This window comes from Camarhynchus parvulus, chromosome 6 (genome assembly GCF_901933205.1).
Source record: "Camarhynchus parvulus chromosome 6, STF_HiC, whole genome shotgun sequence".
NCBI lineage: Eukaryota > Metazoa > Chordata > Aves > Passeriformes > Thraupidae > Camarhynchus > Camarhynchus parvulus.
Genome location: NC_044576.1, coordinates 7,731,305 through 8,801,336, shown reverse-complemented (window position 1 = coordinate 8,801,336; position 1,070,032 = coordinate 7,731,305). Strand labels below are relative to the sequence as shown.

The 1,070,032-nt window shown below is 40.0% G+C and overlaps 4 protein-coding genes across 9 annotated transcripts; 2 read left to right on the top strand and 2 right to left on the bottom strand.

Annotated features, from left to right (window-relative positions):
- Positions 1–16,242: 16,242 nt before the first annotated feature.
- On the bottom strand, positions 16,243–33,937 carry OPN4 (opsin 4). The gene is made up of 12 exons (XM_030951322.1): positions 33,911–33,937; positions 30,410–30,552; positions 28,375–28,508; positions 27,001–27,204; positions 24,962–25,133; positions 23,936–24,100; positions 21,328–21,435; positions 20,005–20,185; positions 18,327–18,473; positions 17,746–17,814; positions 17,272–17,307; positions 16,243–16,434 (listed from the first exon to the last, which is right to left on the bottom strand). Exons 1-12 carry the CDS (start codon positions 33,935–33,937, stop codon positions 16,243–16,245), a joined length of 1,578 nt encoding a protein of 525 aa, XP_030807182.1.
- Positions 33,938–65,319: 31,382 nt separating this feature from the next.
- On the bottom strand, positions 65,320–66,600 carry LOC115905139 (basic proline-rich protein-like). The gene has a single exon (XM_030951251.1). It carries the CDS (start codon positions 66,598–66,600, stop codon positions 65,320–65,322), a length of 1,281 nt encoding a protein of 426 aa, XP_030807111.1.
- WAPL (WAPL cohesin release factor) lies at positions 65,451–129,466 on the top strand. Of its 4 annotated transcripts, none has more exons than XM_030950663.1 (19): positions 65,451–65,488; positions 69,394–69,917; positions 83,147–84,193; positions 89,964–90,079; positions 103,964–104,059; positions 107,164–107,316; positions 107,552–107,688; positions 109,672–109,783; positions 114,852–115,079; positions 118,948–119,059; positions 120,036–120,133; positions 121,682–121,758; positions 122,937–123,112; positions 123,429–123,544; positions 124,224–124,385; positions 125,620–125,827; positions 126,987–127,075; positions 128,110–128,205; positions 128,561–129,466. In XM_030950663.1, exons 2-19 carry the CDS (start codon positions 69,416–69,418, stop codon positions 128,624–128,626), a joined length of 3,591 nt encoding a protein of 1,196 aa, XP_030806523.1. In that variant the 5' UTR covers positions 65,451–65,488; positions 69,394–69,415; the 3' UTR covers positions 128,627–129,466. The 4 variants fall into 4 exon arrangements, with proteins under 4 accessions (XP_030806523.1, XP_030806522.1, XP_030806524.1 ...); XM_030950662.1 differs by lacking the exon at positions 65,451–65,488 and adding an exon at positions 66,039–66,316; XM_030950664.1 differs by lacking the exon at positions 65,451–65,488 and adding an exon at positions 66,039–66,327.
- A 66,614-nt stretch (positions 129,467–196,080) lies between these two features.
- GRID1 (glutamate ionotropic receptor delta type subunit 1) lies at positions 196,081–680,305 on the top strand. 3 transcript variants are annotated; one of them, XM_030951119.1, is made up of 17 exons: positions 196,081–196,463; positions 198,539–198,694; positions 388,955–389,239; positions 466,382–466,587; positions 567,939–567,992; positions 579,798–579,971; positions 590,819–590,980; positions 592,234–592,353; positions 630,929–631,030; positions 631,754–631,951; positions 633,886–634,210; positions 635,589–635,727; positions 653,794–653,989; positions 661,315–661,481; positions 662,826–663,066; positions 663,329–663,415; positions 679,877–680,305. In XM_030951119.1, the coding sequence occupies exons 1-17, from the start codon at positions 196,385–196,387 to the stop codon at positions 680,303–680,305; spliced, it is 3,120 nt and encodes a 1,039-aa protein (XP_030806979.1). In that variant the 5' UTR covers positions 196,081–196,384. The 3 variants fall into 3 exon arrangements, with proteins under 3 accessions (XP_030806979.1, XP_030806976.1, XP_030806977.1); XM_030951116.1 differs by lacking the exon at positions 663,329–663,415; XM_030951117.1 differs by lacking the exons at positions 663,329–663,415; positions 679,877–680,305 and adding an exon at positions 677,335–677,447.
- Positions 680,306–1,070,032: the final 389,727 nt, after the last annotated feature.

The window sequence follows — 1,070,032 nt, the reverse complement described above, 5'->3', positions numbered from 1 at the left end:
AAGTTGCTACTACTTCACAAAGCCGGACACATTAGTCAGGGGTTATATTTTCGCTCCTGTGGCATAGGGGAGGGAGACTTGAATTACTGTTACTGCAGCAACAAGGCTGTACCATTTGGATCATCAAGGATTTCAGAAGTGGATTGCTTGAGAGCTTGACTTCTGAGCTGCAACAGACTCAATTTCTGGCAAATAAAAAGATGCATACAAGGTCATGGTTTCAATGTTTTATGTTTAGGCAGGTGTAAGAATTGTGCTGTGCATAAATAAACTATCATCTCCTCTTTAACAGAAAGATGTTCAACAAGTGGGATAGACTTTCCCTTAGGGAAAAAAAACCAAAAAAACAAACAAACCCAAACAAAAACCAACAGACAAAAAACAAACAAACAAAAAAACAACTGAAAGAAAACCAGGCTAAAAGATTGTCTTTCTTTCAGTCTTCCTCACCTGAGGGAGTGGTAGTACAAGAAGGCAGCATTCAGCTTTATGACAAACACACCCTTTTTGTCCCATGGATTCCTGCACTGTCCTCAGGACAATCATCTACAATCCTTCAGATGAGTGGGAAAGTGAGGTAAATGGAGCCTTTGAAGAAACTACTCACTAAACACATCCATGAAGAAAACCCAAGCTTTGAACCGGTTGTTTAATAGATGTAATTCTAGAGTTTTCCAAAGTTTTGAATCAACCCAATGCTAAGTACATTTCACATGAAATCAACAGCTGTACCTGGGGACTGATCTTCATTGTCATCCACAGGAGGAAATAGCACACGCTTAGTATATATTAGCTAAGCAATGCTAAGGAATTTGAAACTGACACAGAGATGGAAAAAAATTAGCTCTGAATTCCTACCTTGCCAGTGGCAAACTGAATATAAAATTAGTTATCAAGAGCAAAGATATTTTTACCCACAAGTTCAATATTGCTCCCAAATTAAGACTATTCTGCAAAAGAGCTCATTGTGATCTCTTTCCCCTCACTGCTGAACTCTGAACTAACTTGAGCTAATCCTACTTGTACTTCATGCACAGCTTTGTTTCACCTATTGATTTAAAATGCTTCAATTCTCACAGACCTTAGGATTTCTGAGTTATTTTAGCCCCTTATCAAGTTGTCCTAAGTCTTGATCTTTCTCAAGCCCCTAAATTTTCTATCACACTTGGCTTCACCACATTCTGTTTTGTCAATGCCTTACTAAGACTGTGCTTTGTGGGTTCCAGAAAAAGCTGATAATGCTGGGGAGATACGCTAGAGCAATATAATGATAAAATATTCTCTTCCTTCTCTACAATATAATAACTTCAGAAATGCAGCTCAAATGTTTCCTGTTTGGCTGTTTGCTGCTGCCAGTACCTCTTTACCAATTAACCAAATTTGCTATCTACCCCTCCGCTCTAGATCCTTCACCAGGACTATTTCCATCTTTACAAAAAATAAAACCACTTGTATATCTCACTTCTTTTCCTCTGGTGCACGGCCTTTTTCTCCCTACACCAACCTCCTTTCACTACCATAAAAGATTCGGTATACAGCACAGTTCAGTCAGAATTAAACCTTTAAAGATATGAAGACTTTTTGGTAACTATTAAACTGGAAACCTGTGGAGAGACAGATTCACCATGAAAGGGAAGGGGAAGATACCTCTCCAGACTGTGAAGACTTAGGTGTGCGTTAGTAAATTCTTATCTTACCAGCTTTTCAGTCATTGTTTTTAAAGACACTTACTATACCATGTAATACTTAGGACTTCTATGGTACTTACCTTCCCATGATAAGAAAATTTATTATTTTAAGGTAAAGAACACCTAAACATCCATTGTTTTAACCATATTCTGTTTATAAACAAAACCACAGCGCTTAGGTTACCCACTTTAGGTGAGAAAATGAATTAACAGCAGCAAACTTGATTAAAACACAGGGCTCAGTTTCTAACACATGTACTTGAGGCAAAAAAAGAAGTCTGCAAAATGTGATGCTGTTCAGTTTTCATGGTTATTCTCCAACTCTGGGCTGAAACCAGGAAAGTTTACAGCAATCCTATGACTAGTGTAATCTGTGCCTTGATGGAGGGGAACCTAATTGACTATTTGGCCTCGGGAAAGAGAAAACAGCGAGGCTTCGCCTCCTGACGGCCCGAGGTGTGGCACAGCTGGGGGAGCGCACAACGAGCCTTACGAGAGGGGTCCAGTGCCGTCAGTGTAATTTGGCCATGGCAGATTCCCCAGGGATCACAACAGCACGCTGATGTAGCGGTGCGCCGATAACCACAAGGGCGCAAGATAACTAAGCAGCCGCCCAAAAGTTACATTTCAGCCTCGCCTACTCACTTCTGCCTTCCCAGTGAGGGCTCTGCGGGGTTTAATTTTCCACTACAGACACGCTGTAGTCGCGGCGCGACCCACCTTGCACCGCAGCGTCTTGCTCACCGGTACCTCCGGGCCGAGCGCCCGCCCCGCGCCACCTCCGGCCGCGCAGCGCTGCCCGGGCCGCGCCGAGTGACTCCCGGTCCCGGGTCCGCCCCCGCGGGAGCCGCGGCTGCCGCACCCACGAACATCGCCCCCGCAGCCAGGGGGCGGCCGCGACCGGGGCCGAGGGAAGCGCCGAGGCACCCGCCCACCCCCGAGGCGAGGGAAGAGCCGCTGCCCCGCAGGTGGAGCCTTTAAAGCGCCCGGGCCGCCGGGAGTGCCACGCCGAGGGAGGCGGCTGCTCCCCGTCCCGCCGTGAGGGGGCGCTGGGCGGGCGAGGCGCTGCGGGAGGGGATTTGCCTCAAGCGGTGGCGCAGGGACTGATCCGCGAGAAGCCGCTGCCGGCGGCGTGTAAATATCCGAGTTTGGGCCGAGATCACCTCAGGGCCGCGGTGGCAGAGCGGGAAGGTTACACAGAGCTGTGGGGAGCGGTTCGGCCGAGCTCCGGGGCAGCAGGTATCCCGGGGGGCGGGCGTTCCGCGTCTGAGCCCTCAGGGAAGGATGCGAGGGATGAAATGGCGGCGGGAGCGGGGGGGCTGCGCCCGCGGGTGGGACCAGGAACGCTCTGGAAGGTGGCGAGGGCGGCCGGGAGGGGCTCCTGTCCTGCCCAAGTTCAGCAAAAGCTCTCGAGCCTTGTGTGTTAATGAATTGCGGGTTTGGAGCTCGCAACCTTCAGCCCCTTCGGTCACCGCCTGCTGCCTTCAGCCCCTTCGCTCGCCGCCGGAACACGAGTGAGAACGGTGGTTTCATTCACTGACCCCTACGAAAAGTGCAGGCGAGGTTGTTTTCTCCCGCTGATTCACTAGTGCTGATCAGCAATGGTCGTTTTAGTTAAATGGAAAAGTTAAAACGACGTCCCGAGAGAAGACAAAGGGTTTGGAAGACAAAAAATGCAGAACGAACAATTTAATTGCCCACCAGGATACTGATGCTGAGATGATTTAAGAGATTGAGCCTTGTGATGCCTCCACATGGTCCTGCTGAGCGCTGTCAAGGACCAGGCAGCCCGCTCCATACATCCCTCTATTCAGCAGTTTTGTTTGGTTTGCTTTTTTGGCTTTTTATTTTGTGCTCCCCAACGTAGCCTGCAGAAAGTCCTCTGTTTTCTCAGTGCAATGACAGAGCCACTGCTTTATGAGTTTGTTCAAAATTTTTAAAGCAAGAAAAGCCTGTTTCCAATCGTTGAACAGCTGGAAACGCTTGCGGTGCCCCGTGGCATCGGAGCCCCCTGGGATTGCCCAGGAGCGGGAATTCCCCGGGCTGGGAAGGTCCCGGGGAGCGGCCCCGCGCTGGCTCCGCAGCGGGGCGGCCGTGCCCGGTCAGCACCAGGGACAGGGCGGCGGCGCGGGCGGCGCCGGGGCCAAACCCCCGCACCGAGGGGCCGAAAGGGCCGCCATAAACCCAGCAGTGGAATCGCTGAAATACACAGCCCGTTTGAGAAGCTTCTCAGCTCCAGCCCACTTAAAGGATTACAGTCCCGATTTAGTGTTTCTCGTCTTATGGAACCTCAAGTCTCTTTACACTTCAAGTCCAATGTACAGGATGCATAGACAAGGCCAGGAAAAATTGATCTAAATTATTTCTATATTTATCTTTGGCCAAAATTCATATTCATATGGATCGCCACTTAATAGTAGTTGCAAAAATATTCCACTGACAAGTTGGCTTAAATCCCCAATGGAAACATTTTGCGTCTTGTGATGAGGCGAGCAACCTCATAAAGTAGCATATTTGGTGATTTAGACTGGAAAACGTGATCCAGATGGTGGCAAATTATGTTTATTTTGTGATGTTCTGTTAGATTATCCCATTCTAGTGTGATAGAAAAAATCGTATTTAGATTTAAGGACTTATACCTGAGCCTTTCCAAGGCATTCAGTAACCTGATTTTCTGCTTCCTGGTAAAAGTATCAGCAACGATGACTGGGAAATGGCCAATAATCCTGTTCTGATGAGTGGTGGATCAGTTTTGCTCCAGACTTTGTTTTCATTTGAAACCGGATGAAATACACAAGCTTGTATGTTTCTCCATGCATCACTCAGGGCTGGGGAACTTGAAAGTACGGAGCTCTACCTGCTCAGCACTCTTTGAAAGAGCCTGCAGGCTTGTTCCCAGAAACTTGTGCCTGCCATTTGGAGGGACAAAATCCTCTGTCCCATTTTTCTAGAAAGCACTAGTGTCAGTGTTAAACCCATACTTTAAATGGTGCTTTAGAAATATGGCCTTGCAATAGTTCCCTGAAAAACCATTGGAGTCAGCACTTATTATGAAAAGCTGAGCACTGAGACTACACTGGCTGGGCCATCTTGTGCAAACAATCCTATTTGCTTTCTGGAAAGTAGCTTACTGATAGATTTAGCTGTCTGTTTTCCTCAGTGACTCACTCAGTGTGATTTGCTTTTGACCCATGAGTTTCCTTCCAGCCTGGTCAGTTTCCTTTACTGGAGAATTCAGATAGTTCTGTCAAGGGCTAATTTTCTGTCGGTCTTTCTCCTGGTCTTTTATTCTTTCTTCTAATTACAATCTGATCTTCCAAACTGTTTTGTCAGCTGTTCAGCCTCAGATCAGTCTCAGAAACATTGTTTTTCTTGTAAATAGGCCCCTCATTTTCCATAAGTTTCTGCAGTATGGTTTCATAAGGCTTATCAGGTACTTTAGTAAGCTGTCTGCACAGTTTATTTGCAGTAATTTTAAACTGAAGGTGCAACCACCATGGATGGAAATTTAAAAGAATGACTGCTACCCAACAAGGATGGCTTCCTCAGGTACTGAGTGGCACCTCACCAATGATGATATTAGGAAAATTATCAAGTAAAGTGCAGACATTGCAGCACAAAGTATGGATGAACTTACTCCTGGGATAGTGCTTTTGACATCTCATCTCACTCCCTGCCCAGCTGAAGGGGTTCTGAGTTCAGAAATAAACTAGTGATGAGTGTGGCTTTCTGAGAGCCCCTGCTGAGGAGCAAGTAACTGGGAAGAAGACACTGCCTTTGGTTTGGATGGGCTGTGTAGGTATTGATTCTCTGATGTGACTGTTCAGACAGAAGTGCTAGCATTCGGAGGAGTGCAGATCTGGCCTGCACTTGCACTGTCATTTATCCAAACTGTAACAGCTCCAGTAAAGGAGGCTGTTCCATTTGTGATTGCTTAGCAGCTCTGTTTTTCCCAGTTCTTTGCACATGCTGTGTAAGGGGGCAGTGGTTTGTTCCTTCTGTCACTGGCAAATAAATGGGCAATTTTCAAAACAACTCACAGTTTTCAATTCCCTTCTGACAAAAGACTAGGAGGAATTTCTTTAAAACTAGGACTTTAGATATGTCCAGTTAACAGTCAGATTCATGTGGAGTTGTGTTCTGGCACTGGCAAAAAAAGCTGCCAAAGGAATCTAATACTTTGGATCTCTAAAATTATTTTCTTTTGCAGAAAATCTTAGGAACATGTAGCAAGCACAGCTCAGATGAGGATCATATTTTTGGTGACTTTAGTTTAGTAATTTTATCCTTGTAAGATAGAGATTCATCATTCCTATTTTCAGTCTTACCTTAGTAATTTTGCAGGTGTTCCTAGTGTTGCCCACATATAAGAGCAAACAAAATAATCAAAATGTGAAGCTGTTGCATACAGTTCAATAGAATTGTGAATTGCAATTCTAGAGTGTTGCTCAAACATGCAAAAGAAGGCTGTCCACATGATAACCTCCTTGGACTGTTCCTGTCATTTCCCTGGGCTATATTACTACCATAACATTCCTGGTACAGGATGAAAACAGAGTTATGGCGGTAGGTAATTCAAGAGGGATTGTCAGCAGGATGATCCCCAGAAATGCTGCTTGACTTATAGCCCTCACCACTTTCATGCTAAATTTGAGCTAATCTGGCCCCAAAATGTCAGCACAAATGTCTTGTGCACTGATTTTAAATAGAAGAAAAGCTGGAATTCTCTTAAAAATTAACATTTTCAGCTAGTTTGGCTAAATAAATGTTGTCCTCTTAATTCTAACTCACTGTTTAACTGTAAATGCTCAGCTGTAAATGCAGGCTCTTTGTATAAAGGAAAAGGTGAATCTCTTCCCACTTGTTTCCTTTGGCATTTCTCTGCATCTCTCTATTGAAGATTCATTAATCCATCATTGCATCTTTCTTACAACATGCACTGTTAATCTTCTGTTTGAGTATGCAGAACCTTCCTGCATTTCCCTTGCAGCACTCCAAGAGTAAATGATTTGACCTTTTACAGATAATCTTGGGTATTGCACTAAATTGAATTGCGCAACACACAGAAGGAGTTAATGCCCTACTCTTACTCAGAGCTATCCTTGATACCACAAAGCAGTGTCAGCTGAGTAGCAGTCTTGTTCAGTTTGATTACTTGGTGTCTTGAGCTGATGATTTTTTTCAGTTGAGCCCATTGATTTATTGAAGCAGTTTTCATTGGGATGTCTGAAAACTGGGATAAATTTTGCTGAGGAAACTGTGAGCTAAGTTTAACTTAGCTGCTGCTGGAGCCTGAGTGCTAGTACATGTTTTTCTTCTTTCTGGCATCTCGATGCCCATCCTTGAAGAAAGATCAAGAATATCTTGATGGTCAGGTGCTAAATATACAACTCACTAGACAGTAACTGAGCAATCAGCTCTGTCCTTGCACAATGTTTTCAGGCAGTAGGCAGAGCGAAGGACTAATAAAGAAAGGCACACCATGTCAACAAAATGTTCTAGACTGTATCTTACAATCACAATAAGTAAAATAAATTTGTTTTGCAGCTTTATTGGCAGTTTCAGTAATTCAAAGTTTGTTTAGGGCCAGCCAAGCTTTCCAGCTGAGTTTCAGTGGGCTCTGGGAGGACAAGTGTGATACAAATTCAGGATCCTATTGTATAAGTAACCTGTTTCAATTCCCCCATTATTTAAAATGGTGTATTAGTTAACAAGAATAGAACTCCCAGACAAGTCAACAGGAATGTCTTATTCTTTATTCCCATTTCTATTATTTTGTTCTTCAGCCCTTTCCTTTTCATGCTGGATATAAGACATAGAGGGAACAGAATAAAAGTTTCAGTGATGAGCTTTTTTCCTCTTATGAGCTCTTTCAAGTTTAGATCAAGTAAACTAAGCTAACAGTCAAATTTTCCTGAAGTCAAATAATTCTTCTGGAACCAAGCCACTAGATCTTGGAAGGAGGAAGCAGAGAAAGACAAGTGCCTGCAACTTAGTGACATGTTGAAACAGAAACATTACGGGGTCCTCTTGACTTGTCAAATCAACCAACATCTTGAGTGTACTGTGGTGTAACTCACTGTATATGTAATAGCTGTGAGTGTTGCATTTGGGACTTCCAAAGATTGTCAGTTGTTGAAGTTGAATTGAATGTCCTTTGGACAACCAGAATCCTTTTTCAAATTTCTGTCTCCAGTCCTGAGATACAAAACTGGAGAATAAATACTAGTATTGTGAAAATCTTAAGCAAGTAGTCACAAAGATGCAAAGTGCTTAGTAGAGAATGTTGCTTTATTGGCACTGGAATTTTTGGGTTTTAACTGAAAGATTCAGAACCGATTTATGATCCTCAAGAAGTTGTTAAATTACCATGATTTTTCTGTTCAGAGAATTCCCCTTAAGTAGTGGATGAGAAACCCAATTCCCATCAGGATCCACCTTGTATGACTGATTATCTAAATCCTTCTGCTGTAAGTCTTTACTGGTATCATGCCATTCCTACTTGTATGGCTGTGCTGGTAAGACATCTGGCCTTGACCATCTTTTGGCTAAAGAAATGCCCTGATCCTAAACCCCAAATCCTGGGTTTCCAAGAAATGGCTTCCAGTGATGCTGGACAGTCAGCTGTGTTATTTTGAAAACTCCTGCAGTAATTTTATTTTTACAAGCTGGAATTCAGGCAGCTCACTCTATTGCCACATTCATGAATTGCTCTAAGAAGCAGCTGTCTTTGTACTGTGACCCAGTGAAAGTGGAGCAGGTTCAGCTGTAAAGGAACTCTTTCAGGAAACAGCACAATGAAGGGAAACTGCAAAGTGCAGCTCATAACACATACTGTGGCCTCCTTAGCCCTGTCTCTGGAATCATTATGGTCTGGCTCCTGCATGTGAGAAAAATCAAGGGCTCAGTGAAAGCAGCAAGGAGAAATCTGACACAAGATGGTAACTCTGAGTCCCTTTTCTGGCCCACAAACAGAAAGAGAAGATGCCTGTTTGATATTACTGTTTTTCTAACATTTTTGTATTCGCTGATTTATTTGCAGTTAATTTATTTTGATGCAGCGCTAATGGGTATCCTGAATTGTGTTTTCTTCTTTTGCCTTTGGTCATAGTCTACCATCACAGTTTGGGGTAAAACAAGAATTCAAGTGGGTGTGATTTATTGAAATGGAGTTTCACATCTTGTTTCATGAAATTTACATGGTTTTAATTTCTTCAGTTGAAAAAACCTGGTATCTGCAATGCCTAAAGAGAGCAGCTCTTTCTATGTGAAACTTACTTCTCATCTAACTGAACATAATGATCCTGAACCTGAAAGGCTGGTGTGGCTTTTTCTTTTTCAGAGGAATGATTTTCAAAAGGAATCCATGCAGAGAGTGTGATGAACCACCAATCTGCCTGATGCTACTACCCCAACTCTGTCCTTCATCAGATTAAGTTCTCTTCTTACTTCACTGAGCAGCAGCAGAAAGTGAGTTTTAACAAGTACATCTGGAAAATAGCACTTCAAATAAGATCTATCAATACACCTTAAGGGTTCTGCCATGTGCTTCTGTTACTCAGAGGCTTCAGCTGAGGACAGCAGCATCAAAAGTAATTCATATTTTTAAATCACAGTTGGAGGGTTATTATAAGCCCAGAATCCATCTGCTTACATGTTAAGGTGGAAGCATAAATAGTTCCTTTAAAAGCCAGGAGGGAGGTGTGTTTAATTAATGCTGGTTTTGCCACCTGAGGGCATTGGGGCTGCTTGGAAGGGGGTACTAGAAGTGTGAACTACTAAAAATTAGAACATGGTGATACTGCTGGGGGGGGGCTTGAAAGCAGGACTGTCCAATGGATGAGTGTCATGGAATGCTCAACTGCAGAACCTGGCAGGTAGAAGGGAGCTGAGTCCCGATCAAGAGATCAGGGTTTGAAAGGGAAGTGAGAGGACAAACAGCTATTTCTTAGCAGCTTCAGGGAAAGTGTAAGCAAGGGCCTTCCCTCTGGCCCTGTGGGTTAGCTAGAGAAGAGTTGACTTGTCCCTCATTGCTGGAAGTAGGGAAAATGAGAATAATCTCTAAGAGATGTGGGCTGGGCTAAGCAGGATTTCTGCAGTCTGCACAAGAGGATGAAGGTGAGCAGTCACACTGGAGAAGAACTGGTAAGTTTAGATCTGAAAGTTTTTGTGAAGAAGAAAACCAATTTTTCTTTGTTTTTAAACCTCTCTTTCTTCTTTTCTTTTTTTCTTTAAAGGTAAACTTGCATAGCATATCTAATATAGACAAATAAGGGAAGAGGTATTACTGAAAACATTGTCATATGTTCTATTCTATGGTTATATAACCGTGGCCAGTCTGGTGTATGTTAATACTGCTGGGATCCTGATGAGAACTGATTTCCTTGAAGTCACAGGTCAGCACTGGACAGTTACCCTAGAGATTCTGGCATGCTGTGATAGTAGCCACATGCTCCAGCCACTAGAAATGCTTCTATAAGCTTTTAAGGGTATAGTCTTATTCTTACCTTCTTTCCTTCATTTCATGGTGAGCCTCACTTTATTCTTAACAGTTCTTGGAGTTCAAGCTTTGATGAAGTGCCTTATTTTACATCCTTTTATATTAATAGAGCTCTTTTGTGCATGAAAGTAGAAGTTGGCCCTGAAAGTGTAACACATGTCTGGACAGGGCAGAAACAACTATCTGATGTTCAGAGCCAGCTAAACCATACAGTGTTCACTGATTTCCATTCTAGGCAACATTCAGAGAAGTTTGTGGAAATGTTGTTGGTTTGATTTTGTAGTGCTTCACCCATTTTATATTACTCTTGTTTCCTGGATGACACTGCTGGTCAAGGATTCCCTTCTTCCCTGAACAATTTCTGCCCCATTAAAAGAGCAGAAAACCCTAAAAACAGTTCTACCACCTGTTTGACTTTGCTCACTTCAAGGGACAAACCTTTATATTTCATATAGGGCTTTTGATCAAAAACATGTACACTATTGCATGCTACATATTTTACTTAGTTACAACTTAACAATAAAATGCCTGATTCTACTTCACTCACGTTACCTGTGAATAACAACTGAAGTCTGTGTGGTGGGCATCTGTAAATTATTTCTGTTGAGAAAAATAATGCCTATGCATCCTTTATCCCCTTCAGGAACAATCTGTGTCTTTCATATGTGATAGTGTAGTTTAGATGTTTTGATAACTGTACAGTAGAGGAAGAAAATGTGAATAAAATAAATGGAAAAAAAATCTATTTCCAGTTGTGAATTTTGGAACAAACTGTAAAAGCTAGTTGAGAGTAGCCACATGATGATGAAGAGCATATTATCTCTATTTCAGGCAGAAATACTTAGATATGAGAAGATTAGGTAATTTTCCCAAGGTCACACAGAAAACATGGAAAAAAGAAAAAACAGAATCTTGAACTTCTGATTCAAACTTGTATCTATTTTTTTAGGACTGTCATTCCTCCTCTTGGTAAGGGTTTGCTGTACCAAAGTGCTTGCTGCTTTCTACAGCAAATCAAATTCACAACTCAGCTCACCTATCAGTATTAGCCTTGGCTTTAAAAAATCTGAAACTTAGAAAAAATATTAATGTAAAGTTCCATGGCATTAGCAGCAAATACTAGTCTGGAAAAATATTTTTAAAATTCACTAACTTTTAGTACTGACCTAACATACCCTTAACTCCTTCATTTCACTTGTGTGTCCTGAGGGGTTGTGTAAGTATTTGTGCATATGATTAAGTTTAGGCATCTGAAAAACTTCATAAGAAAGTAGTTTCACCAGTTTCACAGCAAAGCGTGCATCTGGGTGTGTTTAACACATTTTTGAAGTACTGAAGCTTTTGAGGGAAATGCTGTTACATTAGAGGTACAGTCACTTTCTTTGTAACCTTTCAGGCATGGCACTGTGTGGAAAGGTATAGATTTTCCTTTTTATTTTTCCAGTCAGTGGAAAACATTGCAGCAATTGTAAGTATGCCCGTAAATGTCCCATAGCCTATTCAGGAAATGTTCCTCTACAGAACTTTACATTGGAGACTGTGTGCTATACAATGATGTAGTCTCAGATTTTTGTGTCTGTTTCCAAACCATCTTCTTGTACACTTGTGGAAGTGTAAATATTAAGGGAAATGAGCGATGGCTTTGCTTTTACATTGAGAGTAAAACGCACCCCACATAAATTCCCCTTAGCAAGTTATTTACATAGATGTCATATTTATTTTTTATGTGCATGATGAGCTTTACGCTCAGGTCATGTCTGAACACTGGCACAGCTTAACTAGAGCTGCAGCTCTCTCTGCTCTACACCATATCTAATAGCTTGACTCAAGCTTGGCCAAGTTACAGTCAGCATCAGAAGACCTACTTAGGCCATTTTTGCTGTGCTTCTGAGTCATAGATCTGGTGGATTATGACTGAGTATGGATTGCAGTAAGCCAAATGAAAGTGGGTCTTTTTCTTACGCTGATGTGACTTGCAGCATTTTCTTTGCTCTACAAGCTGAGTATAAAGAATTCCTCTGCTATGTGTCCAGCAGAGCCCTGATGCTCCAGAACTGCTGTAACTAAAATAAGTGTTTTCCTACAAAACACAAAAAAATTTTATAATTGGTTTGTATCACACCATTAAGCTGGATTTGCTGTGGAGAAACTTTTCTGCCTTTATTAAGCTTACACTGATGATATGCTCAGTCTGTTCTCCTTAGAAGGGAAGTAAACAGGACAGCTTGTATATCTTGTCAACTCTGATGTTTGCATAAGTTTGAAAATGAGCATTTAGGTTATAAATTTGAGGGGGTAAGGGAGGCACAGTAATCATTTAGTGTACAGAATTGTTGCTCATGTCTAAAGTTGCTTGGAATGACACTAATAAGAATTTATTTACTTGTTTTAAGACTGCTTTTATATAAACCTCTTTATAACATTCCTATGACATTAGCAAGTCCAAGGCTACAAACACAGGTGTTTGAACAGAGATACTTGTTACCAGCCACTGAAATTCCATTGTGTGATACTAACACTGCATTGCAGATAAGGGCTCTCTCCCAGTAGTCTTTTCAGCAGCAGAGACAGATGGATGCCCTGTCAGAGTTACTGGGACAGCAGTGCCTTTCACAGAGGGATCAGAGGATGAAGGGACATGGTGGCACTTTTTGGGATGGCCTGAGGAAAAAATGGCACCAAGCACCCTGAGGAAAATGGGCGCATGTGGGAATGGTGACTTACCCATGTTACACTCTAAAGCTCTAGAAACACCCAAAAAAGCATTGAAGGTGTCTTTGTTTACTTCTGAATGTGAAGCTTGCTGTGGGTTTTGCACATGACTTCAAGGAAAATACTTTTTGCTATCCTGTCTTACTTGAGAATGTGTGAAATGTCAATGCTCAATGTCATGTTCTATGATGACACTTTTTAGTTCAGTGGTGGGTGTAAAAAAATTTCCAAAAGCATGGAATGTGATCATAAGCTGGAAAACACGGGGAGTAAGACCCTGGGTGTATATGAAAATTGGAAAGATTGGCAATGTGTGGCTGCTGCCTTATGCAGTCCTTCAGTCTTGGCTTGCAGCAGCCAGTGCAGTGGCTCTTGGCACATCCTTCACAGGTCCAGCAGTAGTGACCAATTGCTCAGCAATTTTGCAGAATTGCTTGAATGATCAGACCAAACAGTTTCTCTGGTGACCCAAGCTGGCGTTTGTGCCCTTATGAAGGGGCAGAGCCTGTGTGTTAACTCCCAGCACCACTTGCCATTGCTTTTGCCAGCAGCGCTCTGTGAACAGCTGCTGGAGTACAAAAGGCCACAGGCAAGTGTCTCAGATTTGCCCTAGTCCTGTCACACTCCAAGTCACTGGAACATGTCCAAGCGCATGGTAAACTACAGGCGGTTTCTGCAGAACAGCCTGTACAGTTGACTTTAAGTGAAACGTGAATCATCTCAGTCCTAAATTATTTTAATCCAATCAGTCATCTGTGTTGAAGGGTGTAAAGAGACAGCAAAACCAAGAGAATGGCTGCCAAGTGGAGGATACAGGACACAAATAAATCTGCTAGGATGAGATGAAATATGAACTAATAATGATTTATTCCAAATGCCACAGGGGTTACAGTGTGGAACCACTTACAGAGATATTCAGATGCGATGAATTTTGTAGGCTTTCCCCTGGATGATTTTTATAGACATAGCAGAGGTGAAGGAAGGCAAAGCTGTTAGCTACACAGAGAGTACACACAAGGGTTTTGAAGTGCTCACAAACAATTTCTCCCTAATTAATATATGCTTTACAAGTCTCTTGTAAGTAGATGAGCATGAACAGCTGTAGTTCTTTTTATAGATACAAACTAATCTCTAATACATGTTGGAGTTGAAGGATACAGAGAACAACATGCTGGGGATTCGTAAAGCTCTTCTGGCCATGGAAGTATTCTTTTTATACCCTCTAAAAGTGGAAGGGAATGCAGAACAGTGCAGAGTGCAGTCTTGAAGAGTACTGCTTGGAACAAAATCATGACTGGAGCAAAGGATCTAGCTATTAGTGACATATATCATACACTCCTTGTTAACACATCAAACAGCACGTGTGAGTTAGACCTATTTTGTTGACAGATTCAGTCTTTTGTGACCCATATGAAACAGGCAGCATTTGCTATTGTTTTTTCCCATCTTTCAGTAGTGTCAATGGCCTTCATAACAAAGTATTACATGTTTCATGCTTTTAAATATTTTTAAAAGCCTCAGCCTTAAGTTGTAATAAAACCCCTTAGACTCGAGGAATATTTTTGAACACATTTCCTGGTTGCAGATGTTTTCTCTCTTCTTTCTCCTTACTGCTAGCTGTATATATTATCAGTTTAATATTGCCTTCTGCTGGGTGACAATATCCTGTTGTGGTAGGTGAAGGGAGAGTGTGTAACAGCTCCTTTCCATCTCTGATGACTATGATTTCATTTACATAAAAACACTGTGGATTTTGAACAGTGTGTTTCTTTTGGCAGTTTATTACCAGCCTGAATGCCTCGCTTTTTTTCATGTAAATGATTAACATTTTGTCTGCTGCAGAAGTCATTATCACCTTCATTTTTAGTTTTAATAACCTTCCTTTAATAAACCTCAGTTTGACCTAAGTTTCCAGTAGTTTACTTCAAAACAATGCCCACTGATTTTTCCCCTCAAAATAAGCTCATTACATTTTTATTGATTTTATGGATTCTTCTGATGTGACATAGGGAAGAATTGACTTAGGACAAAAATTAGCTTGCTGAGTTCCCTCCTTTATTGCAACCAAAGGAAAAACTGATGGAGGGCCTATGGGGAAGAGCTATTTCAATGTGCTTTGTGCCCTGTTCTTTTTGGCTTAGCCCCACTTTGGACTGAGTGCTATGAATTGCAAATTAATTTTGTTCACTTCTTCTTATGCACTAGGTGCTAAGGAGAGACAACAGGGAAAAGCTGAAAATCACTAGTGATAGTGACTCTTTCCCTTTGCTTTCAGGGGAAAGAAGTACAATCTTGTGGATTTAGTCACTGCAGGATAAAACCCTCAGCTATACAAATGCTGCTGTTTAGAGAAGGGGAAAATAAAAATGCCAAAGTGGGGATGATGTGGATTTCATACATCTCTAGAACAACCATTTTGGGGGAACTAAACCTTCTCCTCCCAATATTTACTTTAGAAAAGCACATCAAAGAGCAAACAACTTTGAAGTATCAGAAATCTGATGTATTGACTTACCCATAAGACATTTCAGTACAAACATTGCTTTGTATTCTGGATTCTTCTCATGAAACCTGCTAAAGGAAAGTCAGAAGGAATTTCATAATAATCTCCTATAGCTCTGTGGAAGTTAACTGAGAATGGGTTAAAGTCTTCTCTTAAGCCACTGTTGGAAAACAAACTAAGTATGGAAAGGACCATAGCCTTTTCCTCAAGTGTTACTCCTTTCTCTTTCCCTGTCTCAGAAATTAAAATAAAGATATGAGACTTCAAATTACTGCTAAAGTGCATTGCCTTGTAGAAGAAAATGGGGGAAAATGTGTCATTAATGAGAGAAGGGGGCACTGACTGTGTAATTAAGTTTACATTTGGTTGAGAAACTTCACAATAATGAAGAAACTATCATCAGGAAGTAATGTACATTTCCTCCCAAATTTCTCAGCTTTAGCTCTGTAATAGCTTTGAAGTTAATACACTAAGCGAACAAAGCCAGTTTTGAATATTATACTTCCCTTCCCTCTCAGGTTAATCCCAGACGGTTTCTAGGTAAGGTCTGTGCAGTGGTGGGAATTTATGTGAGCAGAGTAAAATCCAAATGAAAGAAATTTTTTCATGAGCTGCATAAAGAAGAAATATTAAAATTACATTGTGACTCAGATCAAGATCTGATCCACTGGAGAGAGTTCTGATGCTGAAAAGATGACTCCTCATGTTTTTATCCTTGCTTGTTTTGTGCTGTGTCTTTGTAGGAGCATTTCAGACCAATCTAGGAAGGTATTCTGGATTCAGCCAGTCCACAGCTGTTCCAGAGCTGTTGGCTATGGTGATACTCTGGCTTGCGCCACTCAACTGCTGGACTTCTTGTTCTGCTTGTGACTGCTGGATTTAGGGTACAGGAAACCAGAGTTGTATCTAGAAGGCAGCTCTACTCCTTGGACACTGCTGCATGTTATTGTAATACTGGGTATCTTGGCTGAAGATGGTCCCTGGTGCGACTCTCCTTTTCTTTTTCCAATACTGTTCAGGCTCTCACTTTTCTAAAGGATGCAAAGATTTACAAGAAATGGACAACACAAGCATCTACAAAGAGATCCCATTGAATCATCTATTAAAAATGACATATATTTAGCACCTTGCTAGTCCCCATGGCTGACTGAAAAGCAAACTTAAATGATGGAGGGAAAAGTAGATCTGAACATTTTTTTTAATATTTCATTAATGACTTACAAAAAAACCCCCACACCTGTTAAACAAGCTAATGTACTAAAGGATTAAATACTTTGCATTTGCTACTTAAGCGCTGGTCTACTTTGAAGAAAGACCAGGCTCATGACAGCACATTTAACTATGAACAGAAATACTGTGAATATGCTCAGACAGCCTATGAATTCAATTGGGTACAGAGTTTCTCCATAAAGAGGGACTATTTAGGGTCATTGGGCAAGCAGTAATGTTATACATAGTGTTAACAGCATGGATAATTTGAAGGGGGAAGCAAACTACATAATGAGGTAAAAATTGAGGGAAAGATTAACTAGCATTTTTTGACAATAAGCAGCATTAGCTGTCACTTGCACAGTACCAAAAAAATCAGTTAGGATGAGGCTCACAATAGCTCATATGGATCATTGCTAATAATAAAGAGAAAATTTAAGGTGATTGTATTACACTGGGGTTAGTGCTGCCTTGTTTTCATCTGTCAGCTCTTTGCTTTTATTCCCATGTCTGCTGAGAATTAAGGCAAGTTGACTCGTGAGAGATGTCAGATATTTTTACCCATATGCTGTAGCTGTGTTAGATGAAGAAGAAACAGACACTAATACAACATACAACATCCTACTGAATAGGTGACATGGCATATTTCAAAAACTGACCTTGATTTCCTCCAAGCTGCATGTTTTAGATGTTTGCTGCAACCCAAAACAGAGAACATTAAATAGTTAACAACATCACTTTGTACAGCAGTTCTTGCCACAGGACTAAGGCTGTCTCAGAGGTATGAGCCATCAGAATGGCTGTCTCAGCTTAGCATATACACCATTAATATAAAGATGGCACAAAGTTAATGCTTCCATACTCCACTAAGGAAATCACAGACCTCATTATAGGACTTATTAATTCAAGAAAATATTCAGATTCCTTGAAGAAGCTGAACTTTGGAAGAATCCTGTAATACCTATGTTCAACTTCTGCTCAGTTTTAGCAGTGGTCTACCTTTGTGGTCATGTTTTCTGCATTATTCTGGGAATATTGGGTAATTTTTGCATCTCAAAACCAACTTAATTTGCGCTCAGGGACTGGGATTGTCATTAGTTTTTGTTGCCAAATATTAAAATAATAGTTCTTACAGTAGGTGTAGCCATGTACTCTGTGGCATTCAATTCCACCATCAATATGTCATCAGCATCTACAGCTGTCTGAAAAATGAACACAGATAAAACAGATGTAAATGGCATAAAGGTATGTCACAATATAAGACATATGCAAAATGCATAGGGGAAAAAAGAGGACAGCAAAGGACTGACTGAAAAGCAGTGATATATTAAAGATAGCCCTCTTTTTTACATCTTACCATATTTGTTCATTTGGTAACAAATGGTGGGATAACCAAGATCAATCAAGTAATTTGGACAGCAAAAGACAAATATTTCTAAATACACACTTAAAACCAAACATGAGACAACTCTCCATTCAGATTTTAAGTTCTCTAAAACAGCAGCAGAAATGCAATGAAGACAGCTGAATAATGAACCAGGGTGGGAATAAAAAGCTGATGACCTTTTACAGCCTGTAAGTCATTACTCATTGTGTTAACTCATAGGTTATCCACATCTTCTTGGCAGGAACCTTCATGATTAATTATGGTACAATGTGCAGATTTGTTAACTTGTCATTTGTTAGAGAATTTAGGTATTACACAGTCTATTACCTTCCCACAATTCCCAGAATCCTGGCTTGTCAGTTTGGCTCTTATGTCACTAGTCTGAGTTGTGTCTTTATCTGTTTTGTAGGAAATTTGTCTTCTGGCAAGTCTGGAGAACATACTGGGAGTATCAGTTTCTGTTTCAGTACAGCCCTAAAATTAATACAGCAAAAACATTCACTCTAGGTCCTTTAGACTTTCATCCAGTTTGCCCCAGACAAACCTAGACAGAAATCATAAAAGAAACAGGCATTGTATAAAAGACATTTCAAAAAGTTCTGCCATATATAATTTCATAAAATGTCTGCTTATAAGTACAAATAAAACTATAAACTCTTTTGCATCTAAAATCAGCTTACTTTTTTTTTCCTCCAGAGGATGCACTGCAAAATTTGAAAGAAAATAGTGTTTTGTTACAATCTATTGTTGAAACTTCTCTGATGCCTCTTATAGCTCCAAGGAGACAGTGTTTCCACAGTACTACCCACTTAGGAAGCACAGGTGTTTGGAGGAATTGGGGCCAAAGTTTCCAAAGTGGCTTGGGTGGAAGCAGAAATAAATAGAAAGAAATGTCTCAGAAGTGCAGAATCAGTGCTTTAGAAATAGTTTGTTTCAGTAAGGAGTCCTGGGTTTATAAACTTTGTTCCAATTAATGGGAAAACAAAACCATGTCATTGAGGGAGTCTGTTGTTTTTTTAACAATCAAGATTTGCAGTGTAAGCTATGCAATATAAAGATGTTCCTTTTCTATTAGCCAGTTTTAAAACCATCCACCTGACTGGAGGCTACCAGCCAGAAGTATTTCATCTTGATTGGACTGAGAAGTCAAAAGAACAGAGAGGGCAAAGAAATTGAAATGTCATTGTTAAAAACAGCTGTCAGAATTCAGTGCTTGGCTGGACTAGATACAATTATTATCCTGACTGTGAAAAAGAATTGTCAAGAAATTTTTTTCTTTTCAGTTATTTAGAAATTTAGTTTGAAATTACTGCAATGAACAAACTGATATGCCTATTTAGTTAGCAATATAACTTTGAGTTACAGAAGGGAACCTGGATGCCAAATACTTGCCCTGTTTTCAGCTGCTGTGTAAAACATTTGTTTCCACTTAGATTGGCAGCAGCAAGCTGTTGAGGTCTTCTGTGAGAAAGACTCTGTAATGGATTTACTGATTTGTCTAAATCTGATGATTAATATGTTTCCAAATACATCCCATCTTCAGAAAGCATTATCTATTTCATTACAACCTTGCTTTCACTAGAGAACTATTTTCTGACTAGCAGTTTCTTTTTTCAGCATCCAGACTGCAGATCTGTGGTGAGACAAGCACAACTTAAAAGCATGATCAGACTTTCTACTGAACTCTATGCTACCTTTATTGGTACTTATAAGTAAGGCTTTATAAAGCCTTACCTATCAGTAACACTTTACTTTCTAAAATTCCTGTTCTATTTTTCCACTCTTCCTGCAGTGTCACCAAACATCAAGAAGAAAATTATCTACATCCTGCTTTTACACTTAGCCTTCTGTCTTTAATTTTGCTTTGTCCCTCCACTTTCTCTGGAGCTTTTATAACAAGCACCGTAATTCACTTCATGTAAAGCATCTACCACTTGAAAGGACTCTATATGAAGATGAATTGCTTTTCAATTAAAAATGGGTGTATGGGAAGTGTCTCCCTTACTGATTCACTGTCAGAGAGAGAAGACAGTCTCCTTTTTCCTTTCTGCAGCCCACTTATCTCAGAAGACTGGCTGGTTACGGTCGCTCGTCTGGAGGAGTGGTAACTGCTGGAGGACCGTGAGTCTTTAGGAGAAACTCTCAGTAGGGGTCCAAGGCAAGGAACATATGTTGCAATGGCTCTTCTAATGGATAAGAGGTAGAACCAGTCAGATTTTTTTTTCTGTTCGCACAAAAATTCAATCATCATAAACAATGTGTTTATTCAGAGAAATGAACTAATGCTGCATGGACTGGAAAATTACTGGGTACAAAAAGAGTTTTCCAGATATCAGATATCTCATATACAATCACCCTGCAAGATCACTTATTCACAGTGTTTTGCAGAACTCAAATTTATTGCTTGGCAGGGATAAGGGCATTAAAATATAACTTTGGAACTGAAGAGAGCTATTAAAACAATGTTTTATCTGCTTTCAGCTTAATCAGGGCAAAAATAAAATTCTGTCCCTTTAAACTGAACCTCGCAGAAGTACTACATAATGAATTATTTTAATCTTCCCCTAAGCAGCTATTCTAGCTTCTCTTATACATCTGTTTGCTGGCTATCTGTAGAGTTATACAGAATGTGCATTTATATTACTGTATTACTTTGCTCATGTGCAGTATTAGGAAACTCTGGCCTAGCTTTCCTCTTCCTTCCCCTTGAAGACGTTCCTGCCCACCTCTTCTCTGTTCAGTTCCTCAGTAGGTCTTTGTAGGTGGTGAAACAACAGCCTATCTCTGGCATTACTACCATCTGTCAAATCTCACTGCCTGCATCTGAACTTGGAGTGGCAATGACCCTTCATTTTACCTGTCAGAGGAAATACTACCTGAAATATGAAAGCCTTGAGAAACATGAGGAGGATTCACAAAATAGGGAAGAGGTGGTTTGGCTCACTGTATTGCCTCTCTCACTGGCCTGGCTAATGTAACAAAGTGCTATTTGCAACTCTGCCCAATGTCTGCCTCTCACGAAGACAGTTAAAAATTTGTGGTGCTTTTTCCTTTGAGATGGAAAGGTTTCCATCTTTTATCATGCAATAGGTAAATACAGATCAGTATCCATAAACATCTCCAACTACCATCTGCTCAGGAGTTTGTTCCAAGTACAAATTCCACTGACATTTCTATGGCACCGAGGAGTGTTCCTGGGGAGGGCAAGGCTCTCCTACAGAGTTAAAATGAGCAGGTGAAGGAGAATTTGGGTACTAGACCTAAAAGTGACAAATTTACTCTCAGATTTTCTTTGCTATATAAACATAGCTTGTAAGAGCGAACTTACCTGTATTTGGGGTGAGTGATGGCATAAATGATGGGGTTATGGATGACAGAAGCTTTGGCAATCACAGCTGGTATGGAGTTCATGAAAGGTGTTAGGACATGGGAATACCTAGAGTAATGCAAACACATCATATATTTACTACTGAGTTCTGCATTGTCTATGAAGTTATACAGTGGCAAGATAGGCTTTAAGGCTCTAAAGAGAGTTAAAGAGGTGTTCTGTACCAAAACAGTGAGAGAAGAAGTTCTACATCATTAGCCTGTAAAGATCAACATCAGTCTAATTGGATTTCTGGGGGCTTCTCTGGCAGTACTTCACTACTATGAAGGATTCCCATGTTGTTTAACCCAGGGACAATGTCAGCCTTTTAAAAGACCTTACCATCTTGGTGAGGAAGTTTCTCATCATACTATGGGAATATATATGCTCTGTGATGAGGTGGAAATGGTTTGCCAATTGCAGTATAAGAACCATTTTGTCAGCTGCCTGCTGAGATGCCATTTCCCCTCTTAAGGCTTTTCCCTGATAAGGATAAGGATGTTCTCTATGTGCAATATTTAACACGGTTTCTCCTGCTCATTCTTTAAAAACATGGGTTAGAGGTATAAATCTTCACATATTCTGGATAACATACCGTGTGACCTTACTGGAATGAAGATTTTGACCCTGAGCTGAGACAATGCTTTGGTAAGGCTGATGGAGAGTTCAGCTAACAGAATCAAACAGTGGCAAAGCCTTCTGTTTAAGCTAATAATTCCTGTGTTTAAACTAATAATTCCCAGCAAATGCAACCTGTAGACCAAAAGTATTAGTGAGCATGACTGTGCTAGCTCGCTTTTCCCTATTCAAAATATTTTCTAAAGGAATTAAGGTTCTTCCTTCATTTTTCATATGTTGTTGCTCTGTCAGATGAGTAGTCTTTAGTCCAAGACTATAGCCACAGACTCCATGTCTGCCTCCCATATGTGGCATGTAGCAAGATTTTATCTGAGTCCCTTGCAATAAAATTTCACAGAAGACATCCAGGCTTGGTTATTAACCTGAAAAATCCCAGTAGGATTGCATAAAAGAAATAGCCCAGAAATGGAAAAAATCTGAATGAAGCTATGTTGCTCTCCAGATGTCTTTATAAGGAAAATTCAAAAATGCTAATTTCTAACATACTGCAGAATTATAAAACTGTTCATTTGTTCAGATTTTTCAGAGTGTGAGACATGGAGCAGAAATCTAGATCAGCAGGTACTTGATGCTCCTAAGGTAGATGCTGAATCGTGCGTGACAGCGCAACAGTTCTACATAGTGGTCAGCTTAAAGCATCCCCTATTGATTTTCTTTTAGGTCTCTTACAGTACTGCAAGGTAGCTATGCTTATTTTCTGTGTCTCCTTGCTTCTCCTCTGTGTCTAACTGGTCACAAGTCACCAGTGGAAGATGTCCAGTACCTCTGACAGGAAATGGGACACTAGGACACATGTGAAGGATTCCTGTTCCTGAGTGAGGAACATGTTTACCTTCATGTAGAAAATGTTCGTTGCAGCTGGGAATCATCTGTCTGCATACAAAGGGAGAGGATCCACTTCCCTCTGTATTTTTTTTCTTCTTAAACCTAAGATTTTAGAAGTGCTGTGTTTAGGAAACTGCCTTTCTAAGCAGTTGAGACGAAACCCTGCAGTGGCCTCTTTCTTGGGTGTGTAACAAAAATCACCCTTGTCTCCCTAAATGCTCCATAGTAAGTAAATTTGAGCTGTGTGTCAATTTTAGAAACACCTTGAAAAATAATAAGAGAAGTGTTTTGTACTGTCATAGGAATCGTCCAGGTGAGGTTTTGCAGGTGACAAGCCTTCCGAAAAGAGATACTCACACACATTTTAGAGAGGCTAAACTGAAGCACAGGAAGATTCACATCTTAAGGTGGGAGAAATAACCACGTAGAGCAAAGGCAAATGGATTCCCAGTCCATTACTTTGCCTAGTATCAACTATCTGGGGTCAAGCTACATGTTTTAATACTGTCATGCTTCCATTGAAATGTCTGTATAAAATGCTGACAATTAAACAGATGAAGAACATGCTTTGATGATATATGTTTATGATCTTTTATATCCAGCATCAAAAAGCTAACATGTTTATGTACTAATTTTGAACTTGCTTATACATGTAAGGAATTTTAGCAGTTTGATGTAACACAAAAAAATGAATATATCTTTATAGATTAAAGACGTAGAGAAAAAAAAGAGAATCAACCCCTGGGAGGATCTTTTTGGAGTGCTTTATTTAGCATTTTGGTGCTAAATAAAGTTCTGATAGTTCAAATATCCTAGCATAGAGAATGCATTCGGAAATCTTCAGCATGGCAGTTTATATTGCCAGTAATAGTATTCTTGTTTTCTTTCTCTCTTTTTCTTTTTTTTAAATTTTCTTAAGGTCAAACTAAGAAAAAAATCAGTCAGCATGTGCCCCATTGGTTAAATATCACTCCTAAATATTTGAATGTTTTGGACATGCTTCAGAGGTCAAACGTGACAAGTAGTTTTGACTTTCATCTGTCCTTTACAGTTCCACATCTTTTGCTTTCACTGAATATTGCTTTGCTGATACATTTATAATTACCCAGCAAAAGCTACCAGAGCAACAACAGAGTATGGTGACCAGGAAATGACAAAAAACAAGATGACGATCAGTGCAATTTTGGCCATCTTCCACTCATTTTTCATCCTCTGATACTGTTTCTGGAACTCTCTATTTCCACGTTTGCATCCAAATGTCTGAATAGATCTAGGGAAAATAAACATACAACAGCAAAAAACAAAGGTAGGGAAGTGAGCAAATAGCTTCATGAAGTGGGACATCAACTACTCTTCTGCTACTTTAGGCTAAAACTCATGCACTTTTATTGCACATTAATGCAAGTTCGTGACCCCTGCTTCCCAATTCGATGTACTTCTGTTGCACTAATCAATGGCAAAATCCACATGTGCTTCAGTGAAAAAAAAATAGCAGAAAGGTACCAAAATATTTTCCACATAAAGCAGCTATTCAAGCCAATTGAATAATGCTGAGTTAAAGACACTTAGAGGAGTCTTTGCTTCCCTGGGTCTGTTTTCCTACCTTGCTGTCACTTTGAACTTCTGAGTTAGACCAGATCTACTGGGATCTATGAGACTGGTACCCGCAGATGGCACATGGAGTGGCAGGCTGCCCTTTATATTTAAAGCAATAGCAATAACTTTTTGTTTCAGAGCCCTGCTATTGAATCTTTAATCTCCTTTTTTATTTAAGTTTATAGTTAAATTCCATCTATTTTTCTATGAAATAGTTATTGATACACTGTCATTAGGTGTTTCTGAGGTCCCTTTTGTTTTTATTCTGGTTGGTTAATTTCTGTATCCTTTTCCATGTCATTAGATAATACACTGATAAGCTCAGGCCTAAATTCAGGAATGGTCCTTCTAAGAATTATGTCCTACCATACTGACTATTGACAGAATTCTCGTTTGGTTTACTCTTTCAGTTGTACTTACAAAATAAATGTGAGAAACGTGTCCCAGTTTTCTTCTGTTCTTTTTTTCTTTGTTTTAAGAAAACAAACAGTCACTTAAGCACAAGGATAAAAATGTAGGACTGTTGGCTACTTACTTGTTGGCCTTCTTGATAGCCTCAAAGATAGAGACATAGCTGTATATGATAGCAATCAAAGGAATGAAAAAGACAAAACAGAAAAGCAGCATCGTGTAGGCACGGACTGATGGTGTGAAAGTCATGTAGTCCCAGGAACAGGAAGTCAGCAAACCCTCAGGAACATAAGCACCTAGAAGGGAAGACAGGAGAAGGTATAAACCATGAAGTGAATGTTATTCTGAGTGCAGAAGTTAGAGAAGATACTCAGAAAAACATTGGATTTAGTCCTATTCTCTGAAAGGGAAAAAAGAGTTTAAAAGGATAAACAATTCTTCATGTAAAGAACTTTTATATTTTCTTTTGTTTCCCTATTATATTTATGCTTAGCAGTCTGAGGCTTCAGAAAACTGAGTAATTTTGCTTCAGTCTTGAATATTGTTTAAAACTCATTATAGTCAAATGGAATCTCTTCAAATACTTATTTGGGTATGGAACCAGACCTGTATTGTTTTTAAATATCTCCATTTCCTGTCAAATTGCTTTCTTCCAAAGCAGTCAAACCAATTGCTCTAGGTATCATTTTTCTAAGCATGTGCAGATATGAGAAATTTACTGGGCAAAAGAGAAAAATTTGTTGTGTAGACCAAATAATTTTGTCATGAAGTAAAGCTGAGAAGTAAAAAAAACAACAAAAACACTGAAAAACCCCCAAACAAACAAACAAAAAAAACCCACTCCAAAACATACCTAATGTTTTGCCTGAAATAAAATGTATTATCTTTAAAGGAACTGTTTCAAACTGTTAAGTAAATAAATTGGCAATAGCAACTTTGGAATTTTTTTACTTTGGAATTTTAATTTTAACTGTTTACGCTGATATTTTCTGTTCTGCTCTTAAAAATATTGCACCAGATGTTCTCAAATGCATCTAATTACAGTGTGAGAGTTCATACTGTGGGTACTATTACAATCTAATTACAAGATAATAACACCCTTCAAGCAATTATTCCACCTTCTTCAACTGAAAATCTATAATCTAAGGCTATATTGTCATTTTGTTATTCTAACAGCTCCTCACTCAACTAAAGACTGCTTCTGTCAGTATTGCAGTTTGCCTGCTTAAGCATGCTTCATGTTTAGGGGGACCAGAATGGTAATAATATGACAATAACAAAACTCTGCTGAAATTCTGCTCAGTACCTGAGTTGGCTGTTGCATCTTTTACTAGTCAACCGTGTCTATGTTCTCACCTCAGTTGGCAGACTCTTCTGGAATTAGGAAGCATAATGGTGGGCTGGGGTTTTGAATGATGAGTTCATTTTAACTTAGTGACTGCAACTGGTGACTCTCAGGAAATATACTTAATGGTAGTGAGGCAGATTGCAGTAAGGAAGAATAACAGACACTCACTTTGTCATGAATTCCAATGATCAAGGGGCTGTATGAATGCTCCAATTTCCATGTGTAAAATCCACATTTACAAAAGCATTTTAGTTACTACTAAATGCCATGCTTATTGGAAGCCAGTGACAACACCACTGAGTGAATGGAGAATGTGGGCAACACCAAGAGCAATTTGTCCATCCAGAACACAGTCAAGACTTACTGAAGATCTCCTGGCACAAATGCTCTGATTCTTTTATGTGAATGAAAAGAATTAGATTGACACTGGTGTCTTAGACAGAAAACTCAGCAGAAATAACACAAATAAATTTATTTAACTTATTTATTGTTAAATTTGATTCAATGGAAGTAGACATGGGATAATGAGCAGGCACATTCTTCATAAATTTTTGGCCATGAATTTATCTGCTGTCCTTTATGGAGCAAGTAGTGTGCTTAAGGAAAAGTGCCACTGTCATATAATATGCTGTAATGCCCACTGCATTCTTTTCTTTTCATTAGAGACTTTCAGTTTCAACATGTATTTTAGTCTCTTTTTTCAAATTGGTCTACTCAAGCCTCATATGTGAGCTATTAGTTCAACCCTCTTCTGCACCTTTAACTGGTCTTTAATCCAACACTAGGGCAAAAAAGTTTTATTCCAGTTCACTTACTCCATCCAAAGAAGGGTGGGAGACTCCAAGCCAAAGAGTACAGCCAGACTCCTACCAGGACTATTAGGGCCTTCTTCTTTGACGTCACTCCAACAGAAGCCAGAGGTTTAGTGATGACAAAATATCTGTCCAAGGCAATCACCATCAAAGTGATCATAGATGTAATGCCAAAAAGAGCTCCGCAGAAGGCATACAGCTCACAGCCTTGCAATGAAGATGACAGAAGTACCAGTGAAATTAATCTACCCATGCTAATTATTTCTAGGAGAGTTCAAGTCTGTGTTTCTTATGAACTAATGTCTTCTGGAATTTGTAAAGCAGTGAAAGGTGAATTTTCCTGCAGTTATAATGCTACTTCAAAGCTGCTGCCTGTCTTGCTAATTGCATTATCCATAGAGATAAACTTCACAGACTTTGTTTGCTTCAATTGCTGGAGACAGTGATACTTAATGTATTTTCACTCATTGATTTCTGGTGATTCTAGTAGGATAATTTCAGCAGTCCATTAGTATCTCATTTAACTCCAGTTTTACTGCAGGTCCCATAGAGCAGCTGTTTTGCTTAACAATGTGATATAGTTTCTTTGGTACTGTTCATATCTCAAGGGCAGCAAAGCTGATGTAAATATGAATACATTAATGAGTAATTTAGCTGAAGTAAATATTCAGACTATGAATACATGAATGAGTGATTTTAATTGTTCAAACAACCTAATGATTAAAAGCAGTGGTTTGGATTAGCTTTAGCCTATATGCAAATGAGCACTTAATGGAAGTAAAATAAAAATATGCTTTTGGTCATCAGAGATCAAAATAGCAATTTTACTTCTGTGAGTTTCCTTTCTGTCAGTACCTGTTCAAGAGGCTAAGACTAGTCTTCCTCTTACAACAGTTATATTGGAAGAATGAAAGCACCCTCATTCCACATTTTCTTACTACACAGAAAGTGTAAAACTTTTGTTGTGAAAAATCAGATTTTCCAGGCTTTCTTGCCTCAGCATGCCAGGTGTGAGTCCCAGAGCAGGTTATTTAAAAGGGCTTTTAAGCTGGTGTGCTGAGGGGGAGTGCTTCTTTGTCAGTAACTAAGTCATGAGGTGACTGGGGAAGAACACTGGCAAGAAGATTAGTGGTGTGCCTCATGTTGCCAGTGATGCCTTTGCATCTGTCTCATTAATGTAATTTTCCTCTCCTGATAGCAGTGTATTTATTACACACAGACACAAATATTCAAAGAAATGTTTGTGTCAACACTGAAACAACGTTGGGAAATGTTCTCAATGTTCTCAATATTGCAAGAGTACCTGAGGGTAGATAGATGAACTGCCACTATGGTAAGAACAAACATAGTGAAATTTTAGAAAGAATATATACAAACCTTTCTCACCAAAAATCCAGTGTTTGTAGAGGCTGCTGGTGAAAAAAACTGGAGACTGTGTAATGGACATCAGGAAGTCACTAATAGCTAGATTGATGATGAGTATGTTGGCTGGAGTCTGAAGGCTCCTACTCCTACAGAGATCAGAAGAAATGTTGCTAAACAGTGCTGCACTGTTAATTATGCTGTTACTCCTTCCTGTGAGCTCACAAATCCCAAGAAACACTCCATGGTAAGCTAAAGCAGAGTGCTTCTTGTTTCTCTCATGAGGGAACACAAGCAAGGCCCAGTTTTACACCCTTTGCATTTTACAGGATTGCTTTGATAACCAGCTCAGTGATGGGGATAAATCACACTGTTCTTTAAATAATCTAACCAGTGCACTGCATGCCCACAATTAGCAGGAAGTTAGAGTTGGTGTACAATATGGATGTCTGGATCTGGGCTGTGTTAAGCAGGAGAAGGGGCATTCATTTTCCACTGCTGATAAGATCAACAGTGGCTTCCTAATACAGGGTTTAAGCAAACTCACTATGAACCACATCAAGCCCTTTGCTTTACATCAGCTCTTCTCTGTGCCACTCATTTCACTTGCCCAGACTCTGTCTTTAAAGGAGCAATAAGCAGCCTTCAGTGTATTCTGCCTGCTTTTGTTATTCATAATATTAAAGTACCGTGTTTTAAAGGGTACACATAAAAACTCAACCAAGAGCTCTTCACTTTGAGGCTCAGTGTAACTACTTAGCTCCTTTTCCAATTTCAGTCTTAGGCATAATAGAAAAATAGGTGAATAAACTATGGGTTTTTGCACTGCTCCAGAATCAAGCACTAGGACCACCATCCCCTTTCTGTCAATTTAGGAGCAAGGAGGTATATTAGTAGGTGCTTATGGGTTGTGTGTATTTGTTTGTAGTCTGCAAAGTCACTGAACACATTTCTATTTCAGGCAGCTGGTCTCTTATGGTTTGTCATTACACGAGGCTGCTTTGTAAGCACCTAAATGTTTTCTGAATTTTTGATGTACTCATTACTTAGCTATCAGTATCCCTTTCTGTCTTCATATCATCTTCAAATGAAGACAAGCTGTGTCCTGAAGTGGAAGTGCCATAGCTGGATTTCCTGTATGGGACCATCCAAAGAGCTAAGCTGGCTCATGTACTTCATCCTCACATATCTGATATGCATGCCAATGCCTTTTCTCTTCTTAAGGCCGCTGCCATTCTCACTTAAGTATGCCATTCTACTCTGAATGAATGTGCTGAAACCTACTGCCCATAAATACAGGCTTGAGACCAAGACAACTTCCATCTACACTCCAGTGATCTAAGTTAACACAGTCAAATGATCCTATAATTTGTTGCTGTTATTTTGGTTTATTACATTTGTGCTTGAAGACCAATCACATAGTAGAAGTTCACTGGCTTGAACATCATGTCAATGCTCTGCTCCAGTGTGATAAATCAGACACAGAATGAGGGGTGAACAGGAATGGTGAGCATATGACATTGTTGTCAGAGATCCAATTTCCCTCAGATAGAAAAGTTGGAATGTGGCTTTAGTTAAAAGGAAACAAGCCAAGTGTTGGAAAATGTGAAAAAAATGAGACATGGCCACTAATGAACAGGGTGGGGGAGAAAGAAACTGACTAATAAGAAACAGGAGGAAGGAAACATCTAAAATAGAACAGATTTGTGAGGTACAGAGGTGCAAACCAGCCCATCAGTTCAATGCGGACACAGCCAGTAGAAAAAAAATTCACTGTAACATTTCTGCTTTGGCTGCATTTCTATAGCTTGTAATATCTGGGTGGTTCTTTGCAATCTTGCTAACAATTTTGCTATGGCTGTGGTAAATGGGAAGAAGTCAGAGGGAAATGGTAGGTTGCCACTCTTTTCCTACAGCAGTGTCTCTTGGTGCATTTTACTCTGCCAGTGAAGAAGTCTGACAGTATTCCTGGACTGTGTTTGCAGCACACAGGATACAGTTGAAGTTCATACATTTGAATATTTTAAAAAGACATTCAAAAGAAAGGTACCTGCAGAAAGCATAGAAGACCAGGAAATTACCCAGAGTTCCTGTAATCCCCACTATAAGGATGACAACTCCAATTGTATAATGGGCATGATCTGGGACATCCACTGTGGGAAAGGCACGAGGAACATCTTGCACTGTCATCTTCTGTGGAGCAAATAAGAGGTCATAGGTATATTGCCAAACTTTCTGAACAAGCTGGCATGTGCTTCTCTGGAAGGGAAAATGGTCAAGAATGCAAAAAGACAACAAGCAAAAAAAGAATAAATTCAAAGTCCATCTATTGAATATCTTTGGGGCATAAATATGCCATCAGCACTGCAAAGGGCAAAGGATGTATGCTTACTGTCAATTTAGAATTTTGGTGAAGAAAAGCAACCTATTCTCTCCCAAAAGAAAAATAAGGATATGAAGGAGAAAGAGAGACAGGAAGGGACCTGCTTCATTGCATCTGATATCAGGTAATGCAGTATTTAACAAGAAGTAAGCTTCCTATAGATTTAATTTCAGGAAAGTTTCTGTACCTGTGAAGTACAATTTCAGTTGTCCTCTGACATCATGGGCTGGACTTCTCTAACTAAGTAGAAATGTTCTATGGATAAATAGGCATTTACTCCTTTAGCAGTATGGCCACTTCATTTTTCCCTCTGAATTACAGTGCAATTTGAGCTGCCCTCAAGAGCTGATTACCAAAAGCCTGGCAGCTTGAACAAGAGTCTTTTGAAAACTAAATTAAGGATCAGAAAAACTAAACCACAAATTCTTTCTACCTTATGCCTGGTTTCCACACCAGTTCTGGTTTTGGATTCTGCCTGAATCAAGGTATTTTGCTGTCTGGGAAGTATTTCATAAACCACTTGATTGAAGCATTTGTGTCTTAATCAGTTAATAACTCACAGCAGAATTCAGCAGCCAAGTCTGAAGATCACAGTATTGGAAATGGGTATTTTTGGACAATAGAGGTGGACATTACTTCTGAATACATCTGTGAGGTCAGGCTGAGGTTATTACAGGCAGTGTGGATTTAAAACCAATGTACCAGTAGCAAGAGGTGAACCCTAGGAGTGCCTGGGATTCTGGATGAGACTGCTCTGTATGCTGAAGATCTGCCCACAGCAATCCTCAACCACCAAAGCACACTCCCTGGGTTTCTACATTAGCAGAAACATTTCATAATTGATTAAATAAAAAACCCAAATGAACCAAACCAGCTAACTTCTGAATAGCTTCTAGTTGAAAATACACCATTTTTGAAAGTCCAACACACATCCCCATAGCATAAGTATTTCTGTATAAGTGATAAAAGGACAACATTCCAAGAACAGAATTCAACTATTACTGAGAAAAAACATCTGTTCTTTTTCAGAGTGAGGAAATAAAATCATATCACTTAAGTGCCATTCCCTTGGAGATGTTATTTCGGAAGTCCTACTAAAGCTAGCAGTGATGATGGTAGGAGCAAGGCCATGCAAGCAAATACTCATAGTAAATAATATCTGATCTAGCCCACTCCTCACAGACCTGCAATGGCAAGGGTATAAGATCAGGTTTAATTATAGCTACAGGGAAAGAAGAAATCCTCATAAGGGCACTTGAACATATTTCAGTGCTGATTCTGACAGATTGATTTGTATGACATCAATTCTAAAGCCAGGAGCAGAAAAAACTATGTCAAAGACATTATTTCAGCTACTTCTGCCTGAATGTGGCAGAAGGATTGTATCTAATTTGGTGTAAAACAGGACAACAAAAGGGGGAAGAAAATACGAGTGCTATGTGGTTGCTTTTATGAATTCATCTAACTTCGAACTGTAGGCACTGGTTTTGCAGGAAGAATATTACAATAGAAGAGACCCCAGTTCCAAAACATGGCAAGTTTTGGCAGTTCAGTGTGAACTTTGGCAATGTAACAAGTTTCTTTGTTCCTAATTTTCCTACAAATGCAGGTAAGGAAGCCACTCATTTACACAGTATGACTTATACAACCAACGATAGTGTTAGGCCTTTTACATTACAACAAATTACAATAATTTAGCAAAACTATCTGACCAGAAACACTGTAATTTCCTGGGGTTCCTCGTGTGGTGTTTGTACTGGCTACCTACAAGAGGCCTCAAACAACTGATAGCAGTTATTTTCCTTTCCAGATCCTTTCTCTGATTTCTGAGCTTGCCTCTGTGGGCACTTGCCCTGTGATGACAGACAGCACAGAGAGGAGTGTAATCCCCCTCAATTATGGTTTCAGCAGGGTGACGCTAACTGCTAAGCCCTCTTTCCAGTAGACAGCAGGGCTTTCCATAGATGATGCTTGCCCTGTTGAGCAATTTGGATAGCAGATTTTGTATCCTGTCTTCCGGATTTAATCTCAGCCACAAGCAGCACACACTGCTTTCACTTCTGAAACTCTCTTAAGCCAGTCTTTGTGTCAAGTTAAAATGCAAAATTTTGGTGATACAGACACTTGACCTAGGGAAAGGGACAGCTAATGAAATTGTTCAGCAGAACATGGAAAAAATCAATTTTTAATTTTCCAGCGTAAATCACTGTGTCCCCAGAATCCCTTTCCATTTTGCCATGCGCTCTACAGTCCCTTTTCTCCCTCCCTGCTGTGTTCTGCTATCCTTTTTCACATTAATCCATCTCATTTAGTTTTTCCAGTGCCTTGGCTCAGGACACTTCCTTATTTATTTTTCTGTAATATACTGCAGATATCCAGGTTTTATTAAAAAATGGATTTTAAAAAACTTGAAAAATTAGGTTGGTTTGTGTTTTCATTATAAAATTTTAAACAGACCGTAGTAAAAACAGCACATGAACAGAACCTGTAGTCCTACTAATATTTGAAGAGACAAAGCCAGGAAGAGGGCTTCTGAACTCCTTTGGTTCAGGCGTGTGGGGTGGGACAGAAAAAATTTTTAGCAAACCCAAAAAACTCCATCCTGAAGTGTCATCACAACAGATTCTCACTTTCACACTTGCAAGGAAAATGTCTTTCTCTTTAGTATATAAAAACTCAGAAAGAGCTTTGATAGGACTTACCTGAGAAAACCTTCCAAAAAACTTTCTTGGGTAACTGCACATAACTCTTTTAACATTTACATAAGCACTCCACTGCACTTACAGATTATTACAGAAATGATAATGATGGGGATTTCCGCCCTGAATAACAACACAAGAGAGCATTGTGTTTGAACTGCTAAACAGCAGTTTAACGTACAAGAACATCTTGTTTTGATAGTTTGCAACATATTTGATGCACTTTGCCATTAGACATTCCTGCCTGTGTTCTGCCTATTGAACTCTGCTGAAAAACACTGCCTGTACAGCCTTTTCTGCATTAAATAAATAGTTAAAAGAAAAAAAAATATTTAAAAGGTTTTGTTATGTCATTATTGCATTACAGCATAAAACGTGTACATGCTCCTTAACTGTCCATTTACAGTCCTGTAAATGCCAGCCTTGCCATAGATCTACATGCCACAGCTTTGAGGACAGAAACACTTACTGTTGGGGCTCTAGGAAGCAGATCCATCCGAGTGTAGGCATTGGCTTCCGAGTCATTCCATGCACTGAGGGACTCCACAGTTCTGGTGCTCTTGGTGTCCTTGGAGGGAAAACAGATCCCCTTCTGATTGGGCTGCTTATTCAGGTGAACAAAACCTAAGCAAAAACCAAGAAAGAAGAGCTGTCCTCTGAATTTAAGTCAGCCACTTTACCTTTTGTGTGTGTGAAGCAGGTTATTGGATTCTTTGGAATGGTGTGAGATCCAGTGCAGACTTCCTCACTAGAGCTTCAGATTGTTTCAGTCCATCATCAGCTCAGCAAAGGGCAGCAGCAGCGGCTTCCATTTAAATACAGGAGAGGGCAGAGTCTGCACATGCCCAGTTTGCAGCTTGTTCCATCTGATTCCAGCTTCACTTTAATGACAGTATAAAACTGATGCTCACTTAAAAGTGCAGGTACCTGGTTTTTGCCTTTGACCAATTTATGTGTGAATTGTAATGCTATTCCCACATTATCTCTGTATGAAGACAAAGAAGTTAAAAGGTGGAGTTCTGTCTGTCTTAAATATACAGTTCTTTTTCACCATATTGGTGAGTTAGTTTTTTGTAGTCTGCTTTTAAAGACCATGCATGTGTACAGTTCTGCTGAAATTGTCAGAACTCAAATAGATTCTGATATTTAACAATGTGCCTGTATGCACTTCTGTCTTGTAGAATTAAGGTCATGGTTGTTTGTTGGTCTACTTCTAAAAATAAACAAAACATAGGGATAAACCCTGACATCATCCTTTTCTGCTCTTTAGTTAAAAACCAAACCAAAACAAAAAAATCCTGCACAATACCTTAGGTAGAAAACAGAAAATATCCATCTGTTTCAAGTGTTGCCTGCTTTCTTTTCAGTTTGTTTAGGTAAAGTACACGTGAATGGATTCTCATTCACAAAATCTGGCTTTACATTCCACTGTGCAAAGACATGAATTGCTGTATTCCCAGTTGAAGGCCCATTACTGTTGTAAAGTGAAGTTTAATTGCAACAGAGAATTAGGCACAGTGTGTGAAAAAGCTCTTCTAGCAGATAGTGCAGCCTAAGTATCACAGAGTTTAAGCCTTCCACCCACTGTCCAAATGACCCTGATGCAAGCTATTAGCTTCACTGCAGTTGGTATTAAAAATAGATGGTGTGAACTGTTACTGGAAAGCCTTTGTGAGAAGGCTGTGTTAGTAATGGTGTGAACTGCATTCCCCAGCTCTGCACATGTACCTTTCCTTAAATGAACACCTGCAGTACCTGACCATAAACCAAAGGATTACATTTCCTTGTGTGAATGGGAGCTGTGCCTCTAATGAAAGGCACTCACCTTTAGTGCTGCAGTTTCCCTTGATAGTCATTTCAGGAGGGAAGCAACCCTTTTGATAGTCATTTCAGGAGGGAAGCAACCCTTCCCTCATTTAAGGAGGGAAACAATCCTTGTTGTCACCAGGCCACTGAACATTAATCAGCAGAGACACTTCTTAGACTCTACAGGCTCTCAAACCATGACACCCTAAGAATAATTATTAGCAGGTCCATTGTGAAAGGCAGAGAGATTCCACAGGGTGTCCCTACCCTGCAGTGTTGGTAGCCACAACCAAGCCAGATTTAAACCAGCTGTGGCAGAACTGCACCCAGAGGTGGCTGATCCACTGACTTGTTTCACCTTTGCCAACGTCTGAGATTCTGTGGTCACTTTGTAGAGTGTGCTCTTCCCTTCTTATTTCTGTGTGACATCAGACACATGAATGTCAGGGCAATGGTGGATGTGACATTAATGTACAAACTTGAAAAGACATTAATGTAAACTCCAAATCCACCCCTCTGTGCATGCACAGTGCTTGCACCATAAGGATGCTGCAGCAAACAAGTGTTGGACATTTTGGGGGACAGAACCTTTCTAGAAGATAATTTTGCATTTACAGGAGATGTCATTACAGAAAGCCACAATGTGAAACTGGCAAAGGCTTGTACTATCTTCAAAGGAAGCTTATTGAGGAGTAGAGCAGAAAGTACAGAAATTGATGTGCAGAGAAATGAGACAATGGTAGGTCTCCCATGTGTGAACTCTGTACTCAAAGGAGTTGCACAGTTACATCCTGATCTTGTCAAACTGATAAGACAAAGTTTCAGACATGCAATCTTCAAGACAAGCAGAAATACTAGATCACATGTGATCTTTGACTTGACATTCTCATTTTCATTGTTTAGATCCTCTTAGTTTTCTGCTTTATGTCATAGTTTTGGACAATGCCAACACTCAATCTGTTTACATACAGCTTGTACATAAAGTTGTCTTTTTCTCTGGATCACAAATGACATTTTTCTTCCTTCTTATTTCCTCTCATCTTAACAACAAGTCACTGCACTGAAAATATTTCATTTCCAGTTAGTCTGGAAGCATTGACTTTTTTGGCATTTTTAGGGGAGCCTGAAATATGTATGGCAGAGTAATCAAATCATAGAATAAATATATATTTTTAAAGTAAATTGGACATTATAGAAGCTGTCTTCCTGCTTCATTAGATTTGGTGTTATACACGCCTTTCCAGAGAGATTACTTTGATTTGTTCAGCAGTTCCTGAGAGCATATTACGAAAGAATATGCAGTGTAAAGGAGAGAAAGAAAGTTTTCCCACTGGGAAGCAGATGCTAGTCCAAAGAGAGCTGCTCATTTGGTATCCTTCCTTACCCTTAGGACTCTGCTTCTCTGAATGCTAGGCTCTTGCAAGCTAGGGAAACTATTTCTGAAAATGGGACCTAACACTCACATTCACAGCCAGAGGAGATGTTCTCATACAATGGCAGTTGTGTGATCCTTTATTATGGCCAATTGCTAGAGGCGATTCAGCTGCCCTGTTTTATGTGTGATGACTCTGCTTCCATGGAAGGAGAGGAATCATCCTACAACTGTACAAGGTTTGAAGTATGAGATATCTCACTCTCTGTCCCTAGGGCTCAGGAAGTCAGACCAAGACATGCAGCAAATCACAAAATTTTTTTTCTCTCATGCTTTCTTTGCTTTATATACAATGTTAAACCAGAGAGAACAGTTCTAAGTATTCTGTTGAGCAATAATTGTTTTTCTTTATAGTTAAGGCTATTTCACTTCAAGTTAATCAGAACATTAGACTTGTGGATCAGGAGGGAAATTTGGCCTCTCTCTCTCTTTGCCTTGCTTATTCTCTACCAAAAGCTTACCTCTGTTATGTTTTCTCTATTAGGCTTCCCAGAAATACATCACTTTATGACCCAGGTACTTTCCAAAGGCATCAGCTCATTCTAAAGCTTTCCAACATTTCTGCCACAAGTTCTGTGTGTGAAACATGCAGAAAGTTCACCTGGCTTATGGCCCAGGCCTGAATTGCCCTCCAGTAACTTCTAGAGAAAGGAAAACCTTTCTAGCATTAATCTGTCAGAATTCTGTTGCATTGAACTATGGTGAGAACAGCCTTCCCACCTTGAGAGTCCTGCCTTCAGCTGGATGCCAGCTGCCTACCAAGCTACTCCATCCCCTCCCCCTCTTCAGCAGGATGAGGAGAGAAGGAGAAAATTAGATAGAAAAAACCTGTGGCTCAAGATAATGGCAGTTTAATAAAACAAAAGCAAAGACTGTGTGTGGAAGCAGAGGAAAAGAAAATACTTGTTCTCTACTTCCCATCAGCAGGAGTTGGCCAGGCCAGGAAGCAGGGCCTCAGCAGGCACAGCAGTTATCACAGAAAGCAAACATTGTAATAACAAATGCCCCCTGCATTCTCCTTTCTCTTAGCTTTCCTTGCTGAGCAGACATCATAATGACATGGAATATCGCTTTGGTCAGCTGGATCTGCTCTCCTGGCCATGGCCCCTGCCAAGATCTTGCCCACCCCCAGCCCACAGGCGAGGGGGGAATGCTGGAGAGGCAGCATTGCTGCAGTGCCAGCACTGCTCAGGCAGAGCCAAAGCCCTGGGCTGTGAGCAGCACCTTTTTGGGTACCAGCACAGCTCAGGGAGGCCTGTGGTGTCACAGTGAGCTCCAGCTAAGACAGACCCAGGGCAACCTCTTGCTGCTGATAATTTACTTCTGTTCACAGTTTTTTATAAATTACAGGCAAAAACGAGAAAGACCACAGACTCTGGGACCCTTCCAGGAAACTGAGAAAATTGTCTAACAGAAAAAGGGAAAGAATGTCTGGATAAAACTTAATTAAAGTCCAAATGAGTATAAGATTTCTTTCACAATGATGGGAAAAGAACTCATTTTCCTCTTTGGCTGGGAGCTGTGGGTGGAATTAGGTATTAGCTCATCTCTAGGAATGAGAGTGCACTGCGAGAACAGGTAATCTGCTGCCTACAAGAACACAGACTGCTTTTGGGAAATGCTGGAAGAGTTACAAGACCAGGGGCATGGTCAGCTAGGCATAAATGCCTTTGAGGCACCTTTACAAAAGCTCACCTGTGATTCTTTAAACTTTCTGAAAGATCACCTAGGTTTCCAAGGCCAGCATAAGGAAAGAGGAACAGACTACTCAGAAGTGGGAAAGGTAAAGTCCCATTTTTCTTTGAGGCATTCACAAAACAAAGTTGTTTGGTATTGTTAATAAGTTGAGTGATTGTAATTTTTTTTACCCATTGTGCTGTGTGAAATGATAGCAACAATTCCTGAAAACGTCTTGGGGAAGACAATTCTCAGTACTCAAAATATGCTCTGCTTGCCCTCTAGACATGCTAGGTAATCCTATAATGAGGATAAGGGCCAGAAGTATCGATTTTTCATTTGAGTGTCCATTTATTTGCAGTATCTGCCTTTCAAAAGGCAAAATTACCCTATAAAAATCTGAGTCCACAGCAGCCTTCCCCGCACAGATCCCCCTGGATAATGTGAGCCCTGAGTATCTCCTTTGGTATTGCTTCTCAGTGGCTGCAACCTCTGAAAACATGTTTCTCTCAGAAGAATTTTAGGGCCCTATTTTTGTACTGGTACCTGCAACAAATATATCTGCTTAGATATGCAGGTGCAAACTGGTTGCTCGTTTTACACAAAACTCTGGTTTGAACCATCTGTGTTCTTTTTGCCTTTTAACAGCTAAGATCTGTCAGAGGGGAGCTCTCCCACTTCTTAGCTGTTCCCAGAGAGTGCACTGCAATTTTGGCACCCCAAATAACAAGACAGGGAGAGAGCTGTGCAATATATATCTTCTGTGTGCTCTATTAATCATAAAAATTAAATTTAGTTCTTCGTGCCTGCAGCAACTTGGCAAGGGGACAGGAGGCAAGAAGACCCTTTGTAAATAAAATTGTTAAACTGAATACAAAGTTCTGTATGGCCTTTCATGGGAGCATGCTCTTGGGACTCCTCAAAGATCAATAGATAAAATAGAAAACAGTAAATCAAATCAACATGGTTTCTATTGTGCTATATAAGTGAATAATTCACCTCATGGGTAGTTCTGATTTTGTAGGGTAGCCAAGATCTATGGTGAACAGCAAAGGCACAAACTGTAGGGTGCAGCCAGCAAGCTCTAACTCTGGGATGTTTAGCCCCACAGCAGGAGAGGGAGAATCCCAGAGCTGGGCCAAGTACAGAAGAGCCAGACCTGAAAGGATGGTTTAGAAAAGTGCCTTCAAACACAAGATTTGGCAAAACCAAAACCTTTTCCACTGAGATGAAGATTCCATCAGTGATCTCTGCAACAGTCTGAATGTAGCCCTGTAAATGGCATTAGGCTGTAAGGCTATGGAAGGCACAATCCAGCAGTTTCTCTCCTGAGTTCCCCCAGTTGTGTTTCCAGCTTTCTCTGGGGGTTCATGGCTTCAAGGGCAGCTGGCTTGAAAAGCTGAGCCCACCTCTGTCCCTCTTGTCCTTCTTCACAGAATCTGAACCAAAGTAGTTGCACAGGGAGTTCTCAAAACCAGCCAAGTTGGATTTGCAGTGCCTCCAAAAAAAGCCTCTTAACCCTGATTTGTGGAGGGAGCCCTCAGATTCATCCTTCCCTGTCTCCTATGGCTTAACCTCTTTGCAAAGCCTATCCTTCTCCAAGGAACTCTGGTTAGCCAAACCTTTTTCAAACAGTTTCAGCTGGAAGCTTCCCTACTTCTAATTCCCAAATAAGAGCTCTCACCTTTTCATATGTGTGAATTAAAGCTGATTGTGCTGGTGCAGGTTATTGCCTACTGCTGGCAGGGAGAAATCATATTTAAAAAACAATTGAAAACTTGCTGTATCATTGCATAAAAAATGCCCCATCTTTTTGGCAAAAATTAGATACAAAAACTTAAAGAAAAATTCCCTTGTTACTCTCTTCCCCTTAATAAACCATGTCTCTGTCACATACAAGTCAGTCTACAGTGGGCTGAAATGTGGGATCAGCATATGGTGGTGTCAAAGCTGCTTTGTAATTTTTGCTGAAAAAAATCTTTGCATTATGAAAGGTTTGCTCATGCAGAGATACAGCAGAACTGTGTGTTTCCCAGCTACTATACTATGCCAATAATAGGAGGATTATTGACAGGGAAGGGGTGAGAAATAAAATTGCAGAGAAATTGTATCAAGCATTTTCCCCCTACTGAAATGCTGGCTGCCACCAGAGGTGCACAGCAGTGCCAGGATTTGGTCAGCACTGGCAGAGAGCTTGTACTGTTTACAGGAAGATCTACTGGTACTGTTTCATTTTTGATTGTTGGTTTTTTTACTCCCATCTGCTTATGTGGTAGTTACTTATGAAATATACAGAACTCAGTGACTTGAGCCTCTTATGGGAGGGGCTGCAGAAATATCTTGCCAGGTAAGACAGAGGACAGCAATGGAAGAGATCCCTGATGAATAGACTAAGGAAAGATTAACACTATGAAGCAATTTTTATCCGCACACAGCAATCAATATTTAAACCCTGGTATTTGAGAAATAATAGTTCATGATAACCAGAGGGTAAACAAAGGGGGATGTCACTTGCTATTAAAGAATTATCATTTTACTCCTTAGATGATAGCACTATTATCCACAGATTATCTGCAGAGAATACATTTGCTGCCCTGATGGCTATACAATTACTTTTTCTGCCACACAAATCTTGTCTTACAACATCTCTGCAAAAGAAATCTTATCGTTTCAAGAAATACCATCAGTGGTTATGTAGGTGAAAAAAAGCAAACCACAATTGTCAAGTCACTGTTGGGAGGAAATTCTGTTGGTGCACTAATAAGCAAGCATCTCAAATCTCAGCAGCTCCCAGCCATTGCAGATGCCCTGCTTTGCTGTTCTAGACTGCACTGTGCCCAGTGCTTTCAGAAACTGGAACAGCATGAGAAGGAAGAAACAGACCACTCACTAACATCACTGAATTTTCAAAATCTTGTATTTGAATCGTTTCTGAAAAGAGCCTATGAGCAAGTGAAAATTAAAGTTGCCAGAGAATATTCCATCTGAGTCTGGAAGAAATGTCAGTGTCCTACACAAGACAAAAGAGCCAGCAGTAGCCTGCACCAAACTCTGCTTCAGCTGCAGCTATGTACAATATTTGGGCAGGATTCTTTAATGGCCACTGAGAACAGAGAGATTGTGAGGAGTTTGTCCCTGCTGCAACTCAAAACTCATCACACAAAGTCTGAAATCAAACAGACCTAATGCTTAAGCTAGAGCAGAATGCAGTGCAGATACAGTATCAGAGGTTCTCAGTGTACAGAAGCATAAAGTCATATGTCTGTTTCTTTAGAAACTCCTCTGCTAGGGCTGTCATCCAGCCTGTTATCACCGTGGACTCTGATTTCCCAAGTGTCCACACAGGGCCTCTAAATGAACACATTCTTCTTTGTTTAGCTCTGCAGTGTGGCCTTTATTAATACCTAGTCTGCTAAATGCCTCCTCTGGATCCTCAGCGACTTCTGTTTCAGTTGCTATGACATCCTTTTACTCCAACCTTAATTAATGGAAAGTACAAGACAGTTATCACAAGTTTGTAGACAGGATGCAAGGTTGCAAGTGAGACTGTGTACAGCTGAGTCTAAGCCCCTTTCATTTTGATCCTATCCTCTCCCAGCTCCTTTCTTTAACTGTTGTTGCCCTGCATTCCCTTCTTTAACAATTCTTCACCCTTCTTTTCTCCCAAATCAGATAGATATTCTCGTTTTCACTTTTAAAAGCCTTGATAGGTTCTCTATCTCCAGCTTAGCTATCATCATTCAGACAGCTCTGGCTTGCCAGCTCTCTCATCCTGTCAGCCAGTGATGCCCATTTCCATCATTCCCTGAACGGTTTTCACCATGTGTGATTTGCTTGTCTCCATGCAGTTCTGCATGCTGGTGGCAGTGGCAACAAGAGACAATGACAGTAGCTGGGCTGCAGGCACACATAGCCTGCTGGCCATGCTGACACCACTGATCTATAGTGTCCAGTTTTATCTGCCCCTCTCCTGCCAGTACACCTCCATGTATCGTCTCTTTGTACTTTGATAACAAGCTCTTTGGAGCAGAGACTTTTTATTCCATGCTGGGACGGTGTTTTGACTTGCCTAACTTTTCTAAGTATTAAAGCAATGCAAATGCAAATTACCATTTTCTGGTAATGCCATGAATTTGCTTAACAAATCTACTCAGCTTAATTTTTTGGGTGAACTCATGAATAATTCAGTATGACTACAAGAAAATGTCAGTGTTCTGTTTTGGACAGCTAAAACTGGAGTTTAAAAAGCAAAAGAGTAACCCTTCTGAATACATACACACCTCAGAAGCAAACCTGTATGAAGTGATAAATACTGGCACCAATCCTCAGAAAGTCAAACTGCAGTTTCTTACTTTAGTTTTATGATTCTGCCTACTCCCTTCAGAACTGGCATTCCTGCTCATGACTTGCAGATGATGTTGCAAACAAAAACATAATTGGGGGATAATTTTGCTGCACAGCAGACAAACATAGACAAGCATATCATCTCTACTTACTGTAAGAAATTTTCACTGAAATAATATCCTGAAATTCATGTATGGGATAGGGAATGCTGGGCACTGCACTCTATCTGCTCTTTCCAGATGGCTAAAAATGTGCTTGAAAAAAGAAAACACATGAACAACATCAAGCCTTGAGTATGGGCTTGAGTGCCCAGGATACTTGAGTGATTTTGCACACAACCATACAGTTTCCTTCTTGTACAAACTGAAAGGATGTCACCAGTAGGAAGTGACTGACCTCTCCCTGTGTGATAAACAAGTGGATTCATGATCATCAGATTTAGACAGGCCTTATCTCACTTCCAATGAATGACTCAGCTACTTCATTTTCTAGGGAGAAAAATTAATGTGTTCTTTTCTGAGCAGAGTTTCAGTAATGAGACTTAAGACCACAGAACACGTCAACCAAAAAAAAAAAATCAACATTTAAGAGGCATTTCTCCTTGGTCACAAAAACATTTTCTTTGTGTGTTTCTACCCCTTCTTGCATCTTCAGTTACAAAATGTAATTTAATTCTTATCCTCTCTTGTTCCCCCCACTAAAAAAAACACCTCTATACAGCCCAAAAAGTTAAGCCTTTGCTGTTATTGCACATACATTTCACTAAAGAAATGCATTGCTGCTGCCTTTCACTCAAGTTACATTTTTAGTATTCATTTATAATAAGTAATAGTCAGGGAGAAGAGGTAAACAGAAATACAATCACTTCTGTCTTCATAAATTTAAATGAAGTTCAAAACTTCCTAACCATGCAATCAGGACAAATTTTGCTATTATATTCCTGACCATGGACATACTTAAAAGCCCACAAAGTCTCTGTTTTCAAATTCATTGCCTCGTGGCACAGTTACTATCTTGGATTTTTTTTAGAGTGAGAGTGCAGGGCTGTTTGTCTCTCAGTTCAGAGAGAAACTTCCTTGGGCAACAGCTGGAACTTGGTACCATCATTAGACAACTGCAGAATCTCAATCTGCTCTGGTATACTGCAAACAAGGCAACAGTGACAATGGTTGCTTACTCCACGAACAAAAAAACCTCATGGCAGCGCTCTTAAGTTCAATACCAAAGAAGCTCAGACCTATTTTCTGAGCATAAACAGTAGAGTATGAGAATGGCCATTGTGAGTCAGTCCAAAGGTGTATCAAACCCCACATCCAGTGACTGAAAGCAGCATGCTAGGAAAGAGTGCAAGAATACAGAGAGATTTCCCTAAAATACTCTTTCAGCCTCAAACAGCATGCAGCTCAGCAAATCTGTGCTTCTCAATCCATATTTCAGTGATCTAACTCAAACACTGATGGGGCTTTTGTGGGTTTGTAAAAGGATTCAGGATGTAGGTAGGAATGTAGTTTCAAGTTGTCAATGCAAAAGTCTGGGAAAAGAAAGGCTGCAGTCTGAACCATGAAGTTATTTTGGTCCAAGCTAAATTGCTCTTTAGCTTGAGCACAAGCACAGAAATCTGAAAGCTAACACAGCCTCTCTTGGAAGGCTTTGTATAATTTAAAACACAGTCATACTACAAAACTAGTTTTCAGCTCAGCTTAGCAACTCTCTTCATGATATGCAAGTGCCTTTCAAACAAGTTGCCAGAATGAACCAGCTGAGACCCAAGCTCTCTTTCCTTCCTTTCTTCTAATTATTGGGAGAGAAATTATTCCTCTTAAAATGAATTCTTGCTTCACCAGTTTTAATGAAACATGTTATTTTTTTTTTCATATCCCAGATAGTCTTATTAAAAGCTCAGCTTTTCAAGGTTTGGTGATCAGAGCTGAGATTCACATTCCAGAGAAGTGCTTGCAACTGAAGCACCCTGACTACCTGAAGATTTAGGAACATGGTCTTTGTATAAGAATTAAGTCTAAGAATGGAGAGGCTGAATAGAACTAAAAATCTAACACAGTAATGCAATATAAACATGGGAATAGTTTCTAATCACTGCTGTTTCTCAGGCTTTTTTTCTACTTTTATGGTGCTTCTGAATTTCTTACCTTTGCTTATTGAAATTACAGCAAAAAAAAAAGACATCATGATTCACAGACCATAGAAAAATAATGAAGGGGAGACTATTTTCCATTCTCCAACTACTGGGACCAGGCTCTTAATTTTTGGAAGCCAGTGGAGTTATGGATATATGAGAAACATCCACTCACAGGGAGATGAGTATTGTAGTCCTTTAATGATCATCTGTACATGAGCATTTTGGAACCCTGGTTCTGGAACTTGACCTATATATTGATTGTGAGGGCACTTGAGGTACTTTTCTGAAAATACATATGTAGGAGTCAAAGATGCTGGTGATCTTTTGTGTAGGGTACTTACCTAACTAAACTCTGAGGAATAATTAGCAATTTGTTTTCTTATCATTAGAATTGCATGAGGCAGAAGGTTTACACTGTTTAAATTCAGGATACAACTTATTTATATACCAAAAGACAGAAATTATTCAGCTTATTTAAATTAATTTAAATATTTTTCCTTCACAGGAAGGAAAGCTTTTTTAACCACCTGTCCCCCGCTGAGGAACTTTCTGCTCCATTTAATACATACTTCCCTCTGTCTCATTGCAGAAAAATAATGGCTGTTAGGTGACAGGTCTAACAGAAAAACACCACTCAGACACATGAAATCAGGTACATTTAAAACTTCTGTAACTCTTATTTTACAATCACCTGCACTAACTTCTATATGAAAGTCCTGAGTCTTAATTTACACAGGCATGTGATGTTTGTGTTTCTGTCCCACAGGTGATGGAGGTGATGCATTCTAAAAGATGAGAATTAACTTGAATGACTGAACCTCACAGACATTTGATAACCTGATATTAAGTAGGATTTCCCCAAAATATCATTTAAGTACTTTAAAACCCCCTGACTTTGAAATGTGGTGTAGATTATCAGTGCTGACAGCAAAATATGAAGTAAAATTATTATAGCTGTGCAACAGAAATAGTGAGGGACTTCAAAGGGCAGGTGATGAGCTATATACTCTCTTAAAGAGTAAAATGTCTGTAAGTCTCCAGGGACATAAGCCATCAGACAGCTGTAGAACAGCATGCAGAAAACAGCCAAAGATATATAGCTTGTACTGAACAGAGGTGCTGATGACTGAAGTTCAGGTATTCAGCATATAAAGCAATTCAAAAATGCAGACTAAATGATAGCTAGAAGAACAAATACAGTGTAATAAGTTACTAGTTAAAAAGATAAAAGGAGCCAAAGTTCATAGTCTTTGAATTCAAGAGATTGGAGAGCTGGATCTGGGTTTATGGGGCTTGGTCACTAACCCAAAGTGCACTGTATTGCCCTGAATTAATTGGGAGAAATCCAGCACCAAGTAATCCCATGTAGCTGGGAACTCCAGAGAATCTGGAACCTGGGAGTGGTGGGATAAGGAGCTGCTTCAGTGGCTGAAGAGCCTGCACAGTGCCAGCAACAGCCCTGATCCCTGGGGAGCAGAGCAGCCATGGGCAGAGTCAGGCTCTGGAAGGAGCAGCACAAATGAAACATCACCCTGCTTTGAAAAAAACATTGCTGCACATGCATGAGCTTCTCATTTCTGTACTATCTTGTACTTTCCAAGTTTAGTGCAAATTTCTCCTACAGAGAAGATAGATGGAAAGTACCTAACATTTAAGTAAGTATTAGAAAAAACATAAGAAAGGGGACGGACAAGAGCACAGGCAGGGAAGGAGTCAGCACAGAACTGACCACAGCAAGCACCATTCATCAAACAGAGGTGCCAATCCTTTACTCTCTAGGAACAGAAATAAATCTACTTACAGCATTAATCAATAATGCCTGAAATCAATAATACATAGCAGACTAATGGAACTGAAAAGTCATTAGTGGTGTGGGAAAAGCAACCTGCATGAACGTTGGCATTAGCCCTAGTCAGAGAATGGACAATCTTGCCTGTGCAAAACCCAATATTATATCTTCAAGTGATATGAAAAGCAGATTCTGATTTTTTTTTAACAAGAAAAGAACTGTCAAAATAAGTCTCTTGATAGGTCCCTTTCAATATTTTTTGCCTGGAGCTTCTAAACTAAAAATATCTTTGTTTCAAGAAGGTTATGAGAGGATATTCAGGGTTTTTTCAGGACACATCAGTAAAAAATAACTAATTGAACTGTCTTTTGCTAAGGGACAACAATTAAGAAACTTTTTAGTAAAGCACTAACTAGCACCAGAAATTAATATGGGAAGTAAGGAAATACAGCTATTATAAGTCTAATAAGTCAAATCAAATGTATCTTGCATAAGGAATACTTATCGACATGAAATATTTCGATCTTACTAATGGTTCTGACATTTATGTGAGAGGATTACAAATTTGTACAGCAAGTCTGTCACAGGAATCGTCTCTTCAAAAAAGGCACTCCTCTGAAGAGCCGCTGTACTCAGACAAGAATGGCCTTTGAATGTCCAAAGCAAATGGAAAAGATCTCTTGCAGGTTTGCTCACCAAAAGAATGATATTCCTGATAATGAATAGCACACAAAGAGAAGGAAAAGAAGTATCTTTCTCATTGCCTACCACCCACAAAGGAGGAAAACCAAAGCTAGTTTTATGGAGAAAATGAATTCTGAAATTCTGTATCAAATATTTTTCTAAAGCAACCAGCAGACCTTTGAGATTTCCAAAATTTAATGCAAATGCTGATCATGTTACTTCCCTCCTCATTCTAAAGTTTTTTAGTAACTTCAGACCCCACTACTAGTTTTCTTCCCTTTGTTTTATCCCTGTGGTTCTTTCTTTTTGTGCCTAGAAGTTGTGACTTCCTTGAAAGGCAAGTTAAAAACTAAACTATCTGAGAATAGCAAATCAGGTTAAATCACAGCTACTGCAAATTCTATTAATAAAACTATTTTCAAAAACTGGGCAAGTTTCCAGATATAGATGAACAGGTACAAAATAAGATTGCAGAAGGTCTGTAAGAACCAGTGTGATAACATGACTGGGGTCCCTTAACCTCTGTCAAACCCCATAATGCTATAAAGCTTATGGTAACAAACTAAAGCATATGCTGTCATATTGATTTTAATTTTGTTCAGGCATGTGATAGATTTAAGCATAACTAGTTTTAAAAACCCTTTTGTTGGCCAGGAAAGTAAATATTAATATGCTCATTTCACTAATGAACACATAACCTTGCTAAACAAATGAAAAATTAAGAGCATTCCATCCCTACAGGTCTGACAGAGCCCACTGTGTTAGACTAAGGGACACCCTGGTGAAAGCAAAACTCTGAGGTGAGTTCTCAGTCACCCCTGACCATGTGGTAAATCCCATAATGGCAGACATTGGAGGGGTTGAGATCTTTCAGGAGTTTGTATAAGAAGAAAAGAATAAATTTATATAGTATTGTACACACTGATCTACCAGTGCAGAAGATGTCATCCTAGGAGTTGGAGTCCTGCTAGAAAATTGAGTGTAACTGGAAAAAATTAACAGTGAGATGGCCTCCTAACATTACACTCATTACTATTTAAATGGTGCTCTGTAAAAGCTTGATAGTTCAAGCAATAGCTCATTTTCCCAACTAATACAGTTTTTGTTCCACTAGAAATATTGTCTTTGTGATGAACTAGTTCTTTTGTCACCTTTTTCACCTTACTCTGTTCTTCTCATCCCAATCTTTTTCCTCCCACCCTTCATTCCTTTCCATTTTCCCAAGTTGTATCTCTCATTCATTCCATTCTCTTACTTATCCTTTTTTTATTTCACCATGTTTCAGTCTTTGAGGAAGAACTGTTAGTTTTGTAGGAAAATGGAAAAGCACAAAAGTAAGCTATTTTTCTTAACAGGGAACCATACCTACAGCAAACTAATGTGGGATTGTTATTGCTTGGAACAATTCTGAGTTTCACATCAGCCAGTCTGACTCTAATTCTGTGTCAAAGAGCTCTTTGCACACCCAGCAAGCTAACAAATACATAGACTTTTTAACAGACCTTTAAAAAGCTTTCACTCCAATATTTTGTGCAGACTTAGAGGCTTTTTTTTTTAGGTAATGAAGGAAGCCTCCTTTGAGGAGAACGACATTATTTCATGATAAGATGAAAACATGAAAATGTACCTTCCCCCCACCAGAGAAAAGGCACACTACTGCATGTTGCTGAATATAATTCATTAGTTGAATTAATATAATTTGGAAAAGCCTATGCTTATTCTAAAAAACAATCAACAGTTTAAAAGAAGTCCATGACCTGTACTATCAGAAATTCACTATGTAGGAACTATTTTATAGATACAGCTGTTTTGTGAAATAGATGTTCACCTGGTTATTTGTAAATTAGTTCAAGAGCAGCATAATTCTGGTTTTAGAAGCTAGACAAGGAGGGTGGGAGAATTTCCTTTAAAACAATAGCATTAAGGTGAGCTTGGTGAACTACTTTAGAATCTGTTTTACAATCTAATTCATCTATTGAACAGTAAACAATGAAAGTAGGTTTTGTTCCTTCATTTGATTACATTGTTCCAGCAAATACAATCAGAGAAAGTTTAACTACCTTGTGAGATAAGACACAGGCCCCAGCCAGAGGCAGCTGTTAAAGTTTCATATCTGCTTCACAAGCAATTAACTGTGTCTAAGTAAGCAGAGTCTTATACAGAAGGGATGGGCAATAGGTCAATCTGCGTGGAAGAAGAGGGCTAATTTTGATTTCTCTGAGTACAGTTTCATTTGGTTTTTAATGTAAAAGCAGTGACAAGGTACGATACTTTTACTTACGACCTATTTTATCACATGGTAAAACTACAGGGCCTTTTTTCCATCCCTTCTGCAGCAGGATACCCAGTGCATATTTATTACATATAAGAAACTTTTTTTTTTTTTGGAAGTGAAATGATAGCTCCAAGAAAGGCTTTCTGATATAATAGAGCAAAGTGTGTTTTAGCAAAGACCTCAAGTCTTTAGAAGGATCTCTTTCTTGGTTACCACTTGTGATGAAAGACATAAAAGAGCCTTCTGTAAACACTGATAAGTAATCTTCTCTGGCTGAACTTGTCTTTTACCTTAACAGAGCCTGTGGAGGTCCACATTTCTCAAACTTCTCTCCCTTGTTTCTGCTTTGGTAGTAACATTTGATGCAGTCTCAGTTGTACACCACTTTATTCCCCTACCATCACTTGGTCTAAGCAATTCTCAGTGCTTGAAAAGCAAGTTAAACCTTGACTTGTCTACTGTTCCTGAATTTGATTAGTTTCCATTATCTGTTAGCTTCTGATCAATCACTAAGTAGATCTCTAGTACATTCAATCTTACAAGAAGCACTCTTTCTCTTACTCCAAGCCACATGCTCTAGTGTGGCTGGAAATTGTTCATGTATTATGAAAAAATATCACATGATATTTCTAGCCAGCTTATCAATTTGGTTATAGCAAGAGGAAAAAGCAGCACCAAAGCAACTTAGTTATTGGAGAAAAGACTGAATATTCTGCCAGTAATGATCAGGAGAGCAAGAACATAAAATATGTGGAACATGAACCACCCATAAGGAACTCACTTTGTAAGGAAGTTCCTCAGTTGGGAGCTGCAGAAGTGAACAGTCTGGGGCATCAGAGAAAGTACTGAGGACCACTGCTATAACCCACAGCAAAAATCACCTTTCTGCCCATAACATACTACAGTATTGTCCAATTTAATATCTAAATTTTTATTAGCTGAGACAGCAGCGGTTAGTCTGTAAAGGGTCCTGGGGCACTGCCACAAGACTGGAGCTATACAAGAGAGACCAATTAATCAAAAATTAAATTTGAACAATAATAGCCTTTCCTAAACAGGGCTTTGTTGCAAGGGTGACTTTAGCTTAAACAGTAGAAAGAATTCTCAGTTGCATTTGCCAGAAGCAATTTTTACATGCAATAAACCTACACAAGGTAGCATATCCTTATCAGTGGTTGCCACTTGGTATTTGTCAGTTAGTATTATAAATTGAGAAGATTTGTACACACTTCATGAACCCTGTTACCTTCATCTCGACCCCCAAATTCAGAGTTGTTGACTAATTCAGTGAAAGCTTACTTCTCCCACTCTTGGGAAGTTGAAGGATCACAGGAAATGCTGAGAATTTTGGTTTGGTCCATACCAGGAGGGATGAAATTGTTTATTTACTTATCACTTAATATCAAATACTCATGCTTTAAGCTATTACAGAATTAATATTTTATCTGTAGAAAAAGGATTAATACCAATTTGTGCTGCATATAAGAATCACTGCAGTTTATACAACAGTAATTTCTAATGTGAATGAGAACTTCACAGACATAAATAGAAGAATACTGTGCTAATACATTATTAAAAGAATTGAATATGGGGCTTTAAATGAAAATTGACTTAGTATGCCTAAAAAAAGCTGACTACAATAGCCTGAACTAGTTTTCAAAGTTCCCTAGGAGGAAGGATCACAGGATGAAGGTCTTTTCAAATAAAATGTTTTCAGACAGGGATCACCAGATGAAGTGTAATTGAATTAAGCCCATTCATAAAAGCCTTATCAAGTTACTTACAAATGTAAAAAACCGAAAGAAATACTCACAGTGTGATTTTCAGTAACAAAACTGGTATAAAAAGCTCTGTGTCAGAAAACACTGAGGGCCAGCACTGAAAACCAGACACAGCAGCACAACCAGGAGAACAGAGACCTCCACCAGCCAGGGTCCAAGCCCCACTTTACCTGAGAAGCTGCCAGGTCAGGAGAGAGCAGCTGGGAGTTGAAATCCTTGGGCACACTCCCCAGGAAAACGTTGGGAAATGACTTTGGGATAAGACTTGCTGAAGATAATGAGGACAAGACATCTCAGGGAGCAGCTCCATACTCAAATTGAGAAACCAGAGCCAAAGAGCAAAAAGACCCAGACACAGCAGGGCTAGAGCTGCAACCCAGCAGCATTCCTGCAGAGAGAAAGGAAAGAGGCATCCAGGGCTGAGCTAAATAGAGCTCCTCATCAGGAGGGGTGGGTGGAGGCAACAGGTGAGGCTGGTCAGGGCATTAGGGCCTGTCAGTTCACACCAGGTTCTGAGAGTTTGAAAATACTCTTGCTGCCCTGAAAGCAGCTGGTTTGCTAACATTTATAGCTCTTCTTTTACGTTTTCTTGCCATACTCACTAAGGTAGAAAGTTAAAAAGAAAGCATCTCTTTCAAGTTTACAGTGTGATGACACAAGCTTAAATTACATCCCCAAGTATTTCTCGTGTTGCATTTAAATTCACTATGGTTTCTCTTTAAGTTCCTGATGTGAATTATACTCAAGTGATTTTCAGCCTCTCTTTTGTTCTCTATAACTTTGGACTTTAACAAGCTGGCAGATCAGATAGACATGAGGCTGTTCATGCTTCCCCTTCATTTTATCAACAGAGCAACTGAATGCTCTGAATCAAGGAGAAAACAGATGATATTAACACCATTCAATAAGCACCACACAGAGGTGATAGTTTGGGTTGTGGAAGCAGAATGAGATGTCACTACGACACTTCTGGCAAATTACTGCTGTTGAGCAGATGAAGCAGACTGAATGAAGAAAGGTGATGGGAAACACTGCATGCTTTCTTTTTGTGTAAGAGTAACGGAGAAGTGTGTGGTTTGCCAGTTTTCACTCCCTGTCTCCAGGATGGTTGCAGCTATAACTGTGCAGGACTAACACTCAGCAAGATGCTCTGTGTCCTGTCTTCTGTAGCTGCTACCTGGCCAAGATAATGTGCTTGGCTGACCTGGAAGTCTGCAGACCATGTCTGTAGTTGCTGTATTTGATAACTGGGGCTCTTGAACCTGTGCAACTGCAGATGGACTTTGTCATGCAGTCTGAGGAGTGTCTGTGCCAGCAGTGCTCTGAAGCCTCAAGTGAGATCACCTAATATCTGAGTGACAATCCTACATGGCAAGTCCCTGCAGTCCCTGCTTGCTAGGTGCAGGTTACATCTTTTGTAGCAAGTGTCTGGCTATTACACAGCCAGGTCTGACAGAAGGAACGTAGATCTCCTGTTGTTAAAGTACAGCAGGTGGACAATTTTGTCAACCAGGCAAAATCAGGAGTATGCCTTACGCAGTTCTTTGCAGGACTACATCACCTTTATGGTCAAATAATCAGAATTTTGAAAAGGCAAACCATTGCACATTGAAAGGTGAGCATAGATGGATAACCATCGTGTTGCTCTGGACTTGGTGTTTTCACCAGTGTTTCTGTCTCTGGGAGTCTCTTCACAGTATGTGAGAGCTGCAGGTTAACTAAATGTCACATTGTATTGTGTTGCGTGATGTGCTGGCAAACTCTGTAGTGGAGTGGGACCAGCCATGCCAATAGTGAAACTGTTCCCAGTGAAGTTCTATTTGCATTCCTTGTAAAGTGCTACTGCAGCCTCTGAAAGCTTCAATTTCCTTTCTATTTTTGTATCATTTTCCAAGTCTGTAGTTAATATTGACTGACAGGGCCAGCTGAGAATCTTGGGATTTCCTATTAGAGATAATTAAGGAAAATACTAATTCATGCACAGACAGATGCCTTGTTGTAAATTGCACTGCATGAATATCTTTGCCTTCACTGCTAATTCTGTTTCCTACTGATTGCTGAATCTGACTCATTGTATAAGGTGCTAGGGGCATGCAGCAGGTTTCCAGCCAGGAGATGTGTAAAGAAAGCTTCAGAGAAGCTTGATCTTATGTTTCCTGAAGTGTTGTTTTTATGGGCCAGTTGTCTGAATAGTTCTGTACCTAAGATATATGACAGCTTGTATTTTATGCTTTCTTAGTGGAACTTGGAGAAGGACCTGGGAGAGGGAACTGCCTTCATCAAGGACTTTTCCAGTTCACCTTATTTATTTCCAAATTGGTATTTGGTTTTATTTTAGGCTAAATTTAAGCTTTCTGTTTTGTTCAAAAGGGAGATTGCAGTCAGGGAGCAGTAATAATAGGCTGTTCTGCAACACGGGTGAGCCAGAAGCTGAGGATGACAGCAAGGAAGGTGTAGAAAGTGGCCTCACCAATGCCACAGGACTTGTGCAGGAAGAGCAGAGAAGGCCCAGTGGCAGCCACAGCCACCGTGAGACAAGTCTAGTTCTGAGTTGTATCAGGGTCTAAATGAGAAAGATGAGTTGGGGTACAGCAGGGAGCAGTAGGGCACATTAATTGTCAGCATAAACATGTAACCACGGATTTGAACAAGAGAGTAGCTGGTGATAGAAGCACAAAGCTGTTCTCTTCAACATCTTGTGGAATAGGTCTGTTTCCTGGGAGACTGGCTGCTTATCTTGTTAGTAAAAAGATCTGATAGTAATCCCTGTTCTCTAGGAAGGAAGGTGCTGAAGTCTCCTGAGTCATAACTTGCCAACAAGCAGAATGGTAAATGTTGTTTGTACATGTCTAAGTACCAGGAAACATGAGTGGAGAGGAAGGAGATCTGTGCTTGTCTTGCACCTTCTCAAGTGTCTCATGCAGAGGCACACGAGACTAGGTTTGCTGGAGCCACACCAGTTTGCTCCCATCTGCCTACACTGGGTACCAGCAGGAGGGACATTCTGGCAGTTCTGCCCATTCCAGTCTTCTACCTGGCGAAGAGGAACTTTGAGTGTGCAGGCTCAGGCAACAAACACCTGCAGTACAGGTGTGGCTGCCAACTGAGTTAGCAGAGCTGCTACTTTGGTGAGGGGAAAGACTTTCCAGTTGGAAATAGACCAAACTTTGTCATCAAGGAAACACACAAGTATGGCCTGGAGCAGATCAGAGCTTACCCTTCAGCACTTCATCCTGATGAATTTTGAAGTTCTGTTCTTTCAATATCCCAGTTGCCAATCTGAGGGCACTTTGGACAAATCAATGCTGCTAGCAGGCATGCTTAACACTAACTTTCTTGTGCTGGGGAAAAACATACAGATTAGATTCCTGGAGTTCAGCACAAAAGATGGGAAATCAATAGAAATAAGCAGGATATAAGTTTAGCACACTATGAATGTACTTGGTTGAAGTTGCTGAGTGTCCTAAAAGACAAGGATACAGCAAAGCTCGTAACTGGATTTTTGACAGACTCCATTGCAATACCTTCCTTTCTAGCTCTGTTGTGCCTCTGCTTTTACCTGATTTTATAAGTTCATGTCTCAGCATAGTTAACTCTGATTATGGTCATTGATGCCTATTCAGTGAACTGCTTTTTAGGAGGCTCTGCTTCCAAAACTCTTAACCCCTAAATGCTTGGGCTTGCTATTAGCTAATGGCAAAACAAAGGCAATCCACACACCTTCAAATTGCTACTAATTCCCTATATCCTCTCCCTTGGAATACTGCAAAAACAATATCTAGCCATACACACTTATTCTACTGATCTGAACAACCCAGTCAGCACTGAAACTTGTATTTTCTAGCCATGCACTGCAGCCATCCTAACCCACAGCATCAGTGCTGCACAGAGTAAGGTATTCTGTGGGCTTTAGCTTAGGCTCTTAATATTAGAAAGCTGAAGTTAAAGTATTTTAATGTATAGGTATTAGTGCGTGTCTACATATAAAGCCATTTTGAAAAAGCATGACTCGCTTGGCACTTGCTAGCATATGGAGTTTATCATAGAATTATAAAGCAGTCCTGCTGAGAAGGGACCTCACGAGGTCTCTCATCTAGCCTCCAGCTCAAGGCAGGGTCAGCTCAAAGGTCAGACCAGACTGTTCAGGGCTTTATCTAGGTAGGTTTGGAAACCTTCAAGAATGGGAACTGTGCACTCTCTGGGCACTTTGTTTCCTTGCCTGCAGAGGTTTTTCAGTACCTGCAGCTGGAATTTCTCTCAAGACCAGCTCATGTTATTACAATTAAATTAATATTGTAAAACAAGTGTGTTGGATTGTAGTACAGGAGTAATGTCAGATGCAGAACTGAAAATGAACATGGGCCACAAGGGAAATGCTGCTGATGGGGACAGAGGCCAATGTCTGTCAAATCTGTTCTAGTTGGGACCCAGGGGCCCTACTTGTGGCTCTTAATTGCACATGGAGCTCAATGTCTGTAACTCAGCCAGAGTAGAGGCTGCTACAGAAACAGTGCCATGCCACCAAAAGCACCCTGTAGTATAAGAGGTGTTCATAAAAGTTAGATTTGATTAAATCTTCCGTACCTTGTTTTCTGGAGGAGTTTGACAGATTTTCCCCCCTGCAATCTAGGCATGATTCGTGTCTGCTGCTCATTTCTTTGCAGAGCAGCAAAACCAGCATGAAATTGATGTGATCTTCTTTCATTGCTGCCCAAAAGGTTCTGAATAGCAACCCTGGAACAGAGTGGGCTTGTTGACTTCATTCTGCAGCTGCATGAAAAATCTGCCTCTAAGCCTGCAGCTTCAAGAAGACAGCACAGCATCTGTTCACATAAAAGATAGCTTTGAATTTGTCTTTTTTAAATAATGAGAAATTTAAACTACTGGGCTTGAATGGAAACTTGGAAACAGGTTACTTGCCTTCCCTCATTTGCCAAAGAAAGCTTTCCACTTATCTTTGGCGAAGGACTGGATGAGTTTTCTTCAATTTAATTTAAATATTTTGCTCCACATGTAGAGAAATTAGCATCTAATTTATGAGCAACTTCAATTCTGTTATAATAATTATGTGAATCTCTGTTTAGTCAAGGTGCAAAGTCTGATTTTTATGGGATGGTTTTTTCTATATGTATCCTTTATATGTATTTGCTCATCACTATGATAGGTTCCTATCAGTTTGCCAACACTGTGCCCTTCACAGAAGTTATGGCTAACCCAGGGGCCAAATGCAGAGTGCCAGGGAGTAACATCTGGGTATCTGATTTCCATGGGATCATGCATAATTCTGCTCTGATAAAGTTTAATGCATCATGTTTAAAAACAAAAAGGCATTCTTTGAGCAGATCTTGAAGTTGCAACGTATACAATTCCTCTAATATCTTCCTATTCTAATTATGTACACAGGTTTATAAAGCCATTATTATGGACATGTTGTAAAATCAATATTGAGCTATTGCTTAGCAGATTTATAGCCTGACTTCTAAAAATGTTTCTGCAGTTCCTTTAGAAATTGTTGTCTTTATAGTCCATCTTAGAACTTTGGTTATTGAGTACTGGGAACAGCATTTAATTGGCAGATTTCTACCATAAAACCAAGGTACCTTGGTCTGTCTGCTTTCCAGTAAGCTACAACAATATTCCCGCCTGTGCAAATCTGGCTGATGTGTTCTATCAGAAGCAATTTTTCAACTTAAACTTTGGTACTAAAAAAAAATTAAAAAAATAATCAGTGCATTCTTTGTTCTGAGATGCCTGGGTTGATACCTTGAGAGTTGTGTGGATTTGTGTGGTGGGTGTTCATTACCAGGTGGCCTCACCACTCCATAATAGAGCATTTTTGTTGTCCTGGGACAGTTTGCACTGGAGGCTGTCAGACTCAACCAAAAGAGACTTTTGTACAGGAAGCTTCAGCTCCTCAAAGGAAGGATATGCAGGACAAAGAGGTAAAAAGCTTCATGGCTTTGTTCAGCCATATCTGAAAGGACCTCAGTGTTAGGGATGAAACAAAGACAATTCTAAGCCTGCCAGAGGTAGTAAGGGCAAACTTCCCTAATGGGGAAATGGGCATGGCTAGAGCTCCATCAGTGATGTTTATGGCCACTTGTTTGGCAAGACTGTGGTTTGCAAACCTTGTATATGATATTTCCCTGTCAATGGCAGAAGGAATCCCTCAGTCACAGATTGTCTCAAACAGAAATATTCACATCCATACACAGAGCTAGTTTACACAATGGAGCCCAGTGTAGAAAGGGAGATGAGTCTGGTGCCCAGAGCTGTAGCACTGCTTTTCTTTGCTGTTGCTTCTGCTTGTCCCAGCTGGCAACTGAGGTGTCTCTGAGTGTACATCATGCATATTGCATCCATCTTCTTTCCTCTCATCATGTGAGGTTTTATTGAAATTCTGGTCCCACAACTCTCACTTAGGGAGTTTATTGGTTTTTATTCTCTTACAAGTGCTGGCTAAAATGACATTCAGGAATATCTGTATGACCTGCCAGACTAACACAGCTGTGACAAACCAGTTTGGCACTACAAATACCAAGGAGGTGTCAGAAGCAAAGCCATGAGCTTGGTGAGTTGATCTGCTCATGAGATCTTCACTTGTGGAATCTGTGCTAAAAGGAATGCACCGGAAAGCAAATGGAGAGGTATTGAATTATTTACTTTTGACTATAGTTATATTAATGAAATCACTAAGAGTAAAATTGGAAATATGTCCAGTGTAGTCCAGCAAGCCAAAAATCCACTGGCCTATCTTAATCTACAGCTGCCAGTAGCAAAATGTAGGACTTGACAATACCTTCAGAGTGATAAAAATGCAGTTTCAAATAGTTAAGAATCAGATGAAGTCAAAATCCAATTTTGAAAAATAAATACCCAGTTTCATTACCTCTAACACCTGATTGTGGTGTGGTTCATAGCCTGAGCTGCCAAAAAAATTATTAGTGATCCTAAGGGCAGGTACATAAATTACTGCTGCTTCATTTTCAATAAATGTTTGGTAACTTCTTTGTTTACCAGTAGGTGTCACTGGAGCCCAGCAGAGAGCTGTTACTGTTTTAAAACATCTTTTCTGCTTAATCGAACCTTTATTTCATAGAGGAACATTCAATATTTGTACATGATGACGTGCATACACTAAAATGAAGAACTGTAATCAATGCTCTCTCAACTGTTTTTTCCCGCCTTAGCTACTGATAACTGTTGGTGGATAATTCAATGATTTGAGAAAGATTCTGATTTTTTTTTCCTCTGCAGCATGACTGAATCTGGTCCAAGCTGATAATGACCAAAGCCTTCTATTTTATACAAAGATGAAAACAATTAGTAGTGCCTGTATGATTACTCAGCCCTTGCCCAATCTTGCATTTGGTGGTGAGGAGAAAATGGAAAATTAAGCCAAAAGACCTAAATACTTTGTTTCTCCCTTTTTTGGGACCTGTGTTGAAAATTAGAGTATGGAAACTAATTGGGACAGGAAGGACCTGTCAGCCACAAAACAGCTGTCTGTAAGACTGAGAAAGCATTTAAAGAACAACATTTCTTATACTTTATATTAAAGATGCAGCACTGTGCTGATGAAGACTTAGAATTGAGCTGAAGTAGAGCATGGAATGGTTTTTTTCCTTTTGAATGAACTGTTGTTCTTGTCTGCTGTGTGTTTGCTTGACAGCTGATCAAAGGTATTTTGATTGAGATGAGCTTTCAAGTATGCTTAAGTATCTACCATCTGAAAGGCACAAAAACCACTAAGTAGACACTGGCATGCTGTTCAAGCCACTTGGTATCATCACTAAAAGATAAAAGGAATTATGTTTTGTTTTCCCCAAGCCATGATATAAAAACCACTGGGGAGACATTTTGATTCAGTCAAAGCATCTTAGTTTGAGCCTAAACTCTTGCATCAGTAATTCCTCCAATTTCTTTCAAATGTTTACCAAAAAAACCTGTGCCACACAATAAACATTTATCTCAGAATTTCAAGGTCACAGATCCAGCAGAGACGTCTAGCATAAGGAGGCTGCCTGCAGGCCAGTGTATTATTAGAATAATAATGTGGTTTTGGACAGTAAATGCACTGCCTGCTCTGTTGCCCTTACATGTGGCTGATCCAGTAATGAGTCATTTCCGTGACACGTCTAAAGAAGCAGGCAATGCACAGATGTTTTCAGCCTTTTGTTATCATTAGCCACTTTTCTGAGTGTACTTTGCCACCACTCATTAACAGGCCCTCTATTCCATGCTGTGGTGAGATCTTTGCTGTGCTGTGATTTCATGGGACATGGCTGCATTGTATGCAGGGAGCCTTAAGTGTGAACAGGTTTGCAAAACTGGCACAGTGCAAGGCCCTGGACATACCAGGGTCTTGTGCAACAGACATTGCAGCTTTCTTTGTGGTGCTGCATTGTAGTCTGAGTAAAGGTGAAAGTAATTTGTCTGGGGCTCTATTCTGGCAGGAAGCTAATGAAGTCACTAACTGATATTTTGTTGCCTCCGACATTCCCATGAGGAAATCTTAATTTGATTTTTTTTCAAGTTTCATTTTATCAGTGTAATTTGCTAGCTAGTACATGAATTCTGTCATGACGTTCAGAGACATGTCCACTCAGACCTCATTAGTTACATCAGTTTTAATTCTCTGTGGATTTTCTTCTCCAGTTGTAGTTGATGTTGCCATCCTTTGTAGCATTGCTTAAAATCTTCAATGGCCACACATCCTGGTTCCAGTGCACCAACAAATTTGTTAATCTGATATTGCTGGCTTTAATGACTATAGAACTGCTTAGTTACTGACCTCTTTCTAAAAAGTAGGAGCAAGTACTTGGGAAATACAAAGGTGAAAGCAAAACTCTTGTAAATTAAAACTCAAAAGGTAATGTTACAGGTTACAGCATCTGCATGTGACAGCCACATGCAAATCCAATAATCAAAACTAAGAGGACAAAGGAAGATAAAGTTTTGGTCACATACCTGCCCTCTTTAAAAGATGAAGGAAGCAAAGCAGCAGAATAAGCAACAGAAATGGCTTCTCCCCTACTGCTGGAGGAGGAATAGACCAGGACAATGACAGCTGCACCAATGAGCTTGTTATAAGAACCAATTTCTTGATGGGTTCTCATGTTTTTCTTTCCCCAGCAAGCACAATGTGGACACAGTTTGGTAGCTTTCCTTAAGGGCTGTTGCCATAAAGACAGACAGAAATTCAATAATAATAATGTGAAACAGAGAGATCTTAAAAGGAAGCCAAAAAAAGTAAGGAAGAAGGAAAGATTGGTATTCAATCTGGTCGTCCTACAGGGCTGTGAGAGATCTCTCACAGAGGCTGTGAGGTATTTGAGAGAGACAGCACCCTTTTATTCCTTATACTACAGTGGGAACTTGCTTTGTTCAAAGGACAGAGGAATCTAGACTTCCCTTGTGGATTTTAAAGTGAGGCTGCATCCTTACTGCAAATGCCTTTGTTTTGTTTTTTTTTTTTCCTCCCAAACCATGTTGGCACATTGTAAAATTTTCAGTGGGAAACAGCAGCAGGTAGTTACTTTCTCAGCAGAACTTGCTGGGAATATACTGCATAGTAGAATAAAGTTCTGACCTTGATTATTACAACAAGGTGAAAGCTACTTTGTGCTTTCCCACTAGTGTTTCACCACAGGTTTTTCCAGTAGACTTACAGGCTGATCACCTAGGGGGAAAGGCTGCACAGAAAACCACTAAGAATTTAGCCGTAGGTGAGTGACTGCTGTTAGTTCATCGAGTAAAACGAGTCTTTCCAGAGGCTCTGGCATTGCAGGGATGATGCTACCTCTCACATGATTGCAACAGGTGGGTGTGCAGGCCAGAGAGGAGGTGGGAGGAGTAGCACAACTTTTTGTCTGGGCCTGATCCAGTAATGCCATTGATCCAGGGAACTTTTATTTTTTAAATCATGGAGAACTGGCCCTTTGCTGCACTGATATAAGCATTCCTTTGGTCTGTCCAGCAGTGTTTGTTTTAACCTTTTGGTTACCAAACTTAATGCCTTGGCATGGCCTCCACTATGAGGAGGCAGCTACTGAAAATTATGATCCAAACGTATATAAATATCCCCTGTTTGAGTGCCTTTCAGTCCTTCTTCTCAGAGTTCAGTGTCAGAAATTAGCAGTACAATATTCATTGGAAATACCTCACTAAGAAAAGCCAAATTCTTGACAGAAATTATACTTTTCTGTACACCAGGTTGCAGATTTCTCCTCTTTCCCTGCCCCTGTATTTTATGGTTGCATGGCAAGATTTTGGTAGCAGGAGTGGCTTCTGTGAGAGGCTGTCAGATGCTTCTCTTGTGTCCAATACAGCCCATGCCAGTTGGCTCCAAGATGGACCCAGCACTGGCCAAGGCCAAGCCAGCAGTGATGGTGGTAGCACTTCTGGGATAACAGATATAAGAAAGGGAAGAAGAAAACTGCCCAACTGCAGCTGGAGAGAGGAATATGTGAGAGTGGGGAGGAGATAGAGAAAACTGGGAGCAAAGTTAAGCCTGGGAAGAGGGAGGATGTGGGGAAGGTGTTTCACAATTTTAGTTTTATTTCTCATTATCCTACTCTGACTTGGTTGGTAATAAATTTAATCTTCCTGAGACAATTCTGTTTTGCCTGTGACAGTAATTGGTGAGTGATCTTTCCCTGCCCTTTTCTTGACCCATGAGCCTTTTTGTTGTATTTTCTCTCCCCCGCCTAGCTGAGGAGGGCAGTGACAGAGCAGCTTTGGTGGACACCTGGCATCCAGCTTGGGTCAGCCCACCACGTCTGCCCTGTGCAGCCACTGCAGCTCTCAGTACAGCCCTGCCATTCCTGCCCATCCTGTGCTGCTGCTGGGGCTGGTGCTGCTGCCCTTCCTCCAGCATGTTACTGGTGATACTAAAGCCTTAGTAACTTTTTAGGAGAAGTTGACCAAAATATGGTAATTAGTTACTTCATGAGTCTCTTTACCCTCCTGTCACCTTTGCTGTGCAAATAGCAAGGGGGAAATTCTCACCCCAGTCAATCGAAATGGCAAAGGCTGTGTGCTCTCACCCGTGTGTGCCCGTGACATTTGAAGGACAGCAACAGGAGCACAGTGACTTTTGGCAAAGAACAAGCAAAAAGCACCAAAATGTTTAGCATTGTAAGTGATGCTGACTGGGACATGAAAGCACTGCAGCAGCTGTGAGTGCAGCAGGACATCCTCTTCACCCCCGTCCCTTCCCACCTGGATGAGAGGCGAGGAAGGAAGCACTACAGGAAGTTGAGAACTTGAAAAGCAAATGGTGACTAGGCTGAGAGGCAGAGGAGGAGGAGTGAACTGAGAGGCTTTCAGTTGTGGGGAGAACATTTTAGGCATGAGGAGCAATGGGGAGAGCTTGCCTATGAGCTACTGTTTGCTTCTTGGGTAGTGCTTCACAGGGAAACAGGGCAATGGCTTATGAGCTTATTCCCCTTTTTGTGGGAAAAGGACTGGAGCAAGGGTGTATTATGGTGCTAATTCATGTACTTGATATAAAGGATACCTACTGCTATGGTCTCTTTAAAACCTCAGTCATGCTGCTGTTACTCTCAAATGATATGTTTTGTCCATGAAGCAGCACTGAGGAACTTGCAGCATTCTGGAAGGATGTGACTGTCTTCATCTGCCCCAAGAGTATCTGCTGCGTGGGAAACCTTCTGTTTTCCTACTGCATTGCCTCCCTTTTCTTTTGGAAGAAACTGATACTGTTTAAAATGTTTTAAAATGTTTTTGAAAGGCTCTGTACTAGGCTGCAGCTCATTTGGAAAATTCTGTGTTGTTTGCCCTGCACAGGTCCTGGCAGAGAACCTCAAGAGGAAAACTGAGAGGGATCCAGAGTGTATTAAGATGTATCCAAATAACTGTTCTGTCCCTTTTATGTGTTCCTTCCTACTAAGTTTTTCTCTTTTATATCCACCTTTGATGCATATGAACTGTGGTTTTCAGGCCTGTCTGACTTTATTATAAGCAGCAAAGATTATGGTTTCTTTTGGGGGGTTTGGGGGGGCAGGCAGTAATGGGAAGCTGTAGGATTCACTTTGGCTTTCCCAGAAAACTTATAAGGTGGAAAAACTACAGTTTGAAAATGGCTGCATTATCTCCCACTGCTGTTCTCATGAAGACAAATGCCAACTGGAGTGTTTCATGGGCTGCTTTTTTTTGTGAAAGGATTTGTGTGGTTGGTTTTGGGGATTTTTTGGTGTGAATGGAGATGGCAACCATCAGTAATATAATTTCACAAAAAGCATAAAATGCCTGTTCAATTCCACCCTCTGAGAATGAAACATACCTACTGCCAAATGCAGATGGGATTTGGCTTTTATTTGCTCTGCCATGGTACTTGCATATTTGAGGTGAGCCAGATGCAAATGGAAATAGCAAGCTTAATGTGTTAACTGCCAAGCTTAGTAAGATACAGGGTGTCAGATTTTCAAAGTACCTCAAGTATGTTGGGGCAGTAAAACTGGCACATCTCTGCTGTTCTTGAACACAACGAGGTTTGTTTTGCCATCATCATTCTAGTAAAAGGCTTCACTTTCAGGCTTGTGCTGGTACCCAGGATAGGATAGGCAGCACATAAATGAGTTTAATTTATCCTCTGTTAGTCATGGGAAATTCCCTCACGACTGTGAATCTGCAGTGGTTTGGATTACTCTGTGTGGGGTTTCTACAAAGACTGGAAATACAGCTACAAATATGAAGCTAGCCCAGGGGTATGAGGTGGGTAAGAACTTGCAAATACATCCAATTACTATCATTACACTGCAAAATTCTCTCCATTACTGTATTAGTGACTTAGCTATCCCAGCTTTACATCAGAAACAAAGCTAATTTAATTTCAACTCTTCCAGCTTCGTATCAAAATAGAAACTATTTCCTAATAGTGCCTTGGTGTTACTTCCTTACTCTGGCCATATTCTTTACTTTTTGTGGTTCTCAGGACAACCTTCTATGTTGTAAAGGACTTGTCAGAGCCTCAGTGTTTCGAGCTCTCACATTTGTGTTTTCCTCTTTGTCTAACAGATCACTCACCAAATAAGACTATGCAAACTCAAACAGGTTTAGCTATCCATTTTACTCTTGGAGTTTAAATGAGCTATTTAGTGGCTCTGATCAAGAATACTCTCAGGAGAACAGTCTTCTCAGTTTTTGTAGCCAAATTACGGATTTTAAAATCTGTAGCCTGTTTTTCAGTGGCTCTTTGGTAACTGAGTCAAGTGGTGAGATACAGATTGTAAGGCTTGTCTGAAACACAATACAATCCTCAACCACAGTCCAAATGGAACTTGTACTTCTCATTGCAAGGCCCTATCTCCACTTTCTCCAGCATTGCCAGTTGTATACTGGATTTAGGGAGCATGTTCACAGCATGTTTGTGCTTCAGAAGTAATGCCTGAAAGCTCCAACACATCAGTAGAGATGAGGCAAAAACCAGATTTACTCAGAGGATCACTAAACAAAACCATAGTCTTGCATCTTCTTATTGTGAGGCAGTGATTTTGCCTTTGGGTAAAGTAAATATTAAATTAAGAAAAAACAAGAGGTATTGAGACAACTCTAACCTCTTCTGTGCAGTGAAATCAGTCTCTTAATTAGTTCTGCAATTGGGACTTGTTTTGTAAAGCCTTGTAAAGCCTCATACGATGGTTTGAGGATGAGCATGTGATGTGAAATCATTTTAGACTCCAAAGTTGTAGAATTTCATTTTACAAGTTCCTCACTCCTCTGAAAAATGACCAAACTACATCTGCATGATGTTGTTTAATGTTTTTCTTGTCATGCATCCTTAGTTTTGTATCCCACAAGGATTCTATGAAATACTGCCTACAGAGTATAAAATGTTGGATTTGGTGACTGTTTGGTGTCCGTATGTATTTGCCGCATGACACAATCCTTGTGGAGCGTTTTTGCTCTCAGCACAGTGTGTATCGTTCATTAAAGCCTCAAAGGTGTGCATAAATCTAACGCGTGTGGGTGGATGTAGCAGCTTGTGGAAGCGGGAGCATGTGAGAGCCGCAGTTTCAGACCTGCCCCGCTTCGTTCCGGGCCCTGTGTGCAGAGCATGTTTCCTGCCCGGAGCGGATGTGGCGGCCGGGCGCTCACTGTGAGTACAGCCAGGGCGGCACCGAGCGCAGGGGGCTCCTGTGCCCTGCACGAGGCACCGCAAACTTCCCATGGAGTGCCCGCAGGGCCGCTGCAGCGCCTGCTGCCTTGCCCAACTCCCGGGCAGGGTTCGGGCCCTCCGCGGCTCCCGCCGGGCTGGGCTGCCCGGGCTACTCCCACACTCCTCGACGGGCGCCGGGACCCACCTGGGCCTGAGCGCCATCGGGGTGGGGCCGGTCGGGGCTGCCCGCGGCGGGCCCCGCTGGCCCCGCCTTCAGAGCCTCCGCGCGGGCCCGGGCGGAGGCGGCCGCGGGAGGTGGCGGCGCCCGCCACGTCGGGCCACCCCTTTCCGTCCCGGATCGGGCCGTTCCGCCGCGGGGACCCGCCCGCCGGCTCCGGGGGCCGGGCCGGGCCCTGCGGGGCCCGCGCCGCGCCGCAAACTACAACTCCCGGCGGGCACCGCGCGGCAGGGCGCAGGCGCGGAGGCGGTGCGGGAGGCCGAGCGAGGAGCGCGGCGATTGGCCGCGGCGGCGGGGGGCGGGCGCGCGCGGTGACGGCAGGAAGGAGCGGGGGCAAATGGCGGAGAGATGGTCCCGGGGCCCGTCCCGAGCGCGGCGATAATCCCGGCGCGGAGGAAGCGGCGCCGGAGGAGGCGGCGCCGGGGGCCCTGACGCCCGCGACACCCCGAGAGGGTCCCGCTGCCGGAGGGGCGGAGGCGTCCCGCAGGCTGAGCGCCTTTCGCAGGCGGCGCTTCGGCGGCCCGAACCCGCGGCCGGAGCCACATCGGCCGGGCCCGCGCCCGGCACCCGCCGCCACCGCTGACGCCGAGGTGGGTGCCGGGTAAGAGAGCGGCGGAGGCCGCGCGGGCCGCGGAGCGGGGCCCGCACCCCGCGGGCAGCAGCCGCGGCCCCCGGCGCTGTCCCGCCTGGAGGGGCGTGCGGGGCCGCCGCCCCCGGCCCGGCGCGAAGTTGCAGAGCGGGAGTTGGCGCGGGGCTGAAGCGCCGGGGGGAGCGGCTCCGCGGGCCGGGCCGCGGCTGCCCCGGGCACTTGTGTAATGTGGGCCGGTGGTGCGGCGGGGCGGGGGAGGCGGCCGGGCGGGAGGGGAAATGACATCAGGGAGCGGTGGGGTGACCCGGTTCCGCTCGCACACCCCCCACCCCCCCGCCGCAGGGGGAGGGAGGAAAAAAGAAACTGTCACCGTGGGATTTCATCAGCTCCTTCTGCCTGCGTGCATTTAACCTATTTTTCTTTGCTTTGATTATGTAAGAGGAGCGGTGTAGAGAGGAGCGATGAGTAGGGGTGGCTGATGGGCTTCCTAGGGAATTACCGGGCTTTTTGTCTTCCCCTGGTCCGCCGAGTTAGCGCTGGGAAATGAGGGAGAGCTGTGTTTTGGGCTTTTACACCTATTTACGTTGCTTGCGCTGCTCCAAATGGTGCAGCACAATGCAGGCGAGGGAGGCAGGCAGTGGAAACAGAAATTGAGCCAAGTGCTTTATTTCCCTCTGAGTGAAAAATCAGGAGAAAATTGTAAGTAAAGAGTAAAAATCTCATTCTGTTGATACTCTCGCGTAAGAAGGCGCCTCTTTAAGTTCGTAAATTTAAGATACAAGTTTAGAGAATAACGTATTTATATTTTCCTAATACTCATCTTTTAACCTGTGCACATTATATTGAGTATTAATTTGGGGTTTGATATTTTGATTTAAAACTTCTTACAAGATGATCCTAATTTAAAAATTTATAAATAGGAAAATGTGGTTTACTTTTTGAAAATTAACTCCTCTTCATTACAGGAGTCTTCTCTTTGGAATTGCAAGCCACAAGCCATAATTTAAATATGTCATTATCTTTGCATAGGCTGGGAATGTAGTATCAAAAATACTTGTTTGAGTACTTCTTACAATGCTTATCATAACTAATACTTATTTGAGTCTTGAGGGTTTAGGGGAGGAAAATGTGCTAGTGGTGAGTGAAATGTTTTTTTCTTTCCTGTAGGTTGTTAGAAACTGAGATGTTAATAAATATTTTACTTTAGCTTCTACAGCTCAAAAACCTGGCTGTTCTGGTCTAAAATATTTTGGTTGCCATTACAAATATTTACAAGCATCAGCAAAATAAAACTGGTAATTTAGATTGTTTGCTGTTTGCCTTCTAAACTATGTGTAGATAGAAAGTAGAAAATTGGAGCTACCTACAGGGGAGTAAAAAAAGAAGTTTGGCAGTGATGTGTGTGGGGAAAAGAGGAGATGGGGTTAAAGAGTGCTGGCTCCTAGGAGCAGGCAGGAAGAGTGGGCTTTTGCAGCAGAGTTCTGCTCAGCAGATAAGCACCTGCCTTCACCTTCCCTCAGCTGCACCACGGGGAAAAAGAGCCTTTCCCAAAGTGGGTGTTCCTGTAGCTCTTCTGCATTGCATCACCATCCACCTGCTAAACTTCTGAAGTTGAAATGTGATCATTTTAATTCTCTTAAAATTTCCTCCATGGATTTTCTCCCCATGAATTGCTTGGTTCCTGTGGTAAGTGAAGGTCTAATAGTGGGAGGCTATTATTAGTGAGATAGTCTTGCTAGAATGAAGTGATAGGGGGACATTTCTGGAAAGTAGTCTGGCAGTTTTGCTAGATGCAAAACTGACACTTGAGGTTGAGAAACTGTGAGTGTTGAGATGAAAACTAAAATAGGAAAGACAGTATGTCACATATTCAGGGAGTAATAATAAAAACAGTTGTATTGAACAAATAGATCATGATAAGTCCCATAAATATTATTTTAACTGCCATTTTTCATATACTTTATATGAAGTTAGGTAACATTTTGGAAGTTAGATTTCTTTGATTCTGTAGCTTAAGTAACTGTCTTTTTTAGCAGACTTTTTTTCTATTATGGAGAGGAGTTTCAGAGAGAAAGATGGACTTGATTAGATTCAGGCTGACTATAAAGAATTGCAATTTCCTATCCATGTTTGGGCCAAAAAGAGAGAAATAGTGGTTCACAAAACAGATATGAGGGTTTGGGATTTGTGTTGTCATTTGTCCAGTAGTTGAAGTATTTGTTTTTGGGTAAAAATCCCCCAGGTGGTCTGTGTTCCTTCTTGAGTTAAACAAAAGTAGAACTACACTACATGCAAGGAACTCTTAAATGTGTTCCTGTTTAATCTGTTACTTTTACACTTCTGTTCTTCTGAGCAAGCTGTGGTTGTGCTTGTAAGAGCCAGTGAGCATTAACAGTTCACACGGCCTGCAAAGGTGTCCTCCATGTTCTTAGAAGTAGATTGAGCAGTGTCTCTGTTCTGTCCCTCAGTGAATCAGATTTACTTGTGGGGGATTGCTGTGCACCAGTCCTGACCACATCATGTTACCAAGTAAAACACTTGTTAGATGAGTCTGAGTGTGAGAGATGAACATGGGATGGAGTTGTCATCATTGTGATTAATTAGTGCTTAAAATACATCGACAGCAATGTGAAATACTCTGACAGTTTTTGTATTTAACTGGCAAGAGATTTTTTTTTTATGCTGCGCTGTGCTATTGGACTCTAGGAGGGAGCTGTGTGTTCAAATGTGAAAATATTGCTGAGTTGTTTTATGAAAGTGCCTTCTATATTTGAAAATACAAAATTAGAGCAAAGAAATACCATTTTAGAAGATTTTTCTTAAGGATTCATTGTGCCATTGGTTTATAAATGTGCAAGTAAATGAATTTCAATTTATTTTAGTGGGTGCTTAGTGCAGAACCTTTGCCCTAATGACAGTCACATGTGAATGAGTGAATCTAGAAAGAAGCAGGTGATGGATCTGTTGGTTGCATGTAGTGTACATGCCTGGTGCTTGTAGGCCAAATAAAGGGTGGAAGTAACAATCATTTGTACTAGAGAGGTGATGAATTTATGTTTGTTCTTTCTTTCACATCAGAGAATATGAAACAGGAGCCAAAATGACATCCCGATTTGGAAAGACCTACAGCCGGAAAGGGGGAAATGGCAGTTCCAAGTTTGATGAAGTGTTTTCCAACAAACGGACCACCCTCAGTACAAAATGGGGAGAAACCACCTTCATGGCCAAATTAGGACAGAAGAGGCCCAGTGTCAAACCAGATATTTCTGAAGTTCCTAAGAAACCCAAAGTTGAAGATGAGGTAACAGAGGATCCATTTGGATTTGACAGTGATGAAGAATCTCTTCCTGTCTCTTCAAAGAATGTGTCACAGGCTAAAAGCTCCACTCAGCTGGAATCTGGTGAAGCTGCTCAGTCTGAGGACTTCACTCCTCTACTTGAAGCAAACAGCAGAATTAATCAGCCACACAGTGGAGAAAATGTTGCCTCCAGCAAGTGCATACCTTTTGACAATACTGTTCCTCTCTTGAAAGAAAAGAGCACAAGCAAAAGTGTGGAAGATGGAGAATGCAAGAGCAGCAGTGCTAAACTTGTAACTGCAGGTGTGTTTGCCCAACTGTCCATGTACTTCTGTTTTCCTCTGATTTTTGCTGACCTCCCTTTAGACTTTGTGTTTTCATGGGATTTTTAAGTATTCTGATAAAGCTGTGGGGCAATTCTTAATTGTAAACAATTATAGAGTATACTCTATTTAAACAAAAGCACAAAGGAGCATTCTGTGTTTTACATACTGCTCTGAGGTCTTGGGTGCTGTAATCTGAGGTACAGTGCTTTAGCTTCAGGGCAGTATGTTAGTCCACTTAGTCCAGTTATTCCATAAAATGGAATGATAACGTTCCTTTTCTAAAATTGCTGAGTGCATTTGTGGTTTTTCAACATGTATTTTGAATAGTGATGAGTTAGTGGTAGTAGAATTTAGTGTGGGTACGTGTTTACAGCCATGAAGGTGCAGATACAGCTTAGGCCATGCTTGGTTTCATTATTTGGGTGGGAAAAGTAGTTTTCTGAACTTAAGTTGCACAAACATTTTCTGTTTGTAATTAGCACAACTATATCAGTGTGTACATAAAAAACTTCAGACCTGTGAGACTGCATTCTGTCAGACTTCCCTTTAGAGGTGTTTTTAGGCTCTTGAGTGTTTGTAAGATGGCTTAATACTTTTCAGAGGGGAGTTCACAGGGCCCATGGAACTGAACAGCACTTTAATTTTCTTCAAGTCACTCCTGGAAAATATTAGATGTTGTTACATCTCATGAGAGGTTTTTGTATAATGGGCTGATTAAACCACAGCTTCTATAATTGGGTAGAAGATCACATTAGATGAACCTAGATGAAGTTGACACGTACTGATTTGCTCTGGGTTATCAAAATCAATTTTAATGAAAAGAACTTATATAACTTTCATTTCTGAAATATAGTTAGCCCAGGGATTAGAAATTTGAGTGGACTTGTTCAGTTGTTAATGCAGTAAACAAGAAGATACTGCATAGTAGAAGATAGTCACAGTTCAGTTATTTTTTATATATGTGTTAGGGATCTAATTCAAAAAAACCCAGGAAATGCTGATTTGAGCTATAGTGTGAGCTACATTTCTAGGATGTTTAATTGTCTTTTGATCTTGCTCTTTATTTTTGCTGCTAAAATATTTCTTGCTTTCATATGATTTTCAGCAGCTGTCTTTAACTATGATTCGTCCTCAGACTGGAAATCAAAATTAAGGGATTTTAAAGTTTGAATATAGTTTTCATAAGAAATGGAGTAAGTTCATCCCCCAATATTTCTAAGGGGAAGAAACAGTGAGTTCCCTTGGTTTTAACAAGAGATTGTAGTAGAGCAGGTTTTACAGTGAAATGGTTTCCTTGTAGACAACCTCTGTCAGAACAGTATTTTTCAGGTTGGAAAAGAGAGAGCTGTGGGGAGAAAATGTGATAGAGCTCTGAAAATTCATCATGTGTGAAAGGCCAAGAGGAACAGACTTGAGCGGTTTCATTGGTGCTTCCTGATTCCAGTCCCATGGAAGACAATTAAATACAATATTTAGCACAGAAAAACTTCCTTATTTAAATTCCAGAACTCCTTGCTAGATAACTGGGTATGTCATAAATATACAGCTCTGAACAGGAGGAAGCTGATGAATCTTGGTGGATAAGTCCTTCCAGCTTTTGAGTGTGGTGGTGGTCTGAATGCAGAGGGAGAGGTTACTTAAGGCACTGTTTACTGGAGAAGTTCTGTTCTGCAAGATTTTCTGAAGAATTTGTTACTGATTCTGGCAGTTCAGCCAGAAGTAGTGAAGGACAAGCTGTATCTTGATCTGATGGTTCTGTTCTTTCAGAGTCTATTACATTCTGTTGACACCCAGTCAAATGAAGATAAAAACACTTTTCATATCTTTCTTCAGAAATGAAATTCAGCTGCAAATGAATCTTTGCAGAGCATCCTCGGAGGGTCTTTGGTTTCCTTATCCTTATTTAAAGACTGCAGTCTTGGTGGTAGTGTTTCTTTTTGTCAGTTAGTGTAAGTAAAACTTCAGTTGTTTAAGCTGCTGTTATGCTTGTGTGTAAACTGATCCAAAATAAATAAAAAGTTGTCTCTGAGGACAACTCAGCACACTGAGCAATTAGAGATAGTGGTGTATAGTCAGCCAGTGTAAATGTAGGTACTTCAAAGGCTTCTTTGTTGTAGTGACTGTTCAGTAAAGTTCAATGGGGAGGCTCTTTCAAAACTACAGAGGGTTAATTTGATTGATTTGGCATAGGGTTCTGGAGGATGAAGGGACTTGGGAGGAGTGTAATAGTGTGTATACCTCAACTGCTTACATGTCCTTGCCCTCCCCATAATAATTTTCCCCTTCCTGGTGACTCTTGAACTCCACCAGATTCAACCAGATTTGTCCAAAGGGCTCAGAGATCCTTAAGACAACAAGCTTGACTATTTCTGATGAGGAAAGGAAAGGGTGGGGGCTGGCAGGGAAAGCAGGCAGGTAGAAGAACATTAATATTCCCAGCGTAAGGAGGACTGCAATGTGAGCTCAACCTTAACCCACATCCAGCCCTGTATCTCTGGCTGTGGGAAACTAGGCTGTGTTGGTACTGATGTTGAAGAAAGTGCTTGTTAATTTGTTTTCAAGTGCAATTTGCTAGTCCTTCTCCTCATACTGCCTAGACAATGCTTGAATAAAGGTCTCAGGACTCCCAGAGAGTATGAGCCATCGTTGTGCCTTAATTTCTAATGTAGGTGAGGATAATGCTAAGAGTTAGACTGAGTTGAAAAATGTGACTTACCATGGCTGTGCACAAACTGAGAGGTGCAGTTAATTCTGCTTCAGTTGTATTATCCTGTCTCAGTGGCCATTTCTCTGGACGTTAAAATGAAGGTGATGCAATGTCTGTTAATTTTAGCTAATGTTTGGTATTAAAAAGCAGTCGATTTGGGGGTTTGTTTTAGTATTTGTGCAGCTGTGTAACGCAGCTGAGGATCTGTATCTTATTTAAAATGGTAGAACTTGCTGGTCTTTTTTTTTTTAATAGCCTTCAGCTAGTGCTTGTAACAATCTCATTTTAAAGGCTTTGAGGAGCTCTAATGTGGAAAGCTTCTCATAATCTTACCCTAATGTTGCTTGATCAAGACTTAATACTGTCTGAAGAGTGTCTCTGAGTAATCCTGTATGTAGCAGGTAATTTGCAGATAGGGGTTTAGGTAAATTTGAAACAATGAAAAACTGTTCAGTATTAATAGTTACTGTTAGGTCATCTTTGTGAAGGTAGGGAGAACTTGGTAGCTGGAAAGTAAGTTGTGTCATTAGAAAAATACCATGCTGGTAATTCATATAAAGCAAAAATGCAGCTACTTTGAAAATGAGGTTTTTATGAGACAGTCTTAGAGTAGGGTAAGGTAAAAACCTTCAGAACAATATTTGGATTTTTAAAACAGTCTGGTGGGATTTATTTTTTTTTAACTGTTAAACTTGTTCTGCAAAGCATAAACCCAAATAGTATTTCATGCAAGCTTAGGTATAAAAACGTGAAGCAAAGTTTGTAAGCTTGCTCTTTTAGAATATTTGTTAGCTTGTAGGTTGAATTAATGTAGCACAATTTTTCATGAGAATTCATGTCCAAGTTTGATGAATTTTAGGAGTTGCTATGGCATTTCATAGTTATATTAGTGTACCAGTATGTTTCACTTTGGACAGCTAGTTTGCCCACTCTGGCTATTTCAGTTTATGGAAATACTTCTGGCATTGTACTGTAAGTTTGCATTTTGACTCTGGGTGCTGTGATGATCTGCTGGCTTTTGCTTTTGTGCCCAGTGCTGAGCTCTGTAACTCAGGCCTTCAGAGGGTCTGTCCAAGAGGTTGATAATCTTCATCAGGGAAGGCACTTGGGTTGAGACATGTTTGTCATCTCTGCATACTTCATGTTCTGGTTTATGGACTGTGAGAGAATATTCATTTCCTGCATTAATTCTAAGGGAAAAAATTAGGTATTTAATCATGCATTAGGGGAGAAGTATTTTAATTGGGCATAGATTGTCTGGTTTGTTTTAGAGCCTATGAATTTATTTCTTGAAAATGTGTTTTGCTTGCTGTAGAGAAATAGAATGGCTTAAAATATCTTTCCAGACTACAGAATGTGTAAGAATTGTGTCCCTTTCTCCTATGTTGTAATGTTAAGTATGGATTTTGTGGTTATTGTGTTGGCAGTGACCTTTGAGGAGGCTCTTTATGATTAAAAGAACAAATTATTTTCTTTCTCCTTAACATTTAGAGCAATAATGAAAACAGCAATTCCTCATCTTGTCATTTGTTCCTGTGTACTGGTACTCAAACAGGTTTTGCTCTGGCAGTAGTTTTGCTCTTGGTGCTGTAAGAGAGCATTTCTCTGTTGACTGCTGTTTGATTCTTTTGTTTTTCTAGATAGTTCTTAATGCCCTCATTTGTCACTTGGGGCCAGTGCACTTAGAGGTAGCAAATCAAAATGGCAAGTGTAGTTCTTAGGAACGTGTGCTTCTGCAGGGCAGGAGCAAAGGGATGTGGCTGTGCTCAGCCGTGTCTTGGCCCAGGATGCACAATCTGGTTGTGGTTGGTTGCTGGAAAAGCACAGAGTGCAGAGAGTAAACTGCAGAAAATGGATGCCCTTGAGGAAGGAGATGGTTTAAGCCATCAAGTCTGTTCCTGACGCACTATCCTGGTAGTACCTTAGTGACTCTGTGCAAAGCCTCTGTATCCTGCTTGTGTGGGTGGGGAGCCCTATCTTTAGAGTTAACTTTCAACTTCCCAAGTGCAGGTTTGTTACATAATTGCATTTGACCACCAGATTGGTCAGGGTATTCCTTTCAAATTGTTTTTCCACCTCTGTTTTGTGTTTAACACTGACATGGACATTGAAAATAATAGTTAAGCCAGAGTAATATCTTACTTCCTCTGCAGAGTTTTTGAGAGTAATATTTACTTTGTGAGAGAGAATTTCAGTTCAGTCATTTTCCATCCAAAAATGGAGCCGAGCTGGGGGAACCTGAGTGAGGCCTGAGCATTTGGCAGTCTTAGGAGACAGCTGGCAGCAGCCATGATTAAAAAGAGCTGCAGCTGTGCTCTGGTTGGGTCAAAGCATTAAGAAACTGATAGCAGAGAAGGGGAAAGGTCTGCCAGAAAATGTGTGCTGAGAGAATTTCCAGTGTTTTGAGGCTTGTTTGGATGGTAGTAGTTATGATGGGTATGTGGATAGCTGGGGTCTGTCCACAGGTCCTCTCTTCTTTAGTTGCTTTTTGGTAAGTTTTCTTCTTTTGAAGATAGCCCCTTTCCCCTTACACACAGAGTTTTGTTGCTGTATCAGTAGCCTGTGTTAAAACTGGTGTGATTATTGTTCTCTTTTTTTTCTTTTTTCCCCTCTGCTACCTCTTTAGTGGTGGTCTGTTGGTTTTTTCCTGTAGTGTTTTTCAAAAGTCTGAAATGGTTGAAATTCTGTTTAAATCTCAATGTTTATACTTGTTTGCTAAAATGACGATCCAGAAAAATACCCCAGTGTTTAGGAGAGAATCTGATTTCTGCAACATATTTTTCCTAATGACAGGGCAGTTCATACTGTATGTCCATGCACAGGGTACATGGAGCTGTCTTCACTTAATCTATAATTCCCTTTTCGTATACAGCAGTAAATTTTGCAATCCATACTCTTAAAATCATTCTTTCTTCATGGCCTTGTACAATGAACAGTTTTTAGAAGATCATACTTCTAACTGCTTCTTAGTTTGCATGGTTAAAAAGTGGAAATAACTTTGCATTGAATACAGTTGGTCAGTGCCTGTGGAAGAAAAAAAACCCCTGTTAAGGTGCATACCTCTCAAGTGGGCCAAAGCATGCAGGCAAGCAGAAACCAGTAGGTAAAGAAGCTATTTCAGACTCAAACTGCTGCGGTCTTCTTAATTGGATGAAAAATGTTCTTCAATTTCAAACCTAGTTCATCTTTTCATTTAAGAAACTACTGCTGTGGTTATTAAATTTTTTCAGCATATTCATGAGTACTGTCTCAATTCAGACTGACTTAGCCTAAGTACACAGTTGTTTTGACAATTGTTAATGTTGCTGTGTTACAGTCTGCTTTCATTTTTTCCCATAGCAGCTCACCCTAGAAAAGTTGATGAAAACAGGTATTTCTGGCATGTTTGAGCCCCTCGTGTTGCTCATGACACACTTAGTAGTTGTTTATTTCTGGCTTTCTCCTGCTGCTCTGAGCAAGAGATGCCCTTCTGAGCTTGGAATGAGGAGGAATGTGTCTCTTTCATTGGACTTTCCATGAGAGGTGAGCACATGTCAGGCTCTTACAACTCTTGTGCTACCAAGTGTAGCAGCTCTTCTGCCCATTGTGTTTTTCTCCCTGAAGGTTTGCTGGGGAGGCAGTTGTGCTGAGCTTAGTGTGCCAGGTTTGGCCAGGTATGCATGTACAGATTGATTTGAAGGTGGTGTTGAGATGCACTGGTGTCAGGTGCAATGAAAGGTGAGGGAGAGCAGAATACCTGGTGATTGCTAGCCAAAGAACTAGAAGAAGAGAAGGTAAGACAGTTGTTAACTTCAAAAGCCATCTTGTCATACCAGTAAAAATACTGCCTGAGCTAAAGGCAGGGGATTGGTTCAGTGAATATTTTCTGCACAAGAGGGAAGGTGGCCATGTCAGCCTGCACCCCTGTGAAATTCCACTTCCATTTAAAAATACAAGGACATTTTAGGATGTTGTACACTGGCTGCCAAGTGTTCCAGTTTGACACAACTTCTCAGAATGCCTCCTGGTAGCACATCTTCCCAGTGGAAAAAAAGTATATGAGGAATTACTGTATGGCTGAAACAGGGGTGCAAGGTTGGAAGCATTACCCTGTGGGTAGGGTTCAGCCTTTCCCAGGCTGGGGCCAAGGCAGTGGGGGATGTTGTGCCAGCAGCATGTTCTGAAAACATGAAAATCTTGTTAGGCTCAGGGAATGAAAATAATGCTCTGTTGGAGATGCTGAACAGTGTGTTACCAGACTGACAGATGCATCCAGGTGATTTGAGAGCAGAAGAGGTGTCTAAAGGTGTCTTCTGTCTCATGTTTAAAAGAACAGCTAACTGGAGTCATAGTGTCATTAGTTAAGACTGTGTAAGAAACAAATTAATTTTTTATATAAATTGCCTTAGAATTTTGATATTCAGGGTGCTGGAAAAGGAAACAACTCAAGCAAATGATTCTTAATGAAAATAGTGCTGTCATGGCAGTAAATTAATTTTCACCACTTTAGGGTTTTCTGTGACTTTTTTCCTGGACAATAAGGTGCCACTTTAAACATCTGCAAAGAGTCAAACAGTGTCTGTCTCATCTGCATACAGACTTGTTGGGAATTCTATTACTTAAAAATTTGTAATCATAGCTGTGGATGTGCTTCTATAATTTTAGCTGTTTTACAGATTGTCAACCATGAAACTGATCTTGGGAGTCACATCTTCCTGTCTTCTGTTCCTGCCTACTAACAGGATTGCTTTTCAAGATCTCATAGGCATTAATGGAGACTTAATTCAAATAAATTTTGCCCATTTAATAAATTGTGTATTTTGTTTCCATGGGCTTTTTTTCCTGAGTTTTCCAGTTCTTCAGTCATAGACGGAAAATGGATCAAGGGAGTTTAGTCTGCAACCTTTTCTCCTTACCAATCAAAACATTTCATTTCCAATGCATAATGAAATTTGTTCTCTAATTTGGAATGAAGCATGACTTCTCTGCAGTTCCTGGTTTTCTGACCAAACCAGAGATGACACTCGGTGTGTCTCAGTTGGGCTGGAAATGAAGGGTGTGATATAAGCACCTTTCCTTTAGCTGGTCAGCTGCAAGTTGCAGACTGAAGTGATGTAGCTTTATGCTTGAGAACGTTGGTGATGGTGTAATGGAGCTATAATAAATGTTTCCAAGTGCTCAGAGACATCAGGCAGAGCAGTAGCTCATAATGAGCTTAACAAGCTGTTCCCTCCATCCTGTGTCAGGATCTGTTCCTGGGCTGTAGCCTGTTGATTGTATGTGCCCTCAGTAGCTGGAGGGCTCTGAGGGCCCTGCACACAATTCTTGATGTTTCGTTTACTTGCCACCATTTCTTGGTTTCTTTTGGAAGAGAAATCAAGAATGTAATATTGGCATTGTGCCACCTGCCTGCTCTCAAGATTTCATTGCTTTAATATTTGCAGTGAATTGTGGCTAATACTAAAAGAAAAGAAACATAGTGTGTTTGTTGATTTGCTTATTGTGAATAGTAATCATGTTTCTCTCAGTATTAAAGTGCAGGCTTGTACAGCTGCTTACACAGTACTGAAGGAGTGTAAGGTTTCATGCTGCAAAGGCTATAGAAGGCCATATGCCTTTTGTTTGTAGCATGGAGGATACTTTGCTTGGCTTTAATTAAGACAGAAAACTAACCCAAAGTTCAAGTTAGTAGGGCTAGCATGTAACACTGGCAGCTTGTCCACGGGTACATAGGAAAAAGTAAGCAGTTACTTTGCATATATGATAATACCAAGAGTAATATTGATTGTCCTTTTGTGTCCTTCAGTTTTGTCCTAACATTTGTGCTATTCAACTGGTTTTGATCAAACTTGGGGTGGTAAAGAGAGCTCTCAAAGACACAGCGCTGTTTCAGGTGCCGTCTGTGCTCTTACCTCCCTGCTGCCTGCATGGAAAGGCAGAGGAGGTTTTAGCTGGGTCCCTAATCCCTGGGAAGGCAGCAGCACATGGAGCTGGCACATGGAGCTGGCACATGGAGCTGGCACATGTCCTGGTGTGTGAGCCTGCCTGTCTCCTGCCCATCCACGGGCTGCTGTTGAGGAGGCTGCAGGGGATGATGGCTGAGTTGTGGGGCAGCTTTGCCCTGGGAGCCCTTCTTCTGTTCAGGGTAGAAATTTACAGCAGGAGGCCTTGTTCTCACAGCCCAAGATCCTGCTCTGTGCTCCAAGTAGCATGAAAATAGCAAATAAGGTTCTGCAGCTCTATCACTGAATAGTTAACTAAAACATGTAACGTTTGACTGTAGGCAATTAGTGTTAGGCTGTTAATGATGATTTGGTTTTTACAGAGCTGAAAATGATGTTTGCAGTCTTGGAGCCTCAGTCACTTAGCCTTGTAAGTTAGATGGAAATGAAAGAAAAGTGAAACAGGGACTAGGCTGGAGGAGGGATGCTATGGTTGCTTGGTTTTCTTGTCCAGAAGAGTGTTTGGTTTCCTGAAGGATTACTTTACTTTGCTTTGGATTTCATTTTGGTATATGCAATACCTGAAGGATCAGGGCATGAATTGTTAACTCATGGCTTCACTATTTGGTGGAGAGAGTTTTTTGTCTTTTCTCCAAACTTCAGTGTTTCCTCTGTCAAACTTTTACTGTTATAGGTAGTTAAAGAACAAATGAAGTTGAAATGTGAGACATTTTCATTTCAGAACTGTCAGATGTTGAGCCGAAGGATGTAAGTTTCTTATCTCTAAAAAAATTAATTTCTCTTTAAAAAAAAAAAAAGTGGAGTTTTTTAGTTCTAGAGTTGCACTCTTCATTTTGTCCATGATCTTAAAAATGAAAAAGGAGGAGGTAGTACCACTGGCTACCTATGGTAGTCATGAGGCATTTATTGTTGAATGTATAGAGTAACATTTGTTCCATCTAACAAGTGCTTATAGTAAGTGTTGTTTAAAAATAGGATTGGAACAGAAAGTTATCTTTATATCCATCTAGTCTGTCGTAGGTTTTCCATGTAGGTATAGATGTATATTTTTTACATGTTTTCAGGTTTGTAACTGAAGAAGCAGTGGGCTTTTGACAACTCTGTAGCATTCCTGCTGTTTGAGTGTTTGCATGTATCTATATATATTATAGAAGAGTGTAAACTTTATTGCCTTATGTAAATTTACTATCTTGCATGGTCTGAAATTGAAATTTTTTCTCTAGTGGTAATTTGACTAAGGTTACTTGGAACAATAATCATTATCACTTAAATATAGTTTTACAGATTTAGTAATATGCATCTGTGTGTGTGTGAAAACGTCATTTTATGGGAAAAAGTGGAAGTTTTACTTTGTTTTTTTTTTAATTCATCAGCAATGCTGAAGACATCTGTCTTGTTAAGTGACATAAACTAGAGCATGAAATAAAGCAACTTTTAGTGATCTAAACGGAAAATAAATCATGATTACCACAGAACATTGATATGGTTCCTAGGTATACAGTGTTTGTACGTGGGGAAGGGATTATGCTATTGCTGATTTAAAATTACTTGGGAGAGTTATTCTGGTATTTGAGCCCCAAAAGAGCTTAATTGCAGTTAAAAATAGGAGGAGAAATTCCGTGTCTCTCTTGGACTACAGAATATTTAATAATTAACAATTAGTTCCTTTTCTCATTTTTTTTTTCCTACAGTCATGCTAGCTTCTGCTGTAGTAGTTGCTGCCAATAAATACTGTAATTTTAAAAATCAGGGCTATTGGAATTGCAGTTCCTGTACACCTTTGGGCAATTAGGAAGTGATTAGCAGTACTTTCTGGTATTGAAGGTTCAGGCTGACAGCTATTGACCCACTGATGAGATGAGAACAGTGGCTTGACAAAGGATCTTTAGAGGAAGTATTCCTCTAAATGTCACTGCTTAGTTTTCCAGTAATGCATTGTGATGATCCAGTTTTAAAGCCAGATTTTCTACCCAGTGTACACTGAAGAGTTCAGTGGTTCCATTTTCCATCAGCCTTGCTTATTATTGGAGATGGAAAAACCTCCCTGGTGCAGTTACTAAGACTTTTGAAGTACTGTGTGTTTTTAAAATTTTGGTGCCCCAGAATCAAGGGGGAGGCTAACTGCCACTTTTTTGCTGTTTAGGAGTACCTTGGTGTGCTGTATTAAATTAGGCACTGAAAGGTAAAATTGAGATACATCACTTTTTTGGTACTTAGAGAATCCTCTCAGACAGCTCAAGGTTCAAAGCTGCTGATGCACGTGTTACACAAAGGGTGCACAAGTCCTGCTGTGACCATCAAGAGCTGTTAGTACTCTTTGCCTTGTAACATTTCTTGGGAGTATAGTAAACCAAGCATCAATAAAGCCATTTGACTGGGCTACAATGGATTTGTTATTTATTAGTCAGCCAAGCTGACTGGAGAAATTGATTTTGATCACATTTACATGAGGAGAAACAAGAAGTTTCCTTAGATATGGAACAGCAATGGTGAGACTGCAAAACAGTGTATTTTAGCAAGGAAGTCTGAAAATGTTTTAAATTGAATTTGCTGTTTTTCATGCCTCAAGTGTTGTGGTAGTCTTCACAATAATATTAAACATATGGGAGAAAGGAACATACTGTACACTGTCAAACCCCCTCCTTGATTACAGAAAGATTCATTTTGGTTGTGTCTCTTGGATTATGGCAAGCATGAGATTGAAATGGGAATAACAATATTGCTTTTATAACATATTGATACTGAAAAATAATAACCAAGATTCCATCATGGAGATGGCAGGGTTAGGGTTCCTTGTTCTGTGAGGAATTTAGATTTGAGTTTTGCATTTCATATATTCTGTAAAAAGCTTTTTTTGTTTCTACCTGAGTATGTATAACTTCTGTGACAGATCTCAGCAAGACTCCAGAAAACTTAGATGCAGCTTGTAAGGTATTACTTGTCCTGGTTACCTGAGGAATTTTAGCAGGAATTAAACCAATTTCCTGCAAAACTGGATTTGGTAGCCATTTCTTCTACTAGAATTTTCAGTACCTTAAAATTCGTCTATAAAACACATGTGCAAGGATGGCATTTAGATGATGCCATTTTAATTTGAAAACAAGTGAGCCAAAGTCCCTGGAACAGTGCTGATGCTTGTTTCCCTCATCAGGAGGTTGAAATCTTCTGGTCAGTGCTGTGAAACTTCTGTGCCACTTGGGTAAATGGAAGCTGATGAAATTTAATGAGGTCAGGACTAGTGCTAAAGAGATGCTTTGGCCTTCATTTTACTGATGAGTTTAGGAAGCCTTTGCTGCCTAAAAAACTTGAACCTTTGGGGTTGCATTCTGCCAGTGGAACCCCTTTTATCACTGCAGTGTTCTGCACATGTCTTTTAAGCACGTTCTCTTCTAGCATTTCTCTTGTCACTTGGCCCTGTCCCAGTTGTGTCTGTGTATTATTCAGTTTATCCCATCATGTGCTCCTCTTGTCTTTGTCAGACTTCTTATCTTGCTTTTCCTGGCCCAGGCAGCCATTTCAGGGCCAGTAGTAACGGCAGGCACCTGTGTTCCTGTGCTTGCTGATACTGTCTCAGAAATTTCCAAGAAATTCTTGTTTCATGGAAATACCCTCTTATATTGCTGGGTGTCTGTGTGTGTGTGATGTCAACAGAGGATGGCAGATGCAGTCATCATGAAACTCTGGTACCAAATCCACCATGCTTTTGTTGGTATTCAGGGAAGACAAAGGGAATGGTTTCCCCACCAGCTGAGAGGACAGCAGGTGGAAGACTGAATACTTGCATTGCTTCCTGGCATTGCTGTTGTGTGGGTGCTGGTTGGCTGGAAACAAACCTTACAAAAACTGACTTGTTATAGTGGAACTTGTTCTCCTGGACAGTGTAGGATGTGAGTGTGGCTATGGGTTGGAGAAGTGTGAGAATAACTTTTGGCAGCAGCTCTTCTTCAGAGATGCAGAAATTCATTGCATAAACCTGAATTTCAGAAGCGATAAAATTAAAATTTGTGATGAGAACTGCATTTTATATTTCTCTTGTAAGTCCAAATATTTTCATTTAGAGCAGCAAAATGAAATGACAGTTGAAGTTGTTTGCTGTTTTATTCAGGGTACAAGAAGGAAATTATTTTGTTACATAATAGACAATTTGTAGTTGTTCTTTATCTCTAGTTATTCACTGTTAAGTCACTTGTGTGTCAAACTTCAGTAATTGTCTTTTCTGACAATTTCACCACAAAGTCTCTGCTTTTTTGTGTAATTTGCCTTGGTAAATATGTGGTTGTATTTAGGGTTTACCACTGTGTTTTACATGATGCACATATTTTCAGAGTGACACTTGGAGGTTTTTTTTTGGTAGACAGTGCAAGAAGACTTTATTATAGCAAAACCTTTAAACTGGAGGGCTTAAAAAGTGTGAACTAGGTGGATAAAGACCTCTAATATTTTTTTGTCAATGATCACTGAATGTGTTTTGTTATATTGTAACTTTCCAAAGTTGCCTGCATGGGTGACTATTTTTTTAATATTCCATTTTAGTAATAAATATATCTTTTCTTGTAGATAAAATCCAGAATTTGAAAGAAGATAATGGGAACAGTCATTTCATCTATGACAATGCTGGAGACAGTAATAAAACCAATGCTGAGACCACAGACATTTCTGGATACAACACTGAAGCCAAGGACTTGCCTGATTCTTGGGACTCCCACGTGGGTAAACCAGCAAATTCTGCATCAGAAACATCTCAGACCAAGGGGCCACTAAGAACTCACTTGTATGAATGGGAGGATGAAACTGAAGACACCAGAACTGGAGAGTATATATTAGCTTTTGACAATGAACATCTCTCAGCGGTGAAGAGCAAGGATGAGGAGTGCGATAAAGAAGATAGTGAAAATCCAAAGGAAGCCATTAGCGAAGAACTTGTGCAGACTATTCCTAGGCCAAGCAACTGTAGGACATATTGTCGATCCAACAAAGCAAAACTGCAGGGGGCAACAAATTTTGACAAGCTAATGGATGGCACTAGTCAGTCTTTATCCAAAGCAAACAATGAGTCGAATAATGATGGGCTGAACGCAGGAAAAAAAGTTTCTTTAAGTAGTGGGACCAGTTTTAGAGGGACGGTTGGACGGACTAGAGACTACACCGTTCTCCACCCATCGTGCTTGTCAGTTTGCAATGTCACCATCCAGGACACCATGGAGCGCATGGATGAGTTCACCTCAGCAGCTCCCACTGACCTGGGCGAAGCTGGGCGCTTGAGGAAAAAGGCAGACATGGCCGCCACAAAAACTACAACCAGGTTCCGACCAAGCAATACCAAATCCAAGAAGGATGTCAAATTAGAGTTTTTTGGGTTTGATGATCAAGATGAGGGAGGGGGAGATGAAGGCGCCTCTAGAAGCTCTGGGAGTTCCAATTACAAAATCAAGTACTTTGGGTTTGATGACTTAAGTGAAAGCGAGGATGAAGATGAAGAGTGGCAGGTAGCAGAAAGGAAGGCCAACAAAAAGCGAAGTAGAACTGTACCATCCGCTTCACTACAGTCAACCTCTGATGGCAATGAAAACTGTTCCCAGGATAGCCAGCTCAGCACTAATGCAGGTCAGTAGAACTCTTTTGGAATACATGGGTGACATTTAATTTTAATTGACTTCAATGTTTTGTTCATTTTGCAGTGTACCTAGGAATTTGTCCAACAATACTGATTTGGAAACCTAACAGTTAACTCACTTGAAATCTTAACAGCTAAACTTACTTCTCCTGTGGTCCTGTGTGGTGTTTCATATCTCTCTTGAAGTATGCTTTATACCCCTTGATCTCTTGCCAGAGGTAGAGGGTTTTTTCTTTCCCTGTAGAAGATTCGTACCTTTTTGGTGTGTTGAGCATAAGCATCTATGCCTGGAAGGCAGGTATCCTCCCACAGAGCCTCCAGATCAGCCCACAATTGCAGAGCTCAGTGCACACATTTAAGTAGCTCTTAAGAAATGGGAAATATCTTTTTCTGGTTTTGAATGTGTCTGTAGGCAGTTTGGACCTTTCTCAGGCTCCATCTTATCTGAGGATGCATGACTCAAGGGAGAGGCTGTGGGGACCCATGGAGTGCCAGTTAGATAACTGGCTTTGGGAGAGCCTCTGCATATTTGTTTCTGCTCTTGTTTTCAGTTTTTAGGTATCTCCTTCTGTGCAGGTTGGGGAGTGGGGTGTGTACGTACTCACACACATATATATGAGTAAAACTGTGGACGTGGCAGCTGCTGAGCAAGTTCTGGTGGTTAAAATCCTTTGCAAAATGAAACTTACTTGGTGGTTGGTTGGGTCCTGTGTGCTGGTGAAGAACAAAAGGAATACCTTTGGTGGAAAATTGCTTTTAGCTCTTCTGTTTTGAAAAAGTCTAAGGCCAGAGAATCACTTTTGTTGGAATAAATATTTCAAAACACTGCCACTGTTCTACGGAACATTCTGGTCCTCCATTTTGGAGCATGAAGCATGGGAAGTTTTATCCACTCACTGAAGTTGTTACATTTTAAGACTTTGTCCAGATGTATTTCATTGTGATAGGAAGAGAGGGTTTCTATCTAGCTTTGCAAATGTTGGAGAAATTGTTTTTTTTTTTCCTACAAATAGCTTCTGCTAATATAACCCAGAAATAAAATTTCAGAGGAAAAAATGTTCATTTCTCTGTTCTAATTATAGCTGTTTCTAAAATGAGAATTTTCTGTAAGCCTTTTAATCAAACTAAATGTCACCACTAGGGTTTTTTTGTGGATTTGAAAGGAACAAATGAATACTGGTGTTGTACGAGAAGATTGTTTTCAAACAAAAAAAACCATGATTTGTTTTCATAAAATTTACTTATGATGAGACACTTGGGTTCCAGCCTCTTTGGAAAATGGGTTTATCTTATAGGGCTGCTTAAGAAGTACTCTTAGTCCCTGTCTTTGATGACTTCTTGTTCAGCCATTTATTCCAAGGGAAAAATTTGCTTGTACAGTTAATGCAACTGAGATGCTGACCCATCAAATAATCCTTTCAGCTGCTGTCCTCAGAAGTCTCAAAATATCCACACTTTGCATTTGGCACTGCATTCACCAAGCAGGCCTTTATACTCCCAGGTATCACAGATGTTTTCTCTGAAATATTTTCCTAATAGATTTCCGTGGCACAGGGGAATGTAAATTTCTGTTTTGTTAGTTTCTTAATGCGCTTCGCCGCTTCAGGTAAGAGCTACCTCTCAGTCCCTCTGCTGAGAGATGCTTCCTCTTTATTTTGCATCTCCTTAGCTCATTTGATTCTTTTGTGCTGCTGTTTGCAGGTGAGATTTGTCTTGCAGGTTTTTTTTCTGAAATTTGAAGGGGTGATGCCCTATAGTACAGATTATGAAAACAGGGAGTCTGATGGTGCCCTAAAATTTTTGGGGCTCCTTGCTGAAGTTCACACTATTTTCTCTTAGACCTTTACAAATTTTGAGTATCGTGATTGCTCAGAACAACCATGATAAGAGCCCTTAAATGTAGTGATGCTGAGCCTGAGAATTTCTCAAGAACTTCTGAATCTAAGCCTGAAGTTGCAGTAAAATGTGACGTTGCTCTGAGGTATTGTCTTTGCATACTGGAAAAAAGTGACTTCTACATCCATGAAAAATGCCAGCTTTGACTCCAGGCCTGAGAAACAGCTTTCAGAACATCTTGCACAATAAAACTCTGTCCCTGAAATGGTGAACAGTACTGAGAGGTGCTAATGCTACCTGAGATCTGTGTGTGCTGTTCTTTCTTTGTTCTAATGAATAAAGGCCCAGATAAAAATCCAGTGTTCTGTTCCATGTTGACAGGTGAAATGCCAGACTGCCTCTCTGAATTTCAGCCCTGGAAAATCCCAAAACTGATTTTAGTGTTCTGAGTATAGAAAATGTTACATGGCATAGTCAGTTTTTTGAGAAACTTGATGCTTTTGATGCTTTCTGTCACAGCCTTACTTTGCCATAATACTGATTTGGTTACTTGCCATAATCTAGGTATGTTTTTATGAAATAGATTTTATAACCTTAATTTAAAACATCTCTAAGATTTTGTAATTGAACATGAGAAAGACTTCCTTCTAGTCTAGTAGTTCAGAACGGGAAAGTAAGTTTAACAATACATTTTTAAATGTTTTGACAAATGAAATTTAAGAAAGCACAAAGACTACAGGAACAATATTGTTAGTGCAGGAAAAATTGCAAAACAGATAAATTCAGTTTTGGTTAGACTCTTTCATTGAAAAACATCTTCTGTTGCTCACTTCTATGATAGCCTTTTCTGCTGAAGTAGTTAAAAACACAAAAAAAAACCTCAAACAAAAGCCAAGCAAATAAAACCCCCACCTCTGAAAAAAGCTTCACCTCTTAAATTTCTAGATGCTATTACCACACTTTTTAATGAAAATACTTCTTAACCTTATTACCCTTAGATTTTTGCTGATGTGTTGAGTTCCTGGTAAAAGTTTGCTTTTTATTTTGCCATTGCAATTTAAAATTCTCTTGGATTCCTCTGTAGCAGCCCAGTGAAGCAAAGGCCCCTTTGGCTTGTGAGCCTCCCAGCTGGATTCTGCCACAGTGCCAGGGGCTAAAAGTACTGGTGAGACTTTCCTAGATTTGAAACACAGCTTTTGTCATTTCAGTAGCCAGAGTACAGGATGACTCCAGTGAGGAGAAGCTTTTAATACTGGAAGAAAGTGACTGACTTGAGTGTAGTAATCCACGGGGAGTTGTATCCAAGAGAAATCTGTATTGCAGCTCAGTCTTTTGCTTTGTAAATCAGTTCTAATATGCAGCTTAACCTTTGTGTCATTGATTCATTTTTCCTTTCAGTGATCAAGATGAGATTCCTGTAATCTTTTTAGGTAATGTAGCTTTTGTATATCAGCATCTAGCACTCAGTTCTGGTGAGCCAACTTGCCCTATTTTTTTTTTTTTAATTCCTTTGCATCTTCTCAAAAACTGAGTCACCTTGACTGGGTAAATATTTTAAGCCAGTTAAAACTGCATCAAAGTCCTCAAAGGCAGAGTCCTGTTTGGGCTTCAAAACCTTCTGCAGAATTGCCCTGAGACACTAAAACAAAACTCTGTTGTTGTTCCCCAGGAAATTTACTGTGCTTGTTGCCTTAGTTGGTCTTTGAACATTTTCCAAGTCTAGCCAAGACAGGCAAATTATCGTAAAGATTATGAATGGTTAAAGATTAAAAATGGTTAGACAGAGGAAAAAAGGCCTTACATGCTCCCATACTGAGAAAAAAGGTATTATGACCAATTTCTCTGTGAGGAGGCAAAAAACCCCTCCAAAAAGCTGTACAGGAGAGAGCCAGTGGAAATCAGGCTCCAGTTGGGTCGCTGCTTACCAGACTACTCCAGTGTTTTCCTCACTCAGTTCATGTTAACAGGAGACTTCTCCTCCAGACCCTGTTTAGTTAGATTTACAAGTCTGCTAAGATAATGTGTGCAAAGTGCTTTAAGAAGGCCTTCAAAAGCACTGCTCAAATAGAAGCATTCCAGGTAATCTTACAAAGCTAGTAAGTGTTTGATGTGCTAGCAACATCAGAAAATGCAGAATTGTCCTGTTGTAAGTAGAAGTTGAATTTTTTTTATCAAGAAGTTTCTTTGAATTTAAAATCAACTAATTTAAGTGGGATAGTGCAGAATCACATAGGAGTAGAATTCAAACAAGGAAATTTAAAATTGTGGCTTAGTTGATCCCAGAACATTGTTAATCATTATTGAAGGCAATGCCAGGTCCAAGTCTTAGCACAGGGCACAAGTTGCTGTTCTCATTTGGTGGGTGAAGTATTTTGTATTTCTAGAATGACTTGCATATTTGTACTGGCTGTGGTCAAATAAATTACTTGTTAGCTTTTAATCTGCAATAGGAGGATCCAGTTCTTTTGGTTTGACTTTCTTTGAGAACTGCATTCAGGGCCTAACTTCTTCAGAAATATTTCAGGATATATAAGGATATATATCAGAGCAATTTGATTTTATTCCTTAAATTGGCTTCAGCAAGAACTAAGTTGTCTTTTACATAGATTTGGAGGTAGTTTTGTGTTATTTAAGTTAATGGAAATTGGTCCGTAGTATTTTTCCTCAGTTATACTAATTTTATCAAACATCTGTTAAAGCCAGTTGTTTTCAGAGGGGCTGTTGATGCTGTGTTTGTAGGTTCTTGTGCTCACCTGACACAGCCCCACTGAAAACCAGTGGGATAGAATGAACCAGTGAGAGGCTGGTTCCAGGAGGTGCCTTGCAGCAGGCATCCTGCCAGTCCTGGTGCTGCCAAGCCTGTTGAAATTTACTGCAATTTGGGAAACTTTGGAGCTTTATTTTAGGAATAGTTCTATTCCTCAGACAAGTTCTGTATCCTTGAGAATGCCATTAGAAATTTGGTTACCAGCTTTGCCTTTGCTTGCCTTCTTAACCAGCTTGGCTGGTCTTATCTACTTGGGATTAGAGTAACCCATCCTACCTGCTTGTATTCTTGCAGTGCACTTTTCAAACAGCAGCAGCTTTTCAGGAATACATTGGTTTTCTAAACAGATTGTCAGATGAAACAGTGCCTCTCTGTGCCTGTCTTTATTTCCATCTTGAAATTTGTTGTAACTTCTGGTTTGTGCCAAGTAATCCTCTTCCCTTGTCTCCAAGGGATAGTGCTTCAAATAAAGCAACCCAAGTTAAAAAAAAAAAAAAAAAACCCCCAAAAACTAAGGACAAAAATTGGATTTGATGAGTGAGTTGCAGATTTACAGTCCAGGATGGGGTACTGGAGTCAGTGGCAATGCAAGTATCGAATCCATTGCAAGGCTGTGTCAGCAGTTCCTTCTGGCTGACTCTTTCCTAAGCTGATCACAGCAGAATAAGCAAATACAAACAGCCTGCCTTCATGAGAAGTGAAGCAAGATTAATTCTTCTCTTCTATAATTGTGGTGTGTTCTTATAAATCTCTTAATCTCACAGTTTTCAAGAGCTCAATCTCCTGCTTTATTCATCTGCTGCTCAGGGTTGTAGCAGTAAGCTAGCCATTAGGAAACTCCTGTAAAAAGTGCCCTGGGATTTAAGGAGTGTGGGATGGGAAGCAGTTGCCTGCAGCTTACCCAGTGGGCAAGAGGTGCTGTAATATTTTTGATTGTGCACCTTGTCATGCCTCTGTGTATTACTGCAATCCAGTCAGCAAGCCTGAGCTGCTCCCAGGACTGTGCTTGGCAGTAAGGCTGATTTTTCTGATGAATATTGATGGTTCATTATGTAATGTCAGAAGCTATACATGTGGAATTGTCAGATGCAAGAAATGCTCTAGCAATTCAACAGCTTTTAAAATGGTTGTTTCATGTCTGTATTTACCTTTAACAGATCTGGAGTTTTCAGAGGATGCATCTGGTGTGCATGAAGGCAATAAGAAATCCACAAATAAACAAGGTGATAAATCTAAGGAAAACACCAGGAAGATTTTTAGTGGGCCAAAGCGGGTGAGTAATAATGCTGAGACCAATACAAAGTTCTTATTTTACTGAACTCCTCACTATTGATGTTTCTTCTTAGATATGCAACAGGGCTTTTGAAATCATATGTTGGCCTTTAATATTATTTCTGGAAAAGTGAAATATTCAAGTGCAATACTTTTGTATTTATTACTGGAAGGTTCACTTTTCAGGTTCACATTACTGCTATGGAGAACCAGACTTGTAATGTAGATGCATTCCTTGGAGATATTTAAAAAAAAAGCATCAGTAAATTCTGTGTATTTTACTTAGTGGTTTGTTGGTGTTTGGGGGGTTCTTTTGATCTCTTTTGTTTGCTCTCCCAAGAAATACCTATCATAATATAGGATAGAACTTTTCTTAAAACTTCAAACTGGGCATTGAAATAGTCTTTATAAGGATAAGTGCATTTATAGCATTTGGTATAGTGAGATTTTCTTTTAGTTGGAAAAAAAAAGTAACCTCCAATCCCATGCCAGTCTTGCCCAACTGTGTAATATTCAGTATGAATTTGCCCTTTCACAGCATGAAAAGAGCTTATTCATTTTCTTGATCTTACAGAAACGTGGTTTATCTGTCACTATGGGTACTCAGCATTTTGAGGTTTTTAAAAATGAGCATACAGCAAAAATGGAGTGTAGCCACCAGGTAAAAGTTTGCAATAGGGGGATCCATGTAATCTCCATTAAATGAAGCTTTTATGACCCTAATGTCCAGGACAAACATTTCCAATGCTTAAGGACTTCTCATGAGCTTTTTGCATAACTTGTTTTTGTTACCTGGTGGCAGCAGTCCCTGTCTCACCATCATTGCAATCCCCAACTGCTCTAGGAGGAGAAAGAGGGAAATGAACTTGTATTTCTGCTTTCCCTTGGAGTTCCATAGGTTTTGCAAGACCTGGCAGTTGCATGGTATTATAGAAACTGTCTTTTATGTGTGTTCAGAATGTGCTCGTGAGTCCAGCAGTTCAAAGAAGTTTTTAAAATTATTTTTTCTAAGAAATCCTAATAATTCCTCATGAAGGTAACTAATTACATGTGTTATATGATAGTTTCACCGAAGTAATTTTTAAAGATGCTTTGTTTTTTGGTCTTCCAGAACCAGAAGATTTATTATCTCCCCAGTTGTGTTGTCATATATCAATTTTTCATTAAAAAAAAGGATTTGTGGGTGGAGAAAGGATGACAAATTTCGTTTAGCTCTTAAAACATGCTGGGGAGTATTTTCATGTGGGAGGATATGTGACCAGTAGGTCCTGTCAGTTGTGATGCCCTTTGAAAAGGAAGTGTCACTTGTTGCTTTGAATTTGGACAGAATGAGAAGCTCCTCCCTCCACAGTTTGAGGTCAGATAAGTGAGGAGGGTGTTTCCACAACTGAAATAGTATTTCTTGGAGATGGGAGTTCCTCAGCTTCTGCTGATTAAATAATCATTTTTAAAAATTCAGCTTCTTATCAGTGAACATGCTACAGTACAATGAGAAACAGAAGTACAGGAAGTGCAAATTTGACTGTAACTTTTTCAGTTATATATTTTAACAGCATAAAACAGTGTGGGTGTTCTGCTAAATACTGGAAGGTTTTAAATTTGAATATTTAAATGCCACAAATATTATTCTGTAATTGCATTTAATGTGTTTCTTGTTTAATTTTTATTCTTTAAATCTCTTGAGATTTTATGTGAAAATGGTTCTAATTAATTTTGAATGTATATATCATGAAATTATGGGGTCAGGAATAAGCCTTACAGCAATATCATACTATAAGAAAGAATGGTATCAACTCTAGAAAATTCTCAGTTGGGGATACATTTTATTCACGTGGGAAAGTTGAGAATGAAACAGCTTTTTTGACCCTGTCGTGATATAATGGACCTAGAAGTAGATGTTGCTGTAATGGAGATTCAGATTTTAAACTTCAGTGTTCTCTAATCATATGGCTGTTACATGGAGTTACTAAAAAGCTTGTAAGGCTTGTTCTGATGGTAATTAGAGCTGCTATAATTATCTTCCTAAAATATAGATATAGACTCTTTATCTTAGTTGTTTCTTAAGGGAATTCTCATTCTGGGAATGGAAAAAATAACTAAAAGTATTAACCTGGTGATAATAACTAATGATCTTCAAAAAGAATTCTCTGGAACTACTTCGCTGTCTCAGTACCATTTATTTTTTCTTGTAGGAACTAGCAGACACAGTATGAAATATTTTCTGATTTTTCAGAGCTGTGGCATCACATTGAGCTGCCAAGAAAAAAGCTCTGTTACTCAGGAAGCAGCAGGTGCTATCATTAAATTTCAGCAGATGCAGAAAGCTCAAGTATTTTTTCCAGTCTGTATTCAGGAGGTCTGTCACCCACATTTGTAGTTTTGAAAACTTGATCATTGTCTCCTAATGCTAAACTCCAGTTCTTGAAACGTTGAGTGCAATAAAATATTACTGGCATCATTGCCTTTGTGAATAACAGTGGTTCTAAACACTGCTTTTACTGTAAGGACTGAAACCACTGCCTGGTTGCAGTAGCCAAGGACATTGATAGGTGAGTAAAGTCTCAACCAGAGCCATGCTTTTAAGTGAATTAAACCTCTTTATCCTGAGCCTGAATTATAGGGGGAGTGTTACATTCCATAGCAACATAATTAAGTACTTACAGTACATAAATATTGGCATTGCTTGAGTTGCAAATTATGGGTGTGAAGCGTACATGAGTAACATCTGCAGAAGTTTGTTTGCAACTGTTTACAATTTTAATTCAACTGGTTGGGTAACTCATGCTCTAGCATGTCAGTTTGGGAGCTCTGGATACACCCACCTGCTGGCCCCTTTGAGCTTAGTTCCCTTCTACAGATGAAACTAATTCTCCATTAGCAGGCAAACCCAATAGAGGAGACAAGAAATTTTTTGTTGCTGTGGTCCAAATCTACTGAGACCAAAGACTTGAAAACAGGCAGCATAAAAATTCTTTCCTGACATTTCTTGCTCCTGCTGCTTTCACAACAGATTTTAGCTAGAGTCAGCAAATGAAGAGAAACAGTTTTTGTAGGAATACTCTGGAACACTTTCCTGTGGTCTTATGCAAAATATGTCTCTAAATAGGAATCTGAAAAAAGCCAACTTAAAAGTGTAAGGTAAGGAGGGCTAGTTTATCCCCAAACTTAACCTTTTGATCTATCAGCCCTATAAATGAGTGATTATACTTAGTGTTTTGTGTCAGTTCAGTGTCTGTGTTGTCCAGCATGTGACTAGAGACCACCAAGTCCTCTGAACAGCACATTTTCTGGGATGGCCCCTCTGCTCTTAAACTCAAAATGTATAATGAATGATAATGAGTGCAGCTCAGTGCTGATCCTTGTTCTGCCTGTGGCCATAGGAAGCCAACCTAGACATGGTGAATACTGATTACCTTTGAATATTTCAAGGTAAGATTTTAGATAGAGTTGCAAATCATAGTTAAAAGGTATGGGAGCCTTTCAGTTTGAGGGGCCTGGGAGGGGGCAGAAACTATAATCTTTCTGTTACTGCTCTTCAGGGCTGCTGAGGCATGTGGGAACTTAAAGAGCTGCACGAAGGAGGCAGAGGAGGTATAACAGGAAAAAAAGCACTGACTCTCTCAAGTTGGCACAACTGGAAGCAGACTCAGTCTTATGTTTTCTCAAAGTAGCATGAAATTTCAATTAGATGAGTGCTTTATCAGGATTTTTTCCCTATGCCTTAGAGTAGGTCAATTTTAGAAACAAGTCCTTTGGAATTAGTTTCTTAGATGTTGATACCTTTTACAGTGGGTATATTTTATAAAGCTTCCGTGCTACTATAGAATGCAATTTTAGCACATATGAAACACTGAAAATTTTCTGAGAGTTGGAAATGTGTTTTTTATGATTGGTAAGATGAGGAACAAAGTGCTCAGAGTATGGTCAGTCTATGTTGGTGAATCATGGACTACTGATCAAGCTAAAAACTAACACGCAGGCTAATTCATTGCTTAATGACTTGTGACTCCAGTTAAAAAGGGCATGTTTCAATTAAATATTCACTTTTGCAATGAAAATTTATTGTTTTTAAATTACTTGAAGCTAGCTTAAATTTTTTCTTATTCTTACATTGCTATAGGAGAAATGTCTTTAAATTTCACTAAGTTGTAATCTTAGCCCTAGAAAACCTGTCTGACTTGCAACTGAGTACACATTCCCACATGTACCCAGTGAATGGGGATATATCAGTGGGCTGTTTCTTTTCTTCTTGTTGTGCACATATTGGCTTGTACAGGAAAAGGTATGGAAAAACCTCTTTGCCACCAGCTTGTTCATGGTGTTTCCTTTGGCCCATTCAAATACTGGACCACAGAGTTTTCTGTTTATGCTGGTTTTGGCTGGAATACAGTTAATTTTCTTCAGATGAGCTCTTACAGGGCTGTTTTGGGTTTGTGCTGAGAACACTATTGGTAGTGCTAGGATGTTTTTGTTATTGCTGAGCAACACTTAGAGCCAAGGCCTTTTCTGCTCCTCATCCCACCCTGCCAGGCAGGAGGCTGGGGGTTTGTAGGGGACACAGTGACCTAAGTGGTATTCCATACCATATGACAATGTGCTCAGCAATATAAAAATCTGGAGGAGGAGGAAGGGGGACACACACCTTTGGAGTGATGGCCTTTGTCTTTCCAAGTAGCTGTTACACCAGATGGAGCCTTGCTTTCCTGGGAATGGCTGAAAAACTGTATGCCCACATGAAGTGGTGGATGAATTCCTTGTTCTGTTTTGCTTGCATTCATGGCTTTTGCTTTCCCTGTGTAACTGTCTTTATTTCTTTGTGTTTTCTCACTTCTACCCTTTGGATTCTCCCCCATCCCACTGGGGGTGAGTGAGCAAGGAGGTGGGTGGGGCTTAGTTGCCAGCTGGGATAAAATCACAGCAGTCCTTTTTGGCAGCTGACATGAGGCTCAGTGGGTTTGAGATAGTGACAGATTTGATTGGGATGTGCTAGATCAAGCTGATAGCTGTTAGTGCATTTTAGCTGTTAATTGACAGGTGTCTGCCTGCCATGGGGCCCCCTTGCCTCACTGTGTGGCATGGCATTTGGCTTTCACTGCTTGCTGTGCCTGGGAACATTTTGGTAACAGTGCTTTTTTAAAGTGCTGTTAAAGTTTAGTATGCTAAAGTGGTATTGCTTGAAAGTTCCTCCACTAGTGTGGACTGCGTTTGCCATGAAAAGCTGAGATCTTCTTGGATTTACAAAAAAAGCCACAGTCCCAAACCCAACAAAGCCCCATCTACTGTAAGGACTGAAAGAGGCAAAAAATACTTACAGAAGCATGTGGTTATGCTGCTCTTGTTCTCCCTTTGCTTGACCAGCTCCCTCCTGTTTCCCTGTGCCTTCAGTTTCCCAATGTTGTGTATTACTCTAAAATTAACTCACTAAAAAGGAAACATTTAACATAAATCTTAGTCCAGTTTACAGAGAGACTCTAAACTATTCTATCTATTCAGCTGGGGGGACCCAAGAAGAGAAATTAACTCCTCTTAACCTGGTTAAGTCAACACTGCAACTGAGAAATGCTCACTAAACACAGCAGCGTTAGCAGGATTCCATGCAGCACTTTGATCAAGTGATGTTAGCAGGGTTAGTCATGACAGAAGTGTTGAATATGTGAATGAAAGCATGGCTGAATTCAGACATGGCTTAGCCAACAGACTGCTGCTTAACCTTGTATGCAAGAGGAAAACTTGAGCCAGTCATAACCCTGTAACTATTGCTTTTCATATTTTAGTAAGTTTTAGGAATGACTTCTGTACCCAACAAAGTACAGAAATGTGTGCAAGATTTCCAAGTGTGGTCTTTGGACAGGTAAGTTGGAAGGACATGTTAAATCAATACTGTGAAAAGAGCACTTATTTCCAACTACCAAGTGCTGAACCAGGAAGAAATTTTCTTTTTTTCTTTTGTGTTATTTCAGTCTAATCTGCAACTAGTCCTTAGTTCATTATTGAAATGCATCTTTTTTTGTCCTATAGCCAGGTTTTTTTCCATGAGGAGGTCAATTTCATAATGGAAAATAAAATACTCCTGTTATAAGGTTAGGCAGTGTCAGAAACTGTCAATACTTGAAAAAAAACTTAGACATGAGCCTTTATTTCTGCTAGCATTTGTTGTAATACATGTTTTAAGGGTATAAGAGATTTTTTACAGTTTGATGGGAGCTTTCTCCACTGGTGTTTCATGCTGACTGGAAGGAGCTATAAATATCAGTTAGAAACAAATCCTGGCTCTAAGTAAACTAGAAGTTCAAAATGAAAAGCTTATACCTCGTCTTTGAAAGTATTTTGAAATTGGAGAAGTACGAACCCGTGCCCGCTCTGGGCTGGCTGTGTAATCTTAGGGCTAATGTGACAATGACGTGTGTGTGGGAGGGGACAGAAACTGGGCTGCACTGTGGTCTGTAGTTTTCCACTTAGCTTGTGTTGTACTGTGCAGCAGATGTTTATCAGGCATCCTGCGAGTAACGTTTCTTTTTGCTGGCCTGCAAACGAATCAGCATTTCGCCAAATCAGATTTTTAAAGATTTTTCTTTGTTCCTTAATTTTTAAGTTTTAGAGTATGTGAACGTTAGTCTACCTTAAGTGCATAAACCTGTGTGATTTTGCTTAATTACTTTTCCATAGCTTAGTTCAAATAAATAGTTCTGAAAAAGCAGCAGAGGAATCATAATTGAAAAGTTTTGCTATCAGTCACAGCCCTTTCTATATATATAATGGTAGAATCAGAGTAGACTGTTCAGGGCTCATTTTAAAAAGAACTGCTTGTCTTCATCTTGCATAACCTTTAGTTAAAGTGTGTCCTACCCTAAGGATGAACAGTTATAATAAAGCTTTTTTTCAGTGATAATAAACTGCTGATAACCATGCACATTGAGCTACTCTTTGCATTCTAATTTAGAAAGTCGAAATTGCTTGTTTTTAGGAGGAAAGATTGTTAATTGGCATAAGCTGTTTTGACTCCATTGAGGAGTCAAGCTGAATTTGGGCAATTTAAATACTCTGTACTAAGCCCAGTCTGTCTTTCAGCAGGCTGACAAACATTTCTGGGCAGAGCTGACAACCTGTGACTGCCTGTTGCTGCTTCTGCAGTGCATTCCTTTCATTTGCTCGTTGGTGCTTCTGGCAGATTGGCTCCCCAGTCCTGAACTGAAGCGGTTTTTGTGGGTTTTTTTTTTGTCCAAATACATTTTGTTGGAATGATAAACAAGAGATGAGCTATTGTAAGTTCCAGCCAGTTATAATCAGCTTGTCTATTGTAGGGAATTTTGATATATTGCTGGAATAAAAATAAATTTTAAAAATAATATAAAAGGTGAGAATAAATCTGTTCAATAGCTGATTTGTTAGAAACCAAAGCCTCATATTAACACTGTAATTTTGCCTAACATTTGCAAAACCAAATTCTTCTGTAAGCATATTTATTTAATACTGGCTTCCAAGTGCTTACCATTTAGTGACTTTTTTATTATTATTAATGTAAATAGACCAAAACCAATTCTTAATGTGTAAGTTACTAAGCAGGATACTAGTCAGGGCTGGCAGGTTTTTAGATTACTCACCTAAATTGAAGAGTGAGGTAGCTGCTGTAATTTACTGAATTAAGTTGGGATTTAGCGCCTCAAAGCCATCCTGGACTGAAAGCAAATGTCAGGATTTGGTCTTCTCACAAAGATAATCATTTGATGCTGATAAAAGTTTTCTTCTCGCTCCTTCATATTAAACCATGGTGAAGAGGGTGTTCTGGTAGATGCTAAGCTGGGATCGTTCTGGGTAGAAGTTGTTCCACAAGTGTCCTCCATACGCAGCTGCTGGGTAGAACTGTGGGAACAGCATTCTTGGAAATGCCTCTTTTCTAGGTGGTGTCAACAGAAATATTAGCAGCTTTGTCTGAGAAGGGTTGGGATGCAAAGTGAACATAAAATGCTAAGTCCTCATAGAGGCAAGAGGAACAAATGAAAAATATGCATGGAAATCCTTCTCCCCCTGTGCACACTTAGGCTTTTTGGGAAATAGAAAAATCAAGTTGAATGGAAAATGTTTAATGTCACGGTGGAAACGTGGCATTTTATACTTCTAGTTCCTACTGGTATTAACTCTAAGGCTAGAAGCAAAGATTGATTAAAATATTTTTCAAACTAGATTCTTTCTTGCATCCTCATATTCCCTGCAAAAAAACACAGACACATCAGTTTTGTAGTTCCCGTAATTAACTTAATGTTTTAGTAAATTGGCAATGCAGGATAGTCATGTAGGATAAATGTTACATTGCACAAGGTCTCCTGTAGGAAGTTCTAAAATGAGAAAAGTTCTCAAAGGAATTAAAATACACCAGTTTCATTTGCTAGTGGGAGCTTGATTTATATGCAGATGAATATGAAAAATTGTCTTCACAGCTCCTGTGTACTGTGTGAGCATGGCTGGTTCACTCAGCTCTGTCTGAGACTTGATGTGCATTCAATAATTGCACCATGAGATGCGAGCATATCCTGAGGGGAAAATTGGTGATGTTGAGAGCCCAGTGTCCTTGTTAGACCCATTTCAAAGCTTTTACTTTGAATTGGCTTTGTTTAGACCTGGTGTAGGCAGTGCCTGGTGACAGGTGGCATGAGGTAGGTGCTCTCTGGAGGTGCAGCTGAAGTCTGATGGCACTGGGAAGTGGTCAGGTCAGCATCCTCAGACTCAGTGATGCAAACCCCAGAGCTGGAACTGAGCACATCTGGGACATTTATTTGAACAGTGTTTTTTACTGAGCCAGATGGAAACGTTTCTGGGGATGTATGCACACCTCAGCTGTATCACCTCTGGAACTTGATTGCAGTCACTATTTTGTAAGGCTTTCCTTTTGGTAGATTGATACACTTTGAGTAGATTAGGATTAACAGGAGGAGGGGAAGGGGGACGCGTGTCTGTGTTGACCTGCTTCTCTCTGCCTTTCCCGCTCTGCCAAGAGAGCAGGGAATTTTTTGAGCAGTTTGTGCTGGGAAGTGCTTGTGCCAGGGTGTTCCTTGAACTGCAGGTTTTTCTTTTCTCTTGAGCAAAGCATTTTGTTTCCAGTATTGTGGTGATACATCTGAACTATTGTACCCTGTCCCTTTTAATTAGACTTATTGAAGGTTTCAGGCCAAAATAGTTATGATAAGTCTATGGCTTCTGCTTCTAAGCTGACCTTTGAATACACTCAGCATAGGCAGCATAAAGAACATCATTGGCTATTTCTGTTAATGAATCTCATTTCTTAGATTGTCCTGTTTCTTAAGTTCTGTTTTCATGCTTCACTTGGGTGTTTGACCCATCATCTTGCTGTGCCCTGTGGGTCTCCTCCTGAGCTTTAAGGAAGAAGAAGCATTTTGCAGATCGTCAGAAGTTTGATGCAAAAAAAAGCTTCAGTGACATTTTTTCCCTTGTTCCTTGTGTTGTCTAATACTGTTAAACTTTGTCTGACTAACAGCTTGTAGTTGTCTGGCTATGTGTGTGCATAATGTCTTTTGTGTTTAAATGGAATAGCACCTCACAATTAAGTGATCCCTGGCAGTGGTTTTTTGGCACTAATCTGCTACTTTGATCCAAGTAGTGGAGATGATCCAAGTAATGGAGATGGAGTTCAGATTTTGAACACTGCAAAATCAGCTTGATGCTGGTTTTAAACTACTATTGGAAACTGCTGTCTTCTCTGAAGTCCAAATTAACTTTTTTTCTGTTCTCTAGCATGGCTCAGCTTGTGCTGAATTGATACTCCATCTTCCTGTTTTGAGGTGTGATTCCTTTTTCATTGCTCTGAGTGATGTTCATTCCTTTCCCTTTTCAAAAGGAACAGTCCATTATGAATATTTCTGTGCTTTATAACATGCTTGTTACCTTTCTCCTGTTCAAAGTGAGACATGCAGGACAGGATAGTACTTTTAATGATGATGAATACAGAGTGGTAGCTCATATTTTGTTTACTGGGGTTTTTTTTTGAACTTGTAGTTTTGACAAGCATCTGGCATACAGTGTTACTGAATGCCTTTCAGATATAAATAATTCATTTATCAGGATATCTGCTGAAAATAGTCTTGAGTTTTCTTTTGCCCTTGTCTTCTACCTTGGAAAGCAGTCTTGCCTGCAAATAGATGCTCTTCCTTGTTTTGCTAGTATTTTCTGTGTGACTCGTGTCCCTGGCTCTTATTTTCTGCAATTCTGACATCTGTGAATGGCAGGCAGTGCTGCATCAGTATGTGCATAGTGCCAGCTCTTGAAAATTTCAGCTTTGAGGCTTTCAGGAATGGGAGGTTAAGCATGACCCATAGATAATGCCATTTGGAGATGTTCTTATAAAAGAGACAGCTCTGTGCATTTTATAAAATCCCTGGCATTAGTCCTGGTTTTGTATCTGCACTCACCCCCCCAGAAGCACATGCAGAGTCCCACAGTACCATATGCCTTATGCCCACTCTGGAATATTTGCAGTCTTTCAGACATGTGTCTCTGTGAGCAGCTGTCAGTTCTAGATGTACAGAAAAAGGAAACTCTTCTGCTATTCAGCAGAAGCTCTTACAGCTGATTAATATTGCAGAACTTATTTGCCTTAAGAGCACAGAATTCAAAGGAATGATGTACTTCCACTTGCATCTATTCCAAGTTAGTTTTGAGAGAAGGAATTATTAAAGAAAAGTCTGTGTTATTTGAATAATTGCAAGGTTTTCTTGTCTTTAAGGGAAAGTTTCTTAAATTATTGCTGCTTAAATACCATTTTTGCTTGTTTAGGGAAGCTTGTTATCGCAGGCATTTGAGTTGCCTTTTAAAAAAACACCCCAAAACCAAACAAACCAACCTCTTTGCTTTTGTGATCAAGCCCTTCTGAAAAGTCTTTCTTCACTAGCATTCATTTGATCTTTGATACTTTCCCTGGCTTCAGTTCTGTCACACAGCAATCCAAAGCAAGTCCACACAGTGCTCACTGCTTGATCGGTATTGGTGCAGTTTCTTTGCGCTTGATCTGGAAATTCATCCTAACTCTGTGCTGCAAGGGAAAATGGGAAGGTTGCTTTAAGAGGTTTAGTTGGAAAGGAGGGACGTATTTGCTATGTTGAAGTCCACCTGAGTTGTAAGAGAGGCTCCAAAGTCTCTGCCTAATGTGTTAGAGCTGATTAGAGCATATTTCTTTGGAAAGTGGTGTTGGATATTTGCAGGTGTGTTCTGGTGGACCAGCTGTCTGCAGGCAGTGTGAGAATGACCAGATACCAAGTGGCAGGGTGTCTAAGGAAATACTGCTGGGAAGGTATGGAATCACAGGCCAATCACTTGTTTAGATCTTTTCTGATTTGAAGTGGAAGATCCTACAAGGAATGGTCACTAAAACTACCCTTCCATAGGTATTTGAGATTTTAAGGGTTACTATTTCCAGCTGCGCTTCAGGCACTGTTACAAGAGAGCTATTAAATGCAGATGTCCTCGTTTCTTAGAACAGGCATTTATTGGTGACATTGCTTGTTTTCTTATGTAAAATGTAGCCGTTTTCCTCTATTGCTCTAGTAATGGTTAAGTTGTAAACTGCCATGTCACAAAACACTTTGGGATGCCCTAGCTTTTGATTTAGTACGAATTAAGGGAGATGGGAGAAGAAAAGCCCATTTTTGACTGTTAAACAAAAAGCATACCATCTTTGGAAGCCTGTGAGCCCTGGGTATTTAGAAGGAATTTGCTTTTATCTGTTTGCCCTGCTGAACCCTTTCCTACGCATCAGCTGTTGCTCTCTGCTGAGGAGGACTCACTAATGCTGTGTGGCCCTTGTGATTGCACTGCCACAGCTGCCTGTGTGCTTTGTTGTAACTCCCTCTCAGGCACTGAATGTGCTTCCTGTGGGCTGGGCCTCCTTGCCCTGCGTGTGTGTGCACAGCAGAGGTGCTGGATTTGGAAGAACCGAGGAGGCTGTGGGTGCTTCTGTGGTGTGGTCAGCAAGGGACCGGCCCAGCTGCTGCCTTGCCAGGACAGGCTCAAACCCAACCTGGCTCTGCCCCCCTGTGCCTGCCAGGGGCTGTGTTTGGCTCCTGGCGGAGCACAAGGCCTGAAGGAAAAGGAGCACACAGGTGGGGGGCACAGGCAGGGAATTTCACCCCAGACCAGTCTGATTCCATAAAATGCTGTACCATGTGTGTTCCTTAGCAGAGTGTGTTGCTTCCTTCAATTATCCTGTATACCAGGATAGGGCACCCTCTCTTGCCAGTCTTAAATATGCACTAAATGAAGTGTGGAGCAATTGTGAGCAATTCAAGAAACAGAAACACTCAGTGTTTCTTTTCCATTGCAGATATCTGTGAAACTTGCATCTTTCTTGATTAAAAAAAAATAATTTGTTTTTAAATTGCCCTTCCTTTGTTCATTGGGGACCCTGAGTCAGATTCCAGGTAAATATTTGCTGCTTGGAAAGGTATAGGAGAAAAGAGAGTTAACATCTGGACCATTTTCTAACCTTTTTTCAAATAGGGATCCATATGACTCTTTCTTCCTATTTGTGGGCCCAGATGTCCTCCTGTAACTGAAGTATGCTGAACATGAAACTGGTTTCTCAGTTAAACTTTTTGAGTTGAACCAGATACTGTCTAAAAGAGCTTCCTTGCAAAACTGATGAAGCTTAAGATAATAACCACTGTGTACATGTTGATGAATGGTACATGAGCACTGCTTTAGGAACATAATTTAACAATCCAGATTTCTCATGACCACTCAAAGGCACACTCAAGGGGGGAAAGAGGCTTTTCTGTTGTCTGGAGACTGGAATGGTTTCGTGCTTTGGGGCTCTGAAAACACTTAGCTGATGCTTTAACCCTGCTAATATTCCTTGAAATTTTGTTCAGTAGGGCTTTGTCTTGTGAAGAATGGAAGGATGCAGCACGGTAGGGTTTTACTCTGCAATAATACAGAAACCCTTGACTTAGGGAATTGCCTTTCTAGCTTTTGGCATGCTAGAACCTTTGTTGCACTGTGTGGAGTGGTGCTCAGTCCCTGGCTGGTCCTAAGACTTGCCACATGTAGCCCCTCTGGGCTTGAGCTGTATTTGGGTTAAATAGTTAAACATTATATTTTGACAGAAAATGTTTATTTGAAATTCTTTTTTCACATTCAAGATGCTGAGTAACTGCTGTGAGGAAGCAGGTACTTACTCAGTTTACTTGATGCATGGCATGGTGGGAAATGGTGAAAATTGTAATGCTGTGTTAGTCTAGAACAATATTGAGTAAGTAGGTTGATAAACATGAATGCTGGAAATATAATTCTGTCTTTGCTTCTGCTAAGGAGTATTTTGTGTTTCCCAAAAATTCAAGGACAGTAAATTTTGATGCATTTTGATTTGCCTTGACACATTTTTAAGCTAGACTAAAAAAAGACTGCCTAATTTATTAATATAGATTAAGGCATTTCGTTTGAGTGTTTTTCTTCCTCCTAGCATCAAAGTCTATATGAGTTCTGCATTTTTGTTTCTAAACCAGTCATATTTCTACTGACATGGTGTTTGCTAACATGTTTTTTTCCCTGAGCTGTCAGTTTTTGTCTATAAGAAGGTTGCAGACCTTTTGCCTTTGAATAAGTTGAAGAGATGAGACAACTAAAAAAATTGTTTAAATACATACATATCATGTCTTTTGCCATTTGAGTGGATCCATATGTCTTTAAAACCATCAGAGGCTTCAAAGCCCCTCTGACTTTCCAGTACATGGGATATTGAGAACTTGTGCTGCTGGGAATTCAGCAGGGAAAATGAGGCTTGTTTTCCTTGTTTGGCTACAGTATTGCTACAGTGATTTTGAAGTATATAGTGACTAATGGTAATTTACTTAAGAAATAACTTTTTATTTTTATCTTTTAGTCTCCCACAAAAGCAGTGTATAATGCTAGACACTGGAACCAGCCAGAATCAGAGGCTCTGCCAGCACCACCAGCTTTGAAAACTCCCAGTGTCCCAGTAAGTAGACTGTTGGTTTTTCTCAAGTTTACTAAATCTCCTCTCCAGATTCACTGATTTTTAACTTTTTTAAATTTTTTTTAAACCCAAGCTCTTGCTATCTGGTAATGTCACAGTAATTCAGAATGAGGTCCACTTTGTGATGTGAGCCATTGGAATTTGATGGAAAGGAAATTGTTAGTGGAAGTACTGTAGAATAGGATCTTTCATAAAGCTTCAGTATAGTTGCAAAAAAATACTTCAAGTTATGTTCCTCAGTGCTGAAGTTAGGCTTTCTAATAATGGACTCCATTCCATTTTCTGAGAGAACTCCCAGGATTAACTTAGTAATGAACACAGAAGTCAGCAACTTGCTGATGAAAAAGAAAAAACTTTAAAAGAGCCTTATCATTTATCTTTCCTTTCTAATGGAGTAGTGCTGATGGCTGACTTGAGTCTTTAGCTACTGTGAAAGAAACACCATTTTCTGTGTACAGTCAGAAATGCTAATACCAACATTTTGGATATCAAAAATACACCAGGGGTGAAAACAGCTCTTGAAATTGTTTGTCCAAAAGTAACTGGTTGTTTTGAGACTCAAATAAATGGTTTTTGAAGTCTTGAGACTCTGGGAATCCAGGGTGTTCAGCTAATATTGCAGAAATTGTTACTGATTATACTAAGAGAGCACTGTACATTGTCAATAAATGTAATTTCATTTGGTGCCTTGCTGATAGTACTGGTCTGAGAACAGAAAATAAGAAAGATAATTTTGCAGTGATAAGTCTTCAGCTTTTGTTGTTGTCACCAGTTTGTAGTTGTTTATTTTTTGTTTCTTTATCTTGATTTTGTTTGTTTGGTTTTTTTGTTTGTTTGTTCTGTTTTTTGTTTTTCCCTTCCTTCTTTTTCTCTTTTTTTTAATTCTACCCCTGTTTGTGGTGTTCTGGTACTTCTTCCTCTTTGATTTGTGGTTGTTTCTGGTTGCCTCCTCACAGTATTCTGAACAGCCTTCTTTGGATGTTAACTGCACTGCCTGGAAAATGCAGATAACTGAGTTGAAAACAGCCATTTCCACTAGAGTCTGAGGAGAAAGCAGAAATTTCAGCCCTGGGTTTTTACTAAACCCCCTTCTCAATTTAAATTATGTACCTTTGAAGTGAAGGTTTTGTTGCTTACTGAATCTCTTGGTGCTGTTTTTTGTGAAGAACTCTGATAGCTGACTTAAGGGCAGATTTTGTGTGTCTTGTCAGACAGACTTTGGATATGGCTTTTTCAAGCTAGGGAAATGTCTGTTCCATTCATTCAGACAGTCTCTTTTGTCTTCTGTCAGACTTCCACTTTGTATCTGGAACCCTCAGAATATTAACTCAGGAATGTGGTAGAGGTTTGGCTGAACAAACCACTGAGGGGAATTTGTATCTGCTGCTCATGTTATGATGTACATCTGAAGTTGCTTCAGACATGGTTTTAAACCATGATTTACATGTGTGTAATACTTCAAAGTTACAATGTAAAAGAGCCTTGAGCCAAATGTTCAGTGGTAGTTCCTGCACATATGATCCTGCCTCTTTAATTTCTGTAGAAATTTCTCACCTGAAGGTTGGGAGAAGTCTGTCTCAGGTTTATGGTGAGAAACTCCCAGCATGCAAACTGCTTATGCCAAGTACTCTCTTAGGGCCTCTCCAAGTGCCCTTGGAGTTTGCTTTGAAGGGGCAGCCATTAACCAAGACTTGGATGGGATCCTTCAGTGGCTCTCCTGTGTTCACTGACTGATAAGATCTGTGCTCCAGTATGTGCTCTAAACCGGTTTTTCAGGGTGGTTTATTTACCATTTCGCCACTGCTGCTTAAGTGAGTGAATACTGAAATGCCACCCTGATAGAGGCAGAATGTAAAGAATACTTCAGTAATATAGCAGCTTCTTTTGGCTTTTATTTTAATTTTGTCTGTCAATGTACAGTGCACAAGAAGGCTTTCTCTCCAGCTCTCCCCTGGAGTAAAAGGTCATGCATCTTCTATGCCTACATGTTAATTTTATTTTTTCAGCCACATTTCTAAAATATTCTCATTTTTCTGTGTAAGGAAGCTAAGTACATGATGTTACTGAGAGATTGAGGGTGTGTAAATGCCCATTGGAATTGGCACTTGTGCATTCAGAATTTGGCATTTGGAGGTCTTTTTCCATATGCCTTGTTTGCTGTAGTTTGTCTTCATATTAGATTTTGTGCCAAAGAAGTAATCTGAAGGTAAGCTGCACTTCAGCTTGTAGTAGCCTCAAACTAATACAACCAAGTAAGTTGAGGAGAAACCTGTAATACTTGCTGGAGTTGTCTGGAAACCTGTCAGTAGGTATTCTAGACCTAACATCAAGTTCTCTCTTCCCTGTAGAACAGGTTCTGCTGTATTTTATGCCATGATATGCTCCTAAAATATTTAGCAGCACAAATAAGAGAATACTAAGAGTGTGTTCTACCTGGTTTGAGGACTGCTCTGTGCCTCTCAAGGCTCTGTGTGGCTGTTGTTGTGCTGCTACACAATGGGTACTGGTATTCTGCTCCAGGCCAGGTGGAGTTTGGAGTGTGAGGCTGGAGGGTTGGGCAGCAGTGCAGTGTCCTGTGGCAGGCAGGGCCAGAGCAGCTGGCACAGAGCTCTGCAGGCCAGGCCGGGCTGGGCTGAGGCTGGGCTGGCTCAGGGCTCTGCTCCCATCCAGAGCCAGCTGCTTCCTTGGGGCTTCATAGTGCAACCAGCCTGGGCATTCCTGGGAGTGCACAGGGGTAAGAGCTGTCAAAGAGCAACAAATAAGCACTGAATTTGCTTGGTTTACTTACCCTGAAGCTTAAGGAGCTAATATAAAGGACATTTTATTCTTCCACTGGTTTTAGTTTCAGAATTCCACTGGAGCTTTCCTGATAACTGGAAATATTTTGGTTTTTTTTTTTTTTTGTATTTAAGAGTAGACACATTGTCACACAGCTTAAGTACGTACATCTTGGTAGTGCAAGGCAAGGACTAAATAGTCCCAAAATGTGAGTTTGACAATTGCACACCTGTACTGTTTCCTGATGTATTTAGTGTATGTTTTCATGCTCAAAACATCTGCCCATTTTAGCACTTTCTTATTAATAGGTAAGGCTATCTTCAAAGGAGGCAATTCATAAAGATGATGGAGTTTTTAAGGCTCCTGCACCACCTCCCAAAGTGATAAAAACTGTGACAATACCTACTCAGCCCTATCAAGAGATAGTAACTGCATTGAAATGTAGGAAAGAAGACAAAGAAGTAAGTATTCTTAACAAATTTTTAAGATAAAGAATTACTAGTAATCCTAACTACTGAAGGAACAGTGTCAAAACACAATTTGGCTTTCCTATTAAAATAATATTTTGAATGGCCTTTATTAACATCTTAATGTTTCCTTGCACTTAAAACTGAATAGATTTTTAAACTGTACTTGTTAAGATTATTATCAATCCCAAGAGCAATTTACTTAGGTCAAAATATTTGTCTTTTCCAGTTATACACTGTTGTTCAGCATGTAAAGCACTTCAATGATGTAGTGGAATTTGGTGAAAATCAAGAGTTCACAGATGATATTGAGTACTTGCTAAGTGGATTGAAGAGCAATCAGCCCCTAAACACACGTTGCCTTAGGTAAGACATCTAATACAAAACATGGAACCTGTATTTGAAAGAGATACTGAGTTAAATATGCATCAGAGAAGTGACCATGCTTTAAAATTTCATGGACATTTACCTGGCACTTCTGCCATGAAAAGTAAAATTTGAAAATAATTATTAAAGATTGTATATTTTGTATCATCATAAGCAGTATGGCTATGAAGCTGAAATAGTAAATTGTGCAGTAAGAGACATCTTTGACACGCTTGTTATCCTTGCTGTAAATCAAAAAAATACCTTCTGATAACTTGTTCATGTAGTGCATCTTGTGTGTGTGATATCTGTTCTGTTTTTAATGCAAATTCAATTCTAAAATAAAATCCGTAAGACTGCAGAGTCTGATGAAAATCTTGAACTGAGGTAATAGTGAGATGTTGTTTAACTTCAGCTGCCTCTTGTTTATCTTCTATTAAGAAATAACATAACTGGCAGCCACTAAAAGGACTGAAGCCTCAATATTAATTGGGAGGTTCCTTAACTGGTCTTGGACTAGTCTTCATATTCAAGTTACACATTATTTTAAAGTTGGTATCAGAAATGTTAACCTTACTTTGAAAAAGTTTGTGACTTGATACTGGTGTCAATTGCATGGACATGAAAGTAATTGTAATAATGTTAAATAAAATAACCATGCAATAATGTTTTTATATACCTAAATTTTTCTTTCTGTTCAGTTAAACTAAAATAGTAGAGAAAGAAAAGCTTGAATTCATAGAGAGGGGTGATGGCAGTGCTTTGTGATTTGACTGTGGCTGAGAAAAAGCTTTCTATGCCTCTAGAAGAGCTACTTGAAAATTTATTTGTTCCTCAGAAATTAGCAATTAATATTGTTGCTGGAATATAAGTATGAGAACTCTATAACCACTTTGTTTATACTCTATGATAAGAATAAATTAATATAATGACAGTTTAGGAATAGCTTTCATACGAGTGTTCCTTATTTGCTCATGTGGCAAAATTAATCAGATTTTTAACTAGTTCTTCACAAATTTATATAATGGAATGTAACTTACATAAGCACAACAAAAAATCTTTTCTTTCAGTTAACACATTAAAAGAAAAGTGTTTTTGCAAAGGAAATCAATGTGTAAGGATAGGAGTAGACGTAAGAGACTCAAACAGGTCGGTAAGCTCTAACTGGTGCTGTTGTGATGGGAGACAGCAAGACCCCTTGTTCTTTTAAACACCTTACTGTGTGAATTTCTTAGAGGCAGGTTCCTGAGCAGTCATGGAAGACTTGATTGCAGAATCACTCCCACATTAGTGCGCATTTAAAAGCAATGTATTTTTAGCAGTTGTTATGTTGCACTGTGCTAGAAATGGCAGGCAGCTTACTGAGAAAGCTGGGGGAAAAATGCCATTTTTAAAAGAAACTTATGCTGGTCAGTGATTACTGATACATTTGTCAGATGTTTTCTGAAATCTATAGTGTTTCCATCAATTATAAATGCAGCAATAAATATAAAAAGAAGTTTTATATGTAAGTGGTGTTAGGCATAAGTGAGACTAGTCAGTTAATTAGATAAGCATTAGATAGCCAAGGAAGCTCACATTTACAATTTCTCATAATGTCTTGGTCCCTAATGAGCTCTCCCATGTCTCTAAATCAGAGCTTCATGCCCAATCCATGGCACTTTACTTTCAGTTTAACTATTGGAAATTTTCAGCTATTTTTTTAAAAAAGGAAATTCAGGCTGCCCTTTAAAATCCTGGTTTCAGCCAAGCTTAAACTAAAGCAGACATAGTTTGGTGCTGATAAGCAACTTGAATAAAACACCGCTCACCAGTCGCTGTTCACCAATTGCAAACCTGCCTTAGACAAATCTTAGAAGAAACATTCCAACAGTTTACCCAGGTATGAGGCACGTTGTCAGTCTTGTGTTGAAGACTTGTTTATCTGCTGTTCTTGTTAAGTGTGGTCATTTCAGTGGTTCTAACCCAGCTAAATCTCTCCAGTGTAATCAGCTTGGCGACCAAGTGTGCCATGCCCAGCTTCCGAATGCATCTGAGGGCACACGGGATGGTAGCCATGGTGTTCAAAACACTGGATGATTCCCAGCACCATCAGGTATGGATCCATTGTGCATTTCTTTGAAGTTTGGTGACACCTGTTCTGCTGGCTGGGGATTTTTTCAAGGTCAAGCATATACCCAAGTATATTGTGTACTGTTGTGTGTATATGTATATATATTTATAGAAACAGTATAATGTATCTATCTAATGGTGCCTCTGGGATCAGTGGCTCCATTTTAGGGAGCACTCATTAGTGGCATAAAAAATTAGAGCACCTGTGTTCCACTGACAAATTCCTTATTCCACAGTTTATGTGCTTCTGGGTTTGGAAATTCTTTTTTTTTTAAATAGGGATTTTGTAAAAATGGACTGTGCTTTGGATTGCTATTTTATTTATTCTCTTGAGCTTTTAAAGAGTTTTACTGTGGTAGTTTAAATTCTTTCAAATACCTTTGAAAGGAATCCTTCCTCCTTATATTTAGAGGTGGCTCTCAGTGCTCATCTCCAGACTTGCCTGTATGGGAATTACCACCTCTTCTGTAGCTGTTGTAGGGATTTTTTCATGTCTTGTGCTTGTCTCCTTGAGCACTGCTGTAATTGCAGTTTTAGGATTCCCTGAGCATATATAATGTTCTGTTGGAAAGGTAAGTTTCATCTATTTATGGTAACATGACCTTAGAGTTAAACTCAAGCAGTTTGGTTTTCCTTCTTATCAATGTTACCTCTCTGGGGTATCCCTGAAGATATTTTTACAAAAACTGGAAAGATGAGGTTTTACTTGGAATGGGTAGTAGCTATGCATATCAGTCAGGTTTATAATTTTCTGTAATAGCTCTAAGAAGAATGGCATGCAATGCAGAATGCAACTTTGCACCCCCAGAAATAGACATTTCAGGATGGCATTTGACATCTTACCGTGGGTGGGGGAAAAAAGCTGTAGTTTAAGTAACTGTTTTAGAATAATAGCTTATTTTCCATCTCCCTCAAAAATTAGCAATGGCTAATTTGAAACATAGGCACCAGGTTCAGTGAGTTCATTATTTTGTGAGCTGTCAAAATAGTGCCAAGTGATACTAGAAATAAATGAATTACAGTCACTCTATTTAGGACAGTTGCCACTACTGAGTTGCAGGAGATCAGCAGAGGACAACTACAATTCCCTGGAAAATGTACGAGCTTGCTTGGGTGTATTTTTGGCTGTCTTTTAACAGTTACCATTATTCCTTCATTTTCAAAAGAACTAGCACATGCAGTTGAAAAGGAAATTGCATGCTATTATTAGTCTGCAGTAACAAAAAGCATTGATTATATTCACTATTTTCAGTATATTTGATGGAATGCTCCCTTTTGTCAAAGAAAAAAATTGATAGTTAATGTTTGAATATCGTTACAGTACATTCTTGGTACAGGTTTTACAGTATTGTGAAATTACTGATTTATCAAACTACTCTTGATAAATGGTAATGGGTATGCCCTAACTACTGACAGCATGTGCTGCAACACTAACATCTCTGGATAAGCTCACTGTCTGTCTATACTACCCTTTCATTCACTAATTATTTCACTGATACTTTATTTTTTTTCAAATGAATAGAAATTTCTCCACTAAATCTCAGTTCAAAGTAACTGAAGAATAATAAATCACACCCAGCTTTGCATGCATGGCTCAAATCTCTGTAAGATAAATAAGAACTGAGCTAAAAATGCACAGTTATTCGGTTAATATTTTCTTAAAGTATTTTGAAGATGGGAAAACTGCCACAATGATACTGTTAATGGAAACAAATATGAATTTCTACTGCATTCATTGTTCTAATGCAATAGAATAGACTGAGTGTACAGGGGACTCTTTAACATTTCCATAAGGAGTATAAAGTAGCAGTTGCATACTGGCAGTTGGCATTTCTTGAACCAGCAGGGAAAACAAAATGCCATCTATCTTACAGAGCTTTGCCCAAAAATAACAACATGAAAATTACTTGTTCCACCAAATTTTTCTTGTAGACTTGTGTTTAAGCATAAGTTTTTAATTGACTTTGTCTCTTCAGTGGTGCTCTGTAAAGATTTTGAAGCATTATTAAGTTTTAAAATAAAAACTATATTTCCATTATAGCTGTCAGTAGTTAAGCACAGAAATGTGGTTTTATAATGTCTTCAGCATGAGAATAACTTAAAAAAATATAAAAGTGCATTATATGTAGTGCTGAACCCTAGAAAATAACCATCTGTTCCCACAAGCTGGAGTATAAATAGAACAAGCAAGAGAAGACAAGGATGAGAGTGGGTGTAAGTGGTCTGCCATTTCTGGAGTGTATGTTCAAACTAGGATGTTTTCCTGAATTCTGAAGAAGTATGGAGTGCAAATCCATAGTTAGATACTCCATGAAATTTGTCCAGAGCAGATTTTATTTATTTTACTTTTTTCTCTTCTCTGCATTTTTTTGGAAGCAGAATGTGTTTTATGCATCTTGAGGAGTAGAGTGGGATGGGGGAAGCTCACCTGAAAAAATCACTCTTCTACTGCAGTCTGTAAGGGTGGCATTTGGAAGGATTGATTTGGTTCTTTGGTTGGGTTTTTTTTGTTCTTTTAGAATACTGATCAAATATGAGTTGTAACAACAATTTTCCCCTCATTCCAAACTTGGAATTATGTGTATGGTAGGGCATGAGATAGCTTTTAGGCAGTGTGGTTAATTCAACACTTAGAGAAGTTCAGAGCAGAACGCAGAATTATTTTATTCAAGATGAAGACTATAGGGACTAGTAGAAACCAGCTTTCCAAAACCCCTATCACTGGTATGAATCTAAAGCAGGTTTGTTCCCTGCTGTAAGCACCATTCACAGTTGAGATCCTTACTTTTATATCATCAGTATTTTCGTGCTGCACATCAGCATTTGGAGGCTTACTGGCCTGAGTCTCTGCTGTGTATGTGCTGTGGCAGTTTGCTTTCCCAGCTGCCCTCCTGCAGCCTTAAACCTCCTGCATTGTGTCTTGGTGATCTGATCACATTTAAGTGTCTTGAAACCTGGGTGGCCAGTCTGAAGGGAAGTGTTGGCAGAGCTAATGCAGAGGGAAAAAGAACCATTACTCCCTTCGTAATGGAGAGCTGGTGTGATGGAAAAGAAAGGAACCTGGAACAGGCAAGGGCTTGGGTACAGACGTTTAGAGTGAGTGTGATTGCCCTTACCAGACTTTGGGGTATCTGTAAAGCATTTCTGAGTAAGGATCTAAGAACAGTCTCTGACTTCTTGAAATAAATAATGATGGCAGCCCAGATTATAAATTCAGCACTTTCCCTCTGTTAACTGCTGCATACTTGCTAGTTGATAGAAACTCTCTTGGGACCTTCAGCATTTTTCTTAAACCAGGAAACTCAGCTAGATAATGCTGGTCATTAAAATATAGTTCTTCATAGATGCTGAAGTCCCATATTGGCTGAACAATAATTAGCTAACCTTTGGTTCCTCTGGAGTGTGTGCGTTCCTGTGTCCTGTTTTAATCACTGCCATTCTGGAAGATCCCAGTTCTTCAAGGAACCTGACAGGTGCAGTTTAAGCCAGCTGCAAGTAAATGAAGAGTAAACAATTTCTGTGATTAAAACAATAAAATTGCAAGGCTGATAGGAAAAAGTTACTGAAAATCAAAGGTAAACGATGTATACCTTCTGCAGACAGGTCACATAGATGCTTTCTGCCTTATATTTGGCAAGGCTGAAATAGTGATGAAAAGCTGAGGGTAGCCTTTGGAAACTCTTGCTTCCTTCCTTCAGTAGTTCAAATGCATCTTTGGTAGTTGGTCAGATTAAAGTCTTTATTCACCTGAGGATTTCCTAACTCAGACAGGAAGGAGTTGTGACATAGCTTTTGATAGACTGTCAGCTGGCTAATCCTGTCTTTGAAATGCTGATACTGCTTAGTATGACCAGGTATGATTATTACTTACTTCTAAAATAAACAGAGTAGATAATGATTGCTTTGGTGGTTGGCTGAACTCTAAACAAGATGTTAATCTGCTATGACACAGAGTTCTGCTCTTTCCTGTTGAGCTGTACAACATTTATATTCCAGAATTAGTTTGTTTCCATGTTTAATTTATCTTATCCAGAAACAATTGTGATGGATGCATGCAGCATGTTGACTCCTGAGGGTTGAACTCAGAAGGAGCACACATGCCCCCCACACCCCCCAGCTCTCAACTCCTCCAGTTATTGACAGTTTTGTGCCCAGCACACCTCTGTTCCCAGTGAACATTTCTCCTCTTTCCTGTAACTTGGAGCTCAGTGCTCTCAGTGCAAGTGCAGTACTTAGACACCAGGGATGGATGGCTTTGCTTCACTGCTGTCTGTCTCTTCCTGACAGTCATCTTCTGCCTTGGCTTTTCTGGAGCTTCATGAAGGTAGAATTTAATTCCTTCTTCAAGAAGAATCAAGTATTCTTTAGCCAGTCAGATGTGCCTGTTCATCAATTCTGTGTAAGATATGGGCAGTCAAGTTAATAACATTCATGTGTTAAGGGCTGATGGGGATGGACAGTGAAGCTGGTTTACACTCCAGCTACTTCTGAAAAGCAGAATTCCACTGGAAAGGAAATGTTTGTATGTTGGAAAAGTTTGGATAAACTATTAAGTGACAGACCCATTTGGCAGAATCAGAATTTATGACCCCAGGTGCTCCCTTTTTGCAGACAGTGTCCCCATGATCTCTGGATTTTCTGGTGCTGTCACCAGTTCATCCCTTCGAACCAGAATGTTCACCTACCTTGCCATGTACCCTGAGCTGTTTCACTTTGTTCCCCTGCCATGTGTCTCTTCTCTAATACTGTGTTACTGGAGTTACTATTTCTTACTCTGTCTCTAAAAAGTAGAAATCCCTGCTTTTTTACTGGGGCTTTGTAAATATATTAAGTGCTCTATGTCTCAGTTTTATTTGTCAGGAGAATGCATTAGTAACATGCCAGAAGGAATCTCCATTCAGCAGTGGGTGCTCATGCAAGTGCTAAGACTGGGGCCTGTCAGGCATTTTCTTTTATGAATCTTCTGCTTGTTTATTAAAAATAATGAAAGGCCTGCCTAAAATGTTAGTAAAAGCTAACTGGTTTTTTTTTTCTTTCTCTCCCAACCCAAGAATTTGTCCCTTTGTACAGCAGCTCTAATGTACATCCTTAGTAGAGATCGTTTGAATATGGATTTAGACAGAGCTAGTCTAGACCTGATGATACGGCTTCTAGAATTGGAACAAGATGCTTCCTCTGCCAAGCTGCTGAATGAAAAAGACATGAATAAAATTAAGGAAAAAATTCGGAGACTCTGTGAGACTGTTCACAACAAACATCTCGATCTCGAAAACATCACGGTGGGTAACATGCTTTTATTGGAAAGCCTTCACAGTTGTGGAATGCTTAATAAAATGGAACTTGCAAGCATCATCCTTCATTTCACATCCCCAGCAAAGGATTCCTGCTGTTTCATCTACCTTTTATGTATACCTGACTTCACTGCAAGTGTTTTCTTCAAATTTGAAATTTCCTTTTTCAAAAGTTATTAGTAGGATAAAGTGAGGATGTTCTTCACCTGAGTTTCTGTTTGCCCCTGTTAAGGGTAGGTACAGGAAGCAGTTGCAAACAAGTAACAATAACTGTGTTTGAAGCCCACACTTAGATTGACTCAGTTTCTTTACCTAAGTTTTAGAAGTACTTTCACAAACAGGGGTTTGTGCATGAGAGTAAGAGTATTGTATGCTAAATTAAAACTGTGGTGCAGGTTTTGACATTTTAAAAAAACCCTATCCTGCAGAAGCTGATTTTTCCCTACCCAAAGTGTGGTGGCAGTTCTGTTGCTTACCATGAATGTGGATAAATTTTTTTCCTTCCTTTCTCAAATGTACTTGTTCTTTATGAAAATACCTTCATCTGTAGCAGAGTGAGCTGGTTCTGTTTAGGTTCTGTTTAAAAAGAAATTGGATGCTATCATCAAGCTAGCTTAGAAAATAAAAAGGCTAAGTTGCAAGGTTTTTTAGAAGAGTGTATTTCAAGAATTGATTGACAGATTGATTAGATGAGTGGCCATAAATGACAAAAAGAAGTAATGTGTCTTGCTTTTGCCATATTTCAGTATAGTTAATGTTAGTATGATCTTAATTTTTTGACATCCTGTAATACATTCTTTTCAAGATTCTTATTAGGGTTTTTACCATTTTTTCTGTAATGCTTATACTCAATGGGAGAAGCTTCTGATTTATTGCCTATGAATTGAGCTTTTCAGAGTTTTGTCTGTGCAAGTAATGCTCCAACTCCTGGCAGTAATCTGCAGTCAGGATTGTGTTCAATATTCAGTTAGACTAAAAGATGATGTGCCTTGTTGAGCTGGCACTTTGTTCTGTAGCTTTTGGGACTTCTGTGTCAGTTTAGGAAGAGTTTCATTGGGGTGTTTTCTCTCCAAATTCTTCCAAATGGCTATGGAACAGAGAGCTGAATTGATATGAAGAGCCACTGTTCTGTAGCTTTAGCAAGAGCTAAATTTTGGGTGAGAAAGACAATATCCATGACATCAGTGTTAACTTTCGTAACCAGGTTGTGGTGACAATGGAATACAAATTGCAATTTTTAGGCTTGTTTCATATAAACATATGAAAGGTGCTGGTAGGGAGCTTGAATTAACTTTCTGGCCTTGGAAATCTGCAGAGAAAGAAAGAATATGAGATTATTCTGTACTTCCAGTTTACAGTCTGAAAATACCACCACAGAAGGAAATTTATTTTCTAGGTGGTGATCAGCTAGGATTTGGTATAATCAGAGTCTTCTTTCACTGTGGTTTTGGCACTGAAGGCAGCTCACATAGCAGAGTTTGTCAGTGCCAGGATATCTCTTGCACTATAAAATGTGAGACAGCTCCCTTTATTAAGCATGGAACAGCTGGTGCAGGTTCCTCATTGCTAAAGCATCCAGCCACAAAGACCACTGTCTCCTGCTTGAGCTTTTCTCGTATTCATAATCTGATCTAGCCTGTTGCCTTTTTATGAACTGTAATTCTGTTCTTGTTTTTTTCTTAGACATGGATTTTAAAAGGAGAGGATATATCAAAAGGGTCTCTGTCTTGTGAGGAAGTTGTTCATGAGTAAAGAGCATTAATATCCTTGGCCATCAGTTTCAGCTGCTTTATTTGCGGGTCTTTCCCTGAGGCAGCTCTATTTCTTAAATTTATTTCGAGCTGTTGCTGTAAATGCATTGAATATTGTAGTACCTCACAGATGGAAACTGGTTTCCTCCCAGCTGCACCATCTAGAAGCAGAGACTGTATAGTATTTAGAGAATATTTGCAAGCCAAATGAGATGATTAGGTTCTCTTCCAGTTTAAAATAGTAGCAATGGTAAGTTGAGACCATAATGAACTTCATATGTTGAAGATCAAGCTGCTTTCATGTAGATCCCTGTCATAAGATGCAATAAGTAATCTCTGTTTTGTACTAAATGACAGGCAGAAAGTGCAAAAAAATTGCAAATCTTCTGGGGGTGAAGAAAAGCTCTGTGCTTTTTCAGACTCAGACATACCCAGTGAGAAACAAGAGGATTGCAGCAGATGTTTTTATACCTCCAGTTTGTGCCTAACCAGTCACACCTTGGCTTGTTCGAATCTTACACAGATCAGGAGAAGGTGGTCAATTTGCCTCGCTCTTTCCACAGACAACATTGTGCGTCTGTCTAGAAATGAGGCTGGACTAATTTTTAAATATTCAAAGGTTCTGGTTTTTTGATGGCTATTTATGTTAAAAACGTAAACCCAGAAACCAAGAAGGTGTGTGGAGCTTGAATTTGTTCCAGTCTGGCTGTGCTGCATTAGAAGAAGATAAACCTGAAGAACCTGAACTTCACCTCAGCAAATGGCCCTCACCTGGCAGTGAGCACAGCCCTGTGCAGATCCTGCTTTTGCAGCTGCCTCCTCACTGTTGCATCAGAACAAAAGCCTTCAGGGGTAACTTCTGTTTTCAGATGGTGAAAGAGCTTATTCTGGTTTTCATTCTCTACATAAAGCTGAAATGTTAAGGCAACCATGTTTTGGGCCTTTGGCGTTAAAATTTTGTAGTAATTGACAAAAATTTGAATGTAATGGATTATTTTAGTCTAAAGCAAAAGGGTTACAAGCTTTCCTTGCTTTTATTTATAAAAGGAGAAAATTTGTGTCCTTATTAAGGGTGTACAAATATCAGATTATATTCTTTTAGGGTTATTTCAAGTCCCATTGCCCTATGACCGAAAGCTAATCACTGTGTTTTAAATATTGTGTGGCCTTTGAGCTTTTGTGGTGTAGGTATTTAGGAAGTTAACTGACCTACTGTAGATTTGCTGCTACTTGTGTTCTCTTGATCCTCACAACCCTTTGCTGACCCAAGGATTCTTCCATTTGCCCTGGAGGAATGCTGTTACTGTTATGCTCATAGTGACAGTGTGCTGCAGGGCTTGCTCCTGCAACCCAGAAACAACTTTGGGTGTTAACTCTTCTTTATCTGATCTTCAACTTTCTTTTCCTCCTTGGAAATCAAGTATTTTGAAAGTGAGGAAAGCAGCTGGAGATGCTGGGGAGTGGGGGGGGAGGGTTCATACTTAGACAATGGAGTGTGTGCTCAAGCCTGTTGAGTACTGTTCTACTTCCATTTGCAGGGAGTGAACTTACCTTTACTGTTGCTGAATTTATATATGTGTTCCTCCTTTTTTCCAGAAAAAGTATATCATTAAATAGAATAAGGTTTAGTGCAGTTGTTCAGTTTAATTGCTTTTTTCTGTAGGTTTAAAATTAAAACCACAGGATAGCTACATTGCAAGCAAATGTGATCTGTGAGCAGCAAAGCCCATGTATCTGAGATTGATAAGCTGTGTTCACTGGGGATTTTCTAGATTTTTTTTTTTACTGCCTGGCTGATTTGTCCACTTACTTCCTCCACTTTTTATTTTGATAACAAGAGAAACAGATAACAGGAGTCTGCTTGGGTTTTCTAAGCTATTAATAAAATAAAGAAAATTTGAAAATGCAAAGTATCTTTTTTATCAGTACTGTCATTTTTTTAAGATATGCATATTTTCCAGTCTGTTCCTGCTCCCTCTGGTGGTGCTTCTAGAGTCTGTACTTTCGTTTTTGTTGCTTTCCTGTGACGTGTGTTTGTGTGGCTTGGTATATTGGCTGCAGCTGCATTTGATGATTTCACGAACTCCAGAACCTCTCTCTTTCAGACTGGGCATTTGGCAATGGAGACGTTACTGTCTCTCACCTCAAAGCGAGCTGGGGACTGGTTTAAAGAAGAACTGCGACTTCTGGGTGGTCTGGATCATATTGTAGATAAAGGTATAGTGGGGATACTGCTTTGACAGCGTGAAAATATACTGGATTGTAATAAAATGTTTGCTTTTTGTAATGTTCATTTCCTGTGGTTAAAAATAGAAATGTTATGTATTTTTCTTAGCAGTGTTAAAAATAAAATACGCAATTCAATGTCAAGTAACTGAGAAATATTAGTGATCTTAATCTGTTTCAGGTGAGATTTAAAGTAGTTTTCATGTTAAACAGAATGTGTACAGTGTTGCATAACAATGTATGAGAATAAAAATGGCTTAAGCTTGGACAGAGTGCTGTTACATATCTCTGTACAGCACCCTTATTCTCTAGTTGAATCTCCTTTATAGTCTTCTAGAATTATTTTCAGACCAGATATTTTAAACTAAATATACCAAAGGAAGTAAACCCTTCAAGAAGAAATTCGGTGCGGGGAGGGTTCAAAGATATGCCTCAGTTAGTGTGGTTTTGATCAGAATCTCCTAGCTAAGAAAAGGGACAGTTCTAAATGAGTTCTTGACCTGAATAAAGCTTGGTCTTGAATAAGCAGTGGGAGAACAAAGAAAGCACTGGAGAGATGGAAGTATTCAATTTGAACACAGTTTCAAGTTTTTGTTTCAGACTTGTAAAGTCTGGGAAATGTGTGCTTGTCCTGTCTCATTCGTCTTCTAAAAGACTCCCTTAGAGTTAAGGAACATAGTCATGTGCTGGACACTTATTAACAGGAGAAAATAATATATATGGTTAGGTAATTTATAACAACAATCTAAAACTTGTAAAGGCAATGTTGTAAGGTTTGTTTATTTCAATTGCTTGGAGAAATGAAAAGTTTTGGAGTGCTGATCACGTCTTCATGATTATTTCCTGCCATTAGAGGTGCGCCAAGTGTAAAACAAAGTTGATAACTCTTGAGTAGCTGCTTAGTTTGTACACCTGGCTTTTGGAGACCTCTTACTCATGGAGGAAAACAACTTCTTTTTGTGTTTAGTTAAAGAATGTGTGGATCACCTAAGCAGTGATGAAAATGAAGAGAAGTTGGTTGCTTCCTTATGGGGTGCAGAGAGATGTTTACGGGTCTTGGAAAGTGTGAGTATGAGCAGATCCTTTGCATTTCTGAGAGCTGCTTCTTAAGCAGTTCTGGTTTACATTTTTTCAGTGTATAGTCACGTTATAGCTCTATAAAGTTGATTTTTAAATTTTTTATAGACTGTACTAACTTTGTGATGCTTATCAGTTTCTGTAATGTTTGAAAATTTAGTTTGCTATTCTGTATGTGTGTATTGCATTCCAAGATTATTTTTGTTAAAAATAACTAAATATAACATGATACTTTTTCTTAACTTTCTGTAAAAAACTGCTGTTGATGGATGTTGTTTCCGAGGCATGAGTTTTGACTCTCCAGTGTGTGTCTGGTAATAACTGAACATTATAGAAGTGGAATTTTCTTAGAGGCAATAAATCAGTGTTAAGAGTTGCTACTTTCAGCCATCAGCTGGGCAAGTGCTGAAAGAGAAAATTGTCCTGAAGGGCAAATGAGTCTTGTCATCAGTTGAGTGTGTAAATGCAGATGCAGATAAATATTTCTTTGAGAACTTGTGAGAAAATCAAAATACGTGGTAGTTTTGTAGAGTTTACTTGACAGGAATGGTGTGTGTGTGTGTTTCTCTGTAATGCCTTCAGCTGAGTTTGGTGTTTGTTGCTGGTGTTACCCTGTTTCTGTTGTGATACCCCAAGAAAGCAGAAGAGCCTTGTTATGTTCTAGCAACACATCTCCACACATCAGCAAACATTTGGGATCAGAGTACAGGTCAATGACTCTTGCTCAACAACTTAAACCCAAATTAGAGGGCAAATACTTACAGTGGTTACTTGTTTTCTTCACTAAAATAGAAGGACAGACTTAAAGATAGTGTAAATGCAAGTTAAAAACTGAGAAATAATAACAATTCTTGAAGGGTGTTTTAAAAATTCTCTTTACCTTTCTTCTCAGCAGTGAGAAAAAAAATTTCAGAGTAATTTTCTGCTCTTATATTCAATAAATGGAATTGCCAAGCAAGAGTAGAAAAGCTTTGTCTAGTGTTAGAAAATTCAAATTTGGACTTAGGGGTGTTTGTGATGTAGTAAGATCCCTAGAAACTTGGGAGAGGTGACAAAATTCAAAACATGCCAAATCATGCAAGTCCAAGAAAAGAACTTCTGTTGCTTCTGAAAATTGATTCCAAATTTCAGTCAAGGGAATCAAGGAAAACCTTGTGTGGTATGGTTGGATGCATAATAAGCTCTCAGAAGTGGATTTGATGTCAAGTCCTTAAAGTGCCACATATATGATTGTGTTCTCTATACATGCCTGGATACTGTAGTCCCAAGTGTGGATTCAGGGTTCTGCTGTGGCAAAACATTCTGCTGCATGGTTTCTGTACTTTATCAGGGAAGATGGTTTTATCTTCAGTGCCACAGTTATTTAGAGATGAAAACTCCAAGGAAATACTGAGAAATGAGAAGTGAAAGTTTACACTGGATAATAGCCAAGAAATGTGGAACTGAATAAAGTATAGTAGTAGTAAAAGGGAATGCTTCTCTTGCAGAGGAAAAAACTCTCTTGTTTTTAATACTACTTTCTCCTTCTCTCTTTAGGTAACTGTGCATAATCCAGAAAATCAGAGCTATCTGATAGCATACAAAGACTCTCAGCTCATAGTCTCCTCAGCTAAGTAAGTTGAAGAAAAAAGTCCCCAAAAGCCCCAGTTTTGCAAATTACCTCACATGATAGGGTAAAAAAGGAAATGCTTTATGCCAGAGGATTCTAGGGATGAATAACCCCAAAATTTCCACTGTTGCTTTTTCATTGAGTAAAGTTCATGTAGATGGGGATTTGGGCAATTACCTGAGTGCTGTCAGTACTGAGCACTATGCGTAGAGCTGCTGCTGTTGGGTCTGTAGAAGCTGCAGACTGCAGATTCAGCTCCTGCTCTACTAAGAAGGAGCACAGAAGAGGGTGAAGTGACATTTATTTATTGTGCTTTTGTTAAGTGTTTACTGGAATGGAGCATAGGAGAATTGACAGTGTAACTAAGAATTAAAATAGTGAAATCTTGTTCTTGGCATTTCTCCCTGGCAGAGATTCTTGTACAAACACCTCTAACCCATTTATCAATCTGGGTGAGGTCTCAGTTGGCTGGCAGAGCCTGTCTGCCACTTGTATTGCTCTTCGTAACAGAACAAATGAAGCTGAAAGTTTGACTCTGCAGACCTCATTGGAAACATGATTTCATGGTTATAGGTTAGATATTTGGAGTATTTCTTTAAATTAAAATTAAGCAAACCACAGTTTAATATGTTACTTAAACCAGCATATATTTTTGACATTTCTGGTTTTGTTCATAAATGAAATCAGTGTGGTGGTTTAACATGAAACTAATGTTATGCAGTAAAGTCATGCCTGTAGTCCATTAGTGTTACAAGATTAGGATATTACTGCTGGGAAGTCATTTCTTACTGAATGGAAGTAGTTCTGAGAAGAGAACAAGAGAACATTCTGGTAATACTGTCAGAGTCATGTTGTGCCAGAGGATAGGAGAGGCTGGGTTTGTAGGAACAGGAGATATCTTTTGTAAGATCATGTGGTGAAGCTGGGAAGGAAAATTAACTTGCTTTTGAAATACCAAGCTGATAACACCCTAAGATTTCCAGGTTTTTGTTTACACAATTTTCAGTTGAACTTATAAAAGATTCTACAAGTGATAAGTTTATTATCTGTCTCTACAGACTGGGTGTCAGAAAAATTCTGTGTAAAGCTCTGTTTCAGGTTTTTTTCCCTGTGAAACAAGTCTACAGGTGGAATGCTCTGTATGTTGTGAAGATAATTTTGTTCTGCCCCATCTCCCTGCAGAGCACTGCAGCATTGTGAGGAGTTAATCCAGCGATATAATCGTGCTGAAGACAGTATCTGTTTACCAGACAATAAGTCTGTGCCTCACCAGAATGTAACTAACCACGTGGGTAAAGCCGTGGAAGACTGTATGAGGGCCATCATTGGGGTCTTGCTCAACCTGACAAATGATAATGGTAAGACAACAAAGTTCTTGCATATTCTGTGCTGAGGTCACATAAACCATTAGTGTAAATATCTTTTGTATTGATGATGGTTTTTCAAGTCCAGTGCTATAAAACAGTTGTCCATGGTATATGTTTGCTTACAGCCCTCAGTAATTTGTCTTTGCAAGCTGGGTGAGGAATTGGAGATGAGGGCTTGGGCTGAGAGGGGCTGGTTTGTCATTAGAGCCAAAAGGTTTTTATTAGGCTGCTTACCCTTATAAATGTGAATAGTTTTAACTATTGTAAATAGTTTTCACTATTGAGCCTCTGAACTGTTTGTTTGCAGAATGGGGTAGTACAAAAACAGGTGAACAAGATGGTCTGATAGGCACAGCGATGAATTGTGTGCTTCAGGTTCCCAAGTTCCTACCTCAAGAACAGAGATTTGATATTCGTGTGCTGGTAAGTTCCTGTGCTTCTCATATCAACAGAAAATTATTTGCCTCTTTATGCATTGAGCTGCTCTGGCTCCTCATTAAGGAATACTTTCCCCTACAGTTTTCAGTGACCATATATATACCTAAAGTGAGGTACTTAAAGTTTTTGTAAGGATTTGGTGGGTTTAAGGGTTTTTTCCCTGTGGAGGGAAAAAGTGCACTGCCTGATGAACAAAGAGGTTTAGCTAAATAAGTATGTGAATTAATGATTTTCAAACATCTTTTCAGTTTTGGAAATATGGTTGATATAATTGTTTGAGTTAAAAGCTTTGTGAGATTTACCTCAGCTTATATAAAATGGGTCAGAGTGGCCTAGTAGTAGCAGTGAAATTGTGTATATGAAGGATCTCTTATGAACATAAGCTCAGGGTTGGACACCTGAATCCCTAAACTCTGTAAAGGAATTCTCAGCTCCAAAAATGTTGTTTTGTTCAGAATTGGAAAAACAGAGATTCCTGCATAAAAGTTCTCCTATACAGGGATCTCTGTTGTATTTCTTTAAATCCTGATGTCTGTCAGACTATTTAATAAGTTGTGTATTCTCAGAAAGATAAAGACAAAGATGTTTATCTAAATAGATGGGTTTTTGCTAAATTATCTTTTTAGCAATGTGTGTAATCCTTTTTGACTCTCCAATTTTGCAGGGATTGGGTCTGTTGATCAATCTCGTGGAGTACAGTGCCCGGAACAGGCACTGCCTTGTCAATATGGAAACATCATGTTCTTTTGACTCCTTGTGTACGGGCGAAGGAGATGAAAGCCTGAAGATAACTGGACAGATTGATGCTGTTCAGGCTTTAGTGCAGGTGAGAAGTGTTTGTCCTGCAGTAGTTCCCATGTCTCATTATCAGACTGTCAGGAGGAAGGTAGAACTCAGCAGTGAAAATGTGTCAGTTTTCTGTTTGGCATTTTGAGTGGAGCAAGGTAGGGGAAGATTGCTGCTCACAACACTGACTTCTGCATTGCTGTCCATTACAGAAACAGCTTCCAGTAAAAGACAGTGCTTTACAGACATCCAATAAAACTCTTGTTCCTGTATCATTTATTTCTAGTTTTATTGTTCCCGGATCATTTACTTTGACTTTTGTTTTAAACCAGCTGTAAGCTACTTTTCTCTTACATACTTTGCTTCCATAATTTTTTTTAAAGTGCTATGTTTTTGGGACTTTGCAACTTTAAATTAAAAAACAAGATCATCCTTTATAAAAAGCAATAAAATACAGATGTAATGATTATGGCTGTGAAATAGGATTCTTAAATTGACTGTAAGAAAAAAAGAAATTCACCAATAAAATTAAGAAATTTAAAAAAATTATTAAAATAAAATAAATCGACCAATAATTTTGGTAAATTAGTTTCACCATGCAAACTAAAATTAAAAAATTGAAAGGAAATCACATATGTCTTGTTTCAGTGGAGTTAATTTTTTGAAAGCTCTTAGCAGTTGTATTTAACTTTGTGAAATAACTGTCCAGTAGCAGACAAAAAAAATCAGTGAAAACAATAATATTAAATATCTTAATATATGTAGCTTGGCAAAGCAATATTTAAAACTGGTTGTATGATATGGGAAATAATTAACGAGAAATAAGTATCTAATGTGGGATTCCTGATTCATTCACATTCTTTGCTAAGTCATTTTAAATGACTCTTCATAGTTTTGCTCTAAGAAAGCCAAGAGGGAATAATTAGCATAAAAAGAAAAGGAAAAGTGGTAGGGAACAAAAATGGACAGGAAATTATGGGCGGCTTTTAGTCTTCCAGCCATGTCTGAAGGAAAGTGATTAAACTTTTACCATGCCCAAGAGGAGCCTGTCAGGCGGTTCAGCACCAGGCACGGAGATCGTGCTGTGGAGCACAGCGCTGATGTTGGGCCAGATTATATTTTCCTTTGAGGAAGAAAAGCCTATTGTTAAAAAGTATTGAAGGCTAATTGTATTAAGGGGTAATTGTGAACAGGAAATAAAAGTATGAAGTCAATGTGTTTGGGGTTTGGGGTTTAGTTTCTAATGGAAATTCTCCTGGAATTCCCCACATCAGCTGTTCCTGGAGTGTGAGCGAGCGGCACAGCTGGCCGAGAGCCAGACGGACGAGCTGATTAAAGAAGCTCCCACTGCTCAGCATGATAAGAGTGGGGAATGGCAGGAGACAAGTGGGGAGATCCAGTGGGTCTCCACAGAGAAGTCAGATAGTACTGAGGAGAAGGATAAGAAGGAAGAAGATGATGAAGAACTTGATCTTAATAAAGGTACGTGGTCTTGCTGTGATGAGCTCGGAAAAGACAAAGAAGAGTGTGATCACATAAAATCCCTCCTTGTCCTCTGCTTCCTCTCTACATCCAGTCTCTAGGGCTGAGATTTCCTCAGTGTATCCCAGATGAAACTGCTGCAAAAGTTGGAGCCATTCAGATCTGAAGCATGAGGAGTAGAAGCTGTAATGCTTCTTTAACTATTATCTGTTTCTTTAAAAAAAAAACAAAACAAAAAAAGAAAAGCGAGCCCAAAAGAAACAGAAAAAAAAAACCCCAGACCTTTTTGGGACACTGTATGTACAAAATATTCTGGAAAGGATGGCTTTTAGGCTGTGACCTCATTCCTCTGGAACAGTCCTTGAAAGTTACCTGCCTTAATTTTGTTTTCCAGGGTTCTTGTTTCAAGCTGCTTTAAGAGTTGGTGTTTTTCCCCTCCTCTTCATATTTGCCTCTTCTGTCCCCATCTGCTTTGTGTCTGTCTTTTCTCCCTTCATCAGTGGTGTCTAAAGTGCCTGTGTAGTGCATTGATGGTGCTGCATCTTTGGTAGTTTGTTCCAGGAGTTTGAGTATCTCTGACCTGTTAGATAGTTTGTCTCTGGAAAATGGATTTGAAACGTCATTCTTTCTTGTTTCATCTTGTAATAGTAGATGCAGTGTATGACTTGTAATAGTGTTTTCATCTTATGTTAATAGTTGTGGTATATTACCTTCTCCAAGCTTGCTTTATATCCTTGCTCCTTTTTGTAGCTCTATCAAGTAGTGTCTGCAGTTATTTGTAGTTTTTCCCAAAATGCTGAGTCGTCACCAGAAAATGTAATAAACTACTTTGGAGGAAGTTTTAGAGGCATATAATATCACATGAAACATTTGGATTGGTAGTTAGGGGTGTTCAGCATACAGTTTGCACATTGAAATGGCAAATGACAAAATACTGTGCAGCAGAATGAGTTGAAACTAAATGAAGACCATTTTTCTTGTCAAGAATATGCTGCTGAGTCAGTAAGTGTGGTGTTTCCTGATCTCTGAAATCTCAGTCCAAAAGCTCGTTTTGTTTGAGGAAAAAGCATTCTGGAAAGTGATAATGAGGGATTGTATTTGCAGCAGTAAAAGATACCAGCTGCTTAGAGAATACAATAGACTGTTGTCTCTTTTACAGCTCTTCAGCATGCTGGGAAGCACATGGAAGACTGCATTGTGGCCTCATACACAGCATTGCTTCTAGGCTGTCTCTGCCAGGAGAGTCCAGTAAGGGAATAAGTTGATCTCAAGTCCAGTATAATGTTTAATGAAGTGATAATTTGCTGTATGGAAAGGGGTTTATTAAATTGGGCTTCAGTGTGAGCAATAGGTTGGTGAAGCTACACTGGTGTATACGGCTTTGGGAAGGGTTGCCAGAGTTACTCCAGGCAAAGCAAATTTTTTGAACATCACTGTGTTTATCAAAAACAGTTGGAATTGAGTATTTGACCTCTTTTACTTCTCTCCCCTTCCTTGTAGCCAGCAAAAGAATTTGCTTTGGAAGGGCAGAGGAAAATTGGCTAAACCTGTTCCTTCTCAGTAGTTTTAGTCAGCAAGTTAGCATCAGACTTATTTATTCTTTATCAGTCTGCTTTAGTTTTTTCTTCCATTGAAATCAGATGAACTTGTGTATGTGTCCCTATTATAAAAATAATTGTGTCGGATTGGAAATATGTAATAGAAAGCAGAAGTTAAAAATATGGAACTCCAATGACTGAGAACTCAGTAAAGTCTCCTGTCAAAAATGTGTTCACATGCAAATGAGTTCAGACCTGCCTTCAGGCTTGTCTGAATTTACCATGGTGCAGAAATGGCCTTTAAGGTGCTGTTATGTGTCCTTGGACTGATCAGTGTCCATAACAGTTTTAGTGTTCTGAGTGAGACTGACAATGAGATCAGTAATTTTCAGCCCTTCACAGTTGTCAAGGGAGAGCCTCTCCCTATCAGGGAGTGATCTGGTGGCTTGATAATCTTGTAGGTCCTAAGAACGTCTGATAGTCTGGGGTTTTTTTCTTTTTTTCTTTTTTTTAAAGACTTCAACAAACCAATAATAAAAAATTATTTAAACAATTGTTTTCTAAAAACTGAAACACAGTGAAGATATGAGTATTGCTTAAAAGAAACTTAAATCATAAAGATGGCAGCAGAAGCCATCTTTATCCTGTGAATATACTTGTCTTAGAGCATCTCACATGCAGCTCATTATAGTTCTGTGTCAGAAAAATGTTTCCCAAATAAGATAACATTGTTTTATTTCTTAGATCAATGTGACTACTGTGAGGGAGTACTTACCTGAAGGGGACTTCTCGATAATGACTGAAATGCTCAAAAAATTTCTCAGTTTTATGAACCTTACTGTAAGTAATGCATATTTCAAATTTATTTTTGTAGATATTTTTGTAGTTTTGTTTTCTGTTAATATTTCATGCCTTTTTAGAAGTATCATTACCTTTTTTTCAGTTTGTCTTCATAAGAGCACAGGACGATATTCTGTTTTTTAATACTGAAAGGCCATTTGTCTGGTATAATTTTGTCTGTCATTATATTGTGATTGGCCAGGAAGATATTTCTGAATTGCCTGCCTGAATCTAGTTGCTTTTACTGATGCATAATTGTAAATAGCAAAATTCTAAGAATAGAATAGCTCTCAGATATTTGAAGGAGGTGCTACAAATGCTTGTTTGTTACTTGTGTTTTCTATTGCATTTCCAGTGTGCTGTTGGAACAACAGGCCAGAAATCTATCTCTAGGGTGATTGAATACTTGGAACACTGCTAGATACTTAACTTCCGCTGCAGGCACTCTAATGCTGGAGCTACCCTTAGACAAAAGAAGAAGTCATGAAAGAAGTCCTTGAAGGATATACCAAGAGCATTCATCTGTGTCATTCGTGTTCGGATTTTTAAGGCTACCTGGTCTCTTAACCATGCATTCAGCATTTTCTAAAAGACAGTTACTACATCAATCTGCAACTATCAAAAATGAGGGGAAAAAGGTTCTGAGGAAAGTAAATAAAGAAACCTTGCTGTTTATGATGCAGTGCAGTATTTAAATATTTTTGGCAGGGTTTACCCTCCCTATCTTTTTTCTTGCTTTGTTCGTGACAAGTTTCAAGGGGAAAAACTTGCTGCTGATAGTGCAACTGCTGTTTACTGTTGAGCCACTGTTTCATGCCAGCCAGGTGCAAAGGCAGCTTAGCTACTGAGGTATCAAACAAATGTTCTAATAAAGAAGTTCTGGACAGCAGCACCGCTCCTATTTGAGTTTAATTTGCTCCTGCTTTTTTTATTACTAGATGATTCCAAAATCATAAAATATAAATTTTTAAATACTTTTGTGATTTTAACTACTGTCTATATTTAAAATTTGTTGGAATCCAAAGAGGTGAGGATTGGATAGTTTATTTTTTATACTGTTTTGATTGAAATTAGGTTGTTGAACTATTTCTCAGTTCTAAAACTCCCATGGCCCACGTACTGTAACCTGCTAGACCATAATGCTTTGTAGTTCCAAGAGCATGCAGACCCATAAACACATAAAGCCATTGAGGGTATGTTATCCACTAAAGGAATAGTGACTGTAAAAAGTTGTGCCCTGTTAAAACGCAAATTAAATAAAGAAAGAAAAAAGATTTAAAAAACACTCACTCGCAGGGTAGTTTACACTTCCGATAAGCAAAAACTTTGAAATACTGTTTTAATTTGTTTCAAGGAAGAACTCAAGGTGTGTTTTATAATGTTGAATGCAATGAGTTTGGATGCTTTAGGGGGAATAATTTTAAAGAAGCTAAAACACCAATGGGGATTATTGTTTCCAGCTGACATAATCTTTCTATTTCATCCTTCTGTAGTATGACAGAGTTGAAATGCATACAACACAAAGCCTTAAATTGCTGATATAGCTAAGATTTTGTTCAGTCTGAGGTTTAGTTCACAGCAAAGCATTGTGTTTGAGGACTTAAGTGGAACAAAGAATCCCAGAAAATACATGACTTTTTAAAGAATTTTTTTCTTGCACTCACTATTCAGACCAACAGAATTGATTATTAAGTATTTTTATTAAGGTGGTCTTGAATATTTGCAGACTGTTCTGCGATCTGCTTCGTTGACATTTTTAAATACCTGTATAGGTAGTTACATCATGTTACTCCATTGAATTTGTAAAACTTGAAGCCATAAAAATATTAGTTCTATGTATAATGAGGGGGAAATAACAGGAAATCTAACCTGCTTTTAGATCTTGTGTTATCTCCGTGTATAAAGTTAAGAACTTGTGCTTTTGTATCAGTGCCAGCTGTAAATTTTTTACATACAGTGGCTGCCTTCTATGTCTTCCTATTTTTGATAATGCAGATTGTTGGGAATTCTGTAAGGAAGTAACTGATTAACGGCAAAAATCTTACGTTGGTCATTTTTATTTGCATTTTCTCTCATCACCTTCTAAAACTTAGTGTATCAGTGTAACTTAGAAAAGTTTTTGAGGTTGTGTTCCCCTTCTTCAAAAAAAACCAAAACAGTATTGAGAGAGAGGGAAAAGGTATATGTAAATGACCTGCATCAGGAGAAAATTATTAAATATTTGGCCCATCTAGTTTTTGGATTTTAGAGATTTTCACATCTATAATGAGATTTCAAATTGATTATGTAGTTTCGTGTGGGGAGATGGCAAGAAAAAAGAAGATGCAAATATGATGATAGGGGAAAGCAGGGACAACTACCTTTCTTTGTTACACTGGTAATTGTTTGGGAATTGATTTACCTCAGTGTTTAACAGGTTTTTTTTAATGTAACTAATTGTCAAGCACTGACAAATGCAGATTTTTTTTTTGAGGGTGGGGAGAGAAATCACCCTGTGAACTGCAGTGCATTTTTGTGTGTTAGACCCTCAAATAACTCTGCATTAAAGGGTACTTGAGGTCAACTTGCAAGTTAAAGTTTTAAAGTAACATTTTTTCCATTGTAAATATTTGTGTAAATACTCTCAATTGGAAATTAGAACAGTAGAGTACTTTTCTGAATCCAATCCTATTTTTATTTTATACAGTATTTCTCAGCTGTGATCTTTGGAGCAAAAGCCAACGGCAGGAAAAATAGTTTGTACCAGTTTCATGAAGTATGTCTTTGGGTTTTTGTAAATAATTTTAACTCAAATAAAATTGCTACTTTCAATACATATCTTGTCTTTTAACATGCAACAAAACACTCCTCTGAGTGATTGCAGAAAGAAGGCAGTGTGAGGTAAATTGCTAAAAGAAAAAAATGAAAAAAAAAAAGATGAAAAAATGATAAAGGAGCATCCTGAACGTAGTGCTTTGCTTTTCACCTGTGTGTTGGGACAAAAAAATTCAGTGCCTGGACCTGAGGCTGTGGTCAGTCAAACCAGCCAAGGCTGGAAATTTTCTGGAGATGATGTATGGTGTCTCTTGATGCATTTTGGAGTTCTCTGCACAAGTTGGTCTTTCAGTAACAACTCTGGAGAGCTGTAGTCAGAATAACATAAATGTGATAGAGCACAGGGAAAATGACACAGTTCTTATGGTGAGACTTTTCACATCATGGGGGGTGTTAAGTGAAAAGGGAGGAAATTTTCAGGAATGTTGCTCTGTTTCTTGATTAACATGAATGATGCTCTAATTTCAGGATGGATTTTTTTTCCCATGGATTTTTCCTTAATTGGTACAACTAGCTATGGGTACAATATGCAATAATTCATGAACTGTAAGATGACTTGAATGTGATGTGTCATCTCATTGCCACTTGGAACAAGCAGCAGCGTAATGTAACCTTTTCTGTGCTGTAAGGGAGCGGTACTGGAGCTTGAAACATGGAGCAGTGTGTTATTAGTGTGTGGTGCTGTAAGAGCCAAGTGCAACTTTGTGTAAGCAAATGTTTTAAAAAAATCTGGTAAGAGTATTTCCTCTTCTTTTGTCAGTAGTTACTTTGGAATGCTTAGGGGTGACATCAGCATTTTCAGATTAACAGGATACTTGTGAAGCTTCTACAGAAGATTTGGGAGTCAAAGCCTTTCTCATAAATTATTTCCCTTTCAATCTGTTTTGAAGTGCTTGATTTGCATAGGAGAAAGTGATGTGGTCTGATACCTATGGCACTGATTTATCTCATATTTCATTTCTGGGCATCACTAAGCAGAAGCCGGAGTATACTTGGTCAGCTGGGGCTATAACCAGGCAAGCCCACATATCTTTTCCAGTAAAGTTTCTTTTCATGAATGTGATACTTTTCTAGTTTAAAAGGCATGGAAGACCAAAGATGAGAATTTGACTTCAAGAGATGAAGAGGATTTAGGTAACTGCCATTCTTCTGCATCAAGCCTGCTCTTATTGGATGGCCTGTTAATTGGGTTTTTGAAGATAATGAGATTGGAATTTACCCTGAATTCCACTAGTCAACTGTTTTCAAAACCAGGCCACTGCAATTTTTGATACTGCTGCTTCTCTTCCTCTGTGTAATATGTTAATTTGTCTTTGGAAAAAGGACATTACTGGGTTCTTTCAGCTGTGTGGAACAGAAGCCTTTCATACATACTCTTTTTTTTTACTTGCCCTAAAGATCCCCTATCTAAGGTATTGTAATTTATTAAGATGTTTGCAGCATCAGTAGGTTCAGATAGTCTTCCTGTAAATAAAAATGAAACCATTATAAATAATGCAACTGCTAGAAGTCCTTTCCCAAGGTCGATTTGTTTGCTAATGCCCCAGGATCTTTATTCCAGTTGTGCAAACTGAACTGAATTTGCAGCTGCAGGTTGTGCCCCAGGTAGCCACGCTCGGTAGGATACATCTGTGTGAGACAGCAGCATTGTGGTGATGCACAACTGTAGGGGGGGGCTGTAAGGAGCCCTAGGGGCTGTAAGGAGCCCTGGGGACAGCAGCCTTGCTGGGAGGAAAGGGAGCTGCTCTGGACAGAGCCTGACACTTGAGAGGCAGACGTGTCACATCCATCGCCTACTGCCTTCAGACTGGATCTCCACATCTCCTGATCCGCAACTTGAACTTCAGGTCATCACTTTGGAGAGGTAAATGCCTAAGACTTTATCTCCATGTGTGGAAAGCCACGTGGGTAAATAATGAAGAGTTGTGCAGTAGTACCTATTTCCAGAATTCTGGTCTGTCTTAGGTGGACCAAAGTTACTTGAAGGAAGGTTCATTGAACTTGTGAAGAGTAAAATCAGGTGGTATCTAAAAGAGGACTCTGCTTAGAGTAATAGAAAGAGTGTCAGGAATTGTATTAGATACACTGCTTAATGTAGGAATCCTTTAAATTTCGTGTATTATAACAAGATTTTGTTGTGTTTCTGCATTTAGTTTTTTAAAGGTTGGGAGGAAGATTGTTAACCTGGGGTGTGAAGTGGATGAAATGTCATTCCAGCTGTAAAGCTGACCCTGTGATTATGTCCTAGAACGACATTTAATTTGTTTCTCGCTGTTTCCAATACATAAGGCATGCAAACCAAGGTGGAAGGCATTACTGCAGAAGTTTGAAGTGAGAAAGGGAAGGAAGGAGTTGATTTTGTGAAATGATACCATTCAGGAGCCTTGCAAACACCTCTCTGGGAATGATGTTCAAGTTGTGGAACTGTGGAGTTTTTGTTCATGGATGTATTGTTGGCCTCTTACCCCAAACGTGTCTCTTGAAAGCATTTCTGTGGCAAAAAGTTTTAAAATATCCAGGCAGAATTGTTTTCTGATCTACTGTTAAATTTATAGTAAATTTCAATTCAATTAATAAATTAACAAATTTATTCATTGAATTGAAGTACAAACCATAAGCAAGTCTCGGAGTAAGATCACTTTGTGTCACAGCTCTGTGCAAAGGCATGGATTTGGGCTCAGAAGCTTGATGTTCAGGTTACTGACCCTTAAAAAGCAGTTCAGTAATGTGTTATATAAGACTGCTGTGTAACATCTGGTGTCATTTTGCTGGCTCATATTTTAAATTTTTGTCTTCATTTGACAAGAAATTTTAAAGCAAAGCTATCTTACCCAAATTAAAAATATCTAGGTTGAAGTGCTATAATGAAATTATACTTTAGCAGCAGAAATTGAACATGGTAGTTTAAATAGAAGTGATACAATTATTGTTTGTAGTCTCCTCTGCCCTAACTATTTTTAAAACCTGGCTATAAATTTTAATAAGGAAATTCTTATTTTTAGTGGAAAAATCTGATAGCAATTTGTGTGCTGAGTATATTCATGCATCTGAAATACCCAGTTTCAGAATGGAGCTTCATATTGCAAAACAATGTTTTTTGTGATAATTTAGATTACAGTGAGAGCCTTACTGAGGCTTTTGTGAAAACAAATTTGTAGCTGTTTTATCCCAGATAGTCAAACAAGTTCCCTCTTATTTAATGTAGGTTCTAATGGTTATTCAAGTATAATTTCAAACATGAGACAAAAGCAAACATACAGGACTTCAAGTCATTTAAGATCCCTGTAGAATATAAATTGAAATTCCTGGGGAAAACCAGTAATCTAGAATGATTTGTTAGTCTATTATACATCCAGTCTAGGATTGTAAAAAAAACACCCCAAAACTTAAAATCATTCTGTTGTTAAATTTTGATGCTTGTCACAAGAAGAGACAAATATACATCTATCCAGGTGTTGTTATACCATGTTAAGAGGCTTATACAAAGATGAACTGTTTGCTAATTTTATGCAATACTTGTGATTAGCCTTCAGAAATTCTCAGGAGAACAGGTTTTAATACATGATACAGCTTCAGCTGTTTTTAAATCTGAAAATGCCACAGGATCTATGTGCTTTGGTTTCTGAACTTTGCTACCTGGGACCAAGTGAAGCAGCTCTTGAACCACAGGTGTCTGTTGGAACCTTGGGTACAGGGAATATTCCTCTGTCAGGAGGTTTCCACAGATGTGTACACAATCCCACCCTTCTCTGTGGATTTTACCTGGTCACCATTTTCAAAATGCTCAATTCAAAGCCTGCTGAGCTCAGTCAGTCCTGCATTGTGGTGATGGTCTTTAGAGCTGAACTCAGTCTGTACCTTTTTCTGTGAGAAAACCTCAGCAAATGCTGAGTTCTCAGCAAGACCCAGAGTGCTCTTGTGTCAGTGAGACCTGGGGAGCAGGGGCACGGTGCCAAACCCATGGCTGGCGCTGGCCTGTGCACAAGGCTTTGCTCGGGTCACTGGGAGCGGCCATCTGGGCTCAGGCTGTTCGCAAAGGAGTCTGAACTGGGCTGGGGGAGGGCACCTGCTCAGGCTGTTTCTGCACCAGATCTTGCTGATACCAGAACTCCCTCATGTTTCGCAGGCTGATTTCAAGACCCACCTGAGTGCTGAGCCGTTGTATCTCACTCCAGTGAAAGCAACACGTGGCACCGTTGCAATGCACTTTCTCTCTTGGGTCTAAGGAAGGAAACACCTGCATTAAGATTTGAGAAATTACAGAGTCAAAGGCCAGAAGGAGTTTCTATGAGCCTAGATTTCACTAACTACTGTCATATGTGAGATTCTACTCAGTCAGTGTGTGGTTTGACTTCCCAAACCTCTTCAAGCAGTAGAGGTCGTTTCAAACAGATTTTTAGGCAGATGCAAGACAAAGATAACTGAAAGAGCAGGACTCTCCAGTACATTGTTGTCGCTGTTTTAATTGATGAAGTTTCCACAACACCAGTAAATGTCTAATTATTTCAGGAGCTTATGGAATTTTTGATGTCCTGGAGATAAATTAAGAATTGTAAAGATTCAGACTTGTAAAAGACTATGATGTTTCAGTGATAGCATCCTAAAAAGTTGTCATCTGCCTGTAACCAGCAGTGGGGAAGGAAAATAAATACCTTTGATTAACAAACTTTCCCTGGAGATGAAGTCAGACACACAGAGGTCTGATGGGACGAAGAACAACCATGCAAGTTATGATATCCAAAGCTGGATCAACAGCTGGGCCTGGTGTGTGGCTGCACAGGACTCCCTGTTCTGAAGCCTCGAGTATTTCTTGGAAGAGCCAGGTGCTGCTGAAGGCTCTGAGGGTCTCCAGATGGGCGAGCAATTAGTCCATGAGCGTTGTGCTTCCCAAGTCACATTCCAGGAGCACTGCATGCTATCTAGGGTTAGGTTGCAGAACATATCACCTACAAGCAGGTGCCTTGGAGATTCCATACACTGCTGAACCAGAGGCAGCTTCTTGCAGCATTGAGAACTTGGCAGGATGAGCTGAGGTCAGTGTTCTGCTCAAGGTTTAGCAGTGCACAGTGTAACATCTGCAAACTTTATCTCTCATAAAATTGTCCAGAACAACTCTGGCACTCAGCTGCCAGGTGCCTTCCTTGGAAGCTGCTTTACTTTCTTGATTGAATGCAATTGGAAATTGTGGTACATGCCTATGAAATTTCTCTACATCATTCTCTATTCATCATGATGGAGATTGCACAGCCTCCTTTGGTAATCCACACCAGGGCTAAGCTTCTCCCCTAGAGAAAAAAAAATAAGATGTACTTGTCAAGTTGAGAAAAGGAAAGGAAAATGAAAAGAAAAGCCTACAAACAAGCAAAAAAACAAACCCAACAAAAGAACCAGAGTTTTCGCTAAAGCTTCCTCAAGCCCCTAAGTTGTGAAGAGAGAAAAAAGTCTTCTATTGGACTGATATCCTTCACTCCAAGGGTTTAAAAGAGGAGGGCTGAGTAGAAATAGCAGTCTCATCCCTGCAGGAAAGGAGAGCTCTGCTGAGTTACCACGGGCTGTTGGTTGCGTTCAGGACTGCCCTGACAGGAGGAGGGGCTGGCTGGGAGGGGTGGGAAATGCGGGCACTCTGCGCTTTTGGCTGTCTGTCATTGGAAGCCCAATGAACTTGTCACTGGTAATTCATGGGAGGAAATATAGCTCTGTACCACAGCAGGTTAAACTGCACATTAACTGTTGCCTGCAGGGGCGAGTCTAACAATTCAACTCCAACAGAGGGCAGAACGACATGACATTTCTAACATCACATGTAATTAGGAAACAAATAGAAGAAAACAAGAACCATCTTTGTATTACAGGATGCATCCCTGATGTTGCCTTGTTCAGAACTCGGCATGGATTTTAGGAAATAGCAAGAGGCAGATACTATTTTTTTTCCTGCTTTATACCCTGATTCATCAGCAATGTAGAATAGCCAGAAGAGGTTAAATAGTCCACAATTCTTCAGTTTGAAGAAGAAATAATGACTGGAGATACATGACTGGCAACAGTAACAACAAAAAATCAACTAAGATGTGGAAAACATGAATAGAAAATGACTGCTTCTCCCACTGCTGTCCTTTGTTCTTGTAACAGGGAGCCCAGTGCAATTACCAGGTAACAGAATTTGAAATAAGCAAAAGGAAGTACACTTTAACATAGCACAGAGTAAACTGTGGGACTTGCTGCCCCACAATCCTGGGAACAGTTTGCTTAGAGTTCTTTGCTGCTGAACAGTAGCCTTTGCATGCCAGGCAGCCCAAGTGCACAGCAATGCATGAGGGAGTGGTGTCACCTCTCTCTGGTTTCTGCAAGAGCTCCTCTCTCCTTTCAAATTTTGCCCCAGGCCCCCCTGGCCATGCCATTCCTTGGTGGCAGTGCCATGTGTGTTCTGCAGTGTGCACATGCAGCACAAGCAGCTTTATTGCAGCCTAATTCCTCAGTTACCCAGCAGTGTCCCAGACACTGCTTCAGGATTAGCTGGGTTTAAAGAGTCATGTCCCTGCAATCCTGCAGGCAGACTGGCCAGGCCCTGGCTCCCTCCATGGGGCATGGAGAGGGTTTCCACTCTACTGCTTGGGTGGTAGCATGGGTCTTTTCCCATTTCTTTCATACTTTTGGCATGTATTTTCCAGAGCTCACTATATGCCTGTTTATCCCCTTCCTGCTTTTTTTCTAGCTCTAATTTCCCTTCACCTGTCTGCCTTCTCCCAGCCTCCACATGCCTATTACCCCTTGTATAAAGAATCTGTATTGTTTTCAAAAATAATCCAAGTCCCCTCTGAATAATCTGCTACACTCAGATTGTATTTCCAAAGATACTAAACAAATGCCACAGACAGACAGACATGCCTTGGCAGCAAGTCTTACTCCCACTTTGACCCCAGCTGGAGCTGGCCTCACTGCAGTGGTCAGTATCCCCTAGAGCAGTGCAGGTGTCACAAATCCAGGCAGGTGAGGACCCTCCCTAGCCAGCCCTTCTGCTGCTCTCCCCTGGGTGCCCCACGCGTGCCTTGGAGGAGCTGAGCTCTTTCCTCAGTGCTGCTCTCCCTGTGGCAGGGAGGGACGTGAGATTGGATGTGCAGCCCCGGGGTTCAGCGAGGGGCAGCCGGAGCAGCCGCCGGGAGCCGGGCTCGGGCCACTCCCAATGCTGGCAACAGCAGTTCGCGTCCCCAAATGTGTCACGTCTGAGCTCAACCCCTGCACGGCCACACGCCACTTGTTCCGAGTCCATCCAAGGACGTGGGAGGGCTCTGGCACGGTTAGGAAGGTCAGGCTTCTTAATTGCACATGAAAGTGACCCAATTCCAGGAGCTGCTGACAGAAGTGTGTACTGCTGTGCCCCACGGCGAGCTCTGGGTTAATTATTAAGGAGTGCTATTTTTAGTAGGCGTTTGCAATGGATTCTGTGTGTCTGAAGTCTTGTTCTTGTTCATCACAATGTCATGTATTTCATTAATTTTAACCTTTATTCTATGCAATTTGTAGAAATGTTTCTAAAAACCTCTGATTTTTTCCTGCCCCCTTCCCACTGGGAAGGCTAAACAATGGTGTGAGTTCTAGGCACCCTTTCTAACATCACAGAAGAGCAAGTTTGGCCAGGATATAAATACAAATCCTTAGAAGGCAGGAGGCAGGGACAGTTGGTTTACAAGATGGAGACTCTCTCAGAGAAATGTATAAATGTCTAAAGTTAAATTCAACAAATAATCTGCTATTCTGCCAATAAGAAATACGCACTTCTAAAAACAAATTGATAAAATAATTGCAATGCTTGCAATCTTTCCTACGAAGGAGAGAAAAATCCTTAAGCAGTGGCAGTTCCTAGTATAATTTCCCTAAATTCATACACTGATTTACATGTAAGAGTGCATTGCCATGACAACTTTTAAATCTTGGGAAATTCTGTTCTTACTACTACTATTTTTTTTTCTTGCTGTACTTTTTAAAGTGACCTGTAGTCTGGGATCTCCTCCACACACAAGGACCTTAAATCCTGCATCTGTAACTCTGGGTAGTTCTAAAGCTTGTTACCCTCAAAATCTTGTTAATCAAGAAACAGAAAACATATTTTATATATGTAAATAAAAAAGTCAAGAATTTATTGTTATTATGGTGGAAATCTTTACTTAAAGAATCACAATTAGTCCAGACCTAATTATTACAGGAAAAAATACCTCTACACAGAAAGAATTGCAACAACTATAATAATAATAAACAATACAGCTATGTCTCTTATGCTCACAGTTCCAGCTCCTTGCCCTTTTCCTGGTGTTGCACTCACCCTGCCACTTCTCAGGGTCCTCATGTTGCTGCCTTCAGTGTGGTGGTAGGGGTGCTAAGGCTGGTCACCAGCACACAAGGTCTTTTGGCTGGGAGGGATGTGATGATGGCTGCATCTTTCTCACTCCAGGATCCACTTGGGGTCTTTTTATGTTTGCCAACAAACCTTCACACCTTGCTGCTTCATCACTGGTTTGCAACCCATATGATATCCAAATTTGCTGATGTATCTTGCATATGATGGCAACCTGTTCTTTGTTCTGTTATGCATGAAAAGGTGGTTTTGTTTGACTCTAGGTCTGTGTTTTTAATAGAAAACAATGGTTGGTTGGTTGGTTGGTTTGTTTTGTAGCTATGGGGCTTCCAGTGGCAAGCCCATGCCTCATCTTTTGTCATCTTATTCCTGTACTCCTCCCCACTGCATCCTGTGCCTCCTCCTCTCAAGGCCTCTGCCACCACTCCAGGTCTGTGTTTTCTCCACGTGACATCATTTATGTTGGTTGTATCATCTTCTGCACAGAACAATGACCTGTTGGTCCTGCCTGGGCACAACTGCACTGGTACCATACAAGGGTAAGCAGAAGTAAAACCAAATCATCCATGACTGTGTGGTCAGAAGGAAAAATGCTGTTACAGCTAAGCCAAAAGAAAACTTGCAGGTAGGTCAGCAAATGTTCTGCCAAAGCAGCAGGGCGTGACTCTGTGCTGAGGCCTCAGAGCAAGGCACGTGGGCTGTCTGTCCCCAGCAGTGACAGAACTGACACAGGGCTACAGGCCACCAGCAGGCCACTGTCTCATCAGCAGGATGCACGAAGGGCTGCTGCAATTCTGCTGTGTCACATTGCAGCTCTAGTTGCAGCAGTGCCTGACAAAATAAGGTACAGGTGTTGAGCAGCAACATCTGGGATCTCAATTACTGCTCCTACAATTAAAGAACCCAGCCTGGCATTTTGGTCTTGCTCCAAGCTGTCTGGGCAGATGCTTGAGTGGAAAAATAGCTTGCTGGTGAGATCAGCCTGTTCAATCCAGGCAAGAGAGAAGAGCGCATGTTATTAAAATAGAAGGCAAAATGAGACAATTCCTCTGCCTGTCAAATAACTGGGTAAATCTTCTCAAAGTCTTTGCTTCATGTGCTTTTTTAGATTTGGCTATCTCTGTCCTGTGAGAGTCAAATATTCTTGGCAGTGGAAATGCTGCTTTCACAAGTACCAAGTGCCAAGCTTTTAAAAATTAGTACAATGTAGAGAACATGCTTTGTTTTTGTAAAAAACTTGTTGAGACAGCCCAAATTTCAGACAGGCTTTTTAAAAAAAATAATACTTTGTCTGTTTTCAGGAGCTATGCCTGGTTTTCGCTGGAAGCACTGTGAGGCTGGGAATCTCTGTGCAGCTACAGCTGTACTCTTTCTCTGTATCCAGGAGTGGGAAGCAGTATTCCTGGCATGCCTCCAGCCAGGAGGGGCTGAGGCACAGCTTGGCAGACAGAACATGGTGGTTTGTCCTTGGCCAGAGGCCTCTCAAACGATTTGGACCAAGTGTCCTTTCACGTTCCCCACCCTGGGGCACTCCAGAAAGTCTGTCCAAGTTAATGAAAGGCAGGCTGCACAAGCTGAAGCTTCATTAAACCTGCAGCATGGCTGCTAAGCCCATGCTTTAGTTTAATTCGCAAATGGGATTGAGTCAAGTGTTTACCAGCTCTCCCTGACCCCAATCCCCAAAGGCTCGCTGTGTTTGAGCTCTGAGCTTAAATGTCTCTGCAATCCTGCTTCTAGGCCAGGCTGGAAAATGAGGACACTCATGTTTCCCCGAGGTAATGGCCAGATCCTTACATGAGGTGAGAGCTCACAGCTGGCCTATGCCCTGCTTTCAGCTGGGATGGAGTTAATTTCCTCTTTCTGGCTGTTACAGTCCTGTGTTTTGAATTTGGAATGAGAATGGTGTTGATAATACACTAATGTTTTGGGTTTTGCTAAATTGGGTTTATCTTAAGTCAGTGAATTTTTACTTTGTTTGTTGGGTTTTTTTTTCTTTTTGCTGTTTTGTTTTTATGGGGTTTTTTGTGTCATGCTCTACCAGTAAGAAGGTGCACAAAAGGCACTGGGAGGGAGTGTAGCTGGGATGGATGACCTGCACTGGCCAAAGGGATATTCTGCACTGGAAAATATCACTCCTAGGGGAGTTACCCAGTAGTGGGGCCAGGCTGGGTTTGGGAAGGGGGGTTCCAGCCTTGGTCAGTGGGCGGTGAGCAGCTGACTTGTGCATCACTTGTTTGCTTCCTTTTTATTATCATAATTACAATAATTTCTTGTCATTTCTGTATTTTACTTTCTTCTCGATGATTAAACTGTTCTTATCACAACGTAGAGTTTTACTCTGATTCTCCTCCCCATCCCCATCCAGGCGTGAGGGGGAGTGAGCAGCTGCCCGGTGCTTTATTTCCAGCTGGGTTTAACCCAGGCAGCGCAGCCTGGGCACCCTCGCACCTCTCTGGCTCCCGGCTTCCTGCGGCAGATGGGAGGGCAGGAGGAGCCCACCCTCGGCCCTCCCTTCCCTTTGCACGGTGAGCAGCTCCTCGGCGAGGCATGGAGCCCAATAACCCGTCAGGAGAGATGGATTGAACGTGTCACATGTAGAATTGAGGTTGGTTTGTGGCTGCCTCTCCCCTGGGTATAACTCTGGGAGTTGGGAGCTGTTACCTCATAGCCTGGGCTGCTACCTGAGCCCTGGGTGACCTCACCTGGCGATGGCACCTCTGCTTACGAAACCCACCCTGGATGGCTCCCCTCGGAGTTTCTCTGGGATTCCAGGCTGTGAGTGCGGATGTGAGGCTGGGGAGTGCCTCAGGTGTGCCCCAGAGGGGAGCGCCAAGCCCCCGGCCCGGCCTGAGGGAGGGGGCTGTGCCTGGGCGGGGGGGGCCGGCCCAGTGCCAGGTGCTGCCACAGCCCTCAGGGTTTGGGCTCGCTGTGACCCCACGGCAGCCGGGGGCTTCCGGAAGCTTCCTCATGCAGGTGAGCGGGGGCTGGGGCTTCCGGAAGGTTCCTCAGGCAGGTGAGCGGGGTCAGGGGCTTCCAGAAGCTTCCTCAGGCAGGTGAGCGGGGGCCGGGGGCTTCCGGAAGCTTCCTCATGCAGGTGAGCAGGGGCTGGGGGCTTCCGGAAGCTTCCTCACGCAGGTGAGCAGGGGCTGGGGGTTTCCGGGAGGTTCCTCACGCAGGTGAGTGGGGGCTGGGGGCTTCCGGAAGCTTCCTCAGGCAGGTGAGCTGGGGCCGGGGGCTTCCGGAAGGTTCCTCAGACAGGTGAGTGAGGGCTGGGGGGCTTCTGGAAAGTTCCTCAGGCAGGTGAGTGGGGGTCAGGGGCTTCCGGAAGGTTCCTCAGGCAGGTGAGTGGGGGTCAGGGGCTTCTGGAAGGTTCCTCAGGCAGGTGAGCAGGGGTCAGGGGCTTCCGGAAGGTTCCTCAGGCAGGTGAGCAAGGGCTGGGGCTTCCGGAAGGTTCCTCAGGCAGGTGAGCGGGGGCTGGGGGCTTCCGGAAGGTTCCTCAGGCAGGTGAGTGAGGGCTGGGGGGCTTCTGGAAGGTTCCTCAGGCAGGTGAGCGGGGGCTGGGGCTTCTGGAAAGTTCCTCAGGCAGGTGAGCAGGGGTCAGGGGCTTCCGGAAGGTTCCTCAGGCAGGTGAGCGAGGGCTGGGGCTTCCGGAAGGTTCCTCAGACAGGTGAGTGAGGGCTGGGGGGCTTCTGGAAAGTTCCTCAGGCAGGTGAGCGAGGGCTGGGGCTTCCAGGAAGGTTCCTCAGGCAGGTGAGTGGGGGCCTGGGGCTTCCGGAAGGTTCCTCAGGCAGGTGAGCGGAGGTCGGGGGCTTCCAGAAGGTTCCTCAGGCAGGTGAGCAGCAGCTGGGGGCTTCCAGGAGGTTCTTCGGGCAGGTGAGCAGCAGCTGGTGCCTCAGTTACGTAAGTGGGCTGGGCTTTAGCTGCCTCGGGGCGCTTGTGCGTCCTGGCCATTGTCTTTCCCTGTGTTTTGGGGCAGGTGTCAGCACCGTGTTTTGGGGACAGGTGCAGCCCCACGCCCATACAGGGGCAGGAAGGTTCAGCCTGCGTGACCCCGAAAAGCTCAGCCGCGGCCAGGCGTTTCGCTGCTTATATTCGCTCTCGGCAACCACCAGGGAGTGACATGCTGAAATTTTAATTTCCGAATTGCAGAAATGAGGCATCGCGTTCTTTAAAGGTCAGAGCTCAGGATAAAACTCTGCAGGTAAAGGAGACATTTTCTTTTGTGAGCTGGCCATGAGCTAACTGCTCATCTGCTGCTCTTTTGGACTGTGTTTGGGGCATACAAGACAAACCTCGTTGTGAATTTCCTGTGGAAAATTTCCTTCAATTAAAAAAACAGTGATCTGTTACAGCTGAAATTGTGGAAAAATAGTTGTGAATTCTCGGTTTCCTGATGTGGAGAAAAAAAAATCATTTGTATATAGTTGAAGTATCCGGTTTCACTATTATTTACAGAAATATGTTTATTTCACTCTTCTGTTTGGAAATTTACATTCTCCTGGACAAAACTTGTAAAACGTGTTTCTGCATGGTGACATTCACACTGTGAAGGTGGTGTGTTGCCTGTGCCCCAGGACTGTGACCCTCCATATTTCTGTGGAGATTAGAAGAGATTATTTGGGGCATTATTGGATACCCCTAGCAGACAGCTAGGAAAGTTACTTGGTGTCACACGTTCCTTGGGAGCTTGCCAACAAGCGAATCCATGCCTAATTACATGGTCCATTCAGCTGCAGCTACTTCAATATCCAACACTGTTGTTCCAGTAAATGCGAATTTCATGTGAAGGGACATAAACATCAAACTGCAAACTAAACATGACGTAGACCCTGGGCCCCAGGATGCACCAGGGCTGAGGAAGGCACACTCCTCACCTCAATGAAAAAGAAACAAAAAAAAAAAAAGAAGCCTGGAATGTTACTGTTTGGGCCTCAAAAAGGTTCTTCATTGCACATGTGCAAATAAAATGGTAGGGTACTCACAAAAACCCCAGTTAGTTGTTTTGGATACTGATCAGCATGCTCACATCATTAAAGATCTTTGCATAAAACAGAAAATAACCTAATTTAACACAGCAGGAACTAAGGAGGGGGTGATGGTTGGAGCTTAAGCAATTAATAGTTAAGAAGTAGGAGACAGAAGATACTGCCTGAGAAGAAAACAGGCTGTGTGATGTAGAAGTGACTGCTGTAGTGCATCCACAGGGAAGATGGGGCTTGGACACTGATCCTGGGCAGCACTTTGTCAAAATGCAGTTGCATTGCAGATGTAAGACTCCAGTGGAAATATGTAAATTGATAGAAAGGATCACTCTTTAAACTGTTTTCTTTACTCAGTTTTGGAAGCTTCGGAGGTTTTTGACTCTTAAGGAGTTTCACTGCCAAAAGCTCTTTCTAATTTCTGTGGTTAGGCAACAACTTAGATGGAATACACACCTTGTTTTGTGGGGTTTTTATTCCTACCCCTGTCCATTACACAAGGAAAGAAAAGGGCTTCCTGCTGAAATCCAGGCATGCAGTTTCTATTTTAAATCTCAAGTGTTTGTTTTTTGTGCTACAATACTGCTGACTTCACTATAGTTATACATAGTTCCTTGCCCTCTGTCCAAGACATTTTTAACTCCCCTTTTCTGTTTTAAAGAGAACTGAATTGGAGAAGAAACATGCTTCTAATTCAACCTTCTTTTTAATTTCAGTGGAGATGGAAATTGAAGTTGCTCTTGAGGGGACAGTAGTAGATGGACCAGAACTACTTAATATCAGAGTCATAATTCATACTGCTCACATCTCATCTTAGAAGTACAAACTGTTCTGTTCTTGAAATGTCAATGCTTTTATTCCCTATTTAAAATAGGGATTCGATCTCTTCATCTTGGAAAAAGAACTTGGTGGCTTCATTGATTTCACAATACAAAATATTCATGCAAAGCCTGACTTCTCAAAGGACTGTGAGGCAAATGTTAGCATGATAGCAATAATTTAAATCAGAAGTTCTATTTCTGCTGAGCCACTTCTTTTTTTATCCTGTATGTTTTTAAATAATAAAGCACTTTTTTACTAACTTTTTATATGCACTTACAAGCATAGAAAACATTGTGAGTGGGCTGCATTTGGGATATTTAGTTGCAGCTCTGCCAGGTTCCTAATAATAACAATTTAATTGTTACAATCATGGACTCATCTCAGTTGCTGTGTGAACTTTAGACAGACCCTCAGTAGCCTACTGAATTCAGTAGGAGCTTCTCTTCTAGTGAAAACTATGAAGGTTTAAAACAGGAGTTCATCCTCTTGTGGATCCGTGTGTGCTAATTGTACTTCTTCCAATCACTCGTCATTGCTCCCTGGCTGTACTTTCTTGCCTTCACAGATTGTTTTCCAGTTGAGCAGTCCCTGTACAGCTCCAGTTCTGCTTCAGAAGAAAATATATCAGATTCATTGTGAACTCAACAAGGAGTGATTTTGTCAGCTCTGTCATAGCTAAGATGCTGTAGCTGTGCTCTTCCCCATTTTTAACTGACATAATTGTGCTGTCAAAATGTTGTTGTGTAAATCAAGCTGCAGTGTGTTTGCAACATCAGTGCTAATGTGGCTGGTCTGACACTTCCTTCTAATTACAATTTGCATATTTGCAACAGTTGGCTGAGCTGCAGGAGGTGCTGAGATGGGCGAGTCATGTCAGGGAAGGAGCTGGAGCACAGTCTGCAGTGGCCCCACAGCCAGACAGATCCAAACTTTCCTGCTGGCACCCACAGGAAAGAGGGAGAGAGGGAGGAACAGAGGCCAGTGATGCAGGAGAATGAAAGCTTGCACCAGCAAGGAAAAGGCCTGGTTGAGGTACTGAGAACATGGGATTCTGCTTGGAATCCTGGTCTGCTGGGGGCAGATGGGCTCCATCTGTCAGACAAGGGGAAGAGCATCATCAGTCACAGGCTTGCCAAGCTGGCAGGCAGGGCTTTAAAGTTTCTGTGGGAAGGGACCTTCAGCCCATCCCACTCCTATCAGCTGAATGCCAGGCCAGAGGAGATGCCCGGAGCCTGGAGAGAGGTCACATGTCAGCAGAAGAGCCCCTGAAGAGCAGCACAAAGCAAATCCAGCTAGTCCAAAGCTTCACGGGGGGCTAGATTTAAATGCTAAATGCTAGATGCCCCTCTGAATCTTGCGCATACATTTTTTTATAAATTCTAAGCTGAGATCTTTAGCAAAGCTTAGCTGGGGAGCGTACTACATGACCATTGACGGCACTCCTCAATGCAGTTGTTCTGTTGAAATGAAATGCCTCAGTTCCTCCACTCTGCACACCTCTCAACCCAAAAGGCAGTACCCAAAAGGCTTTTATGGTTAATATAAATTACCATGTCCTTCAGAGTGAAGTTGCTGAGAAGTAGCTGCAAACATACGTTTCCTTTAGCATTAAATACTGTGTGGCCTACAGGTCACAGACCCGTGGTAGCTGCCTTTGGGCAGCTCCTCTTGGCTCATTTTGCTTCTCCCCTTCCTCGTACACACCTGCTTCTGGGGAATTCAGGCAGATGTTCCCTAAGGAGGTCTTTTGGAATAAGAATGGGTGCAGATTCTTGTGTGTCTGTCCCTCTCCTACCTTTCACCTCTTGTGTCTGAATGGTCAGCTCCAGAGCATAAAAACATGTGAAAAGGCGATACAGAAATGCTAAATGAGCATTTAGCTTTCATTTATATTGGTAACCTGTGTGGTTGGGGCAGCCATTGCAAGATTAATTGGCAAAGAAGCATGAAGCAGAACTGGCTGGCAGGGAGCCCCTTAATGCCCAGCACTATGGCCCTTTCTGCCTTGCTTGGAAGAAAACATGGTAACTCACATCCACAGCCTTGAAATTAATCCTATTAGACATTCTTTTGAAAAAAAAACAAGAGGGATGCAGCTTTCCACTTGGATTAATTCAGAGTGAATCTATTGTAAAGACAGCCCCTCCCATTGTGCCTTGTATTTCCACATGCTCTTGAATGAAAATGAGTTTGAGCCTGTTGCAAGTTTCAACTGTTCCAAAAATCTAGGAAGATAGGGAGAGGATGTGACAGCTTGGTCTGTTTTGCTTATTCAATTAAGAGACCATCTAGGGAATAGAAGATTTATGAGGAGCTGTCACTGTCCTTGATGATCCCTGATGGGGGAAGAACAAACCATCCACTCCTGTGGTGAGGGAAAGACCTTTTCCATAACTGAAACACCCCAGCAACACTTTGTCCAGGCCTGTCCCCTTCCTCAGACCCATTTTAAGGCAGGTGGATATTCATGGGGATCTCTTCTCAGGTACAGATGTGTTATCATCACCCTTCAGGATGGATACCACTCTTGCAGTGATTTACTTTTCTTCTCCGCAGTAAAACAGAAAAGCAAAGGGTTAAGAAAAAAACTTGGTGCCACTCAGTGGATTGGGAAGGAGAAGAACATGAGTGAAACAAGAACCTTTGAAACACACTCCTAAGTCAGAGTAAACCCTGCAACCGGAGAAAATACTGAAGAGAAAGAGAAAAATAATGAGATTGGGAGGGGAAGTGCTGCTTTGGTATTACTGCACTGAATATCAGTAGTGAGGCTTCCAGAACCTAATTGCAGCAAACTCATATACAAACCCCACATTTGCAAGCAAGTGAAAAGAAATTATTTCAGGTCAAGGAAAAGGATCCCAGACCTTGCTATATCTGGGAGGTTTACTGGCAGCAGAAAGATGGTGATTCTTTTACCTTATGTATGCACAGAAGTGTTAAGATGTGGGTGTATCTGCTGGATTTCACTCCATCCTCATTAATTCTGCTCCCATTACAGTCCCAGAAATGTAGGCCTTGGGAAGAGGCAGCGTTTGTGTTTCATAATGCCCTCTACAGGGTCTCAGAAGCAAAACACCTGCTTAAAATACTGAAATGTGTTGTATTAAACATTATGTAACAGCAGTTTGCACATTCTAAGGAGGAAAGCTGAAATATGTTAATAAGCAATACTCTGCTACCTTTCTATGGCTAAGTTGGAAAATTGCACATCTAAGTAACTTTTTGATTAAAAGAGCCTTTAAATAACAACAAAACTGCACAGTGATCCCTTCTACTTTCTGTTATCAGTGGATGTGTTGCAAGCCCAGCAATAGTCTGCATTTTGTGAGGCTGGAACAGGCTCAGATTGCTATTCCACTCTTTCTCCTGACCTGAAAACAGAATTCTGTTTTTTTTTAAATTCCCATTTGATACTGCACAGTTTTTGGGAAATCAACATATTCCTATCTGTTAAACAGTGCTTTTTAGTGTGAATTTGGCTTCACTTCTGAAGAGCCAATAACATTTGAATGCATTCCAGTTTCCATTGTAACTTATGCTTGGAAGTTTGGCCAGGCTGGAAACTTGCAGAATAGCTTGGGTTGCATGAAAACAAACATTGCAGAGCTGAACACAAGGCCCTTAAAATCAATGCGAGACTTTTTTCTCTTGACTGCTCTGGGTCTTGAGGCCGATCATGGCTCTCTCCTTGGCCAAAAGGTTTCAGGCAAGTGCTTGCACATTGCTGTTTGTGTCTGCTCACTGAGTCTCTGCTGGGCAGCCACAGGGACAGGGCATGACTCAGCTCTGCCTCAGCACTCTCACAGGCTGGATCCTTTCCCTCCACTATGGGTAGGGCTGCTATTACTCATTGTTACACCAATTTCTGCTGAAATGAAACATTTGGTCTGAAATTTTTCATACTGATTTTTTTTCCTGAAATACAAGTACATATAGGTTTTTTAAATTATTGTGTGTTTGGGTAGTATTCCCTTATTTTGGAACAAGGACTTATTATATGGTAAGAATGATGCTTCGTATCAGGGAAAACTTTTTTGTTCTGTAGCCAAATTCGAATGAATTTTCAGTTATCAAAAAATAAACAAAGCTTAGGAAGCTCGAAGCAGTATGATGAAATGCAATCTGTCTGTGGGCTAGATCCTGCTATAACATCAGAAGGGTGTTGAAAATCCACATTGGATCTGATGCCTACCTATATGTTCTCTTATGCTTTGGGCTTGAATAATGTCTGACCATTTTCAAAAGGAAAATTTGTTGGTTGGTGGTTTTCTTAAGGCAGATGTTTCCTTTCTCACATAGATGAGTAATTAACTTGTTTTTAAATCTCTCATAGCAACTTTGTAATACTTCTTGTGTTTTTGGCAAAAGCTGTTCTTGGCATATGGGCAAAAAGGAATAATACCCTTCAAAGTAACTGTTTCTATCATGTTGTATCATTAAGAGAATAGGCTGAAAAAATGTGATGCTCTTAGACAGTTATGTACATTGCTTTTTACCCATCACTTCTGGTAATCCATCCTTCTTTTAGGAACATGGGTAGGTGCAATTTCTCTCTCAAGAAAGATTTAATGCCACAGGAGGCAGGGAAAATATGAACTGGTCTGTTGCTCTTTATTCCCTGGCCAGTTTGAATCCTCAGCCCACTCTATATTGACTTCATTATCCTTTTACTGCCAGATATTTATCATAGGATTTATTTTTCCATTGTACTCTTCATGAAACTGTGATAAAGAGCTTATTTAACTATCTTAAAGTCTTTAGAACACACAAGATTAGAGCTTTCAAGTGTTTAATTCAGGATAATTTCAGAAGAGCAATTAAATTTGCAACTGTACTTTGGAAGATAGGATCATTGTGTATATTTTTCTTGTAGTGTAATAAGTAAATATGCCACAAACCTTCATTTCCGTGACATAACTCTCTTGTGAGTGGTATCAGAGATAGCATTTAAATCAAAGTAGCTGTAATGCTCAAGTTCAAAGCTTGGATGTCAGCTATGATGTCAAACTCCTACCGACTTTGAGCAAGCTGTAGATAAATTAACCTGTAGCTTGAATTCCTAAATCTACCCCAGTTTGAGTATTTTACTGGTTTTTATATACTTTTTTGCCTATAATGGTGAAACTAGCTTCTAAACCATTTTCTATGGAATAAGGGACTCTGTAAGTTCTCTTTCATTTTGCTTCTTTTATTGATACACTACTTACTGAAGATAGTATGTAATGAGAGCCAGATTCAGCTCCTGCCCTCATCAGCAATCAGGAAGATAATAAGGTGCCTTTAAATGCTTTTTTTTCTTTACCCCTCTTCAAGATAAAAGTGTATCAACAGAGAATTCTATAGCAAGCTGAGCTGGTTTTGTAATTAGAATGGCTGCCAGTTGAATCAGGTAAAATTAATTCACTCCAATTGCTTCTCTATTGTGGTTATTTTTAAAGGATTTTGCCTCACAAAATGTGTCTTCACATGAATACATTTTAAAGGAAGTATCACAAAGCATTTTGTAGTGTAAAATGGGTTTCTTTGGTGTGTGGGTGACAGCTGAATGCCACAGTGGACCATTGAATAATTGCTCACCACTGGGGGAGCCCTGGTGGTCCCATTGGGGTCAGTTACAGAGCTCAGGTCATTTGCAGATGAGTGCCTGGGTAAGTGATTAATCAGGCATGGCCGCTGATAATGGGAGACCTCTGTGTCTTAAAGGAGACTGAGGGCATGCAGTGGGCCCTGTCCCACTTGAATAGCTCTTCATTGGACTGACTGGACTAACAATTAGACTTCTCTAAGCTTGTTTCCCCTTACATCAATATCAGTTGTGTTTCCCTTGTCTTTCAGTGACCTTACAATCCATCTGTTCTCTGTTAGATCATGACTAGCTGGCCAGGGCCAGGGAGGCAGCTCACTGCCCTCCCATACTTGTTGGTTTTCCTTGATAATAATTTCCTTAGATTCATTGTTACTAATGTCATGGAAACAATGGATTGTTTCCATTCAATATTTTAAGCTGGGAGATCAGAAGCAAAGTTGAATGCCATATTTTTATCAGTAATTAGGAAAAGAGATGGAAAAAAAGAAAATTCCAGTTGATCTCATATAACGTGTATGATGTAAGATAGAAAGTGTGGCCCTAGAGTAAGAAGTGTTTGTTTTTATTAAAAAAACCAAACAAACAAACTTACCAGTACAAGTTGCTGGTTCAGACTATGCATTATTTTTGGTGCTGCCAGATAAATTTTTTCCCAGACTACTCAGAGATGCTGAGTTCTATTTAGCCTACAGAAAATCTGGATTTTAATAGAAAGTTACTAATCTGATCACTCAGTCATTCACTCCAGAAGGCAGGTAATGATGAAAGTATTCAGTGTGTATTTGTGGTGATTTACTTTGTGATTATAACCTCCTTAGACTGAAATAATTTTTTTACCTGTAGCCTTTTCTCACCTTTGCTTCTTTCACCTACTCTACATGCAATTTGAACTGACATAGGGCATAATTCTTGAATAAAAACCTTTTAAAATTTTTTTCTTGAAAACCCACTTACTCTAGGTTTGCATATTGCTCTATTGCCTAAAACATTAGGGGCGAGGGTCAATGGGAGTCATTTGTAATTGCTGTGCAGCTTTCTGAGTCATGATTTTCTAAGCTCAAATGACTGATCCTTCAGCAGATCTGTTTCTGTAATGCATTTTTTTAGATTTTAACCCTGTTGAGTTAAATTTGTGATTTCAACAGTTCATTCTATGTTTTTTTCTAATAGGGGACTTCCAAATATTCACACATGTGCAGACTGTGCTACAAGGTGTTACTTTTGGAGAAAACCACAGCTGTGTCTCAGGAGGGGGAAAATTTTAATCTTTATAGACCTAGTCATGAACCTGGATATGGCAGTCAGGCTGAATTCAGTGGGTCTGGGCTGAGCTCTGCCAATCAGTTTTTAAAACTGAGATACAAAAGAATGAAAGGCATCTTTGCGTTCTACACTGGGCCTGCTATGTGGATGATTCCATGTGAGATCTTCCAGGTTTTCCAGCCCCTCCCACATGGCCACCATTTCACCAAATTGGTGACACCAGTTGTGGTACACTGACACCACAGCTGCTCTTGGTGAGCTCTGCCATGTGGGGAACCTGAATGGTGAATGGTTTGGCCTTTTCTGATCTCTTATGATTCACCTCACCTGCCTCCTCTGTATTATTAATCTGAAATCTCAGCAGAGCTGAGGAATTCAGTATGTTCAGCAGAGTGAATATGATCCAAAGTGCTGCTCTGCTGTGTGATAGGGAATACATTGAAGGGGGCTAATATTCCATTCCAGAGAGTTCCCTCTGATTTATGTGAGGAGATTTAAAACTATCCAATTTCTCCCACTCACTTTTGGCTTCTGCTGATCTTTCAGTTGGTTTCCTGAATTCTGCTGTCTTTACTTACATCTGAGCTGGGCAGCATAAGACACATAAACATTCTGGTTTTGGTGCTTATGATTACCTTACAGGAGACAGGGAATTTTATGTGTAGTCTCCAGGATTCCTTCAAATGTGCTGATCAGCAGCTTTTCATGCCTGTAAGCCAGCTCAGTAGAACTGCCATGAAATAAAACCACAGTAGTACACAAAGCAGCCTTATTGTAGGTCTGGGGGTTTAGAGTTTTCAAAAGCCTTTAGAGAATTTTAGAAAACAAATCCTATTGAGAGTCAAAAATATTTGTATGGTTAAATTTTTCAGCCGTTATGGAAAAACTTCTCATAAATGAATAAATATAGAGAAAATCAGTGTATCCACTCCCAAAGAAAGAAAACAGTTCCAGAAAATACACACATTTCAGATGACAACAGGCAAAACAACATGAAAAAACTATAGGTTATATAAGAAAAGAAAATTACTCCAAAGTTAATTTTAAATTTATTTTACAATATTTACTTTTGGTGTATGGATTTTTAAAAGCATACAATAATTACTTTTGGTGTATGGATTTTTTTAAAGCATCTTCATTCTATCTGAATATTCACTATGCAAACAAAAGTTTCTTTAGGACCTGCACAGGTGTAAATCTGTAAGGTGCCACTTTCCTCTACTGAGACACTTACCACAAGTAAAGAGGTCAAGGGAAATCACTGATTTTTACATTGCTGGGTACAGATATGGTTACAGAGCAAAATTCTACATGTGGCTGCCTAACCCCTTTTGTAGGACAAATTCAGAATACAGCTTTACACTGAGGAGATGGAAAACTTTGGATTTGTGAGAGGAAGAGGCTTAAAAATGTGTTCTGGACAATTAATGTACCCCGAAAGGAGCTGTTTATCTATACGATAGAGACAGCAGAGGCATTACCAGTGCAAAGTACCCTGCCTGCATACACCAGTGTGCCCTTGCATGGCTGTAGGAAGTGAGAGCCTCTCTGGAGGCATGACAGCTGAGAGTTTCCAGTTCCTTCTGCCACTGGCAGCCTCTGAGGCTCACAGAATGTTGCCAGCTAATGCCAGCTCATAGTCCAGAGAGGCTCTTCAGATCAGACACCCTACAGCCAACATAAGGGGACTGCTTTATTATCACAGTAGTAGCTCTCAATGTATTTTCATTCATGCAGAGGGGGTAAAACTACATTAGTTATGCAAAGAAAAAAAGAAGCAAAGAGTTATTTATCTAAAATTCAAATGGAGGATTAGCTGCATTACCATCTGATAATGGAGGCACACAGAATTAAAGACAAAGGTACATGCCTGTGTATGTCAGACCTTTGACTGTCTAATCCTGCCCAATTGCTGCAGTCAGGATCGTAGAGATTACTTTTGTGAGCTATTGCTCAGCAAAAGCAAAACAGATCAACCATAGTTTGTAGAATTAGATCAGCCCTGACCTGAGGCATCCAGCACAAAATACAAAGCTTCTGGCAAAAATAGAGAGAAATATAACCAGCTTGTCCTCCTTAAATCTAAGTGAGGAAAATGCATCTAGTGTAGCCATAAAATCAGAGGTGACTTGTTTTAGAAGGAAGGAAAGCATCAATTTGTTATTCTGTAGCTGTTTTTTGGCTGAGCAGAGTTGCTGTAGGGATCAGAGCAGTCAGTGGTAGAGAAAGACTATTAAATGAGTCCACTCCCCTGCACTCATGGACGTAATCCCTTGATGCAAATGCATGGTTTATTAAGGTTGCAGTGTACTGGCTGTGGGAGTCAGACCTCTAATAACATCATCCCTGGAGCTCTGGGGGAATAATGCTGCTTCTCTTTAGAGGTGAGCTGTGGGTGGTTGTGCACCACTGCTGTACACTGGTAAAAGGGAACTCTCCTTGCTGCTAAGAAAGGCCATTTGAAAGGAACTGTGAATGTTCAGGTTAGCTGTAGGCATTAAGTGTTTTTCAGATATGTTCACTTGAGCCAAGCCTAAATTCTCACAGCAAAATGTTGAGTTTCAGATTCCATTCTAGTAAAATTCACAGAAGATGATTTAAAAATTCTGGTGCTGTTGGAATCTCCATCAATTAGCTAAATAAAAAAACAAAAGAAGATTTCTAACAAACCAGACTGAATGCAGGGAAGAGACTTAAGGGACCAGGTACCTTTGTATTTATTACAGATCATGTTTCAGTGAAGACTTTTGTCAATTCCTCTGTCCTCCTTTCTTCTCTGTGGGATGTAGCGACCCAGTGCAGAGTTGGAAACACAGCCACGTCCTACAGATGTCTGTGATTGTGTCTGGGCCAGAATTTCCTTCCTGCTCCCCCTACTCCAGGCTTTTGCAGCTGCTGTGACTCCCATCCGTACTAAAGACACAATGGTAGGAGCACCAGGATCCATAAAGTGCTGGGTTTAAGCTGCTGTGTTTGTGTAATGCAGGGCACATTGAGGGCCTAAGCTCTGAAACCTGGAGACAACACAATTGCATCAATGTCTAACTAGCATCACAAGAGTGAGCTTGCACTACACACCACATTTTCAACTGAGCTGATGTTTTTGTTATCACAAGAGACTCAGTTCATCACAATAAAAGTAATTCATCCTTCACTTGCCTGTCAGATCCTTGGGCCCGCTTCGTCTTTTTTCTATTGTAGGAGATGATGTCTTTGCAAAGGCAAATGAAATGCAGCTGAGAATGTAATTTTGTTCGCTGCCTGTTACTTTACAGGCTGAGTGTAGCACAGGACGATACAGAAGAGAGGCCCTGAAATTGGGACTATTGGTTTTCCCTGTATTTTTGTTGAGGTTTCTGAAAGTTGTGCTTCACTCCAAGTTTCAGTTTGACTTGCTGCCAGGATCCATAAACCTGGGAAGAAAGCCCCAGCCCTCAGAAAACAGCTCCTGGTGAGGATGTTGAATTGGTTATTCAAAAATCAAGACAATTGCTAACTATTTTTTTAAATATCAGTCTTACTATAAAGCTTATTGCTAATTGTTCACCCGTGTACATATACACTGTGTTAGAAATTTTGGCTCTGAGATAGCATCACTTAAAAGCTTTGATGTTCACCTTTTAGAAAATTAGTTACAGTCATTTTTTGCCCTTCCTAAAATAAATGTGAGAGGAAACATCAGATTAATCCTTGGTACAAAGACTGCCTGTAGTGAGGTAGCTCATTAAGCCTTCTTTTCTTGAGTTCCATGTTTCTTTCAGAATTTTAATCTCCATAGATTTTTTTTATGTTGGAGTGTGCATAGTTTTCTGCAACAATGAAATGCTTTGCTGGGTCATTTATCATCCTTTGCCTTGAGGAAGGTCTATACAATTACCTTTGTGTTTGTGTTACACTCGAAAGTTTTATAATCCAGGCTTTCAAAATTTGTGCAGTGGAAGATGCACATTAGAGAAGGTGCATCCTTGCTTCTGAAAGCCCTTCCTTAGAAGTTATGTAATTACATCCCTTTACACAAACTAAACTGTTTATTTTTCTGGTGCTGTTCTTAGGCTTACAGCACCACCTACAAGTTACTTCCAAGCTGCAGATGCAGGCTGGTGTCTTCCTGTGTTTGTGCACCCCCTGCCATGACGTGCACCCTTCTGCAGCCCTGTGACAGCTCCAGGGTCTTCAGGCCTTGCAGCTGGCAGCAGGTCTTACCAGCAGGTAAGGATACTGTGGTTCAGTGACTTTGTCTTGGGAGCCGCCAAACTTTGCTCAGTTCTGAAGGTTCCCACATCCCATTTATTCCTCAGCTCTGGGTTTTAATTAATGAGGAAGGAGGAGTCGTGGAAGGGAGCCTTTGTTGGCACTAGGGGTGAACCATATGCCAAAACTTGGTAAACCAGTCTGAAAGGCAGTGATCAAGTCCAAAGAGAGTCACTATGGCAAACAAAAGGTGCTTTATTGTTTCATCAGGTGGAGATTCACACCAAATCATTTGGATTTTTTGGTTAATTTTAGAATTGTTCTATCTTGATTTTACAAGTTTAATTACTTAGATTTTGTGAGAGTGAAATTAGTCACACTCTGGCAGTGGGATAATTGAACTGCACACACCAAATATTATTGAATCATTGCAATAGCTATAATGGCTTTGGTGGAGTTTTTTCTTCCCTATCTCAGAGTATGGTATTACTCTCATAATTTCTTGGCACTATGTGCAGTTCAGAAGATGCTTATCTGCTCTCCTGCCAGTTAATCCCTCACCCTAGTCCAGCTGATAAATTTTTTTACTCTGGTGGAAATTGTTATGATACACTTTATTCTTCTATTTCTTCCAAAAAAGTATGTTATTTATGCTCACAAAAGGAAAAGGCACTTACCAGTATGGATACAGCTCTTGGAACAGCTCACACACTGCTATTGCAATACCAAATGAAGCCTGCATTCATACAGGGTTCTTCTTGCTGTTAAGCAGAAGAGGGAGATTATTGTGTTCTATTTGAGGAAAATTTTGTTTAAATTGGAAAACTTTCAACATTGGTCCAATGCAAAACCAGCATATTCCTTTTGTTAAACCTATGTAATGAATTTGTCCAGTCTGAATTTTAGTTATGGCTTGTTTGATGTACTTTCATCTAAGGCTTCTTCCACAGTAGCTGTGAGGCAATCCCATTCAACATCTCAGACATGAACACAGATGGGAACTTCCTGACAGAGTGACTGACTCCTGCTGGTAAACTTTGAAAAGTATATTGCTGAGCTGCAATTCTCCAGATGCTGTTATTTTATTGTTCCTCCCCTCCCTTCATTTTTTTAGTTGTCAAATAGATTTGTATGGGGATGAGATTCAGTATTTCAGAATTCAGAGGCTATGAGTATGGCACAAGAATGTGATTTCAGGTGAGGAGAAAAAGCAGCAGGAAGAGAAAAAATGTCAAGTAATTATACAGATTGCATATTAGCTACCATAATAATACAATGAAAACCCAAATCTTTGAGTCTCAGCAAAGAATCAAAATTGTTTCTAAACTGAGAAAGCTCAAGTTTTGCATAGCATGTCAAGTGCTCTTTTGGATTATATTAATCTGACAACCAGGTTATGAACTTGTAGAAAAGAAAGATTTGTTTTAGTAGTGTGTATTGCAGGCTTTTACTGAGCTTTTTTATTATATGTTTCATGTAAGAGAGACATGGATTTTTTGCAATATAGTAGCTGATGACAACTCCAGTCCAATAATTTTAACAAAATCTGTTTGATGTGCTTTAGATGTCTGTGGGAACAGCTGTAATAATTACTTAGTTGTTTACCTTGATGTCATGCAGAAAAGAGGGAAGGCCAAATGATAGCAGATGTGGAAGCTTTAATTACAAGGAAATCAAACAAGGGCATAAATTTTGGGTTTAAGATGCTGGCAAGGCTTTCTGCAGAGGCTCGGCTGAGTTAATCATGTTTCAGAGGAAGTCTTGTGCTGTCCTAGCACACATTATAGTTTGTTTGAACAAAACATGTTTTTCTGGCAAGACTCTCCTTCCCCCTGTCCTCAACAATTTTAAGAAGAGCAATGGAAGCACTGCTCTGAGGCCTCATTTAGCTCAGCACCTTCTCTTCCCAATTAGCAAATATCCTGTGTCACTGATTTTAAGAATCAGTGTGACAGTAGTTCTCTAGCTAATTACAGCCTACTGACTCCATCTTGGAGAGTATTAATTTCCAGTTATCAGGGTATAATATATGGAAATGCTGACAAGAAGGATTTGGTTGTATTCTGATACATCGGCTCTTTAAATGAGGACCAAGTGTTGCAGGTCTTGTCCCACTGTTCCCATCTTATCACTGGCATTGATATATTCGTGTTGCTTAAATTGAATCACTGCATGTGCACCTTGAATGGACATTGTGCTCCATCAGGGTTCTTGAGTGGGTTCCCTAGTGTGAGTTTGGGTACATAGACATAATTAGAGCAGCTGGAAGCCTTTGTTTGCAGGTTAAGGAATTAACCTGGATCCCAACTCAAGCCAGCAAGCACCTCTGTCCCCTTCAGGGGCTGATTTACTCTGCTTGGTGTCTCAGTTTTCCCTCTGCAGGATGAGGGTAGAATAAATCCACCTGTAAGATGTGAGAAGTGCAAGGGTAATAAATGCTTCAGCAGACAGGAGCAGTAATCCCAATTTCACAGCCCCCCTAAGTACACTGGGAGGACTCAGCTTTTTTGTTTGATGCAGCAGCATGTGATGGTGAATGCCACTGATTTAGTGATCCCACCTGTAATACAAGCTGTTCAGTTCTGGTGCTTTCACCCCTACCATTGCTCTGACATGGGATGGTGATCTGTGTTTAACTGTAGCAATATGAGTCTCATAGGCTTGCAGTTAAGATAAGAATTATTATCTTTCTGGAACAGATTAAATGTCTTGGGTATTGGGGGCAAGAAAAGTTGTATCATAACTTAATTTTGTTTCCTAATAGGGAGAAAGGGAAATAGAATTATCTCAGGGCTAAGCTCCCTTACAGCTTATGGGACTACTGCATTTGAAACAGAGACATTATTTTATTTCTGTTAATTCTTGCTTTCCAATTTTATTCAAGCATTTGAAAAACTAGGGAGATTTTTTTAGGTATTCAGTATCTTCACTTTGCGTTTCAGGAAATATGTCTTCCTGTTTATGGTTTTTAGTTTTTTTGTCCCTGGTTTATGCAGGTCATCTGCAAAAACTGGGATTAAAATATCCATCTAAGAGTCATCCTCCTTCATGTATTGGTGCCTTTTCTTTCCCTGGGATTATGGACTTCTTCATTTACTTGTATTACCTTTTTCTTCCATACCCACAGCTGCTTTAATTTCTTAACATTGCTTTATAGTCACACCTTTAGTCATACCTGAGTGCATTTACCCCTCCAATGGTAAAATCACCCACCGAAAAAACTCCATACAAGAACTTCAAAGGTACAGATGAAAATTTCTGGTTTCAAATATATTTAAACAAACAAACCAACCAACCTACCTATTGAGAACCTATGAGAAGTCTTGAACTGCTTGCTTTCCTGCAGAGAGCAATGTGGCTTGAAAAGTAATGTGTGTTTTACTGTTACTACTTTGCAGAGCACATGTGGGATGCAGGTAGAGTCTGAGACTCACTGAACATGTTCACAGCCCTTTGTGCATAGGAAATTTGCAATTAGACTGTCCATCATCATGTCACCAGGTTCTCTATGCTCACAGCTGACTCCAATGGATAGTGAGTGCTGGCTTCACAGCTGACTTCTCAGTCACAAAAATACTGCTGTCCTTGCATGTAACTGTTCTCACATAAGGCAGGCTCCCTCCTCCCAGAACTCCATTTCACTGCCACTGAACCAGTGATAAAACCTGAACACTGACAGGTGAACAATTGGCATTCTTGAAGGTAAACAAGGAACCTTATCACTTGGCTACTGCAGATTGTGATAGGGAGATGAGTGCTGGGTAGTGACAATTCAAGATGAGGGATTGCAACAAAGGGGGAAACAAAAGTCTCTGTACTGATAATGAAACTACTTAATAGTTCTGATTTATACAGGACTTTGAACTAGTAATCTCCCAAACAAATTGCCACAATTATTTACATTTCCTAACTGGTCAAGCAACACAAGAACCAACACTATTTTTCATTTTTGAAATGGGTATTTTTACCTAAGGGATAAAACTGCAGAGAATTTGATAAGGGTAGGCAAGTATTCTAAATTATACTGTATGAAGGACTTGTATTTAATTCTTCCAGCTGTTTCCTTTGCTCAGCAGGTCACAGGTGTTGAAACTCGAGCATTTGAGTGCAAGTTACCTTGCTTTCCAATGAGGTTGGTCTATCCTTTGTCCCTTGGTTTTTGTTCATAATTTTTCCAGTCCTAGAGAATATATAGCATATGTTGGTCAGATCTGAGGCATACTGGTAGTGATATTAGATATTTTTTCTACCAATATGTTGTGGTTTAGCCCATCCAGGTACTCGGGTTTGTGCTCCCAACAGAGTTAATTTTGTCAAGTGCAAATTCACTCCTGTGCAACTCAGTTTGTAGTTTCACATTTGCCTAATAGGACTCATTTCCCTCAACTACAAAATCTGTGCTCAGCTGCTGCCTGATCCTGTTCCTGTTTGTGTTTTGGTGCGCCAGCTCTGAGGAAAAAAGATAAGAGTAGGTGTGAATCCCTCCCGAGTGCACTGGGAGCTCAAAATCTATTTAGCTGGCCAAGTCCCCTGAAATACTTACTGGTACAGGATTAATATCCTGCCCAGTGACAGGGAATAGTGATCACAGCTGTCTCCTGGTAGGGCTGCCACTCCCTAGGGGACCTACAGTGAGTAACTCCATTAAGGAAGGCTTCAGAATTGCACCATGTCTGCTAGAATTTACATTATGAAGCTACTTATGATGAAGAGCATTATTTCTTGGCCAAGGAAGGATCAGGTGGATAAATTATACGATGCATTCCAGAGCTTAAAAAATCCTCTTTGAAATTGAAAAAAGGCAGAGATATTTCTCACGAGGGAAGGGAAAGAGTGCTAATCCCATTTACAGCTATCACTTCAGGAATGTGAGTTGTTGGTAAGATAACAAGCTGCATCCCCGTGTTGCATTCCGATTCCACTTGTTGCATGTCTACAGTGTGTCCCTGAAGCAGGATTTCTTTTCTGACCTGCTGTTTGTATGAAAAAAGTTAAGGGACGGTAGAGCATTAGAGCTGTGTCCTCCTTTTTAATAAAATGCCAGCCTTCTGTCGAGGACAGTTGTGCTATTAGCATGGGCAGTTTCCTAAAGTTGCTTTGCCATTGTTTGAGTCTTCTGATGCCAGGATGAGCTGCACGTGGGGCCCTCTAGAGCAGAATTAGTGTAATTGAGCCCATCACTGGATAGACCTAAAGACTTCAGTGTTCCTTTGAAACGGCTTAGTATTACCTTTACTGTGAGCAGCTGCTGCTAGTTAACATGACTTAAACCTCCTTGTCTGGCAAACACAGCTGTGTGAGGAGGGCTGGCTGCAGGAACTTGTAGGTAGTGCACTTTTGGGTTGTTGCTGCTGTTAGAGGGCAAAGGGACTTCTGACCTGTTCCCTTGAGAAAAGAAATCGTTTGCTAAGCCTGAAGTTATGGAGGCTAATTCAGTGATTGCCTTCAAGCTATGCTAGGCTCTGGCACAGAGGGGCCTGGATCTTACTTAGTGAAACATTTTACCTTGTAAAAAAAGTCCAGCATTAACTTCAGGTGGGTTTCAATTACAAACTTTTTTTATTGTACTCAGTCTGTAAGGACGGGACAGTTGGCATTGCTAGTGAGCATTGAAAATTTCTTTAATGTTTTGAGGGAAATCTCATCCTTGAATGAGACCCAGTACTTGTAGAAGCTGTGTGCTACTTTAATTAAATTCTTAAAAAGCTTGTTTACATTGGTAAAGGTATTTCTGAGGTAATGGCTGGCCAATTCATGTCAGGAATACTGGGGACTCTCTCATTCTGTTCTTTATGTCTCCTATATGAAAAAGGCTCTATGTAATACTAATGTGAAATGAGCTTTGTGCTGCATGGATTACAAGGTGCTAAAGGGCAAATGCGTTGTCTAATTCTGCCCTTTTGAATGTTCTTTAGGGTAGTCCTCAGGTTCATAATTATGTTCTATTAAATAACTTTTAGTTTGTTTGTTTAAAAGAATTATGTTTTTATGTAGAGAGTGGATCATCAGACCAGACAATGAAAAAGAATGGACTGTTTTTGTGTTCAGCTCTCCTTCTCATGGGGTGTTTCTGAGCCTATCTGTACAAGCTTAATAATGCCTTAACCTAGTTTTCTGCATTCACGATGAAATAAGGTTCACAGAGGCTTATGATTGTAACCTTTATTTTGAATCAAGGGGGAGGGGGAAACACACCTTGAAAACACTGCTTTGAGATAGTCAGATGTTACATTCTCTTAAGTTACATAGTCAAACCCTGTCTAGCTCTTGGCAATGTGTATGACTATTCCAGTAAATTTAAGGATACCAAATCATCACTGTTTCAGATGCCTGACCAGATCCAGGTGCATTGTCACATTGCGAGCTGGTTCAAATGTTGCCTGTGTACAGCAAAGAAAAGACACCTGGATTACAAGCAGAATTCAAAATTCTCAGATTGGTGTTCGTTCCTGTGTTGGAGCTGTCTCAGAGAGGTGGTTTCAGCAGCACTAACTGATGGTGGTGAGTTCTGTCTCTTTGAGAATATGTACATGGGACCTAGGATGGTACCAGATTCTGAAGTCTTATCTCCTAGGACAATAATTCCTATGTCTTCTTTCACCTGGGATGTCTCTTTTTCTGGGTTGTTTCAGTGCAAGAAATAAAAGGCAGCTGGGAGAACTAAGTGTTTATGTGGACCCTAAATGGGATTACCTGGGACTGGCCTGTCATCATGGGGAATATTCCCAGATGATAGAGAAGCAGTGTTGTCCCAGGTAGCACAGCACAATCCTACTTCACTTGGCTGCTTCTAGACCATCTTTTTTGCCTTCATTCTTCCCTTTTTGATTTGCAAATGAGATAGGGATGAGGGTCAAAAGGGCTTTTCTCAGTTTGTTGTGGACTTCTTTTCCTTCCCCTCTGACTGCATTCTTAAACTTGTTCTGCATCCATACTCTGAATGACAGTGAAAATTAAGTCAAAATAGCCACTTGATCTTCTGCTGTTATGAACAGAAGTGTTTGAAATAATTTCTTTTGTATGCAGGGGACTTTTTTTCCACTTAAATTTCTTTCTGCCTCTCCAAGAAGGGGCAAATAAATTTGAAGTTTGAAATTAATCTTTTCTGTTTTGCTAAGTGGAAATTCAGCTTATACACTCACTCTCCAGTTAGCTAACACTTTAGGAAATGATTCCATTCTCACTAATTGATTGTTTATTTTGAATCATTCTGAAAGACACTGTCATTCTTGGATAGAACTGTTCTGCATGGCAGTACATTTAGTGTGAAATACTTGACATTTTAAAATTTGTTTGAAAAGGGAAATGGATTAAAAAGTTAATTTGTTACAGTGTATTTCCATAATGAAAAATTCAGAAGGTCTTGGGTTCCCGTTTTCAGGTCAGGAGAGATTTTAACTTTTACAAATCAAAATAAAAGGGATTTCTACATAATGCATGAATGATGTATAACTTCGAAGGAAACTTTCCCAGAGGAAAGTTTTGGTTGTCCTTCCCTAACTTCTCTTTACTGCAGGGGATGGGAGATAAAGGAATAGGCACATGGGGATGACTGAAGGATTATTAAAATAGTAGAGAGACTTCCACAGTAGATCATGAGTTTGAATCCAGCAGAACCTGTCACTACTGAGCACCTGTTTGGTCCTCTTTTGGTCATCACCAGCTCTCTTTACCAAGAGGATGATGACACTGCAGTAAACATCAACTTGAGCTTGAGACAAATTGAAAAAACGGGTCAGTTTATGAAAATTCTTTGTCTGAAGGCCTAGTGAGTTGGTGATATAATCTGGGGAGAGAAATATCTTTTTGGACTGAAGGGGCTGCTGCATTTCAGCAGCTGTGGAATACAATCCTTGCAATAAATTGGGACTATTTTAGGTTGAGTTAGGCTGGGTCTTTGCCCCCTTTGCTCCTTGGAAGGCTGCTTCATATTTCTCTAATGGCCTTTTCTTCCCATCTGCTCTGGGCTGATTTTGCTGCTCTAGACCCAGGAACATCTCTGTCTGTTGGGATACATCACAACAGTTTGCACGCTCTTTGAATAGAGCAGTCCCATGTCAGTAGCAAATGCACTTGTCACTGAGACATTGAACAGACTCCTGACCCTCTGTGATTAAAAATAATCTGTAAGTGGCTCCAATACTTGGATTTCCCTTCTGCTTTAGAAAAGCAGAGGAAAAAATGCTTGGTTTTTGTTTTGTTTTGAAAACATCAAGCTTTTGTAGTAGGTGTAACTTGGGAAGTAATTTTGAGTTGTTTGATCTCTGTTTAAATTTGAAATTAGAGTCTGGACATTTCTCAAAACAAAACCACCCAACAAAGAAAACATTTAAGAAATCAGAAACCATTTAAGAAATCATTTGATGGATTTTAAATTTTATTTTTCTGCTTTGACAACTATTGTGTTAGGGATCATTTCAACTCTGTTTAGAAGAAATTCAGTTCTAAAGGATAGTTGTAAGATAGCATTGTGTTTCCCAGGGGTTGGGAATCATGCATGTAATTTTTCAAATTAATGACAAGACTTGGATGGAGTGTGTACTCTTGGAACAAAACTGTCTAGTTAAAAAGCACTGTGTTTATACAGCTTGCAGCAACAGGAGATTAAATTGCTGGATTTGCCTTTTATATAGCTTGATTGATGAGAAAACTCTGCTGCAGTATTCATTGTTTATCAAATGCCACTCGGCTAGCGGCACTAACAAAAACAAATATTTATTGGGTGCAAGATTAAAAAATGATATTGCAGAAATATGTGACCAGTTTCTGTAAAGATTTCTCTGTCTCTGTAGGGGCAAAAAGTTAAGATGTGCTGAAACAATAATGAGAGACACTGTGCAGTGTAACCAGGGAGACATCAGGCACTGCCACTGTCACAGAAAAGAGGTTCTTGTTGGTGATCTCTCAGTGAAGGACATTGCAGGAATAACCTGCATGTGTTGTTAAAATCAAATGTTTCCCTAAGTGCCTTCTCTTCTCCTCCTACTCCTTTCAAAAATAAAACAACCCTGCCTTTGATGGGTGTTCTGTTACTGTCACTCTTCACATGTAGCTTGCTCTGTGAGGGGTTACACCTGTGTGTTACAATTGATCCCCACCCAGCTGCAGCACTTTTATCCACAAGAGGCAATGGAAGTTTATCGATACAATTATCTGGTTGAGGCACTTGAATGTGTTGTTTTGTTTAGGGCAGTGCTGTGGACTTGCAATGCTGCTGTGGTATTGGAATAACTGGGAGCCTGAAGGTGGATTATCACAGTGGAAACCATTTGGGAAAAACCAAGTTCTCATGTGACAAGCAAATGTTGGACGCATTTGATATGCTGTCTATGTCCTTTATGTGTAGAAGAGGATTGGGTTTCAGAGTTTTGTGTATGTGTATAAGAACAAATTTGGGATTCCATTTCCTCTCTAATTCCACACCATGAATAATTAACAGCTATTACCTGCTTATTTGCAAGGGATCCTCTGTGTATTTGTAGTTTGAATTTTCTTTTCAACTTGCTTATCTAAATATGATGTTTGTGAAGATGAGTTTCACATTAGCTGTAGGTTAATGTAATGTGGAAGACATGCTGGGCAAACATCCTCTAGCTAGTCTGGAAACAGCTCTGATCTGTGAAGTGTCGTCTTGGCTAGTTCACATCGTTTTCCAGGGAGTCAGTTTGAACTGTTCTTTTATTGGTTTATTATCTTGTGGAATGTAATTCTCAATATATTTGTATTCATGGCAATGGACAATAAGTAATTTAACGCCACTGTCTACAGTCTCTGTCAGCAAATGGCCTTCTCCCAGCAGGATTTATAGCTATTTCATGGTTTCAAAGGCGGAGAATTCAAATTCTGTTTGCTGTGCTGTGAGCAGAGGTATGTTATTTATTTTCTTTCCCTCTGCTTTTCAGTCTGGCCTTAAGCTAGAACTGCTTCTTTTATTCCAAAACAGAGAGAAAACCTGAACCTTGGAGGAGGTTGCAATTATTTTATCCTGTCAAGGTGTTTTTCCTCTCTAAAATAGGAAAAGGTGGGAGTGTGGGGAAGAAAACTAAGCAAAAATTAACCCTAGTTCCACCTTACTTACAATGAATATTTTGTAGGCTTATTGTCTTAGTCTCTGCATTGTGTTCTCCTATTGATTTTTGAGGAAGAGTTTGTCTGGGGCAAAACTGAGGTGTGAAGATGTATCCCCAGAGGTAAGGACTGTATATGTGTGTCTGCACAGCTCCTGTTCGGAGATCTGACTTGAAGTCTTTCTTTTGCATTGCATTTCTGTTCTGTTACAACTTCCACTTCTAGATTCATTAAAAAGTGTAAAGTGTAAAATAAGAGGGGAGAAGGAGCTGTTTTCTTGGATTTGAGTTTTGCTTGTTTGTTTGTTTTTTTTTTATTTTAAGAGATAAAGGTAGATCTCTTATAGCTTTCATTTGAAGTAAGTGATCGAAGCATTTGTGACTGATTTGTTTGGGGTTTTATTTCCTATTTTTGTAGTACCTACTCTGTAGAAAGAGAGTATATGTTATAAGAGGCTTTCAAGCTGCCTAAGGGGGAGCAGTTGTGCACAGTGCCTGGGTGTAACACTGACCATATAGGAGGATTACAATAGGTGGGGATGTTTCACATAGGAGCTGTGGATAACTTGGAGCCTGTGGAGGTTAGCTGCTTCTGCAGGAGACAGTCTGCAGCCTCACAGGAGCAGGTGAATGGAGCAGCTGAGGTGATGGGACTGAGCTGGGGAGTCATGTCATGCATTGTTGTCCACTCAAGTGGAAAAGAAGAGTTTAAAAGACCTCAGAGAGCTGCATTTCAGAGACATCATACATTCCATAAGTACACTAGAAAAGCTTGATTTGGATGCTGGAGTCCCCCATCCCTTTTAGCTGTGATCCTTTGGCAATGTAGGCCATGTCAGGGAGTTAGTTAAGTGTTAACTGTGTCCGGAGGAAGGCTGTCCCACAAGCTGGAAAGGACACTGATTTGGGAGCATGTCAGTCTGGCACTGCAGCACACTAAAGCACACCTCTGAAAGATAAAACCAAACCAACTCCAAACAAACAAATTATTGGGTGGTGTATAAAATAAAGGCCCAACTCTGCTTTACCTTTGCAGAAGCAAATACAGTTTATGGTTGCTTAAGTAGGGGCTTTCTGTTAACATATGTTGTATCTTGCAATTTCCCAGCCTTCCTGCTCAGCATCTGTGAGTCTCAGTTAGCAGAATGGTTGCTTGGAAACTCAATTGTCTTTTTGCATTTACTGCTAGAAAAGAGTTTTCAATTCCAGTAACTTGATTATCATGACTTGTACATAGATCTAAAACTCCTTAGCAAAGGCAGTTTCTTTACTGGCAGGATAAATACTGCGGGTGTACAAGAAGTGCTTAACAGTGTTTTCAGCAGGGGTGAAGTTTTTCCAATATATTTGTATTGCTATTGAGATATAGAATAAGTTGCATGGAAATGAACATATTGTATATGTGCCAGTATCAATGTGCCATTTCGACTTCTTTTTTTTCTTGTGGAGTAGAAAATCATCTCTGAGAGTACAGGTTTCAGTCACCTGACTACAGGCTTCTTTGAGAAGTGTATTATATACAGTTGTTCACAGCTTGGGAAGAAGATTTTAATGAGGATTTTTGGTGTGAATGGAACACTTAATGAATTGGGTTTTTTAGGGATTCTTAATTCTGAGGCTTTGAAGGGAGTAAGAAGGAAATAGTAATCATTGCCTTGTTTTCTGCATTGCTTTTCCCACCCTCCTCTGTTGCCTGAAGTAACATGAATTTCACAAACCTTGCAGGATCAATACTTACACTGCATACTAATGTGTTTTGGAGAACTACAGAGAAGATGGGGAATATGGAAGAACTTTCTTTGTTCATGGTGTGTTTTGAGAGAAAAATAACAGCTGCAGTTGTCACCTTCAGTTGTGTTCAGGAGCATCAGCATGTGAAGGTGGCTCTACCAAAATGAAGAGAGCTTGCAAGGGCTTTTGGTCTTATTGCCACGTGAATTTAAATATTGGATCTTAGGCTGTGTGCTCTAAAGCTGTGGCAGAGTTATTTTTCACTCAGTTTCCAGGAGTTATTGCAAGGACTGAAAATTGAGGTAAATGCCAGAGTAGGCTGCATGAAGTGTTAGATCAATACATGAAATTGGCACATGGAATGGCAGCTTTGAAACTGATGTGCATGTGAGAGTGATTGAGCGCATTGAGAACCTCTTAAGAGATGCTTGGGGATTCATTTTGTTCAAAATGGAAGGAAAACAGTATTGATACAACACTGTGTACTACACTTTATGGTAAGTGGTACAAATGAAGGCTTCAAAGAGTATTAAATGCTTTATGCTATTTTTTTATCCTCAAGAGTAGTATTAAAATCAGCATTATAGGTTACAGAGCTTATAGGATATGTTTTCCCTTAGGACAAAGAGGGGTGGTAGACTTTGTGGTTTGGCTGGTGCTTGGATTCTTTTTTCCCCCATCTGTGGGGATTTTCATTAGCAATTAAATGTATCTGGACTTAAGAAACATCTGTTTAACATGAGATGAACATAGGATTTCTCACATTTGTAACTTTTAAAGTCTGGGCATGCACTAGAAAGTTGCCATTTAGTCCCCATCACATCTCTTGTAAAGTTTAGTGACTTTGACTTTATTCTCTGGACCGTGGCGTGGTCTGAAAGCATGGGATGATATCAAGTATTTAATTATCCCAGGTGTGCCAGTACAGTCAGCAGCCAGGCTCTTTGCACTCCTGAGGAAGTGATTTGGCAGTGAACTGGGATTGTAAACAGTAAAAGGAGAACAATGTGCTGCTTCAGTGCTTTGCCATAAAGGGCTGTTCTTTCCTTGAAGAATGTAACCACTGAAAATGAATTACAGCTCCCCAGTTAGAGTCAGCCCCTAGTTGAGGGATAGGTTATTGTGTTCTCTTTGTGGCCTGGATGTTTCCAGGCTAGAAGGGAGAAGATAGCAATGTCCTTTCCTCCTTTTTAAATGTTTTTCTTTAGTTTTGAAGATCTGAGATCTTCAATATTGGACCCTTAGGCTCTTTTACTACCATCTGAAGTTATTTATTATAAGGTAGGAGGTAGGACAACAGTCCTTGGAGAATTTTCTTGCTTGGCTTTTTTTCTTAAAATTGACCTGCTGGAGAAGATTTCTTAAGGGCATGTGTTCCCAAGCTCTTTCCTATATGAAAACTTCTCACTGGACACTTGGAAATTAATTTTTATGATCCAGTGTTGTGTATGTTGCTCTTTTAAAAATCACTTATGTAGTGGGCTGAAATTTTGCTTTGGCATAATACAAAATGAAGATGACCTACCCTTTTCTGGTGCAGTTACTGCTGGAGTCATTAATCCAGGTGTGGTTGTAATGGTCCCTATTGTTTGGATCTGCTGAGCAGGCTGACCTAGTGTCTGAGCATGGAGCTGGGTTTAAATTTGCCTTAATGAGGTTAACTGGAAAGAAGGGAGCTGTTGCTGGCATGAAAGGTAGTCGACAGAGAGGCTGAAAGTAAAGCTTCAACTTGCTGAGAAGTTCAAGAAACAAACTGTGAAGTACATTAATTAAATGCTAGTAGTGAGCAGGTGGGGAGACTATGTTTAAAAAGACTGTGATTTGTATGGCATTTTAAAAAAAAGCTAAGTAAGATTTTAGGAAATAAATTACTTGGGTTTTTTACTTTTTTTTTTAATCTTTGTTCCTTTGCCCTGTTGTAATAAAAAAAAAATAAAGCAATATTAAAATATCTCCTCCAACCCAGAGAGCTTTTATGTTCATCTAGAGTTTCCTAAATCTGAAGCAGTCACAGACTCCTGTTGTTGGCATAAGATGGGGAATGACAGTACCACTGGCCACAGCAGAAGGGACATGCTTGGAGTGCTGGCTGAGACAATGTAAGCACAGCTGTAACTCTGTGCTAGTATTTGTAATGACACAAAAAGAGGCTATGTGCAAACTTGATGATTTTTAGGATCTGTAACTATTTCCAGTTGGGGCTCACAGATACTGATCTTGAAACATTGTGACATTAAAGATTAACAAAAAACTTTGGATGCCATTTGGGGAGGATTGTATATTTTTTCTACCTTTGTTATACTGCACCTTTATGTCTAGAAAATGTGCAGTTAAATCCTTGACCTTTCATATAAAGCCTTGAAAGATCCTGTGGCACTTTACATGAGAACAATGTGACTGCTGTGAGGGGGCTGGTGTTTGGTAATTGAAACTAGATTGACTTATTCTGTGATGCAGTTTTAAATATTCTGCCAACTTCCTGGTAGCGGAGAGTAGGATTTTTTTTAATTAAAAAAAAAAGAAATTGAATTTTTTCATTTTCTTAATCCTTTCAGTAGACTCTGCAGTAAGAACTCCCTATTTCCTGGAGAAGAATCTGTCACTGCTAGCATGATACAAGTATTTTAAAGATGAAACATAGAGAGGCACATGCCATACTCACAAGATATTTTTCTCTTCCATCACACTGGCTTTATCTTGCCATCTTTTGAAGGTGAAGGTCTCTGCCAGCAAGATTGCTTTAGCTTTGAAGGAAATCTCACTCTTTGAGAAGTGGCTTGAAGTAGACCTTGTTCTACCCAGTGCAAAAATAACAGTATCCTACCCAGAACAAAGAGTGTGAAAATGAATTGCCTATATAAAATTCATATGAATGGTTCCTTAGGAAATACTTTTCTTCACTTTTCAAATAGCAGCAATAAATATATAGCAAGGAATCTGCTGGAAGATGTTCTGCTTTTTACCTTTTCTGTTGGAAGATGTTCTACATTTTACTTTCTCTTCTGAAACATTTCTCCAGTTTGCTAAAGCAGTAGAGTTCTTTAGAATATTTTTTTTAGTGGTGTCATGTATATTAATTTTACCACAGAAGACACCAAAGAACAATTTTCATGATCCTGCTTCCAAATGGCAGTTTTTTACCACTCCAGGTGTTTGGGGTTTTCCTATGGAGTAGAAAGAAAATAAGCTGCTTTGGAAAGAGTTGTTTCTAAGAATGTTAATTGAACAGCAATAAAGTCCTTCCATGCCTTTGCCAGGATAATTGCTTTAGGCACACCATAACTCACAATACTGAGCTAAGAAAGGTTACATCTCCGTGCAGGCCTTAGTTTTGTGTTGTCTTCCGTGAGGATGATGCTTAGGCTGCTTGTGGTCAGAACTCAAAAAAACTTACTCATTGTAAAGTGTGAAAATTTTTATCTCATATCTTAAGTAATGGTGTCTCCCCTGCTTAATAACCACTAAGTAGGCATATTTTCACACAAAGAGCAAAGTTTCAGAACTAACCAGGTAATTCTGTTCACCTGGTGGAAATTTGCTGTCTCTTAGATCCAGGACATATTTTGGGTTTAATCATGTTCTTTGGTTTTATCCTGGAGCTAGGGCTGCATAAGTCAATTTTCCCTATGTTAGTGGCAAAATCTATGTATTTTCTTAGTATAAATTAAGTAAGACCTCCTATAATTTCAGTGTAGGAGTAGAGGATCTCAGGAGCATGGCATGTGGAACAGTCTCTTGGGAGATTTGGTCAAATAGTCAAATACTGACTATTTCTTCCTAGCATAATTCTGCTCCAAGATTACACCTAAACAGATAGAGAGCTTAATAGCACAGTATTTCTTTCAAGATAGAACATAATTTCTTCAAAGAATAAACGTAATTTCTCTAGTAAAATGTGCATTTTTAACAGCACCACCTGGTGACTCCCATAGCAATATTTCCTCATTAAGTTATAACTGATGAACTTGTTTCTTTGGGATAGGTCATGTAGCTAGTTGTCAGTCATATCAGCTTGTCTGTAGCTGGGGTTTTTTGCTTATGTGATACTGGTCATTGATTTCTCTTTATTTGAGTAGGTTGGTCTTATCTAGCTATCTGCAACTTTCCACTAAGCCACTTGCTGCTGTGAGCTTTTACAAGAGTTAAAACCAGTTGTTAACAACACACAGTTAAATCAAGGTAATTGCAAAATACTTGAGGAAGAGATCACATCAATCTTCAAAAACCATACAGATGTCCAGATATGTCTAAGATGAAGTTAACTACTTTGTGCTGACAATCTATTAACTTCAGAGGTTAGATTTTACTTTGTTTTCTGTGTTGTGTCCTGTGCCTCCTGATTTATTTTGTGAAAAGTCTCTAGCAAGTTAGATTTTTATTATAATAACCTGTTCACAACAAAGTGGAAGCTGACTTGCTTAGTGGAAGCTCAGATATTAGATAGCTATCAGACTGCTTCTAATATAGATGGGATTCTAATAAAATATTTCAGGCTTATGAAAATAAGAAATAAAATATTTCAGGCAATGTGTCTGTCATTTTTATCATATCCCCCATGGAGTCATTTTATGAGCTTTGAGCTAATACCAGCTGCAGATTGGAACAGGAACAGTAATAGTGAGCTGAACCTGCCATGCGGGGTGATTATCTAGAAGATCATTTTAATACAAGAACCCATCGCCACCAAGAAGAAAGCTGAGGGTTCTTGAAGAGTTCTTGGGACAGCAGTGAAGAAAGGGTAAGGCTTCTTTTTTGCTTTTCCTTGTAGGCTTTTCTTCTGTTGCCCTGAAAAGGCCATGTGTGACCTGGTTTGGCTGGGATGACCAGGTCTCAGTGAAGTCCCATCACTGGTCCCCAGAAGGAGGCACAATGTGGGTGTAGAAAAAACAAGACAGAAGGTCACTGAATTTATTTATCACAATGAAGCAAAGGGATCACAGGGTAGCTGCATAAGAACTGCAAAATCTGCAGTTAGGTTGCAGTAGCCGTTTCCCAAAGGACCAATTGTAAGAGGCAATACTTTGGACTTCAGTGATTTAAAAGGCTCTAATTCCCTGGACCTATTCAGTCAAAGTCACCATAATAAAGTTGATATGAGAAAACACAACTAATCAGGTTACAGCTGTTTTAAAGATGGGTTTGAACTGTGATTGAAACAGGGTAATCAAGGGAAACCTCTGACATTTGTGATTTAACTTTTCTTCAAAGTAATCTTATTGTAGCCTGTAGGAGAGGATCGATAGCAGGTGAGAGATAAAGGCTTCCCCCTGGTTAGAAGGGAGGCCTGCTCTTGGTCTGCAGGACTGATTTAGTTCTGATCTGCAAGAAGAAGAGATTGGAGTAGATTGAAGAAATGGCTCTGGCTTTACTTGCACTTAACTGAGAGATGTTTAAGAAACTAGCACTAATGGTGCAATACATTAGTTGTGTGGCATGGGGATTTTTGGTGATTTTTTTGTTTGTTGGGAATTTTTTCTTAAGCCTTCAGAGAAGACTTGTAGACAGGAACAAAAGTTGTTCCTAATGCTAGCAAAGAATTATTAGCTTCAATTTTTCCTGCCAAATGCGGGGAATTGCTGACTGTAACTATTGACATGGTCAGCTTGTTGCTTAATTTCAGTTTCTTCTTCTTGTTCTGATACCATGGACAGGGTGAAAGTTAGCATCTAGAAGAGATAAAAAAAAAAAAGGGTTCAGAGCAAGTGTGTCTTGTACATGCTCTTAGTCCATGCAAGCCCCTACAGCAGTCCTGTATATGAAAAATGCTAATTGGATACACAACAGCATCCAAAATTCTGTGGAGAAATACCTTTGGGCATACCTCTGCCCACTTACTCCCAAATGTCTTTGGACATCTTTGTGTTGCAATATTTCATTCTAATGCAGGTTTTAAACTCTGAATGTTGAGCTGTGGGGTGCTAGAGCTGGTGCAGTGCTTGGGTGGATATTTGGTGCTTCTTGCTCCCAGTAGAAACAGAAGTGGACATGCAAAGCAGTGGAATAGATGAACAGATTTTCTTCAGGGATGTCTAGAAGTGTGTGGGAATTTCCTCCTTACTGCTTACTACAAAAAGATGCAAAATGCTTTCCCTCCCTCAGACTGCATACTGGATAATATGAAAACTGAGTTCCAATGTATAATTTCTGGAATGCCTTGCAATTTATTTTGACACAAAGTCGATGGCACTAGCTCGAAAGAAACCTAGCTTTTAGGGAGGAATTCCCACGAAGCACGTGGCACTCGTGCTGCTGCTCTCGGGTTCCCTTCCATGTCGGTACAGCAGGCACAGGTGGAGCCTTTCCATCCTCGGCTTTTCCGAGAGAGAGACAATGACTTTTGCAGACAGGCGATGGCACTGTTGTACTGCAGCTTCTCAGCCTTCCATCCAAAATGTCTCTATTTATAAAAATGGCTTGGTATTTACCAGGAAGGGAGTAGAAGAACCAGATGCATTGCTGCAAGATTTTCTTGAAATAATTCTGCATAAAAGAACAGATTTGAGTTTCTGAGAAGTTTATATGTTGCTAAAACTCCCCTAAGAATGTGTTAACATGCATCTAAATTGGATGTTAGCAGTGGACACAGTTTAAGGCATTCTAATTTATTTTAGATTTAAAATGCAACCAGCAAGCACCTAAACTCCTTTCTACCTTTCTTTTATTCTGGAAAATGTAAACTTCATTTTTCAGAAGTCTTAATGCATTGTTGTTTTCTGCAATTCACCCAGCAATCCTTAGGGCAAAAGGCCGGTTCTGAAGGATGCCTGGTCCACATGGGCAGACACCTGTGGTGTTGTGGAAGCAGCATTCAACCTGCTTGTCTTGGCTCACCACAGTTGTAGGAACATTCCAGATGAGCTAAAATAATTTCTTTGGAGGGGTGGGCTTTTGCCATGTAAGGCAGTGCAGGTCTTGATCAGCGCCTTCAACTTCAGCTGCTAGATGAGTTCAGTCAGAGCTGTCACTTGTACACTGACATCAGCACATGGCAGTGAGGTATCTATCCCTGCTCCAGTCATGCCACACTCCTCAGATGGAGTTCCATCTGGGATGTGTTGGTAACAACCTCAGCCTCGAGGTGATGAAAGTGTAGGTAACAACGGGAAGGTCTGCCTTCAAAATACAGATGGTAGGAAAAGCTGAGCAGGCTGTTGCTGAAATTAACTCAACAACCTGGTCCCTTTTCTTGGAGGAGCACAGCCACCTCTCTCTTCTAGCAGTGCTCTGTGACTCCCTTAGTTTTACCTGATAGATGCCTGTCTCCTGTTCACCTGCATCTTTGCTCCAGCAAGGCCTGGGCTATACTCTGAAGGTAAACCATGCAGTTGGGATGAGGTATAGCTGTATAGCTGATATGTGTCAATACACAACAAACACTGGCATCTGCATTTCCTCCCCAGGCCCCCTGTCACTGACCAACCATTTCAAACTGGCGGTGTGAAATCTCTAGTAGAAAAAAAACCCGGGCAATTCCATGACAATCAGCAGGGATATCATCTAAAGTAAAAATATGAAACCTCTGAAAAGCTAAACTGCATCAAAATCTTTATCTTTCACTCTGTTTTTACATTTGTTTTTTAATTCTCACCCTGAAAATGTATGACTGATTTAACTGAATCTGTGTGATGAGACATCATGGAGTATGTTTGGGAGGGGAGAGGGAGAAGATACAGATAAATGTGACCAGATCATTTCACTGGCACTGCATTAAAAAAAAAAAGTTTCAACATGACATTTGGTTTCAAAAGTAAAAATAATATGTTTACTATGCTTAGTTTTGGACAATAAAAACTTAGTCAGCTTGTACCCACTTCTCTTCAACCTTCCTGCCAGTTGTGGGAAGAACTGAGAGAGTGAGATGCTTTACTGGAGCTTGATTTCTCACCTGAAGGACAGGCCCTATTGCTGCCTGATGAGGTGTGTAGGTGACTCAACTCTGAGGCCTTCCTACTCTAAGGAAGTCAATTTATTTTCTGGACAAGATAAATCAGATTAGAGATAACCTGCATGCTTTTGTGAGAGTATCAAAGGCAGCCAATCAAGCTAATAATAGCAGCATTATTACAGGACATCTGATTCTCATCCATCACTAGAAAGAGATAATTAGCTAAAATGTCCCTTGGATTATTCTAAATCCATACCTAGAATACAAGGGTCAGGTGCAGGGAAGGCATATATATGCTAAGAGCAGTTTCACCATCTGCCTTGAGAGAGGAGATGAAATGTTGGTTGGTTATTTTGCTGTACTCTGGTGGTGGCTTGTGAAGTGTGCTCTTTTCAAAACTGTATTCAGACAGTCTTTCCTGAGGTGCTGATGACAACTGCTGCCCAGGAGTTTGATAGTTGTCCTCAGGACTCCTTTAGAAAGATACGACATAGATTCAAAGGGAAAGGTGCTAAACTTTTGTTTTTTCCCCCTAGGTCTCTCTGAATTTTAGTAAGTCAGTAAGTAACAGGAACAGGTTCAGGGCCAGCAGAGCAGCCAGGGCACTGGCTCAGATTTCTCATCTACCTGCTGGCCATACAGTGCCACTACAATCATGTTCATCCTGTGCTAGCCTGGTAATAGCATGAACAGAAATGCACTAAAAGAGTTCTGACTTTGTTTCAGTAATATTCTTTCAGGTGCTGTTTTGGACAGAGCCCTCTTGTTCTGTTTGCTGCTTTGGTTTCATTTTAGAACTTTGAAGAATGTTTCTCAAAAAATACGTTTGAACAAAGTGGATTTTTTTGCCTTTGAACATCAGCTGATCATGCAATATGTGTCTGTGTGTGTAGTTAGGTGATGACGTCTTCTTGGGAATGGGGAATGGAAAAAACAGACCTTTAAAGACAGAAACACTATTGGAAAATTATTTCACTTGAGGTAAATGGATGGTCACCAATGATGGTGGTTTAACTTGAAACAGGTCAAGCTAGCCTGGAAGATCATTAAAATTATATTGTAAACCTAGTAACCATGAAGTAATATAGGAGTAAAGGGAAAGAATTTAAAGGAAAAATTGTTATCTGTATTTTTAATGTCAGGCACTTTTTAAGTAGGAATTAACATGATTAGAATTAGAGGTATCATCATTTCCATTTCAGAAAGGGGGAAAGAATGCACAGACGCTGAAAGACTTCAAGTTCACTCACTACTGCATTACTGTCAATGCCAGACCTCCTAAAAATATTAGAACACAATATTACCTAGGAGTTAAACTAAACTTTATCACTTAAAAAAATATTACTAACTCTAGTTAGTTACTAGCCTAGGATTTCAAACTCAACATGTGTGTTAGGAAGTGTCCTATGGAATGCCAGGCAAAACTCCAAGTGTTCTGCATTAGGAACAGGCCAAGGTACATGACCATGGTGTTCCTTTTGCACCTCACTTGTTTCTTTCTCCTGACAGCACTGACATCTCTCTGGAACATCCTGTCTGAGCCCCAGGTGTCTCCAGCGAGGTTCTGCCTGTCATTCCTGATGAGGAATCTCCATGTGAAACTAATCTCGGGTATGTGGCACTTATGCATTAAGTGCTACTGAAATTGGGCTGAGTCAAAATGTTGATGACCTACCCTGCACTGAAATGAGGCTGATGATGTGTAGTGGTGAAATGCTTATTTCAATACTTAGCTGATGATGCACTATTTATTTTAAGGCTATTGAACTGTGGGGTTCTGATAAGGTTTTGAAAGGCAGCTATGAAATGTCCTGATTGTATATCTGCCACCACTAGAGATGAATCAGAATTCTGGAGGCAAACACTGCTGGATTCCAGGTGTTAACATCTAAGTTTGGTTCTGAATTGCTGTACCTTACATATGTGTGTCTCTATATGGAAACATCTGATTATATAGAATATTCCATTTCAAAGAATCCTAGTTTGGACTTCAAGGTGTAAACTCTGTCAAAGCTCTGTTTGGATAGAGATTTTGGAAATAAGCCTCATAAAGTTACCATTAAAAAATTAATTTTGCATAATTTATTCTTTTACAGAGGGAGTACTCACACCAACAAGATTAGGTTGAGGATTTATGGATAAATACTCAGAATTTTCCTTCCAACATCCTTGTATTAGTGTTGTCTCTAAACGTTGCCTTTAAGCGACAAGCCAAAAATATTATTTTTTTTTCCTCTGGAGGTAAAGTCCTTTAAATTACATAGTATTTTTATGCAAGAAAACGAAATAAGGGACAATTTCTTGGAAGACACTGGGTTTCTAATATCTGGGTCTGTGACTATAAAACCTTTTTGTAGTTAGTCTAGGACTCCACAGATTTCCTAGTACAGAATCAATGTTTCCCTGGGGAATGCAAGGCTTTGCTGCTGGGCCTCCCTGAACAAGTCCATTCAAACTTTCTGCCTAGAAGGTAGTCCAGCACATGGCACACGTGGGTAGAGTCATGCCTTTTTTTTAAAGCATGTGTTTGCCACACATGCCAGAAGCCTGAAGATTTTTTAAAAAATTATGTTCATTGAATAACAGAGTTTAAACTGAACTTGCTAAAGAGTTTAAAAAAGGCAAATGAAAATCTGCTGGAACTAAGTGCATAAGGAACTGAGCCATTTTTGGATAGGCTTCATGACTAGCAATGGTTATTTGAGAATATCATATACTTTTATCTTACTATTGGGAAACTCAGTTGCCTTTTTTTAATTAGGTGAGTTTTTTGCATTTTCTTCTGAAAGTTTTTTTGCACCAGCTGTGTAATATGAAATTAGGGAACTAATTTCATATTACTCTGATATGCTTTGTGAACCGTTGCTCAGTAAAGCCTGGTGTGGCAATAAGCCTACTTATGGTGTCTAGATCCAAGAGCTATATAAAAGGTTCTTTCTGCTTTGTAGGATCTGTGTGACCACTGTTATGAAAATTGTGCTTCATAACCTGTTGAACAATTTGTGTTGATACCTAAAGTAACTAACAGCACAATATATTTTGGTTGTTAAACTGTGTATTGCAAATAAAAGATCTGTTTCAAAGAACTGGTTGAGTGATCCAGTTTCCCCCTCACATTTGGTGACTTGTGCTGCCGTGCTGTCTGAAGGTATCAGCAGAAACAAATGTGTCCCAATGCAACTGTGATTTAAACTTGTGAAAATAAAGTGTGAGTGATGGCTACATTAGGACTGGTTTTCAGGATGGCTTTTTTCTGCAAAACTCTTACAACTTTCAAATAAATAAGGGCTTTCTTTAAGCCACTTTACCATGATCTCGCATAATTTGAAAATAAAATATGCATTTTTCACTTAGGATTGGAAATAAGTGCTTAAATTACCTTTTCATACACCTGAGAGTGTTTGATCAGCAATTAATACTGCTTGCCTGAAAAGAAGGACTTGAGTTGTGTATTAAAGCTCATTGGGTTGTGGATACCCATAATGAAACTGTCTTTGGGAATGATTAAAGATGCCAAACAATAGTGGCTGTCAGCACTGCTTGGGCTGTTGGATCCCTGCATCCTTTCTCTTTAGAGCAACTGATCAAAGGCAGAATTGACAGCAAAGTCACGTTTTTCAAGACGAGAGGTCTAAGGGATGGCAGGTTCGAAAGTGTAATGTGCAGGGGCTGAGGGAGAAGGATGTGTGGGAAGGAAGTGTGCTAACCAGATGGCTCCACTTTGCTGTTTTTGGGAGCCCTTGAAGAGAGTGAGGGGGAGATCAAGGCAGCAAGTTTGTGCCTGAGCAGGGTTTTCAGCCAAAGGGAGCTCTGTGTGTGCTCTTCGCCTCACTGGTTCAACTTGACAAGGCTCAAGGTACACCCTGTAAATAAACTCCTTGGTACTTCACTTTTCATCTTTGGAGCACGCTACTCTTGAGTTGGACACTGTATGGTGCTAATGTGGATCCTCTTTCTTTCTGGAAATATACGAGCTCCTATTTGCCTTTTCCTCCAGATCAATTAACAAAAAATCCAGCTTTCATAACTGTTTAATTTCAGGGCCTCTGAAACTGGATTAGAACTCCCAGTTCTATGGGAACCACTCAGTATTGGCTAATTGATATCTTGGTGCACCTTAGTGACCTTTAGAACAATCTAATTAAAGGGATACAGAATTCCTCTGGAGACCCGTCTCTGCAGGCTCACAGTGGATATTATCATCCTCTAGGGCTCCTTTTAGGCAGGATCCTTTGACTTTTTAAAGACAAAGCAAATAGGGATTCTAGGCTACTGCAAAAGAACCAAGTGATATGTAGGGATGAAGAAATGTTGCATATCCTGTAACATTGCTCTAACAACCTTCCCAGTAGTCACTACTAAAATACTCTATTGTAAATTATATGCAAGCAGCCTTTAACCTAACAAACAAGAGGAGGGGGGAAAAAAGATATTATTAGCAAGCATAAGATGAATCATGACTATATATTCCCCAAAGTGGTGAAAACAATATCTATTTGTGTTCTACTTAAGAGATTTCAGCATGTGGGTACATTGGTTATTTATTTGCTGCAACTTGAGATAACCACCGTTAATTTATATGAGTATGAACAAACTTTGAGTAGTGCCCTTTAAGTTAATTGCAGGGGATATTTTTAAATTTTCATTTTAGAATTATTTGTGCCATTTCAGTTTCTCATCTCAGCTGTTCTTGATATTATTCATTATTCCTCGTCTTGTTACTGAATTACATTTTGTGAAGTAAGTGAGATTGCTGTGATTTGTGATGACATATGGTTTATTGAATTGCCATGATCTCCTGCTAAACTTGGCTGCCATTAGTTTAAGACTCTTGGACTTTTATAGGAATACTTCACTGACAGTGGATTGACTAGAAAAACGGTATATTTCCTTTATATGACACAAATAGGAACTTCTCCATGCCCAGCCCAAAACCCATGTCCATTTGCATTTAGTCTTCATCTTCTGGCCAAATTCCAGTACTTACTGTATGCTGTGTGAAAGAAATGAGAACACCAGTTTACTTTTTGGGTGTATCACTGAAAAGAAAGGTATTGACAGTTGTTCGGGTGCCCTTTTATGAAACAGCTTTTTTTTTCTCCCTGTTGTTTCTATTGTTTGTTTGTTTTGTTGCAGTTCTTGATGGGCTTTCTTAGCCTGAATGAGTCCAGGCTATAAACAGCCCATGTTGCTCTTGGTGTATGAAAAAATCACATGCAAAATTTGTCAAAATTTTTCAATTTTCCTCAATTATTTACATCAACCTGTCTTAAGCTTAACACAGCGACCTCATTTTTGGTAGCAAGGCAGGGATTTCTACCATTTCTCTGGCCTCTGAGGGAGAAGCAAATCCTGTGTTCTGGGGTGGAGGGCATTATAATCCTGTTGCTTCAGACATCAAACTGCTTTGTCAAAGTGCTGTAGAGAAATACAAAGACGACAGTTCCTGTCCTGGGCAGCTGTTGCTTCCAGTTATCTGACAGACTGATGGAGAAACACAATGAGGAGCTGTGGCAAGCAGGGGTGAAGGCTGAAGCAACAGCAGAGACTGCAGAGGTGAAAGCAATTGAAAGCGGGAACAGAAATTGTAGGTTGATCTCCCTAAGAAACTGCCAAAGTATAAATTGTCCATGACAGTGCTTAGCTATTTCTTCTTGTGTTTGCTTGCCCTCTGAACAGCTGAGTGTTTACAGGTTCTGTTGGAAGCTGAGGTCCTAATTAAACCAGTGATATAAACCCCTCCAACTTTATGCTGATATGAATACACAGCGACCCACTTCAAAAAAATCAATTGCTATTTCATTAATTGCATTAAAACCAGAAGATTGTGTTCTAAGGGTACCTAAGATCTGGATATTGGGCCATTTGATGACTTAATTAGGAACAGGAGTCAATGACAGTCAAACTTCCTAGAACTGATACACTCTAGTATTGACCTTTATTATGAATGCTTCATTTTCATGGTTAATATGTAAGATAAATTCATCCTTTAGGTACGGACACATTTAAGGCAGATGTATCTGATTCTAACTCTCTCTGTTCTAAGAAAGACTTTTTTTTCCCTTTTTGCCTGTGGTTTTGTTTAATTTTTTAGATAAAAAAGTAGTTGCTATTTTTCCTGAAGTTGTTACAGATCTCTCGGAGCTTCTCTCATGGGACACCTTCTCTCATGGAGATCAAAGAACAAAATCACTTCTGTCACATTTGAGGATCATTGCAATATATAATTTTGTGCGTGTTGTGCTATTTAAATGACTGATCGAAATCAATTACATGAAAGTATAAATTGCTTTTTAAGTAGATTAGAATAATAAGATAGGAGTTACATTATTCAGGATGTATACCCAACCTGCTTCTTGATGCTTAATGGCTCAAATTCTCATAACCAAAGGCATTAGTATTACATGTTGTAGCACTATCAATACTGCTGAACTGCAGCTCCTGGAGTCAGAAATCCTATATGTTAAAAAGAAACCAACAGATGGCATTTTATAAGCCTCATGCTTCATTGTCCTATAAATAGAGATTATCAAATGCATAACGAGCATCCAGCAAGAATAATATTCCTTCTCTTTTAACTACTTTATTAATCATAAGCAAGCAACTAATACCTTTTTTGCCTCTTGCTGGTAGTTCTGTACGTAATATATCTGATGTTATTACCATAAGACTGCACTCATCTGTGAGTTAACATTTCAAGTGGGACAGAGAACACTAGTAGCACTCACTTTTTTTCATCTTTTGCTATCCATATTCTTGTAATATGCATATCCTGGTATTATGATTTTATTGTCATTTTCATTAAGGATAGATTTCAAATGGTTAGAAATTAGAATTTTTTTTTTTTACTAGAAGGGAGGGTGGTAACTGGCAATTAGGTACAGCATAAGTCAGTTGAAAGGAAGTGAAAGAAATTGCTTTTTAAATAATAATAATAATAATGCCTGGTAGACAGAGATTGCTTATGGATGGTGTAACCAGCTGTGCAGGAGAAATGTCAAAAGATGGTTATGGGAGCATTTGGAATGTAGGAAAATCAATCTAAAAGGGTGTTACATAAAAACTGTGCCTTTTATCATGATGGTGCCTTAAGACTGTTATCCTATATCCTGTGATTATGAGCTTCTTTCTGTTGTAAAATTGCTCTACCTTCTCTCATATAACTCCCTTAATGTTATTTACTGTCTTCTGTAGAAGGAAAGCAATGTGCTGCTTTTAGTCATGTAAGAAGTAATGAACTAAACCATCTTGTTAAAAGAAAATAGATCAGCAAATCAAAAGTGTGCTTTGGAGCAGAGAAGGTATTACACAGGAAAGAATCCTCTTTATTTTGTACATCTCCTTTCATTGCACATTCAGAGCCCTGTCAGCTTATTTAAGGCCTTGTTGGTGCTATATCCATGAAGAGGTTTTGGTTTTGCATCAGCAGTTCCTAGTGATTCCTTGGCAAAGGTTAATCTCTCCCCAGATTACAGGTCATCTGAGACTTCCTCAACTCTCAGGAAGGGACATGGTCCTTACCAGCGTTTATTTTGATTTATGACATTCTGGGGTTGATATGTACACACAGAGAGTCATACTTATTTTGAATATTTCTTTATTTTATTTTAGAAAATACATGTTTTTGTGAGGAAAATTTCTTGCAAACATACAAATGCAAGCTTTTCTTTAAATTAATTGTTTTGCAGTTTTTGTCAGCAGATAATGTCATGAAAGGAACAAAACTGCCTCTTTGTCTTAATGAGGAGTGAGACCAGTAGCCTGATAATAGTTTCATTAATGACTATTCATCTGTTAGCAGAAATGGCTAACGAATGACCACAGAGCTGTGATTTGGACCTGTGGCCATGAGTGGCTTCTTCTGGGTGGAACTTGAGCTTACACTACAGTGTTTTTGGTGCAGCCACTCCACGGCCCTGAGAGCTGAGTTGGCTCCTCCAGGTCCCTCCTTCAAGCCAGAGGCTGTGGTGTGGCCATAGAGGACTGTGTAAATCCAACCAGGGCCCAGGGCTTGGAAAATGTGTCCAAAGCCTGGGCTATCCCTGGATTAAGCCCACACACTCAGTTCTTGTGCAGTCAAATAGTTTGCTGCCCTTGTCTATGAGTGTGATTACTAAATCATAAACAAAGGATTGATTTTTATGTTCCTGGTGTCTTTTTAGAACAAGGAAATATAGAAAGCCGGATTCCGCTCTAACTTACATATCCTTATCAAAGTACTAGAGGCAGCCATACTTTTTGCAAGGATAATCTTGATAATTTTTTCCCTGGTGGGGAAAATGAAAAAGAGCTGGAGAGGTGAAAATCTGAGCTACTTAGGTTGAGGTCAGACCCATTCTTGGCCATTTGGCTTTGTTTCCCCACCTGTGCTTTATTGTCTCTTGAAATCTGAAATGGCATCCTGAGTTGCTGCCTGTGCTGCTTCCCAGGATGGTTTGTGAACTGCAGAGAAGCTAGTGCTGGCTGTGGCCTTTGTGCTGAAAGGGAGTTCTCTCCCTTCAAACCCTCTCTCTCTAGCATGAATCCAAGGCAATTAATTATTTTTCCTGTGAGCTGATTTAGTTATCAGTAGCTGTATTAATTTAGTGATCTGATTCTTTCAACCTATTGCTTTAATTGTAACTGTTCACTCCATTTTTTCATTGCATTATTCCATCTTTAGTTTAGTAAAACTGTACACTGAATAAACTTAGAACAACTATAGTTATTTAAATGATTTTTTCTTGTTCAGACTTGAAATCAAATTCATAATTGCACAGTTCAGATTTATTCCACTACATTGCAGTAAGATGAGCTCAAGGTTACAGAAACCAACAGATGAGGAATTTGCTTGCGTCTTGTTTTTGTTTCGCCACCAGTGCTCAAGAGTCCCTTTTAGACTCCGTCAGTATTCTGAATTTGTTTCTCCTCTATAAGCAATATAAAGTCTGATTGTGTGCTAATGGAAAATCGTTTGAGCTGCTGTGTTGCCACCTTCATCAACAGAAAGGTGTTTTCATCCTGTGCACACAAATTCAAATGATTCACTCCTAACTGCCCAGAGTGAGAACTTCCGCTCCAGCATTTAGAAGTCTAAATAGAAGAAATCATTCACTCTTCTTTTAAAGTGCATCCTCTGAGGCCATATTAGTTAAAGCACAATCAGAGCCCAAGACTGATGGAATTGAATGGGCTGCTGCCACTGAGGGACAGAGATGCTGCCAACCTGTGCCTGTGTACCTGGCTAGCAGGTGGCATGCAGGAACCCGTCTCTTAAACTCAGTAGGGAACAGGGTGGGTTGCAGTTTCTGCCTACTTAACACCATTAGACAAACCAGGGATTGTTCTCCATCTAGTGGCAGTTTGCCCTGTGGTTGGCCTACAGAGCTAGGGTCTGGAGCCTGGAAACTTCTGAACTTGTGGTTTTTGTTAGTAAGGATCTAAATAAATATGAGTGCATGAGTGATGGATTATCTGTGACTCTGAAGGACCCGACAGATTTTTATAACTGCTCCTGTGGTTTTGTAATCAGGCCATGATGTGGCTGGGTGGGCAAAAAGAAAACCCGATGGAGGGCTTTGGCTTCTGGGGCCAGAAATGCTTCTGCTGAAAACAATACTGAGCCCAGATTATACTACAAAATTCATCTCAGATTATGACACAAAGTCCATGCATCCATATACACTTTCACTTCAAACAGAGACAAGGAAAATTCTACATTATTAACATATATCAGGCATTGCCAAAATTTTGTTGAATTGAGTGTCTTGGGCATGCTGGACTGAAAAGAAAAACATGAGTAGGAAAAGGGATCTTTTGAGTCAAGCATTGCACCTAGTAATTGTATATGCTTGTCAGGTTAGGAAAACAAAGTTATGACATTTGTATTCCGAAATGGAGGAGAGGACAAATAACTGTGAATGGATAAAGTGCACAAAGAACCAGGGTTTTGCAGGGATATGTCTTGTTATAATTGTTCCTTTCTTTAATAGCTCTTCAGTGTGGAATTAGAGGGAGGTAAAGTTCACTAAGAGGTACCTGTAATGTATTTATTAAGACGCTTCTTTTATGTGTGTAAGGCAAAGGTGATCAGTAGCTAGTTTGCAGCTAGTCCAAGCTTTCAAAAGAAATCCAAGTAGGTGCAGACTGGCAGTAGTAGAGGACCGACTGAAGCAGAACTGTGCAGCTGCTCTCCATGGTGTGGCAGTGCTGAGACCTGCTGCATTCTGCTGGGCGGGGTAAGGACCCCTGGCAGTGAAACAAGGAACCTGTGCAGAAGTGACAATTTCACTGTGATGATGCCAGGCCACTCTGGTTTTCTTCTCTTGTTGCATGGAAATTTTGACTTTGCCCAATGCTGGGGGGGTGGGGGTGGGGATGTGGAAGCAATTCTGTTGTGTGGACTGTCCTAAATCAAAAGCAAAAAGTTTTTGGGGTTCATGAGAACTACTGCATTTGCTGCTGACTCTCCCGAGTCCCTTTCTGTAAGCGTGGTTAATTCAGTTGACTAAGAAGAAGGTAGTAGAGCAGTTATGGTTTCTATTAATTTATTTTGATTGGTTTGCACTTAATTAAGGGACATCCATGAATGCAGACTGGAAAGAGGCTTTGAGTAAACAATAGGATGGCAAGTCTTGCTATGCCACCTGTTTCTCCTAAAGGCATTTTAGTTGGTGAATTATGGGAATTATGTGAAATCATTGCATAATGGATGCATCTTCACTTAGTGTTTCTACTGGATTTCTTTAGATCCTGACTGTAAATCTGCTGCTTGAGAGGGAAACCTATGTCTTAATAAGCCCAAGTAGGTGGTGAGGTCAAACATCTCTGATCAAAACAGGGAGAAAGGTAAAATATAATTTATCCATAATGATAAATCCATCAAAAGCTTAAATACCTAACAAGAATTTAGAGATAGTATTCCAAACAAGGCTCAGAAACAGAATCTTGCTTTATTGTAACACATGACACAAAGATCACTCTGTACCTGTGATTTTTGTGTTTTGGTACTTGTAAGTCCTGAGTGAAACAAGGAGCTTGTGGTATGAAGGGGAAAGATGGGCTACCCTTGTGTTTTCACCATGTACTGTGTGAGGAAAAGGATGTTTAGCTACTTGGGCAACAGGTTTTGTGGATCTGCAGGTAGACCAGCACAGGTGATAGCACTGATGCACTTCCCTGTATTCCTGCAGGAGAAAGGCAGAAGTGGAAAAGCATGTGCATTGTTACAAAGAACCCACTTTGCAAACTGGGATTAAGCTGGCAAACCAGTAAGATAGCTAGGAGGTTTTTACCAACTTGAGAAAACAAAAGCACAATCTGCAAAGAAGTCTTGGAGAGGTATTTCAAGGTTAGGTGTGGAATAGGGCAGGAACTACCCCATGGAAACTGGTCAAGCAATGATACGATGTTGATAAATCTGGAGGGCTGCTTGAGAGTATGAAAAGCCTGTAATGATTGGATACCCTCAAGTATGTAATTTAAAATGTAGGTGTAGGGATATATTTTGGGTTTGAGGTTGGTTGGTTGTTTTTTGTTGTTTTTTTTCTCCTTGCCCCCTCACCCTGCATCATTTTTTTAATGTAAACTGTTCTTCCAAGAGTGCTTTGCTTGCTTGCTTGTGGACTCTTGCATGACTTAGAGCAGTACATGAAGAATCTTCCTTTATTTCCAGGAAACAGAAATCTCTGCCTTACTATGTTCTGAAAGGTCAAATTCAATTTAATAATTTTATCTCTCTGAAAAACAACATTTTTTAGCTAGTGAAGAGAAAAAAGAAGATTTTACATTTTGAAAACAATAATCTAAAGCATATTATAGTTGTGTAAGTGTGAAGTACTAAAAGCTTCTACTACTGAAACCATACTGGTGTAAATCCTCAGTACATGTTGAAGTCAGTAGCATTATTCGTAATTCTATTATATAGTCTCTGTAAAAAAAGGAGAGCTGCTGGGAAATGCAATTCAAATTTGGTCTTAAAGTGCTTATCTAAGGGCTGTATCCTGCCAGCATTTTAAAAATAAGACTTGTAATCAATGCCATTGCTTAAGAATCAATGTTGCCTGGTCTAGTCATGTGTGATAATACAGCACTGCAGCAAACAAAGCTATTTCCACTGCAGGCTTGCATTCAGCTGGATAGCAGGTAGCTGTAGTAAAATATATTGCTGTATAGTGCAGCACAGTTTGGACTGGGAGCAAGGTAAAGGTGTATTTAGTGATGTTATGAAGACATTGGAGAATGTGGGAACTTTAGAAACTGTTGGTCAGTGAAGTTTCATTAGAGTGCAGTGACAGGGACTGTGACTCACGCAGTGCTGGATGCTTAAAGTGGCGCCTGTTTTTTATCCTCCCTGCCCTTTTCATAAACCCTTTACTGCAATATCTCCAAGTGTTCAGAAGACTGGAAAAAATGTTTGGGCTTTTTTATACCCTTTCTCAGAACTGTTGAGTCAAGTATATGGAGTAATAGCTTTAATTTGTATTTTTTCTGTAGCCTAAATTTCTACACTGTGGCAATACCATTCCAATGGTGCTTTGTTGAATGCTGCAAAGTCAGGTGGTCCTGGGCTGCCTGTTTCCACTGGCCACACTACAGACTACTGCACACGGATCTATGATACACTTACGTTTTCAGCTGAGGCTGTGTGAATGGCAAGGGAGAGGTGTTGAAGGGATGAGGCACCACCAAGATGTGGCTTACGTGACTCAAACCATTGCAAGGGTTGTGAGTGCCTGGGTGTGCTCACAGAAACAGTTTCTTTTCAGGGAGCAGCATAAAATATCAACAGAAAATCAACCTGACATAAACAAACTTCTTGACATGGGAAACCTGGGTTAGAAAGCTGTTCTTGCACACAAACACCTTCTACAGCCAAAAGTAGAAAGGAAGCGGTGTGCTTTTCTTTTTTTCTTTTCTTCTCTCCCTCTTTCTCACCAGGCCATATGGAAATATTTCAAGGTGGTTTTTACTTTTTTTTTCTTTCTCAAAAGAGGTGTATGTTCTTCCCCTGCTCCTTTTCCAACACCTAGTCATCAGGACACCCCTTTCTCATGTGGGAGACCTAGTTCAAGTGCTTACTCTAGCAGAACAGAAGAGATTACTTGAATGTAACTTAGAGGGGAGTATAACCAGCTTGTAGCTCTGGGTGGGTTTGTCTCTATAGCTTTTCTTGTCCATCTCAATATAAGGTATTGTCCCCTATTTCACTTAACCCTCCTCACCATGGTGAAAAAATTGAAAGGAAAAGAAATCATTAGGCATCTGAAGTCCTGTCATTTGGGTCAGCAATGGAGCTTGTATACTGAAAATTTGCATCCAGATGCAGTTGAGTGGAATAGGTTAGTCTCAAATACCATAAAGAACATTTTCTGTTTGAAATTATTTAAAATAAGACAAATTTTTTTCTAATCTCTAGGATCTACAAGCTTGAAATTAAAATTACTTGTTTGACCTGCCAAAAATAAACCTTCTGTGTTTCCCGTATACCTCCTAGAGAAGTAGGACAGCTGACTGAGTGCAGGAACTGAGGAAAGGAACTTGATGTTCTTGTTCACCCTTAAATTAAGAACTGAATACAATGTTCATGCGACAGTCCACTCAATTAGTCATGAAATGAATCGGTGACTGTGGTGGGAATGGAGCCCAGGAATCGTGGCCCCTCTGCTCCAATGGCTGTACTGCACTGCCTTAAAAAAAGTATCCCCTTCTTTGAGTAGGAAATTTAAGGTATGCCATGACACTTTGCCCCACTCTTTGGCTTGATTTTTTTCTTTCCTCTAAGGGACAAAAAATACAACAAGCAAAGGCTTTGGTAGAATAATGTTTTAGGTCTGGCATACAATGAGAAGCTGGTGTTTCTGAAAAAGAAAAATCTTCATTTTGACCCTTTTGGAAACATGACTATGAAATATGAAGTCCATATACAGGGAATCTTTTCCTGAAGAGCACACAGATCCCTGGGAAAATACATGTGACTGTGTGTGACTGCCATTAATGCCAATGGGGTCACTGAGAAGAAAATTCTGCACCTCGTTTGTGCTAATGGTTGCAGAAACACACTGGGAAACAAACAAATAAACAAACCCCACCCTAAACAACAAAACCCAAGCCACCAAATCCATGACACAGCATTGCAAGAAAAAAGAGAGGCCTTACCTACTGGTAGAAATGGCCCATTGTGAGACAGTCACTAAACATAATATGGTTTAGAATGGACTGCTGAGAAAGATCAGGGATTTTTTTAAGGTAAAATTACTTTTCCCTTAGAGTACTTTCCATTGTGAGGCTTTCAGAGGACTCTGCACGCACAAACTGCATCAGCATTTAGCGACGGCAAAGGATTGAATTAGTGCAGTTGAAAAGGTCCCTATTCTTTGCCTGAGATGCAGAAAGGGCAGCGTTCAAGTTTCTGGCTTGTAGCAAAATATTTCTGCTTACATCACTTCTTGGTGGAGTTTGCAGTGAAGCAGGAACAAACACGAGATCAGTTACTGGGTCATGGCTGGAGGGCAGAACTTTTTAAATGTACGTTTCCAGACTTTTCTGGTTCTCTGCTTCGCCATGCAGCAGCATCGACTTTGCTGGTTTTGTTACTGTCTAGATGGGTAAAGTGCAAAGTAGCAGGAATGTGACTTTTCCACAGTCTTCACCAAGCTGAGGTGAACTGCAGGTTAAATTCTAGTGGCTTTCTTTTTCCTTTGTCTGGCATAACCACCCTGCAGCTTCAATTGGCTCTAACAAAGCAAGGATGTATTGTTATGGTCAGGTGTTGGGAAGTTTTATAATAGTGGAAGTACTGGGATATGTATTCCCAATGAAGTATCTGTAAAACATAGGTGTCATTCTCTGCCTATTACTACCTGTGAGATTGGTCAGTGTGTATTTATGGAGGCTGCACAAGAAATGACATCTGGGGTTTTTCCTGTTGTGATTTTCCCTTTGGGATGTGCCTGTCTCTTTGGATTGCTGCGATGGCAGAGGACAGCTGTCCTAGCAATGTCTCATTATCTGTAATAGGCAGCTTATTGAACAGCTCATGAGACTGGACTGTGTGTACTATGTGGATGGATCAGTGAGGCATGCAAGATGTTTTTGAATGGAGATCCCCTGGAGATGGTTTCATATTGGAGAATCTTGTAAATTGTTTTTTTCCCTTAGATGAATACCAGTGAAGTTAGTTCAGAGATTATCTTGATATCGTTACTATTAAATTAGGAACAATTGACAAACACTTTTACTTGGAGAGCCTGCATTCTTATGCAACTGTACTGTAACAAAAGATGGCAACCATACCTACCTTGCTTCCTTTTTATTTTAGGGAAAAAAAAAGCATGGATCTCTGCTCAGGAAAACAAACTTAGAGTTTAGCCTTTTCCAGTTAGTGTGCAGTGGATATAATGACAAGGAGCTTGCTTAGAAATGAAAGAAAAAGGTCTTTTCTTGTAACTATGTACACTCCCATCCCTTACAGTGATAACAAAGAATTCTTTGGTCATCTGAATGTTAAGGTTCTAGTGAAACACCTATTGGTAATATTAAAATGTTGTGAATAAAGAGATTCCTTTTCTTCTGAATCCAAGTATTAACTAAATACAAATACCAAGATAGAGATTACATTTACCAACACTGATACAATTTGCCTTGTGCCACATCAGAAGAGCATTTATGCAACTATAAAAATGCGGGAGGCTGGAAAGGCCTATTGAGACCCTTGTCTATTGTAAAGAAAATGCCCATTAAAGAAAAATAGGGTGTGAAAAGTAACAGTTGAAAGAGAGGGGTAGGGAAGTATATATGACTCTTATCAAGATATAGCAGGGATGAAATTAACCAAACGTAAGTACAAATTAAATCACATCTAGGCTGTGTGTACTCTGCTGAATTAAATCGGGTAAAAAATAAGGAAATAACAGTGCTTTGCCTTCTTTATGGCATCTTAAAAAGCATGCCAATCCAGATAAAGTGTTGACTGTAGCAAAGTTTTGGCTTGGTAGTAGGCACACAACAAATTAATCAAGAATGCCAACTGTCCTGCAAAGAACTCTATAATTCAGCAGCCTCTTCTTGTAGACTCTAGTCCATTTACTCCTGCAAGATTATCATACTATGCTATCAACCATGAAAAGAGAAAAGGTGGTTTCAATAAGCTAAAGAAAGGTTCAATAAAGCAGCTGAAACCTCAGGCTGTCACCACGGGAAAATGACAAAATGAGTTTTTAAACATAAGCATCCACAAACTTTGGAATTAAGTTAGGCTTGCGGTTTTGCATTACTGTTTCTGAAGAGAAGCACAGCTGTTGAATTTCATGGCATTTTAGAATAAGAAATGTTACTTTTTTGTGGGTGTGTTAACAGTAGAGATCTTGGCTATAACGTAAGGAAGGGAGATTGTTACCACGTGTATTAGGATATTTTGGGGTTTTTTTGATTTCATTCTTCCAACTCCATTGACTGAACAGCTAACAGCTGGAGGTATTAGCTGCATCTTTACACCTGTTTAACTGATAAAGAGGAGGAGTTCCGTTTGCTTTCAGAAGGAATAAATCATTGCTACATGTACACAGATAGATATATACGTGATTTTATGTGGGGAAGCCTCAGATTAGCTATAGTTAAGTGGGTGAAACTTGGGAGAAGACTCAAGAAATGCTGAATCTTAAAGACCTCCATTTTTTTCCTGAACATAGGCTATGATAAAAGCCTCAATGTTATGGTCTTGCAGAGCTCCTGCTTATGAAGCAGTTTTGTAAATGTGAGGTGCTTTCCAGATCCAGGCATACCCTGCAGCTATGGTTATGATGATGTCTTTCAAAATGTGCCTCATTCTTGTTATGGCAGCACAGAAGAACAGAGCCCTGGGCACAAGGCTCTGAGTGTGGCACTGCACAAGCCTTTCAGTTTACCCTTCTAGGATGTTCTATGTTCCTAATTGCAATGCAGTTTTTGGAGCGTTACTCCAGCTGCCCTCTTGTCAAAGCAAAAGCCATTTGTACAGGTTTGATCCTAGGTTCATTCAGACAACAGAAATGTGGCCAGCCATAACTTGTGATAGATCAGCTCAAAATCACCCCAGTGGTTTGCAAAGGTGGTAAGAGCTGTCTGAGATGTGCACAGGGTTGCATTTGTTGCCACAGAGTAGACCTGTGACTATGTGGCTGTTGCTTGAGTTGGGTTTATACCTCACATATTTCTGTTAAGTCATTCTTCTGTAAATCCAGTGGCATCTTGTGGAATAATGCGTTGTGAGTTGTCCCCTACACGATAATGATGGAATATCACAGCAGCTTGGAACACTGTTAATATGAAAAATGTTGGCATAGGGATTGGCCTTTTAGTGCTGATTGGTGCACATAAACAAGGTACACCCACTGCAAAGTGTCAGCGCTCCCCTGATTGCAAACGAGGAATGGCAGGGTTGAAAGGAATGCTCTCATTTGTACTGGGCTTAGAAACGTAGCATTGATAGCTTGTTTGGAAGGAGGGGAAATCATAGGAGAAGTAATTGTTATGAAAAACATAATCCAAGCCAAAGTTGTTGGGATTATTTTTTTGTTTAGGAAAAAAAAAATTGAAGGAAAGGAGAAAAAAAATGCAGATAATATGAAAGAAAAGGTAACAACGGTAATGCAACCTGAATTAAAACCAGACACAATGAAGTTTTGATGTGGCAACTTTTCATCTTGCAGGGATGCTACTGAATTGCAATTCTCTTTGCTGTGGTGCATCTGTTTAGGTCTCATTGTACTTTGCATGTTACATATCAGATTATATAGTATTTGAGACTTATTCTGTGCATTTTTCTGGTTTTTGTCTTCTGACTGTAGCCTTCTGTCTGTTTTTGGGGCCTATTTCATTTGGTATGTTTTATAGTATTCTGGTCTCTTGTCTTTTCCCCTCTCCCCCTCCTTGGCTGGGACTGGATCCTTTTCTGCATTCAGAGCATTTGCTCTTGGATTTCACAGGAAATTTTTTAACTTGTCCAATTCACTGGGTTTAGGGTTTTAATATTTTATATTACTATTTTTCTATCACTAAAATAGCACCCAGAGGCATCCCAGCAGATGTCAAGACCTTGCTGTACAAACTAAAGTAGGAGGCAAGCCTGCTCCCAGGTGCTTGGGGGGCAACTGGTGTTTGGGTGCCTGCATAAATCGTGGGATTAATAGCTGCATATTTCTACAGGTTTTAGGCTAGGATGCCAAAGCACTTCTCACACACAAATAAATTTAGCCTCCTTTCCTCTATGAAAGTCAGAGACTTGGTTCTGCAGTAACACTTTCCCCCTCTCTAATTCCCACACATGTACTTGTTACTGACATATATATGACTCTGGTCAATATAGGTGCTTAACTTTTTAAAGAGCCTGTGTAAGTCACTAAGTGCATATTGATTTGAAGCAAATGTAAATTAGAATTAATTTTGACTTGCTAACATAGTCAAATAAGGAACATTTCTATTGATCTCTGTCCCAGAAGCCAATTATCTGGATTAAGTGTTTTTATTACGTGAAATGCAGAGTATAGTATATATCATTCTGCATTGATCAGTGTGAAATTGCATATTTAAGACAAGGACTGTAAGTAAGAGTAGTTAACAAGTGATTTATTTTTAAAAAGCATATCTTGTTTTATTTACCCCCTGCTCTTCCCTGTTCGAATGCTGTGTTTGTAACTACCGCTGAATAGGAGGCTGCTGATGCATGTGGATCAACAGGGATTCTTGTTCATATCATTTCCATTTCAGCTTCCTTCCCTTTCGCTCTGCTCCATCTATACTGTGCGTTCCCCCTCCCTTCTGTCTTCCCAGCCCCCTTATCTATATTTTCTACTCCTTAGTGTTGAGCAGTTCTTGCTGTACTCTGCTCTGCATGAAAAAAATGCTTTCTACATTGAATAAATACATTGCAGGGATCGCTCCTGCAAGCAAGCGCTGTTCAGCATCAGGAGCATTTATTAGTACAGGTGATGGTTAGAAAAAGTGTGCTGAATACACATGACAGGGATGCTGTAGCCAGTGCCAGGGGTACGGGAGCCGCCGGTCCCTTTGCGGCCTCTCTGCCGGGGCTCAGCAGGCGGCGGGAGCCGCTCCTTCCCCCCGAGCCCCCGGCTCGCCGATGCCATCTCGGGAAGCAGGATGCGGCCACGGCGCGCTGTTTCCAGGCTTGCGCTTGCAAGACGGCGACCTCCAGGAATCGCTCTTCCTCCCGTAATCCAAAGACTGACATTATCTGTATGTATCACTATAGCGGTCCGTGCCTCAGCCCCGCAGCAACCTAATAATCTTGGTAACATCCTGCTCTCAACTCATTTTCTTGGCAGTAGTTTTAATTACGATTCGGGCTCCTGAATGAATTTGTTTTCTCTGGATCCTCGGTATATTGAGACGCTTGTCACGTTTGGGTGCCTGCAATCACTGATGCGTTTGTTTTAGGGGATGAATTAGTCTTCTGAGCCTGAGCATGTCCAATTTATGAATTAGATTTCATTGAAAGCTAGAACAAAACAAAACAAGAAAAGGTTCTGCTTGTACCACTTTTCTTCCCCACCACCTCATCCCCAGCGCGGGGATAAAAACCTCGCATTTCCATTTCTCTCCTCAAACACGGATCATGTCCCGGGCTCGAGCGTGTGGAAGGAGGAAGGGGCATTCCCTCCACCTCCCGCTTCGGCGCGGTGCCCCCGCGCCGCCCCCCGTCGCTGAAGTTGGAGGAGCGGCAGCGGGCGCAGCCCCGCGCCCTTGCCTGCGGGGGCGTCCCGCGGTGCCGGGCCGGGCGGGGGCTGCGGGAGGCCACGCAGCGCTGGGCACTCTCCGGGCAGCGGCTGCAGCCCCGCGGAACAGCCTGCGCCCGGCAACCGGGAGGTGCCCACCCGCCTGGCATCCCTGCGCTTGGAGCATCCTTTCCCTACCCCTTTCCTCGGGTGGCATACATTATATATAAAGATATATATATATATATATCTATATGTAATTCTGGCTCTATGTAAATCTCTTCCATCGCGGGCAGCTGCCCCGCTGTGGCCCGGCTGGGCGCTCCCCGCAGCGCTGCGCGCTCTCCCGGCGCGGCCCGTGCGCCCCGCTGCCCGCCCGCCGCGCCGTGCCCCCGGCGGCACCGAGCGCCGAGGCTCCGCAGTCACGTGGCGCGGGGGGCGGGCGGCGGCGGCGGGGGGGCCGCTCCGCAGTTCGCGGTCTGCCGGCGCCCCGGCACACACCGAGCGCTGGAGGCTCCGCCGCGCCGCCTGCCAACCCGGGATCTACCTCCGTGATTTTCTAGCCCCGTTTTTTTTTTTTTTTTTCCCTCTCCATCACCCGTTTTCCTCAATCTTGGATAATTCTTGGGGTGCTGGGGGATTTTGGGATTTTTTTCTAAGAGGGGGGTGTCTGGGCATCTCCCCATCTTCCCCCCCCCGCGCCCGCTCCCTTGCTCCACCTGCCCTTGCGCCTTTTTTTTTTCTTTCCCCCCTGTCTCTCCACCAAACCCGGGCTGATGTGCTGTTCGAGAGGCTGGAAATGGAAGTGTTGATGCTCTGGCTTTTCCCCTGGATATTTCAGTGCGTTTCGGTGCGGGCGGACTCCATCATCCACATTGGTAAGAGAGGGAGCGGGGAGGGATTGGAGAGGGACGCGGTAGATAAATAAATATATAAAGGAAGCGTCTCGTTTAGCCGCGATAATGTGACGGGCAGCGGTGGAACCCAACTCCGCGGAGAGACAGGAGGACGGATGCGAGGAAGGCAGCTGTATTCTGCCCGCGGTTGTAAAGTTAGGGCCGAAATGCCGCCTGTGCGCCGGGCAGGGGACCCGCCGGGGCCGCCGCTGCGGTCTCCCATGTGGCTGGGGAGTCTGTGCTTGGACCTGTTTGCGTGGAAAGGCTTTCTTCCCCCCCACCCCCCGCCTCCTCGCCACCGAAAACAAACAACCGCCCCCATCACCCGAGCAGGAGAGAGGCATAATCTGAACGTGCTCGCAGGGAAAACTTTCGGGGAGATAATCCCCTGGTTTTCATCCCCTGCCGTAGCAGGTGTCAGCCAAGGCGGAATGCGGGGGGCGGAGGGGGGAACTTGGCTGGGAAAGGGTTAGAAAGGCGAGCTTTGCAGCGGCTCTGTGTGAGTGTGAGTGTGTGTGTGTGTCTATGCGCGCAACTGTTGTGGTTTGAATAAGATCTCATTAAAACCCCTGGGCAGCAAGAAGGCTGGATCAGTGGGAGGAAGAGAGGGATGAATAAGAGGCAAAGGAAAGGCTGATGTGAACTTTTATGGCTTCTGAGAGCAAGGCACGGTGATGCCCGCGGGAAGCCTGGCAAGCAGAAGCGGGACTCTGCAGTCACCTTTTGGCTGGTGTTGAAAGGTACCAGCAGGAACGAAAATGAGGATGTTTAGGGGCGGAGAGGGGGGAGAGAATCACTTGTAGAGGATGATAGAGCAGGAAACGGGAGTGTGTCCGGGAAATGAAAAGCCGTAATTCCCACCAGCCTTTCGGGGAGGATGGCAGATCAGGAAAAGGAAGGGGCCGGGGTAGGGAGCCATCCTGGCGAGGGGAGGCTCCACGGATACGGGAAGAAAGTCCCGTGTGGACCCGAGGCAAGGAAGGGGAGAAGGGGACCAGCCCTGTAACAAGTTTGCCGGCACGGACGGCTCCGGGGCCGGTGGGAAGGAGGCACAGGTCGTCGCCGCTCGCCTCCGGAGCCTGGGGGCGCAGCCAAGGCAGACAGCATTGCGGAGCCATTAAGGAGACGGGGTCAGCCCTGACCGCAGAGGGGGACTCCGGCCCAGGGGCAGTCCCCAGGGCAGGGCAGGGCAGACCCCCACGGCACCGGGGCCAGCCCCGCGGGGGGGAAGGGAGGCGGCAGGGCCGGGGTAGAAAGATGGGTGAAGGAGCCTCCGCGGGTCTCTCTCTTAGCCCCGCTTCTCTTGCGCGCGGACCATGTCACCTCGGCTTCTCCCCGCACGAACTTCAGCCGGAGTGCTGTTTGCTAACTAAGTGCTGGTCCGCTGGGCAGGAGCGGGGAGCTGCTGTGTGCAGAGCTGGGATGCACACGGGCAGTGCACGGAGGCTCAAGCCACAGGCACGCACGGTGTGAATCAGCAGGACTTTTCCAGACTGGGGAATAATGTTTTTTGCTTGTTTTGTTGCCAGCTCTAAAGATCTCCCAGCGCCGCGTAGAGCAGGGCAGTAAGCCTGGCGTGGGCACACACACGCTCCGCGGAGAGGGATTTTATGTAACACACATCGCCAGATGTTTTCACGTTAACTGCATAAACAGGACAGTGAAATTAAAGCTTCCAGGTTACTGGACACAAATCCCGGCTTCACGTTCGTGTGTGCTTCTAAGCCTCAATAAAACCGCGGCCCGAAAGGCAGCATCCCAGGGAGAGGCGAGCAGCGAGCAAAAAGTTGGTGGAGTTTCCAAGCCTGCTCCCTTTCCCGTCGCTGGCGAAGCAAGTCCATCACCCCGCCGTGCCTGGTTCAGGGCTCCGTAATTGCCGTGGAGCAGAAGTGACCGGGAGGAACGCTGCGGTGCCCCGTGCCCGGGATGAGGCCGCCCACGTGTGTGGCCCGGCCCCACCCGGTGCCCTGCGAGCCGGCTTGAGCCCTGGGCTGCCCAGAGGGGAGTGGGGGTCCTGGCCAAGCCCTCCTCACCCTCTGCCGCCTTCCTCCCTTCAGGTGCCATTTTCGAAGGCAATGCTGCCAAGGACGACGAAGTGTTCAAGCAGGCGGTGTCGGATCTGAACCTCAATGACGACATCCTCCAGAGCGAGAAAATCACTTACTCCATCAAGCTCATAGAGGCCAACAACCCCTTCCATGCGGTGCAGGAAGGTGAGCGCCTCGGGCGGCATCCACGGCACGGGGGGCTTGGGTACGTGGACGGGACGGGGCTGAGGGAGGATCGTCCCGTCCCGTCCCATCGGTGGGGAGGGGCCGCCGGTGACAGCCCGGACCTGTCCTGGCGCTCGGCTGGAAACTTTTCTTCGGTCGGGGGTTGGCGCTGTCTTACAAGGAAAGGGGAGGGACGGCGAGGTGCGGCGGCGGCGCCGTGCCCAGCCCAGCCGGGCCCGGCCGTGCGCGCAGGGTGCCCGGGATGGGGCGGCAGCCGCGCTGCGCAGGGGCGGCCGGGCAGGGCAGCGCAGGGCATGGGGGGCTCCACAGCAATCCTGGCTCCCCCAGTGCCGAGGGCAAGCCGGGCCTCGTCGCACCGCTGTCCCCGTGCCACCAGCAGGGCCGCGCGTTGGGACAGGGCACGGGAAGGGTCCCGCCCGCAGGGAGGGAGGCGGTGATGCGGCACCGAGGGGCCGGGCTGTCACCGGGGGCGTCTGACTCCGGCCGGAGCGGCCGCGGAAGGTGCGGGCGCACATCACCATCCCTCCCCGAGCATTCAGGGAGGCAGGGCTGGGGCGGCAACGTGAGCGTGGAGCTCCCTCGGGGGGCCGGGCAGGGGGTGAGGGAGCCGGCTGAAAGCCTTCCCAGAGTATCTGGAAAGTGGCTCCGTTGGTAAATCATTCCAATTAGATTTAATTTTTTTTTTCAAAAGAGAAACGTTTAAATTAATCAGCTTGCCTTTACAAATAAGACTTTAAAAAGATATTATTTGTGATTTAATGAAGCGAAGGTTAATTATGGCCTAGGTTATTTAAGAAGCTGTGTTTTCCAGTAGTAATTATTCTAGAAACAGAAAGCTATTTATATACCCAGACTAGAATATTTAAAAAATGATTCATCACCAACCTTACCCTTAGTTTTACAGAGCACAGCAAATCTTTCCCGGTATGAAGATTTGCATTAATCCATATGTATTTATGTCTAAGTTGTGTACATGTAAATTATGGCTACAAAATTATACCAAATGTTAATTTTCATGAACTCTGAGCAATTTCTTCTGCTCGCTCTTTTCCTCAGAGTAGGTGCTAGTTAATATTATCCGGAGAAACAGCAATATATGTGTTTCCAAGGGCCTCATCCCATTGACAGTTAGATTCCTTCAGCTGCTCTGAAAACTTAGCAAGGTGCTATGAAAAAAGATCTTTATTAAAATGGGAAGAAGGGGACTTGAAAGCAAAACTCCACCCACATATTCAAACACCAGAGGAAACCAAAAATCTCTAAATACTGGTGGGTTGATTTATTGGCAAAGAATAACTGAACAATTGGATCTTCTTACATTTGCAAAAACTCAGTGTCCTATATTGGAGCTTATTCATATTCATGGAAGTGACAGTAGTTGGCTGGCTGAACAATAGCTTTCAACAATGTCTCTTCTCAGAAGTAAAACTGTATGAAACCATTTTGAATGCCCAGCGATCTGAGCTGGCAGTTTGGTGGATGGGGTCCCTTTGCTCAGTTTTGTTAAAAGCAGGAAAGCATGACCTTGTGGAGGATTCTTCTTGGTCTAGTAATACTTTTTAAAAATTGAGTTATTTGCTAACCTCGAAGATTGGGGTTGCATTTATGAAGACTACTATGAAAATAAATTATCTCTGTTGAATTTCTATGCTGCATTCAGAAAAGAGCCTGGTCAGATTTTCAGCCATTTTGTTATAGGAGCTTTGTGCTACCTGAATATATGTAAATAAAGATGTTTTCTACTATCCCTTTCAAGATGCTCTTTCACTGCCAATTGCAGTTTGAATTGCTCTTTGATGAACTGAGAGCATGGTGGAGAATTAAGGAAGTCGTTGATGATTCTTCACTATTCCAAAAAGAACTTGTTCTCTATCACTGCTTCATTAAGGCACATCAAGGTGTTTTCTTTTGGGAGGACTGTGGAATGATCCTTTCTGCAAGTAAAAGCTTGCCACAATGGGAGGCCTAAGAAAAGTGTCTGACCCTGCTCAATTTCCTGGCTTGCTTTGTTGGTTCAAGGTCAGGTCTTTTTTTAAATTTAAGATTTAATTTCCTACCTTTGAAATTGTTATCCATGTGTGCAGAATAATCCCTGGGATGTCCAAGTTGCTGGTTTGTTCTTACTGAGCAGTGTCTCATTGCCCAGTATTAGTTGATGTTGCTCTGATTATTCAAAATCTCATTGTATCTCACTGTTTGGATGTCCTGCTCGTTTTGGTAAAATACTGTGTGTAGTAGTCAGAACAACCTGGAGCAAATCTGTTGCCCAGACTGCTCACAGAATCTTGCTGCCGCTACATAAAATGCCCTGACATCCACATTATTCTTCTGCAGCATCTTTCCAAGCAGTGGCATGGAAATCAATGTTGCAAGCCTTAGCTTCACAGGGATGGAACTTTTTTTACAAGTGAAAACCAATTTGGAATAAAAATAGACCATTGTCTATCACCACCAGAATAGTTCACACAGGGAAACCAATCAAATACTGTTTTTATTTGAAGTGTCTTTTGCACAGTCTTGTAAGATGACATTGTAAATTATCCTTAAGTCCTGTTAAAAGAGAACTTTAATGAGAGACCTGCGTTTCAATGATATTGCGCTGGTAGAATTACAGAAAGTCATCATTCCACGTAACAATGTCTATTAAACAATGATGAAACTTTAATTACTGACAGAGATAGTTCCAGCATGTGTTTGTCCTGGCATTTACTGTGCAGTTAGAGAACATCTGCATGAGTAGGAAGCACAGAAGAGTAGTACCAGCAGGGTTTTCTTAGAGGAGCAATGCATTCACAGAACTAAATGCCAAACAAAAGATAGCTTGCTTTTCATTCAGAGTAGTTTTCAGTGCTGGGATGTGCTGACAAGTATTGCTGGATTTTGGGGAAAAATAAAAACTCTAGGGACTTTGCTATAGTGAGATAGGGGAGCTATAGTGATAGTCTCTGGTGACTGAAATTGGTAAATAAAATTCAGAGATAGTTTTTCTTCAAAGACTTGGTGGACACTCATGTTAACGGTTGTGTCAGGTACCAGAGAACTGCAATTAACAAAAAGTATAAATTTTGTTTCCTTCTTTGTCTGTCATTTCAATGTATATTGCATAAACAAGATCCTGTTGTGCCGATGAGTAGTGAGATTGTTTTGGTCCCATCAAGCTCATTCTATAAACAAAGTGCAGCAAATGGATGCAAGGAATTCCAGTGGCAAGGGATGAAACAGTAAAGAATGAACAGACCCTGGTGTATGCATAAAGTAGACCTGTTTTGTCTGCCCTTGCAAGCAGTCCTTGCATTTAGTAGAATATTGCTTTTATGTATGTGGCAATTACTTGAGGGGAAAAATTGTTTTTTCACTGACTGTTATGGGAGGAAATATACATGGGGAATCATTGTTCTTTTCATGTGGTTTAGAGAAATAAGCTTAAACCACAAATGTAAAGTTAAACTAGATTCTCGCTTTCAAAAGAGTTATGTGCTCAGTTTCAGTTAAGTGATTGCAGTGTGAGCTTGTTTTTGTGTGGCCTGTATTTAAACTAGTGCTGTAGTACCTTTTTGTGATTCAAGGATTCAAATAAGTTCAAACCTACTTTTTAAGCTTTCTGTTCAAACTGAGATTTCTGAGCCTGTCATTGGTGCTCAGAAGGGACTGCGTGCATGACATACAGGTGGCAAACAGGTTTGTGGGTGGGCTAGAAAATGTGATGGCATGTTTAAACTAAAAAAACCTAAACAAAACTGACCTGTAAGTTTTTAAAATGTTGTTTTCAAACCATTGCTGCTTTCATAGTTAGCGGTAGGTCAAAACTGGGACATGAGAAAGCTAATACTTGCCATTTGTAGCACCCTTAGGAGAAGGGATCCAAAGGAGCTTGTTAGTCAGAAACTGAAAAACTTTAAACCCCTTTTTCTCAGTGGATGATGCTTACACATCTATGGAGCTTTCCTGGAGCTGAAACTTGCTGTTCTCTCTGCATAGCAATTTCAAATGAATTGTTTCTAATTTGAGAGGCCTTGTATGTGTGCTTGTTGTTGTTAAAATGCTGTCAGTTCTAGAAACCAGAACAAATTTGGAAAATCAGAATGTGATTTGAGAGCAAGAATGGTGTTCCATAAATGGGTTTATTGTCAGTCCCATACACACTGCTGTGGTTTCAGAGCAACCCAGAGCTGCTGAGTTTTTGGGTGTCTGTGCTGTGTACCATTTAGTGAATGTGATCTGTTATCATAGTCTGTAGCACTTGGTAATGATAGGTACTTGACATAAAATAGAATAGACAGAATGGACTATTGGAAGTGACCTACAACAATATCAAGTCTAGCTGCCTGAATAATTCAAGGCAGACCAAAAGTTCAAGCGTGTTGTTAAGAGCAATGTCCAAATGCCTCAACCCACTGACAGGCTTGTGGCATCAAGCACCTCTCTGGAAATGCTGTTCCAGTGTCTGACCACCCTTGCACTAAGGAAATGTTTCCTTGTGTCCAGTCAAAAGCTCCCATGGCACAGCTTGGAGCCATTCCCACAGATCACATCACTGGATCTCAGGGAGAATAGATCAGCACATGGCTCTTGATCTCTCTTGTCTCAGCACATATATTTAATGTTGCAACCACAGTTGCTTTGTACAGTTTTATTTGTTGAGAAGATGTAAGCTGATTAAGGAAGATGAAATACAGACCTGGAGAACCAGACTCAGCAGCTCCATTGCTATTTACATTTTTTTGTGAAATACTGCATGTACAAATTACTAGGTTTTTTTATTATTATCACTATTTTAATTTTTTTTTAATTTAAAAAAGAAATAACCCCAAAACTTTATTGACTTTATTGATTTGACCACACTGGCTTGGGGAACTGGGTGCATAGGTAGGACCTATAAGCTGTACCTAGATTTTTAAAGCATTAGAAAAAAATCCCATCTGCCAGAATTGCAAAGGATTGGTTTATATCGATGTACTGTCAGTTTTTTTCCAGTGTTTTCTCTTGAGTCTTTCACTGTCAAGCAACTTTACCTTTATCTACTCTTCTTCCATGCTTGAACACAGATTTCAGACTGTTTTCATTGGGGTGCTAGGTCTTGTTTGGAAGTTTTGACAAGTGCACTCCTAACTCTCTGGAAAGCAAATACTGTTACATACCTTTTTCCTCAGTTTAATACCAACTTTCAACAGTTTTTAAAAGCCAGCCAGAAAGTGTAGGTGGGGGTTCCCACCTGTGGTCAGAGATGCCTTGCTGTGCAATGACATGGTTTTTTTTCTGCTGTTTCTCTGCATTTAAAAGCTGTTGCTCAGTGGGGTGAATGGGTTTAACAGTTTTACCTCCTTGGGCCCTCTGAGGTCAGACCTCGACTTGTTAAGGACTGCCACAGTGAAGACATCTGTGACACTCTCATCTCATTGTGCTTGTGCTTTTATGCTCTACAGTTGTATATCTCGGTGTATTATAAACAAGAGGGTTTTCAGAGCTAACGAAAACAGCAAATTAAAATGTCCATCTCCTGATATTCTTGTGCTTTGGATATGTTGAAAGCAGGGACGTGCAGTAGGAAGGAAAGGAGTTGATTGCCCATGAGGGAGTCCCTTTGGTGCTGAGGATGAAGGCAGGCTACAGTCTCTGGGCCAATATCTATATCCTCTTTTGTTTTCTTGGTTCATCCCTCTTATAGTTTGTTACTTGGTAGCCTACAGCTGTTCTGTTCTGGTCACAGTTGAACTGTGGGTGCAGAATATTTGGTACTTCTGGGAGGCAGTCTCCCTCCAGCACGCCCCTGGTGCAGTTTGGATGTTTTTACAGGCTGTACCAGGGTTAGTTCCACCCCAGCCACGTGCTTTGCCTTTGCAGAGGCTCCTGTCAGTTCAGGATGGGGCTGGGCTGCCCAGAGCTTGGTGTGACACAGTGTCACACACCGGTGCTGCAGGCACTCAGGGGAACAAGGATGTGTCACAGCTGAGCATCCCCAGGGAGCAAGAGGCTTTCTGTAGAACAGAAAGTGTCTACCTGCAGTGTAGATGGGACCTGATTGGAGCACCGGTCCTGCCCCAGCTTGGTGCAGTCTGGGGGGGGAGAGGAGGCAAGAGAGGCATCTCAGTCCCTGCTTGCTGTAGGACGACAGGGTATGCCTTATTATTTTCATGCTTTGCAGTTAAACAGTTAAAGACTTAGTTTGAAAGAGTTTGTTTTTTTTACTTCCTCTCTCTGCAGAGAAGGTTAAGTGCATTTCTTCTTTCTTGTAATTGCAGACTTTCTAATACTTTTATTTCCACGTAAGGTGTGGGTGACCCATCTATTTTGAGGGTCTCATATAGAAAATTAGCTGAAGGTTAGGCTACAGTTCTTTTTCAGTACGTAATGGTCTTTCCCACTGATCCTGCTGCTGATCCTGCTCATTTACCAAGGAGCTGCAGTTGGGTTTCTTATTCTGTGATTTCATTATGGAAAGTATGCTACTCATTAACTGGTATACTAGAAATTATCCCTAAAGATCAGAAATAAGCAGTGTTCATAAAAATGTTGGGGAACATATTTCAGGGTTAAAGATTTTCTTTGTGTTTTGCTTATTTATTATTTTTTAGAGAAAATCATGTTCTGAGTACTTTGTTTGTCTGTGGCAGCTGTTCTCAGTCATTAATGTGGAGGAGGATCTGTAAAAGTGAAATGAGTACACAAAACCTCCTCAGCTTGATCTAGTTAAAATAATGGCTCAAGAACAGGATCTTGAACTGTGAAATACAATCTGGATATATGCATATACATGCTTGCCCATATACTCTGTACAAATAATTTAATTGCTAGACTTACTGTAATATGTCCAGCAGGGAATATGCCTTGAGCCTTTCTGTGTTCAGAATCTTCCAGTTACAGATGATTAGGGGATTGACTGTCTAAGTATTACATTTTAAATTACATCTTTATACTTACTGAATGAGATGAATTTAATATTTTGATGTGATTTATCATGCTGAGGTTGAGCCATACAGTGAAAGCAGTTAAAACTGCACGTTCTTTGAATAGAGGGGATGTCATGTTGGTTAAAACTGTTTGTGGCTTACCACAGTTGTTTAATGGAAGGAAAATAAAACAAAGCCTCAAAGCCAAGTTATGCGGCTATAATAGTGCCAGACTGTAAGACTACAGCACACCAAGACTGTAGCTGAAACAGTTACTTCAGATTTCACTTTTTGTCATTTCAGAGCAGCCAAAGTCTTTTTTTAGGCAAAAAATCAAAATGTTTCTCATACTTTTATTCATAATAAATTTCCTCTGAGGGGAATTCCTGCTGTGTCTTTATTTGTCTCTGTCATCTTGTGCTTAGAGGTGTTTTTTCAACTTGCCCCTCAGAAAAAAAAACTTACTTAGATTGTTGGAATCATGCTGCTGTGTGAGTCTTGTAATTGTAGGAAATTTAACTTTTTTTTTTAGCCTGCAAATGTGTGTGTTTTTCTGAAAGCGACCGCTAGAATAAAATTGATCCACAGAGCTCTTTTTTTTTTCTTGACAAGTGATTTTTCCATAATTTTAAGTTATTTGAGTTGATGATTTTGAAAAATGGTTTACATGTTCAATTTCACATTTTGACACTTATTTTGATGTCACAGTACTTGCAGTGATTTTTCTTACACATGGAAATGCTGTGGGTCCTTTGCATTTGGAAACCTGTTGAAAGTGGTCAGGTTTCAGAGTGAGGAATGACATGTTTTATGCACAGGGCACATATGAGACTTCCTTGCACAGAACCGTGTTGGCTCTGAGGTCAAAATCCTCGGTGTCATCCTGAGAATCTTTTCCATTTCACTCTTCACTGAGGAATGGGAGAAGCTGATGCTGATCCTTAGTGCAGCTCTTTTCATATTAGGAATCTTGTCAAGGAAATGGAATTGAGATTGTTAAGTAGTATGGAACATTTTGAGATGCTCATTTTATATTATATGTAGATCTGTACTAATTTCAAAGGCAGATAATAATGATATGCTAAAACAGCCAGGTTTTCTTTCATTTACATAACTTTCAGGCAAAAAATATCTGAAATGAGAACTATGTTGAAAGGCTTTCTTTTATGTTTTTCCTAATAGCTTGTATTTAATTATAATTTGGGGACTTGATTGCTGTGTTTGAAAAAGGGTTCAGGTTTGTGAGTTTGGAGTGCTTTTTATAATCTGAAAAGTTTGCCTTATCAGGAAGAGGCTGTCTGCACTAGCACAGCTTTTGTGAAGTTCCTTCATTCTGACCCTGTTGTGCCTGTCCATTTTCTCTCTTCTGTCTATTACATATTCATGTATGCAGTAAGAATACTGGAAAGCACTAACAGCCAGTCCTTAAAGGTAGAAAGAACCAAGAGGCATTAATTTCAAGTGTTGTTTGGCTGCATTAAAACACACAGCAGGGTTTCTGCTGCTTGACCTTACTGAGAACTATTCCCTTAGCAACCTTTCATAGAGGGAGTAAAAAGACAGTAAGAAAACAATTTCTCCCCCATATAGTCAACAGAATAATATCTAAGAAATTAATTTCTCTCATATAAACACATGAATCTCAAGCCAAAAACTCCCAGTGGGGCCAGGGACTCATTAAGTATCCTATTCCTCAGTCTAGTCATTTTATCCTCTGCTTTTTAATTTACTTATCTGAGTCTTAGAGATTTTAACTAGTAACATTGCTGATGGAATGCTTTCAATGTACTCAAAATCTCATTGACAATCTGGTTTGTTTTTATTTAGAAATTGAATAAAAGGATTTTCCATAGAACTGAATGTTTGTAACGTTAATGAGAATTGTCTTTGTCAGTTGGGTAAATGACCCTATTTATGCCATTACATGATATTTAGGAAACACCAATTATTTGCTGCTTGATAATACTTTCAATAGAGAAACTGTGTAATGATCTAGAGCATTTCCATAGCCCTTTGTCTTCTTAACCTCTCTGCTTCTAAAGGTAAAACTTGGAATGGTGGAAGGAGGAGTTCACTTACAGGAGACAGTCTCTCAGTGTCTTTGTGCATTTGCAAATCCTTTGTTTTAAAACAATTTGTTTAAATTAAATTTTACATTGATTTAAAAAATGCTTATAACTTCCAAGTAAACTTTGATGTAAATTGAGCATTGTCTTGTGTAAAATATTAGCTGCATTCTAATTGAAATGACTGATGATTGCCCATTTTCTATCCTACTTGAAAATATTTTTGGAATGAGAAAAGTTATCTGACAAGTTTAGAGAAAAGGAACTTAGGATGTGATATCTGCAAGGGTCAAACCAGAGAGGGCTAGGATGTTGAAGTGCACAAAAAATAAAAGAGAGCAACCCAATTATCTGGTTTAAGGTTATTTTTTGGGGTTTTTTTGTTTTTTTTTTTTTTTTTGGTGAAACTTTTCTCTTTTTTTTTTTTTTTCTTTCAGCTTGCTTTCATGCTGAAGTTCATCAGTTACTTAGGAAGTAAAAGTGTTTTTGATATAGGTAGGACTTAGTGACCCAAACAGAAATAGAAAAAGCTTGTTCCTCCCCTGGTCTGAGCAAGGTGTTTGCACAGTATGGGTCTGGTTTTTAAAGAGGCTGGAGAAGGGCAGGGGTACCACATCTTAGACCAGTAATCATTTTGCAAATAATCAGCCTGTGCAAGGCATTTCACTTTCCAAGAGGAGAAAAGGAATTTCTGCTCACAGGATGAGATGGGGAAAGCTACAGTATAGCAGAAGCTGAGGTTGACAAACCTCAGCTTGTAGAAAGCCACTTGCCCAGGACAGCTGGACAGGAGCATGCCCGTATCTGGGTTAAAGCATTGTGCAGTCCACATGAAAAGTAATCTCATGGTTCAGCACTACCTAACTTTTTGGCAGTGATAGACAGGCTTAATGCTTTGTTATGTGTTGAGGGCAGTTTACATTTTTGTGACCATGGTGTATCCTCTTTGCTTTTACACTGTTATTTTGAATTATAATGTAACATCAGATGAAACTGAGAGTCATCTGGGCAATGTAATTAGGGATACCTGATTATTTTAGAATCAAATCTGCAAGCCTAGTTCTCAAAAGTGTCTTTGAGTAAGACTTACTACTGTCTTTACTGTCTTTGAGTAGACTTTTTTTCAGTAACCCAGAATATTTCTCAGGAGGTGTTTCTCTCTGTTGTCCATTTGGTTTGTTCTTAGTGTTTTATTGCCAAGTCAGGGCCTGTAGAGTTGTAGCTGGTATCTTTATGCCTGGGGTTCTTAACTAAAACTCCAGTTTCTCAAAAGCATCTAGCTCAGGAGACTTTCCTGTCTGTGGTTGCACTTTCCAGAGGCATTTCATCACTTCTAGCCATGCCCCGTTTTGTATGAACAGCAAGTCCATCATTCTACCTCCTGGTGAGGTCTCTAAATGTAAATTTTCTCTTCAAATTCTGCTGTATTTTTACCTGTCTTCTCTTGTTTGGCAGCGTGGTGTTCCCCCCATACTTCCCTCTTCCCTGCCACTGCTCAATGCAATAGATTTTATGAACACGCTTTTCATGATTTACTGGATTATTTTATTTCTACTGCATTTTAATCATCGTGATGACATCTGTTGGCAGCAGTACACAGATGCTTTGTCAGGGTACATTCTAAGGTTAGTAAATGCTTACTATATCTCCATGACAAAACTGAGGTTTTGTCTTTTTCATTTACATTACAAGACGTGGGATTGCATTATGGAAATGAAAAGTGTCCCTGGAAGACTTAGTGCCTTTCAGTGACCAACAGGTGAAACCTCTAAGTTTCATGTAGCTCCCTCTGTGTTACCTGCTGCAGTGAGCCTTGCATTACAGAATTAAGCCTCTCATCCTGCTTTCACTGATATGAAGGGTAATCTTCCTCTCTTTTTAAAATTTTTTATTTTAGATTTTAACCTTTGAAACTGTCTATCACTGCCATTATAAGGAAATGGAGAACATGCAGGGACAAGAAGCCAGAGCTGCTACCTCAAGGCATCTCTATAGCTCTAAAGAATGGCAAAATATCAGGAATGTAAAAAAGAAATTACAGCAGTGGTCAGTTGTATTTGCTACAGGGCATTCTGGCAATGCTAGTACCTAAATTAGTCAGACTAAAATGGTAGTTTAGTCAAAAAGCACTTCCTAACACTTTTGTGAACTTGAGGCAGATTATGCATTGTCATAATTTCAAGGTGTTTGTGTTTTCTTTCTTGTGTTAATTACATTCAAAGAGGTGTTGCACTTTGTGCAGGTCAACATGAAGAAAATACTTGGTGGGTATGCAAGAAATATCTTGTTGATCAAAGATGGGAGTTCATGTCCTGCATTCATGGTGGCACAGGGGCTCTAAACTGGATTTTGGTAATGCTGATAACTGATCTTTGTTGTTGCTGGCCTGCAGGGAGACAGTTTTAATCTGGAGTCTTGTCTCTTGCCTTGAGAAGTTGTGGGTGGTTGTGTTCAGTCAGTAGAAGTGGCACATCTAAAGGATGCTGTAAATGGAAGGCTTGGAGCAGGATGTGTGTCATGTTTTGGTTCTGAAAGGTATTTTATCAGAAGAATAAATGAATAAGCTGGAGAAAATGTGCTTTAAAATGATGCATTCTTTTGGGCTTGCAGGGGAGAAAAGCTTATATTCTATAACTTGTGACAGACTTACAGTGTAGAAAGTTGTGAGTTTTTTTTTTTTTTTTTCCTTCCAGAAATAGCATTGCTAAATTGCCCAGGGGTGTAGTTTACCTCTGTATAAAACCTGTACATGGAGTGTAAGTTAACTGTAAAATTCATACACTGTGAAATGCAGCAGAGGAGCCCAGAAAACTACTGAACAAGGCCCTGGAGAAATATATGTATCTTACATACACACAACACTTTACCTGGCAAAATTCAACTTAAACTCAGTCACGAGAGGATCAAGGGACAGACAGAAAAAGGTGTTAGCCTGGATTGCTCAGTTCACTTTCTTGGACAATTAGGGGAACGAAGACAGTAAAATTGCTCTGTCTGAGGTTGAAGAAAAAATAGAAGGAGTTTCTCTGAGTGCAGAACAGCACAGCAACAGTTGGAAAGGCTCTGCTGGCTCCAGTGCCCCTGAGAAGTCCCTTAAGGCAAATTGATGGCTCTGATCTTTTTGCCATTTAAATCTGTACCCAGCTACTTTGCTGGTGAGGTGAACCAGACTTAGGAAATACAAATAAATATATAGATTTAGAAAGTTCTGTCATATCTCCATCTCTTCAGGGCTACTTTGAATGTATAATTTGAAAATATCTTGTCAGATTATCACATTAACTGGGAAATAGTCATATATCCTAGGGCCCTTGGCAAATGCACTTTGAAGCTGAGAATTTCAAGAGGTACTTTCAAGATTTAGCGTGTTATTGCAATGTTAATAAGTAGCTTGAGAACTGAAGAAAACTTATGATAGTGTTGATAAGATGGAAGATGGAAGCTATCTGAAGAAGCTGGGCTACAGCTCAGACAGATATGCATGAGGGAAAATGAAATTGCTCCTCAAAAAAGGTCAGTATATATGTAAACTTGACAATTAAAAAAAAATTTCTGGTGATGTTACATGTATGAAAAAAAAAAAGATTGTTTCTTTAGCTTTTGGTCAGAAGGTTTTCTACCAGGTATTACAAAATCATTTTCCTTGTGAAACCATACAGAGAGACAAATGAAGATGTACTTTGATCTTAGTCTCATAAATTCCAATTTTACAAAGTTCTGTGAGTTTCTTCATGAGAGATTGTTAATGTGAAGTGTGCCTGTGAATGTTCCAAAAGATTACTAATTTCTTTGTATCCATATTTTCAAATAATGGTTCATGTGGGAAAAGTTTGGCCATCAATGTAGTAGAGTGTTCACACGGCTTTAGAAAATTGTGCCTACAATTCACTCATCTGAAATAATACTGAGATTGAAGTTAATGGTGGGAAATATTTGCTGTCAGGGCTGGCCTCAAGGCATTCTTTTTCCTTCCTAAATGCTGATAAAATTCAATGAAATGTTCTGAAGTATATTGATGGTTGTCTCAAGATGGCTTAAAAAAGTATTATGCCATTCTCCTCATAATTATAGTCTCTTTTTGATGAGATTTTACAGGAAAATAATTTTATCTCTTTTTCTATAGAAAAGTATTTATATAGAAAGTAACCTTGTTGAGACTATTAGTTATCTTGATACAGGAAAAGGTCAAGTGATTTTCTGGATGCTGATCCTGGATTAAATTTTAAATTGTGGAATTTTTACCTCTAACTCTGGTTGCTGGTGTATGAAAATAGTCAGGTGAGGAGAAATGGGAGTCCCAATAATTTTTCCAAGCTCTGATCTGTACAACACAGTTAGAAAGACAGAACTTTGTGACCCCTGTGTGTGTCCTTGGGATTGGAGTTCCTCTTCCCAGCGCTCACAAAGTGTTAGCAGATACTTCATGCCTGCTCCTGACACAAGGGGGGCCCGAAAAGGGATCTTCCTCCTGAAAGATAGCTTAAGGTGCTTGGTAGTCTTTAGCTTCAGTCCTTATTTACTTTTCCTGCCTTCTCACTGCTGGCATCCTTTGATCACCGAAGTACTAGAGAAGTGATGAGATATTTGGTAAATTAGTCTGGTGCGCCTCTTGCTTAATTCTGTTATTACTCTGCAGCACTTGTTTAAATCAGAAGTGGGTTAAACAAGATGTGGACTTGTGAAGAAATTTTTCTTCTTGGTGAATTAAGTGGGGAACAGCTGCTTAGTTCATTTTCACTCTCTGTGCTCTGTTGGATGTGATCCATCTCTCAGAGTTTTCTGAACTGTTTGACATAGAACAGTTGATGTTGTTGGGGGTCAGTACAGCAGCCTGAATTTCATCTGCTCTGCTCTTAAGTTGTGTTGTGGTTCTGGCCTTTGGCCTCTTACTGTAGACTTTGGCCTGGCTGTAGGCCGGTTCTTTTCAAGATTTTCCCATTTCTGTACCTCTGGAAAGCTGTGCATTGATCATTTCAGTCTACTGAAACTTGGTGATATTGTTGGTTTTCATTTTTTTTTTTTTTTTTTAATTGCCTGGTTTGTTCTGTGACCCACAGTTTGAAACCAGTTGTGGAAGATTTAGGAAATAGTCCTTGCTGTTCTCAGGACCCATGTATTACTGACTTGTTTATTATATTTTCCTGGGATTGCAGAGAATTGCTATCAGTGATCCTAGTGGTATTTCCAGCTTTGTCCCCCTGGCATGGAATATAAATACAAAATTGTGGAAGGATTTAGGTTGGAACAGACCTTTAAGATTATTGAGTCAAACCATAAAATGACAGTCTGCTCAATGTCACTAACTTCATGCTTATGTTGATTTTCCTTAAAATAAATAATAATCTGTTAAATTTTTTTGTGGTACTGAGGATTTCTCTTATCATTAGGTGACTACAAAGACTAGAAAAATTGACTGGTGTTCTTGAACGATAAGCATTTATCTGGGAGTTGATAAGCAGAGCAACAACCCCCTTGAGTTTGCCAGTCTTGTTTTCTGTAGGGAAATACAATGTGAAGGAGAAGAACCCTGTCTTTGGAGGTATAAGCCTCAGAAATATAAAATGAAGATAAGAATTCAGGATGTCTGACAACCATGAGCTCAGATATTGGCCTGTTTGCCAAGCATGACTGTTCCACTGTCATAATGCAGACTAGAATTCTTTAATAGCTGCACTTCAGTGCTTGTAAACTAGTGAGTGATTATTTCATCTTCTGTTTATATCATTTATCAAAGCAGTCTGGGCTGACAAGGCCTGGAAAACTCTCAAGGATTTGCTGCTGTTAATGCAGCGTACTACAATGGGATCTTTCTTGTACAACAATGTTGCTGAGTACTTTTAATACCACAGTCTCTATTGTCACTGACTCACTAAATCATAGGAGCTGCATGTTCCTCCCCCTCTGCCTCATTTGAACTGATTGCAGCAAATTTCCTCTGTATCTTGCATGTGAACATTTGAAGTTGATTATATTTGTTGCCATTGATAGCAAACAGTAGTTTTCTACTTTTACCATTTGCTTAAAATAGAAAATAGAGAGAATTAGCTCTGTGAATATTTTGATGAATTTAACTGTTTTCAGAAGTATAAATAAATAATTGTATTTGATAATGTTTTACTGCTCTAGTTTATTGAATTTATTAGATGTTCCTTCAGCTTTCTGCAGTTCATAGAAGTTTAGTCTGAGAACCACAACTTTCTTTTTGTTCACAGAGATTTGAAAGCGTAACTTTATAACCTTCAATAACCATGTGAACTTTTGCCTGGCTTGATCCTCAGCCATATTAGAGCTTAGGTTTTAGACCACACATGACCTCATTGCAACTCTTTGTTTCTAAATAGTGTACATCACTGTTACTTTTTACAAGCAGGCTCAGAATTTGTGCACAAAAGGGCTTTCCAGGCCCATGTGTGTTTAGACCTGATCTGTGACTGAGGCAGTGTGAGTACAGTGAGCATGAACCACGTCCAGTCCCGGGGTTAATCCTACCCTGTCTGTAGCAGAGCTTGACTCAGTCATGGGAGTCTCCTTTGGGGATGCATTTCTTCTTTCTTTCCAGGTTAGCTTGGCTCTTCAACCTCAGTGAGTGTGTGTCTTATACAAGAGAACAATTCAACTGGTTTGGTGCTTATGCTTATTGCAGTCACTTGAAGTCTTTTGCAGGTATTTCTGAAAAGTTACACCCCTTTAACTCAGATACAAGTGATCATCTCACCGGTGACAGTGTGCCCAGCTGTGCTGGCTGGAGACAACCAAGGCTCTGTCACTGGACTAACTGCTTCCAGCTGAGTCATGAGCCTCAGCAGGCTTGACTGACCTGTAAAGAGTTGAAGTGTTTCATTCTAAGAGGAGGAACTGCAGTCTGATACATGCTGTTCAATATAGGCACAAAATAAAGACTATAGTGGGGGAAGTTATTTGTTGAAAATTGCTCCGTCAGCTCTACAAGAAATAGGCAATAAATTCCCTTGACTGTCTTCATTAAACCCCAAAACATCTGTTGCAACACTTTTTATGGTAACTGAAGTAGGTATTATGTCTGACTGTAAAAGTTATAGATAACATAGCTTTAAAAATTTATTGCCTGTTTTACTAGTCATTGACAAATAATTTCTAAAAGGAGGCTTTACAGGGTCTGATCTGTGGAGTTCAGAGATTTGGTGTTGAGAGTATCTAGGTCTTTCAAGGAGAGTCTGATTGAAGATTTTATGTCAGGTGATTTTCCAAGCTCGTAGCCAACTGTTGCTAAGAAATGAGGAAGAGCTTGTGAAGTATGGACAATGGGAGAAGGAAAACAGAAAAGTCTCTGCGGGGTCTCCCAGGCCCTAATGTCAGCCATGCAGGTGAAACTTGGTATCCCATCTTAAAAATGTTTTTTAAACTGTAACAAGAGAAAGGCTCTACTTAACCCAAATCACCACATTGCATTTAATAATTTACTGTAGCTTCAGGAAGGGAATCTGGAAACAAGTATGTCAGGAGATAGGGCAGAGCTGGAGCTGCTGTTACTGGATAGTGCAAGTCATACAAAAGAGTTCTGAGCCTACTTTTTTTAATACACAAAAAATGTTACATTTAGCACAGAACATATTCCACAGTGCATTAGAGATCCATCATTAGTTTTTGAGCACTTTCAGCGGCAAAATGTAAAAAAGTTCTTTGAAAAGGCATGTAAGCAACTTTGCTCCTTTATCAAACTTCTGAGAAAAATGTAAAACAGAAAATGCAAACAAAATTAACCCCCCTGTTTATAAATAATTGATTCAATGAGATTTGTGAAAGGGGAGTTGGAAAAGTCCCTTATTTCATCTTTGGTATTTTGAAAGCTGAATAGAGTGAAGCTTTTCTGTTACAGACTTATTAAAAAATTATTCGTGCCTCAGAATGTATACTTTTTGGTGACAGTGATGTTTTCTGTTACCTCTGCTTATTCTCCTAAGCAAAATCCAAGGAAGCCCTAGCTGTCAGTACTGATTCTTTTTGTGGTAAGGAATATTTTTGGTCTGAAAACTAGGTAGCTAATCATTCTTGGTCAGTGTCAGTAGACACACAGAACCACTGCCTTCTGTAATTTATTTTGTTTCATATCATGAGAATATTTTGGAGAAACCCCTAAATTTCCAGGGAACTGTTAATTCTTTAACTGTACTTGGATATCTGACAACAAAGCCGCCTTGTAATGTAGAAGACTTTGAAGCAAATGGAATGATTTCAGCCTGAGAGCTTTGGTGGTCTTTGCTGTCCCTGTCGTTGATGGTTGCTGGTGCCAGGGCTCACTGAGGCACACCTGGAGCTGTCCCAGGGCTCCCTGAGGCACACCTGGAGCTGTCCCAGGGCTCACTGAGGCACACCTAGAGCTGTCTCAGTGCTGCTGATGTGGCTTCTGTGCAGGCACCCTGGCAGGGAAAGGGAAGGGAGGCACTAGAGGAGTGGCTGGATCTGCTGCCTGTGCAGCTGGCAGGGGCTGCTGAGCCCTGCACACAGACAACCATGGGCGATACTCACTCTGACTCTGGGCCAGTTGCAGAAAGAACCTCACAAACTGTCCTTGCGACTCCTTGGTCTAATGAGGGAGCAGGGCATGCTGGATTGCTCATGACTGATCATCTGGTCTGTCTGTCAAACTTGTTACTGAAGTCTGTGTATAGGGGCGAAATTCCCTTTTAACTTCAATGAGAAAGCTGCACACTGAGGCAAGCAAGTCCCAAAATCTGGAATTTGAACCAATTAGTTGGCCTGTATTTTTCCCACTTTTCGCATATATATAAATATATGTGTGTGTGTGTGTCCGCACATATATATATGTGTGTGTGTATGTATATATAATATATATATATGTCTAAAAGTACTGCTCACTGTTAGGAAGATGATGTACATATTTCCTATAAGACATGTCTTGTTTTATGCCAAACCCGGTCATTATAGGAGTGAAATCCTTGCAGTTAGGCTGACTGCAGCCCCCCCAGGACCTTGAACAGTAATTCCTTGAGAACTCCGGTATCTCCCTTATAGGCCAGGCCTCTGACAGGCTGGTTTTTGATGAGGTGACCCAGCCATCAGCTGCTGAGGCAAGGCCCCTGCAGCGCTTGCTGCACTTAACCTTGTGTTTGCATTGCAACTCTTCAGTCAGGTCCTACATGATCCTCTCAGTGTCCTCATTTCCCACAGAACACTGAACCTTCCACTTAATATCTCCTTTCACTCTACCCAAGCTTTAACACTACTTGAATCCCAGTAAGAAGTTCTGTGATGCTTAACAATGTATGTCTGGTAACTGGCTGTAAACTTGCTGTAGAGCTCCTGATGATTTGGTGCAACAGAAAGAAGGCATTTTTCCATTGGAAGTACTTTTGTTCTTTCCATTTGTTCAGCCAAATGCTTCAGAAATAGCTCTGGTGGTTGGGTTTACCTCTGCAAACCTGGGTTTTTTGATACTGAACAATTTCTGTTCAAAAATTACTAATTAGCTGGACGCTCAGGATAAAACAAGGAAGTGTCAAATATAGTAAGAATCTCTAGGGAGGTTGCTGTGTATCTGCCCTGTATGTTTGATTAGGGAACTCTTCTAAAGCATAGGAAAGAGAGAAGCTGTCATTCTTGCCTCTATTGGGAGGCTTTAGAGATGGAGCCGTTAACTGCTCTAGAGACAGCGCTGTGGATTTCCCTTTTGAAAGTGCCTTGAGAGATAATTTTCCTTCCCCAGATCCCTGGTGACATGAAGGGCTCAAAAGCATGTGCCTGACTTACAGCCCCTCAAAGTCTTCTTATCCAGAGGAAATCTTCCCTGGAGTCTCCATAAAGACACTTGAAAAGAAAAGGAGATCACTGCTTGCACAGGGACATAAGATCTCACAAAAAGGAAAAGCTTTGCACAGTAGAGGATTTTTCTTTTTTTCATATACCCCCTAATGACTGAAATCAGTAAAAAAACCCCCAACTATAGCCTATGGCACAGCAATGGAGAGGACTTGGGTTAGACTAAGTTTTTAGCTTTATATAAACCTTCTTTGTGCTTTATATAATAGCTGCGTGTCACTGTGAAGGACTCAAAAATGGCTTTCATCAAGAGGGATTTACATGAACACTGAAAGACAAGGTGATACTAGTACTGACTTGTTTCACATGTAGTCTTTGTCATTTGAGCAATGTCAGAATTTCTTATAGCCTAGATCTTTCAGAAAGGCAGATAGGTACAAGTAAATGGTTCTTCAGAGTATTTATAAGTTTTGGGCTTGTAAATCAGAGTTTAAAAGTCTCAGTCTTTATCTGAAAAAAAATTTAGTCACTTTCCAGTAAATCTGAATTCTTTTAAACAGAAATATTTTAGCCATTCTAGACCATTTTATTGCCTGTCACTGTATGGATTCTGATATGGTTGCTCTCTAATAATATAATCTTTCTGCTCTACCTACTTGTAACAAGCATTGTGAGAATTAATTAACAAGTCCTGATTAGAATATTCAGCATGCTCTTAAGCATTTTATCCAAAAGACCTTGCCTTGAAGTGCTTTTCTTTTCCCCATATGTATTAGGATGAAAGGTCAGGAAACAGAGTTGCAGTGTGTGACACCAGGGATGTGTGTTCAGATGGTGGGGCGAGGGTTGGCTGCCACAACGCTTGCGAGTCTCTGAAATTGCTGTTTTTATTGCCTTTTGATGGATTTGCACTGAAAGTTCTCTAAGCATAGCTGTCCCTTCTATACTGGTGTCAGACTTTGAAGCTGAAAGAGAAGTTAATAGCATGATTTGTGAGAAAACTGGCAAGGTCCTGTCAAATCTGCAGCCACCTTTTTGAATAGTAGTACCTGTTTAGAGAATATTTTCATCTTTGTCTGAGTTTTTCTGCAGAGCAACTGCTAATACTTAATTAGTTGGTTAATCACAAAAAATAGCATGACATTGATTGATATGGATTACATTTATTTTAAATAACTCTTGGCTTTCGTAGTAACCATCCTTGGTCTTACCATTTTTTTTCTGGCTTTTCTTCAGTTACCAGGGATGAGCTACAGGCCCTTCTTTGGTAAACTTATAAAATGACCTAGGTGGCAGGCTCTTGCATGGAAGGAATTGATATGATATCGATAAAAGGCTGTTATTTTGTTTCTCTTGAGAATGCCAGTATCCTGTAATTTGATGAAAACTCCCTGGCCAAGTCCATCAAGCCTTTCAATTCTTTTCTGTGACCTTTCCCAGTCCTTGCACTTGTCCCTTTGGTTTACATTTGTCCTCAGAGTGCTATGCCAAAGTAGGGTTTGGCCTTGGTATCTGTAATTTTCTAAAAGAAAATAAATGACTGCACCATTTCTGTTTACCTTTTAGACTGATCTGCATTTGCTACATATCTTTGATAGCTGCCAGAATGCATTTCCAGCTTCCCCGATGGTTGAGTTTATCTCCCATCAGATCTCATTATGTTCTGCAGCTTTACTGCCCTAGGAAGGAAGTATATGTATTTCTTCATCATGTTATTGTTTTTTGCTCCTTTACAAATATAATATCTTCTATTTTTGTCCATTTCTGAACGTGTGGGTAACAGCAGTTTCCCAGAACACTTGCTTTGTATTCTGTAAATCACTGTACCACAAACAAATTCCCTTTTTAGCTGTACTGATGTCTCTTTTTCCCCTCGTAGTCTTGTCATCACACATTCCTGCATCATGAAGTGCTTTCTTTAGTCTCATCTCTTTCCTTCCATACAACACCAGGCTTTACTGATGTTTTTTCTCATCTTCCCTTTCTTTTTTTCTTGTCTGCCTTTACTTTTGGACCTCCAATCTCTTCTGTTTCTCCTACCAGGACAGCCACAGTCATCAGATGTGTGTGATGTAGGATGTCTGTTGCCTTAGTACTTTCAGAAAGCTTATGTGAAAAGGAAAAGGACACAAACCCTCACATTGCTTAGTAATGAGAGGAGTCAATGTGCAAGGGATCCTTGCACCAGAAGAAAATCCTTGCTCCTCACTCAGAAGAAATCTGCGGACTTCACCTGGAGGAAGACACATTCTCCACACCTTTGTATTTCCTTTGTGCCCATTCTCCTCTCAAACTGGATGCACATAAATGTGCTCATGTGGCAAGTCAAAGCAGGAGCCATATAAACTGTCTTAGACCACCCAGATCTCAAAGTCACTGCATGTGCATCTTTATTACAGCAATCATGCTTTCAGATTTTATATACCTGCTATCCACATTTTCTCTCTCTATCTAGGCCGTATTTCCTATTTAAAGTGAAAGAAATGATGCATCTCATCTTTAAGATATATTTCTTTCCCATCTCTGCATTAGCACAGCTGTAACTCTAAAGGCTACACTTCAAATGAGTGCTGAATTCTTACATTGTTTGCAGCAACAAGCACTACAGTGATAAAAACACTTCCATCATGAGCTGTAGCTTGGCTCTTGCCTCCCACTGGGCATCCCTTTCATTTCCACTGTTCGTCTTTAAACAGCATATCTTGTCTGCAGACACAATGGAGAGACAAGCTCTTCAGAAATGTATGCAATAATAATCATCCTTTCTGCAGGCTATTCACAGTGGTGGGTACTTTGGGATCTGTCCTTCTGGAGCAAAATAGTGGCATTTCAAATGAACTTTATTTTAGGGAAGTAAGGTAATGCAGTGTCCAGGCAGTGAGGGAAGTATTTCATATTAACTTGGCTATGTGAATCTCATAGGTAAACACTGAATGCTCAATTTTTCTCCTGGATTGAGGTGACAAGACTCTACGATATTGAATCAGAAAGAATGGTGAGTGTTAGTTTTTACCCTGGGTCTACAGTGGCAAGTAGCAAAGCAGCAGAGTGTCAGTCTCCAGTTTGCTCATGAGCGTGGCACTTGAGGGTAGAAAAAGATGGACTTTTGGGTCTTCCTGATGTGAGGTTCCCTCTTTTAGGGAGGGTGAGGGTCTCATGCACATTTTCAGTACATTCATCAATAAGTGAAACAAACTTTTATTGTAGGGAAAGGAAGAAAGCTTTAGTTTACTTTTTGTTTTCTACCTTTCTTTGTGATTATTTTGTTAAGTAGGATGAGTTTCCTTAGATGGGAAGCCAAAGTAGGCACAAAAGCTCTGTTCTTAATTGTGTACTTGGTAGTTGCTTGTTGATGAATTAACTCAGCAGTTTGGACATTCAGAGTTGGCTATGGTTCAACTTACCTAACCCAAATGCTTTGGTTCTCTGCATGTGTGTGATAAGTGTCAAGCTTTATGTATGCCAGTGGCTTCAAGACAGCTAATTTGAAGTCTCTGTTAGTCAAAATGCATATTTGAAGGCATTGTGCATCTGCAGAGTAATGTTTTTAGCATAGTTGAGGCTCTGGAGTGAGTTTGTTGCCATTAAATGAGGGTTGTTTGCAAGGTCTGAAAAATAACAACTCCAGATCCATGCAGCCACTGTCATGTAGCTGCATTAGGTGAAATTTATTCTGTGTCTTCCAGTTCTCTGAAGATTTGTGTTGTTTCTGCAGGGAACAGCTTATTGAATCCAGTAGCTGTAAAAGATCTATGGGAAATTGAAGTTACTGGGAAAGTATTTTCTCCCTCTTCCTCTGGTTTGATTCTCCCTAGTTTTCTATCTGTGATGGAAAATTGTGTACCACATTGCCATTATTCTAAAATAATTCCTACTGCTAAGCAGTGCAAGTTTGGTGTGACACAGTCAGTATTGGGAGCATTATGATCTGTATCATACTGTCCCTGAGCATGCTTCTTTGTATGTCTGTCATGTTTGGGTTCATTTTATAAACTTTTGGTGTCTTCTCTTTATTGTTTTTGTATTAAAAAAAACCCAAAATTAAAATTCGTATGCCTTTTTATGAAGACAGAGACAGGGATATAATGAAAGTTTGTTTTCAAATACTTTTACTAGGCAGTGATCTCTATACTTTTTTAACAATTTAACTGAAATGTAGGATTTTTAAAACTATATTTAAAAAAATCTTCATGACAGTAGTAGTAAGAAGGATAATCAAGTAGGCATCTCCCATAATCCAGGCTAGTCTATTGAATACCTCCTTTAGGGTTCCATCAGAGGGTCAAGATTTGGGTTTTGAAGACCAAAACACAGTGACAGCTTCAGGCATTATAACTTTGTGAAATACGTGCCTTACATGTGCTTTCACTGTTTTTGTTTTGAGGGTATGTAGCAGATACAAAGTCTTGACCTTATCTGCTAAATTTAATTTTCTTCCATTGTTATAATTAGAAATATGGAAATGCCTACAAATTTCACATAATGTACAGGGATATCAAAAACCATCTTGTGCTATTGATGTGAACCTTTAGTTAGATACTGGCAGATTTTACACTTGCCAAAAGCTGAGGTTTTGGGGTGGGAGGAGAAAATAGATAAATTTAGAGTGAAATGCAAGAAATTTTTCACAGAAAGAAATGGAATTAAAAATGTATTGCTACACTTCTGGCAGCATCTTTACATAAAATATTTTGACTTTTTGCTTTTGGAAACGATGTAGTTCAGGGATGAACCCAAACAGTTGTTTATGTGAAACTGTTGTTGGGAAGTTTTTATACCTTTGCCAACTTTCCCATATCTCCAGCCACAACAAATCATTCTGTCCTAGTTTTTGGCTTGAAGAATTCTCTAAACTAAAAGGAAATATTGTTGAAAAAATAAAAATGTCAAATATAATTTGACATTTACATTAAATATTTGGTATTTTAGAAAAAAAATGCTTTAAAGAAGCATTCATTTTTTCCTCAGTATTTTGCTCCTGTAGTGGATTTAAATTTTTTAAAAATGTTTTGCTAAGCCTAGCTCCAGCTATAATTCTATAATTCTAGGAGCTGTAACTGTTTAATAATCACAGGTAAATGAAATATCTCTGCATATTTCTGTACGTGCAGACAGCCTGGCATTGTGATATTCCCTTCAGGGAGGGAATACGTTGTGAGAAATCAGGTCTGCAAATTATCTGTCATAAGAATGCTTTATTTCTGGCAAAGCTACAAATGGGGTGTCTGTGTTGATGCATGCCCATAGTGTCATTAACCATGTTCCTTAATAACTATTAATTAGCTTCACTGGAGCTCTGGTAGTCCAGATTAATTACAGTAGGAGGGTCAAGGAAACTAAGAAGCTCCTTTATTTCACTGCTGCTGAGAGTTGAGTGCACTTAGGGAATGGAGGCTGCCTTTGGTCATTCTGTAACTCTTTGAGTGATGTTGGTTTCCTTGCATCTTTTTACCTGTCAAGCCTGAAATATCACCTATTAACAGCATCCAGATCATGGCTGGGAAGAAGGGCCAACTCCTCTTCCTTTGCTTGCCAGTATGCAGCTGCCAGGACTGCACACAGATACAGTGAGATCTCATACTGTTATGAGATTTGCCTTCATCTCTGTATTTTCACATCCTGGACCCTTTGTTGCAAACCTTGTAAACAAAATGAGGGCAGAAAAGCAATGAGCTATTGGGGAATGCCCCAGTGGACACAAATAGAATTTTAATAGGACAAGTGAGAAGAACCTCTTCACAAAGTTTGTTTTCCCATGAATCACAGGAGCTCCCATTACACATCAATCTGCTCAAGGATGACTGTTTTAGTCATATTCTGTGGTGGAATGCTCTTTATCAGTTTTAAGAACTAGAAACTTGTGAGTTTTTTAATAGTTCTTCAATAACTATCACAGGATCAGTTCTCTTGACCCTACTCAAAGAAATACACCAGATGGATTAGCCATAATTACTGTTCATATGCAGCTTTGCTTGGGAAATTTCAGTATTTTCTCAACCTTTTTCTATTTCCAGTTATTATCAACAGTTTTTCCATAAGGAATTAGCCATGTTGAAAGTTAAGTAATATTTTGAAGTTACTGCTGAAGAGCAGTAGTTTTTCTCTCATTTTGGAGTATTTAATTATTTTATCCCTTTCTGAATGAGTATTTCTGGTATCTTTGTTCTCCAAATTCCTCCAAGTAGTAGTAGTAGTAGTAGTAGAGAAGGCTTGCCTGTTGTTGTGCAGTCACTGATGTCTCCAATATAAATGGGGTGAGTGGCTTGAAGAGGATATTTCAGCATCTCGCCAGGAGAGAAAAACTTGCCTGTGACCCCTTACTTGTCTTACTGTATTTTCCAAATACATTTTTTGATACTTATATTGCAGTTGGACTTTCGATAAAACACAATTTTCCTTTGTCAGATAAAATACAGGTTTTCTTTTGCTTCTTGTCCCTGTGAAGCTCTTGCATCCTTACTCTGAACATGGATTTCCATGACTGTTGGCTCTTCATCAGACATTCCATTGTTGATACACTGATATGTTTTAAACAGACATTTACTGTTTAAATACAAACTGTAATTACTACTTGTTTTTCTAATTCTAGTTCTGTTTTTTCTCTGATTTGTCAAGAACACAAGGGTCATAGCTTGTTTTATTAATTTTGCAATGTTAGTGTACTATTTTTAATCCTAAATTCCACATCAACATCACTTTATTGGAAATGTATTCTAAAGCCTGATGGTCTGTGTTGCTTATACCCAAAACCTTAGCTTTGGGTTTTGGTTTGATGTTTTGTTATTTTTTTTAAAGGGAAGGGATAGAGCAGAACTATTTGATATGGTTGTCTTGTAATTTGTGCATAATAGTGGAATTCTTATGGCTTACTAATGTAAGCCTAAAGCTGGCAGGTACATTGGTTTAGGTGAACAAAGCTGTTACCATTTAATCTTGGGCTGCTGTAGGTAGGAAGGAAACACTGTCTTATTCAGGTTGCTTTCTAATTAGGAGGGAGGATGGTAGGACCTGGAGAGAATTCTGCAATTCTCACTTTATAATGTAAGACTTAGGCTTCAACATTCATTTGTATGTGACTTACTCTTCCTGGACTTCAGTGATGCAGAATAGAACAGCCTTTGACATTTTGCTTTTATTATAACAAATTTGTTCTTGCTCTTATTTTAAATTTTTATGTATTTCTTTCTTAAGACCAAAAAGAGGGGCACATTAATTCTTTTAATATCAATCTAAATACGTAATAAATGCAGGGTTGGTCCAGTCTTCCAGCTGGATTTTGTAAACCAGTAAGGAGCAAATGGTCTTTGTTGTCACTCCATTCTCTCTGTTTGTGTGGACCTGAACCCAACTTAAAATTTGTCTTACTTCTGAATAGTTACTCTTAGTGATTTAAAAGTCAGCATTGAAAACAGTATTTTTTGTGAAGAAATATAAAGATATTTGTTTAATCAATGTATTCAGAGTGCCTAATCCTTGTGTAAAGTTAAATAAAGCAAAAAGAAAAACTTGGACTTTAATTTTTCATTATTTACAAAAAAGAGATATTGCAGTGTCTTAGTAGGAGATTGTCTTTACATTGTAGATTCAGAGCCATTCCACTGTACCTTCTAGCTCAGATAGGAAAAGACCTATTTTGTTCTCATTAGATTTATAATCCCAGAATTACTTTCAGCACAGATTGCTTAATGGAACAAAATTATGCCAACATCAGATAATAGTTGATTTTTACAAAATTGAAGATGTGAATATGACCAAACTTGAATATATATCTCTCATAGCCTTTTGAATTATCTATTAACTCTTGGCTTCAGTGACATAAAATGGATATTAAAATGCAGTTTAGTGATTAATCCTTGAGCTTTTCCATGTTCTTATACAAGGTTTTTTTAGTAAAGTTGCAGTCCTAATTCTTTGTACAAAAACATTGTACATCTGTTGCTCAGAGTAGGCATGATATTGAAATACCAAACAGATAAATTTCTCCAGCCTTCTGATAGACATTGAAATGTTTTTGTTCATAAAGTGTAGGTATTATTTACCATCTTATTTTAAGAGTTATTCTTTAATGCAATGCAATTTCATTAAACACTGATAGACAATTGGGAACTGAAAAGGGTAACTCAGTCTTGGGTGACATTTCCAGCTGCAATGATATTTTAGAGAACAGTTTTCTACATGCAGGTTTGTGGTTTTGAGCGTATGTCTCTGTCATGATTTTTACTGTGGCAGATCAGTGTTAAAAAGGAGAAAGAGGCAAAGGTGAGGATTCTCTTCTACCATGGAAATACAATTTTGTGGTGGCCTTGTCTTGTTCTGTGTGTTATTCTGTGCAACTATTATAAAGGCAGGTTAGTATGCTAATATGGAAGAAATATAGATTTTGCTCCACTAGCACATACTGTCTCTAGGATGTCATTTAATCCCAACTGTTCCCAGTCTGTAATTCAGTTGTAGCCATGACTGGTGCAGAAAAAGCTACTTCGCATACTGTGGTCTTACTGGGCAGCAAAAATATACAACCAATTGAAAGAACAGCTTGCAGATGTATTGCTGTAAGAAAACAGAATTGCTTTATGACAGAAAAAAAGCAGAAAAAATATATGTCTATTTGGGTTGTGCTTCAGCGTGGTGCATGAAACCGTGTTGTCACTTGGAGGCTGATTCTCAGTGAGAGAACAGATGAAATTCAATATGTGCTGGCTTTTAACCAAATTTTAAAATATGATAGGAGGTTGTAATTTTAACATTTCAATATACTTAATGTTGGAGGAAAACTGAGTCTTTGAAGTCTTGCTGGTTCACTGATGCGTGCTGCGTAGCTGCTGTTAATTTGAACATGAGGTGTGCCACGGAAATCTACAGAGGTCTTAAAACATCTTATCTGGTCCTCAAAGCCATGGGCAACCCAATACTTAACACTGGTGGTGAGGTAAGGGGTTTTATTTATGGTGATGGACTTGCTACAGGTTTTCTTATCCTAGCATATGAGTTTTTTATTTCATCTTGGGTACTACTGCAAGATACAGTGTGAATTTTGTAATGAGATTCATTAATAAGCTGCTATTTACTATTAGATTTAGGGTTGCTTATATGTTATAAGACCACTGACAGGACACCTGGGTTTAGTAATTTCGTAAATGTGTGCAAGGCCACAGGTGTAATTTCACAAACAGGTTCCTCTACACTGGGACCATTTGTGCTGTGTTCAAACTTGACATGTTCTTGTTGAATCTAAATGGTATTCAAAGTGGGTTTTTTTCATCAAAATTATATGGGTGTAGAGATTTTTAAAATAGGAAACAACATTCTGGGATTTTTCTCATTTTGCATTCTTTGTGTGAAATATTTGACATCTTCCTTGAATTATTTTCATTGGTGAAAACTTCTGTCACAACCTGAAGGAAGCAGCCAGATGAGGAGTGAGAGCGAGAGTTGCTGGCGCTGTTCAGATTCTTGGAGGTCTGTGGTATTACTCTTTTTAGACTTGTCATAGGCCAAACTGTTTTGTCTGGCACTGTTTAGATATGTCCAGATTCCTCTGCAGAATGCAATATCCGAAGAATATTTAACCTTTGTTCTTTCATACTGCTCATAGGAGTCAGCCTCCTGGAAGATGTCACATGAATGTAATGAAAGGCTTTATGACTGTACTTCTACTGTGATTATTTTATAAAAGAGGAATTATAAGCCTCTAAAGTTCTGCTGAATTCCCTTGTTAACAGCCCCCATATAGTAGAAAGCTTATTATTTCCTAAGGGAAAAACTAATATAAATGATATTGTAATGTGCCATTAACAAGAAGGTGACAGTTTTACTTGCACTATTAGTTTCAGATTGCTAATCACGGAGAGCAAAATATTTCATGTGCACTTGACTATAATTAACCCCTTATGCCTTTCCCCAGTAGTCATGTCATTTAACAAAGCTTCATTTGCAGCAGTTCAGTAACACAGCATGTGCTCCTACACATGCAAAGACCACTTCAGTGACTCCCTTCTGCTAAAGGCTGCTCATACTGCAGGGCAACTTGCAGGATTAATTAGTCCCTCTCTGAGTTTCTTACTGCTGTTGCAAATTTTAAACACTAGACAGTAGGCAATTCCGCATTCCCAGAGTCTGTTACTACCTTGCTCTTTTAATTCTATTTTTATGTTAATTGCTAGATGCTTGCTTTGCTCATATAACATGGGCACACATAGGACACTAAATGCTGTTTTTCAGGAGAGAAGAGAATGCAGGTAAAATTGGATGAAACTGAGCATTAATCATGTTGCAGTTGGTGTAGTTGCATGTTGCTTGTATTTTACATCCGTAGCACTTGGCTGTATCACCACACTGTGTTCTGCTGTTGCCTAAAGCTGAGAGGAGGAAATGCCCCTTAGTCCTTTACTCAGCTGGAGCACTGTGCTGCTGATGGGCTACACAAAGGTAACCCTGCAAGGTGGTGCTGGTAACACCAAGGTGTAAAAGAGCCTGTGGTTGGGTGCTTTGCTGAGTTCCACAAGGCTGAGTTTTTTGATGATGTAGAACAAAGATCCAGGCAGGATCTAACTTGTCATTCACTTGTTCCTTTTAGCCAAAAGAGCCTGAAGTCTAGAATTGTAACTATTCTAGAGAAAGGGAGAAGAAAGGTGCATGACTCAGCCCCCTGCAGCTCATGTTGCTGGAAGTGAAATTGCTTGAATAATCTTTTAACTGCAGATCAGTTGTTCAGCTCAAGTGATGCCTACCTGTCTGGTGTCTGTTTAGTGTTATCAAGTGTGTTTAAAGTGTATTGTCATGTGCAGTGGTAAAGTACTTCCCCGAATGTTCCCTTTGCATGTTTTCCTTGCATGTGGGGTACCATCCTGTAGGTTAGAGACGTAAATAGTTTTTAATTTATGATTGGTATTTGCTGTAAACTTATACACCCATATTTGCTGAATTGGATCTGTAGTAGAGATTGATAATTGAAACAGTAGACTTCAAGAGCAACACAGAAACCACAATGATGTTTTGAGAAATGTATGTCTGTTTTTTCCAGTGTTGGAGTCTTGCATTTACACTGGAAAGTTTAATTATTACTGCGTGGTTGATTTAAAAGAAGTAAATGAATACTTAAAATTACTTCTATTTAAGATTTTTTAGATTAATTCTGTTTAAGAAACTGTATGCAGCATGAAAACTGGTTTCATCTACATGTTTTTATTTCTATTGATTTTTGTATTAGTTTAGAGAAAACTGTGGTCAATTTTTAAATTACAGGAAATTGCCAAAATAAACAACTATTCACAAATTGGAGGATAACAGAGAGTTGGTAAAGTATATCTGTGCACTGGAACCAAATTCTCTTGTTAGCTGTTCAGATTCTTCTGGTCAGCAGGGTCCAGACAAAAAAACCTAAAACTATGTTGTGACTGGCTTGTCTAGACCAAATGAGATACTAACCCTCCCTTCTGCAGCAGCAGTAGTATGATAAATGTGTGTGGGATATGCCAAGACTTGCAATCTTTGTTCAGTCTAAAAGATTAAATCTTGTGTGGGGAGTGGAGTACTTTATTTAAGGAGCAATTACTTCAGCTTCTTCCATCTACTTTAGTCAAAAGGAATAATTGATTCCTTTTCTCTTGGTGTGAATCTTGCTATTCAGAATGATATTTTCAAAATTTTCATAATGCAAATTCTGTATTTCTTCATCGTTAAGCTGAAAGGATAACTGCACCTCAGCTGTCTGAGAAAGGTCACAGAGAGCTTGATCACAGATTTCTTTTTGTCTCTCTTCCCCAGTCATTTTACAAACCCATGTCGTGCCCAACAGAGCGCTGAGTAAGGCAGCAGCAGGTGCCCTTGCTGCAGTGAGAGGAACTCAGGCTTTTGGTCATCTCCACCCTGGAGGGTGATTACATCCCATAATTTACCTGGATATTTACAATGCCAGTTTTTGCCTGCCATCAGTTGACACAGCAGGTTAACCCTGTCCATGGGCAAACTTCAATGGGAATTAAGATCTTTCATTAAGGTCTGAAAGATTATAGTAGGGAAATGCCTCTGATTATCATAAATGAAATAGAATACAATGGTATTTTGCAAGATAAGATTTGGGGTATAATTTATTCAGATGATGAAAGCATGAAACTGAAGGATTAGTTTGGTCACCCTCCAAGATCCTCAGTATGTTGGAAGAATCCAAGAAGTCTGGTATGTTCATGAAACATGTAACAGGATTTTTGTACTCTTTGGCTAACGAGTGTGACAGGCGCAGTATGTTCTAATTGCTCAGAATTACACTGTTTGAGTTTCTCTTTCTTGTTTTATTACTATCAGATGCCAAGTCTCTAAATGCATTCACACTTCTAGTGACAATAAAACATGAAATTGTCAGTGTTTGTTTCTTACATGTATCCATGCATGCCAATGTGAATATGTAGTATGTACATCATATTAGCTTTGACTGCAGTATAACTTCAGTCTTCTTATTGAGAATTGGCTGCATTGTGCAATGCAACAGCATTACATATGTGCAAAACATTTATTTTTGCTGACTTCATGTTTACTGTGGAAGTTTGAAACATTTATTCCTTTCCCAACTTTTTTCTTTTTTTTGAATAATCTAAAATTAAATCACTGCAGGGCTTATTTTAGGTTTTACAGATATGGAAACATTATTAAGTACATTTAAGTAACTGATCCAGCTTTAATTTCTGCTAAGCTAATAGTTTTTCATTAGTGCATTTTCTTCTGAACAGAGGGGTAGCTGGATTACGGAATTATCAGGTACTGTTATAAAAAGTGGGAAGGGCTGCCTGTAACAACATTAGGTGCTCTAAGGAAAAGCAGACAGTATTTTACTGACATCTGATTGTTCAGTTACAATGATAGCTTGCATGTCTGCAGCAGTACAGTGCCAAGTCTTGTAGAACATATGCATTTGAAAGTGGTTTTATGAGAGATGAAATAAACTCGCAGAATCCGTACTCTGTAAGGCTGGATTCCATTAAATGAAATGTGCAGTTTATGCAAGACTAACAACTTTCTTTATGCTTTGGAGAGGCTGAAAACAAGAAAAAAAATCTGGTAAGATTGCCAGTGTTCACTAACATGAGGGTTGAGTGAGTCCCTCCAAATGAACTCAAAGTTCTTTGGAACAGCATGTTGTTAATGATCAAAATTATACAAGATTAGGCCTGCAAAAGATTGTCTTTATGTAATAAAAAGGTGTCAAGCCATTTAGCTGGAGCTAAGAGAATTAAATTAATGAAAGGCAGTGAAATCAGGTCTCCAGTGAGTACGGCATCCACTGATCAATAGAGCGCGTTAGCAAGTGCTGGGAGGGATCTGTTTGGAATGCTGATGGCGAGCAGCCCACTGCAAACAGCCACCACCAGCTGGGGAGCTGCTCCTGTGTCCTCATGTGCCCCGTGCAGCCCGGGGCCACCGAGCCAAGAGGGCTGGCTGAGCCTCTCCTGCTGCTGCTGCACTGTGTGCAGGGAATGGCGCTGAGGTGCTGATGAGAAGTGCGTTGTTGGCTCCAAGTTCGTGATTTCAGTAAGGCCCTTTTCCAAGTGGGGAATGCCTCTGACTAAATGAGACATGGAGAATATTATCTCGATGGTCTCAGCCACATGTAAGGGGCAATTGCCTTGAGTGGTCAGCAATTGCTGCCGGCCCAAGGAACCAAGGCTTTTACCGCGACATCTGTAGTTTCGCATTTAATTTGCAAAACCTTTTGGGTACAATTTACTAAAAAAAAAAAAAAGGCTTTCTGAAGCCTTACAGCCTGTGTGCCGTAGTGAAGTACGTGTGACATTTGAATTTTGCAGCTCAAGATTTTGTCCTGTTTTCAGACAGGGAAGTAGAATCTGGTTATTAAAGTGCTTATGCAAAATGCTGCTGTAACTGAGCAGTCCCTTGCAGTGATAGTTGTGAAAGGATTTCCCAGTTTGTGAAGAGAATCAGAGCTCTTGAAAGGGTCATGGAGTAAACTAAGGGAATGATCTTTTAGAAAGTTCATGCCTTAAAAAAAACTGTCATAGCCATGTGTCTTGCACCAAGTACCAAGTTTGTCAGCCATATTACAGAAGTCTAAAATTAGAGACAGCAATATTAATAGTGAAAGTTATAGGCAGCAAGAGTGAGTTTTTTACTGTCTATGTAAGAAAAAGTAAAAAGGCTTGGAGGCTTCAGTATCATCACAAAGCCTTAAATAGCTGCTCAATTATATTTATTGTAAGTAAATTAAGAAATAAGATGACAACGGAAGTGATGATACACCTGAAAGTTCTAGCAGAGATAAGCAGAAGGAAGATTTTGTATTTGTGGAGATTTTTGGTGTTGGAATAACTGGCAGGTTATTTTTCATTTTTGCCCAAGGTAGGTCGGGAGGAAGAATAAATTTTTTTTTGCCTGGGTGATGACAACTCTGGTTTGTAAAGAACCTGAGGTTCACATGGGAGCTTGTCATTTCAATTGTTCTGGAAAATATGAGTAAAAGAATTATCTTCACTGTATTTTTATTGCTGTTGTAGCTAGAGATCAGTACAATTGTCTCTCTTACTTTTTGATCAGTCATCTGTAGAAAATGCTGTGTGTTTTAAATTGTTCAAATTCAGGAACTCTTCAGAAGTGTGTAGATACTTGTTCTCTAAATATTTCAACATTTTTCATTTTGTACTTTCATGTAAAACTATTTTAAAAGAAATTGCCAGTGTCTTTGCAGGGAGCAATAATAAAAATAATAGCGAAGAATTACAAGATGTACCATTCAAATACAGGTCTGGAAGGCAGAAACTTGTGACATTTAATCTCAGTACTAAAACTAATCCTTCTATGGCATTTTCTTCTCCTAGGATTGTCCTAATTTTATTAATACAATAATTATTTCTATTGCTGACATTCAGGCAGCAATCCTTAGGCTTTAGCAGTTGATCCTTGTGCCTCACTGGAGCCATTTGACAGGGAGGGTGTGAGTTTTCTTCACTCAATTGCGAACATGCTGTGATTGCTGGGGCTTGGATTCTGGAAAAATCCTAAAGTCTCTGGTCCATTGTGCTTATGACTTGAGCTACACATGTGCACACATTACCTGTATCTGTGTGCATCTGTTTTGGTAAGGATTATTTGGGAACAGAATGGAAAAAGCTAAATCCAATTTACTTTGATGTCAGTGTCAACCAAATGCTAGTTCCAACAAGTATCTTCAACAAATAGTAATCAACAAATAGTAATCAACAGTAATCAACAAAGGGTTATCCCAGATTTATTCTTTTAAAACTGTCTGTGAGGTTAAACAACCAATTGGTTCAAGAGACTGATTGCATTTATCAGACTATTCCTTAGCAATGGACTGTTGAGATAAATGCTGTTAATTAAATACAAATCCTTTTCTCCATTGTGCAAAAGCAGCCTTGCCACTGGTCCCTCTCCTAATCTTGTTATAACAGTCCCCTGATAGGTCTCATTAGATTGTCTTGTTAGCTGATACAGAGTATTTTTTACAGCAGAACAGACATAAAAGTTAATGAGTTATAATGTGTCTCAAACACTAATGTTTTCTTTTATTTATTCACTTTTGTTCACTGTCATCATCTACTTCCTTTTGTTCTGTTGCCCAAACAAAAGCCATGTGTGAAAACAGTAATTTATTTACTTTGATTAGTTTTTATTTTATCTGTCATGGTTTATTGGATTTAATTACTTTTAAATCATAAACTGAACGATGTGATGGGGAGAGAAAAGCCCTGAGTGTCTTGTACAGTGGGAATGGGATATGCCATAAGCTAGTTCCTGGTTTGCTTTGATGGAGAATACCATCTATTTTGTCAGAACTTATGGAAATATTGTCATCTTTAATTGCATGTGTGGCATCTTCTCAGTTTCTCTCTGTGACTTTCTCAGAAAATCAGCGGCAGAGCAGCTTTTGTTACTTGAAAGGCTCAGAACACAAAGGCCTCTTGAAAAATGACCATTTGTAAAAAGAAACACTTGTATAAAGTAATTCTGGTATTTGGAGTTGTCCATGATTGTGCTAATTGAGTTCACTAGATGGCCTGTGGAAGGTGAGTTTAAGTAAAAGTAGCATGATTGGTATGGTGGTCTTGTTAACAAGAGATTTATGAATTGCTAACCATCAATAAGTAATTTAATTACTCTGGTACTTACCGAACTCTTTTGTTGCTGAACTGTTGCTTAGATAGTGCTGTTGGCATGAGATGTTTCTTTAAAAAATCTGGCTGACCTCTGAGACTTTAGTGCACAAGATGAGGCGCATGATTGTTGTAATTGAAGCCTTACTGCAAATATTCACCTTCAGTTTTTGTGTAGGACATCTGGTACATTGTCTGCTTAACTGGAGACCAAGAGTTTTTTGACTTTGCAGAATGATTCCAGCACCCTTCAGAAGATGAGGACCTCACATTTTTCCGTTTCTCAGAAATCACAGTAGCAGAGGTACCTGCCACTGCTGAGCTCTTTTTTGTCTGGTACTCACTCTCTACTTTTCCTTCTTCCAAGGTATCCTTTTGCTTTTGAGCCTTGGTTAAAAAGTCTGAGGAGTCAGAGTCTGGGGATTTTCCCCTTTCTTCTTAGAAATCTTTTGATGAAATGAATGTATCCTAAGAAGGTGATGTCAGCTAAATTGATACTTTCCACCAAAGACAGATAGCAATGTTAGGTGTAGCATCAGGTGCACAACTCATCTGTCCTGGCTTCCAAACAATCTGCTGTTTTCAATTGTAATTTTATTCTCCTTTCTTGTTCCATGTTATGCACATGATAAATCCCCAGCTGGAGTTGGGTCTCTGAGGAGGAATATGGGTAGAAAAAATGATAGCACTCTTTAGGCAGCACTGCATGTTCCCATTTATTTTTTGCTTTTGCACGGACATGGTTTTATTCCATTTGGAGCTGCTACTCTGAGCTTTCTACTACAGCATTTGTAAATATGTCTGTGACAGTGGCTCAGTGTTCAAAGAGGGAAGGATGAGCGTGTCCTCGGAGAACAGTGCTGGGAGTCTCTGCCAAGGAGCTGTAAGATGTAAGAAGCGGCGGCTGATTGCTTGGCAGATGAAAAGTGGGTGGGCTGATTCAAGTGTGGGTGCTGGCACGAAAGAAGAAATAAAGCTGGGAATAAGTACAGGAAACAAGTGTGCAGGTAGGAGGAACAGGGGAACTGTTTACTCAGCAACCTAATAGCTCTTTCAGCTCAGGCAGAGTAGAATCATAGTGATCTTGGTGGGTTTTGGTTAACTGGTCAAGTGCCACAAGTTTACTGCCCAAGCCTTTTAAAAATATAAAATCTGTATGGGTTTGATTGGGTGGATTTTAGCATGAATTGTTATGTATGGTTTAATTTGAATTAAGAGTATTCATACAAGCTTTTTATTAGTATGACTAAGTGATCAGCTGTTCTTATTTCTATTAAATCTCAGTTTAGACCAGGCCTTAAATATCAGCTGGCTTCTAGAATGTGGTTAGGCTTTTATAGTCTAACAATTTTTTTTCTTTTTTTTTTTTTTCTGAAAAAAGCTTTTATTTTTTATTTGTTCAGACTGTGCATGGGTACAAGGAATGGTGAAGTCTTCATTGAGGCAAGTACATTGTCTCTTTAGTATATACAGTTTTCAGAGATCCAAGTTCAGTATTATACTCTGCAAAAGAGCACTTGATGAAACGTGCTTGAAACACAAAGAGCTGGTAAAGCTGCTTCTTTTGTGTAGTGTAATAAGAACAAAAGGCATGACTGATTACTTATATTTTGTCCTAAAAGACAAAAAATCTGTCAAAGACATCAGATACACTCGAACAACAGCCATTCTGCCTTCGATGATGTGTGGAGTAGGGGCCTGCAGTGTGAAAATGGTTCCCATTTCCTTGGTGAGCAGAGCCCTGTGGATATTCTGTCTATGAACATATGATGAATTATTCTATGGGAAATAACAAATGTTTTCTTTCAGCCCATATTGGATTTTTAACATGCATCTGCTACTTCACCAACAGCCTCCCATATGCTGCCTCAAAATCATAACTTGCACATTTTGGTCTTGGAAGCAAATGTTACCTATAGGCCTTGGCTTCTGTCTCAGAGTCCCCAAGAACAGTTATAAAATATTTGTGTAATTAATTTTTTATGGAATACAGATTTTGTTTATTTAAAAGATACAGAATATAATAATATCCAGGTGTCTGAAACTTCTACCAATGCTAACAGCAGAGAATTCACAAGTATTATAGGCTGAATCTTCCAGGAAAGACTGCAGGAACATAGTGAGCAGCCCCTGCTGCTACTGAAGCTACTACATGAAGACTGAGCATCTGACCACCTGTAATTCCTGAGAGCTGCAGAGTGTTTGGCATCTCCTGTAGGTGCAGACGGGAAAAAATCCTTCATCTCACCTTGCAAAAGTTCAGCCATTAAATCAAATGGTACTTTCACAGTTAGCTAAGCTCCCATAAAATGTGAATGGCTAAGCTTTTAAAAAACAGTTCTTGCAGTTTTTAGGACCTGTAGGTTAGAAGCAGAATAGCGCCATAGGTTTAGGAACTGAGAGTTACCCAAATTTTAAACTAGTAACACTTGAGAATCTATCCCCCCTTTGCTTGTTTGATTAAGTACCAGGTTCTGTACCTCACCCTGTCAATAGAACTGCCAGTGTCAGCAATGAGAGGTAGAACCTGTTCATGCTTTCCAGTCACTTCCAAGAAGAGACATTGAAGAGCAAACCCAAATTTCTTCTGCAAGCCTCTGATCGCAGTGGTAAAGCACTAAATGACCCAGTGCAGAGCCAGCACATTCCTGTGGCTTCTAGACCAGATTCTCTGAGCCTGACCAAACTCCATCTGGGTACAGTGGAGTGTCTCCAAATGCCCCCTAATTTTGTCAGAGTTTTCCAAATGATTTGCCTCACAAGTATTATTGCCACTTACAGAGGGACTAGCTTTAACTCTTGGTGCCTGTTGTGTGAAGCCAGACAACTACATTTGCTTCCATAGTCAGCCAGAACCTGAATGATTATAGCAAATATAGGAGACTGGGTGTACAAACAGCAGTGCAGTAAAAGAGGATGAAGTATAATGGCTAAAGGAGAAGGGTGTTGGCTCTTCAGATATCAGTGATGAACAAGTCCAGGCATTTTACTACCTGGTTAATAAAAGTGCTTCTGTTTGGGAAAGGAGAGGGATTTGTATTCTAACTGCTTTTAATCTCAGGGCTACTAAGATGTTTGATCTGGTCCTATTCTTGCAAGCATTTCAAGAAGTAAAGTAAAAACTGATACTAAATAAAATGTAATTACACACAGGGGTAAAAAGAGATATTTACATTAGTGGACAGTTTTTGTTACTTTTTCAGTTTCCTTTTTGAGTTTATTATCTCATGGATTTGTTCAATTTCTTTTTTCCTTTGTGATTTTATTTTTTCTTTGTTGGTTTTCTGTATATTTAATTTATAGTGTTTACATAATAAGCATAATTACACCTAATTATGTCATCTTTCCACTGAAACCTGTAATTACAGTTATGATGTGTAATGACATCCATGTTAAATTTAGTGGGGGAAAATATAAAGGAAGACCATACCAAATTAATCTAAAAATGAAATTATATAATAATGCAATAATACAATGCCCCTCCCCCAAACAGGGGTAATCGAATTAAACCAATTGAATAGTTACTAATCAGACAAGTCTTGTTTCAATAGTATTCACTTCCTTTTTTTTTTTTAATATGAAGAATCTCTTTCAGTTTGCTTTCTCAGATTCAGAGACTAAATTTTAGGATTTTTCCCTGGCCAATAGTTATGCAATGTTTTGTCTAAGCATTTCATTTATGATGTGCAATTAGATTAAACCAGAGAATTTAAAATCTGCACACTATGTGAGAAGTACAAAAATAAATACAGATTAAAGGAGATCTTTTGTATCTTAAAATCTCCTTTTTAAGAAGAAGTAGAGCTTTAGCAGTAGTAAATATTTAATTAACAACCCCAAACTTCACTTACAACCCAGAAATCACTGCCTTTATTATCCAGGTGGAAGAAAGCTGTAACCAAGGGCACAGACTGTAACTGTAGAAGTTGATTTTCAATGTTGCAAATGCATTATTCATTTTATAACTCAGAACCCACTTAAAGGTTAAAAATGTTCTAGTCCTGCTAAAGATGGAATGGCAGATAGATAGACAGATATGTAGCAGCTGTGGGCCCTCGACAGAGATTTTTGAATTGAATTTGTTTCTGGGCCCTGTGTGATTCCGCTCTGAAGAAGGTGAAGGACACAACTGAGTGAGTTACTGAGTTTGGGCTGAAGGCCGAATGTCTCACTGAAATGAGCATCCCTGAGCAGGTTCACAGACTCTTGGGCATCACATGGGCTGCTGAAGTACTTGTGGAGCTACTACTTGTGTAGTAGCCTCCTCCTTCAGGGGGCCAGAGTGCGAAACTTCTCACCCCTCTGTCTGTGGAGACTCCAGAATATACATTGCTTCAGGTCATGGTGCAATACTTTAAATAAACTTGGGAAAGGAGCTCTGGAAATTCTGGTTAGCAGCCTGTGAAGAGGAATGAAGTAGCATTTCCAGTTCATCTTGGGCATGCTCTGAATACTGAAAGGGTGACCCCTTAATTATTCTGGTGACTCATATTTAAGTTGTTCTAAGTGGTATGAGATGCAGACCTTTTCCTAATAGAAAAAAATTAGAGTGGGCTTTCCTGAGGTCTTGAGCAGAAAGTGCATAGGCAAGAGACAGGAAAATCCTGACTTTTGGCACATCAGGGTGAGACTCCCAAAAGGTTCTAACTGTCCTGTGTTGGTAGCCAATCCTTTTAGAAGGCAGCAGCAGTTGCTTGCAGTCTTCTAAAGGAAGCTGATCTGGCCCAGTGCCACCAGAGGAAAAGCCTTCAAACAACTTCTATTGCCTACCTAGAGCCTCTTTTGCCTCATTGGTGCAAGGTCAAAGTTTGACTTTGCAGTGAGTTATCTTGGGACAGATAATTCTGTTCACAGTCCACTCTTTTTTCAATACAGCCTTGTCAATTGCCTCCTCTCTGAAAAAATGCTTCCAGGGATTCATTTTGCAATCACTACCCCATTTATAAATGGGCTTTTTTGGGCAAATGATAGCTGAGATGAATTCTACCACAGTGAAGGCACATCACTTGTAACATAAAAGGGACTTTCCTCGATAGGCTGGATTTCTGGATTTGTTTATTTAAACACAAGAATTAAAATGCTGTACTCCAGCTCCACTCACAAGTTCCCTATGCCCTGCCCCTCCTCTCCATTTCAGTCATTCACTGTAGCAGACTCTTTTGCATAACTGCCAGCAGCACACGTTTTCCAGCTGTACAAATGAAATGGAAACCACTGAGCACAGCTGAATCAGAGGCATGATTAAATACATTACAAACTACCAGGAATAGGAGGAACATGCCATGAAGGCATCGTGTATCAGACAGTGATTTGGGGGAAAAGAATCTGTCAGTTTATTCTGTGTTAGTGCCATGGTAAATTGGTGCTTACTTACATGTGTGCACATGTAGAGCTTTGTAAATACATGGAAGAAAAGTTAAATGCCTGTGAAGACCTCTCAAGCTATTGCTCTGAAGTTAGCAAATTAATTGGCTCAAAGTATCTTTCTTGCAAATGAAGTCTGAAAGCTGTTTATGTTTGACTGAAATACCATAACAGAGAACAAATGAATGACACACTTAATTACATCTGTGGAATTCAATAAAACACACTGCTAGAACATATGCACAAGGGTTGTAGCAGAGTTTTATTTTCTGAGAAATTAATTGCTTTATTTTTTATTCATAAAAACACACAAAATGGTACTTGGTGTTTCAGTTATTTTTTTTTCTATAGCATATTTTTATTTTCTCTGAAACAAGATTTGTTGAAAGGACTTCTGTCCATTGATGTTTTCAGGATATACTTTCTGAGCAGGCCCCAGGTATTTGATATGGCTCTTAGTTTTCAACTTGTTTTTAGGATCTGCTGCTGAGTACATGTATGTACAGTTAAAACATCTGCTTTGGAGTACATCTGAACTTGTCCATTATATGCATGGGCCCTGGGACTGATTTCCTTACCTCCACCTGAAAACACTGAGCAGGAGTATGGGACAGGAAAGCCAAAGTAGCATGACAGCAATTTATAATTTGTGATGTTTTGTCTCTACAGTGAATGTGCAGCAACCCTGAGCCTAAGCAGTTGAAGTATTTGGGTCTGTTTAAGTTCTCTGGGAAGCGAGTGAGTGAGGAATGGAAGGGACGTTTGGGATTTCCTCTTGCCAGCTGTTCCTTTCTGTATTCCATGTGTTGATAGACTGTTTCCCAGAAGAGTCTCCATACTGTTTCCTTGCAGAGGACTTGACTCATCCCAGTGTAGGCAACAATACAAAGTTGTGTTGTTTACACTCAGTGTAGGATGAGTAGGTGGGCACCAGGTTATGCTGTTGATACACATTACATAAATCTAGGTGGGCTGTTAATTGGCAAGCAGTAAATTGAACATGGTGAAGTTCTAGCCAGAAAGGAATTAAAGGTAAATCTCAGAAAAAAGCAGGAAGGAGGGCAACATCATGACCTCTGAATTCTTGGAAAGGAAGCAGTCCAGTCCCTCTGGAAGAATAGAAAGAAGGATGAGGTTGCAGCAAGTTGTACTTGTTGAATGTAGGTGCATGAAGAGTTCAAGTGATTGCTGAGAGCCCCAGAGACCCAAGCAGACTTGGAGAGGGCTGTGAGGGATGTAGCAGAGTAGAGGAAAAGCCTTAAGGCCATTATAACTTTGGCCTTAAGGCTTTTGCTGTCATTCTTGCTGAACCCTGGGCTCCCCAAGAGGGTGCAGTGTGGACCTTCTGCTTCCCTCTCCCATAGGGAACTGTGGTCTTGGAAAATCCCAAGGAAGGATTTGTGTTGACTGTGAGGTTACAAATAATGTTTTCCATTCTTTTACTTCCAAAGCTGCAAATCTGAGGAAGGAGGAAAGCACCAAGGCTGATTCCTTTCTCCTGTCTTCTTCTCTTCCCCTCTCTTCTTGTTACTCACTGTATCCTAGCAGCCAGACTGCAGGTAGAAGGGCTCCAGAGGGAGCAGGAAGATGGGGCTATTTAAATACCAGGGATGTGTTCTGGTTAGGAATGCTTAACTCCGTGGTAGAAACACTATCAGAAGGTAAGTTCTGGGTGATTTGGTGTTATCCACCACTGCCAGTCATTTAATTTATCCATATTGTCTGTTTTAGGACAATGCGTCTCAGCCCTTATCTACAAGAGGGAAGAACAAAAAATAAAAATTTCAACCTGTGTTGTCAGTTTCATTATGAACTCCAAAATAAGGTTATAAGAGTTTTTCTTTTAGGCTTCTCAGTTATAAAGCTGAATTTCCCATGCATTTTTTAAACAAGGCTTTTTTTACAAACTCTTATCATGATGAAGCTTTCTCAGATGGCTACAGAAATATTTGACATGTTAAGCTCAAAATGGTGTTGATACTATCTAGGAGAAAATCCAAAATGCTTTGAAGCTGATGATGGAATTTTCAATATGCTCACTGACTGCTAGGACCCTGGCAGATATGTTTTCTTTGTGTGAGTTTCAGAAATAGTTAATTAATGTCATTAATGCAATTTGATGTTACTTGTGCTGCCTTTGAATGAAAGCTGATCTGAAATTTGACAGAAATGAAATTCCATGAGGTAGCTACAGAAAGACCAGGAACCAGTCCAAATGGAATGTCAAGTACATAGTTCATGTGTTGATTAAAAGGCAATTACCAAATCTATAGACAGCCAGGAAATTGGAAATGCAAGTTGAAATAGGAGGAATGGACAGAAAAATCAGTGAAACCACATGGAAATTTTTCATGCTCCTCTGTGTATTTAGAGTAGGTATGAATGCTTTTGCAATAAAATCTTATGATTTTTGCAAGACTTGCACAAAAAAGTGACAGTTTAAATGTTAAGTCTAGAGCAAGGGAATGTCTTCTTTGTTCACTATGTGACCACACTTACCTGTTGCATTTTTAATGACAACTTTGTGCAAAAAGGGTAATTTATTCCCATGGTAATTTTGTCAGAGAATGATTATTTATGTGGAAGCAAACGAGGGAACATTGTCGATTCTTGAAGTAAAAGTCACTAAGTACATATGATCCATTTAAAAATCAATTTTGTATCATTCCAGGTTTCTTGCACTCTAGACAATTGCTTTTTTTGTCACGATGGCTCAGGGTGACTTCAGGCTGACAAATCTTTCAACATGACAGGGTGCACTTAGTGCTCTGAGGACATAAAATGTGTTCTGTTTATCAGAGTCTTAAGAGAATTATATATATGGTGGAAGCCATGTCAGAATTTATCTCAGTCAAAGCTAATATTAAAATCACTGTCAGTTTCCAGGTGCCTCTCCTCTCTTGGAAAGTGTTGCAATTGGTTAACAGTCACATTTATTGATGTCAGCTTTTGATAGATTCTGTAAATAAAAGAAAGAAGAATAATATTTGTATCCATTGTATCAAGCATCCACATTTCAGTGAACTATGGAAAAGTATCTATGGGCAAGGTGTGTTATCTTACAGTGTTGCTTGTTACAGCGCTGTATATGAAATATAAATGTTCTTTTTTACATCGTAATTCTTGAGGTGAATTTCCCTGCAGGAAAAGATAACTGTTTAGCCATAAGCTAGAAAATAGTTTTTCTTGATAGATGCACCGAGTTCCATTTGGTAACAAAGACAAGAGAGATGTGAGTAGCAAGCTGTCCTGATCCACACATATTCCAGCATAAATTTCCTGTAGCCAGAGTTGTCAGAGAAGTCGCCTCATGTGTTGACTCATTTAACCTTTGTGGAATGAGGCCCCCTGAATTCAGTTCCAGTACTGACTTGTACGCTGATGGGGTTAGAGCCTAAGAAGGGAGGAAGCACTTGGATTTGGAGGAAGTTTACAAGGGACACAATGAAAATCAGAGGTCTGTTTCATGGAAGCACGAAGCTGCTTCTCAGCTTGTTAGAGGGAATGAAAAATTCCACTTTCCAGTGTAGCATGAAAAAGCAGTTTCAACATGGGAATATCTTACACATGCAGAAGCATTGCTCTGGGAGCTCATGCATCAATGTGATTATGGGTGGTAATACCTGGATTTACATTTCTTTGTTTATGCAATTCTTGCTTATGTCAATAGGTGAAGTCTGGTACATGCAGGTGGGGAAGAAACTTATTTCTATTATCATATATAGTGTATTGTTTTGAAGAGGTCCCTTTTTTGTGTACATTAAAATGAATTAAACTCATCTAGAAGTTAGAATTCATAGCAACTAAATTCTCAATGTCAATTACTTCTATCAACATTAAAGTAGGTTCAGCTGGGGAAGAAATATATTTCCAGCAATACCCAAAACCCATTTTAGGAAATACATATTGGAGAAGGATGTTGCATTTGGAAGGTGTGATTTGATTTCAACATAGAAGACAGCTAAAGGGGCATTAAGTCAGTAAGGATGTGTTTTTACTGTGAAAAGGTTTCACTGCATTAATGCCCAGTGACTTTATAGGGGTGCCCATACAGCACTGGTAGAAAGAATATCTCAGGCTGTTTTTACTGTTGGAGGATAAACTGTTTGCTTTTCAACAAGCAGGAGTCTTTGAACCTCAGTAGCTATCAGAGCTGGGAATGGCACAGAAAATCTCCAGCATCCTCATAAAAAGCAGAGAAGAGCATTCACTCTGGTGAAGGGAGCAAGGGAGCTGTACCAATGACTTGCTCCAAAATATGCCTGGTCACCACACAGTCGCACAGGCCCACAGCTAGGTACAGTCATATTTCAGAAAGATTTTGAGAAATAGCAAACAATACACAGATGAAGAATTTTTTCTGTGTTGAGAGGAATTTTGAGCAAAACTGGGTAAGTGATGAGCATGTGAGCAGCTGCATTGCATTTTGTGGAAAGGATTCATAAGCTTTCTGAGAGTTACTTTCTGTGCTGAAGTTAAGTGCAATTTAACATGTCTGCTATAAAAAGCCATCATAATCCAATTTGTATAATGAGTTAATTGTTAAATGCTAATAATTATTAGTCTAGAAAAAAAAATAGTCTGACACTTACCCTATAGTAAGAACTCTGTACATAGAGCAGAATTCCCATTCTGGTTTATCTCCATCATTCACTTGTTCAACTTGGAAAGAATGGCCCTCTCTTTCAAGGGAGAAGTGTCCTCTCTTTTTCTTGGGAAGGTATGTCAGCATAATCTGTCATAAAGAGAAACACCTTCAGGAGACCATGTGTAGTTTTGCTGCTTTATAAATATAAGTTCTCAAATATTGAAACATATATTGCCTTAAATTGGTGTGAAATTGATCCAGTCTTAGAATGGGAAAGGAAGAAAAAAAAGGAGCCCAGATATATATCACCAGTGAACTCTGCAGTCTTAATTGGTAAACAATAGAGCTGTAACTATTTTGTTTTGATTATATTCACTAACGGAGTAATTATCATTTTAATTGATATGTATGAACAGGTGCTTACACTGAAAGCGGTTTCAAACTGGGATGCGTTATGCTTGAAAAGTAGCTTGGGTGATTGTTCTCATTAGCCAAACAGATGGCTGGACGTTTGCTTGCCATTTTCTGGAGAGAGAATTATAATCTGACAATATTTTACATAGCATGAAATATTTATAAATCAATAAAAGATGAAATTTATGCTCAGTATTAGTGTAGTGTAAACGCAACTCACATGCTGGGGAACGGCATCTCCATGATAAATACCAAGCTACTGTTCTAATTACCTCTTCTGGAGGGCTTACTTTCAAGTGCAATGAAGCTGGAGTATTGGCATGCTCAGGAGTACGTGGAAGCAGATCTTATTTTAAATGATGGATTTTACTGCCCTTCTCTGGACACCCTACATCTATCTGCTTCGTTTTCATCTATTGCCTGGTTTTAAACAACCTTAGGGCTTCTTAGGAGAAGTCTTGCTTTGAATCTCTGAGTGTTAATTGGATGCACTCTGAATGCTAGCTTCTACATTTTAGCCTTGTTGCAAATGGGGTTGTGTGGGGATTTAAAAATATTTAATCTGAATTTACTTTTATATTTGAGAATCCTCTTCAATTATACTCTGTACACTTTAAGATAGTGCTATGCTATGTGGAATAGTTGTGATGAATATCTTGTGCTGTCTTGTCTGGATAGCAGTGTGGTTTTGATAGTGTTCATAATTTGAACTCCAGCATAATTTGAACTTCCTCTCAATTTGTTACTATTCTTGGCAAAAATTTCTGATTTTGAAAACTTCTATTTTATGTCAAAATGAATGTTTGTGGGACTTTCGCTCTGAAAAAATTGAGAAAGAAGATATAATTTGTAAAAAAAGTGAAGGCAGTCACTTCCAGTTTTGGAGTGGCAGAACAGAAACATAAGTGTTGTTTTTCCATATTGCCCTGAGATCCATAGACACTGGGCTAATAACTGTTCTTTGGTGTACATGTTTTCTAGTCTTGATTCTGAATCCAAAAGTTATTTTCCAGTGAGACTTACTGAACTTTGTAAAGTCTTCTGAGAACTCTGGCTTCCAACCAAAACCAATCAACACCTAAAATAATAAATCTCGGAAATCTGCATGTTAATATGCAGAGTTTGCTTGCTACTTTATAGTTTTAACAAGGTATTTTAGCTACAGCTGGTTGGTGGTGGCCAAGCACCTGTTGAGTCTTTCAGGTATGATCTCCTGCTATGCAATACTGCGCCAGAATGAATCTTCTCTATTTGGCACTGTAATACTTTCCAGAATGTTGATTGCAGTATCTGAAAGAGAAACAGATGACCAGCTTGAGGGATCAGCAATAGCACTTCACAAACTTCAGAGTTTTTGATGATTACGTTTCTTAAATATAATGTTCCCGTTAATAAATGTCAAAGAAAACAGCATTATGATACTGTGGCAGAAATAGCAAACTAAGAAAAAGTAGTTCATATTGCACAAAATATTTGGAAGTCCCGGTAGCAATTTCTTTTAACATTCAAATGCCCTAAAAGCTCACATATTAAATATGCAATTATGGCTGCAAACCTAGAAATACATTTGGGGGAGGTAGGAGGGCTTTTGCTTAGCACTGGCACCAAAACAAATCTGTAACCACCTCTTTTTTAGCTCCTCCCCCTTTGCATACCTCCATGGCCACATGATGAGCTTTTTTGCTTTAGACTTTATTTCAGCCGTGGGATCTGGATGAAACTGCAGCCACACAAAAAGCCATGCTGGCATAAAAGCTCAGAGTGTCATGGGCTAGGTGGAATGTTTGGGACTAGAGGAAAGCAGGACTTCTCTTGGTAACAGAAATTGCTTTTGCTGCCTTAAAATATTTAAACTCCTGCTGTTCCTGGAGTCCTTTGAGTACCAGGCTTGGTAGTGCCCCAGCTGGGGAGCCCTTCTCTGCAGCACGCAGTACCCAGTCAGCTGTACTGCAGTGTGCTGTCCCTGCGCACCAGGTGTTACTCTGTTAAGGAAGCAGCTGTAAATTTCAGATGCTGCTTAGTTGAATAAAAATGATTTTTAGCCTTCCTTATTTTCTCTCCTGCATGGGATAATGAGCACAGAGCTTCCAGTTATTATCTGTAGATGAACTTGTGCACTCTACATTCTGGCTGAGCACTTGAAGCTAAGATGCAGATTCTTTGCTGCAGACAGACTGTAATGCACAATGCATCTAAAACTGCCTCCCCCTTGGTCCTGTGGGGCCAAGTGATAAGGCATTTCATGCTAACCAGTGGAGACATTTTTGGTGCTGAACAGCATTCCTCTTTGTTTGCTAGTGTCAGAGGCTTCAGAACAGTAAGTAACATCAACAGATTTTCTCATGTTTTAGCCATATTGTTCTGTAAGCCAAAGAAAAGGCAAAAGGCAAAACTAAAAATGAGTTGTTTCAGTCAAAATATGATGAACAGCACACTTCTCTGAAACTAAGTTACAAATCATTCTGTCGACAAGCTGAAATCAGTTGGCCTTCCAAAGGGGGTGGTCACCATGGTAACAAAGGATCCCAGACACTTCATTTTCCCCAAACTTTTATTTATGTCATAAATGGAGTGGGAGCCCATCCTTCTTTTACTGAGGGAACAGGAGAAATATTTTCATTGGTGCTTGTTATCTGCCAGAAAATCCTCACAAAGTTGCACATCACTGGGTGGTGTTTGCTGGAACTGGTGCTCCTGCAGATCCGCTACGCAGAGACTTCACTTGACTGTGAGTGGAGACCCAACTTTGTAAAGCATTGAAATGGTCCATAAAGGCTGATGAATTGCCAGGGGAAGTGAGAGGAGGAGACAGGGAGAAGGAAGGTTTTGGTACTGCTGGCATATGAGTGCTGGAAGATAAAAGCGAAGTTTCTCTAAAGCTAGTTTTCTTTATTTCCCAGGGTGAATTTATCATATTTCAAGGGCCCAGAGCTCATAAACACACACCTGGCTCTTGAGTTGCAATTTGTGTATTGAAGCCTCTTGTTGTGAGGATCCTGTGCTGGAATAGGCAAAGTTGTTTTACTATTATTGTACATGCAGTCAGTTCGTTCTTAATTTAATTTTATAAGCATCACCACAAATTTTGTCTGCAGCTCTGGTAGGCCATCTGGAGCAGTCCTTTTCCTTCTTTTACCTTTATTAATTTCACACGCAATAGTCGCCCTTCACTTCATAGTTCAGCTATGAACTAGAGAATGCAATGGACCGGAATGAGTCAGGTCAGACTGAAAAGGGATCTTGAGCAAAGTTCCACACTCAAGAATGTACCTCAGGAAAAAGAACAGGTCTGAGCACTGATTTTGTTTGAACTACTTCAGCAGAGTCTTTCATTGCAGTAGGGCACAAAGTGGAGTAAAAAATAGATAAAAAAATCAGTTGCTTCTTTTTTTTCCTTTGCATTTCTCCCCCATTATTGTTTGCTCTTACTGTTTTATGAAGAAGATCCTTGTCTCAGGTCTATTTTGTAAAGTTTTTCTCTGCTTGCCCCCAAGCCATGCCTGGGGACAGTTCCTGATGGCCTTACTTTATTATGCTATGTATATGTATTTTTGGGAACTATTGTGATGCCAGAAGACTTTGCTTAAGAAAACAAGATTTCTCAAAGCACCCAGCTGAATTTCACTCTTGACTTTCTCTTTCACTACCTGTTGCCTTTATGGAGAGAGTCTATTGTTTAGGCTCAGAAATGGGTATAAACAACTATTTTAACTCCTAGATTCGGAAATAGTTTTGGAAACCAGCATAGTTTCAAAGTTAATTTTAGAGCTTTTTTTCCTAAATTAATTCTATATGCAATATTTTTACTAAACCCAATTGATTTACTATAAAAATAAACTTAAGTTCCATTCTTATAATGTGATCTTCATTGTAGATCCTGTCTTTATTTTTCATAGTGTGATGTTGTGGGATTTTCTTTCATTCTGTTCTTTTTGCTCTTTTTTACATGATTCTATGATGAAAAGTTGATCTTGAGGTTTCTTGTTTGCTGTCCTTAATTACAATATAGACTTTAAATTGAGAGTATGGTATTTCAGCTTAAAAAGAAGAATTAAATTGTAGGTACATAATAACCTCTAAATTGTTACTTGTTTTAAGAAGAGAAACTACACATTAACCAGGAGAACCTTCCATCCACTTGAAGGAAAACAATGGCCTAAGAAAGTTGATCACTTAAAAAAGACGGTTGTGTTATTCTATTCCAATATCTGTCTGAAACACAAAACTCAAAAGTTTGGAATGTATTAGGAGGGGAAGTGTCACAACTCTTGACTATCATTCCCGGGCTTTGCCGTCCCTACTGATTGCTCCTTTCACTTTGGAAGGTGCTCGTTTGTGATGCTGCTCAGGGCATTTGGGATGCTTTCAACTCTGAGCTTTAGTCCTGAAGTCTCTTTTGCATATGCAACAAGTAGGCCCTGGTGGCAATATTCAGAATTGTAAAAAAGGCTTATTGTTGGCCACATACATCAGTGATAATGAGAACAGCTCTCATATCTTTAACCTTTAAACTTCTCAGAGTGCTCTGGAATAGTTCTTGCATGCAAGTAAATATCCACATCTAGTGAGGACATCCTTTAGGACTATCTACTGGATTAATTTCACTCTGATTTTCTGTTTCTAGGTAGTATAAATTCAGATACAGCATCCTCAAACTTGTTAATTATTTGAATAATCTAGTAAACTTCCTGGTGAGTGTTGTTTCCTGTCTGTATTCTTAAATGGTTCTGTCATGATTATTTTCACTTGAGAAAGTGTTTTCTGCTAATGATATAATATTTCTAGTGGGATTGCTGTTTTAATTTATTAAGATCACAACTAATTGCTTTCTTTCATATGCTATTCTAGTAGACTGTATTTTGTGGAAAATATACAATGAAATTTGGGTATGTTTAAACAAGTTTTGGTTTTTTTTTTTTTTTCTAATATGCATAAAATTACTGGCCAAATAGGCTGGGTAGGTCTATGGGTGAGAAATACTGGCACATGATATAGAGCATTTCAATAAAGAGGTTTCAGTTTTTAATATATGCTGACTGGCTTAGGGTAAAAGCTTTAAATGGAGGTTAAAGGAGAACATGAGCAAAATGCCCACAACCTGAACCTGAAGAACTGTATAAATGTCAAAAACCTTACTGGGAAAGCCACAAGGGGAAAATTTTTGCCTTTTGGTAATTTACAAAAGATAATGAAATCAGGAGTCTGGTGAGATGTTTTTATTAAACAGATTTATATTGATGCAGAATTTGAGGTCAGGTAGATTGTGAAGTTTACATAAGGAGGCAAACATTTGTGGATACTCAGGAAAGTCTTAAAATTCATCAGGTTTGTTAGCTGACAAGTACTTGTTTATTGATAGGGACAGTGCAAAAATGGAAATCATTCAAACAGCCTTCAATCTGATCCAGAAAAATCCAATGCCGGGGAAGTTAGGTTGGGTGAGAACTGTTAGAGGAACAGAGAAACAAGGGCTTTTAAGAAGGCAGACATATAAAACTTCAAATTCTCTTGGGGGACAGTTTAGGGAAAGCAGAAAGTAAGGTGACCTGCTTTCAAACCCCTGACATTAACAGCATAATTCAAAATTATCCATGTGTGGAAGAAGGATAGCAAAGGAAGATTTTTAAAGACTAACTTGACTGAATCATGAACTCCCCACTTGTTTTATGTAGAAAAGAAAATTAGTTAGTTTACTAAGAACAGCTATAAAAAAGTAACACAGATTTATAGAGAGGTACTTAGAAAACTGAGGCACAAAATTAGATGTGTTTAGCAAGAAACATTAGGGATGTCAAGAACTACTTCTATAATCACATTAGCAGCAAAAGGAAAAGCTCTGGTCTTCTTTATCGACAGAAAAGACATTTCTCAGGAGATGGTGTTCAAAAGGCCATTATTCTTAGGGTCTTTTGAAAGAGATCAAATATAAATAAGAACAAAATTACTGCTTACAATAAAAGGAAATGATAAGTTCCAGCTTGGGAAAGAACTTTGAATTTAGCACTTTGATTGTTAAAAATGTTTTCACATCAGCCCATGTTCAAGATAGAGTGTTTAAATCCTCTTTGAGTGAACCTCAGGGCCAGGAGTAGCTGTCCTGTAGAAGCCTGTGGAGGGTGGGTAGCACTGAAAGAACACACAGGTTTCTTCATCTTTAAAAAAGGCCATAGAGGACAAGGGGAACAGTATTATTAATCTGGGCCATTCAATTTCTACACACATTTCTGAAGTACAAAAGTAAAAGTAAATTGGATGTACTGACTTCACAGGTTGGGACAGGACTGCCTACTGGGATGTATCCTCTTAGAGTGTGAGTAATTGAGGTACAGGGGGTGCTTTCATTGTGGTACCTCTCCTCAAAAATATGTAACTTGATAGGAAACCTTGTCTTTTGTATCACACTTCAGATAAGCTTGTTCCTCTTGCATCTGTCAAGGGTCTGTGTTTATCTTTTGGTCTATTGCTTGAAATAGTTGGCAACAACCAAGCAATAAAAAACTCTATTTATGAAGAAGACCCAGAAAGCTTTTTGTTCTGTTTATGTCCTTGTTTGCCATATAATGTAGGACCAGTAAAAAACATTTGTCAGGAGCCTTAAGGAATACTTCAGCTCAATAAAAGAGGTAAAAAGTACTAACTCTGGGTCTGTGAGGTTTTGGGGGTTTCTGTTTGTTTTGGTTGGTTGGTTTTTTTAAACACTGTAGCACAGAGTCCTTAAAATAGGGGTTAGTTTTCTTCTAGCAGTCAGAAGAAATCATTGGTTTGATAGAATCCAAAGGACTGCTGACTGAAGTAAAGGTCATTGTTTTACGTTGAGAAGTTATCAAGAGTAAACCAGCAAGAAATAGAGGTCTCAAAATGGGCCTTGCAAAATCTGATGACAACTGAGAACTTGGTAAGATACTTGTGGATGATTTATTTATAATGTTTTTGTTTATTTTTTTTGTGCTCTCCATTTCCTGTGAAAGTGTGGAGAAATGATCTTGAAACCCTTGAAAATTACTTTTCTGTGAAATAAGTGCAAAGTTATGTTATGGCTGTGCTTCACATGCAAAGGAGGAAGGACACTAGTGAATTTTTGATGGTCAAAGTGGGTGTAACAGCTGCAATTGATGGCAAATGCCTGTTGACTGGCACTATAGGCTAGAAAAGCCCAGGTCAGAGATCCTGTCTGGGAAAATGAGGAAGCAGTTTTTCAGAATAAAACCTCCTGTCTTGGTAGATGTTATTTTTAATGGAATTTCTGTGAAATTCAGCAGCTGGAACTAAAATGCTCCCAGATTTTTGGTTTGTTGACATGCATTTAGATGGTTGTGCCAAGTAATTTTGTTAAATTTTTAAATTTCATGGTTGCGCCCTAATTTTTCCATAGAACCCATATTCTCTGTTGTGCTCAATGGGATATGTGGAAGGTTGATTGACAGCAACATTTGAACTTAGGTAATTCTGTTATAGAAAACTGAAAAATCAAGTACAAATATTTTAAACATAAGAAAAGTGCTAGTCAATGTTAACTTCTTAATAATGACAATACCTGGAGTAAAGACCACTAAACTCTACTGTACAATCATGTAGAACTAGGTATTTAATATGAATTTAATAGTAACTTGCAAAAGAAATAAATTAAAAACCAAATATATTCTTGATATATATTAACCATTGCATGAGGACTAAATGCTTTTTAGCTGTTTCATGTGATTAATATTTATCTGCCATTAACATACTGTGATTAACATTCTGTTAAATCCTGAAGGATAACAAATTGAACTAGTTAAGCTGCATTTCCTCTCTTCCTCTTCATTACTGCAGCCCTCCACTGTAACTGCTTAGCATTCATTATTTATGCAATAGATGTTTTTAGTCTTTTTTCTCATATAGTATTTCTACTTTTTCCTCTCTGTGGCCTTCTTTTTCACTCCAGATACATGGTTAGGGCACAAAGAGCAGTTTTGCAAATGCCTGTTAAATGTAGTTCCCTTGTGCAAACTCTTACTGCTGATTACTGATTGTATGCATTGCACATTTGCAGTTTTGTGTTTGCCTTTCCAGTAAATCTGGCATAGTGACTTCCCAGGTTGGAGCAGAATTACCAGTTGGGGTATAACCTCTTAGAGGATGTGCAACTCAAAGTATGGTGGGGGATAAAAAAGGGAAAGAAAGGGGGGGATTAACCAATAAGGTTGTATTTGTTAGATCAATGGGATCTCAGAATCTTTCTATTCAAGAGGTAGGAGCCCTGTGACAGAAGCTAATTGGCTCTATCTGATTGCAGTAAAAAGTAACATTCCCTGTCCCTGTTAACTCAGGAGCTCAGGGGAGGCTGGGAGCCCAATGTGGCTCTCTCAGCCAGCTCTGTCAGGGTGAGGCACAGCTACACGAGCACTGTGACCCTGCTGATGTGACAGGTAGAGCAGGAGACGTGTCAGCTGTGTCTTCTCTGACACCTCCAGGTCAGCATGGGGCTCTGCTGCCTTGTGCTTCTCGCTTGTGCTTCCCACTAATACCCTGGCAGGGCAGTGGCAGGTGAGTGGGGTGCTCTGAGAGCAGCAGTGACAGCCACAGGGCCCTGAGGAACAGCCCATATACTGTGCTGGGGGGCTGCAGTCCCAGCTGCCTGCAGGGGCTGTGTCACTCACTGGTGACGGCCACCCCAGCAGGGACTGCCTTACATTGTTCCAAGGTGTGAGAACACAGAGCCTCAGGGAGGGCTGGCAGCATCTCCTGTGCTGTGTGGCCATTTGAAGACAGAGGCTTGTTTGTAGGCAGAACCCAGGTTAGGAAGAGAAGTCATGAGGAGCATGGCAAGACAGTGATGACATATGCCAGGAGAAATTGCCTGCTCCAGATGGCAACCTGGGAGCTGAGCAGAATGGAGAGGTGAAGCCTTCCGTTACTGTAAGGAAGGAAATGAGAGCATGAGGAGGAGGTTGGTGAGACCTTTGTCCCAAGGAGGTGAGCAGAGCGGAACCTGGTTGCTCCTGGGTGCCCATGGCTGTTCTGTGTCCCAGGGATGGGCCCTGCATATTGCCCCACCTGGCACTGCTTAGGGCCTGTGTTGCAATGTGTAATATACCTGTGGGATATGGGGGCTTGTCCCTCCCATCATCGCCAGCTTTGCAGATTTTTCCTGCCTCCTGCAACATGAATATATAATTTTGTTTCTCTAACCACTGTCAGCTGTGTTATTTCCTCTCTGCCTTTCCTTCTGTCATATCCAGCTACAAGGAATCTATACCCCTTTCCTATTTTTTATCTTTGCATTCTTTCATGAAAACAAATAGATTTTAGCAGATTTGCAAAATGATATAGTGCACATAGCTTTTCTGTGTTTGGGATCACCAGCCAATAAAAGAGGCTAATGACAATATTCTCTAGTAGTCGTATTACTGTTGGAAGTGTGATTGAGTTCATGATTACATTTGTAATTTTAGATCACCACATTTGTCACATCACTAGGGAAGGTATTTACCTCTTCATGTGTTACAGTAACATAAAAAATAATTGCTACTTTGCATTAGGTTGAAGAGAAAAGGTTCTTTCTGTTCTTCTGTCACAGCCAGATAGCTTCTGGCCTGCTGGCTTGTCAAATTACCTTAGTTTTCACCATCTGCAGTAGCACTGCTTTTTCCTGTTTTATGGGGTGCCCAAAAATGGTTATTCTAAGGGGGTGAGAAAGCAATTTTCATTGTAGTGTAAATGATACAACAAGCATTTAGCTTCCCATTATCCATTTGGCAGGTAAATCTGTTGTTGTTGTTAAGCTGTTTTTCTAACTGGTTTTGTCTAACTGAAGAAATGGTAATTTCATGGCAATTCGTTTTTAAAAATTGATCAAACAAGGCATGATTCTTTAGAGTAAAATGTACAGTTTGAGCTGTGGCTAAAGGAAAATCAAGTGCCTTGTTTTTTAGTTTCATTTTACCAACAACTAAGTTTTTATGTTCTTTTAAAATACAGAACTCTTGACATGAAAAAACTACACAAACAGGCTTTTATTAACTCAGCGTAGGGTTGGCTTTGCTCTTTTGTCTTTGATTTCTGAAACTGTTGCCTGTCAGTTTTTCTTATCCTAGGACATTTTTCTGTTTAACAGGGGTGAATGTTTTTGTTGTCTCACAATCAGAAACTTGTGTATGCTGGACTAGTACTGCCAACAGAATGAATGTGTTTAAGCCATGGAACTTGTAATTTCTTTGGAGAGAAAGACAGAGCTCCAGAATGTTTTTTAGTATATTGCAAGTTTGATAGTAAAACAGTAGCAGAAGACCTGTAACCAGAAATGGTGTATGGCACAGTGACTATAGTTGACTCAAATCTGGCTTAACTCTTGCCAGAATCTTAGGTTATTCCTCTTTGTAGATAGGTGAGAGCTGTATTTACAGAGGCAGAGAAATGACATCTGTTTTAGAGATGCTGGAATAAATACGCCACAGAGGATTAAAACAGTCTTTGCCCAAGGTCATGAAATAATTTAGTGAAACAAGTTGTGTGTAAATATGATATCTACTACTCATGTGTTGAAATGTGACAAACCATTCCCTATTTTCTTACGTTCATTATTATTAGGCCGTTCTCCTGTCACTTCAAATTCTTTATTCTTGTGCTTTTTTTCCTTTAGGCGATTTCCCTTATGACAATTTTATGTCCACTTTTTTCCAGATACATTTGTTGCCATGGTGTCAACATCAAAAATTCAGATAAATAGAGCTAATTCAGAAAAAGAGAAAAACCAGTATTTTTTAAATTCTAGGAGTTTAATTAAGATTAGTCTTGAAAGGAAAAAAATTATTAATATTCTTTATGAAAAGTGTAATATACTCACCAGAATTCTTTATTGTCACTTAAAAGCATCTATTTTACTGTCAGTAAAATTATTAAAATTAACCTTCCCATTTAGATACTAGAAACCGGTTCTTTCATAAAGACTTTGGATTTTAAGAGCTTGGCAATCTCAGATGAAAAATCAGTGTTGAATTTGCAGAACATGAGCTGTGCTTCTCTTTGTCCCTTCCTGGGGGCTGTGTTGCTGTGCTCATTCACAGCAGAAGTGCCAAAGCAGGGAAGGAGAAGCCTGTCCTTCAGGGGGTAAAGGTTGTTGAACCTCTGGCGTGGAACAAGTAGTGAAAGGTTCCTGTAAAGGGGGCCTCTGTTTCTCCTCTTTCCTTTTTATTTTCTCTTTCTTTAATAAATTATGATGTTTGAGAGCCTGAGAGAAATTAATTTCTCTTCTTTTGTACTCTTTTATAAAGAGTTTTGTTGTATCACTTTTTCCTTCATTGAGCTCTCTGCACCAGCGATCCTATTTTTGCTCTGTGACTTGTCTACCTGCATTTTTTTTGTAGTTGACTGGATATTTTTGGGAAATCTATTGAAATCATTGCATTTGTCCTTGTACTGGGATAGTTTTCTGGGACAAGATCACTGTTTGCATATGACATACAATTTGTTCTTGGCAGCATCTTTTGATGACGTGACCATCCAGAGACTGAGCTGACGTCCATGCTTTGCAAAGGCTGTAGGTTGTTTTATTTCCAAGTTAGATTTGCAATGTAGAAAATAAAATCTTTGTTAATGCACTGTCTGATGTGTCTTTAGTTGTGGAGGTTTTTTGATTTAAGTTTTTTTTTTTCTTTGTTTGCTTTTTTTAATTTTTTATTCAGGAGTGTGGTAATCAAGTGTTATGTTAGTTTGTAATGAAGTGTTAAGGATTTATTTTTCTAATTTTGATGTTAGTTTTGTCTTTTTTTATCCATGTGGAAGAAATCTTTCAGACTTAGCAATTTTTATTTATGTATTGGTCAATCTGCAAATTAGATGAGTAATTCTCTTGGGTATGACCTCAAAATTTAAGTTCATGCATTTGCCTTTAAAACAACATAGAAATGGAGTTTTCAGTTTATACCTCGTGGCTGAACTATATTTTGTTATGTTTCAAGTTTCTATACCATTTTTCAGATGAGATGATCCTTTTACACCTTCAGCACTGAGATTTACTAAGTTTGGGATTTTTTTTTGTTGGTTTGTTTTTCTGAACTTGTTCAGAGGCTCTGTTGAAAGTATGTGGGCTGGGCCAGCATCCTAATGTTCTGTGTGTTTTCGTTCTGCAGTAATTAATTCCAGATTGATGTAACAAGTTGCTCTAGAGCTACCTAAGGCTGCCAGGGAAGGCACTCCAGGTGAACTGCATATGAGACTGGATGTTCCTGAGCAGGTCAGAACATTCCTGATACTCTGAGCAGAGCTCCATTTACCAGTGCTTTCCTTTGGAGATTTACCAGGTGACACAAATTGCTAGGAAGGAGTGGTTGTTACTGAAAGGTAGCAATTAGTAGTTAGTCCCTCAAGCAACTGCAACATGATGCCTACGTGGGGGTGGTTTCCCCTTTGTGCCCAGATTAAACTCACACTTCCATTAATGAGAATTACCTGCAGGTGTCAAGGGAAGGGCAAACCCCTCTGTAAACCACTGGAATGAGCTTCCTTGTTTCTACACAGGAGTGGGGAGGATAAGACTAAATCTCTGCTTTACTGGGGACACTAAACTGCAATTCCACGTTGGCAATGCATAAATCAGTTTTATAGCAGAACATCACATGTGCTTATATAGGTTTAGGCATCCCCTTGCCATTAAATTCCTGATGAAATATAAGGGAACAGGCTGTCTCCCAGATCCTGGAAAAAGGTGAGTACTTGTCTTTGCAACTCTCCTTTGTGTCCCCTTGGTCAGAGTCGTGGTGGCTCACTGCAGTCATTGCCTCCTGTCTCATCCTGTGTGGGCAGTAAGGTCTGTGCCGCTGCTATGCTGAAGTGCCAGCATCCACAACAGCTCTGCTCTCTATTGGAACAGTTGTGTGACAGTGACAAAATCATGGCATTGTGCTCTAAACCCATATCCTCAAAGTTGGGAGGTTTGATGCAAACCCAAATATTTTAAGCCTTTCCCAGCAAAATGCACTTTCTTTATGCACTGTAGGGAGAGTTCCAGTGATGTTACCATGCTAAAACACCTGTGAGCTTGTAGGTGCTAGTGGGAATACTGCAAGACCAGAAAGGATGTAGTGCTGCTGAATGTGCTGGCTTCTTGTGACACTGAATGGCCTCTCACAGCTTAATAACCACAAAGCAGCATTTTGGCAAGAGGTGCCTCTCTGTCATGGTATTTTTTTTTGAAAGTAGATGAGAGAAAATGTAATGGAGAAAATATATTTTGGTTTTATTTGCTGATAAAGGCAAGTGGATGGCAACCAAATGATGTTGATCTCTGGGTTGCAGCTCCAGTGGGTAGAAAAAAAATATGTGGGAGGTGAACTTATAGTCACAGACATCAGCCAAAAGGCCTGTTTGCTGCTTTATTGGTTAGAAGGACATTTCAGTAGTACTGCTGCATTGCAGCTGGGTAAGTTGCATTCTGGTGTGCTGATTTTGGTGAAGCCAAAGAACATTTTTATGCTCTGAAAAGTAATTTAATATTTATGACACATGCAGGGGTTATGTGGTAGCTTACTTTATGGTCCTTTAGAGAAGACTTCTTTGCAGAGGTGATTACTCCTTCCACCTTCTCTTAAGTTTCTTTGCCGTCAGAAGTTCTCAAAGATGTGTTTGGGGCACAAAATCTCAGACATCAGAGTAGAATATTGAATAAACATGTCTATAACTACTGGTTTGAAAAGCATTTGTAGCGAAGCCACAAAATTGATTCCTTTTATTTCCTTGTGCACTTGAAATCCTGCTTGGCAGTAATTGTCTCCAAAAAGAATAAAAATATTTTTTTATAAAATAGCTGAAGAGCTAAACAGTAGCAAGGATAGTCCACCTCTTCCCCCCTTCTCAGCTGCTTGCCTTTGGCTTAAATTACAAGGATTAGTTTAACACTGTACTTAAAGCTGTATTTGAAGAGAACATGAGAGTCCTGTAAAAAATTGTGAAATATGCTTTTAGTTTTCTCTCTCTAGACCTCTCCTGCTATGTTGAGTAGCCTTAAGCTTTGAACTGTGCCATTGGAAAAAGGTAACAAAGACATTTTGTGCCATGATATACTGCCTGTCTTTGCAGTTAATATGAAAGCTCTCCATGGCGTGACATGAAAATTTTTATATTGACTGATTGCTCTTTGTAGTATTGTGTACTTCTGCAACCTGGAAAATAATTATGTGGGGATGACAGCTGTGAAGACAGGCAGGACTGCTTGTGTTGCCCACTCATGAGGGATGCATTACTAAAAGCTGGTTTGGATAGAATTGTGTTGTGTGGTATCTGCCACAACTGCAGAATCACTGTTTATAAAAAAAAATGAGACGTTTAGTTTCCAGCCAATCAATAAAGGCTCAGGCAAATGTAGCAGGTGGCGTGTCCTTGACAGACCATTGGTATTCAGGTAATTGTTTCTGGCTGTCTTGCTCTCTGTCTTGGTCATTATGCACAGTAGCTTTGCCCAGTGCTGCTGTGCTGGGTCAGTTCTGCTCTGGGATGGCAGCCCTTTAGGAACAGCCTTTGTGCTGGAGAGGAGTCTAATGATTGTGCATCATTACTTGGACTTGTGTTGTTCCAGTCCTTCAACTCCTCTCTGAGGTGCTCTTTTATGGGTTGTAAAGAAAATAGTTATGGCACTTACTTTACAGAATTAAAAACCTCATAGCACATAGTAAGAACTCCAGTTGCTGCCACTTACTTTTAGTGCAGTTTCCCCATTTGCAAGGCAATTCCATTGTCTTTCGGCATTTTCATTATAAGGAATGAGTTAGACTACAATTATCTGAGGGTTTTTTTAATGGTTATGATAGGTGTCCTCATTTCCTGTCCTAAAATTGCAGTAATTAAATAGCTTATCTTCATCTCAGAACTGGCTGAAAATCAGAGTGGGGATGTGCTTGCCAGTCTTTACATGTCAGTGTGTGACAGCACTTTAAGGTGCCAGTGACCTTGGGCTGTCCACAGTTAAGTATAGACACTGCCTAATTCTTCTGCTCTAAAGCAGAACCTTACATTCAGCTAACAAAACTGAACCTATTAAATATTCTGCTGTTATGATTTTCTCACTGGCCTGAGAGACAAAAGTTTTGAAGGTCACAAAACTACTGCTCAGTTATTTTGCAACATCAGTTCATATGCGGGTGGTTGTACTTCAGTGTTACTTCTTTCTAAAAATGCACAGAGAAAGGAAGAGTAGAATAAAAGGATTGTTCTGTCAAGGCTAACAATCTTCATTAAAATCTAATGGTTGTAGTGGCTATTTTCCATTTTTTTAAAAAAGAGCTCTTAGAAATTGGATTATCAGCAATATGTTATGCAAGTTTTTCATTAATGCTGTTAGCTGGACTATTTCTTCATCTTTTGACTGACTAATGCTATTTTTCAGTGGAAAGCCAAATAGTTTGCAGAAACTCCAGTTCCATGTATTACCTTGAAATCACTGTTTTTAGGTTGATCAATTAAATTTCTTTATTTGATCTGATTAATATGTGGTTTGATGGTGAGAGTTTGGAATTCCTTTTTTCTAATTTTGATTTATTTATTCTGAGTGAATAAACCATGCAGTCAACCTTGAGACAAAGTAATATAAGATGCAATCCATATTATGTTAATCCCAACCAAACTAATTTTTTGAAACATTCATCTGATTCCTTTTGCCACACTTGACCCTCCTTGATAGGGTTGATACACAGAAGGTCCCAGAGAGAAAAATCTTAGTAAAGCAACAGAGACAGATGAGTTTGCAGTGTGAAAGGAACGATCAGAATGTCAAATTCTGAATGAATTCCATGATTTCAAAGATACTGAAGAACGCCACTTGCAGTAGTTGAACAGTCCTAGTGTTGACTTGATAACACACCTGTTTTTTAATAAAGAAGTGCACATACTTTATCTACTAAAAAAATGAATCAACAAAATACTAGTGCAAAACTAATTGCTCTTAGATCTCTTTGTTGTTGCGTAGTTATCACTGTTAAGAAACGCTCTCCAGTTCTTCAGCTGTTCTTCTGTTTATCCTTTTTAGCTTCCTCCTGAAGATGAAGTGGGTAATTTCTGCAGTTTCATGTAGGTCATCTGTTGCAGTAGAGAGATGAAACAGTTTTTGGAAGTTAGAGAAAAATTGAGCAAAACAAGCCTGACTATTTTCTAAGCTGTATTCCTACTTAAGAATTATCAGTCCTGGCTTTAGGTGGTTTTTGTTCTAAGCCTCCTGGAAGTACAGAGGTGGTCAGGCTATCAGGGGCTTTCACTTCCAGCTCCTCATTTTGGTGCATGGATGCTCTGAGTCCACATATTTTTGTTGTCACTATCTCTGTAAAACCAAAACAATATAGAAATAATATGCAGCACTTTTTACAAGAACTTTCAGGGAAAGTTCCTATTCCAGTTTATTGCTTCTTCAGTTAATAAAAGTTGAAAAATCAGGTTTGTTTTGGAGAATGATTAGATAGATATTTTATTTGAACATTAATTCCCTCCTTTAAATTCAAATAAAAATGGAATTTCAGTTTTGATCAAGTTTGGAACATCCAATAGTTTTTAACATGTTATTCTACTTTCTAAATATAGAACTCAGATAATATATTTTGGTCAAATAGATGCTCATGCTCTGCAGAGAGCCTCTTACAATGCAAGTGCAAGGCTGTACAGATGCTTGATTAACATTTAGCATCGTTTCTGCTAAATGTGGGTTTGGTTTTTTTCAGTAATTGAGGGTTTTATCACTGTGTCTGCAGCTCTCTGTGTTTATCAGAGTCTCAGATTCCTTCTCAGATCCATTGCTGCTCTCTCCCATCCTCTTCTATCTCTGGGCTCTTTCCTGACCCCTCTCTGTCTTTTTCAGTGTGCTGCAGTCCAAAGCACATGGCTGTACCTATTTCCTCAAGTGCGCAGCTCCCTCTGTCCAGGACAATCCCATCTGAGGTGTCTGTCCTGTGCCATCTGGATAACTGCACTCAACAATAGTATGACATCTTGCCTCCAATGATAATTTTCTACACCTGGAAAATATGATAAGTGAATATATGACCTTATCTCCTAGCGCAAGAACCTGAAGTCTTAAGATATATTTACTGCTTTGTGGCCACCTGTAAATTATTTCTGTTCATTTAGGTATAATTAATGTACTTTTGACCTATTAGGGCATCCATAGCTGCAGAGCTAATTAACTAGGAAATTATTTTTGTATGCATACAGGTGCACTCATTTAAATGTCACTGATTTAATTTAATAACATGCTGTGAGTTTGGACACGCTGCCAATTTGATGGGAGTTGTTTGTTTCTTCTTTAATTTATTCTTAGTAAGTTTCTTTGTCTTTTTTTTTGGAGTCTCTGAAGAGTTTGGATGATAATTTTCTTTATGAATAAAGTGATGCTTTGTTTTTGTTTTCTTGTTTTTAGATAGTGATTAGATGTTTTAAAATAGTAACTATTGTTTAGAGAAAAATTAGTTTCAGTATTTGGACAAGAAGAGAAAGAGAACTGCATCTTTCTCAGGACCAGCACTTAACAGACAAAATGTTTGCTTTTCAGAATTCTTAATAAAGACTGAATAGGTAATGGTGAGTTAACATTTATTGGAAGCATCTATTTAATTACTTATATATTAAAGGGATATTTTTTTCCTATTTTTTGGTGAGAGACATCTATTGTACTAATGGGAAAATGACACTGTAGCATGTTACATATGTAGACATGTAACCTAGACCCTGATCTTGAGGCAAAGTATTCCCTGCCAATCTTTCCCTGTCCCAGCACAGTTCCCCAGGTCAGGCATAGTCAGAAAAATTGCCTGGCAAGCTGTGTAAAATAATGATTGCTGGAATGAATCCCACTGGATGTGCTGCAGGGCTCAAGGACCCGGAGGTTGTGTTTCATTCCTGTCTTAAAGAAATCAAACCTCACTCATTGGAAGGAAAGGAAAATGATGTTTTATATGTACAGGACTGAGATTAAAAAATATCAACCAGGTTTGAGCTGGAATTTTAAGCAAAAAATATGGCCAGTGTCCTTCATGTATATATATTGTTATTTATCAGTATTGTTGGTAGCTTTCTTAGAAGTCAGTTCTGGAGGGTTTAGGGCTTTTAAATTGTTCAGAGGATTAATGCAATGCTCTTAACATCTGAACCAAACACAGTTCAGCTAAGCCAGTAATTTGTACACAAAGATAAAGTGCTTCTCCTTCCAATCAAATTGCACTGAGCTGAATTTCCAGTTGTCTTTCTTAGCAAAGGATTTATTGCCTCCTCTCTTCACAAGAGAGCACAATCTCTGATCGAGTGTGATCTTTGCTGTCCTAAGTTCCAAAGCTTTCACACTCTAAGACCCATCAGCCAGTGCAATGGCACTTTTTCATATGAGGGAACAGTCCTTGACATTATCAGGGAAGAAAATCTAGGATGTGGAGGGAAGAAAGTCTTGCCAAAGACCTTTCTCACATTAACAGAAGACTGAGCTTTTTCAAAAAACACTTTTACAATGCTGTACAAGAATCAAAACACCTTTTTTTCCCCCATCTTGAGAGGTATTTAAAGGGCAAAGCAGCATCAAATGTGTTCAGTTTTGTACTTCGAATACACTGTCTTTGCAATGTTGTCCTGAAAGAAATCTCTCAATTTTTCAGTATCTGCTTGGCCAAATCTGTGTCTGAAGAACCTACTCCCTAAACAGGGAGGAGTTATTCAGCTAAGGCACAAATCTTGTCTCTTGTACAGAGCCTGGGTGCCCAAGAAGTGCTAATGCAACTTAAATGGGCCTGGCAGGAGGATGGCTCCAAGTGGAAATTCCTGCCTTGCTCTGGACTGCCAATGACATTACAGCTCTTCCCTCAGTATTAACTCAGGACTCAAATATCTGAACAGCACCAACTCTCATCAGTCTCACCAGTAGGGAACAACCAGCTGATGGAGTCACCAATCCAAAACTATTCCTAGATGGGTGGTTTATTCCAAATTCCATTGACATTTTCTACTATCATGGCGCTCGTCAAGCTCAGAACTGCTTTGTTTCTTCCCAGTGCTCCTTAGATTCTCTCTAAGCTTTTTTTATCCAGTCATATAAAATCTTAAGTGACAAGATCTAAAACAAGTTCTTTTTTTATACCAATGCTTTTCTCCCTACTGCTTATTTCTTGGCATATTTTGAATTTTTTTTCATCAATGTCTTTCATTAATTTTTAACAGAAATAAGAAAAGTTCCCCTCGCTACGAAGGTATTTATGTAAATGTGCAACTAAGATCAGAGTCAGGATTCTTCCTGAACAAGATATTTTGCTAAAAAGTAGAACTGTAGGAGAGAATTTATTGAGTTATGGCTGTCAAATTATGCATATTTTATGTTCTTTTTATCCTAGCATATATGAGATATTGCATGATCCTACTTTATGACCACCTGCTAGTCATCAATTTCAGTCTCATTGTAATCTCAGCTGAAACTTTTCATTGGTACTTGTTCTATTCTTTTAATTATAATGACAATATGGATTACCTTTATTTCGTATTCTGGACATTTACTCAACATTTTTCCTGCTTTTAAAATTTATATAATATTTTTGTCACTACTTAGAATACTAGCAGGAGTCCCAAAATAATGAACTTTCTTTTCTACATGCTGTAAACCCCATAAGGTACATCCATTGAATTTATAAACACTAATACTTTCAAAGAACTTCTTAGAAGCTGTTCATCAATGGCTATTGCAAGACTGTTTGTCATAAAGCTAAATTGTAATTTTTTCATTATCTCAGGAATGTGGAAGGTTGTAAAATTATGTGTGTAGATATTTACTGTGAATTTTCACATAATTTAGTATTATTAAGTTCTGATGAACTTAAGAAATGAAAAATGAGCTTGCAGAATATTTTACTAAATTATTTCATAGCTTATGATTTCTATAATTCAATATTCATAGTAATTGTAAATACTATCCATAAAATTTTTCTTTCTCACTTTTTTGCATTTTAGATTTACACATACCATGTTTATTTTTGAAATATGTAACTAATTTAATAAATGAAAGTCTCTGTTGCTGAGCTCTGGAGGTGGGGTTACATATTTGCGCATACCTCTATTACATTATTCAAGGCTTTGGAGGAGGGTGCATCAGTTCTTACTGATGGAAACAATCTCCCAGGAAAATAGAGTGAAATTTACCTTCACATGAGTAATATGTGAAAGCTCAGAATCAGCTCTTGTTACACTTAAACATATGCTGCCCTATCAAAAATGTTCGCTGCTGAGTTTTTTGACAACTCTAAGGCACTTCTCATCTGATGTTCTCTGGAGTCCTCAGAATTCCTTTACCCTTTTCAGACTGGCTAAGGCCTCCCTCCGTATGTGAAATGCTATTTAAGATCTCATGTTCTCACTGATTCCTTCTGGTTAATGAACTGGTGACAGGTGTCTGTATTGATTATTTAAACCTGTTAGCAGTCTGCAATATTATTGACCATTCAGGAATATTTGGGGTATTTTTAGGACCTCATGAATGTTTGGGCTCATGTTCGAGTAGCTCCATCTCTTTTTTCTTTCATCAAGGAAGAATTTTTAAGTGTGGTGCTAGGCAGATATATTACTGATGGGGAGCTTTGTGGTGTCAAGTTCCACAGGCATATGCCATCAGTGTTCTTGCTCAGATCCATTTGTGTTTGTGATCACCAGAGACATCCATTTGGGGAGCACTGATGTAAGCAGATTACGTGCTCTTCCTCACTCTCTCCATGTAATTAGACCTGAAACAGTGTGCACTACAGTGTTTGCCATCCAGTGTGCACTACAATGTTTGCCTAATCACACAGAGTTTTACAGTGGAGAAATAACTGTAATTGGTGCTATGTGCTTCAAGAGCTTTAAAGGGTTTGGAATGAAACGTTGTGCTGTAGTGATAGTTCTAAGGCAGTGGGCTCTGGCATGTTGTTCTCTCTGTAAGAAAATGTGTTCAGATGTAAACTGTATAAATAGCTTTTTAAAATGAGACATTACATGATCAAAATATTTTCTTTAAACGTTGTGTTGCTGACTTCAGTATTTGAAAGCAAAGGTCTTTCTCCCAATAACTGTGCTTTGCTGATGGTTATCCTTAAACAATTACAGTGGAACAGTATTTTTTCCTTTATGTCAGGAATTCAGCACCACAGGAAAGTAATTGAGCTGTTTCTAAAGAACTCAATGTCTGAGCTTACTTTCTATAATGCTAGTGTCCAAATCCCCCCGGTTCAAAGTGGGCCACTTGAGCCATTGGTGATGACAGGTACTGAAAGAGACCGTGGCATATTTTCATCATGTTGGGGCTATAAAATCTTGCTCTCTGATTTCTGAAAGCCTCCAAGGCTGTGGTTGGATTTCTGCCTTGTTGTGCTTCTTCTTACACACCTTCATTAATGATGCATCCGTGAAGAAAAGGTTGTGACCCTCTAACCATTAGGTAGTCTGGTAGCCACTTGCTTTTCTACAAAAATCCATCATTGCATTTTTTTGCTGAGGAATTATCAGCATTGGCTCAGTTACTGGGTGCATTTCAGTCCATGGTCTCTGTAACCTCCTCCAAGTTTTACTCACACATCTCAGACTTGTGTTCAGTGCTGGCAGCTATTCTCCATGAGACCAAGGCTGCAGCAGAAACTGCGTGGTGTCACATCAGGCTATGGGATTGTGAAAGGCCATTCAGTTGTTTCAGAGGCTGGATTTGTTCCCCAGGGAATGAAAATCCCTCAGGATCTCACTGCACCAACTGAGATGCTGAATGAGTCCATGCAATTGTTACTAGTTGTTACCAAGCTCTGCTAGTCTGCTTTAGAAGCCATGTAGTTTATTGAAAGCCTCACCTCTGGCTAGTTGAACATGCTTTCCCTTGGAGTACTCAAAACAAATTAGAAATAACTTCAAAAGGGTAAATGCTAATAATGAGTCATTTTAATTCAATAGCCTCTGCTGTCAGAAAATTACAAAAGCGTTTTAATTCTTTGCGTAGTCAGGGTGCTTTAGTGGAGTCATGAGTTTGTATCCAAGGGCAAGCTCTGGGAACATTTTTAGAAAGATTTCTTAGGCATTTCATGCCCACCACAACTAATTTTAATTATCTTGTTTTAAAGAAATACTTTAGCTTGCAATAAATGCTGTGCGCATGTGAATACTAAGGGTTTATAATTCAGGCCATAAAATGTAGTACAGAATACAGATAAGACACACAGACTGAGGGCTTGAGAAGGCCAGTTCCTGTTCTAAAATTACTTAGTCTTCTTTTCTGTTTTCCTTTTCTTCTTGTACCCTTCTCCTTCCTCAAAATTTGAACTAAAGAAACCACCTTTATTTGAAAGTGGACAACTGAGTTCACATGCCATAAGAAGCTATTCCTCTGAAAGCCTGGGGAAGATACCAGTCCTTGTTCTATCCATGGATACACCTGTTCTGTTGTATTCTGAACAATACTGGTATGCTGTTCTGAAAAGCCATGTACCAATAAACCAGGTTAGCATGCAATAAACTCTTGTAGGACTGACCACATTCTCTGGTGTGTTTGATTTATTGAAATTTATTCACATTATATGGTGCATTTTTATTTTATTTATTTAAAAGAAATCCTAACCACTAATTATTGTGAGCCATTTAATATATACACCATGTGGTTAACACAAGCTGTGACTCTCCCCTTGCTTTTATGAGCTCGGTGCTAATGCAGTGCTATTTCTGACTCTGGGTGACATGCAGTTCTATAAATGGAGATAATTTGTTGTGCCTATTGAGACACTAAGTTGTCTGAGCCAGGACTGTTCCCTACTATAAACAGTACTTAAAATGAGGTGATTGTAACATCAGCTAATGTTTCTGGGGACTGTTGCATATTAATGCATGCAGTACATATCAACTGCCAAAAATGAAGGATTTTCTTATGCTTTAAGGTCCCTTGCTGTCTAATTTTCTCTCTTCTGCCTTTGTATATTCCCAGGACATTTGTGATTTCACCTCCTTTCTTCAAATGATTTTGAAAGTTCAAACCTAATATATTCAGTAGTAAAAAGCCCAAGGCACCAGTGTTGCTTAGGCAATCTAATATTCATACTCTTTTCAAATATTTATTTGTATAGTGCTAATAAATTAGAAGACAGGAATGTGACCTTTCCCTTCTTCTCCTCCATGTGAGGGAGGACAGCTGTCTGACATAGCAACACCTAAAACAGGTCTTAAAAGTATAATTTCATGAATTGAACGCTGTTACTAATTTCTTTCTTGGTGGTCATTCTAGTAGAGGGCTCAGGTTTTCAGACTTACGCATCAAGGTTTAGGTGTGAGGATTGTGAGAATTTGAGTTTTAGGTGAGCTTCAAACTTTAATAGACAATGCATTATGAGTTTTAAAATTCAGGAATTACATTTTTTATTTGCATGTGCATTTTCATCTTGGATCTTGTCAAAAGATACTTTTTCATGTCTAAATCTCTGCTGTTACAAATGCTGTTATTGCTTACTTGATTTGTGAAGGCAATGACTGATGTGATAATTTAGGGTTGCTTGTAGTCATGGGCATATCTGCTGTGAAGTAAATTTTGGATATGTAAAATATCTTGGCTCAAAGAGAAAAAGGAGAATTTTCTTTTGAAATCTTTAAAGTAAGTATTGCCAGCTGGAGCTGTTAAGGTGACTACAGACCTCAGGGACTTTAGATGGAGATTCATTCATGAGGCAAAGGCAGGATGCTGGGGTTGAAATCTATCATGGTCACAGAGATTTAATAAATGTGTGCTTTGTGCTGAATATAAAGCACAACAAGGTTACCCCTTGTTCTCCATGGAATATTTGCATGCTATCATAGTTCTTGCAAACAGATTATTCCAAACGGTATTGAAGTTGATGGAAATACACTGTATTTCAAATGGTTTTGCCAAGAAACTTCAGTAATGTAAAAATACCTATGAACAAAATCAAGTTAGTGTAATGAGGGAAAGCAAACATCCTCCCCTCCAAAAAACCAAAACAATTGAGCCTTCCTTGTTACCCAAAGAGCTCATTACAGCCGTAATTTCTGTAACTTGTAAGTTTAATGAAATGTGGCTGTAGAAATAGACTCAATTCCTGGATTCAGATGATTCAGGTTGTTTGCTTATTTCTTAAGCTTATTATGCTCAGTTGTTTCTTGCATTTATGTTCCACTTCCAAATAAGAAAAGTGGGAATTTGAATTTGATTCTCCTAGGAAGTGTGGGTGTATATGTGAATGTCTCCCTTAGCATACCGTATAACCTTAAGGACCTTAATTTCTTTTCAAGTTATTATTTTTTATTTCATCAAGGACTTGGGTTTAATGAGGCCTTATTGGATATTGCAAAAATTACAGAATGATGCAAGAATGGAGCAAGTATTCCGTGATCTTTCAGGGCTTTTTCTAAAACTGGTAAGTTTATAAAGCCACAGATAGTAATCATTCTAACTATATATTCATTATTTAGAAGCTGAGTCTGAAAACCTGTATTAATGCAAAAAGAATATTTGGAGTTTTGTGAGTTTTTGGAAACACAGATTTGAAGCTAAACAGGGGTTAAGTTCTGCTCTCTCTTCCTTGATAAACTCTTTTTCTCTGTAAAATTTAAACAGGTATACATAGGGCAGATAATGGGGTATACAAGCAATAAATCTTTCCTTCTTCCTCTGCCCTATTGATTTAGGGGAGAATTTTACGAGATGTCAAGGTTCTGGAAAATGCTGTCAGATTTTGTAGAGGTGGTTTGTATGCACCAGCCCAATGAGATAGGTGGGCACTGATAGGTGAGTTTTGGTGTCACTGCTATTTTCCTGTAAAAAGTTCTGATTCAGTTAAAGTAACTTCCCAGCAAAGAGTTTTTAGTTTTGGTCACTTGCCTCTCCCCCTCCCTTTGTTTGCCTGGTTTGTTTTCTGAGCACCAGTGTATCAGGCAGGCGTGTTTCCAGAGCAGCTTTTCACAACTGACTTACGCTTCCATTTTTCATTCCAATGCCCCTTACTGTGGCTGAAACTTCAGGGTTCTGTCAAGGCTGGTTCAGAAGCTCAGCAGTGTTGGTGAACAAACCTTGAGGCAACCCTGCCAAATACCATTTGCATTGCTGCAGTCTCTGTATGTTTACAAAGTGTTATTGTTTTGACAGTGTCTTAGAGGATATGTTTTTGTTATAAGGATTATGACCAGGTAGCCCCAATTTACCTCCAGATGGTCATATGTCTGCCCTCCATATGACATTTCTATTTACATATGCATTTTTCTGTGTGTCTTCAGGTGAAGGATAAATGTCTGTGTGACGGAAGCACAGCCTAACTTGTCAAAGGCACTATTTGTAGAGCAATATGCAACCTACTGTAAGGTCATTAAAGTACCTCTAAATACTATTTGAGCTGCGTTCAGCTCTTTAAATTTATCAAATGCATCTAACAAATAATTTGCCTTTAGAATGTAGAAAGTATATTCATGCTGTTTGAACATGAACAAAAATGGATGTCATTTTTCCAGGCCTCCTTGAAAAGGGTTAGTGTAACTTGATAGGAAATATTCTTGTGCATGTGGTGTTGTTACTTGGTTTTTCTGTGTGTGTTTTTTAAAAGCACATTTTATTTTTTCATAACAATACCATGACTTTTTTTCCCCTTTCTCTCAAGTGTGTCATTGGTATCTTACAAAACAAAGCACTGTATGCACACTAGAAAAATGCAAGTAGTCTCAATGCTTTAAAAACCCAAAGTAATAACAGCTTTTTATTGAGTAGAGACAATTCCCCCATTTCTTCAGGGCTACTCAGGGGTGCAGTATTCCTATGTTGATGGAAAAAAAGCAGACTTTCTGATTGAATGGTGAAATCATCCTAAAAAAACATGTATTCATGTATTTTGTGCATAGCAGTGAAGGTCTCCTTTCTGTTTGCCAGCTACTAGCAGTTTCATGGGTTGTTGCTCTTCATCTGTTCCTCATTCCATTCCATGAACATTGCCTTTTTTACCTTTTTTTTTTCCTTAATAAAGAAGAGACAAATGTTGTGTATTCAATAAAAGATGGGTTTTAAGGTGCTGTGGTATATATTTCTTCTCCTGATTGGAACAGCCAAGGCTCTGTGTGTGTGCTGTGCTGGCAGAGGTGAGCTCTGAGAGCAGCCAGGGTTGCGATGCTGCTGTTCTGCTCTGCCCCAGCACCAAGCTGTCCCTGGGGAGAGTGACCAGCACTGCCCCTGCAGAGAGCCCTGGCTCACATGGACAGAGCCTGCTCTGGGAGCACAGTGCTGGAGCTCCTGTCATCTTCCATACTTTCATACCTAAAGTCGTAACTGACCTACTTTTTGGCTTTGATTTAAATCTATTCCTTTCCCCAACAACTCTTTTTCTTTTATCAGTGGTTACTATAAATTCATCTGGCAAATCACACCAGATGTAATCCCAACTCTTTATCTTTCTTTGGATTGCATCTGCGTTTTACTGAATCTGGTAATTTGCACTGAACTCTAAGCTTTATTTGCAGTTATTATAATATTTTACTTCCTTCGTTCTGCAGAAGTGTTGGCAGAGAACAAACAACAACAAAAGAACTAAAATTGATATAATATGTCAGAACACAAACTTTTAGAAAGAGTAAGTATAAGTATAATAAGAGTAAGTATAGTTATTCTGTTAATGTCTTGGGTACATCCTCTAAAATAATATCCTTGGTTTTGTCTAGAATGTGCTAAGATTAAAAATATTTTTTAGAGAAAATGTACGATTCTGCAGAAAATTTCACATTCCCCTTTCAAGATGATTGTCCAAACCCTTATTTCCTTTTTCCTCGGTGAAGTTTTTAAGAGACAAGCTCACCCCTGACCATGCTGGCTGTCAGTAATCAAACAGCACCCTTGGAAATGGGACTCAGATCAAAAGGTGGGTTTGATTTGTGTGTGTGTGAATGTGCCCTGAGAAAATGGAGGAGGTTGTAGAGCTTCCTATGACCCAGCAAATGCTCTAATCATTAGGACAAACAACATCTGTTTCTAGGCATCTCAAAAGCCTTCTCAATCACCAAAATATTTTTCAAGACAAAGATATTAAATGAGTTTTCCAATTTCATTTATGATTTTTGTTTGTTTCTTGTTTTTTTTTTCCTCCCAAAAGGTTATTCCAACAAACCCACAGGAAACAGCTTTTCCAACCTCCTAAATTTAATGTCTGTCATTCACAGACATGTACATATACAAAACTGTAGTTTCAGCAAAAAGTAGTTTCTGGTGAAAAATTTATATCCACAACATTGCAAGTGTGTTATTTCCTAGTATTCCTGATTTTGAGTCAGGAAAGCTTTGTCATTGTTATATTTGTTACTAAATTTTATAAGGAAGATATACAAACTTAACATGGTCAAAATGCTGTTCTGTCATAAAAAGAAAACAGTGTCTCTGTTTATATTTACTTAATTCAAATGCCAAGTCAGTTTATGCTTGAGAATCTTATATTTAAAGTTAGTTTTTATGCTAATAGATAAATTTTTCTATATATTTTAATATACAGTAATGAAAATAATTTAGTATCTTGTCACCACTGATCAAGTTGGTCTTAGGAATTTAATAGGCATTTCTAGCAATAATTTATGTAAACCATAGTAGTAGAAGCTTTGCTCCACTGAGTCCATGCTAATTTAGTTTTGATAAAGCAGATTGTACGATGATGATAGTAAGGAAAGAAACAGATACAAGCTGGACAGCTCAGCCTGGGCTGTGTTTCTGATGTTAAGAATGGGGGACTGTCTCTCCCAGTTTGGCATAGTCCACATTCAGTGCAAGGAGGGATGTGCCTTCCTTCCTGCAGGGCTCCTCTGGCCTGAGCACATTCCCAGTCCTCCCCAGAGCTGCACTGCAGTGATCCTGCTTGGGCAGGGCCTCAATATCACATCCTTGCAGGGGCTGAGACTACTGAGATGTTGCGAATTGCAGGCACAGTGAAGAGACTTTGATTTATAGGCTTGTTGTTCTTGCAGAAGAAACACGAATGCTTAATTCTGAGTTCTGTTTCACATTATGCAAATTGGGAGGGAGATAGGTGGTTTAAGAGATGAGGCATTGAGGTTTTTAATCTCCAGGCTTCCATTTCATGTTCTGGATGAGTCAGAGCAGTTGTGAAACCTTGTTTGGCCAGCAGTCCACTCTCCCCTGGGTTTTTTATCCGTGTTACTGGCTTGTCTCTATTAATTAATATGCAGCTTAGCAATTTCAGCAATGACAAAAGTCAGTGTCAAGATGAAATCTACTTTTTCAAAAATAAGGACACCTTTCTAAGCTGACAGCAGTGCAAAACTGGCACTGCAGGAAGCTTGTGCTTCTGCTGCATTTTGAGGATAAGAGTTTGTTATCCAGACCTATTAGGCTGGAATCTTCTGGTTTTTTGCAATAAATAATTAGTGAAATCTGGAGTATGGGAAATTGGACATATTTATTTTAAAGTCTCTTGGTTTCTATTTACTTAAATACTTTAAAACCATTTGTCTTGATCCACTATATTTCTCAAACGGATATATGATTGTATTCTACTTCTCAGAGCTGAAGAGCATTTGAATTGACTCACAGCAAAGCCTATAGAAAAAAGCCCTTTCATGGTGGGAACGGGCCAACTCTGAGTGCTCTGCCTTCCTGTAAAGTGACCATGTTTGGTTTTGTGTGCAGAAAAGATTAAAAGAAAGGTGTTTCAGAGTGTGAGATGCTTTCTTGCTAAAGATGTCCCTTTAGAAGTTTCTGTCATGGTAACATGAGGTGTGCAGACACAGCAAGTCCAGGCTGTACCAGATGGAACACTTTGCTAATTGGTTAATTCTGCTTTAGTTCCTGGCCACCACTTGGCACTGTGGCACAGAGAATTTTACATAGATCCAGCAGGGAAGCTTCTCCTTTTTATTATTCTGAAATATGGAATTGGCTTTGATGAAATAAACTGTTTTAGTGAGATTTTCTTAAATTTTAGCATGTTCTGAGATCCCCCTCTTTAACCCTGCATATGTATCGCCTTTTTGAAATTGAAATTAAAACTGGGTCTTATTTTCTTCAGTAGGCTTCAGTGTTCTTTTAGTAGTTTTAAGATCATGGCTACTGATTCTGCAAGTGAAAAATTGGATTTTCAGTAAATGTGCTAATAATAGATTTTGCTTATGGCCTGTCATAACTACTGACTAATGGATCTGTGGACAGGATGAGTGCACTCAATTCTCCTAATTCAAAAGCAAGCACCCTTCTGGATAGTGGGACAAATTTATTCTTGGAATTATTCCATACACTTAAATGCACTTACAGCTGAGCTGAATTTGCACCCTAAGGTCCTATTTGAAGAACAATATTCATAATTTCTTTAGTTATATTCACAAAGTACAGAGGCATCTTTTAATTTTTATTATCATATTTAATGACACAGAGAATTTAATGGTAACACAGTAACTTCAAGCCCTGCAGATCCTGCAATGGGAACTGGGTAATGGGAAAGAAGGGGGCATCCTCTTGCTGCAGATGCTAATTTGCAGCACGCAGTTTTTGATGGAGATGAGAGATGCTTAACTAGTTGTTTCCTTAATTTGTTCATTCCTTCTGAGCTTTGGGAACGTATATTTTCATTATTTAAAATGAAGACATGCTTCCCAAATGCTGTGTTAGTAAGCATTTGGTTTGGGAATGAACAATTTTAGAAGACAAATTTCCTGTACGAGCACTGTATTTGTCAGCTACTCAGCATACCTATGATTTGTCTTCTGTGTTATACTTCAATGAGTATTGCTAGAAAATAAAAATAATTAGGGAATGGAAAATGTAAGAGTATACAAAGACAGGTCAGGTTAACTTTGTCTGGAACACAGAGATTGTGATTTGGATTGCATAAATCCTCTATTTCAGTGCCATTGACAACACTGCATTCAACAGTTACAGAACCAGAAACCAGTTTGGGTTGGGAGGGGCCACTGAACTCCTCTAGCCCAGCCTCCCTGCAGTGGACAGGGGCAATGAAGGAGATGACAGATCTCTCTCTCCAGAAAGTTTTACTGTGAGGAGGGCTAGTGGGGGCTCGAAAGAAAAGGATCTCAGAGAAATTTTAGCATGCCCAAGTAAATAGTGTGTTGGAGGTAATTTAAAAAGGAATAGATTCAAGCATCAAATATTCATATGCTTTTCCCAGACAAACATTTATTATGTTTTGCATTAGGTGCTTGTTTTCTCTCTCAGACATGTAATTTCCATGCTAGTAGATGATTCCACTTACAGTGTATTTATATTTTCTAAAGGCACTTACATTCTTGATTTCTTGCAAATATTTTTCTGTTTTGGTGATGGGGGAAGGAAGCAAAGAACCTCTAGCTCTGTGGTGAAGTCAGTTTAAAGATGTAAATAGCAAATTCAGAACAGAAATGAGACACTTTAGAGCAACTTTTCACCAAGAATTCCTTTCTGCAGGAAGACTTACTTGTTTTTGTGTACCCATATAGGTGCACATATCTACACCTTATTTATATTAGGATGCATAAAGAAGAAAAGCATACACCAACTCTTAAGAGCTGACCTAGGCTTGTCTTTCCAGAAATTTCGAAGTGCTCCATACCACCATGCTAGCCTAGCCAAGTTTTCTCTCTGCTTATTTTTGCCTGATCAGTGGCTAAGAGCATTATTTGTTCTCTGGCATTTGGGAGTCCTCTTTGAGAATCTTCTAGCCAAAGTGGGAACCATAATGCTCTCTGGAAACAGGTCATCAAGAAGGTTATTAAGACAACATGCCTAATGCTTTTTGCCTAATACAAACCTGGTTCTAATCAGGAAGTAAACAAAATTCATTTTCCCACCTCAGTGTGCCAATTTACCTAGTGGACAGTTGTGCTTATGTTATGTAGAAACATTTAAATTTTTTTTTCAGTTTTGTTTTTTCAGATGGTGAAATAAAATGGCATGTTGTCTTCTCTCCATGACACTAGCACTTTTTGAATCCAGTTACAAATAATTTGAAGGGGTTTCTTCAGAAAAGAGACAGCTGTAGAAGAGTATGATAGAAATCTCCAAAACCTTGACTGGAGGTGGAGATGGAGGTGGATTATCTGCTCACTGATTCTTCTAATGCAGGCACATTCACCAGGTGAAAGTAGTAGGTGATAAATTTGAAACACATGAGAGAATGTGGCTGTTCTTGCTCCAGATTGCTGCAGAGGTAAGGTTTTCCATCAATACAGGGATGTCTTGAAAAGTTAACGAGAGAGAAAACTACTGAGAGTAATTAAATGCACAGAAACCATATCCAGGTCCTAGTCTGAACACTGGGGCTTCCTGAGCTGACAGTAGGATGTTGAAGCAGGGAAGAAGTTCACCCAGTTTTACTCTCTTTTGTAGCAATCCTTTCACGACCCCTGGTGTGGAGAGAAGCAGACAGGTGAGATAGTGAGTATGGGTAGCAGAAAATAATTTCTGCCTGGAAGAATGATCAGCTTGTTCATGAACAAATTGGTGATAAAAAAAGCAGATTTATTCCCAACATGATTTGGAAGATATTTTTAGCAGGTTAAGAATTTAAAATATTTCTCAGATAATGGTGTAGTCAAAAGAAAAAAAAAAAATCAGTTGTCTGTAATTTGTTAGCACTTAATTTCTTTTTTTTTTAGTTCTACAGCTCTTGGGCATAATATACTCACACTTTTATTCATCCAAGATACAAAGCATGCTTTTGCCAAGCAGTTACTAAATGCTTTGCTATGTATACCTTCTATAACTGTTGTCGTGGGAAAAAGCAATGGTAGGTTGAATTAGCTGAAAAAGGCCACAGAGCAAATGATGTTCTAAACTGTTTAGGCCAAAGTATTGTCAGACTTAGACTGGAGGAGGATTTTGGTTTAGTGGTGTTGCTGAGATGGTGAACATCTGAGTGGTTCAGAAAAGAGCTTTAGAATGGATTGAGTATTGGAGTATGAGTGAGAATGCATATTTGGCTCATCATTTGGACTTCCAAGCATGTATTTCAACAGTTGAAATATATAGCAATGCTTAGGAAAAGTGCAGTAAAGAACATGGTTCTGTCTATTTTTATTTTATATCTTGGTTTCAAGTATCTCAATGTGAAGGAGAGCAGGAATACAAGCAGACAATATACGCTTGTGTTTCACCCAGCTGTAGCACTGCAGCCTTTTGGAATGATGTCCTGAGCCTGCCTATACAGCTGCTTCTTATGTTGTCACCAAATTTGCAGAAATGTGTTATCCCATTCACATATTTTTTTAAGTTGTCCTTCCCTTTCTAACTTAAGGAATCTTAAGAGACATCTGGAGAGCTCTACCATGTTCAAGAAACAACAAGGAAAGGTTTTGCTGCAAGAAATTCACTTGTCGGTGCAGAAGGTAATCGAACACCACAAGGTATTGTGCAGAGCCCGAAGAAGGAATATAAACTAAACATGCCCTGAATAGGACCGTGGCAGTGCTTCTCTCCTGTGAGGTTGTGAAAGGATTGAAATACCAGAGGGAAGAAAGCTGTGAGGAGTAGCTGTTTATCACACATGCTTCTGCTTGCTCCTATTTAGAGCTGCTTGCAGCTACTCTCCTCCGTTGGAGCCATCCAAGACACACAGAGAAGCAGATTGCTTACAGGCTGGGAGAATAAGGCTTTTTTTAGCACAGAGAGCACTGTATTATCTCCCTTTTAATGCTGTGCATGTCAGTACCTTGCCCAGCTAATACTGCCAACATGTTCTCCCTGGAAAGCTTTAAACAATATGAAAAAGCACTTTGGGAAAGCTTGTAAAATTCAGTCAATTTGTCACGATGTTTTATAGTTTTATCACCTTAGTCAGTGGAGACTGCATGCTGCATAGCAAACCAAAAAGAAACAAGCTGGAACCATCCCTGCTTTTCCATGTTCTAAATAGTCTCTGACATTCAAACACCATGTTAAAGGGCTGTCTGGTATTGGCTGTGGTAGTAGACTCATCAAAGACTACACAGCAGATAGGTCACTTGGGCAGCAAAATAAGTCTCTGGAGGTGGTTATTCTTATTTTCCCTTGTTTTTCTCATCTGACAATAACAGTAATTATTGCTTTGGTGAATCTCTCTAACTTCTTTTAACAGTGAGCAAAACAGGCTAGGTAGAAAAAAACTTGTTATGGATTCCTTTAAATGCATGCAAAACAAATAAGGGTTCTCAACGTTACAATAGCAAATTATTTGGATAACATTAAAATTGTGTAAGATTGGTGCTTTTTGTTTTAATTGTAGCTGTTTGGCAGACAGGCTCTTAGAGATAAGAAGGATGTGGAATATGGAATTGCAGAGCTTCTAGGATCTTTTTAAAAGATGAGTGTGATATATAGGTATTTATATAAAATTACTGTAACTTTGACAGCCTAACAAAGCTACAGAAATGAACCAAGTGCCAGAGTAATTCTTATCTAGAAGAAACAGTATTGAGGGATATTTTTTCCTATTCTGAAACCTTATTTTTAAGGAGTACTTGGTTTTATCTGAGTCTCAAGTGGGCTCCTCCTCGTGCTCCAGAGTCCCATAAGACCCAAGTGGGAAGTGACTTACTGAATGTCAAGAAGATAAAAAAGGTGTTGTTTTGTGACTTGATTTGCATGAAGCAGCAATGCCCAGGGGAACCTTGAATGTGTAGCAGACTGATCCAAGCATAGGTTTCACAATTCAGTATCTGTTTTTGAAACTATCATGCTTCCTCTATCTTAGCTGTTCAGAAAACACCCCAAACAACTTTTCCATTATTTTTCCCCAAGAGTGCTAATTTAAAATTATTGTATTGCATCAGATGGTCACAGGATGTTGCACTCTAATTTTTCTGCAGCTGTGGAGCAGCCAGTCTCCTACAGCTTTCTTCCTGTGTTCTGCCATCCTCTTGGTGTACTTGTTCCAGCAGATCTGGGGCTTCATACCTTTCTTTCTTTGTTTTCATGCAGCCACCTGTTGAAAGATACTGTGCAAGAGTGGAATGTGCAGACCTTGCCTGGCCCTGACACGGTGCTGTGTCAGTCTCAGTGCTCAGGCAGTGCTGGGGTTGTTGCCTTGCTCTGCCATGGGTGCAGCTCGCCTTGCTGCTGCTGCTGCACTTGGTCCCCTGCCATGTGGCTTTTCAGAGAGAAAGCCACACCTCTCTAATTTCAACATCCTCTAATCCTTTGTGTTTCCACACAGAAACTCAAATTCTACTCCAAGGCATGAAATGTGTGCAAAAAATGGTAGGGCAGGGTCCAGGGAAGGTCATGGCCCCAGAGCAGCCTAGCCCTGATCAGGTGCAGGGCCACAGGAGCTGTATGAAATACGGCTGTCAATCAGTCATGGATTTCCTGATTAATGCCTTTACAAGTGACAGGACACATGCTTTTTTATTTTTGTTACAGTTTAGTTGCTAACCTTATCTAGAAGTCAGAGTGGGATTCAGCACAGAAATGAGAAATCCTGAGGGTGGGGAAGGATGAAGCAGCTACAAAAATGTAATATGAGTTGCAGAGGTGGCAGGGCTTCACTTCAAACGTTGCTTGTACTTTGTGCTGAATTTATTGTCTGTGTAGCAATTGTAATGGAAAGAAGAAAACAGAATGGGGAGATAATGGTTATCAGGGTTTTCATAGTTTTTTTTCTTATGTGATTATTGATGACGCTTACAGCACAAAAACTAACAGCTCTAAAAAGAAATAATTGATAGAAGCTGCCAGTATAATGATATTATTGTTGGAAGCTCGGTGTGGAATAAATATGACTTGAAATCAATCAGCGATTGAATATGTCAGTGGAAGAAAAAAATTATAACTGAAGGCGATTCACTAAGTTAAATATTTGTTAGCACTTTATTCCACATGCAAAATAAAAATGCAAGGGTACCAAATCTGAGTACTTGCCACATTTCAGCATGTTCAAAGTATAATGATTACTGTAGTTACTTAGCATAATGATTAAAATAGTTGCCCAAAGTACTTTATTTATAGCAACATTTGTAATTAGGTGCTTGAGCATTTGTTATTTCAAACAGGAATGTCCTGTAGAGCTAAACCATGTGGAATGAATTCTCCAATTAGTGAATTTACATATCATCCTTTTTCTATGAAAAGTAAAATAATTTTCTTCTTCTTGGCAATTTTTGCTACTATTATTTTGGGTTTTTTATAAAGGAAACAGTATAACATAGCTCCTTGTCATATTTAATTCCTAAACTCAGCTATTGTATCCTCAATGAACAAATATCACAATTATTTTTCAGCTGGAACTCCCCAGATGTTATTATTTCATGGGGGATTCTTTACATACTTATGATCGTAAAGATTCCTTTTATTCTTGTAGCTTTCCCCTTCCTCCCCCCACCCCCAAGAGGAAACATCCAACAATACCTAGCATAAAAAACTGAGCATGAAATATTTCTCAAGATGAATCAAATTCATTCCTTGCAAATTAAATATGATCAAGTGCTTCACTAACTTTCCTCTTTCTTTTAAATTTCTCTTAAAATTAATTTCCGTCAGAGATTAAAATTAAAGATGACTGTGCCTGATGCACAAGACACATTATGATGAAGGTTATTCAAATGCAGCAGTCCTAGAGGCAGCTAAAGGTGTTCAGAGAACATAAAGGCTGTGCCTAAAACCTTGATTTAATGTGGAGCAAAATTCCTTTGCCACAATTTTGAGTACCAAGCACAAGAACTGAGTTAAATATTTAGGTAACAAGAAGATTCTCATGACCTCTACTGAAATGGTTTCTAACTCCATGGAGGGGTGAAGTTTTTGTATACAAAGTTCCTCTCAGTCCAGATTTCTGCCCCTGTTCATGCACAGGACACTGAGATGATGGGAGACCTGATCAAATGCTGGTTCCTCTGCCTGCTTTGGGTCAGAGGGCTGAACTCAGGGTCCTTGCTTCCTGAGGCCTTTGTGATCACTGATCCATTCACTTACAAGGGAGCACTTCTGGCCTCCCTTCTTCTTACTGTGTGATCCAGTTGAGATGCTTTGTAGACTCAATTTGTACCTGGACACTCTAGAAGGTTCATGGGTCTTGTGGTTTGTATTTGTGGGTACTCAAGCTCCTCTTGCCCGGTCTGAGGAGTCTGGGTGTTGATCAGGGGGCTCTGGGTTGGTGAAGGGACAAGTTTGACACTCTGGCTGTGTCCCTGGGAGAAGATTTCTCCATTCTGGTAGGAAGGCTTGGTTCACCCTTGGTATAACAGGATATCTGATTTAAAAACTGTATACTGTGATATGTGATAAATGTCTTGCTGATTTGAATGCAGTTTACTACTTTTTTCAGATGAGGCTAACTGCCAAGGAGGAACACCACTATTTCTGGCTTTCCTTTCAAAGCTCCCGATATACCTCAAGAGAAATAGGGATGTTGTGAAAACAACTTCTGCCAAAAGTGAAGGAATACAGAATTTGTCATGTGGGACATGAGGAGCAATTGTGATTCTGGGATGTGATCTATTGGACTGGCTGCTGCTCTAAACTAGTGGGGCTGGGAGCATTCTACTTTTAATAGATTAGGTTTAATAGATTAGTAGATTCTTAGTAATAATGGTAACAATGCTCAGCATCCTTCATGTCAGTGTTTATGCCTTTATTGAAGGGTGGTATTAACCCAAGTCACATTAGAAAAGAAAATATTATCTGGACAAGCTCAGGTATTAAGTATTCACTACTCTGAAAACAGATCATTCATACCCCTTAGCACTGATACTTGAGTACAAAGAGGTGGGTTTGACCATCTGTTTTCCTAACTGTGAAATACTGTTAGGTATTAACTTATATTCCTGTTTCCAAAGATGCTTTATTCCTTTTAAAGAAATTCTTGTTGCTCTTATGTTTTTCTGAAAAAGCAGAAGAGGTGGTTTCCTACAGAACTTCACACTTTGCTGGGAAGCAGGCAAATGTATGTTTTCTGTTCAAGCAGCTCAAGTGTTTCTATAGCCCCTTAAAAACATGAGTAAAAGAATTCCTTTTGATCTGAAAAAGCCAATTTGTTGAAATAGAAATAGATACCCAGGCCCATAACAGAATTTCTTTGGAAGGAGACTGATATTTACCCTGCTACTTCTGTTTAACCATCAGTGGCACTTAGGATTGCTTTGCTGTGTTACTGAACGTGGGATTTGAGGTCAGGCTATTTCAGGTTGCATATTAACTGTACTTTGGCCAGGGCACTTGTTGGGGTAGGAGACCCTGGTATTCTAAATTGATCAAAATAAAGCTGATGTGTAGGTAGGATTGGAATCCTGTGGTCAGCAGGCTACTGGCTGATCTCTGCATGCCTCTCTCTGGCTTGGAGCTGGTGAAGACTTTCCTCCTAGAGAACAATATTGCAGAAGTGCTTGGGTTTGAGGGTGTAGGTCTCTTCTCCTAACTTATCAATGTGTGAAAGGCTGAAGGCCTATGGCTGTGCCTTCATGATCTCTCACTTCTGGATCTGTTGGTGACACCAAAGGCAGAGTCATGGTAAGGGGAATAGGAAAAGAACCTATGGCCTATGTGTACTGATTGTCCATTAAGAAGAATTTAAAGCCCTCCTTTTTAAAATCTTTTTTAAAGCTATGTGTTGGAAAATTATTTTAAGAGCTGTATCTTATAGAAGCAACACTATATCCATAATGGAATGTTTTAGTAGGCATTTAAAATATAAAGTGTGAATTCTGTGAAATATTCTTATATATTACAGAATTATTTTTTAAGGGAATATTTAAATTCAATTTCTTTTTATTTTCCATGCTTTTCCTGTGTGTTTCTAATGTACCTGAAAGTTAATCTAGAACAAATTCATATTTCTAAGAAAATAGTTTTTATTAAAAATTATTTCACATTTCTCAGAAATGTCACTTTGTTTTAGAGTACAGCTTAACACAGCATGATTACTTTTGAAACATTATAACACAACACAAATGTGGTTCCAGCCACATGAGTAATTCAACACAGCCTGATGTGTAATTAATGCAGTACTTCACAATGTGAATGCTTTTTAGAAGGAATAAAAATGCAAGTGCAATTTTGCAAGATAATTGACAAGTAAAATGACCTGAAAGGGATGTGATTTGACTTTCTCTAGAGCAAATACTGGCTGTTCAATGGTTGGTAATGTGTACCTTACATACTTGCAGACTATGCAGGGGGTACTGTGGGCAAAGGTAGTGAAGGAATTGATGGCAAAACTGAAGAAAAGGGATGATAAATTTCTTTAGTTTGGAAAAGACAATTGGGCATTATTTGAAGATAACAAAAAATAAAAAAAAAAAGGTTTGCAGGAGTTGGTTATTTATAGCTAAGCAGCTCCAGTATGTTGAGATTTATTTGGAATGTCAGGTAAATGTAAACCCGTTTATGCTTTTACCCTATCCTTAGCACATGATTTTGAGAATTATTTTGTAAAAAGATAAAAAAACCCTTGAGTTTTTTACAGGGAGAAGAAGAGATCCATCTTCAGAATACAATGTCTTGTTAGCTATTGTTAATTGGCCAGTCTTTGATAAAAGGGATTCTTATATCAATTCTCAACAATATCACAGTGCACTTTAAAAAATACCAAACCAAAAAAAAAAGTCATCTGAAATTCAGCTTCCCTGAATGGGATGAAGGTCAGAGCAGCCCAGGAGAAAAGCTGAGTTGTGAGTAGAGGCTGGGGAGAGGAATCGCGGATGGTTCATGGACATGGCAAAACTCCTGCTCAGATTGGATATTCTTGGCTTTTACCTCATAGTGATTATGTATCATGTGAAACATGGATGAGATTTGGAGAGACCTCTGGAAGGGAAAATGCTCACAGTCTTTCTCAAGCCCTGCAAGCCTTGCCTGGAAGGGGCTGCCCAGCTCCTTGCAGAATTGTTGATTTGGTAGATTCTGTGTCAGCCTGCTGTGGGAAGAAAAGAATCAGGGCTGAGCACCACACTACTATGGGAATAACATTGTACACTTTAGATCAGGCTCGAGGGCTGCTTTTATGCAAACCTTGAAACACAAATGTTCTTGTCAGTCGTTTCCTAGTACCAGAAAGCAGCTACTCTCAGGGCAGGCTTTTGTTCTCATGGATTGCTTCTTCAAATACTGGTAAACACAAGTGTCATGTGCAGGTTTGAAAAGCTGGTATGTCACAGAATACATCAAACAGTGTGTTTAGAAGCAGAATACCTACCAAGTAAAGGTGTCTTTTGTACATCTAGCAGCCTAAAAATACACTTAAATAAGACTTACCCTGTAAGAGTGCCAGGAGGGTGCTTTTAAATGCTCAAGGGAATTCTAAGGAAAGGTTATCTTCTCTATTTGAAACTCAAACATCCCAAGTGTGGGAGAACATTGGGTAACCCCTAGAACTGCACAAATAGTAGCAAATTTGAAAATGGAGAGTACACAGCAGGTATTTGTGCTAATATAGCAAAGCAAGGCCTGTGATGAGAGGGCTGTTCTCACATGTCTGACTCAAAGCCCGTGACCAGCTATTTAGTATTTAGTAATTTGTTATTCTGATCAAAAATGCTGGATTCCAGAGCCAACACAGGCTTATAGTGGCTCTGTGAATTCATCAAAAGACATGTAAACTGGTCAAGAAATAAATGCAAATATATTTCTGTATTTCTGGTTTGTGATCCCCTAAATGTGTACTGGGAAGCAGGGATTCTGCTCCCTTTTCCCAAGAAGTCTTGTCTTGTTTCTGATTGGCAGTCAAGCAGCTACAGTCACTAGCAAACAAATTTCTCCTCTGCTGCAGGGCTGAGGTCAACAAAGCCCAGAGTTGTTCTCATTAGGAAAGCTTAAAGATCCAGAGAAGTGAAATGTTCCCCTGACTGTGATGCATTTGAATCCTTTGCGTTTTCTGTCTCCCACATTCCTGGTTTATGCTGTCCACACCAGTGTGCTCTTTTGTGTGTTTCTCTGAGTGCACCTGTGCCCCTGCAAGGGTCCTGCTATGCTCATCTCACTCCTTTTGCCCTGCTGCAAGGGAGGATGGACTGGGAATATGGTGGGCTCTTTTTCCAGGTGCCAAAGCTGCTTTTACTCTGCAGCTGGCCGAATACACAAGTGTTTTGGGAAGCCAGGAGTGCATGGCCATGTAATAGCACTTGGCTGGACAGCAGCTGCATAACAGGAACATAAAAGAAGGATTCATGGGCTGAGCCTCTTCAAGGCTGTTTGGTCCTGCAGCTCACCAAGGTTTCTCCTTGTCATCCAGCCCCAGGTGCTTTCCAGCTGAGGAAGTGCATATTATTGTTGTCTGCTCTTTGTTCTGTGAATAAATTAACAACCACAGTTACTTACATGCTTATTCTGGCGTCTGATACATGAACAGGCTGAGATTTTGTGTGTGCATATGTGTAGTCAGAAGAAAAATATCTCTAAAGTGAGAAACATGTTATTTTGGTGGAACATCTGCACTACTATGTTAGCATTTACTGACTAGCAAACCTTAGAAAACCGTCTAACTAACTTTAACTCTGTATTTTCATAGTTAGCAAAGGGTAAGACATCTGAATTTTGCTTTATACTATTCATCTCTCCTGTGTCTTGTGTAGAATTGAAATGCACCTCACTCTCAGTTATTTTCTGGAATGACTTAATTTAATTCCCATTTCTTCTCCCCCGTGGCCTTCAAAGAAAAGAAAATAGGTGTGGCAGACAAATTGGAAGGTAGGAAAATACTCTGTGTCAGCTTTTCTGATTGTGTCAGGTGCACTGCAGAAAAAATAATCTACTTCATTATCTCCTCCTTCAAGTGGAATACTAATCAATATCAAGGACTGAAAGAACAGTGTTTGACAAATACAGGATGCTACTGAGAGTTCACTTTTTAAAGTGATCATTCTTTTTTTACAGCAACTTGCAATTAACTATTCTAAATATTTTTAAAATGTTTAAGTCTTATAGAGCATTTTATTACTACTTATGCCCTTGAAAAGGAGATGCCATTGAACCATCCTTTAGCTGTCTTCTACTCCACCTCAAAAAACCAAAAAAGATGTTATATCATCTTTTCAGGATAGAAAGAGCAAACTGAGAAAGCTGATAATGTAAATTGTTAATTTAGAGGGCAGTCATAAGTTCCCTTATTCTAATGACGCTTCTTCCTTATGCTGCGTTTTACTTTCTGCACCACGTTTTTCCTGTTTATATTCATTAGTACATGGGATGTAGAGAATGCATTAGTATTAAAACAATTGACTTTGGATGGTTAGGGCAATGTCAAAACTGAAGGAATGCAGATATGTATAGGAGAATTACCTGCCTAAGATAATGTCTTACTCTGTGAAGAGCATTTACTGCTCATTCAGGTCTAGAATCAGTAGAAATGCCCATCTCTAGAAAAAACAACATAAAAGTAACCACCTTCATTTCGTTTTAATGTATTCTGAGCTAAATGTCAGCTTGAGAGTTCTGTCCTTCCCATTTATCTTTCTGTTTTCGGCAGCAAGGTGATAATAGGAGTAGCCTTGGTTGGATCAGGAGATTTAGGCAGTGACAATCCACCTTCTTAGACATGTTCTAATTGTAAATTTGCTCTCTTACTTGTAGTAAACAAAGATGAGGATTCCTGACAGCTCACATTCCCCTTTAAGGCACATGACTGAGAATCAGTGTTTTCAGAGAGCTTAGCCTCTGATAAGGCTCTGAGCCAGCCTCTGATACTGTGACAAGTGAGGTCAGATAATAAGTGTTGAGAATCTCTGTTGTTTTGTGTCTTTTTTTTCTATTTTTTTTAACTGAAAAATGGCCTTCTTTAATACAGTATTAGGAAAGAAGACTTGAACCCAATTTAAAAAATGCTGATCACATTGTTTCTTGTAGCTCCTCCTGTGGAGTTGAATGGAGCACCTGTAAATTTTCTGTGGGCTGGTGGCATGTAATTGAGGTTTGTAGGTTAATATGCTTTCTGTGATGAACAGTGACTGTCTCTGAAGAGTTTCTCTGGCCAGCAAACAGACCACAAGACATGCAGTTGTAGACACAGAATATCAGATGTCATCTTGCTGCTCAGAGTGGAAGCATTTGTCTTTTTGTGTGGAGGTTTGCATCCCTCCCTAGCTAGCATACCTACAAAGGCCATCAGGAGGTAGCTGTAGGCTTTGGTCTTGCTCTCCCTTTATGGATCATTGCTTGCCTGTAGATGATGTGTGCTCCAGGATAACCTTAGGGGTGGAAAATGAGGTTTGAGCAGTGCCCTTGCTGTGTCTGTGTGTCTGTCTGTGCCTGCTCGGTACTGTACAGAGTGGGCAGGCAGCTGCTGATGCCCAGCCCAGAATGCTCTGGTGGGAACCCTCTGGGGACAGGCAGCCTTGGCTCCAGAGCCCTCTTGCTCTCAGTAGTGCCCCAGGGACTGGGCTGCAGTGCTCATTGCTCTACAGATGATGATGATAAGGAAGCTACTTTAATTCATAATGCCCCTATTTTTGGGCTGAGATCCCATTCTGCCCATTCTTTAAAAATGGCCCAAAATTTATACCTTGCATCTTGTCTAGTACAGGCTTGCAGCCATGAAGGTAAAACTCTCTGGGTCTCCTCCTGAGCATTTGAAGATCTCTCTTCACAAGATCACTCTCGAAGAAACAAATATTTCTTTCTTAGGAAATATTGTTCCCTGTATCTGCCCTAGAAGATGTCGACATTCTTGTTCTCAAAGTATACTTTGCCCAGTAAGAGGTGTTTATTTTCTCTGCTTTCTCTACTTTAATACATTTCACATGGCTTAATCCTCCCTTAATGACTGCGGCTTGGCCCTGTGCCATGAATCCACCTATGTTTGTAGACTTCAACCCTCTCCCCACTCCCCAAAAAACCCCGAGCAAAACAAAAAACTGTGAAGAATATTGGAAATCTAGCCAGAAAGACCCTCTTTAACTTCCTTGGCAGAGTGCCTGGAAAGGAAGAGAGAACACAGAATCAAAATAAATTACAGGATTCAGAAGTGCATTAAATTAGCCCTAAGAAATTGCTTTCTCTTGGTATTAGTGAGTAGTGGTAATTTGAAACACTTCAGCCCTGGTCACTTTGTTATTTTAAAAGAAATGGAAATAGAGATGTAGGAAAAGAAACCTTCAATAATAAGGCCTGTGGTTGTATTTTCAAGTGGTAACTTAAAGTGAAATGCTTTGATTAAGATGAGACATCCAAGTGAAGAGTTAATTCTAAGAGCTGTAAAAGGAATCAAAAGATAATTTAGTCTTGAAGGAATTTCTGGAGATTCTGTTGTCAATCCCTTACTCAGAGCAGGGCCAGTGAAGATAAGGTTGCTCAAGACTTTGTCAAATTAAATTTTGAGTATTTTAAAGGCTGCAGATTTCACAGTCCATGAGGGTGATGTGCTTATTTCTCAGCATAGATCAGAGAGGAGAGATTCAAATCACAGAGTTGAATCACTCTTTATATTTGCTTTCCTCACAGGGTTTTAGGACAGGAGTGCATTTTGGTTTTACTTTGGTTATGTTTTGCCCAAGTTAATAAATAATACAACCTGTCTCTATGAAAACAGAGAAGTTCACATTGCAGATGGTCATTTTTCAAATGGTCCTACCATGCTATTTGTCTTTGAGGATTAGGAATCCCCCAAAGATGCTGTGTAGGTTCAATGTAATGCAATCACTAGTAGGCAGTGCATGTGGACTGGCTCAGCCAGGCAAACCTGATCAGGTTATTTGGCTCCTGTGCCCATCAACTTCAAAAATAATTCCTGCCAGGAGTTTGAAGCTTCCCCAGTACAAGCATGAGAGATGTTACAGAGCTCTTCTGGCTGGAGAGATCTTTCCACCAGCTTAGGCTGCAACTTTGTTTTTCCCAAAAACTGACCATAACTAGAAAAAACTTCAGAAAGGACAGTAATTGCTGTCATTTTCTCCATGCCTCAATGGGAAAAAAGACTGTATTAACAATAAAATGTCATTTATGGAGTGTACAGCACAAAGATTATCTCCTCATTTCCTGTAGGTGAAGATAATCCTATATTTATTGTGCAAATATGTAATCCCAAGGGTGAGGATTTGCTGCAGAATGGGAAATATTCACCTCAATGCAGTAATAACGAATGAAAGAATATAAAAAATTAAATAATGAAAAATGACAGAAACTTCACTAGTCACAGTTTTTATACAGTCCTTAATCGTGGATTCATTTAAATATACCAGAATCAAATTCTTCCTGCTTGTGCCTTTCTTATAATTAAATGCTTAAATGAAGAGCATGTCTAAGGATGCGCCATAACGGCTTTATGGATATTTATAAATATTAAGGCTTTTATCCCCCTAGAACCTGGTTAAGTCCAGGGGGTACACATTTGAAAAGGACAATCTTCAGTTCTTTTCTACCATATTGAGCTTCTGAGTTACTCTTTATTTACTTGTTCATTTATTGATTAATTTATTAAATGTGCCCTGTATGTATTTCACTGGCTGTGATAACAGAGGCGCCTTTCAGGATTTGTTTTCCAATATCTATCTCTTTGTCTTCCTTGATGCTTTGTTATAAGCACTAGAAGAGACAGTCTATTTTCCAAAAGTTGTCTGGGTCAGCATCCTGTTGTCTTGGAATTTGGAGATGTGCTGCATAATGAATGCAGCAACACAGTGGAAGAGACACATCAGTGGAGGTTATAATTTTTTTGAGTAGAAAGGAATAGTGTAGACATTTCTGTGAGTACTGGGGAAAGAAATGAATCTCCAGAGGGTAATTCTAAGGAAGTCTTTGGAAAGGAAGGGTGGCACATTCCCCTGTAGTTCATAGAAAGCAAAGAGAGCTAATCAGTGCTCTGTCACACCAGACAGGGCAAGTAAATGTCAAGACCTTACTTGAGGAAGGCCACAGGCTGAGGGATCTCTAGTTATTTATCAAGGGTATCACTTCAGTGCAACTATGAATTAGAATTGTACTTATTACAGGACAGTTGTTCTACCTTTTTTTTTCCTATAAAACATCCTATAGTTTCTTTTAGTTGTTTTTTTGGGATTTGTTTTACACAGAATGCTGCTGGCAATTTTCTCAGCATGGCTAACTTTGTAACTAGGCAGTAGTATCATACGCCAATGTAGCCTACAAATAAGTAACTTGACGGAAAGAAGAATTTCAAGTTTGTTTATATGAAAAATAAATGAGAGATTATTCGCAAAGAGAGATCCAACGTAAGTTTAATTGAATATATTTACATTTAGAATGCAGAAGATTAAAAACTGTAAATGTAAAGATTTAATATGCAGTGGTAAGTTCTCTTGCACTGAGAATAATGAGTTGGAGAAATTTGTGGAAAAAACAAAGTAGTATTTCTCTGGGATGTTCACAATGCTCCCTGAACTTTTATGAAGTATTTCAATTTCCCTCTGAGGCGGAGAAATCCTATCCTTAGCAAATGTATTCTTATTTTAGAGCTGGGGAACTGAAACGCGAGGTAGACTCTGGCTTTCCTAAGGTGCAGGAAGATGTGTGATACAGAGCAGAAAGTAGCAACTTGGTTTTCCATGTCCTAGGCTGGAAGGCTACCCCCAGGTTTATTTGAGATTGCAGTAGTTTATTTGAGATTGCTTGGTTGGGTTTAAACAAATTATCTGAGACACTGAGAGCAATTTCCATGGCAGAATGAATTTCAGTGCAGTCCAGACTGCTCTGCCTCTCATGTCTGTAGGTTATATCCAAGAGTACAGAGCTCTATGGGAAGTTGTTTCATATTCCCAGTCTAACTAATGTAAGGGTAGTTTTAGTGTTACCCAATGCACTGCAGTGTGTTGTATAAACATCCCCTAGCACATTTTGTGGAGTCAGAAAGCATTTTGCATTCTGTCTCCTTAATTTATTAAGTTTGTGAGCTTGATGGTTCAACCAGAATCTCCCGGTCCTGCTACAGATACGTGGATGTGTAACATTGGTCAGGATACTTATTCTCTGGGCCCTGCAGTTCTCCTGCTCTTAACTGAAGGCAATGTTTCCTTGCCCTGGACAGCACCACAATTCATGTCTGTTCAGTGCCCAGAGCCAGGGAGAAGACAGTCATAAAAATACACCTCTAAGTACCCTAGACCATTAAGGCTTTGCAGCCTTGAAACAGCTCTGGCTGCTTTATTGCTATTAAATAGGGAATGAATATTTTGCAGTGCCTACATCCTATCAGATCTAGAAATGCAGCTCCGGGAGAGAGCAAGGAAGGATGAAAGCTTGATACTTCCCTTATTTATTGTTTTGAAACAGAAAAATAAGTTTGTTACTGTTACTTTAAAAAAAGTCTCAGTTACTGATTTCTAGAGACAGCGTGCATTATGCCTCTCACTGATGTGATTTTGTTGAAGTCAAGAATAGTACTGTCAAATAAATGTATTGATGAGTTTTCTACCTTTCATTAAATCTTGATTGTTAAGCTTTGTTGCCTAAAATTATGTTTCTTCTGCCACCATAACAAAAACCATAAAAGTTTTGAGAGAGTGTGATTAATAACCTTCATGTAACCCAGCTGGCCAGAAGGTTCTGTGTGTGCTCAGACACACACACACACAAACAGATACACAAATTCCAAGGAGCAAAGCGTTAATAAAGGGATACTCTGGAGCTAGGAATTAAAGTTATGCAACATTCACTGCCTCTCTGACTTGTAATAACTTAAAATTGGAGCTTATTTTGAACTCCTGTCTCCTAACCTCAGTTTGCTAAAGGCTCCAGGAAACAGGATTTGCAGACCATCTTGTTTTAGAACAGAGTAAACAATTATTTTAAAGGATTAGAGAATGGAGAAATTTTCTTCCCCTTACATTTTGTTATGGATAATCTTTCTGGAGTCCAAAACCCTATAGGAGTGATGGAAAAATGGTCTGTGGCTGTATGGCTGACATGATGGATGAGAATAAAGAATATTTCATGTTCCTGTCATTTTTTAATCCAGACCCTGTAAAAGGGTTAAGCTGTGACTGTTGCTTAGCAGTCTGTGCAAAATAAAGCAGTGCATGTTTTACAAAATATAAAACATTTGTGAAAAGTTTATCTATGTTTTAGAGCTATTTAGCAATTTAAATACTTATTTACTTGTTACTTGGTAACACCAATGAATGAGGAAACTTCTTAAAACCAGACTTATAGAATTAAAAAATATTAGTCTGAAATTGGAAAGGAGCCACTAGTAGATACCTTATGAAAAAAAGACACAATCTCTAGCAACAAAAACTTAATAAAATAAAGAACTTGGAGAAGAGTTAAAAATAAGACAGACCCTCTGATGTTGTATGAAGAAATATTTTCTTGCTCTCCCAAGAGACTGAGTTAATTCATTCAGGAAGCTTTTTCATGCTTCATCAACAGATCTGTGACATTCATTTTGTTATCAGCTTTCTGTTTTTCTGAGTTCCAGTGACAATGTTAGATCTGAAAGCTTCTCATCTTACGTTAGAATTTTTGTGCATTATCCTATGTAAGACATTCATTAACATGTAATGCAACATGCAGATTAAGAAATTAGCCCATCACAGAGCACAGAAACAACAGATCTGTCTCATAAGCCTGTTTGTCAAGTCTGCCAGCATAGGCACTTAGATCAGACTTCTGTGCTGAGAGTTGCCATGAATTTCCAAGTAGGTGTGTAATTAAGCAGAGTCAGCAGTAAAGTTTTGATCATGCTTTGTTTGCTTTTTTATTTTTAATAACTAAAGTCAGACTTAAAAAAAAAGCTTGTGAGTGAATGCAATATGCTTTGCCCTATAGCTGTTCTTTAAAATTACATATTGTTTGCCTTTTTCATATGTTTTCTTCCCAAGCAAGAGTATCGTGGAGTAGTAGTTAAGGATGCTTCCTCAGAAACTCACCCTGAAGTGATCTTGATTTTTCTTGTCCCTTGACTGATATTGGGGAACTTAAAATCTTCGACTCTTACTAATTGATAAAAAGCATATTTTGCATTTCTGCATCTCTTGCCTTGAAGTCAACATTTGAAAGGAAGAATAACTCTTTTAGCTGAATAGTTTTGAGAATAAAAAATGCTCCAAACCAGATCTCTGGAGTTGAAAGCCTTCTAATTACCCGGGCAAGAGCAGAAATTATGTTTCATGAATCATTCAGAACAAGCATGCTTTTAATCCTCTTCCTGATTATACTTTTTAGTTGGTATGCTGGAAACACCCTCCTTCCTCAGTTCATTTTCTTGGTGATGAGTTTCTGTCTGCTAGAACCAGAGCTGAGCTGCTCCTTCTTCCCTGGCTCTGAAATGTTCATATTTTTTCATTTGATTCTTTAATCATGGCAAATCTGCAGTTTTTTAATGGAAAGGAAACATGTCATCTTCAATGTTAAAGAGATGCATGATTATATCACTATTGATTTTCAGTGAGAAAACCCTTTAATTTAGCATATTTATATTTGTAGGAAGTGCAGTTGAACTTTTGCCATACTTAATTTGGTGATAGCCTAATTATACAGTTCAATACAATCTAATAATCCAGGCTGAAGTACAGGACAGTAGAAGATTTTTCTTTGTGATTTAGCTGGCAGCAAACACTAATCTTTGTGGTTGTTATCAGAGAAAGACATCTGAATCTATAGCAGTATTTGTCTTTTCCTGGCACTCGATTCCTGCCTTCTCTGTGTGTCAGGGCTTTGTTTATCGTTTCCGGTTCTTCTGGGCTCCAGACATTCATCTTCATTTCTGTGGTTTTTCCCTTCTCTCTGTGACTCATGGCAATAACTTATTTTCCTTTTGGTTGGTAAACAACACACTGATGTGTATTCTGAATGTGATGTGGGATGTTGCTGTTAGATCAGAAGCAGTGACTCAGCTTTCTTTAGCCAGCGAGTGGCCAGTTGCTGATTCACTTTGACAAATGTCTGGTTTATACTGAACAGGGACAAATTTGACAGTATTTAAGGAACTCCTGAATAAAATCACATTTCCTTTTATATTCTTTAAAGTCTGATACAAGCACAACTAGAGGGAGAAAAAGTCTGTTTAAAGAGTGACCTTGATCATTTAAAAGAATACATTCTATGATACAAAAGAAATTTGGATGTTACTCCAGTGTGAGAAGTTACCTAATAAACTGACTTCATTCTTGGCATAGCTACTGAGTAGTTAAATCAGTAATGCAATTATCTCTCCTTGCTTTATTACTGTACTTCATATATTTATATATAAAGTTATGGAAAAATTTCTGGCTTGTTTTGCATGTGTGCATATTTTCTTGATTTGTGGTACAGAGTGCTCTTTTTGACTGCATAAAACCAGCCTTTACTAATGAACCTGGATCTCTAATTACTACAGTACCATTTCCCCCCATTCCTCCTCCTTTCTTTGTCTAGTGACTAAAAGGTGATGAATCCAAGTCATCAGTAGCATCAGCCTGTTCCAATAGCAATTTATATTTCTACTCTGCTCTTTCTGCTGATATTCTTTAGATGAAAGCCTTAATAATAACAGGAACTAAAACAAGGGGAGTCACAGTGACTTGCAGAGACAGACAATGTTAATTTATTTCATTATTCCCACTCGCTTTCTGAAACAGGAAGACAATAATCCTTCCTTAGCAGGATAGAAGCTTGCCTGTCACTGATATCTAGAGAGGCTGGTCCTAAAGCCTTGTATGTTTGAAGATTGCAAATAGGATAATGCTGTGAGTGTACAACCTTAATACATGAAGATGGGCAGGACTAATCAGATAAGAAAGAATGGGGTTTTATGCTTTTAAAATTGCCGCTTACTATTTGGATTTTTTTTTGCCTCTGCAGGTAAATGCTACCATCAATTTAGTGTGGTTATAGTTAGATTTTTTTGTAAAGGAAATGTGCTGCTGCTGACAAACAAATGTAAATGGAAGAAGGACTATTTTTTCATTAAAAATGGGGTTTTTATTAAATAAGAATTTTTTGTTAAGCATGGATTCAGGATACGAGAACGGGTAGAGTCAATGCAACTGAAGTAGGCCAAAGTTGTGCCATGAGCCTGACTTTTTCCTAGTCCTTTTTTTCTTCTCTATTAAACACAGTAACATTTCCTAAAGGCAAAATGTAAATTTGTACTTAGATATGTTTCTAAATCTCTGGCTAGATTACTCGGTTTGCTGTATCAAGTCTCAGTCTTTATTTGCAAATGGGTATTGGAAAGGAAGTTTCATCATCCAATGCTGGATATGCAGCAGTCTTTATTGATACTTGCTCCTCTTGGAAAAGCTTTTTGTTTATAGGGAAGAAGATTATCTGATCCCATCCTTTCAAGACTGTGTTGAAAAGCACCTTGGGAAAACTTTGGTAGATCACACAATTTCTGAAGCCTTGTAGCCTTGTCTGAATTCCTGTTCATTCCTGAAAAGTTTTTCATAGTTTTGCCATTTGTTCTTCACAGACATTTACCATGCTGGCTTAATAACTGTTTTCTTCATTTTCATACCTCTACAATGACATTATTACTGGACAAAATTGAAAAGAAATTAAAAACTGGAAAAAAATATATAATAGAAAAGGTGAAGTGATGAAGCACATCTGTTTGAGTGAGTAAGTACAGCAAAGCATCACCTAGTAAACTACAGAGTACCTTCAGAGCAGTTGAACTGTCAAGGAGCAACTTAAGGATGTCCTTTTGTGAAGTATTTATCTATGGAATCCCAACAACAGAAAACTATCACAGGGTATAAGATGTATTCTGTTGCAATGAGATTCTACTCATTGCACTACTATAAACATAGCAGTGTCCTGCTGAATTGCAGAAATCTTAAATCTTTTTATTTGGATTTTCAGAACTACCTGTAACTTTTCTGACTACTCATTTTATTTATTCTTAATCCCCTAAAATGAATTAATATATAAAATAAACCAGAATTGCATGATTGAAGTTAGTGGATACATACATTTTGGGGAATTTAAAAGCAGTGAGCAATTTTGTTTAAAATAGTTTCATGGTTTGCCATTTACCCAGGGGTTTCCTTCTGGCTTCCTGTTTGTTTGTCTCAAGCAGTTGTTTCATCTTGTCTTTCTTGTATTTCATTGGCTCTTACACCTGGTGAATTATCTTTACTGGAAATGCCATTTGTTTTATGTCTGTACAGGGCCTAGCACAAATAGGGCCTAACCTTGTCAAATCTCTGTCTGCAAACAGCAATATTAATTATTAAAAATGGCACAGGAAAATTGGATTGAGACTGGAGTTTGTATGAAATGTAATAGTCAATGTAATAAAAGACAGTCTTTAACATATAAATGGGTTTGAGAAGGTACAGCATAATCAAATTCAACTGCATTTTTTAGTACTTTTCATGTCATGTCTCCCAAGGTGCTTTACAGCACAATAATCATAATTAACTCCGGATTTAATCAGTGAACTAGTGCAGTAATCCACAAAGTGGGACAGTGAGTTACAAGAGCTTGATGTTGGTGAGGACCCCAGCGACTGCGCTATAATTCATGAGGAGATGTCCATGAAACCCATCAAGGCTGGGTGTGGCAGAGTGCATAGGGAGGCAGTTCCATGTTCCAGGGAAGCAGTTGGAACAAAGTCCATTTCTTTGAGAACATAGTAATCTGAAGATGGGAGGGTTGGGATGTGTGCTTTGTTTTAGGGTGATACTGAGAAATCATAAGGGGAATTTATATCACATTGTCTGGTTGGCTTCAGTTTTGCTTTTATAAATGTTTGTGAGTGCAAATATCTCTCAAACCTGAACTCTGTGAATTGCAAGTACTGGTTTCTTGGCAACCACATCAGGACTTTGCTATTTGCAGCTAGAAAGGAGGGTGCATTTTAAAACAGTTACAAATTTAGAGGTTTTGATGGCATTCGTGGTAACCAAGCTCTTAGGTTTGTTCTTAGTCCTCAGACCCCTAAGGGCACTACACCGTCAATGTAGTGAGTGCCAAAGTAAACTTTAATTACCTAAGGTTCTCTTGCTTATTAGAAGACAATCTTTAAAATAAAAACTTTGCTATTAGGGATGTTTCAGACCAGATGTGGTCAATAAACTACTCGTATAAAGTGTTTCAGATGGATAATGATGGGCACTCTCCACGTCACCTGGACATGATGATGACAGGACCTGAGGAGTGTTCCTGTGAACAGCCCCTGGGGGAGGAGGAAGAGGTTGTTCAGGTATAGAAAGAATCAGTGTGGGAGGGGTAAAGGGCATTTGATGCACTGTTATGACCCATACAATTTCAAGTGTAGTTTTCCTCTTCTTTCTACCTCCCTCCTTCATCTTACTGCCTCAAATCTAGGGAGTGTATTCTCTGTCTTGGATCTCTGTGGAGCACAGATACTGATGAATATCAGGCAGAGTAGGCAATATTCCAGTTGCTAGGGTCCAGATGCCTGATATGCAAGCAGTACAATTTCAAGTCTTAAATATGTTTCTCTTTGCCATTGTATATGATTCACATAAATTGTTATTTAAAAGTATCAGTGTCTGTGAAGAATTCATTTTATGTATTTATTATTGTGAACAATTAGAATGATTTATGTAAAGATGTTATTGCTGTCTGAGCAATGAAATCTGTGGTTATTAGATCTGGCTCTGAATTTACAAGATACTGATTCTGCTGAAGTTCAGGTGAAGAAAAGAGAAAGGTCAGTGAAAGGAGGAAAGTGAGATATTTTCATTCTCCTTTTGTGGATGTTGGTGCAGGCTCTGGAGTGCATGTTCTAAATGTGTGTTGGATCAAGGTTTTAGGCTGTGAGCTTTTAGGATCTAAGAGAGTTTTAAAATTATACCATGAGGGATTTATACCCTACTTTGAATAAATGTTAAATAGTAGTAATAAAACAGCATAATTGTCGTGACTGCATCAAAGATTCTTATAAAGCTTCTTATTTTGTCGCACTGCAATATAAATGCCCCAGCACATTTTACAAATGTGAATGAATTGATCTTCTTGTACCTTCCGAGAATGGATAAATTTCCTACAGATAAGGAACCTGCAACAGACATTTCTAAAGGAGTCGGTCCAGTCACTTACAGTGGGGTCACACTGGGAACCAGGTTTCATTCTTCATTGCCACGACATCTTTCCTCACTCTACCCCTCTTTGCTCCTCTTTAGCCCATTTTTTATAGTTGGGCCCCTTTGAAGCCCTGTGTATTTTTTTGAAATTTTTTTCTTAGTCTTAATACCATTTTCCTTCTATATAAGCAGCGCTTACATAACTCTTGAGGGGTTTAGTAGTGTTGTCTGGTTCAAAGATGCAGAACCTCTTCAGCCAGAGAATTGTGACTACGTACATATCTACACAGTGAAGAAGAAATTACACTCCCTTCATACCTGGAACTTCTAATGTCTCCGTAGACTGCTGATGGATGCAGCCACTGCATCATTTCTTTCTCAAGCTGCCTCTGCATGAAGCAAACTTTTACCCATATATTTATTATTTATTAAATAAAACATTTATTATTTTTTCTTATTATTTTCAGAATCTCTTGACACAATTACTAAATTATGCATGCTTAATGGGTATGTTAATTTGTGCAGGTAAGAAGACAGAACAATACAGGTTTCAATTTTCAGACTTAGAATAAAATCTAGCTACATATCTTGAACAGAATACCCAGATGAAGTGTCTATTGTGCTAAAGCAAATAGTGTTACTTTTTACTACTCCCTCCTGGAAAAGGGCCATGTTTTTGAGATGAAATCCAGCATCTCAAATGAATTTTTTATATAACTTGATGTAGCAGGATTCATTTTCTCCATCATCTAATGGATCATGTTTATTGAATCAGACAAACTTGAGAATCTGAGCTTTCAGATGTGGAGGGCAAAAAATTGCCTGTGTTTGTTCGGCATCATCGATTTATCAAGACTTTAATCTTGTGCAGATACTTATAGATTGAGTTTCCATCCCTTTGTGAAAGTTCCATTATCTTAAATCTTTAAAACCTAGTATTGAGGAAAAAAATGATGTTTAGGAAAACCACCAGAAATATTTTACAGAATTTTTATAGGACTGCTATAAAATAAATGAGTGGTTATTGTGTTTCTGTACATTATTTTGATTCAGTGACTAAGGAGAATATGACTTCTTGAAGGAAAAAATAGCTTTGATCAAGCTTTAGCAAGGTGAGTAACAAAACTTCTGCAGTTCTGCCTCTCTTTAAGATGCGGATACTCAGCTCTTTGGGCTAAAAAAGATCTTTTCTTCTGTTGAGAGATTTTTGCATTGACAGCAGTTCTGGCTTAACTGTCTGTCTAGTAGTGTAAAGACTGATTGCTCCCATCACCATAGGACAGAACCCTGCCTATTTTCTCCTGACACTCTCCTTTGTGAGCACTGTGGAATATTGACCTTGTTGCACTGAAATCAACTGGGAGAGTTACCAGTGACTGCAGCAGCAGCTGGGTCAAGCCCAGGGTTAAATTCTTTTTGCCTGCACGGTGAATCCAGCAGTGTTCTCTTAGAGGATTTCTGGCAGCTTTGTCCATGCCATAGACAGGCCTGGAAGGGAGGACATTTGGGGGCTGGCAGAGAACTCCACGTGCAGAGCCGGTGTGGGCTCATCAAGCAGCAACTAGAGGCAGCTGTGAGGGAGCCTGGGGACTGGCAACACCCGGGGCAGGGGATTGGCAACACCTGGGGAAGGGCATTAATTTGCAACACCTGGGGTAGAGGTGGCCTTGCTGCAGCAGAACACTGAGGGTGCTCCAGAGAGGTGGTTGTCTGCTGGGGGACTGCCTGCTTTTCTTCCTTCAAACAACGGCTCTCAGGTCAGATTTCTGTGTTTTAGGAGTTGATGGCATAATTTCTCTCTGTGGGTAGCAAATAAGTCTTATTTATTTCCTCTGTTTTGGGTTACTTTTGCTTGTTGTGAGGGTATGTTTTTATATATGTTATGAGACTTGGTTTGTGTTTGTGGGCTAGGTAAGGCATAAATCCTTCCCAGGACTGTCTCAGAGTGACAAGATTGATGTGCAGAAAGTACCTGAGCTGGAAGGAGTTAAGCCTGAGCTGGAAAAACTTCTCCATGTTTCAGACCTAGCTCCATTTGGGCAGGGGATTGTGACTTATGTGGTATTTAGATGTGTTGGCTGTCTGTCTGGAAACTGTTGTGCCTCCAAGAAGGCAATTCTATTGCATGTCTAATAATTATATGTAAGATTTTAAAGTAAAATCCACTAGTTTTCATATTGATTGATTTAATGCAGCTTGGCTCTTAATTGTTAGTAAACTAGACTGAGATCAAGGGTTTTTGTGTGTTTTATGGAATACTAGTGGATGAGACAGATTTTGAATGATGTGCATTAGAAATCACTTTGGATTTATCTGTTTTTATGCTGATATTACACCCAGTACTCTATGGATTCATTCTGTCCTGCTTGTTTAACGAAACCCTTTGCACCTGTGAAAAGTGGGTGTAAAAGGTAGGGAGCAAAGCCTAACTCTTAATTGTGCTATGAATGTAAGAGACAAGTTGGAGGTGAGTACATCAATATTCATGGCTCTCCTTCTGTAACAATATCCCCTTTAGAAAACTAGAGCATATATAGCTAGGAGGTTGGTTGGAAAAGCTTGACTGGGCAACTGCTAAGCTCTAGTATTAGGAAACATTTTTAAAGCACCAGCTGAAACTTATTGTGGTTTGTAATTAGGTACAGCTCTCTCACATTTTAAAAGATACTTCATTTTTATTCTGACTGTCCTAGAGACTTTTTTCATGCAAGTTACAAGGGTTTGGAATGAAACAAGGTGAATGCTCTGGGGCTTTAATTGCTAGCTGTTAGTAAACAGAAGTTTCTTTGCATTAAGTTATTACAGAAGTTTCTGAATAACTGTTCAAGGGTATAGTTTCCTTTTGTTTGGGGGGACTGTTTCACCTTTTGTGAATGCTAATGGCACACTTTGAATTACAAGGATTTATTTCAGAGGCTGTAAAAACTGTGAGATATCTATCAGCTGAAAGGCAGCTCAGTGTTCCTAAACTAGCAGTGTGTAAATGAGCTCTTGGGTTGTATTTTTTGAGCTCTGTGAAGTGCTGTAGGGTGCACGTGTCCAGCTGTGAAGGATTACTGTTGATCCCACTAGCTCATCTAGAGAGAGGTTTTTATTTTAGCTCCACTTTGAATGACTGATTCCTGTCCTGATGGGGTACATACATAATTGCAATCCATTGATTGCTTTACTTCTTACTATTCATATGCAGTATTGATTTATCAACCATAAACTTTCATCACTGTCATCTCTGAAAGCTCTTATCTGGAGTGCCACTCGTAATGAGAGAGTTCATACTGCTGTTACCTGTCTCTGGTGTGGTAGAATGGGTTGCTTTGCCTCCCCAAAACATCTCTCCTGAAGAGTGGAAGGAATGATGTGTGCAATTGCTGGGGGGAGGTTACTGTAGCTGCCTGTTAGGAAGTATTTTTTTTCATATTAGACAAGTTTGCTGCCATTGAAATCCAACCTTAAGTAGCTCTGGGAAGGGAAAAATGAGAATAATTAAATCAATGATAAGTGGTCTGCAGACTGCCCTTGGGAACTCCAGCCAAGCCTTCAGCTCCTAATAAAAAAACCATTTCCACTTTGCACCCAGAGCAGAAATTGAGGTATCTCCTCTAGCCCTGAAATAAGGAGAAACAAACTCAGCTAATTGAAATCCAGCCTGAGCTAGGGGTTTCTTCTTACTGCCCTCAAGTAAGGCTGTGGGGAGGAGGCAATTGTTCAAAAATTATAAGGTGTGTTAGAGATTTCTGCTTTCTCTCTTCACTTCTCCACTTTTCTTTTCCATGACTTAACATCTTCCCTGGTGGATTTATGCAAAATTTCAGGCATCAGGTGTCACCAAGGCATTCCACAGTATAGGGCAGTATATTAACAATGGAGTTTTGGGTACACTTCAGCACAAGAGGTTTGAGCTACCAGAAGCTGAGACATAACACACTTGAATAAACAAGTATTTTGTTTTTCCAACATGCTGTGCCAAATAAATTTAAAAATTATAATTTTAATTAAAATTCAAAGTTAAATGTTATTTTTTGAAGTAATTACATCAAATTTTTTTTTAGGTTTACCCATAACAGTCTTAGTACTTTTAATATTATATTCTGTAGTTTCAGTGCTAGGCTGAAGGTGTAGGCTTATTGTTTTAGCCTTCTAGCAAAGAAAAAAAAAAGCTTTTTTCTCCAATTAAGTTGAGATTGGTTATGACTTTTTGTAGAGATCTTAAGAGCTGAGGCCTGCATGGAAACTGCTGCTTATGATTCAAAGACTGATAGCAATATACCTCCAAAGAAGTTTGAGCTCTTGACAAAATAGCTTTTTGCAAGTTCATCTTGGACTGATTTTATGCTTTAGAAGGTGGAAAATGGATAATGCAGTGGAGAGTCAGGTGAAATGTGTGAGGGGCTGTGATTGAGAGCCAGGTGAAGTGTGAGGGGCTGTGACTGAGAGCCAGGTGAAGTGTGAGGGGCTGTGAAAGCAGCACCTGTGTTGTAACTGCCTTTGGACCCAGCCCCTCCTTTGTACTTCTCAGCACAGGTGAAAGCTGTGAGATTGTTTAATTTCTTGTACTAGTGCAGGTGGACATTCTCTGCACATTTTCTTGGGGAACCTTCAACAAAAAAGAATGATATCCCAACAGGGACTTAAGTGTGTGAGTGTATAGATATGAGTTTAAATCATTTAAATCACTAGGTTAATTTTTAAATCAGTCTCTGCTCCAGTTGGTACCTTTTGGTTTGTGTCATGAAGCAATTTCAGACTTCACAAACCAGGCTTTTTCAAATTAAATTCAGTAGGAAGATGCTCTCCAGGAGCACTCCTGCAGCTGATAAGGGGCAGTTAGCCCACAGCACTGGATCAGTGCTAGCCCCAAGTAAAGCCCTTGTAATCCTATTCTGGGAGCACTTGGTGATCAGCACCAGCTGGTTCAGTGCTCAGAGTGCAAGATCTCCTCACACTGTCTTAAGTTATTTGCTAGTATAGATAAAGCATAGGAATTAATGATTTTTTTTTTTTTTAAGGAGGGTGTTTTCTTGGACTGAAGTTGAGGGATGGAGGATAAGTGTGAAGTATGTATTGAGATGAATTTAAAGTAGTAGAAATGCTTCTCATTTGAATAAACTATTTATACTTGGATTTCTATTATTTTAATAAGAATAGATGAAAATCTTGCCTTCCTCACTGTTCACAAAGGACAAGGGATGATTATGGCAGCACTACTCCATCAGACATTAGTCAGTGAAACATGTAGGGCACTTCCCGGAGATGGGAGAAACATATTTTAATCTTTTTTCGATAAAACTTAAACGTCTTTCAACTCTTTCAGGAAGAAGGTAAATGCCAGCTGTAAGTGATGGGAGGGGAGGTGGTGGTGGTTATTTTGCATTTGACATTTCCCACAGAGGGCTTCCACTTTGCACACAAACATTTGTGTGTTTTGTAGACCAAGAAAGTGAAGGAAAATGACTCCACCCCCTGATAATCAGCCCCCAGTCCCAGTCTGCTCTCCAGTCTCTGGGGCAAAATGGGGCAGCTTTAGCAATTTGCATTGCACATGTCATGTTCTTAATAATGACCATTAATCTGAGTGCCACTTCTAGGGCTGTGTTTAAAGGAATATTTAAAGAAAGGCATAGTTTGAATTCCACAAGATTAAGCAAATGCAGATAGGGAGTGGGGGGAGGGTGAGGCAAGCCCCAAACTCAGTAATTAAGGGATGTGAATGTATCACTTTCATCTTCCCTTCTACTGCTCCAATTTTACTCTTCATCACATTCTATGGGTTCTTTTTAATCTGTCTCCTGGGTGATATATTTTTTTCCTGAGGGCTTGTTGTACCATTGTGACTGTGGGGGATAGTGTGCCATTTCTCCTTTCCTGCCGCTGTTTATTCAGAAAGATGAATTGTGATTTTTCTGTGCTGTTTCTAGTTTGAGAGTGTGCCAAAGCTTTTTAGGGTTCGACATGCCCGGTGTCCTTTTGCTGTGGGGCTGGACTATACCTTTTGCAGTGATGAAGAGCTATTTGCTGTAGGGGGAACAGAAATCCAGCATACAGGGGAAATCACATATACCCATGATATTAGCAGTTCTTGTAGGTCTTTTGTACCTTTAAATAGCATGAAAGCTGTGAAAGGAGCACTGGATGAAAGTACTGTCAATGGAAATACAAAACTACATATCCTCACCAGAAGTTACAATAAAGTCTTGTCAGAAATGATGCATGTTTTATGCAGAACTAATTTTTTTTTCTCATAACATAGAGAAATGTTATGAGAAAACATAACATTTGTTTTCTCTACCAATTATTAAGGAAGTAAACCAGAGAATAGTGATTCCTGGGCACCTTTATTCTTTCTGAATTAATTTCTTTAAAAGAGTTATTTCTGTGTTTCATTTTATTTTTTCTAAATGGAAACATTTTCTTTTGTGAGACAACTGGATAATTCAGTGTTTTCAGGCTTATAATTTTTCAGGAGTTAAATAATGCTGAGTAGCCAAAAAGGGGGAAAAATAGAACTCCTTCTGGTTTTTATATATGCATTTAATCAAGGATCTTTATGTTTAAGCATATATACACAGTTACTTACAAAAACGTGAAGTTTAAAATGACTTTGAGAACTTGTAGCATGCACAACATACACATAGCATAATTATAAAATGGAAACACATACTGTGATTTATGCTAATTCTAGCTAACAAAAGCTTTTCATATTAACTTTTAAAATGGCATCTTGTTTTCCAAGGGAAATTTGTTTGTGCTTACACGTGTATTTCCTCTTCTCTTGTAGTCTGGTTTAATTTCAGCTGAACTTGACAGGAGAGCAAAATCAAAGAAGAGAGGGCTGTTTTGGGGAGATCCTATTAGAATTCCCTGCTGTGAAGGAGGCCCTGTGCTTGGACAGGGGCTTCCCTGTTTTTACCACAACAGAATTTCAACAGAAGATGATTTGTTTGCTTCTTGGCCATGGAATCCCTTGTATTTCCTGAAATTATTTATGCTTTAGATTCCAGAATTGGCTCCTCTTAGAACATAAATCCATTGGAAATTACTCTGACTAGTTTTCCTACTTACAGAACTACTTGTTATACCCCACCCTCATTTATTCCCTCTCACTTTGCCTGTTGAAACCACCAGAGCAGTGAAGATCTACTCTTGCTTTCAGAAAAAATAAATTTTAGAAAGTGTGTTTTGTTAAAGTTGTAGGTGGATCACAACGTGTAGAATAACTATAGAGAGAATAAATTGAGTTAATTAAGGGTTTTGTTTGATCATCTTGCTAAATTTATCTCAGAACAACTGAGCAATATTTGAAGAAATAAAAGCTTTACTTCAAAAGTTTTTCTAGGTTACTTCAAAGTTTGGTGGTGTTGGTACCAACTTTTTTACGGTTCTTCTCTATTTAAGATGTGTGTGAGTTTGCATGGAACTAGATGGAGGGGGGAGAGTCCTTTTGTGGCATTTGATGTTGAATGACACGAGGAAGGAACTTTATGTGAAGGGTGGCAGAGCACTGGAACAGCTGCCCAGGGAGGCGTGGAGTTCTGTGATTCTGTGGTATTTGTTAAGCCATCAGCAGAACAATTTTGTTCTTTGGAAGGGAAATGTAGCTGGGAAAATAGTCTGCATTTATAATAAAGATGATTTACTACTTATTTTGTAGTGGACTGGTTTGAGGAGAAGGAGGTTTTTAACTTTTTTGGAAGCAACTCAAGGACCCCGCATTCAGTAGTAGTGATGTATTATTCAAGGGAGAGAAAGGTTAACCTCATAAAGCAGTGGGAGAGATATTGAGCTCTTTATTGTTTCATGGAACAATACATGAGGCAGATTACAAATGTTTTGGAGGTCTGGAATCTTGGATGCTGGATGGTTTGATAAAGTACTCATGAGTTGAACGGAGTTGAATGTAAAACACCCAGCTGTTCCATGCTGTGAACAGACATGTTCAAAGTGCTTACAACTGTACTTAGAGTTGGTGCTTTATGTGCAAGGCTTTCGGTCTTGGATAGAGCATTGGAAGCTGTGCACTGCATAAATCCTGTGCTCTTGGGAAGTGAATGCTGAGGAACTGATATTTACATATTTTCTGCTATGACAGATCTCTGACAGGAGATTGGTTGGGAGCCAACCCAATACTAAAGTTTGCTGATTGATCTGGGCCAAGGGGTTTTTTGGTACCAGCAGAATTATGTTTATATTTATGTGGTCCCTCAGCAGTTGCTGTGGAAACCCCTGGCTTTGCAAAACATATGCACTTAGGCTAAAGTTCTGAAAAATGTTTATCATGCTTCAAACAGAACATGCTGATATCTACTGTGTGATTATTACAATTGTATTAGTGTCTTTTGATAAGGCAGGGAATAACCTGTGAAATGTGATTGTCATTGTTGGTCAAGGAATGTAAACAATAGCAACTGGGCCTTTTGGTAATAATTTTACAGGCTTATGTGCTACTAGAACCTACTTGACTTCTTTAAACTGAGCAAGACATGTTTTGGTACATTGAAATCTGCATGTACAATGCCTTCCAGAATAGTCCATGTGGTATTTGTCTGGCTACTGAGCAAACATGCAAGTCATGACCTTGTGTGAAATCAAGAGGAGCCACATGTCTCTGAGCTTAACGTTTCTTGCTTTGTCCAAGAATCCTTGTGAAGCTTTAGAGGAGAGATGGGTAGAAAGAAGGGTGGGGAAATGAGCAAGTACTACTGGGCTTTTGCAGCCAAAACTGAAATTTTGAATTTTGCCCCAAACTCAACTCAAAAGTACTCTCTTTTTCCTCCTTTTCTCTCTTGGATCTGCTGGAAGTACAAGCTGAAGAAGGAAGAGGTAGCTCTTCTTTTTTTTTTTTTTTGAGCCAAAAGGCGTGGAGATTGGCTTGAGCTACCTTTGCCAGGCTACTTTGGTTGACCTCTGGATTAATGATACTGAGACACAGATTTGTTTGGAAAACAACCCTTGAATTTCCAAATGAAACTGTCATTGTCATCTGTTCTGTATCTGCTCTTTACTGCCCAATTTCTGTGGGAGTGGAAAGCTGTGTTTGACTACCTTGTAAATATTTGTGCTTTGCTAATAATTCTTTTCAGCATACTTGTTGCTTACCTGGGTATGTCAGGACTTTTGTATGCTTGCTTTGTTGTGTGGGGTTTTAAAATTTTTTTTGTTTTGGTTTTGTTTGTTTGGATTTTTTTGTAAACAGTGTTTATTAGACATTTGGCTTCTGTTGTACTTTTTTACTTAAAAATATCATTCCAGATTGGAAAAGTTTTTTTCAAAATCTTGTGTTATAGGAAGTGATTGCTCTTCTAGCAACATGTTTGCTTGTATGAGAAAGTTGGTTCAGCTTTCTGCTCTTGCATTTGCCACAAAATTCCATGTATGTGAATGTTAATGACTTATCTTTGAAATTAAGAATGCAATGACATTTATAATTTAAATGTAGGATTTTTTTTCAAATGCTGAGTACTTTCTCTTGTTGGGAAAACATATCCTTTAATAAGCAATACTGTGCTTGATTAGGGTTGTGTGATGTGGGTTAAGCTATTCAATTTAACTTGAATAGACACCTTCTGACAATTGTCTGCGCCTTACTGAAAAATGGTTCTTAAGTTCTTTTTTCTTGAAAGATAAGTATAATACTACAGCTTTTTTTTTTTTAGATAATAACTACACTAAGTGCTATTTCACCTATTTAAAAACAAGGTATTTTTAGTTTTCTTACACTTGTTCTGCTGGTCTTTTAAAAGATAGAGATGAATGCTGTACAAAATAGAAGTGAATACCTTGGTGAAAAAAGATATATAAGATTTTAAAAAACAAGGAAGTTAATATGATAAAAGCATAATTTTGAACTACAAAGATTCGTTCTTCAAGATGTGTATCTTAAAATGACCTGGAGAATACATCTTATTAATAGCAAAATACTTATTTATAAAATTCTAAAGCCCTCTGAGGAGAATGTATGATTAAGTCATAGATCCTAATCTATCTGTGTGGCTTAGAGCTGGTTTGATCAGAGCTGAATCTCTGCACTTTATTCTCATGAAGCAGTATAAAATCTATTTATTTGAAGTTCGCCATTGGTATTTGTCCTCTCTTTCCTGTAAATAACCTTAACCACTTAGTTCAAGTATTTTAAATACAAAAGGAAGAGGAGAATTAGAGAGAAACCATTCTAAATATTGGGAGAAAGGTATTCTAAGTTTGTGTGGGGAGTTTTTATTGCTAAGTTAAAATTTTCTTCTTCATGATAGCAGAAATGACTAGTAATCTATGGCATTAAAATTTATGATGCTCTAGATTTGGCATTTTTGTGAAATTTCTAATTCTCCCTACGTTTTTGCTTACCAATTAAAACCTATTTTAAAATAAAATGTTTGTTCTAAAGTTGTTCTTTTTGTACTATGTACTTAGAATAAATTGTTATGTTGATGTTATATTCTGTAACATAGGCTATAAATGGATTCAGAGGTGTCCAAATGTATCTTAAATGATTAAGCACTGTCCTACCAAGCTAGTTTATTCCCCATTCTTTTATAGAATGGAGGAGTTGAAATATTATATGGATTTTTTCTGTTTGTTTTTTAATCTGATAATTTCCTTCTTCCCTGCTACCTATAAAGCCTCTCTTCACTAATAACTGGACTCCAAGGGAGGGGAAAATGAAAACTTATAAATTTTAAAACATCTCATAAAAGAGATGTAAACCAGCCTTATGATCTATAAAAATGTTACAGATTGTAAATCATCTATCTGGGGACCTTCCAGAACGAGATGCAAGCGTTGCTTATTGGGCAGTTCCCATCTCTAATTGCATGGGGGTTTAGGATGCTAAAGCAGTAACCTGTAAATGGAACAATACTGAATGTGGTCTGTTTTTTGGGTTTTTTTTCCAAGGAGCTGAGAATAGTATTTATGGTTTTTAAAATCTGGGGTTGGAGCAGTGGACTGGAATGAAACTTTGTGGTAAACAAACCTTGTAAAAATCTGTGGATCGTTCAGGGATTTAGGGTTGTTAAAGATGTTAGGGTGAATATAGCCTCTATTGGATGTCATATATTAAAAAATATTAGCAGTACATTAACAGAGGAATTAATGTTTCAACTCCATCAGACTTGGGATTCTTGCCTTTTGCACACTTCTGTTGGTTTAATAGAAACTCCTGTTGTCACTTGCAATAACAAAATCTGATGTGTTCTTCACATTTTTTAGGTCCACTGCCCCTAACTGGAGGTCCACTAGCCCTATTTCCTTTTACTTAGAAGGTGTTACTTGTTAATTTTTTGCTTTGTTAGTTTTTATTGCCTTGTGTAAAAAGGCCTTGATTAACCAAGGGGAAAATTGTAACCTGTGAATCCAGATACAGGTTGTAATCTCCAAGTTTTGTCCGTGAGCTGACTCAGTCCTTGGGGAATTGCTGCAGGAGAGATGAGGTCACTTGCTTGCTGAGGTCTTTAGCTTCTCTGTGGAGAGGTATAAGGGTGACAGTTCTAATGAGGGTGTTTTTCTGTGGGCTTGTGCTCGAAGCAGCTAAATACAACCACCCCTTCCAGACATGTCAGAGCAGACCCCAGAGAGCAAAGCTGGTAAGATTCTGCTGTCAGAGTTGAGATCATTTAGCACCTCAAGATCAGGCATCAGATAACAACCTTTGTGTGGTGTTGACTTGGACAGAATTCAAACTACTGACCTATAGAAAAAAACCCCAAAAACAAAACAGCACCTTTTTTTAGTAGAATTTTTACTGCCAAGGTTCTCTTTAGAGCTTGGCAGTCTTGCTGTCACTAGCAGTCTTTGCACTGCAGGCACAGCACTGATCTTCCCCTTGTGTGTGATGCACGAAGAGAGCAAGGCATGCAAGATGAGTGGCTGTGCTCTCCAGGAGAGCATCACTGTCTCGTTTTGTACAGGAAAACTAAAGCTCCAGATGACTAGAGATTATGTGCAACTCAAATCAGTCAAGTCTTTGTTAGTTTGAAAAGCTTTTGTATTTTTCTGAAGTCTTTATCTGTGTAAATTGGTAGAGATTCCTGATCATTCATCAGTGGAGATTATATGGTGATGGAGAAAAAATTTTCATTTGACAGACTTTCATATGACAAATTGAAAAAGATTGTCACTCTGGGGTGTGGTGGGGGAAGTGGGTGGGAGTAAAAGAGGAAGAAGTCTGAATGTATGTGAAATTCTATGGTCTTCATCACTGCATGCACTTCACAATGTCATTGTTATCTAAGATAAAAAGGATACTAAGGAAAAAAGGATTCTTCTCTGTTGTGAACTCTGAAAACACCCATGGGAGGTTCTACTTCCCTCCTAGTACAATAGGACTAGAGTTTAAAATAATTTAGACAAGTGAGTTTCAGTTCTGTTGTTAGAAAATTTTTAGTCCTTGCTTGTTAGGGGACTGGAGGGCTGTTCACAGGCGTCTCTGACTTTCTTTTTCAAGAAAAGTGCTTCTGTGCTAGGAAGTTCTTGATCTTAACCTACAACTGCTAATTATCCCAACCAACTCTGCTGTGCTATCCCTTTGGCTGAATGTCCAAGACGACACTTGTTCAGCTGCGGTTGTGCCTCCCCAGCCCATGTACTGAAGATATCAGTAACTGAGGCTGAGAAATTCTTTGGCTGTTGGTATGGAGCAGGGTGGTTGTGCAGTGGATTTTATTCTCAGCACAGCAATGTGGCATGAGAAATTTGTTGCGTTTCTTTCTTTCTTGTATTTTTTAGTTAGAACAAGTATTGGCCATATGTAAGTAATTTCTATTGAACTGAGTCTTCTGTTGACATCGTGGAAAAACAAAATGCAAGGTTAGTAGACCAGAGGATTATATAGTAGGACTGCATCTTCATATTACGCTCAGAAAAATGCACAGTTGTCTTGGTTGTTGTGTCTTGTTTTTCCTCCTTCTTCTATGATTTAATAAAAACAGTTTTCAAGCTTGTTCCTGAATAAGTCTTTATCACATTTTCACCCAAAACTCTCTTCTGGTGGTCTAACCTACTCCTTCAGTGAATCAACCAGTTATGACTGATGCAGAGTTAAAGAATCAGACAATTGGTGGGATAAGAAGCTGAGTTCCCCGCTCCCAAACACACTGTTACCTCATATAGAGGATATTGGTTCAAAAATGGCTATCACAGAACACAATGAAACACACCTGTACCAGATACTTAAATGTGGCAAAAAAAGCTTTTCCTGTAATGAAGATTTCATTTTTTCATGGTTTTTGCCTTTTGGAAATAGTCTCTGTTCTCACCTTCATGCTGGTGATGGTTCAGATGGAGGAATATGCTTTATTTTCATCTCATAGAGAGCACTGAAGAGTGCTGGGCTGATGAAAGTACCAGTATCTGGATCAGATATTTTCTTATTGATGTGACAAAACTGCATTGCCAGGTTGCAAGCACAGGGAGACAGATGAGCCAGAAAGGTTAATTACTTCTCATTTTCTTACCCTTATGTTTATTTCAAATGCTCATCTCTTTCAGTGCCTGAAGGTGGCCAATTAATCTTCCATGCTTTTGTTTCTACCCAAAAGCATGGCTGTGGTGAGTCTGGCTGTTCCTGACAAAGGTGTGAAGAGTTCTGTAGTGAGGAAGAATACCTAAAAGAACAGAAAACCCTTTTGCTTTCTAAAGCCTTTTTGAGAGTTTGTTTAAAGCTAAAACATGTAGTGATCTTAGCATGCAAGTTCTTCCATCAGGAAGATTGTGGGTTATGCTTGAAGAGAACCATGGTCTCTATGTTTCTTCAGAACAGAGTAATTTCATTCCCTGCAAGTTGTATTCAGAAGGAAGGCTTTCAAATAGAGACCCAGCCCCAGGGAGCCGGGTCACCTCCCTGAGTACATTGTCTGTACTTCTCAGATTCTCTGCTGTTAAATGATTTGCATTTCTGTGGTTTTGTCACTGCAAGCTCTGACTCTCCCTACCTGTATGGAACAGGTGATGGAGTTCTGCCTGTTAAAGAACAGGCACTATTTATCTTTATAGCTCCATGAAAACAGGATAAATCAGTGTGAGTTTCTCCTGTGGTGCCCTTCAATCTAAAATAAGATGCATTTGTAAGTGGGTTTTTTAATGCTTATTGCCCTCTATTGCATTTTCTGTCATCTGAATGTACTTTGAGAACCTGTGCAGAGAATGAAATTGTCCAACAGCAGTTCTTCCTGACTTCTGCGTCACAACTACCTTGTTTTTCCATGTCTGCTGCACCAGAAACAAAAATAACTTATTAAAACTAATGTAAGAAAAGCTTTCATTTTTTTCTTTTTAAATTTGTCTTTTTTTTTTAAACAAATTCCATGCTGCAGAGTGGTGTTCTTGGCGTTCATGTTGCTCATGTTCAGTTTCACTGTGAGAAAGTTGCCTCTTAGCTGGCAAAGAATCAGTAATTTGTCAGAAAATTTATGTCAAAACGATGTCAGCAGGAAGTCACCATGCAGAATGAGAAGTTCAGGAAGTTTAATTAATTAGAAATGGTGTCTGGCAAATAAAGTTGAAGTACTTTACAGAGGACTTCCCAACTTATGGAAAGGGATCTTTCTGTGATCTTCATAATAAAATAATTAGATTTTTAAATATTTAAGAATTTTTTTTAATAGCTGACCTCTTTATTCCTGTTCCATCTTTTCCTTTGCACTTAAGAAGTATTATTCAGAACAATCAATGATAGGCCCTTTAGGACAGATCCATGTCCTGGAAAGCATAGTTGTTACAATATTTCACGGTGCTGTGCTGGTGGTGTGATGTTGAAAAGAAAAAAGGAAGAGAAAATAGTAGAATGTGTTTTTGATACAGACACATTGTTCTTAATGGGAATTCTAAGCAGTCCTCTCAATGGAGCTAACAGTTTATCTTAAATTCATTGAACCGAACTCTTCATCGAGTTGGTTACTCAGGAAAAGTCTTTTTGGTCAACCAATATGATGAAATTCTGTAAAAATGGATGTTCTGTGAAGCTCTGAGTGATTCTAGTGAAGCTTCCCTGGATTGACAGACCTGTTCCTAAAGCTGACAGTTTAAATTGTGTTGTTTACTTTTGTACAGGGCAGAAGGGATTTCAGGTGAGGGAATGCTGAATTGCTAACGTGCAAGTACCTGGAAAACTTGGCTTGCTCTTCTTTGGGTAAGATGGAAGACTATATCTCCCAAACTGAGAAACATGACTCTATGGCTACTTGCCTCATGAGATGAGGATATGCTTTGTAGGCTTTCTTATGTTTATCCTGGAGGAAGGATGTGGTGATGGAATGACTGCATTGAGCAGAGGTGGTTTCAGTAGTACTCAAATAAGCAGCATGCTGGTTGTTGTGAGATATGTGTAGTCTAAAAGGATATTTATTTTCATGATATGACCTGCAAAAATGTGGAATTATTTCCAAATACATTTTTTGCTGCCTTTGCTTCTTGCCTCACTTCTGGAAGGCATTCATTCATGTCATGCTGTGATGCAGAATATCATGCAACAAGAGAGCTGGGAAAGAGGCTGTCCTCTGTAGGATTTGGTTTCATATGTATTTGTTCTTTGTTATTGCACTCTGACAGTTTAATCTGTTGAGGGCTTCCATTAATAAATAGCATTTTATCAGAGTTGAGGTAGTGAGCAGTGGTTGTTTAGCAGGTAGAATGGTGGGCATCGACCTAGGAAATTTCTTCAGCTTTGTCTCTGCTTCTTTGACTCTTTGGGGCATAACTTGTCCAGTTTACTTTGTCATTGTTAAGTCTCTTCCTCTTCAGAAGAGGGTTGTTATTTCTGTTTTTAACTGTTTCAAGATCTGTTTGAATGTCTCATACAAGGAAGTACTGTTTTCCCCCTCTTGAAGTTGCAAGTTAATGGGCATTTCTATTGTTGCTTTATAAAAAAAGAGACCTCAATTGTCAGTGCTTTTTTGATTACTTTCCCATTCCAGCCAGGAAATTTCCCTGGACTTGAATTTGATTCACAGCTGTGAAGAAACCTGAATTTTCTTACTAGTTCTCATTCTGCAGTAGAAGCTAAGATTTGAAAAGCAAGACTTCTCATACCATTTTTCCTGCAGACCTTTGATTGTTGAATACAGGGCTGGTCTTTACTGGACAGGTTTCAGAATGGACGTAATGAAGCTGGTGGGGAATGGTGAAAGATTTCTGTACAGAGTAGGAGAAAGAAGTGGCAAGAGCACTGATGTGATTTAGGATATCATCAACATCACTGGTAAAGCGGACTGCTAGTCAAATGAATGAAGAATAGGAGCTACTTCAGGTCTTGCAAATGAATAAAAGAGGAATGATAGTTTATTAAAGGCCTCTGAGGCTGAAAATGGACACATTTTCATTTTCAGCCTGTTACAATCTTGCAGTTAATCGAGTTAGCATGCAGAAGTCAGTACTTATTTATTGTAATGTTCTTCAACTTCAGTGCTTTTTACATTGCTGTTTAACACACAATAACTGTTGTATTTAATTTTAATTAATCATACAGTCATGCACACTAGAAACATGATTTACACATTTTTCAGTGTAATGATTCCAAAGTTATTTTTCTGGGCATTTCAAATGTTGGTTGAAAGTAACATTCAGAGTAATTGTTTGGCTTTTCATAAGAACTGCTTCTAACCCAGCTCTATTGACCCATCACTCCTCTCTGTCTTTCCTACCTCACACTAAGATTTTTAATCTGGAAAACCAGCGTTGAATTGTTACGTTCTACTACTTTGAAACCCTGCCAGCCTGAACTCAGTAATCTCAGAAGAATTAAGAAAAGAGTGGATGGACTCTGTCACATTCATTCACATCATCTTAGCTTGTCATCGGGTCACAGGCTAAAGGAATGATTGCGTAACTGCTACAGCAGAGACACAGGCATTGTCATTAAGGAACTGTGAACCAAACAGGCTGCTCAAATATGCTTGTGTGCAGCCCTTGGGATGATGCTAATCACCAACATTTCTCAATGCTGGAGGTCTGAAGTTACCATGAGGCCACTTTTTTCCTCCAAATTCTACTTTAATGGAGTCAGAAGGAAAATGCTTAGATATAAACATTGATGTGAAGCTCTTCAGTGGCACTATATAAATGAAAAAATTGCTTTGCAATAAGGAGGCAATGCTATAGTCCTGCTGGAGATATCTTGCCATGTCTGTACATATTGTACCCTTCTAAGTACACTGACCAAGATCTGAGCCTCCATCTCATCTGGGAGAGCTCAGCAAGGTATGTGGTTGCTTTTGATGGTGAATTTGGTTTCCTGTACCTTCTGTCCATGCTAGTGAGCAGACAAGAAGTCACTCAGTGCAGTGTTGTGGGCTGTGTGCTCCTAATGGGGTGGCTGAGCTGGAAGCTCTAGGGGCAAAAATGCCCCAAAAGCTTTGGGCTGCTTGTTGTCAGGGGTGACCTTGCTTGTTGCATTTGTTCGCAAGTTTTCATGTGTCTGGCTGAATTAGAAGAAACAAAATTGTGGAGATCTGGTGGGAGAAAGGGGAAGGATTCTCTTTGCAACTCTGAACTCTAATTATTTGCATCTACGCTACTGTGAACTTCCAGATGGCATGATGCTCTGTTATTTTCCAGTGCAGTGCACCCTTTGGGGAATTTTCCTGAGGAACAATGAAACATATTTAAATTTGCATTCTATCCTAGTACCCTGCAAATGCCTTGTAAGCAAGACTCCCTTGTCTGGCAAAAAGCGTCTGTAAATTAAGAGCAACTTAGGTTAGGAGTCCAGTCCACCTGCCAAATTAACTTAGTTTCATTCAGCAGCCCCAACAGATTTTACTTAGCAGGCAGTCTGTTCCACATTTGGGTGATCTGCTGACATCATGTGCTTTCTTCCTCTAAATCATCCTGGATGAAAACTGGGGTTTTATGTGTTGAACACATATGTATTTTCTCTCTCTAACCTGCTAATGCAAGATGGATCTTGCTTATTTTAGGTAAAGCAGCTCTTATTACATGTACAGGTAAGTGCTTACTGTAAATACTTTCTTTGAAGAGTCTAAGACATAGAACACACACCAGCATTCATATTTACAAATTTTCAGGCCCTTTGCAAAATGTTATGTTATGGAACAAGTATCTGGATATTTCGAATATTTGCATCTGTGGTTTCTTAGTTTAAAGTTCCATTCCCTCACCTTTCTTCTTGCTTTATTTTTTTTTTTCTGTTAAGCTTTCCATATGCTTTTTGTGCTTGTTTTCTCCTATGAAGACATACTCTGCCCTCTGTGATATTACAGGTGATACGGAAACTACCTAGGGTAGCTAACAGTAATCTTATAAATAGGATTTTAATTTTTTTTAAATATAAAAATTAGACACTAGAATTTTAGTAACAAATGGAATAGGCTCCTAGAGATGGTGGAGTCATCATTCCTGGAGCTGTTTAAAGAAAGACTGGATGTGGTAGTTAATACTGTGGTCTAGTTGACATGGTGGTGTTTGGTCATAGATTGGACTTGATGATCTCAGAGGTCTTTTCCAACCTAATTGCTTCTTTGATTCCGTGAAATAGCCTGTTTTCATCTGTCATGTATTAAAAATAAGGGGCAGGATGTGGGAAGTAGTGGGATGACTTACCAACAGGCATCTGTCCATCTTACTTTTTGATTTATGGTTTGAAATTGAGTCTATAAGAATTTCCATCCCAAGAAAGCTACACATACAAATGGACACTCTTCTTTATCTCCAGGTGCAGCTGGTTGCTCTACTGAGGTAGAGTTGGTTTCCCAGTCATAGAGTTTTCTCATTTGAACAAAGGCAGCTCATTCTCCAACTTTCTCTGGTGCAGTCTCCTCTGTGCTTGCATACTTGATTGAAAAATTGGGGGAATAATGTATTGCATGCCAACATAGCTTTGAGTTTCCTTTCCTGGAGCTGGTTCCCAGCTTCAAAAGGTCTCAGAGATCAATATGTTTATTTCATAACAGTACTTGAAGAAGAGAATTCAGCTCTTTGTGAGAGAGGATTTACAACTCACGTAGTGCCTGGACAGTGGAATTGCAAAATTGAAACTATTGTCTGACTAGCAAAGGGATAAGCCCAATTTAAAATAAGGGATTTATGCTTGTCCAGCTGTGCATCTACTTTAGGGCTACCAGTACCCTGTCAAGTAGCTGGCTTCTTAGTGATTTGAAAGACATCTTCATGGTAGGAATTGCACTGTAACTGTCCTATTTTTCAATATGTACAAACAGCTTATACAATTTTTATTTCCAAAATAAGATAAGTTCCTTTAAAACAAAGAAAAGCTCCATTACTTTTGCAAGTAAAGTCTAGTTGTGACAATGAAAATCCCTCTGTTTGTGTGAGGTTATCTTGAATGATGATGGAATGGAATTGTAATAATACAAGAATTCTTGCTTTTACTGCCAATACCCTTGAGTTTTAGCAGCCTTACAATGTCCTCAAAAATCAGCCCAGCCCCAAGTAGTTCAGGACCTCATCTTGGGTGATAGAACTTACTAAACCAGAATCTAATGCTTGTATATTGTTTGAGTCATGTATGCTGTAATGTAGGAACTGTAGGCAAGAGGTTGAAGATGAGGTCTATTTACAAATAAAAATTCAAGAGCTTTTTCTTCTTTCCTGTGGTGGTAAGGAGCAGAAAAAAAATGTACTGTATGGGCAGCAGGTGAGAGTGTGAAACATCCTTACTTACTGTTCAGGTGGACTTAGTCTCCCAGTGGGGATGTGTAATAAAATTCCTGCATGCAGGATGCAGTATGTACAGAAAGACTAATTTTTTTTTTTCTGGTAGTGTCTGCACAGAAATGTACTTGGAAGTAGAAAAAAGATCAAATGCTGTTCTGTCTCATCTTCCTCTTTTTTTGTGCAGAAAGTCTGAACAGCCATACATTTGGGGAAGGGCTACTGTTTCAAGACTTCTACTCAGTTACTGGGCCAGCCTGTGGTATATTTGGGATGTAGCTTTATTTATTTGTCATACTGTGGTTCTGATCTCTGTTAGGGAAGCAACAGTAAAGTCCTCAGTCCACTTCAGCTCAGGAAGTTGAAACTGTGTGGTAGCTGATGCTTTATACAAGTAGCCTATAAAAGAACGGACAAATGTTTTCTGTACCTGTTTCCATCACCTATTCCCTCCTCTCTTCTTTGTCCACCCCTTGCCACTTACCCTGTTTGTTTTGCTACCAGAGGCAGTTCACCTGTGGCTTGATGCCAGTGAGTAATGAATAAAATGAAAACCTTCAAATGTGTTTGCAAATACACATGAAGGCTGGCTAATGCTGTGCTCTCTGTGATTTATATTGGTGCCCATGAGATTTGATCTGGTTAGGTGCCTATTTTTATTTTATGTGATTTTGTTTGTGGGTTTTGTGACCAACTCCAGAACATTAATTTAAAGGAAACTTTATAACTGGCAATGTAAAATAGGACTGTTTTTCAAAGGTGTAGTTGAAATAGAGAATGGATGAGTAGAATTAATATCTTCTGCCAAAAGGATTGGCTTACAGGATTCGTAAGCACTAAATTTAGGGAGAGTGTCTTGCCCAGCCTCACTGGATCAACAGCACTGAGTTGCTATGGGTGTGGCCAGGTGTTTCCTTCAGTCCTGAGTAGGTGCAGCAGCAGCTTGTATCCTCACTGGGGGAATCAGGAGCAGTGAAGGCTTCCCCTGGTTATCAGCAGTCCCAGCAGAACCCTATAAGAAAGCATCTTGTTTCTGATCCCTTGATACCTGACATCCGTGTGTTTTTCCATGTGCAACTTCTGTACAGGATCTTGTGCCAGTGTTGGGGGTAAACATTGCTGGTTTTGAGATGCTTTGTGGGCATGAGAAAATTGTGCAGTTTTCATTTGCTGTAGATGATAGAAACCAGACTTGCAGGTGTGTTTCCAGACTTCAGGAACAATGCAGCAGGTACTTCCAGCGTCTGCATTCTACAGAGTCGCTGCTCTGTCTGCAAAGCACCAAGGGCACCTGTGGCACTGCATGCAGAACAACTGCGGCATAGAAACCACTTCGTAAATGAAATTCCACGCCTCACACAGTTGCTTGTACTGAGGAAGAATTAGGGATAGCTAACTAGGACAGAAAAATTGTTCCTTGTTATATTTGTATGCCCTGCCAAGCAGGGTTCTGCATATAAACAAGCATTACTGCATAATTACAAGATGCATGGAAACGTTGAAAATATATAGTGCTGTTCTTTATTGCATCAAAGTATTAGTGATTTTTTTCTATTGCAATCTTTCACATAGAACATTTCAATTAATTTTTTTAAAGTTTTTATGCATAGTCCAGGGAAGAAGGCTGCTTGAGAACTGCCTGCAGTTATCAATACTCACCCATTTTATTGTGCCTGTGGTGACTAATGCTTTTGCTTACTTGCCTATACAGTGCTTGAGTAAAGGCCAGGGTTTAATTAAGATTCTAAGTCTTATCTTAATATGCATAATTCCGTAATTATTAAAATTATATCCTTCCTGCCTCATCTATTTGTTATTGTAATTCACACTTAATAATTTGAGAGGTTGAGAGGTGTTGGCAGAAATTCAGTGTTTACATGGGTTAATTTACTGGTTTAATACTGGTCTGTGAATTACAGCTGTCAGTCCTGCCCCTTCTATCATGAATTTATAATCAAAATATAAAAATTAATACCAAATTACAGGCATAGATATTTAAAAAAATCAATGAGATGATACAACATGAATAGTAGGATTAGGTTACTGAGTGACTGGATAAGCCAACCAGAATTAAATAAAAGTATTGTGAGAGAGGATGTTGAAGTAGTAAGCAAAGTCCTTACAAAACGTGTTATTTTGTATAGAAAGAGGTGAACAGTTTTGAAGCCTCATTTATTGTTTGAGCCTATACCTTCTGCTTTTGTTGGCCATGGGAGTGGGAGGATGTAGTGGCTCAAACTTCTCAAACACTACACAATCATTCCTCCCCCCTTTTAATTTCCAGCTGCAGCATCCTTGTTGAGCTGCATGGATGAGGTGGTGTTAGAGTCTTTGCTCTAGGAGGCAGGGTGGTGAAATACCTGTGTGCTGAATTCCTGGATCATAAAGTATGAACAGACTGTCCCTTTGAAAATTGGGAGCAGCCTTCAGTGATCTGTAGAGCTCATGTGATGTTTTTCCATTACTGTTGCTATGCTCCACTGTACCTGCAACAAAAAACATAATTGAGACCAGCAGAATGCCTTGCCTACAGGTGCAGAAAAAATAGCCCTGTGTGCAATTAAAAAAGGCAAAACACCCCCTTGACATCTTCCCTCCTTCTCCCCTACTCTAAACCACAAGCCAACTCCTACAGGTTTGAGTTGGAAGTAATAGAGCTCCATCTGGCAGTGGAGGTCATGTGAAGTAGCTGGTGTCAGAACAGGTTGAATCCTTTGATTTAGAAACTGCTACCTAAAACTACCTAAAAATAAAAATCAAATACAAATGATGCACTGTGGCTGTCATCCTGGCTTGTAAATGGCACTACAAGTCTTTTGGACACTGCATACTCTACCCAGAATCTGTTACTGTGGCTATTGTTTTGGAGGCTTTTTAAAAAGCTCTGGAAGATCGACAGTTAGAAATCTGAGGATCCTGCTTGTGAATCCAGAATGTAACGCTTTCAGTAGCTGTGTGGCCTCAAAGCAGGATACAGCTCTGGGATAGAGACTTGTATTAAGCAGGTGGTGTGACGAGGTAAATTTTTCAAGCTGTTTAGATAAGAATGATTTGAAATTAAAATCCATATGCTATAGGTATTCCCCAGTCACAAGTTCCCCAGTCATTCTGATTATGAGGTACAAATAATGTAAAGAGCATCTTGTGAAAATTGTTCCGGTTTTTTTCCCCTTTTTTTTCAATTTTGAGTCTCATTAAATACTTGGGCTTGGAGTTTCTAATGTACATAGTGGAAATAGGAATTCAAATAATTTAAAAACCCACAAGTTTAGTTAGAAATTTTTGCAGGGACAAAAAAGTAAAGGTGGCATTTATAACTTACTTTAACTAAACTTCTACTTATTTTATGTAGTACAACATAGCAATGTTGATGTATATGTGTGATCAGGTGCTACATTAAAGAATTTGAAAACTTCCGTGGTATTACTCTAAGCAAGGTGGTAGACCCATTATAATTCAAGAGGAGAAAATATACAAAACCCACAAAATATCTCAAAACTTTTGGATTCAAATGAAATTAGGAGAAACTGGAGTAGGACTATTATGGTTTATGCTTTCCAAATCTCTCAAGAAATGTTAATGAATTGGTGAGATTATTGTAGTAGAGCAGGACATGGAACAATGTTCACTAAAAGTGGTTGAAGGTTATGTAATTTTCCAAGGGATATGGCTCCAGTGTAGAGATGACCTGCAGGAAGGCAGCGTGGTGGCAGCCTTCAATGAACTACATATTTCCTCAAACTATGAAACTTTTATTTGTTTGTGATAATGGCAGCCTGAAAATACTACCTGCCACTCTTAAAATTTGTTAGATTTTCTGTTGCATTCTCTGAAGCTAACCTAAAGGTTAGAGAGAAGAAACCTATTTATGTCCTGTTAATGAGAAGCTCATGACTGGTAGTCAGTATTTCTTTGAGGTCTGAATTTTAGGATTATTTATAAAAGCTACAGAGAATTAGTCAAGACTCAAGAGTGCTTTCTTCCAGGCATGATATTCTCCTAGGATTGCTGTGAAATACATGACTTTGGGTTAGTTTTTCAGATTGTTGTGACCTGCTAACATTTGATTGTTGGGCTATTTTTGGGGAGTGGGCAAGGGACATGTTGTCATGCTTTTGCTGTAAGTCTTTTTTGTTGTTATTTAAGTAATGCTAAGTAAAGCTCTTCTATTTCCATCCACATTTTCAAAACCAGACTGTGAAATGTGCTTTAAGCATCTATATTTTAAAAGGAGTCTCCTGGGTAAAAAAAAAGAATAAAAGCAGTTTGGTTACCATAGAGATTGTCGTGCTCAGTTTGCTCCATACCCTGAGGTATGTGGAACTTAGGACTGAGCTACTCTTGCAAAGCAACAGGTCTTGGTTCCTTTTGTGCTTGCTGTCCTCAGAATGCAGCAGTAATCCAATTGTTCTGAGAGAGAGCTTTTCTATTCCTTCCCTTCATCCGTAGTGCTTATCTGTTAAGGCCAGGGCCTATTGCTTCAGGCTAGAGAACTCTAAGGTGCAGTGCTGCTGTGGCAATAGGAAAGGTGGTTAGACTGCAGAGAAGGGACTTGGTGCTGAAATGGGAGTCAGCACGGTGAAGTGGAAGCTTTGGTTTCTGCAAACAAGACAGGAAGGGAAGAGTCGTGATAGAAGGAAAAGTCACGGCATCATCTTGCCAATTCTGCCTTTGTAACGCTCTGAAACAACTGGTGTGATGCCAGTGCCTTTACTAATGGCAGTTTTAAGATCAGCTCTGGGAAGGAAGTTTGCCTGAAGATGACCTTGTGTGTTTCTTGTTTGGTGTAGAGAACAATAGTTTGCTGCTGTAGGGCTGTGACTCACTAAGAACATTGAGTGCTTTGTAGGTGTGGAATGGGAAGCAGGTTTCCATGAAATCCATAATGATATGAGTCGGATCTTTGAATTCTGCTGCTCTGTAGGAGTTAATCCAAAACACAGTGAGGTAAATGCTAAGACCCCAGTCCTTGGTCAGGACTTTTCATCAAGCTGTTGAGCTGAGAAGCCTGTAAGCTTTGCTACTGACAGTCCTCCTCCAGACCATGCACAGTGACTTGTTCCTATCTTGGCTCCTTAATTGCTTTTTGCCTCCTTTAAAAACCAAAATGATGATGAAAACCGCCTTGCCAAGCAAACCCCAGAGAATGCACTGTCTGGTTATATCCATTCTTACATTAGGCAAGAAGATCATGGTTTCATCCAGTTCAGGTGTTGATGATAGATGCTGAAGAGAACATCAGAGAAAAACTTGAGCAAAATCTGTCATGTAAGAACAAACTTACCTGGCAAGCTTTTAGAGTGACAGATTTACACTCTACTGTGTGGTGTGTCTTGGACCTCTCTTGCATAGACCTGTTGCAAGCCCATCTGCGTTTGTTCCAAAAAATGTTTGCTGAAGAGTTACCAATTTTTTTCATTTCTTTGATAGTTTAGTTTAATTGCTTTTCTGTAGTTCATTCTAATTTCAGGTTAATTGTGTGCAATTTGATGACAGTGTGCTGTGTCTACTAAATGCAAATTCTCCAAAGGCTTCAAGAGGCATTTCATTTTAATGAAAATGCCATTTGGAAGGGAGATATGTGGTTTTAAAGCAGAGGTCAATTTTGGCAGCTAATGAGTTGGTGTAAATGAAAAGAAATATCTTCTTGAAGGACTTTTTTTTTTAAGAATAGAAAACCATGGGTGTTTTTCCTCAATCAGGCCTCACAGTGACTTAGGCAAGATTTTTTTCTTACAGCAGTTTCTGAGAGAGCCTACTTTGGCAAAACTTCATGAACCTGCCCTCTTTTTGCTGTAGATGACAGGGCTGCTTTTCTTATGGCCAAGCATGTCATTGGCCAGAGCCATGTATAGAGGGATGGGGGCATGGAAGGAGCAGAATAAGCAGAAAGCAAGCGTATGCGAGTACTTCGAATAATCCATGGAGACTGAGTAATTATGTGTGGCTTTTAATGAGATGAAGATGTTGATGGTAGGTAATGGGATTTTTCTGAAGCAAGAAGAAAACTGATGCTCAAAAAACTAAGAAAATGTAATGTGTAACTGCAGTTCTGTGCTAGCTTTTTAAAAAAAATACAGTGTCAAGTTGAAAACATTTAAGACTTATTCACTTGTCAAGGAAAAATAGTATCAACTGAAAGGGTGATGATTTCCAGTTTGTCTGTGGGAAATGACCTTACTGCATTCTTTCCCCTCTTTAAAGGGAAGATAAATCCCTTTTATTCTACATGGTCCTTTTATCCTGTCCTGTTCATTTGTTATTTGCCAGGAAGCAGATAGGATTTGAACATTGCCTTAGCCTGGACATAGGGAAAAGTGGTTTTTAATTACCCAAATGGAGTGGAAAAGTTTGTATCCCATTAACAATCCTCAAAGACTAAAGCACCATGAAGTGTAATCACTTAAGAATGTGTGTCTGTAGTATTAAGCAGATTTGAATGAATGCCAATGAATGAGTTCTAAGTGTAGCCAGTTATGAAAGACCTTGGGTGTACCTAAAGTGTTTGGTTTAAGTTTCAGAAACAAACATTAAAAAAACATAGCAAAAACCAGATTTTTATAGCTAGTCTATTCTCTCAGATGGAAAGTAATTTCCTCCTTTGAAGGAAGTCTTATACCATGAGCAGTATATTTGGTGAATATCAATGATTTTTAACTGGTGGGCTCGTTCCAGAAGATTTTTCATGAAAAATTGTTCTCTAACATTTGGCCTCATGACTTTTTTCTCTTTTTAAGTTGAAGCTGTGGAATGTGAGCAACAGAATACAGATTTTTTTCTGAAAGAAAACTTCTGACAAATGATTGAGCTGTGACAGGGAGGTGCCAAATGGGAATTAGGTGCCCAGTTCTCACCGCCTTTGAGTATCTTAACTGCCGTTTGTCTTTTGCTAATCTCTCTTTTTGATCCGAAGTAATTGGCTTCTGCCTGTGTATCTTTATCTCCTTCTGTGAGGCATGTGTGAAGGGGAATGTGTGCTAGGGAGGTTCGGACTGCTATGGAAAAGGGCATCAGCTGTGTGCTGGCAGCTCATTGGATGTGCCAGCGTGCTGAATGTGGACCTGCGGAGTGGGAGACCGCACAGCAGGGGTCACCTTCTGGTGACCTTACTATGCCGGCAACCAAAAGGAGTTGCTGAAGTATGTAATAGTCAGGAAGGGGCTGGATGCCACGGATTCAGTGCAAGCTCTGTATTGGCTGCCAAGGCATGGTTGCCCTGGCTGATAACCTCAGGCACTATCACTCTCCTGGAATCTACGAGCTTCTTGACTTAGGTCCAAGATAAGAGATCTCAATTTTGTTGCTCTTTCAAAGCTTAAAAGAGCTGCTTCAGAATGGAAGAAAAAAACCCAGCAAAATCAACTCTTCCCCTCCAAAGAGGAAAAAATCCAGAAAGAGAACTGAGAAAAACCCTAACAAAGTGACAACCCGAAAATGAACAAACTAAAAAAACCCCCACAAACAAGCAAACTAGAAAAACCCAACCCTGGACACTGAACATCAAATATCTCTGAGGAGCCCTTGAATTTGAATGGGGGAATGATTTATATTGAAGTTCCAAAAGGATGAAACTGTTTGTGAAGCCTTTTTCATGCATTTTTAGGAAAACTCTAGCAAAATGCTAAGCAAATTCCCTAAGCCAAACTTTCTGTAGGTTGGTAATTTCATCTGACTTGTCATGATGCCATAGTTTGCTTTGCAATACTTGTGATCATCAATAGATGTGAGAAATATGGCTGGGAGCTAAGCTAGGCTATGCCATAGGTAATACTGAGGGTCCATATCTGGGCTGATTTCACTGGTTTTCAATGTTTTTTCAATGTTTTATATGTTTGTATGCTCACCATCCTATGTGCAGAACTGATGCAATGAGTGACAAAATTTTATTAAGCATCAAAACACTAAAAAACCAAACAGTGCAGAAAAATTCTGGTAAACATCTGTTTTGGAAGGTAAAACTGGAAAAGAAAAAATAGACATAGGAAATATTTTTCTTTGTTTTTCAGTCTGGTTAGTGAGCTCCATTTCTCCTCAGTGCCTTGGATAGCACAGGAAGGCTTGTAGGGGGGAAGTGGGATCATAGAATTAACAATTATAGATCATAGAATTAACAATTACATAACAATGCAAGCAAGACTGAACCAAGCCTGGTTAGGCAATCTGTGCTGTGTAAGTAACTTTTTTTTCCAGGGGTGTTTGGGGAGATATGTGCAAAGCAAAAACAGTGGGTAGCTTATAAATGTTAATTAAACCATGTGGTGGTTTTATAAGTGAGTATTGTTCAATAACTAGGAGTCAATTACACATTTTTTCCAAAGGGCATTTAGTGACACAAGGTGAGCTACTACATGGAGAAATTCCCTCAGCTCTTGACTCATAGCCATAACTCCAAATAGTTACCAAGTGGTTTTCTGCTGTTTTAGGCCATGGTCTTTGCAAGAGATTTCCCTGTAATTTCTAGGAAATGTGGTTTGAGTGCTGTATTTTATAGTTTTCTAGAATATATTTGTACAATTAACTTAAAGCACATATTTCAATATATATTATTAAACTATACAAGATATGTAATACTTCATATACTTTTAGATTTTGTATTATTATATATAAAAGTGTTAAGCTCAGAATGCTTTGTTTTAGAAGTTTAAATTTAATTTCTTGATGTCATTGATGATAACAAGCAGGATAGGGTGCTCACAGACCTGTAGGGATATCTCAGTATGGAAATGAATCCATTTACCAGCTTGTTTTGTCGCATGTGATTCTGGCTTCTCTCAAGCACAGTTCAAGACTGGGAGATATTTATGTACAAACAAAAACTCCAACCACACATTGCTTTAGAAGGCTGGAAAGTCTCTCCTTTTCAAAAGCTTATTGGTATACAGAATATATTAATGTTGTACTTATTTTAAAATTATTATTTGCTAACTTCAGCAATTCTTAAAATGGGGGAAGAAGACATGCATTGACAAAACATGAGATATTTCTTTAATGATTTTAAACAGCAGACAAAAGTCTTTAGGGTTGAGTGAAACCTTTACTTGGCCAAGTAATAGTTTCATGATATTGATGTATTAAATCTATGTCAACAGATGTAATGCATTGTAAATGGAACTTTTATTAGCATTAAAATCAGTGAAATTTAGGACTTCAAATCGATCAAAGGGTTAAAAAAATCAATGTAGAGGACTAAAAACCAATTAAAAATTGAAATGCTTTGCTAGAAGCATCAGCAATACTTTGCCCTAAAAAATGTGCAGACTGTTTGATTTTTATGAAGGCAAATCTTAAAAACTTAATTTATCACCATGTTACCAAATCCTTCTGTTACTCCTATGTTCTTTTTGTTTTCTGAGTTGAGAGGAAGGCCTGAGCTGAAAGATCACACCCAGCCTCAATTTCATATCCTCTTGAAGTAGGCAACTCTTGTGGGGAAAAAAAAAAAGCTCTTCTGAGTCTTAAAAGTTGTGGAGAATCTACTTTTGCCTTTGTTAAAAGAGTCTGAGGGTTGATAGGCCCTTGGCAGCTACGTAAGTGTGCACAGCAGCCTTTCCCCTTTAGCTGCTTGTGCTTGATTTCACTCTGTGGAAGTTGTTTTCAGGTTGTGCCTTACCCTACTTCACAGCTCGATCCTGTTTGGCTGCCTCAGGTTTGGAGAGGCTGAGAGGGAGATAACAGAGGGATAAGCAGGTTAGGGCTGACCTGAGGCACAGGGGAGGCAGCTGGGAGCCTGTCCAGGAGCTTGGGACAAAGCACCCCGCCGCTTGCTCAGGGTTTGGAGCTGTCATTTCACCATCTCCTTCTGCAAATCAGAAAATCCTATAGCTGCTGCTCTCCCAAGGTGCTGTATGCTCTAACCAGTTGTGTGCTGTGCCCAAGAAATAACTGGCCCATAAAGTGTATCTCTGTTTTTGGAAGCACTGAAAAACTGATGGTGGATAACGTGTCCTGTATTGCCAAGAGGATAGTTGTGATTTAGGAAGAAAGTAAAACATGCACTAGAATGAGGTACCCGTGGCACAAAAGAGACTTTGGAGCGTCTGAGTTTCTTGTCTAAGGGCTCTGTTTGGTATCTGAAGGGCTGCAGTGGCTGAAAGTCAACTCCTACCAAGTGGCATAAACTCTGTCAGAATGCAGCTCCCTCTGCCAAGATCTAGGACAGGAAGCTCCTGCTGCGCAAAGCCACAATGAGCAGAGTGTGCTGCTGGTGATGAGAAAGGAACCCACTTAACTCAGATTGAGGAATTACCGCTCTGCTGAACTGGATCCAGGCAACAGGCTTTGTACCTATGAATTACTTACAGGCTTTCAAATTTCTGAGGGGGAAAACCCCTTGGGTGTGGGCTTGGTGTTGGGAATCGGATGTGCTTCTATGATGCTACAGAAATAGCCTGCAAGTCTCAGTCTAATGTGTTCTGATGATTTTTGTTGTGAGTTAATGTCTTTCTTGCTCCAGAGTTGTCTAGCATTCCCTCTACATCTGAGACAAATGCAACAGAATAGTACTGACTTGTGAAGGGCTTTAGGCATTATGAAAGGTTAGTGAGAAAAAAATGGGATAAAAAACTGCTTTAAGGTTCTATTATTTCAGCTTCAAACCTTTGGTTAATAAGTACTTGAGGGAGGGGAGGAGACAGGGAAGAAGAAATTATCTTGTAATGGGAAATAATTTAGGACTGCTATAAAATCTCTGTGTTCTCTTGACCACTTGTAAATCAGGGCCCTGATCCTATTGCCACTAAAACTAGTGAGTAAATTTACTCTAATTATTTCAGGAGGGTATAGATAAAGTTTATGCAAGTAAAGGTTTTTAAAGTCTAGGCCCATACTGTGTGGCTCATACCTGCTCAACATTTGAAACCTTTAAAACTACCTGCCTGTTTTATGAGAACTAAAATGGGTGAAGTAGAAATCTTATATAGGAACTCAGTGAACTTTATATTAATTTTTCCTCTAACTTCCAAAAAGTAGTTGGAGAATGGGATAGTGTGTAAAACATGCCTGCATCTGCCATCATCTCCCATGGGATTCTCCTGACAGACCAGGATAGTCCCTGAGTGCTCTGAGACCTGCTACAACTCTGCTCCTGGGCTCCCAAAGGCAGCTCAGTCAGCTGTGCGTGTCATTGCTGCTGGGTTATTGGCTTATGGCAAAGAGTGACTCTGTGGCCAGTTTCCCAGTGTCCCTGTCCTAATCTGAGCCTTATAATATCATATTAACAGATAAATATGACTCCTGACCTATTTATTTTCAGAACTATTTGGGAAGTGCAGTGGGTTGCGTGATGTACAAATCTAAGATTTAGAGGATTACTGGGGAATATTAAATTGTTGTGGCTGGATCACATTCCGTCTATGAATAAAGATTTTTTTTTCTGAAAGTTGATACATAATGTAATTTTATTCTTAGTCATCACAAGCTTCTCTTTTTTGTATCCTTTTTTTAATATTTGGCTTTTTTGTAGAAGCCAATAAGCTACTGACAATTTTAGCCTCCAAATCAAAAGTCCAAAGGTTCATGGAAATCGAATTTCTACTAAAGACCAAGACTTTTGTTCCTGATCTGGTGAGCACTATCGGGTTGTGTGTCACTAAAATGGAGACAGGTGCATAGGAATTGCTTCTTAACGTGGCTATTTCTTCCACTGTGTTTTCATTAGGCCACAGGAGAAGGGGGCAAGTACCCATTATTTTAATGCAAGCAGCAGCTGGAGGCCTGGTTATGCAGGGAACTTACCTCTGAGTAACTACTGAGCTTAATCATGTTAGTAAAGTAAACATTTCCCCAGCATAGAGGGCATCTGTGTCTTTTAAGTGGGTGAGGTTTGCTACATAGTGGATAACAAAGCCATCCAAATAATTCCTCCCTTTCTAGGTCAGTGCTTTCTTCAGTGTGCACTTGTGTTTTGAGAGGCAGTGGCTGTGAAGTCTGTTGGGCTCTGCATTACGTTAGTGTCACGTTTTCACTTATTCTGTATGTTAGAGTGTTGTGGATGATGTTGTATCTGCAAAAGCTATGCTACCAAAGTTGTCAAGCTTCAGCTAACAAAGTGTGTACTCTTCCCTCAGGAGATATCACTCTAATTTTAGACATTTGAAAACAGGGTATAACAGAAGTGGAGATGGGGAAAGAAGGTGAGAACTGGATGTATTAGATCAGTAAACATTCTGAATTTACTCAGTAAAAGTGGAGCACATAGTAGGAGAAGTACATCAAGGAAGGAATGACCTTTGTTAGCTCATCATTACAGCTGTCAGCATGAAAGCAGATTTGGAGATGTGAATCTGGAGAGCAGAGCAGATGGGTATGTTGAGGGTAGCTGAAGAGTGAAACTGAGGACAAGAAGTAGAGGGTTTTTTATGGGAGAAGCGGATGCTCTGTGGAGTCTGATGTGCCAGATCCCAAGTCCCTGAATATTTGATCATGTTTAACTACGGATCTGTATGAAAGAGTGAAAATGTACTGAAATATACAGTGAAGTCAAGAAGGTTAAGGCTAAAAAGATGAACTGTCTCATGTGTGAGGAAAAGAGAATTAGTGCAGAGACCTAGATTTTTGGAAGAATAGAGTAATACAACTCTCAGTAGGTGTGTTCTTAAATTTTTTTCTTTCTGGGGTAGTGTGTCCTTCTGTCTTGAGTGCACAAAATTAGAAGGTTTTGCTAGTCAAATATCTGTGTGATGGATGAGAGTTTCTACTGTCAGAGCTGAGAGAGAAGGTCACTCCCCAGACATTGTGGTCTTTGTCCTTTTAGTTTTGCTCTTAGGGAAAGTTCTAAATGAGGTAGTACAGGATGAATATGTGGCCCATGAAGGGTTTACAGTGAAGAACAAACTGTATTAAATTAAAATATGCATAAAAACTAAATTAGACTAGCTTATAAAGTGAAGTTGAAGCCAATTATGGAAATTAAGCATGATGTAATAGTTAATGAAACCAGTGTAGCAAGCACAGTGAAGCTCTGCTGATTGCCAAGAACATCTTGCTTTTACAGTACTTATGTAACCATCAGGAAAGGCCTCTGAGTGTTTTTAATAACAATAAGCCTTTTTAATAACACTTTCCTGCTTCTTTTCTCCACTTTTTTTTTTTTTGTGATGTATTGTGCTGCAGGTGGGAGTATATGTGTTTAAAAAAAAAATTGTGCTTTTCTGCTTTTCCCAAGAAATATTCCAGGTTGTATATGTATTTTTATTGTCATTGTGCACTTCTGTGAATGCATGTGTGTACTTCATTAACAAGGAAATTCCTGGCTCCTGAGGATTTTTATTGCCCTTCGTAGCTGAATGGGAGATTTGTGTGGTTGTTTGTCTTGATTTGCTTCTGTAGTCAGCAGTCCAAATTTAATTTAATTAGAGGAAAGAAATACCCAACAAAAACACAAAGCAATGTAAAGTTGTGTTTGTTCTGTGATAGTAGCTGTTTCCAAAACCTTTGTGTTTTTAAATAAATGGCATAATGTGAATTTGAACATTACAGAACTTGATTTGTCACTTTTCAGAACATCTCAGCCTTATTGCGTCAACAGAAAAACTAGATTTCTCTTCACAAATACTTGTCTGACTGAAGCAACAATCCAATAAGTCTAATAAACAAGAATCATCATTTTAAAGTAGAGTTCTATTTTAGTATAGGCTGATAATGAAGTTTGCCCACTAGAGATGGTCTTTTCTTCAGGTTCCAAATTTCTTCTGTGCTTTACAGGTAAAAAGTAAACATTTGAAAAACTTGATGAATTGGAAGTTGAGAGATTGTTTCTACATGAGCTGCTTATAAGATCTTAGGAATCTAGGGTACATGTACCAGATAAACATTAAAATCAGAAATTAGAAAATTTAAAAATGTTTCTGAATTATCAAAGCCAGCTCCTTGTAGAAATACCAGGATTTGCCAAAATTTTACCTGAGCAATACTAAAGTAGGACATAGTCATGCACAGGAAAGTGAAGTGCTGGGCTCTGCTGTGCCTTTTGCTTATTACTGGTATCAGCAGGGGGCTTTACTGGAGAGATGCTGTCTCTTCTGTGAATTAAAGAAACTGTCTGAGAGTTTTAACCTAAGAAGTTTGATTCAAAGCTGCTATCAGTGCATTTTCAGTGACTTTCTGAGAAATAGATGATGGATTAAATAATTTTTTTTTTCTGTAAGCCCCACTTGTTAATTTGCAAAATATAATTTCTTAGTTGGAAGCCAATGTGAAATGTTGGAACACTAATATTTTAGGAGAGCCTGATCTTTGGAGGTGGTTATCCTGACAACTCCAACCATCTCCAAGTACAGATTCATTTGGGCATCAATACTTGCTGAGACATATATTACTTCATGTTGTGGAGAAGAATGTCTAAAGAGGGCTGTGAACAGTTTTGCATCGTTAACAAGGCTGTAAGCTAAATTTGTGTTAATATGCAATAAGGAGAAACTGTTACTAAGTCTTTAGAAATTCTTGTCTCTGAATTATTATGCACATGGTAGCAACATACACCAACTAGTATTTCTGTCATACCCAGCTAAAAATATCTTGAACTAGAAGCAAAGCCTGGTTTTGGGTTACTGGAGTTTAAATGAAGCAGTGTAAGTGGAAAATAACCAAAAGCAGAATGGATAAGGCTATGCTCTAAAGATGCTCACTTAGAAAAGTGAATTCATACTCAGTTAATTCTCAGTCAGAACTAGAATTCTATGGTAGATTTCTGAAAATGGTATTACTGTGCCTGTGATCCTAGGCTAACTTCAATGAATTTTAAGAAATGAATTATGTTATTTTCTTTGTTTTACTCTCCCTCAATAGGTTGTTGCCAAACTATTTTTTTTGCAAATAATTTGTCAGAGCACTAACTCTATTACACATGAAAAAGTGGAAACAACGCAACAGCTCATTGCATTGTATGTGTCTTTTCCCTTGTCATCTATTCTACCTCATAAAGCAAACATCCCAGACAAAGGATTAAATAAAAAAGTAGAAGAGGAGAGGGGAGTAGGAAGAATAGGAGGGGAAACATAAAGCAGACTCATATTTTTCTTTTATTTCAGAGAAAAATTGATTATAAGTGAGACACAAACGGATTTCTGAATATTACTGTCTTTCCTATATTGGCTAAACACAATAGTATTTTGTATCTACACAGAATGATCAGATACAAAGAACTTGATGTTGGATGTTTTTATAGCCAAGGTAAATATAATTACTAAAGAATATAATTTCCAGATTCCATTGTAATTTAAGCAATGACTCTTTTTGGGGAGGGGGGCTGGCTGGGACAAAATGCTCATTTTGATTTCAACACAAGTTACACCATTTTCCCTCTTAGTTAAATACTTTGTTGTAAGACTTCTTTTCTAAGCCTCGGGTTCTGTTTGTAAGTGTATTATAGATGTTATTGCCATTTGTTTTCTGGAAGGAAGATAAAATATTGTGTGTGTCTGTCCATTTTTTTATCTGCTTGCTACATACCCCTGCAAATTCAGTGTGAAATTGCTGCAGAGATAATTCATGCCATTCTCCAATAACTTGCATTAAACCAGAGACACCCCAGAGACATAGCATTATCTCAGGGATTACAAATGATGCAAATACAGACTTGCCATGCAAGGTTAAGCTAGACCATGTAATTTCTTAAACAACAAAAAAGAAAATGGGTAAAGTGTATTTATTTCTTGCTTGTCCATTGCAGCCAGGTTTTCAGCTACTGCCTCATAATTATTCTGTGGGAGGAGGGAGACTTTTCTCTTTTAGGAAAGGTTCTTGATGAGAAGTGATAAAATGTAACGCACAATTCAGGCTGAGCAAACTTTTCAGTTGTGGAATACGAGGCATGTAAGGGGTTATGCATAAAGGAGTTTTTTCTGAACTGATGAAGGACATGGTAGCAGAACATAAATGACTGGATTTATCATAGAAAAGTGAAAATTACCTAGAAAATTGTACAGCCTTTGTTGTTTGCTCAAACGACCTCTGGTGTATTTTGACTGTACTAAAATCAAGAAAGTAACTTTTGCCCTTCGTGACTACACACAGGCTCAAATTATCACCATGTCAGAGATTTCAAAATAATGGGTAAATTAGCATTTTAACTTTTTGGACTGAAGCAAACACTAGAATCAGAAATGACCTGCTTTAAGGATGCCCTTTCCATTTGTCCTTACTTCATGTCTTTGATTATACACTGTATGTTGCTTACAATTTCAATAGATCCAAAAAGGAATAAAAACTCTTTTCTAGTCTATGGAAAGTTTTCTGGAACAGCAAACAGGAGAAGAGACAAAAGAGTAAAAAGTTTATACAGGCTGCCACTTTGTCCCTCCAGAGGAAGCAGCTGACCTTAGTGAACATGTTTCTTGGGTCCATGAAATGCATCTCCAAATGCTTGTTTTATAGGTACATGTACATATATATATTAAAAATCCCCTTTATACATGGCTAGATGTGCATGTGGTTTTGGATGTGTGTATGTTGGTTCTTCATACAGTAAATCAAAAGAAAATGGGTTTTAGTCTAGTATGGACTTATCATTGGTGACTGTCTTGAATGTATTTTCTGGTTCTGTATATCACTTACAATTTGAATAGATCCAAAAAGAAATAAAAACTCATTGCTAGTGTATGGAAAGTTTTCTGAAGGAATTTTCTGGTTCTGGTGAGTTGGTTAGAGGCTGAGTTTCTCTTGTGAATTGAACTGCTTACAAAGACACATGTTTAGTAGCTTGGTAGTTGAAATTTTAGTCTGTTATCTTTGTCCATGTCAGTACTTATACTTGTCAGATATTTGCCGTTTTTCTTCGAGTTGTCGTTTGACAGATTTGGGAACACCATGTGTGAAATTACTGGGGCAGTATGGAGCGTGGTCTGCACTATGTGCAATTCACTGACACTGTCCCTCCACTCATTTCAGAGACTGACCATGGACAGCTTTTTTGCCATGTGCTGAATTGCATTGTGGCCAATAGTCACTGCATCCCATACATTATAAAGCTGGAAGACAGGACATTTTGACATTCCAGGATAGTTTGACATGCAGAACATGAATGTGTTCATGTGAATGTGGCTTAGCAGATCCCTGTCAATTTAGTTTTTTTCTATAGCTGGCAGCTAGCTAACATGAGAGCAGCTATGCCAGGAAAGGTCCTGATGCTGCCTTTGTGGTTTGCCCTAGCATAAATAAGAGCTGGTACATGACCCTATCATTCCTGGTGGGGAAGAGCAAGAAAATTAAAGGGTTGAAGCAATCAATGGGCAGTGGTTGCTTGAGTTTTGTTTGCAGTTCTTTGAGCATCAAAAGGCGTAGAAGCAAGTTGACAGATTGTTAATTCCTTTTCTTACACATAGCACCCGTTATAAATATAGAAAAGGAAGAAGGAGGTTTGGGCTTATTCCAGGCAGGATCCCAGTTCCCTCCATTTGGTACATGGGTGGTGTTTCCTCTTCTGGCACTTAGGGATTTGATTGTTTACACAGGTTTGCTTAGCGAGTGCACAATTTAAAAAGTGATTTGACAGGAAAACAGACTTGCCTGCATGTGTGCACAGGAACATGGGAATTTACACCTTCTGTATGGGTGTGGGGCATGGACAAGAAACCCAGCTGCTGCACTCCAGAGGCATGTGGTCTGTGATGGGAACCTCTTGCCCCATGCTTAGCCTTTCTCCTGCAGCTCCCCAGTGCAGGGCTCCCTCCCTGCCAGCTGCTGTTTGCTGGGGTGAGCAGGGAGGGGGGATGTGGCTGAGACATGAAGTTATTCTTCAGGAGTAAGGATATTCTTCAGGAATTCTGGCCAGAATTATTATTTCTTGCTGTAGGTACTTGGTGTTTGGGGCACTGAAGGCAGGCTGGGGGTGAAAAAGGAAGATAAAGCTGAGTGGGCTGCAGTGTCTCACCGCAGCTTGCTCAGCTGTATTATAGATGTGAAATAAATCATACATTTATTTTACATGGTAGCAATAGTGATTTGTGTACGTGGGGCATCTGTATTGCACAGGATGCAGCAGCTTTACTTGCTGTGGTTTTATTGCTGATTGCAATGTAGATTGTTTAAAAACACTTAGAAATGCACAATACAGAGCTAAAATATTTGGATATCAATTGTGTGCTTAGGAGGTTATTTAATTAAGTTCATCAGGAGACTCAATATTGCCCTTACATGTTGATGAAGATCTGTCATCTCTTCAGGTTTTGTTGCATACTTAAACTGTACTATTTGCCTCTTTCTCATTGTTTTAATGACAGGTCTTCTAAGTAAAATGTGAAGAGAGAGAGAAGCTGAATTTGTCTTATATTCATGTAGTTAATCTTATGGTTGCTTAGCTTGTGCTTGCTTCTTCACAATAAATCACTTTAAAAGCCGCTTCAAATTTTCCATTTCAATATTAAGGCATAGTGCAGGAAGAGAAGTGAGTACAGCATAAGAGTTGTAAAAGGAAGAAGTCTTTTTAAAGCCTGCACAAAGTCTAATGTCAGTAACAATACCTACCATTCTAAACCAGACTGTAAAATCTTTGGGTGTCACCTGTGCTGCTGTTTTAAACTCCACTGGTTGTCCTGTGCAGTCCTCCTGTTGCATTATGTTAGTTGTAGACTGAGTGAGAGAAAAGAAAGACATTTTAGTATTTTGTGACAGCTGCTTCAGTGATTTCAAATCAATCAGGTGAGCATTTTCATTTGTCTTTTTTTTCAGTTCTCATTACTCCTTGGCAACACCAATAAAGAAGAATATAAACAGCAAATTAAAGGCAAAATGACATTAATACAAAAAATTAGAACAACTTTTTCTTTTGGCTCCTGTGGGAGCCAATATTGTGCTCATATAATTTTGTATTAGATGGATGTGGTAACCAAATTAAGTAAATGTAGTGGAGGCTTTATCAGCACTAGGGAAGCAGGAATGTCTTCCAGGGGTGAACATAGCACCTTTTGCCATTTGAATTCTGTTTCAAAAAAGCTGGGCCAGACACTTGTTCATTCTCATACCCTCTGCAGGAGTGGTTTCCATACTTTTCTATTTTCTGCGTTTCTTTCCTTATCTATTCTGTTCTGTCCCTCACTTACCGCTAATAATTAGCACTCTTCTGGAAGTTAGAGTGTTAGAGATCCCTGAAATTGATCTGTGTTGATTGTGCAGCCAGCCAACAATGGCAGAGCCGGAGCTGCTCCCAAGCCCCAGTGTCAGCATTGCCTGGCATTGTTGTAGCAGCCAAGAACTGGCTGGTTACAGTGAAATGTTTTTCTCTTCATTTTTTTTTTAGAACTGCAAGGTACTTCTGTGTAACTTGAAAAAAATCTGTGCTTTTTTTTGTAGTTTTTTTCCTTGTTTTGTTGTGTTTTTTTATACAGTTGAATCAGTAGAACTTTCTTTAAGAATGATAAGAGCAATATAATGAGATTGCAATTACATGATCTGATGTAACTTCTGCAAAATAACCTTTCAACTGACAAAAAAACTTTGAAATAATTCTGTTTCAGTGCATCAAATAAAGGATAAATCTTGGGCAAAGTTCTTTCAGATTTCTGAGACAGGCAAAAGACTGTTTTATACGAGGGTGTCATTTTTGTGTTGTAGGAATGACAAATGACAACCAGTGATTAGGAAATACTTTAGAAGAGTTGGTAGAGAGGCATGTAATAAGTAAGGAAAAGAGTTTAAAAAATGCCAGGGTACACTGAGGGTATGGTTTTAGGAGGGATGATCGCTCTTTTTGTGACCAGTAACCAGTTGAGAATTGATTTGAAATGCAAAGCACGGGACAGGCCAAATAATCTGGACATAGAGTATCTGGAAAAATGTGTTGCTTATTACAAAATGAAAAAATGATGATAATTGATGAGAAAAGAAAAATTATATCTTGCTATTCAACTAGCTCATGCATTTCTTTTTCTGGAATACACGTTGGTCTGTGTTGTGGAGGCAGTTTGGTCCAGCTGAGTAAGATTGGCTTCCAAATCCTAGCCATTTCCTGAGCTGGCAGTTCAATGGTGCTTTCAACAAGCTGTGGTCCCTGTTATTGCTGGCCCCTCTCCTGGGAGCTTTGCTTCCTGTACTTAATTAGATGAGAAAAAGATGAGCTGTTCCCCTCTCCCTCACTTGAGGTTCCTGTCTGGATTGTCCCAATTCCAGTGCTCTGTACAGCTCACTGAGCTGGCTGCTAACCTGAGGAGCCCCCCTTCAGTGAGAGGATCTGTTTTGCCTTCTCAGCTTGAGAAGAGAGTGATTCCAGCTAAAATTGCTCCTTTGCTAGCATCAAACCCAGTGTGACTGTGGTTTGGGGAAAGAGGAAGTGTAGTGCTCCCAGTGCCTTGGTCATGTTGGATGTTTTCATAGCTTGGATTCAAAATCTTCCTTTCCTGCTCTGAGTTAAATCAATATGCAGGAAAAGATACCATGTTCTGTAATTAACGGTGAAATGAGTCCTGGCAAGTACAGTCCTCCATGTACCAAGCAGCCAGAAATGGTTTAAAGGTTCCAATACCAGGCAATGTCAAGCTTGCATGGAAAAGCCAGCTCTAATAGGAGCTAAGCTGGATTGGCTGAGTGCTTGGCTTTTCCAAAATGATCTGCAAAGAGCATTAATTAGTAGCATATCAGCAGGCTGACATTTGAGAATCGTCAGTAAAACTGCAGTGATGATATTGATCAGTAACAGTAACACCATCTTGTCACTGAGGAGTCAGGTAAGTAAGGTTCAGAGGACAGAGGTTGTAAGTAGGTGATGTTAAATGGGTCAGTTGCATTTGGGGCCTTCCACCCCACACAGCTGGGAGATGGCCAGAGAATGCAAAAACAATTGCTGTGGCCACTGCCTTTTTTGTTTGTTTTCTTTAGGTGTAGTTTTTCCGTTTACATTGTAACAGAATGATTAAAAGGGTATCAAAATATACACACATGAACAATTTGCAGCAGTAAATAATTATTCAAGTTTGTTTAGAAAAATAGATATGTCAGGGGTCCTCACCTTTCTAGGGAGGCTGCATAGAACAGCTCATTGCAGGCAGCAAGAACCAGGACCATGTATTTTTTACACATTGCTTTTGAATTTAGCAAAATGCTGAGGGAGAGTGGGAGGGAATCAGCCTCATTTGTTACAGTATTTGCAACCTTTATCTGTTCCCAGGTGGTTACAGTCAGTCCTCAGTAGGAGGACTAGGAAAAGGTTTCCTCCTTCCAGTGTCGGAAAGGTCACATGGTAGAATCCAGAAACATTCACCTTGTGTGCCAAATGCAGATTTTCTGAAAATAGCCATATGCCAGTTTGTTATGGTGATGTGCACATGCTTGAGCTAGTATGTTGCTTCTGATGCCAAGTGTCTGTCTCAATGAGCTGAGTAAAGCAGAGTGTCAGTGCAGCGAGTATAATCCATGCTAATATTAGAGCGTGGGGCTGGATCCTGCAGCTCAGGCTGCTCAGACCTCTGTGCTCTCTGCAAACAGCTCTCCCTGCTCCTCATCACTTTATTGCTTTTTCTAGGAAGTATGAGTAAAGAGCAGCTAATCCCCTCATAAAATACAGCTGCAGTATGGTCTAGTGGACAGTACTCTGTTGAGTTTTTGTTTATCTCAATTAATGCACTTCCAGCTTGACAGACAACCCTGCCCACTGTCATCCTATGTGGAAAGGAAGTTTGCGAGTGATGAAGGTAATACCATTAAACAACAAAGAAACCTCCCCACCCCGCCCAGACTTAATTTATCTGGCCATGTCTGAATTTGAATACCAAGGTTAAGGACTTCTGAAGATGAAGTTGTACAAGGAAGTAACAGCATGACGTCTTGGGGGATAGGTGGGTAGGTGAGAAGTGTTACTTCTCAGGCTCTAGCTTGCTTTGTTTTAGGAAGGGAGTTTGCCTGCATAATTGGCAGTCAGATGTCTCTATCCCATACAAAACTTTAGGAAAACCCAGCTCAGAGCACTTTGTTGACTTTGAAATGGCAAACTGGGTAGAACTGACAGGAGAACTGTTCAGAGCTGATGCTGCCACCTTTGGGCCAGCTGGAAATATCTCCCCATGGTGTCACATATGTCTTTCAAACCACCAGTTGCAGATAAAATTGCAAATTTCCCTAACTTCTAGAGGTTTTGAGCACTAATCTAGTCCAAAACTCCTCTCAGTGCAGGCCTGCCTAGTGGACTTAAAACCACAATTGCACCTATGCCATAATAAGTGTTGGTAATAAAATTTAGAGCATGTGATTGTAAAGGGTATGAGTGCTCATTTTAGTCAATATTAAAATCTACTCTCTCTTGCTTATGTTTCATTTCAGTTGATACTTACTTCTAATAAATAGATCAGTGCTGATGCTTAATTCAGTAATGTATTTGCTTAATATTCACTTGTGAAAACATTAGAATAATCAAAAATATTTTTTCTTTATAACCCCTTTTGTACTCAGCACTTTGCACCTGTCAAATCTGTCTTTTAAAATGCTTTTTATCCTTTGGTCAGTTATAAAAGCATTAGGGCAGGACAAAGATATTTCGAAATACAGTGGAAAAATAAAGATATAGTGTCAAAAATGTTTGGTGCTGTCTCTGACTATGGTACTTATAGGAAACTCATCACCATAGTAACTAAGCCTCTGCTAAATAATTACCAACAGATTTGTTCTTTTTGTCTTCTAACTATGTCTAGCCTTGGCTATAGTTTCAAATATAAGAATGGTATATACATACCTGTTAGCACACTGCATTTGGATGATAAGCCAGAGAACTCACCATATAGGAACCTAATTCTTGCAGAAGTGATTTCTGATTTCTAGGTGCTCATGGCTGCTGTTTTGTCACAAAATGAAAGAATGGTGCAGAACAGTTTTAATAAAGGCTATCTGAGTGCAACAGCTATCATGGAAAGCCAGACCTCAAGAAAAAAGCAAGCTTTTTCTACAAAGCTAAAGCAATTTCTTGAAAGACATTAGATTTGTGTTTAATAAGCAGCTATTTGAAATAGCAGAGCAAAATTCCCTGCCTTGGCTCTTCCTCACACTCCATCAGCAGCACTCGGGCATTGCCTTGCTCTCAGTAGATCAGTGGTGTTGCATTTCATCTTTTTTTTTTTTTTTCTTTTTCCCTGTGGTATTGTGCAAAGCAAATGTTCTAATTTGGTTTGGAGGATTTGCTGCCCTGCAGGCTGTGTAACCTGGATGAACAATGAGCAGAGGAGCCAGCTGCAGACTATGGGCTTCCAGCATTTTCATTTACTTTTTTGAGCTGCTGATGATCCTTTCTCTGAACTCTTCTCATGCAGAGTGACCTCACATTTGCTTCAGGAGCATTTTGGAGAACGCTGAAGTCTTTTACAAAATCTGTTGCTGCTTATGGGGGAAGTGTCCTGCTTCTCTTTTGTTTTATTGTCTAGAGGTTCTGTTTCATGGGCATATTCCATTTTTAGCCCCATTCTTTTGGGAGGAATTTGCTAGCTTTTCATGCTACTCATAGCTGTGGGATAAACTTCTCAAAATGTGCTTGGCTTGAACAGTCTGAAGAGCTCTAGTGAAGTGGCCATGCCTTGAACAGGTTCTTGCAAAGCAGTGCATTTGGGTTGAATATTGACATATGAAGTCTTTGTGGTTCTGGCTGAGCTCAGTTTCATCTTGTTTGTTGGGAGATCAAATGGGTTTGTTTTCTGTAGTGGCTAATGCAGCTTGGTGCTTCAAAGAGCTGACAACCAAATGATCTCTGACTTGTAGGTGGTTTTTTTCCTCTTTTCTCTTTATTGTCTAAGAGCTGTTGCTTGTGTTAAACAGGCCATGAACCATTAAGGACCAGACTTCTGAAGTAAGTCTTGCCTGTGCTCACAGCAACTAACTGAGGTGAGGCACAGATAAGTTGAAGCTTATAAATTGATTTTTTTGCCTTAATTTATTTGTGCTGAAGCCGATGTCATTCTCTCCTGGTGTGCAGCAGCACCCACATGTCTGACAGAGGTAAAACATGCACTTTTTAATTTTTCTTTTTCATTTATTTATTTAATTAATTTTCCAATTTTTTAAAAGTAATTTTTGGTGTGGAGGAAGCCGAGGAAGGTGGAAAGAGGAAAAAATACAGCAGAGATTGTTCTTGACTTTTCTTGTGAAATTCTGACACGAATCCTACAGGTTGTAGAGGTTGGTGGTTTTTGTTGTGTTTAGGTTTTTGAGATGTTTTTTAACAAAAAAACCCCATTAACTATCAATTGTAGCTAGTCTTTAGCACACTAAATATTCATCTGTTTGAGGTACAGGCACGAGGTCTCCCACAACAGTAGCTGCATTGTATGGTCTTGAGCAAATGTGGGTTATGCTAGAAACAGTGACAGGAGCAGGACCTGTACTACAGAGGAGCCTGTTGGGGTGTTGTGAGATCACCACGTGTAACAGCAGTAACTTGGGACCTGTACTCTGAGAGTAATTTGTTGCCATAAAACATGTATTTAAAATTGGATTCTTGTAAATATACCCTGTAATTGTTGACATGGATGTGTGGACTGTGTTGGGAGATGCAAAAGAATTCAGAGCAGTTTCTGTGAATATCATATGGGAACCATGTATAGATGTACAGTCTCCAAGTTGAGCTGAATCAATGAGATGAACATTATGAAAAAATTCAAACTGTTCCTCAAGGAATCAAACTTGCAATTTTCAGCCCTACCTCTGAAATCTAGAAACTTAAATATGTTCTTCAACTGGATGTTGAACATCTTTGAAAATAAGAAGGTAAAGCCACTCAATGTGTTATGAAATTTGTTAAAATTTGGTTCAGCAGGGCATAAAACGTGCATGCACAGATTTCGTTAGCTCAACCCATGTTACTTAGAATGGTGATAAGCACTATCTCCATCCATTATCTAACAATAATCTTCGAAATGGCAGTATGTTGAAATTCCAAATATCTTTGCTAGCGCAGTAAGTGAAAAGAACTTCTCCTCTCTGAAGATGACTCATTTGGGAAAATGTCCTTGAAAAAAATCTCCTTGTATCCTAGCTAAGGATATGCATATTAAGTCTAATCTGCAGTTTTAAATTCTGCCGAAGATGAAGATTTATGATCGAAGTTAGATTAGACCATGGCAATATGGTCTTGGTTAGTATAACAGCAAAGTATGTAAGTGAATTTTAGGCTACAGAAAGTAGAATTTCTTGTTCATAGTATCTATCTCATTTAATCTGTATTGGAGAAGTCATGGATATAATGTCTCAATCATTATTACTCTTAACAGACAATTACTTTTCTACTGACTCATGTCCCCTGACATATGGTTTGCTGCTTCTCAGGCTACTTTGAGACTATTAAATAGCCACATGACCCTTTTGAGCTAAGCCTGTGGACCTTCAATTGTAGCTTTTATTTGCGCAGTTGACTTTTTCCCATGTCTCTCATTCCTTATTTTGGCTTGCATATTCTAGTTGCTTTTCTTTTAAAATGTGAAATGATTTCTGATTTTTAATTTTAATTGATTTGGGGAACCTGATTATTAAAATAAATCAATTTGCTGTTGCCTGCTGGGAAATACTGAGCTATATTTCCAAGAGTTAAACCTTGCCCAGCCAGAGTTCTGCATATGAGTGGTCACCAAATAGCAGTAAGCAGCTTCATAGATTTTTTTTTTCCAGTTTCATCTTAAATGTTTTTAGTGTGTTTAGTTGGTCATTTGATTCTCTATAACATCATTTGGGTAGTTGGGAACATGGATAAAATCATTGGATAGAATCCTGTCTGTGATAAGTGAGAGAGATTTTCATCTAGTTGTGCTTCAGTTTCCAATATCAACACCATCCTTTCCATGTATGCTCCACCAAGAGGGAAAACAGTGCACAGTGTTACAGCTGACTCTTTGACCTCTGCACAGCGTAAAACATGAGGTACATAAGGATTAATGGGGTCTGGTGTGCTTTGAAAATGGCATTATGTTAAATGAATAAGAAAACCTAATCTCTCTGGATTTTATCAATATATTGTGTAACAATCTGTGTGAGTGAACAGCTACTGAGAAATGTGCTTTTTAATAAAAATGTGTTGGTTTTGTATAATCTCTGACAAGGGGAGTCTAAGAATTTAGTAGGAATGAAAGCAGCAACACGGTACGGAATTTCCTCTGTAAAGTCTCTAGAGTCAAATCAAGTGTTTGATTTTTTTTTTCCCCCAAAAAACTTCAGGTCCTATATCCTGAGGAGTGATTCTCACAGATTTTCTACTCTAATGATCCTGAGCAACCTGCAGTTGCTGATCCTCTTGAGTGTGTGTGTGGGTGGACTTCCAGCCTCAGCTGCTGTGTTGCTCTCAGGAATTAACTGGAATTTGCCCTAAAGGATAACTTGAGAGGATTGGATTTTTCCCATAATCTCTTTCTTTCACAGTTCAAAGAGGTGAATTGATCTGCTTTCTGTTTAGGGTGGTCATGAAATTTTGTGGAGTCAAATTTGTCTTTTGATTAACAACATGAATTTAACAGAGGTGACTGTTGTCTCCTTCTGTGCCTTAAATTAGCATTAGAGGAGTCTGTTCTTGAGAGTAGGTACCAGGGAACTCTGAAATGAATGACATCTCTTCTTTAATGCTGGATTTCATAATGGTTAAAAAATAAAACTCTGCATGAAAACAAAAATCCAGTTCAGCTAACTGTAGTTAGCTGAATTCAGTAATCTTTTTGCACGGTTTAAGGTTTCTAGAAAATGCTTTTTGAAGTGTTTAAATCAGTCTGCATGATGTGAAGATTTCTAGTAGATTTTTAAAGAGAAGATTGCAGAAAAATAGCTATTTTTTTTTCTCCATAATTATTAGGATATTTACTAAATTTTAAAAATGGAAATGGGTTTGCCATTGAACACTGACTGTCTTAAGGGACCTTTACTTGATACTTTCAGAGTAACAGCCCTTTATTGTGACAGCCTTTATCATCATAATGAACTGATCAAAAGTTTTAAAAACCATCTTTTGTTTGTGAGCTTGTAGTGAGTTCTAAAATTTCCCTGTATTTACATGAAAACAATAGGATTCATTATGTCTCAAATTTTGTTACTTACTGCCTGACTAAGGTCATGTGTCTCCATCAAGGTGATCTATGTGCTTATTCCCTATCAGCTATTCACTACAAAACCACTGAAATGTTGTCTTGGTTTAAATTATGGGAGAGGTAAATTGCATGGCAGAACACAACACCCCTTTGTTGCTAGTTGAAGCTCATTCAGCATCTAGATCTAAATCTGAATTCTGACTTCCATTATATGCTTATTAAAACCATGAAGTTCAGTCATTTATCTGAAGCACTTATTCTAAGTGTTCAGTTTTTCCTCCTCCCCTTCACCTTGTTTTGTATAAATCCTTTTTCCTGTATCTGTATTATTGTTATTTTCAAGAGGTACAGGAGAAACAATGTGTTTTCTTGTTGGAATAGATAACAAGAAAAAAGATTCAGCAACTAATGCCATGGGTATTTCCAAGGGCAGAACAGTGCTAATGTAACAATGAACAAATAATCCACCACAGAGGGATTTCAAGTCTATAAAACAAATAACTTGTATGAATATGATAATAGGCTGAATGGGTTCAGAAGTGATTTGCATTGGTACAGCTAGAGGTCTGGTTTGAAAAATGTAGCTGGTTGTGAATTTGAATATTTTTATGATCTGAAAACATCACTGTCAACTTTTTTCTTTATTCAGAAATTCTTATGCAGGAACTGCAAGAAAGCTGTGCTCATACAGATAGATTAAAAATAAAGACAGTGTAAACCAGGCTATGTAGCTGAATATAAACATCTGGAAGGTGGAAAGTTAATTATTTTTATTTCAGTAGTCATAAGTTTTAATAGGAGAATTTTATGCACAACATCAAGATATGCCACAGAATGGCCTTTCCTTCAAGACTTTTATTGAACCTTGTGTAACTTTAGTAAAAGATGGGTGTAAGGCTTGAACCCTTGGAACTGTGAGGTTTAACTGTGCTCTCGTGTGAAGTGGGTTTTAAAGCACAAGTGAAATTCTTTTTAGCCCTGTGAGGTTGTTAGTGATTTTTGTTTGAGATGGCAGCCTCCCCTCTCCCTCTGTGGCTAGATCAGCTTACCTGCCTGCAGAGTTTCTCCTTAGACCTGGGTGCTTTTTCTGCATATGTAGTCACCCAGCAAAGTCATGTGATGTGTGACTATATTACATTAAACTTATTATATGATTTTTCAACTTGGTTAAAGTGGGTGCAAAATAATTAAACTTGTTTTTCAGGAATGAATTTAGTCTATACTAGAAGAAATCCAACAAAAGCAATGGGAAAATATTAATAAGAGTAATCATCCAAAGGGGGAAAAAAACCAATTCAGGCTTTGAAGTCAGCCTGCTTTAAAAAAAATGCTTGAAACAAAGAAAATAATTATTCTTCAATTTTAATTATTTTTCAGCTTGAAAACAAATCTGTATCCTAAAGATACAGGTTCACTTTTTGGTTGCATACTTGTTTCTGTAGCGTCTTAAGGTAGTTTCTTAATCTATAATTTACAGCTTTTATTCAGTAAAATACCTTGACAATATACTTTGCAATTAATTTGTGTGTCATGCTTGCTTTTAGGTACAGCTGCTTTGAAATCTAGTAATTCGTACATATTTCAGGTTAACTGAGTTCTTACTCCCCAAGAATTATCCCATTATGAAATTCAATTACTTCAGAAATATAATTCTATCATATGGAACAATTCAGCAATGGAGTTAACACCTCATTCACACCTTGAAGAATTTAATCGCTGACTTAAGGGAATTAAGTGCTGAATTTAAATGCAATCTTCTAGCACCATGTGTTTGGAAACTTGTAGATAAAAGATCAGTTTAATAGAATTGTGGCGCCTCTTGTCTCATATCTAGCAGAGCACAGATGCAGATCACAGTATCTGTTCCATGTGATGCAGCTGTGCAAAACCACAAAGAACAAACACTGGGAAAAACACCTTTGAGGGACTAGAGCAGCAGCATATACAAAATCATGAGCAAAATCAGATCCAAAAGGTAGCTGAGAAGGTCACTTAGTGCACCATTCCAGGAGTGTGATATCCATGTAAAGCTGCTGGAAGGTGCCTTCATCATGAATGTTGTGTATATGTCTGATCTGACTGTCATGTTGTTTTCTATGTGGAGTCAGGGAGCTTCTGGCAAAAAAGAAAACCAAAAAAACAGAGAGAAGTTTGGAAACATGCGAGCAAGTATTTTATTGACTTTGTATTGCAATGTCACTTTACTCTGACACAAGTGACTTTTACAAGCACTTTTGCTTCTGATGCTAAAACTGTATTTGATGTCCAAAGTTTTACAGGTGTTCTGGGGAAAAATAGTATGGTAGAGTAAACTTAAGTCTCTGAATTTAGAAGGCGATAGTTTACAAATTGGTAGTGACCCTAATCCCACATTTGGGGGATTACACACTTGGGGTTAGTCTGCCTGGCCTGATCTAAGCATGGGACAAATCTGCTGGGTGTGTTATGGTATTGTTTGCTTTTAATGAGGTATTTGATACAGAATCTGGTCACAACTGCTGGTATGTAGCAGAGTATAAATCTAAACCCTCTTTGCCTTGTTAAGAGTCATAGCTGGCTGCAGACCAGTGATCAAATCCCTGAGCAGACAAGGATCACAGGCTGCTCATGAAGAAAGAAGATGTTGCTGTCTCTGGCTGTGCAAGCCTAACAGCGCAGCTAAAGAGAGCTTGGAGCTGCAGCTGATGAAAATAAAGACAAAGTAAATCTGGTTCTCCCAAGGCATTTCTGGCTGTGGAGTATAGGTTAGGAATGATAAGCTGGGAAAGCAGCTCCTCTTTTAAGAATATGGGTTGAGGAGCTGAACATTTTGAGACCGTTGTTGGCAGTTCAGATACTTAGAGGTCTGAGGGAAATTTGATTTACTTTCATTACAACTTATGTTGGCAAGGGAAAAGGTTGAAATAACTTCTTTTTCAAGCTATCCTAGAGAAAATCCTTGAAGATTGCCTCCCTGAATGTAATCATCTGATCAGGCTTATATCAAGAGAATTCCATAATTGCCTTGTTCTTGTGAGAAGTATGTGGACTGAGATTACTTTTTGGCAAATCAATTATTTAGCTCTAGCTCCAGGATAGTCTGGCAGAGCAAATGACACAAGACAGTGTCTGTCCTTGATATATTAATTGTGCCTTACCATAAACCATGGGTGAATTCTGGCACATTCCCAGGACTTGTTCAGAAGCCTCTGAAAAAATGTCAGCTCCCACATGGTGAGTTTGTTTACTTCTAGGTGTAAACAACACAGGGTGCCAGTGTTACCTGTGTGCTGGGCAGCAGAGGAAAGTGAACTGCCCCATGGAAAGCAGCGTTGGAGGGCAGGGAAGCTGTGAGGAGGAGTGCAGATATCACAGCTACCAGCCAGGGCTGCCAGACTCAGCATTTTCCCTTTCTAGTTTACAGGTGCTAACCTAGTGAGCACTACATGAGGCACTGGTGGGGTTGGTTGTCTGGTTTTTGACGTCCCCAAAGTGTCCTAAAGCTCTGTGCAAAATTAAAAGCATTGCACTGCTCATGACAAATCCCAGCAGCTATTAGAGGGTTAGCAATAGCTAAAGCTATGGCTAATGGTATCAATTTATGGACGGAGGCTGTGTTGGCTAGTACATAATGATTAACTCCTGCAACACATTTTGAAGAGTCTGAGAGTCCTTAATTTCTCTTTGAAAGTCTCTAGAGTTAAGCAAAAGAGAACTTGGAAGTACTTAGCTGAAAGGCAGCACTTCTAAGCTGTGCAACTTCCCCCTGCTGTGTAGTGCACCAGCAGGAGTACTTTAAGTGCAGGTTTTTGTGAAGATTTCCACATATGATTCCCTTCTAGTTCAGCCAGACTTCTGAATCCTCTGAGCTGATGATGCTGATTAAGTGCTTAATACATTCTGTACCCACACTGCTGATGCTGCTGGGTTCCTAAACTTGAACAAGTGTGGGTTAAAGGCAACTGGTTTTAAAGACACTCTTCCTCTGATAAACCCTTTTGTATCACATGTACGGTTTTTTGGATAATGGGATTTACAGGCTGGCTTACAGTCCACTCTGCCAAGTCAGTGCTCAGAATATGGCACTGAAAGGATGTTCAGTCTGTGTTAGCAACAGCAAACCACCAAAATCTTCGTATAAGAGAAATGACAGCGTACTGGTGGGGTTTAAACCCTGTTGGTTTGGCACAAGGACAGTTTAATGTGTGCTCAGAAAACAAAGGCTTGAGTGTTGAATGACCAAACTTTGCTTGTAAAAATGCCTTATTGGGGTGGAGTAGGTACCTTGTTAGGTATTTGCTTTGTGAAGTAGATTCAAGCACCTAAATCAGTAAAGTTGTACTGCTTTGAATGGAAATATGTTTTATATGATAGATACTTTGCTGGGAACTTTGCATGGGTCTGATAACAGCTTGGTTACTTCTGAAAGCAAAGATGGAAAACAATTGGGCTCAGTGCTTTTGAATATCACTATTAATGGTTTGATGCTGATATTGTTTTCTGGGCCCTTCCTAGGTGAAAAAATACCCACTATTAACTCTTCTCAGTGTGTCACTAAATCTCCTTGAAAACTGGTTAAATGGGTGGTATTGAAAGAAATTGGCTTGTGGTCAGTAATTACTGATTACTTTATCAATTTCTTTAGTGGTTGCATGTTGGACATGTTAATCTTATTCTCCGTTGCTAATTTGCACCTTAAAGAGACCCCGGAGCCTTGTGTTGGTGTTAATATTAGAAAGAATTTTTCTTCTGGCAACAGTGAGTGTCAGACCCTGATTTTAGGTGTAAATACTGTAAGGAAGATGTATCACTGAAGGTGATTTTGTGCTCAAGTATTAGAGGCTTATTAGAGGTTCTGAAAAGATGTGTTAGGATTCTGCAGCTCTGTTCTATATAGGGCTTGTGCTTTGCTGGATCAATGTGTACTGAGAAATAGTACATAAGTGAATTTTCTTTTTACAAGAAAAAAAATCTTTTAATGAAAATCCTTTTAGTAGCAACTCCAGCAAACAAACGCTGTTCACATTTACTGTTAAACGGTCTATAAAAGAGAACTTGCAAACCAGCAGCAAGCGCTAACAACAGAGGTCCCATACTTGAACAGGAAGATCAAACTTCCGACCTACTAATGTGCTCTTTGCCCTGCTCAGTGGGTCCTTGTTATCTCAGTGGTGCCTGAAATTTATGGTAAAGATAGCCTACTTTTCTTTATTGTGAGCCATGCAGCTTGTGAGCTCTCCTGAATGCTTTGCTGCTTTTCATGCAGCAGAACTCAAAGGATGAAATGGTACCCCACTATGGCATGCTGGGCAGCTGGTAGTGGGCTTGGGAGAGTTGTGTACAACACAGCCTAAACAGGAAACAGTTGTGTAAAGTGAGAGAAAGCTGTAATTCTTAAGAGTTTAGGGAATCATCATCTTGCTAGTAATTACAGTCTGATCTATGTTGCAGAACCTTGCTAACTCAATTTGGAGGAGTTGGAAAGTGAATTTGAAGATTTTTATGCCTTTTCTTAAGCTGTAAACAAATATACTCTGTTGTTGAGAAAAGGAATGTGCAGAGGGGTGTGACTTTGTCAAGCCAAGGTACTTTTGAGCCTTTTAGCACTGGCCAGACATGAGCTCAATACAAATGTTGTTTGCCAAGTAATTTCCACATATGCAAATGCTTCTTAATGTGATGTGAGGAAAATAGTTTCATTTTACTTGCTGATTTAGTGTTAGACTTGTTGCTTGCCATTGCTCATACAGCCAGTTTTCAGAAGCAGAGCATAAGAAAGGAGAGTTTAAGGAGCAAGGTCTGCACGCACAAAAAATACAAAGATGGCATCCAAAACTTAGGAGGGTAGTTTTTACTTTCAAGAGGAAGAGGTAAGAGCTTTCCAGAGCAAGGAGAGCTGTGCTGCAGTGTTCTCAATCCCCTTCTGCAGTTCTGAAAGCATAGCAATGTAACAAGGTAATTTTTAGGGAATTTCAGTAGTGGAGACAAGAAGGAATTAAAGCCTAGAATAGGCTTCTGGCAGAAGCTGGGGGAAGGTAGAGATGAATTTTGGCAACTTTTCCACGGCTGCTCTTTCAGCAGTAATGGTTAGTTATGCTCAGCACCCTCTTGCTGGGAATGGCAAATGATTGCTTCTACATCTGGTGTCTCTGAGAGATGTGGCCAGCTGGCAGGGAAGTGCCTCCTGACGGACTGAATGACCCTGTCCCCTCAGAGACTGAAGATGGGTGCTGCATCTGCTGACTGGGGGCTTTCTGTGACTCTGGTTTGCATTTTTCCTGGCTGGAGCAGGAGGAAGGCTCACCTCATTATTGCACACCAATAGTGCAGTGCTTTGCCAACAGTGGTCTTGTCAAACCCTTTCTTTGAAGTTCAATAAGCTTGGGGTGTTGTGGAATGGGGGAATATGGCTGGTAGAAGGTCATCTCCCTGGGCCTTGACTGTACTTATATCAAAGGATACTTTTAAAGTTGTTGATCATCTGTCAGGCAGCATGATGAGATGCAGAGTAAACCAGAATCTCTTTGATTTCTTCACCGCTAAGGTTATCTGTATGCATGTTGGTCTTGTTTTTCTGTTCTTAGCCTTGGGCTTTATACAGCTATTGATTTTTTTTTTTTCTTCTGGTTGTTACAACATTAATGCTTATTCAGGTAAAGATATTTGTTATTTTCCCAAGACAGCCTCACCATTCATTAAGAATGTTGATGGTCTTCTGTGTGCTGGTAATGACTGCTTTAATTCCAGCAGGCAGAATGCCTTACAAACAGCGGGTTAGATATTCACAGCTAGTTCTGTGGTCCATTACAGCAATTCCTTTTCTTCTTCACTGCAGCTAGCATTAGTATTCAAAAGCTGAAAGCTTGTTGGTTGAAAGCTACCTAAATATTTATGGACTATTGCTAGGGTCAGAGTAACAAGGGCAGCAAATGAAATTAAAGATTTACACCATGAAACAAAGCGACTTATCAATCACTCTTTGCCAAGTTGCTCCTGCTTTTTAAAGAAGTTATTTTCTTAGGAGATTGTTTCCAAAAATGAACTTCAGCATGAAATTTTTATCTGTAGTTTCATTTTAATGTCTGCATTATTTCTTTCAACAAGATGAGCTAGTGGAGAAGACCTTGCATGACCATCAGTGCTGGCTGGTGCATAGCTTGATTCCATGAGAACAGTACTCAGCCTCTTTTATCTGGATATATCAAAGCCTCTGTCCAACTTCTAGTTATAAATACCCCAGAGTGAGTGAGGAAATAAATGAGAGGAGAAACTGAGATGCAGAAACTTAAAAAAATTCCTATGCTAAGTCAGACTTAAGAATAGAAACCATGATTTGTGGAGGCTTTGCACTTAAATTTCGCAGTCAAACCTCAAGCTGGACACAGAATCTGGCTGTGCTGAGCAGTGGGCAAGCTGAGATGGTTTTATGTTTTTCTGGAGGGATGGAAGAACCTCAATAACCTGGCATGTGCTTTAAATGAGAAATGACACTTTATTGTTTTGTGAAAGCATGGCAGAACATATATTTGAAATGGAAATTGCCTTGCTTATTCAAATGAAAACCTCTGAACACAGAAGCCCTGCTTTCATTATTTTGATTAGAAGCTAAGTATTTTGCAATAGCAAGCAAGCAGGAAAAAAGCCAAATTTGAGAGAAGAAAATACTTTCTATTCCTTCAATTTTTAATATTTTTTGTGCTTTGAGACATGTATATTCATAAAAACAAAGTAAACTATTAATTTTTATTTTTATTATGTTTTGAGATAAATTTAAGTGATTATCTACCAAGGGCTCCATAATGTGACAGCAGAATGTGAACAAATAAAGAGAAAATGAACTGAACAGTAAATGGCTTTAATAAACAGCATGGCATCTTTTTCTTTTGGATTTTAGCTGGGGATTGCATAAAACAGAGCCCCAGGACCTGACTTAACATTAATCCATTTCCTTTTTTGCTTTCAAAGTTGTGTCCAATACTTGAAGGGAAAAAATCTGGGTATTTTTTTGCAATATAATAATTATAAACTAAAAAAAAAAAAATTGCATTTATGTAAAAAGTACATGCACATGTTCAGAATATATTTTTTTTGCTAGGAAAATTCTAAAGTAGATCAATAACCTGTAAGAACAAGTGTATAATCTTTCCAGTTAAATATTGAAATAGCATTTATTTGTCCAAAGTAGGCTACATGTGCAGTAGTGGCAGTTTGGAATCAGCATTTGTGCTTTGCAAATGAAACTGGTCTCTTTGGATGACTCACTCCAGAGAAGTTGTGTTGCTAATAACCCAAAAGGGATTTTGGATGTGCTTGGAGAAGCTGCATCCTTGTTTGTTCTAGTGGAGTGCCTGAATGTTAGCACTTGCAAATATTTTGGTTTGCAGTGATTGGTGGTTCTTTTGCTTTCCAGGGAAATAAGACCTTAATGAAGGTAAAAGAAAAAAGAAACCTAAGAAATAAATAAAGTCGTGTTCACTCTTAGTATGTAAGGCCAAAGATTCACAGAAAACATCTGAAATTTATTGTCTCTAGATGAGGTTGTTGTTGTGTGTCTTCTCCTGTCATCCCCCTGCCCTGAGGAGCAAAATATCTGTAACTTCACTGAAATCCTCATCAGTGTTTAAGGTTCAGCATCTCCCAAAAAGTCACATGCAGAAAGGTAAATTTGTGTACTTTCCAGTATTGCTAATGGCACTGTGATTTAAATTTTAATATTTTGCTTAGAATCACAGCAGTTGAGATCCTGAATGTACCAATGTATGTCCTTTGGGTCACCAAAAACCCCCACAAATACAACAAAGAACTTAATATCTTTAGAAATTCAGGTTTTGCTGATTCTTAGCCTGAAAGAATCTTGGCCTGAAGACCAATTCTATGCTAAGTCATTAAAGAAAGCTCTGACACATGGGCACTCCAGTCTTCTTATTCTGGCTGATTAATATTGGGCTGATGTTCTGCTGTAGGGCCAGTGTGGAAATTCCAAGAACTTCACCATCTTCAGAGCATCCCCATATTTAGCATTCACAGACATGCCTGTCTAAACACAGAGTGTTTCTTTTGAGTTTTAACTGTATAATCTTTTCCCCAGTGAGGAGAAAGGTGCACACAGCCACAGATGCTTGAGTGAAATTCCTCTTGCTGCCCTGTGAAAAAATTCTGAAAGGTCCCTATCAGTTAAGAATTTTAAATGAAGATATTTACCACTAAGGATCATCAATAATAAATGTTCATGATTTTTTTATTAAAGATTGAACTTGTGACATTTCCTCAACTTTTGAACCTTGTGCAATACCTAATTGCAAATGTCTTTTTCTCCCACTCAGGATGAAAGATATCTAACATTTCACATCTTTTTATCTCTGTTGGAGCAATCAGTTTATTTTTCTTGTGAAATTGATGGTTCCTCCAGCACTTGTCTTTCCTTCACTCTTCATTTACTGGCTGTGGTACTGCATGTCTCTCTCAGCCAAGGTGGTGCTGACAGCATCAGTGAAATATTTCAGTGCAAAGAACAAGTTAACCAACAGCTTTAACTAGGTCTGAATGGCTGCAGGGAGTCAGACACTGAATTACCTTGTGGTTCTGCCCACCCTGAGAGATCTAAAGGCACATTGCAGAAAGTTGAGGGTTCATGCGTTCAGGTACTTCATGCAGGACCCTGATTACAGGATATTGGTTTGAAAATAGATCCTGATGATGATGGGGGAGTTAGGCATGTTGTAGCTCTACAGCAGAGGATACTGACTCTGAGAATCAACCATTCTAGAAATACATGGGTGTGGAGTACGTTTTCCTTGCTTCATTTTTTAAATTCAAGCAGTAAGTGCATATTAGAACAGTGCTTTGTGTATTTTAAAATGTGTGTATACCCTGTGTTTGGCTCTTTCCCGTGATGTGGGCTGTAGGATGAGCTGTACTTTTCTCACTTTGGTCACTCAGCTTGGACAAGCTTGGAGAAAGACTCTTGAGCGTTTTTCCTGCTACAGTACAGAGTTCCTAAGTGTTTTATATCATGTTTGAAGTCAAAGAGAATTCCTTAACAGTGGATTCCCAGTCTTGGAAGTAATGTTATATACTTACACACTGATATTTGAATTAGCTGTTGTTAGATACTTCCCTAAGATGTACATAACAAATCTTGTCTCTCTGGAAGCTGTATTTATTTATAATTTATTTTTAAAAGCTGCTTTGGAAGAATTGTGGTTCATTCCATGTGTGATAAGCTAAACACAATTCGATTCCATTCCCATGCCCAGGTTTCGTTTATTATGAAAACATGTCTAACTTTCCTGAGCTGGTAGATTTGAGGGGGAGTGAAAATGAACATATATGGAATGTCCTGTATGGTACTTGGAAGTACACAATATTTCTCTGCCAGTATGATCCCAGTTTCCATATTGTGTCTGTATTTTTCTTGGTTACCCAACAGAGGCAGTCAGTGACTGGACAAAAGGGGTTTTGAAGGGAGTGCCATTCTGGCATGGTGCTGTCTCCAGAGGGTAGTTTTAAATAGCAGGTGCCCCAAGAGTTGTCTGCTCTTTGCTCTGTGTAAGATAGCTCTCCTAACTTCTCAGCCCTGGTGGGAACTGCAGTGTGGACAAGGCCTTGCAGTAGAGACTTTTTTCCTTGCAGCAGAAGGCAGCAAAAAGTGTGCGAGATCAGCCTGGCTCGGTGTGGTGCTTGCCAGCAATGCAGCCTGTCAGGAGGGCAGCAGCAGAGATGGACAGCTTGCTGCTTGGCAACAGGGAGCCTGTCTGCAAGAAATGTTTCCAGGAACTCTTCAGGAGCTGCCCCTTGGAGTGGCATTTGGGCAGCTCAGCCCGAGGGGCTGCACAGTTGCCCTGCTCTCTGTCTCTTTTACTGCTGTAGTTGATTTCCACACTTACTTAAAGAGAATCAGCTAGAAGCCTTATCTCCTGGGGATGTGATTTGCATTCTGTGTTTAATTAAAGCATGACAGTTTATGCCAGAGGATTTTAAAATGGGAAATGGAATGCTTTTTTGCCAAATATTGGATTTTATAGAGACTTGGAAACTCCTTAGTGGAGAATTTTATTTATAAGTTACAGCCTGTTTTGCAGGGCCCATTGAGTCTGACTTTGTTTTCTTCTGGCGTTCTCCCTCACCGAGTTATTTCAGCATCACAATAATATTGATGCAAATACCCTACTCAGTGACTAAACTGTTTGAGAAACAGGGCACTTTCCAAATTGTTTTTCTAGTAAGGAGCTGTGCCTGAGGACTGTTAATGAGAGTGAGAACCTCCTCTTCACTAGGTCAGAGGTTTCAATTTGATCACATCAGGCAAATTTTAACCTCCCTGTAAAGCTGTTAGGTGGCTTGTAAAACAGTGGTTGATGTTTCATTCTGCTTGTTAGTTTTTACAGGACATCTGTAAAAACCTTGTGACCCTGACAGCTTCAGTGGTAGTCTCAGAAGAGAAGTCAAGTATTAAATAGGAACAATCATGTGGATAACTGAGGAAATACTGTGTCCAGTAGGTCAGCAATTCATAACAAGGCACAAATATTTATCACCTCACTTTGTGAATGAGGTCACAAACTTATAATTTTGAATTCAGCTGTTTGCAAATGAATCCACCCAAAATTTGTTAGCTTTGATTAAGCATGAAAAGAATATAATATTTACAAATGCATAGAATTTCAGGCCACCTGAAATTTAATCTTATCGTGTTTTTTACAAAGGTTTACCATTAGTAAACCTGATAGAATTCACCCTTCTCTTAATTATCAGACAAGGTCTCAGATCTGAGGGGTCACTTTGTCCTTTTTGCTGGTGGTGCTGTAAGACATGGCTACCCACACTTCAGCAGGGTACTGCAGAGCTGCTCTTTTGAGACAGGCCCATGAGTTATTCACGTGTAGATTTAGAGTGGTTAGAATTATTCAAAATCCTGTTCTTCCATCAAAAATTGAGTTGTAAACCATGGAAAGAAGAGACATTTTCGTGTGCATGAATTCAACATCTTTACAAGTTGGTTATTTGATGTTGTCAAATAATCTGTATAAAGCCAGACAAAGCAACAGCTTCCCTCTTGGGGGTGAGGAAGCTGGTGATAAGGGTCAGAGATTGGGAAACTATTGGTGAAATGTTTGTGTGATGGACTTCTCTCAAGATTAATGACATATATCTAAAACTTTACTTGATTTGCAAAGGTTTGGGTTTTTTGCAGATAACTCCCGATAGTGTGTGTAATTAATACTGCTCTCTTCTGCCTCTACCCAGTGATGTTGAAGGGCTTACCCTGGATCCAGAGAAGGGAAGGAAGACCCCATTCTGCAGTGTTTGTATTAGAGCAATTTATACTAGAGTCCATGCAATCCTAACGAGACATGCAGTGGTGGAAGTTAGAGCAGCCTGGACCATACTGAGCTCCTGTTTGGCTACAGATAATTACCAGTGGATTTGTTGTGGGATTAATCCTTTTGAGCTGTAGAAACAAGGAAGTGTGAGTGAACAATCCCTAGTGTCCATAATGATCTTGTTTTACTCTTGTGTGTACTTAGAATTTACAGTTTTCACTCTTTTTGAGTTTAATGTTAAATTGTGCCTTGTGAGGTTTGTTTTGATGCACCAGAAATAAGGCCTTCTAAAGATGCCCTTCAGGGTGGCATTTCTCTGGAGTGCTGGGAGAAGCTGAATTAGCCCTGCTCACAGAGCAAAGGGCAAGGCCGGATTTGGGAAGGCTGCTGATGGTAACTTGTTCCCTTGTAGCTTTTCCATAGCTATAAATACAGAGGAATTGTACAGTAAATGATGCATTTTGAGTGGATGTTTTCAGTGCTGTCTGCCCCATCTCCCTGATGCTTCAGCAGCATGTAGGTTCAGGTCGAAGTGTTGCCTGGGGTATTCATCTTCCTCTGGAGCAAGGCACTGGTTCTGCACTTCAGGAGGATTTGTAACTCTGTGCTTTGGCAACTTTTCCCTATATATGTAGCTTGTGTTTGGAGACTGTGATTTCAGGTGGCCTTGGGAAATAATAGATACAGCAAAGGGCAGGTTTTTTCTTTGTTATCACTCCTTGTTGCAAGGGCTCATTCCTTGCCATAGATAGTCTCCTACAAATCTCAGCAGAGCCCAGGAGAAGCCCCTTTCCACTCCCTCTGGCTGTGCTCCTGCCTGTGCTGTTCCCATTGTGCAGACCCACTGGGAGTTTGCTGAACTGAAGCAAGGACTGCAAAGCATGTAGTTAAAACCTAATTTCTAATGACTGATTTCATGCAAAAGTGCCAAAAGAGAATTTGCAGGTGCTTTTGACAGAAAGCTAAAATGGCCCATCATGGGGAAGTTTATTCTACTCTTAAATACAGATGATTAATATTAAATTCATTATGGAATTGTCAATTTTTTGACCTAAGGCCTGAAATGGGGGCAGTTATGGCTTTACCTACCACAAGCAGCAAATACTCATGCTTTTAAATGAATTTCAGATCGTACCAAAGTAATTTCCTTTGTAATTAATAACACCAATATAGTTGATTTCTTATTTCTTTCCCATACTAGAATTGTCATCCAGTAAATGATATACCTGTGATTTCCTGTTGATGCTGAAATATTGTCATTTAATGGCCTACTATGCTCATTCATGGATATACAGAAATAAATAAATCAAAGGAAACAGTCTGTTAAAGTGCACTTTCAGTATAATTACTAACACTGGATATGAACTACTCTTTGTGCTATTTCTTGTGTTCAGAAGATATGAAAGATGTGGATTTTAATCAGTTTCTGTGGGAGAGGCTTATTAAAAAAGATCTTCAGGGATTAAAGAAACAGAGCAGAAGAGATTATAGTTGTGTTAGTGAAACATCTTTTAAGACATTTCTGTGTATTTTTATCAAACGTATTGTAACCTATGTAACATGATGAGAGAACAAACATCATCCAGAGAATATTCTTTGCACCACTGGAAACTGATAAGAGCTCTTTTTTCCTTTGTATCTGGTTATATTTCATATTACTGTGTTATATCACAGCGTATTACATAACCTAATGCCCCAACAGTGAGAAAGGGAGTGGGGACTGAGCACAAGTGTCAGTAATGTAGCAGAAATATAACTGAAAGAATTGAGCAGCACACAAATGGTCAGAAAGCCAGGCAGATATAGCAGCCTTTGCAGCTGCAGTACTAGAAATTTTCAATGAGAGAAGAATTGCAAATGAGATATATAGAAAACTGTTGTATGGGCTTTTTAATAGACAATACTCATAGCATCTATTCATCCAAATTTGAATATAGAAAATAAAATTAGATTCAGATTGTAGTTAGTATTTTTCTGAAATTACATTTTGAAACCATGGATTCTGTACTGCAGCTGTTTTTTTTTTTCCAGAATCAGTGGAATTTCTAATAATATAAGTTGTTCTAAATTGCCTTTTAAAAATAATGTAGTCTTGTACTTGTGGCTCACCATTAAAACCTGGCTGCCATATTTCAATGGTTAGGTAAGCACAGGTTATTTCTGCTCACAGAAATAAGTCCTGGGTAGTCTGATCCTCTAGACTGTCAGCACATGTGCTCTGTATCTCCCATGGGAAAGCAGATTGCTGGAATCAGAGCTCTGACCTGGCCAAGGACCTTTTGCCACCCCAAAGATTGGTCTCTGTGGCTATAGGATTTGAGCTTGCTGCCTTGTTGGGCCATACAGCTGACAGTAGTTCAGAGTGAACTAATACTAAACAAATGGCACTTAGTATTAATTGCTGTATTAAAAAATGATGTTTGAGTGTGGGTTGGGTGCTACCAAGATGTTCTTGTTTACATGGCTACTACCATCACTGAGAAAGTTTCCATTATCAATACAGATAACTTAAACTTTCTTTTAATCTTTTATGAAATCTCTAATCTGGTAGCAACCTATTCACATCTGCATGTGATGTTCAATCCAAATTCAGAACATCAGTGTTGGGACATGCAGAGCCCTGCTGGTGAGGTGTGAAAGGTCTCACTTTTTCTGGCATGAAGGACACTTATCTTCCATGTGCAGTCACTATAATGCTATAGGTGCATTAGAGTACCCTGAAAGCTGGATAGACCCACAAAGCTTTTCAAAATGGTGCAGTGCCTTTTGGCCTGCAAAACTGGACTGAAAAATAAATGCAGTTTTACTAAAAATCTATAGCGGGAATGACTGTATTGTGATGAAAAGAATGTTTAAGTTTTGGTTCTGATAATAACATTATTATGATTTATGTTACATTGTTTTGCTTATTTTTATTATGACATGTGGTTTTGAAAGTAATGTAGCTAATATTTCATGTTTGAGATTTTGATTTACTATTTTACTCTATCATTGTGTAATGCTGTGAGATGAATATAATTTAGCAGTCTTAGACCTTTAGTCTTTTGTACTGATTAAGAAAAAATGATCTGAAATGTCAGGATTTCATATAGAATGAAAAATATATTTTCAGTCTTGTTATTTCCAATTTACTTGTACCTGCAAAATAGAGGAGGACCTTTTAATATAATGTGAAGGAGAAGTGGAATTCCAGTGACAGACAATCTGTATCTGTCCTGAATTTCTCAAAAATTTAAGTTGAGCTCTTATTTGAGTCTTGAGTGATTGCTAATGGCTTTGAGCTGTGCATCTCTGAGAAAAAGGGACATTTCAGATTATTCCAGGGGAAGGTGGAGCAAAATAACCTTTTTGAAGAGAGGAAAAAGTGAGAATCTGGCCAAGAGGAATGAGTTAGTGAGCAAATAGTGAAGGAGAGAGTGGGTGAAAAAAAGGTGACCAAAACTCCAGGTTGCAGAGGTGATGACAGAAGACAGTGATGGGGAAGAGGAGTGAGAATGTCTTTGATGGAAGGATTGCACATTGTGCTCTGGAAGAAGCTCTTGCTTGGTTTTTAACCCCCTTCCCATGTGAGCTGGTACCAGCCTCCCATGGTGTATGCCCAGTCCTGAGCAGGGCTCAGGTGTGGGTAATCTCTGCATGAGCTGTGCAGAGCTCTCTGCAAAGGGAAATGCCCCCATATTCCCCAAGGAGATGGGCAGGGTCTTCCCTGGTGCTGCGAGTGGTGTGTCACCGTGCTGCGGGACGGTGGCAGTGGTGAGTGTGTCACCGTGCTGTGAGATGGTGGCAGTGGTGAGTGTGTCACTGTGCTGTGGGACATGCAGCAGTGCGTGTGTCACCGTGCTGGGAGATGCTGGCAGTGGTCAGTGTGTCACTGTGCTGTGGGACACGCAGCAGTGCGTGTGTCACCGTGCTGGGAGATGGTGGCAGTGGTGAGTGTGTCACTGTGCTGTGGGACACGCAGCAGTGCGTGTGTCACCGTGCTGGGAGATGCTGGCAGTGGTCAGTGTGTCACTGTGCTGTGGGACACGCAGCAGTGAGTGTGTCACCGTGCTGGGAGATGGTGGCAGTGGTCAGTGTGTCACCGTGCTGTGAGATGGTGGCAGTGGTCAGTGTGTCACTGTGCTGTGGGACACGCAGCAGTGAGTGTGTCACCGTGCTGGGAGATGGTGGCAGTGGTGAGTGTGTCACCGTGCTGTGGGATGGGACAGTGGTCAGTGTGTCACCGTGCTGGGAGATGGTGGCAGTGGTGAGTGTGTCACCGTGCTGTGGGATGGGACAGTGGTCAGTGTGTCACCATGCTGGGAGATGGTGGCAGTGGTGAGTGTGTCACCGTGCTGTGGGATGGGACAGTGGTCAGTGTGTCACCGTGCTGGGAGATGGTGGCAGTGGTGAGTGTGTCACCGTGCTGTGGGATGGGACAGTGGTGAGTGTGTCACCATGCTGGGAGATGGTGGCAGTGGTGAGTGTGTCACCGTGCTGTGGGATGGGACAGTGGTGAGTGTGTCACCGTGCTGGGAGATGGTGGCAGTGGTGAGTGTGTCACCGTGCTGTGGGATGGGACAGTGGTGAGTGTGTCACCATGCTGGGAGATGGTGGCAGTGGTGAGTGTGTCACCGTGCTGTGGGATGGGACAGTGGTGAGTGTGTCACCATGCTGGGAGATGGTGGCAGTGGTGAGTGTGTCACCGTGCTGTGGGATGGGACAGTGGTGAGTGTGTCCTTGAGGTTGTTGGGGATTCCTGGAGGCACAAGGGGCTGCGTTGGGTGCAGGGAGCTGCCTGTGGAAGAACTCAGTGTTGTTGGGCTGTGCTGGAGAGAGCCATGGAATGGGCACAGAGGAGCTCTGCTGTGGGAAGCCAGGTGTGATAATTCAGATGTCTGAACAAGGTCTGGAACATTACAGTCAGTATGAAAGGTAGTGTTCAGAGAGAACTGATTGTGTCATTTCTGCTTCTGGAACAGAATACATGCCAGCTTCTTATTTTTTTGCTGTTTATTGTCTCATTAACTTTTGTCTCAAGGCTGTGTAATATTTTATTACCTGCTTTTCCAATACTTGTTACAAACACCTACTGATGCTTCATATTAAAGTAATCTCACTCCTGGCATTCCAGGCTGGAGTTCTCAATTCAGATTTGCCATAAAATGCAGCCTGTGAGATAATTATGTTAGAGAGAACTGCAGTCTGCAAAATGCTTTAAAAGCTGGAGTATAATTAATTATAAAATGACCTCTTAAAGAGAGTAGATTTATTTCTTTAGCATGAATTAATTTCCTGATAGAGATTTTGGATTGCCATCAAAACAGAATTGAATCTGTCAGTGTCTGTCACTATTACCCCATCTAGCAGTATTTACCAACTTTGATGTGATGGGAACTCTTCTGGGGGAAAAAGGGCTGCTTGGGGGCCAGAGCTTTCCAGCCCTTAACTTCCTTTCAGAATGTCACGGTAGTGCTGATAGCTATTGATGTGTCTACTATAATTTACTAGAAACTGTAATGAGATCAACAGCTCCATTCACAGAAGTGGCCGCGTGCCAGTGAGGAGGTGTAAGGCTGGCTCAGTCCGACTCGTACCAAACTGTGATTAAGACTGAAAGGATGGAGGTTTGTACTTTGCTGCTGCTCTGCTGGGCACCGCAGCATTGATCAGCCTCCCGTTGTTTTTGTCTTTTTAACTATCTGTGCTGTATCTCTGCAGGAAATGAGAGCTTTTCAATGGATAAACCTTGTTTTTCCTTGTTTTGTTTTTTAAAATACAGCTTTTGTATATAAGTTAGCTAGACAACAGTTCATTTTGGATATAGCCTGTTTTTCTCTGTAGCCACTGATGGTTCTGACTTAAGCTACGTTCAGCTTGTCCTTGGTTGAACACTCACCTTCAAAAGTGCTTGGTGATGACCAGCTGATGTGGATTGCCATGTGCAGCTGCTGATGCTAAAGCTTTTGAAAGTAATTGTTTTGAGTATACATTTAATAGGGCTTCTCATTGTTATTTAAATTGTATTAGTGGTAAGTCCTTTAATTGTAATATTACTAATCTGGCTGAATACAGCCAGTGCATATTTTTAAAATGTTTTCATTTTCATGACTGGCAGTATGTTTACCAAGATTTTTTGCTGCTAGATCAACCTCTCTAGTCAATCTGCATGCCAATGCCAAGTATATGAAATACATTTTGTTGTTTTCTTCCATAATAATCTGCACTTTGAAAACATAAAGGTATTGTTGATGAGTCTGTTTTTAAAAGCAGAGACATGGAATTGTATCCTTGAGACAGATCTGAGAGTTTCTAGTTTGAAAAGAGCTTTGGATATTTAATTTGAAGTAGCCAATGAAAGGCCCTTCTGAGTGCCAGAACCCTGGTGCTGCACCCTGGTGTGTGAGAGTTGCAGAGTTCATGTGCTGTGTTGGAGCTGTCAGAGAAAGGGTGGTGGTGATGTGAAGTTTAGCCTGTTGCTGATGAGGATGTAGGAAGCCAAACATCCTGCTTTGGATCCTCTGCTCAAGTGGGATGTTTGCCGCAGTGAGCGGAGTGTGCTGCCCAGGAGGGCTCAATCAGGTGGAATGGTGGCACTTGCATGGGGCTCTGGCCCAGCCACCCAGCCCAGGTGTGCCCCAGGGAGTGGCTCACCTCTCTCTGTGGCAGTGTAGTAGTGGCTCTTCAGAGAGGACAAGTGACTCCCACCAAGCAGCATGGTAGGGGAAATTTCCAAAGGATTTACAGCAGTAAAGGCAAAAGAAAATCCTGTAGCAGATTATCTTGGTCTGGTTGTGTTGTGGTTGGGCAAGGCTTGTTGTCTGTGGTTTAGGAGGAACCTATTTTAAAGGACAGCGAGAATGTTGCTTTTATTCTTGTGCAGATGTGACTGTGCTGCAGGGGGGAGCTGACACATCACAATGTGCTTTACATTTCTTTGAGCATGAACCTCTCACAAGGGAGTGATGTCCCACTGGTGGATCTGATTGTCTCTCTAAGGCATCTGAATATAAAGATCAAAAAGTAAGCAGCTAGGGCAGAATTGGACAGAGAACCCGGATGCTTTGGACAAGGGCTGCTCTAGTCTCATAGAAAATGTTGCTTTTTTATTTTTATTGGCACAAAGAGCCACGAATGTGTGCCTTGTAATCTGCCTATCTAGGGAACCACTTCACTTAGTGGGACTTGGAGCCCAGCTTGGTTTTCTTATATGGAAAGCTGGTTGCTGTCAGGAAACCATTATTTTTGGCTTGTCTTCTTTATGCAGGCACTCTTCAATTTTTTTAAAATAAGGCAGTCCCTGCTGGTGGGATTGTGAAGGAATGTGGAGGATATACAGATGAAAGTCTTGATAGCAGCAGCCAGCCTGTGCCTCTGCCCAGTTGCTGTAGCCTGTTGCTTTTGCAGTGCAAAATACATGCTGAAAAGTAATTGTATATACTTTTGTATTTGAATGGATGCAGGAGCCTCCATGTGCAAGCTGAGTGAGGGGGATTCCCTAGCCATTATAACATGCATTTCAGAGCCAAGAATGAGGGAAGGGAGGAGATGAGAGCAGCCATCCATAATTTGTCTTGCTTCCACAGTTTTCACAGCTTGACCTCAGAAGCAGCCATCATGCCTGGCATGGAAGGAAAAAACCCAAAATTCTGTGTGTTTGTTGATTTAAGGATGCACTTGTGTAGAATTAACAGGATGCAGAGCCAAGTGGGTATTGATGCTGATTGCATACAACTCTGATTTGGATTTTGGAGCTATATACAATTGCACAAATTGTATCAAAGGCAACTTAATTGCCCTAGATTTATTTGTGTTTGTGCTGAATCATAATGAGAGGTCAGTTTTCCTACATGGGAGATGAGATTTAAACAAATTCAGCCTCTGCTCACATGGTAAAGTTTGCTCCACCTCAAAAGCCACAAAACTATTTTTTTTTTCAGCTTTCCATGTATGGCGATTGTGTATTTTGCAAGTACAGTGTAATGAATGCGTTTTGGCTAGAAAATGGGAAAGGTGAAAGTATGGTGTGAAAGGCATATCAAACTTGATTATCTTTCTGAGAGTTACAAATCTGGTGAATGATAGGAATTCAAGAAATGTAATGGATTTGGACTTAAGTAAAGCATTAATAATGCTTCATGATAATTTGCTTCATGAAATCTTACTTGAAAATATTGATTCAAATTTACTGTGATGGAGATACTGCCATATGATGTAAGAGTTGGCAGGGCAAGTGTAAACGAAGAATAATCTTAAATGGATGAGGCCGGAGCCTTTGAAAAAGCCTGTGAAAAAGCCTGGGGAATAATGCTCTATGTGTTCTAATGTTGAATATCTTTGTTAGTAGCACAGAAAATGAAGTATATAAAGTAAATTCTATGGAGGTACTGAACCATGAATATCTCCAATATAGAGGAAAATAGTTAGATAATGCAAAAGACTATTGAGAGTTATTAGAAATGAGGATGAAAAATAGGAAGATGACTGTTGAAAAACATAATCTGAATCATAGCTGAAGGGAAGAATAATGCATAACAAAATTCAGAACAAAACAGTGAACCTCAGGAAATAGATTTTTCCTTTTCTAGTTAACTCAGATTAATTGAAGGTTGAAAGAGCTTTTCTTCTCTTTCTTAGGTAAAAAGGCAATCAACTCCCACAAAAAACCACACCCAGCATCACTAAAATACACTGCCTAAGAGAGGTATAGCTATACCCTCCAAAGAGTCTGCTCAAGAGTTCTTGCAGGATTTATCACCTAGCAGACTGCTGTTTGGAAGAAAGTGATGGTATCCATGAAAGTGTGGCCTCAAAGGTTAAAATGCTATTTGTAAAACTTATTTTTTAAAAATCCTCTTGACCAGTTTGTCACTATGAAGCATGTGAGTGGGGAAAAAAAATCAAGAAGACTGTTAATAAAACAAAACATAACCTCTGTTATCAATAACTCAAGTTAATTTTGAAGTTTTTTTGTCTGAGCAGATGCATCTTGAGATTAAACCTTCTTTTACAAGAGCTGTTTGATAAAAGTGGATATGAATAAAATGCAACCCATGAAGTCTTCCTCTGGCAGTGTGCATGTAATCACATTAGAGGAAATGGCAAGGTCACTGTGTATTAATTCTCTGGGTATTTTATGAAGTTGACCTTTTCTGGTGTTGTATCCTAATTAGTGTAGGCAGACCTGCTGAGCAGTGATTCAAGGAACATGTAACTTCACCTCTGAGGTTTTGGAGGTCTTTGATCATCCTGTGGATCAGAATTTCTATTCACGTCCCTTCTGAACTGTGGGCAAGCTGAGCTTGGCATTTCTCTCACTTAGATGGTTCCCCTCTACCTGATGGATGCTGCTGTTTCTGTAAGATGAAGGGAATCAGTGTTTGAAGGCTGGATATGCATAAATACGGGCATAGAGTGGGAAAATGGTAACTTAGGCTTTCAATAATTCACATGCCTACCGGCACCTAACACCCTGCTTAGGCTTTTTGCCATCTGAGGGTATCAACTTACTATAGATTCTGTGAACATTAATAAATTTTTATGTCTCAGTAAAGAGGAGGAGGAGCAATACTAAGCAGTAACCATGTCAGTTTTCAGGTAAATTACATGGAAAATGTCTACAAATATGCTAACTAAAGATCTGTAATTTGGTCTGATATTAAAGTATTTACTGTTATTGCAAAGAGCATTTCTGTCTTGTAGTCATATGAAGTGCTGTGAACTCATGTTTCTAAGAACGCAGCGTATGTATCATACTTACATAACACAGAGGTGTATTTTGACTTAGTAAACAATATGAGTCATTATCTTCTGTGACTTCTGAGCACAAGCTTTTAAGGATTTGTGGCAGATATGAGTGCAGAATATTGATTAATAGCAGTAGTACCACTGTTACAGTAAGCAGTCTTTAAATACAGCTTTTCTCAGTTGTGTGGGCTTTATGGAGGATATGAGAAAGTCACTGTGCTGAGAGCGGCAAGGCTGATCTGACATCTGTGTCTGGTGCTCTGAGAACTTAAAAAAGGTTTGCCTGGTTCAGAAAAAGAAAGTTTGACAATCTTTCTGTAATGACTTAGAGACAATATTTCTGGTAGTAAGTTGCTCCATACTCATGCTCCATACATGTAGAAAAAGCTTTTACAAAATAGAGAAACTGAAATTGGGAAAAACTGAAGCTGGAACAAACCACACATTCTGAAACAGTTATGGTGATAAAATGTTGGATCACTGAAGCTGAGCATGTGGTGAATTGAAGAAGCTCTAGACTTGATGTGAGGGTTGTTTGATAAAATTTCATAGCAATATGGTACAGAACCTCAGACTGAATGGCTATAATGAAACCTACTGGCCTTAAAAATATGAAACTTTATATTTATTGTTGCAATTTCTAGATAGTGAAATGAAGATGTCAGGTATTTAGAGGGTGAAGTATTATTATAATTCTTTTTATATTATTATTGTGTCTATTAGATTTTTCAAGTGATCAGTGGCACCTGACATATTGACATGGTGGTAAATTTAATGTTGCTTATTTTGGCATGTATAGATATTATTGAGTTCAAGATTACTGTTGTGAAGTCTGGAAGGGCATACCATGATAATCTTGTAATAATATCAACAGTGTCTCGCTGGCCATCTCCTCTGACCAGCCACCTACAACAGCCAGACATTCACACCCCCCACCCAAGTGTAATTTTAAAAATTCATCTGCCAGGTGTTTTAAAGGCTGAGACCAATATCATGTGCCCTTTCCCCAGATTTGCTCAAATTGGTGCCTGTTATTGCAGGTAAAACTTGCATTTTTGGTTGGACAAGAGGGAGGCTGAAGTGTGCGGTCACTGTGGAGAGCACAGGAGGTGGGGCTGTGCTTGTGCCAGCTCTGCACTGCTAACAGTCTAACCCTGGGGTGGCTCATGGGGCTCTGGGACAGCTGCTGCTGTCCCCTCTGGGGATATTTAGGAGCCGGGAATATCTCCAAGGCTTTTAGTGCACCTGCCCCTTAGACTGCTGCTTGAAGACGTTGTGTGCAAAATTCTCATTTTAAAAACATGCAGATGACCTCCTGCCTGAATATCACCTGCTTTTTATGGTGGATCTAACTGCATACCTAAAGCTACAAATTTTGAGAAATGTTGCTGTAGATTTTTATTTGCACAGGTATACATTTATGGGTTTGATCATAAGATGATTTCTGCTCTGCAGCAGGCAGTGGAGTCTTGCAATTGGAATGACTAAGGATCAAGAAGAGTAATTCCTCTAGATATATTGCATCCTCATTTTAGTTTTTTTGATCTTAAGTATGCCCAGTAGCAGAAGGGTAATGGATTTTCTTGGGGGAAAAGCCTAACACCCCCAAGTTTATTATATGTATTTTAAACCAGTAATTTAAAGTATGCAATATGTAAGCATTATCAAATATTGTTCATTATGTGTAATCATAAAATATGATTAAGATATATTTTAAATATTATTCATGCAAGACTTACTGTAGGTATTAAAAACTTTCAAATAATGAAATGAAAGATTTTTCAAGCCAAACTAATTTAATCTGGTTTTAAAAGTGTTTCTTGTAATATCATTCTAATTTATTCCATGATTCCACTCCTGTTCACTGCAGACCACTTAACAGTGCATTCATCTGGCAATTGTTGCTGTCACTTCCATACCATTTCTGTGAATTAGGAAAAAAATCTTGCATTAATTATTTTTAGTCAACTGTCCCCAGGCCCTTGCTGGGCCCTCAAGGACTGCTCAGCCTTTTAGAGAAGGTGGAGAAAGGAAGTGGGGACCTTGCTGTGCTGCCATCTGTGGAATTTCCAGTCTCCCATCCCTCCACTGGAAAGCCTTCTTGCAAAGATGGAAAACCACTGACTAGGATTAACATCATCAGGATTTAAAAATGAATGATTTTGTGAATAAACTTTGTAAATATTGATAGGAGACAGATTGCTATGTGTGTCCAAAGACACACAATCAGTTAAAATGTAGCTGTGTGGTTTCTTGCGTGAGGCCCTGCACAGCTGTGCATGTGGGTGTTTTATTGCACAGCATCTGGAATCTGTGACCCCTGTGTCCTTTGGGCATCACCAGAGCAATCTTCATCCCTCCCTGCACAGGAGCCATAATTCAGCCTGTTTGTTACCTGCTGCTCCTCCAGGCCCTGCTGTCCTGCTTTTTCCTGCAGTTCCTTCTGTTGTAACCCTCTGGGCAGGTGTGTCCTGTGAGCAGTAGAGCCTGTTGTTGATCAGGTATCTCTGACAAATGAAACCCCCTGAAAGACAAGGGCTGCTTTCATTCTGCTTGCCATCTTATCCTGCTTGAAAGAGCACTGAAGTAAGTACAGGGATATCATCAGTTTGTGATACAAATCAGGCTGACCCTGATGGGCAACAAGTAGAAGCCAAGCATTCTGGAAGAGATATTTCAATAGGGAAAATAAGCATAAATACAGATCACGGTGCTCAGAGGGAGAGTTTAACTTTCCTAAACTTTTTTATGTGGAGTAATTCAGGCAGCTTAAACAAATGAAGCAGTATTTCAATAAGTAAAGTGTTTTAACTTCTCCAAACAAGGGTGATATGTGGTTAAGGTTAAAATATTGGCTGAGGATACTTTTTATCTGCCAGGCTTCCAGCCATGTTAGAGTATGAATTTTTGTGCTGCTTGGAAAGTGGGTAACATGTGCCAAAGAGGTGTAGACAAGTGTAGGAAGTTAATTTTATGGAAAAACCCTGAATTTTTCTGTTTATGAATTTAAGATGCTTTTCCTATTATCTGTTTACAGCACCAGACACCGATCTGATAGTATCTGCTTTGAGGATTAAATTAACTTCTTGGCATTTTTTGAATTACGGAGCATGTAAAGGCCATTTAATAGGAGTGCTTCATTTGATGAGCAGAAATTGAAGACAACAAGATTACATATAGCCCATTCTTCAGATCCTGTTAGGATTGTGCATCTTTGTGATGTTAAGAACAGACTCTTTTCTTATTTGCTGCTGCAGTTTAATTTTTTCACTTACTTGAAAAAAACATGAAGTGCTTCACTATTCTTTCCTCTCCTTTAAATTAACTGTGGATAATGGACGATTTATGCTGCATGTACAGATCATAAAATAGTTTAAGGAAATACTTTTTCAAGAGGAGTAGAATTAAAATCAGTTATCTTGGTTTCCTGTGCCTTGGAAAATGAATATTACTTTTGCCACTGGGTGGTTCTCCTTGAGCACTTGAGTTCAGTTGATCTGGTTTGTGGTTGTGCCATTCTTTTCCACCATTTACTCCAGCATGGCCAAATGTTTTGCTGGAGCAAGTGTGGAGCGAGGAAGAGCTGATGTAAAAAAGAAATAGCTCTCCATTTGTGCAAATAATTTGCAGTGGCAACTTCATAAAATTGAATAAAGGAGCCAAACAGGATGATATATGCTAGAAGATGGAATTACCAACTGGAAAACAAAAAAGTTATTGCAGCAGATGAGCAGGCCAGAACAAAGGAGCTGGTGATGCAGCAGTGCTCAGTTGGGTGCAAATGAAAAAAAACACACAATCAGAAAACACAAATAGAAAAGCTGGCAAGAAAATACCTTCTGGTGTTTCAAAATATGCTCTTTGATTTCACTGAGGCAGGTAAAGATGTTCTCAATATTTTCTGAAAAATATGAATTTACATGTAGCACAGAAAGACTTTTCTGTGTCATATTTATTTGCAGTTAGAGATTGAATTTGACTGTTCTGTATTTCTACAGGATATATGTTTTTCTTTCCTAACAAATGCAGTATTTATTCCTGCTCTCTGTGGTGTATCTGTCTAGTGGTTGGTATTGGATGTGTTCATTCCTGATGTCCTGTGTGCTGCAGTTTTCTTCCTGGTACAGGTGGATGTATTAAAGGTGCATGTGAAGATGGCAGAAGAGAATCCTGCACGCAGTGGGAGTGTGGATGTGGCACACCCACACAGGGCTCTGCAGGGCCCTGGCCAGCAGGTCTGTGTGACAGCCCACGCCCAGCTGCTCCCCATGCTGCCCTGGAGTGGCCTCAAGGTGAAAACCTCTTGTGCTACACAGCCACTTCAGGGGGCTTGGGGTACCCTGGGTCAGGCTGGGCATTATTCCTGCAGCCCCTGTGCTGGGCAGGCTTCAGCAGCTGACAGAGCAACTTGTTTGCCCCTGAGCTGAGGGGCTGCTTCTGTTTGAGCAGTCTGAGAGCATTGACAGATTCCTGGCTGTGTGACAATCCCCTGCAGCCTGTGCTGCGTGGTGGGAAGAGCATGTGGTGGTGATCCGTGTGTTAGCTGGTGAGGACATACCTGTGCTTGACTTCGGTTTGGACACTGGCCAAGTATTAAATGTGTGTCCTCCTGTTTTTCAGGCTGTCTGCTTTTATAAATAATAATAATTTTTGGGGAAGCGGGGTGGGAAGATGCATATAGTTCAATAATTATTTTGATCTGGTAGGACAGACTGTTTGTTGTTTTTTGTTTTCTTTTTTTTCCCTGGATATTTTATCTTAGCATTGTGGGGCTGTCAAGAAACATTTTCTGCTGCAATATGCTATGTGTGTGTTTCCACACAGAATATATATGTGTACATGTACACAGTAGTAAATTTGAAAACTGTTATTACCATTCAGGAAAGAGATCTTGTATCTATTGTGGATATTTCTCAAAAACCACTACTTGAATTCTTGGTGACGGTAAGAAACAACAAATCTCAAGGATTTTTAGGAAAGGAATGGTGAACAAATCAACCTCATTTTTCAAGTGTACCATCTGTATCTCAGTTTCTGTGTGCAGATCTGATGATCCTGTCTCTTAAAGGTCACAGTAAAACTGATAAAATCTAGAAGAAGGACAAGAAGGATGGTTAAAGGTGTGGAGCTGCCTGTACAGGAGGAGAAACACAATAGATTAGGATTGCTTCATGAAAAGATATGATAATAGTAGAATGTAAAAATGTGGATGGGAGAGAAATAAGAGTAGGGAGTGAGAATTATCTGCATGTTGTAATATGGGATCTGAGGGGTGTCCAACAAAAATAGATGTTTTAAAAGAAGTCCTCTTTCATGGAAAACACAATTAAATTGCAGAGCTTGCTACCACACAGTATGAATGACAACAAATTATACGGGACTCAAAAATCAAGAATTTTAATAAAAGTAATTCTTTTGTAGGCTACATCCAATTCAAAGAGTGGATTGGAAGTCAGCTCTAACTCAGGTTAGTTCTGTTAAGATGCTGGAACTGCTGTCAGCGTGCAGGCAGGAGGGTGACACAATACATGCTCTGCTTCATGCTGTAAATTCACTAAGGGAAGGTAGTATTGGGATAGGTGGTTTCTTATTCCCTTTTTGCTTAGTGATTTCTGTATTCAGTGATTGTGGCTCTTTGGTAGTGCAGGTCTCTCTGGTTTTGGCTGTAAGACCTAAGAGGCAGATACTGTTTTTATTTTTCTAATTTAAAAAAAGTGTAAGTGGTACTATTTAGCCATGGTATTTCCTCTGTGATTAGCAGGGTCTCTTTGAATTAGTTTACTTTCGTTGTAATTGTTGACAGTGCCATTGTTTCTCTTGGATGTTCAAAGCTGGATTGTGGCTGAGTGCACAGCCCACAAGGTGTAAGTCAATTATTAGAGGTCACAGAAGAGAATTATGCAAGTCAGTTGCCTTGAAAATGTATGTGTACGTGCAAAGATACATATATACGTATTTTAATACCAAGTCCTGTTTTTATTCTGGTGTCTCTTATTCCAGCTCTGAATAGTAGACCTGTCTCCACTGCTGTAAGATAAATTGAGTCTGAATTTGTGCTCTGTGTTTTCAGAGGTTCCAAAGTGAGGAGGGCATTATGACAGTCCAGCAAAGATAATGCAAACAGAAGAGTGTGTTGTCAGGGGTAAGCGAACACTTTTGTGCAAGCTAGTATGTGGTAGATCAAACAGAGGGGAATCAGCACTGCAAACTCTGAGCTCCTCTTCAAAGCAACACTTGATGCTGTAGCAAGGCTCTCTATCCATTATTTGCTTGTTATTTTATCCGATGATGTACACCAACCCAGCTATTTTAATTGATGCTTGTGGAGGCAGTAAATGAAAACTCTGACCATGATTCTGCTTTCCGCTGTTTGGAAAAAAGCTTTTTCTTTTTTGGTTTTTAATCTCATTGATGTTTATTCTTAAAAGTGCACTTTAAGGAGTTTTGTGTTCTTCAGTAGTGTATTGGGGTAGAATACTAAGGTGTGTGACGTGCATGTGTGTGCACACGTTTAACTGCACTACAACAAATACTCCAAATTGAAAATTGGGTACAGTCATGATCCAAGTGAGATATAAGAAAAAGTTTCCTCTAAAACCAGTAACAGCACTTTAAGTATTCATGGTGGTGTAATAAATCATTCATCTTGTTAAAAGAGTTATCTGTACATCCTGAAATTTTGTTTCCATTCAGATATCTTAAAGGACAAAGAAATGAGTCATAAGGATTCTGCTGCTGACAATAAGCAGCACATGGGAATTTCTTGCACCTCAGACATAAAAAGGAATCTTCATTTCCATTGCTAAGTAGTAAATCCTGGGTGATTTGCATAAAGGAAATTTGTGCTGGAGTGAATAACATTGCCTTTCTTCTCAGCCATATAATGGGGTGAAAGCCTTGTTGAAAAGTTCTGTACAGGATTTTGAAATATTTTAGAGGAATTTTTAGCTCATGTGTTTAGGCTATGAATTTTAGAGCAAGGGTAACCTCAAACTAGATCTGATTCAGCACTGAATTGTTCCTTTTTTCATGGTATCATTTCCTTAGGAAATGATGTAGGTTTCTAGGGAGGGTTCTGCATCCCTGTGAATCTTGAATTCAATCATAGTTTGCAAGATTTTTTTTTTTATGGAGAAAACCATTGTAGTATAATAGCTGCACAGAGTGCATCAGAAACACGTGGGGCTTAGCCAGAACATCAGACCTTCTGCCCTACTTTGCATTTGTGAGTTATGCCACTTATGGGTTTGTCGGCACTGCTCAGTGCACTGTAGCACAGAAAAACCTTCCGTGTGACTTCAAAATGACCTAGCTCATGCAGCTGTGAACTGCACAGTGTAGGCAAAATGTAAAGTCCATTTGTAGGTTGTGTTGGTTTGGCTTTTCATGTCTTTCCAGAGACAGTCAGATTTGGTACAACTAAATCTTAAAAAAAGCAGGGGTAGCTTTATAATCAGCTCACTGTTCTTTTGGTTTTGTTTATTATCTCTTCAAAGGACTGGAATGAGATGTATGAGATGTTGTGCTGCAACACTGCAAGTGCAATTTCATTAAAATAGGACAGTTACAATACCTTTGAGATCCTATGAGACAGCTTGTGGCTTTTGCTGAAGCTGCAACATGATTTCCCAAAGCAATACCCAATTAAACGTGGGGTTATAAGACAATGTGATCTTCTCCAAAGATGGAAACACTTGCTCTAAGGTATACTTTTTTTTTCCCCAAAATGTTCAGACAAAACTATCATAGGTCAATGTGTTACCATATGGAAAATGCTCTGGCAAATGCTTGCAGAAGCCAGCAGAATATCTAAGCAGTTCTGGAGAGAGTGGAGGTGGGAAGCTGCTGTAGTTCAAGAGCTCTATGATGGTAGGCAAACACAAATGGTTAGAACAGGGAAAATGTACAAGTTCTATCCTAGAAATAGTGTTTAATGTTCTCATCCCTAATCTGGATTTGGGACGAACAATTACGTGTGGGTGACACCCATCCAGGCTAGGGAAGGCAGTAACTCAGTGACTCCAGCAGGAGTAGGTCAGTGGGCACTGTAATGGCAGCTGAAACTCCCTGTGAGCCTGGCTGAGGTGTGCTCATGGGAAAACAAGAAATTTCACACCTGTATGGTGCTTTATGGAGGAAAGGGCCAAAGTGTCACTGGGGAGAGATCAATGGGAATGTGCTAGGAGTGCCATGGTTTTCCTTTTTCCTTTCTGGTGACTGTGTTTTGTGAAGATATATGTGACATGTGCTTAAGTATTCACAGGGAAGCAAAAGCTGATTAAAGATGTGGAAAAAAGCAGAGACTTGGAGCTATTAAAAAAAATCATAATTGGAGGAGGGGAAATGATGATGCAAAGAGAGAGCAAGAGAGACTTGATTTCAGCTCCATAGGAGGCAGCGTCAAGGCTTAAAACCAGCAAGAACTTCGTGAACTCAGAGTTCATGTATTGAGTGCTCAGAATCTTGGTAGGATTTTTTTTTTTTTTTGGTAAGGATTAGACTCTATACAGATAATTAGAAAATGCACAAGTATACTTGATAGGATTAAGAAATCATAAAGAATTTAAATCCTCATGCTCCAGCACAAAAGCCAACGAATATGACAATATTCTGAAGAATATTCCCTTATAGGACTTTGGTTTTGTGTATGTCTGCAAAAGATATAAAAAGCTTTACAGAGATTGGTGTGGTGTCAGTGGCAGATATGGAAAAGACACTGGCCTAGACAAGCCAAGCTACCTACTATGGTAGATCCAATATTGTATTTACCTTCAGTGAAGGTGTTGCTTGCACAAGTACAACACTGAACTCTGACAGAGGAACAATTGGGAGATAGCAAGTCTTCACAAAATGGGCCCAAAATTTTGTCTCAAAAAACCTTCACCCTTAGCCTTTAAGTGGAACTGTGACAGATGGCTGCAAATCCATATTGTAACAGAAGAGAGATGATCCTGGACTGCACATGGGATACATAGACAGTTATCTGCATTAAAAACAGTTAATAGGAATTCAGATTTCTGGCCTTTTACTTTTTATAGCACCTGCCCTGTTTTGATTTTAGTAGCCAAAAATAATTTAACTTCTGATTCTGCTGTGCAGGGCCTGAAGTGACATGACAAGTATGTATTTCTCTTAATGCTGTGTTAGCCACTCCAACAAAATGCAACTGCATGCTTCATGCAAGTACTTCAGGAAAAAAACAAAAGAAATGAGCAAATGACTACACAAATGAAATTAGACCTTGCTATCATTAATTTATCTGTATGAATTATCCATGTGACTCCTTGCCTTCTGTCAAATGTGCAGAGATCAGAAATGGAGTTCCCAGCCTAATCCAATTGATCCTGAAGATAAAAGTTTAGTCTCTTCTGATTAGTCTAAGTGGCATAAAGCTTTGTGCTTATTATGGCACTCACTCCACTCTAAACAAACACTGGCATTCCTGGTGAAGGAGAAAGCCTATCACTCTTGGTTAGGGTTTCTGAGGGATGGAAATTGGGGATTGTGTTCGACAGATTCAGTCTCCATCTCAGCTGGCATGCACCCAAGGTGTCCAGGAGAGCTTTATGCTGGGGGCTTTGTATGACTTGCCCTTGAGAGCTCAGACTTCTCATAGCAAAGAGCTGAAGCAAGAAGTTGCCAGCTGGTGCTCACCCCAAATGGAGCTTATAGAGACCAATCAGTAGCCAAATTCTTTTGGCTTTCACACCCTGGGAAAATGTGACTGTCTTATGGGGTGAAGTTGCACACGGGCATAGGAAGTGTCAGGTGAGGGCACTGCTTATTAACTGCAGCTGAGAGCTGGGAACTCCTGCTCAGGGTGATGGTTAGTGTGGGTCAGAACCTGAGGGCTCAACCTGAGTCCAGTCGTGAGGGAAATGGAGAGGCAGGAATGGGAGATGGTAGTGATGACAGAAATGGCTGGTGTGTTGAACTGAACTTCAGCTGGTTTTCAATTTTTGTATTAAAAAGATGCATTTTTGTTTCCTTCCTCCCACCCCCCCCCCCAAGTATTTAGATTGTAAAATTGAAAAAAAAAAAGGCATTGCCTGAATTGAAAGGCCAAGGTTTAAATGTTTAACCTTTGTTTAAAAAAAAGTTTCATATGTTCTTCATATGAAGCTTCTTGTGGTTGTTCTTTTGCTTTATACTTAAATGACTTCAGCAAGGGTCAGTGGGCAAGAAACTTGTCATTTCAAAATAGCTGCCCTTTTTGGATCACATTTGCTTCCTAGTACATCTGCACATTGTGGGGTACAAAGATGCTTTAGCTGCTTGTCTCATGGGTCTCTGTGTGCACCCAGGTCCCTGATTAGGAGTCTGTGTCAGTTCACTGGGCCTTGGTGCAGTTCAGCTGGTTGGGTTCTGAATGCCTTGTGCTGAATATTACAAAGGGTATGTTCACAAAATGTGGAAGTTGTCTTCCAGTTAATGGAAAACAGAGATAAGTGTCTTGAGAGCATTGGTAGAAAACACTGCCTTTCTTTTCATTATGCATTTCTATGTGTTCTAAAATCAGTCTACATATTGCACATTACCTACCTTTCTGTTTTTTAGTCTTTCTGACAGTTTAGCTGATGTATTTGGTCATTGCTCACGAAAACCTCTTCCTTCAGTTTTGATGTTCAAAGACACTGAAGTCCTGTGAGTTACCTGACTAGCTGCGGTCAGTGCAGTTAATCAAATGTATCATTAAACTGGGGAAAAACTGATAAGCACTTCTGCCATTTGGAGCCCTCTTTTCCTAACATAAGCAAGTGTACAGTGCAATCTCCTGCATGCACAGAGGACCAAGGAAATCGGGCATGTCTTAAGTGAGATGTTACGTTGTACAGAAATGTCTTTTAGACTGGAAAGGGACTTGGAGTGGAAGTGAGAGAAAATGTTTTTCTCTAAATGCCCAGGTTCTGTGTGGTGGAGGCCTAAATGTACAGAGCAATCTGTCCTGCCCAGCAGGGTCTGATCCTGCAGCTCACTTTAACACCTTGCTGTGCTTGGTGTGGCTCAGGGAACAGAGGAAGCAATTTGTCCCTGTGGTGGATGCTGGCCTTGGTCTCCAGGGTATCCAGCCTTGTCTGGGATGTGGAACCACCCTGCTCTAGGAGAGGGCTGTGAGGAAGGAGCATCTGATATATGCCTTTGTTACACCTAGATGTAGTTGTGTAAAGTGTACAGGAAGGAGCCAGACTTCCCCCAAACTTTAACCCTGCTTCAGTCTTGGGCTTCATTAACACCTTCTGTTGGTACTGTGGCCAAGGATAACATACTGTGCCTTGGGCTCTACAGCTAAGGAAACCTGTTATTGTAAAAAAAAACCAAAAACCCAGCACTTTTCTCTTGTAGAACTGAGAAATGGTTGTCAGTCTAAATATATATATAAAAGAGTGGTCTTCATGGAGTTTCTGAGACTAGTAAATGTGCAAGGTCATTGTCTGCCAGACAGACAGCATCAAGTTGTAGATTTGGACTACATCAAAATATTCTTACCACGTGAAAATGGAGAGCCTCTGTGACAAAAGCCCCCCCTGAGAAATCAGCTGTCATGTCTATACAGGAGGTAGTTTTCCGGGTTGCACAAAATAATTCAGCCTGTGAGGAAATAGAGTAATTGGATTTCATAGTAGTTAGTTACTGAGATGAATTGGGTCCAAAATACACGTGGTTCATAGTCCTGCATGCATGATGAATGCTATAGAAAATGCTCAAGAGCTGTGTAGAACTAAGGTGATGTGGGGAGGGGCAAGGTGTTTTCTATATCTATGGTGTGTGTTTAGACAGAGATCCTTGAATGAGAAAATGTGTTCTGGCCTAATGCTCGTGAGATGGGATCTTTGGGAAATGGCTGTTTGAAGTAAATTGGGAAGGTTGGGTCGCTAACAGTAACCACTGAGTCTGCAGAACCAGGCTACACTGTTAGGGCTCTCAGGGGCTGTACCTTCCTGATGTGTCCAGGGATTTAACTTCAGAAGGCAATGCTTCACTTTCGGAGAGATTTGGGAAAGTTTAAAAGCCCACACTGTCAATTGTGCAAGTTATAAGTCAGACAAGAGGGTAATGTCATGCCAGGCCTGGGTAGTGATTCCCTGCAGCCCTGTACCTTATAGTCAGGTTACTTTAAGAAAACAATTCAGTGATTATGAGAAAAGAATAGTTGCTGTGAAGAATGTGGCAATTTAGCTAGTGAATATAGCATATTTGCTGGATGAGACAGTGATTTTATAAAGATGTTGTGTGGTAAAAAGAGAAGAAATCAGAGTATAACAGTCATACAATGATGACTGAAGAAAGCCCAGCTCAGCCCTGCAGGGAATCCCATGGTTCTTGTCAGGATGTCCAGGCTCTCAAGCTGACCCTGTGCTGTCTGTGGCATCCTGCTGTAACTTGAATTTTATCAGTCTAGAATTTGAGTGTTTCTCATAGTAAAATTCCCTAATGCTTGGGACAGTGTGAGGAATGCAAGAAGGCGGCTCTAGGTGTTGTGGCTTTCTAACATTTGAATTTTTTTTACATGGCTTATGACTTGAGCATACAATCATAATACATATTTTCAGAAAATCTGTATGATCCTTTAGTGAAAAGCTGATGATCTATGAACAAACAAACAAAAATGCCTCATTTCTACTAGTTTGTCTCATTAGAAATTCACTTTTCTAATAAGTCACATAATTTTTTTAACTGGTAAAAAAATTGGTATTTGAAAGCAGGAACCTTCTCTGACCTACTCTTTCTGTTTCAAGATTTGAGGTGCATCTTTTCCTTTCCTTAAACCTATCTCTCTGTGTATCCAGCTTGAAATTAGGCACTAGCTTCTTTGTTATGAGGTTTATCTTATTAGTTGAAGCATTTTCCTTCCATCTCTGTTTAACTTCCTGCGTGAGCACTGGTTATTGGTGTTACAAAGCCCTGTAGAAACAGATTCAGGAAGGTGCAATATTGAATTCCTTACTTGTCCCCACATGGTAATGCTTGAGTAACTGTCTGTTCTGACCACAGTGCAGTAGTAACTCTCTTGGTCTTCTGTAGAATGCATTCCAATGCAGTGGTAAGAGGACAGGGAGAAAATTGTTTTAGTCTGTGAGTAAAGAAAGCTACCTGAAGGTGTTATATAATGAGATTATATGAAGACAAACATAACAGCCCGTTAAGCTTTCTTAGTAATAAAGCCTAAGTAGTGCCCGATAAGAAGTGTAATATGATATTTCTGTATAGATCACGCCACAGGGCTTGAGTTATCCTGTATTATCTATCCCCTCTGACAATATATATATATTGTGTATATATAACATAGTTACTAGTAATTGAAATCAGGTGCGCAGTTGAAGGAATTGTACAGCAGCTGAAAGTAGAGCCTTTAAGTGAACCAATATCTTCCTGTGGAATGTGATGTGTTTTAAAAGCAGATCTCTTCTATGTGACTTCCTCTAGATGAGTCTGAATTAGTATGATTTTCATGTGGCAAGAAACCTTAGATGTAAGTTGTAATTAGACTGATTTTGAAACAATTTTTAATAATATAATATATTAAGTATTCTGCATTTCTGTTGGTTTCAGGTAAGCCTGAGGTATTACCCCCAGTGGTAATACCTGTTTATCCCCAGAGAAGGAGGGGAACATAGTTAAAAAAAAAAGCAGCTGGTTGAAAATGGGAAAAACTTTCAAGAGGTCAGGTCTAATTTAAACATCAAAATAAGAGACCTGGTCTTGTAGCAGCCTCTGGTAAGGAAGTGTGTAAATGTTGAGACTTTTTGAAAATCTGCCCTCAGGTTCACAGTGGGAACAACCAGGTGTTAAATACATTTGAACAACTGGCTAATTTCATGTATTCAGATGAGAGCTCCTGACAATTTGTGAATTCTGTCAGGATTCCTGATTTGTCTCGTGCAGAGCTGAAGGGGGGAGAGAAATTCAGAGTAATACTCCAATAATTTGAAGCAGCTTTAGTAGGTGTTAATAAAGTTGTGTGGTATCTGAAGTATTCAGTGGCAACTGCTAAAAGAACAACTGGAGAATGCAGATTTGCAGTGTTTTAATGCTACCCAGTTTATAGCACTGGATGGCCATGGGGGATTTGAGATCTGCAAGCAAAGTGGTTTTTATATCGTGAATACAAGTGCTGAGTGAGGACAGGAACCTTTCCTTAGTAATGAGCAAAAATAATTTTGGCATTTGTTATGTCTTTCAAGAGTGAGGAAAGGAGAAAGTGTTCCTTTTAAAGTTGATTTTAGAAAATGACATAGCAGCTTTAGACTGTTGCTAAGCTCGGGATATTTGCATAATCTTTGAATGCAGTTGTAAGTATGTGATATATTGCAGAAATCTTTCAATAGATCAACCCCTAAAGCTTGTCGATAAATATATGCTATAAATACATCCTGAGTCACAACCAGATTCATAAACACTACAAGTCTTTCAGCAGTTGGCATAAATAAATGAATGCTGTTCAGATAAGTGGGCTCCTCCACCACGGCTGTGCTTCCCTGGCTGTGTGAAGCTTTCTGGTGTCTCCTCTGCCTTATGTAATATTGCTGTCCCCTTTGCTGGTAGAAGTAACAGCTGTGGGAGGGGGAAGATCATAGATGGGACCATAAGGATGAGTTTTAGGGCTGTGCATTTCTGGAGCTGCTTGTTGGAGTCTGTGCATGAGACAATGGTGTAACCTTTGTGAACATACCTTGAGCCTTTTATCATTCTGCTTCTGGTAACACAGCAGCCCCAGTAGCATTATGTGTGCCCCAGAGTCTCCCATAAAGTCTGAGGATGTAAAGTGCTGCTTTGGAGAGACGTTTGGGGTTATTTGACTTTGTTGTTTTCAAGTAGGCACTTTAGTGAGCACAATGTTAGATTGGGAAGGAGATCATGCGTCAGTGTTTAGCTTTGCTTAAAATGTCTGGGAGTGGGAGTGTGCAATGAGTGCACGTGCTCCTAATGTGCTGGGGAAACAACAGGAGTCTCTTTTAGGTAGTGCAGAAGCAGTGTTGAGGAGGCTTGGGGCTGATGCTTATCCCTCCTGCTTTCAGCTTAAGGTGTGACACAAAGAGGAAGAGTTTAAGCCTCTCCCCAAAGGGAAGTTTCTCTATTTGTGCATGGATATCTTCAGAGAGGCAGGGCTAACGTGTTCCTTGGTTATCAGTGCTGCTCTGGATCTAAATGTGGTCCTCAGGACCAAAGAATGGGGGTTTTATCAGTTTATCTGGAATTACCGTGTTTGACTGCTTTTGTAGATGGCAGAGGAGTGTTTTCCTTTGGTGCATGCTCCATCTGAGCCTGAGCCACACTGACATTGAAATAATACCCAGCACGTACAAGTAAAATAGTCCCAAAGGAGGCAACAAAGTCAGGCATCCCTGCAGAATGCTAACGAGGGTGTAAAAAATACTTCTGTGTCATTGATTTGTCATGAAAGGCAGGTGAAAAAAGCAGAGGGTGAGAAAGTGCAGCTCATTCTCTGTTGAAGGGCAAAAGAAAACATAATTATTGAAGAACTTACAAAGAATAGAGATCAAATATGCAGTATTCAGAAAAGCAGTTATGTTCTGTGAATAATTGAGATGGTTTGCAGTTAATTCTACCTCAGGACTAGAGTTGAAGGGGAAAAAGAAAAAAAAAAGTCAAAGCTGATTCAGTTCCACCTAGTGCCTTAAAATAGTTTTTTGATGCCATTGTGATTAATGTGTAATTCTGTAGAACCATGCACTATTCAAAATTACCAGAAATGCTTAATCACATTTTTAATCATGCCAAACTACAATTCCAAGAGCAAGTCTTCACTAATGGAGTTACATTTTGTTGAGAAAACAGAAGCACAGTTATTCTGCAGAATTTCTGTACCACTGAATTTCTATTTTAGCTGCTTATGGCTCTTTTTATTATTAATTAAGGAAACTAGAAGTTTAAATTCTGGAATGTTGCACAGCCTTAACCATTCACAATCCTAAGTTTTAAAAAAAAGTAAATACTTTTTATACCTACATTATACAGTCTTTCTTGATGTGGTCTTCTAGATCCACCCAACTGCAAAACAAACAGTAAAAATCAGTTCTAAAGCAGAAGGCTGTTTGTGCTCTCAGAGACTCTTACCTTCTTAGGAGGAGCTAGAGAGCAGTGTCAGAGCTGTCTCTTGGAAAAACAAGGCCATCTCTTACCTGTCACTAGTGCTCTCAATTGATGCACTTTTATCAGTGGAGTGTGCTTTTTGCTGATTTCATGGCAGTAGCTTCTCCACACAAAATACAGCATGTTCAATGAAGATTAACCCAAAAACCTGACTTGGAAAACAACTGGTGTATTTGTTGACCACTTGATGGCATCGCTCAGTTGTGCAGAAATGAAACTGCGTTGTCAGTAGAGCAGTGTTACTTGTGCTTGGTGTTTTATTTTGACCATCAAAGAGTGAGGGGAATTATTAATACACTCCCATAAATTAAATGAAAGCCACAACTCTTGTTTTGATCATTGTTTTTATTCTCTGTTGTATATTACCATTTTGGAATAATTTCTTTGTCTGCATAAATGCAAACAGAAGAGTGGTCTAGACTCCTCCTCTTCATGCTCCTGGTTAATTTTCAAGGATGGCAGTTAGTGGTTCAGTGGGTTAGTACTGACACAAAGAATATTGTCCTGCACAGAAAAGGCTTTTTGGTTTGTCCTTACAGTGATATTTCTTTAACTCTCCAATTGTTGCAGTTATTGTGAATATTAGGGAAAGGATTTTGGTTTTGGTGTTCATCATAGGTCCTATGAAATGACAGCTTTTGTACCAGAAGCTGTGTGTGTGCCAGCCAACAATGAGCGCACTGAAAATGCAAACAAGGCACAGTGGCAATTATTTAGATGTAAAGGACACTTCTGGTAGTGCCAGGGGAGCTCTGAGAGTTTATACATGCTGAGAATTGGCCCCCAAGACATCAGGTTGTAAAACATAGAGTTGGAAGGAAGCTGAAGATCTAAAACCTCTTCTCTGGAGCAGTTGATGTCACTGAGCAGTGACAAGGCCCCTGTTAGTGCCCTGAGCCCGGAGGGATGGAGCCAGCTGCTGACCCCAGCACCTTATTCTCTTATTCCTCCTCCTTAAATAATGGGAAAACAGTACAAAGACTGCCCAAAAATTGGGGGATGACCTTTAGAAGCAATTTTTCCATGTTTTTTGGTAAACATTTAAAAATCTTCATGGTTTTCTTGCTTTTGAGATGTTTTTCAGATGCTGCTTTGTCAGAGGTATTCTGAAACAATGTTTATTTGAATTCTTATGTGCACACACTAATGTATGAATGTACTGGTACACCTGTCCTGCCCTTTCTCAGACAGAGAAGAGGAAGGAGGGAATATTTGTTGTTCTCAAACATTTTATCCTAAAAATGGACACATCTAAGTTGAGGTAGTTTGGGGTTTTGGTTCTCTTGATTTTACTTTTTTTAATCAAACTACAGAGGAGAAATTGTGAATTTTCTTTCTAGTTCTAAGGTGCATTTTGTTTTAATAATGGAATAGGAAATATCCATCTTCACTACTTATAAGGTGGTACAGCAATAAAAGTGCTACATAAAAGGTTTTTGCTGTCTACCTTTGTTATCTTTTCTCTATATTATCAGTCATTATGACAAGTAACTATAGCTTTGTGTAGATTTCCTAATAAAAATAATAAATTCTTTGTTATTTGTAGAACCATAGTATAAATATAGAACATGAAGGTAAGTAAAAGCCTACAGAAATGAAACAAAGAAAAGATCCAAAGGGAGAACAACTACGTAGAATGTCTTTAAGTGCAAATTATGCAAATTCATTATGAATTGCCTTTCTCAGTTAAGGAAAGAAGCTGAAGAGTAAGAAACATCAAAAAATGTGAAGCAATAAATAAATTACTCTTCAGAAAACCCCATTTAGTGAAGCATGAGGTTCAGTGAGTGCTTAGATAACTAATTTTAATGTTGTTTTTAATATAGCAATAATAGGAGTGAATATTTGTATAAATCAATATTTTTAATAGAAGCATTCTCAGTGATATAGATGAGATTATTCTATAGTTTTTTCTGCTTGATCAGCTGGTTTTGCACAAACCCAATAAATTTTAAAGGCCTTTTGAGGCCTAAAGGGGAATAAAATGTAGATAGCTAAGGGTCTTTTGCCATTTTCGGGGTGACTGAATTAGCTGTGGGCCTGTGCCCTAACTTCATGATAGTTTCTCATGTACTACAGCAGAAACAGTCAGGTTTTCCTTCGATATGTGTGAAAACTCTTCTGTGGTTTGTGTTATTTTGGCTTTACCTGGAAGAATTGTATCCTTATCCTTTGAGTTTGAAATATTGCTTGGTGGATGCAGTCTTTCTCCTTGCATCACTGTCTTGTCTATCTCATTTCAGTACTCCAACAAACCTCCCAGAAGGACTTTTTCCATTTAATTTGAGAATATCTCTGTGGGTGTGTTTCCCAGAGACTCTACATCTTGATCTAAGACACAATTTTTCAAACTGATACATTTTTATCTCCTAACTCTTGGTTGTTCTAGTGTTTTACCCCAAAATTTTATGTGTATCTGTGTTTATCTTGATATTGGCTAATGAACTAAAATGCTAATTAAATTTTATACCCATAAATAATATAATTATAAATAATACAAGTTCATTTGTATTTAGCACATGACATTCTGCATCTGCTTGCTAGTTCAGTTGGGATCTGCTAATTATGCATTTTCAGCAGATATTACAGGCCTTGATAATCTCATGGAATATTAGGATTTAGGTTCCCCAAGCCAGGGGTCTTTCCCCAGAATCTGCCGTGTTCTTCAGACTTTCAAAGATAAATAATATGAAAAATTAGTTTTCTGTCAGATTGACTGAGGCAGAAGTACTGAGGCAAGCGTGAAGTCCCTTGTCTCAGCAGGAAGGTGGTTTTCAGACCTAATCACAGGCACTTAAGTGCCAACTTAGTTAATCACTTCATTGCAGAGTAATACAGCATGTCTGAAGTTATCTTCCTTCCTTTTAAAACCTTTCCAAGCAGAAAGGCAGCAGCCTCGCCATTTTCAGACAGTGATATTTTTTTTTTAATGCAAGCTATTTGTGATTTGGATGATTCTTCATTTGCAGTGCAGTAAAGAGTTCCTAAGGGTTAATCAAACTGAAAAGGAAAGAAAAATATTCAACTAAAGACTTGAAGAGGATTTATTAAATGTGAGAGGGTGTCCAGAGTGGGCAGGATGGTGATGCCCAGAAGTGAGAGACAGAAAGACATGGAAGTTTGAAGAGGCAGTGTGAATGCCTGTAGGTGGATATATTGTTAGAGCTGAAATTACACTGGCAGCTGCTCTGTTGATAATGGAGGAAACAAAGGATCAAGTTTCTACTCTTTTCTGATAATAGGAAGTCACTGTAGGGGAGACTGAGAGATGGTCATGTTGTCACATTGCCAGGAGCAAGATGACAGTTTCTCTTGGAGTATTTTAATCCCCAGTGGTTTGAAGAGAGAGGGATTTAATTACAGAGATCTGAGATAAAGCTCTTAATGCAAATATCCCCATGAAGATGGTGCCAAATCAGGATTTTGCCATCTGCACCTGTCCTCAGAATTGGGAAGTACAGGAACCAGTGGTAGGAATGCAAGACCTGAGGGATGATTGCAGCAAAGTAGAGGCATTGCATTGTCTCATGTGCCATGAGGAGTGATGAGAAAGGTCGTGTGGATAAGGCCAAGTCTGAAAATTAATAGCTGCTTTTTCAGGCTTAAGTGTGGTCTTAATGGAGTTAGAGTGGTCTGGAGTTAGAGATGTGGGTCACAGAATGTGAGAGAGTTTTGTATATATTGCTATGATGTGAGAATAAAATTAAAGGTAAGAGATGGAGAAGAAAGCAATGTCTTGTGAAACACTGTGATGGAAATAACAGTTCAAGATGTAAATTGTCAAGCAGATGTGTAAAAGGGGGTCTCTGAAAACAGCCCTCAAAAGAATAGGTTAGGAGAGATACTTCACCAAAACAATGACAAACAGGATTAATCAATAGTTTGGGAAACTTCAATGAAACCCATGAATAAGCCTGAGAGATGGTCTGTTGATGGAGACCAACACTGAATAAACGCCATGACATGGTTTAATTGGCTGAAATACATTAATGAAGATTCTTTAGGTATGATGATGTTCATGTTTTCATTGTGCTAGACTACATATTTCGTACTGTATGGTTTATATGATGTGGTGTCTTCCTAAAATGAAAGTTTGATGGTGATAGAGTAATTCTCAGCACAGTAAACTAATATCTGTATCTGTTTAAGTAGCAGTCAAATCTGGGGCAGGATTACCAGAACATTTCTGTCCTTTCATTTGTGGAACAAATACTTTAAAGGCCTTATTTCTTAAAACCTATCTAAGTAAAGATATCTGCAACATAAATAAATATGGGGGCATTTTACTTAGAAGACTATTAAATGTATATTACCATAACTATAGTAGCTGAAGATCACTGAAGTTCTCAATGTGTTTTGATTCCCCTTTCCCTTATGTTGGTAATTTGATATGGACCAAAGCATTTCAAATAAAATATATTCAGCTCGTAAGAATGTCAAGATCAGGATTATGAAATTTTTATGCAAAAATTGCAAGTTCTTTCGAATGCTTATGAAGCTGCAGCTGATAGACAGAATTAGGCATGTACTCAGTCACAGAGGCAAGGGTATTTGATGCAAATCCATAGCTATTGTGAAGTTAAACAGAAAATTGCATCACTTTTCTGTGCAAGAAATTGTAGGAATGTGGGGGAAATAGTAAAAAAAAAAAGTGGTCCACCAGAGTTTTCTCCCAAGATTGTGTAATCCTTGAATGTCCCTTTGCTAAGGAATTTTGAGATGCCTTAAGATCTAATGAGTTTTTAATAGAGTCTGTTATGTTGTTGTTCCCCATTGTGTTACTCATGTAAAAAGTAATTCTTTCTTTATGTCCTTAAAGCTTATTGTCACCCTTCAGTGCAATAATTGTGGAGAGGTTGAACTTCTTGGAATCCATCGTATTTTTGTATAGTAGAAGTCTTCTATTAGGAATGACATGTTCTGTTTCACATTCTGTAATTTGACTAAAGAAAGCAATTCAGAAAACATGAAACTTTTTTTTTCTTTAATCGTTCCAGTTTTTATTGCTTGCTATCTCAAAAGAAGAGCAAGAGGAGCACACACATACTAAGTAGCATATGCTTTCAGGCAGAACATAATCAATTGACAAAAATATCAGAATGTGGAAGCATATTGACTAATTCTTCAATCTAACCCATGTACATAAGCTACAAAACACTGGGAAAATGCCTCAGCTGAAATGGTCTTTGCTGAGCTATTTCAGCTGTGTTTGGTGGGCTGTGCTGGGAGATAAGGGGGCCCATTTGCTGTGATCAGTTGCCTCTCTGGTCTTTCTGCTGTAATAAGCAGCAGCTTTTGGTTAGTGTCAGCCACCGATTAGTGTCGTGTTACACAACTGGTGATCAGCTCTGAATTTTACAAATAAGTGACTCTCCAATGCAGCCTCCCATCAGAAAGGGCTTTGGTTTTTGTCTCTTTCTGTCTGGTTTGCAAGTAAATTGTTCCTGCTACAGCCCCGTGTGGCTTGCTGCTCTCACCCTTGGTGACAGCAAAGCTTGCTGGCTGGTGATCTCTGCAGGGGTTTATGGCTCAGCTCTGCTGTTCTCTCCCTCTGTTCTCACTTCTCTGTTCCCTCCCCTACTGTGACTAAATAAATTACCTGTATGACATGTTCGGTTTTCTCTGGCAAGAAGCCTGGGAAATCAAATCTGTTCCTGAACCTGGGTCTCCCATTTGGCAAATATAATGCCTCCCTGCTGTTAAATCAGGTCAGCTCTCAGGAAAAACAAAGAACAATTTCATATAGCTATAATCAACACAGAGTAAATTTAGATAATGCAGCTGACATATGTTTATTGTAAAGACCATCAAGGAAATAATTTTAAAAGCTCTTCATCTTTGTTGCATCAGGATACATGTTGAACATTCTGTGCACAGAGAAGATCAAACATTTTCTTTCTGTTATCCCATATCAAAGTGAAATATATCTATTTTCTGTCTAGTCTAAGAAGATTTTTGGTGGAGTGCTTCACTGGTTGTGTGAGAAACAGTTGTGTATTTAATTATGTACACTTGATGTAATTAATATTAATTAATACTTAACTATTAATTATTCATAATCTACTTCCTTTGACTTTCTGGCCTCTGAAAGTGGAGATATACTTATAAGTGTTTTGAGGATAAATAAATGCTTTTAATAGATTGCGTTCTCTTTTCTGCCTTTCCACTGGAGATGAGGCCGCAGATCACCTGTGGCAGCAGTCCCGCCTTTGTGCAGTCTCCTTGTGGGGGGAAGCACCGTCATGGGCAGCCTCCCTTCTCCAGCTGGAAGCTGAATTTCCTGCTCAGCTCTCTGGGTGTCCTAGGGGCTCTGAATTGCACCCCAGAGGCTCTTTGTTCACGCACTGTTAAAGAGCTCCTGCAGGCTGCCCAGGGCTGTGGAGTGTCTCCAGTCCCCTCCTAATCCGGCTTTGCTGTGCTGGGGGAGCAGAGCAAGGGTTTGCTGTGGGCAGGCTGTGCTTGTGCTTGTTGGGGTCTGAAACAGTGCTGAACCCCTGAGCTGGCCCCCAGCCCTCTTCAAAGGTGGAGCAGGCAGTTCCTAATGCCGCTGGGGCACCCTCAGGGCTACCGCTAGCCTAACCTATGAGGGTCTCCTGTGTTGAGCTCCCAGGGCCAACTATGCTGCCATTTATTCACTAGAGTCAGTAAAAACCAGCATTCCTGGCTGCCTTACACTCTTACACAGTCTTCTCGCCGCTACTGGCTGAATGCCTGCTGAGGGCCCTGGCTGGAAATGTTTTCTAACTGCAGCTGAATATCAGATTGCCTGATCTGGAGATGTCCAGCAAGAACACAACATGTGTGGTGCCCTGAGCAGGAGAGCAGACTGCCCAGGCCCCTCCAGGGTCTGCGTTTCAAACTCAGCATGAGAATAATGCTTCATTCCCAAAAACAGATGGGGTCAAATGTATATGCTGTGTTTTTAAATGATATGTACTTTTCCAGATCTTTTTAAGGACAGCTACAGTGTTGCTAATAATTTAGTCATTCAGGAGTTGTCTTGGTTCTAAAGAACGCCTTTGTTGTTTTTTCACTGCTCTAAGACACACAGTGAATGTTTTTTATCAATTTAAAAATTCCCTTAAAGCTCTGCTGTATGAGGCAAGTCCTTGGAATGGAAATTGCTCTTTATTGTCCAAAATCTTCATCCAGTGTATCCAACAAGGATTAAGAGGTTTAAGCAGTGAAGTGAGTTTTAAAAAATGGGAATTCATTTCCTGCATGTACCAGGACTGACCTGAAGCAAGGGCCATCATCTCCATCCACATTAGCTGTGTCTCAGGAACTGACAGTAGTTACGTTTTCTGTCCTCAACTTTGGCATACCAGGACAGATTGCAGATACCGTCTCCTACTCTGAAGGTACAGGCCCTAACTCCTTCAGCTGATAGCATGACAGAAATAATTTTAGCTCTGTGTTGATGGCAAAGGCAAAACCTTCCTCATTCCCTTCTTAGCATCAAGGTTGGCCGAAGGAATTGCTGAGCTCGTTCAAACCCTGCTTTACATCTTCTCTTCTCCAGCCTGCGACCTGATGACCCTGGGGATCTTGGCGCTGGTGACGTCGACGGGCTGCGCGTCGGCCAACGCGCTGCAGTCGCTGACGGACGCCATGCACATCCCGCACCTGTTCGTGCAGCGCAGCACGGGCGGCTCCCCGCGCACAGCCTGCCAGCTCAACCCCAGCCTGGAGGACGAGGAGTACACGCTGGCTGCGCGCCCGCCCGTGCGCCTCAACGACGTCATGCTCAAGCTGGTCACCGAGCTGCGCTGGCAGAAGTTCATCGTCTTCTACGACAGCGACTACGGTAAGGGCAGGACAGCGCTTCAGGCACCTGCGCGTTGGGTTCTTCTCAGCTGGGAGGTGGGGAGGGAATGAAAAGGGAAGGGTGGAATATGTGCTGGGTTTTTCACTGACAAAGTGTTTCGAGTGGATGCCGGTCTTTGTCTTGAAAGAAAGGTTGCTGTGAAGACTAGTTCCCAGAGAAGGAGCAAAGTTGCTTAGCAACACCTACCCAGACAGACAAAGTTTGAATCCTCTCACACTTTTTCAGTAAAATATTAATCAAGGTGTTGACATTGATCAGCAGGGGTCACATAGATGTGCAAGGAAGTTCAGCATGGTCTCTACTTGTTCCAGAAAATGCTTTCTATCAAAGCTGAATATCATTCTCTTTACAAATAAATTTTCACAATAACTGTTACTTTTTTACATGCTTCCACACACTATTCTGTATCTGGACTAAATTTCACAGTGATATTCCTGGCACTAAATTGAAAAGTAGAGTTAGCATTTTCTCTAAATCTCATGCATTTCCTTCAGCAAAATTCTTCCTTTGAGCTGAAACTTGAGGAAAAAGAGTATCTGCCCTGGTACCTTATGATAGGCATAAAGAATAATAAAACCTCAAATCTCTCATCATGCTGGGCTCTCAAAGGGAAAGGAAACTGTGTATACTTTTTTTTTAACATGTCCCCCACCCCTGCTCAACTGATATGAGCGCTGTTCCATATGTTTAACTCGTGGTATATTCAGCACTCCTGTTTTAGGATACAGAATCTGTAATGGGGAAAATAAATTTTCCATGGTATGTTTTAAAACCCTGCTAACATTTTTGCTTTAAAATGTGATGCAAAATCTTTTGATGTGGTGATTTACCATGAACAGAATATAAAAAAAGCAAACTTAAGGTTAAATCACAGAAGGAAAAAACAATCTTATGTATGTCTATGCATATATAGTTTAGATTTTATACATCTTCCACCACTGCAAAATAAATCTTTATTTGCATTCTCCCTATATACTATCCGATTTTCAGTGGCAAGTCTTTGGTTTTGAAGTTTGGTTACTTAATTTTGGGCACTAGTTTTGGTTAATCTTGAGTTTTGGGTGCAGATTTCTCTTCTCAGTTGCTACATAGTTATTTCCTGGTTCTTTAACAGGAACATTGAGGATGATGACGATGGGTTTAAGTAGGAAATCAACTGAGACTGTAACATCTTTTTAACAACATAGAATTGTTTTAAGCATGAGAAGACTTCCATGATGCTTGTAGAGCAAATCTGTAGGCTGAAAAAAATATAGTAACCCAGTAAATGAACTGTCCTGTAGTTACTGTCCTCTGTAATGCTTGAACAGTGAATGTTTTGAAAGCAGAAGTCAGAGGGTACATGGTAGGTGTTCTTTTGGTGGCCTTGTGCTAGTGATAAGAATGTTGCTCTTTAGCAGAGGATTGGGTTTAAAGAGTCTAAATTATTCTAACAGTTATTTCAAGAATGAAGGGGGAAGTAATAATCATGTTAGGATGTCTTAGAAACATCCCAGATGCTCGATGTGCAAACTGCTATTTTCCCTACTAGCCTATCTGCTTACTGAACTATGGTATCCCTTATTCCAGTGATGAATCTGTGTTTCTCTGTCTTTTTTTTTCTTGCAAAGGCTTAACATCTCAGTAGCAAATCCTGAAACCCTTAATTCACGTACCTCTAAATTCAGTTATGATCAAATTGATCTTTTCTATTTGGCGCAGGCTGTATCAGTAAGACATTAAGGTTATGGAAGATTGCCACAGGCATTCTTCTCCTTCCAGTGGGGAGTGTGGTGTGCATTGCAGCTGCTCTTTTCTCTCCTCCTCCTCCTCATGGATGTGACATCCATCTTATGCTAATTCCAGTGGAATAATTTTATTTGTAAGAATTTGGTGGGAAGGGTTTCCATAAAGAAGCTAGGTGAACCTTGCCAGATCTGGGCATGGATTGGTGAACAGAGGATAAATAACCAATCCACCTCCCAGGGTATTGCATGCTGAGCTCCAAAACAGACGCCTGGCTCCAGGGGCATGGGCCTTTCCTCAGCACTGAGCTTCCACAGAGGCCTGCTCCTGCTTCTCCAGCAGCACCTCCCTGCCCAATGGGCAGGAGCTCCCTGCAGGCCATGATGAGGGAGGTGACATATTTGTGACTACAGAGAGTTTCCAGCACTGGGCTTTGGTTGGGTTTTCTATAATAAGTGATTCTTCTCTACCTGGTCTCTGAAAGTTGTACAGTTCCTTTGATTAGTGTTTTAATTTGTTCATTTGATGGTCTCTAAAGGCCCTTGGTGTCCTCCTTGTGGAAACTGTCAGGTTTTCTGAAGACTAAATAGCATTGCACAATTTAAAGAACGTCCCACACTGTATTATGTTGAAGCTGAAAGTTATTTATTAAAGTTATTACTTGTCCCTTCTTTGACATACATTTGGAATTATAATTTCTGTGGAAATGTAATGGACTTGGCTATTAGAAACACAGAGTAGTTTCTGAACAGCCTAACAAGCCCCTAGTATTCTTGTGGTTACAATGAAATATGCCTTTTTTCACACTGAAATGACAGATAAAAATGTATGCACAACTTCAGTGAAAGGATATAGTCCTTTACAGTAAAATGCTTTAAAGTCTACAACAAGAAATTGAGAGATTCCTACTGAGCTGTACCAACAGGGGGAAGATTGGTTGATAATTGTCCATTCAGTCCCCCTGTATTTATACGAGAAAAGATAGAAGCTAATGCGGATATTGCATCTTCGTGATTAGCCCTTGTTTTTGCACTTCTCTCATTTATGGCTTGTGTGTGGTTTCAGAAGATGCACAGAATCCTGCTCCCCATTGATCACACTGGGAGGCTGCTGTTGCTGAGACTGACATTCATTTTTGGTGAAAAAAACCAGTTGCCCCTAAGTTTGTCAGTGGCTCTCAGATGGTGCTCTGTGGAACCAGGTCTACCCAGCTGTAGAAGAATTGGCAACAGAATTCTGATCTGTTGTGTCATCCTAAGAAGGTTCAGCTGTGCTGATGTGTTTTGAATTATGTTTTCCTCTACAAGAGCATCTTTTGTGCCTCCACATATATTGCAACAATGTGCACAGGCCTGCTGGGAAGTTTAATATTTCATTTTGCTGACCTTCTGGATGGAGAAGTATCAGTAATCAAACTTTCTGACAGAAAAATTGGTAGTGGGGCAAGTTTCATAAAGAATCTTACCAAGCTGTAAAATGACTATCAGTTAAAAGCAGTGGGTGCCACCCACCAGAAGATGAGGTTGGGAAATAAACAGTTGAAACTGTGCTTCTAGGGTGAGCAAATAAACAGATGTGTGGTGAGAGGATGGATTTGAGAAGGGTTTTGGAGGCTGGATGTGAAAATGAAAACAATGAGGCATATTGAATCATATTTCTGAAGAGAAATGTGAGTAATATCTATGTTTTCACTAGATTAACCTTACTGCTGAAAAACACTTTTTATCTCTATAGTTAGATTAGGTGTCAGCTTTCCTTCATACGGGTCTGCATATCTGTATTACAAAATATAAGATAAAATAGGGGCATTTTATGAGTCCACTTTGTCCATGAAAATGGTAGTAGACCTGTGAAAAGTAGCTGTAATAGTTTATTCTTAAGTTTTGGTGTCAATAAATGAGTGTTGTTTGCTGAAGAAAAGTGTTGTATAAAAGTTTTACAGAAGAAAATTTTGAAGATCATTTGACCTCCCAAACCAAGATATGAAGCTTGGCTCCTACAGGAGACAAACTCCAAGGCCACAGTTTATTGATTTCTAATTTTTTTCCCCCAAGATTAGAGGTCTGTTCTTTTTCATTGATGCTGCATTAACTTTGAATGCTACTTGAACAATCTTGCTATGTGGAAGGAACTTAATTTTTGATATGACTGGTTTTCTGAGAAGTTGTGTTTCCCACAGCAATTTCGTAGCAGTTTCATTTCTGAGTCCTGCCTGTCAAGGGCCTCAGGCATGATTGTAAATTACGTGAAGTGTGCTGTTAAGTTTTACAGCAAGATATATTGGTCCTGGAATGATCTGTCTTTTGTCAAGATCCCTTTGTGCAGGCTGCTACCCTTGCATATATTTAATTTGCAGAAGAAAATTGTAATGAAAATTGAGAAATGCATGCATTTGCACAGTCCATGTGGGGCACTGCAAATCCCTCGAGATGTGAAACATTGACTGTCACAACAAAAAAGAAGCAATACAGAGCATGTGCATATGAGCTACTGTCACCTTACCTGCTTTAAGTTTTCTTTTATCCTTGTTTGTTTATAACATAAATTATCTTCTGCTTTCTGTGTCATGATTTCAGCTGCCAGACAACCACTTCTGCATCACTGGGGCTGCCATATTTCCAGTGAGCACGCCTTGCTTAACATAAATACAGGCAATGTGACACCTGAGGTGTTGAGCCACCTGCACCTGTATTGGTAGGTGCCTGTTCAGCGAAATCTGACACTGCCAGGAAGTGTCTGACGTGTCCTGCATGAGCTGTGCTGATAAGAGTTTGCATGTGTTATTAAAAATACCTGGTTTTCTTCCAACTGGTTGATGCATCCCAGCTGGAACTGTTGTGGAGAAGCTTGAATTGAGATTGCTGTTTAACAGTAAGATGTATGGATTTTAGGCAGCCAGCTACAGAGAAATGTAACTAACTTCTTTATGCTCATCAGTCTGCAACAGCAATCACTTAGGGAGGGAATCCTCAGCCACTTCTGCATTGATGCTGCTGTATGAGGTAATAAAGGGGAGGGATGGACAGGGGCTAAGCACCTTTTCACCCAGCAAGGAACAGAATTGCCTGAGTATTTATTCTACACAATTTCTGCAGTACCTAGTTATTCAGGCATGACTGCACACTGGATGTCTAGCTTCCAGACTTGTATAAAATCTACCTGGAAAAAATGAAGACTTTCCTGTAAAAAGATTTTGTCTTTTAATGCATGATCATCATTGCAGCTGCAGAGAATGCCAGGAAAGAAAGATATCAGCCAAGTTATCCAGGTCCAACAGGGAGTTTGTACTACCATGGGGTAGAGAAAAAAAATTGACCTTTTGACTTTTACATTGAATTTGATCTGGAAGCTATTGAAGAAATGGAATTGTGTTATCCTTGAATCACTTTTCTGACTGTAGCAGCACTTAAAGTAATTGGTCTGCTTAAATTAAGCATGGATTTATGTCATTTCTGATGGTATTTCTTTTTATTTAGTAATGCATCACAGTATATAACACCAAATGTAATTAAAGAAAGTCAATTTCACTTCCAATTATTACTTATACATTACTTTTAGTACTTTGATTTTTAAGGTATGTGAGTGTATGTGCTAATAGTAGCAGTGAGATTTCTCCCTCTCTAATCCCCATAATTCCTAACAAGGTGTGGGAGCATGGGCAGTGGTTGGTTGCCATAAAACATATTAATTGCTTCCAATGCCTGATGTGATATACAAATGATCTTGAAGTTATGGTACAGCCTTTATTCTCAATGTGTACTATCACAGCTTTCCTGTAAACTTCAGTGGTAGCAAAAACCAGTCAGAGATCTCTAGACCAAGAGTTTGGGCAGTTTCAGGCATCTTGTGCCACTCAAAAATTCAAGGCAAGTTCAGGAAATAATTCTGAGCTTTCAAATAGTTTGAAAAATGTTTTGCAAAGAGATAATGCAAGTTTTTTTAAAAGATTCAAAACCCCCTGGACCAACATTTTCAGAACAGAAAGTTTGCACTCTGTATTCAAAAAAGATATTTTTAAAATCACTTAATCTTAAAAGACTTAAGAAATCTCTGTCTGGGTGGATGCTCCTGAGAAAGGGAAATGAAAGGTGTTATTAGAAGCAGTTTTCAACCAGTTTTTCAGCTCAATCATCTGGTCAAAGGTGATTATTAATCTAGTCCTGAAAGCTCTCGTTGTTCATTCTTTAATGTCTCTTTTTAAACTCATTTCATTTTAGTGACCAGTCTTCAGGCTCAACTTTGTAGAAACTGTGGGCTATTGGTGATTCTGTTTTCCTCCCTTTATATTCTGAAACAGAATAATACAGCACACACTGTCTAGAGAAAGGGCAACTTCAGCAGCCTGGAACCAGAGGGTGCAAATTAATTCATTTTGGACAGAGAGGTCTTTGAGAAGTGTAGATGTCATCTGTGGAAGGCCTAAGTTCTTGACTTTCTTTCCCTGACTGAAGGTAGATAGAATCTCTTGAGTTTAGACTGATGGCATGGAGCTCAACAGTTTGTTCAGGTGTGTGAAAAAGACAAGGAGAAATGTAAGGATGATTTGATGTACTTGAGCAGGGAATCTGAGGACCCCATTCCAGAAGGGAGTCTCTTTAATTCAGATTTGTTAGCGACTGAATGCTTACACATCCACTTGGAAATTGTTGGATGAAAGCATAACTGGACATTGAACAGAAAGGTAGAAGTTTGTCCTGGAGGATGCATGCAGGGCTTCAGGCAGTGACATCATTCTGAGAAAATACATTCAGATATCTCAATTTGCAATGAGCTTTGAATAAGTTCCCAATCCCTGCTGGCTTTCATGCAAACAGTAGGGGAGAAGATTCATCTGTGTGTATACATATACATGCAAACACACACATATGTATGGGTAGATTTAGATACAGAAATATATAGAGAGAGATATTTGTGTGAATTTCAAGAAAAATAGTAAAGGAATGTGTCTGTTTATATACATGCATGTGTATACACTTGTGTGTAAATGTGTACATGAGTCCATATGCAGAATCAAGGAAATATTCCCTCTGCTCCTTTTGTGCCTTTGCCCAGTCCCCCAGTAATGCTTCTGATGCCACTGTGGGCAGGACTTCTTTGGGTTCTTCCCTGTTTGGAGACTGTTTCTGGTTTGTTTTACCCAGTTAAGGGTTGATGTGGCTTCCTACCACTTCTTTCTGTTTTCCTTATTGAGACAGAAATCCCATTCTTTCTCCTTCTCACATTTCTGTGTTTTATTTATTTATTTTTCTTATGGCTGAACCCTTGTGTGGGTTTTCTGGCTTTGTTCAGCACCCTGTTCAAACTGTTTTCAACGTCTAGCTGTGCACAGCTGCACAAATTGCACCTCCCAGCCAGAGATGTGCAAAGGGGGCAGAGTTTTCTCTTCATTGAATTGAGCTGTGTGGGCCTTTTATACCTTCTGCATTTACCTTCTCATTTATTTAATTTTTGAATCTGGTGCTCTGGGAGTTTACTTAAAAGTAATTTCAATCATTTGAGGAGAAAATGCATCATTAGACTGTAAAAATTAAATAAAAAGCAGAGGAAAAAATGTTTCAAAGTTTGGATTTTTCTGAGTGAGTCAGAGCCCATTGCCAGTGTAATCTGAATGTCTGAATTCTATTGGAGAGTGATTTAATATTCATCATCTTATGATAGCATTTGTTTAAGTGGAAATAATGGATTCTTTTTTGTGTACAAATTGAATAAATAGGATTAGTCTCGCTACTGGGGAACATTGAGTCCTACAGAGATGCTTTTTTAATGCTGGCTATTTTGTTTTAGTGTCTCTTGGTTTAGTAACCAAGACCCAATAGACTGTTTCTTACAAAGCCATATGGGAGAATTATAGAGGGCTTCAAGAAAGAGACAAAAATTGAGCTGGGACATCCCTTGCAATAATTTAATTGATTTTTCCCTGTTATGGGAGAGCACTAAATGGCAACAGCTGCTGTCACACTATTTGAAGACAGTAGTTGAGTTCATCAATTTGGAATGTCTTATGGGGTCAGGAACTATTGGCAGTCCCCACTTCATTGAATCATTTAGATTGGGAAAAGACCTTTAAGATCATAAAGTCCAAATATTAACCGTGTCCCTAAGTGTCATGTCTACAGGTCTTTTAAATGCCTTCAGGGATGGTGACTCCACCAACTTCACTGCTTCTCTTGGCAGCCTGTTCTGGGGCTTGGTGACCCTTTCAGTGAAGAGGTTTTTCCTGATATCCAATCTGAACCTCTCCTTGTGCACCTTGAGGCCATTTCTCATTGACCTCTCACTTGTTACATGGTAGAAGAGATGGACCCTCACCTGGTGGCAATCTCCTTTCAGGTATTTGCAGGGAGAGGAGAGGTCTCCTGTGAGACTGCTTTTCTCCAGGCTAGACACAGCTCCCTGAGGTGCTCCTATAGCACTTGGCTGCAGACTCTTCACCAGCTGTGTAATCCTGTAAGCACTGCATGATGTCACTCAAGGTCACCTGCTCCATGGCCTTCCCTGCACCTTCCCAGCACCCTACCTCATCCATCAGCAAGAACCAAACCTTGGGGTGGATAAATCTTCAGCTGTTGTACAGCAGGTGAGGAAGGGAGCTCAGGATAGTGATTTAGTGCTGGTGTGTGTTATGGCTGGCTTGAATTTCATTTCCAAATCAGAGTGATCTTGCTCTGCTCCTGGCCACTGTTTGCTTGCATCAACAGCAAAGTATCTTCTAGCAAAGCATGCATGGGGAGTCAGGCAAATACAGAAACTTTGCAATAGGAGAATTGTTATGTTTATACCGAAAAAACCAAGCAACATCCAGTGCCTGAAGTACAAAATGCCTTCTTTGCATAACGGGCCATAACCCAGTGATCTCACTTGTCCTAATGGAGTTCCTCAGTAATTCTCAAAGTCATTTTGCTTTGGCCCACTTGCATGAATATTTGACATTGCCATTAACAGGAATTAAGACATATCTCATCTCCCAAAAGTCGTATAATAATGTCAAAGGAACTTTGTTAAGAAAGGAATAATCCATTAACTAGGACCAACATTTCTCTGTAATCACCTTTCTCCTTCAAATGACAGAATCTTTACAGGAAGGAACTGTCATTTATTTTTGTCATAGGGATAATAATCCTTCCTGCTGTGGAAGAATAATTAAAGGTCAAATTCTGGCATTGTATTCATGAGTCAGCACAGCCTGAGCACCAACACCTAACTGGACACCCCACCAGGCCCTTGTGGTGCAGTAGAAATCTTGGCTGAAGGAACAGCAGTGTGCTTTTATTTTCAGTAAAGATTTTCTCTGTTGCTTTGCATTAAGGATGCTTTGTAATGATTGCCTTATGTATGGGAGCACATATGAGTGCATCAAATTATTTAAAAGTAGTTTGGACCACCCAAAGTGTGCTCTTCCTATTTAGCAAGGAGCATTTGATGACATTCTGTGGCTTTGCTGTATAAAGAAGTATCTGTGGGAGTATTTGTGGTGCTGTATATCTTTTATTCTCTCCCATTCTGTGCAGCCATATATGTCTGGATAAGCTGTAATTAAGTGAAACAATATATTAGAGTACTAAAATAGGAATAACAAGGGCAGCCTTGCAATGGGAAGGGTGGGAGGTGATCAAAGAGGAACATTTAAAATGCTGGGTTATTGGCCAATTTGTGGCTTTGACTGAGTACTCATGACAGGTGTATTTAAGTTTTCTTTCCCTCAAATCCTAATTAAATCACTGGAAAGAAAGAAAATTCCTAATTATGGTAGAAGGAGAGCCTGCCAGCCCAGAGACAAGTGAGTTTGGCAAATTTAGCAGCTCCCAATAACCACCTACTGGCATCAGGGAGATGTGACATTGGTGTAATGGCAGTGATGGCACGAGGGGTTGGAAGTGCTTTTGGAGGGAGTCTCAGACCATCCTCTTCCTGTTCGGATTCCTATTATTTAGCCAGATCCCTTTGGATCTGGTTTAGACAAAAAATTAACAAATTAGGAGTAAGAGAAATCTTGAATATTTTTTTTGGTTATGCCAGAGAACAGTAAGACACTTATGGTCTCTTCAGATAGATGCATCAGAAAGGTGTTTGATGGTTCATAATGTGCTGTGCTAGAATAAAAAACAACCAACCAGTTAGTAAAGTGGCAAGATAGAAAACTACGAAGTTAGCAATGAGATTTGTCTGTTTCCCTTTGTGGGCTTAGCTATGGTAAAGATGGCAGAGGGGCTTAATTTCACTAACTCAGCAATGCCACTGCACTTCATTTTAAAAAAATCACCAGGGTAAAAATTAGCTAAAACCTGCACTTTTGGGGGGAAGGAGAGAAGGAACTTTGTTTTTAAGACTGAGATCTATTTTCTTGTTTAGGTTAAAGAATCTGGACTGAGTTGGTTTAAATAATAAATTTGAAAAATTTATTACTTTTTTTCAAATTATGTAAGAGCTGGTGTGCCACTAACCTGAAAAATGAGTTAGAAGTCTTCTTGAAATCCAGATGTTTCTCTGAATTCTATATGTTTAGGAAATACAGGTGATCAAGGCAAGAGAGAGCTCTGAAGTCCTGCTGTGCACGAGGTTGCACTGTGAACTTGATTGCAGACCAAGGGTACTAAAAGCTTTAATCAGACATTGTGAAACATGAGGTATTCCAAACATTAGACATAAAGTCACAGGACTAGTGAGTGCTGCTGCTCAGGAAGGATTTTGTTCCCAATGTTCCATTGTTTAATCCCTTTTGTGTGCTAATTAACCTTCTGTGTTTCCTCTTCCTCAGCTGATGTCAGGAAGATTTGTTGTTATTCGTATATTGTATCATGGGTTGGAATGGAGTAAACCATCTCTACAACAGTTCTAAAAACCTGAGTCTACAGTAGTTATTGCTATGGTATAGGATCTGATAAGAATATTTGAATTTAATCATGGTTAATACAAGATCTAACTTTCTCTTGGTCACATTTTTAAATTCCTATGCAGGTAGACTTTTCCTTTGCTTGAGACTTCATGAAGTTTATTAATCACTTCATAATAAAACCAAACAAATTTGAGACCCTTCTGCTGCAGAGGGGCTGGCAATGCCACCTGAGGGGAAGGGACATCCTTACAGAACTAATAATCACCTCAGGCAGGGGGGAGTATTTGAGGAGCTCTGACCCTTTACAGGAGAGAATTGCATTTTCATACCAGGTTTTTAATATTAATATATGAAGAAGGATTACCCTTGCTGTCTAGTAAAACTATAGCTAATTAGATATTTGGTTTTTAACAATGATGAAAGTTAGTGTTACACAATCATTTGGGGATTCTGAATGATTGTTTAGAAAACAAAAAGCCTAGCTGAATTTCCTCCTAGTTGTTCTCACTGCTGCTTTTCAAGTATTGCTTCAGCAGAAATCTGTAGAGACATGTTTTTTATCATGGATTGATTAGAGAATGAGGAGGTAAGAATACCTATGGTTTTTGCATGTGAGTGAGAGTGATTTTGGAGATGTTTAGATCAACATGCTCCTGAATGTTCTTATTTGGGTTACTAATCTAACTGGAAAAAAATTCTAAAAAAATATTGATTTGAGTATTCTCTTAAGCAGAACACACTAACCAAAATAAGCAGCAAAATGTTTTTTCCCTTAATAATGTTTTAAAGACTGGAAATTGGCAAGCAAAAGGAGACCTGTGGGGATATATGCAAATAGCTTTGTTTTCCCATATGTCTTGGGTGGGAGGATGGCTGCTTTCTCTTTAGCTAATTCTTTATGTGTTAAAGAGCTGTGGTGTTAGGGGAAAATATCTTTATTTATTTATTTAAAGGAAAAACTAAAGGCTCTGATAATGATCTGAAAGAAGTATTTTAAACATTTAATGTTTATTGCTGTTAATTACTGTGGTAATTGTATAGAAGTGGTAATGTGTGATGGTAATTGCTAGTTTATTTTTTTGAAACATGTTAATGCATCCACAAGTGAGTTTTTCATTAGAAAATCTTGTGTAGGATGTAGCCATGTTGTCAGACACCAGACTCTGCCCACAGCCTGTCTCATGGTGGGGAGTCTCTTACAGAACTTGACTGACTTATATGAAATATCATATGTTTGCAATAAAATTAAGGCCAAATAGTCATTAAAATTAAAGACCACAGAAGCTGGCAAGATGCTTCGTCTCTATGCTTTGAAGTTCAATTGCCAATGAGGAATAGCTGGAATTTCAGTGTCAGGGAGATGACTGATTTTCATTGGCTTTTAGAGCAATCTCTTGGTCTACAGATTGTTTTGCCTTTTGAATGCATTTTTACCAAGACCTTTTTAAAAAATGGGATAAGATTTAATTTTACTGAAATTTAAGGGAATCTTCCATGCATCAATTTAACCTGTCAGTCAGGTTTATACTCATGGCCTATAACTTTCTGGTTACCACATGGTTTGCAGCAGCAAGCAGTGGTTGCATCCCTGTGGCTTTTCCACAGCTTTTCTGTTCCAAATGTTCAGGTCACAGGTTGTGTGTGTGGTTTAGATTTGTTTGCTTTTTTAAGTGGCTAACATTTATCACAAATGAGGTTAATGGCTGTGGTGAGGGTTGAGCTGGAGTCCCGCCCCTTAATGTTTCTTACAAAAATGTCAGTAAGAAAAGCCAAGCCAAAATCTAGGTGTTCACACTTTTTGTGTGAATCCTTTCAAAGAAAAGATGGTGTGCCCCACTTTGTCATCAGTTTTGAAAAGAAACTCTGAGTATTGCTTCATAATAGGGGTTGTATTTTTTAGCATTCCTGTTGGAGAAGGCACTTCCTCCTCTCTTTGACACCTTGACCCAAAGGGCTTAATTCAGCAAGAGATTATTGAACCAATGGGGATCTTTTTCTGAACTACAAGCTTCAGGAGGGGCCTAACTGTACTCACAGGCAGTTTTGTTCTCCTCGTATTGAGGGTGAGGAAGTGAGATCAGTATTTATTAAGTCTGAAGTGGCTTCTGTGTTCATTTGTGGTTCATCTGACAGCCATGCACTTTGCAGTTAGTGTTTCTATTTAAGGTACAGGCTTTGTCTCTCTCCTTGCTTCACGCAGCAATGGGGAAATGGAACCATCCCTATTAGAGGTAATTGGTAAAAAGCCATAACTACTGCCACACTATGCACTGGGGTTTATATCTCACTTTACTTGCTGAGGCTGCAAGCCAGAGCTTGGAAATGATTTGCCTTTCTCCCTTTGTTATCATATGCTGCTTCTGAGGCTTCACTGGAATGCAAGTCGTGAGGACTGGGTTATTACTCTGTCCCTTGCTTGTAAGCTTGCCCTCACAATGGGAAGAGCTGTGGAGTCATTTGGGCAACATAAATTGGAGGCTAATCAGGAGCTGGTTGTCTTCCTTCCCCTGCAGTCTACACAACAGCTGCCTGTACCGTGGCACGGCAGCTAATAAAGCAGAGCCAGCTTTTTGGGAGAACTCTGTTGATTTGGCATGTCTGTCCTTACAGCTGCCCACCCACTGCTGAGACTGACTGGTGATGGAAAGGGTAGGAGAAAAAGACACATGAACATATGTGCTGAGAATATTTCAGGGAGCATTTTTTGAGTTTGTACTCATGTCCTCGTGCTGACACCAAGTGTTGTCTCTTATTGCTCTACATATGTGTGCATGTGTGTGTACATCTATGTGTAAATGAAGGACAAACACAGTTCATGCTTGTCTTGATGAATGTCACTTGGAACCTATAATCAGAAATTGAGCTTTAAATACATATTTTTATTTTTGTATAAATACAGAAAACTCCCCAAACTTGTGGAAATAGGAGTTTGGTTTGGTACCATTTAGATACATGGATAAAGGTTGGTATTTCTGGGAAAAAAATACAAATTTCTTGGGATTTTTGTTTGTGGGTTTTTTTTTTTTTTTTTTTTTTTGCAAAACAACATCTAGCTTTTCAGGCTCCCAAGCAACTCAGTTTTATGAAGTTGGAGGGTAGGAACTAATGCACAGCATTCAGTCTTAGTAGGAACATACCTTCATTGAAACTGCACAATTCCTTGTGCTGCTTCCTCTGCACACACACAGCACAAATGTGAGGTGTGTGTATCATCTTTGTAAGTGCACACGCTAAAAAACCAACGTGGAACCCACTGGTAATGAGTTCTGCCTGTAGGTGTTAGAGCTATAAAGGTTTTCAGTTACAACTTTGTTTCAAGGTAACCCTGTTACCTCTGTTTACCATGTTACTTTTCAGATTTAATTTGTTGTGTTTGGTCTGTCCTGAAGAGTGAGCGTTTTTGGCAAGGTCAGGTTTTGTAGGTAATGTGAAGTTGATTTGTGAACACCAAGTATGTGGCAAACCCGTTGGAGTTTGTGTGTTTGAGTGCTGTGAGCTGACTACCTCAGTGTTTTCTTCTCTTCTTGCTTTTCCTTCTCTTTCTCTGGTATTTCAGATGGAAAGTGTAAGATTTCCATCACACCACACAGTGTGTGCCAGGCAGTCTGTTGTCAGGGGCTTCCTGAGGTAATGCTGCCTTCACCATGTGCTGGATGTGTGAAGTGTCTTGTCCCTGCCATCTCCCTGTTCAGCCAACTCTCTGTTATTAATGGATGATCAGACTGGGAGGTGCAAGGAAATCCATGTTACCCAAGGTAGCATTTGTGCTTAGGCTTTGCTGAGAGCTTCTGAGAGCTGAGACTGATAGATGTGGTGTTGGAAGTTAGCTCCATTAGCTCCATGCATATTATAATTAAAGTCAGGCAAGCTGATAAATATTGGAGATGGTTGGCTGTAAATCCTGATGATAGTCAAGGTAAAATATGTTCTAACTTAGATGATACCGAAGTAAAATTACCTGAAGGACTTGTCTCAAGGACAAAATCAACATCTTTTTAAGGATTAAAATATTTCCTAAGTTAAATTAAAAGATAAAAATTAGATGTGATGTTATGATGTTTGAAATTGTGAGAGCATAGAATATTTTTCTGTGAATTTAATCACATCTTGAAGGACTTCAACCTGAATGTCCATATGTTAGAAAAATGAGAGCTTGGTAGACCATGGAGGGACATTTGCTTTGCTGCACTGGTCTTCCTGCTTGAACACTCTTGTTTACTGTTGGAAGCTTAAAATGATTGATAATAAAGCCCTCCACAATTTTATTTCTGTCATCTGTAGTGTTTGATATTGCCATTAAGGCAAGTGACAAAAGGTATGCAGCCCTGAAGAGATGTAATTGTAATACAGCAGTGAGGCTTTCTATGTTAGTTCCCGCTCCCTGAGACATTTTGATAATTGAGAGCTTGTTTCTGCTTTCCAGTGTGTATTAAAATGGTAATAATTGCATAATCTCAGTCCTATCCTGCCGTATTAATTTTGAGTTCCCATTGTGTTGGTCTCTGTTTCATTGTACCCAGATGCTTATATGGCAAACATTATGACTGGGAGGTAATTCTGCCTTAGGTAATGCTCTTTTTCTCTAATGCCCTTGTATACTGATGATTCAAAGTTTAATATGTTTACACCTAGAGGATTCCTGCATGAAAGTCTTCGTTGTCTTTTGAGAGTGGGATATGCATAGATAGCAAGTGTTTAATTCATCTTCCTATTTTCTTCTCATGATTCAAGATTTGTTTTAAATGAAGATGTCTCTTAGTGAAAAAGGGGGAAGAAGGGACAGCAGGAGAGTAAGGTTGTTATTTTTGTCTATTGATTTTAAGAGTGTCTTGGGGTTGGAATTGTTTCACAGCACAATGGATGGTGGTTTGTTAGGATGTTTCTAACAGCATTATCCCTGGACAGTGGGGGATGCTTTGGCTCCCTGGGAATGAAAGGTGGGATGTCACTGCTGACAGCACTCTGCTTCACCCTGCAGTGCTGGGGAAAGGCTTTGGCACTGGCACAGGTTTGGCTTTGGGCAGTGTTGGAAGGCTCCAGAAGTGCAGGGAGACCCAAATGGCAGGGGCCAGGTTGTGGAAAAATGGCTTTAGATCTTGGATAAAAAAATGGTCCCTTTCCCATAGCTCTTCTCTCCTCTGTCACAGACTGTTGAGTTAAAATTGTTTGGGTTTGATTGTTGAGTTGTTATTCAATGCAAATGGGCAGCACAAAAGGGTATGTTCTGCTCTCCAGCTTCATAGTGGCTGGGGTTGGGGATTTGTAAAGCACAGGTCTCTCTACATCCAGTAATATTTCTTACCAGTCAGGGCTGGTGAGAAAACACCTACAATTCATTGCAGCGTGATTGAGATCTAGGTCATTTCTATGCTGCAAAATGTCTTGAAAATTGTTAATATTTTTCCTTCACAAAAGTGAGAAATAATTTTTCATAGTAATTCCTGTCCACGAGAAATGCAGGGACACTGGTATCTTCAGACATTAGCAAGGAGATGAAACTCCTTGAAGAAATGCTGGTTTTATTGGCACAATATCAACCTGCTGCTGACTTGGGGTAGTTGGGCCTATTTGGTCTATGAAGAAAAACATTTAATACCTTAATCATGAGTTGTAAATATAAAAATGCTTGTATTTTACTTATTTTTGTTTATTTTGGGACGTTTTGAGTCAATGTATGCAATATAGTGTTTCAATAGATGCAGTTTTCATCTTTACAGGCAAACATTATTTCTCATGCATGCTCTCTTTCTGGAAACACTTGGGGAAAAAGGCCAAATAAATTTAATATGCAGATGCTTTTTTCTATTTTTTTTTTTGCATGTTGACCTTCCCAGAACAGCAGTAATGATTAGTGGTGTTTTGAAGGCAGACATCTCGCTTTATCTCTAGAGTTTTTCTGTATTTTTGAAATGTTAAATTGAAACATAAATGGAAAATGCTTACTTTTATCTCTGTAACTATTTCTATGTATTTTTCTGTTTGTTGACAGGCAGCACTTTGTGTTTCAGCACTGCACAGCTCCAATCATCACACTGATCTTTCTAATCACTTTCTGCACACTTTGCCAACATTTTGACATCATTTTGCTTCCTCGCTTCCTTTTAACCCTTGTATTTATTGAAAAGCCCTTTCCATATATCAAGCCCTTATTATCTTTACTAATAAAATTGTGATAATCTCCAACCTTAGAAAAATATTACTGTTTGGGTACCTGCTTCAGCTAGACTTCCACATTGGGAGCTCATTTTTTTTACTCTATTTTTAATGAGAAAGTTACTCTTCAGTTTGATATGCAGGAGTAGAACGTGAGGTATTTAATAAAGATAAGGCATTAAACCTTCTAAGGCACCCTTCCCTTACGACAGGCTTGTCAATGTGTTTCTGCCCAGTTTGGAATATTTGCCACTTTAAAAAAGCGAAAAAGCAAAACCAAAAAAAACCAGAAGAAAATGTGTTCTCCTTATATGAATTCAAGTTTTTGTTTCCAGTTTGGACATTCTAGTTTAAATTGTTGTAATTACTAATCAGTACTGACTGAACATTAACAGAAAGCATTGACTACAGAGGATTGTTTATTTTACGCCTTTTGTTTTCCAATTTTTAAAAAGCACTTAAAAATTGTTTTTGTTCTGGAATATTCCTAGTTTTTCCATACCTTTAGAGAACCAATTCCTTTGAATTTCAGTTTTTCAGTTATTTTAAATTCTGCTGAAGTTAGGTAGCCACATAGATATTTTCTAAAAGCGTGTTTGGGGAATTTTTGATAACTTATGTGAACCTGCATATACACACGAATGTATTTCTAAGCAGTGATTTGATGTGTTTGTTAAACTCTTTCTCATACTTTTATGTTTTTCAGAAACTATAAATCTTTATTAAGAAAAGCTAGGGTAGTACCTGATTTTTTTGTAGGCGTTAAGTTTGTTTGGTCTGTGGAAACCAAAATTACTGTGGATAAAAGCAGATTCAAAGGTATTCTGATGAGCTGGGAGATATTTGTTTATTCTCAGTAGAGAATCCCAAGTTTTGGTCTGAGTCTGACTCAAGTGCTTCTGCCTGTAGCAAAGCACCTTACTGGGGCTGTGTAACACCTGCCCATCAGTCTTTGCTGTTAACCTGCTGTCAGTGAGATCCTTCAGTGGGGGATTCCTTGACAGTTCTCAAGTTACAGTGTAAGGAGACAAAATGTATTTCCAGAGAATGAAAGATCACCTAATGTTTTCTCTCTCTAGGGAATCACTTCCAGAGGGCTGGAGTGCTCTGCCTTTCCTTGAGAAACCTCTGTGTTTTGTGTCTGTAACTGGTGTGCCACATCAGCTCAGATCAGATTTGCGTGGCTCTTTTTCACCTGCTGGATTTGAAAACTGTTGAAAACTTTCTCCTCATAACTCTGTGAAGCTGATCAAGTATTGGTTACTTGATTATTAATGTACTAAGAGTATTAGACTTGATTAAGACTATTAGACTTGATTATTAAGAGTATAAAGATATGAAACTTCAATAATGCCCAATCCCTTTAATGTGATCGCCTCAGTGTTAAAAAAAAAAAAACAAAACCCCCAAACAGGGTAAGCATAAAGTAGTAGGGTAAGTGTGTGTTGAAAAGGGTGTCCCAAAGGGCTGCCTGTGGATGTTGCCTGCACTATGCCATGAAATTATTGTTGCCATATCAGTAGGGCTGTGTCCTTTAAAGAATTTAATTCCTTAAAACTGTATGGAACTAAGTTCTCTGCTAATTACTACTGAGCAGAGGGAAACCTTTGATAAAAAATAACACAAAAGAGAGAGGTTAGTTTGTAGAATATAATATTAGAAGAATCCTTGTAAATTGATTGGTTTTTGCCTCCACCATCTCTTGTGTTGTCTTCTACAATTTTGCCTATATTACCTATCTGCTTCTGAGTATTGACGTTCACAGTCAAAACTAGTCTGCTGGTACTGTAAAAATGAGTCAAATCAGTGTTGAGATTTCTAGTTATAATGCAGTACAAATACTTTTAATAATTCTGTGGATCCTCTGTGTGTGTTGTGATTTCTGCACTGAGACAGTGAGGTGCTTTGTGAGTCACAGTCAGAGAAGCCTCAGGAAATCCCAAGATCCCACTCTATGTGTATAAATATATTTGTTTTCAAATAGGACTCTGGACCTGAATACTGAGGTACAATGCTGAAGTGTTTGGTTGGGTTTTTTTAAGGGGGGGTGTATTTTTTTTTTGTTTTGTTTTGTTTTGGGTTTTTTTTCCTTTTTTTTTCTTGGAGTGATATGACAACAGTAGCATCCTTAAATGTCATGCCTACACATCAGTAGATTTTGAGAGAAGACATGGAGCTGCAGAATGGTTTGGGTTGGAAGGGGGCCTCAAAGAACATCTGGTTCTAACCCACCTGCCATGGGCAGGGACACCTTCCCCTCAGAGCCCCATCCAGCCTGGCCTCGAACACTGCCTGGGATGGGGGGCACCCATAACTTCTCTGGCCAGTTTGTTCCAGAGTCTCACATCCTCACGGTAAAGAATTATTTCCAAAAAGATTCTCTAAACTTGCTCTCAGTATGAAACCATCTCCCCTTGTCCTGTCACTATGTGCTCTTGTAAATCCTCTATATGCAGAAGAAATTACAGTTAGGAAGCCAATATCAATCATTTTTTGTGAAGAATATTTTCACTGATTTTCTTCAGGAAAAATGTAATTTCTTATTTACAGTCTGAGGGAACTTGACATCACTGAAACACCTTGGCCTTCCAGACCAGAGCCCAGAGAGAAGGGTAGAAAGGGGGAAAGCTCCTCTAACTAGGGTAAAGATATAATGAAAGAAAATACAAAAATAAGTTTTTCCCTCTTTTCCACTCAGAGGACAGAAGGAAATGGAGTAAGCTTGGAGTTTTACGCAAAGTTAGTTTTTGGACAGCCTATACTCAAAAATTATTTCATTGGAAAAAGTGTGTTTTAACAAGGTAATTACTAGTCATTTGCTGAGACTGATTATACTGTAAAGGAGCAGTTTAAAGGCCCAAGAAGAAATAAATGACTCAGAAGGAAAAAGTTGTCATCCACCCATGCAATCACCAGAAATAGAGAAAACTTTTACACAATAACAGGTACAATTATGGGTTAAGGAGCCAGGAGCCAAGGAACTGTCAGCCTGGAAGGCAGCAGGAGCAGAGCCTGCTGTGAGGAGCTACTCCTGACAAATCCCTCTCTGCCTCCATTCCAGAAATGGGACAGCATTAAAATCAGTTAATGCTCAGGTGATTCTGATTATTATATTTAAATTTTAAGACCCATTAAATGAGCTTGATGATGAGGTAAGTTTTTTGAATGGTTAGGAAAGACTCTATATTTCTAGAAATGCTCTTTGAAGTAGGATTTTTGGTATCACAGCTTTTGAAGGCATATCCAGTTTTTTATGTGATTAGCTCAGATACCAAGAGCAACACAAGCCTTATGAGGTCTCAGTGCCCTGCTTCTTTAGCATGGTTTTCTCCAGCTGGTCTGTCTTGGTCACAGAATAATTGGTAGTTGAGTTTTTCACTTGAAAGCTGGTTCACATATGACTGAGAGCTACAGCCACACCCTTAACTGCAGTGCAAGCAAACTAAATATGATGACTACAGATCCTGCTGCTATCACACAGCATTCCCGTAGGGGTAAATTAGACCTGCCAGGTTTGTTCTCACCACTTTGCAGCTCCCTGAACTGCTCTCTGTCACTTGCTTTACTTGTGTGAGAAAGAAGCTTCCCAACAGTCTTCTCACTGACTCACTTTAGGAGTTCCAGCCAACACCCAGAAAATGCTTGAAATGTAAAAGAGATAAGTTGGTCCCATGCATGGCTTGAATACTTATTTATTTGTGGGAACAAAGTTCAGGGCACAGAAGTTTCTCATGCTAGGACATATTTCTCAGAATATAACTTGAAATCTCAAAGCTGCTATGTAAGATGGTCTCTAATGGAGAAGTTTGGGGAGAGACAGATGAGCAGTACCATGATCATCTCCTCAATGAATGAACTTCCTCTTTCCATGATTTATAAAATGAGTGGAGCCTCAAAGGTTTTAGTGGCAAATACTATTCCTGAAGTTAATGTGTAAGTTTTTCTTAATGCTTGATAGGTGAATTTGGTTCCAGTTGGCACCATTAAGTTAAGTAAAAGAAGCTATTTAGTTCAATTCTCAATCTGCCTCCCTCCACCCCCAGTTCAGAACTAAAATTTACATTGTTGTGTTTGTGAGACTTAATCCCACTGTATGTGAGGAAAGCAGCTCTTTACCGAAGTCACTTGAAGAAATGATAGAAAAAACCCCCCAGTATATACATTGATATGTGCATATAATTCTTAAAAGTTGGTTTGAGCTTGTGTATGGCAGTTTTGAGTAGCCATCAGCTACTCAAGACAACTAATCAAATTCTGCTTTCATAGATTAAATTGATTCCAAATAGCAGCAAAATTGTCAAGATAGAATGAAACTATTTTCTCTGTTTCAGGGCTCTCATTGCTCATTTTTAAAATTTTGATTCATAAACTTGGCTAGTTGAGGAGAATGGCTTTTGCTGCAGGGAGCTTCAGGCATTGTCAAAACAGTCAGGAATGTACAGATCCTGTGGCTGGAGTTGGTAAGGAGAAATGTCATGCACTTGCTGTGTCTACAGGGGTTAAATACGCTCCAGGACAGCAGGAGTCCAGACTTGGAACCTCTGCTCTTGACTCTGTGATTGTGTGCATTAAAAGTCATTAAAAATACTTTCACAGACAAAGAAGGGAGGGGTCAAATAATCAAATGTTAAAAGGAACCCTGTTAGTGATCCAAGGATGGTGTTCCACCAGTGTGGAAATTAATGCTCAAGAATAAATATTGGCACCTTTTTTTTTTTTAATTATTTACGCCTTTTTCTTTCTGTTGAGCTGGAGGAAGAGGTGCTGCCTTTCCTTTTGCTCTCTATAAGAAATTAGAACAGGAGAAGGACAGTAATATGCCTTGCTCAGCAGCCTAAGTTGGAGTATGTCTGGGCTTTGGTTCTTTGTTTCATCTTGATTGTCCATTCAGTTTCCATCTGGATGCAACCTCGTGTTTGAATGTGCAGAAGTGTGAATTGTTCTTTTGGGAAGCAGAAGAGTACAGGAGCACTTCTTGGCAGAAGAAAAAACAAGATGATGACCCTGGACCAATCTTTGTCACAATAGTTTGAAGAAGGTTGAAAATCTGGATCAGTTTCGTTCTTTTTTTTGTTTTGTTTTTGGTTGCTTGCAAAAGGCAGGAATGAGAACCCCTTTTAATGTCTGTCTTGCAAGAAGACTTGCAGTAAGTAGTCCTGTAATGTTTTCTGGTTTTACTTTTCTGAAGAACTATGAGTAAAATGTATGTTTGGCCATGGCCTCTTAAGCAAAACCTTGTAATGCCATAAGCCTAGTGAACCTTCAGTTGTGAAGGTTATAAAGTCTGAATTTCCACATCAGCTATGTTCTGTGTTTTCATATTAACTGTCACATTAAGAAAAAAGATGATTAGCTACATTTATTGCACACTTTAATCTGCAGACATTTAGATCTGTATTTTCAACTTCAAAGGTTAGGTGTCAGGTTTTACAGTTGGGATAACTTGGACAGAATGCTAATCAGCAGCTCTAGAAGCTCTCTGAAGAGTTTATAATAGTCCACTGGAGGAGTAGTGGACTTTAGGATGTCATTTTTCCCTCTGTGTTCTTTTCTCACGCAGTTCTCCTTCTTTGTTTTCCAAAACGTACTTAGATGTAGGTTGCCCTTACTGCCTGTTTTGGTTCGTGTTCTGTGTGAATCTAAATGTGATAGCTAAATATCCATGAAAGATGTTATTTTATTTGCCCACTCTGTTCATGCAGTGGGAAAGAGAACTTTCTGTTTTCAGCCAGCCAGAGCTGCTTTGCAGGTGAATATGGAAATGTAACTTTAGTGTGGGTATTGCTGACCTGCAATCTCTCTAGCTATAGAGTGGTTAAAAAAAAAATCTTTCTGCTAAATCCTTTGATAATCCCTATCATTCTCTCTATGAAAGACTATTCTTATTTTCCTTTAAAAATGTAGGATGCACAACAAGAGTAAATCTGATTTTAATTATTGATAACTTCTGGAGCCATTGACAATCTAATCAAAACACAATATGAGAGTCAAACTGTGGAGAAACTAGATGAAGTAGCTTTCAGTGCACTGCATGAAAAAATAAGGAATGTTAGCTTTGATACGTACACTAAAAGCTGTGGAGACTCCTTAATATGATTAGGATAGACAGACACACACACCCCACCCCAAAAGCCTGGGTGTTTCATTGTTTTCAAAATTCTCTGGGACTGTTAACCAGTTCAAGAGGAAGCTGCAAAGACTGAGTTTTCTGTTTTATTTATGTATTTCTTAAGTTGACTGGTGGTTATCACAGATAGTCCTTGAAGTGTCCTTGGCAAGATGAATATTGGCTTCCCACTGAATGGATAATTATCCTACAGTAGAGCCTCTGAATTCATATAGAGTGGGTGGGCTTTTAGGAGTCTGTGACAAAGAGCCAATGTAATAGCTTCAGACAGGATGCTTTGTGATTGAATGCAAGAGTTCAAATGTACTGAGGACCATTAATATGTGTCAAACTTCTCGGCTACCTCTCCTAGTTAATGAGGTGGAAATGAAGAGAGATCATTCTGAACAGCCAATTGCTAAACCATCTTTGTTTATTGAAGATGTTTTTTCAACTGTTGCTTGTTTTCTTTTCTCTTTTGTTTGTTTAGTTTGATTTGTTTTGTATGATGGAGAATGTAATCTTTTAAGAGTGACTTCTCTTTCCCCATCTGTTCTTCCTTTCTTTATTTGTTGGTGACATTTGGATTTGGTTGGTTCTTTATTTGTAGGGAGATGCTTTTGATATCAAGGGGTTTTTAGGAGCTGTCTCTGACAGAAAGTCTTACAAGAAACTATGCAGGTAGAAGATCAAATCCCAATTAGATTGCTGTAAAATGGAAATGTCCTGCATAGGTAGACACACATAGCTGACTTTACATTGCTGTTGTGCTTCTGCCCACAAGGAGACAGGCACAGTGTTTTGGTCCAAGTGTACTGAGAGAAAGGGGAGGCTGAGTGAAGCAGAACAGGACGTGCAGAGCAGGTGGCTCAATTAATTCCAAAGGTGGTGGGGAATTTTTTCAGTGTCTTCCTTCATACTATTCTGCAAATTGATAGGAATGTTTTTGTGCTGTGACTTTTATAACAAAGCAAGTTTTAACACTCTTGTGCTTCCCAGGAGTGCTATAGCAGATACTCAGGTACTTGGGAATATTCTGGTGCTTTTAATTCCAACTGGGAATACAGTGATGGTATTGTAATGGGTTTTGGCATCTCTGACCCTCCTCCTACAGGTGATAGTTTATGAAAAGGAGCAGTGCTGGACTTGTGGGCAAAGAAAACCTCCACTGATTTGACATGTAAAGAATCCCATGCCAAAAGCAAGAAGAGATTTTTCTGGACAGTCTTGTCAGGTGCCTGCCTTGTGGTTTGCTTCTCCCACAGCTTACTAATACTCTCTTCTAAGCACAGCTCCAGCAAAGAGTCAGGTCTGTTCTCTCCTGGTGAGAGGGCATACAGCAAGCTAACAAACTGATTCTACTCTGCTACTGGCAGGAAGCAAAACGCCTACTGACTTCATTTAAAACAAAAACATGCCGCAAACCCAGAACACCAGAACAACCACAAATGGTTGGCGTCTCACAGTGCTCCTTTCCTTCTTTGTCTCTAAAGACCCCATGGCACTGTTTTACTGTTTTTCTTCTGAAGAAAGCAACTTCATCGCAGCTTTTGTAGTTACTTTCCTTTAGAAACAAAAGGGAGACAGGCAGTAAATAGCCTGTTTGCTGGTGATAACCTGATCTGCTCGTGTTCAGCCATAAATGTGCTGAAACGATGCCATACTGATGAACTCAGCATCTTGGTCTCTTCACCATTCAGGGGTTTTTGTCACAAGGGGTTAGGTAAAATTTCTCATTATTTATATCAGTATCAAATGGTTTCATTTTTATTATAAGTTTTTTTATCTTTAGCTCTGCTAGTTTTTAGTTCATATACAAAGCAAGTATCTTCCATGGACTGACAGAGATAAACCAATATGTGCATATTTTTAGAGCTTATTAAGATATTCTTAATCTAGAATTAAAAATTTTTAGTTTAGGGACTCTTGATCTTCAGGAGAGAATAGAACTGCTGTCTTATAAACTCCATAAAGCACTCTGAAAATAAGTCTGTAGCCCTGTAAAATTTGGAAATAAATGAAAGAGTATGTTTTTCATTTGCTATTGTTAAATATAAAGACCAAATTGAAGGAGTGCTATTGGAAGACAAATTAAGCAGCACAGCAGAGGTGTTGTGCAAAGAAAGAAAGAAAGATCTTGTCAATAAAAGACTGTGCAGTGAATAAGTCTTTGGTTCCTTTTTGGTGCATACCTTGCGAAGTCCTAAAAGAACAAAATAGAGAAGTTTGCAAATATATACTGAAATCAGCTTTCATGGAAGTGGGATTAACCTTTAAGAATTCTTTATATCTAAATGCTTTTTTAAAAAAAAAGTTTTATTTTTATCATAAAATGAAGTAGTGCTTCAATCTTACCAGAATAAGACCTGTTTATTTCTTTAGTGTTTGGGGTGCTTACCTTGGAAATGAACTTTGAATTTAGGATGCTGTTTCAGTGGTTAAAACATTGTTTTATTTTTTTAGGGACATGGATGGTAAATATCTACTGTCCGTGAGATTAAGGTGATGGAGAAGAGCCAATAATTTTCTTTTATAAGATTTGCCCTAGGGTCTTGGCGCCTAAGCCAGTTATTATGGCAGTTTTTCTGCTTTTTGCAGTGGTTAATTACCCATATTTTACTTTATTTGCAAGATTATATGGTGGGGTTGATGGAGAACTCAGACTCTCAGACTGCATAAAAAGACAGTTTACAGACTAATTATTTCTATGGTTTTTTTTTTTTTTTTAAGCCAGTGGATAATCTAACTGTTGTCCCGAATTGAGGATATGGTGGACCAAACAATCAGGAATCAAAGGCCAAATAACTAGAGCAGGATGGCATATCCAGGGCTGTCAGGGTCCAGTTTAAAAAATTATTTGAGAATCAGAACTTCAGAGCCTAAAGATGGAAGTTTACATTCTGTCTTGCAAGATATATTGCCACAAATACAAAAGCAGGCTTGAGTGTCATTGGCATAACTGTGATATGATTACAATGATATATTTTACAGACATGCAAAATCACTGAGAAATGCCAAGGAGTTTTAGTTTTCTTCTCTTAGTGCCTGTAATTTTTTTTCAGCCTCAGTGATTACTAACATAAGATTACAATATAATATAGTTTGCAGGATTTTGCAAAATGTGTTAACGTTGAAACCAGTGTTTATCGAAGTTAGGCACTCGTTCTTGAGTGGGATTTTTTGTCTGTTAGAACCAGCTTATCTCATATTTTAACATGATGATTCTTTGAAGATTAGAAGCAGAGAATGTACATGGAAACAGAGAACAGGTGAAACCCACCCTGTTCCTTTCTTCTGATATAAGTAAGAGTTTGCATCAGCTCCTTTGGAGGTGGGATGGCTGCAGTCTGGAGCTGCCGAAGGGATCTGGAATATTGCTTCTGGGCAGGGCTCAGCCCCAGGTCACTAAGCTTTCCATAGCAGCAGGGTCTTTCAGTCTACAGATGTTTTAGGAACTGTAAGTCATCAGTTGTAATCCCATGTGTTGATTATTTGAGTGGGGTGGATAATGCCATGGGCCAGGAAACAGAAATACCAATCCTGGCAAACCCGCATTCTCTGTTCATTCCTGCATCCAGGAATGAGCACAAGCTGCTGCTGCTGCCACTCCTTCACCTCCACAGGCAGAGCTGTCACTGAGGCTTCCTCCTTCACCCTCTTCAACACCTTCCTCCTCTTTCAGAACTGGTTAGAAAGGGCACTTTAAGACAAACCTTGAAGGGTGGTGTGTACAAGTGAATATAATGTCCTTTCATGCCTGGATTTCAAACATGCTGCTGAAAATATTTGTGGGACTTTTTCCCCTCTCCTCTTCCACTGTGATTAACCACAGTTGAAGAAAAATCCTGCATGTCAGGCATATTTTTCTCTTTGATTAGAAAAGAAACTAGAATGAATGCTTTGTAGCACTGTGTTGATGCAAGACACCAGGTTAAAACTATTTTGCTGGAAGTAAAAGTAATTTAATAAAGCAATAGTTTGGGGTTTATTCTTGGGTCCTCTGTCAGCCTGTTGTTAACCTCTGTCTTGTCATGCTTTGAGTTTTCTGCATGAAAGGTGGGACTTTATTTTTCTTTCAGGTATTCTGGGGTCCGTTGAGTAGGAGCTTTATGTCAGTGTTTGAGAAATAACAATCTTTTTTAATCAGTTAATTTGCATTTAATGTTTGAGATCTGTGTTACTTTCATGTTGTTTATTTAAAAAGAAAATAAATACACAAATTGAAAGCAGATCAAATACTTCAGTATCCAGCTCCTGCCTTTTTTTGTCTGGCTTCTTCAAGTGAAAGAATTTCTGATTTTCATTGTGGGTATCTTGCTTAAGTGTGGAAATAATAGATTTTTTTGGTATTTAATTTGTTTGGATGCACATGATTTAGATACCTGGGCTTTAGTGACAGTAGGAGCTTGAAATCCAAATCATTTGCCACCTATATTGACTACAGCAAAGTCTGTTGTTCCAGCAAGACTGAAGTCTAATCCAGATTGCAAAATTCCTTTGTGAATATAGCACTGGAGATGAATCACTTTTAAATTAAACAAAAGTAAAACCAAAAGCAGGTAAATAAAATCAACCTTTCCTCCAAATCTCACTGGTATTTTTATTGTTGTCAGGAAAGAGGTTGAGTAAATATAATCAGCATTTCTTCACACTGAACTGCCATCATCAGATGGTGTAGATAAAGTAGAAGCTCATTTTCTAAGGCATCATACTTCTCTCAGATGTTTATAACTTACTTAGACAAGACTTCAGAGAGCATATTACTCATAATGATAATATGAAACTATATCAATTTGAACAAAGTATGGTTTTTTTCCTGCATAAACATGAAAATACTTGTGAAGTGCTTTAGTAACCCTCTACCCCTTTCATTATTAAATTAAGGATAAAACAATTATGTGTGTTCAAGATATAAATATGCTTTTATGTGTGCAGATATATTGAGAAAAGGATATGTCCTTGTGGGTTCATTTTTTCAATAAACTAGAATGACAATATCAAGCCTTGCTCAGCTCAGCATAGAAAGTCTGAAGCTGGAAATTAGAGATGATGTTCAGCATACACAAATTTCAGTGTCTTCCATTGTGCCCTTAACGCTGTTGCATGTATTAAGTGTACCATGTTAGCTTTTCGTATTTTCAGCTTGATCTTGCAATTTCTGAAGGGCGCTCAACATTTTGCTGACTGCATGTTATGTCTTTAGTATCTGCTATATGTATTGGTTGGACTTTTAAATATTTTTCTCTTTATTTCTGGGCCTTTGAGCTGGGTGTTGAAGAGTCTTAGAAAAGCCATATTCCTAGGGGTTTTTTCTGTCTTTTTTTTTACTGTGTGTGAAAGCAGCACAGCTCCTTTAAGGACTGAGACGAAAATCTTAGGGTGAAGTTACTATCTTACTAGTAGTAGTTGTTGGGCTTTTAATAATTTTATCAGCATTCATTTTTTATGAGTCTACTTTGCTCCATTTCCCACAATTCCTTTGTGCATGTTTGCTTAACCTTTTTTTCCCGTCTTCAAGTAAATTATTTTTCTCTGGCAATATGAGAGGAACAATGGGTACTGATAGATTGAAAAGAGTATCTTAGCAGTGAAAAGAGGATAAAAAAGAAGAGGATGCTCGGGTAGCTGTGTCTGAACACTGCAAGGAGAGATTTTAAAGATAATATGTTGGCATCAAATTCCCCATCAGATTTGTTGGTAGTTTACTTTGATGATGCAAATTAAATTAGTGGGTTTTCCCAGTTTGGTCGATGCAGCAGAGAGCTGAGCTACCCAAGCAGAAAGCAAAGTGCCCTAGGTTTGAGGCTGTTGCCTCAAAGTGAGTATTTCTCAGTGAAATCTGACAAGGGGATTTTTTGGCATGCTCAGATGGGAACTGATCTGGTGAGCTTTTCACCAAACACATTTCAGCTCCTGATTTTAACTCATGTGGTGGTGCTGAAATGACATGACCTTATTCAGAGCACTCACGTGCACAGTCAGTCTCTTCAATAACGAGGCCTTCAATGAAGTGCGGAGAACATTATTAGTTAGGTAATAATTTGGGTGTTCTGTGAGGGAACAAAAGGTAGTTAGAAAATTTTAAAAGTTCTTTCCATCATTGCTGCTTTCTCTGGCAATCTGCTCCCTCTAACCCTTAGAGTAGCCTGGCTTCTTCCTTTCTGGTGTTTGGAACTATGGGCAGGCAGATTTTGGGCAGCTGTTGAGACCTGGGAGGTGCAGAAGTTGGCTGGATACAGCCTGCCTTGAGGCAGTCACCCATCTTCCTGGTGCTCAGTATCTAAATTCCAACTCACAGTCCTGGAAAACATCAAGCTGCTTTCTCAGCAATGCTCACCTTTAGGATGGGACTGAGAAAAGGTCTCTGGTGCAGAGCGGTGCTGTGAGAACACAGGTAGGGCTTCTGCACGGGCTTTGAATCTGCTACTGAGGCAGGTTCTAAATGTGTTTCATGTCATTTCGAATGTGTTATTTATTGAGCTAATGTTTTTCTTGTATGTTGCTTTTGTCTTTATGGTAAATTCTTTAGAAAATTATTGTATTTCAGTTTGGTGCTACTTGCTTCACCATCATTTGTTCTGTGCTAACATAATGAATGACTTTAGGAAGGGAATGCATTTATGTTGGGGTTTTGCTTTATTGGACATGCTTTCCTAGACTCCAGGTAATATTCTCCTTAAATTCTTTGCTAAGCCTTTCAACAATTTAAATAATGCATTTAAAGAATTTCTATCACACTGTGGCCATGATATTTAACAAAGAAAAGTCCTTTTTGGGAATAAGGCAATTTGAACATTAAAATGTTGTTTCATTGCTTAGTGCCTAATTTTCAACATGCCAGTATTAGGCCGAGAAACTTCAAATACAAGCAGCAGTGGTAACGTGTGGAATAACCCATGGCTGTCTTGAGAGTTCTGTGTGTTGAAATGAACTCAAATAATGCAGATGTGCCTCTAAAATGGAAGAATATTATTGTGTGCCAACTACTTTATTCTAATGTTTTGATCTTTTTCTTATGTTTGCGTAACAGGCTGTTGCACATCTAACTAAATGTGCAGTTCTTCAAATCTCAGTTGCATGTTCAGTGTTTGTATATTTCTACCAGTGCATCTTTTTTCCAGCTTTTTGTTGCTTTACTTTGTTAGACAAAGCATCACACAAGGAGATTCAGTGTAAAAGAATGGTAGATAAATTAACATTGACTCATACATTTGCTGTAGTGTAACTTTACAAGAGATAGATATTCAAGCATAAATTTAAACTCACATTAACTGTGAAACATGAAACGTTCTGAGGCAACTTTCAGTGCTAGTAATAGCTACTTTATTGCTATTTTGTGTGCTTGAAGTCACTGCCACTGGGTTATGTCTTTTTATATTAAATATAAAATTTTCACGAAAATAGTAGTTGTGTGTGCAATGGATTCTCAGGCAGAATAGCTGTGTAATTGCAAACTTGCACTGGAAAAATCCTCTGTCATAAAAATACCTGTTAATTTTCAAAATACAAAGGGCTAAATCTGTTTTCTGAGAACTTGTGTTTGTTCTGAGTCGTTTGTACTCCATATAGAAGAATAATCTGGAGCTTTAGGAAGTGATTAATTGTAAATAGGAAATATTTGGAAAACTTCGAAACCTTCCAGGTACTATTTAATGTCTTCCTTGAAAGGTGCAGGGTGTCACAGAAACCTGCATTTTTAGATTCGATTTTTAAAGCTAAAATAATAGGGCTATTGGTATTTATTTTTGGTCTTGGGATGAGAATAATATTGGAGAGTACAGATATATATGAAAACAGGAATTAGGCTCTTAAAATTCCTGGTATGATTGCACATTTGTTTTGAAGCTTGAAAACAGTATGAATTTATTTCTTACCCCTTTTGAGATATATTACATCATTCTGTAAGTTTTGCCCTTCCTATTCTGTAACCTCTGCTCACTTCCTTCCTTATCTGAGCCTTTTATAAATTCACATACTTTAAGGCCAGAGAGGATTATCTGATTTGATCTATCTTGAAAATCACTTAGGTAGCAGACTGATTGACTTTTAGCAGATTGCTTGGAGAGTTACTCACCTTAAACAAAGGGTCTAAATGAAGGGGAAGCTGCCATTTGCCTCAGGGAGATGGTTCTCATGGTGTCACTCGCCTGATTTTTCACTTCATTTTCCTGCTTTTTTGTCTTGCCATTTTAGGCTTTGCACTTGGTTCTCTCCTCAAGCCAAACCAAACCGATGATGTCTTCTTTCTCACCTATTAATTCCATCTTTCTGCTTTTTTCTGTTAACCCCTTTACACAACTCTCATCTTTACTTGAATGCATCTTTTATCTTCCTTGCTCCAATAAGGAAGAAGAATTTATAGATATTCCTGCTTTTTGGACCTTTCTTTTCTGCTCAGCTCTTGTTCTTTGATGTTTGGGTCCACATGTTGGCCAAGGCAGGGCAGCTGCACTCCTTTTAAAGTTTCCTGGAAAGCATTGTTAAAAATGGTGTTTTCATTGAATTGTTTCTGTGTTCATCTGTTTTCATCTGAACCTGGGAGCATGGCACAAGGAGAAACAGGCTGCTGTGTGGCAGGATCTTGTAGCTTTAATGAAATGAAAGGAGCACTGGCAGAAATGTTTTCATAAAACTCATCACAATGTGAGCAGCTTCAAAGAGAGAGTTTGGAAATCTTTTACGGGAGCCACTGACTGTGGTTCCTTTACTGCATGTAAAAGCAAATGAATCACGCAAAGGTCACAAAAGAGCAATTTTGGTTCTTAAGTTTATTGCCAGCATTATTGCTGAAAATCTGCAGAGTTGTTTTCATCCTGGTCTTTGGAATTTGTACCATGAATCATTCTGCTCAGGTGGCTGTCCTGTGTTCCTTTCATAGCCCTTTTACAATGACAGAAGTTCTTCTATGAAACTAAGGAAGTGTCCTTTCCTGGGTTGCACAAACTATACTGAGAAGTGATCTTGTGCACAAAGATTTGTTAGCAGAGTCTCTTACCTTGATGATGTCATGCCTTTGTTGTAGTCAAGAAAATTACTTTTGTGGAAAAAGAAGAACAAAAGCAATGTGTCAGGAAAGGGTGTGGGGTGGCCGAATTACTATTTGTAAGTTTTTAGTAAACTTCCAATAAAGGTGAACCAGAGGAGATCCAAGATTAAAATTTATAAAATATACAATTTGTAAACAGTGAGTTAGTGTAGGACCTATCAGGCCAAAATTAAGAGACTTACTTCATGGAAAAAAAAATGGTGTGCTATTTCTCCTGTTCTTTTTTATATGTTCTTTAACATTTTTATTTTTCTTTCTGTTACCTGTTTGTTTTTTGTTTCTTTTGTTGTCCTGATTTCACTTTTCTCTTTTCCTGCATCAGGTCAGATACAGCAGCTGCTGAGGAATTGCAGAAATGACAGTGGTGTACACAGGTGCTGTACTGCAGGACTTGCTCCAGCTCATCTGCAGCTGGCTTCTTAGGGAAATTTCTTCTGTCTCTCAATATTGCTCCTTCTCCTGCTGTAAACCCTTGCTGGTCTTCCAAAGCATTGTGTGTAGAAGGCTGGTCATCAGGAGATCTGGTGCTTTTATGTGTGTGATCTTTTGAGAAAACACTGATGTGGTATTGGTTGAGAACAAAAGTGCAATCTGGATACCGGAAGCTGCTTTTTCACTAAGCACATTCTTTTTTCAAGGTGTCTTGGTCTAGACAGATCTGTAAAATGCACACTGCAATGCCACAGTGGACTCTCATCCCAGCTGATTGCTGCATCAGATCTGCTGTGATGGAGTTTTCCTGTGGCAGCATTTCACTTTGTAGCAGTAATGCTCCTAGAATTTGGCAAATGGTATTTTATGTTCTAGGACTGCCTTCACATTATTTGATTTCAGCTTTGAAAGTCTTCCTAGCTTGCTAAGAGCAGTACAGGTAGAGAAATGAGGCTATTTCCGTCTGCATGCTGGAAAATGCAAGCGGAGCTGAGAATGTGTGGGATAAATTGTGAGCACCTCTGTGAAATATGATCATCATGTAGATGCCTGATAACTGTCAGTGTTGATCTCCTGGGCTGCTGATGTACTGATCTGGCTGAGATCAAGGTAAGTGTTGTACCTGTGAGTTATGTTGCTGTGCACTGAACTGCACAGAATGAAGGAACTGTGCTTTTGAAAGGATAAATGGCTATTACTTTTTTTCCAAGTATCTTATCACTTATATCTGCACACAGTAAAGCACGAGTCAAGAATAGTTTGGTGGGATATTAAACACTCTCCTGCCATGTCCATATACTGCTTTTTCAGAAAGTGTTTGCTTCAATTTTTAAAAATAGTGAATATGGATTAGATTATTGTTTTTCACTTGTAGCTTGGAATACAGATTTATGCAGGTATGATGACTTTCTTCATGCTTGCTTAATTATTTCAGAGTAATTTGATGCAGATTTCATAAGTCAGGGCAGTAACAAAACTAAAACGTGTTTAGAAGTAAATACAATAGAAGTTACAATGGAAACACTGAGTTTATTCTGATGATGGGAGGAAGGGGGGGAGAGCTTTATCTTCCTCATGTTTGAGAATCATCTGACTTGTCAGGTGACACTTTGAGTGAACTTTCTAGAAACCCTCTGATACATCTTCTTAAGAGTTATTTTGAAAAATACTAGAATACCTCCTCTAACATGTTTGTTTAAAGCCTAATTTAATAAGCAGCATTAATAGAAAGTGTAGATTTGTTTTGAAAGCATTTTGCTACACAGCCTGGTGGAAAGAGGTAACTGAATTTTTCTCAGGGACAGCAGAGAGGAAACACTAAGTCCTGTATTTCAATCTCTCTTAATACATGATTGCATATAATCAGAGTATCAAAGAAAGAAATTAAAACTGGCTTTGACTGTGCATTGATTCAGCACAAATCTTTTTTAAAATAATGCTGGAAGTGTCACTGCCTGAAGTTTACTGGAAGGTAGTTGAAGCCTGAGGTTTCCTGTTCAAGTGCACGAGCTGAGGTGCTCCTTGTGCTGAGCATCCTTGCCCAGCCTCTTGTGCTAATTGTGTTGGTCCCTTTATGCAATCTGCTGGTGACCAGAGTCACAGAGAGGCAGCCAGCTGCACCTTCCCGAGAATAGCATCCCTATTTCTGGCCTGGCCAACTGAAGCCCAGGGCACAGATTTAACTGGTGATTGGCCCTGAGCCCAGAGCTTACACAATGTGTTACAATCACCAATCTCCTCCCCAAGCTTTCTCTGATCTTTGTATTTTCTTAGTTTAAAGAAAGACACAGTCTCGTTCTCCTGTGTGTTCATATTTTTCACTTTTTCTTGGTCATATCAAGATCAAGTAGGTAGGAAGTTTGGATCTCTGAGGTCCATCCAAACTAAAAGACAGTAGTCACAACCATATGGTGTGTTTTATCCCAAGGGAGGTGACATTACTTACATGTGCACTGGGACAACAAAATACTTCAGATTTTCTTCTGGCAATGGTAAATGTATTACAAAGGAATTAGGCAAAGAAAGAAGCTTGGATGCCAAGTGAAAATAAAAATAATAACTGAAGGTGTAATTCTGAGAAAGTAAAGGAGGTTATTCTCAAATGCTGCTGAACTGAAACGCTCAAAAACTTTAACATGGAGGAAGGATGAGAATTCTTTAAAGAAACAATACACACACACATATTAACCTGGATGAATACTTGCTTTAGGAGTTCCTGTGGTGGAGGGGCAGAGGGGAGAGAGAAATAGTGATCCAGAAAGGACAGACTTTATAAGTCTACATACAGAAAAGAGTTACAATTTGGAGGAGGTGGAGCATTCTTTTTTATGGTTTTACATACATTTTTATGTACGTAAAAAAAAAATTTATAAAAACAGATCACACGTCTGAAGGCAATTTGTGCTAAACTTACTTGGGATCTTTCTTTGGTAAGTCCACTAATTGCTTAGGTACAAGAAATGCAGTGGTTCTTACATGTCTGTGTTTTGGCAAAGTTGCGATGTCATGTGGAAAATTGTTGGTTTCAAAGGGGGCTGATGTAGGAATGGCATCAGTGGCTGAAGAGCATGGGGTAGCCTGTTGTGCTGAAAGTGATATGTATATGTCAGAGAGCTTGAGAGTTTTTTCTGGAACCAGTCAAATTCTCTTTACTGACTCTGTCACGAGGGGTAGTGTGGTGTGTTTTTATATTGCAGAATGACCTGAGGTAGTGGGCATCTGAACAGGCCCTCACTGTGTGCAGCACCCATTCCTGCCTCAAAAACCAGGCTGAAGCACCTGCCCAGCCTCTGAAACAGGCAGCCAGCCTCCTTCTAGGGCCTCCTGAGCTTCCTCCTGCTCTGAGTCACTTGTAATTCACTGTGACCTTTGCCACTGCTCTCTGCAGAAGAGCTGAATGGGAGCCAGGATGGAAAATGTGGAACTGACATATTTCTAACAAAAGTGCCTGGGAAGATCCTGATGAATGTTTTCCATCACCTGTTTAGTGAGATGTCCAGAAATAGCCCTTCCATTTTTTTCCTGTGTTAGGATATATGTATTTTAGGGTAAGGAAGTAAGTACTCCAATATATTTGGAAAACAGGACTATTAATCTCTAATCTTCCTTAAAGGGATGTGTAACAGCTGGTATGCTGATGACAATGGAAAGATAAAAATAAACCAGCTTCATGACAAAAAAAAATGCTGACTGATTTTCTTTTGTGGGGTTGAATGTAACAACTTTTTCTTTTCCACATGGGAGAGTTGTTGTAGGTGCTGCTTGCACAAAACCTGATAGCTATTATTAGAGTAAAAGAGCACTTTGATGTGGTAGAGTTCATAAAGAATGTAGATTGATGACATCTTTCTCTCAGGAAATTTATAATCAAAAGTGTAATCCCAACCCACGGGATTTTTCCTTCTCTGTACTGCTGATAAGCTCCTGTCTTGAAGATGTTATCATGGGAGATTTAGATGACTGCTCTGTGCTTTATAAGTACAGGAATGGGCAGCAAGGCATTATTGCAATAAATTTTAATGCATTTTAAAAGCCACCATTTGGGATGGAGTGTTGAGGATTAAGTGAAATTCAGGTTGTTATCATCAGAGGAATTGTTTTGGTCTTTTCTAAGTCCCCTGTCTTGTCAGCAGTGTATTGTCAGGCTCTGTGAATTCATCAAGGATATTGTGTTATTTGGTTCCTTCTCTTCCCATTCCAACTCCATGAGTTATAACAGAATGTGATAGCTGTAACTCTTATTTGCTTGTTTATTTATCATGGGTATCTCCTGTGAGAGATGATTTTTAGGGAAGAGAAAAACTTCAATGCTAAGAAATCCATCTGTGAGATAAGCTAAAGGTAGAAATAATTTTGTATGTCTCCCACATCTTTGTGTTTTTCCAGTAGGCACTATGGGTTTTGGAATCCTTTTTCTGATTGAGACTAGAAATACAGACTGCACAAAGTCATAAAGCTAAAAAGGGGGTAATATTGGTATTAGGAAAGACAAAAAGAAAAAATACCTCGGGGGTCTTCCCTGCTGGTGAGTGACCAGAGGGTGGTGTGACATCATTGGTGTTTGTTGGATCCATGGTTAAAAACAGTGAGGCAGGGCCATGCAGTCTTTCTGTAGGTCTCTACATTTTTATTAAGTTATGCTTGGTGTGTTCCTCAAAGTGGATATTGGCCACAGCATTTCTGCCAGTCAGCACCCAGTGTACTCCTCTGGTTCTGTAGAAACCCACTGGGCAGCTCTGCAGCCACTTCCTTTGGAGAAGCTCTGAAACACAGGTGGTGGTGCAGGCCACCTCAGAAATGCATTCACAGGTGTGTGGGAAGGATGACAAAACTCACATAGGCTTCACCCAGGCCTGTTGCATTCAGCCTGTTGCTATCAGCTCCTTCTTTCCTGATGAGTGCAAAAACCTCTCTCTGCTTCCTTGGGGTTACTGGTGCTCCTCCTTTGCTCATGGCTCACGGTGGCCCAGCCTGTAGAGAGTACTCTGCAGGTAAAGCCACACTGTACTAGGCAGGTGTTCTTACCTTGGTTAGGGAAGTGCACATCAGAGCCCAGGCTCCTTTCAGCAGCATCCAGAGGAGCTGGAGCTGAGATGCTGGCTGGGGTGAGGGCCAGCAAAGCACTGAGACCCCTCTATGCCTTTGCAGATTCCTTCAGGAAGTCAGCTGCTCAAGAAGCTGCTGCTAGCTAAGGCTGACAGGTATTTTGTCAGTAATACTCAGTGGAATTACATGTGATTAACCCATCCCTCCCTGCCCAGTTCCTGTGGAGAGCTTGAGCAATGGTTATTCACCATTACATCCAAGTGATTTTGTCAGTTCGATGGATTCTCAGCTGTTGATTTTACAGTTTTGTTCATAATCTGAACAATTGAAGCCATTGAGTGGCACTGAAACTGAGTCATCTCTGACATGACTGTGAGATGTGGAATAGAGTTAGAAATACCTGAAATTATTCAGGAGCAGTCAGCTCTGAGGGCTGAATATGAGCTGATTATGTGGAGACAATTTTGAAGTGGTAAACTTGGGATAAATTATTGTCAAAACAGTCTGGACCGTGACTACCTTGCTGGTGATTTTGAAGCAGATATTAAAAACTTGAAACAAGTGATGTATCTATTCTCCTGGAGGTTTATTTTTTTCTTCCAGCTCTTACAGTAGAGAAAGAAATTGTAGCAACTGTGCATTAGTGAATGATGGTAATACAGGCAGAGGCAGTCCAGATATTAATTTGTCTAGAAACAACTGTAATATAGTTTAAGTCTATGATGTATAAAAGTTTTTAAAAAGCCGCAGACAGCATTTTTATGTCACCTCTGTAGAGAGGAAGATAGTCTACTTTAAAAGTTCTTTTTATATTGAAGATACAGAAAGGTCATGGTAATAATGGTGTGGTATTTTTTAAAATGTTTTCCTACATCAGTTTACTTATAGACTCACCCTTTTTTTTTTTTTTTAGTAGGAAAAGAGGCATAACCAAGCAAAGAGTTTGCTTATGCCTCTTTTCCTATATGGGAGACTAATGCTGCAGGACATACTCCTTTATTTCTTTTTGTGGAATGGTTGCAATGTAGGTTACAGCATAGCTGGAGTTGTTTTTTTAGCTTTAGGGGACTCAGGTACTAAAATGTGAGTGGAGCTGAACACCCCATCAGTATAAACAAGCCTGAGCAGTTTGTGGGGACGAGCTGAAATCGCCACCTGTGTTTTCAGTTCACATGTCACAGCCCATGCTAATGTCCCAAAAAGCACACCTAAGCCACCATGACAGAGGAGGAACTGCATGCCATGTGCAAGCTCAGATTAGGTGAGTTTGTGATGAAAATGCAGGATTTAACTCTACTCTGGTGCAACCTCAAGCAGGCATTTCCAGTGATAAGAGGTTTGTGAATGCCCAGAGGCAGACGAGAGCCTGCTGCACCTACTGCGATCATTTGATTTCTTGCTTGCCTGGGCTCTGGGAGTCTGTAGGCATTTCATCAGTAATAGTAAAACTGCTGAATTCATTGAGAATCAGATGAGAGTTCTCCTCATGTGTCAATGAAATTAAATGTAGAAAAGTGCTTAAGAAGTGATAATAAATTTAAACAGACCCATAATTTGGTAAAAGGCACAGAGCATGACACTATCACACAGCAAGATCACTGACTTTTGTTGTATGTTTAGATCATTCCTGTGCTTAGTGCAATTAGGTTTTCTTCATGCTTCATTTGCTTTAAACAGCTGTATGTTTGTGGAAGTGAACATTAATTGTTCTGAAATTTCATGGAGCAGGCATTCCTGATCACAGTGCACTATAGACTGCTTTTCCCAGAAGGGTCCTTGTTTATTTCTTGGCTGTTGTGCTTCTAATATGCTTCACAGCACTCACAGGTTTCCTTTAGAAACCAGCTTAAAAGAAAAGATAGGTGGCTATATTTTTCTTCCAAGCTCACTTTTTTTTTTCCTTAGGCCTGGCTTAAGCCCTTAGCTAACCTGTTTCTGCACATTATGTATTTTTCATTTTTCTTCTCTGCTTAATTAAGTATCTGTTGATTGAAAAAGCAGCTGCTCCAACTGAACAACCTGTACAACCTTTCTGCCTTCTCCAGGAAGGATTGACATCATTCATAAAGCTCCAGTTAAGCTCATAACCAAGCCAATGAAGCAGATAAATAAGATTGCAGCCTTAGCTTGCAGGGTTTTTTGAATATTTTTAAAACCTGAGTAGAAATCTCTTGATTGGATGGAGTCAACATGGCAGAATAGCTGCTGTATCAGGAATACACACTGAAAACTCCCGATGTTTTCACCAGTTTGCCAGGCACAAAATGTTCCCTTCTAGCACATGCCCAGGGAGTCCCTGACTTCGCAGAACTGGGCATTTGTGCCCATGTCAGCTTAGGCTTGTTTTGGGATCCCAAACTAGTGCTTTCTGAGAGGCACAGCCTTGCTGCTGCCTTGCTGGCAACGCCAGTCAGAGCTGTGACTTTGGGCACTGGCTTGGTCCCCATTGCCCACAGGAACAGGGTACACCCCTGGCTGCAGGCCTGGGGCTGGTGTCACACCCTGGCAAAGAGGAAACTGAGAGGGCTTTGTGCTTGTAATCACTTGTCCCTTTTTCAAACCAGAACTTTGCCTCCTGATGGGTTAAAATGACTGTTTGTGCTTTGTCCTTTTGGATCGATGTACCCTGCCTACTTTTCCCTGCAGTGACACAGCCTTGGCAGAGGGGATGGGGAGGGGTGAACCCAAAGCAATAAAAATGAAGCTTGACAGGGATGCAAGCAGGCTGAGAAGTTGCTTCCCCCCTGCTGAGATGTGTAGATGTTTCAGTGACTGTACAGTGAATAGACAAACATTATTTCTGTAAAGCCCTTTGCAGAAAGCACACCAATAATAGGGCTTGTGCTCAAGAATCTAATTACTTAAAGGCCTAATCTGAGAGTTATTGAGGGAAATAGAAAGTTTCCAGGTAAATACGTGGCAGGAGAGAGATCTCATGGCTTCATCCCTGTTATGCACTAATGATGTGGGTTAGAGGAATGGAATTGCACAGGTATTAAATTTGCATGCGTACAGAAAATGATAACAGTTTTTAGCTTGTCTGACTGGTGGCAATGTGGGATTCAGTTTCTTTTAGTGTTTGTCTCAAGAAAAATTAAATGCTGGTGCCTTCCCTTGCTGCTGCATCCTGGTGGGAATGGTGTGCTGCATGCAGTTACCTGTGCACCAAAGAGAGGGCACCATCTACCATGTTCATAATTTATTATTTCCATGGCAACTAGCATCCAGTGTCAGTGTCAGAATATTTCCCCAGTCTAAACTTTGTGTTTCGTATACCACCTCAATCAGAATAAGGGAAAGGGACTCGTCTGTAAAAGAAATATAGTTAGGTTCTTATTAGACTGTGATATATCATGTTGAAATCAGTCAAAGGTTTTCTCCAGAATGTGCATGGATTACTGGGTTCAATTATTTTATCTGACAGTGACATTTATACTGCAAAGGTCAGCAAAAAAAAAGAAATCAATACATTTTAAAGGATAAAAATCAGTGATAAAAGAACCCCACCAACCTCAAACTCAGGCTTTAAGAAGCAGATATTACTATTTGTGCATTTGCTGAAAGGCATCTGCCAGTTTTTCAGGGTAGAGGTTTTTTTCGTTAGAATGAAAGGAATTTCTCTAGTGAAGTATATGGAGAGAAAATTCAGTTATATTGACTTTGGAGGCAAACAAGTGGAGGAACAGGGTTGTGAATTTTAAACATCACTAGAAAATATGCTGCCATTAGTAGTAATGCTTTACTCTGTGTGATTTGATTTGTGATAATATGTTTTTATACACTCGCAGTATATGCATTTTGAATTGCAAATTGGTGAGGGATTTTCTTTATGTACTCATTTTTGTTCATGCTGAAATACAGTCATAGTGATTAACTTGTTGCTGGAAAAGTGCAAGATGTGTGGATGGAAAGGTAACTTTCTCGTGGACAGCTGTCTGTCCAGCCGTTATCATGAAAACTCTGAGTTAGGTTGTCTAGGATTTGGAAGAGACCGGGTAATGTTAATTATTCTCACTTTGCCTTTTTCAGTGTAGGTAGGGCAGTGTGTCTTCTACATCCACTAACATGTCGAGTTAAAATCTGCTGGGCTATTTACATAGTGGCTAATACCTCCCAAATCCTGGTTTAGAGAAACCCAGTATGGGGCATTAGAGGGAACTAATCTTTTGTCCCAGAAATAAGCTTATCTGAGCAAACGAGACAGTCTTCATGCTGTTTCAGTTTCAACTGCCCTGCCAGTGTCCCCTGCAGGTCTGCTGTAAAATATTGACATCATTGTCAATCAAACATCTTTCATCTATCCCAAACTGGCTTAAAAGTCATCACAAATTTGCATGAAAGGCAACCCAAGGGAATTAGGAGCTTGGCATGCCAGAATTTTTGAGATCAGAACTGTTCAGCATCACTCCGGATGTGAGGTCGTATTGGCTTGGCATGATGCCAACTGTGGCTGGATTTTAAATGATTAGTTTTATGAATCCTTTGTGCTGTAAAGTTTTAAAAATTTTTGTATAAGGTAATGGGAAGGGATTTATCCTTCTTCCTTCTTCTTCTTGTTTTTTCTGCTGTGGTGATGGACTCAGGGATTGGTTTGGGGAAGGGGTGCACTTCAAATGGGTGATAGGTATTGAAGGTAAATAAATATGATATACATTTTTTTTCTTCGTACCCTCGCCAGCCCAGCTGTGAGGGGCCTCCTTTCTCTGCGCTGCCCTTTAGACCGTTCTGACACCGCAGCACAGGGCACCTCCACCCTCAGCCTGGCAGCAGATCTATCCCCCATTATCCACAGATCCTCTGAGCTGACACATGGCTTGTCTTGTGGAATGAATATAGAGAATTGTGTAGCTCTTATTCTGAAAGCGATTTCAGAAGACAAAGTTTAGCTGATTAGATTATTAAAGTGACCCAGCTGAAAATAGTAAAACATGAATAATGGCAAATTTGTGGTGTATTTGAATTACTTTCAAGAGTCTGGTCAGACTATCAAAAAGCTTGGTGGGGGGAGTACCTCTTTTTTTGTGTCTGTGATTATTTTGCCCTCTGACCAGCAAGTTTAAACTTCCAGACTCAGGGCTAGACATTTCAGCCCTCATGTTGTGCATATGTGCAGATGAAGTTACCTTTCTGTCAGAAGTGAGTGTTACAGAGATGCCAGAAAAAAGTAAACAGAACAACAGTTCTTTTTAAGTCAGATTTGATTCATTAAGCAGGTAGTCATCAAAGTATACAAATGAAAAATTACTCTGCTGGAGCTAAACCCTTAATTTTTGGTTCCAAGAGGCTTTTTCAGTGAAATGAAATTATTAGCAAAGGACTGCAGATAACCATGGGTTAGGTCCTGAATGTTCAGAATCTGGGGATTCAGAAGGTGTGCATGACTTCAGAATAGTCTGGCATCTTGTTTTCTTTGTGCTAGCTGGGTTATCAGCCAATCTATGTGCTCGTTTCCTCTTTTTCACTGAACAAGAATATGCTCTTTCTTTAGCAAGAAATAGTTCTTTAGGTCTGCATCATATAGGGAAAAAATGAGAGGGGACATGCATCTGTAGAGGTGGAAACCATGTATTATGTGGTAGTTACTGTACTTGGACCTGTTTGCCAACTTTTCTTCTTCACTTTCCAGTACTTTTTCTGCTGTTAAAGAGCAATGAATCATAGAATGGCAACTTTGCTGCACATCCCTTTGTCATGTGAGAATTTTTTCTGCTTCAGAATCTGATGAAACCCAGAAAGTTTGAACATTGGACAAACTTGGTCTTTCCCAGTGAGGCAGCAAGTGGTGATTGACTCTTTGTAACTTACAAATTTTGCATGAAGTTGGTTCATTCTGAGACCAAAATAAGTAAATTCATACATTCCCAGTAATTTAGTTTCTAAGTATAGAAAAATATTATGTTATTCTGAAAGTAACTGGAGAGCATTAATTATCCTTTACTTTACATTGTTAAGGGCAATGTTTTTTCCATCACCATCTTAATTTGGATTTCTATGGACCCTTAAATTAGAGAATGCTTTGAGTGCATGATTAATACCACTGTTTGATCAAGTTGTGACATGTAGGCTAGAGTTTTGTCATGTATGGCTCTGTGAACTGAGGTTCTCTTGAACTGGTTTTGTATAACCTATGAAAATATGGGAATAATAACTCAATTTTAGATGTCTAGGGTGTCTACAGTGGCCACCTACACAATCTTCCCTTAGGCCCCACAAAACAGGCAGGGGTCACTTGCAGACCCTGTGTTTTATCTGAAATGTCATGAGACACCTATTTGTAGATGTTTGAATTGCTTCTAAAGGATCTGACAATCAAAAGCTCAGTTAAAGATGGGGAACAGATGGGGATAGTTAATTAGCTTTTATCTTACTGTTGGCATTTTTGTTTTGTTGTTTTGATTTTTCTTTTGTGTAGAAATTCACTCTAGAGACTAGTGAAAATACTGAATGAGTTCCATAAGTAAAACTTCCAAGTAACAACACAATTTGGTTCTTAGATGCAATATGACTGCATAATTTCTTTGTTCTTTGAGGTGCTCTGGATTTTTCCATAACATTTGAATGAATGTCCAAGTATCTTCAGAACATGGTTTGAATTTTGTACTCTGAGCAACTCCAGGCTTTTTTGTCGTTACTCCTGATAAAGTTGGTAGTAATGTGTCAAAGAGGGTGCAAGCCATGAGTTTTTCTGTGCCTCCTGTGGTGATGGCTGTGCAAGTGGAAATGTGGCAATCCTAAATAAAAAGTCCTGACATTGTGTGCAATAGCACTACTGTATTTACCTTGGGCAGCATAATGTGGTGCTGACCTCTTTCCACAGAAGTTTTTGTGGCTCTCTACACCCTTGGTAGGCAGGGAATGGCATGGACTTCATGTAGGTCCTACCACTGCACTGGGGTGTGTAGAGCAGCTGAAGGCCATAAGTGAAAGCAAATTCTTCCAGTTCTCAAAGTAACTCCCACTGGAAATTTAATTGCATAGATTGTAGAGAGCAACAGCAGAATGTAAGAGGATTCTTTCAAACAACAAGGGACAAATGTCAAATATTTCCAGATGTAGAACGTTAAATAGCAAATGGTTTATTATAGCCACTCAAGTTAGAAAATGGCAAATGTGTCAGACCTAACATTAGTTGTTTTCTTTCCTTCTTTTGTCTTGCTCTCCTGTTTTTCAGGGGAATGTTGCATCCTTCTTCGGATGTGTGTTCTGTCTAGAACACACAGTGCACAGGGATGCTGGCTGGCTCACTCACTTGTTCAGTCTTAGGGAAAGAAATACAAAGAAAACATCCTTCCAAATCTGACTTGTTCATCATGCTAAAAAGGAAAGATATATTTGGAAATAAGTTCAAACTAGGAAGGAATACAGAAGAGGGCATTGGCATTTGAAACTTCTCCAACTTAATAAAACAGCTACAAAGTAATTTTATAGATCACTTGCACACCACAACCCATTTAAATCAAAGTGTTGTCCAGCTACTAGAAACAAAGGAATTAATCTTGATCGTCAGCTGTTGTGCATTCACTGGTGTGATTTTGATGGAGGCTGAATAGGTATCTTGTAAAAATCCGGAGGGGAATAAAAGCCAGGGTAAATGCTTAGCCTCAGGCAAGGACACTTTATTGGAAGATTTTTATAATACAGTTCAATAAAATTTTATTTTTATTTGGAATTCTTATTGTAAACAACATTGTAAGGTATTAAATGAAGAAAGAAGAGATAACCTACCCAAACACTAGTTTTGTAATAACCACAATAGAAGGAGAACCTGTGGAGATAAGAAAGTATGCTGCTAGAGGCACATTGAAAAAAATAAACAAACAAAAGAACACCCAACCCAACAATATTTTTTTGATCATCTATTAAATTAAAAGGAGGGTGAGATGTTTGGTTTTGTTTAGAAATATATGGTTGGTATTGTTCTGTACAACTCTTAATAGTGAGAGTAGACTATGTTAGAGCTTTCTGCTGCCATCATTACATTAGTGGTAATGTGGACATGAATATAAATAATTGCATTGAAAAGTGGCATCTGCTTGCCTACTTGGCAAGATGAGGGGCTGTTTTGCTCTTTGCAAGGTGCTCATTTTCTGAAGTGAATAGATCCTGGAAGCAGAGACCTTTGGAGAGGTGTGTTTCCTGCACGTGTCTGAGGAGGGCTTGGTGCTGTGCTGCCCCCGGTGAGGCAGGCAGGTGTGTGAGTGCATTGTGCATTTCCTGCAGTGCAGCTCAGGCTTCGCTCCAACCCCTTGCTCTTGGCTGCTTGGCTTGGGAAAGAGCCATAAGCCAAACCACATTCGCTGTTTTCCAGAGTTCTGGGATGTCTTCAGGTATTTTGGCAGTTTCTAGAGAAAGGGGTCTTGGTGTTAGAGTGAGATCTGTGTCTGTTCCCTGCCTTGAAAACTGCGTGGATTGGAGGAGAAGATAAAAATTTCTCTTATAGGCCACCCATGGATGCTTCCAAACTCAGGTCCTGCCAAGCCCTGATCATTAGTAAAAGACATTTGAAAAAATCTTATTGCGCCTGTTAATGCAGATGTTCAATTTTGACCCCTCTAAAGAACAAAGAAGTGGATATTCCCCTGGTTTTTTAATCTGACCACAATTTGCATGGCTCCATCACAGTTATATTGCTAGGAACTTTTGTGACTGAAAAACTGGAATTCTGAGTTAAAGGGTGGGGGTGTGGAGAGTGGAAGTCCTACCTCAATGAGCCACCACAACCTGTTCCCTTGGGATCCCTGCAAGTATTTGTCATAGTAACTAAACAGGTGAAGTGTGCTGTGGGACAGGGTTAGTTTGTTAAAATTGCATTTCATTTTATGTACATATCTCACTAAAGAGATCCTCATACTGTCACTCCTGTCACTGTCTCAGTGCTTGCAGTTTCCTCAGCAGTAGGAAGGCTGATGCAGGCAGCTGTCTAGCTCTGACATCTGTCTTGTTTGCCTGTAAGGTACCGCGCACACCTGGGGTATGAGCTGAGTAATAAATAATGGTAATAACTGTGATTAGAAGCAGTTGTCATGAAATCACAAACCCACTGAATATCGCACAAGCTTCCATTTAGGCATTTGCATATACATGTGCCGAGATGTGTGTGAGCAAACACAAGCAATCTGGATGATGTATAATTGGTAGGATGTGGAGAGGAGCACATTGGCTTGAATAAAGCAAACTAAAATTTATGACCATTATTGTTTGTTAAAGCTCTCTAAACACATTTCACAAAATTTGAATTGTGTGTTTTTCAAATGTGCTAAATATTTATGTACTGCTTTCCTAAGTACTGAAACATGGAATCAGACAGACTGTGTAGAGATCTAATTTGATGTGAAATGTATGAATCTACCAAGGAAGGTGTTGTTTCATTTTGTAAGGTAGTTCCAAACACAGAAGGTGATTTTATTTGGTTTTGTTCACTCCTCTGCTTTTTTAGCTGTGGGTTTATCCCACAGAGGGAAACTGAAATTCTCACCACTGGTTTCACTTTGAAGCAATTAAACTAAAGAATGAGTAACACGTAGGGATCTATTCCATGAGACAGTCCTGTGTAAGTAATGCAATAAGGTCTTATTATATTTTACTGTTGTCTGAGAAGTTAAGATCCTTTCAATTTACTTTCAACTCTGTATAGGTTTTAATATTAAAAACACCTGAGGGTCTGTAAATACATATGGTTGCCTTTGAGTTTTTCCTGCTGATGATTTTTAAGTGTTTTTTTGATTTTTTTTTTCTTCCTTTTCCTGTTTTCTTTGGGGTCACTCACATTCAACTTGTTGATAAATAGTGGTTTACTGCCCTATGAAAAACCTTGGGTTAGGCATTTATCTATCTTTGATTCATCCAAGTAGCATACAGGAATCTTCTGATAATTAGACCAGTTTGTAACAGCTCATAAAGATTTTTATAGCAGTTTTTACTACTGAGGTGGATTGCTGGCTCTGCTAACTCTGACTGCTTTAAACAACTGGTGTGAATTAGAAAATTCCATATTCTTCATGGAAATGTCCATGTATCTGGTCTGAATACTTCTGTCATTTTAGAAATCAGATGGAAACTCTTTGATGTATGAATGCTTTTAAATTTTCATTTGCAGCACTGAACATTCTCTTATGAACTGGATAGATTCTTGTCCTTACAAGGAAGTGATAAACACTAATATTTGAAGGTTTAATCATCCATGTGAGTTTTGCTCACATAGTAGAAATTAACCTGGAACTAAATGTGTGTTGCCCTTAACTGAGCTGAACTTTGTACAAAATGATCCTCGTGGATCAAAACTGAGGCATGGAGAAGAGTACAGGAGCAGCTTGCGTTAGAGCATTTCATTCTGTTTTCATTCAGGGAGTAAGTGGAAATCTTTAATAGTTGAATGCTGTTTTTTTGGATTTTCCTAGCTGAGATTTGAGGAGCACTGATGGAAGTCATGACTTTTTTAAGAGAGTCACTTGAAACTCAGTAGTTTCCTCTAATCTTGTGCTGCAGCCTGGCACAATGGAAGAGTTGCACTTTGACACGGTGGGTTAATGTGAAACTCAGCATCAAGATCGAGACCAAGTGGGTTGAAGCCTTAAAATAGGTTGAAATGCGGAAAAAAAAAATCCTCTCACCCTTTTCCAAAGTTTTGTGCCGCTGTAATGAGTGACTGCTGTTATAAATTCCTCACCTGAAGTCGTAGCTGTCACTTAGTGGTGTCATTGGCTAGAGCTAAAATAATGACTGTGTCAAAATACAGGAGTGTAACTACAGGGGAGGGAATCAGCAGCAGCTGATTGCAGCTTGCCTCTTAAATCAGATACAATTGTTTTGTAAATGTCCTTTGCAATATTAATAATTTAAGAGCCAAACTGTGCTTAAATGCTTGGGGAATACTAGAACTCTTAAATGTCCTTTTAGGTGAAATTGTTTTGTATTTATGTTTCCCTTGAACTGTCAGTAGTCTCTAATATGTGTGCGCTGGTTTGTATCCTAACCTGCCAAGCAGAAGAGGCATTTTGATAAACTCAGTGACGCTTTGGTCTTTTGGAGGAGGATGCTGTGAAATGAAATTAATGGATTTTGTCATTGGAGGCAAGAGTTCTGGCTGCTTCATGCTGCAGCCTTGAGTGGACAGGGTAGACAGTCAAATGCCATTTCCTGTCAGACATCTGCTCAGTCATGGCCCACCCAGCCTCAGAGCTGGAGAACAGCTCCTGCTAACAGAGCTTCTCATTTTGTGCAGTGCAAAAAGGAATTTTCAATTTTTGTTTTAATCCAGCGCACACTGAAACACACTTTGTGTGCTTGGGAAGGTGGGTGCCTTATAGGCAAGGTAATTTGAATCCAGCTGTGAAGATGTTTTACAAAAGACAGCGCAGACACACAGTCTTGTCAAAACAGAGGAACTCCTCTGGCTGCCTCAGGTATATTCTTCTTATGGAGGGCTGCCTGCTAACTGCAAGGGAGAGTTGGCACACATGCATGAAAACAGATCAGGGCAGAGCTTGCAAAACTGTGTCTACCATTTGTAGCTGTCAAATGGTATGTGCTTGTCTTCTCCTTGTTTGAAATCAGCATTGTCCTTGCATCTGCCCTGCCCAAAATCTAAATGCTGTCAGAGAATCATAGAATCTGATCTATCATGCTAACATAAGCAGTTTCCTTCCTTGAGAAGCATGTTTGTCTTACACAGAGATAATGGTGCCAATTTTAGTTCTGTATTTGGCTTGAGAGTCTCAGTGGGCTGTGAGCAGAGGTGATTTGGGGCCTGAATGAGAGTTAAAATGCAGATGGAGCAGGACCAGGAGGTAAGGTGGGAGGCCAGGAAGCTCTGGACAGACAGGGATCATGGTAAGGATGGGATTCAGTAAAGAGAGAAGAGGGCACTGTGCTGGTGGGGGCTGGAGAAGGTTCCAGAAACTGAAATCCACAAGGTGAAATGGTGTTTGTCTCCATTGCGCAGTCTTTATCCTCACATTTCTGTGCTGGTTCACCACTGAAAAAGAAAAACTTAACCCTTACTTTTGTAGCCAACTCTCCTGCCCCAAGGCAGGAAAATATAAGCACCTATGAGACAACTGCAAAATTGCAAGTATGTTTTTGGTGCTTTGGTGCATCTATTCTCTGACTCCCTCTGAAGGGTCATCCTCATGGTTCTCTATTGATGTTTTGATGTGTCCCAGTTTGTTCAGAAGTTGACCCCTAAGTCTCTGACCTAAGCTGCTCTGTGTGGAAGGCTTGCTGCAAGACACTTCTTCCCCCTGGCACCTTCCCAGCCTGACAAGATCCCCACCACAAGGTGTGTTTCTTCTAGCACTGAGGAAATTAGAAAACACTGCTAGAGATTTTTTTGTCCCTTTTCACAGCACATTTTGCTAGTTTTTCTTCTATAAGTTCTTTGCGCTACAAGACCCATTGGATGCTATTGAAGCTGGTGCTTAACTAAAGGAATAATTAGTTTGGATACTGGACACCACAGCAAACTGCATTTAAGCAAGCTGGGAAACTGGAAAGGTTGTTTTGTATCTGGAGACAAGCTCCTCAAATCAAGTTTATTTCCAACAGCTAATATTATGCAAATATAATCTGAAATTTCTTTTTTAAAAATTCACAGCTCCTCTCTTACCTGGAGTGAGTGGGTCCTCAGCTGCAAAGTTGCCTTCTGCACTTGTATGCGTGCATTCTCTGCCATTGCATTTGGAAGAGAATGATCTGTAAGCAAGTGTTAGGCAGACTTTAGAAGCAGAGGTCAGACTGACCTTTCCCTGTGTCTGAGCTATCCCTGCTCCAATGTACTGTTAGAGCAGTAATTGAATGGATCTCACAGTGAATAATAGGAAGTGAATCATGCTTTTAAAATTTTTTTAAACTCTCCACCAGCCTGAAAAGAAATTAATCTGGCAGAAGTTGCATGTATTGCCTTTTTCTCTTTCTCCTGAGTTTCTGCCTTCCATGATTACCATGACAGGTCATAAAAATATGAAAGAGGAAGGAATTTTTCTGAGCTCCTGTTGTGCGTGCTGCACCCTGGGAGCATGGCAGTCCCACATGGGAATCTGGAGCGCATGGGGAGGGGAGCGGGTGTGAGCAGATGTGTGCCCAGGTCTGGGACAGGTGAGTGCACAGCCCTGCTTCCCTGCTCCTGAAATGGTCTTGTCCTGTCTGGGGCACTGCACAGCTCAGTGCTGTAGAGAAAAATGGGTATTTTTCTGCTAAGTCTGACCTCATTTTGGGGAAAGAGACAGGGAGAAAAGGGAGATTGATTTAGTCTCTGTGTATGTGCCATATGCTGGGGGAGCATTAGTCTGCACCTGTGAGGTGGCAGAGGTTGAAGGATGTGAAGCCTGAGTTGGTGGAGCGATGGGGGGAAGGGATGGAGGCTGTTAAACAATTTGTTCAGGAAGCCCATGCAACATGTTGCACTGAGGGGTTAATCTAATTTTAGCTGTGTTACTTGTTTACTGAATCATTTGGTGTGGTCCTATTTATCTTCAGGATAATGTACTATAGAGGGTGTTTTTCTAGCACTACTGAAAAGTGGTTACATGCTCAGAGGCTGTTTCACAGCCTGCAGTAAGACCTGATGTGGTCAGACAGGTGATATTAGCCTCACATTTTCCAACCTCTGCCTTCATTTTTAAATGTACAAATCAGTGGAAACGGTAGAGCTAAGTGCTTGTGAGCTAGTGTTGAAATCTTCAGGATTATATGTTTAAGCTAGCAAAGGAATTTTCTTCATGAATGCTGGACCAGCATGCTTGAAATAAGCAAACAGGAAGGAATCATCAAATAAATGACTGGGATGTGCTGGGTGCCATGGTGACAAGGACAGCATAAATGTTTCACTTCAAATCAGTAGTTAGTTGCAGAATTCCTGGAGTGTGAAAGGCTTTCCCAAATAAATAAAACTTTTAAGGAGAAACAGTTTAAAAAGCAACTGTTCAGGGGCCTTATTAAAAAGGCTTCAATCAGTGGTGAGCTCTGTATATTAACTCATAGATTTGTTCTTAAATGATGACATGTATAAATGGAACATGGAACAGGGTGTCTCAGCAGCAACCTTCCTGGGCCAGGATTGCTGATAGATTCATGTCTGATGCTGAAGGAGAGGAGTTGGTTACTTGGAGAGATTGAGCTTGTGATGGGCTGTGGCTGCCTACAGAGTAACCCAAGAAACAGAGCAGCTCAGTGTAAGTTATGTCTCGCTGCTGCTGGGGGTAATATTTCCTTCCAGGAGTTTGTCAGTGCAGGGCTATTTTCAGGAACAATCCACTAGAAATTGCACACTGAGCCAAAGTTAGTAAGGTAATAAGCAGATAATAGGTCTTTCAAGTGGTCCAGTTTACCCTTTACTTCTCCTGTTCCATCTAAAATAGAAGAAACAGTGAAAGAATCATGGTATCTGATTGAGGAGAGATTAAAGGCCTTGAGAGTTTTTCTCCTTAGCAGAGAAATACCTTTTTGATTCTATATAGTGTAGTTTTCAAAATGAGGACTTTATTGCTCATATTGCTGTTATTTTTCAAAGTGGGTGCATATAACTTTTGAAAAGCTGGGGTCTTACAAAATCCCTTCATTTGGTGAATTTAATACAACGTTGATTAGTCAAATAAGCTTTGTTCTACCTTTCTACAAACTTCTCATAGTTGTAGAATTGAATGCTCTCCTAAGGGCATCTTTACTGAATTTCCACCTTGCTGATGACAGATCTAAAGACTGTGGTGCAAAATTGTTGTGAGCTTTGCACTGTGAGAATGGCAAAAGCTGAAGGGTGTGCACTGGGCCATGTCCCAGACAGTTCAGGTGCTTTTCTGCTCAGTGCTGCAGGTGGGCCATGAGATGGTACCCACTGATAACAGCTGAAATCTCACTCATTCTGCATTGGGAGTGACAGAAGCTTTTGTTCATCTCAAATCGCTGCTGAGTTCCCAGACATTAAATAACTGTTGCCAGACTTTGTTCTGAACTTTTTAAAGTGACACAAAAACATGGTGAGAGAATGCCTGTGTGTGTATAGACATGTGTAAATGAAATACATGGGAGTGTATTATTCTTGTTTTGTGTGCATCTGTAATTAATGATGAAATTTCTCCGAGATTTCTGGCTTTTCTGTAAGCAAGACTCATGTCCAGAAAGTGTTGTATTCTGAAAGGATAAAATTCTAATTTTAGAAATTTTTAATTGTAGAAGTTCCGGAAAGTGCAGCAAAAGGTGGGTAGATATCAGGAACTTGCACACTGGCAGGGGAAATTGATGGTTTTGGTGTAGCGCTGCAAAAGAGCAGAGTGGAAAACGGAGAGGGAACATGAGGAAAGACACTGCTCCAAGCTTGAGCTAACAGACTGTCACTTGTGCTGCTGAAAGTTTTCCTCGCAGGGGTGATACAGTCTAGTGGGAAAATAACCAGCATTTTTTGTGGACTGGAAAAAGTGCAGTGGCTGCTACAAAAACTCCAAAGGGTACATATTCAACATCAAAAATAGGAGAATAAATCACAGTTTTGACAGGGGACAGTAAAAATATTATGAAGAAAGGAGCAGCTACTTTTTGGCTGACCCAATGTACAGCCATTAAAGTCTCCAGGAAAGAGGATGGAGAAACTGCTTCTGCAGTTCAGCCAGAGAGAAAGGGATGAAAGAAATGCCACATAGGAAGGATACTGGAAGATGAGTTAGCATTTGAGCAGGTCAGAAATGTTAAAGCTTGTCTGCAGAAAAATGTCTTCTTAGAACATGCCAATTTGCTTAAATTTATGAGCACTTTGGATAGTAAATTCTCTTACACTCTTATTCTAGTCAAAATGACAAGCAGAAATTTCCAAGACAGCCCTTCCAAAGACGATGGGAATTTCATGCTCAGGTTGTTGTTTGGTTGGATTCCCTAAACTCCTATTAATATTCCCTAAACTCCTATTAATAAATTAATGCTTGTTGTGTGCAGTAATTGGAGACAGAGTTGAAATGACATTTAACCCTCTTACTATGTTTAAACTGTGTATTTTGTCTGTTCTCAAATGTCTCATTTTGAATTAGAAGAGGTAAGATGACCTTTATGCAGGCAGAGGGTTTGCAGTTTCTTCCTACCCTAAAATGTAGTGGTACTCCTCACTAATATTTATACTTAGAATTTGAAGAAAGAAAATGTATTTTTGCACTATAATTATCACTGATCTATAGTTTATGAGGGAAACCAGCAAAGCTGAAATTGGAATTTCAGAACTCTGTTAAGGACTTTGATACCTAACTCTGTTGAGCTACTGCCAAATAAATACACAATGGAATCTTTTATTTTTTTATTCTAGATTACAAGATTTGAAGTGAAATAATCATATTTCACTCCTAATTGAATTTTAGTGCTACTTCTGAAGGGAAGGATTAATTGTAATGCTTTCTTGGATATTCATTTCCTTTAAACTGGAAATTGCTTTAATTAAAATGAAAACTCTTGACATTGAGTTTAAATGTTTGTCTTCTGTATCCCACCATAACTTTGTTTAATAGACATATACAGTTTACTGGAGAAAAGCCATTCTAATTCCTCACAGGAAATGATAGCAATTCCTCTATTAAAAGTTCAGCCTCTGTGGTGAATGGAGGTTATGCTACTTGGAAACAGTGCTTCATGATTTGTCTCTCACAATTTATTGCATGGAAGTGGAAGACTTCAAATAGATTGCCTGAATTATTTGAGCACACCTTGAAGATGATTTATTCCAATCATTGAATTTAGATTTACTTTTTGGAAATGCAAGTATAAAATAATTTATCCTGGTAAAGTCTTTGCATCAGGTATTTGTCTAAAGCACCTTGTCTATGGTGGTTCTTCAACACAGCAACTCAGACTGTCAAAATGCTTTCTAGTAGCAAGATACAGTAGACATAAAGATGCTGGTTAAAAAGTCTCTGGAATAGCTTGGCAGATTATTTAACCTGATGTTACTTGTGGATTTTTTTGGACATACATAGTGAGATTTTCTGTTGCTATAGGCTTACATTAGACTTAAAATGTATTGTAGGTCTAACTGGGTCTGATTTTTAAAATTGAGTTCTTGTTTGTAAGTGTGAGTAGCCTGAAATGGACCTTTCTCAAGCTGAAAAATGGGCAAATAACTTGGTTCCTATATAAAATCCATTCCCAGGACCTTCACTTTCTGAGGCTCCTGCAAAACAGCCACCAATTATATTCTGGTAATTGGTCATTTTTCTACCTGAATAACTCTTTCACAGCTGGAACTTCTTCCAAGGTCGTTTGCTTCCTCTGATAGAGTGGTATATAACATCTCTTTTGAGTAAGCTTTTTTAATTCCTGATGTCTAAACCATCACACTCTCACATACAGCTTAGGCCCTACAGCTTTGCTTCAGCTGCACCTCTGTGCTGCTTTTCTGTCTTTTTCAGTTTGTTTGCTTTAATTAGTTGTTGTGGAAGGTTTTATTAGCCCTGTGTGCTCTCTCTCAACTTTTTGCTTGCCGTTTACTAGCACAGCCTTCATCGTGAGTAATCTGAAATGCATGTACTGGACATGGCAGCACCGTTTGCTCTCGAAAGATTGATTGTAACCATTGAATCATAGCTTTGATTTATGGTAGGTCTGGGCAGTGACTGTGCGTGATGGATCATGATGGTCATGGTATTTCAGAAGTAAAGTTCAAATTATATTTTAAAAGAATTTTCCCCTCCTCTGAAGCATCACGTTTGTAATCTTCTCATAGGGTTTATGGCAGCAGATGATTATAGTGATTGATTCTTCCAGGATCCTATTAGGCCAGCTTTATTTTGCCAATATAGCTTTTTAATTAGTGGGATTTTTTATATTTTCAGCAAGAATTGATTTTTGAATACAATCACTGGTAATATTTCTAATAAGTCACTCTAAAGACTAAGTTCCTTCATGCTGGCAGTAAACAATATAAGGAAATAGATTTTGTCATGGGGTTCAAATGGTTTTAATCTATCAGTCTGTGGATGCTAAAGATTTTTATATTCCTTAATTTTGTCTTAATAACTGAAACCTAGCTGTTGTTTAATTTTAAAATTGAGTTGATGGTGCTGTTCTGATTGTCTCTTTGTACTGTGGGGTTGAAAATTCATACTTTTGGTTAAATTCTGGGGCTGTTCTAAGGCAGGACAAGGAGTGGAAAAGCAGCAAATGTTGCCAAAAGCAAAATGCAGTGGATGATTTGTGTAGAAGTCTGGCTGGGATGGAGTCAGCTTTCTTCAGTCCACTCACTGCTTTATAGTAGCTTATGGCAACAGTTATGATGTTCAGGGCAGATCTGAAATAGGGAAATTGTGGTAAGAGACAAATACTTCTTTTACCTAATTTTGAAATATCTGAGTACAGCACAACACACTGCCCTTGTCCAGGACTAGCTGCTGAAATATTTTTGTAAAATGCATTGTAGTACAAAAGGAGAAGCCATATTCAGCTTTTAAGTGGGCTGTGCAGAGATGCAGTTGGTGGACAAGGCAGAGAAGACAAAACTGGTGATGTGGGAGTGCTTTTCCTTTAATGTGGTTGGCTTTGAATGGAATCATTAAGGTTGGAAAAGACCTCTAAGATCATCAAGTGCAACCATTAACCAAACACTGCCAGGTTCACAGATGCTTGGATGTTAATGAAGATAAAATGCAAGGGATTTCTGAGCCTTTGTATGTGTTTCTTAATGATCTATTTAAATTAACTGAATATTGCTGCTGTTAATGTAGAATTTGGGTAATTTACTCACTTTAAAGCATTTTGTCCTTGCAATAACCATGTAAAATAATGCTCTAAATGATTTAGATGGGGAGTGGAGGCAGAGAAATCCAGAATTAAATTTTAGGGCTTTGTTTTAGAATAGTGTTAAAAGCATCCAGGAGCTTAACAGTTTTACTGGGGAATAGACTGGAAAGTTCTGAAATTGTTACAAGTGTCGCCTCTTTACAACATCAGACCTCTATGTCAATGAATATGATCCTGAGGGACTTGCCAGAAGCCAGAGATGAATAGTGTAAGTGTAGGAAGCCTCTAAGATCTTCTCTGGTTTACTTCTAATACAATTCTAAAGATTAAATAATTTTGCTCTAATTTTTTCTTTCCTCACTTTCCCTCTTTGTTGGGATATGTAATTCCTCTGAGAATGAATCTTCTCTCATCAAATGCTGACAGGACCTATCACTGGGTGGTTGACTTGCAAGTTAGGCTGCCATAAAGAAGTAAATTCGTGATAACTTGATAATGAAATAAAACTTCATGAAGAGGCATTGGCAAGTTATTTATTCAAATGTATGTTTGATATTATGATTTTTTTCCAAGATGAAATGAAATGCTAGAATGTGGAAAAGATTTACTTTTCTTCCAGTTGTAGTTGGGAATTACATATCGAAAATCACAGTTACAGATGCCTTTGTGTCATTTAGGCATTTTTAAGAGTAAAAATGGAGTCTGGAAGTATTCCCTCTTGTTTTCTGGCTCATTGCCGTCAGGATATTTTATAAAATAATAATCACATGTAATAAACATAGAGAATTTAGCTTTGTAATATTAAAGTTATTAAAACAGATGAAGACTAATCACAGTCAGTGGTACAAGTCACATTTTAATCACAAAGTAAATTTTTGCATTTCCAGGCATGCTGTCTGGTAGTCAGAGTACTCATCTCTCTCTAACTATACCCTATCTGTATGTGATGAAAAGACTGAGTGTTCTTATCACTTAAATCATGGTTCTATTCACTTGACAGGATTTTCAAAGTTTTTCCCTACATCTTTTTTACTTCTTTCCATAGCCCAAGCACTTGGTTAATGTCAGAATGTGGCTATCTATATGCATTATAATACAATTCCTTAGCTGAGTAATAAAACTGGGTGTATTCATCCAGTGTATCAGATTTAATAAGCATTATCATGATCAAAGTCTGCTAGTACCAAAAGGTTCCCTGCCATTGCTTCCCTAATATTATTGCCTGTGCAAAATAGTTGGATGATGGTTTCTGGGATGGCCACCTGCAGGGAAGGGCATGTCAGCCTGACAAGCACAGGCTGATGAACACAGTTAGCTACAGATTATTCAGGATCAAAGCAGCAGGGAGCCATGAAAAAAATTCATCTGCTCCTGTATGGAGAGCTGGCATTTTCTCTCTGTGAGCTGGCCATCCCACCTCTATCCAAATGGACTGGCTTTGCCTGCCTCTTTTTCCATCTGGAAACGTCAGAGCAAGCTGTCTTTTCTGATCTTAGCCTCTGTCAGGCAAACGGAGAGGAGGCAGAGGGGGACACTGAGCTAAGTGCTTGCACACACTGAGCCTCAGAGTCCATGTGAAAGGCAGGGTACCTTGCCACCCACAGTAATGGGGGATTCTGATGTGCTGTGGAGTCTTACCTTGCTAATTCTGCAGCAGTCTATATAAAAAAAAGTACTGCTAAACCTGGAAGAACATATTTTCTGAGTGTATTTGTTCTTGTAGGGCATAATCCTGGCCTGTTTATTATGAGTTATTAACTCCTTGCATGAGTTTGGTGCTGCTGAAGTGGAGCATTGGACCCTCAGGAGCTGATTGTTTGTGTTCCAAGTCACAGCTGGGTCCCACCATCCTGCAAGGCTGTGGTTCTCCAGTCCAGGGGATGCCTTTGCAGAATAAACCCCCCTGCTTCCTCTCCTTCCCTGCTCTCACAGCCCTATTTCCCTCTCCTCCACCCTGCCATCCCCTGCTGCAGCAGCCCCGGGAGGTGTGGGAACAGTGAAGCTCATGTGCAGCTGGCAGGGACTCCAGAGAGCTCCAGGGACGCAGGGTGGGATCCTGGAACACTGGTGATGGTGCTGTAGTGTCACCTGTAGCAGGGCCCTGCTGGGGTAGGGGCTCTCCAGCTCCCTGCCCCTGCCTGGCCACATTCCTCACAGGTCAGTGGCCATTCTGGCTGGCCTGCAGTGCTCAGGGCAGCTCTGCCTGCTCTTCCACTGAGCCCCAGTTTCAGAGACGCTTTAAAGAGTGGAGCAGAGTCTTTTTTGTGGGGCAAGGGGAGAAGTTTGTAGACCATTAACAATTCCATGGAGGGAATGACTGAGATGTGAGTGAGGAATAAGAGTGACGGTGCTCTGGGAGTAGAGGTGAGTAGATGGAGGCAGTTGAATCCAGCACCAAAAAAATGACATTAAAATTTGATAACTATGGCTGTGAAGAAAAATAAACTCTAACTATTAAGTTGCCATTAGTTATACGTGCCCATTGAAAAAAAAAATTATGGAATTACTGCTTTCCCTGAAGCATAATCCAAAAAAATTGTATCCGATCCATTTAATAAACCTGCAGGGTACAATAACTTTGATTTTAACGTCACTTTCAGCTACTTTCTGTAGAGCCTAAAAGGAACCAGGCAGCTTTAAGAGGAGCTTGACCCTTATGTTTGTAACAGTAATCAGATTATATGAAATCTATAATTAGAGCACTAATATGAGACATTCAAATTAGTTGAAGTGCAGGCTGTAACAAAAATAGACATTAGACATCTGATGAGTCTGAGACATCAGACATTTGAGTGTCTATGCAGACCTTTGGAAAGTCTTTAACAAGGAGAAAGTAGTAGTTTCTGAAAACAGAATGATATTCAACCTTGAGTTTTAAGTCTCTTTAGTATAACCTGTTCTTTTGACTCTCCACTTATATTTTTTATGTAGAAAATGCAAGAAACAGCTGCTTGTATCTTTAAAGGCTATATTTGCAGCTTATTTTAATTTTTGTTCTGACAGTGTCACACTAAAATTGTAAATACAATTAGAAATTGAAAAAAAACCAAATTCAAACCCTTGTCTTAAATAACATACCTTATGAAATATGAACTTGCATTTTGTTTTCATCAATTGTTTTATGTGTATATATAAAAATATATATAATGCTGCTCAGTTGCCTGAAGAGAATTGTAAATCAAAGTGACTATTTATTGCAGTGGGAATAAGGGATGGATTAGATAAAAAATGAAGAATAGAAATTAAGCATCATAGGATCATATAAAGCATCAAAGGCATTTTCAGATAAATGCCACAAAAATAATTTGCAGGAGTGAATTATAAAATCAGAAAATATAAAAAGTTTTTGAACAGTTCATTTTGATTATTCTCAACTCCTTTTTGGTTTGTAGGTGGTTTTGGATTTGTTTGTTCATTTGTTTGTTTTCTTTCTTCAGAACCAGGTCAAAAATGTAAACTAAGTAGCAGGCTTGAGGATACACTTTGTGTTGGTTCTTTCCTTTCTGTTCTTTAGTAGTTGCTGGAAGAATTTGCCTCAATATTCCCATGGCACTCTTCAGTGTCCAGTTCTTTCATTTTCACAGTCAACCTTACTATCTCTCTTCACATCTCTTTAGCCCATGGGACTATGCACTTCACTAAATCCACTGCGAATTTCACATGATTCAGTTTCTTCTTTTCTAAGTAGGTTTTTTTACTCACTGTCTCTTCAAATTGTCATCAGCATACTGCAAAGTTCAAAAAGGCTCTTTTTATTTTCCTGGTGTGTTTATCCCCAATTAACTAGTCTATATTCATCCTAATATACCTCCTTTAGCTTCTGCACTTATACAGTACCATGGCTGCTCAAGGGAAATGCTTTTATTGCTTGCTTTTTATTGCTATAGCAATGGAAACCCCTCCTGCCTCTTGTGCTACAGAGATTTAAGCAGATTTTCATGGTTTTGCTCAGATTTATCCTTGTGGGGCTGGGAAAGAGTCCTTGGATAGATATACACACACACATATATACACACACAGACATTATATGTATATGTATGTATATATACATTAAGTGTGTGTGTATATATATACTCACACATAATAATATATATAAAAAATATATTTTTATATATGTATATAATATATATAAGTATATATAAAATATATATACTTATATATATTGTAAGTAAATCTCTCAACATTGTGGAATCAATAAATCAATCATGGATCACTTCATCTAGAGATGAGTGGGGTCTCTGTAAGAGGAGAATAGGGGTTTATTTCACTCATTAAAGGTCAATTAAAAGAGTATGCTTCAATAATTGAAGTATAAATCAGAAAAATTATGATTTAAATTTGGAAAGCACAGGAAAATGTCTGTTTGTTTGCTTGTAAGACTTAGTGCATAAAAAAAAACAGAAATCAGGATACTATTTTATAATATATCCAGAGACCGATAAGCTGATATTTTTAATATTTGACTCTTTCTACATAAAAAAATAATAAAAGAAAAAAAAAGGCCCTGCTATCTAAAGAATACAGTCAGTGACCTTCTAAATCTCAAGAGCTCAACTTCCAGCTCTCTCTTTTTCCGGTGTTAAAGCACATTTTGCTGATCATTCATTCCACTCTTTTGAGCAAAAGACCTCTGTTCATACAAACACTGAGCACTTGTTTCCAGGAGAAAAAAAAATGTTTCTTTTTCATGGAAACAGTAGCTAGTGTATGAAAGCCTTGGAGGTGGCTGGGGCGTGTGGTTTGCTGTCACTGGATACGCACAGTGGTGTTTCTGGGGACATGTCAGGAGAAATGAAGTGTGAAACTGTATCTGCAGCCTCTTGCTAGAAGGCTTTGAAATCAGGGTGTTTCCAGCAGTTTACATGGCTGTCTCATTCCCTGAAGTTTACAGCTATATTGTCTCTGCTGCTGTGGAAGGCAGTGGAGTGCCGTGTCAGGAAATGCATCCAAATAAACCACAGAATATTCAGAGCTGGGAGGAACCCACAAGCATCTTAAGTGAATGGTCCATACAGGGATGTTTAGGGTGAGGAGGAAGATGGTGCAGATGAAATCTGTTCATGTACTCCGTGACCAAAGCACCTCTTGACAGTGAGAAAAATGATTATATGAGTGAGTGAAGAGATCTGAAGAAATGCCTGAACTGGAATGAACATCATTTTTGCTCAAAGGAGGAAGTTACAAGGATAAAATTACAAGGAAATCTAAGGGGGAAAAAAAAACCACCAAAAAACAACAAACAAACAAAAACCCCTTTCAGTGTTATATTGCCTTCCATAGATTTCCAGCTGGCATTCTTAAGTTGCCTTTCAGAGATCTGGGTCACATTCTCCTGAGAAGAAGCCTCTAACCCTGCTTCCCCTGGCTCAAGTTATTAATTGTAGCAACCAAATATATTTCAGATGCAGAAGTGCTTGAACATATTATTTAGGAACATACATAATGGGGTGATTGTCATGATCAATAAACTCAAACCCCAAGACAGCTGCAAGAGGTCTTACCTATAGTTGGTGCATAAAAAATTTAGTAGAATGAGAACTGTTAGTTCTCATCTGCTCCTTTTATGATTAATTAAACTATGTGGAAGTTATCTTAAAGCTGTGTGCTGTGTTGATGTGTTGTGTCCCCAGAATAAAAACCTGAAATTGATTCTGCCTGGAGTGAAGAGCAGGATAAAAGATAAAAATAAAAATGTTGTATGGTTCATCCTGAGTTCAAATAGATTTTCCATGTCTTTATAAAACATCACATAGTTGAATTGTTCCTCTGAACTCAGCAGATTTAGATTTTTCTTTCCCTCAGAAAATGGAATATGTGAAAGTCATGTGGATTTATTAGCTATAGTTTTAATATTTTTTGTTTTCCTTTCAGTGCATTATAGCAATTGTAATCTTTTCTTAAGGAGGGGTTTCTGTTTTCCTTTTTCCAGCTTCTCCACAAGAACAGAAAAGGAGTCAGTAATTACATTAGTCTTGTCTGTACCTGATTGATGGACTTTGAGATGTCTGGCAGTAAAATATTATCCTATCCTTTCTGGCACAACATCTTGTCCTTTTCCAAGCCATTGCTTTATTTAAAGTAGCTGAAATTAGCATAGTGTCTGCTCCTGTGAGCTATGTTCAGATGCGTGGATTTGCCAGCACCCACCAAAGATAGCAGCACCTGCATGCTGTTGCTCAGCCAGAGATGTCCTTCACATCCTTTTTTAATGATGACATTTCCTCTGGTGACTTTTGGAGTTGCCTGACTCCTTTCCAGTAAATTAGAAGACATTAGCTAAGGAGTGAAGTTAATTAGGGGGGAAAAGGTAAGACCTCTTGAAATATTAACCTTAGGGTGTATTGGACTTCCTAAATGGCCTTCAGATTAATGGCTGTGATAAGTGGATAAAAGCTTGTCAGATTTTGGGGGAGTTGAGTTGCTTCGTCTCTGAGTGTTACAATCAAATTTAAATTTACTGAGGCAGATAGATCTCTTAATTCATTTACTTGTAAATACAGATAAAGGAGATGCTATTGGAAGCCCCAATTTCAGAAACAGGCAAAAAGAGCTCCCCTACTGCCACTGAAGTAGACTGAGAACCCCAAATATGTCTTGCTTTTGGATGTGAAGGGTTGACTCCTCGGGTATTTGTTTACCATTTATCCTTTTCTACAGCTGAGTATTTAATGAAGAGACACTGTTGTCCTAAGCCTGTAAATATTTCTCTTTGCTGTTGCTCTGTAGGAAAAAAAAAAAGTTTACAGTGCCTTCACAAAGACCAGATATTCCATCATGAACATAAGCTGTTAAACTATCAGGATTGTAGCTTGGAGAGAAGAGTAGCACAGGAGTGATTAAAAAGCTGGGAAGCTTTTTTTTTTGCTTGTGTATTTTATTGCTGTTTTGGGAAAGAATGGCTTCACATCCAGAAAGATGTGTGTCCTGTGCATTTTAAGCGCTTGTCCTGATAATCATCATCAAAGGAATAAATTGCAGTGTGTAGTAGCTATGCACTATATTCGTATGTTGAGAGATCTTGTACGTGGGAGGGGACTTGGCGTTGAGTTTCCTCACACAGTGCAAAATACAGACTTGAATGTTTGTGAGAGTAAGGCCTGCAACATCTCATTTTTCAGTTTGTAAAAATGTGCTTATTTTGTTTGCAATCTGATGGGTGGAGAGCCTTCTGACAGCAGTCCTGCTGCAGCGTTCCACCTCAGAGTGACCAGTTGTCTTTTCAGTAATCGTTACCCATTTTGCTCCTAAGGCATGGAGCTAAAAGAGGGAAGCTCGAGGAGGTTTTAGCTGATGAACAAAACCAAGATCTATGTTTTTTTGTTCTCTAGCATGTTGGTTATATGTTTTTTTCCCCCCACTCTGGGTTCAGAGTCCTGTTGTTAGAGAATGGAGTACTTGTGTTTGCTGTTGTACTACAGTAGTTGTCATGATGCAAATGAATAATTGGCAATTGATTTTTTCTCTTTGTTTGTTATTGGCAGATTCCTACAAGAGGGAGTAATTGGTGGTCATTAGATGTGACATGAACTTAGTTTTTATTTTCAATTCCCTTTTTCTTCTGCCAAGAGATTTGTTATCTCAGTAGGGATCCTTCTCATCTTGCTTTTGTCAGAAAACACTGGAGAAAAGAGGAGTCTACAATTGATTTTTTTATCCCTTTGCATTTTTCTGCAGAGCCTTATGGAAACTATATTGCAAAAATGGGCTTTAAAAATAAGGAATTTAAAGGAGGATGTATTTTTTTCCTCTTTTTCCAAATTTGATGTCTGTATAAAAATGCTCTTTGTGAGTCAAACTGATTTCCTTGGATAGCAAACTGCCAATACAACCATACTGCTTACAGCCTGATGGACACCATGTAAATAAAATAAAGATTGTCCAAAGGGTCCTTCTTCCCTGTTTCTGAGCTAAAAATATGCCCACCGTTGTCGTTGCCTTGCCAGCATGTGAGCAAACGTTGGCCAGGCCCAGGATGGGCTTGGCAGGGCAGTGAGCTCTGTGCAGCTCGGGCTCCTGGTGAGCTGGTGTCCATCTGATGCCTGTGCTCTGGTGACAGAGCCTTAGTCAGACCTGCAGCCAGCTGCCCACCCAGTCAGGGAGGGCTCCGGGGGAGCAGGCTCAGTGCCCCTGAGCCACCTGGTGCTGAATGCTCTGCAAAGTGAGCACTGGAGTGAAACCTGCCCAAGTGGCAGCGCAGGAGATTGGAGATAGTACAAAATTAACATCATTAAGGACTTGGTTATGACAAATCTGAGACCGGTAGAGAAATAGTAACCTTACAGAGAAGGTTTCCTCAGTGAAAGCTCCATCCCTGGAGGGTGCCAACAGCATTAGAGCTGACTCTGATGTCCTCTCTGCTCTTTGTGTGCTCAGACACATAACTTTTACTTGAACCTACAGAAATGAGAGAAACTTTCTCCAATCACAGAATAAACTGAGTTGTAAGAGACCCACAAGGATCCTTGGGACCAACTCCTGGCCCTTCACAGCACCATGCCCAAGTCCCATCATGTGCCTGAGGATTGTCCACATGCTCCTTGAGCTCTGTCATCCTTGGAGCTGTGACCACTGCCCTGTGAAGAACCTTTTGCTGATATCCAACCTCAACCTGCCCTGACACAACTCTAGGCCACTCCCTTGGCTCCTGTCACTGTCACACAGAGCAGAGATCAGAGCCTGCCCCTCCCCTGACCCTCAGGAGGAAGTTGTGACTGCAGTGAGGTCTGCCCTCAGTCTCCTGCTCTCCAGGCTGAACTGACCAAGCAACCTCAGCCTCTCCTCACATGGCTTCCTCTCAAGGCCCTTCACCATCCTCATGGCCTCCTTGGACGCTCTGTAATAGCTTTATATCTTATATTTTGGTGTCCAAAATTGCACACAATATTCCAAGTGAGGCTGTGCCAACAGAGAGTTGAATTATTATTTGCTAACTTGGAGTTAAGTAGACAAGAGCAACAAGCTCCTGTGTCATGTATTTTTACTTTTTTATACTGTCCCAGTGTTTATGAAGTACATTGGGATCTTTAGCTGAAAGGTGTTGTATGAACACACACGATAATTACTGTCACACATGTGAAAGGACAAGGTCTCCCTGCCAGTAGCCTTTCCTCAAGGGGTGATTTAATTTCTTTATCTGCAGTAATTCCATTGCTGTCTCTCTTGAGATCAGAATGTGCAGTATTTAAAGCTGACTTAAACAAGAGAGAGACTTACTCTGCAATCCATTAAATCCCAAGGGGTGAACTTCTGACTTATCTGTTGGACATTTAGCTCTGCATACACAGAATGAATCTCTCAGATCCTCAGATGACTTCTGATTTTCTCTGAATGAGAAGCGAGAACCTTTGCCTCTCTATTTCAGGTATGCCCTTGGCATATTTGGTTTGTTTTGGGATGCTTTTGCTTGCATTTTCTTATCCCTAGTTTAGGGTTACTGGTCTTATTTCTGAAGGGTGTTCTCCAAATGTCGAAGTACAATGACCAAAGTTTCCATACAGTAACAGCTACATTTCTGTGAAAGCTGACAGGCTTACAGTCCCAACATCTTAAATGGGTACTATTAATTCAGTTATTAATGTAAAATAATATGACTTCAGAAAGCTGCATCTCAGCCCTTCAAGAGAAAAAAAGATGTGCTTTCTTAAGGTACTGGTGGATTGATGTTTAGATTTCTGGTACTCAATCACAGTAAATATTAAACTCAGCAATTTAATGCAATGATTGAAATTAGTTTATGTGAAAAATATTTCATTTCAACTGAGGCTATACATCAGCAGAAGCATATTTTCTGCCAGTACAGCTATTTTTGGTTTCACAAGAAGATACAGCAGTTGCACTGTGCAGTGTCTTGAAAGGTATTTTAATATATGAACAGTAGTAGTGAGGTGAGAAGCTATTACAACTCATTTCAGTGACCATTGGGCAAACAGTTGGCAATTATTGCACTTGGAAGAATCAAATGGATGATTTGAATAGAAATGCTGGTTCTTCAGTGAATTCCATTTTTACATCAGTTGTAGCATATGTCCACATTTTTTCCAACAGTAATGAATTTCCTGAGGTGCTTTCCCTTGTGCTTTTGAATGCTAAGTGTTAAAATCCAGCAGGAGAGACCTGTAGCTGACCTTTCATGCTAAATGTGAAAGGGCTGTGTTTTGGTTTAGAGCAAAATTTTGGGAGAGAGAGAGAGAGAGTCTTTAGAGGGGCTCTAGTAGGAGGATAAATTCAGTCGGTCTTTCTCTTTCACAACTAGTCTGGGAGAAAATACTTTTTTGAAGAAAAGTGGAAAAAAGCTGTTTATTAAACAATAGAACTTAATAATATTAAAACAATAAAACTTTTTGCTGCTTTAAAAGAGATGACTAATTGAGAAAACTTTTTTCCGGTTGCAGCTCAGCTCACTCAGTCTCTTATCAGTTCTTTTGGTGCTGGAATTCTCACAGGCTAGGCTCGGCTTGGCTTGGTGGCTACAGGTGTGAGCTGCTGGTGCTTCTCTGGGTGTTCAGTCTAGAGCAGGTTTTAAGAGGTCTAAAGAAAAGGAAAAGAAAAAACTACAGTTCAGGGACTTTTCTTTGCTTCAGCTAGCTAAAACTAACTAAAAGCAAAAGGAGAGCTCTCTGTCTTGTTGTTTGTTTGTCTGCAGACAACACAGTCTTGGAGGAGGAATGCGGGGGAGTACGTGCAATGTTTGAGCGAAGAAAAAAAAGAACTGTGCGATTTTTTTCTCTCTCTTTTCACTCTCTGCAACAAGTCTTAAAGGTGCAAAACTTATTATTATTCAGCATAAACTAATGAGACGATTTGGGGATAAAAGCATCATATAGTCAACTCAGGACATTCTACTCTTTATCTTCATATCGTCTGCTTACTCTTAAAACTAATATAAATTTAACTCTACAAACACATACATTATATATCTATTATACAGCTATACACAGACAATGGTAACAGCATTTAGCAAACAGTGATATTTACACATAGGTTTTACTCAACAATCAGATCTCTTTGAGGTACACATTGTGTTCTTTTATTTCTTTGCATTATTTACTATGTGTAACTTGGTTTCTGAGCAAAAACAACTTTACGAATGGGTTTGTTTGTATTTGAGGTAGAATTAATCTAAACTGTCTTTTTTAACAAACTTTTGACATGTACTACTGGGACTTTGTTTCTATTTACTCTATGCAAAGACTTAGATTGGGCAGGGTTCACTCGGTTAGTAGAGCTTCGGGTATTAACTAACTAGGTGGCTTTTGCTAGATGCTGCTTTTAGTTTTTGAAAGATCTCTCACTTAATGCTTTCAATGTGGTTTTTAACAGTTTGTTGTACTTTTTTACTTTGCTTGTAGCTGGTGCGTGGTAGGGGATGTGGTACACTCACTCAATACTATGTTTTTTAGCTTAAGTGCTGATAAGGCTGTTCTTAAAATGAGTTTCGTTGTCTGACTCAATCTTTTTAGGGGTACTATGTTTCTACAGAATTTGCTTTTCTAGGCTTAGGATAGTGTTACGGGCAGTGGCATGAGGCACAGGGTAGGTTTCTAGCTATTTAGTGGTGGCTTTTACTATTGTGAGCACGTAGCGCTTGCTTTGGCGTGTCTGGGGCAGTGTGATGTAGTCAATCTGCTAGGCTTCTCTATACTTGTACTTAGACTACTGCTTACTATACTACAGGGGCTTTAATCGCTTGGCTTGTTTGATGGCAGCACATGTCTCATAGTCATGGATAACTTGAGAAATATTGTCTATGGTTAGATTTACTTTTCGGTCTCGTGCTTACTTATAGGTGGCATTTTTACTTTGATGGCTTGAGGCATTATGGGCTTATCGAGCTAGGAATAACTCTCTCTTATGTTGCTAATTTAAGTTTATCTTTGACACTTCTATCTTTGCAGCTTGGTCTACTTGCTCATTATTTTGGTGTTCTTCATTAGCTTGACTCTTGGGGACATGGGCATCAACATGACGGACTTTCACAGGTAGCTTCTCTAACTGAGCGGCAATGTCTTTCTATTCATTAGCAGCTCAGATCGGTTTTCTCTTACGCTGCTAGTTGGCTTTTTTCTATTTTTTTAGCTATTTCTACAGTGCATTGGCTACTATCTATGAATTAGTGTAAAGGTAGAGCTTTGGCCACTTCTCTCTCTCAGCAATGTTTAGGGCTAGCTGAACAGCTTTGAGTTCAGCAAGCTGGCTTGATCTACTTTCTCTTTCGGTAGCTTGTGTAACTTGTCGTGTGGGGCTCTATACAGCTGCTTTTTACTTCTGGTTCATTCTTACAATGCGGCAAGAACTATCAGTAAAAAGAGCGTATCGTGTATTTTTTGCTGGCAGCTGGTTATATGGTGGAGCTTCTTCAGCTCGTGTTACTTCTTGTTCTTCTTCATCAGTGAGACTAAAATTTTTACTTTCTGGCTAGTTTGTAATTATTTCTAGAATTTTAGGGCGATTCGGGTTTCTAATACGGGCGCGCTGTGTGATAACAGCAATCTATTTGCTCTATGTGGTGCTGGTGGCATGGTGCGTAGAGGGAACTTTTGCTTTGAACATTTACTTCAGCACTGGTAGTCGGGGTGCCAGGAGGAGTTGTGCTTTTGTGCTTATTACTTCTGAGGCAGCTTGGACTCTTTCATAGGCAGCTAAGATTTCTTTTTTTGTTGGAGTATAGTTGGCTTCAGACTTTTTGTAGCTTCGACTCTAGAATCTTAGCGGTCGGTTTCGAGTCTTACTAGGCACTTTTTGCTAAAGGCTCTAGGACAAGCTATGGTTCTCGGCTGCAGAGTAGAGCACGTTCTTCACTTCTGGTCTCGTCTTGACTGGGCTAAGGGCTACTGCATGGGCAATCTTTTGCTTGATTTGTGCAAAGGCTTGTTGCTGCTCTGGGCTCTAGTGGAAAGGGTTTTTCTTGCGGGTGACTAGGTACAGAGGGCTCACGATTTGACTGTACTCGGGAATATGCATCTTCTAAAAACTTATGGCACTTAGGAAAGCTTGCGTTTCTTTTTTGCTGGATGGTGGAGACATTGCTGTGATCTTGTTGATGACATCAGTGGGAATCTGACGCTGTCTGTCTTGCTACTTCACTCTCAGAAACTGGATCTCTTGAGCAGGTCTCTTGACTTTGCTCTTCTTGATGGCAAAGCTGGCTTTTAGGAGAATCTGGATGATTTTTTCTCTTTTCTCAAACACTTCTGCTGCTGTCTTCTTCTACACAATGATGTCATCAATATATTGCAGATGTTCTGGAGCTTCACTTTTTTCTAGTGCAGCTTGGATCAGTCTATGGCAGATGGTGGGACTGTGTTTTTACTCTTGGGGCAGTCGGTTTTAGGTGTACTGCACGCTTCTCTAGGTGAAAGCAAACTGGGGCTTGCATTTTGCTGCTAGAGGAATGGAGAAAAATGTATTGGCAATGTCAATAGTGGCATACTACTTCGCTGCTTTGGACTCTAGCTTGTACTGGAGTTCTAGCATGTCTGGCACAGCAGCGCTCAGTGGTGGAGTCACTTCATTTAATGCACGGTAGTTTACAGTCAATTTTTATTCTCTTTCAGATTTACGCACAGGCTAAATGGGGCTGTTGAAGGGTGAGTGGGTCTTGCTAACTACTTTTTGGCTCTTTAGCTCACGGATCATTTTGTGGATGGGGATCATAGCATTTCGATTCGTTCGGTACTGTCGGCGGTGCACTGTTGAGGTGGCAATCGGTACTCGTTGCTCTTCTACTTTTAGGAGTCTTACTGCAGATGGGTTTTCTGACAGTCTAGGCAAACTGTTCAACTGCTTGACACTTTCTCTCTCTACAGCAGCTATTCTAAATGCTTACTTGAGTCTTTTTGGGTCTTTGAAATACTTACTTCTGAGGAAGTCTATGCTTAAAATGCATGGGGCTTTTGGGCTAGTCACAATAGGGTGTTTCTTCTACTTATTTCTAGTCAGGCTCACTTCAGCTTTTACTAAAGTGAAATTTTGGGATCTCTTTGTTACGCTAACAATAGAAACAGACTCTATCTCTATATGTTTTGATGGAATTAATGTACATTGTGCACTAGTATCAACTAAAGCTTTATACTCTTGTGGTTTTGATGTGCTAGGCTAACGAATCTACACAGACTAGAAAACACGATTTTTTCTAGCTTTTACTTGGCTAGAGGCAGGGCTCTTTTAAGCTTGGTTATCTTTCTTTCTCTGGGCATGTGCTTTGGAGGTTTTTTTAAGGGGATCGGACATGTCATCATTATCATACTTGGCAGTTCGGCTACGGGCAATTGGAGCTGCTTTTCTTTTAGTGGAATTCTTTCTCTCAGCTCTGTCTTCTTTTAATTCACGCACTTGTCGTGCTAGAACAGCAGTAGGTTGTCTATCTCACTTCTTTATGTTTTCTCTACAATTACGCAGGTAGAACTACAACTCAGCTCGTTGTTCAGTGAATTCCATTTTTACATCAGTTGTAGCATATGTCCACATTTTTTCCAACAGTAATGAATTTCCTGAGGTGCTTTCCCTTGTGCTTTTGAATGCTAAGTGTTAAAATCCAGCAGGAGAGACCTGTAGCTGACCTTTCATGCTAAATGTGAAAGGGCTGTTGTAGCCTTTAAAAGGCTTTTGTGCTTCTGGGCCTCCTGAGAAGCTCCAGTTACCTTCAGATTGGATCAGCTGTTTCAGGTGTGAAACATCAGTTGTGCAGAGTAACTTAAATATTTTTAACCTTTTATGATGAGTCTGGAAGCATCTGTTTGCGCATGCAACACATCTGGCTTTGTGGTGCATTCTGTCCCTATTCCATCTGTTTGGGAGTGAAAATAACCTGTGATTTGACTTTATTCAAAGTAGTTTTTATCTTTCAAAGTCTGAAAATAATATTGATGTGGGCAGTATGGAAAATTTCTGCAGCTATTATAGAAACTTCAACCTTTGGTGTTACAAGGAGTTCAGAGAAGTTTGCATCTGGTTAACCCTGATGCTTGGATCAAAACACACATGGTAGGACTTTGTTTCTGTGGAGAGGTGGTCAAATGTCAGTCTGTGATCTCAACTTAAATGGTGAATCAATATTCTATGCATTTTTCAAAGTTTAAATTTCTGATAGCCTGCTGCTTTTTTTTTCCCTGAAATGTCTCATTTCTTGCTTTTCTCTCATGTCTTTGAGAAGGGACTATGCAGCTGCTAGGTTTGTTTAGTCAGGCAGTGCAGGTGCTGGTATGTTGCTTTGTGTTTGATCCCTGTTAGTAGGACTGTCCAGGAGAGAAAGGTAAAATCAGGAAATGGGAGATCCAGTGGGATTCTGAAAATTCCCAAGTTTTTATGCTGGTTGTCAACTGATTTGGATGCTGAAAGTTTACATTTGCATAAAGGAAGCTGAGCTGTTGTGTAGAGGAGAAAGCTTTATAGGGTTACATGGATCATTAGTGCAAAAAATACAGAGAAACCACACCTGCCTGAGGAATTCCTTGCACTGCAAACTGAATTGTTGGGAGAATATTCAAGGGAAGTATCCACAATCCCTCCTGGTTGACCCTCTGTGTATCAGAGACAGGTCATGGAGTGCAGCAGAACTTCCTGTCTCGTCTCATTTGGTCCAACTTTCTTAGCTAAGCTGAATAGTAAAAAGTATCCAATCTAATTAATGGATTTATTGTACTTGATATTCTATCTACTTGCTATAATAATGACTACTTAGTTAGTGACTTCATTTCTTTATTAAAAAAAAGGCAAGGAAATTGGGATGTAATTGCAGAGGTGTTACTGTGAACTCCGGCATATCTAAAAGCATGCAAGCAGCGAAGGATTTTTTTTTTTTTTTAGAAAGTTCTTGAACTAAAACCTAATTAGGAGTGAGGTAACTAAATTAGACACAGTTTGAAAATGTGAGTTCTAATGTTTGTTGAAAAAAATTATATTAGCACTGATTGTGGGAATATGGCAGGCAAAGACACCTGAGGAACTGATGTAGGTGAAGTGAGAAATACAAACTTGGGGAGACATTGTAAGAGCAGAGAAAAAAAGTAGAAAATACATTTTATTAATATAATTTCACATTTTTACTTGTCTCGAATAAGTATTTATGTTCTAATATTAATGCAGTTATATGTATTGTAACACACTACGTTGTTATACTTTCTGGTCCCATCACTCTATTTGAGCAGTTAAAATCATTCTGTGAGTATTTTAGATTGAAAGTTTCAGTGCTTGTTCAAAATCTGATTCTTCTAGACGATTTGGACAAAATAATTCCCTTTCAGAAACATTTATAGTCATCTTTCTAGCATTTGGAGAAAAAAAAAAGTTGTTATTTATTGACTGAATAATAAGAACTACTTCTGAAGTATGTCCACTTTCAGTTTTCTAAAATTCTAGAATGTGTTCAAATCCTTCAAGTAGGTTATTATCTGCAGCAAGGATGCAAAGATGGTATTGAAAATAATTTATTCAGAAAGCTGACAATGCAGCATGAGACTAATCATCAGGATATGTGTCTCTGTTTCTAACACCAGGCATATTATCCCTTATTTTTGCAATGCAAACAATTGGCAGCTGTGAGAATTAGGGAGAACAGCCAATGTAAAATGAATGAAACCCACGAAAGTGAAGTGGTTTCGGAAACATGTTTCAGAGTGCTTATGTCTTATCTTTCAAATCAATGAATCCTGGAGATGTGTGTTTTATTCTGTGCCAAGAAATGAAATAATTGTCCAATTTGAAGGGAATCAAAATGACAATAAAGTATACCTTTGAATGAGAGAAGAAACATTTTTTTTCCTTCTCTCTTGGAATTCAAGTATAAATAACAATGCCTTGAATACCCATCCTCAGTTCTTTGAAAACCTAAACTTATTTTTATAAGTGTATAAATGCTAAAATAATGAAACTATCCAAGCCTCTCTGTTATTCTTCTCACTGCTTTAAATATCACCAAAACAACGTTCAAATAAAACTGACACTGGGAAAAAAAAAGTGTGAAGTGTAGAGCCTGGAATCTGCAAATGAGAAAACTCCAAACCTCACCATCTCCTGCCTGATCTCATTGTTTTTCACACTTATTTATTTTTCCCTTTTACAAATGTACCAGTGAAAGGATTTGCATAGGTTATTTGAAAACAGAACTCAGTGACGACATTTATTCCTCCCAGAATCTGCTTGGATGAGAATGACAGGATGTGAAATTATATCCTGCTGCTTCTTCAGCTGTGCCTCCAGCTCCAGCCTGGGACTTCAGTTTGCTTCCAGCTGTTTTCCACCCAAAGTCAAATATTTCCTGGCCATGTGCTGCCTCTGTTTCTGTCAAGTGGGGTTAGGAACTGGTGCTGAAAAGACGATATAGTGCTCTTTACCTCCTGGAAATTCTTTTCTGCAATGAGCCATCCTAAAAGGCCAGCTGTGCCCAGCCACACAGCTGTTTCACACAGAAATAATAGCTTCAAGCTCTTTTGTCAAGGCCAAGAATCAGATCCTGTAAATTCAAGAAAGATGAATGCTACAGTAAACTCTAGGAACGTTTTGTATAAAAAAGCTTATAAATAATGTAATAAAAGTGAAGTGCTTTGTAGGTGTCAATAAGCTTTATAGGTAGGAAATGCCACATTAGTGCTATTCTTTTATATTTGTGTTCCAATCAGCCTGCACAGTACCCAACCTAACCTCCAGCGGGAAATTATATATTCCATTATTCCTTATAGCACAATAAAGCCCTTTATTTATGGCAAGCATTAGTTTTGTTGTCACAGTGACAGAATTCATATCTTAGCAGTGTACCAAGGCTTTTCTTCCCTCCTTGTAATGGTTATCCCTAAAATTGTCCTGTCCTCCTGTTGTCAGAGCTGCACATGTGGTTTATCTGTCAGCATTAGGACGAAGGCTCTCAGACACAGAGATTCTATTGTCTCTCTGGTCAGATGTAACAGAAGAGGTGCACATTTCATAAGAAATTCACCTTTTTTTTAAAACTTGTCTCACTTTTTTCTAGTTCCAGTTCCAGCCTGCTGATTCCGTGGTTGACACAGAGTATTGTAAACTTACCCAATTATTGTGTGGCGTCATGGATCCCTTTTATGAGAAGTGCATTTTTTCTAGTGAAGTTTTGCTTCTAAAGTGTTTCATCCTCTTCAAGAAACTGATGTTCTCTAACAGGAAATGTTCAAATATTGCCTCTGAATATCCTCATGCTGAGCATGCACAAATCCGAATGGTAATTAGAAAATTAAAGTATGATTATGTGATTTCAAAGGCCAAGTGTAGTCTACAACCTGAGAAAAGCAAGTAATTGTAAGACTGAAGGCAGAGGTAGCTGTAGGTTGTGTACCTATATCAAACTGGTCTGTCCTTTGTCCTAGACTGAAGTGAGAATTTGAATTGCTTTACTTGGCCTACAAAGTGTGAAATGAATGGGCACAAGGAATTATTTCATTAGCAATGGTCCAGGACAAGTCTCTAATATTAGAATCCAAACTTTTTAATAAAAAGCACTGTTAAGGCTACAAGAGACAGGAAACAATTGTATTTTACACAGACAAAACTGTTTATAGAACCCTTTATTTTAATAAAATTCTATGTGAACTGTATCAAACTCCTTTTAGTGATGAAGAAAATGAAGGATTAGGAATCCTAGATTATGAGAGGTAGAAAGAAATTCATAACTGTATCTGTGAATATTTCAGTTTCAGCTGCTGTGGAGCAAAGCTCAGTTTTTCTTTGGTGTTGAATGGACTTGTGATCTTCTAAATGGAGGAGAAAAAATGAGGGCACTCACTTCCTTGTGTGATGTCAGATAAAATAAGACTGAGCCTAATTTATTATGTCTTATAAACAGATGCTCCTGCATATGGGCATGTGTTTGTGTATTTGTGTACTGATACATTTTAAGAAATGATTGCCCTCTTGGTAATTGTTGTGAATAATTATTTGTGAAAAAAGATTCCATTATGTAGGCACCTAAAGTTGCTAGTCACCTCTTCAAACAATTCTCTTCAGTTGCCACTTCCACCTTTGAATTCCCACCAAGCCTCAGTCTTTTTCCTGGTGTCAAGTGTGAGCAGACATGTCAGCATTCAGGAAGGTATCATCACACAGTTCTTTCTAATTGCCAACACTGAATAAATTCACATTCACTTATATCTGTGAAAAACTCACAGATTGTGCTTGCACAGTTGAGCTTGGACAATCTCATCCATCTCAGATTTTGCTTTCTCACCTAGCTGGAAAAACTCAGAATCCTTTCCATTTCTCAAACTGGAAAATAGTCCATTTTCCTTGGGGGGGAAGGGTTTGAAAGGGAATATATGGTGCCCTTCCAAGTCCAGATAGTCTGACCAAGTGCATCAAGTATTTTGCACTTGTCTACAAGAACATTTCTAACCAGCAGTTCATCAGGTCAGCTGAAAATGTGAGGCAAAAACCCCCTAGAGCAGTATCAGCACAGTTAATCTTCTGTAAACAGCTTTCCTTTGGAGGCTTGCACAGAAAGACAAGTGGTTACTAAACCATGAGAAAGGGAATTTTTTTACTGCTTGTTAAGCACTGCAGTAATTTTGAAGGAGTGAACATCATTGAAAAAAAATCGTTGTGTTTTGTGTCACACATATCCATAAAGTTTGCACAGGTATAGTAATGAAGGCTGTCTAATGAATCTAAATTCACAAAATCCGAACTGACTTTGACAACTTTTGTGAAATGCTTTAACCTGTAAATTATAGTTGTTTGTCACTGTCATTATTTCAGCACACCTGCAATATTTAGCAGTTATACATGTGCTGAAGTCCTCTGTTGCTTTCCAGAAATGCTTGCATAACGATAAACACCTTCCTGGGGTTTAATTCCCCCTGACTGGGAATTTTGGATAGTAAGTCTAAGGTTTATGATAGTGGGACAAAGCTGCTATAGACTTGCCTGAATTGAGCAGCTAAAGATCAGCACAGCCCTTATGAGTGCACCTTTCCTGATGGTGTGCCTGGCTGGCTGGATGATCATGTCAACCAAACCAAAATTAAAAACTCAGCAGGGAGTCTGATGTTTGTCTGCAATTCAGCTGATTTTTGAAGCCAAATTAATCACATTAACAAGCATTCTCACGTTTGGATAGAGGCATGAAACTACTCGAGGCAGCTTGGTCTTTTTTTGGGTCTGATATTTGGTAGTTGACCTTAATATATTGCACTGGTACATGAGCTGAACTGGTGTATCCTCACAAGATGTTACTTATATTGGGTTTCATATGTCATTTTTTAAGGGGGAGGACAAGTATTTTGCCTGTGTATTCTGTGTCCATGAAAGCCCGTGTTCAGGAGTGGGCTGAGAGCCCTGTCAGGAGTGGCAGCAGGGAGTGCTACTGCCTTCAGCTGGGCTGGGCTCCATCCTCTGACCTGAGCAGTGTCACAATGTGGGTACTTCAGGACTTAAAAAACTCCAAACTATCCACCAGCTCGAGCAGTTTAGTTTGAAGAGATTGTTAGTTACAGTGACATTTTCTGAAGAGAAGGTTTCACTGTGAGACCAGTAAACCTGCCCTAACTTCCACCATTTGACTTCATCCATGCGCTGAAATTTAACGACAAAAGCATGAGCAACGAATGTGAGAGGCTTCAATACTTTGTTATTCATGACAAGTTAGACATTTTTCCCATAAAAGGGTTTCTAAGGACATGGTACAGCTGTGATTGAGTCACTGCTAATTTTGAGAGCAACCTGCTTCAATATAAGTTTTGATGTTTTTCTTATTCTAAATTTCACTACAAAATAAAACCGCAGACATTTATTACAGACAAATGCTGAGAGTATGAATGAAGATTGAATACAGTTTGAGCAAGCAGATTTCAGCCCGAACATATGAAATCTATTCCTTCATGTTAATGGCCAAAAATGTGGTTAAGGAAAATATATTTTTTAAAATAATCCTGAAGTTGAGGCACAGAGCTCAAAGGAACATGTTTTGTAGGGGCTTGTTTGCATGATTTCTTTTTGTTTTGTTTTTAAACACTAAAACATATTGTAATTACACTGCAGCTTTGTGTATTCTTTTGTGAGTTCATGGATAAATGGCAAACCTCTGGTTAGGCAGGTTATTTCCAGGACAGGGAAAAAAGGGTAAGCCAAAAGGAAGGCTGTGTATGTTCTGGATCTTGTATTTGTTCCTTGGGAAAAGCAACTAGGTGAGGTCACAGAAAGTGAGAAGTTCAGGTGTGGGTGATTTATCCCCTGCTTATTTATCTGCTCCTGGACTACTGCATTTGACCTGTGATTCTGTTGGGGTGGGACTTTGTTGTCTCTGCAGTGTTAAACCTTGTAGCCTTGAGCCTCTGGGGAGGCTTGGAGAGCCACCCAAATGCATGAACTAGCCCTTCCTAAGAGTCATTCTCAGACCTCAGGAAAGGCAATTGATGGAGTTTCCCTGTTGGTACTCACTATGAAAAATGGATGTGTGGAATACTCTTCTTCAGAGAGCACTGTAGGAAAAAAAGTGAAAAAAAATCTTTTCCACCTAATTAGTGCTGCTTGCCTAGCTGGAGGAGGTTCATGCACTGACTTTTTTCTTTTCTATTTTATTTATTTATTTAATTTCACCCCCCCGCTCCTCCTCCTGTGTTACAGATATACGTGGACTGCAGGGATTTCTTGACCAGGCCTCCAGGCTGGGACTTGATGTATCATTACAAAAAGTGGACAGGAACATCAGCAGAGTGTTTTCCAACCTTTTCACCACCATGAAAACGGAGGAGCTGAACCGCTACCGGGACACCTTGCGGAGGGCCATCCTCCTCCTGAGCCCAAGGGGAGCCCAGACTTTCATTAATGAGGTCAGTGCACGGTTTATTTTTTTTGTCATCAGCATTTCAGAAACATTATTATGACCCATGTTTTGGCCTTTTGACAGTGCTGGTTGTTTAATGTCATATAAGATCATCAGACTCTTGTGCCAGGCAATTGAGATGTCACATGCTCCATGGAATGCTTGCTTTGTGGTTAATGCAAATGGGGCAACATGGGCCAGATATTATATAATATAATAAAATACACAGCTCTGTAGGGGGTAATCATTTTTGTCTGGTTGTCTTCTGTATCAATACTTTTGTCCTGGATTCCAGCCACTGTTAATGAGTGACCAGAAAATATGCAATAACCTATTAGAAATGAAACACAATGTGCCTGAGAGGGCTGTCTTTGCTGTGGAAGTCTCCAAATTTGTATTAAAGGGGCACATTACTGATGGTTGAAAGTTGAATCAAAGAGATTTTTTATGAAATATAAAGTTGGAATTATATGTTTGTCTTCTTTTCTTAGTGCTTTCTTGAAATCAGCAATGCTAATTAGGACAGGGAGGTAGCTGTTGGGCAAACTTTTAATTAATGTGCTGTGGGCTAAGTTTTGGCATTAATTAGTTTTATCCAGCTTTCTTAATATTAAATAATGAATTATTTTACAGTGCTTTCTATGTCAGAGTTGAGAATGAGAATTTGAGCCTCAGTTTAAGTTTGTGTATTCATTAGCTAAGATTTTGGCAATAAAGTAGGGGTTTGAATTTTTTTAACTAACCAGGGATATGACTGAACCAAGAAATTAAAATGTGGATGGGGTGTGTTTCCAATTATCAGTTTTGCTCCATCAAAGCCTGTTAAATTAAAAAAAATCAACTCAAATTAGCTCATTAGGGTTTTTTTTTTTACCATAACAGCCTTAGCCTTAGTAAATTATCCACATTTGTGTTCATTAGTGATTTCTTTTAAATAACAAGGTAAATTTTACCTTCAATAAATGAAGCAAATAGGTAGTTTGGAAAAGACTAAGCAGAGGGATAAATTCTCCTCAGGTTTGTGCACACACAGGCATTTCCAGTAAAAGAATGAGGGAGTTATGTGCTCTCTAATTATGTGCAGCTCTCCACAGCTCAGTCAGCTGTTTTTGCAGGAGAGGTCCAGCAGAAATGCACATTGCCAGGGACTCCTAACACACTATCCAAAGCAGGTTAAAGGGAAATGTTTTATTCAGACCCCAGTTGGGTGGAAGTTGTGTCCCCCTTGGGCACACAGGGCTCTGGGGTTGTTGGGTGAGCAGGTCAGAGCCCTGAGGCGTCTCCAGGGTAGGGGCCAGTATTAAACTGTATTAAACTCTTTTACTGCTCACTTCACCTTAAAGCACTGTGTATTATAGGCATTAAGACTAATGACCCTGATATATTTCCAGCTCCCTGCAGGAGTTTAACAGTGGGCAGAAATGAAAAGTAATTTATTTGGCAATCTTCCTATATTGAATCTTGATTGATTCAGCAAAGCTTTATAAGAAAAAATTTAAATCTTAGAAAGGAATTCTCCAAAGGCTTGAAGATACAAGGTGCAGAATAGGGGAGAATCCTTCCCAGACTGAACTTATATTTTGTGGAGAGTTACAATGACTGCAGTTCTTCAGTATCTCAGTCAGTAAGTGCAACTAATTATCTACAGCACGTTTTCAGGGAGTCTAGAATAACAACCTGCAGCGTAAATGAAATACACATTTTTATGTATTTTACTGAAATGCATCAGTCACAATGTGTGGTAGTAAGTTCCTTTGATGGCTTTACTCAATTCCACAGTTGGTATATTTTACTATAGGTACCATATTGCTCTATACTTACTGCTGTTGTTATCAATCTCACTCTAACCCTTGGAAATTGTTAGAGGGTTCTTTTTTCCAGTTTTTTTTTTTTTTAAAAAGCCCTCTGAAAAATTCTAAGTAGCAATGCTAGAAGAAAATGTAAGGATATTATTTTTAGATTTTGCACATTTATTTTCCTTTTTCTTTAACTCTAGTTAGAAAAAGAAATTGAAGAACAAAGAGGTTTTAAAGCTGAAAATGGAAAATTTCTTGTGAAAAAGAGGTTTCTTATTAAGATTTTCAGTTTTGCTGAGTTGATATTTTGTAGTAGGGAAAACTGTTTGACAAATTTCAACCAGATTTTTGTTAAAATGTGTTGGCTAATAGCATATATTCATATGCTGAACCAGGTGCTGAACACCAACCCTCTGGTGAAATGCAGAACAAAAATAAGAACAGTGTTTGGATTATGAAACCTGAAATACACAGATTTAACAGATTTTTCTTAGCAGAAGTCATAGATACGAGCCATTGGAAGCTGAAAGATCTATTTTGCCTTGTTTGATACTGCAAGTGATATATTTTATTTCCTAAAAATACAGGTCTGTGTTTCAGTCTCGTCATCTCTTGGGTGGGCCAGAGAGATCTCATCTCATTTTAGATGTACAAAGTTAGGGGACTTTGCCATCTCATGTGTGAAAAACTTTTGAATTGTGGAAGAATTCAGTTTTTCTAATTTTTATGTAGACATGGTTCTCATTTAACTGTCTTAACACATCTCAGTGCCTGGTTCTGTCGTGTGCCAAAGTTACTGCAGTAGAAATTATTGACCTTTCCTAAGTTTTCAAGATTTAGTGTTTTGTTATGAAACTGCTTTGATGGTAAGAATGGAGAGGAGAAGGAAAAAAGTATTTTCAATGGTATTGCTATAAAATTGGAATCAGCCTTTATGCAGAATAGGGATGGTAATTGCATTTATTAAATGTTAACTATCTTAGGCTATGCATTAAAAGGGCATTTAGGGACTGAAGCAAATCTAAAGAGTGTCTCTCTTTCAACAGTTGAGAAAAATGTTCCTTTCTTCATCTACAAAAATCCCAGATATATTTGTCTCAATTGTAACAGGTGTATGTGTGCCAGGAAAACAATTTTATATTTTGAAAAGCATGTGATCTTCTTGCAAGGCGATAAGAAAAACTAATAATTCAGAAATGGGAAAATTTAGCACTTTTACCTTTTCTGTTAGTTTCTTTGGCCCAGACATAGGAATCTGAGACTCTAAAGGCTCCTTCCTTGAGACAGTGAGCATTCACCTGCCTCCTTCACTTAGCAATGGATATGTTTTTTCAATTGCAAGTAGAGGTATTATTTGTATGGATTCCTTTTGTCATTAGGGCTGTACAGTGAAATGAATAAATGGAAAAATGTTCAAAGAGGTGACAAAAATGATGAAAGGATGGGAGAGCATGCCCTCTGAGCAGAGGCCTCAGGAACACACTATATACAGCCTGCCTGGGGGAATAGAGCTGCCAGGCACATGAGGGAAACATGAGCAGAGGAGGAGGAATTATTTTAGGTGATCATGGGATGTCTAACAGGAAGTAATGACCCGAAGCCAAAGAGGGAATGCTTTCTAACAGGGAGGTCAGTCGGACAATGGGAGTGCTGGGCAGGAGAGTTCAGGGAGGCATCGTCCTGCAGGGTGTTCAAGAGTTCACTAGATAAAACACTCCAGTAAATCAGGCTGGCAGTTTGTCCTGAACTGGTGTGCAGGATCTTCTGGGTGACCCAGGAGCCCTTCTGAAGACCTGCCAGGAAACATGTGCTGTGTGAATAAGTTTAGACTTTGTACTTTTTATATACAACCTATCTGAAGAGGAGGAAACGAGCTTGTAGTTCAGCACTGCTCAAGTTTCCTGTGGCAGGTATGCAGTTCCTGATCTCTGTGGAGGGTTTGGTTTCTTAATTCTTCAAGAACACATGGTTTATTTGGGATATGTATTTTAATAGGATTTGCCTTTATAAATGGAGGTGATATCAATTGCTCCATAGACTTTACTCTTCCTTCTTTGCAGTATTTATATACAACTTTTGCTTTTGAACACCAATGAAATGGAGGCTGTAACCCAGTTGCATGTAGTTATTGACTTGAATATAGAAGGCATTATCAGCTTTACAAAACCTTTAACTCAGCATTACTTGTATTTTTGGCAGCTTCACTGAAGCGAAAAATGTTTTTGTTGAGGTGGATCTCTGAAGGTGCTGTAGCTCCTTGTGAGCCTGCCTTGCCTGTAAGCTGGTGAGCTGACTGCAGGAAGGTTGTGTGCATATCCCTGCAGCACAGCAGCCTAGAGCAGAACTCTGCATGGCCTAGGATAGAAAGCAAGTTTTAAAAAAGAAGACTATAATAAAAGAGAGCAGATTAATTCCTTTAAAAATTAATACAAAACTACTTTATCAATGTGGCAGGGTTACGTGAATCACAACAATTCCAATTTGAGCTGAAGCTAAAAATTTCCAGTATAACACTGTGTTAAGCAGCTGTAATTTATCTCTGCCCTGTTTATATCATCACCTCAGTGTCCTCATTGGAAAGCAAAGCCTTCACTGTTTCTCTTTCACTCTAGTTCCTGCTAAATGTTCTGAGTGATTCTTTATCGATATCCTGCTTTTGGTTTGGGCTTTTGGGGTCATTTCACAGTGATTTGTGGCCTTCCTTCAATCCTGACCACTCAAGATGCTGAGCTCCTTCCTCCCAGAGCACTCTCAGTTAGCACCTGTTAGAGAGCCATGCTCCAGCCTTCTCTCTTCCCTTCTGCAGTGTGTGACATGCTATTACTTGACTGGAGCTGAATGAAGTATTTATGGCATCTGGATCAATTTGCACCCACAAGCAATTGTATGAAATAGTTTTCCAGGGACATTCACTTCTCAGAATTTAACAGGAAAAAAGTTCAATATTAATTTTCTGGCACTTAGCACTTCATCTCTCCCCCTCTCTCTCTCTTTTATTTATGTTACAAACATTCAACATATTAGTCCATATCTCTGTTTTATATGCAGTATTCAAACATCTCGAAATATTGTTGAATAATTTTGGGAAAATAATATGCCTCTTCTGTTTTTAGAAGGCAATTTCTATGTTTAAAGAGCTGCTAGTGATTTGTGAGTGCTGCTAAAAGAACTGTAGAAATAATCCATTCTTCTTTCAATAGTTCAAGTTAAATTGTGCCCGCCTTATTTCTTCTAAATCCTCCTCTGGTACTCTATTTCCTCCTTGGAGCTAAAATCTTGTCTGCTATTGTTGACATTTTCAATATGCTAAGACTCTTTGTGCTTAAAGAGAATAATAATTATAATTAAAGCCCAAGCAAACCTCATTGAATTGCTAAAACTTAAGTGTAAACAAAGCCCTCCCATTCTGGGATAAATTGGCTTTGAAGCAAGTTTCTTTCCACTGGGCCAAAAAACCTCCCAAAACACAAACCCTCCTACGTTTTTCTTCACAATGACTAATCCAAGGGATGGGGTTATTCTCACAGGGATCCCAATCAAATGTGTTTGGAACACTCAATTACATGGATTTGTAGACACTGTGAAGAGGGGGGGAAATTGTTGAACAAATGATTTTATGAATTGCTTACATAGCTTCATTTAAATGGAATTCCTTTTACTACTGCAGGTAGAAGTGACAATAATTTTATATTTTGGTTTTTTTACTCCACTAGAATGTTGCATGAGATTTTGAACCTGAATGTTGAAATCATGAGAGGCAGGAGGCTTACATCCAGTTTTGTATATCTAGCAATAACTGATAGCAGTTTTGTGCATCTTTGTGGGTCAATTGGGAAAAAAAAAAGAAAATGAAATTGGATGCACTGGCTGGAGGTGCACAAAGCCCTTTTGAGTCTAAATACTGCTTTACTGGCAGTTTTACCAAGTCTCTCAGTGTCAGCAATGATGTCTGGTGTGAAAGAACCTGATTTCTCTGCTCATGTTCTGAATCTGATGACTGGGTGCATATACATAGAGGATCATGCATTTTTAAATGTCATTAAATCTGTATGTACAGGAACCAGGCTTTCCTCCTGCTCCAAATGCTTCATCCTCAGTGCACTTTTGGGTCCTCATTTCATTGCAGGTGTTCAGCTGCTAAAACATGAGTCATTTCAAAATTTTGCTGCTGTCCACACGTAAAGATATCAAGTCCAAAGGAAACTGTGCCAAACACCTAGCTGAAAAGATTGTTAAAAAATCTTGAATTAACATTTATTTGTGTTGTGAGCTTCACTAATTTTTTTTAACAAATAATTTTTTTCAACATTTTTTGTTATTTTTTTCATTTGCTGATGTAGAACTCTGAAGAGATTTAACCATAAGATAGGGGGGAATATTCTGTCAGGAGGGGCTGCATTTATTTTTGGGGTTTTTGGAAGCAACAGAATCTCATAATGATTTGGAAACAGACATGTGTTGTACTGGGACAGACAATCCACTTTCTTTAGTGCTGCCTTTAAAGCACTCAGTGCTGGCTTTTGCAAGAGCTGAGACGGGACAAATCTAATGAGCACTAAAATAACAAGGCTATCGAAAACTAACCCTCTGTCCACCTACTCCTTCATGGATCTGTTTTCCAAATTATTTCACTTCAGGTTGTTTGGGTGACCCCTTGAATACTGTGCAATTTAAAGATAAAGTTCCCATGCATTTATATTTTTAATATAGTGGCAAAGTGGAATTGAATACTCTGATATATATGTGGTCATTATAATACATAAATATATGCAAAATGTTTCTCTGAAATACTGCAAAGCTGTAGATGACTTTATCATTCTCAGCAAGGATAATTTTCTGCAATTTAGGTATAATTTACCAGAAAGGAGATATTGCTAATTAATTATGGATGATTAATTTTAAAATAGGCTCCTGCAGTTGCATTTCATCACTCTAACAGTGTTTGCCTATTGTAGGGCATTGGCAGAAGCAGCACAGGTACATGAGAAAAATATGTTTGCCTTACAAAAATCAGAAAAAGTAAAAGCCGTAAAAAAGCTATTTACCATCTTCCAGTATTAATTTTCATATAAATTTAGTGAATTGTTTAGCTGACTGTTCTGGGGAAGCTTGGCTTTGAGGATTAGAAAATACATACTGTAATTATTCAATATTAAATTTTTGAACTTACAACACCAGTGTGTACACATCACAGGTACAGGTTGACTTTTTCCATGTTTCTAAGCACAGGGACTGACTTGGGAGTACAGGACTCTGCACAATCATCTCTCCCCTAAAATGCACCTCTAGACCTGTTGTGCTGGATTGAGAAAATCACTAATCCATTTTGTTTGTTGTCCCAGAGGTCACAGAAGAAGGCCATTATCCTTGGAAAGGATAAGTAATAATTGTTGATAATAATTTGCACCTGCTTGTCTTGTCACAGGAGGTTTTTAGCAGCTTTTAGCCCGTGAAATAAAATTATATTTACCCAGGACTTATTTTTAGTTTCAAACTAATTAAAAAATCAATGTAAGCCTTTACTAATTGCTGGCAGCACACAGTTTAGTGCTCTGTAGGAGAGAAGAGCTCAGGTGAGATTTACGTGGGTTTAAGATTAATCCCAAGGAAGGCATCCTAGTCTGGTGCTGTGTGCCTCTTCCAGCTCTGTGCACCCAGTGTAGGTGTGAGGGTGAGCCTTGCTGGGGCTCTGCCCCCTGTGTAGGTAACAACTCTGAGTGTTATGTCTGTTCCTTCACAGTTCAAAGGGGTAGAGTTCCTAGAAAATCCAAAATAGAGAGTCGAGGGAGCACTCTGCAAATGCAAGGGGAGAAATGTTTGGGAGCCTTGTTCATCAAGGACAAGCAGATAGATCTGATTAAATAAAGGTTATAACTTGAGACAGAGTGGTAACTGTGCAAGGAGATTGCCTTTTCCTAAGGCAAGGAGTGTTCTGTGTCAGAGGAACAGCGTGGAGTCGTCAGCTCCAAGTGCCAGGTGTCACTTCATTTACCTTGGGACCTTGGAGGGTGACAAATACCACAAAACTAGCAAGGGTTTAAGAGCTGTTTTGGAAAGGGAGTGGAGTCCTATGCTAACAATTACTTTTCTTGATGCTGTTATAACTGATGTGCTTGTGCTTGCTGTACTTGAGTGGCTTGTTATGAACTGGGATGTTGTTTTGCTGGGTGATGTATGAATTTGTGTCCTTAAAGAATTTGCAGTGTTCAAGAAGTGACAGATAGAGATATCTGTGGAATAAAAGGGATTGATGATGAGTGTTGTTATGGGACACAAATACTGTCCTCATTCCATGATCTTAGAAATTACAAATTTGAAAATAAAAGAAATTAAATGGAACTAAACCAAACAGAAGATTTTAAAATACTTGTGGAAATGTTTTTATAAATAGGGGTAGGTGAAGGACGTTGACACTAAGGCCAGAATCTTCATGGTGAGTTAGAGATAACCTGAAAGATTGGAATAAAAAGTGTGTGGTATTGGAAGGGAAGATTGTTAGCATATCTTTGATGTGACAGGGAACAAGGGAGCTGTTGAAGCAATATGAAGAGTTGGGTGAAATGATCAAAGAAAGGAGTTAGAGATCCTCTTTGCAGCAGAAGTTTCACTGAGATATGAGAGGAGCTTGTGATTCTTAAGGTCAGAAAGATGAACTTGGAAGTAATCAATATGTAATATCATCAGAGCTGGGAAAGGAATTTCTGCATTACAGGTGGGTTAGAAAACCTGTTTATTAGAAAGATTATGTTTAGAGAATCTCTGAGATTTTGGGTTTATCCTGGATGAAAAGTAAGAGTCAAAGATGACACTTGTGTTGTAGTCCAAATTGGCAGGTCTGATATTCTGGCTGTCCATTTTGACTGAAAAAAAGGATTTTCTTTGCCTTTTGAAGGGAGAGTATTGAGAAATCTCCTTATCCCCATGAAGCTTGTAGGGATATCCTGAAAGCAGTCAGTTTAGACTGACCAGAATATGGAAAAATGTCTCACAGAGAAGTAGATAAAGACTCATCAGCATAGGAATGACAGGGGATTTTTTTGCTAACTGGCTTGCTGGATGGAGTTAATGCAAAGAAAGAAGATTACAGAGTGAATGGGTGTGGGACCCTCCTTGGGAACTTGGAGAATTTCGCAGAAAGTATTCCCTGTAGAGACTGTGCTGGAGTGTCGTAAGAGGAAAACCAGGAGAGAGGCGCTGGGAAGAGGAGGTTTATCAAGAAGAAATGTCATCAGCTCTATTGAAAGCATCTGGCAAGTCCAGCAGGAGACAGTAACAATTTTAGAGTGTGGCTAAAAAAGTGAATGTCAGTAGGAACAGTTTCAGTCAAGTGAGCCCTGTGTTAGAAGGTCTGCAGGTGGAAGGGAGAGGAGGAAATGGGGTGATAGGTATAAGGATTGAAGAGTGTGAGAAAGGACAGGTCTGAAACACTTTCTGGTCTCAGGGGAGTGAAACAGGGCAAGAAACTGCTTTAAAGGTCTGTGGTGAGATCTAATGGTTATGAGGGCAGCCATGTGGAAGATGTCTTCAAGGGTTCCAAAGGCTGGAATGCATTGGACACATGGAGGGAAGGACAGGCTGGCACTGGGAGCACTTTGTGTGGGCTGGGGTTTACATCACCTTTTTGGATGGTCACTGTGTGAGCCCCAGGGTGACAAATTAGGAGTGGGCTCTGTTTGTCTTTGCAGCTCTTATCAGATGTGCAGCTGCTTTGTGTGTTGTCCTCCAGTCAAAGCTGTATGTTTGTAGACCGTAGAAATGACATGGTTTTGTTGCTGCTTTTTCAGCTGTGTGCAAAATTTTCTGAGAGAGAAAAGAGAGTTTTTCAGCTCTTGGAGAATTTCCTTTGCAGTGTGAGGGCTAAGGGAATAAAAGCAGTTCTGACAGTATCTTCTGTGGGGAAGGACTTTGTGTCCTAAGGATAATTTCTGATAGTTTTCATTTTTAGTAATACCTTTTTACTGAATAAATCTTCTTGCTGAAATTTGCAGAGAAGGAAGTATAATCAGGTTTCTGTACAGAGATTTGCTGGTTTTGCCATTGTTTTTGTTCACTGCTTGTTCAGGGTTTTGTTAAGATATGTTTTCATAGCTTTTATTCAAAGATCAATTTCCAAGGTTGATCTCTTTCTGTTGAGACAGGTACCTAATGATTATTGTTATAGAACATTAAATGTGGAGGTAGAGGGTCATTAGTCCCTTTTTTGCCAGCTGGGGCACAGGGTTGCAGAGAAAGTAGGCAATTTACTGAGTTCACCTGAAACAGGGATTGAAGTTCTAAATGTCAAACCAAGAACTTACCCAAAAGGTCATCCTTTCATTTGATACTGCCAGGTATGTCTTTGCCACCATTGACCCCTGGTTGTTTCATTTGAGAGAACTGATTGTCTTGTCAGTCCAGAGATCCTTTTTTCAGTCATGTGGCCTTTAACCCCTACATGATGTGTCGAATATTAAAACTCTCTTTAAATAGTGTGTGTTGGCTTTAGTTTCAGGTAAATAATGCAGCTTGCACATACAGTCCTAAAGAGCATTTAAAGGGGTGGTCATGTAACTTTAAAAGTCTGTATTTTATTTATTGAATGGAGTCCTTTCATTGTTATGGAGTTATAGTTTGCTATAGACCATGCACTCTGAAAGAGATCAATTTGTTTGGCACTGACCCATCCATTTAACTTGAAGCAATCAGATTTAAAGCTTTGCACTTTATTAATGTGTGTGCAAATAGCAACTGGGTTCCAAGGACACTCTTTAGGAAAGTACCTTGAGTGATTGGTCTTGATATATAATTCATATTTTGCTTCCAGCTTTCCAAAGGAAAAAATCACATTAAAATTATTTTTAGATAATACTGTAAAGAAAAAAAAAAAACCAAACTGAAGCATTGGCATATGACAATGACTTTGTGTGTTTAATGGAAGTATATTGACTTCAAAATGTTACAAGTTCCCTAACAAGTTTTTTTCCATAACTTTATTAAAGAGTATAGAGATTATTTTGAGATGTACATCAACACATTAAAAAGTCCTCCAAACAAAACTCATTGCACCACAGTGTTAATTTTCTAAACTGTACTAGCATTCAAGGTATTTTAAAAATCAATGTCAGTTCTCAATGCATCTTGATTGAGAGTAAGAACCACCTAGAAAATAGCATTTCAGCCTGGATGCAGTTATGAATTCTTAATAAAAGTGTGCAGTTCAAGACAGACTCATCCCTGATGGCTCCCATAAACAGGAGGCACCCTAGCACTGGAAATGCCCCTGTGTAAACAAGGTGGTTACAGCATCCAGGGCAAATAAGCAGTGGAACTGTCCAATTTGAAAAAAATCTGTGGCATGCAGAGGTGCTAAACATAATAACAAGGAGACAAAATAGTAATAAAAGGAGGACCCTAAAACCCCATAAAATCAATTAATAATTACTTAATAGAGATAATTAATAGCTATTATATTTAGTACTGAGCATGTCTGAGTAAAATATATGTGCTTATGTAATTTAAATATAAAAATGTGTATGTACAGCGTGTATTTTATATCTATATATACGTGTACAACTTCCAGATTATACCATGCCAGTCACTTAGGAAGGAATTTGTATGTCTGGAAATACAGAAGTACAGAGAGTAAATGTTTGTGTTTTGTGCAGCTGAAAAGGAGAATAAAGATATTGGAGCAGAAATGAACCAAAGAGTGCAAGGTCTTCAGGGTTTTTCTGTTTCACCTCATTAAGATTGTTCCCATTTCTGATGTGCTCTACTGATACTTGCAAATAGTGTTGGTGCCTTTCAGCATAAACTGGGTGAAGAACTGTGTCTTTAAAAGCCTTTGGAATTAGGCATTATTCATGCAGGGGACTTGCAATGCTGACCAAATGGAACACGAACAGCGTAGAAAAACTACCTCACTGAGGCTCATCAGCCCTGAGTTTTCTGTGAATGATGAAAACACAAAAAGTAAAAAAAAAGGTCAGACCATTACCATGAGTGAGCAGGGCAAAGCTGTATCCTGGCCAAGTGCAGAGATCTCTTAGGGAACATGAGGAATGCTTTAGTGTGAATGATAACATCAGCCAGGCTTTGGTCCGAGAACTCTGCAGTTTAATGGTGACTTGAGCAGAAACTCCTATTTGTGATTTCCAAATGAAATTTGTGGAATGCTGCAGTCCCAGATGATAAGGAAAGCAATCCTGAATGAAATGACTCAGTGGCAGTGTCAAAGCATCAACAAGTTTGTGAATAACCTGAGGCTGAATAGTCAATTTTGGCATTCCAAGGCTGGTCCTCCTGGCATCTGAAAAGGAAAGGCCTGGCTGGCTACATGGAATTACAAGCTACTGAGAAGGTAAAAGGGAATGTTGAGCTCTACAGTCTTTTAAGTAGGAAGTCTATGGATGTGTTTAAATTAACCTGGCTGTACTGGTGCTCCTGTTGCTGATAGCAGCTGCCTCATATGTCAGGGGTATAGCAGCCACACTGATGTGGCCACAGTGTGGTGTGCATAATTCTTATCTCTGGTCTGGTTTTTGCTACTTTGAAAAATGAAGTTCAACTTTACTAGCCAGAGAATTAATGTCTTTCTCTTGTTTTTTTTATTTCACTCTGCTTTCCAGAGTTTCCCTTTGTGATAGATTTGACTTGTTACTCGTGGTAAATAAAAGAGTTTCAAAGATCCTTACAGTAAATAGTGCTGCTGATGTTAAAATGATCTACATAGGCACTTAATAAGATACATTTGCCCTGTTATAATTGGCAATCTAAAGTTAAAATTAAGAGTATACATAAATCTTTACAGAGAGGTAATGACCCAGTTATGCTGTGTCCGGGAGCTTTGCTTATGTATAAAGCTTAAGTAAATTCTTGTCACTTTGACCAAAAATGTATTAAAAAGAAACCTCTCCAAAACTGCAAAACCCCACAAGATCTCACTAAACCACTGAAGCTTTCATGCTGGCTGCTGTAATTAAGAGTGAACACAGTGAACTGTGTTTTACCACAGCACCAGAGCTGTGAACACCCTCAGCGGCTGTGGGCAAACAGTTAAATCAAGAGACCAATGGTTCTAATGGTTCTAGAGCATAATGGCACCTCTCAATTTCCCACTCTGGTATTGATTTGAATATGAATGAATATGCCTGTTTGTTTATTGGAATCACTATTACATCAGCAAAGTGTTCCAGCCAAGATGCAGCACCTTTCCAAGGGCTCTGCATTTCATTTTTATCCGTGTCAGTTTCTTCTGGAATGATCAGGAGACCAAGCAATGTAAACTTGGAGTAAGGAAAAAACAACCCACTGAACAAAGAACAAAAATTTGTGAGCTAGAAAACTACTTTGGTACTTGAGTCCTTAAAAAAACTAAAAGAATTTTAAAGAATAAGAACACACCAATGTTTCAATTGCTTTAATAAGGACAAAGTAGTATCAGAATAGAAATCAGAGCATGTGTGCCACTGCTTTTGCTAATGCTCATTATTTACTTGTTAATATAAGCAGTCCTAAAACAGTTGCTAATCTTCTAGAACAAGACTTGGAACATGGAGAATCTGTTTGCAGTAGATATATAATTATGTGAATATTTCAGGGATAACTTGCTATCACAGCAAAAGTGTGAGCACAAAATCCAGTGATGTTCCTAAGAAATCAGAGCAAATTAATGAGAACAAGGCAAGCTTAAGTGGATAGGGTAGTTTGGATGACTGGGCAAGTCAGATGTTTGTGTCCATGTCTTGGGTTTGAATTAACCATATAATGAGTGTTTGAGAAAACTTTGAAAACCCTTTTTCTTAATCAACAAATTCTTCCATCACCTAAAATGACCAGTTTACATACAGAATGTTAATGTTAGGAAGAAAATTAGTGATTCTGACGCACTGCCCTTCTCCTGAACCTGCCTGCTTCTTGTTGTGCACCTTGTCCCTCAGTCTTGTGCTGCTCTCCCTTGGTCCTGCACAAGAATGAAGGCAAGGGAATGGGGTTTGTCTTTCAAAAAGCTGGGTAAACTAACATCATCAGCATGTGAGGCAAGAGTAAGAGAGAATGGAATAGCAGAGTGCTGCATATGTCTTGCCCTCATTCAAGCAGGGAATTTCCACTCATCAGCTCGATTTCCTAAAGAATGTCAAAATGTTATTGAAGAAAATCCCACGCAGACTCCCTCCAGCTCTTTGTTGCTCTTGACAGAGTACACAAAGTTCTCTACTGTGCAAGGGAACTGTATCAAAATGGCCGGTTTGTGCATTTCCTGCTGCTGTTTATTGGCAGTACAGCTTCTGGAAAGGTTAAAGTAGAGCCTATTCATCCAGAATTCTGGCAGCAGAGGTAGCCAGAGTTTTGGTGCCAGTCCCTTCCATTTGAGTTTGACCTTCCTTTCCTCTTGGTGCTTGCTATAAAATTTCTGTGTTTGACACTCGAAATGTTCTTGGTTTGAGAGGTTTCCAAACCTTGTGATAAAATACTTTCCTTCTGCCCTGTGTCCCTGCTCAGTCACTTAAGCTCCACCAGGGCATGTCACCAGGCTCCTGGTGTCAAGGACCACAGTTAGGCTGAACAAGGTGTAGAATGGCAGCAAATTTCTCAGTGGATCTGTGGAAAGTGCAAATAGCCACTTTTGCACCTGGTCTGTGCTGGGCTTTTGAAGTGCTCTCCATTGCTCTCTCTTCTGAGGGCAGCCCTTTTATTTCATGCTAAAACAAGAGTTCTACCCACACAGGTGAGGACCATCTGTCTTTTCCTTCTCAAATTTGGAGCGTCTAGGCAAAGGACACTCTTAGACATCTATGTGAATAGCCTTTTGCTTGTGTATTTATTGCAGTTTTCTTCAAAACAAGAGCAGATTTTTTTTTCTGAGAGCAAGAAAGGAGCTTTTTTTTCCTCTTGTTCCCTTGAAAGTCCTCTAAATCATTTGGGAGAAAATATTTGGAAAAAATTGACTGTGCATCAAAGACAAAACTAGACCTCCTGGGACAGTAGCAAAAGAGAAAGTATAAAGATGAGATTTCAGAAGGTGATGCTAAGGGCTCTTGATGGTGCTTAAAAATTAAGTTCCTAACAGGTTTAAGAGCATCAAGAGGGGCTGCAGAGTCACAGAATTTTGACAGAATTAGGGGAAATGCCATCTGCAGGTTCATAATGTTAATATTACCATGATATCTCATTTCTTGAGTAGGTCAGCAGGATTAAGTGGAGGCTGTCTAAACAAGGATGAATTTTACCCTTCAGCCTTCAGGGATCAATAGAAATCTGAAACTGCAAAGACTGAAAATTGAGGGCTACTTGTTTTGTGTAGAAGACATTAACACTAATAGAGTGACATGAATATTTGGAGACATCCATTACTGTCTAAGAACAAGTGTGTCATGGAGGGAAGGAGTTCAGCAAACATCTTGAATCTTCTGCTTCTCATAATTTGAATATTGCCGGAATTGTTGTTCTGATATTTTATCTATATTTCTGTTATATAACTTTATTGCATTGAGAAGGCAAACTTATGATGGAAAGCGAATGATAAATTTGGAGAGAGCATGCAGCGACTTGTATTTGTATTTTGGGAGTGTTTTTGGTTTGCCTTGCAAGAATCCTGTTTGCGTTTAATTTAAATATTTATAAGCAAATAGCGAATTTTAAATGTAATTCAATGAGAAGGGTTTGAGTTAGCTCCTATTGCTGCCAATAAATAGTAAATTCTCTTCAAGATTAACAAATGAAGTATGATATAAGCTATTAAAAATACTACCAATAGAAATCTGGTTCATTAGCTATGTTGCTAAGGTTACAAATGAGTTTCCTCAAATTGGCAAGCAAGCTTTATATACATGTTTATGTAGAATGGAACTTCTGGTTTTGTGTATTTGCTATCCCTAGATATAATAAAAGTAATACATACCGACTTTGATTGTAGTTAAATGAGTATGAGTATAAATTTATATGCATAGACTATAAGAAAGACTGTAAGAAAATCTTTTAATTTAAGGGTTTGATAGAGAAATCAAATGCAGCAAGTAAAGTTCTCTGTCCAACAAAATGTATGAGTTTTGGTAAGGGCCATATTCTGTTTTCCTTTGAAATTTGGGTTCTGCTTTACCTTGTTTGGTCTACAATTATTTCCTCTCTGAAGTGATCCTAGTGTTCATCCTTGTTTCCCACACTTTGCAGTTCTCAATAGTTGGTTTGGAATAATACATTAAAAAAGTATAGCAGAGACTTCTACACTTTGTCTGACTGGCTCTCAAAATTGGATGGATGATCCCTATTTATAGATCAGAACCAGTTTTAGCCATGAAAATGCTCCTTTTGAGAAAATTAGATGATTGAAAAATGCCAGGAGTTCTACTTAATGGAATGCCTCTCTCAGTGAAAATTGATAATAAGAATTTTTATATTAATTTATGAATGATTTAAGTCATACTTAGGATCAGATCACACTTTCTGCCTTTAGATGTCAAAGAAACCAAGCAGCCAACACAAACCTTGTCAGATCTGTACTGAGCTACCTACAGAATGTGGGCAGAGAGTGCCAAAGTCATTGGACAGATTTTATTTTAGCCTCTTATTCACTGTTTTACCACAGTGATTTTTCCTAATGAGAAAGTTGACATCTAGGTTATACTAAACTGAGCTAATCTCTGATTTAACCTCATGGCTTGTCATTTCAACTAGCTCCATGTCCCATTAGTTGTCCTGCCTGCCCACAGTAGCTGGGCTAGGTGGCAGGAGAAGCAGATCAATAGGGAATACTTGGATGCAGGGTCATTTACAGGTGCAGCTGTCTCACACAAGTGTAGTTTGGAACATTCTTTCAGGCCTTTCCATCACTTCATTTGTAGTAGGGCTTATTTCATGTTCTTTCTACAATAAAGTGCAATTCAGATGCTTTATCTCTTTGTCAGTGAATGTCACAGACTTTGCACTGGTTTTTTTGTGGGGTTTTTTTGTTGATCCTAAGAAATCAAGGAGCTGGACTGTTGACTTAAGCCAGCTTAGCAATGGGTTTGTTTTGTGATGCTGAGCCATGTGGTTATTGTGTAAGAGAAATTAGGTGAAATGGAGCCCTCTATTAATAAAGCAGAACACTATAATTCCATTGCTGCAGTTTACACATGATGATCACATCATTTGTTGTGATGACTTGGTTTTCAGTGCATTATAGCAAAAGCTTAGGTCATTTATTGATTGGAAAATTGGCTAAATCTGACTCCCTGACACTTAAAATCAACTCAATTTGTCAATCAGAGATTATTGTCATTAGAAAAAACCCCCAAAGTAATCTTAGAGGAGGAAAATTTAGATGAGATGATGACTCTATGGCCTTACACAGCAGAGTCACATCACAAAAACCTTCTGTCTTGTGTTGAAGAAAAGTAACGGTTATGGGGTGTGAATGGATGAACTCCTAGAACTTGGTCTGGAGCAGAACATGTCCTTAAGTAACACTCCTAATTTCTGTGGTCAAGCTTTTCCTGTACTGATAGCAATGCATCCAGGGCTGTAGGTTCTAAAAATGCATATTCAGAAGGGGCCCAGGGGAATTCCCAGTGCCACTTTGCTGACTGCAGGCTCAGGGAAGTGCTGTAGCACCTCCTACCTGTGTGTCACATACTGAAAGTTTGGGGTTTTTTTATTTGTAGAAATAAAAATTTACAGTAATACAGGGTTGGATTCCCTTTGTCCCACAGACCCTGGACATATAAAGACTTAGGAGTTTCTGCTTCTGTCAGGCCATAGGAAATTCTGCTTCTTTGGTCTTAGGTCTGTGTGTTGACGTCTGCATTAGCTGAAATCTGAGACAGACTCCATACCTTTTGCTAGGCCAGACTGCATTCATTTTCCAGGGCCAGGTTTTCATTCCAGGAATGGAGTTCAAAGTAGAGGCCTTGAAAAGCCTCCTCTTAACTTTTTTCTTCTCATGACTGCTCCCAGGCTTCATTGCCAATGCTCTCAGTCCCCTCAGAAGGTGAATTCCCAGCAGTGGTGTAGTCCTTCCCCAGCAAAGGGCAAATAAGGTAATCACTTTTTATCAGTGTCCTGTTTTTAGGCAAACACTTGCCAGACTGCAGCAAATAAGTTGGTGTTGACCAAAGTAATTACCTCCTGAGAGATGATCAGTGTGGCAGGCTGCTCATACATCTGAAATTATCCCTGCATCCCCTGGAGTGCATAGAGCAATTGATGAGACATGAGAAATGAATCATTGTGATCTCAGCTCTCACTTCCTGATGGCCTCAAATGTCCTGGGATAGGTGAATTGATGCTTGGTGCTCTGAAGTCCTTGCAGTGTAGCCACAGCCTGGCCACACCAGATCCCAGAGATGTACCAGCTGGGAAATGAAATGAAGCTTTGCTGGTGCCCAGCACCACATGGGCCAAAGGAAACCAGGAGAACTCTGGAGGTAAACCCATGTGCTAGAGTTGCTGCTACTCTTTGAGAGAGGACCTGTAACATTAGATTTGCAATCACTTCAAAAATATTTATTGTAATTAATTTTTAAAATTCTGCATATATTTTGTCTGTGTTAGTGTCAGTTATTTTTCTTTTAAAGGTCACCAAATTCTTGATCTTGATGATTTCTGTAATAAAATTTTACCTAATGTCATGTGAGAAAAATGTTCTATTATTGCGCTATGAGGCAAAGAAAACAGTTTAAGGGCTACTGTCTCTAGATTCTTTGTTGCTCAGAGTATTTCTATTACATCTCCTTTTATTAATCATCTTGCTGAATTTGATTCCATCATTGAAGTTCTTCTTTCTACTAGTTTTCCTTGTCTTTTGAGAATTCCTCTGACTTGGAGTTCAAGTTCTTTTACTTACTGTAGAAGTACTGTGGCTTTGTCTGTGTTGTTCTGCAAACTGACCCCATTGGTGACCTCTAGAAATGACATTTCTTTTTTAAATATACCAAGAAATTGAATAAAGGGAGGATAAAGTATGTCTGCAACTTATCTAATCATAAGGTGATGAAGCAAAGTGGGCAGCAACACAAAAGAGTATTACTGGATGGAAAAGACCAGAAGGAAAGTGGTGTAGCACAGAAATGACCTCAGATAACTTTCTTAAACTCTCTGATTTGAACTGGGAACAGCATGCATTGACCAGCCAAAGACAAATTCAACCTTTCATTAAATACTGTGACTCTGTTTTAAATAACTCTGTAAAGACTGATGGACTCATTCGGATGTACTATTTGTCTTTTGGGCTTCTATCAATGAATCAATGTCCTTTATTTGACTAGCTGACATGTATTTAATTTGGTGTAATAGATGATACATGGAAAATGCCTTTCAGTTTGAAACATTAATGACTGATCGTTGCCATCACTCAAGTTCTGCCTGTTACAATTTAGTTTTTTTCTATACTCATCAAGTTTACTAATAATGATTAAAGATTTTCTTAGTTACATTGTCTTTGACAACAGTTATGATTAAAGACATGGGCAACTTGTGGTATGGAACAGTTCACTTCTGTCCATCATTGATCTTCCTTTCCATATTATCTGCCAGTTAGACCTAAAAAGAAGTATGGAAGAGCAAGGTTATTCAGCACATTTGAATGAGTAATTGATGAGTAGACATCAGTTAACCCAATAAAATATATATTTTAAAATCTGTAATCAAGGGAAGGATATTTCATGCTTATGGGAATATTGGCATTACATTGGAAATTAGATACTTGCAATTAAGATGAATAATGTATTACATTGTAATAGATAGTGCAATGGTAGTGCATGGGTTTCAAATATTTAGAACTGATGCTTCATTTGCAGCTTAGGACTTTTTTTGTGGATTCTCTACCTGCTTACCTAGAGATGCCTCCTTTTTGTATGTTTTTGAGGGGGATGGGAAGAAATACTTCTGTTTCTTAAATATAAAGACTTGAAAAATAAGTGAGTACAAAAGAAATAATCCCTCACATTTTGAGCAGGGCATACATAACCGACCTGGAGTTTTATTTCAGCACCGTGTGCCTTTGGTAAGTGTTCCTGAGTTGAGATGTTTGGCACTTGACTGGACTGAGCTGCCTTGTTGTCAGTTCTTAGCTCTGTGGCTTGCCTGCTGGCTGACCCTGGACATGGGCAGGCCATCACTGTGCCGTGTGCCTTAGTTTCCCCTTTGTAAGAATCACCTGATGATACTGGGCCAGTCCTTAAAATGCATTGAAATCAAACATGTTCCTATGGACAACCACAATGGCTGCTCTTTGCACCTCTTTTTGAAAGGAGACCATAGAATTCATCTTCACACCAGTTTTCTGGTTGATCACTGACACAGAAACAGAGCTTTCTGTCCCAGGCTGTGGCAGGAGCTCTATCCTTCAGGAAATTTATCTTGATTCTGTTTCTTCTGTTCCCATCTGTCAAATAGGGATCATCACCTTCTTTTTAAAGTGGTTTTGAACCTATAAAAAAAGTGCTGTATAAGAGATAAAATTTACTAGTGCTCTGTTTTCGACTTTGGGCCCTTAATGACCTAAAGTTGTCAATATTTGGGGAGGCTTCATTGAGGGTTTCAGTTGTACCAAAGTAATGTACAAATATTAACTCTTAGTGTGTAAATGAGCTTCTACACCACATTTCTCTATTTATTTTGTTACTTTGTAATGGTAAGTTTCAAAACTCACCACTAATTATACTTGTAAGCCTACATTAATACCTCTGGTTCAATAGTTTCAGAGTGAGAAAAGGGTAGCTGTCTGGTTAATGATTTATATCCAGTTTCATGGCTTAAAACACCATCTTATTTCTGTAAATATGCTTTCTAGCAAAATTGAAAAATAAATCAGAATAATTTAAGGGTTGTTTATCTGAAGTAATAATGTGCTTAATGCATTTGGATATCATTCATCATTTTCTTACAGATATTTGAGCACTACTTTTGATATATGCATGAACTGTGATATATGTATGAAAGAATGCTTTAAAATGTATTATATTCTTAGATGTAGTGTTTTCATAATAGACTTCATGCAAGTATTAAATATCCTATAGGGTACATGTACTTAAATAATATGTATTTTTCCATATATGTTTACTGAATTAAATTAAAAAAGGCATTTAGAAGAGCCTTAACCACACAGACTTTAGATTCTTGAGAAGAAAATAGGTAAAGATTAGCCAATACACCTGTATATTACTGCTTTAGGCATACACATGTGGTAATTATTCTGCAGTCTTTGTTCCTTCTGTTTAAATTGACTGAGAGTGAGCTCTTAAGTCCTAATACGAGGGTGCATTGTGTACATGAATATATTTATTAGACAAGAGTTCTAGATGAGGATGTCGACATATTCTCTTTGCCTTGAGTAGATTTTTCAGGCTTGAATTCAGAAATACACTCTGGCTTCTTCCCAGAAGTTCACCAGACCTTACTATATAGTCAGGTAGAGAAAAGGATGATGGTTTCATTTGCTGTCATTGTTACCTGGTTCCTTGATAGGTTGTGTGCGTGTGTGGGTCTGTCACAAAAGGCTGAATTCAAAACAAGCTGTTTACAAAATATTTATTCCTTGGGCAGTGGAGGACTAGGCTGCTTCTTGCACTTGCATACTTTAGCTGCAGTTCTGACCTTCACTTTGTAGTACTTTGTATAATATCTGTTTTTAAATCCACGGAATCATGCCTGGTTTAACACTTGCTTCTTGCCATATGTTTGCAATGCAGTGGCTCCAAATCCTAAATTATTCTTCCTTTAGTTTTCTTTTAGCTTCAGTCCTGCCCAGAGTTTGTCACAGGCTGGACACTCAGGCAGAAGAGTGCTGCTTTAGCAGCAAACATAATCTTTACACGGAAGAGGTAAAATGGCTTATATCAGGAAAAGACAGAACAACAAAATGAATCTGAACTGTTTGCTGTTAAAAAAGGAAGGTAGTTTGGAGACTGCAACTGAGAAGAAAAGCTAGAGCTAGTGATCAAATTGGAATAAAATAGATGACTGAGCTCAAAAATGTGTTTTTGGAGAAATAACAATAATTGTAACTTAAATTCCCTACTGGGTTATGCCAACATCTCCAGCATTTTGTCTGTGATAGTGGCAGGAGGAGATGTTAGGGTACAATAGGCAAGCTTCCCACCTTCTACTGCTCCACATCTCCTCAGCATAGCCTTTTATTTGAGCCTGTTGGAATTGTTTGCCTCCACAGACTCTCATAGCAACAAATTCCAGTTTGTGACCCAAGAGGTAAAGCTCCTGAGAGTAAGAAAGGATGTTTCAGGTGTATGATCTTAGCTGTCGGATGGGCCAGATGAACCCTGGCAGAAGGACGTCAGTAAGTGTTTTTGGACACAAACAAAATAGGAATATTAAAGTTGGTGTCAACCTGTGGGGTCAAAGTTGTCTGGGTTTTGGGGAATAAGTGTTTCAGAAAGTGAAGAATAAAATCCCAGCACAAGTCAATGATGTGGACGCAGAACAGATTTCAGCAACTTTCTGTCAAATATTGAATAAGGGCATGTTCAGGAGTGAAAGTTTAAATGAATTTGGAATAAATTTCACTACATGCTTTGTGAAGATTACATCACATGCTCCAATTAATCTGTGCTCAGCTACCACTTTTATAAGTTTGTGACTAACTCAAGATGAGGAAAGGTAGAGAGGCTGATGGGTAAAGAAAAGGTTTGGCCTTGGGGATTCTGATATCTGTGGGAAGAGTTTGAAATGCCAACTTTTCTTGATGAGTGGAGCTGCAAGTTGTTATCCCCACCTAGAACAATTAACAAAACTCTTTTAGAAAATAGTGTCCCACCTTGATCGTTGGTTATCTGGCCAACCTCAAAACAACTTTTTCATTGATTTATAGGATGCAAGTGTGTTTCCCAGAATTAGTCTAAGCTTTCAATGGTTTTTTAAAAGACAGTTCTTGAATGGAGAGGTTTGCAGTGTGCATCTCTTCTGTAATGTTGCAAAGGTAAATATCCTTATGTTAGAGCTCAGCCTCCTGCCATGAGTAAACTGTAGGGCATTCGTGCTTTAATCCTTGATTTGTCTTTCCTAACCTTTCACGGTGGTCCTTCTGTGTAGTTTAGTTCTTTGTGGTTCTATTTTTTTTGGTTGCTGATGCTCTTGAGGCCTGTCATTCTTGTAAAATGGGATGATGCATGTGAGTTAATTATGCTAGCAAAACCCTAGTGAAGAAAAAAAGGAGAACAAAGGGAGTGTACCTGGAGACTCCTTCAATTGCTATTAGCAGGCTTTGAGCTAAACAGATGTTCATTTGAAGATTTTAGAAGAAAACCACAAATGTTTTTAATTCAGTTTTAAATTGGAACTAATACTTGACCAAATTAATGTGAAGCGATAAAGAACAAATTTATCTTTTGAAATTATGGCAATAATTTGATTATATTAAAATGCACCTCCCTACACTAGTGAGGCATTTAGATAATTTGTTCTAATTGCCATTCCTTCTCATACCCGATGCCTAGAATTAAGAAATGTGGTTGTTTTGTTTTTTGGGTTTTCTTTTCCAAATCTACTATCTAATATCATGGTCTCTCCCTCCAAATTTGGAAATGAGAACAATGATGCCAGCAGTGGGTGATAACTTCCTCACTTTTTGCAGACAAATACATTGCAGGATTGGGATCTGGCTGCTCCCAGCCGTGCTTCAGCTGTAGCTGCTTGTCTGCCAGTGTTTAACTCGTTGGACTGTAAAGGGTTTTTACATAACTAAAGTAGGACTGGCTGCAAGGAAAAGTAAAAACTTCCATATGTCTATCCTCTGTCTAAATAATGGACAAAATATTTATTCTATTGGGCTATTTCTAAGTGCTGTGGGGTTGTAACGATGAGGTAGAGAGGTACGATTATATCCTGTAGCAGTTAAATGAAATTAAGTGCTTTCTTCTATTCCCCTGCTTAGTCTGTGAGAAATTCTTCTGAAAATATATCACACTGATGGTATCCAGTGTCTAGAGCCCTTCCAAATGTGCAAGCTTATTCCTTATTTTAGCTTTTGTAGAATAAATGTGGTTGTAAAGGGACTGATCATTCACTGAAGTACTGCAGTGGGTTAATTTATTGTAGGGACACAACAATGGGGTGCTCTGTCTATAAGGGGCATTGTTTAGGAGTTCATCCACAGCAGCAATGAGACAAAAGAACACATTATTTTTCAGGCCACAAACCTCCTTATTGGTATTTCTGTATTTCAGTTGCAGGCTCTGCAGTGAACAGTGTGAAAAAGGACCACTTGGGCTTCTTTTGCAACCCAAGTCTCATGAAATCTGTAAACTGCTCTGCACAGAGATAGGGGAGAATGCAGTACACAAAATGCAGTTGTTGTATTTTGAGATTTCTATTCATGGTTTATAGCACTGACATAGCACAACTGGGGTTCAGTTCAGCTGCTTATAAATGGGCTGTCTGGGGTGCAGCTTCTAGCCAAGTTGCCAGCACTGGTTTTAACTGGGCCTGCAAAATGCTCAGCCAAGTTTGCTTTTTTTGAGGGTGGGGGGGATAAAATATTTTATTTACAGAATTACAGAATGCCATGTATATGGATAAAAATACATATATATAATACATATATATCTGTATGCTGATTTTTAGGTTATCATGACCAATACTTCCTTCTTGCTTATGCCTTCTTTTGAAGAGTGTTTGATGTCAACAGCCTCACAATGACCATGTTCTAGTTTTCTAAGCTTTTTGTTCCCTTGGTGATTCTGCTCCAGAATGGAAGTTTTACTTTGTCTGGAAGGATGTGAGGATGAAAGCTGTTCAAAACCTACATGAAACTCATGGGCAGACACAGGCATGCTTCTCAAACTGTCACAATTGGCTTTATTCCCTTGATCCCAGCAAAATTAGAGGAGAGCACATGGAGTTGCCCAGGACTGTTCACTAGACCAGTGGCAGTCACAGAATCGGCTCTCAACTGTTTCATCTCAGCCCAAAGCAGTAAGTCCTAGATTGCTTTGCTTTCTGAAAGAAACCTTTTCTAATTATATTAGAGATCTTGGCAGACTTCAAGGACTTGACAAAAAGGATTTGTTGACTCTTTCCTAGAAGTGGTTTCCATGGCTTTCAGTGGGTATGTTTCTTTTCCTGACAGATCATGAAAGCTGCTACTGAGATAGTATTCTGCAGGCACCAATGTGTACTCTTTTAAGTCCTGTTTTTGATGCTGATAACGGAATAATCATCTCTGTTATAACTGTCCTCTGAAAAACTATCTGGTTCCCATGGCACTCTTGTCAATGGAATTCTACATTTTCCTGTTGTGAGGGAAATAAAACATGCATGCAGGAGTTACAGATATGGAAACCTAAAAAATGTTAAATACCTCAGTCATTTCAGATCATTTAAGATTGAAGTTTATGTGCTAGAGAAGCACTGTGGTAGTTTAATATGATCATTTCCTACAGGCATAGGGGCTTCTGTGATATTTGACTGTGGCAGGGCACTGTCTTAGCATGCAATGGATGTGTGGGTGTCCTCATTATAGAAACTCACTCAGTTGTTTATGCTCTTTTTTGGCTTTATTGAAAAGCTTTAACTGTCTTGGAGTTTGTTGAAAGACTGAACTGAGTAAATGGGGAGAATAATGAATATAGTTCAGGTTTTGCAATGTAAAATTTCTCCAGTGATTCAGCTGAATGCCCTTTACACCAACAAAATGTGATGAGTTGGTCCTTGTTTTTTGCATCAATTATTTGTCTGGTGCACACTGAGCTTTTGAGAGACTGCCTTTGATGTTCAGCAGTAGCTTTGTCTGGTGTGACCCTTGATGCTTCTTCACGGGTGGAAAAAATTTGGTTGTTAAAAGATGGACAAAATCCCATTTAGGGTCATTATGTTTCTATTGAATTCTATGTTGTACTTCTGCATGTGGTCATTAGTCTTATAAAAACAAACCCACAAGAAAGCTGAGCATATTTGCATTTCTTTCTTCCTTCCACGAACTCTTGACTCTTCCACCTTGGTTTAGTCTCTTCTTTACAGGAAGCAGCAGCTTTATAGAGCTTCATCAACCAACATTAATAAACTATCTTGAAAGGTTTGGGGACATCACAGATTTTAAGAATTGATTTTTGTGTCATTGAAATGAATTTGCATTTTGTATTGACCTCAGTAGACCAATATTCCTAACTGAAGACAGCCGTGTTTGCAACATGGCATAAAGCCCTGCAAGAGGAAATGGAAACTAGTTTCCATCCATCTGCCTTGCTAATAGGTTAATATTTTTAAATGAAGCCATAAATGAAACATTTACCCCTATTAAAGTTTTCTGGGTAATAAATCTGTGTCCAAGAATGTTGAGCAATGCTGACATTGGTGCTGTGTGTTGTACAAAGACAGCATTACAAATAGTTACAATTTCAGCCATGTAATGAGGTAGCCACAAGCAGCAAAAACCCTCCCTCCTCTCCCCCCAGATACTCATTCCATTTCAATGTGTCCTTGTAAAAATTATTTTCCCATAATAAAGACCAAACTGCCAACTTCCAAAGCTCAGGATGAGTGTAATTGAAAAGGATACCTAGTTTAATAAATGTACCTGTAATTGCCTCCCTCCTTTCAGACAATACTGGGGGAAATAAAATTAGCTGCAAATAACACATCCAGAGAATTTGAATGGAAAACAAAAAGATAATAAGCAGTTTCATGGCATTTAATTTATATCATGGATTTGTAAGCAGAAAAGCAGAAACCAGTGGACAACAGGGTATGAATCCCCTGTTATATTTAGAGATTGACAGCCCTATCTTGCAGCACTCATGAGTTGTATTTTAGGAAGTAGAAAATAGAGATAAACAACATAGCTTCAGATCTGGAGATCTTTAGGAGCTCAGACAGTACCTGATTGTGTCTGTCAGGAACAAGACATTGGACGAGCAGCTGTCGAGTTCACTTAGAGCCTCCCTGCAGTTTCAGCGAGCTGGCTGCAGTTGAGTTTACTGCTATTTGCAAGCTTGTATGTGTAGTGCCCATCATTGCAAAGGTTGGTTTACAGCAGAGTTTAGATCAAGATAAATTTTTTTCAGTGGCCAATTTGTTATCCTCAGTTTTTAAATTATATATTTCTTTAAAGTGAATCTTTCATCTTTACAGATGATTTTCTTCCTGTTATGTTCAATTGAGGTTATGGTGATGCAGTAAAATTGTTTTGATGCCACAGCCACATCAGTCACAGGCATTGATGTGGAAACTGACTGGCTCCACTGCTCAGGTTGTACTTTAATGAGGAATTAGTCTGCAGACAACCCTTACACACTGAATTTGGATATTTATTTGCATGGAACTTCACCGGGGAGAACTCAGATACTGTCAGGTAGCTGTATTCAACTGGGACTGAAAGGAGACCTGCTGCACTGGCATGTCTGGTACATTATATGAGATTTCCTAGGTGGCATTGCCTACAAATGTTAAGACTGAAGACATATATACATTGACTAAATTCCAGTCAGAAACCCTTCAGCCTTAGCACTGACACTTTTATAGCATTAATTCAAATTTCTTTTTTATCACGGTTCTCTCTTCAGTAATTTTTCAGTCTGTGAAGATCTCCTGGAATACAAAAGCTCCAGAGAATATGAATTCCTCTCTCAGAGGAATGATTTGTTAATCTGATCTTTGCAAATGCTCCTGCCCCAGAGAGGGGCTGTCATGGTGTCCTGGGCTGGCCCCTGTGTGCACCAGAGCGGGGCAGGGGATGAAGCCTCAATATTGCATGACCTGGCACAGCTGAGGTGCCCAAAAGGGCTAATGTCTTCATAAAAAGAGATTCACATCCAAGGTAAAGCTCTCTGCTCCTGTGTCTTTAAAATTTTGGGGGCTTTTTGGTCAATTTCAAAGTTGACTCTCAAAAAATAATCAGCTCGGGGTAGTAGTCCTGTTGCTGAGCAAGCTCAGGGGATGGATACCCAGTGGATATCCAGGGGGTGGTAGAACAAACAGTTTACCTGTTAGGAAATAGGTAGGATCCCCGAAGAAACACAAATTTCCTTGATTGTCTGGAATTGTTTTTCGCTTCCCCTGTGAGATACAGTTAGTGTACCACTAAGTTTTTTATAAAGTCACAAAGTGCATGTGGTCTCCACAGATGACATCTTTATCTTGGGAAACAGCAGTAGAAATACATGAGTGGTGGCAGGAAGCAATTTTAAACACAGTCTGAACAATGAGCTGAAACAAGCACCCCACCACCCCCACAAAACAAAAAGTAAATCAAAGGTGCATGCATCTTCAACTGGGACAAAATGTACAGGAAGGAAAAGCCACCTGTAAAATACTGTTCCAAGAGACAGAAGGGCTCATTGCAGCTGTGAACTATCAAGAGAAATTAGGCTAAACTACCTGCTTAGTCCATGTAGTAGTAAGGTGAACAGGAGATACGAATCTCAGCAAAGGATCTGAAAATCTGAAGGATTGAACGACATCCTTGCTTCTTTTGCTCAACTGGCTCAGTTAGTTTAGATACCTTTACTCGGGTGCAGAGAGTATCTGCACTGAGGATACACCTGAATTTGATACCCTCCAGCACATGCACAGCTAGTTCTGGGACAGAATTATCTCTGTGTCTAGTAAATATCCCCATAGACATTTTAAGGTTTTCCATCCTCGTTTTGGGAACCAGGTGTGGGTACCACTGAAATTAGTGAGGAGGAAAAGAAAGACAAAAAGCGAGATGCATTGGAAAGGCAATAAATGCTTCCAGAGCAATGCCCTGGCAGGCAGGGAGGTCCTCAGGAAAAGGGAAGTGCAGAGCTTAGTACCTGTTGACTTTTATTAAACACGAGTCTCTCTGAAGAACATTTCCCTACTGCTCTTTCTGAAGAGCTCATGCCATGTTCATAATCATCATAGAAGGGAGAAAAGGTTACACATACTCTGTTATGCAACTGATTTTGCATTCACTAGACTGGATTTGAGTGCGTGAAAAAGTGTGTGTATGTGTTTATATTTGTACTTGAAGCTTACCTAGGACATAACCTTTATGGAAAACAAAACATCCCTAAAATGACATTTGTTTCCTCACATTAATTGGAGAGAAAGTTGTGTATAACATGATGCCAGATGCTCGCTACCATCACAAATCACTCCAGAAATAAAAAATGCAGGCATAATTATCTAAGGAAATAATGAAGCTAGAAGTTTGGGGGGGGGTGGGGGGGGGTAGTTTGTCAGGTAAATGAATTTCAAGATGAACTGTATGAGCATGGGCTGATACCTTATTTGTCAGAAAGCTTTTACCTATTGAGGAGGACAACTGCTTCATTGCTGTTTTTCGTTGCTTCTCTTCCTGGCTTTCCCTTATGTTCTTCCTTACCCAAAACACCCATCTTGAAGTAGACAGCAAAACTGAATATCCAAAGTGGCAGGTGTGAAAACTGGATGCCATTGAAATAAACACTGATGGAGAAGGAAACTCAGACCCTTCCAGCATTAAAAAGACTCTGCTTATAGCTGTTGAAGAGGATAACACAGCTAAAGCATGCTGCTTCTATTTTCTTATTCTTGCTGAAATATTACTCATTAGTAGATTTGTAAAAATGCCAAACTTCACCTAAAACCCAGCTGTTTACAGCTTTATTTCAAATTCAATACACAGTTGACCATCTGACAGGGGAATTCTTGATCTGTAGCCTAAAAATCAGATACAGAATCACTTCAAATTGAATCAAAGAATCTTTTTTTTAAATTTCCTTAAAAAAGAAAGTAAAAAAGAAAGGCAGTCCAAATAAATAATTGTATTTTGCCCAAAATAAAATGTTTTAATCTAACATAATTCCTCCTTTCTATTCATCCTTTTAAACAGTATCCCCTCCATGCCCACACAAACTCACACACACACTTTTTAAGATGCCAGACAATCAGAAGGAAACAAGACTACATAATTAAAGCACGTGGGACTTGTCAGTCTAGAAATTTGTACTTGTTGACCTATTTTAGCCAGATTTGAGGTAGAAGCAGAAACATCAGAGTTGCTACTTCCAACATGCCTTCTGGGAGGGAGCAAGGGCACAGCAGTGTTTCTAGGCCTGGCCCTTCACTTCCAAAGTCAGAACAAATGTATCACTTAAAAAGATAATATTTGCCTTTTAGAATAAATGAACAAATCAATCCAGGGCTAAGGCTACAGTAACATAATGCACTTTCATCTTAGTAGAGATGAATACAATTAATCAAAATCTTTATCTCGGACGAAACCAATTACATTGGCTTAAAAATGTAAATTGTTCATTTGTGTCAGCCTCCTGGTTTCCAGGAATTCAGACTCTGGGAATAGCAACAACATGTCAGTTAAGCTGCTCAGAAACAGACATATTTGAGTTTTAAGTGACTTCCTGACATTTGCCTCTTATGTAAGTTATTATGTAAATAGAAAAAGGTTATTTTAATGTACTCATGGAGCACACTGTGCATGTCCCTGTGTGAGAGCCACATTGCTCAGTCCAGCTTCCTTGAATGCTTGTTTTGGCACTTCTTGTGGAAGGGTGCTGCTGCTCCCAGGATCTTGCTGGGCTTTTCACACTGGTATGCTGTAGCTTCTTAATGTATAATTACATGCTGCGGTATCCCAATCAATTCCTTTCAAACAAAGCAAAAGTTGCCTGTGTTGGGTTCCCAATTGTGGATGCTGCTGCTGCTCTGCTTGTAAACAGCAGTTGCATTTTCCCCTGATTTCCCTAATAATAGAACAAATGTGTGTGTGTGGACATAGTTTTGCAAGGAGAAAATGTGACTATCAAATAAAAATGAATATTTAGATCTGTGGGTCCAAATATTTTTTAATTAAAAAGGGTAAATACACAATTTCTCACTTTCACCAAACCTCAGAAATCAATGGAGCGAGTCTTAGGAAGCAGATGTAGCAGATGTGAACACAAATGCAACAGAAAGGGTGTGTGTAGAGGGGAGTAGTGCACCAATTCTTCTGGAGATTGCAAAGAATAGAAGATTTTTGCAAAATACAAAAATGTAATTTTGAGAAATTAGAGTATAATGGAAGGTATTTTGTATTATGGCACCCATTTCTGGAAGCAAAGTTTCCAGTTTTCCACAGGCTTATTTGTTAAGATCAAGTGTCAGTATTAAACAACAACTAGAGCAAAATGATGCATGCAGTTGTATTTATAGGGTGATATTAATTACCTGTTAAATATAATACTGATGGTAAGTTATTCTTAGTTACTGATGTCATGAGACATAATGTTAGGGTAACTTCTTTTGATGGTGTGCAGACAGTCATCACTGAGGGAAAAAAATGAGTCAGGGAAGAATCATAATTGGGAAAGGAGAACAAAAGTTTTTGGAATGATTTTGATAATTAACTCTAGTGGAATGAGGATGGGAAGGAGGACAGAATCCACTAAAAACAAAAAAAAAAGGGATGAAGCTGTTGCAAAAGAAGAAAAGTTGTGATGAACTCACCTGGGATCCAAATATTTTGAAACTTAAAAGGATTTCTTTTCTTTTGAGGTTCACTCAAAACAGTCTCCAGTGCATTTTAAAACCACGTTGCTAATTGTTTCTCCCACAATGCCTGACAGTCAGTCAGACTTTTAAATACTTTTTCCAATTACTGCCACAAACTCCTTTGTATTCTATCAGTACAATAAAGCAGTTTTCCTGCTCCTTGCTGTGATGTAGCAAATGAGGTTTCCTGCATTTCTCCTGCCCCGTGTCCTCGGTCCATCACTGAAGGGATGTTTCAAGTCAGTGCAGACACAGTCCTGCAGGGGCTCTGGGATGTTTCCAGTGAAGCCAATATTTGGGATCTCTAGGGAATAAGGGGGAGAAGGATTGACACATCTTTATGCACTCTCTTGCTGCTCTCCCCTCCTGTGGAGGATGGGTATTTCAGGCACAATGTAGGTCTGCCTGTAATCCATCACAGCTGCTGTCATCACGCTGGCTCTCTTCAATGTGAAGCTTCCCTGTTTTGGGGAATGTCTGTTCTGGCATTCCTGGGGGAGCTCCCCACGATGTGGTGGGTGAATCCTGCAGGCAGCAATGAGGGAGCAAGGGCCCACTAGGGCAAGCACAGTTAAAAAGCATAAACCAACCCCTGTTTCACATTTTTCTTAATTTGGTGTTTTGACAGTGTTATGAAGACCTGAAAATTGAAGAAAAAAATTCATGATGGTATAGTAAAATAATTAAGCCTAATTTCTTTGTGTGTTCCCAGGAGGGGATCATGAAGCTACTGGTCAACAGTGAAATCTAATCATTGCTCTGTTCAAAAATTAAGAAGTCTAATATGTTCTTCATCCCCTGATGTGTTCAGAGAAGTTTAGGAATAAGTGTTCACGGAGAATATTGGTTAGATTTTGATTCAGTTTTCTCTTTACTCTTCAGTAAAGGTTAAGGAGGGCAAGAGCAGCTCTCAGTTCAAACTTTCTATCTGATTTTAACATCAGTTTGTTGCAAAGGCATCTATACAGCTCTGGCTATATTTTTTTTGTGTATATTGCAAGAAATGATTCAAATACAGGATTAAATGGGTTACATTTAGGCTTTGGGTTTAGAGGCTCTTGTGAGTTGGTGTAAAAAAGCAATTGGAGTCTCTTTTGTGCTTACCAAGAAAGGTGTGAGGGGAAAAATGACCATTCTGAGCCTAAAAGTGCATGTAAGCATGAAAAATATGAAATGTCCAAGATTATACAGTCTGCTCTGAATAGTTCTAAAAATATCAGAAGCTGGGTGCTTGAATGTATAGGCCCTCTTGCCTCACATTATATTAGAAGTACTATTTTTATCTGATAAAAATATAATCCAATCAAATAATGTGCAAGATGTCAGGCAAGGGGTATCTGTTGTTGCCTAGTATGTGCTAACATCTGTTTACCCCATATGGGAAGTTTAACAGCAGTCTATATAGAAATGATTTTGGTAACTGAACATATTTTGTTTCTCCTGACTCATTATTTATTTTAAGAACTCCTGCTTGATATAGCAGCTCTTTCTTTCTCAAGAGTTTCTTCCCTTATTGTAATTATCTATATTTTGGTTTCATTTGTGAACTATTCTCGTTCCTGCAAAAGTTTAACTGTGATGTGCTGCAGAATGGCAGCTTCAGGTGAGGAGCAGGCAACAGGGGAGGAGTTGAAGGTGGGATAGTGTGAATGGCTAATGGGATGGGGCCGTTCCAAGGTGGGGATTGGAGGCAGACTGTGCAGGGAATGTAGAGGAAACGAGCTTTGTTTACTCTGTGTCACCTATCTCAGCACCTTGACTGTGATGGCAATGAGGACATTATAAAACTTGTCCTAAAAAATTGTTCTAAAAACTTGTTCTATAAAACAGTGCTGCTGGACCTTGCACAGGAGGAATTTTCCCCCCTAACCAGGCCTTATGTTTCAAGCAGCACAGTGGCAGTGGATCATAGCACAGAGCTATATCTCATTCCAAGTCTGACCATGTTTTGTGTTAGGCATTTGTCTGAGTTAAGAGTAAACAGAAAAAGCCTAACAGGAGACAGGAGGGACAAGACTGCCAGGAGACAGGAGGGGAGTGCCCAGCAGGGCTCTGACCTGCAGTGCTCAGCTCAGGGGGTGCCCCCAGGTTTGCTGTGTCTCAGGCACCTGCCCTGGGGTGCTCAGCTCCTGCCCAGGTGTGCTCAGCTCCTGCCCAGGGGTGCTCACCTCCTGCCCTGGGGTGCTCAGCTCCTGCCCTGGGGTGCTCAGCTCCTGCCCAGGTGTGCTCAGCTCCTGCCCTGGGGTGCTCAGCTCCTGCCCTGGGGTGCTCACCTGCTGCCCAGGGGTGCTCAGCTCCTGCCCTGGGGTGCTCAGCTCCTGCCCAGGGGTGCTCACCTCCTGCCCTGGGGTGCTCAGCTCCTGCCCTGGGGTGCTCACCTCCTGCCCTGGGGTGCTCAGCTCCTGCCCTGGGGTGCTCAGCTCCTGCCCAGGGGTGCTCACCTCCTGCCCTGGGGTGCTCAGCTCCTGCCCAGGTGTGCTCAGCTCCTGCCCTGGGGTGCTCAGCTCCTGCCCTGGGGTGCTCACCTGCTGCCCAGGGGTGCTCACCTCCTGCCCTGGGGTGCTCACCTGCTGCCCAGGGGTGCTCAGCTCCTGCCCTGGGGTGCTCACCTGCTGCCCAGGGGTGCTCAGCTCCTGCCCTGGGGTGCTCAGCTCCTGCCCAGGTGTGCTCAGCTCCTGCCCTGGGGTGCTCAGCTCCTGCCCTGGGGCCACAGCAGTGAGCACACAGGGCTCCTTGCAGAGCTGCCCCAGCTGGGACCCTGCTCGTGTCCCTGCTGCTGAGAAGGTGGCTCAGAGGCAGCATTTCCTCCTCTGCTTTTTCTGGCGTGTTTCTTTGCATGCATGGACACACGAAGCCCATCAGCCCCCTGTAGTCATGTTCCATGCATTCATCCAGCTGAAGGCTCATATTTAGCATGCATACAGGCTTTTACAAGATCTTTTTATCTGTACATTTTCACTCAGGAGCAAGGTCTGTAACAAGAAATTCTATGACTGTTGAATGTCTGATTGATTTATTTAAAGAAAAATGACAAAATATACCTTTCTTTGAAAAGCCAACTTTTATCCCCTGTTGCCTCTCCATTATAATATAGAGCTTCAACTTATGTACAGATGATTCCCTTGTAAGCTCTGATCATTTTGCATAAGTATTAGAAAACTGAAGCTGACCTTGAAGTGGTGAGTGCTGTATTTATAAATGGAAAAAAGGATTGCTTTTCTAAAATATTTGAAAAGATTTTTTTGTAGTGTTAGTTTTAAAAAAAACACAACAAAATTACCCTACCAATACTCTATAAAAATGCAAATAATATTCTTTCAAGCCTTGTTAAAGGAATAAATTAATTTGTGTTATTAAAAAACATAACTGGAACAAAGCATATAAAGCATACCAGGTAAAAGGTAGATGCTCTATAATGAATGCTTTATTACCTGTTTAGTTTATTGTTTATATTTTAATTATATTGCTTCCTAACAGACTATCCCTTTTGTAAGAACAATTTAATATATAAACAATCATATCTCAAACCTTTAGCTGAGTAATTATATACATCTTAATTTTAGCTCTGGGGAAGTTTTAGGCCTGCTCTTTGGCAAAGACTTTCTTTGTTAATTGCTGACTGGAAATGTTGTTATGTCAACCCCAAAACAATAGAAGACTAAAGAAAAAAAGAAATGCCAGCTCTTTGGAAAAAGAACTTTTTAATTGAGGTGAGCCTTTATCAATTCTATGTAATATAAATGGTAATAACTTTTGTGTGAGTGGGAAGATACTGCAAAGGATGAATAGGAGAGTTGTATTTTGTATAACTTGGAATGAACTTCAGGAGAACATTTGTAGCACAGGTGTACACTAGAGAGTGCCAGTATTTAGTATCACTTTTATTATTTTGCTTTTAGCAAATAATCAGGAGGCTCTAAAGACTTCTCTACACAGTGTGGGCCCCAACTTTGGAATTTCCACCCAGTGCTTTCTCTGTTACACTCACAGTGTATGTAGTTTACCTTTTGGAGTTCATTGAAGTTTTTCAAGTCTTGTTTATCAAATGTTTGTGGCATGATTTCTTGAAGACCCTTCTCTTTACTGGACTGGTAGATTTTGGAAGGATTTTAGTAAAATTTAGATCAGCCTCAATAATTTTAGTAGATCACTTTTTAAATTCTAATATTTGTCCCCCAACTTGTCAGCTAAGCTTCAATTCCAGTAAGGATTGTGCCATCTAGCTTATATTGCCCCTCTCAATGAAAAGCATTGTTTAGAAAATCTGAGGGTTAAAATGCACTTGCCTCAGTGTTGTGAGTATGGTGGTAAGGGCTCACTGCCCTTCTCTGCAATCTTTTCTTCCATAATTTCATCTGTGAGCTTGCTCCCCCAGTCTGAAAACTTCCTTCAGGATCTAATGTACCTGTTTATAACTGCTGCCCTTGAAGGCTGCACTGCTCACTTCTGTAATACCAGAGGATGTTAGCACCTCTAACAGAGTATTTTGCTTTGGGAAAACATCAGAACATCAGCCCAGGGAAAACAGATATCCCACCTTATAGCAGAGTTTGAACATACTGGCATTTGTTAAGGCTTTTTTGTGGCAGCAGGTAATGTCTTTCGCTACTTCTGCTTTAGTTCATGCCATGACTGGAAGCCAGAAGTGGTGGAACGAATGTACAGTGCAGGTCTGCCTTCAGGGGAGATGCCTGGTGCAGGTCTGGCCTGGGGGATGGGGCCCTTTGTGGGGCAGCATGGTGAAGGGCACAGCTCCTGCATGGTCCATGGTGCACAGGGGGGGCTGAAGGGTGGGAGGGAGTGCACAGAAGAGAAAGGAAGAAGGGAGCACAGAATATTCTGGGTTGGACAGGACCCACAAGGATCACTGAGTTCAACTCCTGACCCCACACAGGAGCACAACAAGGCTCACTCCATGTACCTGGGAGCATTGTCTGACACTTCTTGCACACAGCCAGCCTTGGGGCTGTGACCACTGCCCTGGGGAGCCTGTCCCAGTGCCCAGCTCCCTCTGGATGAAGAACCTTTTGCTAATGTCCAGCCTTGACGTGCCCTGGAACAACTCCAGGCCCCTCCCTTGGCTCCTGTCACTGTCACACAGAGCAGAGATCAGTGCCTGCCCCTCCCCTGACCCTCAGGAGGAAGTTGTGACTGCAGTGAGGTCTGCCCTCAGTCTCCCCCTCTCCAGGCTGAACTGACCAAGGAACCTCAGCCTCTCCTCATATAGTCTCCCCTCTAGACCCTTGATCATTTTCATTGCTCTCCTTTGGACACCTAAAAGTTTTGTGTCTCTTTTACATTTTGGTGCCCCAAACTGCCCCCAGGACTGGAGAGGCAGAGCAGTACACTCCAGTGCAGAGCAGAGCAGGACAATCCCTCTCTTGCCCAGCGGGCCATGCTGGGCCTGATGCCCCCCAGGACAGGGTTGGCCCTCCTGGCTGCCAGGGCACTCTGAGATATGATTCTCATCAACAAGGCTTGGGAGGGAAAGGTGGCACAAGAAAGATCTGCACACATGTAAAAACCCCTTTGGAGAGGGAGTTCAGCATCATTAGATGATTAAGGAGGAAGAATCTCAAGCTCACATAGGATCCTGTACAATTGAGAGAAAGGGGCACAGTAGGTCCTGCTGAGGGATGTTTAAAGAAATATGAGAGAGGGTTGGCTGATAGCTGTGGGAAGTGAAGCATCAGTGCAGAATCAGTGATTAAAGGGAGAATGAGAAATTGAGATCACATAACAGTCTGAACATTCTCTCTACAGGATGCTGAGGGGGCATCCCTGTCAGAAAAAGGGCAGGGACATGTTACAGGGGACAGTGGTGTGGGATCTCTGATGTGTGACAGGTCTGGTCTGTGATACAGCATGTGGCTTCCTGTTTCTTTGTTGTGTTTCCCCTGTTATCTTGTTTCATGCCTCCCTCCATATTTTCCAATAATGCCTCTGTCCTGTGGGGCTCACCTTGAGCATTTGGCTGCTCGTGGCTCACTTGTCCCTGTCCCTAGATGATCCCTTGCTCTGGTGCCTTTTTGTAAATTGTGCACACCTGTCACAGGGCAGCACAGCAGAGACTGGCCCAGAAGGTCAGTGTTAAATAGTGTCTCTGAAAAAACCAGTGCTGGGTGAGGTAGCTGCACTTTTTTCCTCTTTCTGTTTGGCTTCAGACACTTGCTATCTAATTACTGAGCACCTTGTGCACCGAACCATACAACTGGCCTTTGCAGCGAGCTTGTAATTCAGTCACTGAGTCATACTGACCCTCCTTTTTATCCTCTTTCTGATGTGTTTATAAACTTGCTACCTGTGCCTGAGACAGCAAAAATTATTCTATAATCTAGACTTCAAAGATGGTGAGAAAATTCAATTCTCAGTGATTTTCTGGTGTTCTCTGCAAAAGTAAAGCTCATCTACAACTCTGCTTTGTTCTGCTGCATCACAATAGTATTGCACAAGAGCTGGTGACCAAACCTGCTTAGCAGCCTGATTTAAAACAGAGCTGAACTTTAAAATTCACTATTTATGTGAAGAAATGAGAAAATGTATAATGCAGGGAAGTGGTCCAGCAGAGCAGCACTGTCAGCGTTTAGCTTGCAGGGGTACGTGCCAGCTCTCCGTGTCACTGCCGTGTGAGATCGGTGAGCTCAGCACTGCAGGTGCTAAACCCCATAAAATGCTTGGGTTTAGAGCACTGCTTTCAGTCTAAACATGTGACATCCCATCATTGTGGGGGCAACATAGAAGTGGTTTTCCCCTGTGTGTTAAACCTTGGGAGTGTTCATTACTGATTGCCCTTTTCTGGCTTTGCTGGCCACTGGTGATCTTCACGGACAATTGGAAAGTTCTGTGCATTTGGAAGTCTTTTCCACCCTCTTAGAAGCACAAATGTAACTATATATGTATTATAAAAACCCCCAGTATTGTCAGCCTCACACTTACAGGTTTTTAGTTGCAGAGAAACAGGTTAAAGTAAAGACTTGGAAGTTTTCTGTTCAATTGTGGAACATACTCTAAGTATTCTTTCTATTTCAGAAAATCTTACAAAATATCCTTAGGGTAAGGAAGGAATCCTCTAAAATTAGAAGACTGCTTCTATTGACAGATATTTTGTAAATGCAAAATTATTTATTTGGAAAAATGTTAGCAAATGTGTAAAAGATAGCTGTGAGTCCAAAATACTCCCAATTCATTAATTTATGATTATTATTTTCCTTCTAGTAGTGGCTTTCCCCATCATTTGTATTTCCTTCTGCAGTCCCACTATTAGCCTGTGATTAAACTGATTGTACTTTTCTTTCTTGAGCTCTGACAAAAAAAAAAAAATATCTCAACAAAGTATTCAGCAATGCAAATCTGGGCACTTCATTATATTGTCTGTAGCAGCTGATCAGAAGGTATTGTTTGCCTTTTTTTTTTTTAAGAAAAATGAAGAACTTCAAAGATTTAAAAGTGCATGTACTCAAACATGAAATGCATAATGATATTGTACTAATTGCATCTGCTGTGGGTTGGACCCTTCAGGAGAAAAATGAGACAAAGTCACTTGCAATCCCACATCAGATGATGCTCTCTATCCTTTTGACAGCATCCATCCTTTCTCCTGTAGGCATCTGCTGCTCTCCTGGGCAGTTTTGCCTCATGGGGAACAGGCCCAGCAGTCTGTTCTGGCCTGGGACATGCACCCAGTGCTGTCTGCTCCTGCTTCAGGTGTCAGGAGCTGCCTGTGCTTAGTGCTCCTAAGGAAAACCTTGGTTTTCCTTGCGTGTCTTGAGCATCCCTACATGGCACCTTTCTGTGTATAAAGACATCCTCTAAAGATGGTGCTCTGCAGCGATCCTTCTCCCTTCCTGATTTTAATGGAATCTCATTTGTCTCCTGGGGACCTGAGAGCTTGCTGTGATACATTTTCAGACCTTTGGGGATAAATGTGTGCCTCAGTCCACGCTGCCAGCGCTGCTGTTTGTTATGGGCTGGAGGCTCTCTGTCATGGGATGCAGGGAAAGGGTTTGTTGGTGTCAGCTGTAAACTGTGAGGCCTCTAAAGGTGCTTTTTGTAGCTCACAATGATAATTTGAGAATCTCTCTGGGGCAGGGAGTCAGAATATCCCCCACTGTCATTAAGGACACCTTTTCCAGGAGCTGAGAGGTGTGATGATGGTATCTATTTGCCCTTCTGATTTCTGGACATACAGTCAGGACCCAAGATGTTACCAACTTTTTTTCTAGGCTTCTGAGGGCTTCAAAGGGTTGGCATGACTGGCAAGGGGAGCTGCAGAGTGCACAGGGGGGACACAGGCTAGCTTGGGGAGTTGCTGCAGTAGCCACTGCCTGTGCTGGAGTTTGCAGGCTGGAAAAAGGGGCTTGCAAGGAAACTGAGCTCCATCTATATAAAGCAACATCTTCATGGCCCTCTCTGGCTTTTGTGTTGTTCATTTCCTTCATTCTTGTGCCTCCTTTGACAGCTTTTTATGGCAAAATTTAGGAGTTTCCTGTCTCAGGTTCTGCCATTCTCCTGTGCAATACATTGACCCCAATACAAACATCTGGAGGCAGGTGTTTGGTAGTCAGGTGCAGTAGCAATACCCAAAGAGCAGAGGGAGCAGGGGCTCCTGGCTCTCATGGGGACACACCAGAGGCTCTGCTGGAGCACACCAGAGGCTCACAGGGATGAGCTGCTCACCAGCTGCTGGCAGCAAATGGGAGGAATTGCCCAACAGCAGGTGAGGTGCTGGGTTCTGAACACATCCACGCAAGTTTGGGGTTGTGTGAAGATGTTGGTGAGCATTTAATAATCCAGAGTAATCATTCCTGGTGGTGTCACCAGTTCCCTCCCTGGGTCTGATGGGCTGTAGCAAAAGGAATCAAGTGTTTCCGCATTATAATGAAGAATGAGTGATGCTGGATGTGACCTGCTCTCCCTACAGTAATTTTGCTGACAGAGATATATCAAAACTTTTCTTTATAAAATATTCTGTAAAATATAAGGGAAATAAGTAGAATGCCTTGAAGGCATAAAATAGTTTTTTATTTCCAAGGTTTATGCTATGAATCACTCCCTTGATTTGCATCCCAATAATCTGATTTATACCCATTTGTTGTTTACTTCTGTTTCTGTATAATCTGTTGTCTGATCCTGGTTATCTTCTTTTAGGGCTAAGAGAGGATAATAAAGTTGGGATGCAAAACAACAAAAATACTTAATTCTTCAAAGTCACCATTTTTCATGCATTGCAAAGGGTATTGTAGAGTAAAATAATGCAATAAGTTATGGCAGCCAAAATTTTTGTATTTCTTCACTTTTCACTTAACCATAAAAGTAACAATATTTTTAATTTATTTAATAGTCTCTGTTAAAATAGAGATTTTTCCCCATGAAGCAGTACTGGACTCTTTAGAAAGGAACCACTAATAATCATCTTTAAGCGATCAATTAATAATAGTCACACTCTAAGACTTTTAAAATCACTTATTCCTCACACTTCTGGGTGCTGTGTGTCTAGATATATTAAGTTTATATAATTACTATAAGAGGCCATTAACTGGTGCTGAATAAGTGGAAAAAGAAAAGGTTTGATTTTTAGTAATTGTTTTAGCCTAGAAAAGATAAAATTTTAAAATGTACTTTGTGTAAGGCAATTTTAAAAAATAATACATTCAACAAAACATCTTTCAGTCCCAACCATGGTTTTCAAACTAGATTTTAGGCAATTTTTAAAGTTTGTTTCATGCAATCAGACCTGGTACAAGGTGCTGAGGACCATTTGCTTGAGAAGTTACAATATCATGACTTTGACTTCTGAAAGAACAGTCAAATTAATCTAATCCTTATAATCCAATATATTTTCCGTGTATTCTCAGAATTTTGTTGGAATTTCTTGGTCCTGGGAATTGTATACCTGGTTGTGTACATACCAAATACTTTCTGAGTACCATCTTTCTACCTGTAGAGTTTCTCTTTTTTTTTTTTTTGAAAACTGATATATTCTAATGGCCTGCATGTGATTCTTGGCACAGGAATGTTTGACTTCTTGCACAATATTACTGTCAGGGTGCGGGTTTTTTATTGTTTTTGTGGTTTCAGGGTTTTTTTTTTAAAGATGGAACAGTTGAGAAAGGCTTGTGACAGGGTGTAGGGAAGAGCTAAATCATGTAAGCAGTAATTAATGGGATTACAGGACATAAGAAAGAGCCTTTGAGAACCCTTTTTAGTTACAGTTACTTTGGTTCTTGCAGCAGAAGGCTTTCCCCTGTAAAATCAGAGCAGTGGGTACGGCCCCTGAGAGACTTCACACAGGGGAGCGGCTGCTCCTCCCTCTGCTCCCGGTGGCTGAGTGATTTGGGATGGAGAAAGAAGGACCCTTCCTCAGTGACAGGTTCAGCAGAAAGCCTGAGTGATGAGCTGCCCATCATCCTGGATTACCTTCCCAATGGGAAGAGGTTGTGCTTCACCATTGTGGGAGAAAACTGAGGGAAGGAAACAGGGAAGGAGGAGAGGGAAAAGCAAGAGGAGACATTTTGTATTTGTGTTATCATTTGAACTATAAAATCACTGAAGGTATTGAGGCTTCTTTCATTTACAGTGCCTTTACAAATACTAAATTCACTTTAAATGGTGTGAGTATTCCCTCACTGAGCCTTTATATGCTGAGTTTCTACCCAGAGCAGATGTTTATGGTTGTTATAAGTCCTTTATAAAAAAAGCTTCTGCAAGAGATGTCAGAGATTTAACTAGAACATCGTGAATAAAGTTGAGGAGGAAAGTGTATTGAATAGAAAGCTAATGGTATGAAGCTTAGGTTGCATGGAGTAATTTTTTCCAAAATTCCTACAGTAATAAAAACAATTAAAAAATCAGTGCCTCATAAAAAAGGGATGGCGTGGGGCACGTGGTCCTTTGGACAGCTGTGTTTGTGCTACTGATCTTCTGCTCAGCACCCACATTGTTCATAAGCTTTAACAACAGCCTTGTCCCGCTTAGGATTCAGTTCACATTCCTCTGCCACATTCTGCAGCCATCCCATCACCTGCAGGGGCAGGAGCCTCCAGCAGCACCAGGATGGAGCAGCCCAGTGACTGAGTAACATCTGCTTGCTGAAATAATTAAAAAGATGCTTTCAGCCCCCCAAGCATCGCCCCAAGACGTATTGGTTTCTGTCCCCCGACAGGAAATTGGGATGGAGAAGGATCCCAAATCATTGCAAATCAAAAAGAGATAAAAGTGTGGGGAGTTGGTGTGTTCCTGCACTCTTTGGAAAAAAAGCATAAGTGAATCTGCTCCTTGTGTTCCAGAAGTGTAACAAGCAACAATTTCTGTATAGGGATGGCGTAAAAAGTTTTACTCAGACTCACTCACATAGTTCACTATTGCTAACTCTTTTTCATTTATTAACACAGGATGACTACTGTTGCAATTATTAATACTGTGTCTGATTTGCTAAGTTCCACTTTATTGATTTTATTTTGATTGGAGTAAGACTGATTGCTACCTTGGAAAACAAAGTTGTCCTTGAATGACACTATTTAAGTATTACATTCCCCTAAACATTCATTAAGCCTCATGCTTTAATTAAACCTAAGTGTTACCAGTAAGTGTTGGAGGCGCTAAAATTGGGGCAGCAGTAACTGGACATACCTAAGGACCTTTTCACTAGAAGATGTCTAAATTGTCAAAAGCACCCAGGAAGGTTTTGAGGGGTTTTTTTGTTTGTTGATTTTGGTTTTGGTTTTTTGCTTTGTTTTGGTTTTTGTTTTTTTAGAGATCAGGTATAATAAAATATTGCTTTTTTACCTGTCTTTGTTCATGGTGGTTCATGAGGCACTTTTTAGCACTTAAAGAAAAAATCTGTTTTATATATGTGTACATGGCTTTTGATTTTGTGTTCTTTTAATGGCTCTGTGAAAGCTAATGAGCTTTTGGGCAAAGGAGAAATCCAGTCTTGTAGGCTCTTGTTCTCGATCCATAAGGTCTGGGCTCTGTTTCTCTTAGCTATTACATGATGTTGGAAAGATAATATTTTCTTTCTTATATTTCCTCTCCAGCCCATTTTGCTGCAGCCTTAGGGCTTTTGTTTAATGGGAAACTAGCTAAGTTTGCTTAAGTTTATTTATTATTGTTTTCTTCCTTGCTGCTTTACAGGCCACTGCATTTGTTTTGCATGATATCTGTGTTAACTTCTCTAATAGTTTTGGCATGTCCCACATACCTCTGTCAGTTACTGCAATGCCACTTCTTACTCATCAGTTGGCTCTGCCACACTGCTGTCAACCAGCATTCCTCTCATGTGCAGAAAGAACTAAAAATACCTTTTTTTTTTTGTATAAAACTTTTTAATCTGTAGATCTGGAGTCATTAAACAGCTCCCATCTCTGTCCCAGTGTCATTGCAGCAGTGCAGAGAACAGAGGCTGACTTCCCAGGGTCACACAGCCAAATTAACAGCTGAATAAAATGCTGGAAACAATCACATGGCTTAGCCTGCTTATGAAAATGTCTGTGTTCAGGCAGGTACCTTAATGTTTGACACAGCTCTTATTCCCTAGGATGAGCAAAACTACTTAATAAGAATGCATTTCCTTCTGTCTTTGCACCTATATCATAATAGTAAACTATTTTGCTAATATTTTCTGCATGACACATCTATGCCTACTTAAGAATTTATCCATTCTGCAGCAAAATAGCTGCTGTTGAATCAGCAGTTTCCTAATACCATGTAATAATAAAGAATGTAAGAGATTTTGGCAAAAGAATTTGCTTAGTGTATGCTGTTTTATGATTAGAGGTGGCACTTGGGCTTTCAGGTGAAGTGCTTGAAGAATTTAGATAATAAAATGCTGTATTTTGTGCACTTTTGCCTCTTAAAAAGTGACATGTACTTGTTAGAAACAAATAGAGAACTTAAACATCTACAAATTTGCTTTGGTCCAGTGAACACTGGAAAAATAAGGAGATTTTGTCCGTTGCCTTTTGTTACTTATCATTGCTCACTCAGGTGAACAGACTCAAACATTGCACTTCTGGCATTTAATTTACCAGTGGTGCTATCTGTAGAAAGTGTAACAAAATCCATAATGAGACAGCCATAATCAGAATTTGATAAAGTTTATTAATGCCTTATCAGGACTTTGGAAGGCTCAGCACACATGTTCTCTTCCTGTGCTTTATCTCACTTAATGAAATGTGAGAACAGCCGAAGCTAAGGTGTTCTCTGTGGCTCATTAGCTCCTCAGGGCTCTGTCAGGGAGACATTGGTCAGATAAATCAACAACATGTAATGTTCAAAAACCATGAGATTTCATTTTAATTGCATGACTGCAGTAAGGGATGGGTGCAGAATCAGTGCCATGGCTGTAGAGGGAATCCATGTTTATTGCCCTGGGTAATGGCAATTCCTGTGGGTAAACTAAGGGACTGTGTTTTATCCCATGAATTCAAGCTGTGAAAAACAGAATGCCATGTATTATTTTGTAGTAATGATTGAGACTGTATGATATCTAACCCACTGTTTAAATCTGGTTCTTAAAAGACTTCAGCAGGCACAGCCTAGTGTAACTGAAAACAGTTATGGTGGTAACAGGTAAAATCTAATAGAATTTATGACAGTTTCTATTGGTAGAAGAATTCCAGTACCTATAGAAAAGACTAGCTTAATTAAGGCTATGAGGCAATGTTGTCTCGTGCTACCTTCTTGAGCTCTGCTGGATGAGTGTGTTTCTAATGGGAATACCCACTTCCCAGAAAGTGAGCATGGCCTTTGAATGGCATAGACTGTGAAATTTCTGGGAGAGTGTAGAGCAGATTTGGGTTTGGGTCATGTGGACCTCATAATTTCTAATGTTTTGTTTTCAGATTAAATCCCAGTGCAGACTGGGCCTGCTCTTTGATACTGACACACCTACATTGCTGGGAAATTTATTTCTTTAGAGTATTTGAGTAATTTTGAACACATAATATAGTCTCTCTAGCTTGACCTGGTAGCAATGTGTGGTCCTACTCCTACTGTGGAGTGGAAAGCACTGCAGATGGTCCCTGCAAGGGACACTGCAACTGAACCCTCCAGGTGGAATTATTCTCATGTTACTGAGCTTGTGTTTCCACCTGTATTAGCCTGGCTCTCCCTGCTCTGCCATGCACCGTGCAGCAGGGTCCCACCTCAGATTCCCTGTTTGCAAGGCAGGGCTCTCAGTATTAAAACACATCACAGAAACTTCCCCGTGGTTTTCACTACTACAAAAATTGATTCTGTCAATTTGCCCTAATGCAAGGTTCCTTATTTTAATTGTTTCCTCTAATGCCTGTCCTTCCTGAGCAGTCACTGGCCAGAGCTGTGGGCAGTTTAACATTACAGTGTGCCCCCTGCTCCCCTCAGGCACTGCTGAAGGCTTTGCAGTGTAAATTCATCCTTCTTGGGAAACTGGATTAGGCAATAGTGCTGTGCCCAGAGACCAGGATCAGTCCAGTGCTGGTTTTGTCAGGGAATGCTCATTTCTCAGGGCAGTAGGATTCCACTGCGGGTGCTATGCCTGTCTGGTGCCCAGCGCTGCCCAGCACATGGATGCCCAAGTCCCAAGCAACCAACTTGTGCCTTCTTTAAAACAGCACTCTGTCCTTCATGGCGTCATTCAATATCATCTCTGAATATGGCCCTACCCCACCCCATCTTTTTCTCCACAAGTATTTTTTCAGATATTTGTTAGTCTTTTATGGATTGCTCCTCACCTTTATTCTCCACCAACACTGACGTCTCAGTTGTTGTTTTCTCACATATTCCCAGTTCTGTCTCCAGCTGCAATTGTGCAGTTTTTCTTCCCTTCCTAAATGAGTTACACCAGTGGTGCCACCATTGCTGGTGGGCTCAGTCTTGGCCAGTGGTGGTTCTGTGCATTAAAGCTGAAGCTGAGAACAGATATCAACCTGATCTGAGTGCTCCACTGACAGCATTTCTGCAGCCAGTCAAGAGGAATTTCAAGACATTATTTTGATTATTAAACCAGTAGGAGGAGGTTAAATCAGTAATTTTGATGGATTATTATTAGCTACAGCAATCGATAATCAAATCAAAATTGCTCTTTGCCTTCCAGTCTTCTACCATTTTATTTCAAAGTACTAAACTTTTCTAAAATCATATTGTGAGAGTGAAACTTGACGTTAATTTTGATCAAGTGTATTGACTTAAAGTATTATAATGAAGTAGAATACAAAAAGCATCTCTTCTTTTTTAGGTGGATAGTCTAACATATGATAAAGTGTTGGCAAGGAACCTAATAACTTGTAACTGACCATTAAAGTTGGAACATTTCATTACAGTAGCATCTTCTCATGGAAAATATTTTTAGTGAGTACTGACTAGTTAACACTTGCACAACTCAGCACAATGCAATGTTAAAATTTTCCTATGTGAGTTAATACTTTCTATAGTAAATAAAACTTAAGTTTTAGTTAAAGGATTCCACAATTTCATGGTTTTAAAAAGTATTTTAACTATCTTTTCAAAATACTCTGTCAATCACAAAATGTTGTCAGTTGAAAACATTGTCGAAGAAGAATCTACATTGCTTCTCTAGAAGTAGAAGAATCGTAACTAAGGAAATTAAATTATATTGTTTGGATTGAATTTCATTAATCAGAACTCAAGTCCTACAAACACACTTTGAATAGTCCCTCCTAGTTAGGTACCATTTGGAGAAGGTTTCTAGGTTATTGACCAGGCTTGACTGAACAAGAGTAAATCAAATCAGTTTAATCATTGGAATTTTCTTGGGATGGATTGGCTTCCAGTTGTCAACGTCAATGTGTATTTCTTTGGGGCAGCTGGAGTAGCTGCCTCTCTCTTTGAGCTCTTGATGAGCTCTCATCAGATTGGACATGCAGCTTCAGCAGTGTCAGAGGGAAGAGACAGATCTGCCACCAAATTCCCCAAAGCTGTGTCCACTCCATCACACTTGTGCACTATAATGAAAGTGATGTCAGCTGGACTGTGCAGTTAGGCATGTGCTCCCTCTCACTGATGGCTTTCAACCTGGCTTGCTCGTTGTTCTGTAATCATTTGGGAATTGCTGGGTTTGGGTATTTGGGGGTTTCTCTTTTTTTTCTCCCCATTACTGTTAAATTAATGATAAATCATTCTGGTGAGAATGGAAGAAAATGTGTCTCCTCCATTCTCATTTCATCTGAAGTAAAACCAAAATTTTACATGCTTTGGTGATTGGGATGGATTTTCTGTACACTTGTAAACAAAATTTTACCTATAAACAATTAATGAAGCAATGGGATATATTTATTATCATAAATTCTGTCTGGGGACTCCAGTGCTATAAGTTTTGAGACATAGGTTTTTTTTCAGATGAAAATTACTTTCCAAGAGTTAGTCTAATGCTTTGATTAACTTTGAGGAGTTCAGTAAAATTAGAAGGTTTTAGAGGTGGGTTTGGGAGGTTTTCTTTAGCATGGTTACTAAATGCTTTTGCCTTTAATGTAGGCTTTTGCATATTACTGCATGAAACATCTGTATGTATACTTACATCTTACAAAAAAAACCAAGATAATGAACATTTAACTTGTTAATAATACAAATTCAGGTGCTCATCATGAGTATTTAACATCACTCAGAGAACATAAAAAGGCTGATGTCCTGTGGAGGTAGTTCTGAAACAAAGACAGGGAGGAAAGATTCTGTGATGTTGTCAGCTTTGAGTGCTTTCCTTTCCTTTTCCCACGCTGAGCTCGAGTGCTTGCCTAGACATGCTTTGCTATTGTGCCTTCATCCACCCCTGTGCTGTCTTGAAAGGCCCTGAGGCAGTGGTTGAATGTAGTGCTGCTGTTCACAAATAGCAATTGACCCAATCTTCCTTCTTATGGGCCTGATTCATGCAAATACATAATATTTAACATACTACTTATAGAAATGCTTGGTGCACAAAGCTGAGCTAGAACAAGCTGATGGTTAATGGGACTGGCTGTATAGATCACCAGTGGTTATTTAATAAGTAAATACTTTATATGTAAGATGATTTTATGCTAGTTTAAAAGACATCTCTTTCTCTTACTAGACTGGGCTTGTGGAATTATTTGTCTTCACTTACATAAACTGCAGACTGTTGAATTTGAAATGCAGTTTAGTTTTTTTTTCCTGAGACTTTCTGCAGCTGGGTGTTTGCTAAATAGAAGGAAAGTTCATAGGGAAAGGCTTTGAAGAGTGAGAGATGGGGGTGTAAAATAAAGAGTTAAGACTGTTAAGCTGAAAAATGAATTATGATGGTCCTGCTAGGAATGGTGGAAAAAAATGTAATGACTGTCAAAGGGAGAATGAAAAAAACTCCACAGTCTTTCGTATCTAATTTTCATAATGTTTTTAAATTTTGGGTGTTTGAAGATTCAGAGTGTTAGTTTGAGGTGGTTAAAAGGCTTTTCATGACAACCATCTTTAATTAATGTGGGTTAGTCAATTTATTAATTGTAATTTACTCTGTAACAATGGAAACATTGGAAAATTAGCTGGACTAAGGATGGTGTTTAGAAAGGTAATGAAAACACTCACTAAGAGTCTTAATTAAGCACTAGACTGTGTGTGCTGCCATTTAGGAGCAAGTCTTTTCAACTCCATTATTCAAAAGAGGTAATTGCATCTTTCTCAGGGCTGCTGCAATACTGTAGCAAAGGGCCAAAATCATTGATCACAATAATGCAGCATAAGTGATTCCAGGCTTGTGTTTTTATGATCTGTGCTCAGCTCCCTGGAGATGAACCTTCCACTCCGCTTGGTCTTGTATGTTTGTACATTAACTTATCTGCGCGTTAATTTAGATTTTGTAACTTCCACATGCCCAGGTCTGCGTGTACCAGGGGTGGCACTGAGCTGTTCTGCAGAGCTCTCTTCATACCAACCTCTTTATCTGCACCCAGGAAATTATTTAGCTGTTAAAGCCTTTTTGCATGTTTCTGCTCCAGTAGAAAATATTCCTGTGTATTCCACAAAGCGAAGCTGATGCTGCGAATAAATAGCTGCAGTCAATCACTTGTTCTGAAGTTGAAAGATTTGGCTTTGAAATCTCAGTTAATGTTATGTTATCTGAAGAGTGGCTGGTCAAACACACAGAGCATTACTCATAGCTCCAATATGCAGTCCAAACATTTTGGAACATTTGTGGCTAATTTGTTTTCAGACAAATATTTGTACTGTTTTTCCAGAAACAGAAAATGAAGTTCTAAACACCAAAAGAGAAGCTTGTAGACTTTTTTTACAATAACTTGTTTATGATTATCCATATCTAAAAATATATTAAAAATGTTAATTAAACAGCCTGTTGAATCTAAGCACATGAGCAAATGCAATTTGAGTGTTGTAAAGATTCCCTCCCTGCAATGTGTTTATGAAAGTCTGAAATGAAGTTTTTTACTGTTATGGCTTCCTCTAATGTCATCTTTTCTTTGTTCACATCTGCTGCTCAACTTTCAATATTGATTAAATGGCAACACTGTCTGTGCTGTAATCAAATTATTTAGCAAGTCCTGCTAAAATGCATGAAAATAATTAAAAAGCTAGACCAATTTTTAAATAAAAACGAATAAATGAATACTCAAATTGCTAATGGCATGGTTTTGTGTGAACACTATTTATCTGTGCATAAGTGCGGAACAGAATTGCAAAGTTGCAGTCTTGTATTTTGTATGGATTTATAAATAATTGTGAATAAGAATATTCTATGCAACTCCTCAAAGAAATGCAGATATATTATTTCTTTGTATAATTTTTATCCTCATTGATAGCTACTGAATCTAAGCAGATAGCAATCTCCCTGGTTCAGGAAGCGTTGTCTCCCTTTTACAAAGCAAACTAAAGCAGAAGTTACATACTTTTTCCTGATGGATTTGCTTGTACTGGTGGAATTAAGTAAATTCATTGCTGTTGTTAGATGTAAAAAATGGATTTCTCTGTTCAAGACTAAGTAGAGCAGCTTTTTTCTCTTTATATACTTGAACTTTATTGTGTTGGTGAATTGCTCTTTAATAATGCAATCTTTTTTATTCCCTTTCCCAGCCATCTTTGTCACATTACCTCATTTTGTTGCATATATGAAGGCTTTTTCTGCCAGCATCTTAATGTAATTTTTAAATGTAAGCACATGCAGATCTATGCTCAGGTCACAGAATTAATCCCATAGGACAAAAGCAAGCAAGGGAGAAATTTAACTGTATGGCAGAGATATATTAGGTTGTGAAAGAGCCATCTCAGGGAAATATTATAAACCAATTCACTTGAGACTTTTATAACTGGAACTGACAAAACACTAGAAAATGGTCTGTAGAGTGAAACTTGTGCAGTGCAGAGCACTAGCTGAAATGGGAAAATAGAGCTTTTCAATCTTGAAATTCAATGATTTTGGGGTAGTGAGATGAATCACATCTGTGATATATATACAGCTCTGATTTCACATGGTATCAGCACTATCTGGAAATTGACCCACTTAGACACTGCATATCTGACTTGCTTTTCCTGTTCTCCCTTGATAGCTGGCTGGAAAGAAATAGTTTGGGCCATGGCATCCTACTCCATTTGCAACATGTGGTGGTGCATTAATGAAAGTATCCTGGAAACAGTCCTGGCATTGATAGACTGCCAGGTTTATTGGGGGGTTTTTTGTTTGCTTGGTTTTTACTTTTTACAGTACCATTAAACTGCCTGCTGCAGTTCTTTTTCTTGAACTCTGCTTTTATGTCCAAGAATGAAAAAACTTGTTCATTTTTGATAGCTGGAATGAGTCAGTCTAAATGAACTACAGTTTTTTGTAGTATTTCCCTTACAGTTCCAAGTTACACCCTTAGCATGTTGATATTCCCTAGCAATCTTTGGCCAGCAGAATTTTCTATATTTGTTTCATCTGCAGGAAAGAATAAGAACCCAGTTATTGACAAAACCGTATTTTTTTCCTTAACGAGTTTTAAAAATTACTCAAATTCTTTCTGTGGTGTTAGGTGTTGGCTTTTTGTTTGGTTGGGTTTTTTTCAAAAAAAGAAGAAATTGGGATTGCTCAGAAACTCCCATTTTCAGCTCTCCAGAGCCACTGCAGCAGTGATCAAAAGTCATTGCTGTCGGCAGGAATTTGACAGGCTTGTTGCTAAATTTGCACAAAAATTTTAGGAAGCTGTTGTAGAAGTTGTGAAGTTTCCTTAGTCTAAGGTTTGTGATATAAATCCTGTTAAGGCATTTGAGGCAAACTGGATGTGTAATATAAACATAATTTTGTTTAAAAGCCTTTAAAATGAGTGTCCTGAAAGGTGCTCTGGTAAGTTTTGCTTCAGTCTTTAATGAAAACCTAATTTTGAACATTTTTGTGCTCGTACTATTTTAGTACAAAAGGCATGGAATTTTGCCTTAAGTTAAAAATTACTAAAAACAGACTCATTTGACTATTTGCTCTACTTATATTTTCTTTTGATCCCTGTGGACTTTTCTTGTGCAAAACTTTCATTTGCTGCACTTGGTTTTATCTGATTGAGATATGGGGTCAAGTTCTTATACTACAAATCCAGAAATAGTACTAAAGCCCAAGATAATTTTATTCTGCTGATGCTCAGATAACTTAGTAAACTTCCAACCTGAAAGTACTTCTCGGTTAAAAGTTAGTGGGATTTCAACTGGTGCAGGTGCTGGTTGGATCAAAACTGAATGGATGGTGGATAAATTTCTAATATGCTACTCTGAGATGTACGGCTTCATCTTGGAAAAGATGTTCTGATGTTCTGATGTTCTCAGAATCAGATATATTTTATTTATTGGATTAGAAATTAAATCAGGGCTGAAGTCTGGATTTGCATTTCTACATGACAATGGGAATCTCCCATGATGCTGGGAAATTTTCTTCTTAAGATCATGGAAATTGCATGTGAGTGCAGCCTGGTTGTGCAGTGAAGCAGGATTGAATCTAATATTTGGGAACACTTTTCAAAACCTGGAGAGGTTTTGAAGAAAGCTCACTTTGGCCTGTTAGCATGTCTTTGTTGAAACTTCCCAAGAGGATGTAGCCAGGAATAGTCTGTTAGGTCAAGGTGGTTTTTCTTCTCCCAAACACACTTTGGAAAATTTTCACTTTTTGTTAGCTAATAGAATTTAAATGAGGACTTGAAGTTTACTGTAAAAGATCAGTAATTTGTACAAACAAAAATTCCCAAGAAGACCAGGAGGTTCAGTCAAAAGTTTCCAGAGAACCTCAATGCTGATAATTTTCAACGCTGGAAAGACAAAACAGTGTTTTGGTAACTGAATTGTGATTTAGTCTTTCCTGAAACTGCCATGTCTGTGCTTCATAGGAATGGCTGGGAGCTCTTGCTACCACTGTACCAACTTTTGTGTGCTCAGACGTCGCCTTAATATTCTGCAGTAATTTTCATTCTTTATGTTCTTCACAAGTTTTGTCTGAGATGATTTTGGTCTCATGGTAGCAAAGTCCTGAATTGCATTGTACAGCACTTGTTTTGTTTACTTTTTGGGTGCTTGTCCCAGGAAAACCTCCTGACAAACCACTATGTTGTAGATACTGTTTCTCAAATGTCACTGTATAACACTGTGAATTACCTCACCAATTAGTGACTAATTATAACATGTAATTTGGTACATGCATTCAGGTAGAAAAGAGTATGTCTAAAAATATTATTTCCTTTCCTGAGTGCTGCACTGAACTAATTGTTCCTCATGTTTAATGGGAAATGATTTTGAAAGGGCTGCGCTCCTGTTGTCAGATAGTGGTTTCCATGGAGGGGGGTGTGCACACATGCAAGTGGTGACAATTTGTAATTTCATATTGATCTTTTCACCATCAGGGACTCTAAATCTTACAGTTATAATGCAAAATTGATGGCTTTGAACATTTGGCTGTCAGATACAAATGTTTCAAATATTGCCCTTGCCTCAATCACACCCAGAACATTTGTCCAGAAGGTTTTGAAACTGCAAGATTTTTCTTCTGTTAAAATGCTTATACAGCTCCACAGAAGTTAAAACTACCAAAGTAGTGAAACAAAGAAATACCTTTTAGATTTCTTTGTAGTTTATTGTCACTATTTTTCTTAAAGTACATTGATAAATAATGTAATTTACATTAAGCTTGTGGAAGTTGAAATCTTTCAGACTTATTTATTCGGTTACATAATGCCCTGTCAGATACCAATTACTTTTGAGAATGAGAATCCTGTTGATAGAAATTAGAATATTTGTAGATTTGGACAGCAGAACTAATACTGCACTTGCAGTGCTCTGCATCTGTTCCCAGCTTCTGAAAGCAGCAGTTTAAAATGTTCCATCTGTAATCACCAACTGCTTAAAAAGAGGACAGTGACTGTTTGCTATCAGCTATTAACATGGATCAAGACATTTAAAAGATCCTGTGAGCCAAGCTGGTGACATTTCCTTAAGTAATACTCTATTTATTGGGAATGTGCTGTAGGTACGAACTGCATCCTGCTCTGTGTCCTGTCTCTCCTACAGCATAAATTCAGTAACATAGAATGTTTTCTTTGTTTTTGATGACCTGAGACTCTGCTGAAATTATTAGTGCTCGTTTTCAGGGTTCTTTTTCTGTTTTCAGTCACCTTTTCCTGCTTTTCTTGCTGGTCAGTTTATTTCTTGATGGAGAGAATCCTGCCTGGGGCATTTCCGCCACCTATTCTTGTTTAACCTCTTTGATTGTTGAGTAGCAATCCTGTTTTTGAACATATCTGCTGCTGGTGGCATTAAATTGCTGTGGTTCCTATATGGTTGGGAAACAGGCTAAAACCATTTTTCATAATAAAAAATAAGGCTAATAATGTGAAAACACGGTGGTGCTTAACTGGAAGTTTCTCTAGAGGCTTATATTTGTATCTTCTGTAATCAAAGATGGTCTCCTGAGCTTTTTGGTGACAGAGGTTTGTGAACATCAGTTTTATGAGACATCACAGCTCAGTAGCTAAAGGAATTTTTAGGTGTCCAAGTCACCTTCGTGATTTCAGCACTAATGTTTTAATTTCTGCAGAATAAACAAATGGGAAAAATCTGCAGCTTCCCACTGGGGTATACAATAGCTTTCTTCAATAAACTGTTTTAATTTCCTGCATTTTAATGAAAGTACATTCTGTGATGGGGATTTTAAAAATTAGCAGACTGTTAAATGATTGGTGCAGTTGCAGCAGTGGTGGGAAAAATCCCATTTTGGCTTAACAAAGGCAAGATACCTTTTTAATTCCACTACTGTGTATCTTCAAAAATGTCATTTATGTGCAAGTATTTTGGGAAGTGACGCATGCCTGGGCTGTGTCAAAATGTATGTGGATCTTGTGGCCAATGGTTTGGTTTTGGTGTTTTTTTTTCCTTTTCATAATTTTAATTGCTGAAGGAATTGATAATAGCTTAGAGAAGAAATAAGTTGAAAGCTGAAGAAGTACATTTCAGGGAGGGTAAAGTAAAAGGAATTTATTGGGAAAGACTTTAAAGAGATCAATATTTACATAGTTTCTATTATAAATCTACAAAAATATCTCACATGCAGGAAAATTTGACTCACACCTGAAGATTTATATCACAGAAATAGTAGGGCTTAAAAATAAAGGCATAAATATTGTTTATGTTCTCAGGCAATGTCTGCTGGTGTTTGGCTGATGCAGGATAGCACAGTGTATCTCTGGGAAATACCTTTTCCCATAGATTAATTCCAATTATAGAGAACACAATTGTGTACCTAAATGGATTGCCATGATTGAGTTTTAAAAGTGCAGCACAGTAAAGCCTGCAGTATGGCAGCCAGTAATAGATGCAGTATATATATGTAAATAAAGTTGGATTTATACACCAAGAGATAAACAAAGAGAAAGAGTTATGCTGCAAGGAAATAAAAGAAATTATAAAAATAATTTTGGAAGTAACTCCAGAGTAATATATGAAGCTTTTAAATGACTGGAAGCCTGGAAAAACAGTTTTGATAGTAAATTTCCTGGACCTTTCTTTGGGAGCCTGAGCAGCATAAAGCAGTGCTGTGATTGCCTGTCTCTTCATTTTGTAACCCTTCGTTTGGTTTAGGGTTTCTTTGGGGGAGTGAGGATTATTAATAACAGAAAAGTCCTGGAGAAATTCAACATTGTTGTAAATATCTAGTGGAGGGTGACTTGCAGTGACTGCCAAGGGAACATGCATCTGATGAGAAATTATGTATTAAAAATCTGGCATGTTCTACCTGGCTATTTTTAACACACTGCAGAAAATGTGCCTGATTCCCCTATCTGCTCACACTTTTCTCTTTGAGCACTGGCTGTCATAGTTCTGTCGCATGCACCACATTTTTAATAGGTTGCCTCTTTTTCACTCTATGCCTCCTCTTTCTAGTCCATTATGGAGATTATAAATATATGAAATTGATCTCAAAATAGATTACCCAGTCCTATTAACTTGCTGGCTAAGAGAGTTGTGTAAGGCTTCTTATTTTCATGTTGATCCCATATTGATAAGTGTGGGAATTTTTTAGTTTGGATTGTTTGAAGTTGGTTGGCTGATTGTTTTGGGTCTGGTAGTTTTGGGGATTTTGTCTTGCTGCTTTTTTTTTTTTTTTTTTACTAAACTAGTTTGACTTGTCTTTGCCTTTTCATTTTGAAGAAATACTTCCAGTATTTTAGACTCATTTGGAGACCTAGTTTTAGCTGAGGGACAGTGTTTGGCTTTGTTTCTGGTACTTTGTCTTTTTTTTCCACAGAAACGTTTTGGCAAATAATTTATGCAATAGTTTGGAAAAGTAAAATTTATGTGGATTCTGTTTGTTATGGATTGTGGAAAATAGAAATTATTTGCTTGTGTTATGAGTAATCAGTTCAAATGCCATTGGTTAGCTTCTTGTATTTAGACAAAAACATCTCTGATAACTTCATTCATTATCATATGTGGAATAAAAATAATATCTGTGCTCTTTCAATTCCATCTCAATATTGATAAAGATCAAAGCAGTTGTTTTTATCCAGGCTGACTTTTGAAATAAATGGTAGCACAAGAACTGTTTCTCCTTAGGTAGACTTGGCTCTTTTCATTTTACTAATTAGCTACTATTGATTAGTGCAGCATTCTGAAAATATATAAAGTCTCAGTATCTGAGCAAGCCTCATTTATCTAGACAAATGTTGCTTTTTCTTTAATTTTCATCGGGATTCAGTTTCACTTGAGAAACATTATCATCTGGCTTTAGTCGTGATAGGCTGTATCTGCAGAAGTTTCAAAGCTTGTGATACAAACTCATTAATGGCGACAGAATAGATTTTCTGCCGGCTTTAACAAGATTTAATTCAGGTACAGAATATACTGAAACTACAGAAACATATTTGTTTTACCAAGGTGCTGAGCTGGGCTGTGACCTGATTGTGTTTTGAGGCTGCGGCAGGGCTGCTCTGCCTGGGACAGCAGCTCTGCAACAGGGAGGCTGATCCCAGGGCAGGGAGCCTTTCCTCATCCCAAGGCTGTGGGCAGGGAAGGGCAGCGGCTCCATGCCAGCCTGCAGCAGGCAGAGTAGCCCCCTTATGGCTATTAATATGTGGACCACTTAGGGCTACTCTTAGAACAGAGTTTTAAAATTAGATTTTATCTTTAAATGACCAATAGTACAATAATAATAGCAATAAAATCTCTGCAGTGTTTCTTTTGCCCTCTATTTTTCTCCATTATTCACCAGTAGAGAGTTTAAAGCTTTGCTCAATAAAAAGAGCACTTGGTAACTTCTTTGTGTGGGATGAATTTTTTACAGTCAAAAAGAATTTACAGTAGCAGCGCTCCAAGTTGATTATTGACCACTGCTCTTCACTGGGGAAGGCAGGATCCATAGAAAAGAACCTGTATAATGCTTGTGATGTTATGAAATACTTTTAAAATGAGCATAATCTATAAAAAAGTACAGAGCATGAGAATTATTCTGTGTGTCAGCAATTCTTTAAAGTTATTTGAAGGAAAAAATTATACAGCCAGCAGCTGAAGTAAGCAGGGGCACCTATTAGTTTAATGTGTATCAGCAATTCAAATATTTGATTATTTTAGAAGGTCTGACTTGAAGTCAACCATATTATGGCAGGTAATTCTTCTTGAAACAGAGTAAGGGATTTTATGCTTTTATTTCCTTTTAATTCAAATTTAATTAGACAATGACATTTTAAAGCAATGAAGGTTGAAGTAAGCATGCAGTGGAATTAGTATGGTTATGTTTAAGTGAAATCACTGTGCTGATTTCAGATCTGTGCTAGGCTGCACATGAAAAAACTGCAAGTTCAGAACCAGTTACGTGGAAATCAAAAAAAAGGGGGAATCCTGTCAGTAATGGGATCTCTGAGACAGGAAGTCTGAGTGGGGAGTGTGATGGCCTTTACTCACAGGATTTAAAAATTATTGGGGAAAGGAGAATTTTCCTTTCATGGCCTCATGTTCTTCCAGGTCAGTAGAGTTGGGATTGCAGTACTTGTGTTCAGGGGACAGTGACCTAAACAAGCAAGAAAACCCAAATGAAAATAATCATTGGAGTTGTGTCACCATCCCCTCCCACATGTGTAACACCTTTTGTAGGTGTAATTCCCACCTACACACAGATTCCATTGGAAGGATCCTCTTGATGTAGGTACTCTCCATGAAAACATCGGTGGGCAGTGGACTTGTGAGTTGTCCTCTGTGGACCCACATTCTCCAGGCATGGTGGAGCTGAAGGCTGAGGATGAAGATAACTGCAGCAGATTTTAAGATCCCTTGAACAGCCTCATGGGGTTTCTGGATGGGGTTTCCATATCTTTGTCTTTTCCTAAAGGTTTAAGGATAAGAAACAATCTATAAGATAACAGATTCTGATGATAGTCTGGAGATTCTTAGGATAACAGTGGCTCTTAAAACACATTATTTTTCCTACAACTGCATATTTTCTAGCAGTCAACCTGCTGATTGGAGAGACATACCTATCATCACATCTTTGTGTCAGAAGCTGAAAGAGAAGTATCTTTTGGCAAAGTTATAAATGAAAAACTATTATGAAATCCTTGTTTTCCAGGGATGCAAAACCAGAGAGTTAATCTTTCAGTATGTGTGGCAGGCAGATTAAAAATATTCATATCTTGAATTCAACTACTTATTAGAAAGAAAAATCTTTTTAGTTGCTCAGTTAGTTCTTGTTGTAAATGACTCAGAATATTGATATATTCCAACAAACGCTTTAGTTATATCTATGTTTCCTCATTGTGCAGTATGTGTTATTGTTAATTGAATATTGCCTCAACATTTTGATTGATTCTTCTTACTCTTTAAGCCCATTTTAACAAGTCTTTGATAACATCTTGAATTTTCTGGAAAAAGCTAAGTTAAACATAACGCCATTATGCAGCGGGGGGGAAAAATTATTTATTGCATGGTAGAAAAAAGGCAAATGTTGTCTGGGATTATAGGAAGACACAAATCTAGGGTGCATTTCTCTTGTAGGAGGTAGAAACTCTTGAGGCCACTTGGTTTCTGTGGAGAAAAGAAATCCACATGCTCAAGTCCATTTGTTGATTAAATTCCCTTAGGAGCTCTGTATTGGGCAACTTGTGTTAGGGATTATCAAGTAAGGTTCAGCTTTTAGGACAGACCCTGATTTGTTGCTTTTCTTTTAGAAATCTTATAGTTTGATGGCAATGTTAACTTCACATTGTGCGTGCTGTTTTCTGGTACATCTTTGTTCTTAGCTCTGGGAGAATGAATGCATAAATAAAAATCCACTGTTCCTCTGCTGCTCTGCTGCCATTTTAATCCCTATTTATCTTACTCTAAGATGCCAGAGAGGAAATTTAATGTTGAGTATTGGTTCAATAAATGTCAGGGAGGGTAGGCAGTTTATATCCTCTTTTGCAATAAACATTTAGTTCTCCTGACAAAGACAGTATTAGAATATCAGGAGGGGAAACTGGTCTAGTGGCCTCTGCTGCTTTCAGCAGCTGAAAGTGTGGGGTGGTACTGGTGACCAAGCACACAAATCTGAGTCTCCAGAAGTGATAGATATGCTGGGATTCTGGAGCTTTCCTGGTAAAAGCAAATATATCTTGTTTAAGAAGTTGAACTACGTGAGACTTGGACTTGGAAAATGTCTGCAGTTTTCTTCTCATCTGTAACTATTTTTCAGGCATAAACTTTTCATGAACATGGTCTCTTTGCACGTGCTATTTTTTGTATGTTTTATTTGCATTAAAATAAAAGACAATTGCCTCTCTTACCACTCAGTTAATAAATAGCATGAGACTTATTAAGCTAAACTTGCCTGTATTAAAATGCAAGATGGGTGTTATTTAGGAAAAGGCAGAAATACACAATTAGAATAAAACATCATGCAAATTTTCTAAGCATTGTTACCATGTCAGGTGAGTTAAGGTGACAGGTTGAAGAACTTACTATGCAATTATTTGTTTTATGCATTGTTAATACGTGTCATGTGGATTTTACAGTGAGAAAAATAAGGCAAAATGGAAATAAAGGAAATTTTTCTAAAATTAAATGTTTATCAGTAGAAGTAGTGAAGTTAAATCTCTTGAGTATGAGATAATTAATTACCATACCTATTGTATTAGTCCTTTCCTTCGGCATCCACTAGGAGACTTTGGAGTAACCAAGTCCAATTTCTAAGGGAGCTTTGTTAAGGTGATGAAGTGGTATCAGAACAACATTGATAGTCTGCAAAATGTAAGAGTAATAGGTCTACAACATTTTTAGAATCAACTTTTATATCAGATACATAATAAAAATAAAATGCCAATGTATATCATAGGTCTTTCATATCCATTGTTTCCTATACATGTGTATCATATACGTTGGTTTATGTTCTTTGCCAATACCTGAGATCCTTACTAGTGAGCTTTTGAAATACAAGTAATTAAACATTCTTCTCAGTCTTGAAACCTAAGAGTTTTCATCTTCTTATATCCCCATGACTGATATACTTAAAAGGCTTTCAGAGCTTTTCTTATTACATTTCTGCTTCTGCTTTAAGCTTATGTTTAAAAGTAGGAGAAAAACTCAAATGAAGCCTACAATTTGAATTAAGGATAGAATTAGAAGCACACACCTAGAGAGAGACTTAGAGACAGACTTTCATCACTAAGTGTGATGAGTGTTTCATGCTAAAGTTCTTCAGAGCACCTGAATGCCTCCTACAGGGAAAAGGTGCAAGAGAAAACGAGAGGAATGGTGTGACCAGGCATTGACACACAGTCAGGTGTGGTCATGGCACTGGCTGGAGATTCCTTCATGGACTCTGTTGAGCAGGGTCTGGCAGATTTATGCAGCCAGACTGGTGCCAGGACCTGGATTGAGCTGGGGCAGGAATGGTTCATCAAAATTGTCCTGAGCAGATGCAAAATTTTAGAGTGAGGAGAAGCGTGAAGGCTGTGGAGTGTGGCTGCTGAGTGGGCTGCTCCATGGCCAAAGTCAGGCTGCACTGGGGCCTCTCTTCTGTCTCTGGGCTGCTCTGTCTTCAGGGGGTGTTCTGGGATCCTTCCCCAAGCTTCCAGCCACCAGCAGCTACATCCTGGAAGTAATGATCCTGTTAAACAAGTATCATGTAAGCCTGTCATTCAGGCTGTCAAGAACACAGAGGCCAAGCATGATCATTTCTTTTCCCCTTCCTCTCTCCCAATTAAAGAGCTTGTTGCATCTCTCTGATAGTTTAATCATTGAAAATTGTGGCCATGAATGTTGACGAGATGCAAACGAGGGCTGCCATCTGTTGATGGAGCTCGCGCTCCCTGCACTCAGCGCTGAGTGGAGAGCTGGTGCTGGGTGTGCTTGCTCTGTTTCCCCTGCACATGGGAGCTGTCACGCAGGGAATCTGAGTCAGAGCCTTCTTCACCTCTCTCCTGTCTTCTATGAGTTTATTCAAGCAGCAGAAGGACAGGTTTCCTTACAGTCACAACAGGACAACCAGGGGATGGGACCCAGCCAGAAGGAGCTTAGCAAAGGCAGGTCCTGCCTGGCCAACCTGACCTCCTTCCATGAAGCTTTGTTAAAGAGGGACAGGCTGTGGATGTTGTCTACCTTGATGTTAATAAAGTCATTGAGATTGTTTCCTACAACATTCTCCTGGAGAAACTGGCTGCTCATGGCTTAAACAGGTGACTCTGTTGGGTAGAAAGCCCTCTGAATGGTGGAGGTATCACAGTGGTGAACGTGCCTCCAGACTTTCAGGCACATCTTTTGATCTCTACTCATTCTTTGGAGGTGAGTTGCACACTTGAACGTGCTTTGTGTGGAGAAGTGGTTTGGGTTTTTTTTGAACTACAGGCTGATTACATCATTTGGCTCTGTCTGGTTCTTGAATTGTGAATAATCATTTCCTATCACCTTTTCCAGGCTGTTTAAAATTTTAGAGCGGTTATCCTACATTGCCTTAGTAATATATTTTCCAGCTGAAAAGCTACATTCTATTTAGCCTCTTCCCATGTGGAGGAGTCAATTGACTGACACGGCTGACTACTTTCAGCTCTCTTCACTGAGAAGTTATCATACTGGAACTATTTTAGGTCATTAGAAATTTAGAAAGTATCATGTTGTATTTGAAATTACTTAAAATATTGTACTCTATCAACAAAAAGGCCGCATAAATGATGTACAATCATAAACTGCTGCTTTTCCCCTCTCTCTCTCCCCCACGAAATCCCCAAATCCAAAGACAGCTCCATGTAGAGTAATTCAAAAGGAAGTCTTATGTACAACAATTCACTGTGAGACTATCTATTCTATCAGGTCTGCTCCTTCCTTCTGACACATTCATCTAACACTTACTGACATTTAGCAGAAGTTCTTGCTGCAGGTTGAGGCAGAATAGAACCCCCAATTTCATAGTAAGTTGTTTATGGATGAAGCAAAGTTAATGATTTTTATAATCTACATGAAAAAGACCACTAAAACATCAATTACCTCATAAGATGATAATTGATGTTTTAGTGGTTCTATTCTGCTCCAATCCCAGGCTCAGAAGAGGCTTGACTTAGAAGCCAGCTCTGCACTTGAAAGATGGATCAGCTTTCATGACACTGGCACACTGGTGTATATACTGTCTTTTGAGTTGTGTTTGCCTTTTTTTCTGATTTTGATGTTTCAAAAAGAAAGTTGTCTTTTCTTGCTTGAATAATGTTTTTACAGTGTGTGGGTTTTGAATTGCATTTATAAACATCAGTGCACAATGAGCTACTTTAGATTTAATTGTTAACTATTTTTAAACTTTAATATGCACTTCTTATTTTAATGCTTGGACAACTCAGCACCACTAGTTTAAATCTTGAGAGCCACAACACAGTTGTCATATATCTGAGCTTATAGATGCTCTCAGGGTCTCTTTTATGGCTCTTCTCAGCCACGACCTTTCAGGTAGGTTAATTTCTGCTCTGCTTTCACTGTCTCCCTTGGAGAGAATTTTTGGACAACTTTTAAGACATAGTAGCCACATAGCTCCTGTTTTCTGCATTTTCTTCTGGTAATAAAGTAAGGAAAGGGAAACCCAGCTGTAGTGTTTTTCCTGAGTGAAAGACCCAAAAGGTTTTATGCTCCTTGTCTGTTCCAATGGGATGGGTCAATGTCTTTTGCCATGCTCTGTTAGGGCTGATCACCCCTGCAGAAGCTGACTCCTTGTTTCTCCAGCTGAACTGGCTTTGAAACTTTGATAGGGACAAGCCTGCTATGTCTGTTACCACGTATTTTGGATTTGGTATGCCCTTTTTTGACCCCCCCTTCCCCCTTACAATTTGGGTTTTTTGATGGTGGTAAGATACCACGTCAAGTGCTTTTTTTGTCTGGGCTGAGAACAGAGAAGAAGCAATTAACTTTATTATTATCACCTTTTGGTTTTTTAGAAGCTGGATTTTCCTAGCATTCCATGTGGGAGAAGTCCCTAGACCCACATTTCCTACAGTAGACACAGGGTCCAAAGTGCAGATTCTACTGATGAAAGATTCATTCTCTGAGGACTGAGCTGTCCTTTGCTGCTGCTCTTCAGTTCAAATAAATACAATTCTGCTACAGTGTAGAATATGACCAACTGTAATACTGTTTAAATTGCTCATTAGAAAAACCCTGCATTGAACATGGTTTCTGGTTAATAATTTTTATGGTCTGATCTCACATAGCTCCTAAGTGTATTTCTTGTAAAACAGGATTTCTATGCATAATGGCTGTTATTGGTGTTCATTTGGAAGCTGAAATTCTACTAATACTAAATGCACATGGTTAATAATGGTTTATAAAGATGCCAGAACCCTGGTATCAAAAGGACCAGCTGTATTTGAAGCACTTGGACTAAATGCTACTTAGGAGTTTTTATAACCTACTTTTTCTTTTTCTCCTATTTTGATAAATTGGCTTTGCTGTCAGTTAAGTGGTGAAAACTTGGACAAGGGAGTTTCTTGAATTCATTAACTTGAAAAATGGTATTTTAAGAGAATGGAATTTAGTTTCTAGAACAGAAGTCCCCTGCAAAACAACAGATGCAAATGACAAAGCATTGGAGATTTTAGTGTTGGGTTTTTTCCCCATATGTACTGAGGTAGTGAATCTCTCTAATATGTGTCTGGACTGATGAGACAGACATTACAGCTATTTTGCCCTGAAGTTTGATACTGGAGATATTATTTCCCCCTCAGCGTACAATAAATAAACAGTAAATTTATGATAGTGGACTTAAGGTGATGTAAAAGTTGAACTTAATAAACACCTTGGTGTTTGGCTGTTTATCAAGAACTCTTTGGTTTGTTTTCCTTGGAAGAATATCAATATTTTCCTTTGACTATAATATAGTGTTCATGTCCATCATTCTGGCATTGTTCCTCTTTTAGCCTTGTACCTAAACTTAGCTGTTTACCTAAAAATGTTGTATTGCTTTACCTATGGTAGTTTTGTTCTGCATGCCTCACATCTAATCTTTCATCAATTGACTTTTTCACTCCTAATTTGTGCCATGAATGGTGATGGGCTGGCACTTTTCTGATACTGCAGAGACAGTTGGTTGTTCAGTACTTAAATCTGTGGAGCACAAAATTGACAAAGTCCAGAGATTTTGATTATGCAACATTTACACAAAGTATTCAGCCAAGCATGCTGGCAGTTGTTTGAATATTATTTTTAATGACACAGAGGTAGGATATGTCCTGCCACCACTGCAGTGCTGTAGAATTAGCAGGCTTCTTTTCATTCAATATGATGTTATTCTCTAGGCACTGATTTTCTGTAAATGCAGGATGTACTTTTTTTGACTAATAAAACTGGAGACAGTTATAAAAACTAATAATGTGTCAACATGTAGGTGACAGTGTACGCTTTCAAAAAGCTCAAACTTTTTGAAAAAAAGAACCCTACAATGAATAGAAATGTTTTGTGCTCTTTTTTTTCTTCTTTTTTAAATTTTAAATTGAACAGTTTGTTTTAAAACAAATCAATATCTCTGAATTCTTTGCCATCCAGCATAGCATTAGAGAAAACCAAACAGAACATAAACATGCCTAATATGATTCATTTTCTTTGCCAGATACAAGAACAAGATACAAGTTAAACTAACAGTAGTTCATAGAATTGCATTTATTTCTTCACAGTGTGACTTTTAAATGTCACCATTCTTTTAAATTCAGCTGAAATCAAAGAATCAAATTTACTTTTTTATTATTATTTTTGCATTAGGCTGTGAGAATTTATGGCTTGTTTATTCTCTTGTTCCCCTCAATTCTTCAGTCTCTGAATTACATTAGAGCTCTTGAGATTGTGTAATGTTCCAGGCAGACACATTTTCTTTGCATGCCACAAACAATGCATTTTCTGTATTTCTCCTTGTTTTAGCCTTAATTACCAGGAAAATTTCCATGAAATGGGATTTTATTTCATAAGAATTTAACCCACTTGTGCTGCTAAATCCCATTATAGTAAGAGCACAAATGTCAAGGGGATAAATAGCAGTAGGAGATGAAATATTATGGAAAAAGCATTAAATTTAAAATAAACCTAATTGTATGTCCCAGAGATTTGTAAATTATCTGCATAGGTGAAATATTGTACCCTCACATTTAAAAAGTTTTCACTTCCCTCCAGGAGTGTTCACAACATGGAGTTTTTGTTCTCTTTTATTAACACACTTTATGAGAAAACAGAATGTTCAGAAAATATTTCTTGCAATATTAGAAAGAACCCATTAATTCTTATCTTTATTTGTTCAGGATGTAATTTCCACAGAAAATTATTTTTATTAAAATTGATATGAGCTCTGAGCATATTTATACCTCCCATTGCTTCTAAGGTTGCAAGTCATCATTGTATTTTGACTCTAGGATAAAAATGGAAAAAAGGAAATTCTCTGGCTATGAACATGTGAAAATGTGAGAACCTTTTATGTCCCTTTGGGATTTGCATCTTTGTTTTTTAGCATTGTCTATGAGAAACTTTAAATTCTGTCTGCCATGTCTTTTTTACACTGGGCTACCAGTGTGAGGATATTCTTACTCCAGTTTAATGCTGGCAGTTTTGGCTGATGGGCAGATATCTTGTGGTTGACTTGACACCGCATTTCTGCATGATGGCTGTCAAGTCAGTGGATAAGAACTGTTCATGCAAAGTCTCAGAAAGCCTTTACATGGTCTTTTAGAAAACTCATTGTCAGGAGTTGAGAGAAAAATGATATAAAATTCATATAACATGAGCACCTGCTTAGGTTTTGGGCATAATACAGAATTATAAAAGACTTAATAGTAGTGATGGGGATGCTGCTACTCTTGACTTAAATTAAACCTTGCAGCTTGTTAGAAATCAACAATTAGAATATTTTACTGAGCCAGAGTGTTGTTCTTTAGGTTTTTTAGTTTGGATTTTTTTTTTTTTTTTTTTTTTTAATAATATTTTTTACTGTATTCTGCTTTTCCCTTTCTCATTTTTCCCTTTGTAAATCCCACTTGCAAGAATACTGAAGTGTTTGGAAGTTTTTCCCAGAAAACTCTAAAGCAGGAGATATAAACAAATGCTAAGGTCAGAGATTTTCCTCTTTGAAGTGTTGTCTGTGTTACAGTTAAGGCTGGCAATCACAAGGGGTTCAGTGTTCCAGCCAAGATCTCTGGTTGCCATGGCTCTCCCATGGCCCTGATCCGCTGCCATCCCCTCTGTTGCTCGTGGGAGACTCTCAGCTGCCTCCTGAGGTCTAACTTTCCATTGCTCTGAGTGACTTAAACACTGTCCTGGTGTTTTGCAAGAATCAAAGTTGCTTAAACAGCACAGAGAAACTGTCATTTATCCCTTTAAAACAGGAGATTTTGCACAGTGGAAGAGGCCTAGAAACAAGCAGCACAGAATGGAGAACTGCTAAAAATTCTGTGTTCTCTGCTCAAATCATCTGCCCATTAAGATAATTCTGTGCACACACTGCTCACACCCCACCTCCCCTCAGATATCCAAATTACTCTTAATGTCCTAAAGTTCACTGCCTGACAGAGATTCCTGCCTCTTCAGTGGGGAAGTGGGGGACAGAGACAGCAAAAGACTCAGGTGAAATGAATCATGTAGAGCACAGCTGCAGTTTATGGATTCAGGCTGCCTTTTCAATCCCAAACCAGCGTTTGTTTCCAGCACAGAGAGGCTTGTGGTCACTATAAACAGGATTTTTACTGACTGCCATATGCTGTGGAGGTCTTCCTGCACTGAAGTGCTCTGCATCTTCAGCACTGAGGAAGTTTATAAAATTGTTAATGTGTGCAGAGACTCTTGTGCTACTTATGTTCCCTCTGCAAAGTGGTAGACAGAAATATTGCTGTTTCTATTTTTAGAGTACTTTTGGTGAGCTTACACTAAAAAGGTCACCTACATATTCCTGTGGTGCCTTGTGCCTGGGAATAGGGTCTCTAGGCACTACCATGAAAACAAATAGTATTTCCTAATTATAATAAAACCAAGGCTTGTTGGAGGTGGAGTATGAGTCACAAGTCTCCAAAGTACAGTAGGTGTTATTTAACATTTCCTTTGCAAAAGTACTTAGAAACATTTATAAGATTGTGCTCTTCACTAGAGTAGACATTTAGCAGAATTTGAGTGAATGACTGTCCTATTTCACTTTAATAACACTCAATGAAAAAAAAAAAGAAAGCAGTCTACACCCTCTGCACAATAAAGGTCCATTATATTTCTATTTATCAGGGACATATTTACATCCTATTTGTAGCCATTTTCTTTCCTGAATGTGTTCTAACAGTATTAGGGTATTCTTCTGTGGTAGCTGTGAGGATGTTGTGCAGCTGACAGGTTGGTCCATGTTTCAGACCTGTGTTAGCAGGGGCATCAGCCAGGCAGCTTTTTAGTGAAAAGCTTTTTATCTGTCGCTGCAATATTAGCAAATAGTGTTGAAGAATGATTTCCACTCTAGCAGGAGCTAACTTTTTCAATTTCCTCCTAAAACTGCTAGATCCTTGCCTTACCATTTTATTTTCTCTGTGTTTTTTAACTTGCTACACTCATGTTCATTGTATTTATAACGTGATGGTGCTCAATCTCAACTTGTTTTACTACTCTGAAATGACTGAGTTGTTTAATCATAAAAGAATCTCAAATTAGTGTGGATCAGGGTAGGCGATGAATAAATAGATCGTGGTGGTACTGGTTTTTATTCCCTGGACATCCAATTCATGCCACTTTCTTGCATGATGCTGTTCCTGACAGTGTGGATTTCTCCTTTTCAAATGTTCCCAAGAATCAGGTAAAAACATGTGTTCTCAGACCTGCACTTTTATTGTTGCCTTACTCCTCTTGCAGTCCAGGAAGATGTGTGTAACAAGAAACATCCCAGACTACAGGTACACATATAGGTGACATGTAGACTAAATAATCTCCCTTCCAAAAAAGCTGCTTTTAATTTTTTTTTTCCTATTTTCAGAAATCAGTGTACTGTGAACTGTACCTGTTGTTAGGGTGAGCTTAGGAGATGATCCATCTTTTTATTTGGGGATGTGTAGTAGTATTTCACAGTGATGAGCAAGAAATGAAAGCTCCTCTGACAGTACAGGAAATGCCTCTTCACCAGAAGCTTTATAACTACTGATAATGCAGTGCTTTAATCTCTCCAGATTTAATAAGAATATATGTCCTATATTTTTGTTGTTCTGTTCTTATGGGAGTTGGTGGTTATGACTTTTGTGATCAGTTCAATCATGCCCCTCACTGTGTAGTTAAGTTGAATTATATCCACTGAGAGCAGCAGCGCAATGAAATGACCCCCACCCAGCTAACAGTACCTGCCTTTGTTCCCAAAGCCTTATCTAATTTGGACTGTGACTGGACAAACATTTGGATGGCTGGAGTTAAAAGTCTTCTGAGGAAGTGGTACAATGCAAATTCTGGTACTTCAGGCTTTTTCTTACCAGAGGATTGGCTTCTGGCTACTGAGAACTCACAGAGCTGCTTGGCACAACCTGAGTGTCTGTGTGTCCTTGCCACAAGTAAGGCCTCAGAGATCTGGATGGATTCTCTGCTTGGAACAGAACTCTCCTGGTGTGTGTGCCCTGGGGACAGGGGGCTCCCTGGTTTGCAGCTATATGTCTATGTTTGTGTGATTGCTGAGTGCATCACACACTTCCTTCAAACAGAATGTGCTTGGCACTTACACTGAGGTTTTCAACAAAATATCTCAAGGCATTAAAAAACTTTAAAGAGAAGACTACTAGGGACTGACAGCATTGTGTGCAGCACTAGAGATTGACAACATTAAGATGCAGCACTAGGGCAATATTCTGATGTTAGCTTTTTCATCAAGCTGTGTCATTAAGTTAAAGCTTAAAATCTTTGTCAGGGTATTTTTTTTAAGGATGTCATGCTGGAAAAACAATCGAGTTTTCACATTTGCTAAATCAAGCCTCTTGTTTAAAATTAATTGTTATATTTTTAGAAAAATAATATTTTTACAAACTTCAGAAAGGAGGGAGGGGAAAGCTGAAATTAAATTTTCATGTGAGATAATAAAGTAACTTAATCAAGGCTCTAGGATATGCACAGCAACACGGAAGTTAATTAAGGCTATATGGGGTAGGAATACAATGTACTCCCAACAAAAACTTTGCTCCCAACATCTGTAACTTCTGTTTATTACTTTAATCTTTCAGTAGCCCTCTCATAACTAAAATTATTATTCATTTGTACATATCATTCATAGATTTGGAAAAGAGCTAATTCCTTGTGATTTCAAAGTAACGTTTGGAATATGTATTTTGCAAACAGAAATGTTTTACTTATTGTTTCATAGTAACAAAAAATTGTATTTTTCTGATCCCCTGGTTAAGCAGAAAGAAACTACAAATTGAAGCCTATGCAGTTTGATGCATGTTATGCACAGTAAAAGTCCTCTTAAAAATTACTCAATGAATAATGTTGAATCCCTTCACTTATTTTATATTTGCTGCAGTAAAGTAGTAAAGCATTAAGATCTATCATTCAACTATGTGAAGGATAATTTTAGATAAATATAACTTTTTGAACATTTGGTGGGAAATATGGGTAGTAAAATTTTCCTGGCAGTTATACATCAGTAGCAATCTTTGCTTGCAAGGATTTGCTCAATATCTTGACTGCTAATGGAAATCCTTCAGTAGTAAAAGCAGTAAATTTGAACTCCCAGCATAGGTAGGAAAGCTTAGCTTGAAGCTAAAGAGCACCTCTCCTATCTCTGCTGTTGCGCTATGTGACCTCTATGGGACAAGTTAGGCTTTTTCAATATACCTGTTTTCATAAGTATGGAAGCATCCTAAGACTCAAGAAAGTGGAAAGAATCTTTGTCTTTCTCTTTTGCTGTATTCTCATGCTTTTATTCTGCTTGCTTCTCTTACTTTTCCCAGCTCTTGTTTTGGTTATTATATCTTTGAGCAAAGAAATCTGAAACACATTCAGAATCTCCTAAATACTATCGATCATTGGGGTTTTTTTAATGTGGGTGCTTTTGGTCCACAGACACAAAATGTATCTCTGCCTGTTCTGGAATTAGCAAAGTCTTGGCAGGAAAGGAAAACTTCCAGTGTTGGTAACGTGTGAGTTTCCCCTGTTGTCAGAATGAAGCCGCTAGTCCATCACAGGAAGAAAAAGATGACATCAAAGTAAATAATTTTTGTAATATACATTAAAAAGTCATAGCTTCAACTTTAGTCATGAAGCTGTGTAAATTTTTGAGTTTCACATTTCAGGTGCAATAAAAGTGCTAAATATTTATTCTAAATCTGTATATGCTAATAGATACGACAAAATATTTCTTCCTGTCACTGACAGACAAGGGATTTTGTTTATTGCTTCGCAAAATGTGGCATTTTCTCTTTAGAAGATTTACATTTTGAAAGGTTTGGTTTTGTTTCCTGCATGCTTGAGGCAGAATTTGTGCTAGCCCTTGGGAAGGAAATGTTTCACAGCAGTTTAAAGCCTCATTTGAAGAAACAAATGAAGAGGTCTGGTCATTTTTTTGTAGTGTGAGTCTTCTTAAAGTTCTCTGTTTACAAAGTGGAATTGGGTAGGGAAATTTTATCCCTGGAAATTATTAAAGCATGAGCACTAAAAAAAGAGATGAAACTGTTAAGAGCAAACACTTACTGCCTATCAACAGTTACTCAAGGCTTCATAATTGAAACCCAGCAGGTGAGAACACCTTATGAGGACTTAAAAATTGTGCATTATGTTATACTTTTATTAAGGAGTTTTACACGAGTAATGATTACAGACTAATACAGAGGAAATTCTGGTAAGCTTTTCCCCAAAAGAAACATTGACTTTTACTACAGAGCCAAAAGCAGTGAAACCTATTTTTTCGTCTATGCACAATCATGGCTGATATGTTATTGCAATTTTCAGTTGTAAATATGGGTCAAAAAACTTCATTTTTTTATCTTGCAATTTTTTTTTTCTCCTTGAAGTCCTTCCAGCCTAATGAGGTATCAGCATTGAAAATTCAAAACTGGCAAGAGTTGCTAAATAAACAAAAATGCAAGTGACAGTGAAAAAGAGAAAGAGAAAATGAAAAAGAGGACATTTAAAATAGCTAAATTTTGGCTTAACTCTTTTGAGGTCTTTAGTTGTTTTGGTTTTTCTTTTCATAAAGAAAGGCAAATTAATAGAAATTTGTGCCAAAGTGAATGACTGGAATACTACTTCAAAAAGAACAAGGCTACAGGGGTAAAATACTGACCCGTTTCAAATTTTCTATGGAGGTTTTACTGCCACTCTTTAAAATGCCATGGGCTAGCCCAGTCTTGCCATCTGTTTGTGATGTTTTAGTTAACAAATTTTTATTTTTCAGCCTTTTGAATTAATATTGATATGATTTTGCAATTTATATCAAGTCCAAAAGTTTGTCACAGAGGGCTTCTGTTGATTTGTCATTACCTCAATTCATCAATAGATGAAGCTCAGTACAAGGTAATTTTAAAGCTTTTCTCACAGTATCTAACGGGTCCTGGCAGCCAGGAGGGCCAGCCCTGTCCTGGGGGGCATCAGGCGCTGCCAGCCAGGCAAGGGAGGGATTGTCCCGCTCTGCTCTGCACTGGCGCGGCCTCTCCTTGAGTACAGGGGGCAGTTTTGGGCACCACAACTTAAGAAGGATATAAAGCTGTTAGAGAGTGTCCAAGGGAGGCCATGAGGATGAGGAAGGGCCTTGAGGGGAAGCCATGTGAGGAGAGGCTGAGATCCCTTGGTCAGTTCAGTCTGGAGAGCAGGAGACTGAGGGCAGACCTCATTGCAGTCACAACTTCCTCCTGAGGGTCAGGGGAGGGGCAGGTGTAGGGGGATACAGTATGGGTAAATGAAGGTGAAATGGAATGTAATCTTATCCCCTAAAGAGTTGCAGCTGAACCAATTATTAAAGATTAGGAGCAGGCCTGATGTTAACAGGCCACAGCTGTAGCCAATAAGAAGAGTGTTATAAAAGAGTGGATTGGTGGGAGCTGGAGTCAATTGGCTGCTGTGAGGACCGGGAAGAGTCAGTGCCTAGAGGAGCGGCCTACAAGAAACATCAAGGAGGTACAAAACTCTAGTAATATGGAACCCTTGCAATGTAATGTAGTAGAACCTTTGCAATATAATGACAACAGGCAGGCACTGATCTCTGCTCTGTGGTGACGGTGACAGAAACCAAGGGAGGGGCCTGGAGTTGTGTCAGGGCAGGTTGAGGTTACATATTAGAAAAAAGTTCATCCCGAGAGGGTGGTTGGGCAGGGGAACAGGCTCCCCAGGGCAGTGGTCACACCTCCAAGGCTGGCTGAGTTCAAGAAGCATTTGGACAATGCCCTTGGGCACATGGTGTGACTCTTGGGGTGGTCCTGGGCAGGAGTTGAACTTCTGTGATTTCTTGTGGGTCCTTTCTAACTCAGGATATTCCATGATTCCCTGATAATTACTCTGATGTCTCTTCTCTTGTCTGGTGCAGTACAAATGCCAGTATTATGCCGTGGCTAAGCTCAGCACAAATAGAGATGGGAAAGGAATAGAAAGGATTTATTTCACTTTCCAAAGCCCTGTTGTAAGCTGCTTGGTGGACTCATATTGTTATTTGAATTTATGCATTTTTGTAGCTAAGTCAAAGTAAGAACTATGCTGAAGCACCACCTCCAACCATTTCATAGTCAATCCGTCTGCATAAAATACAAGCATTATTGGTCATTTCAGAATAAAAGAGTATTTCAGATAAAAGAAAATGCTTTGATGTTTTTAAAATGCAGTATTTTGACTTCTCTCTCATTTCAATAGAACAGTTTGTCAAAAGGAGAAAAGCAGCAACATTCTAGGACACAAACAAATCTCTTCGTTTGAATGACTTTCGTCAGTTGACCTAAAATGGAATTTCCCTTTATTTTTAAAATTTTTTTTTTCAGAAAAACATTTTAAAATAAAATATCATTTCAATTAAGTTGAAACTGTTTTATGCATTTTAAAAGTATCTGCCAGGAAACTAAACAAAGCCCCCGCCATTATTAACTGAGCTCTAAGCTAAGGTATTTAAACATTGAAATTATAGCAGCATATAACTTTCCTTGCAGTTAAGGCATATCTGTTCATCTATAATCTGTATAAAAACCTGATTTTGCATCAATCACAAAAAAGTGTATTTTCATGAAAGAACGAAGGATTTTCAAGTGTCCTATAAGTAAAATATTTGATGTCCCTAATCAAATATAACATAACCCCCTCTCTGTCTTTCTCACCAATATCTTTTCTGAAAAGTCATCTTTAATTACTTTGAAGGGAGACTCCTATTAAATTATACAAGAGATATATGGGAGTGCTTTTCTTTCTTTTGCAATTACTCTTGAAATAAAAGAGTTTTGAATACAAACAAAGAAACAAAACCTGAGTTTTCATATATGTGATTTATTACTCATTAAAATTTCTACTATAACAATCTCCTGGAGTGGAAACAGCAATATATTTAATTGGTGTATTAGACAATTATTTTGTGGACCTATTGCATGGGAAAACTGTTGTATTCAAGATATGTCACTTGGTCCAAGTTGCTCTCAAAATTTTAGCATAGATGTTATGAAATCCTCAAATATTTGTCTTCTTGCTGGCAGGGAGAGATACTGCACAAGCTGTTAATGGTGTTAGAGAAATTGTGCTGTCCTAGAGCATTTCAAATCCAGTTTTGCAAGATGATATTTTCTTTTGAGGCTTACAGGGCATTGTATTACCTGGTTGACTGTAAATGTTAATAGCACCATAATCTATGTATATTATTCACTTTTACTTGTTCTGTAATAGGATTTTAAAAAATAGCACTCTAATCTGAGTGGAGCTTTGTGGAGGCATCTATTTGGGAATCCTTCTGCCTTTACAGAGATGGTCAAGAAAAGGAGAGAAACTGCAGAAAGGCTTCAAAGTGGCAGGGAGCGACATGTCTTGAGAGACACAAAAAGAAAGTTCATAGCTTTCTCCATAAATAGTCTTGTGTTGCCCTTTTTAGTGGAATTTTAATGTTGAAGCCTTTTTAAAGGCTACTTAGTTGAAGCCTTTTAACTCTAAAACTTTTTTTCCTTAATTTGGATTAATATATATTTGGCATGATTTACAACAGTATGATTATTTATTTTCCACGAGACTGTTGCATTTTTAGTACCTGTTTATTGTTACATTCTTAAGTGGATTATTTTAAATTAGCAAATATAGAGCCATTGAATTATACAATCTGGCACTTTTCAATTTAAATCAGTATTTAATATAGAGTTTATGTTTTTAAATGTTTATTATTCAGGTTTTCATATTATATGCACTTCTGCATTTTCTGCTGTACTAACACATAAAAATGTAAACCTAGGAATTTCAGTTAAAAAGCAGATTCTTCCGGAAAGTACCAAAGTGTGCATTTAGATGAAAATAAATAGAGAGGTACCTTCAGAAAGAGGACTGAGAGATAACTAACTCAGAAGTAATCATTATTAATTTCTGGATCAAGGGCATGGCTGGCAGTTCTGGTGAGGTTCGGGCAGGAATACCTTTCTTCTGTGTTCTTTGTAGTGCAGGCAGTCACAAGAAATGAGTTACAGTGAGATTTCCATTGTGTGACTCATACCACAGTTGTTCCTTAACAGTGTGATTCACACCCATGAAAACATTGTGTAATGAAAAGCTGTCCACTTTGTGAAATCACAAATTGGACAGCTTTTTTCCTTTGGTTTATTTTTTTCCTTTTTAAATTGTATCTTAACTTCAACACGCAGCTCAGTGTTTGAAGATTGCTCACAGATTTCTCTACTGTGCATTGCATCAATATGCAAATACCTGTTCTAAATGGTCTTCACTTTTTGTGCTAGTTTTGAGAGACCTTTTGGCCCCTGTGTTACAAGTCCCTCTAGAAGTGTGTGGTTGGTGGTTGCTTTCTTCTTGCCTTCTGTTAGCACTGCTCCCTTGTTCTTCACTGGGTCTGCACATTAGGGGCTGTCATGTAGAGCCAGAGGTCCTGTCATTAAAAGTGGAAAAAGAGAAGCGCCATAATGGAAGAGTCTGGGAGAACTATACTGATTGCTTCTATTGGTCATGCTGTGCTGACTTGACAGTCTTTGTTGGAGCTATAAAAAACAAGGGATGGACAAACTAGGGAAATGTAGTCTGGTCTTCTCTAAACTTATCAGCAAGGTTTCTTCTGTAATCAACAGAGAGATGTCTTCAAAGGATGATTCATTAGGCCTGTCTTTAATAGGATAAGTCACTCTGGAGCTATTGACTAGTGAGCTGCTTGGTGAGGAACCTAATTTTATGTACCTGGAGTTAGCAGAGATAAGTCTCTCAGAAGTGCTCAGGAAGGAAAAACTAACATTTGTAATGCCAAGAAAAATTGTTGCTGGAAATGAAATGTTGCTCATTACCCCATGTAGCTTTCTTACCTAAATGAAAATTGTTAGGTGGTGCTGGGTGCTGTACAGATCTCTGTGAGGGACTGGGGCTTAGACACCTAGTGACCTGGAATATTCAGGCTTACAGTAGTGAGCATTCCATGAAAATTGCTTACAAAAAGCAAATAGTGGACTCATAGTATCTTAGACACTAAATAGGACTGAATGAAACATATTAAAAACCCAATTTGCACATCAAGGAAATATCCTTGGCTTTAAAAGAGGTTTAGTATTATGAGTCATTAGTGATATTTTCCTGAGCAGTCTTTTGAAAACTTCCCCCCTTTCTGTTCAAGCGAAAGGACATCATTTTCCTGTGCACTAAAGAACTGGGCACTTCAGACCAAAAGGCATTTACAGTGTCATTCAAACTGAATGTCATTTATTATTTTCAACCAATGTTTATGGGTCAGAAATTGGCACTTTAGTGTAACTACTTTTAGGGTCTTTTGGATGGACTGGTGAAACTATAAAGAAAAAGAACTAACCCAAAAAACCAAACCAAAACTAAACAAATGGAAAAGAAACTATGGAGAACATAAACCACTCCATTAGTAGATAGAACTATCATTCTTCATATGTCCAACACTATCTCTGACCTTGGACAAACACTCCATCTTCCTGTCTTTGCCCTTGTCCTTGGCTCCACTGTTACTACCTTGAATTTCCACAGTGCACTGTGCAAGTGTGGAACCATTCCAGGATGCCCACAAAACTCTGTATATATGGTCTACTGGTGGCATTCCCTCATAAAGGGACAGCACTGGAGTCTGGAAGCTGTGCCTACCCAACAGCAGAAATGTCTGTCCTGTCTCAAAACTTCAACTTGTTTCCCAAAATCCTATGCCAACAGCCATAGAAGTTGGTGTTCCCATGTATGATAGCATTACTAGGAGAGGGCCTTCAGCAGCACCATGGCAATGGAACCAGAGGGTTCCTCAGTTTTGGACATTGTCTTTATAGCCTCAGCAACAACTGAACAGAGTGGAATAACTGGGATAGTGTTTAGGTGATTTTAAATATACCATGTGCCTTTTGGAATCAATGAGCTTTCTCCAGCTCTATTTCTGTTGTAAATATCCCAGTGACATACAGTGCAAGGGGGTCACAGGAAATACTCTACAAAGATGATTATTGAATGAATTTCAGTTTTGTGTGTAAGACAATCTACGGGTTCTACCAAGAAACCATCATACCCAGATTCCACTTAGTTTCTCCTTGTATCATTTAAAATATGTTAAAATGTAGATACTTATTCGCAGCAACTGACTTGATGTAACTTCAGCTGGCAGAGATCTTAATATTACTAGGCATGTGGTCAGTGATCAGTATTGACCAAGACTGATTTTGGTCAATCAGATGTGAAGAGGTCAATGCTGTTTTTCTGTTCACAAGTGGAATGAAGTCATGTTTTGTTGAAATACTGAAGTCATAAGGATGTTTTTTTAGTTAATTATTAACACAGAGATTTGGAGAAAGGCAAGAACTCATACTTAGAGGAATTTTTAATATAAAAATCAATAATACATATATATGTAATTTCTATATTCACTTACACTTCTGAGTAATCAAGCTCCAAATTTTCCATGGTCTTGCAATTGCTCTAATGCATCAGTTTCAGAGTAGGAAGCACACAGGTGGTAAATCTTAACAGTCTCATAATGTATCAACATTCATAGACCTATTCAAAAGCTGTAAACCAACAAGTCTGAGTGGTTACTTTATCCAAGAAAATGTCATGCAGTTTTTTCCACTTTCAGATGATTAATTCAAACAAAAAAAAAAAAGCAGGTTGAGTTTTTTTCCATCTTTTTCAAAATTAAGCTGTTAGTGATCCTAGTAAGTTCTGCCATTATATCCTGTATCAACAGGTCCTGTTCATCCTGTCACTTTTATATGTCAGACGTTACCTTTGTTGTGTATTTACTTAATTATGGGATACTAAGCTTTTCTTTAGAGCACATTGGGAGTGCTGGAGGGACTGCAAGCTTTGGATCAGCTCTGGAGTCATTCAAGTGTGAATTGGCTGTGAGTCTCTGCTGCCAAGTCTGCAGGGGAACACAAAAGGTCTGTTTTCATTTCCTGCCATGAGTAAATTCTCAGGGAATTTGTGCATTCCTCTTGGCAAAGAAAGACCTTTTCAGACTGTGTTTATATAGGTAAAAGTCCACTTCCAGACGATTTTCATGTCTTTTAGATTTTTCTTGAAGCCTTTATTTTCAGTAATCCTTATGAGCAACATTTTCATGAGAATAATATTCTAGCTCTGGATTTGAGTACACATATATTGAATGTGTTGGTTTTTTGAAAGATCCTTTATTACACATTCTTCTGCTGATCTCTTTGCACATATATAGCTTTAGATTAGATTAATGCTCTTGAGGGAACTGCTATTGGAACATCCAGAGCAGAAAACACCTAAACCCCGCTGAAAAAGAGACTGCAAGTTCATGTCTGAATACAAATTTTGTAGCTGAAGAAGAATTGTTCATTCAAAAAATCTACTCGAGAATTTATCCCTTTTAAAAATGAAGTATTTTGACTGGATGATCTTAAAGGTCTTTCCCAGCCTTGACCTTTCTGTAGCAGCTGGGCAAATGCTGAGGAGAGGGAAGAGGGAGGGAGAGGGCAAAGAAACAATAATTCCACCCCTTAATGGTTTTTTTTTTGCCTGTTGTTCCCAATTGTTGCACATGTCATGGATAGAGTTACTTACCTGTTAAAAGCAAGATATTATATTAAAACATATTAACTCCCAGCCTGTGTGTGTCAGAAGCAGTAGACTTCAGGGCAGGCCTTACCTGCACTTGCTGCTTAGATGTTCACACCCTGGCACTGGCTTTCCTTGTGCAGGATCTCAGTTAACATTTCTCTGTACAGCTAAGTCACAGTCTCAGGGTAGTACTAAGGTCCAGACTCACTGCTATTCAGGCAGTGCCTGAATTTTGCAGGAAAATTTAAAACTTTAACCCCCCCCCCAAATTACAGATGGATTTCTAAATACATTACACCCTTCCCATTAGAAATAATGTGCAACTGCCTGCAGGGGAGCTGTGTCCACAGGCAGTTGAGTTTCATGTATTTTCATTATTTGGGATCCTCTTTTCTTCAGTCCAGTCTTGTTTTTTGCATGCTGCTCAGAAAAGACTTTGGCTTTTCTGAGGCTTTCCGGTCTCCTGTGTCTCACAGTTCTTCTGATCAGCCTTCAGATGGTGAGATACAATTATATGGGGAATTTATAAGGCAGATCATAACAGGAGTTAGATATTTTTAACTTTTACGAGTAGGAATTTCCAGACTGCTTCTGTTGCTAGAGCTGAGATTTTTTTTTTCTTTAAGTGTTGAGTTTAAGATTTCTATATTTACATTTGAAATGGGAACTTTGTAGCATGCATCTATGTCTTGTGCACTTTCTCAGGTTTTGCACTTGTAGGTTCTGACCCTTAGAAAAAAAAATTTTACTCATACAGCATCTTATGATCTAAGTAAGCATTTCTGTGCTCTTTTGGTCTGGCCAACAAAGTATTTAGATATTGAATAATCTGTTCAAGGTTGCAAATGAAATCTGTGAAGGTCAAAGGCTTTAAAGTAATCTGTATTAATCTCAGAACAGTTACTTATTTTTATATGGTTATATTTTGCTTAAATAGATAAACATTTACAGTAAAACTACTCCAAACTACTGCCTCTACAGTCATGTTTTCTTTGTTTTGGTTTTTATTTTTTTTATTTTTTGTAGAAGAGATAGATGCTTTCTGATATACTAAATGTAGAAAGTAAATTGAAGACTACCAGTTTAGATTTAATTTTTTTCCCTGATGAATGCACTGTACTTTGGAATGGAGCTTCAATTTGCAATTAGTATTTTTAGGTGCATTTATGAATATGCAAATTTACTTTTTCTCCAAAGTGTAGTAATTCAACTGAATTTCCCCCCTGTAACCTGTAGTTACATGAACACATGAAGATGGGTCAGAAACAGATTGTTTGTTGAACAAACCCCATGTTTTTTCTAAGTAAAAGTGTCAAGAAGTACCTTTGCAAATGCTGCTTTAAGTATTTCCTGAAGCTGCTGTAAATCCACTAACACCTTGATGCTAGACAGGCAAATGGTGAGGGATGTGTGGATTTAAGCATTTTTAACTGTCTTTTGCCTCAATACTTTATAACTTCACAACATATAATGCTAAAGGGTAGAAAAATATAATCTAGCCTTTGTGGTTATTGCAGGGTGTCTCAATTATTCAACAATTTTAATCAGAATTAGCACAGTGGTAGGGCAAAGGGAGGTAACCAGTTGCTAATCCTTCCAGTGTTTGTTCTCCTAAGTCCATATAAAATCTCTTAAGAGAATAAATATTGTATATATTTGAAGAACTTGTACCAGTAATTTATTTTTCTGAATCTTGCCAGTAACTCTGTTAAAGGCAAAAACAAAGAAAAAAGTCTCTATATAGGTACTCTTAAATAGCTAATTATTGGTTGACCAGTCATTGAGAAATTATTTTGCTACCTGACATGAACATCAGGATTGATCCATGGTATATAATTCTCTACACCTCTTAATCGTTTTATATTTGCTTATTTAAGAACTGTTAATACCTTGGTTTTTTTCTGGGCTTTTTGAGATTTGTTAATAATTGAAATTACTGGTTTAAGTGGCCCATCAGTTAACTCCTCTAAGATTTGGTTTTGTCTTCTTTTTTTTATTTGTAATACTGACATATTTTTCATTGCATATATTTTCTGAGCTTCTATTGTCTAGCAGTTGAAGATTCTTCATTTTTATCTATTAAGATTCCTGAGGAAAGATTGCTTTGAACACATTGCCAAACTAACGCATCCCATTCAGCTTTAGTGAGGTAATGTGTGTATGCTGTGTTTGGGTTACAGAAGATTTAGATGCACTGCCAGAAAAGAAATTAAATAGCAGTTTTGAAAAGCAGCTTTTGAAAGGATGAATTTGTAATACCAAGGAGACGGAGGAGCTTTTCAGTTTATTTGAACAAGTAAATGAATAGAGGGAGAGAAAGAGAAATCTTTGAATTATCATTAGATATGAATCGTTTTCTATCTTGTAAAGCCTTTTCTTCATATATCTCTTTCTCTGTGGCTGCCTGTCAATCAGAGTCAGTTTGCTTAAGGACCTGGAAGAGGCTGGAGTTTGCATTGTGCTTGCCAAGGAGTATGATTGCCCTTCCACTTATCCATGTAGGCTGGATACTTCCCTTAACAGAAGGGTGTTCCCAAGGATAAACTCAGGAGAAAGCTTGGACCTGTTACATCTGCTGATAACACCTTGGGTAGCAGCCCACATCTTGCGTAAAGACCTCCAGGTCTGGTAGGAAGCAAGCCTGCTTTCCATGAGATAGCTCTATAAATTAAGAGTCTCTTGGGGAAAAAGAGATCCATCCATATTTAGCAATTGGCACAGATTTTTGCTAACAGCGGTAAACAGCTGTTTTCCAACCTTGGTAATTGCCAAGGTTGTGCAGTGATAGGTTAATTTCAGCTGGAGATAATCTGAAAATAGAAAACTATTGGAGCTGAAGCAGAAGTGTCACCACGGCATCTTGTTGCCACTTTAGGTTTTTTGAAAAGAAAAGATTTATCCTGTTCTCCCAAGCTCTGGGACAAGAGAAAAACAAAAGAGAAAGGGGGGAGGAGCTGGAGCTTGTGACAACACACCAGAAATAAGATGGTCTCAGTCAGGCTGGGGAAGAGGGTATGAGAAATGTCAAAGGATGTTCTCAGTGTGTTGCTTGAGCGTCCCCACCGTATGTGTGCAGTGAGAGCATGTGAACACACGAGTCCCCAGCCACGCCGAAAGGATCAGTGTGCTAACTGCTGCATTGAAAACCATTCTTTCCCACAGGGGACCTCAGAAGGCTTGACAAATTAGTATAAGAATACAGAGTATATGAGGGGTAACAAAACAAATATTAGAGATAGTTAGCAAATGATCCGAAATGTTTAATGCCTCAAATAAAGAAATCTGTTTTGAGGGAAAAAAGCCACAGCGCCAGCTGCTGTGGCTCTTGCACACTTCTTCCTCTCTGCTTCCACACCCTCTTGTTTTCTCAGGGCAGAGGTGGGGGAAGAATGTTAAAGCAAAATTTAGAAAAGTGATACTTTCCTACATGGAAGGAAATAAAACAATATGAGAGATTTGAGTTACAGTTTCAGACTTTTGTAGAATTCTGTAGATAAACAATATCTTTGGACAAAAATGGGAGCTTTACTTTGCTATTTGAGATAAACCCATATTTATTTCACCAATACATAAGTTTGTAAAGGACGAATAAGCAAAATAAATGTCAACCTCCCTGTTACTGCTTTGCTGTTGGGAGTTTGTCATTGGTATTATGATAGAAGAGTTAAATGGGATTTGAAGGATGATAAGATCATGCTTTTACCTTTATAAAATATATGTGTGTCATACATTTATATGCAAATGAGAAAATTCTGCTGTGTGACAAAAGGAGAAAATTGTATTGGTGCTTTCTGATTTGAAGAGGCATTTGATTTATCATATTTACTGCAGTATATTGTTCCAGCTAATACCATACCTATTTAAAAAGGTATAAAGTCCTTTCAAATTTCTTTACAATGCTTGTGGTCAGCCTTGCATGAAATAGCCATTTGTTCTTCTCATATTAAAGCTTGTGCTTTCATGTAGTTCTGAGACTTTCCTATTACTGTAAATTAATTTCACTTCATTAAGTGGCTGGGTCACAGGCAAGGGAATAATAGCAGCCAGAGACACAGGAGATTACTGGTTTGAATAATCATAAATTGGCACCCACCACTTTCTCTCTAATATTGGAAAGAACCTTCTGGCTGTCAGAGCCATTTGATTAATCAAAAAAGCCTATGAATGTGAACCTTAAAGTTAGACAAGACAAAATTATTATCTACACAAACAACATTTTGCAGCGTGGAACAATGAATTCTAGTCCCTGTGGGAGACCATGGTAAAGATTCAGTTCTCTGTGTTACATTGCTGTTATTTCAGGTCACTTGTAATTATTCAAAGTCATCGACTCAGCAGTCTTACATTACGCATAGAGGGCTCAGTTGTGAAGAGATGACTCCAGAGCATGGAGAGTTTATTATTTAGATATTAATTTGTCCTCTCATGTAAATGATTATTTCCTCTGCCAAGATGATTATGATAGGCTCTAATAAAAAAAGATAACTCGTTTTTTTCATATTCTTTTTTCCAAGTCTGGCCCCATGTTTGTTGAAAACAACTGAAGAGAGACCCACTAATTTCAGTAGATTTCTGATGAAAGCTCTAATTCTAAAGAAACCTGAGGGGAGTAATTTTTCCAGTATCTAAATCCCGTTATACTGAATAGAAAAACAAAGACGCATTGAAAAGCATCCTTGGTGCAGGTGTTTCAGAAAGGGCTGTAAAACTGCCCTGAAGAGCAGACTGGAAACTGTGTGGTCAGAGAGGCTGAATTTAGGGTGCAGCAGCTGCAGGGAGCTGCAAACAAGTTAGCAGGCCCCCAGTGCTGCTGGAAGTATGGTGGATATTCCTGCAGCATTCCCTCTGAAACCTTACACAGCGCATGGAAGGGAATTCCTGCTGCTCTCTTCTCAGCCATCCCCACTGCTCTCTGTTTAAACAAGGGTGGAAATTTCAATTATTGCTCTTTCTGCATCAAACACAGCTCCTGATATCGAGTCTGTCTCCTCAGCCTGGAGTTGTATGTGGCACAAAGGCTTTCAGTGTTGCAGTCCTGTCTGGGAGAGAGAGGGAAGATGATGGCTCTTCTGAAAGCACTTTGGTGCTGGCAACACATTGTCAGCTCTGTCAGAGGGTGGAGGTTGAGGAAAAGCTGACAGGTCTTGCCTTGCTCTGAAAATACCACATGGTATTTATTCACTCTCTGCCTTTGACACACTCAGATGGAAGGAGTGGTGGTGATTTTTTCTGATTTTTGTCCTTTTACTCATGCTTGTCATAGGATTACTCAAAAAGGAAATCTTGTTCTAAAGATTGATCACTAATTTTTCAATGTTTCTATCTTATCCAGACTGTATATGATGTATATCATGTAGCTAAGGGTGGCATAATTACTTGTGTAATTCTGCAAACATTTACACATGTAAATTCAAAAGGGGAATTTGTATCAGCCCAATTAGTCATGCATTTTAAATCCTATTGGTTTTAAAAGTATGATACTGAAAATTCATAGCCATTTTTGAGTTGCTGTCACTTTACTTAAAACATTGAAGGAACTTTGATTTTTGCATCAGACAGATGCTTCTAACATCTTTTTTTTTTCCCAAGGCTCCTCATTTTCTGTGGTAGTAATTCAAGCAGTGATAAAAACAAGACATTTCAGTTTATTTCAGTTATTACTACAATTATTCATCTGAGACAGGTTTTGAGCCTTGCTTGGCAAATAGGATGGAATAGGAAAGCTCAAGATTTTATGTAGTGGTTTCCCAAGCTACGCAGACATGGAGTTCAAAAGCAGAGCTTGAGAAGCATCAGTATATTGAGCAATTCATAATCAGTTACTAAACGGAAGTTCAAGTTTTGTTAATTAATAATGCTGAGTAGTCACAGAGAAGTTTTGAGGCCAATGTGAAGGTTGTGAAAGCCATGTGATGTCCTAGTTATCTATAAACTACAGGAACAAAACAGTTAAAAATCCATCCCAAGATTCTTTTTTGATTGCTCTTAGTCTACCACAGGTTCCAGCAGTGGAATTTCAAATGAGGATTGTGTAAGAGTGCCATTTAGTAGTTTTGGTTGTTGTTGCTGTTTTAGGGTTTTTTTGAACAAGTAGGGTTTTCTGGCAAATTTCTGGCACTTGGCTTGGCTGAAAGGTGGACCCTGTTGTAAGAGGGTATTTGGCAGAGCATATACCCATGTTGGCATACCTTTTCCTCAACTACATCTAAGGATCTGTAGTTATGCTAAATGACAAACTGCAGTGTCTATTTGCTGTTTACTGACCCCAATGAAAGAAGTGTCTACCTCATTCTGTTAACTGGAAAGGTAGATGGAGTAGAAAATAATTTTGTTTGGTTTTTGTAAGCTAGTGAAGACTTGTTCTGCTTGTTCATTTCCCACAGTGCAGTTTCAGGTGGTGTAAGGTCATATCTCTGAACAAAAGAGGGTGAGGACTGAGGAATCCTGTCATTGACTCCATCCCAAGAACAGAGACAGAAGTCTCTGGGCAAGAAGACTAGAGTACAAGGAGAGCAGGTGTTGGGGTAACCAAAACTACTGAGTAAATGAATGTTTGTTACAAATTCATTTTTTTGCGTACACCTTACTGGGCCTAGTATACCTTATTTAGGCAAGACCCAGAAAACAAGAGACACATAGCTCAAAATTCCAGGTGGCCTTTCATTTTCAAAAGAGCAGGAGAACCTAGAGTCTAGAGTTTTCACACAGCTGCAGCAGACTCTTCAATCTGTCTGGGGACACATGGGGCTAGAGATGCTGTAGAGGGGAAGGAAGAGTTTTATGTTTGTAGAGGTTTATCTACAGCTGGGGGCAAACAGCTCCATCTGTCTCTGGGTTTGGAAGGGAGTAAATAGCTGGTGAGAGTTTCAGAAGAAAGACAGGCTGTGTACTTTTAATTAATTTGGGAAATAAATCTTCCTGTGGAATAGGAGTACAGAGTAGCTAAGGGAAAGCAAAATAATGGTGTAGGAGCGTGCTGCAGTCTTCTCACTTGACTGATAGTTTTTCTGTTTCAGCTGTGCAGCACAGACAGGTGAGTAATGTCTTGTGCTTGTTGAGAGGGACAGGAAGGAATCAGCTGACAGAGAGACAGCCAAGACACAGATTTTAGAGAGAATTGCTGAACAGACTTAATGAAAAGAAGCAGGGAACAATGGGAGGTGAGGGAGGGTGATGTCTGAGCATGGTATGAGGCTGCTGTAAGAGGCAATTTGCACAGAGCTCAGCCATGTGCTATCTCATCTGACACAGCCAGGTGAAGTGCTGAAATGTGCTCTCAAAGGCAAGGCATGAGCAAATCTAGTGGGGGGGAACGGCTCCTTGCCACGTGTCCCGGAAGTGTCGCCCTGGATGGGAGAGGCATCTCTCTCCCAGGAGCCAACAAACGGTGACATAAAAATGTATTTATTCAAACCATTTCAAAAGGACTGCCCTCCTCTGTTTGCAGTTTCCTTAAGCCACAGAAGGGAGTGAATGCATGACACATAAGTAGAACAGAAAGAAACAGTGTGCTGTAATAATTTACATTGGAGTTCCAGGTAAGTGCATACTTTGACCAATAAATCCTACTTAGATATAGCAAAAAATCAATGGCCAAGACACGTGCAAACATTCCTCACTTGTTAACATAGCTATTAATACAATCCTGCTGTTCTTTATGATCCCTGAAAAGTTGCAACAGTGGTTTTCCTACCTGTGTCAGTCCTAGATTTGCAACATTTTATGTATTAGTATATGTGTTTGTATCTATCAAAATGCACAGGTATACTATCAATTTACATCAAACTTGAGAAAATTTGCTCATATTTTCCCAGGAATTTTATGATAAATCCAGGAGCAAATTTTTGAGTCTCCATTTGGTGTGGTGAGAACATGAGTTTTTTTAAAATACCCTTCATGCTTTGGATGTCGCTGCTGACCTGATTTTTTCCTTCCATTTTCCTTTTTTTCTGTTTTAAGTGCCTGTCCTCAGACAGATACGTGGGTATGTATATATATTTGTGGAAGCATAGCCACACAAAATGTGGACAAACACAAATGTGGATATTTACCCAGGGAAGGGGCAGGTATGCATTATGGATTGACAGTTCTGGCTATGAGCTTCAGATTCAGGAAGGAACAATCCTTCTACTACCTTCCAGTGTTCAATTATCAATCAAGCCCCAGACTTAGGAGCAGCTGCAGGAGCGATACAGAAGGGTAGAATTGGCAAGTGCAAACTTGCGGTGATATAAGCTAAGCTTTAGTTTTGAGTTTGAAAGGTTTAATGAAGAGAGTGGTAAAAGGTACAGATAAATGTGTGCAGCTAGGAGAGCACATCTCTAAAGCACTTTTCAAGCAGTTGAAAAGTGAGCCAGCAGTAAGGATGTGTTTCTGGTCAGGGCCTCTGGAACACTGACAGTATCTCCAGGAGTGTGCTCTCTTTTGCTTCTTCTGGGGCAGAAAGCAGCAGGTTCAGCACACCCTTTGCTGTGACAAACTTCCACTGAAGGCTAGAAAGATTCCAGGGTTTGAAGCAAGAATGCTGTTGAAGGTCTTGAACAAGGATGAGTGACTTGATCTCCTTATTCTGTCACATGTGGGTGATGTTTATCATGCACTTTATCTCTCTGCCCTAATTTCCAATTGCAAGAGGAGCTCTCGTCATACTGCATTTATGGGGTTTTTCCTACTCTTTTCTATTGAAAAAACTCTTTCTATATCATCTTGGTTTTCTCCAAGTGGGAGTGGTATCAGCCTGATGTGAACATCATGGTGGTGGGTTTTTCCCCTCCCCAGAACTCTGCCATACCTACTTTCATCAAGAAAGCAGAGTCCCAGGTTTCTTTACTTAGCTTTGGTGTGGGGTTTTTGGTGTTTGTTTGTTTGTTTTTTAAATAAATAGTCTTTTATGAGGACTTATTAATGGATTTACTTTACTAACACACCTGGGCAACCCGGGTCTTAATAGTCTTCTAAATCCATCAGTTCTCTAGGAATGGAAGCAATATTTGATAGACAAAAGACTCCTGAGGATAAAATCTTGTCCCCCTTGACTTGAATGAAGTTAATATTAATCCCATATTATTTTATTAATTCTTGCTTGAATCATATTTATTTCTGTGCAGGTTCTTCAGAACTGAAGCAATCATTCTTCTTTTCTCAGCCCCAAATTCAGAATATAGCAATTCAGCTACATTAAAAAATGGACTTTGAAAAATGAGTTCCTTTTCTTTAGCAGTCAAGCTTTAGTAAATAATAGACATTATGGTAGACAGTCCTTATCACAATGGTAAACGATTACTGCTTTTGTACTTAATGCTTTAAAAAATTAGAACACCTTAATCTTTTAAGAACAATTTGGGTTCAGAAAAACAAATTACGTTGAAGCTGATGCTTGCCAAATTCCAGGAGATGCAATTTACAACATCTGAGATATTAAACCTTGAATGCCTGAGTTCCTAAGAGAAACAGGGCCTCAGTTATTAACTCTTTCAGCTCTGCTGTAGTCTATAACACATAAAATCCATATTTTTATGTCTTCCTCATAAAACCCAGGAGGCTGCTGCTGGGTTTCTGTACTATCTCAGTGGTACAAGATAAGAAGTGATCTCCTGGTTTGCATGAGCAGGTGGGATGATTTCTTTTTATTCTCTTGGGATCCTTAATAAAGCATTTGAAATACAGGAAACATACTGTGTTATGATTATGCTACTCAACTGTCCAAACTTAAACTCTACTCTCACCCTACCAGTGACTTCAGGACTCTCTCTTTGTTTCTTACTCTATTGATGGCATTCCATCTATTACATGAATATATCAATCTATACCTATCTATCCAGCTATATTTATATATATCTTAAGGTCTGGTTGTTCATGGGTGTACAGGTTGCTACACCACAGATAATGAATCTGTAATAACAACCCCGGTGTTTTTCAAATGAAATTGGTGAAGTTTCAAATAATAGACTTTTCTTTGTTATCTTGAGTGCATGACTTTTTTTTTTTTTCATAGTAGTGAATTTAAGCATAATTATATTATCTGGCTTCAGAAATCATAGCTTTTTATAGGCTCTCTAAATACCTGTGTATTTATCATACTTCCTAGTTTTCTGTTGTATTTAATTTCTTTGATAATATTGGTCAGATTCATTGCTGATAATATTAAATAAGCAACTAATGCTCTCAGGTTCCAAAGGACTGCCTGCTGAGTAAATTGGATAGGTGAAAATTTCAAAATCTAAGGATGGCAGAGGAAACTTGGAATTTCTTAAGATCTCTGTTGTGAAGCTAGGAACCTTGACTGTACTTAGCTTCATTTAACTAATGATTGCACTTTTTTTACAAGATTTATTATTATTATTATTATTATTATTATTATTATTATTATTATTATTATTATTATTATTATTATTATTATTCTCTGACTTCAAGAATATAAGTTTTATTAAATGTGCACCACGCCTGCAGAACATTTGAATGGGTAAGGATTATTCTTCTGTGTTCAGGTTTGACTGTAGGGCTGCTATCCCAAGACATCTTTTTTTACTTCCCTCACATAGATTCCATGATATCCTTGTTTATTTTTTGTTGTCTCTTATCTTACTAGGTAAGTATCACTCCCTTTCTGAATAAAATGTCACCACACTTGTATTCTTCTTATTGCTGTTTTTACATCTTGCACTGCCCTTTTTGGAAATGACTGTTAGTATATCCTCATTACAATTTTTATAGCCTTCCAAATTAAAAGTAGTTTTAGAGGCTGCAAGCCCTGTATGCTTTTTAATATTTAATTTTCTTCTGTTAGTTTCAGACTTAGTCCCTCAAGCCCAACACTGAAGTATTATCTAAAAGAATCAGCTAAGAAATGTTCACTTAATGAAAATAGTTTTCAGTTGTTGCATTTGCTGACCATTTCTTTCTATCACAAGTCTTATCCGTCTGTTCCTCTTCATTAGCTGCATCCTGCTTCAATTTGCACTGTACATCTATCTCACCTATATATAACCCTCACTTTATCCAGAAGGAACTTAACAGTGACACCTGACCTAAGTGAAGAAAGACTTTTTTTTCTCTTTCTTTATTATTTCTTTTCTGTCTCCAGGCCGTATTTCTTGTCCTAGCTAGCTGACCTCTTCCCTCTGGGCTCTCTGATGGCAGGCTGGGCAATTTGTCTCTCATGCAATTGAACAGTTCCTGGGATTGTGTGAATCTCCAGTCTTCTCAAGTTTAGTTTTCCTTCATGTGGTTTGTGGTTACTTCCTACCTCCCCTGTCCTCTTTTCCCTCTTCTTCATGTATGTTTTTTATTCTTCTTTGTGTTGCCCTCACCACCCATAGGTCTCAGCCCTTGGATTTTATCTTCCTCTGTGCTTGCTAAGTTCTTCTAGGTCTCTTTATTTGCTTGTCTGTTTGCTCCCTGCAGCATCTCTGTTTCTCTTTGCAGAGAAGAGAATCAGCTGAAGGAACCTGTAATGTGTGGTCAAATGCATGGCCTTGCTCAAAGGCTTGGTGTGCTTAAATAGGTTCTGCAAACAGAGAAAAAATGACCACAGCACAAACCTTATGAATAGAGCTGGTAGGCTTGGTTCTTGTTTCCATCTCCCACGGATTTTCCCTCAAGAAGGATGGATTTCATGCCAAATTCTCTGTTCAGCACTGTTTGTTGTAGTGTTACACAATAGGTTGCTGTCACTTCATCATCAGAAAAAGAAATTAACACTTGATGGATGCTTCCATATATTAGCCTGAAATTTGAGTCCATTTTAGTGGGATATACGCTGAAACAATTTTGTGTTTTCTAGTCATAACTTGTCACAAACATAATTGTTAAATTAAAACTGTACATTCTGTAAAATTTGGGGGCTGGTTTTCTTCTCTCTAAGCAGATCATTAGAGGTATAAAACATAGACTGATAGTCCTCTACATAAATTATCCTGCATAAATGATGTACCAGACAGTGGGCATTATTTTTTTGTCAGTGAGGTGTAGGCCACTTTAATTAAACTTTATAGAAATTTCCCTTGTGCATCCTTTCACTGCATCCTTTCACCTGCATGGATGGAATGATAGAAATCAGTCCTAAGCGTACTATATCACAAGTCAAACCAGCTCATATTTTAAAATTAGAAACTTATTAGTTTCCCTTTTTTCATCCTCTGGATATGTAGAGAAAATTGGGTACATGAAAATTCTAACAAAAATCTGTGTTTTGTCTAAATTCTGCCTCAGAAACAATGGGGGGAAAATGTCACTACTTAAAATGCTAAAAACTACTTAGTTTCAAGAGCAGAATCAAGGCATAATCTGTAATGTATGCAGATGTCCCTTGAGTCAGAAGATAAACTGTTACCCCAGACAGTGTGGAAAGGTTCAATCTCAAAACTCCATTTGTCTATAACTTTACAAACCGTGTGTGAGCTTGTGTTAGTTAGATGAAGCAGTTTTTTCTAAGGATGAAATATGTGGGTTTTTTTAATTAGTAACTTTGCCATACGCTTCTGAATAACTGTGTGCAAGCCTTTAGGAAAGTAATTATGTTTTCCAGTCAAATCTGCTCATGCCCCGTTGCTGTAATGTATATTTTTAATACCATTCTTGCTGCCAAAGATAAAGCTGATGCAGACTGGCAGCAATGAGATCACCGTGGGGCTTCCAGTGTATCTCTGCAAGCTTTGGGAAAGTATAGGTGCAAAGCATCATAGGATTGGACCCAAGTGGTGAATATTTGAACATCTGCTTGAAGGAAAAATCTGTGAACAGAAAGTGAATTTATTTGTGTCAGCTTGCCGTTGGCATGAGCTGTACATGCACACCGTGCTGGGTGCCTGCTGCCTCTGTGTGCCCTTCATAGGCTCATAAGGCTTTGCATGAAGTCTTTAAGACTGCGGATATACTGAGGGGGAGGAACCCCTTCCACACCACCATTGCTGCTGCTCCCCAAGAGTTTCCCTCCTCCTCCAGCATCCTGAGAGCTCTCAGCTGGCAAATGCACAGCAGGCCTGTATCCCCAGGCAGTGTAAAGAACAGCAAATATTCATTCCTCTTGGCAGGGCTGGCCAGCCAAAGTCTTGTGGTTTGAGATGGTTAAGGTGATCTTTCAGGTGTTCTTTAATGCTCACACAGCCTGTGGCACTGTTTGTGCGTGTAAAGTACCCTCTGACTGACAAGAAGGTCCTTAGACCTGTAAGGACTTTATTTATGTATTTATTTTGCAATTTAAAGCAGGAGAGTCCTGTAGGCAGAAAGAGACTGTTTGGAAAGTGATTATGTTTCACTCTGACTATTGCCATCTTTCCTTTAAAACGAGATATGATTTTAAAAAAATTTAAGTGAAGAGATAGGATGTATGTGAATGGATGAAAATATGGATATTGGACAGGGTAACCTTTGATATTGATAAATCTTTCCAAGTTCCTACAGTTTAAAACCCCATAACCTACATTAAATAACAGCTTTGCAGTGTGGTTGGCAACTTTGTAGTAGACGCAGTAAATCAGTATTAAACTGTAAGTTCCTGAAAATCGATGTGGTCTCTTCAAGCAATAGCTGGTGCTTTCATTTCAAAGTTCGTGGTACATGACTCTCAGAGCTTCAGCTATCATGCTATCATAAGAAGGTATGAGCCTTTTGAAGGGGGGAATTAGGAATGTATAAGTTGTGTTTTCACTGTTTGGTGTTGGGTGCATGTCAGGTAAGAAATTTGCATCTTTATTGGAATAGTTACTATCTGCTGTTTATACCTGCAAAAAGATCAAACTCTGGAAACTTCTGTGCAAACTTGATGTAGTTGAAATTGCAGGCTGGAGCTGGAGTTGAAGCTGTTGCTCTGAGCAGAGCTGAGAAAACACAGTGGATGGGAGTGGTAGTATGCGCTGAAAGTGTTCTTCCCTGACTGTGGAACGGTGCCTATTACGAGGACCCAGAACAATCCTCCATGCTAAAAAAAGGGTTTCTTTGCCCAGGGTCTGTGCCTGAAAAAGCATTTTTAACCTTCAGACCAATGTCCAGTCAATGCCCTGTAGGCGTTCCGAACAGAAGACTTAAACTGCTATATTGTTTCAATGGAAATTTCTTCTGATATTGGAAGATAGGCGGAGAATCAAATAAATAAAAAAAGCCAAACTTCATGTGCTGGGAAGTTCTGATGAATTTTGGTTTATTCTTTGGAGTATGACTCATGTGTACAGTTCTCAGCAAAACATTACAAAATTCTTTGTAAATGTCTCTAAAAAGCAGAAGGCTTTTAAATTGAATATAGATGTACACACCTATTATTAAAAAAAAAAAAAGGTGTCAAAGTGAGCAAAATTTAGTTATTCTTTTAAAAGGATTTATTAGGTCTTCAAATTCAACTTGGCATGTGGCTGTGGTAAAATTTTAAGTACCATATTTCTGGGAGGTTTTGTTCCTTAGTTACCATTACATTCATGTCTTTACAGAAATGTTGCTTTCTGACAGCTGTGCAATTATCCAGTGTCACTACTGTGCCATGTAGTTAAATGGTCAGCAGTTACCATGTTTATAAACACTGTGTGACATTTGAGCTTTGAAGAGTACAAGAGTATATTCTTACTGAATGCTTTTGGAAGAGTTCCATGTGCAGTATTTTCATGCATCGTTCAGGGGAATGTGCACTAAATGGAATGGCAGTGGAGATTGACTGTAATAAGCATTACGTATGAAATGGGAATCAGATTAAACAGAAATCCCAGTGCATTACATCGAAATTATTAAGGCTAAAACGATAGGCAGTGCCACATATATTACAGCAGTTACTCAAGAACAATACAGCCGTGTAGCTCGAGGAAGTTTCAGCAGTCTTCTCACAATCTTCCTGAAGTTTTCTTCATCTCCAGTAGTACTCTTGATTAACATTTACCTTTTATGTAGGTTTCCTTCAGTGTATTTTTTTTCAATCAACTATGACCTAAGTAACCGGCAACTAGTGCAGTGCAAACTTTAAATTGTATATTGTGGTTTGAGTTGTTATCAAATAGTATTGATAAATGCAAACTGTCAGGTACACCTTCTAATTAGCATTCATCAGCTCCAGGGGTCTGTGCTAAAAGCAGGTGAAGGTTTGGGTCAAATTTACTCTTCTTTGTGTGAAATCCCTTGTTCACAACGAAAAATGGGGTTCAGTTGTGCATGTATTTGGGAGTTTGATCAGGGATGTATTTTATTTTTTTCCTCCTTTTTTTTCTTTTTTTTTTCTTCCTTCTTCCCACCCTTCTTTTTTATCTTTCTTCCCCACCCCATTAGGCTGACTTGTTTATCTCGTGCAGGAACTGAAATAGAGGTCAAGACAGGACCATTGCATATCGTTTGGACAGAACACAAATGAAATATTACAGAGTTTATGGGGAGCAAGAACCCTGGAGAGCTGACTCAGACTAATGAGAGTATAGAGATCTCCATGACCAATTTGGCCTCTCTTTTTGTGGGAGATTCAGGCTGAACATGCCTGGTTTATAGGCTTGTATTAATGGAGGAGCCTAGAATGGTCAAAATGCCACCAGATCTCATGATAGCCTTTCAGCTATTACTTGTGCTTCATCAGGACCACGGAGAGAAGAACAGCTTTTCTCAGCAGTGCAGTTCTGCAGAGGTATCTGGCTTTATGTTTTGATGTAACACTGCAAAACTGAAAAAGGGTCCCTGCTGAGAGAGGGCCGTCAGTAACGTGTTTCTAGAGTGTAGACCAAGAATGAATTCGTACACATAGAGAAATATCAAAAATGTGCGTGCTAAAGGCGCGCTATGCTTGTGGTTCATTGATGGCTTGTAGGAAGCTCCTGTGTACCAGGAGTCAAAACTGGCAGCTTCTGGTGTAAGTGTGGTAAAATGAATTCCATCATTCCATCAGTATGGTGATCAGGGAAACACAGGTGAGCCTGCTTGGTGCTTTGGAAAAAACATGTACATACGCAGTTCTGGGAATAACTTCAGAAAGAAGGAAGAATATGGAATTTCTGGATTTTTTTTTAGTAAAAGTTCAAATTGCTGGAAAATGAGATTCAGTTAGAAAGGGACAGTTTCAGGGAATTTTCTATCTGCAAAAATACATCATGGAAACTCTTTAAATTCCCATTTTACTGTTTAGAGAGGAAAAATTTTCATATTCCACTGTGAAATAATATTTTGAAATTTTAGTTAGCCTGTATTAAGTAATAAAAATGAACCTACAGGCTTGATCCAGTTTACTGAAACTGAGTTTTTATCATCAAGATTCTTAGTCTGAATTATCTTAGTTTTATAAAGTTTTATCTAGAGCTGGGATGTTGTACTGGAAATTTTTGTTTTAAATTCTGTTCTAATGGTACTGTTAACAATTAAGCTATAGAAATAGTATCAGTTTGGAATGCTCTTTAGTATGCTATAAAAATTTTGATATTTATATATAAATTATTTGTTGAGGCTAGTAATGCTTTATTTTTGATCTAATAATGCTCCTCTGGAGATACTGAGCCAAGAGTTATTTATTTAAAATACAAAGGAAAGAAGATTCTAGGGAAGTACAAAATCTCAGTCACTGGTACAGAGAAGCTGTTTTTATGTGAAGTGCTATTACCTATGCAAGTCACACTTGGACAAGAACTGCACTATTTTAATTGAAGAGCTTTCTAAATATAAGTTGGGTATCTAGGGGATATAGAATGAACCCATCTGTTCTACCAAAATTGACTTTTTTATATGTGTTATCTTAACTTATTTGTATCCAAGACATATATAAAGCTTCCCAGATAAACAGGTGCACTTTGATATTGTCCAATTAATTACTGTCAGTTGTATTGCAGCGGAAACTTGGTCTGTAGCTCTTCTTTGGGATCAAAACCAGTTTCCTGAGTCTCAGGATGTTTTCCTGGACATTCAAATCAAGAACAAAGCTGTTTTTAAAAATCCAAATCTATCTCCTGCATGAAACCCAGCAGCTGGACCTAAGTTTGACTCAGGTTACAAAATTATATACAGAAGAGAGTGACTTTTTTTTCTGCTGTACTGCAGTTTTGCTACAGAAGATTTCAAAGTGGTTCTAAATTTTTTTCTTATTCTTGGTGGATGGGGTACAGAAAATGCAGTAGACAAATAATTTATCCAAAGATGGGAAGGGAAAAAGAAAAAAAAAAGCTCCTTTTGGAAGCAAACTTACTTGGGACAAGAGCTGGAAACAGTTTTCTTTTGACACCTATTCGGGGCAAATGTAAATGGAGCAGGTAATGAATTAATGAGACTGATCCCTTATGAAAGATTTGCAAAGAGCTGAGATTTAGGCACGACTACTTCTCCAAGCCCTCCTTTGCTCACCTTCTTTATGAATAATAATTAAAAATAAGTTAGAAAAAGTAAAGAATGGGTTTATCTGTCTTTGCCTTGCTGTTCTCTAGGAGGAGCTCAGCTGTTCTGCAGGCTGTTTGCTCAGACGCTCCATGGGCAGCAGTTCTGTGCCTGGGTTTTGCTCTCAGTGCTGAGGAAGACGTTTGGTTCAGGAGCTCTGGGTGGGAGCCAGAGACCAGAGGGCCTGAACTGACAGTTCTTGGCACAACAAGGGGCCCAGGGGCTTGGGGCTGGCCAGCTGAGGGACACTGAGGGACGTGGCAGAAGCTAATGACCCCCAGACTTTCTCTTCCTTACACTGTGAGGGGATAAAACTCAGGGATTCCTTCGTTTGTGGTCTCTCCTGAGATGCACCAGCTCAGGCTGTTGTTATTTTGCTATTGTGCCAAGATTAAATCATTTTAAGGTTTGGGATGTCTGAGACACTACCATGGGAAACCTGTGACTGAGGCAGTAAGGAAACCTGGTCTGTGTGAGTGTGGGGGTGCAGGTGGGAAGGGGCCTCTGTCCCCCAGCTGGTCACTCAGGTGCTGTGAGTGTGACAGCCACAGTGTCCTGGGTGCTCAGACAGGGAATATTCCTTAATATAGGCACCCTGGGGCTGGCCATGATCTGTCTGCATGGCAGGGGTCTGCAGGGGGGGGTCTGCAGTGGGAATGCAGCTGTAGAGGAGGAATTTTGTAACAGAGACTGAGGCCCAGAGCTGTGGTCGAGGGACGATGGGTGACAGGGAGCACTCACTGCAATGCAGTGCATCTGCTCCCTGATGACAGCTGTAATTAGTCATCACTTCGTGCTGTGCCCTGCTTTCAGCTGGGATAGAGTTAATTTTTCTTCCTAGTAGCTGTTCAGTGCTGTGTTTTGTGTTCACTGTGAGAGCAACACTGCTAACACCCTGATGTTGTAGTTGTTGCCAAGGGGCACTCACTCCAAATCAAAGACTTTTCAGTTTCCTGCTCTGCCCATGAGGAGGTGCGTGAGGAGCCAGGAGGGAGCATGGCCAGGACATGAACCCAAAGCAGCCAAAGGCACATTCCACAGCAGAGAGCATCATGCCCAGTATATAAACTGGGGAGGGTTGGCTGGGAGCACTGGTGGCTGCTCAGGAATGGGTTGGGCATTGGTCAGCAGGTGAGGAGGAACTGTATTGTGCATCATTGTCATTCTGGGGCTTATTTTTCTCTGTCTTTTTGTTCTGTCCTTTTTCGTTACAGTTATTTTTCAAATATTTTTTGTTGTTGTTGTTATTAAACTGTTCTTAACCCACAGGTTTTACCTTTTTCTTTTTTTCCTGATTCTATTCCCTATTCCTCTAGGAGAGGTGAGGGAGGTGAGCAAGTTGCTGCATGGTACTTAGTTGCTGGCTGGGATTAAACCATTGCAGTTTGCAAGAGATTTGGTTTTGAGTTCTTCCAGTGTTTCTTTGGACACCCTTTTCAAATTATTTTCTGTGAAGTCCCCAGTTTGCCCTCGGCTTTTTTTTTCATTGTGGAAAGCTATGATGCTCTTTATCCTCACCATTAAGTTACAGGATGTGCAAATAATAACTTTTGCTACTTTGGTATCCCCCCTAGCAAAACAGTCTGCTGGTTCTTTTATATCATGGATTTCAGAGTGGCAACCTTTGTTTCCAAAAATTGAGACACAACAGGAACATCTGTGTTTGCCATCTGCAAGATATTTCCTTCTGGGATCCCAGGGCTGGTTGCAGGGCTTGCAGACATCCCTACTGCTTGTTCCCCTGGGTGCACAGGGAGGAGACAACAGGTTTGTAACTATAACACTGCTGCATGTCATTCTGGACTCTTCAGCACATCCTGCTGTCACTGGAGCACAGCCTGCCCAGGTCTGTTTGAACACCCAGCATCTTCTCTCAGTTGTGTCCAGCCACTCATGCCTGCATCTCTCTTTATGCAGCTTTTTGCTGTTAACAGCAAGGTGCTGGCCCTGGCAAAGCAGCCAGGTATTGTGGAAAAGAGCCTTCCCTATTACTGGCCAGCCATTAAATGCTTGGAGAGGTTTTCAGTTTTAGATTTTTTGAGAAGGTCAAGAAAGGATTGTTTCTGTTTCTTTTTTCCTTTTTCCCTCTGCAAAATTATTTCTGAATATAGCAGTATTTATTGCTTACTTTCCTGACTTATTCAATCCTGCAACTGCCATTAGATAAAATAATGAACCGAGTTACTTTTTCATAAAGGCAATGTAAATATTTGTTTTCCACTAGATTCCAATAAAAAATGTTTTCATGGATTATTGACAGTAAATTATTTTAAGTTATATGTTTAAAAGTAAACAAAACTACATATGTAAACTATCTTTGATTATGTTTCATGAGGCTTCTTACCCTTTTATCAGTGTTGCTATGAGATCTGAAATCTTAATGCTCGTATTTTGATTTTCAGTTTCTTCCTTTTTCATTTCTATTGCAAATGGTTACTAGTGAGAAATTAAACAGTTTCCTGCATTCACTGCTCCCCTTCCCATCTTCTAGTTCTGGCCTGATTCTGATAGTGTAGTTTATATATGTTGTCACTTGTAGCAGTGCACTGAGTGAATTACAATTCTCTTGTGTGGGTTCTGCATTTTACATTTGGCTCTTGAAAGGTAGCTGGGGAGGAAGAAGGGCACAGTCTCAAACCTCCTTTTTTCCCAGATTTTTAGAATTTATTTACTACTCTGAGATGAAACAAATGAAAGATGGATGCTCTTTAATTTCCATTGTGCTGTTTATCTCAAAAGCAGATTTTCTATTTGATAGAAGTGTTTTGAAACATTACTCCCAAGTGTCACCCAGGCCCCCATCTACATAGAAAGTATAAAAAAAACTAGGGCATTTTACACCTATATTAATATTTTTTCCATACAAAACTATGGCATACTTTAACCTGTAAATCCTTCCCCAATAGATGGCAATGCTTTTACTCAGGCACAGTAATCTCACAAATTCATAGCCTACTTTCTTTATATAGGGTACATTTATCAAGTAGGATGGAATAGGTCCTTCAAGGATGTTTCATAGACAATTTGTTTTCTTTTTGAATGGATGGACACAATCTCAAGCAATTGGCAAGATCCTGAACAGTTTAAATAATTAAAAATAGGTGACCATAATTTCCCAAGTATCTTTTTCCTCTTTAAAGTAAAAAAACCTCACTAAGTTATAAACATTAACTTCTTTCTTACTTTGAGAATTCTCAATAAATTTCGTTATGATAACACAGGTCTCCAGGACCTTGCTTTTCACACTGCTTAACTTTCATGAGCCTCTGGCAATAGACTGGTGATATCAGAAAGTTGAAACCTGAGAGCTGTATTTCAATACGGTTTTTAAAAAGATTTCTTTGGATTGCAAGTCTGTAAATATGGTACAAAATGCAGGAAGTTTCAGCTCTCTCCCAGCACATTTTCATTTTTGAGTAGCAGTTCAGGCTATGTGTTGTAGTTCTGAACAGAAGATATTTAGAGCCATTCAGACTTGACTACCTACGGTGATGTTTCTAAATACATTTCAAGCTATTAGAATGCAGAGCCATTGGCTCTGTAGGAGGAGCACTGAGTGGTCTGGCACTCTGACGACTAAAGATAAACTCTTTAACAGCCTAAATTTAGGCACCTCATTTTAAAAACTTTGGCCCAGATATGTGAACCCAGAAGAATGAGATACGATAATTCATTTCAAATTTCCTGGCTCTTGTGTCTCCCCAGACTGAGCATTTATTCATACAAATTGCTCACTGTTGCAGATGAATCACTAAATGTAGCCAGTGCAATAACTCTGCACCTGAGCATTATTTAATTCTGCTTTGCTAATGCTAGCAGCACTTTGCTCTTTCTCTCTATGTTACAGCACCTGGCTACTTTGGCTTTGTCTGGATATATTTGGGAGGTGAATAGGGAGAAAATGTACACATTTTTGCCCTCCTGTTCATCACTGCTATCTTTCCTAAGAGCTGCTGTTCCTCAGGTGGTCAGCTTAATGTCCCTCCCAGCTTAAAAGAAATGCGAGGGAGGCAATTAGCAAGGGGATGATGCTCTTCATGATAAAGAGAATTACTGTGTTCTGTCTGTGTTGATTTTCCTCTTGCAATGAGTTTGTGGTTTCTCTTGGGATTTTTGTCTCTTTAAAGGTGTATTTCAGCCTGGGAACATGAGAAACAGAGGGAGATATGTGTGTTGCCCAGAATTTTCTCTTGTGGTTGTGTGGACTACACAAATGAGTAAAATTTTAAAACAGTTACTTCGGCGAGTAATTTATACCTTTTTTAAGGACACAGTGTAAGCTAAGATTAATGTTAAAGATGCTGGTGTTGGCTACTTAGTGAAGTTTTACCTCATATTTTTGAAGGAATGAGATACCCCTTAGCCTATATCAAGGATGGATTTCTTGTCATTCCAGTGCAGCCTTAGAAGTCGTGGGCGTTTATTCTAAGCCAGTCATCTGTAGTCAGTGTCGTAAAAGAAGGTGATTCATCCCATCTGACACTAAATATCTGAGAGGCTTATTATGCAAATGTGTTCTGAAGAGGAAGGTGGTTGATGATGTTCCTGCTCAGCCCAGTGCTACAGTCTACAGAGCCTCTGAGTACCCCTGCAGTCTTTTTTTGACGTACTGTGGAAATTATCCAGGTTAAAAACCAGTAACTGGAAGTATTTTGCTCGTTTGTATTTGTTTGCAGGTTTTTTTTTTAAACTGGCTTCATTTCGGTGATTCATAGGGCCATTTATAACAGAGAGATAAGAATATCTGTTCAATAAATGGGGTCATACTGGCACAGAAGAAAGAAGTGGTTGAAGGCAGGAACACTCAAAACCGTGTAATGAACTGCCCGCTGAAATACATGTGTGCACTGTTTTATTAGCAGAGATGAACACACTGCAGTAATTGTTTAACCATGTATTAAGCAGGACATTAACAATATCACTGGCAGTGTAGTGTACATCTCTCCATGCTTGCTATCATTTTATTAGACTATTAAGTGTCTTGAAGTGAGCTTATCTATGTCAAACAAAAGGGACACTTAGGAACTTGTGTTTTTATTGTGAGATCCTTCAACTGAGGTTCTCTCTCAGTACTAGTAGTGCAATCTTCTCCAGTTTTAGCTTCACAGTGGATTATACATGTATGGATAAATATGCAAACTGCTGAGATGGATAACTACTACATATTATAAAGAAACATCCTAAGTCCATACCAGGAACACAGTAACATGACCATGCAAATAATAACTTTGTCTTGAGCCTTATGTAAGTGTGAGGAGAGGATGAACTCTCATATAAATGTGTGAACTTCAGCATCTCGCTGTCGTGTTTTTAATTAACTAGGTTAGTTAACAGATAAACTATCAGAGGTATAATGAGCCAGAGACAATATATTTTGGGAGGCATATTGAAAAGAAACCCAGCTGAGGAGGATCATTAGATTTATCATCGAGAAGGTAGATCTCCTGAACTGCATGTTCTATGCAGTTATTCATCACAGGATCCCTTATGCTGATGTACCAACCTGCCCCAGTGTGCTTTTGTGGTACATGGGCACAGTCAGGGTCCTTTGGTTTAGGAACTGAAGTCAGAGAAAGGTGGCTGCCACCAATTAGTTACTGTTCCATGAAGCAGCAGAGGAAGAGATGAAAAGAACTATACTGAAACAATATCAGTAGCAATGAAAACAATCAAAATTAGCTTTATAGTACATTTTTATATAAGTTCTTTCTGGAATATATTTTCCATGTTTTATTTATTTTTATTATTATGTTTCTTTTTATTTTTGTAGGCTGTGGAAACCAACCTTGCATCAAAGGATAGTCACTGGGTCTATGTAAATGAGGTAAGAAAGTCAAAAGAGAAAACACAGCTCGCTACATTCACTCATCATCATCTTTTGTTTCATATGTTTTGACACACCAAACTGAGCATACGTGTAGCATTTTTGCTTTTTGAATGGCACAAATTTCAGACTCTGTGGTGTCACTGCTTGTCTGTCTTAGTTGAATTTGCATAGGTTGAACACCGGCGGTCAAGATAAAGCTTCCAATATACCTCAGAGCAGCTGGGAGACTTGCTTTTACCTTCCTGCTGACACTACTTCATTAGCTATTTAGGAAGCAGAGAGTATCTCAAAAGAAATCTCAAACACAGGCATGTCTCTGGCAGAAGCTCACCCTCCACTGCTGTGAAAGCCTGCGTACAGATGCCAGGAGAGAAAAGAGCCTTTGCAAGTTTAGTCCATTCAAATATGTATTTACATGACACACAGGCTTTCTCTAGTGCAGAACTGTGTTGGTGTGTTGGCCAACATCCAGAATAACTGAAATTCAAAGTGTAATGTTTCTCTCTGCAGCAAATGGGATCCTGTCCTGCTACAAAGATTATTTATTTTACCTTAGTGCCATGATGCCCTAATGAGAATCTGTTCAGATTCTTGTTTCAAAAACAATGAAATGTTGTACCATGTATAGTAACTTATAAATCACTGATAAATGGCAGTATTTTATAGATTCCTTGTTTTAATCATGATTTATTTAAAGATAGCAAAATATATAATTTAAAAAGAACAGTATTCAGTGTCTTATTTTTATATTATAAATGCATAACCTCTAATTTAATAGCCAATTCCTTTGTTAATTTCTCCCTCCTTTCTTTGCACCTACCTAATAATTTTAGATAGGCAACTTTTAATAGTAACTATAAATTGTATTTTGTCGCAGTAGACAGGCTCTGTAATTAAATTGGGGTTAGGGAAAGCAAGTGAAATCCCTGCTTGGAAAGGCTTTATAAATTCTTTCTAGTCCTTTTTACATTTAAGCACCTCCTGGTTTGTCAGGTGCTGTAATGACCCACTACAAAACATCAGCAAGATGCCCAGAGAGTCAGTGTTTATATTCACATAAAGATAATACAGTGCATATTTCCCTAAACATTTATAGAGAGGGAGTGTTTGTAAATTTTTTACTGCTTCTGTTATCATTCAGATGTTAAAATTCACTTCACGAAGCCTGAATCTGAAACATTGTGATAAAAGCCTTCAGCACTTGTGCACTAATGTGTGCACACTCATACACGCACAAACAAATCACACAGGGTGTCAGTTCTGCTCCTCTTTTGGATGCTTTTGTTTTTTTCTCCTTTGTGGCTAAAGACTAGGTAGGGAAGCTATGAGAGCAGCCTGTGAATTGAGAGTGTAAATTTCTAGTGAAAAATATCAGTGCACATAATTTATAAATATCTCAAAATGCAATTCAGTCAAAACAGACAATTAGAGAAGCTTTTCAGACTCACAAAACTTTGGAAAAAAATCTTTGCAGGCAGAAGGAAGAGGAAATGTCATGGCTGTCCTTTCTTTTACAGAAGTGTTGGAATTTGTGTGCGTGCTTAAAGCTACTGTCAGAAAGTGCATTGAGCATCTCCGTGGATGCGTCTATAGAAATTTGGAGGTTCCTTAGGGCTTGCTTCTTATTTAAGTGTGCATTCCCCCTTGCTAGCAAGAGGACAGAGTGATTAAGCTTTCCATGTACACGTTTCCAATTAGTGGTAGTGGGAAGTGCATGAATATTTGATGGAAAAGATGATGCTGATTCTTACTGTGATTTGTGGAGTGGAATTAACTTTTAATTCCCAACAGTCAAATCAGCTCTTTTTGATGTGTTTCCTTGAGAGTAGAACTCCTTTATGCAAATGGAGCAAAATGTTAGCCAGTCTTTTTTTTGTCCTGTGCAGATTGAGGACCCTACACTTCCCTGTTCGCCCTGTGACCCAGTGATCCCATTGCAAGGAAAGAGAGGTGTAGGGCTGACTGATTGAAGGGGCAGTAGCAGGAAGAGAGCACAGGGACAGTTTTTTCCATGGAGGTTCCTTGTGTGAAGAGCACTGGATTATGAACAGGTTTTTCAGGGCTTTTGCACTTCAGGGAACCATTGAAGGGCTTTGGACAGCTCAGGCTACTGAGATCTGCTGACCCAGAGCACCTTACAGTGTGCTCTGTCTCCCGCTTCTCCTCAAGCCAATGAGAACCTGAAACTTGGACTTACCTTGTTATAGGAAGCATGACTATATAGCATGGTATTCGTTCAATAAGAGATTTTGTTATCTTCAATTAAATCTACTTTACTCTCTTTGCACTGACAATCTGATAAAAATTTGTGTTTGGTTATTTTTTTCCCCTTGTGTGCCTTCCCATGTGGTAGAATAGGAGTTAAGTTTTGGAGGTAGAACAAATTTTATCACTTAAATTTTGTTAGATAAGCAAGACCTCCAAACTTTGGATGAGCTAACTGTAAATCTATATGACTGGTAATTATTCAGCAAATGAACAAACAGCTGTACTAATAAAATCCTGTTTGCTAGTTTTCAATAACCCAGATCTGTGCTGAAATATCTGTTCGGTTTGGATGCCATTGCTGCTGAGAAAGGATTTGGTCATATTTAGAAAAAGACTTGTTTATTGGGAGTTAAATTTACTGTGTGGAGTTGGAAGGCTGAACCATTACCTGGCAGGTTTTCTAGGGTAAGAGAATACACAGGGATGGATCTTTTCAGGCGGTATCATGTCCTCGTATGTCCTCTTTGCAGCCAAAGTGATAAAAAAAAACTTACTGCTTAAAAATATATATTTGTGTGCCCACTTTTCTGGTTTCAAACAGGGTGTTCCAATATTGCAATAGCTGTCAAAAGTAGTGGAGATTAGAAGGAAAAAAGGGAAAAGTTTTTCTAACTACCCACCCCCTTTTTGATTTCCATCATCTGCAATTTTTGTTTTTATTAATCTAGAAATGCTAAATCATCTCTTGCTTTTATTTAGACATTGATTCTACCTAAATTCTGGGTTAAATTGCCAGGTAGCTTTTTCTGATGACTATTACATACTTAGCTGTGTCTCCAGAATAGTCCAAAGCACTTTATTATCATTGCCTTTGTGGGGAGTTGTCAATGACTTGCAGTTTTGGAAGATCTGTTAGAACATATCTGGTGTTCTGCTTGAACCTTTGCTGTTTATACCTTTGGTGGCTGGAGTGACCCACCAGCTTTGATAGACACGTGCTGCTGCTTCTTTTGGCAAGACTGGCACAGTTACAGATGACCCCTGGTTTTTTTGATATTTATTTCCTGTTTTTCTCCCTAGTTTTCTTTATTATTTTTATTTTTCTCTTTTCTTTCTCTTTCATACCTGGCATTAAGCATCTCTGTTGGCTCCTCATGACATTTTTCATTTTCCCCTTCTCTTTTTTTGCCCTTTCTGATAAAATGCTGTGCCTTGCCCAGGGCATGTGTCTGTGGGAGAGGTACAAGAGCAATACTTGAAACTGAATTTGGATGTTGTTGTACCAGGAGCAGTGCTCCAGGAACTTGTGTCTGCTTCTTTATTAGCAGCAGCAGTAGGTCTGGGAGTATAAAGAGAGTTAGAAACCATATTTCCCTTTTAGTGGGACATTTCATGGTTTTAAAATTGTCTCCATTCCAAAGGTAAAGAAAAGATAAATTATTCTGGAAAACTGGAATATTAAAAAAATTATAATCAAATGAAACATAGTATTTTATTCCCTCATCTCAATATATTTAATTCTAATTCCAAGTTTCTAAGTATTCACTATTTTTACATGTAAATCAGTACAAAAAGCAATGAACTACTCTTCCTGGACGTGGAATGGTGCAGAATTCAGCAGAAAATTCAAATTAGTTGTTTTGCTGTTAAGAAATCATTTCTTTAATTTATTTTTAAACTTATTTTTTATTCAGTAGTTTAATGAAAAGCTGTAAGACATGGTCTGGCAAAGCACAAGACTACTCATTGATATAGGAGAACACTTTTTGTGAAGGGCAGGTAGGGATGCAAAAAAGGCAATATAGTGTTGGTTGCATATTAAAAAAACATCTGTACCCACTCGGAAGCTGAGGAGAGGTGAGGGACAAACTTTTGGCTGGAAATATGCAGGAGATACTGAGGAAGACTGTTTTTGAAAGTGCATTTTTTTGGACAGAAATGCCCCAAAAACAAGAAATTAAAATAAAGGAAGATTTTAATTTCCTTGCAGTGGAGAAAATAGGGTTGGGGCACAGATGGAGCTTCACAAATTTCCTTCGATTGATGTTATCTGTACATGTTTAAAATGTTAAGGCAGCCATCAGTTCAGATTTCATTGTGGCCAAGGAAGAATGGGCTGAGGAAGCCAGAAGATAATTAGTGTGAAAGTGATCATGACATGGTAACATGAACTTTTTGGAGAAGAGGGAGAGGTGGGAAAAAGACCATGGGAATAATGGACATCAAAAGATTGTCCAACTTCACGGCTTTGGAAAACTAGTAATGCTTTTGGAAAGATAACATAGTAAGTAAAGTGTGGCTAAAGAACTGTGGGATTCTCTGAAGGTGAAGGCATAACAAGGTATCCTTATGGTGACAGTGGGTTATCTTCATAGAACTTGAAATCAGAGATGAATTCTAAAGAAAAATGAATTTAAGAAAAGGGCTAGGGAAGAGTGTAAAGGAGTAACAAAGTAAGGGATTATCAAGTAAGGCTGTGTTGCAAAATTACTCATACCAGGGATCATGAAAAATAATGAAAGAAGTTTATATATAGCATAAGATAAAGTGAAAGGTGATTACTTTAAAAAGGGAGGTGTAATGTTTTTACTTAGTTCCCTGATTCTGACTTTATAAAATTATTAATTATTACCAGACTGTTAAAAACACATTGTTGTAGTTCCAATTGTTTTAGATGAATTTGAAGCCCTCCAGCAGGTGAGATTTAATATAGAGAAGTGCTTTTGCTTGTGGTTACAAAATGAGGTATAGGTGGTGAGCATCTTCAGGAGCAGCTTAGAATCCTTGTGGATAAAAGCCAGAATGAGAATCAGTGCTGTTGTGGTCCTGCTGAGTTAGCAAATGTAGTCCTCAGATATGATACCAGAAACATCCATTGTAAGATAAGGGAGGCAATTATTTCGCTCTGTTTGACATCAGCTTGGCTTTGTTGGAACAGTACTGCAAGATTTGGGCAAAATACTTTAAAACAGAACAAGGCATGCAGAACAGTGTTGAAAATGTAGAGGAAAGCACTTAGTGTGATGAAAGCTTGGTAAAATATGACCCATGTATAAAGGCTGAAAAACTTGGTACAAGCATAACAAGAATATGATCACATCTTCAATCTGGAAATATAATTTAATCTTCTGCAGTGGAAATTAGATATCTAGTATTGGAAAATGGTTTATGATCCAAGCCTGAGAGTGTATAGGAACAACTTCCTAGGTTGCCTTCTTCTATCCCATCATCTGTCTCTTTTCTCACCTGGTTCTGCCCTTGTTTTTTATTCTTCATTTCTCATCATCCTACTCACATTATATAAGTCAGCTAAATAATTTCAGTGTCAGTATGGAAAGACAAATAAAACTGTGTTTTGAATTCCACTGGGTATTTTCTGATCTGCACCTTCTGCTCTAGGTCTGTCCACACATCTTTTTTCAATGTGGTTATGACAGTTTATGCAAAGACTCACTGCATATACTTCTTACTGAACCATTTATTCAGTACTTTTGGTGGTAACCATGAATGTAGGGGATCTGTGAGTCATGGTTGATTTCCAGCCATCACAGAGCTCCATCCTTCTCTGTCTAGTGAATAAGCTGGAATGACTGCGTTTGATTGGATTCTGTCAGCCAAATCCACCCTTGGGGCCATCTCAGTGATTTGACTTAGCCAGGGATGAACTGAGCACCGTGTTTCCTGGTATCAGTCATTTGTAATGGAGGATTATGTTGTAATTGTGTGTGGTTTGGACAGAAGAATGCCTAGTAATGAATTACTTGAACTTTTAATGTTTTAAAAGTAGAAATAATTGTAAGATGTAAAAAGAAAGTCTGAAAGCTAAAGATCAGAGCTCCCTCTTGACTACAGTTTTTATTTGTTGCTTTTACATTACATTGATTTTCATTGATTCAGATTAATCCACATCAGAACAGATACAAAGGAACATTTGTCATTAACACAAAATAACTTCTTTTTTAGTTTTAGAATCACCACATTCTGTGCCATATGGACTAACAAATGCTGAAATTCAATATTCGCTTCTAAGTTCTCAAACTGCAACCACGGCAATAGTGGAGAGAACCAGTAGAAATTTCATTACTTTTTTTTTTTTACTGTCTAAAAGATCAAGTAGTCACTAGAAAGGAATGTGCTATGTGCTAAAGAAGTCCTTGTGGGTTAAGTGCCAACCCCCTGTGGGTGTTTCTCAGGGTACAATGGTTTAAGAAGTGAGGAGGTTAGTGGGTAACTGAATTTCTGTATTCCTGTGTTTCAACATACAGTTTAGTGCTGTGCAGAGTAACTTGAATCTAAGGTTGCAAATGGGCTCATTTCTTTACCTCTTAGAAAAAGTTGTGCTGTTATTTGTCCCATTTAAAAGCAAACAAAGAAAAATCAAACAGCTTACACTGCAACATTGTGGAGTGGATAGCAGAAAGGTAAATTGTATTTGTAACGGCCTCAGCAAAAAGATACTTTTTTTTTGTAGGTAGAATGTGGAAAACCAGTTGATCCTTGTGTACTAACCTGAACTTAATAACTGGGGTTTTTAAAAAATCATCAGTAGCTTTTACAGTGCTTAGAAAACCATGCTTTAAAAAAAAAAAAAAAGTCAGGGACCAGTTTGTTATTTGTGGAGATCTGTTTTCAATAAGAAACCTGAAACAAATAGTTGTAGAAATAGAATACAATACAAATTCCAAGTCCATAGGAAAGCAAAGTATTCAGTAGTAAAAAAACCCTGAGATGCTTGTAAGCTTTAATTAAAAAATCAAACTAAACTCTGATTAACACTGAGAAAAAGTTGCTTTTTAATATTTTTTCCTTTTAATCTTTCTCTTTCAATAAAGATCCTGATTTGAGTCAGTAAGAGAAACTACTGGAGCAAATGCAGGTCTAATGTATTTGGCTGAAATCCTCCCAACTATTTTGATATTTTCAGAAAAGCCCTCTTAGCTGAGAAAGAGAAGGGAAAAGTGATGTGAGAAGAAAAGTATTTGGAATTTTTTTTGCAGGAAAAGCAATAAAAAAATTTGGAAATATAGCAAGAGTAGACAATTTATCAGAGAAGTCTTAGACAGGAAGTTAGAGTGCTAAGGGGCTTGGGGAACTCTGGGCCATGTGGAGATGACATTGTCCTCATCACTTGAATACCAGTCAAAAATTTTAGACAGCAGTTGACCTTATTCTTCCTTTTTGGACAGATGATGCTTACGAATGATGCTGGTGGTGTTGCCAGCAGATTAATTTATAGATCTTCAGTGGACAGATAAAACTTTCCTAAGCTCAGCTCAGGTGATCAGTCAGAGCAGAGTGCAGAAAAATGGCTATTGATGCTTTTCCTTTGTCCTCTCAGAACATTCACTCAGAACATCTTTCTGCTAATCCTGCTCTGTACTCAAGCTCAATTCTTTTTTCTGTTATTTTCACAGGTCTCTCTTCACCACTGTTTCATTGTCTATAGGGGACAGTTTTCTATATGAGGGACAAGAAAGTGTCTCATCAACCGCCTGGTGTGACTACTTCTTACTTTCCATTTCCATCCTGCACTTCTGTTGCTTCTGCCAATATTTGTTTTCTTTCCTTTCACCACATCAGATGTTCCCAGTATGTCTGAAGGTACTACTGGTCCTCTTGACTTGAGAATCAAATGGCTTCTCATCTGTCATCTGGGCACCTCTTTATTATTTTCCTTTATAAAATATTTTTTGAAAGTTGAGAAAAATGAGCAGAAAATAGAATAGTAATTATCAGATAAAGTCTATCTCAGCAAGATACTTTTTTCCCCAGGGGCAGCATGTAGGCAGGTGTAAGATAATGAATGATGAGCAGAGTTTTCTTAGCACATGGCTGTAGAGCAATACTGGGAAAACTCACTTTGGGAGAAAAAAAACTCTTATGACTGCAGTGGTTTTTCTTCACTTTTTGGAGAATATTTTTCCAGAAATGCCTATGTTATGTGCATTTTGGGTGATCAACAGTCCCCATGCAAATTGCTGTGGCCTAATTTTTGCTTGGGTAGAGCTAGGACTGGGGTCCTGCTCACTTGTTCTCTTCATATAGAAGGGCTTAATCTTGTTTTCTTTGTTTCATTTTAAAGCACCCATTTGTGTAATGATATCTGTGTTTACTTTGATAACCAGAAGTCGGTAAATTTTTAACACTTCCCGATATTTTACTTTTTCTTGAAAAAGTTCAGACCTTTTAATAATCATTTATGAATGCAAGTGGGGCAAACATTCTAAGATATTCTCAAATTGTACAAAAATACAGAATAAAAAAGTTTAAAAATAGAATAGAAATACAAGGAACACAGCGTGGAAATTTCAGAAGATTTAGGAAATGACACATTTCAATGCAAAATGTAGCAATTTGCAATTACAATTTATTCTAATTGTGTTCCAGGTACTCTATATTTATTACTTGCCTAAGGAAATCTCACTTCTCTCCTTTTGGCTGCGATCTTCAACACTGCAGCATTTATATTTATTTATTTATTCCCACAAAAATCTGTGGGTTTTCTTTTCCTGATAACTGCTTGAAAGTTATACATAGACTTGAAACAGTACTGGATAGGCACTTGCATCATGCCCAGAGAAATTTGTAGGGTTTAGAACTGGCCTGATTCTAATGCTGTGGAATTACACAGAAGGAGTCTCAGTCATCTGGGAGCAAGGTCATAGATGAGCTTTGATGAGTTGTTTTATCAGTGAATAATAATAATAATTTTTTCCACAGTAATATCAAAGGTGGGGGTTTTTTTTGGCTTTGTCCAGCTTTTACTATCATTTCTTGTGCTTTCCACCCTGCCCTCCAAGAGAATTTTTAGTATGGAATTATATTTTATTAAATCAGCACATCTTTTACTGTATAGGCTCTCACTATGATCTGAGATAAAGACATCTGGACACCCAGTGCAGAGTCCTTATCTATAGAAATAGAGCTAATTAAATTAAATTAGGACTACACCCCTGTAGAGACTTTTAGGAGCACTGGGTAAAAAGAAGTGAGGTGTGGTACTGGAGGTGTGGGAGGGCAATGAGGATGGGAGTTGGACAGGTGATTGTGCATAGATTGTTAGCATTCGTTCATTGTATTAGAACATCTGTTCATTGCATTAGAACAATTGTTCATCGTATTAGAACATTTTCTGTGGTAAGAAAAGTGGACAGTGTCCTTTCTTTAAAGGATCAACCTTTTATTTACATATATGTGTGTGTGTGTGTCTGTTCATGTGGGATGCAGAGAAGCCAGCAATATGTAAATGTTGAATAAATCTACCTGCAGGGTAAGCTGTGGTGAACCTTCTCAAAAAATAGCTAATGGAATGATGTTTTCTGGATTTTCAACAAGTGCTCATTTATAGATGTAAACAGTGCGTTGAGGGGAGTTAGAATAACCCATCAAACAGTATTGATACTACTGAAAAAATCCAAATAAATCTCTAACTTGTCTCCATGAGCATCCTTGTTCTCACTGCTGTTCTGTTTAATCCTCCAGTTTTCTCAGGGATATATTTTCTGGAAATATGTTTCAGTTCTTTAAATTATTAATGTCATTAAAATTTATAATTTTCTGTCATTACCTCTAGGAAAATAGAGATTGTAGTGTGAAACATAATTGTCTCATTTTGTGATTTGTGTTATGATAGTTGAGCACAACTAAAGCAGATTTAAGTATTCCCCTGAGCACTATGACATGGTATTGCAAACTAACTGAAATTCTGTGTGTGCAGATAGACAGATAAACCAATTCCACAAGGAACCAATATTTGAGTTTCTGAGACATCTTTGATAGGATGTGTATCACTTAGAGAGGACACAAAATGTGTATGGTGAGAGCTGAACTGAAGGTTTGGATGATGTGTGGTTCTTTATTTCTCGGTTTTCAGCCACTTGGTCTGAGTGTCGCTACCAAGGGATGCAGCCTAGGAGGTTATGAGTCCAAGCTATGCCAATCAATTGTCTCTCCCTCAGACTTCAGCTTAGAGGTGTCTTTTAACACCCCTCAGATCCACAGAGGGGAAATCTTGAGGGGTCTGTAGAGCTTGGAGATCTGCTACATTGTCTCCTTGCAAGGCTAGAAAATGCTGCCCGGCATTTTCTATTAAGCCTCAAAATCTTTGTCTTCTATAAGGATGTATTTGTTTTCTGATTTACTGTTTTCATGCCACACCAGTTGGTCTGTCATTAATGCAATGAATTTCACCTTCTTCAAAGTTAAAAATTCATGTTCCTAACAAAAAAAGGGAATTTGGCAAAGAAGAACTGAATTGAGCCAAGGTACAGTACTAGTCAACCATAACAAGTAATTATTATAACCCCATGGTCATTTCCCTCACAGCTTGACAGAGAAAATGGCAAGAAAACAAAATAATTTTTTCTTGAATGTTGAATGTCCAGAGCCAGGCTCACTTCTGCTGATGATGCATCACAAGATGTGGGCCCTGTTGACCAAGTACCTGCAGCAACATGAGTGATTTGCAGCCCCCTGAGCTGCAGGGGGCTAAGAGAGCCCTGCGCAGGCTGGGCACTGGGCTGGCCCAGCTGTGCAGCCAGGGCAGTCCAGCTGTGCTGGGGATGGGCTGATGTGACTTGCAGATGCTGCTGGCGGCCCTGATGAGGAGCTGGGATGTACAGCAGGTGCCTGGGGGGTGAGTGCAGGCAGCAGTGCCTGCCTTTCCTCACAGTGAGCTCCTGCCAGGACAAAAACATTGCAAGCTGCACCTTTGTTATGATTTCAGGATCAGCTAAGCCTGTGATTTTCAAACTGGGGTAAAAAATGAGGTTTTGGTTTTGTGTCTTTCTTTAAACACAAAATGCGTAAAGCATGAAGTGGAGCTGGCTTCAGCCTCCCTATAAGAGCAGTAGATGCAGGCTCTGTCCCAGGATGGATTAGGAGGTTGGGGTGTGTGAAGGTCTGCAGAGAAGGTTTAGAAATTGTGAAGCCTGGAAAGAAAAGCAACCTGTCCTTGAGGTCTCCTTATATCTTCTCCCAAATTATTTTCTGTGCACAGACTGATGTTCCTAAATGTGTCAGACCCCTCCATAAAGTTTCTTCTATTTTTATTTCCTAATACAGACAACCTCAAAGGACTTCCTTGAGTCATTATCAGGATTAGTCTGCAGAAATGATCTACTGTACTTATGGGAAAAGCGCTTTCTTGTAATGTTGTTCACAGGTGAAAGAGCCATATTTCCTGAAGACTGTTATGTTTTTCGATTGTTATTTTGTCCTGAGGATATAGTGAGGTTCTAGTCTGTCAAACAAAAGGTCTTTATATATAAATTTCATTTCAAGGCTCTTTTTTTTTTTTTTAAGAAATCTATTGAGACCATTTTGGTGCTTTCCTTTGAGGAACTACATCTGCAAAACTGTAGTATTGCCAAGATGGATGGTACTGTGTTAAGCTCTTTCCTTTTGTTTCAGATGATGTATAAAAAAATAGCATCGTTGTTATTAAATGCAAAATGACATTTGGCGTAGACTAAGCATGTGCATCTGTAAAATAATTCCCCTATTGTCTGTAAAAAAAATTAACCAATAATGAAAGAAATGCATAAAATGTCTGGACAAACATATGTTTTTAAATGGCTGTGTCTCCGTTCACAGGAAATCACTGATAATGAAATATTAGAGTTGGTGCACAGTGCTCTGGGGAGGATGACAGTGATCCGGCAGATTTTCCCTCTGGCAAGGGACAACAACCAGAGGTGCATGAGGAACAACCACCGAATATCCTCGCTGCTGTGTGATCCACAGGAAGGCTACCTTCAGATGCTGCAGGTCAGTAGCTGTGCACAGCAGAAAAAAGTCCATCTTAAGGATTTGCCATGGGACACTTTTCTGTGGCTGTATGAACTCAGAGGAGGAAGGAAATGAGTAGAGATAAATCTGATCTGGTCAATGTTTCTTGACTTTATTAATTTATTTTATTTCCCAGTGCTGAGTGCTTTAGATGTGATGTTACGTCCATGAAGTATCAGCAAGTGGTTGCACTAAGTCAGAGCTGATTTTGCAAATTTCTTTCACTTAAGAATCTTTTTATATTTGAAAAGTGTTGTGCCATCATGGTCCTGTGATATTACAGCTTGCTTATTGTATTTATGCCTATTAGACATCCGTTGTGAAAGAGTTAACTTGGGAGGATAATAGAACTCTGATAGGTATTGGGCTGCAGAGCATTTTATATTTAGGTAATGGACTGAATCAAGCTGATGTATTCAGTCTGTCCCTTTCAATAGTCTCAGAAGCCTCCAGCAGCTGCTAATTGTCTAAGCATGTAAAATATGCACTGCTAGTTCAAGTTTCAGGTTTTGGTAACACATCTGACTTTGGTGTTAGCAACATCTTGACATTTCTTGGCAAATTGTCCCAGATATCAGAATTTTTTTCGCAGTAATTTAATATTATTTAATAGGTGCTATTTCCAATAATAGTGCAATAATTCAGAAACAAAGGGCTTGGACTTTCAATGGGCCTTATGTATTTTGGTTTACTTCAGACACATCTTATTTATATCACTATTGAAGGTATTGAATATAGGTATAAACTTTAGTGGGACTTATCATATAAACTCACTTAGAACCATTTAATTGCAAACTTAATCTTAAACTGAGATGGTTTGAATGAGGGCACTGTGGTTGAGCCTGTGGGCTGTCCAGTGTGGGTGTGCATGGTGGGATGATGGAGAAGGGGCTTGGTTAGTCTTGGGGAGGGGCTGTCACCAGCCTGGGCTGCTGCAGCCTGCTCGGGAGGGTGTGTGGCCTCAGGGCTCCTGCAAGATGGAATCCTGTCCTGGCTTGGAAGAGTTTCAGACCAGGAGAGACAGGGAGAGTGTCAGGAAGGAAAGTAGGTTAAGATTTCCCAAGGGAAATTTGCACCCTACTAAGAAGTTGTAGCTGCAGAGACTGAAATCCTTTAACATGCAGATATGAACAGTTTTTCCTTGAAGAGAAGCTCTGCTGGTTCAGGTTCTGTCCTAGCCATGGCAAAGTTTGGGAAAAGCCAGACACACACCCTGAGCATGGCTGTATTCTTTCTGCACAGGGGAAAGGCTATGTCTGCCTTGGCTCAGAAAGAAAATACACTTTTGATCTTTGTTAGTAACTCTGAGGTATGCTGTAATGAGAACAACGGCCGCTCATTTCAGAGGATCAAAGCAATTTCCAGTATGATGAAAAATTATCTATGCTGCACCAACAAATCACTCATTGGGGAATAATCTTCCATTACAGCAGGATTTTGAGTATTGCTGTCTGTGCTGGTTTATGCATAATCTAATTCAGAGACTCATCTGAAGGGCTCTGACAGGCCACTGAGTAAGTTCTAATCTGCAAATTTGCAAACTGGTAACTGGGAGTGGATTTGCTAACACCATCAGCCTCATGTCCTATTACTGAATTTAATTGATAAGGATCTTTAGATAAGGACCCTCATCCTGCTGATTTCCAGATGTGGAGTTTTGGAAACAAAACCTTCTCAGTTTCTGTCTTCCATAAATTTTATACCACCTTAGAAACTGTCTTTGGGAGAATGGAATGGTAGTGTTATGCTTTGCCAATTAGTTCCTTCTCTATGAACTTAAAAATAAGAGAGATAAAGAAGTGCAGAGGTAAAATGTTTTTGGCAGCTGATTCTGTAACTTTCAAGTTCAATTGCATTGGCATGAAAGATAGAGGGCACATGTGAGAGCTCTCCAAATTAGCTGTCCCCAGTATATTTTTAAGTGTCTGTAGATTGAATACAGGATGCTTTTGTCATGTGGAGTTATACCTGAAGTGTTCCATAGCTACATTTATTTTTCATAGGTTTTGCCAAAATATCTTATGTAACACCTTGTGGACATAGAGCTCATATTAATTTGAGTGTGACTGACATGTTATTAATGGTCCTGTAATTCAGGTACTTGCAGTTTTCTGTTTCCCTTGTCCTGCTTAAAAAAAAATAGTGGTGACCTTTTGCTATACAGAAGTACATCACTGAATTACCCCTGTTGCCAGAGGCTGCAGGAGCTCCAAGCTCCATGTCAGGCTGCATGAATCCACCAGAGGCAGTGACCGCCTGCCAGCACTGTGTCTTTGTGTTCCTTTGAAGTACTTTGATTAACACCACAGTTTGGAAATCCCTGCCTCATTCTCCCTTGGGCAGTCTCATATTAATAATTGTTTGTTGTCAAGGTAACTTACCAGCTATTGTTGGTTAATTATTTATTTAATGACTTTGAAGAAGAATAAGCTAATCTCTGTCAACCTCCAGCTGTAGTATTTTTCTAGGGGAGAATTTAGCACTTTTAACAAGCTAGTGAAGAAAGAAACATTTACGTCATGGATTATTAACTTTGTTCTGGCTAAATTAATGAAAATCTTTTTGGAACGATTTTGTTCTCTGTGTCTTTAGTACCATATCCTGGAAGGTTGTTTTTCAGTGGGTGATCATCCCGGTTTGGCATTCTGACAAGCCTTTTAAAGATCAGGCTGTTCTGCAAGCTCATCCAAAAACTCATCTGTTCTGAATGCTTTGTGGAAATCCAATCTTATTCCATCAACCCACTTGTCAAAATTTTGCTCATGCCCTTATTTCTTGCACGTATAATATACTCATCTGGGTTTCTGCTTCAAGTGGAGAAAAAGCTTTATAAAGTTTCCTGTCTTGATCTTTTTATTTGACTTCAGAGGACTGCATTTCTCACTGTCTTATTCTTCAGGTAGGACTTTTTGTGTCCATCTCTTCTACTGTTGCTAAACAGAAAAGACACAGTTTAGAACTTGCTTTCTTCCATTGGCCATTGGTGTCCTGTGCTTTGAGTGTTGTCAGTGTTGCCTCACCTGCAGAGAAAGCACTGACACACTTCAGGATTTATAGTCCCAGCCAGGCCTAGTATGTATCCTCACCTGGCATTTGAATGGTATATAGTGGTCTAATTGCTATTAAACTTTATAGATTATTTCAGAAATGTTCTTACAGACTGAATTTGAAAAACTTTTGTTGTATAATTTGCTTCTTTCCAAAATATTTCTCTTGAAGTATTAGTTTTGATGGCACTCTACAAACTCGATTTTTGGTGAAGGTATTTTTTTTCTTTCATCAGGTTAGTCACAGTGCATTAATAAATTCAAAATCATATTTTTTGTTTGTTTTTTTTTAAGAAAGATTTCTCTTTAGAAATGTAATTCCCATTAGGTTCTTTTTTTGCCCTTGCTTACTATTTATGTAGTTGATGAGTTCAATCCATGTAAGATTCTAAAGCTTTTAAAATATATTACAGGGACACAGTGTATCTGAAATAATTTAGCATGACCCAAAATACATAGTATGATTGAAAAGGCAAAAAGAAAACTCTAGTATACTGTGTCACAAAATTAATGAGGTTATTCCTGATTGAGAGTCCAGCCTCTCTACTGAAGAACTATTCCTGGCATTGCTTGGACATATTTGAGGAGACATTGAGAAGTGTGGGAGGATATTAATTGAAAGAGCTGATTTTCTCCTTGAATAAAAATTTCATTCTTCAGTGATGTGTCCATCAGATATCTATGTAGGCATCTCTTAGCAGTTGCTCCTACAAAGCTGGGTTTTTATTTCCGATCTATTTTCTGTTCAGGAGTCATTGCAATAAAACTACTGTAAGTGAAGTTATTTTTTAGGATTGTTTGAGTGCCTGAACTTAAGGGCCTGATCCTGCAGTTTTGTCCAACCTAAATGGCCTTATTCTCATTTGGCTTGTTAACAGTGCTATTATTACACAACTGTAGAGTGCTACTGAGGGGCAGTAAATATTGATTAAACCCTATTAAAGCATTCCCTTTCTCCCATAAAGGATTGATGAGCCATATTTTTCCTTTTCTTTCAATGCAAACCTATATTTGCTAGTCTCTTTAGCAAAGTTTAATTTGGATTTTTGGCCAGATGTTCAGTCACAGTGAAATTGTTTCTGAGTACAATGTGAATGTAAAGTATGCTTGAACTGACTTTACTGCCCATTGCCCAGCACAAATCTCTCCCTGAAGCCCAATGACGTGTGTTTTCTACAAGGTGTGTTAGCAGAAGAATTCATTAAAAACCCCAAAGCACTGTGGGTGTCCTGTGGCCATGGGGGATTTTGTGATCATGCCGGAGGTTAAAACCCCCGGTAGCCTCTGCAATGATCTTTTCCTCTCTGCCTCTTTTGACTGCTGGATTTCTCTATTTGCATAATTATTTCATTGAATTTTTGTTCGCCGCTCAATCAGGAAGCAGACAATAGTGGCTCAAAGAAAGCATCAGTACCTCCATTTTTCATTTGTTATCACCTCTGAAACCTAATTTGTACCTATATTTATTTATAAATGGGGTAGGATAAAATTATAATCTTTTATGCTGTTTTGCAGTTCCAGCATTTACCTCTTGTCCTTCTGTTTGACTCTTGGTTATGTTCAGTTCTCTTTATCAAAGCAGTCCTACTAGACTTTGCTTGCATAGTTAGTGTTAGCTGTGCCAAATTCCTGAGATGTTTAGTAAGTGAAGCCAATGCCTCCAGCTAACAAACTTGAGCATTACAGGGTAATCCAGGCCTTGTATTATTGCTGACACATTGTTACAAAACATCCTGGCAAAGAAAACACTCATAATGATAAATGCCCACAATAAATAGCTGAAGGACAGTGAGCATTCAGAGACTAGAACCTGTAAAAAGGGAAGAGTGGTGTGATATGTGTAACTGTGTAAAAACAGGAGAAAATTAAAAACAAAAAAGAGGTGTTTATCAATTAAAAAGAGATTCTGAGAGTGCAGTCTTTCAAAGAACTGTTTGGAAAGCTCATTGAGATACTTAAAACTAGAATGGGCAGAACACTACATAATACAGTAGTTAGATGCCTTACTGACAGAAAGCTTGAATAAATATACAGTTGAGGCCTGTTTTTTGGTGGTTGTAGGAGAATTTTAGTAATTTTATTTCATTTGCCTTAGGGATAATAAATAAATAGTCCTTTGGAAGTTGGAAGCTGGCATTTGAGTCTTTAATGAACATTTGTTTTTTGACTGTGTTTCCATGAATGCCAGAGTGCTGGCTGTGATCCTGCTCTCCCTGAGCAGCAAGTGTGTGTTATAACCTAGGCACTGGTGTGCTGTCTCACAGTGGGCTCTGCCCATGAGAGATGATGGCTGTGGGCAGGACCAGGACAAAGAGCTCCCAAGGCAGCCCTGGGGACAATGGTGGCCAGGGCAGGGCTGTGGTGTGGCACTTTGTGTGCCTCCACCAGCTGGGGCTGCTGAGGGAGAGGCCGCAGCGCAGGCCTCAGTCGCCAGGGATGGCCGGGCCCCATCCCCTGGTGCCCCTGCCTGTGAAAGGTGTGTCCAGGCACAGAACCTCCACACACACCTGGCTGGGCTGCAGGAGCCCATGGAAAGGGGGAGGAACATCAGGGAGGCCAGGAAGGAGGTGGAGAGCTGGCTCCAAGTGCAGTCTGCAGTGAACCCACAGCTAAACAGATCCTGCTGGCACACCCAGAAGGGAAAGGAGGGTGATGAAGAGAGTGAAAACTTGCAAAACCTGCAGGGGGAAGAGACTTTCCCTAAAGCCTGATGTGCCCTTTGCAGAGCCACTTGACCACTTGCAGGCTGAAAAGACCCTTCACATCAGGAGAGAGGCTGGAGCTGAGTAAGGCAGCCTCATCTGCTCCTTGTGTAGGAACCAGCTCAACTAAGAAAACACAGCAGGTGACAGCAGTGGGTGACTTTCTTTTGAGAGACATGGAGGCACCTGGTTCCTGATATGACATTGTACCAGGGGTGGGACTGAGTGACTTGCAGGCCTCACACAGCCCACTGACCATGATCTGCTGCTGTTGATCCATGTGGGCCACAGCAATACAGCCTGGAGTGGTCTGAGGAGGATCCAGAAGGAAGAGAAGTCAGTCAGAAATGCTAGGAAGCCTGCAGGGATGACAAAGTGGTGTTCATCCTAGAAAAAACACAAAACACTACAAGGAAGTCTCTCTGCAGGGACTGGAATCTGGGACAGGAAGCTGGTGAGAAACACAGAGAAATTGTCTGAGCAGTCAGGGATCAGATTTGGAAAACTAAAGCCCAGATAGAATTAAGTCTGATTGTCAAGGGAAAACCCAAAATCTTTTATATGTACAGTTCGTGATAAAAGGAAAATGAGCAAAAATATGAACCCTCTCTGAATGGAAATAGGAGACTTGGTTACAGGGATAAGGAGGAGGCTGAAGTACTCAATGATTTATTTGCTTCAGTCCTCACTGGTAAGTCCTCCATCACAAGTTGTGAATGCCCCATCCCTGACAGTGTCCAAGGCCAGGATGGACAGGGCTTTGAGCAGCCTGGTCTAGTGAATGGCATTCCTTCCCACAGCATGGGTGGAGTTGGAATTAGATGATCTTAAAGGTCCCTTCCAACCCAAGAAATTCTGCCATTCTTTGAAATGTATTTAAGAAAATGAAACAAGTCAAATTTTGAGTCCCTCTGCTCTAACAATATCCTTGTTAGCACACCATTATACCATGAACAAAGCATCAATCTTTACTACTCCTGCTAAGATGCAGTCTGTCATTAGAGACACAAATGTGCCACTGCACCAGGCAGCACTTGAGCTGTGGAAGTTGACACACAGGTTTAGGGCACGCTGGGGTGTGCATAGCAGTCACCATGATCTCTCTCCTCAGGCAGCAGGCATTTCTGGCAGGCTGCACTTGCTCTGAACTCCTCTTCCATCTGCTTCATCCTTGGAGCTGACTGCTGTGGCCACTCACAGAGCAGTTTTGGCAGCAGCAGGGTGTACAGATGCCCAGCTTGGGAGTGAGTTTTTGAAGTAGTGGCATCTCAGTGTCAGCTTGCCTTCCAGCTGATCTCTGGCTGGATTCCTGGCTCTGCTGGCCACTCAGGAGTTGGGGTCAGTCTTTGTGGCTTGCTGGCCTTCTCAGAAGAGCACTTGTCTGTGATTAGTCCCTCTGAAGGAGCTAAGAGCTTTCTTCATACATAACTTTGAAAGTAAAATAATTCTGGAAACTCTCATGAAATTCACATAGAAACTTCTATGAAATGACATTTAATACTGTGATAATTTCCATTCTTGAAAACTTCTGCTTGCTCTACTAGTGTATGGTGGATTTATTTCTTAAGTGCAAAAAAGAGCTTCATAAAGTATGGAATCATTTCCAGAAGATAAACTAGAACATGCCTAAAATTATTCATGTACAGGATATATTCTTTAACATATTGGTGAAGCAGTCGCCATCATTCTTATAGCAGATAGATCAAAAACCATTTCAGTACCTCCCGCTCTTACACTGTCAGCAATGGAGAGAAAGAAGAACTAAAAATTACTGTCATTTCCTCCAAACATGACCAAAATCAAGTACTTTGTTCTAGTCTAGGAATTTTTATTCTATTAAGTGAAATCGCTTCAGGAAGATATGTCCTTTCTTCCTCTGTTCCCCTATGAATATCCTAATAGGGGAATTAATGCAATGCTCCTGAGCTTTGAAAACCCAAAGTAGCCAAGTATGTTGCCTTGTTTCACTTCTCTCTTGCTTTGCTACCAATTCTGAATGCTACCTGAAGATGAATTTTTAAAATTAACTATTTTTTCATGCCTCTGACAGTACTGGTGGAATCAGAGTACAGCTGAACCCTTGGGTATCTCAACAATTCCCTTTCAGTGGTCAAGTCCATACTCACGGGGAACTTGACAGTTCACTGAAAATTAAAATATGTGTGCCGGTGCAGTAACAAGGGCATACAGGCCATGTCTGCTGAATCCTTTTTCTTTTCACAGCATATTCTGGAGGTTACAGGAAACTCACATTGCAAATATGATTTAGGACATATGCAGAGATTTTGCTGTATTTGAATGTAATAAAGAAAATTATTAGAGCCCTGAATTTACTGTGAGATCAGGCCAGAATGCTTGTGGTTTTTTGGGGTTTTTTGGTTTTTTTTTTTTTTTTTTTACTATTAGAGATCCAGCCTTAATTGTGGAAATTTTGATGCTGTTTTTTTCCTAGCTTGCATATTTTCTGTTCTAAAATAGAAGTGTTGATTGTGTGAGTAAGATGCAAACTTACTCTTCCATAGATATTGCCTCTTCAGTGAGTAATAAGTAAAATGTAGTTATGCATGCATGTCATTTTCACTGGAGTAAATAGAGTATGATTATATGATGGAAGGAGTTTTGCTGATTAAAAAGCATCATTTACTCATATTTGGGATGAGGCTTTCAGCAGAAGAGAACCAGAGTGGCAAAATACCAGTGGATAATACAACAGAACATGCAGAATATTCTTTCCATGGCAAAAAAGTACTGTGGTGTGTTCTCTGCAATGTTTTCTTCTGCCTTGGTACAGATCTCCAGATGTAGAATAAGGATAAATGTAGTGGAGACTCCTCTTGTGCAGACCCCATCTTGCTATCTCTCAGTTCATAGCATTCTTTCAAAAGAAGTTAATGGAACAATAGTGATGCAGAGTCCATTAAAGGTCTAGCTGAACAGTGAGGATTAGGTTGGTAAACACAGGGTTGTTTTGTTTTGCTCTGCAGCAGGAGGTAATTTGAGTTGGGTGCAAGGTTGTGCAGGCTGAGATCCTCAGCGCAATTCTCCCAAGCTCTGTCAGTCACACGTGCAGAACTGTGGTGTCTTCTCCCAAGCACATGAAAAGCAGAAAGCAGTGTACCCAAGTGCATCTTGTTTTTTGCCTTAGAGCTCTCTGCTCGCAAACCAGGCACTGTTTTTGGGAATGAGGCTGCACTTTTCCAGAACTGCAAAAGAACAGTGCCAAATGCAGAACATACAAGGCGTTTCTGATCTGTGGGTGTTCCAAGGCAACAGACAATTTGTTGTCAGTTAAAAGTGAGTCTGCAAAACCAAATTCAGTTGGGAGCAAAGAGGATCATGAAGGCTTGTAAGAAATGGCATTTTTCCTTATGTATTTAAAACATATTTCTAAGAAATTGGATTTTGTGGTTTGGGGTGGTGTATCTTGTGAGATTTGAGGTTTGTTTGGATTTTTTTTTTCTGTGCAGACTTGTTTAACCCAGAAAAAAAGCACCCTCCTGAATAATATGGATTCCCTTGGTTGCTTTATTTGAAAGTTGTTTGGAAATACCTACAGAATAGGGAAACAGATGCAATTGAGCAGAAGAAACTTGGTTGCTGGGACTCTTATCAGCTCCTTAATTACTTTTCTTAAAACCAGAGGAAGTATGGCATATAGCTACTTCAGGAAATATTCTGAAAAAAATATTTAAGTGGATAAAATAGCAAATAAAGGCAATGTGGAGTGCTTGTTCAGCAAGGCTGGAAAGAAAAAAAGGGAAAAAATGATGGCAATGCCAGATGAGAGAGATTCTCTTTGATAGTATCTCATAGGTTTTGCAGTGTTTTCATTTTAAGATCCCTTTTTATGCTTAGTCACTTAAATAAGTGTGTATTTCCAATATCTTTTTTTTTCTTTGTATTTTGATTCCTTCAAAATTAACTTTTGCTTAGATATCTTTTGTTCAGATTTACTTATACTGGAAGATATTTCAAAGTGCCTAGGTTTTCAATTTACGTCAAACTCCAGATTTTGGAACATGATACATTTTGTTTCTGAAGATTAGCATCTTACAGACATCAGAAGTTTACTTGCACCCAGTGATTCAACAGTAATAAATGTTTAAGCTTTCATAGAGTGTCACTGTTATTGGGACACCTAAAGAGTCTTATTTATAGGAAGTATGCAGCGAAATTAACTTCCACCTGCAACCCTTTCCTGGTCTCTAGGCATTACTTTCTAAGGTGGACTAGAAAATCCAGGAGATAAATGGCAAAATAAGGGATGATCATGATTAAAGCCTACAGCTAGAAGAAATATTATTAGTAGTATTAGTGTTGTCTCAGCCAACTTCCTCTACTAAAGTTTTACCCTCTGAGATGGATACCACTGCCTGTCAAAAGATCTAATCATGTATTGCTAGACATGTCTTGGTTTGAAAAATTAAATACATAGCTCAGCATTACTAGTGTGGCATTCTGTTCTTACTGGAGTCTTTGTCATCAATTGTTTATTTCTGTTTCTCTCATGTGAATTGAAGACTAAGAAGGCTAAATTCAGTAGCTCCAGAGAAAGTAGCACATAACCAGTCTCATGTATATTTGGTGGAAAGAGATGCTAAGACCAAAATAATACTGTCATTTCTCTTCCTTCTGTTCTAAAGAGTTGTGTGTGTGTATTGGATTTTGCTGTTCCAGAAATTACCAGTTGCTCAAATGAATAAAACCCTCAAGAACTTAATTCCATCCTGTCTTTCCCTCCTTGCTGAAAGGGCTGAAAAAGTAGCAATCCTTGTCTTTCATTGATAGATAGCTGTACTCCCTCTGTAGTTTGAGTTTATATGTGGAATGGGATCTCTCTTTACAGCACTGCATTGCAGTAACGCTCAGGCAATGCCTGTGTGCCAGAATCCCTTGGACAGAGGGACTCAGGAGCACAGACATTTGTCTCAAATGCTTTGGCTTTTGAACATGTCAAACATACCCAGCTTTTAGTTCTTACTTATGCCTTCTTTTTTTTTTTCCTCTGCTGGTTTTATAATTTCTTTGGAAGGTGCTCACATTAAAAAAAGAGGCTCATTCTTATTATTGTTTGCAGGTTTCCAACCTGTACCTGTATGACAGTGTGCTCATGCTGGCCAATGCTTTCCACAGAAAACTGGAGGACAGGAAATGGCACAGCATGGCAAGTCTGAACTGCATGAGGAAATCCACCAAACCTTGGAATGGAGGAAGATCCATGCTAGAGACTATTAAGAAGGTGAGAAAAGACAAGCCACCATTGTGTGAGCAATTTGAATGAGTTGCTTCAGGTCTACTTGAGCATTTGAAGAAGGTTTTAACTTCTATTCAACTTTTCTTTGATGTATTACAAGCAAGTGATCTGCAACGACCAAGGACAATCTACAGCTATTAAACAAGCAACTGATTTATGATAAGCAAGTTACACACAGTGCAGTGTGGGTCCAGTGGTGTGTGTTCTACCTCTGTTGTTTTTGTAGCTGCCTTCTGTGGAAGAAGTAGGATCAGGAGTACTCATGGGCATTGATTCATGCATTTTTGCAAAAGGATTACTTAAGGGGCTTGAAGTGGGCAGGAGGGGAAACTAATGATGAGGTTTAAGAATTATGTTCCATTTTTGACAGCTCAGATAGCTTTGTAAGTTAGCTGAGCATTAGTAAGGATCTACTTGTGTACTGTATCCAGAGCAGAGCAAGAAGGATCTGATTTGGCTAAACTGTCACTAACAGTTACACTGTCTTGCACCATACTGAAATACTCAAATGTGGACAGACCTGTGGCTTTCCAGACATGGCAACTTCTTGTATAAAAGTTACTTGATCACAAGTAATAGTAGAAAAATACCTAATTTGTTACTATTCTAACTTTTGCAGTTGTTCAGAAGAAACTCCTTGTTCCCTAATGTATATTGATGAAATAATTTTTCTTCAGTAAAATGATGCAATTTGATCATTCTGACAAGTCCTAATGCTGCCATCCTTTGTTGCTAAATTAATTTGAACTTTGATGTCACTTCAAGCTTCTTTGCTACAAAGCCAGAATCAAACTCTGTGATAGTTTCAGAGTTGCAATTTTGTCTTTCCTTCATGCCTCTCTTGGGAACACAGCAGGTATCCTCTTTGTTTTGGGCTGGGAGTTCATGCCTTGGCACTCAAGATCTGAGCCCACTGCCCTCAGTTACACTGGGAGGGCTGTTGTCTCACAGTCCACTAAGGCCCTTCTCTTTTTCTTTGGGGTCTGTTTCTGTGGACAGTATTGACCTGATGGCCATAAACACTGGGTGTGTTAGTGCTAAAGTATTTTTCTGAAAAAAATTGAAAAACTGAAGTCTTTTGTCTAGTGCTGGGTTTGAGCTACTGAAGACCATGCAAGGGCCACATTAAAGTTCACTGTAAACTTGATTTAAACATATTTGGCACACATTTTATGCAGAGGAGTGTTTATGAAGGCAAATGTCTTCTGTTCTGAAATTTCTCAAACTTACTTGCTTAGGGCCATATAACTGGGCTGACTGGTGTTATGGAGTTCAGAGAAGATGGAGCCAACCCCTATGTCCAATTTGAGATACTGGGCACCAGCTACAGCGAAACATTCGGCAAAGACGTGCGGAGGGTAAAGATATGCTGCTTCCTTCTCTCTTTTGTTTTCCTCTGAATAATATACATCCTGCCTCACGGGAGAAAATGTTATTCTTCAAGAATGAATTAGTGCTATGCTGCAGAAGACATTTACTCTTATGAGAAATATTTTCTAATTTATTACCCACTTAAATCTTGAAAACTGGTTTTATATTGGTAGGCAGGAATCCTGCAAGATATTTCTCATATGCAGCAACGATGCAATGCCATGTGCTTCCTGTGAATATAATAGTGAAGACTGCACAATTTAGCTTATGCATTTTATTGTTAATTAAGATAGAATTGAAATAGAAATATGGAAGATACAACACAATTGGCACTTGTCTTACTAAGGAAGATAGATGAGTTTATAAATTACGTAAACACACTAGGATGTTTTAAGTGTAGCTGCTGCAAGAATTTGAGATAAATAAAAAAATTCTGGAGAAGATAATTTCCAAAATGAAAGATGCTCTGTCATGAAAAGTAAAGATTGACCTGTTGGTGGTAGCTGGTGGAACAAGGGCTGCCAAGGGCTAGAAGTCAGTTAAAGTGGTTCCATAGGATTGACATAAATTGTTGTGTTCTATGAAGGCTACCTTTAACACACTCAGGCAGAGGGGATGCTCCAAAAATATATGAAATTCTCAGTTGAACATTAAGGTTCTGGTTGGAACCCGTGCTGTAAGTAGTTTCTAAACTGCTCAGATGGTTGAAACACAGAGATAACCATGGTTAGATCAATGGGTCCTACATTAAACAGAGCTGACCAAAGAGGATTTCACAAATAATTAAAATATATGTGATTTCTTATTTTCATTTGGCCATTGGTTTCTGTGATTTGCTTTGATTTGTCTGAATTACAGAAGTGTAAGTGGAAAAACAAGCCATTTTTGTTTACATAATCATCTTTATCAGCTAAACATGAGATTGTTCAGAATCTAATTTGGCACAAGGATTCTGGACATGGAGCCAAAGTTGGGCAATATCTGTAAGAAATTCAACAGAAGGGAGACAAGTATTTGAAATGCATAAAGTTCCAGGAGATATAATTGAAAATTTTCTGTTGCCAGAAATATGCCTCTGAATATTTCAGTTTGGCTCTTATATTGTGCTGACCAGAAAAGGCTATGTCTCAGTCCACTTTCATTTCTAGATCTAAAATTAGGAAGTCTTAAGTTTCAAACACTATGTGAATTATAAAAGATCATCTTATTGTCTTAATTTTGGAAAAAGTGTTGCCTATTAAATAAAACAAGGTTGATTTAGGAGGTGTAGGAATCAGTCCTGGTTCTCAGACAGAAGTATGCTCCTCACTTCATGCACAAGTATGCAAAACAAGAGTATCTGGCGCCATGTGAGATTCTTTGGACCACCCCACTGTTTGCAGCTGCCAGTCCAGAAAAGTCTGAGTGTCCTGTCAGTGCTGTGTTATCCCTAGCACATGGATGCCATGGGGGGTTTAAGTTTGGTCCCATTTTGTTACAGAACTCCCAAGTGGCTTTGCTTAAGTCACATAATTGCTTGATGCTTCAGTATTTACCTTCCAGTAAAATTGGCGTGAACACCACAGAGCACAGGTTTGAGCCTTACAGGCAAACTGGGATGTGCGAGTATACACTATTAGGTGTTTTCTAATGTGCATTTCAAATATGCTACCACAGATACAAATGCTCTCACTTTGGTATGTGCAGCACAGTGACCAAATTGACACATTATCCAAAGGTGTGAGGTGGAGATAACTAAGATACCATTCAAAAGCAACCACAGGGCAAAGAAATAGGTAAAATGCCTAAATAGGAAAATTACTAAGATGGCTGACCTGGTATACTGCTGATTACTTTTGATCCCTAGTGTGCTACTTTGAGGTTGTGCTGCTAGGTGGTTAATATAGGAAGGCTTAACTCTTTGGGTGTTAAATTCAGAACACTATTGAGTTCCCAAAAATTGAAAGGGAGGATAATTCTAAATGGGTAAAAAGCTAATGGCTGTGGAATACTGCTCTGAAATAAAGTTCTGGAAATTATCCTTTCAGTCTAATATATAGAGAGAGTAAAAGTCAGCAATATGCTACGGGGGTTTGGAGAGGACCTTGGAAGAGATGATACCTCTTAGAGCAAAATTACCATGGAACTACTGGAGTTCAATTATTTAGGCAGCTTGACTTTTTATTATTGCAGCAAAAATATGTTACAGCTTAGAAGTACTTCTAAAGGCTCAGAAAGTCATACTTGTCTTCTTTATATTACTTGGGTGGGAGACCAGTTCTGATTTTTGTCAGCTGCTTCCGTTTCAGCCTTTGGTCAGGTTTAGCTTTGGAGGCATGTATTTTGGGTAGAAAACAGAGGGTTCTTTCTGCATGGTTTTATTTATGTATGGAAAGCATCTGTAGTTATTCATCCCTGTCCAGACCCTACAAGAAATCTTTGTAGTTAGGATCAGTGGCAGGGTAGGGCAAGAGACTGTAATGTTGAGTGTTGAACCTTAGAGGGAATCCAGTCAAAAGCTTTAAATTGGACTTTTAATACTCAGCATCCCTTACAAAGTTTCTTGGGGATCATTTCCACCAGAAAGATTCCTGGGAGGATATCCAAGTCAGTAACTCAAATCTGCAGGAATTTTTAGAGCTATTTTGCAGAGGCATCTTGACTCTCCTGTTGTCCTGAGATCTGGTCTTTGTGCAGACCATTTTTCCTTCTGCTAGCTGTGATTTAGTTATGATTGCACCTAAATATAAATATTTCATTGCTCAGTGTAGCTTCTTTATTCCACAAGTCACTTTGTCTTCTCCTTTCTTACTCAAGTCTAAAACCATGTGGTTTTGGTAAAGACTGACAGAGGCTTTTATGTATTTTGTGTGTTACCATTTGTTTTTTCCTTTGGGTATACTTAAGTGAAAGGGAAACTTCAGAAAATGCTCTAATTTCTTTGGTTTAAACATAAAAGAACAGGGTATGTCCCTTTAGGTATATCACCTTGTTTTACAAAAGGTTCAGGCAATTGCCTTCTATTCACTGTGTACATGTGGAAGTTTAGAAAGTGTTGTGTATTCATGCTTAAAATAGAGATTTGTGAGGTGGCTTCTTGGGGCCTTTGAAAGTTGAAGATTGCTAGAGAAACTGGAAAGGCTTAAATGTCTACTGCTTGATGATTCCCACTATGATTTACATTCCTGATATCTATAAACACCTTCAGAAATAGCAACCAGAATATCTGTATATTTTAAAAAAGTAAGAAAAATAAGTGGATGTAAAGTGAAAAGGGAACAGAACAGATCAAAAAGGAAAAAGCAAAAATAAAGCTGATGTCCTGCTTTCACAGTCCATTGGTCATAGAAGGAGAAAGAAAGGCAGGACTACATTAATTCACCCCTTAGAGACTATCTGTATCATTAGCTCTTATTAATGAAAGCCTTGATGGAATTTTCAGAACATCTGGGCTGCTTCATACTTGTGTCCCTGCACTTGGGTAGATTGTACACGATATAAGAGCTGGATGATCCAGCTGTAAAGGCAGAGCTAAGGGAGCTGGAACTCCAGGGTGGCTTTCCAACAAGTCACCACATCACAGTGAGCTCTTGAGGTGTAAACCTATTTATTCTTGTTTGACCATGTGTGCAGAGAACACCATAACAGCTAACACACCTTGCAGGGATGTGATTAGGCTAAGTTAGATGATGCCTGCAAGGAGTTTTATGATAATCTTCATCTTCCTCTTTGGCAGGAAGATTTTCTGTAAGTGTGAAATGATGTGAGTATTCAATTTACTTTACAACAGGGAACATATTTTTTCTAAAGCAATCTGCATTTCTTCCCCAAGCTGGCTGTAATGAAGGCAGAATTAATGGTTTGCACACATTTTGTATTTCATAAGAAGCATTCTGTTCAAAATGATAATGTTTATGATTGTTATTCATTTCTGTCAGTTGGTATGTTTTATTTTTTAAAAAAAGTTAGGTTTTCTTGAAATATCATCAGCTTTGTAAACAGTTACAGTTGTTTCCTACAGCACTTCTGAGGCAGACTGCAGAAGTCACTGTAAGTAGTTTTTGTGATATGTTTCACAGTTGTTGAAACCACGTTTTTGAATTCTGATGCCATGGTTTCGTTGAGATTGTTACTTTTAGACAAAATCTCATTATTATCATGATGACAAATCCTGTGCTTCTTATTCATTGCAAAAACAAATGCTATTTTCAGACATCTGCACTATCAAGTGCTTTCACCTACAAGAATATTGCCAAATCCCATCATATGCTGCTAAAAGTTATATTTACACCAAAATAATTATGTGGTTCCTACTGTAGTTGAATCAGTTTTACTTACATGGAAAAATACATAACCTAATTGTCTGGGTTTAGCTGTAAAACAGATTCCTGCCTCCTGTTTGAGCATAAACATAAAAATAAACAGTATTTCACTTTTACTGTCTGGCCAAGGTATCTTTCAGCAGAAGTGTAAGACTGAACTTGTGGCTACTTTTGATCACTAAAATCCCTCTGTTAGTTTGCAAAGGGAAGGGTCCGTAGTCCTCTCCCTCTTGGTAGAATGCAATTTCCACATATTTACATTTGGTTAAACTTTCTCTTTCTGCTTGAGTTGGTTGGGTGTTGTGGTGCAATAATTTGGAAAAAGAGCATTGTGATTCATCCTATTGATGAATTGTGCATTTTGTCAAACTGAAGAAGCAACTAAGTATTTTACTCAATATAATAAACCCCTTAAATTTTTATTTCTGTTTTCCTATGCCTGTGCATATATGAGGATTAAAAGTAAATGCATTCCTTGCGTATTCCGTAAGTTGAATTATTCATGATGAAAAATACAGCTTAATGTATAGGAAATGGCTGTGATCAATTTTTAAATAATAGAAGAAAACTAAAGAAGAAACATAATAACCTTGAGCATTTTGGTTTGTTTTTTCCCTGAAATAAAATGGGGTCACTGCTTGCCCAAGTTCAGCAAATTGGGCTTTTTTTTCTAGATGAAATATACTTAATGTTGTGTATGCATTCATTGTAAGATTCTAGCTCAATTATTTCACTGATGAGTGGGTAAGCAATTTTCAAAATGTATTTTTTTTTGTTGCAGCTATGTGATACATAGTTATTTTAAAGTTTTTTGAATTCTAAACCGTTTTTTGGAAAGCATTGCCAATGGGACCTATGCTTGTGTATAAACTGTTACTTGTATTTGCAAATTGTGCCAGTGTCAACACCGAGTAAAAGGGATGGCTTGAAAATTTGAGTTGGAATTTCTCCAAGCATAAGATCGTGCTGGTCTTCCCCTTTGGAAGACTGTTGATATGACATTTTCACAGTGTGGAGCTTGAGGGTAGATTTTAAAAAGCAGCCATATCTGAGGCAAGAGTGGGGCAGCAATTACGGTGCTGCAGAAGTTTCCACAACCACGTGCTCCACTACCTGTATGTTTAGAAATTCTGTTTCATTTCTGAGTCACATATTATATCATACTTACCAGGTTATAATGAATTGTAGGTATAACATTCTCCTTTTTTTCACACATATGCAGTAGTGCATAAAATTGGGATAATACGAGTGCTAAAACCAGCCTCGTAAAAACAGTTGTATCTTTAATTATGGAGTTTTCACCAAAAGTCCTGTAATTTACTGATGTATCCTAGGGGAGTATTCAGAGTGGGATGATAAGAAAAGCCCCTTTCTGTAGCTCAGCTGCTGAAGAATCTGTGCTGAAGTGTGGACACTATGAAAAAACATGTATTTCCATGCAGCAACAGGTCAGGATTTACTGAGCTTAACAAAGAAAAAGAAAAGTCTTTGAAAAAGAGCTGCACAAATTCTTTTTCCCTTTTTGGAAATCCAAAAATAGAGATTATTTACAATTTTTCTTTTTCACAGTATCCATCTTGAACAAAAACAATAAGCTCACTACTCCAGAAATGAGGAACAATATGTCTTTTTTAATTTCCTGCCCTGAGAAATATCTTTGATCCATGATTGTTGTTTAAAATTCGCCCATTCCAGAACTTTCTGTTGAATGTCAGAATAACTTGTTTTAGTATAATGCCTGTTTAGCAAAACTGCTTTGAAACAAAAAAATAATATTGATAATGGTAATAATAATGCTGAAATACTGATATCTTAGCTGTCAGATGGAATAGATGCCATCTTGGCTTTTATAAGGACATAAAATAAGGAGATCTAACATCTCTTCATTTACAGCATGATCTCAGTGTCAGGGACAGTTGCAAGGACTGTATATTGAGGGAGACCATGCACAGTGTCTTCTCGGCTGTATTTGAAAAATGTTTTTAATTCTTCTAATGGTTGCTGCCTTGTATCATTTGATAAACTGCAAATACATGTAGGCCAAGCATAATATATGAAGTAATTTATTTCAGCAGTAATATTAAAATCCATGGTGACTCTGGTGCCTGCCTGTGTATATTGCTCTGATATATTAATATGTCCAAAAGTGGATCTTTAAATATAGGTAGTTAATCTATTTGGTCATACTTCCATTGTAGTTAAGAAAAATGAAAGAACTTTATGGTTTCTCTTTAGTCTTATTAAAATAAACAGCACAAATAGAAGTTATCTAAATTATCTAAATTTCCCCTTCTGTTTGTATTTTTATTTCTGCCATTTCATGCCAGATTACCTTACTGTATATGAGTAAATACTTTCTCACTCAGGTTTTCAAAGGACAAGATTTAATGACAAGATTTCTTTGTGATCAGCCCATATGTGGGACTTGAGGAACTTCTGTGTCAAGTAGCAAGAACTATCTGGCTTGCTTTAACCTGGTTCCTTAATTTCTTTATGCTTAAAAAAAGAATAATCCTAATTCCTGAATTTACCGTTATGGAAAGATACTTTCAAAAGGGCATCAGAGTTCTGATTAAACTTTTGTCTTTATTGGCTAATTCACTGCAATTACAGTATTTGGCAGAAATTGCCTGCTGCTGTTCCAGTTCCTTACAGAACTGCCTTTAAATTGAGGACTCCCTGTTTCCAAACTACACAGGAAACACTGAGTCTTACCTTAAAATAGGTACAATCTATAATCAGTGTGAGCCTGTGTCAAGGAAAGAATTCCAAAATATGCTTGGTCCAGTACCACAATATGTCTTGCAGTGGAAGTGGATGAGTTTATGTATTTGGGTAAAGTACACAGACATGTAATAAAACTTGGTTTTAATTTTGAAAAATCATTTTACTGGAATGAAGATAGGCTTATGTAACAACTAAAATAGAATATTCTTTCTGAACTTGGCACAGTATGTCTGTACTTTTAATATGTTAATGAGTGCAATGAACAAACATCTACTTAACTGACAACAGTATATTTCCTATGAAAAGGCAAATTGCAGACTCAAACAGACTTTAGTAATGAGGCCTGAAGAACTTGAGAATACTGGGCTTTGTTGGAAAGCAGATGAATGAGGAGTAAAGGAAAAACAATAAATAATCCAGGAAAAACAATAAATAATCCAGGGATTCTCTGTTACAGTGAAGGAGTTAGGGAAATATCCTGCTGGTCAGTATTGACCAAAGCAGGTAGCCAGATAAAGGTTTTCATTTAGGAAAAGGAAACAGCATAAAAATAGTTAAATCTGACACTGGTTATTTATTTTTAATTTACTTGCCAAGACCAGTTTCCCTGAGGATGAGCAGAATGAGGAAAAAGAGAGCTTGCTTGCCTGTGGCAGTAAATTCGTCTCAGTTGGAATATCCCCAGAAGGTCCCAAAAGGGTGTGCTGTACTTAGGACAACACTTGCACTTGTTCTCACTGTGTCTGAAATTCTTGTGCTGTCTTCTGGTCCTGCCCTTTCTCCCACCACCACTGGACTTTGGGAAAATAGAACAAAGGGAAGTCAGATTCTTTCTCCTGGATGCCCTGTGTTCTGGGATACTGTGTCAGGGGTGAAAGTGGCAGTGACATTTTGTGTTAGGTGGCTGAGGGACTGGTGATTCCACCAGCCTGTCGAGGGAATTGCTGGTTTCAGCAGGTTAACCTCAACATCTCCCTGCACTGTTCATTGTAAAGTCTTACATTTTTCAAGTTTTATGCATTGGTAATATTTTGTTACAATGCTCTGAGAGAAATGGGAATGTTTTAAAGTAGATGAAACAGCAAAATCTAGGGATGGTATCTGGCTGATACCAGTAATTGGGCATTTGTCTGGGTTGTTTTTAAGTAAGGATTGTTATCTAAATATACATGAGGTTGGTAAAATTCAAAAGCAGTTGTACTTTTACAAAGCAGTCTAAAACTTTCCAAATATTGTGGTTGGCCAGAGAGGTGACTAAAGGTACTGATGCTTTTAGTTCCTGGAGCCTTACCAGAAAGTAGTCCTAGACAAGTACAAAAGAAAAAAAAAGTTAATATTTAGCAACTAGGATCGTGGGTGATATTTAATTGTATGAGAACATTTCAGTTTGAGTAGTTCTGGCATCATCTATAATTTTCTTAAAGCTTCATGTGCAATTTATTCTGCCATAAGATACAGTAACAAGTTTGCTTTGCAAGATTGCTGTCTGAGCTGTATTGAACCTAAACTGAGCTCATGCTCTCAAGCTGCTCTTCAATACCAAAATACAAGGCCACTGTAGCTATTTGCATTCCAGTAGCACCTGGAGGCTGTGGTTTTGTTACACTGAGAGATGTCCAGGTAATTAAATGTATAATTATTGTGTAATATATAAACCATGTGGTTGTGTGTTCAGAAATCTGCTACTGCTGTTTTGCCATTCTGCCAGGAAAATGCTGTCATAATCTAAGTTTGGAGAACATTCAGTGTTGGGACTTCTCCAGGGTGTGTGCCAAGATAGGGATGAATATTCCTCTGGATCAGGTGTAAGGTGTGACTTTCAGGGTAGGTATGGCAAACAGTGCTGCTCATGGCCCAAACTGGCACAGAAAGCAGCTCCCTTCTGGAACAGAATCTGAAGCTGTGTCTGCTTTTTTTCTTTCTTTTCTCCTACATTTTAAAATAATAGGGAATGGAGTATTTCATAATAGGCTTTCCAAACTTTCTCAGTAATACTACATGATGATTGCACTGGAGAAACAAGTGTTATCACTCCATGGCTTTTGGGTTTTCTTTCTAGGGCAAGAGAGGGCAAAAAGATAACACAAAACATTTCCTTTATGAGCATGGGGGAAGTGCACTGAGGTTTTGTTGTTATTTTTCATTAACTCTGATTGGTTTCTGAGTGTTCAGTGGAGGACTGTTCCTCGATAGACTCACTGAAAGACTATTCAGCATTTAGGGTTTTCTTCTTTTTTTGAACACAAATAGGAGCACAGTAACCAGTGAAGCAAAAACCACAGATTTGCTGGCTGAGCTGGCTTAAAATGAAAAAAGGAATCTGAATCTAGGGTACAGCCCACAGACTCTGCTACTCTAGTGTGGCTCTTATTACAGCACATTTCAGCTCCTTTCTTAATTAAAACAAAATGTCTAGGCTTGTTGGGATCTCAAGAAAAGTGTCTTATGTCAGAGGCTTGTTCTCTGGGTTTGCTTCTCTTCCTCTCATGCATCCCCCACTTTCAGACCCAGCTGATGGACCTCACTTGTTTGTTGTGTTCTGTACCCCATAAATTCCTCTCTGTTCAGGAGAGAAGCCACCATGTCCCCCATTTTGGCAAGAAATCCAGGGTGACTCTGTGTGTAGCCTGGCTCTGAAAGACTGGTACCTTCCTCTGCTGCCCAATCACAACTTTTTAACAGAATTCAACATATTGTCATACTTGAACTGAGAGATTAAATAGATTCTATCCATTCTCCAAAACTATATTTATTTCCCTCCTGTTTCTGTTTTGACTAACAGATGAATTGTTCAAAGATCTAGAGCTAACTAAGGTTTGATTTATTAGAAAAGCAAGAAAGAAAATGTAAAGTGCCTAGTGTTAAATCTCAGAAGAAGAAAGAGAGAAATTTTCACATATGTTTTCATTCTTTATGTAGTGTGCTTCTGTATATTTTTCCTATGGGTGGTATTACAGGACTTTATTATCAATTCTGCTGTGTCAGACAGGACTTAACACCATCATAACCCTTTATCCATGATGATTTCTGTTTAATCTTTTTAATTATCCACATACCATGCTCCTTTTCTATTTCTTCCACTCCCAAGCTGCTGTGCAAAACAGTCATTTATTGTAGCCAGTAGAGAAAATCAAATGGGAAATATGGATTGGATGGCATTTTGTGATTTTATTCTTTTCTTTTTCGGTGAGATTTCATAAGGAAAGGAGCTCAGATTACACTAGAAGGTCATTTTTCAGAACTAATGGAAATTATAAGGTAGTAAGTAGTTTTGGCCTTAGAGCAACTATTACAATTACATTACTTTTTTTTAGCATAAATTATTATGATTTTTCAAGTTCGCAGGAGAGAGTTATGACTTTTAACAAGCACACTGCAGGCAAAACACAGAATAGCTTGGATTGGAAGGTTGCGTTCCTCTTTGACCTGTCACTCCATGAGGGTAAAAAGTCCCTCTTCAGCTCTCTTGTAGCCACCTTCAGGTAGTGGAAGGTGCTCTAAGGTCTCCCTGGAGTCTTGTCTTGTCCAGGCTGGATAACCTCAGCTCTCTCTGCCTGTCTTCCTAGGAGAGGTGCTCCAGCCCTCTGATCATCTTAGCCTCCTCAGACTTGCAGCCACAGATCCACATCCTTGTTTTAAGTTGAGGACCTGAGAGCTGGATCCTGATATTATCAGGAAACAAATTTTCTTGCTTAAAATGCACCAGTTGCCAAGAACAGGTACACTACAGCCTGTTTCTTCATAATAAACAGCACTTCAGAGAGGATCTTCACTTTCCCTCTGCTCCTGCTGCCTGCCAGGTGATCTTTCTCTATTCTCACAGATTTTGAGCAAAATATTCCTTAAGAACCTTTGCTCATTTTGCTCATGTCTCTGTACAGGAGGATTTATGGTAGGTATTTTGAGTATTGATACTGGATTTTGAAGACAAGCTACCCTTTTTTTTGGCAAAGAAATAGAGTTAGCCAGATCCTCTAGAAGGATGAGAAGAATTGGAGCAGCAAGGATCTCTGCAGCTTCCTTCCCTCCTGTGACTCCCAAGTTAGCCTGCCCACATTAATAATCTCCATTGCCCCATGGCAGTTAGTCAGGCTGCAGCAAAGATTAAATGTCCTTTCCTGTAGCTGAATTAACTTTCTAGATGTAGGTGGTATAAAATAGGTACATCAATGTACCTACTGCCTCTCTGGCTTTAATTATTTCAGAAATGCTGTCTGTTCTGAATTCATAATAACTGTGGGTATTTCCTGGCTTAAAAGTTCAGCATCAGACTAGCAGCAAGGCTCTGTAGAGCCTGACTTTCTAGTTGAAGTGAGCTGTTTTAATTCTGATTTTGAAACACCGCTTTAGGATATCTCCCTTCTGTAGCTCTGGCTTTCTTCAGTAGGTGTTTCAAGTCCAGTCCAGAAAGACAGTGTGTGAATTAACATTGCTCCAGATCAGTGAGCAAAGGAAGGGATTTTTTTTTCTCCTCCTTTTCCAGTAGAAGTAAGCACACCTTAAGCCCAAAGCCATTTGTGTACAGCCACGATCCTTCCCCATCATTGCTTCAAATCCTTCCCTGTTCCCCATGCTTCCTGTCACCAAAAATAAGCATTAACAAAGTCTTCCAGCACAGAAGTTGGGATGGCTGCTAGTTTGATCGATCTTAGTTCCAGAATTTCTGTACCTTCCTGTTGGCATCTCAAAATCACAGAATCTCAGAATGAGTTGAGTTGGAAGGGACTTACAAGGATCATGAATTCCAGCTGCTGGCCCTGCACAGGATCACACCATGGGCCTGAGAGTGTTGTCCAAAGGGTTCTTGGTGTGTGACCACTGCCCTGGGGAGCCTTTCAGTGCCCAGCCACTCTCTGGGTGAAGAACCTTTTTCTAGTATCCAACCTAAGCTTTCCCCAGCACAACTTCAGGCCATTGTCTTGGATCCTGTCACTGTTACCTCAGAGGTCAGCTGGGCAGCAGCACGGTGCTCTGTGCGCCAGGAGCACAGGCTGTTAATCTGAGCAATCCCAGAAACCTGGGGATGCAGTGATTCACGAGGAAGGGACCTCCAGCTGCCCTGCAACTTAAGCAAACTGACTGAGTCTGTTGATTTAAATACTGGGTTGATTGACAGCATCTCTGCTGAAATCCACTTCAGGACTAGTTCTGTTGCCTTCCTGATGTATTTGTAATGAAGGATATCTCGTCCTGGCTGTCTCAGACTTCTTTTATGTCCCAATGTGCTCGATTGTAAATCTAAATGGTCTCCCTATTTTTGTTGCTGTTAACCATTTGCATAAAGATGCTGCATCTTTAAATTTTGGGCAAGACTATACGGCATGCAAACTCTTATAGGTGTATACTGCATCTATAGATTTCATTGTCTCCTAATTTTCTCTGTGGCATATGAGAATCTGATTTTCGTGTCGGTTGCTTAAAAAAAAACCAAATCAGCAAAAAGCAGTTTTTCTGGGAGCATTTTGAAGGCTTTATATGGACACATTTTTAGGCTGGAAAAAGCACAGCAGTAGGATTCAATACTTTGCTTTGGTGTGCTGACTAATGCTGTCAAAAATTCAGTGTTGAGAAGCAAGACATGCCCAGTGGAAATGCAAGGATATGAGAAAACCAGAAAGAATTTATGGATACTAGTCATCAATAAACCTGACAGACAATATCAGTGCTTCCTTTAGCTGATTACAAGCTAGAAATACAGCTATGCTTTCCACACTATACATTATATTACAGAACTTAATATTGCTGTGAGAAAGGGATTTTCTGTATTATCTCTGCATGGTATTTTGCAGACAGTCCTGCAATGTCCCTCACATTTCTCTGGGCTGGTCCAGCTGCAGCACAGGCAGGGCTCAGCTCTCTCCCTTCCCCTCAGCAGAGGATCTGAGCTCCCATCAGGATAAGACACCTGGGGCACTCCTGCTCTGGTTACTGCACAGGGAGAGCAGCCTCATGTCTGCTCAGGGAGCACAGAAAACTGGGAAGCTGGGATATTTGGGATGCTTCAGTTGCCTCCAGTACAGGAAACTGTTATGCTCCTGTGTCACCTATCAGCTGATGAGGATTTGATTGATATTTTTGGACAATCCCCAAAAAATGGCAACAGGTTGTCTAGTAATAGTTTAGAAAGAAAAATAGGATAAATTTGGATATAAAGAAAATGCAGGCTAGCTTAGCACATGTGCAAATATTTAATTAAATCAAATGTTGTGTTTAAAATAATAGCTTTTTTCATAGACTTAATAAATAGTTCATCTTCTAAGTCAACCTTTTTCTTCATTTTCAGAAAGCTAAGAAATATTTTGGCCATCATTTTTATCTATGTGTTTTTCAGTTTCAGGAACTAATTCCATATAGGGAATTTTTTCTATGTGTATATATACATACATTAGCTTCTTTCATGTAAAGGTAAGGCTTTTTTGTAAAAACCTAACTAAATTTTACCCCAGTCAAAAATAAAAGCAAAAAATTTTTATTTTATTTATAAAATAAATAATAAAACCAGTAAAAGCAATAATTTCTTGCACTGTAACTGGCAGGCAGTGAGTACAACCAGTGCAGGTGGGGGTTCTGTTTTCAGAAAGGCAGCACATCTAAGGTCACCCAGCTAAACACACCAAATATGCATCAGTCCTTTAGCTTCTTTTTCTCTGCCTGCTGCTTCTCTTTGCAGCCACTCCAGACACCTTTGATTGCATCATTAGCAGGCATCTATAGACCTCAGCTGAGAGTTTATTAAAACCAGGTATTTTCTAATCATGAATGTGTTTCTGATTCTAATTTAAAATTTATAAAGTCTCCTTTATTAAAGCTTACTCTCACTTGGCATTTCTTTTAATTATCGGAGAGAAAAATGCACAAACTTTTTTTTTCCCTTTTGATTTCTCTCTTGCAAAGACTGAAATATTGAATTCTAGCTAGCTGGAATTCTAGCTAGCTGAACTTTGATGTCCTTCTTCTACTGCTGCCTTTTGTCTTCACAGAAATTTGGTCTCCCTAAGGTTACCTTCATATGAAGACCTTTACACTTGTGCAGATCTTTATTTTTCCTTAGTAGAAAATGAGATTGCCTCAGAAATGGGTTTTGAATGGATTTTTAAATTTCTTTTTCCTTCAACTCTGGATTTGCTTCATTCTGTATCATGTAATGGCTTTTGATAAATATTTTCTCTTACTGTTTTGTAGTAATTTGCTTAAAAGGACCCAAGCCTGTTTATTTGCTATGACAAATAATGTGCTCTACCTGGTCATCTCCCAGCTAGATAATTTCTAATTCTCGTAATAGGTGTGTTTGGAAGATAGTGATTTATATTGAATCATAGGCTATCTTGAGTTGTAAGGGACTCACTTATATAATCTAAATGATTAATTTAATATAGGGGCCAGGATACAAGTATAAAGAAACCACCTTGTTTACAAAAATTCTTCAGTAGCATAGGGTGTTTTTAATGCATGTTTTAAGGGATTTATCTGGAGAATGTGGGCTGGGGGAGAAAGGACATCTGGAAAGAGCAGCTGCCTGGCTTCTTGTGAAAATTAGGTGCCTTTAAGGTGGCCAAAGTCCAGTAATGAAGTGCAAATTGATTTGGATCTGATCACAGTCTGGCTTTGTCCCTTTCCCAGCCTAGCTTGTGTTTCCTTTAGGTGCATAATATTGGCCATAATCTCTTGTTTAACTTTCTTGCTTGTATCACAGTGCAAATTAGCCCATTTGTGCCTAGCTAGTTTCTCCTTGAAGTTTATTCTCAGTTGTGTTGTTTCTCTGAGTTTGAAGCAGATTTTTACCTCTATTAGTTAATTTGTGATGCAAATTGACTTCTGTTGAGATAAATCTACTAGTCCCCATCCTCCTGAAAACTCCCTTGACTTTCCCTTTCTCCAACTATTATGTACTTTGAAATGATTTACCTGTCATGTCTCTAACTGTTGACATTGTGACTTTGCACTGCAAAAATTACTGCATACATGTGCAAAAACATGAAGGGCCCTTAGGATGAAAATCTCTATACTACAGTGATTATGCCAGCTGATGAAACTCTCAACTGCATGTGGTTCTTTTTTCTTCAAAACAAGAAAAAAAATGAAACATTAAATTTTCAGATGTATTATAAACCTCTGATATTGTTTTTTGAAAAAAAATGGTAGACATCTACCTCCATAAGGTTTTAAACAATCTTTCAACTTCAGTACTTTGTTAGATTATGCCCTCAGGAATCTATTCTTTTTATAATTATGACCCAGAGGAAATATTCTTGAACAGTAAGATTTTTCCATGCTAATAGCACAGTAGATGTAATACTGAATTCATGATTGTTTAAAAGCTTTCTGCCAGTATGAGGTAAAATGAACCAGCATCTTTGAAACAAGATACTTCTTTGGGTCGAATCAAGAACTGTAATAAAGGCAAAAGAAATTCCAGGAAACATGTTGAAAATTAGTAGGTTGAAGATGAAGAGAGTGAAATTATTAATAAGAGAGTTTCTTTCATTATACAACAATAGGTGCCATTTGTGTTGATGGGAGATTTGTGGTTAAAATCAAAGGATCTGTGTTCTCTCACCGCTGTTCTCTTGTCACCTTTTACTTCAATGGTAGTGAAAAGATGTCATGGGGTCAGTTTAATTTTCAACCAGAAAATGCAGTGTTTTGTTAATGCTCAGGGTAGTTTGATCAGTGTTATCAACACCACAGTCATCATAATTATTCCGTATTCTAGAATTCATATTGGACAAAGACTGCAGAGCAGTGGCACTTCCAAATTTGTGTGTGTCTTTTTCTCAATTTTGAATATGGAGAAAAGTGCATAAATTTGCTCTTCAGTATTGCTACATGAGGAAAATAAATGGTAGAACAACCTATTTGCAGACATGAAATTGTCATGAGTTCATTTATCAGGTCAAAGTTTTCGTAGAGACTACAGGCCTAAGTGTTTATCTTCAAACTTTGTAGTAGAGGAATCCAAAATGGAGTCAATATAGTGACCTCTTCTGGTTTTAAAATCAAGTTTAACATCTCCAAAATCTGGTAATGGAACTGTCTTTCACAGCTGGTCTCCATTGTGGGGAAAAAAGCCCAATGTTTTGGGTTTCAGCTGCCTCTAATTTACCTTTTTTGGGATTTCTATTTTTCAGCTCAGAATTAGGTTCAAACCTTGATGTACATGGAAATACCCCTTAATATCCAAATGTATTTACTTTTCTGATATTTTTTGTCCTACTAATTTTTTGTTTTAAAAATAGGTATTCTTTGTCCTAGTGGGAGACTGGAGCTTGCTTTTAGTAGAACTGTGTTTACATTTTTGTTTTTAATTCTGAATTTTAGAATCTATTCAGTTCACTTTTCCCCTTTTCATTGTGACAGAAAAATCTGAAGCACAATAGTGACAGTGCCTAATATCTGTACATAAATAGTGGAAACAAAATATGGCCTTGCTGACTTCTTCCCTCAGACTTGATCTGTCTTAATTTCATGTTGCAGAACACATATTTAATATCAAAATGCAGCAAGTGAAAAGCTGGTGCATTATCTTGGTGGTGTTTTAGATGCTCTTCAAAAATTTTGATTGTTTTATGTATTTTGAGCTATGGTTATTTTTCTGTGTGTTATATGTGCCCTGAATATCTTGTTTTGTAATGCATGTAAAAGTCAGGTGGTGATATACCATTTATATGTGGCTGTTCAGAAAGTCAGAAACAGCTTATTTCACTACAGCAGTACAACAGAAGTTGATGTCCCTGATGAGACTCAATTCTGTCAGGGCTTCAGCTCTCCTAGCCTGATCCTGGCTGCTCAGACAATTTCTCTATATCCCCTCCAGGCTTCCACCCCTCTGTGGGCTTCCTATTAGTCTTTGAGTTTGTCCAGGAGCTCATCCATGCAGACCTGCTGGTGTTTTTGCCTGGCTTCCTCTTTTGGAATGCATCACTCCTGAGCCTGGAGGAGGTGGTCCTTAAATACTGACCAGCTTTCCTGGGTACCTCTTCCCTCCAGGACCTTATCCCATGGCTCTGTGCCAAGCAGATCCCCAAAGAGGCCAAAGTCTGCTCTCCTCAAGTCTGGGGCAGGGACTTTGCTGTGCACCCTTTCACATTCCCCACCAGCCCCTCTTTTTTGTAAGAACAAGGTCCCCATAAAATGAGGAATAAGTAGAGAGCAGTGTGGGGGAAGATACAGAAGTGACTGAAAAGGGGAGAACAGACCTGGAAAAAATTAAAGTTAGAAAAGAGAGGATAAGAGAAAAATAATTCTATTTCTAACCAAAATGTAATTTAATCTCATTGTTTGTAACCATAATGACAGTTAATTGAAGCAGTATCTCAAGAAAATAAATCTGGAAAAGCAAAAAAAATATGCCAAGCATAGTGGTAATAATTACAGGAATAGCCATTTGATAGACAGGTCTAAAATTAAAGTTTGTCTTATTTATTTAGGTTGTAATAGAATGTTTGTCCTGTGACTGTTATTAGAGATTAGAAGACATTATTGACTGTTCTTCCACAAGAAAACTGATAGCAGCAATCTCGTGCAAGGGGAAGTCAGACTCCTTTAAACCAGATGATTAACCTTGTCATATTTCTGCTGCTGTAGTGGATAACACTGTCAGATGTTTGGATGCTTTTTCTATATTCAACATCTTTTAATGAATTGAGGGGAGAAGTGAGGAGATTAGTGTAGAATAGAAAAGAAAAAAGACCACTAATATTCTTATTTTCCTGTGAGCCTGTAGTATGTCTTGAGTAATATACTGAGCTGGGTAAACACTACATTTAAGACTATATTTGTAAAAATTCTCTTTCACATAGAAACCTTTGGAAAAGTCTCTAGATTTGCAAAGTTAAATGCAGTTTTATTTCGTGCCATAGTTCCAAATTGTCCTTTTCCTATAAATGGAATGTCATGTTGACAACTTTCATTACATTAAAACAATTTAAAGCTCCTACTGTACTTTTGGAGATGGAGAGAGATTGGTTTGTGGTTCACTTGGACTAGTGCTAATTTAAAAATGACCAAATGAGGCCAATAAAATGCTTTCAAAAACAGAAAGCTGTAAATAAGAGAATTAATCTCTAAGACACCAGTTTCACAAAGATCTCACTATGATACTTTGGTAATGTAATCTATGACATGAATGTTCAGAATATTGTAGCAATAATTTAAAAACCAGTTCCTGAAATGTTCCTGTTAACACATTCAGAAATTCACTGGGAACCCTTAGCAAAGATATCACTGCTAAAGAGTGAGCTGGAACCTCAGTTTTCCTACAGTTGTGGAAGAGCAGTCAAGTCAAGGGATATTGATCAAATTTTGCCAATTAAGGATCTTGCCTGGAATATTTTCCCAGTAGAATTACATCTTCTATTCGCTCTGCAAGCTGTGTAATAATGGTTCACCTAACCATATCTAATCTAGCTTTAAATTAGCTTAGGCATTGCTAGTTTTATTTCCACAACACCATGAAATTCATACAAAGACTGCAAAACCCACTTATGTTCCTGCTAAAAACTTAGCAAGTACAGTTATGTGGATGCAGTAAATACAATGCAATTATTGTAAACAGGACTGCTATATTAAATGCTCATGTTCATGAAATTTTATGTTCCTTTTGGCATTATGCTAATAAATGGAGGTTAAGTAGGAGAACATCAGTGTTCTACTAAAATATTTCACTGTCTTAAGCACATTATGTTCCCTCTGAAAAACCTGGAGCTGTGGGATTTGTCTGTCTTACACCTCTTGTGGTGAACTCAGGACTTTGGGGGGGGTTTGAAGACTAGAATTGCAATCTGGCTTTATTTTTGGCCTCTTGTGTACACATTTTACCTCAGTCATGCTCACAGTCAGTAAGCATAGAAAGCAGTAGCATACCAAATTCAAAGTGGGGGCTGGGGTTTTTAAATTTTTATATTGCTCATAAGACTACCCATACTAAGGTTTATTTTGTGGGTTTTTTCCTTGTCAGATTTATCTGAACACCAGAGGACATATCTAGGCAGCTTATGATAAATACTAATAATGATATTTATTTGTTATGATGTTTAACACTTGAAGGAAGGGGTCCTGATTCAGCAAAGCCTTTAACCCAAGTCTAACCTAAAAATTCAGTGACTGTTGAAATGTTTAATTTCTTTGCTGAGTTGGGACTGAAACCTTGCCCATTGTTAATATCCTCAGTTCTTGCTGACTCCAGTGAGAGCCTCATGCTTGTTTCCTAGGGCAGATGGCTGGTAATGCCTAAATTCCAGCCCACAGAGAAAATCTGGAGTGAATGTGATGATTGTGTCAATCTACAATGTAACTACCTTGCAAATTCTCTTCACCAGGTATTAGCATTTCTTGATATCAAAAGATAATTCTGTTGGTTTATGAACATGGGAGAATTTACTGAACTTGTTTATTGTACTATGGATGAAATTATAATATCAGTGCTACTGTTATAGTTCATAAGTTAGACATTTTCAAAACTGTCTCATATCTCCAATTTCTAAGAAAAAAAAGGAGAAAATGAACAGAAGTAGTGTAATTGTGACGTGCCTGCAGTTTTCCTTTGAATATTTATTCTGCGATAGTAAGCTGATATTGTCTAATACAAATCAGAGCCATACTTGCAGATGTTAATGCTAGATATTTTATATTTTGGAGTTCTGCTTACTCTGCTGTAGAGAAATTTTACTGTTAAAATTTGTCATCTTTACTAAGTAACTGGAAATTTGTGACATAATGGTGGAAGGAAGAGCCTTGAAGATGTCTTTATTACATAGCTCATCAGAGACACAACTAATAATATTTTACCATGACATCCAGAGGGTGTTCTGGGAGGAACAAACAAATAATCCTCTCTTTCGAAAGGATGCTGTTTGGTTACCAAGCTGGTCAGCCTGTCAGGTACAGCAGCAGTAAGTGATGCTTCTGCTGGCTGCCATCAAGGAAAATAAGCTGCATGTCCCTGCTTGCCTGCGCCTCTCCTGCGCTGTGATATTCTATTTGGCCCTTAGGGCCTCTCCTTTTGTCTCCCTCTGTGCATCTTCCTTCCACCCCCTGGCCTTCTTGCTCAGTTTTCTCCTGGGCATTCCCTCCTCTTCTTCCCAACCCTCTGTGCCTTTGCTCTGTGGGATTTAAATGTCTCCATACAAACATTCATGTTTTCTCTTTTATGTCCATCTACTACGCAGTATCATCAGTTGTATCAGGTCCTCACAAAGCTCCTGTCATCTTTTCTTTTCTAGCTGTTTTTTTTTTTTAGCTGTGTTATTTTCAGTATAATTTCTATAGTAAATTAGTATTAAGTTTGTCAGTGTACTTTTCAAAGGAAGTCGTGTGTTTGTAGTTTTGTTTGGGATTTTTTGAGATATGCATTTACTTTATTTTACTCCTCATCTGGGAAACTTGTCTTACAGCTCAATTTTCCTATGAAGAAGGCTTGATCCCCACTTCTGGGAAGTGACCCAAGTCTAGTGATCTGCATTCTTCTAAGACAGAAGAATGCCTCTGGTGTTATTTCATATATGAAAATGTACTTGAAATTTTACACAGTGAATGGATTTGGTTGTGAAGAATATTTGAAATGAATATTTTAATATGAAACTCTAAAATTATCATGGGGAGTTGACAGGGAACCTGCAGGAGGAAGGCACATAATGTGCAACTGACATTTAACCTGCAGAGTTGATGGCTTTTGTTCCGGCTGAAGGTTCTACATTTTCTCATGCTCTGCATTTATTCTTGTGTATTAGAGCTTTTTCTGATGTATGGATAGCAGGGGCCTGATCTTTATGGAGGGGAAAGTTGATGAACCTGATTATATTACTGTTGATGTTCAGTAAGAAGTCAGATAGGACCTGCAGATGTTGCCACTAAGTCAGCTACTACTGGCACTTGTGTTTCCTCCTCTAACTTTGCTTATGTCCCTCTCCATTTTCAAACCCTTGGCAATGGGGAAGAGGGTAAGCTGAACTCTGAGCAATCATGTTTTGAGTGCCAGTACCTAAAACCTTCTATTTCTGCCAGAGAATGCATTTGATACGTCTTATGTTTTCCAACAAATATTTCCCTTTGTAGCTCCCTGCAGAAAGAAAGACAGGAAGATAATTTCAAGAGATTTTTGATTTGTCTCTTCAAAATCAGAGATATGATGTAATCATAGTACTCTGGCATCTGAAGACTCCAAAGTTTTTACTCTCACTTGCTGGTGACATTGCAGTTGAGGTTCACAAACTAACTCATGAGCCAGCTAACCTCATGCACAAGGCAGGAGCAGAATGACTGCCAGTGGCTCTCTCTTACGTTGCTAAATTATTTCAGCCAATAAAAAAAAGAATTTATATGTGTTCTGAGAAAATTTTTTGTTCTATCTGTTAGATGACAGAAGTGTGAAATTCACATATTTTCTCAAGCTTTGCCCAAAATATGTTCTACCATGTCTTTTAATGCAGTTTTAATACCACATATTATTGAGTGCCGATCATACTAACAGTGACATTTTCATGGAATGTCACCTCGAGATCTGTGGCCAGCATCTTTGATTGCACAAACAAACCTTGCTGACAGTAAAAAGGACTGAGCCTGAATAGCTGAGAAATCTTAATTAGTCGAGTGGACTGAAAGAGAGCTTTTTAACATCGTCTTTAGGGAAAAAAAAAAATCACATCAAGAAATTCAGCTGTAGTGATAGCTGCAGTTGGCAGTTTTTCACTGCAATGATGTTCTGGTGGATATAATTGCACAAGAAAAGCTTTTATTTTGGTAAAAAGATATTAAACTGAAATTTAGAATTTCTTAACTGGCCTGAAGGGTTTAATTTTGACAAGATAATTAAAAAACCACCACAATATTGACCTGCTTTAATATTTTCTGCCTTGTGTTGAGGATCAGGTTCTCTCATATATTTCCTGTGCATGGTAGTCCTGAGGGATTGGAGTGCAACTGGAGGAATTTATTCAGTGGGATATGCAATATGCTTAACTGGTCCAGAGAAAGAAATTGAGAACTAGGATTGCAATGGATACAGGGAAGTAGGTTTCAATACTGGAATAGATGAGATCTGCAAAGGATTTTTCCAAGGATTCCACTTTGTCAAAACATTTTACTTGAATTAAAAATGGCTAAACAAAATGTTTTGACACTGCCCAACTTAGACTCCTCTCCTTGGAAAAGCATCTCATTTTAGGAGGAAATCAAGCTTCCTGGTGTCTCGTATGGTAGCAGTTCCAGCTTTTTCTCAAGTCCAATCATCACACCTCCTTTCAATATATTCATGAATTAGTGATGTTTCAGAGGATTTCTTGGGCTGCTTCTGGAAAGGCAAGCATTCTCCTAGGGGAAGGATTCTATTTTAGTAGTGGAATTGGTTCTGAAAGGGTTCTAGAGCACCCATGTTTTGGGAAGGAGGAAGGAAGAGAAGGCATCAAGGTGATCAGTGAAGCATTCCTGCTTCTTTTCCTCCCTGTTTGAGAGGTCCTGTGCGGCAAAGGTAAATAAGTACACCAGAAATGCTCTAACTCAGAAACATTTTACTAGTGAGTTGCTGTAACAAAGGAAGGCTATATTAAAGTATGCATTGGGGATTTTGGTTATTATAAATTACATTCTTTGAAATCTCATTTAGAACCAGGAACTAAAATGATGTTGGAAGGCTCAAAGGATTAATTCTTCCTGAACAATAGACTGTCACTGATCACTCTGTAAAGTAATTATGCTAAATTTAATTATAATACAAGTGCATTGTATGATAGTCATAGTGTGCCCAAAAGAGGGTTTGAAAAGGTGCCTCACAAGCATATGGACTAGCTCTGGGAGCACAGTGGCGAATTACAGATGTTGTAATTGAGTACAACTTAATATCAGGCTTTCTTAATTAAAGGTTTGGGGTTGTGTGGGGTGGGTTCTGGCTGGCACACTTTGCTTTTCAACATCATCAGCATAATGGAACATGTGATCTCTTCCCATTGTATAGGTTCTGCCAAAAGCCCTTATGACTTCCAGTGGCATTAATGCACTTAAATCAATTCCAGTATCACTGTCGTGTTGAAACCAGGAGAAATCAAATTGTTACGGCAGTGGAAGAAGAACTGTTGCTCATTCTGATAGGAATGCAGGAACTGCACATACCATATCAATATATCATGTGCTGATAATATTTCATAATAACCCTCTCATGAAAAATTAAGGCTCCAACTTCCCCATTTCAGTCTCCTCTCCTCACTTTTGCATCCATCTTCATGTTGGATTTGGACTAGTTATGAAATATTGTTGCCCCTTGAACTATAAAATGAAGCGCTGCTCCTGTTTCCAATTCCACCCTAGTGGCAGGCAGGGTGGAATTGGAAGCAGGAGCCTAAGGCACTCCCTAAACTGAGGGAGCCAGTTGGATCACAGCCTTAACAGAGCTGATCCAAATTTAGTGATGTTCAGACGCTTAGCCAGAATCTTCTCTTGGCCATGACAAAAGTTGTGTAGGTCATACATAAACAAATGAAATGAGTGCCAATGTTTGGGGAGCAGTTCCACAGCTGGAATGGCATGGTGTGAAGCAAGCCTGAGAAGTTTCCTGCTCATGTTATGTTAGGGCAAGTATCCTGGGAGAAACGTAACAAGATCTAGAGCATGGATATCCGGAATTATGACTCAGGAATGGTGGCAGTGAGAGGTAGATGCCTTTGGTTTGTGTTGCAACATACAAGGTGTTTATTATAAAGCAACAAAAAGCGTTAGGACCACAGGTCAGCACGAACAAAATGAGTGCAGATCTGTTGATGTTCCAGAATGTATTCATGGCAGGCTTCAATTCAGTTTTGCAGTTTAGTGGAAAAAGTTAAAAATACAAAATCTGTGAAGAGCAAGAAAGCCAGTATAATATGCCTTCTTTTCCTTTGTACCTTATTTTTTTCATCTGCAACTGCTTTGTTACATAGGATTCTGATCAGAATGTGAGTCTGGTGTTAGTCTTCTTACATCTCTTTGGCTTAGTGTGATAGCCTGGAACACGTTAATAGCGAGTCTGCTGTGGTAATTTACACCATCATTGAAATGATTATCAGATCCTAAGCTGTATCTGCCAGAGATGGGAAGAGTGTCAGTTTATTTTATTGAGGAATATTGAAAGTGAAATCTTGCGTGAGCTGTAGTGTCAGCGCTTTGTCCAGCATCCACGAGGTGACCTTTAACGTGCCTGTGAAGAAATCTGTGTTGATATGGTGGGCTGTTAGGGGCTAGGGGTGATGTGCTGGTGGCTGTCATTGTTTGATGGGATTACTGGTCTCTTAGCCTTGTGAGACTCCTTAACCAAAAGGTTCTGACATGTTGCTATGCAGCCCATTATATAATTAAGTCTTGGTTCTCTTTGATTTTCTGTGTGCACATGCAGCCTCTCTAATGTTGCCAGACTAACAGAGACCGAAGTCCTGATGAAAGTCATTAACATGAGATTTATTCACATTAACAGCCAACTCCTGCTTTTCAGAGATCTGACAGTCTTTCTCCTAACTGATGCAGTACCAATTCAAGACCAGGAGAACTGGCATAAGAAGATAAAAGCATCTCAAAAGAACAAGTAGCTAGGTTAAAAAAACTATGAAAACTAGTTAGGACTATTGAGAAAAATATTTTCAGTCCTATAAGTTTTTCGAAATTGTAGCTCTCTATAGCGACTGTGACTTTTAGTACTGAAAGGCAATTTAAACTCAGACAGATTCTTATGAGGGATAACTGCACAGGCTTCTTTATGCATACATATATACATATATATCTGTCTACATATATCATGTAGGTCATATATATATATATTTAATGACAGCTGTGTGCTTCCTAAAGGAGACATGAAGAAATGCCATTTTTATGACAGCCCTAGGTGAATGTGGGAAGGGGTATATTTTTACAGGAGTGAATTTTAGATAATTCATTTATCATCTTTGATTTAGTCTGTGTTACTCAGCAGGGTGAAGGAAAATCACCCACTGGGGGAGCTGTCTCTAATCTGCCTTTTGAAGGACCTCCTGGAGAGTTTCATCTTGTCACTCTTGGGATGCAGGGTTTGTGACCTGGGTACCCATCTTTCTAGCCTTCAGGCTTTCAGGCTTTTCAATTTATTTTGGATGGGAAACAGTCAAATCTTTTTCCCCTCCTGGAATTCTAAAAATGATTGTGTACTTGTGCTGGTACAAGGCTGACAGCCCTCAGCGTAGGAGGCCTTCTTCTGCTTCTGAGCAATGAAAAGATGTAGTTTTGTATGGTCTGAGCTGCCAATTCTGTAAGGACCTCATCTATTGGAGTTTCTTCCCAATCCTGGACTGTGTCAATTTTGTAGGTCCATCAGAGCACAGATTCTCAACTGTCACCTTGGCAGTGCTAATAAGCAGCATTTTAGTAGCATCTCCTGGGCTGATGTGGTGAGTGTATTTGTCACCCCTTCATTCATCCCTCCCTGCAGCTGCTGCAGTTTGAAGTCTGCAGTGAAACTCGTTGTCAGTCTCTAATGCAGGCCCTGAGAGTTCAGTAATGGCCAAGTTTTCACTCAAGTATCACAAGCTACTAAGTTGATGGGCAGCCAGCAGATTGTAGGGCCTTTCAGCCACCAGGGCTTGTCCCAAGCCTGCTCCAAAGCAGCTGGGAATATTTTGCCATGGAGATGTGGACAAACCCACATAATTATTAGCACACTGTTAATTTCCTTTAATTAATTTGATTTGTGAACAAAGTCTGTAGCCTTCAGACATTTTGGGATCTATAAGGCAGTTCTGTGAGTTTCAAAAAAACCTACATTAGCTGGACCACTTGTAGAGGCCTGATGTACTTTATGGAAAATAAATACTGGAAATTGAGCAGTTGTTGCAAATTCCCCTTAACTTTATGAAAAGCTGTGGGCAGTAAAAAACAAATTATTTTACTGTAGACCTACAGAGAGGAGGGGGATCACTGCAGGCTCAGAGCTTTCTACTTTATATGTACCACCTTCTGCTTATGCCAGGGAAGGGATTTGGGAAGAGTTCCCAACAAATACAATGGATGGTGTTAGCATTTTTTTTCTAATATATGAAAGTGTTTTTTCCAGGAAACATTAAATAATTCTACATTTTACTGTGCGTGTAGTAGGTAAGAATTTATTTTCCATTTCCTAAGTATATATTATCTAAATATATACAATTTCTATTGGTGACATTTGCTTTCTACTTTCCTTGTTCAGCTGTTTCTGCATTTAAATGCTCAAATGCAGTGTTGAAGATTTCTAAGGCACCTCTTCTAAGATAATTTTAAAATATAGGCTTAAGTAATGCACTCAAAAGTTGTCTTTCCTAAGTCAGTCTTCCAATTTTCCATCGGCTGATTTTTGGCCAGTCTCTATAATTTGGATTGAGTTAGGGGGTTTTTTTGGTGATTTTTATTTCTTTTCCCCTTTCAAAAAATATATGGATATATGGAAGAACTAGAAAATATGTAAGAGGGAGAAGGGTGACTAGAGATACCAGATTGCTTCTATATGAAGAGACATACAGGCCACAATTTTTCGGCTCAGTAAGCAGACAAAAGGAGGGAGTCTGTCTAGGTGCTTAGGAAATAAAGAGATTAAAAGATGAAATGGGAAGAATTATTCATTTTTTCTTGTAATGAAAACCTAGATGATACTTAATAAAGTGAACTGGTAGGCAGCTTACAACCTATAAGAGGAAGTACATTTTCAGAGATTGCCTGCTTCTATTTTGAAATTCATTGCCACAAAATGTGTGGAACAGAGAAGTTTAAATGGACTCAGAAGACCTTAGGAAAATGAATGCCTGATGGGTCCACTGAGGAAATAGTCTTTATATTGCATTAAGGAGATATTTTTGAATTTCATGAGAGGGAATACTGATTTTTTTCTTTAAATGTATAAATGGCTGGATAACAATCACCATAGCAACAGAAAGAATATCAGGTTAAGGCAGTAAGAAAGGGATTTAATGAACGTAATGTGTGTGGTTTTTTCCTCCTCAGATATGTTTGTGGTAATTCTTTGCCATATTTCTGTATCCGCATTTCTCTGAGGGCATTGCCCATTTTAGCCCTAATTCTGTGTACAAATGCTCTGCTGTTCATTGTTGAAAAACCACCTGCCCTGCAGTGACCACGAGCCATTTAGAGTGTAGAAATAAATCTTGTAATGTTTTAAGGTAGGCTGATCTTCAAATGAGGTCTGACTGCTGGGTCATTCCCAGAGAGCTGCTGCCTTTCCCTCAGCAGAGATTCTGCTGCTTGTCTGTGGCCTTCCATGGGCCCAAATTGTTTCTCTCCCTCCACTGAGAAGTTTGGACCACACATAAATCATGTCTTGTTTTCTAATTTGATCAGCTTTAACCTTTCTAGAAGCTTTTCTCAAGACTTGGAAAACAACAACGCATCAGGTGCAATATTAAATAAGCTCTGTAGTAATTACATAAACCTACTAAATTATTGAATCCTTCTAAACAAATGATGTAGGGAACTCTAATAAAGCTTCCTGGAGATCAGTGTTTATTTTTATAGCTGCAGTAAGGAATCTGAAAGGAGAGCCTTTAAGCATTGCACATAGTACAAGCTGTATTTCTTACCTGCTTTTATTTCTTACCTTTGACTACTTTGCTGAAATTACCACATCCTTTCCAGTGATGGAGTTTTGCTGGTATGTGGCAGTTTGTGGAGCTAGGAGAAAGTATTTATTACTGTAATCTTTCTTATATACCCTGTGTGCACTGTCTGTCAGTGTGCAAAATTGCTAAGAAGTTCTCATTGTCCAGTATTTTTTTTTTAAAGCTAAAAATTCTCCTGAATGTTGATTTGAAGCAGGGAAAAAGTGAAGCAGGGCAATAGGCTGTAAACAAAAGGTTTGTAAACAGTAACATGGAAAAGTATTTTTCACACTTACCACAGTTTCTATAAGAACACTATACAAAGCTTAGCTAAGTGTATTGTTATGTTCCTTGTGAATACTTAGCAACTGGTACATAATTTATATAAACTATAATATCTATGGATCTGGTGTTTGTATATTCTTGGCTAATTGGTTTTGTGAGCAAGCTGATTTTATTTGCCTTACAAAACCTGTTCTATGTATGTAACAAAGCCCAAGGGATAAATATATTTTTGAAAGCTGTCTCAATATAGCTTGTTGTTAATTAAAACCATTAAATGCCTATCATTACAGTGAAGAAAATTCATGTTTTGCTTAATACAATCTACAGTTCTTCTGTTTCTTGGAGAGGCAATTATCCATTACCAAACACCAAGTTATGATTTTTTTACTCAGTGGCTTTTGTAGAAGAGGAAAAAATATCTGCAAATCATTTAAGCCATTTTGTGTCACTTTCTGTGAGTAGTGAGGATAAAGATGAAATCATACTGTAAAGATGAAAATAAGGGAAAGTTCAGTAAAAATTGAACTTTCAAATTTATTACAAGAATTTTCAGTGTTCCATAGATGTGGATGTAGATTCCAATGCCAATAACCAGAGCTGGTCAAAATTCACTTAAAATCTTTAGCAGGTAAGCTTTGGCATTTAAGGTGTTTACTGATGTCAAGACAGAGTGTTAACTTGCCTTAACAAAAATTCTGATAAAATAATATTGGAGTTTTTTAATTGTAATTTTTAAGTATCAACATTTCATCTAAGACTTTGACCTCTTTGTATTTAAGTTTTCCATTTGATTTATAAATTACATTTGTGCATCCACACCCTTTGAACTAAAATGCAAAGTGGCTATCTTTTTTCTCTAGAACATTGTCCTTGTTATATCAAGGCCAACAAAATATCACATGGTAATTAGATAATGCCAGTACTTATTTTTAAAATACGTAAGTTTCTACAAAAAATTACTCTTGATGTTGTGAAGATTTTCATAAGTGTCTGGAGTTTGAGAGAGGAGCAGTTTTCCATACAGGATTGAGAACAGGCTTGATAGGTGGTACCAGAGAGTGGACTGAACTTTGCTTTCATTCTGAGATGACTCAGTGCCTTTAACCAGAATCAGAAAGTGATTCATGGTGGCCAGGCTTCAGAAGGTGAAAATCACAGCTGGTGAAATCACACAGTAGTCTGTACCTCAGGGGCCAGGCTAGGAAAAGTTCTGTTGTTAGAGCTGCAGAAATATGGGTGGGTTTCTTAAATATGAGACATCCAAAGCATTCAGCTCAGATAGTAGCCAAGAAACACAGTAAAGAATGGCAAAAAAAGAGCAGGTTTGATATAGCCCATTGTAGCATGCTGGTTAATTCCTACATGCAGAGCTTCTTGTGTAGAAGGACTGAAAAACAGGTCCTGACAACTGTCCAGCTGTGCAAGCCTCCCTTGCTTTCTCTCCCCAGTAAAATTCTTAGAACAGCACAACAGGACATTATTTGGCATTACTACACTCCACAGAGCAGGACGAGAACCTATAGGAAATCAGCATGAGTTTGTATTTGTTGTTAGATCCAACTTTTCCATAATAAGGGTTTTTTGTTTACAAACAGTCTGCTGAGGTCACTATTGCATAAATAACAAGGATAGTTCTGCTCTCAAAAGCTAGTAATTTGCTACCAAAAAGCATTTTGGAGGTTTGAAAACAATCTGTTCTCTGTGTGAAATGGATTTGTTTCCACTTTACCTACACATAATGAGTAGTGGTAAAGGCAATTGGTTCAGTTTTGTCCACAAGCAGCTATTCCTGAGCTACCTGATGTTCAGCAATTGGCTGTAGCATTCAAAGTATCCTTGGAGTCCAGGATATGTTGGATTTCACTGGACAATGACTTTGTGTTTTAAACTGCAGGAAAAAGAAGAGGGGCTTGTTTGCCTTTCAAATAGGTAACCCAGTGGCAATGTGTTTTCAGCCAGCAACTTGTGACAGCTGTTGAGGACTTTATACCTGGATGGGTCTCACTTTTATGATTACTGATTAGTTTTAATTTTATGCTTAGAGACCTGGTTGTTCATATCAAAGGATAATTTACAATGCCCCTGGGGAGTGCCTGATTCAGCAGTATCTTGGGTCCTCACAGTTAATTTGTTTGACCTTTAAAAGAGTTGTGGTGCTGCACACACACCTTTTGCTATTGCAATGCTGCCATCTGATTCAACAACAGTGTTTCTACACTGTGGCACATTGTATCCTAAAACCTTGAAAAGTGGCAAAACTGCAGGAGGACAGGGGTGGAGGTTTCTTGCCTGGTTTTCAAGAGAGAAGCCTGTGAGAGTCTCATAGAAAATACCTCCAATTAATTTTGAACACCTTCTTTGCCACATGTTGATTTTATGTCAGGGAAATTAAATGCAAAAATTTTGGGATAGAGTAATACTTCCCTGCACTTCATAAAGAAGCCATCAGAGGATAAGATTCTTGTTCATATTGTTTTCATCACTCTCATGATTGCTTCATTTAGTACTACATCTTTCTCAGTGCCTGTGTTGCTGCACTAATAACATCAGCATGTTGCAGTCACTGCTCCTTCAAAGACTAGTATTAATTGAAGCAATTTATTCTAGCAGAGCTGAAGATGGCCTATTTATACTTTTAATGAATTACAGAATACATTTGTCTTGTCATGTCCTTTCAGCTCCTTTTTCTGCCAAGTATGGATTTGCTGCCCCAGACAAGCATTGCCCAGGCTCAGCACAGTAGAACACGGGCGTTTTTCTGTGTTGTGTAGGAGGTCAGAGATGTTCACCAGCTATCACAGTATGGAAAGAGGGGAAACCCTGAATTGGTATCAATGCTGCTTCATTACCTGCTAGCAAAATAATATCTCAATCTGACACATAATGGAGCAGTATCTTATTTCAGATAATTCTCATAATTGATGCCCTTCAACATAATACTAAATGTGATGTATATGCAATATAAAGTATATGGTACTGATCTATTCCCACAAGTCTGACACTGTATTAATAAAACCTTTAGGGTTAAAAAAACCCATTGCTTTAATTCTGCATGAAACTCCTTATTCACAATTCTGTAGAAAGCAGTAGAATACCTTGGCTTCCTAATGTTAGTAGTATAAGGCATCCTGTGTCTAATCTTCATTTACGTTGTAGAGCTCTATTATGTGTAAAGTAGTTGGCTTTTAATAGTATGGTCGTTACATTTAATTGAATTGAGCTTTGGCTAATGAAAAATGTAAGGGAAAACATTTCATCTCATGACAAAATATTTGATATTCTCTGCAATGAAGGACCATTAAAAAAATGGAGCAAGATACTGCTGAGTTATGATAGGTAGGGTCGAAATTGTTAGCTGCAGTGAATGGTAGAATTTGAAGAGCAGGACCTGAATAAATACACAGGCTTCTAGGCAGTAAGAATATTAATGCTGAAATACCTCTACCAAAGCCTCTGCTGGTAATCCTCTGTCCTAAAGTAGCCTTACAGTTTTGGGTTAACTAATGTCATTTTTCTCCTCTACGTTTTCCCTACCTATTAGGTAGGAATTATTGTAAATGACGTATACTATCCAGTTACTCTCTAGATAATAGCAGTTAAGTACTGTCATTGATCTTACAAGGCAAAAAAACACTTCTGATACTCAGTTGCACTTTGTTTCAATGCAATGTAATTTTTAGCATTTTGCATTGGTTTTGAGCCGTTTGAATTAATTTGAAATTTTTATTCCAATTTGTGTAAATTCTCCGCTTGTTACTATGCAGCTTCTTGCCAAAGTACATTTTGTTGGCACAATTGGAGATTTGTTTTCTTAAACTCTAAATCAGTTTCATGGGACTATCCACATGGTGGTAACTCTGTTAATGCTGCTTTTCTCTATTAATTGTGACCCCATTCCCTCACATATTTGAAGGGCACTGTGCTGCTTCAAGGGCAGACTTCGTGTGGTATCTCAGTCCTAGACATTTGCCATTTGTCTCGCTGGCTGCTCAGGCAAGCAGTGGTGTATATCTGTTTCCTTAGATATGTCAGTTCAGGTCAATTGCTCTTTCCTACTGAAATCCCTCCTTCAGCGTTCTTGAACTTTCTCTATTTTCTATTCTAGGTCTATGCTCAATTAACTTTATATCAGTGTGGCTCTCGGGACCCAGTGGTGTTATGTAGGCTTGCCAAGTTAACGGTTGTAGGCTGGAACCTCAAATTGCTCGTCTGCACTTCTGACAGAATTTCTCCCTGGCTGAGTTCTAGGAATGGCTTTGTTTCAGCAGTAGGGTATGGTTTTTTCTTTTGGAGATGAAAGTAGCTGAGGTTTTCAAGTATTCTGAATGATGACATTCTTTGAAAAAACTACACCAGTATATTTTAACTTCATGGATAGTATGCCCCTATACCAGCCTTAAAGATAGCAATCAATCTACTCACATGGGAAATGGCAGACTGAGGGGATCACAGGTTAAACCTTGCACTCTGGGACTTTAATGAAATTGTTCCATGTGGGAAAAAACCATCTTAATCACCTTTGGCTAGGATCCAGAATTATGTGAAACAATTGTTTGGATTTGGTATCTCTGGTGAATTCAAGAACCACCAGAGGGTTCTTTGATTTCCTTTATCTACGTACCTCATATCCTGGATGTGCCAAACCCTTCCCATGAAAAAGTGTTTTACTTAGAAATACTAAAACAATCACTGCCCTTTTTTCTATTTCTCATTTAACAGTCTTCACTGAGAATGAATAAATGTTTCTAGGAAACAATTTATATTTCATGTGAAAGGGTCTCTGTAGATTACAATATGTTTGCAGCAGTCATTCTTTTGCCTTTTACATCTAGTTTTGTTTCTAATTTTCCCTTCTCTTGGTTATCATCATCTTCACTATTCACAGTTGCATCTTTCATCCTTTTTGTATGAACTAATCATCCATCACAGTAGCAGTTGTGTTCTTCTCCCTTGATATTCTTCCAGCATGCCTAACTCTTGTTCAGACAGATGCTAACCATGGTGTTAAAACTGTACCCCTGTGTTGGGGCTGCTCTGTCCAGCTCATGCCGTGAGATGTGGAGTCCAGAACCACACTGGTACTCGTGCAGCAGTACTGTTTGACAAGCTCATCATCATTTGCATCTCATTGTCACCCTGCACAACTTGTTCATTGATTTCTGTCTTTGTTTCTTCAGTTGAAGTATGCCTATTTCCCATTTTTCTGTTCCATCAGTGTTCACTTCTACTTATGCAAGACACATGTTATTATTTCATATTGGAGTTCTTACCACTCCTGTTTGTTTTTCTAACTGTTTGATATAGTTTGATATATTTTCAGCACTCCCCACTTTTGAGATATCTTTGCATCTTAGACATTTTAAAATTAGTAATTTCATATTTCCTGTTCCAAAACAGTAAAAAAAGCTATTAGTTAAGAAGATCTTAATATTGACTTGCTGTGAGCTATTCAAAACTTTTCTTCTCATCTTGATACATCATTCTCCATTGTTCCATAGAAGCTAATCTGTAAATCATGTTGTATTATCTTTTTTCAGGAGACAAATATCCCTAGGTGAGGGTTCATAAGACCTTGTATGAAATAAACCTAAAGTTCAGATACAAGCACACTGTCCTCTTCATTTCAGCTACCTATTAATTCTGCAGTACTATTGAAAAAGCAGTCAAGTTTCTCCAGAATGACTTGGTAATTTTTAGGTCTTGCTGCCTCATGCTCATCTTCCTGTGATTCTCTGGAGAAATTTTATTATCATCCATATAGCGCCATAAATTTGCAAAAAAATTGCACTAAAATTGGAATAAATGGAATTCTTCTCCCTGAAGGTCTTGCATTCTTAAAGACTCATTAAAACATCCACAGCCACATCTGTGTCCTTTGCTGTCCTGGACACAAAACCAGGTTCTCCTTGTAGAAGCAGCAGTGGCAAAACAACCCCAGGGGAGGCAGCCTTTCCCTCTGCCCTTTTACTAACTTTATGCAACTTTCCGTGGTCTCCCTGCCCCTCTCTGACCTTTTATCAAGCAGATGCAGTCCTTATGGCGCCCCTTAATGGCAAACTGAGCCTCTTGAGCATTGAGCAGGATGGCATAAAATTTTCACCCAAGGACTGGGAGTTTATATACTGTTTGAGACTGGCTTCTCAATCCTCTGCTTTGTAATTTTAACTTGTTTTGGAGTTCTCCGTGGCTGTGGGTGCACAGGTATGCCAGTCACACTGCAAATGTTTGGAAGCAAGGTATGTTTTTAATACAAAAAAAATGCAAAATATCAGACCTAAATGTCTGGATGTAGATAGTATTTCACTGGTATTTCACTGCAAACAGGGATGAGTTGTACTGGATCACAGAATGATCTTCAATCAGTTAATCTGGTGATCTTACCCAGTATCTTATCCCTATATTGACGATAAGCTTATGTTTTAGAGTAGAAATGTTAGAATATTCCTAATATGTAGTTCTGATGGATTTTTTTGTATCAGTGTTTGGATTTGCTTGCAAGTTAAAGATTTGATACCTTTTCATTTTCCGAAGCCTCTTTTATATTATTATGGATTACACAAATATGAAAGAGTTTCTAACTACTACTACTACTAATTCAAACTGTGAGTCCTACTACTACCTTGTTGTGAATGGCAGAAAATTCTATAGATTACTGCTATACTTAATTTGAAAAGGAATTGTGAACTTTAATGTTTTAAGTGGACTTAAATTTGTTTTAGGATTTAAGTGAAACTCCTTTTATTCCTTAGAACTGTAACAGAGAAGTGTCCAATTTACTCCATTTATTTAATGGCTCACTCCCTTATTTCATATTTGTCTCCTGTAAACATTAATTTTCTTGTTTATGTGTTGTTTTATTATTAGGGTCACTTAAAATTTGCTTTTTGCTGTATTGCAAGGCTTGCAAAGGGAATGAGGCACCAATGTGTAAAATACACATACGTGGTAGAAGGACATCATACTTGACATAAACTGTTGACTTCAAGGTTAAGAAACAAGTTGTCATTGAAATGAAACCTGTTTGAGTCTAACTTTAATCTAAAAGCATTTTTAGATTGTTAGTGGCATAGATTAATTCATTTAACTCCATGGACAGAACAGCTTTTTTGTTCACAGAAAATGTGCTCTGGTTGATATGGGGGTGTCTGTCTTGTGGTGTGAGAACTGCCTGCCTTGCACTCTTTTCACTTTCCTGTTTCTTAGAAGTTTTTTGGATTTCAAGTAAGGGGTTCCCAAACTTACTTTCTTTGAATTGTGTAACCTTAGCTACAACAAAGTCGCCCAACTGAAGTTTTTGGGTTTTGGTAAAATAGAAGATGTATACTCTGGATAAATTGTAGCCATTTCAAACATTAATAGGCATCTCCTGACAATTATCTTTTTTATTTCTTATGTGAATCATGTTTTTCCTGAAAAGTAGACCATGTTTAGCATGGTGGCATACTTAAAATTGTGTTAGATAGCAGTGACATGCATTATTTGGACAGTAACTACTGCATCATAAACAAAAATAGTGTAGATAATCATGTTCAATACTGTGATAGACACACTGAACACTTTATTTGCTAATGTCTGTTTTCAACTGTATTTACTAGGAGTTTGAGATAATTTGCATCTCCATTTGGTTGGGCCTGTGACAGACATTTGCTTTGCTTGTGTTTTGAGTAAGTGTCTTTGTTTCATCCTGCGTTGCTTGTGGAGGGTGAAAACAATGTTAAAATTGTTCTTTTCTCTCTCCAAACCGTTCCTCGCAGTTCTAGTTGAAAATGCAGTAAATATTGACTAAAATTGGAAGCATGTTTTGAGTCAGAATTTCCCAACAAATTACCTTTTTGTCTGAATTCTACATTTGTTTCCTCTGGATAGCTTTTACTGGATGGTTTAGCTTCTGCTGTATGGCTAGAACTGGACAATTCTGAGCAACAGGGCTGTTTCAGAAAGAAAAGCTAGGAAGCTTTAAGTTGAAAATCTTTCATAAAGTAGCTGATTTCAAAGCTTGAACTCACATAACAAGGTAACTTGAGAATCAAAAAATCCCACCCAGACTGCCATTAAATACATGTTTAAGAGACCATTGATTTTTTTTAAAACACATCCTGCAAGTGCTGATTCTGCAAGCAGTTGTTTCTTATAATCAGATATAAAAGCCCTTTATCTCCTATCAGCTGATGGCTGTGCTATAGCCTTTGGCTCCAGACTTCTGGTAGGAAATTTGTACGTATTTCTACAAAGAATGAGACCCTAATGGCCTTAACAGCAGTACTCATGGTGTGTAACCATGCTGGAAATTAGTTTCTCAGGCACTGATCTTGACAGGTCAGCTGTCACAAATTGATATACATATCTGTAAATACATCAGTCCTATAAACAAAATTCTGTCTGCAAGAAATGGAAGATAAAATTGGCACAGTTCTTAACAAATGAAGTGTTCTAAAGCACAAGGATACACAGGGAAAATCCCTTCTGGAAATTGTTTTCCATATGTTCCATTTATGATTTTTATGTCTATAGTTTGCTTTTAAGAGGCTGAAAAGTTTGTACTCTAGAGTACTGTTCTGAAGCAAAATATGCTCCTTCTCCTTGCACTTACCCCTGATGCATAGAGTAAGGATCTTTGTCTTCTTTTGAAAAAAAAAAAATCATGGGTTTGCACGGTCTTATTTCCAGTATTTTTTAGAACTCTTTGAGGTAGTGCAGAGTATGAAACAGAGTATTTGAGAAGTCTAAGGCCCTTTTATGAAATCAGATTTTGAAAGGTGCATGTGTAGGAGAAAAAATTGATGTGTCAGTCCACCAGTGATGAAGTTATAACTTGAGTGTGTTACATTTCCCATATTTAATGAATATTAAATCATCACCTGTAGATTTTGCAAGCCATTTTGTCAAAAAACTTGATCATATGCCTAGGACAAATAAAGAAGGTTTAAACAGTAAGATTTATTTAAAGATTTGAGACACAATAGATGCTATACACACCTACACTCATCTTTGAAGTCTGTTGAACCATTTTGATTTATGTCAAAGGAAAGATATGTCCATTTGCTTTGGCAGTAGCAAGGGCTGAGGAACATCTGGAAATATTTCAGAGCAAGCATCTAAATTCAAATTCAAAAGATACCATGGCTACAGTTATTTATCTGCCTGTGTTGCTGCAGACACTTGATGTGCAGACACTCCTCTGTCACTCCAAACTGCCATCGCAGGAGGAGAGTGTTCAATCTGAGATGTTTTAGCTTCCAGGAGTGTCATTAGAAAGCTGAAAATTATTCAAACATTCTCCTCCTCCATCCTCCAGGTCATCTGGATAAAAGGAGGTTTACCTTAAGTCTTTCCTTTCCTGCATCTCAGCTTTCATGATATAGTGACTGGAATAATTTTCATCAGTTGTGATAGTTGCTGAATATTCACTGAATGTCTTGTTCTTTTCTAGTTCCCTGTTTATCAGTTTAATGCAACAAACCAGAAATAAAACTATACAGATCTCTTCCATCACATTTTATTTGTTGATTTGATTTGTGAGGCTTTAGGATAAAACTGAAGTCATAGAAATAAATCATGTAAGACATCTAGCCATAGGCATTTTCAGTGAAATAAGTTCTTTCCAAGAAGATTTTGACTTGTTACATGAAAATTAGCTTCTGGCAGGAGGAATCCATATTTCACAGATCTTGGACTGTGTTTAATTTCTACAGGGCATGCCTTCAGCTAACAACACTGCTTCCAAATATGTGAGCATAGTATTGGTGTTTAAGAATACAGCTAGAAAAAAAAAGAGAAGAAAACAGTTTCTACTTGATACTATTTATGTCTCTTCTGAACAAAATGACACTGTGGATTCTGTTTGAAGGCAAAAGGAGTCTGCTGCTGCTGCTCAGGAACATACTTTGTTTGAATAATCCAAAGGTCACTAAAAATTGACTTTTTGTTGAATCTGTTCTATTGAATTGGACTGTATTTCTCTTCAGAAAATGCAGTAAAATTAATTTTTAAAATGATACATTTAATTGAAAAATAAAATATTTAGATGTAATTTTCCAGGGAGATATCCTGAAAACGTGCATGTGGTACATCTGGTAGATATGAGATACTTGTTCATCAGGAGCCTGGGAGCTCAAGAGGCTGTAATTGTTTTAGAAATCAGGTAGAAGTAGGACAAGAACAGAGAAAACAGGACTTGAGACAGGAGCTGAAGAAAATGGGAGTTGAGACAGTTTGACACCATAGAACCTGTGTCAAGAATTTATGACTGTAGGTGAGCTAAAACACTGTGGAAAAAAAGGCTGGTCTTTGATAAACATAGGGTATTTGAAAATAAGGGATCTGAGCAGAGAGGGAGATCTGGGATAGTGCAACCACAGGTAATCCTGAGGACCCTCAGACAATATAAACTTACTGAGGAGAAATGTAATGTCAGAGTGAACTAAGTGAAATGATATGCTAAATAGCACAGATAACAGAGCATTTATATTGCACCCATCAATGAATACATTCAGGCAAGGCACGTGTTTATGTCTGTCCTCTGACACACACTCATTCTGATTCTACATCAATGAAAGCCACACACCTCTCAGCCTCCCGCTATCAGTTCTGGATTTGATCAAGCTGCTGTTAAACATTTTGTAAATGCTGAAGGATCCCTGCCTGGCAGTGCTTCAGACTCCTGGTGCTTTCTGTTCCAGCTGGCGACGTGGGACTCTGAGAAAGGCCTGAACGGCAGCCTCCAAGAGCGGCGTCTGGGCAATGACCTACAGGGAGTGACACTCAAAGTGGTGACTGTCTTGGTATGATCCTTTCTGAGCTCAGGAAACAAAATGCTCAAAATAAAAAGAAACTTACTGAATATTTTGGGCACTTCCCGCAGTGTTTTTCCCTATCATTTTCAGTTCTGTATTTTTGGATGATCGGTTACATAACAAGGAACATAGATGATGGCCCTTTATTATTTTATGTGAAGCTGTGCACTATCAGTGATACAGAGCATTTGTTTGTTTGCTTATGCTGTTTTTCTGCATTGTAATTCCTGCCAGGCATAGAACCAGCATAGGGCCTGAGTGCACAGGGGTACATTCCAGATACCGTCCTTGAGCTTGGATAGGCAGTTTTCAGCATTTCATGGATTTTAAGATCAGATGGGCCAATTATGATAATCTAATCTTGGCTCTTGTACACTGCAGGCTGTAAAATTTAATCAAGTGTTTCCTACATCAAGCTCATAAATTCCCATTGAGATAAACTATATATTTTAGAAAGGTGTCATCTTTCCAAAAAAATCATTATGCTTTTGGGACTACTGTCTGTTAAACTCTGGAATGGTAAAGAGCTCCTGTCGTCCAAGTGCTACATTAGGGGCAAATTAGGGCTTGAATGCATTCCTGGCTAAGGTATTGTAATCTACAGATTGCAGAATATGATGACTTTTTTTGTTGTTTTCAATTCTCTTTTTCTGAAATGTGGTAGAAATAGGCAGTACCTAAGTGTTAGTTAAGATGCTGTTTTGTTCTCAGGAAGAACCTTTTGTGATGGTGGCAGAGAACATCCTTGGGCAGCCAAAACGATATAAAGGATTTTCCATCGATGTCCTGGATGCGCTGGCCAAGAATCTGGGCTTCAAGTATGAGATATATCAAGCTCCTGATGGCAAGTATGGACACCAGCTCCAAAACAGCTCCTGGAATGGCATGATTGGAGAGCTCATTAACAAGGTACACAGAGAAGAAGCTGCATTTAAAAAAATTGCAGGAGAATGAATTAGGTTGAAGGCAGCAGTGCAGAATGCTTCTGAGCTATGGATGATTTGAGTGTGACATAAACTACAATTTAAGACTCTGTATGCAGGATAGGAACTAGAGAGTCTCTTGTTTTATTTGCTTCCAGCTGCTCTCAACATAAATTCTGTTGGTGTAAATCTATGTGTTTACATTGCTATAAGAACAGAGGTCATCTTTTTGTGTGTGTGAGGGAATGACTATAGAAGATAGAGGGAAAAGTAAGGTATTCTCCTTAAAATATTAACTACTAGTGTTTTATTTTTTTGTCATTTTGTCTTTGAAAGTTGTTTGTAGATGGGACTTTCTGTCATTTTGTGATGATGTGTTTAATAAAGACCAATGAGTAATGACAATGAGTTTGACTCCCAAACAGGAAAAGCAGCCCCAATAACAGGGGATCAGAATTTCAGAGTTTAAACTGGTCTCAAGATTATTCAGTCATTTAAAACTGACAGGACCAAATTTCTTAATTACAGTATTGCAAATCTAGGAGTAAGTTAATTGAAATCCATTTAAGTAAATGGGGTAGAGTTTGTAGGTTGGAGTCTCCCAGAGAATGAAATGAGTGTGTTTTGTTCATGTTCTTGCAACCTCATATGGGACAAGTGTTAATCAAGAAGAAGAATCAAAGGAATTAATATTCCATGTTGCTGCTTTCTGTAGAAAGGTTACTCTTCTTCAGTGGAGGTTATTACTGAAAGTGAAAGCTTTCTCATTATCTTGTAAATAGGAGGCTCAGTATCTGTAAGGAGATGTTTAGGAAGAAATAGAAGCAATTAAAGCTATTGCAAACATGTGTGTGATAATGGGATGTTCTTGGTTGGTGCTAGGGAGCATAAAGAATTTTCAACTTATTTTGCATTGACATAAACTATTTGAATTTAATGGATTGAAAAATAAGGTAAGAACTCCTGGTAAATTTATTTTGAAATTGTTTTCTTTGAAGCAATAAAATATCTATTATGCTATTTTTAAATGGTATTTCTGCTACCATTTGTTCCACAGACTCCGAAGAGTTTCAAAGCAAACCTCCCTCGTCTAATATTTGCTTTACATTCCCAACACAATTAGAGATAGGAAACTGAATGTATATACTGGTTTTTTTTGAAGAGGCCTCTTTTTATTAAGACAGAAAATATTGAAAATCTAATTGAAACTCTTCAGAAGCTTTGGGAATCTTATTTATTAACTCCTATCTTGCCCTTCATCAAGTGTGCATACTCTTTAAGGATTACCTGCATGCAAAACCAGCTTCTTTTAAATATTGAAGCCAAAGCAGTTTCAGGAACAAAGTTGCCTTTGTGCATTTTTCCTGTTACGAGCTTTTTCCATCACTTTATTCATTTTAAAAAACAAACAAAATCTTCTCCCCAGTTGTCCTATGAAATCTCTTCATGAATATGGAAAGTTGGCAATTCTGCAGGGAGAAAAACAAACATTAGCTCTTCCTACCCTGCTAACAAATACACAAGCTAAATAAACGGTGTTTCTTTCTTTATTGCTTACATTGCTCTGGGTTAGGATGGTTTGGAGTTTTAGGCATTCTTTGGGAAACAAATGAGGGATAAAGGTTAAATAAGCTACCCTTCTTCCAGAGAGGAGTCAGGGTCATGCTTCTCATTCAAGAGAACCTTGACAGGTTATGTTTCATTACTCTTCTTTGGGCCAGTGCAATTAACTAATGTTTAAATGGCGAAAGTGATTCTGGTTTTATTTTTAGAGAATTTATATGAGTGCATCTAAGTGTTTTAAGTTATAGAAGGAAGGGCATGGAGTCACTTGGTTCTCAGAAAGCTTCTCCTTAATGCTTCTGCTGACCAAACTCCTGGTGGCAGGGAGCGATGTGACATGCTGCGTTTGTCTTGCAGAGAGCAGACTTGGCCATCTCAGCCATCACCATAACGCCTGAGCGGGAGAGCGTGGTGGACTTCAGCAAGCGCTACATGGACTATTCCGTAGGCATCTTAATCAAGAAGCCCGAGGAGAAGATCAACATTTTCTCCCTCTTCGCTCCTTTTGACTTTGCGGTGTGGGCCTGCATTGCGGCGGCCATCCCCATTGTGGGCGTGCTGATCTTCGTGCTGAACCGCATCCAGGCAGTGCGGGCGCAGGGCACGGCGCAGCCCAGCCCCTCCGTGTCCTCCACCCTGCACAGCGCCATCTGGGTCGTGTACGGAGCCTTCGTGCAGCAAGGTACTGACCAGCAGCCACAGGCAGCTCAGCCCTGCCCACAGTGGGCTAAAGGTGCAACAGAATGGGCAGGTACTATGTTTTATTAGCTCAGCTGAGCAAAAGAGGGAAAGGTAGGCAAGTTTGAGGCTTTATGTCTTTTTTTATGCCTTTTCTGTCTCTCAGTAAGTCCAGAAAAAGCACATGCAGGGTTTTGCTCTTTGTGAAAATTGTTACATTGGAAATAAACTCCAGAGCTGTTTGGTGCAGAATTGCAGCACTTCTTCAGCTCTGAAGCTAGCACCTTTTTAATTGTTTAATGTATAAATGAAAATAGAAATGTGTCAGCTGTATCCACTGGAGCAGTGAAATGCATTTTGATGAAAAAATGAATGACTTAGAAATATATATGTTTTTGAACTCATGTGAGATAGTTTGTCTCTTGGTTGTTTGAACAGAGTGTGTAACTAACTTTACAGTCAGGAATCTCTAGGTATAGGATGAATCCTACTGAATTCAATAGGACTGCTCCCATTAACAAAGTCATTTTTGTAACTAATTGTTTACAAAACTGCCCACACAGGTTTTGTGCCATATCTAGAATGTTAGTTGTATTCTTGGAAGGCAGGTGTTATTGAATGCTGACATATGGGTAAAGTTGTTAACTTTTTTCTACATTTTTTATTGTGATTGCAAGCTTCTAAAGCTTCAGCTAGAAAATCCATCCTATTGCTGTGAAACTTGGTCCCTCATCTCATTAAGGTGGCAGCCTTGATAGGTTTAATTGCAGTAAAATATAATCAGCACAAACATATGCTGAAGTAAGTAGAACCAGCTCTATGGTGAGCTTTAGTCTCCAATGATACTCAAGCATAACTGTGTTTGAAGACTGCTGGAAAGAAACCTTCACATGATTTGAAATCTTGTAAAGGGTAACAAGTAATGACACTAATCTTCAGTCTTTGCAGATTTAAATACAGCAAAGATAGCACACAAGCCATTAGGCAGTTCTGTGGGGCTGTTTTTTCCAATTCTGAAAGGGTAATTGAAAACAGAATATTACTATAATCTGAACAATGATTTAATTCCTGCATATTAGTTGTGCTTAACTATTCAACTTTATTTAGAACATTTTTCATGTTCTTTAGATTTGATCCTCAATAATTCTCAAGGGAAATATTTAGAAAGATGATTTTCTAGAACACTGTCTAGGGCAAGAGGAAGACTGGAAAAAATACTTGTGAATTCAGCCTTAACAGAAGCAGTGCTTTTCCCACAGTGAAAGGGCAGACTGGAGGGGAAGCAGAGAGGAACTCAAGAAAGTTCAACATACATGGGCACACAGAGGGTGATTGCAAATGGAAGCTGCTGAGATATCCTCCATTTCTCTGTTTATTTGTAGGGGGTGAATCCACTGTCAATTCTGTGGCGATGCGCATTGTCATGGGAAGCTGGTGGCTCTTCACCCTTATTGTGTGCTCTTCCTACACAGCGAATTTAGCAGCATTTCTCACAGTATCAAGGATGGATAATCCCATACGGTAAGAGCCTCTTCTTAACACGAAGCTGGAAACCTGGATTTCACAGGAAGGTATTATCCATTTCAGTGCTCATTCTTGCAAGAAGGAGATAACTCTCTAATAAAATACTCTGCTTATTTGCAGTGGCTGTTTTTCTCTCCTCTCGCCCTCTTCGCCTTCACTCCAACAGCCCTCAAGCAGTTCTGATGGAGGGGACAATGGCACTTTAGTTCTGTATTTTTCCAGAAGAGAGGTCTCTCATGTCCTGCTGGTTGTTTGGTTGTAATTTGTGTGTGTGTGTAACTTGGGGGTTTTTTCCTGCAAATTTAAAGGTTGAAGCTTTTCATTTTTTTTCTCACAAAATGTGGACAGAATTTCCACCTTCACGCTGGTGTGAAGTACTGGGAGGGCCATTGAAATTTCACACTCAGTGCTGACAAGGTTAGAGCCTGATATCTCATGTTTGATGTGGTAGTGATGGAGTGGAGCAGTAGCAGCGCAGCACAGGCTCTTCTTCTAGAAAGTGCTGAGCCAAGAATTTCAGGTGTTAGAGGCTGGCACAGTTAAGCTGCTGCTCTTATTTGGGATTGCATTGGGAAGACTGGCACTGAATGTTTGTGTTCTCTTCCTGAAACAGAAGAATTGTCACTGAGGTGAGGCTGGCACTTGTGGTTTCTGCACAGAAGAACATAAGTCAATTTCTTCTAAACATGAGTTCAACAGAATTTCCGATTTTTAGGTTGCCAATGTTCATTTGCAGATAATGTAATGCTTTGTGTGGATATATCATCAACATCATCATCATCATTATACCAGGCCAAAACCTTAACAGGCTTTGGTTTTAAATTCACTTTCTGTTAGTTTGGCCATAATAAATGGGTCTCAGCAGTAACACAAATAAATACTCCAAGTAATTTCTGGAAATACCATGAGAAACTATGTAGAATAAAACTATCCATGTATGATGCCTCGATGTACTGGAAAGAAGGTTAAGCTCAGTGAATAAATTGCTCTTGAAAAGCAGGACACAAATAGCTATCCTGAAAGCTTGACTAATGATATTCTTAAAAATGTCTGAAGGTTCTATTTCTTTCACTGCAGAAGAAATTTTCTGTTTGGTCTAATCAGTACTTTCCAAAACTCAGCAAAGTTCAGAGAAGGACAAAAGTTGCAGTGTAATTACATGAGGAATCTCCAGAAAAAAAGAGGTTTAAGAGCAGAACTATGGATTTTTAGAGGAAGCCTTTGAGTATGAGCTGTTACAACATTTACAAGGGATTTTAAATCCCCTTCTTATTAAAATGAAAGGACATTGCTAAGAATCTTGAGGAGATAAGTTTTTTTGGGTAAAGGACCTGCTCAGAATTGTTTCACAAGTATTAAACTCAGGCACCCTTCTACTGCTAGAGATGATAGCTGGAGAATAGTAATTAAATGCCTTTCTATATCTAATGGTAGCTGCCACTTCCCAGGTCCCTTTATCACATCCCCTAATACAAGTTGAGGATGTAGAATTAAGAAAACATCAGCAGTGTATTTCAGGTGCCAGAAAGTAAATGCCAAAAGGAAATTTAAGTTGCCAGAAGTTTCAATGCCTGTGTTCCACCTACTTGGCTGTAGGGGCAAGGATCTCTAGTGGGTGTTTTCAGCCACAATGTGGAGAGTTCATATTGCCTGATGTCAAAAGTGGTCCTGGACGCTGTGGTTTAGGTTCCCAAATCATTCCTGAAGTGCCTTGGCGAGAGGAGGTGGGGCAAAGAAATAGTTTCTCTGGAAACTTGTGTTGACCTTTGTCCATCTCTGAGCTATGATTTCCATGTCCCCACTCTTTAGGCGAAACAGCTTATAAAATAATTTGTCAGATTTAGAACAAGTATTTTTTTCTGAGAAAGTAAATGACTGCCTTTCATGAATTAATCGTGGCCTTGCGCCTCAGCTCCCCGTTCTAGCTGGCTTCACATCATATGATGTGCAGCGAATGTTTTTGCCTAACTCTGCCACTCAGCTTGCCTGCATTCTGCCTTTCATGAACCCAGAAAGGAATACTTCAGTGAAATCAATTTTTCCCACCCAAAGAGCTACAATGAGCTAGAGCTGAATATTTGCTCACCAGCTGAGAACTACCAAATCTATCTGTGTACACTTCCATTGTTAAGAGAAAACAACCCCCATCCTTTCAGTAAATGTCTGCTGTTATCTCTCCCTCCATAGAGAAGTCCTCTGGTGTTCAGTGCTGCTGACTCCAAATTGCCAGCAGGAGAGTAATAAGTATTATGATGCTGCAGTAGCTTCAGCATAGTTAAGATTTTCATTACAAGACTGATTTTCTTCTGAAGCCCTCTCTAAAATGCCTAATAGAAATTGTTTCAATATCAAATTGGCATGTGTGGTCTGTGACTAGTGAAATAGAAGTATGTTTGATTGAATAACTAGGTGTCAATCAACCCAGTGATCACTGCCTCCACAATTTCACAGCAACACAAGTGTGTCATAGAAATCATAAACAATATTTATTAGAATGGGCTTGGTGAGACATTCACTGAAGTGAAGTTGAACTGTTGGAAGGCAGACTTTTAGAATTATCGTGTCAGATGAAAGCCTGCTGATAAGGGAATACTGTTTTTTGGTTTTTATATCTGGCATCGGCAAGTCTCACAAGGCTATTCCACCCTGCTGTGAGTTTCAGAGGCTTCCTGTGGCTCATAGAAAGGTGAAATATCCAGTGTAGGAGGAATGGCAGAAAGCAGCTTTGATCTGCCACCTGTATTTGTTTCCTGACAGTTACTTTGTAAATCCTGAATAGAATTTTTTGTCCAGGTGTCTAGATCCCAGGCTTAACTTGGAAAGAAAAACTATTCTTCTCTTTGGATTTTCTCGAAATGTCAAGGGCTTCATCTCAAGTGTGCTAACAAGAAGAGGCACTGCCTTTCTGGTCTGGAGTGACAGCAAGTGCTTCCTTGCTCCTCATGTGTCCTGTGTGCCCATCATTCATCCTGGTGTCACGTGGTGGTGGGGTGGGTCCAAACATGGAGTTTGAGACGCACGTGACATCCGCTATCCCCTCAGAAGGTCAAAGCTGACAAGAAATTTGGTGTACCTTCCTTGGCTGCCCTCAATTTTTCAGTTGCTAGTGGTTGGTGCTTCTGCTCCCCATTGATCTTTTAATGCTGCTTCTCAATCCCTTTGTTCAAATTACGTCCTGCATTTCTATCTTCTCTGTGCCCCACCTCCCAGCCAGGGAACAAAGGCAATGTTGTGGTTACCTCAGGATTTCTGTGTGTATGGACATCCACAGGCAGGGCAGTGACACATCAAGCAGATTTCCTGACCCCTTATGGCCAGAGGAGAGAGATGTTATCTAGTTCAGTATGAAAAAGGGAAGACAACTACTGGTGCCAACTATTTTGGAGTTCAGGTTAGGAAGCTGTGATCCATGTTCTAACTTTGTAAATAATCAATTCTCAATTTTTGTTTTTAATAAGAAATCTAGGTAATGTTTAGAACCTGTGCTAATCCTCAACAAACTTGTTTAAGTTTAAACCTAAATGATTTGCATTTACTATTCTAATATTTGCCTGCAGTACTGTGTGCAGCTGAGGAGTCTTCTAATGGGTCAGTCTACCAAGTAAGGCAGAATTATTACATGCGGGTTTGTTCTTTCTTTTGTCTTATTACATTTTCAAACAGCTCTTGGATCTGCTGTCTGACCTTCCATTTGTAATTATGAGTTTAATTAGCAGTGACTTACATTCCAGCTTCATTTCTTGTTAACAAGCAGACTACACGCAGTTCAATAGCTGCACAGATATTCTGAAACTCAGGTTTAGGAAAGCTTGTCTGACAAGAGGCTAAGAATCATGCAAGAAAAATAGGACATGAAAAAGGTATTCTATTTTCAAATGCAAAAGAGTTTAAATTTTTTATCAAATTAATCCTTGAATTTGTACATGCTATGGATGCCTTGGGAGGCATCCGTACTATATGCATTCATGAACTGTGTACAAATGCATAATTTATCTGCTTTAAGATCTCAGCTGTTGTTTCATGATTTCAGATTTACTTATTTGTATTTTAATCTCCCTATTTCTTGTGTTTTGGTGACAGCTGAAGATTTAGAGCAGCTTAGTTGGGGTGATAGGCCAGCACTAGGAAGACTTGGGTGCAAATTCTTTTTCTACCACAAGCTTTGTTTGATCTTGGCAAGCTTAGCCTCCTCTCTGTCTTGTTTCTCTTTCTGTATAACACAGTAGTAATATTTGTATGGAGTAATATTTTCTTAAATGGCATATTGTCAGTTTAGCTGTTTTAAAGATGATGGCCATAAATGACCATATTACTGTAGCACTGCAGGTATCAAAAAAAGATATATTTTCTGGGTTGCATACAAAGCAGAAGCAATCTCAAAATATTTTATAATAAAATGAGAAGAGTACTTGGAAGATGCCAGCCAGAGGGAAAAGAACAAACATTTCATCCATTGTAGTTAAGTGGATTTGATAGGGTTGGTGGCAAGAACCTCACCAGAATCCCTAAGTATTCACAGCAATTTTATCTTGAAATTCCTCAAGTTTGAGAACAGCCTTTCTCTTGTTAATATCAGATGTGTCTTTTTAAATATTTCATTGGATTTTCTTTTGTTATGTTTAATTTGTACTGTGTTTTGCAATGTCTGTGCAGCACCTCAGGCATGTTGGCAGGAGGCATGTAGGAATGAGCATGATAAAAAATAATTATTGTGATTATCATTAAAGGCCTGTGAGGAAAAGCTTCAATCATTAAATAACTTCATTAAGTCCTTCCATAAAAACAAAGGCTAAAAAAGTGTATAAGAAAGATGCAAGAACTCAAAACTTTTTTTCCTTTCCAGAACATTCCCTCTCTGTGCATTTCCTGGGAAAAGCTCTGTGCAGCAGGGCAGCAGTGCTCAGGGGCAGAGCTTGCCAGCATTTGCCTTCAGGCTCTGCTCAGGACAAGGCTCTGGGCTGCTGCCAGTGCTCCAGCTCCCATTGTTTGTCTTTTCATTTCACTCCTATTGATGGTGCTGCCCAGTGGGTGCTGCCTGGAAAGCCACAGAGTCTGGAGCCTTTTGAAAAGCTTTCTGAATGTTGGCATATGCCGCTCAAACACGGTTTAAAATGGATCCTAATTGCTCCTCTAATTGAACAAGCAGGCAAGCATCTAAGTGCAAATATTTCCCAGGGACATTTTTCTGAATGCACAGCTGAAAATCAAGCTTGCATTCCATCTCTCCAGTTGCCATAACAAAATGTGGTGTAGATTGGAGATCAATGGCAAACCAAGAGATTTGTGATTCCACACCTCTCCAACTTGACTTTTGAGAGACCTGTATCATAGCATCTCTTCATTTGTTCTGGTTACTGAGAAGTTCTGTGGCTGAGGTGGGTTGAGGCATTAAAATTCAGATGCATGCACAGTTTAGAGAAGAAAATGGTTTGGATATAACATTAGCAAAATCTACCATCTGTGCAGGTAATAAAATCTTTATTATTTTTTTCTTTTGCTTTGAAAGGAGAAAAATCTCACAAGAGTAGCAGCCCTCAGGACAGCCCATCAAAATGTACAAGGATTGGTTTAAATCTGATATTTGGTACTCCTTGGCTCAGACAGAGTCACCTTTTGGGTCAGATTGTCTCACATTAATATAGGTTATTCCCCTGCTGTCCACAGAGGAGCTGTTTGCTTTCTGCATGCATTCAATCCCTCTGGCCCCTGACTTACACCTTCCTTGTTGTAGGATGAGGTTTCTTTTTATTACATGGATAGCACCTATGACTTATTTTGTCAGGTTGTATTTTCTATGTGACTCCTAAGGGATAAACAATACATAACACAGTAATAGAAGATTTTTGCTCAATAGGATACTTAGATTTCTATTATTTTTTCTCTAAAGAAGCTGATTTAATGTCTTATATGAACTGCTAATAGCATCTAATATAGCAGGATATTAAAAAAGCAAAATAATTATTACTATAGCAAATCAAACAGAAAGGGCCTTAAAGCTTCAGACAACTCCTAACAGCTCAATCCATCATCTCTAAACACAAAAACAGAGGAAGAAGAAAAACTCCATAGAGAATTCTCTTTTGGAAATAATCCTGTGTCTCAACCATTAAAGAGGTTGGCCAGTGGGGGGTTTTTTCCACATTTTGAGGCAGATCTCTTAATGACATTGTGAGGTGAAGCAGCTGCCTGCAAACCAAACCAAACCAAAACCCTGTAAAATAACATGTATTTTATATCATTTATCTGTACTGGTCAGAACCATCTGTGTAACAGTGGGCCCTATTATAAAAGCCATGCAGGTTCAGTTAGAGGATAATATAGTGAATATTACTGCATAGCTTTCCAAATTGCCAGAAAGTCTCTCTGAGAGCATTCCTGAAGCCAGAAGAAATAAATTGTATTCACAAAACTACCAATAGTTAGTAAACACTTAATCACAGTAAGTTCATTCCTGCAAAACCATGAGATTAAATTGAAGGTCACTGTTCTCACTTATAAGAAGGAGAAGTTGTACCTATTTTTTTAATTACTGTCACTTCAGACAGGGCATGAATAGGCTTCCAACTCTGCTAATCTCCTGAAATATTTTGGGAACTGCTTCATTTGTTTATGTAAAAAACCTGTCTTCTCACCTTGCACAATTCCTCGCCAACATTGCCATATGAACAGTGGTTCTGTCATGTTTGTGCCATGATTGTTCAGTGTTAGATTTTCTCACCCATCTAACAGCAAAGGTAATTTTCCCATCTTCTGCTCTGGACACTGGAACTTCAGTCAAGGGCTGACACAAATAGCTTTCTGCAGTGACAAATCATGCAAACTAAATTTATTGGTGTTGTGAGAAGGATTTATGTTTGCTTCTTTATTCTTTTTATCTTGTGCATTTGCACAATTCCCATACATTTATAGTATGTATGGTTAGCTAGTCCAATGGCTGCACTACTCTTTAAAATTTAAAGAGAATTATTTTGGTTTTCTAGGTCCTGAAAGAGCTCTTGCAGAAGCCCTTGCAGTTTCTTGTAATTTCTTTAATAGTCCCTCATGTTAAGATAGTTTGTATATGTGTCTTTGATACGGTATCTTTCAGGAATTGCCAGCCCTTCTGTATCCTTTATCCTTTAAAGCAACACCCCAAGAGATTTTCTTCTCTAGTTCTTGATGTTTGTTGAATCTGATCTTTTGAAATATAGTATTTTTACATTGTTTATCTTGTTTGGGTTTTTCTTCTGCCTCAGGATATTAAACTCCAACATCTTGCAAACATTTTTAATCTGGATGCTTTTCTCTTTGACATTTCCATTTAAATCTATCAGATCTAAAATAGCCACTCCCCTCATTAACATCTCCATGATAGAAGAGCATTCATTCTCACACCAGACACTCTTAGCACCTTCACTGATGTATAGGATGATATTTCATCTACTGAAAAAAAAAGTTGTTCCAATACATTCTAAAATATTTATCGACCATCTTGCCATGAAGTGGAAATCTGTAAACTTGCCATTTAAAGAAAGGCTTTAAAAATTGAATATCTTTCTAAGGAGATTTAGAAAGTATTCCTGATGATGTAAAAACAAACCCAAAACAAACAAACCCACAAACCAAACTGAAAAATAAAAGCCTAGCAAAACAATTTTAATCAATGCAGGTCATGGTTGTTTAGGGGAGAAAGGAATTTATTTTCCTTGGGAAGTAAGATACTACTGTTTATTACCATGAGTGCTATACTCTCAGTTCTTACTTTGCAAAATATTTTCTGGAGAGAAAAAACAACTTTTCTGGAATACTCTGTTGCTAAGAGAAGGGTTGCATGTTTTCTTTCCATTTCCTGGGCTCATCTGCCTTGCTGAGCAATGTTCTCTTCTTCTGCATGTGTGCTCCTTTATAGTATAATACAGGAGTGTTTCCAGACTCATCTGGAGATGAGGGAGAGAATGGCATTGCCTCAGAAAAGCTGTTTTGATACAGCTGACAAAGTTTGTTGCTTTACAAGAAATGTAATCACAGGCATTGAAGTTGTTTTGCCTTCTAAACCATTAAAACCAGCCTGAGAGAATGTGCCACTGATTTAATTTAATTGATTTATGAGTAGTCATGTCTATCTAGAAAATAGAAAACCATCAGTCAGAATGGGGTGGATGTTAAACACTGTGTTTCTTACATATGGCAATAATGCAATTTCCAAGCTCATATTTCAAGGTATATAATTAGGCTGCCCAATAAACTAATTAATCTCAATATAATGAGCAGCCAGTGGTTTTTGATGTGCTTTTTTGGTGCTTTCTAGTATGAGATTCAGTATTCAGAGAGACTTGTGTTCAGGGTGAGGAGAAGGAGAGGCCAAAGGCTGAGGTCTCCCTTCCTGGTTGCCTTCCTGTACATCAGGATGAGATTGGAAGTGCACCATACACAGTGTGCTCAGTCTGGGTCCTCTGAGAAACAGGCATGTGTGCCTGCAGCCTTTGAAATATGCATATGTAGTGCATGCACTTTCGACGTCAGTAATAACTGATGAATGCTATATGTGCTTTCAGTATTAATGAAGAGCCCTATGTTTTGATTTCCCAGGGGTATGCAGCACATGCTCTAGCAATCAAGGTGCCTCTTCAGAGTCCCTCTGTTTTCTTCTCTTCCTTCTGTCAACAGTGGTAGCTTCTGCTTTGCTCCCTGTGGTAAGGGAAGGGTGTGAAGCTGTTTTCCAGCGTCACATTGGACCTTTGACAGATCTGAATTCATCCAGCTCCTCCACCCCAGCTGTGAGACTGCTGACATGCAGGACTCCTGATAAATCAAAACTTAATAAAGGGTTGTGTAGGACCTTGGTCCACACTGGGATTTCATGGGCTTTAATGATATCCTAACAGTCATTGTACAAAGTACCACTAACCCCGAGTAAAGGCTTTATAAGCCAGCACCAAGAAGCCAAGCTTATCTGTTGCCCACTCAATTTAATTAAAAAGCTACTCTTTGTCATCTGAGCACAAAACAGAACAGCAGCATTATCAGTACTTAGAACAGCAATGGAAAAGGAAGAAAGCAATTTCTTCCTTCTCGATCTTAATCATTAATCTTCATTAGGATTTTTAGCTTCTGAATGTGAGCTGCAGAAGACATCAGCGTAGCAAACAATTTAAAGTACATCTGCATATGTAATAGGTAGTTTGTTATTTTCATTATAGGTAAAAGCATGTGTCAGTTGCCAGATGTGTTTGATTCAGACAATATGATTTTCATGCCGACTTTATGATATGTTTGATTTAGGTGAAGAGACTAAAACCTGCTGTTGGGACCAAGGTGCTTTTAAACACCAGCTGCATTTTTTTATTTTTATTAATAATTTAAGGAGTAGAATACCTTGCTTTAATTAACATGTTAACCCTTTGAGCTTCTCAAAGAAAGGCCATAATGGCAAAGTGATTTAAAAGTAAAGAAAGGAAATACTCAAAGGAAGTCCAAACAGGAGTATTTTTTCCTCCAAACATGCTCTTGACATGTTTTTACCTTTTCTTTGCATTTTTATTTCCTTCTCACTGTTGGATGGAATATGGAGTGTGGATCAAGGATCTAGGATTACCCAGATTTTTTAGTAGGACTGATTATTCTGGATTTGCAGGGTGAACAGCAACTGCTCATAGTTGCTCTGAATCCCTTTTCAGACTTAAAACTGAATCTGCCAATGTTGCACAGATGTGCTGTTGTGCCAAATCTTCCCTTGATCTGTTCTGAAGATCTGCCCAGTCATGTAGCAGTTTAAACGTGGATCTGAGCATACAAATTAAAGCTCCAGACTTTGAAATCCTGGGCCTGCATCTTAAAAGAAACTCTAATGTGTTAAAAGCTCAGAATGTCTCTTTGTCAGTCTGATACTTTTCATGGTTAGATTACAAACATGGTGGGCAAACTGGGAAATATCTTAAGGTTATTAAGTTTTTAAAAATATGGAAAAATGGTGTAGTGAAGAAGGTTCTGTAAATAGCCCTTGTAAATATAAAGGAAAGACTGCCCTCTGACTTGACTCTCTTAGTTAGACGTCAGATGAATTCATATGCAATCATAAATGCTCAGCTGTGAGAAACTTCATCCAGGGATCACAAACTATGGGGCCCCAGTGGATCCAGCTTTGAGATGCAAATGCTCAGAAACTAGTTTTCATTGTTATCACTGTTAATGGAATAGTTTATTACACAATTTTGTGGTTTTGAAAACATTTCAAGCAACAGAATCATAACTTATACTGTAAGGCCCATCATGTTTTTTTACAATGTGCTAACAATTCAGAAAACATGGGACATTGAGAAAGAAAAAGTAAATTATAAATAAGTTAATGAAAAAAAATCAGCAATCTAAGTGACATGCTTTTATTGCCTGGAGGAGTTTTGGAGAGAAGAAAGGTTGGAAATATAGTTAGAAACCCTGGACTGGCAATCAGGAGATGCTTAGCTTATTTCTATCTGTTTAACAGATTTCTTTATGTGCAGTGCTGGAGAAGAGCCAGCATCAGCTCTAGGCAAAATGGACTTCTAGGATCCAGTGACAAGTCAAGTCACACTCACACAGATCACTGCAGATGATTGGAGTAGTTGAGGTGGTCCTGAGGGCATAATTTAGAAATAGCAATGGATAGGAATACCCAGAGGTTTAATTTTGTTTACAGAAGAACCTGTTTTACTGATTATGATGAGAATCCAGTTTGATTTTTGGATCCAAATTTGACTCTTGTAGCCAGAAACAGTGTTAAAATTTTGAAAATGGGCATGTTTCCTAAATAAACTGCTGGGAGATACTAAGAACTTCTGTGAGCAATGGGACACAGTCTGCTTTTAGGGGTTTTGTCCTGCATCCTCCACACTTGACTTCAGTGAAAGTGCTGCTGATTGTTCTGAGATTGGTAAATCAAAAGTGGAAGTTCAAGTGCTGGTATTAGAATGTATTTCTGCTGCATCTCAGACTCTTAGAAAGTACACATAGCCTCCAAATGTTTTGCCAATACAATATGTGTAGCTAGTAATTAATTACTGCTAAAATCATAAACATGACAGTGTATAATTTGTTAGTGGCTTGACTGTCTTTGCATTTCAATGGGTTTACATTCTCTTTGTGCCCTTCTTTCAAAACTTGATCATGCAGTAGCTCTGCAGGAATAGAGCCCCAGTGAAAACGCTCACTCTGCAGGGAAGTCAGTGCTATGTCAGGAGTTAAGAAAGCAGTTTACTTGTCTTTCCCTTTGCATGTAGGATCAGAGGCTTCTGAAAGTTGTTTGAAAGCAATTAAATCAGTTTGGAGGCTGTATGAGTTGAATGCTTCTGGTGCTTTGTGTATGTATTATTTGGCTATTTTGTTTTTCATTTTTCTTACTGTTTGTGTTTTTGTCTCCAATGCTGGGACCCTTGAGCATGTGCTTTTTTGTGCATGACTGGTTTCACTGATCTCAGCAGTACTGCTCTGTCTATTGAGTCTGCTAGGAAGCCTACAAAAGAAGTTTCTTTAAGGGCAGTAGAAGGGCTCCTGATGCTGCACTGGGTGGGTGCCAGAACTGCTGCCATCACACATAGCATGCAGGATGTGTAGCAAACCCCTTCCTCCTGGGGCAGAAATAAAGTTGGCTTTAGCATCCTCTCCCTAGAACTGAATGTTACATATTACTTCTGGTTGCACCTAATTTAGGGCAGTAAGTCCCAATCCAATCAGAGTCTCAGAGATAGCACCACACTGGCAGCAGTGACCATTATAAGCATGAAAAAAGCTGCTGCAGTGCCATTACCTGCTGAGGAGTTCAATCACTATTTGTTTTAACTATAGGAAGAGGAGGGGGTTGACATGGCAACGTGTTCTGTGACACATGTCAATTGATTGGTTTTGCCACTGGAGGAAAGTCCCTGCTTCTTTGAAATGCTGTGTAGCAGCTGCTCCTGCCCCACTGGTGAGGACAAGAGCAGACACAGCCCTGACTGTCTGCACTTTGTCTCCTGCTGTGGTTTGGAAAGGTTCAGTCCTGGTGTGAAGGGCTGTAACTCCACTGATTCTGTGTAGTTTAATCTGTCAATACTTATGGCTCCCCTTGTAGAGGCTTTTTCTGTTAAGGATTTTGTTTAAAGTGGATGGTGTTTTTCCTGGAGATCAGATAAAACGAGTTTTATATGAATTATAAAGCAATATATATTTGCTGGTGAAGGACTTGAGCCAAAAAAGTAACCTAAGCATGCAAGTACTGCTGCTGATCTCTACTGGACTATCTCTGTTGCTAAAATGAAAATTTTGCTTGGAGTATTTGATGAAGAAACCTGTTGCTCTGCACATCATCACTGCACTGAGACAGAATTAAGAGCATTTAAAATGACTTGCAGTGAAATGGAACAATGCAGAATTTGATCACATCACTATAGAGAAGTTGATAATTTAAAGATTAATTTAAGTATTTAATGCCCAAATGAAAATCATGGACCCAGTTCTCTTGAAGTCTAAGGTTATAAGAAGTGAATTTTAGTTCTCTGTACTAACTGTATGGCCATTCTAATAATACCTTGAACAGTTTTATTGGCCCCACTAAGAATAATCTTTAAAGTAGCCCATCTTTTAGTTTTTGTATGTCCAGTTTAATACACACTAATAACATTCCAATGTTTACCTGGAACAAACATTAAAAATCTACCAAATTATGTCATAATACTTTTTTTTAAGTATATTTACTTTTTTGCCTTGTAGGTGCTAAAGAAAGATTAGTTCTAATGTTACCTCATTGTTCAGCCCTTTCTTGTACAGCTGAAGGTTCATGAAATACCAGTTGCACTGGTGTTTAGAGACACTAACTGCTATTCTCTTCCATTTTAAGTGGGCTTGTGCTTTTTTATCTTGCATTTAGCAGCACAGTCTTCATACAAGTCTCTGAGTCAATGAGACTATCATCCCCTAGTGGTACTTTATATCCATAGCAGAGGGATTTTTTTTTTCAGCCCTTCAACCAGTTAAACTGTTCAACTTGGGTAGACCAGCTCTAGAGAATGTCTTTTTGTGAAAGTTTGAACTCAGCTTCTGATGTCTGAAGACAAGCTTTACCCTACCCACTTACAAATTTTACTTAAAATGGGAGTTCCAAAGATTGTTCACTTGCGAACAATGGATGGAGGCTCAAATCCTTTGTCTTGCAGATTCATAAATGGATCTAAAAATTAATCAGGACTCAGATCAGACTGAGGTTCTGAATGGTAAGATGCGCTCATGTAGAGCATCTGCTCATTGTCTGTACCACTGCAGTACCTCTTCAACCTTGATTCAGATTTGCAGACTCTTTTCTCTTGGGGGACAGCTAGAAATGACAGTCTGATCTGGCAATGCTTGCTTGGCTTCCAAGTTCATCTCTCTGTGGGTGGATTGATGTGATAACAACAAACACCATTTTCTTAATTGTCCTCATTCTGCCTTGGAGGGAGGAGTTCTCAGCAATTTTAGGTCTCAAAATTCTGCACTTTTCTGCAGTTCACAGTAGGCAGAATTCTCTTTCAACTCATTGCTTTCCACAGGGTATAACTTTATCCAATAAATCTCCGTTCAGATAGGATTTTATGTTCTAGGTTTCAGCTCATAGGTGTTTCTTAGGCTTACAGTGCTGGTATAAGCTTGTCAAATCAGTTCAGATACATCTGTTTTTACTTTGAAGTTTTCTGGGTTTACTGTTTTCCCAGTGCATAAACCACATATTTCCCTCTCATGTAATTGTGTGGAGAAAACATTTCTTGTTAGGAACTGCACTTATATTTAATTCTGCAGATGTAATGAATTCTTAGCTGTTGGAGAAAAAAAAATTAAAAGAAAATAAATTAGCCTCAAGGCATTTAAAGATAGAAATTTAGGACTTGTACTATACATTTTATGTATGCATTTTTAAGACTTCATTTAGGCAGAGCAGCTTAAAAAGTCTCATAATCTCTGGTGCACTTTATCTTTATGGCAGCCATCACCTAGAATATTATGCTGCATTGAGCAAAACTCTCAGGGTCACTACAAAAAATTTTTTTCTTTTTTTTTTAAATGACAGGAACATGTTTTTCTTTTGAAAAATACTTTGATCACATCTGATGATCCAGGTGCCTGCAGCTCAGTTAATTGATCAGCAGTTTCCTCAAAGCACCTGGTGTCAAGTTTAGTCTGTCACTTATTATTCATCCAGAAATCTTGGACACAGAGAAGCAACAGAGTAAAATAAACCAATAGTGGCAGCATATTTTTAGTCTGTGTATCTACAACTCCACAAGGCTTTTACAAGTAAGAAAACATCTTCAAAAAGTATCTTAACCAGTATTTTTATTCTGGCAATTAGTTCTAGTGGTCTAATCATAAGTGCTAATACTGGTATTGCCTGTCTGTGTCTTCTGCAGCATTTGTTTTATGCCAATAAGTTTCTAACACACGAAACAAGCAGAGACCCAGTTTTGAGTTGAGTCTGCATGAAGTAATTGTAATTCCACTGGAAATACGTATCAGTTCTGCGTTCATCTAGCAGGCATAGATATGGGCATTAATTGTTTTGGCTGGTAACATAGGTTTAAAAGACAACATTTTTCTTTAGATTGACTGCAAATACATTTACTTAAATCAGTTGGTTTACATGTACTTGTCAATTATAGCAACCACACAGTAGATGTATTTATCTACAAATTGAAGTTGTGCTCCTGTAACAGTAAGTGAGGGACATTGGCTTTTTCTGCTTTACTGGCTTTATCTTTAATCACACTTACAAAGAGTCTTTAATGGCTTGTGAGATCCAATAACTGAGGTGGTAAGGTTAATGGGGCATCTTGTTATGCTAAACATTTTTGTTGCAAATAGTTTTGTATATTAAATGGATGAAATCTTTTCCATGGGAAAGTGAGACAAGAGTTTGACTGGCTAAAGGAGATGGGTCCAGCTGACAGCTGGTTGCACAAATAAAGCTTAAGAACAATGGCAGCAGCCGCCTTTAGAGAATGACACAACTGTAAGATACAGCCAGTATCTGAAAAGTAGCAGTGAGTGATTTTGTCTGGCAAAGGCAAATTTGAGGGATTTAAAATAACAGTTTTTAAAACCTACCCTTGTGACTATCTTACTCCACCCTGTAAAAAGTAGGAGATAATTCATCTCCATCCAGTATCATTTATTTATGTGCCCATGCCCACCATGCTGAAATCTTTTGACCACTTCTCTAGCTATGGATGTGCTGAGCATCACCTCCACTTTCAGTGCAGAAATACAGCAGAGATATTTTTTATACAGAGTAAGAACTGTGGCTGGGACCACTCCCTGTTAGGATAATTTCTGAGATAGATTTTTTTGGTTAAGTGGTCTAAAACATTAGACATTGCACTGCAAGAAATCCTTAGGACACACACTACTCCACATTTTCTGTTCCAAAGAAATGTTGCTGGCTAAAGGGGTTACCTTACTCCCACAGCCAGGCCATCACTGTGCTCCCCTCCCTGCCACCTTTATGCTTGTCTGTTTATTGCAAGCACTTGATTTAAACCCCAGATCTGCTCTCTCTGCCCTGTGATGCATAGAGAATTGAACAAACTGTGCTGCTCGTAAAGCAACATGTACTGTCCTTTTGTGCAGTACTGATTGTCAATAAAATGTAATTTAGTTAAAATAAAAATACTGATTGTCAATAAAGTGCAATTTAGCTAAAACAAAATGCATATTTCTGAGTAAAAGCTTCCATGGCAATAAAGGAAAACAGAAAATACTGATAATATTAAAATTGCAAGTTTAATTTTTTTTAACTATCCAAACCCTCATGTTCAAACTTTCAAACAGAATAGTGGTATCAGGAGCAGGCACTTGTAAAGTCCTTACCACCTGACATGTGTGTTAAAGTATATTAGTTAAACATATTTCTGCTACTGTACTTCTACCAAACATGCTTTCCTACACACACCAAAATCTCTGCACTAAAACTGGTGGGAAAGGGTTGCCACAGAACACCCTCCTGTGTGTATTGAGTACCTTTCTTTGCCCTGTAGGCAGAAATGTGTCTTTTAACAGCCAAGTCATCCATTCCTGGAGCTTAAACAATTCCCTGGGATATGATGAAACTTACTTTAAAAAATAAAGGCAGAACTAAATGCAGCATGTAATCATGTAGATTAAGACTGGAGGAAAAACAGTTCCATAGAATGTACAGGAAACATTTAGGGGAACAGAACAGACCTTTCAGGATCATTAAAGAAAGAAAGAAAATCAGAACAAATTCTCCCATTTTTCATTAGCATTTTGAGTTTCCAACAACCTCCAGGGTGTTTGTTTTCTACTTTATCAATTGCCATATAGAGCTAGGGAAATAACAGGAGTATTGGGGTTTGGTGGAACTCCTAGAGTTAGCCCAAATCCACAAGTGTGCAATGTATATAGAGAGAAGCTGTTCACACAGTCTTAAAGCTGCTTAACAGCTTAAAATGATAAAAAGTCCTTAACACAATTTAAGAACTTAAACCACTTAAACTGTTGGAAGCAGCTTGTGAGTTTGAAGAGTTTGGGGCAGGGGCTGTGCTGAGAGGAGCCCTTGGAGCTGCAGCCTGGGGACAGGGCTCCCACACCAGGAGTGCCAGAGAAGGGCACCTTGTGCACCTAAACCTGGGAGGCCTGGGGGTGATGCTGGGGAGAAGAGGGAAGAGCTCTCTGTGTATTTTTATGGGGCATTGTGTATATGACCAGATTGCTTTGCTTTAAATAGTGTAGCAGGGAATCTTACAGGCGTGTGAGGTGTCAACAGTGCCATCTCCCCAGTGAAACAGGGAAGAGGGTGGCAGAAAAATATTGTCTATGACAAGTCTTCAGCTGTGGAAAACAGCTTTGGCTCATGGGCCAAGGGAAGGCTCCTCAGGAGCATTGTGAAGAAATCTGCACAAGCTGCAAGCCAAAATGTTCTGCTTTTGTGGCTCCAGGAGCTGGAGGTCTGGGGGAGGTGGCCTTTCAGATCTATTGATCAGGAAGTTTTTGTTTCTGGAGGATTGTTTTTGGGAAAAAGAAATGGGGTGAGGCAGGGAGGGTTGCTTTAGTTTAATTGATGTCAAGCAATGTTAGTTGGTTGTATCAGAAACATGTTATTAATATGTGAAACCACACATTTATAAAGCATTTTAAAGAAAAGAAACCATTATTTATGAGCTTCAGTTTGGTCCCTGCTGGTGTGTGTGGTCATCAGTGGTCAAATGTGTGTTTGTATGCTCAGAGGGTGGCACAGCACAGAGGTGATACTTGAGGGCAGAGGAAGAAGGCACAGGAATAGGAATGAACCTCTGAAAGTGGGGCAAAAAAACAGCCAGGATCCTGCTTCTGATGGCAGTGATGCCACCTTCAGTGTTTTGAAGCTTGGGCTGGTTTTCATTGATGCAGGCAGTGATTTACACCTTTCAGTGCAGAAAAGGCTGTAAAACAGGAGTGAATTACATTCTGTACAATTTGAAAATAAATTGTGCATTCGCAGCCACTCGGGGTGAGGTCCATTTACACTTCCAGAGCTGTATATGATGAGTAAATGAAAGTTAGGCCTCTGTGTGAATGAAAAATGCCTGTTTTACCAGAGGCTGTGAAAAGAGAAAGTGAGAGAGACTTAGTGGAAATTGGAAGCAAGATTTTATTTGTTTGTTTAAAACAGTCATATTGATTTGGAGTGAGATGGAGCATTGGTATAACTGCAAACTACTTCCACTGAATTCTGCAAGGTATTTCTATGAAGTTGATGGGGCTGGAAGTTTATATTTATAATCTGAGTTTTTCCTGTGTTCAGGTAAGTCTTTATCACATTATATGCTTGTGCAGCCTTGGTGGCATATTTAACATGAAAGTTATCTATCAGAAAAAAAAATCTTCACTGGGGTGAAAAAGAGCTTGGGTGTAGTTAAAATCATATCAACTCAGTACAATTAAATAATTACTTGGCTTTCCTTTATGATGAGGAATGAAATATGGAAATGTTATTTGGTGAGGGTGCTTTCTGATGGTGACAGACATTGAAAGAAACCATTTAATTAATGAAATCTTGCTAATGTACTACATAATACTAATTTCTCAATATCGCTTCAATTTCAGAACGTTTCAGGATCTGTCCAAACAAATGGATATATCTTATGGCACAGTCAGGGACTCAGCAGTGTATGAATACTTTAAAGCAAAAGGGACCAACCCTTTGGAGCAGGATAACACATTTGCTGAACTGTGGAGGACTATCAGTAAGAATAATGGGGCAGATAATTGTGTATCAAACCCTTCTGAAGGCATCAGGAAGGTAAGACTGGATCGCAGGGGTTTTAATTTAATTTCTGTATCAATGTTGTTTCTATTGCAGTTGCAATGTTAAGTCACAGGAAAGAAATTACAGTCATTTAAAATCTCCTAAATTCTTATATAAAGTTCTTTTTTAGTACCTTGATGGCAGATAAGAATCATATTTTGGTGTCACTGTTCTGAATTTAAGTACTTTAGCTCTGCATAAGTTTTCAGTATGTAAGTCCTTTGGATTTGGTCATACGGTTTCTCAGTTTCGTGGGAGCTTTGATAATGCCTTTTTGGATTTAATTCTTTACATTATGCAGTACTGACTCCTGTCCTTTGCTCATTTGAGTTTGTTTTCTTTTTTCTGAGTTCATGATTGGAAACATGAGTAAGAATTAAGGGATCCACAGAATGCATACTTCATTTCTCTTGAAACAGAATTTAATGCAAGATTTTTCTTTGTTTATTCCAGACTTTGAAAAATGCATTCACATGACACTGTGTTTTACCAAAATGTTATTTCTCTCAGATAAAGCTACACTTTTTTTTGTGGAACAGAGAATTAATGTGGCATTCAAGGACTGATGTATAACAGCTTAAGATGCTGCATCTTTGTTCTAAGTCCTGTGATAATGAGTGTTGGCCATTACAAATGCCCACTCTCTCTCTCTCTCTCTCTCTCTCTCTCTCTCTCTCTCTCTCTCTCTCTCCCCCTCTCTCTCTCATAGCCTGCCTCTCCCCTCTGCTCCCCATCTTGAATCTTAACAAAACCATGCAGCACCTTACATCAAACACATGTCCACTGCATTACACAGAAAGGATGCATGCTGAAAGCCTTGATGTGCTACTCCTTTAATGAATAGTGTCCTCTTCATCTGTATATTGATTTTTTCCCTAAAACAAGTTTACAGTTTTTATTATCATAGTGAATGTTTGATCAGAGATACTCTTGTCAGTGAAACAGTGATTTACTACTTCTTTATGCTTTTGTACATGGGGCATGATAAAATGGTTTTGGCTTGCATTTCCTTTTTATTTTTTGAATTTTTTTAAACCTCTTCTGAACAGTCAGAGGGACCGTATCCAAATTCTACTGTTTTTACAGTGCCATGAAGAGAGTGAACACAATTAATGCAAGCCATCCCATTTCCCAATTCAAACTCCTTTAGCAAAAGATTCCAAATTCTTTGCTCGACTTTTGGACAAAATCTTTATGTAGACACTTCTTGTCTTAGCACACAAGTATTCAGTCAAAATTTGGGTACACCCTGCCCATCCCTCAGATGAGCTTCCCCAAAGCCCTCTGCCCTCAGCTCCAAAATCCACTCTTCCTTGGGGATGAGATAGAGCTCTGGCAATAGCAACGTCTGCAATAGTTGTTGGCTTTTTTTTTTCCTTAATCTTCTCAACATTTTATGAAAATGAGCCCTCTTTCGATATGTTTTGGTAACATTTAGAGGAAAAATAGAGACATTAAATGTTTTTCTATGTATCCTAGCATTTAAGCCAATAATAAAACAGTTTAACTTAGAAAAATATTCAGTATTTTACTTTTCTTTTTTCTAACATTCTTATGGCAGTGAATCCTCTTTATCCATGAAATTGTAAATACTCTTACTCTGTAAGCCTAGTGCATGCTGCCATTTATGATAGCTACATTTGCTAAGCCAGAAATGTAACTGGAGACTGGCAGGCAGTTGAGAATACCAATTATATTGTCTGTATGGAGCTGGCAGCTCCATCCTATCTATGTGATAATAACTTTTCATACTAAGTTTGATTTCAGTGTTGTAGGGTGATTTTTATATAACTAGATCAGCTCATTCAATTAATGTCAACAACAACTAAATTTTACTTCAGTCCCCAAAGATGACTGAGGCCGCTATTTGATTAGACACCTACATAAATTGGCTTTAATATTTAATAACATTGTCAACTAAACTATTGTGTTTATAGTTTAAGTGTCACTCTTCCTAGCTCATTGAACTCTCTGAATAAACAGATAAGTTTTCTATGTCAAGTATTATGGCTAGAAATTCTGGGGTTTTTTTAAAGGAGAATTGATGTCAGCCAAGGAAATGAGACTTCCCTTCCATAAACACATCCTGCTGTATGAAAGAGATGTAAATGTGCCTTACAAATGTGTTTCGTAGGAAATGGGAGCTCTAAATCTCTCTAGCATAAAAAGATTCATAAAACATTTTTCTGAATCAGGACTTGCCTGACACAATACAAAAAAAGAAAAAAATCACTACTATTCTTTCTTCCCTCCTTCTCCTTTCCATTCTTCTCCGACAGTATCACAGTTCAGCTGCAGTTACAAACAAAGCCATGCCACTTCAGTGCAAAACAGGGAGTGCTGGTTATTTGTGCCACAGACAGGTATTTCAAGTGTTTGTTCCTATCCCATTTATCTTTCTCCATTTCAGGGAGATTTTTCTACTCCCTTTGACTGTCTGAAAACAAAGGGATGGCAGTGGGGGAAAGTCATGTGAGCTTTCCGGGCATTTGGTTGCCAAGGCAGAGATGTCTCTCCAGACACAGCAGGGTCCCAGCAGCCACAGTGACCATGTCCCATGGGCAAGGCACAGCTTTTGCAGCACTGGGAGAGCCAAGAAAAGGCAGGAATGCACTTCACTGTCACATAAGTGACAGGAGGACTCCTGAGAGCTCAGGGTGGTGGGGAGAAGGTTGCTTTTGCTGTATTCCCAAGGTAGTTGAGAGTGATCATTGAAGATGGAAAGCCTCCTCATATTTAGCAGTACCTCTGCACAGCACAGGAGCAGAAACCACACAAACCACCAGTCCATACAAAATGTTGTTTTGAGCTGTCTGGGACTATCACAGATAAGGATTGACTAATGCTGTCACAGGAAAGTTGCTACAACCAGGATCTCAGTGAACTGTTTGCTTTACATCCACTGGCAATCAGGGAATTATTGATTGCACCAACATACTGTGGATTTTATTTCCTTTGGGAGCGCCCATTTTTGCTTTGAAAGAATGAAGTAATATCATCCCCATGTGATCCTGCATCTGCTATATACACAGATAGGAGAATTAAACTCATTATTGCATTTTATAATGCCCTGCTTTGGTTGAGATAGTTTGTTCCCCTGTCCAATTAATTTAGTGCCAAAATTTCTCTGAATTGTTTCTTTTCTTCCTGTGTATCACTTTTGATGAAAAACGATCAAAACCAAGTAGAGCACAAAATGAGAATGCTTCATTGATTTAGGCAATAGCACAGTAAGAATTTTTTCCTTCTCTTTTTTGCTTCCTTAATGATCACTGAGCATTAAATCAGTGATCTTCTTCTCTCTTCATTCTAATTTTGAGAGTAGAAGTAGCTTAAAAGTTCATTTAGTATGATTTTTTAAAACCTTCTTGGTCCACAATGAATTTGATATTGTGAATTGTGATTGCTCTCATAGAGCTTCATAAATTTCTCCATTACTTGACCCATCAGCCTTTGAAGCAAAAGCAAATGCTTCCTTAAACCTGAATCTATTGAATCCTGTAGTGGTTCCTTAATTATTTTTATGTTTGAAACATTTCAACAGGATCAAATGGCATGCTTTTTCTTTTTATTAGAACTATGTTGCTTCTCTGAAAGCACTTTTTTATAGATAATAAATGTTACCCTACCATCTTTCTGAACTACTCCACTAATGCCAATGTAAAGGTCATTTTTTGATATTTCTGTGGTATCAGCCATGTAATGGGATCAGCTACACTGACACTCTGTTCTCGTAGTAAATTAATGATGAATTTTGCATTGGCAACATCATCTGGCACTTCTGTCTTAAGTATGATAGCTTCTTCAAAAGTTTCAGAAAAATTACAGATATATCAGTGATTACTCTGTAATCAAATCTTTTTTCATGTTGTTATTATTTCTTAGCATGCTTTCTTTGAAACAACATTGTTTAACCATCAGTAAGCCAGGACCCTGTGAACAATATTCCTCTATCTCCATCTACCCTGAAGAGTGACATTATGGGGTTGTTTACTGCTTTCCTGGAGTATTATTTTCTTTGTGGCCCTTGTCTTGTCTAGGAAGTCATCTTCTTTGGCCTTTTAATTTTTTTAGGATTGTGAAGAATGAATATATTTTTTTTAGTATAAGTTTTGCCCAGGGGGTTCTTTTTTCTTAAATCTATTTTCTTAAATCTCTTAAACCAAGGATAAATCTGGTGTCCTTGGTGTAAGCCAAAGTAGTTGTTCTGCCTGGGTGGAATAAACGAGTGCTGCTTTGGCTGACTTTCTGATAAAGAGGTTTCTTAAAGTTTAACCAAGGGACTTTTAGTTTGTTGTGAAGCGTGCCTGTATGCTGAGAGTCACAGTAAGGCCATAGCAAAGGAGCAAAATATGAAGTAAAATGAGAAGACTGAAATATAAATTTGAGCTCATTATTCTGTGTTTATTTCAGTCATTTTTTATTCAAGCTATCTCACCTGTTCTCAGCTGGCATTTGCACAGGCCCTTTTGCAGTCTTCCTACATTCATGGCCTGGAAGTTAAAGGGAGGCATGCTCCTTAAAGATTCCATAAAGACATGGAGTCTTTCATTAAAAATAAAGTTTAAACTACATTTAAAATTTGAGGTTGATTTTTCATTGAAAATAAATGTCAATTTGATTTTATTTGGCTTTTGCTGCTTGCCTAGTGAAGGTATATAAAAAGTCAGCCTACTTCAAGCACACATGTATGTGTGCACTTATGTATCTTGTACGTATGTTTTTCAAAGTTTGACAGCTTTTCCTTAAATTGAACAAATGACACGGCTTAGCTGTCACAACAGATATTAACAGGGAAGTGAAGGATGCCGAATTTAGACAGCAACTAAACATTTTGTTATAAGAAAACTTTCCACACAATGAACACACTAATAGTATGAGGTCTTCACTCTTCAGGGAAGAAAATTTCACAAGTGGAAGAAGTTTGGAAAGAACTAAGTCTTCCCCTTAGGAAAAAGGGCTCTATGGAGATTCTGGTTTTGGCAGTCAGAGAGGGAGAGGACACAGCCTTGCACTCAGGATTTCTGGGAGCTGAGACATATACACAACCAAGAGTTCAAAAGTCAGATTTCTGATTATGCTAAAATGATCAGGCTGTCAGAGAAATAATGCTCTACAGTTGTGATGACATTGGATAGGCTGATTGATGTCATTAAAAATATGTAAAAGAGATGTGAAGAGTTCTGGCAGACTTGGTTTATTGACCATTTGCAGTTGCAGGATGTGATTTAGGATAGCAGCACTACAAACACAAGAGAAGTAGACCTTTACAAAAGATCTGCTGTACAGCATTGAAAGTCAGTGTACAAAGCCCTTGTATAAGATAACATACAGAAAGCTGAGGATTGAAAAGTAGACTCAATAATGTGTTTTTTTTTCTTTAGCCAGTGCGTTGTAATACATTCGAATATTTGAGGAATATTGCATTCCTCAAGTATTACTAAGAGATAGATAAGGAATGTATTGTGTTGTCAGTGTTCTTTTTTAAATTGTAAATGTGAAAAGATGATTTGCTGACCAGTTCTGAAAGAACAGAAAATAAATACAGCTCTTTAAACTGAACAAACCACCAAAAGAACCCCAAAAACATCAACAAAAAAAAAACCCAACCCCAAAACTCCAAAAGAAAACAAACAAAAAAACCCAACAAAGAACCAAACCAAACAACAACAAAAAAAAGAAGACAAAAATTCAACCAACCAACTTAAAAATACCCAGAGAAACGTAAAACACATTTTACCTAATTCACATAGTGAATTAGGCCAGATCTTTCTGGGGTGTCTGATTTCTGTATATCCATCAGGCAGGACTTTTGTTCTCTAATATCATGGATTTTGAATAAATTCTGTGTGCAGTAACAAGTGCTGCTGCTTTTGATCCCCTGAGGACATATTTTTAATGCTGACAGTTTCCTATAATAGGTAGCAAAATCCTATGAATTATTATTTACCATGGAACACAATGTGGCTAAGTAATAAAAATAATATTTTCCAAGGGTTCAGTGTACAGACTCTTTCACTTCTTACCAAAGAGAAAGGATATAACATTTCTATTCTGTTTTAACCCCGGAAGCATGTGAATTTGTGGATCTTTGATTGCCTCCATGCAGATAAAAGGGAATCAAGGAAAATAGGTGGATTGCAGCAAGTACCTTACAGAAAGTCTAGGCAACATAATTTTAATCTTTATTTCCTTGAATTCTGCCTCCCAGGAAATACCTTACCCATTTGATTTATTGTCATGTGTAAGCAACTGTAGGGACTTCAGAAAGGTATGGCTTATGTCAAACTGTGATGAAGTAAATTATCTTATTTGCTCAACTGAGGAATCCAGTGTAATGAAATAACTGATAGAGTCTTACAAACTTACAGAGAGTGAATTCAAAACTGAGATTAGAAAAGAATTGGAAGGATGAACTTATTCTGTGCCAGAGCTATAGCTATTAGCTGGGGGAGCTTTGTGAATCAGTTCCCATAAAGAAATATATACAGGACTTCAGCTACTTAAATATATTAGGCAACCAACGGTTACTTTAACCAACAAAATGATATTTTATTTTACTCTACTGAGCCCCTATCCAGATATGTTTCTTACATCTTGTGTTAATTACATTCATTATATACACTGTGTGCAGGCCTTGGTTTCAGTTCCAATTAAAGCTGATATTTAAGGATATCCGCATGGATGTGTGTTAAAACAATATTTATCCCAAAACTGAAATCATAGTACATGCTTGTGAATCTTACCTGTGAAGAAAAGAGGGAGCTCTTTCAGCTCAGTGCATGCCTTTTGTTACAGGACTAACATAGCTCTGAGAAGAGCTCTGTTTACTTGCAAGGCAAATTTATTTATTTGCATGTTTTTATGAGCAAAGCTGAAAAATTACAATTTTGGTGCCTGTGATGCTCATCACTTAATACTTATACTATGCCAGTCTTGGCACTTAAATGTATGGAACCAGTCATATTCCATGTCTCCTACAAAGCATGCATCCAATTTCATCATCTAAAGCAATAGCTCTCATTTATAATTAATAATCTGTTACATAAGCCTCACCTACACTTCTAGATGGCTGGGCTATCTTATGTGAATATTTAAAAATGGAAGATATTTTAGCAAGGTTTGAAGTAGGTGAGGTCCTGCTGGGAGAGAAAACTGTTAGAAATGTGTTATGTCAAAGGTCTACATATAAACTGTGGCCTAATGAAATACCACCAAGGAACAGTGACGAGATTTGGATTTGTTTGCTGGCTTAGCTTTTGTCCTACCTAGAAATGCAGTTTAGTTGAGACTGTGTTGTGTTCATGCTGTATTTGCAGGCAAAAAAGGGAAATTATGCTTTCCTGTGGGATGTGACAGTGGTGGAATATGCTGCGCTGACAGATGACGAATGCTCTGTGACAGTCATTGGAAACAGCATCAGCAGCAAAGGATATGGGATAGCACTCCAGCACGGAAGTCCCTACAGAGATCTTTTCTCCCAGAGGTAAACTGAAACAAAGCTCGTTTTATAGCATTTCTGTCTATAGCCAGTGACTGTTCACTTTAATTTTGGCATTTAATTAATAAAGAACAATGAATAGATGACAGCAGAGAGGTTATGAGTTCAGGCTCCAACAAAGCTGCTGCTCCTCCTGCTCCATGTGCATCTGGTTTGGGAGGAGGGGACTGGAGGTGACGTGTGGCCTCGCACCTTCAGCCAGCACTGCCTCTGGCAGAGGAATGATGTCCTCAGGGCTCGGTGAGAGGTAGAGGAAAGATTGAGGAGAGATCTTGAGCTCATGCCACGTTCTGCAGGCTCTGAAGCAGTGTGTTGCTCCCTGCAGGATGCAAGCAGCAATGCCCTGCCTTGTCCTTTAGGGTGGAGGGACAGGTCAAAGACTCAGGATGGTTCAGGGCTACAAGAATTGCAGGGAATTGCATGGGATTGACAAGACCAGAAAACTGTAAAATTATGCTGTTTAGTGATCTCTGAGCTACCAGCTGGGTGTCTTTTGTCCATGTGAATGTGTACCCTGAACTGAAGACACACAGCTGTGCAGGCATGTGTGCCCTTAGCAGAAGGTGAGCGTGTGCTCTGCTCCAGGCAGGGATCTGAAGTGAGATTGCCTCATCTTGCTTCTCCTTCATAAAAAGGAGCAAAACTCCAGCTGCATAACTGGAGACAAAGCTGCCGCAAGAGAAAAGATTGTTAGTAAACAGCTAAAACAGTTATCAAACCAAATCCAAAATGAATCATTCATGCGGAGACGGGACACTTCACAAGAGACAAAACAATGATTAATTAGCAACTGTTAACACAGTAATTCAGGCATTAAGTAACAGCATTGAAGTAAAATCCTTTTGAATAAACTACATTTACTAAAATAAATGAGTTGGTCGCTGCTTAAACAGATTTGTACTAAGTGGTGCACAAACAGTAGCATGTTTAGCCTCACATATTTTTGGAATTATTGTAGGAGAGCAGCAGTGGAGTGGGTTGAGCATTTCACTAGTGGGACCAGCTGCTGCAGCTGAATGTAGCCAGACCAGGCATAACTAACTGGAATGTGGTGATTTCCCCTGGAAATGCTGTTTGCATTGCAGTGGAATTTTTGACAGTCTCTTTTTTTCCTAAAGTTACCCGGTGGAGTTTACCTGCTGCTGTGAGTAGAAAGAAATCTTGGTATAAGGGATTCAGATGAAGACTACAACACTCTGGTGGTGGAGGGGGGTGGAGTTTTGAATTATGGGATGGTAGATTTAAGAGCTGTGAAGCATAAGGAAAAGACAAAAAACTCTGTAAAACAGTATCATTGCAAATAATACTTGTCTTTTGAAATTTCTGCAGGATCCTAGAGTTGCAAGAAAGTGGAGATTTGGATGTTCTTAAGCAGAAGTGGTGGCCACGGATGGGACGCTGTGACCTGAATAGCCATACCAATGCACAGACAGATGGGAAGGCACTCAAGCTGCACAGTTTTGCAGGAGTTTTCTGCATTTTAGCAATAGGCCTTCTTCTTGCTTGCTTGGTGGCAGCATTGGAGTTGTGGTGGAACAGCAACCGTTGTCATCAAGAAACACCGAAAGAGGTCCATAACTTTTATTCTTATCACAATTAAAAGTAGAAAACACAAAAGAAAGAGAGAGCAAGTGGAAGTTGTGGGATTTTAGGTGCTCTCACGCAATAAATTTGATTTATTTTGATTTGCCATACTAAGCTTTGCATATAACGTTTTGGGTGGTTGTTTCTAAGAAAATAAAAACAAACAAACAAAAGTGTCTTTTGTGCACATGGAAGGTGCCAAACTGACAGCCCTGGAGACTAAAGTCCTCTATTTATTTGTAGAGCAGATACAGCATGGGCAGCAGCAGTGCAAACTTCCCCTCATTGCCCCACCAATGTGCCTCAGCCCTGACCTGGAGAGACCACCTTTAGGGGTAAGAGAGTGGTTCAGAAACACACCCTCGGCCACTCTGCTGTGAGTGACGGGGAGGCCAATCACAGGCACCCAGCTGTGCCATCTGTGGTGATGTTTTCTCTGATCTGAGCCCCATCCATTGGCTGGGAGATCCGAGTCCATCCTGTGCAGGCTCTGCAGCTGCCAGACGTCTGGTAGCTGCTCTCCTTCATGGCTGACCTAGGCTGAGTTTGAAGAGGTACACAAGCAATTAAAAATAAATCAGCTAGTTAATAATTGAATAAGCCATATTGCCATGACACTGTTTAAATGCTTCCTTTCTTTTGAAGTCAGTTTTATTTCTAAAAGTAGGAGCCTCTGAGGAAGTTGACCTTCATATAACGTGTTTTATCTAGGAAATTATACCTGAGAAGTTCTTGGGTTTGAAGTTTCCACGCACAGCAGCCAGAAGAAGTTAGCAATGCTAAGATAAAATAATCAGTCTATTCTCAGATCTGTCTTGCATGAAGCCTGTATTTGTTTACCTAGTTTAAATGTTTAACAAACTAACCTCTTGCAATTTTGGAGACACTTGAGGCATTTGTAGGTGCTTTCATCTTGGAACAGATGTTTTTTACAAGCTAATAATAGCAGTGAGCTACACTGCAGCTGGAAAATAGTACATAGCCCAGCAATTCTAATCTCTCTTTTTCAAGTTGCAGGAGCAGTAGACTAACTGACATAGCTGTCACCTGTAAGCAATTTTGGCAAATTGGCAACCTGGTCTAGTGGATGGCATCCCTGCCTTTGCAAAGGGGTTGGAGTTGGGTCCCTTCCAACCCAAACAGTTCCATATGCTATGATTTTGCCCTGCTGCCTTGTAGAAATTGCTCCTCCTGTAACTCCAAAGGTGCCCCCATGCTAGTGCTGTGAAGGTCCAAAGCCCAGCAGTGTTTCACTGCACACTGTGAAATCCTGCAGGGCACGGGCAGAGATGCTTCCCAAAATGTCCTCATGCTGTGTGCACAAGCACTTATCTGGCCATCCTGTGTGGTGTGTTCCCCTCTCTACACTCAGGGAATTGCCTTTGTGTATCTTTGTAAAGTGAGAAAAGAGTATGATTTAAAGGCAGTTTCATATATCTAAAGTGAAAAAAATTCGCTTTTTTGTTGCAAGGAGTTTTGAATACTCAGTTTCCATTGCTGGAAAAGAATCTGTCTTCCCAAGTTTAAATATAGTCTTTTTTTCAGCCATCCCCCTATTTTCTTTTTTAATACCTCTAAGAAGGATTATTGCATATCTATGCCTACCCCATCCCAGCTTTTCTCCCTTTCCCATCCTTCTCCTTCCCTTTCCCTCCAGTGTGTTATTGATGAAGGTTGCTCTTGTACATGTGTAGTGCTCTTTGGCAGTTTCTTTGTCAAACCTAGGATACTTTTAACCTTCTGTGTTTTAAAGTAAACTGAAGTTACTCCCATGGTAGAGCCGTGCTTGGGGAGATCCCTGTCTGTGGGGCTGGGCCTGCCCTTGGAGCACAACTAGGCTGGGTTAGAGGCAAATTAAACTTAAACAGAGCATGGACAGGTTCCAGCAAGATCAGTGATGCGGAGGCTGCCAGGAGAGGGGGAGCAGAGTCAGCAGGAGCCCTGGCACAGCAGGTGTGAAGGCTGAACGAGGAGGTGAGAGGGCACAGGGCTGGCTGGAGGAAGGTGTATGGAGGGTATGGCAGGGTGGGCTGGAATGAGGTGTCCCATCAAAGGGACAGCTGGCTGCAATGACAGGCAGGCAGCTAGAGGCACCTTTGGGTCATCCGAGCAGCCAGAGGGAAGGGTGACAGCTGCCCAGAGCCAGGGACAGGCAGGATCCTCAGGAACCCTCTGCCTAGGCCAATGGCCACATGTGCCACGTGGCCACATTGCTCCAGCCCTGCTGCACACCAGGGGTTGGGGCTTATGTCACAGTGACCACAACATCCACTCAGCTAAATTAGCAAACAAATGTAGCCGTATTTCCTGGCAGATCAGTGGCCTGACATATTTTATTTATGTACTACTAGTGTGGAGGGATTGAGGTAGGACATCTGATGGCTACTGCAATTAAGGTAGGAAACCAAGTTTTGAAAGAGGTGGTGAATATAGGATGAAGGTTTTTGACATGTTTAAAAGAACCAGGTTTCAAAACTATGGTAAGGACAGGAACCAGGGCTGAGGGGGGTGTGGAGTCCTGGGGACTCCTCTGCTTGAGGCAGTGGCTGAGCCTGGCATAGGGGACAAAAAGCACAAGGAGAGTTGGATCTCCAGGAGGAGTGTGTTCAGCATAGCTCATTTCTAGCACTGTGTGTTGACTAGCATTTCTACAGCAAAAGCTATAATGACAGAGCTACAGCACAGTAGTAGCATATACAGAACATTAAAATCTGCCCCTTGGCTGCATCTGGTACTCCAGCCAAGTCATTAGTTCAGTAAGAGCTGCAAACTTAAATCATGCTGCTGATTTTCTTCTGCTTTTGGGAAGGCTTTGGCAAAACACAAGTGTTGTGATATCACATAAAAATTGTGGGAACTGGGATGTGTCCCAGCTGCTTTCTTCTGTGAGGCAGAGGTTGTGGAGGGTCACAGAGAAGGCTGATTTTCTTGCAGTCTGAGATTAGACTTTGATATTGCCAAGGAGGCAAAGAGAAGGTGGCAACATTTGGCTTCTGTGACCCTCACCCCGTTGGGAGCTTCATAAATCCCTTGGAAAAAAAATTATACTGGAACCAGAATTGAACAAGGAGTTGTTTTGGCTTGTGAAGCCCTTGTGCAGCATTCTCACTTTGGCATGACCCACCTGGTTGGTTGTATCATGTCAATTGCCAACTTGAAAAAAAAAGAAATGTTGGGACGATAAATGTACAACTACTATGGCAGATTTATGGCAGGGTTGTGTGCAGCTTGCTGGAGAGAGAGAAAAAGCATTTTTTAGAGACTCTTATTTTTTATGTTGGAGGTCAGTGAAGTCTGTAGCTAAAAAAATGTGCATTGCCTTCCTTGGCATTGGAGAAGCATTTTCAACTGACGTTAAGGTGGCGTTTTTTGCCAATTTTGTTGTCTTTTTCCACTTTGTATTCTTTAGGTTTTTGTGGAGGTTCGGCTGAGCCAATATATTGATGTCCAAGGACTCAGATGTCTGCATGGTATAAATCACAGCTCTTAATTACACTGAGTGTGCAGAATGTAGTATTAACTATGAGACAAACAGAAGCCTCTTTTGAAACCTGACAGCATAACTTGGATGTTGATATTAACCTGATTAACATTTGTAGACTTCATAGGAAGAGTTGTGTCAAGGGGACACTGCTTCCAATTAGGATATTTTTTACATTTTTCACATATGAAGAAACTCAACCCCACAAAAATGTAAAAAAAAAAAAAAATTGTCCCTATGCACTGTATCAATTCATTATGACAAACCTCCAGGAAAGATGAATTACCTTTACTTTTCCTTGTTGCCATTGGTTCACAATTGTATCTTTCAAGGAATAGTGAAATTTCTTGCTAGAAGAGCAAAGGCTGGGTTGATATTTTTCAGGATGTTGCTACAAGATATTTTTATTCTATTTGAAGGAGATTTGTAAAAATGTTTCTAATGAGTTGTGCTGTACAAATCTTAATGTTATCCCTATTTAATCCTTATCAGATCAGATTAACAAAAGAAAGATTAGCTCCAGCATCAGGAAAAAATGTACTGCTGCAACACCATGCCACATTCTTTTATTAGGGCTCAAGTTTGCAATCTCTTCAAGCTGGAAAATCCCTGGTAATGTTAAAATTGCCTTATTACTTTCTAACTCAGAAAAACTTGCACTAGATCATCTTTTTCCAAAAAGGTATTCTGGAATTTATAATCACCCTCTACTCATTGTTGGTACCGAGCCATCCAATACCCACAGTGAAATTTAGCCAGCTCATACATCTATCTCTGTGTGTTAAAATCTTGAACTTACACAGCTGCTACTCAGCCTGAAATACTGATACCTAATCTTTTGACTTTGATAAGCTTCAGAAAATTAGGGAGTTGTGAAAAATTAATATTTATTCTAGAGTCTTTGTTCAGTCACTTTACGTCCCTTTTAAATGACTGGGCAATCAGATAAAGTTATTAAAACTGGTACCATATAAATGTTGAACTTTTGACAATTGCCTCTGGATTTCTTTAACTTTTGTGTGAGTCCTATGCACTTATTTCACAATATCAGTAAGCCATAATGTAATTTGGATCATTTAACAGCCAAGGGCTTTGCCACATCATCAGATTGTTGGTATCATTTATCCCCTTTGAAGGAATGAAAGGCAGTTTTCACATCTTTGTTGTCATTATGATCCAGCGTGGCTGCTTCCTGCCATGGTCTCCCCAGCATCCTCTGTGCTTTATCAGCTGTGTCTTTGTGTGATGTGCTATTCTCTGAAGATTCTTACTTCTCAGATCTCATCAGAGCTATGAAGAAAGCATTCCTTGTTCATCCATATACTACAAAACAATGGGAACTTATATGCAAAGATAAAATATCATACTATTAATGGAAAGAAAGTGAAATTCCCATGTTTTTTGCTGTCCATGAGATTATTCACTAAAAAATTAACAGGCAACCCCATATTAAACAAAATTAGCCACTTGGGCAGAATGATTTTTTGTTTTCTAGGATCTGACACTTGTTGCATCTCTCATAAGAGGTGACATTGATTCACTTATATTTGATATAGGTCTTGAAAGACAATGTTGGAATGACCCCAATAAATTCTTAGTCTGATTCTTTGTTTTCACAGATAATAGATATGATTAATCAAAAATCTATTTTCCAAACCAGCTGTGCTGTTCCTAGCAATGTGAGTGTTTCAGAAACTGGACCCAGTGTGTTTGAGGATCTCTAGTGCAAGAAGATTTGGGGGTTTTATTGGTTAAGGCATAGCATAGTTTTCCACCTCCTGAGTTGCTTCTAGTCATTGTCTCATAACTTGTGTCAAATTTATAATTCATTAACAATCACAGCTTAGTTTGTGATTTCTTTCCTTTCTCATGCTCCTGCAAAATAATTTTATTCAATAGACTCTTTTCACTTTTCTGTGATTTTTATTTTTAAATTATTAAAAGGGAGCAGCATCTCAGGTACTGTTCAGAGTGGAAACAGTCTTGTGTACTAGTAACAGCACCTTATAATTCCTATTTCCTGTTACTCCAAGCTTAATAATGTCTTGAATCCCAAATCTGCAAGCTCTATGAGATAGTGAGAGGTAGCAAAATTATTCTAATAATTGTCACAAGTATTTTGGTAGTACACAGGGTGAAATGAAAAAAAAAAACAACAACTGTATCTCTGGCCAGGGCAGCCTCTTGTGACCTGCCTTAAATTCCCTTTTTTCCATGTCCACTGATGTGCAAATCCCAGCCTACCTCAGAAATCCATTCTTCCAGCTTTAGCAGTCATGAAAATTACCCACTAAGGCTCTCTTCTGGTATTAGAAGAGCAGGAGTCCCAGTGTACCTTAGAAATGGAAATAGGAACTGGCAGCCACGAGTCCAATGGATCCAAATTTGTCACTGCTAAGAATTGTGATTTGTACTGTGTTCATCTCACTTTAGTTCTCCAGCCAGATACTATTTCATGGCAATTGAGGCTTCTGTATCTTCAGCACGGTGTCAGCAGTGTTGGTTTTGATTATTAAAGAGTCTCTTGCTTTCACCATTATTTTCACTTTCCTTGTCTTTTTCCTTGTTGCTTCATTTACCTTGTCTCCTTTGTGGTGTTATCTTTTTATGTGATAATTTGATTTGTGCCAGGAAGATTCCTTTTGAGAGTGAAAGGAAACACGAGATCATCAACCCAATGTTTTATTTTCCCTTCATTGCATGTTCTCTATATTTTATCTTGTTTTTATTTTAAATTATTTTTTTCTGTATTTTAATGACATGTCTGAAATCTTTGTACATTTTTTGCTCAGTTGCATATAAATTATCATTTGTTTGTACTTCTGTATTGTATTCTACTTTTCTAAGAATAAATAAAGGTTTGTTTGGGGGAAATAAATCATGCAAACATTGGCAAAATAATGCATTTTAATGCCATCTAGAAATTCAGTTTCAAACCAGCTTTGAATGCAATAAGCTGAGGAACTTCATTTAAGTAGCATTTTTAAATCAGCAGAGTGGTGTTAGGAGCCAGTCAACCCAGAATGCAAAGTTTACTGTTGCTTGATGATAAAGTATAAGCTGGAAGAACCAGTCAAAAAAAAAAAAGGCCTATATAATATATAAATTACCTTGTACAGAAGCTGGTAATAGCTGGAAGGGCATCTTAACTAACTCCATGCTGGCTTTTTATGTGAGTGGAGAAACAAGATTTTCTCTTTGGAGGTGCCTGTAGTGAAGCAGATATTCTGTAATTCCTGGTCCCAGGCAGGGTGCACATCCAGAATCCAATGAAATCACCCAACTCCTGCTATTGACCACCATAGATTTTGGTCAAGGCTGTAATGGGTTTAACAGTGACATATCATCCCTGTGATTTATGGCACTGGGCCCAGGCTTCTGCTACCCAAAGCAGTGGTGAAGCAATTGTGTTTTGTACCAGCATATTTCCCTAACTGCAAGGAGGGGATTTTTGTGTTTGGTTTAATTTTTCTCTGTCGTGTAAGAAAACCCTGCTAATGGGATCCTTAGGGGTATAATCTGGATTTACCTGGCATGAACCTTAGCGGGGGAAGAGAATTATTCAACTGAAATAAGCTTAAAAAATGAGTGTTGCCATGCAGGGGAATCAAAAAGAAATAACCTGTTTAAAGTTTCAGTTTGGTGATGAGTGTAAGTACTTGCTTAATTTGCATTACATTGCCTATCCCAGAGAACTTCTGTGGCTACTCATGAGCTTGGCATGAGCTTATGTATTTTACTGAATTGGAGCCTTAATGTGTCAGATTCTTTTAGATTCTTCACACAATGTTTACACAGCTAATTTTTGTATGTCTTATCTCAGCCTATGGCGGTATTTTAAAGTTGACTTTTTGAAGGGGGTGTAAAATAACAAAATCAGTAAAAGTTTAAAATAATAAAAAGCATAAAATGTGACTTTTTCTCAAATTTATTTTGCATTTTTGTGGTTTGTAAAATGCCTTAGGTGTTGATCTGACTAAGCATTTAAGCATGTACATAAAATTAAATAAGAAGCGAATTCTAATCTCACTCAGAGCACCAAAACATTTCCGTTCCTTGTAGTGGCATAGGGTCAAACTTCAGTTGCTTTGAATCACAATGTATGAACCAGAGACTGGGAGTAGCATTGAGGTTATTTGGTGAAGATTGACCTTACCATGCAATGATATTAACATGCAATTTATAAACCTATTTATCAATTGAATTTAAATAATTTTATAGTACCAGAAATAATCTGTGGTCAATATTACTGAAATATTAAGGTATCACAGATACCAGTACTGTGGAAAATATTTTTTTTTAATTAATCAATGGCTTGGTTATGATTTTCCATAAGTCCAGACCCATATTTATAGGCACACGTATGAAAAGGAGTTACAAAAACTCACTCAACAAGTACTATTTCTTCAGTATTATTAAGTATGAAAGAGTTATCTTTTGGGAAACTGGTGACCAGATTTTTATTATGCTGAGCTATTTTAATAATTTGGCTAGTCATGTCTTGTCTTGTGTCAAAATAAAAGCTTGGGCAGTTTCCAAAATAGAGCCCTGAACAGAGGCAGAGAAACCTTTTCAAAATTTGGTTTTTAATTGCAAGAATTGTTGCTAATAGTCAGGAGTAAGGATTTTGTAAGGCTTCCATATAGCTGGAGTGGAGATGAGAGGCTTTGTAAATCAGCTAACACTGGGCATCAAACAGGCTGTAGAAGCAATTCTTTGTCTCCTGTGCCAACTCTCTCTTCTCCTCCTCGCATAATAGGAAAAAAATGGGAATTTTTGAGATTTGCATGTGACTAGACAGGAATGGTGAAGAAGGAGGGTGTGGAGCAATCTGTTACTCCTGATGCTCCAGTAGAGTAATTCAGACTGTTAAAGGATAGCATTGCTTTGATTTGGGCTCCCTAGAGTGAGAAATTGCATCCCTTATGGACTAGATTATATTTTAGGATTAAAAAAATGTGTAAAGCAATGTAAAGAAACCATTAAGTTTTAGCGAATTTTTGGAATAGGACCTCCATTAATCTAATTTTTCCTTCATAAAAGGGTAATCTGTCACCTCACAGTGTAATTTTAGATGATGTCAAATTCTGAAAACACCACCCTCTTGAGGGCCATCCTTTTTTGTTGCAATGCTGTTTCAGACCAGAAGTATAAGAAATGATGAGTACATGTTTGCTGAAAAGAGTGAAATATTAATTACATTATTAGCCTCACTATCTTGATCCTTCTTTTTTTCTCCCCACATTTTCCTTTCCCTTTCCATCTGGAGATGGCCAATGATGTGAGGCTGGGCCTCAGAAGCATGGTGAGAATTTCTAATGAACATACAGATGATTGGTTTCTTGTTGAAAGTGCCTGCACAGATGAATCCCTGTTAGTTTCCTCCTCATCTTTACCTTCCCCTGGCACTCCCCTTGATCCCAACCTCTGTGTTGTTGGAAATGCCTGTAGCTGCAGTCTGTAGTGTGTACACAGTAGAGGTTTCTCCAGTTGCAAGTTCTCCTTTCTCCCAAGTTCCTTTGCAGAGACATTGGCATGCTCATCAACCAGCACTCATTCTGTACTGCATTTTGCTGCTTGTGTTAAGAAATGTTTCTTTGCATTCTCTTATTGCCCTGTTAATTTTTAACATCATGAAAACTGTGGGAACATCTGTACCATGTGAACCACTCACTCATTCTCGTTGTTGCGTTACCAGCTGATGAACCAAGGTTGGTAAGGATTTTAAACTTGAATATCTCAGCATGAGGCTGGATGTCCGCTTTCATATTGAGTAACAAATGAAAATGCTATCACAGGCTCTTCCCTGGCAGGTTTGGGTCTGTTGTGAGCTGTGAGGTTTAGATTGTTCTCTCTCTGATTGCACTTAGTTAATGGATGGTGGTGAATGTGGAAGCAGATCATTGCAAGACACTGTGGGGTAACCTGCTGTTCCCCATCAGAACTGTGTCCTGGGTATCTATTCACAGAGACAGGGATGCACTTCAACAGGATAAATAAGATAGAGATGTTCAGCTGGTTCAAAGTGGTGTGCATGGTCAGCTTCACTGACCTGCTGGGCAGGTTGCTGTCTGGGGTATTCCTGGCAAGGCTCACAGGCAGGACCTGTGGGACACATCAGAAGTAGACCCCTGTTCAGATGTGATTTCAGCTTCGATAAATCCAGCCTGGGTAAGGTGTGCAACAGGACTGTGGGAAGATGTGAACTGCTTCATAAAGGTTCTTGCTACCAGTTCTGTAGCCAGTCACTGTTACTTGTTTGGTGTAAAGGCTTTTGGTAATAATTTATTTATACCTCTTTTCTGGCTGAGGATAACTGGAAATTATGTATTTGAAACAATTTTCTATCACATTAAGATCGACTTTGCAGGATTCTGTAATATCTCACTTTTTTTCCAGGTTTACTTAGAAGGAAAAAGAGTGTTACTGTCTCTTCATAAAGGAATTTCTGCTCTCTGGTGAAGGAGAGCATCACTTAGTGAATAAGGTGGCCTCTTGTACATAATTTTTATGAAGTTTTGTTTCTTTGCAGATGATTCCACATTAAATGAAATTAACACACTACAAAACTTTCATTTCTTTTATTCTTTCAATTAGGTAACAGCCAACTGGACCTCACCTGATGTCAGTCTCAGTGCCTTCTTCTAACAGCTGGTTTATGGATGATAATTTAGCTAATTGCTAATTTAGAATACATGGTAGAGCTTCCACTTGTAAGAGCAAAAGCTTGATTGCAGGATTGGGCCTGTTTCTAAAAGCAGGTTTTCAAGTAGACTCTTGAGGTGCATCCCTGCATATTTCCAATAAGATTCTGTTATGGTCAAACCAGCTTTGAGCAGAGCACACTCAGAAACCATTCAGCAAATTTTATGTAGCATTAAGTGCTGTTTGACTGGGTCAGCTGCCTGTGTTAAAATAATGACAGCAGACATCCATCACCACTGCATCTGTGTACACGTCTCCCTGCATTTCACTGCATTGTCGACTGCGGAATCTCCGGAATAATGAGTGTCACACAGTGAGTCTTACTAAAAAGGGGTTGTTGGTATTAATGTAACACCATTCTGTATTGCCATTGTTTTGCAGCACATCTAGTACATATATCATCACTGCTTTTTCTTCTTGAGCAAGCCAATTATGCCTGGTTTTGCCAATCTGTCAGAGCCTCCTGGAATAAATTAAAAGCTTTGCATATGCAGGAGCTGTAACTGAAAGTAATGATAATGACCCTGGGTGAATACAGGATTTCAAAATAATCCTAACCAATTGTACACATACAGAGCTGCTGCTGCTTTATTTCTCTTTAGCAAGGTAAATATTTGAGTCCATGATGTTTGAAACCCCACAGACTGCAGCTGGTTGCTGGGTGGAGCTGTGGGGTTTGATGCTGAGTAAGAAGAGAATAGTTTGTGGGTACCTGAGCATGAAAACTTTGCTGTTTCAGTGTTTTTTCTCTGCCTCCTGTTTCAGTTTTGCAGTATGGCTGGCTGTGCCTGGAAGTGCTTCAGAGAGTTCCTTTCTAACTGTGGACAGGTGTGCCTCCCAGCCACCTGTGTCTCATGACCTCTGACATCTGTCATTATGAACACACATGTATGAGTCAGGAGGACTCTTATATGGGTGGGAGAGAGACCAGCATGTTTCCTGGTCAAGGGCAGAAGAGGAAGTGTCTTCTGACAATGGAGTTTGTCTCAAATTTTGAAACCTAGCCCTAATCACAAAATTACCTAAATTTTTTAAAAATAGTTCTTACACAGAATGAAAACCTAATATTAGCATTTGTGTCTTGGTTTCTTTCATCAAAAGGTAATCCTTCATGTTGTCATCCAGGACAGGAAGCACAAAACCAAAGCAGAAACGTGCCCTGATTGATGATTAAGGCTATATTACCTTAAAAGCTTTGTTTTCTGCATATCTCCTGAGTCTTATTAACTGCTTTAACAGGCTTTTAATTCTTGGCACATTTACCAGCACCTGACTGGGAGGTATTGACATATGCAAGTTATTCCCTCCCTGTATGAGCCTGTCTGCCCATATTGGCTATGTTTCTGAAATTTTAGTCCTTCTGGGGTCAGGGCCATCAATCTTCTCCAGTCTAGTGTGCTTTTATTTGCATGTGTTGGATGTTGATGCAACTTATCAAAGTTTTGGCATAGTTTTAGCATCACATTTCTGCAGATATTAGACTTTCCTGTTTGGGCATTTGTCTTCCTCTTTTTGCCTTGATGGAACTGCTTCATCATCTTGTAGCATTTTTATGTCTTGAAGTGGCTTTTCTAAAACTCTGTGATAACCTCAAAGAAATCACAAGTAAAAAACCAGACACCACAATGGTGTCTTTAATTAAAATATTTTTCTCAAAAAAAATTTCCCTTGGAAGATCCCGAGTGTTGCAAGCCAGTAAGCTAAGCAGTATTACCATTTAATTAATTGTATTTAGAGGAATTTATTTTAGAGGGCAATTTCTTAAAAACATCAGCCAGTAGCTCCTTTCCAACACCCTTGAATTTGATCACGTTAACTGACTCCAAACCTCCCAACTGGTACCATATTCTTTCAGTATGACTGCCCACAGGCTTTATTAGAACCAACTGTCAAGAGTCACAGAAAATAAGCTAGGAAAAAAAAATATTGGTTACTCTATGAATGATGGTGCCTGCATTATTTGTCATAATTTCACTCTGTGTGAAAAGGGCAGACTTGGTTAGTCCTGAAAGGAATAGTTTGTTACAGGTGTGACCATGCAGGTTTAGTCATTCCCAGGTAATTCTGGTGAGCATCCTCCAGATCCACTCCAAGCCAGGGTGTGCTCCTGCTGTCAGTCATAGGCCATTGAACCTGTTGCTCATGGTCAAGTGCTTGGGACATGTCAGAAGCCTGCCCTTCTAAGGCCCTTCCAGAACTCAAACTCACTGGGGGACATTGACATTTCACTTGGTATTTATGTATAACAGAATTTCCTGACCAGGAGCAATGTTTGGTTAGCTATTTCCTTAGGCTGCAGAGGATAAGCCTGGGTGTATAATTAATTTTCCTTACGCGTTTCTTTCCTTCACAGATTAATTTCTTCAAATGATCTATTTGGAGTACAACATTAATATTGAAAATAGAACTATGAAGCCAGCAAAGGAAAACAATTTTATCTTCTCCTGGCAACACAAACATATACTTGTGTCCAACACAGCCATAGATGAGAGGTGAAGTTGAATTGGCATTAAATGTCTGAGATGTGACATATTTATAATATCAACTCAATTTTATATATTAAGTGCAAAAAAGAATTCTTTTACAAATTACTGATCTTTAATGAGAAGCACAGAACTAAAAAAAGAAAGAGAACATGGAGCTGACAATGGATAAAACAATAACTTCTAAGATTTCTTTTTCTGGCTTTATTGCCATTTAGACCTTTCTCCATTTAGCTTGTTGGTTTTCAGTAACATATGCTATGTTACTGAATTTCCCAGAAGAAAAATAAAGGGGAAAAAAAAGATTAGGTTTATGGAATTTACAGAGTCTGAAAGGTTGACTTGTCACATAATGCTATCCCAAAACCTCTGCTTCTGGAAATCTTGGATTCAAAGCAGTTTTATGGCGTGCAATGACAAACTAATCTTTTCAAGGGTTTCTAAATTTTATCTTGGGTTTTTTAAAAGTGTTTGAAGAATCATTCATTCACCATTAAGATAGTCTCATACAAACCTTGACATTTAGTTATTTAGCTGCTCTTTTCTAATAAGGCAAAGAAAAAGGAAAGAACCTTTAAAAATGTGATTTTATAATTCCTCGGAGACAAGTTGTTTTCCATAACCTTTGCAAACATTTTATTTTGACAAGGAAAAGAGGGAATAATATGAATTCCTGTTCTGTTGAAAGCCTTTAAAAACTTTTCTTTGATCTTAATAAGGCCAGCAAGTTGTCCTTAATGCTGAAGAAAGACAAGTAGGCAAGTGAAATCATCACCCCTGCCTCTTAAAGAGATCCCAAGCGTTTACTTCTCCATGTACTTGACAAAGTGTTCTGGTATAGATAGAATGGGATGTCTGTGTGCAGGAACTGGTTTTAATCTTTACTGAGAATGAAAATTTTAGCACAGTGAAACATGAGTTTGTATTGTGAAACATAAGCAACTGCAAATCCGCCATTTCCTGAGGATGCTGTCCCAGGGTGGACTGTGCACAGCAGAAGAAAAGGCCTGTCAGGATGTTCTCAGAGGGGAACATCCCAAAGGATGTGGTCCTTAGCAATCCCTATGATCTGGACCCAGGGATGTGTATTAAGAGCATCCCAGCTGTGGCTCTTCATGTTTACATCTAAAAGGGCTCAGCTAAGTATTAATTCAATTAATCAAGATTAATTCATGCAAAATTTGAATTTTATGACCTTCTGTGCCCAGATGCTCCAAATGAAGATCCTGCTTCATTCATGAATTTATTTTCTCTGTGCAAACAATTAATGACTTCTTGTTGCAATTATTGAAACCTTACCTTTCCCTCTGGGCTGGCTTTATCCAAGTCACATTTTACTGGTTCCACTAGCAAAGCAGGATGAATACACTTAGGATGTACTTGCAATCAAAAAAAAAAAAAATATAAATAAAAAATTGGTGTATATTTTCACTTGAAATTATCTGAAGAAGGCATTAGTATTTGACAAAAGCTCAGAAAAATGTAAATGAGTCATAAGCATTTCACCAAACCCTCATTTAGGAATATTTGCTCTAATATTTGCTCAGTTCTAACCCGAGTTCTCTTTTGTTTTCTTATTTTGTAGTGGAGGCTTGACAAGAATATGAGTCCCAGGTACCCAGAATGCCAGCTAGAAGTCCACATCCCAGCTAGCAGCCTCATTTAGAAAAGAAACAGTACAGGGTACCTAAGGAGGCATTGCATAATGGCCTTCTGGGAGTTAGCTCCTTAGACACAGCATCATCATACGTGGTGCTAGCTGCAGTTTGTGCACCAACAGAACGTTGCAGCAAGCTTTTGTTGGCAAACAGGTGAGGAAAATGCAGCAGCGAGTGGTTGGACATCTGCTGCAAAGGAACCTACCCAGAGAGGTCAAGCTCTTACTCCCATTGGGAATAATGGAAGAACTTATCTCACGTTTGCCCCAGGTCTACAGTTTTACTTCAAGAAAAAGGAACTGAGGAAATGATGAATTAAATCCATGTAATCCTCTGGCCACTGTACCATAAATGCTTAAGTTTCCTTCCCTAGAGTTTAGGGAAGAGTGTCTGAGTTATCATCAGCTTAGTGCATTGTCTAATGTATTGAATGAAGGGCCTGTCAGGTCAGGTGTGTTTGTTGTCAGGAAGGACTTAATACAGCTGCAGGGGTTATCTGATCAAGTGTTGTGTGATCCCTTCATGTCAAAAAAGTTTATTTTTTATTTTATTATCCATTGATTTTTCTCTAACTCAAAATTATCCGATTAGAGGATTTGGCTGAAAAAGCAGGATTTTTAAAAAGTTATTTGTTTCTTTGGTGAGGAAGATTATATCCCCAGGTTTCTGGAGCTTCATTGGGATTTTGGTGAATTTATGACATAAATTAAATAGGAGTTCATTTTCCACTGATTAGCAAAGAATTTGCAACATGCAGCTCAGCCCTGTAATTGTGGAGCAATTGTATTCCAGTTGAAATCAATATGGATTTAGCCTAGGCTAAGGACGCAGGTTTGAACTGTACATCATGTAACACTAATTCATTTCCAAACCCATGCAGGGATCAGCAAATTCAACGGTTCTTGAGTAATGTAGAAGGGGTGTTAAATCACAGGGTTACAATTGAATCTGTAGTTGACATTGACTGGAATCAAGGACTTTGGAGTTGGCTTGTTAATTTACAGGGGAAAGCAAAGTTGCATAGCAGGGGATACCACTGGAATAAGATTGTAATTCTCTGGGCTCCACCTGAACACCAGTGATGAAATATTAAAAGGAGCGAGTGGCAGTGACACTTTGTACTTCATTCCCTGAGCCTGGACCTTGGTGTGAATCAGTAAGGCTGTGTTAAACCAACACTTAAGCCCAGGTTGACCTTGGGCAGTCAGGGATTACTGGAACACAAAAGTTTTGGGTAGTCCTGCTCCCTAGGTTGGAGTCTTGCTGTCTGAGTAGTGTAATTACAGGTTTGTGTTGGACCAGGGAATTTCTCCAGTTCCAGGGCTGTTGGGCTGTTATGCTTTGCTGATATTCTGCTGTGTGTTACACTTGCATCAAATAACTACAACTGCAGTCATAGCTGTGCTTTATGAAATGTAGAGAAATTATATAATGTAATACCTTTTTATTGGCAGTACAATGCTAGCTGTTAAAATTCAGTCAGACAGCATCCCAGGTGGTTGACTTCACCCTGCCAATTTTGTTGCTTCCCAGTTTGAGTATCTTGAATGCCTTACTGAGGTGATAAACAGCCCACTGTAGGTCTTTGCTACTTCAGGATTTAAAGACAACTCCTTTTGCTGTGTTTCCTCATGTAAGCTGAAGTGTGTTGAGTGAGTGGTTCTGACAGACAGATGAAGAGACTCTGTGAACCTTAGGAAACGCATTCTCAGAAGATGGTGATGCATTTCCGAAAGACCAGCACTGTTTTCCTGAGCTCTGACCACAGATAGACTTTTCCAGATGACATGTCAAGATGACAGACAGCTTATGGTCTGTCATGCAACTGTTCCATACACAAATACGTGGTCCCCTCTGCAGGGCTCCCAGAGTGGGCCTCTTCTCAGTGCTGCTCCAGTGGGTTTCTGTTCTGTGCCACACAGGTGACCCAGAGCCTTCTGATGGGAAAGCAGGAATTCATCATCACCACAACTTCTGGCCAGTAGATTTCAATGAAGCAACTACCCTGAAGTCAGGGTTTTTTTACTGACGTGTTCTTTAGAAAAAGCTCTGCAGATACATGAGATAGTGGTGAGCTGTCATGTGGTGACAAAGGGCCGAGCTGCCCAGTGGAATGAGGAGTCCCAGGTCATCTGTTTGCCTGCTGTAGGCTTTTTTCTGAGCTTGTGCAAGGTGAGCCAAGGGTGTGAAGGATGTGCTGGTCCCTGATGCCAGCCATCATTTACCACCTCCCAGGAGGATGGTATTGACAACATCAAGAGCTCCAGCAGGCTGGGATTGAACCAGTGTTTTCTTCAGCAGGTTTTGCATCTGGAGATGTCACCAGAGCCTGAGGTTTTACACAGGCACAGTTGAAATCCAAATGATGTAGTGAATGATCAGCAGCTCTGGTCACACAGAGAAAGGAAGGGGGCTGGATGGGGTTGGACATTGTGTTTGGACTAATTCTTCTGGTTTCTTCCCCACTAGGACAAAGAAGTGAATCTGGAGCAGGTGCACAGACGCATGAACAGTTTAATTGATGAAGACATAGCCCACAAGCAGATCTCCCCAGCGTCCATCGAGATCTCAGCGCTGGAGATCGGGGGCATGCAGCCAGCCCAGACCCTGGAGCCGGTGCGCGAGTACCAGAACACGCAACTTTCTGTCAGCACCTTTTTACCAGAACAGACAACTCATGGTGCCAGCAGGACACTGACAGCTGCCTCGGGCAGCAACCTGCCGCTGCCCCTGAGCAGCTCAGCCACCATGCCCTCCATACAGTGCAAACACAGGTCACCCAACGGAGGACTATTCCGGCAGAGCCCTGTGAAAACCCCGATCCCAATGTCATTCCAGTCCGTGCCGGGGGGAGTCATTCCAGAAGCGATGGAGCCCTCACACGGAACATCCATATGACGAAAACAAACAGTACAAACAACCAGCAGAGATTTTTAATACAAAATTTAAAAGAAACAAAAAAAAAAAAAGAAAAAGAAAATGAACTCTTGCATTTTTCTTGTATATACTTGTAAATAATGAAAGAATGAAGTGGGGTAAAAGTGTATTTTGAATATTCCCAATTTTCGAAGTAAGTAAAAAACAAAACAAAAAACAAACAAAAATGTATGAATGACTTTGTAAATTTTGTTCTATATGAATAAAAAGGCAAACTACTTGTGGTCGTTCTCAAGTGCCAAAGAAGACCTGTTACTGGGACTGAGGGCCATACTTTTCTTTTTTTCCCATGGATTTCAACACTTATTCCCTTACAGGTACGGTTTTTTTTAAGAGCAAAAAAAATTATCTCTTTCTTGCTAGAAAAATTCACCATGCTCAGATTTCTCCTTTCCCCAGAACCCTGTTTTATAGCCAAGATGACAATTCACTCAGAGAACTTAGCAGATGGTATTAGCATAGCAGTAAAAAATGCTTTAAAGGTGAATTATAACTCAAATCCAACAAACAATAAACAGAGAACATTTTCCTTCTAACAAGGATTTAAACTTCCACACAGTTTCTAAATTTAAGCACAGGATTATTGGATTGTGGTTTTACTGTCTGCTGTGCTGTGTGGCTCTTTTTATTTAACTTTCTGTGTTTTGTTATACATATATATATAATATATATTATATATATTATGACGTATATATTATATATATAAATGCTTTGATGAACAACAGGTTTTAGGTTAAGGGGAAAGCTTTTAAGAAAAACTGTTCGGCTCTTTTGTTTCTTGTGTACGTGACTGAAAATGGGGAGGAACCAATGGAGTGAGGCAAGGAGGAACTGTAAAGGCAGGAGATAATGGCACTGCAGTGACTGTGCCCTCTGGTGCCATCTCTTTCTTTAAGATTTCACTGAATTTGTTGTATAATGGATGCAATGCTTCCTGTTGAAATCATATCCCTGAATGACAAGACTATAAGCACAGCTCTGCTTTTCTTCCATTAATTTTGTAAAGAGAAATATTTTAATGGCCATATCTATAACCGTGGTAGAAATGGCTGTACAATTTTTTTTCTTTTGTCTGTGAAACAGAGGACAAAGACAGAGCAACACAATATAACTTATTTAATGTCTTGTCATGCAAATATTACCAGTCAAATGTCGTATGACAAGAAAAAAACCAAACCAAAAAATCTAACACATTGTTTCCTTCCCAAACTGAAGTTTAAATGCCAAACATAATGGATCTCTGTTCCCCCTCCTACTCTTCATGGACCCATCACTCTCTTTCAAAATAGGGATAATTTAGTGTCTTCTCAAATTTATCCCTAATTCCAGGTTGTAATTTCCCTTTGCAGCTGGATTTCTTCACTTTATTAGAGCACTGCTATTTGGAAAAGGCTGTAGATCCTGGTGCGGCAAAATCACTGTCTACATTAGGGAGAAAAATTCTGTTTGAACAGAGGTAAAAATGCATTCACATCCCAGGAAAGTCAGCAGGCAATCTGGGTCAGGTTTTTGGGTAAATAAACATTCCATTCACTGCTCCTAATTTGATTTGCATAATTACACAACACGTATATTTATGGGGTGATTAAAGTCCCCACATTTTTACATTTCTACTTTAAGCAGTAGGGAGGAAAAGTCAAACTGTGACATAAAACCAGCCTTATGGAAGAATATACTCTGCCTAACACTTTTTAAATGAGGAATATTGATGATGGGCTTACAGGAGGAGTATTCTTAGAGGGATTCATTTGTCTATTGTCAAGCTGGTTCCTCATGAAGATGGTGCAATTTTGTAGCTTGGCACAAATTGCACTATTTGCTGACTGGATTTATGCTATTTGGAGGTTTGGTCCACAAAAACTTTGGGTTTTTTCTTCTTCTTTTGTCATATTGTTTTTGTTTTTGTTGTCTTAACAAACCTATGGCCACAGGAAAAAATATCTTCTATAAATACACTAATTAGTTATGGCAGAAATAGCTGCACTAAACGACTATATACACGCAGAAATCTGTAAAGATGCTTTGGAGAAAGAGTGCAAGGGTTTGCATTGGAAAAATCTCCCATTTCATGACCAATTTAAGATTTTAGCAGCAGCAGAGGAACATGCTGCAGAAAAGATGCAAGGAGGTGCTTGAGTGGCCACAAGGGTGTGATCTGTTGTGGCACACAAACCTGCTGGAGGTGTCCTGAGCTGCTGCTGTGCTATTACTCACAAAACATGCTGCTGACTTGCTGCAGCAAAGCCCAGAGCAGGGGCTTGAAATCCTCTTTCACTGAGGCATCTTTGCTTTCATGTTAGATCTTTTTCATATTATAGACTAAAACACTGTAATTTTAACTGATCTGCATTTGTGGAAAAAATTGTGAATACAATATATTTTGGGGATAAACTTTAGCATTCTTCATATTCACTGTTCTCCTCCTGGCTCACTCTTGCTGTATGCTGTAAAGTTTGGAAGTGTGGTCTAACTTATCAGTGATACTAGAGCTGCTTTATTCTCATGCACAGGATATGACTCACCTGTTTGAATGCTTTGCAGGACTACATTTATGATGAGCAGCATCTTGAAGAATCAAACCACGCAGCCCTCTTTCAGAAAGTATTAAAGCATGTGTGAGCCCTGTGGGGAGCACCTGCTTTATGCACAGGTGAAGTGCATCGCTGATTGATGGTGGAGTTAAAACACAGGTCTCAAATTAAATATGTGCCTAATTTTAAGCAGGTGAATGAGCTGGCCAAACTCCCTGGGACTACTCAGCTGCTTTAAGTTAACCTTAAGTTTTGAGTGCTTTGCTGCACCAGGGTCTACACTGCAAAACTAGGAATCTGCAATGGATCTCTCACTGTCTAGTAATAATTTGTTTATATAAAAGTTAGCAAGTCATAGGTTGAGTCTGTCAGCCCTGACAGGAAGTTGTTAAATCCTTCATGTGCTAGTGGTTTGGTTTTAGATTATTTAAGCAAATCACCAGGTTCTCCTTGAACATAAACAATGTTTCTTTCCTTCCCCATAACTTTCAGTTTTCAAAGTAAATGCAGAATGTATGATTTTCATATCCTGTCTCCTGTTTTATATTTGTATCTTCCTTTTGACAGATCAAAGCATTCACTTTCTATATAATATGTATTCACCACACACATGCATATATATATATATATATACATGTGCAATTACTCACAGAAGAAGTGAGAAATATAATTTCCATGTGATGTAAATAAGCATAAGGTGAAAGCTCTCACAGAGCTGTGCTTATTTACACCACCTGCAGGTTTGACCCTTCACCTTTAATATCTGGCAAGTTGAAGTAGAAAAACAGCAGAAGTTTCTGAAAACTTTGAAGACCAAACTGTGCTCTAGTTTTTCAACTGGAACTTCCCTGATTGTACTTAAAATAGGGAATAATGTGTGATCCCAAATATCCCAACTCCTCTGGAATGTTTACATTGCAAAGGTGATTGAACATGAAATGTACCTTCCTTTTATTGTGCTCTTTTGATGATGAGCTTTCACAAAAGTGACATCTGTGGCACAGCACTTCTAGCCTGTCTTGTTCTACCAACCCATTAGTTTAGAAATTACTTTCTTACAAAAATGTGACTCAGTTTCTTCTATTTGCTTGCAATCCATGGGCAATCTGCTTTCAATCTGAAGAATGCATTGCTCTTATTTCTTAGTATGTCATGTTTTCCTATTGCAATGGAAAAAAAAAGAGTAATTGTGCTTTTTAATTTCAGAGTTGATAGAATGTTTTTATGCTGAGTTACAACTACATGTGTGCAATACTTGTCTTGCAAAGTGAAGTTCCCAGTATCTGCCTTGCTTTGATAACCATTGCTGCATTGTAGGTGAAGTCTCAGCAAAACAACTCACTTTTTCTTAGTCTGCTGATAGAATAAACCACTTAAACCTGGGTTCTCACCTGTGTAAATCAGCTTCCCTCCAGGGAATGGGTCAAGCATACTGAGTTTCAGCAGGTGAAGGTTTAGCTGTTAATATTGGCTCAAGTGCACTCCTTTCTGTAAACTGGGGTAGCTCTGAAAAGGAAAATGTCTCAAAAATTAACCTGAAAGAGGAACTTTATTACAATTTTGAGTATGTAACCTGGATAACAGTTTAAACTTTATGCTGGGATTGCTTAAAGAAAGAAAATTCTTCCTAAAATCTCTTTAAATTTTGGAATAGCTCTCTTCTGAGCTTAAAGCTGTTGGGTTGGTGACAAGTGGAGCATTTAGAGGAAATCATGTTAGTGGGGTGGTACAGAAACCACAATGTACAGCCCTTGTTATTTTGTTTTATTTTGCTTTACTGACTTGAACTTACATTGTGAGCAGCTAAAGAGTGACATAAATCTAAACACAACACATTTGGGGGACCCTGTTGGAAATTTCTCTGAGAAACCACATCCTTTGGCATCATCCTGGGAAAGGCAAGGAGAAAGTCAGAAGAAAACTCTGAAGAAAGGCAAAATTAAAGGTAAAATCTGACATGTGGTGAAGGGGGAGGGAGAAAAGGATGGTTACAACTCATGTTTAGTAAAGCTGTATTACTTGTATGAGAAGCCTCAATTCCATCATACAAGCAGTTGCCTCAGCTAATTATTATTTTTCTTAATTTTTAGGAAACAAATAAAAACAGCATTTGTTCTACCAGAAACACTTGTTATATTATTTAAGAGTTGAAATTACTTGTTTGGCTGTGCCTGTTTTTTGGCTTGATTGTTGCTCAGCTGGGGAGAATCAGCTGTAATCAGTGATTTCACCCAAAGCAGCTGTGGGCTGTTTGCTGGGAGCCACTCCCAGGGGCTGTTTAGGGCTGCAGCTGGGACAAATCACCTCAATCAGCTCCAATCAGCTCCCCATAAAGCTCTCACTTCTCGGGCTGTGGGGAAGAGTTTGGGCTTTGTGCTCTGAGCTGTACAAGTCTCTGGATTCTTGGAGTTGGATGGTGCTTTCTTCTGGTGTTGGAGGGAAGCAGAACAAAACGTGGGCTCTCCAAGTTTGCAAGGTAACCAATAAGAGAAGCAAGTTGTGCATAGACCTTTAGCTTTCTATTGAGTTTTGTTTTTTCCTGAATTTACTGTCAGCTTAGTAGAGATTTTTTTTTTTTTACTGTATGCTTTCAGGCATACTACCTAAATTATTTTCTTTTGTCCCTGCTGAAATTGATAGCTTTCTTTGAAATCAATTAATGCTGGTAGAAGCTTCACATCGTGTTCTAGTAGAGCACAGCTATGAGAGAGTTGCTTTGTCTTTTTTGAATTTATTTTTTATAGGTTTCTTTGAAAGATGCATTATTTTTCAGTTACTAATTCTGTTGTTGGAGTTATAAAGCTCTTTAGTTTTGAGGGGGTCTGTTTGGCCTCTATATCACGTAAGGAGGAGGAGAAGTCCTCAGAATCATAAATACACACAGCAAGGTAAGCAAAAAGTTTGAACAAAAAACTAAAAAAAGAAATCTCTACCTATTTTGCTGAAGTTTCAAATGCTTGGATGAGTTGCTGGGACAGAATCGTATTTCTGAATAATGTGCTATGTGTGACTGTAATGTAGACATCCTCTGAAAAGTTTCTAGGTGAAAATCCCCCAAAACACAGCTTGTTGAGCCCCCAAGTTGTTTTCAAGATAAAGAATTTTGTTTCAATTTTTAACTGTTTTGTTGCAGTCCTATAATGGAAGCTGTATGGGTAGGGAGATGGAACCTGAGGGTTAATTGCCCACAGCTGTAGGTAATTATCAGTCTGCTTTTAGACTCTGAGTCTAATAAAGTCACTCAGCCATGAAAGGCAGCATCTTGGAAGTTTTTCTATGTTTCAGTATTTTTCTAAAATTCTTTTCATCTTGTGAAATGTGTGTGTCTGTTTTCTGATGGAATTATTTCCAAAGTGGTTAAGTAGAACACAGCAGAGTCCTACACTTCAGGTGAGAATTGCAGCTAAAGAAACAAAAGTGATTGATGGTGGAGTTAAAGTGCACGGTTCAAATTAAATATGTGCCTAATTTTAAGCAGGTGAGTGAGCTCCTTGAACTCCCTGGGACTACTCAGCTGCTTTAAGTTAACCTTGAGTACTCTGCTGCACTGGGCTCTACACTGAACTGCAAGTCTACACGCCATGACAACTGTGAAGAGATCCCAGATTTATACAGCCCTTTCTATATATCAGCAAAAAAGAAACTGACTTTTGTTTAATGTGTTTTTATATGATTTATATTGAAGCAATTCTGTCAAATTAAATACTTACTAGCAGCAAAATATGCCAGCCCACCGAAGTGCTGAAATGTGTAATTGCAAGTAAATCTAAGCAGACACTGAGATGTTTCTGTGTTCAGTCTGCTGTAGTGGCTGTAGTTACAGGTTGCTGACCCTTTTTCATCTTGGGGCACCAGGAGGGATTCCAGTGGCCTTGGTCCTGCTTGCTGCCCACTGCCTGCAGAGGAAGGGCCAGGGATGCCCTGCTGGGGGTGTGGGATGTGTCCTTGTGTGGGGTTTGCCTACACATGAGGATGCTGCTTTGCAGTGTTGGGTCTGTTTGCTGCTGCTGGGCAGATAATGGGACAGGAGAAACTCCTGACAAGTGCTGGGTGTGAGCAGGTAGAGCATTTACAGGCTGTTGAAATTTAGTACTTCTGCTTTTCAGCTGCCATTTAAGAGCTGCCCAGGAAAATATATTGAAATGTTTTGCTCGATTCTAAAGCCAGCTTTGGATGATGGTGAGAGCTTTTTGGGAGGGTGCTTTTATCATGAAAGCTTTCAGCTTCCAGTTTAGCAGATGCTAAGGTGGCAGTGGAGCCCCCAGCTCTATTCCCACTGGGGTGAGGTGGCATTTCAAGGCAGGGTTTGCTGCAATTATCCCAGAGAGCTCCAGGGCAGCACGGGGATGTGGAGCTGCTGGGGAAAGGGAATTGGAGACAAGCCTGGGGAGGAGCTGTGAGGGCTGCAGGTCTCCACAGAGGAGTGCTGAGGGTGCAGGATCATCAACAAGGGTTGGTGAGGCCTGGAAATTAAATGGCAAAAGCGCTGTATTTGGAGTATGAGTGTGCCCTGGCTCCTCTGGACTGGGGAGCACTTGAGTTGCTGGATGCTGCTGTTATTCTTTACATAAAGGTCTCCTGAAATCCATGTGATTCTGCGTGGTGGAACTTGCTGTTAGACTGGTCCTGGCACAGGGGGAGAACAAGCAGTGGTTGTATTGGGCTGTGCAGATCCTGTCAGGCTGTTGTAAGTCAGTGCTGTTGGATTTTCTCTCCTGTTCTGTGCCTGTAGGTCAGCTCACACATCTTTCTGGGCTGTGATTAGTTGTGCAACATTTACCAACTCTTTGGCAGGGGGAATGTGCTTTTACAACACAAGAACAGTTTCTTCTTGTGCATTTGCATTCCTAGCTTTGTCTTGTCATTCATGTCAAAATGTCGAGTAGAGAAACATATGCTTTCACATGGACTTTCTGCAAGCCATTTGGATCAATAAGGACTGTCTGTCTGCGTATTTGTAACATCTGCCACAGAGGAATATGAAGCTCTATGAATTCAGTGGTTTAGTAAACCATATTTTACTCCAGACTGTAGCTTGTTGATGTTCAGTGACAGGAAAATATCGCTGCTCTGGGCGATGCAGAGGTCTATTGTAAGGCAAATCCTGCTCTTTGGAAAGTAGATGTTTCATCTTCTGCACACAGCAAATACATGCCATCCTGACAGGCTGGGCCATTCATCCACAGAAGTGTCATTTTTGGCTCCTGACAGCTCAGTGCAGCTGCTGATCATCCCTGGGCAGCTCTGATGGCTGGTGCAGTCAGTAACTTCAGTTATTGTGAGAACACCTGAGCAACTTCCAGGGTTTCGGAGAGAAACTACCTGCCTGAGGACATGAAGAGGGATTTGGTTTGGAGGGAGTGTCTGGCCACATTCTGTAGGAGCAGAGAAGGTGAAGGCTCCCCTGTGCCCTGCCTGGTGAGATTTGGATGCTGAGGTATGCCTCTAAGGGATGGAATATCGCATCCAGAAAATGGTGGTGGAAGGCAGGATAGGAGAAACCAGCTCTCCTTAGTTGCGAGAGCTACCAGAGTGTGGGACAGGTGAACAGCTTGCTTGGCCCCAGAGCAAAACTTCCACCAGGGCATAGGTATTTTGCCATGAAAAGCCATGAGGTTGCAAAAGAAGGATCCTAAAGTGCCAGCCTGCATATTAAGCAGCTGGGCAAGTCCCAGACCTTTGGTTGTAAAGCTGCTTAGTTCCACAGTATTAAGTGCCATGAAAAGTGTATTAAACCTTTTATTAAGAGCTCAAACAGCACACAGTAAAAGCACACAAAATGCAAAGTGTTAAATTAGACTGTCAATTTAATTACTTTTTATCACCTAATCCCTTTACCTGTGTGGATTGTCAAAGGCAAACCCTTCTCTGCCTTTCTGGGAAGAATTGCAGAGGTCCTGCTGGGGAGAGGGAAAGAGGGGAATTGGGGAACGCTGTCACACAGGCATGGAGGCATGAGCAGGGGCTCAGAGATGTGGCTGTGGTGGAGCAGGTGAGCCTGGCCAGCAGTGGGCCTGGCTTTCCTGTCCCATTTTGGGGAGCAAGGTGTGAGGCACAGTGCCAGCAGCTGGGAATTGCACCTCTCAGGGACTGGGATCTTGGGTTTTTGGTTTGGCTGAGGGTGGGGGTAGGGATTGGTTCTACTCTGGCACTCTGAGTCAGCAGGGCCTTGGGCAGGAGCAGGCTCAGCGCCAGGCACTGGGGACCGGCAGTGGGTTCACTTCAGTGCCTGGGAATTTAGGCTTTTTTGCCTTGACCTCAAACTCTTACAAGAATAAGAATTAAGATATATTTAAAAAAAAATAAAGTTTAAGGGAGAAATACTTTCCTGACTAATGAAGTGCTTGTTTTTTCAAAGACAAAAGCCTCTGTGTATGTGGGATTTGATGATAAGATAACAATGTATTTAAAAAAAAGAAAAAAATTCCTCCTCTGCAGCTCTTGTGTTTCTGGATTTTTTTAATTTTTTTTTTGCATTGGAGTATATTATTTGCAATTTTCTAAATTTTAGATTTGATCAAAGCTGACAATGGAACTGAGGGTCTGTAATTCATCTAGTTGGGGATTGTATAGGATTTTGGTTTCAAATTAGCTGGAGCTGAAAGTCAAAATGATTACTCCGTGAGTTGCAAATGAGAAATGTTCACAGTTGATAAAGAAACATTAAAATTTCACTTTGCTTTTGTTTTTAAAAGAAGCAGTTAATTGGAAATAATTAGCATTAAATTACTCACCTGGCTTTAGTTATGATGGGTTTATTAAGGCATTATTGAGAGATTGAATGCTGGCACATGTTGATTATATTTAGATGTCACTTGCCTTTGTTTTTCAAGCACTAGAAAGAAATAGTTCAGGTCTTTTGACAGCCAAGGAAAAAAAAGGTAAAAGTAAGTGCTATGATGGAGTCAAAGACATTTAAAGTCTCCCAACTATTAAATTTCGATGGGACTTATAAGCCAAACTCAACAGAGCCCCTTTGATAGTCCCTGATCAAAGAAGTCAGTTCAACATTATCTTGTGCTTGTCACATCAGATACATGGATTGAGATTTCTAAGCTGTTTCACTCTTTTGGATGAATAATTCAAACCCCCCACCCTAATATTTGTGGAAGGTGAGGTTTTTAATTTTGTTTTGGGTTTTTGTGGTGCTTTGTTTTGGGTTATTTTGTGTTTGGTTTTTTTTTTTTTTTTACTTTGATAAGTTTCATTATTTTGCGTGCGTTTTTATCTTAATAATTGGAAAATTTCAGACAAGTTTTGCATCCACCTGTAAGGAGAGACTATGGAAAAAAGGGCTTTAAATCACAATTACAACCCAAAACAATCTAAGTGCTTTCAGCCTTATTCTGCCTCTGGACAGAGGCTCATACCATGGGGCCTTTGGTCTCTGTTGTGGTACAATACCTAACATAGAAAGAGATGTGCATTTGTGAATTCTGGTAATGTAAAATATTTCAGATTGATTGAATCTTCAAATGCTGAGTGTTTGCTTATGTGTTCTATTGGATATCCTTTGTGAGCCGTAGAGACCTTGAATCCTGGGGGACAAAACCCAACCGTTCAAAAATAAAAGCAGTAGAAAAGTCTTTCAGCACTGTAAACAGCTATTACTTCACTCCTAATTCTGTCTATATAGAGAGAAAGGACTATTAATGCAGAGGCCATTAAATTGCAGTAAATATGGCTTATATTCTATTAATGCTAATGTTGTTTGTACATTTCAGTCCTCTTTAGCAAATTTAGTTCAATAATTTCTGCAGCTTCTGACGGGATAGATTTTTAAAATATTGTATTAGTGTATAAACACAAAGGTGATGTTACCTCTTTTAATGGGATAAGGAAGGAGTATTTATTTTTACCTGTTTGCTCTGTTGTGGCTATTGTTCCAAGTACACTAATTTTAGAGCACAAAGAATTGTCTTGTTTAAGTGAAACGATCTGGCTGAAAAAGCAAAAGCACTTTGGATTAATGGGACACATAATAGGGTCCTTCTGCCTTTCAGAAAACCTTGAATTACAATGTTTTGTTATTAGGTAGATTTTTAGTTTTCCTGTCAAGTGTTTTTTGGTTTCTATTGTTTTGTTTTAATCCTGGATGAGAAGAAAGAAAATGTTCAATATTTCTCTGGCTTTCCTTTGCATGTTTGTTTTCAAGGTTGCTGCAATACGTGTGGCAAATGAAGATTTTGGGGGATTATAAGGTCGGAAGTTTTGTTGTTTGTTTGCGAGTTGTGTAAGTGAAGAAAATAGCCACCAGGTCTCAGCCTTAAGAGCAGGGAATTATTTTCGGTCTAGCAGGATTTGTCTCTCTGTGACGCAGTCATAATCAGTTCTTACTCAACTTCCCAGAGAACTAAAGGCTTTGATGTATTGCCGTGGCTGATGTAAATGAGGATAATTTTCTGTGGACTGTAATCTATCACACAGTGCCTAATTATGTCACCTTCAGGCTTGACCCCTCTGCACTGTCACAGGCATAGTTGGCAATTTTCTCAGATGTTCGAAGCAGGATAAAGCTCATCTGATTATAATGGAAGGAAAAGCAAAGCAGTGGGAAAGAGAAGCATTCCACTTCTCCCAGCGCTGCTGCTGCTGTGTGCCTGCTCCTCACTGGGGTTGGACCGTGGCTGATGTGGCAGCGAGATTTGCTGGGGGTCTGCCCTGTTACCCCAGGAAGATGAGATTTCTAACTGGGCTTTTTCTGTTGTCCTTCCCACATACTTCAGCAACCCCATCTGTGGCTATTGAACAGAGCATATCCGTGCTTTCCAGGTGCTCCTTGCTTCTCTTTTTGGGATTTGCCTGCATGAAAATCCTTTTCCTTCCGGAAGGAGTGATCTGCTGTACATTTGACATGGCTCCCATGAACAATATTTCTTCCACTGGAGTCACTTATCTTTTTACAGAGTAGTTTGGGGATTTAGGAATATTCTTGTTGCCTGATACACTTGTGCAGCTGATGGAATGGAAAAATGATGAGGGATGTGTGGGGGGCAATTCAGCAGAAAATGAATAGCAAAATCATTCAGCAGAAAATGAATAGCAAAATGAAAATCTAAATTTCAGTGTCTGGGGAGAATTCTGTTTAGCCAGTAAAGATTTGCAACTTTGTGCCTTGAGTAAGGTGTATTAGCATTAAAGTAATTGTCATTGTAAGCAAGAGGATTTCTCAGCCTGGCCTGTGCTTCTCCTTGAGGTTGGTTTTGTACAAAGCAGCTGTGCCAGAGCATGGCCTCACCCATGGGGTCAGTGCTGGATGAAGTGTTAAGAAAGTTGTCATGCTCTGCCACGTGGCAATTGCTGCTTTCTTTTCTTTTGTTTTCCTTTTTTCCCCTCTCAGTGAGTTACCTTCTCAGCCATCACACAGCCCCCTTTGTTCTGCTCATCTCCACTGGCTGGGAAGTTGGGGTGCCTGGGCAGGGCTTGGCCCTCGCTGGGGCTCTGCAGGGCTGGCAGGGACCTGGGTGCTGCTCTCCCCTGCTCCAGAGCAGAACTCTGCTCCCCACCCTGGGGCAGAAGCATCTGGGGGCTGATTGTGTGTCAGCCTTTGCATCTCGAGTTCCTTGGAGCATCTCTGGGCCCTCTGGAGCTGTGTCCCTGCAGAGCCAGGAGGGCTCACAGCTGAGCTGGGGCACCAGGGCTGCCCCAGCCTCAGTGGTCAGCCTGATCCAGAGCACAAGCAATCAGAGAGGGGCTGGAATCTTCATCTGCCATTCATAACCCTGATCTTATCACTTAATTTTTTTCTTTTTAGATTTTGCTACAGCCAGTTATCAGGCATTGATGAAATCACAGGCTGGGTGTATGTGGCTGTGGCTGTTTTCTGAACTTACACGTGCAGTATAACTCATTCGCGTTTGCCTCTGTGGATTTGTTTTCTGCTGGGTGGTTCAATTTGCACGTGTGAAATGCCGAAGTTTTAGTTGTGTGACCTTTCTAATTGTTTGGCTTTTACATGTAAATTGGTTCTATGTCAGCCAAATACTACCTTAATTAGAAAACAAAATATGCAGCCTGACACCTAATGTTTCCATTAGCTTGTTTAAATAGTCTGGAGGTTTGGATTTGGGCCAGACTGTTTATTCAGAGTGCATTTTTAATTGGATTATTGGTACGTAATAATTGATATCTCACTGATACATTATTAAAATATGGATGTGTTTGGAATTGTTCTGACACATCCCAATGGAATTTAATTGAAATATTTACTCTTATACAGCAAGCCTTTCTTTTCTCCATGTTAAAAAATAAACAAAGAAATGGTTTTGTGGTATAGTAAAAAAATACCTCCCTCTGCCAAAAATGATTAATCTTTTACTGCTATTTGAGATGTATCTTTGAGCTTTTTTTACGTATAAAGAAAGCTATTGCTTCCCTCTAGAGCTTCAGAATTGATAGTTATGTTTTTGAAATATGAAGCTGGAGTGAGGACTATTTTTGGCCAGAAATCCAGGAAATATCTTTTCTTGGAATATGCTTCCTTTAAAAACTGACCACTTCCTTACCCTTATTTATTTTTAGTTGTGTAAAGAGATAAGTTGCTAAAAGATTAATCCATTCTTAATCCAGGAAAAGATCTTTTGCTATCTCTTAACAACTGAGTTTGACACTAAGAAGCACTTTCAAGAAACAGCTTCAAATGCTTTTTTGAAAATGCACCTTTCTTATGTCAACTGGCTCATCCTGTGTGACCCTTCCAAAAGGACAGGAGCCTTAAGAAGTTTAAGAACTGTGGGTTTTTTTCCTCCTGAAAAGCCAGTGTGGGGTGTACAGGGTTTTTGTCCCGCCTCACACACTTGTTCTGCATGGGCTGTACTGGTAATTCCAGAGGATGGGACTAGAAAAAGAGCCAGCCCTGAGTGTTCCCTGCCTGGGGATGGATTCCCTGCCAGCCTGCAGTGGGGCTGAGCTGTGCAGATGCTCCTGGCTCTGGTCCTGCCCAGCTCCTGTTCCTCTCTGCCATGGTGCCCTGCTCCCCATGGCTGACTGCTCTGTCTGGGTCAGTAAAACACAACTGGTGAGCCTGAAGTTGATGCAGAAATTTTCTGGTGAGGGGTAAATGTGTAGCAAACAGTACTGGATGAGATCCTCATTACTTGGTCCTGCTGTACATCTTTAATTTCTGCTTTTCCTGGCTGTGCACATCTCCCACCCCATAAAGCTTCTGCCCATGGTGAGTTCCATCTCTGAACCTATTTAGTGTTTCCTTTGGAGATTTCTGGTCCAAAATACTTCTTGGCTTGGAGCTGAGCCAGTGTCTCTGTGAGAAGAGATTTCATAAACTGCCTGTCTTTGTGTTCTTGTCTGGAAGGATGTAATAATTCCCTGTCACTCAGAGCTGCTCTGTATTTTGGAGAGAGTAATGATATTTCACCACACTTCTTGAGTGATGCACAGAATATTATTTCTTAAAGTAAAGTTTATGATAAAGCAAAAATTCTTTTAAGCAGACATTGACTTCCAGTAACTGTTATTTGTCCAGCCAGAATCAGATGGGTTTGTGGTGGTGTCAGTGGTTTTTATTTCAAACACCCATATAAAAGTGCCAGCATAGTTAAAACCCCTGCAGGCAGGCTTTGGAAGCTCTTCTTCCCAGGTGAATAATGTGTGCTCAGGATAGAGCCCTAGGGATCACCAGAGCTGTGTGCTCTCCCCAGTGCTCCATTTAAAGCCCAAAGCCTGGGTTGCACAATTTTCAGCTATGACCAGCCTCTACAGCTGGGGACAAACTGGATTTGTTTCACCTGACTTCAGTGCCTGTTATGTAGATGTTATCTGTGTGCTTTCAAATAGAGACTGGGGTGCAGTGGAGAGGAACTGGCTGTCTTACTGCTGGATGGAGGCTCCCCTCAGGAGTGTGCAGGGGTAATGACCTCGTGTTTCCAGCTGGAAGCTGACCCACAGCTCACTTTGTGCTCCTGAGTCAAGAGTGATCAAGGGCACTGAGGCACAGAAAATGGCAAGAAGCTCATCTGTCCCTCATGGCTCATCTTGTGGAGAGCTTCTGTGCCAGATGCTGCTTAAAATCTGAGCAAGCTACAATGTGGTTTTGTTGTCCTTTTAGTCTGCTTGGATTTGAAGCTTCTCCCCCTTCCCACCCTCTATCTTTTCAGCTATTGCCGCCAATGTTGTCACATGTCTACATCTTTTCAATGTTTTCTTTGGTAAACTGAAATCTTATGGTTTGTGAGTTTAGGGTAAACCCTCTGTTTCCAGTTCCTAGGCAATACATTTTTATTTGTACCAGTAGCTAATTAGGGGAATGAAGCCTCTTTAATGACATGTATCGCTGAGGACTCACTGCCCCCCCTGCCTGAGAAACAGTGATTCTGATGGATGGAAGATGAAATATTTTTAGTCCAATGTAATGATAAATCCATTCTAGACTATCAGTTTATCCTCTGCAGCACTGCCTCTCTTGCTTACCAAATTCACCAGATTGTTTTAGTCTGAGGCATGTCTGAAAGGCCTACCCTGCTGTAAATGTTAATTATGGAGGAGCTGGGCCTGGGGACCACCTACTGCTCAGGATGAAAAACCAAAATGCCATTTCTGTAGCTTGTTAACTGCTGTAATCTGCCTGTTCTGGCCAGGATAAAGAATCATTGCCTCATCTGTCACTTGGTTTGGCTCAGGTTTCCTTCAGCTAGAAACAGTTTATTGCTGTTGCCTTCTCCATCCCAGGGCAGTTGAGGCTGTGTGTGTATGCTGAGCACTCATGGGTACAAACCACTTGGATGCATCTCAAAGCAGGAAACCCTTTCCCTTTTTGAGAGGTCAGTTGCTGTCACTGTGGTTTCTGCAATCCCAATAATCATTATGGGTGTCACAATCAGAGGACAGCAAAGGTGACCCTCCTGGTCACTGCTAAGTCACCGTGGGAGCTGATTGTCCATGGACAGAGATGTAAGTTAATTTAAATGTATTTTCACAGTGATTTTGCTGAAAGGATTTCCATGCTGCCTATGAAATCTGAGTTTTTATAGGGTTCAGAGCCTAGTCAGGGTAGGAATGGTAAGAAAGTACAGCCATTCCTAGCACACAGAGAGCCAGTATTGGGTGTTATCATGGTTCTTAGACCATGAAAAAATCCCAACAATTTTTGTGTAGAATGAGGAAAGATGCCCTGGAGGATTACACGAATAGAGGTTTCAGCTCTTGCCTCAGAAGGTGAAAGAGTGAAAATATATCAGAGGCACCTTCTGTTCACATATGGCATGGATTCACTTCTGTCTGTAGTAAGGCCAATGGTCAACTGAATCCAAGGTCTTTTAAGGGTAGGGAAAGCTTTGGCACCCACATCTCTAATTCAGCCTGGTATTTCTGGAAGGCACTATCTATTTGCAAGAAACTTTTTCCTGGAGAAAGGAGCAATTAATGCCTAATAATCTGCCTATAGTCCCAGATCCTATTGTTATCATTACAGTGTTACCTGTGCAATTTGGGATTAGAAAGGCTGGGGTTGAGCTGGTGAGGAAAGCTGGTCTGGCTGTGAGTGTGGGATGTGCAGGAGTCAAGCAGGACCCATCAGGTCACTGGAGCTGCCTGAAGGGGCTTCAGCCCCAGCAGTGAAAATCTTGGAGTTGGGAATGGGACTGCCAGGGAGTCCTGGGAATGGTCACACTGGGAAGTTCCTTAAGATTTTGGTGGCCAGGTGGGACACTAGGCCACCACATAAGGGACCTCTCTTCTCTGAACAACCAACTGCTGGTGCTGGTGAGTTCCCTTGGCATCTTTGGGTTAAAATTCCCCAAGAAAATTCTGCATTAGTGTCTCCATTGGTGTAATGTTTTCTGTCTGCATTTATCAGTCACTTATTGCCTCTGGAAGGCTCCCAAGGATCTCTCTGGAAGTCCCTGAGCCTGTTCTTCAGCCAGGATTTACAATCCTTGCTAGGTTCCCAGCACCAGTGTGCTGTTCCTTAAATGAATCTTAAAGGGCTCATTTCCTTAGTTATATTCCCAATTTTATTTAATTACACTTCCTGAAGAGAAGCTATTCTATTTTATGTTTAATACTGCTGTCTGTATGGGAAGTTGAGAGGTAGATGGAGCTGGGAAAAGTCTATAACAATTAAGCTTTTTTTGACAGTAATGAAGCTGTGACCATGCCACCATGATCCCTGGAAAATAAATTTCTCTAGTGTTGTTTTATTTGGTTTTGTTCTTTGAAAGCTTCTTATATAAAGTATTTATTTAAATCTTTTTTAGAAAGCAATGCTTTTTTTATTTTTCCCAAGGTTTTACTTGCTGCAAAATTTCCTCTGGTCATAACTCCTTTGTCTGAAAAGCTTCAAATTGCTCAGATGAAATAAGTCTTTCTGTGAATCCAAAGGGGAATTTAGTGTTTGCACTAAAAGAGATTGTGTTTAACCCTTTATTGAGAGTAAGAAAGCAAGTTGAAGGAAAGAGAACTGATCTTTGAGATGCATCAGCTGCAGCTTCCTAAGATACAGTCTGTGAGTGGGTGATGCAAACGGGGGTATCTGAGATGCCCATCATGATTTCTGTAGCCTCCCCACCAGCACACAGTGCCACTGCTGTGACCTGCAGGCAGGGCTGGAGGCTCCCAAGGGGGAATGGGGCACTAAAATGCTGTCTGGGACCACTTCATCCCTGTGGCTTTGTTAATTTGAGCTGCATGGGGTAACACAAGGTTTATCTTAATTTAAAGGCAAAATTATGACTTCTTTCTTTGTTGTGAGTTTGTTGTGGTTTGGGTTTTTTTGGGTGTTTTATTTTTAAAGAGAGATTCTGGGAGTGGTTTGGTTTCCTTGAGTTGGTTTGTTAGTTTCTGCTCTATGTGAGCACCTTGATGTTTCAATTAATGGTCAAAAATTTCTCTATTTAAAGTTTTGCAAGTTCAGTGGAGAATTTTTAAAATAAATGGTGACTCTGAGGAGTTTGTTTGGGGATAAGCTGAGTGAGTTTTATCACTACTGGATGACTTCCCCCTGTTACCTGCAGTTAAAATGGGGAACAAGTCCAATTTTCTTAGAATGAAAATCATTGGCAAAATTTTACAAAGGATATTAGTTTATTTCTGTGCTCAGAGTTAACAATAGAACTGAAATAAAAGAAACTTTGCTGGAATATTTTCTGCAGCAGATTCTTTGTTTTCAATGAATCTTCCTTCTGAATGACAAAAGCTTTTCATCAGGGCAGCTGAACTGCATGGCAAAAGACAGTGCCATTTTTGCATTTTTGGCTGCAAGAGATTCAATAGCTGCTTCCTAGGAAATGGAACAGATGCGTGAACAATGATAGTAAATGCCTCAGAATTTAGTGACTACAGCTTATGGTTTGGGGATCACCTAAGCATTTGGGATGCTGTAAAACTTGGAGCCTAAACTTTTTTCTGGTTACCCTGGAAACCCACAGTGATGTCACCAACCTTTGCACAGAAAAGCTTCTGAAGTGAGTTCAAGCTTCTTTAGGTTCTCCTCTGTTGGGTGAGATGAATGCATAATGAACATCTCAGGTTAATTATTAAAAAGGAGAAGAACTAGAATCACCTGATGGACAGCATTTGTTGTGAACTCTGACTGCTTCACTTTGCAGTGAGAGACCGACTGCCCCAAAAATGGTCAGGAGGTCCTTCAGTGTTAACCATATGATTTTTGCTGGAAAAGGATGCCAAAAAGTGAAGTTGTACCAAACTTAGCCTCATTTAGAAAGGTCTTATTAGGTCTTAATGCAAAAATAGCACATTTAGAACATTTGTCTGCCCTAACTCTGGACAGTGATCTGCTTTCTGGGGTGAGTGGTGCGGCTCCAATGATGCTGTAATTCGTATTCACCTGTGCTGGGTATCAGCATCTGCAGTAGCAAATGGAGTTCTTATGGCCTCCTTGGCATCCTCAAACCAACTTATCTTCCTTCTGAATACCTGCTCTGAACATCAGGGCTAGAGCTGGCCGGCTGGAGTAGTTTTTTAAGCACACCTCCACTTGGGTGTGACGGAAAATCAGCTGACGCGTAATCAATTTATTTCTCTGGCGCAAAGAAATAATAGGCTGCAACTGGTTACTGTTTCCTAATGATCTTTGTGCACTGAAAGAGTCATCAGCTTTGTTCCATGTAATTGCATTCTCTAAATGTGGCTATTTGTGGTAGATTACAGCTTGCAAGTACAAGCACATTTGAGTAGGGAGCTGATGAAGTCCATTGGTTCTCCTTTTAGCCTTACTCAAGCAGCTTTCTTGGTTTTAGTGTGGTGCCTGCTGGCTTAACTCCATGAGAGAGGTAAACAGTGTCTGAGGTGCTCTTCAATTCCACAAAATAGATCCCATTGTCTTGGCCTGGTCCTTCTGCTCCTGGACTTACATAACTACAAAAGCTTCAGTTTGCACTACTGTGAAACACTCCTTAGAAAACTGCAGAATTAGCAAGGAACTCCATGCAAAATCTCCTAGCACCCTTTCATTATGCACTGCATATTTTATGCAACACTTAAAAATACAGGAAAAAAAATTAGAGCTCCTGTATTAGTGTAGTTGGCAAAGGTCTTCTGTGTCTTTGCAGTAGGCCGTATCATGTTAAAGTCAACACTGTTCCTATTTTCAGTGCATCAAGTAACTTATGAATCCAGAGAGCGGAATTTGCCATTTTTAACCTTTAGTGCTTATGCAGTAATATAGGCTAGTTAGTTATTTTTTCAAATTTATTGTAAGACTTGAGTGGTAATTCAGTCTTCATGCTAGCTTAATCTTCAGCTCAGTGACTGCCAATTACCAACAGAAACACAGTGATGGCTGCTTTAGCAATTATGATCTCAAGGTTAAAAGGAAATGAGAAGAACTGCTCTTGTTTCAAGGTGCCCAGGCCTGAGATCTGTACATGTCCCTTCCAAACCCTGATCTTATTTCACTGACAAAGAACTCTACCCTTCAGACTTTCCCAAAATCTTAAAGGCTATCCACCTCTTCTGCTCTGCTTTTTCAGTGCTTAGTAATATTATGTGAGTGTCTCTGGATGGAAAACCTGGGACAATTTCATATTGAGGTCATGGAGGACCTCTTCCCCTCAGTACCCAGCAAGCAGGGTCTGTGTTTCCCCGTGCATGTGCTTCCTGTGTGCACACACACTTGGTTTGTTTAAAACAGGGGGGAACACAGTGTAAGTGCTGCCTTCCTGCCTCTTGCTTTCTTGATCTACCCTAAACCCCCATGTGCTGAAATGCCTGGATTTTGTGTTTCAAGTTTGCTCAGAAGGACTTGGCTGCTTTTGAGAAACTTTAGCCTGTTGTTTGCAAGCATTCAGTGACAAGTGACACTGTGAGAGCTCTGTCTGTGCCCTGTCCACTGGCCAGTCCCTACCACCATGGGTGCTGCTGTCTTTGTGTAATAATTATGGTTTGTCTTGGGCGTTGCTCCTTTAGTTGAAGGTGGTTTGTCTGGTCAGGAACAAAGTGGTATCAGAGTGGATGGCACCAGTTGCATGGTTGATATACTAGAAATTTATTGTAAATGTAGGTTTACTAACAAGGGGAGAAAATGATGTATTTGATTCCATCTTATTAGAAGGTTAATTTATTTCTTTATTATACTATGCTCTATTAAAGAATACTATTACTATACTAAAGAATACAGAAAAGATACTTATTTAATGCTAAAAAGATAATAATGAAAACTCATTACTCTTTTCAGAGTCCTGACACAGCTTGGTTCTAATTGGTTAATGAGTCAAAACAACTCACACTGGAGTCCAATCAGGCAATCACTTTCGGGTAAAAAATTTCTAAACACATTCCAGATGGGCACAACACAGGAGAAGCAAATGAGAGAAGAATTGTTTTCTTTTTTTTTTTTTTTTTGGAGGGTTCTCTTGCCGCCTTTCAGCTTCCCAGGAGAAAAACCCTGGGTGAAGGAATTTTTTTCAGAGAATGTGAATGCTAGAAGACATCACCTATTAGAAGGAATATCTACTCCAGAAGCTTCCCAAAACACCATGTCACCTGCTGGTTTTGAATGGGGTGCTCTGTCAGGGCCTCTGAGTATGTGACTGGACAGGTGGATTATGTTTTGCTATAGGCTTGCAATAGGGAAGTGTGGTAGAGATTTGTTGCTTTAGAGGAATGTAGAGCCTTTTTGTGGTTTTCATAGAAAAAGAGAGTTTTTTATCATTTCCTTGAGAAAACAACACATATGTGGGCAGCCAACACCTTGGAAAATGCACAGCAAACCCTACCGAGGAAATCTCATGAAGTCTTCTCTTTGAAAATATCCTTGGTGAATCGTGTTACATGTCTATAAAATTAGTTGTTATTAATTTATAGTAAGATGGATGAAGACATAAAATTAACCTAGATTGTAAAATCCAAAGTTATTAGGACAAAAAAAAAACTTCAAAAAATTGACCCCAAGAGGTACCTACAGCAGAAATAAATTTCAAAAATTAAGCCATATGTTTTCATGCAAGTTACCCTCTGATTTTACAGTAGCAAATCCTTGGTGAAAACCTTGTACTCATCCTTAGTGTAGGAAACAGACTGGCAATGTTTCTAGTTCATGTTAAGCATTGCTATTTCTTTATGTAGTGTTAAATGCTGACCATAAGTACTTCATTTTAGTTCTAATTGTTCATATTTCACATCAGTTCAAAATCAGTGAAACTGTTCTCATATATAAATAATTAAGGAAGAAGGGCTACAGTGTCCTAGGAAGGTACCTCCCAGTGCCTGCCTTGTCAAGCAGAAGCATGAATGAGGCAGCAGCCCCTGACAGACAAGAGTGTATCAAGATAGATTGCCAAACATTTACCAAATAGATCAAGCAGAACAAGAACTTTGTTTGAGAAATGTTAAATTAATGCTCCACTAGACAAGCCTAACTACTGCAGAGTATTAATAAATGAGGTATTATTTGTTAAATACATGGTGGGTGGGTATGGATGTGTGTGTCCATGCCTATATATTATAAAAGAGCTTTTAGTTTATGGAAGATAAAGCCCTCTAGTTTTACAGAACAAGAGCTTCTTTCTAATTGACCACAACCACTCAAAGTCACCCCAAATACTTTGAGATGCTTACCTGAGTTTTTACAATGGATTGGAACAAAACTTGGGAAGTTCTCCAAGTCAAAAAACCCCAAACAAAAAAAAACATACACCCCCCACCAAAAACCAAAGCAAAAAAAATCCCAAACAAAACCAAAACAAACCCTCAAAATCTGTTTGGTTTGAAGCTAACCTCCAGTGCTGGTGGCAGCCTCTGGTGTTTCTTCTCCATCCTAGAGAGTGATGCTCCTGTGGTTTGGGGTGTGCAACATCACTGCCAAGTGGTGGCACAGGGTTCTCCAGCCCTCAGTGTCCTCCAGACAGCAGAAACTAGATGTAATAACTAGATGCTTCTGGTGTTCTGGAGAGCCAACAGGAATAACTTAACACGTTCAAGGCTTCACTTGACAGAGATTCACATGCTGGAATTGGTTTGTCAGCTCCAGCATGGAGCTGGGTCCAGCAGTGGCTGACCTGGTGATGCTGTTCATAAGTGTGCACTGTTTCCACTATTTTCCTTTTGGCGAGGAGCAGGAAGGAGCAGATATCAAAACCTTTTTTACACATATCTCTGACATTTCACAGTGAGTGCATTGGTCCATCAAGTGGATGTGGTTTATAGGTGCTGTGCATTTGTGATGTGCTGCCCTCCCTGTATATGAGGGACTGCCTGAAATGTTGGCAGCAGCAGAGGAGACTGAGGCTAATCCTGGTAATCCCTCTGTCTTGTTTGTGCTGCACATATTTATCCATTGTAAATGTATGTTTGATGGGCCAGGGGTTCAGTGAAAGAGAATTTGTGTCTGACCTTGTAATACCACACTGCTGCCAGATCAGTTCTTGGGCACAGAGGTCTCTGCAGGCTGAAATGCTGCTGGGAGTGAAGTGCTGCTCTCCAGCCCTGCTAACATCCAAATGAGCCTTTTCCTTGCAAATAGCATCTCTGTGCTGAACTCAGGGGGAATTCTTTGTGGTTACATGTTGACGGTACAGCTTAGGGGACGGTGTGCACCTTGGGATGGGCTTGGTGTTATGTCCAGCCTCAGCTCAGCCTGTTTCCCAGGCTGCCAGCAAACCCTATTATCTGAGTTGGCTCAGGCCACCTTTATGGCTGTTTCAGAGATTTACAGCAGACCTGTGCCTCACAGAATGCAGCAGGGGTTTGTCAGAGCCTTTGTGAGCTCCTGCTCCCCACAGTAAGGGAGCTGTTGCTGCCTGTCCTGTTACCACCCGATGAATTCCTAAACTGTCCTTCCCCAGGCTCCTGGAGGAGCCTGAAAGCCTCTGAGGAAAGCAGAGAAATGTCAGAATTGTAGAGCTGGGCTTGGCTTGAAAACAAACTGCCACTGAACCAAAAGAAACACATGGACTTTTTACCCCTTGTTTGTTTGAATTCGCTGGAATTGAGATTAAGCATGAGAATGTTCAAAGTTCTGAGGGTGGTCTCCAGAAATAGTGCTGGAGTTCAGAGCATCCCAGGCATAGAGATGCCACAGGTGTCTTTTTGGCTAAAAGGCTGGGGTTTAAGTCATATTCTACTCAGCTGACCTGAGTATGTCCTTTTTTTTCTGGGTGGGGGGATGGTAAGCACTGGTTTCCATTTAGAATGCTGACCTGAGAAATACTTTGTTCTCCAGCTGATATTTCTCAAAAAAAACTTCTACTTTAATAAATCCTCAGATTGAAAAGGGAAAGAACAGCAACTCCTTTTTTGGTTTTTTTGTGGAAGTTTTTGACCTGCTGTATTTCATAGGATGTACTCCTGTGAAGGCTTGGATGCCACAGAAGTAAAGCTCCTGCTCTTACTTCTCAGTGGAGATCCTAAACCCTTTAACACTTGAGAGGTGAATGAAAGCTCAATTGGAATGAGAGTCTGAGGCTTTTTCTGCTGTGGGGTGTGATGTTTCCACAGCACCTCTCTGGATGTAGAGAAGCCACATGTAAGCTGTGATGGTTGGAGCTAAAGGCCTTCTCCAAAGCCCAGTGACTTCAATAGGTCCCCAGTTAGCCCTTAAGTCATGCTTTTCTATTGGTGGGGAGTTGGAGAGAAGGTCATAAATAACTTGGCTTGGCCTTAGGAAGCTGCTTTGGATTTGGCTCATGTGTGGATGAGTGCTCTTGCTCCTGCAGAATGCTTTCTCCTCTCACAAGGCACCAAGGATGATGAAAATCTGGGTGCCACCTCTCCTCTCAGCCTGGAGCTGCTCAGCACCTCCAGGGTTTGATTGCAACCCGTGCTTGGTTTATCTGCATGATCCGTGCCAGTCTGACTGCTGCTCCGTTATTCACCTGTGAAGTGCAGTTAATGCAGCATAAACTTTAAGGTTCCCTAAATTCCCTGTGCTCCCAGTGGATGTACAACAATTGTAAAGGTGCAGTTTTTCTGCATACAGAATTGCTAGCTGGAAAAAACCTACCTGCAGAAATAAGTGCCACAAAGATATTTGGGTTTTTGGACTTTTGGCTAATGCTTTAGTGTTCAGTAATGAAAGAAAAATGGTACTTTGGGGCTGGAGTAGGTGTCTATTGGGGGGAAAATAAAATAAAATCCTCATGTATTGGTAGCTGTTTCAGGTGAGGAAATAGTCAACATGGCACTAATTTGCCCCAGAGCAGAGATGTCAGGGAGGATTGTGAAAAAGCACCTATGGTAGTAATTATATTGATAACCTATGATTCTCAGAAGTACAGAAATCAATCTTGCACTGCCAGGATTCTGACAAATTCCTATGAAAATCAGAAAGCAATCAATATTAATTGTGGAATAGAAATAGTGCTGAGGACTTTCTTGTTTTGCATGGCTTCCCCCTTTCTTTACTATTTTTCATCTTTCTCCAACTAGCATGGTTGAAAACAGTGTAAATGAGAGAAGTGAGAGAAATATCAGAACACAAGTGTCATTAGATTCATGGAGTGGCCACCTGACTAACCTGGCTTTCTTTATATTTAGCTTTATACAGTATTTTAATAGCTTTGACATTTAGAGTGCTCTGGGTGAGTGCCTCGTTGTGCACTGAGGAGTGTGGGGGCCACATTACCAACATGGAGTTTTACACCTTTTTTACCTTCTGACAGCTCTACATGAGAGGATTAGAAACAATTCACCTTTTGTCCTGCCATTAGTTAATGAGGTGAGTTCATTGCTCTGTTAAAGGAATACCTTCCTACAACTTCACCTGATCCTTTACTCACAGGTATGAGTGTGCCAGGTCATAATTTTATTTGGTAGTAAATGAAAAGTTTTGATGCTCCACAAACTTTCCTCCCCTTTTCAGCACTGCTGAAAAACTTTTCAAATGCTGGTTTCCAGCCCTTTGGTGTGTCACCAGCCATACACTTTGCACTGCATTTAATTTTCCTTTTCACACTGTAGTGGATTTTATTTTAGTTCTAACACATATGGAAAGGAAGCTTTTGGACCTCAAGAGAGCTTTCCAGTTTGAAATATAAGTGAATTTGTCATTGGGAAGCTGAAATAAAAACAAATTGTTTTGAACACACAGAATATGTGGGGCTTTTTCTTCAGATTTTCAGTTGTCTCTGAGAGTTTTCTTTTTTAACCCAGTTTGTTAGTGGTAAGAACTGCAGAATTGTCCTGTAGTTCTGTGAGCTGAAGTGGGTCATAGAAATAAGGGAATGAAGCTCCCTGTCCTGTCTGCATTCTGCTGCTCCCTTGTTGCTCACTGTGCTGAGAACCAGGCATATTTGGCAAAAATAAAGTGAACAGGAAACCATCTGAATTCTGCTAGCTTAGAAATGATTGCAGAAGATATGAGGGAGTTGGCTAGAAGTCCACAAGCTGAAACCAAATCACATACTATTAACTAAGAAGCTGCCACTTTTCAGCACTGTGGGCAAGAAAACTGGAGACTTTGGAATATATTGCATCAGGAGCATTAAGTTTAGCTAGAAATTGCAAAATGAAATGTTTTAATAAAGTCTCAGAAAAGAAAGAATGCTTTGTTCCTCAAAGCTGTACATGCACCCAGCTGTCTGGGCAGAGCACTGACTCTGTATTGCAAATTTTTGTGATGGAGATATGTGACTTTGAATTGCTGGAGAGGTCCAGGAAAGACCAATTTATTCTTGCCATGAGTAATAACCCAAGGACCAGGAGGAATTCTGTGGCTGGGTCTAGAGCAGGAGAATGTAGGTGGGAGAAAAATATTTTGTCATCCCAAGAGCATCTGGGGTTCTCGGCTGTAAGCGAGTATGGTAGCCTGATGCACAGTTGCAAGAATGCTTTTTCCAGGAGCAGGGTTAGTCAAAATAACCCTGATATTCAAAATCCGCTGCCCTCTTCAATTCATTCTCTTTTGTCTGTCTAATGGTTGGAATTTTAAAATAATCCTGCCATGGGGAAGCAGTAGCATACTGCTGTGAGTGCAGTGCCAAGAAACACAGATCGCAAACCCCACTTTGTTCTACAATAAATGGATTTAAAGGACATGTAGCTGCTGTAATTAGAATATTGCAACAGTCTTTGGAAGCTTTAATTAGCATCACCAGATTAGCAACTCAAAGAAAACTGTAATGCTAGCACCTGACAAGCTTCTTGAGTCAAAGAGAGTTAATCCCGAGTTACTCACAAGTGCTGCATCATGAACACAGAGCAGGGGAAGTGACTCCTAAAAATCCCAAGTGATTGTTCCAGTGGAAATGAGATGAAATGAGTTGAGTTTGCCATGCAGAATCTCGTGCGTGAGAATTGCTCCTCAGGTCAACAAACTGGCCTGGTTCTGTTTTCAACAGAACTGGTTGCTGAAATGAATCTGTAATGCAAAATAATGTTGTAAATGAGAAGGTTTTAGTTCTGAATCTCAGATTAGCATGTACAGCCTGTCTTGGAAACTTTCAGGAGTTCAATATGCCCAACAGATACATAAATCAAATTCATTTACAGCACTTAGTTTCTTTAATTTAACCTGTCTTCTGAGGAAAAGAAAACAAGATGTTCTCCTTCATCAAAAGGAGCTGGGTTTAGCAGGGTCATAATATTTCAATCTTTCACCTTAAATATTTTAAAAAACCTTGCAAACAAAACTTGCTGTAAGTGTAACTTGCTCTCTTTCCGCAAGTAGCTGAGCTTTAACAAAGTGTTATTTTCTGGTGAAGAAATGTCTCTGTAAAAGCAGCAAATGATGCTCCACAGGAGCTGGTGCATTTTGTTTTGGCATCCCAGTGCATTTTTAATACTTTCAGTGAAGTAAAATGTGTGTTGAACCGGTCATGCCTGGAATATTCCATGTCATGTGAATGTTTCTGCTGTGTAGATCCATAATGCTTGTGTTTTTCTTCTTGTAGTACTTTAACATGCTTTGGCACTCTCTTGTTGAGTGCATGACAAAACATGATTCTTTGTAGCTGGAAGCTCAGAAGTGGAGGATTTTCTGCCTTCCAAGGTGGGTCAATGTTTCTGTCTATAGCTGTGAGGATTATCTGGGGCTGATGGTGACTGGGTGTAGCACTGGAAACACAGGAGCAGCACAGTTTGTTTGTTAGAAAAGACATCAGCAGCTGGGCTCTGAACTTAAGGACTACTGACTGGCCAAGCAGATTGAAAACCCTCGTTATAGGAGTCTTTGTATGTGGCAAAAGAAGACAAATACGCTTTTAGTTTCCCCATGAAATGTGTGATGTCAGCACATGGAACATCTTTGAGGAGAAATGGGGTCTGCTTTTCCCTAAACAGAAGGATTCTTTGCATTGTTTTGTGCTTTGTTCTTCTGTGCACTTCTCTGGTCTGGATTATTGACCAGGGCTGTTTAAATTCTGGGACAGTTGCTCTTATATTTGGCAGCACCAACTCCTGCCACAGGCAGTCAGCTCAGTTTAGTATAGCTGAAGAACATCTATTATTCTATGTCTGTGTAGAAAACTAGCACTGGACCTTTTTTGAGACCAATGACTTATTCTACTAATAAAAAACATCACAGATGCCCATGCTCATGAAATTGTTAAGTGAGTTTGTCCATTCAATATAGTTATTTTCAAACACAGATGTTGCATTTAACTTTATAAGTCTATTACACTCTCTCTTTAAGGCAAGTTTCACCTTCCTTGACTTCCAAAGCAGAGATAAGTAATCAAACTCTTTTGTTTTTTCAGCACTATTCAGCACTATTTTTTCTTAAATATTTTTCCCCTTAAACTAGTTACCTTATTTTTGTGCACAGAAGCTCTGACATTCTTGAATAAGGCTAGAAGATTGTCAAATACATAGGTATTGCTCAGGTTTGAGGCTGAGGATGTGGAATATTTTATCTTCCTTTGCTAACTCTTTTGCTATTTGGTAGAAAATGATGTTTGGCTTCAGTTAAATTTCTATAAATGATTTTTTTTTTGTTTGTGCTTTTGCCAAAGCACTGTCTTAGCATTTTATAGATAGCATTTGATCTCTGGTAAAGAAAAACAAAAAGTGAAAATTCAGAACCCACTATCTAATCCAACCTCCTACAGATTCACATCTGAGTTACAAACTTCACTCAATTCAAACTGAAATTTCTCTCAGCTTTTGTGTTAGACCTTGGGGCTCTCTTAAATAATGAACCTTCTCTATTTCTGCTAGACCATTTCCATTTAACTTTTGGAGCAGAGGTATGAAATCCTCTTGACAAACACTTGCCCATCTGTTGACACTGACCTTTCAGTGCTTTAGCAGTATGTGTGGAGTGGTAGCATCCTCTGAGAAACACGGCACAGGGTCTCTCAAGTGTTAATTTTCCACATTTTGTGCATTTTTGCATAGCCTCATGATGAAATCTTCCTGCCCAGATCTGGACTAAAGGTTCTTAAATATCCCTTGTTTCCATTTCAAGGAATGGTCATTTACTTTTCTTTCTGGAATGGCCTTTGGAAAAGTCAACCATATGCCTCATTGCTTATAAGAATAATAAATACCTTTGGGCTTTGGCAAATCCTTAGCTAAATGACTCCAAGGTTAATTTTTTCTAATAGACTTAGTCACTTGGTGCATGCTAATTTCTGAGGGAAAAAGAACAAAGGAAATTTCTGAAGGAAAAACCATGTTGTAGTGGTTTTCATGAGTGTGAAAGATTTCAGTGCAAATCCAGAGAAGGGCTCTGGGCCCTGTTTGACCTGCCTTGACCTGGCCCTTCTCAGAATGCGTTGCTGGGCACAGCAGGGGATGGTGAATTAAATGGAAGTGAGCGCTGACTGTATTTCTCTCTTTGGGTGCCCAGGTGCTCACCAGAGGCTGTCACGGATTCTGTCAGATTTTGAACCTGGCCATGGAGGCAAATCAGACCAAGCTCACCACAGGTGCCTCACCTGTACCTGAGAGCAGGGTCTGAGCTCAGTGCTATCCTTCCCTGTCACCCCTCTGCCTTAGGGCATCACTGAGCCTTGCTCTTACCCCTTGCCCAATAAATGTGCCATTTCTACTCTGTCATGGTTGCTCCTGCTTTTCTTGACTTCTTCAACCCAGTTAAGCCTCACAATTTTACTTTTGCTCACAACGTCTCTTTCAAGGGGAAGAACAAAAGCAAAATGCTTACTGCTTTGGCTGATTGGAGGGAGAGCAGTGACAAATGGCTCTGTTTACTGGGAGAGCTTTCATAAGTCACATTTGATGGTGTTGTTGGGTTTTGTCAAGAACAGCTTGGAGTTTCAAAGGTGCTCCTGGCTCTGATGGTCAGTGGTTGTCAAATGGAATGGGATGGCAGTGAGAGAGAGGCAGTGCTTCAAAGGGCTCTGTCCTTGGCACAGAGAAATGAGGCTGTAGATGAGGTGCTCCAGAGGTGCTTCCACTCTGACCTCGTGAGATAATTAGTGAGAAAGATTCAGGAGCTTTCCTTTGTGTTCAAAGTTTTGTTTCTCTATCCAAAGTGATCCTGATAGTGAAACCTAAACTGAGCAGAAGCATTGGCCTGGAAGGAAGGTTTTTGAATGCCTTTGTGGGGACTGGCAATATTTCCTTGATGTGTTTCTGTTTGAAGAAGCACTCTGGAGGTAGCAGGTTCTGCAGAAGTCAGTGACAGTGGTCAGTGCTTTTGATACCTGAGTGTCATTAGACCCAGTGCGAAATCCCCCTGTGCAGCAGAGGTTTGTCAGTGCGTGCAGATTCTTTGAGATATAATTACTCCTGGGGACTGTTTTAATTGTTGAGAGGCTGTCCAAGTCCTCTCTGGCCCCTTACCAGTTTGCTTTGCTGTGTAAGAGCCCCAGATTATCATCTGCTTGAAGACAGCAGCTCCAAGACTTCCAGGTCAGCTGCCTGTCTGGGTCCTGTCACTCCCTCAGTGTGTTGAGGGGGAGACACAAATCCAAAAACTCTTAAAAAGTACGTCTGGTGCTCTGGGGTCCTGAAGAATTGAAAGTTCCCAATATTTCCAAACTGGAATAAAGCAAAATACTAAACTCCCCAGCTCTCTGGGAATTATCATTCTTTTCACAGCTCCCAGATATATTTAGAAAATTAATTTCAGGCTCTTTTGGTTTCAGTTTTTTCCTCTTTCTTCTTTAGAAGCCCCCAGAGCTGAATTAACTTCCAGCATCTTCAGTGTGAGTTCAGCTTCTGGTGCCGCTGTAGCCAGGAGCCGAGCACTGAGCATGGTGTGAAATGAACCCCTGGTCTCACAAGGGTCCTCTCCTGGCAGCAGCCACTGTCTCAGCTGATGTAGGTTGGCTGTTTCAGCTGGAGTCTCATTAGAGATCTGTGAGTAATGAACGAGCCCAGGAGATGAATTGTCCTTTCCTCTCAGTTACGGGATAAGGCCAGGTAGGAACTGAATGTTTTCAACAGGGCAGAAAGAGCTGCTCTCTAGATAAATAAATTATTTCAGCTTGGAGAATTGTCAAACCAGACCTTTGGACCAGTGCAGAATTGAAAAAGCTCCTTGGCACAGGTGCAGGTGTAAAATAAACTGAGGGGGAATGGTGCCCTGCAGAAGGCACTCAGGACCTGCCAAGTCCTCATGCCATGGTCTGTGTTGGGCAGGGCACAGCCTCCTCTTCCTCCCATCCCTGACCCAGGGCCTACAGTGCTATTGTACAGAGGGATCTGCTCAATCATGGACTTACATGGGAGAATTCCATACATAAGAAATGTACACCAGCTGTGACATCTGGGAACTTCTTTTTTTTAAATAAAGAACAGTCTCTTACTTCCATGGTGTTCCTGGCAGGGCCAGCTGCATTAGAAGCAGCAGGTATATTCCATTGCTTTGCAGTAACGTGTCCCATGTAAGTGAAGAGCGTTCTCTTGAGGGCGTCTTAGAGGGCAGACACTGACATGACAACTTTAGATAGCATAAAAAAATATTTGGATTTATTTTGTTGGCATTGAACTGTGGTGCCCTGGGTAGTCTCTGTGTTTCCTATGAACCTCCCCTGGCTACACAGGAAATTTAGGTACCTGCTGTTGAAACTACAGAATGGATGTTGGCACTGACAGAGTGAAGAAACCCTGAGCCACACCTCAGCACTATAGGTGTGATACATGATGCACTGATTTTGGTCACTCTCTTTTCTATTTAGGTCTTGTTTTCAAAGTCAGGGGGAGTGGGGTTGTGGTTATTTCCTGTTATTAATGATGGATCATGTGTCATTTTATTTGTATCTCAGCTGTTAATGGGAGAGCAAAGAATTGCAGTGCCTGGGGAGAGAGCACAGATTACGCAGATTACATACTTTTTCCTCTCTCTGACTACTTCCTTTTTTGGTTTGTTTGTTTTATGATACTGTTGTGGAGTCTGTTTGAGGTTTGAGTTATAAGTCCTTCACTGATCTTAAAAATTATGGAGAACACTGAGGAGATAAGGAAAATGTTCAAACAGCTCTTTGAACTGCAAGTTGAAACTTTGGTGGGGGTGGATTAAGGAAAAATGGAGGAAAAAAGCCCAGCAGCATTTACAGAGTCTGTATAGAAATATCCCAAATCTAAATAAAAGTATAGAAATGATAATACACTTCTGCAACTATTTTAACAGATGTAGAGAAACCAGTAAAATTCCAAGATAAAAGCTAAACCACAAAGGTTTCTCAAATTAAAGGCTGAGTCTTTTATAGTCAAGAAGAACACTGAATACTCAAGACATGCTCATAAAAGGATGCAAAATAAACACTAAAGCATCACTGACTGTAGCAATAATTGGAACAGTGTGGTTCAAAGGAAGCAAAAATCTGGGGAAGTCAAAGCTTAGCTGGAACTGCTAACATAAAGTGGGGAAGTCAATGTACAGTCAAGTACAAGGCAAAACAAGGACAATTACATTTGCTGAACTTGTCAAAGTGCCTAAAGGTCCTGGTGCCGTGTGATGCCGTGGCAGAGCTCCTGTTGAACCTGCACCCTGGCATTGAGCAGCTCAGGGCTGGGCAGTGGTGCCAGGGCAAAGCAGAGTCCCTCTGCACGGGCTGCATCCAGCACATACGTGGCTCAATAGCTTAAAAATTACCTAAGCAGGTCATATAAACAGGAATATATCCATGAGAATGGCAGCTGGCAAGTTTCATCCCAGGGTAGATAGAATTTTGTGACTGTGAAATGTGTGGAAAAGTCATCAATTGACCCAGGAAGCTGCTCACATTCATTGGGTGTGACCCAATTCTTCCACCCTTGACTGAGGTGGGATAGGTTTGAGTTACCAATCATCCATGCTCTAGGCAAATAAATGTTTGCTTTGACAGTTGAAAAATCTGCTCTTTCTTCCTGACTCTGGTCCAGAATTAATGGGTGCAAATGGCTCCAGATGTTGTCTGCACTGGAAGGAGCTTTGATGTTCCTCCATCTATTTTGGGAAGCAAGGCCTCACACTGGCACAGCAATATCAACAATAAAGCCTCTCAGCCTCTTAGGCTGCATCTTGTGGATGTTACTCATGTCTTGGCTAATAGATGAGTGTTTCTCAGACAGCATAATGCTGGGGGGCACCTGCAGCAGAGGAGCAAAACTTTTGCTCTTTATTGTGCAGATGGCAAGGCACTGGCAGGCTGGCCTGTGCCGAGGTGTGAAGGGAGATTCCTTTCTTTCTTGTTTGAACAGGCTGATATTTCCTGGTTGCATTTAATTTTTATAAGGTGTTCAGACTCATTGCAGGCTGTATTTCCTTTTCTTTGTCAAGCAGCCTGAGGCTGTGTTGTTCCTTGTGATAAGCACATTCTCTCCAGGGCTGGAATGGTTTTGTTCACACTGTTCTGCCCTGCACAAGCGTCAGGGTGAGCCATGGCATGGAGGGCTCCTGCTCACCACAGGCATCCCAGGGATCTTCTACACCTGTGTGGAGGGAGAAAAGTCCATGGGGATGTGAGGATCGTGGTGCAGAGCCGGATGGCTTCACTTTTACTGGAGATAATTTCAGCGGGGAGGAGAGGGCAGCAGGGCGTTGGCTTCAGAGGTGACAGCAGAGCTTTAGTAGAGTCCAAAGTGCACTGCACTGTGCCCAGTGATTCAGAATGTTATTGAGCAAATAAAACCATGTAATGAATCTGCCTGGAAAGACAAAGCAGGTGGGAGGACAGCTGGTCAAGGTTTTAGTAGATTTTTTCTCTCTTCTATGATCTACCTTACTCTGAGTTGTATGTGTGTCAGAAGGTAATAATTTTAGCTTCTTTTTTTTTTTTTTTTCAAAGCTCAACAAAGATGTTTACAATCCTATACATTTGATGTTTTCAGCGAACTCAGGCCTGTGGTAAATAACATGCATTACTAAAAGCAGTCACTCTTTCCAGATGCACAAAAAGTTTATTTGGAGCTAAATGTGATTATGTAGCTATGACAATGCTCAGTAGTGCTCAACTGCTGGAAATGCAGAGTACAGTGGGGACGAGAGATGAAAGCAGAAACATGCCAAGCAGTAATACCAAGCAGAACAATATGCAGAGAAATCAATATTTCCCACTTGTGCAGCTCCCACAAAGGGAATGAATGGCAGTGATTTTCTCAGTTATTGTGAAAAGCATAAAAAAATAATTGTTGCTATAGTAAGGAATGTGTTTAAAAGAAGTCATGGGGAAATTTGCCGTGATGGGAAAAAAAACCAAAGCAGGCTTCAGATTGCCATTTCAGCCCTGTAGGTGTTCTGTAGTAGGAATACATTGGAAAAGAGGTTGCCATGCTACTTGTTTGTCTTGCAGGCCCCCAGCTTGGTCCCCAACTGATTCCAAGCTCATTTCTTTCTTATGATCAAAGCACAAACCCCTTCAGAAAGTTTAATGTTGTGATAAGAGAGCATTTACCACAACACAGAGTAGCTATGCTGCATTCCCTGTCAGTGTCAGAGATACTGGTTGGTGTTGGTGTCAAGGACCACCCAAAAGTTAAAAATCAAGGGAATTTGGAGCTTTGTGAAATTAAAGGTTTCTTCCTGGATTTCAGTCATAAATTAGTAGAATATGGAATCTGTATAGTTAAGAACTTACAAGAAAGCATCCAGCAGACAAAGTATTCCTGTAAAAGGACTGATAAAGCAGCCTTGCAGGAATCACTGCAAGGGCTTCAGTACAATGAGTGGTCAAAACCAGCAGATAAGCAGCAGCCAGAAGATGGCAATTAATCCAGTGATCTTGGCAAGCAAGTACATCTCAGAACATGCATAAAGGACAAATGGTAATATGCATTTCCATGATGTTTGGCTTAGATCCTTTCCATGATGGAAAGCTGAAAGAAGTGTGGGCATTTAGCACTGTGGGTTGCCTCTGCAAATCTCTGCTTTTGTTAAAATACAGCAGGAGGGTAAGCAGGCAGAACAAGTCACCTCATTCATAGCTTGTTGATCACGCAGTGAAAATATTTGATGATAGATGTGTGACTGCAACAAGGGGCAAAGGAAGAATTGCCTAGAGAAATGCTGCAAGAGCAAGAATTAAATTTCTGTAGCTTGTTCTCTTTTGCATTTCTGTCTGAGACACATGTTCAAATAGTTTGAAACTTGTCTAGTCAGACTTTCTTTAATTCCATGAGTTCTGGGAGATGCTCACTGGGTCACACAAATTATGAGGGGAAAAAGATGCCCAGGTGAAGATTTCCTAAAGTTTGCTCAGAGAATGAAGGAAAGGGGGACATGAGAGTTGCAGAAGGCATTTGTTGCTTCTGGCTTTTTCAGATTTCAGAGAATAGAGGGACTATCTCCAAGGACTGCGATAAGCCATTTTCGCAGAATAAGATGCTTCTTGTTGGATTGTTTATAAGTTATCTATCCTCCCTTAGTCACCTTTGCAGCATGGAAGGCATTGCTAACGTGTTTACTTTCTCAGAAGAACTGCGTTAACTATTTAGGCTGCATTTTGAGTTAAAAAAAATAAAATGGAAAGCAGTTGTAATGGAAATTAGTTTATTTTCTTTCCCTCTGGTTCAGGAAGGGCTATCTGAAGGCACAGAAATCTTGCACCAGTGTTCTTAGCAGAGACAAGGGTGGTTAAAGAAATGTTGTTCACGTGTCCCTATTACTGAAGTAGAACTTTGTCTAAATTCATGGTTCTTCTAAAAGTCCTATTAACAAAAAAGAGTAAAAAATTTCTTAACTGTGTTTACATAAGACCTCATTGCTTTTATGTCTAATAGGAGTGTTGGGAGAGGGCTGCTCAGGGCAGGACAAGGGAGAGCAGAAATCCTGTTGCACTCAAGGACAGCTGTCTGCCTTCCCCTTGCAGGCATCCCTTGCCACGTGCTTCCAAAGGCCCTGGCTGGGAGCAGGGCTGCTGCTGCACACAGCACTGCCATCTGCTCTTCAAACAACCACAGAACTGGTGGTGGGGATAAAAGGTGCCATTCATTTTCCTTTAAATAGGGCCGTGTCTTTCTGTGTGTGCCTTCTGCAAGGAAGTGAGGGATGTGCTCCTCCTGCCTTTGTCAAGTGCAGAATGCAATGTAGGTCTTAGGCTCTTGCCCAGGGCTGTTTATGCACAGTGACAGGCTCCATCATTCCCAGAATTGGGCTAATTTCTGCCAAAATTAAGGCAGCCTGATCATGCACAAAATGAAGCCAAATTAGGTCCACTGTGCTTTTCTACATCCAGTGTTGGATGTAACAGAGCAATAGTTTTGACTTTGTCATTGGGTTTTGGTGTTTTGTTTTGTTTTTTTTTTGGGGGGGGGTGGTTGTCAGCCATGCACAAATTTCTGAAGAAGAACTATTAGTATACAACCAACCACGTTCATGTAATTGCAGAAGATGCACAGGTTACTGGTGTACCCTCCACAGAAATAAATGGGATAATTAACAAGTGCAACCGTGGGAAGCTGAAGGGAAGGACTTGTCCCTGGGAATGTGTCTCTGAGGTGCTTTGCAAGCTTGGAAGGCTTTGGCTGGCAGCCCTTTTCCTCTCTTCTGCTGCTTGGTTAAGTGCTGACACCACCGCAGGAGCGTGTTTGCTCTGTGTCTGCAGGGCTTGTGCTGAGAGCTGGCCCTAGCCAGAGCCGTGGAGCTGCTGCTGGGGAGAGTTCCTGGCAGATCCAACCTTGCCTGGGTCTTGCTCTCAGCACTGCAGTGTCACAGTTGTGTTATTTGACATCATCTAGAGATTCAAGATGAGTTGTGCCAAGACTTGCGAAAATGTGTGGTGAGAAGGGGAGCCTCCTGAAGAACTTGTTCCTAAATAAGAAAAACTTGTGAAGAGTCAGAGAGGACACAGGGAAACAAAGCCTTGCAAAAGGTCTCTCAGCAGGGTCGGTGGCAGAGCTGGCAGGATGAGCTGGGCAGGGAAGTCATTCTCTTTCCCACTGAATGTTCTCCTTGAAAGCAAATGAAATTTCAAGAGCTTTCAAGGAGCTTGTTGGAAGCTAAACAGCCTGACCCTTCGCTTTCTCAGCTCTCTGTGGCCTCTCAGCAGTTGGAGAGGTATCCAAGCCTTGCTTAGGAGAAAAACATCCCAGTCTGTTGCTTGAAATTGTGTCAGAAAGCACATAACAGGAACTCTTAGTGTATCACTGTTTATCAGCAAATCTCTTTACAGGTGAGGTGTGCTCACCTCACTCAATGTATTGGCTGCTGTGTTTAGGAAATCATCTATGTTAGCTGCTAAATGTGTATTTTTTTATAGATGAGGAAGCATCCGTTATCTGTCAGCTTGCTGTAACATGAGCAAGATTGCATTTCTAGGGATTTCTGCTGAAAACAGTCAACACAACTGCAAGTTAGCACTAGCCATAAATACAAGTGAGGTAGCAGCATACAGCACTTCTCTACTACACATTTGTTAATTGAAGGGTTAGAGGAAGAAAAGCAGAGAGGCAAAGAAAGAAATGCACTAAAATCCAGGAAATCTGCCTCCATTTGTTCCTTTCATGCCTACTTTTCTCCTGTCTGGAGGGGACCTTAGTGGGACCTTATTGCTCTCTAGAACTACCAGAGGATGAGGTCAGTGTCAGTAGTGCAGGAGAGGAAATGGACTCAGGTTGTGCCAGGGGATGTTTAGATTGGAAATTAGGGAAAATTTCTTCTCTGAAAAGGGGGTCAAGCATTGGAACAGGATGCCCAGGGAAGTGCTGGCATCATATCCCCTATTCATAAGGCAGGTGGATGTGGCACCTGGGGACATGGTTTAATGGCCAACATGTCTGTGCAGGGCTAACAGTTAAACTTGGAGACCTGAGAATCCTTTTCCAGCCTTTATGTTTCTATATTAGGTGAGCAGACTTCATCCACCCAAGCCACACCAGCCTGGGACTTTGGCCTGGGATTCTTCCCACAGCTCTGCCTGCCTAAGGACCTTGCTAACTGTGCTGAGCTCCTGAGGCTGGAGAGCCCCACTGCTGTGCAGACTCCTCTCCTGCTCTAAGCAGGTCACTGTTTCCAGCATTTTTGCCATTTCCCCAAAGCTGAATTAACCCCTGTTGAAACCCTGAGAGCTGCAGGAAGGTTTGTGAAAGCGTTCCTGCCTCAGCTCTCCCCAGTGGCCGCCTGGTGCACTCACCCATCTGGCACTGCTCTGGAGCTGCAGCCCCTGCCCAGCCCCCTGCCCTGCTTGTGTCAGAGCCAGGAGCCAGCGCCTCTGGCAGGGCATTGCTGCCAGCTCCTGCCCCCTGCCCTGCCTGCTGCTGTGCTTCAGTGGGGCTGGGAACCCCCTGAAACCCCCACTGCACACAGAAGAGAAGGTGCTCCTGCATATGGAGTCTTGCTGCTGCTGCAGAGTCCCTTGTGCAGGGACTGCTCCCTTCGGGGTTTTCAGAGGTGCCATTCCCTGCATGTCACCAAAGCCATGAAGTGACCTAGCCAGGCTGGCGTAAGCTAAGGCCTCTGCTAAACATTGGTTTAACTTCATATTTTTCTCAGGCATACAAAAACATAACCCTGTAAAATAAACTACAGTACTTCTATCACAGCTTTTTCTCTTCTCCTTTCATCTTTTTGTCTTTTTAGAAGATGATTCAAAATCAGTAGTTCTCCTTTGAGTTTAATCTTGTAAATGTATCTAGTTTTGTTGATACAATGTTTGATAAAAGATATTTCTGCTAGGGAAGTCAGTGAAAATATTCTTCAGGGTGATGTTTCAGGCATATCCTTCAAGGTTTATGTCACTTTGTACTGGACTATAAGCCAGTTTGGAATTGCAATCATATTCTGAGTGGAATAAAGTGGTGGTTTTAAATTACCTTTTTTTGTGGTTTGCATTTTCTCTTGAACACACTTTGCAAATTCTGTTCACCATTTCTACAGCTTTGTAACACTGACCACTTCTCAAGGAGTTTCTGTGGGAGAGCAGAGGAGCTTGCCTGCTATCTGGCCCTCGGAAGATCAGGCAGTAACTCACCCCTTGGCTGAGGAAGAAGTCCCTGGGAATCTCTGCTTCCCTTCTGGTGCTCGTTCGTGTTTCTCAGAGTGTTTCACTGCCAGCTGTTCCCAGCCATCTGTTGCACAGGCTGGGATGCTGCCTGGGCACATATGGATCAGGGTATGGTGCCTGGGATTCAGGGCTCTGAGTGCCAGCCTGGGGCTGAGCTGGGCAGTGCTGCTTTCAGTGGGGTCAGGGCATGTGTGGATCAGGGTATGGTGCCTGGGATTCAGGGCTCTGAGTGCCAGCCTGGGGTTAGGGCAGAGCTGGGGTGAGGGATCATGGATGCAGTTGGGATGCAGCAGGCCTGTGTCTGCTCTCCATAAGCTATCACAGATAATGTGCCTTATCTGGAATAACTCCTTGGCCTTTCCAGACTTGAGGCAAACCCTTGACTTAGCTGAGATTAGCTTGTGCTGTGTTTGTGTGTGTACGTGCTCTGTCACAAATGAACTGCCTTGGGGGGCTGTGCCTGAGCGTGGCTCAGTCTGGTTTTCTGGGGAGAGATCTGCATTCACTTGGGAGGGATGAACAAAGTGCCCCAGATTTAGAGCAGAGCAAGCACAGGCTGGTTGCTTGTCTGAAGAAACGTCAGGCAGAGCTGCTGCCTACCATGCCTGTCTCAGCCCCAGGGGCTGGAGGAACCTTTGTGGAGTCTAAAACTGCTGCCCTACACAGGGAGTGTATCATGGGTATTTTCAGTACTGTCTCCTGGGAGAATATTTGTGTTTTTCTGAGATCTCTGAAGGATTGTTCCCAAAAAACATTGCTTAAGACTGACCACAGATTATGATCAAAAGCTGGATCAGGTTCATCTGTTTGATATTGATTCTCCTTTATTGTTGCAACTTTTCCTTCTGTGACTTAAATCCTGGTCCCTCAGTATCTTTTCCTTTCAAGCAAAGTAGTGGCTACCCCTGCTGTGACTGGCAGGACTTCCTTGGATTTTAGAAAAGTTCAGGGAATTGTTAAACTATGAATAATTACCTTAAAAAAATCAGTGAGTCAGTCAGAATAATTGGCATAAATATAGCCAGTGTTTACAGCCACATCTATATGTGGAAGTTATTTTGGGTCACCATGGTGTAAATAAAAATGGCATAAGTAAAATGTTAACATTCTTTCTTCATCCTCCAACTAATTTTCCATCTTTATGGCTGCATGTCAGATCAGTGCAAGTAAAACTGGGTGGGAAAAACAGAAAACAGCATTTTAGGACTGGAAAGCACAATGGCAATGCGTGGGGCACAGGTTATGGCGTAGCTTGGCTTTGAACTTTGAGTCCAGGGAGAGTTAATTGGTGCTGAGCTTCCTGCTTTGGTGTCTGGCTTACTGCTCAGCTTTGCACTGGATCTGCTGGGCCAGGCTGGGTTTTGCTAAACCAGGTACAACCACACCTGAACAGAGCAAAACAGAAGGTATGGAGGAGGCTGCAGAACAAAGCACATAAAAGAAGAGAGTTGTCTGTCTTGCAAGTCTTTTTTTATTGTGTTATTGAAGCGAGTGGGTTCAGGACTTAGAGAGCAAGACATCATCCTAAATATCAGTCAGGTTTTGGAGAAAATGCCTAATATTTAGGATGTCCAGGTATTCTTAAGTCCCATCATATAGTTTTAAACATTATTTTCTCAAGCCCTCATTACGCAGCGCACTCGAATTGGGAAGTTAAATCGCCCTGGGATCCTGGAAATAATTACAAATTGGCCCGAAGGTGAGAGCTTTAGTGTCGCGGATGAGGAACAAGAGCCAGTGACCCGGATTGAGGAAGCTCCACCATACAATCAGTTGCCAGCAGAAGAAACACGTTACGCTTTATTCACCGATGGTTCTTGTCGCGTCATAGGGATGAAACGGAGGTGGAAAGCAGCTGTATGGAGTCCCACTCGACGGGTTGCGGAGGCTACTGAAGGAGAAGGTGAATCCAGTCAATTTGCTGAAATCAAAGCTATTCAACTGGCCCTAGGTATTGCAGAGAGAGAGAAGTGGCCAAGGCTCTATTTGTATACCGATTCTTGGATGGTAGCCAACGCTCTATGGGGATGGCTGAAGAGATGGAAAGAGGCGAACTGGCAGCGCAGAGGAAAACCAATTTGGGCTGCAGAAGAGTGGAAAGATATCGCTACTCGGTTAGAGAAGTTACCTGTGAAGGTTCGGCATGTAGATGCCCATGTCCCCAGAAGTAGAGCTAATGAAGAGCAGCAAAACAACCAGCAAGTACATCAGGCTGCAAAGATAGGGGAATTGAAGATAGATCTCGACTGGGAGCATAAGGGAGAGTTATTCTTGGCACGATGGGCCCATGATGCCTCAGGCCACCAGGGTAGAGATGCCACCTATAAATGGGCACGAGACCGAGGGGTGGATCTAACCATGGACAGTATCTCTCAGGTTATTCGTGACTGTGAGACGTGCGTTGCCATTAAGCAGGCTAAACGGCTGAAGCCCCTCTGGTATGGTGGGCGGTGGTCTAAGTACAAATATGGGGAGGCCTGGCAGATTGATTACATCACGCTGCCTCAAACCCACCAAGGCAAGCGCTATGTACTAACCATGGTAGAAGCCACCACGGGATGGTTGGAAACCTACCCTGTGTCTCATGCCACAGCTCGTAACACTATCTTGGGCCTTGAAAAGCAGGTCCTTTGGACCTGCAGGTCCTTGTTGTTTTGTTGCTTTTTGGGGAGTGCTTTGTTTTGTGGGGTTTTTTGAGAATTTTTATTGCTGTTGTTTTTGGTTTGTTTGTTTTTTTGTTTTTTTTTTTTTAATTTTGGCACATTTTAGAAACAAGCTTTTTTGATTTGTTTCCCAGCTACTGTAAATGTTCTTTTCCACAGTTCTCCAATTCCCTACTGTTCTTTCTTTCCCACTAACAATTTTTGTACCTCCTCCTTTAACTTCTGCTAAAGCTCTGTAACTCAGATGTTTCATGTTGCTTTCCTTCCCCTCCTTTGCCAAGTTGAGATGCAAGTACCTGAGTCGTAGATGATAAGAGCTTGCAGTGACAGATGCTTGAAGGAGCCCTCTTCCCAAGTGCTTCCAGCTTTTGCAGTTCAGCACCATCAGTGCTCTGCTCTGCTCTGCTCCCTTGATGTGCAGTTCCCTGTCATTTCTCTGTAACTGGAAATAAAAGGCAATTCCTACAGCAGTCAACCCGTTTGCTTGTGGGGTGAAGTGAGGCCATCTCCTCTGACACATGGTGGAGATCAAGAGGCAAAGCACAGGCTACAAGACGGCAGGTTGGGGAAAAAACGTCGAGATTAGAGAGCACATTTTCAGTAGAGTCTGGTGGGAACAGCCATTATGAAAATAATCTTAATTGCTCCACATGGCCACAGCTTGGGTGCTGTGTTTCCCTGGCCTGTGAATCCCAAGCTACCTCCTATTGCAAACATATAGGACATAACACTGAATTTACATGAGGGTCACTCAAGACCCATCCTGGTGTACTCATGACTGTCCTGCAGGTTTCAGTCCATGTCAGTAAGACACAGAGTACAGCCCCATTATTTCTTCATGGCAGACTAAATCCTACTGTAAAATCCTTTCCCCACACGTTCTTGCTGTCCTGTGCTGTGAACTGGGCATTTCCCATCAGTTTGGGAGGATGTCTCTGCTGGCTCTTTAGGCAGCAGCCCAGTTTTCCTAGGGTTGAGTTGCCTGGGCACAGGGAGTGCTTTACCAGGGATTTCTTTCATTTAGCTGTTGGACACATTGTGCCATTCCTTTAATCCCTGTCATGTCTTCCCTGTCTCATTCCACGAGGAACCCCTTCTGCAGCAGGACCCTGGGATCTCTGGCAGGAGGATGGAGTTTTGCTCCATGCAGCAGTCAGGAGAGCAGCAGGAGCATGGCACATGTCTGGCACTCCTCTGCTTTCCCCCACTGGCTGTGTATAATGCATTTTGAAAGTCCCTAGGCCAAGAGCACAAGAGTCCAGCTGATGTCTCAGAGTTTGAAAGGTAGTAAGACAAAAGATGAGTACTAATAGCTTAAGTAAATTGTGCCTGTAAACTTCTTGGGAATGATTACACTGGGGACACAGAACCAGCAATCATCAAGGACTGCTGATGTCTACACTCTTGCTTTTTGATATGTTGGTATTTTGACAGCAGTGGCAAATCACTTCAGAAATCAACATAGGCAAGCAAAGGGTATTACAGTACTGCAGCTGATAACTGGAAAAAAGTCACCAGGAATATCTTTACATAACTAGCAAACATGTCAAAATGTGCTCCACACTGCAGATCCAGCAGCAGCAGAAGCCCTGTCATTGACTGAGTGCTAGAAAGAAAATCGCAGACAAATTAACTGCTGATGTGAGCTCTGCAGGCACAGATCTGGCAGGATCTGAATTTAATGATGCTACTGAGTTTAAGAGGTCTTTGATACCTAATTTTACATGTGTGTAAATGGTGGTGTGTGGGGCAAACTGGTGGAGAAGTTGGCAGCCAGGACTGGAGTCTGTGGGCTGGATTCACCTCTGTCTGCCTGCAAATGCCAAAAAGGTGGTGGAGCACCGTGGAGAGAGCCTCTGCTGCTGAGGGAAAGAAAACACTTCCAGAGCTCACAGTGTTTACTTCAGACTGGTCTATCTTGGGTGCTGATAAATTCTTAGTTTTATTCCTTACTGATGAAAAAAAAAAAAAAGTAGATAACCCATTCAGATGGAAAACCTCTATTTGTCTATATTTATATTTAATTGTACCTGTGTGCCTGCAGCTTCCCTGAGAACAATGCCAATTACCAACTCCTGGGGATTTGAGCCTTTGTGTGACATTTCAGCAAGGAAAAAAATACCTGCAAGCATTTAACTCCGAGAAGAATGCTGAACAGGTTCATGTATTAAGAAGCATCTTTTCTATCACAACTTTGTTGACTAAAAGTAGACTAGTTTGTAAATCTTGGGGGGAAAAAAAGTACCTGTACACACTCATCCTTCTTGCCCTTCTTCCCCTCTAGTCCTGTAGCTGTGGGGTAAATGAAAATGGAGCAGCATAGATATGCTCATTAACACTCTCCTGATTCATCTTCTCAGGATTTGATTATTTTCTTTTTAAGTGTGAAAGTTGGTATTTTTCTGATAAAACTAGTTTAACCTAACATGTCTCTCTCTTCCTTTTGGAATTTCTCCTCCATTAGAAAACTGGAATGATTAATGTTCAGAATATACCATAGTTGATCCTGGATTTTTGATAAACATAAGGTTTCTAACTACATGACCATCCAGAATTGTATCCAGAAGTTTTTCACCTATAGAAAAATGAAAACTACGATTTTCCAGGCTGACAGACTTCCTTCAGATTTTGGTGGTTGTGAGTTCTGAGAAAGTAAAAGCTGACAGCAGTAAGTTTGAGAGAGGGTTTAAATTTTCTGTACCTCTGAGCACAGTACAGCATGGCTTATTTTAATTAAAGCCTGGTTTGCAGTTGCAAGGATAGAAGAAATGGTCCCCATAAAAATTTTTAAGACTCTCTAAAAAGTGTCTTATACAGAGTTTTGCCTGTCCTGTAAAATAAGTTGCATATGTAGAATATACGGCAATCCCATATAAAAAAGGTTTTATTGGCACTTGTAGTAATGACTTTCATACCTTATTCATGAGTTCACTGCTCATGAGTAATTTGGTCAGCCAAAATACAGGCCAATAAAACTTTTATACCCCACTGTCATGTCTTCTGCTCTTGGAGTGGAGAGATAAACAGGGCACAGCAGATCTTTGTAGATCCTCTAAGGGAAGGATTAAAATAGAGACTGAATTCAGCTGTGATTGAAAGAAAAGTGATTAGCTGAAGGGGGGCTGATAAAAAACACCAAGACCAAAGCAAGTGTGTTCTGGTTTTGATCTGATAGGATTGATATCACTTTTTGAAATGTCTGGGGTTATGTGTAGTGTTGTATCAGAACGTGCTGCTTGTGACGTGTGCTCCATATTCCTGCAGATTGACCCTTGTTCTCCCTTTAGCTATTGTATTTAGGATATTGTTTTTGGTTTTTGTTTAAGTGGTTTCTTTTTTTTTCTTTTTTTTTTTTTTTTTTTTTTTTTTTTTTTTTTTTTTTTTTTTTTTTTTTATCCTGGTGGGTGGCAGTGGGACAGTTCTATCACTACAGTTGTATTACACTGGACTTGTTTATGGCCTCTGAAGGTGCTCAGGAGGGAACACTTCTGTGCAGTTGGAGCAACTAAATAGATCCAAAATCCGGCTGTCTGCACTCAGAGAAAGTGATCTCTCATAAATCTAGTTTGACACAATTCCCTATTTTTAGCTCTGTGGAACATCTCACATGACAAAGTGCCCCGAGGGCATCTGCTGCTCCCTCAAAGGAGGAGGGCTGCCACCCCCAGAAGGCAGCCTCATGTTTGCTAAGCTGCTCAAGAAACAAAATTAACTCCTGACTAACCTCACTTTTTGCAACCAAAAAAGCTTTTTAAGTACTTTAGCTTGGAAGTAACAAATTGATTACCACTTATTTCGTTTCTCTATCACTTTAAACCATATATTTATCATGCTTAAATTGCTTCTCTAGCTTTTTTTTTTTCTTTTTAAAGCATCTCCTGTGTATATTTTCCAAGCTAGAGCAGGGTGGGTGTCTCTCCTGCCTGCCTCTCCCAGACATTTCTTAGGCAGAAGCTCTTCCTGTGACATGGAGAGGACAAGGACAAACCAGGTGCATTTGTAAAGAGAATATTGTTCCTTTAGCACCATGGTCCTGCTGACTCCTTACATAAAACTGGAAAAGGGAGTGAAGGGGAAGGGACCCTTTGGCAGAACCGGCAGAACGAGGGCTGGGCTGGGCACCTACTTTGTAAAAGTACAAAAGGTCTTCCTTGTCCAGTAAACAAAGGAAACTTTTCAGCCTGGGCAAGGGGACAAGGGTTTTTGCTAAAGGAGCTGAATGGCACTGCCTCTTTTCATTTGCTATTGAGCAAAACCTGACCTCGAGGCTGCTCTCTTGGAGTGCCTGGTGTTCACCATCCTGGGATGCTGCAAGCAAGACCAGGCTGGAGAGGAGATCAGAAGGAGTGGGATGAGGGGATGGAAATCTGCAGCTGTAAGGAATTTGCTGTTTGTAGAATTCCTGGCAGTTGTGTGGGCTCACCTGACAAGACTGCAGGTTCTGACTGAAGACAAACCTCGTGGTGAATATGCCCTCCATTAACAAAATCCCTAAGGGTATTTGCCATCTAGAATGCTGTAATGCTGCTTCAGTAACCCAGGAGGGTCACCAAAAATACCTGGCTCAATGAAACAGAAGCCTAAGCCTTTGTAAGGCTCTCCCACTCTTCAGCCTGGCAGTTCTAACTCATAAGTGCTGTCCATAGAGCCCTGAGTGCACTTGTGATGAGAATTGGAGAGGTTTCTAAGTTTAAGGCTGTTTTCTGGGTATTCTAGGTGTTGAAAATGGTGCCTGGTATTTACAATCTTGTTAAAGTGGGCTCATTTTATTCGAACGATTTTTCAGCAAAGGAGACCTTGTCCCCTGTGGTTCCTTGAATTATTATACAAATATACACACACATCTACTGTTCCTGGTCTTTTTTTTTTTCCCTCACAGAACTATCATTAACCTTTGTAATTTACAGTGTTTCTAGCAGAAACTGTGTACATCATGTCCCAATTTTACTGCAATCTGAAGCAGATAAAATTGGGCCCCAGACAGTTTGTGCATGTCCACACCACCACATCCTATGAGGAAAAACCCAGAGATGCAAACATTATGTTAAATCTTCCTGAAGGCAGTAATTTAAAGGACTGTTTAATTTATTTTCTTTTGATACTCACTGCCAAGGAAATGTGTGTATCCCTCATACCTTGTGTGGAGTTATAGCTACTGCACTTAACAAGGTAGGAGGTCCCATCAATTATATTTTTCAATGCAACCACATGAATGCTGCAACACTCAGACTTCTGCACCCTGCTGCCAGCCTGGGAAGTTGATTGTCAGTCCTCCAACTGCACAAGTGTCATTTGCAGGTTAAAAAGACTGTAAATTAATTATGTCTTTCTGGAAGACGGGGGGAGTGGATAAAAATTCCTAGGTTGCATAACTCGTGACAGCTCTCTGCTGTCTGCAAGAAGGGTTATTAATTTTCACCTCCTTGCCTTTCCTCCCCACCTCCTCTGAAGGTCAGTAATAAGGGTACTTGCAGCAGCAAAGTGGCTGTCCTGTTAATTTTGTTAATTTTGTGCGTTTGGTTTTTTTTTTATTTGCTCCCCTGAATATTTAAATTTATTATAAATGGTTGAGGGAAATATCATTTGAAGGATAGCTTTGTAATTTGTGTCTCTCTGGGAATGAAGGATGGGGGAGGTGAGTTTTCCTGGAATCTTCTGCTGGTGTCCTGGGCAGAGATCATGCACAGGTTTACCTCCAAGCAAACCTCCTCCTTTCTTTTCCACTGCTTTTGCCTCCTTACTGGCAACAAAACACTCTAAATAATGCAAAGATTGAATCCACAAGGACAAAATGTCTTTAATGGCTTTCTCTGTGACAGAGCCCAAAACATAAAGGAACCATGGACTACTTTTAGTTGTGTTACTGATTGTGGTTCTCTTAGCAAAATTCCCTTATTATACAGTTTTTCTTCAAAGTACACCTAGAAAAACCCTACAGGCTGGGCAGCTGGAGCCTAGGGGCTATCAGGACCTGCAAACCCCACAAAAGTCCCTCACTTCCTGCTCTGAGAAACCCCAGGCTGTGTTTACAGGGCCAGGTCCTGTATGAAATGAGGGGTTTTGTGCAGGGAGAGCCCTCCCTCCTCTGTTGGGGCAATCTGGGCAGCTGCCCCTGTGTGAACTCTCCTACTGACCAGCTCTGTAAAAACCTGAGCTGGGACCTGCCCAAATTTGTCTGCTGAAGCTGTTCTGTTCTGTGTGATGGTAGTGTACATCATGTGAGTGAGGGAGTACATTCACTGAGTATCCATCTGCTGGCAGGAAATACAGGATAAGACATTTCCACATCCACAAACAATAATGTTCAGTGAAATTTGGTATTATTAAATTATTAAAAAAAAAAAAAAGTCCCAGTTCACTAAAGAATGCCTGGTCCTTTCCTAAAATCAGACCTAGCTCACTAAGTCATTGCTGACAAGGAGTACTTGCTTTTAAAACACAGCCTCATGAAAGAAATGCCCTGAGGTGAACATCAAGGTACTGGAAAAAATAACAAGATCATCTTTATTGTCACTCTCAGTAAGTTATTAAGGATAGCTCAGTGGTGCAAGGAGACCAGTTCTTTCAGTGTTTGATATAAAACCATGTTTATTTATTAGCAATCACCTCTGTGATAGAAACTGTCCTCTCCCCTTACCTACATAGCTCTGTTTGGCTGTAGTCTGCATACCATGAATCATGGATGGGGTAATAATACACTTTTTTATTAATGACTTCTTCTGAAATTAAAGTTTCTCTTCCAGAAATATTGCAAGTTTGTGCATATCCTTCAGCTGTTACTAATACTTCTCAGCTGGTGTTTTTATCATCAATAGAAGTGACTACTGGAAAATGTGGAACTTTCAGTAAAACCTTCAGACAAAAACATTTTTTGTTTTCAGCTGCAAATCAAAACCTGATTTATTCCAGTAGCAAATGAAAAAAATATTTTCATTCAGAATTACCACTGTGTTTCCTCTGGGGAGATGATTTAAGTACCTTGCATTTGTCTGTGCCATCCTCAGATTCTATATTCAATATCGCATCATGATTTTTCTCTTGTGGTGGGACTTAGTGGAGTGTGGTGCCAGAAGTGTGAATGTAATTTAATGGCAGATAAAGAAGAGAAAGGTGGGAAAGACACATTCATTTTCTGTAAAGTATTGGTGATTTTTTTAACATGGAGATACTTTGTTGTTTATAATTTTGATAAGAAAGTGAACTTACCAAAGCAAATTATATTTTTTTTTTTTTTTTTTGGTAAAGAAAAAAAGTGCTGAGTTTCTCAATATGAAATCATATTGACCTATCACAGCACCCAAGAACACTGAGCTGTGGAACTGCTGTCAGTATGCAGAACACATCTTTTGGTCTTAATGCATATGCATGAGAAAATTATCCTGTGAGAAGCATGCAGTGAAGAAATCTTGATTGCTTTCTGGTGTTATTTATATATTTAAATCAGAATTTTAAAATTAGTATATGCAGAAAACAAAGGGGTTACTTAGGACTTACCAAAACGTTATGGTAATACTGTTATTACTAATAATTAGTGTGCTGCAAATCTGATACAACTTGATAAAAGTCACTTAATTTAAACCAGTATGAAAAAAGCAGAGTAACAGATATTTAAATGAATTTTTTAGCACTTTTGGTGTAATCAAGAGGATGTCTTTTGAGTTACATTGGCTTGGAGAGAAATGCTGTTAGAGTGGGCTGAACAAAAGGCGTTTGATCCAGTGTCAGTCTGGATCTGTTTCTGACATGTTGTACAGGAGAAGCTGTTCCATGCTCACAACCTTTGCAATTAATGGCAAGAAAAGCTCTGAGTGCCATGGGGTTTAGGTGGAGATCCAAAACATGCCCTGAGTCCCCAGACCAAGGGTCCTGCTCTGAAAAGCAAGTTGTGCAAAAGTGGGTATGGATGGAGAAACATCTTCTCTGTCACACTGCAGCAGGAAATCCTTGAGTGTCCCTATTTATTACAGAGCAGTAGCTGTCCTGCTGGGAACTTTTTTGCTGCCACTTTAACTCTTTCTTCTGCTGCCCTTTCTCCTCTCACTTGTAGAAGGATTCAGTCACTTCAGAAGGGTTTCTTTCGAAACCTTTAATCATAATTAGGGGAATTGATTTGTACGTAGCACTTGTAATCATACTCAAGTGGATGCAAGAAGGGCTTGGAAAGGACATTCAGAAGTGCCAGTTAACTGCAGGCTGCAGCACTGGGTGATGACTTATGCGCTGCTGAATAAATCAGTCTCTGACACCGCAAAATCAATTTGGCTTCATGTTGTTCATCAAACAATTATTATAAAGAATCTGATTTCAAAACTCTAAAATCAGTTTTGGATCATGTTGCTTCGTAAGGCAATTGAGAAAAATGATGCGACTTCAAATGTCACACGAGCCACTGCATCCTCAGCCTTAAAAACACCAACAAGCCTCTGGTGGCCTGAGCCCAGCTGCCAGGTGAGGTGGCACAAGAGAGAGGTGGTGTTTTAGCTTTTGGTGAGGCTGAAGAAAGGCTGTAGCAAAAATGAGGGTGGTGATCCAAGTGAGCTCCATTGCTTCTGTTCCCTTCTGAGAGGAAGTTTTGCCCGACAGACTCTGCCGTGCGCTCTGTAGCTCCAGGCCCTCCTTGGAGGCTTAGCTCATAATTCATTTTTTCTGCACAACCTGGACACTGTTCAAATAGTTTCTTTAGGATGTGTTAGCAGAGGTAATATTTGAGGAAAGACAGTATCCTTGCTGTAAGAGAGTGAAATGGATACAAATCAGGAAAAGGAATTCAGAAGAGTTTGTGGATGCAGAATTGCTTACATAAGGCTGATGGAGGTAAACAAAGAGAATGAAATATTGAATTGTGAGACAGATCTAATTTTGTCTTCCTCATCTGTAGCAGTGACCCATTAACAGACACTTTCTGTGGGAGGGTAGCATGAAGGATATACATCTAACAGACTGAAAAGGGAAAACTCATGAAGGCAGAGGGCTGAGTGAAGCTTTTTACATGAAACTTTTCCACAAAATATACAACCTTGGCAACAATATGATGTTTTGCTAGTACTTTCTGACATCAGTAATTTTGTTTTTCTATTTTTGAAAGATTCAAAACTCTAGCCTCAGCATTTAAGATAATGTATTGACTTAGAGGGTTTATATAACTTTAAAAATGTTTTTAGTAATATTTTAAAATATCTGAAGTAAGAGATTAATACAATAGAAAAAGCTTAGTATGATGGATTGTTATATTTTTTTCAATGATAAATTTGGCATGGATACAAAGACCATTTTCTTTTGCTGTGGTAGAGTTGGTTTCAGGTTTTGTAGGAGCTTTCAGGCTCTGCTAAATTATTTTTGTTGCTCTAGGAACCAGTATAATAGTAATAAGTAAAATGAAAATGGAAAAGGAATGTCTCCATGGAAAATGCTGAAAGGAGAGCACTGCCACGCCTAAGGCTGTGTAATCCATGTGGATAACACATCACAAAATCCTCAGCAGATGTAAAAGCTGTTGGTGGGCAGGTGTGTGTCCTGGTTGTGTCCTGGAGTGCTGCAGGTGCCACGGCTGGTTGTGAGTGCAGCAGGGCACTGGGGCTGGCACAGGGTGGCAGGAGCAATTAGAGCTGCTTGGGCTGCTGACTGCCCACAGCAATCCCATTAATGTTGGTTTTCTGAGCATTTTGCATGGTGTCATTTAGTCTGTGCTCCTGCCTCACAGCTGACTGGGGGTACCCAGGAGCTGCTGTCCTTCGAAAGATTCCTCATTCCTTTATTTCCCCTAGAGAGAAAGAAAAAGAAAAAGAAGAAAAAAATAAAGCAGATCTGCCACTGAAAGCACGGAGCACACTCCCAAGGCTTTTTAGGTATGATGACAGATGTGGCAATGTGTTCTCACAGCCCATGGAAAATCCTTGGATGCTGCTGTGGGCTGAGGCTCCCTGCATAGCTCTTAGAAGGGGTGTGGAGAGAGCACCAGCTGGAAAGCTGAGAATAATGAGAGAGGGAAAAAAGCTCCCCAAATGAGAGAGTGCTATGCCAAGTGGAGCTGACACAATGGGCAGGTCAGAACTGCTCCTGCCAAAGGACTGGACTTTAAAGCAGAATTTTAGTGCAACCTGTCCTGGGGGGCATCAGGCACAGCATCTCCAGCTGGGCAAGGGAAGGACTGTCCTGCTCTGAGCTGGGGCAGCCTCTCCTCGAGAGCTGGGGCAGTTTTGGGTGCCACAATCTGAGAAGGGTTTAAGCTGTTAGAGAGTGCCCAAAGGAAGGCATCAAAGATGGTGAGAGGAAGCTGTGTGAGGAGAGGCTGAGGTTCCTGGTCAGTTCAGTCTGGAGAGCAGGAGACTGAGGGCAGACCTCATTGCAGTCACAACTTCCTCCTGAGGGTCAGGGGAGGGGCAGGCACTGATCTCTGCTCTGTGTGACAGTGACAGGAGCCAAGGGAGGGGCCTGGAGTTGTGTCAGGGCAGGTTGAGGTTACATATTAGAAAAAAGTTCATCCAGAGAGGGTGGTTGGGCAGGGGAACAGGCTCCCCAGGGCAGTGTTCACACCTCCAAGGCTGACTGAGTTCAAGAAGCATTTGGACAATGCCCTTGGGCACATGGTGTGACTCTTGGGGTGGTCCTGGGCAGGACCAAGAGTTGGACCTGATGGTCCTGGTGGATTCCTTCCAGCTCAGCTGATTCTGTGTTTTTCCAGCAGCTTTTGGGAGGCTGTGCCCTGTGCAGATGCAGGTGGAGGATGTGATCTCAGCCATGCTCAGCAGAGCTGGGAGCAGGGCTGCTGGTGCTGGGGGCTGGGTGTGGATCCCTGAGAGCTGGGGAGCTCTGTCCTGCAGGAGCCCCATTCCCAGTGCCTTGGCAGGAGCCCTGCACACACAGCTCCGTGCTCTGGAGATGCAGGTGTTGGCTGAGCAGAACTACAGGCAAGGCAGGTTTGCTGCTTTGTTCTGATTAGAAATGCATCTACTTCTGCTTACATTAGCTGGTTTGGGGATTCATAGCATGATCTCCCATTGACTGCTGTTCTGGATATATTTATAGTAAAAAAATCCCAGTAAAATATAAATTAATTATCATTTATATTGCAGTATTATCCTTGATCCCCCAAGGCTGCTAGTTCTGTACAAACTTAGACTGTAAAAAGTGCTTCATTCTCAAAGAGGTTACTCTTATTACATGTAATTCTGTAAGACAACGAATGTCTAAAGAGGCATTATCCCCATTATTTTCTCACTCTTGTTTCAGATGGGAAACCTGAAATAGAATAATTATTTTTTTTTCCACGGGTCTCAAAGAATTTCATAGAGGAGACTGGGAATTCAGCCAACAATACCTCAGATTGCAGACCATATCCATAAACAATCAGTTATTTTAACAGTCCACATAGGTATTGATACTGAGTATCTGTAAATATATGCATAAGTAGCAATAAAACAGTGCAGTAGCTGGAGTAAAGAGATTACAGTGTTTTAATCTGCAAGTCTAGAATCCAAAATGTGCTTTCTGGCATTTCACAATTACTTAAGTTCAAGCTGAAAGTTGAAGTTATCTTTCCTGGGTGCAGATCTATACTCATGAATACATCCCACCTGAAGGTAAAACCTGAGCCCTGCAGAAGTAGATTACATTTCTTAATTTAGCAGTCTTTCAGACTCTTGGGGTATATGCACAGTACACAGACTATCCTGAATGTACTTGAAAAGGTAACCCTGGTGATATGGAAAATTCTGTTTGGAGATGCTGCTGTCGTTGGTACTAATGACCATTAAATGCATTGGAGATCCTGGCTTCAGGAGAGCATCCTGCTTTGGTGAGGGGCTGCAGGGGAGTCCCTGTCGTGAGCATTTCACCCCATTCAGCTCTGAGGGGTCCAGGGGGTTGTTCTCTGCTCCCAGCACGCTGTGGGCTCTGGCATCCCCTGGGTCATGGCTGGTCCAGAAAGCTGCACAGGACAGGGATGGGAAGCTCTGCTTATCTGAGGGTTTAGTTAAGAACAAATAATACTTTTCCTACCTACTTCCAGTAGCCACAGGGAAGCCCAAAGCCCTGGGTTTCAGCCTAATGAGAGCAACATCTGTAATGAAGAATGGGGACAGCCTGTGCTGTGGCAAACTTGGCTCTCAGTCTGTTTTGTACACCACAGCTCAGTGTCTCGCTTGTGGCTGAGCTGGTTAAACAATTCCCATCCATTTTAACAGATCCTCAGGAAGAGTTTCAGTGCAATCAGTGTGAGTAATAAATTCCAGGTATGACTCAGGTGGAGATGTGCTGTTCCTGTGGGAAGAGGCAAGCCAACTTCTGCCTTGAACATTTTCTTCAAGGGATTTCATATGTGGGCTGTTTATTTTGTTGGCAGGGCAAGGCTGTTAAAGACCTGCTCCAGGTTTCAGTTAATGAATTCTTAATTGAAGAGAATCTTGGCATGATGCAAAATGAGTGTTTCAGTAAAGCCCTCTGCTGAAGTTTCTAGCATCCTGGCAGTCCCTAATTTCAAATAATACAACCTATTTCATGCTTATACAGTAGTTATCTTTCTACTTTGGGGTTTTCCCAAAGTAACGGATGAAGGAAATTATTATTCCAATTGAGCTATCTGCCAAGAGAAGTTAGAATATGCAGGGAAATAAGTTGTATCAATTATCACATTTCTACAGTCTGAAAGAAAACTCTCAAGTCCCTTAAACCAGGTAGAGAATAGCTGAGGTCACATCTCCTACAGACCTGCAGAACAGAAACTCCTGTTTCAGCTAATTTTCCCAAATAAAGCTCTAAATCTGGAGGGCTTTAACATAATCCATTGGAGTAGAGAGTTGGTTTCTAGCTTGGAAAAATTGTTAATGAGAAAAAGGGGAACCACCAGGAATGCAATTGATGGTGCTTAAAGTTACAGGTATTGAAAGCTGAGTGCCTGGGGGCCTCAGAGCCTCCCTGACTCCCAGCTGCCAGTGCCAGGGAATCAGTGCAGGGATGTGCTGGAACTCAGGCTCAGCCCTCTCCCTGTGCTGGACTGCAGCCAGCAGCAGCTGCTGGACAGGAGGGCTCTTGTTCCTTCCAGCTTTCAGGAAGAGCTGCCATCCTTGGTGTTAGAGACTTGGTTAGGGCTAATTTTAGGAGTTTGATGAACCATGGTTTTCCTTTCATTTGCTCGTAGGAGTTGTAAATTGCTAATGATCTGCAGCAGAAATTAATTATTTCTAATTATTCCCTTTCAGCCAGAGCTCAAATCTTCTTTTAGCACAGTGTGTGGATGCAGGTTAAACGAAGTCCAAATCCCATTCCCTTTTCTGTCCTTGAAATTCAGCAGCAATTCCTGCCTGTTCTTCACAGCCAGAGCGGCTCATGCAGGACTGCACAGGAAGGATGTTCCTCATGTTTTCAGAGGCAGAGAGGATGCCTGTAAAAAAAAAAAAAAAACATTTTAAAGCCTAAAATGGGACTAAGGCCTTTCTTTTATCACAGGTTCACTGTTTCTTCTTGGGCTTTGAGCAGATCAGGGTGACACTGATATCTCTTCCAAATACACATTCTGAGGGAGATTCTATTTCTGAGGAGAACAGTGCACCTGACCTGATGTCAGTGAAGGTCACAATAATGCTCCATGTGTCCTGTGCACAATGATGCTATTTTCTGTGCAGTCTGTGTGGAAACAGTTGAAAAATACAACTTTCAATATTTAAAAGATGGACATTATTTATATAAAGTGACTCTAGGATTGCTGGTGTTGAAGTAGTATGGCCAGCTAAATGAAATGTCAGCCAGTCCATGGTTACCTTGCCCAAAAGTGTGGCTGGAACCAGCACAGAGGGTGCACTGCAGCCCTGTATTGCCACTGCCTCTCTCATCTGGAGATGGGTTGGGAAGCACAAAACCAGCGCCCAGCAAACCCCAGAACTTTGAGGAGACCAAGAGCAGTGAGAGTATGGGAGTTCTTCCTGCCCCCTGTCCCAAAGCTGCTGCCCCTGGGTGCTGCAGTGACCCCTTCATGGCACACTCTCTGCTCTCTTTTGCCTCTTGCTGGAAACAGGTCTGCTCTGAAGGCACTTGGGGGGTTTGCTGGCAGAAAAGTGCCCCAATCTCTGTTTCATCACACACACAATTGCGTGAGCACGGAGCTTCTCTGTGGCAGGGCTGTCTCAGCAGTGAGCGTGGCATTTTCTGGGGCAGGCTGGCACAGCGTGCTCTGTCACACAGAGCGGCCCTGAGCTGCTCTCCTTTCACTTAATAGTCCAGAGCTCAGAGGGATCTGCAAAGGAGATTTGAATCTCATCTCATCTCTGACTCAGAGCTGTTATTTCAGCTAAAATAAGGCAATGATCTTTGAGGCAGGAAGAGTTCAGGTGGTTTGCTTAGTTTGTGGTAGAAGCAGCCTGTGATTCAGTGAGTGTTTCTGCAGAGGAAAGCTAGGGACGCCAAAAGCCCCAACTTTTAGGTGCTGATATTTTAAAACAGTCTCTCCCTGTTGAATGTAGCCTCCTGTTGACTTTAAACCATCAGATCAGAAGCTGCTTCTGCTTCTTTCACCTGTGCCTGACCTGCCCTCACACAACTCCTGTGATGTCATTCATTCACTGGTGGGAATTGTGATAATTTTGTCTGCATTTCATTTGAAGCTGCAGGTTAAAAATCATTTCTCCAGCAAGTCTCATCCTTTTGACACAAACCACATAGTAGAATATTCATTTAGAGAAAGGGACAGCATTATTATCTGAACAGTGAGAGTGAGTGCTGTTAATTCCCACATGCTGCTTGATGACACAAATGTGCTCTAAAGAATGGTTGTTTCTGTGGAGCCAACTTTTCTTTGCCTCACCATATATCTCTATTATAAACCACACAGAAAATGGAGCATGCACACTGGTCCTCAGCTTCATCTCTTGCAGTGTGGGAGGTAGAAGAACAAATCTCTTCATCAGAGGGTTGTTGGGGAGAGTAGTGGGCTTGGTATCACAGGAGGGAGGATGGCTTAGGCTGGTGACAGTGCTGGACATCTCCAATCCCTCCAGCACCTGCCACCCCTCTGGAAGGACCCTGAGGGATGTCCCTCCTCTGAGCTGAGCTGAACAGAGACACTGTACCATGTACCTCATCTGCTTTATCACAACAATTACCAAAGATCATTTGACTGTAAACGCTGGTTCCCTCTTGCTATGAATCAATGTCATTAACCTTAGCAGTATTGACGTGTTCTCCCTGTGCATTTCAAGCAGTTTAATAAACAAGTGAGGAGTTCAGAGCCTGTTCTGCATGCTGTGATATATTCCTGCTTTACTTGCTCTGGATAAACACAGTGACACTTCATTGTATGACGAGATTTATGATGGAACTACAGTGTGGGAGAGAAGGGGAAAGAGAGGCTTTTGCTGAGATGTGAGGATAAAAAAGCCAGGCTTGACAGAGAAATGGGAGTAACACGTGCTCGGCTGAAGATCAGGTAGCAGACAATGACCTGACACGTGCTGGCTAGGAATCACTTCCAACTCCTTCTGTCACATCTCTGGGATTCTCAATGACTTTGAATAATTCTGAGAACAGACATCAGTATATTCAAGGGAAAAGAAGACAACAAAGAAGGGGGGAAAAAAGCAGATTCATGAAAGTTGTTCTTTTAGATGTGTATTTTTATGTAATCATAGTTAAGAGCACAGGCTTGAATCATGCCAGAGTATAGTTCTGTGAGTTAAGAGGTCCTTGACTATGTTATGACACTCTTTAATGATTAAAAGACCCAAAACAAATGAAAGAAAAGCACCTGAGGAAAAAATTGAGTCTTCCAGAAATCCAATTTCTGACAGTGTATAAAATGACTTAGAGGTCTCCTTTCCTCCCCTTTCCAGGATCTTGAACATCCTGTGTTTTAATTATTTCTTGGCCAGCAGCCCCCATCCGGGTTCAGGCCAAAGAGATTCCCATGAGGCTCTTAGGGCATTTCCTGGAACAGTATCCCTGTGAACAGTCCAGGCTGAGGAAATGATGCTACAAGCAGAGCTGTTACTGCCCAGGGTTTGTGCTTGGAACAGGCAGGGCTGGACATCCCTGCCTGGGGGCACTGCAGCCCAGCTGGCAGGTGTGGGGAGGTGACATGCAGCCCCTGGGAGCAGGGACGTTGTGGGTCAGTGCCACTCGCCAGCTGACTGTCACAGCAATGCCAGGACCTCTGCCAGGCAGCAAAGTCCTGTGCTGGCAGCCAGGAATCTGTGAGGGGAGAGAACAACCTGCTCTCCATTACCTGCTGACTCCTGGGCAAGTGAGGAAACAGATGTGACAGGCACAGCACAGGACATGGGCTCCCCCAGCCTGCAGCTGGCCAGAGGGGCAGCCAAACACCCCAACTCCGATCAGCAGAGAGCAGGCAGCAGCTCTGAAGCTGTCTAAAACAGGTGTGGGGGAAAATGTCCTTCCCAGGAAACGTGAAGCACTTTCCTGATTCTCTGTGTGAGTGGTAGGAGCTGAGTCTGCAGTCCCCAGGGGGAGCAGCCTCTGTGGATGGAGTCCCTGCACTGAGCAGCCCAGGAGGGTGCTCAGATGCCATCTGGCACACCTGCCTGTGCCAGTGCCTGTGCACCAAGCCTCCTGCAGCTGGACAAGCCACCAAAGGGCTTGGCAGCCCCGTGCTGCCTAATTCCTAACATATGTACAACTTCAGCTATGACACAATCAGTTTAAGCCATCGGTGAGAGCTGGATCTGGGCCTTTGCAGGCTGAATGGACGAAGAGATTTTGTGTTTTTAGGAATGCAGAGTGTTCTGCTGCTTCTGAACAGAGGCTGCAAGGGTGCCTTTGGTACCCTTTGGTGTGCCTCCTCAGCCAGCTCTAAGCAAACCTGTTCTTGGGTGAAGCACCCCACATTGCCATGACCCTAAGTGTGTGTGGGAACACTCAGGAGTCGCAACGGTGCAGGCACAAGCCCCCTGAAACATTTCACATAGGGAGGGATTTCCACGCAGACTGGGCTAAAGCACATTCTTCATCTTTTTTCCCCTTTTTAAATGTTCACTCAGGTCCCACGCAAAGACCTTTTAAATGACCTCCTGTTAACTTCTCTTTCATGAGTGTGAATGTACTTGCACCAAGTTTTCCACATGCATCTTCAGAAAATCATGGCTGTTAAAATCAGCAAGTGGAGCTTTCAGCAATCCTCATTTATGCTGAAGAATTTCAGTTCAATTTATGATTTTGAATAATATTTTATATTCTAAATTAACAGATATAAATACTTTTTGAAGTATAGCCTCCTGAGTTTCAGACCTTTTATCTGGTTTTATTTTACTTAGTGAATAGAAATGTATATAGATATTAGATGTATTTATAGAATAAGTAGGTCTTACACCTGAGTAATTTATAGATTTTCTACTTTAGACCTCATTAGAAAATCATAATTTTCTTTACCAGGTCAGTGTCTTGTACTACTTTTATGTAACTCTACAGATTGAATTGGAAGAAAAAAGAGACAAGAAAACAAAACCCCTCTGTGAGTATCTCACTTTTTATTCAATCTATACTGATTAGTTGTGTTTGGTCAGATGTGTAATATGACATTGTTCTTCTGCTGTGATTGGATGAATGCACAGATAATCATGATATGAATCATTACATTTGCAAAACAAAATCCATTTTCTACCAGAATGCTCCCTTGAGCATATTTTATAGAGATGAATTGCTGAAAGATACTATTTTTGAGTATGTTGGCCATTTTTAGGTGTCTCCCTTGAACAGCTTTAGAAATAATTTGCACTTGGTTTCCTGTGGAGCAAAGGAGCTGGGGCTGGGAATAGGAGTTGCTTGTCTGAGTTGAAGGAATGGGAGGTGGGAGGAGAGAGCCCACCTGCCCCATCTCATCCCCTCCTACAGCCTGGGCACTGACCCACTCCAGAGGGGCTCCCAAATTATGTGGGGAAGGCTGTTTTTGTAACAATGCTTGTTCTTCTGTAAGTGGAAACACAGCATAGGCAGTGATTTCCTACTGATTTCCCCTTGGAGGGGCATGCTGGGACTGAACATTCCCTTCTCATCAGTGCTTTCTGCCTGAATTAGAGTTTAGAGGCTTTCTGTCATAATTTTGGGGATAAGTTTCCCCTGAGCAGATGAGCTGATGGCCTGAGCAAATTAACTTGAACAATTTTGCACATGGATTAGGAGATGCAGGATAATCAGAGGGGTATTTGGACTTGTGGCTGCTGGAGCTCACAAGGATCAGGCCTGTTTCAGATGCTGTCTCTGGCTTCTTGTGTTCCACCAGGCACGCTGGGGATTAGAGCTTTCCTCCTCTCAGCCTGCCTTGTCTGTCTGTCTGTCCATCTGCATGGTCAGAGGTGCACTCTAACAGAAATTACTGAGGTAGAGCATTGGGACCCAACATCACAAGGTGTCATTAGTCCCCACAGCTGTGCATGAATGTCCAAAACAAAGCATGAATTGATGCAGGGACAGGGACACACACAGAATTGTAGTGCTGGTAGCCCTGTGCTGGTAGACATTAATATCTCATAGACCTCCTTGAAAGCAGAGAAATTCTAGCTCTCGTAAATTATTTGTGATTACAATAGCATACTAGTGCTGTATTTAAAGAAAAAAGAAAAAAAAAGAGAGATGATAATTGGTTGCTATATAATGTCATATATAATAGATGATAAGTTTGAGGTTTTATGGTGCCTGGAGGAAAGAGATGTGAAAGAGTTTGTCTGTGATTACGCACAGTGGTGAAGTCATCACCTTGTGGTTCACCCAAAGAACAACGTCGGGGAACCAACACTTGAATTAATACCACAGAAGTGGATTAAAGCTTTTGGAGATCTCAAAGAGAGTCAGATGCCTTAACCACCTATACAATTAATGCCAAATGAACAACTTGTGGGTTTAAAAAGGAATCCTTCTCTGACTGGGGAGCTGGAGAGAGAGTGCACAGTGAGAATTCTCAGCATCCCAAGCCCTGCACAGCAGGAGAGTTTCTCTGGGTAGAGAATGTCCTGGCTGAGAGCAGACCAGCACAAAGGAGTTCAAGGCACTGATTAGAAGGCTCTTCCTCTGCCTTTTATGAAGAACAGCAAAAGGAAAAAATAATTTAAAAACCTCTAGTTCTTGAGGTAGCAAATTGAATTACTTTTGGAGAAGAATAGTCGCTGGTAGAAGTGTGAAAGTGTTGATCTTATGTATTTTTTACACATTGTAGAGATCCTTAAAGGCTGTCAGCATTTTAATTAAATATGACAGCTTGACAAAAGGAGCAGCTAGGTGTGAAATGCATATACTGCTGGAGGGGAGCTTTCTGTGCAACAGTGACCTGGAATTGGGAAGTCGCTGACTGTGACCTTCGCTGTGCTTTGAGGAGCAGCCAGAGCTGCAGGCAGGGTTGTCAACTGTGCAGTCCCCAAAAGTGACACACCACATTCATTACTGCATGAGCCAGGCATGGTGAGAGCACTGCCACTGCTCTTGCTGCTGCTCCTGCTTGCTGGCTCAAGCAGAGACAAGAGCTGACCCTTCCCCTTGACATGCAAGCTTGGTTTCCTCTTGGTGTAATGGACCAGCCGGGAAAAGTGATGAGAAACTGCATTTTTCCACCTTCTTTCTGTTGGGGGGAAAGAAAAAAAATCAGTCTTAGTTGTAGGATTCTGACACTTAATCTTATTATTATCATCAGAGACCAGCCATGACTGTAGCCTGTAACTAAGTTCTTTCTACCAATACATGGCTTTTCCATTAACTGCTCCCTCCAGTGAAAGGCTCTCCATCTCAGTAACACTTTGCTGCATTTCAGGCATCTCTATTATTAATTAATTTAATATTTGCTGTAATAAATCCCATCACAATTAATTTATTTAGCACAATATGGGTATTTCATGTATTCTGATTATGTGTGCTTGATCATCTTAAGGATTTCCCTGCTGTTAGGACACAGCACTCTCTGACATCCTGATGCAGCAGATCCTGACCTGTAGCTGCTGATGTTTAAAGGCCCCTTCCAATGTAACTTATTCTATGATGTTTTGTGACTCTTCCCAACTGCAAAAACCACAGCCAGGCAGACCTTGTTAGAGCTGAGTATTCTCTGCCTCATGAAACTCCTGTGCTCCAGTGTGCAGCCACTGCTGTAACTTTCTTGAATAGTACATTAAATCTACTTTCACGATATGTTATGCTGTAGAAATGTTATCTTTCATGTAGTTTATGAAGTAAAATTGGTTTTAAATTGAGAGAAAAATCTGGATTGTTCAAGAATAGTAGGTTGTGCATTAACTTGTAACTGAGCTTGGTCACTACTATGAAAACTATTTTAGGTAAGAACTTCTATTCAGAGAGGAGTGCACATTCATTTACATCCTGAAAAGGAAGGAGAGAGAGATTCTATACAGGAAAATTTAATAGTCATTGTACTTAGGTGAATGTAAATTGAGGTCTACAACAGGGTGCATGCCTCAGAGTATTGAAGAGTTCAACAAATTCCTCACAACCATGAAGTAACAGATCTTTCATTATTATCCCAGTGGATTTCTAGCACTCATTCTGCCATAATTTGTCACTTTCATATCCTTAAGCATAAACAGTCATTGATGCACAAAGATTTAAACAAACAGCCTTTGAGAGGAGCGAATTAAACATTAGGTATCAGTAACATTGTGATTCAGTGATGCTTATTACTGAGCAATAGGTATGTTGTTTTGTTCCCCTACATCAACATATAAACAGGGTGATTAATGACAAAATCAAATGTTTCCATTCTGTTCATGCACTAATAGTCATACCTACAGCAGCTTATGACTTGTTGCTAAAACTCCAAAAGCTCTGCAACAGAGACAACTCCTGCTGTGGTGCTGGTGCTGTGGAGGTGGGGTGGACAGGGATGGGAAATGCACTGGGAGCTTTGCCAGTGGAGTTCAAGGTAAGCTGTGAACTCCACTGGTTGTGGAGACCCTGGGGAGGCTGGGCCAGTGCCACTGAAATCAGCAGGAAATGTCGATTTGGCCATAAGACCCCACAGCTTTTCAGAAACTTGTACAGGAGTGAGTAGCACTGTAAACCCAGCATGGGCAGAATCAAAACAAAATGTGTGTGCAGCAGGGTGATCAATAAATGTGCTGCAACAGGGCTTGACAGCTTTGCTCATTTTCTGGCTTCCTACTTCTGAGAATTTTTGGGGGAAAAAACCCCAGAAATACCTCATTTCCCAAACTGAAAGTAGATTCAACCTTCTAGAAAAAAAAAAGTGTGCTATTTCAACCATGTCAGATTTCAAAAAGCTTCAGGTTATGAATTTGCCAGGTGAATTGCATTGCATTTCAAAATCACCTATGGGTGGTTTTGTTGTGTACTTCATGCTAAAGCATTTGTTTAATGTGGCTGTGCAATTGAACAGCCAACCATTATCTAGGGTATGTAAAATAAATTCTGTTTATTGCCAGCTGTTGTCATGAGCACAGGTATGGTGTGAGTTACAACTGCTCTCCCCAGAAACCAACCACAGGCTGTCATTAGCCTGACATGAGCTCCAAAAGCCATAAACCAACCCCCATTTGTGTTTTACTCTCTTGCATCCTCTATTTACCAGGGTTAAACACACTTCACCATGCTTTGTAGGGTGGGACTTGCTCTCAGTGGGGAGAGAGGAGAAATGAGAATGGTTATATCCTCAGACTGAAACTTGACACATTCCCTTCAACTTCCAACTTCTAAAGGTCATTTCGGTTCATCTCTGCTGTGAAAGCACAATTGAGCTTTTTAGAAACACTGTTTTTTTTTTTAACATTGTTATTGGAACACTAAGACTTGAAAATAAAATCTATCCACTTAATCAGAAATCAAAAGAACTTCTGAAATGTTGACATATGCATGTAGACATCTGAAAATACTGTGCTTCTCTTTTCTACTGTCTTCTTAGATAAAACTAAATGGTGGAAAGGAACCCAATATGCTGTTTACAAAAGAAGAAGAATTATATTTTTTCTGTTATAATTAAAAGCTCCTGTGCTGATGGGGTTTTTTTACTGCTGCTTCTGATCCAGAAAACAGCATATAAAATACATGGGAGGGCTTTAACACCTGCCAGTCTTTACCCCAGGATTATTTGCAATAACCCCTCCTTCACCTCCCAAATTTCCCCCATACAGGTTTTCATTTAACCAGAAATACTGAATTATGTATTTCTAGATGAAGTCAAGCAGTAAAGGTTACACTGGAAAGAATCTAAATCACTTTTTGCAGTTTAGAAAGGTATTTTAAAGCAATGTAATAACCAGAATTTGCATAACTTGCAAACCTTTTCATAACTGCTCAAGATGGTATTTTTCTATCTATTTTTAATTGTTTTCTGTCAATTATTATTTTTTTCCCCAAAAAGCTCAATGAGGGGAGTGCAATGAATTCAGTCAACTTTGATTTTTTTGTTAGGTTGTTTTTTCTTTGTGATTTCCCATTTCATTAAGTGTAAACTGGCTTGTACCATGCATTTATTGATCTAATTAATTCACATGTTTGCTTCCTTTCCTGTGTCTTTCTGAGCCACCATTTACCTTCCCAAGCCACCCATCTTCCATTACTCTGAAGTTAAATCATTAAATGAAAGTCATAAAGAATAAAAGTAACTCCCCTGATTCCCTCATTAAGAATGTCCTCTGTCTTCCCCAAATAACTCGGTGAGGCAGGAGTGAGCCAGCACTGGAGCTCAGCCTTTCCCCAAGCCCTGGGGAAGTGTATGGGGAAGGAATCCTATTCCTGTATGGAATCCCATTCCATACAAGCTGTGGTTTGAGCCTTCACCTCTTGGCTTAGCAGAAAGGATGGACACACATGTAAAAAATCCAAAATGTGCTTAGCCACAGCCTAAGGGTGATTATTGTAAATGCTCAGGCACCCCTGGCGCAGGCAGGAATGATGCCTCTGACTCCATGTTCTCAGAAGGCTAATTTATTACTTTATTGTACTATATTGTATTAAAGAACACTATGCTACACTATACTAAAGAATACAGAAAAGATACGTACTGAATGCTAAAGATAATAATGAAAACTCGTGACTCTCTCCAGAGTCCTGACACAGCTTTGCACTGATTGTCCAAAGAGTGAAAACAACTCACACCAGAATCCAGTGAAACAATCACCTGTGGGTAAACAATCTCCAAACACATTCCAGATGAGCAAAACAGACGAGAAGCAAATGAGATAAGAAATGTTTTCCTTTTCTCTGAAGCCTCTCAGCTTCCCAGGAGAAAAATCCTGGGCGAAGGGATTTTTTCAGAGAATGCCACAGGTGATGATCACTGTCCCCTGCATGGGGAGTCCTTGGTGAGCATAGCAGCAACCTAATTATTGCTGCTGCTGTGGGCCCTGGAATTCAACAGGAAAACATCCTGGAAGAGATTTGCAGAGCCTGGTGAAGTGCTACTTAGAAAGGAACTGCTGGCTTCAATCCTGATCTTGCATGAAGCCTCTGTGTGTAGCACGGTGTGAGCAAGGCATTTTCAGGAGGCTGAGCAGAGAGCAGAGTCAGATTAATTTTCAAGGCCAAGGAGGGAAAAAGTTTCAGATCTGTATGCCCTTGATGGATGAACTCAACTCTATGTGGTTTGAATTTGAGTTCTGTCTTGGTGAGGCCAGAAGTCATTTTCTTTTAGAGCACCACATGAAAATGGGAATGCTGGGTTAGAGCCCACCTCCATCCTTGCCCCTGAGCTCTGAGGAGTGCACCTGTGGTGCAGCACAGCTCCTCCTGACCTGAACTACCAACCCTGAACACCCTTCCTTAGGGAAATTCCCTAGGAAACAACTTCTGCTTTGTTCCTTGGTGATAATCTTCTAGGACAACTGGGGTGATGAACTTGTGCACCCCTGCAAATGTGCTCCCCAGCAGCCCAGCGTGGCTGCAGCAGCTCCTCCCTGCACAGAGGAGAGTTACAGGATTTATCTGTGTGGTTTCTCTGTGTCCCATTGTTCTTCCCACGTACAACAGAATAATTACAACCTCCCACAAAGACTGAACAGACCAGAGCTTTTGTCCTTATCTCTTCCTGCCTCCCTGTTGTTTTTCTTCCTATTCAGTTGTGTTTGAAAAAGGGTCTTCTTTTAAACATTTCAAAAGCCTCCCCATCTTCTCCCCGAATTTTTAATCTTGTTTTTTTGTTAAACAACAAAATTTTATGAGAATTTATAATTTTATAAGAATAATCAGAAAATAATGGGTTTGGGTTTTTTTTTTTTGTTTTGTTTTGGTGGTTCTTTTTTTGTGTGTGGTTTTTTTTTTTTTTACCCCCAGGAAAATATTCAGATTCAAAAAGAGAGGTCCATTCTGAAAAATGGAAAAAAGAAACCCTCTAGTGTTTGAAATTTCTGTTCAGATTTTGGTACCTGCAGTTCTCTCCCAAGTCAGGACAACGTTTACCCCTGAGGCAGCAATTAAAGATGGAAACCTTAAGTGGAATTTAACTTAGTTCCCAGGGAAAGTGTGACTCTTTTTGAGTAATTCCCCACACTATGGGACAATTGATTTCACAAACACCCTTATTTGGATTGTTTTTCACAGTGATTGTGTGGATTTTTGCTAAAATCACTACAGTGTTGCTCATTCAACATTCATTAGGATGGGGTTTTTTTCTCTCTAAGAATCACTTCTCTCTGTCAAACATCCAGTCATTGCAGTGAAGGGTTGGGGGAACATTTTACTGAGTGCTGTGCAAAGCAGGATGGAAACCCATCTCCAAAAAGCACCTTTCCAGCAGATGATCTGAAAACATTTCTGGTGTCTCAGTCACTTTATAAACAGAAAAATGAGAGTCCACTATTATTTTAGTTTAACCCCTGGCAGCAACCAAGTACAAAGCAGCCTTTTCTCTCACATCTCCCACCCAAAGTGTCATCAGGTGCTGGGCACTGCACACTGCAGGGCAGAGGCATCCTGCACACCAGTGTGCACTTATTTGTTTGGCTCCCAAAAAAGCCCAAGGTGTTTGAGATTTAATGTCCACAGGTATCAGAGGGAAGCAAAGAAAGGAAAAGAAAATCCCTCTCGCACAGATGGTGGGATCCTGCCAAGGACTTTGTGGCAGCACTAACTCAGGGTGTGTATTCCCACACAGCCAGGCAAGGACTGCTGGGGACGGGATGCAGAGCTCAGCATCTGCACAGTGCTTTGCACATGGATCCAGCAGCTCCCTTTTCATTTGTTTCAGCCTCTGTCCAGGCAATGATACTGATTTCCTCCCCTCAAGCTTCAGAATAATTTATGGTCCCTCATTCTTCCTCAACCCTTAGTGTATTCCTTCTTAAAGCTTAGCCTAAAATTATAAGGACAGAGTTTTTGCAAAGAACACTTCAGTTCTGTTTTGTTTTGTTCTTTTTCATCACTGCACTTCTTTAAATTGTGTATGCACTAAGTAGAAATGTCATCTTCTAGGCTTCAAGCAGAGACAAAGCTTAGTGCAGAATATTTGGGCTTGTTTTCAGTTGAGTGGGCTAAATGAAAAGCAATCAGCATCTATATCTGACTACTGCTCCTAACAAAAAGCAAAGCTTTCAGGGGCTTCAGAGGTGTTAGGTAAAAGTCAAGAGGTGTTCTGTGCTCCGGTTCTGCACACATCTTAGTTTTCAGAAATAGAAATACCAAAATTCCTTCCATGAGTTCTCACCTGTGTAAAATCAGCAGCCTGAGGTTCAGCTGCTGGACAGACTGTGACACAGTTTGTCTGCACACACAGCTCTCTGCTTTCCAGAGACAAGGAGCCTGTGTGAGCTCAATAACTATCCAGAGTTTTAGATGTTTATTCAGAAAGAAGCCTTTGAAATTTATCAGCTGCTATTTGGGATATGAGAGACTCCTGCTCTGTAAATTATGGTGCCACACAGTCAGACTTAAAAGCTTTCTTAAAAATCAAATGCCAGAAACTTAGAACTCCATGAGGGAAAAAGGAAACCTAGGTGGAAGTATTTTTTACATCTTTAATTGCATCCCCTGCAAGAATTTGTTCCCATAATTAAAGGGCACATGGTAATTAGCATGAAAAGGCAAACTACAAATGAGAAGTCAATGGAGTTGTGTTAGAGGGGCATATAAGGTTTTTTCAGATGCAGTTGGAAAGTCTTTTTTGAAGCATTTATTACAGAGTTGTAAAAAAATTATCCATAAAAGAAAGCATTTTTTCCAGGAGAATTATGTCTTAAAAGCTGTTTTCCACTTTACAGTCCAAAGCTTTTCTTTTGTCATGATAAAAATGCTCAGCATCATTTGGGATCCATACTTATTTATCCCTTCCAATAGTTAGGAAATGTCAGCAGTGCCATTCTCAGCAGTGATTGCACACTCGAGTAAGTAATAGTTTTTTGATACCTCATCATATGGACAAACTGGTATGTAAGCCCCTGAAATAACGTGGGGGAGATTTCTACAGTCACCAATACCAAAATTCACACACAAATAAAATGTCTCAATTTTTGACCACTAAATATATTTGAAATCAGCCTTTTCCTTTTTTCCAAACAGATGGGAAAACACCAAAATATTTAGTGCTTTCATCTTCACCACAGGGTTCTTTCAAAGGCATTAAACTTTTGGATGGCAGCCAGATTTTCAGTTGGGTTTTTCTCCTTGTGTTCAGGCCTTGCAGCTCTGAAGGCACGAGAAAGGAGTTGCATGCGGCCCCCCTTAGCTTGCCCTGCTTGCTACCTCTGCTGCTTGCTTAGCAAACTTTGCCCAAAGTAGGTTAATGTTCTGATGCACAGCAGGCTCAAAAACCAAAGCTTGATTTTGACTTTTTTTTTTTTTGAAGGCTGTCAGCACTCATTCATCCAAGGACCTATTCCATCTCTCTGTTTACCCACCACAGGACATTTTAAAATCAAAGTCCCAGGCACTGTTTTTAGAATTCAGAGGAGTTACTGCAATCAACCATTTTGTTCTCCTGCAGTGACAATTGGGATTTGTCTAATTGCTAAATAAGGCTTTGCTCGTGCGAATTTGCATGGGGAGCCGTCCAAGAAAAACAGGAGGCAGTGGGACTGGCATCAGAAGGCAGGTGTATTTTTGGGTAGCTCTCCTTTAGCATCTCGCCCTCACCATTGCACTTGTCTGAACTCCTCAGGCTCTGAAGGCTTTGGACTGGGCCCTGGATCAGGCCTTCTGTGATGGAAGAGAGGGAAGGCAGGGGTCTGCTTGTGGCAAGGAGAGAGGGGAGCACAGTGTGGAGGAGGCTGTTGGTGTGTGCATATAGGATGGAGATATATATATATATATATATATATAGCTATAGATATATATATATATGTGCGTGTATATATAAGGGTGTGTATACATCCTTCTCGTCTCACTTCCAAAGTCAGAGATATTTAATGTCCCCTTTCCTTTCCATATGTAAACATGATTCAATGCAGGCAGGTTCCCTGGCATCCTGGTGGAATCACAGAATGGAATCCTGAAATCATAGAATATCCTGGATTGGAAGGGACCTTAAAGATGATCTAGCCCCAACCCCCAGATCTGTGCAGGTTTTGTTGCATGTGCTTTCTGTTACTTGCCCAAGCCACCTGTGTCCCCAGCAAGTATTTGTGATGTTTGGTAGTCTCTGAGAAGTATGTATAGAAGCTAATAACTGGATTTGGGGAAGACAGGACTGTGTCTCAAATCTGTCTTTGAGAGGTGGGCTCATTTGTCAAGAAAGGGAGGAAATAACCAGTGCAAAGTGCTCTCCACAGTGTGTCAGGAGTTAGAAATGGAAAACTATTAACACAAGTGTGTGGCCTGGAGGAATAAATATATTATATGAGCTCCTAAAGTATGATTTAAACTTTAACTTCTAACTTGGAAGGGGAAGAAGGGAGTTTATATTGCTTATGTTGCTTCAAGGTATTCGTCTGATAATGATAAGTATTTCTCTTTCTATGTCATTGTAGTGAAGAATCACAGGAAGTTTCTTCACCTGGGATAAGAAGGGACTTGATATCTCACATTTTAATATCTCTGCACTTATGAAATATGTTACAACTTGGGATGCTTCTGCTGAGAAGCTCTAGAAAGCAGCAGGATTGGTTTCAAAGGCAGGATGAGAGTCAAAAGTACCAGTGTTAAAACAGCAATCTGTGTAAGCTGTTTTACAGCTTCAGAGTTATGCAAAGCTGTAACTTTCCCTGGCCTCCTGCCCCAGACTGACTGTCCATAAAGCACTGCATCCATGCCTTGACACATTTTATGGGACCCTTCAGCATGCAGGGGAATCAATGAGTTGTTAAAATGCTCCTTCAATCCTGTGGTGTGTGCCTGTGGACAGACAGAGGCATGGGCTGTCCTGGGAGGGCACATGAGAGCTCCTGGGGGCTGCTGCGCTCAGTGGGGCTGTTCCGTGAGTGAGGGGCACCCAGTATTAGGTTGGATAGTAGGGAAAGGTTTTTCATATAAAGAATGATAAAATTCTGGAATGGTCTGCTCAGGGAGGTGGTGGAGTCACCATCCCTGGATGTGTTTAAAAAAAGCCTGGATGTGGCACTGGGAGCCAGGGTTTATTTGAGGTGTTGGGGCTGGGTTGGACTCCATGCCCTTGAAGGTCTCTTCCAACCCAGTCATTCTGTGAATTCAGTTGTGGTGATGTGTAGGGTACAGTGACCATGTGTTCTGTCTGCCTGTGATGGAGCTGCCCAGGTCACCGCATGACATTGCACATCCTTCCGGATGGAGCTGCCCAGGTCGCTGCGTGACATTGCACATCCTTCTGGATGGAGCTGCCCAGGTCACTGTGGGACATTGCACATCCTTCTGGATGGAGCTGCCCAGGTCACCGCATGACATTGCACATCCTTCTGGATGGAGCTGCCCAGGTCACTGTGTGACATTGCACATCCTTCTGGATGGAGCTGCCCAGGTCGCTGCGTGACATTACACATCCTTCTGGAACTGCTGCACTGCCTGCCACGTTTTCTAATCATAAGTAGCAATAGTTGTATCATAACAATGGTACCTTCAGCTTGGAATGGGTGCTTGTTTAACATGAGATAATCAGTTTTAGAAGGCAAAAATGGGATCTAAATCCTAACTCTTGTTAGGATTGTTAGGATCTTGTTCCAACAATGAATAGCTGATGTTCCACATGCTGTGCAGTTTGCAGTATCTTAATTTTGAGCCTAAACCAGGACTCATTCACACATCTGTAATTCAATGTACAAAAACCTCCCAGGAGAACCCACAGGTGCAAGCTGTGCAGGAGACAGGCAGCAAACCATGCTGAGTGTGATCATGTGCAGGCACTTCCCTGGGGACACCTTGTCCTGCCCACCATCCCCAGGGCTCTGCAGGTGGGAACCTCCCACAGCACTTCTGAGCTTTTATGTCTGATCCCAGGTGGATCCCACATTACACGAGGAGGAGGGAAAATGGAAAGCTGATGAGCAGAGGATCTCAAAAGCAAACTGCCTTTTATCTCTAAAGGGCTTGATCCACATTGCACTGACATGTTTCTTGCAGTGCAAAGGAGGAGCTGATGTGTGAATTAGAGCAATTTGTGCACATTTAGAGAACTTTATGATGCTGAAATTAGATGGGCATCTCTACAGAAAGTACATGTCAGCAGCCTAAATAGAAGAGATGAGAAAACTGTTGTATTTTATGTTGTTCTCTCTGTGTCCCTTTTAGGTCCAGTGCACTGTCCAGATAAATGTTTCTTTAGATTTTGTCCCTGTAAGAGGTTCTTCATCCCAGCAAGACAGCCTTTTTATTTTTATTTTGAGGTGTGTATGTGCATTGGGATAATGCCACTCTATATATAGAATGCTTTTTGCTTTGATTTAAAAATAATTTTATGCTTTTAATGAAATAGTTTTAAAATAGTTTCTTGCTTTCAAAAGAGCAAAATACAGCTGCTACTAGAATCTGATTAATGCTTGTTATTTCATGATAACCGTAATTAAATTCAGCTAATTACTGCAATATTTATGGAAAACAAGGAACAAAAGCTGTAGTTCAACACTTATGCTGCAGAGTATTGGGGCACAGGATCTAAGAAAAGCAGTAGGACAGAGTGGGGACTCTGGGGAGCCCTCAGGGAGCCCAGACCTTCCCTTTGTGTCCCACTGGCTGATGTGGAGCCAGCACAGGCACACCCTCCCTCAAAACATCTTCTTCCATTTCTCTTTGCTGTGAAGGATGTGTCAGCAGAGCAAACCAGTCTGGGGCACAGGGAGGATTGCTCTGAACTGTGCCTCAGCCTGGGCAGGTGGAGATGGAGATGTCCCTCTGATGGAACAGCACCAGGGGGATTTACAGCCACCTTTGTCTGCCTCCAGCTCAAGATTTAAGGGAAGAGCAGAGAAACATCATTTCCCTGGGATCTCCTCTCTGGTGACAGCTTCTGAAACACCGAGCTCTGACAGATGGATGTGATGGCAGTTCATGGATGTCTTAGTGGTTACAGCAGGGCCACTGCTCTCAGCTCATCACGCATACCTACAGCAATGACAAAAATGTCTCCAAAACTGATTGACTGGTTTTTTGGTTTGTTTTCTTTTTTTGGGTTTTTTTTTCCAATTCAGCTGTGCCTATCAAAAATTATCACAGGAACTGCTGCAACCAGCTTTCCAAATCATTGCCTAAACCCACCTACCTGTCCTCACAGACAACTGCTCTGCTAAAACCAAGTTTTATATGGCCCCAAATGGTGGCATGGCCTGCACAGTGGCAGACAGGTAGCCGACAGCTAATGGGGCTGGGGGAGGCTGGCTTCAGGCAGAGGGGCAAAAGTGCTTGGACATCACAACTGACTCACCCTGGTTCTGCTGACAGTGCTTGTTGGACTGAACACCAAGCACAGAGCTGACTATCTTGAGCAGCAAGTCTGTTGCTCAGAGAACTCATATGGCAGCTACTAGGGCAGGAAAACAGAGCACTAACTTTGCAATTTGGATAAATTTAAACAGTGCCCTCTGCCTCGCTGTGAGCAGTTTAACACCACTGTGCTTGAACACCACTAATGCATTTCCCAAGCTCAGAGGTCCAGGTTGTGATTTGTGAGCAAGCCTTTGACCTGGTCTCACCCAAAATACATTTTTTGTCTGTTCCATGAATGGCGGATGCGTGCTTGTGTTTGAAGTGGGGAAGCACATGCAGCTTGAGGCACGAGCCAGAGAGCTGCTTATCCTGAGATCAGCGGTGTCCATGAGCACACAGAGGAATGGCACATCCTGCTGGTTACCTGCTGGGGGAATATCTTGTCCTGCAGCAGCAGAGATGCCAGGGACAGTGGTACTTGTGTTTCAGTGAGAGGGGACAGAGAACACACAATGTGAATGAGATGCTGAAGTAGCCTGGATGGGCTCAGTGGTTCAGTGGAGATGGCTCAGTGGTTCAAATGCAGCTTCAGCCTTGGAACATCTTGGATAACTTTCAGTCTTGTAGTAGATTTGTGGTACCAGCTGTCCTGGTTGGTGTAGCAGTTGGTGTAGTGTGGGGATTAAATATTAAGAACATTTCACTAGGCTATTTCCTCATTGACAGAAACATCCTTTCTAGAGGAGAGAAAAATAACCCTACCACCAAATATTTTTGATAAATGTGACAGGATTAGAATAGAATATTTCAATTTTTAGTTTCTGTACAAGATGCTTTTTTTCAGTGCCCTACTTTCTTAGCCTTTTTTTCTAATGTTATTTTTTGTGGCTGAGAGACAAGAGCTTTCTTGTCTTCCTCAAGTTATTTAGAGCTTTTCATTGACTAATGCCTTTTGTCACAAGTGACAGTGAAGGACCTGTTTGGTAATAGAGATCAATGGAGATGAAGGTGACATTTCTGAGCAGAGTTTTAAAACTAATGCATTGCTATTTATCTGACCAGGGCACCCAGGAACACTGGCTCTCAGTCGAAGAGCACCACAGCACTCACTGCAACTTCCGTCCCTGCCCTCCTCCTAAAAATGCACATTTCCTGTATCTGTCACTCTTCTCCAACCCAGAGCTTTTCATATTTCTTGCCTGTTTTAGAAAACTCTTTGTCAGTCTGTGGTCCCATGAAATTTTTATCAGGAGGTTTCTCACTCTCTCAGTGCCTGTTGGCTGAAGTGGGGTTTGTCAGCAAGTGATGGGTGACCTGTTTGCCCTGGGGAGCTGCACCCTGTGGATTTTGCAGGGACAGAGCCTTTAGTGCTGGGGAGGTCCAAGGGCATGAAGGGTGCTACTTCCTCCTTATTCCCCATGAGAAAAGTGTGGTGTTGGCACTGAGTAAGTTAAGGAAGTGTGATTTCATGCTTCAGCTCTTTCTCCAGTTCCAAATGCACTAAAGATATTTGTGAGAAGTGCTAAAGTGATAGACAGTAAGGAACTTAAAGCCCCTCTTTGCTTGGAGAAGACGGTACAGTAGGAGCTAATGGTCATCCTACATTATCTACTGGAGCAATCAGCTTTGTGTGTCCAGTTCAATTCCCAGACACATTTAGGGTTTAATCCATACTTTCTTTGCTAAGAAATCCAGGAAGGATGGCAGCTCCCAATCCTGCAGTGATCTGAGACCACCATACACTCAAAGTTTCAAAGCAGTGGTCACATTAAAGCCTTGCCAGTGTTGACTGGCTTTGAGTAAATAATTCCTGCTTTGATTCCAGCTGCTCCTCTCTCCCTACCTGTGAGCTTTGCCATCTGTAGCCAGAAATAGTGGCTTTGTTTGGTGGCCTGTTTGCTTGACATCCTCCCCACTTAAGGCTAGAATAAGAAGGTCAATTTAGATAAAGCCTAACGCAATTAGGTCTCAAACACAATCTCAGTAACTTCTGTACATAAATGAAATGAAAACACATTAATAACCTCACGTACATCCTGCCTGGCTGTCTCACCCAGTGTCATGGCAATGCATTTAGTACAGACCAAGCAAGAGAAAGACAGATTGCTTTCCCAGAATTCGCTCAGTTAATGGAGAAAAATCCACCCTGATCTAAGCTGGCTCCAGCAGTTTCTCAGAAATATTAATGTCTCAAGCTCTCATGACCTTAATAAAGTAAAATATAATGTATTTCAATGGAAAACAAATCCCCTATTTCTCTTCTCCTGCACTAGGCGCAGCTGATAGCTACATTGTTGGTTTCAAGCAGAGCATGCTGAGCTAATTATATTTCTTCTAAACATTGTTGATTTCTTGATTGCTAATGTGGTATTTGAGAGTCAGTGATTCTTAAATGTCAGCTTAAGAATCCATCTTTACCAGTCTGAAACCCCTAAATGCAGATCTTGTTTTACCAATATTCCCAGTAAAGAATTACTCGACTGCTTGTCTGGCAAGTGAGACAAAGAAAAATTTCCAGAGGCTGCATGTTTTTTTTTTTTGCACCACATTTAATTGGTGGGAGCATGGAGACACAGAAACATTTTCATTAATGCTTCATTATTAATCAGTAAAAGATGGATGCAACACTTGAGGGAAGCACTGAATGGTGAATTCCCTAATCAATTTACTGTAGCTTCCTTTGCCCTATTAGTGTGAATGTTACAACAGCACACTGTGAATGTGCTCCTCCCTTAATGTGCTCTTTATGAAAAAGGAAAAAATCCCTGTAACTGGATAAATCTAAACTGTTTGGTAAACAAACACTAATGATATTATTTTTCTTGATTTTTCCAGGGTTCTGGTGGGCCCAGCATTCATACAGTTTTGGGATGACGAGTCACATAAATATTGCCTCCATATTTTGGTAAGTTTCTCTTTTTCTTTATTTTGCTTGTGTAATATTTTCTATATTATTTCCTTTCACATGTATTGCAACATAGCAGTAACTAAGCCTGGGTTTTGACTGGGTTACAGATATTTCAGATGTCCTGCAGTGAGGGTTTCCCATGGTGAATCCTCCTGGGAGGGGAGCTTTCCTCACTGCTGTTGAGCGAAGCAGTGCCTCTGTTCCCAAACTTGCACCAGGCAGGCAGCTGAGCACAGTGCAAGGTCTCCAGCACAGCAGCTGGGACTATGAGGTGCAAAGCCATATTTCTGTGGGAAAAGGGGAGGCAGTGGAAACCAGTCCCTAATGGCTGGCATCAAAGTACTTAAAAATGTTTTGAAATCTGGCTATGCAAATCCAGTCCTTGCTAGAAATCTGCCTAAATGAAAGGCTGTAAAGATTGGCCATGGGAGCAATATGTGAGTTCAGTTGCTCTTGTGTGCAGCACTCTTGATTTTTTGGGAGCTTTTCAGAAAATACCATATTTATGTAAAGAAATCCTTTCCACTTGCACCACTACCAGCAGTAATGCAAAGACTAAGGAGCCAGGGCTTTCTTCTTTACTGCCTTTATTGAATCAAGACCTCTAGGCAGTAACAGGCTGATGGGACGTGAGGAATGGAGCTGTCTCCAGACAGTAAACCACGGGGGTGTTACTCCTTGGAGTCCTGCTGTGTCCCAAATCCCGCTGCTCCTCCCTCAGCTGCCCAGCAGCAGTGCAGCTCTGCAGCCTGGGATCAGCCACAGCCTGCTGGGGCCAGGCTGAGCTCTGCCTTGTCAGGAGGGCAGAGTTGGGGCTCTTCTGGAATCACCAGTGACCAAAGCAGCTCTCCAGCATCTGGCATGCATTACTGAATGCTGAACACAGAGGAATCTACTCTTCAGTCTCAGTTTATCTCCATCCAGTGTCCTGAAACCTGTAACTTGTCAGCTGCTTGAGCTAAACCTCTCAAACACAGCTGCCTCCTGATGTGCTTGGTGCTGCACATCCTCCTCTCGTGCACCCCTGCTTGGGTGCTGTCCAACTTGCTCTATTGTTCCTCAGCTGATGCTTGTAAGCAAATTGGCTTCCTTGTTCATTCCAAGACATGGGGGAAGTATCCCATTACCCCATTGCTCAGTCAAGTAATATTCAGGCATGACATTGCAGACTTGTAACCACTTTTAGGACCTTGGGTGAAAATATCTGGGAGCAGAGAAACTGAGGAAGGCAGTTAAATTGAAGATATGGCACAGTATGTTCTCATCCAAAATGGAACAGCATTGACTGAACAAAAAGAAAGTAGCACATCTTTTTTGCTTAGCTTTCTCTCTTGTAGGATTTACTTTCTCAGCAAGGCAAATCAAATCAGATACATCCATGAGACTATTTACTGCTTCCAACCAGAATGGGAAGGGCAGCAGGTAAGAACTGGAATATTTATTTTCTGTTTAACCCTTAGGGGCACATTACAAACCTGGGACCTACCATGATTGAAAAAGCAAGTCATTAGATAATGACTCAGAAATCCATTTTATTAAAACATCTGTGATAAAATGTGCATGCTAACCAGCATTCTAGTAGACCATGAGTCTAACTCCTCACCCTTTAATTTGGTCACAGGGAAACCTCAAGCATTTTCAGCATTATTTCAAAAATACTTTAAACAGACCCCATTACAAGGCAAGAGCTTTTGGAGAGAGATGATATTTTGCTTTGGCATAAAAGGAAATGTTTAATAAAACACTTACTGTGATGTAAAACATAAGCACAGTTTCATGCTACAATGTCTGAGTTCTTTTTGGTTTCAGCCTTCCCCTCCCTCTCCCTTTTCACCATTGTGCCAGGTCACCAGCACTTTTCTTTCACTCCAGTTTTTCTACTACATTTTATCCTTTTCCACTGGCTGAAGAGGCATCAAGCCTTTGTGTTGTTATTTTGATGCTTCACCAGACATTACCCTTCCAAGTTTCCGAGTCAGCAAAGTCCCAGACTGTTGACCTTGAGCACCCTCCCATTCCTGTATCCCAAGAAGTCTCTGGGACTGTGCTGATGTTAGCAAAGGAGTGCAGCCCAAAGGGGCAGCTCTGAGCATGATAGGAGCTGGCATGCAGCTGCTGGTTGGAATCCACCCTGTGCACATTTTAGGGGATTTTGCTTTGTGCAGCTTCTGGGCTGATCCTGTGGGGAGCAAGCAGAGCACACATTTCAGTTTAACTTATCTGAAAGGGGCCCAGTTTGTGTGCCCTGCTCACTGCTGGAGACCAAAACACAGGGATTTGCAGTGCTACAAGGACAGTATGAGCTGAAGTGTCAACACAGGTTTCCTCTTTCCTGGCTTTGCATTTCACTCTCTGTACTTTCCATCATCCCTTCTGGCCAAGGAACACTTTCTGCATTTCCCAGGAGCATTTCAACTTAACGAGTGCCTCCCTTCCAGACATGAACTTTCCTCTCTTACCCTTCCTTCTTCTCACCGCTCAAATTCCAGCAGGAGGAGGAGAAGAGAAGAGAAGGTTCCCTCTCAGCCTGGCACCAGCCAGGGAAAACCCACAGACCCAGCTCTGCAGCACTTGCCAGCATATAGGTAATTGTGGTATTTTTGGGGTCCCCAGGATGAAGGAGGAATTGATGAATCTGACTCCATGTTCTTAGAAGGCTCATTTATTATTCTATGTACTTATATTATATTAAAGAATGCTCTACTAAAACTATACTAAAGAATAGAAAGGATACAGGCAGAAGGTTACAAAGAATGATAATGAAAACTCGTGGCTGCTTCAAGTCCTGACACAGCTGGCTGTGTTTGGTCATAACGTTAAAACAATTCACATGAAACCAATCAAACAACCACCTGTTGGATAAACAATCTCCAACCACGTTCCAAAGCAGCAAAACACAGGAGAAGCAATCAGATAATTATTATTTTCATTTTTCTCAGAGGCTTCTTAGCTTCCCAGGAGAAGAAATCCTGGGCAAGGGGATTTTTCAGAAAATATGACAGTGACAGGTAATATTTTCCTAGGCATAGGTCTAGGCAATGACTGTATTGCTATTCCTTCTTCAAAATAATGAAGTGTATCAAATCACTTGATTAAAGCAGTTCTTAAAAAAAACCAAAACAGTTACAAGGAATAAATTTATTTCCTTGATCTTAAATTTAGCCTGATATTTAAATATATTTTTTTTCAATTTAGCCTAGATAAAGGAAAGTTCATCTTTGTCTCTAGGAGTTCAGCCATAGAATGAGCCCTGGATGTACAATCTTGTGATAGGAAATAACAAATGGCCCCACAATTAAGTATCACTACTCTTTTCCTTGTGCTATTGCACCCTAGGGATCCTCCAAGTGTCATAGCTTTAGAGTTGAACATATTTTTATTAACATTTATTCAGCAATATAAATACATGGGGGTTTTGGGTTTTTTTTCCCTACCAAGTCAACACATACAGCTTTTCTCAGTTGTAAATCTGCCAAAAGTGCTCAGGAGACCTGGACTCAGGAGGCTCTGAATCAAAGGTGCTTGCAGTAAAAGATTCTTCATGAACACAACTTGAGTGACCTGCTCTACTGATGTCTGTGAAATTCCATGTACAAAGGGGAATACTGGAATGATTTCCCACCCTGACAATCATTGTGGGCCTCTGTATGAAGCACCATTTCTGTGAGCTTCCTTTTCATGCAGGCCTTCCTGTGAAGGCATTGTTCTAGCAGCAATCCAAAAAGATCTTTTGCATTTATAAAATCTCAGGTACCCATTTGAGATGTAAACAGCGAGACATGAGGGGTGTCATAGCTACATGAAAATACAGATTAAGGCATAAAACATTTACACGGGACAAAAAGAGTAAAGGATTTTTGGGAATTGCATCTTATGTGGAAGATGCAGCATCATCATCCTTTGTGGGTGATAGTCATATTCAGTTATTTTTCTTTTTGGAACAGCTGTTGACATCTTTTGATGTATGCCATACAACAATTCTCTTTTATACTCCTTTTCTAGTCTCATATTTTGACTTTTGTTTCCGGGACACATACTGTACATGTGTACTGTACTGTGAAACAAAGCTCTCAAACCTTGAAAAGAAATTTCCTTTTCTTTCAATTCTTTCTTTCTTTCAATTGTGAGAATGGAAGATTTGTATGCATTGCATTTTGTCTGAACAGCCATTGAATAAAATTCACCAAGTGGCACCACTGTGTAAAACCTGCAAGTATTCTATTCAATTGGCTAGCCCATGTCCAAAGAAAATGAAAGGACAAATAAAAGGCAAACACTTGAGCTGGGATCTCCTATCTAAACAATGACTTTGTCACAAAAAAGAATATTCTGAATCATCACTTTCCAACAGAGATGCAGCCATGAGACAGGGGTGCAAACCTCTGAGTTAAATAGCCTCTAACTCTCTGTGTACAAACCTCTGAGTTAAATAGCCTCTAACTCTCTGTGTAAACCAGAAACCAATTAGAAATATTACAATAATCAAACAAAGCCTTAAAAAGCACCAATACTATTTGTTGCTCTATATGCTTCTCCATTATAAATGCTGTCCCTTAGCAATTCTCCAGGACAAAACCTGACCCTCTATACTTTAGTGAAAAACTATTAGGAATATGTGTAATGAATATGGAAAGTTACAGGTGTCCAAAATGCCCATTCCCTTGATATCCCTGTTGGGCCCAGGCTCTCTGCCTCTCCACTGATATTTTTCTCTGCACACTCATATGAAAAATCAAGCAGAACTTGGGTCTAAAGTACCTTTATTAGTGTTAAATTGGATTATTTAAACTGTTAGCCTAACACACTTAATTTGGCATTTGTGTTTTCCTAAGAGCATGAGTTTGGTTTAATTTGTTTCATTTCCTCCTGTACCCAGCTGTCTGTAATTTTACTATCAATTTCTATACTTTTATGGTGACTTAGATAAATATTGCTAAATTATGGAGATTTTATAAAAGCCAAACAGGTAATACCATTAACCTCAACAGTCAAAAATAATCCTATTAAATTTCCAGTAATGAATGTGCAGTGAAACTCACAAAAATTAACCATTTCACCGCAGATCAGCAAACCGTGTACTGAAGGTTTTTCTTCACCCATTGCTGTAACAGCCTGTCACCAGAGTTGTCAGCAGCCAGTGGATATTAATACAGGGGATCTCCTGGTCTGAGGGCCACCTTGAGCACACTGGTGTTTTTAAACACCAGAACCTGTGTAAATACACAGCCGCATTCTCACTGCTTGTCTCTGGCCACAGAAATGGCTTTTCCAAAAGCCTTGAAGGCCAATGAAGTACTAATTTTTTGGGGGTCTCTTTATTAGTCTCAATGGACAAATGTCTTCCTACATTTTGCATCTTTTCTTTTCTGAAAAATGCAAGGTTTTGATCAAGATACACTTGCTTTTCTCAAGACTCTGTAAAACTGTAGGATTAGGAAATGGAATCAGCACAAATAATTTCCATGTCGAGATTTCTACTAATAGCTTTGCATTTTTATTAAAGCAGGATAGCTCTTAAAGCCTCAGGGATATTGATGGGCTGAAGGGGAAGTTGGTTGGCAATTTCTGCTTTGCAGGGGTTTTCTAGGGGCTGAGCTCTGGCTGGTTAATCCTGCCCGATGGCTGATCCAACAGATGCCTGTTAGAGCCTCCCGATGATACAATCCCCTACAATCTGGCAAGTTTTGTTCTTCAGGTCTCTCTTAGGGCTTAACATCTCTTAGCATAATTGGGAAGAACCACAGCTGATGTTCATAATGGGCAATTGTCACTCCAAAGCCCCCAGGCCCCTGGATGATAGCTCAATGCATCAAATGACCTTCATCTCTGGATGAAAAATGTGAAATAATTAGCCTGAAGAGCAGCATGTCAGAAAAAATGTTCCAAATACTGCAAATTCCCAAACCTGGCAATGACTGCCTGCTTTTACCAGGAGACCACTCCTGGATAGTTCACAGTTTATGTCTGTGAAAAGCCTTTGGACCTGGTCTGGGCCTCAGTGTGAGCTTCTCACATCCTTCCCCCGCGCTTGAATTTGGAGTAAATTCTGCACTCCTCACCCCAGGGCACTCTGCTGCAGGAACAGCTGGTCAGGAGCAGGTGGGAGGCTCACAATCCAGGCAGCTGCTCCTGCTCTCTTTTTTTCACCCTGTCCCTAGCAAGGAGAAGCTCAGCCCAGAGGTTTTCAGCACTGTCTGCATCTCCAGCTCCTCTGAAAAAAAACCAGGAGAGATGAAAATACCTGGAAAAATAAATACATTGGGAATGGGAGTAAGAGAACTGCCAACAAGAAAATAAATGTACAGGAGAGGACAGGGAGAAAGAGGAATGAATGAAAGCATGAGAGAAGATAAAAATCAGATATAAAGAATAAAGAAAAAAAAAAAAAAAGGAGAAATGGAAACACATGCTGAGGAGAGGTATGAGCCACCCAGGAATTTTCTGTTACTCTGCTAAGGGAATTCAGCAGAGAGATAAACATGGGAAATCCTGACTCAGGACTCTCTCTTCCTCTAAGTTGTTTGTGCCACAGATAATCAATGCCCAGATTGTTTCTTACAATCTTTTCTAGCCAATACACTTTTCTTTTGCCTGAATGATACCTCCATGTAACATACCTTCTATTATTATTCTTGTGGTAAGTACTGTTAGTTGAAGACAGTGCTGTGCTCTCTTGGAGTGTGGTTTTTGTCTCTGATCCCTATTCAATATTCCACACTGTAGCTGCTATTACTGGTGGAGAAATGTGGCTTTTGGTTAACTGTTGGAAGTAGAGCAGCCAAACCTGCCTGACAGGTGTGTGTGCAGGACACACAAGGCCTCTAAAACATCTCTCTGGATGGCAGCCACAAAGGAGAGAACATAGTTTCAATCTATTTAAGTAGATAGAACTTTCAAGGCACAATGTTATCCATTTAAAGAATACCCACCTATTAAATAAATCCTTTCTTTTAGTACACAGGAAAAAATGTACAAAACTCCACAAAACTCTCTTTTCACAACCTACAAATCATGTGCAGTATCGCTGCTTTCTACAGTTTCTATCATGCCCACAACACATACACAGCCTCTGTGTAATCATTATCCAGCATCCACCTTATCTTCACCATGCTGGAAAAAATAAATCCAGAATTTATTTTATCCACAGAGGAATAAGCAACTCATAAAATGTCACCCTTCCTAGAAATCTTCATATACTTAACATGCACAGTTGTTGAGTTTTTTGAGGGCTGTATAAACATGACTGAGTAAGGATTTGATGAACCTCTGCACCTAAGAAATATATTTGTTCAGAACATGCAAATTATAATGGAGGGGAGAGACAAAGGGCTAAATGGTCAGCTGGCAAAAATCCCCATATTTTTATTGCCTTCTGGTTTTCATAAAAGTTCATATTAAGTTTCATAAATGTTCATATGGTTCCATAAAAGAATCTTACCTTTGGGTTTACAAGAATGACAGAAGCATTTTGGTTTAATGATTTTTCTGTTTCAGTTTATTTGGCCTTAACAAACTCATTGGTCATTGCATTCCTCATTGCATGCACAGAATATGTGTGCTTACTTCTCACAGATTTATGAGTATTTTGAAACTCACACATTTAAACAAGAGAATCAAATCTGTCTGTTATCTAATGCCCTAGGAACTGTCAGTGCCTTGATTAAATCTTAGTTCTGATACAACTCTGAAATAATGTGAAGTCCTGGTTTCTTGTAGGAACTCTCTGCAGCTGAAATCTGACCCAGGGCAGTGCTCAGCACCAGAAGGGGACAGCTCAACACAGTGTTCACTGGAGCTGGCCTCAGCTCAGGTTCTGCCTGCTTTTTGCACTGTTGGTTTTTGTTTCAGTACAGCTGCCAGGGCCTGCCTGACTGGAGGCTTCCCCTCGCTCCAAGCCCCAAGCAAAGCTCCAGGCGTACGTGCCTAATCTGAAGAGACAAGCTTGGGAAGAATTGCTACTGCACACTTGAAAATACAAGGCAGGGGAAAGTAAATCTGCTGTTTAAGGTATTATTTGACTCCTAGTTTTACCTGAGGTGATATATGAAGTCTAGGGCAGAGGAGAGAGATGAACCTTAACCTTCCATTCAAGTGCATTTAACCATAAAACTGTCATTTGTCATGGCATGCATGATGAATGCACAAACACAACTGCTTTCCACATTGTTCCTCGTGGAGGATTTTACAGCCATGACACTGCACAGGAATCAACTGGCTTGATTTAGTTCCCTACATCTGCTGTACAGCCTCCTCAGTGCTGTGAGGAACCAGCCCTGAAGGCTGACATGCCTCTTCTGAGACACCATAAAAATGCACACGTTTGTGTTTGGAAACCTTTGTGGTGGGAGGATGCCAGCTCTACTGAGATAGATAAAGACCTTTAAACAGCTTTTGAAAGCTGCCTCTGCAAAGTCTTTCTTTGCAGTATTCAAAAGCTCTCTTAAGAGAGCATCAACACTGGCTGAAATTAAGGAATTAAATTAAAGCGTGTGCAATAGTAAAAAGGAAAACTCCAAAACAAAACAGATGCCCCATACGGGAGCTGTGCCTCTAAGCTGTGTGAGTTTTAGACAGACTGGATATAACTCATACCAAAGATCTCAAAATACTTGCTGCCTCAAGGGATTAGTAGACTTTGTCAGTAACTATGTAATATAATTCCTGTGATACCTACAACGTTCCTGCCTTTATCCCAAAACCCATGTGAACTTCTGAACTTCCTGGAGACAAAAATCTTTCACTCCCTCCACTGGGTCAGTAGCTGGTTCCTGATGCCTATCCTCACTTCTCTTCCACGTCTCCTGTGTAGAGGAGGGTGCTGCAGAGTGGGTTCCCTGAAGGATTCTGCCCATGCTGTGCAGCTGAACCCTTGCAGCATCCCTGCTGGCTGCACCTGAGGCAGGAGGGAGGTGTGTCACCATCCTGTGCCTGGGCCAACCTGTCCTTGGGCTGGGCCAGCAGGGAGGGGAAGAGACCTGGTGGCTCAGGAGCATGGCCAGGAGAAAGCAGGTCTTGGATTGGTGTCACCATCATATTTTCTGAAAAATCCCCTTGCCCAGGATTCTTCTCCTGGGAAGCTGAGAAGCCTCTGAGAAAAAGGAAAACAGCATTATCTCATTTGCTGCTTCTGTGTTTTGCTGCTTTGGAATGTGTTTGGAGATTGTTTATCCAACTAGTCATTGTTTGATTGGTTTCATGTGAATTGTTTTGACTTAATTACCAATCATGGTCCAGCTGTGTTGAGGCTCTGGAGAGAGTCACGAGTTTTTCATTATTATCTTGTTAAGCCTTTTGTAAGTATCCTTTCCCTATTCTTTAGTATAGTTTTAGTGTAATATTCTTTAATATAATTATAATAACATAAAATAATAAATTAGCCTTCTAAGAACATGGAGTCAGATTCACCAATTCCTCCCCATGACAGAGGACCCAGAAAATACCACAGTTTAGCAGCTCTGGAAGGGTTTGATTTTTTGGTTTTTTTCTAGCATATAGATAGGAATAAAAAGCACTTTATTAAAATGTTAGAAGTTTCCAAGAAGCCATAATTAAAGGATAAAACATCAGTCTACTCTTCCCTTTAGACTGGTACCACATGGTCATTTTGGATTTAATTCTGCCGGTCTATTATTCTCTAGTGTCCTATCTCATTTACACCCAACAGTATTTTCTTTCAGATGCTGTAGTTTAACACCTTACCACTTCACATTATATGGTATTCAAAGCTTTTTACATTATCTTATTGTAACTTCAAAAAAGGCAAGTTATTCAGCATGTCAAAGGAAATAGCATCCATCCACTGCTGGGGCTGAAGGCACAGGTTTGTAATCTGTCCTCAACTTTATTAAAAAACATAAGGCATCAGCCTTCATGTAGCTGAAATACATTTCCTTGCGTGGTGACAAACCATGTCTGATGCCGCAGAATGAACTTGATATGAATTTCTATTCAGTGCACTCAGCCTCCTGAATACTGTTTAACTCTCCAGTGCTGTGTGATTGAGCACACTGATCATTGACTCAGAATGGTGGCTCAGCCTTGCACTGCTTTGCTTTGCTCTCTCTTGGGGTGTTTTGTCGTGATGTTTGTCCCTTCTTGTGTCTGGGGGTTGAACCTTACCTTCCATGAGTGAGAAGGATTTAACTCAGACCTGCCCTTGGTGCCAGGATTGCACAGCCCTGCCTTGGCAATAGCTCAGCAAACGTCTCAGCAGCCATGCCATGCTCTCATAAATAGAAATGTAGAAAAGCTGGAAATCTAAATGCAGCTGAGATCTCTGTTTTGGGCTGTCTCCAGGGGCCTTCTGTGGCAGTGGCATGAGGGCTCTTGTGTCGCTGCTTAGTCCAGGCTCTCAGTGACACCCATGGCTCAGTGACACCCAGGTTCCATCCCTTGGCTCTCAGGGGTGTTTGACTTGCTGGTCTTGGTATCATTAAGTTTTGACTTGGGACATGAGCCTCAAGATTTAGAGCAGATACTAAAAAAAAAAAGAAGAAAATCAGATGATTTTATGTAATTGGGGCAGAAGCTGGAGAAGTATGGAGGTTAATAAGGGAAAGAGGTTTGCTGTTCAAGCACAAGGCTCTTATTCTCAAGTGAACCCAAGCTATCAGCTTTTCCATAGCAAATCTCCAGCTATGTACATCTATTTCTGAGCTACCTGTGCCTGGTTTGGTTTTAGCAGCTACAGCTGGCCTAGGGGAATGTGGGACATGGGCAATTTACAGGGTATCAGTGCCTCTTTCAGGGGCTGGGATTGGGGAAGCATTTTAGGTTACAGAGGATACAATTCCTGCATTCTCTGCCATGCCTTGTGCAGATTAAAGAGAAGATAACCTGCCCAATCACCATTATATGCTCACAAGCATAACTGGAAAAATCCATGCGCATCGGTTCCGTCAGGCTCAAGGAGCTCTGCAGAGGCAACAAATGACCCACAGTAAAAATGGATAATATTTCACAAAATTGGTACCTGGGAGCCATGTGGCTAAACTAGCAGTAAAAATGACCCATTCTTTTCAACATGAAATTACTTCTCTCTGGAAGTATAGAAAAGAGATTTTTATGCTGTTTTACCACCTGCTCCTCATCACTGGGATCTGTGTATTCAGTTTTGATTTATGAGGGAAAGTGAGGGGAATCAGATGAATTTTAACTGGCATATATCAAGATCATAGTGGTTTGGGTTTTTTTTTTCTCCCAGGCTATATATTTTTTTAATCTATTTTTTGTAAGATAGCACCATTTTTACTTCTTGTAAAGCCAGAAAATTTTTGGTTACTTCTCTTCTAATATTTTATCCACTGCTCCTCTGTCAAGTATCACTTTTGCTAAGGAATAAAAACAAGTTATCTGATACATGGTGGGACTTGCCAGCAGATAATTCGATCATAGGTCAGCTCAACTGTTACAATAATTTCTTTCTTATTTATGTTAATAACTTGTATGAATGTGTACAAGTGTACCCATGGGCATATTTAACATTTCCAAAAAATGTTCATTTAACTGCTCTGGCATCAGACATGCTGGGCAACAGTGGAGTCATTTTGCCATTATCTTCAACATGTGAAACAGAGTATGCTGAACCCATTATAAGGTCATTAAAAAACAGAATTAATATTTTGGCTGGTTTAAAAAAAATAAAATAAAAGCAGTCTCAGCCTCATGGAAAGCCAGGAGCCTCGGTGTGCAATTTGCCCTCAAAAATTAACAATTAATTAACTTAGGGGAATGAACTGCACACTTCAGTCACTGTGAAACAATGGCATCAAAGTCTATTTGTTAATGCCTGCCAGGAGGAAAAGACAGGAGGGTTTTGGAGTCAAAGTGTTGCAAATGGGGTCCAAACTCCCCATACAGGGCAGAAAAATGCATTTATGTGTACTGTGAATATATTTTCCTGTTTAAAGGTGAGAAATTACATGTACAGTTTTTAGAGAGAGTCCTTACTCTTTCTGGACCCAAACTGCTGGTTAAGAGGGATAAAAATGGAGATGGAAAAGGCAGAAGAAATAAATAGAAAACCCTGTTTCTGTGGATGTAATCAGATTAGCTGACATCGAGTTAAATGACTGATATTTTTAGGCAATCTGGGAAATTTGGATATAATTGATATAAAGACTCAATCAGTGGTTAACACTACTGGTCTTTGGAGATAAAATTTGGTGCAGGCTCTTTACAGAAAACTTTGTGAAAAATACTATTGAAAATCCTGCTGAAATGTTTCACTTCTTCTATAACTTTTATTGTAAGGACCTTTTTTATAAACTCTCTGTTTATCACTGAACCTTTCCTCTACTGTAGTCTTAATTTAAAGCTTATATTTTCAATTTTCAACTCAAATTGTGTCAGGGGTAATTACCATTTTTTAGGTCTTGTGAATAGAGATGTCTAATGAATTAGAAGAACAGAGCCTTTATAAAGACTTAGTTTTAAATACACGATCACTTTGTGTTTTTCCAAAAACCCCAATTTTTCTCACAGTAATGAAGTTTTTAAGATTTCTTGTTAAAAACATCCTGATGGGTAGAAATTGCTCTCCCAATCAAGAGGTCAGGAAACTGAGAGAGAAGGAATGAAGAGCTCCTGCCCTGGAGATGCCTCTGTAGATATTAAAAATATAGCAGTCCTCTGGGGTATTTTGTAATTAATATCTGCTTTTGAACCTTCTTGTTGAAAGCCTTGTCCAACTCCAAACTAAATTTATTTTGAAACTGTAACAAAGAAAGTATTTTTATGAAATGTTGTTTTTCCTTCTGTTTTTCCATATCAAGAGAATGTGGACTGCATGACAGAAATGGAAGTCCAGGGTGGAAAATATATAAAATTTTTAGAAGTGTCTTTTCAGGTAAATCGTGCCTTTTGTGTTACTGTTTTTTGTGAAAATTGCAATACAGACAAAGTATTTAAACAAGCACCTCAGCTGGAGAGTATTAATATAATGGATTTTTGTCTTTAAAAAGAGAAAAGCTCTAAACTTATTAAATTTCAAAATTCTATCTTTCTATCTAGAGTATAGGCAAAATGAACAAGCTTAGAATTATGCCCTAATCTTTCCTCTTTTTACTTTTTAATATATATGACACCTATATATATGTGCTTTTCTTTGAAACTCTCTACAGTAAATATATAATATTTTTGACATTAATCATAAATCAAAATCATCGTGGACACAGAAGTTTGCACTGTTCCTCATATACACCTGAAATTACTGTTATTTAATTATTGTAGAGAGAGATATTTTAACTTGAAAAATGGCTAAATACGAGATCATTAAACTACAGTAAAAAATAATAAATTCCATTTAGCCTGTTTGTTTACACAGCTGTTCTTCTGAGTGGTTTCTTAGGATGGGTAGGAGACTTCCCAAGGCAGGATTTACTGCTCAGGAGGTGTGGATTTTGATCCACAGTTCTGGATGTGCTCCAAGTGGTACTGTTTGATCAGAAGAACAAGCTATTATTTATAAGGGGGAGCTGAGTGTAGAGAAGTTTCAGGATGAATGAAATATACTCATCTATTTCAGGGTGCACAGTTCCTGAGTAACATCTGAAATAAAAGAAAAAAAAAAAGAGTTTATACAATAAAGCAATTTGGATTTTCACAGTTAGACCAAAGGACTCTTCCATGGTCTTTGAACAAGCAGTGGGATTCAACCCTGGTTGTTGGCTTGCTAAGATCTTGTCCTTGGGGAGATCATTCCACACTTGAGCATCTCTTCCAGCTGGTTCTGGCCCCACAGCCCCTGTGGTCCATCTGGATTTCTGCTTTTCCAGAGGATCCAGTGCACACTTTTTCCTGTGGACTGGTTTTGTGGCTAAGAAATAGAGCAATACGTGCAGCTGGTGTCCTTGGTTTGACTGGGAGATCCTCGTTCACACAAACCCCTGTCCTGACTTCCTCAGGCTGGCTGGAATCAGCTAAATAAGACCAAAGTCCCACAGATTAATTGCAGGACCTAATTCAAGTCTAATTTTCTCCTTTATTGATCTGTATTTGGTGTCGTTATCTTTAAAAGTCAGGTCCCTCTTTTGGATATAAAAACCTCATCTTTCATAGTTTTTCTATCTTTGCTCCTGCTTCTTTACCACCATTTATCTTTATCAGTTTCTGTAGCATTATGGCCAGAACAGAGCACAACAGAGGGACAAATCCAGTCTGTGATGAGAGAGTGAATTCCACCACACACGGATGCAAAAACTTACAAAATCATTTGTCCACTCTCATTTCTCACTTTTAATGCTTTATTTTTTAGGATATTGTGTTAAATCTTTATTCTGGCTTTCAGAAACAGTGTTTTCTCTATTTTTTCTCTTATTTTCTTATGGATATCTATATTATATACAATATATATTTCTTGTTTTCTCTATTTTTCTCTTTTTTTTTTTTATACAAGATGCGATGTACAAGATCCAGACTGTACCTAGGAGAAGAATGGTAATGCACACAGAAGGAGTTATCAATCTAAAAGCAGGATTTTGTTGTTTGCTCTGTCCAATCACCATTAACATTATGCTGGTTTAAGGGCTAATGAACAAGAACTGAAATTTCTAATTGTGATGAGACTTTCTGTAAGAGGATAGGTAAATAGTGAATATTAAAGGGAAATACAACTGAGAGGCAGTGTTGTGTTGCACCTGAAGGCTCCTAAAGGGACTTGATACTGTTGTAATTGGAAATGTTATTAGACATCATCATTTATCCAGCCACATATTCTCTTTCTCTCAAATGAAAGTAAACTACCTCCTTCAAAATATGAAGAAAAAACCTGTAGGGCACCTGCTCCTCTCTGATGCTCTTGTTGTGGGTAAAAACAGCTAAATGTAGCTCCTGTGCTTCAGGGCCTCAATCAGCTGTGGCTGGTGGCCCCAACAACAGCTGACAAGGCTGGAGGTTAATTGCAATCCTCCAAGGAAAATTGTAATTCCTAAGTGTCCAGCACTGGAGTTCTGTGAAAGATCCTTCAAGACTTCTCACTTTTAACTCTCTCTTCTGCTTTTCTTTATCTCAGGAGATTATTTGGTAGTTTTATTTTGGTGGAGTGATATTTTCCTCAATCCTTTTGGATCTTGCATCAGTCATGAGTCTGCTGCAGAATCCAGATTATCCATTGAACAAATAAGCACCAAACTTGACAACATCAGGATAAAGAAACACAGTTTAGGAGGAACTTATGCATGATAATTTTCCATAGCAATCCAGGACAGTCAAACAGACCTGAAATTGAATTTTAGAGTACCCAGAAATTAGGTGCCTTGACTCTTTACTATTAATAGATCTATCAGACTTTGAAACATTCAGATGAAGCACCAGTTCTAATTGATAGCTATGTGCTGAAAGAGCAAGTATTTATTCCAGCTCCTCCTCTGGAGACATTGTCAGCCTTTGAGAGAAAAGGAAAAGTTCTGTTTCTAAGGGCAGGATTGTGGTGGAAGGTGGTGCATGTCCAGCACAGAGGGAGCAGGGCTGTGCATGGCGCTGGGACAAAGGTTCAAGCAAGAAGCCTGGGGACAGCTCAGGCTGCATTTTGGGGATTAAGACAGGAGCTGGTGCTGTGGATTAGGCAGCAAATAGGCAGGTTAGCTACCAGGGCAAGCAAATAGGCTTGGTGCTAGGCCTGAGAGGGGGGAGATGCTCGCAGGGCACAGCAGCAGCACCCTTCACACCATGTGTGTGGCAGATCTGAGCTGCTGCTCAGGAGCACAGTGACAAACCCAGGGCACAGCACAGCCAGCCCTTCTGCAGCTGCCCTCCCTTGTTATGCTTGCAACTTCTAATCAACAGCCAAAGGTCCCAAAAGGCAAATAACATCACTGTAATGTTCATCAGCTGGCAGATTCCCCAACAACCTCCTTCATCACAGCTGAGAGGACAGAAGAATGGATTTACAGGGTGTTTATTGGGCATATCCATGCCTTGTTCTCCTAAGGTAGTCAATACATTTAGAAAAGATCAGTATTTACACACCAGAAAGGCTTTTTGATGCAAAGCAGCTGTGGTAGTATGAACTAAGCATTCACCTTTTTTCCCCTGGCAGTTTAAGCTAAAAATCAAATATTTAAGGCACAGAATGTAGTGTTTGTAATTGTGCAAGCCAGCTGGGTGTTTCTACCAGCATAGTACACTGGCTACCCAAACCTCATGTGAAGAGACATCCAGACATCAGAATGAATTACCACCTGTGTTCACTGAGCTGATACCTGCCAGAAATGCTGCTGTCTGTAGAGATATTCCTTGTCATTTTGGGGAAATTGTCTCAAGAGCAGGAGCTCAAAGCTCCTCTGGTGTTCCCCTTTTGAAGGGTATTGAAAAAAAAGTAAAAGGGAAAAAAATCTTCTCTTATTCAAGAGAGATCCAAGAAATTGAAAGAGTTAATGGCTGGATCTGCTGTCCTTGAAATTGCTGGAACATCTCGTTGTTGGTCCCACTGAGCAGGAGTCAGGTCCTGTGTGACTCATGCAAGATAATGAATGGGCCCAGTATTGCCTAAAATTGATTCTTGCACTCCTTCTTCCCTTTGCTGCTGGGGTAAAGGGATGGTTCATTTCTGTTGAAATTGCCCTACTTCACAGCCTGCTCCCAACCATCCCTGGAAGCCCTGCTTCCCTCAGTGTGCTGCCATGAGCTGCACATCTAATGATTTGCAGCACAAAAAATTACAGCCCCCATGATTCACCGTGCTGCTGCTCTTATATTAGCCTAATCACCGATACACATTTTACAAAAAAGTTGACAAATATGTCAGGTTATTGAGGTTCATTTTAGCTTTGGCTCTGGATGATTTAATACAGAAGGAAATCAGGTTAGGGAAAGCTCTGAATATGTATTTTCCAGAGGGAACAAAATAAAAAAGTTTTTCTCGCCTCCTCTCACTGCTTCTCAGTCATCGAGAGAGAAAGAAATGATGAAAATGACACATGAGCTGCTGCAAAGCCTAAAAATAAGACAGCTTTTCTTTTATATTTGGAAAGGGAGATTAGTTTGTTCTGTGGCTATTTTTCTTTCTCTTTTTTTTTTAATCTTTAAACAAGGTGGCATTTAAAGTAGACACTCACCGCATCAAAAGAGGCAAACAAATTGATTGCATTTTATTGCTGGTGAGGTGGATAATGGGAAAAGATGTGAAAAGTGAGGGAGAGTGTGGGAAGTGGGGGCACTTACAGGGAAATGCATTTGTGTGGGTTGGGTTTAGCAGTTTGAGACAGAGAAGTACTTAGACAAATTGCTTTGCATTTACACTCAGAAATGAAGAATAGCCTTTCTCTTAAAAGGAATTACATATGAGCCATTCTTGAAGCTGGTATTAGGTGGGCAGGACTGAGGATGCTGCTGGCAGGAGACTTAATGTGCAAGTGCTAATTAAGGCCAGACCAAATGGGTAACCTTCCAGGTCAGTAATAGTAAAGGTCCTGATGTTAAAAAAAGAAGACAACTGACTTCCAGGAGAATTTTTTTTTCCTAAACTAAAAAAAAAATTAGTTGTGGTCCTTACAAAGAGTTTTGACATTGGCCTCAGACACAAACTGCAGAAATAAAAAAATAAAAGCCACCGAGTTCATGCTTTGAAGTTCACTAGGATTAGCCACACAAGAGCAAATTCCAGGAAGAGAAGGTAATCAAAATGCAGGCAAGCAATTAGATCTGCATATTAAGTATGAAAATACACAGTGCTGGGTTGCATATTAAGTACGTGCAGTAACCTTGTGCTTCTGGAGCTGCTCAATGAGGTTACTGTGCAAAGGAGCTCAGAGGACTCACCTCCTGAGGGGAAAATTGCTTTTCTTTGGCTATAACCATGGGTATGGTGCTGAAAATGCATTTTGTGCTAGATCTCATCACAGGAGGGCTGGGGACAGTGGGCAGCAGGGAGCCCTGCCCAGCCTGGGGAAAGCCAGCCAGGTGTGGTGGGCACCTGTGGGCTTTGGGCAGGGCTGTGAGAGGCACAGGGGCTGCCCTGGGGCTGCCAGCCAGCCAGGGTGCAGGAGAGATTCCAGGGCTTGCAGGGGTTTGCAGGGCAGAAGCTCACACCATGCTTGACTCACACGGCTCTGAGCAGCAGGCAGGGAATTGTCAAATTTCTATTATTGCAGTGGGCTTTTGCTGGAGTAAGAGCCTATTCTAATTTTGGAAACCAGCCCTTTCTGATCAAATTTAATTTTATCTGTAATTATTATTAGGTTTTTTTCCTTCTCTCTAAAACTGAGGGCTGAGATTTCCAAGAGCCTGTGTGTTGCACTGGGCCCTCCCTGCTGCTCCTCACTGCAGTGACCGCAGGGCTGGGAAGAGATCTGAGCCTCCAGGCACCCACCCAGCACTGCCAGCACAATTCATGGGTGTCCAACCTCAATGACCAGGTTTCAGCATGGAGCTGCTGCCCTGTGCCCATCTCCTGTCCCTGAAATCTGTCTGTGCCCACTCAGTAAAGCCAGATGGGGATAACCCCCATATGAGATTGTCTAAGGTTTCTAAATGCCTCTGTTGGTTAGCACCCAAAGGCAAGCCATGGATTCCTGGCTTGTTGGCTCAGTAATTCCTTTCTAAAATCCTGTGGACTTCCAAGGGAGATTTTCCCTCCCTTTCTCAAGGAAGATCATTGGTCTGTAGGGAGAAACCTGAGCACAACACCAGTTTGAGGTCACCTGACAGTTCATGTGACATGGCTCACATGGGATAAAATAAATGCCGGTCTTCCTCTCCTTTCTGTCCTTAATTTCTCTGTGTACCTCTAATCCTTCCTTTTATAAAAGTCTCTTGAAGATGGGGTAACTCATTCAAAGTGGTGAGTTTTGTTGTTTGTTTTATTCTTCAAGGAGCTTCATATTGTGGGAGGGAAAGAAAGTAATAAGCAGAGGATGGGGAGAATGATCACCTCCAAGGCAAGCAGCTTAATATTTCAGGGGCCAGGCAAAATCATTTTGGATGAGCATCAAACATACAACACAGCCAAGATGTTTTATTGTTCTCTTTCCCTCCTCTAAAATAGCATTTTTGATAAACTGTCCCTTTAAATCTACTCTTGAGTGTCCCACTTCACCAAGCTGGAATTTGCAGTGTTTATCAGCCCTGTGTGTTGGTGTGGGTGGCAGAAATAAGCAGGTGATGTCATTTTTCATTCCCTCACCCAGGGTTTAATTGACAATATCATTCCACACCCCTCCTCCCACCCTTCTTCCACCTCTTCAGTTTAAACCTTGTTCTCCCAGGACTTTTGGGCCAACACTCTTCAAAAATGTGTTACCTTCATCATCTCAAGTTTTCTCTCAGGCAGGGAATTTTCATGACTTCATTTCTACATCGTTCTTGGTATGGAGATGCAAGAAATGTCCACTTTGAATTTACTGTAGTAATGCTATCTAGCAATAATTTATTTGGCACACAAAATGAAGAGAGATCTCACTATTGATCATAGAATCTGGCCATTAGTATACTTTGAATTATGAAGATTTTTTTGCCTTTATTTTAATATCTTTTTAATAAACAAAACATGTGGCTTCTGAATTATCTCTTCTGCATAGAATTTGGTGTTGGAGTATCTACTTTTATACAGCCATATTAAATAAATCATAGCAATAAATATGTCCTTGGGTAAAGTATTTTATGATACCTGTAATCAATTCAGCAAAGATTCCAAGGTAAACAGTGAAAGTTTTCCCTTTTTTCCCCACAGTGGGGTACATCATTACTAGAAGTTCAAGTTTAGAAAAGAAGTGGTTGGAAGATACAGGGAAAAAAAAGAAAAGGCAAGAACTTAATTGCATTGAGAGAGAAAAGGTCTCAGTGGCCTGGCTCCTCTCTTTTCAGAGGATCCTCCTGCTCCCTGCATCCAAGGGGCTCTTTGGGACAAAAGCCCCAAGAGCAGCAATGATCCATGGGCTCCACACAGACAAATGTCCTTGGGACTGACCTGGCAACCAAAAGTCAAGCTGTGAGGCAAAGCCCTTCCTCTGCCTTCCCCTCACCCACGTGAATGGGAACATTGATTGGGAACATTGATGCATTCAGCTCCTGTTTCTTGTCCCCAGCTTCCTCTGACTCATAGATGGGGATGCAAACAAAACCACCTCCACATTCCAGTGGAGCTGTGCCTGGGAGGGAGCAGGTAACACCTAAGGCACTGCAGCAACTGGGGACCATAAGCCTGCCCTTCCAAAAGCCAGGCTTTCAGGCTCCTGAGGCTGCCAGGCAAAGCCACAGCCCAGCCTGGAATCCTACATCTTAGCACCTCCCTCGTTACAGGTATTTGTCTGGGATTACTTACTGAGTCCATTAATGGGCTAAAGTAAAAGTGTGAGTGAGAGCATATTGGGTAATTCAGAGGGTGAAAGGCTGTATTGGAACACATCAGGTGATAATTAAGTTTAACTGTACAATTTTATCTGACCAAACATAATTACTTACAACTAAATGTGTGTCAGTGCAGCTGATTGGCACATACACTGTATAACCATGGCATGCAGAGGACAAGAGTCAGGTCAATTGCAGGAAAAAGTAAAAAACCATCCTTACAGGGATGGAGCAGGATGAAAAATATATATATTATTGGCAATTAACTTCACACAGAGTTTAAGACCCATTTTTTAGAAAAAGGCATGTCCTAACCTAGAGCTAGATTTTCTTTTATTTTCTTATGAACTGATTCTTCTGTCAGATTACATGCAGGTGTAATACATAGTTGTAGTGATTACAGCATAGTCCTTTATTGTTGTTAATGCTATGAGTGGAAAGAGTTACTGAAAGGAGGCTGGGAAATGGTGGGTTTAGTGTGGGCAGGACAGGAATCAATACAAGTGTCTGATGGAACCCCTAGAAGCTGGTGATTTGCCAGTGTTAAACAAATGGTGAAGCTGGCTAGATTTTGTCTAGAAGTGCTACCTATATGTCCTGCTTCACAAGTCTCCAAACAACAACAACAACAACAAATTCTCCTTGAAATGTGGTTTGAATTGACACTGAGATAAGCTCAGTTGGTTTGAGCCTGGTGCTAATAATGCCAAGGTTGTGGATTCAGTCTTTCTATGGGCCACTCACTTTAGAGCTGGACTTGAAGGTCCTTATGGGTCCCTTGCAACTCAGAATATCCTGTGAATTATGTTTGTAACCACTGCCACTTCCATTGTCCTTTCTCTCCCTGGATGTACAGCTGTACTGACCTATCACTCCAGGATGGTTGGCAGCTGTGCAGCCCTGTGTTTGTGGGTGTCTGGCACAAAGAAACTTGAAGACTTGCTCCAGAATTCATCAGGTATTGAAGAAAGGAAATTCTTAACTGAAAATTGCTTTCCACTTCATTTTTCCTTGCCAGGAAAGGCTGACTTCCCACAGGTGCTGTAATTCACTACAGGCCCTCCAAGGATGCCAGTTTTACTGAAAATTCAATCTCTTCACTACAATAGAAGGCCAGCTGAGCTGCCATCCACAGCAGCACTCAACTAACCCAGTGCCAATAGTGTGTGATTCATTGATTATCATCAAATGAACTCTCACTTCTAACTTCAGAAAAGAATTAGACAGAGATGAAACTCACTGTAAGGGCAGCTGAGCAGACTTAGTTGTAATGATGAAAAGGAATGATTACACCTCTCAGCTGTACCAAGAAACACTTGGGCCTATGCTGCTTTTACTTAAATATTATTTGGACTTCTGCAATTTTGTTTACAGCATATCTCAGCATAAGGTGCCATATGGCAGTAGAGGAGTGGGTGCTAATAAGAGCCCATGTGAGACAACTGTGTCTCTGTGTCCCCCCTTCCCAGCCATCCCAGGAGCACTCTGAGTTGAGACTTCAGCCTGGAGGCAACTGAAGTTTGCTCAAGACTTTGCCTGGTTTCCACTCAGGTGTTTGCATGGCCATCTGACACATTAATAAATTAATGAGCACTAAGATTACTCCCAGCCTGTGTTTTTCAGGAAGATGCTTTGTGGTACTGCTGATCACTGCAGAGCACCTGGAGGCTTTGGAGCTGGGATTGTCCCTGCAGGTAGGGAGGTCTGCCTGCCCCCAGCCCCTCAGCCCTGCTTAGGGGACACAGCCATGAGATGCAGCACCCTGGCAAGGCAGCTGGCCATGGGAAAGGCTGGGACACTCTGTCCTATCCCTCCTGCAGCACAGCAACAGCACTGGCCTTTGCTGTTGATAATTTCCCATTTCAGTCAGCTTAGTGGCCGTGCCCGTGCTTTGCTTTCTGCTCCTCAGAGCCTGCCAGGTATTGCACATGTGTGGGTGTACCTGAGATACTCCACACACCAGCCTAAGGTGAGCTCTGTGACCTCTGGGTTTGCCATGGCTTGAAACATTACCTGTTAATAATGTTAATCCTGCTGGAGGCTTAGCTGGGTGTCTTCCACACACACACAAATGATGAGAATATTTCACCATTTTTCAAAGAAGGACGAGTTCAAAATGGAGATAAATCAACATCCAATGGAAGGGATATTGATTCATTTCCTCACCTTTGGAATGAATACCTCCCCCCCAGCAAAAAGCTATGACGGGAAGCCATTGTTCATCTGAAACAAACAAGGCTCAATAAATCTTAATCCTGCTAAAAGATAGTTCTGAGACCAGAAAAATACAGCTTAGCATTCCTACAACCAAACATGACGTTACCTTTCTCTTTTACCATTAGATCTACTACTTGGGCTGTGTTTTTAGTGAAAAATTACTTAAATGTGAAACAAAATTCTCATTTTAATGGCAAAACTGTATTCATATTCTTCCATTTGTTCTGTTTAACCAGGGAGTTCTGCATTAGTCTCACTGAATACCTGACTTTGACCTATGGCAGTACCAGAAGCCAGAGAGTGCTTGAAGAGCTTCCAGCAGGGTATCTCTGGTCCAAGCAGCCTGGTAGGGCTGTAAAGCACAAAGTGCTGAACTGTGGGCACTTGTTCTGCTGAACACCAAGGCCTGTCTCAGGTGCTTGGTGCTCAGGGAATGTGTCAGTAACTCCCAGATTGGGCCTCTGGTTCATGCCGGACATATTTCCTCTGAATATTTTATACAGCCCTTTTAAAATGTATTCATTTTGCACAAATTCCTCTTGTATTTGCTTCCCATGAATATTTATGGAGGTGGCAGTGCTGCTGTGCAAAATCTGCATGGAAGGTATTTTAAATTACTCTCTGGGCCAGTCACACTGGCCCTACACTGTCCCTCACTCCCCATCAGGCCAGGGCAGGAGGGGCCTTGTGGGAACACCACAGCTCATGGGGGAGCTGGGAGCCTCCTTGGGCAGCAGAAGTTTCTTGTCAAATGCACATAAATGTTCTTAACAAGTCCACGTGCCCTGGCAGACAGCACCAAGTCTGCCCCTCTGGCTGCAGCATCAGCATGCAGTGGCAAAGGAATGACATTCAGAGCCACTGCACTCAGACAGGAGTTGGGTGTGTTGGGAGCTGCCCCAAAAAGAGCCTTAGAAGCTTTCTTCTGTAACTGCCTTAAGACAGTGGCAGTGTAAAACTATCTCAAGTGTGTCTCAGATTAACACACAGAAAAAGTTGTGTTCAACCCAATAATTATTGCTGCTACTCCATTCTTGTTATTCAGGAAACCTCCTTCCTAATGGGCAGTTATGAAATGACCTGTGTGGGAAAAATTCCTTTTTATATCAAGCTGTATATCTGTAGAGCATGACAGCATCTCTTATTCTATATATGTCATATATGTAAATATCTGTGTGTGTAGGATTTGTATATTGTATAAATACAAAAATAACATGCTTTATTTGTGCATCTATTTTTGAAATATGCATTATTAGACACTTAGTTCAACATCTGCACTCTATAAAAATATACAAACATAATCTAAAGTCATATCGAGGTTATGTAATTTTATCTAATATACCTATGGAGTTTCTTCTCATTCACCTCAAATTCCTTTCTTTTATTTCTCTCCTATATCTTTGCTACCTGTGACCAGAAATAAATTTGGTGTTAATTTATTGTCTGCATTTGATTACATTTAAAATTTTGTTTTATATATACACGTACCTATAGCATTATATGTGCATTCATTGTAGATATTATACATAATGTAATGTGGATAAATATACATATATAATGTATCACAATGTAAAGCTGCAAAACTTTAATTTGGTCCAATATCATACATCAGAATATTCTATGCCATATGCCACATGCCATATATTTTAGGTAGCATTCTGTAAATTGTTATGTTACAGTGTGTAATGTGTGATCTGCAACACACATCATGTAATATGGTGTTTATCATGTATGATCAGTGCAAGCCTCACAACTTCAGTTACCTACCATAATTAAATCATGTTTTATTTTTAAAGATCTTGTTAAAGAAGACCTTTCTGAGAGCAAGTATGCTGTTAATTACTTTGTCTAGCAGGAGCTTGTTCTGTCTGATTTATCTCATCCATGATAAACAGGTAGGATCATTTCACATTCTCTCCTTATGAAAATTTTCCTACAGAACCAGTCATTTTATTTCTGTGGACCTGTTTCTGCTCTTCATATTTTTGAGATGCAGCCAGTAGAACACACTACTGAGGGTGAAGGACCACTGATTTCTGAAATGACATTCTAAACTTTTTCTGTTAATCTGTATTCCATTTTTTAGCTGCATTATTGCTCTGGTTGCCATCCCACCACCCTTGTGCACTGAGTAAAATTGTTTATGACTCCAGGTCCACTTCCTCAGTGATCCCAGTTAACTGAGATACAAACAGGAGATGGCCACAGGAGTGTTTCCTGGCTGGTGTTGCTCAGGATGAAGCACTGAATATCTGATTGCCCAACACACTGGGGCATATTTTTTATTGTTCATTTCAGTCTGCTTAAGTGGCAGTTGATTTGAAATAAAGGTTTGTTTTTTTGGGGTTTTTTTTTGTGCTGCATATTTCATAGGCTTTTGTGTGATATGCTGTTTTCAAACTTGATCAAATATCATTAGCCTTGCTAAGATACTCCTGTCCCTCTCCCTGTGGATTCCATCAAGGTTTAGGTGAAAATTCCATCTTGTTCCTCCCCTACAGTGAGGTGCCACGACCACCAAGGTCTCCGAGGTGGGAGGGACAGACCCTGTGTGTCTCTGGCACTGAGGCACTGACAGGTTTCGCTCCCCAGCTCCCAGGCAGAGGCCAAGGGACCCAACAGAACTTGAATTTCCTATTACTGGCACACAGAGGGCAAAGGAAGCAATGGCAACAGCTCCAAAGCTGCATTTGCTGACCACAGTGGCAAAATCAAACTACTGCTTCTTAGTGAGATTAGCACTGCAGTAACAGCGTTCAAGAAATGGACCTCAGTGTTCTTCTTCCCTGCAATTCATGCCAAAAACATCCCCTATAGCTTTAGCAGTGCCAGAAACAGGCTCTACCCATCCTAATGGACTTACAGAGTGTTCTCATGAAAGAAATCTGCTCATTTGGTTTAGTTGCCCACTTCAGTCTCACAGCACCTGACTTTGGCTGCGTGACTCAAGGACCCATCCCTCTGTGTTGTGGGGGTTATTTCTCTGCAAATGGGGTGTTGTGTATGTCTAAATCTATATGATGCAAAGAGAGGAAAAAAGTCAAGTAATGATTAAAAGGCAAAAAAAAAAAAGGAAAAAGACCCCTCAATCAAGCAAGTTCTAGACTCATTTACATTCCTCAGTGATGCATAGCAAGGAAGTTGTCAGTGGTTTGAAGCTAAAAGATCTGTCAAAAAGTCACAGGCACATTGTAAGGCCTTAGATTCCAACCCATTCTTCGTTTCCATGATTTTAGGCACAGCAAATGTTTTGGTATTCAGTGCTGAAGAGGAGCTGAGGGACCCCTTCCAGTCAGGGTAAGTATTCTAAATGACCCATTGCTTCTTACACAGCTCCATCCTGCTGGTCACCTGCTGGGGGGACACAGGTGACAAAAAACAAACTTCCATTTTCTGCACATCAGGCTGGCAGACTTGTTATTGTTCATTTTAGAGAGGCCTTTTTTATTGTGGGTGTGGGGTTTTTTTGTTTGGTTTTGGTTTTTTGAGTTTTTGTTGAGTTTACATTACTGTCAGTTGGAATACTAATGGACATCAACATAAACAGCATCTCCAGGGCTGTTCAACGAAACTAAGGCAGATTGTCTTGAAATTAGCTTGAGTCATATCTGAAAATTGCCAGTGATTAGCTGATTATGGTTTGAATTGAAGTCAGATTGCTACAAAAAGCCACAAAAAGTCATCCAGAGATATATTCTAGTAAATGATGCCTCAGATGCCTCAGTTGTTGCCAGTGCTTGCATTAGAGATGAAGGTCATTACTACATCACATTTATGGTAGTCATTTTAAAATATGGATTCTGCCTGAGGAGAATCAGTCTCCTGAGGAAAATTTTGTCTTTTGACTTTTTAAGCTACTCACTAAGAATAATAAAAAAAAAAGAAAACCAAAACAAAAAGAAAAATGAAAAAAAGGAGACATCACAAACAGCAGAACAAATTAAAATATTCTCCCTATGAGAGAAGCTTGTTCCTCTGTAAATACAATTATTATAATTACAGAGTGATTCAATCCTGGTGTCTTACTAGAAATCATTCCTTCTATACTGAGAATATGTGACATTTAAAATAATTTTCAATAAATCAAAGGCCTAGTGTTAACAATGCTGATAGATGCCAGGTTTATTAAGAACAAAAGAAGGTATTATTCTGCCATAATTATAAAGTTTGGTGAATACTTCTGGTTTGATTAAATTCTTCAGATTTTAGTACTTTGATGTAAAAAAGATAGAACCTTGTCAGTTTTCCTGCCCAAAACTACTAAGACATTAATTTGTCACAAGTGTGTCCATATTCCTCAGATTTGAAATAAAGACAATTCCATTTCATGAAAATAAGCAAGGCCTTTATTTCAAAACTGGTCACTTTTGAGCTGTGTCTCTGCATGGTTTATAGGCTGCTCTGCTCTTCAGTACCTCATATTTTTTAGCTCCCAGAGAAAATTCCCCTACAATCTTTACTGCGAAAATGCATTTGAGCTCCAGTCCTTGTTGCATTACCAAGCATATTGCACAGGGGAATTCTCAAATAATATCTACAAGTCAGGAGTCATATTTAATTCCCATAAAAGTGGGCAACAGGATACTGCTGTGCCATTCCTAGCAGGTTTTTGATTTAAAACACTCACAATTGGTTCTCATCTCTTTTTAGAGCATATTTGACTTCCCACCAGAAAAACAAATTCTTACTTGGTATCTCTGATGATGTGGGAAAATGTTAATGAGGTTCTGTGCTGGAAGCGCTTACCTGGGGTGGGGATTGGGGAAATAACAAAGACACTGTCACAGCTGTTGGAGGTGGGAGCCACGGTGGGACCAAGAGCTGGACACCAATTGCTCAGAGCCAGAGGAAAAGGGAAAGGGCCTCAGCAGCCAGCCCTGCCCCAAACCCTGCCCTGTGCCAGGCAGGCAGCAGTGGGGACAGAGCAGGGGGCTCAGTGGCTGTCACCCACCACAGCATTGGGGTGTCTGCACACCTGCCACCTGCACAGCTCTAACACTGGCCAGGAAATAGCAACTGGAAAATCCCAAACTGGAAAAATCCCAAACTGGAAAATGCCAGCTCTGTGTCAGGCTGATTTTTTTACCAGTTCCAGGCCAGATCTTGAAGAATAGGTGTAACAGGGAGGGGATGACGACTGCTCATGCCAGTAAATGCTGTTCTCAAAGGAGAGGAGCACATGTTCAGGACCACAGAAAGAACCACAGACTTGGTGACTCCTAAATGATTAAAAGACAATTATTTTTTCAGATATAAAAAAGAATGGCTGAGGAAATTCAGTGACAGAAATGAGCATGGGAAACCTTTACCCTTAGTCCCCAGACAGCTTTTCATATGAAAAGGCTGCCTCTGTAACCTCTGTAATGACCAGGAAAAGCCATCTTTAGGGCAGCTTCAGCACAGTGCTAACAGCCAAACAACAGAATAAAAGAAAACTGACATGAACAATCCTGTGCTGGGCACAGAGACAAGCCATCATTAGGCAACACATAAATCTCTGCTTCACTTACATCAACATTGCTGCTGGCTGTGCTGCTTTCCTCCCTCTTTACCATCTCATAAAAGGGTGTGAAGAAACAAAAGGTGTTTCAGAGGATGATCAGATATCAACTGGCTCCTCCTTGATGGACTGAGTTAACAAGACCACTTGTGTGGCTGAACAGGACTTGGAAGAGGATGGTAAAATCTGGGCTTTGGGCAAGGTGTGTGTGTCAGGATCAGTCATCCCTATCTCTAAAGCAGTGGTTAAGAAGAATATAAGCAAATGGTTGCTAGTTTCAAAATAAACAAAAACATTTCTTCTCCTGGTGTGGTGAATTCACACTGAGAAAAAGCTCTGCTTTTCAAAGGCTGCAGCTGAAAGACCACAGAGACTCAAAAGCAAACAAGACACAGCCATGGAGAAAAACAAAAACCACAGAGGACACAGAAGCCAAAAGATGGCATGTGGCTCAGAAATTAGCTGCCATAAATCCCTAATGGATGGTAGAGTACTCTGGGACATCAGTCTGTCCTTGCCTTGTTCCTAAGCTCATACTCAGGTGTCTGCTGGAGATCTGATGAGGGACACAGGCTAATGCAGCCTGGCCAGCAAATGAAAGGGCTTAAAAACATTCAGTTTGCTCTTCTATTACATTCTGCTAGCATGGAATCCGTGCTTGATGGTACAAGATTTGAGAAGAAATATGTGATGTCTGTGCTGTTAAAAACACAAGGTGGACTTCTTAAAAAAACATTTTATAAATGTGTTCATGCTACTTAATACCTAAAACAGAATTCTAACCTTAGTTATGCAGTATGTGTTGCCTCTGTATCTGTTTGCAAACAAGAGTGACTAATTATTTAGGCTTTATGAATAACTAAAATGATTGATAAAGCCTAAATAATTTCTAGATTTTTTCATGTTATTCACTAGAATATCTCATGTTATACTCAAGAAAATGTGACTGTCTTCATTTTTAAGAAATTATTTTTAAAATAATTGCTTTTTTTTCCCTACATGCTCTCAAAAGTTTTAGGGTACATGCAAGAGACGCCCCAAAAACCCCAAATCAGACAACCTGATTTATCTAGAATCTGTATCTGTCTATTAAAAAGCTAAAGGCTTGCAACAAAGATGCTACTGACATTCCCAGACCTTTCTGTTCAGCACTATGGTGGCAATAAATTGGTACTCAATTTTATTATTTCCTAATTCAAAATTTAAGTTCTTGCATGCAGGGTACCTTTAGTGCCTTAGGACTCTGAAATTACCTACACAAACCCCCCTTAAAATTAGAAGAACAGATGCATAAAATTCACACCTAGCTCCATGCAAATCAAAGAAAGGATGCATTATTTTGGTTGACTCTCTTCCCCGGTGAGTTTCCTTCATTATCTCATTGAACATTAGAGAAGCAAAAGACACAGACTGAGAAATCGTAGGAAATGTAAAAAACATATTCATTTTTATGGTGCTTCCAGATGTGGTAGCTGGCCCCAGAAACTCCTCTGCCCAGCCAGGACACTTGAAACCAATCTCCATGGGAATGCCTGTGCAGTACTGGCATGGCCCTCACAGTGGTGGCAGCACTGAGAAAACAGAGAGGAGCTGAGAGCCCCCCAACACCAGCATCCAACTCAGCTCTTCTGTCAGTGCCAATCACCTTCACCTCAACAACTAAACCAGGATGGCAGCCATTTAGAAAGCTTAAATATTTAATTTAGGAACAATAGTAGGTCATTTAAATAATTAAATTCAAAGGAACACTGAGACGAGCCCACAATACCAGAAGGGTTTCATTGTGTCTGACATCACTGTGCACATTCACTAGAGGAGCACCTGCAGTTGTTAGCTCCAGTCACTTCTCCCCACGCCTACACACACAAAAATACACTCAGACTAAAATAATTAGCAGTCAACAAATGGGTTTGATATGAACATTGTTGATGTCAGGTTAAAAGTATTACATTAACATAAACTACTTATATATCTTAACTATTTCAATGTGCCTAATTATTATTTCTTAAATAACTACTCCCAAGCAGGTAAATAACGTTTAGGATCATGATCCCTTAGCTTCTGTGAAGCAAAACACCCCAGGTTACATTGGCTGTGCACAATTTTGAACCTCTGCTGTGACACGAGCACAGAGCTGTCATTTCAGCTACCTGCAGGCCTGAGGAGAGCTTTTGTGCCCTCATTTGAAATATTGGCTTTTGGATCAAATGTCATAACAAAAGCACAGCATTGAGGCAATGCCCTGACCTTCACAGCTAAGTTATCTAATGCATTGAGATACTGCACTTTTGATAAAAATCCTACATTAATCTAAAATTTGATTTTATATGCTAAACATATTAACTTTCAATAGTCAAAACAGTGTTGTTGGCAGTCTCAATCTCATTTACTTCATTTACATCTGTTTGATTAGTGAAATAGACCTCTGGCATCTATGCTGGTTCTTGTATTTCTCACCTTGCTAGGAAGCTGTCAGGATCTCCAGGAGGCCTCTCTGGGACTCCATGTGGCTCAGATGTGCCCCAAGGCTGGCCCTTTCCCTGCCTGCTGGGGCTGCCAGCCTGGGGCTCTCTGCCCCAGCAGTGCAGTCCCAGTCCTGCCCTGGAAAAGTGCAGACTGCAATCATTGAAAGGGGAAGGAGGCTGCTTCTGTCCCTGCTGCTGTGGACAGCTCATGAACACTGCACCCCAAGCAGCACTCCTGTCCCCAGGCACTTGGCAAAGCTGCCTCAGGAATTATTTCTGTGCTCTTCCCCCTAGGAAATAAACCTTTGTCCTATCAGCTTATTAGCAATTGGATATTTGACTTTACATTCAGTTAAGTTCTCAGAGAAAGAACAAGTGATGAAAGTGCCTTTTGGAGGAACATCAAATGCATTTCTTGATGAATTGCAAACTGGTAAACTACTTGGAAGCTTTTGAAATGTGAAATCTATTACGCCTTTCAATAAAATCATTCTGTAACATACTGTACTTTTTTCCCCCCTCCAAAGACAGAAAATATAAAAGATCACCTGTTACTGACTGGAGCTTGTGTTTCTCAGTGAGTGTTTGTTTTCAACTATATTTTATATAGGATCTCAAGCTGCCAATTAAACACAGCCCACCATACTCTTCAGTTTACATCCAAGTAACTGCCAATAAACAGTTTTCTCTCTGAGATGAGTACATGGACCCACTTTCCTGGGATCCCTCTACAAAGGGATCACTCATCCTGCAGTCCTTTCCTTAATGCAGGTGAGTTCACACCTTCCAGGAATCAGCCACAGCCCTGGTGGCAACTGCAGTGCAGACCCTGGACTATAAATATTCATTAAAATTAAAATATTGTTTGTTATCACTCTTAAATACAAGTAAATAAATATGTCTAAGCCTAGTTTAGCTGGAAGATGTGATCTTATCAAGACTAAATGGCTATCAAAAAATTATGAGCAATTTTCTGCAGTAGATGGAGAAATTATACTTTGTCACTTTTCAGCTTCTGTTGTGAGTAAAATTCAGCCTGACATAGAGACAAACTAGGTAAGAGATTAGAGCTTCAGCTCTAACAACTTCTCCCTAAAGGAAAATGACAAATGTTAACCTTACACTTAACAAGGTCTTTACACACAATTAGAAGATTTTTTTCCAAAGCACCTACAAAATTAACCACATCCTAATGTTGGCTTCTCCAGCACAAAGTGAAAAAAACCCCCAAACACAATTTCTGAGATCCCCTGCAGTGCCTGTGACTTTACTGAAGAATGGGAAAATATGTCCAATCCTTGACACATATTTCTAAAGCTGCTTTCCTAAAAGACCTTTTTTTTTATCACACAACAAGCACACTTGAAAATCTATTTTCTCCTTTACTGCCTCTGACATGGCTTGGGAAGGGGTGTTTTAAAACTTCTTTTTATTTCTTTTTAAAGGCCATTGACTTAAAACTGAACAAACACAGGAACTGATAAACTGTTCCTGCTAGGAGCATTACCCACTGAGTTGTAGAGCTCTCCTGTGTTCTCCATGCATTACTGAGTTACCTCTGCTCTTCAGAGAAACTCAAATCAAGACAAATTTCAGTCATAATCTCTCCCAGATTTGGCTGCTTTCAGGGCTGTGTGCCAAGGATTAATCTTCCCAGGTAGCATTCCCATTTTCCCCAAGCATATGGCTGGACTGCATACCAGCAGGGAAGAACTCTCAAGTGTGTCCCTAAAATTGCTGGTTTTGAAGAAGGTGAGGTTTCCATGTGCATTGGCACCAATACCAATAATCATCCTTGTGCACAGGAAACTGTATGAGGAATTTGCTGTACAGTCAGTCAAAACTTTCTTCTGACCAGGTCAAATACCTTCAATTCACATTTGAAACTCCCTGTCCAGAGGTTCCAAACTGCAATGGCCATAAGTTACAAAAAACTGCATAATGCAGGCAAGGCTTATAAGTCTCTGGAGAAGTTCTTCAACACCTTATGGCACAAAGGAAAAAAAATGTATTCATTTGGGTAGGCCTCAAACAATAAAAGAGAAAAGGTCATAACAAAACAAAACCATTTTGCAAGTAATTATATGAGAATATTGCCCAGAAGAATGGTGTTCTGAAAGCAGTTGCTTTATGGTCAATGTTAATTTCATCTAACAGCATTTTAATTTTATTCTGCTTGTATACCCAAGCAGTCAAATAAAAATGGTAGAAAAATCAAAGCACCTGTAATATTGGGGTTTTTTGTGTGCATATATGCAGATTTATATATTTTTCTCCTCAAAGTACTGTAAATTATTTGCCATGAGCCAGAGGAGACACACATCCATCTATAGACCCTAAGTAGAATCCAGAGATTAAATCACTACAGGATCTTCTCTTAGAAGTGGCTGGGTTGTGATCCCCTGGAGACTCCAGACAGAAGGTTTTTAGCTCAAACAAAGAGGCACGGAAAGTCACAATGCCATTTTTGCAACACTTGATCTAAAGTGTCCTAGATCAACCAGACAGTTATGGGAGGATTGGGCAAACAACCAAACAAGACCTGCAAAACACTACAAGTCATATGCTAAGGCAGGACAGACCAATTAAGGCCTTTTGAAAGCAATCTCAGTTTCCACCAATAAAACTTGCATCGTCCATAAAATCACAGAGCACAAGGAATCTTTAGAAGAGGACTCGGTTATCACTCTTTTTGATGACCAGGGAGAAAAAGGGGAAGAATATTGTGGCAAGATGCACTAGGAAAGAGATGAAAATACACGTTCATAAACTTTCTACTCAGTCTTACTCTGAATTTTCTCCAGAGCTCCAAGTCTAAAGTCATATTAAAATAAAAGGGGGGAGATCCATGAAAACATGCTACTGCAAAGCAATAGACACCTTTTCACCTGTTTGCTGTTTATTCAGTTTCTTCAAAAGGAATATTTTTACAAAGAATCAACTTAGTGAACTGTTGCTATTTACTGAAACCTCAAAGCAACAAAGAGCCAGTACAAATAAACTCTGGAGAGAATTTCCTACTTCAGATGTAAGAAGCAGAGATCAATACACTGGGCTAGGCAGCTGAGCCTCTGAATCTCTCTGCCAAGTGGGAAGGAAAAGCCTTTCTGACTACATTTCTTGTATTACTGGCTTTTTGGGTCCATTAATAAATTACTGTGTATAACCCCACATATGGTGTGGGAGATGGCAAAGAGGGAAACTGCAGTTAAAAACCCTTCTCAGAAGTTTATAGAAGTGGATAGAGAACTGGCATTAAAGGCAATTCCATTGCTGCAGTACCTTCTATTATTTATAATTATTGATGTTTTTGTTTCTGTATATACTGATGCTCTGCTCTCTCACGTGCTGTTTTCTCCTGCTTTCACTAGGAAGAAATGCACCCAAATGAGCACACCCTGATTAGGTTTTGCTAAACATCTAAAACAGCTTCAGCTGAGTTCATTTGAAATTGTTAAGTAAGCCTCAGCTGAGTTCATTTGAAATTGTTAAGTAGAGTCACAGCCACCAGGACATGCTTGTGCTTTCAGCTTTTGCATTTTGTTTGTGAGATCTCTGCTTATTATGTTCAAGCTCAAGACATAATTTAACTCAGAGTTAAAATAATACTATACCCAGGAACTCAATCACATCTATGACTCTGTATAATGGAAATAGTTATTTGTACATTACATAATATTACTTTATGGTTATGTAGCCATTGATGGAATAATATAGATGATACTGACTAGAGTGGGCATAAGCTCATATGCATGATGTGTGCAATAAAATATCTTGAAAAGTGACAGAAAGTGACAGTTTTCTTCCTGAGAAAAGAAACCAGAATGAAGATCCAGCAGAACGCCCCTGACATCTCACCTATGGCATCATGGCACACAGAGATATTTTATTGTGAAAATCCATTTCCAGCTTAAAGCTATTTTGAAATATTGCATTATTTTAAAGATACTGATCACTTTGTGTAAAAAAAAAAAGTTGAATTAGATGTTTTGTAGGAGCACCCAGCATATCCCCCAAGTTAACAACTTCTGCAAGCATACTTGAAAAACAATGTTTTAAATCAAGCATCACATTTTCTGGATGCAAACTCAGATTGTCAATGTTGAGGCTTAAATCAATATGACTAATAATCATTATTATCGTAATACTGAAGGAGTGATGTGGAAGTTTTGTGCAAGAGTTTTACATCAGCTCTTAATTACCAGTTTTGTCAACATAGACATGAACTTCTCTTACCGTCAAGTGTTTTTGAGAAGTGCGTGTGAAATACTAAAAAAATACAAAATAGCTGCTGCCAGCTAGCTCTAGCTGTACTGTAAGAGTACTTCACAGAATAAAGGATTTTATAAAAAGATAAATTAAAAAAAAGAAAAGAAAAAAAGAGTATATTCTCCTTGTTTTATCTGCAGCCTCTTGATGAACAAAATTGGAAAGAGCAGGAGGAAGAAACATTGGTCTCTGGAGGCACAGAACACACCAGGCTCAGGGAGCCTCCTCCACTGTGGTGATAGCACCTGAAAAACACTTAAAAGGAGGAGGGGAACTTGACAGCATTGGGATCACAAAGCTTCAGAGGCATGGTGGAAAAGCAGAAACTTTTCAAAAGGCTTTGGACCAGGTGTGTGCTGGAAAATCCTCCAACATGCTCTTGATTCTGCAGTTAGAATTCTCCACATGGTGGTCAGAAGAGAACTAGTTTCCAGGCATCCTATTTAGTTAATCTCAACCATGAACCCAATTTAGAGAGTGGTGTTATTCTAATTTGTTCTCTGATCTTACCAAAACCATAGCTCTAAAGATGAGAAAGTGCTTGATGAAGGGCCCATTGCAGTCCTACTCTTCCCATGAGCTTGAATTTCTGTAGTGTGGAGTTCTGACAATTATAAATTATTTTATAGGAACTGATCATTAAAAGAGAACACTTAAAAAAGCTCAATTTATTTTAGAGGTTAAAGTGTGACTGGTTGTTTTAATTTGATTGGTAATCTTCAAAGAGGCAACATTTTAATTTAAGGGTCAACTTATTCTGAGAGGCTAACCAATCATGTAATCTAGATAAGTCTCAGTCTAAAGAGGGTAAAGATGGCTATGCATGATTAAAGTATTCAAAGGCACCTTTGTCAGTTCACTGCAAGCTTTTGGAATGCCTTGAACCATACTAAAGGAACACTCATTGAAGCAAACAGTTTGACAGATCTATCATATTAGTATGGGTAGTGAATCCTGCTTTATACCAAGAAGTAATTTTAATATAATCGTCCTTACGTGATGAGAATTTGTAAAACAGATTAGCAAGGTCTGATTATCTCTACTTCAGAAAACTTGAAATGTTCCATATTAAATTTGCAAGTAACTATTAGCTTCTTACAACTTTTTTGCTTGTACTTCCCATAGCTCCTTTCCTACTAATGTCACTTAATAAAGCATAACCATTCACATAGTTCTGCCTTTAAACACCACAAAATCTCATATGCTGGTGAAGAACATTTTAGAAGTTATCTTTCATTTACTTTTCATTACAAAATCTTCTTAGGTACTTTGCATGTAAGTACCCTACTCTAATGTACTGTAATCCTTTCTCCTTGTTATTTTTTAGTCAGAAAGCAAGAATTGTCTTGCAACAACAACAACCACAAAAAAAATCATAGAAATTACAGGCTCCCAAAAATAGAACGTTATTTACATCTTCACACCCATAAGCCATCACTGGCAGCACAACTGTCAGCCAATACCTAAGCGAGCACATACTTTGTCCTTCATCTATTAGCAGCTTTTGTGCCCAGTGCCCTGTTTCATATGCAGTGTGCCTCACTTCTGTGGGAAGTGATGGAACAACAGTTTCTTCCTATTTTCAGAAACTAATTAAGAACCTTGATCTCAGCCCTCTGGCTGAAAGTGGGAAAGAATAAACACATGTGGTGGACACTTGCTGGCTTGCACAATTACAGCAGTTTGAATCAGACCTCTTGACCAATTAATCTAAGTCCTGGAGCCTCAAAAACTAATTCCAAATCTGCCTCTCTCTCACAGCCAGCAGAAGTGCTTGCCAGCCCTGGAACAAACACCTGCTGTGACACCAGAGCAGGATCTGTCTGATGCCATGAACCAGGCTGGGGACCAAAGAGGGAAGGAAGGTTTATCTCTGAACAGAAAACACAAGTAAAATACCAGAACAAGGTCACAGCTAGCAAGGCAATAGCCTGGAGATTACCTGAAATCTTCCCTGTAATTCCCTGGTTTTTGTTTTCAGGAAAAGAGATGAATAATTTTTGCAGGAGACATGCTTTATATTTGTGGTTAGTTCCCCAGCAAGCTGATTTTGGAGGCCTGGTAAGACAAAATACCAACACTCAACCCCTGATCCCCCAGAGTGGTTCTCAGTTTCCCTCCATGAAAGCAGAAAACTTCCAGCTCTTTCACAAGACAGTGTAGATATAAAGCAAGCTTTCCATAAATCAGAATATCATTCTGTATTTGCACATTATGCTGACAAACAACACAGTACCAGAGAGACTTAAATTCAAACCAAACATTGACCTCATCCCTTTGCTACCCTCTTCTTCATAGTCTGGTTCTGTGGTTCAGAGAGAGAGAAGGCCATGCTTGGCATGAAAACTCTAGTAGTGCAGGCAGAGTGAAGGGTCAACCAGAGATGTGCTCAAGCCTAATTTTATGCTTAACTAACAAATTTAACTTGAATGAGTGTGATGTATGGAAGCCAGGATCATCATGGGAGGTGGTAGCTCTCATTGGGCCAACCCATATCATCTGAAAGCACAGAAAAACCTACAGAGGTCCTTTTTCATGTCCAAAACCTCTCTTTGAGGTCAGCTGAAGTCCAAACCAGCCTGTGACTCCAAACTGATTGTGCTTTATCTGGCTCCTTGCCAATGTTGTGTTTGATGCTGAAGCTAATTACTGATCCATCTGATATGGTTCACTGTAAGTTAAAGGAACACAGATACAAATTAAATACTGCAGTAATACAGACTCCTTTCCCTAGTGGTCATTTTGGGGACCTCCACGCTCAGTTGATAGAGCAAGATCTGGTACAGTGAACAGTTCATATTAATTAATTCATATTACATTCATTGATGTAAAAATAACTACAGTTGTCCAACTGAGCTTTTATGTTAGCAAGATTTATTGTGAGAATTATTAACTCTAACAGGTATTTTATCTAAAGCAATGTCCATGAAATAGGATGACCTTTTATCTATTACCTGTTGGGTTTGCAGCACCTAGGAGTTCCAGATTGATGAGTTTCCTACTCAGACTGATTTCATTACCTGTTCTATTTATATCACCTTTTTATTTTCCCCCTGGACTGACAGGAGAGAAGAAAAAAAAAAAACACCAAAAAAAAGCCACCCAAACCTGACATGTTTATGGCATGGAAATTTGATCATCTAACTACAGTGATTATCAAATGAACAGAACCTCTGGGCCCTTGGACAGAGGAGACAAAGCTCTGAACCTCCCAACCCAACAGGTTCACAGTGTTAAATATTGACTTATTTGTCATAATGCATTCATGCAATGCATGAGGAGATAAGGCTCCAGTGGTCAAGATATCTCAGGGATGCCTGTAGCTTGAAAACACTGCCAGTAATAGAAAACTTGAATTTATAGACAACAGCCAGAGAAAATGGCCTAAGCAAGCACTGAAACTTTCAAAATGCTTCCTGACTTGCAAGGATGTCACAGCCTAGGAGTGGCACGTGGCAGGCTTCATCAAAACAAAGACCACCTCTTATTTTGGGCCCTCAATAAACAGCTGGACTTTCAAAATGCTCAGCGCCAGGTAGATCCAAAGGGTACCACAGACCCATGGTAATCAGACTTAGCCAGATAAAAGGCAAATAACAAGAAAGGGTTACTCTGAATTACATGATGACTGCTAAATTACCAGTGGGCTGCTAGAGCAGAGACAGAAACTGTATCCACTTTGCCATGTTCTCCCCTCAGAATATTGCTCAGGGGCATTCAAACCTGGTCTAACAACACCTCTCAAAGTCCACATAAATTATAGAATACAGCAGTCATACTGTGGTGGAATTATTTTAAATAAAATCAACCATTAAAATTATCCAGTCTCCTAGAATATCTTTATTTCCCCTCTGAGCTTTACAAATCACACCTCTCTCTGCTTTCCTCTCAGGCTTTCGAATGAAGTACAAAAATCTTTAACTGGATTATTATTTGATCCTTTATAGGATCAAATTAACTTTTGTTGACTGGCTTCTTAAAAGGCTTCAAATCACAGAAACATTTCTAGACATCTCTATGAAATAATTAGTAGTGCTGAAATTTGCATCATCTCAGGGTTAACAACTGGCTGAGATAACTGAGCATTTTTTATAATTTCTGTAGATAAGTGATTTAAGACTTTTTATAGGGGAAGACAAATCAGGCTGGATCCCTCTGCAGGTGGAGAAGTGGCTTCATGATAAACACAACCAGAATTTCTTTTCCTTCTTCATAACATTTTGCTAAACAGTGAAAAATTATGAAAAAAAAAGACCACCCAACTAAACACAGAAAAGTTGAAGAAAACCCAAAAAAAGTCAAATGTTTGTAGAAATTGGAGCAGCACACCTATCCATTGGCATATAGAGAGAGCTGACGTGTGCAATGACTTTTCTGCCTGAGTCTTCACCAGAAGATGCTCCAGCCACAGAGAAGTCATGGATGCCCCATCCCTAGAAGTGTTGGAGGCCAAATGAAGCTCTGAGCATCCCAGCCTAGAGAAAGGTGCCCCTGCCCATGGCTGGGGGGTGGGATCTTGATGGTCTTTAAGGAACCTTCCAACCCCAACCACTCTAAGACTCTCTGAAGCAACTTGGGAATTTCTAGATCACTTTTCTAGATCATCCCTCTTTGGCCACTGGCTCTGAAAAAAACACCTTCTGACACAATTTCTCTTTTTTGTTATAAGACTGCTATCAAGGAAACCGTTTCTTGTATAATCTGCAACAAAACCATCTGGCAATAATCTTAGTATTGTTTTCAGGTACAACACCCCAGTGTGGATAGAGCCTGTTGTTTCACACACCCCACCCTGTATTTAGTCTGTTTATGTCTTTATTTAAATGCTGAAATTAATGGCTTCATATTCAGAAGTTCTGATTACCTAGCAGTAGCTCATGCAGGCTTTTAACTCACTTCTAACTTTGTGAAGGCCTTTATTTCCACACTATTTCTTTTCTTTCTAAGCAGCAAATACTAATTTTTACCATCCACACTAGTAGTTACAATTTTATGCATTGATGAGAGCCTGCTTTGTTTTAAACCATGCCACTGCTCTGTGAGTATAAAACCACAGAACTTTTGGGATAACTGATTACTTCTCCTGAAGGGCATCACAGCTTCAGAGATTTCTCTCTTCCTAGGAGATGAGTAGAATCTGCATAATTTGTACTTCATGACAAAACAACAGCTCACACTCTGAATTAGTAGTGTTATACTCTGATGCATGTCAGCAATAGCAGTGAAGTGCTGGCTGGTTATTTAACAAAGATAAATTAATTTGTAGCTGTCAGTCATGTTTTCCAGATTTGCTTAGATTCTGAAATTTATTGACAAGCTATAATAACTGACATTTAAATTGTCTGTTCTTGTAGAAGCAAACATGAGGCATGGACCTAAAATATGACATTTAGTTCTAATCCCTGCTGCAAATAGAGAAGAGAGATCATTTGCTGCTTCTGTAATTCTTCTATTTAAAATGAGTATTCTCAAATGGTCCAGCATCCTTTTAAAGCAGCATTTGAGGATCTTAAATTTACTTCTTCCTGAAATATTTATATCTTTCTCAAATTCCTTGAATGCAGTTGATTTTATTCTGTCAGACAAGTGCAAAAGGGTACATTCATCCCTCTCTGCTCCTATACCACTGGCTCCTTCAAACCCTAATTAGCAGGCAGTGTGATGGTGATGGAGGGGACCTGGCTGCAGCCTGTTTGTTGCTGTTTCATGAGAACAGGAATTCCAGCTTCCTGTGTGTCACCTCCTCTCTCTGCACGACTGCCCTGGTGCTCACACACTCACAGAGATGGGCAGAAAAGGGACAAAACCTCCAGCAAGGTGCTCAAGGGCAGGGAGGGACAGCTTTATTCCATGGGAATGGAGCATAACTCAGCCCTGAGGAGACATCACACTGCTAAACAGCTGCAGGGATGCTGTAAGGATATTCTACCACAAATCTTTAACAGGGAAAAGAAAACCAAAAAAAAAAAAAAAAAAAAAAAACAAGCACCAGACCAAACCCCACAAATTACAAACCTTTTTTCTTCCTCTTGATGCCAGTCACTCCCCTTAAGAGGAGCAGCTTGATGAGCTGCCCACTGTCTTGTGTGCTCACCTCAGGCCATTGCCTGCTTTCAGAAATGTCAGAACCAAAAGGGAAAAGTATGTTTCTGTGCTATTTTAAAAGAAGTTATTCACTACCTAGACCAATAATCCCCATCAGAAGTCCATCCTTCTATAGTGATTCAGCTACAAATCATCAGATTCAAACATATCCAAGCAGTCTGAAGGGTTTGGCACTGAGTTTGGCCTGGACAGGCTCAGAAGCTCTTTTACACAACAGGATTGAACCCCTGAACAAAGCACTCTGACCAGGCTGTGAAAGCAAATGAAAACAACCACAGGAATGGAATGTTCTTCCTGGATTTTGAACACTGGGATTATACCACAACCTCAGACTGTACACACAAAAAAGGGGGAAAAGTCACACCAAATTGCCCAGGAAAAAGAAAAAAAAAAAAAAACAGCCCTGAAATTAGAACTGGGAGATGGGGGAAGGCTGATGCCTGACCTGCACAATGCCTCCCCCTCCACCTGTCTGAAAAGCCTTTCTGATGGCTCACCCTTTCAATCCCTCTGATTGCAACTTCCAGCACGTAAAATCAGCCACTTGTGTAAATCACTTTTAGCTGATTATTTTAAAGAGGCTCCACTTCAAATAAGGGGTTAAATCCTCTTTCTGTTACATGATAATGTTTTTCTTCAAGGGGTTTGATTGGCCTGGTGCTCACACATTCACTCTGTGGAGAAGGACTAGGGCAGTGATTGCAAAAATGACACCCAGCACAGCCCCAGTAAATCTGCTATTGTGTGAGAACACAAAGAACAAAACTAGCTCCTGGTTGCCTTAAAACCTACAGGTAATATTTTCTTTCTTTTATTAGTGGACACATTTTTGAAAAGTAACAACAGCTGATGCTTTAAGTCCTTCTCTGGTCCCCTAATGATGACCACCGAGAAAAGCAGAGCATCCTTGGCTTTCCTTCAGGCCTTTTAACTACTCCAGCTGGCCACTAAGTGCTCTCTGAAAAGGCCTCTGTGTGACACATTTGTACACAATATGGATCCTGCAGGTTTCCCAGCCCCACGGTACCAGTTAGGCAAGGGTTCCCTTCATGTATTCGCTGTGTCCTGCCTTACAGGCATGTATCTAGATATTTTTCCCTTTTTGCCAGCTCCTCCGAATTCTATTTTTAATATTCAGTTAACTTTGTAGAAAGTAATTATATTCTGCTCATTCTACACCAGCTGGTATTTACTTCATCCTCCATCAGGCATCAACAGAGCATGGGGCTGCAAGACAGAAACATTACTCTGGCAAGCATAAATATTTCATTTTTCACACCACAAATGCGTTGATGATTTATTAATTAGCCTAAAGGCCTGCTGCTTCTGCATAGCTGAGTAGCAAAATAACTCAGCTATGACGACTGAGAAAGTCTGTGGCTCACATCCCATTGGAAAGCTTTGACCAGCAGCATGCCTGAAGGCTAAAAAACACTTCCAGTGGGCCGAGACTAAAATTACCAAGATAAATCTTGGCCATCAGAACCTTTGGAGCAGCTTTGGAGAGATGCCTTGCCCAATTCCAAGCAGTGGCAGCCCCGGCCTCGTGCCGTTCCTGCAGAGGGAACCTGTCTGGCTGCTGTCAAACACATTCTCAGCAGAACTGATACCCTACAGCAGCCATAACACTCAAGCAAGCCAATGAAAAGCAGGAAACTGAGCAACAGTGTATTATCCTTCGGTGTTCATAATCTCAGATCCAATCTGGTAACTATATCTGTCTTTTTTTTGAATTAAAAAAAAAATATATATAAATGTATCTTGAGATTCTCCTTTAAAAATTCAAATAATCATTCCTATGTCTTAATTTTACTTTCAGAACAGGCAAGACAGTGCCTGCTTAATTTTGTTTAAAAATTCAATAATTCAGAAGTTGATTCTAGCAATCTCTGAATTTTAAATGAAAAGCAGAGAAAGGAAAGATGACTATATCAAAATAACTTACACCAGGCTTAAAGCATGCTGAAACACCATTTCAGTTCTGGAAAACATGCCAGTGTTCCCATTTCCATTCTGTTTGCCTCCAGTTTTAATTAAATTAGAAAGAATAATTCTTATAATCACTGTAATGATTACTTGTCTCCGGGCATGATTAAAAGTCTGGATGGGGCTGAAGTGTTTGGGTGGGCAGTGGTTCAAAACAGTGACATCCTAAGGGATCAATACAGGGGCACCCCCACCAGGGACCAGGTAACTGGGAAAAAAAACCCAGGGGAGCCTCAAGGAGCTGAGCAAAGGCAAATGCAAGCCCTGCACCCTCATCCTGGGCAGCTTTAGCAAGGGAGCAGCAAGCAGAAGCAAATTAACAATTTCATACCACCGAGTTTCAGGAAGGTTCAATCCCTTGTGCAGTGCCCAAATTCCTGTCCCTCCCCAGCAGAGGAGTATTGATCCCCCCATGGAGGAGGATGGAGCTCAGGAGGGCCCCAGGGAGCTGGGTTTGCTCAGCCTTCAGGAGAGGAGAAAGGGGGACCTGTCACAGCCTTCAGCACCTGGAGAACCAGCCAGAGAAGATGGAGCCTGACCTTTATCAGCAGTGGTCAGCAACAGATTGAAGAAATGTTCATAAATCACAGCTGGGTAAAAGGTGAGAGGGGAAAAAAGCCAAAGAGAACAGCATGAAAAGCTTAAGCACTACACAGGTTGTCCAAAATGTCTGTGGAGCCTCCATCACAAAGGTGGGCAGGGCTGTCTGAGCCCCTCAGACTGTTCAACCCCCCCAGTGGCCCCTTCTAACATAAATTATTCAGTTATTTAATGAGTGAAAGAACTTAGTGGCAATTGTTATTTATACAGCCTGCTTAATAACGGATGTTATTTGATGTTTATATCATAAAGCCTTGACCCTATTCCAAAAAGATTTCTATGCAAGGAATTTTCTTGTGTACTCTGAAAAATTATCTAACATATGAAAAACTAGAAACGTTTCAGTTCTAAGGTTCTCAAAATGCAGCCTTTGTCCATTTTGAGTTGAAAACACATTTAAAAGAATCAGAAATTTCCATGGAGTTAAGTTTTGCCTGGCAACTCCTGTGCACGCACACACATCCCTTTGACTCTTGCTAAAATAAAGCCTGTGCTTTTCACTGTCTACCCCTCTTGCCTTTTATTAAGGCTTTTCAGTACGATAGTAAAAAAAAATAAATTGAGATTAGTCCAATTAGCAATTTCCCTTTAGTTTTGTTATTTATCTTTTGCACGCAAGCAGAAGACCCCAGCAGAGACTTGGCAGGTGGTGTAAATTGTGCAGCAAAGAGCAGAGAATTGATGCCCAAGAGGGGTGGTGTATGACAAGCCAGATACACGGTGGAAGGTTTGGACAGGGATAAAGAGAGGCACCAAAAACATCAGAGCTGGGAATACACTCTGTGTCTCTGGGTCTCAGTACAGAAAAAAGCTGGTGTGAGGGGAAAAAAAAACATCTCAAAGTCTCTTGCTGACACAGTCTGCCTGAGGTTAAAGACAGAACAAAGGCAGAGTTAGACTTCTTCCCCAGAGTTATTTTTAAGGTTACTCCTGCTCACCAGCTGAACATCACGAGCTGACACAAGGGAAAAAGCAGGGGAGACACGGCCGCCTGCTTCCCTCTGAGTTGGCAGCAGGGGACAGCTCCTGGCCGGGACAGTGGCAGCAGCACTGTCACCCTGGGGCACCCTGGTGCCACCACCTGCCTGCCCTCCCTGCCAGGCAGAGGTGCCAGCCACAGCAGCACCTGCCTGGCACCAGGGCTGGCGCAGCTGAGAGCCAGCACAAGCACCAGAGACGGGCTGGGCAGTTCAACCTCCAATACAGGCATGAGAGGACTTGGCAAGTGTGACACAAACCCCTCCTTCTGGAGGATACCCTCAGTGGAGTCGCCACTGCCAGAAAATTCCATATCCACCAAGACTGGACACCCAACACTTCCTCTAAAGTGTGTCTAGGGCACCTCAAGCCCAGTGCTCCCAATCAGGCTGGGCACGCTTGTCAGAGTGTGCCCAGCCAAGCATCAGGAGAACTGCTGGGCTGTGCTCCAGTTCCATTAATTTGTGAGAACTGGGTCTTTAAGACAGTGCTTATTTCCCAACTTTATAGTCTATATATTAAAGTTTTTTAAAAAAAAGTAAATTGGGCAATATATTTTGTTTCAGCATGGTGTTAGCATTAATACTCATCTAGAAAGACCCCTCAGAGCTGTGTTTTAACATAGTAAGAATTGATCTACACCTGGACCCATTTCTTTTTGACACCTTCTAGAAGTTCCTGTCAAATTCTGCTTTATGTTTATATTTTTTCACTTTATTCTGCATTAATAATGCATACTTTGTTATTAACAGCCTTCGTATTCACTGAATAAACGTGGCTTCACTAAATTTTTCATTAGCTCTACACTGAATGTGCATGTTCCTATAATTGCAATTGAAGATGTTTTTTAGATGGACAGCTGTCCTAATGGACAGCAGCCTATGCTTCTGAAACAAGGGTAGCACCATCTCAAAAACTTACCCAGAACAACACTAAAGATCCAATTCCCAAAACAGAAATTTTGCATTTTGCTTTCCTTTTTTTTCCCCCTCCTTATTTTTAAAATAATCCTGGGTGTTCTATGCATAATAAGGTGCAGAATAGAAGTTGTTATGGTAAGGAAAGAGGTAATGAAAAATTTCTTGGAGTTTTTTCCTATTTGAAAAATTCCAGATTTTTTCATTTCAAATTGCTACACAAAAACATCTGAGATCTCACACACATTAAAGACATCATCACTCTTCCTGCCAATATTTACTCAGAAGACAGAAGGAAACCAGCATAGGAAATAGGTTTGTTTATTTGCTTTTAACTAAACACTTCAATAAAATATGATCGTCTATATTTTTAGACTTATATAGAAAACTTGGATATAGTTTTCTATATCAAAGAAAACTGTGTTTTTACTCACTTCTAGGCAAATCTCTCATCCCCTAATGAATTTTCAAGAAGAAAGTAGCATAGGAATAATTATCTCCTGAGCACAGTACTGTCAACCCTTTGGTTGTCCTACACCCTCAATTTTTTTTGCTTGAGTAAGGAATTCAAAGTTATCAATTGCCAGTGTGCTGACTGTTTTGGGCTGCATATGTCACTTATTACAATGTATAAGGCACTGCAGCTGTGAAATGGAGCACCATAGCAACAAGGGCATGTAGGAGAGGGCTGTTAAACCAGAGGAGTAGGTGTGACTGAAGGCCTGGGGTTTGTCAATAATTCACACTTTATGGCAAGAGGAAATTGATAAAAGGCATTTAAAAAGAGTTAAATCTGTTCTATTTCTGTGATAACATAATACATCCTTCATCAAGATGTGAACTAACACCTCTAATGAAAGGTAAAGGACACACAATTCAGTAGCTGGTCCCTTCAATCCCATTTCCATGCTGCTCCACACAAATCAAAATTAAATGCTCTCCTTGAAGGAAAGACACTGTAAGTATCTTCCCAGGAAAAGAAGGGACGACAGCCAGCATGAAAGGGACAATAATATTCAGCACTCCTGGTCTGACCCTGCCTGATTGTCTCAATGCCGCCCTCACAATTCATCCAAGTGTTTGCTCTCCCAGAGCTGAGGGGCTGGGAGTGCAGCAGCCATGTCGGCAGTGACTAAATCCTGAAAACCTTTGCTCTGACATGGCAGCACCTTAGGTCACACTGCTCTGCAGTTGGATGAGGGAGACTTTAGAAAAAAACCTTACGGAGGAAGGAAAGGTCACTTATCCAACCACATGACTTGCATCATAAAACCAAGAATATGAACAACTGGCATAAACAAGAGGATTTTTACTCAAATGTAATACAATCAGCTAGACCTCCCTTTTGGCTTTGGTATTTGTTCTGCTTTAAAGTATTTGGTGTATCCTCTGAATATTTTTACAAGTAATAAAAGTATTGTATTTGTGGGGTGCCCCATGGCAGGAAGGAATGATGAATCTGACTCCATGTTCTTAGAAGGCTAATTTATTATTTTATGATACTATATTATAGTACAGAATACTAAACTAAACTATATTGAAGAATACTTACAGAAGGCTAAAAAGACAATAATGAAAACTCCTGACTCTTTCCAGAGTCCCAGCACAGCTTGGCCCCGATTGGCCCATGAGTCAAAACAACTCATAGCAGAATCCAATGAACCAATCACCTGTGGATAAACAATCTCCAAACACATTCCACATGTGAGCAAAACACAGGAGAAGCAAATGAGATAAGAATTGTTTTCCTCTCCTCTGAGGCTTCTCAGTATCCCAGGAGAAAATCCTGAGCAAAGGGATTTTTCAGAAAATATGAATGCCACAATAAAAGCCAATACTTTATAATAAATTACTATTAAAACATTGTTTTTATTTACTGTCCCCATCTAGAAGAAAAATAATTTATGTCTTTATAATGACCTGCATTTCAAACGGCTCAGAATTTTTTAATCTGAGCACTATCTCCTAACTTACCCTGGAGCAGCACAACTACCACCATGTGCAAAGGACCAAAACCCACTCTGAAATTCAAGCAGATAGGATAAGTACTTCTTTATCCTCAGATTAGACTGTGAGAATTTTTGCCCTCCAAAATAAATACTACTGCATGTAAAACCCCCTGAATCAAACCTGGTTTGTCCCCTTACACAGGAGTTAAATACAGAGGTGGATTTCCAGGTGTAATGAAAGCTTCTAGAAAGCAGCTCTTGAAGCACTCTATAACTCCCAGTTATTAACGATTTCAAAGTTGAAAAATAGTCCCTTTTAAGGTCCATCAGAGACAAAGGCTGTGCTTTTTCAAAGTGCTGGCCTGGGACTGACAAGATACAGGGGCTCTGCACAGTTTCCCTGAGTTTATTTCTGAGATGCAGCTCACCTGGCACACAGGGCACTCAGATACACCCAAACTGCAAATCCTCAAATTACTGCTGAGCCCACTTGCTATCCATGCAGGAGCAGGAAAAGGGCAAGGGATTTTGTTGGTACAGGAACCACACAATAATGCTACATGAACCATGCCCACATTTCCTGCCTCTCAAAGGTCAGGAATTCACTTTTCACAGAAATAGGGAGTCAAAGAACAAAGGCTGGCACTTTACAAAACCCAGATAATGGAAAACAGCTGCAGCTGTTTTCTGCAGGTGAATCCTGCCAAATACTCAATGTGGGGAAAAGGGGAAAGGCTTCAAGGGGAAAAAGCTTAGAAATCATTTTGTTGTGTGCAGAATCAGCAAAACACTCCATCCAGAACGGAGTTTAAAAATGCATTGACCCAAGTGACACAAGTCAAGAAGAAAGCAGTTTCATTAGTTGTGCTTGCTCAGGAGTTCTCCCTGGGAGCAGGGGAGACCCATTCCTCTGGAATTACCCAGGGTCTCCTGCACATGCAGCAGAGCAGGCACCTGCAGCACCACCCAGCCTGTATCAGCACAGCAAAAGACACAGCTTCAACACACAGGTTTTGTGGGCTCCTTTTTAAAGTTCTGAATGAATTCCTGTGTAGGTAAGTTCTGCTCTGTGCACCAGACATGCAGACTTTTAGAAGCAGCATGCTTCATGAAAAGCTATCAGTTTTTCAAGTATCTTCTTAGTGCCTTGCTTTGCTCTTCTATCTTAATGGAAGATACACATTTTTTGTTCCTAACATAATGGCCAAAAGCTTCTCCTGACAAGGTTTTGAGAAAGCCTGAAGTTGCAGGCACTCCTGAGAGGAGCAACCCATGTTTCATTCTTAGTTTTTTTATTATTTACTGTTTTAAAAGCAACAGAAAATTACCTTGAAAGTCTTCCCTGAAGAATCAAGAGAGCTTATTATAATGTTCTGACAGAATGGAGTACAATTGTCTCCTTCTTTGCAATTTTTTTTCCCAAAATAAATGTATTTTCTTCCATTTCTTCTTCTATATGCATTTACGATATTTTTCCATACTATTTCATGTTCAGCAAGACTGATAACTTTCTTGCTATTTTTTGTGGCCTGCTTTTATTCACTGACAAATTTACATTTAGATTATGCATTTTTACCTTTTTATTGGAACAAATGGCAATAAAAGCACATTTGATATAGTGTTTACATCCAAATATAAATAAGCATCAGTACCTGGTCATGAATTTCTCAAGCCCTACAGCAAGAAATGAAAATTCTTCATTGTTTCATCTAGCTGGCTCAGTCTGCAGGGGGGAGTAGATGGAGACACAGGTACAAAGCAGTATGCTGGGATGTAAAAATCCTCACAAAAATTCCTTGTTATGAGCTTGACTTCATCCCACAAAACTGCCCTGCCTTTGGAGGAGCAAACCATTCCTTAGCAACCTCAGCAACTCCTCCAAAGCCAAACATCACCAGTTTCAGCAGGAAAATAAGCCTTTCTTGTCACAGAGAGCCACAGAGCTGAAAACCTCATTTCCTCCATGGGTAATGTGTGGTGGACACATTTGGCTCAGGCCTTCAGCTGCTGAATGACTCAGAAAACAATAAAATGTCTCCTATCCGGCAACATGAGAAATCAATGGCTGCCCAAGGTGAAAAGCCAGCTCTGGAAAGCAAGAATCCCAGTGTGCTCATTGTTCCTGATCCTTGGTAACCTCTGACCCCAAACTAAGTGCAGTGTGCTTGCAATCTGTGCAATAGGAATAGAGTTTAATTAATTCCAGAAGTATCTATAAGCTAAATTCTGCCTGATCACCTTTATGGTATTCACAAGAATACTCAAACTGTTTCCTTGCTACTCATCCAAATCCTGGTGCTGGGGAACACTGAATTCTCAGTTATATCTTTAACAGCAAATTTCTTTAACAGCTCATTTCTTCAATAGTTTTTTTTTTACACTCCCACTCCCCCCACCAGAAAATACCACAGCAGAGAGCTTAAAAACCTACACTTTCAAGTTTTCACTGCATGTAACAGAATCATTCATGCTTTTTTCTTTTTTTTTTTTACCTTTAGTAATCTCACTTTTGAAAAGGATAACCAAAAAATGTAAACTTTCCAAAAGCTGAAAAAGATCTCTTCATCTGAATGTCCTTTTTTGCTACAGAAAGGGAGAAGGGTTAGGAAAGCTGCAATGTAGCAACAGAGGATGAAAATGGGTAAGTGGATAAAAATAAGCAATGAGGAAGCATAGATATCACTTACTGCACACAACATCAAAATAGAAAATGTGTATATTTGTGCCTATGCCTTGCCAAGGTTTCCTGCAAGGAAAGTATCCAATATTGAAGCACCTCAAAATATAATTTCAAATATCACGTTGAGAAAGCCACACCAAAAAAAAAAAGAGGGGGGGAGAAAGCACCCAAAAGAATAAACACAAGAATTGTCTAATTCAAATACCTCAAGATGGTAACAGCCTCAAGCTCCTGGGGGGAAGGTGAGCAGGGCAGAGAACAGAGAAGTGTCATCTCTTGTGGAAGGAGCTTGGGGTAGGTCCCTGCTGTTGTTTCCAGTTGCCAAACCAAGGCAGTTGGTTTGCCTTCTCCTCCAAAGCCAGGGCAGGAGATGGGCACAGCTCTGCTGGCCTCCAAATCCATTCCAGCACTGCCACCCACTCTGCTCCATGTCCACCTGACAAATAACCACACACTCTGCTCCATGGTCACCTGGAAATAACCAAACACTGCTTGCTCCATGTCCACCTGACGAATAACCACACACTCTGCTCCATGGCCACCTGGCAAATAACCACCCACTCTGCTCCATGGTCACCTGGAAATAACCAAACACTGCTTGCTCCATGTCCACCCGAAAAATAACCACACTGCCCCATGGCCTCCTGGAAATAACCACACACTCTGCTCCATGTTCACCTGACAAATAACCACACACTCTGCTCCATGTACCACCTGGAAATACCCACAGACTCTGCTCCATGTACCACCTGGAAATACCCACAGACTCTGCTCCATGTCCACCTAGAAATACCCACACACTCTGCCCATACAGGCACCTTTATGGCAGCAGCTCATTTTGAGGTTTAGCCCTTGCTGTTGAGCGCAGAGCTACCAGAAAGAGCAAATGCCACTGAATCCTGTGAGCTCTGGAGTGCGCCCTGCATGGGCTCTGAGGGCTGTGCCAACAGCTGGCTCAGGCACAGCTCAGTGCCACTGAGTGCTCAGCACCAAGAGGTGGGCAAATCCTAGTTCTGACAACCTTCAAGGTGCACTATTCTCTACTTCCCCAGCTCTCACTGCTCTGGGAGGAAAGGATTTAAAGCCATTAATTCAAAAAGAGAAAAGAATAACATTTTTCTAGCAATAGTAGAGTGAAGAAACCACCTTTTCACTGAAGTTGATCCTGCACAGGTCTACTAACTTTAGTAAAGAGAAGACACAGCTGTTTAAAATACAACACAGCAGCTTTTCTGTCTGTTGTGCTCCAACAGCAGTGGGAATTCCCCTCCATGCCTCACCTTGCAGAGCTCTGGCTGTGAGATGCTCCCAGGGTAATGTGTTGTAGCTTGGGAATTTGGAAATACTATTCTACTCTTTGAAGGCTGGGTAAAAAAAAAGAGATACTATAAGGAGAGAGAAAAATAATGGCAGGGAATGGGCAATTTTCACAAAGTTTATCTGCAGCAGATAATTTTCAAATGTAAACTCAATTCAGTGAGAGAAGAAATCAAATACACAGTAAAACATATTCTCTGGTCTCCCCTCAAGACAAGGAGAGAAAGTATATTAGATCTGGTTGAAAAATCTGTAAAAAAATCCCAAAATGTGGCTCACATACCATACCTGTGCTGTGTGTGTGTGGCCAAGGTACACTGGGTCGTTCAACTGTTGGTCCATTATTCAGAACACATTTTCCAAACCACTCGTGTGCATATCCAGCTCTCAAACAGGAAATATGCTCTCAATGTGGCTGCAAGTTCACAATTTAGGAAAAACACTTGGGCAATGCAGGTATTTTTTGTGGCATGCACAGGTTGCTCAAAGCAAAGCTCATAGAGAAAATTGCCATGTTTTGTCGCAAGCTGTCATTCAGTGAATAAGGTGGCTGAGACCTGCCTGCTGAGAAGGGAAAATGGAGCAGGACAGTTTGGATCAAGCCTGGCATGCCCTGAGCTCTCAGGCCTCAAGGCACTGCTCTTGAGCACAGGGTGACTTCACACAGCTTTGCAGTTAACCTCACAGCTAAAAAAAAATCAAAAAATGACTGACTTGAGCTCAGCATACCCACAGCTCTGCAGGGCTTTTCTCTAAGAGTATCAGATAAAGTACCTCCTATAGCCACCACTCTGCTATTTTTCACCATTTGCTCCCCCTTTCTGACCTTCAGTGGGTAAATCAGAGTTATTTTTCTCCCCACTATTGCATTTCAAGTCCAAGCATGCTACAGACCTAACACATTTATGGACACTTTCTGAGCTGGAATCTCTCCATTCCCATATTGAGTTCAGTGGGGCTGTGAATAACTCACACACACACACCACACCAGAGCCCAGACCCCAATGGGCTGGGCATCACCCCACTGCTGCAGGCAAGGCAGATGGAATGGGGTTAGCTGCATGAGGATCCACTTCAAGGGCTCTGGGATGTGGCTGCAGTGTATGAGAAGAAATACAACCCAAGCAGGCTGGATTTCCTAACATGAATAAGAACCTCTTCAAAAAAATGCAATTTGATCTCTGACCACCAGAATTTTGTCATTTTGTTCAGTCAGTTGCCACTTGCTTAATCAGGTTGCTCTAAGCCCCATCCAGCCTGGCCCTGAACACTTTCAGGGATGGGGATCCACAGTTTTTTGTGGGCAAAGGGTGGCACAAAGGTGCCACAACAGCAGAGGAGGGCTTCATTCTGCTCCGTATCCAAGCCTGCAGCAAGCTGCATGGATGTATAATAAGCTGCTTTTTTAATGGACCAACTGGATTTGCTAGAGAAAAATCTTGAAGTTGAGTGATTTATTCAGTTTGTTTAAAAAAAAATATAAAACGTAGAAGGCAAAGCTTTGTTAGATGAAAGAGATAGATGCCAAACTGTTTTAGTAAAGCTGCTGGGATGCACGGGAAAATTGGCTCAAATGCACATTTCATTCAGTCCCTGATTTATTGCTGTTTGTACACATTTCTTCAGCAACTCAAAATGTACTTAAGTAGGAAAAATGTTTAAGCAGATTTGCTCTACTCTACTACAGCAGGCTTTCACAAGACACGGGCATTACTCTAAGTCAATTATTTTTTGCTTCATTGTCTTTGACTGGGTTGGACTTCTCTGCTCAGTCAACGAAAGCTGTTACAGAGCTGACAAGAAATTTCCCAGCTGACAAACACCCAGAGTGCCAGGGGAAACTCGCTGAGTGAGTTTATTTCATCAGGAAGCCACTGTGCCTCTTCACAGTGGAGATGAGAGACTGAGCCAGGAGGTCTCCAACAGGCCCACGTTTGCCTTGGCCTCCAACCACATCTGCCTGCTTTTAAGGCATCTTGCCCTCAGTACCAACCATAATTTAGGAGGATTTTCAAATGAGCTGTCTGTTCTGGGTTGTTGAAATGTGCTCTCATTTTTTTGTGCGTGTGAAATGAGAGCACCTGGCTTGTTTACTCCAGGAAGGAAGCAGAAGTCATCACCAGCAGTGCTCCTGCAGTCTGTGAGGTTTGAAGCAGGGAGCACACCAAGGTGATCCATTCAAGGTACACATCGAGGAACAGTAGAGTTGGACAGCCATTGGCTGCAAGAAAGGCTCTCAAAACTCACTCCAAGGAAATTAAACACCTCAGGGCTCCTTGCTTTCCAAAATTTTCCTTGGGGATATAACCTGTTAAGCAATTTGCAGAGTAGAGCCACCCCTATGGGTCTTAATCATTCAGAAATTATTGACATTAAATATATGCAACTTTCCACTGAAGGTTCCAGGCATCCCAACAGATCAAAGCTGTATTTGAATCAGGATTATTACCAGCTGTGAGTCCCCTTTTCTGTCTGTTCATCCCTGTGGCTTCAATCCTTGACATGTAAATGCCACCTGTGCCCTGCTGATTGAAATGAATATATCCATACATTCCTTCCAGCCTTATGACTGATCTGTAGACTTTACTGAACTATGCCACTTGAACATCTGATGGGTTTTGCCTACACATTTCCCAGTCTCCATTTGTCCAAATTTGGCTTGGACAGAACCACTTCTCTGTACAAGTTTTAAAAAGTGGAGTTCCTATGCCCTAAGGTCAGAATTTTGTCAAAGAACAGATTTTTGACATAACTTTTTAAGGCTATAAAACATTCAAGAGACTGACAGCTCCAGACTGTCATTTGTTTCAGGAGAATAACTCCCAGAAAAGTTACTAAGGTTGCTTTTAGGCATCTAGTTTATATTCTGAACTTGATTTACCCCTGAATGGTCCTTTGTAAGCCATTTATGTTTCCCATTTAAAATAGAGCAGCTACAAATTCTTCTGTTATCTAAGCATGTCAGAAATGAAAATTAGATTGTTTTTTGCATTCCTTTTATCACAGCAGCTCGATTGCACGCCACACATGAAAGCTTGGTCTCTGCTTTCTTCTAGCCAGAAGCATTTAATCCTCTTAATGGGTGACTCACCCGACTTACTTAGTCTGGTCAGATAGGAAATCATCTGCACAGCCAAAGAATTACAAGTATGGAACAACACTGCATGAAATTACCTCAAGGATTTCCATATGGATCTTGCTGTCTACAAGACTATCCTACCTAATAAGCCCAGGGGATTCAGATAATATATTTACAAACCCTACTTTCATTGATTTTTTTTTTTTACTCTTTCCTCTCCTCATTAAACAAGACATACCCAATTTGAAGTCGCTGGTTAACAGCTAAAAGCAACTTTTGTAGGCTTTGTAGCAAGTAGGAGTGACAAAAACACCTCTTCTCTCACTTCCTGTAGGTCAATAAAATATAACATGATGAACCATCTGCTGCTTGTATAATGGGTAAAGGCTGGAATAACACATCAGAACTAATCTAGTCTTTTCAGGGTTATCTCCATGAGTTTTAAATGTAACCTCCCACTGGCTAGATGAAAGAGCTGACTTAGCTGTGGAATAGCTGAAGTCACTCTCTGTGCTAGCAATCTTATCTGCCTCCATTCTCACCATAACCAACCCATGAGGCAGTGAAAATATCAATTAAATTACCAAAATTACCTTTAGGCGTTTCTCACGAGCCCCCAAAATAGGCTAGCATATTAACAACATAGTCAAAGACGTAAAACCAGGGAAGATGTAGCATTAAGGGTCCCACCTTGCCTTTGGGATCGCTCACACCTGGGAGGAGAGCAGGTCAGGGGATTTATCTGCTGCACAGAGGCAGATGGGGGAGGATGGTGGGCTGCTGGAGAGCAAGGGTGGGCTGGAGGGCCCTGGGCTGAGCTGTAGAGAGCTGCAGGGCCTTGGCAGGTGCACACTGGAGCAGGTAAGGGATATCCCAGCCTCCCATCTGGCTCCTGGAGGGGCACAGGGGATAACACAGATGCTCACACCCACCCCAGACATCACCTAACCTGGTAAACCTGGGAGCAGCCCAGCACCCTGCTGTGAAAACAATCACCTTTGGACAACCTGTCCCTGCCCAGCTCAGGGGCAGCTCCCACCAGCTGCTGGATATGATTATTCCTTGCCTCTCCTTGCTCCATGAGGCTCTGCAGAGAATACAAAGTCTATAGGGAGGACTGATGGGATTTTCCATGAGGCTTTGTGACACTGGTCTGTGCCTTTCAGCTGGTGCAAAAGCAGAAACACAGGAGATTAAACTCCCACTGTTCAAATCTTATGAAGGATAAGGGAGAGGGTTTAAAAAACAGAGCTGTGATGCAAAAGGATGTATTCAGAGGTTCTAGCTTAGTAGCAGAAATTAAATCTAATTAACAATAACCCTATTCAAATAGCATTAACTTTAAACCAACTAAATCCATGAAATATCTTCAGCCTAATTTGCAAATACTATTATTTAATTACTCTATCTTTCTGATATCTATTTAAGCAGAAAATTTAGTCTCTTGAGGCATCTTGAACAAAGGCTCAAACATTAGCATCAGTGTCTCCTTGTTGTTTCCACAATTATCTTTCTTAATAATAATCACAAAATACAGTTTTGAAGTGGTATTTTCTTTAGGTCTTAACTTGCTTTGAATTTTTCACTTCAACTGAAATAAAAAAAAACCAAAACACAAGGAACATTAGTCCAACAAAACAAAACTAACACAATTTGCAATCTCCCGTCTATTTGCAAACTAAAAAACCAACTATGCTGAAAAGAAAGTGAAAACCCTGCACATGTAAATGTTGTAAGTCACAGGATTTCTTGTTTTGCCTATATTTCATTCCTGTGCAATAGCAGTGGCACACTTCAGCTGGAGGCAGCCTGGTAAACACTCCAAGTGTGGCTTGCTAAAAGGAGAAATTCTCAGACTGCTCTTTCAGGGACATTTCTTCATCTGCTTCCCCATCTTGGTAGCTAAACCTACATAAGACTATTTTAAATGTTATATGTGTTTGTGGTTTTAGCATAAAACAAAGAGATAGTAAATTTGTCAGTGTTTTCTTTAAAAGTTATTGTCTGAGGTCTTCTAGGGCTCCTTGGAATTGAAACTGGGGACAACTTTTAGATATTTCAGAGCTTTATAAACTGTTAAAAATGCTAAGTAATAAATGCAGGTGTTTTAACTCTTCATTTTTCAGAACTCACACATCCCAGAAAACAGACATTAACAGGAAAGTTTTTACAATAAATCATAGCTGAGATTGATAAATACAAAATCATTCAAAACCCATCAGTGAGCCCTTCAGAACACTGGTGCCAACATAACACAGTTCAGTTGCTGAATGCAATTTGCCTAAGCTCAGTTGGAGTTATCTCACGTGCATGTAGATTAACAAACCCATGGCAGTGACATTAAAACTTTGCAGCTCTAAATGTAAAGGGCCACATCTGGCAGCAGTCCCACTGCAGGAAAAAATTAGTAAAGTTTTCCATTCTAGCAGCAGATTATAGCCCTTAAAAAAAGCAGACCTGACCTATCAAAAAGCATCAAGACAAGACAAAAATCAAAAACACTGGCAAGCTGGTGTCCCTGCATCACCTTGCAGCAGCCAGGTGGCTGCTGTCACCAGAACTGACATGATCCTGTGCTTGGAACTCACTGAACATGGCTGTGGCTTTGGACTAAATTCTGCATGCCAAGGGAAGGATGTCTTCTTCCTCACTGCCACTTTCACCTTAGACCCTGTCTTTAAGATACTTAATCCACCCTAAGGTAAGGGACATTTATCTGGTGTCTCATGCTGACCTCCACATTTTCTCAGTATCCTCTGTGCTTGCCTGCAACTAGGTATCTCCCATCCCATTGCAATCCAGAGCATCCTTCTGCCTCATGTGGGACTGTCACACATTTCTCATGATCCTGCTGTGCCCTAAGGCATTGTCCCACCTTCCCATCCCAGGGAGCTGGAGGGTGTCAGGAGGTTCTGCCTTCAAAGCATGGACAAATTTTTCAGCAAGAACAGTCCCTCACTATTTCTGTCACTAAAAACATTTTAATATTCTTCAAGAGAGTGATTTGTTGTCCATAGATCATTGTATGTTTTCCCTTGGAGAATACAGAAAGAGTGGTTCAAAGAACACTGAAGTGCAGTTGTATACTAAGGCTTAAAATACCCAAACCCCCAGCATTTTTTTAACTACTCACACTGACACCAGAAGCTTCTCCCCAGCTCACAGTTGGGGTTTTAGATAAGTGTTCTAACTCTTTATTATTGATGAATATTATGTATCCTCACAATGGAGGTACATGGCCATAAATCAGGAGCAATGTGTAATCCAAAGCTTTCTGTAACTGAAGTGAAATGTCACAGAAATTGGCATCTCAGGGCCTCCCAGCTTAGCACAGGTATCATTCTCAGCAGAGTCTGACGTTTGCTACAGCTTAATCATCCACATACATGGAAATGTGCACCTGCCTCATCTGCTACAACTGGGCTGAGGTCACAGGCACAACATCCCACCTTCACATCCCACCTTCACCCAGACACTGTAGGAACTGAAGATACTTGTTTCAAAGATAAAGGAAACAGGGAAGACCACCATCACATGGTATTTCTTTCTGTGTGTAAGCTCTTTCTTTTACTAGTTGGTTTTGCAGAATCCTCTTCTGCTCTCATGTTTGTTCCCAAAGCTGCTTTACCCCACTTAGCAAAAACATCCTCTCCCTGTATAACCTAGTGCTTCTCCTGGGCAGCTTAGACTGGCTTAGCTTTTCTCCTCTCCCTCAGCTGCAACATTGCTCATGTATATCCATGCCTAAGCCACATAATTCAGGATTAATCATTCCACTCTGATAAATGTCACTGACTTTTGCTCATCTCTTCAGCACATTTTTACTCAAGGGCCAAGCAAATGGTAATAGCCAAGGATAGCTTTATCTGGAAGATAAAGGGCACTCTGGAACTCCAAGGATATTACACAAAAGCTCCAATGGAATTGAAGAAAACTGGGGCTTAGCCCTAAGGGGAGTTTTGTCATAGTCTCCATTTAAAGTAAATTAAACAGGGGTTTTCTCTTTCTATTTTCTTTCTATTCAAAGTCTGAATAACCACATCTCCAAAGATAGACAAATTTTCCCAGGCAAGGCTTGGGTGAGGACAGCACATCACCACTCAGACAGGGCCGGGTTTCTGACTGAGAGGGACCCTTTCACAGCACCTTAAATATTCTCACCATTTTCTTGAGCTACTCACCCCTAACCCCAACTACAAAGCTATCTACTAGATAAAGAGAGCACTGCCTACAGATATTGCCATATAAAACCAGACAACTTGCTCACACCCATGGAAGCAGCATGATCTGGAGTGGGACAGACATTTCAGAGCCACATTGTTATGGGAGCAGCTAAAACACATACAAGGGCTTCAGCAGGAGCTGGGAAATGCTACATGCCCTCAGAATACTGAGCATGGCTTCAATGGAAACTGGACACTCAGACCTTCTCAGAGCCCCTTATCCAGTCAAAGATCAAACTGAGAATTTTTTATGTGTGCTTTGAAGAAGAAACAGGAACATATTACAGGAGACCACTTTCTTTGCATTAAAAAGACCTCTCACACATATTTGCCTGATTTAATATGTGACTCTACAATAACTAGTCAAGAAATTTCACCAGATCAAAACAAAGAAGCAAGGCAATTGCTTAAAAATAAAGTCTCTGCTTTTCTCTTAGGGGAGTAACAATTTTTGTTATGGAATTCATATAAGCTTAGTTTTTAACACAATCTCCTGCCCCCCGCAGAAAATAAAAGGCTTATTTGGGGATTATATTAAACTGGCTAGTTATTTACAGTGGTTGTCTTTCTCCTTTCTCTCCATCTCCTCCAAAAATAAAACAAAGAGACCTTTCACTCTTATTTAACCTGAACTGTATTTCCATTCTGAGCAAACTCTGACAAAAACAACCCAACCCCACCACCCTCAAATACCTATTTACAGCCATATATGTCATAAACCAAATGAGACAATACCTTTTCTGGCTGGCTCTGGAGAGAAATAATCTTCCTTGCAGCAAAGAGAGGAGTCCCAGCACAGCAAACCAGAGCAGCTGGAGGCTCAGGCATTTATGTCCCTGCTGCCCTCACACCTTGTTACCTCGTTAGGGTTGATTGGTGCTCTGCAGCTGAGCCTAATTAGGGCTCACAAGGCCCAGGTGTGGGGCAGGTCCTGTGCCCTGGCAGGTGCTGCCCTGCCAGGAGTGTGTGCTGGGTTATGGTTGGGTTATGGGTGTTGCAAATTTTGAGCCTTTTCTTACACACAGACAGGAGTGGCCTCCTGAAAATGAGGCAGAAGATCATAAAAATGTAGATCTGATGTACAGCAATATGGAATTATGATCAGGCCATAGATTTGAAAAGCATTTCAATTGCTTTTCCTTGGGTAGTAGAAAACCTGGAGACGACCAGGTCTCTTAAAAAATGCATGTTGTTTTTATGCCTTTTTCCTTTCTCCATAATTAGTAATTATCTTAACATGTGGTTCTGTTTAGAGTCTGACAGTCCTGTAAAGTTGATGGGTGTGCATTGAAAACACCAAAAGAAAAACTACAAGAAAAGAAAATGAATAAACCTCATATTACTTGGCTTCACCACCTACAGTGCAGTGTGCCTATGAGGCCACTGCTATTTTGCTTGTTTCTATTCAATATGCAAATTCTACATTTTAGATAAAACACCAACAAAAAAAAAGTAATTTATTTTGTTTGGAGTTCTTTTGTTTGGAATTCTTTTTTATAAATGCTTCTGATTTTTTTTTTGACTGGAGAATGTAACATATTTCTGAGTAGAAATGCCTCAGCATTAAAAACACAGAGAACAATTTTAAAACTTATAATTTCCATAAAACATTTAGATACATTTCAAATGAGCTGCTGATGAGAGCTGTTCTTTGTGTCATGTGACAGCAGAATCCCAAGATCCTTGTTCAACCATGACTCTCACTGAAATTTAGGAAAAGATTATCTGAGCCAAGACAGCAGGATTCAGTCCTAGAGATTTCTCTTCAAGGCCCTAGGGCCAAATTCATTTTTGATTTAAATCCGAGCAGCAGAACTGGAGTCGATAAAATGCCACTGATTTATATCAGCTCATATTTATTGCTATAGCACCCATGCTTACTTCCATGCCCCCACTGTAATCATTTTCCACCCTTCATTAGGTGCATATATAAAAGCTGACAGAAAGCACAAGCCCACTGACTGCTCTTTGCACAGCTCCAAATGTCAGATTTCCCTCATTTGCAAACCAGGTCTGGGTCTTTCTAATGCTGGTGGAAATAAGGATTCCTACAACTCAGCCCCATGCTGATCCATTGGGATAAATGAGATAAAAATCAAGAACTGGAACACGGAGCTACTGTGAGCAATACTGTTGGCATTGCTTTGAGGTGTGACATGCAGGGAATTTTAGGGCTGGCTCTTTTTGTGTTATTTCACTGGTAACTCCAGTTCTATTTGATAATCTGAAACCTCTTAGTGACATTTCTAGACAGATTCCCTGTTATTTCCCACTCAGTTGCTTTATTTCTTTTCTTTTTATCATTGTTCTGCAGAGATGCTCAAAACTAATTTGCAGCAAAATGCCCTATTATGCTATTATTTATGGAAAATTGCAAATCCCTGCAGCGTCCAAAGGCAGACTGGGGATGCCTGGCTGTGTTCAACAAGTGGTTTGCTGAAAACCAGTGGGCAGCTGTGAAGGGAAACCCCTGACAGGCCTTTGGCTCTGTTCTTGGAGTGCCTTGATGCTCCCAGGGTGGATTCCTTGTGGAAGGAGCCCACGTGGTGGCTCTGTGTCACAAGTCTCATAGCCCAGGAGGCCCTGTCACCTCACCAAGGCTCTCAGTGCATGCCTAATGCTTCTTTCTTGCACAAAGCTTCAAACCACAAACCCCACAGGCAGTTATGCTCCCAGGACCAGATTATCTCTCAATTTCCCCCAAGAAATGCAAAAAACCAGTAGATAGCAGCTCTGCATAAGTTGTTTTGGTCAACCAACCCTCTCCTCTGAAACTGAATTCCTGCTGGCAGAGTTGTAACCACAACCTCTTCTAGGTTCCTTCTCCAGAATCTCCTCTGAAACTCTGACTATTTCATTATGTCCCTGGTAATGTCATAAACATCAGCAAAAAAAAATCACTTTCAATCTGCAAAGCAAGTGTGGGAATATCTACACAAATAAGCTGCTTTCTTTCATTATCTTAGCGAGTTGTAACAGTTCAAAAATATAATTGTAACATGATCATTTATCTTTTACTCTGGCTTCTGCTAATTTCGAAGGAGGAAGAAATTGTACAAGTACAGTGTTATGATTCTAATCTTTCTTCACTCTTTTTTTGTTTTCTTTGTTTTTCTATCAGAGATACTGCTAGAGCTTCAATTAAAACAGGCAGATCTTGTCTTGTATCGCTGCACAAAGGAGTGCTCTCAACTATGCACTGTGCTGTTTAATTTCTTAGGCATGTGCTACCTTAAATAAATGAAACAAAATTCCAAAACTAAATCTGCAACACTTTCAACCTGAAAGAAGTCTTACTTACCTGATGGAGTTATCTTTCACATGGGCTGAAGCACAAAACCTTTGGTTGAAATTCTTGAAGTATAATTAATCTTCTGAAAATGTCTTTTGCTCCATGCTAGCTGGTTTTTACATGAGCATACCCCATTGAAAGATGGACAGATTGTTTGTAAATGAGTGAGTCAGTGAGAGAGATTATTATTCTGATGACTAAGTGTGGTCAAGGGATGCATGAATTTTGAAAATCTTCCCCTCCTTTCAGTCCAAGTAGTTTAGATTGAATTAAAACTACAGCCCCCTAGGTGCATTTCAGTATGTGTTTACTTTATGAAGTAAATCAGAATAAGGATGACACGATCCAGCAGTTTGCACAGGAGCAATTACCTGCCAGAATTTTGAACCTGACTGAATATTCACTGGAGTTACATTGACTTTATCATTGATTTCAACTTGACTTGAATCAAGGCATTCATTACTGCCTTGAGATATTATTAAGTTGCTGTGAAAGTTTCTCAAAAGTTAAGAAACTTACAGAATATCATCTGAGCACAACAGAGCCAGCCTGCTCTTTTTTTTCTTATTCAGATACATACCTAGTGTTTTTTAAAAAAACTTCACTGCTTGCCTTATTAATGTCTTCAGGCTAGGAATATAATGCAGTGAGATGGGTTGAGTTTAATTTCTTGATTTGTTTGAATGTCCATATCAGTACTGCACTAGAGTACAAACCCCATACATATAGCTGTGTTCTCCAGCATCTATATTAAATCACAGTTTCTTATTATTAGTCAGTGCTTCTTGTAAATGTACCTCTCAAATCTTTAGAGCTGTCACAGTAACTTTCACACAGAAACCTCTGGCTGAAATTTCGTAGTTCAGTATTGTTTGCCTGAAATAGAAAGAAATATATGTAGTCTAAATTTAAAGATCTGAATATATGTAATCTAAATTTAAAGATCAAATGCCTGAATACCCTCTGTTTTGTAGGTTGTGAGACAGCTTCTATTAACGTTTTTTACCCATAAGTGTTCTTGATAAAGACAGTAAGATTAAAATGCAGAAGCTTAAATGAGAACACTCACCCAGCTGTCCAAATATGCATCATCTTTTCAATAGTAATAAATCCGTGTTTACCAACATATACAACTGTTTTCTAAAACACTTTACATGCACAGTTCTCACTAAAGCAAACAGAACTTGTTTAGAGACAACATCAAATGAATTTGTCTCTACAAGTTCCTGTACTAACCCAGCAATCATTCCTCAAGGCTTTCTAGCTCTGCTGCCATATGGTTTTCTGTGGGGAGAACATTAGAGTTGAATTTGTTTTGTTCACAGGAGCATCCTCCACTGGAACAGAGGAGCATATATTGTCAATAATGATGGTTCTGCTCCATTGCCCTCAGTGCACAGAGCTGACACCTTTGCTGAGTCACTGCCTGTGACAGGGCTTCCTTCCCATGACTCAGTGCTTTGCAGTTTCTGTTGCATTTTCATTCTCCCCCACTGACGTCTGCATCATCACCTCCTCTAATCACCTTAGCTCTGTGAGGTGCCCCTTGAATTCCTTAAAACTCTTCTTAGCATTCATAGAGCAAATCAATATGTATGACTGGGAGATGACTCTGCCACCCTCACCCCTGCAGCACATGGCAGCAATTATGTCATTCTAAGCAGCCAGTGTAGTCTTGAATACTTAATGCACAAAGTCCTGAAAAGGCACATGGACAAGGGCTTGCATTTGAACAGAAGGAATTAAAAGGAGCAAAACTACTGCAGAAGGGAGGGAGTCCACAGGAGGGGAGACAGATGTATCAAAGCAAGGGACACATCAATGTATTTATGAGCATTTGTCTGGGATGAGGAAATTCAGCTGAGAAAGAAGGGGCTGCTCCTGAAAAGCAGCAACAGGCGGGCTGCCTGCATGGATCAAACTCACAGAAAGTCACTGGATGTCATTTCTGCTCTGCAGAAACCCAGCTAGGGGAGCTCAGTGCTCCATCTGGCAGAGAAGGAATCAGAGCTACAGAGGGGAAATTTTAACTGTGGCCAAGGCATATATCTAAACATAAAAAGCCGTTCATGAGAAAGATGAAATTTAATTTCTCCTTTCTCTTTCCCATTTGTTTTTTTCCTTATTTTTTCTCATGGGAGTGATTTTCTTCATCATTACTGGCTGGTCAGAAAACAATGAAATATCGAGAGCATTTCAGTTTTATCCCTAAGGGTCATGCCATTGTGAAAGGCATTTTACCACTATGATGTGTAACTTTATTTTGTCATTTGTTCAGCTCTAATTGTGATATGGATCATGTTTAATTTTTTTAATTTTCTCTTTTTAATTTTTTTTACATGCTTGAGGTGAACTAAATGCTCTCCATTTGTCATCTCTTTATTTCTGCTCTGCAGTAGAATAAGAATTGGAGGACATCACAGCCCCTCTAAGATGTCTTGATCATGCTTTTCTTTTCTTTGATGTATTCTGAGTGTGCCCTTTCTTTTGTCATATGCAGTGCTTTCTTGCAGCAACTTTAACCATTGTGATTGATTTCTTGGCTTTGCTTTTAACCACAGTCTAAAACTTCTTTAGTTTTCCAACTGCCACCATACTTCAGCTTCTGTATCTTGACATTTTCTCTCAAGATTTTTTAAATGATTCTCAAGAATCCATGGTTTGATAATTCTTCTCGATGTATCTTTATATACTGTGCTTTAGCTGTATGTAATAATAAAGCATTGAAAAAGAAAGCCAAAACTTAATTCAGACTTCTTCATAAATATTAATTTAAATACTTTTGCCTTTCACATTGCCAGAGACAGCTGCAATTGCCATAAGCACAGAAAGCACATGCTTGGCTTCACCTGCAATAATACTGCCATGTTTCTCATGTCTTCATTCAGCTCCTTTTCCTTGAGGAAAGCCTAGGGAAGGTGGAGGCATTGATCACCAAACTTTGTGGTGTCACTGAGGGCGCATTGGAACCCTGTAACACCCTCCTGTGCTCACAATGCTATTATCAGCATGAGAACATCAGCAGGAGGAGTTGAGGCAGCCACCCAGGCATCTGCACGTGTGGAACGTGCCAACACTGCTGGGTGTGAGCAGGTGGCACTGCTGGGGGTGCCCCTGTCCTGGGGACACCTGAGGAACCCCATCTCAGCAAGGCCCACTGCCTCTGAGCTACTCAGAAATTAAAACCCTGCGAGGTTTATCCCTTTGCAACACAGTCTCCTGTGGGGAGATGACTTCTCAGTTTACAGCAGAAGTCCAATGTCAGAGGAAACCAGACATAAAAACTCTGCCCAAGACAATTGTGTGCCCAGTCAGCATTTCATTTCAGTGGTCAAGACAAAGGAGCAGCAATGTGAGTTGTTCCTTGTCCTTCTATTTGGGGCAGGGCAAAGTAGCCAGTTTTTCCAGCATCAAGCATAGTTTTAAAAACAACTGAGGTATCACATGAAAATCAGGAAGCGATTGAGAAGCTGGTGGTAAAGGACAGAAACCACACAATTTTCTCAGTATAAATTTATGTGCCTGAGAGGAACAATCTTAGGGAAATTTCCCCACAACCACAGGAAAGTTTATGATTTTTCTTTTTTTTCTTTTCTTTTTTTTAAGGGACTGTGATAAAAATAAGATGTTATTATAACCTGAGGGTTTCTCTCATCTTAATTCTCCTTCTGAATCCTTTCCCTGCAGTTTATTTGCATTTTGTGATAGTTCCTGTGAAACAGGATATTGGTTTATTTTAATGCACAACTTAAAAAGGCACAAGAAGGAGATGGAGACCAAGAGAAGAAATTAAATATGTGAGATAACCCAACCATGCTTTGCAGATGTATGATAAGTTCAATGCACAAGTGCTGGTGATACACTGGATCACAGAACCCCAGAGTTCAATGTAGATTCTGGATAACAGAGGAGATATTGCTTCCTGACAGTAGTAAGAATGGACTAAATGGACTAAGGGAGCAGAATATCTTCAGTGAGAAGCATCAGTTCCAGAAGAGATAATGGAATTATTAGTTGGCTGAAGGAATACAGCTGGAACTTTGCCTGCTGCTCAGTTTGACTGAAATCCATAGAGGTGGGTGCATTTAACCAGGTGGGAACTGCCATGAATGAGGTTAAGGCTGTAAAAATAGAGGGAAGGAGTTAACTGCAGTTGGCAGGGGTGCCTGATGCATGAACAAATGGATCAATGTTCTTTCCTGTCTCTCTCCAATACCATATAAATCTCAATAGCTATTGGATGAATCAGCAGAAGAGAAGAACTGAAAAATCAGTTTCTCATTGACTCTCCAGGACTTAGTTCTTCTTTTTGCCTTTAGTGCTATTCAATATAGACGATTTGAAAATTAACTGGCAGTAAAATTCAATCCTTTTGGAAGTCTGAGCTTGGTTTCAAAGAAAAAAAAGCTCATTTAAAACAAATATTTTCGTATTCACTTTTCAGCATCTTCAGCACTTTTAGTTGCATTTAAATGTGTGTAAACCCAACACCCAAAATCTGATCTGAGACTTCCCTCAGGTGTACACATAGAATGATATTTCTCACTGAAGACATCACAAAATGGAAAGGCAATATTAATTTCTTAACACATCTTTTTCTATAACATTTTCCTGTCTGGGGTACCATTTCTGTTTATCAAGGTGAAGATATCAACACAACAAAAAGCAGACTGGTTAATGAAGGATCAGTCATGCAAATGGTGATCCCAACATCATACAGGTATGAAAAGAGCCCTGGACATCTTGCCAGCATTTAAAGAAACAGGTGTAGCTATAAAACTGTGCTGCCATTTTTCTTGCATGATAAAAAGATCACTGAAACCACTGGCTATAATGTAGATGGTTCAGATATAGAAAAAAGACAAAGGTAAAAGTTGTCAAATTCTTTTCTTCTTCAAGGAAATTCTTCAAGGACTGATTTGTCCTTGATATCCAGGTAGGGCAAACTCACTGGCAGACAAGTGAAAGAAAAGTTTTTAAACATTCCTTTCCCATAGAAGTGTGAGCAATTAAAACATATGTGCCTGTTGTAGCCTATAGTTAGGCTTTCTAACTATGTAAAAGCTATTACTCATCAGCCTCCTCTATGTTATGAACTTAGATGTGAGTTTAAAATGGTTTTTTAGAATATTTTGGCTTTGAATACACTTCATCTGATGAAATTTACACCCCTAAATTCTTTAAAGCTCTGGAGAAACCTTTCCACGATTTACCTCTTCCTTATTTTCCAACAGAAGAAGTAAGATGGGCTTTTCTCCTTTTTGCCACCCAGCATCTCTGAGCTCTCAGCAGAGGCAGAATTGCAGCCCCTCACAATAAAAGGGTGACCACTGCACCCTTGTCCACCCTGCTCCAGCCCTAAAAAGAGGAATGTGCTCTCTGCTGATGAAATGGCCCAATCCTTCCTCTCCTCAGGTGGAAAAAAGACATGAGGTCTTTCTGGAGAGGAAAAAGAAAACTAATACTGCTGTGGAGGGGCTGCAAAAATGTGACCCCTAAACATGAATCCTTAGAAAAAGGTTAGAATCCAGGTTTGGTTCTCTAATTGTAGGCAGCTTGGACAAATCTGGACTTAAGGGGCTCCAGGTGACTCTGCCAACAGAGCTGTTAATAAATGATGACTTTGTGAGCCACAGGACACAGAGAAGAGGAGCTGCCTGCTGCTCATCTGTGCTCTGCTGAAAGCGAAGAGTATTTGCACAGACCTTCTCTGGCACTTAGGAAGGGGAAAATTTGGGTTTCTGCTGAAAAATGAAATGCTTTCTTTTCAGATCAGCTGCTGATAGCACTCTGTTCCTAGCAATAAGAAGAAGAGGGTTTAAATATTGACAGTATTTCTTATGTTCTGAATGAGGAGTAAGGGGACATATTCTTTATTCTCCCTTTATCCTTTCCTACCTGGATTTTGCTTTTCTTCACTATGCTTCTGTCCATTTAAGAAGCAAGGGAAATGAATATTTCCTCAGTTGAAGCAATATGCTGTCCCTGATTTAGTACACATTTGAAAATTGTCTATTTAGTTTTATCTCCTTGCTTTCCTAATTCTCCATTTTGTTTGATCTGCAGCACACAGGAGGCTGGCAGGATCACAGGGAGAAAATGAGCTGCGTAATGCAACCTGTGGAGGGTGTGGCAAAAGGGGACTTGCTGCAAATTGATCCAGAGGGATCATTTTAAAGTCATCCTTTCTAAAGCTCTATTTTAATGGGATTAGAGAGATGTATGATACATATTTGATTTCAGCAACCTTTTAGAGACCCTTGCCTGCCTATGATAACTCTGTGCTCTAAAGGATGCTGCAGCTATGACATTTGTTTTATTTCAGGGTAAATTCCATGGGAAAGTAGGATATTTTAGAGCTGTGAAAAGATGTCAAGAAATCAGAAAATACTGATCATAGGGCTTTATAAATATCCCCTTTCTTTTTTTTTCTTTTTACTCATCATCACAGCCTACAGTTGCAATATCTAAGGAAGTACTGAACTTTCTTATACGTGAGACTCACATATTTTATCAGAATTTATGTTTCTTTTAAATCTACGGTGATCTCATTGGCATAATTCATGTTTTAATATAATTATGTTAATTCACTATAGACTCTAGTTTTATTTAAATTGACTTAGATATCCTGGTTGATATCTTGACTCTGGTGAAGACAGAGGGAAAATTACAATCCCTTAATTTCCCATCTCTCTCAGTAATACTTTAATAGTCTCAGCACTAACTCGGGCACTTTTTCTCAGCTTTCCTCATGCTCTGCATACAGCTGAAAGAGGAAGTGGGGTGTCCCACTGGACAGCTCTCCAAGAAGGGCTTGTCCTGCTGGATGGGTCCCCATGACTGCAGTTTGTGGGGACACACAAGGCAAAGGTTCTAACGAGGCACTTGGCAAGGCCCTGGAGTGGTTGCTGCCTTTATTCACTTTGTCACTTCTTTGGATTCAGATGTTTGCTTCTGCAACATGGAAGTTTTCCTAGAGCTGCCACTGATTTCCATTAAGATCTGAGGAAAGCTGTTTTAGGAGTATTTGAAGGCTGCCTAACTCCAGCCATTCCAACAGGAAGATAACACAGCCATGCCAATCCAGCTGAGCCCAGCCCTGGTGCCTTTTTAGACAGCAGGCTGGTCCAGGTAAGGGATTTCCAAAGGATTTCCCACTAAGAATGTCTGTGGGAACACCAAACACCAAGCAAGAACTCAAACTGTCTGCAATTAGTTCTGTGTTAAACGTAATTGATGGATTTGGCAACCAGATAAGGGTGCTGCACCTATTTCACACAAAGAAAAGGATCCAGGTAACTCAGAGGAATACTTTTGTTTCTCTCCTTTCTCTTCTTTTGATACTATTTGGCTAAATAATATTGAGACTGTGGGCACAGGAGAACAAGTGTTTCACAGAGAATTACAATATTATTATGCAAAACCAGAGACAAAACAATCCCATTTATTTATTTAAATTTTAGTCTGCAGTGTTTTTACACAAGACTGAACTCAAGAGGTGAAACAAGTGGTCTCAGAACAATGGCCTTAATTTACTTCACAAATGAGCCACAAGAGCCCCAGCAGCAGAGACAAAACAGGAGATAGGCTGAGGGGAGGTTTCAGTGTAATTAGTTATGCTTAATGTACTTCTAAATTTAGTGTGGGGTTCAGCTCTTCCAGCTCACCTTAAAAAGGTAATGGGGCCCTTCTAAGCTGCCAGAAAAGATTTGGTTCTGGCACTGAGGGGCCCCCAGTGCAGATTTACTCGTATCATTAGAAAAGCCATTTCCTTTTACGTGTGAGCCTAATGAAAGTACACTTAATTTGTAATTTTGTATAATTATAGATCTTGATGAGACAGATGAATGTGAATTCAGTATCAGCTTGTGAGTTCATCATTCCTTGTATCATCCATTTCTCAATTATCTCTAATGGTTGTCTCCAAGAGATTTATATCTTGTCATTTTCCTCCTAACTCACGCAACATATCCTTGCAGATCTGTACCAGTGATTTGTCCTAAGGAGACCAATTTGTGACCCACATCAAGTTTCTGAAGGTTAGGCTTCTAAAATACTTCCAGACTGTCTCAAATGGATAGGGAGAGCCATCCTTCCAGCTCATGGCGTTCCCACTGTTCGCTTTCCACTTCCAGAACAGCCAGGTAGTCCAAGACTGATGTCTTCTCACCTCCCATTTCCATCCCCTTCCCCTCTCTTTGAAACCTTGCTCAAGACTAAATTAAACCTCAATAAATAATACAGAAAATTGTTTCTTCACACTTCTTTATATATATATATATATATGTATGTATGTATGTATGTATGTATGTACAATTTCCTAATTATCCTCTGGTATTTTCCAGGTCTTTTCCTTTCTCTTTTTAACATTCCTCTTTTGTCCTCACAGTTCAATGGCAAAATGACCTCCACCCTGGGGTCTGGGCTGTATATCACAGCAGCCTTTTGGGTCTCTCCTTGCTCCTCTTATTCATGGTAATCTTTTCCTCTTTTCCTGGTAATTTTAATTTATTTTTAAACCACCTGATCTACTCCCAGAGGTGGTATTTATAAGAGAACTATAAGGCCTAGCGGTAGAAGCAAACATGAGGCATCATGGGGAGGGGCTCAGTGCATTTCAGAATTTGTTGCTGAATTTGTTCAGAATTTGTTCTTCAGGAAACTACATGTATCTGAGAAAAAACATGTTCTGGACAAAGACCTGCAGTTACTCTTCCACAACTCTCCTATTATGAAAGCAGCTATCTGAATAATTCATACATAAATAAAATTTTCTAAAATCCCACATTTCCAACCTCTCTTACACCCTTTTTTACATGGTCATCTCCTAATACTCAGGGCAGGGATTAATTTCTATTTTGCAGTATGGAAGAAGTAAGCCCACGTATTAGGTGGTTTTTCTGTGCTCATTCATCTTGCTGACTTTCATCTTGAAAGACTTCAGGATTAACTGAGAACATTTCTTTTTATTTTTTTCCTACTGAGGTGATGGAAGCTGCAGCCTTAGTAGAAACAAATTCTTTTCCATCAGAAGGAGAAGGGTTCATAACACAGCTCTGTTTATCATCCTCCAAAATAAGAAATACTGCAGCTGCTTGGTCTGCCACTTTGAAATGTTCAGAACCACTCCTGCTTTGTCATTACAACACCCACCATTATCTGCTAGACCAGGAAAGTATTTCAATGCTCTCATGATAAATATTTTGGTTATGAGTACTGTTCATTTTGTCCTGTATGGTGTAATTGAGTTCCCTTAAACATCCATAAATTGTCAGGTACTACAGATATTTATCAGCATCCTAGCTGTAGATAGAAATGCTTGGGGAATTGTTTCCCTAAATTTAATAAACAGAGTTTTATGAAACACCTGAATGAGCACTGTTTAGAGATGTGCAGATTTAAACAGGTAAAAAGGCAGAAAATAAATGTAAGGCAGATTCTATCTTACAGTGCAAGAAAAGATAGAGGCGACTTTCCATCACCCACTGATCAACCCTTACTGTATTGCAAATGCTAAAGTACTTTTGTTCACTTTTAGGAGCAATGAGCTGGTTACTCAGCTCCACAAAAGGCTGCGCAAACCTAAGGAGGGAACAGGCAGAACTTTTTCACGGGACTGGCCTTGCTTTGTCTCAGAGGAGCGGTGATTGATGTACGAATAGCCCCACACAAAAACCCCACAGCATCACTCCACACTTCCAGCAGCTCCTAGGAAATAAGGATTCCCATTCTACTCAAGAATGAGGCAGAAATGATGGTTCAGGCTCACAGGACAAAAGGACTCTCCCAAGGGCTCTCATAACTTTAATTTATTGCTAAATGTGCTCATGTTTGGATGGTATTTGGAGGAAGTTCTCATGAAAAGAAATTGTGAGCCCTTCCATGCTGGATTATCACACATTGCCCTTGACAATGAATTTAAACTTGCAAATGGGCAAAGGCCTGGCATCACACTCTCACCTGCCACAGAAGTTTCCTGTGGGTGATTTCTAGCTTCAGATGCCTTAATTGAAAAATACTTGAACAGAAATGAGGCATAGTTCAGAGAGATACAAGTATGATTATAAGTATGGCTACATAAATTAATAGTTACCAGAAAAAAAAATTAAAGGGAAAGAATATGAATTTTGAAATAAGTTTTCATTATAAGGTAGAATATAAATATCAATATAGATTTTGTAAAAAAAGGTATTTACTGCAGTGTTTCTTAGCTAAGTAGTAATTCTTGGATATACCTGGCTGAACACTTATCATGGAAAACATTTTGAAAGAGAAATAATTGAGGTTTGGTCCATCATTACTACATTTCCATGATTCTTCTTCAGGCAATCCAATTCAACCCCCTCCCTCCAGCACATCATCTGCTCCTCTTCTCCACTACAACCCTGATGACTAAACAGAAGCAGATAAGGGAAAAAAAAATCTCAAATAATTGTGAGAAGAGGTGGTGTGGTTCTCGAGAATTGCCCAGACACCAGCAGCAGTACACAAGTCTAGATTGTGGAGCTGGAAAAATCGCCAGCTTCCAAGTGATGTCTCACTCCTGCAGTAAAATAGCTGCATACTTGAAGAAACAGAATGAGAAGTGATTTTTCCCCTGAACTGAGAGAAGAACTACTCAAGGAATAAGAAGATCAGCAGAACAAAGACATTCCATGAATCACAATTTCCTCTGCTTTATTTTCCTTTTTCCATTTATAGAGTTAAATTATCAAGCATGCAGATAGCTTACCTATGTAATGTTTCATTTCATAGGGTTTTTGAGAGAAGGCAATAGAGGAAAAATACAATAATCATACCTTGTCTGTCATATCTGTAACCTGGAAGATTTAGAAAGAAGAGCGAACACTGAAATGTTTAGAAGATTGCAATGCATGGATGTGTAAGTACAAAAGAAACCTTTGGCTAAGAAGTGATCTTGTTCACTTTGTTAAAATGTGGTGCAGACAAGGGGATTTCTAAGTAAAGCATCAGCAATAATCCTCATTCCCCCCAACTGCCACAAGTTTATCCAGCCATTTGCACGGTCGGAATTTCTCCTGGATTTTCTGACCTCCCCACAGAGCTCATCATATGGATTTCCCTCGATTTACATAGCTTTGTTTTAGCCTTACATGCTGTGTTCTATTGGCACACAGTAGCAGTTTAGACTATAATAAGGTGTTAGATTCTGCTTGTTTCCATCCCTGCTGTAGTCATTGGTGGGGATAATTACTGTGTTCCTTTCTCTGTCCCCCTTTCCTTTGGAAAACCGTTGTTCCAACATCTGGCAATGAAGGAAACGCTCGGCACTGCCAGCATCACCTCCACCTCCCTGTTGCATTGCTCTGACTCTGCTTCCAGGAGATGCTTATTCCATCTCTCAGCTGCCCAGGGAAGATGTTGGAGAGCAGAGGGAGTGATTCGGGAACCACAGACAGAACTTGTTGGGTCATTTGGCCCCATTTTTTGGGGAAGTCTCATTGCTTCCAGTGCCTTGGGTTTCACACTCTTCTGTAACTTTATACCTCAAACTTTACACCTTCCTCAGGAAAAGGCTGGGAAGATCATTTGAGTTGTCTTTACTTAAGTTTTTTAGTCAAGGCTTTAGGAAGGAAGAGAAAATCACCAAAGGTTATTTGCATCAGCTGACTCAGTCAATAAATCCTATTTTGACATGCTAGACCTCTTTGCTTTGAATCACACTCCTACTCCTTATTTTCCCCTTCCTTACTTATATACTGCTTGGGTTTTTCTCTTTCAGTATGGTACCAGAAAGTGAAAAAATCCCAAATTTTAAAAGCACAGTATAAGAAGAATCAGATACAATAGTCACATCTGACAAGAGATATGACATCATCACCATCCTGAAGTCAGCTTAAACCTGTCTTTCTTTTGAAACAGTGGGCTCTGGAAAAAGCCCTCAAGCCCCATATTACTTTAAACTTTTTTAATCCCCACTTGCCTTAGCACTGATCTGACAAAATGTTCTGCTAGTGCTGAACACAGTATTATGGGATGATTGATTGGCAGATTTCTGCTGTCTGAGATAGAGTGGCTGCTGCTCAGCCTGTGCGCCTTCAACTGAAGAGGGGCCAATGAATTTAAAGATGCTTTGCTCTCCAAAGAGCCTCTTTATTACCCTGCAGCTCTTCTGACACTTCAGAAATACAAAGTCGAGTTTCCCCTCTGCCTTTTCACTATTTGGGATGATTGTTTTGTTGCATTTTGGCTGCACAAAGGATTGCAGTTCAAAAGTAGCACCAACTCTGTCGAATGGCAGAGAGCTGTTAATCCACACCCTTGGGCACTGGTGGCCCAGAGCACAATAACAGGGAAGGTTGGGATGGCAGTGGGAGTGAAGCTGGGTTGAAGATAGATCTTTTACACCTCAAATCCTCAATGATTTGTCAGAGGAACCAAAGGAATGTGTGATTTACCCCAACCTCAAGAAAAGGCTTCATTTATGACAACTGGATCTGAAGTGAACTTTGGGCTAAAATCTTGCTCTACTTTCATCTGTTTTCTTCCACATAAACTATAATGACCCCAAAGACATGAGACAGGAAGATCACCTATGGCACTTCAGAAGATCTACCTCCTTTCCTCAGGAAGAGCCATTGAAATGGATGCTGAGAGCCACAGAGACTTTCTTCAAGCCCATTTCCCAAAGGACAGCTGCTGCATTTGTGCCAGAAGGTTTAATAGATTTAGCAGTGAAGCACATATGGAGAGGTGGCAACTGAGCTTTTCTGGATTCAATCTAATACAGGTCCTTTTTTATGAATTAGACCATTTAGTTCTGTGTACCCCCTCCAGAAGCAAAGTATGCTAAAAGAAGTTTTTCAGTGCTGAGATTATTAATTTATGACTTGCACCTCTCATTTCATAAGCTATCAACTACTATTTAATGTCCTTTAAGTAAATATATATTCCACTCATACGTATTCAAATTTGGCTAACACAGAGCTACTGTCACAGTGGTTAGTTCATCCACTATTTACATTAATAACAATAAAAAATATTATTCCTCAGCATAGCCTGCATTTAAGTATTTTAAAAAGTTTGACAAACGTTAACCCTTACACAACTCCAGGTCTGGAAAATGTTATCATACCTGTGAACAATGTGAATGCCAAATATAATAATTTCTTTACAAGTTTCTCACTGAGATATCAGATATTTTCTAGCTTATTGTCCTTCCTGATAAACATTATCTTTTCTTGACTTTCAGGAAGCAATGAAAAACTGGAGGTAGAAAACACAAACCAAAGTTGTTTATGTGTGTGGCAGAATAAAAGGAAAACCTAAGTGAGGCAAACTACTGCTGAACTGGAGCTTGGCAAGCAGCAGAGGATTGGTGCTCTTCTGTCCCATGACAATTCTTTTATTTTCAAATGTCTTTATCAGATACGGCACTGAGGAACAACAGTGTGTGCAGGCAGGCTAATTAGTTCATTAGTGAGATTCATCATTACATCAGTACCGTACCCAAGCTTCTGCTGTTATCCACCCAAGAAAACTAGCTCAGTCACCTGGGGATTTTTTTTTTATATTAAAGTACAGCTTTCACCTTTGACCTCATACTTGATAAGTTACATTTAAGAGACCATTAGTGAAAGACAGAAAAATAATTTAAAGTGTTGATTCATGTATTTAGTAATGCTAATTGTCTTTTTGGGAACTGGGGAGAGAGATCAGAAACAAAAGAAAATTCCCAAATAATGATTTATGCTGACATGTTTTTGGTAACTGGAATAGCCTCATCATTTTTCAATGAAATTGTTCCTTGAAACAACATGGCTGGACACCTTGTTTTGCACCAACTCCAGCTGCAGTTCATTGCTCTCTGCTCATTGTCTGATAATATTTTTGGTTGCAGGCTGTCAAGTTAGGCCTTTTTAACTTCTTTTCTCACATTTAATGGAAATGCACAAATTTTTGCTGTTTTACTCTCCTCTGGCTTTAGTTCTGTGCTATCTTTGCACAGGTACTTCACCCCCTGACACCCTAAACAGATTTATGACAGGCTGGAAGAATTGCAGTACCCTGCAATGCAAACCATCAGTGGTATCAGACTTAAATCAATTTTTTCTTTGCTTTTTTTTTTCTTTTGTTAAAAAATCTTTTTCAAGAGAATGACTGTACTCCCACCTAGCCCATTTCAGTGTTGAGCTCTGAGGTCCTACACTCTACAGCCTGCTCAGAAAAAAAGCACACAGGGCCAAGAAACATGATTAGAATGTTCAACCACACAAAAGATTTTGATATAAATATTTGCAAAAAGACCAGAGCTAGAAGACTGAAAGAGAACAGGATATAAAAGAAATGCCTTAACTTTTAAACTATGCTTCAATAAAATAAAACTCTGGTTGAAACTGTGTTGGAATGCTGAGGTGCTGTGATAAATGGAGGAGTCAGTTCTCTTTCACCTGCAGGAAAGGGAAAAAAATTCTTCCTAATGCACTTCATTAAAGTGCTGATTTTGACTTTTTGCCTATGATGGGGCAATCTGTAAGAGAGAGTAATAAGGGAGTGAAGCTTTGAATTTTAATCTCTCTCTTCCTCTTCTTTTCCCTACATGTTTTTGTCCCCTCCCTTGGCTAACATAGAATTGGATGACTGTGACTCAGGCACACACAAAATTAAAAGTCTTGTACAGAATTAAAAGGCTTAGCCTTGCCTGCTTCTTTATTTACCCATGTAACTCTACAGTTCAAAGCCTCAATAGTCCCAAGAACAGGTTGTCTGAGAGTACCAATGGTGTGGCTATGTCAGTCCTCCAGAAAACTGACTTGAATTGATGATCTTCAGCCATTGTATAGAAAAACCAATTTGAAATAGATTTCAAATTAAAGTCATTACACTTAGTGTAATTTCCTGATGTCTTAGTGGCTCGTGCTTTGTATTACAAGTATAATGTCCCACAGAAGTGGTCTCTATTGGATTCAGAACAAAATGAAGTAAGAAATATCTTCCAAATTGTGTGTTTATCAGCATATTCAAATCGAAGGAATTGATTTTTTCCATTCAAATGTCAAGCTAAAAGTGAATCTAGGAAAATACTTTCTGTAAAACAACCAACCAAATAAACCAACAAAAAACCAACCCTGATGACTCTAGGTAGAAAAAAACTTCATTGATATCAATAACATTCAATTCTAAGATCACTGTCTTGGGATTTCAGCACAGCAATGGAGTGTTGTGGCAGAAGTAAAGAAAACAAGAGTGTGTGAAGGGGAAGAATTCCAGGATCTCACAGTCTTGGCTTAGCCAATGACTTGGTGTACAACCTTGGATAAATCGCTTGTCTGATTACACCTCAGGAAATCAGCTGGAAAACAAGCAAAAAAAGCCTGGCCTCTCTGACAAGCTGCTTGGAACAAACTGAGATGTGCTCCTGTGACAGGACAAGTATTTTTTTAGATGGAGGATTTCCTGATAGGTAACATGTGGGGGAAGAGGAAGAATAACCCAACATGACAGATGTAAAATGCACCTGTAACATCTACTGCATAAAAGGTTGAGGTTCCTGCACATTTAAGTTAAACAGTACAGAGGATAAGACAGCAAAAGATGATTTTCTAACATTTTTTTCAAATCCTACAAAAATAATAATTAGATTTAAGTGGTTGGTAAAAATTTCAAAATAAATTTGAATTTATCCCACTATGTTCCTCCATGCTAAATGGCATAGTCTGTATGTGGATCAAAATGTGGATGGGATGGACATAAGAAGTGAATATGAATCACCTGGCACACAAAGCCTTGCCTCCTGTTTTACCCAATTCACACATCACTGACCTTGCAGGCTTGGTCATCCTTCTTATGAATGAAATAGTAGTTTTTGAAAAGAGCTGGGGATCTGAAAGTAGAGGAAAGGACAAAATTGATGCTATGGATGACTGGCTGCTAAGAGGTTTGGGAGGTGGTGGTGTATTTTTTTTTTAAATTTCAAGTTTTGGAAAACTCAAAAGGAAAGAATGCACCACCCATGTAGGTGAGTATATAAGAGAGTTAAAAGCCCCACAATAAACACTGTGCTCCTGATGACTCCTTAAACACTGATACTTTAAGTTGTTAAGCTCTGCTTCTCCAAGCAAGCTTGTGTATGCAACTTGGCAGTTGCTAAGGTAACAATCATTTGGGGGAAACAGGAGAGTTAAACAGACTTATAAAACCTACAGAAAATTGACATGAAATGGCAATGGCTTCTCTAGGCTCACAGTAACTGCCCATGTGTTCATGAACATACATATCTAACACAAATGTTTCCATTTCCAAGGAATTACCTGGTTATATTTTTGTTTAAAAGATGAATGGCAGTGCCACTTGTACTTGTTTAAGAAAGAAAAAATGTGGGTGATGAAAGAAACGCACTTTTGACTCAAGCCAGCACCATTTAACACAGAGGATATTTACACCCATTCCCTGCCCCTGTCTCTCCTCCAAAGGGATGTGGCCCAGCACAGCTCCAGGGGCTGCTGAGGGACCTGTCCCCTCCTCTGCCCATCCCTGAGCCTGCCTGTGCTCTGGGGCACAGGATGCACTGAGAGCCAGGGCAGCCTTCTCTTAACTCCTTTGTATTTAATGCTTTTTCCCTAGACCAAGACAATTTGAGTGTGGTGGATACCAAGGTCCATATCTGAGATAAGGCACACAGACTCACACTGCACCCCTTATTGCCTTCCTATGAAAAACATCCAGGCTGGTTTAACAAATGAAGATATTCTGCAGCTGCTTCAGTTAGAAGTAGGTTATAAAGGGTTCTCCTTCTATTTTAAGTAAAATTCTAACTGGAGGAGGCTTTCCTGATGTCAAGAAATCATCCCTTCACCTCAGAAATATTTTCTTTATATAGGACACCTGCATCACTTTTTTGGTACACATGAGACATGTAGTGTTGTAGATGATGATAACTTGGAGCTGAGTAAAACATCAAAGGTTTCTTTAAAAAAAAAAGAGGAAACTCCCCTAAAGGAGTTGCTAACACTTTCTAACAGGAAACAACTCATCCTAGTGAGAGCATTTGGGGTGACTGCTCAGCACAGGCTTCTCAAAGGCTCAGTCATCATTTTCTTTTAGGAAAGCAGAAAATAAGGGTGGTCACAGCCACATAAAAAACTCAAATCAGATAGAAGCACAGATGTTGGCAGCATACAAACCAGGAAAACAACAAAACACTTCAAAATGGCACAAATCTCTGTCCACCATTTAAAAATAAACATGTAAAAAGGCCTAGATTTCTCTAAGAAGAGCCACTTAAGCATCCAGTTCTGTGACAAGAGAGAAGGAAAACCTAGGAATAGAAACCAAGCAAAGACCCCTTACCCAGAGAAGGAATCCAAGGTACTGAGACAGCTCAACAAGATGCCTTAAGATAGGCATGATAAATTCCAGGAACAAGGTTCACTGAGTGCCTTCAGCAGCTCTCAGACTTTAAGTTGAAATGGAGTCAGAATTTTCACACTGGTGGAAGATAACTTGCATTGCTGTATGTGTTTCAATTTCAGGAATAGCAGAGGGAAAATGCAAGTCCTTTGGGCTAAACACTTCCCAGATGTAATACTGTGCTTGTCCATAATAATAAGCATTACATTAGTTCAGATCTATTTTGTAAATGTCTTTGAACCTGTGTCTATCTGCAGGGTAGGAAAAAAAAAAAAAGAGAAAGGAAAAAGAACTAGGCAACTTTCAGCATAGAAAGATGGTCATAGCTAAAAAAAGCCTCTGTGGATCCAACTTGTACCCTGAATATCCTAGGGGAATCAAGTTGTGTCTAGTGTTGTCTGTCTTGATTGCCTGCCTGCCTGTCTGTGCTCTCGAATGGTGATCTCCAGGATGTTAGTGCCACTGGCAGGCTCTGGGCTGCAGGGAGCCAAGAGAGCAGCGCTGCTGTTTGCAGCAGGGACTGAGCCCTGGGCTGTGCCCAGCGCAGGGGAGGATGTCACGGTGCAGGGGAGGGAAGGGCGCTGCCCACTCTGCCCTCTGGGGAGGGAGGAAGCAAAACCCCATTTTCTTCAGTGTTGCCTCCCTCTGGCACTCAGAGCACCAGGGATGTGCTTCCTGGAGAGAGGCTTCAGCAGGGCCAGCTTTCAGGCACTCAGCACACTGCCAGAGGGAAGTGCTGTGGAGATGCAGCTGGAAAGATCTGCCCTGCTCTTTTTGTCCAAGTTCATGTTTCTAGCCTTACCAACTAGAAAGGCTGGGCTTTTCCTTGTTTATGTGAATGCGAATGAGGCATCTGCCTCATGAAAACACAAGCACCCTTGGCACAAAGAAATGTATCTTCTCCCACTGGTGTTTCCTCCATGAGAGAGTTTTGTCTTTACTATCTACCATGTTCAGGGTCTTCTGCAAGGCTTTTCCTGTTTAGGAGAAAGCCCAGCCCTGCATTAAACATCTGATTTCATTCCTCACAGGAATTGACAGCCCCTCCTCATAACAGGCACCAGGCAAAAAAAAGTGAACATGTGTGTGCACATGGGGCAAAATATTTGTCTGTGATACACTGATGAGTTTGTAACCACATGGCAAATCTCAGAGCAGACAAAAGCTGTCATTCATTACTCCTGCTTTGTCAATCATTTTCTACATTGCATTTTAATATCATTCCTGTCCACAAAAAGAAAAATTATGGGGATCATTCATGCTTAACGTCAGCAGAGGGGGAAACCTAGGACACAAGCCAGTGCTCCAGAAGGATTTCACTGTATGAATTTACAAAAGAATAAAAAACACCTAGCTAAAAGTCAGTGATACTAAACATATCAGCTGACTAAAACCTGCAAGACAGATCAGTACTAGAAGACTGATTTAGCAGTACAAGAAAACTGACAGCAGCAGACAGACGTCACAACAAGCCTGGGACACAGAGTCCTCATGATATCTTAGTTTTGGTCCAGGATATGGCCTGGCAGTTCCTCACCCTCCTAATGATCTCTGAGTCACCATAATCAAATCCAAGTAACTCATTAAAGCAGCACTTGGAGAGGGCCAGTGTGCACCAAGCCTCCTGCAAATGGGAATTTCTTTAGGCTAAATCAATGTGATTCAGTGAAGTGTGTTCTGACTTTCAAAACTTGCCTACCTCAGATAATTTTTTCAAACCTAGAGCTATTACTTTGGCATGAGCAATAAATAGTTGAGAGTGATTTAATTGTAATCTAAACATGTGCCAAATTTTATTTTTAGGACAAATGGATGGATGGCAAGGAGAAAGAGTCACATAGTAGAAAAGTAATTTAGCACTTTTTACATAACCAATAAAGCTTTTTTTAGTTTTTGCAGCAGTACCTTACAAGAAAAGTCTATTAGCCGCATTCTGTGGTATTTGAAATCCCTCTGTTGACTTAAATGGAATTTCTCTTCCATGAGACCAGCAGAAATAGGTGTCCTTCTGTAGAAAAAGATGAATTTGTCTCCTAGCCAGGAACAAGTAAATCAATGCTCAAACATCCAGAGTGCCAGGGGAAACAAAGGGTTAGCTGGGCTGAAGGGCCTCAGGGTTGCTGGGCATCCTTTCAGCAGGACTGGTTTTTACACTGGCATTTGGCAGCTTGCACTCTATTTTATGGTGAAAAAATGGACCCCTATGATACCTCTGGTGGGAGCATGGTGCATGGAGAGAAATGAATCCTGGGCTAAATTCAACCTGAGCCTCTGGCAAGCCAGCCTGACCCTCTTGAAATTATTGAATTCACTAATGGGATCCCTCTCTGAGAGGAAGGAGATAAATATCCAGACCATTTATCCCAATCAGATTATTAAACATTTAAAAATGACATTAAAGGGGACGATGCACAGACTAATGCCCATATCAGAGCTGGCAGCCCCAAAGAGTGTTAGCAGCCCAAATTGCTAAAGCCTCAGTCTGGAGGTGCTAATCACAGAGCTGGGCTGGGTGTCTGGTGAAAATGAACATCCATTGCCTCGGGCCTTGGGGCTGCAGTTTGACTGCTCAACACCACAGTAAAGCACTCAAACAGAAAAAGCAAACCAATATTCAGGAGAGCTCTGCACAAAAGCTCAGATCCTCGAGACAATCACTTTGTTGTGCTGCCATCCTTATTTTTAGCATATTTTGATAGGATAGACTTTTCCTTTTTGTCTCAGCCTGGTGACAGTTAATTAAATAAATATTTCACTGGATCCTGATTCATATTTTATATGATGAAGTGATTCAAAGGAAAAACCTGTTTGAACTGTGGTGAGTAGATGGTTTTTGGGGGGTGAAAGCCCTTAGATAAATAATCACATCATTTTGTGTATCATTGCTTAGTGTTTTTCATCATCTCTTCAGCTCTCTCTGATATTTCTTCTCTAGTTGTCCGTTCAGTTTGTTTTGTTAAGGTGACACATGAACAAATCAATCTGTCTGCTACTCTGAGCAGCTAAGCCCTATGCATCTGTGCTCCTGAAAGCTGTGGTAAAAAGAAGGGGACAGAGAATAAATTCCTCGTAGAGTGCAGGAAGAAGATTTGTTCCTTTTTTTCTGGCAATTCAGGTAAACCCTGAAAGGCCATTCATTAGGGTTCTGATATTGGATTTTGGACCAGAAAGGCTACTAATTGGGAGCACCAAATGCTGTATGATCACTTATGTGCCTTGACCTCAAAAGGGAAACCAAATATATCCTTAGAAACAAATAGAAGACGACACATCCATTTCACCTCTGAGGATAACCACCCACGTATTCTGTGCAGCTCTGCTGAGTAACTTAAAGGACAATGGGAGGTGAGGAAGAACTGGAGCTTTTCTCAGGCCTTTATGACCCAAACCCTAAAGAAAGGAGTGAATGTGACTGCCTGTGTAGCAGGAGTGGGCAGGAAGGTGTTCTCACTAATTGTCTTCCCCTCTCCACAAAGAACCAGATCAGACCCTGTCTAATTGGCTGCCTCTAACCCTGTGGCTACGAGGTAAAAAAAGCAGGAAAGAAAACGTTGTTCCAAGTAATGACTCAATTGCAGTTATGTGACTTTTATCCCACACCCCAGAGAAACCTGAGTTTTGACATTTGATGTGGCTGGAAATAGGGAATGCAACAGGGAATCCCTGATGAGGATAGCAGCTAGTGAGAGTGGGTTAGAATCTCCTGGACACCAGAGGCTTTTTCCTGTGCAAAAAATTTTGATTCTTGTTTGTCATTACAAATAATGTATTTTAATTAGCAATAATGTGGAAGGCAGCAGAGAAAAATTTATGTGTCAAAAATGGCAAAAATGTATTGTATTTCAATGATGAGGTAAATGATACTTCCAAAGACTCAAAGATTTTAAGCACAGGATAAAGTTTAGTCAGTTTGTTCTAGAAAATTTAGGCCAGCAAACTTTATACAGTCATTTCTGTAATGAGCTTAATAACTTAAAGATAAACGAAAGCATTTATTTTACAGAAAGGCCAATCTTACAGCTGAGAAAAAATTTACTGCATCACTTGGAAAGTTCTGCAATTACAATTATCCTCATTATAAAAATGTGTTCCTCCTCATTATTTAGGTGCTGTTGTTGAAAGCTTAATGGTTCACACTCATTTATATGGGAAAAAAATAAACAGTTTATTATGAAGTATGGAACTACGGCATAATGTTCTCAAAAATTAGTTCAATTTTAATGAGGCTGCAGAAAAAGTAAGTTATGTGTTCATTTTTGTTCTGGCTAGGTGCTGAAACGCAGCTGCAAGGGCTGTTCCAACCCAAGCAGACAGGCTGAATTCTCACACAAAACCCTGCTCTCTCAGGAGACAATGATCAAATTTTCATTAAGACCTTTGAATCTTTCTGTTGAAATCCTTGGGCTATAGGCAGATCCAAAACAACCTACTTTTAAACCAAGGATTTTACCTTGGGGGACTTACTTGATCTGAAACACAGCTGCTCTTCAATTTCTAAGTTGACCAAAAACTATGCATTTGAAATATACCTTGGGCTTTTGAGTTCACATACAGAAATGCTTGAAAATGCAAGTGTAGCTCCATATTATTTTCCTATAGGACTGTGGCTGAAAAAGTTTATAAATTAAGGACAGCCCCTGAATTTCCACACAATTTCCATTCACTTTTCACGTGAAAGTTTTTAAATCGTCAATATTTACCTGGCAAGAGCAATTTTCCACAATGCCAAAAATGAAAATGGAAACATAACTTACAATTGCAGCAAAACAAAATGGTTTTCATGACACTGGACTGGAAAAAAAAATTAAAAATCTAAAACAGATTGAGGCTAAGCCAACATTTTGTTTCAGTGCCTCACTTCATATAAATAAATCTGTGCCAGAGGAATAAGATTGCTTAGCATCACTGGAAGCTGAACAGATGCTCATTTCTTTGTGATTCTCTGTCCATCTCTGTGGAACCTGAATTTCAAGCTGATACTAAAACCTGCTACTGAGAACTCCTTCTTGCCACTATCCACTTCCCAAGGCTGTTTTGCACTTGGAGTAAAGTTTCTTTGATCAATGCATGGAAATACAGTCTTCTAGTTTTCTCAGATTATTTTCTATTTCTGCTTTGTGACTTTACTCCCAGCTCAAGTTGTCACAGGGACAACTTCAGCATCACCCCCCTGTTTTTAAGCTGCTGAAACAACCATCTATTCAAGATTTACAGTAAAAGGAAAATGCCAAGAACAATTTTTGGGCTCAGAGATGCACTTTTGTTCCCCTGGACCTTTTTAAGCAGTTCCTTGTAGTCTGGGAGGAAAAGTGGGACAGATGTTTGTGAACAGCAGAGAACCTGCAACTCCTGTGATTCATGCTTTTTAAAAAATGTGTCTTGGGCAAGGTTTAATCTGAATGAATTCTTGCAGCTGACCCTGGGTATGTTTTCCTTACACCCCCCCTATAATATAAGAAACTGATCAAGGTCAGTCAAGAGTCAACACTGAGTCAGATTCCAAACCAAAAAGGGCAAAGCAGCAAATTGCCATTGAACAGGCAGTGACTTGGGACACATGGAATGCTGCCCTGAGGATTGTAAGGACTGGAAAAACACCCCAGATCTAAAACCCTGACACAATTGTATCAAATTTAGCTTTTCTTTAATTTCCACTAGTATTTTTTCCCATTTTCTTTTGCCATATAAAATACAATCCAACAGTGAGCTTGCAGAAGCCATGGATGTCAGTTATAGATTTTTTCCTTTCCCTGTTCTGGGGCACACAGAGATACTTCTCAGCTTTCCTTTTCCTCCCAAAATAAAGTCAAGAAATAGGATCATACTCAAGATTAATTCTTCATAGACAGAGGTGAAAATTATATGCTTCAAATTAAAATCTACTGCATATTATATCAATCATATAAGATGAAAAAACAGGTTCACGGTTTGAAATTTTTTGTTACAGTGGAAACTGAGGCTCTATTTAAAGGTTGTTTCATGATGTAAAGAAAAATATTAGGGTTTTTTTTAATGTTTTGTTTTGACAAAAGTTCTGTATATAACAAATAGTGTTCCTAAATTCAAGACAGCAGCTCACTCACAGAACCATCTGTAAGTTCTAAAGATTTCCTTAAAGCCTTAGACATAAGTTATACCTCAGCAAAGGTCAGCTCTCCCTTTTAGACTATTGAGAAGGTTAATTTGACCAGATGAATCCAGACTTCACCCTGAAACTCAGCTGACATTTTTAGATGAAAAGTGAGTGATGGTAGTGAGGGAAAGAAATCAGTCTCAGCTGCTTCTGTTCAATCAGCAGGGAGAGCAGAGCTGCAAGCATGAAAACCCCAAACTCCTCAATTACTATGCCCATATGAGAGTTGGATCCTGGAGCTCAACAGCTTCAAAGGATTTGTTTTGCACACTGTAGTAATAGTGCAGTACAGATTTCAGTAGCCAGCTGGGAGAAAGAGGGAAGGGGAGAGCTGCCTCTCCCAGTTAAGGTGGGAGCCTGACTGACTGTGGAATGGAACATTCCTCCCTCTCTGCACTGAGGTACATGTGAAGGGCAGAGAAACGGGAATCTAAAATTTTAAGGAGATAAACGTTGGGAATATTGTCTCCTTGGAAGAAAGAAGAGGCATATATCTCTGTGTGCACACATGTACACACAAATATGTGTGTAACATAAATATATATATGTGCACCCACATACAGACATGTAAAGGAATTCAGCTGAAAATTCCTGAGAAACACAAGACAAATAGGAATGTTTAAGTTGCCATTTTCACCTACAGTGCACAATGCACTTTTGCAGAGCTGAGTAATTTTTAAGCTGGCACTCTGCCACTTCAGCAGATGGGTAAGAGCACAGCCATGCCAGCCAACCAGCCTGTCCCTGAAGTTTGGGACTCCCTTGCCAGCTCCCCATCCCAAAATGCTTGAGCAGATGTGTTGTTTCACCTCTGGCTAGTGGGGATGTGTTGCTGCCTGAATATGGAGCATGAGTAAACTTTTGAAATTCTTCAATCAGCAGAATAAAATATCTATTCTGGGAGGTAAATCCACTAGGGTTTGGGTTTTCTGGGAAAGCAAAACAATAATAATTGGGGAATAAGCTATGTGCAGTGTGATCTGCCAGAGGGTTCACACCATTGCTAGGAAGCAGCAGGAGTTCTGCAGTCAGGGAAAGGGGCACAAAGTGAGGCTGACACAACTGCTGCTCCTCCAGCCATGCTGGGAAGTTCAGCTGAGCTGTCCCAAAACCTCTGGGACCTCATCCAGCATTCAGCAACCTTGGGAGCAGCAGGGTGAGGACAGGATTTGTTATCCCTGCCCTGAGTGTGGCTCAGCCACCATGGCCCATCAGGGTGCCTCTGGCCACAGACATTTATCCCTGGGAAACTCCTGAATTTCCTGGCTTTTTCTACAGAGAAGCAGTAGGAATTTTCACTCTATACATTTTTCTCATCACTGCCTTACTATCAGACCATTTATGTAAGTTGTGCTTCATGTAAAAAACAAGTCAGAAAACATGTCTTTAAATTCATTACTACTTAATGCTTTCCAAACAGCCACAAGCCACACCAAAAGCTGCAGGTGCAAAGACTGAAATCCTAGATATCACACAACCACAAGAGAGAGGTTTGTTGTGTCTTTCTGATAATGCTGTATCAAAGCACAACAGTTAAAAGGATCTCTTATAAATTAGTCACACTGCTTTCACTTCTATTTAGGGCAGTTTTCTTTTGGGTAAATCCTTGCCTGCAAGGGGTAACCAAGCTGCAGGTAACCTGTGGGAACTGAACACCAGAGGTGTTTGCAAAGTGCTGATGGAGATGGCTTTGGAAGTGTTTAATTTAACAAGAAAATAGAACAGCTTTTCACTGTCAAAGATGTGTGTGCTGCAAAACATTCAGATAAACGTGTATGCGTGCACAGCTGAATATACACAAAAATATACATATATTTTCATTATTGTATTAATATGCTAATAAATCTAGAAGAATGATCTGGAAATGTCATCATTTGCCCATAAGTGTGCATGCTGTACAAGAGCAGCTAACAACTTTCCTTCAGTCCTGGCTGTAATTAAGGAGGAGGAAAACTGCAGTGGCTGAAGGTTCATGCTTAGAAGACTGACATGATGTCAGGTTTCATAAGTAGTAAGATGTGGAAAATGTCAAATTATTGTTGAGGCAGAAAATGTCAAGGATGCACTTAAAATTAGATTTCCCATGTAAGATTCCCAGTGAACAAGAGGATGGAGAGGATGACTATGAGCAATGTCCAGATGCTGGCCTTCAGGACAGTGATGTCTGGGACCCAAGAGCACAGATCTATGGCAGTTCTTCCTAACACCTGAAAATTGTCCTTACTGACAGCACAATAATAGGATATAACTTCCTCAAAATACTCTCCTGCAGCTTTTCAGCTGTGTTGCTTTAGTCTGAATTAGCATAGGTCTAATTTCTCTCTTTTGTGTTTTTTTTAATTTCTTCTTTTCTTAGCACTCTTGAATATGAAAGTATATCATTTACTAAACCAACACATCCTGAAATTACACATCATGCCAAGAAACACTTAATGGCTCACAGGACTGGCATGCCCCAGTTTAGAGAAGTCTTCAGTGAGGCAGGACATACTGCAGTCAGCTCCCTCAATTCTCTGTGATCAAAGTACTTGAAAGTGAGTAGGCAGCTTTTATCACTAAATGCTTGGTTTTAAATCATAACAGCTATTCAGGTTTTCCTTGTCCTTGTTTGTAAATTGCCTACTTTTTCTTTTTTCTTTTTCCCCACATGTTCCAGACATCTACCAAGGGAAAAACTCTAAAACTTTATGGTGCATCTGAGGGGATGATTAATCAATCTTTGAACTTCCAACTCGAGTGCTGCACAGCCACAGAAGGTGGCTGTTAGGCAGCATTGGAAGTGTGCAGCTTCCTGTCATTCAGTATACATTTCTTCTCTCCCCCTTCCTCAGTCCCTTTTAGAACTTCTGCTGCCATATTGCTAGTAATAAAATAATGCTATTTTTATGATTTAGAGCTATATAAACTATTGAAGAGTCTTAAAAAAAATCCATAGCCACTTGTTTTCAAAACTATGTTTTTTCAAGTTTTTTACAATGCTGTAGTTTTTTACAAAAGGGGAAGCCAGAATTTTCTGACAAAAGGCTAACACCAGTAATTAGAGAGCCAGGATTTTCCTGAACTGCAGTGGGACAGTCACTACACAAGGCAGAGTAAAACACCAAGTGTGTATTATGTTTGTGTCACTGTTACTGTGCACTTTTGCAATAGAGTAGAAGTGAAGGGAGGACTTCAGTGATGTCCCAGAAACCCCACAAGAGGAGAGATACAGGTGTCTCACACCTGGAAACCTCTGCACATTAACTGTGTGTACCCTGAATTTCACTAATCACAAACCAACTCTTTTCAAAGTGCACCCATCCTTCATTTTAATTTTGTGATGTTCCTTCTTTTTGAGACTGGAGGTACTGCACTCCATCTGAACAGGAAGTGACACTGGTGACATCACAGAATTATAGAAATGTTTGGGTTGGAAGGGACATTCAGGATCCTTTAGTTCCCACCCCCTGCCATGGGCAGGGACACCTTCCCCTATCCCAGGCTGCTCAGAGCCCCATCCAGCCTGGCCTTGGACACCCCCAGGGATGGGGCAGCCACAGCTGCTCTGGGCAACCTTTATGAATGTCATTTGAAGAATTTGGAATCACATTTTTGGGTGGTTTTATAAGAGAAAGGACAGAAAGAATAACTAGGTTAGAGAAAGAGCTGTATTATGAAAATCAAGGCACTCCTCATTATTTTGTTGCAAGTGAAATGTGTCTCTGTTACAGTTAAACCTTCAGTGTCCCTAGAGAGAGGAAAAATACCTTAGATTCTGCTTGTGTAATCTCTGAATATTCCATTTTAGACAATATTAACATCAGTTGGGAATTAAATATTAATATTTCTGAATTGAAATTACTGGTATTTGCACTTAAAATCCAAGTTTTATTATGATTTCAATAGTCTATGATAATTCTCTTCCTGTAGATTTCAGTGTTTCAAATTTCAGTGCAGTCTCATCTATTTTTCATTTGGGATAAGAGTTTTTAACTACACCTTTCTCTTTCCTACCTATTAAAATTTGAAAAAGATAGTTATCAGAAGCTGAAAATATTCTTTCATTTTTTACCTCAAGTCAAAATAGAATTATCTATATTAATGTAAATTTTCCCAGACAAAGCAGGTGTATTCTTGTGATACTCAGTAGGAGATAATTTGGTTTTTATTAGAAAATGTCTGGCTAATAGGGGGTCACTTTTACTTTTAAATACATTTTATTACTTAATTGACTTTCTAAGGGTAGAGTAAAGAAAAAGATACAGGGAAAAAAAACCCCAACTTGTTACAAGGTAAAAATTATATATATCATGTAATTATTTTTTCTCTAGCATGAAAAATAGAAGATTCTGCTGCTGCCTGGGGCATACACCTTCCCTATGTGTAGCTGAACTGTCTCTGACCTTTTTTTTAGGCCTTTAGGTAACAAGTTGAGCAAGCAATGTTTTGCAGCCTACGCTTTGACCTTCCAGTCAGATGATTTTGGTTAGAAAGTCATCTTAGTGCAGTCTTCAACTTGCATCATGTGAAGAATACCCTATCACCTGAAATATCCATTGCATTCCCAGAAAAGCTGAAGAAAATTCAGGTGCATCAGAGGAAGTGAAGATGTGTTTAGCTGGACGCCTTGGTTTCATGGGTGAAAGAGCACGTCATGGGCTGGAGGCTTACTTTGTCTTGCTTTATCTTTAGTGCATTTTTTTGTCTCCTTTTATGAACCACAGAGTCAGAATAATGAGTTTTGTAAGACAAAGTAGGAAAGTTACTTTATATTTTATAAAATTCTCTTTTTTTCCCCCCCAAGAGTCTAAAAACGTACACATCCCAATCAACACACGTGATTTGACTCCAGATATTTTTATCTTTACATTCTATTTATAACTTTTGACTTATTAATCTTAGATTGTCTCTTTGTCTTACTGCAGTCAATTCTTTGCTGCTTTGGAGCATATGACTGATGTGTGTGGGATTGTTTTCCTGTCTCTGGAATTATTGGCTTCATTTATCCCTATCATGTCCACTGCCTCTCTTATATGAGATCTGACACTGGGAGATCAGAGTAGCTGAAAAAAATATAGCAGGAAGGCAAAGAGAAAAGGAAAGGAAGAAAGAGTAAGGAAAGAAAGGAGGAGGAAAGGAAAGAAAGGGAGGAGGAAAGGAAAGGAGGCAGGATTCTGCCTTCACCAGTTTCACTCAGAATTTTCACTGTGGGGTAAAACCTCACATATTTCTGTGTGTAACCAGCAACGCTTGTGCTACAAGTGTTACAGTGACAATCTGTGGATAGTCAGGAACTGCTGCTGTTTTCTCTCAGGTTTGTGTGGTTTCAATGGACCTAATCCACATTAAGATGATGAAACACTAATCCAAGAAGATAGACCAAAAGCCAGTGAGCACCTTCTTACCACCCTACAGACAACTAACAGCTTCTTGCTTATCACAGATTCATTCTGATTAGCAGTCTCAGCTATCCACACTTCATCTCCTAGTGCTATGGATTCTAAACAAAACACAAGATCCCTCAATTTACTGCTGAAATTATTTACATGCCAAGGATGCCAGCCAAACTGCTGGAGAGAGCACTGCTGAATGTCTGCTCAATCCTGTTGAGAGGATGTGAGAAAAGTACAGGTTGTGAATAGAGCTTTGCTGGAGTTCTTTGTGGGGATTAATTTCACTAGGAAAAGATTACAGCAGCTGTTAGCTCTGCTTTCTAACACGAGTCCCTTCTGCTGTAGGATTTGAGGCTGTTATGTCTCCCCTCACTTGGATGAAAATACTCAGGAGAGGCGCTCTTAGGCTGCTTGCCAGCCCTTGCATACCTGGAGAAGGGCTAATCTTACCTTTTGGAAAGCTAAACATCTGTCTAAAGTCAGTGCCTGCTGTCACAACCCCTCCTTGCTGGGCACCTCCCTTCTGCCACTGCCCACAGGAATAGCTCAGGCAAAGGGTAACACTTGTTTTGGGTGAGGTGACTTAGACTTCCATCCAGCTAAAGGTGGACATGCATTTCCCCACTGCTGACCACCACTGATACATGACACTAGTGCCCAGAATTGGTATTTTTGCTGCTTATCTGCAAAATAAATAACTAATATTCAAAATTTAAAAAATATGGCCAAAGAGTAACACCAGCATGGAAAATAGAGCACACGATGTCTTTGGAAAAATTCAGCCTTGCTGATACAACCAACAATTGGGATTATACTCTGATCCGTATATTGTACTTTCTCTAGTCAGAACACTTTCCCAGGCTCTCTTTGGAAATTCATTGTCATGGATTTTTTCCTCTTTTTTTTTTTTTGTTTTGTTTTGTGGTTTTTTTTTGTTTGTTTGTTTGTTTTGTTTTTGTTTTGTTTTGTTTTTTTGTTTTTCCTAAATATTCCAGTTGGTGAGAGCAGAGTGCAGAACACGAGCTGCAGCACCACTAGTCTAAGTAAGCCAAAACATTTTAGATCACAATTTGATCCACAGCTGGAGGTAGGCAAAATATGGAGTGATGTCACCAACTTGAATAATAATTAGAAATTTAATTGAACCTGCAGGTACCAATGAGAGGTGTTTAGTTATTTATTTTCAGCGTGGCACTTTTGTCTAACAAGAAGAAAGAGTTACAAGGCCCAATATCTGGAGAGAGAAATGGGGTTGCAAGGTAAGAAAAGAAAAGAAGAGTAGCAGGGATCTTTTGATAACAGTGTATTTAAAAAAAAAAAAAACACTTTGATTTCAACTTTTCATTGTGCTTCATAAATATCACAGAAGTAGAACTCACTGAGATGTAAAGCCCTGAAATTATAAATCCGTCTTTATCCAAGATGTTGACGGAGATTCACTCAGGCTTTTCCCAAGACATTGTGTTCATCTCCAGAGTTCCCTGATTGATGTGAACGTTAGAGTCCACCTCTACTCAAACAGCTTCCCAGTAATTGCACCCTTCTGATTTGCTACAGACTCTTCCCTGCCAGATGCTCCTGCTCCAACCCTTCATGGAGCTGTTTCAGGGAGGTGGAATTGTTGCCTATGCTAATCTTACATTACTGTCAACAACAAATCCATCATGAGTTGAGCTGGTAGAACATTATTCAGAAAATATGTTTCCTGATTAATTTCTCTATTTTGCATTTCACTAATGCAAATCCTCTTCTGCTGTGCTTAAACAAAGAACTCTTACACAGGTCCAGGATTGGATCAACCCTTAGCACGTTCATCTGCTTCAGATTTCAATGCAGTTCCTTATCTTGAACTCACTCTGAATATACTTTACTGTTCACTAAATATTTATTAAATGGACTACTTGGATGCAGCAGTGAAATTCAGCAAGTAATAAAATACTTGTAAAAACTTTTTTGCTCCTAAATGATTACCTCATATTTCCCAAATGTGCTATGCAGAAAAACATCTACCTAACGAATAGCAGAGATTTTTTTTTTTCTGTCCTCCGTGAGCCATAAATGTTCTTCCACATCCTAGACCATGGAAAGAACACTGCATAATGATTTTTATGGATATGAAATGTCTAATAGGAGTGAAACATAAACAGACCCCATTAAAATTTTCCTGACATTTTCTCCCACTATATGAAATCTACCTCATATTGTAAGAATTGAGTTTAATAGAAGCAAAAACCTTATTTAGATAGAACTCTTTATTGCTAGGTTATATATACTGTTCCAGTTAGCTCTTAGCTCCTACTACCTTAAAATTCAGTGAAACCCCAATTTACAACAGTGCCTTAACCTGAAAGACCATCATTTCCAGTGAGAAAGTGCTAAAGGGATTATTTTCATTTGTTCACAGATAACTAGTTTTCATCCAGAAATAATTTAGTTTGACTTGCCACCTTTCTGCTCAGCTTTCCTCCCTGTATTTCACAGGTCCAGTCATATGAAAAAAAAATAGATTCAGATATATTGATTTTCCTTCTGATGGCTGCCTGTCATCAGGCAGGTGTGAGAATCCCCTACAGAGGCAAATGAATGAGTTTGCACACAACTTCATGCTGTAGTTTTATTTTCTGCTTTTATTTTTCTTATATATATTTTTTAAATATATGCCATGCCAGCTTAACCTGAAGGTGGGCAGAAAAGCTGGTGAAACGTGAAATATGAAGGTAATTCATTTGGCCTCTGACCAGGCACATAACCTTTGCCATCTCTATGCTAATTTCTGTTGCGCTACCTATTTGTGCTTTTCACTCCCAGAAATCCTCTTGAAACTGAAAGGGACACCAGTACAAAAAAGCCACTCTCCAGCATGAGGAAGAGAACAACTTGTCTTTACAGAAGAAAAGACTGCTTATTAACAGTGTTGGGTTGCTATTCTATCTGCATCCTTTTGGAAGAGGTAGAAAGGAAATTACACATTCAACACACATCTAAGCCAGGGACATACTGCCAGTAGCGTTTCCAAAAAGTGTTACTGCTCAAATAAAGCTGATCTATGAGCCTCACAGCCCAGAGAGTTTTACAATGCAGTCAGCATTTTCTCCTTTGTTCCCTTGATTGAGCAGTCATAGATTTAAAACGGAGAGATTTACCAGGCAGCAAAAGAAGAGCACAAGCCATGTGATTTAGGCATCCAGAGCAGAGCCATACATCCCACCACACACCATGGGTGACAAAAGGCAAAGACTTTCAGGGTCACACCCCAGGTAGCCCACAAGGAGACAGGGATGGCTGGCAATGGGTGCTCTCAGGGGAAGGGGCTGGGGAGCACCATCAAAGGCTGCCCAGAGCAGGATCAAACCCCACAGTCCAATCCTGTCCTCAGCAGCAGCACAGAGAGCCACAGAGACCCCTGGCAGCTGCACTGCTGCCTGGGCCGTGGTCAGTAAATGATAACTGGTCAAATATTGACACAGCCATTAACCACAATGCAAAATGCATTCACTCAACCCTGCTGTTAGTCAGATATGACCTGAGATGGAGTAAATCTGTGGCGCTGATGGTCAGTGTTGGCCCAGAGGTGTGAGAGTGGTAACTCCATACCTGAGTGGTGCTCAGAAAGCCAAGTTCTGACACGGATGCCAACATTAAAAGGTAATTTCTTTTCTCCTTAGTATAAATTAACCTAATTTCAACTGTGTATGGTTGTAGTCTCTTCCAAAGACTGACAGATTAGAATGGATTGAAACCAGCCAAGGAAGTTCTTTGTAATTCATAAAGGCAGACACGGTGATGTGGATTTAAAAATAAAAATCAATCTGAACCCTTGCTTGGAAATTAAAGGGAAACCATTCTGAGTAGTGAATCAATTACTGACAGCTTTGAACTGCCAGATTTTAAAGATTTAAATTGAATATTCCAACTTGAGTCACAAGTGAAAATGAGTGCAGACGTTTTAATCACTAAATGTACTCCTCACCAAAAGTATGATCAATGGAAGGGAGCACCCAGGATTTCAGCCTTCTTTGGCATTTCATATCAGCCCTGGACTGTTCTAGTGGACACCTGGGGAGCCACGAAGGAGGAGTTCAAGGCAAGGTGATCAAATATGGACAGCACATCTCAAAGTACTGCCCCCACTGCTAGGCTGATATAAATCCTTCATATTTTCTTTTTTCTTTACTTTTTTTTTTTTTAAGTCTGAACAATGAGTTTGATATTTGTCTTGTTTGATTGGTATTTGGTTTTTTTTTGTTGGTTCGCACTTTTTTCACTTCAGCTGTCTTTTATTTTAATGGGAACTCAATCCCTTAAACTAAAAGAAAAAAAAAAGTGTCTTGTGAAGATATTGGAGAGATTCCTTCTGTGACTCAGATCAATAGAGAAAGCTAACTTTGCTTTTTTTATCAGTTTCTGTTTATGCACTAGCAAGCTGCCATGTGTGACACCCCGTGTGTGACTGACTGCGAGTGCCCTCTCCCTGCCACGCTGCTCATCCCTGCCCTCTCTGCTCCTGAATGTCCTCACACGCCAAGCACAGGAAGGGAAATTCACTGGAAATTTCCTCAAGAAACAGAAATCAGAGAGCACCCAGTGCCTTAACAGCTTGGTGCCTGTGTGTCCAACGTTTGGGAATATGTGACGGCTGGGGAAAACTCCTGTCCATTGGAGCAACGTTGCTGAGAGCAACAATGCAATGTTGCACCAGCCCAGGAGATCCATGCTGGAGAGGGTTGCTCTGCACCTTCCTGTAGAGCCATGGGTTTGGTGTCATCTTTGCTTTCACACAGTGCCTTCCTGACGTGGAATCTGAATGAAGATTTACAAAAATTTTGCTGTGTAGTGACTGCCTAGAAAGCTGGGGCAACCCTGTTGCTCCCAGTAGATGGATTCCCACACAGACCTGTGAGTTTGGGTTCAAAACCCACAATTATTGTCCTGTGTTTATGGTGGGCTACAAGTGTGAGGAATGCTGTCGTGTGTTAGTATCACACCTTCCCTTGGAACAGATCAGAGAACCTCTGAAAGAGCAAAGTTTGCATTTTAGAAGGTGGGTAGACCTCGTCTAAAGACAGTGTGGCTCAAAAAGACCAGATAAATTTCTGGAGACCTATGGAGAGGATGAACTTCATCTGAGAAGCTGCCCTGAGGACACCAAGCACAGCTGAAGGATCTGCTGGCCTGGGAGGCTGGAAGAGAGGATGAAAGCCAGAAACCATGAATCAGATTTTGCTGCTCATGAGGCAGTTCCCTCTGCTGCTATGAAGAAACAGTGGGCTCTAATAATGAAGTAATTGATATTCTTGTCATTCAGCTAATTAGCTACAATGCTTCTTCCACATCCTCTGCCTTCCATGGAAGTCTCCTGCCTGAGGACTGTGATAGCTGATGAGATCTGTGGATTAATATAGAGAGCAATAGGCACTGAGCTATACCTTCAATCAGTTCAGGATCCTGGGGCTGAAAAATATTTATGCAACAGCTGGAGACTAGGAGCACTACTTCCCCTCACCGTGAAAAGAAATTTAAGAGGCATTGATTACTAAAAAATCTTTCAAGACAAATATTTACCACAGAGCTGTTACCTCTTGTAGAACTTTACAGCCAACATAGAAAAAAAAATTAAAAATCTTTCAATGGTTTAGACTTATTGTAATGTCTATTTTTAATACATAACTAGCTAAGATGGTGATCTTACCTTACCAGGGTAAGGAACAGCTCTCCTACATGAGGAAGGGCTAAGCAGATTAAGACTTTTCAATTTGGAGTACAGATAAGTGAGGAAGAAATGACACAGATCTATAAAATCAATGGAGCAATGGAAAAGTGCACAGAAGACAATTATTCACTTTTCTTCTAATGCAAGGATTAAGGGGAGTTAAATGAAGAGATCACAGATTTTAGAAAGCATATTAAAAAGTTCACAGCAAATGCAATTAAAGCTGTGAAGCTCATTACCACAGGATGCTGGAGATGCTAAAAGTTTATGTGAGTTCTGGGAGCAACATACTGGGAAAAAACCCACTGAGATAGACTCTTCTCCACGTAGGCACTCTACACATCTCAAGGTTTAAACTGCAACTCAGAGGAGTTTTGGAGAGCATACCTTGGAAATATGACCCTTAGATATCTACTGCTCCCTTCTGCAGGAGGTAAAATTTCTTGCCTTGGTATACGTTCCAGCTGGCCTGATGCAATCACCTCATGTCATTATTAATAGATTTGCAGCCACAGAGAGCTGCAAGGCTGACACACAGCCGTGGGTATTTTGCTGTGCCAGAACCCACTGTGGCTGTTGTTGGCTGTGGGATTAAAGCCACTCTACCAAACACACATCCTAGAGAAGAGCCACAGCAATGCTCTGATCAGCATTGCCTCTCATTTTTCCATCTGCAAAGAACTAAAGGAACTAGTTTTATTTCAGCTTTTATAATTATTCAACAAATTGATTTGAAGGTACAAAATGAACCCCAGTGACCAGAATAGTAGAAAAGGAGGCAGAAAATGGCTCATGACTCTGACCTAGGTGAGACAGAAAGTTATGAAGGACTAATAAGGAATTGGCCTTATTAAAGCTGCTACACACCTCAGTGAAATCCACAGGGCAGGCTGCAAGTGCTGGGTGCCAGGAAAGCTCTCACGGATGCCGTGCAGAAACCTGATTTGTGTCACTTGTCCCCTCACATGACTGAATCAAAAGTTTCATGTCCCACACACAACACATTGGGATACACGTAATTTATGTATTTTACCAAGTAAAATTCTGACAACGCGCCAATTATTCAGCTACAAGTAATAGTTTCCCCCTCATTGTTTTCTGACCTTTTTATTTTTCCTTCTTTTAACAGAGGAGGCAAAACTGCAGTAAGTCTGCAGAGAGAGTGCTTATCCATGTGTTTGATGTGGTCTCCAGAGTGGCTGTGGCAGCATGTACAGCAGCATGGCAATCTTCCTGCCACCTCTGTCAAACACAAACCTGCTGCTAGGCTTAACTAGATTGCCCAGTGTCTTTTGGTAAGCAGCAAAAGACATTCAGCTGCTCATTTTATTTTGATTGACAAAATATTCAGAAAGTTTACATAAAAAAATAATGGCAGCAATTTTAGCCATCAATTTGGTATCCAGTAATCAATTTTAAATGAAAAAAAAAAAGAGGGGGTGGGGGTGCATAAGTACCTGGATTATTAATGAGTAAGTAAATGCAGATTAAAGATGTAGGAACCCAGAGTCCAGTCATGGAAATGTAACTGTCAGATGATGTGGAAGCTGGCTGTTTTGAAGGAATCTGATGAATGCAGGCTCATGGGAAGCTGTCACAATGATGAAACAAGCCCAGTCTGGGCTAATAGATTTATCTATTTCTACCTGGCAGATTATAATAGGATTTGGAGCCATCCTGCTGATCAGTGGGCATCTGCAGAAAGCTCATCACACAAGAAGTGTCATTTGAAGTGGATCGAAGGGGAATATGCTTGAGAGCTAGATATCTGGAGGCATCATCACTTGAAGGAAAGCAGAGAAGGAAGTCTGCATTTTGGGGTATAGCTTGCAACAGATTGTCAAAATGTCTGCAAAGAAGTCGCTAAAATAGCTGATATGCTGCTGTTGTGTGCTCATGAAGAATTCCCACAGGAGACTCCTTCCCTTCCCATTTTTCTGGAGACCTAACAGTGTTGTAGATCCCAGTGCTGCATATTTTTTGACTGAAGGTATAGACATTTTGATAAAACTGAGGCTGAAATAATCAGTACTTCCAAAGCCTCAAAGCCTCCAGCTGAAACGTGGGAAGAGTCAGCCAGCTTACCCAATTTGCTAAAGATAGGTGCTAAGAGAACACTCTTGGAAAGCTGGACAAAGTATTATTAAGTAGATTTTGCATATATGAAAGGGAAAAGTAATGAAAAGATTTGTTCTTCCAAAAAAGAAAGATGTTTTTGAGTCAATGCTTTAGTGTAGAAAATGAACAATACTAATAGGACAAAAACACCAGAAAAAGCAATTCCCCTTCCCAAGAAATTTAAAACATGAAAAAGTAAAACATGAGCTGTACAATGAAATAATATCAACCTTATTTTCAAACCAGGAAGGTCAAACTCAAGCACAGCTGAAGGGAGATTGTTATGTACACATAATACTGAAGAAATCCATGACAAAACAAATTTCATGCATAATCCCTAAATAAGGCTCACATTTTCTTCCTGTGGTACACTTATGGTCGTGCTGTCCCATCAAGGAATAAAATGTGCAAACAGTAAAAGGAAGGCATTTGATTCAGATATCAACAGCACCAGGGGTCAAGGACAAGATTTTCAGAAGGTGAGAAGCAAACAGACCTGACATATCCAATGGCCAAAAGAATGTACAAGTAATTCATTACCTCCAGTTTACCTGCAGTGGCCACTGGATTCACTCTAAGATTAGAAGGCAGAGTTGAGCTCTGTGAGCCTTTCATTCAGTGAAAAAGGCAAGAGAGTTTAAAAAAAAATAAATAAGCTGGAGCACTGGGAATGTACACACCAATGGCACCTGATGTAAAGATGTGCAGCTGCTGCCCTCCTTGGGAAAAGGAGTTTGAAAAACAGAGAGGCAAAAAAATAAAATTAATTGTGGTGTCAAGAACAACTCCTCATTCAATCCTTGATCTCTATCAAGGGAGGATCTGCAGACAGTGAGACTACAGATACTCTGTGAGTACTTCAGACAACTACCTGGGTACATCAACTTCTTGTCCTCAAATTTGCCTCTCACCTGGAGTGCAGAGTGCCAGTGACAAACAATATATCATTTTAGAAACAATGCTCTGTTTTCCTCTTTCTCTTCTGAGCACATAAGCACACATGTTGTTCCACATGATTTTCTGTACCTGCAGCACACTTTCACTTAAAAAAGTGGCTTGTAGTGGATGGGACATTTAATGAAATCTCCTTTGCTAGTGTCCTTCAGAGAAAAATTTAGGATCTTCTTGCTCACATGGGACCTGAGCCAAAACCTCTTATTAAATTCTGAGGGTGTTGCATCACAAGGCTCTAAAAAGTAATAGGAATAAATGGGCTCTCCTGGCTAACCATTCATTTTTCTTTCAAATAGCACTTCAAATGCTTTGCCATTTTATGTACACACCTTTGGCTTTGGACCAAACCCTAACTAGTGTAAATCAGTCTCACACCACAGGTAGTGGAGATACACAAGCTAAAAACAAGCCTGGAACTGGCCGACTGCAAGTAAGTTATAGATTTACCTGCTTCTGTACCACACTACTGGTTCCTGTTATTGCTTTGCAAAGTGCTTTGGGAAATTAAGGGAGTAGTAGGAGCTACATTAAATTAGATCCCAGTCTAATACAATCTGACCTGTATTTCACAAGGAAAGAACTTCACTTCTGAAATGCTGAGCAATGATTTTTAGAAAGTATTAGAAGTAAGGTAGTTCAGATGGCTCTGTGCTACCCTACTCAGAATCATGTGGGAAAATCTATTACTGGCAATTCTTTTTCTCTCCTCCTAATTACCATTAGTGCTAATTAGTAAGTATATGTTAGTTCAACCTCATTGTTGCTCCATAATGTTTAGCTGAAAACTACAATAATGAAATCCATCTTCTTCAGACAAATGTAATAAAATGGTGATTATTATTCCCCAGGGCTACGATAAAATATAATTCAGGGTGATCTAACAAGCTTGTAAGTGAAAAGTTTGACATCCATCAGGTACTGAAGCTGGCACAGTAAATATAAGGAATAATTAGCAATGTGGTGAGACAAGGAGTTCACTGCCCTCTACTCAAACCCAGGTGCTGTGGTCCCCATGGCATGGTCAAAATTGCTTGGATGAGAATGGACTGGTGGTGTCCTTATCTTCCCCTGGTTCACTTCTTGTGCCTCTATTACTCTTGAAAACTGCCCACATATTGAAATCCACCCACATCTACTTCTGTATGGAATGAAAAAAGCAAACTCCCACTTTGTTAAATAAAAAATATTTTTTCCCATAAGTTTATGTAGGCTGTGCATAGTTAACAAAATAGAATAAAAATTTAGCATAATTCAGAGACATCCACTGTCCTGTCAAAAATTTTGGGGGCTATCCCAGATGTGAGTGCCTGTCCAAAGTGCCATCCCCTCTCTTGTGACAGTGTCACAGGAAAGGTTTCTTTGGAATGACACATGGAATGACCCTGGTGAGGAGCCAGCAGGCAGGTGTCCACGAGAGGCTGTGACAGTCACTTATCCTGAGGAACTGTGACAAATGGGCCAAGACCACACTGCTGAGCCCTCTTCCAGCAACAGACTTTCCAGAACAAATCTGAAATAAATCTGTTTGCCAGGGCCATGCAACAGGCTGAACCCACAAGGATGTACAGAGCTTTTATAGAAATATACATTTTCTGTTATCCTATATATCCAGTACTGCCAAAATTACACTTCCTATAAGAACACAGGGAGGTACAAGAGTGGGAGTTTTTGATCTCACTCTGGCAATAATCCATACAAATTCATGCCCCAGAATTCTTACATTACATAATCCAATCTATACAAACATGTTCCTCTAGTCACATGCTGCCATGACTGCTGCAATCAAAGGGGTTACATAGATGGAGAAAGGATACAAACCCAGAATTAATTCCACCCTGACCAGCTATCCTCTCACACTGCATTGCACACCTCCACCTCCCTACATGTTCCATGAGAAACTAAATTTTAGACAGGATTAACAAAACCCCACCTTTTATTGCAGAATTAGTTTGTCAGCTGCAGATGGATCTTTAAAGTGCAAATGTACATGGAGTTTAATCTCTCAATTTCAAGCTCTGAAAATTAAATTCCTTTGTATGATTTTAAAAAAATGCTGAACAAAGAAGCCAACATCCACCTCCCCTTAAACCCAAGAAATTGCTGCTAAAAACAAAGTACATGAAAAGAGGGTAGCAGGATTGCCTTAATACTACAGGAGATCTGTGGCCCTCAGTGTTTCCATCCTCACTTCCCCAAGTGAATGAAAAAGCCAAGCCCTTTAACAAGTTTGCTGTAATAAAAATGTATTTTATAGGTGCTCAGGTGATGTAGGGTTGTGTCACAAAGAAATGTAAAGTATGGGATATCTTGTGCATGTACGTGTCTCTGTATACGTGCAAATCTCACCAAGCTGCAAAACACTGCCCTATGTATATTTTTTTCCTTGAAAACAAAATTTTCCTTCTCTCTCTCTCCATACCTGTACATACAAAATGAAAAAAACTTCCAGCTGTCTTTTGTTCAACAATAAAAAGGTGAATTTAGTGAGGGGACAGGTCCAAAACTCATGCTTTTGGTATTCTGCAGCACCCCCTGGACCAGCTGAACAAAGGCAGTGCAGATTTCACCCACCCTGTGCCATTGCAATCTGGAGGGAAACTGGGAAACAGACACAAGGTTCCATACCATCCACCTATGTATTCTCTTTATTTTTCTTTTCAACCCTAACCCCTGAACATTTACAGAAATTCTTCATTTAGGAGTCACTCAGAGGCAACACACAGAGAGAGTTTGTGTGCTGCAGCACAGAAACATTGGCTTTGCTGGGGGAACTGCATTGCTCCCCAGCCAGTGGGAACCCGAGCCCTTTTTTTACATGGATTTCACTCCTGTGTCACCTTACTCCAACCTGTGCCACCTCTTGGACTTCATCTAGAAAGGAACAAGAGGCACATGCTGCCCAAACTCCATGTGCTCTGAGGTCAACCAAGTGGCAGACAAAACCATGTCTTTGTGGCCACTGATGGGGCACTGAAAGGGTGTCCCCACCTTTCTGACCTATTTCAGCATTTTCCACTTTCTGGAAGAAGCAAACAAATGACAAATGAAAAGCAGGTTGTTGTTGTTTCTAAGTGGCAGGGTTATGCACAGGATATATACATAGAACTCGCAGCTTTATGTAAAAGCAAACAAACCAAGCCCCCTGTGCTCTCATTTTTGCAGTGGTGGGTACTTGCAGTGAACTGGAAAGCTGTCAGAGGAGAGGTGTTACTTATTTGAATTCTAGAGCACTGTATTTGCTAACTAAGTAAAAAAGTAGGAGAAGTTTCACATGTTATCTCAGAACATGTGAAAATAAATCGCTGCAAATACAGGGGAGAGGGCTATCAAATTTGTGCAATCATAAGGCAAAATCCACAATGACAGCTGAAGGGACAAGTGTATGAAAAAATTGTAGTTTTCTAGCACAGAATTTATGATTTATTTATAATAAAAAACTGCAGAGCATAGAGGTTTGGGCTGCTTTCCCTTTTTTTTCCTAAAAAAAATAAAAATTGTTCTATTCTTTTGACAAATTCCCTTCTGCTGATTTTAAAACTGTTTAGATTGTATTTTGCCCCTTTCTTCGCTGCAAAATTTCCTTCCTATTAATTGTGTCTGGTTTGTCAAAGGAATGGAAAACTTACAAGGGTGAGAAATGTTTATCCAAAGTACTTATTTCAAAAAGCAAACCATTGAGCCTTTAAATTGTATTAACAGAAAGCCTATAATGCTCTATAAAAATGTGTAACCACACAGAATGGGTGGCTTTCCCTCCCAGAAACTACAAAAACACTGAAGTCTCCTATGTGAGCAGTCTCCCCAGTTAAAATATGTGTATATATACACATATATATGTATATATATTTGTAAAAGAAAGGCAGAGGACTTTTGTTTGTTTTCAAAGCATTTCTCAGTAGAGTTTAACACAATGCAAGCTCAGAGTGTGAAAGAAAACTAAAATGTGATTAGAAAGAAATCCCAGAAATAATATCCACAGTGTACCCTGCAGGCAAGGGGAGTCTGCTTTATCACTCAAATTGCACAGGGACAATAGAGATTTTATCTGGGTTAGAATGATTGCAGAGAGTGATCAACAGAAGGTCAGGAGAAATTTCAACAATAAATATTTGTAATCACTCACTGTGTCTTCCTGAGGTGTCCAGTAAGGGAGTCTGTATTATTTTATCTGGTCATCTGGCTCAAACTTGGTTTCTTGAGCATAAGAACAGTGGGAAGATACAATAACAGACATTTTGCAAGAAAAAGCTCCAGTTTTGCTAACACTGATCTTCTAGCACTAAAAATTGACCATGGAAGTTAACTACCATGTTAATGTTCATTATATTTAGGAGGCAATGATTAAGTAACCTACTCATATAATTTACCTCCTGCCTTCAAGGCTTAATTCTTCATAACATAAATAGAAAAAATTCGAGCTGCATTTTCACTTGAATATTTTGACTTGCACTTTGATGTGTGGGAAGATTTTAACCAAGCAGTTGCTAATGTAGTAAATAATGAAAACAGAACCAAAATGATAAATATGGCTTGGCAACTAAATAAATACACTATTAAAAAATAGAAAAAAAAAGGAATGGATAAATGGATAAGCAGGGAAAGGCTTTCAAGAAGAAATAATGATCTCAAAACCACAAAAAAGATACTAGAAGACTGCATCACAATACAGATCCAAAGCCTTAAAATTTGCCCAGGTCTGAAAGAAAGGACTGTGTACACAGGGATTGGGTGCTGCTCAATAGAATATGCCTGTTTATCAGTTTTATACCAGACACATTTCTATGCTTTTTATTACTTAATTAGCAAGTTACTGGTTAAAAATATGAAATTAATGTACTATAACACATAATACAGTTGGATATCTAATAAAGAATTTATAAAGCAAAGAATTTGGGATGCTGAGGACAAAAAGAAAACCATTAGGAACAGGAATGATCTAAAGTAATAAGCTATATTGTTAACCTTTTGTTAACCACACCTAGTGGAAACTATAGAAATATTAAACACTTTTCTGCCAAAATAAATTTCAGCAAAGCTTCAGTTCAATGTGATAGATAACTGAGAAGGGGGAAGAAATGAAAAAATACAGAGCTGTGATAGCGTATGAGTTAAGTGCTACTCATCACAGCTTCAGCAGAAGGTAATGAAGGAAAGGACCAGCTTCAATAGAGGGTCTGCTATTACTTCAGGTAGATTTCCCCTTATTGCATATCCTTGAGCTTTGCTTGTAGTGGGAGGAAGAGAAACAGCAAGTTGCCTAAACAGAAGCCTTTAGGTGGGGTAGGGACAGAAGCTGGTGACAGTGCTGAAATATCTGTGCATTTCATGTACAGCTGTGTGCATCAGGGTATGGCTGAATAGGGAGAGCTCACTCTGACTTTCTGATGTGCTCCAAGTCACAGCCAAGAGTTTTAACCCAATTTTCCAACAGAAGATGAGCAGACAGGCAGCACCCACATGGGTTCCTTCAGAGGTTTGTTTGCACAGGGGTGAGAAGCACTGGTGACTGCCCAGATACACAAGCCACATTGCAATATTCCCCTCTTATTCCTCAAAATTATAAATCTGAGGGAAATCAGAGGCAGTTCCAGTGCTGATGCCTGCAGGAATGTGGTGAAGAGGTCATTCAGAGTCCTCCTGGGAAGCAGGTGGGATGTAAGGCAGCACCACAGGGTAGGTAGCAATAGAAATCCATGGTCAGTGCCAGGCCAACAGAGCTTTGAATGAGAGTTTTGGCTGTGCCACAGGCTTGATGCAGCAGTTTGATGGCTTCAGCTGCAGCAAGGCAATCAGGGGAAGGTGCTTGGAGAGGCATTTTTAATGAATCTAGTTTGCAGAGGAATATTTAAACTAGATGCCTCCCTGCCTTGTTGGCCGTGCTCCCAGCAGGGCAGAGGCAAGGTGGCAAAGGCTCTGCACTCAGCTCCAGGGGAAGCACATTGCAGTGTTTGGAGCTATGTTTCCAAGCACTGTTCAAAAAAATCCTGAGGGAATTTGGACTTTGCTCAGTCAATGAAAGCTCACTTGACAAACGAGGGTTCCCTGGCCCTAAGCACTTCAGCACTGGTTGGTCAATTCTTTGTGCATTCCTTATCTCCCTTGGCAGTGAAGCTCCTGGAATGTCCCCTGCCCATGGCAGCAGGGCTGCAATCAGATGATCTCTAAGTTCCCTTCCAACCCAAACCACTCTATTTTTTTTCTATGATTCAGCAGGAAGCATTCTTGAACAGATAAAAGGTTTATAGACTTGAGATTGGACTGGGTCACCCTGTCTTTGCAACTAAACATCAGTCTATGGCAAATTTTCCTCCCACAGTGAGCAGAACAGCCTCTAAACAGCTAAAGCATTTCTTCCTCTCTTGTTCAGAAACCTTTAAGAGAGAGTATTGCTGCCTCCTCCTTTGTGCAGGGACTCCCAAGAAAAACGCCCCTTTGAGTGAAATTGCTTCTACTTTGAATTTCCTTTCAGCTTGCAGGCCCTGAAGTTTAACACACTGGTTTTACCACCCAACTTGCATTAGTAAATTTAAATGCAATTACAGTTCTTGGTAATAAAAACCTCTATATTGAGAATTCATAATGTCAATTTAGTATGCCAACCATACTGAACTGTCACTGGACTTTTGGGATTTCCACTGGTGCAAACTAAGGCCTGAAGAAGTTCCTGTACAGAGTGTAGAAGAACCTTTAATCCACCTACTCTATTTCTAATTCCCTTGTGTTGGCAGGGGGCTCAGTGCCCTATGGGAAAAGCAAGGAAACAAATACCTAATGGAAGCTTTCATATCCTTTCCATACTAAAGGCAGCATCTGCTTGAAGGACAGACACACTGCACCTGCACTGCTGAGTTTTCCCAAAGTCTGCTGAACAGCAAAGTATTTTTATTGAAGCTCATAGTGGTGTCTTACAAAAGGCACTGAAGGTTTGGGAATGAGGGGGAGGGCTTAGGATAACAGCTTCAAGGCTGAAAAGTTGCTCAGTAAACTGTACCATGTCTGTCTCCAGACCTCTGGCAACAAAACAGAGATGGATATTGAGCTTCAGAATGTAAAAGGTTTGAAGAGTGCCTTAAAGACAGCATCTGAAACTGCCCAGTGCTGTGGAGACTTGGCAAAACTTTCACAGAGCCTGATACTCTTCAGGCAATGCCCCAAGGAAACTTGTCCACTTTTCCACTTGTGTGGAGCTCAAGTGGAACCTGTAATGTGCTTATCCGGACACTCACACAGCCACACTGCCCCAGACTTGTTTGTTACTGATTTCATTTACCGCCCACATGCAAAAATAAGGCGGCGAGCCATGGTGGATCAATCTTTTTCCAACATTCAAAACTGATTTCCATAAGAGCCTGGCCATCCCCTTTCTGAAAAGCACACCAGGTAGCATCACAGGAGTCTGCTGTCAGCGTCTTTCTGGTTTAATGGGATCATGGTGTTCAAACACCAAATGTTGGCCAACAGCAAGTGGAATGACTACAGGCCTGAAGTGTAATCACACCCAGTAATTTCCAGGGACAGCAAATTATTAATTTGTAACTAGGCATTCTTTTCAATTACAGGGTACTTTTCCTGGGAAGCTGTTTTCTCACTGATCTTTCAGCTGCAATGTGCCCTCCATTGCCCTGACACATTCAGATACTCTAATAAACTGGACTTTGTGAAAATGGTAATTACTGTGTGTTGGGGCTGAAGAAAGCCTCAGAGATGAGATGTGAGCTTCCAGAGCAGTAAACATCTACTTGATTTACTATATCAGCTTCCATCTGTCTGTCATGTGACCTTTAAAGTTCATAATTTACAGTAACGTACTATGAAAGATAGCTTCTAATTTGAATTATCATACTGTTGCTGAATTACTGCTTTCTTTCAATGATACATACATTTATGCCAGCTTGTTAGAAAAGATATATTTTAGAGCTTACTGAAACTCAAAAAAATAGAAAAAGGTATTCCACTTCTGAAGAGCTTTGTGATTACTCCAACTGCATACACTTGTTCCTTGAATAATTCATGTGCCTTCTCAGTACGAGGATCTGAAATGGAAATATTTCAATATAGAGAGCAGGATATGGGCAGAGTCTGAAGTCAAAAGACAACAAAGGGAAACTGATCCTGAGATGAACACGTTGGATTTTGTGCTGTGTCTGAGGTGGGCACAGACTGGATGGACAAACAGAAACAGGTCAGAGGCCAAGCTCTGCCAGGCCAGGGCTCAACTGCAGGCTGCACAGCACATGAAGTCAGGATTTCTTGCAGATTAATTTTAGACTGCTATCAAGCACAGTAATCACATTGTAGCTTCATTCTGAGGGGAAGCAGATACACTCTGAGCTGTGTTACTTTAAAAGGAACAATCATCAGGCCCTGTTCTCTTCATGGGTCATTGTAGAACAGATAGACAGCACTTGAATATCAGGGTAAATTTTGAAGTCCTACTCATTTTCCACAGCCCTCTATTTGCTAGAATATAACAGTGCAATAGGGGTAAGGAAACAAGGGCTGCTGTACAGTAAGCATATCTGAACCACTTGTGCAAAATTGGAGAAAAAGGACCCTGGATTTTGAGATGGGCACCATAACCACATCAAAAATGCAGCTGCAACAGTGCTGAGAGAAAGGTGCAAAACAGATTATTCTTCCTCAAAGTTACAAGAAAGGGAGGCCTAGGCAACCTCCTAGAATGCTCCTGGATGCCATCATGCAGCACGTTGGACTGGATTATAAAACTGCCGTGTGACTGCCAGAGATTTGATAAAGCTGAAACTCGCTCTGCATTGACTGATGAGCAGCTCACTTCCCTTGCTGAACCTGGACTGTATTCACAAATCTCAGAGGCAAGGAGTTGCCACAGCACTTGCATAAATTATGACTGAATCATGGTATTATTAATCACTCTACTGTGTGGTAAATTCATTCTTTTTCTCTGCTTCCCCATGTCTACCACAGGAAGCTGTAAGCCTTTCCTAGTAATTTTCACATCTGGGGGGGATTTAATTATTTTTTGCCAAGTCCCAGATTCCACAAACAAAAACAAAAGCCATCCCACAGTATTTGTTACAGCTGTGAGTTGGTTATCAGGGTGCTGGGATACTTCAAGAAATTTTAGGTTTTAGGAATTGCCCAAGACAATATTTATCTTGTCATCAGGAAATGAAGACTAAATCCTCTTAAGCAGCCTTATAAACTGTGTTCTCCTTCCTCCTCTCACTCTTATCCTCCCAAAGAGCCACAACTGGGCTCTTGGCAGAGCCGGAGCATGCTGATGTACAGAAGGAAATTATGTGCCTGGATTTGTCTTGTGCAGTACAGATGCTGTCTCTTCAGCATGGAGAGCTTTCATAATGGCTAGAAAAGAAGTTTTCATTACACTTTTTCCTCTTATTTCTTTGACAAATACCACCACCATTCCAGATCTGGCCATTTTTTGATTGAGAACAGGTTTCTTCCTGAGTGTTATTTAATCCTCTCAAATGTGGATCAATTTTATGAGAGTCAGTTAGAAATCCCATAGGATCTAAAACCTGTTAAAGGTTATAGAGACATAGAAGGCTGGGCTGGATTGTGATCTCCAAGAGCCTCTCTATTTTATTGCTTCCAAGGGGCTTGTCAGCTTCCTATCGAAACACCGTTCAGTAATTGCAGAGTGAATAAAAACGAGAAGATAGCTTTTTATTAGCACTAAATGATCAGGCTGATTGGCATTAGGGATCTCTATACAATTTCATTGACACAAGCATATGCTGAAAGGCATCTCTATTTTCCAATAACACATTACTACACATAGTAAAACAACTCACTACCCAATATTGATCTATAATGTTACTGATCATTTGGAATATGACTCTATTATATCTCATTTCTACTACCCCAAACAAAAAAGTATTTACCTAGTTTTTAAATTTTACTTAAACTTAGTAAGATGAAAAATTACATATAATTATTTAATCTATGCTTCTAAGATTCTCTGAAAGAAACATGTCACAGTAGAGCAGTACTGAGGGGAACTTTCATGGTATTTTAGACAAACTTTACTAATTCTCATGAGATCTTTTCCCATTGCTTATGGAATTCACAGTAATCCCTCCCCCTCTCATAATGATGAGTCTTATTTCCCCACAACTCTGAGACCAAGCACAGCCCAGACAGAGATGCAGCACCTGAAGCAAGGACAAAAGAAAAGAAATTGCTGCAATGGGGTACAGGGGCCCATAACAGACTGAATTGTAGGATTGTCATTTCAAAACCTTGTTAGTTGCTACTAACCCTCCCTAAAAGGATTTTCAGTGATGAAATTTCTACCATTTCCTTCCGATAGTTCCCTCAATAGAACTCATCTCTCCATAGTTTTTTTCTCCATATAGAGAGGCCTTTTATATAATTGTAATGTTCTGTCTTCCCCACTCCTTCAGCCTTCTTCATGGTCTATTCTTACCCTTCATTACCTCATTTTCATTCTCTTCCCTTGTTTGAGTATTGTTTTCTAAATCCTGACATTTTCCATTGGTTCTCTGATATCTGTGTAATGTTTATTTCCTCTGTATCAAGTGTCAGTCACATATGACTGGAAGAACTGAGTCCAGAGAGAATAGATCTTGTGCAATGCATTTCTTTATGAGCTTTAACCAAGTTTGGACTTCTAGAAATATTTGCCTGAGGCTTTTTGGGACAATATTCAAAAAAGAAAAGCCAGGAGTCATCTGAACTCTCATTGAGAACTAAATAAGGAAAACATGCCTTCAAAGATTAGGCTGACTTTTCATGATCTTCATTATTCTCTCATGGCTCAAATTTCAGCTGTCCTGGTCAGTCATACAGCCAGGTGGCCAGTCAAAAGGAATGGCTGCAATTCCCAAGATCAAAATGAAACAAAAGGATAGATAGGAGCACCCTACAAGTACTCCAGAGGCAAGTACCAAATCCTTCAAAGGAACCTCATTTACAGCAGACTGCAGTAACTCAGTGTGGAACCACCTCCTTCCTTGCCTTTGGCCAGAGACTAACCACAAGAGAAACCAATACAAGATATCCCACTCAAAGGAAAAATAATGTCCTGCTTTGCACAAAGTGACATCATATCATGGCAACTACCAGAGAGTTAATAAGAGTTGCACAAAGGCAAAAGACTTATTTAAGCAAAAGAGGCTGAAGTCAGAAATAGTCCAGAGGTCACAGAACATTTCTCATGTTCCCCCACAGATTATCTACTTGGATTAGAAGCCCACAGTATCAATAGCTGAAATGTACACCAATTGCAAATTAATTTCCAAGATATGTCTTTTTAATTTACTAAGTTTAGTTTGCAGGATGATGTAAAAGAAAAAAAAAAGATTGAGGAGCAGTTTTTCTTCTCACAATATACCTTTTTTGACCAAAAAAAAAAAGATACCACCACAAAACCCCCTCCCACAACAACAACAAAAAAAAAAGCCCCAACCAAAGCCAGTGCTAGGGAATGCCTGAAGAGTTATGGGATTTGGGGATTTTAAATCTCTGAAAACAGAGAGGTCATGTGAAGTGCAACTGAGATGCATCGTGTTTGGATTTTATGAAGAATGCAATGGATTTGCATGAAAATTACTCTAGAAACTATTACATATAATTTTTTATAAAATGTGTGGGAGTTGGAAATGAACAGTGCTATTGCATTTAAAAGCTCTCTTCGGGATTTCTTTGACTGCATGTCTTCCCTACACAACAGTCTGAAAAGATATGAGTAACTTGGAGTTGTAGGAATATTAGCACTCCTGGCAGGCAACCTTCCCAGAGCTGAATTTAGACTAAGGTTTTGATTCAAAAGGAAAACTGTCAGCCCTCTTGCTCACCTTGTGTTTAAATGCAGCCCTGCTCACGGGGGATAGATTTGCATCGAAGGCTCTTTGCTGGTTTGCAAAGTGGACAAGTGAAATCATGTACAGCCTAAACCAAGACATTTTTCTTCATCCCAGAGTAGTAGTTCAATTCACTAAAGGGTCACCTCTTTGTGATTCCATCCTTTTCTTTGCTATTGAGCCCTTCAGACCCCCAGAGCTGAAGATGCAACATCCGAGTGCCCTGTCAGCCAAGTGTCCTGGCAAAGCCAGAAGAAGGGAGCAAACTCTCCAACCTGCTACTCCTGGCTGTGCTATTGATCTGTTCTGAGTGGGTGATAATCCCCTCAGCAAGTTGCTGGGTGGAAAAAAACCAAAGCAAACCAATATCCAATCAAAAAACCCCACCACACATACACACAAATACTGATTAGGAGACTGATTCTTTCTGGACAGAGAATTATCTGACAGAGCTCTAATTTCCATGAGAAAACAAAAGATTAGTTTTAGTGGAATGTTGCCTTTTTGTTTTAATTGATTCTATCAGATGAGATGCTTTTTATACCATCTAATTTTCTGTTTTCACCAAAATCTGAGTTGTAATTGCATGTTCTTCAGAATTACAGAGTGACGCATTTATGTGAGAACTAAAACTCAGAGAAATAATTAAAGTTCAAAACAAAACAAAAAATCTCAGAAATAGTTTTCCAATTGCTCAAAAAGTGGCAGAATTACAGGAAAACATGTGAAATATAGAGACTGAGATACAAGCAACTCTTACAGGATTCCTACCAGTTCTATAATGTGGTGGTATGATTGCTCTCCTTTTGACCTGTAAAAATCAAGAGGGAAAAAATGGAGAGTAAATCAGAAAAAAGAGGCAAAACCAAGAAAAATAAGAAAAAAAGCAAGAGTGGAGAAAGGAAACATTGGTAGGGATAAAAGTGATGCCTAAGATTATTGTTTGATACTCTTCTGGGGAAAGAGGACTTACTTAAACTTTCTGAAAGCTTTACTATCTGCTTTATAATTTCTCGTGTAGTGCAACTGTGGTAATCATAAGGGCCATAGTCAAAGATAAAAGTCATTTATTGGAAGTCCCTTTGATTTCTAGTCACTCTTTTTCACTTTCAAGTATATCATGAGTTATTAATGGAAACATTTCTGAAGAAAAAACACATTTTAGCCCTTTTTCCCAAAGGTCACTGTAAGAATTACCATAGGTTTACACAAAAGAGCCTCAGCCTACAGCCACCCACAGAAATAAAACCCCTCAGGACAAAAAGACCAGAAAGGACAGGTAAGGACAGCTGGAGTCCAAATCACAAGTGTGAATTTTCTAACACACTGGAAAATCACTTCTTTTTGTTACTGCTCCTGTCCTGGCAAAGTCCAGGCTGATCCACAATTTCCATCCCTCACTCAGCAAATGCATCATTCTCACTCATGCACTTATGAATATGTTATAAATTGTGACTAAATGTAATTATGTAAATGATAGTCATTTGTTTGCTGTACAGATTAATGTTCTGCTTCACTGGGGTCCCAGTATGGAGCAGCAGAAGTTTGAGCTTTGCAGCTGTGCCTCTGTGTGGTGCTGCCTCTCATGTAAAAATTAAAATGAAGATGGAATTTATCTTTTGCTTAGGGGGAACAAAATAAACCATCCCTGTGTTACTTAATACATTATCTATTACTTCCTCCAGGTAGCAGAATCAATCACCTTTCCCAGTGGTGGTAAACTCCCAGGGAATAATTTCATACACCTCCAGCTCTATAATACAATGTCAACGTGTTAATTGGAATCCCAAAAAAATGGATTTGCTTTTTTTAGTGAAGCTAAGCTTCCTTTGTCAAACTGGGAGCTGTCAAGAGACATGAAAAGTAAAGTTCTGCTACACTGAGGAGATATGGCTAATAAGGATTTATGTAAAATGAGTTTTCCATCCTGTGAAGGGTTTTGTTGATAATTAATAGGTTGTGCTATTTTGCATCAGGATTAATCTGAGCTTTAAAGGGTGGGGAGAGTGTCTAACAAGAAAACCTCTTCCAAAAAGCAAATACCTGTGTGTTTCATAAACTTACACACACATGCTTCCTTTAAAGAAAGTCATGGTAGCAATTCTGTGTATTTTGACTTTTTCTCCTCCCTCTTTAGGGAGTTGCCTGTAAATGTCTACTAGCAGTAGGCTGCAACACTGCTCTCAGGCTGATGCCATGTGAAGTCCCAGATCTGACTAGTTTTAAAGTTAGGCAGCCCATTTCTCTTGTTTAAACAACCAACATTGAAGAGCAGACTGAATGCAGCTTCATGTAGTTACAATAACAATCCCAGTATTCATAATACAGTTATCACAAAGTGTTTATATTCAATTTTCTAATTATGTCTTTTGAATGATATATGTCTCTACCTAATAAAGAGGATGCAACCAAAGCAACTTTAGGGAGGAAGGGTAAAAACATCTGCCAGACTTAAAAGACTTACAAAGGTAGCAGCTATTTTGTTAGAAGTGTGACCAAAAGATACACAATTCTCTCACAACAGCTCCTTTCACCAACAACATCAGCCCTGGGACTTGCTGTATTTTCAGTACAGCATAACAATGGAGACAGGAATAGGCTGCCTACACTTTGCTTTATTAGTAAAAATTCAATGTTCAGGAAAAGGAAAATTGTAAGTCAGGGCTCTTGCATTTAATAAAATGAAAAAGCCTCTGCTGTTCTGCATTTCAAGTTCATGATGTCATCCAACCCCATCTGCACAGAGCTTTAGCCCTTCATTACTTAATCAATCTTCTATTAACTACCCTTGTTCCCTGGAACTTGACACTGACTTCTTATATGGACTTTCTGAGGTCTTTTCTCTCATTCTAAACCCCAAAATTTCTGTCTACATAATAGGAAACAACAACAACAACAAAAACCAAATAGTGACCAGTGTGCCTTGCTGGTTCCTCATGTAGCTCTAGGTGACGTAGTGACACCTGCACACCTTAGGAATAGGCTGCTTGTAAATTACTCAGAGCTTCTGAGGTGAAACACACTGTTGAGTTCACAGCTATTACACTTTCAAGTCTTACTTGAAAGGAGCATGTCCAGGGTATTTGGAATATTTACAAACGCCACCGACAAGAGGAAGAAATCAGTTAAACTTTTTTTTTTTAACATATTCCTGGTTGATTAATGAGGATTAGCATGCATTATCTCATTACATACATGCACAATGGAAACTACAGGAGAGCAATTCATACAGCATGTTCTTCTTTTATAATTTAACAGAAAATACCCTTTATCCTCATTTTAATCTTCCCCTACATCATGCTCAGATGTTAATCAGTGCAGAGAGAGCCTGCCTCCAGTCAGCCTGGATCCATTTCTCACAGTGCTTGCACAACAGAGAAGCACATTTGTGCAGCCACAGCAGAGCTGATCCACCAGGATGCTCCAGGAGTGCAACCAACTCAAATATTCATAAAGCTGCTAATTTATGGCAAGTACTTGTCACCCATCAGGGTTTTCCCTCTGACTGCATGCAGATTCCAAGTGTAATGTGTCTTCTTGCAAAGCAGAACTGGAAGAGTTTAGTATTTCAGGAAGTGAAAATAGGAAGAGGAAACAATGTGGCATCTTTCTGTACTTTCCCTAAAGGAAATGTTTTTCTGTGTTATTATTTATCCTGTATGCATCCAATGATGCTTGAATGCTTATTTGGTTAAATCACAATATATTCCTGTTTGGTTTTTCATCATCCATGCACAAGTAATTATGCTCTTCAAAAATATGCAGCTGATAATATTATTATTTGTAAACATTGTTAAATGTCAAATATTTTAAGATGTTATACAACAATATAAGTTTTTAATGTTTGTCACTTCTCATTTCCTAACAAAGAAAACATGCATTTCCTTTTTTCCCATTAGAGTGAGACAAAACAATGCAAAGAGACAGAATAAAACTTCCAGCACTAGCTAAGGGATCCTTGTGGCAATAAAAGCATTTTTTTTTTGTCTGAAGAGTCCAGTTAAAACTCTATTGCAAAACAGTTTCTCTCTAAGGGTTGGCCTGAGGGCACCAGTTCCAGTCCTTTCCAGGCTGTGAGTTAGGAAAGGCACAATAGATATCATCAACAAGAGGCAATCTGTAATGTGATCAGCTGAGGTTCAGGCTACAGATTGGAATATATAAACTAATAGCAGCTTTAAGGGAAAAAAATTAAAGGAAAAAATCTAATAGCAGTCTTTGGCAGATGAGAGAATGCTAAATGTGCAGTGGGCATGCACTTCAAGCAGTGCACAAGCCAAGCTGGCAGACTGCAAGTCAGGTCTCTGCACACTCTCTTGCCAATATGCCTCAGCCCTTCTCTGGAAGGCAAATCATATTGATGGTAATTCAATCCTAGGCTCTTTGGCTTAAGGTACTGATATTTTTTTACTCCCCATCATAAAACAAGCTGTTTTCAGTAGTTTGAGACCTGTACTCAAGATCAAAAGATGAGGGTGCCTTTAGAGGAGGCACCTAAGAAGTTGTGGTCACCTGAGATATAACTAACTGCTTTGGCTTCATGCCAGGCTTGGGATCCTGGTTCTCAGAAGCTCAGGAGTCTCTTAGGAGAACAAGGCCTTCCTGACAGGGTAGGAAAGGTGTCTTTTTAAATTCTGCTAGGCTGCAAGTATCAAGACATTTGTGACAGTGACACTGGCTAATTTTAGTTATCGAGCTAAATCACTGTCAGCCTAAATAGGCTGCAATGAAATGCTGAGCTGATAAATGACTTCAGGTCACCAAAGAAGTGATGAGTCTGTATGGCCACTAACTGCTGCAGGGCCCACAGGCTTCCCACTGAGTCCTCCAGCTCCAGAGTTTTCCAAGCAAAATTGCTGCTTCTCTGTGTAAAAACTCCCAGTTCCCCTAACTCCCTTAGGGCTTGGCTTTGCCTCTTTTCCAAACTCTCTGTGCCAGCTGCAGAGCTGTGCTTTAAACAGCCCTGGCAAAAGGCAGCTGGACATGCTGGTGTTTTACTGCAGGGACATTTGGGCATTGCTGAGCAGACACTGGGTGAAGCAGACCCAGTGGGCACCTTGGCTCTATACTGGGAGTGTGACAGGGGAAAGCATTCCAAAATGGAAACAAACATGAAAAACCCCTCAGAACAGTCAACAGCTCAAGCAAAGCTGGGAAAAAAGGGGGGAGGAGGAGGTGGGCAGGGCTGGGGAAGAAACACCCAAAAAAAAAAAAAAAAAAAAAAAAAATGAAAGACAACAAGAGACAAGATTTTCATCAGTGAGAACCATGAGTAGAGAAGGTTAAAGCCCTCTAACAAGGCTGAAGTGCAAACTTCATGGCAGAGAAAAGGAACATCATGTACATTAAAGGATTTGACCTCTTTGAGTGTTTAGGGGCCTAACACATTGTACTACCACATCTGGGGACTGTGCAAAAAGAGACAAGAGGGGGGTGGTTTGTTTTGGGGGAGGAAGAGGGGAAATGTTTGCCTGTTTTGGGGTTTTTCAGACATATATCTGATTTAGAGTTCAGAAAACCATCTTATGAGTTTGGGAACCTAGACAAATCCCTAATAAGAAAATTGTCTGTACTGCTAGAATAAGACAAGTTTCTTAGCCATGAGCACAGGACTCAAGTCTTTCCAAAGAGATTGCCAGAAGTCACCTACAAAGCTCAAAGTGAAGATGTGCATAATTGGCAGTAGCCTGTGCAGTGAATGCCACCAGCCCAGAGACCCAATGAAAAGGATTCCATGGTGGATGCTAAGGGGAAACAATGGTTGAAAGCACTTGTAACATCAGATGAGAGCTCTACTGTCCTACCTCACGTTTTGAAAGGGAGACATGTGCACATAATCAGCTGGAAAAGACTTAGCTAGGAAGAAAAACAAAACAAAACCAAACAAAAAGAAAAGAGAAAGGATAAAACCAAACAAACCAACCAGAAAACTAAGATAACTGAGCCCTGAGAAAAGACAGAACTGAAACCAAGACAATCACTTTCTAACAATAACGTTGTTGCCCAAAGGCTCCCCTGTCCTGATCTCAGAACAAATGCCAGGACACTGCTAAAAACTCTTCTTAATAGGGTGCTTATCTGAAACTACGGGTGCTATCTTCAGGTTGAGTGCTTCCAATATCATACTCAGTTTGTGTGTAAAGTATTAGAGCTTAAATAAAGTGACACAAAGCAGTTAGCTCAGCTTCTGTGCAATTCACTAGTTCAGATACACAACATGGGCTGGATAGAAGCAAGCAAGAAGGAAGACAATTTCCTTGGCTTTGAGGAATTACAGAACTACAACTGAGACAACAAATTATTTTCTAGCAGAAAAATGGAGAGAGTGAAATAATTGTAAGTATGAAATAAGTACATTAGGTGCAGAGAAAAGACAAAATCAAGTTAAAACACTCCTAGTCAGAATTGCAATCCACTCCTGTGTGTGACAGATTCCTTAATTTCCATGCCCAAATCACCTTGCTATTTACAGGGCACACAGTCTGGAAAATTTTGTAGGCACTAGCTTAAAAATAGGGTTTTTTCTGTCCAGAGGTATTTCAGTAGGCGATGAGGGCTCTCTTCAACGGCAGGCAAGGAACAGGACAGAGTGAGTCTGACGTGTCTCAGCAGGGCAGCCCATCAGGAGCAGAGGGAAGCGCTTGATCACAGCACAGAGACCCCAAACCTGCAGGAGGTACAGCTGGGGCTGATCTCTCTCAGGTGAGTCCAGCTGTCACCCCTCAGCCTCTCCAACCCAGTTCCCCACCAACTTCTCAACATTTCCCTTCTCCTTTCAACCTTGTTTTTGAACTTCTCAGCATGAGCTGGCCAAACACGAGGGAAGGGGCACTTGCAAGTCCTCTCTCCCTGCACTCAGACTTGGAGAAGGTGGCTTTTGTCTCTAAAGTGTCCTTTCCCCTTTGCTCACAGTACCTCTGCCAAGACCCCCTCTGTTTATGTGGAAAGCTCTGTTATTTACTCGCTTATTTATGGGATGGGAAGTTGATTTCTGTATAGATAAATGAATGCCTGCAGGAAAGAAGGAAGAGAATCTTTCAAATTAAATTTCCCATAGCATAGCAGCTAAATGTTGATTTTATCTATTAGGCTGTGAACAAATATTCATAAACCTATTAATTTAATCCCTGAGATCTTAAAAAATTCTAAATTTTCATAATTCAATATTTTTATCTACTCTCCACCCAAGCTATCCCTAATGACAGCATTTGCTTTCCTGGCCATCACTACTGAAAAACTGTATTACATGTCCTGTGAAATACCAGGCAAACATTAATATATGCAACCACCTTTTGAATGAAATTTCTTCAATTTAAAAAAAAAAAAAAAACTCATCTTTTCTTATTCTTTTCAATAGTAGCATTTTCACTATTTGGATTACTATGCTCTCTTCATCATTACTTCCATTTTCTTCCCATTTTACCACATTTGCCCTGCAATTTTTTACTGACTTGAAAGCGTTGCAGAAATGCTTTCCAGGAATTTCCAAGGGGCTGGGAAGGGCACTCAATGCACAGAGCCCGTCAGCAATGACGTGCTGATGTTTTGATCTTTTCCTGAGCCATGGATTGCCTTCCTCCCACGGAATCAACCATTGCCATCTGCAGGTAAGGATTAGTTTTGATTAAAAAAAAAAAACAGCTGTGTGGGAGCTCACAGGATTCTTAAGCATTGTTAGTGAGCTGATGTCAGAGGAGTGAATGCAATAAGGTTGACCTAAAGCAGGGACAGAAGAACAAGGACCTGATTACATTAATTTGGGCACCGTGGGCATAAGTACAGTATATCCATTTCAGGCACACAGGCAGGGAGGAGGTGCATCACTAACAAAGCTGCATGTTCACCTTATGCAGCAGCACCATGAGGCTTTCACTCCTTGAGCAGGCCTGTGCAGGCAGCACTGGCCACTGGCAGCATGCAAGGACCCTGTGGTGGCACAGTAATTGCAGAGTGTCCTCTCTGCCCACTGGGTGCTTGCTAATGGTTTCTCAGGAGCCCAGTGAGGGCTCTCCTCACCCCAGGCTAGTGTTTTCATCATCAGGTGTGGCTGCACTAAAAGGAGCCACCCTCAGGTGTCTGACCTGTCACTTAGACAGATGCTTGTTCCCTAAATTCACAGGGACTCAGTCACTTAGCCACTGAACTCCAGATACATCAGCTTCCCATTCCTGCTATGAAGTTTCTTTTCAGAGCTTCCCAACCTATGGAATTTTATTATAACAGGATCTTCACTGCCTTCCTCCAAACAAGCATCTTTCCTTTTGCCATGGCTGGTAATGCTGGGGATCAGGAGAGATGCTTGCAGCTGTTATTTACTACAGCACCACGCTCAGGATGTCAAATTGCAGGGTGAAACTCTGGCCACAAAGGTGATGTTTGAATGCTCTGCAAAACCAAAAAGTTTGGAGCCTCTCCTCCAGCCTTGCTCACTTGGTTTCCTGGGCCATGGGATTTTTTCTGCCTGCCCATAGAAGATGAAGTGAAAACCACTGAAATTTTTCAAGAGCTCATGCAGATCCACTAATCACAGTGAAGATGGCACAGCATCAGGTGGATATTATCTTGCCCTGAGTTCATTACAGGAAATCTTGCCTGCACTGCTGTTTTCAGGACAATTACATAAACATTCACCCTTTTTTTATTTATTTCTGGCATCTTTATACAGAACAGTTACTGTGTTTCATTCACTTGTTCCTTTGAGTCTTCCACATTTCATCTTTTGTTCTTGTAGGTTTTATTTCAATCTCTCTGAAAAAAGTGCAGGAACTGATTGGCCACTGGAAATTCTTTCCAGAACAATATTGCACCTTAGGCTTCACCTTTGTGGGCTTGAAATCAAACACAGCAACCTCAGCAATGTAAAAGCTGCAGCTATGCTGAGAACACCTTTTTTGTATTTTGTTATATACTTCAACCACCCAGCTCCACATGCACACTCCTCCTGCAGCACCCTGATGTTTATTACAGCCAGTGACGAGAGCTAAGGACAGCAGAGCTCACCTCTCCACCCATGAGCCAAACCCCACCAGAGAGGTTTTCTGCAGCAATAACTTCTCCAGCTACAGCACCTGATTTTTAGCATTCTGTTTCCTAAACTTAGTTATCTTCAGAAAATCTTCTCTATGTCTCAGTTGCTCCTTAAAGATACACCCAATGTGTCCCTGATGTGTCTCAGAAGTGCTTTGTTTTCTACTTAGCTGGAGTGACATCAGCGGTGCCTAATCACTCCTAGGCTGATTTCCAAAGGTCAGAAAGAAGAGGTAGAAAGAACCCTTGTTCTAATCACTTTCAACATTTGAATTCCCTTCCTTTGTAGCCATGCAAGCAGTTTTATCCTGTGCTTCTCTCAGATCCTGCCATATGCAAAATATACATGGTATCATCTCTGGAATCTCTCTTTTGCTGAACGGACAGCCCTTGAAATATCATCTACCACATGGAGCTTTGAAAGCAATAAATTATCTTTGCTTTTTGCCCTGCTGAACCAAATGAAATAGTAGACTCCCAGTTATCTAACCAAGTCTGGAATAAACATATTTTTACTGTTTTGTACAAAAGTCAAGGTTTAATCCAAGCCCAAAACTAAGCATGACCCAGCCACTCATTCACTCACCCCTGGATGGGATGGGGAAGGGAATCCAAAGGGTAAGAGGCAGAAAACACAAGGTTTATGTTAAAGGCAGTTTAACAGGCAAAAGCCATACATGCAAGCAAAGGAAAACAAGGAACTCATTCCCCACTTCCCGTGGGCAGCCAGGGCTGCAGCCACCCCCAGGAAATCTGGGCTCCATCATGCACAAGGGTCACTTGAAAAGACAAATACCATCACTCCAAGTATCCCTCCCCCATTCTCTCTTCCTCCAGTCTTTATGAGCTGAGCAGGATGCCTTATGGTATATGAAATGTCCTTTGGGTCACCTGGCATCAGCTGTCCTGGCTGGGTCCCCTCCCAGCTCCTTGTGCACCCCCAGACCCTCACTGGTGGAATGAGGAGCAAAAAGGCCCTGGCTGTATGGGCTGACCAGGATTAATGAAAATCTCTCTATTTTATCAACACTGTTTCCAGCACAAATCCAAACACAGTTTTGTACTGACTACAGTGGAGGAAAAACTCTACCCCATCCAAAGCCAGAACAACAGATTTTCCATTTGTTTGGATAAATTGGGTAATTTCTTTATCTTCCTTTTGATGATTTTCACATGTCTTGGCCACATCTATAATTTCTTAAAATAGCCACATATCACCTGGCGAAAATTCCTTCATTTCATTATCATCCATCACTTTTGGCATTACTCCTAATGGGAGTCAGCCTTGTGCTGGAAGGTTTTGCAGTGGGCAAGCAGACTACTCTGAGTAAACACACATCTGGAAAAATCACAGAGGTTTTTCCCCCCCACTGCCTTTTTTTGTGATGCATGTGCCACACAGCACCTAGCTGGTAACATTTTCTCTTGTGCATATCAGGGCTGTTCCCTGCTGCGCAGAGGAAACAGCTTCTCTACCTCATCTCAAACAGATATTTGTGCCACAAGCTGGATTGTCCCTCTCTTTCACCTCTGCCATGCAGTTTACTTTTGCCTTGACATTAGATGAGGATTTTATAGACCAGTAAGAAATTTATTTTTTAATTTTTTTATTTCTTGGAGCTTGCCTGAACAACACACCAGGCTTTCCCTGCACCCAGCAGCAGTGGGGTGCACTGAGGTTGATTGGTTTCCTATTTGTAGGTCTTTGGGATTACCATCTATGTCCAAACTGCTTTTTACAGAACTTCTTTATATCTGCTTTCTTCACATATTTTCTTCAGGTATTCTGATGGGGTTTTTTTCTATTGTTAAATTTCCCATTAAGATCCCATCCCCCAGTGTACTAATTCTACCCGCAAAACACATTTTTTATGGCTGTACACTTATTTGTTGTCTTGGCTATCCCTTGGATGCTTCCTTGGGAAAATTGATTTTCTGTGAAGCTATTATTCTTTAGAAAGAAAAAAATAAGCTCCAGTAATCAACAACTTATCTGTTTTTCTCCTGTTCACATGAGAGTGCCACAAAGCACCCGTGTTCTGTATCCACCCTTTTCCTCCCTTCCAATTAGTTTAGAAACTGAGCAGATTTCTTCAGGAGCCTGCCCAGCTGCCTCAGGATGGGGTCCTTCTGCACAGCTCTGCTCTCTGCAGTGCTTTTTGTTAAACACCCACAGCCTGCCCTCCTTTGCCTCAGTTATGTGAATGCCACAGTCTCCTTTTCCTCCTCATAGCACACTTTTGATTCAGGTACCTGCCAGCACTAGAAATTAACAGAGGATGGGATGATCTAAACTGATTTTTGTTACAACCTTCTTAAAGAACTCTATGTCATCCATACTGCTCACTGCCCACCTCGAGAGTGCCCAAGCTGTGAAACCTTTTCATCAGTTAAAGAGGCAAAATGCCAGCGCAGGGGCTGGCACACACCTGAGTAATGTTCGAATTTATGTCACTGAATTTATTTTGAATTTATTGAATTGAATTTATGTTGAATGTTGAATTTATGTCATTGAGATGGTTCATTGGATTGCCTGCAGCCCCCACCCTTGGGCACCTTGAGGTGGGAATTGCTGAAGTGAAATCAGCTTGAGGACACAGAGATGGGATTTGCTGAGCTACAGATGGAGCTCTACTGCTCTGTTTGGAAGAGGAGGTGTGCTTACACGTGCACATGAAAGAGAGACACGAGCAATGATCCTGAACAAGTGCTTTACACTGCTTAGGGGTCACAGGAGGTGAAGGTTCCCACCTGTGATAATTGCTCTCAGTGTTTAATGGGGGCACAAGGTCAAAACACAATGTCTTGACAAAATATTCAAGGATTAAAAATGTAAAGGATGAGACATGTCATTTAGAAAAGGCATTTGAATTTATGGGGAACAACCACACAAAATATTAATAAAGTTAGAAATATCTCTTAAAATTGATGAGCACCTACTGGGATATTTCTGTGACAGAAGAAGGCACTTTACCTAAAAAATATCCCACATAAAATCACCCAAATATTTTATTGCTGAAAAGACTCAAGGAGCATGTGCTGAGCTGTTGCTGTTTAACTTATGCACCTAAACCATCAGTCTACACTCTGTGCTCTCAGGGATGTGTGCAAAGTGGTCATTCAGAACACCTCAGATAAAAGCTGAGTCTTTGTCACCAACTAACCAGAAATTTTGAGTTTTACCCTGTAGAAGTTCATCATTAACCACCTTCATGATGACTGATACTATTATTTTTTTCTGGTAGATTTGCCACTGTTATGTGTAACTAAATTTCTCACCTTTTTCCCCCTCCAAGAAGGCACAGCAGCTTATAAAAACCAGTTACAGCCAGTCATATGAAGATATTTTGTTTTCAACATCTTAATAAAAGTTCCAGAACAGAAATATTATCTCAGTTTAAGACTCTGAACTTATGATTTTTCTAGTTTTAATGGGATATTTTAAAAAGAGTTTGAAATCTCCTTGTTCCTTCTTCTTGGTACTTGATAGGTTATTTTATAACTCACCTCCTACCTGGGCCAACTAAGATGGTAGACCATGACTGAGCTTTCAAAGTGAGGAGAAAGCAGCTAGATTTTTTGCTACCAAAGAAGAGTCATGTTCATTGGGAGGTAGATTGTTTTTTAAAGCTAAATGGTCAAATGAAATATTAAACCTTCAATATCTACAGATATGACCAGAAATATAGAGTTCAACTGCTTGAAGTGTCATTGCCATGACTCCAAGAATCATCTAAAACTTCAAGTACTGCATGTTTCATCCAGTTCTGTTGCTAGCAAAGACAGCTTTGTCTTGCTCCTTCCAAATCTACTCCAGACTACTCATTTATTCTCATAAAACCAAGCAATTTTAGTTCTACTAAATCAGACAGGGCACAGAAGCTATTGCAGCAATTCTATTTTGTTGAAAGGACAGCTTGGGCAAAATATTGGCCATGATGCTGCAGCCCAATTTTTTTCTGGTCATCTTGTTATGGCAGAGAGGGAAAAGATATAACACTATCCTAGTGTCATATCACCATTAAGATCTACACTCTCAATAGGGATTTCTTCATCTCATGGACCAATCTCCTGGAGGAAATGTTCCTAGGAGCCTTTTTGGAGCAGCAAGGGGGGACACTGACTCCTCAGAGAAAGAAAAGGGAGACAGATCCAAAAATTTGTCTTTCCAGATCTGATCAGCTGCCTAGCAGTTCTTTATATCTGGCCATATAAACATCATAGCAACACAGAGACAGCTGAGAAGCAAAATTTCTCATTACAGTTGACTCCAAAGCTTTTTTCGGTGAAATTAGAGATTTTGTGAAGTGCAAGTCGGTATGCCATGTTGAATTAAAGACACGTGGAGCACAGCAGTGTTGCTGACTGTGGGCTGGCCCTGCCTGCTTGCAGAAGGAGAGGAAGCTGTTTGTGCTGTGCCCAGGGGGCCCCTGGTGCATGCTTGTCTCTCTTCCCAGTGTCATCTGCACCAGCCAAGCATACACAGCCCCACAGCCCCAAGAGCAGGTGAGGGGAAAGCACTTTGTGCTGTACAGGTGGTGTACATGGAGCTGCCCTCTGGGTGGGCTGGGCTGCCGTTAACCCCATCCTCCTGAGGTTGATGTCTGGGCTGCCATTAACCCCATCCTCCTGAGGTTGATGTCTGGGCTGCCATTAACCCCATCCTCCTGAGGTTGATGTCTGGGCTGCCATTAACCCCATCCTCCTGGGAGCACAGCGTGGCCTCTCCTACACTCACACTGCAGCTCAGTCTGCCAGGAGAGCCTTCCAGCCAGCCAAAGGGAGCTCAGGAAAAGCTGAAACAGCTCTTTAAATACTAAAGAGATGCTGCCTAACAGGAAGGGGGGTAGGCACTGCTAAATCCCTCTCCCTGCCCACCCCTCAAGCAGCCAGGTGCAAGGGAAACCAAGCCATCCGTGCTATGCTAGGTACAAAAAGTGTCTAGGAGGAAGAAAGAGCAGGTGTACATTTAGTATTTTTAGCCTCGCATCAAAACATGGCTCAATTAGTTTCTTTAAAAAGTGATTGCTCGACAAAAACTCTGATTTTTCTACCAAATTTCACTTTGACATCAATGGGTAATTGCATACTTGCTTACCTGTATTTGCATATTGCCCCTCCCAGCCCAATTCTCTTAAAGCTTGATAATCAGGCATTTCAGCAACCAACCCTTACGCCAAAACACACAAACCCACCCATGCTTGTTGTTATTGCCATAGGAATCGTCATTTTTTAAAACATAAAATATCAAGCAACAGGCCATATTCAGCTTTATAATGGACAAAAAAGCTCAAAATAGCAGGAGCACAGCCTAGCCAGTTAACAGTGTGTTTGTTTCCAGGATTGTGCTTAAGGAGAGCCAAGCTCCAGAACAAGAGAACATTACAATTAAGAGAATGAAAGAACTTTCACTTGGAGTCAGTAATTTCATAACTAGCAATATACAGCACCTAACTATTGCCATGTGTAAAATACTGCATTAAACGTTTATTTATTTCTCTGTATATTGTGTGAGGAACCACTCTGTGTGCCTTGAAAGAGTGCACAAGAAGACACAGTTAACAATCTCATTTTTGAGAACTGAGTAAAAACTGGGAAAATACAGTCCCCATGAATTACTGCATCACTATCAGCCAGAAAAGCCAGGGGCAAAACCAGATGGAATTTGCTTAATTAGGTCCAGATCCAGTGAAGTATATACACATCTGTAAGCCAGCAAGAGAGCCTATGGACAGCAAACAAGTTAAAACAACCATGCTGAAAGAGAGTAGAAAGCTAAATATGGCATGGATTTCAGTTCTTACAAATGATATCTCGTAGGTTCAGGATTATCTGCAAGCTCAAGCATTTTGCACAATCAGTGCCTTCCCTCTTGTCAGAGAGTTGCCTGGTTGAAAGTTCTAGAAAACTGTCTTGAAGCTGATTAACACCCTATTTGATTCCTCCTCATTTCTCACTCACTTTTATAGAAAAAAGTTTCCCTGTAAAGGAATAAAGCAGCTAATGGCTTTAGAAAACTTTAGGAAACCACATATATGAAATTACAGATTTAGGAACATTAAAAAATCTGACTAAATTATGATTCAAAGTATTCACACAACAGTTCAAAAACACTGGACAAAGAAAAAACTACTTGCCACTAGGCAAAGCAGAAACAAAGTAAGTTATCAGGTTGTGGATGACACATGGGGTTTAGAGATATTCCCTATCTGCCCAGCAAGACATTCCTTTCTCCATCTTTTCTTGAGATAAGACACCCATCTGTCAGATCATTACAGCAATGAGAGATAAGATCTCTGCCAGTGCCCATTATTTGACATATTGTATATAAAAAGCAATTCTTGGCCAGAGGGAATTCCCCAGATGTGGTAAACCAGGATCCAGCTCAGCTAGGGGCCCAAGTGCCCTGGGCTTGAGGAACCTGGCTCAAGAAATGAGCCGTGCAAGGGGCAGGGCCACAGGAGAGGCAAAGGGGACAGCAGCAAGGGACACAGGCCAGGCACAGCAGCTGACTCAGGTGACAGAAATTATGCCTGGCCTGCCATAAAATAATCATTGACTTCCAACTTCCAGTCCAATTTAAAGACCACAATTTTACCTAAGCAAAATGCTTCATCTTAATTGTCCAATAATGGGATGTAAAAATTAATTCTAGAGTAAAAGACTGATCTAAGATGAGCAGTATAAATAAAGAGCTAAGTAATGCCATGTATCTGCCACAGCTTAAGCCAAATTTAAAAGGTTAATGTTTTCAGATATGTCTAAACCTTGGGTACCTCCTGAGTCCAGAAATAAAAATGCTATTTTGTTCCTAGAAGCCAAAAGTTTGAGGCTATAATAATATATTTAGATAACTTATGTTAGCAAGTGAGATCGAGGGGACATAGCCATGCTGAATTTTGACCCTTTTGAAGTTTGCAACTGTTTTGCTCTACAGAGTACTTTAAATATTTTCATTGAAATATTTTCTGGTTTTGTGGCCTGAGGAACAAAGGGCTCTTATCTGATAAAGGCTGAATATCCCTGATCCAAATAATAAATCATGATAAAATTATGGTTGCACAAAGGACAACTTTGATTTTTTTCTCTCCAGGTATTTGCTTAGTTACTTCAATTTTCTTAAAAAGGTGAACATGTCTTTAAAGAAAAAGTGAACAAACTAAGCCAGCCTTATGCTGCAGTAGCTATGACAACAGACTTTGAAATAAGTGTGGAAAAAGCTAGACCTGAATCTTAATTCCATTTAATTATTTTTTTCAGTCTACTCTTCACACTACTTTGCATTTTACTCTGAAATTGTACAGAAACTGGGATTTCTTACCAACACCAGATGCACAGTATCTTACATAGCCAATTCTACAGATCTTATTTAGGTTAGGAATGAGATTACTCAGAGAATGAGTAGACAACTCCTAATGCCTTCAGAGGGAAGCCAGACTGTTTTCTGGGGAGTGCTTTTCCCAGAGTTGCTGTGTTCAGTGCAGACTGGCACTGGTGTGAGAGATCTGACTGCATGAAGGAGCGAGCCATTGGAGCAACCATTAGCAAATGGTATCACATATTCTATTAGAGGTGAGGTTTTCAAAATAAAGACACAGCAGAGAAGGTAAAGTTAAAAGTCAGATTTTCACTAACTAGGCAGAGGTGAGAAAGATGATACTTCAGTTCTAACATCTCCACCTCTTCCTTTTTACTTTCAGTCCTTCCCATCTTCCTGAACAGTGTTTTATAGATACCCACAGTCATGGACACTACCACCTTCACTAGACAGAAGATTTGGCTCCCTGCTCCTGTCTCCCATTCCTCTAGATTCTTTCTAGCAGAACGAGCAGAAAGAAAATTCTTCCCCTTCCTCCACCAAGCACAGCAATTTAGCAATCAAGAACACTTAAAAAAAAAAAAGAAACGAAAAGGTGAGAAACTCAGACCATTACCACTAACATCTCTTCCTACTCTGTAAATGTTCCATTTCCCTCTCTATTTTATTTTAACAAGTCCAGGGTTGCACAGGGAAGCCAAATCACTTTACAGCTGTGACTACACAGAGGAGGAGTCACTTGAGCCTCTTTTGAAGGGAGCCACATTCACCTGTGCTCCCAGAGCCAGTTCTTGAACTGCAGCCACCCACCAGCTCCCACACCTGAGCAGGACAGGGACTTTATCAGCACCTTCCCCCACTGACCCCACTCTGCTTCTCAAGGGCCAGCAACCCCAATTCCACTGTTTTGGATGCTAGGGCATCGCTGCAGAGGTTGGCGCGGTGGCACACAGCCATCAAATACAGAAACATTTTGCTACTAATTAATTATTAATTCCCTTAAGAACTGATTGTGAGTAATCGATCTTCATGATTCCCCCAGAAAGACAAAAATAAAAAGTGCATAAAAAGTGTATAAAATATCAGCCATTCTTTCTCATCTTCATTCTTGAAGAAGAATATAATTATTTTGACACCTTCAAATTTTTTTTTCACTTAACTCTTTCAGCTTTTTCAGTAAGGTGCAATGAATGAAATAAGACTGGTGGAACAGGGACTGGATGAAAGCAGCCTTAGCCTCCATTATCCTTTTTACCAGTGCATTGATTTTGAGACTTTGAAATTTATACAGGGACCATCTCCTGTGTCAGCAACTACAGATATATTCACCAGAGGAGCTGCAGGCCTTGGTCATCAGACACCTCCCCCTGCTGAGGAGCATGGGCTGTCCCACAGACAAATACATTGCTCTTATCCCCTGATTTGTCCTCTTTTCAAGCTGCAGCACTCTCCCACTCTCTCATAGATGTGCCCCCCATTTCCAGTATCGGGGGTGTAAATGAGGTGTTGCAGTGTTCTGTCTATGGCTTGCAGAGTTATGAATAGTTAGGAGGTACTTACAGAATTCACCTGCAGCTTCCAAGCAGCTGAAGAACATCATCACATGTGAGAAATGAAGCCCAGTCCTCATCTGAATTTCTAAAAATTTAAGAAAGGACAATAGGGGACAAAGTCAATAAGGCAGCAGTCACAGCACTGGGTGTGTAGCTGTAGCCAGAGGTACCCCAGCTAATAACAGCAACTCTTCTTTCTAATGCATCAGCCAAAACCATAAATCATTATACATATTCAAACATTTTTTTAACTCATTTACCTGTTTTGGGAACTTCTTAGCATGGTCCCTCCTCTGATCAGCCTTTTTAGAGCCTGTGCAGCAATCTTGGTTGTGGTTTTGAGGGTCTTGTGTCCCCCCTCACAAGAGCCCCTGTTCCATGGTTTCAGCAGGTGACAGTCCAATGCCAGTAGCAGGGGTCACACCCATTCCTCAGATGTTACCTGACCATGCAGACACTTTAGTTATTTCACTTATTGCAAGTTAACCTCAAGTACTCTAAATCAACATCACTTACTGCGCACAGAAGTATAGACATACTTCATATGTCTATATATTTTCTATATATTTTCTATATACTTTCATATTCTTCAAATGTCTGATATATTTTAACTATTGCCAGTTAGGCACAAAAATAAAAGCATTAGTAATTGTTTCACAACTATAGCTACTTCTCCAAAAATTAACATTATATTATAATGCACTACACATAGCATCCACTTTAATATTTGCAAAAGCCAAAGCTACAATATGTGTTTATCATGTCACAACAAGTCTTTAGTCAGGAGCAGAGAGCCAGGTTCTACTGACTGCAACAAATATGAAAGATATTCGTGTAACCCCTACGGACAAAGAGCTGCACAAGCACTAACCAAGCACAGCCCCAGCTTACAAAGACACCATTTGCATTTCACCTAGGACTGGAGGTAGTTAAAAAGGGCCTACAGCTGCAAACTTTTATTCTAATTACCCACCTTGGGAGGGGAGAAGCAGCATTAACTCTTCAGTGGCTGTCACAGGGAGAGAAGAAAAGGTGTGAAGCTCAGAGTATTCCTTGTTTCTGAGAACTTTTCATCATCACATTTGGAAAAGCTCCCAGAGTGTTATTCAATCTGCACTCTCCTTGCAGCAATGATTTTTCTCTTTCACCCTCAAAAGAATCAGGATGAAAGAGTCCTGCCATACATTTTGGTCTTTATGTATTCAAAAAACCACTTAACAACATCTTTGTTTCTGCATCCACTACACTCAATGCACTGTTATATTGCATGGATCTTACAAGGCACAAAGAGTTCATTTGCTTCCTGATGGCAAACCTTGTGAAGTGCATGCACAGCTACTTTTAAATCCCTCCTCTTTAAATCAGATATAATTTTTAAGCCTTTTTCCACTGGGTCCAGTGGGCACTGCATGCTAGGGAAGTAAAACAGAGCCATGTTTTGTACTAGAGTTGATATGGTCTTTCCATTTTTCTTCTCTCCAGCATGCAACAGCATTGAGGACCTTGTTTCAGTCTGTCATGTAGCAAATTTGAAAGTTATTCTGCTTTTTGTAATCATGGAATAAGTCATGGGCACTTGAAGTTCAATAAATCCCCAGAGGCAGCCAGCTTGGTTTATTTTCAGCTCCAATGACCCACAGCAGAAAATTTTTTTTTGCGACATGGGAATTGAATTTTTTTCCCTTATTATATATAAACAATTCTCTTAACATGAGAGGGAAAAAGTTAATATTAAAAGGCAATGTTTATTAAAATATCAGCTTCTGCCTGCTGCAGGAGGATTGTTAGCATCACTGACTTCCCTCTCTGTTCCAACAACCTATTGCCAGATTTCTCAGGGAAGGACTTGTGTGGCTGCTGCTCCTTGACAGTGACTGTCTGGGAAGTTTGTGCTTTGTGTAAGAACAGAGCTGCAAAGAGGAAAAAAAAAGAGGTGCCGGGTTTCCTGATGAGGTGGGTGACAGAAGAACCCCCTTTTCTGCACAGGGCCACTGAGGTTTTCAGTAGAAGCACGAGGTTAATTATTTCCTTCCTAAAAATCAGACTGGTACAGCCTGGAGAAATATCTTCTCAGGAAGAAAGGCAAATTTACAGCTGAATTTCATACACTGTGCTGCTGTGTACAAACACAGAGAGGCACAGCACTGGTAAAGGGGAAAAGTGAGGATGATGTGATGGTCATATACAGTGACATCTAGCAATGAAGTGACCCAGAAATGACACAATCAAATGGTGCAGAATGAGTATAAATTGGCTCATATTATGTCTTAAGTATCACAAATGGCTCCATACAATGTATTGCTGGACAAAGTATTTAGTTTATTTAAGTCTTAATGCACTACTTTATTTCTTTACTCATTTCTTGAATTCATAAAACCCAAAACAAATCTGGATTTTCAGTGCAGAGATTTAGAATTCAGGCTACAGAAGCCAATTTATCACTTCAGATGCAAAAATAGTTCTGTCTAAAAAGGGAGACTTTCTTATTTAAGAAGGAGAATCTGAAAAAGAATACCTAATTAAAGTGTTTTCTCTGGGTTTTTTGAGAGAAAAATGTATGAGAGATGACATGTATTTAAATCTTTAAAAACCTAAGCTCTTCCATGGGTTTCATTTCTGTAGTATGAAAACATATCCTCCTCCTGTTTCTCTCAGTTTGTTCTAGGGCAGACAAATAAAAATGCCTTTTTATAAAACTATCTCTGTATTTGCTGTACCTATATTTTAATCTGTGTTTCTTTACAAGGTTTGATGAAAAACTACTGACTGTTTTCCTGAGAGAAAATTGTTCAAAGTTCTGTTTTTAATTGCTGAATATTAGCAGCACTTGCATTCACTCTGACCATTAAGGATGGCTGCCTTATTTTCAACTCCCGGTCTGCTTCTACCCATTATCCTTCTGGTTGCCATGCAAGTGTGATTTTAAACCTCCTGGTGTGACAAAAACAAAGACAATAAAAGGTCTGGTGACTGTCTAAGAGTCGTTTAAGGATATACTGGTACTTTGAACAATCCCAGACTTCCTTTCTAGGAGTGTCTGCTTTCCTTGGACACTCCCTTGCATGACCAATTTGTGAAGACAAGGTCTCACACACAGACCCACATTCCCTCCACCAGTCATCAGATGAGTGCCATTTTCTGGGGATTTTAGTTTAAGGGGCATTTAGCTTAGTTTTGTTTGCTTTTTTTTAATATAACCCCTTGACTACTACTAACATGTAATTTTGTTTCCCTGTTCCTTAGTCACTTAGGAGGTGTCAAAACCCCTTCTGTATAGAACATAGTTTACAGGGATATCCTTTTCTTTCCCTGAATGTTTATAAAACACATAGCATGAGGCTTTTTCAGTCTGATTCTTTAAATTGTGTGAATTGTGGAAAAATGATGAGGATATGAATGAAATTGTGATTTATAGTAATGCAACTTAGGCTTCAGACCCACCTGTGCTCTTCTGTAAAAAGCAGAAAACACCTAACATGGGATGATCGAAGTTTTCTCACGTCAGAACTGTTTTGTTTTCTGAAAACCAACACAGAAACTGTTCTAAATGGCCCTAGAGACCTCCACCAGCCCTGACCGGCACCTGGCAGAGTGCTGTATACACAAGCCTCAGGTGATTTACAGTGAGCAAAGAAGCTGCATACACTAGGAAGGGGAAGTGCTTGAGAACACCCAGCTGCTTTGTGCTCCTCTCCACGGCACTGTATTCCCAACAGTGCTAAACACAACAGCAGCGTTTAAAGTCTTGGCACACAAACCTGCCAAGTCTTGCTAAGAGCAGTTGGGCCATTAGTGGCCATTCAGTCAGACAGAGCACGGCTGTCTCAGGGCTGTTAGGGAGAGGGGAGGGGTTGGTAAAGAGAAAATGTTGTACTGGAGGATCACACTGAGCAATTGCTTGGCTCAGCTGTGTGAGAATGGCAGCCCTTGCTGCAGGGCTGATGGACGGGTGGAAGCCAAAAGGGAAATCAGCACTTCATAAAAGTTAATGACCAAGGATATACTTATGAGTCCTGACCATAGCAGGATTCAAGTGGAAAGCACTGGACTATTTCCTCTTCCATTGCTCCCTCTTGTTTTGGACCAATCTCCCGCTGTCTTTTTGTTATTTTTAATATATGCCTTTGTGAGAAAGCCCTGAATAAAGACACCCTCCTTTATTTTCTTCCATGTCCCTATCAGATCTGACTCAGCTTTTCTTTTCTGCTTTCCCAAAGGTAATATCTCAAGTGAGATTAAACATCCTCTTCCAGATAGCCCATTTGGGCTGAGTTCGTTCATGCATGAAGGCAAATATTGGCAGACCCTAAATCATCACAGAGAGGGGCAGTGCTGTTCTCAGTTCTAGGCATGGAGTATGTATAGGTGTCTGTGCTGGCCAAGACTAACTGCGACACAATAAATAACAGTCTAACAATAACAAATGTAAATAAAACATCTAAATTTCTTTCCAAAAAACAACCCTCTCCTAACCATTTAATTTTCTTTCCTTTTCACCCCCACATTTATCCCTCTATTTTACCTAGCACACTAGCCTATTCTGTAACCAGCTCTGCAAATATTATTCATAGTATAAACTTTTTTTGTAAAATTCATACAAGTGGGCAAGGCATGGGAGATGAGTTAGAGTGTTTGTTATCCAGTACTGGGTCAAACACAAGGATTGTGCATTAGGGAGGAGGTCTAGTGCTGATGAAAGCCTGCCCTGCCCTGCCCTGCCCTGCCAGAAGTGCCCACTCCAGCACAGTGGTTATGTCTACACAGCACAGCCCTGAACTCATTAAGTGTTGCAGATTTGAAAAATAAGAGTTTTAGTCCAAACTGTGTTATTGACTCTGTGGCCACGGGCTTAATATTTCCTCTTTGTTTTCTGTTTTCCCAGTTGTAAACGACTCATAAAGATTCTACTCATTTTTAAGGCATTTTGAGCCATATGGGATGGGGTGAGGGGATTCATAGTCGTTCATGCTCAATTTTAATGACTTGGTGAGTGGCATAAAGCAGAAAGAAACCCAAGGAAAAAGTCCCTTCTAAGTTTGGTGTCATAAAGAAAGCTCTGGGATACATGAGCAAGAGATGAATCTAAAACCAAAATAATTCCAATAGAGCTTGTAAAGTGTAGAATAAATATGAATACACTTTCAGTATTCTGCCTTATCAAAACTGCATTTATGATGGAATAAAAAATTATTGCATTGCTAAAGGAACAGTCATAACTGTGAAGAAAAATGTTGAATTATTATGGCAGACTACACAGCAACAGAGCATTTATGGCTCCAGTCAGGGCAGATTGCTCAGTCAGGATTTTTCTCACATATATTACCATATAAACCTCCTGTGCCACTTGCAGTTTTGCAGAGTTCAGGTGATGAAAGAGTAAGAGGGAGATAACTTTACTTATTGCTGTGGCAACCTGTTTATCATCCATGTCTAGAATTACTGTCTTTTGACTTGAATTGGAAAAGTATTCTTTAACTCCCTGACATCTTCCCTTCACCCCAAAGTTTCCTTCTTCATACACACATAAACACCATTACTATTGGAAGATGTGCTTTTACAAACTGTGCTACCAAAGTTGCTACTACCTATTTTCCATCATTATGTAGCACTGAATACACATAATTTATTTATAAAGTAAATTATAACAGCACAGGACTGTCCCAAAATTCAAACACATGAATAGTAACCTCTTTGTCTGACTATTTCTGGGATAATGAATAAGCTCCGTGGGCTGCAAGTTAAATATTTCATGACAGTTATATGATTAACTCATGAGGTTTTTGAGATTTTATGGGCAGTATGAACAGGTCTGTCATTGTCCTTGTCAAGGAGATATCAAGGAGATACATCCTCTTGGTGTCCATCTAAGATTTCCTTTGCTACAGATTCAGTAGCAGGAGAACAAATTCCAATTCTTGACTGGGAAAAAGTAAGAAAGGGAAGGGAAAAGACTATCCAAGTTTGCTGAGATTCTGAGCTGCTACTCTGCCTCCAAACTTATCCATTTCCATGGTAATACCAAGGGAAAATACAGCATCTGTGCTGCAAAGCTTGCAGACAGCTTTCGAAATATCAGAAATTTTTGTGGGTACAGATGATATTGAACATATGGTGTTTGAAAGAGTGGCCAACATTGCAAAAGCCTTTGGAATCATCTGATGTTTTATTTTGTGTTTCCCCGCCCTCAGCTTTTAAGTCTGTCATATTTTCCTAGTAGCAATATAGTGACCCATTTATGGCAACAGCTGCACATTTAACTTGTTACTAGTGGTGTTATTTATCACAGTGAAAAGGAAAGATTCAATAATACAACAATGACCCTAAATTTGAGGAAAAAAACACAAAAAAAAAGCAAAGAAAAGCAATGCTTATACTTCAATGTATAGCTTGGATTATCTTTCCATAACAAATAAATGTTACTTGGTAGGCACAAGTTGACTCTGCATGCTCATGTTACGTGTGCAGCTGAAGCAAAAGCCCTTCCTCATCTATGAGGACAGTTTTCTAGATTTTTCAGGCAGAGAGCACAGCAGTTTCTGTCAGCAATGTGAAATGTCAGTCTGAGCTGGGAAATGCCATGAAGCATGAAGTGATGAATTGCCATAATTTTCGCCAGGTTTCATAATGCACAGTGGCTCCATGTTACACCGTCTGTACTTGTGTCTGGATATTAATTTGGTTAGGAAATATGTAAAAAGTAAAGCCTTAAAACCAGCTTTGGCTTGTTTCATTATCTCTTAAATTTTGTGCAGTTTTTCTCAGCCTTACATTTAAGCAAAAACTATTCTTTCTCAACTCATGCATTATGCAGTTGCCAACTCTCTCCATGCATCATCTGTCTCACACTGAGGGATTCTAGTTGAGACAATTGCATCATACCACAAATGTGATTTTCTGCTATTAATTCTATGGAAAACCTACTCTGGGATAGTTTAACTCCCTGGCATTTTCTGGGTATATCATTATCTGCGAATTCAGGCTTCCAAAGCCTGTCTTGTATAAAACAAACCTCCCAATCCCAAGGTACCAAGTTTCAGAGTTGAAAAGTCTGTAAACGTCTGTCTTGGGCTGTATTGAATACCTGAGCATCAGTACTTTGGGGCTTCAGACTTTAAGTTTTGACCTAACATGTCATGAGACACTAATCCAAAATTGCATCAAACCAATCATTTCGTTGAGTAACTAATAATTTATTCAGAAGTTGGCAAGGATACATCCTTCATATTTCATATGTGTCTGTCTGTGCTCTGTAACTCTGCAAAGCAGGATGTTAAGCCTGTGCATCTTTTTCTAATTGCTTGCATCTGCATCTCAGCCAGACCAGTTCACAGCAAATATGGGACACGTCTCAGCTGCTACTCACATCTCTGCAGTTTCAAGTCGCCTAAATGAGTTTCTAGTTGGGATTGTCTGTAACAGGTGGCAGGAGAGTGAGAAACTTCTGCACACTGACAGACTCCCACAGGGTGCACACAGACAGAATTAAAGGAAATCCCAGGAACAGATTAAAAGTATAGCATTCAGAATTCCATCTCTGGAAAGGATGTAAATGCTAGTGAAGGGTGATGAGATCATTCATTGAAAGCTCTCTTGCAGTCAGCTCCAAGAAAGTCCATACACTGCTGAGGGGAGGTTATGGTTTATAGTCAGTTATGGTCTTCAAGCATTTTTTTGGTTTACAGTGCTTCTGAAGGATTTCAGAAACAAAGGAAAAAAAAAAGAAAAAGCTTAACAAAGATATGAAAATAGGAGCTTTCAAAACAAAATAAAAGTTTCCAAACACTTAAGGAGAGAATAAACCTTCATATTTGGAAGAGATGTACATGAAAATGTCAAGAACTCAACCCCATGGCAAGGGTCTTCAAAATCTGCTGCAAGGAAGAAACCCATCTCTTTGGTTCCCTGAAATCTGAAGGATGGTTGCTGTACTTCATGCAATCAGGTCAATAAGTGGAGATGAGAAGTCAGTAAGTGGGAACACAGGGCTGTTTCATATTTGGCCAACCTTTGTATCTTATTTAACTTATCATTGAGTTAATTGATTAGTGAGTGATCTCTCAGGCTGGTTTGCATTGCCTGTTTGACAGCAACAAGTCCTGAGCATGAGCTGCACAGGGCACGGTGGTGAAGTCTCCCCTGCAACCAAGGAAACTTCTTGCAGAGGTAGCAAAGGTTGAAAACTTACTTCAGAAATGTTGGAGGAATGAGTGAGCGCCACAGTTCAACTGGTTCTGCCTTCTGTATTCATTCCTTGCCTTTTGGACTGAGACTTCCAATAAGGGTGACAAGAACAAAAATGTTTTTTTCTTCTTGCATCATGAACATCTGCTTATTGGGAACTGTTTTGATGCCTTAAAATCTTATTTAACAAGAAGAAAAGGAACTATAAAAAATGAACTATATAAAAAGAACTACTGTTGTATTCCATATCTCTGCTTGGTAATATGATAATATCATTCATCATTTGTAGCCAGCAGTTTCAAATAGTGTTTGTTTGGTTTTGGGGTTTTTTTGGCAACATAGGAATCCACAACTAACAAGATTTAGATAAGTAATCACATGAGATCCCAGGGCTGAAATGCTCAGGATGACACTTCAAACTTGAAAATGGTTTCCATAATATTAATCTCTTAAATATGGGGCCTAGAGATGGGTGGAGCTGGACACCTTTTGATGTGTATTACAACTCTGGTTGTAGAGATGGCCACAGAAAGAGATGTACTGAATAGAGTGTGGAATAGAGCAACCAGATATACAGGATGAGCTTTACAACACCTTACATTATTGTTCTGTAATGTTTTGGGTTTTTTCTAGAGAACTAATTTTTTAAAGTCAAGGATGGAAAAAAAATAGAAGAACTAATAGGATTATTGCAGATTTCCCCTGCAACACTTTTGCAGCCAAAATGACACAAAGGGGTTGAAGTAACCTTCACATTGCTCCATAGCAACACCAATCTTCTCTTCTCCTTTCTGCCAGCCAGGCACTGAGGCTGTCTTGGGCATTGTCTCACCTATTCAATGACACAGCTAGGGAATGAAAAGGGTGAGAAAAGGCCTCCAAAAGCAGAGCAGGAAACATGAAAAACATTACCAATGGGAACAGAAGCATTCAGGGAAGGCTGTGAGGAGAGCAGAGCCTGAGATTACAGCCTGCATACCTTTATTCATGACAGCCCCACAAGGCTGTGCAGCCCTTTCTTTCTGAGTTAGCCCGCTGGATAACTTACACCTTAACATTTGTACATTTGGTGTCCAAGCCATCCTTTACAGACACTGTGGGGTCTTCTCCAACCCATTCCATTTCCCATTTCTTGTTTATTCAAGTTACAGTTTAATATGGTAATTAGTTGCAGTGTAATGGCTTTTGAGCTGAGAAAATAGATGAGTAGAGGATGATACAGAGCTGATCAATTTGAATAGAGGGGATATGGCTGCAAACAAGGCAGGGGATCATCAAATCCTCTCTCCTGAACTCCCACAAAATGGAAGGCAGTGAGAAAAATGCTTCATAACTTCATAGCTACAACATGGAGGCAGTTGTTTGCTGCACTGCTGTGAAGCAACAAAAAAAGAAAATGAAAGAACATTCAATCTATCCACTTTAAGCATCCCTAACTACACCTTTGTGGAAACTGCAGCTTGGTTTCATTGTGCTACTGAAATGAGCCCAAGATCTTGTGCGACATTTCAAATAGCCAGAACAATATATTTCTCCATTACTTTACTTACTTTAAGCACATGTGTTTTGTAGTTAATGTAGTTCCTGGTGTTGTGAGAGAGCAGTAAAAATGAAATCCATGCTTAATGCAGTGAACTTTGACAACAGCAGCTGCAACCCAAAATTAAAATCCACTGCTTTGCTTTGCTCTCAGGGTCTGAACCAGCTTTGAGGAATGCTGCAGCGCGCTGTGAATGAGGACATCTGAAATGAAAAAGTGCCTGAGTGGCTGCCCAAAGGACAGATCAAATCACCAAAAGCAAACAGTGATGTGCCAAGCTGTTTGCTGAACACTCAGGTGAAATCAGACAAAACCCATAAGCCTTGGAAATTTCAAGACAAAAGAGAGAGACTGAATTTATATCATCCGCTGCAAGGCACTAATCATGGAGATAAAAGACTCATTTAGACTGGCTGACTTGACCCAAAAGCCAGAGGAGGCATTGAAGGCAATGAAGTCTCTGCCATCAGTCTCAGAGCACTTTAGATCTGGCCAGAAGACATATACACTACAAATTTGGATTAAGTTCTCTTGAGGGGGAGGTAGTGTATTTGGGTTTGGGCTTTTTTTGGAGGGGTGGGGTGAGAGCTGTTGTGGTTTGGGTTTTGTCCAGACAGCAGCAGCAGTGAACTGTTGAACATTATTTTTGTCAGTGATCTGATGGCGTCCTTTAGGTGTTTAACTGCATTTTATAATGACCCAGTATATACAGGTTTTGTTCATTTGCTTTCCCTTTATGTCATCAAGGACCTGCTTTGGGTTTGTGGCTGAAGTAGGGATTATGCAGACCCCAGGCTGCCTCTGAAGGAGAGATCTTTAGGACAATCTCTGCTGAGTACCTGGCAGGCATCAGTCTCAGCTGTGCCTGCCTGACGCAGGTGGAATTCTCTCCAGTGGTTTTCTATAGGTATCTACTATAGTGAGAGTGGGAGAAAAATCCAAGAGAGGAAGGGTGTGCAGACACTGTGGTCTTACAAAGATTGTGAACAAGGACTGCCAGGAAGAGTCACTGGTGCCACACTTGCCTGCTCACAGAGGATGGTACCCGTGTCAGCCAGAACTCACCACTTCAAACTGGAGTCTTCCTGCTGCCTGTCCTCCACAGAGGAAGCTGTTTCTAATCATACAGGGCTCATGGCAAAAAGTCCCTCCTAGAGGGATAAGTGTCAGGTAGGAAAATAACACGGCCCTACCGAGCCTGAAATTTGACATGTAAAGTTAGTCACTCAGAATGAAAGAAAGTGGCAAGGTTTACAGATGAATTAGGTTCCTGTGATGTACAAGATTATTGATTCTGTTAAATAATAAAGTCACATTGCTGAATGTGCTTCTTGTTATATGTTAATGGCAATAATGTAAATATCTTGCAGATCTTTGTGTGCCATTCACCACTCATTTTCAATGAGAAATAGAAGTAGCAGGAGTCAATAGGTCTGACTCTGCAAGCTTGCTTTCTTTCTGCAGTTAACTTTCCATGTATTGAAATGTTCTGAATACAGATTGAGTTGCTTTGTTCGATATTTATTATTGTTCCACCTGCGTTGAAATGGGAACAGCTCCTGGCTTTGATAAATAGATTCAAAGGCAGTCAAAATTCATTGTGCCTCTTCTAAATGCTTTTGTGTCCTCTGCTGGAGCTCTTTTTGATTAACCCTTCCAGAAAGACTTCTCTGGAATCAAAATAGATTTATTCCTTGCTTTCACAGAACATCAGTGCAAACCCTTTCTTTGAACCAGATTGTCCCATGTCATGTATTTGTCCAATTTTTTTGAACAGCCAAAGTTTGTTCCTCTTTTCCATGTTGAGAGACATGGTTCTCCTTAAATCATGGAGGCCATGCACATGACAACTGCTAGATAATTAAAAAGAAAGGTGTCAGAATCTGGCAGTAGAACTTCATTAGCTTTCCAAAGCATACCAAAGAACATTCATTATCACAGTATGAAGTATCATAAATAATTAGTACTAAATCCAGACATGCCAAGGGAATGATCAGTATGTCTTCATACTGTGATCAGCTTGCCTGTTTATTTCATTACTGTATTCATTTGAAAGCTCAATATTTTGCCAATTCTGCCATTCACATTCATTCTCCCAGCATTTGTGGGAAGAAAGAAAAGAATGCTAGAATTCTCTTGCTATTTTCTTAAGTCATGACATCAACTAATTATAAATATTTCACCAAACAATAATAGCACTATCTTGATTTAACTTATCCTCAAGATAGTTTGTTTTTGAAGGTAGGATAATACTACAAATTGCAGCTGTAAATTAAGGCAATATTAACCATAAGGCTGATGCAAACTTTCCAAAAATGCAAGAAGCTGAGCTTAAAGATGTATATTATGTGTATAAAGTTCTTCTTCAAGAATTCATGTTTGTGCCTGTTCCCTCTTCCTTTTATTCATGTCCTCACTGAATGAGGAGTTTTTTCTCCTAAGAGGAGAACTGAGTGCACAGAAAAGCACTGAAACGACTAACTTAAATACACACACGGAGTGTGGATTTAATATAAATATGCATTTAAACTTTTTTTTAAGATCACCCTTGTCAGCAGCCCAGGATGTAACTCACTGAATAATGAAAGAGGGGCAGCATTAGTTTAAAGTGATTGCTGTGTTTGTTCCATTATTAAGTTTTGTTGCTTGGTGCTACAGGGCAAGGAAACACAGCAGGGCTAAGTGGGGAGAGGAGTACCGTGAAAATTTAACTGGAAGCATGCACCAAGAACCTGCAAACAGCAGAACACAGAGACTCTATGGCATCAAAGAAATGAACAAAATAATCCACTCCTCCTGTTATCCTTACTATCCTTTCTTCCTCTGTAAATCTCCTGTGCCTGAAAGACGCCTCCTGCTTTCACCTTCGGGTTCAATCCAGACATCTGTCTTGAACTATCCTGTTTACTAAAACTCGCTGTTGAATATCCCATTACGGACAGTTCAGCTACCTGCAGTGCCTGGATGTGGCCCCAGGACAGGAGAGCAGAGCTGCAGCTGGTGCTCAGGGCGCAGAAATGACTCTCTAGCTCCTGCCAGGACCCAGGCACCAAGGGCTCCTCTGTGAGCCTCAGCTGCTGCCAGTTTGACTGAGTGGCTAAGAGCAGTCCACCCTCCTGTTGTGCTCGTTCCTAAATAATCCATAAGCATAACAGTAACAGGTTCACCTCAGGCATGATTATCACTAAGAAAGAATCCCACTCATTTTGGTTTAATTTTTTTGGAAAAAAATTGTGAATTCACCCAACACAAGCGGGAAATATCAATTATAATAAAATTCCTGATACAGAAGGGAGGAAAACAATGAAAGCATTTTAAAAGTGTTGAAAGATTCCAATTAATTTTCCATTAAAGAATTGCTCATTGTTTGGAAATTGTACAGAATGAGAATCAAAGGTTACAAAATTATCACAGCAGCATAATTTAATTTACAAAGGTTTTAAAAATTTTTTTTAACCTTCCTAGAATTTGTGGATGGGGAAGAAACATACACAGTCTAAAATCTTTTCAGAGGCTCCATTTGGCTCTGTAGCTGAGCAGCTGGCAAGAGGCTGCCTGGTTGTATTTCCCAAGAAAGCACTGAAGTGGCAGAACCACAGTGATCCCATGTTTTCACTAGACTGAGTAAAAGACAAGGCTGTTAACAGCGTGTGCTGAATCAAAGGGAAGAGGGGCACAACCACATTTCTGCCACTGGGCATCACTGCCCAGCTGAGGGCAACCTGGGCTACCCCTCCTAGAACAAAGTTCTGCCACAGCCTGGCACAGCTGCACATGGAAGGCTGCAGCTTTCCTCCCCCAGGAGAAGCAGGAAAATGTTGACAGCAAGGAAGGTGGGGAAGGAGCTGGCTCCCAGTCCTGCTGCCTGGGTTTGGACAACCCAGCCCTGGTCTGCCTGAGAGAGCATCACGAGCTTTGCAACCAGCTTGGGACTGAGACGCTCCCAATCAGAGGGGAGATGCTGCTCACACCCCGAAAGACAGCTGCCTTGAAACAGACAGAAAGAGTCCTGATAGAGTTTCTGAGACAGCTACTATAACTCACCAGATTCCATAGAAAGATAATAACAGGTTTTTGTGTCATAGACACTGCAGGGAGCTCGGTTGTTGTCTACGGAAATTCATGGGAAAGATTGCGTTCCTGTTCAGTAGTTCATTTTCAGAAGGTGATTTAGCCACTTGTTTTACTCAATTTAAAACCTTCAGCTTGCTATTCATAAGAGAAAATAGATTACAGTGCCTGAAAAGCTGTATTTATTTTCTTCACAATGGCTTCAAGCAGGTCCTCCAACACTTCACTGGCCTGGGCAGTTTCCCTCAGCTCTCCTTTGTCCACCTCCATGGGGAGGTATATCATAGTGAGAAATCAAATCAAAATTTACTGCAAGATTAAAGGCACTGGAGATCAGAGCAAGTTGCAAGGAACCACTGTGCTCAGATTAATGCCCAGACCAATGCTGCTTTGAATTCCACTCCAGTTTCACAGATTATCAGGGAACAATAGTCAAGTTAAAACAAGGCCGTTCCTTCGTAGCAGCAATCATGCTTGGCTGGAACTTGCTCTGTCACTGTCTGCACTAATCAGTCCCTTCAAAGATTGCCTGGCACCCTCTGGGGCTGCCCCCCACATGTAGCCTCTCCTTACCTTCTCATTTCAGCTTCTCCACAGCTTCTGAGAGTGGTGGGAGAGAGCTTAGAGGGACAGCTCACCAGAGGCAGAGCAGGAGCCTTGGAAGCATAAGGCTAAACCCAAGCAGAAAGGAGGATTTACCTTGTGAACTTGGCTATTCTACTTTGTCTCCCAAGGTAGATTTCTCTCTGCCTTTGCATCAACAGAGGCAATAACCTGCAGCTCTGCTCCCTGCCTTTTTTCTCCTCTTGTACAATGAAGAAAACTGATTTAAGGTTAGTGGTAAGAGAGAGCATAGTCTTTAACCATTGTAGCTCCCATGCAGCATTTTGATAACTCCTCTGCTAACAGAGCTGATAGAGAGGAGAATGACAGAGGGGAGGACATTCCCTTCTTGCTCCTTTTCTTTGCTACTTTGAAAGTTTTGACTATTTTCCCATAACTACAGAGCTAACAAGAATGAGAAGTGAAATGGCTTTTGAAACGAGAAAATTCAATATTAGAAATGTGATGAGAAGACACAAATGCAGCTGTTTGAAAAGGTTTGCTGAACAGAGAACACAGGGCTGTTGTACAGCTCCTGCACAAGAAGAATGAAGAGAGCAAAAGGAGCAGGCTGTGGGGGGACAGAGCAGAGACAGACTGAGATTCTTTTAACTAAAAATTCAATACAGCTTCATTCATTATATATTTTTTATGAAACAGTGGAATTAAAAAGAAGAGGCTTCAATGAAACATGGGGCTTCCAGCTTGCTCAAGAATACTGCAAAAACCCTTATTCAGTTTCCCTTGAAGCCAAGAGAAACATGTCTTTTCTGGTCCAATTTTCAGCTCTTTGAAGCAGAAACTCAGTCTTTTATGTGTCCCTACAGTGCCCAGTGCAATAGGTCTCCTGTCTCAGCAGGGACTTCTAAGTGCTATTGTAATAAAATTGATTAATCATAATTTCTAATAACTCCTTAATATTTCCAGTATAATCCTTGACTAAAAAAATGTATGCAGGCTGAAAAGGCATGAAAGCTTAATTTAGAACACAGTAAAGATAAGTTTCTGCTAGGAGAAAATCTAACACAAAAGGTAGTAAAAATGTTGTTCAAATTAAGCAGATACAGAAATTATATTAACACTGTAACAAACTATAAATCTGGGCTTTACAACTATTTATAAGCTAAAAATTAAGTGTAAGATGAGTGGGATATGAACTGGCATGCAGGGATGCTATTTATGGCTCCAAGAAGAGGGAGATGTGCTGTTACCCAGCTCCATCTGCATGGCAATGAAGGGCCACTCAGAGATAGATGTGTAAATCTTCCTGCTGTGATTTCCTCCCCACTCTTTTGCAAAGTAGCATTTAATATTGACTCCTGTACTGCTGTCCCATAACCCCCACAATAAGTGAGGAAATGGAAGGGCCAGCTCTCATCTCTCACTGGCTCTGGCTCAGGTTGCAAATGTGGGCGGACACTGCTGCATCACTCTGCACTTCAATAAATGTTTTTAAGGCTTATTTTTCACAGCAGGAGCAGGAATGAAAAATAAGATTCAATTGTACATGTTGACAGGCTGGGAGAAGTGCCAGTATGCCATAACCCCAAGTACCAGCCCAGCCCTGCCACTCTGTAAAGTACAATTATTGTAAATTGGTTCAGAGCCTGGCAAACATCAGTGGCACACATGTGCCTCTCTGCAAATATGCATACACAGGACTCATAAATGATGCTGGGGTTTCCTTTTCTCCCTGATGGAAGGAAGTTAAAAGCCTTAATGTGAACTATCCTTTTCCCTCTGGGGCAGATTTCTACCTGAGAGAGTTCCTCTAGGCTTCCCTCCAAGGCAGTGAACAACACAAATATCACAGGAAGGGCTCATCTCCCCCTGTGGAAAACAGGGGATGCTTGAGCCATTCCCATCTCTCTCTTAGGCAGCTAACTGAGACTTACACATCTTACATTTGGCTGGATTAAATGCTTGCTATTTGGATGCCTAATATCATTTGAGTTGAAGTTTTGTACACAGCAAAGAACCACGAATATATCTAAACATGCTGGTTTTATAGAGAGAAAATGTCAATTTAAAGTCTATTTTCTGTGGTCATTTGTAACCAAAAGAAAGTATTAGATCCATTGAACTAAAAAAAAAAAGACTTTTGTAATTTAGAGTTATAAAATAAAATAAAAGTTAAAGTGTAGAAATAGATAAGATTTTACCCCAGAATTGAATCTTCTGTATCCATGACATTAAGCAAAACATAGCATGGAATTGTAGAATAGCAGGCTGGCTATTCATGTGCCTTTCCATCTCTGGTACACACCTCTCGTGGTATTGAGCACACTCAGAGCCCCCCAGTTCAGCAATGCTGCTGAACAGAAAATCCCACATGTGGGTGAACACGAGGAAACATTTTCCTGCAAATTATTTCTCAAAAATATCAGCTGTGTGATAAAGCTGTGGGATTAATTAATTTAGTATGCATCTCTAATTGCCTTAATGCAATCCTTTTCTCCCAGGACCAAAGCTGATGCTCCATATCTTGAAGTATCTTCAAATTTCAGGGTTTTTTTCCTAATCATGGCAGGCCATGAAATTATTCTCTTACCTTCAACACATAAGGAATTTTGGTATCTATATATACAGGTACTACATAGACATCCTGCAAGTCTGCATAGATATTGCCACTCCTTATGGTAGAAACCTTTTTAAAATGTAGCTGCTTTTTTCCCCTTAATGCTGAAGTACCATGGGGAAGTGCAGTGCAAGACACAGCTGAGATATGCAGGTGTATATCATTCCTATATCAATAGGAATATATCATTCCTATATCAATATACCTATATCCTGCAGCTAAATCAAGAGATTTTAAATAAAGAGACAGCGCTGAATCAGCTAATGATCTGACCTAATTTAGCCAAGTTAATCTTTTAGAGAGCCCGGTACCTCGTATTTAGCTCAGCAATATCTCCCCCAAACCATCCAGTTCTTAATTTGACTATTTTAACAATAACTTACATCCTAATAGCTGCTGATGGCAGTCAGATTTTAGTTTATTTCTACTGTGTTTAGTTCTCCTGTGTGAACTCCTGTATTTTTTCTTAGTGAATTAAATTCATCATGAGCTCAAAGAGAGAGGTGTTTGAACTTTTTCCTGGATTTGCCAGAAGGATCATTCTGAAGAGTTTAGCTGGACAGAGAACAGACAGTTACCTGGTCTGTTTGAATTTCACAGAAGAAACAAACCTTAAGCCAAGAAGTATTAATGGAAGCAACTCAACCTATAGTTAGAATAATACATTCATTTCAAAATGATTGGCAACAAAAAAGAGATAAATTATAAATTTGATTTTTAAAAATTATTCCTGAAAGCATATATTTTTTTCCTTGACGAAAAAATGTGTACCATGATTTTATGTAAAATATAGGCTTTGGAACATGTCAGATCATCATGATAATATGAATAAGCATAGCAGGTGATCACAAAGCTCTCACTGCAATCAACCCCAGCTCAGCCTGCTCAAATCCCCAACTCACACGAAAGCCCAGCGCTCCCAGCCATGTAGGCCAGGAAAAAACAGTGATCACATGTATTATTTAAGGAGAGGGACAGCAAAATGATGAGCACATCTTGCAGCAGGTACCTGCAGCCTTTTGGGAGGCAGCAGTGTGTCCTGCAGCCCTCTGGCACCAAGGCTCTGTGCCTGTCTCACCGAGCCGCGCAAGCGCCGGGGAAACCTGCTGGGGAACCCGCTGCCAGTCCTGCTGCTGGCCTGGTGCCTTGAATATTTCATCTCAGCCCCTAACTAGAACAGATATGTGATGAGCAAGATAAAGCAAACTCTTTAACAACCTGTCTCTCTTTCTTGGACAAGCAAGCCCTGACTTGCAACACATGGGAAAAGACAGTCAGCAGCTCCCGAGATGACCCTTCTTTGAAGTGATAGCTTTTTTTACTTCATTTGCATTCTGGTTTCCAGCTAAACCAGGACTTGCACTGTCGATATCTGCGTGTGTCTGTTCCAGTCCATTCACCAACAATTTCTGGCAAGTGGGCAAGTTAAAATTCAACAGAGGTAACTTTCAAATATATCTAGTCGCTAAAAATATTAGTTAGCAACTGTGTCAAGCAGAAAAAGATGACTTACCTTCTGGATGAAACTCAGTGTAGATTTATCCTGTAGAAGTCAGGAACAAGCCATGAAGCCTCACAATATTCCCTCAGTAGCCAGTGGGGACATTAGCTAAAAAAGCAAGGGGAGAACACAAATTAGGATTAGAAATGCAACAGGTATGAGCACACAGGAAACCATATGTGCTAGATTACAGAATATGTTCTATCAGCCAAAACACAGTGTTTGGGCAACCTTAGCCAATGCATCAGACTTAGATCCCATATGTTTAAGTCATTCAAGCCCTGAAAAGCCATTTTCAACTTGTTTGGTCAGTTTGCCAGTAGACACTTGGCCAACACCAAAAACCATTCCTCCACATCTTTCACAAGTCATTATAAATGCCTCTGATGGTTTTTTCCTGCTTAAGGAATGGTTGTTTAAATTTTTTTATACAAGTCTTCATATAAATTATTTTAAAATCATTTTTAAGTCTTATATAATTTCTTTTTCCTGTGTTTCTGGAGTGTTGTCTGCAGAAACACCCACTAAAATTTCTGTAGCACTTTAAACACATTTTCTTGTGATTTATGGCAGCCATCTAGCAGCCTTCAATCTTCAACAATGAAACCATGGAAATTTCAGCAGATGAAGGCTGGTGGATGGAGGAAGAAAGAAAAGCATTGTTAGACAAATGGCTGGCCAGAATTTGGCTCTGACTGCATCTTAGGGAGCAGGAAAGAGCAGGGGTGCTCCCATGTTCCAGCCTCTACAACAGACTGCTGGCCTTGTCACCACTGTCCAGACTTGCTGGAATCATGATGTGGTCTTCAACACCTTCCTATTACCTAAGGGTTAGTTTTCCTGTTATTCCTTTAACCACTAACATATTTTACCTCCAAAGAAGAACATATTTAATTAGAAAATGAAATTAAATTACTCAATCTACCCTTCTTGCTTTAATTTTATCAATATCTTGACTTCACTTGGAGCTATTCCCCAGTCAGAGCTAGAGGGAAGCAAAAACTCCCGATCTGAATGCAAGCTTGTCTTACTTAGCCTTTCTTTCTCTAATTTAATTTTTATTTTTGTAATTCTCACATTTCCTTGGGCTATTTAAGATGACAGCAGCCTCTTGCCTTGTGTGATACAGGACTTGAACTATTTTCAGAAGCAGTAAACTCAAGGAATAAGAAATAACTATAAAACTTGTCCAGTGGGTTGGCTTGATCTAATACTTCCAGACACCTATTATTCCACATTTACTGGACTTCCTCTGTCCCCTTCAACACTGCACACTTGCTATCTCTTTTCTGGATAAGGAAACCAACACGATGACCCTAACAGCAGTTTTCCTTTCACCCCTGAGATGTGTACCCTTGTAGATTGCACGCAGCGATCCACTTAATTCATCAGTGTTCCCTGAGTGAATGCTATTGAGTCTGGCAGCTACAGTAACACTCCCCTGCCATATGCATTTTCTGTACAGATCATGGCCCTTTGCCCACCTCTTGCTCAGAAGTGTGCTGAGAATGAATGTGTGGAAGCCACAGGACACCTCTCTTGGTGTCTATTGTGTTCTTTTTCCTGTAGCCCATGAAAGGCCACAACAACACAGCTGATAAAGGACAGAGAGAAAATGTGTTACAGAACAAAGAGACAATGCAACAAATACAACTCATGGGAGAGAAAGGATATTGTGGGAAGGCAAGAGCTTTGTGGGATGCCTGAGGTCAGGCTGCATGGTCAGAAAGGTGATTCCTGCCTTTCTGGCCCATGCCAGAGACGCTGCAGAGGAGAGGAGAGAGCAGAAGAGCTCATTGTGTCTGGTTTCAGCATATCAGCACCCTGGTGTGAGAAACTGAGTTTCAGGGCTACAGGAGGCTACCCATTCTAAATGCACACTTCTATGAGTCCCATCAGAGACAGAATGCATATAAATCTCCTGAATTACTCAACAGAAAATAAATCAGAAAGCAAAAATGTTCTATCTCAGTTCAGCATGCCCAAAACTAATTTGCTTGTATTAGTATTTTCATTCAAATAAGCCTCCTCTCAAGAAATAAAGCATGCTGCTAGGAAAAACCATTGGTCCTGCAGCTGTGATCAGGGAATGAATGAGACATGACAGTGCTCCTGTGGATGTTCAGACAGCCTGAGCTTGCCTCAGCCATCTTTTCCTGCGGTGGCAACATCCTGTGTGATGCAGTTTTGTGCAATTTCTGACATTGTCATTTCAGATGTTGTAAAACCCTGGAAGTGAGAGAAGGGACCAGGGTAAGAGGGGAGAAAATAGAACAGAAAATAGCATCTGACAACACATATCCAGTCCCTTGTGTCATTGGAAGGCTTGCATGACTTGTCAGGATAGCCACCAATCTGATCAAAATGTGCCTACAGCTGGCATGGCAAACGTGCCAAGCCTTGGAAACCTCTTGATGTCATAACCTAAACAGCAGAGAGGTCAACTGATTTAGATTTTCCTTCTCCCTTTCTTAGCAAAACACCCAAGTCTGAGATGCATGCATTTCTGCTAATCAGTGATAGCAAACTGGACAAGGAAAAGGCTGGTTTAGCACAATTAGCAGCATTTACAGAGGCTACTCTTCCACTGGTTTCCCAAGAGATGGCTCTCTGGAATCTCCCAGCAGGGTTGAACTGATACTGCACTTTCCTCTATTAGAAATTATTTGGGAAACTATTTGTGCACATATTTTTGTGTACATTGATAGTAAAAGAGTTTTCTGAGGTCTGTCCCACTGTCAGGGTGATCAGGTTCACAGAGAACTTGTCAGGCAGATGAATGGACCTCTAGTGTAACTAGAGATGGCAGATTTCTTTAGCAAATCGTCATAAAATCAGTTAGCAATGGATATGAAATGTTTCTTTCTAAATTATATGTGTCACAGGAATACTTAGAGCTAACCTGCTAAATTGTCATGACTTGCATATAGAGTTTCTCTGCCACTATGTCACTCAGGCACCTTTTAATGCAAATCCTCCCCATTAACACATGGGTTCCTCAACATCTGGTGGCCTCTCCTTCTGCCTAGTTAGATGGTCAAAAAAAATATTCCAATTATTCTCTGTTTAATCAATCAAAATATTTTCATTAGAAAACAATACTCTTACAGTAGCTCTAACAAACATAAAATGGGATTTTTCAATGAGAATCTGTATGGTTATTAACAAAATTCCATCTCTCTTCCTGCCCTCCCTCCCTCATCTGGGTACTTGGTGTGCCTCAGGTCCTGGATTCAGAGCAGTTCAATGTTGAGATATGGAGAGCAGCATTTCTATGACACAAATTCAGGAGAATGCTACAGAACCAAGAAAGAGATTCTAGATATTCCCTGGTGTCCAAACTGCTCAGGGGGAGCCAATCTGGACCCTCCCATGAGGAGGTTTCACTGCTCTCATTAGTGAAATCAGTTTTCAGTTATAGTGACCCTGCAAGAGACTCTCACATATGCACTGTGTTTCTAAATTTGTGGACAAATTAACGATGGACTTGCCAGCGCAGAAGGTTTAAAGTAGCTGAATGGATTCTGAGCTGTGGAAAAGGGACTCTTGATTTAGGTAGCCTTCAGTTTTGGGTTCCCACTTCTAAGAGGGTACCTATTTTCAGCTGTCAAGGTTTCTGATTGTTTGTAGGTGCTTTTCAGGTCCCCAAAGAATTCAGCAGCTGCGGAGTGAAAGACAAAACCCTCAGGAATCTCCAGGGCTCAGAAGCCCAAAGTGGAAGTAACCAGAAATCTCCTGCCACTCTATGATGGCAGCTGGTTCTGCTTTGTGGTTCCAGCAGTAAGAGAATTTAGAGGGGTTCACTGCTCCTTGAGAGACTAAGAAGAACAAATATAAATTCTCAGTGCTCTCAGATAAAAAAATTAGGCCATTCAGTTCTGTTTTGGGTTCGTGTTTTGTTTTTTTGTGATGCTCTCCTAAGAAAGAGGAGAGTAGCTTAGGGGGAAAATCAGAATGATTTTAGTAAGCAGATGTTATGGTGTTTGATGTATAAATTAAGAGGTAATAGTGGTTACTAAAAAAATGCACTACATAAATAAAGAATTACTTACTATGCATACCATAGACAGAATAAAAACAAAGAGCCACATTATGATCTCATAAGAGCTAATAAAATTTTTGTTCTCTTGCTTTTAGACTAATTGTACCTGAATGGCTTTATTACAACATCATTATTTGGTCCACTCTTAAAAGCATTTCTATTTTTTTCTAAGATCATTTTGGGTGCAAAACTGAAAAAGAATTCCAAGCAGAGAGCTTGTCTACCATCAATGGAAAAAAAAAAGTCTAGACTTGCACTGAATATGTTACACTGGCAAATGTAAATAGCAACAATTTATGAGCAAGATTATTAGTTAAGCATGAGATCACAGTACTAAAAAGTGATTGTAGTCGAAAGTCTTTCAATTCTTTAGTTTATTACCTGTTGAATTATTAGAATACGTTTACAAGTTCTTTACTTTAGCAAGCTGAAAACTTGCTTGAAAAACAAAACAAAACACCAAAAACAAAACCCAAAATCAACCCAAAAAGAAAGCCAAACTGGGGTTCTGGATGAATTCTGAACTTACAAAGAAATAGCAGTATGGAAAACTCACAAGAAAATTGTACAATGCGCCATCTTTACACCCTCACACTCTCTCATAATATAGAGAAAAATTAAATTAAGCTCTGGATTTTATTTCAATAGCAATCAAGTAGGAATTAAGTACTATTTAATAATGATTTCTGCATTTCAGTTCTATATTTGTCCAAAACTACATCACTTTCTTAAATATTTTTATGTTGTTACAGTTCTTGTTTACAGCTTAGTATGGTTATTTCTACAGTACTGTAAAAGGCATCGAGGGAAAATTTTACATGTGTCATTGAACACTATTAAATTTCTCCACAATGCCAGAAGTACAAATAAAGCCTAGTTCAGTGTGTTTAGGTGATCATTAGAGATCTCAAAGAGACTGACAGCATAAATACATTCTATTCTCTTTTAAAGAGAAAGTTTTCTTTTGACTTACAGTATTTTACACATCACAAAATTTTACATATGACAAAGAAGTAATTTTAAATAGGATTCAGCTGTTCAATAGTTCTGTTTGTAAGTGTTTATTTAGCATGGAATGGAAAAGAATGAAATATGGTTTAATTAGCACTGTCAAACAGGTACCAAATTTAACTTGGCGGGAGGGATAAAGTTAACAAATCTTAGCCTTTTGTCTCTCTGCATGATCAGCACTCGTATACCACAGTTATTTGACCTGCTAAGAGATGCATAAAACCACACTGCCAGGCCTCCTTTATTGCAGCTTATTGTCTTGGACACCATGGGCACAAAGACATAACAGCAGCAGTGTGGTTTAATTAGGCCAGAGCTTGATTAACTCAGCACACCGGGGATGGCTCTCAGAAATCACTGCTGTAGTGCAGTCCCTGCCCTCTGGGAGAGGCTGTCCTGTGTCCTGCCCTGTGCCCTGCGCCCTGCTGGCCCTGAGCCCTGGGCCCTGCTGGCCCTGCTGGCCCTGCTCTGTGCCCTGTGCCCTGCTGGTCCTGAGCCCTGGGCCCTGCTGGCCCTCCTGGCCCTGCTCTGTGCCCTGTGCCCTGCTGGCCCTGTGCCCTGCTGGCCCTGCTGGTCCTATGCTCTGTGCCCTGCTGGCCCTGCCCTGCACCCTGCCCTGGGCACAGGCAGCCCAGGGCATGGCAGGGGACTGTCTCTGGCCCCCTCCCAGCTGCTCCATGGCAGGACACCCATCCAGTACTGGTTCAAAGCCCTGCTGGTCAGGAGAAGGAGATCCAGCTGCCTTGAAAGGGTGAATACCTAACTGCAGTGACATGACCTCGACCTGACTACACTGCTTACCTTCACCCCTGAGGATGAGACTGGAAGCAAGCACAGCGAGTAATCCTGTTAAAGGGCTCTATGAACTATCTGCAGAGATTAGACTGGTGACAGCATTTTCAGAAATACTGAAAGCAATATTATCCTCTTGTTAAAGATAAATGTGTGTGCTTTTCTGTTTTTATTTTCTTTTTTTTTTTTGTTTGTTTGTTTTTGTGTTTGTTGTTGTTGTTGTTGTTTTGGTTTGGTTTGGGTTTTTTTGCTAGAATATGTAACTTCTCATTCTCATCTAAAATCAGGTCAGATATGAGGGTGTTTCCCAGTGAAGGGGACAAGGGCAGTGATGAGGGAATGTTTGCATCTCATCCAAACATCACATTTTGCTTTTCTTTCTGATATTGCCTCTTCCCCTCCGTGTTATAAATATTTCATTTTCATCCCATTTTAAATTATATTTGATGTGGTTTGTTTTGTAATGCTAAAGTGTAATGTTTTGTTTTGCAGGAATGTTGCCTTTTTTTCTCAATGAAATTCTGAGGGAATCAACCTGTAGTCATGATATGTTTCATGTGGTCAGAAGACATTTTCTATCAAAATACCTTGGAACAGTAGTGTTCAGTATGTTCAAAAAATCCTTTTATTTAGCTGTTCCAATATGGCTATAAAAGATTTGCATTGGGACTTCTGTCTCATACAGTCCCACATTGGCATGGTAACAACAGCAAATGTAATAATGATCATCCTCCTGTGGCCACAGTGCTCTGCCAAAGCCATGGTTTTGAAATGACCATATGCATTCCAAACCAGCAGGTTTGTAAAACACAGAATAATAACTGCTGTGGGGTTTCTGACTGTGCTCAGCTGCCTTAGTGTGTTTACAAAAGGAACATGAGCTCTGCAAAATGAAATCCTGCTCTGCTGTGCTTCATTCAGAAAGTTCACTTTGCTCCTCTGTCACATCCACCTCCTGCACTGCTCACACTCGGGAGTGTTGCCTCTGGGCATTGCCTCCGTCTGCCCCACGAGGACATTTACCCACTGCTGCATTAGAAATGCCCCCTGCATTTACCATCAGGCTCCTGGCAGGCAGCATCAACCACAAACAGTGCAGCACAGCCGCCTCCCAAACATCCCTGCTGCACACAGGTTGTACATGGGGCGCTGAGTGCCATCTGAACACATCACACCAATATTCAACCACAAGCCCCAGGTTTTAGAAGAGCCTTTCATTCCCTTGCACTCTCAAATTTTCATTCCATGCATAGATTTTCCTTTACAGTAACTTCTGTGGAATTTTAAAAGAAGCTGCAGAATCTCCTACAGAAAGTGCTCCATGCAATTACTCAACCCCAAAAGGGTTGTCTTTCCCACTTATTTTTCTTCAGGGCAAGAAAGATGCACTTAGCATACTACATACAATTTAGCCTGAGCCAAATATAGCATGTACTATGATGTGAGCATTGATTTGTTTTTCTTTGCCCATCTACTACCTCAATGAACACATCTGGAGAAGGTACAAGCCTAAATCAAGTTGTGAAAATTATCTTTTAATTAAGCTGAGAGATAAGAGAATTCACAGCACTGTCATCTGGGCACATATAAGAAACTGAGTTATTTTGCTCACCTTCTCTACTAAAACAATGCATTTGAAAGGTCTGGCTTCTTATAAGTCATTTAATAAATACATTATTATTGACAGACAATAAAAAAAACCAAAAACATGACTATCCACATTGTCTACAGCTGGATTCTAGAGGGCAACAAGAATGGATAAGCTGAGAGACATCCTACACCCAAGGGATTAAAAGCAGCACCTGATAGTGAATGTGTATTTTACAGCTACTTTCTGATCTGCTCCAGAGGGTGCTACTGCTTGAATTAACAGTGTGAGGAAAAACCCAGATTTTACAACCTACCTTGTGATGGGAATGTGATTGCTTTTATAGTCCATATCTGCCTATTACCTGTCAGCTACATCGCTGCAGTTTTGTGCACTCCATTCAGAACACCTACCAAAATAACCTACAAATAACTTCACTTTTTGAGGAGGAATAAAAAAACTTCCACTTTACCTTAGTATGGCTTGTCACTGAAGCCATAAAGACATAGGGTTGTTATGCTCTATCTCTGCTGGATACAATTTGAAACACTGATTTTTCCAGCCTGGTGCCTTATTTCATATATATGTTCACAGGCACAGAGTTAAACTCAGGCTTAATGCAATTTGACTAGAAAATCCACTTAAATTGTCAACAGAATAAAAGATTATTTCAGAACAAGGTGTCTAGACAGCACTTCTATTTAATTTTCAGTGAGATTATTCTGAGTCCACTTCCAGCACTCATGCAGGGGATTTCCACCACAAGCTTTTGCTGCTTTAAAGGCAGTGTCTGCACTGGGGTATAATCCTGATTGTTGATGGCAGAGCCTGGCGTTGCCTCCCTAATCTGAGCCCTGCCATGTCCTGCTGGAGATTATTCCAGCTGGTGGGTGGCACAGGAGCCCCATCACTGCCAGCCAATGGGTGACCAGCACCTGAATTATTGCATGTTACTGGTGACAAACATCTGGATGGTTTTTATCACTCCAAGAGGCCCCACGTGAGTTGCTCTATAACAGAAATAACTCAGATGGTCAAGACTGACAGCTCATGCCTGCCAGGGGGCAGGCACTAGAAAGATTCTGGCTCTGTGTTCCCAATCAGAAAGCAAACTGATAAACAGAGGACTGCTGTAGCCACTCTCACTCTGCCAAGGTCTCTGTTACCCCAAGGATGATGTGTGTGTCTCCTTGGAAACCAGAGCCCTGTGTCCTGTGCACATAATCCTCTGCACATTGCCTTTGCAGGCCCAGGTGGCTGCATACAGGACAAATCTAAGATTTTACTCTTGCAGGGCACTTCTGAATTCAAGCAGAAGTCATTCACATACACACACGAGTGTATTTTTTAAATGAAACTCAAGAACACAGCAGAAGTAAGGGACCTAGGAAAGTTTTCTTCAATATATGAATCTGTCAAGACACATCATAGAGTAATTGTGAGTATTGTTTTAGTGATTATCTGAGGGCAGTATAATGACAATACAAAATCATCTGCTCTTGGGGACTGCCTAATTACTCTGTGTCAAGATGAGATTAAGCTTGAATTTCCTTCTGTCTAGTTCTAACCTTAGTATGAATTGATCATTAAAGAGAAGCACTAGCCAAACTTATAAGAAACAGCTTTCTTCATTTGTACTCCTAGAAATGAGTTGCTGTTTCCTAGGAATCATCATGGAGTCATCTCTGCTAACTCACTAATTCCCCTGTGCTTGGTTCCTCACCAAACATCTCCTGTGGGCAGCGAGCCCTGCACCAGCCTGGCCCGGGAGCCAGCAGCACTGCTGCCATTCCTCTCACTGGATGGAAACACTGATTTCCCTGCTGAGGAGGATGCCTGAGCATTTCTTTATGAAAATTATTATGAAAAGCTAAATTTTAAAAGCAATTCTGTTCATTAAACATCCAGTTACCTACATTTGTCCATGATCAGGTTTTAGGTGAACCTTGTCTTTTGACACACCCCCTAACAACTTTCCTGTAGATTCAGAAAGTTTCTCTTTATCTGCCAATAAGAAATTAATTTTATTGAATCTCCCCACACATAGATGACTTTCAATATACTGCAAAATTTTATGCTGAAATGGACAACTAAAACACACGAATTACTGAGAGGAAAATAAGAAATTCAGTTCCCTTCCTTTCACCTTCTACCTTTCCCTTTTGCCTCCACTGTCTCCTTTTCTTTAGTAGCTCTACACTTAATTTCTTCTTCCACCAGTACAATAAACAATTATTTAGCTATTTCTTTGCTACTTCTATTTCTTTGCTACTTAACTAAATGGTTAAGAAAGGTTTTCTTGTTTTACATATCATCTCTGGAAAAGTTTCTCTTTGCCTGAATGAGGATGTGAGTACCAGAGAATGCAATCATTTCTCCTCTCTCAGGCAAATTGGAATCATGACCTGACAAACTCTTCATGCTCCTTGCAGTGTTGAGGGTGCTTAGGGTGGCAAATTCAGCCCAGCCTTCAGCACTCTTAATCTTTAAAGAAAGCATGTGACAAGTACTCTTTTTAAATATGCAGTCTAACCTTGCATAAAAGCAAAGGTTAGAGAGGTAAAATGCAATAATTTGGGAGATTTTTCTTCTCAAGGGCTGTATGGTCTCTCATAAATCTGTATATACTAATAAGACTCATATATCACTTCCAGTGCAATGTACAGGACAGAATTAACTGCAATTCTTGCTTTTTTCTTTTAAAAAAGAAATATTCCTTTAAAAGGTGCCAGATCCACAGCAGCAGCCAGTGATAACCTCTGCTTATCCACACCTAAGAATTTACATAGCATGTAGTGTGTTTTTCATCATAACATTTCAATAAAATCCTTTAGCTTTGACCTGTAAGAAACAGCTCTGAAGGTGGGAAAGTTTTATCTCCACATTGGTTCTTTGCAAAAGTGACCTAGCAGGGAGGTGCAGCAAGGATGCCAACTGTGGGAGGAACACAGCTCCAAGGAAAGGGATTATTTTTGATATGCAACACCCATGAGCTGGATTAGCCTATCAAGGCATTTCAAAATCTCTATAAAATTGTTTGCCCTCAAAATCACCTTGAAATATCATGGCCTTCACTACATCCACATAAGGAGCTTAAAACTTTCCTATTCTAAATTACTGGCTCTGGCAGCTATAAACATGTAACTTTTCTCTGTTGTTTGCTTTAGCTACCACTGAGATGAATTTACAGGCCTAATAAAACAGCAAGATGTATTTGCAATGTTAAACCATCACATAGGTTTATTTCATCAAACTATTTTTTTCTAAAGTAAACCTTTCCAACTAATTAAAATATAATAATATGTAACATTCACATTGTGGTATAGAATGCATTTTGATTTTATATACCAAGCAAGAGACATTTGAAATAAACACAAATAGTTTTCACAGATTATTCTATGGGTTATTCCATATTAAATGAATAATGTGCAGCTCCCCAGAGTTTTAGGAAAATGTATCTTATTCTTGCTACTGTCCTTGCACACAGAATTCTGTATAAATTAGTGCATTCGCACAATTATATTTTCCCCCTAAAGAAAACATCAAAATAGTGGTGTTTTTTTCTCTCACTCTAGCAATTTCCATCCTTGCTGTTAAATGGAAGACAGGGTTATGCTTCCTACAAGAAACAAGATGAGCTATTAGCCAGCAGTGATAGGACCAGCCTCCTCATCTGCTGAGGGGAACATGCACATACTGAAACCTGACATTCCTGTCTGCCTTGCACAATGACCACTAACAGCTTTATCCAATTAACCTTTGCTTTCTCTGGCTTTGAGCTGGTTGTACATATGCAGCTTACACGTTTCCAGAGCACTGATAATGATAATGGCATTCCCAAAACAAGAGAGCGGCTTGTACGGCGCTGCACCGAGACACCTGGCAGCACAGGGTGTCAGACACACAGCCCATGGCTCACTGAGAGGGCAGGGGCTCTCCTTGGCTGGCCAGGCTTCACTCCAGCACATGGGGCTGCAAATGCCAGCAGGAGCCACTCCTGTTCCCAGGACAGCACACCCACTGCAGCCCCATCGGTTAACACTGACACAGGGTCACTGTGCTGCCTGCACCGTCCCTTGGTTCTGTCCCTGGGTGCTCCCGGCCTGAGCTCTGTGCTCTGGTGACCAAAGAGAAGGCATTAAAGCCTTTTACATATTTCCATCCCTGTGGTATTTTCTGGGTCCCCAGGATGAAGGAGGAATTGAGAATCTGACTCCATGTTCTTAGAAGGCTCATTTATTATTTTATGATATTATATTATATTAAAGAATGCTATACTAAAGCTATACTAAAACTAGAGAAAGGATACATCAGAAGGCTTAACATGATACTAATGAAAAACTCGTGACTGACTCCTCCTCCTTAAACTGGGAAGACTTTTTAGTTCAGTAAATGAAGCAGCGCAGTTCTATTTATTGAACCAGATTGGTTAGATAAACTACCATAAATCCAAAATAAACCTTCAAAATAACCTTTTATAATACCACAAGCTAAAAGGAGAAATTAGCTCAGAATCTCAACACAGCTGGACGGTGATTGGTCATTAAGTAAAAACAATTAACATGTTGGATAAACAATCTCCAAACAGAGCACATTCCAAAGCAGCAGAACACAGGAGAAGCAAAGGAGATAATATTGTTTTCATTTCTCTCTGAGGCTTCTCAGCTTCCCAGGAGAAAAATCCCGGGTGAAGGGATTTTTCAGAAAATGTGACAGTGACACATCCCCACTGCCACAACTACAGGCTGAGGGGAGAGTCTGTGAGTGTCTCCTCGGAATCTGAGCATTCGTGTCGTGCACTGGCAAAGTCAGAAGTGTGTGGAAATGTTAAGTGAATTTATGAGCTGTAAATGGAATGGAATCGATGTGAAATTCCTCTACGACATTTGCCTATTCACTGTGTCGAACTATTTTGTCATTTTATGATGTGTCTGTGCTATACATAAAGGCTGAGCACGAAGTACATCAGAAACATGTACCAGCCCATAGATTGCTTTGCAATCCAAGTGGCTTCTGACTTCATAGCACTACTAAGTTAAAATAACATGGCTGTTCTGAACCTTCAGACAGCAGTAACATTATTTTTCTTTCTCTTCTCATTGCATTAAGGCTCTGAGTTGACATTGTGGAATCACCGTGGCAGCCTGGGAGTAAGGATGCACAAGGTAGGGAAAGCAGTGTCCCATGCTGACAGCAAGGGAGAGCACAGGGACAGAGCTGGGCTGCCCTGCCAGACAGAACCCTGCCACTCTGTGTGCTCTGGGACACACACACACACACACAGCTCTGTCCCAGAGCACTGCCAAGCCTGAGAGGGGGGCATGAGAAAAATGAATGCCAGCTATCATAGATTAGGTATTGGGTTTATGATTTTAGTTGTGAGTGATTATTACTCACACCAATATGGAGGTGATCACCACAGTAAACTGGGAAGGCTTTTTAGTTCAGTAAATGAAGCAGCACAGTTCTATTTATTCAACCAGTTTGGTTAGATTAACTACCGTAAATCCAAAATAAGCCTTCAAAATAACCTTTTATAATGCCACAAGCTAAAAGGAGAAATTAGCTCAGGATTGCCTCTCTACCTGACCCAGCATATCCCCATATCATCCCTGCTGGGGACAATAGCTCTCTTTTTTTCTCATTCTTTTTATGCTGAGGATGTTCTCTGCCTCTCAAGCTTTGTTTCTCTCACTTCTGCCCGTGCTAAGTGTCAACTTCAGTCCCCTGAATCTCTCCCTAGACGTTCACAGTACAAATCTTTAGCTTCTGTCCAGGTAAAGCCTCTGGAGCTTTCCTCAGAGGCAAAGAGAAGCTGTAGCATGATGCAGTTCCACTGTTAAACACAGTTTGAAAACCGTACAAAGGAAAAAGAACTCAAGAACATGAAGGAAACAAGTGTATTTCTGCTGCTTGCTTTGCTGTCTTGTCAAAGCAGGTCCTGGACTCTGGTCAGAGCCTAACTGACTTTTTGTACAGCAATTTATTTTAAACTGAGCATTGTGAGCTAATTCTGTGCCTTTATGGATGCACATATCCATCACAATGTGCCTGAGCAGCACAGAGTGGGTGGGAAGGTTTGCTGGGAGACATCCATGGCATGGGAGGCATCCCAAGCAGCCCAGAAAAACACAGCTGATGCCCACCCTGTCATGGAACATCCATCTCCTCTTCAATGAACTCATTATGAGTGTCACACTCTCAGTCACAAGGGTGTCTATCTGGAACCCCAACAAATTCAGACTGAGTGCAAACTCCTGTTTGAAAACAGGTTGGAATAGTGAATGGAGTCTCCAGGCTGCAAGCTGAGGCCATGCTAATATCAAGAGATGATATTAAATGGAGGGAAGGCTCCTGAGAGTGCTGGTGGCTTTTCTCTGGTTCTCAGAACCCTTCACTTCCTCTAAAAGAGGTTTGAATTGGGAGTACTCAAAGCACACAGGACCTGACCTTCCTTCAAATAAAAGGCTCTCCATACCTATATATCTTAAATCAGGTTTGGCTGTAGAAATTTTTTAAGATGCTTATTTTATTATTTTTTAAAGTTTACTAATGGTCTGGATGGAACCTAGGACAAACAAAAGTTTGTTGTTGGAAGAAAATCTCAAAAAGTTCTGAAAGATACATTTTTACCAGTTTTTTTCAAGATTAATTTTCCCTGAAAGATTCATCCTAATTTACTCTTAGATCTCTTCATAAATCTGATTTATTAGAAAGTCATCCTAAATTATTTTCAGCGGTTCATCATCCCTCTCCTGAACAATATAGTGAAACCATTTTTAAAAGAGAGAAAAGCCAGAATTCTTCAGTGGGAGTAGGAGAGAAGTTGGCCAGATGCCCCTTTATTTCTTTTCCTATTCACATTTGTCTTGCTATATATTGAAAATACTTCTCTGTAATATCTCTTTCTTTTTGATAGAAGGAAATGTTGAGAAAGAGGTGGAAGCCAGGACCTCTCATTACAAAAGTTTCACTTTGAGAATAAAACACTGAGGGGACTTCGGGTTTCTTTTTTCCCCTGTGTAGCCACTGCCCAGACACCTCCCAGCTCCCACACCCTCCTGGGAAATGCTGCTGTCACAAACGTTACAGATGGCAGAGACTCATTCCAGCAGACCCTGCATCTCAAACTCTGCTGTCCACATGCCCTCCTGGGGCTCTTCCTGGCCTTTACCTAGGTAGGCTGATGAAGACAATAAGAATCTGGGCTTAGCTAATGAGCTTTTGCAAGGATTTCATAAGAGAAAAGGAGAAATGAGCGAGTGAAATTTGTTAGCTCTTTTCTGCTTCACGTTACCCAGCTATGCTGTCACAGCTTTTTGACCTGAGGAGGAAGCCCTGCAGTCTTCTTTTATTTTCTCCAGTCATTGTATCAATCATGTCTCAGAAGATTAAAATTTAATAAAGATCAGTGCCTAAAAAAGAAAATCCTGAATAATAGAGCAAATAGAGCAAAAGACTGAGCTGCCTTTATTCAGGAATATCACAGAATATGATAGAGATTGCTGACCACAAGGCACACTGAAGGAACAGAGGCAGCAACCAGATGTGCTGCCCAGGGGTGGTGGCCAACAGGCATGGGGGCAGCAGGGGAAGTCATTATAGTGAGCTGAGCTTTGCTGCCCAGCTCTGAGCATTCAAACAAGGACACCCTGCTCTTTTCAGCCAGTTGTCCACATCTATGACCCTGCAAGCCTTTGGGCAAGCTGCACTGAATCCATAAAAAACAAACATCCTCCTCCACTCCCAGCAAGCCAGATGTTCTTGGATATGTGAGCTTTATGCTGATATCCCAAAGCTGATGGCAGCACTGTACACCAACATAAGAGTTAACATGCGGAAGGGGAAAGGAATCACCTGAAATTTGGAGGTAGAAAACTGCATGCCTTGGAGGTCAGTGCAAGATTGCCACAGGAAAAGCAAAACCATGGTAATGCCTATTTCTGCTGACATAATTTGCTCTTTTCCACATTTTAATTTCTTTTCCCCTTTTGCAGTACCTCTCTCTGTTTCAAAGGCCACTTCTATGTTCTCTCTAGTAGATGACCAGTTAATCAATACACCTGCAACAATTTGTGAGGAATTCCCAAAGCCAAGGACATTTGGTCATGGATTTGATGGACATTAATCCCATTCATCTTTTCCTTATCCTTCAGGAGCCCCTGGCTCTTGACACATGAATGAAATCCTAAATCATGTAAGCCACAACCAGCTGTGCACTGTCTCCTGGGTGGGTGGGTGGGGAAGAGGAGGGAAGTTTCTGCAGTCCCCTCTGCTGGCCCCAGGCATGCTGGAGTGTGGGATTTGATTGCCCTCATTATGGTGTAGCTGCCTCTGATTACAGCCACAACTCCACAAAGACCTTTGTGAAACCCTGAGTTTGTTCCTCAGATCTCCTGTGGTGGTAAATTATAGTATGAATACACAATGTGGCAGAAAGTAATAATCTTGAGTAATGTAGCTGATCTTACTGCTCTTTTATTCCAGGGAGTGTATTCCTGTCAGGAGAGGGATGGGCTTTCAGTTCCTGCTGCAGATGCTCACATCCTAAAGCTAGACCTGAAATACTTCTCAGGGAGACAGAGGGCATGTACACAGTCTGGACACAAGCAAAGAGAGATGTTGGCAATTCTGGTTCAGAATAATTTCTGCTCCAGAACAGACCAGTGGCGGTTTATGGTCTCGGATTTTTATTTTTTATTGAGGGTGACTCAAACAGATAGTCAATTAGAAAACTATATAGATACATTTAGTGTGTAGCCAGTTCTGGTTTTTTTTTTCCTTTACCATGTTCAGAGACTTAAGGATATACTGGATAAACTATTAAATTTTGATCATCCATTCTTTACTTGAAAGGCTCTAGATTGAAAACTGCGATTATGGACAAGTTTTATAGCATAATTTTTTATTTCGGAAATTGAGTCACCTTGTAGATTTTTATATACATATTTATATATATTTTTATATATGCATATATATATATATAACATATGTATATTTATATAATAAATATTACATCAGGGAAAAATTTGGACTGGATTTGATAAAGGAGATGGCAAAAACACGAGTTGAAGGAGATCTTGAAGTACTAATGTAATATGAACATGCATTGCAATTATGTGACTCCTTTGTGGTAACTAATCCAAACTGAATTCTGAAAATAATATTAGTTTCTACAAAATAGGGAGTGTATACAAATTCATCATAGAAGCAGAAAGCTTTATTCAACTAGATGATTAAAGGATTTTTTCTTTAATCTAATTTTTATGTGTTACATCCCATTAGTGGGTTCTTAGTGAATAAATCATTTCAAATATGTAATACCAAATAAGCCAGCTTCAGGTTTGACAAGCCATTGACTACACACAAGATAAAAAGCAAGTATTGAGAAGAATGAAAAAATTAGCAAAGCTTAAACCCCTTTATGTATAGCTTACTTATTACAGCAGTACTGAGAAGGAAAACAATAATTATAGTGGCTAATTCCCCTGAGACTAATACAGTTTAGTGAACTAATTTCTCATGTGTGTGCAATATTGCTCTCTACTGGCTGCTGGCTGGATAGGGAGAGGCAAAGTTTTAACCCAAGGAAACTTCAAGTGGCCTGTCAAACCCTGACTCTGCCTGTAAGCTGAGAAAGTCACTCCTGAGAGGTCTGATCACAGCAGCAGCCAGCTGACTTTCAGGGCAGGGCTGCATACCCAGCTCCTTTTCAGAAAATCCAATTAAAACCTTTTGGAATATGGTCTACACCAGCTGGGTTTTGTAGTACCTGAGGGCTCAGTGGTCAGGAAACATCCCAGAGCAAGGCAGGGTGACAACAGTGTCCCTCCCTCATGGCACCCTCCTCTATTCAGCCAGCGTTCTGCAGGGAGGACAAGGAGACCCCTGACTGATAGCCTGGAGTGCAGGTAAAAAATAAAAAAAATGAATCTTTGCTAGGGTTCTAAAAGACTACCAAATGCAGTATTTGCTACTGGTGAGAAGCACTTTAAGGACCAGTCAAAATCTGACCCTCCAGGTTTACCTAACCTGCCCCAGAGGACTGTCAGAGTTCATCCACTGATACAGCTTCAGATTTCTGCTGATATATGAGGGAAGGGAGTGAAAGGAGCTTGCAAGGTCACAGAAAATTTCATAGCATTTTCTTGGTGTCTTCTAGATAATTTTCTTGGTCATTTAGAGCATTTTGATGTCAAAACCAAAATGAACTCTGATTCATTTGAGTAGTGAGGCTCAGCTAAGCTTGACACTTCTCTTTTCATTGTTATTTTTGTTGGCCAAAAATACCTATTGACTAAAGCCATTCACTCCCTATGGCTGTGTGCTTCAGCAACATACAGCATTCTAAGCTGGACCTGCTACAAAACTAGGCTTCCTCAACCTAAACCAGTCAAAGAGCAGGAATTAAGGATTTGAAAAGGTAGTGGGAGAAAAAACCCAGCAACTCTCACTGAACATCTCAGAGGGCCGTGACCTTGACCGAGTTGGTGACTGAGGTGACTCAGTTTGCTGTTTGCTATTTTACTGCGTAACTCTAGGTCAAGAGGGAAATCAGATGAGCTCCTCCAAATGCCAGGTGGCTGAGATGGCCTTTCTGAAAACCCAAAGTTGTGTGTGAAGAAAGAAGACTGAGATGAGATGAGATCAAAAGTGAATGTCTTGTCTCAGGAGACAGAACGAAAACGTGGCTGTGGAAGTGGGGGAGCCAGCTCAAGAGAGGAGGACACAGAGGGTATCAGACAATCAGATCCTGTTGGATGTCTCAGGAGCTTGCATCTCACAGCCTTCAAATGCTGGGCTGATTTGAAGGATGGTGTGGCTATGACTTGTGGGAACTGAGTAAATGGCAGGGCTGGTAGGGATGAAGGTAACCTTATAAGAAAAAAAAAATAGACCATTATAGATAAAGAAAGGCAGAAACTTCAGGTCTGGAAGTCTAGAAGCTGTCCCAGATGAATACAAACTTTGTTCACTTCTACTAAGAAGGTCAAGGGACAGTGAAGGGAAATTGAAAAACATGATACATTTTTAATGGTTTTAAAAATAATTTCATTCATTCGTGTTCACCTTGCAGAAAGCCAGTTCACTTACCTAAATGTTCATGATGTGTTGACTAAAAAAGTTGGGTTAGTAACTACTATTTAAAATTATTTACATAATTTCAGACTTTTTCAGGTGATTCTAAAGAAATCACAAAAAAATTCCAAGCTTTCCTAAAACACATTTTACCTTTGGGGAATATTGCAATAGTTTCTGCATTTAGCTTAAAGCTGGACTGATTCTGTTAGGGTGTCTTCAGGGAATCTCATTGCTATTTTCTAGGCTCTCACACCTCTCTGACTCACCATGGGCTAATACCAAGCCAACAGTACATCAAGAGCTCTTTTCTATCCAGGTCTGTCTTCATTTCTTGTGCCCTCCTAGTAAGAGTGCGTGGATTCTATAGGTGAATCCATCCTTGAGTAATTTACACTGTTTTATAAGGAACTGATTCTGGGAAAAGTATCAGGAAAAATCCCTGTTCAAAATTTGGGCCGGGTCAAAGCTTTGTGAGACCTATATAATGTACATTTTTGGGTTTCAATGTGTGTTTCTGTTTTATGTTTCTTGTTATAAAAGGATATTGCGTATATTACTTTCTACATTCTTTCTGCACTCATAGAGATGCATTCTTTAGTATTTTCCATAGTACAATTCACATCTGCAGGATATTATTTGCATAACAAGTTTCTGTCAAGACCAGCATCTTAAACTAAATCCCAAGAATATTAACTCCCAGCAGAATTTTATAGCAAGCTCCTTGTGACAACTACTCAAAAATAAAATCATTTCCTAAGCAAATATGCTGATTTCTGGGCTGTACCTGGAAACAAAGCTTCTGGGGGCAGAAGCAATCTCTTTGGAAGTTGACTGTTTTCCTGTGAGGATTCCAACTCAGTGCCAATCCGGTTATACCCTTAATTAATTTGCAGACTGTATCAGCCAGCCCAGTGAAACAGCAGCATCCAAGAGGCTCCCCAAGTTCCAGTAACACAGAGCCCCCCAGGCAGATGTGGGAAATCTGTAAGAGCCCGGCGAACTGTGAATCACATGGCCTCTAATCCTTTCACCAACTCTGATTCTGACCTGCTCTTCAAATTATTACAAATCTTTTTAGGCCCTTCTTCAGCAAAAGAACAAGACAAAACTAATCTTCTGTTATCAAAACACTTTTCCACCATGGTTTTGACACAAATTCTTCTTTACTTTTAGCATGGCCTGGCACAGCAAGAAAGTCTTCTGACAAAAACATTGCTCTGAGGAAAGCTTTAAAATTTGTTTACCTCATGCATGCCTTTATGTCTTTTCTTTACTAACTTCAGTTTTACATGATTATTTCCATTCTCAAGGACTTCCAAGCTGGTATGTGATCTGCATATTAAGGTTTCCAATTCTAGAAACACAAATCCTTCCTTTACATCTGTGGCAAACCACTATCAGCACTTATTACTACTGTCAAGTAATTACTACAAATTGATCTTGCACTTCATTACAAAATCAGTAGAAAATCAAAAAAGTAAAAACAAAAGCACACTCACACCAACACAGAACCTCATGGTAGCAATCCGAACAATTAAAAAAGGAGGAAACTTTTAAAATTTCTTAATTAGCAGGGTCATTATAAACTTTTCATTATATGTCAACATACTGAAGCTACTCTGTAATCTATTATAAGCCAATCCCTATGTCTGAGCCTTCCTTACTTGCATTTTTAAAAGAACTTCTCTTGAAGATGTCAAAGCCCTCAATAAATTGACGCTACAATATTTTCTGGGAAAGTAATAGTAAAAAGAAAGATATTAAAAATATTGTTACTAACACTCCAGAGATTAATTTCATTTTATTCAAGTTTTCAGACTAAAATAAATCCAGTACCCCATATTGTTTTAGTAAGAATAGGTAGACTATCACTTTCTCATAGTCTAGTAGTCAAAAACATAAAAAAATAAATCCTTTCGGACAAAACCAATAATTTAGAAAGAAATTACATCTGTGGGAACAGGAAAAAAATATCATTGTCATGAGGAGATTTTTGCCTTACTAACCATTCCAGAGTCCTAGAAAATCCTGGAAAATTCTTGCTGATATTCTGTTGCTGAAAAGTTGCCATGGTGTTGGGTTTTACAGCTGGCTTTTGTCTCCTGCATGAACGTGCAGCATATTAGATTCTCCATATGGGCTATGCTCATTAAACTAGTCAAAGATGACGATAGTATTCCAACAAATCGTTGTAGAATTTTAAAGAATAAGAAGCAACAGTAAGAAACGCCCTAAAAGCACAGACCTGAGCAATTAAAGCTGATTAGCAATGATTTCAAATATGCATATGCATGCCAGATTTACGTGTATATGCATTTTGAAAGGTGTTCAGTATTATTCTGCAATAACCAAAATGATTATTGCTTACAAGTAACACTTTTCCCATGTTTATAGGCACCACAGACTTTAATAGTGCAACATTTTGACCTTTTTATGCTAGAGGTGATCAAAAGCAGGAGAGCTGGAAGATCAAGGCTGTGTTAGCAGCAGTCTGACATCAGACACCCACTCTTCAACTCCAGATCATATTTGTCTTTCCTGTCCTAACTTTCCCTCTGTACAAAGGGTCTTTATCCTCATCAGTCTGACTTAACCACAGCCCAACATTTTCTAAAGCTTTATTTTACACCACCTGCAAGCAGGATTTTTGGATTTCTTAATAATATCTCCTGGCAATGCTGTAATCTTGTTTTATCATGCTAATCAAGGCTTTGGTCTTCAGGGGCTACAGACTCACAGAGCACACCTGAATATAGGCAAATGGCCTCTCCTAGGGCATTTCAGCAAGCCAATGCTTTTCCCAGCATTACCTGAGATCAGAGTATCCCACCTAGTCCTGTGCTTGGATATCATTTTTGGAAGCCTCAATAAGGAAGGATGTGATAAACCTGGCTGTGTTTAGTGTGTACTTATTAAGTGCTTACAGCTACCATAAAAGACAGTGTGAGCTCAAATTGTCCCAGTTTTCACCCAGAGCCTCAGAGTGGTTCAGGGGCTGTGGAATACATTCTGCTCCTGCTTGCAGCCTAATTAAGCTTTTCCTCTTGGTGGAAAGCCCATCTAATATCACAGTGTCCATGCCCAACTAATTCCTGTAGAAGTTAAAAAGAATGGAAACTGTACCAAGAAGACAAATTTTAACCAGTCAGCACAAACAACCACAATTTTGTTTTCTTGGCTCACTTGCTTGGTTAAACATGAGTGGCAGCTGCAAATTGAGTTGTTGCTAACTGACACATCTGAAGAAACAAACTGAAGCATTTTTACTAATTTCAATAACTTTAAATGCTTCTACATGAGAGAAAGGAAACATGATGGAAGGAAATTTTTCTATCAGCAGCCAAATTGCATAGCCTTGATAGTTTCCAGAATAGACACAGCTTCATGACACCATGAACCAAGGAAATAAACACAAGCCCTTGCTGGAAATGACATGTTCGTGCTGTCTGAATTCATTAAGTTCTCCATGGTAAATTGAGATAATTCTCAATTTTGCTCTTGCGGGTACAGAAGAGGCAGAACCCCTTCCCAGACAAAACAATACACATCAACCCCCCTCCTCTGCCAGCTGACAATAAAGGAACTCATAATCAAGCATCACCAAAGAAACATGTTTTTCTTTCCTAAAAGCAGTTTGCTTTATTGAGTAGAAGCCTTCAGCTCTGAGAGATTTATATTCTGTTCTTTTTTCCTTCCACCAAGCGTCAGTCACTTCAGATATTCTCAATTCCTGCACAGAAAAGATGCCTCTGACTCCACATTATACTGAAATGATTAATTTCTATGGGAGTAACAAAAAAATGCAACCATATGAAATAACAGTTGCACTAACCACCTATATTGCTTTCTGTGTATCCAGAGCTTTATTTTTTGCTGTATGCAAAGATCCCGAGTGGGATACTTCCTTGAGTGAAGCAGAATTAGTGGTGGAAGTTTGTATGTGTGTGTGAGTGAAAAGAGAGGGAGGTCTTTCATGAAGGTCTCTTGTATTCCTATCAGGACAACAATTGAAAATGGCATTTTTTATTCAGCTTGAGGCATTTGTAGATATTTTCTTTTTCTCCTCACTCCTTTTGAGAAATTACCGAACCTAAACCACAGCGGTTTCCAGAAAAACTCAGTTGGTAATCCCTTCATTATCAATTCCTGGAAAATTATGGTTACATCTTAAAGTACAGCCCAAGAAATGGGAAAATTTTGGTTAACCACAAATCATAGAGAAGTAGGTCTGTCACTGTCCTCTGTAATTTACCAACTTTAGGTATCTCCCATGGGAATCTGCTATATATTCCAATCCAGATTTCTTTCTAAACTTCTCCTGAAGATCTGCAGTGATGGGACTCCAGCTCCTCAACTTGCTTTTACAAGCTCAGGTCTAAAAGCCTGCTCCAACATGCTTGGGCATTTACTTTTCTCCATTATTTGTAATCTCAGGGTTGAAAACTCAGTAAACAAGAGAAATTTCCTGTGGGAGATGGGAGGCTTGTTAATGAGTTAGCTGAAGGCAGGGGTCTTTACAGCCTTCTAGACCTGACCTGTTTCATATTTCAATTTGGATTATGGACTTTGCTATTACTATTTTTCTTGGGATATTTTCTACCTGAGAACAGGTAATTCTTTTTACCTTCCTCCTGCAGGAATCCTTAATGCTGACCCCTACTGTGACCAGCTGGCTATCTTTCCATCTTTTTCTCCTAGAGACGGCCTTTACTTGAGGAAAAGCAGCATTTGCAGATGGGATATTACAAAAAAAGGCAGAAACAAGTAATAGCACCATTCTTGCATCTTTCTTCCGCACCACAGGAAAATCTACCCTTCTAACACTTCCAGCCCAGTTGGAGGCAAGAAAAATTAGAGATCTCACTGGAGAAGCTGAGATCAAGATGTTCTAATGGTTGGGTATTTGAAATAAACATCTTATCTCTTGAGCTAGCCCAGCAGTGGAAATTTTTTGATTTTCCCTTTCATAAGTTCTGACACCTTCTTTCAGCAGCAAAAGCCACCACTGTTCATGCTGCTAACACAAAAGTCCAAATAAGGGGAAGAGATTTGATCTGCAGTTCCTTGACATCTAAAGCTCAATTAAGAAGACCACTATCTGTGGAGCTACATCAGGTTCATTGTTTTCTGTCTTGGCCAATCCAAGTTTAGGTGCACTGAAGTTTCCTTTAGATGGAGCTTGTAACATTTTGGGGAAGGAAATTCCTGCGTCTATCCCACTCATATTCTTGGCAATTTTGGGGGTCATATTTGAGATTCTCCATGAGTCTCAGGGCATGGATCAGCTGGAAGTCTCCTGACTTCTGATAAGTCCAGTGCTGCTCCAGTGTCAGCTCTGACTATTTATTAGCAAATGCCTGGTCTTCAGGCTATCAGATCTGACATGGAGGTGATTCCTCCACATAATTCATAATAAATGGTGCCCATGCACACCAATACACTTGACCCACTTGTGATAAGTACATTTCAGAACCAATTATTTATCTCCCTCTAACTTTTGTAGTTCGATTTAGCTGAGGAACAAAATGCTGTAGGGCATGAACAGTCTTGAAAGTCTCACTTTATAAATTGCTGTATTATAATTACAGCCCAATTAAAATTCAGTGTTACTATCTTCATTAATTACCATCTCCAGCCTTACAAATAAGTTGGGAGAGACTGCTGTTCTGTAGAACATGCAGCTATCCCCTGTCTGCTTTGACTTTGAGAAAACCACTGCTGAGTTGTGTGCTTCAATAGTAGAGATTACAGCAGAGAGAACCCATGGTTTGCACTCTCAGCCTCACAACCACTCCATTCCATGGTTCACAAACACTCAAAATCCAGAGCTCTTGCTTCAGAAGATATCAAGAGCTCTATGCCCTATGAGCAGCAGTGCAGCTGGAGGCCACGGCACGAGGACTCACAAAAGCTGGTGATAGGACAGCTAAGCCACAGCAGAACGTCAAGGCTGCACAATCATGTTCAGCCACTGCATGAACTCAGCCTGCTCCTTATAAAACAATAACATCTCACTACTTTAACCTTAATTTGCAAAGATGTTTCCCCTTCTTTCTGGGACGTACATAAAGGCGCAATAAAATCTGCATGGAAACTCAAGCTGGATCAGGCCAGGGCTGGCAGGTGATGAGAAGTTCACAAGCCCAGTCTGAAGGGGCAAGAACTCCTAACAGGCTGTGCTTACAAACACAGCAGCACAGAAACTCATTGCAATTTAACAATTTAGAACTGGTTAAATTCCCAAGGAAGTTGATGTAATAATTTATCATATATTACTCTACACACCTTGTACTTCACAAAGAATTGCTTGCTTCAAATGCTGTAATGCTTGCTTAGGCTATTAATGCCAAGTCTCTTGAGTGCCACGCAGGAATTTTCAGGAGTCAGACCAACAGGAATACATTTGTCAGTTATGGCCACTGCAATGTTTCCCAGTACAAAGCAAATGCTTCCACAGATTGCTGCCCCATGCCACACATACATTATTGGCCCAACCAAAGCTCAATCATCCTTCCTTCCACCACAAAATATAGTCATAAACTGAGCAAAAATACCATTTCTCTTGTAACCTTCTCATTCCACAACCAGCTCAAAAATATGATTTTGTTTGGCAGGCTCCCCATTTAAAGTGATCATCTATTGTGTTACACTGGTGCTTGTACCATCTGAAGCACCTGTTTCACTAATTCAGAGTTTACCAATTTTAATTGATCCAATGCACTATTCCATCTCTAATTAAATGAGTAAAATCATTGGCTCTGTAACATCTTTTTCCTGTGAGTAAAAAGCATAAAAGTACCAAGGGCTGTTTCTTTCTGTAAAACCGCAACATGGATCTACCCTCCAGTGAGATGTTTTCCAGCAGCTTGACTCTTATTCCAAATTAGTAACCACATCCTTTGCACAGGTGCTGAAAACCCAGAAGGATTCTATTGTCATTAGAAGAAATGCCTAAGCTATAATAAGAGAACAATGCGTCACAAAAGGGACTGTAGTAAAAGAACAACTAAACAGACTTGTCATTTAAAAGCTGTTTCTGTCTTAATAACATCTGCCAATTCCTCTGCTGTGTTTGGAAACCAAGGATCAGAGTGTGTCTGGCTTGGGCAGGCTGGGAGGGGGGATCATGACAACAGGCAAGGACTGAGCTGCTCCAGGCTCACAGGGAAGAGGGGCAGGAGCTCAGTGCCAACTTCCACACCACGAACTGAATGGAGGAGGCTGTGAGAGTGGGTTTGGACAAGATCCTGTGATATCTCACACTTCCCCAAAGGGATTCCTGTGAGCTTCCTCTTCTCCTTCATGCTGGCCAGTACCCCAGTGCAGTATTTAATGCTTTCAGACAGTTATTGAGCATGAGAACATGGATCTGCATGTGATATGCTGAGCACATTAAATTGCATTTCTTTCCCCCCCCCTTCTTATTTTGCTTGCTGCTCTGTACCTATGTTTTAAATATGCTTTCTATCCATCAAAGGGATAATAGCTATTCTGAATTATACATGATTCCCAGGGACTGGCAGACCTTTCTTCTCCAATATGTATACACAAAACAAAAATAAAGCTCAAAAGAAATGTCAGGGATAATTAGACAAAACAGTGTCATATATATGGACAAAAAAGAGACCCATCAGGTAGCATATGCAAAGTGATATCCCCAGTTATCAAAGTACTCTTTTCTAGTCACAAACTGATTTTAATTTTTTTCCTCTCTGGCACTGGAGCAGCAGGATTTGGAATCTTGCTGCTTTTTCTTTTAACTTTACATTAGTAATATATTTGGGCAACATAAAGGTTGATTTTACATTTCTTTCAGCATACAGTCAATCAACAAAATCAGCATGTCTTCCAGAAGCAGAGTTAGCTTTCCATCTTTCCTCAGAGGGTCTGTAAAATGTAATTAATGTTTGCAAAGCACTAGAATACTCTTGCATAGAAAGTGCTAACTTACTGCCAAGTACTAAATACAGGCAGTGCTGCCTCTGCCCAAGTCCCCAGATGCGACTCAGGGATTCAAAAAGTAGCATTGACACACAAATAAATAACAGCTGAGGACTTCCAATGTACAACCCAAAAAGAGACCCAAAAATGTCTACCCCAGGACTACTCTATTCTGTAAGAACAAAACTCACCAAGCCATTTCCTTCTGACCTCAGACACGAGGAGCTGGGAGGCTGAACTTCCTCTGAGCTGATTAGCTCAGGCCTGAAGAGCTGCACATCCAGCTCCCAGACACAAAAAAATTTAGTTTTCACATACTGTGTGGTGGAATGTACTTAGACTAAACACAGTTGTGAAAAGCAGCATCACAGAGACAAGACAGGGGTGGACTGATCAGCTGAGGGGTTTGCCCTCTGCTTCTATTTCTTTTCCAGAAGTTATTTCACGAAACACAAAGAAATTATTTTCTGCAGAGATTTGGCTCTTAACCATCTGTCCCCAGCTGGGAGGACTGAGTGTAGCACTGCCTTGGTTTGCAGGTGCTTTTTCAGTAGGGCAGAGGGAGGCTGCTCACCCCCTGTGGTACCTGTTCCACAGCTCTGCAGGCCAAGAGACTCAGTACAAAAGTACATCACTCATGGTCGTGGCTCCAAGAGCTAAATATGACCACCTGGGACACCCTGAAACTTCAAGATTTAAATTACATTCTGTGCAGTTCTGTTTCTAATACCAGCTTGAATTAAAAAACACAGAGGACATGAAAATTATTACCGGTTTAAAAAAAAAACCAAAAAAGTATATGCATCATCCAGGCATGCTTGGACTCTGGACAAACTAAATTCCATTTGGGATCTGTAGCAGAAACACTTTCATAGTAAAGTCTCAGCATTGTCATGACACTTTAGTTAATAGGTAACATGTCTTGGGCAGTTTTCTTTAGGTTCAGTATGTGATCTTTGCAGTAACTGAATCAAGTAGGGGAAAAAATAGTTCAAGCTATCTACTAGGGGGTCACATTGTAAATGAAAAATATTGAAGACGTCTGCCCTAAAGCTGTCAAACCTTTTAGCTAAAACAAAACACAAAAAAGTGAAAATACAAAGAAGCACTCCCACTGGAGGAGTGCTCTAAATGTCTTCAAGCGTCTTAAAGACAACAGTAGAGAATAATGAAAATGCAGAGAACTGAATTTATTGGCAGAATGACAGCATTTTTAGCAGCCTGGGGGCAGGAACTTTGCTGGAAAGATGGAGGTCTTTGTAAACCCTTTGTTAGTGATGGACTTAAAAAATATTGTATTAAAGCCATTGCTGTAGAGATCTAAGTAAGAAACCTTCAGATAAATATTTCCATCAGCTGTGTGAGAAGAAAGCCAGCAGCACATCCTTTACTCATCAAGTTATTGCTTGGCCTTGGCCAAAAGGGAAGCAAAGAAGCAAATGGAAGGTGAGAAGGCTTTGCTTTGTTCGTAGGGTGAGGCACCACACGGGGCACTGGAGGCTCCAGCTGCTGCCAACACAGGGATGGAGCTGCTGGGAAAGGCACCCAGAGGAGCCAACACGGGGATGGAGCTGCTGGGAAAGGCACCCAGAGGAGCCAACACAGGGATGGAGCTGCTGGGAAAGGCACCCAGAGGGGGCTGTGGGAAAGGCACCCAGAGGAGCCACGGGATGGAGCTCCGAAGCTCAGGCGCCAGGGGTGGTGCCTGGGAGGGAGGGCTGGTTGCTTTGGGCCCCTGGTGTTATCCTCAGGACCTGGGGTGCTCCGGGAGGTCTGTGCTCTGGTGTTTTCAGGGCGCTGGGCTCAGTGCCCAAAGCAGGGCTTTGGGCTCAGTGCCCAAAGCAGGGTTTGAGGAGCTCTCAGTCTGCTCTGCTCCAGCCCTGGGGTCATGCAGAGCTCCCCAGGAGACAGCCAGAGCCTGCAGTGGGTGCAGTCACAGCTCCTGGAGTTATAGCTCAGGGCTGCACTGGAACAGCCTCAGCCTGGCAGGGCACAGCGCTGATTCCTGTGAGCTAAGCTGCAGAAACTCTTTATTTCCACTCAGGATTTGCAAGGAGACACAAATAGGGATGTTGCCATTGTTCTGGAGATTCAACAAATTTAACTGACATGCACTACAGAGTGTAATCATACCCCAGAGACTGAGAAATCCTTCCTGAGAAAGGAGCAAGGACAATGTTTATACATGCCTGTGCTTGAAGTACAGATATGTAAACACCATGTTGTTACATTTAGATTTAAATTAGATAAAAAGCAGGGAGGACAGAAGGAGAGGAATTAAGAGGAACACCAATAGATTTACTGTGTCATAAATATGAGCCAATATAAGAACATTTTAATGGTCCTGTAGCATTGCATAAAATCACTTGCCATTTTTCTTTGTTCAGTTAATGCAAGATTTCCTAAGAATTTGTGCCATATATTCTGTAAAGCAAGAGCAGTGGCTATCAAGACCTATTTACTGAGTTTTATATGCAGTACCTCAGCAGTTTGACTGCATAGTGCTTTCAGATATTTCTTGAGAAGACAAGTTGCTGACTTGTAGGTCAAGAAAGGTACAGAAGAAAAGGGGAATTTAATTTTTTTAATGCAATATCCTCTCACTTTCTTATTGTATCATTAAATATATACTTTGCACCTCTGGAAAAGTTCCAACAAAGCTTTTTGAGGACTCGTTATGTAAACTGTATTTCTTCAGAAGCGGATACTTTCTCTGGTACTTAAATATTTTCCAAAGACTGATGAAATTTATACCTTTTTTTTTTAATTTGCCTACATATCATTAAGTGAAAGGCATTAATTGTGTACATCACTGTGAAAGAAATTATAACCTGACAAAAGTTTTAGCATTTAAAGGGGATCTGGTTTTGACCATCATTTTCCTTTTAATGAGATTACCAAAATGAAAGAAACCATTAAAACCAATCACCTGTCTGGGAAACAACTTGCATTTTATTCAAAGTTGTTTGTACCCCCCAACCTTGCACAAATGGAGAACTTTAAGGATGTCACAGAGCACAAGGGTACTAACTGATGTTACCTTCTAGATTAAAGGAAAAGCACACAGAAAACACCCTTCAACTTCCAGTCAGCACTGGGGGACACAAAGAGACACAAAACATCCTTAATACTGAGACAGAAATAACATTGTCCCTTCATGCCTAATGATAGGAGAGGTGGATTAATGGGAAGTCTTACAGAATATATGCACCTGCCTCATACAAAAGTCAGTGAAGTCACACTGCTCTGTGCTTAAAATAGATAAATTGCATATGTAAGGGGTCATAAGCAGGAGGTGGCACCTGAAAACAGCTCTTAAGGTACAGAAGGTTATAATAGATGTTTGTTAACCAACCCAAAACAAATTGGAGGTTTGTTCTAGTGGACACAACTGAGCAGTCACTGCCAGGCTCCCTGTGCCAGGTGACCAGCTCTTCTCCACAGGGAAGCATAATTACATTCTGCTGTGTGTGCCCTCTACCCACACTGGCCCTGCAGGAAACACGCACGATTTATCTACTGCGTGATTATCAGTAGAGAGCAAATTCCAAAATTGTTGATGGAAGCACTTTCAGAAAGTCAGTTGTAAATGAAACATCAAGCATGACAAAAAGAGACAGAGCCTTGCTTTTCAGAGCTGGAGGATGTGTGGGCGAGCAGTTATATAACACCTAATATCACCATTTGGGTTATTTCCTTACGCCTTTCTCAATACCCATCCGCTTGGGCAAACACAGCAACACTCTGATAAAGATGCTTTGGAGTGCTGGTGGATTCACAATATTGTTAGAGTGCTCAATGACTGCAGCTATTTCAGAGCAATGAAAGTGATGGTGTATTTGACACTGTTTGATGCCAGTTTAATTTAAAAAGGATGTATTTACTAAACTTTGTGTTAAATTCTCGAACAAGACGTCATTAAAACAATCAAAAACTTAATGAATCAAGGACAATATAAATATATATGTATACACTTAACAGAGTGCCATAGCTGCAATATTGGTACAGGTCAGTATTTTGCAAGATCTATGAGGATAGGGATAAAAAGAAGACATTTTATGAGATCAAGAATCTGTTACTTTGTTTGGTAACAAATATTTTCTGAAAAAGCTTCAGTAGCTTCTAATAGATCTCATGGCTAGACAAGCTATGTATAGTCAGTGACTCCTTCATAATGAGGCCAAAGGAAACAGAAAAATACATTAACAAAAATTGCCAAGTAAATTTTAGTAATGAGAAAATGATGTGTATATGCACTGTATGATAGGTGGCAATGTAAGAACTTAATCAGACAGTGATCTGCAGATGGACATTCCATTCAATTCAAAGATGAAGAGGCCACATTAATCAAATCCATTATCTATTGGAAAAATGTACTCCGTTCAAATAATTCTCACATCTTCACACAGGTCATGCAGCTGCTGCCTCAGTAACAATCTAGCAGAGTGTGCTGCAGTGAATGAAATGTCTGATCTTAGGGAAATCTTGGAGCCAGTAGGGCCATGCATTACAAGATATAGGCCTGAACTGCCCCTAAGTACCTTGCACTCCCCAGAACCACTGCACTGGTTGTCTTGCCTGGGAAGCCTGCTGCATATTCCAGAGCTGCATTTCAGCCATCTGCAAGCTCAGGCAGCTGCTTTCCACTGTGCTGGTTGATATTTCCAAGCCTTTCTTTAAAGTTTAAAGATCCCCCTTGATGGGGGATCAAGGGGTGTTGCTTAAATAAAAATAAACAGACACAGAGTTCATGATAATCATCCAAATTCAAAAGCTTAGGCTGCAAGCAAGGGAAGCTGTGCCAGCTAGGATATATTTTATGCATAGACTAGAAGGGGTGAAATTCCTGACTTTCTGGTCCAGTTCTCAAAAAAAAACCTAAGAAAGGACCACGAGGTTGTTATAAGGTGTTTGAGGGACAAGCGTATTTTCTGTGATATCAGATTTGTTTCTAGATCATTCTCTCGCAAGAAGGAAAGAAACGGTTCTACACTTTTGTTCTTCTTACCCAGCTGAAGAAAAATGCCTGTAATCTGTCCATGTAAAGGAATATTGGCTTGTAGAGAAGATTAATTTGTTATGCAATGAACACTGTAGCATTTGCTCCTGTAGTATCCCAACTCACAAGTTAACTTTTCCCAAACACAAACTGAAAAGCGCCGCCCGTCCAGTGCCATGATTCCTTAACTGCACAAACCAAGCAGTTCTTCAGAAAGCTCTGAGGCACTGAAATGCACAAAGTTCAGCATGACACCACATTGGCACTCCTCATGTGACTCAAGAAGTGAAACAGAAATGAGATTTTAAAAACAATTCATGGCCTGATTTTTCTTACCCTAGGACTGCAGGAAATTACCAGCTTTAAGTGGCACAGGACAGGATTCAAAGCAGGGACACATGGATGTGTGCTTCTGAGATAAGATGACACCTCCTGAGCACAGAGTGTCCCATAAGAGCAGATGCTCTTATTCTGTATAGAATGAGCTACATTATACCTTAGAAATGTTGATTTTCAGTAGCTATAAATAAAAGTCTGGATGGGTAGCTGAGATACATGGTAGGCATATGGAGTTATGGTAGTCCATAATAAATAATATGGTGGCCCTTGCTTTGTGCACACGATACTCCTGGGAACTACTGAATATTCCAAGGGGGGAAAAAAACCCAACAAAAATAAAAGCAAAAATTCATGTGCAGGGAATTTGGGAATGGTTTTCCTGTGGCTTGATTAATTGTAAATGGAGCCTAATTTCACTGGCTTTGCAAATCCATAAACACTATATTCCCTTATTCTGGAAGATTTCTGAGATCCATTCACAATATTAATGCAAGCCCTTGCTCTGCTCTCTCTTGCTGAGACAGCTGTCTCAGAGGGTATTGTCCAAACTGTTTTCCTGACAGGCCCAGTTCAGGGAGGAGAGGAGCATTGATGTTGAGCATCACTCAGGAGGAATAAAGGCTCCTTTGAACTGACTACCTCACTTCATGGATGGGAGAATATGAGAAGTTATTTCTGTTCAAATAAGGGCCAAGAAGGAGAAATAATCTCAGAGAAAAACTGAAAATCTGTGATAGTCAAAATGAGTTTAGCATCATGCTTATGATATGGGAAGTGCACAGTCTTCTTACCTTAAATAAGATTTCCTGTTTCAGTTCTATATTAGATGACATGAACTGCCCTCAGCAAAACAAATTTTTATGGATAGTTGCCATAGGGAAATGTCTAGGAGAATTAAACAGCTCACTGTACTATGGTAGCCTCAAATCAGGCTCTGCTGGCGGCTGCAACGCTGAGCCTTGAGGGACAAAAAGGGGTAAGAACACAAGAAGAAAAGTGAAAGAAGAAAACTGGTAGAGAAAAGGCAAACAATACAAAACCCAGAAAGAGTGCAGCTGGGGACACAGGAGAAAGTCTTAAAGCATTATAGTGGGAACACATTGAAGTGCAGGTTATTGGTGCAGAGGCACCAGGCAAACCACAAGCTCCCTGGATTCTGTTTCTGCAAACTCTGGGGTTTGCAAACTCCTGTATAACAGCTTGAACTGTGGTTTTACACACTCTTCCTAAGGGATGAGAGACAGTCCTAGCCATGTTTAACTGGAGTCAAAGTTCTCCCATCTCAGGAAAAAAGGATATGTCTGAACACGAGGGATGCTGAAGTAACCTCTTATCTGGCCATAGTATCTAATAGTGCTGGTTTAGGAAAAGATGAATGCTAACAATTTTCAAAAAAGTTTTATCTTTCTATTTGAAATAAAATAATTGCAAGTTTAGGAGAATGCTTTTATTAAGATCAGATTTCTCAGGGTTTTTTAGAGACTTGTTGCTCAACTGTTTACAAAAGTACTTGTACTTGGTAGTCTGGATACTTTATACTTAAGCATTTGTAAAAAAAACCAAACTTGTTATGGTCTGAATTTAATGTTGACCAGAGCTCAAGCAAGAAAACAGACAAGATGCCCTTCTGAAATCCTATTCAATCTAAATTATTCAATTATTTTGTCAGCCATTGAATTGTTCCATTTGATGACATTTAACAGGCATCATCCTTAACTTGGTCATTTAAACATGCACAGAAGAGAACTGTGTCTATGTACAGACAGGGCAATACCATCTTTGCAATGATTGCTTGGATGATTAAACTCTAAGTATATCTCACAGTTCTTCTTTTAGTGGTAACTCCTGGACTATTAAGTCTCAGCTATAAAGATTTTGATGCTTTAGGGAAAAAATGCCATACTTGGCAAATTTCAGGAGTCAGGCAAACTTATTTGGGAACTTGGGCACAGAGGTGTGAGCTACTGCAGTACTTCATGACACAACACTCCCAGAATATGTTTGAAAAACAAAGCATCACTGCATCTTACTGTTTCACCAGACAAAGACAAAGGAACTGGGCATCACACCTTTAGCTCTTCTTTGCCTGAGTTTCTGGTAGCTTGTCCATCCCTGTATTGCTCTACATTAAAGATTTTTCCAACCTTTTAATGCATTGGAGATTTCCAGTAATTCCACTTAGGGCCTGCTGGCTTCTTACTTTGAGAAGATCTTGTCCCATTTGACTAACAACTTTATTCTACTCATTTCCCTTAATTAGCTGTTTTCACACCTTTCTGACATAAAGTTACATTTTCATCCCTTAGCCTTTTTCTGTCCACATGTAATTCAACTACAAATCCATGGGCTTCTGTTAGCTTTTTATTTATTTTGCAGACTGTCTGAGCAATGCACTTCTCCATGTCTGATCTCTTTAAGGCTGGTTTTTTTTCCTTTGGGGCTGCATGTATATTCTCCCTGTTATGTTGTTGGAACACAGAGGATTATTCTAGGTACTGCCACCCCTAGAGCTAGAGAAAGAGGAGTAAGTATGTCACAGCTGTGTGTTGAGAAGCCTACTCTGGAAGCATAAAATCCTGCTGGGCTTTTTCCCCAGCAACACATCATCTAACAAAATCAGATGTAATTTACTGCTGGTTATTTCCAGCTCCTCTTTTCAGTGTTACTGATTTCCATGCTCCTCCTTCCCACTGAGTGCCAGTGCCTGCATCCCTTGGAGTCAGTGGTGTCTCCCCTGGGCAGAGCAGCTGCTGGTTGGCACCAGCTGGGCACACACCACCCAGCCCTGCTCCTGCTCAGCCCTGAGCCCCACCCTCCCAGCTGCCTGAATTCAACAGGCACATCCACACCTGCAGAGAAGTTGAGAACATGAGACCCAAAAATCAATACAAGTGAGTTCTCAGCTACAAATAAAATAAAAATTTTAAGAATGTTCAGGCAATCTCTGTGTTAACTTTGCCAGGTATGATAACACGAAACACAGTAAGATCTGTACACGGGAAAAAGAACTTTCTAAATGGCTGGAAAACTGCCGCTCCTCACATATCTGGAGAAGTTCTGGGACATGAGGGTCTGGAGGCACTTCTATGGATGTAGAAATAACACAGCCTTTCTAATTTGTGAGGAGAAAAAGTCCTGTGAAGGCGTTACAACTCTCCTAGTGAAGAACTAGATTTCTTCAGGAGACACAGAACAACCTCCCACACACCCCAGAGATCAAAGCAGTGGCCAGTACCAAAGCCAGGATGGAGAGTGTGGGATGAGAGCAGTGGTTCCTGCAGAGGAGTGGCAGAAGACAGAGATGGGAAGATGCAGGTGAGAGCTCAGGCACGGCCCGTGTATAAACCAGAAATGTCAGCTGGAGAATGAAACCAGGATGGGACGTTCAGGGCCAAGCACTAAGACTTGAAGAGCTAAAGAAAGGTCTGTGCCATCTCCAGGCTTTGTGTGTGGTTTAGTACAAACAGCTCTGTGCAGAACACATTCCATACCAAGGATTTACCTGGCCTGGTGTTGATCTCCTGCACTAACCCACTCCTGGCACAGTGCAACTACAGCCAGCTGGCCGGCAGACAGCGCTGCTGGAATTCCAGAGGATGTTACATTGTTTGCTGTGTAACCTCTTCCATGTTATTCAACACAGAAACCCAGTCACACACATTCATTGAAGTTGTTTGTTTCACCTCTACCTATTGGGATAACATGCAATTTTCACATTACTTAAAGTGGTGTTATTGACAGAGAGCAAACTGCATTCCCAGAGACTGATCTATCCATCAGCAGTGGTTTGAACTGTGCTGCTCTCTCATCCTTTAAGGTTTTAATCTCTGACTCATGAGCAACTTCACTGAGGTGTAGAATAACCTCCAGAGGAGAGTATTTTTTCAATCAATAGCATTGTAGTAGAAAAGCAGGACATGCATGAGTACACTAATTGAAGAACATGTTTCCTTAGTCTCAGCTCTGTTATTGTATTCTAATTTCCCACCGCCTTTACAATTTAACATTTCTGGTTGATAAAAAGTTCATCATAATACAGAGGATTTATTTAACATATAGGAGAATTTACTACTAATTTTGGAGGCAATTTGAACTGTGTGAAATTAAATTGGTGCTATTAACATGTTTGCAATTGCTCTGACTGGGAAGAAACCTTGACATCCACAAACCACTTGCCATGAAAGAAGCCTTAAAATCCTCACCAAACTCAACTGAACTTTTGTGTAATCTAGTGAGAAAATTCTTTTGGAGAGAAGTTCTAAGAAGGTCCCAACTGTATTTAAGCTACTTTTCTTTATTCTAATTTTTAGTCTACATGTCTTCCTACATGTCCCTTTTGCCAGATCTTCTTCCAGGACTAGGTGAGCATTGTAGAAAGGTATATTAAAATTATTATTTTAATATTTTATTTGCAGAAGGAAAAAACAAAACAAACAAAACCCCAAAAAAAAAAACAACAACAACAAAAAGGTTAAATACATAAAAGAAAATAACACTCTTCCAATTTTTTACCATATATTTTGAATAATATTGCATCCTTTCTAGGAAGAGAATGAGTGAGCATGTCATATTTTTGTTACTCTGTGGAAAACCACAGTGTAACAGGAAAGAGGAGACTTAATAAAAGCAAGGGGAATGAAAGACTGAATAGCTGTACCAAGGGAATTGTCTTTTTGTCTCCTCCTCCTTGCCACTGTGACCTAGACAGGATGATCACTTCTCACCAAGACATCCCTCCTTCTTCTTGATATTCCTTGCATATCATGTCTAACACAACAAGACACAAATTCTGACAGGTTCCCTCAATGAATGACTGCAATAAACCTATAAAGCCAAATTATCCTATACTTCCCCACATAGACACCAACTTTTTTCCCTCTTAGTGCTTGTCTAGGCTATAGCAGTGTTTACCCCGGTATATTAAAACACAGCAGGCATGAGATCTGTCAGAAACTATTCCTGTTTCCTTGCACTGGAGAAGCTCAGAACGTATTACAGCTTTATGGTTGGCTTTCATTAAAACCTAAAAAATTATACACATACACTGCCACTGGGAGCTAATGAACTAAGTGCTATCCTAGCTGAACAGATCCAGAAAATGACATGTCAAGTGTGGGGAAGTACACCTGTAATTGCCTCTAGTGAGAGAGACAGCTGGAGCTCATCACTGCTGCTTCCTCACATACAGGCTCAGGGAAAAGATAACTCTGGCTCTCCTGAAATCTCCCAAAGGGTCAACTTTCACTTCAGCTGGTGTAAAATCTCACACTGCTTTACTCTACTTATTAATTTCTTCACAGCCCAACCTTTCTTAACCATTTTGCAGCTCAAATAAAATCCCACAAACACCCTGAGAGTGCCGCCTTTGGAAAAATAATTCCAAAAGATACTCCAGGTTTCTGTGCTAGGTATATGCATATATATATATGTGTATATATATATTTATATATATGTGTATATATATATTTATATATATGTGTATATATATACATATATATATATGTGTGTGTATATATATACATACATACATATATATATCCATATATATATACATAGATATATATATATATTTTAGGGTGACCTTAATCTAAGGTCACCTTAAAAATATATATCAAATCAAATCTAAGGTCACCTTAAAAATCAAGTTCTAAAAGCAGTGGGATGGAAGGGATTAGGTTGTTCAAGACCTATTGATAAAGTCTAAAGTCTCTTGTCAAGGCAGACTTTTCCCAATAATACAATTTTACTGCAGTAATCATATTTCTTCTACTTTTCTTCAGAGGAAGAAAAGAAATATATTCTATTTCTAAAAGGAAAAAAAAGTGTGTGCGCTATCAAATTTATTCAGGAGGAAAAGTTTAAATAAACAGCTAAAGTTAACTGGAACACTGACCTTCCACAAAAATATTTTAAAGGGATAATATTAGATTGCAGCCAGAAACTAGCAAGTGGCAGTTTTCATCCCAGTCATTAAATATGTTCATGTAATTGGCTACCTTCATGAGATATTGAAAAGTTCTGCTGCTTTACTAGCTTTTTTTTTATTATTTTCTTTTTCTGGGTGACTACCAAGGTAAGTGGACCCCACAGCTTGAGCATGGGGTCCTCAGATCAGTGATGGAGCAGCTCAGCCTGCACCACCTCATACTGTATTGAAGGGTTAGAGACACCTCATGGATTAGTGGAGGCTTTTGCATTCAGACTCATCAGCTTTGGGAATCCCCCTGTTTTCTTGCTTGCCTGAAGTCTGGACCAAGGTATTTTCAGTGGTTTTTTTGCCTACCCACAGCCTTAGGCTTGTCCTAGGTTTGTCAGGATTATTTTTCTCTCTCCTGTCTGAAAGTAAGAGCTCTGTTGTAACCCTGTGTCGACTTGTTCTTCTAAGATCTTCTAAGCCTTCTGGTGTTTACATTCTTGTAACAAACTTATTATTACAATAATGATTGTTTTGCATTCTTTTCTAGAGGAAGAGAAACTTGATGGGCTGTTGGTTTGTCCAGTGTCATTGGAGAGGTGGCACTGTCATCCTCCAACACACTGTCACTTTTGAAAATCTGTAAATGTTAGAGTCAGAAATTAAACTGCCTTCCTTTTACCTTGAAGATTCCAGTGTCCAGATCATTTTATTTCATGTCCTTTAGCAACAACCCTGCAGCATGTGAGAGCACAGCAGCAGCAGCCCATGGGCTCCACACCACACAGGAGGAACTGTCCCAGCTCTGTGCTGGGGAGCTCTCTCCATTCATTGTCCCTGTGAGGCTCAGTTTCTATAAATGACAAATTCTTCAGAGCAAGAGGAATAAATCACTTTTCCCTTCATGTTGCCACCCCCTGGTGCTGCCTTCCCTGAGCCCCAGGCTGAACCCAGGGGCCCTGTCAAGGGCAGAAATGACAGCTATCCATCTGCCTCCTTCTCAGAGCACTCTTCACCTCCAGCACGTTTTTCTGGCGTGGTGGAGATAGATTTTTATCATTTAATTAAATCAGTCACTGTCTATTTCTGTTTTCACTGCCAGTAGGCTCAGCAAACACTTCTGAGAACCCAGGATCCTCCTAGAAGCTAAATGACACACAGGGATGGAGTGTTCCCTCTCTTACACTGCACAAGTGACTGCAAGCCAGGGCTATTCACATGCATTCTGCTCAGGTTCCTTGCTTAATGATAATCTCCCAATTTCCTAAATGTATCTTGAATCACTTTTGTTCAGGAGGGTACTTTTTGAATCATTTGCCAAGCTGAAAGAGGGTTTAATGCGTGGCTAAAAATTGAATTCAAACTCTGGAATTTAAAACAGAGGACGCAACTTTTTCTAAATAGTTCCCTAGTTCTGGCACTCATTGTAGCACAAGTACTTGGTGCCAACTAGTAATTTTTGTCCTTTTAAGCCAGAACGCCAGGTTTTACAGCAGCAGAGTGGAGTGGGCTAGCAAACACAGCTATCCTTGTTATCCTATCCAGCAGCAATCTTGGGGCAGCAAAGGTAAAGCTACTTTAGAGAAGGACGAAGCACATTTTCATTTCAGAATGGGTACATGCTCATAGTTTAGATCCTACCACCTAAAAAAAGAAAGCCCATATATGATGATAGTGGTTTTCAAGCAGTGTCTGCTTTTTTTCAGTGAAAAAAACCAAACCAAAACAAACAAAACAATGAGGATGGAGAAGGATGTTCAAAAGCAGGGTAGGGGGAAAAAAAAGGCAGTAGAAAGACCAACCCAAAAAACTCACACATTTGTGAGTCAGAAACACACCTCTCAGTAAGGGCTGGTGCTTCCCTGTAACTCTCTGACACTACAGGTTCAACCCACTCTTTCTCAGAAAGACAAAGTACCTCATCAAGGGTTAGCTTACAGCAGACAAAGATGATCCACCTGTTCCACAAATTGCTGATAAATGACATTGCAGTTTCTTTCACTTCTAAATAACGTTTTCTCCAAATATTTTGCTGGGTTCAGTTGTCACCCTTTCCCTTTCACTTAGAACAAGTGATCACTTCTCTTAATTTGTAGGTAGATAGATTGCCTATATATTTGCCTGGTCTTCTTGGTTTTCCTCTCACACCTCTTAAGTCTTCCCTTACAGCCCTGACAAAGAATAAAGCTGTAAGAAATTTTCCTTTACCTTACCAGAAAACATTAAGTAATCTTATTAATTTGCATTTTCCTCTGCAGTATCAGAGGTTTCTATTTACCTTTCATAAAGCATAGAAGAGGAAATTTGTTTTGCAATTCAAAAAATAGCCCCAAAAAAGGAGAGCTCTCACTCTTTTCCCCACAGCCACAAAACTAGTCCATTAAAACCAGCTTCCAGCCAAACGGATGTTTTCCTAACATATGTTCCTCAAAGCTGTGCCAGCTGTGGTGCTCTCTCCAGCCAATCACTGTGTTAATTGAGGTGAGCACTGAAAACATAAATACCTCAGTGGCAGCACTTTCTAAGATATTTAAGGCTGACTTGGATAAGCCATGCTAAACAGCTGAAATTGGGTCTCCTTTCATGTTGAAGGTAAGTGGTGGCTTTGTTTGCTTGTCACAGCTTGTGGCTGAAAGCAATAACAGAGACAACAAATGCAGCTTTGGTTTCTAAGCCCAGAATGGCTTTAGCAATGTTGAATACAAGACCCAGCTGGAGACATGAAGTATATGAATCTTTATCAGCATCTTCTTTGGCCCAAACTGGGTTTGCCATTAATCATTTTAAGCTAAATAGGCATTAACAAATTCAGCAGTCTCATTCAGGACAAATTTCCTCTCAGTTTTGTTTAAGGGACTTTATATGCTGTTGAAATAAAATCCAGATTTGTCTCATAATTTCACCTCATCAGCCAGGTTCTGGCAAATTTTTATGCATCTGGGCCCAAGGGTGTAAATAATAAAATAATACATATTTTTTTAAAAATCCCTAGAATCCTGTGTCTGGCATCTCAGAGAAAAGCCAAAGGAGAACTACTCAATTCTGCTGAAAGTAACAAAACACAAAATTCTTTACTAAGCCACCTCCAAAAGCACAAAAGCAGCACATGTCCAACCAGTGAGGTGGTGGGAAACCCCCACATGCAGATCTTTGAGGAGGTGTGAGTACAGAAAGCCAAGAGCTGATGCAGAGTCAGCACAGGGGGACAGTCTGGCTTCCCCGTACCACTGCTCCACCTTGCAGAGGGCACTGGTCTCACAAGAAACAGCACCAAGGAAGATGCAAGGAATTAGAAGTGTTCAGTCCTGTCAGGATGTGCATGCAAACTCGGGTTTTAGGCAGTTTTGAAGAAAAAGCTTCCATTCTGCTTAAACCCTGATCTGTTTCTGGCAATGAACCGACCCTCTGATGTGTTAGCAGCATGGGAATTGATATAAGCTGGAGTTTCTGCCCTCCTGATCCTTTCTGTGTTAGCATTTTATTCTGTCACCAGTTCCTAGATGACAAGCCCAAAGGCAGGCTGGATTTTTATAGCAAGCATAAGTTGATTAAAAGAACTAAATCACTTAATGATAATTTTGTGCATGCAAAATACATTTCTCAAAAAAGCACAGATCCTCTCTTCTTTCATATTATTTTTAAATGGGGGCATTGCCTGTGCCTCTTCAAGAATGCAGAAAAGTCCTACAAATCTGAAAAAATTATCTTCTAGGGCCTGTTAAATGTGAACTATTGCATGACAAGGTGTAGCCCTCTCCCTTGCAGTTAGGCATTTAAATCCTTATTTGCTATGATCACTGAGATGCTGTGTCATTTTGAATGACAAGAATGAGTTATTAACCTGATGAGAGAAGCACATGGTCACAAATTACTTTCTCTTAGTCTGGGTTTTTTTGGTAGTGGTTGGGGTTTTTTGTTGCCTTTTTTTTCCTTATTTTTACAGTTTCTCCAGGTCCTAAAGAATATGGTTTTAAATTAGGGTCTTTGACAGCAAAAGCAGAGCACACTTTATAATTCCCAGAGCTAGAAGAAACAGCTGTACATGAGCACAGCCCCAGACAGTTTCTGTCTGAGTGTGCTGCAGGTCACTGCTGGCCCAGTTCCCAGTTGTGGCCCAGCCCCTGTTGTGCCATTTCTCCTGTGCAGAGCCCCTCCAGCACTGGGTCAAGTGCTGGGCAGCACAAAGCAAAGAGGAGCTGCCCAGTGCTGTGTCCTCGCTGCTCCAGGGAATGCCCAGCTCTGCTGGAGCAGCTCTTGGAATAGCTCATCTGCATGCTGGGGAAAACTGGCTTACTGCACTCTGCAAGGCATCCTAACTGGTCTAAGGAGAAAAGGATTGGACCAAGAAATACAAATATTTTAATTTTTTTTCCCTCATGGTCCTTCTCTTGGAGAACTGTCCCTGTGCCAGGAACTTTACTGGCACAAGAGCTTGGCACTGTGCTTTTGTCCCCAGGCCACTGTACTCATTTCTGCTAATTATAAGGTTAAGGTGGGTTTTCTTTTTCCTCTCCCCTAGTGGATTGTAGTGATTCCACATTCAGATGTTCAACCTAGATTAAAAAATAAATAGATACATAACCTTCAGGCATGTTATTTCTCTTAGACTGCACAGAAGGAACTCCACAAATATTCTCTGTTGTTTCAAAAATCACACACGTGGGGCAGGAATTAAGTTTGAGTCATTCTGGCTTTTGGATGGATGCTGTTGGTGAAGCAATTGTGGCTACTTTTCAAGAAGCATACAGACAGCCTGGTGACTACTGAAATGCTGGGGTCCTCAGTACCAGAGCTAACTGAAAATCAACAATATTTAGTAGAGAGTGTTCATGACATGTAAAAAGCTTGTGTAAGTTCTTCTGTAAATTTTCCAAGAAGGGTGTCTGAAACATTTTAGGTGACACATTAATTATGCCATTTTTAATTCATAGGAAATAAAATATGGAAAAGACACCTTTGTTATGAGGAAAAAAAAAAGGGCAAACAAAACCCCCCTCACATTTTCTAGTACAAGGTAGTTCCAAAAGGAAATTTCTCAGAAGACTTCTTTAGTTCAGTGGAGAATTCTTCCTCATGTCATTTCTCCATCTCAGCAGCATATTTGAAGGTAGATAGGAAAATGATTTTTCATCCATTTTTCTTTGAGTGTTGGCTATAGAGACAAGATGTTTTGGATGGGCATTCACTTGATATTTTCTGCAGGGCACATTGAGTTGTCACCTATCCTTCACAGTTTCTAGGGATTGTCCTACTACTACCAATGATAAATTAGAGTAATTCACATGAACTGAACATTTTCCCACAAATATACTTGTGACTCTCTGAAACTATAAGTACATAATTATAGAAGCACATCTCTATAAGGATTAGTTGCTTGCTCTTTAAATTGAATCAGTGTGTTTCCATAGTACCCTTGATCATGTTCTGATACTTGTATTTGAAAATTTACAAGGAGAATAAGTGAATAAATTGTATTGCAAAGTGTATAAAAAGCCAATAACTTGGAATTTTAAACAACAGTCAGCCTTCAGGGACAGAAGTAATAATTCAGTTTCTTGGTTACATCACTGAGGCTCTGTGCCTTATGTATAAACATATTTGTTCAGCTTGCTGGCTGCCAGATGATCCCCAAGATGGATGGTTTGTGATGGCTGACTGAGCATGGCAGACCTGCACATATGCTAAAAGGTAGCCCTTCTGACAGCATCTTTACTTCCTACAAAGGCTAATAAGTTTTTAATGTACCTTATCATTCTGAAACAGGACAGGTTATCTGTGCTGTGTCTATGGAGTCAGCGTGGTTACCAAGGTGGCTCATGAAATGAGCTTCCCCCAGGAATGTCACATCTCTGGCAAAGGTCTCTGGTCTCATTCTGCAGCTCAAGAGCTGCAGCTTTCAGCCTAAGCTGGATTTTTGCCTCTCTGGGTGGACAGGGCAGGGTCACTCTGTGAATGGCAGAGCATTGCACTCGGGGTGCTTTGTGCTTTAAAGCACTCTAGGACTGCTTAAACGGACTTTGAGTACCAGGCTGGACAGAGTGCAACCCAAAAACTTTTCTTTTAAATATCATATTAACAGTTTGTTCAAAATACCTCTGTTCTGGCCAGCGCCAAGAGACTCAGTAGAATGAGCTTTGTCATGGGGAGATGCTTGTCAGTGAGCTCAGTGACCCTTGGAGTGAAGCTGTTCACTCTCACCCCGAGCAGACACAAGCCTGAACATTCAGCTGCAACTGGACTTTGCTCCTCTGCTGGGGAGGGAACAGATTTCACTCTCTTGAGAGCTAAAGGGGCTGGCAGGAAGGACATTTGGCTGTCATGCCAGATACCCACAGAACACAGGACACAGGAAAAACCTAACTCAGATATTATCAATTCTCACTGCAGGAGGGACTGGGCTGGGGTCGACAAATAAAGTAGAATGCCTTTGGATCCTGCATACCTGGAGCTGCACATCAAGGGTTTCTGTAGGAAATGGGGAACACAACCTAGCAGGTGCTTGATTCAGATGAAAAGCTGAAAAGTGTTTCTTAAGCATAAAAGAAAACATGCTTGGCTTCTCAGAGCTGGGCATTCTAAACTTCCTGTTAGCACAAAGCATGGCAAAAACTGAAGATACAGTGTGGAAAATGCTGCTGCAGTCACAATAGTCTAAGAACATTAGTGATGGAAAGTTCATAAGTGGAGGCAATGTTTGGCATTATGGAGATTTATAAATGCTTACAGTGCCGGCAAACTGCAGTTAGATAAAAATGAGATGGGTTTGCAGAGCATCCAGAAAGCTTTTGTTCAGCCACAATTTCCCTGGGGTGGTGAGGCCATTCCATGCTGCAGAGGGGAAGCAGTGCACATTACATGGGTGATGTGGTCACTGATGGGAGCTGAGCAGGTTGGACAGGGACGCTCTGCTCCCCTCTCTCCTCCTCCCTTGGTAGCTGCAGTCATGGCCCCTACACCCCTTAAACTTTCCCTGCATGCAGCCTAAGCAGGTTTGTCAAATGACAGTTTATCTATGCCATCCCTGTGATTTCTTTCAGCCTGGTTTTAAAAATAGTTTCTGAGCAATTATGTGTGGCATAAGAATAAACCTGCATGCTGGTGCATCTTTCCTGTCACCACAAAATAACAGCACTACAGATTCTACATTTCAGTCTTGTCTTTTCTTTTTTTTTTCTGCAAAGATCAACAGCTTCTGCAGCAAAAGGACACAGTATAATCAGGAAATCATCAGCCTGAAGTAAGTATAAAACTTGCAAAATTATGCACTCTGTGAAGAAACCTGCTGCTTTTTTTAGCATCCAAGCACACATACTGCAAAACTAAATCCTCCTATAAAATAAGTCAACACAATTCTCTTCATACCACCAGGGCTCCACTTACTAATGAGAACAATAGATATATTTTTTTTCTTTTCCCCTGAAACGAAATACTTTGCATATTTCTGATCATCCAGCATAGGTGGGGCTGCTTTTGGAGCTTCTTTATTTCACCTTGTTCATAGAACCCTTACTCAACCTGTTTCCAGGCATTTGCACCACCAAGGTGAGCCCCTGAGATGTTCTGCCTTCCTGGTTCATACTTCAAAGCTGAGGAATTATCATTTGTGCAGAAGTCAGCATCTCCTGCACACTCCCTGGTCACACCAAACAAAGCCAAAGAAAACTCACTTGTGTCCTTCTCCATCCATTGAAATGCTAAAAAAAAGCTGTTGATTTTGCTGAGGATGTCTCAAGGTGATTGTTTCCAAATTAGGAGCCCTGCCTGCTCCTCATGCCTTGAAATACCCTTGTACATTGCCTCTCCCAGAGAAGTGATTTGCCACTGCCTGCAGCTACCTTGGACTGTTCCAGAGCTTGCAGAAAAGGTTTTTCCTTCTGAAACTGGGAGCCCTCCGTTTGCAGTGGGTTTGATAGCCCAGCTTCATGGCTCAAAACCATGTGAGCTGTGCACTGATGGCAGCCCATGGTGCTGCAGCATCACTAAACTGCTGTCCAGTAGTGACCCCTGGATTTGTTCCAGGAAAGGAAAACTCCAAACCTGAACCTCAACCTCTTTGCCATGGCAGCATTTTCCCAGAGTATTCACTGTATCCCACAGAGCCATGTTTAGGTTGATGAGATTTCAGTGTGCTACTGAAACATCTCTCAGACAGTGAGTGTGAACTGATGGAACCACTGTGCCCAAAGCCTGCACAGGCAGCTGCAGACACATCTGACAAGAAAGCTGACAGGATTTTTGGCAGATGCTTTTGCATGGCTCACCATGCACAGTGAAGAAGTCAAAAGGGAATGACTTGAAATGACCTCTGAAAGACAGAGGGACAGTGGCCAAACAACAGCAGCAAAACAAAGCTTCAGTGCCAGTGACAAAAGGTACCATTAATATGAAGGGGCTTTGACAGGCTTTACGCCATACTGATTCATCATTAGCAGGATTTTTTCCTGGCTTCCTTCAGAGTGATAACTCCAATAAAAGCACAAAATGACCAGGGATAACAATGAAAAATAACACTAAGGAAAAACCCTTCTGGAGTGTAAGAGCAAAAGTCCTTTTTTTTTGTAGCTCAACCACTGTCCAATTTTTCAAAGCCTTGCAACACTAAAAATAATAACAAATAACAAATAATAAAATCCCTTTAATTTCTCAATTAAATAAATAGACAAAGCTACTGCAGCCCATGAGCTCACCACTGCTGAGTGTGTGCTGCTTGAGCAGAAGGGGTGGTGGTGTTTCTGAAGGCAACAAGAACAATAATATATGCAGAGTGGTTCAAGAAGACACACAATTATAAACACTTCCTGCAGAGCACATTAGGTCTGCAGGTTCATAAATGCTTTTTAGATTCCATAATTTAATCACTCATCTTGAAACAGTCTGGGGAAAATAAAACAAAAAACCCAACAAAACCCAACAAAAACACATATCTGAGGTCAGGAGAAAAATATTTTGTTTCTTGAATGGGAGGGACAATTTTGTGACCTTGCACTTCTCAGAACCATTGTCTGTTCCTGTGCACTGATGCTGGTCATGGGCCTGACACCAGGAGAGAGAGGCCAGGTGGACAGATGCATCAGGAGATGTCAGGACAGTGACCTGACACTGACTCCACGTGGCATGACAAGAGCTGCTCTCACCAGCTGTTGGCATCAAGCTACTATTTTGTAAACTTAAGCTGCTCCCAAGGAGCTGTTTACAGAACAACAGTGGATTGCTCACTGATTTCTCAGACACTGAGGAAGCAAAAGGAAGGAGGAAGAAAACCAACTTCTAACTGTCCCAAACAGCCAGAACAGAAACAATCCTCCCCATCTCTGCAACATCTGGAAGAGCTGATTGTAACTGCAGATCCCAATTACTATGACAACAACACAGCAACATTGATAGCTCTTTAAAAACAAACTCAGATGAAGCAGTGCTATTGATCACTGTTATTAACAGATTGGGTCAGCATAATTTAAACCTTTCCATTAAGGCACAAAGATAGGTTTTCAAGATAGGGCATTGGTGCAATTATTGAGCTGTGTAGGAGGTAGAAATGTAATTATGTAAACTAACTGAATTAAGAGGATTGCACAGTTCATTAGGGTCCATTTTTTCTGGTCAACATTTTGGATCACCAGCTGCTATAGAATTTAATTTCCATTAAAAAGCATTAATTGCACCTCCTGTGTGAAAGCAGAGCAGTTGTGTTCATTGAGCAGCTCCATCCTTGCTGCTCTAATGCAGGTGTGGAGACAGCCTCCTGCTCCACACCAGCACTCCAGCAGACAGCCCCAATTCCCTCATCACACCTTTGGTGGGACAGGAGACCTCTGCCAACTCTGCCTACAGTCACACTGGCTGGTAACAACTTGGATAGCTGATGGCATTAAGAACTGAAAGCAGCATTTGTTCAGCAAAAATAACTGAAGAGAGCATCCCATTTTGCTAAGTAATTTCAAGGCCCTTCCCAAAGGAGTTGCACTGTGGCCAGAAAGAAGTGAGGAAATAAAGAACCCAGGAAAGACTTGGGAATCTATGGATGAACTTGCATACAGCCAGTCTTCATTTCACACATTTCTTGTCCCTGGCTTTGTTGTCCTACATATTACTGTGGGGTAATATGAAGGCAAATGTTGCTCTATGTCCTATCAAGTAAAAGTGAACCACAGCTTTGGCTGAAAAGTTTCCCACTTGTGAGAGGCCAATCTGCAGATAAAATAGTCTTCTTAACTGGAGACTTTTTTACTTGTGTGATATACTTGACCCTTGCTTCCTCACAGGGACATCTCTTTGCCACTGACCATTTTCCTGCAGATGCTGCTGGCTGATGGAGCCCAGGGCCATCAGCCAGCAGCTGCTCCTCTGCCTCCAGACAGAGTATTCAGCCTACAACAGGCAGATCTCACGCTGCTCCATCCCTGCCAGGCTGTTTCTTGGGGTTTTGTTAAGCTTAGAGGTTTTCTTTATTGTTTGAAGGTTTTCCCTAAATACAGGGGATGCCTTTGCTATAAATGTTTTAATACATTTTGACTCACAGACTGGTCACTGAAGCTATTTACATATGAGGGGTTAATGCTGAAGAGCTTGATAAAGACAGACCTCTGGTATGTAAATGAATATAGAATTGTAAGTGGATATAGTAAAAGAAGAGGGTTATAATACTGGCTTTATTTGCTGAAAATGATTTAAAAATCCCTAGTTCTCCTCTCCTCTAACAGAGAAGTATATTTATGTAATATTTTTCTATATGCAGGAGGAAAAAAAAAGGATCCATATGTTCATGTGAAAAGATGGCTGCTTGTGCTGTGTGAGGCTGCTGTAGATATGTATTTGATTTTTGTAGCTAACTGCTTCTGAACAGGCTTTACCTGCAGTAATCACCAGGCACAGTATTTGTTCCTTTTAAAATGAGCATCCTGTGGCTGACTAAGCAAGAGGAACCTGTGGAAACCTCCTCTCACAGCATGTAAATCACCACCACAACATTTTATTTCTCCCTTGCTGATGGCAGGAATGTGCTGCTTGGAGGGATAAATCAGGGACTGGGAGCAGCACAGGGAGCAGCGCTCGGTGCCCCCTCCCACGGCTGCCCTGCTTTGGCACAGGCCTGCTCTGCACACAGCAGAGTTTGCTGCAGGGACTCATTGGGAAAATATGGATGTGATCCCACAGAAACCAACCTGGAGCAGTCTCCAGCACCAGCATCAAAGCCATGCCTAAGGGCTGCCCTCAATACCCCCAGGAGATCAGGAAATTCAACAGAGTCCCAGCAAACTGGGCACTGCTGTCCCAGGCTCAGCAGTAGGACATGTCTGCACTTCTACTCTGACAAAACACCTTGCAACCCTGTTTATTTTCACAGCATTTCTCAAGCTTTGCTGGGAAGTGAGCTGGACTGCGCTGTTCTCTTCCAAAGCAGGAGCTAAGTTTGGCTGGGGAAGGGCAGCAGGAGAGGCGAGCTGCTGTCTCTCAAAGAGACCCAAACCTGCCAATCAGCCTCTTGTCTCTGTGCCAGCCTGGAACTCGTGGGCAAAGGAGGAACACACACTTCTGCTCAAAGAGCCACAGCCCCAGGGAGCAGCAGAGCCAGATTTAGGAGCCAGGAGCCACGTGCCACCTCCAGCACGTGAAGTGCCAGTACCTCAGCCTGGAACAGCAGCCAAGTGACAGAACCTGGTTTGGTGTGCAGCAACTGCTGCACACAGATGGGACCAGGTTACAAGAGATGCTGGGAAAGAACTGACCTAAGTCCCTGCCCTAAAAGCTCTGTGTAGATCTGCCTCAAGGAGAAAACCATCCCAGTTACCAGGATGGTTCATTCATGGTAGTCCAAGTTCATATAAAGATACATCAATAGAGAATCACTGTGAGACCCACAGATTAATATAAAAGATTAAAATTGGATTAAAATAGAAGGAGAAAAGAGAAAAGTGTAATCATGCAAGAGAAAAATGGTAGAATAACACAGTGAAACTAAAGACACAATTTTTTCACTACAAGTCAGAATATAAATAATTCTGTATTCCATATACTTTTCTGTATCTTACAGATCTAACACTCTATTGATAATGTCAATAAATAGGGTTGAGCCTTGGTTGGCATTCCTTCAGCCAGGCCCCTGGCAGTGCCTGTGGATCCTGGTGACCCTGGTGTGTGCCTGGCTCTGAGAGGAAGCCAAGCAGAGCAGCCCCTGGGCCTTGTTCAGTGCCGTAGGTGGTGCAGAGCAACGTGGCCTTCCAGCACTTTCTGAAAGACTGGGCTTGAGAAAGGACATTATTTTTCCACACCAAATTTCACAATAAAACCCAGGCCAGCTGATAAAAGATTTGACAAAAGTCAAACCTGGCTTCTCATATTTATTATTGATATCTATATTATGATGCTTATAATAGACTATCTAGTATCTTCTTTCTGGCTCAAGAGAACACAAGTTACCAATACTTCCTAATTTTGGCCTCAGAAGAGTCAGAGGAGTCCCCTTGCTTGTAAAGAAAAATTTTACTTCTACATTAGGAAGCTCTCCTCCTTTCTTTCTGGCCCCATAACAAAAATTCCTGGGAAAGCATACTTCATTTAAACTTGCAGAACAATTTTTAAAAATAGTTCTGCATTTACCTTTATTACTAATTCAATCCTTCAAAAAGTATTCAGTCCTTGTGGGTGTTTTCTATACAAGTAATTATTTGTCCAGTTTGCCTGCTTAGGATATTTTTTTTCCAGTGGCATTATTCTTCTTTAGTTAGCTCTTCATGTAAAGCTTCTCAAATGACTGATGCTAATGCAGCTGTCAAGAGGTTTGAAAATATTTGACTTTCATTTTCACAAGCCCAGATCCATAGTTTTACACATTCTGGATCTATATTTTCATCTCAAATGGCACAATGGATAATATTTTTACTAGGTTAATCAATACATGCCTCACCTCTAGCTATAGAAATCTACACTGCAGATAATGAATTCATTTACAGGACTAAAATTAAACAAACTATTTATGAAGATTCTGACAATTTCTTGACAGTCCTCCATGTTTTAGATACAAGAAGAGAAAGCAGGCTGGCCTAGAAACAAGGTTATTGATATTTTACTTAAATCTTAATATTGCAAACTTCTCCAGCATTTCCAATTTTAATGTAGGGAGGGAGATTCTTCCTGAATTTTAAGTTCACACAAAAACCAGTCTTGACTACCTCCATATATATACAGACTTATAATATCTAGTTATTACATCCTTTCACCCCCAAAAGTCATGTTTAGATACTCAGGCCCAGCTAGCCACACTTCACTGTCCTCACTTGCCTCCTCAATTTGACTAATGCAAAGTTTATGGCACATTTTGACTTAATTTCCCACAGAGTTTCATTCATTTAATGGTATTTCTCTTCTTAACTTGAAGTTGTTCAAAGTAACACGATCAGAAGCAAATGCCAAGCCAGTGATCTTGCCTTATTCACCAACTGCAGAAACTTTGAATTTCCTCAGTTTCCAGTAATTTGATAACACTTCATCTTATATAGAAAGCATAAATTTTTACAAATCTGGCTATAAAATAATATGAGGGTAAAATTGTAATTTCCTTCATAAACTTCATCTATTTTCAGATATTTTATCAAAAAAGAAATATCCTGCATTTGCTGTTCCTTAAAATGTGTAAAACTTGTTCATTTTCTTTTTGTCTTTTCATTTGTTTTGGTGACATTGCTATAATAAACTTCAAATTTCCTTTTCCTCAACCAAGCCCTGTCTTTTTATGTTTCTAATTGCAACTTTTTGATCTCTGTTAAAAGGATCCCTAAGAATCATAGAGGAGACCTGAGTGGATAGAGAAGCAATCCTGGTGCCAGCATTCACACACACCATGTCCACATTTTTATGTTCTTCACTTGTTAAAAATCACCTTTCTATTAACAGATTTTGCCAGAAATACATTTTGGGGACAGCCTGTTGATTTCCCCAGTTCATCACACTGCACAGACTGATTTGAATGCCACCTCTAAAATTATCTTTGATCAGCTTTAGTTGTCTGTCATCACTGATTTCTTTGATGGTCTCATGTAAAACTTAGGAATTTATCAAGATGTTAATATTCCTTTGATCCTGATATTCCCAGTCTGTTGCTACCTGATGACCCTGAACTTGTATGTATTCCTCTACCTCAATTTATCATACCCAACAATCTAAGACACTTTCAGTTTTTATGGGCCACCTGTTTGTTGCAAAAGTTAATTTCATATTAAAACCAGTCTAGTGTATTTTCCACATTCATTCATTCTTGTTACTTTTCTTTGCATTCTGGGAAATACAATACAATTTTATGTCTACTTTTATTGGCTGAAGACACATAAAGAGCATCAAAGAAAATATTTTTGTATAAAATATAATCTATCTAGAGCCCAGAGCTGAGATGATGGCTGTGTTGAGCCCACTGGATAGGATGCACTTGCATTTGGAAGGCTCATCATAAAAAAGGCAAGGCTGGACAAGATATTGTTCATTATCAATCTCCAGTTGCTCTCAAATTCTTTACAACACCATCAAGCCAAAGGAAAGCACTATCAGCTAACAACTCTGGCTTTGCTTTTGAAAACATCTCATCTCTGTTCTGTTATACTGTACCACCAGGACATGATTGGAAATGCCAAACCATAACAATTCTGTAAAAATACAATGGCAAGATTCATGGTTCTATCACATTTATGTTGGAGGAATGACAACCAGCCTTGGCACTGGGCACTAAATTAATAATATGTTCCAAAGGGAAGTTTCACTTTGAAGTGTTGCTGAGTGGCTGCCAGGGGTTGAGTGGAAAGTAAAGACATCAGAATTCAGGAAAATGAACTGCCAGGGCTGAAGCAAGGGCTCAGAGCAGACAGAGCCCCAGGCAGAGCCACAAGCTCACGTGTGAGAGGGGGCTCTGTGCTTCATGGTCATTGTGGCTGCTCCTGCAGCAACCCCTCCCCAAGGTCTCTGTCTGCAGGGATGGAGATGAAAGAGCATCACAGAGTTTCTGTTCTGAATCTCTGTCAGCAACAAGCTGCAGTTCCTGTTCTCAGCTCCCCACCATACACATATTAAAATAAAACCAGTGATTAGCCTTCAGATAAATATATCTTTTTGATAAAAAGCTCATGTGTGAAGGGCAAGTGGCAGACTCACAGAGGCAAGGCTGGTGCACTCAGAAGCAATCAGGACAAGCTACAGCCTTTGTGTGTTTGACTGACATGCTCTCAGCCCTCAAAACTGCTGCTGAAAAGAAGCTTTCAAAACTGCTTTTGAAAGTCAAGGCCATAGACTGCACAGCACATAAACAAACAACTTTTAGATCTTACATTGCCTTAAAATCCCTGGGAAAAATGGAACTCTGAAAATGAATGTACACTGGTGTTGTTCTTGGCTGTACTATATTCTACTACCTAAAAATGTCTGAATACTTCTAAAATGTTTTAAAAGATAAAATGTCATTATGATACATGCAAGAGTGGGACAAAATATCAACTCCAAAAATGCAAAATAAAGCCAAAGCCAGCTAGGATCCTGAACTAAATCAAACTGGCTTTGAGGTTCAGAATTCAGCTACCAATGCTTTTCTATTTTTCTCCTTTCTCCAACTCCTATCGTGTGTATTTTGGATGCGCTATCTACCACCAACTCTGCAGTAAGATGATTTTATTATTGTCTTTTTACATCAGCAGTTTAGAATGAGGCAGGGACCATCACACAACATAAAAACAAGCAGTTCTGCAGTTGCAGAAGGAGAAAGCAGTCTGCTGTCCTGTCTTCAGCTGTGGGTTTTAAGAAGCACTAAGGGAAGAGTGAAGAATCTGAGATTCACAGTACACACCCAAAGGAAAAACAAGTTCCAGTATTCTGGAATTACCCTGTTATACTTTAGCCAAAGGTTCCAGTTAGGGTTTAGAGTTGATTACTTCAGAGAGAAGGCCCCAGAATTCTTTATCTGGCACTGGTGGGCTCCCTCTGCACTAGGGGCTCTAATTTTGTGACAAATCACCTGTTGCCCATGCACAGTATGAGCTGCACAAACTCTGACTTCCCAACATCTGAGAGACATTTTTTTCACCTGAGTCAAAGCCACTTTTCCTCTACTGAGGAGCAAGCTCATGGCAAGACAGAAGTTCTAAGAGAATCTATTTCTGAGTTATCTGAGTGCATACGTAGCTCCTGAAGATTTGTTAAAAGAGTGGGAAAAAAAAAAACTTCTTAAAAGAAATAAAAAGAGGATTTTTATGCTGTGGATCAATGAAAACTGGACAAACAGAATTTCACAGAATACAGCAAAAAGAAAAAAAACAAACTAGGACAAGACCTTTCTTTGAAGAAAAAGTAACAGAATTCAGATAAAGTACTTTAGAAACTGTTAGCGTGCTACTAAACTAATGCATTTGAAAGGAAACTTCTTACTCAAACTCCAGTAGTAGAAATTATTGAAGGATTTCTCTTCTTCCCTAAAAAGGGTTTTGGCATAGGAAGCTTTGTCTGTACTTTCATTAAACTTATCAGCAAGGAAAATCCTCCCTTTTTCAAGCTCTGGACTTGCTTAAGGAGCTCAGATTCAAGGGTCACCTTTATATCACAATTTCTGCAAGTTTTTTATCAGCCTGGTAACTGAAGCTACACCATAAAATATCAATAAATATCCAGTCACTTTGGTATCCATGCTTACATACAGTGTATTTTGAGTGACAAAGATAGCTCAAGCTGAATAAGGAAACATTATTCAGTTGCAGTCTACCACTGAAAGCCTGTATTTCTTTTTCATGTAATACTCAGAGTACCTTGGAGAGGAAAACAAAATGCTAGAAAGAATCCTCATTCCAGATACACAACAAAGCCCTCAGACAGGATCCTCTAACTCCCTGCCTGGTGTGTTTTTTCCCTAGTCACTTATCAAGACACATCCTCAAAAGTTATTTGGAGCTGTTTTGAAGAGCAAGTCTGTCTTAACAAGGGCAACACCTGAGCTTCCCTGGCTATCTGGAATCCCAAATCCAGTCTGTATCTTTTTGTGGTTTAGGAGTGAGACCAAGGATTTCAGTTGTCACTTGACAATGAAACACGACAGGGTATGATTATCTGAATATTGAATCAGATTTCTGGGGAAGCTGCCTGTCTGAAATCATTGCATTTTTATTAAATTTGACACTACATGTAGAGATAAAATAGTCAGTGACTCCATTTCATTACTGTGGTAAAAAAAGACTGCTTTAATATAAAGCCTCCAGACTGTCTGAGGGTTCAGGTTGCGTTAACAAAATTCACTACAGTGCTCTGGTCCTTGGAAAAGCCTTCTGCAGTGAATTCATGTGGGCAAAGAGATACCACTCAGCACAGGCTGTAGCAGCACTGTTTGTCAAAGAACAATTCAGCAAGCTCAGGCTTTATTTGGTGTGGATAGAAAAAGCAGAGCTGAGTGTGCCCTGGGAATGGTGCATGAGCCAGGCTATGGATGACACACATTGGTGGGGTTTGTGTCACATATCCTGTGGCATCCATCCACAAGGGCAGATAGCTGCACACCAATTTTCAGGGTTACAGCCATCGAAGGAATTGTAGCTCACTGGCCCCACCAGGTATAACATGCACAGACAGGCTGTGTATATCACAAAACACACAACACTTCCATTCCTATAGTCCCAGTAGCAAAGTTCTAGCAAACCATGCCAGACAGTTCTTGTCTGGAGAGGCAGTTCAGGTGGTTATTTATTTCCAGCATTATTGCTAGCAGATAGTTCCCAGGCATTATTAAATTCCTACTCCCTAACAACCAATTCCCTATTATTAACATGCATTGACAGCCACTCACTACCTGTAAATGTACAATGTATTTGGCACAAATCAAGCTCCATTTGCTGCCTGGGAGTATGGATTCAGTTTGATGGGCACTATCAAAAACAAACCACAGAACTGCTTGGGGCCAGACAGCACAGATAAGCCACAGCAAGTGAAATTTCATCTAACAGCTGGGGAAGTCAACTGGATGCTATCACTCAGTGCTGCACAGTATAAAAGGGCAGAAGTAATTCTCTGCATTTCTAGCAAATTAGAGTGCATTTTCCAGGCTCACAAAAATTTTCCACTCCATTATCAAACAAATAAAAACCATGATAGTGAAAATTGAGAAGCATGTCTCTTATTTTTAAGAATATTACAAATACGCCCGTTGATTATTGATGCATTGACAGTTAATGCCCTGAAGCACTAAACTGAGAGGTCTTTCCAGGAATACATATGTCAATTTGTTTATCTAGCTACCAAATTTCAAAGTAGACTCTTCTGACAGTCCCCTGCACCCCCCTGGGACCATTCTGCTCCCATGTGGGGCTAGAACTGCCCTGGTTTGTAGTATCACAGACCTTCCTCCTCCACTCTAGGAAAAGAGGTTTTTAAGCACTTACAGAGGTGCAGTCATGAAAGTGGGGAGACATTTTGCAAAATGTCTGCAAAAAAAGTTTATCCTAATTGAGCCATTGAGGAGTTAGGTCTAAACCAGAGAAGAGCAGAGATTCCCTAAATTCTGAGGAAAAAAACAAAACTCTTAAACCCTGTATTGCACTAATGGTTTTCTCTCTCCTTGATGGAGCCTATTGGAGAGAATGAGCCCTCTCTTATTCACTTTCCCATATTATTTGCCATCCATGAAGGGAGTTTATATCAGGCAGCAAAACTGGCTAGTGATGATTAGGCAGAAAAAGTAATTAGCAGGAGACAGTCTGATCAGGGAGCATGAACTGAAAACGCAGGGAACTGTCAAGTTCCTTGCTCAAGAGAAGCATGGATGATAAACCTTACACTTAAACATGATTGGGTTTGAAGGGGAAATGTTTTGGAATGGAGGAACTGAGAGAGAAAAGTTCATATTGGTACTGGGATTATTATAATAATAAAGGGAGTGGTTGCAAATGGAGCTCTTAAAACCTCTTGAGAAAAAAATCGTTATTCTTTATTTTTAATTTTGTTTGCAGAATAGAGAAAATTGTCCTAACTTTCCAGCCATGGAAAAAGCCCACAACGTTTTGCTCAAATTTCCACTGATGCGAACAATCAGTGAGTGACCAGTTTTAATGAGACTTCCAAGAGTCATTAGAAAGCTAATGGTTTCTCAGATTATTTCACTTTGTCAGTTGATTACCTTGCTTCGTGTTGGGAGTGCATGTGATTGCTGCCTTGCAGGGATCAGCAGCAGCACCTCCTATACCCAAAACAATGGGAAGTGCTGAAAAGTTGGATTTTCCTGCTTGGCCTGGGCTTTGCCCTCAGCAGCCAGCAGAGCTGGTGCCCAGCTTGGCTCTCATCCCATCTCTGCCTCACACTTGTCCCCACTGCATATCCCAAGCAGTAAAATGCCTTGGGTGGCTACAGGCTCAGAGACCTCATTTCACAGAGCACCTGAGCCCCAAGAGGAGAATAAACAAAGTATTAAAGCTGAATTTCTTTCCAGTGATATATTTCCATGTGCAGATCAGCACCACCTGCAGTGTTTAACCCATGCAATACAGCACTGGTATGTACTACTAGTATAAGAATTAATTATTCACAGTATGTACCACCAATTCTTCTCCCTGAAATTCCACTCCTTGTAAAAATTCTAAAATCAAGAGAAAAATCTTGGAAGTCACACTGCCACCATTTCCAAGGGAGGATTCCTGGATGTGGCTGTCCCTAGGCAATACCACTTATTGTTCAAAGGGTGAAGATGGATCTTTGCCAAAGGCAAAACAAGATGATTTTGAAGATGATTATGGTCCAGTTACATTAAATCCCTCTGGAAATAGCTGAATTGTCTTGAAGGCTTTCCAGATTAATTGCTGTCACATTTATCATGGCAAATGCAGGGTAACATCAAGAGATGTGTTTGCAGATCTTGGCTAATACCTAAAAACTGAATCAGCTCTATTATTGCCTTTATTGCTGACATCTGTTTCTCCCTAAAGATGTGTAAATAACTGCAGCCAACACAGCTGACAGGGAGGGAAGAGACACAAATCAAAATGGAAAAGCACCTCTGGGACATTTTTCAGGCCCCCTGACAATAAATTTCAAAGGCTGCTACTTTCTTTTGGCATGCAGTTAGACCCTAGGCTGTGCTAGACCCACTGCTGTAGGATGAATCCCTCTATGACTCAATTCTTATTTTTATACCACATTCAACATTCCCAGTATTCCCCATGCTAAGGAAGTGAAAGAATACATGTTTATCCATGACAGCTATAATGATAAAGGGTAAGAATGTTAAAATCAGGAGACACAGTAAAAAGAACTATCCTCCCAATCACTTGTGCTTTGAAGAGAAGGACAGCCCTGAATTGAGAGCTATACTGCTTGTAACAGTCCCAGTGAAGCCTCCTCTGAACACAGTTTATTGTGTACATTTGGAAAGTCCCATCTGGCTCTGGTTTTTTTATAGAGAAGGATTTAAAGGTAGTAAAGAACACATTCTTCACTCTGATCTATCTTCATGTACTACAAATGGAGAAGTGACAGTGAAAAAGAAAGCTCAGCCAAGTGGAAGGAAGTGGATAAGTTATTTTGTTTATTGTATCTATTACAGTTATGCCCAGGGACAGGATGAGTCTAGGGCCCAGATTTTATGCAAAAATCACTGCGCAGCACAGAGTAAGAGCTGGGGTGAGCTCTGAAGAGCTCACAGCCAGACAAGAAAACACCACTGCAGACACCAAGCACACAAAAGGGTTGGGAACACAGCTGTCCTGCAGAACATCTTCTCAGGGCCATAGCAACAGCTTTATTATTTTCTTATTATCAAGACTGACTTGGGTTGGGTGAAGGCACGAGTTACTGGTGGCAAAGAATGAGCAAAGTGGGAAACCAGAGTGGCAAGAGAATGAGGAGAGGAAGGAGGAGAACGCAGGAGCAGCAGAAGGCACTGAACCACACAAGGTCCTGCAAGGTAGCAAAATATTGCCAAAATATTTACAAAAACCGTAAAAGAACAAATTTCATATTCCAGATGTCATACACTGATTAAAATGATGGATATCAATTTCACATTGAAACTAGAAGCTAACAAAAGACATGGCTACACTGCCCCCTCTTTTGCCATGTGTATAATTTTCACATTTTTAAAATGTGAATTTAAAAAACTCCCAGGTCTAGGTAAAGAATTTCATTCCTGAAAGAAGAGTTCGGAGTTTTCCTGCAGTTTCATCCTATGCTGTAATACAGAGCACAGACAGGTACTTTTAAAAGAAAACCATCAGGTCTTACAGGAGAACTACAAAACATCAGTTGCCAACAAAATTCTTAGAGTGTATTTGGAGCATTGATCTAGACACTTTGGAGAAAATATTATTGAAAAATCATTAGACAACATTAAATAGTCTCATTAAACACTACCAAGGTGATACCATTCAGTTAGAAAAATTGATCAGATACGTTTGGCAGACCTGTAGGAGCAGCAGAGGGACTCCCAATCACTGAGGCTGAAGGTGGAGCTGCCACAGAGCGTGGCTTTCTGCACTGGGGACAACATGACTGTTTAAATGGGTTCAGAATTCTCTTAAAACTGCACAGGAATGATTCTAGAACAATTGGCAATAAAATGATGAGCCTTTAATGGTTTAGGTCTTGGGGGGAAACAGGAATCAGTTTTGCACACAAGTTTCTGGCAGCTTTCCAATTCTTAGAGACAAATTACAATAGCTTAGCAGTGAACAAACAAGCACTCTTTTCTTGTTTATACCAAAACCTTACAGAATAGAAAGATACATGTACAGAGAATAGTCTTCACTGCCAAACCCTCTATAGCTTCTTCTGAAATTCCAGAGCTGCAGCTTCAGCAAGGAGAGCATTTCAGGCTCCCCCTGGATGCCAAGGGTGACTCCTCTGTGTGCTCACATCTGCTCTGGGCTTCCCTGTGAGCAGAGCAGCTGCCTGTGCCCTCAGCAGCACCACTGGGACCAGCCCCTCCACTACCCCAGCTCAGGGCAGCCCTGCCTTGAGACCCAGCTGAGACCAAAGTCTGCTCTCCAAAAAAATCTCAGCGAGGTTGTATTCGTTTTTGTACTTAGCTTTTTAACATATTTTCACCTTCTAAAATTTGGAGTTGTGCTTATTCTTCCTTTTTTATTAATGTGTATTTGAACTTGACTAAAGTGAAAACTTCTACGGAGAGGCTAAAAGCTGAAAAGAGGACAAAATGTGATTTCAACTTTGGGAATTTCCTAATACATCACCCTTTAAAAATTATAGATAATTGTTATATTGCTAAATATATTTTTGTTTTCTCAGAAAGCCCTTTTTAATTGTGGAAAAAAATAATATAAGTGAGAGAAGAGAAATTTTGGTTAATTCCCCTCCTTGTCAGCACAGTAATGAAGACAACTGAAGCAAACCCCAATGTTCTGCATTATCAGGAGCAAAGCAGTTTTCTTTTTTTTTCAGCCATAAATCTTGGTGTCAGTGTGTCCCTGGAGGTTTCATCATTCTTCTCTCTATCCAGAAATATTTACCTTAGCTTTCAAAGTGTTTGAATTTGGGAAGAAAGGAGCTCATCATTTTGTGTGTAACTTCAGATGAAACTAATTCCAAAAAGCTCTGGTGATACACACTGAGCATTCCAGCTGCACAGTACAGCAAAGCCTCACAAATTTCTGCTCAAGGTACTGACAGAAATTGGTTGCTCTGTGGAGGTAGTTTGTCAATAGGAGTGAATCAGACCCAGACTCAGTGAGGTGCTCTGGGGAATACCAAAAGAGGAGTCTGATAACCTGGAGCAGCTTGTTATTGTGGTCTTATACAAGCTTTAGTATTTGCACCATATAAAATATTCCTTTATCCATAAAGAGGCGGCAAGAATGAACTAATTTTGCTAGATTTTACCAGATAAGACTTCAAGGTATTAATTAAACTGTTACTTCCAAAAGACAGAAATTCTATATAAGAGTACCTTTCAGCTGAAGTTAATTAAAGCAAATGGTCACCATTATCTCCATCAGGGAAAATAGTCACACTTTGTTCCTAAATCCGCTGGAGATGGGTAATCCTGACTTAGTTTTAATTCTGCTTAGAATTTTTTTTCTGCCATTCAAACATGAAGCTCAAATTAATAATAATAATAAAAAAAACCTTCTGGAAGCCATGTTGGCTTTCTCTTGCCTTTCCATAGCCTGAAGCAGGCTCTGGCTGCTCAGATATCTCCTGAGCTGCCTACAAGGCTGGTAAAACAGTAGTGACAGAGTAAGAGGAGCAGAAGTTAAAGGATTTTCCCTCCTAAAATAGTGGAAGATAGCATTGTTGGATGAAAACACAAATAGTGAAGAGAAGGAGCTGCAGAGATGCTTCTGCTTCAGCCCTGATATCAGCAAGGACACTTGCCCGGGGAAATTGAGTGAATATGAAGCAGTGCTGGCCAGTGGCCATGGACCAGCTGCACAAAGGCAAAGTCTTTCCCCTCGTGGTGGCCTGGCTGCTGGGAACCTCTGACCTGACACCCATTTCCCTGTCTCTGGAACAACTCAGGCACGCTTAACCCTGCAGGCAGCAGCCAGAGTTTGGGCTGGGAAGCACACAGCAGCCAGGAGGGGTTATTAGAGCAGCTGGCAATGGGAAGTGGGCTGGGTTTGGCTTGCACATGAGATTGAGCACCTACCTCGCTCAGAGCACACAGCTCCAGAGGAGCTGAGAAAAAACCAGCCCGAGTATCAGGCTTTGTGAGGATTTCCATTTTCGCCAAGAGAGGCGGCAGCACCGTCTGCATTTCTCAGCACCTCTGGACAGCCCAGAGCGGCACAATCCTCCTTCTCCCCAGCCTGCCCCGCTGTGGCACGGAAACCACTCCCTAAAGCAGCAGATGGGGTTAACAGGGACGAGAATCCTTTACAGACGGGATAATTCAGCATCCCTGCGCCGAGAGCACCCCCCCTGCTTTGAGCGCATCCCCCCAGGCTGCGGGGGTGTGCCGTGCGGGCTGCAGAGCACCGAGCTCATCCTGTTCCAGGAGCACAGGCTCACTCCTGCCTTTGCTACTGCCCATGAATGTTAATCACCACCACCTCGCTTTCCAGTGACGCTCCGCCGCCTGAGTCAGCCGCAAGACGTTTGTGATTCGAGACGCAGCGCTGCGAACCAGCGCAACATAACCTCAATTGTCTCGCTTTCGTGTGTTTCTTTCGGGTTGTAATATGTCTGATTTCACTTCCCCAAAGTTGCAGAGATAGAAGCAGCGTTCCTCCCTGCAGCAGCCAGTCACTATGGTGACCAACGCCAGTGCCACGAACGCACCTTCTGTTTCAGCAGGAGCCCACAAGCACCGCAGTTAAGGAATGATGTAAATAAAAATAGGAAAATCAAAGCACTGGGAAAACTTTTTATGGGTTTTTAGATGCAACACTATGGAATATGTTGTTAATTAATGCCTGTGTATATATATCTCTCAAAGTCTTGTGACCCTTCACCAGTTAAAAACCAGCAAAGTATATCCTTTTATGTTTAGATGGGAATAACAGAATAGATTTATCACTGTCCCTGTCACACAAATGAACACACTTTGGAGTAGCTAGTGGCTGATTCCTCCCTTACAGGGTATTCTTATAAGAAGTTTTAGATCCAGGCATGTCTGGTCTGTGGCACAAATGTGATAGCAGACAGATGCAGGCCTGCAGGACTCAACAGGTCTGCTGCAAGGAGTGCCCTGATCTGCACTAGGCAGATGTTGTGGGTCCCAGGACGAAGTGAGAGACGAGAGTCTGACTCTAAATCCTCAGAAGGTTGATCCATTATTTTATGATATTATATTAAAAGAAATTATATACTAAAACTATACTAAAGAAAGAAAAAGGATACATCAGAAGGCTAGACAAGAATGAATAATAAAAACCCGTGACTGACCAGAAAGTCTGACACAGCTGGACTGGGATTGGTCATTAAGTAAAAACAATTCACGTGCTAGGTAAACACATTCTAGAGGAGCAAAACATGGAGAAGCTGAGGCTTCTCATCTTCCCAGGAGAAAACATCCTCACAAAGGGATTTTTCATAAAATATCCCAGTGACAGGCAGGGAACTGTTCTGCCAGGGAAGGGAACACGGGGTTTGCAGAATGGGTAAAGTGCTGCCCCAGCCCTACTCCTTCAGCATGTTTTCAGCTGCTGAAAACAGCTGTTGAGTGGCTGGGACCTTCTGCTGCCAGCAAAAGCAGCAGCTTGAAGAACAAGGGGCCAGGCCTGAGCATCTCGCGGGTCACTTGGAGGTGACTTTGCTACCTGGGAGAGAAATGTGTGCCGGGTGCTGCCTCATGTCCTCATTGAGCAGCTTGAGCTGGGAGGGAACTGAAGGATCAGCTCTTTCCAGCCTCCCTGCCAAGAGCTGGGGCTTCATCTGAATTCTGCCTTTCCTGCTCCCCATTGACACTAAAGGGTAAACTGGAAGGGAGTGATTTACCAAAAGCCTGCATAATAAAGGCTTTGCCAGAATTAAGAGCCAAGTTTCTTTGTCTCTAGTTAAGCAATGAGCTATCATACATAATTCAAAAGCTTTTTTCAGAATATTTCACACATTAATTAGTAGTAGTACTATGAACATTCTTCTAATTTTATCACTGATAGTTTTCTGCCTCTTCCTAATTGTAAAAGAACTTCTTTAATCTCTGGAATTTATACAATACATTGCATTACTTCTGTCTTTTCCTTTATTCACTTTTTTAAAAAATGTATTCTGTTTACCCTAAGTCTGCAAGAAAGTAATCTGCTATGTAGTGGCAGCTGGTTTGGTGTACCCCAGAGTTTCACTGATTGTATTCCAGCCAGAAACAGGGGCAGAGGATGAAGGAGGGCTGATTACAGTGATATTTCAAAGAACAGTGTGATCCTTTATTCCCAATTAAGGGGTGGAAAGGAAAAGCTATGGGTTTCAAGAGTTAAACAGGGAAGAAATCCTAATTTTTCTAAATGTCTTTGCTCACAGTCAGCATGTTTCAAGGCACTTGTGCATCCAAACTAATCAAATGGTGGTTTCTGTGTGACAGTCTCTCCACCCCACTTGACACCCCTCAAGGCTGTTTTCAACGTGCTGAAAGTATTCAGATGCAAAATCTGGACACCCTGAGCCAGGCATGAATTTTTGTTGGTGAGGAGGTAGAGCAAACCCTAGGGCACATTTCATGTTCCTTTTCATGTACATCTCAAAGCCCCCTCTCCTCCCTGTCCCACCCCCCAGTGCTGTCCCTTCCGAGTACACACAAAAACAAAACAATCAGCTCTTCTTTCCTCTCTGAAGAAAAAAAATTAAAAAATACTAAAAAGCATGGCAACTTTGAACAGCCCCTGTACTTCTGAGTACTCAACTCTGCCAACATCTGTTTCCCCTGTCTGTAGTTAAAATGCAAATGCCATCTTCTTTTCTCTCCCTTCTCCTTTCCCTAGACAACTGTGAGACCTGCTACCCCAGTTTTGGGCAAAGTAAAAGAGCTTTTCCTTGTTGGCTCTCTCCAAGAACAGGAGGGAACAAAGCAGTTGTTATTTTTAGATCCCGTGGTTCCACTCAGTGCAGGAGCCTCTCTGCCCTGGAAAGATGAAGATTCTCATCTGTAGCTTGAAAAGTATTTGTTGCACTGCTGGATTAACCACTTGTTTTCAGAGTGCTGCATTGAAAAGCTGCTAATGGAAAAAGCCAAAAGCTATTAGCAATCTCTGCTTGTCCAAGCACTCAAAGCTGAAATGTATATCCAAGCCTTCTCTGTCACATCAGGCTCATCTTTTCTTATTCTTGTAACCCCATTATTTCCAGCCTGGCAGCTTTCCCCTCTGTGCCCTGGAGCCTTCTCCCATTCCCTAAGCCACACTACATTAGTCCCCCCAGGTTAAGTCTTTTTATTTTGTGTTATCCCTACAGGACCCCGCATCAGGACTAGGAAGCTCTCTGTGATTCTCACACCCCATCTGCTCTGTGAGGGTGATTGCCACATCCTGGTCACCATGAGACAAGCAAGGAAGGGACATCCAATGTCACCTCCTAGTGAAGGTGAGCAGCAGGATGCCATCCAGCAAGAGCTTGGAAAACACAAGGTCCCTGGCCAGCTTGACCCCTTAGAGGGGGCTGAGGAGCCCAGAGAGATGCAGAGTGAAAGTCTGGAGAGGAGAATGGAGAGTTTAGAACCTTTGAGGAGAAGGGGAGGCTGAGAAACACCGTGGTCACCTGTGTGCGTGGCACTCCCGAGCACACACTGGAGCACTAATGAGTGCTGGGGGGAAATGGCGCTCACAGGAGCACACAGCCATCACTGGGGGCCTTTTCTCCTGACAAGGTCCTGACGTGTCTCAAAGAGAAGCAAAAAACCAACATTACTCAGAGATTTACTAACTGGAGACTAGATTGGAGAGAGAGAGGCCCAAATTAGTGGTTGCTGGAAGATATTTTTGGGATAGGCCCTAGAAGAAGAAACCTTTGATGTGAGTTAACTTGTGAGTAGGGGCTCACTTGTGGGCTGAAAGCATGAGCAAAAAGCTGAGTTGTTGGGCCAAAACCATCATCTCTGCAATGTGGGGCCTCTTCCAAAAGAGCTCTGAGCACGTTTAACTCCCTGTGTGGGCAGTTTGTAGTTGAAACCAATTATATTACATATGGGATCATCTATATGACATGAGGTTTGTCAAGCAGTTGGCACTAGAGATCACAGGCACAGGAAAATACAGATCTTAATTACTTGAATAATGTATCTTCACAAATTTTCACCTTTTTTCAGATATTGTGAAATATGCTTACATATGCTCCCACTCCAGAAAGTGTCTTACTTTTTAAAGAATCTGGCTTTATAGCCCAATATTTTTAATCACTAGTACTTATAACTATGAGCTATAAAGCAATTTACACACACTGGAAAAATTGTACATAAACCAAAAAAGATATTTTTCTCTGATGATACTTCTCCCTCCTAAGAGCAGTAGTCATCATTAGTAGAAAGTTGATTATTTAAGCAATAAACCCTCAGCTCTCTGCTACAATAGCTAGAAAACAACTCAGTGATATCTGGCTAATAAATTGATATTTTAACCAATTACTTAATTTTGTAGAGAAAACCTGTATTATTCACATTCCATTGGACTCCAAGTACAATTAAGTTATTCTTTTATGATATATTTCACCATCAGCATTTTCAAACACCAATAAAATGGAGACATATACAAAGGAACTTTTTCTTAATTACTCTTTTAGATATCAAAACATATTTAGTTTGAGTTGAGAGTATATGCTAGAGGCAAATGTGGCCTGTTCAGAATTGTTTCTGTGTTCAAAAATAATTAGCTGTATTCTTTTGATACTAACCCAGAAATAAGGAGGAACAACATTAAATTAATGAAGCTACACCAGCATGGCGTGATGTAGAACACAGCTGCATTTTTAAAGAGATTTTCTCTAAAGTCATAATTTGAAGGGGAAATAAGAAAAACCAACTGCAACAAAAAAATATTAGTAATTTCAGTTCCTGCATGGCATTTCTGTCACATCTAAAACTCAGACTGATTTGACCAAGAAATGAACACCAGCATTTGGGGATGCTAAATAGCAGCTTTGTCAGGATGGCTAAGGGAGAGGCTTGGAACATCCTCGCTGGACTCGATGTGTTGTCACAGCAATTTGAACTGATGGCAGTTCTGAAATCTGAACAAAACTTTGTACCTTGACGCTACCTGGAAAGTCAACATGCAGTCAGAACAGCTTCATCCAACACTCCCAACTGCTCAGATTAAATTGGTTCCCATCCATTACCTCCTATCCTCTAGGTTATCCTCTAACATTATGTTCAAAAAATAAGGTCAGTGGTGAGGTGGGGCGTTTCTTAAAGGAAGGTGATGCCCAGAACAGCTCTCAAATGGCACCACTAGCACAGCTAGGCAGGATGCTGGTGCATCCATTAACCTCATGGGCTGCATGCTTGGATGTCTTTGGATCTGTCTTACCCATTCCCTTTCTCTCCTTCCTTCTCTTTTTTTGCTTTTGCATATCTTGGATATTTTGCAAGAAAAAAAAGAAAAACAAACAAACCAACAAAAATCCCCAAGGAACACCCTGAAGGCTTTGCTTTTGACAAAGGAGCGAAATATCTACTGAATGATCACTGCATCCTAAAGATTCAAACCTGTCCCTAAATTTTATATAGCAAATTATTCCAAAGTATGAAGCTATGGAGAAAAATTTAACCCAAAGAATAATATAACCTTAAGGAGTTCACAAGATGAAAATTCAACCTCCACGACAGGCCTGAGAATCTCCTTTCCTTTTTGTCCTTTGGTTTTGACTGTTCTGGTTTCGCTCTGTTCTTGCAGCCCCTCGGAGTTTTTGACTCTGTGGCACCAGTTCATTTTCTCTCCTGCCTGCTGGGGTTGGAAGAGGCTCCCCAGATCTCCCCAGCACACACCTGAGTGATCACACACAGTTAGAGGCTGCATGTTTTGCCAATTCTGCTGTTTGCAGCCACAGCTTCCCAGCACAGACGTGCAGAGCTTCATTCTTGTGAAAATGCAACTTCTGGGCCCTTGAATCACACTGGGCACTTTTGTTTTGTCTTATCTATCTCTCTGCATTGTCTACAAGTGCCCACTGACTCTGACATACACTCCTAGCAGCCCAGACCCCTGTCTTCAGCTTTCTATTGAACAGGATGTCAGCAGATGACAACCCACACTCCATTGATGTAATTTGGTAATTTAACAACATTAAATATGGGTCAGAGTCTGACCTCCATCTCCATTTTAGTAGACACTTTATTATTTTGTTTTCAATCAACGAGTTAGACTGAGGATATGGGAATATGCTGTGCCATAATTCATTGCAATGGCTTAAGCATATGCTCATAAAATGGCAGCTTGTTGTCTGACACAATTATGTCAGACTTACCATGGCTAGCAAAAGCAGATTTAGTACAAACTATCAGCTGCTGAAGTCTACAATCTTCTAATACAACTAGTCCAAGAGACATAATCAAATACTAGCTGATGATAAATAAGCTGATGGGATTTGCTCCCCCATGTCTGAGTGAATAAATCTGTATTATTTTGTCCAGTATACCAGAGTTCACCTGTCTCTGACAGTCTGACTTGGCAAATTCATCCTATTTTTTTTTTACTGGGCTATATGACAAAACTTAATCTTTTCTGAAGGTGACTCTTTAGGGGAGGCCAGCACAAAATTTTTATGGTCTCTGCGAAAGTTCCCACTCATTTACTGTCCTCTCTGCCCACTTTATAAAGACTCTTGCTTGTAGCACCTTTAGAACAACCACTCCTGCGCCAGCACAGAGCTTCTGGTCCTGCTGGGTCCCCCATTCCAGCAGCAGTGGCAGACACTGTTGCAGATGCTGCCATGCTGATGCTGTGCCCATAATCTGCTCTCATTTCATGTCTTATTTCCTTTGAGCTAGCAAAGGAGTGGTGTGTGAGATGCCATCCTTCAGGAGGCTTTCTGCAGTCTGCAAGGACTCCTCCTCAGCGCAGTACTTCTGAGGCTGTAAATACAGCTGTTAATTTCCCTGATAAATAACAGAAGGACAAGCAACAGAGAGGAATTTGCACTGCCGTGCCAGTTTCATTACTTAGGAAAATTGTCCTTTTACTCTCCCGAACACAGAACAGAGATTTGCATCCTAAACACTGCAGGTTTAATTTGTAGCCTCCCTTCCTGCCCCGACTCTGACCTGGACTTACCAAACCACTAACAAACAAAAACTTTGGAAAAATCAGTGCTGCTTTTCTTTTTTACCTGTCATTTTCTGTCTGCTACTTTGAAGAAATATGTTCTGAATTTACACTTTATTATCACCAGCCTCGCTTGAGATCCTGTATTAAATGGTTCACACACAAAAGTAAAGATCTGTAGATGCATTTTTGTCCTCATGTCAGCCCTATATCTACAAAAACACTCCCAATATCTTATTTTCCCTCAATTTATTTTGTATCTTCAGTTTCCTTTTTCTCCATTAGCACTCTCTGCTTTTAAAGCTGTAGAAGCATTCTTCTGATTGTATCCATTTGAAAAACACCAACTTATATCAGAATCAGTTAATGAAGAACCCCTCTTTTCTGATCTGACAACATCTTTATTACATGTACTCTGTAGCTAAAAACCTGTTTATTTGTATGGCAAAAAAGAAATTACACTGGCAACAGAGCTGCAAGATTTTTTTTTTTACTGTAGCAATTGAGGAGCTCTTTGAGACAATAATTCTACAGTTTTAACAATAGTGTTGCAAGTCTGTCTGTGTATTTATTATTCTACTTTGAAAAAATCAGTGAGAAATGGTTTCTTCTTTCCAACAAGATATTGGAAGACAAAAAGAAAATAACCATTTTTTTTTACAATATTTTTTAAAAATACTTGTTTTAGTGTTTCAGTTATAATTAAATTTTACTTCGAGGATAACATAAACTGTGATACACCATAAACCCAGAGCACCAAATTAAATTCTACCAGGGTTTCTTTAATATAATACCACACAAATCAAGTAACTGGCAGCACAATTGTTTTCCTACCGTACTTGGAAGGTTTTGTAGAACAGAATATACAGAAGTTCTACTTCTTAAATATAATTTGCACTAATGACTAGATCACCCAGCGTGAATTACCAAAGGCTGAAAATTAACAAAATGAGAAGATATCCAATTATTTTTAAAGGGCTAATGGATTCTAAAATGTACCAGTTCTGTCCTTTAGAGATGATGTGCTGTTTGCCCCGTTCATAATGACACTGCAGTAGCAGAATACACCTCAGCTTATCTGTGCAGGTAATGATCACCCCCCAGAGCCATGGCTGTGCTGCTGGTCCTGGCACAGGCAGGATGGGACAGGGCAGGGGCCTCTGCAGGGTCACCTGCCAGGGTAACAAGTGAGCACAAGGCAGAAAAAAGCATTTTTTGAGAAGGGACTCAAAGCTGCTGCTTAGGCAGTGCCTGTGCTGGAGACAAAGGAACCAGAGTCTCCAGAGCTGTCACTCACTCCCTGTGCTGCTGCTGCTGAAATTTGTGAAGGACCAGACACACTCTCTGTGCAAGGAAAGTGTACTAATACTCCACAATGCACTCCCAGCAGTATCTCCAAGACACCAGCTCACCTTCTCTGCAACCACCAAAATGCGATTTTCTGCCAGACATGACTCCAATAATTCACAGAGAAACATCAACCCAGTCCCAGCCCCTTGCTGCCATTGACTCACCAGGGCTATACAATATTTACTTAAACGTGGAATGACAAAGCTGGATGGAAATGGCAAAGATACACACATGAATTGGCATGGATGAATCTTTGGAGTCATATTTATTAAAAATTACTGCTTAGAAAGGACAAATGCAACACTACCCTAAAGTCTCCTTGCTCAAACTGCAGCAACTGTTCTGACCATGCTCAAGGATTGCTGGTGCTGGTGTGCTTGAGCTCCTTCAGCACTCACTTTCAGCTTGGCTACTGCTACTGCCAGCCCTCCTCATTTTCAACAAAGTCAGACACCAACACCTTTAATGCATTTCCAGCTGTGTTGGAGTGCATTCCTAAAACAACTCCAGTCCCTGAAATTGCTCCCATTAAGGTAAAAACTGCCATTTTTTATTCCTTTGGCAAGCACTGCATCTTATTGTGAGAATAGCTTCTTTTACAAGCAGAGAAAAAGCCTGATATTACTGGGCAGCAGCAGCTCTGGGTCTCTTTCAGATCACACATGTCTATTAGCAGCAGTTGAGAAGTGGCAATTGTCTCCTCACAAAACACAGCCCCAAGCTGAAACCTCTCCAGGAAGATGTGTGCTGGCCTCACACTCTCAGCCATGCAGGAGAACACTACTTGAGGCTTTTGAGACCTCACAGAACACTGAGTAAAGCCATGGCTTTGGCACAAACAAGGAATTGCAATTTGCCTACAGGTTTTAGAAATCATGCTGATTGCACTGGAAGTGCTGCAACATATTCAGCCCAAGGGTTGGTTTGTGTATTTGCATCTCTACTTAAAATACTTTTTGCTGGACAAGTCTCTTGGGCTGTCAGCAAAAACCACACATAGGGGTTTATTGAAGATTTTCCCACAGTTCAATTGAAGATATCTGGAAAACACATCACAGCTGATCTAGATACTGTTTTGATAAATAAAAGACTAGTGCAGGCTTCTCAGCAAGTCATTTCCCTGGTGTGAAGAAATTAATTAAATTTTTTTTGCATTTTTTGCAACTAAGACTTATAATTTTACCAATCCTTTTTTTATCCTAAAGAGACAATGCTTATGCAAAATAGCTGGGAGACACTCAGCCCCCAAACCTGGAAACCAATTTAGATCATGTTTGAAAGAAAAGCAGAGCTCTCAAGCATTTCACTGCTGTGAAGAATAGTTTTTGGCTGGAGGAGAGGGCCCAGGGCAGGGAGAACTTGGCTGCTGCCCCCAGGCTGTTTGGTGGCACCCAGTGAGCCAGACTGAGCCTCCAGGCCAGCAGGGGCACAGACTGGCTCTTTTCAGTGGGCATCTCTGACTACATCAAGGGCCAAGAAGGAATCCTTCCTCAGTCTGGTGAAAATCCTCATGCCCTGACACTTCAGTCCCACAGATTCATCATCTCAGCCCTTCCCTGCTCTGGGCTGGCTGCTGTTCCTGCACTGGCTTCTGCTCTGTGAGGATGATAGCCCTCTACTCAGCTTTTCTGTTCTGATAATTAATTTTGGGCCTCAGCTTTTCCAGCTTTCTTTCAACATGTCCATGCCAATCATCCTTAACCTTGTGTCTTATTCATACTTGGTTCATTTTTTACCTTGTTTATTGTTTTGCATCATGGTCCAGTTTTTTCCTAAACTCCTGATGGAGCTGTAGTACTTCTTAGTATTGTTCAGTTTCCTTTTGATCAGAGAAGTCACTGATTTTCTTCCTGCCCAATTCCTCAGAACAACTTCTGGGTCTTTTTTTTTGTTTGGTTTAGCATTTTGTGCATTTCAATCCCCAAAATGATCTCAAAAACCCAAGTTATTAACCATTTCCTAAAATTTTCTCTGTGAGGACTTTTACATCTAATTATCTAATTCTGCTGTTCTCACTCCTTCCTTTCCTAATCATCTTGTAATCACTGTCACCCAAATGATTCCTCACCACTGAAACTAATCAAACAGTGATTTCCTGCTGATGAGAGGGAACCCTAAATGAGTTCCTGCTTTGGAATCCCACCTCCTGACACGCAGAGTTGTCTCTGACACAATACAAGATTGTGGTAAGACATCAATAACCTGTAATATTCTATTTCTAACAGCTACCCTTTTAATTAACCTTATTATCTGGGGTTAATTAACCCCAGAATCCCATTAGAATCCTATTCTGCCTCTGGGAAGCTTCTATCAGCTGCTCAGAAAGCCCCAGCCTGATCTCCTCCAAGGCAGTGCCTCCTCAGCAGCATCACTCAGCCCAGGAGCTGAGCTAAACCCTGGCAGGTTGTTGTGGCACGTGCCACAAGCTCTGCATCACAGCCACTTGTACAAGGGGCTTCAGGCTCTCTCTGCTTGGGAAGGCCAGAGGAGAAATGTCAAAAATTTTCTTCAGGAGTAGGGTGTAACTCCTGGCAGCTGGGGGCATGGATGGAGGATGGCAGCAAAATAAGGAAAAGGGAACCGATAAGGGAGAGCAAAGTAATCTATTCCCTCCCAATAATCTGTAATCTATTCCCTCCCAATAATCTGTTGATGCTGGGGGTGTTAGGGTGGATCCCTTCCTTACATCCACCTGCTTCCCCCACATTTCTCCCCATTCCCATTTCAGCCATCCTAACTCCCGCATTTCTGGAGACAAAGCCAGCCTGAAGAGTTTCAAAGCTTTGGAAGCACACAAACCAAAATATACTGTAGGAACATTTTTTTTAATAGAAATTAAAAGTGATGTGTCATATCACAATCCCATTTCTGCAATCCTGTTCTTTAATGAGTACAAAATCGTTCTATATTTTCATTTAACAGCAATTTTGTTGTCTTCCCTTTTATGATATGGACAGCAATTTAATAACATAATTGTATATGAGAAGTATTTTTTGAAAATAATTCTGGGAAGCTTAAAATTTCATTGGAAATGTTATTTTAAATTGATCTCAGTAGTGTTTTTAAAAAGTCTTGTAGAGAATGCTGATTGAAATTTATACATGCGAGTTAGATGAAAAATCTTTGCAAGAAAGGCAGATTGGGTATTTAAACACAGCAATGGTGATACTTGAGAGTGAGCTGACACTCGGGGGGATTTTGAACAAAGTGAACTGGAAATATTTCCATAAACCATATCCCCAGCCTAACCCAATTTATGATACTGAGGGTTTTTTTATTGTTTGTTTGCATTTAAAATGCTAAGAAATTAAATATTTCCATATTTCTTCGCAATTTTTAGTATCTTCTTTTAAGCCAAATGTAATTCTTTAAAATCTGAAGGACAATGTGAAATACTGGCTGTTTTAGGCAGGAAATCTAATTGTCCTCTCAGTGGTGATCCTGCCACCCTGCTTCTGCCCATTTGCTCATGCTCTTATTGCTGTGTGATCTCTGGGGCAGGGACCTGAGGGATCCTTCCCCCTCTATCCCACCGAGCCAGAACACAAACCCTCCCAACCTTCTGAAGCCCCCATGGCAGCAGCAGCTGCTTGGCACAGATTTGGTGCAGTTTTGGCACAGATTTGGTGCAGTGACATTAATGGGAGCTGTGATCTGACTCCACCTGGCACCCTACACGAGGCCAGATCCCAGCCACAGCAGTTTAGGGCAAGATGTACAATCCTGTGCTGTTTCACTGCAATTAATGAGCACAGCTCAGAGACAATGCAGCAGAAGATTAACTAAATCTGTTATGGATCTATCATGCTATTAGAGAATTATGCCTGTTAGCACATTCATACAGAAATTTCTGCAGCCATAAAAAAATTACAGCCTATTGTTGGGAGAAAAATTATCACCTGCAATAGATTGAGAAAGAAAGTAAGGGATAATGAGGTTTCTAAGTTTACTTCTCATAACCTCTCTAAAAGACTACACAAATGAATGTCTGTGTTGCAAATATTATGACATGTTTAATGATGATTGTATTAGAGCTCTGTCTCAGCATGTGAAAAACTTGCACAGGAGTTTTTCTTTCATTCAGAATTCTTAGCTCAGTTACACAGGGGTAAAGCAAAGCTTTTGCACTGGACACTCTGCTACTTCACCGCTCTATGAAATTCAAGTATATCAAAATTGTGATATACTTGAATTTCCATTTTAGTGCAATCCAAATTTAGCAGTGACCAGCTGATAACCCTTTTTGACTGAATTTATCTCTGTGTGTGCATCTTGTCCATGATTAGCCTGTGTTGTTAGTCCTAGAGCATGTCCTAAGATGATACAAGGAAAAAATAAAAGCAGATCTAATGATGTTTTGAAAACATCCAGATGTAAGATTTCATCTATTTTGCTCAAAAATAAACCCTAAAAACCAGATTGTTGGTTGAATGGTCAAAAGTGTGTTATTCTCCATAGTATTTAAGAATAAATTACTGATTCTACCAAATACTTCCACCTAATTCTCATGAAAAGGCTTTATGATGTCACCTCCTACCTACGAAAACTGCTGTATGCTCTTAAGAACGTGATTTTGCCAGAGTTATACAGTAAAATAAAAACATACACTTATAAATCTTCTATAAGACTTTTTGCTGCCTTTGCAGATGGTGACAATTCCTCCCCAGAAGACTGACAAGCCCAAAACTGAACCACTCCTGAGAGGTGCCCCTGTAGTCAGAAATTAAAATCTATTCAGAAATGCAACATGGGCAGTTTTCTGTTGAAAAGTAGTTTCCTCCCAATTTTAATTCCAGTTTTTCTGCCCTGGAAGAATCTGTGTATGTTTTTACAGGACAGACAGAAGGTTTTCACATACAGAGACCAAGGAGAACTAGTTAGTTTTTCCCTGATTTTATGAGTAGATTAAGTTTAATGTTTTGGTTTTATTCTAGTAGCACAGACCACTCCATTGCCTTTTGTGGAGCTACCAGGGTATGAAATCACACGAGATCTCAATGAAATACCTTAATATCTATTAAAGGACTGTTTTCACTGATAATTCAACACCAGCATCTACACACACACGTTTATTGTCAAACACTTATCCATTGTTCCTTATCCACAAGTAACATTTTCAGCACTGCATCCATGCAGCATTACCTACTGAAGAAAGGTTGTATGTATTTAGTAAAGCTAAATATGTGTTAGGCACACATCCTGTGAGCACAGGAATGGCTCTGCCACATAACATCTCCAGATTTACGCACTTAACCTTGAAATGACGACACTTTCTGGATCAGTGGGCTCAGTGTCTGGCAGCAGGTTGGGTTTGGGCTGCTGGGATGCCCTTGCCAGCTGCTGCTGAGCAGCTCCTTCTGCTTGTGCCAGCAGCTGGGCTGCTGTGGTGCCACAGACACCTGTCTGGCATGCAGCAGGGCAGAGCAGAGCCCACAGCTGCCCAGATGGGAGAGATGCTCCCTGTAGCTGTAGTAAAGTCTCCCAGGAGACGATTCACTAAGGCTTCCCAAGGGAATTTCTCTGCCATGAGGAAATATTCCCTCTAACAAGTACAGTCTGCACCTCATCATGAGCTGATCATCAGCCAGTACTACCCAGCATTTTAAAGGCTGGCATTGCAGGGATTTCCTGCAGCTCTTCCTGTGCTAGCTCCAGATATCACTGAAGTTAATGTCAACCAGCTCTGTTCCTCTCAGAGGCGCAGTCAGAGGAGTTAGAGCTGTTTTTATTCTGACAGGAACCCAGCCACATCAGAGATCCAGGAGGTGATCTGTGAGGGAAGCAGTGCTGCCTAAACAAATAGATCAATACATGCTGAGGTAATTTACCTTCTTCTGCTACACATGTTGAACCTAAGTTTCACCAGAAAGTGGAACATCTTATAGAATTAATTCCCAGGATTTTATATAATCACCACCCAGTGTTTTGCAGTCTGGGTGATATCTCATTGGATCCTTACCCTGACTTATACAGCATCTTCTTTCCCAGTGGGTGCCTGGGGATTTCATGGTGCAAAGGGCAACTCTGTGCAATTTTTCAGTGGACTTCTGGTAGCAAACAGTGTTCTTGAACAACTGCTCTTCAGAGAGATATGCACACAGCTCCCTTTAGCATACCAAGATAAAAAAAAAAAGAAAGAAAATCTACTACACTCATTTTTTCTTTGCACTTTTTACAGACTGGAATAATGTGATTATTTTTGTACCACATGCCTTGGGGTAGCAATACTGGTCTTTATGCTACCATGAAAAAAATCACCAAAAGTAAATTTCTCCATTTCTCAGTCATCTGCCAATAAAACTACACATTATGAGATGTACAACCAATGGCCTGACTGTGATTTCATTCATTGTATGGGCCTAGAAGTGCCCAGCTTTGTCTCATTGGTCTTGCACCCATGTCCTCACAAGGCTACAAACTTTTGTGCTGTAACAAAATTGACACCAGTTTGAAGCATGGCAGACAACACCAGAATGGAAAATTTTCCTGCTCACTATTGCAGCCAAGAGGCCCAAATCCTGAACTGTTCATAACTTCTAAGGGATCCAGCAAATTTCTTCACTGCTGCAGCTTGGAGCAGGCTAGATATTAATAAAGGAAACAATACCTAGAAGTGTTTATCCTCTGTGGCTTAGTCAATCACAAAAATCTGATCAGACCTCAAGAGTCTGAGTTCATGCTCATTCATTAAGTGTAAATATCAGGCTAGAAATCCAGAGAAATATGCAGATACCAACAAAGGCTAGGAACAGCACATTCTTTGAAATGTCAAAGTTCTTACAGATTAATTATGCAACTATGGAAAACAGGAAAGCTGCATTTGCTTGAAGCTAAGAATAGCTGTTTAAATAACAAAGAAATAGACAGAAGTGGTTACAGGTTATTTTCCTGCACCCCAAAACCTTTAATAAAACAGGTATTTAACTATATCTGATCTCCTCCAATAACTTTCTTTGAGATGAGAAAATTCATAGGGTGGGGGAACCTAAACCCTAATCTGAATCCAGATCAAGGACATTTTCCTGCTGTAAACATCTGTGAAAGTTGGGTGAGCTTTAGGCAAACCCAGGAATCCCCATGGTTTCATTAATTGACTGTGTTGCATTATTACATGGATTCCATCAGGATTTTATTTTTTGCTTGGTTTGTCAGGGGTTATATTTCCATACCTGGTTACTCGGTGAGAAAGGCAGAGCCATTTCCATTCACTGTAGGGTGGGCATTAGTGAATGAGAACACATGGAACAATATTGGGTGGCTCTTGTGCACACAACAAGAGCAAATGTCTGCCCTGTGTTCTGCCAACCCCCCTGATTCCTAGAGCAGGAGCAGGCTGGTGTCACCCTGGCACCCTGCCACATAGCCACAAGGCTTATCATCGCTTATATGCAACATAAATACCATCCTTCACGCAGAGATTATGCCTTATGCACAGCCAATTTCCACTTTAAGAGAGTAAGAGCTGCTGCTCCAGGACCAGGGATTAGCTGGGGCTGCTCTGGTCTCTCCTTGCAGTTAACCTACTCCTGGCATAAATTCAGACATACAACTGCTGCCTGTTAGCAGTGCCAGCAGCCCCAGGGAGTGGAGCATGGAATATTCCACATTCTGATGTGGGACACACCAGGAGCATGTTTTACTTGGGACCCAAATCATATCTCACCTTCAGGAGCTCTGAAATTGATCCCATTCCCTTTGGATTAATGCAAAGGAATACAATGCACATGCCCCAGCAACCAGGCACCATCCTTTCCCAGTTCCAGCCTGTTAGACCAGTTTCTACCAGCTGACTCAAAAGGAAGCTGACATTGATAGTTAGATAGTTAGGTTAATGAGATAGGCAAGTTGGACAAGTTGTGCTTTAGAAAGCAAAAATGAAAGGCAAGAGACAAACAAGAGCAAAGGTGTTCAGTCTTTGAGGAAAGCACCAATTCCTACATGTGCTTTTTTACAGGTATTTCACCTGCAGAAGGAGTATTTAAACAGCAAATTGTTGAAATATCAGGCTGGACAGCAGTGCAAGTATTTAAGTATGTGGTATTACATCACTTAGGCAGCAAGCAAGGTGGATTGTTTCATCTCCGTTGTAGATTCCAGGGGATTCTGATAAACATCAAACAAGTCAGGAAGAGGAAATATTATAGTTTTCCAAACACTGGAAGCACACAATTTGGCTGAAAAAGAAAGGGACAAATTCTGCCTTCTATCACACTGATTTATACCTGGAGCAACTCAGCTGAAGACAGTTTTCTCAATGGAAATTGGACAAGTGATCTGAGACCAAAAATACTGTGCCACTACTATTTAATGGACAGCTGACTTTCTGGAAATTGGATTTCCAGCAATGGAAACACTTAAGGGCAAGCACTTAACAGGAATTTGGAACAGTAGCTGTGTGAAGATGACAGATCCCCAAACACACTCCAAACCTACCTGAAACCTAAGGCTCAGCTGAGAGTCTCTGGGGACAGTGCTCTGAGCAATGGTGAATGAGGCTCCAGTTACACAAAGGCCCAAAAGCACAACCACTTGTTCTCACGGCAAGGAAAAGAAAAATACAAAAGTACAACTCAAGACAGCAGCCTGTCAGAAACAGCAGCACTGCACACTCAGCAGCTGAGTTGGAAGCAACCAATGTATTCAACACTTGCTGCTTTTCTTGCTACAATTGCATTTATTCACATGCCAGGAGTTTATAAAAAGTCAACATTCCAGCACACTAGCTCAGGAGGAAGCAGGAGCTCCACCACACAGACACAAAGTGATGGCAGTGATCCTGGAAGCAAAGCCCTGACTCATGCGCAGGATTCATTGGCAGTGCTGCAAAGCAGTGTGACAGATGCAGGATGTGGCACCCACCCCACAGCACCCAAAATGGGCTGGGGAATGGTTCAGAGTGGGCAGACCTGGAGCTCTGCTCTGTCTGTCCTGAGGCAAACGACACCTCCTGCCTCCACAGCCAGCAATTATTTAAAATATTACACATCTTGGCAGGACATTCATCCACAGGTTTATGCAGTAATGACAAAGAAACTTTCATCACTATGAAAGATGAATTATATATACATATATATGTCATTATTTTCCTGTTTGAGGATTTGATATTTGGCCAAAAGCAAAACAAAAGCAAAACAAAAGCAAAACAAAAGCAAAACAAAAGCAAAACAAAAGCAAAACAAAAGCAAAACAAAAGCAAAACAAAAGCAAAACAAAAGACCACAAGGAAATAGAAGCCTCCAAAATTCCCTACATGAGTTGAACATTCTGAATACACCACATTGATTAGTGCCTTTGGAGTGAATTTAATGCCAGGTGGAGAAAACAAACTGCCCAGAGACCACAGGGCAAGAAGAATATAATTCCTTTGGTACTTGGTATCTCCTCATCATCTATGCTGAATGAATTACATAGGCAAAAACAGCAGGGAAATTGGCCTATTTCATGGTCTACTTAAATCTTCTAACAGGCACATTTTCTGAAATCTGAATAAAATGCTTAGATCTACGAAACAACTGAGTGTGGTTTTGCTTTAAATGGCAGCTGTGGTGTTATGCAAATGTAGCTCCACATGTAATTAATGTATATTGTGATAAAGCTGCCAGTTATTAATAAAGTCCTAAATAGAAGCAGAAAACTTTTTTTTGGTGTACTGTGATTTTCTATATATGATCAGGCCTTCCATTTACATTCTTAGCTGGAACTAGAAATAGCATTTAATAAATGGGACAGGAAGTATTGTCTTAGTCTCTTCTATTCTTTGGCTGTCATGCCCTTCCTTTTAATGTGTTTCCCCAACTTTGGGGTTTTCACATTAGTTCTAGAACAATCAGCTCCGACACAGGGGAAATATTATCTCCCCCCTGCTTCATCCTTAGAAAACAAATGAAGGTCATTTTTCTGCAGGACAGAACCTCGGTGACCCTCTTTATCACTCATATTGCACATTTTCCATTACAAGTGCTTCCTGTTTTCCCAAAGAATATCACAGCAACAGAAGCATTTCCCCTGTGTGTGAAATTCCAGTGAATCCAGATTAATGGTGGAGGCAGGGATTTCTGCTGCTACACTGAGGGGACAGACCAAGCCAGGCACAGGATGCCTCTACTGCTCCTTACCCTGCATCCAAATCCAATCTCCTCCTCAAAACTGCAGTGCATGGGAGTCCCCAGGCCATCCTATCCCATTTCTGAGGATTTTCTCCTTCCTTCCATCTGGCTTTTTCTGTTTTACCCTTCCTTTCCTTCACTTCATATTGTCCCTCTATTTTTTACTCTAGAAAAACCAGACATTGCTCCCACAAACATCCTTCTAATTATCTGCCTGTCATATAAACCCTTAATCTCCTAATGTTGGCCCTGAGTTACAATAAGGAGAATCTCTCTAGAGTCCAGGGAAGCTCATTGATGTCAACCAGCATGAAAATATCACCTTTTTTGTTTTCCATCAAAACCTTTCCTGGTTCTATCAGGAAGAAAACACAGATTTCAAACAAACCATCCACCATTACAGCAGACTTGTTTAAATCCCACTTGTAAATGCCACTGATTCATTGATAATAGACATCCCATTTTGTTGTTATTGTTTCAGACAGACATACTGTGAACTTTATGCTAAATGAAGGAAAGTGGAAGAATTAAGAAAGCCTGGGACAACAGTGAATGTAATACAAACAGACAAAGTTTTCTTTTGATAATGGAATGTATGTATTTGTTGTCACATGCTGCATCAGGGATCATTTTGCAATTAGAGATTTCCATTTAAATCAAGAAGCATTTGTTAAATAAAAAGGTAGAACTACAGACAACTAAATGAACTCCCACATATATTGAGCTCTACCACAGCATCTCAGTTAATCATTGTGAAATGTGTAAGCTCCCTTAATTAGCATAGTCAAAGGGAACTGAATTTTGTTTCACATCGACTTTCTTTGGGCCTTACTTTTTCTGCAGCTCTTTTTATCACAGCTCTCAGTATACTGGCAGTTAAGTCTGTTCCACAGAGAATGTTCTTGATTACTCATTTGCAAGCTTATTTCAATATAGGTCATTCTAATGGACGAAATCTAAACATGCATCAGACCTGTTAACACCTGCATTTATCAGTTTGGCTCTGTGGACAGCAGCAGACTCCACTGGTCCATGGTTAACAGCACACTACATTGCCACACCATTTGCTTCTCCAGCTGTTCAGTGTGGCCAAGCTAAGCAAACTCAGTGCTAAAAGACCACTGCTGTTACTAAATATTACTTTATTTACTGTACAAAATCCCAAGCTCCTTCTCACAGGCCTCATACACCTGATGCACACAGGCCATGATACAACCACTGCACCTCTCCAACCTTCCTCACAGCTCCCAGAGCAGGAAAAAATCACAGAAAACTGCAAGAATGCTTACTGAAAAACAAAGCAGCTGATGTCTGTGCACCTTTCCACATAAACCTCTGCTGTAATTAAAATGTACTTACAGTAGAAGATCTCAGCCTCACTCAGGGTATCCCCGATATCCCCAACTCATCCAGTGCCTCCAGACAGACACAAACTCCAAGAGAGTGAAGAAAACTGCTCTCCAGCTTCTGGAAAAGCATGCCATATTTTTTGCCATCTAGAAAAAAACCAGACATTTTTTCAGAGACAGCAAGAGGGAAACTGTTGGAGGTCAGGTTATTCCCAACTCTTGGAGCTGCCTAAAGAATGGGGAGATAAGGAGAGTATGTGTTGGTGTGTCTGCTCCCCAAAGCCTTGTGGGTTTGTTTCTCAGGATGATGCACATGGAGGGCAGAACATTTGCTAGCAAATACCCCAGTCCCAGGAATGGCAGACAGCAGGACACACACGTGTCACAGTGGCATGGTGACACCCTCTCACTGAACACATCGGTGTCATACTGCATTAGGATGAAAATAAACCCAGCAGGCCTTAAATCTGCTGCTGCCATGTTATAGCCACTGTATTATGGCATCACATAATGCATATTTATGTTTATAATGGGCTTTCTCTCAATAATTGGGAATATTTCCTATTATGCACCCTGTGGATCAGAGTGCTGAATTTCCTTTTGCAGCACCTCACATACCTGATTCCTGTGGGGACAATGGTGGAGCACAACCAACACCAAAGAAGGTTTCAAGCATCTGCAGCTCTTTCTTGTCCTTCAGCCCAACCTTTTATACCCCTGATGGTTAATGCATTGCACCTGTGTGCCCTCTGCTCCCTTTGGTGATTGGTCAGTGCCCCTGGGCACTCCATGGCTCATTACCTTCAATGCTGTTCACCTGCTTCTCACAGCTGTAGCCAATTTGGGATGAGGCTTTGCCCAGCCCCACCCCAATCACCACAAACTGTTTGCCTACAACGTATTCCAAACACACTTGGCCTCTCTGTGACTGTCAAGCTATTGCCTCTAGAGTTCTTCACTAGGCTTGGGAACTCTGTATTTTCCTACAACACCCCCTGGAAGTTATAATGCGAGAGCACTCAGTCAAATGACAGCAACCCCTTGCATAGGTTTTAGGTTTGGGGGACTGGCTGTTGGAGGAATTCATTATCCTTCAGGGCTTTGCCCAGCAGTGCCTGGCATGTACAGTAACCTCTACATCCTCTGGCGTGCCCTTGCACCCCATGAGCCCTGAAAACTGTTTGGGTTTAGTCCCCTCCACCCCATTCTCAGCCCTGTTGCCTGGGGCTGAAGAGGGGAGAGGATCTGGCATTCCCTGTGGCTTTTTGCCTTTTGAACAGCTCATCCAGCCAGCAACCAGCTGTCTACAGACTAGACTGAGGCTGCTGCAGAACATCCAGCTGGTCCTTCATCTGAAAGTCTCTAAAATATGAACTACATTTCAAATTGTTTATGATCTGTCATCAGCAAGATCTTCCTCTCCCTGCAGCTCCAGCCCTTTCCCTCCCCTTAGGCAGCCAGTGTGGAGCTCCCAGCCCAAACAGGAACCACAGTCACTGCTGCAAGATCAAGCAAGAAATAGAGCCCTGTGCAGATAGCAGTTCCACTCACAAATTTATATTTTACATCACATCAGGAGAACAAAAAAGGAGAGAAAAAAGGAAATGGAGAGGAATGCAGTTAGAGCCATTAATGTTTCATGAAACCTCTCACATCCTTGCTACAACTGACAGGATAAAAAAGATACAGTCATTAAAATTCAGATAACAGGATACTGCCTCGGTGTTCTTTATATTAAAATTTTGGGCTGAATTATTGCTTTGTAGAAATATGTGTCTCTCTCTATTCTCTTGCATCAGTGTCTCAGGAAAGACTTAATACTTCAGCATCAGCAATGAGAGCCTGTATTGCTCATGTAGTGCTGCTTGTTGCCTTATGGGGAAAGGTTTTTGTTATATTACAGGAAGGTGTCTGTGGAACAAGATGTACATGTATATTTCAAGGTCATTTTTTTCCCTTGGTGTTTACCTTTGTTAACAAAAAGTTAAAGAAAAAGACTGAAATACTCACAGGTAAAGTTTCCCTACACATCTGCAAGTTCTGGGAGATGTTTTGCAAAGGAGAAATTTAAGAACTGCAATTGGGACCCACATTTCCACTGAGCTATTCTGCACAGAACAGTGTTTCCAAGGTGACAAAAAGGCAATGTAAATAAAAATCAGAATTTCTGAGCAGAACTCAAAACTTTTGAAGCTTTAATTTAATCTAGCTTTTATGAAAATATAAAGGTTTGATTTGGGTTTGTTTTTATACTATTCCCTTATGAAGTCTAGGAGAAAAAAAAAAGCTTTCTCACCATATTAAAAAAGCTTTACACAGCATTTATATTTAGAAGTGAAAAAGATCATGAACCAAGAAAGGGTTTCGCAAAACTTACCTGGTGCAAATAGTTTTCAGACTTTGCTGAAAGCAAAATAACAGAAAGTTTTCCTATCCCTTCTTTCTGGAGATTACAAAAATCTCTCTCTTTCACAAGCACAGGGTTTTGGTAGAATGCTATAAAACAGAACAACACACTATTTACATGCAGCTGGAGCCCCTGATTTATCCCACAGATGCAAAGCCCAGGCTGATCCATTACCCTCCTGCTACTCATCACACAACCCAGGCTCACACTCCTGCCAGGGATGGCTTTTCTAGGCAGGCATGAGCACTAGTGAAGAAAGGAAAATTTGTTTCGTGAAGAATCAAGTGCACTTTGCCAAAAGATATGGAAGGAAATAATGGGGCACCAGCCCCAGATTTTTCAGAAATTTGCCTTGCTTAATAAAAAGTATAATTATTTGTTAACCTGAGCAGCCTGCTTTGTTTTAGATATGGGATAGATACCATTTTACTTGGCACCAGTGGAAATCCTGAGCAGACATCAGAAGCAAAAGATCTTCAGTTAGGTTTCCAAATGCAACTCTTTAATTGTATGTTGCCAACACTAAAGTAGGGCATGTGCAATTTTTAGGGTCACTCTGTAGCAAAAAGCATTTGGAACTAAGTGTGCACCTTTGAGTTGTCTGCGTTTCCTCCACTGGTAGCTCAAACAATACAGCTTGTTTGTAGTGCAAGCAACAAACCCTGTAAATAAACTCCAAAACAACAACAGAAACAAACCACTTGTGTGGCTTCTGGCTGTTTCCTGGTGATGAACACAGCACGTCACAGGTTCAGAAAGCTTGTGAAAACCACTGCCAGCTTCAGAGCATGAAGTTCAGGTGGAGTGATGAGGAAAGTCTCTCTGCTGAAACCATTTCCCACCCTCAGAAGACACCACACCTTCCTCCCAGCCCTCATTTAACTGGGCAGGAAACTCTTTGCTCTCAGTCCTTATTCAGAGGCTGCTTGTTAGAAATTTATTTCCTTCTTTTAAGGAAATGGTGCAATCTAGCATTAGGACAGTCCTAAAAAAGCTGGAATGAAAAATGTGGCCTCAGATTCATGAAAGCCAATAGGAACACAAACACTTGTAAACACTTAGTCTGATTTAAGGTTCAGTACAGAGAGCAACATTTTCTCTATGTATCTTCCCCTCCCTTTAAGGGTTTAAATGAGTTCTGAGTTGTAATCAGGGAAATTTATATTCTGTGCAATTCATATTTCCCTGAAAAGTGTACTTGAAAACATTTTAAAGTGTGACTCGGAATATATGAGAGTAAAAAATACTTTCCCTTATACTATGCATGTTATGTAGTTTATGCTATTAAAAAGGAAACTAAAATTTGACAGGACATTAAATGTTTGAATTATTGAGAATGAAGAGCCTATTATTAAAATATAAAGTTTATTTTTTTTAAAAAGCATGGCATAAATACACATTGAAAATAAACTTTAACTTCTTGTTTACAGAAACCTGACATTTCTAGGTGACTGTCCCTACTCCATAGCCAGGCTCATGCACCAATGCACACTTGGAGGAAGTTGGCATTAGCTTGAAAACGCTTTCTGAGACTACCAGAGTCTTCCCTTATCTCTGGAAAACACTTGTGCTAAGTGGGTGACAATGGCAGTACCTTTCTATTAACTTCTGTAAGATGTGTGAAGAGACACAAAAACACGCTCATGGACTCTTCCACGCTTTGTCTCTCAAGACTGCACTCATCTTCTGGATTTTTCTTCAAATCTCAGCTCACTCTCTATTCTTGCCAATGCAATCTTCCAAGACTAAATAATAAAGCTTACTGCTGTGAACCTTTAAAAACCACAAACTAAAAATGTTATATCTGAAGATCCCAGCAACTTCCAAATTGACCTATGTTAAAATGATAAATTTCAGTCTACACATAGGGACCAAAGAGAGTTTGAATTATCATAATTTCCCTGGAAGATGTATGGAAATAATAGATTAATTTCTTGTACAAAAACCAAACATCTGGAGAGGTCTTCAGGAGTCCCAGGGCTGCACAGCTGCACACTGGCCCCAGGGGCAGCATTGGAATTGTCAGCAGGATGTGACAAACCAATCACTAGCAAGGGGCTGAGACAACTGCTTCTCACAAAAGCAGGTTTTATCAGTGAAATGAAGTCAATAAATCCATAGGCACTAATTTCTCTTTTGGATGTTTCACAGGCATGAGCTATCCTTTTATCCTTAGAAGGATAACCAAACTCCAAAGGGTAGCAAAGGGATTTTGAAGGATAACCCCTTAAAATTAATTTACTTTTAGAACATGAATTTTTTTTAACAAGCTGAGCATATTCAGCTGGCACTGAAGTAATGCTTAACTAATAATAATAATAAAGAAATTTCTCTCTGATCATGGGCTACAGATTCCCAGCAGGACTCATTGTGTTCTGTGTTTTAGAAATAGCAAATGATAGTTATTAAATACAATTATACAGATCTCAGCCTGCACAGGGGGACACATCCCTCAAGACATGGCCAGGAGACTGCATGGTGTCTGTCCCAGGTGTCTTTCCATGTCCAAACCCCCTGGGCATTTCTTCTGCTCAGGCCAAAGCCTGACCAAACTCCAAAGCAGACATAAAATTAGGAATGTATTTTAGACTTACATATCTATCTCTTTCTTTCAGTTCAATTTCTACTGATTTCTCATTTTTATCAATTTAAGGGTTTCATTAATGGCAGGGAAAAATATCAAATAAGTCCAATCCTCTGCCTATTATTGTGGAAGACAAAGCACCAACACTCACTGTGAGACTCGGAAACAGGAGTGGTCACTTCACTGAGTTAAACTTTTCCCTTTGCTTTTCTGTGCCCCAAGAAAGTCACTGAGAACAGCCTCAGGATTTGTCATAGCTGAAGAAACACAAGGTGCCTTTTTTAATAGGCATGTGCCTGTCAGTACTGATGCAGGCGAGGAGAAGATGGAAAAGTCCAACCCTTGTGTCTGGCCATGGATCCTGCTGCTGTTGGGGGAAACAGGGAACCTCAAAGCAAAGAAATTGGAGCTGTGCAGGAAGAGAGGGAAATGCAGTCCAGTCCACAAAATATGTTCACAGTGAAAGACTTATTATATAAATTACATTTTAAAATTTCAGAAGAAAAATCTTCCTGCTTTGCATTTTTTTTCAAATTGAAACATCACAAGAGACCACCATGTGGGAAACAAGCAAGGATTAGCACAATGAAGCATATACCAAGTAGGTATTTTCTGACTTCCCTCATTTTATAACAACGCTGTAGAAGAGACACAGCTCTGTTAAAAGCATTCCCATCATATTCCTTTGTATTTCCATGACTTATTCATGGAAAAGAAAAACTAAATATCTGTACAAGTGATTTCCAGTCTTCTATCTTCCTAAAAGAAGGTTATAAAACTGCTTGATTACAACAACTACCAAGGAACATATATGATGTTTCTGAAAGTGGCAGTTTGTAAGGGACATATAAAACACTGTTAAAGAACAGAGACATATCCTTGTGTGCTCTGAAAATATGAGCTTTTTCATGTTGGCTGGCTTCTGCAAAGCTTGAGGGTAAATTACTTAATTTCTTTTTTGGATGTCGACTCTTTCCTGTTCAATAACAAGCAGAAAATCCTCAGCTTTGGTAAAAATAACATTTCCTGAGCCCTGCCACTAGGCATTGGTGGGAAGCAGAATTAAGGGAACCAGACCAGCAAATTGGTCTCCTGCTCCTCTGCAGGCTTTCCTGGGCAGCCAGTGTCAGCAAGGACCGTGTCTGCAGGTGTGTCAGTGTGTCTGTGGAACAGACACACCTCAGCCCAAGCCACAGCTCTCTGCTGGCACTGAGCAGCAAGGGAGAGGCAAAGGACTCCCACCTCTAGCCCTGGGATAACTAATCCTTCTTCTCATTTTCCTTTCAAGTCTAAAGGACAGCAAGTGGTGACATTTAAACGCCATTCTGCCCGTTTGTGGGATGTTTTTCTTGCCCACAAGAAGGAAGAAAACATAAATGTGAATGGGCAGGAATTGACAGAGTGTGTTTGAAAGCAGGAGGTCTCTGTCTCCTAAGTCCCTGACTGTTCCCTGGTGCTTTCAGATTCCATGGCTTGCTTTTGCAGGGTGTGACCCTGGTGGGCCAGCCTGCTCTGTGCCACCCACACAGCTCCCTGTCCCCCAGCAGTGACTCAGGCAGCTGAGTCCACCCCTCCATTCACCCAAAAGCATCATCTGATCCCTCCTCTCCTCAGATGCCTGGCAGTGTGTGTTTATTCAGAGACCCCCCCATCGACTCTCCCCAGTGACCCAGCAGATAAAGAGATTTATCTTCCTGTCCCAAGTCCCCAAAGTGCAGCCTGTCCATCTGTGACTCTCACTATTAGCTCGTTCACACAGCCACTTATTTGGAAAAATACATCAAGGCACTAGAGACAGGGAAAGAGAAATGTATCTTAAAAGAAACAAAATAACCAAGCAATGTGTAAATTCGACTGAGGTCAACAGCAGACTAAGTGAAAATGCGAGCTTCACATTCCCTTCCCAAGAGAAAACTGGAAAAATGAAAAAGAAGCATAATCTATTACAGCAAATATCTAATATCCTCACTTCCTTCTGTGGTAGGAAGGATCCAGCATTATCTTTCATGAGGAAAAAAATGCAGTAAGACCAGCTATTCATTCTTTCTCTAGAGTTTGAAATATCAGCTCTCTTTCGCCAGCTAAACATTCACCACTGCTGGTTTTCTACCACTGAAGCTGCACCTCTAATGAAGCATTAAGGGTGACACAGTCACTAGGAGCAGCTACTGCTACAATATTCAGCTATGCTACTGCTTCCCTACCAGAAATTTCGATGGAAAGGGTGCTGCACCAAGTCTCTGGGGTCTGGCCGTGTTCCTTCAGTCTAGTTTGACCAGCCCCCACTAGCAGTCCTTCCTTTTAGAGCTGTGGTTGCTAGAGCTGAGTGCATTAGGGAGGTGATGGTCTCTGCTCCTGGGACATAACTGCGGGTCTCTAGCCTCCCTGATAGGTTTCAATCACCCAGTCCCAGTGTGCTTCCTCTCCAGTCTCTCAGTTCTGGATTCATCCCCTGAAATTGCTTTCCTTGAGACTTTTACAGCTAGCTAATTGACCTGCTGTTCCTTCTCCTGAACAGTGCATGAATGAGGTCTTTTCAGAGTCCTGCTTGCAGAAAACTACTGCATTGTGTTCATACAATATTGCATTTACAGACCGCATGGGTGGAAGGTTCACAGAAACCACAACAGCTATTAATGGGGATTAATCATTGAACAAATACTGGGCATCTTTATAAGAACTCAACTTCATGTGAAAATACCTGAGACCTATGGACAGGGAGAAATGGATTGTCATGGGCTGAAATGGTAAAGCTTTAAGAAAAATTGCAAGAAATAGATTCCTTTCTCTTTCTCCTTTCCTCTCATTTTTAATCTTTTCTATTCTCCCCTGTTTTAATATTTGATTATTTGTGGTACCTCTTTCCATAAAAGCTTTGGTTCCCCCACAATTTATTTAACGCATAAATTTCCATTTTGAAAATGTTATAGAAGTTAACATTGATTATTAGAATAATTTTGATCATAGGTAGATTTGTTATTTTGTGGTTATTGATAAAAAGGTGTGGATTCCAAGAAGCATCCTGGTGCTTTCCTGCTATGGATAACAGTCTTGTTATGGAGTGGACTTCTGTGGGCAGAAAGGGAATGGGACAGTAAAAGCCATCCATGTTCTAGGCCATTTGTTTCTGCATATGGATTCAGAAAAAAAATTAGTTTTTTATAGAAAAAACTAATTTTTTGCTGAATTTTTATAGAAAAACTATAAAAATGCAAATTATTCATTGACAATTACACAGTCATCGTTCTGTTTCAGAGCCAGAGATGAAGTGAGGCCATTCTTTCTGCCTCTCCAAAACTTATTTCATTGAACGTCATTTTACATTTTGGACACCACCTCTGCATCCACAAACTGGGCACCCCTACCATACTTGGCATCAGACACACTCAGTGTGTGTATACATGTTTTTATGTAAGGTATAAAAGTATTTTAATCTGGAATATTGCTCTAGATCTGTGTTTTAATTCTGTGACTACAAAATAGATTTTCCTCATAGATTTTCTCTTGAGGTTTTTTTTTTCTCCACTGGTCTCAGAATTACATAAACCTAATATTTTGTGTGGCATTTGGGCCTTTTTACCTCTTAGCATCATTCAAAAGAAGGAATTTAATGTGATGGAAAGGTGAACAACTGAGGAAATGTTCTGCTGCTGCCCCACAGAGGTTCCTACACTGCTGCTCCATTCTTTTACCTCTGAAGGAATAGCTGAGCTAGATCTTACTGGCATTTTCTTCTAATATTGCCATTCAAGATTAGGTCTGACAACGATTTTAATCTGGGAGAAAATTGTACCTCTGGCACCAAGTTCTCAATTCAGAACATCTGTGCAGAGGCTTATGAGCTCTGCAGGGCCATCTGAGTTATTTCTAATCACCATTTAAGTGTCCAACAGTTTCCCATTGCAGCTGTTTTCTCTAAACACCTGAACTGACCATGAGGTTTTCAGGGAACTAGATACTGACAGATAACTTTTTTCCCTCTAGTAATAGTTTGTAATGCCTCAGGAGTCAGGAAACTTGGCTGCTTACACATTCAGGTGACAGATTTCTTTTTCAAAGAACGTGGTCACTGTGAGGCTCAAAAAAAAAAAAAAAAAAGATGAAAATTTTCTTCAAATATGGAGATAAAGCAGATCTCAGGGACAGAGAAGAGCTTTGCTTGCTGTCAGATGGGAGAATGGGCACTTCCCTGGAAACAATGCTCTGCTCAGTGCTGGATGGGACACAGCCCATGGGCCAGGAGGTAGGGAAACAAAGGGAGCAGACTGATTGGGGTATGGACAGGTGTGGAGGTGTCATCCCTGTTCTCCTGCCCCCAGTCCCTCATGCATCAGCTAGATACAGAGGAGAGAGCTGTAATAGCTCAGGTAATCTCAAAATGCCTTTGTGTCAGCAAAAAGCGCTCAGGTATGTATTTACTTTAAAAAGACAGATCCCCCTCTGCTCCACACTGCTTCCCCCCACAATATCAGAAGGACTTTTAAGCCTTTTTTTCCACTCTATGTGCTGCTATTTTGGTAATTAATGTATCTACCATAGCAACACATTTCAAGCTTGAATACATATAGTACATTTATTGTTCTTGGAAACACTCTCAGATACACAGTTCAGCTACTTATCTTTCCTATATCATATTCACAACAGATGTTTTTCCCCCTGTACAATAATTACTTGTACTCTGTTCCCATTAGGTATGCACAGAGTGAAAAATGATATGATTACTATTTAGTCACTTTTAGCACGAGCAGCCTGGAGGGTTATATTTTATGATACATTTTTCATCACTGTACCATGATAAAATGATACAGAACAAGTCTAGAGTTGCACCTGACCATCTACCTTTGGATAGATCTTTTCGGGGATGGTCCTGATGTTCAATTACTGCTCTGGGAGTCAGCATTGATATCCTCATCCCTTGCTTGCTGCAGGGATAAGTCAAATCATAACTGAGCTATTTTAGGCTATTAAAAAAGTCTCAGGAGGAATTAAAACTACAAAATGGTCTGTCAAAAACAAATTCTGTCAAACTGGTGTTAGTCAACTTTTCCTGAGCTCATCATTCCCCTGTCAGCTGTCAGAAGGGCTGCACGGTTTCCTAACAACTGCAGGGTTCTCAGACACTGAACCCCTCCCCTTCCAGCTCTCCCCAGCTCCTCCAGTTGGGCACATTTATCCATATTTTTGTCACCTGTTTCCCTGTAAGACCCTACATGCCAGGTGCAGCTGTTTAGGCTGGGATCTCCTGTCATGTCTGTGGTGTGGATCCTGGAGTGGCCCTGCAGTGCCAGAGCTTCACTAGAAACCAAACTCAGCTAAAGCCCTGTAGGAGACCCACTCACACCTTGGCCAGGCTTTCTGTCAGGACACTCACTGCATCCCACATGGTACAAAAGCTGCCAGGGAGTGCTTTTACCTCAGCCTGTTTGTGTAGAGGTGTTTCTGCAGTAACATATGCATGAGTCAAATCTTTCTTTTATCATGAGGGACCTGCATCAGCATAAAAGGGAAGACCTTACTTGACATTGGTGATTTCTGTAAGAGAAAAGAATGAAAGCTAAAAGGTTTCTTTCCTTACAGAAAAAGTATAATAAACACAAGCACACTTTTGGCATGCGTCAGAAAGAGCAAACAAAATGAAAACATGTTCTTTTTCCCTAGAGTATCTAAGAGAAGGGTGATTAATATGTTGGAACTTATGGCACAGAGGAGAGGATTTGAAGAGTTGTGAATGTTAGAACAAGTTATGCAATTCAGAGTCCCTGAATGCATGAAGAAAAATAGCAGTGACATCATTCAAAGGTGTTGGAAGTTCTTCAGGAAACTTAACTTAGCCTTTCACCCCGGGATGAAAATCTCCAGCTTCAGCTAAAACCTTGGCCATGCACTGCGTGGGGAGTACATCCTGTGCAAGTGTGCAGCTCTGGATAGCATACCCTCCTCTGGGGGGTGGAACCCATGGGACACATCCACCCTCCCTTCAGAGGCAGAAAATGGGTGAGAAAGATGTTCCAGTTCAGGAAATATTGCAGTCTCCAAAGGAATACTGTGGATGTCAGAAAATTCCAGGAAAGGAGGCAGACTCAGATTCTGAACAATTTTGGCAGTTTGAGAGCTCTTAACTTCTACAGACTGCTCCTGAATCCTGTTCTCCTCCTGCAAAGCAGGGTAGGTCATATAATGGAAATCACCTGACACTTTTCCAACACTTTGGAAATGAGCATATATTTTGATATCACTCAAATATATCAGAAGGTATTTAGCAATGACCTGGCTGCTAGAAAGTATGGTCAGAGGAACAGAAAGCATCTTGAATATAGGGTGTTGGTTCAGAAAATGCAGGTTAGTGTGGGGAAATAAAGATATAAAATTTCCCTATACATGTATGTCTCACTCTTTGCAAAGAAAGATCACCCCACAGATTCATCCATTCTAGGGCTACTATCTATGGCTACATTATAAAAGTTCGCCATGGATTTCCAGAAATTTTACACACCTGGCTCCTGTGACACAGCCTCCTCCATAGCATAAACAATGATGTTTGTGCCCTGAAGCTAAGAGCCCGACTGATAAAGGATATTTGATGGCCACCACACTGGAGACATTGTGCCAGTGTGCAAACCTGGCAGTGTCCAGCCCAGCAGTGTGTACTTCAGAGCTCCTCTCTCCCCCTTGTTCAGTGACAGAGAGCAGACAGTGACAAAGGGGACAAGAAAAGAGCTGCTTGTGTCACTGCAGGGAGACACAGGTGGCTTTAGCCATCCTGTGCTGCTTGCCACAGCTCAGCCACAAAGTCCTCTTTAAAGACTGGAGGTGAGTGTCTGCAAGGCCACCAAGGGCAGGTGACAGGCTTACCCCTGTGCTGCCACCAAGAGAGGAGCTCAGGTGGTGGCCCTGGTGTCAGCTGCAGCTGTACACTGAATATATCCCCTGAGTCTGAGCCCTTTTAGTGGCAGCAATTCCAAGAAGGAAGTGTGTTAATGGGTACTTAAAATACTGCCAAGTCCTACAAGCACATACTTGGAATACTGGCCAACATGGGCAGAAAATGCTTCTTTTCCCCAATTTCAGACAAATTGCTTTCATTTTGAGCTTCTTGTTTGAGATGTCTTACCCTCTCTGACCTCTGTTTTCTCCAAAATTTCAGAATCATGGGTTCAAACCGATCCAGCTCTAAAAATCTCCAAGGCTGTTCATGCAAGGACTTCCCAGATGAAGCTCCTGCTACCTTCACAAAGTGCACGAGGAGCAGACAGGCTCTCACTGGGAGAGACTGGCCTCCCAGTCTGCCCTGTCACTTCACATCCTAAAAAAATATTGTGATGTGACACAGAGAACTTAAAATAACAACTAATTCCATTTAGAAATAACTGCATTATTCATCACACATTTTCTGGGGTTTGTCCTTTTGTTTTTAATACTGAGGATAGTTGCATAAATATTGCAATGTTTGTTTCTCAATAAATTCTTTTCTTGGCAGTTTATCTCTAATATATACTGATGTAACTAAAGCTATCAATTTATTAGATTTGTTTAGCTTTTTTCCTTGAAAAAAAAATAATGTTAGGGGATATGCTTATTTATCAGGAGGATTTGTTAATATTTTCTGTTTGCAATTTTCTTCACACAGCTTTAATAAGCTTTTATGTGTAAAATGGAAACGATACTAAACCTATTTTATTTCAAAGCATAGGGTAACCAGATAATTTTTTCTTTCAATCCAATGGGATGGAAGAAATTCAATTCTCAAATTGTTGCTTTTTAAGTGGAGAATTAAGGCATAACAACAAAAGAACTTCAAAAAACAAACAAACAGAAAAAGTCCTACCCTACCTACAAAGGAGAGAGAGAAATAAAAGTAATATCATGATGAGCAAGAGATCCTCTTGAAACAAACTTTTCCTTCACATTTCTTTGGTGCCTCAGTCTTGGCTCCCACTGATTTTAGTCAGCAGGCTTTGAGTCACTTTAAAGGTTTCTGAAATAGCTGCACTTGTCATCCTTCCTATTTACCCTGTAAAGTTTATTTTGACCTTTGTGTTATAGATCATCTTGGTGTCGGTTTAGCACCTTCAGCGTCCTTGTCACGAGTCTGCTGCCAGGGCCTGGTGCAGGGGAGTTTACTTCCTCAGACTGGAGTAGGTGACATTTTCAGCCAAACAAACTAAAAAAACCACCAAAGTAAAGAGAAATATTCCCTCCAAGTTCTGATCCATCATGTTAAGGTTTGTTTTCATTTCCAGACACAGAACCACCCTGCTCTGGCAGCCAGGGGAAGGAGGACGCACAGACCTAATGAAAACATCTTATTACAGCATTGTCACAACAAATTTGTCACAAACGTCTCCCCCAGACCCCTTGATCTTTCACTGAGTGCTACTTCTGCTAAAACTGATTTACTTTTTCATGATACCTCTTGTTTCTCAAACACTTTCATATCAGGAACTCCATTAGCCTTTAGAAAAGTTGACTTTTTTTTTCTTTACAGTGCTATAATTGTCAATTTTATTTTGTGTGGTCTAGATAGTGGGATTTTACTTTGTTGAAAAGGCAATCTAATTTTACAGAGTTAATGCTTGTGAAGAATTCCACATTCTCTCAAAGGTTTTCTCTAGGAAGCAGGTATCCTTTAATTTTCAGTGTCAGCAGTGAAGCATAATATATGATAATTAAATAGCAACAGTTTATTTCTATGTCTATCATTAAGGAAAAAAATCTCTAATGAAAACAACAAAAACATTTGATTGGATTCAGTAAGATCCAAGCCTAATCACCTGGCCACCTCTGATGCTCAATACCACATTTAATACATTTTACTGTGACAGGTGCCTGTTGTGTATACAAAAAGCTGCAATATCATGGGTTTTTTGAAAACATGTGCAACACAAAATAAATCTGACCTAATTTGCTGCTGTAAAAGCCAGCCATTTATATACAGAGATTCATAAATTTGATTGCAGATTTGGGGTTTTTTTTTTCATTAATTCATGTGGTGATTTAAAAAGTAAGAAGTAGAAACTACACCCCATTTGCAGGTGAATAATTCGTGACTTCTCCTTAAAAATTAAAGCTCCTCCCATTCTCCATCTACTGAATCTATAATGTCAAGCAAATGCCACCCCACAGGCACAAAAATTCATGAATGTGCACGTGGATGAAACTTCTATTGACACAAACAAAACTTCAGACACCTCCAGGCAGGATTCAGCCCAGAGTGCTCAGTGTGTGTGACAGCTCATTTATTCTCATGGCAATGAACTGATGAAGGAGAAAAGCTCTTAATGTGACACAGCAAGCTTAAAGAGCAGAAATGGGAATTCAGGAGGCCATTCAATTGCTTTTCTTGAAGATGCTCCTGCATTTCAAGTCTGTGCTCAGCATGGTGGTCCCTGCTCCCTCCAGACTCCAGTGGGAGCTGATTTGTCCTTCAACTACAACTGCAGATGATGCAGGACCTGGTTTTGGGCTATTAAACTCTGCAATTCACAAGCTGTCTATGCAGACTTGTTAAAAAAAAAAAAAATAATCCAGAAGAAAAGGTAGAGAAGATGCAATAGAAGAAAAGATAAGAGACCAGGTAAGCCTCAACTTCTCAGACCCACATCAAATGATAAATTGCAGAGAAGTACCTTCACTATCACATTCTGTGTTTCTTCAAAATTTCATGTTAAATGAAATAGCTCAGTTAATATAGTGTCCATTTTGAATTTTAAATTATGGAGTCTTCTTTAAAGTACAGTGCTTGTGCAGCATGCCAGGCAACCTCAGCTTTAGGGACAGAGTGTTCTTGCAAGAATATTGCAAGGAAGCTTTCAACCATAACCCCAACAGAAGAGACACACCAAAATCCTTTAAATCCTTTGCATCTTGTTTCATTTCTTCTCTTTGCTTGTCCATACATGCACAGAACAGGCTGACAGCCTGGGTTACATTAGTCAAATGCAATAGAGGTAAAACAGGTGACCTGTGGACTTCACCTGATTAACAGCTTGAATCCCCCAAGGGCTAATCCCTAACATCACTACTCTAAGTTGCAAACTTTGCTGTCTTTCCTGCAAATTTCAAAGCACTGCACTACCGCAAACTGGTTAACATGGGAAAAGAATACAGTCCCCATTCTCACTACAACACAGAAGTCTCTCCAGAATGTTGGTCATAGATGGAGCCTTACCCTAATTTTCTGGGAAAATTTAGCCTGGGAATAAAATCAGGATTAAAAAAAATAAAATTCGAAGTAGATGCAGCAAAAAAGCACAAGACAGAGAAAAGGAAGAGAAGATAAAGGAAGAGTAGGCCGAAATTTTTCTATTTTTTTTTCTACTTAGCAACAAGTAGACACCATATTCTCGTGGAGTACCATGTACTTTGACAATAAATTGACAAAAGATACTGAAGAAAGTGACGAAGGGTTGAAGTACCAAAAAACCCCAAACCTCCCAGTCCAGTCTTGATACCAAAAAGATGACAAGAATTTCATTACTAAAACGTAGACACCTTTCTTTTACTTTCTCTGGTGGCAATTCAGACCTTAGCAGAACAGTTAAGAAAGCTAATAAATATCTTGGATTTTTATTTTTTTTAACATCTTCCCATTACAGAAAAAAATCTCTTTTTTTTCCCAGAAAAAAAAGGCTTAATTAGACTGGACTTAATTAGACTGTATCACTAATTAGTTTTCATGCAAGTCACTAGGATGGAGTGAAGAAAGTGAGCTACTCCTGAAAGAAAACCGCAGAGAAATTACAGAATTTCCTAAAAAAAAGGAGTGGCTATAGCTTTCAAAACACAATCACAGCTGACAGAAATTCTCACCTCTATTTGCAATCTCACCAGAGACCAAGGACTGAGCAACCACCACAGGAAACTGCTTAATGCCCTGTGCCAAAGGGATCTCTTCAGATTTAGAACAAGCAGAAAGGCTGAACTCATGTGAGGACACTTCCACTAGCACTGCTCAATGTCTCAGGTGGTGTTCTGGGGAGAGTTGGGAGGTTTTGGTCTCTCTTACTCCCAGAACGGCATTTTTTCACTACACACAAAAAACAAAACAAAAAACCAAAAAGTCATGGACAATAAAATCAATGCACTAAAGCATTTCCTGAAAATGCTCAAATATCTACATCAACTCAAAGACATGCACAGTGAAGGGAGAATTTTTGATTGTTGATCAGCAGGGAAAAACCAAATGGCCAAATAAAGTGTAAATACCATTCAAGAGCCCAGTTGTTAGGGCAGGCATCATATGGGCTACAATGTGCAACACTGATTTTTGAAACCTACAGAGAAAGGGAAGTTGGAAGATTTGTCAGGAAGAAAGGAAAATAAATAATGTGCTGAAGTGTTGTGTAAAAGCAGTAAGTTGGAGAACATCAGAAATGTTAAAACACAAAACAACGTTGTCAGGATGATGCTGGGAGCCAAACACCCAGTGGCACCCTGAAAAACACTCCCATCTGGAGGAATTTTAACCTAATAGTCAAAAATGGAAGTTCAAGGACATCCTTGGTTCTTCAGCAACACCTTAAGAAGCCAAACAACAGAGAGGCAGAAGAAGAACAGAGAAGCAAAAAGTGAGCTGCTCTGGTTTTATTTCTGGAAGGAATTCAAGATCCCTAGTCATACTGCCAGTTATGCCAACACAACTAATGACAGTTCTGATAAGACCTGATACCCTTTTCTTGTCTTTCTCTCTCTCTCATCCTATTTTTTTAAATTGAAAGATGTTCTGGACTTGACACTGAATGTTTCATGCATCAGGAAAACATGAATAATGCAGTGGAGTGCTATGGTAGCATGAACTGTTAGAGAAATCACAGCTGCTGGTCTTCACTGCTTGTCTAGACAAAAATAAGGTCTTGGGAACATTTTTGATGGCAACCAGAGGCTTCAGGACAGGTACTGAAATGTGGATTTCACATGCCATGCTAGTTCTGTCAGCACATGTTAAACAACCCTGTGTCCTCCATTCCTGTCCCCCCCACCATTTGTTTATCCTTCATCTGTTCAAACTCCTACCACATTGGCATTCTCTCCCTAAAATATTTCCTCCAGAGAGCTGAAACTAAAACATGGAGCAGCAGTGGCTATTGTAGCTATCAAGCTGTTTTGACAATAAAACCAGAATCTCATTTATCAAATACTTGCCAATCAACATTCATCTCTCCTTTGTTTTGCTTGCTTTGCCTTCCAGCACTGTTGTCCAGGAATAGGGCCTTTAGACCTGAGTCATCTTTTCTGATTTTCAAACAAATACTAAATCCTAGGTGTGTATCAGACTTAATTTTATTTTTCCTCCCTCCTCACTTACTATCTTTGCCTTTTGAAGCAATGCTTAGCTGATATTCCAGCAAAAGCATCCTCCAGCTCCCAGGCACAGCACAGCAAGAAGCTCACCAGCATTCTCTCTGTGAGGCCACAGCCCATTCCTGCATCCTAATTTCTGCTACCTGAAACAGTCAAGCCCATCAGCCTGTGAAAGAAGGGAAATTAAAGAATATGAGGCTACTGTGTCAGAAAGGTCCTACAAGTTAAAAGGTCAAGTTTTAGGGAATTGCCAGGTGAATTCCCACAATTCAGTTTCACCCCTGCATTCTGGACTGCTTCAGTGATTCTGTTCTCATCCTACCACAGAGGAATACATCCTGCAGTTCTTAGCTGCACTCAAATCTGAATTTAGGAATGAGGGGAAATGTGTTGAAGAGCAGTGGCTGAGATGCAGAGAGCAGCAAGGAGGGTATGAAGATGCTCTCACATCTATGCTGTCAGCTCTGTCTCAATTGCAGAAGGTGCATCCCAAATAAAATCACACACAGTCAGCTAAGGCTTCACTTAGGGAGTAAGTGCCACCACCAGATGGGACTGGCAATTCTCCACCAACCCTGAGTCATTTTTCATTGGGTTTGGAGTGACATTGACTTCACATCACATTGATCTGAGCCAGGAGCCTCTGCTCCCCCCCCAACTAATCCTCACCATTACACAGAAGAAAGCTCACAGGAAAAAAAGACAAAAGTGAAAATACTATGGCCAAAATTTGTTTTGTAAAAGAATAATATTAAGCTTCTGATGGGGCACTTCTCTTATTTTATGAAGGAGTTTAAGAACAATAAATAAATGGGCTACTTGAAAGCATTCTCAAGTTAATGTTGCTTTTCTCTTGCTAAGTCTGCCAATTATGGCATTTTTCCATTAACTGAGAACATAAAGTCCTCAAAAACAACATTGAGTCAGTTCTCTGGACTGCAGTAGCCCCTCAGAAGTGCAGCACTCTCAGAGTGTTTTCACTTTGCAGTGAACACACTGGCAGAGGGCAGGATTTCTGTGTCTGACTCTGAATTCCTTCCCTGACAAAATGTTTTCAGGAGTGACCAAGCCTCTGCCATCCATTTTCTGCTAAAAAGGATCAACCTGGGCATTTCAATTTCCACAGAGCATGCAAAGGTACAAGATGGATCATTAGCCAGCTACCAGCAGTTATAGCTTATTCCAGGTTTCATCTTAGGAGTATTTGAAGCAGTAAAATTCAGAAGTAACTTATCTAAAGAAGCTGCACAAGCAAAGTAAAATACATTATCTGTTAATCCCTAATGAGAAAGTGCCCTGTACCATCACATCAAATATTTAAAGCCACCTCCCCATGGTAAATTTGCATCAGGTCCAATGTATTGCACATCACTCCTGCGAGTTTGTCAGCAAAGCCCAACAAACGGGTTTGCACTTTCCCATCTATTCTGAGCCCTCTTGTTTATTTATTCTTACATGTACAAAGATGTCTACAAATCTGAACCCACTCTGTCAACCAGGCTTGCATCTACAGGATACATGCAAAGCTAACTTCAAAATGAATTTTTAATCATTTCTTTTTAAGGCTGAGAATGGAATGGATCAAACATTGAATATGTTGTAATTTTCCAAGTTCTTCTGATAGGTTTTTTGACTCTGAAGTGAAGAAATAAGATATTTCTCAGCCCTTAGTTTTTCATCTTCAAAAATAAGAAATTCTCCTTGAGAGAAGAGTTGTTTTGCTACTGGGTTAAAAAAATATATCCCCCCCATAAAAAACAACCCAAGCGCAGTTATTTTCTCTTTTCAGAAATACAAGATATGATACGCTATGATCATTACTTTCTGCTGATCTTGAAGCAGCATGTGCGCTGCCATTTTCACTCCAGGAATGGGGTAAAGAGACAGAGCAGTTTCTCCTGATTTAGTTTATGTACTTCCTTTAGAAAACATGGTGACCACCAGAAGACATATTTGAGACTCCCGGTGACTCCTTGAAACCATGAAATTCTAGGTATGGGAAAATTGTGCCTTTCCTTTCATCAGGTTAAGAACACACAACAGAGAACAAGCAAATATCTCCTGACAATTCTTTTCCTGACAGAGTGTGCAAGACAGACTTTGTGTTGCCAAAACTTCCTGTTCTGGGGTGATATTTTGATCATAAGAATATGTACTAATAATAAATTGTTTTTCATCTCCTTAGAGATACAGCATAGCTCTCTGAAAGTACCCACAGACACAGAGTCAGCCACTTATGAATATTTAAACAAGACATTACCTTGCTTGTTTATTTTATATTTTAATATTAAATGATGTGCAAAGAAATCCCTAATATAGCATAACTTAAAAATATATATCTTCTAAAGTAAACTAAAACAAAGTCTAAATTGTGCCTGTGATAAGATTATTTCAGTTCACTCTCCCCTCAGGTTACTCAACCTGCTTGTTTATAGAAATCTAATATTTATTTTCAATGTATTTAAATTATTTGCAATAGGATACCCTATTAAATAAATTGTATTGAGTTTGAGGGGAGAAGTTGCTCTATTCTGGTATCTTATTTCTAAACTAAAAACAAGTGAAATGTGGGGCTTTTTCAGCCTCCTGAGATTTCTGATAGATTATTGAATGTGTGGTTTTGGAGTTTTTTTGTTTTCCTTGCTAAGAAGTACACAGAAAAATATCCTACAGGAACAGTTGATTGAACTGGCCAAACACTGATGATAAAAATGAATCTACCTACAGGCAATTGGTGAATTTGAAAATGAGGGGTTACCAGTGTAGCAATTATGATTTCAAGGAAAATAAACAAAGAACAATTTCCTCGTGTCTTGGGACCCAGAAGTAAAATATTTAGATAATATAGATTCAAATAAATGTTTCCAGTTCTACTGTCACTGTAAATTTCTGCTTTTTTGGTCTCAAGACACTTCAATGGAACTCGAATACAATAAGGAATGAGAAATTGAGGATTTTCTTAGAGGGGAAACCATGATTTTGCATCTCCAATATGAGATGGAAAAGATAAAAGAACACTTTGAAATAATGTATGGAATGCAATCAGCTCAGAAAGACTCTGACTCAGGACTGCAGTTAGGAAAGGCCAGAGAATGAGAGCAATACCTCTGGCTATGCAAATTCAGGTATTCAAGTTCTTTATGTTATAATTCCTTTTTCCAACTCCCCATGAAAGATAGCAAATATTAATACTGGGATTTAATGAAAGAAACCAAAGCCCAGAGCAGCACTTTACAGAACTGCTGCTATTTAGATGCTCTAGGCTCCCAGGTAGAGGTAGGCCAAATAATATCTGACAAACAATGGAGGTGGCACAAACAATATCTGACATTAACAGGGTAATAGGCAGTGATGCTTTCTCCAGATTGAGATTTTACAACTTTGGCACAGGATGCCAAAAAGTTCCAGTGACACAGGCCAGGGGGGAATCCCACGATGGGGCTGCCTCCCCTCCCTCCAGAAACAATTCTTCATGGGGCCAGCCACAGAAGGGCTCTCAAATCAGCAGCAACCTTTCCCTTTCTAAACTGAACTACTCTAGCAAACACCTGGGACTGGCATTCTCACAGCTATCCCAGGCTGGGATTTATGACCTTTGCAAGAATGATAATCCTGAAAAGGATTTGTGGGAACTTTGCTGAGCTCCCACATCCAGCGATGCCTGGGGCAATGCTCTGCTGCTGAGGGACCCCCGAGATGGGGTTTGCCACGGTGAACTGAGCTCTCAGCATTCCTGCAGGAAATTATTTCATCACCATTACTGACACCATAGCTCTAGGAAATTACTCATTTTGGGATTGCAGCTATGGGAGAGAACTGTGAGTCCCCATCTCTAAAGGAGGCAGTGGATTGGTGTGCTCCTCACACCCCCTGTCAGCAGCCAGCCTCTCTCCCAGTGCCCAGTCTCCACCAGGGAAGCCCAAGGGCTGAATTCATGGAACCCTTCCAGTGCTGCTTTCACTCCTGCTGGAGTGCCTCTCCTCACACAGATGTACAGGAGTGAAAAGAAAACTGCAGAAATTCCTAGCACTAGAACCAGAGGAAAGTAATCACAGAGAGTCACACTTTTGTCACTGTCTGGTGGCAAAGCCCTTACCTTCTGGCCAAGGCTTTCCACAGCACATGGCAATAAACAAGTCTGAATGTGAAAATGCTGATTCATGTGTTCCCCACATATGTCTTTTCCCACCAAGCTGAGCTCTGAACAAAACATCTGTGAGAGAATTTTTGTTTTGAGAAGTGTGAAAAAACATAAAAAAGAAGTGATTTTTTCATTGCCAACATGTGAAGGAAACAGATCTCAAGCTCCTCTCCTCTTCTGATAATATACTGCTAGTCAGTGGTCTGAAATAATATGTGTCTATTACCCAAGCCAGAACTTAAGTTTTGAGAGATCTGATGGCTCTGTTGATAAGTCAAGATTCATGTTCTCCCATCTATGGCTGACAGGTTCAGCCAAGGAGCCTCTCCCCCTCCAGTGTTTGTTACTGCCTCAGGAAATAAAAGGACTTGGAAAAAAAATATATATGGTATTCTTGTCTGAAATGTCTTTATAATGAGGCAGCAGAGGATGTGAGAAAACTTAAGATTTTTGCTAGTCTAGTCATTTATTTAAAATCAGTGGTGACAGACCCAGTATGGTATAGAAAAAGATACAAATTAAATATTACTCATTTTTACTTGAATTTTAAATGCTAAAGCTTCATAAAGTTTGCACAGCCACTCAGAAATAAGTAATAAAATCTTAGGGATGCTGGTCTATAAGACAAGCCCTACTAAAGTAATACTCTTACCTTATTTTTCCTTATACTTCTTGCAGAACCAAGTACCTTTGTGGGTGGGACACTGAAAGTCTGATATCCTGGGTCTGTAATGAATCTTGAAAGGTGTAATGATTTCTGTGGAATCATTGATTGTTGTTGGTTTTATTTCTTTTTTACACCAATCTGAAAAGATTTTAACAGGTGGATTGTCAGATATAATTGCTTCATGAGAACAAGCAGCAATTAGGATGTTTTCTGTATAGGTTAACTCCCTGACCTCTCCTGGAAGCAGAAGGAAAAGGAGCAGCCCTGTTGAGCTGTTGAAAGCTTCCAAACCACCAAGTTGCATTCACGCAAATTCCTTCATCAGTTCCACAAGAGCAATTCCTTTATGCCATGGGAGCTGGGAGGCTCAGGAGCATGGCAGGAATACATTGTGAATGTTTACAGTGGCAATTCAGACACTCTGTGCGCTGCCTGGAATGAGGAATTCCACACATCCTCCTTGCCAAGGTTGGACTGGATGATCTCAAAGGTCTTTCCCAACCCAGCTAATTCTGTATTATTCATGCAGTCACCTGCCTGGTGTCTCCAGCTTGATGCAACATATGGTGAAAACACCCTGCTACCTGTCTCAGGACTGAACAGCCACAGATCACCCAGAATGTAAGAACTGCTCCTCCAAACACCATGCATGGGTGTGCAGAGACAGATCTCCTCACCATCTATCCTCCCATTCAGCTGCAAGGACCATGGGTGTGCAGGCATGGATCTCCTCACCATTTATCCTCTAATTCAGTGCAAGGACACCACATGGAAAGCAGTGACCTGCAGAATCCTGGCCACTTGTCCAAGCTGATGAGAAGCGCAGGTGACAAAGGTACAGAAAGCAGCAGCTGCCTCCTGGCTGTTTGGGAGGTGCAAGCAAGATCTAAACAGCACAACTGGAGGATCAGAGACAGACTTGGCAATTCCCAACTTGCTGAATACATGAGATAGAACAAGAGTCCAGCTACTCCCATAAGCTACAGAGCTTTCCAGAGCCATCACAGAACTAATTCCTGTATTCACCCCCACTGCTGTTCCTCCCTGACAGACCAGTGGGAAATGCTGTGTATATTGTATTGCAGACTGATCCCAGAAAGCCAGGCTCAGCCGGGAACCCCACAGGCTGGACTGACATAAAGGATTGGAGATACGAGCCCAAGCAGAGTCCAACAGCACACAGTTCTAGCACAGGTTTTAGCCCATTATCTTTTTAAGGTCCCACTATGAAGGCTTGATCAATCCTGCCTTTGGCTCATATAGAGCCCTGCCTAAAGCTCTATCTTCAAATGGAAAAAATGTTCATAAGGATCACGAGCTGTTTGTCTCAAAAAAATCTCCTCGCTACTAACTTCCATAAAGTTGAAAAGATGGAGATAAAAATGCTTTCTTCTACATAATTCCAAATGAAACCACTAAACCTCTGGTCAAAAACCTGGTATCTTGTTACAGGGAGAACATTTTGGCTAACAAGTGGCATGAGGGAAGTAGCTTATTCTGGTGTCTCAGGCTTTTCAGGAGTCCAGAGGAGAGAAGAATGAATGGTTTCATGGTGTTTTTCTTGTGAGCACATGGAAAAACAGATTCCACTTTTCTCAAAGCTTTCTCTAAAGCCAGGTGTAGAAGATACATCCTGCAATCTCCTAGTAAATTACAATATTTCAATGTGAAAATAAAAAAAAGAAGAAAGAAAAAATGAAACAAAACCAAACAAAAAACCAAAAAATAAAAAACAAAAACCCCAAAACCAAACAAAAATCCAAACCACAAACCAAACAAAAACAAACCAACAAAATTTGATTAAAACAAATAATACCTACGTTTTTAGTTAATCAATAAGCACCAGAAGTGAAGAAAACCTTTCTGGTACACCTTCATCAACTGTGGATTACTCATAAGGTCAAACATTTGCAAAGGAGGTTATTTTGAAACCTTGGATTACTGCAGAATCATAGCCTTATCTAAATTAGTTCTGCCCACACTTTCAGCCAATAAATTTCTCCATGCGTTTACATATTGATTTTTTCCCATCTTTTATTTATTTCAGCTTTGAAAAGAAAAAAAAGTCTATTAAGAAGCTAACAGGGACTATGTGTTGAAAAAGGTTATTTTTTTGGTTGTTGTCAAATGTCTCTTGAGCTGGATCACCTTACAAATGTAAATTAAAAGGTTTAAAATGATGTGATCCAGGGTAGAATTCTAATTTGACTTTTACAACACGTTTGCTCTTTCAAAACACAATGTTTTATTTCTGTGTTGTAACACCCCGCTGATCTGGATCCAAACCCATGAGTCCTCAGCTCGCTCCTAGGATGCAGAAAAAGAATTGCCTCAAGGATCTTTATTCTATCTTTCTAGTCCATCCATTTTGCTTCCCTTTTTCTGAAACAAATAAAGCAGTGCAACATATATTTAGCAGCCCCATGAACACCCACAAGTAAGTGTGAGAGTTAATAACCAGCAGCAGCTTGTGAGATTTCACAGATGGATAATTAAAAACTCCGTGTTTAATACTTCATGTTCTCTCTGGTTTAGGCTGTGGACAGATTTTCACTCCTGGGACACTCAACCTCTGATACCACAGTGCAACATTTCTGCTTCTCGATGCCTCCCAGATGCTCATAAATTGCCTCTAGTGATTTCACCTTGAGCATTTGATCTCATCCAAAGGAGCGGTTTTTCTGAGAGATCAACAGTGTTACACAACCAAATGAACACTTAGGTAGGAATACTCAGTTGGTCATTTGTCAGCTCATTCACAGCATTTGTGGTTAGATTTATTTCTGATCAAGCTGTTGTCTCACAGAAGTTTTCAGAACAAAAAGTATCAGAGCATTTACTGTTCCTTGGAGACCCAGTTCTCCTGAACCAGCTCTGGAGAACCAGTTGGGAGACCCAGATCTGCCTGAAAGGACAAGGCAGACAATTCTTAGTGTGGAATCAATGCATGTTGGGCAAATTCCTGCTTAGGAGCAAGGGCTGAGTGAGCTGTGCAGCCAGAGGAGTGTAGCCAGCACCTCTGGCTCCTGGGAAAGGCAGAGCCCCTCAGCACAGCCACCTGCACAATCCTACTGTGGTCTCACTCCTGAGTGCTTGAATTTAGGCTGAACAAGTACTCAATGCCAGGACAGTGGGGTCCACAGCTGAGGCACAGCAACTTAGAACACGAGTACATAAAAATAGTCAATCCCAAAAATAAGTGCACAAAAGCTTACCTAGGAACAGACACCTTCCAGAGGTAAGAAAAGATACAGATACAAATAAAAAAATCCCATCCCAAATCTCACATAGCAGCTGTTCTACAGCAAGTGTGCTTGTTTTGATTGACCTATCCAAAACCATTGTTTTGTTTCCAAATCACCTTTCTTTGAGGACCTCCTCCTACCACAAGTGGCAGAGAGAAATATGAGACTCAGAGAAACAGGTTAGCACAGAGACCTGCATTTAACTTAACCCACTGCTCCAGTGGTTAGGTCCTGAGGCAAATTATATGGTCTTGCTTTCTCATATTCAATAAACCATTTTCAACAACCTGCGTAGTTTTAGGACTTTGCAAATGGCTGCAAATGCACTAATAGTAAGAGAGAAATATTAGAAACCCTTCCAGCTGTCTTCCACTACCTTGTGTATAAAAATTAGGAGAAACTAGAGTAACTTTATATCCTGTAGGTGTCTTTTGGAAGCACAGAAAGTTTTCTATTGTATCACTGATTGCAAGGCTCTGGATAATAAGTTCTGCTACAGCTTTAATTCAGTGACCTGATAAGGCTCATTGGTTGTCACAGAGCTCTGAAGTGCTGCTTCAAGGTGTTTTCTGGGTAGAGATTTCATTTTAGACAGGACAGGATCAAGGATCAAGAAACTTAGGTCAAAGCACTTAAGCCACTGAATAATGAAGTCAGAGCAGTAGCATCTTACATCTGCAATGAATAACATTATTGGCTGCAAAATAAAAATAGCCAGCAAAGAGCTCAGTGAGCCGAGCTCCCTGTTGTATTAGGCAATTGGATCAGGCCATGCTATCATACCTCCTTTTGGGATGACTGAACTATCCACCAGCAAGCTTATTGTTTGTGGTCTGGTGCCCATTGCCGGCACAGCACCCTTGTGCTCTGAGGGCTCAGTGCTTTGAGACAACACCTTTCATTTCTAACTAGCCCAGGCAGCAGCTCCACACACCCAGCCTCCCAGGGCCCCCCATCCTGAGCTCACCTGAGAGTGCTCATTGCCCTCCTTCAGAGCTGGTTCCTAACACATGACCAAGTCATGGCAGAAATTCCCTGCCTTCTTTGCTGTGATTTGTTCTGGGTTTTTTCTACCTTGAATATATTTCCATCTCATCAGCTCCCCAGGTTTGTTCTCAGGATCAATAATCTCTGCCTTGCTGAAAACAGGCATTTTATTTTGGGGCCATGAGTAACATCTACAGCCCCCTCTTCTTTCCATATATGTCATTGACGAGGTTTTTGCTCTTCTTTAGCCACACTGGTGTCCAGATCAATGTGATTAAGTAATTATCACCTTGGCCTGGCTTTTTGTGCTGTAGCTTAATTTTCTGGTCAGATTCTTCTGTACTAGTTTAACTCATAACCCCCAATTTCATTTTGGTGATTTCATAACCCTCTTGAACACACAGCCCTTTGCCTTGAAGGCTTTTTCTGTTGTTCCTAAAATAAACTCCAGATGACTTTTCTACCTGTAACTTGAGGACACTGCTAGCATTTAAATGCTTTGTAGTAGCTGACATCTTTTCAAAGCTATTTTGAACTCAAGCCTTAATGCAATGGGCACTGCCCTGGGCTTATTAATCATTCCTCTGCTCCCCAGCAGCAATGCCACCGAGCCTCAATAACAGAGCAATCCCAAAGGGTCCTCAAACACCCTTCTTAATCCTCTTAATTTGTTGTTCTTAACCCATGACTCAGGCAGGCACTTGACTGTGTCCAGGCACATCCACCACTGGACAAGCCGAGTATTCCAGCAGAATTCAGCAGAATTTTCAGCAAAATTCCCTCCTTACCCCTTTGAAAGTTTCTCTGCCATTTCCACACTGCCCTTCCAGCCAGCCCATTTTTTCCTCAGTCAGCTCTTACAATGGCCTCTAAAATGTTTTCCTCTTATCCCAAAATACTCTGCTCCTATCTTTGAGCTGCCAAATCCCCATCTCCCACAGGGGCTGATCCTGCTCCCAGCCATCCCTGTTTACCTGCTGCCTTGGCAGAGAGAGCAGGGCAGCCCCATTTCAAGGTTTTTTTCTCAGCCCTCTAGTGCAGGGTTTCCAATTCAATCATATTTATTTACAGACTTATTTTTATGCTTCTCTTTTAATTCTCCTTAACTTGTAGTTGATAGCAATTTTAGTGTAGTTTGTGCCTGAAAACTGCTTTACCATTCTCACCCTAAGCAGTCTGAGCCCAGAAGTGTCCATTTCAGCCATCTTGCTTCCATCCCATTACAAGCATTTTCTGGTTTTCCTGATTTGAACAGGTCCTTCAGTTTTGAAATTGCAATTAAATCCTTTATTCCTCTGTGGTTTTTGCCATCCTGGATATCCACCCTCAGGTTCTGCCCCAGAAGCTCCCATTTCTCCCCACGTTCCTGTCCCTAGCACAATTGGCATGGCAGTGCTGGCTCATTAATCACACGCACTCTCTTGTCAGTCTCTGGGACCACATTTTCATCAGCTGCATCCCTTATCTTACTGCAGTTTTCACTAGCTTTATCACCTCATTCCTTGTTTTCCACCACAGAATCCTTTATTTCTGCCTTTTTTTTTTCCATTTGCTTGTGTATTGAAAAAAAAACCCTGGAAGGCATTAATGTTTCATGCACAACTAATATAGAAGTTCCCTCTTACATCATCTGTGCTGATTGCTGTACTCAGGAGGTTAAATATGGGCTTCAGGTGGTAATAAAAGTAATACATGATTCAAAAATTCATCAGTGCTTTGCCACTATTTTACATGCTCCTCTCTTAAACAGGTGTCCTAATTAGAATAGATTAAGTCTACTTTTTTTTTTAATAATAATAAAGTGTATTTTTGACAGTAATAGTAAAACTACTTGCTATTTTTTTTCTGTGACTCATTTTAAGCATACACTTTACAGCCACTGCCAGGGCCAATGTTAATTGTGCCTTGCACTATATCTTGAACTACCCTTGAAGCAGTGCAAGTGATTAAGTAGGCTAGATTTTCCTTTTAACTTCCCTTCTAGCTTCAAAAAAATTTTAAAAGTTCACCGAAAAGAGACAATGAGGTGTAATTTTCCTCTCTCATGCTTTTTGAAAGAGCTGATTAAATTTCCTTTCCTTCCACCACAAAATACATGCAAGTGTATCTCTTTTCTACCTTGTCTCAAAACCAGAAGCTGTTACACGTCTGCAGTAGAGTAAAAGCAACGTGAAATAGACCCAGAGGCCAAGATCCAAGAGGCAATGTAGGCTGAGTAACAGCAGTAGAGAGTCTGATGGTTTGCTGCTCAAATCATGATCAAACCAATTGTTACCAAAAAAACAAAAACAAAAAAACCCAAAAACAAAACAAGCAAAAAAAGACAACAAAAAAAGAAAGAAAAATAGCATTTCATAGGAAACTGTTATCTATAGATTGAATAGAGCTGTAAAACACAATTTCAGAAATTGTATAGCACAAAACTGCTGAGGAAATTTCCCCATGATTTGTGAAGCTCTTGGTGAGATTTCTACACTCACATGAACATTGAAAGAAAAACTGGAACATTAAATATTTGTTCTGGAAAGTCCTCAGAGACTCTTCCAGCTGAAAAAAGTCTCTCTGTGCCTATTACGACTGTATTTAAAGATAAGCAGTGGACACAAAAACATGCCCATGAACCTTACCTTTTGCTGATTTTGAGATTTCTGGAAATATATGCTGTGATGACATTTCCTTCCCTTGAGGATCACAGTCAGAACTAACAAAAGACAAAGAGAAAACAGTCACTTTCCTCAAACCAGTTTTGCTTTTTAAATTCTCCCACTTTTCCAGGTGTGTTTCCTTTCAGCTAATGCAGGTGACCTGCTGACACCCTTCATTCTCCATGTTACTGGAAACTGCCAGTTGATAAAATCACCAAGACAAGAGGATGGAGTAGGGACCCATTTTCCATGAGCACAGAGTGTTTCACCTCCCAAAGCCAAACAAACCATTATTTTCTTACAGGTTTTGTAGCTAACCCAAAATATTTGCAGAAACGTAGAGTGTAGGGACTACGGTGAGAGCACAACCAACACCAAAGAAGACTTCAAGCATCTACAGCTCTTAATTGTTCTACAGTACAACCTTTTATACCTTTCATTCTACATGCCTTACACCTGTGTGCCCTCTGTTCCCTTTTGGGATTGGTCAGTGCCCCTGGGCCCTCCTTGTCTCATTGCTTTCAATTTTGTTCACCTGCTCCTCACAGCTGCGGCCCATTAGGGGTGAAGCTCACAGCCCCACTCCCAATCACCACAAACAGTAAAGATCAGTAAAAAAGCTAGTTACAAGGTTTTTGGACAAAGATTTAAAAGTAATGTTCCAAAGGTGCCAGATGCATTACTTGGAAAACACCTAGGCCAGATTAAAAATTTTTCACCTAAATTATTTTCAAAGGTAAACTGGGTTTTGCGTGAACTCAATGAGCAGACCTGCAGAAATGTTTGATACCAGTTTGAAATTCATCGGTGGTTAATTGCTTGGTAAAAATATGGAAAAGCTTCTTGGTTTATTTAAGAAATACTGGCTGCAGGGATGAAGAAAAAAGAATTTTCTTTTTCTAGTCTAACAACTGGAAAAACCTGTGAAAGGTTAGAGATATTTCATCTTCATTTTGTATATATCCAAGCAAGCTGAACAAAATTATTCACATAGGAGAGAAACTGGCTTTGTCCTAGGATGGTATCCCAAAAGACATTTTAATATAAAAAGGAATATATTTGGTATATCAACTGATTTTATTCTTTTTTGTAATGGTGATGTGGGTATTGCCAGGAGTCTATACCCCATTAAAAATAGCAGCAAAAGCATTAGTGATTGTCTGCATATAACAACATTTCACCATATCAGCCCTTTGCAGAGATTCAAACAAGTATTCATATAATTGTCTTTTTGCCCTTGTGTCAGAAATAGTCAAAATTTTGCTCAGCCTTTCCCAGCTCTGATTTTAATGCATTGTGCAGCTTCCCCAGGAACAGAATGGCAGCTCAGTCTGACAGTGTGAGTTCACACTGCAGGAAGGCTCCAGCGCCAGGGCTGCTTCAGCCACACTGCAGCATCTTCCTCCCTGAAGAGCTCATATCTGTCAGCTCAAATTGGGTAGATAAACTCCTTACCGTGGCCATGGCAGAATTTGCAAATGCCTGGCAAGGATGGACTCCCTGCCACAACACACACACACACACCCCAGCCTGGCACAGCTGCTCTGTTACCTGGGAAATCCTTGGTGCAGGGAACACTCTGCACCTGACACTTCCCCAGGAAAGACAGACCTGCTTTCATTCCATCCATGTTTTACGTGCAAAGCAGGAATGTTTGATTTATACCACAAAATGTCCTGCAAGTGCCAGCAGAATAAGAGTGAAGCAGCTTTCATTGGCACAGTGCTGAGAGAGTGGAAGCAGCCACAGGCTGCTCTCTGCCAGCAAGAGGAGATATCTGGAAGGAAATGCAAGTGAGCATGGATCCTTTATTAGGAAAGAATTTCATTCAGGATCTATGACTTATCTATTTACTTGAGGGTGTGTGTTTCATAAACGAGCTTGTTGCTTTGTGACCAATTACTCTGGGATTTTTATTAGTACTGCAAAAGGAAAATATTTTAGAATTGAATTATACTCATCTCTTTCAGGAAATATTTTTATTTAGAACTATATCTTGGCCTTTTCTACAGGGATTAGTTATAAAACAAAAATATTTTATGTACCTATTTAGGTGTGGATCAATAAAACTTATTTTCATGGCCATTGTGTTGATGCAGTAGTGACTGCTGAATTTGCCTCACTGTGTCTGCAATCCTCAACACTCAATTCAGAAAGCTCCATCCTGCTATGCACTGTAATGCTACAAGTTTGGGATTTAAGTGGACATAGTGAAAACAAAGTGAACCCAACACACAGAAAGCTGTACTCTAAATGTGGGGTTTGTTTGGTTTAAAATCAAATTATCAAATAAAAAAAAATGAAGGCACAATACTGCAGCAGCTTCTCTTAAATTCTCTATCTAGAAATGGTATACCATTTCTCAAGTTGCTTTGTATCATGTTGGCCTCAGTAACCGTTCTGAATCATCCCATAAAACAGAACAAAAAATAAATTTGGTGTGGACGATGGGAATTTTTAATTAGTTCAACTCTGCTTTACAAATTCACTCATCAGTTTAGTGTCACAACCTTCATTCTAGCAGCGGAGTGGGTACTGATACCAGGTCTGCAGGGAAAAGTGTGAGTGGTGGGGAGATTTGTCAAGCCCCATGGAAATGCTCATCTCTGTTTCCCATTGTGAGAGAGCAACTTGAGGATCAAAACCTGTGAAGATTAGAACATTGATAAATGAATGTCCAGTTAGCCAGAAATGGAGCTCCCAGAACTCAGAAACATCAGAGCTAAGTTTGCACAAAATTAACACTGCCTCTGGGGAGGTCCACAATAATTTGGCCTTTAATTAGTCCTAATAATAAATTTTTGGGACTTCCATGGGACTCCACAACAGATTTGACAGCCTCCAATGGAGGAATGAGCTGTTCAGTAGACTGTTGGCATCCTTTTTTGGCTGTATTCAGCACCATCTCCTCCTGCAGGCTCCTGCCATGCTGTTCTGGTGGCTCACACTGACGCAGGCTGGGACAAGGGAGTGCCCCTGCAGTCACAGCCACCACCCCAGGCTGAACAGGACACTGTCACCTATGTACCTTCATAAAAATGTATGTTTTACTTCACAAAAAACACTGTGTGTTTCCTTTCTGAGGGTAACACTGTAGCACTGCCCCTTTGACCAAGAGACACAAAAAACAAGTGGAAAAACTGGGAAATATTGACTTTCTGACTGCCGTGGTTTTGGTTTGTGACTGATGATGTTCTGCAAGAGCTTCCTTTTCTCATTTCTCTGAAAAGCAAGAAACAAATAAACACTACAAGTAAACTGTGACAAAAATCAAAAGACCTGCTCAGGTGGAAATATTTGCTTAACACCACAGAGAAATCGACCTCCCTCCAGCCGTACTCCTTCCTCCTCAAAAAGGAGCTACATCCATGTCCTACTCCCAGGGAAAGACAGCAATGTCACTAAAAAATTAATTTAAAAATCACCTTTATAATGGAAACTCACAGCTTACTTTAGCTCTCACATTCATCAGTACAGCTCTGTTTAATGGGGGGAAATGTAAACTCTTGGAAAAATTCATACACTACAGTAGTGATGAAGCAGATGCCACAGCCAGTGTACTGTAGATTTTAGTTAAGTAAAAAAGGTGAGTGATACTAAAAAAAATAAAAAGAAACCAATAATAGCATCAGCAAAGGGAAAACCAACAGAAAAACCCCTGCAGCATCTCATCTTTCTTGTAAATGACTGTGCTAATAAAGGACACTGAAAGAATTAAATAGGAGGAAATAGAACACTCAGGTCAGAAACATTTCTAGATATTCACTAATATGTTTGAAAAGTTTCCAGAAGATGCCAGTGACTGTTGGAGCAGGGAAAATCTATTTGCATGTTTCTAGTGCAGAGGCAGTCATGTTCATGGCAGATGTTTGTCAGTCACACTTTACATGCCCCAAAAGAGATATATTGCCCAATTACACAAAAAAATGCATTTAGGGCAACTCTTGGTCACATCTGGCTAAGAGCAGCTGTGTTGGAGCAAAGGTAGACAAATTCCCCTGTTATGTAAGAAGCATCAACCTCCCATGAAACACTGGGATGAAAAATTTGTTAAATTAATTGTGGTTTGGTTTCATCTCTCTTTTCCTTGGAAAGATATTAATTCACTGATCAAGTAAGAATTGTCTTCAGGTTGGTTTAGCCAAATGTAAGATGTGAGGACTGGATTATTAAAGGAAAATTAACATTTCAGCTACCTACAAAGGTGACAAAGGACAGAAAAAAGAAATGAAGGTATGAAGCTAAAACCAGGACAGAGAAAGCAGCTGGGTTAAAAATGAATATGATCATTACATTTTCCTAAAAAATTTCAGAAAATAAGTTTTAGTTAGCTGCTACTATTAAACTGAGAATGACAAGCAAGTGCTAGAGTTAAAAGGGCAAGTCATAGTCCAATATTTACAAACAGAGACTTTTGAGTGCTGCACACACCAAGCCTCCATTTCTGCAGCGAGTGAACACAGGGCTCTGGAGTCAGCACACCAGAGCAAGCAAGGGATGCTCCAGGTGTCATGGACTTACCTCTCTGCTCACTGAAGGATTCATTACAGAAGGGCTGCCACAGACAGAGGTTTTGTTACAAGGCATGGAGCACTGGCAGCACTGGCTGTTTGGACTAAACCAACCTCTCCACCTCTGACAGCCAAAGGATGAGGAAGAACTCAAAGCTTCTACCTCAACTCCTCTCTTGCGCTTGTGTATGAAAAATTCAGGACTGGAGGAAGAACAGGGGTGATTTTTTCCATCTCCCAGCTGCCTAGTATCACTGAATTCCTCCTATCCCATTTGGGAGAGGAATGGGATAATTGACTTCATGCAATTGTTCTAATTGCAGGAGGTCCTCACCTCAAATGTAAAGTGGCTGTGAAACGGGTCACACCTTTCCATATTCTGAAGATTTAGATTGGAAAAGAATACAAAAAATCAATTTCTCTAACTAGAAGTCTGACAGCAGATGAGGAGGTCAAAAGACTGGTCAGAGAGGGTTCAGGGAGTGCCTCAAGGATTGCTTTAATTGACAGATGTATTGGGTTCTGAAAATGCACAATTTGCTTTTACCGACACCCAGTTGTCTTTTCCTGCTGTAAACAGCTCCTTAAAAAGAGGCTGAATACAACAGATGAACTTCTTAGTGTTTCTTAATTAAATGCCTGCAGTCACTTCATTTACCCTGTTTAAAAGTTTAGAAACACAAAGGTGAACCATAAAACTGACGGACAAGGCTTAGTCAGAGGACTGAAATCATAAAGTAAAACAGAAACCAAGACTTCAACCTTTACTGCTCAAGAGCTGCTTCAGGTTGTGGCCAGAAACAAGAAACCAGAGTGCCCTCTAACAGAGGGATGTGAGTCAGGGATTTCAAAAATCCCCACAAAATGCTTCCTTTCTTCCTTAAACTTGCCATCAGCTGCTTCCTTCCTCCTACACTCGTCTGCAAATCTCATCCCCTAAGTACAAAGAAAAGAACAGAAATCTGTGCTTGTATTTTGCCTTTGGCTGGAATGAGAAAAATTCCTGATAGCAGAAACCCCCTAATTTTTAATCATTATAATTTGTAATTATTTTGGCCACATGCTAATGTGTCCCTAAACATCCAAATGAAAGAGAAATGATTTGAAAAAGACTGGAAGGCAGATGCCACCAGCCTAGCAGGTCAATGAAATCAGCTAGCAATTAAAGTTTTCTAAAGAACTCATCCTTTCTGATTTCTTTTCAGCAACTTGAAAAGACAACACAGAGGGGGTCCTTGCCTTAAATGCAATGATATTCATCAAATCCATTTGTAAATATTAGTTCAGTTAAGACAACACATAAGATATAAAATGTAATTAAGTCCCGTATAGATTTCACTTTCACGGAAGACTAAGAACAGCAAGGAAGAAATGATGTTATTCTCTTTCTAGAGCTCATAGGAACCACTAATGATTTCAAAAGCCCACGACTCATCAGCTGCAATTAAAACAATTGCAATGACAGTGACCTCAGCAGAAGACAAAATATAATTGCATAGGCAGCAAACAATACAGAGAGATGAAACTGGAATACAGATGTTACAGATTCATGGGATGCCTAAAAGAATAATTCTCCTGTTAGTGGATTCGTGAGCACTTCCTAACACAGGGGTACAGCAGGGATGGCTGCCCAGAAAACAGCAACTCCAATGCACTGCACATCTCTGGTGGAGGATTTGCCTTCTGCTTTGGGAAAAGACATCAGTGCAGACTGTTACTGGAGGCAAAGTAGCACAGCCCAGAAGCACAGACCCTGCCAGCAGGTGAGCCATGTGCTGCACACAGCCAGCCTTGGGCTTTGCAACATCTCACATGTATTTGTCTATGTACTTATTATTTTTAGTAATAATGAGCAAGGATGTGCGAGCTTCAACAGAACACCTTCCAAAAAAAAAAAAAAAAAGCTGGAAAAAACAGCTTTGTATAATTTTCTTAATTGTAGTCCTGATGGGCAGCTACTTTGATTAGCTGGAAAGATGAGCAAAAGTTTCAATATTAAAGAACAGCAGGATTAAAAAAAGAAGTTCCTATGTCACTATCTGACCATTATTCTCAGCTAAACTTCTTTTTCCATTTTCTCCCTCAAAATCTTTGCTCTTAACATCATCTCATTGTCCTCTCTTTACTTGCTGACTGATCACAGCACAGACTTCGATACTTTTGCACATTGTTTTTTTTCATAGGTTGGACAAGCTATCTGCATTTGCACTGTTCTCCTTTCCTCCTTCACGTTTGTATCTTTTCTCAGAGCCCTGAGAGCACCACTGCTGCCTTCCCCAATGGCATGTTTAGACCACATGGCATTTTCTCTCTTCCAGCTAAGCCTCCAATGAAAATGACTGCCTCTTTAATACACAGAAAGAGCAGGAAAGCCATACAAAATGGCTACATCCCAATTTGGGTGTTACTTATGAACAACAACAACAAAAATCACCCAGTTAAATGGCTTTGTGTCCAAAAGAACTTGAAAAAATGCCTTCTGAAAGTCACTGTCCCTTGTATCTGGCTGCTAAGCTGCCAGCATAATCATCCCCTCAGCGGTCTCATTTAAAATGAGCCATGTTTGCAAAACCCTACTGTTCCAGCAAGCTTGACTTATCCAACCAGAGCAAGGCAGCTGGCACAGCTGGTCCTCCTTTGGGATGCAGTGTTGGGCAGCTCACAACTCAGAGAGGACCTGTGATCCAAACCCCAAACCTATGACCCAAAACCTGCTCTCCCTGATCCTCTCCTTTGTCCTTCAGCAGTAAGACTTGAGCCCAGCTGAGCCTCCTATTTATTTTATTTATTTACTTTTTTATTGTCTCCCTCCTATTTTTTATTTCCCATGGTTTCTAAGTGCCAGAGTGTGCACTGGCTTGTACTGGAAGAGAAATTAGTAGGAACATTTAAAGCATAGAATATGAGAGAATCTCCGATGTCCAGGAGGGTTTTTTTGTTTGTTTTGTTCTCCTTCTCTGTTAAATTTGATACTTGTCTTTCTAGTTTGGCCTGAATAATCTTTACTGCTGGTGATCATCAAGGAAAGGAAAAGGAACCTTAAGCCCCTAAGCTTGTTTTAAACATTCTAGACTGGAAATTAGGAAACAAATAACATCCAATAGTCATACATTATGGACATCTGATATGAAAAATAGTGAGAGACAAACCATTTTCTGAGCACAGAGCTAGACAACAGATCACAAGTGATACAAAGACTTCACCAAAAGAAATTCTGGGAAAGAAAAAATGTATTCTGCCTGTTGATATTTCTTGTGGTTTGGACCTTTCTTTGAAATCTGGTTGCTACCTCATGAAAGGTTTCTTCCCTAACACCATTCTAAATAATCTAATAGCTGGATGTCTAAAGGGGTATTTTCAAAAGATGCTTCTAAATTCCTTACTCTCTAAAAGTTTTAAAATCTCAAACTAGACCAGAGAAACTGAAAGTTTCTCTGACACTTATAAACAATATTTTTCAACCAGGCCAAACTTTCTGTAAGCGGAAAGAGAGCTGATGAGTCAAACACCCATGAGATTCACAATGGTCTTTGTTCTCCTAGTCTGTTTTATACAGCAGATGTACAGATACTGGAATGATGAGTGGCAAAAAAAAAAAAAAAACTAAAGGAGATAATCCCACAGTTCCTTGATACCTCAAGGCAGCTCTGAAAAGCCACAACTAACCCCTACTTCCAGAAATACTTTTTTGTTTACAGATAAGCCCTGCAGTCTATCAGCAGGAAGACAAACCCGTTCTCAAGCCTGTGTTCTGTTCATCAGTAGCAAAAGAAAAGGAAAAAAAATCTTACCATTAGGTTTGTCTTTACAAACCTAGGCTTTCATTTGGGACACACATTCCTGTCCCTCACCAGAACTGGTGCTCTGCCTAAAGCTGAGAAGGGAACTGAAGGAATGAACAAGGGGATTGCACAAGAAGAGGAGGGATATAATTGTGTCCATCCCCTGTCAGATGCTGTGCCAGAATTTGGCATTCTGCTGCTCAAGTTTAAAGTTCTCCCTGTTTGGTGATTGATGACAAATCCTGGATATCCAGCATACAAAAACATGAAACACTTCTGTTAGATTATAATGGTTACAAGGGAGAAACAAGAAAGTTTGTGGCACACACAGAGGAAGGCCATGAATTCTTTTCTGTGTTCTGATAAAGAAGGAAAAAACAACTAAAGCAGAAAGACTCAGCTTCTTTGAAGCTGGCCATTTTGTTTGCTTTTGCCTCGAGCTGTATTTCCTAGTCAGGAATGACAACAGAAACTTTAGATGGTATTTATGTACTTACTTGCAGGAAAAGGCTCCACAGTTATTTGTATAATGAAAGAGATGTCGCCCTTAGATCCAATTAGATAAATTTATCCTGTGAAAGAATGGACCTTCTAAATGCACAATAAAAACAAAAAGGCTGATTATGGTGGCAGTATTTTAATCCATGAAGGGAAAAATCGAACAAGGTTCCTAACTAGAAAGAAATTATATGTTTCTTGACTTTGGATTATAAAACACACACACTTTTTTTTTTCACCTATGGAATCATCTTCCACCTTTAAGAATTACTTGTGAAGGGAGTTTTGGAGCACCTTGAGAAGCAAATGCAGTAAAGGTTTCCTTCAATTAAAGTTTTATCTAAAATGCTCATTTTTATTTGAGTTGGCTTCAGATCAGGATCTTAAACTGGGAAAGACAGCGCTGTGCGCTGTGAGATGGAGAAGAACTGTGCTCAGGGTGCAGAAGGAAAGGTGGTACAGGACTATTGAAATCTGCTGGCTCCTCCTTCTTCACTGAGGTGCATTATGCAGCAGCATCCTCTGCAGCCTGTGCTGTGCATGGTGTCTGCACATTCCCCATGTGGCTGTCACCCTGCTGACCTGGGGGTTCCCTGTCCTTTGGCCCAGAGGACCAGCACTGCCTGTAACACCTGCAGGGTTTCTAAAGGGTGCAAAACTCCCCTGGCTCTTTGTGACCCCAGTGCAGGATCCTTGTGGAAATCACCTGGTACCACCCAGGCACAGCCAGGCTCTCCTTGGGCAACTCCAGCAAGGCAGCAGCTCTTCCCAGCTCCTCATTAACTCATTTGATGGCTGACTGAATTAGGCCAGATGAGTTGTCCCTGGAGGGGAATTTGGGAGCAGATAAGCAGTTTTCTAGCACTAGGTGAGGTGATTGCTGCCCCAGCCCCCGGCTTAACTTCAGACCTCTCATTATTGCTATGGCTATCATCCTCTGTCATATATTTTCGCTGCAGATGCCTCCTCCCTTCCCCCCTCCTTCTCCTTTTTTGGGAGAAGCTGCAGTGGTGTCCCAGAGTTCAAACAACCTGCAGTGCCTTGGACACATCTTTCCAAAACCAACATTTACAATTCATCAGTTTGCCCTGCCCTAGCAGTACACCCGATTGGAACCAAAGCTGCCTTGCTCAAATCATCTATCAGCTCAGCACTTTATAAAAGAGGAGGAAAAGAAAACCTCCCTCCTGATACAGCAGGTAGAAAGTAGGTAAAGGATGAGAGCAGTGAACACAGCACTGGCATATTAAAACTCACAAAAGGGCAGACCTGGATGGCCCTGCTGTAGAGGCAATGCTGATACAGGAAACTTTTGGTTTTCCCAAGGCAGACACATTAAATATGACAAGGAATATTGGCTTTGCTATTTGACTTCAGAACAGCAAGAAACATATCCTGAATGCAAGCCAAGTGTCTGGCACAATAGAACAGCTGGCTAAATTATTTTGGCCTACAAAGCTTTCACATTAAAAATTCTACTTCAGTTGAGGAAAAATTCATATCAGCAAAGAAAATTTTGCACACTGCTTGCATTTCCAGGGCTCATTTCACTTCTGTGCCCTGGTTCATGTTATGATGACCCTGGCATTAGCCAGAAAGGGAGCACACAAGGCTGAGCCAGGGCCCTGCTGGTGCTCCCTCAGGCATTTTGGCACAGAAAGGATGCTGTCAGCCATGCTCCTGCATCACTTGCTGTGGACCACCAGTGGGGCAGAGCTAAAAGCTCACATCCAGCAGGATCCTTAGGACAGCTCTCATTTGCAGCACAGGAGTAACTCTTCCCCAGTAGAGAGCCTGCCCAGGCCCAGGTAACCATGGGGGAACATCTCACTCCCTTTGAGGGCAGGGTTTGTCTGTACCCCTGGTTTAGGAGATAGAAGACCCAATCTACAGGTAATGATGATGATGGATATTTCTTCTTGTTCTTCTGCAGCATCTCTGGATGGTCACCCAGTGTTACACAGGCTGTGCATCCTGTCCTTTGTGTCACTAACTTGGCCCTTCAAACCCTCCTCTCAGTGACCAGTGTGAGTTCTATAGCACACTCTGTAGTTGAAAACCTCACAAATATGGCCTCTTTAAGCTGCATGGCTCACATTTCAGGGTAAATCATTACTATTATCCTCATTTTAGGACCCAAGGACATAAAATTCACAGAAACAGTGAGACAGGCCAGACAGTACATCACTGTCAGAGGCAAGACCACCACACTGGTATTCCTCCCCCAGGCTCACGTGGACAGATGTGACACAACAGCCTGAGCACACGTGTGGCTCTGCACAGGAGCCCTGCTCTGCAGGGACGTGAAATGTGCATTTATTTACATTACTTCTCCCACTGAACTCAGCAGCATTGCAAGTTCAGGCAGAAAAGTACATTTTAAGAAATGAGCACATGTGCCATTTTCACTGACTCAGAGAGCCAAAATTACTCCATCAATTCATTTCGTATTTGGCAAGTGAGATAAAGGTTTTCATTCCCCTAAACAGCCTCCCAACACCCCTGCAGTTAATTCATCCTAAGAATCTGGCTACTATCAGAGCTAAAAACTCCCTTTGGAAACCTACAACATTCTGAGCGCACTTCAAATCCCACCCACTCAACCATAGCCTTGGCTGTGGACACAACCCTGCATTCATATCACACACACACACATTCCCTGCCAGCATCTCCAACCAAAAAAGGACCCACAATGCAACAAGCAATAAAAATACCCTCTGAGTACTCCTCATATTTTCTGTTTGCTTACACAAACACACAGTTATTGTTTCCATAGCTTGTCCCAGAAATATTTAATGCAATGTTAAATAATTAAGAGGAAATCTTATTCGTACAATGATATTATGACTAACTAGAAATATTTATCAAAGCAGTTGCCTTAAGGAAAAGAAAGAAGAGCAATCTGTTACAACTACAGCATTTCAAAATGTTTGCTTTCTTAGCATTCGATTATAAAAGCCAGATAAGGAAATTAATTTAATGTCTTTTTTTAATTAAGCATTTTCTTTAGAGTGATTTTTCAACAGAGGCTTATTTATTATACTAAGAAAAGCTGCGAATATTTAATAGAAAATGCATGTCTTTGCTGATGAAACATTTTCAGTCCATTGTTTTATATTTGGACAATTCAAGAAAATAATTAATGCAGATGGGCTTGCAGAACTCAGCACATGAAAAGTAAATGAAAAGTGGATTTAAGAATAGGTGGAAAATATTCCCAAGGATGGATGAAATAACCTAATGAAAGCCAGAAAATGAGCCATTAAGCCCCTAGTCTCTCCCACTGTATCTTTTTAGATTTGAGGAAATGTGCAGGACTTCCCTGATGGGCAGTAAAACCTTTCTAGGATCTTTATTGCTCTGGCTGATGCCTGATAAATTCTGACTGAAACTCCCTGCTCAGGGTATCCTTTCCCTTTTTTCCCACTCTGAAATAACTGACTCCTCATTCTCCACACTGAGGGACTTCACCTGGGCTTGGGCTGCTGAGTCAGACGTGCCATTCCTGTGTGCCAGGAGAAATAACGCACTGGGCCTGGCCTCAAGGGGCCACGTTCACCCTCAGTGGGAAGCTAAGGGCTAAGGTAGGCAAAACAGAACATAATCCAGGCTCAGGTTCAGTCCCCAGGCTGAGGTTTGAGGGAATGTTTATCCAAGCAGCTGGAACAGCAAGCACGTGCATAGAAGGCAGGGTTTGCCATTCACTGGAGCTGTCATTTCACACTGGCACAGTCCTGAGCACAGAACACTGCACAAGCCTTGCAAGCCAAAGCTTGCCTCACATCCCAGCACCCATGCATGATGGAAGAAGTGTGCACTGCCTCAAACATCTGACACATTTGCTTAAAAGGGTTGACCCAGACCAAGAAATGCATTCAGGGGAAATTGTTTCTTTGCTTGCCCTGGGTTTGATCCCTCCTCTGCTCGTTTTCCCCATCTGTTTGTCTGCCACAGACGTAGCAGCCTTCCAGTCGTCTTTTCAACCTGCTCCATTTTTCATGCTTTTGAGAAAAAGACACAGTGCTAAAAGGTTTTCCTTCTCCCTTCTGCAAGGCTGTAAGGGAATCTGCTACCCAAGGGTTAAACACCCTGTCCTTTGGTGCAGTCATGGGAGCAGGTCTGACTTCTGCAATGAGCATTAACCAGGAGCTGCAGTGTTACTCTCACTACCCATCCATGAATTGAGGTATCTGATGGAAGAACACCAATTTCCCTTTCTTTAAAGCAAATAAAAGCCACACATTGCCACAGGCATGGTCTCAGACACTCTCCACAGGCTCTTGCCTGGCACAGCTGCCAGCTGAGCATTGCTTGGACAGCCAGGCAAGCACAGGAGCAGCTCAGCTGAAGAGGAAAGGAGGGGAAAGCGCAGAAGATTTAGAAAGAAGCCATGAAAGAAAATAAAGAAGAGTCCCCCTTCCCCTCTGTGCCTCACAGCACACCTTGTCACAGGACCATCTTCTGGCCCTGGTGCTACCACTGGGGCTGCAGGGACCCTCACTCCCCTACAAAAGGTTCTGGAGTGGAGCTCAGCTTGGAAATGTGCTTTGCCTTATCATCTCTCAACAGACACCTCTTTCAGAAAAATTAGGTGTTTCTTTAACACCCACTAGTGAGCTGTTTTAATTTACTTTCCACATGATTACACATATTTTCCACTCCAAATCCAAATTAAGTAATAAATAAATAAATAAATAAGAAACAACCCAGAACTGACAAACCCCTTCATTTCTCCCACTTCCCCATTTCCTTTTCTGCTGGCATTTCACACCATTGACCATGGTGTGTTTTCAAATGCTACAAGCAAGAGCTGGTTTGAAAAACAAGGAAGTTGTACAGTTGGGAAGCTGAAGTGCAATTGGCATACCAATAAATGCCTTGATAGCAACTTCAATACAACTGTACTGATGTGTCTTGTTTGCAGAGATTCTCTCTCTCATTTTGTGCAAAGCCTTGGGCCCTGCACAGAGGATGAACCAGGAGTGGCCCCCAGTGTTACAAAAGAGCTGGTTAAAAGGGCAAAGACTGTGCAAAGCAATCATGATGTTGGAGATACCTTAACTGGTATTCTGGACTATGACTGTGTCTAATCCTCTTAAAACAGGGTAAATATCACCTGCCAAATGAGTGTTAAATACTGTGCTCCCAAGGGATTATCCCTACTGACTCCTTTCCTTTTTTGTTGGATCAGAGAAATGGCATCAGGAAAGAAAAATCAAAAGTTGTCTCATCGGTCCATTATGAATATAGTGGGGAAGAGTTATGTCTGCATTTTCAAAAGTTGTGGGTTTATTATACAAGCAAAGAAATCTCTGTGAAATATCTTAATTGCAGACATTTGAGCCTGTGCCTCTGCCAGCTCATATCCTGGTTTTGCTGCTCTTGGCCAAGAAGGAGAGGAGCTGGAGCTGTTCTTGCCATGCACAGTTCGTCCTGGGGGTAAGAGCTCCCCACCACCCTGCTTTGGGAGCTCCAGGCAGCACAGGCACTGCAGCCACTTTTCTGTACATCTTCTGAAGCACAGCCCATACCAGATGTCCACACTACCCCAGCAGCTTGTTCCCTGTCACACAGCTCAGCCTCTCAGAAAAATCACATCTGCTCTGGGTCAAGCAACATTGAGGTTATCAGGGGATGCTCTAGCATGATGTCCCCTCTCCACAGCCAGGTAAATACAAAAAAGGAATAAAACAGCTCTTTTTATTTCTTCAAAATTCTGCCTGGTATGATGCAGCTTTGGTGGCAGTGACAAATACATGAACTCTAACCAGGCATTCTCAGAGAGAAAACTAGAGAGAAAACAATGGCATTGCTTCTTTTTTTTTTTTCTTGGAAGGAGAGAACCAAGTCTAAAAGTTTGGACACAGACACCCATCCCTTGTTGTAATTCAAGCCATAAATCCCTGGTTACATGTTCCTGTTGCCCAAACATTACCAGGTCATCAAATGGAGCAGGAGGAGATAGAGCATTCCCCGGGATGATGTTTACTATAGAGGAGCATTGCAAGGAGTTGAAAATTTGGCACTGGTGTTTTTAAATAATGTTATTTTCTTAAACAAAGAAGATTGAGTAAAGAGGGCTTATTCTATTGAAGGAAGAAAAGAAAAAAAAAAGTCACTAAAAAGTATTCTGTGGGAGACAAAAATAATAGGCTTTTGCTCTATGTGAGGTTGAGGTAGAGAAGAATTCTGCCCAATATCAATGTGAAGAATTCTGACTTTTAATGTTCCAACTTTTCTTTAAAAAGTAGCATTTCAGGAAAAAATATCTTCAAGAAAGACCTCGAAACCATAGGCAATTTGACCAAGGCCACAAGGATCAAGCCTTGGCTCTTGAGGCCTGGTGAAGCCAGCTGAAGGGTCTGAAGCTGTTTCTATACCCTGCTGACTTCCCTGCTCCTTGGCCAACCCCTCACGCCCCAAGAAAAGCAGCAGAAGGGAATGTGTGCAAAATCTCAGCCATTCCCACTCACAGGCTCCTTCACCAGTGTGATCTCACCTCTCTGGCCTGATTATCCTGAGGAGTCAATGGCAGCATGTTTGGGATGATGCAGGAGCTGCTGCAGTCCCTGCTGCAAATGCTCCTCCACTGACCCTGCCACAGAGCTGGCAACTCCTCACCATGGGGCAGGAAGGACACAGGGCTTGGGACCGACTGAGCTGCTCCAGCCAGGCTCAGCACTCAGGTCCCTGCTCCCTAGTCCTCTACCTATTAACTCACATCCTTACAGAAAAACTGCCATCAAGTACAGTTGATGCACCAGAAATCGAACTCATCTGAACAATCCTCCCAGCCATAGTGCTGGTCATGCTTGCCCTACCGTCCTTACAAATCCTCTACAGGTCTGAGCCATGTGGGCATGACAGATTGTAACACCAAGAGAAGACACATGGGTTTCATCTGGAGGAGGAGTGGGACATTTTGCAGAGCGAAATTGCCTTTTGCCTTTTTGCGGATCCACAGTCATTTGTGCACTGACCACTCGTTGTTATTTGCTGGGAAGAGAGAGAATCCTAGAGTATGCCTGGAGTCTCTGGGCTCCTTCACTCCAAACCCTGCCCTTGCAGTGGTTCATTGCACTGGCAGGACAAAGGAAGTACGTCTGGAGGCCGAGAGGACAAACCCCCACTGTCCACTAGAAATGGCCAACTTCCCCCTGCTCCAGCACACAGCCTCTGCTCTCCCTGCTGGAGCAGGTTCTGCTCAGGCATCCACTGAGGCAGAAGGGAAATGAGAGCATCTCTGCAGCCCGTGGGGCTCAGCTGGGAGAGCACAGGGAGGGGAAGCTGGGATGCTCTGCAGGGCAGCAAGCCAGTCTGACTCTGTGACATCACACAGGCAAAATGGGGGCTGCCCTGGGTACTTTCACTGCCTTTTCTAGAAGGAAATTTATGTAACCTGCACAGCTGTCTCAAGGGTCAGAAATGCTTCCTAAATGACTTAATGATTGCTTGGCCAAGGGCTAAAACTCCAAGCTTTTCTCAGAAGCACTGGCTCCTGCCTGGATGCAGCACTGAAGTACACACTTGATGTTGATATTGGGCAGCTGCTGGCCAGATGCTGTAAATAGAACTCTCCACAGTTTATCTGCACAGAAACTGTTTCCTCTCTTTTAAATCCACAGGTGTCTTTCAATTCCTTGGGGTTTAATACCTCTGTTAGCATTAGATCAATCTTTTTCTTTACAATAGACTTTTCAGCAGTAACTCTATTTTCCTTAAGTTAAGACTCAGAAAAATTGACAGATCAAGAGATACTGTGCTGGGTGAATGTTGAAACCAAGAGAAAAAAGGGCAGAAAATCTGTACCTGTATCCAGAACTAATTAGATCTGGGTGAATCATGATTTTTTTTTTTTCCTTTGGTGGATGAACATAAATTTTAAAAAAGGTTACGTCAAATGCAAATCACTTTACTTATTTTAATGGCTGGGAGTTTTAATTAAGAAAGACAGAAGCCTCTCACTATACTATGATTTTGGTGGCATTCCATTTTCTGAAAGGTTTTGAGGCTTTTTCTTATTAGACCACCTTTTACATGAAATTGTAATGCTGTATTGTAATTGGGAAATAATAACTTCTGTGCGAAGATGTGGAAATGAGAAGTTCCTGCGTTTCTGGAAGACAATGCAACTTTGAAAACAGCAAAGTAAATTTTAAAGATGTTTTTGCTTTTCCCTGTTCAAATTGGCAAAGTAAATTTTAAAGATGTTTTTGCTTTTCCCTGCTCAAATTGGCCTAAATTCCTGAAGTTGTCACACAGCAGTTTTCCTTGGGTGAGCTGTAGCAGTAGGTTAGTGTCTCTCACTTTGCAGAGCTTTGAGCACGCCTTAAAGTAGTTCAGGGCCCACATTCTAACCTTGTCACAATCCTGACAAATCCTACTCTGTCCAAAATCAGTGGCTGTGATCCACTTCAAAATGAGCTGTTCATTCCATGCCTTTTCAGCCCCATTACCCATAATCCCCATCCTGTGCAGGAGACACAATGAAAACCTAACCTCTACTTTTCCAAGTTTTTATTTTCGTGCTGGTTTCTCATTTTTTACATTCCTTCTGCTTCTGAGGGATCATTTCCAGAAGTTTTCTGGGTCCCTGCTGATGACCAGGAGCTGTACATCTCCCAGTTTCTGGCCCTGCTTTGCTCTGTTCTGGTGTAACTCACATTTTCATTATTTGATTCAATCTGTGGCCTTGCCCTCACTTTTCACAGCCCTCATTTCCAGTCTCATGCATGTTCTACTGCACCCCTACTCTTCATTCCCCCAAATTATAACAATGCTTTTAAACTTACAAAGGGGAAAACAGCATGCATTATTCTGTATAGAGCATGCAGCAGGCATCATTCTGTAAACAAACAAGGCAGGGGTTCCACGGGGCATAAATCCAAGTACAGGACTTGTAAAACCTATCACCAGATTCCCAATAACCAGTGCTTCTGTCTAGAAAGTATTATCCAAATATAATTTGAAGAGGAGCTGGCAATAAATATTCCCCAGAATTAAAATCCTCAGGAAAGCTGCATCTCCAGTGAGGTTCTGGCTTCTTTACAGGGTGCTAAGAGGGTTTCCCTGAGTAGTTCCACATCACTGGATTCATATGGAAAGGAATCATCTCACAGGCTGGTTAGGGGATTATCAAATGCTTTTGTTTTTCCACAAAGAACTATTCCTGGTTTTCATCATGTTAGCTATTTTATATGTAATCTGTTGCATTAATCAAGTCCCAGGTAAGTCAAAGCCCTAAGTCAGCCTAACAATCTGATTTCCCTAAAACAAGTGTAGCTCATCATCCTTCAGACAAGATAAGACCTCCATGCCTTGTCTTGCCATGTCAGAGTTTTAGTTTTCTGCAACACAGCCATTTATCAGGCACATAAGTATTCTGTGCTCCCTGCTCTGCTTCTTTCAGGGCTCCAAGGGAACAGCACTTTGTTCCCTTTTTTTTCCTCTTTTAAAAAAAAAAAAATATTCCTTTTTCTGGAGGAGTGTTAAGGGACCTGAAATCCCCCAAAAAAGGCAAAAAGAGAAAGGACAAAAATATACTCTTTCTGGATTTTTTCTTCAAAGGTTTTATGATCACAAAACTATCTGGTTTTATCAAAAGTAACACAGCCTGAGAATGCTGGGGTTAAGGCCCAGAAGTCCCTGTGGAGGTCTGCTTTTCAAAAGGTACAAATAATAGCCTGACACCAAAAGAGGAGAGAGAAAAGGGAAAGAGTATCACCACTTGGGAAAATCAAATTGTGACACTCCATCAAGAGATCGCAGGTGTTCGAACCTCGTCCTCCAGGCTGTTATTCAAACAAAGCCCCAAACCCAAAAAGCTCCCCATTCAGAGACCTAATTGGCTTTATTCAAGAAGACATGAAGAAAAGCAAGCAAAAAAGCAGGGAACAGATTTTTTTGGTATTGCTGATCTGTTGAAAAGAAGTGAATCTCCAAGAAAAGGCCAGAAAGACAGAAAGCTCTCCGTGGTAAAAATGCAGTCTGAAGTTAATTGGATTATTTCTGAAATACTCTGAGGTCACTGAAATCCACTGAAAGGGATGGCTATGGCTGCTGAGTTTGAAATTAAAGATACATCTGGTTGTGATTCAGGAGTACCTATGTGCACATCACAGCATTGCTCTGCTTTGTGCACAGCTGGTCTTCTGAGGTGCACCACAAGGCACACTGCCCTCCTCCCGATTCCCCAAGAAAGATGAGGAACGATGCAGCCATGCTAATAGTGGTGGAAAAAACCCTAAATGATCTCCAGGAAGTTTCCCAACAAGTAGATGGTATCCCAAAGATGCTACTGGAGTAATTGTTGTTCTAGCTATCAGGAATCTTAGTGCTCATAGGAGAAACTCAGATCAAATAAATCTTGACTGCATCTTGCTCAGATACTCAAATCACTCAAACATGCTGAGATGCCCTTTCATGCTCAAGCACTATTTTTCAGGATGATTTTATTCACTTCAGAGCATTTGGTGTGAATCTTCATACCACAGAGAATTTTTCCAAACAGCATTATTGTCACTTTGGCTTGACAACTTTGAAGCTTTCCTTTAAAAGGAGGAGGAAAGCATTTCATGTAAAGATAAAGGAAATAAAGCACTTCTTTTTGAGGCTAAGTGCAAATCAGTGACTATTTGGGTTATTAAAAAACATGCTGTCGATTTCCTTCAAACTTCTAGGAGGAACAAGCCTCACACCAGCTTACTTTAAGTTTACTACTCAGCCTTTCTCCCACATTAAACTGCAGCTATACTTGAACACACTTGTGCTTAGAATACGAGTTATAAGCAGCATCCAGGACTATGGGTATTCATACAGGCCAGTGCAATTCTACACAAGAATTCCAGATCTTTCTCCAGGTTTTAGCAAGTTTCAGATCCACCCAAACCTGAATCCTCACAGAAATTTAGCTCAGCTCTTGTAGTCATTTCTTCACACTATTGACCTGAATATTGACCTAACCTGATTTAAACAAGATTATGTTTATCCTTGGGCAAATTTGCACGTTTTAAATCTGTAACAGACCCTGACAAGCCAGTATGGTTTTGGCCCAGCATTATTAGAATAAAAAATAAAAATTGCAAATAAATGGTCATCAGTAATTCCCATGGCAAAAATTCTTTTATCCATCCAATTTTACTAATCAACTGTACCTGAAGTCAGGTTTACAATGGCTGCATTTAGTCAGCTGTCCCATAAGCATTGCTGGTGAGGTGACTGTGAGATTAACAGAGCTTCAATAACATTTAAGAGTTTCCTAGGATCTCTGTAGGGCAGCAGTGGTGAAATGCAGTGAGGTAGGTGTTCACTGGCATGAGCACTGCTGATATTGCTGATATCATCTGCAATCTGATATCATCTGGCCCTGGGTTATCTGGGCAAATACACTGGACAGCTCTTCAACATAGCACTTCCATTTTTCCATAATCTCTCTTTGGGCATTATTAACCTTTATATTTTTTTTAATGGTAATTAGTTTTCAGCGTCCCATTTCAAACTGCATATTTATAAATACACCAAAGTGCAAAATTCCACTGCCAAAGATGCAGACATTCTCTTCATCTGCATTATTTGTCACATTAAAATACTGCAAATCTGAAATGCATCAGTGCTGGAAACAAACAGGACACAGGCCCGCAAACAGTGAGGATACATAGTGTGGATAATCTGTCATCCCTTGTCAAGGGAAGCACGACCTGCTGATTTCATCCTGTAGCTGTGGCTCTGCTCCCACACTCATTAATACTGATCTCAGAGCTGCTGCCTCACCTGGCAGGACAAACAGTGCCAGGCAGGCAGAGGTCCACAGCCACATTTCTTTAGAAGCAGACTGAGATGTGGAAGGACAAGCAGCAGCTGACATCATATATAGTCCAAAGCCAGCCCTGCAAGGAGCATGTGTGTGTTTTTAAATAACCAGGTTCTACTGAGCCAAGGGAGATGGCTCAAATTCGGGAGCAAAACTTTTTTACATCTTTCAACTTCTGGATTTGCAGCTTGGGAGAGGTGGGGTGGGTGAGTATTTGGTCAAAGAAGATTTGGGGGTTTTTTTCTGTTTCCAGAGTGACTGGGAAAATGGTTTTGAAGAGGAACAGCAGACTGAAGGGAAAAAGCTGCGATACAAGCCTGCATGACAAAGATTTTCTCTGAACCCCAGCCTTGCACAAAGGACACCTTCCCAAAAGCACAAAGGATGACAGCAGATTTTGTGCTGGCTGTGATGTATATGAGAGCAACGTGAAGGACAAAGGGGTTTGTAAGTCTATGGTCAAATATACAGTGATCATCTGTCACTGAACAACAATACAACCTGATGGTAATTAGGACATCAATGAAGTAATTGCCTCCATTCACACCAAAAGGTGACTGGATAGTGCGGTGAACCAAAGTGCATTAATACAAAAGGAGGAGAAACAGAGATCCATTCATGTTAATACAAAAGGAGGAGAAACAGAGATCCATTCATGTCTCTGCCAGATAAATGCATTGTATAAAGCTATCTCTATCATTTGGATGTGTTCTTGGAGGTGCATCAGCACTCCCAGCCTTTCATGCCTGGATTTATCAATAGATACTAAACACTAAGCACAAAACACATACTTCAGTTTAGCATTCTCAAATGAGCCCTTAAAAGTAACTAGTTTTTTTTCTTATCTACCATATGATTAGAAGATTCCTTGCATTTTTCTTTGGGGTGATAGCAATATGTAGTTGCTGCACTTAAGTGAAACCAAAGCACAGCTTTTAAAGTCGGTGTAGTGTACACATCTGACAGAAGTGAAAAGAATGTTATCTCGAGCCAAGCTGTTTGATTTTCCTTTCTCCTAGCTCAATTTGCCACAAGATGCTTCACCAACACCAGATTGTCCTTAACCAGTACATAAAGTGAAACAACCTTAAAATATTGTCAAGTATATTTGCCAGCTCAAAATCTACTCACCCATCTCCACTACCACAATGAAGATAACAAAGCAGGCTAATTATTCTTAATTCCTCTACCTAAGGCATAATGCTTTGGCTGAACAGACTGGTAATAATTTAACAAGCTGTAATAAAAATCAGAGTATCTATCCACATGCATCTGCTATAGGGACCCCTACATTAATGAAGATTTAGCACTTTATATTCTCACCCAAAAAAAAGTCCAAACATATCTGTGTTTGAAAAGCCCACAATGTACAGAGGAACGTTTTATGTTCAAAAAATCAGAGAAAGAGAAGAGGAGAATTGATGAGTGCCATAGTTCATCTAAAGTATTATCTTTGTGAGTTTTCATGTATTGATTTTGGCAGAAAAAGGATCAAACCTTGCTGTCACTTACAATGGTAAGAAAGTGTTTAGGTAATGCCTGATTAGGTTTTAGTGTGCAAAACAAAATTGCCTGGGTGTTCTGATGGCCATATCCAACCATAGCACAGATCAAATAAAAAAGAGTGAGTAATATAGCGATAAAACAAGGTTTATCAGGTCATCATTTTGTCACTGAACCAGTGGTTTTTACAAAAATATCAAAGCCAAGAGCTCAGCACTCACCCTGCAACACTCAGTAGCTGCTGGCTTGCACGGCCACAGAGATTAAAAGAGCTCGAGCAAGTCTGGACTTAGTGTCACTATTATCTGCTTTGACCTTTTTTACAATTTTCATCAATGAAAATAAACTGTACTTATGTGAAATACACTGAAATCACATTTCAGTGATGTTCAGAAATCATTTCTGTCATTTCAATTGCTTTGCTTTGGATGAGACTGGCAGCTCTGCATGAAGTGCTGCTTCAAACTTTGTTTAAGGGAAATGCTGTAGTTTCTGTTACTCCCAGTTCATACTTCCCAAGCAGTTTCCAAACCCACAACACTGCGAGACCTGTTTAAGCAGAACACACATTTTGTGAGAAAATAAGAGTTAGAGAAATGCATGTCATTATGTCTGGTCAGTACAGATCAGCTCTGTCTTTGTCCTGGAGGGACAGAGATGGGTTAGCAGCTCCCACAGAGTCTTCTCCCAGCCATGGCTCCCATTTCCCAGTGATATCCACAGCCTGTCCTCATGGACAAACAGCCTGGGAAATGGCAATTCAAAAAGCAAAGATTTAAAGAGGCACAAACTGAAAATGGTGGCCAAGCGTTGGATTCTAAGTACTCAGCTCTTCAAATCTGTGGCACTGGCTTTAGCTTCAGTCCATAAGAGAGACAGGGAGTATTTTGGAAGTACCTGAGCCAAACAGATCCCAAACACAGATGTCTGAGTCTCAGAGTGGTGCTCAGTCACAACTTTAGCTCCAGGCCACAACTGTGCTAACAGCTCTGTACTAATGAAGGGAAACTTTCCTGAAGATTAGCACTGCGCTTCATCTTCTTTAATAAAATATGTTCTGGAATTATTCATCTGGCACATCATAAAACAGCTGCTGGTTTCCTTTAATTATTTTTTTTTAAATCTGATAGCTGACAATGAGTCCATGATTCTCAATTTCTGTCTCATTTCTGTAATCACCCATACTGTGACTGAACAAATCTGAACTGGAAGAGGAAAACATGTAAGGAAAACTGAGCAAATCCAAAAGAGATACCACCTCTGAGGGAAAAGAGAAGAGAACAAATAAGTGAGTGAGGGAATGGACTAGTTTGTACAACTGTTTTAACTTCAGGAATCAGGCCCAGACATCTCTGCGCTGTTCCAGTGCCATTTTTTCTGGGTTCCTCTGTTATCACAACTGGGGACACAGATACATACAGGCAAAGAGCAAGTGTTCCTTTTGCACCCAGAAACAGCCACTCCTGGAAAAGCACAGTTCCAGTGTGCTGAGATGCCTTTAACAAACAGCTTTGCTGCTCAGTATTGGACTCATACTATACTTCCTAGAAATAGAAAACGGGGAAAACAAACTAACAACAAAACCAAGCTTTTGGAGATGTCTCTTTAGCTATCATCAGTCTCAGAATTTCAGAACCAGATTTTCTTTAGCAGTCACCCAGAGGACAATGCAAGGAACTGTTCTTCTTTCACGTGCTTTGTCTCACCCCTATTCAACAATGCTCCCCCACAGTATCAAGAATTACTGCTATATACATAGTAATAGAGTAGGACCTGTGAAGTAATGCACACTTCTCCTGAAAGCCAGTGAGCAGCAGCCAACAGGTTGAGTGTGACTGAGGGAGCTGAGCAAGCCCAGGGGATTGTGCTGTACAGAAAAGGGGGAGCTGCACTGCCCAGTTCCTGCAGGCACACTCAGCCCTTCACCTCCATACCAGCCCTCCAGGCGCCTGCTCCTGCCTTCCCTGGCTGCTCCCCGTGCTCCAGGCTCAGCTCCCCATCCCATGGGCCATCTCCTGACCTCTGTGCCTCCCTCTGTGGTTAGAGTCAGCAGCCTTTCGGCAGGACAGTGTAAGGGGGCTGCACAAACCCACTTGCCATTGCCTCATGTTTGGTGCTACACTGACATCTTGTGGCCCCTAACCCTGTGAGGCTGTAAACAAGGCCAGCAGATTTCCAAATGCTCCTGCAAGGATGCAGGAAAGTGGAGTTTGGGAAAGCAGCCCTGACTTACCTCTCGGTTCCTGTCTGCTTGAATTCGTGTTCCAACCACTGTGTGTCCCACCTGGTAACAAACTTTTATGTTAAGTCTCTCCAATTAAACAATAATCAAGTCAAAAGTAGTAACAAACAGACTGCAAAGCTGAGCCAGAATTGCAGCAGGGGAACCCTTTGTGCAGATGGAAGCAACTTCTCAGTCTGAGGAGAAAGCAGAGTCCACAGATTGCTATTGCTTTCATACTCTGTTAGCAGGCCCTGTCCTTGGTTTTATAAAGCTGAGGTTTTAAATTGCTGCAACTTTTTATGCATTACTTCAGCTGTTATTCAAGAAAATTTCCAAGAACAAAACCATATGGGTGATATGGTGCTATTTAGCCACCATATTTAATGATCAACAGTAAGAACAAAAGCAAGAAAATGTATTTGGAAACATTGCCAGTAGTTTTATCCACATATTAAAGCTATCTGAAATTAAATCATATGTCAGTTAAGAGACAGGGTTCTCATACTCTCATAATACATCCAAATGGAGACTTTCTTTGCCTTTATCCTTATGGGGAGTGGAGAAATAAAACCAGACACTATAGAGCTGGGCATAGCTCCTTAACCCTAAACAGGTTTTTATACAGCTACAAAAAATATATGAAAAGGCCTGGAGCTGAAATGCACTATGGATGATATAGCAGGTAAAAGGGATTTCAGTATTGAAAACATGAGAGACCACACTTCAATCCAGATTCACCTCTCTAAGCACTCATGCACCTCAGCTAACACAGGATTTCTGCTGCTGCTGGGTAGGTCAGTGCAGAAACATATCCTTCTGCAGGATGGCTGCAGGTTCTGCTTGGATGCAATGGAGGCAATTGATCTTTCCCATCAGTAATTACTGTGTTATCTAACCAGCTAAATTAAAAGTTACAAGCTGAAGTGTTTCAGAGAAACATCTAGAACTAAGATCCCATACCTTATTTATAAGCAAAGTACTGCAGCTAAAATAAATGAGGTACAATATCACAGCTGAAATAAATGGGATACTGGATTTAGGGTGAGGAAGAGGATCTTTACATACACATTCCTAAATCCAAGTCAACCAATTTAATTTCATATTCCTAACACTACACCAGGTGAAGTTCCTTTTTTTATCTGGTAAATAATCAGTGTATAACATTAAACAGTTAGATCATCTCAGAAGCAAAGTGGGAGACACACTAAGAGTCATAACTGCTAAAAGGGCTTCCCCATACAGAAAATAAGGAAGATCTCACTGGAAAACATAGTCTAAGGGATTCAACTGCTTTTCTTAGAAAAATACTAAAAGAAAACAAAATGTTTTGCACATTCACCATGGGCTCTGGTGTAATCACTGGCAAAAAGGGACATTGCAAGGGGACATCTTCCCCTCCTGCAGGTGTCACTGGCTGTAGGAGAGTACAGATCCCCACATAGGAGACTCCTGAGAGTGGGAGCAGAATGAGAAGAAGGTAAAGAGAGAGGGGACTGACTTGGCTGGTGGGCTCCAAATCACAACAAGCCCAGGACAGGGACAGAAGAATAGTATAGAATAGAAATAGAAATAGAAATAGAAATAGAAATAGAAATAGAAATAGAAATAGAAATAGAAATAGAAATAGAAATAGAAATAGAAATAGAAATAGAAATAGAAATAGAAATAGAAATAGAAATAGAAATAGAAATAGAATGAATGCCTGGTTCACTTGCTATTATGGACAACCTATGAAATAAACTGTCCCATAAAACAGTCATATTCCTCCCCAAAATCTATGTTCTGTCTCTGTCATGTCAAACTTCCATCCTTTATGGATCAGAATGTGCTTCTCTGGCACAGCCTGTGTTTATTCATAGGCACCAGACCTGCTCTTGGCTTTTGTGCCAGCACACTCCTCTCATCCACACAGCTCTTGTCTCTCCTGGTGTATTTATAGGCTATTCTCATATTGTCTCTCACCCTTCATTAGGCTCAAGGGAACAGACAAAGCCCTTCTAGTCTCCTCTCATGAGGGCTGTCAGGGCAGCAGACTGTGCCTGTGGTGCTTCAGAACCCTCTGGTTTGATAAGAGCTGCAGTCCATCCCAGATGATCTCTCCAGTGGTGGCAACACCTCATTCTCTGCACAGACAACACTTGTCCCCTCTCAGGCTGTGGCTCCACTCACCCTCCTTAAGGGCTGAACAGGACAGGCAAGCCCAGGGCCCTCCTTTTCTTTTAAGCTGCCTGTTTGCACTCTCTGTTTCATCTTGAACTTTTATTCCACACCTCCAGGTAACTCTGTGGGCAGAAGTGCCTTCTATATAATTTTTTTCCCAGCATGTTCAGCACCTGTCATGGGCAGACCTTTTCCTCTGGCAGGTCCAGCAGCCTGTCACTGTCTGTCACAGGGAGAAAACCTGCCTCACCACAGCAGTCAGGAAAGAATTCCTGCTCCTGAGACCCTGCACACCTAAGGCACAGCTTCTTCCTGATGAGCTACACTACCACCAGCAAAAGCAGCTCAGGCAAAGCAAGCATGGCATCCTGAGTGATTGGGATTTGCAATGACAAAATCAGTGGGAACATGCTGGGTGTAAGTGTTTGGGTTTGAGTCAAATATCCCATACCCCAAATTTCTGCATCAAACAGAAAAACATGCTGTACTAATACTATCTTCTGGATTGAAAGCCATTTAAGCAATCAGAAATATGGGTGGTGATAAGTTGCCACATATCATATTAAAAGAAAAATTGTCAAGGACTTCCCACACAAAGTTATTCATCGTTGTGTTTTAGCTTTGTAGCAGAAATGGCAGAAACTTCATCTGAATTTGTTTTAAAAAAAACTTAAGTTGAAGATTAATTGTAACTAAAAAGGTATTTTCTGGAAGAAAACTTTCATTGGCAGACATATGAAATCTGAATTTGATCTAGAATAGCTTTTTTTACCTATCATGTCTATGATAGCCAGAAATAAGAGAAAGAAAATAAAATGTCAGCAGATTGGAGCATTTTCAAGAGTGGGAATTGGAACCCCTACAACACTTCCAGAACTGGAAAGATGACTTCTTTTCCTTCAATTGTTCTGCGAGGTCAGCAGACTTCTGTGGAGTTAAAATACAAATGAATTTACTGAGCAACTGACCACGGGGTAAAGTTGGCAACTAGAACAAGACTTCAGATACACCAAAAACTTCACTGCCATGCTGCCACACTGTGCTCCTTTCATACTACTCAGCAAACTCTGGCAAACTCCTCTGTTGGATATAATCTTAACACAGACATTTCCAGCAGGTTCATGGCAGCTGGAGCTGCCCTCTCCAATGACACTCAGCCACAGGGAATGCACTGGGAGGGTGGAAACCCACTCCTTTTTCCAGGCTGGAAACCCTTGAAATCTGCCATCAGCAGACACCAGTTAGAACAAGCTGTCCTCTTGTTAGATAGGAGCTATAAAGAAAACAGAGATTCTGAGAAGCAAATCTCACTCTGCTGGAGACATCCACTTCTCTTCTGCACTCCAGAAAAAAACCAGACCAGTAAAACTGGCAGTGTGCATAAAAATAGCCCCAGTGCTACACTAATTAAACAGGTTGTAGCAGGTGACAAAAGGATTGGTGGCAGAAGTTACAGAAAGAAAATAATTGGGCTTGATCTCCAAGTCTAATGTTATCTGCAATAGGGATTTAACCGTTAGCAATCCTGTTCTTTAAAAAGCTGCTGGACTGGCACATATGAGATGCTGTTTTCTAACACCCATCAAGTCAACACAGCACAATCAGAGGCAAAGCCCACTCCAGTGACTCCCCTTGCCCTCCCCCATGGCCTGACCCAGGGCAGGTGAGCAGTGCAGAAAGCACACAGCTCTGCCTCCCACACAGCCAGCCCTTGCCCCCAGCACATCCATGGTGATGGGAGCACACCTGAGAGTGGGAATTTGGGAATTCTGGTCCCTGGGCCCGGACACTTGCAAAGAGAGAACATCATCCCAGTGTGTGAAAGGAAGATGTGAAAAGAAACACAAACAAAAGGCTAAATAGTGAATCCCAGGCTCCCAGGGAAAACCGTGGTGGGGTACAACCATCAGAACAGCACAGATGAAGACAAGCACTTCATTGGGAGGGACAGACTCCCAGCATGGGCCACAGCCAGAAACAGAAAAAGTGAAGTCAGATTCTGGGACTTCAATGCTTTTCAGCTTTGTGATTGTCAAAAAAAGCCAGACTAGAAGAAGAGCCCCAGCATGAGAATATTTCGAGTCAGGGATGTCAGGACTGTCTGAAGTGCTACTGCTTGCAAACCTCTCCTCAGTGGCCTGTAATGAATAATGAACAGAAACATCACTGAATGAACTCATTTGTCACATACATTTAAACCCATCTCTCTATTCTTTTGGAGGGAATTAAAAATATTTTGATGAGCACTGTGCCTGTTCAAAACCAGTTCAACTCAGGGAGAAACTAATTACCACAAATAGCTCTTGTGGCTGAAGTAGGATGCTTTGGAGAAGTCATCTGGATGGCTTCACCCCTCAAAAAAAAGCCTTAGCATTTCCTAGGGTAAAAATATTTATAGCTGTGCCTTTTGCCCTACTCAGTGTGATGTTCTGTGGCCCAGTCCCTGGATCAGGTGTATGAATTCTTATGCCATGCCTTAACAATACAACTAAAATATCTCTTTTCTGTGATGTACTTTAAAACATTTTCTTTTGAAATTTTCCTTATCAACTTTTCTCCTGCAGAGATTTTTTTATATATTTGCATTACTTTTTTAGCTTAATGGCAGCAAACTTCCTTGAACACTTTTGGTAATGCATCCATATTAACCTTCCTGCATATCGTTCAGTGATGTCAAACTGTATCCTTACAGAACATGAACCATTTTCTAACCTTATTTATGCTATTATAGCAAAACAGTCATTTTAAATACAAGAAATATCAACTCTGAGATAAAATAAAGCTTCAGAGTGAAAGGGAATATCAGTCTTTTTACTTATCCAATCAGGATATTGGAAAGCTGCTACAGGTGACTAGTAGCATTTCCAAATTTCAAAACCCTTAAGGGATTTTGAGGCTGGTACAGTGGCCTCCCTGCAGTTATGAGATGATGAAATGAAGATGAATGTTGCCTGCCAGCACTGTGTCCTGGGCAGCCCCCAGCCAGGGCTACAACATGCACTGTGCTCTGGGAAATGCACTGTGAAGCAGCAGGCTGAGTGGAGTTTAAGAGACCAGAGCTATGCTCCTTCAGAGAAAAAAACTTGGAGGCATTTTATTTTACATGGAGAAAGCCTTGAGAGGTTTCTTGTGAAATGCTCAGCTCCAGCCACAAAGCTGCCTGGGGCAGCCCACTCCACTTGTGCCAGGCACAGCCCTGCACGCAGCATCCTCCCTGTTCTGCCAGGCAGCACAGAGGAGCCTCCCAGGACCTGAGCAGGATGATCACACCATTCCTTTTCCTTTTCCTTTCACTTATTTATAATACATGCTGGAACAAGGCTATCTCCGCATCTTTTGGCTGCTGCTCTTTTATTCTCTTGAAGTCAAAATGGGCACATGCAGGGTGCACTCATTGTCACAAAGCCATTTTACCTTCTTTAATACAGATGTATTTCTTTCCTATTAATATTCCTACTATTTTGATTTGATACTATATTGGTTCTAATTGTTCCCCAGCTCCCAGAAAGATCCAAAGACTAACTGAGCTGGAAGAGAAAATACTCCTCCTTCTGCCACAGCTGGATCTGCCTCTGGGCAGGGCGGCACAAGTGAGTCAGGCTCTACCACTGTGCCTGCTGCCTCTGCCATGGGTATTCAACTGCTGCCCCTCTAGCTGGCAGCTTCTGCCACTCCTGAATACACCAGGGGCAGCTAAAATAAAGCAACACAGCTTTTCACTCAGTCCATCACTCACCTGGTTGAATTAGTATCTAATGTTTGTTCTAGGAGAAATTTAACCAGGATAAAGTTGGGTAGAGGATATATGTCATCACAGAGGTAGCAAAGGATTTATTAGATCAAGCAATATTGATTTCTGCCACAGTCATTTTTTAATCAGAAAATAAGCTAGGAGATACCCTGAGCACCCTATATGGCTCTCTCGCTTTATTTTTTTTTTCCAGAGAATATTCTCCATTAGTAAGGACAGTTAATTTTGGTTTTTTGAAAAAGGGTGACCACTGCCCTGATCCACAGACTCTCATATTTCAAAAATCAGATTAAGCATAATATCCTTAGCATTACAACCAGACAAAACCACCAAGCACTTTGTTTATGGAGGAAATTCTAACCAAAGTAGAAAACTTTACAATTTTTTCATTAAAGCACAAATGTTTCCATTTTATACTTTAATATTTCTCCACTTATTTCTTTTTCATACAGTCAGCCCTAGAAACCTCCTAATGATCACTCTAGACACTGTCACAGTCACAGTGACCAGGAGCTCAGCAGGTTCAGGTGGCTGCTGAGCAAACGCCTAAATCTGTGCTAATGACCAGAAACTCCCTGGGAGTCAGCAGAAGGAAAGGGATGCTTTAGAACAGCATTGACTTTCATGGAAATACTGTAGGAGAGAGGACACACACCCTGGAAGTGCTTATTTCTTTCTGGCAGCTCTTAAGTGAGAGTTTGTGTCTCTGTTTGCTCACCTAAGTCCAGCCCCTATGGCACTAATCAAAACCATGGACTGCAGTGGAGGGAGAGAATTGGGGAGTGCCAGAGGGGTTCTCAAGAATAAAAGATTACTCCTAGTTCCAAATGACTGCAGTGGATGAGAAAATTATATTTACCTTCAAAAGAAAAGTTTTCTATTGCCTGAATCTCATGTAGCACTTTTCCCTGGTTTTCAACTCAAAGTTAAGTATAGATTTTCTAAGCTAAAATTAATTTCCCTGGCACCAGCTATTCGGTGACTTACTCTAGAGTATTTTAGGATTAATCACCACTGTTTTCACATGATGTCAATATTCTGCAATGGAATATGTATGAGGGCAGCTTGACTCTTCTAGAAGTAGCTGCTTTGACCCAGAAAGTCTTAACCAGAGAACTAAGTTGTTTGAAAAAGCAAAAGGGACAAAAAACCCTTCTTTTAAAAGTTGTATAAGGTCATTTAAAAAACGAGTTAGATTTTAACTTAGACCTGCTCCTAAAAGATCCATAAAGAAAATCAACCCATAACAATTAATTTTTTCCTTCTCAAGGTATTAATTTAATAACAGTTATGGTACAAAAAATAAATTATTCAAATCAGAATTGTATGTCAGCTGACCATATCCCTACGAATTAAACATGCAATGAACTTACTGACTTGACTTCTGTCTCTTATTCTTGCATCTTGGAGCCCATAAATCAACAAGCAGCAAATTTAGGGCTGTGGCTTTGCACCCCTTGGGCATATGACCTGCACTTTGTTTTTTAGAACCTCTGCAGCTTGGGGCACACCATATTATGCTGTCTTAGGAAAACAAAACCAAAAAAGAAATCAAAAAACCAATCAAACGAACAAGACCACCAAGAACTTGCTTTTGAGTGACCAGCTCGTGAGCCAGGAGAAATATTAAGAATGTGCTTAGATGTTTGAATGAATCAATGCACTCATCTCTGTTTTTCTCAGAGCTGGAGTGCAGCCATCACTTTCCATGGCTAAAAATAGTGTCAGTAGGCAGCTCAGAGTGATGCAAATCACCTTCCTTGGTTTTATTTAATATCTCCTGAGTGAGGGACAATTCATTCCTTTGAGATGGTACAGAAAATTAGTGGAATTATACCAGCAGAGAGCAGATTAGAATCCAAGAAAATTACAAAGGATTAAGTATCATTAGTTTGAAAGAAAGCCACTTACATGAATTTTTCCTCCGGCCTTTCTTAACCCTACAATTTTAAGGACATGAAAAAAGTTCTCCTGGTCATTGACCACAAAAGCCTTAGCCCCATATTTTAGGATAATATCTGTTTTCTCTACGAAGCAATGATTTCTGTAAAAATTCTGTGTGTCAGATATACCCAAGGTCAGCAGCAAAGTCTAAAAAAGCTGTCAACATACCAATAAAATCCCCAAACTTTGCTTTCTCCTTTGTAATCACCAAGGGCTCATCTCCGCATGCAGTCAGCAAGATAATTGAATGTCATGGGTGAAAGAGCACAGCCCTGCCAAGCTTCTGGGCTGACCTTGAACTCTTTGGCCAGCTCACCACGTACAACTCCTCTTTGTGCAATTCCCTGAAGAACAAACTCTGAGTAAGCAGATCAATTTCCAGCCACCTTTCTCAAGCATTGCACAGAAACATTCAACAATCTGAGTTCCACACTGCAGTAAAGCTGGCCCAAAATGAGAAGGCTTTGAAGACAATTTTGATGTTAAGTTTGTTGAATCTAAAGTATGCCATGATCTAATGCCCAGACTTGGGTTGTACTAACTATATATGATGTTTATATATATATATATTTTTTTTTTTTTTTAAGATAGTACAATAGATGCATACCTCAAGCAATATGTTATTCTATGACCCAGTTCCCAGATTTTCTTTATATTTCTATGAAAGTGTTATGGGCCTACAGAGTAAACATCATTATGCTTTCATCCACTTTACACTGGCAAAATGGCAGCTAATATAACTATTATGGGCTCATTTATTAAGCAAGATTACACACAAGGCAGTTCATCATCCAGGAGGAAATGAGTGGCCAGTTGTTTTCACATTCCTGTGCATAGTGATGAGTCTACAGCTGTGGGTCACTCAAGCTTCCAACAAGGCAGGCAGAGCACTGTGGTGCTCTGTGTTTCACACTGAGTGCTTCTGAGACACCTCTGCAATGGTTAACAGCAAGAGCCAAAGGGTCAGCGTTCTTTGGAGAAAACAATGCAAGCAACTTATTCCCAGTGCATTTTTTAAATTCTTTTTTTAATGGGAAATTGCATTGTTTCCTACCACCAGCCAGCTCAAGATGCTCAAGATTGTCTGTTGTCATTTGCTTCTGTTTGGGTTCCTCCCAGGACAGGGTGACAGCAAGGACTGGTCATCACAAGAAGGCTTATTATTTTTCAAAACACAGCAGTCAGGGTTCAAAAGGCAAGAGGCCCTTTTAAGATACCCAGGCATAATCTGAGTGCTCCCCTTGCAAGCAAAATTTGTAATTAAAGCTGGCATTTGTGAGCAGCCTGCTAGTGCTGGTCATGCTGCTAACAAGCAGAGGGGACATGCCTTGTGACACTGGCACACAATCCAGGGAAGAGCCAGGCTGCTCCTGCAGGAAGCACACACCAGGCATGAGAGGATCTGAGATGGCCTAGAGGGAACCCAGCTGAAAGATGTTTGGGAAACAAAATGGTTACGTAGTCACAGTAGGGAAATAGGAGATGAAGCAAGGGATTTAAGATCACTGCTTTGCTTTCCCACAAGCTTTTCCTGTCACTTTGCTTTCCTGCCATTCCCTTCTATATAATGCAGAGGGGTCAATTTTTATTTCTTTAATATTCTGAAATTGAGAACTTTGAAAGCAAGATAACAAAAGGGTGACAGGATTGAATATGCAGAGCAAAAACCCTGCATAGGAGATAGAAAATAATTTGGTTCTCCAAAACCCTGCAATAAAGAATTAAGTAGTAAAATGCATCTGATTGTTATGCAGGTCATTTTCTCAGATAGAAGGATGGAGCAAAATCAGCTTACTTTTCCTTTTTTAATTTTTTTTTTGTAATTTAAATAGGTTTTAAGTAGCATGGATATTATGGCTTTGGAGATCACAGACATATTTCAGGTCTCACATTTTTATTACTCACACTGGGCTGTAGGAAAGAGGACCCTGGGTAATCCAGTCACGTAAATTATTTCATGTTTTATTGAAAACCTCACCACCACCAGGAGAAGATCTTAAACCAGTCAAAAGGCATATACCATACAGAATCAAATTTATATACAGTTAATTGCTTTGAAGAAGCAAGAACAAGTGGAACCCTTGAGACTGAGAAGTGTGTTAGCACTAAGTGTGTTAATCTGTTCCGCTTGGCTTCTCAACAGGGGAAAGCATCGCCAGTTCTGTCCTCTCAGAGAGGCTTTGCAGAGCAGATTACAGCTCTGCACCTTGTTCCAAGCATTTGTCTGCAAGCAAGCAGGAGGAGAGCACCACTGCAATTATCAGGGGTCAGATAGGCTGAAAAGGGGAATACCCCTGGTATGGGAAATGCATTCTGGAGGCAGTCTGAAACATGCCGTGACTCCCTCACATCCATCCCTTCTTATCTTCAAAGGGGAATGGAATAAAGGCAGGGTAGATGATGAGAAAATAGTTCTGTTAAGCATTCCTTACCAAGGCCACATAGCTAATTAATGAAAAATTAAAAAATAGGTGAAGGCAAAACAGAGAGAAGACATTTCATAGTATGGAGCATTTGCTAGGAAAGAGGTGATATGGTAAAGACAAGCATGAGGTTCTTCTGCCTTCAGTGAGATCTCTGAATGGATACTATGACTCAGGAATGATGGATAAGGAGCCAAACAAAAGCATTGATGATGAGTGTGGACTTGAAGGTAACCAGATCCCCTTTAAGAGCTTTCCCTGAAAAATAATTTCTGCACCACCAGGTTTCCAGAGGCAAATCAAATCCTTAAACAGAAGAAAAAGGAAGACACAGCATTTTGAAAGGGGTGACATACAGCAAACCCAGGGAAGATAAACAGCAGAGAAATACAGGAACATGGATGAAAGAAAAAAACATCACTGTTCAGATCTTAATACTGATAATATTCCTGTGAGAAGCAAAGTACTTCTGAAAAAGAATCAGTTCAGATCCAGCCAGGAGGGAGGCTCAGACACACATTCATCTGCTGTTCCACCTGGTGAGCAGAAACAGGGAGCCAGCTCCCCCAGCAGCCAGGCAGAGGAGGCAGAAATCACAGGGCTCCAGAGAGCAAACTCCTGCCTCTGTGCTTGCTCACAGCCTATTAATGTGACAGAGATGCTGATTTAAACCCAACTCTGCTGAGAGCAATACTGCACGGGTCCACTGGCATAAGGAGCCAGAGACAACTGTAGCTGTGGCATGGCACAGTATAAATTGTTGGAAGCTGTAACAAATAACAAAATAAATACAAATAAATGCAGTGATGGGGAATTAACAGCTTCTCTAAAGACAAGCAGTGTCACAAAGATGTGTTGCACTTTGGTCTTAAAGAGTCAGCATACATCAAGAAATTTAAGTTATTTTATACAGTTTGAAAAAGCCCTCAACACGGAGCATTCCTGCTGCAAATAAGGGAAAAAGCCTCTACACAGACAACTGCAAGTTGTTATTCTGGCTTCTGAACAAGGCTGAGCATAATTATACACTCAATTCTCATGCTGTCAAAGGGTTGATGCATTTTCTCCAACTTGCTTTTCTTAGTTATTACTATTTCCCTAGAACACTACATCCCTGAGGGACAAGCCCATGTGAACCAATGGTGTACAAGAAAATCAAAACTCCAAAGTTGCCTACATTAGCACACCACACCTTCGATTTCCAATTTCACTTTAAAAAATCTCACTCAATGTTACATCTCCTCTTGCCCCTGAAAGGCTCATTTCACCATTTATTAATGCCTTTCAAAAACTTTTTCTGGCAGATCATCTCCCTGCTCTCTGTGATAAAACTCGTTGTGCTAATTTCTCTTCCCCAATGATGTTTATTCCCTCAAATATTTGCAGAACGTTGCCAAGTCACCTTGCAATCCCTGCTTGGAGCACTCCTATCTCATCTGCAGCCCTTCTGCACACAGCCAGCCACCTCCCCTGCCTCCTTTATCATTTGTCTTGTTCATCTTGTCAGTTAGTTCCTCTGACCTCTCCTTTCCCTTTGTTTTGTGAGTTTTTCAGCCCAGCCCTGTGAGGCAGGTGCAGATCAGCAGCCTCCCCACGCTGCAGCCATGGTGGGACCAGGAGGAGCTCATCCCTGTGTGAATGGCACATTTAATTCAATTCAATTCAGTTCCAGGGGAATGAAATGGTGCATTACAGCACCCAGCAGCCCCTCACACAGCACCTGTGCTCACATCCAGGGAGCTCCTCCTGGCACTGCAGAGCCTCAGTGACTGCTGTGGGCATGGAAGGCTGGAATTCCTGCCAAAACTTCTCCATGGGAGGGTTCAGGGCAAGCACAGTCCCAGGTGCTGCCCAGGATGGGACACTGAGCTCATTCCCTTCCTTGCTTTCCTGTGTTCCTTGTGCTAGGCTGGGAGAGGTTATTGCACATCCCCACACACACACTTTTTCCTGAACAAAGGTGTTATTTATGGTTGAGTGGAAGATAATGGAGTTTTCAGTCTGTGTGGGTATGACATACCCACTGCAGTGATTTTCCATTTCATTCATACACTCTGCAGCTCCCTTCCTAGTCCTGCAAGAAAATAAAACACATCTGTATTGATAGATACAGATATATCTGGGGTTTTGACAGACCTGGATGCTGCTGGCCTATGTAAGATTACATTCATCCCAATTTATCAGAGCAGTGGTTACACATGCGTACTGAGGAACTCTATTATCCTGTCTTTAATTTACTCTCAAGGAGTTCATCTCTCAAAAAATCCATATCAGAGCCCCTTTCTCAATTATTTTAGCCAGGGAGGGGAGAGGTCTTTATCTGATCTGATAATGGAGCTATTTGGCTCAGCCCAGCCATTAATCCACCTGACAGCTTTCCTATGAAAAAGCAGAATTTTCATCCTACACTCCAATTTATGTCATCATCTGCACTTTCCTTCTCCAACCCTGGTTGGTGGTAATAATGAGAACTGTCTAGAAAAATATATAAATATGGCACATGTGTATAAATACAGATAAAGCAAGCTGGCATGAGTGTGAGGAGAAGTGAATTCTGCCTCTACAAGAATTTTTAGCTCAAGCATCTATTTGCCTTATGGAAACTTAAACAAGTCACCATAATTGAAAATATCCCAACACAAATTCCTATAAACATTCTCAATAAACAAGCTCTTTGTTTTGTTGTGTGTGGAAGGATTGTTTCCTGGCCAGGGGGACATTGATTTTGTTTTATTCTGGTTTTGTGTAACTCCCTATCACAGCAGTTCTCTGGTCTTAATAAAAAACGGTGTCTTGTAATTCCAAAGTAAGATTTACTCCTTGTGGTAACGCTCCAGGTATCATGGAGCAAATCTGGAAAAGAGACAAGCCTGCAATGAGGATGTTGAGCTCTCCTGTCTGACCTGCTCCTCTGCAGTTACCCTTTGCTGACAGCCTCTGACAAGGCTTAGAGTTGGGCAAGCAGAAATCTCAGTGAAGAAGGGGTTTTCTTGGTTGTTTTTCTAAGTAAAAAAAAAACCCTGATATATAAGGCAGCTGTTAAATGAATTTACATTTTACCCAGTATTAATAATATTTACAAAGTATTTTTATTTTAAAATGCCAAACTTGTGAAACGTTTAGCCAAAATGTATTTTAAACAGAAAGAATGTTTTGAAATTAATTCCAAGCTCTCTGCTTCTTTTCAAAACTTTGGAAGCAGAAGATAATGTTTTTCAGGTCCAAAAGAGCATTTCTAAAGTTAGAAGAATTCTACTAATAAATGTAGGCAACACTCAGTCACTCTCACCTCCTGCCACTCCCCTGTTCTTACAGGTGGCAGTTCAGAATCATTTCAAACGAGGTCAGGAGAGGAAAAGAAAAAAGGATTTTTCCCATAATGACGTGCTGAGGAAAAGACAAATCAGAATTTTTACTTTTCCTGCTTCTATATCTACACTTCAGCTCCAAAGTCACTTAAAGATAATTTCCATCCATGCAATTGAACACTTTCATTTTCATCAGGCTACTTTAATTTCTTAGTTAAAAATGAAAGTATGAAACCGGAAAACATCTCAGCCGTGCTGGAGCATCTCCTCTAGCTTTTTGGGAATGCTGTATTTTCTGGTTAGATTTTTGGTGCTGCTGTAAGTGCAGATGATGAGAGCTCAGTGTGCAGTGGGTGAGTAAATGGCACAAACCAGCCATACTTAGAGACACCTCAGTGGCCCTGCCTGAACCCCTAAATAAACTACCCCTTTCCACCTCCTGCCAAAGCAGCACTGCTGCCACTGGCACATTCCCACCTCTGCTGTCAGTACAGCTCCCTAGAGGAGAACTGGCTCAGGATACAAGTTCAGAAATAAAAATGCAACTATAAACTGCCAAATAGCCTGAATATTCTGTCACTGGTCACTATGGTTTAGCCATTTTATGTTTTCCAAGCCTTTTTATTTTTGAGGCATCCTTTTCTGCTTTGTGCTAGTTCTATAACAACAACAACAAAAAAAGTACCATGGATGGATTTTTTGAAGACCCTCAACAAGGGTGTCTGTCTGCTCCCCACCACCCTCTCAGCCATTTGAACTGACTCAAGTCCTGCTGTGACTGAGCTGCCCTCAAAGTTTGCCACACCATTTACACTGCTTCCCATGCAAAACTTCAAGTCTTTACAGGTCTAGAAATGAGAACGGACTTCTGTTCTATGAGAGGGGCTATATATCAATTTATCAGCAATTTTATAAAGGCAAACATTAATGAAGATGAAAAATAAAGATACATTTTCAATTATGTCTCCTAGGCCCAGCAAACACTCATAGCAAACTCTGGTCCCTCTCAAGTTCATCTGCTCATGTCTCTCTCATCTATAATGTTTCTTCTGCACTTCTGACTGGGAAAAGGAGAACAATTGATGATGTGCAAAAAGAGGGACTTCCATTTGTGTATTTCTACAAACACTGCCTAAGTGCATTTCAAAATGAAAACAGCTCACAGAAATCATTGGCAGCATAAAAATTGAACTAAAAGGATTTACATGGCCTGGATAAATTTTAAACTACTTTAAACATTTCCCTGAAGTATATTTTCTTCCTTCTACAGAGCAGTATTTAAAAGAGGGAGACAAGAAAAAGCAATTTAATTAACCATTCCAAGGAGTTTCCAGGACAAATTCTTAACTAGCTCTGAGATTTCCTACTTGTAACTCGACCCTCTGATTAAGCTTCTTTGGGTAAATATGCTTACACTTATGTAAAATATTTTGATATCAAATGATGAAAATTTGCCTTAACGTTTCTTTTACAGCAGGGCACAATTCTTGCAGTGCCTGTTTGTTTCTTCTTGGCCCTGATAGGATGTGTTTTCTAAGAAGTGAGCCCTGCACACCCTGCTCAGCAAAATGGGTGACTAGGAGCACCACTGGACCATGGAAAGGAGTGAAATGAAGATTTCACTCACAGAGAGAGCATCACACAGGCAGTGACTGATACAGTCACACAGGTCTCACATTCCTGGCCCTGCAAGGGCTGCATGGGCCATCCCTCTATAACAGACATTTTATCTACCTGCAGCATTAATTTTTTTTCTCTTCGTATTCTCCCAACAACTCCACAGTCTCGAGGGAATAAAACCAAACAACAAAACCCTAACTACATAAATGCCAAACTATTTTCAAGGCAAATATTTTAAAAGCAATTCAGATGTTCAGAAACATAAGTCTGTATGCAAATGAGTTATAAACATTAAGAGACTTTAAATGTGTTAGTTATTTATAAAACACTGCCTCTTGACATAGTTACTGCTTCTTTCATGACTTTGTTCATCAGGCACCTATGCCCTGCAACAAACATACATTTTTATACCCTTAGCTCAAATCAAAGATAGCACTATCTGTTATCTAAAGAGATTGTATGACAAGAGGGATCATAACTAAAGGTCTATAACAGATTTTGTTTTAATCACTGAAGGATATCTCTATTTTGCAGAAGAAAAACTAAGTGGTGAAGACTGTGCTGGTGCCAAAACCAGCCTGTCCTGCTGTGATGTCCCTCACGTTGCATCCCCACCAGGGCCAGAAGAACTGTGAGCTTTCACAGCTTTTGGCACACTCCATTTTCTCTCCACTTTGTGGCCTGGACCCTGCAGCACTAAACTCATACCTAACATAAATGCACCAACCACTACAACTGCCTGCAAGTCCTGACAAGTATAAAACCTAAAAGCAGGATTTTTTTTTTCTTTTTCCCAGTGTGAAAATTCTTTTTGCTTCTTGGAAATAATTTCCTTCAAAAATCACAACCACCCTCAAGGGGACTTTCTGGTAGTTACTTCATTTTTGAGCTGCTCTTTTACTCATCTTTCCTTTTTGCCTCCCCCCTCACACTGCCTCCCCTTCCCATATCACGCACCATCAAATTTACAGAATGGAAACCATTTAAGGCACCAAATTATTGCTGAAGGTGAGCAGGACATGAAAGTCAAGCAGCATACTCTGCCTGCCTTTTGGGATTCCTCACGTATTGCATTCTGTACTTTACTCATCAAAATGTCATCCTCAGAAAGTTACACAGCCTGGAGAATGGGGGAAACAACAGAAAGGAGAGGGGATGAAGAGGCTTGCCCCTCATGCTATTGTTCATGTTTGCCTCTAAAATAAAATGGAAAAAGATTCCTGAGTTTGACAGCAATCCCAGCCATCTCCACAGTGCCTAACACATGAATAATGTGTTGTCAGCTCAAAAAAACCCAAACCTGCTTGTCTCCAAAGGCCATTTTACAGCTGGCTTTTATATCTGACATGAGGGAAAGAGAGATTGCATCATCTCAGATCTGTGACACTTGCTGGGAATGCAGCTGCTTGCTGGAGTCACTTCCATGATAAACATGTCACTTCTGCAGGAAATTGATGGCAGCCAGAACTGTCACTTCTCTAATTCATTTTTCCCAGTCACTCTGTCCTCCTGGTTCCAGCGTGCTTTGTAGACTGAGATTCAACACATCTATTGATTTCCTTAGTGCATAAAGGTAAAAACATTTTTAAAGCTTCTGACTGAACTGGCTCCAAAACACCTTAGTACTTTGATATTGTCCATTTCAATAAAGTGAATTAAAGTTGAGGAAAGAAAGATGGAGACATGCAAACTTTAGAGACAAAAGCCTGATTTTGATCAAATAAAGCACCTTTGAGAATAGTAGGTCCTGTTAACATGCAGTTTAATACTACTTGGTTATAGCAGTATTTTGTTTGTTCTTGCCTTTAAACAGAAACACAACCCAGTCTGTGCATGCAGATTCCTCTTCACATGCTTGGGAGTAGTTAAAGTTTCTAACTATGCCCAAATATGATGCTCATAACTCACAACAGTACTTAAATCTTTACGAAATGAAGGGATTTTTTCAAAAGGTTATAGATAATTTGGGTCAGTACAGTGTATTCTGAGTTATGAACATGTCAGAATATCTCCTTTGATTGCCCTCATATGGAGTGACACTCTGTGCCTACCAGGGCAATGCATCTCCTTATGAATTTCTGCCTTTTCACTGGCCACCCCTGGTAACTATTCAATATATCTGACTGATTGAAGGTTGGTATTTAGAAAGAAAAGGAAAAAAACCCAAATAAACAAAACACACATACACAGCTTTCTCCTTTTTTTGTGCTTGTCTACTATATCAGTGGAGCTTTGCTACTCTGTTTACAACACTGCTGACACTTCTGTGGCACAAAACAGATTTTGCAGAACCCCACTTTTGTGTTTCTGGCTTCCCTGCAGGAGAAGGCAGCAGCACAGGAGGGATGAGGAGAGGAGAGCTGTGCTGCTCCCGAGCCCAGGGCTGTCCTTGTGGCAGTCTGTCCCAGCCTCAGCAGCAGTTTGGGAGGGAGCAGGACAGACTGCAGAGTGCCACACATTCAGCTCTGCAACTCTGCACAGGCTGAGGAGAGGTGCAGAGCAGCAGCTCTGCCCACAGGGTGCCTTGTCAAGTCAGATCAGAGCAGGGCTCTGGACCTGCACCAGTTGTATAAAACTGTCCATGAGAGCTCCTGGCCAGAGCTGCAGACACGGGCTGGGCTCAGAGCTGACCACAGCTCCCCCAGAACTGTGGGGACAAAGATATAGTGCACCCTTCTGATCATTCCCTGGCTTTCCCAGAGTCATTGCCAGAGCAAAATCCTCTTTGCTGCAAGCTGATGGGGAAAGCACTGGATAGAAATAGCCAGTGTGACACAAAGGATGTCCTTTTCACTCTTTTCTTCCCATTTTTCTTCCTGTGCTTGCCCCAGAGTGCGAGTCCTGCTTTCCTTTCCATGACATTACATCTGTCAAACCTGTCACATCTTGCATTTATTCACACCAGATGCAAAAGCTAAAGCAGGTGCTACAGATGCTTCCTTGATTAGTGCAATGTGTTGATATTGTTTCTTGATATTTCACAAAGGGAAGAGAGAGAATGAAAGATAAAAAGAGAAAGGGAGCGCAGTGGCAGCATGAGATAAATGGCTTTAGAATACCTTGTTCTACTGTGATGGCTTCCATCAGACATGGCCAGCAAGGTAAAAGAGGCATTTTTTCAAACAGATGGTCTCCAAGTCTTTAGAGCATTACAGCTCAGAGCAGCAGCATCGCTCACTGCCACCCACCGGGGAGGAGCTGTGCCAGGAAGGAGACACACTCAATTTATCTGCCTGCCTTACAGCCCCTGAATGCCTGCTCTGCTGAGGTGTTAAACTGCACCTCATGAAAGGCAGCTGCTACAGGGACACAGCTGAGGGTATGGACAAGACATAAAAGCCTTTTGTTCAGGCAATGAATTTGCATTCTGAGAACAGAGGAACAAACCACGTAATCTCTGTGACAAGGTTTATGCCACAGCACAGCTTGTGGACAGTGTGACATTAGATCCAGCCACCCTCTCTTCCTAAAAATACAGTGGAGGCAGTCAGCACATGGTGGAAATCCACATTGCAGAAAGCTGGTCGCATGCAAAGTTCTGCAAATAGCATATTGGTTATACAGTGCTAGTGCCATGCAAGGCCAGGCTGCCAGGCACTTGTGGGTATGGATATTGCACTCACTGGAGAGAAGCCTTTAGTCAGCACAGGAGATTCATTTCCAGCTGTCTAGACAGACAGTAACTCTGCATTTGCAGCTTGCAGTAGGTCTGTCTGCTTTGCAAAAGATGGAGTAAATACAGCCCAGGTTTCTGTTCACTGTATGTAAAATGGATATAATTAAAACATTATCTTTTCCTTTCTTGTCTACTAAACTTGTAGTACTTTAGAAAAAAAAGAAATGTGCCATGAAAATGGATTTTCATTTTAAATGGCCAGCTGGAGTCCAGACTCTTTAGGTTCCTTTACTCAGAAGCAGAAATCAGTGCATCTGGTGGATATGATTTGGGTTGGTGCAGAGCATCTTGAGACAACAGATCTCCTGCACTAATGACTCTCTGACACCCTCAGCAGGCTTTGCTACCCAAAGATTTACTTTGCCTAAAGAAAAGGCTATACCTCTGTACCAATGCATCAGAAATGAGCCTTCAAATCAGGTTCACCCTGGGCCATGAAAAGAGAAAAAAATCCTTTCTCTGAAATTTGCCTAAATTGGCATGTTCTTTTCCAGCTGCTGCCCCCTACTTGAGTGGAGCTGGCAGATTTATGCATTCAGTATGTATTCACTAAAACTACTTCTACCTAATGATAAAGAAAATATTAGTTCATAAATAACCCTAGGCAGTGGCAGGCCTGGAATGTATACATTAGTAACTTACATCTGTGTGCAGCAAGCTGAAAAATGACAGAGTGCCCCAGCAGCGCAACCAGGCAGAGCAGAAAGCGCTCAGCTGAGCAGGGGAGAGGCCACCCCTGCTCCCAGCACAGGCTGAGCTGGCAGGGGCTGGGTCGGATCCTGCTGCAGATTTCCCTGGTGCATGAGCTGCCAGGGCCTGAGGCAGAGAAACAGGGCAGAGACAGCCTGCAGCCACACCTGGGGCTGCCACAGAGAGCTGGCAGGTTGTGGCCCCCTGATCAGACACTGCTGGGTGTTGCTTCTCACACACCACCTCAGATATTTCCCCTGCTCTCCTGCTGCAGAATTTCTCATTTTCCATGCAGACACTTTACCAGATCGATTTTTGTTATTTTTCCTTATGAAGGTGAATCCCAGAGCTGCTGGGCTGGACCACCTCCAAGTTTTGCAGTCAGGGATTTCCACAGAAAGAGCTGACAATGCAAATGGCTCCAGCAAAGGTTTTTTTTCATGACCCTAGTGACCTTTTTGTTTGGAGCAGATAGCAGCTTTTATCTCTTTGCACCATTTGGTTATCATATTTTTATATCACTGAGCGATATAAATACCTCTGATGCTGCTACCTGGGGAGAACTGGCACAAGAAACTCCTTCATGTGGAACTGTAAAACACCTCCTTTGCTGAGGCACAGCACCCCAGCTACCCCAGGCTGGGGCACTCACTCAGCACATCACTCTCACACTGCAGTGTCTCTTTTTAGTCCATTAGTGAATGAGTAGAGCTCCTCTCCCTATAAAAACATGTCACACTTCACTTGTGTTTCAACCACCACAGATGAACTCATCAGCTAACCAAAACACAGGCATGCCAGTCCATTTTCCTCTTAGTGAGCCCATCCTCAGTTCAACTCCAGCCTGGCACAGGTGAGAGTCTGAGAGAGAAAAGTTAGCCACAATCCTTTTTCTTACCTCACTCCTATTCAAACACTTTCCTTAAAAGAGACCAGCCTAGCAATTATTAGAGTTCATAACGTCTTTCTTAATTACCTACATAAAAATCAAAGCTCTACAAAACACAGGAAAACTATGAATAAAGTACCTCATGTTTTCCAAAAACGTTTGCCTAATTATTAGTGTTTTTAAAATGTGATTACACATGAATAATGAAAATTCCTTTGCATTTTTGTATTTCCTCTATACAGTACATGGGCAAGCCTCCACTAATCAGATATTCCCTTCAGCAGCAATGCAACCCATTATTTCTGAACTTTTGGTACTTTCATCCTGTAAGCTCTGGAGCAGTGTGACCAAGGAGACAATCAGCTGAAAGTCATTTGGATGCTAATGAACTACAGAGGTGCTGTTCAATAAACTGAGAACGCCAGTGCCTTTAACTCTACCTTCACTCACTCTGCAGCGAGCTCCAGAGCTGGGAAAAGACGAGGAGGAAAACAGAAACACAGGACAGAGTGCATTCTAATCTCTGGCATCAATGTTTTGCATTTCTCTCTTCCTGGCAGGAGAACAGAATGCCTAAATCCAGGGTTTGGATCCTAAATGAAAGGACTGGTAATTCTCTGAGGTTACAGCCTCCCACCAATACCTCCAATTTCTATACAGCAGCACTAAAACATGTTCTCATGTATCCTAACCTGAGGATTACCCTGGCAGAGGGATGGATAAACAAAGGACAAGGAATAGCATGCCCAGAGGGTGTGTGCTGGCCAGAAAGCTGCTCAGGCCAGCAGGGAATGGCCAAAGGGGCTGGGACCAGGCTGCTGGGGGGGGCAGCCAGCAGCCCTGCAGGCTCCAGATGGGAGTGCTGCCCCAGCTGCCATGGAACCAGCCTGTGGAGAGGCACCCAGGGCAGCACACGTGGATATGAGAGGTGTGTATCAGAGCTGAGTAAAGAATAGTTCATTTGAGAAGCCCCCAGCTGAAGGAACAACGTTCAGTTGTGAAAATTTTGCCAGAAATCTTCCAAGGGATATATCTTGTAAGGTCACAGAAGGGCAGTGGGTACCTCAAATTCAAGCGGAAGGTAAATATTTAACAAAAAAACGACAATGTTCAACTCATTATTTCACCTTGGATTTTGAGACATGCTGTCTTTTACCATCATTCATGTATTATTTTTCCAGACAGATGATGTCAGCACTGCAATTATTCATGCTGGTGCCAGCTCTCAGCTCCTGGGCTGGCCCAGCAGCCTCAGCAGACTGAGACTGTGGCACGTGTTGTGCTGACTGACCCTTCACGAACAGGAAAAGGGACAAAAGGCAGAGCCACACCACTTGGCCAAGCTGCAAATTTTGCAAGTTTATCTCCTCACTCTCCCTGCCAGCCTGAAGCTGCTGTAAGCAACACCATGGGCAAACAAAACGCTGCTTGCAGTTCATCTCTGACACATCATATTCCACCAGTGGAATCCAACTTTAATTCCACATTCAGATAGCCTTTAAACCAGCCAGCTGGTAATGTGCTTTGATGAGTTATTAACGCTTTTGAGAAGACTGATCTCCTGTCAATAGCATCGATTTAACAGAAATGGCTTTTTAAAACATCACCTCCTTCCAAACGAAGGTGCAGGGAATTTGTTTAGGTTGCAGAAAGCCGGGCAGGTAATGGGAACTGCACCACTGCTGCTACAGGATTTGTGTTGTTCCCTGTCTCCCTGACACCTGCGTTTGCTAATTGATAAAGATTTGAGACCACACCAAGTGCTTGTCTCTCTCCACTTCACCTAGCAGCTAATAAATGTTTCCAGCATTCCATCCTTTCATTACTGAGTCAATTGAGGGGAAAATAGGTTTGCTCCTTGAGTCAAAACATCCCTGGAGAATTTGAGGTGCTGTTTGCATCTCCTTAAAGATTGCAGTCTCGTTGCATTTTTAAAAGAGGACTCTGAACACCTCAGAGAGAAACTTCCCGGCTATTCATTTGCCTAAAGACAACGGTGTGAGATGTGCAGAACGATTCTGAGAGAAAATCAGAATCTAGCCACAGATCAGCTAGATTTGGGAGGGAAATACCCTTCTAAAATTCAATGGAGAAACATCACTTTTATGTAAGCTTGTATTCTGGTAAAAAAAAATCCAGAAAATTGCTTAAAAGCAAATAAAGAGGATTATAATATTTCCCTATGACTAATGTTGGTTGCTTTTTCTTCCAAAATCCCCAATCAGTTTTGTTTGTTTCTCTTTCAACAAGGATGTTTTTCCACAACCATACAGATGTAAAAACATTTTGAGGTAATTTACACTTGTTGTAGACACCTGATTAATCTTAACAATTTAGATTTTAGCCCTTTTGCCTTTGTTTATGCTCTCACTCATTTCTGATCTGGAGACAGTCAGGTGTCTCCCATTCACAGATCTCATGTGACTATGATTCCATACTTACATGGTGAGCTCTCTAAAAACTAAAGTAGCTATTTACCCTGATCATTAAAAAAAAAAAAAACCACCCAGAATTTGGAGTTTCATGTCCAGGGACTGCAAAGTTGTTACTCTTCAGAACTGAGACTGAAATTTGTGTTACATCATTTGACCTGATCAGCTTTCCTCCCATGACTCAGTGTGGAATTGCCACAGACAGGTATACAACCATCAAGTTTACCAAAAAAAGCAAAAGAAAAGAGATTAGTAAAGAAACTGAAAGCATGCAGCTGATGCTTTAAATTCTTCTCTTTTTTTCTAATTTTCAAAAGATAGTTATAGGATTGCTGCTTTCTTTGTGGATATTTTAACTCCCTAGCAAAAGAAATCACAGATTTCAGAAAGCAAGTGAATAAGCAGGGAAAAGCATGCACATTGTAAAGCAAAACTCACGTCCCTCTGGACTTCTGAGGGGAGGAAAAACACAGAAGACAAGGATACTGATGTCTGAAACAGGGAAGCCAGAAGAAAAGTAGATGAATTCCGGTTTCACTGACCAGGACATGTACACGAGGTTAAAAAGGAAGAAGAAAATCTCAGGAGAAATACCAAGAGCCTCAGGAAGCAGGAAGATGAAGCATGTAACCAGGATTATGTGATCTGGCAAGCACCAGGAAGTAAATCAATGGAAAATTGTAAAAATGAGAGTGCTGCCTTTGAATCAGATTTTTGGAGACTGACAGAGATTTCCACTGGCATGGAGCGAGGGAATTGCTAAGATTCTAATAAACAATTTTGGAGACACAAAAACAAATTTTTCCTATTAAAATAATCTTTTTAGGGGCCTTTTGGGACTTCTGCTGTGAGCATTATTAATGTTCAAGAACTCTGATCCTTTTTTAAAGTCTTTCTCCCTGCTTCTCCTATCCATAAGGGAGAGGTGGAAAAGGTTTCTTAAAAATGAAGGAGGCAGGTAGAAACAGAGAGCTTTTCCCATGGGATATTATAGCATTCATGCATTCCCATGAAGAACTTTTTCTAGATTTTTTTTTTCTCCTCCTAAAAGTAGCAGGGGAAAAAATATTTCACCAGAGACTACAAATTAAACTCAGTGTAGCATTTGAGGAAGCCTTTAATGTCTATGCAAGCTGGGACTTCTAACAATGAGTAGCACAGGCAAGATCTGGACTGTTTTCCTCCAGCTCCCTGAATCTTTCTCTACTGATCATCCTCGCCTCAGGCTGCTCTTCTTGGGTCAGATCCAAAGCCTGCTCCAAACAGAAAGGTCCTCTAAATCTAATTAGGCTTAGGAGGAGACTCCAGGCACTCCAGGCTTGCTTTGCGCCGCCCCCCTCTCCTCCCACCACTGCAGTAGGAGATGCTTTGTTGCAACCATTGCTGTGCAATTAATGCCAGGCTGGTTTTGTGATGTACACTGATAGGAAACATAATGAAATACCTCTTTTTCACTTGGGAATTCAGCCAGGACAACTTGTTTCCTAATGGATATGTGCCAAGGGCTGACAGAAGATGTGGATCAGAGTCAAGCATAAATTATTTCCATTGTTTGCTTTGCTGCCTCGGAGGGAAGAGCAATCACCCAGGAACATCACTCTATCAAGCAGCCTACCTGCCAAAGCCAGCACTGCACTTTAGCCAGCCCTGCTCCCAGCAGCTCCAGCCACAAAAATATTGATACCAGCTCACAGAAAGGTCCCTAAAACTCCTGCAAGAGACAGGAGACACTAAGTAGGCATGCAGAGAGAGTTAGTTTTTCATTTTGGGCACACAGTAGGCAGAAAGAAGCCTATGAACCAGTCAGTTTGAGGGAATTCCCATTTCCTCTGCCCTTGGAAACAAGGAGCCTTTTTATAGGTGACTACAAGCCAGAAACCACCTGATCCACTCTCTTGGGCACCTGGGAAGCCATCAGCACCCACAGAACATGTTCCACCTCCCCTAAAATTCCTAACTACACCAATTAGCCTGTTCCAAGCTTAGATACATGAGTAGAAGTAGCCCAGCTGTTACAGACACCACTTTACTTTGCTGCACTTCTGCTGACACTCCCCAAAGTTTCCATAAATTAATGGCAGCTGTGCATCTCCAGCTGGGTCTTCCATGTCTCCCACCAAAATTTCTCTCCCAAACATTTTAATTGTATTAACTGTTGGTTTTCAAAATCCTACAGTAGATTGCCTCTTCTCTGCCTTTTCATTTAAGGTTCCCAATACAGTACCTTTGTTCTGCACACAGTCCCATGTATACTACTTTTATATGTGTGAAAAATGCATATTTTATGATTGGCTTTTTGAAAACATGAAAATTAATATTATGTGTTGTGTTAGAAAGCAATGCTGTATCAATTTTCTTAAGTAGTGTGTTAAATATAGTTTTAGGTTATAACATAAGGTAAAAGTAGAAATTATGCTATATAAGATACTTTTTTTAAAGAGAGGTACTCACACCAGATAGCAGCCCCAGGACACGTAAATCTTTCAGAGAAAAGAATTTATTGCTCCATTATCAGAAGAAACAAACTTCTTCCTGCCTCACTCAGGATTGAAGATGCTGTCAGGATTCAGAGGAAGAAGCTGACACTGACCAGACAGAATCCTGTGTTTGAATGGAATTTATGCATCATTTATCAGGTGTATGAATATTCAACGGGCTATTGTTTTCAAGGGTTAACCCTCTGTTAACCTGTGTCCTTTTTCAGGCTTATTTTGCCCAGAAAGAGGTACCCGGACTGTCTGTAACTCTTTGTTTTTATTGTCTCATATTGTCCTAATCCTAATTGTCCAAATTTTTTATTACTCTAAATTTATTACTATCTTTATAACCATTTTATTACTATTAAACTTTTAAAATTTTAAAAACAAGTGATTGGTGTTTTTCACATATGGAAGAAACTCTAAAGCTATTTAAATCCTGAATTCTAAGAAGAGAAGGAGAACTGCCTCTGTTTTCCACAAAGTTCTGCAGCTTTCAGAGAACAAGGAGACATGGCTGCAATATTTCAGTCTGGAAAGCTTGCTGGTGCAGAAGAGGTTTTTGCCCTAGTTAACCTTCACAGGGAGAGTCAAACTACCCAAAAAAAGAAGGAACCAAAAGCCCAGCCCCGAGGGCTCCCATGGTTATTAGTCATTTCCATCTCACGCTGCTTTTCTATTCCCTTTCTCTAATAAAGCAGTGCAATGCCTTCTGGCATGCCAGAGACCTCATGACTGCAGGGAAATCTATTTTCTTACTTCTTCCTGACAGAAAAGCCCTGTGTCCTGAGCGAAGACCCCTTCTCAGGCAGCAGAGCTACAAGACCCTGCTTTCCTCATGAGTGGCACCCGCTTGCACTAGAAAGGAGAAATCACACCCTGAGGCAAGAAGGCTCTTGGCAGTGCTCTTGGACATGCCATTTGCTGTTATCCACACCCCCCAAAAATATCCTTTTGCACGAGTATGAGTTTGTTTCAGGTTTTGCACCTCTCAGCACTGTATCTGGCAAGTGACACTCCTGTTTGCAGTAGAAGCAATTAGCAGAGTTTGGGTCATTAGGTAAGGATTCTTGGCAGGGCTTTTTCCTGTAGTAGAGTTTCACTCCTAGGCTAACGAGGCATCTGCCAGCAATTACAGCCAAAGCCAGGCAACCCATCCAGTGTATACAGACTAATGAAAAAAAGTAACTAAAATACTTTCAAGGGTGCCTAAAAGGCAAATCTCCATGAGAAGAGAGAATTGAACTGACAGGATGAAAGGTGGTAATTGTGGGAACAGCTACCAGAGCTTTTTGGTTACAGCCATGGTAACTTATTTCTACATATTTGCTCTCCAGTTTTGCATCTGGGAGTTCTCAGAAGGAAGTACAGGGGCAGAGTGGATCAGATTCACTGACAGCAAGTGGAGACCCAGTCCTTTAAGACACTTTTCCCAGTACAACTAGCTTGTTTCTATATCTAGACTATCCACCAAGCTCACACATGACCTCAGATTTTCTCTCTCCTACAGCCTGGACAGTGTCCACACAGTGAGGAAAGAATGTTTAGAAGTGTTAACTTGCCACTGATTCACTGGACAGTGAAGGAGCTGCTGTCAGGGGGGACGCTGATGTCAGGAAAGAGAGATGTCTCCTGTAATTCACAAGTGGTTTATGCCAAGAAAAACAACTGCTAATTTCTCTAAATCACAAAAGAAAAATTATAATGCATGTGCATAAAGGTCTCTTATTCAACAAGGCAGCTCATGCCCTCCTGCTCTCTGTGCTGGCTTAGGTCCTGTAGGTAACTAAAGCAAGCCCCATTCTGATGGCACATGCTTGGAGAATATTTCCACACACATACAATGAAACCCATCCCCATGCATGTGTGTTTGAGCACAAAAGAACACATTTTTAACTAAAAAAAGTTTTGAAAGGCTATCAGGGTGCCCTTGTGCAGAAAATGAAAACATGTGCCATTGCTTAGGTTCCATTCCTTATTTCTCTGTGCATTGTGTCCTACCTAATCCTGCAGTGTCCCTTCCCATGGGAGTGATGGCTGCTGAAACGAGGGAAGAAACAAAAGTATCAGGCAGAGCCATGCCAGCAGCCTTTGTGCAGCTCCAGTTGCCAGGGAGATGCTGTCCACTCTGTGTCCAAATGGGAACAGCTGTCTCATTTGAAAACTGACTTGCAGGCAACAACGAGCATGCTGTGGCCAGTGGTGAAAAAATGAGCAAAACCAGGGAAAAATAATTATGGGCACCAATAAAAATGCAAAAATAACTCAACCCCCTATCTTGTTGCTAAAATAAATTTTTGAGCTAGCAAGACGCTTCTAATGTAAGCTAATGAAGGACATAGCTCCTCCTTAAAAAGTGTGGCTACCATAATTTCTACTTTGTACATTAAAAAATACCCATCCAAAGACTGCTCCAGCTCAGTGACTTTTTGGAGGAGACTGATTAAAAAAATTAAGGCAGTATTTGAGAGTGATATTGTGCAACAAGCTGCTGGACCTGTGCAGATACAACACTGAATTCCTGCCCAGGGCTCCTCTGTGACAAATCCAGGCAAGCCAGAGCTGCCCCCAGCCCTGGGCTGCTCACACAGGTTATGGCTCCTCCTGCCCCTGTTCCCTTGGCATCACTTGCAAAGTCTAACAGGGACCAGTGCTGATGTTTAAGCCAAACATTGGTGTCACTGGGAAGAGACCACCACATCTGATTGGGGCTCAATATTCTAAGAAGTGAAGTGATAAAGTTAAGAAACTGAATAAATCACTGGACATGCGAAAGGCAGAGTGTTTATGTACTAAAATTTAGTTGTCCCCATTCATTTCACTGTGAGATGAAAATACCACCTTACAAGCACTCCTAACATAATTTTAAAACTAATGCTTCTTCTGTTTTCCTCTTTTAGTAAAACAAGGCAGTGCACTTGCCCTTAGATCTCCTGCACCCTTTGTCTGGCAGACATGCAAACCTGATCCAGCCTGAGCTTCCTTCTTTGCCACCAGTCAAATTAAAGCTCTTCTACCATTTCAGATATAAATATCTGCATGCACTGGGCAAGATTTCAAAATAATACATGTGTTTTCTGAACTTCACATAAGTAGGCATGCACAAAAACAAAGAGAAGCAGTTATTTTGAAAATGACATTGCACCCTTCAATGTATTGTTGATAATGTCTAAGTTAAAGAAGCTTTTTCATATGGCATCCTTGAACCTGCACTCAGAATTAGTCAGCTTGATTCTTTTTTCCCCTGACAGGTAATATCTTCTGACTGCAGGGAAGGAGTTTGGAAGGGAGCCTGCCAATTTCAGCGAAGCCAGCAGAGAAATTTCAAAGACAAAAGAGGACGTTTTGTTCCAGCTTTCTCAGGTTCTATTAGGTGGATTACTTCATGTGAGCACAGGCACACAAACTGTACAAGTACACACAGTGCATACTGGCAGCATGTGTTGGATTAATTTCAGCATTACCAGAAAGGAATATTTTGATGAATTCACTTATGTGCTTGCATGTTAAAAAAAAAATCAGGATTTACATATTATAATATTATATATATATATATATATATATATATATATATATACACACACACATATATATATATATATAAGTATATGTAAAATATGCAATTTTTCCAATTCTCCATCATTTTTAAACAGGATTTCACATTCTTTATCTCTCCAGGTTTTCCTTTCAAACTTATTCTTCAGAATTCCTTTATCATCTATCACACTAAGACAAGAGTGATGATTTCTGTACTACCCTTCAATAAACAAATCGACTACATCTAACAGAGAGAGGTAACCATTTAAAAATAATTTTAAAAACCCAAAAAACAAAGTCACAATAGATTTGAATTTCAAGATCCTTAGGGTATTGTTATATAACAAACAGCCTGAGGGGAGATGTTTTACAGATGATGGGAAAGTATCTTGACAGGTTCCTTCAAACTGAGATCCTGTTTTAAATTTATCTTCATCCTTAACAATCTGAATTTTAAGGGTCAAAAGCCAAGCAATTTACTGGCAAGTATTCCATCTTTCTAGGCTTTTTTAAACTCCCAAACTGTATTCTTAATGGTTCAGATGTTATAAAATATTACAAATGTACTAAAGAGGCCAATGTCTTGGGTTTTGTTGGTTTTTTTTGGTTGGGTTTTTTTTTGGGGGGAAGCTGCTTTATTTTTTTAAGCACTCCTTTCCTTCACAAGGTCACTGGTTCACTGGACTGAAACAACAAAGTGGATTCTTAATACTGCGTAATCCCAAAGAGTCTAAAAAAAATCTCTTGACCCCTGAAGCTCACTGGTTTGTGATTCTGCAACTCGGATGCCTCTGACAGGAGCAGAAGCCGAGGTGTAGGAGAGAGGAAAGGAGGCTGGCAGGATCCTACACAAGTAGGTCTTTTCTGGTGCTTTCTAGAACCCCAGCATCCTGAGGGACTCTGCATTTGGGCTTAGCTAGAAATTTACTCTCTGGAATGATGCTGCTGGCATCTCTCTTGGCCTTATTTGTTGTTTTAATTTAATATTGTTACCACTTTCAACATTAGCCAAAGTGCTCCAGTTATTTCTGAAAAGAAGGCAAAGCTTTATCCATGTGTACATTCTGCTTTCAAAAATACCTGCTGTCTCTCTGAAACACTTTTCCTCTCCCACCAAACAGGGAAAAGGTTAGTGATCTCCACAAATCTAGATTATTAATCAAGCAAAATGCTGTTTATAACTACATAAGCCATTAGTAGCATCCTAGAGTGCTTTGGGTTGGAAGGAGCCCACAAACTGCATCTGTCACTTACTGTTACATCTGTCACTTATGTTTAGACAGTGTCTTCCTGGCCAAATGTTATAAACTTCTATGCATATCTGAAAAACTTAGGCTTTTAATTCATATTTACCTTAAAGAAGCAGCTAGGTGAGTCATTTCTGCCCTAAAAAAAGCAAACTACTGCCAAACAAAATAAGATAAAAAATAAGAATCCAGAAAGCTGTACAGGATGAAATGCTTAAGTCTTATTTCTGGAAGTCTTGCCAAAAGTCAAGTTTAAATTGTTTCTCAAGTGTACAGTTTTGCACCCCTGTAAACCATGAGATAAAAAGAAGAGAAACCTGTGGGCCAGGATAAATGGGAATCAGCAATGCTGTAACTTTGAATTACAGCAGAATTTCACAAACTCTGTGAGGCCCCAGTGCCTCTTATCTCCTGAAACTTGCTTTCAGTGTCTAGTGAGCACAAAGCAAGCTGAACTATGAGCTGTACATTCAAATAATTAATAACATTCCTCACATACTGATCACGACACAGTGTGGCACTAGAGGAAGTCCTGCAGCATTTTTGACTGTCTGCTGGCTGGACAGGGGAGAATTGAGAGGCTGGGCAAACCTCATTGCTAAATGCATTCCAGAATATTTGGCTAAGTGGCAGCAGCAGTTGAACAGAACATAATAGGCCCATTTAGACCCCAAAGGTGGAGTTGCTGATGTGCTGGACAGTGGCCTGCAGTGTGACAGAGCAGGCACATGTCCCACTCAGCAGAGCTTTCTGCAGCACCAGTAACTCCAGCAGAGGCACAGCCCAGAGCAGAAGCTGTTTCAGCTGTTTGACAGCCCAATACATGCCAGTATTTTCAACAATTCTTCAAGAAAGCTGTGTCTTCCTTTTCAGCTTAGCTTAGAAGAGAATCCCCAAAGGTTTGGATAGCAGAAGGTTTCTTTGGAAAAAAAGAGACTTTGAAGCTAATGCTGCATATTCAGGAACTCCTATGAAAATAATTCTCAGTAAAAAGGAGATTGTCACTGCAGGTGATGGACACAGGGACTGTGTAGAGTACACCAAGTAATGACAACTCAAGACTGAAACTGCCTGACCCCTGGCCTTGTCTGGGTCACTTTAAAGCTATTTCTCACCCAGAAGACTTTGACCACCATTTGACAGCCAGCCTTCCTGGCATGTCACACTTCCCTATCTAGAGCTGACAGCACAAGGCAGGGAGAATGCTTTTAAAGCTGTGAATTACAGACTCTGGAAAATTCACATTTACAACTAGGAAGGTGTCACTGTAGAAAGCAAATAAAGATTTTTTTTGTTTTGTTTTTTTTTTTGCCCATGTAGAGGAGTCAAAGGACAACATCTCCTCTGGAGATATTTCAAATTGCTGTTTGATGAAGTTGTCAGATTGCACCAAGGAGCCATTCTCTGCAAAGGCACATTCTGGGGATTTCACAGCCTGCCTGTCACTCCACAGGGCAGCATGTTCCCATGTGTTTAGGTTTCTGTATAAATCACTGCCTTATCTCAAAATGAATGCCCAGATTGGTAGATTTAGGAGGCAGAGACAGCAAGAGTGCATTACCCCGTGTATTCCATCCAGCTCTACCACACATGATGGAGAATATACTGAGTTTTTTCATTTGCTGTGGATCAGAACTATTGCTAAACTAATGGCATTCTTCACAGGCACTAAAAAGTAAGGCAGAGGGGAGAGGGGTGTAGCATGAAGGGAAACAATTTCTCTCTCATTTACTGCCAATGCACACAGCACATGTGTTTGCTGGGTGAACTGTTCCTCAATGAGCTGCTCTCTTATTATGCTCAGTGGCTTGTAGGGTTTTGAGTCTGTTTTTGTTCTCACTCTTTTTAAATCTTGATTTGAGAAACTCTTCCTACATTGATGTAAATCAGGGCCCTTTGACTTAGCAAGCTCTCTGGCCCTCCAGCCCTCCCACTGTCTGCCTGGGCAGAGAAAAACAGCCAAACCCTGGGAGCAGCCTTGTGCTTACACCAATAATGCACATTATGAAAAGGATGCGTGTGTTCCCAGGAGCAATACCTGCTTGTGACCAACACACCTGTGTTGGTTCACTCTTCCTGTTACACTGGATTCATTTTAGGCACCAGCCCAAGGTAGTCCACACCTCTGAGACAGTCAGGGTGAGACAATCAGCAAAGGCACACGCGCACCCCTGGCTACAAAGCTAAACTTTCCACTTAAGGAAATCAGCGAGTGCTGTAAATAAGGAAAAATAGGCACAACTCCATTGCAAATATCTTCTGAAAACACACTTTTTTCAGGCCATTTACTACCTTTTCCCTTGCCTTTGACTTTGTGACCAGAATGGGCCAAAGCCCTAAGATGAGGTGGTGGGAAGCTCCTGGCACATACACATTGAGTTCAGTTGACAAAAACCTTTAAATACATGAGTGGGGATATTCTAATACCTCCTCTGAGGATATTCTGATACCTCTATCACAACTTTATTCCCATCCAAATTTCCTTGGAGCTTTCATTTCATGCCAGAGACCTGGTTATTTACAATAGCCTCCAGACATGGCTATTTACAATAGCCTCCAGACCTATTTTCTGTTTCTCTTGAGTCCAACTAGAAAATCTTCACCCACACCATCTCAACAAGGACCTCAATATTCTGCCAACAACAGCTTCTACAGATACATGTTCATCTCCAGGAGGAAGGCAGGTGACATCCTGGCTCTCATGCTACATGGCTAAATAAGTCACTTTAATCTTAAATTAGTCACTTTAATCCTGCAAGACCACTTATATGCTTAAAACATTGAATTATAGCACTTGCCCTTCACAAGC

Coding starts and splice junctions, on each gene's coding strand:
- OPN4 (XM_030951322.1), bottom strand. CDS start 33,937: ATGGATCTGCTTCCTAGAGCCCCAACA. Junction 25,134..27,000: donor CCCACCCTTCTTTGGATGGA/GTAAGTGAACTG, acceptor CTTCCCTTCTAG/GTGCTTATGTTCCTGAGGGT. Junction 20,186..21,327: donor ATCACTCACCCCAAATACAG/GTAAGTTCGCTC, acceptor CTTATCCATTAG/AAGAGCCATTGCAACATATG.
- LOC115905139 (XM_030951251.1), bottom strand. CDS start 66,600: ATGTCATTTCCCCTCCCGCCCGGCCGCCTCCCCCGCCCCGCCGCACCA.
- WAPL (XM_030950663.1), top strand. CDS start 69,416: ATGACATCCCGATTTGGAAAGACCTACAGCCGGAAAGGGGGAAATGGC. Junction 124,386..125,619: donor CTGTTCAGGCTTTAGTGCAG/GTGAGAAGTGTT, acceptor TCCCCACATCAG/CTGTTCCTGGAGTGTGAGCG. Junction 128,206..128,560: donor TCAGTTTTATGAACCTTACT/GTAAGTAATGCA, acceptor TTGCATTTCCAG/TGTGCTGTTGGAACAACAGG.
- GRID1 (XM_030951119.1), top strand. CDS start 196,385: ATGGAAGTGTTGATGCTCTGGCTTTTCCCCTGGATATTTCAGTGCGTT. Junction 592,354..630,928: donor TCGGCAAAGACGTGCGGAGG/GTAAAGATATGC, acceptor TTTCTGTTCCAG/CTGGCGACGTGGGACTCTGA. Junction 661,482..662,825: donor AGAGATCTTTTCTCCCAGAG/GTAAACTGAAAC, acceptor AAATTTCTGCAG/GATCCTAGAGTTGCAAGAAA.